The 1122440-nt window shown below is 43.9% G+C and overlaps 1 protein-coding gene across 1 annotated transcript; it reads left to right on the forward strand.

Annotated features, from left to right (window-relative positions):
- The first annotated feature begins 275883 nt into the window (after nucleotides 1-275883).
- Nucleotides 275884-926866, forward strand: LOC144508504 (cadherin-4-like). The gene is made up of 16 exons (XM_078236483.1): nucleotides 275884-276165; nucleotides 276415-276529; nucleotides 658031-658260; nucleotides 665243-665416; nucleotides 770568-770723; nucleotides 794984-795128; nucleotides 809326-809498; nucleotides 842403-842540; nucleotides 854356-854541; nucleotides 861046-861299; nucleotides 865900-866042; nucleotides 870708-870941; nucleotides 881447-881680; nucleotides 881766-881905; nucleotides 922326-922490; nucleotides 923872-926866. Exons 1-16 carry the CDS (start codon nucleotides 276112-276114, stop codon nucleotides 924076-924078), a joined length of 2748 nt encoding a protein of 915 aa, XP_078092609.1. The 5' UTR covers nucleotides 275884-276111; the 3' UTR covers nucleotides 924079-926866.
- The last annotated feature ends 195574 nt before the right edge of the window (nucleotides 926867-1122440 follow it).

Genomic DNA, 1122440 nt, shown 5'->3' on the forward strand with positions numbered 1-1122440 from the left:
ACATGTTTTACTTAGGTTATTAATGTTTTGGTACACCTCACCTGTGCATCTATGTAAATATAAAGTTTTAATATTTTTATTTTCATTGTTCTTTCTGTTAGAATAATACATGTTTTTGGTCATGCTTTTTGGTCTTAAGCTTGAAATATTTTTGTGCTTCAGCAGGTCAAAACAGGCTGTGGTTTTGCCTGTAAGTACTGCATATCCTAACTGGACCACAAATGTCCAAAACCATCAGCACTGCTCATAATTCCACCAGTGGGAAGTCAGAAGGGAGCATAGTATGAAGTCCAACGTGTGTAGTTATAGATGAACAATTGCCTGAAGTGTGTAGACTTACTATGTAGTGATTCCAGAAACATCAGTGGCGCATCTTCTGAACACAGTAAGAAGTTTAACAACACCAGGTTAAAGTCCAACAGTTTTATTTGGTAGCAAAAGCCACACAAGCTTTCAGAGCTCCAAGCCCCTTCTTCAGGTGAGTGGGAATTCTGTTCACAAACAGAGCGTATAAAGACACAGACTCAATTTACATGAATAATGGTTGGAATGCGAATACTTACAGCTAATCAAGTCTTTAAGATACAAACAACGTGAGTGGAGAGAGCATCAAGACAGGCTAAAAAGATGTGTATTGGCTCCAGATAAGACAGCCAGTGAAACTCTGCAGGTCCAGGCAGGCTGAAGAAGGGGCTTGGAGCTCCGAAAGCTTGTGGGGCTTTTGCTACCAAATAAGCCTGTTGGACTTTAACCTGGTGTTGTTAAACTTCTTACTGTGTTTACCCCAGTCCAACGCCGGCATCTCCACCTCATGACATCTTCTGAACACAGTGGGATACTCAGACTTCTGCTTACAAACCCTACAGTTAAATGCTCGTCTCCCTCTCTTCCACCTCAATGATTAAGACACTGTCGTGAAAATATGGAGCAGGTAATAGATGACAATGATCCAAGAGAGGTGAGTACCATCTGAGCTATCCATAAAGCTCAACAGTGCTACAGTAATATGCCTAGTATTTACTCAGCAAAGATTCAAGTGATTATAGGTCTTGTTGTATCTCCTTGCCTTTGCGTGTGGCTATCACGGAGGTATCTTTAAGCAGGGTTATGGAAGTCTTGGATTCTGAGGAGCCATTCTTCCAGTTACCTTCTTGCTTCCAGTAAGCTAAGCGTAGGTGAAAGCCTACTGGCTGTGCGGATTCTGCTCCTCTCTGATGAGTGAGGAACTTATTTTTTTGATGTAGGCCATTGCATTACATTTGAGGTTTTAGTTGGCCACTAGGATGGCATCAAACACTCATATATTCAAAAAGTAGGCAAACTGATGGAAGTGGCCAGTGAATTGCCACAGGTGCTGAGATTTTCCAGCATTTTCTGTTTCAGCTTCCAGCATCTGCAATAATTTGCTTTTATCAAGGTATTTGGGGATATTGATGCTGCTTTAGATCTCAAGAACCATGAGCTTCAAAGACCCTGATATGTGAAAGCTGTGTGCAGGGAGTTGTAAAGTTTATAATTTTTCTACAGTCAGGGAGCTGCACAGAAGGGTTACAGCTGGTGCTGCACATTGACTGAGAAATATTCAGCAGCAATAATGTGAATTCCCCAACCCTGGGCCCAGCCTTCCCTCCCCCGCCTATTAACCTCCCCAGTGTCTGGATTTACAGTCACACACAAAGAACAAAGAACAGTACAGCACAGGAACAGGCCCTTTGGCCCTCCAAGCCTGTGCTGATCATGATGCCCTAACTAAACTAAAAAAAAACCATTCTGCCTTTACTCGGTCCATATACCTCTATTCACTCCCTATTCATGTACTCATCCAGATGCCTCTTAAATGTTGCTAATGTGCCTGTTTCCACCACGTCCTCTGGCAGCACATTCCAGGCACCCACCACTCTCTGCATGAAAAACTTTCCCTGCATATCTCCCTTAAACCTTCCCCCTCTCACCTTGAACCTGTGCACCCTTGTAATAGACACTTCCACCCTTGGAAAAAGCCTCTGACTATTCACAATGTCTATGCCTCTCAGAATTTTGTAGACTTCTATCAGGTCTCCACTCAGCCTCCATCTTTCCAGTGAAAACAATCCTGGTTTATTTAACCTCCCCTCAGAGCCAACACCCTCGAGACCAGGCAACATCCTGGTGAACGTTCTTTGCACTCTCTCCAAAACTTCCACGTCCTTCCTGTAGTGTGGTGGCCAGAACTGCATACAATATTCCAAATGTGGCCTAACCAAGGTTTTATATAGCTGCAACATGATTTCCCAACTGTTGTACTCAATGCTCCAGCTGATGAAGGCAAGCACGCCACATGCTTTCTTAATCACCTTGGCCATCTGTGTGGCCCCTTTTATGGAACTGTGGACCTGCACGTCCAAATCCCTCTGTATGTTAATGCCCTGCGAGCTCCAGACATTCTGATCAACTCTTACCGTCCGCCCTGAACTCAAACTCCAGAAATCCATGGCCAAACTTGCCCTCATGCCCTACATAATAATGGAGATAGAGATAGAACATAGAACATTACAGCGCAGTACAGGCCCTTTGGCCCTCGATGTTGCGCCGACCAGTGAAACCAATCTAAAGCCCCTCGAATCTACACTATTCCAATATCATCCATATGTTTATCCAATAACCATTTGAATGCTCTTAATGTTGACGAGTCCACTACTGCTGCAGGCAGGGCATTCCACGCCCTCACTACTCTCTGAGTAAAGAACCTACCTCTAACATCTGTCCTATATCTCTCACCCCTCAATTTAAAGCTATGTCCCCTCATGTTAGCCATCACAAAGCATCGTAGCTGTGAGGGACAGCTCGGTGGATAGGATATTGGTATGTAGATAGGCTGGAAAATTGGGCGGGGATCCTGGATTCAGGATTCAATCCTGGACCGGGGAGCGGCGTGGGCTTGGAGGGCCGAAGGGCCTGTTCCTGTGCTGTATTGTTCTTTGTTCTTTGTTATCACCATCCGAGGAAAAAGGCTCTCACTATCCACCCTATCTAATCTTCTGATCATCTTGTATGCCTCTATTAAGTCCATAAGACCATAAGACCATAAGACATAGGAGCGGAAGTAAGGCCATTCGGCCCATCGAGTCCACTCCACCATTCAATCATGGTTGATTTCAACTCCATTTACCCGCTCTCTCCCCTTAACCTTCTTCTCCTCTCCTCTTAACCTTCTTCTCTCTAACGAAAACAACCTCAAGCCCCTCAGCCTTTCCTCATACGATCTTCCCACCATACCAGGCAACATCCTGGTAAATCTCCTCTGCACCCTTTCCAACGCTTCCATATCTTTTCTATAATGCGGTGACCAGAACTGTACGCAATACTCCAAGTGCGGCCGCACCAGAATTTTGTACAGTTGCAGCATGACCTCCTGGCTCTGAAACTCAATCCCTCTACCAATAAAAGCTAACACACCATACGCCTTCTTAACAACCCTATCAACCTGGGTGCCAACTTTCAGGGATCTATGCACATGGACACCCAGATCCCTCTGTTCATCCACACTACCAAGTATCTTACCATTAGCCCAGTACTCTGTATTCTTGTTACTCCTTCCAAAGTGAATCACCTCACACTTTTCCGCATTAAACTCCATTTGCCACCTCTCAGCCCAGCTCTGCAGCTTATCTATGTCCCTCTGTAACCTGCCACTTCCCTCCACACTGTCTACAACTCCACTGACTTTAGTGTCATCCGCAAATTTACTAATCCATCCTTCTACACCCTCATCCAGGTCATTTATAAAAATGACAAGCAGCAGTGGCCCCAAAACAGATCCTTGCGGTACACCACTAGTAACTGAACTCCAGGATGAACATTTCCCATCAACCACCACCCTCTGTTTTCTTACAGCGAGCCAATTCCTGATCCAAACCACTAAATCACCCTCAATCCCATGTGTCCGTATTTTCTGCAATAGTTTACCATGGGGAACCTGATCGAACGCTTTGCTGAAATCTATATACACCACATCAACTGCTTTACCCTCATCCACCTCTTTGGTCACCTTCTCAAAGAACTCAATAAGGTTTGTGAGGCACGACCTACCCTTCACAAAACCGTGCTGACTATCCCTAATCAAATTATTCCTTTCTAGATGATTATAAATCCTATCTCTTATAATCCTTTCCAAAACGTTGCCCACAACAGAAGTAAGGCTCACCGGTCTATAATTACCAGGGTTGTCCCTACTCCCCTTCTTGAACAAGGGGACAACATTTGCTATCCTCCAGTCTTCTGGCACTATTCCTGTAGACAATGACGACACAAAGATCAAAGCCAAAGGCTCTGCAATCTCCTCTAGCCTCCCAGAGAATCCTAGGATAAATCCTATCCGGCCCAGGGGACTTATCTATTTTTACCCTTTCCAGAATTGCTAACACCTCCTCCTTATGAACCTCAATCCCGTCCAGTCCAACAGCCTGCATCTCAGTAGTCCCCTCCACAACACTGTCCCTCTCCTGGCTGGGGCTGGGGCTGGGCCTGGGCCTGAGCCTGGGGCTGGGCCTGGGTCTGGGCCTGGGCCTGGGGCTGGCCCTGGGCCAGGGGTTATGGAAAAGCCAATAACCTCTCCTAGCTACTAATCTTCAGGACTGTTCTCACATTAGTTTTAAAATTAACACCTGATCTCCGGAATTTCATATTGTTGCATCTTTTGTGAGTGATTTTACTTCCTAAGCAATGTTTTGTATTGGTGTCAGGAAAGGCAGTCTGGGTTTAGACAGGTTGAGTTGACTCAAGAGTTCTCTGAGTTAAGGACAGGCCTCTAAACGCCGCAGGCAGCATTGGTAACTATTTGTTCTGGTCCTTATGAATCATGCAGGATGGTGGATTACAGGATGAGCTACTAAGGCTTTAAATAGGATGTGGCAGACTACCACTGCAGTGAATTTGGGCAACACCATATCCCTGCAATAGATATTCTTACATATCAGGATACCACTCTTAAAAAGGAACCAAATTAAGATATGATGACATTGTGACTTGGCAATAAAGGGTAATGAACAAAAATGTTTTTATTTCCTCCTGGGAGGTGGATGACTCGAGTGAAGCAATTTTTATTGACAGTTGTTCATTATTCCTGAAGATATTAGGAGTCCCAATATTGGCAAGCGCAGAATGTGTAAGGCACAGGATTGGAGTTCTGGATGGGAAAACTGGAAATCTTGGTTTCTCCACATACTGGAGAGTTTTAACTCCTAAAGACCCTGCCTGGACATCAGTCTGGCTGACAGCTTTCTCTGTTGCAGACTTCAGTCCCTCATTAAATTTTAAATTGTCAACCAATCCCCTGTGAGTAGGTTGGCTGCTCATCTCTTCCCCGCTTTCAATAAAGCTGAATAAGGGCTGATTGGAAACTGTCAGGATTGAGACTTTATCATCTCACTTGACCGCAGCCTACTATTTCTAGGAGTTAAAATTCATTCAATTGGCCTGGATTTCTGTCCTTGAAGCAGATAGTGAGAGTCACAGAAATTCCCAGCTTGGCCACTCCCTCGGGAGACAGTGCCTGCACAGGTGGGATTTTCATTCCTGGGTAGGCAACCACAAGGGCTGCCGACTGTGGAAGCAGGCTCCCCTCATTGCTGTGGGGCTTTAAAAGGTTCCCGTCAGTGCTGTGGGACTTTGTCCTAGTCATGGTGAAAACAGAAGGGCCCTCAAGCCATCATCTCCACATCCTCTGACTCTCCAAATTCCCCATGCACAATCCATGCCTTTTCAAGATCTCCACCCACACCATACATGGCTCCTCATATCCTTCATGCCAACCTATACCTTTCTACTCATCCCCATGGCTCCTCGTACCCTCCATAAAAACTATGCCCTCCCCCTCTCAACCAACATCTATGGCTCCTCATGACCTCATGCCAAGGTATTCCCCTCATCCACCCCTATGCACCTTCCTGCCCCAATGTCAATGTATGCTCAACTTACCCCGTGCCCATTTATGCCCAATGCCAATGTATGCCCCAAAACAGCTTCTTTGCCTCCCCACTCCTCCATGCCAAGGATACAGAAGCTTGGCTCTAACTCCAGAAATCCATTAGCTTGCTGAAAGACCTGAACCCTAGGAAAAATTGCTTAATTGAAAATCTGGTTCTTTAATCTATGCTGTCAATTTCATAGCAATATAGAAAATAGAAATAGGAGTAGGCCATTTGGCCCTTCGAGCCTGCTCCGTCTATCATTGGGCGCTCCAGTTTCCTCCCACAGTCTGAAAGACGTGCTGGTTAGGTGCATTGGCTGTGCTAAATTCTCCCTCAGTGTACCTGAACAGGCGCTGGAGTTTGGTGACTAGAGGATTTTCACAGTAACATCATTGCAGTGTTAATGTAAGCTTGTTTGTGACTAATAAACAAGAAACAAGAACAAGAAAACCTCTGAGGTGCCATGAGCCATGATCCTTTGAAAAGTTGGCCTGACTTCATGAACATTTGGAAGACGAGGACATACATCTCCCTGCAATGGCGCTGGCCAGGAGTGCCGGGTACTCACGACCCAAACAAGTTCGCACCCTTAAAAGGTACTCTCGAAAATTGGAAATCCCAGCAATGGGGTTGGGAATTCTAGAATTGAGACCCAGTCGAGAATTTTAAAGGGCTTCGGTGAAAATCCAGCCCATCATGTTCGAGTGGAATAATATATTGGCCCAATGTGGGAATGCGTGGCAAGATCTCTTAATTGGAAGACAGTATACCGGCTGGACTTTTATGCAAATCCAGCAGATTATTGGTCATTTTTTGGTGCTCATCCAAATTAGTAGGTTGGTAGAATTCAGTATCACAACTTTGTGTTGGGATTTAGAACTAATCTCGGAATAGAATAATAGAATCCCTATAGTACAGAAGGAGGCCATTCAGCCCATCTAGTCTGTACAGAGCACAATCCCACCCAGACCCATAACCCCCCACATTTACCCTGCTAATCCCCCTGACACTAAAGTCAATTTAGCATGGCCAATCCCCGCATCTTTGGACTGCGGGAGGATCAGAGCACCCGGAGGACACCCACGCAGACGCGGGGAGAATATGCAGATTCCACACAGACAGTGACCCGAGGCCGGAGTTGGACCCGAGTCCCTGGCGCTGTGAGGCAGCAGTGCCACCCAGTTTCTAGTTTGTTTCTATTTTAACACCATAAATATTAGACTCCTGTACACAATGGGGAATAAACTTGTGACTGGATTAAGCCTACAGTTTTACCATGTTGTTAGCCTCCTAAGTATATTGACTATTTTCAATAAACACAGCTCTTTGCTAATGTAACTGATCTCATGTGTAATTGGTGATAAATGCCCTTATGGGGATCTCAAATGAAATGGAGAATTTATGCAGACACCTTTTTCATTTCCTAGTAAAACGCCATAACATTTTCTCACGAAGAATTAATTAATGGGGTGGGGGACCTCACAGCGCCAGGGACCCGGGTTCAAATCCGGCCTTGGGTCACTGTCTGTGTGGAGTTTGCACCTTCTCCCTGTGTCTGCGTGGGTTTCCTCTGGGTGCTCCGGTTTCCTCCCACAGTCCAAAGATGTGCAGGTTAGGTGGATTGGCCATGATAAATTGCTCCTTAGTGTCAGGGGGACCAGCCAGGGTAAATGCATGGGGTTGTGGGGATAGGGCCTGGGTGGGATTGTGGTCAGTGCAGACACGATGGGTCGAATGGCCTCCTTCTGCACTGTAGGAATCTATTCTATTCTATTCTATGATTCTAATTGATCGTTAGAATGTTGATCTTGCCATAAGTTAAAGCAGTTTGGTTTTATTTCAATCCAATATGGAAACTATGACAGTCAAAAAGTAATTAAAATGACTTTGATTAATAACCAACGTGAGTATATGTTCAACAAGTTTTTCTGACAGCTCTGGTTGGTTTGCACGTGATGGGCAGAAATTTCCAGTCCCACTCGCCACAGGAATCGTAGCAGGTGGGACAGACAATTTGACAGACCATTTATAGATCCATTGACTTCAGGTGGGAATTTCCCATCTTTGGCTGGGCGCAGCTAAAACATCCTGCCCAACGTTCCTGAGTTTAGCTGGAAATACTACGAAAATATTTATAAAGTTTTATTTATTTGTATTAGTGTCACAAGTAGGCTTACAGTAACACTGCAATGAAGTTACTGTGAAAATCCCCAAGTCGTCGCACTCCGGCACTTGTTCAGGTATACTGAGGGAGAATTTTGCACAGTGCACCTAACCAACACATCTTTCACACTGTGGGGACAAAACCAGAGCACTCAGTGGAAACCCACACAGATACGGGTAGAATGTGCAGACTCCGCACAGAGAGGGACCCAAGCCGGGAATCGAACCCGGGTCCCTGGCGCTGTGGGGCAGCGGTGCTAACTACTACACCACCATGCTGTCCCTTTTAAAAGATTAAAGTGAAAATGAAACGCTAGGGCCTGTACTGCGCTGTAATGTTCTATGTCTATGTCTATGTTTATAGGTTGAGGAAGAAATGGAAATTGATAGATTGTTTGACAACAAAATATGCATTGAGCTATGGTCCGGAGCTTATTAATTGTAGCTTTGCCCCTCCAATATCAAAAACTTGTAGGCACTTGCTTGTTTTAATGAGAGCAGAATGTCTTGCCCTTTTCAATGGTACTATATGTTGATAATGTTGCACTATTTGCATATAAATCTGCATACTGAAGACTGCTTGGTGAAAGTAAATTGCTTTTTCCTGCAACAGTGAGAAATATCTTACCAAAGCCACATGTTTTGATAGCTGTACCTTTCATAACTTAAAGTTCAATGCAAGCAACTGTTCTAAAGACCATTGTGTTTCCTGGTTGCAGCCACTGATTGAACAGTTTCATAAGACAAATAAATAACTTACTTATCCCAGTGTCTTTGATATTAACCAATGGTTCTCCAATAGACTGCTTTTGAAAATATCAGCTCTTAACTTTGATGTATGGGCTTTCCCTCACAGGATGCACTTCCACAATGGAAGTAATTTCGGGTCTTGTCACACCTCATATTAACTTCAACTCAGCTTTGTAGCTTTCCTCTCTATTTGTTTGATATTTCTGTTATTTTTCTTTCTCATTTTTATATTTGCTCCTTATGCTGAGAATGCTTAAACAATGGCTAGGGAGCAGTAACTAAATTTACGAGATGGAATTTAATGATACAGCATTCCAATTCTCTGTCTTTATAGGTTAGCCCATATTTCACTGTAATAGTGATGGCAAAATTGTATGTGTTCACTGTTGCTACTTCTCTGAAACCGGCAGCAATTCTGGAGTCTACGCATGTGAAAATGTGAAAATCCAGAACTTGCTGGTGATTCTTTACTCCTCCATAGGGTGTTCTGTTGAAGTTGAGCTGTTTAGAAATTGAGAACTGTGAGGAAAAAGAGACATGCTGTTGAAGGTTTTCATCTTGCACTCATCAGGAAAGGCTCAAGAATGCCAAATTTCAAAGGGAACAACAATTTATCCTGCATGAGAAAAGAGTGCTGATTGGGCTGCACTTACTAAACAATCCCGAATGTACGTTAAAGCCAATATAAGATTAACAGTTAAGCTTGCAATGTGGTGTACTTAAGCTTGCTGGAAGCCTCATAAATTAATACACAGGACCCTGTTCTTTACATCAGTCTGACTGGGTGAGGCATTGCAATTTACTAATTAAACAAAAGCATTGGGGAAGAACTCAACCCTGATGCCTTCTCATGGCAATGCCTCAACTAATAGAAAATTGTCTTTTTCAAACTTAAACAAAAGCTTGGGGATACTGTTCAGTGGTGCCTTCTCCATGGCTATGCCTTGACCGATCAGACTCCACTTCCTAACCAATCAACACCCTTTTCTCATGCAGTTTAAATTGTTGTTTCCTTTGAAATTTAGTGTTCTTGCATCTGTCCTAATGAGAGCAAGACAAAAAGCTTCAACGGCATGTTTGTTTTTGCAATACTCAAGTTCCATACTACCAAGCAACAATTAGAAATCAATGAACTGATGAGAATCTTCATTTTTACTCTTCATCTCACAATAAAGGCCCTTGAAAAAGTTAGAATCATAAAATCCCTACAGTGCACAAAAGGCCAATCAGCCCATCAAGATTGCACTGACAAGAATCTCACCCAGGCCTCATCCCGTAACCCCACGTATTTATGCTGTTAATCCCCCGACTCTGAGAGGAAATTTATCATGGCCAATCAGCCTAACCTGCAAATAGTTGGAGCATGGAAGGAATCTGGAGCATCCGGAGGAATCCCACGCAGACATGGGGAGAATGTGCAAACTCCACACAGTCAACCAAGGCCGGAAGTGAAGCTGTGTCCCTGGCGCTGTGAGGCAGCAGTGCTAATGACTGTGCTACCATGATGCCTTCTTGAAAGAGGTATAACTGGGTGTTTAACAGTGGACTAAATTCAGAATTATTGATGAACAGCGTTACTGACACAGAAATCTAATGTTATATTTGTGAATTGTTAACTTTTTCTGTTGTGAAACAAGAATTCATATAATTTTAAAGCATGTTTCTGATGTTTAACTTTCGACCTTAACCTTGTGTGCATGCCCCAATCATTTATTTTGCTCTCTGTATTTATAAGTGAAGATCAACCAATATATTTAATTCCATTTTGCTGTCTGTAAGAAAATTTCAATTTGACTGGCTGTTTATTCTACTTCATTGCAAGGCTGGTTCTGGAAGCCTGGTGACTCCCTTAGCTTGGCACCAAATACAAACAAACTTTAGGAAAAGAGAAATCCGCACCACAGAGAATTTTATAGCTTTGTGAGCGGCTTTCTTTGAGGTCAGTGGCAAGCCTCATTGTTTCAGCACTGACTGCAAAACCTGGCCTATTGTACTTCAAACTTATTGGATTTACTCTTGATTCAAACTACCTCCATGTGGTGAACCATCGTTGGTTCCCACTAGGTAGTACTGAGCCAGGATCTGGCCAGTACTACGAGTATGTATATATGTTGCTGTTGGGGTTAGGGATGGGTTGTTCTACTTGTTGCTGTTGGGGTTAGGGTTGGGCTGTTACACCTGTATTATAATTATTATGGTACATCCCAGTCGGGCTCTGCCTCCTGGGAGAGGTATAAAGGTCACTGCTCTGTCTGGGACCCCTCAGTCTGGGATCGTGTACTATACATGGTAGCTTCGTTGTAATAGTAAATAAAATTGATGCGCGTTATCACACACGAGGCTTGAGATGCTCAAGGAAATAAAGGCTTTTATTTACTATTACAACGAAGCTACCATGTATAGTACACGATCCCAGACTGAGGGGTCCCAGACAGAGCAGTGACCTTTATACCTCTCCCAGGAGGCGGAGCCCGACTGGGATGTACCATAATAACTATAATACAGGTGTAACAGCCCAACCCTAACCCCAACAGCAACAAGTAGAACAACCCATCCCTAACCCCAACAGCAACATATATACATACTCGTAGTACTGGCCAGACCCTGGCTCAGTACTACCGAGTGGGAACCAACGATGGTTCACCACACTCCAATACCCTTCAGTCATTATAATTATTCTCCCAGGTTCTTAACACAATAGGTTGAATTAACTGAACAAGTAACTGATGCAGAACCTATTTCTATTTGTATTGTAAAGATAGACAAGTTTGATGTTAATTAGCATTGATAGAATTGCATTCTTAATATGTCTAACTTGGATTGTTCTTTATTGCTTCACATTATGCTTATTATGTTGCCACCCTGCAGTTGCATTTCAACTCCTTCTTCTGTATCTTTCAACCTCATGGGCAGAATTTTCCTGTCCCGCCCACCCGCCATGGGAATCGTAACGGACCATGCAAAGGTCCATTAATCTACGGCAGGATTTTCCAGTTTTGAGGCAAGCATGGCCGGAAAATCCCACCTCTTATGTCAAAGCCCAGCAGTGTGTTTTGTTCGGTGGGCTGCACTGAATTTTATGGCAACATTTTGTAAACCACATTGATTCACAGTGTAGTAAACAACTTGATTTGGGTGACCACAAGGTGCCTGCTGGGCTGTCCTTAAAATTCTATTTGTGGAGGAGGTGTGAGGTGCTTGCGCAGAGAGTATAGATCCTGTTGATCTTCAACTACTGTTTGTGAGGGCAGTGGAAACCTGGAGGCCGCACTGTCGGATCACTCACCAGATCTTTGTTGGCGATATTGGTGTCAGCCCGCAGGTTGTGCCATTTGTCCAGTTTGGCATAGGAGATGGCAACCCTCAATGTGGTCCGCCCTGTTTTTAACTAATATCATCACTTTGACATTTCAACTTGGAAGGTGTTAGTTTAAGTAGCATTGTTCTTGTGCACTGCATATTATAGGAGGTGGGTGTAAGGAGACAGTTCATTGTACTGCCTTGAAACCGACTAATATTATATGAGTGCAGATTGCTTATATAATATATTAATGTTAACCTTCATTCATTAAGTATAGCCAGCTCCAAATTACTTAAATATAGAATGGAATCATAGAATTTTACATTGCTCGGACAGGTGCATGCCTGACCCAGAAGCATGTATAGATAAAGATGCTTGGCATGGCCCTGATGTCTTTGTGCCCTCGCACAATATTTTGGTCTGCGGTTACAAGTCGGAAATGGCCCACTGACAATCAAGAAGCCACATTACGTTAGTTAGAGAGCGATTGACAGGGATTTTATGTTCCCCATCTACCTTTGGGGTTGGCGTTTGGGCCGATAGGCCAGATGGCCTTTGGGTTTCAGCTACAACCTCAATCCAGGGTGGGATTAAAGTCAGAGCTCAGTCTGGATGCCCTTTCCTTGTAACCTGTAAGTTTTATTTCTCTTCAAATAATTATACAGGTCTGTGTATGATTTGTGCTGCCTTGACACTCATGGCACAGTTTTTCCACTGATATTTATTTTATACAAGTCAACAGCGGCTGTCCCCCTGAGAGAGCACGTTGGAAGCCCAGGCCACACATTCCCTTTTCTCGGTGCCCGCCCTTCTCCCGCCCTTCCTGGCAGTACCCAGCCTTTCACAGAGCATGTTCCATGCTGGATGACCATTAATTGACCAGCCAGCGTAATAATGTATTAACAACGCGATCTCGGGCAAGAACAGATTTCAAATTTATTCCCACCTGCATCAACCTCAGGCATGTCCCAGATGTAAAAAGCAGGCCGTGGAATAATTACAGCACAGGAAAAGGCCACTCAGCTCTTCACGTCAGTGCTGGCTCTCTCTACGAGCAATTCAGTGAGTCCCACTAGCTGACCTTTCCTTGTAACCTGGTAAGTTTTTTTTTCTCTTCAAATAATTATCCAGTTCCCTTTCAAAAGCCACAATGGCAACTTCCTCCATCAAGCTCTGTCAGGCACTAGATTCCAAATACCAACCACGCACTGCATTAAAAGGTTTTCCCACATAATGCCTTTGGTTCTACATGAAGAAAAGAAAAAGAAGAGTATTGTGGCTGCTAGAAATCTGAAATAAAAACAGAAAATGCTGGAAACATTCTGCAAGTCTGGCATCTGTTTCGAGGCAAACACAAGGATAGCATTTCAGGTCGTTGTGTTCTCATCAGAATCAAGGCTTTGCAGCACTGCTTCTCATTATACTTACCAAACTTTTTTCACAGGTAAAAACAAAGTTTTAAAAACTACCATCACTCTAAGGAAGCAATGGACCCATGGGGGAATCAAAGCTGCAATCCGTATACATCATTAGCATCACATTCTAAACACTGAGCTCACTGACCAAGCTGAAAGTGCCGTCATCCTGGATTTAGATCTGTGATCCAGGTTTATAATTCCAACACATCTTCGGCTCCAGGGAGCTGTTCAACAACATAAGAAATAGGAGTAGGCGTAGCCATGCTGCCCCTCGAGCCTGTTCCACCGTTCGATAAGTTCATCACTGATCTGATCATGCCTATACCTCCACTTTCCTGCCTGTTCCTCAGAAGCCTCACCTCCCCTGTACTTCAAGAATCTCTTTTTCTCTGCCCCGAATATATTCAGTGACTCAGCCTCCACAACCCTATGGGGTAGAGAATTCCAAAGATTCATGACCCAACGGGAGAAGAAATTCACCCTCATTTCTATTTTGTTAACAGAGTTGGAATGTTGAACTAAGATTGACCCAACAGTTTCAGGGTAATCAGAGCATAATCTCCTGCACAATGTGGAAATTATTGAATAATATGCTATTGCATTCTAACTTCCAGGGAGCTATGCTTACTGTTACAAGGAAACTGATTACTCCTGCAAAAGGAAACTATCTGAGTAAATATTATGGGAGCAGTTTTCACAAATATTGTATTTTAAGCACGAGGGGCCTTTGAGGTGAGTTCTTAAGCTGCAATGTGTGTTTAGCAAGACTCCACCTTGGCAAAGGAGTTGAAAATAGCAACGGGAACTGTCATCAGAGGCTCATTAAACAGTTGACTGTCACTTGAAATGCCTGACTTTGCTTATTTAGGTGGCTTGTGTTTCTGCCTTCCCCTAACAGCGATCGGCTGTTTGGGACTAAGCATCAAATTGTTGTCAATTTTATGAATATATGTGCATTGCTGCTGGAGCTGCGGAGAGGACCTCTGAAATACATAAGGAGACTGTACAGAACACTTTGCTGAGTCTTCACCAATACCTAAGCAACAGTTATTTTGCAAATCATCTGAGACTTCATCTAAAAAGATTAAGCAGACTGCTACTCCACTTTGTAACAGTCACCAAGAGGAAGGGAGTGCTCGGTTGTTGACACCTAGGGGTAACTCTTGGTCTGGATGAGGGATGGGAGGGGATGGGAGGTCAGGCAGAGGAGCACCAGCTACTTCAGGAGGGTACCTCTTCCTCTGGACTTCCACCAGCAGGACCTGCACTGCCACATCGGAGAATCTGCGTGCCCTCTTCTTCAGCCCCTGTGCCATCCATCCTGCAATGTGCCACTGTGTGCCAGCCACAGCATTCCACAGCTTTTGTAGTAGCGGGCATGAGGAGCCCACATTTACAACTCCATGAAAATTGTGGCTAAACTCAAGTACTAACCTGCACATTTCAAGTTTATCATCTCCAGACAAGTTCAAATTATGGTAATCAACGAGAACTACATCCATTTAGTCTCCGCTTTCACTCTTTGACCAAAAATATCCCTTATATTTTTGATTGAACTTTCTGTAGAATTTTGAAATTTAGCTTGTATTGATAAATACTGAATCAGACAAACTTTTAAGTAAAGGTTTCACTTGGTGGAATAGCAGTCATTTGTTACAAGAGCAAAATAGTTGCTACAATAACAAAGTAAGGGAGTTATGTCAACATTATTAGCTCAACACAAAAATAGCATATTAAGAATGGAAAGCAGTTTCTCAACTAAATGTATTGATAAGTTCAATTAAATTCTCCTTAAATGGCATTGCATTTTAACTTTTGCAATCATGTGTGATTAACATGTGATTTGTAAGGATGAAAGTACCGACTATTTAGATACAAAAATGCCCTGATCAACCTGTACGTTGAGCTTAAAACTGCAATGCACCTGAACCCTTAACCTATCCATGATCTGGTGTGATTAAAAGTACCTGTACTATTGCATATACTGTATGCTTAAAAAGACTATTTTGAAGTGAGGATTTTACTTATGACAGGCATGCATGGCGGGCGGGACTGGAAATGGCCACATTTTCCACTTCCGTCCAAGATCGACGGAAACACGCAATATTACACTGGTTGGCCAGCATGAAACATGCCTAGATAGGCTCTGTGAGGCTGGTGGAGGCAGGAGCATGGCGGCGTCTGTGCCTGTTGGACACTACAGGGACTGGAGTGTGTTATTGGCCCTATTAGTTATCTTTTGATTTGATGTTTTAAGTTTCATTTATGCTTTCTTTTTGTTTCGGGTGGTTACCCTTTAAAGGGCTGCCCTTCTTGCTTTGTCCCTCAGTTTATTTAATTTAGTTTATTTGATTTGCCAAAAAGATTGGTAGGAGCATGGCGGGTGTTGCGTCTAATGGGGACCTAGTGGAAGGGTTAAAGGTGACTGAGTGAGACCACTGAAGACATTGGAGGAAGCACAGGGAGTTGTACAGAATGGCAACTACACCAGAGAGACACAACGGGCAAGAGAGCAATGCAGGTGGGCAGTAAGTTCCCCGTGTTTTGGATGATTGTCTTTGTGCTTCTGTTGAGGCACCGAGTGCCAAGAAGGACATCTGAATATGGCAAGATTGCAAAGAATGCCCCTCTACCAAACCGAGAAGGCATGGGAAGAGGTGGCAGCTGAGGTCAATGGACATGACTGAGTCCATCTGATATGGATACAGTGCCATCGGGTATGAACGAGTTGGTATGGTCTAGTGTGGAGAATGTGTGGAAGGGTGCCCATCATTAGTGGCACTCAGGAATCATTTCCAAGTACACATCTGCCTGTATATGTTAAGACTGGAAGATAAGCTCAGAAACTCTGAGTCAATCTAAGGGTCAGGTGTGCAAAGGTGTCAGGGACGTCCACATGGTTTGTGGGGGTGAAGGGAGGTGGGGGACATCATGTTGTATTGGAGGTGGAAAGTTGAGTACTGAATCAAGTTTTTCGCTTATAGAAGAGAAGCCTCAATAATGCAGAGCAATCTGCAACTGGCGTTGAGGTGGCCTACCTGGTAATATTGACCTGCCATGAAATCGGTACCCTGGATCCTCAGAGCCAGTGCAGTGGAAGACCCTCAGGTCGTTGAGAGGTAGGCATCTCGGAGGCAGTTAAGAGTCCAGTGGAAGGTGGAACTTCCAAGAAAGAGTCTCCGGTGATTCAGCAATCACAAAGACGCTGTGATGCTGTTGATACCAGTCAAATCCATCTGCCTAGCGTAGTCATTTATTGTATGATGAGTGATAATACTGACCAACTGGTTCCCTCCCTTAGATGAGCCCTTCTCCAGAGCCAGTTGGGACCTCCATTGACACTTCAAGTGATGCTGCTGACAGATCCATGCTCATCACACCCTCTCTCCAAACCAAGCACCAGCGCAGATACTGGCACGTCAGTGCAGAATAGTGCATCGGTTCAGCTGGCAGTGCGCAGTGGTAAGGGCACATCATGCTCGCATGCCAAGCTGGTGGAGACAGAAAGTGCTCAGAGTGCTGGCATTTGGGGGACTGCTAGAGACCAGGTCCAAGCCCAGGCAGAGGATGAGCCTCTGGAGTTGTCCATCAGGTGGCAGATGCGAGCTGTTCAGCAGAATGTGCAGAGAGATCCGGTGGAGATCCATGATCCACGTGCCATGGTCTCCAAGTCATTGTACTAGCAAATGGAAGTTTAAGGCACACTGAACACACAGGTTTTCACAAGTTTTCGCAGGTGACTTTAGCTTATTTAGTTGGATTGAATTGTGTCCACCATTCATGTTTTTGTGTTTGACTGAACCTATGTTATAAATAAACATCAAGATTTTGGCCTAATGCCCTGAGGGTTCTATGTTTCCCAAGTGTTGGCCTCATCACTGTCTTGTGATATAATGTAGGGGCAGAAAACTTTATTAAAGAGGCAGTGAGGCGACATTTGGTTCATGGCATGGTTTTGTCTGAAATGTTTATGAAAGAAGAAGTGCCCTTGAGCTCAGAAGACAAGATTTGGCAGCCGAGCTGAAGGAATGTTGAATGAAGGTTCCTCAAGTCTGGATCCTTGTCCTCACCATGTGCCTGCCCAGGTTCCCCATCACAGTCATCATTGTATCCTTCCTCTGAGGCGAGTGCAGCTGCCTCAGAATCCTTATGGTCCAGAGTTTCCTCCTTTGCAAAAGGTAGATTATGCAGAGGTCAGCAGACAATGACCACGAGCGACAAGCTGCTGGATATTGCAGGAGGCCCACGCATTGAAACCTCATTTTAGGTAGGCCTATTGTCCTCTCCACCGCCATTGTGGAGGCATAACAGCCACTGTACCTTTCCTCTGCCTTTGTCCTCAGGTGCTTGAGTGGCATCATGAGCCACTTTTTCAAAGGATATTCCTTGTCGCTCAGCAACCATCCATTGAGTCAAGCTGGAGCCATGAACAGCCTTGGCACTTGTGATTGTCTCAGTATGTAGGCATCATGGGGACTGCCAGGGTACCTCACACAAACATGTACAATCTGGGTCCTGTGGTCACACACTGTTTGAACATTCATAGAGTAATGCCCCTTCCCAAAAAGCACGGAGCTGGCACTCTGATGGCAAGCGATGACAAACTGGATGTGGGGGACCCATGAAATTGTTGCAAAGCCTCTGGCTCACTCAGCCTGGTTGACTTGAACTGTCCTGAACTAGATGGATGTGCTAACCTGCCTGAACAGAGCTTCAGTCACCAACTTGACGCAGCTATGCACAGATGACTGGGGACTCCATAAGGATCCCTTGCTGATCCCTGGAAAAATCCAGAGGCATAAAAGTTAAGGGTTGCATTTGATTTGATTTGATTTTCATTTGATTTATTGTCACATGTATTAGTACACAGTGAAAAGTATTTTTTCTTGCGCGCTATACAGACAAAGCATACTGTTCATAGAGAAGGAAACGAGAGAGTGCAGAATGTAGTGTTACAGTCATAGCTAGGGTGTAGAGAAAGATCAACTTAATGCAGGATAGGTCCATTCAAAAGTCTGATGGCAGCAGGGAAGAAGCTGTTCTTGAGTTGGTTAGTACGTGTCCTCAGACTTTTCTATCTTTTTCCTGATGGAAGACAGTGGAAGAGAGAATGTCCGAGTTGCATGAGGTCCATAATTATGCTGGCTGCTTTTCCAAGGCAGCAGGAAGTGTAGACAGAGTCAATGGATGATAGGCTGGTTTGAGTGATGGACTGGGCTTCGTTCACGACTCTTTGAGGTTTCCTGCAGTCATGGACAGAGCAAGAGCCATACCAAGCTGTGATACAATCAGAAAGAATGCTTTCGATGTGCATCTGTACAAGCTGGCGAGAGTCTTAGTGGACATGCCAAACTCCCTTAGTCTTCTGAGAAAGTAGAGGTGTTGGTGGGCTTTCTTAACTATAGTGTCGGCATGGAGGGACCAGGACAGGTTATTGATGATCTGGCCACCTAAAAACTTGAAGTTCTCCACCATTTCTTCTTCTTCCCCATTGATGTAGACAGGGGTATGTTCTCCACTATCCTTCCATTGTTGTGGTGGTAGGCAAACTGTAGTGGATCCAAGCAATCTGGGAGGCTGGAAGTGATTCATACCATGACTAACCTTTCGAAGCACTTCATAATGATGGATATCAGAGCCAAAGAACAATAGTCATTAAGACACGCTGCCTGGCTTTTCTTTGGTAGCAGGATGATGGTCGTCTTCTTGAAGGAGACAGGGACCTCAGATTGTCATAAAGGGAGGTTGAAGATGTCAGTGAATACCCCCGCCAGCTGGCCTGTGCAGGATCAGACTGCTCGTCCAGGTACCCTATCTGGGCCAGTCACTTTCTGTAAGTTGACCTTCGAGATGGCTGCTCTGATGTCTGCAATGATGACCTTGGATACAGGTTTGTCCAAGGCTTCCAGGGTGGAAGGCGTGCTCTCGCTGATCTTGACAGTGGTGGGCATTGGGTGTCTGCAAAAAATCAAAACCAAATCAAATTAAATCTTGGTGCAAATATACCTGTGCTATTATGACTATTGCATTTTCCATTTTCTAGAAGAGCAACATTCTTAAAAACTGTGGGATAATATATGTCCCTCCTGGGAGTTCACATTATGATTTTATGCTGATTTGGTTCAATTTGGCACATTTCCATCCAGATTTCTGGGAATTTGACAAATATTTCACAGCCCATGTTATTAAATCTTGTCGGCATTAATGCCCCAACATCTGGCCACTTGATTCAATCCTGATTCCGTATTTTTGAGACCAACATTCAATTTCAGATCAAGCTGTTTTATTGTCTCATTTCACTCAAGATGAATTCAGCGTTGACTTTTTTTAAATTTTAGGTTTGCTGTAAATGATTTGAGAGCCACACCTAACTTGCACCCAGTTCGCACACCACCCCTTGATCCGAAACAGCTGTTTGGACACATTCTGGTGAAAGTAGACCTAATCCCACGTGTGATGATGTGAGTCATTGAATCCCCTGGGGATTAAAGAAGCATATCTATAATAAAGCAGAAAAAATGGATTCAAGTTACATTTTTCACTCTGATCCAAGCAGCCGGTGAATCAAAAGAAGTGTACCATAATGTTTAAATTTGAAATCGTTTATTGTTTTCAAGAATTTAAGGTAATAATATGGCAAACCCAATGGCTGATTAATAGATAACTCACTCCTCACCAAATATGATACCATGGGCTTTACTGTTAAGCAAGGTGCAGGGTCGAGGGTGGACGGCTGGGCAGATATATAGCTTGTGCACTGCTAGTTTTATTAATTCCGTACTTGGGAAGCAAAATATGCATACAGGAACTGTCACCACGGACATAGCAAGCAGCAGTTCATGTTACATAATTATGGAAATTTAAATTTATTATGCAAAATCAGAGCTCTGGAGAATTATGTCTCTGTAAAATCAAAGTTGTAAATCATTGGCCATTAGTGGTTTTGAGAAGCAAACATGTACCTATTACTACTATCTGACTTAACCCTTTACCAGCAGAGAAAGGACATGAGTATCGCATTGGCTTCAATATAATTCCCAATCTGCCATTGCAGCTTCAAATTTGCCGTTAATTATGTAGTACTGTCATATCCTCACTCAATTTTTTTTAAACGATTTTCAGTGCCAGGAGTGCCAATTCTTCTGCCAGAGGGCTCTCTGTCTCGATTACGGTTCCACAGGTGCCAATTAATTTATTGGATCTCACCCATGTGGCCATCACTTATGCCGTGGCCCAAGACAGTGAATGTTGGCAGCCTATTTAACTGGTGGGGTTTAACAGGAAAACCCAGTCCTTTCTGCATTCCCATATGTCAGCATCCCCGTATGTGCAAAAAAGGTGCCATCATTCCAAATAGTCCCGTCTTAAGCATGTGACACCAAGACCTTGCAAACATTCACCAGTATTGTTGCCTTCACTCATAAGCTCTCATAAACATGGAATTAAGGTAATTACTTGTAAACCTGATTTCTCAAAAGAGCATGTTTGCTTCATTTTGTCTGTCAGGAACATCTGTTTACAGACTGTGTTTTGCAATGTATTATTTATTCCACTAATAGTCATAATTAAATAAACTTTGAACTTAATATGCACTACACAAAGTCAATAACATATCACTAGAGTTTTCTTACAGTACTAGTTCATCTACTACATATTTATCACACCTGAACTACTGTAACCATAGCAACATCACACCTCTCTAGTACTGTAGGAGCTGTGAGGCTGACAATTAGCATCTATATGAAATGTCCTCAAGCAAAATATATGTGCTGTGATATTACAGCATGTTTTCTCTGGTATTTCCTTTTATAACTGCATCTCTAAAAATGTAGATGCAGTACAAGACGCGGCTTTATTAAGTACCCTGTATTTATTTCAGTGAAAGAATTTTTTACATGAGATAAACCCGTAGAGATGTTCACAGTGCCCAGTGAAGACCTCAGGAACAGTAAGCTATAAGCCCATATACTTGACCTTAATCTTGCAGCTGTCCTTCAAAACCAATACAGGTAACTGCAGTGAAAGAGGGTTATGTTGATTATATGAGAGCTTTGCTTCCAAGCTCAAAGTCAGAAACAGCTTGGCTCACAGAGGTGCCATTTTGTACCCCGGGGATCTACTCACACAGTAACAGACACCTTATCTTTCCAAAGCTATCTTCTCTCCAGCAGTTCAAACAAAAGCAATTACAGAAATATTTTTAAACACGTTCCTGAAATACACATTTGGTAATGAATGATGTCACCAATCACGCCATGTTTCCAAATCCAACTAATTACAGTCCAAGACAATGACCAAATCCTCTCTAGTGCTTCAGAATGAGTGCCTGGACTATGTTACTTCCAAACACATATGATATGAGCCCAGATATCACTGATGCAACACTTGCCTTTGATTCCTTTAGAAGGCAAGAGAATATTTGTACAGCTCAGATGTCAATATCTAGGCCATGAGATTTTTCATAACCAACACTAAGATAAATAGAAAATATTGTGCCGCTACAGTGTGGGGGGTTTGAATTATTTTTGTATTATTCACCTATCAGGTGCCCGGCCTTTGTCGCCAGTAGAACTCCATAGAAATAAAATAATCACAGCATGAAGTATTTGGACAGCCACATGAATATTGTTATGTTTTGTTAGAGGTCAGTCAGTAGCAAGCAAAGGATCTCAGCACTGAAGACATGTTATTTACTATTCAACTATGTTGACTACCAACATAAAAATTATTTGCAGAGCAGAGGGAGAAGCCTTCCTGTAGAATCATAGGATGGAATTCCCCAGGTTCCAGCCACGTGTTTCTTGGCGGTGGGAAGTGGCAGCGGGATTCTCTGGTTTCGCCGCTATCAATGGGATTTCCCATTAGTGACACCACACACTGTTGCAAAACCCACAGGAGGGAGTGCGCTACCAGCAGGATCCCACTGGCGTGAATGGCTGGGGAATTCCTCCCAATAAAATCACAGAATCTTGCAGTGAGAGGCTAATCGGCCCATCACATTCTTTGAAACAGTTACTCAATTATTTCCACTCCCTTGCTCTTTTCCCTAAGCTGTGCAATTTTCTCCCATTTGAGTTGTTACCCAGTTCGCCTCATCTCACCTCTGGCTCATCTGCCAGTGAACAATTCTATGCCTTCTGCAACTGACTCTTCTCTGCCAGTGACAACAGTTTCTCCTTACTTCATGAGAACACTTCCTGGCTCGGAACACCTCAAAGTCTGCTCTTTACCTCCTCTGGTCTAAGGAGAACAATTACATGTAGCCTTCTCCCAATGTAGTCAATCTCATCTGCATCCAATCCAGGTCCTTGACATCCTTCTTAAAGTGTGTGTGCAGAATATATATGACTAACTAGTAATTTATGAAGGTTCAGCAAAACTACTCTGCTTTTGTAGTCTATCCTTCTTTAATGAAGTAAAACATCTCTGTGCCATTTTAACATCCTCTTCCTGCCACTTTCAAAGATTTCTCTCTCGCTTCCTTTTAAAACTGACCATTTAATTAATATTGCCTCTTCTCATTCTTTCGAACAAAACGCGTCATGTTTCAACCCATTTCATTGGACTGTCTATGTTCACCTGAAGTCAGTTACTTTTTCACTACTTCTCTCTGTCATTTGCACAATTTAATATGATGCTCTGTATACCCAAATCCAGGTTACCAAAACATAGCAAAAAGAGCAGTGGTCCTAATATTGAACCTGAGGAACACCACTGTGTACATGCACGCACGCACGCACGCACACACACACATATCCCCCACAGCCTCGCTCATCCCAAAACTGTAAAATCCTTCCCATTGTCTGGCCATTAGCTATGATTCTCTCCCCACAAATGCTGCTTGAGCTGGTGAGTATTTCCTGTGTTTATTTCAGATTTCCAACATCCAAAGTCTTTTACTTCATTGATTAACCTATGATTTTCCAGTGACAATTTTATCCCAGATTATGAGGTCTAAAATTTTCCCTGTTGCTGACCTTAGCCTACAGTTACCTGTTTAGGTCTCTCCCTTCAGTTATTGATGATGAATTTACAATGAATATCAATATCCCTCCTTCTACAAAAGCAAAAAATCTTCAACCAAAAATACTTAAGAGCCAACTAGAAAATCTCCCACTCTTTTGGCACAAATGCTTCAAAGCATTCTATGCTTCAAGGAAGTTTGTGATTGTGTGCTTTTTTGCACAACTCCACCACTCTGTTCTTCAAGTGTCAGGATTATTTGTTGTAGCGTGAAGGGAACCTTTTCCATTAGCAGCTCCTGCTGATGCGTTGGTTTATGGTCTCGCATGTGGCCTGTCTGCCTACTGGCCACTGCCTTTTCTATCACTGCTCTGTTATTCTGTGTTTCCTTGACTAGACTGCTGGACAGTTCAACTCGCGATTCAGAATTTGTCATGAAATTGTCTGCTATCTCCACAAATCAGAGTTTCATTTCTCACAGGTGCCTCTTGAAGATCTTAGAATCTTAGAAACCCTACAGCACAGAAAGAGGCCATTCGGCCCATTGCGTCTGCACCGACCACAATCCCACCCAGGCCCTACCCACTAATCCCTCTAACCTATGCATCCCAGGACACTAAGGGCAATTTTAGCATGGCCAATCAACCTAACCCGCACATCTTTGGACTGTGAGAGGAAACCGGAGCACCCAGAGGAAACCCACGCAGACATGAGGAGAATGTGCAAACTCCACACAGACAGTGACCCAAGCCGGGAATCGAACCCAGGTCCCTGGAGCTGTGAAGCAGCAGTGCTAACCACTGTGCTACCATGCCGCCCTATCCATCTTCAATTCTTCCTGAATGCTTTTAAGGGGTTAGAAGTAAGTGAGTGCAAAAAAATAGGAACTAATTGTCATTGAATAATTATCCCGGGGTGCCACATTCATTGTCACGCTGCAGTCATGTGCTGAGCAGCAAACATTAATCTATCAGCCAACCAGCCACATGAAGAGCAGCAAGAAATACACACAGTGAAGCTCTAACATTTTGAGTCTGAAGTGTGATTATTTCTATGGGAATCAGAGGACTTAACTGTAGGATTGGGGAGAAGGAAGAATATAGCCAAGAGGGCAACTCTCCTAAGGAGTAGGGTAAGCTCATTGTGTTGTGTTACATTCTCCGGGTAAGAAAAGGCCTGTTGTAACGCAACACAAAATAACATAATGTGATATAACATGTTGTAAAATGTGATATCTACTTGCAGCTGTGTTTTCATCTGACTTGGTAATTTCTCTTTCTAAATGCTTATCAAATTCTCTGATAACTTTAGAGCTGTGCCTGTTTGACTTTTCCTGACAGTGATAGGCAGCTGAAAACTGGAGAGAAAGAAAGACCCAAAGGCTCCTGGTTGATATTTGAATGAGCCTAGAAATGAATGGCTGAAATCTTTAAATCTGGGTCCTATGCTAGTGGCCCATGGCAATTTTCAGATGTCAATGAGTGCAGTGTTTGCCATTCCTTCCCAGTGTCATTCTGGTAGATGGATGCTAATAAAGGCTCCTTTTTCTGGATAGTTTTGTCATATATTACACATTGATAGCTAGTACTGTGTCCCTCTTCATCACAGGCCAGTAAGTCACTTCGATAACCTTAGACTGTTCTGTTGCTTTAGAGATCTGTTTTTCATAACTCTTCTCATTATATAACAATTTGATTGTTTTTTAAGTTACTTCATCCTGTTTGCTTAATTTACTTTACCAAGGTAGAAATTTACTATGATCTTATTTTTTATTCATTCGCGGGACATGGGCATCGCTGGCTGGCCAGCATTTATTGCTCACCCCTAGTTGCCCAAGGGCAGTTGAGAGTCAACCACATTGCTGTGGCCCTAGAGTCACATATAGGCCAGACCAGGTAAGGACGGCAGATTTCCTTCCCTAAAGGGCATTAGTGAACCAGACGGGTTTTCCCAACAATCGACAATGGTTTCATGGTCATCAGTTGATTTTTAATTCCAGATTTGTTTTATTATTGAATTCAAATTCCACCATCTGCCATGGCGGAATTCAAACCCGGGGCCCCAGGATGTTAGCTAAATTTCTGGATTAATAATCTAGCGATAATACCACTAGATCATTGCGTCCCCCTGGAGTGATCCTTCTCATCTACCATGCCATCCTCTCCAGATTGTCATTCTCAACTATTTAAGACTTTGGTTTGATTTATTATTGTCACATGTATTGGTATACAGTGCAAAGTATTGTTTTTTTGCATGCTATACAGACAAAGCATACCATTCGTAGAGTACATAGGGGAGAAGGAAAGGAGAGGGTGCAGAATGTAGTGTTACAGTTATAGCTAGGGTGTAGAGAAAGAACAACTTAATATAAGGCAGGTTTATTCAAAAATCTGATAGCAACAGGGAAGGAGCTGTTCTTGAGTCAGTTGGTACGTGACGTCAGACTTTTATATCTTTTTCCCGATGGAAGCGAGTATGTCCGGGTCGTGAGGTCTTTGATTATACTGGCTGCTTTTGCAAGGCAACGGGAAGCGTAGACAGAGTCAATGGATGGGAGGCTGGTTTGCTTATCTTGCCCTTCATATATTTCAGTAGCTTAGCTCTTTAATCCACGGAGAAGGATAATTATTGCAGTGCATTGATGTTTCCAGTTTTTTTCTCTATTTCATAGTCAAATAACTTAATTTTGCCAGATTTTCTGGCCATGTGAGGTAGGTATCTTCTGGACTGTTCTGTAAATATTAGATACTGCATTCCTTTGAACCAATTGAGCATAATGTTTGAACTGTTCTCAAGTATTTTGTGATCATTTGGTAATCATTTTTCCCAAACATATAAAATTTAAATATCTTCCAGTCAAATACAGTTGAGATTTTTAATCTGCCTTTAGTTAGAGACCTTAATGTACATTCTATAGCTTGATTTTTTTTTAACGAGGTATCTTTTCAAATACATCACAGTCTGGAACCACATTCTTAGTGATATCAAAGCAGTTTAGCACTGGTGTTTAAGAGAAGATTTCCTTGACCTGATTGAAGCACTTTCATGGCAACAGTCCCAGGTAAACCAACTTCTTTCACAAAGAGTAGCAATTAACTCCAATACTTTGGAGCAAACTGATGCGGATAATTAGTCATTTCCAAGAATTCTCCAGATACCTGGGTTGTTGATGGAAGGAAGTATTTTGAACTCTACTTCAACTTTAGCAGGATCTGGGTTTAGTGAGTCTTTAGAGAATCGTTGACCCATATATTTCAGTTCTGGTTCCTTGAACTTCTTTTTATCCCTAATCACTTAGATACGTTTTGCCATTTCTTTATCAAAATCTCTAGTTTCTGATCATGATCTTGATCCTCTGGCTCATGGACTAAAAAGTCATCTGACAAAATGATGAATCGTTCCAGATTTTCAAACGCCTCATGAGCCGTCCCAGCCGCTGGAAGAGAGCCAAATGGAATGCACAACCATCAGTATCTTCCAAATGGTGTTGAAAAGGTCACAGGAAGCTCATTTTCTTTTTATCTGATAGAACGTATCAAAGTTGACTCTTTGTACCGACAAAGATGGGTAGCCTTGCTTTTACTAGTTCAGAATTGCCTAATGAAAGGGCTGTATTATGCTGTCAAAATACTAGTGAGACTAATGGCACTCACTATTATTGATGTGCACTTCATTAAGCAACTTCACGCAAGAAGCGAGGGTATGGTCAATTCACAAGATCCAAAAGATGATGTCCAAGTAATGTCACTTCGTAAAGGCAGCGCCTGCCTCACCTTTTACGAGGATTGATTGTCATGTAGTTGCTGTGGCTCGGAACTAAAAAGTTGTACATAAAGCAAATTACTACCAATGTTGGAAATGTGAAATAAATACAAAAAATAGCAAAACTATCCAACAGGTGAGACTGCAACTCTGTAAAAACAGACTTAATGTTTTGGGTCAATGACCTTTCATCAGAAGAGGAAAAAGATGTGACCAGATTAAGAGAAATATAAAGACAAGGAATGTGGGGGATTGGAGGATGGAACAAAAGGGAATGTCGATGATAGGTGGAAGGTTGGACAGATTAAATTCCAAAAGGGATAGCAACAGGCAGTGTTAGAACTACTCAACAGATCAGGCAGTTTCTGTGGAGATGGAACATTGTGTGTGTGGGATGGTTTGGGGGTGAGGGTGGGGGGTTTGGGGGTGGGGGGGCGGAATCTTACCAGAATTTGCCAAAGGGTCAGGATCTGACTGAAAACTGGTGTGTTTCTCTCCAGAGGCCAGTCCCTTGCAATCAGAATCAGCAATTCCCCCCTTCCTTCCCCTTGCACTTCCCCCTCGCCCTTTCCCCCTCCTCCCCCTCACCCTTTCCCCCTCCTCCCCCTCACCCTTCCCCCCGCCCCTCACGTCCTTGCCTCCTCATCCCTCCCCCATTCGCCCCTCCCCCACTCGCCCCTCCCCCCATCTCCCAGCAATCAGAGCTGGCAATTCACAGCCCCCCCTCCCACAGTGATCAGAGCCGGATCTCTCCCACCCACCCAAACAGAAACAGTCAATGCCTGCACACACCATCCTCCTCCCCCAATTTGGAGGTGCAATGATTTGGTGGCTATTACTGAGATATGGCTGCAAGTCCATCATGAGTCGAAGTTAAATAGTCCAGGTCATAAGGACTTTAAGATTAAAAAGAGAAAAATAGGAAATTAAAGTCCTTTTTCTCAAAAAAAAAATTATGAAAAAGATTTTTTTAATTATTCTTTGATCTTGGGACGTGAGCATCGCTGGCAAGGCCAGCATTTATTGCTCATGTCCATAAGTAATAAGTTATTGGAATCTCCAATTAGGATCAAAGTGATTGAGCATTTAAGGAAATTTGTGGTGATCAGAGAACCACAATTTGGATTTGAATCAGCAGATCATGTCTAACAAACATTAACGGGCCCCAGACAAACCAATAAATTTTGAAGGGATTAGAATTCCCAGCGACTGACTCGTAGGATCACAAGACAAAATTTAGCGTTTTAAGATATTTACTGTAAGAAACGAACTAAAAGTGAACTGACCATATATTACTTAGTCGGCAATTGACACACAAAACTGCAGAAAAGATATGCCCCTTTTACTTCCTAACGTGACTGAAAAGCTCACATCACAATTATAGTTCACACCTCGCTTCCCTCAGAATTGTAGTCTTTACAAGAACAAGTCCAAAATTACTACCAACTTCCATTGGGCTCATCTCTCCCCATTTCACTGAGTAAAACTGTCCAGTGTGTATTGAAAATCATTTCCCATGGTCTTCTGAGGATCCAGCTTCCAGCAGCAAGGCCCATTCCAATGATTCCAGCTCCTGGCAACTGCAGGCTGAATCTTCCTTAAATTTCTATCGGTCCCATCTCTTTGACCGAAGAACATACTATCACCTGTATTCTGCCTGGTGGCTCACAGAGAACAGCCTTTTCCCCTGATGTTCACAGCAGCTGCTGGTTGCCTGTCTTTATCTTTGGAACTCTGTGGCTCTCTCCCTTTTTTTCTCGCTCTCTCAGTAGTGGTTGACAGTCAGTCAGTCGGCAATAGCAAAGCTGTTTTCACTTTGGGTTCAGCTGTTAAATCTGGAACTTGGATCTGAATAGTCTTTGACCTCGGCTCCTGGTCCCCATGGCAATCAGGTCACATCAGTTTATCATCAGACAGAACTCGTAGGACCTCACATGCTCCTTTTTTATCTTGAATTAAAAGAGTCAGTTTAAACTTTAAAAAGGATCTACAAGAGGTCGTGGATGTAGCCCAAACCAGCCTCCCATCCACTGACTCTGTCTACGCTTCCCACTGCCTCGGCAAAGCAGCAAGAATAATTAAGGACCTCACGCACCCCACATATTCTCTCTTCCACCTTCTTCCTTTGGGAAAAAGATACAAAAGTCTGAGGACACGTACCAACCGACTCAAGAACAGCTTCTTCCCTGCTGCAGTCAGATTTTTGAATGGACTTACCTTGCATTAAGTTGATCTTTCTCTACACCCTCGCTATGACTGTAACATTCTGCACTCTCTCATTTACTTCTCTATGAACGGTATGTTTTGTCTGTATAGCGCAGAAGAAACAATACTTTTCACTGTATGTGACAATAATAAATCAAATCAAATCAAAAACCTGAGCCACCTTATAAAATCTCACATTCATAACACAGCCTTAACTGAACCTTTTAAGGAAGTAACTAAATTAGTAAACAGGGGAACATTTAAGGATGTAGAACATATGGGACGGAATTTTTCCATCCTGCCCACCATGGGAATCATGCAAAGATTCATTGAACTTGGGCTGGATTTTCCTGTCTTTGGGTAAGTGTGGCTGGAAAATCCTGCCCATGAACTTCTGAAACCATTTGCCAAGGTTCCACAAACAAAACTATAGGCTAAAATTTAAGCCATGAAATTGAAGGCAATTTATTGACTTGTTGATGAGATTGGTTCGGTAGTGGATGACGGATGGCTGATAAAATCATGACAAGATGTTGGGAGGAGAAGCAATTATTTTTCCCCACTGTTACTATCCCAGTTGATGTTATTCCTGAATGGGAGGATCCCAGAATGGAATCCTGGCTCAAAGATATCATTGGTGGGATTTTCCAGCTGCGTTCATCCCAAAACCGGAAACTCCCACCCGAGATCAACATACCTTTGCATGGTTCCCAATTCCGTGCCCCCCCCCCCCCCCACCCCCCACCCCCACCCTCCGCTAGCTACAATTCCCTTGGAGGGCAGTACTTGTCTTAAAATGTGTCAACTGTGTCGTAATACAAACCTTGTAATTATTGCATAGTACAGGAGTAGTCAAGTGATTTATTCCTTTCTTCTGCTTCAATTTTTATCTGACAATCCTGAGCTTGGTTTAATAAAAAAACATGGGGTGGGATTTTATGGCCTTGCTTGTCGTGAAACTGAGGTCAATGGACCTTTCCATGCTCCACCCCTCGAGAATCAGGGCAGGCGGGGCAGTAAACTTCCAGCCATGGTTTCAATCAGATGCCAATTTATTATCGCTAATTTAGAGATGTACCTATTAAAGAAATCTTCTTCAATGATTTTTGATAGAATAAGTAAGTTTTTAGAGTAGACCAGGAAAATTCTGGTCCATAACTTTTTTTTTTACAAAACGTGGATGAACAAAGTTACAGGGCTATCAATTAGCTTTTAACAACAAAAAAGTTATTAAACATGGAAAGTTTGATAATACAATACTCCTTCACTGCCACTTATGTTCACAAATGTACGCAAATTTTAAAGATAACACTGGGTACAAAATATATCTTGTACAATAATATTCTTGGTATAATCACAGTCCATTTAAACCCACAAGCTGACTAGTCAGGCACACTTCACGCTGAAACCAAGTGACAGATGCCACCCAAATGAACTTATGTGGACTTTTCCTTAAATCCCCCAGATGATTCTTACACCGCGAGCCAACTTATCTCACTGTACTTTGACTTCCACGAGTGATTCCCAAACTCCACGCTTAAGAAGTCATGAGTTAGAATCTTCTTTTGTGTGATGCTGTTACCAACAAGGATCCACTTCCAGATTTTACAACTCTCCTTTTTAATATTCTTTTGTCTTGAATGCTTTCACACCAACTCTCAGAGATCCAGCCATTAATTGCTTCAACTTTCACTTCATAGGCTGTAGTAAGAGATCACAAACTTTAGAATTACTTCAGATATCTCTGGCTTCACACTAACCAACACTTTCTCAGCTTCTAAGCTCTGTCTCTAATCTCAGTGAACAGTACCCTGTTCTGAAGGGCAACTAGGATGGACAATAAATGTGGGCCTAGAGGGCAACACCCATATCCTTTTTTTTAAGGTTCCAGTTTACTCTGTTCCTTTAACTTCAGATTTCCTGGAATTTTTTCTTCATTCTCTAGTTTCCTTAATTTGCTGTTCTTTAGATTTCTGACACTTATTTCCTTGTCCGTTATTCCATTATATGGTGTTTCTTCGAGCAAAGCTATGAGGGATGTTTCCTCTCCCCTGCTAAATTCATTATGCTTCGTACAAAACTGAGAGGGCTGTCCTCTTTCTAGCTTTCTCGTTCCATCAGCTATGAATTTAGCTAAAATTCAACCACAAGGTCCACCTCTCCAAAAGTGGCCCCTGGTTGCTAAGCTACATCTCATTCTTTCTCCAAGCTCGTATTTACTCTTCACATTGTAAACTCTCTCACCACAATACAACCACAGTTTGAACTGAAACCAGAAACCCCCTTACATGCAAACACCTTTTTTAAAAACAAACCTAGCTAGGCTTTTACTCTTCCTTACATAGAAATACTAAATTAAACACACTTAGGTCTATACCTTATTTCTAACATCCAACAATACAACTGTAAATCACCTAAAACTACCTGTTCCCTGGCACCCACCATGCAGCATATTGGCAATGGCAGGCACCTCAGCTGCAGAGCCACCCCTGGGTGATGAATTATGCCAGGTAAGTGCCCAATTAATGGAAAATTCATGTCCATAGAATCATAGAATCCCTACAGTGCAGAAGGAGGCCATTTGGCCCATCGAGTCTGCACCAACCACAATCCCAACCAGGCCCTATCCCCATAAGCCCATGTATTTACCCTACTAATTCCCTGACACCAAGGGTCAATTTAGCATGGCCAATCAACCTAACCTGCACATCTTTGGAGTGTGGGAGGAAACTGGAGCACCTGGAGGAAACCCAGGCAAACACGGGAAGAATGTGCAAACTCCACACAGACAGCAACCCAAGCCGGGAATCGAACTGGTGCTGTGAGGCAGCAGTGCTAACCACTGTGCCATCACCAGCTTTTTATCGGAATTGGGAGGGGCCACTAGTGTGTAAGGACACCACTAGATCAATGAGAACCCCTTTGGCAGCAGGAACGGGAAGGCAGATTGTTATCTGAATGGCCATAAACTAGGAGAGGGCAATGTGCAATGAGACCTGGTTGTCCCTGTACACCAGCTGCTGAAGGTAAGCATGCAGGTGCAGCAAGCAATAAAAAAGGCAAATAGTATGTTCGCCTTCATAGTGAGAGGATTCCTGTATAAAGCAGGGATGTTGTGCTGCAATTATACAGGGCCTTGCTGCAGCCACATCCAGACATCTCCCCTTGTGTGCAGAATATTGTGTGCAGTTTTGTTCTCCTTATCTGAGGAATGATGTTCTTGCCATAGAGAGAGTACAGAGAAGGTTTACCAGACTGATTTCTGGGATGGAAGGACTAACGCATGAGGAGAGATTGAGTCGGTTAGAATTGTATTCACTGGAGTTCAGAAGAATGAGGGGGAATCTCATAGAAATCTATAAAATTCTAACAGGACTAGACGGTGTGGATACGGGAAGGATGTTCCTGATGATGGGGGCGTCCAGAACTAGAAGTCTGAGTCCAAGGATTAGAAATAAACCTTTTAGGACTGAGATGAGGAGAAATTTCTTCACCCAGAGAGTGGTCAGCCTGTGGAATTTGCTATCAGAGAAAGTAGTGGAGGCCAAAACATTGAATGTTTTCAATATGCATTCAGATTTAGCACTTGCGGTGAAGGGGGTCAAAGAAAATTAGGGGGGGGGGAGTGGTGTGGGAGCGGGGGGGGGGGGGGGGTGCGGGGGACAAGGTGGAATCAGGCTGCTGAGTTGGATGATCAGCCATGATCATAATGAATGGTGGAGCAGGCTCAAAGGGCTGAATGGCCTCCATCTGCCCCTATTTTTTATGTTTCTATGTTTACAGCTGCTCCATGGCCCAGGGATAAGATGTCCGGTGGCAATGGGTGCTCTCATGGCCACGGCACCGCTAATGCAATATGCAACCACCGCCCCGCACCCCCCCCCCTCCCCCCCTTCCCCCTCACTTTCCTAGATCCCTACCTTCCATAATCATTATGACCTACCATCATGACATGTCAAGAAAATAAAATCTTGTCTTGCCTTTGCGTGTGCCTTGGCAGGGAGACACCATCAGCTTCTTCCTGCAGCCTCAGCGACAGCAATCTCTAATGGTGGTGCTTTCAAGGCTGCCAAGCAACTCTGGCAGTGTGAGTCCCAGCCCTGGAGGTAGGCCACCACCTTGAACTGGACAGTGTCCCAGCTGTGGCCTCTTCATTGGTTGTTGCTTGGAAAATGCCACTCAGGGTTCCACTGTTCACCAGCAGGGTGTCAGGTCCTGCTTTTGAGTCATTGAGGCTAAAGTATAAGAACAAAGAACAAAGAAAAGTACAGCGCAGGAGCAGGCCCTTTGGCCCTCCAAGCCTGTGCCGATCATGGTGCCCTAACTAAACTTAAAAAAACCCACCTGCCCTTACTAGGTCCGTATCCCTCTATTCCCTCCCTATTCATGTACCCATCCAGATGCCTCTTAAATGTGCCTGCTTCCACCATCTCCTCTGGCCAGGCACCCACCACTCTCTGCATGAGAAACTTCCCCTGCACCTCTTCCTTAAACTTTCCCCCGTTCACGTTGAAGCTGTGCCCCCTTGTAAACCTAGTAAGAAAATTCAAAATGTGACAAATGGATTTGACACCGGTAAATGTGAGGTCATCCATTTTGGAGAACAAAAATGAGAAATTGGAATATGTTTTAAATGGAAAGCTCGGGATAATGGAAGATTGAAGAGATTTAAGGGCTCCATTTACAGATTACTTAAAATATAACAAACAGTACAAAAATAATCAGAAAGGCAAATGGAGTATGACTCTGTATGCAAATAGTGAGACTATAAAAGAGAGACAGATTTGCTACAGAGGCATAGGTCGGAATTTTACCGCCATTCTCCGCTGGCCTCAGGCGGGGTTTTATGAGCCTTGCCTGAGCGAGGTCATAAAATTCTGCATATAAAGTTCTGGTTAGACCATATTTAAATATTATGTACAGGTCTGCGTCCTGTTATATGAAGGGACATATTGGCTATGGAAGGAATGCAATCCAGATTCACCAAAATGTTATCAGAACAGCAAAGGATAGATTAGGAAGAAATATTACTGAATATAGGCTTACATTCCCTAGAATTTAGACAGTTGAGAAATAATTTGATCAAAGTTTTTGAGATATTAAAGGGATCTGATAAGGTAGATAGATTTTATTTTTCCATTGGTAGGATTTAAACTCAGACACGAGGACTTAACCTTAAAATCAGGACACTCAAAAGAGAAGTTAGGAAAGATTTCTTCACACAAAGGGTGGTAGAAGTGTGAAACACTCTCCCACAAAATGCAGTAGATACTAATTCACATGATTTTAATTTAAAGTTGTGTCAAAATTAATTTATTCATGCCACAAGCATGCTTATATTAACACAGCAATGAAGTTACTGTGATAACCCCCTAGTCGCCACACTCCGGCGACTAAGGAGAATTTAACATTGGCCAATGCATCTAACCAGCACGTCTTTCGGACTGTGGGAAGAAACCAGAGCGCCCGGAGGAAACCCACGCAGACACGCGAAGAACATACGGACTCCACACAGACAGTGACCCAAGCCAGGAATCGAACCCAGGTCCCTGGCGGCTGTGAGGCATCAGTGCTAACCACCGTGCCACCGTTTTTTACAGGCAGGAGAGAGAGGCAGATAAACTGCACTGATTTCCTTTTACCACCTGTCCGTCAACTGAAGATCTTTTGATTTAGTTTTAAAAATATAGGCCAGGGGTGGCATGTTTTCCCAGTCCACAGCAAACTCGAGTTAGGATTAATTCAGAAGGTTAGTTTATTTTCCACATTCAAAATCCAGGAGGAGTGTTCACAACATCCCACTCCAAAGACACACGCACACACACACACAATAAAGGGGGGATAGAGAAAAGGTGTTTCACAGTACAATGAATATTGAATAACATGATTTCCAAAGTCCAACGAGGAATTGTTTCACATTGGCGTTTAGATTCAGCTTGCTGGAAACCAGAGTTGGAGCATTAGCGTTTCAGACAGTGCTAATTAGAGGATAAAGTATATACGCAGCGACTGGGTTAATTCTGTCGGCAATGGTACAAAATCTTCCGGCAGCGACAGCTTTTGAGGTACTGGCTGTTACTCTCCCTGGAGGGGCCTGCTTCTTGTTGGTTCACCAGTTTCTGACATTTTCTCTCTCAATTACAAACTCTTTTCCTTCTCTTTATTACTCCTTCTGGACCTGATTTGATATTGAATTAACGCACTTTAATATATACTTGCATATTCGTCTCACACTGATTAAATCCTTCATTCTCATGGGTTTAGGAAATATAAAATTGGTTGCCCTGTTTACTTAAGTTCCAAAGACCTGCTTTACCTCACTCAGCCACCATCAGCTCATACTTTCAAACAATTTAGTGGTCAAAAATGTTTTGTGTTAAAGATTTCAGGGACAAGTCTAATTGTTGGAAGATGCTGTTAGATGCCCTGTTGGCCCAATTTGTTTGGCGAGGGGGAAGGGGTTGTAAAGTGACTTTGGATTAATGTTCCTTTTCATCATGACCATCAAAGAGATCTCGGTAATACGTTGCCACATAGAAGCACTTTGGCATCAATAAGATCATTAAGGTGCTTCCTCGCAATTTCTTTTACAGGCATAACTTGTTTCCTCATCGCCAACTATGTAGGTGCAGCCTTGGAACCAACATGAAGGTACAAAATAATTGCTAACAACCAATCTCGGATGAAGGTGTTGACACAGAGAAGCTTGTTCTTGTACGTTTTGATGAATAATCCACCGTTTCAATGTTCAGTATTTATAGTCACAAGTTGCATGTGTTGAATAGCTCCAGCAGGCTTGCGGATACTTGAAATTATTTGAAAATCAGCTTTGCACATTCTTATTGGTTTTTCTTATTCCAACGTCTTTGTCAAAAAGAAGCAATGAGGGATTAGCATTCTACATTTTTCTGCCACATCATCAAGCATCCTCTAATATTCATTATCAGGTAGAGCATTAATTATAATCCCACTTCCGAGCTCAAGTATAATTTGCTTGTCATCTACAAGAACCTCGGAGTAACTATTCTGCCTCAGTGGAAAATTGTGTGATGAGAACCTGAAATTTCACAATATTCACTCCCAGTGGAAATTGAATTGCTTTCTCATAATTCGTTCATGCATTATGTTTACACAAATCCATAAACGTCAGGCAATAGGATGTGCCTAAATCACCAATAATTTCATCCTCATTATGGACCTATTGTTTTGGTTTATTCAATTTAAACAGTTGGTTGAGAAATGATTCTGTTCCCCACACTCCTATGACCAAGGGAGGACATGTTCTTCCTGATGACATTTCCAATAGTATACATATTCGATGGAGCTTTCTCAGACATGTTAGACTCACACCGAGCATCAATTTCTCCTTTATCTTCTCTAAATATTGCATTTCTTTCAAGATACTTACAGTTTTTAGCTGTTTCCCTGTCAATTCACTGGCTTTACTTATCTTGATAGAAGCTTTCAACGTCAATTTAGATTCTTGTAAACATCTCTTTTTCTCTCCTCTGCATTTCAATAACAATTCGGTCTCTCATTAGATTTTTCTCTCCAGCTCCATAGATACAGGCTGTAGCTAGTGCTGTGCCTAGTCACACAGTGTGATTTTAACCCTTAAACGGTGGACAAAGAACTGTGAATCAACTTCTTATTAATGCAATAACATTTATCCAGGCACACAATTAATATTAGTTATGTAGTTACTTTTTACAGAACAATCAGAAGTCTCAAACTTAACACTGGACTTTGACTTAACTTTGAGTGGTTGACAAGTATCCAAGCAGATATTGGCCTGTATCCATATGTCGGTCTCTGCAGTCACCTCGGTATGGTCTGGTCTGATCCTCTTCTTCTTGATCAGGTCTGTTCTTCCTTCTTCTCCTCTGGATGGTCCAGGGTGGACCTTCATAAGAACATAAGAACATAAGAAATAGGAGCAGGAGTAGGCCATCTAGCCCCTCGAGCCTGCCCCTCCATTCAATAAGATCATGGCTGATCTGAAGTGGATCAGTTCCACTTACCCGCCTGATCCCCATAACCCCTGTGGTTATGGGGATCAGGCGGGTAAGTGGAACTGTGGTTGGTCTCTCGAGTCGCCACTGCTGGTAATGTGTTGCACAGCACCTTTATCCTTGGATTATTTTGCGCTCTTTAGGTTGGGCCCTCGATCATTACCAAACAATCGATCAGGGCTCGATCACCCTGATCGATGGAGTCCAATCGGGTGCTACCACACCAATTTTGTGGTGTGTACCAAGCAGCCACGTGGGTGCTGGTGGCACATAGGTCACATACCTCCCTCTCAAATAAAGGCTTCAGGGACCCCTTTGCCTGGGAAACAAGTATGATTAACCAGAGAGTGTGCATTATCTTCGAAAAAGCCTATTTCCTGTATAATCCCGATGTCTAAGGCCGTGGCCTGCTTGCCTCAGTCCTGTCTTCATTTAGGGCTGCTGCCTGTTTGTCTCAGTCTTTACACACACTTGGCCATCCTATCCCATCATGCTTTGCAATCAACATCTTTGGTGGCCTGTTTGGCCACACTAGAATGTGGATACGCGCTCCATGTAATTCTATTATTTTATCACATTCTTGATCCTAATGATTAAAACTAAAGCATTCATAGGTTTCATTTGTTTCCCCATCACAATGTTCTTTCACCTCGCTAAGAATACCCACAAAATCAATCACTTTCAGAACTTGGCTGGAAATCGCACAAGAGCTGTGTGTGGCTTTTTCTTTTTTGGCTTCAAAAGTTGCTTGCTTTCATTTGTATAATGTGCTGAATCATCTTGGGGGCTTTACTTCCATTTGTTATTATAGGCTGATCAGTGGCAACATATTTCAAAGGTGAGGGTGTTTACTCTTCACCAATGTTAATTATTGTGCTATTAATGGAGCGAAACATCCCAGAATGCATCACAGGCATGTTTTCAAACAAAGTCTGACACCAAACCACATAAGGGGATATTTGAGCAAATGACCAAAAGCTTAGACAAAGCTAGATTTTAGGGAATGTCTTATAGGAAGAGAGACAGGTACAGAAATGGAGAGGTTTTGGAAGAGAATCGTAGAGCTTAAGGCTAATGCAGCCAAAGTCAATCCTGCCATCGGTGAAGTGTTAAAAACTGGGGATGCATCTAAGGCCAGAATTGGAGAAGTACAGAAATTCCATTGACTAGGAGGACTGAAGGAGGCTACTGATCCAAAGAGAGTTGGAAGGGTTTTAAAACAAGAATGGTCATTTTGAAATCTAGGTGAGGTGTTGCCAGACCACAAGCCAATGTAGGTCAGTGAACATAAGTGTAAATAGGGCTTGCCATGAGTTAGGATTTGTTCAGCAGAGTTTTGGACAAGTTCAGATTCACACAAGATGGAAGCTGGAGGCGAGCCATCAGAACATTGGAATAGCCCAGTCTAGAGATAACAAAAGAATGGATGAGGATTTCAAGCAACACAATAACTAAGTTTAAGTTTAGTTCTTAGTGTCACAGGTAGGCTTACATTAACACTGCAATGAAGTTACTGTGAAAATCTCCTAGTCGCCAAATTCTGGCGCCTGTTCGGGTACACTGAGGGAGAATTTAGCATGGCCAATGCACCTAACCAGCATGTCTTTCAGACTGTGGGAGGAAACTGGAGCACCCAGAGAAAACGCACACAGACACGGGAAGAACTTGCAGACTCCGCACAGACAGTGACCCAAGCTGGGAATGAAACCCAGGTCTGCTGGCGTTGTGAGGCAGCGGTGCTACCCACTGTGCCACTGTGATGCAATGGCAAAATATGGCAATGTTATGCAGATACATGTCAGCAATCAATTTCTGATTTGTGTTGCCGAAAAATGTTTAAAATGCTGCCCTAGGGGAATATTAGGAGACAAATGAAATCAATTATGCAGATGTCCCAGTGATAAATTAATGAAAAAAAATCAGGTGTAGATATCTTGGAGTAAAGCAAATGCTTGTGATAAAAATACAGGCAGTATTTCTTTGGGCTTCTGTGATAAACTCCATCAGGTGTTGAGTTCCATTGAAGTCAACAGGATCCTGATGTGATACTGATCATTCTGTAGCAACGCTCAAGGTGACTTTCTAGTCTTCATTCTCTTATTTAGGATTTTAACACTACAGAAACAAGAGAATTAAATTGGGATTAGGGAAGGAATGAAATTAAAGCAGGCTGTGATAGCTTGACTAAATTTTAAATCAGAAATGATCTGAATTGTGCCACATTCCAATCGTTCAGAATCCAGCTTAATTTGTCTTTTCAAATAAGATGCTAGTGGTTAGTTGTAGAAAAATAAGTTGTCTGTGTGCAGTGTGTAATACTGCTGTTTTGGCTCTATCATTATATATCTGCTGTTCTGTGAGGAGCTGTGTCATATGATCGGGATTATAGCAATAAAATCAACGACTGTTTTCTTTTTAGAAAAAGCCTGATTAGCTTCATGTTTTTGTAGCACTTTAATGAGGTTAAAAAACAGAATTGCAGTCTTCCATTGGCTAACAATTGATGGCTTTTCTTAATATAGCACAGTATTGTGAAAATGAACAGAGATGTAATTGAACATAATTACTGCACAGTGAGACAGATTTTGTAATACTTTTTTTTTATTATGTGAAAGCTCAGAACCTGAAGGTTTCAATTAATAATGTAGAAATTGCACATAACCCACACACATAATTGGCTATAATTCTGCAAAATATCTGCACCAGTATTCAACATTACAAGAATACTTGAACATGAGAAATAGGAGTAGGTCATCTGCTTCTCCAGCCTGCCCTGCCACTAGACTGATCTCAATTTTCAATTCTAATATCCCTTGATTGATTTGATCTTTGAGCTTTGAACGTGCACAATGGGCCAGATTTGACAGGCCCAAAGTTGAGTTGAGTAATTCATTGTACTTCAAAAGCACCATTGCATTAAGCTGTGGAGCGTTTGTTTATGCAGTTGCACAGTGGAAGCTCATTGGGAATGCTTGGCTGAGTCCCAAAGCCCACTAATGGATTTAGCGCTGCAGGGGTTATTTACATTGCAAGCCGGGACTGTGAGCTTTGATTGATGACATTTTTATGAGCAGGTAATAGGATTGAAGTGTTTTGAGGAGTCTTTTGAATGGCTATTTGCTTATTTTGACAGATTTATGAGGAGAAGGTTGAATGACTGTATTTTTGATAGGTTTATGAACTCCTACCAGGAGTGAATTCTTTTGTGGCATTTGAATGGATGATTGATTCTTTACCTATTTTATGAGCATTTAAAATATTTTCAAGTGATATCATAGTGATCATTATATGATAACTTCTTTATCCCAGGAATCAGTCTGGTGAACATTTTTTTACACTCGCTGGGCTGAATTTAATGCCCCCTCAGATGGTGGATTTGGAGGTGGTAGGGGCATTTCATCAAGGAGGTGACAGATGTGTACCCCACCATCTATGCACCACTGTCATGATTAAGTCTGTGGCAGGAAGAGACAGGGGCAGGCGTTTCACCCTGCCGCTAACTGGAAAAATATACTCGCATTTGATGCAGTTTAAAGAAGGTGCACTAGGCTGAATCTAGGGTTGAAGGGGTTGTCTTATGAGGAAAAGTTGAATGGGTTGGGCTTATCCTCATTAGAGATCAGAATAACGAAAGGTGATCTTCTTGAAATATATACGATTCTGAGGGGGCTTGACAGGGTAGATGCTGAGAGGGTGTAAATTTAGAACAAGGGGCACAATTTAAAAAATAATAGGTCTCACATTTAAGATGGCAATGAGGTGGAATTTCCTGTCTCAGGAGGTGATTAGTCTTTGGAATTCTCCCCCCAGAGAGCAGTGGAGGCTGGCGGATGGAATATATTCAAGGTTGAGTTAGACAGATTTCTGACTGTTAGGGGAGTCAAATGTTACGGGGTTAGGTGGGAAAGTGATGTTGAGGCCACAATCAGATCAGCCATGCTCTGCTTGAACAGCAGAACAGGCTCAATGGGCCAAATGACCTACTTGGGCTCACATTTCTTATTATCTTATAAAATTCAGTGATATGATCGCTTTTCCCAGAACTTTCTTTACCATAAAATCATTAATTACTCATGTCTCATTGCATAAAGCTAGATCCAAAATAAGCCCCTCCCTAATTGCTTCTTTGATATATCTTGAATGTTTTCAATGAACTCGTTCACCACTCTATTACTGCAAATTTAGTTTGCTCTGTCCATATGAAGATTAAAGTCCTCATGATTACCGTATTACCCCTGTAACATGCTCCTCTAATTTTTTGACAGATACTCTACCCATCATTACAACTGTTGTTAGGAGGCCTATAAGTAATTCCCACTTTCGTTATTTGCCCCTTGTTTTTTCCTAGCTCCACCCAAACTGATTCCACATGCAGTATTTTTCTAAACTAAGAGCTTTTCTCTCTACTGTCTTTTTCCCAGCCTTAAATATATTCCATTATTTTAATTATTATTTTTATCCTTTTCTATTTTACTTGTCTCTTCAAAAAGTCAAGTATCTTAGAATATTTAATTCCCAACCTTTGTAACTTTACAATCATGCCTCCATACTGGTTATTAGATCAAATACGTTAATTTCATGCATTCAGATATAATGACTTTACCTTTATCTTTTTCTTTCTATTTTCCCCTGATTTGTGTCTAGTCTTTAATGCCCCATTAGCTTTGTTCTCTATTCCTTGGTAGCTCACGCTGCTTATTTTTATCCGTGTCTCCACGTGGCTGTACAATTTTGACTTTTTTCTTATTGCTTTTGGATTTACCTTTACCAAATCCTCTCACCTTCATTAGTTTAAATCCTTGTCTGCTGACCCAGTTATTTTGAGTTGACAGGACATTGATCTTAGCCCTGTTTAAGAGGAAACTGTCCCAGTGGAACAGCACCCCTTTCTCCAGCAATGGTAACTGTGCCCCATGAATCAAAACCCCTGCCTTTCACACCATTCTTTCAGCTACACATTTAACCTTCTAATCTGTTTGCCCCTATACCTTTGTGCAAGTGGCTAAGGTAACAATCAAAAGATTATCTGTGAGCTTCTGCATTAGTAATTCCAATGCTTTCTCTTCAAGTGCTCTCAGCAGATCAGCATTCCTGGTTCTGCCTCTGTCATTGTATTCCTCTGGGGAACTTGATAATCACAGTAAGAAGCCTCACAACACCAGGTTAAAGTCCAACAGGTTTATTTGGTAGCAAATACCATAAGCTTTCAGAGCACAGCTCCTTCGTCAGATGGAGTGGATATCTGTTCTCAAACAGTGCAAACAGACACCGAAATCAAATTACAGAATACTGATTAGAATTTGATTTTGGTGTCTGTTTGCACTGTTTGAGAACAGATATCCACTCCATCTGACGAAGGAGCTGTGCTCCGAAAGCTTATGGTATTTGCTACCAAATAAACCTGTTGGACTTTAACCTGGTGTTGTGAGGCTTCTTACTGTGCTTACCCCAGTCCAACGCCGGCATCTCCACATCAGAACTTGATAATCACATTCTCCTCCCACAACCTGAGGTTCTCTAACCTCAAGGATATGTTCTAAACATTGGCACAGGTAGATAACACAAACTCCAGCCTAAACACTGTCACAGAGAGATAGCACAAACTCCAGCCTAAACACTGGCACAGGGAGATAACACAAACTCCAGCCTAAACACTGGCACAGGTAGATAACACAAACTCCAGAACTCCCAGTAATGGTTGCAAGGTACAGTATTGATCCTGCTGACTAAACCGTCTCCAATCACGATCACATTATTCTTCATTCTTCCCCTGTCTCAACATCAATGGACTCCGGTACAATGGTGCCAAGAACAGTTTGAAGTTGCAGATTTTGCCCCATCCACATTGGCAGCAAGAACCCTGTATTTTGGATAAGCACAAAGACCAAAGCGCCTCCAATACTGGACTTAGGATCCCTATACCTGCCTGACACGCAATCACCCTTTCCTGTTCCAGATCACTAACTGGACCTGTGACAATACCTAACCTAAGGGGTGTAACTGCTTCCTGGATCAAAGTACCCAGGTGACACTACCCCTTCCCTGGCTCTCTGTAATGTCTGCATATCAAAGAACAAAGAACAAAGAACAGTACAGCACAGGAAACAGGCCCTTCGGCCCTCCAAGCCTGTGCCGCTCCTTGGTCCAACTAGACCAATCGTTTGTATCCCTCCATTCCCAGGCTGCTCATGTGACTATCCAGGTAAGTCTTAAACGATGTCAGCGTGCCTGCCTCCACCACCCTACTTGGCAGCGCATTCCAGGCCCCCACCACCCTCTGTGTAAAAAACGTCCCTCTGATGTCTGAGTTATACTTCGCCCCTCTCAGCTTGAGCCCGTGACCCCTCGTGATCGTCACCTCCGACCTGGGAAAAAGCTTCCCACTGTTCACCCTATCTATACCCTTCATAATCTTGTATACCTCTATTAGATCTCCCCTCATTCTCCGTCTTTCCAAGGAGAACAACCCCAGTCTACCCAATTTCTCCTCATAGCTAAGACCCTCCATACCAGGCAACATCCTGGTAAACCTTCTCTGCACTCTCTCCAATGCCTCCACATCCTTCTGGTAGTACGGCGACCAGAACTGGACGCAGTACTCCAAATGTGGCCTAACCAGCGTTCTATACAGCTGCATCATCAGACTCCAGCTTTTATACTCTATACCCCGTCCTATAAAGGCAAGCATACCATATGCCTTCTTCACCACCTTCTCCACCTGTGTTGCCACCTTCAAGGATTTGTGGACTTGCACACCTAGGTCCCTCTGTGTTTCTATACTCCTGATGACTCTGCCATTTATTGTATAACTCCTCCCTACATTATTTCTTCCAAAATGCATCACTTCGCATTTATCCGGATTAAATTCCATCTGCCACCTCTCTGCCCAATTTTCCAGCCTATCTATATCCTGCTGTATTGCCCGACAATACTCTTCGCTATCCGCAATTCCAGCCATCTTCGTGTCATCCGCAAACTTGCTGATTACACCAGTTACACCTTCTTCCAAATCATTTATATATATCACAAATAGCAGAGGTCCCAGTACAGAGCCCTGCGGAACACCACTGGTCACAGACCTCCAGCCGGAAAAAGACCCTTCGACCACTACCCTCTGTCTCCTATGGCCAAGCCAGTTCTCCACCCGCCACTTCTCCTTGTATCCCATGAGCCTTAACCTTCTTAACCAACCTGCCATGTGGGACTTTGTCAAATGCCTTACTGAAATCCATATAGACGACATCCACGGCCCTTCCTTCATCAACCGTTTTTGTCACTTCCTCAAAAAACTCCACCAAATTTGTAAGGCACGACCTCCCTCTTACAAAACCATGCTGTCTGTCACTAATGAGATTGTTCCGTTCTAAATGCACATACATCCTGTCTCTAAGAATCCTCTCCAACAACTTCCCTACCACGGACGTCAAGCTCACCGGCCTATAATTTCCTGGGTTATCCCTGCTACCCTTCTTAAACAACGGGACCACATTCACTATCCTCCAATCCTCAGGGACCTCACCCGTGTCCAAAGAAGCGACAAAGATTTCCGTCAGAGGCCCAGCAATTTCACCTCTCGTCTCCCTGAGCAGTCGAGGATAGATGCCATCAGGCCCTGGGGCTTTGTCAGTTTTAATGTTCCCTAAAAAACCTAACACTTCCTCTCTTGTAATGGAGATTTTCTCTAACGGGTCAACACCTCCCTCCGACACACTCCCGGTTAACACGCCCCTCTCCTTCGTGAATACCGATGCAAAGTATTAATTTAGGATCTCCCCTATTCCCTTGGGTTCTAAGCATAATTCCCCTCCTTTGTCCCTGAGAGGTCCGATTTTCTCCCTGACAACTCTTTTGTTCCTAACGTATGAATAGAATGCCTTAGGATTCCGGTACAATGGTGCCAAGGGTTGAAGTTTTCAGGGCTGAAAATCCAGATGAAGACATTTACTGTCGATCTAAGATCGTCATGCTCTTCACGTTCTCCAAGTCCAAAAGAGCTGGTTAAAACTGGTCTCCCAGCAAATACTATTCAGCTGAGTTTGTCGTTTTCATGGGATAGGTAGGGTAAAAGTTGCCCCTAAATTGTTTTTCAAAGGCCATGGGGGGGAATCTTCCTGGCCCGCCCACCACGGGAATTATAGTAGGCAGCGGGGATGGGAGGAGGGGCAGACCACGCAAAGGTCCATTGACCTCGAGTGGGATTATCAGGTTTTGTGGTGAGTGCGGTCAGAGAATCCCACCCCATATCTCTACTTCTGAACTGATATTTATAGACATATTAAAAATGCCAGTTCTAATGGATAGTTCTAATATTTGATTAGATTCATACACTCTCTGTTCACCTAGCAAAGATGGGAATGAGTCCCTTAGGCCAATCAATACCAACAAGTCATAGAAACAATATGGCACAGAAGGAGGCCATTCAACCCATTGAGTCCATGCCTGCTCTCTGCAGAGATATCCAGTCAGTTCCAGTACCTGATTCTGTCTGTAGGGTTATTACCCTCAAGTGGTCATCCAATTCTCTTTTGCAACACAGAAATAGACTCAAAAGATTCAGTCTTAAAATTATGTTTTTGCAAAGGGTGGGTTTACAGATTTTGTTTTTGATAAATGAAAGGAAATATTCCTAAATAGGCCATTCAAAATAAGAATGCAGCTGGAAAACTAGGCCAGTATTCATCAGTGCCAATAACTTTGCAGATTCAGTGATATCAAAGATTAAGTTGTGTGGGGAAAAATGAATCCCTCAAGGATAATAAAAGTTAACCCCCTGTGGACTTAAAGACCTTTACATTTTTTAAAATCATACACTTTTTAATTTCCTTATAAATGGGAAATTTATCTGTTTGACAGATTAGCAGGAGAGCTTTACTAGAATAATCCCAGTGATGAAAAGCTTCCCTTAACCTGGAGAGCCGTGAGAAAGTAAAGTTGTTCTTTTTACAACAGAAATAGTTTAAGAGGAGATTTGATGTCGGTGTTCAAAATCAACAAGAGTTTTGATGGAGTAACTAGTGGCAGATGGTTTGTAACTGAAGGACACAGAGGTATTTGCCAAAAGAACCAGAGGCAACGTGAAAAGAGTTTACACAGCGGGATGACTGATCTGAAATGCATTGTCTGAAGGGTGGTGAAAGCCAGATTAAAATATAATTCTCCAAAGGGAATTGGATAAATACGTGACAGAGAAAAATTGGCAGGGCTATGGGAAAAGAGCAGGGGAGTAATTAGATAGCTGTTGACAAAATGTTTTGTTTCACAGACCACTCTTCTGGTTCCTGGTTCGGATCCTCTAATACCAGTGCTTGAAACTGGCTCAATTTGGTGATCCAAAATGGTAAATTCGGAAAAGCGGACTGCTGTGGATTGGACTTAGAGCCTGTACAGCTGTAGTTCAGGCTGTTGGCTGTGGAGGCTCTGAAGTGGCCTTGATCTCCATGATGGCGTGTAGTTCCTTCAGGTGCTTATGCAGGACTGCATATGTATAGCTTATATACTTATCCATACCCCAAGTTATTGATTCATCATTAGATGTTCACAAGCTTTGCAGGCTGCCTGACTTACCCTCAAATGGCTGCGTGAAGCACTGTTGCTGATCAATCAAATTGCAGTTGTGGATAGGTTCATTGTGGTCTGAATCTCTTGAAGTAGACAGCTGTAAAATCTGCGAGTATGATCTTTAGGCAGCAGATTGGTGCCATTTGCTCTTTTGCACTCTCACTCAATGATTCATTGAGTACTTTTTTTCCTGTAACTCGTTAACTTAACCCCATAGAGTAGAAATAGTTAGGCTGTAGGAGTAAATGTAGATGCTATAAAGCATTCAGTTCAGGGCACACAATGGGCCCTGCCATCTATTTCCCTTTAGCAACTATTAAAGAATTAAGGAAGAATATATGTTATAATGCCAACAGTAAGTGACTTTTAAAATAAAGGTCAGTGACAAGGTGTGTAACATTGTATGCATATGTGTGAGAGACTGACTGAGTTGGAAACAATTGAACAATGGAGAGTAAACAAAATATGGTACCAGCCATGATTTGGGGTGGGAGGCAGGAGGTTGTGGGTAAGGGAGACCTTGACTTGATCCTCTCCTGTTCCCCCCGTTAGCTTGAATCTGAAGTACCTCATTTTCATAAGGTGTTGAAAGCTCTTAGATTATGTGGAGCCATGATAACATATGTATTGGAAATAAATATGAGAGATGATGTGTGTTACTCAAATATTTTGCCAGTACCCAACTTGTATATGTTTGTGATTATTCAGTCTTGGGATGTGGGCACTCCTGGCTAGGCCAGAATTTATTTCCCAACTCTAATTGCCCTCAGAAGGTTGAGGTGAACCACCTTCTTGAACTGCTGCTGGGTCTATGTGGTTTAGGTACTACCACAGTTCTGTTAGCGAGGGAGTTCCAGAATTTTGACTTTGGGATTCCGAAGAAATGGCGATATGCTTACAAGTCAGAATGGCAAGGGACTTGGAGGGGAACTTGAAGACAATGATATTCCCATAAGTCTGTAGCCCTTGTCTTTCTAGACAATTGAGACTGCATGTTTGAAAAATGTTGCTAAAGGGACTTTAGTAAGTTGCCGCAGTGCATCTTATAGATGGTATATCCTCCTGCGACTGTGCGCATTGATTCCATGGGGAATCAATGATTTAAGGAGATGGATGGGGTGCAGACGAACTGGGCAGCTTTGCCTGGATGGTGTCAAACTTCTTGAATATTGCTGAAGTTGCACCTACCCAAGCAAGTGGAGAGTATTCCATCACATGGGATAGTGGATAGGATTTGGGGAATCAGGAGGTGAGTTATTGGTCACATAGTTCCCAGCTTCTGACCTGCTCTTGTCACCACAGTGCTTATATGTCTGAACCAATTAATTTTCTGGCCAATGGTAACCCTCAGGCTATTGATAATGGGGATTGGGCTGTGTTAATGTCATTGAATGTCAAGGGGAGATGACTGGATTATCTCTTGTTGGAGATGATCATTCCTGTTATATATTTAAGTGATTGCATGATTGCTTTAAGAGCCAGTCACATGATTTAATGGTGATCTCATGGATGCCTTTCCTGTTTTGTTCCAATTTTCACACTGTACAGGCAACAGCTCCTGCAATAAATCTGTTGTTATTCTTTGAATGTACGTGAGAAAACCACATCTGGTTTTTTTCATAAAACCCACAACTCCTGACATAGTTAGAACTTTGCAAAAAGAAAATTGGCAACAGGTTGGGCTTTTGTTTCATCAAGAATATTGAGAAAAGATCCTAAGTAGAAAAAGAACTTGTGGTTCCTCACACTTTGAACAGTTTGAGACTCAGGAAAATCGATAACCGGATTAAAGTGCCAGCAAAGAAAGACCAAGTGAGAAAAAAATAAGAAAAAATAAATTTCACATTTTGTACTGGAAAACAAAAATCAGATAGACTCCTCTAACCTGTAGGGTTCACTCCCGCATTGCAGTGTGTAAGGGCAGAGCAGGAGACTCACTACGCATTTGGAAAAGGGTGGAAGATTTCTGTATGGTTTTAAAAGAGGGTTTTTTTCAATCAGAGAAGGCTGAGATTCCAAGCAGTACCTGGCATATTTGAAAAGGAGGGATACTTTGCTGTACAGCTGGGGTCATTTGAAAAATGAATCCATCAAATCACTAGTCTCCAGGGTGAAAAGGGGAGCACTGGAAAGACAGTTTAAAAATATATACTGAGCAATCTCAAGTTGTCAGTGCCTGCAAGAGAAATGGTAGGTCAATTAAGTGCAATGGGTCCATTCAATGAAGAAAATGAATCATGGATTTCCTATGCAGAGTATTTTCAGTACATTGTACAAGTGAATAAAATTGTAGATGAGATGCTCGTACCAACTTTTCTCCATACAATAGGAAGTAAAACCTTCAATTTGCTCTGAGGCTTGCTTCATTTAACAAAGCCAGGAGCCAAAACTTACAATGACTTGACAAAGATACTTGAAGAGCATTACTCTCCAAAATCACTGATCATCATGGAATGGTTCAGGTTCCACCAAAGGAATCAAGTGGAAGGTGAAAACATTTCTTAGTTTGTGGCAACCTTAAAAAGGCTGGCACAACATTGAGAGTTTGGTGGGTCATTAGATGATACACTTCGAGATCATCTAGTTTGTGGTCTCCAAAATGAGGCTATCCAAAGGAGATTGCTTACTTAATATGCATTGACTTTAAAGACAGCACCGATGGAATTGGCTGCTAAAGAGGCTCCATAATTTGGTGTAGGAGTAAAGATCCACAAGTTGGGGACTGCCCATAAGAAGTCAAAACAGCAACAAGCATATCATGGATGTGCCAAGATGGGCCATTCAGTGAGTGAATGCTGGAGCAAGGATAGTCAATGCAAGAATTGTGACAAAATGGGTGACATTGCAAAACTTGTTGGGCCAAACCAGCTTTTCCCCTGAGAAGAATATTCAGAAGAATTTGGGTACCTTCAAGATAAAGAACAAATTGCATTCTACAAAAAAGAATATAAAACATTGAAGAAAAGAATTATGACTGTGAAGAGGAGAATGTCCAGAAATATGATGAAGAGCTCCAACTGAAGTCTTATCCATACAGGGTGAATCACACACATTCTGGGTGATTTCAAAGTTACGTGGGCAACTTATTGGGATGGAGGTTGATACTGCTGTTGTTGTATCTTTGATTCTTGAGACTACATACCAACAAAATCTGAAGCATCTTTTTCTAAAATCAGCTGATGTGATTTTTAAGAACATACACGGAAGATATTGTGCCTTTAAAAGGTGACATTATGTTCAACATAGAATTGGTGAACAAACAGGAGAGTTACTTCTCCACATAGTAATTTTCCAGTTCTATTTCGGACATCATGGTTGGAGAAGATAAAGCTTAACAGGAGTGCTGTGAAGAGGTCAATATTAAAACAGACCTACCACACCTTCTGGATAATTACAAGAGTGCATTTGAAGAGACACTTGGCTCAATGAAGGGAGTTCAAGTGAAACTCAAGATAAAGCCTAACAGTCAACCAAAAAGTCTCAAAGCAAGAGCAGTGCCATCTGCAATTCATTTCAAAGTCAAAAAAGAATTAGTATGACTTGTTAACATTGGTGCTTTAGAGCGGTTACAATGAGTGACTGGGCTACCCCCATCATACCTGTCATAAAACCAGATCATTCCATTCATGTTTGCGTTGATTTTAAAACAACAATAAATGCACTGTTGTGTGTTGATCAATATCCACTTCCTTCAATTGAAGATTTGTTTGTTAGGTTATCAGATGGGCAGAAATTCAGCAAAATTGATCTTTCACCAGCATATTTACAGGTGAATGTAACTGCTCCACATCATTACTCATAAAGGTCTTTTTCATTATAAAAGATTGCCTTTGGATAATATCCACAATAATTCTATTCCAAAGATCAGTGGATCAGATTTTAAGTGGTCTCTCTGGTGTATAATGTTACCCGGATGATATTCTAATTACGGAGTCCAGTGAACAAGCGCACGTGAATAATTTAGAAGCAACATTGGAACATCTTCAAGCACATGGTCTGTGTATCAAGAAAGAAAAGTGTGACTTTTTCCTAACGTCAGTCCAGTAGTTGGTTCATGTTATTAATAGTAGTGGCCTACATAAAGCACCTAAAAGATAGAAGCTATTTTAGAAACACCACGACCGACGAATGTGACACAACTGAGGTCCTTTCTAACCCCACATATTTGCCCTATTAATCCCATTGACACGAGGGTCAATTGAGCATTGCCAATCAACCTAACCCGCACATCTTTGGACTGTGGGAGGAAACCCATGCAGACATGGGGAGAATGTGCAAACTCCAGACAGTGACCTGAGGCCCCAGAATTGAACCTGGGTCCCTGGCGCTGTGAGGCATCAATGCTAACCACTATTCCACCATGTCATCCCTTTGGGAGTGGGCTAAAATGCCATAGGAAAGATTACAAGTAGATTTAGAGTCCGATTAAGGGTTACATGTTCTTTGACATAATTGATGCACAAGTGGCCAGAAGTTGTTATCCTGAGATTTCCTACATCCGAAAAAACCATTAAAAAGCATAACATAGAAACATAGAAAACTACAGCACAAAACAGGCCTTTCGGCCCCACAAGTTGTGCTGAACACATCCCTACCTTTTAGGCCTACCTATAACCCTTCATCCTATTAAGTCCCATGTACTCATCCAGGAGTCTCTTAAAAGACCCTATTTAGTTTGCCTCCACCACCACTGACGGCAGCCGATTCCATTCGCCCACCACCCTCTGTGTGAAAAACTTCCCCCTAACATTTCCCCTGTACCTACCCCCCAGCACCTTAAACCTGTGTCCTCTCGTAGCAGCCATTTCCACCCTGGGAAAAAGCCTCTGAGAGTCTACCCGATCTATGCCTCTCAACATCTTATATACCTCTATTAGGTCTCCTCTCATTCTACGTCTCTCCAAGGAGAAAAGACTGAGCTCCCTCAGCCTATCCTCATAAGGCATGCCACTCAATCCAGCCAACATCCTTGTAAATCTCCTCTGCACCCTTTCAATCTTTTCCACATCCTTCCTGTAATGAGGCGACCAGAACTGAGCACAGTACTCCAAGTGGGGTCTGACGAGGGTCTTATATAGCTGCATCATTATCCCCGGACTCCTAAACTCAATCCCTCGATTGATAAAGGCCAGCACACCATACACCTTCTTAACCACCTCCTCCACCTGCGGGGCCGATTTTATACTCCTATGGACCCAGACCCCAAGGTCCTTCTGATCCTCTACCGTACTAAGAGTCTTTCCCTTTATATTGTACTCCTTCATCCCATTTGACCTGCCAAAATGGACCACTACGCAGTTATCTGGGTTGAAGTCCATCTGCCACTTCTCTGCCCAGTCTTGCATCCTATCTATGTCTCTCTGTAACTTCTGACATCCCTCCAGACTATCCACAACCCCACCAACCTTCGTGTCGTCGGCAAACTTACCAACCCATCCCTCCACTTCCTCATCCAGGTCATTTATGAAAATGACAAACAGCAAGGGTCCCAGAACAGATCCCTGGGGCACACCACTGGTGACCAACCTCCATTTAGAAAAAGACCCATCTATACCCACTCTCTGCCTCCTTTGGGCAAGCCAGTTCTGGACCCACAGGGCAGCAGCCCCTTGGATTCCATGCCCTCTCACTTTTTTGAGAAGCCTTGCATGGGGGACCTTATAACAAAACCTTTCCAAGATTTGGTAAACCAGAACAAACTATTCACAGTAATACTTCAGTTTTCTTCACTAGAGTTTGAGGATTATCTCAAAATAAATGATATCAGCATACAAAATCCACACCTTATCATCCATCAACCAATGAATTAGCTGAAAGATTTGTACAATCCTTGAAGCATTCTTTTTGAAGCTTCAAGAGAGCAAGGTTCATTATCACATTGTGTGAGTAGCTCTTTGTCATCTTATAGAAACACTATTTATGCGACTAACCAAAGTTCACCTATACTACGCTGAAAGTGAAAGTTCAGAACTACGTTTGATTCATCATCACATCCAGAAACTTCAGAGGTGGTAGAAAATCACCAACAATCTCAAGTTGCTAGACATGATGTGAGGGAAAAACAATGCTCATTTCAACCAAGAGACTGAGTGTTCGCACGTAATTATGCCACAAATGAGAAATGGGCACCAGCCATAATTTTAGCAAAAACAGGTCCAATTTCTTACATGGTTCAAACTGAACATGAAATAGTTTGGTGATGACATGCTGCACAATTGTCACCTCAAAATGATTTCTCAGAATCATCTAAAAAAGTACCAGCTTATTTAGTCCCTGGTGTTGTGAAAACTACTACAAAAGTATGAACTGTATCTGAGTTATCTGATAATTGTGTATTTGCTACTTACCAGATCAGAATGATGCAGAATTAGTTACAAGAGAAGTGTCTACTGCAGTTCCAAACCATACTTCAAGGGTCAAGGCAGCTGAATTCCAAAACAATATATACAATCAAAGAGGAATCGGTGTCCGTTGAATTGACTTTCTTATTGACTGTATACAATAATTAATAATGCCTAGTACCGTGTCTAGAGTATTATTGATCTTATGCATAACCTTGTAGTAATGTGTCATGACCACAGAAGTAAACTGTTATATATTTAAGTAGTTGCATGACTGCTTTAAGAGCTGGTCACATGATTTGATAATGACGTCATTGGGGTGTTTCACAGGCTCATGTTTAGTTTGAGTTCTACTCTGTATCTGTGTTAAATCTGTTGTTGCTTTTTTGAAACTACATTTGCTACCACTTCTTTTTCTTTTCATTTTAAAACCCACAACCCCTAACATAGGTAAGACATTACAATTGCCTGGCACTTGTGAGGCATGAATGTCACCTGCCACTTATCAGCTCATGCCTGGATGTTGTCTAGTTCTTGTTGCATGCAGGCATACACAGCTTCAAAGTTTGAGGAGTAATATGATTTCCTGAATTTGAGGAAATGTTGAGTTGGCAACATTTTTGGTACTTGTATCGTGTCACCTTTAACAGCCACTGGCTAAATGCATTGGCATGCTGCAGGAGGTAACCAGTTGCCAGAATTTGTGCATTCTCTCTTTAATGTTTCAGCCAATATCTTCCTCACTTGCTTCCAGGATCAATCACATATTTGATAGCAACAATTGTTATCCACCTCCTTTCAGTCTACACTTGGTATTACTCTTCACTCAAGGATGTCCCTGCACTATTAAAGAAGTATCCTTCTCTGTATAGTAAATCTTCCAAAGTTGCATTCTGAAATTGTGTTTGACTATCTTGTGGTCTTGCTGCAGTTGTGTGGTGGACCTCAGTTGTGCCTTTGTCCTATATGGACCACCGTTGTGTGTGTTTGTCATACCTGGACACATCCCCTTCCAGTTTGGTTCCTCCCCTCAGCACCTAGTATAAAGGTGGCTGTCTCCTCCCCCTTGTTCAGTCCAGGTCGGTTAATTGTTGGGATCTGCTCCTGATTCTGTTGTGAATAAAAGCCTACACTTATATTGGCATATCGGTAGTCTTTCGCCTTATTGATAGCGCATCAAGTTGTTTCTCCCATTCAGTAGCAGACAACTTTTAAATGTAACCAGCAGCACATAAGATGTCAGATAAATTGCCCCATGATCCCACTTTGCTTCCTAACCATGGTGTGTATTTGCAGTCAGAACTTGGTGAAGTATTGTACGTGAGCTGGTCAGCTATTAAAGCACCAAGTCAGCTTAAAGTCCTGCAATTACTTGCAGAATACAGAAACCAGCATTTCCGCTACCATGGTGCCAGGACTGCATTATCAGCCCCTTTCACTCAAGCGCACTTCCTGAAACAATAAGATCCAGACCAAATTTCCGATTACAAAGATGCAGGACGTTCTTTGCATACTCATGAATACTGCTTGTTTTTTATTCACAAACATTTGAATACATATCAGAACAACATCACGAAAATCCATTTTACATGCCACTCTGTTAAGAAGAACAAGAATAACACCTGTCAGAACATGAAGTCGTCTTTTCAATCCAAGTATTGTACAGAGAACAGAGACATTTGTTTCCTTTGTTCATTTCTGAGAGACCATTTGACCACACAGTCAAATTGTGTGTTGCACAGCACTCAGCAAGCGTCAGCGAGTAAGATGACTGAAAAGGAGAGAATGACAGGTACAGTCCCCTCAGTTACAGCTACAGTTAAACCATTAATCCATCTCTTTCCCTCAAAGTAAAATCCAGATGGATAAATCTTATTATGAAGAACAAATGTTTCACAACGATCTTGTAGATTACAGTCCATAGAATTTTTTTCCCCATGGAATTCCATAGAAACTGATGCTTCCAATCTATTTATAGTGGTCACCATGGAGGATCATTTTGATTTATTTTGCTTGACGCACAATAGGAACAAGGTCAAACACAACATTCTCACTCCTACATCAACACACAGGAGCTGAGATTTCAGCTAATTTTAATGAAAAAGTGAAGATGGGCAAGCAATGGTAGAAGCCAGAGATACATCACCAATGGCCTATTTGACTGCCGTTCGGATAATTATTCCTTCAAAGTGAATATTTGGAAAAGTTAAAAACCAAAGCTCATGGAATCCCTATGGTGCATAAGGAGGCCGTTCGGCCCATCGAGCCTGCACTGACACCAATCCCTCCCAGGCCCTATCCCCGTAACCCCACATATTTGCCCTGCTCATCTCCCTGACACTGAGGGGCAATTTAGCACAGCCGATCAACCTAACCTGCACATCTTTGGACTGTGGGAGGAAACCGGAGCACCCATGGATCCTTGACTATTGAACCAAGAGTGCACAGGATTTGAAATGCTTGGCTGATAAGATTATATTCCACTGTTGTTGGTAAGATTGCCTTTATTAATTGCACACTGCACAAATGGATTATAGAATCCCTAGAGTGCAGAAGGAGGCAATTCGGCCCATCAAGTCTGCACCGACTGCAATCCCACCCAGGCCCTATTTCCATAACCCCACTTATTTGCCCTGCTAGTCCCCCTGACACTAAGGGGCAATTTAGCATGGCCAATTAACTTAACCATCTTTGGAGTGTGGGAAGAAACCGGAGCACCCAGGGGAAACCCACGGAGACACAAGGAAAATGTGCAAACTCTACACAGACAGTGACCCGAGGCCGGAATTGAACCCAAGTCTCTGGTACAGTGAGGCAGCAGTGATAACCACTGTACCACCATGCTGCCCTAAAGACTTGCAAGGTGGTAGCACATTTGTCTCTGGTGAGATGATTGTAGCTTCAAGTGAAGCTCGAAACACTTGAGCAAAAAATCCACCTGTCACTTCAGTTTAGACAATGCAGTATCAATAGAAGTGTCATCTTTTGGATAAGACATTAAATCAAGGCCCTGTTTATTTCTCAGATGGATGTAAAAGATCTCATGACACTATGGGCACAGAAAAGGTTTTCCCAGTGTGTTAACTAAATTGGGAGTGGGTGCAGAAGCACAGTGGTTATGTTACTGGATTAGTAACCCAAAAGCCTGGACTAATGATTCAGAGACATGAGTTAAAATCCCACCAGAGTAGCTTGGGGAATTTAAATTCGGTTAATTAAATACATTTACAATTAAAAAGCTGTCATCAGCACCAGTAACCAGAATGCCACCAATTGCTGTACAAGTCCAATTGTTTCACTAATATAGTTTAGGATACTTCTGCCCTGTAGAATGTGACTGACTTTTAACCTTTTAAAATTCATTTACAGGATGTAGGCATCGTTGGCTAGGCCAGCATTTATCTCCCATCCCTAATTCCCCTTGAGAAGGTGGTGGGGAGCTGCCTTCTTGAACCACTGAAATCCACGTAGTGTAGATACACCCACAGTGCTGTTATGGAGGGACTCCCAGGATTTTGACCCAGCGTCAGTGAAGGAATTGTGATATGTTTCCAAGTCAGGATGTTAAGTGACTTAGAGGGGAACTTCCAGGTGATTGTGTCCCCGTGTATCTGATTACCTTGTCCTTCTCAATGGTAGCGGTCATGGGTTTAGAAGATGCTGACTTAGGAGCCTTGATAAGTTCCTGCAGTGCATCTTGCACTATTTGTTGGTGGTGAAGGGAGTGAATGTTTGCAGAAAAGGTGCCAGTCAAGCAGGTTGCTTTGTCCTGGATAGTGTTGAGCTTCTTGAGTGCTGTTGGAGCTGCATTCATCCAGGCAAGTGAAGAGTCTTCCATCACACTCCTGATTTGTGCCTTGTAGATGGTGGACAAGCTGTGAGGAATCAGGAGGTGAATTACTCGCTGCAGGATTCCTAGCCTCTGGTCTGCACTTGTAGTCATAGCATTTATAGGGCAGGTTCAGATCAGTTTCTGGTCAATAGTAGCCCCCAGGATGTTGATAGTTGGGGATTCAGCAATGGTAATGCCATTGAATGTCAAGGGCCAATGTTCACATGTTGCTGCATTTGGACATGGACTGCTCTAATATCTGAGAAGTTGCAAATGATACTGTATATTGTGTAGTCATCAGCCGATATCCCCACATCTGACTTCTGATGGAAGGACGGTCATTGCTAAAGCAGCTGAAGATGGTTGGGCCTAGGATAATAGCCTGAGTAACTCTTGCATTGGTGTTCTGGAGCTGAGATGCTTGACCTACAACCATCATAACCATCTTTGTGCCAAGGATTACTCCAACCAGCGGAGGGTTTTCCCCTGATTCCCATTAACTCCAGTTTTGCTCTGGCTCCTTATATCACATTCAGTCAAATGCTACCTTAACTTTAAGGGCAGTCTCTCTCATCTCATCTCTGGAATTCAGCTCATGTGACCATGTTTAACCCGTACTGAGGTCAGCAGCTGAGTGACCCTGGCGAAACCAAAACTGAGCATCAGTGCGCTCTGCAATGGCTAACTGCTTTGAAATAGCTTAGCAAACCACTCTCCTGCATTAAGCCACTATGCAAATGTATAGTAAGAATAAGACTAGATGGACATTATGGGGGCAGCACAGTGGTTAGCACTGATGCCTCACAGCACCAGGGACCCGAATTTGATTCCAACCTTGGCTGACTGTCTGTGGAGTTTGTACATTTGACGCGTATGTGTGTGGGTTTCCTCCAGGTGCTCTGGTTTCCTCCCAAAGTCCGAAAGATGTGCAGTTTAGATGGATTGGCCATGATCAATGCATGGTGTTATGCAGATAGGGTGGGGGATTGGACCTTGGTAGGGTGCTCTTTTAGAGAGTTGGTGTAGACTCAATGGGCCAAATGGCTTCTTCTGCACTGAGGGATTCAATGATTCAATGATTATTGACTCCCCACTGTCTTTCCAGCATCTACAAGGCAGTGTATGATGGAATACATTACACTTTCCTGGAAGAATCTTGCTCCAATAACACTTTAGCAGTCTGGTACCATCCAGGTCAAAACAGCCATCTTGATTGGAACCCATTCAACACCTCCACCAGCGGAACACCAGTTTCACTCTAAAACAGACTCCATCCTGACTAGGAAGTATATTGCTGTTCCCTCATCTTCACTTAGTCCTAGAACTCTGTATCTAATAGCACTTCATCACACACACATGCACAGCGCTGTTCAAGGATGTGACACACCAGCAACTTCTCAACAGCAGTTAGGAATGGGTAATAAATATTTGCTTTGCCAGTGATGTGCATATCTTATGAACAAATAAGAAAATATTGATCCCTCAATCAACAGCACCAGAATAATCAGATGATATGATCATTATCACATTGCTATTTTTGGTATTTTGTGCGTGGAAATTTTCTCCCATGATTCCTATACAGTCACAACAGTTCAAGGGCATCCTAAGATCATGAAAGGTGCTATAAAATGTGTTCTTTCTTGTTGTTGATGGAAAACACATGTACTGCTCCACAGTTCAGCAGCCCAATTACAAAATGAACGTTTCACTCATCACGCTTTGCACTATAAAGAATGCATTCGTAAGAAATGCTCCGATTGTGTCTGCGCCCAATTGAACTGAAGTGTGAATTGCTCTGTCGTGTGCTTAGTGACAAATGGTGATACAACCAACCATCTCTCCATGCTTCACACATCAGATGTGGCAGTGTGCCACATTCTACAATATGACCCCTTGCCACTCAGCGACAGGAGGTCTCATCGCACAATCCAGTCAGCAGTCAGTATGAATGAGGAATGCTCCCATGCAATACACACTATTTCCCACCATGAAATAAACAATGTAATTTTCATAATCCTGGCAGTTTCAATTTTAATGCGAAATATCATACCTTGTGAACATGCTTGTTAACTTTTTTTAAGTCTTTGTATCATTTTTATAAATATCTTTTACAGCTACCATCTTCCATCTGTCTTGTATTGCCATTATATATTATATTTGTGCCTCAGATCATGTAGCTTATTCCTTGCTTTCTTGCATGTCCTTCTAGCTGAGGACATGACCTGAATGATTGTTACACAACCTCACAATTACCTCATTCTCTTCATATTTAAGAGTTGTCTTCCCTTATGTAAATGATCTGATAGAATCCCTACAGTGCAGAAAGAGGCCATCCGGCCATTGAGTCTGCACCGACCTTCCAAAAGAGCATCTTACCCAGGCCCTCCCCTCTACCCTGTCCCCATAACCCATGCATTTCCAAAGCTAATGCATCTAACCTACATATCTTGTGACACTAAGGGACAATTTAGCATAACCAATCAACCTAACCCGGGCGCACATCTTTGGAGTGTGGGAGGAATCCAGAGCACCCTGAGGAGAACACACTGGGTGAACATGCTATCTCCACACAGACAGTCACCCAAGGCTGGAATTGAACCCCAGTCGCTGGCACTGTGAGGCAATAGTACTAATCACTGTGCCACCGTGCCACCCATGGATCCCTGGACTAATGAACCAAGAGTGCACAAGGATTTGAAATGCTTGGCTGGTAAGATTATATTCCACTGTTGTTGGTAAGATTGCCTTTATTAATTGCACACTGTACAAATGGATTATAGAATCCCTACAATGCAGAACAAAGAACAAAGATCAATACAGCACAGGAACAGGCCCTTCGGCCCTCCAAGCCCGTGCCGCTCCCTGGTCCAAACTAGACCATTCTTTTGTATCCCTCCATTCCCACTCCGTTCATATGGCTGTCTAGATAAGTCTTAAACGTTCCCAGTGTGTCCGCCTCCACCACCTTGCCTGGCAGCGCATTCCAGGCCCCCACCACCCTCTGTGTAAAATATGTCCTTCTGATATCTGTGTTAAACCTCCCCCCCTTCACCTTGAACCTATGACCCCTCGTGAACGTCACCACTGACCTGGGGAAAAGCTTCCCACCGTTCACCCTATCTATGCCTTTCATAATTTTATACACCTCTATTAAGTCTCCCCTCATCCTCTGTCTTTCCAGGGAGAACAACCCCAGTTTACCCAATCTCTCCTCATAACTAAGCCCCTCCATACCAGGCAACATTCTGGTAAACCTCCTCTGTACTCTCTCCAAAGCCTCCACGTCCTTCTGGTAGTGTGGCGAAGAAGAAGGCCATTCGGCCCATCCAGTCTGCACCGACCACAATCCCACCCAGGCCCTATCCCCTTAACCCCACATATTTACCCTACTAATCCTCCTGACACTAAGGGGCTACTTACCATGGCCAATCAATCTAACCTGCACATCTTTGGATTGTGGGAGGAAACCAAAGCATCCAGAGGAAACCCACACAGACACGGAGAGAACATGCAAACAGAGAGTCACCTGAGGCCGGAATTGAACCCGGGACCCTGGCGCTGTGAGGCAGCAGTGCTAACCACTGTGCCACCGTGCCGCCCGGATTAGCAAACTTTGAGATTTGTATCCATTACTGTTCCACTCTTTGCTTGTAAGCTATTGAAGTATCATTATTGCAGGTGATTCACTGTTACATTTTGGGGTTTTGATAATTTCATAACGAGTATTTGGGAATGAATAATGTTCAAGTATTACATTTTTAAAAGAAGGTGATTTGCAGCCATTTATTAAAAAAAACTGAAATGGAGGAGATTTTGTTGTGATAATAAATCGATAATCTTATTGTTGTCCATGATCATTAAGCAATTTGTCACCTTATCTCAGACATCTTAACAAAACAGGCACACCTTTTATGGAGGAGATTTATCAAGGTGAGCTTGGGATGAAATATCTGCTAAGAAGATATTCACCTGTGAGGAAGTAATGCGACAACAAGTACAGCAGCTATAAAAAGAACAGGGGGAACAATTTTTTGGGGAAGGTGTGATTAAGTGAAGGAAGTAAATTTACTTCAGTTTGTACTCTGTAACTCATTTGCCTCCCTTAACGTAGCATCATAATTTACATCTGGTCTCATTACACTCGAGTGTTTCTCAGTCCACACGTGTGAAGATGAAATCAAAAGAGTGCACATGAGGATACGCATGAAGGACGTATTTGCTCAGAACTTGTGCTAGTAGCAACAGTGGAAATATTAGCATTCGCTATCATTTCCCCTCACACCGTGGCCCTTGTCAAAACCAGCAGCAACTGCTGGAGTCCGCACAGCACAAAGTTGCTGTCAGTGATTCTATGCTTTTCCATTAGGTTGCACTGTTGTTGTCACCACAGACATTGAACTGGGGAGTTAAGTACAATTAATTTCACAGTAAAAACACTTTAAAAAAAACTCACAGCCTATTCAATGAGGTGTTACTGAGTTTATTATGAAGCATTAAGTCCTTAGTGACTTCTGAATGCCTCCAACACTGCAAAACTAATTTTATATTATAGAGTTTCATATGTCTCCCCTATGTTGAAAAATACACTTTAAAAACTGTTTGTTAATGATATTTCAGCTGTGACTTTAGTTCCAGGTGTATGCCCCAAACTTTATTTCACACTTGACAAATAGTATTAAGAATACAATGATTATTAGTGCTTTTAGCTTCCTGGTTTGCTGTCACCGAGAATACATCATTATGACTGACTGTTTACCCAGCCTTGTGTCATCCCTGTTGCTGGCTGCCTGAAGGTCCCCTTTACTTGGTTTCCAATTCAGATTAACATTGGAAAGATGAAATCCATGCCACAGGGATCATTAGATCTTTGTGACCTCTTCAAGCTCAACGACAAGCTGTCTCGCATGATCGCTGACTGCAAAATCTGGGATAATACCAAGTTTAGGTCACTGTGAAGGCTGAGCGGGGGCTGGGGAGGGGGTTGGAAGGATCATACTATTTTATAATCTGATAATAAGCCAGCACAGGCACAAACCTAAATATAAGTGGTGGGATTCTCCCAAAATATTCTCTGTGTCAATTTTGTGTAAAAACTGGAGTAAATCATGCTGGTTTTTTCAGTGGGATTTTCAAAATGAATCTCCCACACTCTGCACTGCAGACTGCACTACCGTAAATCTCATTAAAAAGCTTTGGGCGGGACCTATTCCCATTCGAGAGGCCAGCAACAGAGCGCTGAACAGGCTACTGCGCATGTACTGATGTGTTACAGCCAAAATCGGCACATATGCAGTAGTTCCGCACTGACGGCCTTCTGATTGCTAGCCAGCACAGCAACCGCCCCATCAATGCCCCACATCCCCTTTACCCCTGACCTCCTGGGGGCCTCAATGGCCCCCCTTCACTCTAGCGGGGTCAGGCTGCCAGCTCCCCGCTAGTAGGGAGCTATTGTAAACCCTGCTGGAGCAAAACACTCCTGGTGGGGGGAGAGGCTAGCGGGAGACTTCAGTCCTGGTCCCGCTAATCTTATGCTGATGATGATTGACATCATTTATACAACTCCACGCTGATTTCTGGCACACAGTTGACCGCGCCAGATATCCGGCGGCCAGAGACGTAGGGAGGCCATGGCGCCCAGCGGAAAACCCACTACACAGTGCAGCAGGCTGGGAGAATCGCCCCCAAGATGTTTCAAGTGTCAGAAGTGGGTCCTTGCATCTAATAAATCTCCATTTCAAGAAAACACATTTTGAAAAGTTTCAAAAATGTCCTTTCCTTTTCATTAAAAATAACAATTGATATTTCTCTCTAATATGAATGTGTGCACAATGAATGCAACTTGTGACTGATGGATACCCGGAAGTGGAGGAGTGAGGGAGTTAGGTGAGGAGTGGATGGAAGTGATGCTTTGCTTTTGTTAACTTCTTCACCAATGGGTATTGCATCTTAGTCTATTATGTGGAAAGAAGCTTGCCATTTGGTGAGTATATGTTAACTGTTAAGGTCTATTCTATTCCTTGTGGTAATATATAATGAAAGAAAATAAATAAGTGAATAAAATAATTATGTATTTAACTAAGATGCATTAAAGATGGAAGGACAGGTGATGTGTCATGGTTCCAGCATGTGGTAGCACCTGAGTGCCCCCAATGTGATCCAGGGCAAACATATCTATGGTAAGTGTTTGCAGCTTGATGAGCTTTGGCTCAGAATCACTGAGCTGAAGATTGAACTGCAAATACTACGACACGTCAGGGAGGTGGAAAGTTAACTGGATGTTTTGTACCAGGAGATGGTCAGATCCCTTCGGATAGGGTCATTTGGTCAGTGGTTGGAACCAGGAAATTGTGACCGCAAGTGTAGCATGTAAGGGGACATAGAGGCAGGAGCTTCATCCTTCGTAATTGTCCAACGGACCTGATGTTCTCTCAGCTTGTTTGGATGAGGGTGGGGACTGCGAAATGGATGAGCTGATTGATCATTGTGTCGTGGTACAGGAAGCCATTCAAGTCAGGGAGCAAAAAGGAATGTAATGGTAGTGGGCACAGTCTAGTGAGGGGAATTGGCACTGTTCTCTGAAGCAAAGAGCAAGTGTCCAAAATGTTATGTTGCCTGCCCAGTGCCAGCGGGATACCTGTTCAGGGCTGGAGAGCATCATGGCAAGGGAGTGGAAGGATCCAGTCATCCTGTGACATGTAGGTGCCAGTGACATAGGTAGGGTAAGGAAAGAGGTTCTGTAAAATTATTTATGAAGAGATAGGCACCAAATGAAGACACCCTATTTCAAAAGTCCACATACAGATTGGCAAAGGGAAAATTCGATTAGAGAAATAAATCTTTGGCTCTAATAGTGGTGTGGTAAAAGTGGGTTCCAGTTCATGGGATACTGGGGAAAGTGGATTTATACCACTGGGATGGTCTACCATTTTGAGGCCAATATTCCAGCAAACTGCATAATTAAGTCAACAGAGAGGGTTTTAAACTAAATAGTGGGGACAAGGCATCAAGTATTTGAAGATGTGATAAAAGTAGAGACAAGGTAAGAGTGAAAGGTATTAATAAGGGAAATAATAAACAGACTGAAAGAGTACAATTTTAAGAGTAAATTAACAGATAAGGCTCAAAGTTGCAAGGATAATAAAAGGACAAAACTAAAGGTGCTGTTTCTGAATGCATGTAGCATTTTTTAAAAAACAGGCGAACTGATGGTGCAGATAGAAATAGATATGATCTGATAGCCATTACAGAGACCTGAATGTTGAAGGGTACTTGACATTTAGGAAGGACAGGAAGCTAAGAAAAGGTGGAGGAGTTGTTCTCGTAATTAATGATGGCATTAGCACACTAGAGAGGGATGACCTAGATGAGAAATGATAAAAGCGAGAAGTAACTTGCCCCCTAAGAGTAGCCACACGGTAGGATGGTATATAAAGGAAGAAATAATGGGAGATTTTCTGAATGGTATTGGGTAATCATAGGGAATTTTAATCTACATATATTCTGGAATAATCAGATGGGCAAAGATAGCCTAGATGAGACATTCATAGAGTGTTTTGGGATAGTTTCTTAGAACAGCATGTTCTGGAGCCAACAAGAAAGCACTTTACATGAGACTTGGTATGGTGCAATGCTATAGCATTAAATTAATGATCTCATAGTGAAGGTGCCCCTGGGTAATAGCGGGGGGTGATGGTGCAGTAGTGTTGTTGTTGGAGCAGCAATCCAGAGACCCACAGTAATTCTCTGGGGACCTGGGTTCGAATCCCACCATGTTCATATCCCACCATGGCAGATGGCGAAATTTAAAACTCAATAAAATATCTGGATGTTAAAAGCCTAATGATGATCATGAAACCATTGTCGATTGTTGTAAAAGCTGAACTGGTTCACTAATGTCCTTTAGGGAAGGAAGCCTGCCTACATGTGACTCCAGACCCACAGCCATGTTGTTGACACTTAAATACTCCTCTGAAATTATATTAATTGATAATCATGTTCACAGAATCATATCTTACAGATAATGTCCCAGGCACCCCTATCACTATTCCTGGGTTTGTCCTGTCTTACCGGCAGGACAGAGCCAGCCGAGGTGGCGGTGGCACAGTGGTATACAGGGAGTCCTCAATATCAATCCTCAATATTGAGACTATTAAGTCTCATGGCACCAGGTCAAACATTGGCAAGGAAATCTACTGACTGCCACATACAGTCCTCTCTCAGCTGATGAATCAGTACTTCTCCATTTTAAGCAACACATGGAGGAAGCACTAAGAATGGCAAGTGTGCAGAATATACTCTGAGTGGGGGACTTCAATGTCCATCAATACTGGCTCGGGGTACCACCACAGACCTAGCTGGCCAGGTCCTAAAGGACATAACTGCTAGTCGGGACTGCGGCAGGTGGTGAGGGAACCAATAAGAGATAAAAACACATTTGACCTCACCCTCACCAATCTGCCTGCTGCAGGTGCATCTGTCCATGACAGTATTGGTAGGAGTGCCCACCGCACAGTCCTTGTGGAGACAAAGTCCCATCTTCACATTGAGGATACCCTCCATCATGTTGTGTGGCACTACCACCATGATAAATAGAGATAAATTTCAGAGGTGAGATGAGAGTGACTGCCCTTGACATTAAGGCAGCATTTGCCACCTGTCAGCGCAAGCCTGGATATTGTTTAGGTCTTGCTGCATTTGGACATGAACTGCTTCAGACTCTGAGGTGTCAAGAATGCTGCTGAATATTGTGTAATCATCAGCCAACATCCAAACCCTCTGGCTTTATGATGAAAGGAAGATCATTTATGAAGCAGCTGAAGATGGTTGACCTAGGACACTACCCTGAGGAACTCCTGCAGTGATGTCCTGGAACTGAAACATTGGCTTTGGACCACCATCACCAGCTTCCTTTATGCTGGCTATGAGTCCAACCAGCAGAGAGTTTTCCCCCTGACTCTCATTGACTCTATTTTTACCAGAGCTTCTTGATGTCATACTCGGTCAAATGCTGCCTTAATGTCAAGGGCAGTCACTCTCACCTCACCTCTGAAATTTAGCTCTTTTGTCCATATTTGAGCCAAGGCCGTAGTGAGGTCATAAGGAGGCTACAAATGGATATAGTAGGTTAAATGAGTGGGCAAAGATCTGGCAAATGGAACATAATGTGGGGAAAATGCAAAATTGTCCATGTTGGCAGGAGGAATAAAAAGAAGCATATTATCTAAATTGTGCGAGATTGCAGAGCTCTCAGATACCGAGGGATCTGAGTGTCCTTGTGCATAAATCACAAAAACCTAATATGCTGGTACAGCAAGTAATTAGGAAAGCTAATAGAATGGGATGGTTTATTGTGAGGGGAATTGAATACACAGATAGGGAAGTTATGCTTCAGTTATGCAAGGCATTGGTGAGACCACATCTGGAGAACAGAGTATTGGTCTCCTTATTTAAGGAAAGATGTGAATGATGGAAGCAGTTTAGAGGAGATTTACTCGACTAATACTTGGAATGGAAGGGTTGTCTTGTGAAAAAAGATTGTATCCGCTGGAGTTTAGAAAAGTAAAAGGCAACTCAATTGAAACATTTGAGATCCTGAGAGGTTTTGACAGGATGGATGTGGGAGAATCTAGTACTAGGGAGTCACTGATAAAAATAAGGGGTGCCCCAATTAAGACAGAGGTAAGGAGAAAGTGTTTCTCTCAAAGGGTCATGAGTATTTAGAACTTGCTTCCTCAAAAGATGGTAGAAGCAGAATCTTTGAATGATTTTAAGACAGCAGTAGATAGATTATTGATAAGGATGGGAGTGAAAGGTTATCGGGGAGAGGCGGGAATGTGGAATTGAGGGTACAATCGGATCAGCCATGATCTTACTGAATGGCGGAGCAGGCTTAAGGAGCTGAGTGGCCTACTCCTGCTCCTAATTTTGTATGTTTATATGAAATTGCTGTGCATTATTTTCACTTATCATAGAATCACTACAGTGCAGAAGTAGGCCATTTGGCCCATCAAGCCTGCACTGACTCTCTGACAACAATCCTATCCAGGCTGTATCCCTGTGACCCCATGTATTTACCCTGCTAACCCCTCTGACACTAAGGGGCAATTTAACATGGCCAGTCAACCTAACCTGCACGTCTTTGGCGTGTTGGCGGAAACTGGAGCACCTGGAGGAAACCCATGCAGAACTTCATTCATGGGTGTTTGGGATATGCAAGAATATCCTTTATTACAGTATACTGGAGGACAGGTTTTGAAGCAGAATGATATAACGCTTGGGTAAGTATGCAACACACAATATAAAATGTATGAAAAATAAAATTAATTTTCTTGCTGAAATTGAAGATGTGTGTGGCCCTTGACAAGATTCCATCAACTAATATTAGGTAAAGTGTGATGACTTTTCATTTCAGGAAGGGAATGCCAACCTAGATTAAACGGCCGGGTAGGAATTCTGCACTTTTTACACATGCAGTGAGTACAGTGGTATGAAAAAATCAACTGCACCCAATGAACAATGTGAACTTACAACATATATTTATCACCCAAAAAGCAGCACTGAGGATAAGGAATTTGCACTGTTCCAAGAAGCAAGTGTTTATTATATCCTTTGATGCAGGGCAAGGTGGTCGAAACGAACAATATTAACTTAGTTCAAAAATCAAATAGAAACTTAACAATATAGCGTTGTGTAATGTTCCTTTGTGTAACGGCAAATGTTTCACTTTTCTCTTCTGAGCACTTCTACAGGTTACAACCCCTACCGCTTCAGCAAAGCTAGAGGCAGGCTGTTCAGATGCCTGCACTAATTGCTAAAAATACTTTCGGCCAACGCCCTGTGGGTTTTCGAGCCTGTGAAAGCCATGCCAAAGACTGCTCCATCTGTATCGATTCAGGCATAGACTTAGGCATTGGGACACAAGGTAGCATGGTTTGTACTGATTGAAAGGAGGGACAGCTTGTGAGAAGTGAAAGCACTTGGTGCCAAGTTCCCAATTCCATATCCCCTCCCACCATTATCTCTCCTACGATTCAGCTGCACTTCAATTCTACCTGTGAGCTGGAGAGTACTGTCAGTATGTCATGGGATGATGAACAGCCACGGTTAGGGTATCATGATTTCTATTTAAGATGGCGTCAATAGTGTGCAAGCCGTTGATAAAGGCCTGCCTCTGCTTGTGCAATTGTAATATTTGGTTCTTCTTGCAAAGGACCACTTTGTCAATTGATGAGGACGTCATCACAAAAGCCTGCAGCATCTTGCCACTCGCGCTTGAGGCAGACTCCCCCAATCTCGCTCTGCAATTATGGACAATGCAACTGGAAAGCCTGTTGGTACATTGGATATTCTCTGCTGTTAGATAAGAAGTATCCTGGTCAAAGAGAAAAAATAGCAATGAAAGCTCTGTTTGTATTGAAGCAAGTCCCACATACTGAGAAGGTACTTCTGACATCTGGACATTTTCTTCTTATTCATTCATGGAGTGTAGGTGTCGCTGGCTGAGCCAGCATTTATTGTTCATCCTGGCTTGCTTGGCTATTTCAGAGGGGAAAGGAGCTTGAACATTGCTATGGGTTTGGAGTCACGTGTAGGCCGGATGAGACAATGGTTTCAGAATCATCATTAGACTTTTATTTCCAGACTCATTTTTTACTGAATTCAAATTTCTCCATCTGCCATGGTGAGATTCGGACCCTGGTCTCCAGAGCATTACCTTGGATTACTAGCCCAGTGACAATTATACTGCATCATTGCCTCCCATCAGTACACACCAGCTAAGCTCTCCAGAATAGCTGTGGGGTGCTGCGCTCTGAACAACCTTGCACAGCAGTGAGGTTCAAACCTGCAGGAGGATCAAGGCTCTGAGGACAGTTGCACCTCAGACATTTCTGTGAAGGAAGAGGAGGCAATAACCAAGGCAGAAGCAGAGATGCAATTGGGGAGACAATGGCCTAATGGTATTATCGCTAAACTATCAATCCAGAAACTCAGCTAATGTTCTGGGACCCGGATTCGAATCCTGCCATGGTGCAACTTGAATTCAATAAAAAATATTTGGAATTAAGAATCTAATGATGACCATGAAAAACCATTGTCAATTATTGGAAAAGCCCACCTGGTTCACTAATGTCCTTCAGGTAAGGAAATCTGCCGTCCTTACCTGGTCTGACCTACATGTGACTCCAGAGCCACAGCAATGTGGCTGACTCTCAACTGCCCTCTGAAATGTCCAAGCAAGCCATTCAGTTGTATCAATTCAAGGGCACTAGGGATGGGCAATAAATGCTGGCCAGCCAGCGACGCCCATGTCCCACAAAGGACTGAAAAAAATATAGCTGCCTGGCCACCCTCATTATTGTGGAGTTTACTTAGGTTGCAACAATCCAACTATCTGACAATCACATGCGAAGATGACCTCTCAGCCCCGTCCCCTCTCCTTAGCTGTGTTGTAAACAAACAAATAAATCCAACACTGCTCAGTGTCAATGCTGCTTTCATTCATCACAAGTGAAATTGCCACTTGCTGGCTATGTCCATTCCTCCTGTTATGAAACATTGGCCTAAATGTTACTGGTCCCGGGAAGTGGGAATGGAGGCGAGCAGGAGATTTGGTTACATTGGGACAGTTCTCCAATGGGAAATTTTCCAGCAGAGGTGGGCAGCCCATTTGCATTGTCAAGGCCCAGATTACGGGCCATTGAATGAAGCCGCCAGCATTTTGCCAACAACAGGGTGGAACCTTGCCGCAGAGAGAGAGGTTGCCAGCTTCTTGGAGGTGGCCTCCCTGAGGCAGCTCGGAAATAATTAGAATGAAAGGCTCCCTTGGCCCACAGAGAGAGCTGCAGACAGGAAAGACAGCCAACCCACTCCACCGCTCACACAGATAAACTTCAGCTAATTGTTTGACTTGTATGGGTATATTCTTCAACTGCCTTGTCCCACGACAGGTTACAGTTAAATGTAGAAAACAGATTGTGGCCAACCTCCTACACAATTGTGATTTCCAAACCTTTAACCACTGCACCCAACAAACCCCCACAATCCACCTCTCTGACTTGCTCACAAGCCCATACACTACTGCAAGTTAAAACTCACACCATTCACTTTGTTTCCCTCTCCTCAGATTCTAGCTGAACTACTGCATATTTACAGGACCTTCTGTTTTTGTCCCGAGAATATAAACATGTTTCTGCAGAGACCCATGCAGGCTGATTTCTATCTCTGTCATGCTCCAGAAACAGACGTAGAGGGGTGCACTGGAGCAGAAAATAAGCAGAGATCAGTTTCTGCCAGATATCCACCTATTCTTTGTCAGACACACAGAGGAATCTACAGGGGCTTCATAATAATATAATGTATTGGAAGTGATGCAATTTAGTCCTAAATGCCGTTTTCCAGCCATTGTACTGGAAACACACATGGCCATAATTTTACCCGTACAAATTGGACTTCCAGAGCTGCGAGGCTGCACTTTGTTGGAAAAAGCAATTTAAAATGACAGCCGACAATTTGCAGGTGTAATATACTCGAGTGTTTTATCGACTTTTGTTGTTTTCTTTCCTCCACTGCTCTCTGGGTGCAGTGAGCTTTTGGGCTAATCATTCTGTCGAGCAAGATATACTTTGGAATAATCTGGAATTCCATCTTTTCTTGTGTCACTTGGATGAAGTGAGGGAGCATGAAGAACGCATGGATGCAAGTCAAACAATGGGACCGCACTTTCTCAGTCACATTTCTGTCCAGTGGCAAAGATACAGGGTCAGAGTTTGTGGGGACAGGGAGTTGATGGCAAACTGACAGTATCTGCCGTTGTTGCCCCTCTGAAACTTAAGAATTTAGAGTATGTGCAGGTAAGCATGGAAGCCCTGATGTTGTGGCTCTGCCATTAGCTGCTCTGCATCGACCCCTGGTCTCCTCCTCTTTCACCCCACCCCACCAACCTGCTCCATCGCTGCCCCCAGCTCCTGCCTGCTGAAAAGCAGCAATCACTGAAATCATTGAGAACTTTGACGTTCCCAGTTAGAAACCTGTTTAAAAAGTTACATCTTGCTCAATCAGGTGTAAGTGTGTTTTAATCAGATGAACAACAGAACTGGATCTGATAAAATATATTTCCAGCTGTTACATGGCTATTGATCAGATTGTTTTAAATCAATTCTTTAAAAGATTTTTTTGGAATATTTCAGCTTCTCCATCAGTTTATGTACTAAACTTTAATTTTCCCTCTGCAAAAATGTTAAAGGTGATTTTTTTTCTTTGCTAGTTGGGGAATCTGTGAAAATCCTTTGATGTGATTGATGTCTGGATAGTTTGATGATATTACGCCAGGCTCACGCTGTGAATGCTCAGTAAAGAACACCAGTTTAATTGCACAGGGAACGAGGTGAGGCTTTACCAGAGAGATTTATGGACCTCCCAGCAAAACACAATTCAAGGTCAGTGATGAGCAATGAGTAGCATAGACCTTCAGGTGCCAAACCTGCCAGGGTGGGTTTCATGGCAGGCAGGGAAGGACAATACACAGGAGCTGAAATCTCAATTTCCCAATGGCATGAAATGAGGGCAGGAACTTCCAGTCCTGACCACCATGGCGGGATAATGATGGGTCACCATTCACACCGGAGACCATCAGGAAGCTGCTTTTCATCTCATGGTAAGAAGTTTAACAACACCAGGTTAAAGTCCAACAGGTTTATTTGGTAGCAAATGCCACCAGCTTTCGGAGCGCTGCCCCTTCGTCAGGTGGAGTGGAGAAATGCTCACAAACAGGGCATACAGAGACACAAACTCAATTTACAGAATAATGATTGGAATAATTTCATCTCATGATCAGGATTCAAATGAACACCCAACTGGAAATCTCCCCAACTGTCCCCCCACCCCCCACCCCCCTCCCGCCCCCCAACATCCAATTAACTCATCCCACCAGTGGGATTTCATGGCGGTCCAGAACACATCTGAGTCAACATGGCATGCACAAGTTGGAATAGACACCTGGAACATGTCGGCTGAATATTATATTGGAATAAGGATAGTTAGGAAGGATTGGACAAGCACATCTCATCAATTTCCTAATGTGTAAGGAAGCCTTTGGTTTTCTATTGTTCAGCCCACAGTGTAGAGCTTCACTCTTTTAGCTCTCAGACTGCATCTAGAATGTTCCTTGCCACTAACATAGCCTGTTTAGCACCCCTTGAGGACTCTTTGTATCCACCTCATATCTCACAACAGAGCAACAGCAGCAGGAGATGTAATGGCTTAGCTGTGTACTCTGTGAAGACATCATCCTCAGAGCTCAGAACCTGGTGAGCTGCAAGCAGTAGATTACATGATGTGTGTCCAGCTGCACACACTCATGTGCTTAAGCATCCTCATGTCGGAATATTTAGCAATCACACTGTTAATAGTGAGAGAAAGGACTTTATGTGGAGACATTATCAGACTCTGATGGGGGAACCAGTTTAATGCCCTTAAATGCCCATGAGCATTGAAGCAACTAGCAGCAAGATGAGAATCCAGTCAACGTTCAAACAGTGCAATTGAAAATATATTTACAAGTGCCAAAACTATATACAATGGTTGCACACCTGTGCCACTATGTGCCTTCAAAACTTATTTATCTTTCTTTTTCTATCTCTATCTCCAAGTACAGCCCCTATATCTGTAGCTGAGGAAGAGGCAGTTTCTGACTGCTACCCCCTGTTCACTGTGATGACTTTGGCAGGCATTCTCTGGTGCCCGAGACCTGGTCTGCTTAGGGTCTCCTGCTCAGGTGCAGGTGCGCCCTCTTCAGCCTGACCTGAGGTCTCTGGCAGAGAGGAGGTTGAGCAACATGGCACCCTTGGGCGCCATGTTAGAAAATATATCAGAAGTACTGAAATACACACGAGTGGTTCAACCGATGTTTTCATTGCAGCAGGGTTCAATAAACTGAACTTTGGCCGTTGGTGACCTGACAGATTTGCTATGTAATCTTCTGTAATATCATTGACCAATATTCCAGAATATTCTTCACATGAGATTTTGAAAATGTGTCCTAGGCTGAAGCCCCTGGAGGGCCTTGCTGGCATTACTCCGCCATGTTGGTGCTCAACGGCACCTCCCTGACTCCTTGTGGAAATGAAGCACCTTGAGGGAGGTCAAGGTGCCACCTCCCCCTCTAACCTTGCCACTGCTTCACCACACCCATGGTTAGAGTGGCAGAATGCAGCTCTGAGCACACATCAAGCAGCCACTGTGTGTTTTGCTGCATCTGAGTCCCCAAAGCCTCCTTTCCATGAAGGCAGATGAGTGCTGGAGCCGTGACAGCAGACAAACATAAACAGACTCCTCCTACCTTCAGTCCAGTCTATGCATGACATCTGGCATCCCTGTTCAATGTCCCCCGACCCATCTCTGCATCTCCACCTTATGGCCGAGGCATGGGGTCTGATCTCTAGCAATTCTCCGAGTGTCAGAGACCTTGGCTGTCACTTCCTCCATCAGGTGTGGACTGTGATATGCTCGTGTGATTGTGACACTGAACCTCGTCTAGAACATACACCCACTGAGGTGAATGTCTCTGCGCTGGTGGAGGTAAGTGCCGTGATGGTACATCATTGGAGGGATCATCCTCAGAGATGGGATTGGAGCTGGAGCTATGGGTCACCTGGAATCTTTTGTTCCCCCATTTCTCACTGATACCTTGAATGAAGAAGAGGAAGATTTAGTGAATGCCTAGGCAAGCTCCCTTTTAAAACTATATCTCACTCAGTCCACGTATCAAATGCCAGAAATGTTGGGGAATGCAAGATTTAGTGAGAGGGAAGAACTGAGGGAGATCAATATTAGTAGAGAAATGGTGCTGGGAAAATTGATGGCATTGAAGGCAGATAAATCCCCAAGTCCTGATAATCTATATCCCAGAGTACTTAAGGAAATGGCTCTAGAAATAGTGGATGCATTGATAGTCATCTTCCAAGATTCTATAGATCCTGGAACAGTCCCTGCAGATTGGAGGGTAGCAAATGTCTCTCCAATATTCAAAAAGGGAGGTTGAGAGAAAACAGGAAATTATAGACCAGTAAGCTTAACGTCAGAATTCATTATTAAGGACTTTATAGCAGAGCATTTAAAAAGCAGTGGCAGGATTAGACAGAGTCAGCATGGATTTATGAAGGGGAAATCATGCTTGACAAATCTGTTGGAATTCTTTGAAGATGCAACAAGTAGAATTGACAAGGGAGAACCAATAGATGTGGCATATTTGGACTTTCAGAAAGCATTTGACAAAGTCCTGCAAAAGAGATTATCATGCAAGATTAAAGTGCATGGGATTGGGGGAAGTATATTGAGATGGATAGAAAACTGGTTGGCAGAGAGGAAACAAAGAGTAGGAATTAATGGGTGTTTTTTAAATTGGTAGGCAGTAACTAGTGGGGTGCCACAGGAATCAGTGCTGGACCCCAGCTATTCACAATATATATTAATGATTTGGATGATGGAACAAAATGTAACATCTCAAATTTTGCAGATGACACCAAGTTGGGTTGGAGAGTGACCTGTGACGTGGATGCAGAGATCCTTCAGAATGACCTGGACAGATTGGGTGAGTGGGCTAATCAATGGCAGATGCAGTATAATTTGGATAAATGTGAGGTTATCCACTTTGAAAGCAAAAACAAGAAGGCAGATTACTACCTGAATGGCTGTAAATTGGGAGACCCTGGAAGTGGGACCTGGGTGTCGTTGTGCATCAGTCACTGAAGGTAAGCATGCAGGTGTAGCAGGCGGTCAAGAAGGCAAATGGCATGTTGGCCTTCATTGTGAGAGGATTCGAGTACAGGAGCATGGATGTGTTGTTGCAATTATACAGGGCCTTGGTGAGGCCACACCTGGAGTATTGAGTGCAGTTTTGGTCTCCTTTTCTGAGCAAGGATGTTCTTGCTCTCGAGGGAGTGCAGCAAAGGTTTACCAGGCTGATTCCAGAGATGGCAGGGCTGATGTATGAGGAGAGATTGACTAGGTTAGGATTGTTTTCGCTGTAGTTCAGATGAATGAGGGGGGATCTCATAGAGACTTATAAGATTCTAACAGGACTAGACAGGCAGCGAGGATATTCCCAATGGTGGGGGAGTCCAGAACCAGGGGTCACAGTCTTAGGATTCAGGGTAGACCATTTAGGACAGAGGTGAGGAGACATTTCTTCACCCAAAGAGTGATGAGCCTGTGGAATTCATTACCACAGAAAGTAGTTGATGCCAAAACATTGAATGTATTCAAGAGGCAGCTGGATATAGCACTTGAGGTGAATGGGATCAAAGGTCATAGGGGGAAAGCAGGATTAGGCAATGGATGATCAGCCATGATCGTAATGAATGGCGGAGCAGGCTCGAAGGGCCAAATGGCCTCCTCCTGTTCCTATCTTCTATGTTTCTATCTGACAACTTTACACTGGAGGCATTCTCATTGGTTTGTTAGGGGTGTTTTGTGTTGTCTTTAGCATATGCCACGGTCCCTGTCCTCCTGGCTAGTTTGGCAGCCTCATCTTCCAAGGTGGTGAGCACTCTGAGATCTGGCATGCTCATGCATGCCTTGTCTCGCTCCCTCCTGTTGTGCGCCTTGTTACCCATCAGACAGAAGTAGGATCCATTGTCATCCCACTGGGTATATGAGCAGTTTCAGAGCATGTATGCCTGTGCCGGCTCCTGAGCCCTTCCCTGTAAGTGATTATCATAGAATCCTACTGTGCAGAAGGAGACCATTCGGTCCATCGAATCTGCACCAACCACAATCCCACCCAGGCCCCATCCACATAATCCCATGCATTTATCCTAGCTAGTCCTCCTGACACTAAGGGACAATTTAGCATGGCCAATTCACCTAACCCACACATCTTTGGACTTTAACAAGCAAGATGTTCTGCATCTGACAAAGCATTGATGGTATGAAGTGGCTGCCACATATTCAGTCCACATTTCTCACCTGCTGCTGAGTCCTACAACCTGTCTGATATTCCTAAGCAACTGCACACATATACTACCCTAAATCCTCATGAGTGTCAGTTTGGAGTGGGTAAACTGTACCACTTAACCTGACAGAGTGCATCAGATCATTCATCCTTTTCCTGCACTGCTGGACAGCTCTTTTGTGGACTAACTGGGTGCTAACCTCTACTGCAACGTCCAGGCCATCTTGGTCAGACAGGAGGACCTCCTATTGCTATTTCTGGGAAATAGGACCTCTTGCCTTTGTTGGACTGTCTGGAGGAATACCTGCAGGGAGGCATCGCTGAACTGTGGAGCGATACATTGCCTGGTGATTTAATCTGCAACTCCTGGCTTGCAGTGAGTGAATGATGTCTGAGTACTCTTTAAATAAGGTGCCAGGACCTTGAGCCCCGCTGTCGGTAGCAACTGTAACAGTAACTTTCTACCCTCCGTGGGCACAAGGTTTGCCGTGCTCCTCACGCATGCCAATGTAATGATTTGAATAATGGAAGATCACACGTAGCCAGCCTACAACCCCAGCCCCCCACCCCAGCCCCCCACCCCCTCCCCACCCCCTGTGCCTGCCCCCCCCATCAACCCTCCCCGCCAACCCCCTCCCAAACCCCCCCAACCCCCTCTGCCCCCCCCTCCAACCCCCCCCAACCCCCCCCCCAACCCCCCCAACCCCCCCCCAACCCCCCCAAACCCCCCCACCCCACCACCCTCCAACCCCCCCACCCCCCCAACCCCCCCCCACCCCCCAACCCCCCCACCCCCCCAACCCCCCCCACCCCCCCCCACCCCCCCAACCCCCCCAGCCCCCCAACCCCCCCACGCCCCCAACCCCCCCCAACACCCCCCTCACCCCCCACCCCCCCACCCCCCCAGCCCCCTCACCCCCCCAACCCCCCCACCCCCCCACCCCCCCCACCACCCCCCCCACCCCCCACCCCACCCCACACCCCCCCACCCCCCCCACACCCCCCCCACCCACACACCCTCACCCCCCCCAATCCCCCCCACACCCCACCCCCCCCACCCCCCTCACCCCCCCCACCCCCCCCAGCCCCCTCACCCCCCCCACCCCCCAGCCAACCCTCCCCCCCACCCCCCCCACCCCCCCTCACCCCCCCAACCCCCCAACCCCCCCAACCCCCCCACCCCCCCAACCCCCCCAATCCTCCCCACCCACCCCCCAACCATCCCCAACCCCCAACCCCCCCCCACCCCCCCAATCCCCCCCACCCACCCCCCACCCATCCCCACCCCCCCACCCCCCCACCCCCACCCCCCACTCACTACCCCCCCACCCCCGCCACCCCCCACCCACCCCCCCACCCCCCCACCCAACCCCCAACCACACCCCCCCCACCCCCCACTCACTCCCCCCACCCCCCACTCACTCCCCCCCCACACCACCAAACCCCGCCACCCCCCCACCCCCCCACACCCCCCCCCCACCCCCCCCCACCCCCCCCACACCCCCCCCACACCCCCCCCCAACCCCCCCCCCAACCCCCCCCCACCCCCCCACACCCCCCCCCCACACACCCCCCACCCCCCTACCCCCCCTCCCCCCCCACCCCCCCACCCCCCCACCCCCCCCCTCCCACCCCCCCCCACCCCCCCCACCCCCCCCACCCCCCCCCACCCCCCCCCACCCCCCACCACCCCCCCACCCCCCACCCCCCCACCCCCCACCCCCCCCACCACCACCCCCCCCCCCCCACCACCCCCCCACCCCCCCACCCCACCCCCCCACCCCCCCCCCCCACCACCCCCCCCACCCCCCCACCCCCCCCCCACCACCCCCCCACCCCCCCCCACCACCCCCCCACCCCCCCCCACCCCCCCACCACCCCCCCACCACCCCCCCACCCCCCCACCCCCCCCATCCCCCCCCCACCCACCGCCCAGCCCCAAACCCCCAGTAGAAGTCATTCCCATTTTCACTCTGGCCATCCAACTTGTACTCCAAAAGGGAGAATGCAGCCCATAGTTAGAAACTATTTCAGTGTACTCGTGAACAGTGGGACATCAGTTTCATCCACTACAGCTGTCCTACAAACTTAGGAACAGTCCTTATTGACAGCAGAACAAACCAAATGCACAAAATATTGTTTAAAGAATTAAGTACACTGTGAGGAAATTCAGGCAAACCAGGGTGAAATACGTTATTATTATTAACTAGAGATTGATTGCAAGGTACTTCCCCAACTCGGATGCTTCTGTGACAATAATGACCTGCCCTCAGATCGTTCTCAAAGTGTATGACACCATTTGAAAGGATGACCATGATCGGTTTCTGTCTAAATTATAAATTGCAGGGAATCACTCATTTCTATTTAATATGCCATTATGGAATGATGATGCTTGAAATCAAAAACAAACTACGTTTTAAAGTTGATATTCATTAGTTCTACTGCAAGGAAGTAGAACAAAACTTGTTTTATCTCCCTAATGTTAAATTACTATTTATAGAATCATTCCAGATAAAGAACGGGATAGGTTTGATGCACTGATAATTTTCTTCTGACCATTTTTGTATGCTTTGCTCTGCAAATATTCAAAACACATGCATATATTATTGTGGGATCCTGAAGGAATATTTGTTGTTATGAGTTACTGTGCATATGATTGTTGAATCTTTATCCAGAATGCTTTACACTACTACCTCTATTGAAATTATATTAGCTTCCTATACCCCTCCATTCCAAAATAAGTCTCTGGTGAGAGTAAATACATCTTTGTAATAATAGAATAGGTTGCCAATGTTTGACACTGGAAAGTAAACTAGGTTTCTATTGTTGAAAACAACATATAATCCATATTTCCCAAAGCTTTGATTTCAGGTTACTTTTGGCTGAAGTAAATTATATTTTTAAAACAACCATTGGGACATTGGGAGAAGGGTGTTGACGTGAACCACTCCATTGATGCATTAGACTTACCAGCGAGCTCTCATTACAATACTAAGTTCTGGTAGTTATCAAATATTTAAACAATTATTGATTCTTAAAGGAAAACTAACCCCCAGTGGTGAAACTGGTCTTTTCATTGCATTGCTCAATATCATTTTCACATAATTAGCTGTGGCTGGTAGCTCAGTTATGTTTCTGGTTAGGGTAGTTCATATTCATTAATTTAGGCCACCTGCATTGCTTTGACAAGCCTTTCCTGCTAAGAATTAGAGGTGAGCAATGTAATTTAGAACTCGCAACTCCTGTGTATAGTCTATCCTTCCCAAATGGCAACAGTTTAATTAGTGAAATAAGAATGACCACATAGGGAGCACTTGATAAACAGGAATGGAATCCAAAGCAATAGCATCTACCCAGAATTCTTAGCAAATAAGATAGCTGGAGTAACACTGCTGATATTAAACAGGATAATCACAAACTGTTCTGAGCACGGGATCATGAAATATAGCACATGTGGAGGGTTGATAAATTAAAGCATAAAAATTTCTCTCCCTCCCTCTGTTATCATGATTTGAGCACATCAACATACAGCATATAAATTAGTAAATGATTAACACAGCCGTAAGTGTTGGTGCTGTGTCATTTAGGAATGTACGATTCCTATCTAAAGCTCAACAGACAGACAGACAGACAGAAATGATCCAAGATCACAGATAGAAAGATAGAGGGGAGGGAGGGAGGTGTTAATTGGATCCCAAGCCAGATGGTGATGTATGAAACTCGACGCGAATCCTTTTCTTGATAATTAGTTTATTTACAGAATGCAGCATTACATATATCTGCTTCTATCTACGACCCAAGTATCCCAACCATTCCCTCTTTATTTTTTGAGTCTGCCGATAAAAATAATACAATTAACAAATGAACCAATTAAACGAGCCGATTAAACAGATTGATAACCTCTTAAAAGGCAATGCAACAAAAGCACAGAATTTTAAACAAAGTCTTTGAATTAAATTAAAATGCTGTTCTGGGGTCTGAGGAAGCCCCCACATTCTGCTTCATTCATTTTATTTTATTTTTTGAAAAGAAACTAGTACAGTTCTGAATGAAACTGTTCCAGAATATCCTCTTCTTCAGTTTTCTGCTTGAAGATAGATCCAACTCACAGTACCACCATCTCCGCCATGGGTAGGGTAAGGAGGCAGTTCCCAAATCTACCTCAACTGGAATGGGCATTGAATCCCTTGCTGCTGGCAGCAATCTGATCCATACCAGCCATCCAGCTAACTGGAGTCTGAGTTGCTGTGACAAGCAGCCCTCTTCATTAACCTGTGTCAGTTCATCCCTCTTTAGCGCACCTTGTTCCCCAAGGAACATCATGTAGACACTGATCTTAGTGCAGACACCTGATTGGAGCAGATGTCTCTCGGCCTCCAGCAAGCTGACAGCTTCCGCCTCCTCGCAGTGGGATTACAGGCGCACATCACAGCACCCAGCCATCACTCTTTGTTTCTCCTTCTACATCTCGTGGTGTAAAAGGCAGGCTGTCATGTGTTTCCATAGCTAGTCTTTTCTGGAAAAGGTCACAAGTCTGCCATCCAAGGCTTGAGAGGTGCCTCTCTGCATCAAGCATGACTGACCAGGACTCTGTCCTGCTCTTACCACCTCCTTGACCATCAAGCCTGTGGTGTGACTTGGACAAGAGCTTCTGACTCAGAGACATGGATGCTACCCACTGCACCACAAGGCTTCCCCAACACTCCTTATTCAAGCTCTAGGTACTTAATGAAACCATGCCCATGGGGAGGCGATGGTCTAGTGGTATTATTGCTGGACTATTGATCCAGAAACTCAGCTAATGTTCTGGGAACATGGGTTCAAATCCCGCCACGGCAGATTTTGAAATCATTTTTTTTTAAAATCTGGAATAAAGAATCTACTGATGACCATGAAACCATTGTCGATTGTCGGAAAAACCCATCTAGTTCACTAATGTCCTTTAGGGAAGGAAATCTTCCGACCTTACCTGGTCTGGCCTGCATGTGACTCCAGAGCCACAGCAATGTGGTTGATTCTCAACTGCCCTCTGCAATGGCCTAACAAGCCGCTCAGTTGTATCAATCACTACAAAGTCTCAACAAAGAAATGAAATTGGACGGACCACCTGGCATCGACCAAGGCAAAAGAAAAGACAACAGCAAAACAAACAGCCCTGTCAACCCTGCAAAATCCTCCTTACTAACATCTGCGGGCTAGTGCCAAAATCGGGAGAGCTGTCTTACAGACTAGTCAAGCAACAGCCTGACATAGTCATTCTCACGGAATCATACCTTACATATAACACCCCAGACACCACCATTACCATCCCTGGATATGTCCTGTCCCACCGGCAGGACAGACGCAGCAGACGTGGCGGCACAGTGGTATACAGTCAGGAAGGAGTTGCCCTGGGAGTCCTTAACATCGACTCCAGACCCCACAAAGTCTCATGGCTTCCGTTTAAATGTGTGCAAGGAAACCTCGTATTGGTTGCCATGTACCATCCTCCTTTCACTGATGAATCAGTACTTCTCCATGTTGAACAACACTTAGAAGAAACACTGAGGGTGGCAAGGGTGCAAAATGTACTCTGGGTGGAGGATTTCAATGTCCACCACAAAGAGTGGCTTGGCAGAGTACTACTGATTGAGCTGGTCAGGTCCTAAAGGATATAACTGCTAGACTGGGTCTGTGGCAGGTGGCGAAGGAACCAACAAGAGGAAGAAATACACTTGACCTCATCCTTACCAATCTGCTGGCTGCAGATGTATCTGTCCATGATGGGGTATGGGTAAGAGTGACCACCACACAGACCTTGTGGAGACAAAATCTTGCCTTCACATTGAGAATAACTTCCATTGTGTTGTGTGGCACTATCACCGTGCTAAATGGGACAGACTTCGAACTGATCTAGCAACTCAATACTTGGCATCCATGAGGTGCTGTGGGCCATCAACCTGCTCAGTGGTGCCCAGTTTGGGTTTTGCCAGGGTCACTCAGTTCCTGACCTCATTACAGCCTTGGTTCACACATGGACAAAAGAGCTGAATTCCACAGGTGAGGTGACAGTGACAGTCCTTGACATCAAGGCCACATTCAACTGAGTGTGGCATCAAGGAGCCCTAGCAAAACTGGAATCAGTGGGTATCAGGGGGAAAACTCTCTGATGGTTGGAGTCATACCTGGTACATAGAAAGATGGTTGTGGTTATGGAGGGCCAGTTATCTCAGCTTCAGGACACCTCTGCAGGAATCCCTCAGGGTAGTGTCCTAGGCCCAACAATCTTCATGGAAGGAGCTGAATCGTTCGCTGATGATTGCACAATGTTCATCGCCATTCGCAACTCCTCAGATAGTGAAGCAGTCCATGTTCAAATGCAACAAGATCTGGACAAGTGCCAAGTAACATTCGGGCCACACAAATGCCAGGCAATCACCAAGAAAAGACACTAACCACCGCCCCTTGACATTCAATGGTGTTACCATCAGTGAATCCCCCACTGTCAACATTCTTGGGGTTACCATTGACCAGAAACTCAACTGGACTCACCACATAAACACAATGGCTACAACATCAGGTCAGAATCCAGGAATACTGCGGCGAGTACCTCACCTCCTGAATCCCCAAAGCCTGTCCACCATCTACAAGGCACAAGTCAGGAGTGTGATGGAACACTCCTCACTAGATTGGATGGGTGCAGCTCCAACAACACTCAAGAAGCTTGACACCATCCAGTATCTAATCAATGTAATCAACATACCATGAACAGATTTCTCGCTTCTTGTTTAAACAAAAACTTTCCAACAATTACAGCGTCAGGGACCTAGATTCAATCCAGCCTCGGGTGACTGTCTGTGTGACGTTTGCATGTTCTCCCCGTATCTGCGCGGGTTTCCTCCGGGTGCTCCAGTTTCCTCCCATACTCCAAAGGTGTGCGGGTTAGGTGGATTGGCAATGCTAAATTGCCCCTTAGTGTCAGGGAGATTAGCAGGGTAAATCCATGGTGTTACGGAGATAGGGCATGAGTGGAATTGTTGTTGGTGCAGTCTCAATAGGCCCAATGGCCTTTTTCTGCACTGTATGGATTCCATGATTCTATTCTATGATTCTAAATAAAAGAGAAAAATATTATTTTCTATATATTTTATCACCTGTGTAAGACATCCCTCTTCTTGGACCAGCAACAATTTTTTCAAGCAAGCATTCCTCTTTGTAAAGCAATCTGATTATTGGTGACTTGTGTCCATCCTTTTTATGTTAAGATTTATCAGGAGACAATTGACACTTTCTAGATATAATCATTGATTCAAGGTTACTCCCGGCCTATTCTGATTCATGTCTAAGCTTACATTGAACACTTAAAGGCTCTTGAAGCCTTTTTGATCTTACCTATAACAAATAGCTCAAATTCCACAGAATATCCTCATTGAAAATCATCAACATTCATCATAAAGGTGCCTGAGAGTTTCTCTTAAGTGATACCAGTAGAACATTGCTGGATCTGCTTTCAACTCAATGCAGCGGGCTTTCAACAAGGTAGGCCTCACTGAAAAATACCAAACCCTTGGTGCATCATTCAATCCATGAAAACATTTGTTTACTTTCTGATGCAGGATTAATTCACTCGGGAGGCTAGGACGTACCCGGGAATAAAGGCTTTTATTCACAACAAGAATAGAGCATACTGCTTAACAATACTATCCCAGATTGAGGGCTACTAGGAAATAGCAGTGACCTTTATACTCCTGTAAGAAGGCGGAGCCAAACGGAGTGTACCACAGAACAATGCTAACAGGTGGAACACCCCAACCCTAACCCCAACAGTAACAAGAATAACATATGTACAAGTACCCATAGTGGTAACCATCTATGGTTCACCACATTCACCCCTCCTTTAAAAACAAAGGCCGGTGGGATAAGGAAACAATACGAACGGTCCATATGTTCACAAGTTCAGCCGTATCGGAGGGCCACACCGTCTCTGCGGCCTCCGCAGCACTGGCTCCAGTGCCGGTTCTGGTGACCGTGGTGACGACCCTCTCTCCGAGGTGGTGTCCAGTGACTCCTCCAGTTCCTCACGCACCTGTGGACCTCGAGGTGGCGACAATCTCCTGGACTCAGGCAAGCTGTACAAGGGAGTAAGAGGATTAAGTTGAGGTCCCGATGCTGCCCGCGCCGTGTCAGGAGAGGAGAGAATGGGCAAAGGAATCCTAACCAGGGGTGCGGGAGTGACGGAGGTTTCCAGGTCCCGTGCAGGCGTAAGATCTCTGATAGAGACCGTGTCCTCTCGCCCGTCAGGATATGCCACATAGGCATATTGAGGGTTGGCGTGGAGGAGGTGGACCTGTTCAACCAAAGGGTCGGACTTGCGGGCCCTAACATGCCGCCGCAGGGGGACAGGTCCTGAGTACGTCAACCAAGACGGCAGTGAGGTCCCAGAGGAAGACTTGCTCGAGAAGGTAAACATCCGCTCATGTGGGGTAGCGTTGGTTGCCGTACACAGGAGGGACCGGATTGAATGGAGCGCATCAGAAAGTACCTCTTGCCAACGGGAGACTGGAAGACCCCTAGACCTCAACGCCAGTAAAACAGCCTTCCAGACTGTAGCGTTTTCTCTCTCGACCTGTCCGTTACCCCTGGGGTTATAACTCGTAGTCCTACTTGAGGCAATTCCTTTAGAGAGCAGGTATTGCCTCAAGTCGTCGCTCATAAATGACGAACCCCTATCACTGTGGATATAACTGGGGTAGTTGAACAGGGTAAAAAGACTCCGCAGGGCTTTGATGACCGTGGCAGAAGACATATCCGAACAGGGGATGGCAAAGGGGAATCGGGAGTATTCGTCAACCACGTTGAGGAAATACACATTCCGATCTGTCGAAGGAAGGGGGCCCTTGAAGTCGACACTGTCATTCAAAAGGGCGAGTGGCCTTAATGAGGTGTGCCCTGTCAGGCCGATAGAAGTGCGGCTTGCACTCTGCACATACCTGGCAGCTTCGAGTTATCGACCTGACATCCTCTATGGAGTAGGGCGGATTCCGAGCCTTTATAAAATGGAAGAGCCGAGTGATCCCCGGATGGCAGAGATCATTGTGGAGGGCCTGTAACCGGTCCTCCTGCACACTGGCTCATGTTCCACGCGACAGGGCATCTGAGGGCTCATTGAAATTCCCCAGACGGTACATGATATCATAGTTGCAGGTGGAGAGTTCGATTCTCCACCTCAAGATTTTATCATTCTTAATTTTACCCCTTAACGTGTTGTTGAACATGAAGGCCACGGACCGCTGGTCCGTGAGCAGGGTAAACCGTTTGCCAGCCAAATAATGGCGCCAATGCCATACGGCCTCCACAATGGCCTGAGCCTCTTTCTCCACAGAGGAGTGCCGAATTTCAAGGCCTTGGAGGGTGCGAGAGAAAAAGGCGACGAGCCTGCCCGCCTGGTTAAGTGTGGCGGCCAGGGCGAAATCAGATGCATCACTCTCCACCTGGAAGGGGATGGACTCATCGACAGCGTGCATCGTGGCTTTCGCGATATCAGCTTTTATCCTTTCAAAGGCTAGGCGAGCCTCTGCTGTCAGGGGAAAAGAGGTAGATTTTATGAGCGGATGGGCTTTGTCCGCGTAATGGGGAACCCACTGTGCATAGTACGAGAAGAAGCCTAAGCATCTTCTCAGTGCTTTGATGCTAGTGGGTAGGGGAAGTTCAAGGAGGGGACGCATACGGGCTGGATCGGGGCCGATGACCCCGTTTTCCACCACGTATCCGAGGATTGCTAGGCGGTGCTTGCTGAATACGCACTTCTCCTTGTTATAGGTCAGGTTCAGGAGAGCCGCAGTGCGTAAAAATGTCTGAAGGTTGGCGTCGTGGTCCTGCTGGTCATGGCCGCAGATAGTGACGTTGTCCAGGTACGGGAAGGTAGCCTGTAGCCCGTTCTGGTCCACCATTCGGTCCATCTCATGCTGGAAGACCGAGACCCCATTAGTGACGCCGAAAGGGACTCTTAAAAAGTGGTAGAGATGGCCATCCGCCTCAAAGGCCGTGTATTTGCGGTCCTCTGGGCGAATGGGGAGCTGGTGGTAGGCTGACTTCAAGTCGATGGTGGAGAACACCCGGTACTGAGCAATCTGGCTGACCATGTCAGATATGCGCGGGAGAGGGTACGCGTCCAGCTGCGTGTACCTATTAATGGTCTGACTATAGTCTATGACCATCCGGGGCTTGTTTCCAGTCTTGACCACCACGACTTGTGCTCTCCATGGGATAGTGCTAGGTTGAATAACCCCTTCCCTGAGGAGCCGCTGAACCTCAGATCGAATAAAGATCCAATCCTCAGCGCTGTAACGCCTGCTCTTAGTTGCGATGGGCTTGCAGCCTCGCACGAGATTTTCGAATAGGGAAGGCGGGGTAATTTTGAGTGTTGAGAGACCGCATGTGGAGCGCGCTGGACAATTTGGAGGCTGCTGTTCTCCCACTGAAAGTGGAGGGAGTGGCCCATCGTACTGCAGGGTCACACTCTTCAGGTGGACCATAAGGTCTAGCCCCAGGAGTACCAGAGCGCAAAGGTGCGGTAACACGAGGAGCCTGAAGTTCTCGTAAACTGTGCCCCGCACCGCTAAGGTTACCACACAGCTCCCAAGAACAATAACAGATCGGGACCTCGACGCCATGGAGATTGTCTGCCTGACAGTTTGCACACAGAGAGCGTACCGTTTTACTGTATCCGGATGGATGAAGCTCTCCGTGCTCCCTCTGTCAAACAGGCAATGCGTCAGGCGCCCGTTTACCTCTATGTCCATCATGGACTTGTCGAGTCTGTGAGGCTTGGCCTGGTCCAGGATGATTGACGCCACTGTTGGATCCCGAGTGTAACTGCAGGCAGCTGAGATAGCTGACGACGAGGACTCCTGCTGGTATTCTGCGGCCGGTGTCGACCAAAATGGCTGCGCCCACGAATCGCACGTGGTCGATGATGTTGAAAACGGCGGCACCTGCAGGTCGCACGTGGCTTGCGTCATCGTCATAGGAAATGGCGGCGCCCGTGAATCGCACATGGCTGAAGACATCAACGAGGCCGGAGACGAGGAGATTGATCCTGGGGAGTCACACGCAGCACTGCTGGGCTTGGAAGAGGTCTTTGCTCGGCACACTTTTGCATAGTGCCCTTTTTTCCCACAGGCGGAGCAAAACACTGTCCTGGCCGGACATCTCAGACGAGGGTGCTTCGCCAATCCACAGAAATAGCACCGTGGGCCTCCAGGAGCTGCCGCAGCCGTCAGGTCTGAATTTGAGAGCATTATTGCGCAGTTCCGAGGAGCCGCCGGGTACAGTTGAGGCGGTGGCTGTACTTGCCACGATGTTCCCACATGGTCGGTGGGGTAGGTTTCAAGACTTCTGGAGGCCGTTTCCATTGCATCTGCCAATTCTACCGTCTTAGCCAGGTCCAAGTTACCCTGCTCTAGCAGCCGCAGGCGAATATAGGATGAGCCGATTCCTGCCACGAACGCATCTCGGATAAGATCGTTGGTGTATTGAGTAGCCGACACCTCCTTGCAATTGCAGGCTCTGGCTAGCTGTTGAAGTTCGCGCAGGTACTGTCCCGTAGTTTCGCCGGGCTGCCGCCGTCGAGTGGCTAATAGGTGACGAGCATGAATTTCGTTCGGCTGTTTATGGTACAGCTTCTTGAGTAATTCGATGGCCTCTTTGTAGTCTTGGGAATCACGGATTGTTGCATACACAGTGTCGCTCACCCTTGCATGGAGGACCCGCAATCTGTCGGCGTCGGTCTGGACTGCTGTCGAGGCGTCGATGTAATCCTGGAAACACTTCAACCAATGGTCGAAAGTATTTGACGCTCCCGCGGCACGCGGATCCAAGGTTAGCCGATCCGGTTTCAGCATCTGCTCCATTTTTCTTCGAACAAAATTTTCGGTATTTTGTTGTGAATAAAATTGATGCGCGATTAATTCACTCGGGAGGCTAGGACGTACCCGGGAATAAAGACTTTTATTCACAACAAGAATAGAGCATACTGCTTAACAATACTATCCCAGACTGAGGGCTACTAGGAAATAGCAGTGACCTTTATACTCCTGTAAGAAGGCGGAGCCAAACGGAGTGTACCACAGAACAATGCTAACAGGTGGAACACCCCAACCCTCACCCCAACAGTAACAAGAGTAACATATGTACAAGTACCCATAGTGGTAACCATCTATGGTTCACCACACTTTCCTCAGCCTACTTTCTACATTGCAGGCTTCTTTAGGTGGTTTCATAAACAGTTCTCTGAAATGTTTCACCCTCTATAAATGCTGCCTTTAAATCAACCGACCTACATTCCCATAAATATATGGCCATTGGAAGTAAGAATTTTTTCAAGCCTATTCTTCCTACTGTGAGAGAATCCATTCTAACACCTTGAAGTCCAAGGCTCTCTTCAAAACCTCAAGCATTGTCTTACATCCCCTCTGGGAGTACTTTTTCATACATTTTCATTGTGTGATCAGGCTAGCTGTTCCCTATTTGGCACTTTAGAATATACACCAAATTCCTTCCAACTATTCAACACTTTTTGATTTGCTCATCTTATTAATTTATCTTTCAATTTGTTTTCTGCCACCAAAGCCTCCTGATGATAATGGCTTCTACTTCTATCCTAGATTGTTCCTAGATTGTTCTTTAGTCCTTGTTCTGTCACACGGTCTAGTCAAGCTACAACCTCCCTTATATGTCTTTCTGGATGACAACTGCAGGATCTTTCCTTCTCATGATCAGAGGTTTTATCTCCAGTACATGATTGTTTCCTAGTGTCAGAGTCACTGCCAGATCCATAATGTTAAATTGTACTGTGTTTTCTTGCTTTCCAATGTTCAACTTGATTTTCCAAATTCATCGATCTTACCCCTTGTCCATTATTTTGGACAATGGTTGCATCCCTCCATTCACTGAACCCTTCTGGTATGTATGTTGACCTTGGTAGACCCATTTAAGGTAGTAGACCTTTGAGTCCTCTTTTGTGCACTGTTATCACTTTGCCCATCACCATCAAACCACATATCTACTGTATACTGTACCTCATACTCATCAAACTTTAAGTATGTGAGGTACAAGGTGCCTCATCTTCTTTTTAGAATTATTCAGATTCTGAAAGTTTATAATCAATCCCTATTAACTGAAATGAGTGCATCATAATAGTTTAACTGCCAAGTTGGAGAATCATTGTCTTCCCATCACACCCTATCACTGAAGCCAGACTTTCCATTTTTTCTGACTCTCTCTTTTTAAGAGCGTATTAAATCCCCAGGATTAAAGTTTATCTTGGAAAGTCTTGCGCGATGCTCACCAAATTTTCTCTGAGACTTTTGCCTTGATGAATGCCTTTCTCTCTACACATAGGGCATTAAAGTGCACAGAGAAAGTGGAACTAATTATAGTCCCTTCTTAGACTGAGGGATTATATCACAACACAGAAGATATTTTGCAATTCCTCCCACAAACCAATTGATATGGATGAGAGACCCCAACCATTCGAGGTAAATTCTTTGTGTGGACTGCCCAGACCAGGACAGGTGTTAGCTTGCAGTTTGGTTGGTCAGTTAAAATATTAAGGAGAATCTCATTGAATAATGTATGGATTCTTTCAGAGAATCCATTACTGAAAGGAATTGCAGCTGCAGTTTTTATTACTACAGTGTCCATGTTTTGCCACATTTCTCTATTGGCAGACTCCCCGATTATCAGTCAGGAATTTAGCTGGCACTACCAGTCCAATCCCAATCTATTTTTTTATATTTTTTTACCTACGATCATGTATTTCTGTAGACAGACAGAATTTGGTTGTCATGTCCATAAAATACAAAGTGAAAATGTTTCTGTCTTTGTCCCATACTTCAAAATCCATTGATGGACAACACAGTGGCACAATGGTTAGCACTGCTGCCACACAATGCCAGGTACCCAGGTTCAATTCTGGCCTTGGGTACCTGTCTGTGTGGAGCTTGCATGTTCTCCCCCTTTTCTGCGTAGTTTCCTCCGGGTGCTCTGGTTTCCTCCCATAGTCCAAAGATGTGAGGGTTAGGTAGATTGGCCATGCTAAATTGTCCCTTAGTGTCCCAAGTGGTGTAAGTTAGGGTGATTAGTGGGGTAAATACATGGGGTTACGGGGATAGAGACTGGATGGGATTGTTGTCAGTGCAGACTTGATGGGCTGAATCCCTAAACTGTAGGGATTCCACTACTTCACCAAAGTCTCATGCTAATGGGAGACTCATTAATCTCTTCAATAAACTTTATGTACTCATCATCAACTATCCCTACATCCTTTTAATGGATTTTAAATCTGTGACATAAGGGATGAGAAAATTGTCAATGAAATTTGAGACAATTTGCTTTTTTTCTCAAACTTCTATCACCTGATGCCACGAACATTTCTTTAACATTCTGACTAGAGATGTAGGTTTTGTTAAAGGAATGCAATAATGTCATGATTGGGTAAAATGCCAATCTGCTGGTAATTTCCATGTCCAATTTCATTTGAGGCTTTTTGATGGAAGGCTTGGTCAGCAGCAAGCTTACCTCGCTAGGTATTACATCTGTGCTGGTAAAATCACTTACTCCAGCTATTCTGCATGGAATAACCACTCTTTTCAGTGGTCTTAATGTATTGTCATCCTTAAAACTGAAGCAGTTTTGTACTCCCTGATGTTATTTGGATCCTTACTATTGAGTGACACTAAATAACATTTCCACCAATTCGTCCCACATTCTGTCAATGTGCAGCCACTGTCAAACATGATACAGTTAAATGAATCTGTGAACAGTACACTTATCAGATTGAAGCTTCTTGTGACCAGTACAATTCCCTCCAACTGACCAATACCATTGTCCTCAACTTCTGAATCTTCTGTTCTATACATCACTTTAAAAACTCTGCCATTGTGTTTTTGACTATTTACCACATAATGATATTTTGGAGTGAGTTGTATGGCCTCTGACCAGCTTATTTAAAGGCAGCGACCACTCCACATTGCCCCCATTTAACAGAAGGTGGCATCAGGCAACCCACCACCCTTAGGCCTATTGCAGTCCTAAATTGGACAATTAACTGCCTTCAATCCAATATTTTGTGCAGCTGGGGAGAATGAGGGAATGGTGAGCAGCTTTGGCAGCACAGGCTGCCGTGGGGAAGGAAGGGAAGTTACCTCCTTGAGGGAGGGGTCCCTCATCCCCATTGGGTGCATCCCTTTTATGCCACCCATTGGCATCTAAAACTATTCTCTCATTGCCCTCATCAACTCCTCTTAATGAGGTCTCCAGTCCCTGCCAAATCAAAATGACTAGATTTACTTTCAAGTCTGGAAGACAATCTTCTTCCCTTCCTGGGGACTGCTTGCAGTCCCGGCGGCAGCCACCACCAGCTTCTGGTGCTGCTGGCACTACAGAGACATATTTTTCAATCAGATGTCTGATGCTTTAAAAACATTCTCAGGAAAGTTGTAATTTCGTGACACAAATGGAACATTCTGTGGTGTCATAGAAGATGGATGGCTCAATGATCGGGCCCTTTCAAGGTTAATCGGTTTGGGCTCACAAACATTGATATAACAGAAGAATTACAGACAAAAGAAACTAGGTGGAAGGCATTTTTGGCAGATCTGGCGATGACAGGATTGGACAAATAATAATAGAGAAATGTACCTAGGAATGCCCAGAGCACTGTTGACAGCTGTTTCAGATGTGATTTAAAGGGGTGAGTTTTACAGAGGGACATACTACCCATGCTTCCCCACCCCCATCCCAGCTGAAAGGTCCAAAGGCACTGTCATCGAGAAATCTCTCTGTCCTGCAGTGATAATATGCTGTGAGGGCAGCCTTAGTTACTTGAAAGTAACTAAGTCCCTCAAGAAGTCTCAGCTGGAAGAAAGGAAGGGAATAGGTTTACTCGACTAGTACCGGGAGTGAGCAGGTTGTCTTATAAGGAAAGGCTGGTCATGTTATGCATGCATTCACTGGAACTTAGAAGAGTAAGAGGTGACTTAACCGAAACATTTAAAATGCTGAGGGGTATTGACAGGATGGATGTGAAGAGGATGTTTCCTCTTGTGGGAGAATCCAGAACTAGGAGTCACGGTTCAAAAATAAGGAGTCGCTCATTTCAGACAGAGATGAGGAGATTTTCTTTTCTCTGAGGGTCACGAGTCTCTGGAATTCTCTTCCTCAAAAGACATTGGAAGCAGTATCTTTGAATATTTTGAAGGCAGAGCTAGATAGATTTGCTTTTTTATTATTCAATCATGGGACATGGGCGTCACTGAGGCTGGCCAGAATTTATTCCTGCTCCCCAGTTGACCTTGAGAGGATAGCTTGCTAGGCGATTTCAGCGGGTAGCTGAGAGTCAACCACATTGCTGTGGCTTTGGAGTCATGTGTAGGCCAGACCAAGTAAGGAAGGCAGATTTCCTTAGTGAACCAGATGTGGTTAACAAGGGGATGAAAGGTTATCAGGAGTAGGCAGGAATGTGGAGTTAAGGTTACAATCAGATCAGCCATGCTCTTATTAAATAGTGGAGCAGGTTCGAGAGGCTGAGTGGCCTACTCCTGCTCCCAATTTGCATGTTTATATCTATGAATCAGAGATAAACCATATGAAAATGAGAAAATGGTGGAATTCAGAAGCAAGGCTAATGAAATTCAAAATTTGTTAACGTTTTAGAGTTTGCTGCAAATATAAGTAGTAATTTAAACTTGTCGGTCAAGAAATCAGCAGGTTCAGTTTGGCTGTCTATTTCACATTCTGCCTGAGTTTATTCTTGATGAAATTCAATGTAAAAGAATCTTGGTTCATTCCTAGCATTGTGCCTTAAACAAATTCCAGAACAGTTTCTCAAGAATGCTACATATTTTGCAGAAACAACCTAGATTAAGAATTACCACTGACTGCATGATGCTTACCACATTGGTAAAGTTCCTGTAAAATGTGTTCCCTATTTCATTAAAGTCGCACCCATTAAATTTTACACAAATTATTAACCAATAACCGAAATAAAACACTCAACTTTACCCTGAATAAAGTGAGTAACCTCCTCCATTAGATTCAACTATAATAACATACACTCAGTCACTTTGCTATCTTGGATCAGTAGGTTAGCTCCATTACATTGGAACACAGTCATTATTTCTACTTTCTACACTTCTTAAAATCTTCAAAAAATATCAAAATAAGTTTTTAGAATTTAGAGGTGGAATATAACCATATAGAGTAGACAGTAGAGTCACATGATTGGTGTGCCTAATTTCCAAATGCAGTACCAAGTTATAAATGAACCAAGATCCCATTCCTGACCTTTGTTCGACCAATGATTGGGGTTCTGCAGTTAGCGTTTGGGCTCTTTGCCTTGGCAGCACAATCAAAATTCAGGCAAATTCTCTGTTTTTGAGTTCATCTCTGTGAATTCAGTTAGAATATAACAGTAACCAAAACTCATTAATGTCTGGAAAAGCAGCTAGGAGACTGTCAGCTTTGGGTGTTATGTAGTTTGTAGCTCCTTGAAAGTCAAGAAATAAAGCCAGACCTACACCAGAAGTAGAATAAATGCTAGATCTATCATCCATGATGTAGACTATGATTGGGAGCTGGTACTCAGAATAAGAGTATGGAAAGGAGAAAAATGACAGGAAGGTTTGTTTAGCTGGAAGCTAATTGAAGAAATCCACAGCAATCCTCAATAACAGGTAGTTAGATGCAACCTGAGTTTTGTGTGGTGCAACTCATTCAGGGAAGGTAGCAAAAGTAAATAACTTGGTTAGACCTGCACTATAGGCAGAAAAAGGTCTAAATTAAACATTCACCATATGGAATGTGGGTAGGTCTAAATCTCAGTTGGGTTTCATGAGGGAAAAGTAACTAGAATATTCTTCTCCAACTAGGTTAAGGTCATAATCAGATCAGCTATGATCTTATTGAATGGTGGAGCAAGCTTGAGCGGCCAAGTGGCCAATTGCTGCTCCTAATTCATATATGCCGACTATGAAACTACTGGAAAATCTACAGTCGTTCTGATAAGGCCTTCTGTCAAAAGGCAGTAACCAACAGCTTAGCTTGGAAGTATTGGGAAGGTAACCAGCACAAGGGACTGAGACATTAGCAGTTAAGAGGTATTAAACAAAGAGTCTTACCTCAGAAAATAGCTGGACCTTAGGAGAATTAAAGTAAATTCCAGAGGACTGTGGTATACTTTTAGGTGATTCCTAAAGAACAAAATAACTTTAAAGATATTATCATGTATAAGAGAATTCTTGAGGGAAGTAAGAAGTAAACCTAAGCCATAGCAAATGTGGATATAAGGTATGGTGTTAACTCAATTATATTTGCTTTGTTTAATTTGTTCTACATACAATAAAGTTTGTGTTCAGTTTAAAAATCAGAAATCGTCTGGTGTACTTCTATTGATTAAATTACTGGGTGTTCGGATTTCTCTTGAAAAGGTTAACGCTCTCTAACTGGATCGTAACAGTGGTGGACCCGAGCGAGGCGATGGAAAGCATTTATACCTGTGCAATGAAGGAAAGAGGAGGAAGAAAAAGGCGGGGGGGGAGGGGGAGGAGGGGGGGGGGCGGTGAGAAAGGCAAGAGAAAACCAGGATACCTTAAAATAGCTACAGAATATAACACCCTTCATTGAAAGCTATCTAGGGAAAGACAAATAGTGAGACAAATTGCAAAAGAAAATAATTTATAACAAATAATGATACAACAAACCATGCATGAAAAAGAAGGAAAAATGATACAAAAGTTAATGTAGCAGCATTTGCCCCTAATAGAAGTAAAGATATATTTCACAAGAATTGTCTGTTTTCAATGGTACAGAGATAACTGTTCATCCACATCTCCAAAAAATGACTTAGTATGTAAAATAATGGTCAAAGCTAATGGAAGGGAGTCTCACTGTTCTTAGAATAGTTGAAAAACAATTGAATGCTTTATTTAGCTTACTGGTTAATTATATAAAATTTAGTTGCTTTAATGAAATTGAGAATTTATTTTAAATAGCATTCATGCAAATTTTTGAATATGTTCAGCATTTGTTAAAAATTACAATAGGTTTTTATGCAGCAAGTGGGATCTGGACACTACCTGATTCAACTGTGGCTTTCGAAAGGAGATTGATCTACAGGGAAGAATTGAAAGAATGGGGCAAACTGAATGGCTCTTTCAGAGAACTGACACAGACTCAGTAGGCTAAATGGCATCCTTCTGTGTTGTAGCCATTCTATGACTCTATTTTACGGGCTGCTCCATGGCTAAAAACATACAAACATCGTGTGATTTATGTATGTTGGGGGTTTGGGGTGCCTACTGCCCCATTAAGAGTGTGGGTAATGTAACCCTGAGGTGTTAGCTCCTCCCGTTGTGGTAACCAGTTAAGCAGTCTCGGATTTGACTGTGGGACAGTGCACACCTGTAGTATAGAGTTCCCCAGCATTTAAGTTTATGAGGCCTACTTTGTGGTTCTTCTTGCAGAATACTTTGCAAAATACAAATATAACACACAGGAGAAGGCCACTTGGCCCCTTGAGCATGCACGGCCATTCAAAAAGATCATGGCTGATCTAACTATAACCTCAACTTCACATTCCTGCCTACACCTATAATCCCCCCCCCCCCCGCCCCCCCCCCCCTTGTGATCAAGAATCTGTCTACTTTTGTCTTAAAGATACTCAAAGATCAACCATCTTTTGAGGAAGGGAATTCTAAAGTCCCACAACAATCTGAGGGAAAAATTACTTCCTCGTCTCTGCCTTAAATAGGCCATCCCTTATTTTTAAACAGTGGCCTAGAGTTAGGTGGCAAGCACTGGGTGCAATACTAATTGCTTTAAGGAGAGAATTCCACCCCAGCCTCAGGAGGTAATCATGCTTTAGAGAGCTGCCATTCAATCAGATAGCCAGCAGCTCTGTGGTCCCAGCAATGACAGTCCAGAATGGTGGTCACCATGATGAAGAGGAGCCTGGACTCGGAGCTAAGTCTTGGGTACCACTGGGGCCAGGCTGGCAGGACCCAATGAGGGAAGTGTGCGCTGTTCGGAGCTGGGTTTGAGAAGCTGAGGAGGAGGGTAAAAAGACTTGGGGGTGGGAGGGGGCACCTCCGATGATCACAAGGCACAGGGGGCACATAACAGAGGTCCATCCCATTTTCTTGCAACAGCCCATGCAGTTAAAGCTGCTAGGCTTCCTGCATGGTATGGGCCTTCCCTCCGTCACAGATGAGATACTGTTGGGGAGCAAGGCAAGGCTCTTACATGGCTAGCAATTAGCCATGAGGGGCTTCGATAGGCATTAGGGTGGGCCTGACACCTTCACTACCCTCCCTGCAAAATTTCAGTCATGGGTGGATGAGTGGCGGCTGAAAGGACACCTCTGGATTAGGACACCTTTGGATTTTATGAGTCCCCTGCCATCTTCAATCCACCACAAAAGGATCATAAGATCCAGTCCTATGATTCTATGATTCATTGAGACTTCAACACCAAAATTGCTTCTGAAAAATTGTAGCATTCTTGAGAAGCTGTTTTGGGATTTGTTTAAAGCACTTTTTTAGAGCAGTATCAAGACAAGTTATACTTTACATTGAATCTCATGGAAAGTAAGATCAGGCAGGGCATAAAATAGGCAGTCAAACTGTGTCCGCCGATTTCCTGCTTGGCAGGTTACAATTACCTCTTATATTTGCAACAAACTCTGTTCACAATAACAGTAATCAGACCCTGCTTTCTGAGGCTATGAGGAGAGTTCTTTCTTTTATCTTACTATCTATCTTTCTTTCTATTTTGCTTTCTATCTCTGATCATTGATCAAGCCTATCTATAAATTTGTCACTCAGTGTGTGCTTTAGATAGAATTGTGCACCCCTAAATACACAGCAATGCTCATACTTATGGCTACATTAATCATTTATTAATGTCTCTTGGTATGATGAAGTTTCCAATTCGCAAGGAAATTCTTACTCCCCCTTCCATAAGTAGTTTTACATTAACACTGCAATGAAGTTACTGTGAAAATCCCCTAGTTGCCACACACCGGTGCCTGTTCGGGTACACTGAGGGAGAATTTGGCATGGCCAATTCACCTAACCTGCACATCTTTGGACTGTGGGAGGAAACCGGAGCACCTGGAGGAATCCCACGCAGACACGGGGAGAATGTGCAAACTCCACCCAAGCCGGGAATCGAACCCGGGTCCCTGGTGCTGTAAGGCAGCAGTGCTAACCACTGTGCCACCGTGCCGCCCAAGGAATGTGCACAATAACACGGTAATGCAAAATCAATAAATTGACAAAACCACAAGTGTTTGATCGTTTAAAATTAGCAGAAGAAATTAAATCAAAATAAAAGCTTGCAGCTGTGATATTTAACAAGGAATAATTGATAGTTGATTTCCAAGAAATTTTGTGTTAAATATATACTATTGAATATTAGGGAAAGTTCACAACTCCTGTGTCCACAACAGGAAACTGCTTAAAGAGAATGTGGTTTGGAGGTGAGGCCACAACACTTTGAGCACACAATGAATTTACTCAAAGGCAAGCTGTGATCAGAGAAAGGCCACGCTGAAATGTAATATCAGATATTTCTCTCTGTCCTTACTTTATACATTGCATTAAATATTAAAGTCGTCCAGCGCCTAAAGTGACATGTGAGTTGTGTGGGATGGCACCATGTGGTACAAAACTGATCCATTGAGACCAAGGAGAGTGAAGCTTGATTATTCTGTTGTATCTCAACAGATTTAGGAAATCTTAGTAGAAACAGGAGTAGGGGCACAGCAAGAGGCATTACTGTTCTCAGATTAAGGACTAACAGGAATTACATATATTGGATTAAATAGGATATACAGCACAAAAGCAGGCCATTCAACTCAATCAGTCAAATTCCTATCCTTACTCTTCAAAATCAATTATAATAACCCTCTACTCCCTTGTCTCTCATACGATTGTCTACTTTCCATTAAATGCATTCATACTGTTCATTTCAAACATTCCCTTTGGTAGCAAGTTCTGCATTCTCGGAATACTTTGGGCAAAGAAATTTCTGCTAAATCCCCTATTGATTTTTTTGCTGATTATCTTATGTATATAAATATATATAGAGAGAGAGAGAGAGTGAGAGCTTTTATATTTTAATGGGAATGTTTAAAAATTCAGCTTAATGCTACAGGCAGTTGGTATGTTTGGAGAGAATGCAACTCCGATGCTGGGAGAGCAGGATAATTACTCATTTAGCCTTACAAGTGGTTAAATAAAGTAAAATTAACTTTCTTTTGTTTACTTAAGTTCCACTGAGATTTTTGATGAGAATGATTGACAGGGTCATGTGATGATGTGGGTTATGTGCAATCCTAGGTCCATAGCAGAGAGAAAAAGGCTTTTGCAGAAAGCACTTAAGTTTGCAGCTGAAGCCTGGTTGAAGTTCAAAGAATTTTGCGGGCTTCTGGATCTCGATCTCTCTCGAAAGCTCCAAGAGTGTTAACAATTTATAATAAGTAGGCCTCGGTTTGCTAACTGTATTTATTTACAAGTGGATTTGATTTATGCATGAATGGGGATTATTTAGAATTTGAACAGCTATTAGTTAGAAAATAAAGTTGCTTCTTTTCATTTTTAAATATTATTCAACTGTTAATGGTTAAAACTGCTTCATTTGTTGGACTTGTATTTAAATTATTATTAAATGAAGTTTGTTTACTGTTAAAAAAAACCTTACTTGTCAGTGGAATCATCCACCTGGAAGGAAGTATCCTTTCCTCACATTATGCCAAAATAGAAGTATTGCTATGGTCTTGTCTGGTGTCCTAATGTAATTTGGGATTCTGGTACGGGACCAAGCATTCCGGGCATCATCTGCATCCTCTCCAGTTTTTCTTTATTCGTTTTATAATATGGCAAACAGAACTGCACACTGTACTGGCAATGTGATCTAAGTTCAATGCAGGGTGGTATAACTTCCTTACATCAATCCTATCCCTATAGGAATAATACCTAATTATTGTTTTGGTGCTTTTACAATAATACATTATGGAACTAACGAGGCAACTAGTTTTTTAAGACCAGATAAAGTGTAATGAAATAGAATCAATTCATGATCTCACAATAAATGATGATATTGGGTAGTGTGATCATAAGATGTTTGAATTTCACATTCAGTTTAAGGTTGGGAGGGGCGGGGGGGGACCTGAGTCTGAAGCTATTATCTTAAACTGAAATAAAGGCAATTTCCAAGGTGTAAAGAAAGTAGACTGAAAAAATATTAAAAGGTTTGAAAGTAGATAAGCACTGGTCAACAATAGTTAAATAGTAGTGTGGATTCTTTTATTTGAAGATAGAACAAATGGCCCATAACTTTCTGGTTCCCCAGTGTTGCATTTGGAGGGGGTACCCCAATGATGCACTGGGGCATACCTCTAGCAAGTTCCCAGGTAAGGGTCTACCTGGCAATTGCCCAGGAGTGATAACTTCTCCTGAACAATTGTGTTGGGCTGGGAACCATCCGACAAAGTGATTTAAATCACTGCCTTCTGGTTCTGCCACTTTTATGGTAATTTTCTGTTTTGACACATGTTTTACCACACTGTCATGCCAATTGGTGTTTGAAATGGTCTTGGTTTTGGCCATATACTGATGAAACCAGTTGGATTCCATGTGCCATCAATTGGGTGTTGCACTCAAATTCTTTGTCCAATGTTCAGGTTGGCTGGTTTATTATCTGCATGCTAGTCCTGGGTATCTTTCATCTCCCCCTGCTTTTCAATCAAGGCCTCACATAATCCTGGGAGGATCAAACAATGATGACTGGGGAGGTTTGTTTGCACTTGTCTGCTGAATACCAATTCTGAATTAGTTTCAATAGTATGAAGTTTCCCCATTCAGAATGGGTATACATATTCAGTTTGAACATTATTGCATAACCTGTTGGTTGATGATCTACATTGCAGGGTTAGATGATCCTCTCTCAATGTAAGCAAAGCATTCCCAATGAGCTTTTCTTTGTGAGCTCTGGTCTTGGTCATTGTCTTGGCAATCCTGTGAATGATGACCAAGGACAGGCCCTTTTAGGTCTCTGATCACTCGACCTGGGGTATCCACTACATAAAATTTTTGGGGTGACCAGGGTGACCTTTACATGTGATGGAACCAAGGGACTGAACCCCCAAGCCATTGTACATGTGAGTTCAGCAATGTTTAGTTGAATCATTGTCTGCTACTTCTGTGGGTACATGCATTTCAGGATACGAAGTGGAAGGATGCTTGCACCTGCGCTAGTATCCAGTTTTACATATAGGTTATAATGGTCCTTCACCTGTGGGCATATAGGCTGAACAGAGCCTTAGGGTTCTCTGCGAATATACTTTGTGATGTTCACCATGCAGAACGTCGGCACACTTTTGTGTTGAGTTCTGGTCATCATCACCTCTGAATGTATAGCTTGCTAGACATTTCATGAGTCTTGTCTTGACGCTGTTTGGTACATGTTCTTGTTTGGTTAGAATGTTGTACCATTCTGACCTCCGTTTGTGGTTCATCATGTTGACCCAATTGTTTCATTCTTTGCTTTTCATATTGGCAGTTCCAGTGTCCTCTGCATACAGCTTTGAAAGCTGGGCAGTGTCTGAGTACATGTATGAGGCCATACCACCTGCATTCTGTATTAGGCTTGCCTGTATTGGCCATCGTGCAAATGGTTTAAAAAAATGCATAGCCCTGTAGACTCTGTCTACCCATTAGTATGGCTTTGTACTTGTTTCTGCTTTGCAAGGTGTCTCCAGATTGGTAACCTTTAGGTTGCTCCAAGATGTCTTTTGGAACACTTCCATCGGGGAGAGGCTATCATGAGCTAAATTATTCTGTCGGCTAGATTAGCTGCTGTGAAGTCTCAATCACATCTTTTGTCTCTGCATCTACCACTGAATTGTTCAATGGTCTCTGTTAGTTGTTACCCGAAAGACATGCATTTCTTTCCAATTGAGTGTTGGAAATTTTGAGAGCATCTTTTTGATGTTTGAAGTTGTCTGGAGCTATTGGCAGCTATTTAGGTTTAATCCAGCTCTTCCAGGGTTAATTTAGTTCTGAGGTGATGTAACTTTAGTGGCTACTGCCTTAGCTGGTCATAGATTAGAGAAGCAGCAGTAATGGAATCTTTCCTGTCTGTAAGTTCTACTGTGGAGATGCCGGTGTTGGACTGGGGTAAACACAGTAAGGAGTCTCACAACACCAGGTTAAAGTCCAACAGGTTTATTTGGTAGCAAAAGCCACTAGCTTTCAGAGCGCTGCTCCTTCGTCAGGTGAGTTCTGCTTACAGTGAAACTTGCCAGGCTCTGTTATTTAATTTCTGTTCCTGCCTTAACTTCACAACAGATAGTTGTTTACTATTTAAGCTCTGCCAAATGTGAACCTTAACAGGACCCGATGCCTGCTGGCTGTAGTGAGATGTGATCCTAGAACAAAGGTAAAGTGTGTCGAATCTCCACAAGAGGCTGGCTGGTTGTTTCACTTTCAAACCAGCTCTTGTCTTCTATGGTGTGTGAAAGGTTGAGTCATGTATATTTTGCAGTCAGATCTTGAAAAACCTTGCTGCCATCCTGCCACCATGTTACATATCTCTTCTATTTGACATAAAACATACCTATCGTACCATGAGGGTTGGTGAAACATTAATGAGGGTTCCTCATTTGAAGATAGGACTATCTACAGATAGTATTCATTAGGAGAAACATGAGACACATATCTGACCTTGATCACAGTTGCTTACAGACTGACTACAAGTCATGGAACTGATACATCACATCGCATCCTGCTGAGGTAGTAATAATTGGCAGTAGTTTTTAAGATTTGAATCCTTAAAGGTGTATGTACATTTTATCACAACAGCATGTGGGACAATAAGCAGCAAGACTCTGCCACTGGCTCTGGTCCTTCGCAATTTCTTTCACTGCAGCCCAGGTGCTGTCCCACTCTTCAAGGTCCTCCTTAAATGTACTTCAACAGGTTTTCTTCTTCAATCTAGTGATGTCCGTGCTACTACCACTCTGATGGGGCATGTGTCCAGGAGGCCAAGTACATGTCCTACCATCCTCAGTCATCTCTCCGTTACCATGTCCCACAGGCACCCTGACCAGTCCATCTCTGTGTGATGCCCAGTATCTCATGTAGGCAACGGTGGTGAAAGATGTCTAACTTGTGTCACACCTTTGCTGTTCTCTTCCATGTCTCGCCGTTGTACATTGTGGTTGGTACTACTATGGACATGTAGTTATCAGCTTCATGGCCATATCGACAATGTTGGCTGCCAACTACAGAAGAGTAGCGGCACGGTGGCACAGTGGTTAGTACCTCTGCCTCACAGCGCCAAGGACCCGGGTTCAATTCCGGCCTTGAGTCACTGTCTGTGTGGAGTTTGCACATTCTCCCCGTGTCTGCGCGGGTTTCCTTTGGGTGCTCTGGTTTCCACCCACAGTCCAAAGATGTGCGAGTTAGGTTGATTGGCCATGCTAAATTGACCTTAGTGTCAGGGGATTAGATTAGCAGGGTATATATGTGGGGTTATGTGAATAGGGCCTGGTTGGGATTGTGGGTCGGGTGCAGATTCAATGGGCCGAATGGTGGCCTCCTGCACTGTAGGGATTTTGTGATTCTATATCACTTAAAGAAAGCTTACAATTTTGGTTTATGTTTCTGTTTGTTAGTTTAATTTTCTGTTAATCTTTCATTTCGACTCAAATGTAGTTTCATTTTTATACAATCGTTCTGTTTTTATGAAGAGCAAAGTCCAGCAAAATCAGTTCATTTATGTGAACTTCATTGAAGCGTGATAATTATTATATTCATCTGTAAGCTGTTAAAATGTTTTCAGTTTAGAACTAAGTTGAGCAGCACTCTAATAGTGGTTAGGACTTGTGCCTTACAGCACCAGCGACCCGGATTCGATTCCTGGCTCGAGTTACTGTGGAGTCTGCACGTTCTCTCCATGTCTGTGCAAGTTTCCTCTGGGTTCTCTGGTTCCCTCTCACAGTCCGAAAGACATGCTGGTTAAGTGCATTGGCCATGCTAAATTCTCCCTCAGTATATCCAAACAGGCGCCGGAGGGTGGCGAACTACAGGATTTTCACAGTGACTTCATTGCAGTGTTAATGTAATACTTGTGACACGAATAAATAAAACTTAAACATATCCATCTCCAAATTATTTATCAATTCTCAGGGTGCATTTAAATTTTAAGACTAACTTCTGTTATTATGCAATGGATTTTTAATAAGGATATAAAGACAACAGGCAGTGAAAGGACCAGCTGATCTACGAGGCCTGTCCCACGCCATCACAGTTCAACTTAACACCATGACCCCTAGCACCCTCTGCACTAAAGTGCATCCTCAAAGAGGCCTCAAGAACAGAACAGGCCAGTAAGGTTTTACAATAGATGAAGTGACAAAAGCTTGGGTAAATTTGTGTGTCATTTCCTCCCGACCTCCATTCCATGCCGATCAAGCAAGTTCCATAAGATGATTGTGAGCAACGGACACATCAATCAACTCCTTCCCTGCCTTTTATATGCAATGTTGTCAGCCACAGTTAGAAACTCATCTTGCTCCATTTCAATTGCTTGCAGCAAGTCCACCCATCTGCATGCGCTGACAACTTGTTTCAAAGGTTGACAAACAGAAATCTTGTGACATCTAACCCAGTTCTATGCTTACACAATTTATACAGTACACATTTCCTTGTTCATCCTTAATCGGTCTGACTCAAATAGTCTATCCACATGAACAAAGTCTGATCCTTCAACTTTGATAAAGACCTCAATTTGTTTTTAAGTCTACACTTTTCTAGAATAAGAACATCCTTGGACACAGCAGGGATGAAATTAGTCTTGGGAAGCAGCGTTTAACAGGTGATAGTGAATCTCTGGCTCATCATCCACATCTTTTAGCATTATTTACAATGTAATCTTCACTTCTACCTGCTTTCTTCAGTCAGTTTGCCTCACTGCACACTTTCTGCACTGCTTACTACTTCATGCAGAACAAAATACATTGATCCTTTGACTACAAGTAGAGGAATGTTGTGTAGAATTGATGCAACTAAGGTTCCAATTTGTTAATGGATGTTCAATAGTTATTTTTGGATAGCGATGCTTTCCCAAAGTCACACGCTGTTCTTGCTTAGGTGAGAATTTGTGACAATCCCATGAGTCATCCACATTCTTAAAAGGTAATTGTAAAATGTGTTAGTTCCTCAATTCTGTCCGTTTCTTTGAATGTTGCATTCCCAAGAAATAAAGAAGAACCTGTGATTTTTTTTTTAACTGATTTACTTTCTATAGGAATTATTCTTCGGCCTTTAGATGCAGAGCGAGCTTTTTGTTCACCATTAAGACAGTCCACGAATCTCCCATCCTGCGCTGCGCTGAATTTTTAGTGCAGGGGCCGGGAGAATCGCACGTCGGCCGATTTGTAAGCGTTCGTGCCGCACGTGCACCTCCCAGGCCCGGATTTCCAGCGGCGTCTGCACGGCACCAGAAATCGACTGGGAGGCGAGGCTAGCATTTAAATAGTATTTTCAATACTATTTAAATGCTATTAATGGACACAGGACTGAATTCTCTGGGCCCGTTAGCCTCTCCCACCAACCCGCACGCTCCCCCCCCCGACCCCCCCCCCCCCCCCCCCCCAGGCCAGGGTGTTTCACTCCAGCGGGGATTACAGTATCTCCTCACTTTCGGGGAGCTAGAGGCCTGACCCCACTGGAGTGAAGGGAGCAATTGGGGCCCCCCGGGGGGTTGGACGGTGGGGGGATGATGCCTGGGCACCCTAGCACTGCCCAAGGGGCAAAGTGTCCAGGCTCAGGGAGCACCTTGGCACTGCCCATTGGGCATGGAAGCATGCCAAGGAGGAGAGGCCTATGGGGCAGGCCCTAGTGGGTGGGGTCTACTTGGGGTGATCGATGGGGGTGTAGGGTCCTGCTGTCACTCTGCCATTGGGATCGATGGGGGCAGGAGGGAGGCCAGCGATCGGGGCAGGCTGTGGGGGGGTGTGGTCAGGACTGCGGGGAGGTGGGGGTCAGGACTGCCGGGGGTGGGGTCTACATGCAGGCGTATCTGCGCTGTGGGGGTGTGGGGGGTTGGAGATCAGGGCGGGCCAGGGGGAGGGGGAGGGGGTCAAGGCTGGCTGGGGAATGGAAAGGGGGCCGCGATCAGGCCGCGATTGGGTCATGGAGGGGTTGGGGGGGGGCAGCACTGTAGGGCTCCCAGGGTGGGCAGCGATCAACTTGGCTGACAGTTCGGGACCTCTGCGCATGTGCAGTGGCCCGCTGGTTTCAGCCTCCCGGGTGGGAAGAGGCCCCATCCCCTGAAATCTAATGATAATCACCCTGGTGGCCCCTGCATTGCACAGAGTGTGGGAGATTCTAGTGTGAACTCCCACTGAAAAAAAACAGCGTGAATTATTCCAGTTTTCCCGTGAATGCAGCACTTAGAATTTATTTGGGAGGATTTCAGCCTTTATGTGCATATCAGAAACAGGAAGGGTGCAGTCACTATGCTGGGGGTGTACTACAGACCACCCAACAGCCCACGGGAAGTGGAGGAAAGGATATGTCAGGAGATTCTGGATAGGTGCAGAAAAAATAGGGTTGTTGTAGTGGGGGACTTTAATTTCCCTGGCACAGACTGGAAAGTGCTTAGAGCTGGGGGTCCGGGCGGGGAGGAATTTGTAAAATGTGTACTGGAAGGTTCTTTGGAACAGTATGTAGATAACCCGACTAGAGAGGGGGCTATACTGGACCTAGTTCTGTGGCAAATAGTGACCACAACTCTGTTAACTTTAGGATAGTAATGGACAAGGATGAGTGCTGTCCTACGGGCAGGGTGCTAAATTGGGGGAAGGCTAACTATAGCCGGATTAGGCAGGAATTGGTGGATGTTGATTGGGAGAGGATGTTCGAGGGTAAGTCCGCGTCTGGCATGTGGGAGTCTTTTAAGGATCTATTGATAAGGCTGCAGGATAGGCATGTGCCTATAAAAAGGAAAGATAGGAAAGGTAGGATTCGAGAGCCGTGGATAACCAGGGAAATTGAGGATCTGATTAAAATGAAAAGGGAGGCGTACGTTAAGTCCAGGCAACAGAAAACAGATGGCGCTCTGGAGGAAAACAGAGAGAACATAGAACATAGAACATAGAACATTACAGCGCAGAACAGGCCCTTCGGCCCACGATGTTGCACCGACCAGTTAAAAAAAAAACTGTGACCCTCCAACCTAAACCAATTTCTTTTCGTCCATGAACCTATCTACGGATCTCTTAAACGCCCCCAAACTAGGCGCATTTACTACTGATGCTGGCAGGGCATTCCAATCCCTCACCACCCTCTGGGTAAAGAACCTACCCCTGACATCGGTTCTATAACTACCCCCCCTCAATTTAAAGCCATGCCCCCTCGTGCTGGATTTCTCCATCAGAGGAAAAAGGCTATCACTATCCACCCTATCTAAACCTCTAATCATCTTATATGTTTCAATAAGATCCCCTCTTAGCCGCCGCCTTTCCAGCGAAAACAATCCCAAATCCCTCAGCCTCTCCTCATAGGATCTCCCCTCCATACCAGGCAACATCCTGGTAAACCTCCTCTGCACCCTCTCCAAAGCCTCCACATCCTTCCTGTAATGTGGGGACCAGAACTGCACACAGTACTCCAAGTGCGGCCGCACCAGAGTTGTGTACAGTTGCAACATAACGCTACGACTCCTAAATTCAATCCCCCTACCAATAAACGCCAAGACACCATATGCCTTCTTAACAACCTTATCTACTTGATTCCCAACTTTCAGGGATCTATGCACACATACACCTAGATCCCTCTGCTCCTCCACACTATTCAAAGTCCTCCCGTTAGCCCTATACTCAACACAACTGTTATTCCTACCAAAGTGAATTACCTCACACTTCTCCGCATTAAACTCCATCCGCCACCTCTCGGCCCAACTTTGCAACCTGTCTAAGTCTTCCTGCAGACTACGACACCCTTCCTCACTGTCTACCACACCACCGACTTTGGTGTCATCAGCAAATTTGCTAATCCACCCAACTATACCCTCATCCAGATCATTAATAAATATTACAAACAGCAGTGGCCCCAAAACAGATCCCTGAGGTACACCACTTGTAACCGCACTCCATGATGAATATTTACTATCAACCACCACCCTCTGTTTCCTATCCGCTAGCCAATTCCTGATCCAATTTCCTAGATCACCCCCAATCCCATACATCTGCATTTTCTGCAGAAGCCTACCATGGTGAACCTTATCAAACGCCTTACTAAAATCCATATATACCACGTCCACTGCCTTGCCCCCATCCACCTCCTTGGTCACTTTCTCAAAAAACTCAATAAGGTTAGTAAGGCACGACCTACCTGCCACAAAACCATGAGAGAGTAGGAAAGAACTCAAACGGGGAGTTAGAAGGGCAAAAAGAGGTCACGATATGTTCTTGGAAGGCAGGATTAAGGAGAATCCTAAGGCATTCTATTCATACGTTAGGAACAAAAGAGTTGTCAGGGAGAAAATCGGACCTCTCAGGGACAAAGGAGGGGAATTATGCTTAGAACCCAAGGGAATAGGGGAGATCCTAAATGAATACTTTGCATCAGTATTCACGAAGGAGAGGGGCGTGTTAACCGGGAGTGTCTCGGAGGGTGGTGTTGACCCGTTAGAGAAAATCTCCATTACAAGAGAGGAAGTGTTAGGTTTTTTAGGGAACATTAAAACTGACAAAGCCCCAGGGCCTGATGGCATCTATCCTCGACTGCTCAGGGAGAAGAAAGATGAAATTGCTGGGCCTCTGACGGAAATCTTTGTCGCTTCTTTGGACACGGGTGAGGTCCCTGAGGATTGGAGGATAGCGAATGTGGTCCCGTCATTTAAGAAGGGTAGCAGGGATAACCCAGGAAATTATAGGCCGGTGAGCTTGACGTCCGTGGTAGGGAAGTTGTTGGAGAGGATTCTTAGAGACATGATATATGTGCATTTAGAACGGAACAATCTCATTAGTGACAGACAGCATGGTTTTGTAAGAGGGAGGTCGTGCCTTACAAATTTAGTGGAGTTTTTTGAGGAAGTGACAAAAACGATTGATGAAGGAAGGGCCATGGATGTCGTCTATATGGATTTCAGTAAGGCATTCGACAAAGTCCCACATGGCAGGTTGGTTAAGAAGGTTAAGGCTCATGGGATACAAGGAGAAGTGGCTAGATGGGTGGAGAACTGGCTTGGCCATAGGAGACAGAGGGTAGTGATCGAAGGGTCTTTTTCCGGCTGGAGGTCTGTGACCAGTGGAGTTCCGCAGGGCTCTGTACTGGGACCTCTGCTATTTGTGATATATATAAATGATTTGGAAGAAGGTGTAACTGGTGTAATCAGCAAGTTTGCGGATGACACGAAGATGGCTGGAATTGCGGATAGCGAAGAGTATTGTCGGGCAATACAGCAGGATATAGATAGGCTGGAAAATTGGGCGGAGAGGTGGCAGATGGAATTTAATCCGGATAAATGCGAAGTGATGCATTTTGGAAGAAATAATGTCGGGAGGAGTTATACAACAAATGGCAGAGTCATCAGGAGTATAGAAACACAGAGGGACCTAGGTGTGCAAGTCCACAAATCCTTGAAGGTGGCAACACAGGTGGAGAAGGTGGTGAAGAAGGCATATGGTATGCTTGCCTTTATAGGATGGGGTATAGAGTATAAAAGCTGGAGTCTGATGATGCAGCTGTATAGAACGCTGGTTAGGCCACATTTGGAGTACTGCGTCCAGTTCTGGTCGCCGCACTACCAGAAGGACGTGGAGGTGTTAGAGAGAGTGCAGAGAAGGTTTACCAGGATGTTGCCTGGTATGGAGGGTCTTAGCTATGAGGAGAGATTGGGTAAACTGGGGTTGTTCTCCCTGGAAAGACGGAGAATGAGGGGAGATCTAATAGAGGTGTACAAGATTATGAAGGGGATAGATAGGGTGAACGGTGGGAAGCTTTTTCCGAGGTCAGAAGTGACGTTCACGAGGGGTCACGGGTTCAAGGTGAGAGGAGCGAAGTATAACTCAGATATAGGAGGGATGTTTTTTACACAGAGGGTGGTGGGGGCCTGGAATGCGCTGCCAAGTAGGGTGGTGGAGGCAGGCATGCTGACATCGTTTAAGACTTACCTGGATAGTCACATGAGCAGCCTGGGAATGGAGGGATACAAACGATTGGTCTAGCTGGACCAAGGAGCGGCACAGGCTCGGAGGGCCGAAGGGCCTGTTTACTGTGCTGTACTGTTCTTTGTTCTTTGTTCTTTGATCTTCTGTAGTAAAGGACATACACAACAAGCATTATCTCCTTCCTTCGTTTTCTTCCTGTACTTTCAAAAATTGAGAATTATGAAAATATTCTTTAAACCCAGCAGGAATAACTTAGAAAATCTATAAATACTTTAATAATAAGGCTGGGTGAAGAACCGGCATGAACTCTAATTTTTCCATTAATATGGTGCCAGACTATTAAACTGGAACTTCGAGCTGGTGCTCGGAATTATACAAGTCGAAGAATTTTGACAAAGGCTCCCCACCACGAACATTAACCACTTATTTTTCTTTACCTTTGTCAAATGCCGATGGACTTGCTGCGTACTGCCAGTATCTTCTGTTGCACGGATGTTGTTTCATCTTAGTAGGAATATTTTGGAATGAGGGGAGGAACGTTTGTTCCCTATATCGAGTAAAATGTATAGTATTTCAAGGAATTCAACCAAACTAAGCAAAGCAAAACAAATCTGGTCTAATCAAATACACTTATTCTTTGTGGAGTGTGTGAATATGTTTAGTTTTAAGTTTATCAATAGTTAATTTTTATCTCTTATCTCCATATATATATATATGATAATAAATGGTATAACGTTATTTTATTACTGAGGCTGGAATTCTCCAATGTCACACGCCCTGCCACTGCTGCCAGCGAGGATGGAAAATTTGGCACCCAGCAAAATCTGCATTCACTGCAGCGAAACTGGAGAATCCCAGCCGTAGGCAAGGTCAGGGAATTCCTTCCTATATGTTTTATATTAATTAGTGAATAAAAAAGGCAGTTTACATGCGGGTATAAAATAAGTTATTGCAAAAACAGGGATATAAAGGTACAACTATCTTAATAAAATTAATCCACCTATTTTGATATTAATGCTGCAGAATAAATTACACATTTGATATTCATCTTATGTTTTATATTTTTCACATAACAAGAATGAAATATGAACATGGAAGTGAATTTATCAGAAAACTCATCTTTCTTCAGGGAATTGAATGTATCTATTTGCTCTAATCCATTTATGCGGAGAGATTGAAATGTGTTTTGACATGAAGGGAAAGTGACAAAATTCCAATAAATAGTAACTGTGGAAGATCTAAGGAGTCAATAACTGCAATAGATTGATCTTTTTTCGATAAAGTATGAATATTGTGGAAAGAATTCTGTCATGGGGAAAAGAATAAATTGTAACAGGGCAAGAACGAGATTAGTATAATTGGAAAACTAATCTCTTCAAGAAACCTGCTGCTATGGTGGGTGGTAATCAACAGGGGGTTTCCTTGTCCATGTTTGACCTGTTGTCATGAGATTTCATGGAGCCTCGAGTCAATGCTGAGGACTCCCTGGGGCAACTCTCGCTTGTTGCACACTACTGTGCTGTTGCCTCTGCTGGGTCCGTCTTGCCTATGGGACAGGCCATAGCCAGGGATGGTGATGTCTAGGATATTGGTTGGAAAGTATGATTCCATCATTAACAATATCAGATTGTTGCTTGACTGGCCTGGCCCTCCCCAATTTTCGCACGAGCCCATAGATGTTAGTAAGGAGGACCTTGCAGTGTTGTGTGTGCCATTGTCATTTCTGGTGCCTAATTCAGTGTCAGGTGGTCCCTCTGGCTTTATTCCTTTTTGATTTCCCTGTGGTGCTTTGGTATAATTGAGCTCTAAGCCATTTCAGAAGGCTGTGGGTCTGTGTGAATGCCCCTCAGCCTTATGCTGTGCATTGCCCTATTGAAATCCTTGTTTGAGCCCTCAGTGGTAGAACCCAGTAGCAGCCTCACCCTCCAGAGTGCTGGCATTCTGCAGGACCCTTTTACCCTCAGGACAGCGGGTCATTTGTGCTCAATGGCTCACTCCATGCAGATCCAGATGTTCTGATGTTGTCCTTTACAGGTCTCTATGCCTCTGGTTATTGAAAGTCTGCCAAGTATTAGTATTTGAACCGATGGGTTTGGTTGGAACATAAAGTTATGGTGTTCTTTCACTATCCGTCTCCTGTTCCTCCAAGACCCCATGCTCCCACACCAGTGCTTAACCAAATTACATTTCTTTGCTATCTGAAGGGAGAGAGGCCCAAAGGTTGGGCTGCAGTGAGTAACGGGGTTGGCAAGAAATGTATGTTTACACCACCTGCAGCTTTTTATTAAAGAAAACATTGTGGGTTGAGGGTGAAGTGGGATGTGATAAGCAGGATTAAATAAAAACACTGTAAGCTTCCATGCTTCCAGTTCCACACTGTCTGTGTGTGTTCTACATTGTCTTTGGGCAATGTGCCTATCATAGTTGAAAAGCTGGCAGGGTGCACAAGCTAAGGGAAAGTCAGTCAGTAAAGGATGGAACTGGAGCCAATCTTTGCACACTTTTATATGCATTTATTTCCACAGATATATATTACAAGTTTACAACTGCCAACCCAATAACCAATTTCAGTCTGGGTATGGTTGATTTGATTAGATTTTTTATTGTTACACGTATTAGTATACAGTGAAAAGTATTGTTTTTTGTGTGCTATACAGACAAAACATACTGTGCATCGGGAAGGAAAGGAGAGGGTGCAGAATATAGTCTTACAGTGATAGCTAGGGTGTAGAGAAAGATCAATTTACTGTGAGGTAGGTCCATTCAAAAGTCTGCCAGCAGCAGGGAAGAAGCTGTTCTTGAGTCGGTTGGTACTTGACCTCAGACTTTTGTATCTTTTTCCCGACCGAAGAAGGTGGAAGAGAGTATGTCCGGACTGCGTGGGATCCTTGATTGTGCTGGCTCTTTTCCGAGGCAGCGGGAAGTGTAGACAGAGTTAATGGATGGGAAGTTGGTTTGCGTGATGGACTGGGCTTCGTTCACGACCCTTTGTAGTTTCTTGCGGTCTTGGACAGAGCAGGAGCCATACCAAGTTGTGATACAACTAGAAAGAATGCTTTCTATGGTGCATCTTCAAAAGTTGTAGTGGCACAAGTGAATTCTTAGTTGATGCTCAGCACCAGCATATAATTAAATATAATCTACAATAATAACATAATTTTCCTCTGTCTGGACTTTTCTAATTAGTTGGTGGATTGATATGGTTGGCAGAGTCTAGCACACGCAGAGCCATATAAGTTGTACATAGGACTGCAGCGTGTAGTGCAAGCGCAGCAGCCATGTGGGTGGATGGGATGTGTTGGTGGAGGGAGAGATCAGCTAAAGGCAAGAGTATCCCAACAACAACATTCCCTGGGTGTAGGGTTCGGGAACACTGTGGAGTTTCAACATAGGGTGGGGGGAGTGGAGGAGGAATTGTATGGGAAAGATGTAAGGGGGTGGGGATAGAGTAGGAAGAAGAGGTGGGATGGTGATGAAATGAGATGAAAGAAAGGAAAGGGATTGGCACAACATGGGAGAGATTGCATGAGTAGAATTGAATAACTTAGGATGGAGATTTAAAGAAGTACTGTTGCAACAAAGATAAAAATGCCAGCACAAATACTTTGTAACTCTCTGCTAGTTAATATATAATTAACAGATTCCCTTCTCTCTCTTTAAATGAATTTAAAGTTTATATGTACAACCAAAATGTCAAACGACATCATAAATTTCCATAATTTGTACAAAGTACAACAGTGCAGGCTGGATTTAATGGGGCACTATATTTCCTGCACCTCTTTCTGGCTGCAAAGTTTTTAAGGAGCCCGACCACCTAAAGGCTGACTGTCCCACAGCCATATTATGCTGCAAGCAGCATTTATTGTTTAAGGTCAAGTCTTCCATCGTCAATTTAATCGGCCGGCAGCTCTGCAATCCAGCTGAGCCTGGCAGGAGCAATGGCCACTGTTGAGATTAGAGATAGTCCCAACAAATGGAGGCTGACTGACAGGTAAGTGTTGGCGGGACCTGGTTGACAGCCCCTCGTGAGGACCAGGTTCAAGAGGTCAAAGGGGGATGGTTAAAGTGTGGAGGATGCCCCCAGTGAGCTTATGAGATTTCCACAAGGAGGTATATATGCTCTTAAAACATTCTCTACTTTAGGATGTTTCTAAAACAGTGTATTTAAAAGCCCCATATCCTGATGACCATTTTAAAATTCTACTCTATTCTTATTAAGGCAGTGGTTCCCAAACTTTTTTCACTGGGCCGCACTTTCGGAATAAAAATTTGCTCATGCCACACCGAATTTTTTATTGATAAGAAATACATTCAAAAACAAGAAAAAACAACTCCTAGCAGTGCTTGATTCATAACATAGAACACAACCACTTTATAATATGATCATGGGACATCCAGAAAGTATAAAACAATGCTTGTTTAAACCATGTTTAAATGTTTCTTTGAGTGTCCTTGAATCTTCCCGCCACACTTAACATCCTCTCTCGCCGCACCAGTGTGGCGCGCCGCACCCTTTGGGAACCACTGTATTAAGGGAATATTTCTCACCCCCTAAGAAATCATCAACATGGGTCATAAAGATTTCTGCAAGTTTTCCTTTTAGTCACACCAGTAAAATATTTGAAGACTACCTATTTTCAGTGAAACAGACTTCACTGAAAAAACCATATCCGGTAAACATCATTCAGGTCTTATGTACATTTGTTTAGTTTCCATATTTTCTGCAACTGCTAGTTCTGGCAGGTTGCTCTCTGTAAAATGTCACTTTGCTTTCATGTTAATTGACCAACACTCCCATGAATATGTGGCTGTAATGATGCATGCTCACAGACTTCATCAGAGACACAAAGGGTGTTTAGTGATAAGAAAAAACTGTATAGAGGATAGCAGCAACCACCACCCACCCCTTCAACCACACCAGATGCCCCAGTCTCGACATGTCATGTAGCTGTCTTCTGCCCAAGAGAGGACTCCACCTCCTGGGGTGATTACCCACTCGCAGTCCCAATTGGTCCCCCAAGTCAGGTAACCCTCCTCTGTTGTGTTGCCCTTAAAGGGACAATCACCACCATCACAGTGGCGAAAAGGGTTAAGACGTTTTTCCAGATTACTTTTCCATCTGTACAAGCATGCACTCCAGCATTTCTATCATCGAGGAAGAGGCAGTGATATAGTGACATCATCACTGACTGATAACTACCCAGGGTGATACTCTGGGGACCCGGGTTCAAATCCACCCTGGCAGATGGTGAAATTTGAATTCAATAAAAATCTGGAATTAAATGTCTAATGATAAGCATGAAACAATTGTCAATTTTTGTAAAACTAGAACCATCCTTGCTTTAGTATTAGTACTTTGTCAGTACAAATCCACCTCTGCGACAAAGCTGATTGCCCTTTGTCTGATATGTCTTAATAAGTGCCAAACTCTATCTATCTAATTTCCTTTGTTTTGCCTCTTATTAGTTTATAGTCAAGATTATTGGCAGACACCAAAACTTAACGATCACAAGAACTTGTGCTTTATTTTAATAATTCGTTTGTGGCCATTATTTAATTGTATACTCTATTAAAGCTAACACCTCTACCTGCAATTTTATGTCTGTCAGAAATACTACTGCAAGATCTCCCTCTTGCTCTATGAGAGAGTCGTTCTCTGATACATAATCATTTACTGATACTGGACTCATTTCTGGAGCCACTATAAGTACTTGCACTGCACTTACTTACTCTCCACTCTTTCACCCCATTCAGCCATTTCATTCACCCCACTTCCCAGCCAACATCCAGAATATTCAACCAATATTTGAATTTGCCAATAGAGTTTGCTGCATGCCCCATGACAGTCACATCTCTCCATCCACTAATCCTCTTTGGTATATATGTCACTTGTTAGGCTTCACCTCATTGACACATTTGTGTAATTAATAAAGCTTAAGTTATCAAATTGTACTGTACATGAGCTTAGTAATGAAAAGTCTTAATTTGTATGTATTATTGGGATAATTGGTGAATTTTTGGATATATTGTTAAGAAAGCTTAAAGTTGGCCTCTCGTTAAGTGTCAAATGCTGTGAAGTAGTTTGCAGAGAAGAACTTAAGTTATGATCAGGAAGGTGGTCAGAGCACAAATGTTCCAGGGACTCCTGTCAAAAAGATCGAAGTTATAGTTGGAAGGGATTCCAAGGCAACAAGGCTGATCAGCTCAATTTGTTACGGGGAAGCTAAGAACACTCTTACCAGTGATAAAGAGTTGTGGTTGTCTGGTTAGAAGTTGTTAGTGATGCACATACTCAGGTTGAATGTTGCAAAGCTACCTGTAATAACAGTATACAAATAGGAGTGAATCACTGAGCATTTTGCACTTGCCAAGATGCTTTTGTAACAGGACAATTTTTAATTAAGTTTTTTAATTTGTTCATAGGATGTAGTTGTGGCTGTCTGGGCCAGCATTTATTGCCCATCCCTGAAGACATTTAAGAGTCAACCACATTGCTTTGGGTCTGGAGTCACATGTAGGCCAGACCAGGTAAAGATGGCAGATTTCCTTCCCTAAAGGACATTAGTGAACTAGATGGGTTCTTACGTCAATCGTCAATTAGACTCTTCATTCTAGATTTTTTCAATTCAAATGTCACCATCTGCCGGGTGGGATTCAAACCTGTGTTCCCAGAGCATTACCCTGTCTCTCTGGTTACTAGTCCAGCAACAATACCACTATGCCACTGCCTCGCCGAGCAACTGACCCCCACTGGGTGAAGAGTTAGAAATAGGGCACTCGTGTAAAATATTGCCAGTCGACAGGTCGTTCTGAATTCAGTAGTGACTAAAGTAATTGTCACAAGATTAAGATTGCTGTAAGAATGCAGTAGTAGGGATCAATAAAGTGACGAGAAAGAGAGAGGAGGGTATTTAATCTCTCCTGAGATGTAGGCACTATACAACCCAGAAATACCAACCATAGTAGCAGCAGATAAATTGTCTACAGGTCAGGGGACAGTTTTATTTCAGATGCAGAGTTGACAAGTGTAGATTGTCTACAATGCCTCTAGGTCACTAATCAAAACCAAAAAATGACACACCACAATAGGAAAAGAAGCATTGGCAGCCACATGGGTGTGCAAAATATTTTGACACTGTGCTGAGATTGTGGTTCAAAGTCGAAACAAACTATAGGCCACTAGTCACCCTTCTGAACATGAAAGATATTGCAAAGAAACTGCCCAAAATCTAACTGTTCAGACAAAGATTGATGAGATATGACTTCATTGCTAAATATGTGCAAGGCATGTATCAAACAGCACCAGACACGCTGTCACAAATACCATCAAGAGGAGCCAAACAAAAGGATTTACACTTCATCAATGAGGTTGGAGCATTTTCATCCTTAATCACTCAGCACTAAATAGCTACTGCAAAAAGTTTGCAAGAAATAAAACAAAACCAGCAGTGAGATGAAGAATGTCTTCAAATTTGAGAATATTGTCTGGAAGGATGGCCAGACTTTATCCCCACTAATCTGATACTATGGCAGTACTTTGAACAAGACAAGCACCTCATAGTCATTGTGACTGACTAGTCACCAAAAAAAATAGTCATATGCAGAACATACCTGCTTTATAGCTTCAAAGTTTCACCAAGGTAATTTAGAAATAGCAAAACATCGTACGAGAGCACAGTTTTGTGGCTAGGCATTATTCCTCTATAGAAGAAATGATTATTGACTGTCTTGCTTGCGTCCTAAACAGCCAAGAACAAAAGAAAAATACTATTACCATCTATTTTTTCATCAAGGCTATTGGGATGCCTGGGAATGGACTTACTTGAATTTAGGGGTAAGACTTTTCTTATTGTGATTCACTACCACTCACTGTGGTTGAAGCAAATAGATTATATTGTGTCACAGCAGAAACAGGCATCCAATCCCTCAAGAATGTGTGGGCAACACATGGCATCCTGGACATCACAGTGTCCATCAAAGGGCGACAATTTACTAATGAGCTACGCCACAATTTTGCAAACAAATATGCTTTTGTTCTTTTAACCAGTTCACCTCGCTATCCTTAAGAAAATGGAGAAACAGGGAGAGGTATGAATCACTAAATGGTTATTGAAGAAAACCAAGATTTTAATCCAGCTCTTCTGAGCTCACGAAACTCAGCACTACAAAATATTTTTTCATCATCAGAGTTAGTAATTGGTCGGAGGTTTGAGAACACAGCTTCCATCTCTGGCACAAACACTCAAATCTAATATCACAAATGACCATGACAAGCTAAAACAACATGAGAACGGACAAAGAAGCAACCAGGCTCAGAACTTTAATCACAGGTGTGGAGTTACCAGCGCTGAGGCCTGGAGAGAGAGTGTGGATCTGAGATCTACAGAAGGAAGGCACAATCAATAAAAAAACTCCACAACCAAAGTCATACAGGATTGAGACAAACCAGTGTGTCATAAGGCGAAACCACGGTGCCTTAATATCCTTGGGGAGAAAGCCAATAGAAACTGGGGCTTCCTACCAGATTCTGATGAAGAAGAAGAAGAAAGAACTCACTACAAGGCCCTGCAGCTACCCAGGAGAAAAACACTCACACCAACAGAAGGGAGAGTGCGGAATATCCTCAACCTCAAAAAGAGATCAGAGCAAGATCAGAGAGATCAGTCAAGGCACCTCAAACAGTAACTGTAAATTCTGAGATTTTGCAGAGAGATGACGGCACAGTAGCTAGCACTGCTGCCTCACAGCACCAGGGAACCAGGTTCGATTCCAGTGTGGGTGACTGTCTGTGTGAAGTTTTCATCTTCTCCCCTTATCTGCATGGGTTTCCTCTTGGTGCTCCTTTAGGTACAGGTTAGGTGGATTAGCCATGGTAAATTGCCCCTTAGTGTCCAAAGATGTTTAGGTTAGGTGGATTAGCCATGGTAAATGAGAGGAGTTATGGGGGTCAGGCAGGGAGGTGGGCACAAGTAAGATGTTCTTTCGGAGAGTTGGTGCAGATTTGATGGACTACATCTCACTGTAGAGGTTCTATCGTGCTATGTAGGGGAATGTAGATATGATAGGCATAAAGACTTGAAGGGAGATGTAGAGTAAAGGGTTAACATCAGAATCATACATAATAATGGTGTCAGATCACAGACTGAAAAGTAAAGGAGATCTGGAAGGAAGAAAAGCTCCAACCTTGTGTAGAGGTCCAAAGGTGTAAATACTTGTTGAAAGCAAAGAGTAATGGCTTTGGGAAACAGCATACTTTGGGGGCATAGACAGTCCACAAAACTCCTTTCTGTACCATTGAGCTCTGTTTATTTCCATTTTCCTTCATGCTTGAAAGCATCTCAAGTACCTCAATTTTTCCTGACTGCAACATTTACCTAAATTCTAAGCCTGACTGACAGCTGTGGTCTCTTCATTGAGTAATTTCTTCAATAAGGGATTTAAGTTCCTCTTCTGCAGACTGGGCCGGGGGGGGGAGAGGCTTGGGTCGGGTCATCCTCATGCCTGCATGGCGTGAGTGTGGGTGACCTGTTACATGAGTGGTTGGGGGGGGGTTGATGCTCTTCTTTCCTGAGGGGCTGGTGGTGCTCCCCTGGATCCTTGGGGTCCACAACACCATGTCCATGCTGGTCATTACCAGCACCAAAGCCCACCTGGTCCATCACCCACTGGAGAGATGGATGAATGGTGGGGACTGCTGAATGGGCCACCAAACCTGCTAATTGTATTATAATTAGTGGGTTTGCATGGTTATCAGGTTACTGCCCACGTTAGACAGCAGGGCTGGACGGGTGAATCCTCCGCACCTGGCAGGAATCCTGATTTTTGACCAATGCCCCATTCAGCGGGGCATTGGGATTCTGACTATCGTCCAATGAGGTTGGTGAATCCCCCCAAAGTTTTATTGCAGAAAGACTAAATCTGGTCACCAGGCCTATAGACAGCAGAAGGAAGATATTTCTGTCTTGTCCCATACTTTTAAATCCATGGCAACTAGATCATTAAAATCTTGTGATAATGAAAGGCTTGCACAGGACTTGGCAGCAACCTCTGCTACTTTTGACAGATTTCACCCTCTCACTAATCTCTGCTATTAGCATTGTATACTTTTCAGCAACCACACCTGCATCTTTAGCAGGATTGTTAAACTTTGACAAATGGGGTGAGAAAACTGTCTATGTCGCTTTAAGGCATTTTTTTTCTCTCTCTGATTCATGTCATCTTATGCCATTAATAGACAAGAAACTACAAAGGGTCGTGCACGAAGCCCAGTCCATCACGCAAACCAGCCTCCCACCCATTGACTCTGTCTACACTTCCCGCTGCCTCGTAAAAGCAGCCAGCGTAATCGAGGATCCCACACACCCCAGACATTCTCTCTTCCACCTTCTTCCATCGGGAGAAAGATACAAAAGTCTGAGATCATGTACCAACTGACTCAAGATTAGCTTCTTCCCTGCTGCCATCAGACTTTTGAATGTACCTACCCCACATTAAGTTGATCTTTCTCTATACTCTAGCTATGACTGTAACACTACATTCTTCACTCTCTCCTTTCCTTCTCTATGAACAGTATGCTTTGTCTGTGTAGCGCACAAGAAATAATATTTTTTACTCTATACTAATACATGTGACGGTAATATATCAAATCAAATGTGTATAAGATTCTGAAGAGAAACATCAAGTTTTATTAAGTTTTATTAATAATGTCCTGCCTGGGTGAACAGCAGAACAATTGATTTTCCAAAAATAATTGCCGTCTTGCTCACTGTAAAGTTTTATTAGTGCCCTTATTATGAAAGGCTTGGTAAGCAGCACAGAGGTGTCACTATAGTCAATGTATAGTCACTATAGTATATTACCCCAGTCCAACGCCGGCATCTCCACATCATGACTGTAGTCAACATCAGGGTTTCCCAACCTTTTCGAGCCACAAAACCTCCAGTGACCTCCCGAGGGCATTGAGGAACCCCAAACATTCTCATTGTCAACATCCCTTTTTTGACACAAGTCTAAGAACAAAATCTTCTTAGTTTCTAACCCTCACCTTTAGGTAGCCATTCTCTGCTACCATGTTGTACTCCAGAAAGTCAGTTGGCGATGAAAACAACTGAAGCCATTTTTATAAGCAATTATGTTCAGAGTTAGTCATTACAGGCATACACCTCCAAATCCAACAATTTCAATCTGTGTCTATTTATAAGGGCACAAGTGTATCCCCAGCTAATGTCCAGCATCTTCATATAAGTATACATGATTAATATACAAATAACAATGTGACTGTGTGCTTTACAGCAGTGCTAAATGTGTGAGGGGAAAGTTGAGACTATGAATGTAAGGTATAACTTGTGCTTGATCACGAATGCCCTCGAGAGATGTGTGAAGCAGTGTTGGTAAATGGCACAACATGTGAGACCAGTGGTTTATTTCAAAGGATATGGCATTCTAAAATCCATTTAGTGACCTTGAACACTCACCATGAAATTACTGAACTTGTTATTAATGATGGACAAAAAGAATCATGGAAATATATACAGAAAAATCTGACTTTGAAAAGGCCTAAGTTTTATATTTTAAAATGAACACAGACCCTGGAGTTGGCTGAGAAGGTACAGCTAGCCACTGATATGGCTGCAGGGAGTTTCTCTAAGGAATAATGGATGGGGCGGCATGGTGGCACAGTGGCTAGCACTGCCTCACAGAGCCAGGGACCCGGGTTCGATTCCCCGGCTTGGGTCACTGTCTGTGTTTGCACGTTCTCCCTGTGTCAGCATGGGCTTCCTCCAGGTGCTCCGGTTTCCCCCCACAGTCCAAAAGACATGCTGGTTAGGTGGATTGGCCATGCTAAATTCTCGCTCAATGTACCCGAACAGGCGCTGGAGTGTAGCGACTATGGGATTTTCACAGTAACATCATTGCAGTGTGAATGTAAGCCTACTTGTGACTAATAAATAAACTTTAAACTTTAACCATTCCCAATTCTTCCAGACAAGTTACTTGTAAAATCATCCAAAGACTAATTACCATCTCCAGTAATGACGAAGGGATGTAACCACTATCTCATCCCAAAACCTTGAGGTATAATTGCTTAGGCAAGATTGGTATATTCTGGAATATACATAGGAAGCGGTTAAAAGTCTGTTTGCTACCAGTCTGGGTGTCTTTCTGTTGGTCTGTGTGTGCGTTCTGTAAAAAGCAGCTGGAAGTTTACCACACTGAAGGTGTAACAGTAACTGAGACAGAGCCCCTGCAAAATAACCAAATTTTACAGGAACATCTAACACTCCCTCTCTGTCTGTTGGAGTCGATCAACCAGCAGAAAGATCACAGCTGGAAAAGGAATCAAAATCTCTCTACCAAACCACAGAACACCTGAATTGAAGAATCAACTATTCACCAGTGAAAGTCAACCATCCTGAAAACTTGTAACCGCCGCAATGCTTATCATCTACTCCTGGCAACCAAGCAATGTTCCATATAACTTTTTATTTTTTCTTTACTTACTATTGGAATCGATTCCTACTTTTTATCCGTATGAATGTAGATGTGTGTGTTTTACCATTTTTCCTTACCTTTTAGTTGAAAATTAACCTTTCCTATCTTAATTCAAGAAAGCCTGGTTGAATTGGCTCCTTTTTAAGCATAGCTATTGGGTCTGGAAAGGGCATCCAATAGAAAGGGAACCAATGGAAAGGGAACCTTGTTAGATTAACCTTTGTTGCTACCTGCAGAGGGTGAGTTGAATAAAGACATGGAGCCACTCATCCCTCCTCACCCAGGTTTGTATCAATTTTGATATATCTCAGCCAGACAGTGACAAATTGAGGGGTTCCGCCCAGACTTTTGAGGAATATCACCTGGGGCTGGTCATAACAAACTTCTTCCTGCACTATCTTATCCTTGAAACATGACTGCTTACAGTGACATGGATAGCCATCTTTCCTGCCTCATTCTCAGTGTCTATCTGGTGAACCTTTTGTCTCCCTGTGATTGAAGGGCCTTTCTTATCCTGCCTGCCTCCTGTACCAAGCCTACTATGTTGCATGACAGATCCTTGGAGCAGCCTTTGTATCCTTCGACGATTTCACTCTTTTTCCTGCTCAGGCACTCTTTTTCAGCCACTTCCAGCACCTGCTGCGGCCAAAATGCACCTCCCATTGGAAAAATGCAGGCTCGCTTTAAGTAGTACCATCTGGCTTTAAGTATGTTTGCCTTGAACAAACCTGGATCCCTGCTGAGATGTTCAGCCACTCAACAGCATACTTAGCTCTGGGCTGCATGCCACTCTTATATGAATTAGCAGGCAGTACAGAGTTTTCATGCTGCCTGCATCAAAATAAACTGGTACAGGTTAATCGCCATGCCCAATTTTGGGTCTTGTCCAAATGTGCTCCTTCCTCCTCCCCATCATTTTCTAAATCTCTACTCTATCAATCTCCCCTTTATCTCTCTTTTCTACAGTATATGGAGGTAATACACAACGGGCCAAACATTCTGGCCACTGGATCATCAGAGACCGGTAGTATAACTGAAAATACAGTTGGGACCCTATGGAGATCCTGACGCATGGACCTCCGTGGGAATAGCCTGGGCAGATTCAACTTCCAATGGACAATTCCCCTGATCTCCGAAACCCTCCGTGAATATCTCAGACTCTAAGTTAGAGTCAGAAACTTTGGATAGCTCTGTGGTATTTGCCTGAATAGTTATCCAGGAAATGCTAGACCTTATAAAACCAGTCTAACATCTGGATAACGACATAACTGATCCTCCCTGATCACTCCATCCTAGCCCCTGACTACCTCCCAATGATCCAATTTTCCCCTAAGCTACCCAATTACTCTCCCTTATCCCCTGACTACCCCCTGACCCAAACCAATTAACGAGCCTCCTATACACCCGACAATCCCCTTGGCCTCCAGACTAAAACTGCAAACCGGCCTAACCCCTCCGACTACATGGCTACCACCAACCACTTAACTAACCCCCAACCTGATTGGCTCCTGACTAGACCTGCCGTCCCACCCTCTTGACTTCCTGACTACCTTCCCCTATCCACCCCAAAATCGTAAGAAGTCTCACAACAGCCAGTTAAAGTCCAACAGGTTTATTTAACCTGGTGTTATGAGACTTCTTACTGTGCTTATCCCAGTCCAATGCCGGCATCTCCACATCATGTACCCCAAAATCCCCAACCACCCAGCTAACCCCCCGACCACCCGACTAGCTCCTGCCCACCCAAATACCCCCAACTCGGCTGCCACCCCGATCCAACTACCTCCCCAATCCAACCTCTCTACTCCCCCCGCCAACTCACCCTGACTCAACCTGCCTATCCTACCAACCAGACTACCTCGACAATCCAATTCTTCCTCCTGACCTGAATCGACAACCACCCTCCTACCAAACCCTGATTTGACTACCCCTTGACCAGTCTACCTCCTCAACCACCTCACCCACCTATCAACTTACCTTGCTACCCATCTACCAGCATATCCACCCTACCCACCTACCCCCACCTGCCCACCTCACCCATCTGCCCACCTTCTCATGTTCCCACCTACCCACTTAACTATTCATCCCCTCACTCACTACCATTCAGACTGAACTTTTAAACTTACTATGTGGCAGCTATTGCTGTAAAAAGGGAGCGTGTCCTGTCTTCTCACAACTCCATTCTGCTCTGACAGAATTCCCTGAGTGATACAGTGCTGCAGATTTATGTGAAAGCCGAGCTCAGAAGAACCTAGAAGAAATACTCAGCAGTGTCAAGCCGGTGGACTGTTTCAGTGCAGTGGCAATCCAAAGATCATTGTTGCTGCTCGGAAGATCATAGAATCCCTACAATGCAGAAGAAGGCCATTCGGCCTATCGAGTCTGCACCAACCACAATCCCACCCAGCCCCTATCCCCATAGCCTCACATATTTACCCTGCTAGCTTCCCTGACACTAAGTGACAATTTAACATGGCCAATCAACCTAACCCGCACATTTTTGGACTGTGGGAGGAAATTGGAGCACCCAGAGGAAATCATGAAGACACGGGGAGAATGTGCAAACTCCACACAGACAGTGACTCAAGCTGGGAATCGAACCCAGGTCCCTGGCGCTGTGAGGCAGCAGTGCTAGCCACTGTGCCGCCCTGTGATCTGTGCCAAAAAATGATCATTTCTTTCTTTTTTCATCCATCCTAACTTTGGCTATTTTGTAATTTTTACCTTCTTTCTGACAGAACCGGGAAGCTGTTTCTTCAAAGTTTAAATAAAAATCAAGAAAGAATTCTTGTCCTGTGAACAAAGCACCTACTGATGCCGTGAAGTTCAAAGTTCTGCTTCGCCCACTTGAGGAAGTGGATTCACATGTATCATCCACCTCATCAATGATACATTTGTTACAGGCTTCTGTCAAAGCAGATGAATTAGCCTTACACGAGGATTAATTTTTATTTGATTTGATGATCAGATGACTTGTCTTCACCAGTTATCTGCACACCCCTGATATGTCAATAATACTGATCTAAGTGATCATTGCCATTGTAGTAAGGAATGGAGAAAACTGAAACAAATATGTAAAGTGTTAATTATTTATTTTACTTTTGTACTGCTGTTTGTCAGAATAATTGCCTGGATTATTTTCATCACTTTGAAGTTACCTGGCTTGATGTACCCAGGATCGATTTCGTTCTCCCACCATTTCAGATTTTATAACTGGAGAAATTTCTATTCAGTGTCCTGACAATGGAGCATTATTTCAATTGCACCTATTCCACGGAGGCAGTTTTTGGAAAGCTATTGTTAAGGTGGATCACCATTTTCTTTGAAATTATCATCTGCAAATCTGCTGAAGTCAAAATCTGTATAGAATCACAAAGTACATATATATAATATATGTAGTTTGTTATCTGCAGGAGCTCATAGTCCTCATGACCTGTATTTTGATAGTTTGTTATATTTATTTGTTCATGAGTGTCACTGACTGGGCCAGCATTTATCGCCCATCCCTGAGGGCATTTAAGAGTCAACCACATTGGGTCTGTGGGTCTGTTGTCATATGTAGGCCAGACCAGGTAAGGACAGCCGATTTCCTTCCCTAAAGGAGATTAGTGAGCCAGGTGTGTTTTGACAACAATCAACCATGGCTTCATGGATCATCATTCGACTTTTAATTCCAGATTTTTATTCAAATTTCATAATCTGGCATGGCGGGATTTGAATCCAGGTCCCCAGAGCATTTCCCTGAGTTTCTGGATTACTAGTCCAGCGACAATGGCGTTACGTCACAGCTTCCCCTTGGTGTGTAGTGCAGTAACATGCAATATGTGCAGATTCAAATCACTTCCAGATGGAAGCACAGTCCACACAGGTTGATCACTGGGCTTCCCTGGCAGTGAGAGGATTCAGAGCTTACTCTGGTGTTCAGATGAATAATGGAAAACTGGTCATTTTCTGTTCCCATTTATCTGCTTGGGGAGGGTTGCTTTTTAATGTTCTATCAAGGCACCTGATTAAATTCAGGTTTTCTGATCCTTGGCTTATTTCCTCACTTTTGAGAAAATACTTTCATTGGTTCAACATGTTATGGTATGATTGGTGACATGACATTCTGCAATGTAATGGAATACTTTTTATACAGGAATTTTCACAAAACTGTGCCTCTTTGCTACAGTTAGGAGTATGTAAGCAATGAGAAGTGACGAGGTCTGCTAAGATCTATTACACAGAGCACCAAGAACCATGCTCTCTCTAGCCCTGCTTTCTCATGTGTAAATCCACCTGGAAATGCGACTGCTCTGTATATGATAGGGTTCATCAAATCACCCAATAATGACTGATGCACTGTTAAAATGTCATGGCTGGTACTCTCTATTGTACACTCGATGAATTTGAACAAAATCCTCTAATAATCCTCCTTAGCATTATACTGGAATGAAAATAGTATTTTTAAGTATTTTACTTGATATTGCATCACCACTACACAGAGAAGCATAACGAGACAAAAGCTATTCTTGACAAAATCAAAACAAATCTTTGTCCAATATGGCCATAAGGTTCCTGTAGGAGTGTGCATGTTTGTGACCCAACCACACTGAGAAACGTTCCTGGAACAATTAGAAACAAAGGAACATTTTTCCCAGTGCCTATTACCAATGCACCCTGAAAGAAAGATTGGAATGTATGGATTAGTATGTCCACCTACCAACTTTTAAATATTTAATTTTAAAGAAAAATCTTTGGTTATTCTCAGGTAAAATCCAAATAGAGCTTTTGGAGACATTTCGTTTGAAGTAGCATGGATATGTTTTGACAATAAAGGATCTGAAAGGGCTCTCAGTCGCTATTGTAATCCTTTCAAATTCTTGGAATATAAACGAATCTGGCGAGGGTTGTGTTTATTACCCATCTTATGTTGCCCATGGAAAGTTGGCAGTGGGCTGCTTGAAATACTCTAGACCACGTGGTAAAGATAGTCCCACAGTTCTATTCGTTAGGGAGGTCTAGAGGTAAAAATTGGATAACCCCCAAGCCCATTCCTTATGATGCAAGCAGCAGGTAAACTTGCTGCTATCCTGTTCCTTTACATGATAGCTGTGTGCTGAATTCTGAACGCGTGGATTCTGCACATCTTGGCAGGAGCCCACATTTGAGTGAGACTAGCAGCAGTTAAAGATAGCTTAAAACCAATCTACACATCACAAAGGTATTAGAAGGGACTAGTGAAGCAAGCCTAACGTGTTGTAAGAGTGACCATGGACTACATACACTCCCCTGTTGTGCCAAAGATTCTCATATGTAGCACTGGAGGCCTAGGTGCAGGGGGTAGACATAAAGATGCCCTTCATCTACAGAAGGGAGATGGGAACAGTTATCAAGGTCCTCCAGACAAACTCTCAGAAAGCACTGGGAGCAGATACCTATCATGGTCAACACAAGTAGTACAGCCCTGAGAACCTGGACATAGTGCTGCAGAATTTCAATGAAGTGTGGTCAAGGTCAGTGAATGCATCTTCAGATGTCATATCCTTACACCTGAACTACTAGGTTCACACACTGCTCCATTCATCACATTCCCTTCATTAATCTACAATAACCTCCATCAATCACAATGCATATGAGTGGCACAGTGGCACAGTGGTTAGAACTCTTGTAGGACAAGTTAGCAACAGGGACTAAATGGCAGGGGACACCAATCGAGAAGATGGTTTTTGCCATTAATGGAGCAGCCACACTTGAGACCATGACCATTAGCATGGCTGAAACTATCAAAGATACCTAATTCTCCTCCTCGCTTCCCAGCTCCCCCTAATCCCACAATTGCTTCTGATCTACAAGCTGCAGACAGTGTGATTTCCCTCACCACAAGCCTACCCATATGCTTTTCACTACTCTGCTGTGCAAGGACAAATTAGAGAAGGAAAGACAGGATGAGGAGAGACTAGGAGATTACAAAGAAGGGGATAAAAAAGGGTTCTAAAGACATATAAATAGTAAAATGCTGTTAAAAGAGGAAGCAGAGCCAATTATGTACCTAAGAAGGGATTTACTCATGCAGGGGGAAACATGGCTGACGTACTAAATGAGTGGCTTGCACCTGTTTTTGACAAGGGAAAAGTGCTGCCCATGTTCAAGTGAAAGAGAAGATAGTTGAGATAGTGGGTGGTCTGAAAACTGCCTTGTAGATGGTGAAGAGGTTTTGTACAGTCAGAAAGTGTGCCGTTTGCTACAAATAACCTCGCCTTTGACTTACTTCAGTGTCCATAGCATTTATGTGGCAGATTCAGCTGCGTGTCTGGCTAAAGGTGATGCCCATGTTAATGCTAGTGACCATCAAGAGGAGGTGGCTGGAATGTTTTTTTTGATAAATGCTCATTATTTAAAACTTTTTCACTTCATAGTTGATTGTTAGAAAAACCCATCTGATTCAGTAATGTCCTTTAAGGGAGGAAATCTGCCATCCTTACTTGGTATGACCTACATATGACTCCAGAGCCATAGCAATGTTGTTGACTCTCAACTGCCCTCCAAAAGGCAACTTGGGATGGGCAATAAATGCTGGCCAGCCAGCATTCATGCCACAAATGAATAAAAAAAAGGTTGAATACAGAAAAGGACCGCTGTGAAGTCTGAGAAATAGTGAACGGGGCTCAATAAAGCAGAATCAGATTCTGAACTGCTGAAATCTTGACCATTTCAGCTGTTTCTTTATAGAAAGCCTTTTCTTGGAACCTCCGAGAGAGGAGTAGAACAGGATCAGGAGAAAGCCTTCCAAACATTGACTCAATCTACACTTCCCGCTGCCTCGGAAAAGCAGCCAGCATAATTAAGGACCCCATGCACCCCGGACATACTCTCCTCCACCTTCTTCCGTCAGGAAAAAGATACAAAAGCCTAAGATCACATACCAACCGAATCAAGAACAGTTTCTCCCCTGCAGCCATCAGACTTTTGAATGGACCTACCCTATATTAAGTTGATCTTTCTCTACACCCTAGCTACAACTGTAACACTACATTCTGTACTCTCTTGTTTCCTTCTCCCCTATGCACTCTATGAACAGAATGCTTTGCCTGTGTAACATGCAAAAAACAACACTTTTCACTGTTTAAAAGTTTATTTTTTAGTGTCACAAGTAGGCTTACATTAACACTATGTTAATGAAGTTACTGCGAAAATCCCCTAGTTGCCACACTCCGGTGCCTGTTCGGGTACTCTGAGGGAGGATTTAGCATGGCCGATGCACCTAACCCACCTAACTGTATACCAATACAATAAATTAAATCAAATCAAAAGGAAGCTGCACACAGAGCTGCAGCTGGAGTTAGAGAAAATAGGAAAACACGCTCAGAGAAATCCTTATTTTCCCAGTGCAACAACATCACTGTATTTTGGCTGCATCTGCCATCCATGCTCACGATCCATATTTGACACATCCCTTTTTTGATAGAAAAGCACGTCTGTCATTCCCTGGGGGCATCTGGAAACAGTAAAATCGAACACTAGATTGCAGAATTCCTTCAAGCACAGGGTGTTATTGACTGCACCTACACCACCCTAGGGATTCCTTCATAGAATGCATCCTCTGTCCGGAATTGCAAGAAGTTCCACTTTTGTAATGTGTATCTGGTGTGCGATAACAAGCAGTATGTTGTGCAGATCTATAACTCCACAGCTGCCCTGATGCTTTTATACAGTGTCGATCATCTATTTCCTCACTATTGGTTCCTGAACGGCAAGTTAAAGGTATAGTACTTGGAAATACAGACTGTCCTCTCCATACCTGGGTTATAACACTTCGTAGGCAATGAGGTGAGTGTCTGGAACAAGCTGCCAGAGGTAGTAGTAGAAGCAGGTACAATTTTGTCTTTTAAAAAGCATTTAGATAGTACATGGGTACGATGGGTATAGAGGGATATGGGCCAAATGCGGGCAATTGGGATTAGCTTAGGGGTTTTAAAAAAAAGGGCGGCATGGACAAGTTGGGCCGAAGGGCCTGTTTCCATGCTGTAAACCTCTATGACTCTATGACCCTCAGCTGCAGAACTATTTTTGGTGGGTCAGAATTGGAAATATTATTGTAGCATATTGCAAAAGCTGAATATTTTGACATACTGTATTCTCCGCTTGACAGGTGTAAACAAAGTTAGTTCAATGATCACTGCTCACTGTGAATCCACGTGGGGGTTTTTCTCAATGCAATACACAACAGAAAGATGTTGGAGAGAATTAATTTGAAAAATTGAGGACTGACAAACATTGTGACACATTTTTGGACTGTCTTAAGTTGATTTTGAGGAGGTTTGAGTGATTTAAAAGGTGGTTCCGTGTGTACAAATTGTATTTAGTTACAGAGTGAGTCAACACAATATGTAACTGAAAGAAGTGGCACTGAAGGCATGTTTAGGAACCATGGGAGAATTCACCCCTAATAATTATTATGGGCAGCACGGTGGCACAGTGGTTAGCACTACTGCCTCACAGTGCCAAGAATCGGGTTCAATTCCGGCCTCGGGCGACTGTGTAATGTTTGCATGTTCTCCATGTGTCTGCGTGGGTTTCCTCCAAGTGCTCCGGTTTCCTCCCACACCCCAAAGATGTGTAGGTTAGTTGGATTGGCCACACTAAATTGTCTCTTACTGTCAGGGGGATTAGCAGGGTAAATACGTGGGGTTACGGGGATAAGGCCTGGGTAGGATTTTTTTTAAATTCATTTGTGGGACATTGGCATCACTGGCTGAGAAGCATTCATTGCCCATCCCTAGTTGCCCTTGAGAAGATGGTGGAGAACTGCCTTCTTGAATCGCTGTAGTCCACATGCTGTGGGTTGACCCACAATGTTGTTAGGGATTGTTAGCAGGGCAAACTCAATGGGCTGAATAGACTCCTTCTGCACCGTAGGAATTCGATAATTCTATGATAAAGAAAATTGGTATTAATATGAATGAAGATTACATTTGGCTGAAAACAAATGAAACAGGAGGTGAAAAGATTTTCCTCACCATAATGCGTTCAGATGTTTTTGAGTAGTAGCTAAACAAACTTGCCCGTGGGTCACCAGTACTTTGGACTATTCTGAAATTAATGAGATTCTGAACTGATAGCATGGCATGACTAAGAATGAGATTGCACTGGGGTTGTGTACTATGAAAGAAAACAGTGGCCAAGTAAAAAGCAAAATATTGTGGATGCTGGAATCTGAAACAAAAACAGAAATTGCTGGAAAATCTCAGCAGGTCTAACAGCATCTGTGGAGAGAGAATGGAGCAAATGTTTCGAGTCTGGATGACCCTTCATCAGAGTCCAGTTGCCAGGTGCAACAGAGCCAGTTGCCAAATCAGACTGTTGCATATTACATTTTCGAATTAAAGAAAGTCCCTTGTCACTGTGGAAATGACACAAACTTAGAAACTGATCTTAGAGATACATTTGTAGGAGGCCCAAAGAACAATAAAATCCAGGCCCAGACTTGAGCAAAGGCAAAAAAACTAACATGAAAGAAGGCCCACAATGTAACCACAGCCTTGGAAGACAAAAGGAGATTGTTGTGAAACCATGCTTTATATCAAAAATGATCTTTACTGGCTGAAACCCCTCACCATTTTTTTTTAAAAGGACAAAGCCACATTTCAATGAGTTGGGATCACAGTCAAAGATGGCTGAACATTTGCATCACCTTCTGCATTCCAAAGCTATTGAAATGGAGATAACCTGTCTGAAAAGCCACACCTGGAACAATGACCTTGAAAGGGATGAATGAGGACCATCTCCGTTCCCATTAGCAATGCACCCAGACAAACATTTGTATATTAAACTGGGTGCAGGCAAAACATCAGACATGATCACTTGAACAATGGGACAGAGTACATTCCAAGCTATGATCTAATTCAGGTAACTGGAACACAAGGTTTGATTTTTCTCCCTCTCCGTGGTGTGTCCTGCAGTGGCAGGACACAGTGCATCACTTGCTGGTGGCGGTATCTTATGGTCCTGCCATTGTCAGTGGGATTTCCCATTGCACACACCTCTCACTGCCGGAAAACCTGCAGTAGAGGTGCACCATCAGCGGAACTGTAAGATCCCACCAGTGTAAGCAGCAAGCTTTTGGCGATACTATCCGTGACCATGCTTAAGGGAGAAGGTCATATGATAAGTCAACCATTTGTATGTTTAAGCACTTGTTTTCTCTGCAGAACTGGACAAGCCATTGGGATGCTGAAGGAACAAGACCCTCAGTAGGTTCCTTCTCCATTGCCACCTCTCTTTCTTTCTCTCTCTCTCTCTCTAACCGTCCAGCTTGCAAGTTTAATCCCATCTGCTGATTTTTACTGTCCAATGCCAAAGACAGGGATTTGAAAAATAACTCAACCCAGTGCTGCAGTCTCCAGGAGAACAGGTAAATTATCCATCCACAATTTGAAACTGTCTCAATGCCGAAAGTAGTAGGACCACCAAGTGAAAACAGCAAGACCATTGAATTCAGCCTGAAGCCAGCCACGTCACCAGCCCCTTTAATTTTACTTGCGGAGGGGGGCAGGAGGGATTGTGTATGTGTGTGTGTCTAAAACATTTGGAGCATTTTTTTGTTATTTTACTTAAGCTGGGTGTTTCTAAAAACACAGTAAAACCTGTCTAATCATGTATCTTACGGTCACAGCACACAAACAGTTAAACGTGGAATTGACAAATTTATTTGTTTTGAAAATAAACCGTTGTAGCTAACTAAGACAGAAAAGAAGGGAGTCACTTGACCTCTTCTCACCTGATCAGAACAAGATAGTTGTAAATCACAAGGGAGTTATTTTCCTGAGCCAGCAGGGGAGGTTCACCAGATTTCAGCAAGATTCAGAACACAGCAGCCAAGTTCCCAGTCATAGGCCGGAATTTTACCGCCCCACCCTCCACAGGAATTGGAGCGAGTGGAAGATGGAAAGGTCCATTGACCTCAGGAGGGATTTTACAGTTTTGGGATGAGCGAGGTCATAAAATCCCACCCATAGAATCAGAAATGGAGATGGTACCATTGCCACGGTAGCCAAAGACCATCTAAATGCCCCCACTTTTAGAACATCAGTCATAGGTAGACGGCATGCATGAGTAGACAAAACAGTAATGCTCCAAGTTGTGTTAGAACAAAGAACAAAGAACAGTACAGCACAGGAAACAGGCCCTTCGGCCCTCCAAGCCTGTGCCGCTCCTTGGTCCAACTAGACCAATCGTTTGTATCCCTCCATTCCCAGGCTGCTCATGTGACTATCCAGGTAAGTCTTAAACTATGTCAGCGTGCCTGCCTCCACCACCCTACTTGGCAGCGCATTCCAGGCCCCCACCACCCTCTGTGTAAAAAACGTCCCTCTGATGTCTGAGTTATACTTCGCCCCTCTCAGCTTGAGCCCATGACCCCTCGTGATCGTCACCTCCGACCTGGGAAAAAGCTTCCCACTGTTCACCCTATCTATACCCTTCATAATCTTGTATACCTCTATTAGATCTCCCCTCATTCTCCGTCTTTCCAAGGAGAACAACCCCAGTCTACCCAATCTCTCCTCATAGCTAAGACCCTCCATACCAGGCAACATCCTGGTAAACCTTCTCTGCACTCTCTCCAATGCCTCCACGTCCTTCTGGTAGTGCGGCGACCAGAACTGGACGCAGTACTCCAAATGTGGCCTAACCAGCGTTAAAGCACTGGTCGAGGTCGTGGCTGATCTCAAACTAGTTCAAGAGCCTGGGAATACTTGAATGTGCATATGTTAGATGTGGATACAGAAGGTTATGTTATTGAGCAGGAAGATCATAGGTTGGACTCAATCAGTGAGCAAGAAAAGTGGTACATTGGGCAGGAGGTTTGGGCCATTTCCATCGACAAAACCATGAACCTGTGAGTTATTGGTCAGTCAGTTGATAAGGAGGTGTGGAAACTACACCAGCAGAACTATCATGGCCCAAGGGAAAGAGGGTTAATAGAAGTGTGCTCTGCTGATGATAGTCATACCCACAAAACTCAAAACGTGAAAGCAGTTTTCCAATAGAACCCCGGATCTATCCTGCATGAATAGAGAACAGCATTTTGTGGAACTGTGTAACTTCATGGTGCCACTTCTGTGCAGGGGGCGAAGTGAACACTTGTGGTTACATACAATGTATTATTGTTGTATTGACTATTTAAAGTGCAATTTACCTTTTTATTAGTAATGTCATATGCCAATTCATGTGTAATTTGCATTGGTTCTGATTCATGTTAAAGTTAAAGCTACCAAAAGTGAAATCATGTTGGCGATTTCTTTATTTGGGAGTCAATCAATACTTTTGGGTATTTTGGTTCACAGTTTCACCACGGGAATTGTAGAACTTTGCAGAAGCATCTGTTCAGTGACAAGCTAAACAGTAATTTCTATGTTTCCAATTAGCAAATTTCAACAACTTTCTGTTCTCTCACAAAATAACCCCACCATGTAGAGCAGGTTGCAAATCTTATGAATCAGTGTTTAAACATATTCCCAGGATATAGTTTAGTTTGCTTAAGCCTGGTGTTAATGGCAAAGTAAAAAAAGAGCAAGACAAAGTGAAGATGAGTCATGGTACAAGAGGCATAAAACTTAGAGAGTTCAGTACTGGGCAGTAGGTCATGATGAAAAACCACTGAGGGGGTAAGGAGAAATACTTTGATTTAATTTGATTTATTATTGTCACATGTATTGGTATACAGTGAAAAGTATTGTTTCTTGCATGCTATACAGACAAAGCATACCATTCATAGAGAAGGAGAGAATGCAGAATGTAGAGTTACAGTCATAGCTAGGGTGTAGAGAAAGATCAACTTAGTGCGTGGTAGGTCCATTCAAAAGCATGTGAAAATATGTGTTTGACGTTGTTGTAAAGAGACTAAGTGCATTCATACATCTACTGAAGATTGGAGAGAGAGGATGATACAGTGGTTAGCGCTCCTGCCTCACAGCGCCAAGGACCCGGGTTCAATTCCGGCCTTAGGTGACTGTCTGTGTGGAATCTGCATGTTCTCCCCTTGTCTGCGTGGGTTTCCTCTGGGTGATCCAGTTTCCTCCTCCTGTCCAAAGATGTGGAGGTTACGTAGATTGGCCATGGTAAATTTCCCCTTAGTGCCCAAAGATATGTAGGTTAGGTGGATTAGCCATGGTGAATGTGTGGGGTTATGTGATAAGGCAGGAGGGTGGGTAAGAAGCTCTTTTGGAGAGTTGTTACAGACTTGATGGACCAAATGGCCTCCTTGTGATCTGTAGGGAATCTATTGTTTTTTATGGAGACTCTGGCAGTGCTATGTAGATCATTTGTTTGAAAGTGGAAATTTGGCAAAGGTAAAGCATGAGAAACCTCCTATAGTCCAAATTCCTCTCACAACCCAAAGTGAAAGTCAGGAAGAAAAGGAAAGTCAAAAAGAAACTGGAAGTTTGCTGGTACCACAGAATCCACTGGTAGAGAAAAGTGAGCCTTTGATTAAGACAAATCAATCAGTGTCTCTGTCGCAACCATTAAGTAGAGTTGGTTGGTAAAGCCAAAGTTCTGGTTTGACACATTGAGGGATGTTGAGAGAGCAAGGTTTAGCTCATGTCGGTATAAGGAGCTGCAAAGGCAGAAAGAAAAAGAAGCCAGATAGGTTAATTATGTAGGAAAAAGTTGGTCTTTTCATTAAGCTTTGTCAAATGATGATATTTTTGTTAAAGACATGCTGGTGTCAGGGAAGAATATATCTTACATGTCAATCACTCTGGAAATATTGGTCATGTATGTTTTAACTGTGACTTCGCCAACAACAAATATGCAACCCAATCTGTTAACTTTTCACATTTCGTTAATGTAGATTTAATCATATTGTATTCTGGGAACTTAAGTACATGTATCATTTTACATTTTAATCTATAAGTTGTTTTAGGTAAAGTGGGAGTGCAGTATATTGCAAGAGCAGACCATTTTGTTCTACTGCTCTCTGCTGCCCTCTCTGTTAGGGAGATGTAAATAAAGTTAGTTCAATCATGTGAATCCACCTGGTGGGTTTTTCTCAGTGCAATGCACAACAATTATAATCTTTGATGACGCCCTCGTCAACTTTGAGGTACTATCAGATCATGTTTCATTTTCTTCCAGACTTTGTTATCTGAATATCTTCCTCTTGACCTTTTCCAATCAAATGCAATCACAGTGGGACATGTTTATCAAGACTGCTGCTTCTACTGAACAATCCTTTCCACCACTGTACAAGAAAGCTAAACGCTGTCTGATGACTCAGGTTATTACATTTACTTTCATGAAGACAAATGCCAAAAGTAGAAGGAGCTTCAATGTCTGTCTGCACACTGGAGCAAGTATACCAAGAAATAGGCATAGGTCATGCAAAATGTACCTTTCCAGAGAATGTTGCAAAACTGTACAAACTTGACAACCAGAATCTGTTCTTTCATTATATGGTATTTTGCAGCCGTAAGTGACTTGATAACTATGGTTCTCATACGAGTGCTGGACTTCGGGTGATTCTTACTTTGGTTTACAAATTTTCAGAAACTGAATCCAAATCACATCATCTTAAGAAGACAGACGGGACTCACTTGCTTTCATTGTCATTGACACAGAGTATAAGAGCAAGGAGGTCATGTTGGAGTTGTACAGCGTGTTGGTTAGGCCACAGCTGAAGTACTGTGTTTAGTTCTGGTCAAGGATGTGATAGCACTAGAAGGAGTATAGAGGAGATTCACCAGGATGTTGCCTGGGATGGAGCATTTGAGCTACAAGGAGAGACTAGATAGGCTTGGATTGTTTTCTTTAAAGCAGAGAAAGCGAAGAGGGGACATGATTGAGGTGTATAAGATTATGAGGGGTATGAATAGGGTGAGTAGGGAGCAACTGTTCTCCTTGGTTGAGGGGTCAATCACAAGGGGGCATAGTTTTAGGATAAGGGGCAGGAGATTCAGATGGGATTTGAGAAAAAACCTTTTCACTGAGGGTTGTGGGAATCTGGAATGCATTGCCTGGGAAGGTAGTTGAGGCCGGAAACCTTACAACCTTTAAAAAATATTTGCATGAGCACTAGAAATATCATAATAAACATTCAAGGTTATGGGACAAGTGCAGAAAAATGGGATTAGCGTGCATTCAGTGTTAGTTATTGTTGGTGTTGACCTGATGGGCCAAAGGAACCTTTTTTGCACTGCATGACTCTATGACTCTGTTTCAATGTGATGGAAAGGGAGGTGGATAGGTATGAGGCAATTGCTGGTCACAGTCAAATGTCTAACTGTCTTTAAAGCAGAGAAAGATGTATAAGATTGTGACGGGTATGGACAGGGTGGATAGGGAGCAGCTATTCTCCTTGGTTGAGGGGTCAATCACAAGGGGACATAGTTTTAGGGTAAGGGGCAGAAGATTCGGAAGGGATTTGAGGAAAAAAAGCAAATTACTACGGATGCTGGAATCTGAAACCAAAAGAGAAAATGCTGGAAAATCTCAGCAGGTCTTGCAGCATCAGTAAGGAGAGAAAAGAGCTGACATTTTGAGTCCAGATTACCCTTTGTCAAAGATGACCCTTAGTTTTAGCCTTTTAGCTTTGACAAAGGGTCATCTGGACTCGAAACGTCAGCTCTTTTTCTCTTCTTAGAGATGCTGCCAGACCTGCTGAGATTTTCCAGCATTTTCTCTCTTGATTTGAGAAAAAAAACTTTTTCACTCAGAGGGTTGTGGGAATCTGGAATGCTTTGCCTGGGAAGGGAGCTGAGCCCATAAAGCTTACAACCTTTAAAAAATATTTGCATGAGCACTTGAAGTATCATAATACTCAAGGATATGGAACAAGTACAGGGAAATGGTATTAGCACGTCTTTAGATATTGTTGGTGGAAACTTGATGGGACAAAGGGCTTTTTCTGCACTGTATGACTCCATAACTCTATGATTCAATGTGATGGAAAGGGAGATGGATAGGTTATGAGCCAATTGCTCGTCACAATCAAATGTCTAACTGTCTTATTTTAGGCAATAAAATGTATCATACAAGACCAACTAATGTTTCTGTTTTATTCAAAGAATTCAAGCAAAATTGGCAAAGCCTCATTAATTACCAATGCCGAGAGAGAATAAGGTGATAGGCATGCTTTGTGAATGACTGCAATTTTTGTGCTGATGGGTTTTGAACCATAAATGAAATGTCACAGTCAGGATGGTGTGTAAATTGGAGAAGGTAATAGAACATAGAACATAGAACATAGAACATTACAGCGCAGAACAGGCCCTTCGGCCCACGATGTTGCACCGACCAGTTAAAAAAAAAACAAACTGTGACCCTCCAACCTAAACCAATTTCTTTTCGTCCATGAACCTATCTACGGATCTCTTAAACGCCCCCAAACTAGGCGCATTTACTACTGATGCTGGCAGGGCATTCCAATCCCTCACCACCCTCTGGGTAAAGAACCTACCCCTGACATCGGTTCTATAACTACCCCCCCTCAATTTAAAGCCATGCCCCCTCGTGCTGGATTTCTCCATCAGAGGAAAAAGGCTATCACTATCCACCCTATCTAAACCTCTAATCATCTTATATGTTTCAATAAGATCCCCTCTTAGCCGCCGCCTTTCCAGCGAAAACAATCCCAAATCCCTCAGCCTCTCCTCATAGGATCTCCCCTCCATACCAGGCAACATCCTGGTAAACCTCCTCTGCACCCTCTCCAAAGCCTCCACATCCTTCCTGTAATGTGGGGACCAGAACTGCACACAGTACTCCAAGTGCGGCCGCACCAGAGTTGTGTACAGTTGCAACATAACGCTACGACTCCTAAATTCAATCCCCCTACCAATAAACGCCAAGACACCATATGCCTTCTTAACAACCTTATCTACTTGATTCCCAACTTTCAGGGATCTATGCACACATACACCTAGATCCCTCTGCTCCTCCACACTATTCAAAGTCCTCCCGTTAGCCCTATACTCAACACATCTGTTATTCCTACCAAAGTGAATTACCTCACACTTCTCCGCATTAAACTCCATCCGCCACCTCTCGGCCCAACTTTGCAACCTGTCTAAGTCTTCCTGCAAACTACGACACCCTTCCTCACTGTCTACCACACCACCGACTTTGGTGTCATCAGCAAATTTGCTAATCCACCCAACTATACCCTCATCCAGATCATTAATAAATATTACAAACAGCAGTGGCCCCAAAACAGATCCCTGAGGTACACCACTTGTAACCGCACTCCATGATGAATATTTACTATCAACCACCACCCTCTGTTTCCTATCCGCTAGCCAATTCCTGATCCAATTTCCTAGATCACCCCCAATCCCATACATCTGCATTTTCTGCAGAAGCCTACCATGGTGAACCTTATCAAACGCCTTACTAAAATCCATATATACCACGTCCACTGCCTTGCCCCCATCCACCTCCTTGGTCACTTTCTCAAAAAACTCAATAAGGTTAGTAAGGCACGACCTACCTGCCACAAAACCATGCTGACTATCACCTATCAATTCATTACTCTCCAAATAACTATAAATCCTATCCCTTATAATTTTTTCCAACATCTTGCCGACAACAGAAGTGAGACTCACCGGTCTATAATTCCCGGGGAAGTCTCTGTTCCCCTTCTTAAACAATGGGACAACATTCGCTAACCTCCAATCTTCTGGTACTATACCAGAGGCCAACGACGACCTGAAGATCAGAGCCAGAGGCTCTGCAATGTATCTTTTATATCAGTGTTCTTGTTCTTCTTTGTGGTTGAGTTTGTGTAGCTGGGAGAAAGCCTAGTGAGTTGCTCTCTGTAGATCATATGTACGGCAGTCGCACTTGGTCAGTTTTACCTTTAAGCACTGAGCAAAGGCAGTTTGAATATGTGCGATTTTAAGGTAAAATGTTGCTTCGCTATGATGTTGCTTCACACACATTGTCTCCAGTATTGGTTAGAAGTGTACACTGTGATTATGCAAGATTATTTTTAAATTATAGGAATACATTACTTTGGATCACCACTAGTTACCAAGCTTAACCGTTGCTTTTTCCTCACCAAGTTGGCTGAAAGTGATGTCTGCAAACAAATTCCATTGGAAGGAGGAAACTCACGTATGGAAGATATAAATAGATTTACTGCAGAACTAAACTACAAAGGGAACACAGCAGATCTATATTTCTTTGATGAGACGCCGAGACAGAAAAAGAAAAGATGGAGGAGGATGAAACATAAACCAGGTAACAATTGGTGTGTGGATTCATTTTTTATTCATGTTTGAATTATATCAATATATTCAACTAGCATCTTTTTATATTCGGGTGGATGACATTTGTTGTTTCTGATATTGACCCCTCTGGGCACTCTATGTCTCTTTGATCCAAAGACCAAGATTCTGCTAAATATCTACTGTTTCTCAAATCCCATTTGGTCCAATCTTGGCCAGTAGTGCACACACAGAATTTTCTAGAATTATGATCAGCACAGTTACAAAGGGGACAATTGCTTTCCTGCTACCTCAAGCAACAAGGCCAATGAAATAAGTTGGAATCCCTGAGCTAAATTGTGAGATGTCCAGCTATTTCTCTGCCCCATCATTTCAAGAACCGTGAGCAAATATTAGATGCATTAGTTCGCTGTTGTTCAGTGATGAATTTCCTAAGAACTGCTCTCAATCTGCCACACTAAATTTGCAAGAAATGTGGTTAAAAGCCTCATCAGCACATAAAGTTGTGGCAGTGACAATGACAATGACATTTTGGCTTTGATGTTCAAGTCTTCTGTTACCAGCATCTGAGGTTCACGTCAGAGAAGGATTTTCTTTCTGACTTCCTGCCTTTTCACTTCACCATTTTCTTAGTTACACATTCCTTTAGACAGTAATTTTATAGTTTGTACCCAGTTATTTGAATAGAGCCAACATCTGAGTGCCACATGTTGCATCGAGTTGGCATAAAATTAATACTGGACAACTTCTAGTCAGTGAAAATGTGGTGTTGAGCACACTTACAAAATGTGTCAACTGCACACATGTTTGCACATAAAATTGACTTGATCAACGATGAAGGAATAATTAATTATTTAATATTCAATCATATTTTACAGCACTTTAATCTGTTTGTAAAGTGAAAATTTATGGTTACTTGTTTCCATAGAGATGGAAGGGTACAAACAGAAACAAATTGTTTGCCGGGAAACTTTTGGTAAAAGGTAGCTAAACACAAAAACCTTCTTTTGTTTGTAAATTAGATTACTGAGCTTTGGGGAGGCGGTGGCATAATGGAATTGTCACTGGACTGGCAATCCAGAGACTCAGAGTAATGCTCTGGGAACCCGGGTTCGAATCCCACCATGACAGATGGTAAAATTTGAATTCAATAAAAATCTGGAATTAAAAGTCTAATGATGACCATGAAACCATTGTCGATTTATTGTAAAAACCCATCTGGTTCACTAATGTCCTTTAGGGAAGGAAATCTGTCGTCCTTACCTGGTCTGGCCTACATGTGACTCCACACCCACAGCAGTGTGGTTGACCCTTAAATGCCCTGAGGGATTAGCAATAAATGCTGGTCCAGCCAGCAACATCCACATCTCATGAATGAATACATAAATAAAATTTTCAGTGTGCTGATCCAATGTATATTTTTCGAACTCCTGAAATTTGCCCAAAGGTTTCTACTGATTTGAGATTTCCAGCCTTGATGAATCACTCTGGACTTGGGAGCCAATCGTGCACAGATCCTGATGAGCAAACATTGATGCCAGTTGACATGAGTTCAGATAGAATGTTAAATGACTTGCCACATTTGGAGTAGTCATTAAGTCAAAAATAAGGGGCAGAATCTTGCCCTTGGAGAGAAAGGGTGTAATGATAAACTCAGCAACTACAGTCAGTCAGTTTTCCTAGTGGGGAAGTATTTAGAAATGCTAATTCAGGATAGAGATTTTCAAGATGGCACCGAAGTGTGGTGACTTCTTGCGAGCTGTCCCCAGCGTACCCTCTAATGCTACCTTTAACTCTCTTCTATGCATTTAAAACTGTAATCTGACTCTTTTAAATTCTAATAATGTTACACCCTAGCTCTGACTGTAACATTAAATTCTTCACCCTCTCCTTTCCTTCTCCCTCTGTACTCTATGAATGGTATGTTTTGCATAGTGTATAAGAAACAATACTTTTCACTACACCAATTCATGTGACAATAATAAATCAAATCAATCACTTGGGCAAATGTGGATTAATTAAGGAAAGGCAGCAAAAGCAAATAATTTTTGCCTAAGTTGCTTGAGGTTTTTGATGAGGTAACAGAGAGTTATCTGGATTATCTTTCATCCTCCTGCATCAGCTGTTCTGTCTCAGCATCTCATCAAAGTAATATAGATCCGCTGTTTTCCCTTTATAGTCTGGTGCTGCAGCAAGTCTTCCATAAATTGGATGCCTCCTTCCAATGGATTTTTTTTACACACATGATTTTCAATCAATTTGGTGAGGAAAATACAAAGGTTGAACTTGGTATCTAGTATCAAATTATTTATTCATATGGTTCAACTGCCCTGTGCCACATCTGCGTCACTGACACAACGCTAGTTTAATATGTAAAGCCCCAAATTGTCAGAGGTGAGTTTGGTACCCAATTAATGGCGTCAGATGCTTCCTGGAGGCAGATACTGGCTCTGAGGTGCAATGCTAAAAGGCAGACAGCAGCCGTGGCTGGGTGTACCATTGCCTTGCAGATAGGAGCAAATGAGAGAGCAGACAGCCAGCTTCAGAATGCCAAAACATTAATCACAAGGTAGTTAACCCACTCTGCACAAGCAATATGTCACCTCTTTACCACTGCAGTTTGAATAACCTTTTCTCTTCAACATTTCACTGTACCTCCTTGCGGTGCTCCCAACGTGGGTGCACTTATGTGTCCCAGCCTGTTCGCTCTTCTCATTTACTGCTTTGAAAAATTCCCTCTGGCTCTCTCCAGGTTTACAAGCTTCCCAACTAGCTTAACTAGCAGTTAATTGGAAGCAACCAGGTTGCCATCTCTCCCTACCCTTGCCCTCACTTCGCTTCTCAGCCTTAAGGTTAAGATCAAGCGCAAGATGGGATGCAATGCCTTGGATCTTATTTGTCTCACTTGTGGGGACACTGAATTGGATTAAATTGGAATTTGGATTTGGTTTTTGGAGCAAGCAAGGAATGGATTTGTGTCCGCCCGGTCCACTCTGACTATTGGCTTTGTATCTTTAAGAATGGAGTTTTTAAAAATGTTTAAATTGTAGTGTGTTTTGAAGTCATCGGAAGACTGTCACAACATCTGGGGACACTGTTTCCAAAGCACGCCAAGGACTGACCTTGTTCCCATGGGCGTTTGAAAATCTGCTCCCATTTTGGAGGCAAAGCTGCACATGTAACACCAAAAAAACTAGCTGCAATGGAGTCAGCTTTCACAACCCTGACCCTTCTGCATTAACATTGCATAGTTGGGCTGTTATTTTGTCAGGAAGCGCATCAAACATGGAGTGCAGTTGTAAAGTCAACTGGCTTTTCTGAGTGTGGTGAGCACTTTGTGGGTGGGCAGTTTTTTTCAGCTTGCTGCTGAAGGTCAGCCGAAGTCAGATCAAATTAGGCCATTGGTAAGAGATGACATGATTATATCTACGAAAGGTTTTGGGTTAAAGGTGTTGGAATTGATGGGGAATGAAGACTCCTTTCAAGTGGAAGAGTGAGGAACCAAAGAGGGATCACAAATGGGGAAAAGATGTGGAGCTCTGATCAGCAAGTGTTGGGGGGAGGAGGGGGTTGGGAAGGCTTAGGAGTTTTACAGCAAGAGTGCGAAGAGACAACGACGAGTGGAGAAAAGGGCAGGGAAGAGGATCAGAGAAGACGAATGGAGGGAAGGGAGAACAGGAGAAAAGAGATGATGAGGAGCGAGTATGGCAAAAAGTAGAGGAGGGTGCAGAGATAATGCAACTCAAGGCGGCAAGGAAGAGAGGGGAGGAAGGGACTAGAGCAAGAAAGAAAAAATGAGTAAAGAGAGCTGAGATGGAGTGAGAGGAATACAAGTAGAATATCGATGGTAATAGCATAAATACTATGTCGATTGATAGGTAAAGCTATCAAAGAACATGAAGAAAGGTGGAAAATGATATTGAGATACAGATTCGCCATGATCTAATTGACTGGTACAAGAGGCTTGAGGAGCTGAATGGCTGCTTCCTGATTTCATGCTCCAAGGATTGGAGGAACACATATAGGCAAAGATAGAGCACCACTCCCGTCAAATTGATTGCTGTTGTTACCCTGGCAACATGCCTCTCCTTACCTATGAGAATGCAAAAGAATAAAAATAGCAAACAAAGCACTGGGTTTCATTTCTGGAGACGTAGAATTGAAAAGCATAGATGTTATATTAAATTTAAACTGGAATCTTAGTTAGACCCCGCTTGAAATTCACAGTTCTGATTTCCATATTCTAAAAATAATATAGAGGCAGTGGAGACGGTACAAGAAGAAAAATTCACAAGGATGATCCCAGAACAGAGAACATATTCTTATAGGAAAGGCTGAAGAGATTGTGATTCTTTACTCAAAGAGAAAGATGAAGGGTGACCTGAGAGAGGCCTTTAAGATTACTAAAGAACTTTATGGAGCAGACACAGAGAAGACGTTTCTATTTATGCGGCAATGCAAAATTCACAGTCATAAATATAAGACACTCACAATAGGTTTGATTTGATTTAATATTGTCACATGTATTAGCATACAGTGAAAAGTATTGTTTCTTGCGCGCTTAACAGATAAAGCATACCATACATAGAGAAGGAAAGGAGAGAATGCAGAATGTAGCGTTACAGTCATAGGGTATAGAGAAAGATCAACTTAATACAAGGTGGGTCCATTCAAAATTCTGATGGCAGTAGGGAAGAAACTGTTCTTGAGTCAGTTGGTATGTGACCTCAAACTTTTGTATCTTTTTCCCGATGGAAGAAGGTGGAAGAGAGTATGTTTGGAATGGATGGGGTCCTTGAATATGCTGGCTGCTTTTCCGAGGCAGCGGCAAGTGTAGACAGAGTCAATGGAAGGGAGGTTGGTTTGCGTGATGGACTGGGCTTCGTTCATGACCCTTTGTAATTTCTTGCAGTCTTGGACAGAGCAGAAGCCATTTGAAGCTGTGATACATCCAGAAAGGATGTTTTCTAAGGTGCATCTGGAGAAATTGGTGAGAGTCGTAGCGGACATGCCAAATTTTCTTAGCCTCCTGAGAAAGTAGAGGCATTGGTGGGCTTTCTTAACTGTAGCGTCAGCATGGAGGGAACAGGACAGGTTGTTGGTGATCTGGACATCGAGAAACTTGAAGCTCTCGTCTATCTCCACTTCATCCCCTTTGATATAGACAGGGACATATCCACCACTATGCTTCCTGAATTCAGGGACTTCAGAAAAAACATCTTTACCCAAAGAGTGGTAAGAATGGATGTGCTGCCATAAATTGTAAGAAGTCTCACAACACCAGGTTAAAGTCCAACAGGTTTATTTGGTAGCACGAGCTTTTGGAGCACTGCCCCTTCACCAGGTGAGTGGAGAATTTAGTTCACAAACAGGGCATATATAGACACAAAGTCAATTACAAGATAATGGTTGGAATGCACATCTTAACCCTTTCAACCATTATCTTGTAATTGAGTTTGTGTCTATATATGCCCTGTTTGTGAACCCAATTCTCCATTTGCCTGATGAAGAGGCAGCACTCCGAAAGCTTGTGCTACCAAATAAACCTGTTGGACTTTAACCTTGTGTTGTGAGACTTCTTGTTGTGCCTACCCCAGTCCAACACTGGCATCTCCACATCATGGCCATAAATTGCAGTTGAGATGAACTTGGGGGGAGTCAGATAAGAATATGCAGCAGAAAGGAGTAGAAGGATATTTGATAGGGTGAGAGGAAAAGGTGCGGGAGAAGGTTCTAGATGGTCTGTTTCAGTGCTGTGGACGAAGGCGTGATTTTAATTCACTCAAAATCCATCCACTCACTCGGAGTTCAAATCAGGCCAGTGATTGTTATTGTATGTAATGAAAGTAATACAACAGACAAGGAACCAGAAAGAGAAACAATGGCCAGGATTTTCCGGACCTGATCGCAATGGGGATCGTCATGGGCAGGACATAAAATTTGACAAACCTGCCAAAGATCCTTTGACTTTGGGTGGGAATTTCCAATCCCATGGTGGGTGACTCCAGAAAATCGCAGCCAAAGAAAAAGAAAGCAAAACAGCATGCGGAAATAAGCAGAAAACAATACAGAACGATTCAGAAAACTAGGGGAAGGGAAAAAAAAGAGAGGTCTGATTTTTGTCTTTAGATATAGATCGGTTTGTGCCTGGTTTTAACTGCTTTAAAATTAACCCAATCACAAGTGCAACCAGCATTCAATCTTCCAGTTTAAACTAATTTGCAAAGTTATTCATGGCTCAGATGGATCTTGGGACCTCACAATGAGTAGGAGTCAAAGGTTGTGCACTAATTAAGAGGGGTGGTAACAAATGGAAGTACCACAAAGAGGGCGATAACATTTCAGAAAATATTAAAATTCTGAAAGCACTAACATCCTAAACCATTAACAGCCTTTTCCAGAGCTGAGGGACAGCAAATTAAGCAGAGGTGAGTTAAGATGAAGGGAAAGACTAATTGTGGACAGGAATCTGCAGACTCGTGACAACACGTAAACAACACACATCAGCCCTCAGTTACCTTGCTGATAGCTACCAAGTCAAAAATGGTGCAGCATGAGACATTTGCAAGTTGGGTTATCCTCCATGGCACTCCACATGGCATTGAACAGGTTAGCATTGCAGCATAGCTGCAGTTTCAGGCCATGCCTCTGTGGTGAACCATCGTTGGTTCCCACTGGATAGTACTGAGCCAGGGTCTGGCCAGTACTACAAGGATGTACATATGTTACTGTTGGGTTGTGCTACTTGTTGCTGTTGGGGTTAGGGTGGGGTTGTTACACCTTTGTACTGTAGTGTTGTGGTACATCCCAGTCGGGCTCCGCCTCCTGGGAGAGGTATAAAGGTCCCTGCTCTGGCTGGGACCCCTCAGTCTGGGATCATGTATATAATTATTGGCTGCTTCATTACAGTAAATAAAAGCCTTTATTTCCCGAGCATTTAGCCTCGTGTTTGATAACGCGCATCAATTTTATTTACTGTTGTTAAACTCTCATCGAGGAAAAAAAAAGGAGAGTATGGGGCAGATCCTGAAGCCGGAATGCCTTACACTAGATCCACGTGCGGTGGGCGCCTCTAACACCTTCGACCACTGGCTGAAGTGCTTCGAAGACTACCTGGCAGCCTCCGCAGCGGTCACCACAAATGATGACAGACTCCGGGTCCTCCATGCGAGGGTAAGCGACACTGTCTACCTCGCGATCTGTACGGCCACCGATTACACAAAGGCCCTCGAACTTCTGAAGAAGCGTCATATCAAACCGCCCAATGAAATACACGCTCGTTACCTCTTAGCCACTCGACGATGGCAGTCTGGCGAAACGATGGAGGAATATGCGAACGAGCTCCTACAGCTAGCCAGGGGCTGTAACTGCAAAGCTGTGTCGGCTGAGCAGAGCATGAACGACCTCGCCCGAGATGCATTTGTGGCGGGAGTCGGATCGTCGTACATTCGACTTAAACTATTGGAGAAAGGTAACCTTGACCTTACCCAGGCAATCGAGCTAGCGGAGATGCTGGAGACGGCCTCCAAAAGCTTAGTATTGTACCCGGAAGACCACGTGGAGACAACGTGGCAGGAGCAGTCGCCTATCTCTCCTCGTCCCTCGGGTTCGAAATGCTGCGTAATGGCGTGCTCACACTCGGGCCAGACGACGGCAGCAGCTCCGGGCGGCCCGCGGTGTTACTTCTGTGGGGGAGCGAAGCATACTCGGCAACGTTGTCCCGCTAAGGCTGTGCTGTGCTCCGCCTGTGGTAAGAAAGGGCACTATTCGAAAGTGTGCCGATCTAAATCAAGGAACGGCAGTGCGGCCTGCGATTCTTCAGAGCTCGGTTCTTCGTCGTCGAAATCATCGAGGGGTTCGTCCACATGCGAGGCTCCGTCGACGCCATTGCGGTCGACGGAGTCGGAGGTGTGTGACCACCAGGGGTCGCTGAGTTTGGCGCCATCACCCACGTGCGACCTATGGGAGCGGCCATGTTGGTCGGCAACGACCGCGAATGACCAGCAGGGGTCCTCCTCGTCGATTTCAGCTGCCTGCAGTGGCGCTCATGAACCAACGGTGGCTTCGATCATCCTGGACCAGGCCAAGCCTCATAGACTTGACAAATCTATGATGAACATCCAGGTAAATGACAACGTGATTTATTGTCTGTTTGACAGCGGGAGCACTGAGAGCTTTATCCACCCAGACACTGAGAAGCGGTGTGGACTCCGGATTCAACCTGCCAAACAGACAATCTCTATGGCATCGAAGTCCCAGTCTGTCACCGTGCTAGGGAGTTGCGTGGTAACTTTGACGGTGCAAGGCACAGTTTACGAGCGTTTCAAGCTCCTAGTGTTGCCGTACCTTTGCGCGCCAATACTTCTCGGACTAAACTTCATGGTCCACTTGAGGAGTGTAACCCTACAGTACGGTGGGCCACTCCCTTCACTGGCAGTGGGAGAACAGCAGCAGCCTCCAAATTGCCCAACGCACTCCGCCTGTAGCTCTCGACGCTGAAGATCACCACGCCCTCCCTGTTCCAGAATCTTGTGCCAGGCTGCAAGCCCATCGCGACTAAAAGTAGGCGTTACAGCGCTGAGGATCGGATCTTCATTAGATCTGAGGTTCAGCGGCTCCTCAAAGAAAGGGTCATACAACCCAGCGCTAGTCCGTGGAGAGCGCAGGTCGTGGTGGTCAAGAGCGGGAACAAACCCCGGATGGTCATTGACTATAGTCAGACCATTAATCGATACACGCAGCTGGATGCGTATCCTCTCCCGCGCATATCTGATATGGTCAATCAGATTGCGCAGTACCGGGTGTTCTCCACCATAGACCTCAAGTCTGCCTACCACCAACTCCCCATTCGCCCAGAGGACCGACAATACATGGCTTTTGAGGCGGATGGTCGCTTGTATCACTTTCTCAGGGTTCCCTTTGGTGTCACCAATGGGGTCTCGGTCTTCCAGCGTGCTATGGACCGAATGGTGGACCAGAACGGGCTGTGGGCTACCTTCCCGTACCTGGATAATGTCACCATCTGCGGCCATGACCAGCAGGACCGCGACACAAATCTCCTGAATTTCCTACGCACTGCATCTCGCCTGAACTTGACCTACAACAGGGAGAAGTGTGTGTTTCGTACGCGCCGTTTAGCCATCCTAGGATACGTGGTGGAAAACGGGGTCATTGGCCCTGATCCAGACCGTATGCGCCCCCTTTCTGAACTTCCCTTGCCTGCTAGTGCAAAAGCACTGAGAAGATGCTTAGGCTTCTTCTCTTATTATGCGCAGTGGGTTCCCAATTACGCGGACAAAGCCCGTCCGCTCATTAAGTCCACGACTTTTCCCCTAATGCCAGAGGCCCGATTGGCCTTCGATAAATTAAAAGCCGACATCGCGAAAGCTACGATGCACGCTGTTGATGAGTCCATCCCCTTTCAGGTGGAGAGCGATGCATCTGATTTCGCCCTGCCGCCACACTTAACCAGGCGGGCAGGCCCGTCGCCTTTTTTTTCCCGCACCCTCCACGGCCCCGAAATCCGGCATTCAGCGGTGGAAAAGGAGGCCCAGGCCATTGTGGAGGCCGTCAGGCACTGGCGCCATTACTTGGCGGGGAAACGGTTCACCCTGATCACGGACCAGCGGTCCGTAGCGTTCATGTTTAATAACACGCAGAGTGGCAAGATCAAGAATGACAAGATCTTGCGGTGGAGAATTGAACTCTCCACCTATAACTATGACATCATGTACCGTCCAGGGAAACTCAATGAGCCCTCGGATGCCCTCTCGCATGGAACATGCGCCAGTATACAGGAGGACCGTTTGCAGGCTCTCCATAATGACCTATGCCATCCTGGGGTCACTCGGCTCTACCACTTTATAAAAGCCCGCAACCTGCCCTACCGGTGGAGGACGTCAGGTCTGTAACAAGAAGCTGTCGGGTTTGCGCGGAATGCAAACCGCACTTTTACCGACCTCACCGGGCACATTTAGTCAAGGCCACTCGTCCCTTCGAGAGACTGAGTGTCGATTTTAAGGGCCCCCTTCCCTCAACAGATCGGAATGTGTACTTCCTCAATATCATTGACGAGTACTCTAGGTTCCCTTTTGTTGTTCCCTGCTCTGATACATCCGCTGCCACGGTTATCAAGGCATTCCGTGAACTCTTTATCCTGTTCGGGTACCCCGGCTACATTCACAGCGACAAGGGCTCGTCGTTCATGAGCGATGACTTGAGGCAATACCTGCTCTCATACGGGATTGCCTCTAGTAGGACCACGAGCTACAACCCTAGGAGTAACGGACAGGTGGAACGTGAGAATGCTACAGTCTAGAAGGCTGTCTTACTGACGTTGAAGTCAAAAAGTCTTCCAGTCTCCCGTTGGCAAGAGGTGCTCCCTGATGCGCTCCATTCTATTCGTTCCCTCCTGTGTACGGCAACCAATGCTACTCCCCATGAGAGGATGTTTTCATTCCCTCGGAAGTCTTCCTCGGGGACCTCATTACTGTCTTGGTTGACGTACTCAGGACCCGTCCTCCTGCGGCGACATGTAAGGGCCCGCAAGTCCGACCCGTTGGTCGAACAGGTCCATCTCCTCCACGCCAACCCTCAGTATGCCTATGTGGCATACCCTGACGGGCGAGAGGACACGGTCTCAATCCGAGACCTGGCGCCAGCAGGGGACGTAGCAAACCCTGTCGCTCCCATATCCCCTGTTACAAACCCCTTAACTCTTGTTTCTCCCCCGGACACGGCGCGGGCAGCATCGGGACCATTGCTTAACCCTTTTACTCCCGTGTACAGCTTGCCTGAGTCCAGAGGATGGTCGCCACTGCAGGGCGTGTCAGGATCCCCTGGACTACCGTCACCTCAGGGTCAACCGACCTGTGAGTCCGTGGAAGAACAGCTGGACGCCGCCTTGGGGAGAACGCCACCGCAAGTGCCTACTCCGGTGTCACCGCCGGTATTGAGGAGGTCACAACAACGGTGTGGTCCCCCTGACCGTCTGAACTTATAGACTGCTGACATTTTATTCTGTTTTTTTTGTACCCCGCCGGCCTTTGTTCTCAAAGGAGGGGTGAATGTGGTGAACCATCGTTGGTTCCCACTGGATAGTACTGAACCAGGGTCTGGCCAGTACTACAAGGATGCACATATGTTACTGTTGGGTTGTGCTACTTGTTGCTGTTGGGGTTAGGGTGGGGTTGTTACACCTTTGTACTGTAGTGTTGTGGTACATCCCAGTCGGGCTCCGCCTCCTGGGAGAGGTATAAAGGTCCCTGCTCTGGCTGGGACCCCTCAGTCTGGGATCGTGTATATAATTATTGGCTGCTTCATTACAGTAAATAAAAGCCTTTATTTCCCGAGCATCTAGCCTTGTGTTTGATAACGCGCATCAGCCTCACTGATGGCAGCCCTATACATGAGCTAATACTGCGCTACATGATAACGATGTGTGGCATAAAGCAGATGGCCCAGTTTCATATCTGCTGCGTTCACAACAAGCAAGCCACTAACTATTTCTACAGGCCATAGTCTTTCCTAGGTAGGTTTGCTGCAGAGTGACCAACTGTCCTGGATTTTCTGGGAACTTGTTATACTTTAACCTTTCATCCTGCATCCCAGGTCAGGCATCCCTGGGATGCTCTTTGTCCCTGATTACTTCTGTCGCTCAGCACTTTGTTTCTGCCCATGAGTTTGGGGATGTCCTGTTGGAGACTGAAGAGGCAGGTTGCGAGCAAGCAGAATCAGAATCAATGCATGTAGCTGCGGGACCCCCAGCCCCCCAACTCTCTTCCCCCCGACCCCCTTCCCTGCATCCCCACCCCTACCCGCTCTCAAATACTCAAGAGGGCTACACAGTTGGGCCTAATCTCACAGGCTCATTAGACCACCACCCCTCGCCTTCACAGGCTTCAAAGCCTTGCCAATAGTACCACCATCCACCCACTCTCAGTCTCACAGCCTCGCTAGACCCCTTCATCTCTCACATACTCACCAGACCTCCCATCATATCCCCTGGCCAGTCTAGCCAGCGACACCTCCCTCTTGCATGCCAAAGTGTCCATTAATTAATTCTTTGTGAGTTGCTCACCGTAGTCACCTGCAGAGATGGCTAATGGTTCATTGGGGGTTGTAGTAAAATAGGCCATACTTCCTCCTGAACACTTCTTTCATGCTTTATTATGTAAAACATCACATGCTGTGACTGGGATATTCTGAAGAGCTTTGCAGCTTAATTGTTAGTCAGGCATTTATGTTTTTTGTGATGTAATGGTGGGGGGATGGTGTGCTAGCGCAGTCTCATCTGAAGAGTCTCCAGCAGCACAATTTCCGCGAATCCATATCTCTACAGATGTGCCGATGCAAGTGATAACAAGACTATCATATAATTGGGTGTTGTGTTGTGTTTTGGATGCTTTGCACCATTCTGAATAGATAAACCAAAATGGATAAAGCAGCCTTCCCAGCCTACTCTTGATTTTTTTGAGAAAGATTAACTTTCCCAAAATTATTTGATCAAATTTTATAAAGTTTATTCATTAGTGTCACAAATAGGCTTGCATTAACACTGCAATGAAGTTACTGTGAAAATCCCCGAGTCACCACACTCCGGCGCCTGTTCGGGTACATTGAGGGAGAATTTTAGCATGGCCAATGCACCTAACCAACACATCTTTTGGACTGTGGAAGGAAACCAAAGAATCCGGAGGAAACCCAGGCAGACACGGGGAGAATGTGCACAGACAGTGACCCAAGCCGGGAATTGAACCCGGGTATCTGGTGCTGTGAGGCCGCAGTGCTAACCACTGTGCCACTGTGCCACCCAAATTGTGACAACATATTCTTTTACTACATTCGCTGGTCACAAGAAGCTTTCAAAAATTTGGACAGGGTCCGAATCCTGTCACAGGATTTACTTGATACAAATGTCAAGTTTGTCCGTCGCTTTCAAACACAAACTGTGGCAGGACAACCAGTTATTTTCAAATATGGGTTACGTGCGCTCAAATTAGGGAGTCACAGAAACGGTTTTGAGGAATATATTTCAGATCTCGTAACAAGAAACAACAAAAGTTGGGTGCAGTCTGCGGCCAAATCTTCTGTGGAGTGGCAATCACTGTTTGATTGCCACTTTGTTCCCGTTTCCTTACCTTGCACTGGAGCTCCACATTTCTCACCTCCACCTCTGACCTGGGCCTGCTAGGAAACGTAGAGCGTCATGACTCCTGAAGGCCTTCAGTGCAGTGTACAAGCATTGGGGGAGAAGAGAGTGTTGTGCTGGCCACGGGGGGTCGTCAACAGATCTCCCCGTGGGCCTCGGAGAATATGAGCTTCCCAGTCGGCAAGTGCAGGCTTGCCCAATAGAGAAGAAGCAGAGGGGGGGCTAGTTTAAAACCAACTGGCTAGATTGGCCTGGTAACCTGGGGGAGCTGAAGAAGGAGCCTGAGACTCCGAAAGCTTGTGCTGCCAAATAAACCTGTTGGACTTTAACCCGGTGTTGTGAGACTTCTTACTGAGCTAGTTGTGGGCAGGGGATATGGTAAAGTAGCTGGTGGTTGCGGGGGTGGTCGGGGAGGTAGTCAGGGTGGTGGAGGTCGTCAGGGTGGTCATGGGGATTGGGGTAAAAATAACTGTCTCTCGGCATCCCATCAGGCCTTCCAATCGCGTCGCGCCAGTGTCAAATCACATCGGCATCAAACCCGATTGCTAATGAGTGATGGTCCTCAGATCGCAAGAGATTTCAAGATGAGTGCAACAGTCACTGGGGGGTGGCGGGGAGGGTAGAGGGGGTGAGCACACACTAAGAGGGAAATGTGGAAAGAGGGATGTGCAAGGAGTGGGGAGTTCAGAAGGGCAAGTGCTCGCGATGGCAGGCAGAGGAGCACGGAGGTGGATGAAGAGGATGACCAATGGAGGCAGAGGGAAGACCGAGGGAAGGGAAGCTGATGAGATATGAGTACTCAGAGTTATGCCAAGTCAGTGAGTGGAGGTCAGACTTACATTGGTTCAATGATTTAAATCAAAGGTTCTCACATCCCACAGGCCGCTGCCCACCTCTATGTGCGTATGAGATTCCCAGGGGTAAGGTCGCATTCAATCCAAGGTGCCAATGCTTATCTGCCCAACTTCTCCCATAGGTCTGTCGTTCACACCTTTGTACTCAGCACCCTTTACTCAGTCTGCTCTTCAATATCTCTTCACAGAGGAGGAGTAAGTGAGAATGGATCCAGTGGTCCAGCAATGATCTCTCTGAATCTTCATTTGAGCTCCAACATGTGCGACAAGGCATGGGGAGCGTGAACATGAATGGAAGGCTGAGGTTCAGAGAACCAGACTGCACAGTTGACTGACAACACCAAGGATCTATCGACCACCAGTCTCTTTTCTACAAATAGTGAGTAGCAGTGCAGGGCAAGACTGTGATTGTCCAGATGGTCCCACACACATGCCACTTGATCCTGGCACTGATGCCACACATGAGTTTGGAAGCTTCATTCAGCCAGTGGCCCTGAAAGTGACAGCTGCACTCAATTTCTTTGCCTTTGGGTGTTTCCAGGGAGCAACTGGGGACCTGTGTGGCATTTCACAGTTCGCAACACATTGGTGCATTCAGGAGGTGACCAATGCCGATTACAGAGGGACCATCATCATGTAAACTTTGATCTGAATAAGAATAGCCAGGCTCAGAGATCCATGGGCTTTATCGCTATCTCTTGTTTCCCAGGAGTGCAGAAAGCAATAGACTGCACCCACGTGGCTATATGAACTCCCTGGCAGCAGCCCTTGATGTTCGTCAACCACAAGGGTCTCCATTCCCTCAATGTGACCGTTAGATGGAATGTGATCATCTTTAAGATGGTATGGTAAGATTGTATGTGACCATCTAAAGCACATCTGGAAGTGGGTTTGTGTATGGTTCCCTGGGAGTTGCCACGATCCCTACATCCTCAAGTTACTCCCAAGTGCCTGGGATCTTCAAGGGCCAGAAAGTCTGTCGGATTGGTTGCTGGGGATAAGGGCCACCTACTTAAACAGAGGCTCATGATTCCAGTGTGCTGCCCTCAGTCTCCAGCCAAGGAAATATACAACTACCAGATGCTCCATCATCGAGCAGACCATAGGATATCTGAAGATGTTTAAGGATATTATTAAACTAGGAAGAGTGCAGAAAAGATTTACTAGGATGCTACTGGGACTTGATGGGTTTGAGTTATAAAAAGAGGCTGGATAGACTGGGACTTTTTTCCCTGGAGCATAGGAGGCTTAGGGATGATCTTATAGAGGTCTATAAAATAATGAAGGGCATAGATAAGGTAGATAGCATCTTTTCCAGAAGGCAGAGGAATCTAAAACTAGAGGGCATAGGTTTAAGATAAGAGGCGAGAGATGTAAAAGGATCCAGAGGGGCAAATCTTTCACTCAGAGGGTGGTGAGTGTCTGAAATGAGCTGCCAGAGGCAGTAGTAGAGGTGGGTACAATTTTGTCTTTTAAAAAGCATTTAAACAGTTCCATGGGTAAGGAGGATATGGGCCAAATGTGGGCAATTGGGACTAACTTGCGGTAAAAACTGGGCAGCATGGACAAGTAGGGCCAGAGGGCCTGTTTCCATGCTGTAAACCTCTATGGCTCAATGTGATTCAGATGCGTGGACTGCTCAGGTGGTTCTCAGGTTAAATCTCGGAATATAAGGATTGCAAAAATCCAAACCAAAATGCATTCATCTAACCATTACAGTCACATATCGATGGAATGGTTTTCAAAAAGAGCAATTTATTCACGCTAATAGAGCACTTGTGACCATGAGGTGACATTAAAATTTTTTAACATTCCGAACCCTACAACAAAACCCCAGCATCCTCAGCACGGGCTGAGGGATCCTGCTGCTTACTAGTTCTGATGCCTCTGATGACCTTGATGGTTGTCCCCTGGTGGCCCGAGCCCTCGAGGAGCCAAACTTCATAAAGGTCTCCTGCTTCGGGGCAGAAGCACCCTGGCGGCTTGAGCTCCTGGAGTCGGTGCAGGCACAGGTAGGGGGGACTCTGAGCAGCTGCACACCCTTGCAGTGTCCTGAGTGGACACCCCCAGGATTTCCGAATGACAATCATCCACACTATGGGTGCCAGAGGGTCCTGGCATGGCTCCTGCTGGCGATGGGGCACCCAGAGGGAGGTCAAGATTCCAGGTCCCCATGTGGCCGACATCCTAATGGTGCCCACCAGACCGTGTGGCAGTGGAGTACAGGCCTGAGCACAAGTCCTGTAGGATCATAGAATCAGTACAGTGCAAAAAGAAGCCATTTGGCCCATCGAGCCTGCACCGACAACGATCCCACCAAGGCCCTACCCCCGTAACCCCATATATTTACCCTGCTAATCCCCTGACACGAATGGACAATTTATCATGGCCAATGCACCTAACTCGCACATCTTTGGACTGTGGGAGGAAACCGGAGCACCAGGAGGAAACCCACGCAGACACGGGGAGAATGTGTAATCTCCGCACAGTGACCCAAGCCAGGAATTGAACCCGGGTTCATGGTGCTGCGAGGCAGCAGTGCTAACCATTGCGCCACCATGCTGCCCTCTGCTGCTGGACCAAGATCTCCAAGGTGTTCACCAGCCTTCCCATGGTGGTCGGAGCCACAACATTAGACAGAACGCAGATGCGCTTGTCCATCGATCGCTCTTGTCGGCTGAGTGACTGCCAAAGCTATACCCAATGTTCCACTGCCTCCCTTTGCTTCCACATCTGACTGGGACTGAGCAGGTGGCTAGTCTCCAGCAGCCCTCCAAGTGCTTGAGCCCTGAGTAATTCCTGCCTCTTTTGAAGTTTTCAAATCCCTATTTTTCTTTTGCCAGCAAATTGCAATATTTTTCTGCCTCTAAGTCCAAATTATCTAAATACATCAAGAATACTTCTGTGGGTGGGGGTGGTGTGTGTGTGTGTGTGTGTCTGCATTTAGAAAACACTTTTTTGTGAATTCCACACTTACCTATCAACACGTAATCTTTAGATGTTCATTGAGTTCAGCAGAATTCCAGCAAAGTGAGTTCAGAAAGACAATCCACTATAATATATACCTACGGTTTAACTTCCCATATAATTCTACTTTGCAACTGCAAAATGATTATCCAATTATACCCTGTTGTACATCAAATGACATTATTATTCTGCAATGATGATAACATAGAAGTCTCTGTCTTGCTCGGTATAATTTTAGTTCCATTTTTAGATGCCTTTTGCATTGTTTTCATTTTACCAAGACCATATCACAAAAAAATTATGGCTGCTACTAAGTATACAGATATTGTTTAATCCTATGATTCAGATGGAATTCAGAATAAACTGGAGATTTAAGAAATATGAACCCCTCAATTAAATTTTTGCCTTGTCATTCATTCCCAGTTATCCATAACTCTTACGTATTAGTTGAATTAAATGTGGAATCTACTTTTGAACTGCTTTTATTCTCTTGTCAAACAGAATCGGGTGATTGTACTGGAATGTTAGACCTCCACTGTGATTGGATCTATATATCGGAAAGCTAACCAAACATTTCCGACGTGCAGCTAAGAAGGGCATCCCTCACACTGATAGTACAGTCAACATCATTTGGATGCACCCAATAATTTGACGGAGCACTTTGTTTGTCTTAATTAGAAGTTTCTGAACTCATCATTCCACAACAGAACACAACACTCTGTATTGTCTTTTTTTGAAAAAATATCCTTATTGTCATTTCTTAGTTTTAAGCAGGTCTTTTCTGGTGAATTGAGATGGCTGACCCTCTGTCTTGGTATTTATTCTGTTGTGGATGTGGTTGGCCCTGGCAAGGCCAGTCCTTATTGCCCATCTTTAAATGCCCTTGAACTGATTGGCTTGTTAGGTCATTTCAGAGAGTCAACCACATTGCTGTGGCCAGACCAGGTAAGGATGGCAGATTTCTGCCCCTTAAGGGGGAGGTGGGGGGGTCTCCCAAAAAAATTCTAAATGTCAAATTCGCTTAAAAACTGGAGTAACCCCCACTGTTGTTTTTAAGCGAGATTTTCAAAATGAATCTTCCACACTCTGTGCATCACAGAGTGGCTCAGAGAGTTTCATGCTGAAAATCAGTGGGCAGGGCCTATTCCCGTGGGAGAGGTCAGCAACATAGTGATCATGCACTAATCTGTCAGAGCGGAGATCAGTACATGCTCAGTGGCCCCACACTGCTGGCCCCTGATTACTGGCTTACTGACCCCCCAACTCCCCGATCCCTGGCCTCCCAGATCACTCCTGCCAGCCCTGATATCTTCCCACCCTCCCCCCCACCCCACCGACAGCCCCGCTTTCCCGCCCCCCCCCCCCACTCAGATGGCCAGCCCCCAATCTCCCCCTACCCTCCCTCTACCCGCGATCCACTGATCCCAAGTGCAGAGTGGCAGCGGGACTACCCACCCCCAACCGATCGCCCCTTATAGGCCCCATCCCCTATGGCCTCTCCCGTGTGGCACTGCCCGATGCACAATGGGGAATGCTAAGGTGCTCCTTGAGCATTGTCATTGTGCCCCTTGGGCAGTGCCAGGGAGCCAGGCTGGCACTGCCAGACTGGAAATACCCAGGGGGCACCCCCCTTACCCACAGCCACCTCGGAGGGCCTCCATAGCCTTGTTCACTCCATTGGGGTGGGCCACCAGCTCCCCATTAGTGGGGAGCTGTTGTTAAACCCCGCTGTAGTGAACCACTCCTAGTGGGGGGGAGAGACACCAGCGGGCCATGAGACTTCAGTCCTGGGCCTGCTAAAGAAATGCAAATCAAAATTTTAATCAGCTCCGTGCCAATTTTCGGCACGGAGGAGACAACTCTGGAAATCCTCTCCTAGGAGACGCGCGGAGGCCATGGCGCCCAGCTGGGAGCCTGCTAAACGGCCTCCACTGATGATTCCCAGTCCATTGCACGACTAGAGCAGTACAACGGGCTGGAAGGATCGCCCCCATGATCACTATTACTGAGAGTAGCTTTTAATTCAAGAGTATATTACTTGAATTTAAATTCTACCAGCTGCTTTGGTGGGATTTGAACCCGTGTCCCCAGAGAATTAGTCTGGGCCTCTGGATAACTAGTCCACTAACATTATCACTACTCACCCTCTGTGAGTCACTGGAACAAAGGAATTCACTTTGCAGTTTCTGAAATGTTACATCTCATTACAAGTGAGCAGCTTCCAAAACATTGGTGTGAAACCTGTGGCCTGGGGGCCATATGCAGCCCAGCCGAGTTCTGAGTGTGACTCACGAGACGTTTTGTAGACCTTTGCCCACGTGCAGGGTTGCCACTTTCCTCTGATTTCAGTCCGCATAGATTTTTTCCAACCGATATGACTGAATTGATTTGCACATAAAGCAAGGGCAAGGGAAGTGAGGTGCATGCTAATTGCACGCAACATTGACTGTGAGAGCCATGCCCTCTCCCTGCATCCAATCAAGTATTTATTTTACCACTTGATGTTGTTGGTAGTTCTACTAATATAATTGATTAAGCATTTTCTATGAATAGTTATGAAATATTCAGCGTGTATTAAATATATTTAATCTTATTCATGGGGTCATGGTTAGTGAACAAATTCGATTTCAATCTTGCATCCCACTGAGATGAAAAAGGGCCACTCATGCAACCCACTCACTGGCTGACGTTTCCTACCACAGTTCCAGTCGATCATCTGGAACTGCACAGACTAACTTTAAAAGAGCAACAAGAATGGCAATTGTATTTGTAAGCTCAGCTTTGATGTGGAGATGCCAGCGTTCAACTGTAGTGGGCACAATAAGAAGTCTCACAACACAAGGTTAAAGTCCAACAGGTTTATTTGGTACCAAGAGCTTTCAGAGTGCTGCTCCTTCATCAGGTGAGTGGAGAGTTGGGTGTTAAGAGTTGGGTTTTATGCCGTGTTTGTGAATCCAACTTTCCACTCACTCCGAAAGCTCGTGATACCAAATAAACCTGTTGGAGTTTAACTTGTTGTTGTGAGACTTCTTACTAAGCTAAGCTTGTTAGCAGAGTTGATGAGTCAATGTCACAATGCCCGAGATCAATGGAGATTTCCGTTGTCGGACACTCGCCTGCTCCGATTCCATGGTGGGCGAGGTGGTAGAATTTGGCGAATGACTTTCCAAACACTAGACTCAACAAATAACACCTCTTTCAACCCATAATGGTTGAGACAGAAGCAAGCTCTGGTTGGGTTGGACAACTGGCCGAATTCAAGGTAGTTGATCTACTTTGCCTCCTGAAACACAGCGTGCATTAACTCTTGCCCCCACTAATGTGTCATAATGTTCGAAGCTTAGATTCCAGCTCATCAACTCTGAGCCAGAGTTCCTCGAGCAACCATCATTTACTACAATGTGTTCACTAAGAACCTCAACGTGGTACACCAGCTCTCACATCATGCAGGTACAACACATTGCCTGGCCCTCCATCCCTATTTTATTTAATCAGTTTTTAATTTGGTTTTAAAAAGATTGTCAACTTTTTGTAGCTTTTTAACCTGGAAAATGTTTGCGCTCTTTTATCTTGTGTAACCACCGCTCTCCATGCGCTGTTTTATCCTGTGTCACAGCCACTTCCCTTGTGCTCTTTTATCCTGTGTCTCCGCTGTTCTCCTCGTGCTCTTTTATCCTATGTAAACATTGCTCCCCTCACGCTCTTTTATCCTGTGTAAACCCCGCTCTGAATGCTCAAAGGCTCTAGGGCTGTTAATAAGTAAAACACATAAGCCTAGGGTGGTGCCAACTGATTTTGAAGAGGAGTTCCAGTCTATAAGAGGAAAATTGCTTGAATTGGAACTAATAGAAATAGGTTAGCAGTTAAGAATTGTACCTTGTCGTGTTTAAGTATTTCAACTTGTAAAAATTAAACCAATTAATTTGTTATAGCTAAACTGTATTGTTAAATAAAGTTTGTTTTGCTAAAAGCTTCCGAGTGTGTCAATAGAATCGTACCTGGAGTAAAACACCTTATCCTCGCACTCATGCCAAAGTAGAAAAACTGTCGGGGTCTAATCGGGCTTCATACCCCATACTTTGGGGTTTCTGCTCTGGTACCCTAACATGGAAGAAGGAACAGATGTTAGTTTTCCAAATTTGCCAATGATACTAGATAGGTGAAAGCCATGCTGTGGTGAGGATATTGTGATTCTGCAACAAGATTGGGTGACTGGGTGAAAATCTGGCAAATGAAGTTTAATGTGGAGCAAGTGTAAAGTCATGCACTTTGGTAGGAGGAATCAAAAGACAGATTATTATCTAAATGGAGCGAGACTGCAAGTGAGTGAAATACATAGGGAACGCGGTGTTCTAGTGCATGATCACAAAAAGCTAGCAGGCAGGTCTAACAAGAAGTTAAATAGGTAAACAGCATTTTGGCCTTCATTGCAAAGGGGTTGGAGTTTGAAAATAGGGAGGTTGTATTGCAATTATACAGGATGTTGGTGAGGCTTCGCCTGGAATACTGCATACAGTTTTGGTCCCTTTACCTAAAAAAGGACGTTGTACATTGGAGGCAGTCGAAAGGAGACTCACCAGGCTAATTCCTGGGATGAGAGGGTTGCCCTATAATCTTGTTCTGTATTCCTTGGAGCTTAGAACTGTGAGGGGTGACCTTATTTAAACATAGAAGATGCTGAGAGGGCTTGACAAGGTAGATGGTGAGATGTTTTCACTCGTGGGAGAGTCTCGGACAAGGGGACATAGCTTCAAGATAAAGGTCTGGATATTTAAAACTGAGGTGTGTAGAAATTTCTTCTTGCAGAAGGTGATGAATCTCTGGAATTCTCTGCCCCAAAGGGTAGTGGAGGCTGGATCATTAAAAGTATTCAAGGTGGAGGTGGATAAATATTTGATAGATCGAGGAATAGAGGGCAACAGGGAAATGGCACAGAAAGGGAGTTTAGGCCAGCATAGATCAACCATGATCGTATTGAATGGGGGGGTGGGGGTGGGGGTGGGGACAGGGTTGAAGGGCCTGGTGGACTACTCCTGCTTCTATTTCTTGTGTTCTTGTGAACCAATATTCATGTCCTCTATGGTCCTTGTACCATAACAACTTCCTTTTCTCTATGAGGGGGAAGTTGCAAACATTTCTTTTTGTCTTTTTTAATGTGTGCAATAACCCAACCTGTTAAACCTAACTCGAGTTTGCTATAGGTTATTAGTCGGATCACAAAAAAAGTCAAGGGGTTGGTAAATACAAGAGGTTGCTTGTGCTAAAATGAACAATTCAAAATGCCTCCTGTTCACGTACAGGTGTTAAGAGGAAAAACTAGTGCTATTTAAATTAATCCCTTTCTGTCCACAGCAATGTGATCTTATTCTTTGAATCCTACTGCGATAATGGTGGCAATGTTTGCTATCTCTGTTATTCACTTGGTTCTGATGTCAAAATGTCAAGTAATGCAATTTAGGTTTTAAGTGGCCCATTTCTTTTTTGTGAGTGTGAAAGGCTTGAATACAGTTTCCGTTGACAGGACCTAGTTCCCACATTGCATGGTCCAACTAGTTGATTCATTTGACCCTTCATTCATTGGCTTAAGTCAGAATTTAACAGCTAATGACAAGCAGCAGGGAAGTGTTTATGAAGCCCATTGCATCTCCTTACAATTTGGAAGCTAAAAATACCACCGTGACAGACTATTTTTCACATGTATTAATAAAAAGAAATACACAAAGGCTAGTTAAAATGTGGAATTCTGTCACAAACCATTATTGAAACATTGTCTATTGATACATTAAAAGAGAGGTCGGTAGTTTCTTACAGGGGAATAAGGGGAAGAGTCGAAGTAGAGTAGATGGCTCATGTGGAGGAGAATATTGGCAGAAAACAAATGGCCTGCTTGTGTTCTGTAATGTTCCAGGACTGTACACCATCTAATTTTTAGCTGTAATTTAATAACATTAAGTTCAAAGTTTATTTGTTATTGTCACAAAGGCTGACATTAACATTACAATGAAGTTACTGTGAAAATCCCCCAGTCGCCACATTCCGGCACCTGTTCGGGTCCACTGAGGGAGAATTTAGCATGGCCAATGCACCTAACCAGCATGTCTTTCGGACTGTGGGAGGAAATCAGAGCACCCAGAGGAAATCCATGCAGACACGGGGAGAACATGTAAACTCCACAGACAGCAACCTAAGCCGGGAATCGAACCCGGGTTCCTGGCGCTGTGAGGCAACAGTGCTAACCACTTTGCCACTGTACCACCCTAATTTGGATGAAAAAACGAAAGACTCCAAAATCCCTAAAATGTTTAATAAATTCACTGCAAACATTTTTAGTGATACCAGTCCTAACGACTGTTTCCAGACACATTGTGTGGAGATGCCAGCGTTGGACTGGGGTGAACACAGTAAGAGTTTTAACAACACCAGGTTAAAGTCCAACAGATTTATTTGGTAGCAAACACCATTAGCTTTCGGAGCGCTGCTCCTTCGAAGGAGCAGCGCTCTGAAAGCTAATGGTGTTTGCTACCAAATAAACCTGTTGGACTTTAACCTGGTGTTGTTAAAACTCTTACTGTGTCCAGACACATTGACAGATCATGGCCTGAATTTTATGTTTGGGATTCAGGCACCCGCTCATCCTGACTGAACGTAAAATATCATCAATTGACATTGAGTGTGCTTAATTTGATTTGATTTATTATTGTCACGTGTATCAGGATACAGTGAAAAGTATTGTTTCTTGCGTGCTATACAGACAAAACATACCGTTCATAGAGTAAAGTTTAAAGTTTATTTATTAGCATTACAAGTAAGCTTACATTAACACCGCAATGAAGTTACTGTGAAAATCCCCTAGTCGCCGCACTCCAGCTCTGTTCGGGTACACTGAGGGAGAATTTAGCATGGCCAATGCATCTAACCAGCATGTCTTTCAGACTGTGGGAGGAAACCGGAGCACCCAGAGGAAACCCATGCAGACACGAGGAAAATGTGCAGATTCCACAAAGACAATGACCCAAGCCGGGAATTTAACCCAGGTCCCTGGTGCTGTGAGGCAACAGTGCTAACCACAGTGCCACCATGTCATACATAGGGGAGAAGGAAAGGAGTGGGTGCAGAATAGTGTGCAACCAGATATGCATCTGCCGACAACTAAAGTGCCAATTCAGGCCATCAACAAGTCAATAGACAGTAATTATATGCTGCCTGTGTGATTTTCAGCTTATTGCATGGAAAACAAAGGTGAGCAGAAATCACTTTATTGTTTTCTTCATCCAAGGACAAGGTAAAAGGTCCCTTGGAGCAGCAACACTATCTCTGTCATTGTGAGTTCATTGCTGTGTGAGTACAGAGTTGTTCCTGGGTTTCTTTGGATATCCTTCAGTTCTCAATCCCGCCTTTCAGCATTTCAGGACCTCATCTTCCCCGGAAGAATTGTGTAGTGTTTGCAGTTCTGATGGTAGGAGTATGACCGCATGAAAATCTGGTAGGAGGCCGCAGAGGAACGTTATTCAGGAGGTGATACAGTTCAGCGCAGGCTGCAAACCTATTCTGTGCAGTTAGCCACGTAAACGGTCGATGATGTCACTTTCTGATGACAGGATCCTGTAACATTTTCAGTACCTGTCGCACATGCACCAGTGAATCGCACTCTCACCTCGATCCGAGACCCTGCCACACCATGACCAGAGGATCGGGCTGGCCAGTGGCACTCAGCTCCTGTGCATCGCTCCTGTGCTTGCCGAGGACATACAGATTTTGAACTCCACCACCGGTTCTTCGGCACAGCACAACTTCTCTGCTCCTGACAGGGAAAAATAGAAAGGCTCATTAGTGCTGCTTCTCCCTGAAGGTCCATTCCAGCTGGCATCCGTCCTGTTCATACTCTCTCCATCTGTCTTCATGCAGGACAAGATCACACATCATAAAAGGCAGAGGTCCCAGACCGGGGACATTTGGATGCCACCAAGGACTGCAGTGAAGGATCATACATCGTGCAAATCTATGTGCCCTCTGCCTCTCAACAGGATTTTCATGCCATGTGGCCATACTCAGAGATCATCTGCGCTGCTGTCAGCCAAACGCATTTAGGACTTTGAGTGTTCATCTGCTGAGCTCATCAATAAATGGGGACACCTTGAAACCTCAAGGTGATGAAGCTCTGCCACATTATTGGACCGTAAGAAGTATCACAACACCAGGTTAAAGTCCAATAGGTTTATTTGGAACCACGAGCTTTCGTAGCGCTGTTCCTTCATCAGGTGAAGGAGCAGCGCTCCGAAAGTTCGAGATTCCAAATAAACCTGTTGGACTTTAACCTGGTGTTGTGAGACCTCTTACTGTGCCCACCCCAATGGCATCTCCACATCATGGCTACATTATAGTACCAGCACACAAACATCCAGTCCTGCATGTCTCTCACCCTGTAATTGTGTCTATTACGGGAACAATCACAGACTAGGGACCCTGTGCTAAGCATCCCTTCCCTTGGGCACTCGCCAAGATCATTGATGCTAATTCCAAATCGTGATCTCTGGTGGCCAGTAGAGGCTTTGAACATGCTCTGGAAATGTACATCACCCTAGAGGAGCTCCATGTTCAGGTATCCCTCCTTCAATCCACCCTCTGTTCCCATTTTGTCTGTGCTTCATACCTGTTTGTCAGCCCCTGAACATTTTGAAGTGGATGTGGCCAAGTCTCATTCAGGCCTCAACCCTCCTCATCTTGAGGCCACTTACACAGTTAAACATAAACAAGCCCCACACTCTCTCATACCCCCACAAAGCCTTTTCCCCATCTGCCAGCTGTAGATGCTCCCTGACTAAGTGTGTCAGCTGCGGCCCAATATTGTACCAGAAACCCCACAAACCGAGGCACATGATGTTACAACTACAGCCCGTGCACAGTATGCTGGGTATGACTGAGATTGGCCTGACATGGTCTCCCCCCTCCCTGGAAAGAGACAATTAGAGGTTGATCCTCCCACAAAAATTCGAAGTGTCTAATTCGCTTAAAAACTGGAGTAAATCATGCTGGTTTTTTCAGTGGGAGTTTCAAAATGAATCTCCCACACTCTGTGCACTACAGAGTGCACTACCATGAATCGCGTGAAAAAGCTGTGGGCAAGGCCTATTCCCACTGGAGAGGCCAGCAGCATAGTGCTGAGTGGCCACTGCGCAATTTGTCAGTGCTGAGATTGGCGCATGCGCAGTAGCCCCGCACTGCCAGCCTCCAGATTGCTGGCCAGCCCCCAGACCCCACAATGTTGTCCCTCTGACTCCCCCATGGCCCAATCGCTGGCCCCCCTGAACATGGCCGAGGCGGCCTCGACCACCCCCTCCCACCGGCCCACCTCGATCTCCCGCTTCCACCCTCCCCCCAACTCCCTCATAGCCACGACCTCCCGATTTTCCCACCTCTCCGTTGGCTGTTCCAACCTCCTGATTTCCCCACCCTCCCCCAGCAGTCCCCCCCCCCCCCCCCCCCCCCCATGCCCAGACTTGATCGCTGCCCTCCCTCCCTCTGCTCGCAATCCCAAGTGCAGAGTGGCAGTGGAACTCCCAACCCCACCGATCTCCCTGCTAATAGGCCCTGCCCCCAATAGGCCCTGCCCCTTGGCACTGCCTGATGCCCAGTGGGCAGTGCCCAGGTGCCCCCTGGGCATTGGCATTTTGCCCCTTGGGCAGTGCCAGGGAGCTCAGGCTGGCAAAAGCTTTCAGCTCAGACCAGACAGTTTGGCTGCAATAGTTTCCATAAACCGTGAGTTTCCAAAATATTCACAATGTGTTCTGTGAAAGACATCAGTCTAATTGCCCGCCAAAATTCCCAGATGATCCAACAATGGGGGATGATTCCAGCGAGCAGGCATTATGATGAGATGCAAATATATTAAAATGACATTCCCGATTTGCGGCAGTGGGAAACATGATGCACCATTGATCATCGCAAACTGGTTTTACACCAACATAAAACTGATGTTTGACCTTATCCTGATATTTTCCACACCAGTCCACCATGACACCAGCAGCGAATGGGGGCAGGAACTCCCACTCTAAGGCACTGTGACAATACTGTGCCTTTAAGAAATGTATTTTAAATCATGTTTCCTGTAGGTTTTTGAAGCAGCTCCTAGCATTTTTATTTTAATGGAGCCATTTGTCTGTAGCTGGTGTCTCTAAATATTACAGAAGCAATATAATTGACATCATGTTTATTTAAAATCTGGGCTAATGCAGTGTCCTGGGGCTTTATGCCCCTTTTGGAATTGCTGGGTGGAGCATGATTGACAGGTCAGGTGCTGCCTGGGGGCAGCTTATTTTCCCACAGAAAAGTCCGAGGTTTTAGTTTCATTTTTCTCAGATGCTGTTTGGATGTGAGACAGAAAGTATTGGCTCTTATTTTCCTCTCTCTCTGGAGTTGAAAATTCTATTCTGTGAGTTCTGTGAGTTCAGGATTACTGCCTGTGCCACGGGAAAGTGAGGGCAGGAATGGAGTGAGGTGGAGGATGAATGTGTGGCTGAGGGACTGGTGCAGGGGGCAGGGATTCAGGTTCCTGGACCATTGGGACCTCTTTAGGGGCAGGGGTGATCTGTATACAAAAAACGGGTGGAACTTGAATCACACGGGGACCAATATCCTGGCCGGTAGGTTGGCTAAGGCTACTGGGGAGAATTTAAACTAGATAGGTTGGGGGGAGGGGAGCTAGAAGAGTTGACTAGGATCAAGGAACTAATTGATGGGGGGGAGGATGCAGGGGTAAGGGGAATTACAAAATTAATGGTAGAGGAGAGGGTGCAAGTGAATGAAGGCGGTAATTTAGATAAGGGAGTAGAGGGAGAGGGTGTTCGCGACTCATCAAAGCGGGTCCAGATAAAAGTTGGAATAAGGACACTTTGCCTGAATGCACGAAGCATTCGGAACAAGGTAAATGAGTTGATGGTGCAAATCAGCACAAGTGGGTACGATCTGGTGGCCATTACAGAAACGTGGCTGAAAGGTGACCAGGACTGGGAGATGAATATCCAGGGGTATCAGGCGTTTAGGAAGAATAGACAGGAAGGAAAAGGTGGTGGGGTCGCGCTATTAATAAGAGATAATATCAGGGTAGTACTGAGGGATGACATAGCTCTGAGGAACAAAACGTGGAATCATTATGGGTAGAGATGAGGAATAGTAGAGGGAGAAAGACACTAGTAGGTGTGGTATATAGGCCCCCAAATAATAATGTTGAGGTAGGGAGGGCTATAAACAAGCAGATAAGGGATGCGTGTAAAAACGGAACGGCAATAATCATGGGGGACTTCAACATGCACATTGACTGGCAGACTCAAGTCGGTAAGGGTGGAATGGAGGAAGAGTTCTTAGAATGCTGTCGGGATAGTTTCCTTGAACAGCATGTTACGGAACCGACGAGGGAACGAGCTATTTTGGATCTGGTATTGTGTAACGAGGTAGGTAGAATTAAGGATCTTATTGTGAAGGACCCTCTTGGGTCTAGTGACCACAATATGGTCGAATTTCTGATTCAGATGGAAGAGGAGAAAGTTTGGTCCCAAACCAGTGTCCTCTGTTTGAACAGAGGGAAATATGATAGGATGAGGGATGAATTGGCTAAGGTAGACTGGGAGAGCAGGCTGGCAGGTAGGATAGCTGAGGAACAGTGGAGGATTTTTAAGGAGATCCTTTTCAGTTCTCAGCAAAAATATATTCCAGCAAAAAACAAGGATTGTAAGAAAAGGGAGAACCAGCCGTGGATAACGAAGGAAATAAAGGAGAGTATTAAAATAAAAACAGCTGCGTACAGAGTGGCCAAAAATAGTGGAGAAACAAGTGATTGGGAAAGATTTAAGAAACAACAAAGAGAGACTAAGAAAGCGATAAAGAAAGGAAGGATAGACTATGAAGCTAGGCTAGCAATTAATATAAAAAATGATAGTAAAAGTTTTTATAAATATATAAAAAGGAATAGAGTGGCTAGAGTGAATGTTGGACCCTTGGAGGACGAGAGGGGGGAGTTAATAGTGGGAAATGAGGATATGGCTGAGTCTTTAAATGAGTTTTTTGTGTCGGTCTTCACGGCGGAGGACACAAATAGTTTGCCAAATATTAACGATAGAGGGTTGGCAGCAGGAGAAATACTTAATACAATTAATGTTACCAGAGAGGCAGTGCTGGGTAGACTAATGGGACTGAAGGTGGACAAGTCCCCGGGTCCGGATGGAATGCATCCCAGGGTATTGAAAGAAATGTCAGAGGTAATAGTGGATGCGTTAGTGATTATTTATCAAAACTCGTTGCATTCTGGGGTAGTGCCGGTTGATTGGAAAACGGCTAATGTTACGCCGCTGTTTAAAAAAGGAAGGAGACAAAAGGCGGGTAACTATAGGCCGGTCAGCTTAACGTCTGTAGTAGGGAAAATGCTGGAATCCATTATTAAAGAGGAGATAGCAGGGCATCTGGATAGAAATGGTTCGATCAATCAGACGCAGCATGGATTCATGAGGGGAAAGTCGTGCTTGACGAACATGTTGGATTTTTATGAAGATGTGACTAGGGCGGTTGATGGAGGAGAACCGGTGGATGCGGTGTTTTTGGATTTCCAAAAGGCGTTTGATAAGGTGCCCCATAAAAGGCTGCTGAAGAAGATTAGGGCACACGGAGTTGGGGGTAGTGTGTTAAAGTGGATTGGGGACTGGCTATCCGACAGGAAGCAAAGAGTCGGAATAAATGGGTGTTTTTCCGGTTGGAGGAAGGTAACTAGTGGCGTGCCGCAGGGATCGGTACTCGGGCCGCAACTGTTTACCATTTATATAGATGATCTGGAGGAGGGGACGGAGTGTAGGGTAACGAAGTTTGCAGACGACACAAAGATAAGTGGAAAAGTGAATCGTGTGGAGGACGGAGAAGATCTGCAGAGAGATTTGGACAGGCTGAGTGAGTGGGCGAGGATATGGCAAATGGAGTATAACGTTGAGAAATGCGAGGTTATACACTTTGGAGGAAATAATAACAAATGGGATTATTATCTCAATGGAAACAAATTAAAACATGCTACCGTGCAAAGGGACCTGGGGGTCCTTGTGCATGAGACGCAAAAGCCCAGTCTGCAGGTACAACAGGTGATCAAGAAGGCAAATGGGATGTTGGCCTATATTGCGAAGGGGATAGAATATAAAAGCAGGGATGTCTTGATGCACCTGTACAGGGCATTGGTGAGGCCGCAGCTGGAATACTGTGTGCAGTATTGGTCCCCTTATATGAGGAAGGATATATTGGCATTGGAGGGAGTGCAGAGAAGGTTCACCAGGTTGATACCGGAGATGAGGGGTTTGGATTATGAGGAGAGGCTGAGGAGATTGGGTTTGTACTCGTTGGAGTTTAGAAGGATGAGGGGGGATCTTATGGAGACTTATAAGATAATGCGGGGGCTGGATAGGGTGGAGGCGGAGAGATTCTTTCCACTTAGTAAGGAAGATAAAACTAGAGGACACAGCCTCAAAATAAAGGGGGGTCGGTTTAAGACAGAGTTGAGGAGGAACTTCTTCTCCCAGAGGGTGGTGAATCTCTGGAATTCTCTGCCCACTGAGGTGGTGGAGGCTACCTCGCTGAATATGTTTAAAGTGCGGATGGATGGATTCCTGAGCGGTAAGGGAATTAAGGGTTATGGGGATCAGGCGGGTAAGTGGTACTGATCCACGTCAGATCAGCCATGATCTTATTGAATGGCGGGGCAGGCTCGAGGGGCTAGATGGCCTACTCTTGCTCCTATTTCTTATGTTCTTATGTTCTATTAGAAGCTACTGAAAGAAGACAGTTGATGGGATTTTATGGCCTCACTCAGGTGAGACTGGAAATTCCCGCCCGAAGTCAATGGAGATTTCTATTGTCGGACCTTGCCCACTCCAATTCCACGGCGGGCAAGGTGGTAGAGTTCTGTCCTGTGTGTTTCTGTCTCTCCCTCCCTCTCTATCTCCCTCTCCCCCTCCCTCTTTGTCTTGTCACTGGACGCAGGTGAGGTCCCAGAGGATTGGAGGATAGCTAATGTGGTCCCGTTATTTAAGAAGGGTAGGAAGGATAACCCGGGTAATTATAGGCCGGTGAGCTTGACGTCCGTGGTGGGGAAGTTGTTGGAGAAGATTCTTAGAGATAGGATGTATGCGCATTTAAAAAGGAATAAACTCATTAACGATAGTCAGCATGGTTTTGTGAGAGGGAAGTCATGCCTCACTAACCTGGTGGAGTTTTTTGAAGAAGTGACCAGAATGGTTGATGAGGGAAGGGCCGTGGATGTCGTTATATGGACTTTAGTAAAGCGTTTGACAAAGTCCCTCATGGTAGGCTGGTGAAAAAGGTTGGATCTCATGAGATAAAGGGGGAGGTGGTTAGATGGGTGGAGAACTGGCTTGGTCACAGAAGACAGAGGGTGGTAGTGGAAGGGTCTTTTTCCGGCTGGAGGCCTGTGACTAGTGGTGTTCCGCAGGGCTCTGTATTGGGACCTCTGCTGTTTGTGATTTATATAAACGATCTGGAAGAAGGTGTAACTGGGGTGATCAGTAAGTTTGCGGACGACACAAAATTGGCAGGACTTGCAGATAGTGAGGAGCATTGTCAGAAGCTACAGAAGGATATAGATAGGCTGGAAATTTGGGCAAAGAAATGGCAGATGGAGTTCAATCCTGATAAATGCGAAGTGATGCATTTTGGTAGAAATAATGTAGGGAGGAGCTACACGATAAATGGCAGAACCATAAAGGGTGTAGATACGCAGAGGGACCTGGGTGTGCAAGTCCACAGATCCTTGAAGGTGACGTCACAGGTGGAGAAGGTGGTGAAGAAGGCATATGGCATGCTTGCCTTTATAGGACGGGGCATAGAGTATAAAAGTTGGGGTCTGATGTTGCAGATGTATAGAACGTTGGTTCGGCCGCATTTGGAATACTGCGTCCAGTTCTGGTCGCCACACTACCAGAAGGACGTGGAGGCTTTGGAGAGAGTACAGAGGAGATTTACCAAGATGTTGCCTGGTATGGAGGGGCTTAGTTATGAGGAGAGATTGGGTAAACTGGGGTTGTTCTCCCTGGAAAGACGGAGGATGAGGGGAGACTTAATAGAGGTGTATAAAATTATGAAAGGCATAGATAGGGTGAACGGTGGGAAGCTTTTCCCCAGGTCGGTGGTGACGTTCACGAGGGGTCATAGGTTCAAGGTGAAGGGGGGGAGGTTTAACACAGATATCAGAAGGACATATTTTACACAGAGGGTGGTGGGGGCCTGGAATGCGCTGCCAGACAAGGTGGTGGAGGCGGACACACTGGGAACGTTTAAGACTTATCTAGATAGCCATATGAACGGAGTGGGAATGGAGGGATACAAAAGTTTGGACCAGGGAGCGGCACAGGCTTGGAGGACCGAAGGGCCTGTTCCTGTGCTGTATTGTTCTTTGTTCTTTGTTCTCTCTCCTCTCCCCCTCTCTCCCTCCTGAGGCGTGCTGAAAGTTCTAGGGTTGGGAAGCCCCAGTTTTAATCCAACATTCAAAGGGACCCATTCACAGCAGGTATAAAAAGCTGCAAAATCCATCATCAAGTGAGCATATTTTTTTTGTGCCAACTCTAGAAAGAGGTGTATGTTTGTGGGGTGTTGTTTGACTTGGAATATCATAGCTAGCTCTTAAAGTTTATACTTTATCATGGTTGATTTGTAAGTGGTAAAAGTTATGCCAATTTTTCTTATCATATTTTAACCTTCTTAAATAAACGTTAAAGTTTCCTAGTGGGTCACTTGAATCGTACCTGGAGTGAAGCACCTTATGCTCACCCTTGCCAAATTCAAAGGTGAAAACTTAGGGCGGGATTTTCCGGTCTTGCTCACCCCGAAATTGGAAAATCCCACCTGAGGTCAACAGACCTTTCCATGGTCTGCCCCTCGCCCGCTCCCATTCTCGTGGCAGGCGGGACAGTAAAATTCATCCCTTCGGGTCTCGGCTATCTTCTTAAAACACCTTGAAGTTTCTGGACTGGATCATAACCTATTAAAGGAAGAAGATTGGCAAGATATTTGGAGATAGGTCTTCAATGGCACCGTGCACATCAAAGGCAGCAAATTCAACTGAAGATCATCATTACCCAAATTCATGATCTTTCACACAAAGTATGTTCTTGGTTGTATCTTTATCAGCTGCTCCTGTAAGCGACCCTTCCAGCCCCTATAATTGATTTGATATTTTCCAAGCTGAATATCCGGGTAGGTAACAATAAGACCAAATGATCATAACAAAAATTCATTGCTCGGTATAGCAGCCCTGACGTTAATGAGGAGCTGAAATTAGGAAAGGAGAGATGAATGTCAAATCCCTTTAGCGTGAGACAGAAATAAGTTTAATTTTTGGACTTTATCTGCCTGGAACGAGCGAGTGGTAACAGCTGGCGAGTGGGCGGGAACAGAATTTCAACTGGTAGGAGGTCACCAACCATCACCAAACAATGACTACTTCTTTCATAACTCTGTCGAATCAGGGAGTGATTCATCAACATTGAATGGATAGCCAATCTTCTGCAATGATTAAGAAGTTTATGATCGTAATGGCTTTGGTGACTAATCAGTTGGCACCTCACAGAACACATTGTGAATATTTTGGAAACTCACAGTTTGTGGAAACTGTTGCAGCCAAACTGTCTGGTCTGAGCTGATAGCTGTTGCTTTGAGAAATGCTTATGTAGTTCTTGTTAACAACACAGTACAACTATCTAGCAACACAAAATAAAATTCAACAGAAAGAAGGTACACTTTTACCAAACATAGCATGTTCCACGTAAACTCTACAGAGGTCATTCCTCTCTACTGAGCAATTGCTGCAATGGCTGTGTTCAGAAGAGATTTATTCTCAGCATCAAGGCAGCATTCAATTGATTGCAGCACCCTGTAAAGAAGCCCTGGTAAATTCAGGACTCCCTCTACGGAGGCGCCTTCCCCATAACTCAGGTACCTCGGGTGGAGTGTGTTGCATGTCGCAGTCTCATACAACCATAGGTTGCATTGATTCACAGATTCCCAAGAAGCTTGCCTTTTCTGCAGCCATGTGGAGTCTGTGGACAATGCCTGTGTAGGTTGCAATAGTAAGAAGTTTAACAACACCAGGTTAAAGTCCAACAGGTTTATTTAGTAGCAAAAGCCACAAGCTTTCGTAGCCTTAAGCTCCTTCTTCAGGTGAGTTGGAATTCTGTTCACAAACAGGGCATATACAGACACAAACTCAATTTACAGAATAATGGTTGGAATGCGAATACTTACAGCTAATCAAGTCTTAAAGGTACAAACAATGTGAGTGGAGAGAGCATTAAGACAGGTTAAAGAGATGTGTATTGTCTCCAGACAGGACAACCAGTGAGACTCTGCAAGTCCAGGCAAACTGTGGGGATTACAGATAGTGTGACATGAACCCAATAATGAACCCAATGAACCCAACGGGTTCATGTCACACTATCTGTAATCCCCACAGCTTGCCTGGACTTGCAGAGTCTCACTGGTTGTCCTGTCTGGAGACAATACATATCTCTTTAACCTGTCTTGATGCTCTCTCCACTCACATTGTTTGTACCTTTAAGACTTGATTCGCTGTAAGTATTCGCATTCCAACCATTATTCTGTAAATTGAGTTTGTGTCTTTATATGTCCTGTTTGTGAACACAATTCCCACTCACCTGAAGAAGGAGCTTAAGGCTCCAAAAGCTTGTGGCTTTTGCTACCAAATAAGCCTGTTGGACTTTAACCTGGTGTTATTAAACTTCTTACTGTGTTTACCCCAGTCCAACGCCGGCATCTCCACATTAGGTTGCAATAGACAGTACCCCTTTTCTTGCTTTTTAAGAAGCTTTGATGACAATTTTGTTTTCACTTCAGCTCCACGCCCCTTACCTATGTGTACCTGGTGTGGAGAGAGACAGAGAAGAAGGACGATCTCCTCCTGAACCTACCCCTGGGCCTGGTAAGCTTGCCATCAACAGAATCAGGCAGCGGGCAACCAAAGGGATTATCTGCCTTGACCATGGCCACATTTGAGGCCGGGGTCTATGAAGAGGGAAGACGTGGTGTCCACCGGCACAGTCGAGGCCTTCTGTGTCAGATGGACACCGCAGGGACTGGGGTACTTTATCGACCCCTTGATCACATTTTGATTTGATTTTTTAAATTTCATTTGTGATTTTGTTTTTTTTTCAGGCAGTGTCCCTTTAAGGGGCTGCTCCTTTAATTTGTCCCTCAGTTTGTTTGATTTATTTTAATTGGTTAATTGGTTTTAACCCCAAATAGTTTAAAGTCAGGAAGAGACATCCAGGACTTCTTTACGACAGACCTGTGAATGCCGACTAAGACTTTGGTCCCCTTAGCACCCTTGTAGCACCATGACTCCATTATTCCCCACCTTCCATCCACCTGCAACATACCTTCACTACATCCTCTTGGCCAAGATCCTGCAATAAAAGCCAACAAAAAAACTTTTCTATGCCATCTTTATTCAACACACATCCAATCATGTCAACAAAAATGGACTGTCCATCTTTGTGCATTAATGTCTGTTCTGTCAGTGCCTTGAGCTGGCTTAGTGCTCCAACGCAATGCCATCCCAGTGGCTGCAGCATGACTGGTGGAAACTAATGACTTTCAGTGGGGGGACTGCAGATGATCTTGCAAGGTACTCTTGAGCAGCCCTGGCCCCAGAATTTGGACTGCACCACTTGGCATGGGGAGCAGCAGACTGGGTTGGCTGGCTAACGGGCACAAGTAAGGGCACTGGCAGAGTGACAGTGGTGGAAACACAAATGCACTCCTCCTTCTAGCAATCTGTTGAAGGACAGACTTCTGAATTACCACTAGAGCCTGCATGGACCTTGGACCAGTGAGATCTGCAAGCATGGTAGCAGCAGTCTGAGCCAACAAGCATGGATCTCATGACCTCAAGTGGGGTTTTCACTGCGGCACAGAAACATTGAGTGGCTTCCACGTATGTTCCACTGGAAGCTGAGGCAGCGGCTGCCAACCACTGCATCAAGGTTGGGTCTGCAATTGTTGCCGTAGAGCTGACTACCACCCCGATGCCCTGTGCCACATTAGTGCCAGACCTCCATGCACCTTGACAATCAAGAGAGATTGCCTGGCAGATCTGTCAATGCACCAGGTATCTCGCTGTGCATGCTCATTAGAATTATCCTGTAGGCCACCCCCTCATCTGAGTCCCTGTTGCAGAACTCATCTGTGACCCCGCCCTCCAGCGAGTAGGCACGTGAACTATCCGATTCCTCAGCACTGGTTGCAGCCTCCTGAAGCCCAATTACTCATCACTTGCAGGTCTTGGAACTACCCATTAAAGATTGTGCCAAACTATGAGCTGTTGATTGCAAGTGTCAGATCGAATTATGGTTCCTTTTCAATAGTAATGTGGTGCTTTTCTCACTCTCCTCATGAGCCTGCTGTAGCTAGGCAGGTGGTAGTGGCTGAAAATAGAAGGAGCTGGTTGGAGCTGAAGGAAGGGGATTGAGTCAGAAAGGAAGAGGTCCGTGGTCACACCACCAAGAGCTTGCATTTGGGTAAAGTCATATCTTGCACAAAGGAAGATGTTTGTGGTTGTGAAGCCCAATCATCTCACTCTGCAGGGTTATCTCAGTTTAGTGTTCTAAACACAACCACTATCTTCATCTGCTTCACAATGATCTTCGTTTCATCTTAAAGTCAGAAGTGGGGATGTCCATTGATGATTACATAATGTGTAGTACCATGTTCAGCCCCTCAACACTGAAACAGTTCACTTCTAATTGCAGCAAGAACTGGACAACACTCAGGCTTGGGCTGATTAGTGGCAAGTGACATTCATGCCTCACAAGTGCCAGGCAATGACTATCTCCAACAATAATCTAACCATCTCCTCGAGACATTCAATGGTATTACCATCATTGAATCCCCAATATCAACATCCTGTGGTTTAGCATTGACCAGGAACTGAAATGGACCAGCCATATCAATACTGTGGCTACATGACCAGGTCAGAGATTGGGAATTTTAAGGCAAATAACTCATCTCCTCTCTCCCCAAAGCCTGTCCACCAGCTACAATGCTCAAATGAGGAACGTGATGGAATACTCTCCACTTGCATGGACGAATGCAGCTCCAATAACACTCAAGAAGCTTGAGATCAACCAGAACAAAGAAGCCCTCTTAATTGGCACTCCATATACTAACTTAAACATACACTCCCTTCGCTACTGACCCAGGGTAGCAGCAGTGTGTGCTGCACATAAAATGCTCCTTTGACAGCACCTTTAAAACCTGTTATTTCTTAACACCGAGAAGGACAAGGGCAGCATGGAAACACCACCACCTGAAAATTCCCTCCCAAGCCACAAATTTGGAACTACAGTGTAATGGGATCCAAATCCTAGAATTCCCTTCCCAGCAGCACTGTGGCTGTACCAGATGGATTGCAGTGGCTCAAAAAGGCAGCTCACCACCATCTTCTCAAGAGCCGTTAGAAATGGATGACAAATGATGGTCGTGCCAGCGACATCTACAACCCATTAAATAATTGTTTTTTAAAACTCCATCACTAAGTCCTGCAGCGAAGCTCAGAGCACTCTTCAGTGTTGTTGCATTTGATCATCTGCTTGCACCCAATTGCGGTATTGATGGACAGTAGCAGCTTCCATGTAAGGAGTGCAGCAACCCTTTAAAAAGGCTAGGCTGTTTTCAAGGCACACAGGCTAGCTAGAACACTTGTTAGCCATGCATGCAGCTTGGTCCCCTCTTGAGTATTCAGCCAGCCAGCAGCACGCGCTTGGCTGAACATTGCAACCACTCAAAGGAGGAGGCAGCACAAGGTTTGCCTGCTGCCTGCCTCAGTGGAACTGAGTGCAGTCGTATCATGAAATGTGACCTCACCCCTGAAAACAGGAGGACACAAATTTTTAACCTTACATATAAATTGGACACACAGTATCAGTACTGGTTTAAAAAAAAGAAATCTGAACGAACAGGCAGTACTGATATTGTAAGTGCCTATCACTCTATAGACTACCATTGCTTGATTCAATCCAGTTCAGCTTGATCATTGTTAATCAATTGAAACGTGGCAGGCCTATACCACACAGCATGCCAGTCTAGTTTCACTGTAGGTTCATTCATCTGTATTGTATCTCGTTAAATACAAGAGCAGTTGCAGATTTATGGATTCATTTCAATAATTTCCATCAGAAATCAAGTCAGAAATGCAAAAGTGGTAGTATTCAGCATTGCTCTGTGCTGAAATCTTTACCCACTTCTTGTTCCACACTTTGATTATAATTTTCTAAGCTATAGAACTAGGTAGAACCCAAGGTTATTATCATCAGGACTTTGTATGCCAATTTACAGAGCTTTGTGTCACATTGAATTGACGTCTGTTACAAGTGCAGTGTTTGAAGGACTGTCACTGTGCCCGTGGTATGATGGCATTTTATAAGAAAAAAATTTACTTTGGAAAATCATTTGTCTACTTTGAATTACCATGTGATCTGCAAGATTAACATGTGTTTTGGCATTTGGAGTTAATGAACCAGTTCCAGGATTAGGCTGGATTATATTCAGAATGCATTGATGCGTTGTAATATAAAAGCAAAATATTGCAGATGCTGGAATCTGAAACAAAAACAGAAACTGCTGGAAAATCTCAGCAGGTCTGACGGTGTCTGTGGAGAGAGAATAGAGCCAATGTTTTGAGTCTGGATGACCCCCAGACTTGAAATGTTGGCTGTATTCTCTCCCCACAGATGTCAGACCCGCTGAGATTTTCCAGCATTTTCTGTTTTTGCATTGATGCATTCTTAGTTTTGTGCATTTGGGGAGGGGTTTTAAATAAAGTTATGATAATAAGAAATTTGATTCATTAAACAATAAAACTAGTTTAGAGTATAGAACTACAAAATGGGATTCAGGGCAAATAATTTAAGACCTTGACTCACTTTTACAAGATTGGAAGTTTTTAAATGGCAGTCTTTTAAAACCTACAGTTGTCCTTTTGTTTTGTTCATTTTCTCTCCTGAAGGCAGTGATTCATCATGAGATATATTTCCACAAAAGCTAGCAGCCTTCACCCAACAGTATCTCACCTGAGTGACAGTTCTTCACATGTGTGGCTGGACAATAAGATCCCAAACATTTGCAGTCCACGATCCCTGCACTGATAGAATCACAGAGTTGTTAAGATATAGAAGGAAGCGATTTGGTCCTTCATGTCTAGTCTGCTCTCTGCAGGAGCAATTTACCTCGGGCCACTCCTCCCCATAGCTCTGCACATTCTTCCTTTTCAGACAATCTAATTCTCTCTTGAATTCCACGATTAAACCTGCCTCCACCATGCTCCCAAGCAGTGTCCTCCACATCCAAACCACTCACTGCATGGAAAAGTTCTTCCTCATGTCACCATTGTTTCTTTTGCAATATTCCAGTTGAGGATGAACCAATGTTCGATAGAGGTTTAACATAACTTCCCTACTTTTAGGCTCTATGCTCCTAGTAATAAAGCCGGGGTTACTGTACACTTTATTAACCACTCTCTTAACCTATCTTGCAACCTTCAATAATTTATGCACAAATACACCGAGGTCCCTCTGTTCCTGCATCCTCCCCTTTTAGACTTTGATGCTCCATTTTATCGTGTCTGTCCATGTTTTCCCTATCAAAATGAATCACTTCACAATTCTCTAAGCTAAATTTAATCTGCCATTTGTCTGCCCATTCCACAGACCTATCTACATACTTTTCAAGTTCTGCACTATTCTCCTCACAGTTCACAATGTTTCCAAATTTCATATCATCTGCAAATTATGAAATTTTGCTCTGTGCACCAAGGTCAAGGTCATTAATGTATATCAGGAAAGGGGGTCCCAACACTGATCCCTGGGGTACTCCTGTACAAACCTTCCTCCAGCCCATAAAACATCTATGAACCACTACTCACTGTTTCCTGTCATTAACCCAGATTTGTATCCATATTGCAACTGTCCCTTTTCGTCTGCAACCTATAGCTTTGCCCACATGACTGTTGCGAGGCACTTTAAATGTTTTCTGGAAATCCCTGTCTACCACATCAACATCATTACCCTCATCAATGCTCTCAGTTACCTCCATCAAAAAACTCCAGCAAATTAGTTAAATATGATTTACTCGTAACAAGTCTGGGCTGGCTTGAACACAATGTGAGACCAGGAGCAGGTTTAAGCCACATAGAATATCAAGCCTGCTTGGCTATTCAATCCGTTTGTGGCTGATCGTAGCTTCAACTCCACTTTCCTGCCTATTCCCCTGTAACCCTCGATACCACTACACTTCAGGAATCTACCCCAGGCTTGAGTATATTCAATAGTTCCAAGCGCTAGAGAGCTCCAAAGATTCACAACTCCTCCTCATTTCTGTCTTAAATGGGTGACCCCCTTCTTCAGAAATTGTTCCCCGAGTTTAAAATTTCCCCAAGAGGGGAAAAGTCCTCTCAGCATCGACCCTTTTCAACCCCTAAGATCACTTTGTATTCTTCTAAACTCCAGAGATGTGACCAACCTGCTCAGCCTTTTCCTTGTAAGGCAACCCTTCCTCCCAGGAATCAACCTAGTGAACCTTTCCTGAGCAACCCCAATGTAAGTACAGCAGCCTTTAAATAAGGAGACAAAACTGCGTGCAGTAGTCCAGGTGTGGCTATCTGTACACTTGTAACAGACTTCCCCATGTATATACTCCATCCCATTGCAATAAAGGCTAATATATTATATTATTTCCTAATTTTGTGATTGATGTACAAGGACACCTCGGTTCCTTTGTAACAGCGTTCTGTAATCCCTCTCCTTAGAAATAACATTCTGCTTTCTATTTTTCTATTATTTGCTGCCTGCTAATAATTACCTACTTACTTCATCTATCTATATCCCCAATCAGTGTGCCTGCAAACTGAAGGGCAGATGCCTCACTGGCCAGAGGTTGGTACTATCACTACTGAAGGAAAACATGGCAGCATCTCCATCTTGAGGTGTCCACTGAAGATGTTTCAACTTTGTAAAAAGGAACCGTGGCCACCGCAGTGCAGTGAAGGGGAAACACACTGATTCCTGCAGCTCTGGTAGGGGGAAAGTATTTTGATTTGATTTATTATTGTCACATGTATTAGTACACAGTGAAAAGTATTGTTTCTTGTGCGCTATACAGACAGAGCACATCGTTCATAGAGAAGGAAACGAGAGAGTGCAGAATGTAGTGTTACAGTCATAGCTAGGATGCAGGGAAAGATCAACTGAATGCAAGGCAGGACCATTCAAATGTCTGATGGCAGCAGAGAAGAAGCTATTCTTGAGTCGGTTAGTACGTGACCTCCGACTTTTGTATCTTTTTCCCACAGGAAGAAGGTGGAAGAGAGTATGTCCGGGGTGCTGGCTGCTTTGTCAAGGCAGCAGGAAGTGTACACAGAGTCAATGGATGGGAGGCTGGTTTGCGTGATGGATTCATGACCTTTTGTAGTTCCTTGCAGTCTTGGGTATAGCAGGAGCCATACCAAGCTGTGATACAACCAGAAAGAATGCTTTCTATAGTGTATCTGTAAACGTTGGTGAGAGTTGTAGCTGACATGCCAAATTTCCTTAGTCTTTTCAGAAAGTAGAGGCATTGGCGGGCTTTCTTAATTATAGTGTCAGTATGGGGGTACCAGGACAGGTTGTTGGTGATCTGGACACCTAAAAACATGAAGCTCTCGACCCTTTCTGCTTCAGCCCCGTTGATGTATACAGGGGCATGTTCACCTTTATGCTTCCTGAAGTCGATGACAATCTACTTCATTTTGTTGACATTGAGGGAGAGATTATTATCGCCATACCAGTTCACCAGATTCTCTATCTCATTCCTGTACTCTGTCTCGTCTTGTTTGAGATCTATCCCACTACGGTGGGTGGTGTCGTCAGCAAACTTGAAAATCAAATTGGAGGGGAATTTGGCCACACAGTCATAGGTATATGAGGTGATGTAGGCCCCCAACCTGCCTCTAGGCACATGTCAAACTTTGGCCTTGGCAGGAGACCATCTGCAGCCAGGAAGATCCAGGTGTTATCCCCAATATGCTCACAGTTAGGCACTTAAGAATGGAAAATAACTACTGCCACTCCTGAGTGGATAGCCTATGCCTCTTTCACCCTGCCTCTGGCAAGACCAACCAGTGGTGGAACTCATTGGCCTACCAACTCAATGCCATCGCTATTTACCTTCTTGCCAGTTCATCTGTAAAAGCCAACTCAGCGGGACTGGAAAGAATCTGCCCTTTATGTTCACCTCATAACTTGCTTTCCTGCTTATGTTTGTATCGTCAACAAATATGTGACAATACATCCAGTCCTTCATCCAAGTCACTACTATAGATCATAAACAGTTGAGGCCCCAGCACTGGTCCCTGTTTTATCTCCCCTCTCCCAACGCCCAGTTACAGTTTTCCAATCTGGAAAATAATCCATTTATCCGAACATTCTGTTTCCCGTTAGTCAGTTAGAAACATACAAACATACATAGAAACATTGAAAATAGGAGCAGGAGTAGGCCATTCAGCCCACTGAGCCTGCTTCACCATTCAATGTGACCATGGCTGATCCTCTATTTCAATGCTATACTCCAGCACTCTGCCAATACCCCTTCATTCATTCAGTGTCTAGAAATCTATATAATTCTTCCTTTAATACATTCAGTGACTTGGCCTCCACAGCTTTATGTGATAGGGGGTGAACCTGTGGGATTCTCTATTAGTGAGGAAATTTCTCCTATCTCAATCCTAAATAGCAGAACTCATATCCTGAGACCATATCTCCTTGTTCTAGACAATTCAGCCAGGGGAAAAATCATCCCTGCATCTATTCTGTCCAACCCTGTCAGAATGGTACATGTTTTAGAGTCATAGAGTCATAGAGGTTTACAGCATGGAAACATGCCCTTCGGCCCAATTTGTCCACGCCGCCCTTTTTTTTTAAAACCCCGAAGCTAATCCCAATTGCCCGCATTTGGCCCATATCCCTCTATACCCATCATACCCATCTAACTATCTAAATGCTTTTTAAAAGATAAAATTGTACCTGCCTCTATTACTACCCCTGGCAGCTTGTTCCAGACACTCACCACCCTCTGTGTGAAAAAATTGCCCCTCTGGACACTTTTATATCTCTCCCCTCTCACCTTAAACCTATGCCCTCTAGTTTTAGACTCCCCTACCTTTGGGAAACGATATTGACTATCTACCTTGTCTATGCCCCTTATTATTTTATAGACCTATATAAGGTCACCCCTCAGCCTCTTATGCTCCAGAGAAAAAAGTCCCAGTCTATTCAGCCTCTCTTTATAACTCAATCCATCAAGTCCCGGTAGCATCCTAATAAATCTTTTCTGCACTCTTTCTAGTTTAATAATATCCTTTCTATAATAGGTTGACCAGAATTGCACACAGTATTCCAAGTGTGGCCTTACCAATGTCTTGTACAACTTCAACAAGACGTCCCAACTCCTGTATTCAATGTTCTGACTGATGAAACCAAGCATACCGAATGCCTTCTTCACCACTCTGTCCACCTGTGACTCCACTTTCAAGGAGCTATGAACATGTACCACTAGATCTCTTTGTTCTGTAACTCTCCCCAATGCCCTACCATTAACTGAGTAAGTTCTGCCCTGGTTCAATCTACCAAAATGCTTCACCTCGCATTTGTCTAAATTAAACTCCATCTGTCATTCATCAGCCCACTGACCCGATTGATCAAGATCCCATTGCAATTGGAGGTAACTTTCTTCACTGTCCACTATGCCACCAATCTTGGTGTCATCTGCAAACTTACTAATCATGCCTCCTATATTCTCATCCAAATCATTAATATAAATGACAAATAACAGTGGGCCCAGCACCGATCCCTGAGGCACACTGCTGGTCACAGGCCTCCAGTTTGAAAAACAACTCTCTACAACTACCTGTCTGTCGAGAAGCCAATTTTGTATCCATTTAGATACCTCACCCTGGATCCCATGAGATTTGACTCTATGCAACAACCTACCATCCGGTACCTTGTCAAAGGCCTTGCTAAAGTCCATGTAGAAAATATCAACTGCACTGCCCTCATCTACCTTCTTGGTTACCCCTTCAAAAAACTCAATTAAATTTGTGAGACATGATTTTCCACTCACAAAGCCATGCTGACTGTCCCTAATCAGTCCTTGCATCTCTAAATGCCTGTGGATCCTGTCTCTCAGAATACCTTCCAAAAATATACCCACCACAGATGTGAGGCGCACTGGCCTGTAGTTCCCAGGCTTTCCCCTGCAGCCCTTTTTAAACAAAGGCACAACATTTGCCACTCTCCAATCTTCAGGCACCTCACCCATGACTATCAATGATTCAAATATCTTGGCTAGGAGACCTGCAATTTCCTCCCTAGCCTCCCACAACGTCCTGGGATATACTTCATCAAGTCCCGGGGATTTATCTACCTTGATGCGCTTTAAGACTTCCAGCACCTCCTTCTCTGTAATATGTACACTCCTCAAGACATCAATATTTAATTCCCCAAGTTCCCTAACACCCATGCTTTTCTCAACAGTAAATACTGATGAGAAATATTCATTTACGATCTCACCCATCTCTTGTGGATCTGCACATAGATGACCTTGTTAATCCTTAAGAGGCCCTACTCTCTCCCTATAATGATAAGGAGACCAAAACTGCATACTATACTCCAGGCATAGTCTCACCAAGGCCCTGTACAGCTGCAGTCAGACATCCTTGCTATTCCTCTTGTACTCAAATCCACTTGCAATGAAGGCCAACATACCATTTGCCTTCATAGCTGCTTGCTACATGTGCATAATTGCTTTCAGTGACTGGTGTACAAGGACACCCATGTATATCAACATTTCCCAATTTATCAACAACTAAATGATACTCTGCGATTCCGTTTTTCCTACCAAAGTAGATAACTTCACGCTTATCCACATTATCCAATCTTCCAGATTAATATATTACCCTCAACACCATGACCTCTAACGTAGCAACCTTTTTCATGGCACATTATCGAATGTCTTTTGGAAATCCAAATACCCCACATCTGGTGGTTCCCCTTAATCCACTCTACTTGTTACATCCTGAAGGAGCTCATATTAAAAACATTGTCTATATAATTTCCCTTTCATAACACCATGGTCAACTCTGTCTCATTATATTATAATGTCCTGCTACTGCTTCCTTAAAATTGGATTGCAACGGTTTCCCTGTGAGAGAGGTTAGCCTAATTGGTCTATAATTTCTGGCTTTCTGTCTTCCTCATTTCTTGAGTAGGAGTGTTACATTTGAAGTTTTCCAATCTGTTTAGGAAATTTTGGAAGATTACAACCAATGCTTCCATTATCTCTGCAGCTCTCTGTTTTAAGCACTTAGGATGCGGGACATCAGGATATGTCAGCCTTTAGTCCCATTAGTATTCCTGGTGCTTTTTCTCCACTGATCATTATTGTTTTAAGTTCCTCCCTCCCTTTAAGGCTATTTTATTGACTATTCTTAGGATGCTTTTAGTGCCTTCTACCATGAAGACACTGACAAAATATTTGTTCAAAATCTGTGTCATTTCCTTGTTTCCCATTATTAATTCCCGAGTTTTCGCTTTAACAGGATTGACATATACTTGAGTGAGTCTTTTCCTTTTTGTATACTTGCAGAAGCTATTACTTATATTTCTTGCTATGTTATTCTTAACATCTCCCTTTTTTTGAGTCATCCTTTGTTGGTTTCTAAAGTTTTTCCAACAGTCTAGACTGTCACTAATGTATGCCATTACTTTCAATTTGACATCACTCTTAACTTCTGTAGTTAGCCGGGAATGGTTCATCCTTCTTGTTGAGTCATTCATTCTCAATCCAATATTCCTTTGTTGAGAATTATGACATAGTTCCTTAAACATCTACTACTATTCATTCACTGTCCTGCATTTTAACCTATTTTCCAGTCCACTTTAGCCAACATTATCTTCACACCTTTGTAAATTCTGCAAGTTGCCTTCATCTAAGACACTTGTTTTGCACGCCAATTTCTCACCCTCAATCTGAGTGTGAAATAAGTCCAGACTATGGCTCACTACTTCACTGATTTCATACAGGACCTACTCCACCTCTTGTTCCTTTGTTCCTGTTCTTCCAAAATGTCAAGTACCCCTGAGTAGTCACTAAAATAAAAGCAAATTATAGCGGATGCTGGAATCTGAAATAAAATAGAAAATAATGGAAAATCTCAGCAGGTCTGACAGCATCTATGTAGAGAGAACAGAACTAACAGGCAGGATTCTCCAGCTGCTTTTGCCAGTGGGATTCTCTGGTCCCGCCACAGTGAATGGAGATTTGGCTGAGCACAAAATTCTACATCCTTGCTGGCAGTGGTAATGGAGCATCAACGTCAGAGCTAAAGAAAACTGGAAATGGGATCAGATTTATTCTCTTTGGGACGGGGGGGGCGGGGGGGTGGTGGTGTGGAGCAGTAGAGGCTGAATAGAGGGCCAATGATAGTGATGCGCGATATAACACACGAGAGGCGAGATGTACTCGGGAAATAAAGGCTTTTATTGCCAACAATAACAGAGCTACCATATACAGTACACGATCCCAGACTAAAGGGTCACCAGGCAGAGCAATGACCTTTATACCTCTCCCAGGAGGCGGAGCCGACTGGGGTGTACCATAACAACTATATTAACAGGTAGAACAGCCCAACCCTAACCCCAACAGTAACATATATACAGACTCATAGAACTGGCCAGACCATGGCTCAGCACTACCTAGTGGGAACCAACAATGGTTCACCACATTCACCCCTCCTTTGAAAACAAAGGCCGGCGGGGTACAAAACACAGAATAATTGTTCGTTTGTCTATAAGTTCAAACAGTCTGTGGGACCGCACTGTCGTTGTGACCTCCTCAACACCGGCGATGACATCGGTTCAGGCAATCGCGGTGACGTTCTCTCCAAGGCGATGTCCAGCGACTCCTCCAGTGCCTCACGGGCCGGTAGACCCCGAGGTGGTGACAATCCACTGAACTTGGGCACGCCTTGAAGTGGCGACCATCTCCTGGACTCAGGCAAGCTGTACACGGGAGTAAGAGGGTTAAGTGATGGTCCCGATACTGCCCGCGCCGTGTCAGGAGGGAAAAAAATGGTTGGGGGGTCCCTAACAGTAGGTGTGGGAGCGACAGGGGTTTCCAAGTCCCCTGCTGGCGCCAGATCTCGAATCGAGACCATGTCCTCTCGCCCGTCAGGATATGCCACGTAGGCATACTGAGGGTTGGCGTGGAGGAGATGGACCTGTTCAACCAGAGGGTCGGACTTGCAGGTCCTAACATGTCGCCGCAGGAGGACAGGTCCTGAGTACGTCAACCAAGATGGTAATGAGGTCCCAGAGGAAGACTTCCTAGGGAATGAAAACATTCTCTCATGAGGAGTAGCGTTGGTTGCCGTACACAGGAGTGAGCGTATGGAGTGGAGCGCATCAGGGAGTACCTCTTGCCAACGGGAGACTGGAAGACCTTTAGACTTCAACGCCAGTAAGACAGCCTTCCAGACTGTAGCATTCTCTCATTCGACCTGTCCGTTACCCCTTGGGTTGTAGCTCGTGGTTCTACTAGAGGCAATCCCGTATGAGAGCAGGTATTGCCTCAAGTCATCGCTCATGAACGACGAGCCCCTATCGCTGTGGATGTAACAGGGGTAACCGAACAGGGTGAAAAGATCACAAAATGCCTTGATAACCGTGGCAGCGGTCATATCAGAACAGGGAATGACAAAAGGGAATCGTGAGTACTCATCAACCACATTGAGGAAGTACACATTCCGATCTGTCGAGGGAAGGGGGCCCTTAAAGTCCACACTCAGTCTTTCGAAGGGACGAGTGGCCTTAACGAGTTGTGCCCTGTCAGGTCGGTAAAAGTGCGGTTTGCATTCTGCGCATACCCGGCAGCTTCTGGTTATGGACCTGACATCCTCCACCGAGTAGGGTAGATTCCGGGCTTTTATGAAGTGGTAGAGCCGAGTGACCCCCGGATGGCAGAGGCCATTGTGGAGAGCCTGCAATCGATTCTCCTGCATGCTAGCGCATGTTCCACACGACAGGGCATCCGAGGGCTTGTTGAGCTTCCCTGGACGATACATGATATCATAATTGTAGGTGGAGAGTTCGATTCTCCACCTCAAGATCTTATCATTCTTGATCTTACCCCGTAACGTGTTGTTGAACATGAACGCCACGGACCGCTGGTCCGTGAGCAGAGTGAACCGTTTGCCCGCCAAGTAATGGCGCCAATGCCGAACGGCCTCCACAATGGCCTGGGTCTCCTTTTCCACCGCCGAATGTCGAATTTCAGGGCCTTGGAGGGTGCGAGAGAAAAAGGCGACGGGCCCGCCCGCCTGGTTCAGTGTGGCGGCCAGGGCGAAATCAGATGCATCACTCTCCACCTGGAAGGGGATGGACTCGTCGATAGCGTGCATCGTGGCTTTCGCGATGTCGGCTTTTATTCTTGCAAAGGCTAAGCGAGCCTCTGTTGCTAGGGGAAAAGAGGTAGACTTGATGAGCGGACGGGCTTTGTCCACGTAATTGGGAACCCCCTGTGCGTAGTATGAGAAAAAGCCTAAGCATCTTCTCAGTGCTTTGACGCTAGTGGGCAGGGGAAGTTTGAGGAGAGGACGCATACGGTCTGGATCAGGACCAAGGACCCCGTTTTCCACCACGTATCCGAGGATAGCTAGGCGGTGCGTGCGAAATACACACTTCTCCCTGTTGTAGGTCAGATTCAGGCGAGATGCAGTGCGTAAGAATCTAAAAAGGTTGGCATCATGGTCCTGGTGGTCATGGCCGCAGATGGTGACGTTATCCAGGTACGGGAAGGTAGCCCGCAGCCCGTTCTGGTCCACCATTCAGTCCATAGCATGCTGGAAGACCGAGACCCCATTCGTGACACCAAAAGGAACCCTTAAAAAATGGTACAGGTGACCATCCGCCTCAAAGGCCGTGTATTGTCGGTCCTCAGGGCGAATGGGGAGTTGGTGGTAAGCAGATTTCAAGTCGATAGTGGAGAACACCCGGTACTGCGCAATCTGATTGACCATGTCAGATATGCGCGGGAGGGGATACGCATCCAGCTGCGTGTATCTGTTGATGGTCTGACTATAGTCTATGACCATCCGGGGTTTGTTCCCATTCTTAACCACCACGACTTGCGCTCTCCAGGGACTAGCGCTAGGTTGGATGATCCCTTCCTTGAGGAGCCGCTGAACTTCAGATCGAATGAAGATCCGATCTTCAGCGCTGTAACGCCTGCTCTTTGTTGCCATGGCCTTGCAGCCTGGCACGAGATTCTGGAATAGGGAGGGTGTGGTAATCCTAAGCATTGAGAGGCTACATGTGGAGCGCGTTGGGCAATTTAGAGGCTGCGGGTCTCCCACTGAAAGCGGAGGGAGTGGCCCATCGTACTGCAGGGTTACACTCTTCAAGTGGACCATAAAATCTAGTCCTAGGAGTATTGGCGCGCAAAGATGTGGTAACACAAGGAGCTTGAAGTTCTCGTAGACTGTGTCCTGCACCGTCAGATTGACCACGCAGCTCCCTAGCACGGTGACAGACCGGGACCTTGACGCCATCGAAATTGTCTGCTTGACAGTCCGAATCTGGAGACCACACCGCTTCACGGTGTCTGGATGAATGAAGCTCTCCGTGCTCCCGCTGTCAAACAGACAATAAATCGGGCGTTTGTTTACCTGTATGTCCATCATGGACATGTCGAGTCTGTGAGGCTTGGCCTGGTCCAGGATGATCGACGCCACCGTTGGTTCATGGGCGCAACTGCAGGCAGCTGAGATGGTTGATGATGACCCCTGCTGGTCATTCGCGGACGGTGCCGACCAACATAGGTCGCACATGGACGATGGCGCCAAAACCTGCGGCCCCTGCAGGTCGCACGTGTCTTGCGACTCCGTCGTTCGGAATGGCGACGTCCTGGAAACGCACATGGCAGAAGACCTTGAAGATGCAGAAGACAAGGAGGCCGGCTCCGGGGAGCCACACGCCGCACTGCTGGTCTTGGATGAAAGTTTGGACCGGCATACCTTGGAATAGTGCCCCTTCTTGCCGCAGGCGGAGCACAACACCGCCTTAGCTGGACATCGCTGCCGAGGGTGTTTCACCCCCCTACAGAAGTAACACCGCGGGCCACCTGGAGCTGCTGCCATCGTCCGGTCCGAGGCTGGGAACGCAATCGCGCAGTTTTTCGGTCCCGCTGAATGAAGTGGGGTCTGTGACTGCCCCTGCCACGCTGTCTCCACGTGGTCGTCGGGGTACATCGCCAGACTTTTGGAGGCCGTTTCTAGAGTGTCAGCTAACTCTATGGATTTAGTGAGGTCGAGGTTACCTTGCTCCAACAGCCGAAGGCGGATGTACGACGAGCCGATTCCCACCACGAACGCATCTCGAGCGAGGTCGTTCATGTACTGGTCTGCCGACATTGCCTTGCAGTTGCAGGCTCTGGCTAGCTGTTGAAGCTCGCACGTGTACTGTTCCGTCATTTCACTGGGCTGCCGCCGTCGAGTGGCTAGAAGATATCGAGCATGCATCTCATTCGGCGGTTTGTTGTATCGCTTCTTGAGAAGCTCGAGGGCCCCTTTGTAGTCGGTGGCCGCACGGATCGCTAGGTATACAGCGTCGCTTACCCTCGCGTGGAGGACCCGGAGTCTGTCGGCGTCGCTGTTGACCGCTGTGGAGGCGTCGAGGTAATCCTGGAAACACTTCAACCAGTGGTCGAAAGTGTTCGATGCGCCCGCCGCACGTGGGTCCAACGTAAGCCATTCGGGTTTAAGCATTTGCTCCATGTTTTCTTTGTCGTTTGTTTTTCCACAAAAAAAAAGAATTTATTTGTTGGCAATAAAATTGATGCACGATATAACACATGAGAGGCGTGATGTACTCGGGAAATAAAGGCTTTTATTGCCAACAATAACAGAGCTACCATATACAGTACACGATCCCAGACTAAAGGGTCACCAGGCAGAGCAGTGACCTTTATACCTCTCCCAGGAGGCGGAGCCAAATGGGGTGTACCATAACAACTATATTAACAGGTAGAACAGCCCAACCCTAACCCCAAAAGTAACATATATACAGACTCATAGTACTGGCCAGACCATGGCTCAGCACTACCTAGTGGGAACCAACAATGGTTCACCACAGATAGGTGGAGGTGAGGGAGTGATTGACAAAGATGTCATGGACAAAAAGACAAAGGGAATTGAAATACTGGTGATCATGGCTGAGAAGAGTGCTGATAGTGGCCATTAAGAGATCAGAATGTGTAAATGACAGAACGAAAGTAAGTACTGTGACAAAAGACAGCCTGGGACAGGTATCAGATGGCCCAAGTGGGATGAGGTGGGGGAAATGGTGGTAAGGAAAAAAAGCTAAAAAGCGAGATAAAAAAAGAGATGGAAAATGAATTAATGGAAGAAATGAAAGTAAATTGATAGAAATAGAAATCCCATGCATATACCTTGGCTAATCCACCTACCCTACACACCATTTGGACACTGGGGGGAAATTTAGCAGGGCCAATCCACCTAACTTGCACGTCTTGGGACTGTGCGAGGAAACCGGAGCACTGGAGGAAACCCACGCAGGCACGAGGAGAACGTGCAAACTCCACACAAACTGTGAGCCGAGACCAGAATTGAACCTGAATCTCTGGTGCTGTGAGGCAGCAGTGCTGACCGCTGTGCCACCACATCACCCAGTTTGCATTCAAACTGTGAGCTCTATCCTCCACCCTCACCCAATTTTTATTCATATTATTTTATTTTCATTCATTTATGAATTCATTTTTCCATCTCCATTTTTATCCTGCTTTCTATCTTTTTTTCTCTTATCCCCCCTCCCCCCGACACCATTCACCTGCCACCCAACTTGGGCCACCTGTTACCTGTTTCAGGTTGTCTTTTGACACACTGCTTGCCTTTGTTCTGCCGTTAACACATTCTGATCTCTTAATGGCCGCTATCCACACCCTTTTTAGCCATGATCACCACCATTTACATCCCTTTGTCTCTTTGTCCATGATACATATCAATCCCTCCCGAGTCTCCATCTAACACTGGCCCTCTATTCAGCCCTACTAACTCCACCACTACCCCCCCACCCGAACCCTCACAACACCATCAATCTCATCCTATTTCCAGTTTCTTTAGCTGTGATGAAGAATCATCCAGACTCAAAACTTCAGCTCTGTTCTCCACAGATACTGTCAAACCTGCTGAGATTTTCCAGTATTTTCTGTCTTTGTCACATCTGAGTATTCAGTTCCCAACCTTGGTCACTTGGCAACCATATCCTTATAATGGCTCTCATACCAGACACATTTATTTCCATTTGTGTCCATCACTTCATCTAAAATTGTATGAATACTGCATACGCTCAGAAAAAGAGTCTTTACTTTTTTCTCCTTACTGTTTTTTCCTCATCTTACTGGTGCATTCTTATGTTTGAAGATGTTGACCCTTTCTCTCACACTCTGGTTATCATTGCCCATATCGCTAGGCTGCACGAAAGTCTTGTCCTTTCTTTTTACCTTTTTAAATTTCCCTTCACTTAAACTCCCATCTAGTAGTCAGTTAAAAATCCTCTCGATAACCCTAGTTATTCGATTTATCAGAACACCAGTCCCAGTGCACTTCAAGTGAATCTCGCCCCACCAAAACAGTTCCTCTTTCCCCAGTACTGGTGTCAGCGCCCAATAAATTGAAACCTATTTCTCCCACACCAATCTCTGAGCTATGCATTCAACTCTTTGATCTTATTGATCCTATGCCAATTTGCACATGTCTCGCATATGTCCAGAGATTATTGTCTTCGTGGTTTTGCTTTTTAATTTTGCACCTAGTTGCTCAGCAGAAGTTCTTTCTTCATCTATCTGTGTGATTGGTAACTACATGGGCAGCAAAAACTGGGTCTTTCGTTTGCCACTCCAAATTTCTCTCCAGGCCCCAGGAGATATCCTTAATCCTGGCACTGGGAAGGTGACACAGCCTTTAGGAGTCATCCTTTAGCTGCAGAGCAAAGTATCAACCGCTAACTATACTGCTTTTGACTGGTGCTACATCCCTTTTCACTCCCCCCAATTGAACATCCCCCCTATAGCATGGTGTTATGGTTAATTTGCTCATCCGCCCTGCAATCTGAGCTTTCATCCACATAGGCCGCAAGAACCTTGCTCCTGTTGGACAAGGGCTAAGCTCCTCCAATGCTACTTTCTGGATCTCCATTCCTGCTTCGTTAGTTGTCACACCCTCATGTCCTTGACCACAGACCAAATTTGTAAAATTAACCTAAGGGGTGTGACTGCTTCTTGGAACAAAATGTCCAGGTAGCTTTTGCCTCCCTGATGTACTTAGTATCTGAATCACAAACGCCAGTTCATCAACTCTGAGCCAAAGCTCTTTGAGCTACAGGCACTTACTACATATGTGATTGTTGTAGACTGCATTAGTATCCACCAGCTCCCACACACCAGAGCTGCAACACATCATCTCCCCTGCCATCTCACTTGTGTTGTATTTAGGTTAAGTAGGCTTTCAAGTCTTGAAATATCGTTCAGTTGTATAGCTTTTAAACTCAGCAATAACCTTGATTGATTTATTACATTTAAATTTATGCTTTCAGTCTTTAGTGTAACTTAGGCTATTTTAACCCCATGTCTTTGTATCTATTTTTATGGAACTAGCAGCACCAGCAGAAATGCTCCCTAATATTCATCTGTTTTCCTGTGGTTTCACACTTTGATTATTTTTCTTTCTTACACTTGATCAGAAAGCGGTTTGTCCTGCAGTCATCCCCACCCGCCTGCACACCAACCCACCCATCGGATTCTGGGGAAGGTTCTGGGGAAACTGAAAGGTCTGAAGGTGGATAAATCACCTGGTCCGGATGGACTACACCCCAGGATTCTAAAAGGGATAGCTGAGGAAATTGTGGAGGTGTTGGTGGTTATCTTTCAGGAATGACTGGAGGCAGGGAGGGTCCCAGAGGAAAGTAGCTAATGTAACACCGCTGCTTAAGAAGGGAGGGAGCCAGCAGATGGGAAATTATAGACCGGTTAGCCTGACTTCGGTCATTGGCAAGATTTTAGAATCCACTATTAAAGATGAGATCGCAGAGTACTTGGAAGTACATGACAAAGTAGGACTGAGTCAGCACGGCTTCGTCAAGGGGAAGTCATGTCTGACAAATCTGTTAGAGTTCTTTGAGGAGGTAACAAGGAAGTTAGATAAAGGAGAACCAGTGGATGTGATTTATTTAGATTTCCAGAAGGCCTTTGACAAGGTGCCGCATCGGAGACTGTTAAATAAGTTAAGAGCCCATGGTGTTAAAAGTAAGATCCTGGCATGGATAGAGGATTGGCTGACTGACAGAAGGCAGAGAGTGGGGATAAAGGGGCCTTTTTCAGGATGGCAGTCAGTGACTTGTGGCCTCAGGGGTCGGTGCTGGGACCACAACTTTTCATAATATACATTAACGATTTGGAGGAAGGAACTGAAGGCACTGTTGTTAAGTTTGCAGATAATACAAAGATATGTAGAGGGACAGGTAGTATTGAGGAAGCAGGGGGGACTGCAGAAGGACTTGGACAGATTAGGAGAGTGGGCAAAGAAGTGGCAAATGGAATACAATGTGGAAAAGTGTGAGGTTATGCACTTTGGAAGGAGGAATGGAGACATAGACTATTTTTTAAATGGGAAAATGCTTAGGAAATCAGAAGCACAAAGAGACTTGGGAGTCCTTGTTCAAGATTCTCTTAAAGTTAACGTGCAGTTTCAGTCGGCAGTTAGGAAGACAAATGCAATGTTAGCATTCATGTCGAGAGGGCTAGAATACGAGAGCAGGGATGTACTTCTGAGGCTGTATAAGGCTCTGGTCAGACCCCATTTGGAGTATTGTGAGCAGTTTTGGGCCCCGTATTTAAGGATGGAAGTACTGGCCTTGGAAAGTGTCCAGAGGAGGTTCACAAGAATGATCCCTGGAATGAAGAGCTTGTCGTATGAGGAACGGTTGAGGACTCTGGGTCTGTATGCATTGGAGTTGAGAAGGATGAGGGGGGATCTTATTGAAACTTACAGGATACTGCAAGGCCTGGATAGAGCGGATGTGGAGAGAATGTTCCCATTAGTAGGAAAACCTAGAACCAGAGGGCACAACCTCAGGATAAAGGGACGATCCTTTTAAAACAGAGATGAGGAGGAATTTCTTCAGCCAGAGAGTGGTAAATCTGTAGAACTCTTTGCCGCAGAAGGTTGTGGAGGCCAGGTCATTGAGTGTCTTTAAGACAGGGATAGATAGATTCTTGATTAAAAAGGAGATTAGCGGTTATGGGGAAAAGGCAGGAGAATGGGGATGAGAAAAATATCAGCCATGATTGAATGGTAGAGCAGACTCGATGGACAAAATGGCCTAATTCTGCTCCTATGTCTTATGATCTTCTGGATTGCAGCACCCCCATCAACCCTCCCAGCCCCCAGTGCAAATTTTCTCCCCCACCACCTCCTGCCGATCAATCAATTTTCTTCGCCCCTCTGAGAAATTTCCCTCCGCCCAAAACATGGCCCACCCTGGAGCAATTTTCTTCAGCCCCTCCAAACTTCCAAAAGTCAAACTTCTCAGTTGGGTGAGCCAATAGAAGGCACTGTCAGAGATCTTGGTTACGAGCAAACTTAGACACTCTTAGTCAACTTGAGTACAAACAGCGCTATACACCATGCATAATCCGATGCAAGGCCTTTAATGACTTATGCACAAGGAGAAACCGGTTTGCAGCTGTCCTGCAAGTGTTCCTGAAGTTACAAAAAAAACTTAGCAATTATAGTCAGTTACAGCAAATCAGAAGCAAGCAATTTTTCTAATCTTTCATTTACATACATATTCGCCAATTAAATCCTGGCTTTCGCCCTTTTTCATTCGATGAAAAACTGACTGCTGCTAATCCTTCATTTGCATAGCATATCCCCATATCTTGCCTTTGGCATTTGCTATGGAAAAATCTGGTCTTGCTCAGCCTCTGGTGAAGGCTGAAAAGCAGAATGTTATGGGGCCTACGCAAATGAAAATTAGCCTGTTCATATTGAAACAGCAGACACTGACTCCTTTGACGGTCTGCAAGCTGATAACCATTTTAAAAACTGTACAGAGAAGGCATGAAGCATTAATTTGAACAGTTTAGCTTCTGCTCAATTTAGCTTCCAAACTGTGAAACTTCAATCTGAGCATTTTAACTTCTACAGCATTATTAGGTCGTATGACCAAAAGCTTGGTCAAAGAGGTTCAATGGATTTTAAAAATTCCGGCAAAAATCACAGACTGCTTTCCCCACGATGGAGTCTTTTGACCCCTGTTTAACTCTGGTATCGTGATTCTGACTTCCGTGAGAAAAATCTTTGCTTGAAATAGTGGGCAGGATTTTCTGGTCTGCCAACAATGGGACAGGAAAATCCCAGCAGGTAGGTTTTTCAGTCCTTTGCATTTACCCTGATAAGTGTAAAAATCAGAACCAGAGGAAATGTCCTTTCCCTAGCCCCCAGATTGCAGCAGTACCCTTCCTCACTCACTAAAGCCCTCATTCTCCCCGCTCCTCTCTCTCTCTCTCTCTCCTCTCCTCTCCTTCCTCCCTTACTACACAGGAGGCACGGTAGCACAGTGGTTAGCACTGCTGCCTCACCAGGGACCTGGGTTTGATTCCCGGCTTGGGTCACTGCCTGTGTGGAGTTTGCACATTCTCCCCGCATCTGCATGGGTTTCCTCCGGATGCTCTGGTTTCCTCCCACAGTCCAAAGATGTGCGGGTTAGGTTGATTGACCATGCTAAATTGCCCCTTAGTGTCCTGGGATGCATAGCTTCGAGGGATTAGCGGGGTAAATATATGGAGTTACAGGGATAGGCCCTGGGTGGGATTATTGTCAGTGCAGATTTGATGGGCCGAATGGCCTCCTTCTGCATTGCAGGGTTTCTATGATTCCCTGCTCCCTCCCCATCCCCCCCTCCTCCTGCCCCTTCGTGCTTCCCCCTCCTTCTTTGTGCCTCCCGTTTCCCCCTCCCTTGTCACTCCCTCTCCCATTTTCCCTCTTTCCTCCCCACAACCACTCAGATCTCCAGTTGTGGGCTGGCTGGATGCCAGAAGTCACATTTTCCAGCCTACCCAGCTACAGATTTGAAGTGAGTGTGGGAGCAATGAGAGCCATTGGAGCGAGATAAGTATAGGGGATGTTTTGCAGTGTGATGGGAGGAATGAAAGACTGGGGTGGGGGGTTGGTGGGGGGAGTGAGAAGGTTGAGAGAGGTCCAGGGTAGGAGGCTGAGAATTTGGGAGGCTAAGAGTTCAGGATTCCCTGGAGAACCCCAGCACCAGCGAAGCCATTGATCACTCTGGCATTGGTGGTGTCCAAGGCCTGGAGACTGGAGGTGTTGTGGTGGGGGAACGGGAGGGTGGTGGGGGAAGAGTTTGGACACCAGAAGAATGGAAGGGAGGATTTGTGCACGTGGTGGGATCGAGGGGGGAGTGTTTGGAGATGAGAGGGAGAGCGAGTTGAGACTTCAAGGGGAGGGAGGGAAGAATTTAGACCCTGATACTGGAGGTGGAGTGGAGATAGTTTAAACGCTGAGACTTGGGAAACAAAGAGTGTTTAGACCCTGAGACTGAGGTCAAGGGTAGGGAGGGTAAGGGCGGGGGGAGGGGGGCGGAGAGAGACAATTGGGGAGGGAGGAGGGTTTAGACCCTGATATCTGGGAGACAGGAAATGTCTGGACCCTGAGACTAGAACCAAGGGATGGGTGGGAGTAAGAGCAGACCCTGAGATTAAAATGAATTAAGAGCTGATGGGGATCAGGTGGTGCTTTAAAACATGTACTGCAGAGTGGAATTTTATTTTGAGCACATTTGATAGCTTTGAGCACACGGGATAGCTTTGAGCGCACATGGAGATAGCTTTTGAGTACACAATAGCTTCGAGCATACTATCAAAATTGATGTCAAATTCATTCCAAATTAGAACCTTTGATGTTGAATTGTAATTGAGAGCATTGAGTACACTTAAAAGCACAAATGACAAGATTTTTGGGTCGGGCTGTACCTCCTATTGTGGCTACCCTAACATGCAAAGAACAAAGAACAAAGAACAAGGAACAAAGAACAGTACAGCACAGGAAACAGGCCCTTCGGCCCTCCAAGCCTGTGCCGCTCCTTGGTCCAACTAGACCAATCGTTTGTATCCCTCCATTCCCAGGCTGCTCATGTGACTATCCAGGTAAGTCTTAAACAATGTCAGCGTGCCTGCCTCCACCACCCTACTTGGCAGCGCATTCCAGGCCCCCACCACCCTCTGTGTAAAAAACATCCCTCTGATATCTGAGTTATACTTCGCCCCTCTCACCTTGAGCCCGTGACCCCTCGTGATCGTCACCTCCGACCTGGGAAAAAGCTTCCCACTGTTCACCCTATCTATCCCCTTCATAATCTTGTACACCTCTATTAGATCTCCCCTCATTCTCCGTCTTTCCAGGGAGAACAACCCCAGTTTACCCAATCTCTCCTCATTGCTAAGACCCTCCATACCAGGCAACATCCTGGTAAACCTTCTCTGCACTCTCTCTAACGCCTCCACGTCCTTCTGGTAGTGCGGCGACCAGAACTGGACGCAGTACTCCAAATGTGGCCTAACCAGCGTTCTATACAGCTGCATCATCAGACTCCAGCTTTTATACTCTATACCCCATCCTATAAAGGCAAGCATACCATATGCCTTCTTCACCACCTTCTCCACCTGTGTTGCCACCTTCAAGGATTTGTGGACTTGCACACCTAGGTCCCTCTGTGTTTCTATACTCCTGATGACTCTGCCATTTATTGTATAACTCCTCCCTACATTATTTCTTCCAAAATGCATCACTTCGCATTTATCTGGATTAAACTCAATTTGCCACCTCTCCACACAATTTTCCAGCCTATCTATATCCTGCTGTATGGCTCGACAATGCTCTTCGCTATCCGCAATTCCAGCCATCTTCGTGTCATCCGCAAACTTGCTGATTACACCAGTTACACCTTCTTCCAAATCATTTATATATATCACAAATAGCAGAGGTCCCAGTACAGAGCCCTGCGGAACACCACTGGTCACAGACCTCCAGCCGGAAAAAGACCCTTCGACCACTACCCTCTGTCTCCTATGGCCAAGCCAGTTCTCCACCCATCTAGCCACTTCTCCTTGTATCCCATGAGCCTTAACCTTCTTAACCAACCTGCCATGTGGGACTTTGTCAAATGCCTTACTGAAATCCATACAGACGACATCCACGGCCCTTCCTTCATCAACCGTTTTTGTCACTTCCTCAAAAAACTCCACCAAATTTGTAAGGCACGACCTCCCTCTTACAAAACCATGCTGTCTGTCACTAATGAGATCGTTCCGTTCTAAATGCGCATACATCCTGTCTCTAAGAATCCTCTCCAACAACTTCCCTACCACGGACGTCAAGCTCACCGGCCTATAATTTCCTGGGTTATCCCTGCCAACCTTCTTAAACAACGGGACCACATTCGCTATCCTCCAATCCTCAGGGACCTCACCCGTGTCCAAAGAAGCGAGAAAGATTTCCGTCAGAGGCCCAGCAATTTCATCTCTCGTCTCCCTGAGCAGTCGAGGATAGATGCCATCAGGCCCTGGGGCTTTGTAGGTTTTAATGTTCCCTAAAAAACCTAACACTTCCTCTCTTGTAATGGAGATTTTCTCTAACGGGTCAACACCTCCCTCCGAGACACTCCCGGTTAACACGCCACTCTCCTTCGTGAATACCGATGCAAAGTATTCATTTAGGACCTCCCCTATTCCCTTGGGTTCTAAGCATAATTCCCCTCCTTTGTCCCTGAGAGGTCCGATTTTCTCCCTGACAACTCTTTTGTTCCTAACGTATGAATAGAATGCCTTAGGATTCTCCTTAATCCTACCTGCCAAGAACATTTCGTGACCTCTTTTTGCCCTTCTAACTCCCCGTTTGAGTTCTTTCCTACTCTCTCTGTATTCCTCCAGAGCTCCATCTGTTTTCAGTTGCCTGGACTTAACGTACGCCTCCCTTTTCATTTTAATCAGATCCTCAATTTCCCTGGTTATCCACGGCTCTCGAATCCTACCTTTCCTATGTGTTATAAAATCTGAACAAATATCACTTAGCTCCCATCCAGTCCTCTAAAGAACTCATTAATGCTTTATGGTGTTGTGAAAGGACCTTTAAACTTGCTGCTTCATTAATTATTCAAGAATTTGTTTTGCCTAAGTGAAATAATAGTGCTGTTCCACTGTAGATTATTTCTGAAACTTTTATATATTCTTAGCAATTCAAAGTTTGTAAATTTATATTTCTACCAGTTATTTGTGTTACATTTTACATCATACGCTCCTAAGTTTGAAGCAAAGAATCTTGTGTTTCATTACCTAGATAGTGTGTGCATTCACTTTTTAATATTAGTTTCATATGGTTACAAAATGGCTCGCAGTTTATGCATTTTTTTGTAAATTGTATCTGATTTGAATGATGATTGAAATAATTGTTTTCAAAACATAAATAATTTGGTATTTAACCAACAATAATAACAATTAAATACTCCAATAATTTACTTTTTTTTGTAATGGAATGCTATTCCACCAGTACTGATTTGAGTCTCCTAACTGCTTAGAATGATCTCCAGCTGTCGGACCCAGATTATATTGTTGGCTCCATGTTACTCCCTGGCCAGATGCAACAAAGTTCTACACATGTGTGGCAACACACACATGGCCAAACTTTCATTGAACAATATGCAGAAGTTGGTTACAGTTTTAACATTGTCGGAAAAGCTGCTGAGACAGTTGAGGCTTTTAATGACGAGACATGAAGAAGGGTAAAAATTAAGTTTAAAAGTCAAACTGTCTGAGAACGTTTCTGTAAGATTACCTCTTGGGGCTGGTCTGATACTGTTGGCCTGATTCAATGCCCACCCAAGTTATGCATGTTGCGCCTCACTTCTAAGGCAATCCTTGTTTTGCATCAATGCGAAATGTGCAGAGTAACTGGCCTATTAGATTCATAAGCATCTGTTTAATTTTCTGATTTGCAACCTTAATCTTGAGTGATGCCCTTGAAAACTGCAATTTGCCGATTTATCGGGTTTAACATTTGAAGTTTACTTACTTATTTGTCACAAGTAGGCTTACATTTATATTGCAATAAAGTTATTGTGAAAATCCCCTGGTTGCCACAGTCCGGTGCCTGTACACTGAGGGAGAATTTGGCATGGCCAGTTCACCTAACCTGCACATCTTTAGGCTGTGGGAGGAAACCGGAGCACCCGGAGGAAACACACGCAGATTTCGGACTATGGTTGGGGGGGGGGGGGAGCCTGGAGGGGGCCTGCGGGGATGCGGGGAGGGTATGCGTGCTCTATGCAGACAGTGGCCCGGGCTGGAGTTCGAGCCTTGGTCCCTGGCGTTGTGGGACGGCAGTGCTAACTACCGTGCCACTGTTTGCCACCAACTTCCCACTGATCGAGATCCCCCTGTGAGAGGGGCAAGGTTTCAAGGAGATGTACAAGGCAAGTTTTTTACACAGAGGGTAGGAGGTGCCTGGAATTTGCTGCCGGGGGAGGTAGTGGAAGCAGATACAATAGTGACTTTTAAGGGACGTCTTGACAAATACATGAATAGGATGGGAATAGAGGGATATGGTCCCCGGAGGGGTAGGGGGCTTTAATTTAGTTGGGCAGCATGGTCGATGCAGGCTTGGAGAGCCGAAGAGCCTGTTCCTGCGCTGTAATTTTCTTTGTTCTTTGACACAGGGAGAACATGCAAACTCCACACAGACAGTGACCCAAGCCGGGAATCGAACCCGGGTCCCTGGCGCTGTGAGGCAGCAGTGCTCACCACTGTGCCACTGGTCCCGTTTGATTTTAACAGGAGCTCTTCGCGAGCAGATTTTCATTTTCCCAATTTTTTAACAAAAGCCATGGATAAAGGCAACTGCGTATGTAAATTCATTTTGTTTTAACGTCAGTTGCCTTACAACGTTGCAGCTTACTCATATTTTTTGTTTTCTTTAATCAATTAAATCATAAACCTGCCTCAAAGGGCAAGTCCACTCTAATTACAGGTGTGGATACTTTGAAAGGTCATTACCATTTAGAATGAGTTTACATTGGTATCCAACTGAGAGCAGCTGTTATGCAGTTTACACATCACTTTGAACATAACATGCGCAGAAGAGGAAAATACTTGAGGTGCTTCATCTTTCTGTTCAGTTCTTTGCGTGTTTTTGGACTTTCCTGGTGGCTATATTTTGGTGCAGTCGCTTTTTCCAATATTACTTCATCAAATATTAAATTGGGGAATATGCTTCAAATGAGGAAAGGAAGGATAGCTTTCTTTTTGTTTTGTTCAAAAGTGGAAGTAATCCAGAGAGGTTTCCTGGGGACAGTTCTGAAGATGAATGACGAACCAGTATTATGACTGTGGGTAAGCTGCCTGCAGTTTCTGACATGAGCAGCTTCCCCCAGTTGCCTTGAAACATAACATCATTAATAATGACAAGTAATACTTCATCTGATCCACAAATATAATTAGGGCCAAGTTGTCTTATTGAATAAATTGAAACACAACCAGTATAAATTGGGCATTACTCTATATTCTAACATCGTTTGGAGACCAGACTGCAACGGCTATGGATAAACATTGACTGATGGCTGTCGTAGCTCTAATGAGTTTACACACTACACAGTGGGTAAAAGCTGACAACTCGCTCTCATCCGCCATTATGAGATCCATTTATGCCTCAGGGTCAGGTACCTGGGTATTGTAAACTCGGGAAGTCAGATTCCTGCGGCAGCACGGGGTCCAATATCAAAGAGCGGGATATAGGGAAGGTAATGTTCATTTGTCTAGTATCCCCATGAAAGTGTGTCAACATTAGGAATGGCTTAATCACCGACTGATAAATGCATGCTTATGCTCTGCCTAAAATGTACACGGTATTCTGTAAGGCTTTCGGTTTGTTGAATTGCCTTTCTCTGTGATGCTCCATATCCATTCACAAAGCATGCAGCTTTAATTGTGCAGAATATCAATAAATTATTAAATCATAAATCAAGTTAAATTATACAAAACGTTTACGTTGTTGCAGCTATTACTGTATCACTCAGACAAATCGAAAGCTGAGTACACAGATACACAGGTACAAACATGTACACTTTGGAAGTATTTCATAAATATTTGATGCAAATGTCATTTTTGAATCAAAACCTATAAAGGTGCATAAATTGTGTCTTAATGTGAGACAACCGAATTTGTCTTTCTTTCCCAAATGTGCACCTAAAGAGGTCAATGATATTAGTGTGACACACACACACAGTTCATCACTAAACCCAATTCTGTTTGTGCTTGTCATCAGTGTTGAAGTTATTAGCGAAATAGAACGCAATCTGAGACTGCTTAATTTGGATCAGTATTAACTTTTTTGTTTTCAGTCATGAAAGTAATATAGGGTATGTCAGATAAAAGCTTGTAAACAGACTAGAATGCATTTTTTATGGCTTCTTGGGAATGCTTTTGAAATGCACTGTGACATGTTTTCTCCTGGATCATTTGACATCTATTCCCACGTGAGTCTGTTCTGAGAAATATTCAGTCTTTCAAAACTGCTGTCTTAGTCAAAGTGTAAGCAATAATTATGATGTTGTTTTTAGGTTTTTGTTTTTAATTAGCGTTAATTTTCTCCCTTCTGTTTCATTTAATGGATGCAAATGTAATTGAAATGCACAAATATCGTGACGTCGCCTACATCCCAACATACTAAATATTTAATGCTTGTAAAGCTAAAGATTAAACTGCATTTCTAATCCTTACCCGATAATCTGTTGACTCTCTTAGAGTTGCTTTGCTTTGGCTTATTTTTCCTGAAAATATTTTATCCTCAGAACACGGACTTGGAAGATGAGATAAGAAAGAAGTGTTTCCGGATGATAGAATTGTTTATCCCTATCAATGCCCTGACAATAACTGCAAGATGGGAAGGAAAAGGGGGTGGGAGAGGTGGTGGGGGGAGGGGTAGACCTTCTCAGGAATCCTGTTGAATTTGACTGCAGGACCTCGTGTATTTTTCTCTACACAGGTTATCTGGCGAAAGCCAATAAGATTGAGAGGCTGGCTGGTCGTTGAGCAGGGAAGCAACCCAGAAGCAAAATGAAGAAAAGGACATGGGGTTGGAACACAAATAGGGATTGTGGGATGGTGTGTGGTAGAGTCCCATAAAGAGGAGAGAGTTAGATATTAGGGAAGATAACAGAAGGACCTATGAGTCAGGAAGTCAATTGGCAATCGTATGTTGGAGGGAGATGAGTCAAATATCCAAGGGCTGGATTCGATAATCTGGGGGTGAGACTTTGAAAAAGGGAAGGGGGTTGCCCTATGAACAAGAGAGCAAGGTTCTGGGGATGTGTTGGCTGATTAAGAAGAACTATCTACAGCAACTGAAGCAGGTTTTTGAATGCACTTTTGAATGGACCTACCATATATTAAGTTGATCTTTCTCTGCACCCTAGTTCTGACAGTAACACTAGATTCTGCACTCTCTCCTTTCATTCTCTATGAACAGTATGTTTTGTCTATATAGTGTGCAAGAAACAATACTTTTCACTGTATCCCAATACATGCAACAATAAAAGAATCAAATCAAAAAGGTTAGATTGGGAGATCGGGGGAAGCACTCCTGCTTCTCTTGGCCTAGAAGCAAAGCTGATTTGATTTATCATTGTAACATGTATTAGTATACAGTTAAAAGTAATGTTTCTTATGCGCTATAGAGACAAAACATACCGTTCATAGAGAAGGAAAGGAGAGAGTGCAGAATGTAGTGTTGCAGTCAAAGCTAGGGTGGAGAGAAAGATCAGTTTAATGCGAGGTAGTTCAAAAGTCTGATGGCAGCAGGGTAGAAGCTATCGCTGAATGGGTTGGTACGTGTCCTCAGACTGTTATATCCTTTTCCCGACGGAAGAAGGTGGAAGAGAGAATGTCCGGGATGCGTGGGGTCCTTGATTATGCTGGTTGCTTTCCCGAGGCAGTGGGAAGTGTAGACAGGGTCAGTGGATGGGAAACTGGTTTGAGTGGTGGACTGGGCTTCGTTCACGACCCTTTGTAGTTTTTTATGGCCTTGGACAGAGCAGGAGCCATACCAAGCTGTGATACATCCGGAAAGAATGCTTTCTATGGTGCATCATCATGATTTCGGGCCAGCTGGAATGTGGGTCCGCTAGGAAGGGAAACATATATCCCTCGATTGGTCCCACAAAATCAATATGTGCTCCTTGCCAAGGTTGTCATGGTCAATCCAATGGGGAAGGTAGTTGAGGAGGTAGAGTATTTTGTATCCTAGCACAAGACTGACACAGTCCTACTCTTCCTTCAAGCTGTGAGCCCTGTCCTGGCCACCAGAAATATCTCCCTGCAAGTGCTTTCATATGTACGACTCCTGGATGTCTTTCAGCGAGTTGATCCAGTATACAACTTCACAAGCATGGAGGAATGATGACTCCAATTCTTTGTAGGCGTAGTCCATTTTGTGTCATTAAATCAAGTTCGCTTGTTCGGTACATTTTAAATTCTGGATTTTCTTCTGTTTATTCAGTGGCATTCTTTTCAAGGTCATATCCATGACCTTCCCCTTCACTGGATCTGACCTGATGCCTCTTTGCACTTGAGATGCTGTATAGGTACACTATCAACCTGGGAAATGTGCAAGATGTACACATAGTTCTCCTGTGATTCGGCTTTGTCCTGAATTGATAGATGTGATAGAGGATCGGTGTTCACATGTTGCTCAGATCTTCTGTATTTAATCTCGTAATTATGTGCTGATAAGCTGAGGGACCATCTATGCAAATGACTCGCAATTAGAGACGGTGTTCCTTTCTATGGACCAAAGATCGTTGTTAAAAGCCTCTGGGCTGTTAACGAGGTAAAATGTCTTCCATGCAGGTAGTGACTAAATCTCTTGATTCCAAAAACTATATTCAGGACTTCCTTTTCCAATTGAGCATAATTTTGTCAGCGCTTTTCAACATTCTCGAAGTGAAAGCTGTTGCTGTTTCACCTCCATTTGGCATTATCTGAGGGATAGCTACACCCATCCTATAGGGCGATGTGTCACATGCGAGTTTTATTTTTAGATTAGGGTCAAAATGAACTAAGACTTTGGATTTCGTTCGCATAATTTTGACTTTATTATATGCCTTTTTTGCAGTCTTTTGTCCAAGTCCATTGTGGGTTCGCACATAATAGATTTAGAATAAACTTTCCACAGTAATTGATTTCAGTTGCGATATATTCTGCGGCCTAGGCGCATCTAAAATCGCAGTCATTTTTTTTGGTTCCTTGCGGATCCCATCCTTATCAATCACATGGCCTAGGGACCATGTTGATGACTTAAAGAATTCGCACTTTTCTTCCTTCACATGAAGATTGTTTTTCTCCAGACACCTCAGTGTTTCTTCTAAGTTTTGTAAATGTTCCTGTTCATTTTTGCTCATGATTAGAAAGTCATCCAGATAATACTGGACACGATTGAGGCTATTTAGGATTTGAACTGCCTATTGTTGGAATAAGGCTGGTGCCAACGTTATTCTGAATACTAGGTGTTTATACTGGAACAACCCTTTGTGAGTAACAATCATGAGTGGTGGGTGCGACTTAGTTGCCATCTTCACTTGGAGTATGCTTGGGACAAGTCTATCTTATTGAACCATTGACACCCAGACAATCCAGCAAATAGGTCCTCAATTAATGGTAAGGGGAACTGGTTGACACACAGCATTGGATTTATCATTGTTTTGAATTCACTGCAAATTCTTATAGATCCATCCAATTTAATGACAGGGACAATTGGAGTTGCCCAATCACTCATCATCACGGACTTGATCACTCCATCTTTGATAAATTTTTCATGTTCTACTTCAACCTTTGGTTTAATTGTGCATGGCATAATTCTTGTCTTTAAGCATTTTGGGGCGCTGTCAGGTTTTATCTTAAGTCGTAAGATAAAACCTTACTCCTTATTTCCCCTAAAGTGCTTTCAAATACCTTCTTGGATTTTTCTAAGAGTTTCTGCAGTGTGTACTTTCCATCAATCAGTTGGTGAATTGCTTGCCAATTTAGTTTGATTTTGTTCAACCACGCTCTCCTGAAAAGTGCAGGAAAATTTCCTTCCACTGCACGTAATGGCAATTTTTCAGATTGACCATTTGCTTCAACCTGCACCATGATATAACCCTTCACTGGAACCATCTCTTCCATGTGAGTTCTCAGGATTATATTAAACGGTTTTAATGGTACGCTCTTGAGCTTTCGTTGATGTAAAATTTTCAGAGATAACAGATGCAGCGGCTCCCGTATCTACTTCCATTTTAATTTCATTCCCATTCAGGTTCAGATAGACCCAAAATCTCTGTGTGTTGCCTTGCATCAATAATGCACCGAGTTTGAGTTCTTCAATCTCCCTGGACATCGTGTCTTCTATCGACTTTTTTTGTGGATTTTTTTGCATTCTTGCGTTTAGCCCTTTTTGAGGTTTGAGGATTCTGTTTGGTCCAGCCCGCATTTGTGTGTGACCTTTCTTGCCACAATTGCAGCATTTGTTTTCCTATCACCAACATCTCTCCACAATGATTAAAGTTTTGGGCAAGAAGTGATCTTTAAGGGTCTTAATCAATTCCTTAGATGGAACAGCATATTGGCACAGTGGTTAGCACTGCTGCCTCACAGCGCCAGGGACCCGGGTTCAATTCCGGCGTTGGGTAACTGTCAGTGTGAAGCCGGGTATGCCAGTTTCCTCCCACAGTCCAAAGATGTGCAGGTCTGGGTAACATGCCCTGTTGGAGAGTTGGAGCAGACTCGATGGGCCAAATGGCCTTCTTCTGCACGGTGATTTTATGATTTAAGTTTTTGTATCAGGCTTAGCAATAAAATGTAAGTTTTCTGTCCTATTGCACTCAGTAAAGTTGCTACTTTAATTTCATCCGGTGTCCTGTTTGCAGCAAGATAATATTGAAATCTCTCTTCATGGGTACTCCATGATTCCACATTCTCACTGAATGGATCCATAGCACTCTCTTTTCCCACTGTTACCTGTTCTTAAGTTCTCGTTCTTTCTTTAACTTTTCCTCCCTCTAATTTCTTTTCTCTTTCAATTTCATAGAATCATAGAATCCCTACAATGCAGAAGGAGGCCATTTGGCCCATCGAATCTGCACCAACAACAATCCCACCCAGGCCCTATCCCCCGTAGCCCCACATATTTACCCTGCGAATCCCTCTAACCTATGCATCCAGGGACACTAAGGCGCAATTTAGCATGGCCAATGCACCTAACCCGCGCATCTTTGGACTTGTATTATTTATTTTGTTGTTTCTTTAATTTCTTTCTTGTTGGACTGTAGCTTTAAGATTTTTTTTCTTCAAACACCACCAATCTGTTTTAAAACCAGAAGATTTGAGCTTTAATTCTGCTTAATCTTAGTTGCTATCATGTATTTTTTTTTTCTTTTTGAGCAGTTGCTTTTCCAAATGTAGATTTTTCTCTCTCTCTGTCATTGAGTTTGAGGACCTGATGCTGCAGCTTGATGTGTGAAAGCGCACAGCTGGAATGACTCCCCAGTTTCAGTAAGCAAATTTGGTTTTTTTTCCACAGCCTACTTTTTTATTTTTTTAGTTTGCTCATTTTCAAGGAGATTTTAACCCACCGATTGTGCTAATTGACTAGCATTATGGTGGACACACTGGCTGGAAATGTTTTCCTTCCTTTTCCCGCCTCCAACTCTTGTGCTCTCGGGGTCAAAAATTAATGAATGGTCTTGAGTGCTTTTTATCAATTTAAAATCAATGTGCACCCTTAGTAACAGCTAAAAACACATTTCCAGTGGCCGGATTTACCACAATTAATGGTCTCCTGAAAACCGAGCCTTGACTTGAGGTCCAGGTCTGAATTGTTCCTTCTGACAATTTTTACTGGAATCCCCATCTTCATCGCCAGTTTTATCTCTTACTGTTGTGTTGGTCAGCTTGCTTATACAGCAAAGATAAGAGAATGAAAAGGTTGCCACACTGTGGGGATTTGTTAGCCAGGTGTTGCTTGCTTATATCCTAAGATGAAAGAGAGGGAAAATCTCCCAAATGCTTTTGATGATGTTACCACATAATCATGTGACACACTACACAAAGATGCATTGGTTTACAAAACATAACAATCTTTGAGAAGGTTTAAAAAAGGTAAAAGTCGCCAGAATCCCAGATGTCCAAAGGCTGCTCTGGCCTATGAGGGGGAAAGCTGACTGGTTGTGATTTAACCTGAGGGTCACCACACCTCAGGGGAAGGGACAAGGTTGAGAAGATGGGGCCTTCATGAATAACCTCAGCCGGTATGGGAATTGAACCCACGCTGTTGGCATCGCTCTGCATCACAAACCAGCTGTCCAGACAACTGAGCTGGTGAGCCAACTTCTCAGATACAACTGAATGGATTTTGCAAGGCCATTCAGGGCAGTTCAGAGTCCACTACTTTGCTGTGGGTCTGGAATCATGTATAGCTCAAACAGGTAAGGACGGCATATTTAAATTTTTTAAGGATTCTAGTTGCCCAGATGGGCTTTCAATGCAATCCTGTAGTTTTATGACCATCGTTACTGATACGAGCTTTTTATTCCACATTTATTTCATTCATTTAATTTAAACTCCCCAGCTGCTGTGGTGGGACTTGAACTCATGTCTCTGGATCATTAGCTCAGGCCTCTGTATTGCTATTAGACTAACATAACCACTATGTTATCATAACCCCTGCAACCCAATCAAAATAATGGACATTTTGGGTATTTCTTTGTCGGATAAGTTAGCGTAGCAGACTCACGACTGTTGCAAAAATATTTTCTCTCATATAATAAATTATGCACATACAAACTCACCAAATATTTTGACTGTCAGATATTTTTCTCCCAACCAGCATCGAATGTAAAAATCATCAGTTTTTGTTATCGATAATGATAATTCAAGAATGCGATTTGTTTATTGAAGGCATTGTTTTTTTTAAATTTCACTCTTCATTCCAAATTTACTGACACTTGTAGTGCCAGATTAAATCCACAAAACCAGTTCTACAATTGAATGAACCATAATGCTATTTTAAACGTAGTGCATGTGCCACTCGTATATAATCACCAATACCAAATTCTGACCAGAGCTCTGATAGCATGAAGCAATTGGAGTGCATTAAGATGAAGCTGGATGTTACTGCCTTTCACTCTGGCTCTGTCAGGATGTTACTCAAAACCACACCAGTAAAAATACAGGTACTACAAAATCCCATCAAGACAGGAGGCTGATTACATGTGAATCTTAAAATATTGCTCCTTTGTTTATGGTGAGATGTAATTTGGTCTACATAAAACTTGCAAATATTTGAAGCATCCTGACATTGGAAAGGAGCTAATCAATTAAGTAAGATAGATTTTATCCACGTGTATTTAGCATGATATAAATTTCAAGACTAACTAAAAGGCAATTTTTCTGATTGATAGTGACATGTGCCCTCAAGATATTTTACCATAACACCTGGTGGATCAATGAAACTTTCAGAATAATTCTTCCAATAATAGAAAGATTAGGCTGCAGCATTCTCAATTCTACACATTTAAAGTGAATTGAGTGATTGCTATGAATAGCATCATTCAAAAACAATTAACTAGTCAGCTGACATCCCACAAAAGGTAATTATCTGTTATTGTATAGCTGAATAATTGCAACATAACCATAGATTCTATTATCTTTCTCTGCATTTTCTGTGACTTTCATCTTCCTTCATGTTCTTTAATGATTGCTTTTACACTTGACAGCATTTTGCTGTATGCATGAGCACTGGGACAACTGCAGTGATGTCACTGACAATCATGTGTGCAAAGTTTGAATTCCCATGCCTGCTGTCAGGAAGATTGAAGAACAGCAGTATGGAGACCGCAAGAAAGCTGTGCAAATAGATGAAGATAAGTAACTCTAATTCAAATTTAAGATATCCATCTTTTGGAAGATATCGCAGCTGCTACAATTACTATGCTAGAACAAAAAAGTTTGCTATGTGCCATTTAATGCTGTTGGTGTTGACATTTCTTTTGTCTCAAAGATTAATATCTATCCCTTCAAATACCTTTGTTGTTTCTTGAGCAACTCCTAGCCAACTAGGTAAAACTTCCATTGATGTTCCCTCCTGCCCTATCTCCAGTCTCATGGCTTCCTCTAGATTCTATCCCATTTCCTGACATTCCCTTTCCAAGTATACCTTGACAACCTCCTGCTTCCTCCATCCTATTCTGACCAAACTGTTGACTCCTAAATTTCTTTCCTGGTACCATGTTAGCTGACATTGTTAATGCTTCTTTCTTATCAGATACTATTCCTCCACCCGTACCCCCCATCCTTGAAATCTGCCATCATCACCCCTCCTCAAAAAAAGAACACCTTTGATCCTTTGGTCCTTGCAAACTGCCATCCTATCTGCAATCTCTCTTTCCTTTCCAAAGTCCTTAAATATGTCGTCACCTCAAATCCGTGGCAGTCTTTTCTATATTCCATGTTTGAATTTCTCCAGTTAGGTTTGCAGACCTGCACAGTCCTCACACAGCCCTTATCAAAGTCAGATATGGCAAGCCTTGTGATCATGAGAGTGGTAAACCATCCCTCCTCACCCTTCTAAACCTATCTGCAGCCTTTGACACATGTCCTCCTCTAACACCTCTTCTCTGATTTGTGATTGTGATGGAACTGTCGAACAGTCCTTGCTTGGTTCCACTCTTGTATATCAAGTCCTAGCCAGATAATCAACTACAGTAGTTTGTCTTCCCACTCCCACAGTGTTACGTTTGGAATTCCCACAAGAATCAAACATTAGGCTCTCTTCCCTTTCTCATTAGCGTGCTACCTCTTTGTTGTGTAATCTGAAAGTACAGGATCAAGTTCCACAAGTATGTTCATCTCTATCTCGTCATCACCTCTCTGAACTCTTCCACAGTCTCTGATTACTCATACTGTTTGTCCAATATCAAATATTGGATGAATTAGAATTTTCTCCAACTAAATATTGGGAAGACTGCATTCATTGTCATAGAAACCAGCCATCACTTCCATCCCAAAACTGTGCAAAGTTGAGTAAGACTGTTCACAATCTTGGGACCGGATATGACCTCTACATATCCTCTGCGTCACTCAGATTGCTTGTTTCCATTATGAATGAGGCTAATGAAAGACCACGAGATAAGTAGAAGTAAACTACTGGAACCGTCTATTAACATGTCTAATCTCCAGCACAGTCACTGCAAGACTGGCAAGGCAAGCTCCACTCAGAGTAGAGCTTGAGTCCTGGGTAACCTGACCCGTTCCCTTAAAGGGGCATGCCCCAACATACATAACACCTTCCACCTCTGTAACACCACCCAACTCCAACCCTGTTTAATACATCAATTGCTGAAACATTCATCCATGACATTATTAGTTCTCGCCTTGACTCCCCTGGCCAACCTTGCATTTTCCACACAACATAAATTTGTGCTTATCAAAGTCACGGCTGTCCATATCTTAACTCACTCCAAATCTTGTACACACATTGCTCTTGTGTTTGCTGACTTACACTGGTTTCCAATCCAACAGTGCTCAGTTTTGAAATCCTCATCCTTGTTTTGAAGTCCCACCATGGCCTCACCCTTCACTATCATTATAACCACCCTGTTCCTGTTCCCTCCCCCACTTCCTCCCCATCAAGCCTTTGAAATCTCCAATTCTGGCCTTATTTTCATCTCTGATATAATTACTCTACCATTGGCAGCTGTGGCTTTCAGCTGCCTTGGCCTTAAACTCTGGAATTCCTTCCTTCAACCTCTCCACCTTCCTAATTCTGCCTTGTCCTTTAACACAATCCTTCAAATCTATCTCTTCAACCAAGATTCTGGTCATCAGTCTGTCTGGTTATCTCTTTCTGTGATTCAGTGTCAAGAATGTTTTTATTCATATTGCTGTTGCTGGTACCTTGAGATATTTATCCACATTAAAGGAACTATATAATTACAAGTTGTTGCTGTTGACGCTTAGTAGAGGTCAGACCATATGCCAGCTAAATTGGAAGAAAATGCAAATGTTAACTCATTCATAACTAACCAAATGCTGGTTATGAAAAAGAACTGAGATACATTCTAATCCATTGATTTTCCAGTTCTTTTACTAAAACAGTGTTTGCAATGTCACTGTCGCTGAGTGTGATCCATCAGGTGCCGACAGTGCAGTCCTGACCCAGTGCTGACTGGGCTATTGTAATAATTCTTATCCACCAGTTCAGGGAAAAGCAACAACACATTTATTTGCAGGTAAAAGCTACACAGAGGCTTGCTGCCTCGTGGTTACAGTCAGCTCCCAAGATGGTTCTGGAACAGAAACCCTTGCTGACCAGGGCGATCACCGATCCTGCTCCCTGATTGGTTCTTTGGGTCATGTACCAATTGATCCTTAAAGGGACAATCGCCACAGCTATATTGTTCCATCAGTACTTCATTGGTTTATATCTAAATGAGCTAACAATCCCATAGTCCAAGATCACTTCAATTCCATATTTAGGTGGTGTATCTGATGTGTCTGACTGAACCAGGAGTGCCATGCTAGTTGGGATTTGGGTATTGTGGTGAACCATAGTTGGTTACCACTATGAGTACTGAACCATAGATGGTCAGCACTATGGGTACTTGTAGAGATGTTACTGTTGTCACTGTTGGGGTTAGGGTTGGGCTGTTCTACCTGTTGATATTGTTCTGTGGTACACTCCAGTTGGCTCCGCCTACCTGGAGGAGTATAAAGGTCACTGCACTGCCTGGTGACCCTTTAGTCTGGGATTGTATTGTGTATAGTGTGCTCCATTCTTGTCAGTAATAAAAGCCTTTATTTCCCGGGTACGATCCAGCCTCCCGAGTGATTTAATCGCGCATCAATTTTATTACGAACAAAATTTTGGTAAAAAAAAACCATGGAGCAAATGTTAAAACCCGATCGGCTTACTTTAGATCCACGTGCAGCAGGAGCGTCGAACACTTTCGACCATTGGTTAAAGTGTTTTCAAGACTACATCGATGCCTCAACAGCCATTCAAAATGACGCCGATAGACTGCGGGTCCTCCACGCGAGGGTAAGCGACACCGTATACTTATCAATCCGCGATGCCCAAGACTACAAAGGGGCCATCGAACTACTTAAGAAACTGTACAACAAACCGCCAAACGAGATCCATGCTCGACACCTTCTAGCCACTCGACGGCGGCAGCCCGGCGAAACGACAGGACAGTACCTGCGCGAACTTCAGCAGCTAGCCAGAGCCTGCAACTGCAAGCCAGTGTCGGCAGCCCAGTATATGAACGACTTGATCCGAGATGCGTTCGTGGCGGGAATCGGCTCATCGTATATTCGCCTTCGGCTGCTAGAGCAAGGTAGCCGAGACCTCGCTAAGACGGTGGAATTGGCTGACACGATGGAAACGGCCTCCAGAAGTCTAGAAACTTACCCCACCGACCACGTGGGAACATCGTGGCAAGTACAGCCACCGACTCTACTTTACCCAGCGGCTCCGAAAAACTGCGCGATTGTGCTTTCAACCTCGGACCTGACAACGGCGGCAGCTCCAGGAGGCCTGCGGTGCTATTTCTGTGGATTGGCGAAACACCCTCGGCAGCGATGTCCAACTAGAACGGTATTTTGCTCCGCGTGTGGGAAGAAAGGGCATTATGCCAAAGTCTGCAGGGCCAAACCACCCTCCAAGCATAGCAGCGTGGCGTGTGATTCTCCAGAGCCTGTCTCCTTGTCTCCAGCTTCTTCGAGGTCTTCCACCATGTGCGATTCCAGAGCGCCGCCATTCCTGACGACGAAGACGCAAGACACGTGCGACCTGCAGGGGCCGCCACTTTTAGCGCCACCGACCACGTGCGATCCATGGGCGCAGCCATTTTGGTCGGCACCGACCGTAGACGACCAGCAGGGGTCATCATCATCAACCATCTCAGCTGCCTGCAGTTGCACTCAAGACCCAACGGTGGCGTCAATCATCCTGGACCAGGCCAAGCCTCACAGACTCGACAAGTCTATGATGGGCATAGAGGTAAATGGACGTCTAATTCATTGTTTGTTTGATAGCGGGAGCACGGAGAGTTTCATTCACCCTGACACTGTGAAACGGTGCGGTCTCCGAGTACGGGCTGTCAGACAGACAATTTCGATGGTGTCGAGGTCCCGGTCTGTTACCGTGCTAGGGAGCTGCGTGGTCAACCTAACGGTGCGGGGCACAGTTTATGAGAACTTCAGGCTCCTTGTGTTACCGCACCTTTGCGCTCCATTACTCCTGGGACTAGACTTTATGGTCCACCTGAGGAGTGTAACCCTGCAGTACGATGGGCCACTCCCTCCACTTTCAGTGGGAGCACAGCAGCCTCCAAATTGCCCAGCGTGCTCCACGTGTAGCCTCTCGACACTCAGAATCACCCCACCATCCTTATTCGAGAATCTCGTGCCAGGCTGCAAGCCCATCACAACCAAGAGCAGGCGTTACAGCGCTGAGGATCGGATCTTTATTCGATCTGAAGTTCAGCGGCTCCTCAGGGAAGGGATCATTCAATCTAGCACTAGTCCATGGAGAGCGCAAGTCGTGGTGGTTAAAACTGGAGACAAACCCCGGATGGTCATAGACTATAGTCAGACCATTAATAGATACACGCAGCTGGATGCGTATCCTCTCCCGCGCATATCTGACATGGTCAACCAGATTGCGCAGTACCGGGTGTTCTCCACCATTGACTTGAAGTCAGCTTACCACCAGCTCCCCATTCGCCCAGAGGACCGAAAATATACGGCCTTTGAGACAGATGGTCGTCTTTACCACTTTTTAAGGGTTCCCTTTGGCGTCACGAATGGGGTCTCGGTCTTCCAGCGTGCTATGGACCGAATGGTGGACCAGAACGGGCTGCGGGCTACCTTCCCGTACCTGGATAACATCACTATCTGTGGCCATGACCAGCAGGACCACGATGCCAACCTCCTTAGATTTTGACGCACTGCGTCTCGCCTGAATCTGACCGACAACAGGGAGAAGTGCGTATTTAGCAAGCGCCGCCTAGCAATTCTCGGATACGTGGTGGAATACGGGGTCCTTGGCCCTGATCCAGACCGTATGCGTCCCCTCCTTGAACTTCCCCTGCCCACTAGCGCAAAAGCACTGAGAAGATGCTTAGGTTTCTTTTCATACTATACACAGTGGGTTCCCAATTATGCGGACAAAGCCCGTCCGCTCATAAAATCTACCTCTTTTCCCCTAGCAGCAGAGGCTCGCTTAGCCTTTGAAGGGATAAAAGCCGACATCGCGAAAGCCACAATGCACGCTGTTGATGAGTCCATCCCCTTTCAGGTGGAGAGTGATGCATCTGATTTCGCCTTGGCCGCCACACTTAACCAGGCGGGCAGGCCCGTCGCCTTTTTCTCTCGCACCCTCCAAGGCCCTGAAATTCGGCACTCCGCGGTGGAAAAAGAGGCTCAGGCCATTGTGGAGGCCATCCGGCATTGGCGCCATTACTTGGCGGGAAAACGATTCACCCTGCTCATGGACCAGCGGTCCGTGGCGTTCATGTTCAACAACACGTTACGGGGTAAGATCAAAAATGATAAAATCTTGAGGTGGAGAATCGAACTCTCCACCTACAACTATGATATCTTGTACCGTCCGGGGAAGCTCAATGAGCCCCCAGATGCCCTGTCGCGTGGAACATATGCAAGTGTGCAGGAGGATCGATTACAGGCCCTCCACAATGATCTCTGCCATCTGGGGATCACTCGGCTCTTCCATTTCGTAAAGGCCCGGAATCTACCCTACTCAGTGGATGATGTCAGGTCCATAACCCGAAGCTGCCAGGTATGTGCTGAATGCAAACCGCACTTCTACCGACCTGACAGGGCACACCTCATTAAGGCCACTCGCCCTTTTGAAAGACTGAGTGTGGACTTCAAGGGCCCCCTCCCTTTGACAGGTCGGAACGTGTACTTCCTCAACGTGATTGACGAGTACTCACGATTCCCTTTTGCCATTCCCTGTTCAGACATGACTGCTGCCACGGTTATCAAAGCATTACGGGATCTTTTCACCCTGTTCGGTTACCCCAGCTATATCCACAGTGATAGGGGCTCGTCATTTATGAGTGACGACGTGAGGCAATACCTGCTCTCAAAAGGGATTGCCTCAAGTAGAACTATGAGTTACAACCCCAGGGGTAACGGACAGGTTGAACGAGAAAATGCTACAGTCTGGAAGGCTGTCTTACTGGCGTTGAGGTCTAAAGGTCTTCCTGTCTCCCGTTGGCAAGAGGTACTCTCTGATGCGCTCCATTCCATCCGCTCCCTCCTGTGTACGGCAACCAACGCTACTCCACATGAGAGGATGTTTTCCTTCCCGAGGAAGTCTTCCTCTGGGACCTCATTGCCATTTTGGTTGATGTACTCAGGACCTGTCCTCCTGCGACGGCATGTTAGGACCCGCAAGTCCGACCCTTTGGTTGAACAGGTCCATCTCCTCCACGCCAACTCTCAATATGCCTATGTGGCATATCCTGACGGGCGAGAGGACATGGTCTCTATTCGAGATCTGGCGCCTGCAGGGGACTTGGAAACCCCAGTCGCTCCCACACCCCTAGTTAGGGACCCCTTGACCTTTATCTCCCCTCCTGACACGGCGCGGGCAGTATTGGGACCACCACTTAATCCTCTTACTCCCGTGTACAGCTTGCCTGAGTCCAAGAGATTGTCGCCACCTCGAGGCGTGCTCGAGTCCAGCAGATTGTCGCCACCTCGTGGTCCACCCATCCATGAGGAACTGGAGGAGTCACTGGACACCGCCTTGGAGAGAAGGTCACCACGGTCACCAGAACCGGCATTACCGCCAGTGTTGAGGAGGTCGCAGAGACGGTGCGGTCCTCTAATACGACTGAACTTGTGAATATATGAACAGTTGTTCTGTTTTTTTTGCCCCGCCGGCCTTTGTTTTAAAGGAGGGGTGAATGTGGTGAACCATAGTTGGTTACCACTATGAGTACTGAACCATAGATGGTCAGCACTATGGGTACTTGTAGAGATGTTACTGTTGTCACTGTTGGGATTAGGGTTGGGCTGTTCTACCTGTTGATATTGTTCTGTGGTACACTCCAGTTGGCTCCGCCTACCTGGAGGAGTATAAAGGTCGCTGCACTGCCTGGTGACCCTTTAGTCTGGGATTGTATTGTATATAGTGTGCTCCATTCTTGTTAGTATTAAAAGCCTTTATTTCCCGGGTACGATCCAGCCTCCCGAGTAATTTAATCGCGCATCAGGTATCAAGCATCAGTGGCCAATAAAAGCCCATTGGCCATCTGTCAAATGCCAGATTTTGCTTTATAGATGGCATGGCATGTGATGGAGGTCGAAAACATTCCAGAGGCAAGGTATGAGTGGATCTCATATAAATGACAAAAGTTATCCTGAAGCATCCCACCACACCCACACACCACTTCTGCAACCTCTTCTGCAGCTTATGCTGCTCCTGTATTCCTTAGATATTGTGGCCAAGCAATTTAAGTGTCTTCAGGGACCTTAATACAACTTTCACATTTCTTATGCACAGGTTCTCAGCATACCAGTCCTTGGCTGATTGCCAAAACATAGAGTCGATGACCTAATGTGGACCTAAGGCTTCCTCACTTGCTCCACATTGCATTTTCGACTCCAAGAACTGTGTGTAACAAAGATAATCTTCAGAACTCAACCTGCCTGCCGATTCAATTCACTGGAATATCGCAATGAATATTTACCAAGCTATTGACGGACGTGTAGCCAACAGTTGTCTGAACACCTGTCTTTCATCTTATGAAAGGTATATGTAGATATCAACCTTAAAGAACTGTGATATAAAATAAAATTCTCTGACTAACGTTTGCTGCTTTATAAGTGAAAATACATATTTTGCATCTACAAATTCAGTCCAATTTGTCTCCTTCTGTATCAAGGTAAATCAATCGTCCATTCATAAATGTGAGTAAGGTATTAGATGGGGTCAGACTGGGGTCACACAGCATGCATGTAAGGTAACAAAGCGTGGCAATTAAAGCTGGTGATTTGCAGGCACAAACTGTCAGGTAGGGAATATAATGATTTTACAATAATGAAGACCTGGCTCAGAAAAGGGCAGGACTCAATATTAAACATTCTCAGATACAAGTGTTTTGCAAAGATAGTGATGGAAAGAAAGGAAGATGCGTTGCTGCGTTAATCAAGGGGAGTATTGCAGTGCTGGCAACAAGGAAGACCTGGAGGTGTCAAGAACAGAACCTATTTGTGGAGTGCACCTTGACAATGCAGATAAATATGTCAACTTTGCATGCACAGAATGGCCATTCGTTTCATCAGAGCACATAGACAAATTTACCAGAACCAGCTTCAATTTGCATTTGCACACGTATCCCCCATCACACATTGTGTACTGACTGCTTCTCCCTCGTTCCCTCCTGGCTTGCCTCGCCACTTCTGTCTGCCAACGCAGAGAGATGCCACAGTGAGAGGCAGGGGAGGTGGACCAGTGCTCTCTTCCATCCTCTCACCCTCCAATGCAAAGAATAGACTGCCCCTGCCCTCCCCAACCCCAGGTACAGTACTGATCTGAGCTGATGACACAGGGGGTGCATGGGTCCAGCATCACGGTGCCGTCCATGAACACCAGCTCGGCATGGAGATGAAGGGCAGGAACCAGTCTGCTCCGGCAGACTGGTGAACAGCACATCAGAAGCAGGGCAACATTATGGCAGGTAGAATTTGTTGCACTCACTTCACAGTCTCTGGTGAACTGCATCATAGAATCATAGAAGCCCTACAGTGCAGAAAGAGGCCATTTGGCCCATCAGGTCTGCACTGACCACAATCCCACCCAGGCCCTACCCCCATATCCGCCTGCTAATCCCTCTAACCTCCACATCTCTAAGGGGCAATTTTTAGCATGGCCAATCAACCTAACCCGCACATCTTTGGACTGTGGGAGGAAACCGGAGCACCCGGAGGAAACCCACGCAGACACGAGGAGAATGTGCAAACTCCACACAGACAGTGACCCAAGCCGGGAATCGAACCCAGGTCCCTGGAGCTGTGAAGCAGCAGTGCTAACCACTGTGCTACCGTGCCGCCCTGTGCCGCTGTAGGGTGTCTTGTGCACACCACTCTTTTTCAACTGGGTTTTAGTCTGATGTAACTTCCTGCTGGCATAATGCAAGAATGGAAGGCATGATGGGATGCCAGCAGGCAGCTGTTTTAATGAGCATTCATAAGATACAAATGAATGCAATTGGCATTCATGCCACCAGGCAGTAGAAAGATCAACCCACCATTGGGAGAATTGCTAAGTGATTTTATACCAGTGGATCTCCAACTTCCTGGCTCCCACGAGATTCTTCGCTCCCACCCACCACCAAACCCGGAGCAGTGAGATGAGAGAATTCCACCCTCGGTTTCTGATAAGATTTAATACAGCACGTCCTAAGTCGCCGAGAGAAACACCTGGGCAAGCAAATGAAAAAAATCCTGTTGTTGGAAAACCAGGAGGCAGATACTCATGTTGGCCTTGACTTCTCTACCTGAGGAGCAGTACCAGGACTTCACTACAGAGCCTCGCTATTATACTGGAGTGGTACAAAAGAAGTGTACTAAAACAGCAGCAAATGCTTCTTCCGAAACCTCCAGACTCTTTCCTTCAATGGACAAAATGGATTATAGGCCTACGCCCTCTCAAGTCTTCACCCTGGGAAAAAGGGAATGTAGCAGAGAACTCTTGAAATCCAAAGATCTAAACGCATGCTATTTCTGTAACCACAATCTTACCTTGAGTGCGTGTGTGTTTCTGTATGAGTGTGAGAATGGATGTATAGTGGCTTATGCGTTTGTGTGTATATATACATCTTTCTTCGAAATCTCATGAGAAAACCTGTCATCCATGTGTTCCTGGCAATTACAGAACTCCGGGTTAAAGCACTTAGTTTAAAAACCCACTGTCTGCAATCAGTCAAGAGGTGAGAATAAAAGGGAAGCCATTCCTATTATCTCACCTCTGTGCATGGCAAGGGTCAGCAAAGGAATATTTTGGGAAGTGATCGCAGTATTATAAGGTTTAGGATAGCTATGAAAATGGACAAGGAATAATTTAAAGTAAAAATACTTAATTAGAGGAGAGCCAATTTCAGTGGGGTGAGAAAGGGGCTGTCCCAATTGAATATGGAGGCCGAAATTCTCCCCCAAATATTCTGAGTGTCGAATTTGTGGGAAAACTGGAGTAATTCATGCTGGCTTTTTCAATGGGAGTTCAGAGGAGAATCTCCCACACTCTGCACTGCAGAGGCCACCAGTGTGAATATCATTAAATTTCAGGGTCTGGAGAGGCTGAAATCAGTACGGTGAGCGGGCTACTGCGCATGCGTGGATCTGTCAGTGCCGAGATCAGCCCATGCGCAGTGGCCCCGCACTGATGGTCCTTTGGTTGCTGGCCAGCCCCGCGACCCCTGCAATGCCGGCTCTCTGCTCCACATGGCCCGATCGTTGGCCCCGCAACCATTCCCGGGCCCAGCCCCGAACCAACCTCCCCCACCACTCCCCCAAGCCCGCATGATCTCCCAATTGCCCCCATTCACTCCAGCGGGGTCGGGCCACTATCTCCCCAAAAGTGGGGAGCTACTGTAATCCATGCTGGAGTAAAATACTCTGGTGGAGTGGGAGATGCTAGCGGGCCCGAGACTTCAGTCCTGGCCCCGCTAATTGTATTAAATTATATTAAAATTATCATGTAAATGGTCCTTGTGCCTCCCCGCCGATTTCTGGCGCAAAGCTGACGCCGGGGTTGGGAGACGCAAGTGGGGCACGAACGCTCACGCAAACCCCGCAAATCAGCCAACGCGAGAATCTCTCGGCCCGCTGCACAAAAATATTTGCATAGCGGGATGGGAGAATCGCAGCCAGAGAGGTAGTGGCAAAGTGGTATTGTCACTGAACTAGCAATCCAGAGACCCAAGATCTGGGGCCCAAATTCAAATCCCGCCATGGCAGATGGTGGAATTAGAATTCAATAAAAATATGAAAAATTATGACAATGAAAACATTGTCAATTTTTGTCCTGTTGAGAAGGAAATTTGCCATTCTTACCTGGTCTGGCCTACATGTGACTCCAGATCCACAACAATGTGTTTGACTATCAATTGTTCTCTGGAATGGAAGGTAGTTAGGCTCAGGCAATAAATGCCGGCCCAACCGGTGAGGCTCATGTCCCGTAAAATGTTTATTTAAAAAAATTTGAAGCACAGCTGGGCAGATAAAACTGGAACAGAACAGAAATTTCCTTTAAAGTGGATATGGTGCAGAGAGGGCAACAAAATCTGGAGCTCCCTATACAACGAAAGAGATGGGTAAGATGAAATAGAAATAAGGTGCATATGATTCTATGAAGATGATTTTATGTGACATATGCCACTTTCTTCAAGTCATATTATTAGATGTAACTTTATGAAGGAATGTTATCAAGTTTTGAAAGGATTGACTCTCTTCATTATTTAGTAACATTCATAGGGTGAATTTTATCCAGGATTGGGTTTTGCAATTCCGTGGGAAGCATCAAACCCACATTATCAGCTGGAGGCTTGGATATTTTAACTCCCACGCTATATTTGTATATTCACTGGCCAGATGCCTGCCCAAAATTTGCCAGAGACAGTTGTCAAGGGAGAGACAGTTGTCAGGCAGGTAAGAAATATGTGAGCTAGGTGGATTGGCCATGATAAATTGTCCATTTGTGTCAGAGGGATCAGCAGGGTAAATATATAGGGTTAAGGGGATAGGGCTGGGTGAGATTGTTATCAGTGCAGGCGCGATGGGCCGAATAGCCTTCTTCTGCACTGTAGGGATTCTATGATTCTACGATTCAAAATCACAGGGTCCAATAACACCAAGGTCCAAATGGGAGGGAAGTATAGACCGAGTGGCCCAGACCTGAATCAACGTATTAGCATATTATAAATGGCCCAAGGGCTACTCAATAGCCCATCTCATCAGTCAACTTTCTGGATCTGCTGCATCATCTCAATTTAGCCTTTTAGCTGTGGGAAATTGCCAGAGTCAAAATGTAGAGAGAAAGGAACACAATGTATATTGCTTGGCAGGGCAATGAACAGTGTCTGCTGTTAAGTGGACTTGCCCACACCCATTTAATATTGAACATATTTTGTACTGTAAGTTGCTGAGGTGCAAGTTATAAACAGCTAAACCCAATCTACTGGCCATGTGAATTCTATGTGAACAGGACAAGCATCTGTGTGTCTCCTTAAATTAGAGTGGGTGAATTCAATGTCAAATCAGGTGCCGAAATAGAAATAAAGAAAGGGAAAGAAGGATTGGGCTAAGAGAGAGAAAAATGAGACAGGAAGGAAGAATATAAAGTTATTTTAAAATTAGAGTCATAGGGCCTGATTTTACCAAACCTTCGTGCCCGTTTTTGGGCGCGAAAGCACGGTAAAGTTGGGCATCGGGCTCTTCCGCAATCTGCACCCGATTCCGAGCAGATTACGGCTTTACCGACACCCGATTCGGGCGCGGGTCCGGCCCACGCCCGAATCGGGTGGCCCGACGATTTAAATGCATTTTCATGCATTTAAATCGACTTAATGAACCACGCACCCAACCCTACCGCCAAATCCCACTTTACCCTCTTCTGGCCCGTTCTGCATCCACGCTGTAAGCAACCAGCAAAATAAAAGTCTGAAGTCGTCGCTGCAGCTTCCGAAGAGCGTGGTCAGAGCCTGCAATGGCTCTCTGACCCAGCTCCTCCTCTGGGGGGAGAGGGGGGTGGGAGGGGGAGGGGGGGTGGGACCCAGACCATCCTCTGGTTGCGGGGGGAGGGCCGCTGCCAGTGTTCTCTTCCTCGCTAGTGGATCCGCATGAAAACTGGCTACAAGATCAGTACAAGTCCAAGAGGAGACATTGGAGAAGGACCAAGCTGGGCCTGTAAAGGGATACACCATCACTGGTACACTACCAGCCACAGCCATCTCTCCTGCTCTCTTGCCCCTGCTGGGAAGAGTAATCTGTGGCTGGTAGTGTACCAGTGACGGTGTATCCCTTTACAGGCCCAGCTTGGTCCTTCTCCAGTGTCTCCTCTTGGACTTGTACTGATCTTGTAGCCGGTTTTCATGCGGGTCCACTGTGGAATCGGCCGGTTCTGCTTCATCTTCTTAGCGAGGAATCGCTTCATCCTGAAGGTTTTGTGGGATGGCATGGCCGCACGTCCACTCCGGCAGGAGGGATTCATTCCTCCAGTGGGGAGGACGGATCGCCCGCAGAGTGGCGGCGGACCCCCCTGCCCCCTCCCTCCCCACCGATCGGTCGCAAACTGGCAGCGGACCCCCCCGCCCCCCCGACCTGAGGATGATCTGGGTCCCACCCCCTGCTCCTCCCCCCCCCCCCGCCCCCCCCTCAGAGGGTGACCGTCAGAGAGCCGCTCTCTCCGCTTTCTCCTTTTTTTTCCTTTCGTGCCCGAGCGCGATCTCACCTTAAACTTATGCCCTCCAGTTTTAGACTCCCCTACCTTTGGGAAAATATATTGACTATCTACCTTATCTATGCTCCTCATTATTTAATAGACCTCTATCAGGTCACCCCTCAGCCTCCTGCGCTCCAGAGAAAAAAGTCCCAGTCTACCCAGCCTCTCCTTATAACTCAAACCATCAAGTCCCGGTAGCATCCTAGTAAATCTTTTCTGCACTCTTTCTAGTTTAATAATATCCTTTCTATAATAGGGTGACCAGAACTGCACACAGTATTCCAAGTGGCCTTACCAATGTCTTGTACAACTTCAACAAGACATCCCAACTCCTGTATTCAATGTCCTGACTGATGAAACCAAGCATGCCGAATGCCTTCTTCACCACTCTGTCCACCTGTGACTCCACTTTCAAGGAGCTATGAACATGTACCACTAGATCTCTTTGTTCTGTAACTATCCCCAGTGCCCTACCATTAACTGAGTAAGTCCTGCCCTGGTTCAATCTACCAAAATGCACCACCTCGCATTTGTCTAAATTAAACTCCACCTGCCATTCGTCTGCCCACTGGCCCAATTGATCAAGAACCCGTTGCAATCGGAGATAACTTTCTTCACTGTCCATTATGCCACCAATCTTGGTGTCATCTGCAAACTTACTAACCATGCCTCCTATATTCTCATCCAAATCATTAATATAAATGACAAATAACAGTGTCAGCACTGATCCCTGAGGCATACCGCTGGCCCCAAGCCTCCAGTTTGAAAAACAACCCTCTACAACCACCCTCTGGCTTCTGTCAAGAAGCCAATTTTGTATCCATTTAGATACCTCACCCTAGATCCTGTGAGATTTAACCTTATGCAACAACCTACCATGCGGTACCTTGTCAAAGGCCTTGCTAAAGTCCATGTCGACAACATCAACTGCACTGCCATCATTTACCTTCTTGGCTACCCGTTTAAAAAACTCAATGAAATTTGTGAGACATGATTTTCCACTCACAAAGCCATGCTGACTGTCCCTAATCAGGCCTTGCATCTCTAAATGCCTGTAGATCCTGTCTCTCAAAATACCTTCCAACAACTTACCCACCACAGATGTGAAACCAAAAGGAACACAGTTCGACTTGAAGGGCATGATATGGTAGCCATGACTGCAGGATGGTCAGGACCTGGCTACCAAGAGATAAAATTGAAAAATTGAATGACAATGAAGCTCACATTTTTATTATAATCCTATCACCCCATGGTGCAGGTTAGTCAACCTTCAGGTAAAACTGGAAATTTGTTGATTAGTGATTTGGTGAGTCTCGGTCAGGATATATATTTTTCAAACATTAATCACAACCTCCCCTACACCCAGCCAACCTAAACCCACCCTTATAGGTTAAAATACAGCCTAGAATGTCTGTGGTAAACTGGGCAAATCTGTTCATGGGTAAAATTTTAAAGAGCAGGAGGATGTTGCAGTTGTATAAGGAGCTGGTGTGGCCACACCTGGAGTACTGTGTACAGTTTTGGTCTCCTTACTTGAGAAAGGATATCTTGGCACTGGATGGGGTGCAGAGGAGATTCAACAGGTTGATTCCAGAGTTAGAGGGTTAGCTTATGAGGAGAAACTTAGTAGAGTGGGACTATACTCACTGGAATTCAGAAGAATAAGGTGAGATCTTATAAATACATATAAGATTATGAAGGGAATAGATAAGATAGAAGCAGGGAGGTTGTTTCCACTGGCAGGTGAAACTAGAACTATGGGGCATGGCCTCAAAATAAGGGAGAGCATATTTAGTACTGAGTTGAGGAGGAAATTCTTCGCCTGAATCTATGGAATTCCCTGCCCAGTAAAACAGTTGAGGCTACCTCATTGAATGTTTTTAAGGCAAGGATAGATAAATTTTTGAACAGTAAAGGAATTAAGGGTTATGGTGAGCGGGCGGGTAAGTGGAGCTGAGTCCATGAAAAGATCAGCCATGATCTTATTGAATGGCGGAGCAGGCTTGAGGGGCCAGATGGCCTACTCCTGTTCATAGCTCTGATGTTCAAAAGTTATTTGACATGATGCTTTACTGATTTATACCCATACGGGAACATATATTAGGAAATATGGGGGGTGGTCAGGAGCAATCTGGGCTCTTTGAAAATTTATAGCAGTGACATTCTAGGCTCGCCACACAGACCCCCGCCAACTGCAAGACATAATAGGCTCCAAGACAAAGGCATATAAAATCGCCGGCTCCAACAACCCCCCTCCCTGGTGAGCTCAATGCATTCTACGCCCGTTTTGAGCAAGAGGTCAGTGAGAGCATGCCCTCCACCCTGGAAGCCCTGGGTGAACCTGTATCTGAGGTCACCATTGCAGATGTCAGAGCAGCTTTCTTGAAGTTCAACCCACGGAAAGCGATTGGACCGGATGGAGTTCCCAGACGAGCACTCAGATACTGCGCGGATCAGCTGGCGGGGGTATTCGCAGACATCTTCAACCCCTCTTTATAACAATCTGAGATCCCTATCTGCTTCAAGAAGTCAACCATCATCCCAGTACCAAAGAAAAGCCAAGCAGCGTGCCTTAATGACTATCGTCCAATGGCTCTGACATCCATCATTATGAAGTGCTTCGAAAGGCTAGTCATAGCATGAATCAATTTCAGCCTCCCGGCCTGCCTACAGTTCGCCTACCACTACAACAGGTCCACAGCAGATGTCATCTCCCTGGCCCTGCACTCAACCCTGGAACACCTAGAATACAAAGACACCTATGTCAGACTCCTATTTATTGACTATAGCTCAGCTTTCAACACCATTATTCCTATGAACCTCATCTCCAAACTCCGTGGCCTGGGCCTCGACTCCTCCCTCTGCAACTAGATCCTGAACTTCCTAACTCACAGACCACAATCAGTAAGGATAGGCAACAACGCCACCTCCACGATCATCCTCAACACCGGTGCCCCACAAGGCTGTGTTCTCAGTCCCCTACTATACTCCTTATACACCTATGACTCTGTGGCCAAATTCCCCTCCAATTCGATTTTCAAGTTTGCTAACACCACCACCGTAATGGGTCGGATCTCAAACAATGACGGGACAGAGTACGGGAATGAGATAGAGAACCTGGTGAACTGGTGCAGTGACAATGCCAACAAAATGAAAGCGATTTTCATCGACTTCAGGAAGCATAGAGGAGAACATGCCCTTGTCTACATCAATGGGGATGAAATAGAAAGTGTTGAGAGGTTCAAGTTTTTAGGTGTCCAAATCATCAACAACCTGTCCTGTTACCCCTGTGCCAACGCTATAGTTAAGAAAGCCCACCAACGCCTCTACTTTCTCAGAAGACTAAGGAAATTTGGATGTCAGCTACGACTCTCACCAACGTTTAGAGATGCACCATAGAAAGCATTCTTTCTGGTTGTATCACAGCTTGGTATGGCTCCTGCTCTGCCCAAGATTGCAAGAAACTACAAAAGATCGTGAATGTAGCTTAATCCATCTTGCAAACTAGCCTCCCATCCATTGACTGTGTCTACACTTCCCACTGCCTCGGCAAAGCAGCCTGTATAATTAAAGACCCCACGCACCTCAGATATTCTCTCTTCCACCTTCTTCCATCGGGAAAAAGATACAAATGTCTGAGGTCACGTACGAACCGACACGAGAACAGTTTCTTCCCTGCTGCCATCAGACTTTTGAATGGACCTATCTTGCATTAAGTTGATCTTCCTCTACACCCTAGCTAAGACTGTAACACTACATTCTGCACTCTCTTGTTTTCTTCTCTACGAATGGTATGCTTTGGCTGTAGCGTGCAAGAAACAATCCTTTATATTGTATGCTGATACACCTGACAACAATAAATCAAATCAAATCAGATCAAATTTTCAATTTAAAAATGGGAGACAGTCAGTATTTACGGTAGAGGTTCGGCACAGACAAAAAGGGCCAAAAGGCCTGTTTCTGAGCTGAATTTTCTATGGTTCTCTGGTTCTAAGCAGCCAGCATGCCAGATCTCACAAGAAAATTAATATTAAATCAGTGAAGAGGATTAACCAAAATTAATGTAGGCAAAATCAGGATAATGAAGAAAATAATGGCTTGAAAGAGCGACAAATCACCAGGACCAGATGGTTCCTACCCCAGGATTTAAAGGAAGTCGGTGCAAATATAAACATAATCTCCCAAAGTTCTCTTGACTTGGGATCCATACCTTTCAGTTGGAAAAATATGCACATCACTCTACTATTTGCGGATGGGGGATTGCTTATTTGTAGACTGGGTAGCCTCACAACTGTTGTTGGAAAATTACTCATTTCTATAATTAAGGATGTGTTAAGACCCAGGCCAGAAACTCCCAAGGTGTTTTATAAAGTTAGCCTAGATCCTAGGTTTTTACATTTGATTTTGGCATGGGTGAGCATAAGGTGTTTCACTCCAGGTATGATTCAAGTGACCTTGTGAGCTTTTATCCAACAAAGTTTATTTAAGAATGCAGTTAAACAAAAAGAATTAGCATAACTTTTACCAATTACAAATCTTAACATGTCTCAGGACTCTGCATTAGTCTATATTGAAAACAAATATGATGTAATTTATACTGCCTCGGCAGCAATAAAGGATACTGGTTACAGACAACATGGCACCAACAAAATCCTGCAAAGGAACATGATGAAAATACATTTCTTAAAGGCACAGTACCATCACAGATGGAGTAACTGGACACTTCAAAAATCTTCAGCTGATCAGAGTGAGCCAGCACGGATTTGTAATGGGCAGCTCATGCCTGACAAACCTGATAGAGTTTTTTGAAGAGGTGGCTAAAGTAATAGATAGTATAATGCCAACGAATGTTATTTTGTGGAATTCCAGAAGATATTCAATAAAGTTCCTCATAAGAGATTGTTAGCTAACGAAGTTAATGGAATTGAAGGCAAATCATTAACCTGGTCAGGAAATTAGCTGAGTGACAGGAGACAAAGTGTAGGGTAGGTACTCTCATTGGCAGGATGTTTCACATGGTGTCCTGCAAGAACAATCTATGATGAGGCTCAACATTTCATTATATTTATTAACAACTTAGATCATGAGATAGTAAGCCACATATCCAAGAATGCCAATGACACCTTGTAGGCAATGTAGTTGGAAGCAAGAGTTACAAAGTGATATTGATAGATTAACTGAATGCGAAAAACCATTTAAAATGGATTTCAACGTAAACGAGTTTGATGACATCCACTTTGGATCTAAAAGGAGAGAGGAGAATACTTTATAAATGATGAAAAGCTAGAAACAGTGGAGATTCAACAAGACCTGAGGGGTCCTTGTGCTTAGATCATTAAAATCTCCTTTATATCTTGAGGATTAGAATACAAGAGGTTTGAAGTTGTGATAATGGATTCTCCCATTGCTTCAACAGATGACCCGTTCAACAAAGAAGAACAGTCTAGGTTTAGGTTTAGATTTGAAGTTTAGGTTTAGGTTTATCATCTAGGTTTAGGTTTACAGTTTAGATTTAGAGTTACAGTCTCGGTTTAGGTTTAGATTTGAAGTTTAGGTTTAGGTTTACCATTTAGGTTTAGGTTTACAGTTTAGATTTAGAGTTACAGTCTAGGTTTAGGTTTACAGTCTAGGTTTATGTTTACTGTCTCGGTTTAAGTTTACAGTTTTGGTTCACAATTTAGATTTATGTTTACAGCCTAGGTTTAGGTTTAGATTTGAAGTTTAGGTTTACAGTTTAGATTTAGAGTTACAGTCTAGGTTTAGATTTACAGTTTAGGTTTAGATTTACAGTCCAGGTTTAGGTTTACCGTCTCAGTTTAACTTTGTCATCTCGGTTTAGGTTTACAGTTTAGGTTTAAGTTTATAGTCTAGGTTTAGGTTTACAGTCTAGATTGATGCCATTTCATGTTGTGACATCATGTGAAGTCTGGGTTGCATTACTGATTGCAAGTACTGCACACAAAAATAGTCTTGGAGGATGGATGGAGGCATTGGCTTTGTACTGGTCTCACTTGTCCTGAAAGCACTTGACTCTGTTCTCCACAAATATGGAAATCACCTGATGACAGTGACGTCTCCATTTGGGTCTGTTCACGGTTCTTGTTTCCTGTGTTTTGGGTTGCAGTTTGCAAGCTCTGAGGTTGGTTTTCGGATTGTCTTCATATCTAAGTTTGGGATTTCCTGTGGTTTGGGTTCCTGTGCTCAGCTGGCTGTAAAGTGCAGTCTTTGCTGTGAAGGAATCATCCATAGAAATTATTTAATGGGTCTAATGAAGCTGAGTTCTAATGACATGCTCTTGTTGCCAGGTATGCAGCGCTTTGCAAGAATCTCTGCACCGGGGATTTTGTCATGCCATCTGATATTGCAAGTAGATATCAGATCTCAGACAACAAAGAGGGAATGCTTCCTGTTGTTTTATGTGAGTCAGGTAAATTGTTCAAGCCTCGCATCTATAAATAACTAATGTAAGAACCACTGGTTGGTAGTCTTTGATCTTTGTTCTGAGACAAACTCCATGCCCTTTACAAAGTCAGTGGATAGTGATTATGGAGTCTTGGAGTACGTGGGATGGGTTAATACAAGATTTCTTGCTCCTTCAGACCTTTTGCCAGGCCAAAATGTTCCAATGCCAGGGCAAAACAATCAACAGGTATCTGAAAGTCTTACAGAGAACATGCTATAAAAGCGTAGTCACCTGCGAACAAGAGTTGACTCAGTAGCTGTTCAGTAACCTTTGTGCAAGTCTTGAGCTTTTGCCAGTTGAAGAGATTGCTGTCTGCCCTGAATTGTATACATGCTCATGTGTCAAGACCTTTGAGTTTCTACTGAGGCATGTGACAAACAGGGTTGGAGCCAATTCATGTCTTGCTTGGTGCCATAGGTAACAGGAAAGGTCCCGCATGAGAAACTGATCAAGAAGGTAAAAGCCTATGGGATCCAGGGCAATTTGGCAAATTGGATCCAAAATTGGCTTTGTGGCAGGAGGCAGAAGGCAAAGTTGTTTTAGTGACTGGAAGACTTTATCCAGTGATGTACCACAGGGATCACTGCTGGGTCCCTTGCTGTTTGTAGCGTACATTAATGATCTAGACATGAAAGTAGGAGATATGATCAGTAAATTCACAGATGACACGAAATTAGGTGATGTGGTAAATAGTGAGGAGAAAGGTCTTAGATTAGATGGGCAGAACAGTGGCAAATGAAATTTAATCCTGAAAAGCGTGAGGTGATACATTTTGGGAGGACTAACAAGGGAAGTACAGAGGACCATAGGATCTTGGTGTGCATGTCCATCGACCCCTGAAGGCAGCAGAACAGGTAGATAAACTGATTAAGAAGGCATGTGGGTTACTTGCTTTTATTAGCTGAAGCATAGAATATAAGTACAGGAAGATTATGATGGAGTTGTATAAAAGGCTTGTTAGGCCACATCTGAAGTACTGTTTACAGTTCTGGTCACCAAACATAGGAAGGATGTGACTGCACTAGAAAGGGTGCAGAAGAGATTCACCAGGATGTTGCCTGGGCTGGAACATTTCAGCTATGAAGAGAGACAGAATCGGCTGGGGTTGTTTGCCTTAGAGCAGAGAAGGCTGAGAGGGCCCTGACGGAGGTGTACAATATTATGAGGGACATATACAGATTTAAGGTAAGAGGCAAGGGATATAGAAGGGATTTGAGAACAAATTGTTTCACACAGAAGGTGGTGAAAATCTGGAACTCGCTGCCTGAAAGGGTGGGTAGGGACAGGATCCTTTACAACATTTGAAAAGCATTTAGATGAGCACTTTAAATGACATAGTGTACAAGACTATAGCCCAAGTTTTGGAAAAAGGGATTAGAATAAATAGGTACATGATGGCAGCGCAGACATAATGGAACAAAAGACCTCTGTTTGTGCTATAAAACTCTATGACTGGAAAATTAGTTCAATGATGTACCACTTAACATCACCCTGGCCATCATGCCACTATGGAACAAACGAGTGATGCTGATCATCATGTCAAGGCAGCCATATTTGTATAGAAGTTTCCACAGGCCTTCCTGGTTAACTGTGTGGAAAGTCTTGGTCAGGTTAGCAAACACCAAATGGAGGTCTTTATTCTGTTCGCGGAACTTTTCTCGAATTTGACATGCTGCAACAATCATTTTTTATTGTTCCCCATCCTGAATGGAAGCCACACTGTGATTCTGGATACAGAGTCAATCAGATGAGTGAGAATCTGGTTCCGAATAACACTTGCAAGAGTTTTCCCTGCTGCTGGAAGAAATTATACTTCACAATGATTGTCACAAATGTAATCTCTCATTTTTCATTTGTAGTGGTGAGTAATGAAGCCATCCTTCTAATCTTGGGGCATAACGCCCTGCTTCCTGATTAGACAGTCATGATGTGGAGATGCCGGCATTGGACTGGGGTAAACACAGTAAGAAGACTAACAACACAAGGTTAAATTTGGACTTTAAGCTGGTGTTGTTAGACTTCTTACTGATTAGGCAGAACAGACTCATGAGTTTTCTAACATTTGACTCCCTCCATTCTTGAACAATTCAGTTGGGATGTCATCATCTTATTGCCCATTGAAAGCTGTTTTATGGTCTTTGTGATTTGAGAAAGATTGTGAACCAGCTTCTAGAGGGTGGTGTTATGATAGTGACTCAATGGTATGGGTTATTTGTTTGAGAGATTGCTGAAGTGCTCCACCCAATGATCTAGACTCTCATGTCTGTCTGATAGGAGCTGATTGTCACTTGCACAGAGGATGGTTGTCACACGGTTGGTTGCAGGGCTATAGACTGATTGCAGACCTTCATGTGGTGCTTTTAGGTCATTTTTAGCAGCAGATGCTTGAAGCCCATCAGCTTTGTTTTCCCACTATCCATAATTCTTCTCTCTTTGGCGTACAGCATGTGTTTTACAGATACTTGGCATTCCTTGCTGGTGATTTCTTGTCGGATGTGTAAGATCTGTGAACATTGTGCACTTCCTTTGGAAGCTTGCCTGTGTCTTGGTTGCTGTTGTTATTTCTCTTCCCACACCTAGTGGTGCACAAGGCAGACTTACATCTGCTTCCATACTGAGGTTCATCCTGGAACAGGTCACTATCTTGTTGCCAGAGATTTATTGCTTGAGGGGTGCCACTCTGCATCAAGCATACCTGACCAGGAATCTCTTCTGCTCCACTGTCTGCCATTGGCAGATTTTGCAGGTCGATACTCAACACGTTAGCCATGTTGTGAATGCACCTTCCCTGACCATCAAGTTCTGGGCTATGATCAAAACCAGGAGCTTCCAGTTCAGAGGTAGGGATGCTAACCACTGCATCAAAAGACCTCCCTATACCTTGATAGCTGTTGCCAAATCAGTCTTGGTGCTCCTGTTTAATGAATTCTGGGACTTCAAATGCCATGCTGTAAGTATTTTTTCCAAGAATCTTCAATGGTAATAGTGTCCACTGGGTTATCAGCAATTCCTGCAGCTAGTTTATGTTCCAGTTCTTATCTCTTGCCATTTCTTTAATAACAGTTACATAAGCTTCCTTTGTGACTTGACTCTGTGCCAAAGTGCCTTAGATTTTTATCTTCAAAGATACAATATTTCTGATGAGCTGATGGTCAGACCAGCACCCTGCACCGCTAAGGTAGCGAGCGGGTAGAGCGCATGTCCTTGAGATCTCCCTGTTATACAATAATGTAGTCTAATACGGCCCAGTGTTTAGAAGTGGGCTGCATTCATATGTTTTCAGTCTGTCTGCTTGCTGGAAGAGTGTGTTTGGGATGGTTAGGTCAAACTCACTGCATTTGGACAGAAGGAGCTGGCCATTTGAGTTTTCTCTGCCAATTCTGTGGAGTAGTCATCCTCTCCATTTTTGCACTCTGTACCCACTCTGGCATTAAATTCGCTAAGATTAATGTCGTTGTCCTGATGAGGTACTCCCCTGATTATCTTGTTGATGCTATCATTGAGTGCTTCTTAGACCTCGTCTCTGTGTCATTGTTAGACATAGGTGCGAATGAATGTTGCAGAATGATAGTAAAGGAAAAAGTGAGACCGATCAGAGATGAAGAAGGAAACTTGTGTGAGATGCAGAGGATATGGGAAGAGTTTTAAATGATTTTTTGGTCCCCGTATTTACAAAGGAAAGGGATGATGCGGATATAGTAATCCAAGAGGAACAATGTGAAATATTGGATAAAATAACCATAACGCGAGAGGAATGTTAGAGGAGTTGGAATCCTTGAAAGTGAATAAGTCACCAGGGCTGGATGGATTGTTCCCTGGGATGTTGAAGGAGGTCAGGGAGGAAATAGCAGATGCTCTGATGATTATTTTCAAATCTTCACTAGACACAGGTGAGGTGCCGGAGGGCTTGAGGAATGCAAACGTGGTTCCATTGTTGAAAAAGGGTACGAGGGAAATGCCAAACAATTATAGGCATATGAACAACAATTATCATGTAAGACTCAGGTTTATTGCCCTGAAACTGAATTTTGCAAGCAATGATCACTCTTCCCTGGAGGATCCTTTATTACAAGATCATTAATTAATCTCATCGCATTACAAAATACTAAATCCAAATAAACTGCTCCCTGGTTGGTTCAACAACATCTTTAATACATTCTATGATCTCTCCTTTGAGGTTCCCTTGCTAATTTGATTAATCTGTATGCATATTAAAATCACCCATGATTATTGTTGTAACTTTCTTACAAACCCCCAGTATTTCTTGGTTTGTACTGTGTCCTACTGTGCAACTACTATTGGGAGACCTATATATTCGTCCCACCAGGGATTTATTTCTCTTGTTATTTCTTTTTTCTGTCCAGACTGATTCTACGTCTTGATCTCCAGTGCCAATATCATTTCTCACTGCAGCACTGATCCTTTCCTTTGCTAACAAAGCTACACCATCTCCTTTTCTTTTCTGCCTCTCCTTCCAAAACACTGAGTACCCTTGGATATTCAACTCCCAGACCTGGTCTCCTTGTAACCATGTACAGCTCTGGGAATTCCATTCTTGAGACTATTATCATTTCAGAAGAAGACATTGAAATTATGCATGAGGATATTGAATCTCAAGCAAAATAAATTATCTGCAGTTTCCCAAGAAAACCAACACTGTCCTTCTGAATGATAGGATGACCTTTTAGTCAGATATCCCACAGAATCTTCTATTGAATCTTGACAGTCTCTAAAAACAGAGTAGGCCATAACTTTAATGCCTGCAGATGGTATAGAAACATAGAACATCGGAAAAGGGATAGGTCATTCAGCCCTTTGAGCCTGCTTTGCCATTCAATATGATCATAGCTGAACCTCTATCTCAACATGATACTGCTGCACTCTCTCCATATTGTTTGATTCCTTTAGAGTCTAAGAATCTATCTATTTCCTTCTTAAATATATTCAGAGATTTGGCCTCCTTTGGTAGAGAATTCCACAAATTCACTACTCTTCTGAGTGAAGAGGTTTCTCCTCAACTCAGTCCTAAATGGCCTACCCTGTATCCTGAGACTGTGACTTCTTTCCTAGAACCCCAACTGCCCCCAGCTATAGGAAACATCCCTGCATCCAGTCCAGCTCAATAAGAATTTTATACATTTCAATGAAATCCCCCCTGATTCTTCTAAATTCCAGTGAGTAAGCCTCTGATAACACCTGTACAAATATGTAATGCAGGATTGTCTAGCTTTGCAACAACATGATAACATCATAAAGTATTATTCTATTGATCCGGCACAGTTTACAGGGTGGATTGTTTTCCCTGACCAGTGCAAAAACAGCAACTGTCCTCCACTTGGTTTTACAATTCAAGCTCACTCAAGAATCTCTTAAAAGTGTTATATGTATGTATGAGATCTTAGCTTCCAACCCAGAGTACCATCTTGTGAAGGACCCTTTCAGATCCTCTCATCATACAACTGCCTCTTCAATCGAATGTGACAGCAAAGCAATGCGGAGTTACTAGTAGCTAGCTCCTGTTCAATAACTTGCTCATTAATCTAACAGTGTTATTATTGCTTATTTTTAAATGTTTTAATGTGACTCTTGAGTAGAGTTACAATGGCATATATGTTCAAAGATTATTATCTTTAATCTGAGGAGGTGATGGCCTTGTGGTATTATCGCTGGATTATTAATCCAGAAACTCAGCTAATCTCCTGGGGACCTGGGTTCGAATCCCGCCACGGCAGTTAGTGGAATTTGAATTCAATAAATTAAGAATCTACTGATGACCGTGAAGCCATTGTCGATTGTCAGGAAAAACCCATCTAGTTCACCAATATCCTTTAGGGAAGGAAATCTGCTGACCTTACCTGGTCTGGTCCAGAGGCACGTCAATGTGATTGACTCTGAACTGGGCAATGGGGGATGTGCAATAAATGCTGCCCAGCCAGTGATACCCATGTCCCACAATGAATAGAAAAAATCCGTTTGTTTGCTTTGTTAGGTCATGTGATGCTAATTGATTTTATAGCTCAGTATAATTAATTTGACTCACTTTGACTACGAAATGCAACAAACTGGTTTCTATTTCACTATTCATTTAACTCAGAATAACCAATGTCTGACAGGGTATACAGATGTTTTACTAAGTTATTTTACTTTGTTATTTCTGTACAATTACCAATGTAATCACAATGAACAGTACAACATTTTACATGTCATGATTACAACAATATAACTTGAGCCAGAATCAACTTAATATTGAATCACAAAATGTTATTGCATAGGAGGAGGCCCATGCTGACGCTATAGTGAAGGAAGTCCACCAACGCCTCTACTTTCTCAGAAAACTAAGGAAATTTGGCATGTCAGCTACAACTCTCACTAACTTTTACAGATGCACCATAGAAAGTATTCTTTCTGGTTGTATCACAGCTTGGTATGGCTCCTGCTCTGCCCAAGACCGCAAGAAACTACGAAAGGTTGTGAATGTAGCCCAATCCATCACGCAAACCAGCCTCCCATCCGTTGACTCTGTTGACACTTCCCGCTGCCTCGGCAAAACAGCCAGCATAATTAAGGATCCCCACGCACCCCGGACACTCTCTCTTCCGTCAGGAAGAAGATACAAAAGTCTGAGGTCACCTACCAATCATCTCAAGAACAGCTTCTTCCCTGCTGCCATCAGACTTTTGAATGGACTTACCTTACATTAAGTTGATCTTCCTCCATACCCTAGCTATGACTGTAACACTACATTCTGCATTCTCTCCTTTCCTTCTCTATGAATGGTATGCTTTGTCTGTACAGCGCAAGAAACAATACATTTCACTGTATACTAATACATGAGACAATAATAAGTCAAATCAAATCAAAAAATTATATCCATCTCAGCTCTTTAATAGAACAATCCAAAACGAATCCCACTATTTAATTCTCTCTCCTGTATTTACCGCTGTTTCAAATATTTAGCCATTTTCCTTTAAAATATGCAATAGTCCCTGTCTCAACTATTTCATGTGTCCGCTAACAACTTTCTAAGAAATTCTCTGATGCCCCAAGTAGTGGAATTAATCTTTCTATGCACATCTTATTAAAATCCTTCATAATTTCAAAAAAATCCTTGTTAATTCTTTTCCCTTTTAATGTTTAAAGTTTGAGGATCTTGAGTCTCTCCTCATAGCTATAATTTATAATGATCTGTGTGGAAACCTTAAATCAAAATAACCAAATTTACTGAATGACACCCAAATGAAGAAATTGCCAACAAAATTCTACATTTTGTAGCTTTCAGTTTAGCACAAATTAGAATCCACCTCGATCAAATATGAATTAACAGGCTAGTTTTGGCCAGTCTGAACTATAGATTACACATTGAATAGCAGACACAACAAAATCTACCTCATAAGATTGCAAACATTTGTATCACTTCCCACACAAATGTGGCACCATGTGCAACTTTTCGGTCTTTCCAACTCAGCCTCCGGATAGCAAATCTCTCACTTTTCTCATTCAATGATTTTGGTCCTTGAGTCACTTGCAATGGTGGCTGTAATCCATCCTCGTCCCTGAGAGACAATCATCACCCAAACGGCATACACCTGCTGAACCTCTTTAACTAGATTCATGATAGTCTTGGCAACTCCTTTAGCCTATTCCTTTCATAAACTCCGTTAAATCGTCTACTCTGCTCTGCCAACACTGAAACATAGCTGTCAATTTGCAAATTTATGATCTCTGCTCTAGCCTTGTCTTTCACTTTTTGTTCTTTTTAACTGAATTGCACACACATCCTCTTGTACATGTGCCTTCTCTGTTCTTTGTCTGATGCAGCTCTTCTTTGCTTGTGCCCACATGGTTTCTATATCTTAACTTAGCTCCTGCTGGTACTGCTTCCAAGTCAAAATTCATCAGGGCCAGATAAACCAGTATTTCTTATGTTACAACCGGGTGAGGAGGTGTGAACTGGCTCCCCTTTATTCAGCTGCCTTGGTGTTTGCAACAAAAGTTCTTCTTTTAATTAATTTTCCCCATAAATGCATTTCCAATCCAAATGTATTTACTTCTTAATAGGATGCCAATCAAACCAAATTTTCTTGAGTTAATTGAAGAGCAAGTTTATCTATTGCTGAATCTGAAAAAACATCACACACACACACATCACAGAAGTTAGAAAATGTAGAGTCCAATAAGTTAAAAGAATATATGATTTAGTTATTTCTTTGTCCTTAAGGTGTAGATTGTTGATCATTGTGACCATTTGAAGTTAACTGGTTTCCTTTGACATCCTGGAGTTGAATTGAAGTTCAGGTATCTGTACCTTGGTGGAATTAATCTTAGCTTCAGAGAGAGGGAGAGAGAGAGGTTCCTTACTGCTCCCTTGAGCAGTGTTTACAGTTGCCTTTGATTTTTTTCCCACTCCTTTCTGGCTTGGCAAAATTAGTTCTTAAACTTCGTGACTGTATATTTCAAGAAGAAATTTGATTAACATGTCTTTGCTGATGAACAAGTAATTACATTTTAGATCTTTCATCTCAGAAACCATTGCCACACTTCAAGGTAGTAGAAACTAACAGGAGATGGGGTTATTTTATGCTCCACAGGATGTTTGAGTGTACTTTGGGGTGTATCTGGTTGGTTAGCAGTTCCCATTGTCTTGACAGAATTACAGTTGATTAAAGTCTAGCAAATGGCATTTTTACTGCTTCCCTTTCAAGAGTTCCTTTATGAAATGGACCATGACATATGCCCAAGGATAGAATTTCATGAGTAAAACATCAGCAGATCTGCAGTGCAGTCCATATAGTAAGTTTCCAAAAAAGTGCTCAATTTACAATCCCAGACATCAGGTGACTCATGGCAACCACTTGTGGTCAGTGTTTTCTTGTGTTTTTTAAAACAAGTCCTGTTTAAACAGTTAAATATGTTTTTTGGTAAACTTTAGTGAAGTTATAGATAAATCTCACTTGTTCCAATTTGCCTTTATTGTGACACTCATTATCCAAGAAAATTACAATTGATTCCTTCAGTTGATGTAAATGCTTAAACATCCTTTTCAAACACCCTTAAAAACAATTACGGATTCCAAGGACATTTTACTACATTGATCGGTTCCCCTTTATCCACCCTGTAACTTACATTCTCAAAAAACACTGCAATAGATTTATTAAAATGATTTCTCTTTCAGAAAATTTATTCTACCTGATCATATTATGATTTTTACATGCCCTGTTACCACTCCTTTAATAAGGAGTGGTAACAGGGCATGTAATGATAACATCAGCAAGATAATCAGAGGAGTGCCTCGGTGGGTTCACTAAATAGGCAGACTTCTGGGTCACTCATTGGTGAGCACCTCACAGCTGAACATCCACAGCAGGCAGAGGCAGGGACACCCCAGGGAACCAGCAGTTGAAGGGATGCCGAAGGCCAGGACTCTGCTGGGCCCCAGGCTGATGATGTGCCCTTGGGCCCCGTCATCCCAGAGCTGATGGAGCTGCAATGGTGGAGTCGTGAGCATCAGGAAGGGATGGCAGCATCTCTCCTCAGACTGCAGGGCTGACTGGAGGAGTCTCATTGCCTTCTGTCCGAGGAGATGGTGCCATCACTCAAGCGCACTGTGAAGACTGCTGGAGACCATAATTCTGCTCAGCCTGAGTCAGACAGCCAGCCTCTGGACTCAGTCCCAAATCAGTTGTTGCAGCTACAGCGACAATCACAGGAACCTTAGGAAGGGATAAGAACTAGTTCAGGAGCCCCTCGAGCCTGCTCCACCATTCAATAAGATCATGGCTGATCTTTTCGTGGACTCAGCTCCACTTACCCACCCGTTCACCACAACCCTTAATTCCTTTACTGCTCAAACATTTATGTATCCTTGACTTAAAAACATTCAATGAGGTAGCCTCAACTGCTTCACTGGGCAGGGAATTCCACAGATTCACAACCCTTTGGGTGAAGAAGTTCCTCTTCAACTCAGTCCGAAATCTGCTTCCATGCCCCCCAGTTCTAGTTTCACCTGCCAGTGGAAACAACTTCCGTGCTTCTAGCTTATCTATTCCATTCATAATCTTATATGTATTTATAAGATATCACCTCATTCATCTCAATTCAAATGAGTATAGTCCCAGTCTACTCAGTCTCTCCTCATAAACCAATTCCCTCAACTCCGGAATCAACCTAGTGAATCTCCTTTGCACCCCCTCCAGTGGCAATGTATCCTTTCTCAAGTAAGGAGATCAAAACTGTACAGAATATTCCAGATCTGGCCTCACCAGCACCTTATACAGCTGCAACATAACCTTCCTGTTTTTAATCTCCATCCCTCCAACAATGAAGGACAACATTCCATTTGCCTTCTTAATTACCTGCTGCACCTGCAAACCAACTCCTTGTGATTCTTGCACAAGGACACCCAGGTCCCTCTGCACAGCAGCTTGCTGCAATTTTTTACCATTTAAATAATAGTCCATTTTGCTGTTATTCCTACAAATATTGATGACCTCACATTTACCAACATTGTACGCCATCTGCCAGACCCTTGCCCACTCAATTAGAATATCTATATCCCTTTGCAGACTTTCAGTGTCCTCTGCACACTTTGTTCTGCCACTCATCTTAGTGTCATCTGCAAATTTTGACACACTACATTTTGTCCCCAACTCCAAATCATCTATGTAAATTGTAAACAATTGCGGTCCCAACATTGATCCCTGAGGCACACCACTAGTCACTGATCGCCAACCAGAAAAACACCCATTTACCCCCAATCTTTGCTTTCTGTTAGTTAACCAATCCTCTATCCATGCTAATACATTACCCGTAACACCATGCACCTTTATCTTATGCTGCAGCCTTTGGTGCGGCACCTTTTCAAATGCCTTCTGGAAATCCAGATACACCACATCCATAGGTTCCCCATTGTCCACCGCTCACGTAATGTTCTCAAAGAATTCCACCAAATTAGTCAAACATGACCTGCCCTTCATGAACTGATGCTGCGTCTTCCCAGTGGGACAATTTATATCCAGATGTCTCGCTATTTCTTCCTTGATGATAGATTCAAGTATTTTCCCCACTACAGAAATTAACTAACCGGCCTATAGTTACCTGCCTTTTGTCTACCTCCTTTTTTAAACAGTGGCGTCACATTTGCTGTTTTCCAATATGTGGGAACTACCCCAGAGTCCAGCAAATTTTGATAAATTACCACTGATGCCTTTGCTATTTCCCCCGCCATCTCTTTTCGTACTCTGGGATACATTCCATCAGGGCCAGGAGACATTTCTACCTTTAGTCCCAATAGCTTGCCCAACACTACCTCTTTCATGATAATGATAGTTTCTAGGTCCTCACCTGCCATAGACTTCCTGTCATCAATTTTTGGCATGTTATTTGTCTTCCACTGTGAAGACCGACACAAAATACCTGTTCAATGCCTCAGCCATTTTCTCATTTCCAGTTATTACATCCCCCTTCTCATCCTCTGAGGGACCAATGTTTACTTTAGCCACTAATTTTCATTTTATATATTTCTAGAAACTGTTATTATCTGTTTTTATATTCTGAGCTAGTTTACTTTCATAATTCATCTTACTTTTTTTTATAGCTTTTTTTGTGACTTGCTGTTGTCCTTTAAAGAATTCCCAATCCTCTAGTTTCCCACAACCTTTGCCACTTTCTATGCATTTTCTTTCAATTTGATACCCTCCTTTATTTGGTAGATTTCCATGGTTGATTATCTCTTTTTCCACAGTCCTTCCTTATCACTGGTATATACTTTTGCTGAGCACTGTGAAAGATCATTTTGAAAGGTGTCCACTGTTCCTCAATTATCCCAATATAAAGTTTTTGCTCCCAGTCTACCTTAGCCAACCCCTCCCTTATCCCATTGTCATCTCCTTTGTTTATGCACCAGACACTGGTATTTTACCTTCGCACGCTCCATCTGTATTTTAAATTCAACCATACTGTGATCGCTTCTTCCAAGAGGATCCCTAACTGTAAGATCATTAATTATTCCTGTCTCATTACACAGGACCAGATCTCGGATAGCTTGCTCCCTCGTAGGTTCCATTACATATTGTTCAAGGAAACTATCGCGGATACATTCTATGAACTCCTCCTCAAGGCTGCCTTGAGCGACCTGGTTTGACTAATCGACATGTAGATTAAAATCCCCCATGATAATTGCTGTACCATTTTTACATACATCAGTTATCTCTTTGCTTATTTCTCTCCCCAACCTGATGTTATTATTTGGTGGCCAATAGACTACGCTTATCAGTGACTTTTTCTCCTTACTATTTCTAATTTCCACCCAAATGGATTCAGCCTTTTTTTCCATAGAGCCTTTCTCATCTCTCACTACCACCCTGATGTCATCCTTAAATATCAGAGCTTCACCACCTCCCTTACCTCCCTGTCTGTCCCTCTGAACAGTCTGATACCCCTGGATATTTAACTCCCAGTCGTCACCATCCTGCAACCATGTCTCTGTAAAGGCCACCAAATCATACTTGTTCATGATGATTTGTGCTGTCAACTCATTTACCTTGTTTTGAATGCTACGAGCACTCAGATGAAGTGTCCTTATGCTAGTTTTTGTACCTTCTTTTTGAATCCTTACACCTCCATTAATAACATCTGAGCTCTCCTTCCTTTTAAGTTTTTTCCTGATTTTTGATGTAGCTTTCAGCTGCACTCCTCACTTTGCAATGGATGATGGAACACTCCATCCACCTTCATTTGGAGGTAATAGCACCAGCATGAAAACACACCGAGGTTAACAGTGGCACATTGGTGGCAGCAATGGAAACCTTTGTCCAGGACATCAGTCTTGCACTGGTGCAGGAGCAACACTCCATCATTGTAGCCCTTGGTGGCATTCATCAGTGGCTATGCAAGAGGGAGCAGGACACCTAGATCTCACTAGGTCTCTGCCCCTTCTCCTCAAGTAGTCAGCCAGGGGCCTTTGAGCACTCATGGGGAAAGACCATGGGAAGAAGCTGGACAATCCAAGGCCTTCCAGTTAGATAATTCCAGGACTCTCCTGCTGATCCACATCCCCTCCAACTCCACAGGCCCAAGAGGGTGCACTTGCCCCACAGCTGGATACCTAAAGCAGCTGGAGCCATTCAGATCTTGCCCCTCCAATGGACACCCACCAATGTCATGACAGAAAACAGGCCATAAAATTCAGCAGGCTGCCCCCACCTCTGCTGTGGATGTTGGGGAAGCACCAAAACATAGTGATAGGGTTCTAAAAGTTGCAAAGATTTAGGGGCACAATGATGGCATTGGGTGCTCACAACATGTTTATGATGTCCACAAATGTAAATGGAATTGCACCCATTTCACATCTCTCCTTGTGAATGCTTCCTTTTTATGATGAGCTGTGTTGCTGTCAATCAGGTGTGATACGTAAAGTCCCTTCCCCCGCTGAGAGCAGATATCACTATCTTGGGTCCCTCACCTGTGCAGTGTGTTTCCATATCACCACAGTGTGTGGCCTTTTCCCTGATCATTCTCCACATCAGCGATGCCTCAACATTAATATTTAGTGTGCTTGTGAAACTAGCATTATTGACATGCTTGGCAGGGTCAGGGACATGTTTACTGTTGGCTGTGTAAGATTGAGGCAGAGGTGCTCTCAGAGCTCATTTGAAATTCTTGGAAGGTGAAGGTGTTGTGTTCAAAAAGGATTGTGTTCGTGCATGGAGAAACCTCATATATCGTACAATTCCACGTGCTCTCTGTCTGTCAGCAGAGTTTTCATGCCCGTACTCAAAGTTCGTGTGCATTATTGTCAACCAAACACATTATCAACTTTCAGATTGTATATCTGCTAAGTGCACCAGTAAGTGGAGGCACTTTGCCACTTCAAGGTGATGAAGCTCTGCCACATTATTGTCCTGGTGCTCAAACCATGTAGTTGTGCGTTTTGCAAGGGCAAGGCTTTCGTCACAAACTCGGGCTGCTGCACTGAGCATCCCCTCACCTGGGCACTCACCAAGGTCACTGATACAAATTCCAAATGGAGATTTCTGACAACCAATTGAGGCTTTGAGCATGCTCTGGAACTGCTTTAGACAATGTGTAGGGGAGCAATGGGATAGGAGCGAGTCTGCACTGAAGCTCAATTGCGCTCTTTATTAGCAATGGCACATGCCCTTGAGGGCTTCATGGTGCATGTGCATTTTGCACTTCACAAAGGCCAGGGTTGGCCCTGAGGGCACAATGCCATGTTTAAGAGAAGGCATTTTAATGTCTGGCAGGCAAGTGTTTGACATCGTCATGCACAGGTGGTCCGCTTCCAGATTAAGGTGTGGATAAATGCAGCCCAGGATCCTTAACTGAGAGTGCCGGATGTCATTGTGACTTGGAAAAATGTACCGCAATTGATTGAGTCTTTCTCAATGGAATCACAGGAGGGGAGCATTTTTGGCAGCCTTGTCCCAAGTGTGAATTATCTTATTCTCCGTCGATGTTACACAGAGTGTGTGGCTTCATTGCTTAAGATGCACCTCCTTGAGGAGCCAGGTCATATTGAAGGCATGCAGCCAAGAGACCACTGAGGATTGACCAACAGCTGCTAGCTCTTGTAGGGTGCCCTTGTGCCTGTGATAGTGGAGAGATACTTGAAGAGGCAGCACCTTCTGATGGCTGATGCCAAGACCCCATCTTCCAGTTGCCACCTTATCTCAGCAAGGGGGCACGCTTCCAAGAGTTCATCATCATTTACAGGAACAGGGCAATGTGGGTTCAAGGGTTTTGTTCCCACGTGAGTGAGTCCTCACTCCTGAAATAATGGCCATTGCAGAATATACATTAAGGACCACCTCCCACCCTCTAACATGATCAACATCTATAGTAAGAAGTCTCACAACACCAGGTTAAAGTCCGACAGATTAATTTGGTATCACGAGCTTTCGGAGCGCTGCTCCGAAGTGGAGAGTTGGGTTCACAAATAGGGCATATTTCGACAAAGACTCAATTGCAAGGTAATGGTTGGAATGCGAGTTTTTAGAGATAATCAAGTCTTTACAGGTGCAGACAATGTGAGTGGAGAGAGGTTTAATCACAGGTTAAAGAGGTGTGAATTGTCTCAAGCCAGGACAATTAGTAGGACTTTGCAAGGCCAGGCCAAATGGTGGGGGTCAAATTGGAGGTCAAATTGGCCTGGGCTTGCAAAATCCTACTAACTGTCCTGGCTTGAGACAATTCACACCTCTTTAACCTGTGATTAACCCTCTCTCCACTCGCATTGTCTGTACCTGTAAAGACTTGATTACCTGTAAAGACTCACATTCCAACCATTATCTTGCAATTGAGTCTTTGTCTATATATGCCGTGTTTGTGAGCCCAACTTTCCACTCACCAGATGAAGGTGCAGTGCTCCAAAAGCTTGAGATACCGAATAAACCTGTTGGACTGTAACCTGGTGTTGTGAGACTTCTTACTGTGCCCACCCCAGTCCAACACCGGCATCTCCACATCACGATCTACATCTATGATATTGCTTTGACCAGGTGCTTGGATGTGCTGCTTTCATCCAGGGTATGGGAGCCTCATTCATGGCACTTTTCAATACTACACCCTTGGGAATAAATGTGAAGGTACATATTCACTCAGGAAGTAAGATTCAGGGGGTCCTGAAGCTTCTATTCAGTGGACCATCCAGCTCCAACTTTCGAACAGGGTTTTGGAGTTTGTCCAGTTGCTCTGGAGTTCGTTATGACTTTGGGGAATTTCCACACTGCGGACAAGAGGTTAAAACAAAGAGATTGATTAGTATCACTTTGCAGGATGAATGGGCATCAATGCTTCACTTTCTTCGTTCCTGGTGGTGTCAAAGGAAGGTTGCTAACATGTCTCAGCAGTGCCTCTTTCCTCATTTAGGAATTCAAAGTTCAGTTGTCTGCCAATGTAACCAATCCTCCATCCCTTGCCTCCCCCCAACTACCCCCCTGCCCCCCACATGCATGCACCTATCTTCCAATCTGTCCGCAGTGCTCTTACTTCTCCTCATTTTAATTTTGTATTGTGCCATCACTACAGATGAAGGATGTTGGTGCTGCTGAACTCTCATTGCCAGACCCTGTGTGAGTATGGAAAACCCTCCCATCATCCCAGAGAAGCTTCATGTTCAGGTTTCTCTCCCTCACCGACTTCTCAATCCATCCCCTGTATTCCTTGATCCCACTGTACTGCTGCTTGCATGTCCGTTTGTTCGTCCCTGAACATTTTGAAGTGGATATGTCTTTGGGCCACATAGATCTCACCCAACCCTATTCTGAGGACAGTTAGACTCATAGCCGGATTTTTACTGCCCCTCCCGCCACGGGAATTGGAGCAGGTGAGGGGCGGACCATGGAAAGGTCTATTGACCTCGGGCCGGATTTACAGTTTCGGGATGAGTGAGCCCGTAAAATCCCACCCAATTTCTCCCACTCTACCCTATCCCCCAAGTCATGTGTCTGAGTGCAATCTTCCCCACTTGTAACCCCCAGTACAGGCTTACCCTTGCAGCCCCTACTCGTCAGTGAGGCCAGTTCCGCCCCGCGCCCCCACTCCCCTTTCCATACCACCAGCCCAGCCCTGCAACCCATGAAAAGGCACCCCCGCCTTACCACTGGTCTGATAGGTAAAGACTTGCCTGTGACAATTCTCTGAAAGTGGTGTTGCCTGCCGAGCTACACAATGATTCCCGCGATGCAAAGTAGGCAAACTAAGCTCAAAGTGAGGAGTGACACGCAGGTCGCCGGGTGTACGTCACTTTGTCCGTTATGAACATGCTGTTTTAAATGCACGACAATGTGCTCAGGTACTCCAGCATGGAGGGATGATTCCGGCAAAGAGAGCCTATCGTGACATGCAAAAGTATTGAAATGACATTCCTGCTGTTCTGTGGCAGGAAGCGCGGCCCGTCATTGATGGCTGGAGCGCACAATCGCAACTTGCTTTTTGATGCCATAAAACCTGGACGACATGGTGGCACAGTGGTTAGCACTGCCGTCACACAGTGCCAGGGACCCGGGTTCAATTCCGGCCTCGGGTCACTGTCTGTGTGGAGTTTGCACATTCTCCCCGTGTCTGTGTGGGTTTCTGCGTGGTTGTCCGGTTTCCTCCCACAGTCTAAAGATGTGTGAGGTTAGCTTGATTGGCCATGCTAAATTGCCTCTTCGTGTTAGGGGGACTAGCAGAGTAGATAGATGGGGTTAAGGGGATAGGGCCTGGGTGGGATTGTGGTTGGTGCAGACTTGATAAGCCTCCAGTGGCCTCCTTCTGCACTTTAGGGATTCTATGAAAACCGATCTTTGGCCTTGTGGCGATATTTTCTACTCCCGCCCACCATCCGCTAACAGGTGCAGAAAGCCCCAGCCTATAATTTTTTTGAAGTATCGCAATGAACACCTGCACTGAAATATATTTCTTCATGTATTGATTTTCTCTTCATGTAGACTGCCACCTCAAATTCAAGCCCTATTCTTGAGGGAAAATAATATTGCTAACTCCCATAAGTGCAACGAAGCTGTTTTGCTAGCGACAAGTCTCATTTAACACAAGTGTCAATAGGGAGCATTCTGAATCTGTAATCTGCCCTCCATGTCTGATTCTCCAGTCTCCACTCAGAGCAACGGCACAGCACTGGCAACATAACTGCATTAGACTGCATAGCCTGCACACCACACATAAAAAGTGACGCCTATATCCGTGTAAATATAGTAAAAGCACAGGAGAAAATATTTTAATTTTTAGCTCTTAAGTATATGACTTGAAAATGACATTTTAAATGAAATGTTACAATGTGCCAATTAATCTCAAGTAATTTAATTGCCACATGGCTCTGACCTGTGGTTTTGTCCTTTATTCATCTTGTGGGAATCATTTTAACAATTTCATCTGTAAGTGTAAGACATGTACCGATTCATCTGGATATATGCTGGCAACATGAAGACTTTCTGCCCTAAAGTAACTAGCTATGCAAGAAATCATGACAGATAAATTCAACTGACTCGGAAAATTCATCCATAACTTTTAATGGTCAAATTTATGTTTCATTGAGAAGGTTGTCAATTCCTTACACTTGTTTCTGGAGTATTCCTACTGGATAAATAAATGACAAGGCCATAGTTCAGGCATTAATAGTAATTACACTGCACGAGAATTAGTGCACAATAAAGTTGGATTAGTATTGTATGTTCAAGGTATACTTTTGAAGCCAGCAAAATCATTGCAACATTTGTCCGCACTTTACAGTGTGCGCACTCACTGAAGCACTTTGAAAATTACAGGCTTTCTGGTGCTGAGGGTACATTTGGGCTGCCATGATAATTGCACACTCCACTGCACCCCGTGCACTTCATATTCAGCAGCAGTCAGGTCTGGCAGCCAGGTTGATGACGGCTGAGAATGCGAAGGTAGGAAGGTCAGATGGGGGCGGGGGTGTAGGTTCTGAATGGCAGTGGCTCGCCTGCATCCTGCTGCACACAGCAGCCCACCCGTTCACCACCACCTCCCCCCCCCCCCCCGACCCCCCACACCTCCCCTCCCCCCCACAACCACACTTAGCTATTGCTTCCAACAGTGCTCTGTGACACTTTTACTTGTGGATCATGTGAGCCCTCACTATGTGTTCCCTCACATTGTGCTGTGTGGGAATTATAACCCATTTATGTGCCTTTAACACTGCCATGGGATGCTTACAAGCCTTTAAAAAGCACTTAGATTTTTTTTGCTGCAAACTTTTTGATTCCATTAGTTGCCTTTAGGCCCTTTAACACTAATAGCAGTACATAGTATAGCTGTTAATGGATTGTTGTGTTTCTCCAGGATTTCAGATAGGGTTGCTAAGGGTTGCTAACCAGTTACTCACATATATATTGTATTCTTTATATCCCATAGAAAATGTAGAACTATGCACCTTATGATTCGATGAAAGCACACACAGGAAAGATGTTGCATTCATAAAATGCCTTCTCCTATCAAATTTCTCAAAATACTGCAAAGACTGGGTTATTTTTCATAAACCTGCATGATAATTATAGCTGAGAAAAGTCTCTTACTCCAAGTTAATTCATGCCCTACCATTTCCTCATTGTGTTATCAATTTGGATATTAAATGATTCCAGGGTTTTTGCCTCCTCCACACTCTATGTAAGTTGATTCACTTGTTTCATGGTTTTGTGAGAAATATTTCCTGATGCGAATCTTAAGATGGATTTTTTTCCCCCTCCAACCTTACACAAAGCCAATGCACAGAGCAGACCGGATGGACCTGAATCCAATTCCTTGCTTGCTCCAAAAGCCAAATTCAAATTGAATCCAATTCATAGTCCCCATAAGAAGGACAAACAAGATGCAAGCTCACAAGATAAGGCATTGCACCCCATATTGTGCTTGATCCACCACTTGACCTGAGCCAAAATGCTGAGAAGTGCACTCGAGCCAGGGGATCATGGTTCACTCCTGCCACCTTTGAAAACTTTTAGTAGTTGGGAACAAATATGAATCCTGACTCCAATGATGTCAGCTAGCAGCACGGCCTCTGAACTTTATCGGAGATGACCACATCGTACTTGTCATCCAACTAAAGATGGCGGGTGGGTTCTCAAGGTAGGAAACCCAATCATCGGTCTTAAAGGGCTGGGTGGCCTGGCATCAGGAGAGATGGCCACTGCTGATACATGCAGGAGACTGTGAGGAGTCTCAACATGGAGGTGGTCTCTACAGCATTCTAGAAGTTTAAATCCAGTCAGGTCCTCAGTTCTCAGGCCATCAATGTGGCCACAACATGGCAGCAGCTCCAGGTTGGCATGCATAAGAGGTGACCTGGAGCTCCCCAGCTGGGACGCAACCTCCAGTTATTTGCCAGGGAGGCTGTTACGACAATGTGAGGAGGGGTGAAATAAGTTCTCACGCTCTACCACTGCAGGTCTGACTGTAAAGGAGTTTCTTTGTGAATTTAGAGAGGATGTGCTCAGCCAATACTGCAGCAGTCCAACGATTAATGCTGTCTGGTTGTAAAGAAAGAGTCAGACAGGCTTTCTTAGGTTAAACAAAAAACAGAACAAGTTTATTGAAACTATTTTCCAAGTTAAAAGAACTAGATGAATTCTAACGACCATTCCTACATCACATACATCTGTTTCGGCTCAAACAATAGGACACATGGCAGAAGAAGAGGAGAGTTTAAGGTCGGCACAGTGGTACAATGGTTAGCACTGCTGTCTCATAGCGCCAGGAACCTGGGTTCAATTCTGGCCTCAGGTCACTGCCTGCGTGGAGTTTGCACATTCTCCCCATGCTTGCGTGGGTTTCCTGTGGGAGCTCCGGTTTCCTCCCACTCTCCAAAGATGTGCAGGTTAGGTGGATTTGCCATGCTAAATTGCCCCTTAGTATCAGGGGGATTAGCAGGGTAAATATGGGGTTACAGGAATAGGACCTGGGTGGGATTGTCGTCGGTGCAGGTTCAATGGGCTGAATGGCCTCCTTCTGCACTATAGGGATTCTGTGATTCTATGATCAGTTCATGAAGAAGACAAAACAAAGGATTAGCTGTTCTTTGGCAGGTCTCAATCTGGTGATTCCACATTGCAGCCATTTTGTTCAGTTGCTTTTCTTGTATGGAGCAGATTACCACATTTTATGTCCAAAAGATCTCAGCATGCAGTAGATCTCTCATCTCAGGGTGGTTTTCTCCTGCACCCACCCCCCACCCCACACCCCACCCCCAATCTGCCTCTGGAGGCCTGGAAGATTGCACCTTTAAAATGGTCTTTTACCAGTTTATATCTGTGACCACCAATCCTACTACTACTACTTAAAGTAACGTTTGGGTATCAGTACATTACCAATTTTATGTACCTGTACAGGATCACTTCTCCAATACCTTCTTTGTTGGCTGTAAATCCCAAGTACCTTGAGCTTTTTCTCATACCTCAGCCCCTTTATACTCTGGGGATCAGCCTTGTGGCTCCGCTGTGCAAATGCTTCTCTCGTTGCTTGGTGACCAGAGCTAGATGCAATATTCATGGTGCGGTCTTAACAGACAACAATACAGTTTGATAATCACCTCCCTGATTCCTGTTGTACTATTTTGGCTCTGCAGATCAACCCCCAGTTGAGTTTAGTGTTGGCTGCTCTGCATTTGTTAGACATGTGCAGCATTGGAGACCCCTATGTCTCTTTCAGCTTCATCGTTAGCTATTTCAACAGTTTTGTGTAGTGAGGCCTCCATCAGCAAGTGGCGATGGTGGGGAAAGGGTATGGGCATGGGAACTAGTTGGCCTCCTTATGGGCCCCTTTCTGCAGGGAGCAGTGTCTTTGGCAGTCAAAAGAAGATGTTGGGAGATGCAACAAGCTGCAACTTGTTGAGAGTAAGAGACACAATAGAGCAGCCGAAGCCTCTTTTAGTGTATGGAGAGCTGGTGAGGGGAGTAGGCATACATCATCTAGAAAACAAGGAGGATCGTCTGGTTGGTAAAGAATCCCCTTGAGTCTGACAAGCCCTGAGGTGGGGAAGGCACCCTTTGTGGTCTGAATTGCACTGTTATCCAGCTCATGTGGGGGGATTAGCAAAAAAGAACTCCACTGACTGTCACCTCTGCTGAATTTAAGGCATCCCTGCTCCTGCTGCTCTACAACCAACTCAGCTACGTGACCAGTTAGGCACCAGGAGTTAAGCTCTCAATGGTTCATTGGTGTGTCTGGAACGTTGGGTCATGGTCATTCATTGTAAATGGTTAGTTGCTATGACTAGAGCTTTTCCATTAATGTACATTAAGATTTGATGCTGGTGGGATAAAGGGGCCCTGTTTTCTGGCTTTTGCACGGTCTGTGTGCTTGAACCTCAAGCTGCTGCTTCCTGCTGCCTAGTTTTGCATCGTCTGCAAATTTGACCATTTTGCATTGAGTTTCTGAAACCAGGGTCTTTATGTAAATTAAAAGCTTCCATTGTCCCAATACAGGTATGGAGCTATGAAGGGCTTTGAACCCAAACATTAGAATTTTAAACTTGAGACATTCGGGGACCAGGATCAATTCTTCCTCATCTAAATTACTCTTCTAAATTGATTGGAATGAATAGATTCTTTTATTGGATAAGGAGATCAAGATAAGTGGAAAAACAGCAAGTAAATGGAAAAGGGATACAGATCAACCATCATCTTTATAAACAGAATTGTGGAACAAGCGTGAGGGCCTCAAAGATCTACTTTGTTCCTAAGTTCCCTTCCCTTTTAGTCAAAAAATTAAACCTAGCTTTCTCTAGTCTTTCCCAATACTCACCTTTTTCATTGCTGTCTTTCCAGAATGTTTCTGATAGCACCCGCTCACATTTTATTGCGCCTTTAACATGGACAAGAGTATCCTATGGGACCTCACAGAAGTACGATCACTCAGGAATGGATGGACATTAAACCAAAGCAGATATTCAAAGAGATGGCTGGTCAAAGAGGTTGGTTTTAATAAGGGCTTCAAATAATGAATGGGAAGTGGCAAGGCAGAGGGGTTTAGGGAGATGAATCGGAGCTAAGGGGCAAAATGGCAACCAGTAGCGAATCAAGGAAGTGGGAGATGCAGAAGAAACATGAATTGGAAGAATGAAGTGCTCTTGAGGAGTTGTAAGGTTGGAACATGTCACAAAGATGGGCAGCTTGGAGACATAACGGGGTTTTGAAATATTAGAATTTTAAATTTGAGGGACCAAGATCCAATGCATGTCAGCGAATGAATGAATGGTGATGGGTGAGCAAAATTTAGTGCAGGGGAGAAAATGGATGGCAGACTATCGGATGAGTTGAGGTGGGTGGAGGACAGGAGGCTGTCCATGAAAGCAATGGAAAAGTCAAGTCTGGTTGTAAAAATACTAGGCAAAATGAATTGAAGCAGGAGCAGAAATGGGTGATGTTACAAAGATGGAAGTAAGTGATCTTTGTGACTGAAATAATATGAGGTTGGACACTCTGCTCAGGGTCATTAGGACACCAAGGTTGGAAACAGTTTGGATCAACCTTGGCTAGTGGAATCGCGAGTAAAGGAATGAGTTTGTGATGAGCATAGAAGATGAGAGCTTTAGTTTTCTCCATGTTGAATGTGGAAATTACAAGTTAATTAGGACAAGCAGGGTGAAAGCACAGAGGCAATGGAGTGGTTGAAAAAGGTAGGTGGCATCAGAGTACATGTGGAACTTAACCCCTTGGGTGGAACTCTCCCATTTTAAGATTAAGTGCAGTAACAGGCACCTCCAGTGGTGCCTTTCCCGTCAACCAGAATGGTGGGATTGCGTGCCAGATTCTGCACCTGGAACCTCATTAATTATGTATAGGCAAGTTCCCCTCTGTCTCTCCTGGCAGACGAGCAGCTGATTCATTCACCCATTCTGAGCTGACCAGTTTGAAGGACCCGGTGTCCTATTTAAACACCAGTCCAGCACTCTCATATCACTGTCTCCAGCCCATCTGTCTTCACCAGACCGTGCAGGATGTCAGCAATCTAGAGAGAAAAAGTCAGCAGCATCAAGAGGAAGTTTGTTCCTCGATTCAATCACCCTCCCCCAAGCCCACCATCTGCAATGCACCCATTCCCCATTTGGCCCTCTACCCACTGCTTCTGGAGTCTCCATCCATCCACTTCTAGTAACCCTCTAGTTTGTGAACTTTTCATGTAGGCTTGTCGGAATCCAACTTCCCACGCCTCTGCTCTCCCTCTGCTTTCTGTTTTCCATTGTTTGTCTTTTCATCCACCTCCTTGCCCTTTCCCTGGCATTGTGAGCCATCATCCTACCTTCTAACTCCCCCCTCCCCTGCACAGCTCTCCTTCCACATTGCCCCCCGCCTTGTGTTCATCTGGCTTCCAATCACACACCCGCAACCCCCATCACCCCACCCAGAAAGTTGGCTATGGATGAGGAGAAAATGCACTACAGCTGCAGTTCTAGGGGAATTTCACAGTAACTTCATTGCAGTGTTAATGTAAGCCTTACTTGTGACTAATAAATAAACTTTACTTTTAGTTTCTCTCCTGTACAGTTCTGTACTCAGTGATTATGTACGAGCTGTCCTTAAAAAGGCAGAAGCAAAAGTAAGCCACTTGAATTGTTAGGGAGATAATGAATAGTGACAATTTTGTAGGTGACAATTGATATGATTACCTGAACGTGCGCTGTTCAGTTATATGGTGAAGGATAGAAACTCAAGTTCAGCTTCCTGTAAGATATTAGAATTTCTCAAAAGCGTACATTCCTCAGAATATTATGAACCATATTATGAATATGACATTATAATTGAATGTTGAATATTTGACAAATGCCATGTGACATAATGGTCATGTGTGGCAATTATCGACATTATTGAAAGATAGTGAGAAGGGACTGAAAAGACTGTGCGGTTCATGCTATGATGCCTACTTAAGATAATGATGCTGTACTTGGATTAGACCTCGCAGACTGATTGACAGTGCTGAATTTCTTAAGCTGTTGCATTTACTATGTACAGTAATAACCAATGAACTTTGATCATGGGTCTATGACCTTGGGTGCTAAGGATAGTTGCCCTGTTGAGTTTAATTTGCCCCTGTTGTATCTCAGTGCTGAAAATCTTGAGAGTTTTGATAATACTGCTTCAGACTGTTCCACCATCTACATTGTTGTAAAAACAATCATGCTATCACAAGCTTCTTCAACACACTAGCATAGGTTTTTAAAGCCTGTCGCAAAGCACATCTCCTGCCTTTGGTTGCCAACACCACTAATCATCTTCTCAAATTAATATTCACACAAGTAACCCTTCATACTGCACTGTATTTGGGTATCACTAACTCAGGATGCCATAGCAAGCCATAAAATGCTTGGATGCAGAACCAATCTTCTTCCCTCTGCACACTATGAAAAGCAAAGTGAGAACATGCTGATTCCGGGGATGGCGGGTCTGATGTATGAGGAGAAATTGACTAGGTTAGGATTGTTTTCGCTGGAGTTCAGACAAATGAGGGGGGATCTCATAGAGACTTATAAAATTCTAACAGGACTAGACAGGATAGATGCAGGGACGATATTCTCGATGGAGGGGGAGTCCAGAACCAGGGGTCACAATCTGAGGATTCAGGGTAGACCATTTAGGACGGAGGTGAGGAGATATTTCTTCACCCAAAGAGTGGTGAGCCTGTGGAATTCATTACCACAGGAAGTAGTTGATGCCAAAATATTGAATGTATTCAAGAGGCGGCTGGATATAGCACTTGGGGTGAATGGGATCAAAGGTTATGGGGAAAAAGCAGGATTAGGCTATTGAGTTGGATGATCAGCCACGATTGTAATGAATGGTGGAGCAGGCCCTAAGGGCCAAATGGCATCTTCCTGCTCCTATCTTCTGTGCTTCCCAGGCGTAAGCTCCACCAATGCAGCCAGCAGTAGCATTGTCCCAGGACCAGGCTGCCACTGGAAGAGAACCACCTATCCCCCACATGCATTTTTTACCGCAAGTGCAATCAATGGACTTTTGTGATACTGGTTCAGGTTTCACCGAGGAGAACTAAGTTGGCAGATTGAGCAAAAGGCACGTTTTCAAAAGAGTGGAAGCTTATGATCACTTTTGAGTCCCTTGTAGTGAAGAGAATGCATATTTATTTCTATACAAATTATGCAGAAGCAACAATATTTAGGAAATAGGCAGAGTGACAGGAATCTAGTCGTGGTACAGTTAATGATATTTATTGCTACTCACGATTTGTCATTTAGAATCAAAAAATTAAAAGCTGCATTGATCAATAGGAGGGGCAGTCACTGTCAGTTTGCCACTCTGCTCCTATTCTCTTCGCCAAAACCAGAGCCCAGACTTGTGAATCAGGCCTTATCAGAAATGCTGAGCATATGTGTTCCAGGAGTCTCATAGGATAGGATCATGGGGAGAAGCCAAGCGATACCATCGTTTTACTGTACTAGCTGCTGTATTTTGGCAAGCCTTCATTCACTCACATGGTGTAAAAATTGAGGACATTTGAATAGCTTTTCACTGTGTTAGTGAGCCTGAGAGTTAAGTGGGCAGGGTGGCAGGGTGGCAGGGTGGCATGGTTCCAACTGGGGAGATTGACATGGTGGTGGGTGGCACTGCGATGGGTGACTGGATGGTGGGTGGCAATATGGTTAGGATGGCAGTGTGATAGGATGGATAGGGTGCCAGCTGGATAGCATAATAGGTGGCAGGGTGGGTAAGGTGCCAGGTAAATTGGGTGGCAGGGTGTTATAGTGGTAGGTAGCACGGTGGGCAGGTGGTAGGGGTAGGGTGGTAGAGTGGTGAAGTTGGGTTAGGTTAGTTTGGGGTGGGGAATAGCAGGGTCGGGGAGGAGATTGGGGTGGGTTAGAGAGTCAGAAGAGTTGGAGGGTCAGGAAGAAGTTAAGGAGAGGAGGGTCAGTTGCATAGTTACCCAGAAGCTAAGTATAAATTTTACTGGCTCACGGTTCCTGGGTAACTAACTCAGAGTTGGAGACACTTTCAGAAGGTTCAGATCATTGGAGAATTGCCCATTGGAAGTTGAAACATCCCAGGCAATTCCTGTGAAGCCCTTGCAATGGGATCTTTGGGGGGGATCCCTCGCACATCTTCTGGGGCACATCCAGGGTACAACCATCCAGAGATCTGAAAATCTGGGCCATGTGTTCTGACTGCTGTTAAAAGCAACACCTAACTTACAAAGCAGGTAGAATTTATATGGTTAAAATTTTCAGGACCATCTCTCAGAGGACTGCTCATTAATAGCTGCAAATTATTGCTGAACTCAGTTTATCAGAGAAATGTTCTTAACTGTTTAACATTTCAAGCCAGGGATGTGTTCTCAATGAAATGAGAGGATGATGGGAAATAAGAGCAGGAGTGGGCCATTCGGCCCATTCAGCCTGCTCTGCGATTCAAACAAATTATGGCTGATCATTTACCTCTAAACCATTTTCCCTGCTATCCCAATATCCCATAGCCAACACCAGAGCCCAAACTTGAGAATCAGGCCTTTTCAGAAATGCTGAGCATATGTGTTCCAGGAGTCTCATAGGATAGGATCATGGGGGGATGTCATTAGTATCCAGAAATCTATCCATTTCTGTCTTGAAAATGCTCAATAATTGAGCTTCCACAGCCCTCTGGAGTAGAGAATTCCAAAGATTCACCACCCTCTGAATAAATTCCTCCTCATCGCAGTCATAACTGGTCTTCCCCTTATTCTGAGATTGTGTTCCCCCCTGGTTCTGAACTCTCCAGCCAGGGGAACATCCGATCTACAACTACCCTTTTTGTTTTGTAAATTTTAATGAGATCACCTCATTCTTTGAAAATCTGGGAGTACAGGCCCAGTTTCCTCAATCTCTCCTCAGAAGACAATACCAGGAATCAATCTGGTGGACCTCTTCTGCACTCCTTCTATAGCAAGTGTGTCCTTCCTTAGGTAAGGGGACCAAAACTGTACACAATACTTCAGCTGCAATCTCACTAAAGGTCTCTAAAATTGCAGCAAGGCTTTACTCCTGTATTTAAACCCCCTTGTGCTGAAGGCTGAGAGATAGCCAGATGGAAGGGTTTTGATAAGGTTAGACACAGAGAAGAATTTTTCATTTGTGGTGTGTCTAAAACTAGAAATCATGAATACAAGATGGTTATTACAATAGGAACTTCAACAGTGATTAGAATGAGAAACTCACTATTACAGGAGTCATTGAAGTGAATAGATATCATTAAGAGGAAACCAGGTAAAAAAAAATAATGAGAAGGAAAGGATTATGTAGATAAAATGAGATTAAGAAGATTGGGACAATGTTAATATGGAGCATTAATACCAGCATGGACCATTTTATAGAATCCCTGCAGTGCAGAAAGAAGCCATCCGACTCATCGAGTCTGCACCAACTCTCCAAAAGAGTATCCCAGTTGGGCCCTCCCCTCAGCCCTATCCATGTAACCCTGTGCATTCACCTTGGTTAATCCACTTAAACTGCACATCTTGGGACACTAAGTGGCAATTTAGCATGGCCAAACCTAACCTACACATCGTTGGATTGTGGGAGGAAACTGGAGCACCCGGAGGAAACCCACACTGACACGGGGAAAATATACAAACTCCATTCGGACCGAACAACTTGTTTTCAGGCTGAAAGTCGGATACAATGGGTGGGAATTTATGGCCTCACTTGTTCTGAGACCGTAAAATCCCACCCGAGGTCAACAGACCTTTCCATGGCCCACCCTTTGCTTGCTCCGATTCCCGTGGTGTAAAATTCCAGCCAATATGTTCCTATGTAATATATTTCGTACTTTGCTAATTTTTGGAATTTGGAGTCATACAGGAGAGGCTGAATAATTCAATCTGATGACTAAGATCTGCATGTTTTTGTAAGGGCAAATCTGTGATGAGGTGTTTTTGGATGGGTACTGGATTGATTGAAGGATTGTCATTTATTTGAATTTTGGTTAGAAGGGTTAAGGTTATTGGTGCTAAACAGCTGAAAACACTCCATTGCTGAATGGAGTTCAGGAACACTTACCAGTTATTAATGAGATGTCTTCAGAGTCATGGTGCTCCTTTGTGCTCCATCCCATGCTCTTTGACCTGAAAAGTAGCTTGGGTCACTGTCCTTAGGAATCCCTATGTCCAGTGCCTTTTTGGGTTGCTAAATTGTGCAGGTCACAAGAATCTACAAAAGATCTTAATGAAAGTGTTCCTTTAAACGTGATGTTATTCACTTTGGAAGCAAAAACAAGAAGGCAGATTGCTACCTGAGTGACTGTAAATTGGGAGAGGCGAGTGTGCAGCAGGACCTGGGTGTCCTTGTGCACCAGCCGCTCAAGGTAAGCATGTGACTGCAGCAGGTGGTAAAGAAGGCAAATGGTATATTGGCCTTCATTGTGAAAGGTTTCAAGTACAGGAGCAGGGATGTGTTGTTGCAATTACACAGGGCCTTGGTGAGGCTACGTCTAGAATATTGTGTGCAGTTTTGGCCTCCTTTTCTGAGGAAGGATGTTCCAGCTCTCAATGGAGTGCAGTTTTACCAGGCTGATTCCGGGGATAGTGGGACTGGTGTATGAGAAGAGATTGACTAGGTTAGGATTGTTTTCGCTGGAGTTCGGATGAAAGAGGGGGATCTCATAGAGACTTACAAAATTCTAAAAGGACTAGACAGGGTAGATGCAGGGAGGATGTTTCCGATGGTGGGGGAGTCCAGAACCAGGGGTCACAGTCTGAGGATTCGGGGTCGACCATTTAGGACGAAGAGGAGGAGACATTTCTTCAGCCAAAGACTGGTGAGACTGAGGAATTCATTACCACAGGAAGTAGTTGATGCCAAAACATTGAATGCACAAAGAACAAAGAAGAAAGAAAATTACAGCGCAGGAACAAGCCCTTCGGCACTCCAAGCCTGCACTGACCATGCTACCTGACTTAACTAAAACCCCGTACCCTTCCGGGAACCATATCCCTCTATTCCCATCCTATTCATGTATTTGGCAAGACGCCCCTTAAAAGTCACTATTGTATCTGCTTCCACTACCTCCCCCGGCAAAGAGTTCCAGGCACCCACCACCCTCTGTGTAAAAAATGTCTCGTACATCTCCTTGCCCCTCACCCTTAAACCTGTGATCCCTAGTAATTAACTCTTCCGCCCTGGGAAAAAGATTCTGACTATCCACTCTGTCCATGCCCTTCATGATCTTGTAGACTTCTATCAGGTCACCCCTCAACCTCCCTCGTTCCAGTGAGAACAAACCATGTTTCTCCAACCTCTCTTCATAGCTGATGCCCTCCATACCAGGCAACATTCTGGTAAATCTTTTCTGTGCCCTCTCCAAAGCCTCCACATCCTTCTGGTAGTGTGACGACCAGAATTGAACACGATATTCCAAGTGCGGCCTAACTAAGGTTCTATAAAACTGCAACATGACATGCCAATTTTTAAACTCAATGCCCCGGCCGATGAAGGCAAGCATGCCATATGCCTTCTTGACTACCTTCTCCACCTGCATTGCCACTTTCAGTGACCTGTGTACCTGTACACACAGGTCCCTTTGCCTATCAATACTGTGAAGGATTCTGCCATTTACTGTATATTTCCTATTTGTATTAGACCTTCCAAAATGCATTACCTCACATTTGTCCGGATTAAACTCCATCTGCCACCTCTCCGACCAAGTTTCCAACTGATCTATATCCTGCTGTATCCTCTGATGGTCCTCATCGTTATCTGGAAATCCACCAACCTTTGTGTCGTCCGCAAACTTACTAATCAATCCAGTTACATTTCCCTCCAAATAATTTATATATATTACAAACAGCAAAGGTCCCAGCACTGACTCCTGAGGAACGCCACTTGTCTCAGCCCTCCATTTAGAAACGCACCCTTCCACTGCTACCCTCTGCCTTCTTTGACCGAGCCAGTTTTGTATCCACGTAGCCAGCCCATCTTTGATCCCATGCAACTTCACCTTCTGCACCAGTCTGCCATGGGGGACCTTGTCAAAGACCTTACTGAAGTCCATGTAGACAACATCCACTGCCCTACCCTCATCAATCATTTTCGTCACTTCCTCGAAAACTCGACCAAGTTAGTGAGACACGACCTCCCCTTCACAAAACCATACTCAAGAGGTGGCTAGATATAGCATTTGGGGTGAATGGGATCAAAGGTTATGGGGAGAAAGCAGGGTTAGGCTATTGAGTTGATCGTGATGAATGGTGGAGCGGGTTCGAAGGGCCAAATGGCCTCCTCCTGCTCCTATCTTCTATGTTTCTATGTTTAAAATCTACTGCTCCTCTCAATGGCCACTCTATTAGTGATGTGTACATCATGTTTCTGTTTCTCGCTCACGGTTCTTACAATCCTCAGATGGGTCTTTATCCATGGTAGCTAGGGGTATGCTTTGCCACCCACAATTCACTGAATGACATTCCTTGAGGTGTTCGGGGGAAGCACAGTGCACCGTGCTAAACTTTCAGCAAATCTGCCAGTCATGTGAAGGAACCTTTGCATCAAATGAAACACAATCTGAGCCTTCAGTCTTTTATGGCGCTCGTTTTAATAAAGAAAGTTGACAGGGTTAATGGCAGGACCTCCCAAACGTGTCATCGAAAGCGTTTTGTACTTTGGAGAATCAAGAAAATGATAAAAATAGATGGCCCTTTTCATGCTGCTGCCTTGTTGTCATGTCAAACCGGATGAATTCTCCAGCTCTCCTAAGTGTGTCAGTTACCTGATAAATATATGCTTGGACAGCACCCTGGTTGGTATTGCAGAGAACCACTGTGCTGCTTGAAATCAGCCTGTGGCATAAAAGGTAGAGTGCGGTCATCAATTTCATAGCCACAGGCAGAGCTGCCAGGGAAATGATCTTGTCTGCAAGTCTTTACGTAGAAGCTAGCTTTGCCTTCCTTTTTCCTGCTCAGTGAAGCGCACATTTCTAACACAAAGCTCCTCATTAACGTCACCTCAGTATCTGCCTGGCCGGTAAAAACTTGAGCAGGATGGGGATAATTTCTTGCAGGGCACTTTCTTTGATACTGCATCATTTCCTCCATTCTGCAGTTCTCCAGTTCAACCTCCATTATCATTGCATACAGGGGAACACTTATTGTGAATCGTGTGTCTGGTAACCAGAACCTCCTACAGTGAGAAGAGGCAGGAATAAAAATATTCCAGTGGTCTCAACAGCCCTCAGGCTGTCAGAGGCATGTCCAGCTTAATGCAGGCAGGACTAAAAAAAAAGCTTCAAAAGCTCTTCTGTATCTCCAGCAACATCTCTTGAAACCTTCTTCAGACAGCACGTTCCAAATTAAAGCAATTCTGCCAGTATCAGCCGATACTAGAAGCAGGTACGCTGTTTTTATTACCTTCTAAATTACTCTTGTTGTAATGGGAGTGCAAGTCGTGGGACCTGGGGACTTGAACACAGTTCCTCCTTATTATAGCTCATGGTAATGAGCTCTCAGCAGCATTGGCAAGTGCACAAGCAAATGGAAGATCCCAGATCCTGCACAAACTACAGCACTCTGATTATGGGACAGAAAGCCAGAAGAAACAATTTGAATCCATCTTGAAAAGCGGCAATGTGCACATTTTAAGGCAGAAGTTTGGCAAATTGGCAAGTAAATTTAGGGGCTCTATCTTTGAAGTGTAAGCATAATTCCATCAGAACAAGCAGACAAAGACAAAGAGGCAATAAAGCATTTACTATTAAAGAATTAGGGCATAGGAGGCCTATTGTCAAAAAGAATGGATACTTATGGAGATAAGATGTATGGAATTTAATGAGGGCTGTGGGAGGCCTGATGTTCACAACCAAAACTGGCAGCAGCCCCATTGACCCAATCTTCAAGAGCCCCAAGGCAATTAAATCGGGCCAGGAGAGCCTGGGGAAGTTTTTGGAGGGTTTAAAAGCGCACCAAAGTATACAGTGGGCAGCATCGTAGCGGGCAGCAGAGTGAGTGGGAAGTTGAGTGAGCTGTCAGGGCTTTGGCTCACAGGGCTTGGACGAGCAGGGGTGAGTTTTTGTTTCCTTACACTCTTATTAACTTTTCACTGTCTTACTTGACATAAAGTGTCCAGTATGAGTGTGAAACCAGTGTGTTGTTCCCAGTGTAGGATGTGGGAGGTCCTGGAGGCATCTGGCCTCCCGGACATCCACATCTGTGAGGGGTGTGTCGAGCTGCGGTTCCTGAGGGACCGTGTTAGGGAGCTGGAACTGCAGCTCGAGGATCTTAGGCTGATGAGGGAGAATGAGGAGGTGATAGACAAGAGCTATCATCAGGTGGTCACACCAGGGCAACGGGAGGAGGCCAAGTGGGTGATGGCCAGGAAGGGTAAGGCTAGGGTGGTTGAGAGCACCCCAGTGGATTTGCCCCTGCACAACAAGTACTCCTGCTTGAGTACTGCTGGGGGGGACAGCCCGCCTGGGGGAAGCAGCAGTGGCCGTGTCTCCGCAGTGGAGTCCAGCCCTGTAACTCAGAGGGCTAAGGAAAAGAGGAGGAAGGCGGTATTAATCGGGGACTCGATGGTGAAGGGGACAGACAGGCGTTTCTGCGGAGGTAGGCGGGATTCTCGCATGGTGGTCTGCCTCCCTGGGGCCGGGATCCAGGATGTCGCTAGTCGCGTCCCGGAAATCCTGAGGTGGGAGGGAGAGGAGCCTGAGGTAGCGGTACATATTGGTACCGCTGATGTGGGTAGGAAGGGAGAAGGGGTCATGAAAAGGGAGTACAGGGAATTAGGGAGACAGCTGAGAAAGAGGAAAGCAAAGGTAGTAATCTCAGGATTACTGCCTGTGCCACGGGAAGGTGAGGGCAGGAATGGAGTGAAGTGGAAGATGAATGTGTGGCTGAGGGACTGGTGCAGGGGGCAGGGATTCAGGTTCCTGGACCATTGGGACCTCTTTAGGGGCAGGGGTGATCTGTATACAAAAAACGGGTGGAACTTGAATCACACGGGGACCAATATCCTGGCCGGTAGGTTGGCTAAGGTTACTGGGGAGAATTTAAACTAGATAGGTTGGGGGGAGGGGAGCTAGAAGAGTTGACTAGGATCAAGGAACTAATTGATGGGGTGGAGGATGCAGGGGTAAGGGGAATTACAAAATTAATGGTAGAGGAGAGGGTGCAAGTGAATGAAGGCGGTAATTTAGATAAGGGAGTAGAGGGAGAGGGTGTTCGCGACTCATCAAAGCGGGTCCAGATAAAAGCTGGAATAAGGACACTTTGCCTGAATGCACGAAGCATTCGGAACAAGGTAAATGAGTTGATGGTGCAAATCAGCACGAGTGGGTACGATCTAGTGGCCATTACAGAAACGTGGCTGAAAGGTGACCAGGACTGGGAGATGAATATCCAGGGGTATCAGGCGTTTAGGAAGAATAGACAGGAAGGAAAAGGTGGTGGGGTCGCGCTATTAATAAGAGATAATATCAGGGTAGTACTGAGGGATGACATAGGCTCTGAGGAACAAAACGTGGAATCATTATGGGTAGAGATGAGGAATAGTAGAGGGAGAAAGACACTAGTAGGTGTGGTATATAGGCCCCCAAATAATAATGTTGAGGTAGGGAGGGCTATAAACAAGCAGATAAGGGATGCGTGTAAAAACGGAACAGCAATAATCATGGGGGACTTCAACATGCACATTGACTGGCAGACTCAAGTCGGTAAGGGTGGAATGGAGGAAGAGTTCTTAGAATGCTGTCGGGATAGTTTCCTTGAACAGCATGTTACGGAACCGACGAGGGAACGAGCTATTTTGGATCTGGTATTGTGTAACGAGGTAGGTAGAATTAAGGATCTTATTGTGAAGGACCCTCTTGGGTCTAGTGACCACAATATGGTCGAATTTCTGATTCAGATGGAAGAGGAGAAAGTTTGGTCCCAAACCAGTGTCCTCTGTTTGAACAGAGGGAAATATGATAGGATGAGGGATGAATTGGCTAAGGTAGACTGGGAGAGCAGGCTGGCAGGTAGGATAGCTGAGGAACAGTGGAGGATTTTTAAGAAGATCCTTTTCAGTTCTCAGCAAAAATATATTCCAGCAAAAAACAAGGATTGTAAGAAAAGGGAGAACCAGCCGTGGATAACGAAGGAAATAAAGGAGAGTATTAAAATAAAAACAGCTGCGTACAGAGTGGCCAAAAATAGTGGAGAAACAAGTGATTGGGAAAAATTTAAGAAACAACAAAGAGAGACTAAGAAAGCGATAAAGAAAGGAAGGATAGACTATGAAGCTAGGCTAGCAATTAATATAAAAAATGATAGTAAAAGTTTTTATAAATATATAAAAAGGAATAGAGTGGCTAGAGTGAATGTTGGACCCTTGGAGGACGAGAGGGGGGAGTTAATAGTGGGAAATGAGGATATGGCTGAGTCTTTAAATAAGTTTTTTGTGTCGGTCTTCACGGTGGAGGACACAAATAGTTTGCCAAATATTAACGATAGAGGGTTGGCAGCAGGAGAAATACTTAATACAATTAATGTTACCAGAGAGGCAGTGCTGGGTAGACTAATGGGACTGAAGGTGGATAAGTCCCCGGGTCCGGATGGAATGCATCCCAGGGTATTGAAAGAAATGTCAGAGGTAATAGTGGATGCGTTAGTGATTATTTATCAAAACTCGTTGCATTCTGGGGTAGTGCCGGTTGATTGGAAAACGGCTAATGTTACGCCGCTGTTTAAAAAAGGAAGGAGACAAAAGGCGGGTAACTATAGGCCGGTCAGCTTAACGTCTGTAGTAGGGAAAATGCTGGAATCCATTATTAAAGAGGAGATAGCAGGGCATCTGGATAGAAATGGTTCGATCAATCAGACGCAGCATGGATTCATGAGGGGAAAGTCGTGCTTGACGAACATGTTGGATTTTTATGAAGATGTGACTAGGGCGGTTGATGGAGGAGAACCGGTGGATGCGGTGTTTTTGGATTTCCAAAAGGCGTTTGATAAGGTGCCCCATAAAAGGCTACTGAAGAAGATTAGGGCACACGGAGTTGGGGGTAGTGTGTTAAAGTGGATTGGGGACTGGCTATCCGACAGGAAGCAAAGAGTCGGAATAAATGGGTGTTTTTCTGGTTGGAGGAAGGTAACTAGTGGCGTGCCGCAGGGATCGGTACTCGGGCCGCAACTATTTACCATTTATATAGATGATCTGGAGGAGGGGACGGAGTGTAGGGTAACGAAGTTTGCAGACGACACAAAGATAAGTGGAAAAGTGAATCGTGTGGAGGACGGAGAAGATCTGCAGAGAGATTTGGACAGGCTGAGTGAGTGGGCGAGGATATGGCAAATGGAGTATAACGTTGAGAAATGCGAGGTTATACACTTTGGAGGAAATAATAACAAATGGGATTACTATCTCAATGGAAACAAATTAAAACATGCTACCGTGCAAAGGGACCTGGGGGTCCTTGTGCATGAGACGCAAAAGCCCAGTCTGCAGGTACAACAGGTGATCAAGAAGGCAAATGGGATGTTGGCCTATATTGCGAAGGGGATAGAATATAAAAGCAGGGATGTCTTGATGCACCTGTACAGGGCATTGGTGAGGCCGCAGCTGGAATACTGTGTGCAGTATTGGTCCCCTTATATGAGGAAGGATATATTGGCATTGGAGGGAGTGCAGAGAAGGTTCACCAGGTTGATACCGGAGATGAGGGGTTTGGATTATGAGGAGAGGCTGAGGAGATTGGGTTTGTACTCGTTGGAGTTTAGAAGGATGAGGGGGGATCTTATGGAGACTTATAAGATAATGCGGGGGCTGGATAGGGTGGAGGCGGAGAGATTCTTTCCACTTAGTAAGGAAGTTAAAACTAGAGGACACAGCCTCAAAATAAAGGGGGGTCGGTTTAAGACAGAGTTGAGGAGGAACTTCTTCTCCCAGAGGGTGGTGAATCTCTGGAATTCTCTGCCCACTGAGGTGGTGGAGGCTACCTCGCTGAATATGTTTAAAGCGCGGATGGATGGATTCCTGATCGGTAAGGGAATTAAGGGTTATGGGGATCAGGCGGGTAAGTGGTACTGATCCACGTCAGATCAGCCATGATCTTATTGAATGGCGGGGCAGGCTCGAGGGGCTAGATGGCCTACTCCTGCTCCTATTTCTTATGTTCTTATGTTCTTAAATCCCTAATTGTATTGGGAATCTTGCTGCTGATGCTTCTGGTTCCAAGGGAGACATTTAGGGAGAGATTTTCATGAAGGAGCAGGGTATCAGGAGTCTGGAAAGTTCCAGACTCCGCAAACCCATCTTTGTTAAGAGGCCCCTGCCCGCCATATGTTTATTCTGGAGAGGGATGGGATGGGGTCAGCCACCTCTCCCGTCTCCAAGGCAACAACAGAGGATGATAAGTGGCAAGGCTGGCAGTCTGGAACACCTGCCTTCATTTACTAGGACATTGGTTGTAATGTTAAGCTCCCAAATCTTCACCAACCCCCCTCACCTACCCACAAGTCCTCCCATGACTATCTGTCTCCCATGGCCCATCTGTACTCCTTCCTTTCCCACCCCCATTCTACTGATGCAATAAGCGGAGGCAATGAAGAGTGAAACGGCTTGCTGTAACTCTAAACATTGTCGATCTAGAATGACCATTCATTGTATCAATGTCAAACACTTTGATCCACCTCAAACACAAACTATAAACACACAGGCATTGAAAAAGAAACTATTCAAAGAAATAGCAAGTTATTACAAGGTAATAGTGATGTCAGTCAAAGAAAGCCCTCCATCCTTGGTGCAGGACCAATTTTGGACCTCATCCAAGCATTCATAATTACGTGATCAGTTCAGTCTGCTTTTACTGAACAGTTGCCCAACTTGTTCAAGGGGTGGTAGAAAGAAGGTGCGATCTCCATCCCTCACCCTCCCACCTGACCAAAATCCCCTCCCCTGTCCAATACAACTTTGAATGTTTTATAGGTAAAGTGTGAAAATATTGAAAATTAGCTTGTGATTTTAACAAAACTAATACACAAATAATGGACACAGATTGTGAATAAGAGATGGAAATAAATTATTTGATTACAGAATAGTTTTTAAGGCTCGTTTGTACAAATTCAGGGCGAGAAATTTAAAGTATTATCATTAGACTGACAATGCTCAAACTTAACTCAAACCCATGCAAACGCAGAAGGCGTAACATCTGCCCCTTTACCTCTTCCATGCTTACTATCTAAGGTCCAAAACACTCATTCCAGGTTAAGCAGCGTTTCACTTGCACCTCTTTCAATTTGGCCTATTGCATTTGCTGCTCCCAAATGTGGTCTCCTGTATATCAAAGAGAGCAAACGTAGACTGGATGATCACTTTGCTGAGCACCTTCGGTCTGTGCGCAATCAGGACCCTGACCCTCCGGTTGCTTGCCATTTTAACACACAATCCTGCTCCCATGCCCACATGTCTGTCTTTGGCCTGCTGCAATGTTCCAGGAAGCTCAACGCAAACTTGAGAAACAGCACCTCATCTTCCGGCTAGTCATGCTACAGCCTTCCGGTCTCAACATCGAATTCAACAACTTCAGATGATTAGCTCTACCCCACCTCGACCACTTTGCTTTCATTTCATTTAATTTTTAACTGTTCTCTATCTTTTATTTCTTTATTGTCTCTCTTTTTTCTTCTTTCCCCCCACTCTTTCCCCCTTTTTTATCCCCCCCTTTTTCCCCCTTTGTTCCCCTTTCCCCCCTTTTCTCAATTTTACCTCTCTCCCACCCACCCACCCCTCTCCTCCCCCCATATCTTCATCTGTCACAGTTTACTCTTTGATTTCAGCTTCTCTGCCGTTTGGCCTTTCACACCTCTTATTTTCTCTATGGACAGCCATTTGCAGTCTTTTCCCCTGGTTTCTATGGCTCTGACTCATATTTCATTCCCTCACCCTGCAGTATAAATATCTCCCACTTTCTATGCCTTTTAGCATTGAGAAAGGGTCATCTGGACTCGAAACGTCAGCTCTTTGCTCTCCATATAAATGCTGCCAGATCTGCTGAGATTTTCCAGCATTTTCTCTTTTGGCTTCAGATTCCAGCATGCGCAGTAATTTGCTTTTATCCAATGCTCAAACTTATCTGACCAAAGAGGAAAACTAAAACTTCAAATCCTGAACAAAATCTAAAACGTTCCCAGAGTGAAACTGTAAAATAAATGTTTTTCTTCCTCATTCAAGGGCCAGCTCGTTTTATTTTGTAACCTCTAATTGCTCATATTCTAAGAGTAAGTAACATTATTTATTCTTGATTTCAAAAGATGTGCAATTGCTGGGATTTTCTGATGTCACCCATTGCTGGGATCATCCTGTCTCGCCGAAAGTCAGTGGCTTTTTGACTGGGCCACCATTTCCCTAGCAGCAGGTCACACTGTGGTGTGGCCATAAAACCTCGGTCAATGTTTTATTGTGAGCTTTGCGTCATTACATAGAAATTATAATACAGAAACAAGCAGCATGGCACCATCAGTCCCTATTAATATTTAACTCCTTCACATGCTTTGGTCTTAATTCCATAGGTTCATCTTATTTCCATATCCTCTTAACCTCTTTTCCTTCAGTCACCTGTGAGGACCTTTAACCCAGTAGCAATACAGTAAGGAAATTTTGTAATGTCTTTAAATTTCTGTGGAGTCTGTGGTTGTTTTTAAGACTATTTGAAAATGACTTTTAAGTGTTTTGTGAATTATAGTCATAGAGTCCTAGAGTCATAGAGGTTTACAGCATGGAAACAGGCCCTTCGGCCCAACTTGTCCATGCCGCCCTTTATTTTTAAAACCCCTAAGCTAATCCCAATTGCCCGCATTTGGTCCATATCCCTCTATACCCATCGTACCCATGTAACTGTCTAAATGCTTTTTAAAAGATAAAATTGTACCCACCTCTACCACTACTTCTGGCAGCTTGTTCTAGACACTCACCACCCTCTGTGTGAAAGAATTGTCCCTCTGGACACTTTTGTATCTCTCCCGTCTCACCTTAAACCCCATGCCCTCTAGTTTTAGACTCTCCTATCTTTGGGAAAATATAGTGACCTATGGCCCTCATTATTTTATAGACTTCTATAAGATCACCTGTCAGCCTCCTACGCTCCAGAGAAAAAAGTCCCAGTCTGTCCAACCTCTCTTTATAACTCAATCCCTCAAGTCCTGGTAGCATCCTAGTAAATCTTTTCTGCACTCTTTCTAGTTTAATAATATCCTTTCTATAATAGGGATTAATTATAAAGGAATGAATTGCAATTTTATGGATAATAAGTACAGGGCCTATATAATCTGTTGACCCTTGACCTCGGCAGTACCAACAGAAAGGAAGCTAACACAAAAAACCATAGAGGCAGACAGAGTGAAGACAGCCTAAGAAGCTATTAAGAAGAACAAAGGAGAGCTGCAGTAGAGTGAGGAACAGGGAAGGCACATTTGGAATGAACTGTTCGCTCCTGTAAGACTGTTAAACAGAACAGAAGGCTGGGGACAGGATTAGAACACAGATTGTAAGTTGAATAGTTTATTGCTGCTGCTTAATTTTTGCCTGGGCTGACCAGACCATTTAATGGGGTTTATTAAAAGGGTAAGATAAAACAGTATCTGGGAAATCTGTATCATCAGCATTGTGGTGAACCTAACTAAGGATATTCTGCAGGAGTGGGCCCTAATTTGGCTGATGGCCATCTCTACGGATCTTAGATGGAATGCAGCTGCGGGTGAAGGTGACTCAGGGCTGATTCGATTGAGTGGAAATGGAGAAATCTTACATACCAAAGGCCGAATGTCTGCAGGGTGTGATGTTCGTGCTTGTGGTTGTGTAAAATGTCATCTTTATTGTATTGACTATCTTCATATATGTGTAAATTTTGACTGTTAATTCATATTTGCTTTGGTTTTCATTTGTAAAATTTACAAAAAGAGGTAAAATCTTCTTGATAATTTTAAAAAAAATTTGGTAGTCGTTTGGCAGATTTGGTTATTTTGGTTTATGGTTCCTCAGTGGTTCAGGCATGACTTGATTATGTCACTTATCGTGGCCTGACCATCTTGCAGCGAGCTCCAGCTGGATGTACAAGAAGAAGGAGACCTAAGATGAACTGGTGTCAGTAAAGATATCCAGCTGGCCAAAAGAAGCTAGAGTGACATGAGAAGATTGGCTATGGACGGAAAAGAATATAATTCATTGTTTGCCTCATGCATCACTAGACATGAGAGCAATGTCCGAGCTAGTAACCTCCCCCACGGATTGTAACAGACCTATCCATCTTATTCTTAAATTGTGACATGGTTCTCTCTTCAGTACTATCTCCAGTAGTTCATTTCACATTTTCACATCCCTGTCCTTAGAAAACCTTCTCCTGTTCAATTCTGTTTAATCTGTTATCTATCTCCTTGATGAGGGGTCAAGGTGAAGAATCTTCATGCAAGGAAATGAAGCCCGTTCAGGCATTCTCAGCTACCAGGACCTCATGCATTCAGATTGAGTTGATTTTAACCCAGGCCCTCACATGTAACACATTAAAGATCGACTTATTATGCCATCCAATTCCCAACAGTGTTTTGCATACATCATATGAGAAGGAAGAGGTCATGTTTATCACTATAAATACTTTATTTTTCATAGAGCAATCCCTCTTCAAATGTTTCATCCGGAACTGACTGATCCCTATTAGTCCTGGCTTGCTAAATACTTACACAAGGCGATCCATACAGAATTCTGTATTCATCTCCCTTACTTTATCTTCCTCTAACATAAAGTACTCCAGCAAGATTGCGCAACATTCAACTTGCCGAAAGTCTGCCATGGCCCCCCTTGGACTATAATGCAGCACAGTCTTGCCAGTAAGATAATCCCATCAGCAAGTCAGAAATGCCCTCCACTTGGTGCAGCTATTGTTCACTGGGTTCGAAGAGAAAACTTAATTTACACAGAAAGGGATTTGATAAGAAGTTGAATCTTCAAGAATGTTGGCGGTAACCATGTAGGAAAATATTAGAAATAGCCCACAGCTGTATTCAGTTTTTGCCCACAACAACTTGCATTTATGTAACATCAAATATTATCCTGACAAATCTCCATCCTTTGTCAAACCTAAATTGGAACTTTATGACATTTCCATACAAAATCTCATATGACCTGACTGGGGCGGCACAGTGGTTAGCACTGCTGCCTCACAGCACCAGGGACTTGGGTTCAATTCCAGCCTCAGGTCACTGTCTGTGTGGAGTCTACACATCCTTCCTGTGTCTGCGTGGGTTTCCTCTGGGTAGTCCAGTTTCCTCCCACAGTCCAAAGATATGTGGGTTAGGTTGATTGGCCATGCTACATTGCCCCTAGTGTCAGGGGGAATAATAGGCTAAATATGTGGGTTTACGGGAATAGGGCCTGGGTGGGATTGTGGTCAGTGCAGACGCGATGAGCCGAATGGCCTCCTTCTGCACTGTAGTGATTCTATTCTATGATACCTTTGTCTAATTCTATCAGTTTACTTGTCAAGGTTAATCCATTTCTAGGTACTCATCCTTGTTTTCAAATCTCAAATACTTAGGAAATCTTTTGTTACCCTTTACCCTCCGCTCCTCTGATGTAAAAGCAGAAAATACTGGAAATACTCAGCAGGTCAGGCAGTATCTGTGGAGAGAGTAACAGAATTAACATTTCAGGCCACTGGCCCTTAATTAAAACTGAAGTAGTCAGAGATCCAACAATTGTTAAACAGTATGGAAACGGGGAAGGTAGCAGTGCAGGGGAGAAACAAAAAAATGGGCATGACTGTTACAGGACAGGGGGTAGGAGGGATTAAATGACAAAAGGGATAATGGTGTAACACATCAAGAGATAGTAATGGTAAAAGCAAAATACTGTGGATGCTGGAATCTGAAACAAAAACAGAAAATGCTAGAAAATCTCAGCAGGTCTGACAGCATCTGTGGGCAGAGAATAGAGCTAACGTTTCAAGTCTAGATGACCCTTCATCAGAGCTCTGATGAAGGGTCATCCAGACTCAAAACATTGGCTCTATTCTCTCCCCACAGATGCTGTCAGACCTGCTGAGATTTTCTAGTATTTTCTGTTTTTGTTAAGGGATGATAATGGGACAGGTAAAAATAAACATAACCACAGCCTCAAGTTAACCAGAATTTTTGAATTGTGAAATAAATAGGGGGATTTAGTAACAATATTTACTTTTTGTCTCTGTTCCCTCGCTCTGGATTCATGCTTGTTCACTGTCTCCTTATTTACACCACTATCAAGAGTGTGAACTTCCAGCCATTGCAGCACTGCCCTCTGGAATTCACTTGCAAAATCACAATGCAAAATCACCTCCCTTTCTTCAACTATGTTCCTAATACCTTCCATGTTCTTCTTGGCATTCACCTCTTTGCCATGATGTAAGATGCTGTAAGGTGTTTTTTGGCATGAGGATTGGATTGATGGGTAACTATTGTTAAAAAAAAGTACTTCTAAAGTCCAATTTTGATTCTGGTGCTGGGATGAAAATCTCTTTTAGTAGCCTGGCGACCTGTGAGAGTGCTATGTGTCATGATGTTGGGCAGTTTTGACTCATTGCCAAGTATATATCCAATGCACAAATTGACTGCAGTCTGCCAAAAAAATTGGCAGGCATTTTTCAGCCATTTTCAGAGAGGCTATAAAAATGGATGGCATGAGAACTGGGAATGCTAACATTCATGCATATGGGGCATTATTTAAAGTTTTATTTTTAGGGCTGATAGTTCAGGTAGAGAGCAGTGGGAACTGTACTCTACATCTACAACTCATGCCATAGCCAACAAACGAGTGATTGAAGCTGCTTTTTTCCCAATACAGACTGGATGAAGTTAAAAAGAATGCAAATGATGACAACCTGGAGTAAACTGGAATGTAGAGGTTCTGAAATGGTCAGAGAGAATGGGTTGGGCGGCATGGTGGCACAGTGACTAGCACTGCTGCCTCACAGTGCCAAGGACCTGGGTTCAATTCCGACCTCGGGTCACTGTCTGTGTGGAGCTTGCACATTCTCCCCGTGTCTGAGTGCGTTTCCTCCAGGTGCTCTGGTTTCCTCTCACAGCCAAAGATATGCGGGTTAGGTTGATTGGCCATGCTAAATTGACCCTAGTGTCAGGGGATTAGCAGGGTAAATATGTGGAGTTACAGGAATAGGGCCTAGGTGGGATTGTGGTTGGTGCAGACTCGATGGGCTGAATGGCCACCTCCTGCACTGTAGGGATTCTATGATTCTATTGAGTCGCATGCTTTGCATTTGTATGTTGAAATCAGTTTTCTGAAGATGTGCAGGTTAGGGTGTTTGGCCATGCTAAATTGCTCCTTAGTGTTAGGGGGACTCGCAGGGTAATTAGGGTGGGGATAGGGCCTGGTTGGAACCGTTCTTGTGCAGGTTCGATGGGCCGAATGCACTGAAGGGATTCTATGAATTTGTGATCGTTTGAAATTAGGACTTTCATGTGTGCCTCCATAAGGCAAGTTTAACATATTAGGGAACCCTGTGGCGAAAGTTTTGTGAATTAGTCCTTACTGTATGTGGCGAGCAAATGCAGATGACTTCCAATGTTGTTTTGATTTGCGTTTTCCGTGAATAAGGTAGGAAGCCGTGACCCCCGGGTCTCCAACCCATTTTGCAGAGTACTGGTGTTTGAGCTAAAGTGGTCTTGGAGAGGGCAGGGGGAGCCTTGTGTTGGGGAGGGAATCAGTCCCATTCCCTCGGCCTGTCCTGCTTATTATGTGACCACACACATGTAAACTAATGGTCGAGCTGGGCCAACATTTTTCTTTTTTTTAACACAAAAAGCAGCGGTGTGGATATGTCTTGTCCAGAACGCAGTGCTTCCGAATTATTTGTTTGTTTTGTAAAGGGGAGGGGGTGGCCCAGAAGAGCTGTCAGTGCCTGGTACCTGTATTGTCATGTAAATCCTTCAGGGGGGTGTGGTAGGAGGGCTTAAGCCTTGCCTTGTGCGCTGTGGCTCAGCCCCCTATGGGAGGGGTTATTGACGTGCTGACGGTCGGGGGGAGGTTGCTAGTGCAGCGCGGCGCACCTGCAGCGTGAAATTGACAGAGATACAGACACAAGAGAAGAAGCCCAGTGCAGAGAAACACACACACACACACACACACATACAGAGAGAGAGACAGGGAAGAGAGGCTGCACTCTCTCTCTCACACACACTGCACCCACACTCGCTCCGCAGGCGGGGGCTTTATTTTCATCTCAACTTTGCCCGACTTTCTCCTGTTTTTTTTTTGGTGGTCGCCTGGCTGGGGGAGGGAGGGTGGGGGGAGGTCTGCAGTTCGCAGGATGCTAACCTCCGCTGCCATCCTTCCGATCGCTCTGCTCATTTGCTCAGATCGGGTGAGAGAATGATATATCTTGTTAATTGCTGCTTGATAAATCTTTGCTGGTACGGTTGCTGGAGCCGCAGTTATTGTTAAAGCTCTGTCCTATTATTATTTGTTATGTGTTGGCTTTTGTTTTCTCTCTCCCTCGCTGTGTTCTTTAAATTGTGCCCCGCTGTTAATTATTTTTTTTGGAAGCATTTTAAACTGCGAGTAGTTGCGAGCAGCAATAAGTTTGAATGGGGATAATTTCTGGTAATTTCAGGCAACGGCGGCGGATGCTGAGGGGAGAATACCCTGGTGTCGGACTGGATTTTCCGATGATGTATATGCAGTGTCTGTTCCCAGGAGTGTGTCGGAAGGCCAGAGTTTCCTTAGAGGTAAGAAGATGTTTCAATGCGACTCCCCCCCCAGCTCCCAACAAGGAAGGCAGCCCGGGCTGCTGAGGGATATATACAACCTCTCTCTCACCGTTACTTTGCAATAAAGGGGGAGGCTGGAAAGATCCGTAGTGGAAGTGGCAAAGAGCCAGAACAGTGTAAACGCGTCCCACCACCAGTATCCCTCCCCTCATTCATAAGCTTTAATAAAACTTTCACTGCCTACTTTTAACACATGATCAGATCAAGCTTTTTTTAAAAAAAAAATATGTATGTTTTGGTAATTGAAGCGATGAGAATGACTGGAAAGATGTATTTCCCACTCCCTCCTCCCCACCATCCTTCAGTAAGCTGGTTCAGAGTCTGCGGATGCTGCCTTGTGTGGCCGCTCGTTTATTTCTCTTGGTGTTGATGTATAGCTCCGGTATATTTCAATACGCTTCTAGGGGTTTTTTTTCTCTCTCTCCCCTTCCCTGACTTGTGCAGTAACTGTGTTTGAAAGCTGTCTAATTAAACTGAATGGAGGAATTCATCGCTGAAGGAAGCGGGTAGATTTCATTTCACTCCCCGGCTGCGCCTTTGACGTGCAGCTCCTCGAGTTTGTGCCCTGCAAACTTTGTATCTGTCAAGTATTTGTGCATTGATGCGTGAGATATATGTCTGTTTTAAAAGCCATTTTCGCACGGAGGAGGAGGGGGGCGGTGGGGGGAAAGGAACGGATTTGTTGAGTGCTGGGTCCGTGCCATTGGCTACATGTAAACCAATCTGCGGGTTTCATCGATTTCCAACTCCCTCTCCAGGGTTTGCCCCGTTCCGTTTTCTGGGGGATTTTTAACAAGAGGCCGAACGAGACCGGTGCAAAATGCATGAGCGGGGGTTGCAGAATGTGGCTGACAAGCCGTGCCGTGTATCCCCGCATTTCTAATGGTGTGACGCTTCCAGACATTGTGGACTTTAATTCAAGTTAGCCAAGTGCAGCCAGAGAATATTTGGGGAAGGGGCAGCCAGGGCAAACAGTGGACGAATCTCATTATATTGGGTGCCCAGATATTGGGAGTGAAGGGGAGATGGGAATTTATCACCCATACTCTTCCCCTATTGTGGTTTTAATATTTCCATGGGGCAGATTTCGTTCCTGAAGGTGGTGAATTGTCATCATTATAGTTGTCTTTTAATCATCTTGGGTAAATCTGAATCTCTTGACCAAAATCTGAATCTCTTGACAGTACAGATGTCTTGTAGACATGACATATTTCCAGCCACCACACATGGATATATGAATGAATACTGTTGATGAACCTGGTTCATGCTTATTTTTTATTTGTTTTATGAACATGGTTTTATTTACCATCGCTGTGACAAGATGATATGAATTTTTTTTTCTCTTTTGCCGAGTGGGGAAAATGTGTGCAAAAACCCATTTGAAAGTTCAGAACGCTGAAATGACATTGTGGTTAGCTTTACAAGTAATGAACCACAATGTGGGTGTACAAAGAGTTCCATGCTTATGAAAAGCTAAGTTCTTCATGGGCTGGAAGCCAAGATGGTTTAGTGGAAGGTACAATTTTTATGTAATGTGAATTACTGGCGGTTCATAATATTTGTAGAGTGTGGTACCATTGGAAGCAATGATATGACATCGCAGTGATAAACTAGCCAGTTATTTCTGAAGTCAGTTTCACTGCTGGAAATCTTAGTCCTATCACACACCATTCCATGAAGTAAAAAAAAGTGTTGTGCTTTCAGAAGTAACGGATTGAACATTAGATTGGAAAGACTGATTTCAAAGAAGCCGGGTGTATCAAAGTGATAGATAAGCTTAATATGCTAAAACTTGCACAATTTGGAATAAACCAGAGCTGTATGATTTGAATAGTGGCATCAGGTGTCTCTAAAGCTCTAGCAGTGCAATAAATGAATGAGTTGTATTTGTCCAGATTGAATAAATGGAAAAGTTTATTTGGTCTGACAATTTGAAAACATTTACCAGGATTTACATTAAGCCTAGGTTGTGCAGAACACCAAAGACTCATGTGACAGCGGAACTTCTTAAGTAACACTGAAATCGAGAATTTTGAATGAGATACAAAAGTTGAAATGCAGAGTTAACCTTTGTTTGCTGTTTCATGCTTGTCAGGACATAATTACTGTATATAACTGATCTATTGATATCCAATGTAATATCTTCAATTGCACACCCACCTTCTTAAAAGAAAAAAAGGGACAATTTTGTGTTGGATTGATAGCTGTTGCTGCATTCTGTTATTATCTTGTCGTGTATTTGAACGGACAGCACTTAAACAAATATAAATAATATTTAACCATAAAATTGTCAACTGGTCCAGGGTTAGTCAATTTTGCAAGTGTACATTCACAGATTACAGTGCTGAAGTGCATACCAATGTTATGATAAAACTATTCTTGAATCATGAGTAACAGTAATATGACAATCTTGTAGAACTAACATGTTTTCAATATGATTCTTAAAAAAAATGGCATGAGCAAATTTCTGCTTACCCTTTTGTTCCTATTTCTTTGCATTCTCTTAGCTATCTCATCCATTTTAAAATGTCAATTTGATTGAATATAACTAGTCCATGTTATTTTTCTTACTTTTCATTTTAGAATTACATCTCTTAGTTTTTTTTGCACCTTGTTCTACATTCAGGCTCTTAGCATCCATTTTATAGATAGGAACAAGTTAAGGAAAAAAGTTACTCTCAATCACTGGAAACCAGCTTTGAACGCAGGGTTGGAAGTTTATCATCATGAGCGCAATCAAGTTTCAGCATTTCTTTATTGATTCATCTGTCATTTGTGGTGGCTCATATATAATACTCCTGATGACGCGCCTAAATTTCCATGACTTTTCCCAGGCCTCGAATAGATATCAAATGCCAAGAGAAAGAAAGGTTTCAACTGGAGTAAGTAGAACCCAGTGGCCCACTGCTAAAATAGGGATTTAAAACAAAAAAAAGTGGATGTCAGGAAATGTGCTCCTGTCCCAGAATCAACAGAATATACATATACCCATGACTGATCCTAAGCCAGATAGATCTTAAGTGGATAAAAGCAAATTACTGTGGATGCTGGAAAATCTCAGTAGATCTGACAGCATCTGTGGAGAGAGAATAGAACAAAGAACAATACAGCACAGGAACAGGCCCTTCGGCCCTCCAAGCCCGTGCCGCTCCCTGGTCCAAACTAGACCATTCTTTTGTATCCCTCCATTCCCACTCCGTTCATGTGGCTATCTAGATAAGTCTTAAACGTTCCCAGTGTGTCCGCCTCCACCACCTTGCCTGGCAGCGCATTCCAGGCCCCCACCACCCTCTGTGTAAAATATGTCCTTCTGAGTTTAATGTTTCAAGCCTGGATGACCCTCAGTCAGAGCTGATCTTAGGCAGATATATTTGGGTAGTTTAATTTACAAAAGAATAGCATACTTGCCATATTTAAGGTTGAAATAGTGCAGTGTGTTCCTGCCAATCCTAGTCCTTGAACAATTTATATTTGATTTGTTACTTAATGATATAATGATTGAGGATGGTCTGTGCATGTGAATGCATGTTTATGTGACTTTAGTTATCCATCCAGATCAGACAATTTAAAGATCAATTCTTTCCTGTGATTTAAATCATCACAGATATTTTAATTCCAAAGCTAAATCATAGGGCGATGGGCCAAGTGCTGGCAGATGGGATTAGGTGGGAGTTCAGGTGTTTCCAATGTGTCGGTGCAGACTCAGTGGGCTGAAGAGCCTTTTCCGTGCTCTGTGATTCTACGATAGTGTAAAATATTGCCACTTCTGCATGTGAATGAAGTCTTCATGCAACCTTATTACTCCTCGTGAAATATAGATCTACTGTTGTTTTGCTACTGAACTCTGTTTTGGGCAACATATTCCAACTGATCCGAAGCGCAGTCAGTCGTTTTACTTATGAATATATTAAAGGATCTTAAATTAGTCTGGCTAAAATTGAAATTTTAAAATACATTCCACACAAGAATAAACATCTGATGGTAGAGTTTCTGTTTGTGTCTTGCTAGCTTTCCATCCAGATTCCAGCGCAATTGCTAAATCAAGGTAAACATACAAAGTGTACAAATTAAGAGCAGGAGTAAACCATTCAGCCCCTCAAGCCTGCTTTACCATTCAAAAGATCATGGCTGATCGGAATGTGGCCTCAACTCCACAGTTCACATATCAATGATAACTTTTGATTCCCTTGATCAGATAACATAATATCTGAATGAGCTATATACCAAAGCACTTATGCTCATGTTTATCACAGACATTTCTGCTGGCTCAAGATCTAGTTTATCCAGATCAGGTCCTGCCCTGAAAGCTGGCCACAAAATCCTGGGTCAAAATTGCAAGATCCCACTAGTTCAGGATGGCTCTAAAAATTGTGCTTTCACTTAGGTGCACAGGTACGAGTGGACATATATAATTTCTCATACCTAATACTTAAATTAATCCAAAACTGATCAGTGCACACCAATGAAACTATTAAATGATTCAGTAAAGCATTTTATGTCAATTTCAATTCTGTTAAATGTGATTACTCACAGGTGGAGGACTCAACACCCACGTTTAAAAATGCTGATTTTTGATGATCAAACCCATTCAGTAAAACTGCATTCTTTTTAATGGGAAAGAAATGATTGCATTTTATTATGTCCGATTGTGCTGTTTTGTGGCAGAGTTTACTTTTTTGATTACGCAAATGAATTTTAACAGAAATTATTACCTAACCAGCTCAATTCCCGATGCATTTTGGGCGCAATTTTCTCATGTCACCCAAAGTGCTAACAACATCCCCTGTTGAGGCTTAATGAAAAAGGGAGGTGGGAAGAAGATTTGGTCAATACTGTAGCTTTCACTGTATGTGTGGCACAGTGTTAGCACTGCTGTCTAATAGCGCCAGGGACCCACGTTCAGTTCCCGGCTTGGGTCACTGTGCGGAGTCTGCACATTCTTCCCGTGTCTGCGTGAGTTTCCTCCAGGTCCTCCCACAATCTGAAAGATGTGCTGGTTAGGTGGATTGGCCATGCTAAATTCTCCCTCAGCGTTCCCGAACAGATGCCGGAGTGTGGCGACTAAGGGAATTTAGCAGTAACTTCATTGCAGTGTTAATGTAAGATTGCTTGTGACACTAATAAATAAACTAAAAAAAAAAATGGTTGAGTTGTTTTCGCTGTTCATTCTTGTTAAAAGCACCTACTGCTATCCAAAGGATTTTCTGTTTACTCTATTACATATTGTCCCCCTAATCCGAATCTTCTTTGATGCCAGTGGGGCCGTTCACAAGGTTGTAACTGATTTCCAGGAATTTCTGATCTTCCAAGGCTAGTGAAAGGATTAATGCAGCAGCTTTTTGATGAGTCCAGTTATTCAGTGTGATATTTTCCCCTTCAAATCACTGCGAAGCGACTGTGCTGGTGTGCATAATAGAACCACTGTAGTGCACGTTTCTGTTCATGCAAATCCACTGATTCAGTTTCAGTTAAGCAAATTTGTATTTGGACGTTATCTGTTTACAGTGTGTGTTCTGTGGAATTGGAAAACATAATTCTATGGAATATGATTTGAAATGTTGCTAATTGCAGATATTTGTGACAATCAGTGACAGTGTATCTCCAGACAGTAGCCCTCATTGCTGTGTATAGGCTGGAGTTTTGCATTTAATGAAAAGCAAGTCTGTACAAAGTTGGGGTTTAAATTTTCATCTCCCAGATTTATAGAAAATTCTCTGTTCATCCGCTAACAATCTGTACTTAATACTTTCATATATGGACGGCTTATTACTCTTGAGGGCTGAAATTCCCTTTTTTTAAAAACTGCTGCCGCATTCTCTCACATACTTTATTCCTGTAATGTGCTCACATATATTGGCAACAGAATAAAATATCAAAAATAGAGATTGGTGTGGGAAGTGAAGGTAAGGTTTGTTTTTGTGCAGGTATTTTTATTTATATTTCAGAGAAAATGGAGGATATCTTGACTCACTCACTTCTCCAGGTATAAATGAGTTAACAGCAGAGTTCAGACTGAGGTGGTGGACTTACCCCAGTCCTATTCCACTGCCATTCATCCTGGGCCACTTGCTGTCCTGCTAATATGCCTGTTTGAGTCAGATGGGGACACCTCTTTATGCATTTCGAGGTGTCAACTTGTATGTAAGATCCCAATGCATTTTTTAACGGACTATTGGTCAGACCAGACATTTAGATGTTCTGCTCAGTGAGCGCGAGTGCAGCAGAAGAGAACCAGAAAAATAAAAGCGTGAAAAGCATTATTGTGAGGCAAGAAGGAACATGTGCACTCTTGCAGGTTTTACGAGAAAAATGAAGGCCACTGCCCCTCCCCCAATTCAGCCCACCTGCCCACAGGCCAAGCCAGCCTCTCACCTGCCCGATATTGTAGTGAGCTGGCTACGGTGAGTAGCAGTGACGTGCCGACAGCATTGGGTAGTCAACCAGTTGGCGACCTGATAGCTGGAATCTACCCCTGTGTGTTTTAACTGCAGTTCAACTGTTTCATTTTAATGTAGTAAATTCAGTAGTTCTTAAAATGTTTCTGAGATTTTTAGTTTCATTTTTTACCACAAACGTTAGGTGGAGACATGCTTGTAAAATTAACATTTTTTCAATCAATTATGACAACCAAGCTATAACATTTTAGAAATGACGCCTCTGCTGTTTTAGAAGTGGTCAATAATTTGATAAATTTGGTTATGCAGCTTCATCAAGTAAAAGGAATGTTGTAACGAGGAATAGAAATATTTTAGATACGCTGTTTTCAAAGGAAAGATTGTACTGCTTCTTGATGGTTTCAGATGTTTGTGCATCGCTGCTGTTTCTGCTAGGATATACAACCTGTTGTTTCTCCATATCCAACCGAAAAAATGAACACATATTCGTGCTCATAAATCTTTCCACGGGTTCAGTTCAAATTCTTGATTGGGCCCTTGCAAAAAATGCAAGGAGGAAGTACTGTGGTTGGAGTTTTTAATGTTTCTTTATCCTCTACACCTTTACTGTGGTCTTCAAAATGGTCAACTGTTTCTTCGTTCACTGCCTATCCTTTGCGATCCTCCCTGTGCTGCCTTTTCATGGTTCTGTTCCGAAATATCCCAACTTACTATTTACAATGGATTGTTCTTCTGTGCCCATATAATCCTTTACTTATAGCCTAAAGTTCTTTGCTCAATACACTCCTAATCCTCATCTACATGATACTATCAGTGATAATATCTTAAGAATGAATTCTGTATGTATACTGATGATGCCCAACCTTCCCATTCTTAGCTCATGACTGTTCCTGTACTGTTCTAATGGATAAGCCCATCAATTTGATGATGCCAACAATACTTCCTCTTTCTACAGCACATTTAACGTAATTAAATGCCCCAAGATGTTTCACAGGAACATTTTGAAGCAATATTTTACCCTTATCCACACAGAAAGATATTAGGACAGATGGCTAAAAGCTTGGTGGAACAGGTAGGTTTTTAAGAGCGTATTGAAGCAAGAAAGAGAGGCAGAGAGTTTTAGGGAGGAAAATTCAAAGCTTAGGAGCTAGGCTGCTGAAAGCTGACCACCAACAGTAGAACAAATTAAAATTGAAAATTCGCAAGAGGCCTGAATTAGATGACAGGACTAACCATGTCCTGTGTGACTCCTGCCAGAAATTTTGGACAGCACCTCATTCTATTCCTCTTCCTGCATCCATGCTCAGCTTGAGCATGATGGTGTGTAACATTATTTTTGTGTCACCTGAATGGGATTTCAAATTTCATATTTAAGTCTTTACAGGCATTATTCACTTCTGTAATATAATCTGCGTTCATTGTCACTGCTGATGAAATTCTCATCTAGATCTTGTCATACCTGGGCTCAGTCCTCTCCTGTGCTCTCTTCGCAAGACATCCAAAATGTATAAACTCTAACTCATCCAGTAAGTCACTGTCTGCACCCTGCCTTGTACCAAATCCTACTAACTTATTAATTAGTCAGATGATGCTAAGTGTGCATGCTTGCTTTCACATCCCTCTATGACATTACTTTACACAACTTCTACCCTCTTCACCTTTAATGACAACATGCACATCTCTTTCTCAATTATGTCCTTACCTTCTCCTAAGTTAGTTAGATATAGGAGCAGAATTAGGCTATCTGGCCCATCAAGCCTGCTCCACCATTCGATCATGATCAGTGGGGATGATGTGCTCCTCATCTCCATTTTCCTGCCTTCTCCCCTTAACCCTTCAATCCATTACCAATAAAAAATCTGTCTATCTCCTCCTTAAATTTACTCTCTGTCCCAGCATCCACCGCACTTTGGGGTAGTGAACTCCATAGATTCAAAACCTTTTGGGAGAAGTAGTTTCTCCTCAACTCTGTTTTAAATTTGCTACCCCTTATCCTGAGACTATGACCCCTTGTCCTCTAACTTCCTGGCTAAGTCTTTGACCATCATGATACCCACAGTGGGGAATTCTCTTTCGAAACTACTTTAATTCATCTCTCTCCTCTTTCAAAAGCCACCTCAAAGCACATTTTTCCACATTGCCATTTGTCACTTCTCTTAACACCGTCTTACAATTTTCTGCAAAGTTCCCAATTTCCTCACCCCCATTTTGAAATGCTTTGCGACAATTTCTGCCATAGTTAAAGAATTTTAAAAGTGGAAGTTCTAAGCAATTCTACAATTGACATTCACCCAAACCCATCATCAGTAGTACTATTGTTGGTACATTGATAAGCAGTGCCTTGTTTTACAAGCAACATTGACCCAAAAATAACAAGAAGGTTTCTCACCCAGAGAAAATGGCAAGCTTGACTTTATAGCTAAATATCCTGTTAACCATTCAGAGAATATTAAACCAGTTAAGATATGAGGCTGTATTTTTAGTTTTTTTTGGTAAAATATCAATTGTTATTCTGAAAGTTCAAATGAAAGTAGTTGCCGCATTTCAGCCCTAGTTCCTGTTGGATAGCAGTCCATGACACAGAACTGTCACATTTATTACTAATTAATTCACCGACCTTATTTGAGGAGCCGGAAGGTGTTTTTGCTGGGAACTGAAGGATTGTTCTTTTCGGAGTGGGGAAACATTGTCAAAATGAGCAGAGTTTGTGTGTGAAAATGTGTTATGCCTGGCCTGAGAGTTACTTCAGGGAAATGGGTAAATCCAAAAAAAAAATTACATTCAAAAGCTTCCTTTCACTTCGTACTGCACAATATCCAAGCTTTATAAATGAAAGTAATATAACTGATATATGTGAATACAACTAGTTTGTCCAGTATGTCCCAGGTAGCTAAAATGCCTTGTGCATCATAATGCATACACATGCACATGTACATCATAATACATACACTCCAACTGACCCACTTGTCCATACCGTTCACTTGTGCTGTTGGGTTCAAATAACGAAGGAAATTAATTAAAAATAAAGTCCCAAAAAAGGAAAAAAACAATTGCATTTGCATGTTATCACAAATCCAGGATGTATTAAAATAGTTTGTATTTTTGAAATTGCTTTCTGGACTGTTGACATTTTAATGCAGGCAAAAGTACCACTGTGATGCCTCATAAAAATAAGTAAGATTAAACTTTTTTTCATATATTTTTGATGGTGTTGGTTGAGGAAAGAATGTTGTCCAGTACACTGCTCATCAAATAGTTCCGTAGATCTTTTACATTCATCTGAACTGGTAGATGAACCCTCTGATCATATAGTGCTCCATCAATGGTGAATTACATTGTGAATCTGGGTTATGAAGCACGAGCAGAAAATGCTGGAAAATCTCAGTAGATCTGACAGCATCTATGGACAGAGAATAGAGCCAACATTTGAAGCCCGGGTCATCCAGACTCAAAACGTTAGTGTTATTCTCTCTCCACATACATTGTCAGACCTGCTGAGATTTTCCAGTTATTTCTGTTTTTATTTCAGATTCCAGCACTCACAGTAATTTGAAGCATTAGAACTGGAGCATGAATCAAAAGTGAAGCTATGACTGCTGACCCAAGTTGGTAGGGTCGGATGGAAAGTATTCCTTGCAAAATTAGGTAATGTCATGGCATACATTCCTTATTCAAGAAGGGAGGGAGGCAGAAAATAAGAAACTATCGACCAGTTAACATCTGTTGTTGGGAAATTGTTAGAATCCATTATTAAGGAAGTTTGGAAAGGACATTTGGAAAGTCAAAATGCAATCCATCAGAGTTAGCATGGTTTTACGAAGGATAAATTGAGTCTGACTAATTTGTTAGAATTCTTCGAAGATGTAACAAGCAAATTGGAAAATAGGGATCCTGTAGATGTAGTGTATCTGGACTTCCAGAAGGCATTTGATAAGGTACCACACAAAAGTTAATACATGAGGTAAGATCATAGAGGGTCAGGGGCAATTTATTAGTTGGGATAGAGGGTTGGCTGACCGACAGAAAGCAGAGAGGCAGGATAAATGGGTCCTTTTCTAGTTGGCAAGATATAACTGGTGGGGTGCCACAGGGTTCGGTCCTCGGGTCCCAACTATTTACAATCTGTATTAATAACTTGGATGCAGGGATAGAAGGTGCTCTAGCCAGATTTGCAGACGACACTGAAATAGATAAAAAACCTCACAACACCAGGTTAAAGTCTGATTAACCTGGTGTTGTGAGACTTCTTACTGGGCCTACCCCAGTCCAACGCCGGCATCTCCACAGCATGACTAAAATAGGTGGGACAGTAAATTTCAACAAAGAAAAAAGAAGTTTACAAATGGGTCAGGTAAATGGGCCAAAATTTGACAGATGGAGTTTAACGTGCATAAGTGTGAGGTCATCCATTTTGGAAGGAAAAATAGAAAGGCAACTTATTATCTAAGTGGAGAGAAACTTCAGAGTGCATTAGTCCAGAGGGATCTGGGTAACCTTGTGCATGAATTGCACAAAACCAGTATGCAGGTACAGTAGGTAATAAGGCAAATGGAATTTTGGCATTTATTGCTAAAGGAATAGAATATAAAATAGTGAAGTGTTGCTGCAACTGTACAAGGCATCAATGAGATTGCAACTGGAGTATTATGTACAATTTTGGCCCCCTTGAGGAAGGATGTAGTTGTGATGGAGGCAGTTCAGAGGAGGTTCATGAGATTGATTCCAGAGATCAGTTTATCTTATGAAGAGAGGTTGAGTAATTTTGGCCTATATACTCTAGAAGAATGAGAGAAATTCTAATTGAGATATACAAGATGTTAAAGGGGACTGATGAAATAGACGTAGAGAGGATGATTCTTCTTGCTGGACAATCTAGAATGAGAGGTGAAAGCAAATTGCTGTGGATGATGGAATCTGAAACAAAAACAAAGTGCTGAAAAATCTCAGCAGGCCTGACAGCATCTGTGGAGAGAGAACAGAGTCAACGTTTCGAGTCTGAATGACACAGCTCTGACAAAAAGTTGCCCAAACTCGAAACATTAGCTCTGCTCTCTCTCCATAGTTGCTGTCAGGCTTGCTGAGGTTTTCCAGCATTTTCTGTTTTGGAACGAGAGGTCAGAGCTTTCGGATAAGGGGTAACAGATTTAAAACAGAAATGTGGAGAAATTACTCCTCTCAAAGTGTTGTAAATCTATGGAACTCACAACCCCATAGTGCAGTGGATGCTAGGATATTAAGTAAATTTAAGGAGGAGATAGACAGATTTTTAATTAGCAATGGGTTGAAAGGTTATGGAGAATGGGCAGGAAAGTGAAGTTGAAACTGAGACGAGATGAGTCATGAACATATTGAATGGCAGAGCAGGCTCACGGGGCTGAATTGCCTACTCCTGCTCCGAGCACTTGTGTTCCTAGGGAACCCCATTGAAGTAGGAATAATAATGGCTTCAGGATTCCAGTATTTCTGAAGTAAAGGGATATGAAGAGAAAGTTGGCAAGTGTGTGATTTATCATAAAGGATCAGTTTGTTGAGTCTAAAAAATCTTCAATTCAATTCAATCTACCTGAAGTATGTGAATCCATTCCTACCACTTATTATCATCAACACTGATATTCTGCTGAAAGGAAAATTGTTGAAGTTGACATTGCAAAAAGAAAGTCTTAATACATGTGTGATGACCAGTTAGGAAAAGTTGATGGTGAGTATCAGGAGAACTGTTTTTACAATTTATTTTCCAAATTCGTTACTCTTGGTTGTCATCTTTTTCGAAGGTTCAGACTGTTTGGGGTTGGGTTTATAGTGGTTCAGTGACAATTTGAATGATGATCATATATTGTTTTATCCAGTGATGGGGTTAAAATGGATTGAAACTCCTTCATTTGCTACTTCAATTGGGTGGGTGATGGACCTGGCTATGCCTTCCCCATATATTAATTTAATAAAAACCTGGGATCAATTAGAATCCCTACCGTGCAGAAGGAGGCCATTCAGCCCATCAAGGCTGCACCGACTCTCTGACAAGAGAGAGGCCCTATTCTCGTAACCCCGCTGATCCCCCTAATTTACACATCTTGAGACATTAAGGGTCAATTTAGCATAGCCAATACACCGAACCTGCACACGTTTGGACTATGGGAGGAAACAGGAGCACCCAGAGGAAATCCACGTAGGGAGAATAAAAAAACTCCACACAGACAGTGACCCAAGGCATGAATTGAACCCGGGTTCCTGGTGCTGTGAGGCAGAAGTGCTAACCACTGTGCCGCTAGTTCGAGAGGAAAGTGAAAAGTAGCTTGTCTGACTTGATGGAGAGTGTGAAGTATTTTTATGATTCAAGGTAACATTGGATAAACTTATGTTGTAAGCTACAAAGACCTGTGTGTTAAATGATGAATGTTTATTCCTATCATTGATTGAACTAACCAGAACTTAGAATGAATGCAGTTCATTGACTTGTGAATATAACTGCATGGTTGCAACTCTTCAGATTATTCTTATCTTCTATGCTGTTTCAACAATTATAAAGTTCAAGGATAGCATGAATGGGACAACTGTTTATCATTGGTTACAGTTCATCTTGTGTTGCCTTTCCAGTGGAAATGTACTGCTATCAGTAAAAGTTCAACAGTAAACAGCAATGAAGGAAATCAAATTTCAATATTTTATTTACAATTCCTGTCAAAATCTAAGTCTTGGGCGGCACAGTGGTTAGCACGGTCGCCTCACAGCACCAGAGATCCAGGTTCAATTCCGACCTCGGCTAACTGTATGTGTGGAATTTGCACGTTCTTCTCGTGTCTGCGTGGGCTTCATCTGGATGCTCTGGTTTTTTCCCACACTCCAAAGATGTGCAAGTTAGGTGGATTGGCCATGCTTAGTGTCAGGGGGATTAGTAGGGTAAATACATGAGGTTATGGGGATAGGGCCTGGGTGGGATTGTTGTTGGTGCAGGTTCGATGGGCCGAGTGACCTCCTTCTGCACTGTAAAGATTCTATGGACTCATTATTGAGAGGCTCAGTAGCACACAGAATAAGAGTCAACTATGCAGAACTAATATCTAATTTGTCCAAGAAAGATCATTTTTGCACTACCCTAAAAGTACTTGAGTACAAGATGGGGAAAGTAACATTTGAAGCAGATATTGATATTGGTGAGTGATTCCATGTAGACTTTATTCACAGATACCCAGGTGGCTCTGGTAACTAAATGAACTGACTTGGAAACTGATCCCCCATCCCACGCCGCTGGCTGGGAGGTTATGCAGTTCAATGTCAGTGACCAGCCCGATGTCGCTCCGGTTCCCTCTCAGGACCAGTTATTCCTGACGGATTCTCATGTCGCCTGAGGCTCCCTCTGCAGGAAGGCGAGAGGGCAAAATACAGACACAAGAGTCCTGGGCACAGCAGTGCTTTATTAGCTACAACTAGGGCGGGGACCCCCCCTGTCCCAGTGGGAAAACTAACAGGCAGCAGCAAAGGCCAGGATAAATTGGATTTTTTAAGCTTCATTGGGATTGGAGTAAGAGGGCAAAAGATCATTAACTGAAAGCAGTCTGTGCATTCAGCCAGCCTGCAGTGGTCCATGGGGATATTGACAGGGGTGCAAGTGTCACATTTTGAGGTGCAAAAATGTTGGCCATATCATTTCTAAATCTCGCATTCCCATGCATTAACCATTTGAGTTCCTTAACATCAGTAAAACCAACATTTTAAAGTGAAAAGTAATTGTGCAAGTAGGCATTTTATTTCGAACGATGTGGTGTCTTGAATAGCTAGTCTTTAGTGTATCGAGAGTGCAACTTTTTAATTATTTACTTCAGCCTATTAAAAACATGAATTACAGAAAACTTTACTTCTGACAGGGGGTTGGTAAATGGAGGGATTACTGCTTTCCTTGATTTATATTAATAACCTAGACCTGGGTATGCAGGGCACAATTCCCAAATTTGAAGATGATGCGGGACTTGGAAGTATCAGGAACTGTGATGAGCAAATTTTGGAAAGATTAGATTTGGCACAACAAAGGGCAGCACGTTGGCACAGTGGTTAGCACTGCTGTCTCACAGCTCCAGGGACCTAGGTTCAATTCCAACCTCGGGCCACTGTCTGTGTCGAGTCTGCACGTTCTCCCCGTGTCTGCCTGAGTTTCCGCTGGGTGCTCTGGTTTCCTCCCACAGTCCAAAGATGTGCGGGTTAGGTTGATTGGGCATGCTAAATTGCCCATTAGTGTCAGGGGCACTAGCAGGGTAAATACATGGGGTTCAGAGGATAGGATCTGGGTGGGATTGTTGTTGGTGCAGGGTTGATGGGCGGGTTAGGTGAATTGGCCATGGTAAATGCATGAGGTATGGGGAGAGAGCGGGGATTGGGCCTAGGTACGATGATCTTCGGAGTGTCAGTGCAGACTAGATGGGCTGAATGACCTCCTTCTGCACAGTAGGAATTCTATAGTTCCATTAAATTGAATTTCAAAAACAAAGTTGAGGTATTAAGAAAATAAACATTAATTGAACAAAAATAAAACAATGTCACAGCTATAAGTTAAGTTTTTAAAAAAGAGTAATAAAAATGGTGAGAGTGCGCTTGTGTCAGACCCACTCAGTCTTTGGGTGCGCAGTAACCCAAACTGATTGTGAATGGGTGCATGTATATGTTGGTGTGTGGTGGTGGTGAAGGTAAGTGAGAAGCCTGAGACTGGGAATAAGGCAATCATACACACACACAAATAAGCGCACACGCGCTCTCATTTTCTCTTTTTCTCTCTGACACAGTCAATCTCATGATTTCACAGCAATCAGCCTCTTCCATACACTCCCTCCGCACACCCACGCTAACATGGGACTCTTCAGTGTCGCACTCCGAGGCCTCACAGCCAGCCGCTCTTCCCTGGGGTCTGAGCACTCTGTTTACCAGCATTTTGCTCCTTGGGCCCCAGGTGCTGGACCAGTGATCGGATACGTTCTGGCAGCACTTCACACCAGGACATTGGTGAAGAGTGGGGATATTTCTTGGGTGAGATTTACTGCGCAACTCACTGCATGCATCGCAGTGGTGGGAGATGGCCCTCCGTTTGGCTGGCGACGGGATCTTCTGTTCCTGCCGTTGTCAATGGCATTTCCCATTGAATACACCCCTCTCCACCATGAAACCTGCAGCGGGGATGTGCCGTCAGCGGGACTGGGTGATTCCGCCGTTGTGAACGGCCAGAAAGTTCCGGCCAATATTGACTTTATTTTTCTCCTGACTTTTAAAATCATTCCAGTTGGATTTCTCTTCCCAGCCATCAAAAAATGTTGACACACAGCAGATTATGTTTCAATGAATTGCAAATGGTAGGACATATTAGCAAGGTGCTTCATAACCCTTTCAAACAATACATAACACTGAGACACATACGGTGGCACAGTGGGTAGCACTGCTGCCTCACAGCACCAGGGACTCGGGTTCGATTCCCGGTTTGGGTCACTGTCTGTGCGGAGTCTGCACATTCTCCCCGTGTCTGCATGGGTTTCCTCCAGGTGCTCCAGTTTCCTCCCATAGCCCAAAAATGTGTCGGTTAGGTTGATTGGCCATGCTAAATTGAACCTAGTGTCAGGGGGATTAGCAGGGTAAATGTGTGGGGTTACAGGAATAGGGCCTGGGTGGGATTGTGGTCGGTACAGATGCGATGGGCTGAATGACCACCTTCTGACTGTAGGGATTCTATGACAAGGAAATAGCCAAAGACCAAAAGCTCCTGCATAGTGTTTTACAGGAAGAGAGAGAGACGGGGAGATCTAGGAAGGAGTTCCAGAGCTTATTGCCTAGGTGGCTGAAGGCACGACTGCCATTGGTGGAGCATTTAAAATCAGTGACACACAAAAGGTCAGAATTGGATGTCTTGGAGGGTTGTGCGAAGTGAGAATGATTGACTGATTGTAATTAATCACATTTATTTCACATCTTAGCTGCCTATGCCTTCGTTCAACAACAGCCTCCCTGTTTTCCTTCTGGAATTCCTGGTTTTCCCTTTGCCTCTAGCAACTCTCCTGCGCTCCCTCTCTGCTGCACTTAAGTGACCTCTTGCACGACCTCAGACTAGTGAAAAGCTTGTCCTGTCAAGATTAGCTAGGGTTCAATTCCTCATCTTCTATTCAGTGGGGCAGGATGGTAAATAGAATGTTAACTTTACTGTATAAATAAAATATATACATCATTAAGGAAAACATCTCCAGCCAAAGTTTTACACAGTTTGTGAGCAGTATCTTAGGAGTGCAATTGTGGCTTAGTTCAATATTAAGCGAAGCCTTTGTCCTGCATACATGTCCAGATAAAATCAGAAAGTGTTGGAAAATCTCAGCAGGTCTGGCAGCATCTGTGAAGAGAGAAACCGAGTTAACATTTTGAGTTGAAAATGATTTCTGCAGAACTGCCAATACATTGTCTGGGTATAGTCTGGGTATGTCAGTGGTCAGTTTGAAAGAGACACCTTAGTCTCACTCTGTGAGGGTTAAGCAAAACTTGCTCTGAAACATTTTTCTTACTGAAACTAAATCTGTTTTATAATGATTTGAAAGATATATATAAAAAGATTTCTTTCCATGAAAATGTACCCTAGGTTATCAGCTATGTTGCGATCGATTGGAAGTATCCATGAAGGTATCCTTCCCCATGCATTTAAAGCTAGATTGAAAAGATCTAGCCAGTGATATTGCAGGCAGCTGTCAATAAACTGATTTCTAAAGATAGGTTGTGAAGGAAAAAAATAACCGTGGAAACAAATCCTGAAATTTGGAAGAGATTGCTTGGTAAGGTATCAATCCTACATAATTTTAGATAGTTAATGGTTTGAATTGCCAAGGATATTATATTGGAGATTGAGATCTCAAAGTAATGGGATTCAGACAAATAATGCTGTTATCAAAGCCATTCAGTGATGATAGCATCTATTGGTCTATCTTTCTTTAGTATCTAACAGGTAGCTCCGAGCCTAAGCTGTGTGAATCAACAAAGTAAGTATATCTGATGGGTTTCCAATGATGTACTTTGTCTTATGTGAACAGATTGGATACTTGCACAAGCTTGTGATCTTTCAGAACTATGGCGAGGAGGTGTCATAATGGGTTTTCTTCCACTGCAATATTGAGAATGGGCTCTTAGCACTGCTAAGGTAAAACAGTGGTAACGTTGTGTCTTGAGGGAAATTTTAAGTGACGATTGTCCTCTGTCTTGTCAGGCTGCATTGAAACAAAGTACTGGCTTACGGTAAGTGCACCAAGTGTGATTGAATTTCAACTTTTGTGTAATTGTATTAAAATGCAGGTGTTTAGCAGTTTTAATATTTATATTTTAAGAAATTGAAAAGACATGAGGAATGAAAATTCTTACTGTGCAATCATACGAACATACAAAATAGGAACAGAAATAGGCCATTTGACTCCCCCCCCACCCCCACCCCAAGCCTGATCCCCCGTTCAAAAAGATGATGGCTGAACTGTTTGTGTTGAGTTCCACATTCCCATCTACACCCAATAATCTTTCATTCCCTTACCTAACAAGAATCCATCTACCCCTGCCTTAAAAATATTCAGTGACTCTGCTGAGGCAGAGTCCCAAAGTCGCACAACCCTCTCAGAATTTCTCCTCACCTCTGTCCTATAAGGGTGACCCCTAATTTTAAAACAGTGACCCACACCCTCTCATTCTGGACTCACCTGGAAGAGGAAACACCCTTTCAACATCTACTTGTCAATACCAACCAGGATCTTATTGGTAGCAAATACTTTGGGTACATTTATGTCTATTCTTATCTCTGTCCTTGGCATCACATTTATCGGGCTTGTAATGTTTCCATTTCACAATGCATATCACCAGTTGTTTGAAATTAACTGTCTGATAGCGTGCATGTTATCATACTGCTGCTCAGATGGTAAACCCATGCTGAATTCTTCCCCTTTCAGAGATTTGAGACTTCTTGGGTGATGAAAAACTTATTTTACAAAGATATCTCAATTCCCGTAGGAACAATCCTCCAAAATTGCTACACATTTTGCTATTCAGAATTAGAGTGGTTATTCCAATAATCTGGTGACTATTAACTGAAGGGCATTTACTTTTATTTCACATTTTTTATCAATCGCCTTCAAGGGAAAGGGAATGAAAATTTAAAGGATACTTAACATGTGAAATCTATACCAGTTGTATCTGTCTGCCAGTGGAAAGTATTGTGAAATAGGTAACTTGTTTATAGTTGTCTGCTGTTTAGGGCAGTCTAACCTTAATACACATAAATGGGGTCAATTTTAGCCTCCCCTACCTATCATGAAACTGTATGCAATGCAGCGATTTTGGGACACTCCTTGGTCAAATGGTCAATGCAGCACAAAATTGGATGAACCATACCAAGATAGAAGATGTGTAGAAGATTTGCTTGTTTATCCTCTCATTCCTCTGGGTTTCCTGGCCAGCGAGAGTTAAGTTAAAATTGACCCCATAATGGCCAAACGGTCAATTTTAACTCGGAAATGTCATCTATGCTGGTTCTGTGTAAGTGAGGTGGCTCATGTTCCTATTATCTCTGTTCCAAGTAACTGGTGTACAAAGAACTAAGAAGAATGGCCTGTGCCAAGCTTATGGAAAAAGGGGTGGCACAGTGGTTAGCTGTCTCACAGCTCCAGAGACCTAGTTTCAATTCCGGCCTTGGGTGACTGTGTGGAGTTTGCACATTCTCCCCATGTTAGCATGGGTTTCCTCCGGGTGCTCCAGTTTCCTCCCATAGTCCAAAGACGTGCAGATTAGGTGGATTGGTCAAGTTAAATTGCCCCTTAGCGTCCCAAAATGTGTAGGTTAGATGGATTAGCCATGGGAAATATGGGGCGGTTACGGGGATAGGGTGGAGGGGTGGGCCTTGGTAAAATACTCTCTGAGAGCGTTGGTGCAGACTTAATGGGCTGAATGGCCTCTTCCGCACTGCAGGGATTCTATGATGCTATGAACTATTTTATTTTATAATGTCTATGATTAGAAGTAGAAGATGCACAGCTTCTCTTTTCATGTGATTTAAAATTATAAGTGGGCTGGAAATGTTTTGTAACTTTTCTTTGAATAATCTAGTTGCAATCCTGTATCCACATGGATCAATTTTCTAAAATTGGCCCTTTTATTCTAGTAGGGAGCTTAACGAAACACCAGTAGTTTTTTTCACGTTTATGTAAATGTGCATAGGAACATTTTTTTGTCAGGCGGCATTGATGTTGAAGGAATATCTTAATATTTTTAAAAACTGAATTAGTCAGAATCATTCTGGTTACAACTGGTTTTTGTTTTAGTCTTAGATGTGTAATAATATGAATTAATAACTCTTGAATATCTGTTTTTAGTATTTTATTATGGTGGGTGAGATTTCAACTGAAATCAAACTAACGTAATTTAAGGAAGAATTGTGTTTGTAAGATGTTGAGAGCACGTTCAAGATCTGTTTATTTACCCTCCACGTTTAATTTCTGTTATTGCATGACAATATACTTTTACAAATGTAATAAAATGTTTATTTACTTTATGTTGTGAAGCCGAAGACAGCTTTGCTAACGTTTCAACATTCTTGCTTACTGTTCAATCATTGTTGTTGTTAATACTTTAAAGGGTATTTTTAACACTAAAATGTGTTAAATCTTTTTTCCACATCGTACTAAGTACATCTGTTCATCTTTGTCAGTCGCTTTCTTAAAAAAAAAACATTGACATGTATAAAAATGAGGCAGCTTATCACTTGGTAGTACAACCAGGTGAATGATTCGAGGACAGTGTTTCACCCTGGCATTAGTACATTGTGAACATTGCTATGACAGACAACCGGAAGACTGATACTTCCTTGCAGTCTTATCGAGTGATGATGTGAATTACATGCCGAGTTATACAAAAATCACTGGCTACATGAAACATTTCTAGACTTATCGGAATAGAAGCACTCAATACTTTTTCTTTCAGGGAAAGCAGTCTTGCCCTTTAAATTTCCCATTTATGAGACATTGTGGCTTTCTATCTATCTTGAAAATTGTTGTCCTGTCACACACACTGAAACCTACATGGTATTGGATTTGACAGCCGTATTGTGTGAAAGACATCTGCCTTTGTCCTGGACTGCGTTGCTGTCATTTTGGGGAGAAATAAGTGAAACTTCATGTCTAACATTCTGTGAATGAAACTGATGTATATTTATAAGCAATGCCAGATCAATCTAAGCAGAGTTAATGTTCTAATACATCAGCCACAGGAAGCAACTTTCAGAATTTATGACTGTCCGGTAGAAGCTAAAGAATAATATCAACAGAATTCAATATTTGCAAATAATTATAAGCACCGCCTTTTCAATTGGCCTATCTGCATTGAACAATGGGTAAGCATAATGGAGTCTGGGCCTCTAAGCTCTAGGGCTTTCCTTGTATATTTGGATTATCGTACAGGACAATAGACAGTCATGTTTACAAAGGCCCAGAATGGTACTTATTTGTCTGTGCGCTTAGAGATAGCTGAATATACTGAAGATCAAATATGGTTTGGAATAGAAGATTTAGAACAATTTGTGCATGTAATTCCTTCAAAATGCATCGGACAAGAAGACATTGATCTAATTTCTTTTGTAAAATCATGATTGTTTGTTTCTGTATTGGAACAACTTCATCAGCACTGCACCAGTGGCACTGGGTTTTGAGTTTAGATTCATTCTTGTCAAGCCTTATCCATGCAACATTGCTGCAGATTTGCAACCAGCCAATCTCCAGTTTATTGGGTTCCGTGTTGTAGGTTTTATCATGTGGATTTGTTTGTGCCTGTGCTGATTTGTATTGTGAACTCCTAGTCAGATGCTTCTTTTCACTTAAGGCTTATTTCCCTTTCTAACCCTTTGTTCCTCTCCATTTGTTTACTGGGATTTCAAATAATCATTCTAATGGTTTTTCTTGGCAATGACAATGCATTCTGAGCTTAAAAAGAAATCCGTCCTTGCACACATACCAATTTTTAGGGTTCTATACTGACCAATCTGTATCTCAGCATTCACTAACAAAAATCTGGCCAGGCCAGGTCGCTCTCAAAGGAACTGCTATGAGCTGAATCTTGGTGAAAGGTGATTCTAGCCATTGTATATTACACAGAGGAATTCTCCGAAGAATGGTGAGTTGCCTACAGCATCCTCCTACTCTGGTAGGAGTGCCACTAAACCAATCAGAAGACAGTGAAATAGATATAGAGTAAATGTCAGCAGGACAAAGCAGAAGCAAAAAGCAGTGCCTAAGAGGTGTTGAAGAGTGGGAAAAGGTGGGAGCAGCAGTTTGTGGTGTGTGCAGGCAAGGGATGAACGCAAGCTCATGAGGTGAAAAGGAAATGAGTGCCAGTCATAACTTGATGGACGGAGAACGAATGACAAGAAGGAGTGAGTTGAGGAACGGCAGAGAAGAAGTGCCATTTTGAATGACAGGTGTTGGAATTGATTTTGGGAATCTTCATTTGTTTGATAATTAGGATACTGTCATTTTTCCAGACACTAAGTTGCAACTTTACATTCTATTTTTAATAAAGAAGTGACTCGGGTAGCACAGATAGGTTAAAAAGAACAAAATCAGATGGACCAGGTGGGGAATACTGTTTGCTGAGGTTATATTTTTACTTAAAGTAATTTAATCAGATTAATTTCTTGTTTTTCAATGAGTTTTGGATTATAGTATAGATCTGAAGCTATTAAATTGGTTATGTTTTCAAGCTGAATAGTGGTTGTTGGCTTCTAGCATCAGAGTGAAGCAGCAGCCAGCCTTGTCAGCTTGAGATGGTTGGATCAGGGCATGGCATCCTAATACATTCTTACTACTAAAGTAAAACTGCCTTCACAAGTGAACCCTAACGTAAATGGAGCAAGTAATCTGTTTAAGTGTTGTTATATTCCACTATTTCACTACTGTGTTTAGAAAGAGAGAAATTAAATGATGAGAGCACAGTGTGTAAGTTGAATGTCAATTAATCTTGTATTAAGAAATAATTTAATAGCTGCTATCTACAGCGCCAGCAGGGAAGGTCTAATGGTGACGACGCTCTAAACGAATAAAGTTTTATCAGAAAGGTATCTTTAAGGTTGGAGCAGAACAAAAATGGGATATTCTGACATAATGCGGAGGTACCCATATTGAAGCCCTTTCACTGGTGCAGTGCTAATCAAGAAGCAAGAGGTCACATGTAATTTCCATATTGATTGGTTTAAATAAGTTGTTAATTTGTGTTGGGGAGGGTGTTCTCGCACCTGCCAGCCTTGGGTCATGTGCTCAGACATTATTCATAATGAATAACTTGATTGGAAAAGACAATAGGGAAACAACATTTGTGCGTGCAATGTATTTTGTTGAAAACACATTAACAGTGCCTTAATGAGCAAGGTGTATATGACGAATGGGAAGAGGAAATTGGCTGCTGCAACTATGCAACGCAGCCCACCATATTTTTACCCCATCTGTTAGTGCATCTGTTTCAATTAGAGGGGAAATAAACAGTCGATGTTGTTTTTCAACTAAATCTGGTCGATAATGTGGTATATGCAGGTTGGCTTCAAGTGAAGTCTGACCCTGGGGCCATGTTCTAACTGGGAGAGCTCAATTAATTGTCCATTGTATTTAGGGGATTACTTCATTTAGGAAGTCAATGTTTTGCTAGGAGGTATTGCAGCATTTTCTTTTAGCCTTTGCCATACATTTGAAGAAGAGCCAGTCTAATAAATCATTGCTAGAAAATAGTAAAACTCTTTCTCTTGTCACGGTCCGTTTGATCCTTCACTGAAGTTGCTGAAAGCTAAACCAGTTTCACTTGCATGTATTTAAATATTGAACCATGTCCAAGTTCACCAGAATAATGTTATTAGGACTTTGAAAAAAAAGAGTTCCTGACTGGTGATTCTAGTGATTTGAACAGAGGAAAATCATTTATCATTAACAGGAATATCCATTTTAAATCAGATTCTTGCATTATGGATTTGAATCGTTCTGCATTGTTTGCGCTCCCATTTTCTCATCTTCCTCCTCCCTTGGTTTTATTGTCATGTGCATCCATCAGGAATAATTAATCAGCTTTTTACCGTTGATTTTTACTCCTGCTTTGTTGTGATGGGTAATTCATTTCAATTGATGGCCAATGTCAGGCACCTCAGGCAGCACTTCCAATGGATTTGTGTAGTAATTGGCCAGTTAATGTGACAGTATCGAAATATCATGAGCAAGATGTAGCTGCAGGGAAACTGGTCGAAAGGCTTAAACTCTAATTAATGAGTCCTATTGCGATTAAGCCAGGCATTAGATTTTTTTTTTGTCCAGCACGTCTGTATAGATTGGAATTTGGGCCAATGTTACCTTGGTTTTTTCAGATGGAAAGAACACCAAGCTCTTATTAACCACATATCTCTAGTTAGATAGGAGCCAAAATAAATTGTCCAAAAACGTAACAGTCGATTGTATCAGAAGTCCAGTCTTTTCTAGCCATTTATAGATCAGGATGAGACAAATCCGCTGAGCAAAAATTGAAACATTCAGTTCTGAGGCTTGCGATCGCTAATATCAAAATCATTCTCTCGAGGAAACAAATAATTGCAGGTCATTTTAAAAATGCTTATCCTACAATGTGGTCACTTCATTCATCAGTCGAATGACTAAAAATTTAGACCCCTGCACAAATCTTAAATTTAAAAAAAAATTCTTATGTAGATTGCAGTGCCAGAGATTTCGTCTTCAAGGTTCGAGCCACAATGTAATAACACGAAGACGCTGTCAATGTGGAACATTCAAGAGGTGTAGCTAATGGCTTTGTTTTTCCAGTGAGAATATATATACAACTTTCATTTTATTATGGTACCTTTCACGTAAAACATCCAAAGGTATTTTTTTTCTGTATGAAGGTTATACTAAATTCCAGGTAAGATTACGGGTATGCTCTCACTTTATATGACACCAGCAAGAACTCTTGCAAATGGTAATGGACAGGCAGAATTATGCTGCACCTTTTCATAGAACCCTGTCTTTATCATGGGTAAAGATAACCTTCACACATCATTTGACAGAATTGTTATGGACAAGGGAGGGGGGGGGGGGGCGCGGTTGCAACAACCTTTCCTCTCAATGCCTGTCCCGAAGCAGAAGGTGTTTTGATTTGACTCCCTCATAAATGGTAGCATATTCCCCAACCCCTTGTGTTTTGGTGGGATCCAATTTTCTATTAATAACCCCAAAGCAAACTCAAGATAAGATGAACTCAAAGAGTTAGTTTATGTGCACGCACTCAAAACATGAAAAGAGGGTTTGCAATGTCCCCCTCGCATCTAGATAGTAAAGAGAGGGATAGGAGAGAAAAATATTTATAGTACAGAGACCAAGGGAAAATAAATATTGCTTTCCGTGTGTTCCAGAGTCTAGAATCAAAGTTCACTGAGCTATTCCTTCATGGAGGTTGGATGTTGTAAAATAAATGCTGTATAATTCACTTTTCTGGTGGTGTTGACTTCACATGATGAAATCACCTTGCAGAGGTGAATCAGTCTTGTAGGTGATGGTACAGAATTTCCAGCGGAAGTAGTGTAGATGGGGGACAGGTATTCCATCTGGGCAGAGCTCCTTATCTGTGAGGTTGCTAGTCATATGGTAAACTGAAGACCGAGCTATGCAGTTCAGCAAGACTTGTTACACAAGCCAGAGACCCCCGCCATGCGACTTCCACCTCTTCACCAGGTTTTTTAAACAAAGGATGTGCATCCATCATCTGGATTCCAAAGACTGTTAAATGTCTCCACCATCAGGAATTGAAAGGAAGGTGGTGGGGCCTTTGATGATCCATCTCCTTCTGGCCAGTCTGGGAAATTACATGCAGATGGCCTTTGTATAGCTCTCTTTGAATTTGGGTTGTGCAGTCTACATGAGATTGTTAACGGCTCCTCAGAGATAACGAGGTGAGTTTTCCTGAAATTGCCAGTTCCTTTCTTTGTTCAGGAATCACAAACAGACATGGATTCAGCCATTTTAAAGGTCTTTGTTTAGTTTTAAAATTTTAGGAATAACAATTTAGCATATCACTACATATTTTATAAAAATATACAGTGTGAAGCCTTAGGGAATGATCTTACCAAAAGGATTCTAAGTCCAGAATGAGTGTGAAAACAGGAGAGTTTCAGATCCATTTTTTTGGCAAGGCCACCAATCCAATCTTATGCCACTCTGTGCAAAAGATATTGCTAAATCTGTTTCTTACCAGCAGGGGGATGGGTGGGGCCTACACTTACCGAAAATCCGGCAGCTCACACTAGAGGGCGTAATGTACAGGCACAAATCTCTCCGTCTGCAACAGCACAGAGAGATCTGGCAGTCATTCCACCCCCCCTGTATATAGCGCGCCACCGTCCCCCCCCCCCCGTCCCCCCCCCCCCCATGTGATCTCACCTGATGTCTGGGCCCGGGAAGATCACTATAAGCGAGAAATTGGGCGCTAACCTTATTTTTCGCCTATCTCTCGATCCTACCGGCTCGCCCTACCCATCGACTGGCGGGACAAGAAGGTAAGATCGCCCCCTTCATCCGTCACAGACTGGTTTACTGTGAATCGCATAATGGCAAACCAATTTCAGTCGGGTTAGCCTTTCTATTGTGCTTTTGGAAAATGGGGAATGCACAGTCGCAGTCAGATGTCTTTTTGTGGCATTTGTTTCTCTAGCAATCAACAGGCATGTGTTCCCAAATGCAAGGATCTTCATATACAAGTGCAGACTCTCTCTTGCAAACTTGCACTCCGGGCTGACAGTCTTGCTTGCCTGGAGCACGTTGTCAGGAAATCACGGGTGGAATGTCCTATGATTTTTACAGCCATAATGGACAAGAAATCATGGAAAGAACACTTGAATTTCCCGCCGCAATCAGCAAAGCTGACCATGGAATTACAGTTTTGAAAACCTTCCCCTTTTGTTTAATTGCATTTTGCCACCTCAGATGTCTAAATCGAGCCCGTGATTCCCCAATAATCAGTGGCAGGCTGGTGAGGCTGCCAGCCTGGAGTTCAATTAGATGACAGCATCTGCTCATTTATCTGAAGATCCTTGTGCGTATCTGGGAATGTGCGCTTTTTGAATTGTCAGAGATAAATATATATACAAACACCAATTAAAGACATTTGCCTGCGTGACCTCTGTTCTTCACCCCATTCTCTCAATGCTCACAATTTCTCTGTACCTGTTCCTGAAGCACGGTTGTCATTTGTTAGTCACTGTCTTCTGAGAGGAGGAAATATGATCATTGTGAGGCTAACCTTGGTGCTAAGAATGGTGACAGAGAAAATTTAAGGTTGCAGGAAGTTAGGGTTACAAACTCTGAATGGATTCCTAAAGGTTGCATTGTGTGATCTCTTGCCCCCAGTTGTTCTGGCGAGCCATCCCACCATTTTGCTCCATCCCAGATATTTTTAAAAAATAAATAATAAAATGGTTCAAAGAAAATGGGGAAGAAGATTCCCCACTATCCCCACCCCACCCCCTTCCCCTGTTTACTCAAAGCTGGAGATCACTCTTTAATTCTGGAAATCTCACATTTGCAGTAGTTGCAACTCTACTTACAACCTAATATTGTAAAACCTACCTGTGGTGAACCATCGTTGGTTCCCACCAGGTAGTGCTGAGCCAGGGTCTGGCCAGTACTATGAGTCTGTATATATGTTACTGTTGGGGTTAGGGTTGGGCTGTTCTACCTGTAATATAGTTCTTATGGTACATCCCGGTCGGGCTCCGCCTCCTGGGAGAGGTATAAAGGTCACTGCTCTGTCTGGGACCCTTTAGTCTGGGATCGTGTATCATATATGGTAGCTCTATTGTAGTAGTCAATATAAGCCTTTATTTCCTCGAGCATCTCTAGCCTCGTGAGTTGTATCACGCATCAATTTTATTGACTACTAATTGAACTCTCGTCGATGAAAAAAAAAGAAAACGACACAGAGAGCATGGAGCAAATGCTTAAACCCGAACGGCTTACGCTGGACCCACGTGCGGCGGGCGCCTTGAACACCTTCAACCACTGGTTAAAATGTTTTCAGGATTACCTCGAAGCCTCCGCAGCGGTCACCACCGACGCCGACAGACTCCGGGTCCTCCACGCGAGGGTAAGCGACGCTGTATATTTAGCGATCCGTGGGGCCACCGACTACAAAGGGGCCCTCGAGCTTCTTAAGAAGCACTACATTAAACGGCCGAACGAGATGCATGCTCGATATCTCTTAGCCACTCGACGGCGTCAGCCCGGCGAAACGACGGAACAGTACGCGTGCGAGCTCCTACAGCTAGCCAGGGGCTGTAACTGCAAAGCAGTGTCGGCAGACCAGAACATGAACGACCTCGCTCGAGATGCATTTGTGGCGGGAATCGGCTCGTCTTATATCCGCCTTCGGCTGTTGGAGCAAGGTAATCTCGATCTCACTAAGTCTATAGAGCTAGCGGATGCGCTAGAAACGGCCTCCAAAAGTCTGGCGATGTATCCTGATGACCACGTGGAGACAGCGTGGCAGGGGCAGTCACAGACCCCACTTCATCCAGCCGGACCGAAAAGCTGCGTGATGGCGTTCCCACCCTTGGGCCTGACGACGGCAGCAGCTCCAGGCGGCCCGCGGTGTTACTTCTGTGGGGGAGTGATACACCCTCGGCAGCGATGTCCCGCTAAAGCAGTGTTGTGCTCCGCCTGCGGCAAGAAGGGGCATTATTCGAAGGTATGTCGATCCAAACTTCCATCCAGCAACAGCAGTGCGGCGTGTGACTCCCCGGAGCCGGTTTCCTCGTCATCGGCATTGTCAAGGGCTTCTTCCACGTGCGAGGCCAGGACGTCGCCATTCCAGACGACGGAGTCGCAAGAGACGCGCGACCACCAGGGGCCGCCATCGCCCACGTGCGACCGATGGGAGCAGCCATTTTGGTCGGCACCGACTGCGAATGGCCAGCAGGGGTCGTCATCATCCATCTCAGCTGCCTGCAGTGGCGCCCACGAACCAACGGTGGCGTCGATCATCCTGGACCAGGCAAAGTCCCACAGACTCGACAAGTCCATGATGGACATACAGGTAAACAAACGCACGATTTATTGTCTGTTTGACAGTGGGAGCACGGAGAGCTTTATTCACCCAGACGCCGTGAAGCGGTGTGGCCTCCAGATCCAGCCTGTCAAGCAGACACTTTCGATGGCGTCAAGGTCCCGGTCTGTCACCGTGCTCGGGAGTTGCGTGGTAAATCTAACGGTGCAGGGCACAGTTTACGAGAGCTTCAAGCTCCTGGTGTTACCGCACCTTTGCGCGCCAATACTCCTCGGACTAAATTTCATGGTCCACATGAAGAGTGTAACCCTACAGTACGGTGGGCCACTCCCTCCGCTTTCAGTGGGAGACTCGCAGCCTCTAAATTGCCCAACGCGCTCCACCTGTAGCCTCTCGACGCTTAAGATTACCACACCCTTCTTATTCCAGAATCTCGTGCCAGGCTGCAAGCCCATCGCGACTAAGAGTAGGCGTTACAGCGCTGAGGATCGGATCTTCATTCGATCTGAGGTTCAGCGGCTCCTCAAGGAAGGGATCATACAACCTAGCGCTAGTCCTTGGAGAGCGCAGGTCGTGGTGGTCAAGAGTGGGAACAAACCGCGGATGGTCATAGACTATAGTCAGACCATTAACAGATACACGCAGCTGGATGCGTATCCCCTCCTGCGCATATCTGACATGGTCAACCAGATTGCGCAGTACCGGGTGTTCTCCACCATCGACCTAAAGTCTGCCTACCACCAGCTCCCCATTCGCCCAGAGGACCGACAATACACGGCTTTTGAGGCGGATGGTCGCTTGTACCATTTTCTAAGGGTTCCTTTTGGTGTCACGAATGGGGTCTCGGTCTTCCAGCGTGCTATGGACCGAATGGTGGACCATAACGGACTGCGGGCTACCTTCCCGTACCTGGATAACGTCACCATCTGCGGCCATGACCAGCAGGACCACGATGCCAACCTTCTTAGATTCCTACGCACTGCATCTCGCCTGAATCTGACCTACAACAGGGAGAAGTGTGTATTTCGCACGCGCCGCCTTGCCATCCTTGGATACGTGGTGGAAAACGGGGTCATTGGCCCGGATCCAGACCGTATGCATCCCCTCCTCGAACTTCCCCTGCCCACTAGTGTAAAAGCACTGAGAAGATGCTTAGGCTTCTTTTACTACGCACAGTGGGTTCCCAATTACGCAGACAAAGCCCGTCCGCTCATCAAGTCTGCCTCTTTTCCCCTAGGACCAGAGGCTCGTTTGGCCTTTGAAAAACTAAAAGCCGACATCGCGAAAGCCACGATGCACGCTATCGATGAGTCCATCCCCTTTCAGGTGGAGAGTGATGCATCGGATTTCGCCCTGGCCGCCACACTTAACCAGACGGGCAGGCCCGTCGCCTTTTTCTCTCGCACCCTCCAAGGCCCCGAAATTCGACATTCGGCGGTGGAAAAGGAGGCCCAGGCCATTGTGGAGGCCGTCCGGCATTGGCGCCATTACTTGGCGGGAAAACGGTTCTCCTTGCTCACGGACCAGCGGTCCGTGGCGTTCATGTTCAATAACACGTTACGGGGCAAGATCAAGAACGATAAGATCTTGAGGTGGAGAATCGAACTCTCCACCTATAATTACGACATCATGTATCGTCCAGGGAAACTCAACGAGCCCTCGGATGCCCTGTCGCGTGGAACATGCGCCAGTATGCAGGAGAATCGATTGCAGGCTCTCCACAATGACCTCTGCCATCCGGGGGTCACTCGGCTCTACCACTTCATAAAGGCCCAGAAGCTACCCTACTCGGTGGAGGATGTCAGGTCCATAACCAGAAGCTGCAGGGTATGCGCGGAATGCAAACCGCACTTTTACCGACCTGACAGGGCACAACTCGCTAAGGCCACTCGTCCCTTCGAAAGACTGAGTGTGGATTTTAAGGGCCCCCTTCCCTCGACAGATCGGAATGTGTACTTCCTCAATGTGGTTGATGAGTACTCACGATTCCCTTTTGTCATTCCCTGTTCTGATATGACCGCTGCCAAGGTTATCAAGGCATTTCGTGATCTTTTCACCCTGTTCGGTAACCCCTGTTACATCCACAGCGATAGGGGCTCGTCGTTCATGAGCGATGACTTGGGGCAATACCTGCTCTCATACGGGATTGCCTCTCGTAGAACCACGAGCTACAACCCAAGGGGTAACGGACAGGTTGAACGTGAGAATGCTACAGTCTGGAAGGCTGTCTTACTGGCGTTGAAGTCTAAAGGCCTTCCAGTCTCCCGTTGGCAAGAGGTGCTCCCTGATGCGCTCCACTCCATACGCTCACTCCTGTGTACGGCAACCAATGCTACTCCCCATGAGAGACTGTTTTCATTCCCTCGGAAGTCTTCCTCTGGGACCTCATTACCGTCTTGGTTGACGTACTCAGGACCTGTCCTCCTGCGGCGACATGTTAGGACCCGCAAGTCCGACCCTTTGGTTGAACAGGTCCATCTCCTCCACGCCAACCCTCAGTATGCCTATGTGGCATACCCTGACGGGCGAGAGGACACGGTCTCGATTCGAGACCTGGCGCCAGCAGGGGGCTTGGAAACCCCTGTCGCTCCCATACCTCCTGTTAGAGACCCCCCAACTATTGTTTCCCCTCCTGACACGGCGCGGGCAGTATCGGGACCATCACTTCACCCTTTTACTCCCGTGTACAGCTTGCCTGAGTCCAGGAGATGGTCGACACTTCAAGGCGTGCCCGAGTTCAGCGGATTTTCACCACCTCGGGGTCTACCGGCCCGTGAGACATTGGAGGAGCCGTTGGACACCGTCTTGGGGAGAACGCCACCGCGAGTGCCTACACCGGTGTCATCGCCGGTGTAGGCACTCGCGGTGGCGTTCTCCCCAAGACGGTGCGATCCCCCAGACCGTCTGAACTTATAGACTGATGAACAATTGTTCTGTGTTTTTGTACCCCGTCGGCCTTTGTTTTCAAAGGAGAGGTGAATGTGGTGAACCATCGTTGGTTCCCACCAGGTAGTGCTGAGCCAGTGTCTGGCCAGTACTATGAGTCTGTATATATGTAACTGTTGGGGTTAGGGTTGGGCTGTTCTACCTGTAATATAGTTCTTATGGTACATCCCAGTCGGGCTCCGCCTCCTGGGAGAGGTATAAAGGTCACTGCTCTGTCTGGGACCCTTTAGTTTGGGATCGTGTATCATATATGGTAGCTCTATTGTAGTAGTCAATAAAAGCCTTTATTTCCTTGAGCATCTCTTGCCTCGTGAGTTATATCGCGCATCACTACCCTTCCGTAAATTCAAGATGCCTAACAAACGACAGGAGATTGGCGGCTGTACACACAGATAGAAGGAGATCACCCTACTTCTTTCACTGGGTATTATTGGTAATGATGTGGAGATGCTGGCGTTGGACTGGGGTAAACACAGTAAGGAGTCTAACAACACCAATCTGTAAATTGAGTTTGTGTCTTTATATGCCCTGTTTGCTGTTTGTTAGCAGATCTCCCACTCACCTGACAAAGGAGCAGCGCTCCGAAAGCTAGTGGCGTTTGCTACCAAATAAATATGTTGGACTTTAACCTGGTGTTGTTAGACTCCTTACTGTATTATTAGTAAAATATTGGACCACACATAAAACTGATTCCTTTTCAAATTTGTTAACCTGTGTGAGGATGATCTCGCTAACCGTGTTTCTTGCCCAGTGTAATTTGGTTTATGAATCGGTTAGATAGGTGGGACAGCACGGTGGCACAGTGGTTAGCACTGCTGCCTCAAATCGCCAGGGACCTGGATTCGATTCCTGGCTTGGGTCACTGTGTGGAGTTTGCACGTTCCCACCCTGTCTGCGTGGGTTTCCGCCAGGTGCTCTGGTTTCCTCCCACAGTCCAAAGATGTGCGGGTTAGGTTGACTGGCCAGAGTAAATTTCCCCTTCGTGTCAGGGGGGGGGATGAGCTGGGTAAATACTGACAACAATCCCACCCAGGCCCTATCCCTGGAGCATGCATAAGTGTATTACAACCTGGTATTGAACATAAAAGTTAGTTCATTGTGGTGTGCAGATGGCAAGTGGTTTAGCCCAGCTGTTTCACTTCTCAGTTCTGCCTCTGCTTTCTTTGCTTGGACTTGTTCAGGATCAAAGGTCAGAGGGCAAAGTTTAATTTCGCATTTGCAGCTTGTGTGGGTATGGTTAATCCGTAAGCCAGTGGTGCTGCATTGAAATGAAGATGTGGCAGCTCATGCCTCAGATGCAAAGACAAAGGAGTGTTTTTAAATAAAAAAAAATTCAACAGTACAATATTTACCACGTGTTGGAAGGGGAAAGCAGTAATTTAGTGTGGTTTTTTGCATGTCAGCATTGATGCTGTGATTACAAATAATCACTGTTAGTATTATTTCTCAATTGTGGGATAGAATGATTGCCTTTTATTGCTTAGGGTAGACAGATTGGCACCAAGACAGTTTAGATTAGCAGATCAATAGAGGCAAGTGTGCATATGTTATGAAGATTAGATGAGAATACATGAGTTCTATTGATCAGTTGTCTAGTGCAATCATTGCCTTTTCCTGAAAATTTTAGGGATTATAGAAAATATTGGGCCCTTTATTTATCTTTCCCTCCATCTTGACATGAGTTCCATATTTTAATTTGAATTCTTTTTGATGTGCATCAGAATATTAGAGAAGGCACGGGTGAGAGATGATGGAGCAGTATTTTGTAATTCCATCTTTAATTATTGTGATGGTTAATTATGCATATTAGAATTTCTCAAATGTCTGGGGCCAACCTAAGTTGTAATTAAAACTTCCATTGCTAAAGGACTATGTGGTAACAACAGGGAATTACACTAACACTGACTGTGTCTCTGGAAGCAATCCAGTTTAAAAATTGGCATTGAACAAATGCAACTGATCTTGGACTAGGAAATCATTGGCAAACCTTATTAGTTCCTGTGATTATTGTAGAAAGCAAGTTGAACAATGGTGTTCTTTGCAATTATGTGTTCTGTCTGGTAACAATTTGTCATCAGTAGTCTGTTTTGGCATCAGTGGTGTGCAACTCTATAACTAGATTTTCCTCGAATGAAACCATTGCTAATAGGCAACCCCAGTGAAAATTTGAACTTTTAAAATCCATTTTAGATATTTTAATATTGAAAGAAAATATTTTTACATTCAATTTGAAGAGATCAGTCTTCCATTCCGTAACAAACTCTCCTCTAGCCAATTTTTGTGGCGCTATTTGGAGGACTCTGTCCAAGCAACATTCCTAACTGATCATGGACGGTGTGCAGCATTCTGCCATGTTTTCCTACCTAGCAATAGTAACTCAACTTCAAAAATATTAATTGAGTGCAGCAAAGGTTTACCAGGCTGATTCGTGAGATGGCAGGCCTGTCATCTGAAGAGAGACTAAATTGGTTCGGATTGTAATTGAAGAAGAGTGAGAGGAGATCTCATAGAAATTTATAAAATGCAAACAGGGTTAGACAGGGTAGATTCAGAAAGAATGTTCCTGATGGTGGGGTAGTCCAGAACTAGTGGGTCATAGTTTGAGGATAAGGGGTAAGTCTTTTAGGACTAAGGTGAGGAGAAATTTTTTCAACCAGAGAGTGGTGAATCTGTGGAATTCACTATCAGAGAAAGTAGTTGAGGCCAAAATGTTGTGTGATTTCAAGAAGAAATTAGATGTAGCTCTTGGGGCTAAAGGGATATTGGGGGAAAGCAGGATCAGAATATTGATTTTGATGATCAGCCATGATCAAAATGAATGGCGGAGCAGGCTCGAAGGGCCAAATGGCCTACTCTTGTTTCTATTTTCTATGTTTCTCTGTGTAAAACAGGTGGAGATATTTTCTCCCTCCTTGGATCCAACTTTGTGTGGATTGGCTCCTGCGATTGCTTACATAGAAAGTGGAAACTTGTGGCTGGGGTTTTCCAGTCCTGCCCACATCGTCGCAGGAAAATTTGACGGACCAGCAAAGGTCCATTGACTTCAGGTGGGAATTTCTGGTTGTTTCAAGTAGAAATAATAGTCAATGAAGCACTTCCTGATACAAAAAAGCTGCATAATTGCAAGTTCTTTCTTCTATAAAAGATGGTGAACTATATTGGTTAGTGATCAATGTGGCATCTTTTTATTATTCGAGTCACCTGACTGAAAAGTAAGGGTCACCATAAAGATTCTATAAAGCCATTAAAGTTTCCTTTTAAAGGAACGACAGTTAGGTTTTACAGGAAGTCAAATAGCAAATTGAACTGAAGCATGCTTTTAAATTCTTCTAAGATACCCTTTGAGTAAATGTGTAGGAACGTAGATGTAAAACTCACTATGGTGCATTAATGTTACATTTGGCTCGAACAATTGAAAACTGTACTGCAAATTGATCCTGCAGGACTCATAAAGCTGCATTAGCAGTAATTTCTCCTGCACTTCATAAACCCTGTCTTAATAACATTCATTGGCTGAAATTATTACAGATCTTTATTGTAAATGATAGCTATAATCATTTGTTTTAATCTCGCATTTGTGTAATAACACTTCATTTCACTTTTACCTCCTATGCTGCAACCATTGCTGTTTCTTGGCTTCGCAAATTGCTGCAAGTTTTGTGAAGTATCACAGAAAGATAAGGACGGAATGAGGAACTAAGTTCCATCTGTACACTCTGGTAGAATTATTTTTCGCAGTCCAATCCTGTGTAAGAAGTCTGCATTTGGGCTCTTGGGGCAATGTCAAAGAGATCAACTCACTGATATTGAAGTTTTTAAATTTGCCATCAACATTAAACAACCATGGTATCACAGTCCCTGTGCCAGCCCTGATTTTAGGACAGCACGGTGGCACAGTGGTTAGCACTGCTGCCTCACTGCTGCTAGGGACCCGGGTTCAATTCCGGCCTCGAGTGACTGTCTGTGTGGAGTTTGCACGTTCTCCTCGTGTCTGCGTCGGTTTCCTCTGGGTGCTCCGGCTTCCTCCCACAGTCCATAGATGTGCAGATTAGGTTGATTGGCCATATTAAATTGATCCTAGTGTCAGGGGGATTAGCAGAATAAATGTGTGAGGTTGCGGGAGTAGGGCCTGGGTGGGATTGTGGTCGGTGCAGACTCGATGGGCCAAATGGCCTCCTTCTGTACTGTACAGATTCTATGATACTGGCCATGTATCTGGCATCGCATCAGCATTAAAATTCATGTACCACATTATTCATTTGTATGATAGGCATAGGCCAGAATTCTCCGGTCGTTCATGCCCCGCTGTCACTGCCAGAGAGGACGGAGAATTTGGCACTCTGTCAAATATCCATTTATTGCAACAGGATGGCAGAATCATGCTGACATGAATGGTCGGAGTATTTAACTTGATGGCAGTATCCTGTTAGTGAAGAATACCACTCATGCTGCTACTGCATTGTCACAACATGAGTTCCCTTTACTGTTGGTGTCTTGTGAACTATTCTGATGAGTGCAAGATGAAAAGTTTTGACAACATGTCTCCTTTTGTTAGCAATAAATAAACCCATGTTTTTATTGGTATTTGTAGAATGCTCAAATTTGCATATGTGCAACTGTGTACAGGGGAATTTCAGCGCTGCATTAAAATACCTTTATTTTGGAAAAACCTTGGTATACTCCAGGAAGATGTTGTGCATTCTAACTTGTTCATATTCACACAAACAATTTTGTTCCTTGAATTCCGAGTGCAAGATCAAATTTTGGCTATATTTGCATTTTTGATTCTCAGTCTGTGTTTGTCATCAGTATTTTATACACTTTTATGTTCATATTTTGCTTAAAAACAATCCATACCAACAGAAAGAATGAATTTGAATTATTTTGCTGAAAAGAAAGATGTGGTTGCCATGGGGTAGCACAGTGGTTAGCACTGCTGCCTCACAGCGCCAGAGTCCCAAGTTCAATCCCAGCCTCAGGTACGTGTGGAGTTTGTATTTCTCCCTGTGTTCTGCATGGGTTTCCTCCGGTGCTCCGGTTTCCTCCCACAGTCCAAAGATGTGCTGGTTACGTTGATTGGCCATACTAAATTGATCGTAGGATCAGGGGAATTAGCAGGGTAAATGTGGGTTACGGGAAAAGGGCCTGGGTGCGATTGTGGTCAGTACAGGCTCAATGGGCCGAATGGCCTCCTTCTGTACAGTAGGAATTCTATAACACTTTTCATCTTGAACTAACACAAAAATGCCAAATTTCAAACACCAATAGCTACACCAACAAACAATTTAAGATAGAAAAACGGAAATAGTGGAAAAAGGGAAGCAATGACCTCATGGAATTATTGCTCAACTATCAGTCCAGAAACTCAGCTAATATTCTGAGCCCTGGGTTCGAATCCTGCGATGGCAGATGGTGGAATTTGACTTCAGTAAAAAAAAATCTGGAATTAAGAATCTACTGATGAACATGTAACTGTTACCGATTGTGTGAAAACCCATCTGGTTCACGAGTGTCCTTTAGGGAAGAAAATGTGCCGTCCTTACCTGGTCTGGCCGACATGTGACTCCACAGCCACAGTAGTGTGGTTGACTCTCAATTGCCCCAAGGCAACCAGGGATGGGCAATAAATGCTGGCCAGCCAGCGGCGCCAATGTCTCACAAATTAATTTAAAAAACACAGCAGAGGAATGTGTCTTCCAGTGCACTGCGAGATTGGGGCATCCTTTCAAAATAGCACCTGATTACTTTGCAGCCGGGCTCACTGGTGTGTTTAGGCCCCTTCCAAAACTCGTACCCTACTCACTGCTCTCTCAAATAATGCCTGAGTGTGGGGCGATTGCGGTCCAGCCCGCACCAAACAGATTACTGGTATGGATCGCTCCGGTTTTCTCGTCTTGATGACACTTAAATTCTGCCCAGTGTTTCAGTTCAACAGCCCTTCATTAGGACTGAAGTGTGATCGCGATGTAATGAGTTTTTAGCAAGTAAAAATGGGGAAGACAAGCGGGTTCTTGTTGCATGTCATCTAAATTCTCCATATGGCTCCCATTCTGACCTTCCTGTCCTCGGCTGTAGTGTTCCAATGAAGCTCAGTGCAAACTGGAGGAACAGCATCCCATCTTTTGACTTGGCTCTCTACAGCCTTCTGAACTCAACATTGAGATTAACAATTGTAGATCATTACACCCCTCCTCCATTTCATTTCATTAAAAAACGGTTTGCCTTTCTCATTTCTCTGTTTCTTTATTCACTTTACATTTGGATAGCTGCCTGCTAACCATTCACGCCTCATCTACACATAACTTTTGTTTCTTTACCATTAACACAAACCTTTTTGTCATTTAATCTCTTCTATCCTCCACCCCATGGCAAACCTTCCCTTTTGATCTTCCTTCTCTCCCTTGCCCTCAAAACTTTCACTTTCACACTTGCTCAATTCTGAAGAAGGACCATTGAACTGAAATGTTAACACTTTCTCTCCACAGGCGCTGCCTGACCTGCTGAGTGTTTCCAACATGTTTTATTTTTATTTCAAATCAGGAAGACTTTTGTACTGATCAGTAGGGACGAAACGGACCCTGGCCTTTTTTTTGGGATAATTGGGAATAAATATAAAATAACATTTTGTATGGATGAATTATAGTAGAATTCCGATGTTATCACCAGATTACTCTTGCAGACAAAAACAGAAGATGCTGGAAAATCTCAGCAGGTCTGACAACATCTGTGGACTCCAAAGATGTGCGGGCTAGGTGGATTGGCCATGCTAAATTGCCCCTTAGTGTTAGGGGTCTAGCTAGGGTAAATGGGTTATGGGGATAGGACCTGGGTGGGACAGTGGTCAGTGCAGACGCAATGGGCCAAATGGCCTCCTTCTGCACTGTAGGGTTCTATGATTCTATGAGAGAGAATGGAGCCAACATTTCGAGTCTAAATGACCCTACGTCAGAGCAAAGGTTGCTCTTGCAGGTTATCTTTGTGCTGTGGATTTACGCCACCCAGAAACACAGTTTCCAGGTAATGCAGAAGTGAATCTTGTAAAGAGCGACAGAATGTATTTTAGCATAGCAGGAATTTCTAATCCGAGTATTATGTACTTCATGTGCACACTGTTTCCTTCTCATTGCCTGCATGCAAAGCTTAGGGGATTGTTCTACACCCTAGGCTAATCGCCAACTTATTTGCATCTAAAGGTGCTATTATATAGTTCACGTCTGTGTGACGAAAATCTAAATCCTCACTGCCTGTGTAAACTAACCGCTTGTTTGTTCAAGCGCAGTTCATTTAGCTCATCATATGGGAATAAGAGAGAGTGCGGTGGTTCATGTATACAACATCATATAAGAACACTAGGTCAAATCAGGGACACAGTAAATTTTCAGAGAGATGCCCCTCAGCTTATTAGGCTCTTTATTACTTTTATATTGTATGAATGATGTCTACTGGGAGAACTGCAAAACACTTTTTATTTTATGACAATAGGTAATTTAAATCAAGAAATAAACATCTGCCACATTAATGAAGATAGCGAGATCTTGTCAGAATTGATTCATGCGTTCCGGGTAATTCCTAATAATTTAGAAAGAAGTGAGCCTATTTGATCCGTCCAAGTTTTTTCTTTATCTTAACTATGTATTTTCAAGTGCTTTTGCCAGAATGCATATGCAGTTTAATTTACACTTAATGCACCTTTAACTTTTGTTTCTAGCTGGTTTGTTGTTAAGGTTGATAAGGGTGGCACAGTGGTTAGCACTGGTGCCTCACAGTACCAGGGACCCAGGTTCAGTTCCGGCCTCGGGTCACTGTCTGCATGGAATTTGCACTTTCTCCCCATGTCTGCGTGGGTTTCCTCCGGTTTCATCCCACAATCCACAGATGTGTGGGTTAGGTTGATTGGCCATGCTAAATTGACTCCAGTGTCAGGGGCATTAGCAGGGTAAATGTGCGGGGTTACGGAAATAGAGTCTGGTGGGATTGTGGTCAGTACAGACTTGATGGGCCGAATGACCTTCTTCTGTACTGTAGGGATTCTGTGAAGGTTAGAACTTATACAGGTTAGTTTAAACATTCCAAACAGCTCCACCTCAAGCTTTCGAAAGACTCAGAAGCTTTGTTTTAAAACAGGCACCTTTGTTCAGAAGAAAAGTAAGGTCTTAATTGGTTTCATTTTTTTACTGGCTAGCAGTTTTCAAATTTACATTGAGATTTTAACTCCTTTATTATGTAGATCTCTAAACCACTTCCAATGTAGAAAATGCAGCAAAGCTCATCTCTGTAATTGTAGTTTATTTTATTTATTTGTATTTATTAGTGTCACAAGGAGGCTATTAACATTGCAATGAAGTTACTGTGAAAATCCCTTAGTTGCCACACTCTGGCACCTGTTCGGGAACACTGAGCATGAGCAATGCACCCAACCAGATTCCATGTTCCGATATTAATAAAGAATGTAAACTGGAAGTTGCAAGTTGTCATTCACTTCTGCCATGATTGTGCCCACTGTTTTAACAAAGACCTGTTTAAAATGAATGGGTTACCACCTCTGTTAAAATAGTGCAGCTGAATGTCCTACAAACATATGTCCACTTTTATTGCCAACATTCATTTTCAACCTTCTGAGTAAATGATGTAAGATTGGAAACCACCTTTGAATGACATCATATTCCGTGGCACCAAAGTGAAGTGACTGGATATCCTTATACTGCCATATTTGCTGAATACAGAAATGGTTTAAGCTGTGAGGCCTGCTGCACCAATCAATTGTTGGCACTCTGCCTCCAGTAGGTGTGTGTAGTTTCAGTATTGTTGACCTGGTTCACAATGTTGTTAAATTTGAAAATCTGACACAAATCTTTGGAGCATAAATTCTTTTTTCTGGGTGCATAAGTGCCTGGCCTAGTTGTCATATGATTTTCATTTGATTTCCTTTTTTTTCTAATTTTGAATGAATACAGATGTCCACAAGATCTGGTGAATAGTTGGCTATTATATCGTTGTCAGTTTGATTTAGTCTATAGTCACATCTTGTATTGGAATAAATGTGAGTTAGCACAGGTTAATTATTTGGAGCAACCCTGATCATTGTTTGAACTACAATGGAAGTAACTAACATTTGGCAAATTGTTAGGTTGTAGGTTTTCATTTTTGAGCCAACAGTTCTTGGAGAACCACCAGAAAATCTTGGGTGCCTTCAAAGCCATCAGATGTCTGTGAGTAGAATTTTATGAGGGCTGGATGGCAATGGGCTTCTGAGAGTCTGCGGTGGTGCATTACGTGCTGGCTGTCAGGGTGGTAAGTGCCTTTCGCTCACCATCCTTAAAGTTCTGACCCTGTCTTCCTCAGGCTGGACATTGTGTCTGGAGAATTCTGTATTCAGTGTTTTTCATGGTATTTTTCTGTCCTTGTTGACTTTCTAACATTTCACTTATGTGCAAATTGCAAGTTATGTTGAAATTTTACATGACTTTAGATCGTAAGGGACTGTGAAGTTTGGGACTCCACATTATAAGGAGTAGATAATTATTAAATTATTTTGATGTTGCTAGGTATGAAGAGTCTTAGTCATGAAGAGAGATTTGAAAAATTCAGGTGATTTCTACTGGAACCGAGAAGTTAAGGAATAACCTGATCACTCAAGATTCTGAAGGATGATAACAAAATACATTGTGAACAGTTGTAAGATGATGCATAAGAGGAGTTGTTTTCACAAGTTGGGGAGATGGTAATGAGCACAAAAAGCAAAACAATTAAAGGAAAGGTTCGTAAATAATTCTTTATGCCAGGTACAGGAATGGAACAGTCCATAAATTGATGTACCTGTGGGCATTGGGAGTCTTCTGCGCAGCTCTTGGGTTCCACCATGTTGAGGTGTTCTCATGATCTCTGACTTATCTTCTCCTGGTAGGGGAAAAAAGATTACAAAGTATAAAGGAGCCTTGGATCAAAAATGGACAAAAGACTTGAACTCCAGGGGTGAGGTGAGAGTGACTGTCTTTGACCGCAATGCAGCATTTGATTTGAATGTGGTATCAAGGAGCCCGAGCAAAACTGCAGTCAATGGGAATCGGGGGGGGGAAACACTCCACTGTTTAGAGTCACATCCGGCATAAAGAAAGATGGTTGTGCTCATTGGAGGTCAATCATCTCAGTTCCAGGACATCACTGCAGGAGTTCCTCAGGGTAGTGTCCTAAGCCCGACCATATTCAAATGCTTCATCAATCATCTGCCTTACAGCATTAGAAGTGGGGATGTTGTTCAGCACAACTCATGACTCCTCAGATACTGAAACAGTCCATGTTCAAATGCAACAAGTCTTGGGCAATATCCAGGCTTGGCTAACGAGTTTACATTCACGCCACACAAGTGCCAGACAATGACCAAGAGCGAATCTTGGCCTTTGACATGCAATGGCATTACTATCACTGAATTTTCCCCACTATCAACATCCTGGAGGCTACCATTGACTAACAGCTGAATTGGACTAGCCATAGGAATATTATGAGCAGGTCAGAAGCTAGGAATCTGGGGTAAGTAACTCACCTCCTGACTCCCAAAAGTCTACATGGCACAAGTCAGTGATGGAATAGTCTCCCCTTGCCTGGAAGAGTGCAACTCCAATATTCAAGAAGCTTGTCACCATCCAAGACAAAGCAGCCCACTTGATTAACACCCCATTCACAAACATTCACTCCCTCCACTACCGACGAACAATGGCTGCAATGTGTACCATCCATAAGATGCACGACAGGAACTCACCAAGTCTCCTTAGTAGGCACCTTCCAAACACACGACCACTATCATCTCTAAGGAAAAGAGCAGCAGGTATGGAGGAACACTGCCATCTGGAAGTTCCCCTCCAAGTTACTCACCATCCTGACTTGGAAATATACCACCGTTCCTCCACAGTCACTGGGTCAAAATCCTGGAACTCCCTAATAGCACTGTGGGTGTACCTAAAACACAGACCGCAGTGGTTCAAGAAAGCAGCTGCCCACTACCTTCTTAAGAGCTAGTAGGAATGGGCAATAAATGCTGGACTAACCAGCAATGCCCACATCCTGTGAATGAATAGAAAAAAGTAAAAAAGAATGGAAATTAACAAGGTGCTTTGTGGAGAACAAAATAATCAAACTCTATCCTTGTTGGGACAACGGTCTGTTCTGTTTTTTTTCTCATTTGTACTTCTTCAATCACTTGTTTCTCTGAAAGAATTGTCCACCGGAAAAATAATATTCAGCAAGACTAAAATGGGGACAGGACTCCAGGTCTTTACATAATTAGTGCTGATGGACCGAATAACTGATTACTGTTCAATGTCAAGAGTAAACATTATGTTCAAGGCTAGTTGCTTCCTCTCGTTTTTAATTAAGATGGTTAAGATCATGCATCAATTTGGGAATTAAGATTTTGCAAACATATTTCTATTATAAATATAATGGGCTGGATTCCCCATTGGTATCAGGGTGGAGAGCTATGTTGGGATGGCTTTGCAATGCACTTTCATTGCCAGGGAGCTTCCCAGTGTTAGACTGGTACCAGGATCAGCTGCATGCTCCACGGAGGTAGGCAGCCAATTGGGAGGCGGGGGGAGTTAAGGTCCCAATTTGGAATGGTTTTGTGGGATCATCGGACCTTTCCCGTTGGTGGAAATGCCCCATGCCCATTGTCATACTTGGAGATCAACTCATTGAAATAAAATGGGAGTAACTCCCATTGATTTTTCAGCGTGATTTCCACAGCGAATCTCTGACATTGTGTGCATCACATAGTGCTCTAGCGGGATTCCCGCTGCAAGTCAGGGGACGGAGCCTATTCCCACTTGGGAGGCCGCAGCATAGCTCTGAGCGGGCCACTGCGCATGCGTCGATCTGTCAGAGCAGAGATCGGTGCTTGTGCAGTGGCTCTGCTTTTCCAGCCTCATAATTGCTGGCCAGCCCGACCGCTGGTCAGCCCCTCAACCCCGCAATGCTGCACCTCCAACATCCCACCCTCCCCGATCGCTGACCTCCTGGACCTCCCTGGGCCAGCCCCGACACACCCCCCCACTCTCCCCCAGATGGCTAGCCCTGACTTGCCGTCCTCCCTCGCTCTGTCTGCGGTCCTGATTGCGGAGTGGCAGTGGGTCCCAGCACCCCCACCGATCGTCCACCTCCCTCTGGCCTCACTCCCCCCCTTGACATTGCCCAATGCCTGATGGGCAGTGCCAAGATGCCAGGCTGGCACTGCACAAGGGGCACCCGCCCTTATCCCTGACTTCCTGGAGGGAGGCCTCAATATCCTTACTTCACTCCAGCGGAGTCAGGCCGCCTGTTCCCCGTTAGTTGGGAGCAGTTGTAAATCCTGCTGGAGGGAACCACTCCTGATGGGGGCAGGTGGGGTGGGGGGGTGGGAGAGACACTGCTAATGGAACGTTAAACCAGATTTCCTTATGGTAATCAGCGCCGTGCCAATTTCCAGCGCGAAGCTGATCACTCTGGAAAACCTGGCCCTGGCGCCCAACGGGAAGCCCGCGAAATGGCCTGAGCTGATGTCTCCTTGGGAGAATCGACCCCCCTCCCATATCTCAATGTTGTGGCCATGTGAATGAAAGGCCAGAATTGTGGCCATGTCTAATCCTATGGATGGATTTCTCCTTGATCCTGTTGTTCGTTGTGGCATTGGGAGTCTTCCGTGCAGCTCTCCTCTTTTGACTAGTGGGGGTGCCTCCATGTTGAGGTTTTCTCATGGTTTATGACCTGGCTTAGCAGTATCCCCCCTCCCCGTGGGGTTGCCAACCCTGCAGGGACACAGACGAACTAGGTCGACAGGATCAAGAGCCCGTCCTTTCTGCTTACTTTTAGAACAAATTCTCCTCTTATTTCCCCTGGACCACAATCTCACCAATGGACATCAACACGATCTCCAAGTTCTTCACTGATCTCATCTCACTGCTGGAGATCTTCCCTCCATGACTTCCAATCTCATTGTTCCCCAACCCCAACAGCCTGTTTCTACTCACTTCCCAACATCCATAAACATGGACACTACCTTGATAGACCAGTTGTTCCACACTGTTCCGGCACCACTGAACTGTTTTTTCTTATCTTGCCTCTATTGTTTCTGCCCATATCCAGTTTCTTCCCACCTGCGTCAAGACTTCTGTATTTGAATGGAGTTCACTTCTTCCAGATAGAAGGTATTGCTGCACTTGTATGGATCCTAGCTATCCCTGCCTTTTTTGTGGAACATCTGTGGAACATTATTTGTTCCAGTCCTAATCAGGTCGTCTCTTTTTCCAGTATGTTGATGTCTGCATTGATGCTGTTTCCTGCTCTCTCTTTAACTCGAAAAAATATCAAATTTGTTTTCAATTTCCACTCTTCTTTCCTTCATATGACCCATCTCAGACTCTTCACATTCCTTCCTTGACTTCTCTATCTCCTTTACCAGGGGAAAGGCTATCAACTATAATTCAATGTAAGCCCACTGACTCCTACTGCTACCTCGTCTACAGTTCCTCGCACTCTGCTCCCTGTAAGGACTCCATTCCATTCTCCCAGTTTTCCTGTCGCTGTCATTTTGTTCTGATGATGCACCCATCTGTACTAGCGCATCTGATATGTCTTCCTTTTCCTTCAACCAAGAATTAACAGCACCCCTCCATCCCACTAACCCCACAGAGAGGTTGACAATGCTCTCAACTGTGCCTGTCCCAATTCCTGCACATACTGTCTGTTGTCGGGTGCTGGTTACCATTCGGTCAGTCTGAAAAAGTCTTCGTAGTTGTATGTAGGTTCAGTGTAAGTCTCTGTTGACTCTTAGAACTATTTACAAATATACAGTAAAGCATACAAGCTAGGAACGGTCTCCATGCTTACTGGTACACACAGCTCTATCCAATACTCAACAAACACTGGCTGAAGGTCCCATGCTGTCTTACATCAGTATGTAGGTGGTCCTGTACTCAGTCCCACATTAATCCTATGTATGCCAGAAATACCCTTACACTACACTCTCACCTCTTTCCTCTCCGTCAGTACGATAACAGGGTTGTCCTCACCACAGGAATTGTTTTCTCAGCTCCAACAGCTACCTCTTTAGGTTGTGAGAGAGAGTCCGAGAGACTCTGCTTTGAAAGCAGAGAGATTCCTGGTGAGCTGTGGCAAAGTACATCTGAGTTTTGTTCTTTAATTATTCAAACATAATTGACACAAATTGTTGCTCTTGCTACTCAACATTTTAACAAAATGGAGTGCACAGAGCCACTTAACTGCTCTGAGCAATATGGCTAAAACTTTGTCTATTTATATTTAGATTGCAGTGTTGTAAAGAGCCTTTTTTTTTGAAGTGTGGAAAATTATGATTGATTGCATATTAAGGTACATCAGCACAAATGCATCTTAATGCTGCTCTTCTTGACTTATACCGATATCAAGGCTTGTCTTAATAATGAACATTCATGTATTTGTCTTACTAAATTTAAGATCAAGCTTTGACAGTTTGAAAGGGAGCTAACGACACTGTTTTCAGCTTGTTGTTGTGTTCATTATAACCCCCTTCATGATAGTATAAATTGAGCTAAATCATACTTGATCAAGCAAAATTGGGTTGGTCTTTAACAGTTGTCCTTTAAATCCTTAGTTGATGTAATTGAATTCTCACTCATGTCTGGGAGAAAGTGCACTTGTGTTTTCTTTTCTTATTCTTCTTCTGCAAACTAGGGTACTAATATATCATTAAACAAAAATTAGGCTCACTGGAACCCCTGTCCTTGGGGATAGGAGGCATAACTGCACTAACAAAAAGCTCGGCTTATAAAGTGATTTAAAGTCTGTGGTCTGAGGGTATCCCCGGTCTAATTACCATTAATGTCTTTAGGGTAACAACTTTATTTATATAGCACCTTTAGCATAGTAAAACATCCCCCGGGCACTTCTCAGGAGCAATATCAAACACAATTTGATTCCGAGTCACATCTACGCAGATAAAATAGAACCATAGAATCCCTACAGTGCAGAAGGAGGCCATTCGACCCACTGAGTCTGCACCGACCACAATCCCATCCAGCCCCAATCCCCGTAGCCCCACGTATTTACCCTGCTAGTCCTCCTGACACTAAGGGGCAATTTAGCATGGCCAATCAACCGCTCCTGCATGTTTGTTAGACTGTGGGAGGAAACCAGAGCACCCTGAGGAAACCCATGCAGACACGGAGAGAATGTGAAAACTCCACACAGACAGTGGCCCAAGCCAGGAATCGAACCCGGATCCCTGGTAGCAGTGCTTGCCACTGTGTCGCCCCTAAATAGCAGAAGACAAAATGTTTGGTCAATGTGGAAGGTTTGAAGGAGCATCTTAAAGGAGGATAGAGGAGTAGAGGTACAGAGAGGTTTAGGGAGGCAATTCTAGAGCCTATAGCCTTGGTCATTGAAAGCATGGTGGAGTGATTTTAAAACTGGGATGTTCAAGAGACCTGAAGTTTTGAACACAGGTATCTCAGGGTTGGAGGAGACTCTGAAGATGGGGAGGGGTGAGGACATGGAGGGGTTTGAAAACATGGGTGAAATTTTTAAAATCTAGGTGGTGCTTAACTGAATCTGTCTGCTTTCTTCAAAGAAAAGTTTAAAATGGAATACTGCAGGAAGGGAGCGACATCAATCTCCCAGGGTCATTTAACCACAAAGCTGTCCGGTCTCTGTAATGTGGGCCACGTTAAAATCATCCATTTAGCAAACAGGTTGATGGATCAGCAGTGGGAAATTTTCAAATGTGAACTAGATAAGAATAAAAATGCACACAGTGAAAAAGCAGAATAGAGTTTCATGAAGAATTAGTGAAGTTCAAACAAAACTGAATCTTAAAAGTAGGCAGTTAATAAAATTATAAATGAAGATACAAATTAGGAGCTGGGGTAGGCCATTCAGTCCCCACCATTCAATAACATCATGGCTAATCTGATTGTAACCTCAACCCTATATTCTTGCCTACCCCCGATAACCCTCCATCCCATTGCTAATCAAAAATCAATTTGCCTCTGCCTTAAAAATATTCAAAGACTCCGCTCCCAATGTCTTTCGAGGAAGAGAGTCGGATATCAAATCATTTGATCTGTAATATAGGAGATGTAGTCTGGAGGGAAACGGGAGATTGCATTGCAAAATGGAATATGACAAGACGACCAAAAAATATAAAAGATCATAGTAAAAGTAAGTGCTTCGGCATATTGCAAGTAAAATATTTTCCTAGTGAGGGTAGACTGCTTGGGATGAAGAATACAATTCAAATTTGAAAAAATGAAGACGGAGATGCGAATATCAGCTGAATTTTACAAAGGATGAAATTGGGAATATCAGTGTGCTAAAGGAAGAGATGGAGTATGTTTGAGAGTTGAGGAAAGGATTTTTTTGAAAACTCTTGGGGCTGGTATTTTGGCTCTGCAATGGTTATTGGGGGAGGAAATCAAAGGCCTTCAGAATGGCATAGAATCATAGAATTGTGCAGTGCAGGAGGAGGCCATTTGGCCCATTGAGTCTGCACCTACCACAATCCCACTCAGGCCCTATCACCGTAACCCCATTCATTTGCCCTAGCTAGTCCCCCGACACTAAAAGGCAATTTAGCATGGCCAATCCACCTAACCCGCATATCTTTGGACTGTGGGAGAAAACCAGGGTACCCGGAGGAAACCCACGCAGACACGGGGAGAACATGCAAACTCCACACAGACAGTGACCCAAGCCAGGAATCGAACCAGTTCCATGGCGCTGTGAGGCAGCTGTGCTAACCACTGTGCCACCGTGACGCCCTCCAGAATTTTACCGTCCCGCCTGCCATGGGAATTGGAGCAGGTGAGGGGTAGACAATGGGAAGGTCCATCGACCTCGGGCAGGATTTTACAGTTTTGGGACGAGTGAGACTGCAAACTCCCGGCCTTGAAGTTTGCTTCCAGTGCAGGCTGCATGGCATCCAGTGCTGGGAAAAGGTGCAAGTGTGGGCTTGCTGTGGCTGAACCGGATGTGTCCGAACTAACCAGATTGGCACAACAAACATTCAATCGGGCTGCTTTCACGGATAGTTTTCTTGGAAACTTGGACTGCGCAGGTCCACTGAACACTTGTGCGTTCCATTAATTAAAGAACATGCATTCCCACAAATATTATTTGGTCTAGCCACCCAATTTGCAAGTGAGTTGATTTAGATAAGATGCTATTTGCCAAAGTATTGCAGAGTATTTTTGAAACTATTGTGTTTAATTGCTGGTTTTGAAAGGGAATGTTGCTGCAGGGGAGAGAATTTGGCAACCTGTCGAGGTGAAGTCAACAAGTATGGGGACTATGGTTACAGTGCCCCTGGGTCTGCACTACCACAAGATGGAGCAGAGGCAGGGGAGTGGGACACTCTACATGAATGGAGGAGGAGTTTGCATGTTCCCTCCGTGTCTGCGTTGGTTTCCTCTGGGTGCTCTGGTTTCCTCTCTCAGGCCAAAGATGTGCAGGTTAGGTGGATTGGCCGTGCTAAATTGCCGCTTAGTGTCAGGGGGATTAGTAGGGTAAATATGTGGGGTTACGGGGGTAGGACCTTGGTGGAATTGTTGTTGGTGCAGACTCAATGGGCTGAATGGCCTCCTTCTGCATTGTAGGGATTCTATGATTTTTCTATGAGGCACATGGGGTGCCTTTGTTCTAGATAGGCTGCCCATGAATTTCTACTTAGATTTCAGTGCCCTTAGAATGGAATCCCTTCATCACCATCCTTCAACAGATCGGAGGGGGGGTGATTCTTCCAGCTCATTGCAATGCTCTAGTAGCGCAGTGGGCTGGGAGACGTCAACGGAGGCCATTTCCCAGGTATGTCCTGACCACAAAAAGCAGAATTAATCCAACCCGGCCAATTACTGCCCCATCAGTCTACTCTCAATCATCAGTAAGGTGCCAACATCAACACTATCAAGGAGCACTTACGCTGCAATAACTTATTCACTAGCGCTCAGTTTGGGTTCTGCATAGGGCGACCCAGCACCTGACTTCATTGTAATCTTGGTCCAAACATGGACAAAAGAGTTTTGAAGTGGCCTCCGCTGATGTCTCTCTCCAGGAGTGTTTCCCTCCAGCAGGGCTTACAACAGCTCCCCACTAACGGGGAACAGGGGCGATCCAACCCTGCTGGAGAGAACAGAAGCCATTGAGGCCCCCCTCGGAGGTTGGGGGTAAGGGGGTATGCCCCTTGGTCAGTGCCAGCCTGGCCCCATGGCACCGCCCAAGGAGCAAACTAGCAATGCCCAAGGGGCACCTTGGCAGTGCCCTCTGGGCATTGGGCAGTGCCATGGAGGTGGGACCTACTTGGGGGTGAGCCTATGAGGGGGCGAAAGGTCGGGTTTGGGGGCATCCCACTGTCACTCCTCACAGGGATTGCTGGCAGAGGGAGGAAGAACGGCGATTGGGGCTGGCCATCCAGGTGGGCGGAGGGAGGATTTGGGGCTTGTCCGCAGAGGTCTGGGAGGCCAGCAATGGGGGAGTCGGGCTGGCCAGTGATTGGGGGTTGCAAGTCTGGCCAGTGATCGAACTTGCCAGCGATTGGGAGGCCGGCAATGCGGGGTCACTGTGCATGAGCCGACCTTGGTGCTGACAGATCAGCACATGCTCAGCGACTAGCCTCTCGGGCGGGAATTGGTCCCACCACCAGATTTTCAGAGTGAATCACGCAAGGTCACTCTGCAGTGCTCAGAGTGCGGGAGATTCATTCTGAAAATCATGTTTTAAAAAGAACAGCGAGAGTTACTCCCGTTTTCACACGAATTTGGGACTTAGAATTTTTTTGAGAGAATCCTGGCCCAGATCTGTAGTTCTGTTCCATCCGGTCATGAATGGTGGTGGGCAATTAAACAACTAACAAGAGGAGGCAGCTCCACAAATATCTCCATCCTCAACGATGGGGGAATCTAGGATATGAGTGCAAAAGACAAGGCTGAAGCACTTGTAACCATCTTCAGACAAAAGATCCCAACATCACAGATGTCAGTTTTAAGCCAATGCAATCCACTCCACGTGATATCAAGAAATGGCTGAAGGCACTCAATACTGCCTAGTCTATGGGCCCTGACAACGTTCCAACAATAGCACTGAAGACTTGTGGGCCAAATTGTTCCAATACATCTACAACACTGGTATCTACCCGATGTGGAAAATTACCCAGGTATGTCGTGTCCACAAAAAGCAGAATTAATCCAACCCGGCCAATTACCGCCCCATCAGTCTACTCTCAATCATCAGTAAGGTGTCATCATCAACACTATCAAGGAGCACTTACACAGCAATAACTTATTCACTACCACTCAGTTTGGGTTCTGCATAGGGCGACCCAGCTCCTGACTTCATTGTAATCTTGGTCCAAACATGGACAAAAGAGTCCAGAAGTCCAGAGATGAGGTGAGAGTGACTGCCCTTGACATCAAGGCTACATTTGACCAAGTACAGTATCAAGCAGCCCTTGCAAAATTGAAGTCAGAGGGAATCAAGAAGGAAAGTCTATGGTTGGAGTCATACCTGGCATAAAGGAAGATGGGTGTGGTTGTTGGATGTCAATCCTCTGTTTCAGAATGTCACTGCAGGAGTTCCTCAGGGGCCTGTCCTCAGCCCAACCATCTTCAGCTGCTTCATCAATAACATTCCCTCCACCTTAAGGTCAGAAGTGGATAAGTGTAGTCATCAGCAAAATGTTCACCATTCACAACTGTTCTGGTCTTGAAGTGGTCTATTTCCATATGCAGAAAGATTTGGACAATATTCAGACTTGTGTTGATAAGTAGCAAATAATATTCATGTCACCCAAGTCCCAGGCAATGGCCATCTCCAACAAGAGAGAATCTAATCATTTCCTCTTGACATTCAATGTATTATCATCACTGAATCCCCCCCCATCAACATTCTGGGAGTTACCATTGACGAAAAACTGAACTGAACTAGCCACATAAATACTATGGCTACAAGAGCAGGTCAGAGGCTGGGAATTCTGAGGGCAATAACTCACCTCCTGACTCCTCTAAACCTGGTAAGAAGTTTAACAACACCAGGTTAAAGTCCAACAGGTTTATTTGGTAGCAAAAGCCACAAGCTTTCGGAGCCTTAAGCTCCTTCTTCAGGTGAGTGGGAAACTCCCACTCACCTGAAGAAGGAGCTTAAGGCTCCGAAAGCTTGTGGCTTTTGCTACCAAATAAACCTGTTGGACTTTAACCTGGTGTTGTTAAACTTCTTACTGTGTTTACCCTAGTCCAACCGGTACCGGCATCTCCACATCCTCTAAACCTGTCCAGCATCCACAAGGCACACCTCAGGGGTATGATGGAATATTCTCCACTTGCCTGGATGAGTGCAGCTCCTACAACACTCCAGAGGTTCAACAGTGTCCAGGCCAAAGCAGTCTGCTTGATTAGCACCCGAAGCAACACCCTTTAATATTCACGCAATTCACCACCAACATACAGTGGCAACAGTGTGAACCATTCACAAGATGCATGACAGCAACTCACCAAGGCTCCTTTGACAGGACTGTTCAAATCTGCAGACTCTACCACCCGGAAGGGCAAGTACAGCAGATGGATGGGAACATCATCTTTAAGTTCCCCACCAAGCCCACACACCATCCTGACTTGGAACTACATTGCTGTTTCTTCACTGTCACTGGGTTAAAATCTTGGAACTCCCTCCCTAACAGTGCTGTGAGTGTTCCAGATGTGGTTCACAACCAGTTCTGGAGGGCAAATAGGTATGGGTAATAAATTCTGGTCTAACCAGAGATGCCAATGGCAGTTAAAGATAAAACATGGTTTTACGCATTATCTGTGGTATCCTATTACAGTGTATTCAAGACCAATATAATGCAATAAATGTCACCAACATTTTTATCAATTTATTAAACTACACACCCAATTATAGAAACAAAAATGAACTATTCGTCCCTTACGTGTCTGACTTGTGGGTGGTTTGTTTGTCCTAGCACTCCTACACAGTTCTATTCCAGTGGCTGCAACATTGCCGGTGGGAGGCTTCTGACTTTCACTGGCAGAAACTGCAGATGGCTTGGGGAAGATAACAACACACAATTCTCTGCCTTAAAGGTCCAGCTTCAGGCATGATTGGTAGCAGCCTGGGCTAGTGGAGAAGCAACTGCAAAGACACCAGGGAGCATGAATGTTGTCATTGTGAGAGAGGGCAACAGGTTCATGCTCCATGGTGCCCTTGCCATCCCCCGTATTGCCACCCCAGCAGTTGTAATAATTTGCTGAAGGAGAGATTGCTGGACTGCTATCAGTGTCTACAAGACCCTTGTGAGTATTGAGATCTACAGCCATGGTGCAGTAAGCTGAGACTGCAGGACAGCAATTGTGGGTCGAACCATGCATCTGAATCTTCACTGCAGCATTCAGACCCAGATATCAGGTAGCTTCTGCCCATGCAGCAACTTTGGCACAAGTCGCAAGTAATGCGACTGTACAAAATATTGGTCTGGATTCTGTGCATAGTTTTATGTACCAGAGATTGCATAGACCTTAAATGCTTAAGAGAGTACAGTATAAATTCACGGAATGAGACCAGGTGGAAAAACTTAGGGGTGAGTCTAAAGATAATGGGCCTAATTTTACCATTTTGAGTCTAAGTGCCGAATCTGGGCATCAAATAAATCCGAGGCTGGAATCCTCTTTCCAGCGCGCCCATACGCGTTTTGCTGGCTCCGGTCTGATTCGCGCTGTGGGCGGGGCTTAGCACTGTCAGAACGATCGGAGCTCTGAACTGCGCATGCGCAGTTCAAAAAGAAGTCCGAAGCAGCACGCCTGGGCGGGGAGGAAAAAGCAGAGAGCGGCTCTCTGACCCAGATCGTCTTGTTGGGGGGGGGGGGGGGGGGGGTGGGGCGCGGTGGGTGGGAGGAGGAGAGGGGGCGGGACCCAGATCACCCTCTGGGGGGCGGGGAGGGTGGGAGGAGGAGAGGGGGCGGGACCCAGAACACCCTCGCGGGGGGGGGGCAGGGGAGAAGTGCGGGGGGAGGAGTGTGGGGGGGGGGAGGAGTGCGGGGGGGGGGGTGTGACGGGTCCATCTGGCTCACCAAGTCAGTTACAATACTACGTTCAGCATCTACTCAACCATCTTGGATACAAAGAATTATGGCATTAGGGTTCTGCATGTAAGCCTTGCTTATGCTAAAAATTATATCCTTGGTGTTGGCAGCCATTCCTGATGTTACAGTACTGATAGAACCAGGAAGATCGACCAGTACCATTCATTATCCTTTGTATCCAAGATGGTTCAGTAGATGCTGAACGCAGTATTGTAACTGACTTGGTGAGCCAGATGGACCCACAAGGCAGAAGGACCATCTTTGTGTTGACCAAAGTGGATCTAGCTGAGGAACATACCGCTTATCTTGCTAACGGAAGGATGGTGGAGGGAGACCAGTGATTGAGGTGGGTTGGGGGTGTGCTCTGTGGGGGGGGGGGCCTGCCTCCCAGGGGGTCTGATCCGGGGGGGGGGGTCCATCGGGGTGGTTAGCGGGGGGTGGTCCGCGAAGGATGGTCGAGGAGGATGGTGACTTCACAGGGGCAGAGAGGGGTTTGGAGGTTCCCCTGCAGAATAGAAATCCGCTTCGGACTTTTATTCTGCAGGTTGCTATAAGCGCGGATCCGGAACGGGCCAGAAGACGGTAAAGTGGGATTTGGCGGTAGGATTGGCCGCGCGGTTCATTAAGTTGATTTAAATGCATGCTAATGCATTTAAATCGTCGGGCCGCCCGATTCAGGCATGGGCCGGACCCGCGCCCGAATCGGGTGTCGGTAAAGCCGCGATCTGCTCGGAATCGGGTGCAGATCGCGGTATAGGCCCAATACCCGACTTTACCGTGATGGGCGTGAAGTTTTGGTAAAATCGGGCCCAATGAGACCATTTCCATTCAAACTGAAAAGACTAAGAAAATATTTAAAATAGACACTTAAAAAACATGAACAGTTTGGACAGTCTGAATAAGGAAAGACTATTTTCTCTGTTTGGGATGCTCGTAATGAGACAGAGGCCATCATTTTTAACTTTACACTTAAGGCTAGGGAGAGAGTAGGAGCTATTTCTCTATTCTCAAGGTTTTTGGAGCACTTTACCACAGCGAATGGTAAATACTTGTAGCAGAGGAAGGTACTCACTCTGCAAGCGCATTTGTAACAACATGCATTGATCCCAAAATAGCCTGTGCAAAATAGAATTTATTACTTAATCTGGCACCAGTAACACACAAGAGACAATTAAAACCAGATGTTAAAGGTGCGCTTCAGAGATTAACGCTTAATCATTCAGGAATGTTAATATGTAATGGGAGTCATTTTGTCTGGTAATCTGCAATGATCTGCAGTTAAAATTTCAATACTATAAGGACACTTTTTCATCATCCTTTCTCCCTCTTATCCCAATATCTTTATTTACTTTTGTTTAGAATATATCATACAATGTCACTGATCATTCAGACAAACAATTGCTGTGCAAATCTTAAAACAGGCCTGAAGCTGTGTAATCTTGACAGGCTTCAGTATGGTTGGAAACTTATCCCGATTCATTCCTCACTTGTTGCGTGCGATCCATGAATGCAGTTCTGTACTAGATGATGTAATATCTGAATTAGTTCTAGTTATATGTGATTTTTGTCTGGTTCCACCTCCTGCATTCTCATTGTCTCAAGAAAAGAGACATCCTTTCACCACATGTGGCACACATTATATCGCAATTAGGAATACTCTGTCTGAAAATTCCCAATCCACAGTGGAATCCAGGTTGAACATCTTCATACAGGCTTATCCACGCTCAGAATTCCAACCTCCTGTTAGCAAAATACTGATGGCCTGGTAAAATGGCCCTTAATGGGACATTGACGCATTCAAATTCACTTCCTGTCTCCTTAAGGCTGGAAAATTATTCAATCCCTTAGATACTATTGGTAAAATTCCCAGATGGTGGGACATGTTAGGGAAGGTGATCTGCCAAGGGTTGCACCTAATTAATTTAGAATTCGGTAATCTTTTCATCCTCGTTGAATAGATTTCTTTTTCACCTCCAACTGGCCTTGCCCTTTAACTATTTTTCCTCTTCGTGTTTCGAAAATGTTCCACGATTTAACCTGTATTCTTTATAGTATTTCTGCAAATGAATTCATAATGGGGCTTGGCTGAGAGCCCAAACATCCATTAGTCTGTTGGAACAGCTGCACCTCATGGAAAACATTGGTTAATTGAGCGCTCTTACTCTGTGTGATCTATTCTGTCAATTGAACAATGTTTATTTATACAAGATAAAGATTTGTCAAGTGCTTAAAGTTAAAGTTTTATTTATTAGTCACAAGTAAGGCTTACATTAACACTGCAATGAAGTTACTGTGAAATTCCCCGAGATGCCATACTCCGGCACCTGTTCAGGTCAACGTACCTAACCAGCACATCTTTCAGACTGTGGGAGGAAACCGGAGCACCCGGAGGAAACCCATGCAGACATGGGGAGAATGTGCAAACTCCACACAGACAGTGACCCAAGCTGGGAATCGAACCCAGGTCCCTGATGCTGTGAGGCAGCAGTGCTAACCATTGTGCAACCGTCTGCAATGTCCCTTGCAATGTCTGCTGTTGATGCATTCAAAGATTTGGATGATTGATGCTTTTATGGAGTTGCAGTGGAAGGTGATTTTTTAAGAAAGCAAAACATTATGAATGAATGATTTTTTAAAAATGTTTTCACACATCCTTTTGTTACTATAGGATTGATTGGCTTTGCACAAAGTGTATAGCAGTGAATGGGCATGGAACATAGGAAATAGGAACAGGTGTCGGGCATTCAACACACGTGCTTCAGACATATCATAACTGATCATCTACCTTTTACACCATTTTTCCCACAATCCTCTTGGTGTTATTACTATCTGGAATTCTATCGACTTCAACTTGAGCATACCCAGTGACTGAGCTTCCACAGCCCTCTGGGGTAGAGAATTCCAAAGATTTGCCACCTCCTGAGTGAAGAAATTCCCCACATCTCAGTCTTAAACAGCCTGCCCCTTTGTCTGAGACTGTATCCCCCTGGTTCTAGACTCACCAGACAGGGGAAGCACCCCATTCACATCTATCCTACCATGCCCTGTAAGAATTTTGTACGTTTCAATGAGATCACCTCTCATCAAAACCCTAGAGAATACAGACCTGTTTCCTCAATCCATCCTGATCAGACCATCTCGCTGTCCAAGGGATTAGTCTGGTGAAACACTGCTGCACTCCCTCTACGACAAATACATTCTTCCTTAGATAGATCAAAACTGTGCACAACATTCCAAATGTCTTCTCACCAAGACTCTATACAATTACAGCAAGGAGGCATTACTCCTGTAGTGAAGTCCCTTCACGATGAAGGCCAACATACTATTTACTTTGCCGCACATACATGCTAACTTCTAGTAAACAAAGACACCCAGGTCCCTGAGAACATCAATATTTTCCAACATCTCAGCATTTAAGAAATACTCTGTGTGCGATCTTACCGGCCGTTTACACCATGCTCCCGCTGCAGCGAAGTCGGAGAATTTGGCTGCCACTCAAATCTCTGTTCACCGCGGTGAGTTGTGAAAACCCCACCAGTGTGAACGGTGGTAAGATTCCGGCCTCTGCCTTTTTGTTGTTTTTCTACCCAAGTGGATAACTTCACACTTTTTCACATTATATTCCATCTGCCACATTTTTGCCTTTCACTTAGTCTGTCCAAATCCCCTTGAAGCCTCCTTGCATCCTCCTCACAATGCACAATCACATCTGGTTTTATGTCATCAGCAAATTTGGAAATATCACATTTGATCTCCACATATCATTTATATAGATTGTGAACAGCTGTGGACTTAGCATTGATCCTTGCGGTACCCCACTAGTAACAACCTGTTATCCTGAGAATGACCCATTGTTCCTACTCTTTGTTTCTGTTTGTTAGCCAATTTGAAATCCACAGCGGTATATTACCCTGATCCCATGTGCTCTAATTTGTTTACGAACCTCCTGTGTGGGACCCCATCAAAATCCTTCTGAAAAATCCAAAGGAACCACATCCAGTGGTTTTCCTTTTACTATGCTACAAGTAACATCCTCCAATAGGTTTCTCAAACTGATTTCCCTTTCATAAATCCATGTTGACTCTGCCCAACTGTATCGTTATTTTCCAAGTGTCCAGTTATCACATCCTTTAAAATAGATTATAACATTTTCCCTATTCCTGATGTCAAACTAACAGGTCTGCCATTCTCAGTTTTTTCTTTGCCCCCTTTTTAAATAGTGGGATTACATTTGCTACTTTCCAGTCTACAGGAATTTCAGCAGAATTATAGAATTTTGAATGATAACCACCAATGCACTATAGTCTCTATCAATAGTCCATAGTCTGTAGTCAATTCACTATAGTCTATACTCTATAGCCACTGGAATACAGTGCCATTGGATGGAAGTGCCATAGCTTGACATGAAGTATATGAGGTGTCATGGGTCGATGGGCATAGCTTAATATGGGAGGACATGGTTAATACCTTCTGAACTTGCCTTTAAAAAGGTTTCCTCTTCCAGTCTATGGTTCACGACCCCTCTGAGGAATCATGAACCATAAGTCTTTTAAAAGCTGGCCCTGGTCCTTGGAAATTGCAGGGGAATGGGGCAATACCTATCAATGGTATGGAATCAGCCAGAACCGAAACTCTGGAGTCAGCCAGAACTGGGTGCGGGGGTAGTGTGGCTCACGGCCCACTCTACCCCCATACCCGTAATCCGCACTGTTGAAAATTGGGGGGAATCCCAGAATAGGGTCCCGGCTTCCATTTTCTCACCTCCACAGAGTCTCCCCGACACTGTGAAAATCCAGCCCATTTAATTCACAGATTTAAACTCAGTGCTGCCTCCTTTGTTTAAATAAAAGAACAGTCCTGAACACATTGGATTAAACTTTTCCTACTTTCTCACTTACATTATTTTTAAGATGTGGAGTTGCCAGTGTTGGACTGGGGTAGGCATAGTAAGTAGTCTCACAATACCAGGTTAAAGTCCAACAGGTTTATTTGGTAGCACGAGCTTTCGGAGCACTGCCCTTCATCAGGTGAGTGCAGGATTTGGTTCACAAACAGGGCATATATAGACACAAACTCAATTACAAGATAATGGTTGGAATGCGAGTCTTAACAGGTAATCAAGTCTTTACAGGTGCAGATAATGTGAGTGGCGAGAGGTACAAGCACAGGTTAAAGAGGTGTGAATTGTCTCCAGCCAGGACAGTTAGTGAGATTTTGCAAGTCCAGGCAAGTTGTGGGGGTTACAGATAGTGTGACATGAACCCAAGATCCCGGTTGAGGCTGTCCTCATGTGTGCGGAACTTGGCTATCAGTTTCTGCTCAGCGATTCTGCGTTGTCGTGTGTCGTGAAGGCTGCCTTGGAGAACGCTTACCCGAAGATCAGAGGCTGAATACCCTTGACTGCTGAAGTGTTCCCCGACAGGAAGGTAACACTCCTGCCTGGTGATTGTTGAGCAGTGTCCATTCATCCATTGTCATAGTGTCTGCATGGTCTCCCCAATGTACCATGCCTCGGGACATCCTTTCCTGCAGCGTATCAGATAGACAATGTTGGCCGAGTCACAAGAGTAGGCACCGTGTACCTGGTAGATGGTGTTCTCACGTGAGATGATGGCATCCGTGTCGATGATCTGGCATGTCTTGCAGAGGTTGCTGTGGCAGGGTTGTGTGGTGTTGTGATCACTGTTCTCCTGAAGGCTGGGTAGTTTGCTGCGTACAATGGTCTGTTTGAGGTTGCGCGGTTATTTGAAGGCAAGTAGTGGAGGTGTGGGGATGGCCTTGGCGAGATGTTCGTCTTCATCGATGACATGTTGAAGGCTCCGGAGAAGATGTCGTAACTTCTCCGCTCCGGAGAAGTACTGGATGATGAAGGGTACTCTGTCCGCCGTTATTTTTACTCCTGTCTTGCTTTTGATAATTAAAGCCACCCAATATAATGGTCCTGTTATTTCTACAAAATTCTCTCATTGTCTACACTTCCTTTCCTCCCTTCAGCAATCTGCATATTAAGCAGCTTTATAGATCAGCTATTCTCTTCTAAATCCTTCGAGCTACCCAAACCACTTCCACTTTTTGCACTTTCTCTTTTGTACACAAGCTTTGGAATCTTTAGTTCATACTGCTACTCCCTACCCACCCTCATTTCCCTTGCTCTATCCAAATCTGATTTTTGTGGGGGTTGGGGATGGATTGAGGGAGTAGGTGGTGGAGGGGGGGTTGTGTGGTGATGATAGGGCTACTTGGGAGTTGCAGTGTATATACCTAGATGGCACTGTTACACATGTAACTTCTCAGTATTGGGATTCAATTGGAGATCGCACTAAATGATATATTTTCTCTCCACTACCTACATTTAAACAGAGATTAAAGAATTTGGAATTCATGTTTCTTTTAATGTGGCTTCATTTGTATTACCTTCTGTTAATACTTGACAAGGAAGGATAGGCTTGTGCAGTATGCGTTCTTGGAATTCTGGACAAGCTTGATGCAAGAGTGCCTCTCTAGCTGTTGTATGCTGTGAAGATGATTGCTGAGAAAGGAATAAAGCACTGGGATAGAAGAGTTATTCTTCTAAATTTATAGTTAACTAATGTGGTTGGAAAGGACTAGGTTAAATGTAAATTCTGTGTTGCTAACTTAGTTTGGGAAGTGACTAAAACAAGCACCAGATGCCCAAAGCACATCAACATTCTGTTTTTAATGTTCTCCAAAATAATGAGCATATGATTTTCAGGCTTCTAAATTATCTTTAAATTTTAAACTAATTCACAGAACTCCTGGTTGGGTGCTCAGGGTGCTATTGCTGTAACAAATTCCCTTTTGAATTTCTGTATATTTTTCAATATCAAATTTGAAGCAATAGAAATTGATTTTTGTGCTTTCATCAAACTATTCTCTTCATCAGTATTTGTGTTTGGATCAGGATTTCCATTTGAGGAAAATAAATGTAAATAATCTCCAGCAATTCTTCACTTGCACTCAAAAGTTTCTTGTCCGAATTTGGGATACCTTTGCCAATTTTTATGCTGCATTACATTAAATACTCAAACCTGTCATCCAGTAACGTGTTTTTTTTCCTATTGAATTACATTGCTTTTATTGTCTTTACAACTCTTGTCAAAAGATGCTCCTGATGCAAAAGACATGAGAGTAAGGCTGAGAGTCAGTGTGGTACAACCATTTTGTAAGTCATTCGCTTGGATTCTACTCTTCCTGCTGTACCCTCCCCAAGCATCTAGTTTACTGGATCAGTATCAGATAGTTCACGTTGCAGTGGGAGTTAAACTCGCTGACGAGGTAAGTCAGGAAAAGAAAACCAGCTGTTATGTGTTGTAGCACATCAAAAGCTTGCACTAATGAACTGCCAAGTGTTCTTTTACACAGGTCCCAAGTTGATATTTTATCAGATATGGTCTTTGTTTCAAAACTTGAAAATTACAATCTTCAGCTATACCAGTGTTTTTTTTAACATATTCATTGTTTCTACTTGGCCATATGTAGTTTGTCTTTCCTGCACAGATTTAGAAGGTTACATAGTTATCCATGGTTGCATTTGTAGAATTCATTTTAAATTGACTGACGAATATAGGAAATATTTCAGCAATTTATCAGCATTGGTACCTTCTGCTTCTTTAAATTAGTGAATGAGTCGAGTAGATAGAATCCCTAATGCAGAAGGCGGCCATTCGGCCCATCGAGCCTGTAACGATGACAATCCCACCCAGGCCCTATCCCCGCAACCCCATGTGTTTACCTTCTAATCCCCATGACAATAAGGGGCAATTTATCATGGCCAATCCACCTAACCTACACATCTTTTGACTGTGGGAGGAAACCGGAGCAGCCGGAGGAAACTCAAGCTGATACAGGGAGAACATGTAGACTCCACACAGACAGTGACCCAAGTCGGGAATCGAGCCCGGGTCTCTGGCGCTGTGAGGCAGCAGTGCTGACCACTGTGCTACCGTGCCGCCCAACTGAAAAGACTTGTTGACTGGAGCTTCTTTTCCTAATCCCCAACCACCATTGCATTTTGAATATTTCTGGCAACCATCGTTCTCCAACTTGGGCCTCAGCGCCCACATTGTTCATCTGGATGCACCTGCAAATCAAGATCACAAATGCTGCTGTGCGGTGTTTGAAGTCCAGTTGGAAGAATGCCAAGTGATTTTTCAAGTGAACACTCATTTCCCTCCCTGTCTCTCCTACCCCTTTTCCAGCATTATTAGCAACTTCGATTTTCCAGCAGAAAAGAAACAGTCACCATATAGAAGACCAATATCGATGCATTGAAGATGTAGATCTTCGATTTCCTGTGGCTGGTTCCACTGTCTTTTCCATAGACATTGTTAAGTATCATGAATAGTGAGTTGAAGTAGGTGCTGGAGCTATTTTAAGTCAATATATGTCATTCGCTCTTCATCATTTAATTCTAAGTAACATTCTTGAACTCTGTTCTTTCTTTCTGTCTTCACTTTGGTCCTTCTGCTCTTGATACAATGTTCTGCCTTGCCTTTGATCCTCTCTCTGGGATTGCTTCTTAAAATATTAATAGGGCTGTTATTGTTATAGGGAGCATACCCTGTAGACAGGTCAGGGATCTGAATCAATTCATAACAGTTTTAGAAGCTGCTCTATGAACTGGGAGAAATCATGGCATGTTTATAACTAGCTGTGCACTTTACTAAGTTGTATTGTCCAGGACATACGGCCAAAGTCACCCATAAATTACAAGGGACTTGATGTGGAATCTGGCAGCCCCTTCTTCATCAACATACGTGCACCCCAAAGCAATAGGTTATTTTAATAGTGTAGCAGTGTAAGTTTTAGATCCGGCAGTCACAGATTAACCATAAAGGGCATCAAAGTCATAGGTGATTTTAAACTAAGTTATTAAGAAGCAATAATTTAGATGTGATGCACAAAAAAGTATCAGGGCCTTCCACTGTTGAGAGGGGTTCAGTGATCCTGGAGTAAAACAGGTGGATGTAGCCAATCTCTGCAGCTGGACATGGTGGTCTTTCGTCTGTCTGCTTGCAGCAGTCTTCTTCTCTCTTTGTCCTTTGTCTTCTTGAGCAGACAGAGACATTGGGGAACTCTTTTATGTCAGCATCTGCCTGATGAGAACAGCCTCCAACTGCTGGTAATATACTTTCTAGGGTCTGGTTGTTTATCCTAGGTCAATCACTTGCTTGCTTGAGTAGCTCTGGCCAATGACTGAAGAACAGGTAACCAAGATGCCGCCTCCCCTCTGTCCACCAAATTGGCTGAGGTCATCTTTTTGCTTGTCTCGTGCTCAGTGCCATTTGTTGACTCCTGCCTGATACTGACATAGATAAGAGGATCCACAAGGCACACTAAAACTCCCTGAGAGCACCATGCTCATTGGATATTATTTCTGTTTTAGCTCAGCTCCTGACTGCTAGATATTGTTTCTGCATTTATTTCAGATAGAGGAGAGAACAGCCTTCTAGTATATGGCCTCACACTGTGCCTGCCAATTCTATGATGTTCTGAAAAGTACTTATAGCAGTAGAAAATGAAAGAATTGCTGGATAATCCTTTTTTTTTTTGGATTCACTGATTTCAGGAGGAATGTTGGGCCAGAATATAGTGCATTCTTTGAAAACGTATGAGAGCAGGGGGGCAGGACCTTGATTTAGTATCTTACCTGAAATGTACCCCCTTTGACAAACCTTTGACCCCCTTCACTGAAGTCTCATTCTGTATTATGAACTCAAGTCATGGAACTTGAACTCATAGTCTCCTGAGTTAGATAAGAAAGCTACCCGCTAAGCCAAGCTGACACTCACTGTTAAGGAAAGAAAAGCGGTTTGCCACAGCCCCCAACACCTGTTGCATTTTCCACTTTCTCTTGCTTTAACTTTGACCACCACTTTTTGGGACGCCAGTGGAAAAATGTTTGTTTTGTTTTGGCTAATACACGGAAGGTGGAAAATGGAATTTGGACATCACTGTGGAGATGGGGGGAAAGTTTGAGGATGGCAATTGAGAGAGAAGCTTAAATGGAGAGAAGGGTTAATGGGCTTTAAACACCGAGGCCTGGATTTTCGCAATGATGGAGGGCCTCTCCATTGCTGTTGAACATGACGGGTGAGGCTGAAAATCAGAAGCGCTGCCCCACTAACGCAGCACCGAGCATTTTTTTCAGGGACAGAATGGGCCTGAGTTGAGATTCAGGTATGTGCGGTTTACATTTAAACCAGCAGCTGCATTAACTCGTATGTGATTTGGTGTCAGCCTTGTAACAGATTACACCTGGTAGGAGCAGATCTGAACTCAGTGGATTTGTTTGGATAGCCAGGGTCTCCTTTTTGAGAATTCAAGGGACCTCTTTTGAACTTGCTTTACATTTGCATTAATTACCCGAGAATTGACAAGAACTCAACTGTCTGACTTTAAATCGAGGGAGTAGGAGAGTGGGGCTGCTGGGCTTACAGGACAATTGTTTTTGCCTCTACTGACTCATGTACCCAGGTACCAGAGCGTGCTTTGAGTTTGAGATGGGCGCGATAACACTTTGAGCAAAACAAGATGGGCTTGCCACACTCACACATAGCGGCCACAGAAATCAGTCAACTGGAGCAGCCAGGTCTTGCAACAAATGGCACAGGTGTCGCACTGTCTCCTTTTGGACATTTCTATATGATTAGCAGGTTCAGGATGGTATTCTCCAGGCCCGCTAGCATCTCCCCACACCCTGCCCCGAGTACTTCCCGCCAGCGGGGTTTACAACTGCTCTCCACTAATAGGGAGCAGGTGTCATCACCCCGCTGGTGGGGACAGAGGCCACTGAGTCCCCCCCTCCCCCCCCCCGCCCCGGCAGGTCAGGGGAAAGAGGGAAATGCCCCTTGGGCACTGCCAGCCTCGCACCTTGGCACTACCCAAGGGGCAAACTGGCACTGCCCACCAGGCACCAGGTGCTGCCAAGGCGGTGGGGCATACTGGGGGCGGGGCCTATTGGGGGCAATCGTTTGGGGAAGGACCCGCTGCCACTCTAAGATAATCGGTGGAAGAGGGAGTGAGGAGGCAATTGCGGGCCATTCGGAGGGGGGGGGGAGGATTGGTCGGGCTTGGTCATAGTGGTTGGGGGGGAGGGGTCAGGACTGGCGGGGGGGATGTCGGGGCAGGCCATTGGAGGGGAGGTTGGGGCTGGTCGTAGGGGTGGGAAATCAGGGCTGGCGGGGGTCGGGGAGTTGTGGGCTGGGCCAGTGATTGGAGACCGGCGATTGCGAGGCTGGCGGTGGGGGGTTTGGGGGGGGGAGGGGGGGTTGGGGGGGGGTTGGGGGGGGGGTATGGGGGTTGGGGGGGGGGTTGGGTGGTGGGCAGCGCATCCACTGATCTCCGCACTGACAGATTGAAGGCACATGCTGTGGCCCTCTCAGCCCTATGCTGCTGGTGTCTTGAGCGGGAATACCCCCCTCCCCTCCCCCCTCTTTTCAGAGGGAATTGCGCACGGGCACCGCTTTGCACAGAGATTCATTCCAGTAAGTATGCACAAAAAACAGGCAGGAATCACTTCCGTTTTCCTGCCCATTGGGCACTTAGTTGTTCAGGGAGAATTCTGGCCAAGGAGTCTGCAGAGGGATATAAGCAGGTTAGGGAAGCGACCAAAAATTTGGCAGATGGAGTATAAGGTGGCAAAATGTGAACTTGTCCACTATAGCTGGAAGAATAAAAAAGCAACATATTATTTAATTGGGGAGAGATTGCAGAGATCTGATCACTTCTACTTACCTGGCAGGAGGGAGTCAGTGATCAAACAGTTGATCTTCCAGGTTATGGTAGAGCCAATGATCAGGGTAGCCAATGAGGTTCAACAGAGGCATCGCCTGTTGCAATTTTTCAAAGCCATCTCAGTCTTTTAGCTAAGATGAAGTGTCAGATTAAGCCCAAGATTGGATGCAATGCCTCATCATGTCATCTTGGATCTTGTTTGTCCCTCTTGTGGGGTCCCTAAATTGGATTCAATTAGAATTTGCTTTCTGAAGCAAGCAAGGAGATGGATTTAAGTCTGCCCGGTCTACCCTGGGCATTGACTTTATAACTTTTAAGAACGGAGTAAAAAATTTAAAGAAAATCTGAGGTACAGAAGGACCTTGGTGTCCAGGTACATGAATCACAAAAAGTTAGTATACAGGTACAGCAAGTGATTCAGAAGACAAATAGGATGTTGCTGTTTATTGCAAGGGGATTAGAATATAAAACTAGGGAACTTTTGCTGCAGTTCTATAGGGTATTGATGAGACCACTTCTGGAGTACTGTGTATAGATTAGGTCTCCTTAAAGGACATAATTGCATCAGAAACAGATCAGAGGAGATTCCCTCAACTAATTCCTGGAATGAAGGGGTTATCCTATGAGAAAAGGTTGGACAGGTGGGACCTGTATCCAGTGGAATTTAGAAGAATGAGAAGCAATCTTATTGAGATATGTGAGATGCTGAGGATGTTTCCTCTTGTGGGAGAGACTCGAACTTCGGGATACATTTTTAAATAATGGGTGCCCCATTTAAGACAGATGAAGAGGGTTTTTTTTCATGAGAGTCATAAGTCTGCTGATCTCTCTAACCCAGAGAGTTGCGGAAGCAGGGTCATTGAATATTTTTAAGACTGAATTAGATGGGTATCTGATTGACAAGGGAATCGGAGGGTATAGAGGGTGGGGAGGAAAGTGGAGCTGAGGCCTCGATCAGATCAGTCATGATCTTATTGAATAGTGGAGCAGGCTCTAAGGGCCAAGTGGCCACTCCTACTCCTAATTCATTCATGCGTATTACTAGAGCAGACAAACAGGGCACCCATCTACCATCTCATCTGGAGTTTGGCTGATGCAATGCATCTTTACTACTGCAGTGGTACATTGGCCAAGATAATTGACTCAAATCCTGGCATGGAATTTATTCTCTGACTCTGATCTGAGGAACGAATGCATTAACTGATAGTATTGATAATGTTTGTGCAATTCAAAGCAATCCAGCAGTAATATGAGGCGGTGACCCCGTGCCAAGTTTAGAGAAAGTGTTGAAATGTAAAATCTGTGCATTTTACAGCTGTGAGTGGTTCTGCAGCAAACCTGTATTTTGTCTGCCTTGTGACCTGTGAGGGCTCTGGCGTGACTGCTAATTAATTCTTACTCTGTCTGAAGGAATTCAAGCTTTCGTGTCACCTCAAGCAGAATTTGTTATTTCTTGAGATTGGGAGAACGGCTGTATTTAGAGTTGCGAGTAACTAACATAAAGGTACAATTGTTGGGTTCCTATGCTTTAAAAGTAGGTGATTAAGCAAATAATCTTGGGATTCATACAATGAATAGCTGAAGTAAACGGATGTGTTTTTAAACTCTGCACACATTCACCATGGTTGTCCATGGTAAATGGATGCAAACAAAGTGACCATCCAGAAGACTGAAAAGAATTGGAAGAATCTGCTTTAATTTAATTCATGAAAGGCATAGATAACTTGATCAAGCAAGTAGATGGCTTTGCTTTCCTCAATTTAGCATGGTATTGTGAACCCTTCTGGTGCACATATGGTTTATTTTTTTCCCCCTCTGTCCACACCCACATGAAAATCACTTGTTAAAAGTGGGAATTCACTCTGCCTCAGTGGTTTCACCTCCGCACAGCTGCACAGATCATAGCTACACTCTGAGCAGGCATCTTTTCACTTTGATGGCCATGGAGGATCGGTTCGACACACTTTGAGTAGACTACTGCATGACTGAAGCCGTCTATTGGCTGGGGGGTTGGGATGAAGTGTGGTGGATTCTCAAGCTACTGCTACAGGTACATGAATCTTTCTGTCAGCCGAGATTTCTCAGGATTACACAATTCTTTCATGTGAATATTTCAGTAAAAATTTGAGATCTAGGTCATAAGACTCCATGAGCTATCAATTGGATAACTCATTGCAAATGTCCGATCTCGAACATTAACTATTAATTTGCCTGATACTTTCTATTCAGGATGCATGGGGAAAAAAATCAGATGTAATGTTACCTGAGATTCAACACAGTTTAAATAACAAACCACGATTATAGCTAATCAGGGGCCAGCTTTATCTTCCAACAAATTGCAATCAATATTGTAACTGATTGTAATCAATAATGAAAATTTAACCTGAATGTTTCCCTACACTGCCTCAACATGGCAGTTCACAATTCTCTGTCCAACTGAAGGTAATGCTCCTTTAACCAGTACATATGTGGCTCTGCTTGCGCCAAGACCAGAAAATCCCACCCAAGGTCAACAGACCTTTGCATGGTCCGTCCCCACCCACTACGTCTCTCGTGGTGGGCAGGATGGGAAAATTCCACCCATAGGGTTTTACAGCACAACATGAGGCCCTTTGGCCAACTGTGTCTGCACTGGCCATCAAGCACCCATCTATTCTAATCCTACTTTCCAGCACCTGGTCTGTAGCCTTGTATGTCATCGCATTTCAAGTGCTCATTTAAATGCTGCTTTAATGTTGTGAGGGTTCCTGCCTCTACCACCCTTTCACGCAGTGAGTTCTGGATTCCCACCACCCTCTGGGTGAAAATGTTTTTCCTTAAATTCCCTCTAAATCTCCAACTCCTTACCTTAAATCTATGCCCCTGATTATTGACCCCTCTGAGAGGAATAATTTATTTCTATCTACCCTAATTGTGTCCTTCATCATTTTGTACACCTCAATCAGCTTCCCCCTCCGCCTTCTCTGCTCCAAGGAAAACAACCTCAGTCTAGCCAGCCTCTCTTCATGGCTGAAATGCTCCAGCCCAGGTAACATCCTGGTGAATCTCCTCTGCACCCTCTCAAGTGCAATTACATCCTTCCTATAGTATAGTGACCAGAACTGCACACAGTACTTTAGCTGTGGCCTCAGGAGTGTTTTATACATCTCCTTCATAACTTTCTTGCTCTTATATTCGGTACCTGAATAATAAAGGCAATTATCCCATATGCCTCCTTATCCACCTTATCTGTCTATCCTGCTGCCTTCAGAAATTTTTGGCTATACATCCCAAGGTCTCTCTGGTCCTCTGTACTTCCGAGCATCCTTGCATTCATTGTGTATAATCTTGCCTTGTTAGTCCTCCCACACTTTTCAGGGTTGAATTCTGTTTGCCACTATTCTGCCCATCTGACCAGCCCATCTATATTGTCCAATAATCTATGACATTTTTCCTCGCTATTTACCACACCACCAATTTCAGTGTAATCTGCAAACGTACTGATCATCCCCCCAACCATCACGTCTATCTCATTATCTGACAGAGCATAGGGTAGAAATCAGGAGGGAGCAATCATTTGTGTAATGTCCTAACTATGTTAAGGGGTTGTGGGTTTCACACAGAAGGAGAAGATGTGGTTTGCACATGTAAATTCAAACGAACAACAACAGATTCATTCTAGGATCTCTGGCCTGTACAGAGAGAAACTGAAACCAAAAGCAGGAGCCTGTAAAATACCCCAAATGAAATCACCATCTAATCATGTGATCAACTCTTAAAGCAATCTTACAACAACTAAATATATAACATCACTCCTCCTTTACTCCCTCGGGGTGGCACGGTTAGTATTGCAGCCTCACCAGGGACCCGGGTTCAATTCCAACCTTAGGTCACTGGAGTTTGCACGTTCTCCCTGTGTCTGCGTGGGTTTCCTCCAGGTGCTCCGGTTTCCTCCCATAATCCAAAGATGTGCGGGTTAGGTTGATTGGCTATGCTAAATTGTCCCTTAGTGTCGGGGGGACTAGCAGGGTAAATACGTGGGGTTAAGGGGATAGGGCGTCAGTGGGATTGTTGTTGGTGCAGGGCTGATGGGCCAAAAGGCCTCGTTCTGCACTGTAAGGATTCTGTGGTTTACTTCTATGATCACGATACCAAATTACTACAGTGTTATACACAGGATCAGTAATATTCTAGACACAGTACTATGCATCATTACTCATTTTACCCAGCCAAAAAGAAATTTTATCAGGAGGATGTCTATTCTTCTTTGGTTGTATACGATGTTCTGGAATTTGGTCGTCATGGACACTAGATGTGTGATTTGGAACTTCAGTAGACACTTCTTCTCTTGGAACTAATTCGGCATTACCTGACTCCAAACCTGTCTCAGCTCATCTGCTACCGGAACATTCATCCATGGTTTTGTTACCTCTCAACCTGACTATTCCAATCCACTCCTGGCTGGTCTCCCACATTCTCCCCTCTCAACATCATCCAAAGCTCTGCTGCCCATGCTCTTACTCACACCAAGTTCCAGTCACCCATTACCCCTGTACTTGAGGACCGACACTGGTTCCTGCTCAGGTTTTTAAAATTCACATTCTTGTTTTCAAATCCCCTCATGGCCTCAGCTCTTCCTATTTTCAATTTCCTCTAGCCCCACACCTCTCCAGGGTACCTACACTCATCTAATTCGTGTTATAATCCAGGTCATAAACTCCAAGGTGTTTTATGGAGTCAACCTAGATCATAAGTTTTGAATAGGTTGGTGAGTGGGCCAAGATTTGGCGGATGGAGTTTAATGCGGATGAGTGTGGGGTTATCCATTTTGGTCACAGGACTAAAAAGCAACTTATCTAAATGGAGAGAAACTTCAAAATGTTTCGGTGCAGAGGGATCTAGGTGTCCTCATGCGCGAATCACAGAAAGTTAGTATGCAGGTACAGCAAGTAATAAGGAAGGCAAATGGAATTGTGCCATTCATTGCCAATGGAATAGAGTATAAAAGTAGGGAGGTGCTGTTGCAATTGTATAGGGCATTGGTGAGACCGCATCTGGTGTACTGCATGCAGTTTTGGTTCCCTTACTTGAGAATAAATGTAAATACATTCAAGCCAGTTCAGAGAATGTTTACTTGATCGATTCCAGGGATGAAGGACTTGTCTTGTGAAGGGAGATTGAACAGTTCCGGCCTATACTCTCTGGAGTTTAGAAGAGTGAGTGGAGATCTAATTAAGATATATAAGATGCTGAACAGGATTGACAGGTTTGACGTGGAGTGGATGTTTCCCCTTGTTGGACATTCTGGAATGAGGGGCCATAGTTTTAGGCTAAGGAGTGGCAGACTTAAATAAGGAAGAATTATTTTACAGAAAGGGATGTGAATCTGTGGAATTCTCTCCTGCAGAGTGCAGTGGATGCTGGAACATGAAACAAACTTAAGGAGGAGATAGATAAGTTTTTCATTATTAGTGGGGTGAAGGTTTATGGGGAATGCGCAGGAAGTGAAGTTGAGGCCAAGATGAGATCAAACCATAATCAAATTGAATGGCGGTTCGTACTCGAGGAGCTGAATTGCCTACTCGTCATTCTTAGGGTCTTATGCACGTTCAGAGCTAGGGCAAGAGGCAACTTCAGAGGAATGTTGGCCTGGTAGGCCAGTGAAAGGGAGGGAGGCAGCAGAGTCAACTGACTGAATAGCCTTAATCTTAGTGACAAAGAAGCTCGTGAACTTGTTGGAAATGAGGGTTGAAAGGACAAGGGAGAGGGATTACAAAAGATAGTTTTCAGTAGGGAGGAAATGCCAAGATTATTTTTCCCTATCAGATTGATCCTTGAATCGTGAGCAGTTTTGTCAGACAAGTGCAGAACCTGATGGTGCTTTGTGGCCCAGCCTGATCTAGGGGCCTGTAGATATCCTTTCAAGTCCAAGGAAGTGGAGATAGTGGCCGTACCAGGGTATATGGCTGGGGTGAGAGAGAATAATGCCTTTATTGGGGATTAGGGTTACAAAAGTGGAGGTGGGGGTATGGTGAATGCCAAAATGTTGCTTTGAACGGAGGACCAAAGGCTAAACAGTTGGGATTTTGTGAGCGCAGTTTTAAGTGATTGAGAGTTAACTTTGTTCAGGTATGAATACAGAAGGAGATAGGGTTGGGTAATGGAAAGGTGATGTGATTGGAGGATCATACAGGGAAGTGTTCAGAGTTGGCCAAACCTACGATTGGTATGATGGAAGTAGTGAGGCTGTGAATGAAGATTGCAGTGTTTACCTGGTAGGCAATGAACAGAGAGAGAACATAAATGAATTGAGATGGTGATTGAAATCTTCATGTATGAGTATTGATGGGTACAGTGGTTGAGGGACAAAAGTGGTGAAGATAACTCATGAGATATCTTTTAGCATTGTTGGGTGGGCGGGAGAAAATGAGGATTTTAAATGAGAAGTTAAAAGACGTGAAACAAGGTGAGATGCTCAAAGGAGAAGAATATGCCAAAGGAATAGGTGAGATCCTGTGCTAAGTGCCACACGTAGACAATGGTCTCGGGATAAGATATAGCCAAGTAGGGAAGCTTCACCCCTCAGCCATGTTTCCATTAAGGCCATGATGTTGTTGCAATAGTCCACAATAAGCTCATGGATGACAACGGCCTTGCTCATGAGTAAAGCAGACATCTTCACTTATGACAGAGGAAGGCTATTGATTTAACAGCTGAAGGTGTTTGAGCCTAGGTAACAACCCTGAGAAACTCCTGCAGTGATACCCAGAATTGAGATGATTGGCCTCCAAAAACCACAGCCATCTTCCTTTTCACTTGCTATGACGCCAACCAGTGAAGAGTTTACCCCCAGATTCCCATTGACTGCAATTTTGCCACGACATATGACACATTGGCTGGAATTGTACCGCGCCCCCGCTGCCACAAGAATCAGAATGGGCGAGGGGCAGGCAATGGAAGGCCTATTGACCTTGGGGGGGATTTTACGGTTTTGGGATGAGCGAGGTTGTAAAATCCCGCCCATTCAGTCAATCATTCTTACCTTGCCCCCAACCTTACCCCACTGCCCATCCATCCACCCCCCAACCTCCCCGTTATCTTGAAGTTTGGGCTAAAATGCACCCACCAGTATAGTCAGGAGAACTTAAACAGCAGAAGAAAGAAGTTGGGGAGAAAGATGGCCAAGCCAATTGCCCAATGTTTGGTTTGCAGTGAGAGGAGCTCCCTCAGGAGCCATCTTGAAACAAAATACCCATTCAGGCAAGTGGAAAGTTTTTTCACCACATGCTGACTTATGGCCCTAAGTGATGACAAGGCTTTGTGGGGAAGTCAGAAGATGTATCACTCGTCATAGCATACCCAGCCTCTGACCTGCTTTGGTCGCCACCTTATTCATTTGGCAGGCTCAGTTATGATTCTGACAGACGTCCCCAGATATCGCAAAGAATTTAGTTAAAACTCACTGGCTGACCTCTCAATCCCCCTGTGCTTGTGCAGAGCAAAGTATATGAAGCAAGTATTATCCGACATAAAGGAAATGGGAATAGTAACAAGACTGTATGATTATAGAGGCCAGGCCAATTCAAATTTTTTATAAAATGCAAGTCCCCTGAAAGCACTCCAGAAGTTGGAACTTACTCAAGTAGTGCTGCAGTAAGAGTAATGTCAGCACCATAATTAACAGCCATTCCCTTAGTGTCCTTAGTGAGACATTCTGATGTATCTATTGCGTGAGCAATCTATTCATTTTTCTAGCGGAGACAGGAATATTAAGATTCCAAGAGGCTCCACTCATTCATCAATAGCAAGTTTAAACCGAATGTGAAGTTTTTTGGGCTTTGTTTCATGGGTGCTAAGACCATTCCATGTCTTCTTTTAAAAAGGCAACATCAGTTGTAGTTGTCTATCTGAAGTTCCATTAAAGCTGAACCATGTCTGTTTTATTTTGCAATTGGTAATATTAATTTGAAATAACCCCTTCGAGGACATGTGAACCGCGCACTTTCGGGGATTAAAGAGGGGGCAGAGTTTGATCTTGTTTTTTTTACCTGGAAAATTGGTTATAACCCAGTTGCACCTCGATTGTCCAGTCATTTTCATTTCAGAGGGAAACGGGAGGAATTTCCACAGAATTGTGTCAAAGGAATTTCCTCGACTCCCTTTCTTAAAATATATTAAATTGATTTTGTGCCATTTCAGACTTATTTTTCAACAAAACGTTGATTAGAAGATAATATCATGCTGGAGGTCTATCATCCACTCCGACTAAATTAATTGATTAAAACTATGCAGGAAATGTCATGACTACCTGGGTTGGTGCACGGGACTGATGTAGGATCCGCTTGAAATTCCAAATTGTAGACTCCTTTTGGCTTCAAAAAAAGGTGCAAAGCAATTATAAGTGTTGCACCAAGTGACATAAAGGCTGTTATGTGAAACCTGTTGCTTTCTCCTCAGAAAGAACATTTTGGATTGGAAAAATACCGTGTGAACTCCAAGGTCAGGTGTACAAGCTCATATGCAAACAGAGTACTGTAGTGGTACACTGGTAGTGTGCCCTTTACTTTAGTGAATGCCAATATTCTGTATATATTTGATTGTCATTTAGAAACATTCCCAGAATGATCAGTTGTCCGGTATTTTTATCAAGTAGGTTGTAATTGGAAGTGGACTGCATGAACATGAAGCAAAAAAACAGACATGTTGAACGCAGAATGGATCCGATGAAGGATTGCATACACAGGATGTCAATAATCTGTCTTTTTAGTTTATAGGCGTTACTCAATCTGCTGTGTATTTCTAGCATTTTCTGATTTTATTTCAGATGTCCAGCGCCTGCAGATTTTACTTTCTGGAGGTTATGAGCTGCAGTATATCACGTTGGTTCCGTTAATTTATTCCTTTTCGCCCAGTCTCAGATTACACAGCAAAGTTCACAATTCATTTGTTGACAGCATGCTGGAATGCCAGTGTGCTATAACCACTTCAGTTTAGTTGGCAGCTCTTGCTTTCTTACCAGCTCCCTGTTGGATGTTAATTACCTTTCTAATCCGATGAAACGCTTTATTCCTTTATCTGGCAACTTGACCGTTTTGGATTGCACTGCGCAGGAACTGATACGGTACTAGAATGTCCAAGAGTTCAAACTGCAGTGACGGTTTAAAGCCTGGGGTGGATTTCAGGGATCTGGGGTGGTTAGGTGGCATCTTTCAGTTAGCCACATACGAATGCATCAGGAAGCTTACCGATGCCCTGTTCAGAGGAACCAATGATTTTGTGCAATTTACCACAGACTCGGAGAGCCAGGCGGCCAGAGCTGTGGCTCTTGCTGCCATTGCTGGATTTCCACTGGTACAAGCAGCAATTCTTGCTCACATGTGGGTCTGAACCACGGGAATCATAGCGGGTGGGCGGATGGACCGTGCAAAGATCTGTTGTCCTCGGGAGGGATTTTCTGTTTTTGGGATGAGCGCGGCCAGAAAATCCCGCCCGAGATGTCAGTACTTCTGAGGTCTCACAATAAATAGTGTATCCATATCCCCATGTCACCCATCATCGATAATCAATGAGGTCCCATCCTTTTAAAAGACCCCATTAATTTTCAAAGCCCCTGAACATCCAACACGCATGAATAAAATGCTTCACACCGTTTATTCAAACATAACTGATCACATCCATGAAATGATTTGGCACCCATGCCACCTATGTACTATTATAATGTTTTAATTTGACCTTTCCTTCCATTACCCCTTGGTGCTAACCCAACGTCTGTTGGGAGAGATGTGCGGAGTTCACACATTCTTCCCGTGTCTGCATGGGTTTCCTCTGGGTGCTCTGGTTTCCTCCCACACTCCAAAGGTGTGCGGGATAAGTTGATTGGCCATGCTAAATTGCCCCTTAGTGCCCTGGGAAGCGTAGGTTAGAGAGATTAGCGCGGTAAATTTGTGGAGTGGCAGGGATAGGGCATGGGTGGGATTACCACAGACTCAGAGAGCCAGGCGGCCACAGCTGTGGATCTTGCTGCCATTGCTGGATTTCCACTGGTCAGTGCAGACTCGATGGGCCAAATGGTCTCCTTCTGCACTGTAGGGTTTCTACGATTCTATGATTTCTATCTGCAGCTGAGGTGAAAGCAGATCCGCTGAGCACTCTGTCCCAATGCCTGAGATGACCTTGGTGAGTCTGCAACACGCCGGATCTCCACCTCTGAGGACGATGGCACTGACCGCTCAGAGGATGCACTGTCACATCATTCCCCCGCACCCTCCACCGGCACATAGAAATATAGAAAACAGGAGCAGGAGTAGGCCATTTGACCCTTCTTGAAAAGAAAGACAGTCATCTCTATGGGTATGTGTTTGTGATTAGGGTCAGGGTCGCAATCTGGTGAGTGCATCACAGACATGCCACTGCAGCTGATTCAGGATGTGCCAGCCAGGCCTCTGGTAGTCAGACACTGTTGGAGCCCAGCCCCATGCTGAGCACCATAGAAATGATAAGCTTCTGGGAACGGCTGTAAGACACCTGATAGAGATACAGGCAGGGGAACATCTGGCAGAGATGTCAGAGGCCATGTAAAGATTGGAACAAAAGGTAGAGGAGTCCATCCAAGTCCTGGGTTCTTGTCATGGTTCTGGCATGCAAACAGTTGGCATCCTCCATGGAGAGGGTGGTGACTGTTATGCAGTGCCAGGTCCAGCAGAAATCTCAGTGGCTGCCAGATATTCATTTGGACCTGCATTTTGTGATTCTGGTCATGGGCTGTTTACATCAGGGCGAGACAGGCAGGGGATGAGTCTCCGGCCTGCTGACAGTCTCCTGCACTGGTTCAGGCGCACCCTCTTCGATCTCACCTGCTGGTGGCATCGGGGTCTCTAGCAGAGGCGAGGGGGTGTGGCATTGCACCCTTGGAGCACCTTGAGATGACACCCCCAGGATGTGTTGCTGGTGTCCCTCCCTGTTGGTGTCCCAGAGGAAAAGGGGTACCCAGAGGGATATTGAGGTGCCTTGTTACCCTCTCACCTAGCCACTGCTGTAATGCACAGTTACGCACAATCCTTTTTCCCATCAATATGTCACTCATGCCTCCTATATCCCCAATTCTCAGCCAAGTGGGAGACATTCTCACTTTGATGCCTTGAGACTCAAGCCTGATCTCTATCTGCACAGGGACGTTCAGCTTCCTCCCCTGCTAGTTTAGCAGGACTCAATGTGCAGAGGACTGCAATGAGTCTTGGTGTGCTTTGTGTTCTTTTGTCCTGCAGGCAGGCAGAATGATTCAGTGCCATCTCAATGGGCAACTAACCCTTTAATGGGCATGCAAGCCTATGACAACTAATGCCACCTCCCTAGTGAGTGTTCCACACATGCACTTTCCTGCAACTGGTTCAGATTTCACTGCATGAAGTGGTTCCTACGCATTCAACCCACAGACTCCATCTGCTGCAGAGGCCTGCAACCCAAACTCCCGCTTGGCATACTTCTCAACTCACACATTTACACTGCTTGATGCCATCATAAGTGTCATTTTGCAGTAACTTTGCAGCATTAGATCAAGCCTCGTTTGTGGACTTCACAGCTGCTTTCCTCCACTGCCACCTCTATCATAGAGTCAGAGAGTTTTACAGCATTGAAACAGGGTCTTTGGCCCAACTTGTCCATGCCGCCCTTTTTTTTAAACCCCTAAGCAAGTCCCAATTGCCTGCATTTGGCCCATATCCCTCTATACCCATCTGACCCATGTAGCTATCTAAATACTTTTTTAAAGACAAAATTGTACCCGCCTCTACTACTACCTCTGGCAGCTTGTTCCAGATACCACCCTCTGTGTGAAAAAAGTACCCCTCTGGACCCTTTTGTATCTCTCCCCTCTCACCCTAAACCTATGCCCTCTAGTTTTAAACTCCCCTTCCTTTGGGAAAAGATATTGACTTTCTAGCTGATCTAAGCCCCTTATTATTTTGTAGACTCTGATAAGATCACCCCTCAGCCTTCTACGCTCCAGAGAAAAAAGTCCCAGTCTATTCAGCCTCTCCTTATAATTCAAACAATCAAGTCCCGATAGCATCCTAGTAAATCTTTTCTGCACTCTTTCTAGTTTAATGACATCCTTTCTATAATAGGGTGACCAGAACTGTACAGAGTATCCCAAGTGTGGCCTTACCAATGTCTTCTACAACTTCAACAAGATGTCCCAACTTCTGTATTCAATGTTCTGACCAATGAAACCAAGCATGCTGAATGCCTTCTTCACCACTCTGTCCACTTTCCATTTTCAAGGAGGCTTGAAAGACTGCCTCGGTTCGGCAGCATGAGCTGCTGCTATCACAGGAGAATAAGACACCCAGTCATTACCAGACAGCCTGGAGGAGAACCAATAGGAAGGTATCGCTGAATCGTTGGGCCACTCTGCGCGGGGACATAAAGAGGTGATCATGCTCAATAAGTAGAGGGAATGTAGCAGTTTCGGGGATCCAGAGGGGAGATGGATCTGAATGGGAGATGGGGGGAGGTTTCAGGATGGCAGTGGTTCCAGGGATCCGGGGGGGAGGTGGATCTGAATGGGAGATGGTGGGGGGGAGGTTTCGGGATGGCAGTGGTTCCAGGGATCCAAGGGTAGACAGATTTGAATGGCAGGGGAGGAGGGGGTTTTGGGATGGAGTAGTTCCAGGGATCCAAGGGGTAGACAGATCTGAATGGGGGGTGGGGATAAGGATGTTTAGGAAGTTCCAAGATCCAGAGGGAAGACGGATCTGAAGAGGGAGGAGGAATTGCAGCAGTTCCAGGGATGACGAACACCTGACAAGCAGTCAAACTGATGTTGCTGGATTGCAAGGAGTGGATGCCCATATGAGTGAAGTTTAAATATGGCGCCGTACCTTTGAACCCATGAGGTAACAGCAGGGTTAGCAATTTCCTGCCTGTCCCTGTCACATGATTGGCTGGGACCCTCAGCTCTGCATGTTCAGTTGGCTGGCCGTCGCGTGCTTGAATGTGGTCAACCATTCCGCCTCCAAGTGAGAGTACCGCAACATCAATCCTCCCATCGGGACGTTCAGCGTGAAAAGATTCCGCCTTTGGTGTGATAACATCAAGAAAAAGTGAAATCTACTTTTCTGAAATTTTCCCCCATTCATGGTAATATCTAGTTTGCTTTACATGTTAGTTTAACACCAATACAGCTAAACTCTCCCAAATATTTTTACTCCAAAGATACGTGCTGAAAACTGAAATCACCCTTTTGCTGTGATGATATTGTCCTTGCACACAACCATGCTGTGACAAAATTGGGAGTAAAATAATACATTGTGATTTGGTCAAAGAAGCTGCTTATTTATCAAAGCTTGGATATGCACAGAAATTGAAATGTTTAGTATTACACTTTCATGAAAGGATGGTCGTAAAAGAAGGTTGTAGTGCCAGGTTTGAATAATGTAGAATTTTGAATGATTTGAGCTGGGTACAGAATATAATCGATTTTCAGATATTATTGTTTGAGTACAGGAGAAATTTAGCTTAAAACACATAATTGTGAAATCTATTTATCCTCAAGAGCGTTGCCAATTGTGTGCTAATTACACACAGGTGTTTGTCTTGTTTTAAATCTCTATTTTCTCTGACCTCAGAAAATTGCAAATATTCATATGTAGAAAGCACAATTTGGTACAACAATGGGTTAGATAATACAAACTAGAGACGGTTATTCCATTCTCTTTTACAAATATGTAAGTGGGTAGGATACTGGACGTGTTTTCCACGTTAGCCTGTTTAGTTACTGCAAAACGTATCAATCTACAGGTTCAGAGTTGAGAAGAACTGGTCAAGGAACCAAAGATTTGGACGGGATTTTCTGGCCCTTCCCACTGGTGGGATCGGCCGGTCCCAAAGAAGGTGACCTCCCCCCGATGCCGGGTTTGCCAGCAGTGGGACAAGCAAGCCACGCAAAACGCCGCAGACATCGATGGGGCCAGAAAATCCCACCAGCGGCCAATGGCAACCTGTCTCCGCCACCGGCAAACACGCCACAAGGGGTAGAACAATCCGCCCACGGTGTTGTTTAGATGCAAGGTAAAAGCAACCACAGCTTTTCAACCATGAGAGTGCTGAGGCAAGAAAATCTATTTGCATCAAAACATAAAATCTACTGAGATAGCGGGGAGAGTATGTGGAGTGCTCAGTTGAAGTTGGGATTTCTCAGACTAGCAGCCATTGACTGTGGGCCAAGAGAAGAGATTCATGACCATCAACTATCAGAGAGCTAAAGCAGACTGATCCTGCACCACGGCAAATATCTGGAGGCTATAGTCTGGCGAGAAAGCAGCCACCTTACCCTGATTAGTACTGGAAAAATTTGAACCCTGTGCAGATTATCAAACTATTTTTCTCTCCTGGATGAGATATTTAAAATTAACAGTAATGTCGGGGGCATTGGGCACCCATGCTCGCTGTCCGTGCGAATGCCAACAGGGGCTCAAGATCCAGAAGTTGCAGATTCCATCAGCAAGATTGCGATTTTGGATCTTCCCCACCCCTTGCTGGCATCGTCATCAGGTTCACGTCCATAATGGCCATTGGGAAAGGACTGATTACCGGTGGTGGGAGGGGGGGGTGGTGGCTGCTGGGACTAACTATTGGGTGGGGGGAGGGGGTTGGCGGAAGAGGTCCATTGTTTGCTGTGGGTGGGGAATTTGTGGTGGCAGGGGTCGAGCGCTGGCTTTGATTAGTGGGGGGTTCGGATGCCAGCTCAAATCAGGTGGGTCGAGTACAGGCTCTGATTGTGGGGTCAAGGATTGGGGCAGAGCTATTGAGACTTCTGTGGTGGGCTTGGGGGGAGATTTATTGGTTTATTTAAAGAGGGCGCCCCAATCTCAGTGCGGCTGGGTTTTGCTGGCATATTGAAGCCCCACACCCCCACATGACCCCGTAAGACACAGAGTGTGGTAAGATCTGGAGAGAAAACAAGCCTGTTTCCTCGCCGGAGACAACACTCTGTCATATTTGGTAACATTTTACCCATAGTATACCTGTTGATAAGCAACTGCGGGACGACCCAGGGGAGATATTGCAAAAGGTAATTAAAGCTGTAGGAACGTCTCTGTCGCAGTAAAATAGATTCAGCAATAAATATATTTAAAGAGTTACATGTCCAAGTTCTATGCGGCATAAGAACAAGCCCATTCCTCAGGAAGGTTCCCTGAGATTTGGAATATTGTTATCATTTATTTATCCCCAGTTATGAGCTGTTCCAGTGGTTGAGATGGAGGCGAGTAAACTATGATATCAAAATGTCCATCAAAGCTTTGATTGCAATTGAGCTATCTAGATGGGAGAACAATCAAGAATATTTAAATTGGTTTTAGCAAGAGTCATTTTTGTTAAGACTTTTTCTTTTAAGTGTAATCCAGTATTTCAGAATTGTTTTGTAACATGTCATTTTGGAGGATATTTTACATTTAGAATAATTGTTCTTACATAGCATGCATTATGGTAAGCAGTACAACTCATCATGTTGAAGTGTCTCAGTGTTTTGTACAACTCATTAATTTTGAAGTGCAATGCGATTGTGTTATTGTGGCAAGTTCAGATTCTACGTCAATACCGTTCCACGATCAACAATGAGACAAATGACCAGTTAGGCTGTTTTTTTGATGGAACAGCTTAAGGAGGAATGTTGGCCAAGATATTCAAAGATTACACTGCTCTCTGAAAACTATTGGAAAAGGCCTTCAGGGCTTTGGATTACCATCTTCTCTGCCGGGCAGCATCTGTGACAGTACAGTACTTGCTAAGTGAACAGCAGACTGCAGAAACCTCTGTCCAGTATTATGCTAAGAAGTCTCACAACACCAGGTTAAAGTCCAACAGGTTTATTTGATAGCAAAAGCCACAATTTTCGGAGCACTGCTCCTTCGTCAGATAAGTCATTGGTCTTTGTCATTGGAAGGAGCAGCGCTCCGAAAGCTAGTGGCTTTTGCTACCAAATAAACCTGTTGGACTTTAACCTGGTGTTGTGAGACTTCTTACTGTGTTTACTCCAGTCCAACGCCGGCATCTCCACATCAGTATTATGGTAAGCAGGACAACCTCATCATAAAAACTGAGGCTTCAATGTCGGCGCGGTGGCACAGTGGTTAGCACTACTGCCTCACAGCATCAGGGACCTGGGTTCAATTCCTGGCTTGGGTCACTGTCTGTGCAGAGTCTGCACATTCTCCCTGTGTCTGCGTGGGTTTCCTCCAGGTGATCCGGTTTCCTCCCACAGTTCAAAAGTGACGGTTAGGTGCATTGGCCATGCTAAATTCTCCCTCAGTGTACCCAAACAGGTGCCAGAGTGTGACGACTAGGGGATTTTCACAGTAACTTCATTGCAGTGTTAATGTAAGCCTACTTGTGACACTAATACAAACCTTAAACTTCAGCCTTTTAATAAACACCATGTCCGCTGAATGCTGATCTCACGAATTGGGGGGGTATGGGACTCCAGCAGCAATCCAACCATGGCAGGGGCTGAAGGCTGGTTTTATGAATACATGTTCTCACACTTAATCACCTAGCAGTACCTTCCAGTACCTGTCTCCCTGACGATTTACAGTGATTGATGGACATCAAATCCGCCAGGTCCACTCTTGTTGACCAGATACAAAGTGGCATCAATCTTGCCATGAAAATGCTTCTGACACAGATCACGTTCTTTTGCCCTGCTGGAGGAGGCAGCATTGAGGGGGGAAAATGCAGGGGAATGAAATAAAGATGGGATTCAATTTGCTTAATGTCACAGTAATTGGTTTACCGGCCATTGCGGGGAATGTTAATTGAGCCGTTTTGAAGAAAGAAAAGTTGTCTATACATAGGTTATGGATCGATGCTAAAGCACACGTGTAGAAAATGCACAAAGTGCAAAGTAAACTGTAAAATAAATGTCAATCCACTCCAAGTAAAAGGATTGGAACATATGGGGGAAATCCTGTTCACTTGTGCATTTTTTTCAAACCACTTTAATTAATAGGAAGCAGTCTGTTCAGACTCTGCACTTTTTAACTTCATTTTAAGGTTGTATAGACAGGTTTTCTTCAGTCCCTTCTGTTCCTGTGACTCTGATGACAAAATACCAGTTGAAAAGTTGGCATGGTGTTCATCAGAGGAGTAGAGCTTCCTGGAATAGCTCCAGCTGTCTGTGTAGATGGTTACTGAAACCTTTTGTTTAAGATGTGATTGATGGAAAGAATTTCTGGAATATGAGGGGAAGTTTAGCATTCGCCACCCGTCAGAAACAGAGTAAGTATTTCATCTAGTTTTCGCATGCCTGATTTTTTTGGACACTGGAAATTCCTGCCTCAGCCCAAAACAGTTATCCCAACATCAGGAGCGTGGACTGATCGCCAAAGAGGCCCTCCAGGTAAATCTCAAGTTTTCCTTAAAGGCCGACATTGGCCCCCATAGGGGAAGTGTAGACTTTTCCTGCTCAAGATTCTCCTATCTTCAAAGTTGGGTGCCACTTTACACCACTTCCTGCTAGTCTCCCTCCCATTTCAGGCAGATAACCACCAGCGACATGTAAAGGCAGTCTGGCCATGAAAATCAGCTGACTTCCCAATGCCCTTCCCATGTGCACGGTGGTTGGCACTGCTGCCTCACAGTGCCAGGAATCCGCATTGGATTCCAGGCTTGGATCACTGTCTGTCCGGAGGCTGCACATTCTTCCCATGTCTGCATGGGTTTCCCTCTGGGTGCTCTGGTTTCCTCCCACATACTGAAAGATGTGCTGGTTAGGTGCATTGGCCATGCTAAATTCTGCCTCAGTGTACCCGAACAGACTCTGGAGTGTGGCGACTGGAGTATTTTCACAGTAACTTCATTGGAGTGTTAGTGTAAACCTACTTCTGACACTAATAAAATAAAAACTTCACAGGGTCACCAATTCCCTCAGAAAAGTTGAAATTTGTTGTAGGGTGTTGATTACAGTTCAGTCGGTCTGAAGAAGCCTTCGTAATCATCTGTAGGTTAACTGTAATACTTTATTGAGTCAGAACCAATTACAAATTTAAAGTAAAGGGTACAAGCTCGGAGATGTCTCCATGCTGGCTGGTACACACGGCTCTGTCCAACACTTGACTGACTGAGTATGGATCTTGTGCTCTCTTACGTCGCTATGTAGGCAGCACTGTACTCAGTCCCACATTAACCCTATATGTGTCTGATCGTATATGACCAAATTTACTGGACAAACAGTGATAGTACTGCATGGTCGTGGAATGAAAATATGAATAAACTAGTGATCCAGGGAATCTAAGCTCAAATCTGAACCTGGCAGTTTGAGACGATGATTGTTTGATTGAAAATAATGCTGGAGAAAATGAAATCCAGTATCTGTGAAAGTGGTCAGACCTTGAAGAACTTATTATTTCTCTTCGCTTCCCACTCACTCCTTTTGTCTCTCTCTCTCTCTGACAACTTGTTTTCACACTTTCTCCTCTTCTGCTGCATGTCTCTCATATATGTTCTCAAATTACTATTGCTGAATCTTAGGGCTGGATTTTCCCATCCCGAATTGGGACAGAACAGAAGCGGGACGGGGAAAAAAAGTGACTGTTACATTGCGTGCCAGAGGTTCCACCTTCGTTTCTTGCCTCCATCATTTCCTTGAGGGTGATGAGGGGATGGGGATGGGAACGTGTCTCGGAACCCATCCATCCTATTAATTAAACAATTTACATAATTGCAGGCTCAAGAGTCATCCTTGGTAAGTTTTCCAGTTGTCAGGGAGGTGGCTGGAGTTCAGCAACTATCAGGAAGTAGACCAGCTGAGTAGAGACGGGGACATGGTCAACTCTAAGCTTATATGGGAAGATACATTTTTAAATGGCACTGAAGGACTTAATCATTGCAGAGGGCTCCTCGCTCATTGTGTAAAAAAAATCACTGATTTGAAAAACACATCGCCAGTCTACTCTGTCCTGGGTTCCAGACCTGCTCCCCGAATTGTAGGAGATTTTTAACCTTGGCAACTTTCTCCACATAATCAAATCCTTTTAGCATCTGAAGCACTTGAGTCAAATCACCATTCAATCTTCTATGCTTGAAGCAATACGAACAGAGTTTGTGTAACCTGTCCTAATTTAAACCTCTCCAGCTCCAGTATTCTTCTCGTGAATCTGTACTGCACCCAGCTACTGAGGTTAATATAACCTTCCAAAAGCTAAACACAGTACACCAGATAAGGCTGAACCAAGATATTCAGCAACAAAAACAGAAAATGCTGGAAAAACTCAGCAGGTCTGACGGCACCTGTGGAGAGAGAATAGAGCCAACGTTTCGAGTCGGGATGACCCTTCGTCAGAATCCAGCTCTGAAAAAGAGTCATCCAGACTCAAAACATTGGCTCTATTCTCTCTCCACAGATGCTGTGAGACCTGCTGAATTTTTCCAGAATTTTCTTGTTTCCATCATCTGCAGTATTTTGTCTTTATCTAAGGATCTTCAGTTTGAATGAAGTCAAAGTTCATTTATTTATTAGTGTCACCAGTAGGCATACATTAATGCTGCAATGAAGTTACTGTGAAAATCCCCTAGTTGCCACTGGGGAACCAATATAGTCACATGAACATGTAATGAATTTGTTCTGTTTCTGATAAATTTCCACATTATATATGTATATTCAATTATTGTATTTTGTCTTCTATTTGTAACATTCCATATTCAGTGCTCACAATAAAAATTCATGCATGGAAAAATAATCTAATTTTTCTGTGTGTGAATGCAAGCAATTTATTCATACAAATAACCACATCTGTGATTCCAAATAACACTTTAGAGGAATAAAACTTCCAAGATCCGCTCACTTCTATCTAATCAGCATATTATTTTTAATTCATAACTGGTAACCAATAAGGCAGCAGATACTTGTGCCGTGTCACTTTAAATAGTCAATGAAATGTTTTTAATTTTTTTTGAGGAAATAACCGATAAAGTATGTGCAATTTTAAGAAGTTTTTGGTTGCCATACCTGAAGCTTGTTGTTAAAATTAACATTCACACAGTATTGAAGGAGGTGGATAATAAGCTTAGAGAGATGTTTAAAGTTTATTTATTAGTGTCACAAGTAGGCTTACATTAACACTGCAATGAAGTTACTGTGAAAATCCCCGAGGTGCCACTCTCCGACGCATATTTGGGTACACAGAGAGAATTTAGTATGGTCAATGCACCTAACCAGCACATCTTCTGAACTGTGGGAAGAAACCGGAGCACCCAGAGGAAACCCATGCAGACACGGGAAGAACGTGCAGACTCCGCACAGTGACCCAGCCAGGAATTGAACCCAGGGCCCTGGTAGCGGGGCTAAACACTGTGCCACCCTGATAAAAGAATTGAAACCAACATTCTACACTAGAACTGCAGGCAAATTTATCTGTTTATGACTTCAGATGCCAGATGAAATCTTATGCAGAGACGGGTTGGGTGATCTATTTTGGAAAGAAGAATGTACATTAAATGGTAATACCTTGAAAGGAATAGCTGAAGAGTTCAGAAACCTTGGAGCTCTGATGCATAAATCTTTAAAAGGAGGAGGACATATTGATAAAACTGTATTTAAATAAAAGGGTTTCGGTCTTAAAATTTAAAACTGACTCTTACAAGTGTTAAACAAAAGAGCTAATATAAAGCCTATACAAATCACTGGTTGGGGCAGGCCTATTATTATGGTCTGTTTTGGGAGCCTTGATTTTAGAAGGGAGCTTGGAGAGGGTGGAGAAGGGATTCATTAACATGGCACCAGGGATGAGAATCTTTACTCATAGAGAATCTGGGACACTTTTCATCAGAGCAGAGAAGGTCAAGAGGAGACTGATAGAGCCCTTCAAAATTTTGAACAATTTTAATGAGGTTAATTGGGTAAAAACTGTTTCCACTTGCTGGTGAGTCAGTAATTAGAGGATGTTACTTTAAGATCATTTATCAAAGTAACGAAGGGAGAAGTTATGAATTTTTTTTGAATAGGATTGCTAGGACAGAACCTACAGTGCAGAAGGAGGCCATTCGGCCCATTGAGTCTGCACAATCCCACCCAGGCCCTCTTCCCATAACCCCACATACTTACCCTGCTAGTCCACCTGACACTAGGGTCAATTTAGTATGGACAATCCACCTAACCCGCACATCTTTGGCGTGTGGGAGGAAACCGGAGCACCCAGAGGAAACTCACGCAGACATGGGGAGAAAGTGTAAACTCCACACAGACAGTGACCGAGACTGGAATCGAACCCAGGTCCCTGGCGCTGTGAGGCAGCAGTGCTAACCACTGTGTCAACATGCCACCCAACGTCTTAAGGAGAATGTCCTGTCAGTAAGGGTGGTAGAAGAAGAATTCATACCTTTATAAGAGCATTAAATTTGAAATTTGACTGGCTATCAAGAAGGAAGTGAATGTGACCAAATGGCTCACTCTTCAGGCAGTTGGCACAGCATAATGGTACAAATTGTCGTCTTCCAACACTTAAAATTCTGTGCTGCTATTATGCAACATTCTGTTTAATGGCATTCTATCTTCCTTGATATTATTCCAGTAGGATGCAGGCTACTACGACTACCCCAAAAAGTGGGTGTTGCGGAAACCTGCCGCTGGTTAAACTGAGTCGCTTCTGATCAGCTGCCAGAACATGAACGGACACCTATCCCACATTTCAGCACAACTTAGAAATGACAGTACCAGTCTAGAATTGAATTTGAATGGGTACTGACCTTTCAGAATTTGCTCAAATGCTTTTACAAACATTAAGGACTCAAACGAATGCTAATCAGGATCAGGTTAGACATGCTGGATGCATAGAGAGGGTGAGGGGAAGGTGTAGATTTTGACTTGGTGTGATAATGTACACTGGGGGAATGGTGAATTGATGGCTTGCTTTGCACCACTTCCGAGTTTTCTTTCCATTGACATCAAAGGCAGTAAAAATTTGGAGAGATTTTCAATGGCAGCCGATTCACCATCAGCTGTTTTAGACAATTGTACAAAGTCCAAATCAGCCTGTGGCCTGAGCACGTCCTTTCTGAATGGCAGACCCATCACTGACCATCTTTGTGCAGTTGCATTTTATTGACCAGAAGTACACAAAAACATCTCATCTCATTTTTGGTTACGATTTCACCCTCCATATGAATATTCATTTCTAATGTCTTGTTTCTTCCAAGCTTCTTCATCCTTGCTGTGGAACAGCACAAAAAATGGAAATTCACAAATCTAAATCTTTCATTCGAGATACTGTCAGGGTAGAATTAGTCGCCGTTAGTTTAAGATGATAATTTGGACATTTCTTTTTGGTCAGCTGGGTGTCCAGTAGGTGAAGTAATTCCTCATCACGTTTAAATATCTTGGAACCAAACTTCTGAGCGAGGTGGCAATTGGCAACGGCCAAACCTACAGGAACCACAATTCTGCATAAGATTCTTCATCAGCTATAACCATGAAGCTAATTGGCGCAGGGTACTGGTAACCCTCCTGCTCCTGGCTTAACCAAGTCCACCCTCAGCATTGGGATATTATTTGTACTGGAGTGAGAAGAAGAATCTCAGCTCCCAGTGGCAGCTCTAGACCTTTCAGATCCTGTGTTCATTGGCAACACCACCCTGCCAGGGTTAGATATCAAACTACTGAGCTTCACTATAATATTGAAAAAAGAAAAATGGGCAAAGGAAATACTTTTGGCTTAACAATGAATGCAATACTGTAGCACATCTTGTCCATCATTTCTTCCAAAGCTCAGTGTTGTCTCTTGCTATAGTGTCCTTTTTTTTGTCCGTCACACAATTAGTTTATAGTGCAGTAAATCTGATGTGGGAAAGTTTGTAGTTAGCTGCCCAAGCAAACGTAATTACCTAGTTAGCATTCAAAATGTGTTTCCAACAGTAAATATAACTGTGGTTGGAACAAAGCTCTCTAAAGAAACTTTGTTCTTTTAAAGCTTATTGGCAGCTTTACCGAGAATCGCCTAGTCACGTTTATAATGCTGATGAACACCAGTTCTACGCAGCAGCAATATGGCTGACGACATTGCCGGGCCAAACAAATGTTGCAGGTCTGTCAGTGACATTTAATTAACAGTGATTCTGTACTTTCAGTCCTACTGCTGAAAATAGCTCCGTCAACCGTTTTATTTCTTGTTGACTTGGTTTCTCCCGGTCTCTGCGTTTACTGATCTGAAGCGACATGAATAGAAAATAAATCAGATTCCTTCTCGAGATCGCTATTAAAAATAATCAATTCGCATGCAGCTTGGCGAAGAAACAATTTAGCTGAAGCACGCAGAACTTACCTTGAACGGTGCAAAAATGTAAAACTCTGCTGATTGAAAATTTGATTTAAATAACTGTCTCCACATGGCTTTTGTGTAACAAGTTAAACCCAGAGGTCAGCTCTTTATGGATTTGACTGCACTACAAATAATGGGAAAGTTGTTATGTGGCGGTAGATTTTATATAACACAACCTGATATACTGCAGAGACATTCAAGATGACAGTGGCTACTCGTGAAATTGCTAAATTATGCTTTCATTCGAAAAGTTTAATGGAAAATGGTGTAAGATAATTGAACAGGGCAGAGCGAGTGCAGTACACTTTTATTGAAGAACCAGCCTTTGCGCTGAGGTGGAGTTAATCACAAACTTTTTTCTTGCCAAAATCGTTCAGAGAGAGTGGTTATAACCGAAGATAACATTCAATTTATTCAAACAGATTAAGATAACAACAAAAGCGAATCTGAAACTGGGTGACACCTTGTATCCTTTCTATTATGGCTAACTTGAAACATCATTTTGATAATCATTGCAGTGAACCTATTCTGCTTGACGTACAAGGATGCAAATTTAGTCATGATATTTGTACACGTGATAATCAAGGGTGTTGTTGAAATCCCATTTCCTCGTTTGCAGTAGTCAAGCATTCTGTAGAAAATAAAATATTCTTAGCCTTGCTAAATAAATGAGGATTGAAGAATATCTTAGCTCTTTTCTTCCTACCTAGAAAAGATGGCATTACTCTTCATAAAGTATGTTAGAACTTGCGATGAATATTCATATTTGACATCTAAGAAATTTTAAATCGTTCATATTTCAAAGTTGTCACACACTGAAGCTCAGTCAACCCACTTGCTTGCAGATGTACCAGCCCATACTTTCAACCAGAAAGCATTACGTTTCCATGGCAATTCATTTGTGTATGTTCAGTGTCATTTAAATTATTATTTTCAAACACGATATTTAATGAAGGTGCTTGCAGCCACGTAACAAAAATGATAATGTAGCATACATGATTCCGGAGACTTGGAAGGCTCTAAAATTATTTAAACTACAAAGTCTTTTTTTTAAGTCCTTGCTGGTAGCTCCCAGCTATTTAGTAAGCAAGCTAATATTTCTGAGGCATATATTTGTTTTTTGAGGACATTTCAGAATGCAGTGGATGGTGTGCTTATGGATTTTCAAAATTGTTAGTATAGCAACATGTAAGAAGCTTGGTGATTAAATTGAGATTGTGGCATTTTGAGAATAGTTGGTTCATAGCTGTTATGTGGATTGGAGGGATATAAATGGTGGTTGCTCCACACTCCAGAGGTCATTATGGGGAATATTGTTCTCAGTGGCCTGGATTTTGCAGCGGTAATGATGGCAAAACGGCCAGCGTTATTGAGTAAGAACTTAATTAATACTTGGTATTGCTCCTTTGAAACTGACAGCAACTTCTGGAGTCCAGGAATCTGCAGATAAATTAGGAAGTCCAGAGGTTTTTATCAGTGATTCTATGCTTCTCCTGGGGACATGCTGTTGAAGACTGCAATCATTTAGAAATCATGAACTGATGAAAATTTATATTCTTACGCGATGAGTATTAAATGGTAAAAATCTTTGATTGGATTACAGCTTGCTGCCTGAGCTATAACTGGGTCTTTAATGCCATACTAACTTCGTAATTACTGCTGAAAAACCTCTCTGGTTCTGAAAATCTAATTCAACATTTGCAGAATGTCAAACTTCTGCATCTAGAAATAAAAGGAACACTTTTCAAAGTTTATGATATTTCAGCTTCTGTCTTAATCTTTCAATGTCTGTGAAAATATTTCAAAGTTATTGCTTGCTTACCCTGCTTGATGACATTGTTGTTGCTGAATGCCTGGAAATCCCTTTAACATAGCACCAGATTCAAACTGCCAGGGAAAGCCCTGGCACAGAGATTGCCAGATCTTTGAGTGGCTTTATTCATGGTTGGTGACGAATGTCATAATTTTATAAACATATAAATGATCGAAACTTGGATATAGCAGACGTTATCAAAATTTGTCGACAGCAACTGTGGAAATATGGTTACTGTGTACATGGAGAGCTATGTGTGACTTCAAGAGGACATGGAATGGATAGAGATGGCAGCAAAAATTGAATATAGAAAAATAAGAAATTAAACATTTTGAAGGAATGATTAGGAAAGGGCATGTACATTAATTGGGAGAAAGCAGCACTGAGATGCAATAATTCAGATGTTGTGGGACGGATAAGTTCATTTTTTCAAAAATATGGATTCCTAATTCATTTAACTGAAGTCTCAGTTCTCAAAGATTAAATGTTAAACTTAGGTCACAGCTAGAAAATAGCCTATTTTTGAGCATCTTCTCCTGGGAAGGATGTTATCTGGGGAAAAGGTTCGCGAAATGCTGTCAGGATGAGAGCAGATGTTAGTTAAGAGCAGAAGCTACAGAAACTAGATTCTTCATTAAACAAAGAAAGTTAAGAAAGAGATCTGAGAGAGATGCTCAAAATTATTAGATAATCTTCAGTGATGTAAATGGGGGAAACATCTCTCATATCACGAGAGCCTGAATTTTCATAAAACTGCAAGATCTCTGTCCTTAAGTCAAAATGGCTCCAGGTAATTCCAAAGCCCTGGCCCTGAACATGGCATTCCAGCCCTGAAGTTGGCCTTCACCATTTTCGATAGGTGCTGGGAATGGGGGCAGAATGCACATTGGTGATTAGTTGTCTTTGATTTGCAGCTATGAATACAATGTTTGTTTGTGTAGGGGATTAAGTGGTTGAAAAATATTTAAATGTATTGAATGGAATGTATTGATGAATATACTTGAAAAAAACATATTGAAGTCTGTAATAGATGCTTAAAAGTTTATTTCATTTCACCATGGCTCCTGAGGTCTGCCCATGATTGATGCTGGAGAGTTGGCATGGCAAGTGTCAGGGAAAAGGGTGGTGGCTGAGGTACATTGGTTGGCTTGAGCTGACACTAAGCTGATGTAGGAGCCAATAAGGGCCATAGGGATGAGTAGGGTATGAGGAAGCGTGACCAATGTATAGAGGGGCATAGTTTGACATGGAGGGTATGAGGGGCCATGAGACATGGATAGAGGGGCATAAATACATTGACATGGAAGGGGTGCATGGTGGAATGAGGTAGAATGAATTGGCATGGGGAGTGTGTGGGAAGGGGGACAGGGTTTGAGGGTAGACTTTGGTTTTATAACTTTTTTTAAATAACTGGGACAAAGTTCCATCACATCAAAGGGGGCCTTTTTCACGGCCCAACCTGACACCTGGTAACCCCGATGTTGCCTTCACAATCTTTCTGGGGGTGACGGGCTCAACGATAGGAATCCAGCGATGGAGGTGAAACCCAAAGCCCACTGTCCTGAGAGACCGTAACTGTTGTTAAATAAGTCTGCTGTCCAGTTTTGGAAACAGTGATCAGTGAGATGCGATGCTGTGCAGTCATTTTTGAGATGCCACTAAGTCCTGCTGCTGGAAAAAGGCAGAAGCAAAGTTGTTCATGGCCGCTGTGACTTTGACAGTTATCGGTTGGGCATGGGGAGCTAGCTGAGAGATGTGAGATCTTCGGTGATGAAAATGTAACCATCCATCTGGAGAGTTGCAATCTCCTCTGGCACTGCTTCCCAGTCATGTCCAGGTATCTCCAATTTCAACAGTTGATCCTGTGTCCAGGGTTTGGTTTCCTGTCCCTCTTTCCTCTCCTTTGCCTTCATGAAGCCTGGAATTTTGCCACAAAGTGCTACTAGGTCCAAAATCTGACAGTCATGCCCCCATTATTGACTTCCTTCTGAGAAAGTGACTGCCCAGTTGTCTATGGCAGCCTTGCCTAATGTACTTCTGCCCCCATCGATGCCAGTAGGATATGGGCGCACTGTTATTAAACTGTAATTTAGTTAGGGAGAAGAATCTCCTGGTCTCGTTGGATTGTAGCCATGTATATTAAATCAAATTAGGACACTAATGGTAGAGCCTTTATCTTGTGCACTGGAGGAAAACTAATGCTGTTCCGTTATTTAAAAGGGGAGACAGAACATGTCAGTGAATTATGACAAGTTAGCTTAGCATCGGTTATACGAAATAAAATAGAAATTTTAATCAGAGACATCATTGAAAAATACATCCAGAAACCAAAAAATAGGATAGTCAGCACAGATTTCAAAAGGGAAGGTCGTGCTTGAGCAAACTTATTGAATTCTTTGGCGAAATAATGAGTAGAAAAAGATGTAGCAGAAGTAATTAATATACTTGGAATGTCAAAAAACGCTTCAATAAGGTATCGCATCATGTGGCCATCTGCCTCCATGTACAGTTACCAACCCTCCAGGATTGGCCTGGAGTCTCCAGGACCTGAAGATCAACCTCCAGGCCACTGCTGTAAGTAGCCCTGGAAAAAAAAAGCACCGGGACCTTAAAAGGATTGGTTTTTTTTGTAATTTTCTTTGAACAGTTCTTTTTGCAAGATATTAAAAGAATATTGAAAAGGGGAGGGCGGAGGTAAAAAGGCTGTTTGGCTGATCATTTACAGCCAATCATTATCCAATTTTGCTTTCCATTTGGCCATATGTCACAAGTGTGGATGTGTCGTCCGACTAATGGCTGGAGTGTGGGGGCAAGTCATGTGATGAAAGCTCCAGGAATACATTTAATCACAGTTGGCAACCCTGCCTTCAGGGGTAGTGGGCTCAACTCTACCCTGCGCCCAACCCCCAGAACAAAAATTGCGCCATTTTGGGCACTTTTTTGCCACGCAGGTGCACCAAGCTTCAAGATCTCCCAACTACCTGACATGACAATGAAATTCCAGCCCATCACACTTAACAGCCTGTAATCAGGGAAACCTTTCCATTTCTAAATGCGACTTTTATATAAAAAAACATTAAACGAAGTAGAAAAAAAGCTTCTCAGCGGGAATAATTTCAAGAAAAACACTCAAAATATTTTGCTCTTTCAGTTGAAAATTGGCTTCATTGTCTTCTACAGCTGAAAGCATGGGCACATTTACATTCATATTTGCACCATCCCTGATTGAAACTGGTTGTGTGGAGAGAGAGAGAGAGAGGGAGATGCAGGGTGGGGGAGTAACTTTGGATGAGAGGGAGATGGAGGACACGAGCCATTGAGTGATTGCTCTTGGGGGAATGTGCAATAGGGAGCACAGGCATGAGTGAGCATGCTTGATGGAGCATGTGCATGAGAGAGAGTGCAACTCGAGAGTGCAGCTCTGGAGAAAGAGGAAGTACAAATGATTGCATAATTGAGAGCACGTGAAAGTGTGTGCAACTGAGAGCATGTGAAGAATCTGATGAAAGGACGATTGGGAGTGTGTGAAATTCCATACTTGAAAGTTCAGCAAATGGAGTCGATGTTCCCCTAACATTGGTCTGAAAATTCTGGAGCAAGTTCTGTTCACCATCCTCCCCACCACCACCCCCGAAAAGTGATTGTGGTCCTGCAATGACTGACCTTTGACATTTAAAAACGCAATAATGCAGCGGTTAATGGTGAAGAGTACAGCCTCTGCAGAATTGCTGACCTTGTGCTGCCATTTCCCCAGTCACACAGTTAAGCTTGGACAAAACTGACTGTCTGAACCCTGATATTCTATGATGAATCACACTGAAACATTGGCTGGGATTTTTGCCGCAGGGGATGCAGTGGGCTGGAAGATCCCGGTGGCAGGGGGAGCCGGCAAATCACTGCCATCGTTGCAGGTTGCCGCCATTGAAAGTTGTCCGACAAAAATCTCAGTTTGACCTGAAAGCAAATATTTAAAAATTGGCCCTTAGTCGTACAATCAACATGTCAAAGGTGGAACGGAATTTCACCTCTTTGTCCATTCTAAATGTGGTCATATTTTGTAATATTGCTGCATGCGCCACAGCCATTTTATCGCTGTTTTAATTTCTTTTGGCAGCAGCTGGCTTCATCTTGGATGCTGATGGCAAATTCAATCATTGCAGTTGATGCTATGAATACAGACTGAAGGACTAATAATCATGTGATAATTATACCACATTTATTGAGCAGTCATCACAGTTGATTGCAGTGGAACCTCAATTATCTGCTTCCTTACTACCTGCCATAATTTTTACTGGGTAGAGCCTTGTGGGTGACTGGCCTCTGCGTAGCTTCGTTTGCTATGTGTACTTTATTTCATTTTCCTGGCACATGGAACTTTTCTTATTTGGATTGTAATCGTTTCCCTCCTGTTGCATATGGTGTTGCTCTTTGAGTGCTTCCAACTATCTATCATTTTTCACTTGGGTGAGGGAAGAGTCCTTTGTGGCATATAACATACTCTTCCATTTTATTAACAAGTAAGTCCGGTTGAAATGAATGGAATGTCCTCAGTACAAACCTCGTTATAAGAGATCTGAATGTTAACCTGAAGGTAAATATAAATGCAGTATTCTATGATCTAAGATCTCCGCAAAAGATACTGAATGATATTTAAGATTTCAAAACACCAAAATAATCAGTTTGTATCTCATTAAATTTAAGCCTTTAAACCTCATCAGCTGGACTAGCTGTATAATGTATAATAAATGCTATAAACAAATTGCTGGATTATAATTATATTCATCATCGGCAATGCACTAACAAATGTCAGAGTTTTAATATATGTAAATATGATGAGACCTGAACGACAGACATTTGATAGCTGCAGATGCGTGTTGCATTTGGGCACTGAGAGCACAAGGTTACGATGTCTTTATACAGCAATATTACATCGTAGCACTGTGTACAGTGGACAAAGGTGACAAGAATGATTAATGCTCGAACACAGTGTCCACTCAAGCAGTGGAACAGTAATAAAGGTATTAATTTGCCTGCAAACATTAAAGCATGTACAGTAAGACAGATTTTCAACCACTGTGAGAGCACTGTAGCTAAACGTGGTACATTAAATTCATTTAATACAATGAATAACTGGCTTAATGAGATTTGGAACATCTAGCAGTTTCAAGGCGTGTGGATGGATGATGCTTTGATGCCTACAATCAGTGAACAGCATACGTTATGCAGATTTAGTGCATCACGTCTACAGTGTGGAAACAGACCATTCAGCCCAATTGGTCAATGCCAGCATTTATGTGCCACACAAGCTTCTTCCCATCCACCTTCATCTAAATCTACAGCATACTCTTCCATTCTGCCTCGTGTGCGTATTTCATTTCCCTTTTACATATTTATGTTTTTCTTAATGCATTCAAGGGATGTGGACATCGCTGGCTAGGTCAGCATTCGTTGCCCATTCCTAATTGCCCTTGAGAAAGTGGTGGTGAGCTGCCTTCTTGAACCGCTGCAATCCATGTGGTACCCCACAGTGTTGTCAGGGAGGGAGTTCCAGGATTTTGACCCAGTGACAATGAAGGAACGGTGAAATATTTTCCAAGTTAGGATGGTGAGTAGCTTGGAGGAGAACTTTTGGCCAGTCATTTACCCATGTACCTGCAGCCCTTGTCTTTCTAGATTGTAGTGGTCGTGGGTTTAAAAGGTACTGCCTAAGGAGCCTCAGGGAGTTATTCAACTACAATACACCTTATGGTAACATCTTCCACATTCTTCCCATTCTTTGGATAAGGAAGTTTCTCTCCTGAATTCCCTCTTGAATTTATTAGTGACTATCATATTTATGGTCTCTGGTTTTGCTCTCCCCATGTGGGGAGCAAATATTTTGTCCATATTTATCCTGTCAAACCCCTGATTGTTTCAAAGCCCTTCATCATTTCACATCTAGCCTTCTCTTTTCAAGAGAAAAGGAAGAGCCAATAGTCTGTCTATCTTTCCTAATAGACACAACCTCTGAGTTCTGGCATCAACCTTGGGAACCTCTTTTGCATCTTCACTAATGCATCTATATCACCTTTATACACATTTAGCATCAGTCCTTTTCAATTTTATTCCCCTAAACATGAACCCCGCACTATTTACTTTGTAAAATTGCATTATTAACCTGCATTTCTATTTTCAATGATTTGCTTCTCTAGCCCATTGAGATGCTTATTATCTAAAATGCATGTGGCCTCCTTATTCTTCCCAACAAAATGCACCACTTCACATTTATGTAGATTGAAATTAATTTGCCAGTTAAATGCCCATTCTGCAAATTTCTTGGAGCCTTGCTGTGTTGTGCCACATTCTTCTCTTGCAAGAACAAATCTCCTAATTTGATGGTGTCACAAATTTTGAAATCGTACTTTTAATGAGTATGATTCTTTGTGTGATAAGTATAAGCCATCCAAGTTGTTACTGTAAAATATGAACATTGGTGAGACCAAGACTTGCTGGCCCAAAATCCCGAGACTTAACCCAAGACCGGGAGAAATCTTCAGTTGTTCCTTGGGACTGATCGTAGTCGAAGCAGTGTCTTCTGGCACTGCTGGGACTGTAGAGCTGCCATCTGGTCAGGTTGGCAGGCAGTTCTCTGGGGTAGAACTTGCTGCCCCCAGGGGAAGAAGCCTCACTCTGCACTCATTAAGGCTGCTCCCCAATATATTTTCTTCTGCTTTGTAAGTGCCTTGCAATCCATTCCGCTACCTGTCCTTTAACCCCACATGCTCTTAGTTACAAGTCTATGATGCGGTACCTTAAAGTTATTAGTCACAAGTAAGTTACATTAACACTGCAATGAAGTCACTGTGAAATTCCCCTACTCGCCACACTCTGGCGCCTGTTCGGGTCAATGCACCTAACCAGCACATCTTTGGACTGTGGGAGGAAATTGGAGCACCCGGAGCAAACCCACACAGACACGGGGAGAATGTGCAAACTCAACACAGACAGTGACCCAAGCCGGAATCGAACCCGAGTCTCTGGCGCTGTGAGGCAGCAGTGCTAACCACTGTGCCACCATGCCGATGAAGAATTGTTGAACATCCAAATATTTTACATCTGCTATATTATCTTTTTCAACTGTTACTCCTTCAAAGAATTTAATAAGATTAGTCAAGCATGATCTTCCCTTTTGAAATCTGTGCTGACCATCATCTATTTGATTTCCATATGTTATGATTAAAACTTCTATTATCTTTCATGTCACTGATGTTCAGTTAACTTGTCATAATTCACTGATATGTTCCATAGCCGCCTTTAAATAGAGGAATAACATTAGTTGTTGTCTGGTATGTAAGAGGTAGTCTCTGTTATTACTTTCCAAATTTCATTGCATATACATGGGTCCGATCCACTGGACCAGAGTTTCTTTTCTCTAATTAATAACAGTGCAGTCATACCCCACTGGCATATTCTGGGGCAGAAATGCAGTGGGCAAGGCTGCCATGAACAATTGGGCAGCCACTTAGCCAGAAGGATGGAAATTTTAGACCTTGTGGCAACACCCATTACAAGAAGGGCAGAACCCCAGGCATTATGAGGGCACAGGGGAGGAAAGAGGGGCAGGAAGGCAACAGGAACCAAACCCTGAACATGGGATCAACATTGAAGTTGGAGATACCTGGACATGACTGGAACGCAGTGCCACAGGAGACTGTGACTCTACAGACTGATTGTCAAGTTCTTGCACATCTCAGCTAGGGTCCCCATGCCTAGCCAGTAGCTCTTAAAGTCACAGAATGCCATCTTCCAAGGGTCAGCTGCAGACCTCAGTGGCACCTCAAAAATAGCTGCCTATCACTGCATCTCACTGATCACTATTGCCCTGTTTGACAACAACAGTTGTGATCCCTCATGACAGAGGGCTTTGGATTTCACCTCCATCACTGGATTCCCCCAGGTATAGGGTATCATCGATTGCACCCATATGGCCACTAAGGCTTCCTGGCTGCTGACATGATTTCTTCATCCTCCTTCAGTCCAGGTTACCTCAAATCTTCACTCCCAGCCCCAAAGTGCATGAATGGATTATAGGGTTTGGAAAAACCCTTGAAGAGATGGCTACTGACCTCTTGGTGAGAGCTCCAGACAGAGGCATAGAAGCCATACAACCAATGCTACCTGTTCAGCAGGACAACCATTCAGCAGACCATTGGGCTTTTCAGAAGTGATACCCCGCTGCAAATGTCTTGGTCATTGAGGTGGTCCTCTTTAGAGGCATGGATCTCGAGGAGGATGAGGGGGCCTTGAAAGAAGGCACTGCATTAGTGGAGGAGCAGGAAGTAAGGTTGGAGGAACTGGAGGTAGATAGAGATGCTGCTGAACTGAGATACTGCATGATGAGGTAGCTTCTACCTGCCATCGTCCAAGAAGAGGATCTTCCTCCTCCCCTTCCTCCATGGCCTCCAGCATTACATCCAGATTGGCATTCGCGAAGCAAGGGTCTGCCCCAGCCTTGGTGCCAGGCCTCCCACTCCCATGTGACATTTGCTTCCCTTGGTAAAGTGGCAGGCTTTGGAACAATCAGCAACCTCAGCGATGGCTGCCATGGCGTGTCTCAATGAGTAACACACTTCATCTGACCCAGCTCCATTTTCTTCCCGCACTGGCTCTAATTGGAAAGGAAACCTCTCTCCACACCAGTTATGATTTTATTCCCTCAAAATTCTGAAAGTTAATCAGTTTTCCCCTGGGTGCAGATTTTTTGACTCAAACCCGGTTCCTGTTTCATGCCACTCGATGGTGAAATTTCAGTCCATAGTTGTGTGGTTAACTCCATGATTTCAGTAAATTTGTAAGATTAAATACTGGATGCTGAAAATTTAATAGGGATTAGTGAAAATCTATAATTCATTCGCAATATATTTTTATAGCAGTTATTACACTCAGGGAAATTGTGATATTGATTAGAAAATAAAACATCTTAAAATGCCACTGGTAAAATTTGCAACGCAGCGGCACAAACTAAGAACTCCCGATCATGTAGCTTTGCAATTCATTGAATGGCTTTTTTTTGATTAGGCCGTCCTTGATGTGGCAAAACTGTTTTTCATGCACAGGCGGCTGTTTCAACTCAGAAAAAACATGTAATAAACCTAAGCAGTAGTGATAGGACAGGACAAAATGGAAATGCTAGCCATGACTCAAAAGCCTACAAAGGCTCACTCTTGTACACATTAGCAATGGTGTTTTCAGTGTTTTACTTGTGAGAAATGGTTTATGTGGTCTGCGCTTTGCTCTCTGCCACTGTGGGACATTAAGTGCTGGTCCTTTGCAATAAAATGTGACAACGTTATTTAGATAATGCGGCGTCCTTTTTATTTCTTTATTGCAGGAAAATGGGAACAATTGATGGTTAGTTGTAGTACCTGCAGAATGTATTAAATGTGACAACTACAGTTGATAAGAAACGCAGGTGCAAGGCAGCAGTTACACTGGTGTGCTGACAGAATCCTGTCAGGACGCATGACTGTTCTCATTGGCAACTCATTAAGTGTGGCATTCCTGCTACTTCCTGTGCTGGACTTAAGTGATGGCCTCCTTTGTGCTAAATAACTTCGAGAGAATCTGAACCATCCTTTCAAAGAGAAGGAAAGCCTTACTTTGCTGTAACGTTCGGGGAATGTAGCCGTCTCTTCAGCAGCGATACAACTGTAATGCTATATTAGAAACCGATTAGACAGGGTTGCAGCAAAAAATCCATTTCCCATTACCTGACACAATATTGTTCTGGAAGAATGTCAGGTTTTTTCACCCCCTCCCCCCCCCCCCCTCCCCCCACCACCTCCATCTTCCATCTGTAGATTTTAAGGACATTTTCTTCTGCTATTAAATTTGACATTTTCAAAGAAACCCAGGATGTTTCTCATCCTATTTGCTCCTTGCTACTTCATATTAATTTCCAAAACAGAAAGCACTTGCACCCCACAGTTCTCTGGAAATGTCAAGTGCATTAGTCCTCCATTTATCCAATTTCTGTTCTACCCGGCTGCTGTGTTAACTGATAAGTGTTCAGCTATGGAAATGCATTTCAAGAGGCAGAACATTACTGCAGGCAGGTGTTCAGCAAAATGCAGAGAGCTGATGGAAATAAGAAATGCTGCCATTAATTTAACTGAAAGTTCAGACATTTCATTGATCGTCACCCCAAAACTGTTTGAGGTGACATTTGTGTGTACCCATTGTAAAATTAGGCTTCAATAAACAATGATGGCGAAGGATATTCTCAGAGATTGGCACTGCATTGTCGCCATTATTACCGGCCCTTTCAAGCTAAGTAAAATTCCTTGGAAAAGCTAAGATTGGGCTGCAGAGACATTTTCTTTTTTCCCCCCTGGATCCAGAGACCGAGAAATCAGTGCAAGTACTGAAGTACCCAATTCTCAAAGCACCGGATGCTATTTGTGTTGCTTGCTAGCCAACTAAGTGCTTGGAATTCGCCCTCACGAACAAAGGCGAAGATCCACAACCAGGAAATAGGCGTGGATCGTGATTTTTAAACAACTGTGTGATGCGCGATTAATTCACTCGGGAGGCTGGATCGTACCCGGGAAATAAAGGCTTTTATTAGCAACAAGAATGGAGCATACTGCTTAACAATACAATCCCAGACTAAAGGGTCACTAGGAAGTGCAGTGACCTTTATACTCCTATAAGAAGGCGGAGCCAACCGGAGTGTACCACAGAACAATACCAACAGGTGGAACACCCTAACCCTACCCCCAACAGTAACAAGAGTAACATATGTACAAGTACCCATAGTGATAACCATCTATGGTTCACCACACTGTGTATACATAGTTTGTTATTTTCAGCGTTTGAAGTGTCAGCCTCGACTCAGTGGCGGCGTTCTTCCATCTGAGCAATAAGTTTGAGGGTTCAAGTCCAATTTCAGGGATTTGAGAGCAAAATCTCAGGCTGGCGCTATAGTGCTCGACTAAGGAAACTCCGTCGATGCTGGTTTTAGAGAGATCATTAAAGCTGAGGCCTCATCTACCCTCTTGGGCCAAGAACCCATGGCACTATTTTGGCGAAAAGCAGGGGTGGTCTCTTGGCTGATATTCATCCCTTAACCAGCACCGAAACAGATTATTTAGTCCATATCGCATTGCTATTTCTGGGGTCTTGCTGCACAATGCCAGTCCCATTCCTGATAACCCGAGGATCAATTTTGTTTGCTGTTGTTTTGATACTTGCGCAGGTTGGTCCATGCATGTTATTTTGGTTGTCAATTAGGATCCATGCCCAATACGTTTGGAATGCTCTTGTAGTAGTTAGGTTTCTTAGTTCTGTTAAATATAGTCCAATCTGGTTGAATTGGATGGGAAGAATTTCAGAATCTAAATGATTAGGGAGAAAGCAAAAAAAGTTAAAGTGTTGTGTGGCAAACAAGGGCACAGAATTAAATGCTGAAACTACCCAGCAGGAGTTGAACTTTTTGTTGATTGGAAGGACATTATTTCCATAAATTATTTGCTTTATTTACATGGGAGCTCCAATCTTGGATTATGAATGATACATTTTTCAAAATTTTCCTCAAAATGTTTGAAATATATTTAATTATGTTTATGACTGTTTCTTAGCTGAATCTTACCATAATTCTGACACAGCTAGTGGGCTAATTTGGTGACCATTGTTCTTCATGGGGCGGCACAGTGGTTAGCCCTGCTGCCTCTCAGCGCCAAGGACCTGGGTTCAATTCCAGCCTTGGGTGATGTTCACCCGGCAGTAAGGATACTTCAGTTGCAAGCAATAAAAGAACTAACTTCACAAAGTCAATCAAAGAAAAAGTTCATAAAGAAATTTCATTACACCAACACTCAGGCCACACAAGTTCCCCACAATCCCCATCTGCTTTCTATTCATACCTGGTTAGGCTCACCACAACATAATTTTGCCATTGGTTATATTGTCTACGGCCTGCTGACCCTCACAGCATATTACCATTGATTACATTATACCAGATTTCAATGTTATCATTGGTTACATTATAAGAGGTGACCGTCTATGTGGAGTCTGCATGTCCTCCCTGTGTCTGCGAAGGTTTCCTCCGGGTGCTCCAGTTTCCTCACACAGTCCAAAGGTGTGCAGGTTACGTGGATTGGCCATGTGTGAGGTTACAAGGGGTGGGCTTAGGTGCTCTTTCGGAGGGTTGGTGCAGACTCAGCATAGAAGAAATTACAGCATAGAAATCCTACAGTGCAGAAGGAGGCCATTCGGCCCATCGAGTCTGCACCGACCACAATCCCACCCAGGCCCTACCCCCACATATTTACCCACTAATTCCTCTAATCTACGCATCCCAGGATTCTAAGGGGCAATGTTTAACCTGGCCAATCAACCTAACCTGCACATCTTTGGATGTGGAGGAAACCGGAGCACCTGGAGGAAACCCACGCAGACACGAGGAGAATGTGCAAACTCCGCACAGACAGTGACCCGAGCCGGGAATCGAACCCGGGACCCTGGAGCTGTGAAGCCGCAGTGCTAACCACTGTGCTACCGTGCCGCCGTGGGTAACTCGATGGGCCGAATGGCCTCTTCTGCACTGTCGGGATTTTACGGTTCTTTTTTATGATTCAGGATGTTCAAAAGTTACAATAAAACCATTAAAAGAAATAAGCCGGAATTTTCCTGATGTTCATGCCAATGGGATTTTCCAATCCTGCTTACGACGCACCCCTGCAGTGGGTTTCCCAGCGGTGAGGTGTCATACAATGGGAAACCCTGTTTGGACAACAGCGGGACCAGAAGATCCTACCCCTGGCCAATGGCGGGCTGCCCCCCATAGCAGATTGTGTGGAAAATCACGTATTTGTTGTGACAATTGTGTGTGCTTTTAATTTAAGTGAGGCATTTAGGATCTTATTTGTCGATATTCAGTGTATTAACATAAATCCCACCTCAATGTTGCATTGTGCAATTGAAAGTCAAGCATAATGTCATCCACAGCTCAAATAATGTAGTCTACTTTGCTCCCTTAGTGACAAAGGAAGGCTGCCATTTAAAGCTATGCTGAATGCAAAAGAACGTTGTTTGTTACAATTCATTAGTTCAAAGTTCAGCAGGCTACAAAAATTTCATCAGTTCGGCAAAATTCTTTTCAGTAAGCTATTTTAGTGTCAGTGACCCTTTTCTTTCCAGGGAAGTTGGAAGTGTGAAATTTGTCCAATGCCTTCATGCTACACTGCTGAACAATGGTAGAATGATGAAGGGTGTGAAAAATTAACCAAATCAAAATGTGACATCAAGGGGACACAGAATTAACAAGCGTTCCAGTAGCTGTCACTTGTGTTTCACAATTGAAAGAATTTTATGAGTTTTGAATAAGGGTTGGCATGCCTTTTCTCTACAATTTCACACTGATGGCAGATTTCGCCTGCATTATTCAGGCATATGTTGTGGGCCATATCAGTCTTTCATTTACCAATGCTAGATCCCTGGTTCAAAAGAGAAAAAGAAGCAAACCACGTTCAGACACCATTGGGGAGATTTTTTGCCCCTTCCCCACAATGGTAGCAGTGCAGCAGCCAAGTTAAATTGGAGATGGTGGGTTTATTGCTTGACCCTGACCGGCTTCTGTGCCCTTCTTCCTGGAGTCTTCTATGAAGCAGTCGAGGTGTCTGCCTGATTCAAGAGGAAGCCTCATTACCCACATTGGATTCCACTGACTTGCATAGAATTCCAATGTCATTTTCTGACCCAGGTGGAGCAATCACTGTGCCCATTGATTGGTCATCCAGCAGTCAAAATCCATCCTCCACCTTTTCAATGTTTGGTTTATTGACCGGAATTCCAAATTGGGCTATTCAACTCTGAACAAACAGATATCTGGTTATTAACCAGAGAGCAAGTAAGATCATGTTATGATCAAATTAGTGGCTGGGAATTAGAAGGCAGTGACTTAAGGAATCAGTTCAGCTTAGGTCATGGGAAAATGCTTATGTTGTGGATAACAGGGATGCTTCTGTCAATCCAATACAGAATTATTTAATTTGCTGGAAAACTACAGAATTTATTTGACGTTCTGTAAATGTATGCTCTACAAATGGTCAAATTAACTATGATGCTGTAACTAAGTTGTTATACAGCTTTAAGAAAAGGTACAAATTCAAATCCTTAAACACATGTATATGATGGCTTTTAATTCCTTTCGCAGTCATCAATAGTAAAAAGATTTCAACAGCACCATGCGGTTTTCACATATGTTCCTGGGAAGCAGTATGTCAGTTACACCGGCAGTAAGCTGGGGAGTAACGAGTGATAAAGAGCATCATCCAATTAAGAGAAAGTGATGTGATCCATAATCCACAATTCCAATGAACTGCCAGTTCTCACACCTATATTTAATGTGTATTTTGGCAGAAAATGTTAATTGTTTTCAAGTTCAAAGGCAGTATCTATGCAGTTTTCAAATTTAAATTATTGTTCATTCCTCACCACCCTGACTCCAAACTCTTAAATATTACAATAATCCTCAGTTCTGTACAAGGGCCACATGGACCTCCAAACGTTAACGGTGTTTCTCTCCCCACAGATGCTGCCCGACCTGCTGAGTTTATCTCACATTTTCTGTTTTTATTATCTCCAACATTCCAGTTTTCCAGTAACCTATGCAGAAATATTATGAAGCAAACGCCGAAATCTTGCTGCCATTCACGCCAGTGGATTTCCATGGCAGCGTGGGATGCATTCACTGGTGGGACCATTAGATCCTGCCACCAGCAAGTGGCATGTCACCTTATTTTTACTCATTTGTGGGACAGGGGCGTCGCTGGCTGGCCAACATTTATTGTCCATCCCTAGTTGCCCGAGGGTAGTTGAGAATCAACCACATTGCTGTGGCTCTGGAGCCATGTGTAGGCCAAACCAGGTAAGGAAGCAGATTTCTCTCCCTAAAGGACATTAGTGAACCAGATGGGTTTTTCCGACAATTGGCAATGGTTTCATGGTCATCAATAGACTCTTAATTCCAGATTTTTTTTTAAATTGAATTCAAATTCCACCATTTGCCATGGCAGGATTCGAACCCAGATCCCCAGAACATTGGCTGAGTTTCTGGATTAATGGTCTTGTGATAATATCACTAGGCCATAGCCTCCCCCTCACCTCCTGCCGCTGCTAAACATGTCGTGGAGAGGAAGAACAAATCTGCCCATTGTTTGATGGAAACACTGGCTTGGGATTTCACTTCCTCAAAGAAATCAAGTGGGTTGATCGGAAAAGATTTTCCCCATCTGAAGTAAATGATGATTGTTGTTTGTTTCCATGTAAGCATATTGATAGCTCAGTGCTGATGCAGTGTCTTGTTACCACACCAACTATTCACACATCCTTAAGGCATGTATTTATTTACAATGAGGTACAGTCTCCCTAAAGCAGATTCACTGGTTGAGGCAGTGTTGTAGGGGTAATGTTACTTGACTTGTAATCCAGAGGCCCAGTCTCGGGGGGCACGGATTCAAATCCCACCGCAGCAGCTGGTCGAACTTACAATCAGTTAATTAATATGGCACATAAAGGAAGTCTCAGTAATGGTGGCCATGGCAACCATGAATGATTGTTGTAAAAAAAAACATCCGGTTCGCTAATGTCCTTCAGGGAAGGAAATCTGCTGTCCTTACCTGGTCTGGTCTACATGTGACTCCAGACCCGCTGCAATGCAGTTGACTTTTAACTGGCCTCTGAAATGACCTCACAGACCTCTTAGTTCAAGGGCAACAAATGCTGGCCTTGCCAGCATAGCCCACAATTCATGAAAGAATAAAGGAAAAAAAATCACGCGTTGCCAATAATGTCAGATTACAAGATTGGCCAATTATGACCAGAGGGCACAGCTGCTGTCCAATTAAAGATGGTGACTGGCCTCCAGATGCTGCAATAGGAATCCCTTTAGTGGAAAGCTGCAGCCTTTGAGGCCATTTTGAAATGTACTCAGAGCACAATTGTTGAAATTAAAAAGAGAAACCCTTGCAGGCAAAATGCTGTTGTAATTCCAAATTGGCCTCTTTGAAAATGGCCTGGGGGCGGCAAGATGCCAACAAACTGGCATGCTGCTCTCCCACAGAGATATTTCTGCCGAGCCATCTCCGGTCCCACCTGTTGTAATATGCCTTTAAGGGATAGCATTATGCCATCACTGGAAGGGAAGTACATCATGTGATCCATTCTCAATTTCACTTTGACCTATGAGCAGAATATAGGGACACAAGCTCTGCTGCTGATGATATCTTCAAGCTTTCTATCCATGTTCTTATGTGTCCAGTCTAAATAAATGAACCATGTTTATCAAAACTCATCTGAGTGATTGGTGCCTTTATATTATTCTAAAAACACAACTGCATCCACATCAGGCTATGAAAATCCAGCCCCAGGCGTAATTTTGGCAAATCAACAGTGCATTCCCCCCTCAGGCCAATATATCCTTCCAAAAGTGTGATACCCAGAACTGCCTCACAATACTTAAGTTGCTGTTTAATAGGGCTTTATATTGCTGAAACATAACTCCTACCCTTGTATCTAATTCCACTAGATATAAAGGCTAGCATTCCATAAGCCTCTTTAATTATTTCCTGTACATGTTCATGGGACTTGAATACCCCGTGTACCTGAATCCATTGTGTGTAGTCTCGATGGGGGTTTTGGAGATTGTCTATTCTCTCAAAACATGATAATCAAATCTCTAGTTCCTCAAAATCATTGCGCTTTATTTACAGCAAGTGTTTACACATTTGGATCTCTACTCAAGGCAACATCATGCATGCTTTTGAAGTTTATCCTTTTCAAACCCCTAAGTGGCCTTGGCCTTCCGCGGTATCGAGCTTTTTAACCATTTGGGAAGTAGCTTGTTCTACCTTTCTTTGTTCCAAACTGGATGAGCTCACAAAAAAGTAATGCCTACATTGAAATCCATTTGCCAAAGTTTTGTCCATTCACTTAATCTATCGATATCTCTGTGATTTTATGCTTCCATCTACACTGCTTGCAATGTAACCTATTTGTATGTCAGCAGTAAATTTGGATATGTGGTTGTCAATCCCATCATCTAAGCCATTAATAAATATGGTGAATCCCACAACACTGATCCTTGTGGGATACCACTTGCACAGCCTGCCAATTAGAGTACCTGCTCATTATCCCTTCTCGCTGTCTTGTGCCGTTCAGCCAATTTCTAAGTCGTTCAATAATTTATCTTGAATTCCAAGGGCTTCAACTTTAGCTAACAGATTACTGAACATCTGTAAGTAATTGCCCTGCATGATCATTTTGCATTTACTCTCCTATTGTTCTTTTGCTTATAGCACAGCACTGTTAACAGTTGGCCCAGAAAGTAAAGTGTTCCATTGTCTTTGACTGAAATGTTGGTGAAAATCAGCCTCCTGATTCTACCCTCATTTATTTGAATGCTATCCTTTTTACATTGTCAATCAGGCTGCTTGTCTTTGATGTGAACTCATGTTAAGCTTGATCATTCTGGATTCACATTCATCCAGGAGAACTACAATTTTCATTCACAAAGGTGGTTATGGGCTTTTACAGTTTCCCTTTACACATAATGTCATGAAGCAGCCAGCAAATAAGTTTATCTATTCTGACTCTAAACCACTTGACTTTCCCCGGTTCTAACTTGGGTCATTGACATGTGCCACTTAGATAACTTCCTATTCTCACATAACCTTCTCATCCCTTTGTGGAGAAGAAACTGTCCTCCTTGTGTTTGTCCAACGTGAGCGTCTGACCCCTTTTGAAAGAGCGATTCAATTAGTCGCACACCCTTTGCTCTTTTTGTGAAGTGCTGGAATTTCTTCTTTTCAAATATTTAGCTAATTACCTTTTGAATCGAATCTGCTATTGCCACTCTTTCAGGCAGTGCATTCCGGATCATAACGTGTTTAAAAATAATTCTCCTCCTACTCCCACCCATTGGGCGCGATCTTACCTGCCGTTCACACCATGCTCCCACTGCAGCAGGATGGGAAAATCCTGCTGCTATGAATGATGATAAGATTCCGGCCATTATGTCTTCAGTTAAATCTATGACCTCTGACCCAATGTCATTGGATATGGTTTCTCCCTATTAAAAATTCTATCAAAACCCCTCTATTTATAGAAAAGGTTTCTTTTTTTAGCAGTTTGAAGTTTGCTTCTCAGTCTCCTTCCTATTCTTTCAAATTCTTCCCTTATTTTCTGATATTCTCTCATATTTCTATCATACATTTAGAGTAGGCATGGTGGCACAGTGGTTAGCACTGCTGTCCCACAGCACCAGGGACCTGGGTTCAATTCCTGCCTCGGGTCACTATCTGTCTGGAGTTTGCACATTCTCCCCGTGTCTGCGTGGGTTTCCTCTGAGTGCTCCGGTTTCCTCCCACACTCCAAAGATGTGCAAGTTAGGTTGATTGGCCATGCTAAATTGACCCTATTGTCAGGACAATGAGCAGGGTAAAAATGTGGAGTTACAAGGATAGGGGGGAATAGGGCCTGGTGGGATTGTTGTTGGTGCAGGCTCAATGGGCTGAATTGCCTATTTCTGCACTGTAGGGATTCTATGATTCTAGGAACCTTCAATTTTTATTTGTTTCTCGCCTCTTTATCCATAATGTACTTGAAATAGTCTTTTTAATGGTGTCCGTGTATTCTGCCCCTTTACAATCTCCCTTTATAAAACTATCCCATTGTTGATCTCTGGGCCAGCAATTTATCTTTGCATCTTACCTTAGCTGGGTCCTCGTCTTTCTCAAATCTTCCCTGTTCCATTCTGGTGCTCTTATTTTTCATTTGGACCTCCCACTTTGTCATATCTGAGTAGTCTTAGCATCCAATCAGGGTTTGCCTGGATTTCCATCTGAAGTGTCTTATGTCAATCATCTACCTCATCTTTATTACTTACCAGCTGCCTCATAGTGATAAAAGACACTTGACATTTGACCTGTAAAGTACACGATTAAGGCTGGTGTTGTGCATGGACCACATTAAACAAATCACCAGAATGTTGTGAGGCAGAAAAATAGTTTACAGAATGACCTGCCAAAGATTTGCATGCCTTGGAATGCTGTCTAGTTTGAATTTGCAATGTAATGGATCATGTGATTAATTCATACACATTGGTTGGCCACCTTTGACTGACACTTTATCAGCCCCATTGTAAATGTAATTTTAATGACAAAAGACTTTAACAATGAGGGCACAGACTTGATTTACAGTATAAAAATAAATATTTGAATTTGATCTTGGGCAGTTTATGTTTTTAGCTTGAAACCAAAAAAACCAAAACTGCATTTGGATGCTATTTTCTATGGGAGAGGTGGAATGGTTTAATTGTAAAGGAGCTTTGTTAATGAGGAAGTAATGCAAATGACACCAACAATAAATAAACAGCTGAGAAATACAGAAACTAATAAATGTGCAAAACTTGAAAAATCCTATTTCCAGGCATTGTTCAGGCGAGAGTTTTATCACCTAATTAGTGCAACTTAGAATTCTTGTTCTAAGTTGATCATTACCAGTGAAACATCAAATGATAGCATGCAAGTTCATCTGCTAGCATTTGTCTGTTTTACATTAGAGAAGCTATGTCAGATGGGACACTTTACACAGAAACTTGAGCTGAATTTAAATCGTCTTGTTCTTGACCGTATCTTCACTGGCCCTGCCACATGTAGCATGGTGGCACAGTGGTTAGCACTACTGCCTCACAGCGCCAGTGACTTGGGTTTGATTCCGGCCTTGGGTCACTGTCTGTGTGGAGTTTGCACTTTCTCCCCCTGTCTGCATGTGTTTCCTCCGGGTGCTCCACTTTCCTCCCATGGTCCAAAGATGTGTGTGTTAGGTGTATTTGCCATGCTAAATTGCCCCTTAGTGTCAGGAGGACTAGCAAGGGTAAATGCATGGGGTTACGGGGATAGGGCCTGGGTGGGAATGTGGTCAGTGCAGACTCGATGGTTCAAATGGCCTCCTTCTGCACTGTAGAGATTCTATGATTCTATGCCCCGCATCCCACCCATCCCATAAAACCAGTGCCCTGAACTGAAGATGAATTTGGGTAAATCATTTTGTTTGAGGGAGACATACGTTGCATATTTAGCTTCAGAAGTCAGTAAAAAGGATCATTTTTTGAGCTGTCTGTGCACTGTCTTGGAAGAAATCAGCAACTTCAATTTCAGAGGCTTTTGTACATAATTTTGGAACGTGCTCGGGAGAAATTTCATCAATGTGCAAGGCAGTGACTGTGCCTTGAGGCCATTTAAAGTGGAGAAGCTTGTGAAGCTAAAACAGTTTGATGTGTAATTGCAAGAGGAAATGAAAAACCTGCTGAGCATGGCAGGATGTAGTGCCTTATCACCCTTTGTGTGCATCCAGCAAGAGATGAAATTGCCAGTGGACCCAGTGACATCAACAAAAACGGTGATATTTTTCATGGCCTAGTGTGTTCTGAATCAATGCTGCAGCCGTGTGATTAGAGCAAGAGGGGGGAACAATCAAAGGCTGCATTTATCAGATTGTTTCCCAGTTATTCCTCATGCTCAAGCGCCCGGTGTGTTCTGTGACATGCAAAACGGTACAGCCTTTTGAGTGTGCTTTGTTATATAGCTTAAACAGTGCACTTTTTATTGAAAAGGACAATTGGAACTTCTCCAGTAAACGTGAATATTGAGATTAGGAAGTGCCTGATGAAGGGGTGGCACGGTGGCAGAGTGGTTAGCACTGCTGCCTCACGGCGCCAGGGACTTGGGTTCAATGCCAGCCTCGGGTCACTGTCTGTGTGGAGTTTGCACTTTCTTCCCAATTCTGTGTGGGTTTCCTCTGGGTATTCCAGTTTCCTCCCACAGTCCAAAGATGCGCAGGTTAGGTTGATTAACCATGCTAAATTGTCCCTAGTGTCAGGGGGGATCAGCAGGATAAATGAGGGTACTGGAATAGGGCCTGGGTGGGATTGTGGTCGGTGCAGACTTCTGTACTGCAGGGATTCTATGATTCTAAGTTGGATTCTGCAGGATGATCTGAGAAGAGATTTGTGTAGCTTTCCAAACAGAATCATTCAAATTTGTGTTAACTCTTAGTTACTGATATTTAACAGAGCAGTTTGATTTTTTCCAATTGATTTCAAAAATATTTTTATTGATTGATTGCCATGCAAAATAGTTACGCAACCCGCGAGTGGTTCGCATCCCACTTCTGAGAGGGACAAGTGGTGTACAGCCATGCGAGTTTGAGCAATAATAGGTCTGTGATGCCCTTCGATGTCTGGGGCTGCATGTATGCTGCACTGAATGGATCAGTGTGTTTCTACCCTACGCCGCTGGGCTTGGGTAAGAATGATGCCTTTAAATGATGCCCATTTAAAGGCATCATCCTGCCGCTGCTGGTGTCCCGGTGGGGAACCTGCTATTGGGGCAGCGTGAAGCCTTCTGCAGACGGCCCATCATTCAAAGGCATTCAGTGCCTGATCAAAGGACTTGGTGTCAGGAGATGGAGGTGGGGGGAGAAACATTGAAAGACATCCTCCCTGCTCCTTCACCTTGCTGGTGACCCTTCCCCTCTGATCTCCATCTTGCCATCACTCATCTGTGGCTTGGGCCTCTCGATGAGCCGAGGCCTCTCCCTGGATCCTTTACTGCCAGCAATCGCTACTCCCTATGATACTTCCGATAATGGGGCGCTCTGGCCTTTGTTGGTGGGATTTCTGATCCCTAGATCCTAAATTCTGGAAAGGCTGGACGTTGGCCACTTAAGTGGCTTAATTCCATTGGATCTTCCACAGTGGAGTGGATTCCCCAATCTGTGGGTGACCCCCTCTTGCCAGGATTAATTTCTGCCCTCTCTTCCCTCATCTGAAAACAATATGTTTTCAGTAATCTGTCTTTCGAAGGATTGACCCTAAGGATTATCAATTAAATTGCTGCGTTTAGATGGCTGAAGATGCGGAGCCAATCGTTGGGCAAAGGGAATTGGGGAATTGTACAGAGACCAGAGTTTTTGGGGAAAATAGAGTTCTGGGGAGGTGCTGTCAGACTGAAGCAGGTGACAGATAGGGATGGGTAAGCCCAGGAGGGAATGTTAACAGAAGGGACTTTTTACATTGGAGGAAATGGGAAGCTTAGGAGCCATTGTAGATTAGTGAGCATAGAAATAATAAATGATTAGGACCTGAAACAGGAAAAAAATACGTGCAGCAAGCCTTTGGATGTCCTGAAGTTTACAGAGGATAGAAAGCTGACCAGAAGAGCATTGGAATGGTCAAATCTGGAGGTGACAAAGGCTTGGATGAGAGTTTCAGTGACAGATGGCAGCCACAGAGGGGGCCAATGTCACAAAGGTGGAAATTGGCAGTATTTGTGGTGAAGGAAATGAGCTTGGAAGCTCAGTTCAGAGATTTAAAAAATACAGAGATTGTGAACCATCTTATCCAACTTTTAACACGAACTTGAACACGAGCCGACAAGGTTGACGAAACCGTATTCAAACGCACAGCAATAAACTGTGCAATTATTGCTCTTTTGCTTCCTTTAAGATGCGTCAAAATCTGGCACTGACATCAGCTATTCTTCGAACACCAAACATGATGTCAGAAGAATAGTTCAAGATGGCTACATTTGGTTTGCCATGAGCGATAGAAACAGTGACCGTGCTAATGGCATGGGCTGAAAAGAACATCAATCTACATGATTACAATCAGAAGAAATGGTGGCTTGAAGAGTGGGTCAAATTTTACTCATAGGTTCGGGAGAGAGCAGTGGAGAGGGGTGTGGATTGATTAAGATCAGTGAATCATGCAGAAAGGTGTCCGATGAAGTATAAAGGGGAGGTAGAGTGCGGTTATTCCCTTTGGTTAAAAAAAGGGGAGAGGAGAATACTCTTTAACAGGTATGAAACTTGAAAACTTTAACATTCAGAGGGACTTACCTCGTAGAAGGAATACAGAGGCTTGGATTTTCATCAAGTTAGACTGACACAAGAGGTTTTTAAAATGGAGAGTGGGACTTGATTCACCATAGAAAGCACATAGAAAGCTTAGATGCACCACAGAAAGCATTCTTTCTGGTTGTTTCACAGCTTGGTATGGCTCCTGCTCTGTCTAAGACCGCAAAAAACTACAAAGGGTCGTGAATGAAGCCCAATCCATCACACAAACCGGCCTCCCATCCGTTGACTCTATTTACATTTCCCACTGCCTCAAAAACGCAGCCAATAATCAAGGACCCCACACATCCCTGAAATACTCTTCCACCTTCTTCCGTTGGGAAAAAGATACAAAAGTCTGAGGTCACGTACCAACTGACTCAAGAACAGCTTCTTCTCTGCTGCCATCAGACATTTGAATGGACCTACCTCGTATTAAGTTGATCTTTCTCTACATCCCAGCTATGACTGTAACACCATATTCTGCACCCTCACCTTTCCTTCTCCCTGATGTACTCTATAAATGGTATGCTTTGCTTGAATAGTGTGCAAGAAACAATACTTTTCATTGTATACTAATACGTGACAATAATAAATTGAATCAAAAACTTGATTCTACATTACCTGTGCTCCAAACCTGAGTAGCTCCATTGGCTGGTGGGGGCAGTGGGGGAGTGGGATTAAATCTGAAAGTCTGGATCAATATGAGACAGCCAGCTGCATTATAATATATAAAAAGCCAGACCACCCTCTGGGAGTGAGTTGGAGTTCTGCTGCCTCTCACCTCAGATCCCCCTGACTCAGCTAAAAGTGGAATTGGAATATTTAGAGAGAATTTAGGGCCAGGATTCAAATTTTTAAACCACTTTAACCACCTGTGCCTGAACCCAAGCCTGCCTTCTTTATGAAATTAGAAATCCTCTCTAAATGTCCAAAGATATGCGGGTTAGGTTTATTGGCCATGCTAAAATTGCTCCTCAGTGTCCTGGGATACGTAGGTTACAGGGGTAAGTATGTGGGGTTATGGGGATAGGGTCTAGGTGGGACTGTTGCCAGTGCAGACTTGATGGGCCGAATGGCCTCCTTCTGCACTGTAGAGATTCTATTCTATGTCAGGGAAACAATCTGATTGCACATAAAAGCTGTGTTGAGGTCAAAGGAAGTGCTGAAGAAGTCAAAGTGGATGTCATTACTGTACCTGTGTGTGTGCTGCCCCAGGTGGTTGGATGTCATTGCCAATGGACAGCGTGTGTGCACTTAAATATAATTTTTTAGACAACTGCAGATGCACATTCCAAGTGTGAACTTCCCTTCTTGCAAAATTAATGTGCTCATATGTAGAGTCATAATTTTCTACACTAATTCATTCTTTTGCCCTGTACTCCCCAGACTTTTAAAACCAAGTTAGACATTTCCTAATAGCTAGATTTATGTTATCTTCTCTCCCAATCTTCATAACCCATATATATGGTCTTTGGCTCCTCCATTTGATCACCCATTAAAACACTGATGATAGTTGATATTGGATAAGATTAAATTGACTTATGTAACTTCTAAATTAATTGTTAATTTGGCACAGAACATAGAACATAGAACATTACAGCGCAGTACAGGCCCTTAGGCCCTCGATGTTGCGCCGACCAAAAAAAACCCAATCTGAAGCCCATCTAACCTGCACTATTCCAATATCATCCATATGTTTATCCAATGACCATTTAAATGCTCTTAATGTTGGCGAGTCCACTACTGCTGCAGGCAGGGCATGGTTTGGATATTTTGGATTCTGAGACATCTACCACTTATTTTTGAGGTACATATATCCTGATGAAAATTGCTCATCTTGAACTACTCTTCTGACATCACGTTTGGTGAACGGCTAATGTTGGTGCCAAATTTAGAAATGTGTTTTAAAGGAAGCAAAAAAGCAACAATTGCACAGTTTATTGCTGTGAGTTTTGTCACCTTGGTGGCTTGTGTTCAAGTTTAGGCCATATAGAATGAAAAATCTTCTGTCTTTTCTTGGCTGACTGAAATTAGTTTGTGCAGTCTCATTCCGATTCCAGCTGGCATAAGTCCACAGAACAAAATTGCCCTCCAAGAGATGAACGTTTTGGGAATGGAGAATTTTAAAAGGTGCACGATTTGGAATTAGAAGCACACATTGTTGTAGTCGGTACGGCTCGACAAAAGTCATCAATCTTCCTTTTCCTCACTTCTTGACATGGTGATGAAGGATTAAAGGCACAATTCCAATATAAGAGCACTAGTATAAAACCAGATGAAGGCCATTTGGCCCATTTTTCCTGCACCTTGCATTTCCTCAAACTGTTTGTTGTTCAGTCCTCCTGTTGAGCTTCCTTGATTGTCCAGTTGTCAAAAGCATTTCTCAGTGAAGGATTGACCTTTGGTCTCTGCGGACACAACTGATCTCAACCAGCGTGCCAATCAAGCAGCTGCTTTGTCTTGGATGGTGTCGAGTTTCTTGAGTGTTGTTCCAGCTGCATTTGGTCAGACAAGTGGTATGCAATCACGCTCCTGATTTGTGTCTTGCAGGAGGCTTTGGGGAGTCGGGAGGCGAGTTACTCTGTAGGATTGCAAGCCAAAGACTTGCTCTTGTAGCTACAGTATTTATGTGGCTGGTCCAGTTCAGTTTCTGGTCAGTGGTCACCCCCAGAATGCTGAAACTGGGGGATTCAGTGATGATAATGCTATTGAATGTCAAGGGGAGATGATTAAATTATCTCTTGTTGGAGATGATCATAGCTTGGTACTTGTGTGGCGCAAATGTAACTTGCCACTTACTACCCAAGTCTGAACACTGCACAGTCTTGCTGTAAACGGACACAGGTTCTTTCAGTATCTGATTAGATCACAAACAGTGCTGAACATTGTGCAATCATCTGTTAACAACCCAATTCTGACCTAATAATGGCAAGAAGGTCATTGATGAAGCAGCTGAAGATGGTAGGCCTTAGGATACTACCCTGTGGAACTCTTGCAATGATGTATTGGAGCTAAGATGATTGACCTTCAACAACCACAATGATCCTTTTTGCTCGGTATGAGTCCAACCAGTGGAGAGCTTTCCTCCTGATTCCCATTGACTCCAGTTTTGCTCAGGTTGCTTGGTTCCCAAGTGACATTGATTATGCAGCTCAGGTGCATCAGGTCGGGTGCAGTCCTAGCAATGGCCACCGCACATGGCGGCACGCTGGAATTGTAAAGCCAAGATCTGCCAGCTTTTCATTTGGCTGACAGACCTTGGAGCCAGGATCTCTTTCCTTAAAGGGGCAGGTGTCTTGACACCGGGCAGTTAATTGCCCCATATGGGGTAAATTCCGATCTCAGCTCCCAGAACGTCCAAGGCAGGGTTGATTCCGACTTTCCAGTCTGTGGATGAAGCCACTGTCGCCTGTTAAATTCTAGCCGTGATGTTCTTAAGGTTAAGATGCATCTGCAAGGATCGTCAAGTCTTGAATAAATGCCACTCCTCTCATTTCCCTGCAGCAAACAATAACTTGCATTTATATCGTACTTCAATGTAAAAGTAGTTCCAGCTGTTTCATAATCTTTCACACTTGCATGAGTTATCTGTGAGAATCTATTCCTCTTGCTTTTTGAGGGGAAGGTATTGTGAGCTTCAAGAGTAGACAAAGAGCATTAGAAATGCACAGCGGATTAGCCAATATCAAAAAGAGAAAGATAGGATCCCCTTTTTCATGAAATGTTTCTACCCTAACTCATTCAAATGCTTATTGTCCTCCTCAGCATCCCAGTATTTCTTTATTTCTGTTCCAGAATGTTCAGCTTTTCCTCTGTATTATGTTCTCCTCTCTTGCTGGAGACGTGCCAGACTTGTGCTCATGTCCTCTAGCCCTGTAATTGCTTTTTAAATTGAATAACCTGCTTATGTTCACATTACTCCTGCCTTTCAGTGTCTTAAGGAGCCGTCCTTCAATTTGTTCAGGATGAAGAATACATTCTGCTTCGTCGGTCTATCCTCCTAATTTGAGTTTGGATTCTTGAAATCACCTTGATTAATCTTCTGTTCAACTCCTAATAGAACAATATCCTTTCTTAGCTGCAGGTGTTGAAAGTTGCAACAGTGCTCTGAAAAAATCCTATGTAATAGATTTTAACAGTTTAAAATAACCTGCTTCAAATTTTAATTAAAGGACTTGAAGATGCTTATAAAAGTATGTGTTCTTGGTGTTGGGTTTAGATTTAGCGGATACATTTGGGCATGAGGTTTTATTCAAATCCCACCACAGCGGATGGTGGAATTAAAAGTCTAAGTGTCACCATGAAACCATTGTTAATCATCATTGAAAACCCATCTGGTTTACTAATGTCCTGCAGGGAAAGAAATCTGCTGTCCTTACCTGGTGTGGTCTACAGGTGACTCCAGATCCACAGCAATGTGGTTCAATCTTAACTGCCTTCTGAAATATCATAGATCATAGAATCTACAGTGCAGAAGGCGGCCATTTGGCCCATCGAGCCTGTATCGACAACAATCCCACCCAGGTCCTATCCCCCTAACCCCACATATTTACCCTCCTAGCCTCCTGACACTAAGGGGCAATTTATCATGGCCAATCAAACTAATCCACACATTTTTGGACTGTGGGAGGAAACCGGATCACCCGGAGGAAACCCATGCAGACACGGGGAGAAGATGCAAACTCCACACTGACAGTGACCCGAGGCCAGAATTGAACTTGGGTCCCTGCCCAGCAGCAGTGCTAACCACTTTGCCACCGCGCCGCCCAAAATTCAAATTGCACCATCAGCTGTGATTTGAACCCAAAGTCCCTGGATCTTAGCTTTACTCTTTAGTGACAATACCACTCCACCACTGCCACATCCAAATGGCCACTCAGTTCTAGGACAATTAAGGATGGACAGAAAATGGCCTAGTCAGCAGTGCCCACATTCCATGAATAAATAAAAAGAACGTCCATGGTTCATTGAGGCAGCTGCTTGTATAAACCAGCAACAGTCTCCACTCATGTGATTTTGGTGAGGTAGGCATCTGAAACCTAAAGATTAGGCCTGGTAGGAGCAGATCTGAATCTTGTGGATCTGTTTGGATAGCCAAACTACCCTTTTGGGGAGGTAAGGTACCCCTTTGGAAAAGTTCCTCGGAGATCTTTGGAAGATGTAAGGCAAACTTTTGGCCCTGACAGTGCACTGTTTGGAATAGTTCAGGTGTCCTTTGGGATTCTTAAAGGTAGATATGATAAAAAGTAAATAAACTCATTGGAACTGTCAAAGAACTGTCAAAGCTGTCAAAGAACTATTAAAGCTGCCAAAGATGTATCAAACTTTCAAAGAACTGTCAAAGAACTGTAAAAGCTCATCGGAACAGGCAAAGTTAATTGTAACTGCCAAAGCTGCCCAGGTATTAAACTCCCAAAGGGGTGCTGCGGGTGGTTAAAGTAAAAGTTAAAGTAAGTTTATTTATTAGTCACAAGTAAGGCTTACATTAACACTGCAATGAAGTTACTGTGAAATTCCCCTAGTCGCCACAGTCCGGCGCCTGTTCGGGTCAATGCACCTAACCAGCACGTCTTTCAGAGTGTGGGAGGAAACGGGAGCACCTGGAGGAAACCTGTGCAGACACGGGCAGAACGTGCAAACTCCACACAGACAGTGACCCAAACGGGAATTGAACCTGGGTCCCTGGTGCTGTGAAGCAGCAGTGCTAACCACTGTGTTACCGTGCCACCCGAGGAAGGCCTCTCCATGCCTCTTAGAGGGGCATGGAAAGGCCGTCCAAATCATTTAGTTAAAATCTGGACCTTAGGGTCTAAATGATATTTACACAGAGACCTCTTTCTACCTTTGTCGATGGGTACTTTTCAATTATATATGTGCAAAGTACCAATTGCCTTATATTTTTCTTCACGTTGGGTCACATCTATTTTTCTTTGACTGTTCCGAAGTAGCCCAGGTCTCTTTTCAAAACTAATATCACCAAATCTGATAGTATTAGCTGATTACCATGGGTGATTTGGAGACCTTTCTCATCCCAAGCAGGAAGAGAAAATTTGTTCATTTTTAAAAAAATGATAGTAATCAGCGGATCAGAGGACAAAACTCTAGAAGTGTTTTGGCCAAGAAGTATGAAAAGCTGTGGAAGCCATCACACGGCTGGCGATTGAATACTAATGCAGCTACAAAGCTTGAGCATCCTATTTGTTGGAGCGTTTTATAATAAACATCCATCGTTTTTGCCTTGCCTTCAGTTGTAAATAAAGTGTCGCATTTTGTTCAGGTTTTTTTGCATGTTGGTGTCTGATGGGACTGATATTTTGTTTCTCTCGAACACTGGGTGCTGAACCATGCATTGCCTGTCACAGCTGCTTAAGAGGGCCTGTGCTTGTTGACAAATGTCAAACACATGGGAGCAAAGTGGAGTCCCGTGGGGCTGCAACTGCACTTTGCAGCTTAAGTGAAAGTAATGATTCTCAAAATGGAGCACTTTGTGAAATTTCAAACAGAATTGTTTCAAGTAAAAGTGTCTTTACCTCATTAACTGGCTGTTGTGCAGAAAAAAAGCAACATAGCCACCTATCAGCCTGTGGCTCTCTGAATCACTGTGCTAATCACCTACGGGTGCTTGCGTATTGCCGAGAGTATTAACACTGGCTAACTTGATTTTACACGTTCAGTTGCATTTCTTGAGCCTGTATTTATTCTGTTTGGATTTGATTTGATTTATTGTTGTCACAGGAATGCAGTGAAAAGTATTGTTTCTTGGGCGCTGTACAGACAAAGGAGAGGAGAAGGAAAGGAGAGGGTGCAGAGTGTCATGTTACAGTCATAGCTAGGGTGCAGAGAGAGATCAGCTTAATGTGAGGTAGGTCCATTCAAAAGTCTGATGGCAGCAGCTTGAGTCGGGTGGTACGTGATCTCAGACTTTTGTATCTTTTTCCCGACCAAAGAAGGTGGAAGAGGGTATGCCTGGGCTGTGTGGGGTCCTTGATTGGAGTGAGCAAGGCTCTGATGAAGATGCCAGTTTGGCTGTGAGGCAGGAGGTTGAGGGTTCTGTAATAGAAAGCTGTGTTAGTATTATGTGATAATAAAATTAAGTTAACTATTCCAAAGATTTTTTTTTTGCAAACCACAACTGCCTCTGTTCCTGTAAAAAGCTGTAGCGCTACTGCAAGATAGAAATGACTGAGATAAGCAGCTAGTTCCCTGTGCTTTGTTTTACTGTCTCCAAGTTTATTGCAACATTTATGAGTTGAAGTTAATGTATTAACATTTTCCCTCTTTACTTCGGGCTATATATCCCTGCAGCTGAGCATCCTAACCCAGACTTCTTCAACCGACAGGCTGAAGGGATCCAGTAATAGCTCTTCCACCTCTCACCCCCTCCTACTGCCTTCCCCTTTACCCCGCCCCCCCCCACTCCGCCCGCCCACCCTCAATAGCTCCAGCCCTCAATGCCAACCGTGATTGAAAAGCTTGCCTCTCGAAAATAACATGGCTGAAATGGCTGCATTTAGCAGACTGGGAAATTAAGACTTAGACCCCAATTCTCTACACTGCCACTGCAATACACTGTGGCATCGACAAAAATAAAAAAAGGACACATCATTGCTTTCGCTCCAAACAGAATTTCAATAACATTGGATAGTGTGCTACATAAAGCAGAATAAATTAAAGCTGAAAATTCCGAATTTGGGGAGGGTGGTAAAATCTGTATAATAATCTGTTTTCCTGTATTGAAACAGAAATGTCACCACAGAAGGAAGCCATTGTGCCTGTGGCAGCTGTAGTTCCGCCATCAAAGCTATGTCAAATCCCATTTCCCCTGTACTTTTGATATTTTGAAGTGTTTATTTTATCCAATTTCCTGAATTAATTCAAGTTTGTTAGCCTGTGGTAAAACATTCGCAATTCTATTAAGGTTTTCGTGGAAAAACGTCTAATCTCCCCTCTCTGCCTCTAGTGCTAATTGTGAATTTATGTTGTTCTTGCTGCTGATTCATTAACTGATTTGAAATAATCTTTCACTATTTACTCACCCAAATCCTTTCATAATTTTGAACATTTCTATTAGATCATCTCTTTTCCAGTGAATATAGCCCTAATTTAAGACACAGATTTAGGCATGACATTAGTTTGTATTTTCTTTCTCTGTTGTTTTTTTTTGTCAAAAAATATTGATGGCCCACATTTTTCAAATGGCAGGGTCTCCCTTCCTGCCATCTGAAGAATCCTCGGGGAGCACATCCCACTGACACCGAGTGGCCTGCAGTCATTTCACAATTTAATGAGCATTAAGTGGCTGCAGGCCGGGCTTCTATCTCCCCTCAGACTGCCCGCCAGCTCTCCAGCCCCTGCGCTGCAGTGGACAGAAGAAGAAATGAAGAAGGACACCTGAGATTAAGTCCAAATGCTAGAGGCCCAGGTACATTCAGGAGGTCCCAGGGTGGGGAGGATAGGGAAAGTCTTGTGGGTGGGTCAGGGGATGGGGGCGGGGGGGCGGGGGGTGGGGGTTGCATAGGAGATGATTGGAATCTTGAAGGGAATATGTGAATGGAGTGACTCGGATCCGTCGTGGGGGAGGGCAGGGAGCAGAGAGAGGCCCAGAGGCCACCAGACCTTAAGGGGGAGGGGATGCCCCCCAACTTCAGAAGGTGACTTCTGATGTAGGTACCCACCCAAGATTCCCACTTTACTGTTGATTTTTGGCTTTCCCCCATGCAAGATCAATTCTCCAGCCAGCCTAAAAGTTGAGGCTGGGCAGGATACAGACCGTAAGTGGCTAATAATTGGCCACTGAAGGGCCTCAACTCAATTGGGGCAAGGGCAGGCTTCCTGTCCAAGGCCTTTCCCACTCCAATGCAAAATCATTGAGTGGCTGGAGCAGGTGGGAACCTGGGTGGAATTCCATCCCTTCAATTTCATGTCCCCCACCCCCCCTCATCCCCCTACCTCCCCACCTAAAATCCTGCCGGTGGGGAAACATAAAATTCCCCCCCACATTTAATTACATTTCCTACATATAAGTCCAGCTGTTAGCCTGTCAAGTTTTATCCATGGTCTTTCACATTCTTCTCTCAGTTTTCTTTGTCCTCGATCTGATATTGTCAGCAAGTCTTGATAGTGCCTCTATACTTCTGTCCATAGGAGGTCTTGTGGCGCAGGTGGATAGCATCCCTGCTTCTGAGCCAGAAGCTTGGGAGTCGAGTACCACCCCAGGACTAGACAACCAAGGAAGATGCATCCATAACGCAAAGTGTTATGAATTGAGTGTCAATGTGTAAATCCTTCCAAACACGCCAATGGTTGACAGTACGAGTGGGAGAGACTCCAGGTCAGCCTAACTTGATGTGGAGTGGCACTTCTCAAGCTGTAAACCCCTGGCAACAGACTGGCAACTTGTTCTGGAAATTACTAGCTATGGAAACAGATGAAAGTCTGCCTTAGTTCACCACTAGGTGCAGGAAGAGAACTGGAATTGCAATACTTCTATCCAGACCATTTATGTATTTGAAGATGAACAGGAGCTGTGGGCAATCTGCAAGCTTTATTATTATAATCTATTTATACTTACTGGTGCTTTCTGTGCTTCGGTCAATCCTCTTTACAATTATTATCACAAATCTTAATCTTTGCAATTTGTCTCTTACAAGGTCCATATTGAGAGGGTATGATAGTGTAGTGGTTATGCTACCATTCTCCTAATCCAGTGGCCCAGATTAAACCCAGAGAACAAGGGCTCAGATTTCATTATGGTACCTTTAGAATTTGTGTTGAGTTTATAAAAATCGTGACTATGAAGTTGTTGAATTTTTGTAATTCATCAACTGCTCGTAGGGAAAGGAACCTGCTATCCTTACCCCCAATAGCCAATATGTGAATCCAGCCCTGTGGTTGACCATTACTTGATCTCTGAAATAGCCTAACAAGCTACGTAGTTGAATCAAACCACTAATTGTTCAAAAAATAGGTCCACAAACTCAGGACAACTAAAATTGGGCAATAAATTCTGGACATGTCACATTAGACCAATTTTGTTATTTTTATAAAAGAACAATATTCTACCAGCTAACAGAATCTTTCAAGACTAGTATATTATTAAACATATTGGGTGAGATTCTCCGGCCTCTCACCGGTGGGAGGTGGGGTGTTGTTTGGTAGTGGCAGGGTTCTTTGGTCCCACCACTGTCAATGGGAATTCCAATTGACATCACCCCAAACCAGCAGGAAACCCATGGGCGGGTGTGCACTGCCGGCGGGACCAGAGAATCCCGCTGGCATAAATGGCCAGAGAATTCCGGCCATCCTTTTTGTTCCCCTAATACATGTAGTATTCCCTGATTACAGTGAACATGGCTGACCTGTGCCAAAACTGTGCAAGTTCACTCCCTTAATTCCTTGACTATTGACTATTAGTTACATTAACAGACAACTGGCCACTCTGGATTTATAATTTTAAATGAGGAGGAAGGAATATAATGATTCATGCCTGTTTTTGTTGAAATAATTGATTCAATAACATATAAATATCTGACCAATTTTTTGTTCAATAACTGTTTCTTTTCATGTCTAAAACCTTTAACTACTTCTAAAAATGAGATCAAGGGGTTGTAACCTAGCTTTCAAAACCCCTTTTCTAAAGTGACGTTTTCCTAGCCATTTGTGCATGATGTATCAAGACACAATCTAATCTAAATGTGTGGTACTGTAGCTTAGACTTTTAAGGTACATATCTGTACTTCAATAGCTAGCACAGCTGCACTGTAATGAATGAACGTGCTGGATGACTGCTAGTCCTAAATTCGCAGTCACGGATAGGGCACATGTGTAAGGAATAGAGGGTAGTTTATGATTATATTTCAATTTAGAGTGTGGGTATGAGGAAATTGGACCCATCTCGCTTTGTATTATTTCTGCATTTGTGAGGTTGTTCATTTAACTTGTGCAGTGACCTGGAATACACACACACACTGCCATGAGGTATTGAAGGCAGACCAAATGTCTTGTGATTTTTGAGCTGGGATCAGACTGAATGAGATTTTTGTCATTGCTGTTTTCTCTTTACCACTTTGTGGGGAAATGGGATTTGTAACAATGTTCCATTGTCATTTCTTTGGCATAACTGTGGAAACATCAAGTGGGCTGCCTAAATTCTGACTCAGGAGACCAATTTAAATCGCATACAGTTAAAAAAATATTGAGTGCATGAGTAAGCAGCTCGCTAATGCATTTGGCACAGAGCTTGCAGGTACTAATGATATTGTTACCAGAAAAGTAATAAAGAATTGGAATTTTGTGGGGGGATAGGTTATCACTGTATACAACTATTGACTGGAAGTTGAAAGGTGTACTGGTAAACTATTTCCCAAAAGGTTGGAACAATGACCAAGCTGACGGCTGAGGACATTATTGCTCACTGAAGGTCACTTCTGTAAAGTGTAGTAAGCATTTGTTTTGTGCCCATATTCTAAATATGAAGGTCAGAATTTGTTTTTCATCTGTTTGGAGAAAACCATTTGCACTATGCAACCTCAACATACAAACAGAAGCCCTACTGCTGCTTTGTGATGATAATGGCAACAGTCAAAATCATTTCTTCATATAGGACAGCGAGGACTATAGCTCCCCAACTCATCAAAACCCAACCTGCACACTTTCGCAAACTGCACTCCTCACCCACGTGCGACATCACACTCCATTTTTGTCTTTTTACACAAGTCCGGATTGCAATGCATTTTGTGAGCTGGAATGGAATGCATGCGGGGTGTAGGTGCATAGTTGTGCCAGTTAGAAAGCCTGCCTAAGTGCGCCAGTACTGTTTCCCAGCTCCCAGCATTGTTTAAAGGCCCTTGAAACCTCAACCCCCAAATCGCTCATCCCCCTATTCACACCCAATGGCCAGCCCATGCTCCCTCAGATCACCATTGCTGCTCCATGTTCCATCTGTGCACCCCTATTTCAACCCATGTCCTCATAGGTCATCTATGCCATCCCATGCCCATTCTATGCGCCCTCCCCCCAATCCCTGTAGCCACTCACTCAGACATGCTTATAATAGAATCATAGAAACTCTACAGTGCAGAAAGAGGCCATTTGGCCTGTCGGGTCTGCACCGACCACAATCCCACCCAGGCCCTACTCCCATATCTCTACACATTTACCCACTAATCCCTATAACCTATGCATCTCAGAACACTAAGGGGCAATTTTAGCATGGTCAATCAACCTAACCCGCACATCTTTGGACAGTGGGAGGAAACCGGAGCACCCAGAGGAAACCCACGCAGACACGAGGAGAACACGCAAACTCCACACAGACAGTGACCCAAGCCGGGAATCGAACCCAGGTCCCTGGAGCTGTGAAGCAGCAGTGCTAACCACTGTGCTACCGTGCCGCCCCACACAAAATGGCCTTCCAAAACCTAGCACCACCAGATGAAAATGATGTGCAGGAGGAAATCCAGTTTTTGTCCCCATTTGGAACAGGAAATCCAATCTCAGTGGGGGGCGGGTGCGTGCTTTGCATACTAGGCATTCCCGATCTTCAAAAAGACCAGAGGAAAAGGTTCAGGAATGTGGAGGAAAATCAGATTTCTACCAAAAGAAAACTAAGTGTTTTTATTCAAGCCTCAGCACTCAGACTACAATTTGTACCTTACATATTTGTGTGTTGGAGATAGACATCTTGTGTGTTCCTGGAAGCAATGTTAATTGTAAAGTAATGGCAGTTGCCACTTAATCTCTGAGTCAGAGGATCAGGGTTCAAGTCCCAATTCAGGACTTGAACAAATAATCTAATCTGACACTGAGGGAGTGCTGCTTGTTGAAAATGCTGTTTCTTGGACGAGACATTAAAACAAGGCCCCACTGAGGTGGGTATGAAGATCCCATGGCTCCAATCAGAACCTCTACAAATAAAGTTTGGATTTCAGTTTGGATATATGAAAGGATATCTATGAAGAAGGTGCAAAAAAGATTCCCTCACATGAGAACCAGGATGAGAGGTTTTAGTTTTGAGGAGAGACCAGAGAGACTGAGATTCTTTTCCCAAGGGAATAGGGGAGATCCTAAATGAATACTTTGCATCGGTATTCACAAAGGAGAGGGACTTGTTGACTGGGAGTGTCTCAGAGGGAGGTGTTGACCCATTAGAGGGAATCTCCATTACAAGGGAGGAAGTGTTAGGTTTTTTAGGTAACATTAAAACTGACAAATCCCCAGTGCCTGATGGCATCTATCCTAGACTGCTCAGGGAGACAAGAGATGTAATTGCTGGGCCTCTGACGGAAATCTTTGTCTCTTCATTTTCACAGGTGAGGTCCCTGATGATTGGAGGATAGCAAATGTGCTACTGTTATTTAAGAAGGGTAGCAGGGATAACCTGGATAATTATAGGCCAGTGAGCTTGACGTCCGTGGTAGGGAAGTTGTTGGAGAGGATTCTTGGAGACAGGATGTATGCGCATTTAGAACGGAACAATCTCATTAATGACAGACAGCATGGTTTTGTAAGAGGGAGGTCGTGCCTTACAAATTTGGTGGAGTTTTTTGAGGAAGTGACAAAAACTTCCTTGACGAAGGAAGGGCCGTGGATGTCGTCTATATGGATTTCAGTAAGGCATTTGACAAAGTCCCTCATGGCAGGTTGGCTAAGAAGGTTAAGGCTCATGGGATACAAGGAGAGGTGGCTAGATGGGTAGAAAACTGGCTTGGCCACAGGAGACAGAGGGTAACAGTCGAAGGGTCTTTTTCCGGCTGGAGGTCTGTGACCAGTGGTGTTCCGCAGGACTCTATACTGGGACCTCTGCTATTTGTGATATATAGAAATGATTTGGAAGATGATGTAACTGGTGTTAACAGCAAGTTTGCGGATGACACGAAAATGGCTGGACTTGCGGACAGTGATGAACATTGTCGGACAATACAGCAGGATATAGATAGGCTGGAAAATTGGGCGGAGAAATGGCAGATGGAATTTAATCCAGATGAATGCGAAGTGATGCATTTTGGAAGAACTAATGTAGAGGGGAGTTATACAATAAATGGCAGAGCCATAAAGAGTATAGAAACACAGAGGGACCTAATCCACAAATCCTTGAAGGTGGCAGCACAGGTGGAGAAGGTGGTGAAGAAGGCATATGGTATGCTTGCCTTTATAGGATGGGGTAGAGAGTATAAAAGCTGGAGTCTGATGTTGCAGCTGTATAGAACGCTGGCTAGGCCACATTTGGAGTACTGCGTCCAGTTCTGGTCGCCGCACTACCAGAAGGATGTGGAGGCTTTAGAGAGAGTGCAGAGAAGGTTTACCAGGATGTTGCCTGGTATGGAGGGTCTTAGCTATGAGGAGAGATTGGGTAAACTGGGCTTGTTCTCCCTGGAAAGACGGAGAATGAGAGGAGACCTAGTAGGGGTGTACAAAATTATGAAGGGTATAGATAGGGTGAACAGTGGGAAGCTTTTTCCCAGGTCGGAGGTGAAGATCACGAGGGGTCACGGGCTCAAGGTGAGAGGGGCGAGGTATAACTCCGATATCAGAGGGACGCTTTTTACACAGAGAGTGGTGGGGGCCTGGACTGCGCTGCCAAGTAGGGTGGTGGAGGCAGACACGCTGGCATCGTTTAAGACTTACCTGGATAGTCACATGAGCAGTCTGGGAATGGAGGGATACAAACGAATGGTCTAGTTGGACCAATGAGCGGCACAGGCTTGGAGGGCCAAAGGGCCTGTTTCCTGTGCTGTACTGTTCTTTGTTCTTTTCACTCGAGCAAAGAAAGTTTAGAGGAAATCTATTAATTTATTTATAAATGAAATCAGGAAAAACAATCTCCGCTGTTTAGTGACAGTAAAGGCTTTTACTGAAGGGGCACGGGTAGATGTAATGTAGAATTTGTTTTAATTATGTAGAGGATGGACAGCATAACCAGAAACTGTAATAGCAGCAGAAACCATAATTGCTTTTCAAAGTTAAAAGATAAACATTTTAAAAAGAAAAATGTTTACAATGATATTGGGAATATGCAGGGAAGCAACATTAAGTGGATCGAACTGGCACATGTACAATGTGCAAAAATGGTCAGCACAATGGCATGATGATTAGTACCACTGTCTCACAGCGCCAGGGACCCAGGTTCAATTCCGGCCTCAGGTAACTGTCTGTGTGGAGTTTGCACCTTCTCCCCATGTCTGCCCGAGTTTCCTCCGGGTGCTCCGGTTTCCTCCCACAGTCCAAAGATGTGTGGATTAGGTTGATTGGCCATGCTGAATTGCGGGCGGCACGGTGGCACATTGGTTAGCACTGCTGCCTCACAGCACTGGGGACCCGGGTTCAATTCCTGGCTTGGGTCATTGTTTATGCAGAGTCTGCACGTTCTCCCCGTAGCTGCGTGGGTTTACTCCGGTTTCCTCCCACAGTCCGAAAGACGTGCTGGTTAGGTGCATTGGCCATGCTAAATTCTCCCTCAGTGTACACGAACAGGCACTGGAATGTGGTGACTAGGGGATTTTCACAGCAACTTCATTGCAGTGTTAATGTAAGTCTACTTGTGACAATAATAAATAAACTTTTAACTTTAGTGTCAGGGTGATTAGCAAGGTAAATACATGGGGTTACAGCAATGGGGCCTGGGTGGGATTGCTGTCTGTGCAAGCTCAATGAGCCAAATAGCCTCTTTCTGCACTGTAGGGATTCTATGATCACTCTTCTATGATTCCAAAGGATGATTCCTCTGCATGTTAAGTTCTATGACTCAATGAATAGAGCCACCAGAGGTGAACTATTGAGTTTTCTACCGTTGATGTTTAAAAGCTCTTCTCTTTTCTCTCCCCAGAACACTAGTTACACCCCAGAAGCTAAACACAGAAATGCACCCCTCCCTGTGCCTATGCAGCTTATGTCCTATTAGAATACACTGGAAAGTAAAATGGACAGAAATGAGGGTAATCACTCCAGGAAGCTTACACTCCCCCCACCTTTCTTCATTCCCTTCTTTCTCCACTCCAGTTCTGCTGTACATTCACTGAAATAGAACTCCAATAATATTGAGGTTGCAATAACACAGCCAATTCCATGCTTCCTGAGTGGAGCCGCACTCACAGGGAGCGCATCATTGAAATATTGTAGACACATAGCTTATGATTTTCCCCTCTTTAAAATTAATGGACTGAAATTCAAGGGCTTTACATCTGTGACAGATTCCCTACGAATGCTTCTTCCTTCTGATCGCGTGGAATCAGCCCTAATAGTTGATAAATTAATTAGTTGCTGGGTGTTATGATATTGGGGGCCTTTTGTCAAGTAAATCATTACCTCTCATGCGTATCAAGTGCAATATGGGTCTGCTAAACAAATGCTTTAGAAAATTAGGTAGCGTCAATACCATCCACTGAAAAATTGAGCTCTATATTAGTCCCATGTTATTAGCTACAACATACTTTATGATGGTACTCAGCCATTTGCCCATGTTGCTTACCTATGCGCTACTGTCTCTGTAATGTGTGCACATAATTAGACAATTTAAAATGCTTCACCAAGCATCATTTTTGAAAAATGGATGCTGTAACAATGAATCCTAGATTGTTATCTCTGTTAACTCTGTTCCCCTTCTTCCTAATTGTTAATAAAATCTGCTTTGCTCCACTCTGAGCAATCTTTTCCTTGCTGGTGCCGGGCTTCTATTTACATTTCCCCCCAATCAGATTTGGACATATCTACATCTGAAAAATGGTGGAGTGAATTTTCTAATTGTGTAGACGGTGGACTATATGCTACAATATTGCAATTGAGTTGACTGTTTTCCTCACGATGGTAATAACATGCTGCTTTTTGAAATAAACAATGACTTTGTAACTGAACAGAAACTACATGAAAATAGTTTAAATGGCATTTGTGTTGCAAATGGGTGCCATGGCTCCTAGCACGTTGTGCGAGGAATTTTTCAGTGGTTTGGGCCTGGGGGATTAAAATAGTTAGGATAGCTCATTCCACTGTAACACAGTCTGATAGTTCTAATGGAAATACATGAGAAGGCTTAAAATTATTTAATTAAAATTTGGTCTGCAAGCTCTAATTGTCAAGTGTCAATTATTAACTGGCTTTATGGTGCAACAGAAATCCCTACCACCCCCCCCGCCCCTCCCCCCACCACCCACAGCCCTCCGCCCCCCCCCCCCACCCTTCACACACACACCCCCCCCCCCCCCCCCGGTAAGGCATGTCCAAAAAAATCCAGGAGTTAAAATGGCTCAGCTAGTATTCTAATACAATTAACACAAATAATCTTGGCTGCCTAGATGTTAGTGTGTTTTTTTTTACACACAGACCAGGAATAATAGCCTCCTGATATTGTAAGCAATTTTTTTAACATTGTTATGATTTTGTGAAATAAAGCCACAGATTTTTGCAATACAACAAAGAATGTATGCTAATGAATTTCGAGCTCTACATGCCCGAGAATGAGGCTTAGTAGATGAATGTTTTCAGGTAAATTATTGGTTATGCAAGTCAGCACAATAATGGATTGTCAACAAATCACTTAATTTTGCAGCAAATTGTTACTTTTTTGTCAATCAAGATTTCTTTGAAATGTTAAAAGCAGGTGGGAGTAGAATAAATACACAGCTCTTGCAGAGTGCTTTTATTTGAACGTCCGACCCCTGGCTTTTCTGGCATTTGATCGTTTGAATGGACTTAACTGTACCATATTAATGACTAACTTACAAGAACACTATGCCTGACTGTCAGAACTTGAGTAACCATCATATTGTGCTAGGAGCTGAGCTGTATTCGATCTTGTACAATATTTTTCCGTGTTTATGTGCTCCAAGCTATTTTATGAAAGATTTGTCAAAAGTGAACTCGTAATCACATGATATAGCTACCTGTTTAGGATTCTTTAAACTGGCCCACTGAATGTGGCATTGTGTTCTCAAGGGACCTCAGCCTTTGTACAAACTGTCTGTCAACCATGTAGATCAATGGGAATCGGGGGTCAGAGTTTTCTGATGAAGCATTTAGAAATGTGGTCCATTTGTGTGAAAAAGGTGTAATAGATTCCACAATCTTAAAAATGAGTGTAAATCTTCTAAATTACGGATAATTTTATGCTGATAAGGAAATGTGAACCTTATTTCAAAATGCTTACATTAAAAAGCAGTGCCTTACTGAAAGTAATTTAAATTTGCACAAAATAACGACTATTTTTATATTAATTTTTATTTATTTAACCTTTATTTAACCAGATAAGTCAATTGAGAACCAATTCTCATTTATAATAATGACCCGCCCAAAATTCTCAACAATACAATTTACTTAAGTATTAAAAATAATAAAGTACTAATTAGCAGTGAAGGAAAATTGATAGGTTAGCAAGTACAAATATCAGTCCCTTAACCCTTTAACGAAAGGCATCCACGGTGATAAAGTTTGTTCGATTCAGTTTTAGTTGTACATCATTCCAGTCAGTGAAAGCTGCAAACTGAAACGAATTACAAAGAAAGACTCTGCTCACTCTTGGAGTGAACAATGTGATCAAGTTGCATGACCTCGGCCTCTAAGAAGAGACAGCAAAATGTAACAAATGTTTCAAACAGGGTAAGCGTTAGCCTGCGTTAACCTGGCAAGATTAGATAAAATAACAGAAGCCAGAGGAGTTGGCACCTTGTGTGCAATGAAGGCCAGTTAATCAGGGAATACAGGTCACAGTGATGGGGGTGAAAAGGGGCACTGGTCACAAATCTAATGGCAGAGTGAAGGAGAATGTCTATAAGTGTTTATATTGTAAAATCAGTCTATGAGTTTGTGATACAGGTACCTTTAAGGAACCTCACCTTCCAGAGCGTAGACTCATAATAATTCCTTCCTTGAATCAATGTGCTTCATCACTAGATCAATATAGCAACTAAGGAGATAGGTTTGCTATTATGCCTGTTGCTTTGCTATTGTTAGGAACCTACGTTAATTTGCAATCTCTTTTTTTGGGAGGTTTGGTTGAAGAAGAGCATATTGTAAATGGTAGAATCTCAATATTACTAATGCTGTTACTAACTAAAGTCTATGGGTGGGATTTGCCGTCATGCCCCCACACCCAGAAATTCCTGCCCGAGGTCAACGGACCTTTAAATGGTCCGCCAAATTTTCTGTCCAGCCCGCTGCAATTCCCATAATGGGTGGGACTGGAAAATTTACCCCTATGTATTTTCATATGGGGGTGGGAACGGAATATGCTGCGAGATGGCGAGCAGAAACATCAAGAAGAGAAAGGAAGCTTCAGCCAGCATCGAGAGCAAAGATCAATCTTGCTGCAGAAGCAACAGAGCATGTTGCCAGCGCCAACGGGAAGATATCTGAGTGGATTGATAATTTCATTCCTTTAACTTCTCTATATAATGTGTATTTCATCCCATCGGGAGATATGATGAAATAAATGGGTGAGGTGAATTACACCAGGACTCTCTTTGCTTTACTAACTTTTGGACATGCGTCCATTATGATTATGTGATCTTCCCCACTCTGCCATAAATAACACCTCATTCTCAGCTACATTCTCTTTGTTTCTCTTTTTGACCGCTACCTGCTTGTATTTTACATTACAACCGTTTCTTGGGGTCTCAGTTTTTGATTGCAGGGTCAATATTCAGCAAGTGACCTTGCATACAGCATAGGAGTGAAGGCCACATGATCAAATCGCTGTGCAGATTGGAAAACATTTGACAGATTCTCCAGATGACTACCCCACCTGCACCCCCTTATAAAATGATGGAAGTTTGTATGTGGACAAAGGGTGAAGGTTAGGGAGATAACACCCATCGTAGTTAATCTAACATTCCTTACAGAGTGTTCTGAGACCTTCTGTGATCTGGCTGTGCATTGGAATTGGCACCAGTGGCACAGGGATGATAACATCATTAATGATAGACAGTGGGTTAGTTTGTGTCGAATATACCTGCTGTGAAGGTACTTTCACACTTGGATTAAACCAATCTCATGAGAACACTACAATTGTCCTCGTAACAGATTAACGAAGAGGTAATTTTAAAAAAATAAATACATTGGGCCCTATTTTACCATTTTTATTCTAAGTGCTGGGTGGACTTGAAACTGGGAGTGTTTCAGATCCAACATTTAGACCCGTTCTCAGGTGCACCCATACACATTCTGCCTGAAAAAATATCAGCAATTCCAAATCGCGCTGCAGAAGCCTGTGGGCAGAGCTTAACACGCCCGAAACCCTGCAGCGCCGATCGGCATCTCCAAATGCGCATGCGCAAGAAAAAAATGATTGAATGTGGTACCCTGCCATATCTCTCCTGGGCCGGATAATGCCTCCCCCTTACCCTTCCTCCTCCCTCCCCACCCCACCCCACCAATCTCAAGCAGAGAGCTGTCGGATGCTAGGCACCTATCTCCTCACTAACTGGAGCGTCCAAATCGGACTTTTATGGAGCAGGTCTGTTTCGCGCCGATTCTGGATGGGCGAACGTGGTGGTAAAGGGGGAAGTGCTGGTATAGTTGGGCGTGCAGCCCATTAAGTCAATTTAAATCATGCAAATGCATTTAAAATGCCTGACACCCGACTATGCCAGGTTTTCGCACCCGAAAATGGGCGCAACATGATGGTAAAGGCGGGCCCATTATATTGGAGGGGGGAGGGGGGAGGGGGGGTGGTGGAATACATAAAGAACATCCTCTAATCATAGCCATTACCCTGAGACCACGTTTGAATTGACAGTTAGCTTCCACAGATGTTTCTCTGCTGCACTTGCTGAAGATTCTGTCGATTGCATTATCTTTTTGATCACTGCAGTTATGCAATTTCTATTCAGCAAAGTTGCCAGATATTAATAATGTCAATTGGGTCACATAGACACATTTTGTTTTCTACTTTGCAGTTCTATTTTTTTGATTTTTCAGATCTTCTTTGTAGCAAGCACAGGGAAATGGCTACATCTTTATTCATTTTGAAATAGAAAATATTTTCATCTGTGTAGACTAAGCAATGGGAATGATCGTAAGTTTTTTTTCTGCTATCTAGAGTGGTTTTAAATATAATCTGGACGTCCAATAACCCCAGTACTGTAACAGGACGTGAAGGAGATTCGGGCAGATTTTCTGTTCCTGTGCTTGAGCTTGTGAGCAGAAAATCAATGTGTTCCCCGAGGTACTATGTGCTTCCCCCACCTCATTTATTTCTAATTGCTATGGCGGTAAAATAGTGCAAGAAAAAGAGAATCCTCTTCTGTAAATTCTTGTAAATGGGATCAGTGATGTAGTTCTCCAAACAATCATTGCATCAAATCTGTACAAGTGATTTAAAATTTGGTGAAATGCGGAGAGGAGAAATTCTCAAGAAGGTGAGATATTGACTTCTCTGAAAGGCGAGATGTTCAAGGGGCACTTGGCAATGAGGGGAAATATTTTAAGGTTATCTATAATATTACTAGAAAGAAAGACATGTTGCTGAAACTTTTCATCTTACAGTCATCTGGATAAATGCAAGAATACCAAATTTTAAAAAGAGTCATAGAGGTTTACAGCATGGAAACAGGCCCTTCAGCCCAACTTGTCCTTGCCGCCCGTTATTATCACAAGGATCATAGAATTATAGAAGCTCAACTGTGCAGAAGGAGGCCATTCGACCCATTAAGCCTACACCGCCAACAATACCACTCAGCCCCTATCCATGTAACCCCATGTATTTACCCTGCAAATCTAAGGCGCGATTTAGTATGGCCAATCAACCTAACCCGCTAATCTTTGGACTGTGGGAGGAAACTGGAGTATCCGGGGGAAACGCACGCAAATTTGGGGAGAACGTGCAAACTCCACACAGACAGTCACCCGAGGCTGGAATTGAACCCGGAGGTAGCAATGTTAACCACCTACAGGAGAAAAGGGTGCTGATTGGTTTGCAAATCAATCTGCCAACCAATCAGTGCTCTTTCTTCTGTAATATAAATTGCTGTTAATAGTTTGAAATTTGGCATTCTTGCGTTTGTCCTGATGAGTGGAAGACAAAAAACTTCAGCAACATGTCTCTTTTTCCAGTAACATTCAAGTTCTGTACTACCGACTGACTAGTGATCTATAATTGTGAAGTCACTCGCACATGGCGTGTGTACATATACCACATGACAGAATAAAACCTAGCATCTATTTGTGGAACTTTGTAGCACCTGTCCAAACTTCACGTCAGATACATATGGAAATGTGTGAAAGACTGCTCATTTAACTTGTATTTATGCAGCGAAACAGCCTAGCCACCAGTGCTCCTTTCATCTCCAGCAGCTAGGAAATGAAGCTACATTGGCAGCTCCAAGTCCTGCACAGTCAATATTGCCTACAACACCCACACAGGCATTCTTCTCCGTAATGAACTGCAGACAGAGAAACTATTAATAACGCAGCTTACAGCTTTGTAGTTTCATAACGCTGGCCATGTTGTGATCCAGCAACAAGACAGATGTTCCTTTTCTAAAAAAGAAACCTTCCCAGTAGTACTGTAATGTACTCACTGTGCTCTTTATGGAGTGGAGTTTGTCTGCAAGATTTCTTGAAACAATTTTTATGCTTACGTGCTATTTTAACACACAGCAAAAATACAACACCTCAGCAGGATGCATTTTGTACCTTTACTGCAAATTCACCTTCTCTGCGCAGTGTTGCGTTTTGTATTGGCTGTTGATTCAGTGTCAGTTCACGGTTTCCACGTAAATTAAGGTTACACATTAAATCTTAACCCAAGACTTCCTCTGCCTTGAACTCAAATGAATACTATCAATGGATGCAAGAGATGTAGCTAACCTCCCCAGTCATTGTTTGATTTGCATGCTGGTGGATAATGTTTTTTGATGGGCTAAATTTAAAATCTTGTTACTCTGGTGCAATTGGAATTAGTGCCAAATTGTGGTTTTTGATAGCAATGTTAACACTAGAGCAATTTGATGTAGTGGTGTTTATGCTACTATAAGTGCTTGCGCCTCTGCTTTAAGAGGAATGCAATGTGACCTTGCACTGGAATGAATGTACCAATTAATATTTTCTGAATTATTGGCAATGAATTACTATGGCAAAGACTACAGAGGCACAATCATTTTTTTAAAAATGATGCTCTTAACCTGACCTTTTGCACCGGCCTTTATCTCTGGTCAGAGAGGATTTGTGGGTCCTGGATTTTGATGGAACTCAATTTAATCAGTATAAATATCAGGGGCAAATCTGAGAGCTTTAAGGGTCAAATTGAACTCTGAAGAGCAGTGGATGACAATCTTGCATGGGGTTCCTCTTCCAAGGTCTGGCACATTTTAATTGCCTCCTTCAAGTGTTGTCAATAACAGAAAGAGGCAAAGATCAAGTCACTCGAGGCTGCTCACTGAGGGGTACCGGCAGCGAGGGAAGTTTAGGAAGATGGGGTGAGGACGGGGGAGGGAATGCTAGTGGTGAGTGTCTCAGTGCTGTGTGATGGCGAGAAGTCCAGAGCAACAGAGGCCTGGATCTTCCATGTTGAGCCTGGAGGAGCATTCCTGCTGCTATTTGACCACACACCGTAAGTCTTTTTTCAACTTCAAGATCCTTGATAGCTCCTTACAAATTTGGCTGTTATGGTTTCTCCTTCTAAGAGTGAGTTGAAAAGCTATTGAGATTCGTTTACATTATAGGACCAATCCTCCTCGGTTTTGGATTTATTAATGAGGTTCCGGCTGGAGGTGCTCTGTTTTTAGCTGCTGTTCTGCTCCTCTGCCATATATTTGGGACCATGATGTGGAGATGCCAGCGTTGGACTGAAGGGGGCACAACAAGAAGTCTCTCAACACCAGGTTAAAGTCCAACAGGCTTATTTGCTCCTTCATCAATTTAGGACAATTAATATTCTCTTTCTTGTCCTTCATACTTCTGGTGTAAGGCCCACAGCAGTAATTTTGATACAGCATGTTCTGCATGCATGAACCTGTTATATTAAATCGTAAATATGCACTTGTGGAGTATAAGTAAAATACTGTCGCAAACAAATCCACATATAGTAAATCCAAACCATTAAGGGCAGATTTCTGTAAATATGAAATGCCAGTGCTGATATAAAATTACTTTTTAAAAAATAGGTGGAGGTAGCAATGTTACCCTTCATCTGTATTCTGACTCCAGTGGAATCAACTGGGGGTAATTTTAATCTGACCTGCCTGGCAGGATTGGATTGAACACCCAGTTTATGTTCTGTCAAATTAAATCGAGCAGGATGTATAACAAACAAAGATCAGTTCCCCTCCAGCTGGGTGAGGCTAGAGTTACTCTGGTACTTTCCTGGGCATATAAGAAAATAGTGATTGGTCTTTGATTCTGTGCTTTTAGAATTACCAAATTAAATGTGAACATCTTGGGCAGGATTTTCTGGCTGCGCTCGCCCCAAAACCGGAAAATCCTGCCCGAGATCAATGGATCTTTGCATGGTCCACCCCATCGCCCGCTACGATTCCAGTGGCAGGCGGGAAGAGAAAATTCTCCCCTTAGAGTGCCAACACTTAGTCAGCTGCTCTTTGCTTGCAATGTCCTTGATATATGTATAGCTGATGAATTGCTGTCCTGACCTTAAAGTTAAAAGAAAAACTTACCATGTGTGGTCAAATAGAGGCAGGAATGCTTCTGTAGGCCCAACCTAGTAGATCCAGGCCTCTGTTACTCTGGGCTCCTCTCCATGACACAGCATTGAGACACTCAACACCAGCATCTGCTCCCTGGCCCCTGGCTGCCAGTATCCCTGTCTTGATATCAGTGAGCAATCTCAAGTCACTTGATCTTTGCCTCTTTTGTACCATGAATGGAAGGACATTAGTCATGTTTTCCACAAACTGAATTCCTGACTTCAATTGGAAGGTTCAAGTGAGTTGACTGACTTCCTCATAAGGAGGGTGGAACCATCCGAGAGAAAGACAACCCCTGATATTTCATGTTGTGTCAGGTTCAAGAGCAATGAAAACCAGAGAGTAAGTTACCTTCCTGATATTTTGAGTAATAGAAGTACAAGACTAATGGAATTTATTTAAATTGCAAATATATCCAAATGTAATAAACATTGTTTCCTGAATTCCTGCTTTAAAATATAATCAACTGTTTTCCTACTTTATAATTTGAGTTTTCTTAGACTCCCAGTTTACCAAATCTCAACACTGTGGGGAATATTGCTGCTTTACAGGTGCCTTGTCTGTTCGGAATGACCTCTGGACCACAGTGAGGTATTTGGTGTCAGCATCAAACACTCCTATCTCATTTTGGGAGAGAAATATCAAAGAATAGAATTCTCCTAATGCCTAACTTGCCACGCTTCTCATTCCTAGTTTCCTGTCCCCACCTCATTCCTACCACTTTCTCATTCCCAGCTCCCCGTTCCTCAAGGTGTACAATCTTCTGAACTCAACATCATTAATCTCAACAACCTCAGATTCATAGCCATTTCTCCCAATTTCTCAAACAGCAGGTTCTGATTTGGCTATGCTATTCACAGTTCCTCCAAGTACAGCGTTTTGTTTCCTTACTTGTCCTAGTTGCACCTCCTTTTGCCTTGTACTATCATCTCCTTTGTTATTTATGAATCTCTACCCTCTGACAGTCCTTCCCTTTTGTTCTTTTCTTCTTCCTCCTCCAGTGCCCATCTCTATGCTTGCTTAAAAATTCCAACCTTTCTAACTTCTTCCAGATCTGACGAAAGGTCATTGGCCCGTTTCTGCTCAGATCCTGTCTGACCTGCTGAATCTTTCTAGCATTTTCTCTTTATATTTCAGATTTCCAGCAAGATTTTGCTTTTTTAAAAATTTTGTCCTTCTTGTACATCTCCAATCCTCTTACTACCCCGTGCACAATCTGTCTGATTTCCCACACCAGCTTTCATTGTTGCCTTTCTGAGTAAAACTACTGATTGGTTTTGAATCATGGATGATCTTGCATTTTGGAAGGATTCAGTGGGAGCTGGGTTGAGAATTAAGAGTTGATTATGTTTTGAAATCATGTCATGCTCTTGTTTCAGATCTAAATGCCATTTGATAAAGTACAAGATGGTTGCTGGTATCCATGGAACTGTACACCAACATTGGCTGGTACTTCCAATGGGGAAAGGGGACCATTGTGAGCAAGGGGATGGGGCAGAAAGAGAAAAGAGATTGGGGGTCAATCGGTTGTCTTCCCAAGAAAACCTGGAAGGATGCCTCAACAGAAAGACGCAGCTTGGTGGAATAATGATTGTGTCCACAGAAAGAATGGATTCACATGTTCATCATCATTAATTAGGATTTTATTGTTTGTGTCAAAGTAAGTCTCTTAAAGTGTTTGTGATTTAGCTTTTAAAATGTAAGCAGCAAATTAGTAGGCGAGAGACAAAGATCTGAGGGCTCAGCCTCAGAGTAAAGGGACGACCATTTAGAACTGAGATGAGGAGGAATTTCTTCAGCCAGAGCATGGTGAATCTGTGGAATTCATTGCCACTGAAGGCTGTGGAGGCCAGGTCATTGAGTGTATTTAAGACAGAGATAGATGGGTTCTTGATTGATAAGGGGATCAAAGGTAGGTTAGGAGAAAGAGGGAGGATGGGGTTGGGAAACATATCAACTGTGATTGAATGGTGGAGCAGACTCGATGGGCCCAATGGCCTAATTGTGCTTCTATATCTTATGGTCTTAAAATAATTAATTTGAGTGCAGATGTATCTAAATGGGATTTGAGCTTGGATGGTGAGTCCAACAGTTTCTGGGACAATGGGAGTTCAGGGTTGGTTTCTGCACTCAACAAGTCACTGAGATGCCTACATTGTATGTAAGTTAAGTACGTGTCAGATTGCGGAATGACTTGGCAGTTACCATATTTTGACAGCTGACAGTCAGCCAACAGAACATAACTTGAATCGGTGTTTGAATGAAAGCTTCGTCATGTTGACAGGTTTCCATTCTTGGCTGGAGGCAGAATGATCTCCTTCCATACTAATTGTTCCTGTTCAAACATGAAGCTGCTTGTTGACTGCGTCCTGTGAAGTAGAACGACTAATATTGCATTTAAAAAGCATTTTGGTCAACTACTATAAGCCAAATAATGAGCCAGTTCAGACACGGTGTCATTTTGTTAAAACAAGGCAGGTATTTTATTCCAAAATTATAAATCAAGCTATGTAATGGACTTAAATGGTAATTACAAGTTGCTGCAAATTAGGTGTTAGAAAGACATAACCTGATTAAATAACACAAATATAATTGAATTGGTTCCTCACTGGAAGGCTATAAAAGCTGACAGATGCTTTCAACTCAGGAGTTGAAATGTTCAGAAGCTGCTGTACTTCATATTCAGGGAATGCAGCCTCATCATTTTTTTTGGCTATTCCCTGAGGGTTCACTTTAACAGAAATGTCTGTTTTAATGGAAAAAGATGAAATGACAAAGCAACACTGCGAATCTAAAAGAACTCGTTTCTTTTTGATTACAACATTCCGTATCGCAGTTTCCACTCATGGTGGAGTTTGTTTTAAGAAACACAACCCGAGGCTAAACTCTTATGCATCAGATTAATACGAAGAGGGGGGAAAAAAAGAGAAGCAATAATTACTTGCCACTGGAGGCCAGAAAATAAGTTATTCTGTAATTTATTTTGTGCTATTCTTGTAAATTTAATTACTTCATAAATATGGAATGTTCTTAGGTTAAGGAAATTCGTAATCTGTTCATATTGTTCAAACTGGATTGCAGTTTTATTGAATGTTGAATAACGTGAAAAATGTGGTTTCTCCAGGCATATCGTCTGCACCTAGTGCAGGTACAAGACATTTTTTTTCCATCACTGCCTGAAATACCTTTTCTGCTGCTCACCATGGGCAATGTCACCTTTGGGAAGATTTTCTTGTAGCTTTTGTAGCAAATGTCCACGTCGACTACTTGGATTTATGGTGTACCCCCGATTAAATGCCCCTCTCTCTGCACCCCTTTACCTGCCATAGACACAAAGGCCGGAATGCTCTGACCTTGCCGAGCGCCAAGTTCTCCGTGCTGGCAGCGGTAACGGGGCGTGCGAGACCGGAGAACTCCGGCCAAGATCTAAAAGCACCAATGTGAGATTAACAAACCAGCATTTTACAGCCCTGTTATGATAGTCTATAAATTTTATAATGAAGGGTAAAGTCATTCTGTACTGATGTTGATTTATCTGTTCGAGATTGCTCAGAGTCATACTTAAAACCCTCACGTCCACAGACAGGAGATTTTTTAATCCCATGGTGATGTACTCGGTATCCATTTGTTTGATCCTTTAATTTCAACCTTTTTTGATGGCTGGTTTTGTTTTAAATCTGTTTTAATCATTCAATGGCATTATGTAGGGGCTATTTTGTTTTAAGTTTTATTCTTTTATGACTTCCGTATTTATCTGAGCACTAGATGATCCACAGTGTGTAGCACTTTCTGTTAGAACAATCATTCACTCCCCCCAAAATATCATTTTGTTTTCAGGGGCGGCATGGTGGCGCACTGCTGCCTCACAGCGCCAGAGACCCAGGTTCAATTGCCAGCTTGGGTCACTGTCTGTGTGACGTTTGCATGTTCTCCCTGTGTCTGCGTGGGTTTCCTCCGGGTGCTCTGGTTTCCTCCCACAGTCCAAAGATGTGTGGGTTAGGTTGATTGGCTGTGCTAAATTGCTCCTTAGTGTCAACGGGTTAGTAGGGTTATGTGGAAAGGGCCTGGATGGGATTGTGTGGCTTATGCTACCAAATAAACCTGTTGGACTTTAACCTGGTGTTGTTAAACTTCTTCCTGGGATTGTGTAGACTCGATGGGCCAAATGGCCTCCTTCTGCACAGGAGGGATTCTATGGGATTCTACCTTTTTAGTTGTTACTTCTCGCTTAAATTTTGTCTGTCGGTCATTTTTGAAAGGGATGAAATTGCAAAAATTAATATGGTACAACATTTATTGTACATTGAGTGAATCCAACCACACTTGGACATGAGTGACAAAACTTGATTGCAGTGGGAATATCGGCAGCAATGTGAAAGCTGGTCACTTGGGAACTAGTGGTTGAAAAAATGTTACTATTGGTCAAGAATATAATGCACATAAAATGCAGATTGCATTGTCATCACAGTTAGAAGATATGAATTAAATTAATTAAATGTCCCAGTGCTAAGGTGGAGCAAATCCAAGCAAATTTATATCACAAACGAAAACGGAAAATGCTGGAAAAACTCAGCAGGTCTAGCAACATCTGTGGAGAGAGAAACAGAGTTAATGTTTCGAGTCCGTATGACTTCAGAGCTACAGAGATTGAAAGGTGAAGGATGATATACTGGATAAGAGAGGGTGTGGCAGCTGGAGCAGTGATAGATGGGAGCTAGGAGGGATTGCAATAAAGGTGTGGAGGTCACAAGACAGCAGAAGAGTTAGTGGCAGTAGGAAGTGCGATTATTTGCATTAAGGTAAGATATCAGAATGTGTTAATGGGATGATGAAGGTCAGGGCTCAATGAAAGCAAAGCTTGAGAACAAGTGAGGGAAGTTTTTTTTTGCAATGGGACAAAAAATGTTTTGCTATAAAAAATGGTCAAATTCGAGAAGAAAGGTCAGAGTCTGAATTTATTGAACTCAAGATTGAGAACAGAGGGTTGTAATGTGCCTGATCGGAAGATGAAATGCTGCTACTCCAGTTTGCATTGGGCTTTGCCGAAACATTGCAGCAGGCCAAGGACGGACATGTGGGCATGAGACCAAGATACTGCATTGAAATGGCAAGTGACAGGAAAGCTGGGGTCATGCTTGTGGGCTAAGCAAAGGTGTTCACCCAGTTTGTGGTCAGTCACCCCAATGTAGAGGCCACCGTATTAGGAGCAGGGAATAGAGTAGACCAAATTGAAGGAGCTGAAAGTGAAATGTTGCTTCGCCTGAAGGGAGTGTTTGGGGCCTTGAACGGTGAGGAACACAGGGGTAAAGGGGCAGCTGTTGGACCTTCTGCGATTGTGAGGAAAGGTGCTGTAAGAAGAGAATGAGGAGTTGGAGATAATGGAGGAATGGACCAACGAGGATAATCCTTCGAATGGCGTGGAAAGTGAGGACGGGAGGACGCTATCATCATCATCTGGAAGGGAAGAGAAGGGGTGAGGGTAAAGTGCGGGAGATGGGCCATGTTAGTTGAGGGCCCTATCAACCACAGAGAGTTGGGTGATGTGGGGGCAACCTTGGTTAAGAAGAAAGGTAGACTCGTCAGAAGCACTGTTTTTGATGATGACCTCATCGGAACAGCTAAAGAGGAAGAGAAACTGGGAGAATGGGATTAAGTCCTTAAAGGTAGCAGCGTATGGGGTGCTGTGGCTGAGCTACATGTGGGAGTCGGTGGGCTTGTAATGAATATTGGTGGTCAGTCTACCACCGGAAATGGAGACAGAGAGGGAATGGAAGTGTTGGAGATGGACTATGTGAAGGTGAGAGAGGAGTGGAAATTGGAAGCAAAATTGATAATATTTTCCAAGTCCAGACAAGAGCATAAAGTGGCACCAATACAGTCATTGACATCATGGAAAAAGAGTTGTGGGAGAGGGCCTGAGTCGGGCTGAAACAAGGAATGTTCCATGTAACCCACAAAAAGCCATGCTTAACTGGGACCGATGCGAGTACCCATAACCACAGCTTTTATTTGCAGGAAGTGAGACAAATCAAAGGAGAAATTGTTGAGTGACAGAACAAGTTCAGCCAGGCGGAGGAAGGTTGTGGTGGACGGTGGTCAGTTGCTTTGAAAATCTTTATTCACCTAAGGAGCTAAAAAGAGGATCGAACTGCAGAATGAGCTAGTAAAAAGCTAACTATATTTTCTGGGGTAGAATGAACCTACTGGTGTAAAAACGTTATTGCCACAAATTTTAGGAGAGGTGCCATCAGCCACTTTTTAAGTAGATATCCCTCTGAGCTGCAAAATGATCAAGGAGGGTGGATTAACCACATGATGAAAACATCACACTAGCTGCCTGGGTATCTTACCACAACTGCAGAAATGTCATCTTGTAGTTACACACGATTATCTTGTTATATTATTCATAAAGAGCTAGGAACTAATTGCCATGGAATGTACGTCCAGGTGCCACATTTACTGCTGCACTGCAGTCAGATGCCAAGCAACAATGTTTTAGTCTACCAGTAAGAAATGGGCAGCAGTGGTTTGCAATACTGCCTCACAATGTTCGATTCCAGCGGTGGGCGACTGCCTGTGTGGAGTTTGCACATTCTCCCCGTGTCTGCATGAGTTTCATCCAGGTGCTCCAGTTTCCTCCACAGTCCAAAAGATGTACAGGTTAGGTGAATTGGCCATGCTAAATTGCCCCTTAGGGACGCATGATGTGTTGGTTAAGGGGATTAGCAGAGTAAATATGTGGGATTACGGAGATAGGGCCTGGGTAAGATGCTCTGTCAGAGAGTCAGTACAGACTCGATGGGCCAAATTGCCTCTTTCTGCACTGTAAGGACTCTGATTCTCTGAAATGTACTTGAAGCTGTAGCATTTTGAGTCTAAAAATCTGACTATTTTGAAGCACTGAGAATTAGAAGTCATAACCTGATAGCAATTTTTGAGTAAGATCCAACCAAATTTAATTGATTTAATGTTGAATTAGATTGAGAATAATCAACCCAAATTCGTGCCAGAGAGAAAAACAGAGCGAATCATGTAAAAATGAAATGGCTGCCACCACAGAAATAAACACATGGCTATACCCATAATGAATTAGGAATCTGCTAATGTCCTGGAGGCGTTTGAGAAGTTTAGACAAAGTGCTGATTAATATTCCGTATTTTTTAAAAAGGGACAAATGAAGAGGAAAGGGTCAGTTTTTTTGAGCTGGCGAGAAAGGGTTAATTTTTTATGAACTGGGATTTGCGGAAGGAAGCAAATGAAGACAATTTTTTTGAAAGATGAAGCACGCGTCTCTAGTCAAAATCAAATCATTTCCAAGCCTGAGGCAGGAATCAGGTGAGCCTGTTGACAAAGAAAAGATTTCCAGAAACTTACAACTTTCACAACTTGGAAAGTTAGAACTAGTGAATAAGGTCACTGACCCAGGCCCAGATTTTAACTCCCAGGTTGGACGTGCAGAGACTGTGAATTCCCTGTTCTGTGAACCCGACTTTTAAAAATGGTCACTCGCAGTGGGGAATTTGGGTTCTGAGCTCTGGGCTACTGTGGTAGGCGGGTCCACTGGAATGATTGTGGAGGCTGCTGGGTGTGGAGGCGGGCTAGGCCGATGACCTGCTTCTGTGGTCCAGCACTTTGTTCAAGTTATTTTTTTAAAATTAAAATATTCCTTCAAACCTGACCTCTCACCACCGTTACATGTCCCATCAGTACCATTCTCTGCCACCTCATGCTCCTTACCTACTCCCAATGGCCCCTCATATCTCTATGCCAAAACATGCTCCACACCCACCACCCTTTGCCTTTACACCCTCCATGCCAACTCATCTAGCATCCTTTGACCGTTCTTTGACAGTTTTAACAATTCCTTGACAGCTCTGACAATACTTTAACAGTTTTGATTGCTCCTTGACCGATTGATAGTTCTTTGACTTGACTGCTTAACAGTTCTTTGGCAGTTCCTTGACAGCTTTGATAGTTTAATGAATTTATGCGCCTTTTATGCACAATCATGTTTACTTTTAACAATCTCAAAATGTGACACCATTCCCAAAGCATGACTTATGTCTCCCAAAGGCTTCCCAGGATCATATCCAAAGAGAGGTATCTTGCCTCTCTAAAGAGCACCTCGGCTATTTAAATGAATCTGCAAAGTTCTGATATCCTCTTATCTGTTCTAAGCCGCACATTTCAGTTTTACCTTCCTGGTCTACCAAAATTCCATTTTAGTGTGGAGGCAGCTGATGGCCTGACTGACTCTAAACCACGCACTTGTGAACCCTGGCCTGATTCCAGTGTGAAAATAGGAAGTACCATATTCATGGACGGGAGGTGGAAATTCTGGCCATTTCCAGGATTTTCACCATGACGGAGAGGCCAAGCAGAGCAGGCACAGCAGAAAGCTGACAAACTGGTGAAGGGCAGGCGCACAGAGTGGTTGGAAGAGAAACATAAGCTGCTGACTTTTAACATGGAGCTTGAGAAGTATTACAGCCAAAATGACTGACTGCAGCATGCTGCTTTAGCACAGTAGCGGTACAACTCTACCACCAAAGTCCTGCCATGAATAATGTTTTGAGAAAAAAGAAACCATAAAAGACCCTCAAGGTGCTCAGTTTATTTATGAAAGTTGACTTTTAATCTTCTTTACTTAGATATATAAAACAAGTGAATGATTGGGACTGTTGCATTGATAGAGGCATTTTTTGAAGAAAGAGGAGGTGTTATACTGTTACGTAAATCATAAAGAATTGGGAACCAAATGTTCTGCAAATGTACAACAGAGTACCACTCCTACATTGTTGCACAGTACCTTGCAGTAGTATCAGACTGCTTGTCACATGGAGAACTTTAGGCAATGCACTCAACGTTGTTGCAGCATTTTGAATCTAAAAGTGTAATTATTTCTAACATCTGACAACAAGGAGACATAACACACACCAGCTGCAGGTCGACGAAGTAGAAGCCCTTGCGCACTGCTGGGTAACCTGCAGGTGCTTTATTTTCCATCTGTGTCGTCGATGATGCCAGTCAGTGTCTCATTCCGATTGGGGTCTTTGCGGACAAAGTTAGCACAATTGCTGGGCCTGACAAAGAAACCAATACTCACCTGTCTTATGTATTTGTGTGCCCCCAGCTGTGAGCTCCTGCACAAGTCTCAGGATGAGCTCTGGAAAGATCCAGACACAGAGGAGTTGAGGTGGTGACTTTGACAACCATTGGTAAAGCATGGTTAGCAGGTCCCGTTGGCAGTAGTGATGTTCCGGAGGGGCTTAGAATGGCTGCAACCGCCTGACTTGATCTCCTAAGCCATCTGAGACACTGACAGAGCAAGGAAGCTTAGCCTTTATCTGTGCCAGGCATGGCCCCCTGTGAGCTATTTCTTCTGCTCCCTTTTCTTCTGCGGAGCGGGAGCAGCAACCTATTACTGGTATATCTACTGCTGCTGCTTCTGCTGCTACTGACGGTTGTCACCTGAGGTTCAAAGGGACACAGTGTAAATGTCACCCATGTTGATCTAATAGTTCAAACCTTCAAAATGCAAATCAGATTGCTGAACATCCGAAGTGTAGATGGCAGCTCCACAGTGTGTAAAGTAACCTCCCAGCAAAAGAACTGTGAACGAATCCTTTCACCAAAGCAAGTTAGAGATTAGTTGCACAGACCAGTTTTCTCTCCAGATTTTGAACCTCTTTAAAGGAGAAAAATGAGTAGGCCGTCAGTCTGGTGGGGTAGGGACTGTTAGAGATGGCAATGTTCTCCACAGAGATCAGGGTACTGCAGTGGAGCTTGGTGGAAGGACCGGCACGCGAGCGCTGGACCAAGCTAAGTGGAATAGGAATGCCAGGACCAGGCAGGGAGGTCCCACTGAGGGTAGGGAGGTTGGTTGTCAAGAGCAAAGATGTGGAATACTGAGGGTCTCACCATTTCTGCTGACATGTTCCTCAGTTTCCTTAGGATGCCGCAGAGGAAGGAATTCCCCCCACATCAGGCCACAGACATTTCTTCCACGATTCACCTGGCAGTTTGCCTACATGGCACTTAAGTGACCACTTAAGGGCCTCAATTGGCCTCCAGATAGGCCTTCCTCAACTCTTCCCACCTCAGAATCAGGGGACTTCTCCATCCTGCATTCTCCTGTTCCATTATGCATTCTTCCCCAAAGGGAGAGCATTAAATTCTACTTGTAGCTTAAGGTGCAAACTACGATGCTGTAAAAGTTACAAATCAAGATGTAGTGGAAAGAAAAAGCGAGTTCTTATGGGGTGGATTTCTGATGTGTTTATACAGTTACATTGGGATTATGCAGCTCTTCTGTTAAAGTTATGATGAATAATTAGAAAAATTCCATTCTCTTTATCTCTTTGGATATAATTTGGTTTATTATTGCCACATGTATTGGTATACAGTGAAATGTATTGTTTCTTGCACGCGATACAGACAAAGCCTATCGTTCATAGAGAAGGAAAGGAGAGGGTGCACAATATAGTGTTACCGTCATAGCTAGGGTGCAGAGAAAGATCATCCTAATGCAGGATAGGTCCATTTAAAAGTCTGATGGCAGCAGTGAAGTGCTGGGTTCGTGCATTTCACAACAAAAGTGACAGAAACCAAACTGAAAACCTCTTTGCTTTCTGAAGGAAAACTCACACTTTTGCAATAGGAACATAAACTAGTCAGCAGCTCTTATAGCACCTGCAAAGGGGGAAAAAAACCACCTTCATTAGAAGTGGAAACTGGGGAGATAAGGATTGAACTAAACATGGATAGAGAAGTTCAAGAGTCAAGTACATTAACATCTATCACAAAGAAGTGGTTAATGGCTTGTGATTATGTATTTTAAAAATGCCAGAAAGAGCTGAAGATGTCAGGCAATATACAAAGATCAACACTGCAGTGACAAGGGATTACAAAAGCAAATGAGAGAGCCCATAAAAATAACTATAAAATGGAAGGAATTGAAATACAAGCTATGAGTCACAACAGGCAGAAAAATGGAGAAGGTTTAATATGTGAAGTTTCTAAAACAAAGACCAGAAGTCTGCAGAATTCCCAGGATGAATATGGGATAGTGTTGGGTAATGTTTCAATGGGCTTTACTTGGAGCTTAATAAGAGCTAAAAACAGAAAGGTCAGCGTGGAACTAGAAGGTGATATTGTAGCGAGTCAGAGGTGAGTCGGGGTCACATTTAAGGAGAGGTACAGAGAACTGATCACCCAGTTGGTTAATCCAAGGTGTGGGATGTCACATTACAAGCACTGAAGGCTGTACAATAGATTGGAGAACATACGTCTAAGTTTCTCTCTGAAAAGAGTGTTTGGACTTCTTGATAATAATGGGAAGTGGGCCAAATGGACAGCAGTTCCAACAGCTGCAGCAGTATGGAACTGATCAGGGGAACAGCAGCCAGCTGTAGGCTGATGGGAAAGTGAGCAAGGTAATTGGAAGAGCAAGTCTTTCTCGTAAGCGCAGAGAGATGCGAGATATCCTTGGAGATGGATCAGATTGCCATTAGCAGAAACGGCTTAATATAATTTGATGCCAAGGCCAGTGAAATGGAAGGTGAGGAGAAGGATCTTGCTGTCGTTGTGAAAGCAAGCAAAAAGAATGATGGTTGAGGTAAAAGAAACAGAGCAAATACAATGAAGGATTTCTTCAACCACAAATGAGATAAGAAAAAGACGAGCTTTGGAAAAAGCTCAAATGCAGAGTCACAAAGCAGATCCGAGAGCGAAACTGAGAGAAAATCATGGTTTGAATAGTTAATGGTGTATGTGGGCCTTGCAATATATATCATTGACAAGCCCCTTTTTGGAGTCAATAGAGAGAGGTTCAGGACAAGTCACAGATGAAGCACTAAAAATGAGGGATAGATGGGAATGGGAGGTATAGAGTGTGCATTCATTTACATATTGCTAAGCAATCAGTGCACTGGTGGTGATATGGGATGTGGGGGGAAGGCTGCAAGGGCGTCCCTCATGGCTGCCAACATAGCATATAAAACCAATCGCGTTCTTCAGTTAATAAACTGTCCGAGCTGTCACCTATCTCCTTATTCACACACAACCATGCAACTTTACAGGAAGCATAGTGGATTAAATTATTTCGATCGAAACAGCAGCAATATAGTCATCAATATGGGAGAGGCAATTCAGGGAGGGTTGAAACATTATTAACTAATTATTGTCACAAGCGGGTTCAGATTAACACTGCAGTGAAATTACTGTGAAAATCTCCTGGTCGCCACACTCCGGCACCCGTTTGGGTACACTGAGGGAGAATTTAGCATGGCCAATGCATCTATCCAGCATGTCTTTCAGACTGTGGGAGGAAACCGGAGCACCGGGAGGAAACCCACACAAACACGGGGAGAACGTGCAGACTCTGCACAGACAGTCACCCAAGGCAGGAATTGAACCCAGGTCCCTGGCGCTGGGAGCATGCAACAAAAAGGCAGGTGCAGCTGAAACTCCTGCAGTTTGCTGTAGCAACAAATTTGCTCTGAGAAAGTAGGCGGAGTTAACATAGAAGTTGTTCCGTATGGACAGGTTCAGCTCAGGAGCGAAGGTAATGAGATCTAGTAGGATACTGCAGAAGGAAGTAGTTACCTTGGAGACCAACCAGTTGAGGATTGGAGGTGTAGAGGAAGTGGATGCTACAGATGCAATATTTGTCCATTCACTTCTTCCTACATTACAGTATCGGGTTCAAATGTCCATCCAAGTCAGGCAACAATTTTACGTAAAGTTCCTTAAAACCACTATTCTAAATTCACTGCAGAATCTCTGAATTGGGGAAATCGAATAAGATTGAACAAACTATTTGACAAACCTTTCCATTCTGTCTGTAAGTGTGATCCTACATGCAGTTTGCCAATATATATGTTAAAGTTACAGTAACAAATGTTTACACAAATGAACCTTTCCGTTGAAAAGAAACAAGAGAAAGTAATGAAGCCCCGAGGGAACTGACAGCATTTTTCCACGTCTATCCTGCCTTTTAGTTATTCTATGTGTGGTGAACCATCGTTGGTTACCACTGGGGGTTGTTCTTATGTTACTGTTGGGTTAGGGTGTTATCACTGTGGGGGTTGTATAATGTTGTTGGGTTAGGGTGTTTACCTGTGGTAAATGTTATTATGGCACATCCCGGTGGGGCCCCGCCTCCGGAGGAGAGGTATAAGACCCTCTGCTCCGGCAGGACCCCTCCAGTCTGAACTGGTGTACTCGTGTTAGTTAGTTCCATTGTTTGATAATAAAAGCCTTCGATAACTGAAGCCTTGTTCCACGTGCTTGATTGTCGCGCATCAATTTTATTATCAAACAGAAAACTCTCAGCAGTAAAAAGAGAGTATGGAACAGATTTTGAAACCAGATCGTCTGGCGTTGGACCCACGTGCGGTCGGTGCCGCTAACACCTTCGACCACTGGTGGAAGTGTTTCGAAGACTACCTGGCAGCCTCTGTAGCTATTACTACAGACAGCGACAAACTCCAAGTCCTCCACGCAAGGGTAAGCGACACGATTTATCTTGCGATTCGTGCGGCCACCACTTACCCGAGGGCCGTCGAGCTCTTGAAGAAACGATACACAAAACCACCCAACGAGATACACGCTCGTTACCTCCTTGCTACACGACGTCGGCAGTCGGGCGAAACCATGGAGGACTACGCCAATGAGCTCCTGCAGCTTGCCAGGGGTTGCGATTGTAAAGACGTATCAGCCGAACAATACATGTACGACCTCGCCCAAGACGCGTTCGTAGCAGGGGTAGGGTCCTCGTACATCCGGCTTAAGTTACTGGAGAAAGGGAACCTCAACTTGACCCAAGCGATGGAGATGGCTGAGATGCTGGAAGCGGCGTCGAAAAGCTTGGCTCTGTACCCCGAGGACCACGTGGAGACAACGTGGCAAGAGCAAGCTCAAATCCCTCCTCGCCCCGCGGGCTCGCGCTCCCATATCGATCCGACGACGGCGGCAGCTCCAGGCGGCCAGCGATGCTATTTTTGCGGTGGGGCCAAGCATCCACGGCAACAGTGTCCTGCAAAAACGGCAATCTGCAGCCAGTGCGGTAAAAAGGGCCACTATGGTAAAGTTTGCAGGTCGAAGTCCAAAAACGGCAGTGCAGCTTGTAACCCTCCAGAGCGGAGACAGTCTCCTTCGGCGTCGCAGTACCAACGAGGTCCGACCACGTGCGAATCCAGGACGGCGCCATCGTGGCTGACGGAGGAGGAGGAAGACCACCAGGAGTCGCTACGTTTGGCGCCCTCGCCCACGTGCGATTCATGGGGGCGGCCATCATGGTCCACGACGACTAGGAGCGACCAGCAGGGGTCCTCAGCATCAACATCGGCGGCATGCAGTGACGCCCAGGGGTCAACGGTGGCGTCGATCTCCCTGGACCAGACAAAGCACCACAGGCTTGAGAATTCCATGATGGATATCAAGGTAAATGGTCGTACTGTGAATTGTCTGTTTGACAGTGGGAGCACCGAGAGTTTCATACACCCTGACACTGCTAAAAGGTGTGGACTCCGGGTTCTACCTGCCAAGCAGACAATTTCCATGGCATCACAGTCCCGGTCTGTACCAATCCAAGGACGATGTATGGTAACTCTAGAGGTACAGGGCACAATTTACGAGCAATACAGGCTCCTTGTGTTACCTCACCTTTGTGCGCCAATTCTCCTCGGACTAAATTTTATGGTCCACATGAAGAGTGTGATCCTACAGTACGGTGGGCCACTCCCTTCACTGGCAGTAGGGAATCAGCCGCAGCCTCCAAATTGCCCAAAGCGCCCCGCATGCAATCTTTCCACTCTGAAAATCACTACACCATCCTTATTTAAGAATCTGGTACCAGGCTGCAAGCCCATCGCTACTAAGAGTGGGCGTTGCAGCGCTGAAGACCGGATCTTTATTAGATCTGAGGTTCAGCGGCTCCTCAAGGAAGGGATCATACAGGCCAGTGCTAGTCCGTGGAGAGCGCAGGTCGTGGTAGTCAAAAGCGGGAACAAACCTCGGATGGTCATCGACTACAGTCAGACCATTAACCGTTATACGCAGCTGGATGCGTATCCTCTCCCGCGCATTTCTGATATGGTCAATCAGATTGCGCAGTACCGAGTGTTCTCTACCATAGACCTTAAGTCCGCCTACCATCAACTCCCCATCCGCCCAGAGGACCGACAATATACGGCTTTTGAGGCGGATGGTCGTCTATACCATTTTCTCAGGGTTCCATTTGGTGTCACCAATGGGGTCTCGGTCTTCCAGCGTGCTATGGACCGAATGGTGGACCAGAACGGGTTGCGGGCTACCTTCCCGTACCTGGATAATGTCACCATCTGCGGCCATGACCAGCAGGACCATGACACGAATCTCCAACACTTTCTGCGCACTGCATCTCGCCTGAATCTGACCTATAACAGGGAGAAGTGGGTATTCCGTACGCGCAGGTTAGCCATCCTTGGATACGTGGTGGAAAACGGGGTCATTGGCCCTGATCCAGACCGTATGCGCCCCCTTACTGAACTTCCCTTGCCCGCTAGCACGAAAGCACTGAGGAGATGCCTCGGGTTCTTTTCGTATTATGCGCAGTGGGTCCCCAACTACGCAGACAAAGCTCGTCCGCTCATCAAGTCCACGACCTTCCCACTCACGCCGGAGGCCCAATTGGCCTTCAAGGCTTTGAAAAGCGACATTTCGAAAGCCACGATGCACGCGGTGGATGAATCCATCCCTTTCCAGGTGGAGAGTGATGCATCTGATTTCGCCCTAGCCGCCACACTAAACCAGGCAGGCAGGCCCGTCGCGTTCTTTTCCCGCACCCTTCAAGGCCCCGAAATTCGGCACTCAGCGGTGGAGAAGGAGGCTCAGGCCATTGTGGAGGCAGTCAGACACTGGCGCCATTACCTGGCGGGGAAGCGGTTCACTCTGATCATGGATCAACGATCCGTGGCGTTTATGTTCAGTAACACGCAGAGGGGCAAGATCAAGAACGATAAGATCTTGCGGTGGAGAATTGAGCTCTCCACCTATAATTACGATATTATGTATCGTCCAGGGAAGCTCAATGAGCCCTCGGATGCCCTCTCGCGCGGAACATGCGCCATCATGCAGGAGGACCGCTTGAAGGCCCTCCACAATGACCTGTGTCATCCTGGAGTCACCCGACTCTACCACTTCGTCAAAGCCCGCAACCTGCCCTACTCGGTGGAGGATGTCAGGTCAGTGACGAGAAGCTGTCGGATTTGCGCAGAATGCAAACCGCACTTTTATCGACCAGACCGGGCACAATTGGTCAAGGCCACTCGCCCTTTCGAGAGGCTGAGTGTGGATTTTAAGGGCCCCCTTCCCTCAACGGACCGGAACGTCTATTTCCTCAATATAATAGATGAGTACTCCCGGTTCCCGTTTGTTGTCCCCTGTGCGGACACGTCGACTGCCACCGTGATTAAGGCATTTAGTGAGCTTTTTACCCTGTTCGGGTACCCCTGCTACATTCATAGCGACAGGGGCTCGTCGTTCATGAGCAACGACTTGAGGCAATTCCTGCTCTCATTCGGGATTGCCTCTAGTAGAACCACGAGCTACAACCCTAGGGGTAACGGACAGGTGGAAAGGGAGAATGCTACAGTCTGGAAGGCTGTCCTACTGGCACTGAAATCCAGGGGCCTTCCAGTCTCCCGTTGGCAGGAGGTCCTTCCAAATGCGCTCCATTCTATCCGCTCCCTCCTGTGTACGGCAACCAATGCTACTCCCCACGAGAGGATGTTCTCATTCCCTCGGAAGTCGTCCTCGGGGATCTCATTACCAGCCTGGTTGACGTACCCAGGACCCGTCCTTCTGCGGCGACATGTGAGGGCTCGCAGGTCCGACCCCTTGGTCGAACCGGTCCAACTCCTCCACGCCAACCCTCAGTATGCCTATCTGGCATATCCTGACGGGCGAGAGGACACTGTCTCCATTCGAGACCTGGCGCCCGCAGGGGACGTAGCAACTCCTGTCGCTCCCATACCCCCTGTCACGAATCCCCTACTACTTATTTCTTCCCCAGACGTGGCGCGGTCTGCACCGGGACCAGTGCATAACAGTTATACTCCCATGTACAGCTTGCCTGAGACTCGGAGATCGGCGCCACCACAGAAGGTTCCAGGATCCCCTGCACCATCGCCTCACCAGGGCCAACCGGCCCGGGAGTCCTTGAGGGGACAGCCGGACGCTGTTTTGGAGAGAACGCCACCGCAAGCACTTGCTCCGATTTCGCAACCGGTGTTGAGGAGATCACAGCGACGGTGCGGTCCTCCAGACCGTCTGGACTTGTGAATTCTGTACATATATGACCTGTTTTTTGCACCCCGCCGGCCTTTGTTTTTAAAGGAGGGGTGAATGTGGTGAACCATCGTTGGTTACCACTGGGGGTTGTTCTTATGTTACTGTTGGGTTAGGGTGTTATCACTGTGGGGGTTGTATAATGTTGTTGGGTTAGGGTGTTTACCTGTGGTAAATGTTATTATGGCACATCCCGGTGGGGCCCCGCCTCCGGAGGAGAGGTATAAGACCCTCTGCTCCGGCAGGACCCCTCCAGTCTGAACTGGTGTACTCGTGTTAGTTAGTTCCATTGTTTGATAATAAAAGCCTTCGATAACTGAAGCCTTGTTCCACGTGCTTGATTGTCGCGCATCACTATGATAGCTATGACTCAGTAGTAGACCCACTCAGAGCACATTATCTCAGGAGACAATTCAGTATGGTACAGTACTGAGGGAGTGCAGCACTGTTGGAGATTGCTTCTTTCAGATGAAACTTTAAATCGAGGCCCTGGGCCCGATTTTACCCAAATTGCCCGGCGCGACAATTTAACTGCATTTGCATGCATTTAAATCGACTTAATGAAGCGCGCGCCCAACTTTATCATCAATTCCCCCTTTACCAGCGTTCGGCCCAATTCACGTCCGCGCCTTTACCGACCTGATAAATAAAAGTCCAACTTGTACTTTTATTCGCCGAGGCCCACCTTTCGCAGACACCCCCTCTAACCACCCCGGCAGACCCCCCTCCCGGGATCGGACCCCTCTGGGAGGCAGCCCCCCCCAACCCCCCCGGGATGGGACCCCTCTGGGAGGTAGCCCCCCCCCCCGGGATTGAACCCCTCTGGGAGGCAGGCCCCCGCCCCGGCAGAGCACACCCCTAACCTACCTTGATCGTGGTCTCCCTCCACCATCCTTCCCGCTCACCTTCAGTCCTTCAACAGCCTGCAGCACGTTCCTTGACATTGACTTCGAGCCACGGCTGAAGTGACCGGGCTTCACACAGGTCCACTGGCGTCTGCCGGAGGAGGGGGGGGGGCGGGCCCAGTTGGAACTCTGGTGGGGGGGGGGGGGGGAGATGAGGAGAGGGGGCGGGCCCACATCGCCCTCTTGTGGGGGGTGGGAGGGGAGGGGGTGTGACGGATCATCCCCTGGGGGGAGGAGAGGGGGTGTGACAGATCATTACTGGTACACTACCAGCCACAGCCATCTCTCCCGCTCTCTCGCACCTGCAGGGAAGAGTAATCTGTGGCTGGTAGTGAACCAGTGATGGTGCCAGGAGGGATTGGCCGCAGACAGGCAGCGGAACCCCCCCGACCAGAAGATGATATGTCACACCCCCTCTCCACGCCGCCCCCCCCCCCCAGGGAATGAGACGTCACACCCCCTCTCCCCCCCAGGGAATGATAAGTCACACCCCCTCCCCTCCTCCCACCCCCTCCCCTCCTCCCACCCCCTCCCCCTCCTCCCACCCCCTCCCCCTCCTCCCCCCCCCCCGACCAGAGGATGAACGGCAGAGAGGCTCTCTCTGCGTTTTGTTTTGCACCCGGGCGCGTTCTGTCAGGTTCTTTCCGACCTGTGCATGCGCAGTTCGGCGCTCCGACAGACACTTGCCTCCTGGTCTTGCAGAATCTCACTAGCTGTTCTGTCTGGAGACAATACACATCTCTTTAACCTGTGTTTAATGCTCCCTCCACCCACATTGTCTGTACCTTTAAGACCTGGCTGGGTGTAGGGATTAGCATTCCAATCAGTATTCTGTAACTTGATTTTGTGTCTCTGTGCACTGTTTGAGAGCACATTTCCACTCCATCTGACGAAGGAGCAGCGCTCCGAAAGCTTATGGTATTTGCTACCAAATAAACCTGTTGGACTTTAACCTGGTGTTGTGAGACTTCTTATTGTGTTCACCCCAGTCCAACGCCAGCAGCTCCACATCAAAATTTAACCCTCAACCAACATCAGTAAACCAGATGATGTGGTTATTGTTCTTTGAAAGACATTGCCAATTGAAATTTGGATAGTGCATTTTCTACATTGTAGCAGTGACAGCACATAATCATAAAATTCTGTGAGCTGTAAGAAACTTCAAGATATCCTGAACCTGAAGGGCAGGATTTTCCAGCCGCGCTCACCCCAAAACCGGAAAATCATGCCCGAGGTCAACGGACCTTTGCATGGTTTCCCCCCAACCCCCACGGGAAAATTCTCTCCGGAAGTCTTCTCTTTTCTGACATTCTGACAAAGTATCCCACGTTGCAATTGGCTAACTGTGCGTTTACATCTTCTCCACTTTAAGACTTGATTACCTGTAAAGACTCGCATTCCAACCATTATTTTGTAAATTGAGTTTGTGTCTTTATATGCCCTGTTTGTGAACACAACTCCCACACACCTGATGAAGGGGCAGCGCTCCGAAAGCTTGTGGCTTGTGCTACCAAATAAACCTGTTGGACTTTAACCTGGTGTTGTGAGACTTCTTACTGTGTTTACATCTACCACAGTGCAGTTTCCTTTCTTGGTGTTACAACACCAGAGCCATCATACTTCAGTTTTAACCCAAAAAATAGTTAATTCAGCAGATTAGGGATTTTTTAGTATTGAAGGCAAAGATGACAATTCTATTGTAGTATTGCTGTCCAATCCATATTTTCAGAAAATCTGTATGTTGAATATAGGACAAACAAATCTGCATGCAGTTTGAAGTTAAGTGGCAAAGTTTATCTATTTTAAAATAACCCTGATGACCTTAATTTCCCTATTAATTTTGGAAATCTTTGCATATTTATTTATAGATTTCTATGAAGTCTCAACAATAACTTGAAATGTCCCTTTACCAAATTTAGATTTATTTACATAGTAAGCAAACTCAGACAACTTATTTGCTCATAGAGTATAAACCTGGAATGCTGTAACCCTGACACTCCACATTATGTACACATGCAGGGTTACCTGATTGCACAAACCTTTACTGCCTTCATCTGGGAGCTCGTATTCTAAGAGGTTCGTATTGTGGGCCTCGTTAAAGTCAATACAAAACTGGCTCTCCAAAGTCTTGAGGTGTTGCAACTTTAACTCAACAGCAAGAGAAGAATTGTTATTCGGTTTAACTGTATAAAAGCTGTTGTTACTCTCCATCCGGGCCACTTCAAGTAGACTCCTCTTTTTTGATCTGGTGAAAAGATGCTGAAAGTGGAGCTTACAATGATGGTTTGGGTTTCACAGTCAGCCGTGAAGCAACAGCGCTTGCCGCTGACCTTGTAGAAAGCTGCCCACAAGCAAAAGAGACCTCTGTGGTGTGGGTTTTCTCTTTTCTGAATCCATTTTGAATCTGGCTCCAAGTCAAGGGGATCACCAAATGTCCAGCAGCAGTGGTGTTATCAAGCTGGATAAGCTGGGCCCTTGCGCTCTTCAACAGTAAATATGAACTTAGTATGCCATTAAAAACACAGGTACATCTCTTCCAACAAGATGTAACTTTTTCATAGTTTTGTGAAGTGAGACCATAGCGTAAAAGGACAAGTTCTTGTGTCAGTTCAGTGGTTTCTAGTTGATTATAGTCAGTGAAGGGGAGCATCAAGAGTGCACCCTCTGGAGAAGCATTGAATCAGTGACAGCAACTTCTGGATTCCTACACAAATTAGAGTCAAGAAGTTGCTATTCGTTAGAGAGGAGTAATGTTGGCAGTTTCATCCTCATTGCTGCAGCAAAGTCTCTGCTAACGTGTTTTATGAGTGTGTGCTTATTTACAAGGTGGTTAGCAGTGCTGCCTCACAGCGCCACAGACCCAAGTTCAATTCTGGCCCTAGGTGACTGTGTGGAGTCTGCACGTTCTCCCCATGTCTGCGTGGGTTGCCTTTGGGTGCTGTGGTTTCCTCCCACAGTCCAAAGATGTGCAGGTTAGGTGAATTGGCCATGCTAAAATTGTCCCTTAGTGTCCAGGGGGATTTGTGGGGTAAATACATGGAGTTATGGCAATAGGACCTGGGTAAGATGCTCTGTCGGAGGGTTAGTGCAGACTCAATGGGCCGAATCGCCACCTTCTGCACTGTAGGGATTCTATGATACAACACTTTTGGTTCAAAAAAATAGATTGGAGCCACAGGTAACCCAGATGTTTAAAATTTCTGTATTAGTGTCACAAGTAGGCTTACATTAACACTGCAATGAAGTTACTGTGAAAATCCCCTGGTTACCACAATCTGGTGCCTGTTTGGGTACACTGAGGGAGAATTTAGCATGGCCAATGCACCTAAACAGTATGTCTTTCAGACTGTGGGAAGAAACTGGATCACCCGGAGGAAACCCATGCAGACATGGGGAGAATGTGCAGACTCCGCACAGACAATGACCCAAGCCAGGAATCGAACCCGGGTCCCTGGCGCTGTGAGGCAGCAGTACTGACGACATGATGATTGTTTATGGATTTGCTGTATCACATGCTGGAACTATGATGCAAGCAGATATTCATGAATGCAGGGTTTGCAAACATCATTTTATATGTGGTAAGTACATTGTTTAAAAACAGAAAGTGCTGGAAAGACTCAGGATGTGGCAGCTTCTGTGGAGAAACAAAGTTAACTGGCTGGATTTTGTGGGACAACTCATTGCCGCTTATGGCAGTGGGAGCATTGGTTGCTGGTGGCAGTGCACCAACGAGAGGCCCAGAAACATCATGGGGTCCCAGACTAAAGGTGATTGAGGGCAAGATGGAGCTCATGAGAGAGTTAGGGGTGATGGGGGAGTTACTTTCAGCAGTCCCTCACCTTCCTGATGCTGGATCCCCTGATCAACAAGAGGGCCCCCGGTTTATACCCCCCCCCCCCCCCCCCCCAGGAGCCCGCTGGCAAATCCAGCAGTGCTGGCTGACCGTCCAAGGACTTGGGGAGGCCATGAGGTACCTGTTAAATGCCTAAGCTTTGATTTGATTCATTATTGTCACATGTGTTGGGATACAGTGAAAAGTATTGTTTCTTGTGCACTGTACGGACAAAGCATACAATTCATAGAGTACATAGAGGACAAGGAAAGGAGAGGGTGCAGAATATGGTGTCACAGTCATAGCTAGGATGTAGGGAAAGGTCAGCTTAATAAATGGTAGGTCCATTCAAAAGTATGATGGCAGCAGGGAAGAAGCTGTTATTGAGTCGGTTGGTACGTGATCGCAGACTTTTGTATCTTTATCCCGAGAAAAGAAGGTGGAAGAGAGTATATCTCTTTGTCACGCCATTTCACCAGATTCCCTATGTATGGGATCCTTGATTATGCTGGCTGCTTTTCTGAGGCAGTGGGAAGTATAGATGGAGTCAATGGTTGGGAGGTTGCTTTGCGTGATGTACTGGGCTTCATTCACACCTCTTCGTAGTTTCTTGCGGTCTTGGTCAAAGTAGGAGCCATACCAAGCTGTGATACATCTGGAAAGGATGCTTTTGGTGGTGCAGCTGTAAAAGTTAGTGAAAGTTGTAGCGGACATGCCAAATTTCCTTAGCCGCCTGAGAAATTAGAGACGTTGGTGGGCTTTCTTAACTATAGCGTAACTGTGCAGGGACCAGGATAGGTTGTTGGTGAGCTGAATACCTAGAAACTTGAAGTTCTCGACCATTTCCACTTCACCACCATTGATGTAGACAGGGGCAGATCCTCCACTACTCTTCCTGAAGTCGATAACTATCTCCTTCACTTTGTTGACATTGAGGGAGAGATTATTTTTGTCACGCCATTTCACCAGATTCCCTATCTCTTTCCTGTACTCTGTCTCGTCATTGTTTGAGATCCAATCCACCACGGTGGTTTCATCAGCAAACTTGAAAATGGAGTTGGTGCGGAATTTGACCACATAGTCATAAGAAGTATATTATAGTAAGGTATCGCTAAATTGCTGTGAGCTCGGGGATGATGTGTATTAATTATCTCATTAATGAGCCTAATTGACATCCTGCCACTGGGAATCCAGCCTCCAACTTAATCGGGGGAGATTCTCCTTCTCCAGGGAGGCTGACGTGGGACCTCAAGTGGGCCAGGCCACCATGGCTTCAGCTGTGAAGGGCTGCATTTAATCCAGCCTTATGTTTCAGGTTGATGATGTTTTACATAGTCGTTTACACAAATGCTTGCCTCTCAGCTGGTTCTCCTTGCTAATAAGATTTAACCAATGTTGCATATTTTCTCTATCTCATAGTCAGAATCCATAATAAACCCAAAGGGCTCGACATGTGGCCCCGATAGCTTATAGTTAAGTGGAAAGTAGGGTTTCGAGCTGACAAAGCAATGAGGATACCTTTAGAGCAATAGACCAGAGATGAATATGAGCATTAGGTGAGAGGGAGAGAGGAAAGTTAAACCCACCCCTCCCAAGAATCAGAAAATCTTTAGTATTACACTTCATTTTGTATGATTTGTACATGAGAATCCATATTCAATGAAGTGTAGATATTAAGTAGTCTGTGTCGCTTCTAATAATATACCAATACATACATGCTGTCCGTGTAATTTGGAGGATGTTGTGTTTACTCACGATACTGGGAACTAAATACCCGATCTCTCCTCAAAATCTCTTGGCCTACTGTAATTTACATATGTTAGCGCTATAGGTAGCAGCTGTGAAGGAAGAGGTACATTTCACATGGTGTATACTGCATAGTGTTTTGACTGACTTAGTTTGGGGTCTATAAAATATTTAGAACAGTGATCATCATTCAAGAAGTATTTATGACTGGCAAGTATTCTTGTGCTTTAAAATAGCACTGCCTGAGAAGGTTCTAAAATTCTGTTCCGTAATGAACTGTAATTAGTGCCTAGTGGTTTCTGGTGAAGCAATTGCTGGTTCACTGTAACCTTCCTTAACAGGTGCACATCTGCTAAGATGCCAGTGTTGAATGAAAAGAGCAAGTCTTCGGAGGATGAAAGGTCATCAGTTGGGTTCTTTGGCTGTATCGCACAGAGGGTACGGTAATATAGTTGAATTACTGGACGAATAATCCAGAGGCTGAGTTTACATCCCAGCACGGCTTTCTGATTACTGGAATTCTGTTTTTTTTAAATAAAACATCAATGAATGTATACAGTAGTTGGGTGATCCTAAAAATCCAGTGCGTCCTGAGAATGGATGAAAAAAAAATGGAGTGAATTGCTGTCAATAAAAGTGTTAATGAAAAGTTGATGTTCTCTGTAGCGCTAACCTTGTAATTTAAAGTGATGATGTGGAGACATTGAAGGCCCCAGTGTTCTGTATTACATTGTTTTCTTCGGGTTTCCTTGACAGCAGTTCCATCCGACAACTTGTGTTCGCATAAATAGTTATCACACAATATTATCAAGAAAGTGCGTGTGTGTGTGTACAAATATAAAGCCTTAATATGTAGTGCATATCAATCACCAAATACAACTGTATGTAACTAGATGATGCTACCCTTGCCTTCAAGCTGCCAGACTGATAACCTATCACCAAGTTTCAGCCAATGTTAATTTTCAAGAAATACATAACAAATAGGCCAGTAGTCCAAACTGTCAGAAATGAATTTTCTCTCTTCACTTTGGAATGCATAAGCGAACCTTTCTATCTGTGAAACATCTCTTGTTTTGTAACCTTTTTGCTTTGTAGATGGCTTCTAAGCTCTACAAAAATTTGAAGGAAGAAGACATGTATGAATCTTGGCAGAATTTTGATTAATGATAGAAAATGTAGGATATTTTCATTACACTGAGCTGTGTGCCACACTTCCAGCCAGGGAGCAGTTTGCACAAGTCTTTCATCTATCAATCTCACTATGTCTGATTTTTAAAAAAAGTTCATTTCTATGGGATATTATGCGTCGCTGGCTAGGTCAGCATTTATTGCCCATCCCTAAATGCTCTTAGGAAAGTGGTGGTGAACTGCTTTCTTGAACTGCTGCAGTCCATGTGATGTAGGTACACCCACAATGCTGAGAGGGAGTGAGTTCCAGGATTTTGACCCAGTGACAATGAAGGAATGGTGATATACTTCCAAGTCAGGATGGTGAATGACTTGGATGGGAATTTTCAGGTGGTGGTGGTGTTCCCATGTATCTGCTGCACTTGTCCTTTTAGATGGTATTGATCATGGGTTTTGAAGGTTCTGCCTAAGGGGCATTGGTGAGTTCCTGCAGTGCATCTTGTAGATGGTACACACTGGTGCCAATGGGAGTTTTCATTACGTTGATAAAATTAGCAAATTGCAAAATGCCATGTCAGGGCAAGATATAATCTGAAGACAAGTCAGCATTCAGCCAACATGTTGGTGATTTGCTTTTGGCTGGTTGTGGAGTCGTGCCTTTGAAATGAGTTATTTATTTTATCTCAACACTTTAACCAGTGAATGGAGGATCACAGAAAACAGAAAATAAATTCAAGGAATAAGACAAATGTAAACAAATAGTAGTAAGGGAATTGTGGCCAAACCATGCCTTACAAGGGAAATTAGAGATAGTATTAGATTCAAGGAAGAAGCATACAACTTGGCAAGAAAAAGAAATAGGCCTAATGATTGGAAGCAGTTTAACATTCAGCAAAGGAGGACCAAGGAATTGATTAAGAAGGGAAAAATAGAATATGAAAGTAAGCTAGTAGGGAACATAAAAACTGACTGTAAAAGTCTATAGGTATATAAAAAGAAAAGCTTGACAAAAACAAATTTAGGCCCCTTACGGTCAGAAACGGGAGAGTTCATAACGGGGAATAAAGAAATGGCCGAGGAATTAAATTCATACTTTGCTTCAGTCTTCACAAAGGAAGACATGAAAAATGTACCAGAAGTTCTGAGAGAAACAAGTTTTAGTGCGGAGCTGAAGGAAATCAGTATTAGTAGAGAAATGATTTTGGGGAAATTGATAGGATTTAAGGTGGACAAATCTTCAGGTCCTGATAATTTTCATCCCAGAGTATTTAAGAAAGTGTCGCTGGAAATCGTTTGGTGGTTATTTTCCAAAATTCTTTGGACTCTGGATTAGTTCCTACAGACTGGAGGGTAGCTATTCAGAAAGGGAGGTAGAGAGAACACAGGGAACTAGACCAGTGAGCCTAACATTGGTACTGGGGAAGTTGCTAGAGTCTATTATCAAGGATTTGATAACTCAGCATTTGGAAGGCAGTGGTATATTCAGACAAAGTCAGCATGGATTTACAAAGGGAAAATCATGCTTGACAAATGTGTTGGAATTCTTCGAGGATGTAACTAGTAGAGTTGAGCAAGGAGAACCAGTGGATGTGGTTTATTTAGACTTTCAGAAGGCTATAGACAAGGTCTCACGTAACAGACTATTATGTAACATTAAAGCACATGGGATTGCAGGTAATGTCTTGAGATGGATAGAAAGCTGGTCAGCAGTTAGGAAGCAAAGAATTCACATAAATGGGTCTTTTTCTGATTGGCAGTCAATGACTAGTGGGGTTCCACAGGGATCTGTGCTGGGACCCCAACTGTTCACATTATATATTAATGATTTGGAAGAGGGAACTAAATGTATTATCTTCAAATTTGCAGATGATACAAAGTCGGGTGGGAGGGTGAGCTGTGAGGAGGATGCAGAGATGCTTCAGTACGATTTGAACAGCCTGAGTATTTGCATGACAGATGCAGTATGATGTGGATAAATGTGAGGTTATCCACTTTGGTAGCAATGACAGAAAGACAGATTATTACTTGACTCAGTGTAAATTGAGAGAGGTGGATACTCAGCGAGACCTTGCTGTCCTCGTGCATCAGTCGCTGAAAGTAAGCACACAGGTACAACAGGCAGTAAAGAAGGCAAATAGTATGCTGGCCTTCATAGTGAGAGGATTTGAACGGAGAGATAGGGATGTTTTGCTGTAATTGTATAGGGCATTGGTGAGGCCACACCTGTAGTATTGTGTGCAGTTTTGGTGTCCTTATTTGAGGAAGGATGTCCTTGCTATAGAGGGAGCACAGCGAAGATTTAGCAGGCTGATTCCTGTGATGGCAGGTCTGTCGTATGAGGAGAGACTAAGTCGGTTAGGATAATATTCACTGGAGTTTAGAAGAGTGAGAGAGACTCTTATAGAAATTTATAAAATTTTACCAGGGTTCGACAGGGTAGATTCAGAAAGAATGTTCCTAATGATGGGGGAGTTCAGAACAAGAGGTCATAGTTTGAGGATAAGGGGAACCTGAACTAAGATGAGGAGAAATGCCTTCATCCAGAGGGTGGTGAATATGTGGAATTCACTACCACAGAATGTAGTTGAGGCCAAAGTGTTGTCTGATTTCAGGAAGAAATTAGTTATAGCTCTTGGGGCTAAAGAGATCAAGGGACATGGGGAGGAAGGGGGTCAGGATATTGAATTCAATGTTCAGCCATGATCAAAATGAATAGCAGAGCAGGTTCGAAGGGCTGAATGGCCTACTCCTGCTTCTAATTTCTGGTTTCTATTCCAATACCACAAACCAATATGATTTTGGACTTTGCTTTTCAACTGATATGACTTCTTCCATGTACAGTATCAGGCAGAAAAAGATCTTAAACTTTATTAACCTGTCCAATCTGCGCAATTTACTGAGGAGTTGATTGAGTATATGGAGGTTGTTAGGGTCCTGGACCTGAATCCCAAATTACATGAGGAAGCCAGACTAGACCCCACCAATTTTCCTATTTTGGTACAATTATGAGGATAAATGCTTCACTCCAGGGGAAATCTGCTGACAAATTAGAGATCTTTCATAGTAAAACAAACTTTATTTTGTGACACAATTTAAACATAACTAACAAATGAAGCAGCTTAACTATTAACTGTTGAACAATATTTTAAATTGAAAGGAAGCAACTTTACTTCCTGGTTTATGCCTGTTTCAGTTCTAAATAAGCAACATTCCTCTTAGAGACTCAAATGCCACTCTAAATACAGTTAGCAACCATAAGTGTACCTGCTATAAGTTGTATTAACAGTCTTGAAGCTTTCAGAGAGAAATGAATTTTAGAGAACTTGAGCAGACTCCCAGCTAAAACTGCAACTCTAAAACTGCAAAAGCTCTTTTCTCTCTGCTATAGACCCAGTTGATCACATGACTGTGTCAATCAACTTTTAATCAGAAATCCCAGAGGAACTTCTTAAACAAATAAAAGTCCATTAGCTCTATCTAAGCAGAATCATAGAATCTCTACAGTGCAGAAGGAGGCCATTTTCCCATCAAGCCTGCACTGACAACAATTCTACCCCAAGTCCCATCCCCGTAACCCCACACATTTACCCTCCTAATCCCCCTGAGACTAAGGGACAATTTATCATGGCCAATCAACCTAATCTGCGCATTTTTGGACTGTGGGAGGAAACCGGAGCACCCGGAGGAAACCCACGCAGACACGGGGAGAACGTGCAAACTCCACACAGACAGTCACCAGAGGCTGGAATTGAACCCGGGTCCCTGGAGCTGTGAGGCAGCAATACTAACCACTGTGCCACCGTGATGCCAAGTAACTAATTCCTAGCTAAAAATGTGTTATTAACTTGTTTTCACATCCTTGAGCTCAATGTTTTCCAGACACACTGGATGCCTGCAGAATAAATCTGAAATTTAAATATTCTCCTTAAACAAGAAAAACAATATATATATATATATTTATAAATGCAGGCACTTGAGCTGCTTCAAAGAACAATCTAATACTTATTTTCCCAAATACTAGGAGGCCTTCTACAGTCTTGGTCAGAGGTTACTCTTTTACAAAGCGGTTGAAGTTATATGGTTGAAAGAATTTGGAAGGAAGTTTGCAAATGCCTTCACAGAGAAGGTATAGGGAGTGTTTAGCCATTGATCCCTGGAAAATAAATAAGGGGTAATTCCCGACCCCGTTGTAGAACTGTCTGATTATTGGGAGTGCCTTTCAAGGCTGATTCCTGTCAAAAGCCTGGATCTGTCATTTTTGGACTGGCTGCTTCCATTGCAGAAAAACTGGTCTTACACCTCTCCAATTTTCATGGTACAGATTTTACAGTCATGGTTCATGATCCCTTGGACATATCGTGAACCATAGTCTCCATGAGGGAACCTTTAAAAGGTAAGTTCAAAAGGTACCCCTCATGCCTCCTCTGCTGAACTCTGTCCTTCCAATTAACTCCATGGCCCCTCACACTGTTGATGCCCTTCCACCCATCTTTCCAATGTCCCTCATATCCCTAATGCCAGATTTGCATTTCCACTCACCCTCAATAGTCCTCATGCCCCCTATTCCAAGCCATTCCGGCCTCACTGATCCACTGTGTATTACAACCATACATAATGAAGCTTAGCTGAGCACCCAAACTGTTATTATAATACAAGAACAATTGTGTACCAGTGGAAACATTGTTTGATTGATAGCTTAGGATTTCTGATCCATGTGGTCAATTTCACAATATTTGTTCTGAAATTGTACAAAAGTTGAGTGGTTTCAAAGGCTTGTGGTTAATGGTTTTTGAAAGTTCAAAGATGGCTGGCACTTTATTAGTTTGTATTTCGGATTTTTTCAATAGGAGGAATTTCTTAATGAATGATTTTTTTCAAGGTTTTTTTGATACATGCCACATGACCGAACAGGGTCATTGATTCCAGAGAATGTACCGTGAGCCAATGGGAGAAAGTGCTATTCTTTGGCATAGGAGGAATGAAGGGTGATAGAGATTGGATGAAGGCTGAGTTTGATATAAGGAGCATGTGGGACAATGGGGGTCGTGCCATGCCTGGATGGGGCGTGCGGAGTGTTTGGAGGTGAGTGAGTGTGAAGGGTGAAGGATGAGGGCTTGGAGAGCCTGTTTTTATTCTATCTGGGACAAAATCAGATCACACACCAAGGTGGGCCTTTTAAACAGGTTGCCTGTGCATCCAGCAGCCCCAGTGACTGGTTCCACACTTCTTCCTGGGTCAGCTGGCGTGACTCAAGCTCCCAACTGCACCAACAATGAAGATCCCACATTTGTAGGCACTTTCTCCCAAGGCGGGCAGGCTGGGTCTGGAATTTTCCCAACTCCCTACCCACCTTGAGGATGCATCCCATGAAACATCCTTCTTCATGTTGCACAAATAAATCAATCAATATCATAGTTAAATAAATCTTTACAGGTAATATGCAGAACTATTTCCTCCCTTTTTTAGGGCGTGAGCTATTATTGTAAATGTCAAGAATCTGTAAAATTGAAGAGACTATATTTGATTTGATTTATTATTCTCACATGTTTTATTATACAGTGAAAAGTATTGTTTCTTGCACGCTATACAGACAAATCATACCGTTCATCGAGAAGGAAATGAGAGAGTGCAGAATGTAGTGTTAGACTCACAGCTAGGGTGTAGAGAAAGATCAACTTAATGCAAGGTAGGTCCATTCAAAAGTCTGATGGCAGCAGTGAAGCAGCTGTTCTTCTTCCAGTGTTGCTCCTTAACTATTTCTTGTTAAAAGCAAATATTGTTATTGAAACATTTTGTTAATGTATATAAAATTATGTGTATATTTATATATTATAAATCTTTGGATCAGGATTATTATTATAAACATGGTACATTCCTTCCAATTTATCTGAATGCTGGTCATACAATTTTAGAATCTTCAGGTTCGGTGCAATAGGAGGCCATTCAGCCCATCAATCCTGCACTGACAACAATCCCACCCAGGCCCTATCCCTGTAATCCCACGTATTTACCCTGCTAGTTCCCTAACACTAAGGAGCAATTTAGCATGGCCAATCAACCTAAGCTGCACATCTCTGGAGTGTATGTGTTTACCCTGCTAGTCCCCCAACACTAAGGGGCAATTTAGCATGGCCAATCAACCTAACCCACACATCTTTGGAGTGTGGGAGGAAACCGGAGCTCCCGGAGGAAACCCATGCAGACATGTCACTCTTCGTGTTCTGATAAATAAACATACGATAAATTCAGCTGAGATAACCATTTAGAATAGTTTACAAAGCATAAATACTGCTCTGAATATTTTCTCCATGTTCTTCTCCACTTAAATGTTTTCTTGGTAGTACCTGTTGTTTGGTATTTTTGTCATGTGCAGGTGTAATCAGAGCAAAAATATATAATACATTTAAAATCAACTCAAATGCTTTATCTTAGGTTTTGATGTTTTATACTTTTTTCAATCTTAATTGCTCCTAATAATCAAATTCCTTGGGGGGTTTTCATGTGCAGTCACTTTCCATGCATATGCAAAGAAGACTGGTGCTTCTAAATTGCAAGTCCTATTGCGGTCTATTAACGGCCAGCCTAGTTGCTAATCAATTGTGAGTTGACACAATGCTTACTGGGAGCTGTAACATGCAACCTGCTATGTCTCCAGCTGAGAGTGATGGCTCCGAGAACGCTCATTAACTCTGGGCAAAGGCTTCTCATTATAGGGAGAGGCCTATGATGGAAATCATTATTAAAGGCATTTCCAACACAAAGTGTGTTGCAGTATGTTTAATATTTTGTCTTCTTTCTAATTTTCACTTCTGTATTATCTCAAAATTTTATTTTCAATTGTAAGTGCTTAATTGAAGAATCCATGCCAGTTGCAGAAAGGATTGCCAAAAAAATATATTAATTAGATTTTTCTTCCGCCCGTTATTGTTGTTCAGCCATTTGTAATTTGTAATGTTTCTTTAGCTTCATGATTGGTGATTTTTATTTTTTTGCCAGCAGTTTGTTGATGAATATATTGCCCACTTCTTCAGTTGTGATTTATCGCTGTTTTATGATGCCATTGAGGTAATATGCAATCTGGGTGGTGAAGGTTAACATGGCTTCTATAAGAACATAAGGACTAGGAGCAGGAGTAGGCCATCTGGTCCCTCGAGCCTGCTCCGCATTCAATAAGATCATGGCTGAACTTTTCGTGGACTCAGCTCCACTTACCCACCCGCTCACCATAACCCTTAATTCCTTTACTGTTCAAAAATTTATCTATTTATTTTCTATAGTTTGGCTGAACTGTTTATTATATTGTATAGAGGCCCTGCAATACAAGTTTTGATCAGAACTATATGCAGAATTAATCTTGTTTTCACAACACCACAATCTGGTCCTGAGCCTTGGAATGGTTAAGGCATTTTGCATGTTTTGCACTTTAATGTAACCATATGGCATTTTTGACACTGTGGATTACAGTCTTAAAACACAGATGGATAGAAGTTCAAACAAAAATAATACTGTTTTGTAGACACTGACTAAACACATCTAACATGCACCTAAACACATCCCAATCTTTCGTTTTCAATAAATAAGTGAATGAACTGCCAATATGTATGGCCATTATTGGACAGTGTTCTGTGAATGAAATCAATCAGCTCATTGGCACCGATCAGTTTGGAGAGACCATTTCTTTGATAATGTATTTAGTCAGTGTTTCAGAACAGTTTAGTTTATTTGATTAATATTGCATGTTCCAGTGCAATAGGTAGATAGTTGAAGACTCCACTCTCTCCATAATTCACTTTGTTTTTCATTGGAAAGAACTGAAATATGCAGAGATTAGAATAAGATAACAAGGTGCAAATTTAGTGCAGAAGAAATGAATTACCTGACAATTTAAATAAAGCTGTTCTGAATGAAGATTGGACTGTATTGGTTCACAACTTACTTGCAAGGAATCTGTTAATATCTATGCAATATTTCATGTCAAACCATGTAAAAACACATACCCTATACTTTTGACAGATTTAAGAGCATTGCAAAAATGATATCTGAGACCTGCAAAGATATAGTGAGTATGCATCTTTTGAGTAAACGTGGTCTGACTATGCTGTCTATTCCTGTTATCAAAAGGTGCTTCTGAAGGACAATTCAGTATGTTGGAGCCTAAACATCTGGCATAACGGGGTCCTGCCTACAATCTTCTATGTGCTGAAGCCTAATCCCAGCTGCGCTACTGTGGGAACAAATCAAAGCTGTGGTCTCCAGTTGATATAATGGACTTGATTTATTTTAATTAGCCCGAACAATGCTCCTCCAGATCCTCTGTTCTCTGATTGTGGTCTCTCTGTAATGACTCTCCCTCAGGTCCAAATTGTACAGATGCCTGAGGCTTTGTAACAAATAATCCAAAGCCTATTGGCAGAAAGCACAGGATCCGTTACATCACTCGTGTTCTATTGCAATTCAGTTCTTGGATACAAGGGGAGAGAGGCTGGCATAGTGGTAACGTCACTGGACTTGTAATCCACAGACCCAAGCAAATGAATGAATAAAACAAGCAATTGTCGTCATTGATTTAAAGATAAATTTTGATTAATTTAGTTAGTCATGTAAATAGAGAACATAGAATCATACAGCGCAGAAGAGGCCCTTCGGCCCATCGAGTCCCCATCGACACAAAACACCTGAACTCCCATGTAATCCCCTCTGCTGGCACTTGGCCCATAGACCTGAATGTTATGATGCGCCAAGTGCTAATCCAGATACTTTCTAAAGGATGTGAGGCATCCCACCTTCCCAGGCAGCACATTCCAGACCATCACCACCCTCTGGGTAAAATGGTTTTTCCTCACATCCCCCCCCCTGCAAACCTCCTGCCCCTCACCATGAACCTATGTCTCCCCCGTGACTGACCGTCCAACTAAGGGGAACAGCTGCCTCTTATCCACTCCATCCATGTCCCTCATAATCTTGTCTGGTCGTAGGAATCCAGTTCAGAAAGCAGCTTCCGCTGTTTTAATTGTTTAAAATTGAAATTCAGAGAACAGAGCAGATCCCTGGAAAAAAGTTAGCTATACTGCTGTGCCTATCATGGGTCAATGGCCACTATTATTCAAACAGAGGCCAAGATTAATTTATGGCAGCTATGAATAAATGGAACATTTTGTTTGACTCCCCACTTTTGAATATGAATCATGACAAGGTACATGTTTCTACTGAATAATGAAATGGTTTTAAAGATTTCTCGTCCAGCTGAGCAAACCGCAAAGCTGCAGTCTTGGAGCAGAGGTTGGGAAACAATGTATGTGGCTGAGCTTCATGGCTAATATATTCTTCAAAAATTGATAGCCTTGAGACTGGTCTTTTTATTTTGTTCCTGAACATTGACGGTAGGAGTGACTGATGATGCTGAAGGATAGACATTGTCACTACAGCATCACCTGTCCCATTGTGCTGTTGCAACCAGGGGCATGGTCATAAGTTGTTGTGTGTTGCAGGACAGGCTCTCACTGTGCTGCCTTATCCGGAACTGACAGGAGTTACGTGCTAAAAATAAATTGGGTGAAAGGGGGCACACAGGTGGATAAGCATATTCATAGACAATACAGCCCTCAGGCATCTCGCAAAAATGGGGGCGGCAATGCATAATGTAGACATGGTTGGAATTTTGAAATATTTATCTTCCATATTTTAATAGCAAAGTGAGGACTGAGAGAGAATGAAATGAGCTGCTTCCGTCCCAGAGAAAATTGAAGCAATAAATATTTTCAATTAAGGAAAAACCTATACTTCATATGTTATGAAAACATGAATCAAACCCATAATATATGCCTGATGTTTAAAATTATCCCAATATTATAAAAGTATCCTTCAACTGATGATTGAAACTTTCAAATATATTTTATGCTGCCCTCCATATTTTCTAGGATAGAACATATAGATTCAATATATTCTTCTGTGGATTTCAGTACACTTTGAAAAAAGTAATCTTTTTTTTATAGTTTTAGTGGAGTCAGTAAAGCACGATTACACTCGGGGGCTTGTAAAACATTAATAGCTTGAGCCTGTCCATATCCCACTCTTTCTGTAAAAGCCTTTCCACACTGAGACCATGAACTAAGTCAGTACATTGTTTTAAATTAATTTTTCAATTAATTAACAATCCATATGTGTAAAATATACAATCATATGCATATACTAGTCTTGTGATGTAATATGATATCCTGCATTTACTCATGACTAGGAAATATTGTACACTACTAAGGTTACGTCACCACTGGCACAGAGAACAGAAATCTCTCAAGATATCAAAGCCAGCCGCTAGGTGGCACAGTGGTTAGCACTGCTGCCTCACAGCGCCAGGGACCCGGGTTCGATTCCCGGCTTGGGTCACTGCCTGTGTGGAGTTTGCATGTTCTCCCGTGTCTGTGTGGGTTTCCTCCGGATGCTCCGGTTTCCCCTGAAAGACGTGCTGGCTAGGTGCATTGACCCAAACAGTCGCCGGAGTGTGGCGACTAGGAGAATTTCACAGTAACTTCATTGCAGCGTTCATGTAAGCTTTACATGTGACTAATAAATAAACTTTAACTTTAGAATTTTGAACACTTCGGCCACATGGGCACTGCCCAGCCATGTCCCTGATCATCCAGGGGCTCCAATGGCCTCCCAGCCTGGTAGCTAAATGCATGTGAGATCTCATCCACAATTCTCCAATCCCATGATTTGGCCAGGCATGAAGCGGCTGGAAGATGACGACCAACGTACGTGACAGGAAACTATGTACAGACCATTGTGTAACATACAAGTTAAAGAGGGTAACGAAGCATAATCATTAACATATACAGTGAGGCATGGATGAAGCTGTTGCAATTGGTGCATAACTCATTGCATCTCCTTTTTGTAACGCCCCCGACTCTCTTTGTTGTAGAGAAATGAGATTTGAAAGCCAGTTCTAGGCTAGGTAGTAATAAAGTCCTGAAATCTCATGCTTGCTTGGGACCCCTGTACATGTGGTTATGCCGGTTGGTGTAGTGTTTCTCTGACTGGTATGCTTAGTGTAGATAACCCAGAGCATTCTGTCAGTATGTTCTGAGAGTGTAAGGCTCGCTGTGTTTGCCTCTGGAGTAGTCTGCATGTCCGCTGGTGCAGAGGGCTTGCACCATAGGCTGGATGAATGAAATGCTGTGTCATATGTTGGTGCTGGTTCTGATACCATAGGAGGTGCGCACATAGTGGGCACCGTCCGAGGCTACCATGTAACTGTTCATTTGCGGACATGGTTGTATACCGCTGCCAACTAACCACGTGCAGTCTGTATTCTGACAGTTTGACCAGGTGTTAGAGGGTCAAGTCAGTGGCATCTCGATCATAGCGCATTTTGCTTCGCAATTGGCATTGCATGTGGGCACCATTCACGTTGGTTTTAAGTCTAAGTTGCAGCAGAGTCTGAGCAGTAGGAATCGTGGTCCTGGTCCAGAGTCGTTGTGCTGCCGAGGCTAGGCCCTGTCATGGTGGGTTTCACAGGCTGAGGAATGCAGCATAGCAGTCTGTATGATCCCACGCACATTTCTCTAGAAGATGCTTGGCTGAGCGTACCGCCTGTTGGGCCAGACTGTTTGACTGTGGGCTGTTTGTGATATGCTCAAAGTCCCATGAGTGTGCAAAGTTCTGAAATTCTGTGGAGTCGAATGGCGAGCGTTGTCTTTCCCGCATCTCTGCGGTACGCCACGTGTAACGAATTGTCTCTTGAGCTTGATGGTGACTGCGGAACCCATCATGTTTGGCAGGTAGTTGAGTTCAAACCACCCAGAATTCAAAGCAACTAATGTTGTTATTCCATTCAAAGTTATCAGCTGCTGTGAATGATCATGGCAGGTCCTGGGCCTGGACCTCGTGTAGACGCAACAGTTCTTACTTTAGCCAATCCATCTAACCTGCACATTTTTGGACTGTGAAAGGAAATCAGAGCACCCAGAGAAAACCCACACAGACATGGGAAGAATGTACAAACTTCACACAGTCACTCAAGGCTGGAATTGAACCTGGATCCCTGGCGTTGTGAAGCAGCACTGCTAACCACTCTGCCACCGTGCCACACCTATTGTAATGACGTCTATGTTTTCTTCCTGATATGCCTGCTCTGTAGTGAGTAAAAGGCTCTGGAGAGGGCCAAGTCCTGCTCCTTCCAAATTTGTGGACAATGCTGAGATTGTAATGTTGCAGCTTTATCATCATGCACTGTAGCCATGCAGACGCAGTGTGAAGAGACTTTTTTTTAGGATAGTTATAAGTGGCTGATGATTTGTTTCGGAATGACCATATATGAAGTTATGAAATTCTTGACAGGTGAAGGCTAAAGCAAAGAGTTCCTTTTCAATTTGTGCATAATGAGTCTCAGTGTCAGTGAGGGCCCTTGAAGCAAAAGGCCATTCTGCATTCTGCCATTCCGAATGCCAGCTGTGCCAAGCCCATGCTGGGAGGTGTCTGCTGCTTTAAGTGTGGGTGTTCAAATGTCAAAGTATTGTAATATTGTTGGGGCTGCAAGTGCCTGCTCGAGTCTGTTGAAGACCGTTGTGTGGTGCTCTTGCCAACACCACTCGATGTCCTGGTGGAGAAGTTAATGAAGAGGTCTAGTGACCTCATGATAACAGGGGATAAACTTAGAAAAATAATTTGTCATACCAAGAAAGCGTTGTAAGGTGTCCTTGTCCATAGAAATAGCCATTTGTCATATAGCTATTGTCTTGTCTGGATTGGGCTGTGAGTAGATGGCCCATGTAAGGAACTTAGTTGACCTTGAATCTGCATTTATCAGGGTTAAGCTTCAACTGCAAGGTCCTGATTCTGTCAAGGATGAGGCAAAGACATGCATCGTGTTCTTGCGTAGTACGACCCCAAACAAGGATGTCATCAACAATAATCTCACAAAGAGTTGCTCCATGCATTGCTGGAAAATCTCGCTGCCAGTGGAGATCCCATAGGACAAAGAAAATGGCATCTGTCCACGAGAGGCATGAACATGGTTAGTTTCGAAGATTCTTCATCTAACAGGATCTGCCAGATATCACATCAAGACTGCTGAAACCTTAGCATTTGGCATGTCTGCTTTCACCTGTTCCACTGTCTTCATAGGGTGATGAAGTCTGAGCAGCGCCTTGTCCAAGTGCACTGAGTCAATGCAAATCCTGACTCTGCCATCTTTCATTACTGGGTCAACCATTGCTGAACCCATTCTGTGGCCTCATCTATAGGAGTTATGACAGCTAGTGCTGTCATCCAGTGCAGCTCATTGACTACTTTCTGCTTCATGGTTACTGGTACTCTTCTCAGAGCACAGACTGTTGGTGGTACTGAATCATTTCGTCTCATGTGATGTATAACTGGCCGCTTACCAAGGAAGTCATAGTTGAAAAGGTCTTTTTGCTGTCATCACTGGGGCTTGGTATTGTAGAGCATTCACTTCTGGACCAAGTTGAATGAGCCCCAATGCAATGCTGTCCCGAAGACCTAGTAGCAGCCCTACTTTCTGGTCGACTATAGGAAATGTGAAATTTTCCTGTGTGCACTGCGGAGTGGCTACACCTTCGGTGCAGATGGCTTGTCAGCAATAAGTCTGGGTTCTGGGGTCTGGTGCTACATATGGGTCTAGTTACCATAACATTCAGCTGGACAATAGGACACATTTGGCTGCTTTGTCAATCTTTACCTACAGTCTCGTGTTACTGCAAATCATGTTGAGAGTGGTGAAGATCTCACCCTTTTCTGTGACAGTGTCTACAGTCTCGCAATAGAGTGCTGTTGGAGGCATCACTGCTTTGGTTGAACTCCAATCCATGCACTTTGCTGACACTCCAACCTCTGGAGGACCGACCAGCTGCCATGGCAGGGGATCTGCAGTGGTTTCGATATGCAGCATTCAGCGAAGTGATTTCATTTCACACATTTGTTGCGTCTTTTACAATATGCAAAACAAGCTGTTCTGAGGGTGCTGGCCACTGCAGATAAAGAAGGGCGCACCCTGTGCTGCAAATACTTCCGTTTCTATCTAAAGATCTTTGTTTCTTTCTGATTGCTTGTTTGTTTGTTTAAAGTGCAGATAGTAATAGCTATTTGTAATGTTAGATCTTTATCTTGCACAGCTGCTTGTAGACTAAATCACTATGAATTCCACAAACTATTCGATCTCTGAAATAGTTCATTAGTGAAAGTTTCACATGCACCTTTCTTTGCTAGTATTTTCAGGGTGGGTGTGTAAGATTGTATTGATTCATCTGCTCTTTGGTTTGTTGAACTGAACACATGTAGGTTGAGGATTGTTTATTTTACTGTCAGACAGATATTCTTGAACTTATGTAGAATTATTTCAGCGTCCTTTTTTTGCCTTCTCCATCTGGAAAATAAATGACTCAAACTTTTCGATATCCTCAGAGCCTGCTAAATTTAATAAGGTAAAAGCCTGTACCTTTTTGACTTGTCAAACAATGTAGCACTGCAGTAAATATGCCATTCTATCTTGAACTTTTCCCGACTATCTGCAATGTTTTTTGTCAAAGACGAATGAATCGATGCCGTACTGCCAACAGTTTACACCATGTAAGTGTGTTGGGTTCCCTAATCACAGACAACAAGAAATTATAAGAAAGAGTAGCTCAGCATATACTTCATGCATGTACTTTGCCTGCACTCCCATGGATAACTTGCACGCTCTCAGCACCTGACCTCTTTTGTAGCCATGTTGTCACATGACCACTCAGCCTACATCTACCATACATAGAAAAGAATCATAGAATGGTTACAGCACTGGAGACATCTGTTCAGTCTGCTGAGCCTATGCCAGCTCTTTCAAGTAGCAATTTATATAGTCCCACTCCCTTGGCCTTTCCCTGTAGCCCTGCAATTTGTTTTTCCTTAAGGTTTGTATCCAATTCCCTTTTGTAAACCACAATTGAATTTGACTCTATTGCACTCTCAGGCACTCCATTCCAGATCGTAACTATTCACTGCAAGTTTCTCCTCATGTTACCATTGGTTATTTTGCCAATCATTCTAAATCCTCTGGATTTTGACCCTTCTGCCTCTTTGTCTGGCTTCCTCATGATTTTGAACATCTCTATCATATACCCTGTCAACCTTCTCTTCTCTTTAAGGGGAGCAAGCAAGACTCATCCAATCTGAATTCTCTGTGAACATTCTTGCAAATATTTTCTGTACCTTCCCTAAAGCCTTTAATCTATACATAAATTTAAGTTTATCCAGTATATGTGCATTAGTGGTATCCTTATTTGTTATGAATTTCTGCCAAGAATTCATCATTGTCCCATCCCATGATACTGCCCCTCATTATTTAGCTGCTGTTCCAATAATCCTTTGTACACAGTGTGTGCGTATGAGTGAGAGAGAGAGAACCGAAGATAGTAAGCCAGAACAAGAACTTACCTTGCAGACGCGCCCACAACATTATTCCTTGGCTAAGGTGCCAAACTGCAGCCCACAATATGAATTGGTTCCCTTGCATTCAGATTACAGGGTGCAAATCCATTTAACTAATTCACAGGACTTTGCTGCCTCAAAATGGATCTTCTTACAACACTTAGTCACAAGGCTAAGAAAAGCTTTCAGCTTTGCGGTTCGGTAGAACTACTGTAAATTAATTTGACTGCTAGATGGAATTCTTTTCCAATTTGAATTTAACAGATAGGCAGCCAAACTGTGATATTAGGAAGTATTTGACATTTTTGTCTTGTTATTTCAGACTTCTTCTTAGTTTCATAAATCAATGATGCAATAAGATCTATTTTGAGGGATGACAGTGCTGTGAATTATTCATTGCTAGCAAGAGGATTTTCAAGATTCTAACTCTTCTCTTCTGGAGAATGTCACGGTATATTAAAATTCCCTCCCCTCCCCTTATTACAGTTGTCTTTGTATGAAGAATATGAAATGGTCTTGTGCTGTAAACCAAATATACAGAACTGTACGCTGGGACACAGCTTCCACTGTTCGATTGAAATGGAAACTATGGTACCTTGGTGTTCAGGCAATTTTGGAGAACCATTTCTTGAAGCACTCAAAAAATAAATAGCCCATAAACAATGGAGAAAGACACATTAAAGATGATCAGTACCAGTCAGTTGTTGAACTGATGGGGAAAAAAATACTTTAGAACAACACTGCCTGGCATTTAATTATTGTAACTATAATTGGCTGATGAGCAATGTTCCGTTTAATTCTTTTGTGACAAGTGCAACAATTTGATTAACCACGCAGGCTTTTTAAATTATTTTGCGCGACTGTGCAGCTCCAAGGAAACGTTGTTGACAAGTACAAGTTACACTGCTTAATATTGAATCAGAACTGGATGTGTGAACTGGATGTTGCTGGGTCGAGATGAGGGGCCAAGTCGCAAATTTTCTACATTCTGTTCAAATATAAAATAAATACGTTTTCACGGTGCACCATCAACAGGAGAAAGAATTGTTAGTTTTGATTTTTGATATTTAACATGAGCGGCAAATGTATGTCGCTGCACGAATGATATTGACTTACAGCATGACGATGTGTAGGTCTTCCACATTTTTCCCCTCATTTCCATTAATCCATTTCTCTTTTCATATTCTTTTAAGGATGCTTGAAAAAAAACGACAGATAGAAAGCAGAGTGTCTTGTGGGTTTTAATGTGGCCTTGCAGTACAGTAGGTAATTGTAATGTATTGGCTTTGCACTAGCCGTACAAAATAAACAAAATGGACTTAATTCCATAAACCAATGGATGATATCAGATTCTTGCCCTTAAATGCTTGGCAATAGTGCACACGCTCACTGTCATTATGAAGCAACTTGGGAGTTATCATTGATTTCCTCTGCAGCATTCCATTAATAAATATATACCCCAGCCTTTCACATCCATTCTCATCCATAGCTCTTAAAAATTAATTTTGCTCCTTGGGATGGGCTTGTAATGCCAGTAATCTTGTGTGCATCTATCTTAGTGTGGGAACAATAATATGTGATCATCTCTGCTCCCAGATACAGATTTCACAATCCGCTTTTAAATTTAGGGGAATTTGGATTTATTTACCGAAATACACAAATAATATTTTTAAGATTTCAAAAGATAAATATTAAATCTGCTTTGGTTTTTCTAAATAGAGGATCAATTATTTTAAGATTCTCAAAATGAAATCCTGTCAAGAGTTTTAGCTCAGATTGATGAGAAGCCATTTCTTTTAGCCCTTGCATGAATAGCAATTCCCAGCATTCGGGTAAGTTTGCTGATTCCATGTCTTTCAGAAAGTGGACTGGACACTTTTCTAAATGTAGAAACCGCTTTTCTCCAGGACTGGGTTAGCTTTGAAATTAAACCTATCACCATGCAACTTGCCACGGTGAAATGGAAATTGTCTTTAAGAGGGAAATTACTGATGTAAGTGTTTTTGTACTTTTCCTTTCATGTCACTAACAAATTTGGACGCAATGTTGTGCTGTTGATTCATGGTTAATAAGAATTGAATTGAGCCGTGCCACCATAGCAATTTAGGATAATAATTGACCATTCATGAAATTTGCCAAGCAACCTAACTTTTGCTGTGGTGTTAATGTATCCCCCGCTGCAGGAAAAGATGATAAGCAGCTGTGCCTGACTTTCCACAAAAATTTGATGGGCGGCATTTGTGTTAGATTTGAATAACTAGACAATAAAGGATAATGTAGTAAAAGGATCTGGCATAGAAAGGGTTAATATGATGGGACTGGGTATGGTACCGCCCACAATCTGATGAAAAGGAACACATGACCCGAATCTAGAAGGCAGTCTTGTACTGGACAGAGTTGTGTGTGGGGGGGCAAGAATGGAGACAGAGCTTAGACCATATACTGTATATATGTGTGTATCATTGCTAGTAGTTAAAAAACATTTACTGTTAAACCGTACAAGACTCAGAATCTCTTCATGTGATGTACTGAATTAGGCACATCTTACAACAGATACAACTGGATCTGGTATTCATACACTAATAAGCTTTTATTGACTGAGAGACGCATTACATATTGTACACCTCCAACCAACAACCAAAATTTCAGCCTGCTTGCATACATATTAACGGGTGAATCGCAATTAATGCCCACCAACTGAATACAATTCACTTCCAACTGATACACAATTAACAACTAACATTTAGGAGAGAAAGCAACTTTTAAAATTTTGTTCTAACCATTCTATTAGAGGTCCAGTTCGGATACTTCTACTTTACCATGTGGTTGTCGTTCAGTACTGCAAGTATTCAACAGTCAAACAAATGAAACTGTTGATTTCTTTTTGATTTCTGTGAAGTGATGTTCCACAAGCTATTTTTCCCAAACCATTACACAATTGGGAATGGTTGATAAAATATTTTAACAATACCTGTTGTTGCTAAAGTAGTGTTATATAATTTTATCACTCCTACCCTTCAAAAGTCCGTGAAATGTTCTTCAAAAGCTTCTTACTTATTGACTTTTTAGTCTTACATCCATGTAGCTACTTCCCCACACTTTAAAACTCCATTACTACTCCTTCACTGGGCTATGATTTCATGGATATTATTTGTCCTTTTGTACTGAGTGTTGCCAGGCTGTTTTCTCACAAAAAGACATTGTAGCCAAGCATTATTCTGCCCTTGCTCAATCTGCACGTGTACAGACTTTCAGCTGGGATTGCTGACTATCAATCAGGAGCAGGAATCCTGCTCATCTCTCACCCTCCTGAAGGAGTTCAGAGGCCAGCTGCTAATATTGCTGTGCAAGGTGTAATCAGGTAACAAAGTACAGACTGGAACCATCTTATCGCTGTGGTTCAGCTGCTGACTGGATGAAGACAGTCATCCATTTTGGTGGCCCCCATCACTTTATTAGGGCGGCACGGTAGCACAGTGGTTAGCACTGCTGCTTCATAGAGCCAGGGGCCAGAGTTCGATTCCCGGCTTGGGTCACTATCTGTGCGGACTCTGCATGTTCTGCCCGTGTCTGCATGGATTTCCTCCAGGTGCTCCAGTTTCCTCCCACAGCTCAAAGGACACGCTGGTTGGCTGCATTGGCCATGCTAAATTCTCCCTCAGTGTACCCAGACAGGTGTTGGAGTGTGGCAACTGTTAGGAATAGGTTCATTGCAACGTTCCACTTCAGGCCTAATTTGTATGTTAATTGTTTAATAGTACTCACCGGGATATATAAAGGGGTTGTAGGTGACATTGGGTGTGTGTATGTGGAGTTGTAAAAGAGAATTAAGTGAGTTTGTGAAGAAACTGGACATGCATTGTCTTTTATTACTGGACTGCAACTGAGAGGCTGAATAGCAACTAGGGGATTTTCACAGTAACATAATTGCAGTGTTAATGTTAGCCTACTTGTGACACTAATAAATAAACTTGAAAAAAACTTTTAACTTGTGCGCTCCATATGTTATAAGGACAGAATTGAAAATTAGGATAATTTGCCTCCTTTAATTTTGAATATATCTGAGAAAAAAGAGCATTCGTAAAACAAGTGAAAATATTGTACCGCCAATACAAATGGGCATGAAAATAAAGCTAAGCCCACAGGGAGTCAAAATGAGGAGGGAGAGAGATAAAAGGAGAAGTTGCGGGAAAAGGTTTCCTCCATGCATTCCCTCACTCTTCCACATTAATACTTGGAATGCCAGATCATGTTGTACTTTCAGATAAGAAGTTGGCAAGTGTTGGATCGACTTAAAGAGATCTCTATGGCCTGACAGTGGTGATGAGAGAGGGATTTTCAAGTTTTGCTGCAAGCATTCGTCTTACATCCATTTCGATATGCAGGATATGTTGACATGAGATAAATGTTGTATTTTCACTGCACAAGATTTGCTTTACTTTGACAGTTTAATAATCCACATTACTGTACATAATTGATGTTGAGTGGCTTTTTACCTGGAAGCTGAGCTTGCATCGGTATGTTGATGTGTTGTATCACAATAAATTGATGCAGCTTTCCCTGCTTTTGCTTTGGGTATGGAAGGCCTATTTAGTGTTGGTCAGAAAAGATTGAGCACAATGAGAGATGCTAAATGGTTGCATCAAGTTTCACATCCAGCACGAGTGTGAAAGCACAGTACCATGGCCAACGGGCAATTGCTAAGAATTGTCCCAACTAATTTAAATACTTGAATTTTTTATCATGCCCCTTACTGAATGATTCATGCAGAAACTCTTGAAATGTACATTCAACTCAACTGGGTAGGTGAGCTCACTAAATGGACAAAGCTACAATCATATAATTTATGTGGCATATGCTTGATTCCAAATATGACCCAGTTTCATTTTAATTAAATGAAGAGGAGATAATTGCAATCATAGAATCCCTGTGGTGCAGAAGGTGGCCATTCAGCCCATCAAACCTGCACTGACCACAATCCCACCCAGGCTCTATTCCCGTAACCCCACATATTTACCCTGCTAATCCCCCTGATACTAGGGTCAATTTACCGTGGTCAGTCAGCCTAACCCGCACATCTTTGGACTGCGAGAGGAAACCAGAGCAGCCGGAGGAAATCCACACAGTCATGGGGAAGAACATGCAAATTCCACACAGACAGTGACCCAAGCCGGGAATTGAACCTGGGTCCCTGGCGCTGTGAGGCTGTGGTGCTAACCATTGTGCCACCGTGCCATACGAAAGAAGTCAACAAGCTGCATTTTTGCTAATTCCACCTGAGATTGGGATGGAGAGTGTGACAATGTGCAGCAGAGTTCCCAACATCGTAAACTCAGGCTTGCCACCATCAGAAATGCAAGAATATGGTTTTACAATAGTCGATCTAATCTATATTTACCATATTGAAAATCAGGGTCCCCGAACTCTCAGTGCAGTCCAGTGGTCTGTTATCACATGGATCATTAGTCACGCTGGAGAGATACCAGCAGGGCGATGATGGGAGTTGGCATAGCTGATGGAGCTAATTTTCAGGAACAATGCTTCTCAATAATCTGACTAAAATGGGCACAGATGTACCTTCAAACACACATCAATCCCAGTTGGAACCTGTCATTCCCAATATACTGACTCTTGCACACAGAGAAGTATTTGGCATTCCCCAAAGACATCCACTTTATTTCTTCCTTCTACTAGGGAGCGTTTAAAAAAACAAATGGTTAGAAAGTAGGAGACGCCACCTCTGAGGTCTCACTGGATCACAATATACTGATGCATTTGCATCATATACTGCAAAGATTAGTGAAGTTAGAATCTCAGTCATAGAGCTTTACAGCATGGAAACAGGGCCTTCAGCCCAACATGTCCATGCCGCCCTTTTTAACCACTAAGCTAGTTCCTGTTGCCCGCATTTGACCCACATCCCTCTATACCCATCGTACCCATGTAACCTATTATTAGGTTTAATAATAGTTTAGTTTATAGTTTATTTGTTTAGTTTATTAGTCACAAGTAAGGCTTACATTAACACTGCAATGATGTTGCTGTGAAATTCCCCTAGTCGCCACACTTCGGCGCCTGTTTGGGTCAATGCACCTAACCAGCACATCTTTCAGACTGTGGGAGGAAACCAGAGCACCCGGAGGGAACATACGTAGACACAGGGAGAATATGCAAACTCCACACAGACAGTGACCCAAGCCAGGAATCGAACCCGGGTCCCTGGCACTGTGAGACTGCAGTGCTAATCACTGTACCACCGTACCACCCACGTATAGACACATATGCTGGTATAAGGACAGGTGAAAATGCATTAAATGTAAAAAAAACCTGGCTGGCATACCTCCTCTAATCCTCCTCCAGAAACAGTCCAATAGAATATTCCTATTCCCTTGTGAATTGCCATATCAGTGCCCTTCAGTGAAAGGGACAAACACTGATGGTAGAGACAATGCAACTTTTAAAAATTGTCAGGAAAACTCGAAGAAGTACCTTTAAAAAAGAGATTGGGGGGTGGGAGGGAGACACGGAGAAATTGGGACTTTCAAACATCAAAAACAGTATTGCATCTTTCTGAGCAAGGATCCAATTGAAAGGAAAAGGTTTCCCTTGCCGGCCCATTTATTTGGACCCTTGGAGCACTGTGTAGTTGTTCCCCATGCATTATGATGGCTATGATCATTTATGTTAGAACTTAGGTTATTGTGAGCCTTTTTTTGAAGGCCTCCAATGCCTGAGGCACTTCTAGATTGCATTCATCAAACACATTGCACATGGCGTATTCGGCATTGTCCATATTGCAGGCACCTGTTGTACAGCAGCACTTATGGATACTAAATACCACATATACTGTCAAAGGGCTTCATTTAACATTGTTCATCCATCAGTGGATGGGCTGCTAATCAGGCTGGAGGAAGGGAGAAAGGATGTTTAGTACATAAGGTACTGAAATATCTTTTTCAGAATGAAGCAGATGACACAAGAGATGACATCATCTTCTGTAACTATCAAGAATTGAACTTGTTTGAATTGAGAATTTTGGAAGGTTTTAATGTCATTTAGTGCCTGTTTGTTTACAAATGTCCCACCTTAAAGATGCATCTCTAAACTTGAAACCTAATTTCAGCCATGAAATATCAAGATGCTTTGAGTTTTTCTTTAAATTTTCAGTGAGGTGCTCATTGGGTGGCACAGTGGTTAGCACTGCTACCTCACAGCACCAGGGACCCGGGTTCAATTCCCAGCTTGGGTCACTGTCTGTGTGGAGTTTGCACATTGTCCCCGTGTCTGCATGGGTTTCCTCCAGGTGCTCCGGTTTCCTCCCACAGTCCAAAGATGTGCGGATTAGGTGGATTGGCCATGCTAAATTGCCCCTTAGTGTCAGGGACACTAGCTAGGGTAAATGCATGGGGTTATGGGGATAGGGCCTGGGTGGGATTGTGGTCGGTGCAGACTCGATGGGCTGAATGGCCTCCTTCTGCATTGCAGGATTCTATAACCTTTTCAAGAAATGCATCATTGATTCTAATTTGGGACTTTTATTTACTTTACAACTCTTCAACATTAACCTATTAACAAAATGAATGATTTCAATACAAACCTGTATTGCTGGTTCAAAATGTGTGGAAAAAGTCTGGCAAATTAATTACCCGAGAAGGTGCAATGTAATCATTTTCTTTAAACATTTCCCATTTATTCTTAATTCACCTCGAGGAAAAGCATTGAGATGCTTGGTGCCTTCGTCCCATGAGTGTGTTTTTTTTTTGCAGCTGAAACCTATATGATCAATAGTATTAGCATATTCTGCTCTCTTAAAAGGAAGGAGGGATGCACAAATTCAGCCTCTGTGTATTGTTGTTCTTTGCTACATGCTGTCACAGTGATGGCTGTGTTGCTGGTCAAGACTAGAAGGGTTTTCCTTTCATGACTGCTATTGAAATTCATTTGACATGGCATTGCTCATTGTCGGGATGGAGGGACCATTGACAGCTGCATCAGAGTTTGACAAGTCATCAGAGATTTCTACGCTTCCTGGCATTGTGTGACAAGATGACCCATTTGTCCTGCAGGAAAAGAATCGTTCAGGTTATAATGATTGTGGAAGACAGACCCAACCACTTTCCTTCACCTCCCAAGGTTTGCTGTTGCTGTTAGCATGAACAGAAACAAAACCCACTTTTAGAACTATCAGTATATGAAGGTCTGAAAAGCCCTCTGGCAGGTAAATGTTTAGTTCATAATATTCCGTCGTTTGGTTTGTCTGAATGGGCAGATAATACTGGTGTGCTTACTTGGGATTGAGTGGAATCAAGGTACAATTAAAACAGTGGCAGTGAACACAAAAATAATTTGCAAAAGATGTCCTAATCCTATCCATTTAAATTGCTGAGTTAATTCGCAAAGGATGTTGAGGTGCAGTGATGTATTTTTGAACTTTGCATTTGTTAATGTCTGTTTAACTATAAATCTGATTCATAGAATCCTACAGTGCAGAAGCAGGCCATTCAGCCCATCAAGTCTGCACCAACCACAATCCCACCCAGGCACTATCCCCATAACCCCATGCATTTACCCTAGCTAGTCCCTCGACACTAAGGGGCAATTTAGCATGGCCAATCCACCTAACCCGCACATCTTTGGACTGTGAGGGAAACTGGAGCACCGGAGGAAACCCACGCAGACATGGGGAGAATATGCAAACTCCACACAGACATGACCCAAGCCAGGAATCGAACCCGGGTCCCTGGTGCTGTAAGGCAACAGTGCTATCCACTGTGCCACTGTACAGGTCCTGGTACTGCATATTTTATTATATCAGGAAGAGACAGCAACAAATCTGTGCCAATAATGCCGAGCGGTAGAGTTAGAATTGCTCTCCATCAAATTCAGAAAATCGGAGGTACCAGAAGATTATGCAGCTTTGAGCAGATTGTTGAAGTCCTGCCCCTTTGGGAGATCTGTTGTAAGGAGTGTGCATGTGTCTTCTATGGCTTTTCTAAACAGAGTCACACAGTGCATGTTGTACAAAATTTCTTTGGGTGCAGCCTGTACTTTAATATCTGGTCAATTGTTCTGTGCATTCTGTATAAAGTCTCACATGGAGACGGCAGAGCTATATCCACATGAATGAAGTGGAGTTCCACAACAGGACTCCATTTTTTCTTTTCTTCCAGCGCCGTGGCTCATTCATAAAGGCAAAAGGAAGCTGAATTCTTCCTGAATGCTGTTCTTTTCCATGTATTAACCTGCTGAATTCTGCACTTCAGAATTGCTTTATAGGATCGAATTAGGTTCCACCCCTGGATTGATGTCCTGCTCGTGCCAACTGGCAATTGAGATGCTCCACCCACACCCATTCCAGTTCCTCTCCTTCAAGCTGGTTTACTTTAACAGATTAAAAATAAAAACATCCTCGCATGTACATGTCTGATGCTCCCGTGACTTTGAATGCAGAGTCCAGGACGCATCGTGAGGAATCAGCATAATGAAGCTATTGGTTTACTGTCACAACATAGATATTGAGAAGTGAGATAAGTTGTACTCCTCATTGCCTTGTTAGTATCTCTTCAAATGAAGGCAGAGTGGACTTCAATGGCAGGAAGGAAAGTGACAGCCTTTACATGATGCTGTTTTCCTTTTCTAAATCAGTGGAAGAGTTGAATCTGAACTCGTGATGTGACTGAAATGGTAATAAAATTCCTGAGGTAAAGCTTGCTTGTTGAAGCATTTCTAAATACTTTGAGGTGATAACCAGGATATTCTCTAAACTTGGTATCTATCTTAAATTTGTTTTTTTTTTCTGCCAAATTGAAAGCTGTGGCCACTCTGGCCTGATAAATAATTGTGAAAATGGTTAAAGCAGCCATGATGAAACCTTTCCAAAAATGGCATTGTTCACTTAATGTTTGCTGAAAGCTGGGTTAAAGTTTGGATTTACGAGCCACTGGAAGGGTGGTGGGGGCAGATTCAGTCAGAGCTTTTGAAAGGGAATTAGGTAAACACAGGAAAGGGGAAAAATAAATGCAGGGTGGTGGGGAAAGGGTGAGCAAGTGGGACCAACTGGATTACTCCTGCAGAGAGCTGACATGAATTCAATGATGTGGCGATGCCGGCGTTGGACTGGGGTAAAACGCAGTAAGAGTTTTAACAACACCAGGTTAAAGTCCAACAGGTTTATTTGGTAGCAAATGCCATTAGCTTTCGGAGCGCTGCTCCTTCATCAGATGGAGTGGATATCTGCCAAATAATTTTGCCAAATAATGCCATTTGCTACCAAATAAACCTTTTGGACTTCAACCTGGTGTTGTTAAAACTCTTAATGAATTCAATGGGCAGAATGGCCTTCTTCAGTGCTATAAATATTCTATAATTCTGAGATTCCACATGAGCAATCAGATACACCCGTTGACTTTTTTTTGGCCGTAGATTTACTTGTTTTCTTGGGGAGGATGGGAGGAGGTATCTATTTCTCAATTCATATTTGGAGAGGTAAAGATAAACTTATAAAAGCAACCGCAATGTCCCTTTTAAATTGCTGAACCCTAAATTTATCTTTACCTCTCCTTAAAAGGAACCTTGAAATTACTTTTATAAATAATGGTTGGAATAACGGAATGCAACAATCTTGGCCCAGCTTTTGCTGGAGTGGGACAATATAATTTCCGTCACTATGTTAGGGGTCGTGGAATTTACACACAAAGAAAATGCTTGCTTTGCATGCATAGATTCAAACTAACACACAACAGGTTTTATTGGAAGAACTGTTCACTGCTCTTCAAGTACAAAACTGAAAGTGAAACAGCAGCCTCTGCAAGCACCCTAATGACATCGCCATCAAATCATGTGATCAGCTCTTAAAGCAACCATGCAACACTTTTACATATATAACAGTTAACTTGTGATATGTTCCATCAGTTACATTCTACCCTCACCCTTCAGCTTGTAATGATTTTGCACTCTAAGTTGCTGGCAGTGCGAGCTGATAATATTGTGGCAAGGGCAACAGGGCACCTGGGATCTTGATGAATTAAAGAACCAACTATCTTAATCATTGAGAATTAAGGTTTGAAAAAGAAACAGTGACAGAAAGATCATGTGAATTTTATTTTATTTTTTCATTTACAGGACGTGAGCATTGCGAGCTCGGCCAGCCTTTATTGCCCCTCTCTAGTCGCCCTTCAGAAGGTGGTGATGAGCTGCCTTCTTGAACCATTGCAGCCCCTGAGGTGTAGGTAACATAGTAATGAGCAGGAGGTTTATTTAGTCTTGCTTGACCTGGTGCCATGAGACTTCATGAAGCCCAGAGTCACTGTTGAGGACTCCCAGGGCAACTCCCTCCAGATCGTACATCACTGTGACATCACCTCTGCTGGATCTGTCCTGCTGGTGGGACAGGTTATATATATTCAGAGATGGTGATGGTGGCATCTGGGACATTATTTGTAAGGTTCCATGATTATGACTCTTCCAATTTTGTGGCAAGCCCTCAGATGTTAGTAAGGAGGACTTTGCAGGGTTGACAGGGCTATGTTTGCTGTTGTCATTTCTGATACCTAGGGCGATGCTGGATGGTCTGTCTGGTTTCATTCCTTTTGCAGTGATTGAGTGTAACTGAGTGGCTTGCTTGGTCATTTCACAGAGCATGTAAGAGTTAACCACATCGCTGTGGGTCAGGGACAAGTGTGGTGGGGTATAGGCGGCAGGTTTCCAGTTGTGTTTTTACAACAATCCACAATGGTTTCATGGTCATCTTTAGATTCCAGGTTTTTTATTAAGTTGAAATTCCACCATCCACCATGGTGGGATTTGAACCCAGGTCCCCAGAGCATTACTCTGGGTTTCACGTCCAGTGACAATATTACTGCGGCACTGTCTCCCCCGAAGGATTGGTGTCAAATCAGGTACAGCTTGGAAATAGAGAAGGAAAGTAAGATTCGACAGAAAGAGAAAACCAGAGACAGACGGAAGAGGTAAGAAGAAAAATAAGCAATTTACTATCTGTAGGAATGAGGCGCCACAGCTTACATTGCTCCCTTTTTGGGCTGGTGAGGTTGGTAGACATTGCAGGAAGATAAATTTCTCTATTAAAAAGGTACTTACGCCGTTGGTGATCAGCCTCAACTTTCTACAGCAAGTTTTATGGCCAATTACTGTACAACTGTCGCAACTTCATGAAACTCTCAGAGCGGTTTTGAGTGAGATATCGTTTTCATAAAGCTAACAGCCAAGTGTGGAAATGTTCTAGAAACTGTTGCGTGATTCATAATTCTGGGTTGGTATACTTTGCAAATTGTGCTTTTGTTTCGCCACAATTACAGCATTTGTTCTAATAGCAAATCTCACATTACCAGTTGTCTGTTGTTCATGGTGCATTACAGCTCAAAATAACAGAGCCCAGGTCTTTGCCTCTTTTTTTTTTTACACCAGACATGCACAATCAGGAAGACTTGTGCAAATGCAGGTCTCCCTCCTGCAGTTTTCCAATTTTTATTTATCTTAATGCAGAAACAGGACGAATAGGAGAAAAGCAAATTACTGCGGATACTGGATTCTGAAACCAAAAGAGAAAATGCTGGAAAATCTCAGCAGGTCTGGCAGCATCTGTAAGGAGGGAAAAGAGCTTTGACAAAGGGTCATCTGGACTCAAAACGTCAGCTCTTTTCTCTCCTTACTGATGCTGCCAGACCTGCTGAGATTTTCCAGCATTTTCTCTTTTGGGTGGACAAATTGGAGTGTTTCTCCTAATTTCACAGCAAAACAAAGTTCCATTCTCGCCTGTACTTGTCCCCCTCTCTTTCACTACACACACACCCCCCCACCGCCACCCCCACCCACCCACCCCGCAGCCCTGCTTGCAACCAAGATATCTGAAGGCATGGTTTTGTGTTCAACTATCTTTGAGAAAACTTGGTTCGACAACTTAAATTAAGATTGTCCATTGGCATTTTTCACCTATTATGAAGCTAAGATCCTAGAATCAATTTGGTGCAAGTCTTGAACCTGTGTCTTCAGAAATATAAGAGGTGGCACAGTGGCTAGCACTGCTGCTTCACAACGCCAGGAACCCAGGTTCTATTCCAGCCTTGGGTGACTGTGTGAAGTTTGCACATTTTTCCCGTGTCCCGTGCATGGGTTTACTTGGGGTACTCCAATTTCCTCCCACAGTGCAAAGATGTTCAGGTTAGCTGGATTGGCCATGCTAAGTTTCCCCTTAGTGTCCTAAGATGTGTAGGTTGGGGGAATTAGCGGGATAAATACATGGCGTTATGGGGTTAGGGTCTGGGTAGGATGCTCTGTCAGATGTTCAGTGTAGACTCGATGGGCTGAATGGACTCCATCTGCACTGTAGGGATTCTATGATATATTTTAAATATGTCAACAACTTCACAGCAATTCTTGGCTATTGATCTCCCAGTACGAAGATTTACTTTCTCTCCTTTCATCCTAACTCTCTCTTTCTATCTCTCCCGTCCCTGATCCTCCAGTCATATTCTTCTCCCTGAAAAAGCTGGCCTTCCTAGTCGAGCTCCACTGGTAGTCTTGATTGTGCCATCAAGAGTTTTTGTGGAGTTTCTGATGCTCATGCATTTGTCCCTTTATCTATGACAGAAAATGCTGGAAAATCTCAGCAGGTCTGACAGCATCTGTGGGGAGAGAATAGAGCTAACGTTTGAGTCAAATGACCCTTCTTCATCTAGACTTGAAACGTTGGCTCTATTTTCTCCCCACAGATGCTGTCAGACTTGCTGAGATTTTCCAGCATGTTCTGTTTTTGTTTCAGATTCCAGCATCCGCAATATTTTGCTTTTATCCTTTTATTTACCTTTCCTTCAACTTGCCTCTTCATTTTCTATGGAGGTTTTTTTTTTACCTTCAGCTAAAAACCTTGCTGACCTGAGTAACTGTTACATGGATGGATACTAATGCATGCCCACTATCCTGAAGAATAATGTGGGCCGGAATTTTACCGCCCTGCCCGCCATGGGAGTCGGAGTGGGTAAGGGTCGGACAATGGAAAGGTCAGTTGACCTCGGGCAGGATTTTACGGTTTCGGGACCAGCTAAGCTGTAAAATCCCGCCCATGGTATTTTCGCATTTACTTCAATCTGACAATGTTTAATCAATTCTTAATATCATAGAATCCCGACAGTGCAGAAGGAGGCCATTTGGCCCATTGAGTCTGCACTGACCACAATCCCGCCCAGGCCCTATTCCCGTAACCCTACATATTTACCCTGTTAATCCTCTGACACTAGGGTCAAATTTAGCATGGCCAATCAACCTAACCCGCACATCATAGAAATCATAGAAACCCTACAGCACAGAAAGAGGCCATTCAGCCTATCGAGTCTGTACCGACCACAATCCAACCCAGGCCCGACCCCCATATATTTTACCCACTAATCCCTCTAACCTACGCATCTCAGGACACTAAGGGCAATTTTAGCATGGCCAATAAACCTAACCCGCACACCTTTGGACTGTGGGAGGAAACCGGAGCACCCAGAGGAAACCCATGCAGACACGAGGAGAATGTGCAAACTCCACACAGACAGTGACCCAAGCCGGGAATCGAACCTAGGTCCCTGGAGCTGTGAAGCAGCAGTGCTAACCACTGTGCTACCGTGCCGCACATCTTTGGAGTGTGGGAGGAAACTACAGCACCCGGAGGAAACCCACGCAGACACAGGGAAAATGTGCAAACTCCACACAGACAGTGACCGGAGGCCGGAATTGAACCCAGGTCCTTGGCGCTGTGAAGCCACTGTGCCATCATTCCGCCCATATCATAATTTAACAACTTCTTTGCTTCAAAAAAAAAACAAGAAAAATGTACTCAAATCCATCACAGAGAAAAAAAATCCACTGACAACAGGGAGGGCTGCTGTACATTTCTGCTCACTGAGCAGATGATAGAGTTGAAAATTGGTAATTTCTCTTTGTAAATGAATGTCACACACATCCATGTGTGACTTAGCAAGTTTGCAGAAATGTTGACCCTGTGTGCCTGATCTGCATGATGATTTTGGTGGAAAAGTCATTTTTTATAGTGCTGGTACTACAGCTCCATTGTGCAGCTAGTTCATGTATACCTGCCCCATGAATATCTCAGAGTGAATGGAAGCAAAATGGGAATTTGGAAAACATTTTTGCTGTCATTGATTCAGACTCTTCATAAAATTTATATTGCCTATCTCGACTTATTTTGTTCAGTTTCCAATAAATGTGGCTTCATCTGTGGGTTTATAAAAACACAAAAATGATACTGACAGAAATATTTCATCCAGACTTAAAAAAAAAATCAATTTTCATCCTGCCAAAATAATCTGGGATTGGGTATTTTATTCTGTGATGCAATATGATTTAGCAGATGACTAAAAGTTAATACATGTTTTTTAAGCTGTTGACTGAATTACTTCTGACTGAATATTTTTAACAATGATCCCCTCCAACCAAGTAACTGATAATATTGCAGAAATGAGGACAATGTGCGGAACATGAATATCCTGTCATTCTTTTTCTCGTACAAGTGGAAAACCAAGCAACAGCATCCTGACCTTGAATGAGTTTGAGCACAAATATAGAACGCTGCTGCAGTCTTCAGAGAGTTAGAGGTTATTTGGTGAAGCTGTGTTTATACTTTTCTAATGCCTATGGTGTTATAGTCTACATTACCACTGGTGCTGAGGCCATATTTTTGCATTCGCATCTATAGATTGGGTAAAAGGTTATTTGGTCCACCCAGCATGCTCCTTCTGCAGGTCACGTATAATCTGCTCCATTGTGGATTTTAGCCCTCTCTCATTCAATTAGTTGAAGGAATTCTTTCCATAATGGCTCTCTGATGTACAAAATAAATCCTGGATTTGCAAAGTTAGTAATTGGAACATATAAAATTCTCAAGCAGCTTGATAGGGTAGATGCTGGGAGAATGTTTCTCTTGGCTGAGGGGTCTCAAACTAATGGAATAATACACTCAGCCATTTAGGACCAGGAGGAGAACAAATTTCTTCATGCAAAATGTTGTGAAGCTTTAAATTCTCGACCCCAAATACCAAGGTCTACTTGATGCATTCTGACCAAGGGAAAAATATCTACGCTGGTCTTGGATGGGGGGGGGGCGAGGATATGACACAGCACCCTCCGAGATACCATCCTCCGAGATACCATCCTCCTCAGGAGAAGGCAACTCTGCTTTGCAGAGAAATACTCGAATGCATTAGAGAAAAAAACTCCCATATATATATTTTTGTAAAAGTTGATCTCAATAAAAGACAACTCCATGATATTTGACCTTAAAAAAAAAACTGTAGGAAGCCCAAAACCTTCGGAATCAAATTATAACCTCTACAATGATATCAAAAACCTCAATTGGTTATTCATTTAAAAATTTGCATACACTTACTGTATTTTCCTGAAGTTCCTACTTGTTAATTAAGGGAGGAAGAATGAAGATCAGATTTGATTTTGAGAGAAAAACTCAGAGTTCAGAGAGGACTAATTAACAGTCCACGTGGGCAGCATGGTGGCACAGTGGTTAGCACTGCTGCCTCACAGCGCCAGGGACCCGGGTTCAATTCCAACCTCAGATCACTGTCTGTGTGGTGTTTGCATGTTCTTCCCGTGTCTGTGTGGGTTTCCCCTGGCCACTCCAGTTTCCTCCCACACTCCAAAGATGTGCAATACAGGTTGATTGGCTATGCTAAATTGCCCCTAGTGTCTGGGGAACTAGCAGGGTACATATGTGGGGTTACAAGGATAGAGCCTGGGTGGGATTGTTATTGGTGCAGGCTCAATGGACCGAATGGCCTCCTCCTACACTGTAGGGACTGTATGAGTTCTATGTGGAAACAGGATGCAAGGACAAACTTTCAGAGCAAGTGTTAACTTTGTGAACTGGAGAGTTATGTGTCTTCAATCGTCTCCCTCAGCCTTCCTAGAGAGGAGAATGAAGGTTCAAGCCTGGCCAGTCGGGCCCTTGCAAATGTAGGGTGGAATTCTCGTAACTGGGGACTAGATCCCATGGTGGGAGCGGGAACATGGAGGCTGGAATTCTCTGGCTATTCACCCCAGCAGGGTTCTCTGGTCCTGCTGCAGTGAACAGAGATTTAGCTGAGCACCAAATCCTCTCTTCTACCGTGGACGGTGGTAGGAAACAGTGCCAAACTTTCCAGCCCTGACCTCATTAATTATGCAAACAGGTGTTTGTGTTGTTTTGCATGGTGGGGCAGGCCTGATAGCATGTAGTCACGCCGGTGTAAAACCAATTTTTTGGTCTCCCATCGAATTCTCCCCCCTCCACTTGTTTGCCATTGAACCCACCACCTGGGGCTCAGGAGAATTCAACCAGGAGAATCAGTGGAATCTCCTGGGATCAAAGCCTAGTCAGGGGCTGGAATTCATCAATATAACATTGTGTAACAAATGGCCATTACATTTCCTTCACTTGGGATCAGCAGCAGTGAATCTACAGGCCCAGCTGAATCTGTTGCATCCTCTTCTGGGGTGTGGGGGAGTCTCGTTCTTAATAAAAGCACAGAGAGAGAAAATAAACAACTTCCCCCTTCCCTTGGGATTCCTTTGAGACAGTAAGAAGTTTAACAACACCAGGTTAAAGTCCAACAGGTTTATTTGGTAGCAAAAGCCACACAGTGTGGCTTTTGCTACCAAATAAACCTGTTGGACTTTAACCTGGTGTTGTTAAACTTCTTACTGTGTTTACCCCAGTCCAACGCCGGCATCTCCACATCATTCCTTTGAGAGCCATATTAGGTGTGTTGGACGGATGTATTTTAGCTTTAACACAACCTCCGAAATATCACAGACTTTTTTTGGGAGAATTCCGCCCGAGTGTTGAATTCGCAGGAAAACTGGAGTGATTCACGCTGTTTTTTTTCAGTGGGAGTTCAGACTAAAATCTTCCACACTGAACTGCAAAGACCACCAGCATGAATATCATTAGATTTCAGGGGGCGTGGCCTATACCCGCCCAGGAGACTGAAACTAGCCGGCCTCTGCACATGTGCAGTGGCTCCGAAATGTTAGCCTCCCGTTTGCTGGCCAGCTTGATTGCTGGCCAGCCCGGGACCTTCACAGTGCTGCCCCCCAGACCATTCCCAGGCCAGCCTCAACCCCCCACTCCCGTCTCAGGTCTCGGACTGCCCCGATCTCCAGCCGCCCCGCCCCCGCAGGCAGACCTCCCCCGCCAAGCCCGCCCGATCACTGGCCTCTCTCCTGCCTCCTTCGATCCCAATGGCAGAGTGGCAGTGTGACACCCCCACCACCCATCCCTCCCTGAGGACCTCCCCTTGACATGGCCCTATGCCAGGTGAGCAGTGTCAAGATGCCCCCTGGGAACTTTGCCCCTTGGGCATTACCAGCAGACCTAGGCTGGCACTGCCAGTGTACCATGCCCAGGGGGCACCATCCTCCCCACCACCCGACCCCCAGGGTGCCCCGATTGCTCCCCCTTCACTTCAGCATAGTCAGGCTGCGAGTTCCCCGAAAGTGGGGAGCTGCTCGAAACCTCGCTGAAGTGAAACACTGATTGGGTGGGAGAGGCTAGCGGGCCTGGAGAATTCAGTCCCGGGTCCGCTAATCTCATTTAAATTGTAGGGAAATGATTATTTAAATCATTTCCAAGTCTCCCCGCCGATTTCCAGTGTGGTCTGAAATCCGGCGCTGAGAGACACAAGTGTGGCGTGAATGCTCACAGGAACCCAGCGAAGCGCGACTCTCCCGGCCTGCTGTGCAAAGAAATTAGCGCAGTGGGGTGGGAGAATCGCGGCCCACATGTCTAAAAGTCAACCTCTTAATTTTTTTGCGTAAAACATTGATCTTCAAAATTTGATTTTTACACAGATGAATGTATAGTAATCACTTTGCACAGTTGCTGCAGCCTCTTTGGCGAATGGTGTGCATGTAGCCTTGGGCTACTCTGGAGCAATTGAGAGAGTCAATGCCAAGACTGCATCCCCTGACAGAGCTGCAGCTATTCCTTCCCAAAGAAGTGCTGTAGTCTCCATTGCCTCTGACATGGTGCTCTCCCTTTCCAGGATCTGCACCACTTACCCATTTGCTTCTATCCAAAGGGAACTGATGTTTTCTCGCTCACCCTGGCAGAGTCGAGCAGGTCAGTGACCGACTTGCAGCTCTGCAACCAGGTTCTCCAGATGACCCCAAAGCTTCTGACCTCCTCTGCGACCTCTGTCTAGTCTCCTCCTCCAGTTCCTGAAGAGGATTCCCCATCTTGCCTTAGCAGCCTATTGGAGAGCAGTGCTGAGCAATGGGGCTATTTGAGTTCTAGATTCCATCATGCCCACAAGCCGGATCCCAAGGCAATACAGGTAAAACTGGCCACAAAGCACTTCTTTAGTCACATCATCAGGACATTTGTAAGTACTTCACAGGCAATTACATTTGAAGTATAGTTACTGTAGTTATGTCGGGAAATGTAGCAGTTAATTTGCAAACAGCAACATTCCACTAACAAGAGTGAGATGAATGATCATTAAGTCTGTTTTGATAGTGCTATCTTGAGCGATTCATGTTGGCAAAGACAATACAATCTTGTTCGTCTTTGGAAAAGGTGTCATAGGAATTCAACCAGTTTAGTCTCATGGCATTTCTGACATATGGTACCCCTTAGTAAATGCACTGAAATGTTAGCCTAGATTAAGTGCTTAAATTCCAGAGTGCGAAGATGAACCATACCCTTTTTATAAAAAGGAAATTCTCAACTTACCTGTTTATCATGTACTTTTCATTCTTAGGTGAATAAATGTATTGCATGTCATTCCAGTGTAGTCTAGGGGAATGCCTTTGGGCAGTGCCATATAAAGGTTAAAACAAATGGAATGATGGGCATACACGTCATTTAGACTGAGTACTTGAGAATGGGCCCAATGTTTAACTGGGTTTCCATGTTGTCAGTGCAGGATGACTGTCTAAGGGCCTGTATTACTCAATTAAATAAGAAAACTCTCAATGAGATACTGGTTTTTCTGGCTGCAATTCGACTTCAAATGTTTCTTCACCCAAAGGCTTGTGAATCTGTGGAATTCCCTGCTTACTGAAGCAGTTGAAGCTACTTCATTGAATGTTTTTAAAGCAAGTGTGGATACTTTTTTGAACAGTAAAGGAATTAAGGGCTATGGTCAGCGGGCGGGTAAGCGGAGCTGAGTCCACAAATAGATCAGCCATGATCTTATTGAATGGCGGAGCAGACTCGAGGGGCCAGATGGCCTACTCCTGCTCCTAGTTCTTATATCATACAAACATATGAAACAGGAACAGAAGGCGGCCATTTGGCCCCTCGAACCTGCTTCACCATTCAATAAGACCATGGCTGATCAGTTTGTGTTGAGTTCCACATTTCTCTCTGTTTCATGCCAGCATGAATTCCCCATGATATCCTCTGCTGGTGCCTGCCATGGGGATCAAGAAATGCACTGGAGGCCAACATGAAACTAATTTTTGTCCCACTGGTATGATGTAGGTGAAGGCCTGGACTGGATCTTATACCCACTTTCTGCCATGCCAGCAGGAAAACGTGCCAGTGCCAAACACATCATCTTGAACAATGTGGCGTGTAGATGTCAGTACTCACCTGAACAAATCCTGGGATCTCCCTCTGGAGTTTGTAATGGGGGCCGCCAGCAACACTGGACCTCGGAACACCACAGCAGTGGGTGGGGGGGAGCATATACAAGTGGATCTCCCAAATTCAGTGTCATTGAGGAGATCTAACTTCCAGCCTCAGAGTGCTCCCAGAGATCCACCTTCATTTTCAAGAGGTCCATCTTCTTTCTTCAGCAGTGGGCCAATGATGTTTGAGGCCTTTCCAATATGGCACCCAGGCATGACAGCAGATTACGTGCCATCAGGCATGCTCCAGCATGGAATAGGGTGCAATACACACAATCACATAATTAATCAGATCAGGGCCAGGAAATATGGTACAGATACACTCCACATTCCTCACCACCAGAGCGGGACTTTGTCCCAGAAGAGAAAATTCTACCCAGAGAACTCCAAGGTAACAGTCCTCGAGAAAAAAATTCTTTTTTGATTGACAAGAGAACCGAGAGAAGAACATTGGAATTGAGAATGATGATGACTTGAATTGAGGACAGCACGATGCTCCTCTAATCCTCAACGATATGTCTGACTCTTGCCTGACACAGCTTAACGCGTTCTGCCATCAAATGGGCTTATCATAGGGCTCAGAAATGCAGGATCTGCAGCATCAGCTGCTACAGGCCCCACCAACATCAGGGATCCTGGTGTTTGCATCCATCTTACAATTGAGGTGGGGAGCCAGACAGCACCTCAACATTTCTTGACTTCGCTATCAGTAGAGAACACTGTTTGACATGCGCTTTGATGGAGGGGGCGAGGGGGTTCACCCTTCCATGGATGGGGTTTGGAGGATGGGATCCAAGGTAGGGGGGGGGAGGGGGGGCAGTGGTGGCGTGCCAGCAGCAGCGTCTTCTTACTGCGTCGTTGGTGTGGGAGGGACACAGCACTGCCATTCTCACACTCAGCAGGGATGAGGTGCTGGGGGAGTGTGGTCATTCCCCAAGTTTGGTAACATGAACACACAAGGTGGAGACTTTGTGGGTGAACAAAGTGAATTTTAATGTCAAACATTCAATATAAAATGGTGACCTATCTGCACTAGTGCCTATAATCACCCTTGCCCACACAATGCCTATGGTTTATTAATCTTCCTCACCCTCATGCTATGCTTAGGTGTATCCCCAGGATGCACAGCTGTTGACTTCCATGCCCTGATCGCCGAGATGACCTTGGTGGGCATCCCTGTAGGGCCGTGACCTGGCGCATCCAAGCCTGCTTTCGTGCAGCATAGATGCTTGACTTCTGCCCTCCGCTCAATGTGCTGGAGACACCTTGGGTCCACTGGCTGGAGGGCCCCAGGCAGTACTCCTGCTGATCCTTTGCCATTTGGGTTCCCGGGGGCCCCTGTGCTCCTCCTTGGGATAGAGGGGCAGCTGGAGTGAGATCCAGAAGCCCTACTGTCCTCTGGCATTGACATGCGTGGATTCCCACCAGTGCCTGCACCATGGAGCTCACGTGCTGAGCTATGATGTGGACATCTCCTGCCATGGAGTGCACATCCTACGCCAGAGTCTCCACTGCAGGTGCCACCCTCAGTGTTGGCCTTGTTTCACTGAAGTGAGGGCAGCATCTCCAGTCGGCTTCCCAGTCCGACCAGAGGGGTTGTCGTGCCTTCCTGATGCTTGTGATACTGCTTTTGCTGCTCCATCAGCTCTGGATGACCAGACCGAGGGGCACATATTGGCAGGGGCCTAGCAGAGTCCTGGGCTCCCGCATCGCTCCGAGTGCCGGTCTTCCACTTGCTGTGGATCTTCAGCGGTGAGGTGATCACCATGAGTGACCGAGAAGTCTGTCTACATGGTTAAACCACCAAGGTGTGAGTGTATGTGCTGGTGTCAGGTGTGGGTGACAGCTGTGACGCCTCTTCCATGGTGGGGTTCGAGAAGTCTCCCTTGGAGCTGCTTGTGTTCGGTGGGTTCAGGGGACATGGAGATGGTCCGGCCTGTTTGGCTGGTTGGCCTGCAAGAGAAGGGAGATGGCATTAGTGCATTACAGGGGGTAAAGGAGGGAACGTTGATTGCTCACTTGAGACTTGAGGAATGACAGCTTGTCTTGAGGGTTCTCATGTTTCTCTGCTGCCCTCACTTCACCAGCAGCATAGGGGCAGTCTTCCACCTCCTCCGTCAGGTCAAGGGCTCGCACCTCAAAACGTGTGAGGATTCTGAGCTTGGACATGCCTCCAGCTGGCTACACCCGTGCACACTTGTTATGATCAAGTTTGTTCTGCAATGACACAGATAGGGAGAGTATAGGTGCGAGTGGGGAGATTGAAGATGGTGATGAGGTGTGGCAGGCATGGGGCTTGAGTGGGAGCTGCAGTTCGAAAAGCATCACAGCTACTGGTAGGGACATGGTGATTGTGAGAGAGAGAGAGAAGAGGGCCTCGTGCCTGATGTTGGCAACCCCCGAGATGGCTGGGTGGGAGACAGAGTTGGAGGTGCGTGAGGGAGTCTAGAGGGAGACTAGGGGTGGTTCACATACCCTTCCTGAGTCAAGATCATTTATTTCGACCGACACTGCTACCCCATCTTCTTCTAGAATGCTCTGATACTCACCAGGGCTGCTACTGCATCCTGTGCAAGGGTGGTGACCTTGCTGGAAGGCCTCCTCCTGGAGCAGGGGTAGAGTGCATCCTGCCTCTACTCAACTCTATCCAGCATTCTGGTGTGGGCTCCTTCTGAAAAGTGAGGTGTGGATTTCTTGACTGCCATCCCCTGCAGTCGATCAGTGTGAGAAACGAAGCTCACTTTGCAAATAATTTACTCCAAGTCCAATTCTGAAGTAACAGACACTTTTATTTAAACGTTCTTGCAAGAACGTGTGACCAGCAAGCAGGCACACCCTTTGAGTATATCTCTTACATTTTTATACAGTTTCTTTGTGTCTCTCAATCCCTCCCCTCCCCACAATTGGTGGTCTTGTTTATCTTATACTACCTATCATAAGCCCTAGGTTTACTCCGCCTTTGTTTACTGCCCCTGCTACTCAAGTCTTTCAACCCCTGTTCATATTTACTTTGTCCCTTATTTGGTTGTTCCCTCCCATCCTTATCTCCCATTTTCGTGCCACTTCTTGTGTGAACGCCCAGTGTACGTGACAAGCTGCAGAACTCAGCTTTCCTTTGTTTCAGCCAGTCTAACTATGTCCTTGTTCAACAGAATTCAGTCTGTCCATACCTTGTCAGTCGTCTTGTGATTCTCCTGCAGAAGCAACATTCTTATCTGTTTTTCACAATCAGGAACGAGTGCTGTTTCTTTGGGAAGGAACTCTTCAAATGCAGACAATAAAAATATAACAAAACTTACTCCAACTTTTCAATCAAAGAAAGGGTTTAATAAAGAAATGTCATTACTCCAAACTTGGGGCCTTGCCCTGGGCCAATCCAAGCTCCCCACAATTCCTAACAGGTTCTTATTTATATTGAGTCATCTGGTCAGCTGACCATCACATCATTCTGTAATTGGTTACATGGTTTACTGGGTCAGCTGACCCTTACAGCTTGTTACCATTGATCACATTACATCCAATACAAAGTTGTCACTGGTTACATTCTAACAAGTGCTGGGGAGCGGTTTACATGGAGCACCCCAGTGCTTGCAGCAGTTAAGTTGTTGCAGGGTGAGCAAATCAGAGGGAACTCGCTGCTGGAGCAGCATGATTCTCATGGGCATAAAAATTATTACTAATGAGGCATAAGATTAGGTCTGAAATCACGCCGCCGGGAATTACTTTTTCGCACTGGAAGCATTTTTGATAAGATTTTGCAGCATGTATTTGCATAGTTTTGGGAAGTATAATGAGATTAATACTGGGTAATAGTACAACAGTGCAAGGCTGCACCTGTCTGAATTTTAACCTTGCGATGTGGCATTCCATTCGTGAAGTCTGGCAAAATTGGTCTTCATCCAGTTTCCCCTTAAATTGTTGAAGGTGTTCTGCAGTTGCTCATTCACCCTCTGAATTTATTTCTAATCACTGAAGGATCGTAGAACTCCATCCTCTCCCAGTATGCTCCTTCTTCATGTTAATGACCTCCACTCATCAGGCAACACTGTTCATTCTTTTGTTGATAATTGCACTTTCCATTTATTAACTTTGTTCGGATTACCTGCTCTCAGTGCTCTCAGCATGTAGTTCAGAGGCTCAATCATTACACTTTGGTCTGTTTCATGTCGTTCATTAGATAATGGAGATCTTGCACTTTTCTCAATTTTCCAGCAAGATTGTTTCTTAATGGCTCTTAAAAGTTTCATTCATTGGATGACATTATCCTTAGTCATTTATCAATTGACACTCTCGACCTTACTACCTCTTCTGACTTCAAATAGAGCTCTGTCATCTCTTCTGTTATTTGGTTTCTCTTTTTGAACCATCTTCTTCTCAACAATGGCGAGCTCTCCTGCACTGGAGTTTCTTTTAGCACCACCTTTAGACAGATACAAGAAAAACATGTCATCTAATGGTTAGTTTTCCTCTCAGCTTTTACCTCCAACCTCTCTCTGTGGCTGTTCCTGTGTTGTTTTTGACGCTGTTATGGCCACTGTTCCTATCAGCTTCCTGTTGTGGCTTCTGCTAAAATCTGAGCACTTGGACTGAATTTTCTCTTTGGGGTGGGAATGGCGAATTGGATCATTTCCAGACGTGCCTCTCCAGATGCTATTTTCACGGTGGGATGGTAGGTTTCGGGCTGGCGCCTCCAGCATCAAGTCTGAGGCGGAAACCGAGATGGACGGATGCTGTGCCAAGAAGATTAGAAGGCCCACCACCACTGTATGCTGGGGTATCCACCTATTCACTAACCCACAACCTCTACCCCTTCACCTTCCCCTCCAAACCCCCTTGACTCTACTCTGACCTGAACAGAGGCATGGAAATCCCATTTACATACTATTCCTGTTCCCGTGCCCTGCTGTGTGGCAATAAAGACTTATCTTCTTGTCTGCAAAATCATTCTTTCTCAGGATCTGTATACAGTGGGACTTCTTGCCTCCCCATCTTCCACTGTCTCAAAATGCTTGCAGTATTGTCAAACCCAAGTTCAATGTCAGCTAAACACTACTTCGATTTATCTTGTCTTTGCTTTTATTCGTTGTAACCTGGATGACGTCCTGTAACACAGGGCTCCGTGCTTCCCTTTGATTTCCCAAATAATGCCTACCATTTAAAATTGAATGTGGCAGGACTGCTGTTATTCCTCCTCACCCCATTTGAACATAAATTATTCCTAATCCTCAAAAAGGATGCTGTGCGAGCATATGCAGAATGGTGCCAACAATCCCACTCTACTAATGTGCAGACCCTGCAAGAACTGTGAGACAAATTGTGCTGATTTCAGAAGCACATGCATTTTTTTTTCTGAATGAAGGTTAAAATGTATAAGATGTAGTTGCCCACAGTGGGAAGAAAGCTTCAAAGATTAATCAATACTCTCTCACTTTTTTACTATGCTTTGGCACCAGAGCTACGATTCAGAATATTTCTTTCATAACATTTCATCAGCTGAAGCATGTCTCCTTATGTGTTATAGCTATTATTGCTTTAATGGGGATCAATTTATGATGGATGGCCAGCCTCGAACAAAGCATAGTGAGCCTCGCATTGCCGAGGATTTACAAGGAGAATATTAATGGAATATTTCAGAACTGGCAGCTGCCTGTTACCTTGTTAATTTACAAAAGGGAATGTCACATTATTACATCAACTTCGACAGATTCAATGTCTATTTTCCAAAGTAAACAGTACATTCTTTGAATAAGATTGAGCCCCTACAAGATTGAAGAAGAACAGACCCACCAATGTATGGGATCTCCTATTTCTCTATCGAAAAAAAAATCAGATATCTTTGTCCTATATTTGAGATACAAAAGAAGAAGAAGAAGAAGAAACCCTACAGTACAGAAAGAGGCCATTCGGCCAATCGAGTCTGCACCAACCACAATCCCACCCAGGCCCTAGCCCCATATCCCTACATATTTACCCACTAATCCCCCTAACCTACGCATCTCAGGACACTAAGGGCAATTTTTAGCATGGCCAATCAACCTAACCCGCACATCTTTGGACTGCTTAGGGTATAAGCTTAGGGTATAAAGAAAAGAAAGGAAGGATCTTATCCTGTACCATAAAATTGAATCTTTTTACTTTTTGGGGCATTAAATGGAGCAAGTTATAGCTCACACAAAATCACAGTAGATCTGGAAGTAGATATGAAAGAAGCCAATTTAGCCATCCCAACTCAGCTGTACATATAACCTGCCAATCCTCTCATTACGGCTGTTCCTTGAATGGCTCTAAGCTCTTGTCTTCACCTATCCGGAAGTCCAATCCATTTTTTAATCACTCTTTGTGTGTCTTACTTCCTGACAGTAATCCTGATTTTATTGTATGGATGTAAATCTGTGCCCACTTGTCCCATTGTCACAGTTTAAATTTAATTACTGTTCTGATTGACTTTTTCTGTATCATTTAGTTCTCTAAGGTTTCTTCCCAGTCGTTAGAAAAACCTGAGTTTCCCCATTCTGTAACTCTGTGGATAAGTCTTGTGGTCCAAAGGAACAAAATAATTTATTGCATGATCTCAGTATGCTTTAGGTGGATTTTAACACAGTACCGAGTTTACACATTAACTTGTAGATGTTCTGCATTGTGGACTTAATATCCTTGCAGATGGAAATCACTTTCTACTGCATTGAACTTGTTCACGTGAGCTGCTGTGGATCACAAGCAATGTCTCTGCTTTGTTCCTGGTTCCAAACCTGATGTTTCTTCTTGAGAGTAGTAAGTTGGAGGCCAGCAGTGATGTAGAATGAAGATGGCTCGTATACTTGTATTAAATTATAAAATTAACTTTACTGACTCAATGAGACATGGAAAAGGGACAGGTAGGAATTCTTGATTCGGTAATGGTTGGTGAAACTAGAATTTAGCACCTGCAGCATGCAAAAGCATCCAATGCCCCAACTGCGACAGGTTGTAGCTGGGAAAAGCTTGGGCCATCAGTGTGAACCAAGGACAAGACTGGGGCAAGAGGGAGGAGAATTTCCCTATGAACTGATAGGGAGAAAGAAGTGCGAACTTGATTATGAAGGGGGAGAGTAAGAAAGAGAGCGTTAACAGCGTGAAGCAACAAGATGGAGTGGAGAGTAGAATAGCAGGCATCTCACTCAAACCCTTCCGCTGTCTCTCATTTGTCTCAATGCTTGGCCGACATTTGCATCGCTGAAGCAGAAATTCCCTCCCTGAACAACCCCCCCCCCCCCACCCCCCACCTCTCTTTACCTCTACCTCCGGCATTTGGCCTTTAAGATTGTGATGATTGTTCCTTTAAGGGCAACACAGCAGAGTAAGGGTCACATGGTCTATGTGACCAATCAGGACTCAGAGTGTGGGATCACTCCATGGTGAGAAAGGTTCCTAGGCTAAGAGACATTTTGGGGGCGAGCTACAGCCATGAGACTACTGAACAATTCTTATTAATAAATACCTTTTGTATTCATTAATGAAGTCAATGAAAGTGCATATTTACAAAGACATGCTTTAACACCTCATTTGACCAAGCTGTTGTTCACCTTTCCTAATACCCTTACCTGGCTTAGTGCCAAACTTTGTTTGATATCATTCCTGTGAAATAGCTTGGAACATTTTAACATGTTAACGGTGCTATACAAATCCATGATGTTGTGAAGAAAGGACAAAAGGAGTTGGTATGAATGCAGAGGGGGAAGAGAAGATTGATAAGAAAAACTTTGAGAGTTGAGTGACAGTGAGACTAGAGAGTGCTTCCAAGTCATTGTATCAATCACAGGAAAAATGTAGAGAACCTCACTTCAGCCATAATTTGCTGATATCCAGCTAATGGCATGTTGGCTATGTCTGCAGCTCAAATTATGACAAGCTCTTAACCTGCTGCACATTTTAGTGCAGTGCATACAGTAAGGCCTGTGTTCAGGGTGTCCAGGGGCTTTTTTGAAGTGCTCAGTCAATTTATTGCCAGTTTACTAGATTTTGGCATATGTGCTTCTGATTGTATGACTTGTCTATTTCTTTAGCCAGCAAAACTAGATCCGAAGCTTGCCTGGTGGCGCATTCAGTACATTACCATTCCGTCAGTGGTGTAGAAGAGAGTTTGGGAGTGTGGATTCTTAGCCTGTCTTAATCGCAGTCGGGGCAGCATTCAGGACCATGAGCTCGGCAGGCTGAGAAGTCTACCAGGACGCTCAGTCCAGTGACTCTGGCTGAAAGATTCTGTTATCCGAAATTGGGCTTATCAGTGGTGCCACTCAAAGTTCCAAGCTTGATGTCCATGCCCACACTTGTAAAAGGAGCAATCTGTTGAGGTACAGTAGAGTTGGCAGTTATCGTAGAACTGTACCCCAGCGACAATTTTAATTTATATAATTATACTCGCTGCCGGGGGAGGTAGTGGAAGCTGATACGATAGTGACCTTTAAGGGGCGTCTTGACAAATACGTGAATAGGATGGGAATAGAAGGATATGGTCCCCGGAAGAGTCGGGGGTTTTAGTTCAGTCGGGCAGCATGGTCGGTGCAGGCTTGGAGGGCCGAAGGGCCTGTTCCTGTGCTGTAATTTTCTTTGTTCTTTCTTCTATAAAACATTGGTCACTTAACGTCATTCAGAACAGTTCATTGTATTCTGAACTTGCTCCACTCTTGTCTTGTTACAACTGCTGCATTTCGCATCTTTGTTTTAGGACAGCAGTGATTTTGTAGACTTGATTTTACATCAGCGTTGAGGTTTAAAGGCAGCGTATAATTAGCGCTGCAAATGCAAATACCCAGTGCTTAATTTACTGTTGCTCTCTTTAGAAGTGGAAGGAAAAATTGAATCTATGCAACTCCCTTCTCAGTCACTTTCAATGTACTGTAATTGCTTAAGCAACTTAATCATTGTAATTAAAACCTTCAGAAATTAGCCAGACTAGTACAAACAAACCACTAGAGGGCAGTACCACTAATGAGGGCAAAGGGTTAAAGCAACTATGCTCCCTTTTTGTCACTTTGCATTTCGTCAGCAGCTGCAAAAGCTCTTTCTGAATCTGTCCCAGTATCTGAGCCATTATTTTAGCTTCAGCATTTAGGAATTGAAGGAAATAATAAATCCTCCACAAACCTTTACTCAATGGGTGGCTCACAAGAGTTTTGTATTGCTCACATAAATGCAGCAAAAGATACTGCTGCTTTGTTTTACGCTCAAGTTGTGTTGAAAGGGAAGCTACGCACTAGAGAAGCTCCTTTCAATAGTTGTTCACCACCAAGAGCTGCATGAGGGCAACAAACGCAACCCTGAGGAATATCCACTTGCCAAGGTCAAACACAGTGCAGATACAATTGGGAAAGAATTTGCAGTTTGGATTGTTATTAGGGGGAGAAAACTTGAATCAAAATTCATTATTAGCATTGCCAGAACGAATGACCATCAGTAATCCAAAACCTTCAGTTTACAGTGCATTTATTCAATGGGTCGTTTCCAATATATCCATAGTGCTTATGCCTTGAAGTTATGCTGAACAGATGGTTGCTGATCAGAGATTAGCACTGGGTCCTAGGTTACTTGGCAGCAAAATAAACTATGGTGAACCCTGTCTATAATGGCCACCATTGGGACTACACTTTATTCACTGCTGTACACAGCAATTGTTAAAATCCACGCTAGATGCTACAAGCGCTTCTGTACCCGTAATGTATAATTCAGAATCCGGAAACACTCAGACGTGTGCGGTACTTAAAGTGCTGAAGCTTGGGTCACTTAATCATATTCGTGATTTGAATACTATTTTTCTTTCACTACATCCCAGAACTAATTACAACAATATGGTCATTCTGCTTGCTTTTCAATCAAGTTCAACACCAAGATGCTCATCCTTAGTCCAGAGTGTAAAACAGACATTAATCTTCTGTTTTCCCAGAAAGATATTTTTATCATTTGGATCTTCCCTCAATTTTAGATTATTTCCCAGGAAGGCATTCTTATCTATAAACGTGAAGGGCAGAATCTTGTGCCCACCAGTTAGTACCCTTGTTATTGATCCCCTGAAACACTTGAACTGTTAAACAGGTTCAGACTTCAATAGAATAGCTAATGATTTTGGCGAAAGTATAGGGTTATAAAATGTTTTACTGATTTTATTGAACTCTGTTTCAAAATCAAAAGGATATAAATAGCAGCACACGGATAGCTGATGAACAGGAAAATAACATGATGCAGGACCCATCAATAAAAAACAAAGTTTATGCACTGATTTCTTTCAATTCACTTCTGTCCTTGTTTTATAAATACCTCAGAAACTGAATCCTCCGAAACCAGTTTGCGTTTTACCTTTTAAACTAGAAGACAACAAGCCTCTTTCATCCAGTTCCTGCTCTTAATTTAAACTGAGAGATCAAAGGTTTACATCCAGTTATCTGGATGCCCACAACGCTGAATCTTCCACACAGCCCCCAGTCATTCCCCCACAAATCTATTTATTTTAACTCGCAGACAAACTACTGGTTTCTTTCACCCAAGCCTTCTCTCTTTAATTCAACCAGGAGACTAAAGGGTTAATGTTTGTTGAACTATACTCACCATACCCTAGTTCCTGTTCACATCTGGAGCACTGGTTAGATGCCTCGGGACAAAGATCCATTTTCTGATCTGTTGGGCCTGCGTCAGGCTGCAGAGCCAAAGACAAAGGCAAGGTAAACCTTTCTGGTACCTCTCTGTACATATGTTCAAAACCTGCGGTGGTTAGGGAATGGTTCCCTGCATTGGCACCCCTCATGGACAGAGTCCTAATGAACTGCTTCAAAATGCCCTTTTTTGGCTGTTGCAAGACTGATGCACCATTGATTACGCAGAGACTCGTTGTTGCAAAACAACAGGCTTTTATTAACAAAGAACTGGAGCACTCCCAAACCGATAGCTAATCCGAACTGAGGCAAAAGGGGCAGAGAGCAGCCACCTTTATACCCCGAGGAGGGCGGAGCCCCGGATTGAGGCAGCAGGGGCGTGTCCAGACATATCACATAAGCTATCACATAAACAGACAACTACAGTGGTTCACCACATTCACCCCCTGTTTAAAACAAAGTTCGGTGGGGGCGAGGTGGTGGAACGACAGTCACATGTTATTGATTCAAGTTACAAGTTCAGTCTCTCCGGGGACTTGATCTGCCGCTGCGACCGCCGCAGTGTCGGCCGTGGTGCTGGTTCAGGAGGCCGCGGTGATGGGTCAGACGCCAGTTCATAACCGGTGGAGCCATCCCTAGCGCCTTCAGACTGCCGGGTGTGTGGAGGCTGCTCCTGGGGCTCAGGTGTGCCGTACACGGGGGCTAAATGAGCGTGCTGCGACTCTGGTGCATCATGGACAACGTTGGGAGCTGGGGGTGAGGGGCCGTGGGACGTAGTACTGCGGGGGCCAGATCGCGAATGGAGACCGTGTCCTCCCGCCCGTCGTGAATCGCCACATAGGCGTATTGGGGGTTGGCGTGAAGGAGCCAGACCGTTTCGACCAGGGGGTCCGATTTATGGGTCCGCACGTGCTTCGGGAGCAGGACAGGGCCTGGGGATGTCAGCCATGACGGTAGTGAGGTCCCCGAGGAGGACTTCCTGGGGAAAACAAACATTCGTTCATGAGGGGTGGCGTTGGTAGCCGTGCACAGTAGTGACCTAATTGAGTGTAGCGCATCAGGGAGACTGGAAGACCCTTAGACCGGAGAGCTAATAAAACGGCCTTCCAGACTGTCACATTCTCCCTCTCCACCTGTCCGTTCCCCCTGGGGTTGTAGCTGGTGGTCCTACTCGAGGCTATGCCTTTGGAGAGTAGGTACTGGTGCAGCTCGTCACTCATAAAAGAGGAACCCCTGGATATAGCTGGGGAAACCAAACAGGGTGAAGAGGCTGCGCAGGGCCCTGACGACCGTGACCGAGGTAATATCCGGGCAGGGAATAGCAAAGGGGAACCGCGAATACTCATCAACGACGTTGAGGAAGTATATGTTGCGGTCAGAGGAGGGGAGGGGGCCTTTGAAGTCAACGCTCAGGCGTTCAACAGGGCGGGTGGCTTTGATGAGGTGCGCTCTGTCTGGCCGATAGAAGTGCGGCTTGCACTCTGCGCAGACCTGGCAGTGTCTGGTTACAGACCTGACTTCCTCGATGGAATAGGGCAGGTTCCGGGCCTTGATGAAGTGGAAGAACCTGGTAAACCCCGGGTGGCAGAGGTCATCGTGGAGCGTCTGTAACCGGTCTAGGTTTGCGCTGGCCCAGGTCCCCCGGGACAGGGCGTCTGGGGGCTCATTGAGCTTCCCAGGCCGGTATAAAATGTCGTAATTGTAGGTGGAGAGCTCGATCCTCCACCTCAAAATCTTATCGTTCTTGATTTTGCCCCGCTGCGCGTTACTGAACATAAAGGCAACGGACCATTGGTCCATGAGCAGGGTGAACCGTTTGCCAGCTAAGTAGTGGCACCAGTGTCGCACAGCCTCCACGATGGCTTGTGCCTCTTTTTCGACTGCGGAGTGTCGAATTTCAGGGCCCTGGAGGGTGCGCGAGAAGAAGGCTACGGGTCTGCCCGCCTGGTTAAGAGTGGCGGCTAGGGCAAAATCAGACGCATCACTCTCCACCTGGAATGGGGTGGATTCGTCTACAGCGTGCATCGTGGTCTTCGCGATATCCGCTTTGATGCGGTCAAAGGCCAGCCGAGCCTCCGCCGCCAGGGGAGAAGATGCGGATTTGATGAGCGGACAGGCTTTGTCCGCATAATTGGGGACCCACTGGGCGTAGTATGAGAAGAAGCCTAGGCATCTCCTCAGTGCTTTGAGGGTGGTGGGGAAGGGAAGTTCCAGGAGGGGATGCATGCGATCAGGATCGGGGCCGATGACCTCGTTCTCCACAACACAACCAAGGATGGCAAGGCGGCGCGTGCGGAATACGCACTTCTCCTTATTATAGGTCAGGTTGAGGAGTGCCGCAGTGTGGAGGAATTTTTGGAGGTTGGCGTCGTGGTCCTGCTGTTCATGGCCGCAGATGGTGACGTTATCCAGGTACGGGAAGGTGGCCTGCAGCCCGTTCTGGTCCACCATTCGGTCCATCTCACGCTGGAAAACCAAGACCCCGTTGGTGACGCCGAAGGGGACCCGAAGGAAGTGATAGAGACGGCCATCCACCTCGAAGGCAGTGTATGGGCGGTCTTCCGGGCGGATAGGGAGCTGGTGGTATGCAGACTTCAAATCAATGGTGGAGAACACCTGATATTGTGCAATCTGGTTGACCATGTCAGAGACGTGGGGAAGGGGATACGCGTCCAGCTGCGTGTATCGGTTGATGGTCTGACTGTAGTCAATAACCATGCGAAGTTTCTCCCCAGTCTTAACAACCACCACTTGGGCTCTGCAGGGGCTGGTATTGGCCTCAATGATCCCCTCCCCCAGGAGGCATCGCACCTCAGACTTGATAAACGCTCTATCTCCAGCGCTGTACCATCTGCTTTTGGTGCCAATGGGCTTGCAGTCGGGGGTGAGGTGTTCAAAGAGTGAGGGAGGGGCGACTTTAAGGGTCGAGAGACCACAGGTGGTGCGCGGTGGCTGGTCTGATAGCTGTGGGTTTTGGACAGAGATTGGGGGGAAAGGCCCATTATTCACCATGGTGACGCTCCCTAGGTGGCACATGAAATCTCGCCCCAGTAGTACGGCAGCGCAGAGCTGTGGCAGCACGAGGAGCCTGCACTTCTCGTACACCGTGCCCCGTACAGTCAGAGTTGCTACACAGTTGCCGAGGACATTCACCGACCGGGACGTCGAAGCCATGGAGATTGATTGCTGCATTGGCAGTACTGGCAGTGCGTAGCGCCTCACCGTGTTAGGGTGGATAAAACTCTCCGTACTCGCACTGTCAAATAAGCAGTTAGTAGTGTGGCCGTTGACCTTGATGTCCATCATCGACCAAGCGAGTTGGTGAGGTTTGGACTGGTCCAACGCGACCGAGGCCACTGTCGGATTAGGCGATGCGGTGGACGGTTCTCAAAATGGCGGTCCCCGTGACTCGGCTGACGTCACCCAAGATGGCGGCTCCCGTGGGTCGCACGTGGCTGATGGCGTCCAAGATGGCGGCCTCCGTAGGTCGCACGCGGCCGATGGCGTCCAAAATGGCGGCACCCGCGGATCGCACACGGCCGATGGCGTCGAAGGCAGTGCCTCCCGTGGATCGCATGCGGCGCTGCTGGGCCTGGGGGATGATTTTGCCCTGCAAACTTTCAGGTAATGACCCTTCTTACTGCAGCCAGAGCAGAGCGCGTCTTTCGCTGGGCAGCGTCGTCGTGGGTGCTTCTCCAGGCCGCGGAAGTAGCACCTTGGGCCTCCGGAGACTGCCGCTGTGGTCAGTTCGGTGTCGGGACAGGGCGTGGCGTAGGATTGCGGCCCTCCTGGGTACAGAGATGGCTGCGGTCGCAGTGTCCACGGTGCGCCCTCGTGGTCGGGGGTGTAGGCCTCGAGGTTCCGGAAAGCCACCTCCAGCGAGCCGGCAAGCTCCACAGTTTTCTTCAGGTCCAGCCCACCTTGTTCCAGCAGGCGCTGCCGGATATAGGTCGACCTGATGCCCGCGACAAAGGCATCTCTGATCAGGTCGTCGGCGTTTTGGGCGGCTGAAACGGCCTTGCAGTTGCAGGCTCTGCCGAGTGCATGCATTTCGCGCAGGAATTGTTCGGTCGCTTCCCCGGGCTGCTGTCTGCGAGTGGCCAGCAGATGTCTGGCGTAGACCTCATTCAGCTGCCGGTTGTACTGGCTCTTGAGGAGATCGATTGCCTCCTGGTAAGTTTCTGCATCTCGGATCAGCGCGAAGACATGAGCGTTGACGTGGGCGTGGAGCACGTGTAGTTTGTCGATGTCGGTTACGACGACGGAGGAGGAGGAGGCGATGAAGGTCTCAAAACAGCGCAGCCAGTGATCAAAAGAGTTAGAGGCCCCAACAGCCTGCGGATCCAAATCCAATTTGTCAGGTTTCAGGAGCTGGTCCATCCCAAAATTTTTGTTAATAAAATTGATGCACCATTGATTACGCAAAGACTCGTTGTTGCAAAACAACAGGCTTTTATTCACAAAGAACTGGAGCGCTCCCAAACCGATAGCTAATCCGAATTGAGGCAAAAGGGGCGGAGAGCAGCCACCTTTATACCCCGAGGAGGGCGGAGCCCCGGATTGAGGCAGCAGGGGCGTGTCCAGACATATCAGATAAACTATCACATAAACAGACAACTACAGTGGTTCACCACAAAGACTCCCAAAAATTCCAAGCATCACGCAAGTGCATCTTCACACTGTGGGCGGGATATTCTGGCTGTGCTCATCCCAAATCCGGAAAATACTGCCCGAGGTCAACAGACCTTTTCATGGTCCACTGTGATTTCCATGGCAAAATTCCAGCCCCTGTCAACGCTTCTCACTCCCTCGACCTCAGTGGTGACTCCTTGAAATCGGAAGAAGTTTCAAGATTGCCTTAATGAGACCCTGCTTGTGAGTATTCTGATAATCATAAGTATTCATAACATTGTAAAGTCTGCAATAAAAACTGCTTGTACTTGAGTTGACAGGCTCTTGGTCACTTTGTGGCCTACACCCTGCCCAAAAATGTACTTCTCTTTAAGTGCTAGTCTACACAAGTGAACTGACCATTACTGTTTTTCACTCACTCAACTCTTGCCTTCTATTCTCACAAAGAACAAGTTATCAAATTAAATAGTGACCAATTCACCTTATCCCTTCTGTACAATTTCGTAGCATAACAGAGATAACTTGAGCCATAACATGCAGCCAAAAATTGATCAGATACATCATCATTTCAGGTTTTTCAACCTCCATATTACACCTCCCTCATCCCCCTCCTTGCAGCTTCCCCAATCCTCGACCCCCATCTTCCACCATCACTACTATCCTCTGGCCTGGGATCCAGCAACAATACTAGGCTTCGCGGGTGTGTATTGGCAGTAGCCTCTGCCTCTCCAGTGATACTGTTAGTAGAGCTGCTAGCTTCCGCTGCTAGGTTTCCAGATCCCAGGGACCAGAGAATCCCCCTGGGGTGAATGGCTGAAAAATTCCATCCAGTGTTTTTTTTGGGAAAATTCCACTCTATTTCTATGATTTTGCCAGAACTGTTGTCAGTGTAGGATTAAAACCTAACTGAGAGAAGGACACTATAGAAAACATTTAGGATGATTTAGCCAAATGTTTGATGGAATTGCAAGTATGCTGGCATTAGCAACTGTGCTTAGAGAGTTTTAAAAGAAAATGTTAAACTAATTTTCACATACCCGGATACAGGGCAAGTTGATGTAACAAGTGGAAAAAGTGCTGGCTTAAAAGTTATATTGCTTTAAAAAAAAGAAATATTCTTTGAATGAAGGTACAATTTTTTATTCTGAAGGAGACTAGAAGTAACAAAAAATTGGTTGAGGAGACTAGGAATTCTCTGACCTCGCTGGTGGCTGTGATTTTCCAGTCTCGCTAGTGGCTGTGATTTTTCAGTCCCGCTGCTATGAGTGGAAATTTAGTTGAGCTTCAAATTCCCCGTTCTCACTGGCAGCGGCAGTGGGAGACCAGAGAACTCCAGCCTAAATGATGGTCTTTTCTCTTTGTAGCAAAAAGAAATGAAACGAAGAAGTACTTGCAGGATCAGAGTACGTTATTCTTAAACTCGCAACAGAAATCCTCATCACGGAAACAAGCTATGATTACAAATCCATTCCCCTCATCAAATCATTTCCAATCTAGAAATGCAGAATTCTATAAGAAATTAATTAGAATTTCTGAAAATTTCTGAAAACCCTCCCCTCTTTAAATGATGTCCCTCCCTTTGTGGAGGGGAATCTCAGTGATCTTTCGCAGCACAAAATTTTTATTCCAATTACTACTGTAGCAGCTAAGCTCCAGAGCTTATTTTGAGCACAATATTGAAAGATGGTCAGGCTGAAAGGTCATGACAAAAAGGTCAGTGAAACAGCAAGTCTGGCTCCAGCATCTAATAAGACATGAAGTTACCAGTACATTTCCAGTAGCATATACAGTGAGATTGATAGAGGAGTGGAAGTAATTTCAGCCAGAAATATAAAACTCAGAGAGTGCTTAAAATTGACATTTCAGGGGTTTAACCCTCTGTCTAACAAGAGAATGAACCCGTACTGAAACAAGCGTGTTTTCCTCGTTTCTTCTACATAAAAACATGGTTACAACCTTTTGATATTTTTGGACCAATTACGTCAGTCATACAATGTGCTGCCAGTTCTGCATTGGTCCAACATCATTTCTGACTGATCTGCAGTTTGCATAAATATCTATCTTGAATTGGTTGCTGCGGGTAATTGAAAACATTCAGTGTGCCGCCCGTGGCTCTGTATCTCGCACAAGGCAAAGGTCAGCAAAACAACTACAGCTAAATTGCTGCCGTTACCAAAGAATTTACTCCATTACAGTCTTGCCGTGTGAGTTTCTATATTTTGTTTAAGGCAAAAGACGTCACGGTGATACGCTCTGAGATGTCATCCTCCACAAGGAGTACCACAGAGAGTGCAGGCTGACTGTTTAAAGGATCCAACTAACACAGCAGAAAATAAAAATCACAGGGCCATCTAATTTTAAAAATCTCAAATTCTGCACCTGTAACAGTTGTCCCTAGGCTGCTGTACAGTTAGGATGCTGTAGCTTGAGCAGTTCTTAACAGATTTACTGTCACCCAAGATTACTTAGTTGTCAGACAACAGAAGCACCAAAGTGATATATTTATGTCATTAGCACCACTCTGGAAGCTACTGAAGGTTGCTAGGTCATTGCTTAGCAACCAGAAACTGTTCTAACTAAAGATGCAAGGTGACTATACTCAAACCAACCTAATGTAAAGGCAAGTGCAAGTTGTTTTGAACAAACAGCATAAACGGTTAGCTTCTCAAATATATATTTGTGCATGTAGCTCAAATTAGACATTTAAATAGTCAGTCATTAGGAATATAAACGTGTGTACGATGGACCGTGCCTCCTTGGATTCAAAATCTTGGAGATAATAATAAACATAAATCGTTACAATCGAAGGAAGGGTGGAATGACATGAAGGTTTGCATGAGGGTGGGGGGAGATTTATGAGGATACTCTCCGGGATTGGAGAATTTTAACAATGAGGGAAGATTGAATAGGCTGGGGTTGTTTTCTTTGGGTTGAACTTTATGGAGGGGCAGGGGTGTGTATAGGTGATCGTGTGATTTGCGACCCTCAGTGAAAGGAAGTTCCGTCCTTGAAAGCTACTGGCCAGTCTGTGTGGCTGGCAGCTCTAGATGTCCCTAAACTCACTAGTGGGTGCCACTGGAATTGCAAGCAGATCCATGGACAATGATGGCCATGGCCTTCGGAGAGAGGTAGGCCTTTGGTTTGGATGGGAGAGGATCGGAGAGCTTAGGAGAGGATGTTAGGGTTTGTAAGGGTTAATGCGTGGCTGTGTAAATATCATCTCCCATTATGATGATGTAAGAGAACACACGACTAGGAGAGGAGGGGGTGAATGTTCAACTCTTCTGCAGTGTAACACCCAGTATTGGATGGCTGAACTTGATTCAGTTACATAATGTTATCTGAACCTCCCAATGTCTTAGCAATCATTCCAAAGCCAGACTAACCAACTCAGAACACCCTTCTTCCTTGCAAACAATCAGCTTATAAACAGAACTGCCCGCTTCAACCATGTTATGGTAATGTACAGCGTATTTTTCAGGACAATTGGCTTGGTAACAAGGTCATTTGATCCCTAATTATTTATTATGAAAATGGTGGATAGGCTACCCTTTTTGGTGCCCGCTCACTTATCACACTGTGGGGGAACAGCTTGGGGTGAGCAGGAACATCGTGGGCTTACCCCCTCATGTTTTACATGCCACCTGCATCCCTGCTGAAAAGATGCCCAGAGGGGAGGTGGTAAAATCCAATATTTTGGAACAGAGGAAGCTGAAGACAGATTTAATTAAAATGTATAAAATTGTGAGCAGCTCAGATGGAGTGGAAAAGAAAAATTCCACATATGTTTGCAGAAATGTCAATAACAGGGAGCATAAATTTAAAGTATCATCAATGGTCGAAGGATTAGAAGGGCTTTGAGGAGAAATGTTTTCACCCTGCAGAGGGAGGTGAGGGTTTGAACTCGCAGTCTGTAAGGGTCATAGAGGGAGAAGCCATTGGTTAATTTGAAAAGCATTAGGATATGTGTTTGAAGTGCTGTGATCTATGAGACGATAGACCAAGAGCGAGATTTTCTCCAACATCGGCAATGTCTGATGCCAGGCGGGAAACACGGCGGTGAGGCAAACAATGGCTATGGTGGCTTTTAATGTCAGGTACTGCAGTGCTTGGTGCAAGAAGAAGGCAGGCAGGGGTTCCACAATGTATCACCGGTGGGCCGCCTCTGATTCACCTACCCTGCCATCAATTCAGCGCTTCAATAATCCAGGCACTACATTTAAAGGTAGCCTCAGCACACAGCGAGCACACCAGGAAACATTTTTCACCTAGGTAAACCTCCCCAGCTCTTCCTGCTCTCTCTCCCTCAGCACTCGTACCTCCTTCTCTTCCAGCCTATACTCCTAGCCCAGGCTCCACCTCCAGCTTTCTTCAGCTTGTGCTCTGGGCTCAGGCTCTGCCTCCAGCTTTCTTCAGGTCTTTGGCTCCTGTTACGAGGAGAGACCCCAGGCTGACAAGCTCTGCCGGTGGGGACTTAGTGCCATGCAGTGAGTAGGGTCTGACCTCCAGCCCCACTCCGAAGTCAAAAGCCAGAATTCGGGATTCCCACCTTCCCAACACCAACTTTCTGTGTTCCTTGCCTGAGCATATCCAAGTATCTCTGAACATCACCATTTGCAAGCTCCATGCCTTTAAAAAAATGTTTTGTACTCCTACCATCAGAGTGATAGTTTCTCACATTATGCATCACCTGCCCATTGGGCCACTCTGTTGCCCATTCACTTACCTTTCTATATCTCTCTGAAGCCTCTTTGTGTGCTTCTCACAACTCACATTACCACCTAGCTTTGTATCATCAGAAAACTTGGGTACATTGCTCTTGGTTTCTTTGTCTAAGTCATTAAGACAGAATTTAAATAGCTAAGGCCCTCGCACTGATCTTTGCAGCACGCCACTAATTACAGTCTGCCAACTTGAAAATGCACCATTTAACCCTACTCTCTGCTTTCTATCTATTACAGTAAGTAGTCTCACAACACCAGGTTAAAGTCCAACAGGTTTATTTGGTAGCAAATACCATAAGCTTTCGGAGCACTGCTCCTTCATCAGATGGAGTGGAAATGTGCTCTCAAACAGTGCAAACAGACACAAAATCAAGTTGCAGAATACTGATTAGAATGTGAATCTATCAACTATCTATCTATTCTATTCTATCTATCTATTAACCAGTCCTCCATCCATGCTAATATAGTAACTCATTACCTTCACAATCTCTCACATTGAGCATTAATCTGACCTTATCAAATGCCTTTTGGAAATCCAAGTATACTATATTTACCAGCCCCCTTATCAACCCTACTAATTACAAACATTATAAAAAAAACTCTAATAAATTTGTCAAACACAACTTCCCTTTTTTAAAACCATGTTGACTCTATTTATCCAAACAACCTTAACCACCTCTCACCTCATTCTATGTAATTAGCTTTGTTTAAGTTTATGATTCCTGTTTTGGACTTGAGTATGTTGCTTTCAAACGTGGTATGGGATTCCATTATATTATGATTGCTATTTCCCAGAGGATCATTGTCAATTACTAATTAAATGCTCCATTACATAATATTAGATCTAAATTAACTTTGTCCCTCACTGCCTTCACAATCATAAAAACATTCTACAGACCCACCTTTCCGATTAACTTTTCCCATTTGGTCTGTCAATTCAGTATAAAGGTTAACGTCTACTGTCATTATTACATTGTCTTCATTACAAGCTCCAATTATGTCTTGCTTAATGCCTTGTCCATTGGTATAACAACTGTTATACTGAAAACTACTCTTATCAGTGCTTTCTAATCCTTGTTATTTCTAATAATAATTTATGCTGACCCTATTTCCTGATATGAGCCAAGATCCTGGTGTCCTATGCCTTCCTTTGTTATTAAGGATACTCCTCCTTTTTCATTCTTCCTGTCTTTTCAAAACATTGTACAGCCTGGAATATGTACTTTCCTACCTTGGGTCACCTGCTATGCTCCCGTAATGACAATGATATCAAAACCAGGATGTTGGGTTTATGTCACACTATCAGTAACCCCCACAGCTTGCCTCCTGGACTTGCAGAATCTCACTGGCTGTCCTGTCTGGAGACAATACACATCTCTTTAACCTTGTGCTTAATGCTCCTCCACTCACATTGTCTGTATCTTTAAGACCTGGTTGGCTGTAGAGATTCGCATTCTAATCAGTATTCTGTAACTTGATTTTGTGTCTCTGTGCCCTGTTTGAAAGCAGATTTCCACTCCATCTGATGAAGGAGCAGCGCTCCGAAAGCGAATAGCATTTGCTACCAAATAAACCTGTCGGACTTTAACCTGGTGTTGTTAAACTCTTACAATGATATCAAACCCAGTTATCTCTATTTGTGCTGCTAGTTTATCTAGATTGATACAAATTACATCCAGATAAAGAGTTTTAAACTTTTTTGTTACCACTATTCTTTGTATGGACTTTATTTGTTGATGCATGATTCCTATTAAATTCTTTGTGCCTTCCTTTTCCACTCTGTTTGTCTTTAACTTAATTGTTTAAACTACTCCACTGTCTCAACTTTACCCTTTAGATTTTTAAATCTCCCTTCAGCAAACTCCCTTCTCCTGCCCTTTTAGATTAAGGCCTTATCCACCGCACTAGTTATACATTTCGCCAGAATACCGATCTCATCCTGGTTTAAGTGATGTCAATCTCATCTACTCCCAAGTGTCCTCTATATCCGGGCCAGTGCCACATGAACGGAAACTCATTCTTCCTACACCACACTTTGAGTCACACATTTAATTCTCTAATCTACTTGGCCATATGTCAATTGGCACTTGGCTCAGGTAACAATGTGGGGATTATTACCTTTCAGATTCTTCATTTTAATTTAAACCCCAATTCCTAAAAGGCAAAGCCAGTTCAGAGTTTGCGAAGTGACCTGATTACTGAGATTGGGAGGTGAGCATTTGAGGGGGATGACTGTGAGGAATGGGTGGGAGAAGGCAGTAGGATGAGGGGGCGAGTGGGAATGATGTCTGGCCATTTGAAGAGGATGCTGGAGAGAAGGGATTACATGTAACAGTAAGGCATGTCAGTCACAGGAGTGTTGTGCCAGAGAATGCTAGGCATGTGAGAGAATAATAGCTGAGGGTTGCAAGACACTTTCTTTGCCAGTCTGAATAAGGTCATCAAACTTCTTCCAGTGCTAGGTCTGAATCCTCAGCACAGCATGTCAGCAGCTGACAGCCTTTTGACTTTTCGCCACATCGGCTTGGTGAGATGAGGCTAGCCTCTTCCTGCCGTTCTCAGGGAAGAATACTTCTCTGTGTGTGCCCTAGCTTCATCAGGGATGTGTCTGGAACCAGGCAGGCAGCTTTTCTACAACAGCCATGCATTCTGCAGGTCCTTGCTTGTTCCCACCAGATTGCATGTTACAACCACTGATACCACCAAGGAGCCTGCCAAAGACCCTTTAAATAGAGATCCTTCGTGACTTGGTTGGACACATAGTTCCATGCACTCCCCTGATTGGCCAAGGAACCTGGAGGCAAGACGTGAAAATGGTCACACCTGTGTGTTTCAATAAGTGTGTTCTTACCTGATTGGTTGAGGAAATATTGTTACTCTGAGTTCACACAGGTCCTGTAGATGGTACTATACAATTTTACTCATAATCACTACAAGTTCCAATGCAAAGTTCCACAGAATGTCTGTAGGCAAGAATAATGGCAAGTGCCCTCTGTTCACTGCCAGTCTTATCTATATGGTGGAACAGTGGTTAGCACTGCTGCCTCACAGCACCAGGGACCCGGGTTCAATGCCGGCCTTGGGAGACTGTCTGTGTGGAGTTTGCACATTCTCCCTGTGTCTGTGTGGGTTTCCTCCCAGTGCTCCAGTTTCCTCGCACACTCCAAAGATGTGCAGGTTAGGTGGATTGCTCATGCTAATTTGCCCCTTAGTGTTCAGGGGATTAGCAGGGTAAATACGCAGGGTTACGGGGATAGAGTCTGGGTTGGATTGGTGTCAGTGTAGGCTCGATGGGCCGTATGGCCTCCTTCTACACTCTATTGATTCTATGATTTTACCTTTACAGAGCAATGAGCTCTAATTTGATATTCCCCTCATAATCTTGGGTGTTATGGAGTGATTCATTTTGGTCGGAAAAACATGGAGAGACAATATAAGATAAAAGGTACGACTCAAAAATGCAGGAACAGAGAGCTCTGGGTGTATATGCGAACATTTCTTTGTAGGTGGTAGGACAGGTTGTAGTATCTCAGGTTTTATTAATAGGTGTATAGAGTACAAGAACAAGGAAACTGTGTAGAATTTGTATCAGTTCGGCCTCAGCTGGAACATTGCATCCAGTCTGGGCACCACACTTTAGGAAGATATTAGAGAATCACAAGAATGGTCCCAGGGATGAGGAACTTTAGTCATGAGAATAGATTGGAGAAGTTTGGACTGTTTTCCTTAGAGAAAAGAAGGCTGAGAGGAGAGTTAATAGAGGTATTCAAAATCATGATGGATCTGGACAGAACAGAGTAGACTGCGAGAAACTGTTCCCACTCATGAAAGGATTAAGAAGGAGCGCAGATTAAGGGAGGGCGCAGATTTAAAGTAATTGGCAAAAGAAGGAGAAGTGACATGAGCAAAATCTTTTTCATGCAGCAAATGGAATGCACTGTCTGAGATTGTAATGGAGGCTGCAGGTTCAGTCAAAACATTCAAAAGGGGATCAGACTGTTACCTGGAAAGGAAGAATGTGCTGGGTTACAGGAAGAAGGCAGGAGAATGTCAATATGTGAATTACTCATTCTTAGAGCTGGTGCAGACTCAATGGACCGAATGGCTTCCTTCTGTGCTGTAAGAATTCTGTGTTACCTCAAACTCTTTGAGCCAAATATCATTCTTAGTTCTACCTATGCTGTTGGTCCTTACATGATCCATGACAACTGGATCCTTTTCCTCCCACTCCAGCTGCAAGGAGATGTCCTTCACCCTGCACCAGGGAGGCAACTCCAGGTTGCGGCTTCAGAGAATGTGTTCCTCCCTATTATATCTGCCCCTTTCACAACCACAGTCCTTTTCAATCCCCACTCAAATGGCATTCTGCACAATGGTGCTATGTTTATTGTTTCTCCATTCATCCGAAAGTCTTTGTTCTCATCTATACTAGTAGCTAGTATCTCATACCTGATGGTCAAAGTCAAAAGCTGAGACTCCTCCATCACTATATCCTGGATCCCCCATTTGTCTGACTTATGGTAACCCAACCAATGACCTAGTCCAAAGTTCTATTTAACCTAAGGGGTGTGACTATCTGGTGGAAGGAAATGTCCCACATGCCTCCTTCTCCCTGACAATGTCTGCAGCTTGCCTCCAGCTCTAAGCCCAAGTTGCTTGACACTTACCACAGATATGGCAATAAAAAAAGTATTGAATCTGTCCTTGTACAACACACTATCTAAGAGCAGGATAGGAGGAATATGCACCAAGCCTCACATGCTATTTATCTCACTATGGAAGAACTAGTTCAAGAATGAATAAGAGCAAAATAAAAGCAAAATACTCTCTGCTCTGACAAAGGGTCATCCTGACTCAAAATGTTGGCTCTATTCTCTCTCCACACATGCTGTCAGACCTGCTGAGATTTTCCAGCATTTTCCATTTTTATAATAAATAAGAGCATTTGTCTTCATTTGTTTAACTTGTTAAAGTTATTTTGTCTGACTATACCGCAGAGTTGTACAACAAAATGTATAATCTGTAGCTTCTTGCATGAATTTCTAATCTCGGTCACGTTATCATGAGGTCTAGATTGGCGATGTGTTGCTTTACTTTAAAATAAGCAATAGAGAGGGAGAAAGAAATCACTTGGACATGTTTGGGTGGTGACAATAGCATTGACAATGATACTGAAGCATGCCACCTAGCCACCATCCTGAATGAGGAAATGGCTTGGCGAACAAAGGACTGGAGAAGTCAGGTAAAGAAATGTATATTATTTCCAATGTTGACAGCTCACTTGGCAAGATGACTGCCTTTTAAGACTTAATCTGATAAGATCAACTCTTGGTGAAGATCAAATGTTTTCATGCACAAAGCAATCCCCACTCACTATAATGTAAAATAACCAAGTTACAATCTCTTCGGTAATATTACATCTCTGCTGTTATATTTGTTCCAAGTCATTGCATGTTCTTGTACAACAATAACTTGGCAATCTATGTATGTAATGATTTGGGGTTTGTGGTAACTCGTGGTCAGTACATCTGAAACCAAATGGTGAATGTTGTTTCAGCTTAAGAACAGATCAAGTCAAAAAGTAAAAATAAGCAGAAGAAACTGAAGTTTTGAGTAAGCCCATCAGCACCTCAAGGGTTAAACAGCTTCACATTTATGAGAGAGACCTTGGGCTAGATTTTCCTGTTGGAGGTGGGAATGGAAGCTGGGTTCGATTCTAAGTCACAAACTTGTCCCTCTCCAATGGCAGTGTACCTCGAAGTGCAATTTTTATGGGGTTGGGTTTTTAATATGCCTAGAGATGGGTCTGCAATTGAATTAGTGGCTGGGGATGGTGGGGTGGGTGGCGGTGAGGTAGAGACAGGACCCCCAAGAGAACTGGGCCAACGTTCCACCCATATTGGCAACCATTGCCCTGGCTGCCGTTTTTCCGTGTGGCGTTTAAAAAATGAGAGGATCTCCATGTTTAAAGTGGCCAGGGCAAATGCAGAGCTGACACGCAGGATAGGGTAAGGAAAGATTAGTTGCTAAAAGCATATCAATGCTCAACACTTCCTTGTCCAAACTCTCATTTTTCTATGCTAAGTGGAATGGTTTTCGCAATGCCTTCCTGTTCCACAGGTTTACCCCCAGGTCAGTTTTAGGGTGCTGCTAATGGCCATCTATCCCTGTGAAAAGGAGTTCAGAAAGTGAGCTCCTAACAAGCTTTCTAATGCCCTCAAGCCATCCAGTTAACGAGGCAGACGATTTACCTTTCCCGCCCGTGTCCTGCTAATTTGGGAAGATATCCAAAGTTGAGAACGAAGCCGACTGGCACACAGCCAGGCTGCCACCGTCATTATTTTGCCACTCTGCCTCGTTTTTGGTCCTGATTCAGGATGGAAAAACTAAATCCGGTCTCTTTTGCCATTGGGTGACGAGGTGGCCATGTTTGCTTAGAGAAAGAAATGGCGTTGTCGGAGGGCCTGATACAAGATGTTGAGTATTCATTCTTCCTAATTAAGGTGCTGTTGACTGCCCTCATCAATCACATCTGCATGTGTCTGATCATTTGTCCTGACTAAAGAGAGTGTGCCTGGGGCAGGTAAAATCCACTCTGTAACAGAGAGGTTTAAATACAAAGCAGAGCCTGTACGAGGCAAGAATTTCTCACAAATGGTTATCATCAGGTTTGAATTATTTTCCCACCATGGATTATCATTTTTTTTCCTCTTTTCCAGAAATGAGTCTGAACCTGCCATTATATTGAGGGTTTTGAACATAGAAACATAGAAACGTAGAAGATAGGAGCAGGAGGAGGCCATTTGGCCCTTCGAGCCTGCTCCACCATCCACTACGATCATGGCTGATTGTCCAACTCAATAGCCTAATCCTGCTTTCTCCCCATAACCTTTGATCCCCCTCCCCCCGCCCCACATGGCTCATTATATCTTATTGACCAAACAGCCAATTGTTCTCCAATTGAGAAAGTGAAATTAATTGAGGATATTGATGTAGAATAGGCAAGAGTGAATTGGCAATGCATTTGTCCTTCACCTGCTGTACTGGTTCATGGCAGCACTGCCACTGCCCAAGGTGAATTCCACCCCCTCAGTCCCTTCATTTGGGGGAAGAAAAATTAAGCAGAAATAATGCAATCTCTCGGATCCTCACTCCCTGTACTCATTAGTTATCTATCCTGCTTCTTTTGTAAAATATCAGTTGATCTCCAGAAGAATTATCTTTACTGGGTGCATGATCCAAATATTGTCTAAGGCTTGTTATTTTTCTGCTATTTTCTAAACTTGTTCGGCCTTGTGAATTTTGTACTTGTGTTCTCTAATCTTATACTACTGTCGAAGTTGAATAACTTCAATCCTGCTTACGTCTTTTATCGTTTTAAAAACCTGTACTGTGAACCTAAAACAAACCAAGCAGGTGGTGATTAATGACTCCAATTTGTTTCCCAGCACAAATCTGCTTGTTTACAGCTTAAACTGAGGCAGAAAAATGGGCAACCAACCTAATGCAAGGAGACAGACAGGTAGGAAAGACCGGTAGGAACTTTAAATATGATAATCAGGCTGGGAATCTTCATCCCTGTGGCCTCCAATCCCACCATGAGACCTCCAATTTTACCCTCACCATCAGACCCTGATCATTTCCCCTCCCCACACCCCATCCCCAATCAGGTCTTTGATCCTCTCTTCCTTGAAAGGACTCCTTGCCCGTGCAATCCCTCCACTGGAAGGCCCATGACTCCTGTTACCTTAGATCTCTGACCAATCTCTCTACAATCAACCTAGCCCACGCTCATGATTTGACACTCAACTTTCCCTACAGTTGAAGCTGCCATCCCTGGGAATGCCACTGATTGACTTCCTGCCTGAGCGGAGGCCAAACCTCTCAGTCAGACTGGGCCACCATATAGGGAAGCCATCAGTGACATCACTGAAACACTGTGGAGTTCAGGGGAAATCCTGGATTACAAGTTGCTCGTGGCCAGGATTTTAGGATGACGTGGTTTCCCTTCTGGCCATCCAAGGAATTGACGGTATCTCTGCCAATAGTGCCTGCCCCACAGCCATTTAGCACTATAACAAGCATTAATTGGATGGAGGAGGGACTTGTACCCTCACTCGGGGTGAAGTCCTGCCTCAGAAAGCTACCAGCCAATGTGATTGGTCAACAGGTGTCGTCCCTTCAGTGCCAGAAACTGCAGTAAACAGGACTGGGGCTGCAATCAAATCCCAGGAGCCCAGGAAATGGCCCTTAAGTGGACAATAAGTGGCTATTTAAGATCCTCAATTGGGGTGAGGGTGGATGGGTTGGCATAGGATGCACTCGCCCCAGTGTAAAATTGCAGGGAGTTTGGGGCAGGCGGGAGCCCAGTGGGAAGGCCTTTGGAGAAATTTTACAACCTTCCCCCCGATCGCCTACAAAATGGTAAAATGTAAAATTTGCCCAATGAACTTCTGGTTCAATATGGCTCAGTAAATAACAGTTCTGACCGGTGTCTCTATTTAGACTTTGAACAGAAATAATAGTCTAATTATTTTAGCCTTTTTTCCCAGTCTGTGCCCATAAGGCTTGAATTGTCCAAGTCTTGTTTTCCGCACCCTTTCTAATGTATTTGTTAACTTTTTAAGGTAGGTGGTTAAAACTGTACATAATCGAACTGACCTCACTATTGGTCTATAAATTGTCAATCTAATTTGTTGAGATTGGTAATCCAGTATCCTCCAGGTTATCCTATCACTGGTTTATCTTATTGATTACTGTTCCACATTGGTTTGATGTTGTCAGAGTACAATCAATGACCACTCCCTAAGCCCCTTCCTTCCAGTTTCTGCAAGCGGCAACCTAAAAGTAAGACTTCTTTTTGTGCTGTAAACTATTTGCTGTTCGGTTCAATGTGCATTGCCATAAATAGCATCATAAAACTCCATCTGCCACATGTCATCCATCTACATAATCGGTCCATGTGTTTGAAGATAGTTTCCTTTCTGTTCATTACCTAACACAGAACTTCCATGTCATCAGCAAATTTAATAATACTATACTAAATGTGCTCTGTTCCATATCAATCACATGTGTTGTGAACAGAAGGGATCTCAAATCAGATCTCTGTAAAACACCACCAGTTACTGTTTCCCAGGCGGTTTTTTCTATTCACCATTTCCCTCAGCTTCTGGTTGTTCTGCCAATTCTCAATCCATCTAGATAATTTGTCAACGACTCCATGAGCCTTGACCTTCTGTACTAGTCTCACATGAAGAACTTTCTCAAATGCATTTTGACAATCCAAGCGAATGCATCTAATGCGTAACCCTCACCCACTTGATCATTTCCTGAGAATTGCAGGAAATTTGTGAACCTCAACCTCCTCCTTCTAAAGACACGTTGATTGGTCAATTTAATGGCCAATTCCTGTTTGCGTCAAGTCAATGTAGAAGGCTTGAGGACTGATGTGAACATCTTTGAACATACTCTACATGTTAATTTTCACTAAAGAGGTTGGATGAAATAATTGTGGTTCCCGATACTTGTTAATTGCATCAGTTATCAATACCTTATGTAAATACGCACATACTAAGAATGAAATGCTGCAAAATGGGGTAATTTAACATTTTTGTCTGTGCAACAATAAATAATAAACTTCCAAACGAAATTCTTGCCAAAATTGTGGCTCCAACAAAAGTCAAATCCACACACAAATAACTTCTTGCACTGTAAATGAAATAACCAGGCATAATTCAGTGTCTAAATATCTGTCAGTGAATAGCTTACCTTTTATAATAGATTCAGAGAGAAAACACAATGAAGTCCTGTGAGCTACCTAACAACTTATGTGTGACAAAATGCTGAGTTATGATGGGGACAATGAGTGAGATATAAATTGTCTCATGAGGCTCCTCATCATGTATTCTGTTTGCACAACACTTTAGATAAGTAATTAAAATGCCAGGTTAGATGTAAAGTATAAATAGGAATAGAACTGATGCAGGCAATCATAGAATCATAGAAACCCTACAGTGCAGAAGGAGGCCATCCGGCTCATTGAGTCTGCACCGACAACAATCCCACCCCAGGCCCTGTTCTCACAGCCCCACATATTAACCCGCTAATCCCTCTAACCTACATATCCCAGGACACAATGGGCAATTTAGCATGGCCAATCCACCTAACCCGCACATTTTTGAACTGTGGGAGGAAACCAGAGCACCCGGAGGAAACTCACGCAGACACGGGGGAGAATTTACAAATGCCTCACAGACAGTGACCCAAGCCGGGAATCAAACGCAGGTCCCTGGAGCTGAGAGGCAGCAATGCTGACCACTGTGCCGCCATGCTGCCTGCTGGACTTCTCATGAATTACCATTTTTTTTCCCCTGTGTAGGTTTTCAGTAATGACTGTTTCAGGAAATAATAAAAACATTTAATGTCAGCACAAGTACCTTGTCAGACTTGCTCGATAGATCTGGTTTTGTTTGATCTTTTTGGTTCATGAGACTTTTTTTTAATTGAATAATAATCTAAAACCAATGCCAAAATCCGTGTGAAATGAATAATATCCCGCGAGAAATGACAAGAGATTGGCGAAAGCATGTCTAGGCCAGAATTGTGCAATAAACTAACGACATCCCAAGAGTCAAAAGTATCCTGATATCATCTTCATCTTGATGTACTGTAGTTTGGGCAAAAATGTTGAAGCATCTGGTGTGTATTAATGTTAGCGGAACCTGTGGTTATGTAGAATGAAATGAGCAATGTGAAAGTACATTTATTCTGAATGAGTGCTATGGTGATTGTATGACTCTGGCTGATGATCTTGGCAGAAGACTGGTAAACCAAGCTGAAAATTGAGTATGTGGAACCGGCATTATTATACAGACCAATACTCTTATAGGGAATTGACAGTTGGACAGTAGTTAAACAGGTTTTCTCTGTCTAATTGTATTATCCATGTCAATGAAATAATAAATTTCAATTATTTCCACATGCCTGAACTATTTCAAGGTTTTAGCTTTCTTTTGTGATCAAAGAAAGAAGTTACTTGGCAAGTATGCAGGATGTGGTCTTTGGGAAAGAATAAAAATGCTGGCTTTGCATATCTTTATGCTCAACGCTATTTATATTGAATGCAGGCTGAATAGTTTTAAAGCCACATTTCCAGTGCGGCTATAAATTCTAATTTAAGATGCGTGCTACAAAGGGTGTGAATCTTAAACTGGAGAAAATCCCTTCGTTCCTGGTGTTGATTTAAAGGGCTTTATCTTCACACAACATTGTTTGTCTCTCTTCAAACACAAATCTTTGGCAAACGATGATGCCTTGTCTACGTGCTCCATTTCAACTTGATGCCTATCATCATTGTGATGCATTTTAAACCAATGAAAATAGCTTGTCAGATACTTTTCTTTATGAAGGATCTCTTACAAATGTCTCTGAATTAGAATAAATCCCAGCATTTCTTACACCCCAGTGGTTCCCTCGCATTGTGGGTAATGCAATGTGGCATTTTGATGCTGCCTTTATTTTTCAGCACTGTTGCCAATGGCAACTTCAATTCCGATTGTAATGCTATGAGGCAAATGAGGCGGTGCCGGTGCCTTTGGAGGTACTAAAATTGTCCCAGATCCAGCAAACGAGAGCGCCCAGTGAAAAGCATTGCCCTCAAAGGCGATGTATCTTTTCTATCTTCTGAATGCTGTTGGGTTCCCATCCAGGTATTGGGATGTTTTAAAGGTGCAGTAGCCAGAATCAAGATTGTGAAATGTTTACTTATAACAGTGACATTGCCTGCAGTTTGCTCTTGCTTTGTATTGTTATTTAGTGTTTTTCTGTTGAGTTGGGAATGGGCCCCACATAACTCTAGAGCAGATTCTACAACATTGTGCATGCTGACAAAACGCATTTCGAATGCACAAGACAATGACCCTATGATGATGAGCATTTCAGTTGGCCAAATCTTCCAATACCTTGGCAGTTTCAGTGAGAAAACTGGCGTGTGCTCTGCAGCTGCACAGCCGAGTTTTCTTTCCAGATTCTCTGGCACTCTATGCAGAGAGAACCAGGAGGCATGAGTTTTGCCATCGCAGGGTGGAGCCTGATAGAGTGTCTCTACAGAGATCAGGGTGCCATCTTTAAAGGGCACCCTCATATGCATTAGACAAAAACACTGCCCCACCCCTCCTATGGACACGAAACCCCCCTGCCTCCACCCACAAGCATCAGGGTAACTCCCCTTACACTAGAACTTTGGGGAAACCCCCTTCCACAAGTGTTGGGCAACCCCCCCCACCCCCACCCACATACATAAGGGGAACACCCCAATGTGATGGAGCACCCTAGAGGGCCCTCTGGCACTTCCCCTGGCACTGCTACCCTGGCACTTCCAGGTTGGCACTGTACCAGGAGGCAGTGCTAGGATGCAGCTGGGCATATCCTTCTCTCCCTGGGGGCTATTCCTATCTTTGCGACCTCCCCACCCCCCCCCCCCCCTCCCCCACAACACCCCACCGAGTGACTTTCCCTCGACAGCTTCCCATTTGCAATATGTCAGTGAGGGGGGAGGTGGGGCTATTCCCTACCAGGGGGAACATATGAGGGGGAAGCCCTTTAAATATATTTGGGCGAGAACCTCATTGTGTCACCAGCGAGGGGGCGAGGAAAATCTCAGAACGAGATCTTGCTGCTGAGATTCACATTCCTGCGGGATTTTCCACTTGCATCGCCATTTCACCCATGGTCAACGCCAGCAGAAAATCCGCGCCCCCCCCCCCCCCCCACCCCCGCGCCCCCCCCCCACCCCCCAACCCATGTGTGAAATCAGGTGTTATCAAAGTCTATTTCTACCTCCATGTTATTTTTCTCCACGCAAGTTTTGACTAGTTTCCATGTCAAAACATGTCTGTACGCATGATGTATTACTGTACCCTTAGTCCTCTTTCCCCATCATATTATTGTTGGAAAGATCATATGCTTTGCCATTTCTCAACTAGACTTGCTGGTTAGGAAACATGGAGCCACCATCCACATATGGGATGGGTTTCCAATTTTGTTTTTCTTTCCTTTTCCTCAAATTCCCTTGAAGAAAGTCTCTCCCAATCATAATGAAGCCGAGAAGTTTCAGGCTGCTTCATAAGTGTAGTAGAGTAAGGTCAGCTTCATCAGCTTGCATGTACAGCAGAATGGAGGAGGGAGAGTTCTGCTTGTAGATGTGGTAGCTTTTAATTTGAACTGGCTGCTTCTCAGTTAAACTGTTAATTTCACGACAGCAGTTGACTACATGAGTTAATGTTAACATGGTTTCTGTGTCCCTTGATGTTCTGTGAAGAATTGAAAAATTCTGTGAAAGATGCGTAAGGTAAAATTTTGCCTAAAAAGGTTGTTTACAAAATATGTTGCACTGCCAGTACATAAGTGAGTAGGAAATCCAAAGGCTTCTCAGTAAATTAATTCAGAAGGCATCGAGTTTTTTTTTTGCTTCACTTGTGAACAATAGAATTGCAGTGCTCCTCTAAATGTTGTTGTGTGCAACATTAATATGCATAAGCTCTGCAAAAGTGTGTATTTAAAGCCTCCCTGTATTGTGCCTTGCCACAGAGTTGTTCAACTATTACATTGTGCATAGTTGAAATGCCAAAACAAATTACCATCTAGTTGATAAAAGAGGCATATCATGATGTGGAATTACTGCCCTGTATGCAGTGCAGTGTAATTATTTTTACCAGAAATTGCAAAATACTACAGATAATAGTGCTGAGTTGAATAAAATCCCAATTTATCTTTAGTGCAAGAAAGAGTGACTTTGGCTGCTTTTAACAGCTGCCACGCTTTACATAGGCAAGAGTCCTTGTCGTCAGTTGCACTGAGTGACTCACTGAACTTTGGGGCCGTTACACCACTCATTGTGCTTAAATTAATGTTCATGGTTGATTTATAGCTTTCAAGAAGATCAGCCATACTTGAGAATCATATTGAAGAGAAAGTACCCCTTAGTTTGAGTACTGGAGATTATGCTGATTCTTTTTGTAGTCAGTCTGAATAAGATGTGTTTGCATATTAAATGCATGATTTCTGAGCATTACAATTTTGGATTAAGTCTTGCAAGATACTTCTTTAAACTAACAAATAATACTGTCAGAGGTGATTAACACAATATGGAGCAAATTCAATAGCTTGCTAATATTTAAAAGTCTTGAATACAATGGTTGCATTAAAAAAAAACTTGTTTTGGTATGGGAATAATTTGCTGAAGGGACATTGCATTGGGGAAAAAGCGTTTGCCAAAAATCTTTCCATTTATGTGGTTAGATAAGATTGGGAACAATAGTGGCTGCGGCAGACAATAGTTCCAGTCATCTTTTCAGTCCCATTTGACAGGGTGGTTAAAGCTTGGGATTTTATGATATCGCTCGTCCCAAAACCATAAAATCCTGCCCAAGGTCAACGGATCTTCGCATTGTCTGCCGTGGTGAGTGGGGTGGTAAAATTCCCGCCAAAATGTCTGCCGCAGCCACTGCCATATTAGGCACAGCTCATAAAATCTTTAAAAAATAACAAAAATAAAAATATAAAATACCTGATGTATTCTAGGTCAGGCAACATCTTTGGAGAGGAATGAATTAATGGCACAAATTGAAGTTCATGGGTATGATCATATAGCCATTATAGAGACACGGTTACACGGAGATCAAAACTGGGAACTAGATATTCAGGAGTATGTAACTTTCTGTAAGGATAGGCAGGAAGGAAAGAGTGGTGGGTTAGCTTTGTTAGTATTAGATGGAATAAGTACAATAGCAAGAAATGATATCAGATCTGAAAATGTAGAATCCATATGGGTGGAGATAAGAAATAACAAAGGGAAGAAGACATTGATGGGAGTAGTCTATAGGTCCCCTAACAGCTGAAAATTGTTCATGACTCATAACAAAGATATATCCCAGCGAGGAAGAAGGATACTAGGAAGGGGGATAAATCAACCATGGTTAACCACGTAAGTTAAGGATAGTACTAAACTGTAAGAAAAAATATACAATGTGGCAAAGATTAGTCGATAAGCCTGAGGATTGAGAAAGTTGATCAAGAGATGACTAAAAAAAGAGGGAGAAGATAAACTACGAAGGTAAACTAGCAAGTAATCTAAAAATGGACAGCATGAGCTTCTTTAAATGTATGAAAAGGTAAAGAGAGGCCATAGTGAACATAGACCCCTTAGAGAATGGGTCTGGGGAAATAATAATGAGGAACCAGGAACTGGCAGATGAGTTAAACAAATATTTTGCAACAGTCTTCAAGGTGGAAGATGCCAATAACATTCCAAAAACACTAAGTAATCGAGGGCAAAAAAGTGGGGAAGGAAATAAATAGAATAAATATCACTCGAGAAAATGTATTGGGGCTAAAGGCTGATAAATCCCCTGGACATGACTAATTGTATCCCAGGATATTAAAGGAAATAGCTACAGAGATAGTGGATGCGTTGGTACTAATCTTCCAAGAGTCCTTACATTCTGGAAAGTTCCAGAGGATTGGAAAACTGCCAATGTAACACCTTTATTCAAAAAGGGAGGGGGACAAAACATAGGCCAGTTAGCTTAAGTTCTGTCATTGGGAAAATATTCGAGTCTATTATAAAGGGTGCAATAGCAGAGCATTTAGAAATGCATAATAGAATCAAGCAGAGTTAGCATGGCTTCATGAAGGGGAAATCGTGCTTGACCAATTTTTTTAGAATTATTTGAGATGGCAATGAGCAGGATAGATAAATGGGAATTAGTATTTGTAATATACTTGGATTTCCAAAATGCATTCGATAAGGAAGTGCACAAAAGGCTACTTAATAAGAGCTCATGGTGATGGGCTATTATATTAGATGGACAGAGGATTGGCTAAATGATAGAAGACAGAGAGTTGGGATAAGAGGGGCATTTTCAGGATGGCAACCTGTAACTAATGGAGTGCCGCAGGGATCAGTGCTGGGGCCACAATTATTTACAATATATGTATTAATGATTTGGATGAGGAAGTGAATGCCATATTGCCAAGTTTGCGGATGACACAAAAATAGGTAGATAGGCAAGTGGTGAGGATGACACAAAAAGTCTAGTAAGGGATATAGACAGGTTAGGGGAGTGGGCAGAAACTTGGAGATGGAATATAATGAAGGAAAATATGAAGTTATGCACTTTAGAAGGAAGAATAAAGAAGTTGAATATTATTTAAATAGAGAATGACTGCAGAAAACTACAGCACTGAGGGATTTGGGGGTTCTCATGCATAAATCACAAAAAGCTAGCATGCAAGTTCAGCAGGTAATTGGGGAAGGCAAATGGAATGGTGGCCTTATTTCAAAGGGAATGGAGTATAAAAATAGGGAAGTCTTACTAATACCACACAAGGTACTAGTTAGACCACACTTGTAATACTCTGAACAGCTTTGGTCCCCTTATCTAAGGAAAGATAAACTACCATTAGAGGCAGTCCAGAGAAGATTCACTAGGTTGATCCTGGATATGGAGAGACTTCCTTATGAGGAGATGTTAAGTAGATTGGGTCTATACTCATTGGAGTTTAGAAGAATGAGAGGCGACCTTATTGGGGCATATTGGGTTCTCAGGAGGCTTGACAGCGTAGATGCTGACAGGTTGTTTCTCTTTGTGGGAGAGCCTCTGACCTGAAGGCATAATTAGAATAAGGGTCGCCCATTTAAAACAGAGATGAGGAGGAATTTTTTCTCTCGGGGGTTAGTGAATTTGTGAAATTCTTTACCACAAAGAGCTGTACAGGCTGAGTCATTAATTATGTTCAAGGCTGAGATAGATGATTTTTAATCAGTAAGGGAATCAGGGATTATGGAGATAAGGCAGGAAAGTGGAGTTGAGGATTACATCAGATCTATCATAATCTCACTGAATGGTGGAACAGACTTGATGGGTCGAATGGCCTACTGTTGTCTCTATGTCTTATGGTCTTATAAAGTTAATGGGTAGAATTCTCCAGCCCTTCCCACCGGTGGGGTCTTTCAGCCCTGCTGAATTCCAGTCCTATGGGATCCCTTTATCAGAACACAATTGTATTTTTATTAGATTTTCAGCATCTGCAGCTTTTTGCTTTTAAAAAATGAATTGGATATTGGTTTCAAAAAGTGCAAAATCAAAGAATGATCACTTTAACACATGGAGGTGAATTTTCCCGTTCCACCCGCCACGGGAATCGGAGCGGGTGAGGGGCAGACCATGGAAAGGTCCGTTGGGCTCAGGTGGGATTTTCCAGTTTTGGGGTGAGCACAACTGGAAAATCACACCCTACATATTTTTGTGATGGAAGTGATCATGCTCTTCTAAGATGTTTTTATTTTCTCAAGGTTTGTCACACTTATTCACTTAACAGTAAAAATTGATCCCAACTATTAATAACATGGAATTAAGGACAGCTGCTCAGGTTTTTTCCCCAGTATTTGAAGTTCCACGCCAGAGGCTCACTGTATCGATTACAATACGATTACCCAGTGTACTGGAGAATGACTCATATCCCCCCACATGATGGGGGGATATAAGCATTATAGACAACATACTGTACAGAAACAGACTATTCAACCCAGCCAGTTTATGTTGTTTTCCCTTCATTTAAACTTCATTCCATCTTATCCCCAACGCTATCCAAATACCCTTTATTCACATTTCTCACATATACTGAACACCCATTATAGGCATTTGCACTTCAACCACTCCCTGTGGTAGCTAGTTATTATTTTCACCACTCTTTGGATACAGACGTGTCTTCTGAATTCCCTGTTTGAATTATTGGGAGCTATCTTTATATCGATGGTCTCTATATTGGTCATTCAAATAAGTAGAAGCATTGTGCTGGATTTTCATTTTTGAGGCAGGTATGGGAATCCAGAAATTTCCAGCTCGATGCCCCCGCCTCAGGGCAAAGTGCCTGAAAAGGCGGAATTTTCATTCCTGTTAGGGGGTGGTGGGAAATAACTGAAATTGGTCCATCACCACCAGAAAGAGTTCAGAGGTAACCACCCATGCCAACTCATGGCCCCCACCCACTCCCATGACCATCATTCCTTCAATGTCATGCTATGCTCACCCTCCATCCACTCCTCATGGTCCCTCATACCCTCCCTGCCAACGCGAGGGGATAGAATATAAAAGCAGGGAGGTCTTGCTGCAACTGTACAAGGCACTGGTGAGGCCGCAACTGGAGTACTGTGTGCAGTTTTGGTCCCCTTATTTGAGAAAGGATATATTGGCCTTGGAGGGAGTGCAGAGAAGGTTCACCAGGTTGATACCGGAGATGAGGGGTATAGCTTATGAGGAGAGATTAAACAGATTGGGTCTGTACTCGTTGGAGTTTAGAAGGATGAGGGGTGATCTTATAGAGACATATAAGATAATGAAGGGGCTGGATAGGGTAGAGGTGGAGAGATTCTTTCCACTTAGAAGGGAAACCAGAACTAGAGGGCACAGCCTCAAAATAAGGGGGGGCCGGTTCAGAACAGAGTTGAGGGGGAACTTCTTCTCTCAGAGGGTAGTGAATCTCTGGAATTATCTGCCCATTGAAGTGGTGGAGGCTTCCTCGTTGAATATGTTTAAATCACGGGTAGATAGTTTTCTGATCGATAAGGGAATTAGAGGATATGGGGAGCAGGCGGGTAAGTGGAACTGATTCGCTTCAGATCAGCCATGATCTTGTTGAATGGTGGGGCAGGCTCGAAGGGCCAGATGGCCTACTCCTGCTCCTATTTCTTATGTTCTTATGTTCTTAACCCACCCCATGGCCTCTCGTAGCCAGTACGCATCACAGCTCCATCCCAGGGCAAACATTGCTTGACTGTCAGATTTTTCTCTCTGATCTGTTCTGTCAATTGCACAATGTTTATTTGCACAAGATAACAAAGTTTTGAATGTAAGCTTCATTGTCATTCGGCTTTTCAACTTTAAGTCTGGGTCGTCGCGTTTTACAAGGTTTGGGAATCATGGCAACAGTACCCCAGAGGGGCCTTGACTGATTTACAAGGTCAGTTTCTTTATACCCACCTCCAGGATCCTGCATGCCCCACCATCCAGGCAACTAAACTGGCCCTCCAGGAAGGCCGACAGGAAAATCTCAGTCAGGCTTCTTTCAGTAGCCTTAATAGGCTGTTAACAACCTTAATCAGCCACCTGCTGTGTGTGGGTGGGTGGCCCTGTTACAATCTCCATTGCTGCCTCACAAAAATGGCCCAAGGGAAGGTTGAAGGTAGGAAACTGGCACAACGCTTGGCAGCACTATTTTTAGCACTTGCCCCTCTCTGATCTCAAACACAGGCTTTCAACCTCACCCGCAGCCCTCCGATGCCACTCCCCAGAGCCCCAACTTTCACCCACCAGGTACCCGATGCACCCCCCCCCCCCACTCCGCCCCACCCTCCCCAGGCTTTCCAATCCTACCCTGCCCATGAGCTCCAATCCCTTCCTAACCTTGGTGCAGTCGTAACCAATCCTGCAGCCTTCACTGAAAAGTTAGCCCTCTGACTGGAACCAATGACCCCATGTGAATGCTGTGTCAGGGAATCCCAACTTTGTGATTCCCAAGAATGTTCACCTACTCTGAGTTGGCCAGTTAAGTAAAGATGCACACCATTAACTACTCTGTTTCTTTCCCCAGAGATGCTGCCAAACATGCTGAGCACTCAAAGCTGTTTTTATTTCAGATTTGCAGAATCTGCAGTATTTTGCCAGTGTGATTCTGACATTCCTGAGACTGGCTGCAGAACCTTTGCATGATCCTAGTATTCCCTGGTGAATCCTGAGCTGGGATAGTTTTCCGCAACTAATCATTGTGAGCTGTCTATTTCTGGGATAAACCAAAGGCTGAAGAATGGTCTTAATTTGCAGTTCTTGCTCCAAAACAACTGCTGAAATGAATAATATTTTCTCATGCATACTTTGAATTTGTGGACCGTAACTAAATTAGCAATGTTTTCCTGTATGTGTTATGTGGACAAAAGATGATACACCCAAAGATTCCAAAAGTAGTTTATATATCTGGACAATTTGTGTGATGGGTGAAGGGAGATTGACTACAGCTAGGGTCGCTTGCCTAGATGGACTTGATTTGCTGAAATTCTGGGATGCAAGAGATGCTTATTTTCTTTTCAATTTAAACCCAGTTCATTGAAATAATATTGCTTATTTCTGGAGCTCAAAAAGTCACAAGACGAGCACTAAATAAATCAAAAGTTAATGCTTCCCAAATTGATAACGACAAAGGAATGTTTTAGCAATATAATTCCGAGCAAGTTAACTAGATTTCCTTAAAAAAATATCCAGAATCATAGCATCTTAGACTGGATACAGTATTGACCTATGATACATGCTGGCAATCTACAAAAGCAACTCATCTAGTCCCACTCCCTGCTTTTTCCCTGTAGCCCTCAAATGTTTTATTTTATTCAGACAATTATGCAATTCCCTTTTGAATGCCACGATTGAATTTGCCTCTAGGACACTCTCAGGAGTGCATTCCAGATCTAACCACATGCTGTGCAAAAGCAGTTTTCCCCATGTTGTTTTTAGTTCTTATGCCAACCACCTTCAATGAGTGTCCCTGGGTTCCCAATCCTTCTGTAATGAAAACGATTTCTTCCTATCTACTCTTTCCAGACTTCTCATGATTCTGAATACCTCTATCAAATCTCCTTGATTTTTTTCAGGAAGACCTGTTCATATATTAGCAACATCATGTTTTTTTCTGTGTGGCCTCTTCAAGCATATGTTCGGTTCTACAGATAAAAAAAAGACTTCAGGGGCTGAATTTCCACTATGGAGGTGAGAAAACAGGAGTAAGAAACCCCTTTCCAGTGGGAAATTGATTAGAGTTCAGATTGTTTTGGGGGTGAGCCCTTCATTGATTTGGGGATGGGTTTGAGATCCATTTGCAGCTGTGGGGAATCAGATGAAGTGTCGGACTGCTTTGACATCTCACAGTATCTATCACTAAGCCTACTGGTAGTGCTGACAGAAAGGTCTGCAGTTTATGCCAAAGTCTTCCACTTTCCTACAAACCTAATAGGCATCTGGCGTAGGGCTGCACCTCACCTCATTGACCTAATGCTAGAGGACATTAGGGAGAGGAGGGAAGTCTTCTTCTCAGAGGGTAGCAGGATGAAGCTGTCTCATTGTGCAATAGGGGCATGTCTCTCTGCTAGTGTTATCTCTTCTGCCTTCAGCTGCTCCTTTTTTACCTCATGTCCCTGATCCTTCCCAATGTGCTGTCTCTTACCTGGGCCTCGCCTTGAGGTGCACAGTTCTCTGGAACACCATGTTATGGAGAGGGCAGTAAACTACCACAATTAGCAAATCCCTTGCAGGAAGGTATTAGAGGGCATCACTTACCTGGTCCAGGCTCACACTCATATCTTCAGAAGCCCAGTCGCTTGCTCGATGATTGTTCTGCTGAGAAGGTGGCATTATTTGTATTGCCTTTGTGCCTCTGCCTGGAATTCCACTAGATGAGTCAGTAGTCATCTTATCCCTTTTTTGTATTCATGGGATGTGGGCGCCATTGACCATCCCTAATTATCCTCGCACTGATTGGCTTGCTAGTCCATTTAAGAAGGCATTTAAGAGCCAATCACATTGCTGTGGCTGTGGAGTCACATGTAGGCTATACCAGGTAAGGACGACAGATTTCCTTCCCTAAAGGACATTAATGAACCAGATGTTTTTTTTACGATGATCAACAATGGTTTCATGGTCATCATTAGACTTACTTCAAGATTTTTATTGTATTATAGTTCAGGTCAGAAACTCCAAAATGTTTTATGGAGCCCACCTCGATCATATGTTTTGCATCTTGCATTTGGCTCGGATAAGTATGATATGTTTCACTTTAGGTATGATTCAAATGACCCACTAGGGAGCTTTTATCAAACCAAGTTTATTTAAGAATACAGTTAACACGTAAAGTAAGAAAATTAGCAAGACCTATAATCAATTACAAACAAGAAACAAACAAACATGGTGGGGTATAACCCTTTACAAATATATCAAATGTGTTCCAATCAAACCAATCTCATAGACAGAAAAACCCTTCTCACAGGTTTTTTCACAGCAAAGACTAATGCTCACGTGATACTGGACTTGAGACCTTTGGATGAAGTCTGCAGTTCTCTGGATAGACTCAGAGCAGTTTGAAGTCGGAACAGCTTCCCAAAATACCAAAGATTCTGGGCAAGCCACCAACAGCAGATTTCCCCCCCTTCAAAAAGGCAAGACATTGCTTTTAGCTAACCAGCAGAATTTCCAAAACCAGGGAGAGAGAGACTTCTTTTCAGCTTGATGCCCCTTCTAAAACTAAAACTCAAACCTGCAGCTCCAAACTGAAAATGAAAGAACTCCTATCACCTGACCTGTCAACCAGGTTTTCTCCTAACAATGTAGAGTCATAAACATCCCAATAAAAATAACAAACCCCCGTTTAAGCAGCAATAAAAAGACTCTCGCAGACAGCCCGGCAACAATGAGAAAAATAAACTGAAAAATGTTGCTTATAACTGTAGAGTACATGGTTACAAAACACTTCTTAAAGGTACACTAAGGTCACAATTGAATCCAACTTTCACCACCTGCAGTGGTCCCAGAGCATTACTTTGCATCTCTAGATTACTAGTCTAATGACAATACCACTATACCACCCCCTCCCCAATCCTTGGCAAGTGGCAGAAGCAAAGAGCTTCAAAGAAACTTTGGTCACTAGCAGTACATGATGACCAGTGCTGCATAGCGCAAGGTCTTCATCGATGAGGGCAGAGATCTCTGTGACCGTCTGCCAAGCGAGTCAACTGTCTCCTGCATCTATCTACCCAGCAATGTGGAAACTTCCCCAGATTTGTTCTTCGACAGAAAGCAGGACAAATCCAACATGACTCGTTACCACCCCATCAGCCTACTCGCGATCATCAGCAAAGTAACGGAAGGGGTCACCAACATTGCTATAAAGTAGCACTTACTCAGCAATAACCTGTTGCTGACATTTGGTTTGGGTTCCTCCAGGGCCACCCAGCTTTGGACCTCATTACAGCTTTGGTTCAAACGTGGATCAAAGAGCTGAATTCCAGAGATGAGATCAGAATGACTATCCTTGAAAGCAATGCAGAATTCGACTGAGTGCGGCATCAAGGAGCCTTCACAAAACTGGAGTCAGTGGGAGTCAGAGGGAAACATTTATATTGGTTAGAGTCACACCTAGCATAAAGCGAGATGTTTATGGTTGTTGGAGGTCAATCATCTCAGTCCTAGGACTTCACTGCAGCAATTCCACTGCAGAAGTTCATAGATCCCTACAGTACAGAAGGAGGCCATTCGGCCCCTCGAGTCTGCACCGACCACCAACCTGAATTCCCCAGGATAGTTTCCTAGGCCCAACCATTTTGAGCTGTTTTATCAATGGCCATTGCTCCAACATAAGATCAGAAGTGGGCATGTTTGCAGATGATTGCACAATGTTCAACACCATTAACGACTCCTCACGGACTAAAGCAGTCCATACCCATATGCAGCAAGACTTGAACATTATTCAGGCTTGGGCTGACATATGACAAGTAACATTTGTGCACACAAACGCCAGGCAATGACCATCTCCAACAAGAAAGAATCCAACCATCTCCACCTTCCATTCAGTGGCATTTCCATCGTTGAATCCCCCACTGTCAACATCCTGGGGGTTCCCATTGATCAGAAACTGAGCTGGACCAAACATATCAATTCTATATCTACATGAGCAGGTCAGAGACTGGGAATTCCTGCAGAGAGTAACTCACTCCCTGACTCCCCAGAGCCTGTCTACCAACTGCAAGAGACAAGTGTGATGAAATACTCTCCCCTTTCCTGGGTGAGTGCAGCTCCAAAAACACTCAAGAAGCTTGACACCATCCAGAACAAAGCAGCCCACTTGATTGGCACCCCAGTTGCCACCTCCAACATCCACTCTATTCATCAATAATGCACAGGTGAGTTACTTTCTGCAGGAATTCCCAGTATCTGACCTGCTCATGTACCACCCACAAGATGCACAGAACAACTCACCAAGGCTCTTCCGACAGTAACTTCCAAACCTGCAACCTCTACCACCTAGAAGGACAAGGGTTGCAGATTCATTGGAACACCGCTACCTGCAAGTTCACCTCCAAGCCGCTCACCATTCTGACTTGGAACCATATCACCATTCCTTCACTGTCGCTAGGTCAAAATCCTGAAAATCCCTCCTTAACTCTGGGTGGAGCTACATTACTTGGACTACAAAGGTTTAAGGAGGCAGTTCACCACCCCCAATTTGGGCAATTAGGACCGGGTAATAAAAATGCAGGCCTACAGCCAGCGGCACTCACATTCCAAGAACGAATTGGGAATACAGGTTCAGAGTTCCCTAAAAGTGACGTCACAGGTGGATAGGGTCGTAAAGAGTGCCTTTGGTACATTGGCCTTTATAAATTGGAGTATCGAGTATAAAAGTTGGAGTGTTATGGTAAGGTTATATAAGGCATTGGTGAGGCCGAATTTGGAGTATTGTGTACAGTTTTGGTCACCTAGTTACAGGAAGGATGTAAATAAGATTGAAAGAGTGCAGAGAAGGTTCACAAGGATGTTGCCGGGACTTGAGAAGCTGAGTTACAGAGAGAGATTGAATAGGTTGGGACTTTATTCCCTGAAGCGTAGAAGATTGAGGGGAGATTTGATAGAGGTATATAAGATTTTGATGGGTATAGATAGAGTGAATGCAAGCAGGCTTTTTCCGCTGAGGCTAGGGGAGAAAAAAACCAGAGGGCATGGGTTAAGGGTGAAAGGAGAAAAGTTTAAAGGGAATATTAGGGGGGGCTTCTTCACGCAGAGAGTGGTGGGAGTGTGGAATGAGCTGCCGGATAAAGTGGTAAATGCGGGGTCACTTTTAACATTTAAGAAAAACTTGGACGGGTTCATGGATGAGAGGGGTGTGGAGGGATATGGTCCAAGTGCAGGTCAGTGGGACTAGGCATAAAATGGTTCGGCACAGACAAGAAGGGCCAAAAGGCCTGTTTCTGAGCTGTAATTTTCTATGGTTCTAAGAAATTACTGCTTGATATAAACTGTGACAAACAAATGGAAACAAGTTTCATTACTTTAGATTTATAACACTGCATTTCACAGCAAGTTGTTGCATCTTGTGTATTTTTACATTCATGTGAAAAAGGTTATGTAATTATGTGTCTCCACTGACGCTCAATCCTTTTCAGACCACATTACTTATTTTCAATCGGTCTGTCTAATCACAGTGCAACAATCTCGTTGACTTTAATTTTTCGGTCTGGCTGAAGCCATTACAGATATTGAACCTTAAATCAGCTAAACTAAACAATCGAGGTGTGAGTTAAAAAGTTGCTCATTGAGCTATAAGTTAATATGTAGATAAGAGGACCCCTGAATTGAATCTGGCTGGACATTTGAAAGCATAAAAATGTTGGTAAAAGAGGTGAATTGTTGGTTTAGGAAATTCTCGAGCAAACCTGGGAGTAATGGAGTGATCAGATAAAATCTTGCAATTTTTATTTTCTGGAACCTTTTGGCTCGTAGGAAAGTTCACAGGAGATGCAACATCTGCAGTGGTAGGAATTTCTATTACAATTTCTGTGCCATTAATCATCACAAGTGTTAATTATCAATTTTTTGCATGGATGTGCTTGGTAGCATGGATGACTTAATTTAGCCACTTGTATACACATATTACTGGAAAATTTACTTGATGATTTCTTAGCAGAGCTGTTGTGAATGCCCTGGATGTTGTTTGAAGGCGGTTGCCGCTGCATGGCACAAAAGGGGGGCGTAAATTATTGTGACTTCTATTTAAATTGTTTGGTGAAACTTTTAACCACATGGGCCAGAATTTTATGTTGATCGCGAGGGTCATGTGCCCGACCTGGAAGCACATGAAATTCCGGATGAAAACTTCAGGCACACTTCCCGACCTCATCACACACTCACGCAATATTTTGGTCGTCAGGCACGTACGACAGTCGGAAGCGCGCCCACTGAAAATTAAGCAAGCAACTTGGCTCACTGAGGTCCAATTGAAAGCAATCTTACGTGGCCCGTCTGCTTGGCCAGGCGACCTTTACATTTTAGCTACAACTTTGATCCAGTGTGGGATGAGCTGTCCAAGTTTAAATAAAATTTAAAAATGTGCCTGGCAATGGAGGTCTGTTTATGATTGTGCTGCTTAGACACTCGTAGCATAGTTTGACATCAATGTCTATTTCTCACAGGTCAGCAGTTCCTTAAGACATGGTGGCATAGTGGTTAGCACTGCTGCCTCACAGCGCTAGGGACCCGGGTTCGATTCCTGGCTTGGGTCACTGGCTGTGCAGAGTCAGCACGTTCTCTCTGTGTCTGTGGGTTTCCTCTGGGTGCTCTGGTTTCCTCCCACAGTCCGAAAGACGTGCTGGTTAGGTGGATTGGCCATGCTAAATTTTCCCTCTGTACCCGAACAGGTGCTGAAATGTGGCGACTAGGGGATTTTCACAGTAACTTCTTTGCAATGTTAATGTAAGCCTACTTATGACATTAATAAATAAACTACAAAACTAAAAACTAAACTAAAACAGCTCCCCCTGAGGGAGCACATGAGTAACTCCAGGCATTTTCCTCCCTTTCCTTGGTGCTTGTCCTCTTCCCAGCCTCCCTGACAGTACTCAGCCTTTCACAGAGTCCATTTATCCTGGATGGCCGTGAACTGGCCAGTCAGTGTGTTCTGGTGCCGACCGCCACTGGGAACGTGTTTTGCGTCAGCTTCCAGGCCATGTGCCATGGGTGAAAACTCCAGGCCATGGACTTGACCACAATGGATCCGGGTTTTGAAGATTATGGCCAGAGTTCTCCAGCCACTCACACCCTGCCGCCATTGCCAGGGGAGAAGAGAGTTTAGCGCTCAGCCAAATCTCAGTTCACTGCAGCGGGACTGGAGAAGCCCAGCCGTGGGCGAGGTCAGAGAATTCCGGCCTACATTTTGAGCACTTTTTCTCTTTTTGTGTTTTGCTGAAGAACCACTATTGAAGTTATCTCTTTTCCTAATAGGTTTCTAAAATGCTGTCACGCAAATGTGTGCCAGCCAGATTTTGAGCAGGCTGTTCTTGGTACTTTACAAAAGCAATGGGAAATTAAATTAAAGAGAGCAAATCAAATTAAAGAGAGGAAAATCAGTGCTAATTCACATTCCCAAAATGTTAAACCGAAATTTAGTTAGTGAAGAACAAGCATGTTATTGAATAAGAAAAAGTGAGAATGTGCCACCCGGGTTTCAAATTGGCTTTCAGCCCAAATCGAGTATTTTGAAGTGTAATGGTTGAGAGTGAATTTGCTACTGTGCTGTTTCTATTTTATAATTGCAAATTCCAAGCACAGTAATTGTACCAAATTTTCCCTTCCACCATACCATATGTAAAACAGTCATGTCAAGTAAATTGCTGACACTGAGAAATTCAGGAGGACTGAACATGCCTCATAAAATGTAGCAACTGTGAAATGGAGTTTTTTTGTTCTTGGGTCCTCCTTAATTGGGGTTTGCAATCGTGGAGGCCGATTGCGGTTCCGGAATTCAGGATTTAATTTTATAGATCTCCTTGGAAGGGGATCAGGATCACAATTTGTCTTCATCAGATAGCAAAAGGTTGAAGAAAAAAAAATGACAGTATTTAAGATGTATTGAAGGCAAGTAATATCATCATTCCTCTCTGGTCAGATCAACATAGCCTACTGAAGCCTCAGCACACATTATTACAGCCCAGTATACTGTGGAAATGACCTGGCTCATATTTATGCGAATGAGTCACATATGGTTTTGGTCACTCCCATTAGTGCTCCACATGTCATGATTTGAGGCGTATCGATTACTGAGACAGGCTGCAGAATAGCTTATCATCTTAAGTCTTTGGGGAAATAGTGAGCTACCGACTATTTCAACCGCTTTTTGTAAAACAAATTTCATGACTATTGCTTTAAAAATACAACATTCTAGTAACTCATTTCCAGTGAAAAGGCGATGAAAAAAATCATGAAATGTGACGTGTTGGCTAGTTGATCCGACCAAACTGCACAGCTATATGTTAGATTGGACACATGTGAGAGCAGTGATTTGACAAGGAGTTTGGAGTTTGCTATACTCTAGGGCTATGAAATTATGCTGTGTGAATATTAGCTGATGAATATTTAATGCATTTGTCTGAAATTCTTGTATTTGCTGTTTTAATGAGGGTATCGATTTGATGTGCTAATATTCAGACATCGGATTACTAGGCCTGGAAGTTATTCAAATCTGCTGGAATAGATTGCAAAATGCCAAAACCTTACGGACAGTGGTAAGAACACAACTTTTTCCCATCAGACTTTTGAATGGACCTACCATATATTAAGCTGATCTTTCTATACACCCTAGTTGTGACTGCAACACTATATTCTGCACCCCCTCCTTTCCTTCTCCCCTATGTACTCCCCTATGAACGGTATGCTTTGTATAGCACACAAGAAGCACTGTATCCCAATATATGTGACGATAATAAATCAAATCAAACAGCAAAATTTAAGAATGGCTATATAAGGACATATTCTGGCGTCTTCCAATCATGGTTGAACATTTATTGAGCTGCTGAGGGCTGGAGTTCGGTGAGATACCTGAATTTAACAGGGAATGGTTACAGTTTCAGATATACAGTCGGAGCTTGCAATATGTAAAATATCTGTGTTGAAGAAAGCTGTAAGAAGTCTCACAGCACCAGGTTAAAGTCCAACAGGTTTATTTGTAATCACGGGCTTTCGGAGCACTGCTCCTACATCAGGTGAAGAAACCTGAGCTGATTTGAGGATCGAACTGGATGAATGTGTAAGAAAATATATATTTCCAAAGCTTACATCATGATGAGATTGAACTGATTGTGAGTTAATTGTTGCTGGAATGAAAGGATTTTGAATTGTTAAAATTGCTGACACCGATATGGCAACTCTGCCTGAAAAATAGATGTGGATGAAAATTGCATCTCATCCATCTTGATGACTGGAATCTTGTAGATAGAGGGAAAAAAAAGAGCTGAACAAAAAATGAAATATAATTATAAATGAACTGATAGGGGGGAATTCTCCAGCCTCCCAGCCGTGTGTTTCTCAGTGGCGGGAGGTGGCTGTTCACTGGCGGCGGGATTCTCTGGTCCCGCCGCTGTCAATAGGATTTCCCATTGATGTCACCCCATTCTCCCACAAAACCCGCAGGAGGGAGCGTGCTGCCAGCGGGACTGGAAAATCCCGCCAGTGTGAACGGCTGGAGAATTCCCCCCACAGCGACCCAGAGCTGTTAAGAATTCCGCTAGACGTTTGATACAGCTCCACCAAGTACATCTGAAGAGCTTCCCCCACATAGTGTTATATAATTCAAGCCGAGTTTCACTTGTGCTTTGTTACTCCCTGCGTGCTTACTGCCATCCCGATGCCTTGTTGTACAGTGCATTTCATTTAAGCCAATTCTCGCATGTGCTGGTTGAGATACTGAGCAAGGTGAACTGTTTGATTGCAGCAGAACCCAGGCTTGAGGCTTCTGGAGAGGTGAGACATGTGTAAACTACAATTGGGCAGCAATTTGACAGTAGCTGGGAGAGGAAAAAAAGCTCAGGCTGCATAAATTGTGCCAGGTTTGCGAGGGACCGTTTTATCGAGCACAGAATCACATAATTGTGACAGAGGAGAAACAATGAAGAGAACAGAATCAAAATGCGGCATTTGGTCAGACTAAAAATGATGAGTAAGGTTGTAGAACAATGTGTTTCCATTTCTTTTTGTGGTTCACACTGGGAGGAGGATAAATAACTCTTTTCAAGGAGCACTTTTTGAACTTACCCTGACCTATTTTCTCAAAAACAATGCTAAGATTCTTCCCAGCTCTTCTGGTTTAAGTAAATATTTCAGTTTAATTCAGATCAGCAATGTTTTAAATTAACCAAAAAATGCTGAGCTTGTAATCAACAGATATTTTTTTCCCTTCTGAGACCATGGAATGGTGAGATTTAATCAACATTTTGTTAATGTTGGCGTTGAGCACAAGACAACATCAGCATTCACAATAATATGTTCAGGCCACCCCTGATCACAGAAATTAAGTAATAAATTTCAAAAATGCAGTGAGGCCCAACAGTGGGTTGGTGGATCCACTAGTTTACATCCTGAAGTACTCTAAAGAAGCCTTGCGTTTGCCTTTTCACACTTCAAGGTTTAATTAATGCTTAGTTTGCAGGCAAATGCATACACAAAGGGCACGATCTTATTGCCCGTTCATGCCACGCTCCCGCTGCAGTGAAGTCAGAGAATTCGGCAGCAAGCCAAATCTCCGTTCACTGCAGCGGGATGGGAAAATCCTGCTGGCGTGGACGGTCGGAAATTTTCGGCCAAAGTATCTGGCTTGGATTTATCCAAAACTGTTGCTGTGTAGAAATGTTCAGACTATTTCTAAACCACCGGCTTGACAGAAATTGATTGAGTAGGCAATTAAAATTGCCTGGTTCTTGAAAACCCTGGCATTTTCAATTTTCTACTTCTCTTCAGAACAGGTGACATGGGCACCTAACTGAAATCACTTGGTTCAATTTTTTAACTAGGCAATTTGAGGTCTAATAATATCGTGAATTTTTAACTGTGGTCTAATAAGAATGAAAGTAATAGGAAGAGGATGCAGGGCAGAAGAACCTAAACAATTATTTTCCTCAAATTCAAGAGCAGCAGGAATACTACTCCAGGTCCCACACAAGGGATGGAATTCTCCCATCTGGGACTAAGGCCCGTGGCAGAATTAGGGAGTGTTTCGCACTGCCAAGGCTGATGGGAAACCATGCCATACCTACTGGCCCCAATCTCATTAATTATGCACCCGGGGGTTTAGTGCTTTATTCCATAGCGGAGTGGGCTTAACTGCATGCATCCTGCCATCATATCTGAGTGTTATGTTGAAAAGGTGACTGACCCACCATTGAAGAAAACAGATAGACCTCCTGAAAAAGAAGATAGATCCCCAGGAACACACTGAGGCAGGATGATGGACCTCCTCAAAAACACTGAAGTTAAACAATCCACCTGTACCCACTGCTGTGGCATTCCGGAGTCTGGAGGTCACTGGCAGCCTCCATTCCAAACTCGCAAGACAGACCCAGACCACCATAAGGTAAGTCCCAACTTCTATATGCCACATTGTCCCAGACCAGCATGTTTTCCTGCTAGCGTCATGGGGAGTCGGGAATGGGGGCAGGATTCCAGTTGGACCTTCATCTGCATCCCATTAGTGGGATGCAAATCAGTTTCATGCCAGTGGTGTTCTTGATCTGCCATGGTGGGCACTGGAGGAAGATTCCCTGGGAAATTCGCTGGGGTAAAACCGATTTGTGGGCCTCCTGCTGAATTCTGCCCCCCCCCACCCCCACCCCATCTCCCTCGCCTGCCATTGAACCCTCTGACCAGGGCTTAGGAGAATTCTATGTTTAGGCCTCCACAGGCTTAGGGGTTCCAACACTTACGATTTCATGGAATGAGCAATTCGCTTCTCAGAAGCTACCTCACTGCTGTTGGTGACCCAGTGGAAGTTGTCCTTGTGTCTGCAGTTTGTGTATGCATAATAGCTTGGTTGTTGTGGTTTGCAGCCAATCTGCATAGTCGGGGCCATGCAGGCCACCCTGCTATTGGGAATCCAGTGCTTCAGTATTGGTTGTGAGGATGGTATAGGGGCCAAACAAATTGCCTGGAAACTCTGAGAGTTCTTAAGAAGCAACAGCAACCGGTGGAGAGAAATGGAGAGAGTAACAAACTGGAAGAGGGATGAAGAGAGCAACAATATGAAGGGATGCAGAGAGCAACACTAAACGTGAGGGAGAGATTATACATATTGGTTGGCTGTGACTTGCCTCCATAGTGTAGAGTATTGATCAATTGATTCATTTGCCTCTTGCTTATTGCATTGCAAGTCGATAGTTTTTGTATTTCATATTCTCTTGGAAATGAAGTAGGTTGTTTGTGCATTTTTACTGAGCTGCAGTCATTTTCAACTTGCCCTGGTGCAAGTGTCTCAAAGATATCTTCGATTGCTTCCCCTCCATATAATGGAAAGGTAGGCTTTTTTTCCTCTTGTTATCTATGATTGCAAAACATACCTGCACAAAACAAAATTTCACAGTCACGGTCACTTTGCCAACATGGGAATACAGATGATGAGGACAAAACGCACATCAAGATGGTTATAGATTAGGCATAGACAATTGAATCTTGATGAGAAACACAGTGAGGGGGCATGCTCAAGGATCTGGAATTGCATTCCTTTCAATGAAAAGCTTCTCTGTAACAAGCCGAGATAAATGTTATTTTCTGATTGGATGGTTATTTTGCGAGATTAGTGTATGCCTTACAGACCTCCGTTATGCTAATTTTGTGTAAGTGTGTGTGTGTGTCTGTCTGTCTGTCTATGTGTGCATGTGTCTAGCAACAGACTACAGCTGTGGCATGTTCCCTAAATACCCAACAGTTACCTAATAATTGAAATGCTATCTCCAGCAAGTAGACAAACGCTTTCCAAAAGTTGCATCCCTGAAAGCAACAGTCCATATTTTCATTATCCTGTTGCCAGTGTACAATTCTTGGGGGGCACAACATTAAGAAACACATTGCCACAACTGCACACACTGTTAAAACAATGGATACCTTTATTCTCCAACCATACTGCCCTCTAGTGGTTCATGTGCTTTATGACAAGTATGGTGGTCTTTTTTGGGGAAAGTGCACAATGCAATTCTCAATATGTTGCAGGCCTGTGTTTTCTATCATTGTTCATTGAATGGGATTTTTCAGCTATTCCCGCCAGGGGAACCTTCCAATCCCGCCAACGACAACCACCCTCCACCAACTCCAGCATGCTAGCACCTCCCAAACACTGACCTCGGCTCCTCATAACTAAATTGGCCAGGTTCTTGTAAATACAGAAAGGAAAGCAATGTTGTGATATATTTTGGTGGATGACTAATTTAGTTGGCCTCAGCTAGGTACATATCTGAATTAGATGGGAAACATTTACACTGGCAACAAGGCGAATGAAAATATAGAGTGTTGCTTTCAGGGATTAAACTTTTGGAAGGTGTTTGTCTACCCTATGGGGATACAATTGTAGTTATTTGGGAAATGCACATACACGCGCAATATTCCAGTTCAAGATTAGCAATATGGGCTCCCCGGCAGCAGAGAGTGAGAACAACACGAAGCCCTGTTGCCAGCAGTGGGACTGGAAAATCCTATCGCAGGCCAATGGAGGGCTATCTCTGCCCCCGCTAAACATACAATAGAAAATCCTAACCAATGTCTTTCATTACTGGATTCAGAGGCAGCTTCAGTGCTTCTCTCTGAGAACAAAGCTTCAAATCCCTAAAGCCTTCTATCGCAAGGTCTGGGACTCAAGGAGTTAACTGAGAATTTATTTTAGTTTTGTTTTTCTTTATCATTTGTTGTCTATTGGAAAACTGAATGAGAACTTCAGGAGTTAATTAATGATGATTTTGTTGAATCAGTGTTTACTTGGTGTTTCTCATCACAGTTGACCCTGCAGAATCATCACCGACATAATGTTTATTTGAACTTTACTTATCCTTAAATCCTTTTATTCTTTTGTGCTCCTTCTTTGATATATATGTTATTTTATTCATGCCTCTACAAAACAACGCCAAATATTTGATTTAGAGCTTGCTGTTACTAAGACACTGAACTAAAGTAAATGCAATAACAGTTACACATGGTGGCCAGAATGCCATTTGATCAAATGCTGTGATACATGAGTAGTATCATGTGATAAAATGCCATGTGACTAAATATCACATGATCAAACTTTAAGGTATAAGTCAAAGCAGAGTTGCGAAGACCAGCCTGCATCCCACACATCCTCCCATGAGACCGTCTGAAAATCACCACCTTGGGACTTACCTAGGGTGGGATTTTCTGGCCACCCTCGCCCCAAGACAGGAAAATCCCGCCAGAGGTCAACGGACCTTTGGATGGTCCATGTCCCACCTGCTATGATTCCCTGGTGGGTGGGACAGGAAAATTCCACCCACTTGTTCCCAGTGATCATTCTTTCTACCTCCTGAAATTCTGCTTCTGCCATTCAACCAATTGCTGTTTCCCAGGCAATTCAGATGATTAGCTGGCTATGGCCATGAAGGTGAAACCCAGAACTTAAAATGACCCAGGTGTTAAGGTACAGATGTCAGTTGTTTGGTACCCATCTTGGCTTGATTTGTTTGCTCCTGGATATGGTTTAATATTGTTGGCTGTAGCCTGTTAAGTCGCCTAATCTGTACTGCAATTTCTATTTTTTTCTCAACTAAATTAGGTACTCATTAATATACCACAGCACTGCTTCTCTGTATTTACAAGAATTTGGTCTACGAGGTCGTGGGGGTGATTGGGAGGCGTGGGCATGCTGGAGTTGATGGAAAGAAAGGACCAAAAAGGGATCAAAACGGTTTTTTGGAGGTCTTTAGCAGGTTGGATGTGGGTTTTTTGGTCCTAAATGCCCTGCCAAGAATCAGCAAAGTCATTTCTAGCTGTTGACATCGTAGATTGGTGATGAAATCTTGACTGCAAACTTCTAGGTTGTACTACTAGTTTTATTCAGCTGCTTTGTCATTTTAAGATGCGTCAAATTTTGAGAACTCTCATGCGGGGGTGGCAAGGTAGCACAGTGGTTAGCATTGCTGCTTCACAGCGCCAGGGACCCAGTTCGATTCCCGGCTCGGGTCACTGTCTGTCTGGAGTTTGCATGTTCTCCCCATATCTGCGTGGGTTTCCTCCGGGTGCTCCGGTTTCCTCCCACATTCTGAAAGACATGCTGGTTAGATGCATTGACCCAAACAGAGTGTGGTGACTAGGGGAATTTCACATTGCAGTGTTAATGTAAGCCTTACTTGTGACTAATAAATAAACTTTTGATTACAATAAAGTATTCTGAAATTCCATACCTGATGAAAAGTTATGACCTGGAAGGTTAACTGTTTCTCCCTCCACAATTGCTATGTGATCTGTCCAGTATCACCCACAACTTTTTGTTTTAATTTAAGATTCCCAGCATCAGTCATATCTTGCGCTTGTATTGTTATTGATTATAATTTTCTCATAGCATTGAACTGCAAATGTGGTACATATATTTGTCTCCTTTACTAACAAGAATTGGCCACTCTTTATTATAGTTTTGTGATTTTCCATCTCAAATATACAATGGTTCTGTCAATTAGCTGCAGCCTATTTAGTGCTGTTGTGCACATGTGAGTGACCCAGCCCAACTAAGCTAGTTATCAAACTGGCTCTTTGAACAGTGCAGGTTTAGAACCGTGTACAAACCTGAATACTAATTCAATTTGGACTCCCTTATTGATGTTGAAAGAAGACAAGCTAATTAAATTGAATGCGTTGTGAAACATTTTCTTCTAATTCCGTGAGTAGTGACAATGAGGACAGTTATTGTCCACTAACTTTTCTACTAGCACAGGTTTTATATTGCTCAAGAGATTGTTTGCTCCATGAAGTAAGCTAGATATTGGGCCATATTTTGCTCTTGGTGATGAATAGAGGCGGCACAGTGGTTAGCACCGTTGCCTCACAGCGCCAGGGACCTGGGTTCGATTCCCGGCTTGGGTCACTGTCTGTGCAGAGTCTGCACGTTCTCCCCGTGTCTGTGTGGGTTTCTCCCAGGTGCTCTGGTTTCCTCCCACAGTCCAAAAGACGTGCTGGTTAGATGCATTGGTGACGCTGAATTCTCCCTCAGTGGACCTGAATAGGTGCCGGACTGTGACGACAAGGGGTTTTTCACAGTAACTTCATTGCAGTGTTAATGTAAGCCTACATGTGACTTTAATGAAATAAATTTTAAACCGAATGACATCAGCCACTCATTACACTTGTCTAACTTTCTGTGAGGTTTTAGATTGGAACTTGTTGTGGTTAGAAACCATTTTGGCACAGCTCCCTCTACAGAGGATGTGTGACCTGTGTGAACAGAATGTATTTCCATTTAGTCAATTTTTATTTTTAAGCGTGTACAATAATCACCAGACAACAGCTTTCGCAGTGGGTAAATGGAGCTTTCTGAGCCATCCGCTAAGTTTTGTCCAGTGGAGTTTTCAGTGATGTGAGTCATTGATTGGGTGCACCACAGCTGCAGTCCGGATTCCCTGCAAGGCCCCACATGTGCTGATTTGCAAATTGTGGAATTGTTAATGAAGCATGCAGAATCTGAGCCAGGAGTGTCAGTTAGATTAATAAATTTTTAAGAAAGGATAAGATTTAGAGAGAGCAGAATGCTCCCAATATGAGACTAAGTGCCCTGGTCGGGGTGGGAATGTGGTCTGTTTCCTGTTGCGGAGGTCGGCGGGATAATACGCCAAATCCCCCAGCCCCAACCTCATTAATTATGCACCTGAGTGTTTCAGAGTATTCATAGAATCCCTACAATGCAGAAAGAGGCCATTCGGCCCATTGAGTTTGCACTGACTCTGAAAGAGCATCCCACCCAGGCCCTCCCCTCCGCCCTATCTCCATAACCCCACGCATTTACCATGGCTAGTACAGCTAACCTACACATCTTTGGACACTATGGGGCAATTAAATGGTGGTGCAGACCTGGATGGCACATAGTGCGCCATCATGTTCAGGTGCCTTATTAAGATGGCCCCTGATTCGCTGACCCACTACTGAAGAAAGAAGGTGAATCTCCTGAGAATGAAGATGGATCTCCAGGAGGACTCTGAGAATGGAAGATGGACTCCCTCCAGGGCATTGAAACTGGAAGTTTCACCTGCCCATTCACCCCCGACCCACTGTTGTGGTGTTCCAGTGTCCAGGGTTGCAGGTGGCCTCCATTCTGAACTCCAGAGGCAGCCCCTGGCATTGTTCTGATGACTCCCGACATCTGCACGCCACATTGTTCCGAACGGTGTTTCGTGCCTGTGTGTTTTCCCATGAGGCTCATGATGTTGTCTGGTCGTCTGGCGTGTTTTCCGACCCACCGTGGTGGGCACCAGTGGAAGATCCCGCTGTAAATTCATAGCAGAGTGAATCAGGCCTTCTCTCCATATTCTCCCATTGTGCCCACCATCAAACATGCTAGCATGGGCTTGGGAGAGGTCTTCCTATAAGTAATGGAACTTCTAAAAAATCATAGGTTTTTAAAATCTCTCTATCACCCAACAATAATAATTGAAATCGGAAAGAAGATGGCTTTCCTGTTGTCAGTTAATTTCAGTGCCAAAGAGGTTGTTTGTAAGCAATTAGCATTTGTCACACTGTTAAACATGTACATTTTCCAGTGTGTTTAGTGGGTATCAGCCATGAAAATATCAGAACTCCAGGCTGTCCTGTGCCTCTGGGTGAGACACTGGTCTGGGGAAGCATTGGGGAGAAACAATGCAACTTAAACAGCAGCTTCCTGATTTCCCTGTTTAATCGCGCTTGCAAAATTGCCAGAAGTTGCTGTCTGATTCACACATGACTTATGGTGGACACCGCTTCACTGCTATTTTTGCTGCAAATTCCATTGAATCTGCATTTTCTGTGACTATGCTATGGCCATAATTAATACACTTTGAAAGTCATGAAACAGAGACCTTTTTCATTTCTAACCTTTCTTAGTTTACAGAAATATTTTTGATGTACAGTTCCCAGTCTGTTTATATTTATAAAAAAGTAATCTCAACTCTCAGCTGCACTATTAATCCTTCATCTCCTCAGTTCATGTAATCACACCAATCAGCTTCCCATCCATTGACACCGTCTGTACTTCCCACTGCCTCAGAAAAGGAGCCGGCATAATCAAGGACTCCACCCATCCCGGACATTCTCTCTTCCACCTCCTTCCGTTGGGAAAAAGATACAAAAGCTTGAGGTCATGTACTAACCGACTCAAGAACAGCTTCTTCCCTGCTGCCATCAGATTTTTGAATGGACCTACCATAAATTAAGTTGATCTTTCTTGTCACCCTAGCTATGACCGTAACACTATATTCTGCACCCTCTCCTTTCCTTCTCCCCTTTGTATTCTATGAGTGGATGTTTTATCTGTATAGCACAAGAAACAATACTTTTTACTGCATTTCAATACATGTGACAATAATAAATCAAATCAAATCACTGTCTCCTCTAGCCAACCTTGTACCCCCAGTTTCCAAAAGCACATTTCCCTTCCTGATGTTCTGTTCACTATTGATTCTGACTGGTGTTGTAGTGACAATACTGCCTCACTGGCAGGATAGACTTTGGTGTTGTGGTGGAGAATTCTTGATCCAACGAGATTGCGGAAATTCCTGCTTGTAGTCCACAGCATTGATACACTTCTGGCGGGAGGCATAACAGGGCTAAGTTCAAGCTGCATCTGGAACTAGCAGTAAGAGGATTATCAGTGAACAGAGATGCAGCAATTCCCCAGTTATATCTCTTTGGGCAGCAACTTGGCAATTAGGTTGCAAGCTGGTCATGTTCCTCCCCCATGTTACCAAGTCTACAGATTTGCACAGAGTGAGTAGATCTGGTGATGCCCTTATATTTAACTAAATATGAGAAAGCTTGTCCATGCTTACATTTTCCTGTCCCATGAGCATCCTGAATAGTGTTACCAGGACAGCTCTTTGATGCATTCTCTTGGTTCTATCTCTTGCTGTCAGCATCAGTTGTCAGTCTGTCATTTCGAAATGTTAAGATTCTTTATACTGGAAGGCACTTTGAAAACTGCACTGGGTTGAAAGAGCTGTGGATATCCTGAGGACAGTATCATTCAGTGTCTTCCATTTAACTATGTGCTGACAGTCTGCATTGTTTGTCACTTTTACAGAGTTGGGTAAGTTCCAGATAATTAGCATCTTTGGTTTGACATAAAGAACTAACTCTCTCCAAGTAAAGAAGGAAAAATACATGCAGAGTATTTTTAAAAACGTACTTTCATCTCTTTTCACTCCCTCCCCTCTTGTCTAATGTAAACAAACAGCAATTTCCAGCTCAGGTAAGAATCCTTCTCAAATTGGAGTACTTTCGGTCATAAAACATGGAATACAATGTGGAAAAGTGTGAAGTTATGCAGTTTGGAAGGAGGAATGGAGGCATAGAATATTTTCCAAATGGGGAAATGCTTGGGAAATCAGAAGTACAAAGGGACTTGGGAGTCCTTGTTCAAGATTCTCTTAAGATTAACGTGCAGGTTCAGTTGTCAGTTAGGAAGGCAAATGCAATGTTAGCATTCATGTTGAGAGGGTAGAATACAAGAGCAGGGATGTACTTCTGAGACTGTGTAAGTCTCTGGTCAGACCCCATTTGGAGTAATGTGAGCAGCTTTGGGCCCCGTATCTTAGGAAGGATGTGCTGGCCTTGTATAGGGTCCAGAGGAGGTTCACAAGAATGATCCCTGGAATGAATAGCTTGTCATATGAGGAACGGTTGAGGACTCTGGGTCTGTACTTGTTGGAGTTCAGAAGGATGAGGAGGGATCTTATTGAAATTTACAGGATACTGCGAGGCCTGGATAGAGTGGACATGGAGAGGATGTTTCCACTAGTAGGAAAAACTAGAACCAGAGGGCACAGCCTCAGGCTAAAGGGACGATCCTTTAAAACAGAGATGAGGTGGAATTTCTTCAACCAGAGAGTGGTGAATCTGTGGAACTCTGCTGCAGAAGGTTGTGGAGACCAGGTCATTGAGTGTCTTTAAGACAGAGATAGATAGGTTGTTGACTAATAAGGGGATCATGGGTTATGGGGAAAAGGCAGGAGAATGGGGATGAGGAAAATATCAGCCATGATTGAATGGTGGAGCAGACTCGATGGGCAAAGTGGCCTAATTCTGCTCCTATGTCTTATGGTCTTAAAACACTGCTTCAGGCTGACTTTGGAAATTGGTGGGTGAAGTCTTCTTCTTTGCATAGCCCTAACTCAAGTTAATCAGAACTCCCGTTCATAGGGACAGGAACTGTAAACAAACAGGATTAGCCTCATGATGCAAACAACATGTGTGGAACCATGGTCGAATTGGCCTAGTTAGGTCAAGCTGATAGTGTGGAATAACATCCTGACTCAGAGATATATCAAAAACAATTGCAGTTCTTGAATGATTTTTTTCAAAAATATGTATTATTGATAACATTTATAAAAGTACAATGCAAAACATTTTGACTTGAAAATTACAGCAAGTGCAATAAAATTCAACTTGTCTCCACACAGCACATTCCACTATGAGGTGCCTCAGTAGGATTTCAATAGACTTGATATTTACAATAGAGCCAAGAGATACTGCATAGTTTCTAGCCTCCCTGTGTACTTTGGCTGGAAGGCCTTCGACAACAGTTCTTGTTTGACCACCAAATGTTAGCGTGGTTCAAGCACTCTGAGGTTTTCCTTGAAGATCAAGGAGATATGTCTGCAGTACTTACAATAAGATTTACCCCCATGTGTCTGTCCAAAAAAAATAATTTCTACGGTGGAGCCTGCCAATAGCATCTGGTAAGTGCAACACTAAACTGACATTCAAATGCTTCTTGATGTTAATCTCAGCAGGAATCTGAGTTTGTATCTGGTTCAGATGTAAATAGAGCAGTTTCAGCTCTGTATCTCTGGACAAAAAGACTTAAAAGCTCATAACTGCACTGCATACGGCATTCATTCTTTTGTGCTGGAGTCAAACATGGCTGTCAGGCGTTTTAACTATGAAAGTCACACTGGATTGGGCTTGAATCCACAACCTACTGACTTGGAGCTGTGTGCTATTACTGAGTCAATATCAGTACAGGTAATTCACCAAAGATCCTTAGACAACACCTTCCAAACCCATGACCACTTCCATCTTGAAGGTCAAGGGCAGCAGATACATGGGAACACTACCACCTGCAAGTTCCCCTCCAAGCCACTCACCATCCTGACTTGGAAATATATCGGCGCTCCTTCGCAGTCGCTGGGTTAAAATCCTGGAATTCCCTCCTTAATGGCATTGTGGATCAATCCAGAGAACGTGGATTGCAGCGATTCAAGAAGGCAGCTCACCACCACCTTCTCAAGGGCAACTAGGAATGGGCAATAAATGCTGGCCAGCCAGCGACGCCCACATCCCACGAATGAATGAAAAAAAACAGGCAGTCCTTGGTCGCAGGGCATTATTGGTTCCTGAAAAATGCAACTTAAGTCAAAATGTCATAAAGTTGGGACTGATTTTCCCCTAAGAACAATGTTATAAATTAGGGTTGGTTCCTGAACCAACACCTGATAACCCTGTTTTCACAAAAAAAACATAATTTTGTACTTATTCAATTGTAAAAAAAAGTAATACAGAAATAAATTAATATTATTATTTTTTTGATTAAGAAAAGGTTTGGAAACATAAAGATTCTCCAAGTGAAAAGCAACTGAGCATCCCCAAGGCAGGGAGATGGGCAGTGCAGAATGTCGATGCACACCAATCAATGGTTGAATTTGTTCACTGGCGTGGCGTAAAGTTGAAACTGATGTTGTTAATTTAGAAAAGAGGCTGGAACTTTCCAGCCGTTCACGTCAACGGGATCTTCTGGTCCCCCTGATGGCACACCCCCACCATGGGTTCTCCGGGTGCATTCAACGGGAAGTGCCATTGACAATGGCAGGACCAGAAGATCCTGCTGCCTGCCAATGGGGGGGGGGGAGTCCACCTCTGCTTGCGCAGAAAATCCTGCCCAGGGAGTCAATTTATCCCCATATCGAAGGCCCTATCCCCATAACCCCATGCATTTACTCTAGCTAGTCCCCATGACACAAAGGGGCAATTTAGCATGGCCAATCCACCTAACCCGTACATCTTTGGACTGTGGGAGGAAACCGGAGCACCTGGAGGACACCCACGCAGACACGGAGAATGTGCAAACTCCACACAGACAATGACGCAAACCGGGAATCGAACCTGGGTCCCTGGCACTGTGAGGCAGCAGTGCTAACCACCATGCCACCCATAGGAGTGCCCATACCCAACATCTACACAGGGTAATACCAGTGTCCAGCACAGGGTGACTAACGCAACAAGGGGACAACCTAATAGAAAGTTCAAACTGACTTTGGCAACCAGGCTTTTCAATGTTCAATTCGTACTACAACAGATGAGTAATACAAGATTTTACTACAATATTATTAGTATAATGTATTTTCTGCAAGGCATAAATCCGAATGGGCAAAACTAAACCATGAAATTAAGTGTGTGTGTGTTGCTATCTTTTGTCAAAATGTCTGTGTGCATAGTTAACCTTTGTCCTTCGGAGATTTACAATGAATTGGCAATCATTGTCACTGGTACTGATAACTAATCTCTGAAGAGTGAGAACTTGGACTCAAATGCTTCCTCCAGTTGAAGCAAATTAATGTCTAAACAGAAGCTTATCCTCCTTGTGGATTATGGAACAATGTGCCATGGTCATGTGGTTCCCTGTAAATTTCTCCTCTCCCCTCCTCCAGTCCCACATCCCATTTAAGCTCATCGGCAGGCAATTACTCAGAGAACGATCATTGCGGCTTTCAAATATCACTAATATTTTACTCAAGTCCATGCAGTAATTTTTGTTGGCTAGCTAAAGAACAATTCAACTGAGGAAATGTAGTGTTCCACATGAGCAAGTTTTTGCCAAATCTTTTGTGCACAACATCTTTTCTTAACGCCTTATTTCTTCTCAACAGGACAGAAGAATCAAAATCTGTTGAAAGCAACCCGTATCTCTTTTGGGCTTTCGATATTTTTTAAATGTTTTTCTTTGTGCAACAATAGTGAACAGGGTGTTTTCTTTATAATCTGGAGTTTTGTAAGAATGCAGTACTGGGGGAGCTCATTGGTATTCGGCTAACGTTCCTGTCTGTGTAACTAGCTTGTAGCAATTGTACTCTGCTGAATTGTTCGATGTGGATTAATTTTGTTGACTGAATTTAGTGAGCAGGTTGGTGGGAAGATTGAACTTTGTCAGACACTTGCTTTGGACATGTTAGTGAATTAAGCGCAATAAAAGTGAAGTCTTTTTTTGATGGTATTCCCTTGGCAATCCCACGTCCCTCCCTGAAGGGCATGGAAATGGAAAGGATTTCCGAGGGAGCGTCTCGCAAATGCATTTATATGATGTTGCAGCATAAGACCAGAGATATTTCCTACGAGGAATGATGATAACATTGGTCAACCACCAGTTTTCCTTTTCATTTTTGAATGTAGTTATAAATGGGGATGTGTAGGCGTTCTGCATTGAATGAAAAGGCTGGAGCCCTTTGGTTTTTCTACCATTATCTTGAACAACAGACCGAACTCAGTGTGCCTTCCTCATGATTGGAAAGCAATAATTCAACAAATGCAGATCATTACATTTTCCTGTCAGTGATATTTTTGTTCACTACAGACCATGGAGTGACTATTTCACCCAATCGGCAGGGGAAAATTGACTTTATTAAAATAGAAGAGGAGTAAATAATAGTTATTGTTTGGCTGTGGCCCAATCAGACATCAAAGTATTTACAATATTTTGACCAGAAGCTGCAGCAAGCCATTGAAATGCTGGGCCTGTTCATTTACAGTTTTGAATTTCCTATTTTAAAATACATTTTAAAAAGCATCTGCGCAATAAATTTCTGTGTAATCTACCCATGATTAAAAACCGTTCAGTGGCCCAATCTGCTGGTGGTACTTAGTACAAATTCAAAGAGCAGTGTTTGTCTCCCACGTCCCTGTTAGCAGCAGTTTTTACAGCAAAACAGGATTACAGCCATTGCTTAAATTCGCTACATTATGGGGGAGGGGGGATTAGCAAAGCTCTTGATATAAATTAAAATTCTCACTGGAAGTTAGCTGCTATCTCCAGGCAAATAAGATAAGAACATAGAATTAAAGTATAGGCTTTTCTAATGTACATTCACAGCACATTTCTTGTAATCAGTTTACCAAAGGGAATTCTAGACTGTCATTAACAAAAAGTACTGACAAATGAACTTTACTTAAATCTTTTATTGTTTAGGAATTTTATACACTCTTGGCCAAAAAATAAATTTCTTTCAGATATTAGAATCTGAACCAAATATTCAGTGTATTTTAACTGAATATTTTTTCACTCACTAGCATTTACAAATATCCCATATTTAAAGATAATTTCATGAAGTCAGGACTCCTTGTTCATTTGTACAGATTTTTGAGTGACTGAAGTGCTTTGTTAAATGTTTGTGAGCCTGAGAGCCCTGTAGCCCTGTGATAGCCAGATCTCAGAATCCATCAGTTATGAAATCCCTGGATATTTGGCCACAGCTGATACTGTGCTGTGTGGGTTCATTAAGTCCCCATGGTAACTGTTGATCCCTCTCTAGGGAACTGATTGTGCTGTCCTTGGGAATGTTTTCAGTAGCTTCAGGCTCTTCCATTTCCTTGAATGGGAAATCAGAAGGTGCATTATCTGTTACTTATTCATACCCAAATTAATTTGGGGGATTCTGAAAATGGTACAGCACCCCGCCCCCCAACCGCCCAGCCTGATAGCAAGTCTGCCTTGCTCAGAGTCTGACGAGAACCTGTCAACTCTGAGAGTAAATCTTTCTCACATTTTTGTTGCCAACTCAGAACATTGCATCTGAAATTTCAACTCCTTTATGTCTAGATTCAACATTTTAAGTTAAATGACGAGTGTCTGAACCCTGGTTATATTAGTTTATTCATAAAATCTTTGGTGGCCATAAAATGTCAACAGGATATGCAATCCAATGTTAGATAGTACTTGGGGGTGTCTTTAGCATCTCCCATTCAAAAGCACCTGTGAATTATTTATTTATTTGAAACACAACATTTACTTAAATGCACTACAATTTTATAAATACAAATTTTCTAATTCAGTTCTACTGGGTGATGTCCCATGTTCACTGTTGGCACGAGCTGTGCATTATTTATTATTGTCCTAAAACTATTTGAAGACTTTCCGCATTATTAAAAGCTTCTAAATTTTTACTTACTATGCAGTATTTTGCAATTTTTGCTATCATGGAATAGCATAGGCATTGAACCAGAACTTAGAAATCAACTTAGAGAAGCATGTGCAGGAATTGGTGCAGTTCTTTGTTATTTCAAATGACGAGGGATAGATAGGGAGAATGCTCCAAGTGTTTGACACAGATGGTCTTGGACATAATATTGGATTAGGACATCCAACAACCAATCGAAGAGTCAATGCAAGAGGGATTTGCAATGAATAATGGGAGGGCAATCTTTCCTAATGGAGTTCAAGAAAATGATGTACAAAATTAAAATTCTGAAGTTGTAATATATTTATCATATATTTAGATTTCAGCAAGGTTTTTAATATTGTGCCCACAGAGGTAGAAAATTATGGAGCAGGTGTTTTAGGTTTGGGAAGTTGCTTGCCAAGTGGCGAAAGGTGATTGTGAACAGAGTGTAAGGGTACAGCAGTAAAAAGAAAGGCAGTATAGGCAAAAAAAAAGCATAGATTTTGGGCTGTTAAATCTTTGCAAGGTATTGGTACAGCCTCACCTGTGGTACTATGTACAGGGTTTGTTGCTGTGCTCTGGCAAGGATATTCACAGTAAGAAGTCTCACAACACCAGGTTAACGTCCAACAGGTTTATTTGGTAGCAAATATTGAATTGGATATTCAAGCATCAGAGGTAATTCGGAGAAGGAAAACTCAGCTGAGACGTACAGGTTACAGGGAAAGGATGAAGAGCCAACAATTTATTTTGGAGAAAAGAAGGCTCAAGATATTATTAAATATTCAAGAGCCTTCTGAGAATAAATAAGTTCTGTGGGGAAGAAAGGATCATATTTCAAAGAAGAAACCTGTTTGGGTTTTTTAGATTTATTGTGGATGTTGTGAATTTGAATGGGGTTTGTGCAGAGGAGAGGGTTTACTGGTTATTTAAATGAAGCTACAGTGGTCTGAGGAGGAGTCTTTTACCTGGTATCACAAGGTGACATCTGCTGCAAAGTGTTCTACTCAAATACGGAATCTTCCACCAAACAGTTGGTGTAAATATAAACTGCTCCTCTGATTTTGCCTCTTGCAATATAGAGTAGTTTTTTTGAATCCTTACCTCTTGGATAGTAATCTGGTTGAGTGCACAGTTTCATTTATTTCAATGTAATGGAAATTGGGCTGGTTTAAAATGGGTGGACTATCCACACCTGCCTAGTAATCTGGCAGAGGTGAATATGAAAATGTAGCATAGTCTTTCAATTATGGTTACATGAGTGTGCCCAGCAGTTGCTCAGGCATACTAAAGAACCAAAGCCTTTTAGTAAAATCCGCAGGGGCAGTCCTATAGTGTCGGCAACAAGCAGCATTCATATGAACAACATTATGAGAAATTCTGCCACTGGTTATGAGTAGAAAATCACAGGCTGTGCACCTATGATTTCTCGAGCAAACCACTTCTCATCAGTAGAACAGAACTGCAGAATTGGCCCTTTCATGTACAGGTTCTGGTCAACCTTGCAGAATTTGTATTTCGAATGACGCATCATTATATGAAAAGATAAAACCATTTGCCTGCATTCCTAGATGCCTAAGAGAAAATTGACATCCTTAAAATATAGAGTCCCAGATCAATTCACTGGCTATATTACCAGAATAACTGAACAACCGATCTCCTGACCTTCATCCTACACATTTAAGCAATGTTTATACTCCAAATACTTACCAACTTTCCAGCTCTTTTTATTTTGCCTCTTTTAGCAGCCTATCTTTCAATTCATTGGCAGCTACTGAAATTTCCCAATCATGAGGGCTTTCACTTCTAATTGTTTCTTCAGAAGTAACTCTTCAGATGCAGACAATAAAAAATATAACAAAACTTAACTCCAGCTTATAATTCAAAGAAAGGATTGAATAAGGAAACTTCATTACTCCAAACCTGGGGCCTCGCCCTGGGCCAATCCAAGCTCCTCACAATTCCCAACAGGTTCTTATTTATAGTGAGTCAGCTGACCATCACATCATTCTGTAATTGATTCCATGTTTTACTGGGTCAGCTGACTCTTACATCTTGTTATCAATGGTCACATTACATCCAATACAAAGTTGTCACCGGTTACGTTCTAACACTAATGATATTCCTAGTTTGTTCTGTAGTTCTCTTTCTGGTCAAGCTATGACTTCTTTTCGCCCCCTTCTGTCTTTCCGGACCACTACTTCTGATCAGAGTCCTGTATGCAAGTCAGAGACCTTTTCCTGGTATTGCAACCTCTTTCTGGTTCAGAATTTGTACTGCGCTTTCTGGCTTTCCACATTTTTACCTCTTTTTGCCAATCCGCGGGGCTTATCCCCTGACCTTCATCCTTTACATTTACCCAATGTTTATATTTACCAGTGGTCTTGCAAGCTCTTCCTACGATGGTGGAATCTATCCACACATTCACTCCTTCTGGCATGTATGTTACCTTTATTCCTTTGAGTAGCTGTCCTTTTGAATAAATAACCTTAATCTAAATTAAATAGTGTTACTTTGTTCATCATCAATCAATTCTTCATTTGCCATAGTGGGTTCCTCGTAATTGCCCATAGCGTGCACATGTGAAGTGCACAGGGTCTCTTCACTCTCTGCTTAGAATCTGTACAGGTATAATCAGTGCCAATTAACCTTGAAGAATGAACCCGAAATTGGAAATGCTGTCTCTGTTTATATTGGTTTTGGATTGTAGGTTTGAATTGGTTTTGGGAGTGGGCATAGAATTTGCACATCGTTTCTTTTATAATGGTTGTTTTTTGTGTGTGCATGGAATTGTAGATGACATTGGCAAGGATTAACTACCCAATCCTCATTTGCAAGAAAGTGGTAACTCTCCATCTTCTTCAACCATTATATTCCTTTTGATGGTGCTCCCATAATGGTAGAAAATTCTAGATTCCTGATTGATGCGCTTCTCAAACACGAGGCCAGAAGCTCGGTAAATGAAAGGCTTTTATTTACTGTAATGAAGCAGCCAGTAATTATATACACTATCCCAGACTGAAGGGGTCCCGGCCAGAGCAGGGACTTTTATACCTCTCCCAGGAGGCGGAGCCCGACTGGGATGTACCACAACACTACAGTACAAAGGTGTAACAACCCCACCCTAACCCCAACAGCAACAAGTAGGACAACCCAACAGTAACATATGTACATCCTTGTAGTACTGGCCAAACCCTGGCTCAGTACTATCCAGTGGGAACCAACGATGGTTCACCACACTGATCCAACAAGTATCAAAACTATATGTCCAAATCAGGAAAGTGTGAAACTTGGGAAGTAACATTGTTCCCATGACATTGCTGTAATTGCGTTAATTTTATAGAGCCAGAGTATTCTTGTTAAGTGACGGTGGTGTATCCTGTAGATTGTGTGCTTTCAGTGGTAGCAGTATCGATGTACAGCTTTCTCGTGGTTGGCACAGTCCCCAATATTTAAAACACCCGCATCGAAAACAGGCAGGCACTTGTATTAGCCAAAAAAATGACGACCATTGTTCATTTACATTCGTATCAGTTTCAAAGTTGTCATTTATAATGACTTCATACTCTGTTTTATTTTGAGCAGATGCAGTTGTGTTTCCTCATCCCTAGTTGACAAACTTCACTCCCCTTTGACTTCCTCTTCTTCGACAATTTAAAATATAGATTTAGTATCACAGAGAAATGTTCTGCAGCCACATCCACAGCACAAGAGATAGTGCATTGAAGGAACAGAATAGCATTGAGCAACTCCACTGAATAAGGCTACTGTACTAAAAACAGTGGTACTGAAACTTCAGATATTTGTTAGTACCTGAACCCTCAGAATAAATCACTAACACTAACCCGCTGCTGCACAACTGGCACTGTGTGTGTTTATTTTATTTTAAGTTTCATTTGTTTATTTTGGAACATGTATATTGCATTATACTCACAATACTGATGGCTTAGCAGTAAATACACAGTGCAATGTGTTATTGAAGCAAGATGTGCCCAGGTTTAACTCTTGATCCATTCTGGCTTTGACCAGGGCATCAGTGCTGCCTCTATGATTGGCCTTACCTGCCCAGGTGAGGAAGAGGAAAAAGTTCCAAGATAAAACTTTCCATTGTGCACGTTCCTAAAGTTTGCACAGACTATTAGCACAAACCATTATCTTCAGGAGGGGAGGAACAAAGAGAAAACTGGTTTGAAAAAATGAAAGTGTGGATTGGGGGCAGTTTTCCTTCCATCCAGGTCTTGTTCAGATTGCAGACCAACTATCAAAGTTGATAATTGTAGTTAAGTATAACGTCCAAACTGCACTCACGTTTTGACCGTTGGAAGTATGGTCTCCAAAAAGAAACATCGCACAGTAATTTATAGCACAAGATGTATTGTTTCAGTTGAGTGTCAATTTGTCTGTCAATTAGACCAATTCCCAATGTTAAATCTGCAGCATATTTTTATTTTTGAAGCAAAGATTGTGGGGGAGGATACAGACAGTAAAGGGGGGAAGAGTTGGACCTTGACATTGAAAAGGTCTTGAACTCCAACCACACAAAGTTCTGAAAAATGCCACACAACTTTGACTATTTACCATGAAGCAAAGGTTTGCTGACACACAATGGAGGGGAAAATAACTGTGGATCAGATAGAGTAGTGGATGATTTGGGATGTTCAAGGAGATCAATCCAATAAGCTTCTAATATCCCACAATGATAATCTCACTCCCCCTCTTTCCTTGTTAGACTACAGATCTAAATTGGTGGAAATACACAGCAATGCCACACATTGTCAAACTGGTATTGCACACACAGCATAAAGAGCTAGGAATATAAAGTGCAGTTATTAAGATATCATTGTGACTCATGCTAACATTTTTGACACCCTGTGACGGTTGCAGGACAGTGATTTGACAGTGTAGATAACTGGAAAATCTCAATTGTAACACTGCGCCAGTAATTGAATGCTAGGATTGTCAAAACACAGAATTTATGAATATTAACTTAATAGACAACAAGACAAAAAGTTTTGAATCTGAGAATGTGCGGCAACTTAAAAAAAATGTGGCAGAATGGAACTGAATTCAAAATGGGTATTGTTTCCACTTCTGAGATGATAGCAGGAGATGCTGTCAAAGTCATTAAGCTGTCACAAGTAGCACATTGAACAACATTGAATTATTAAGCCATAATGAATGAGTAGGTGTTCTATTAGCAGAGACAAAATCTTTATCCCCCTTGGGGACATTGGCGAAAGTAATACAACAGAGAGCACTGACAAATCCTTGCATTGCCTTGAAAATTCCCTCAAAAAGTGCAGATAAGATCTGCTATTTTTAAAATTTTGATGCGACCAGTTTTGTTTGAGTGGTTTTGTTTTTCTGTTTAAAATTTTATCCACATTTATGAATATTCATCTGAAGGGGATATCAACTGTATTCAAAAGATCCATTTAGAACCTTTACTCACAGTTCACTACACAGTGATGCTGTTTTGTGGAGAAACCAACCTTGGAGCATTCCCAGTTGACAGAATCATTGACTGCACACCAGGTTTTAGCTCCAAACAATACTCCATTTTCCCTGCACACACGGTAATATTGAATTTTAGATTCTTATTAGAATTGTTTTAAAGTGTAAATTTACATTTTATTCATCTGAATTCTGAGCTTGTTGTTAGCGTTCTCCCTTTTGGGCAGTTTAAATGCATTCACCTAATTCCAGTTAATTTTTGCAAATCCTCTCATTTGCTCACCATCTCTCTTATGGATTGGTTCTGTTTTACAGCGTGGTCTTCTAATTGACACAAGGTGCATTCAAACCAAAGCTCTAATTCTGAGTTTCCCCGTTTAAAATGGAAACCCCGCAAACATAACAGAGGGACAGGAAAGTCAATTTAAACTAATAAACCTTTGGAATAAAATTAAAGCTTGAATTCAATGGAAAATACAGTTGGGTTTGCAGATGACGCTAAAATAAGAGGCACAATAAATAATTCAGAGGGTCAAAGGGTACCTGTAGTTGGTGAAAAGATGTTAGTATGACAAAATAATGACAAATTGAATTCAGTACTTTTGAAATGTTTTTTTAATTCATATTTTAAATTGAAGAAGGTTGGGTGATGCAAAAAAGCACAAAGATTTGGGTTTCGGGTTCACAAGAGGGCAATAGCAGCCTTCCAATTGAATATGACCATTTAAAAGAAAACAAGTGGAATACAGTGGTTTGCAGCAAGGTATAGAGGATGGAGATGTGAGAGTGAATTGATACAATACCACACACTATTTCAAAGAAGGATGTTGAGGCAAATGAAAGGATACAGCACAGAATCACTAAAATGCAGCTTGGCAGGAGGAGCTATGAATACAAAGCAACATTTGTAAACTGGGGCTTTTTGATACAATGGGGGTGGGGTGTGTGATGGTGCAGTGGTATTGTCTAGTAAAAGTCAATAAAAATCTGGAATTAAAAGTCTAACGATGACCATGAAACATTGTCGATTGTCATAAAATCCCATCTGGTTCACTAATTTCCTTTAGGAAAGGAAACCTGCCGTCCTTACCTGGTCTGACTGACATGTGACTCCAGACTCACGGCAATGTGGTTGACTCTTAAATGCCCTCTGAAATGGCCTAGCAAGCCACAGTTGCATTCAACTGCTACGAAGAAACTGCAAAGGACTTGACCAAGGCACCGAAAATGACAATAACAAACCCAGATCCTGCAAAGTTCTCCTTACTAACATCTGGGGGCTTGTGCAAAAATTGGGAAAGCTGTCTCACAAACTAGTTAAGCAACAGCTAGACATAGTCATATTCACAGAATCATACCTTACACATAATGTTCCAGCCACCACCATCACCATTCCTGGGTATGTCCTGTCCCACCAGTAGGACAGAGCCAGCAGAAGTGGTGTGGCACAATGGTATACAGTTGGGAGGGAGTTATCCTGGAAGTCCTCAACATTGACTCTGGACTCCATGAAGTCTCAAGGCACCATGTCAAACATGGGCAAGGAAACCACCTGCTGATTAAAGTAAAAAGTAAAGTTTATTTATTAGTCACAAATAAGGCTTACATTAACACTGCAATGAAGTTACCATGAAATTTCCCTAGGTGCCTGTTCGGGTCAATGCACCTAACCAGCACATCTTTCAGAATGTGGGAGGAAACCGGAGCACCTGGCGGAAACCCATGCAGACACAGGGAGAACATAAAAACTCCACACAAACAGTGACCCAAGCCGGGAGTCAAACCCAGGTCCCTGGTGCTGTGAAGCAACAGTGCTAACCACTGTGCTACCGTGCCGCCCCTCATTACCACATACAGTCCCCTCTCAGCTGATGAATCAGTGCTCCTTCAGGTTGAACACTACTTGGAGAAAGCATTGAGTGTGTAAGGGCACAGAATGTATTCTGGGTGGGGGATTTCAATGTCCATCACCAAGAGTGGCTCAGTCGGAGTACCATAGACATAGTGGGTCCTAAAGGACATAGCTGCTAGACTGGGACTGCGGCAGGTGGTGAGTGAACTAACAAGAGGAAAAAACACACTTGACTTCATCCTCACCAACCTGCCTGCTGCAGATGCATCAGTCCACGACAGTATTTGTAGGAGTGACCATCACATAGTCCTTGTAGAGACAAGTCCCAACTTCACATTGAGGATACTCTGCATTGTGTTGTGTGGCACTCACACCATGCTAAATGGGACAGACTTCGAACAGATCTAGCAATTCAAGACTCAGCATCAATAAGGCACTGTGGGCGATCAGCAGCAGCAGAATTGTACTCAATACTCAACCACAATCTGTAACCTCGTGGCCTGGCATTTCCTCACTCTGCCACCAAGCCAGGAGATCAATCCTGGTTCAATTTGGAGTGCAGGAGGGCATGCCAAGAGCAGCACTAGGCATATCTAAAAATGACGTGACAACCTGGAGAAGCTACAATACAGGACTACTTGCGCACCAAACAGCATAAGCAACAAACAATAGACAGGGATAAGCAATTCTACAACCAATGGATCAGATGTAACCTCTGCAGTTCTGCCACATTCAGCCATGAATGGTGGTGGAAATTAAACAACTCACTGAAGGAGGAGACTCCACAAATATCCCTATCCTCAGTGATGGAGGAGCCCAGCGCATCAGTGCAAAAGATAAGGCTGAAGCATTTGCAGCAATTTTCAGCCAGAAGTGCCGAGTGGATGGTCCATCTCAGCCTTCTCCGGAAGTCTCCAGCATCACAGATGTCAGTCTTCAGCCAATTTGATTCACTCCACGTGATACCAAGAGACGACCGAAGACATTGGATCTGCAAAGGCTTTAGGCCTTGACATATTCCAGCAATAGTCCTGAAGACTTGTGCTCCAGAACTTGCTGCACCCCTAGCCAAGTTGTTTCAGTACAGTAGTTGTACAGTTCAGTACACCACTGGCAATATAGAAAATTGCCAAGGCATATCCTGTACACAAGAAACAGGACAAATCCAATCCGCCCAATTATCGCTCCATCAGTTTACTCTTGATCATCAGTAAAGTGATGGAAGGAGTCATCAAGTGTGCTATTAAGTGGCACTTACTCAGCAAGAACCGGTTCACGAATGCTCAGTATGTGCTCTGTCAGGGTTACTCAGCTCCTGATCTCATTACAACCTTGGTTCAAACATGGACAAAAGAGCTGAATGCCAGAGGTGAAGTGAGAGAGACTGCCCTTGACATCAAGGTAGCATTTGACTCAGTATGGCATCAAGGAGCCCTAGCAAAATTGGAGTCACTGGGAATCAGGGGAAAAAAATCTCTGCTGGTTGGAGTCATACCTGTTGCAGTGATTGGAGATCAATCATCTCAGTTTCGGGACATCAGTGCAGGAATTCCTCAGGGTAGTGTCCTCAGCCCAACCATCTTTAGCTGCTTCATTAATGACCTCCTAATAAGGTCAGGAGTTGGGATGTTCACTGATGACTGCACAATGTTCGGCACTATTCATAACTCCTCAGCCACTGACAGAGCCCATATCCAAATGCAGTAAGACCTAGACAATATCTAGGATGGGCTGACAAGTTTAACCATTGCCCCTTGACTTTTAATGTTATTACCATCGTTGAATCCCCCAGTATCAACATCCTGAGGGTTACCATTGACTAGGAACTGACTGGACTAGCCATATAAATACTGTGGCTACCAGAGCATGTCAAAGACTAGGAATCCAGTGATGAATAACTCATGTCCTGACCCACCAAAACCTGTCCACCATCTACAAAGCACAAGTCAGGGTGTGTGGATGAGCGCAACTCCAACAACACTCAAGAAGCTTGACGCCATCCAAGACAAATCAGCCTGCTTCGTTAATCCCCGTTCCACAAACATTCAATCCTTCCACCAGTGATGAACAGCGGCAGCAGTGTGTACCATCTACAAGATGCACTGCAGTTACTCACCAATGTTCTTTGGTCAGCACCTTTCAAATCCATAACCACTACCATGTAGAAGGACAGGAACAACAGATGGGAACAGCACCATCTGGAGGTTCCCCTCCAAGTCGCTTATCACCCTGACTTGGAAATATATCACTGTTCCTTCACTGTCACTGGTTCGAAATCCTGGAACTCTCTCCGTAACAGCACTATAGGTTTATCTACATCTCAGGGACTGCAACGGTTCAAGAAGGCAGCTCACCACCATGTTCTGAAGAACTAGGGAATGCTATATAAATGCAAGCCCTTATAATATTTCCTTAACACTTACATGTACAGGCTTCGATTAAACACCACTCCTTCAAGAATGGTAGAATGTCTGGACATTTCTCTTGTTCTTCACCTCCTCTCGCCCTTTCACTCTTTTCTCCATAGCTGTTGCTCCTCACCTCGACTTTCCATCCCTTTCCTCTCCCTCTATTCCTCTTAATCCTCCCTTTGCCCCCTCTTTGCTGTTTCTCCTCATCTCCTTATCATTTTCCTCTTCTTCAGCCAGTATTTGGTATTTCTGTGGAGATACCTGTTGGCCAATTTTGGCTACTAACAGCATTTGCCAGGTTTTGTTTGGAGCGGAGGTGGTAGGTCTGGCAATACAGTCATCACATTCAATGTTGTGCCGCAAACTTTCCCACCTCTTTCAATCACAGCATCCTCTCAAATAGGCAGAGGACAATTTTAAAGAAAAATATTCTTTACAGAACTTTAGACTCTCTTGTAGGGATTATCCTTTAATACATTCTTCTGTTTTTTCTCACCTTGTTTATTAAATCGTAATTGAAAGCCCTGGAAGCGAAACAATCACAATAATCTCCCTGATGTACAATTCACTGGAGCATATTCTGAAAGCTGGCAAGAATGGCTTCATTTATGGCATTGTTAAACCAGATGCTTTTCATTTTTCATATTTTCTACCGATAGCTCCATCTAATCATAGAATCCCTACAGCACAGAAGGAGGCCATTCGGCCCATCGAGTCTGTACCGACCTCAATCCCAGCCAGGCCCTATTCCTGTAACCCTACACATTTACCCTGCTAATCCCCCTGCCACTAAGGGTCAATTTAGTATGGCCAATCAACCTAGCCTGCACATCTTTTGGATTGTGGGAGGAAACCGGAGCACCCGGAGGAAACCCATGCCGACACAGGGAGAAAGTGCAAACTATGCACAGACAGTGACCCGAGGTTGGAATTGAACCTGAGTCCCTGGCACTGTGAGGCAGCAGTGCTAATCACTGTGCCACCATAATATTTTAAACCCTTCTTCTGTGGCCAAGAAGCTAGCAAATTGAGCGATTTGCGTAGAATTATTGGACTACTGAGAGAAGAAAGAATTTCATGTACAAAACATCGAGTTGGACCTCTTTATTTTCTGCATATTGCAGAACCCCACAATTTCTGAGTTTCAGGAACAATGTTTAGCACATGCGTATATGAAACAAGTAGGGATTATTCAGCTTGATCTCTCCTCAACCCAGCTTGGATTTTACCTCTGGCAGAAATACATATTCGAACTGATCGACATTCACTATGGGTGACCTTGATGTTAGCAAGAAATACATAACTGTGCCCACTGTGATCATAGGATGAGAGCTATGTGATACTTTCTACAGGAGCTACTCACCTTTTGTAACTCTGGTTACAAACTTAGACCTCACTGTGGAGCATCTACTCTCATCTTACAATATCAAGGTTTACGCAGATCTTGATATTGATTGACAGCTTGGCACTAGTCAAGAGAATGGGGGGAGGAGGTTGGTGGGGGCTGGGGTCTGTGGGGAGGGAGAGAAGCATTCGTGGAAGACTCAACATTAGATGAGACACAAGCTGTCAGTTAATAGGATTTCAAAGCGAGATGTGGATGTGAGCCAAGCATCAATGAGGAAATATGTGGAGACAGGAAATCATGGTTGCGGCTATTAGCATCTAGGTCTATGCTTCATTACGTGTTGGTGTTAGTGAAACTATCATTGCGAGCAAGATTAATAGAAAGCAACAATGGACACTCTTGGTACTACTACTCGAAAGTCCTACTCCCTAACTAATGAGAGCTAACAGTAATTAGCAAGAAAGAGATTCGCTAGCTAAGAACTTTTAGGTTGGAGTTTTCTGCCCCCGCGTCCCCGACTGTTGGGAATACATATCGAAGAACAGCACTTCTCCAGCCTGAGGTTTTCTAACCATTAATTTGAATGTGTGCAAGTACCTTAGGCCTTCTTCAACATCAAACATTAGAAACCCGTGCAGAATTATGGAAGGGATGGGGGGGGTGGTGATATTGAAATAAAACAATAGGCATTCTCTCACATTCAGAACTGTCCCCAGCTTAATGAATGAAACTTTTCTTAAAGGCCAGCTGAAATTAAATGACCAGGTCGCACTGCAGTGAAATTTAATGATTTTTTAAAAAAAAGTTCATCTACTTTAGTCATTTAGGATATTGAAGGTTGGTACCCTCAAAGCAAGTTTGCATTTAATTTGCAAATTTCCAAGTAAAAAATGCACGTTTAGCCCTAAACTGCCGTTGTCTCCGTATGAAAATTGTGTTACCTCTTTGAATTCCTGGTGCTTCAGGCTAAAGAAATGAACTTGTGTTGCTGAATGGTCAGACTCTGACCATTCTTTCCCCCATCAGTGCTGACATAATTTGATACGATAATCAAAATGACAGAAGTTTTTTGTTCTTTATTCTTTCATGGGATGTAGACATCGCTGACAAGGCCAGCATTTTTTGCCCATCCCTAATAGTCCTTGAACTGAACATCTTGCTAGTCTACTTCAGAAGTTAGTTAAGAGTCATCCACATTACTGTAGGTCTGAGAGGATGACAGATTTCCACCCTTGAAATGGTGGACTTTTTCCAGTCCAGTGGTGACAGAGTGGGAAGTTTGGGCCCAGGAAATTAATGAGGGATCTGCGTCGGAACAGCTCTCTGACACATTCCCGCCTCTGGGAACTTTCTGAGGGTCAAGATGGTAACCGAATTGGCTGCCCATTCTATGGCATCCGTCTGCGTATGAAGGCCACGGTTCCTTTGGAGGTGGCCTCCCAGCAGCATTTATTACAAACTTCAGGGGTTTTCTGTACAGCCCTCTGTGTTGGCCAGCGAGGGCGTCTCCATATTGAGGCACCTCAAGGGTTTTCGATCTGCCTCAGCAGTACCCAACTCTGCCAGTCGTGCAGCTGAGGCTCCAGAACTGCCAGCCCCCAATTAGACCTGCAACTTCATAAATCCACCCATTATCCTTAACAAGGCATCAGGAACCAGATTGGAGGCTGTCTTCTGGAACATTGCACTACTGGTCTTATTGCCAGCCAGTGCGGGCTCAGGACCCCGTTTGATCCCTGGTTGGAGTTCTGGAACCTAAGGGGAAAATCCAGCTCCTTGGCTTACCCCAAGACAACAATTAATTTTCCTTCTCTGTACAACCCTGAAGAGACCCCTGTGGAGGGAGGGTTATTATTTAGGGCAGGCTGGGGTGGCATGGTGGCACAATGGTTAGCACTGCTGCCTCACAGTGCCAGGGACCCGGGTTCAATTCCTGGCTTGGGTCACTGTCTGTGTGGGGTTTGCACATTCTCCCCATGTATGCATGGGTTTCCTCCGAATGCTCTGGTTTACTCCCACAGTCCAATGATGTGCAGGTTAGGTGGAGTGGCCATGCAAATTGTCCCTTAGTGTCAGGGGAACAAGCTAGGGTAAATACGTGGGGTTATGAAGATAGGGCCTGGGTGGGATTGTGGTCAGTGCAGTCTCGATGGGCCAAATGTCCTCCTTCTGCACTGTAGGATTCTGTGAACAATGATCACCCATGGGCAGCCACTGTATCTGGCTGGTCTCTCCATTGTGCATGGGCTGCCCAAGCAGAATGGACACCACCCACCACGCCGCAGTCATACATGCCTAGATTTCCCTGCCAGTTGTCCTCACAGTGTAACTTCACCCCACTGTTGGTTGAATGCCAGTGGTGGTAGAATGTGGCATTTAACTATTCACTGAAGGGCCGCAATTGGCTTCTGGGCAGGAGAGACATCCTTGAGCCTTGCCAACCGGAAATTAGTTGGGGGCAGTTGGAAAGGTTGACAGGGTCTCCACCTTGCACATCCCACCCTAGTAAACACCCTCCCCCTCCCTACCGCAGCATCCATCCCACCTCCAGGTGGAGAATAAGATTTTCACCCAATGTTTCAGATCAATGTACTTTCAGCAGAATTGGAAAAGTAAGCAATGAAACAGATTTTAAGCAAGTACAGAGGCAGGGAAAAGGAGGGCGGAGAGATTAAATGACAAAAGGGATGATGGTGCAAGACAAAGGAGTGACAATGGGACAAGTAAAGGTACAAAAGATTGTTCTAGGGGAGGTGGAAATGGAAATAGCAGAACTATTACAAATAGCAGCAGCCCAAAAATATTGTGGTTATGATCTGAAATTCTTGAACTCGGTATTGAATCTACAGGGCTGTAAATGTCTAATTAAAACATGAGGGGGGGGGCAATTCTGTAGTGCAGCGGGCCGGGAGACTCAAGCAGAGGACATTTAGAGGGCTTCCCTCTGGATCCCATGGCCTCCGCTGATTTCTGGCGCGGAGCTGTATAAATTATCCAAATATTTATTTGAATACAGTTTGAATCCCATGAGCAGGCCCGGGACTGGAATCTCCAGGCCCGCTAGAGTCTCCGCCCCCACAGGAGTGGTTCACTCCAGCGGGGTTTACAATAGCTCCCCACTTGCGGGGAACTGGCGGCCCGACCCCACTGGAGGGAAAGGGGGCCATCGAGGCCCACCCAGAGAGTTGGGGTTAAGGGGGGTGCCCCCTGGACATTGCCGGCTTGGAAGTGCCAGCCACTTTACATATAGTTCAGTCCTACAAACAGCAAAGCAACAAATTTCCTGATTGTGTGTTTAGGATGCTGGTTTACACATTTGGATATATAGGGATACATATTGGTTAAGAACTGGAGAGATTTCCCTTTAACCTCAGTTCAGTTTATCGTCCAAACAGCAGCGAGCAGCACCTCCAACAGTGTGGTACTCCTTCATTACTGAACTGTAGTGGGAACCTTGATTGTACACTCAAGGCTTTGGAGTGGAACTTGAACTGGCACAATGCTGACCCTGAGGTGAAGGCTTTGTGTGTTCCGGCATAATCCGCAATTAGGACTTTCCCTCCTGTGAGCCCTGTCTATTTACATGAAGCAAATTGATTCACCAGTTGATTGCTTCACTCAAAATCCGGTTGTCAACCCAAACTTGAGAGGGCAAAACAGGTTTTCTGCACTGTACATTTAATCTTTCTGCAGTCATCAAGTTTGGTGAAAATGTTAGGACTGTGATTTTGATAAGAGTGGCAGAGATCGGAATCGAATTCAAAAGAATGGAACTGCATTTTTAAATCAGCCTAATATGGTAACTTGAATGCGATATCCTGGGGGTTTTTTTGTTCAGTAACGTTGCGTATCCGAGTGCTGTAGTGACCCTGAAATTGCCCCGAATCCTCCTCTCCATTCTTGATCAGTTTCACCGCACCTTCGGTGCAGTATCTTTAAAATGCAGTTTAATGCCAAGAGGAATGTTCAGGACGTTCATTATAAATTAGATAACTCTCGAAGAAATAAGAGTTCAAACATCAAAGACGGGAAGAGAATTGCAGAGTGTTGGTGAGCTGCCCGTGATGTGTGTGTGTGTGACTTCAACCAGAGGCAACAGGAATGCTGCAGATAACAGGGGCTGCTTTATCTCACCGAGAGAGATGAGCTCTGCCTTTCATGCTACGTTTCACATTGTGTACCCGGCTACAATGCTCTCTTGCTGTTGTACAAGAAGGGCCAGATGCACAAGGAGACTAAGCCCAGCGTGATGTTAAAATCTAACTGTGCATTTCGCATGTTAACTAAATAATACGCATGAGGGAAGACAGGCTTTGGGATTTACAACCTTCCCGCTGCTGACGCGATCCAAGCCTGTCTGCTTGGCCAGTGAAAGCCATTTGCACCACCAGCAGTTCGGAAAGAGTGGGACATAACTGCTCGGAGATATAATAGTGTCGAATTTTGATAAGCATACTATTTCCCTGCTTTAGTGGTGCAGAGAGTAAGTGCATTGTTCTCATAGTGCTCTCAAGCTGTTCAGAATACCGAATTGACAGACCACCACTCGGGAGTTGGAGGTCCAGAATCAATACTAACCTGGATGATGATGATTGTTGCAGTGGTTCCTTCTGACTGACAGGAGTCCATGTCAATCACACTAGATTGCATTTTACATATCCACTGATGATTTTCTTCTTTTTCTGACTGTTTGCCTTCTGGGTTTTTTTTTTACTGGCCAGTTCCCTCACAACCCCAAGCTCCATTTGACTATGCATTTATTCCCATCCCTATTCTGCTGCTGCTGCTGCTCCCATTTAATATTACACAGGAGGGAAAATAGCTTTGAGATTAACAACCTTCCTGCATGTGCAGATACCATTCAACTAGCACCAGTTGTGCTCTGATTTCTGCCCTTTTTTCCTGTTATCTGCATGTGACACCTTAAATGCTGCAGAGCTTGACAGTGGAGATGAGTATCAACGGCAGTGAAGGAAAACGGAACAGAAAAAAAAGGGAAATGAAAATACATGAAAAAAATGTAAGTTACAGGAGAGGAAGGAAAAGGCAGGATAGAATGCAATAGTAATGCCTTATGGCAGAGGTATCAGAGGCAGCACGTGAATGATGGAAAGGTCCCAGGTTTAACATGAGCTCGCTGATCTTCCCACAGTTGGTCTCAGTATCTCAGGAGATGAAAACCACCCCAGATTCGAGATGAAAACCACCCCAGATTCTTACTCCTGATTTCTCTTCAATTGTCTCTGCTAGAAGATACTCATGCGGGTTGCCAAGACGCGCCTTACTCAGTTGTGGGATGTGGGCGTCGCTGGCGAGACCCGCATTTATTACCCATCCCTAGTTGCCCTTGAGAAGGTGGTGAGAAGCTGCCTTCTTGAACTGCTGCAGTCCCTGAGGTGTAGGTACACCCACAATGCTGTTAGGGAGGGAGTTCCAGGATTTTGACCCAGCGATAGTGAAGGACCGATGATACATTTCCAAGTCTGAATGGTGAATGATTTGGAGGGGAATCTCCAGCTGGTGGTGGTGTTTCCAGTGCTGCTCTTGTCCTTCTTGATGGCAGGGTCATGGGTTTGAAAGGTGCTGCCTAATGAACCTTGGTGAATTCTTGTAGTCAGCTTGTAGACGGTACGCACAGCTACCACTGTCCGTCGATGATGGAGCGATTGAATGTTTGTGGAACTGGGAGTAATCAAATAAATTGATTTGTCTTGGATGGTGTCAAGTTCCTTGAGTGTTGTTGGAGCTGCGCTCATCCATGCAAGTGGGGAGTATTCCACACTCCTGCCTTGTAGATGGTGGACAGGATTTGAGGAGTCAGGAGGTGAGTTCTCTCAGCAGGATTCGTAGCTTTTGACTTGCTCTGGTAGTCATACTATTTATATGGCTTGTCCAGTTGAGTTTCCGGTCAGTGGTAATCCCCGGGATGTTGATGGTGGGGTTTCAGCACTGACAATGCCATTGAATGTCAAGAGGCAATGGTTGGATCCGTTCTTGTTGGAGATGGTCATTGCCTGGCACTTGTGCGGCGTGACTGTTACTTGTCACTTGTCAACCCAAGCCTGGATATTGTCCAGGTCTTGTTGCATTTGGACATGAACTGCTTTCAGTATCTGAGGAGTGATGATACCGAACATTGTGCAGTCATCAGCGAACATCCCTATTTCTGACCTTATGATAGAAGGAAGATCATTAATGAACCGGTTGAAAATGGCTGTGTCTCGGACACTACCCTGAGGATCTCTTGCGGTGATGTCCTTGAACGGAGATGATTGACCTCCAATCACCACAACCATCATCCTTTGTGATAGGTAGGACTTCAAACAGCGGAGGGTTTTCCCCCTGATTCCCATTGACTCCAATTTTTCTCGGGCTGCTTTATGCCACACACGGTGAAATGCTGCCTTGATGTCAAGGGCAGTCACTGTCACCTCACCTCTGGTATTCTGCTCTTTTGTCCATGTTTGAACCAAGGCTGTAATGAGGAAAGGAGCTGAGTGACCCTGGCAGAACCCAAACTGAGTGTCTGTGCAGTTTATTGCTGAGCAAATGCTGCTTGATCACAAAGTTAATGGCCCCTTCCATCACTTTACTGATGATCAATTGGCCAAATTGGATTGATCCTGTTTCTTGTGCATCGGACATATTTGGACAATTTTGCACATTGCCAGGTGGATGCCAGTATTGTAGCTGTACTGGAACAATGCGGCTAGGGGCATGGCAAGTTCTGGAGCACAAGTCTTCAGGGCTATTGCCAGAATATTGTCAGGGTTCATAGCATCTAGTGCCTTCAGCCATTCCTTGATATTAGATGGAATGAATCGAATTGACTGAAGAGTTTCATCTGTGACGTTGGGACTATGGGTGAGGCCAAGATGGATCATCCACTTGGCACTTCTGCCTGAAGGTTGTTGAAAATGCTTCAGCCTTATCTTTTGCACTGATGTGCTGGGCTCCCTATCATTGAGGATGAGGGCATTTGTGCAGCCATCTCCTCCAGTGAGTTGTCTAATTGTCTACTACCATTCCTGGCTGGATGAGGCAGGACTGTGGAAATGAGATCTGATCCGTTGGTTATGGGATCACTTAGCTCTGTCTATTGCTTGCATGCAAGTCGTTCTGTGTTGTCGCTTAGCAGATTGACACATCGTTTTTAGGTATGGCTGGTGTTGCTCCTGGTATGCTCTCCTGCAATCTACGCTGAATCAGCATTGATCCCCTGGCTTGGTGGTAATGGTTGAGTTGGGGATATGCTGGGCCATGAAGTTACGGATTGTAGTTGAGTACAATTCTGATGCTGCTGACAGCCTAAAACACCTGGTAGATGCCCAGTTTGAACTGCCGATCTCTTCTAAATCTATTCCATTTAGCACGATCGTAGTGCCACACAACACAATGGAGGTTTTGCTCAAGGTGAAGACAGTGCTTTGTCTCCACAAGGGCTGTGTGGTAGTCACCCCTGCTCGGACAATTGGACAGATAGATGGTACTCAGCAGGAGGTCACTTTGCCCATGTTCAACTTGATGCCATGAGACTCCTTGGGGCCCAGAGTTAATGTTATGAACTCTCAGAGCAACTCCCTCCTGACTCTGTACCACTGTGCTGCCCGCCACCTCTTGTGGGTCTGTGCTGCTGGTCGGTCAGGGCTTTCCCAGGGATGGTGATGGAGGGCTATGTAAGATATGATTTGATGAGTATGACTATGTCAGGCTATTGCTATGTGGGAGAGCCCTCTCAATTTTTGCACCAGCTCCTCGCAGTTAGCAAGAAGGATTCTACGGGATTTACAGGGCTGGGCGCGCTGTTACTGATTCTCAGTCAAAACCAGGTGGTCCATGTGGGGTTTTTTGGCAAAACTAAGTGGTTTGCTTGATCATTTAGTAATAATGTGGGACAAAAGGGTCTGCAGATATGGGGTCGAAAACTTGAAACAGAGTTGAGGAGATACCCTTCTGCCAAAGGGTTTTGAATCTATGGAATTCACTACCCTAAAGTGTGGTGGATGCTGGGGCAGTGAGTAAATTTAAGGAGGAGTTAGACAGATTTTTAATTGGTAATGGGTTGCAGGATTATGGGGAGAAGGCAGGAAAATGGGGATGAGGAGCATATCAGCCATGATTGAATGGCGGATGGCCTCAATGGACTGAATGGCCTAATTCTGCTCCTTATTCTTATAAGTGTGGTTAAGAGTCAACAACATTGCTGCAGGTCTGGAGTCACATCTCTAGATAAGGACATAGGGTTTACTCCCTGAAAGGTTATTAGTGAACTGAATAGGTTTTTACGACAATTGACAATACCATTTCTGGGACTAAATTTCCAGATTTATTGGTTGAATTTAAATTCAATAGCTGCAGTGGTGTGATTTGAAACTGTGCCTCCAGAGCATTAGCCGGGCCTCTGTATTACACTAGTGCAGTGACATTGCTGCTGCTTCCCCTTAAAGAATAAAGCATGGTGAATATCAGATTATAATTTCTCCTGTCACCTGCTTCCAGCAGGTTGGAAGCAGAGCCAAAGCCTAATATGAGTGAGTGCAAGACATCAGGAGAGAAGGAGAAAATGAAGCATTTGTAAATCCTGAACTGTCTGTTGTGAGATTTGACTTCTTGTAATGAACGGGGATTAGTTTTAGATTTCACAGTGATGATCTTTGCTTGTGATTTCTCACTCTGTGACCAGGGTGAAGACCAGAACGCAGTGAAGTAGCTTCAAGTATTAACTTTATCTAAAACCTCTGATTTATGTGCGAAAAAAAGTGAATGTTAGAAGCAGTAGCTGTCAGGAACAGTATTTTCCATGTCACTGGTAATGAATAAAGAAGATTTTTATATCTTAAAGTAAAAATTTAAAGATGCATCACTGCATAACGATTCCATTTTTAAACGCAATGCATGACCGTGGATGTCTGTCAAATAGATTTTACTGCAAAAGATTTATTTGCTGAACTGTCCCAGTGTCTGCATTCTGGAGATCATCTGACTGAAGTGGTTCTTGCTTTATGTTTAATTGACAATACATCCAGATACTGTTTTTCCTTTACAATCGCCTCATGGCACTGATCAAGAACCTTCAAAGACTGGTGCACAATGACCTCTAGTCCTCTTCCTGCTCAGCATTCATGCTTGGAGTTGCATCTACCCGAGTGCTTCGTACATCTTTTGTCTATAATAACAGACATCTTGCAGACATACATTCCCTTGTGACATCCAGCTGTACCTGCAATTTATTTTCTTTTAATCTAGGATTCATCCTTTTGTACATATCTTTGTTTCATCTACAAACAAGCAAAGTTACTTCAAGGCCTTCGTTCAGCTAATTTCAGTAAATTGCACATGAGCAATCTATGAGTTTCTGCATATAAAGATGTTTAAGCTAATACAGGGGGTGTGCCATTTTCCAACATATAGTCCTTGCATATACCATGAGTGTAGCGGACGACAATCTTCCCCTTTTTATTACTTCTTAAGTTACGTGCACAGAAAGTATTGCTTCACTCCACAAAGCCAGGTGGTGAAGGATAGAATTAGAGCCAGTCTTTATACAATGTGCAGGGGTGCACAACACAAACATACACCTCCGAACCCAACCAAACATTTTCAATCTGTTCCTATTTAAAGGAGCACAAGTGAATCCCCAGTTAATGCCCACCATCCGCATGCAATTAAACATTATAAATATACCGTTAACAAATATTTCATTGTTGATTGACTTTGCCCAGAAACTTTGAATGGGAATTGTAGAAAGTGCTAACAAGGTATTATTTTAATGGACTGCGCTCCAGCACTGAACCTAACTTCTATCGCCAGCAAATGAAGCTGATGTACTGAAACCAGTTAGAAGTAGTTGTGATGACTGTTGAATGTATTCATCACAAGTTTAAAAATATTACAGATCAGGTACATACTGCTGTTAAAAGGACAGGCTTGCATTTATGTTTCACCTTTCATCTTCACTGGATGTCCCAAAGTGCTTTGTTGCTGTTTGAGAAAAATGAGTCAGTTTATGCACAGCCAACTCCCACAAACAGTAGAGGTAATAATGACCAGCAAAATCTTTTTATCTTGTTACTGGAGGGAATATATAGGCCAGGACATCAAGGATAACTCTCCTGTTCTTATTTGAAATGTTGCTTTTATGTCCACATGAGAGGGCAGAGGGGGCCTCACATCCCCAAGCATGCCCGACTCCAAGTCATTCACTGAGATAGTTATAATTGGTGAAAATACATTTCTACTCGAAGCCATCAGTAATATTGCAGCGATTTAAGTTTAACTCAAGCGGGAGAGCCCCTGGGAAAACTTGTATTACCAAGTAAAGACAGATCTCAGAGCACTGAGACTTCGGAGCCATACTCAATGATATGCTGCAGGACTGTTTGGGCTGCGGAGTCAGTAATGAGGCCATCCAAAGGAAGCTATTAGCAGTGGCAGAGATAAATTTTATAAAGGCACTAGAGGTGGTGCTGGTGATGGAGAGCGCTGAGAAGTGCGCACAGGGTTTTCAGAGTGTATTAGGATGAGAAGTTGCAATCTGCAGTGGCATCAAAAATGGAGATATAATTTTAAAATGGGAGGCAAATGCATTCACAAATAGAGTGAGAAGACAGCCATGGGTATGGGTCCATATTTGTTATGTTGGTTCATTCATGGGCACAATGTTTTGCTCCTTGTCGATGCACATTTAAAGTGGATGGCAGTGTTTGAGTGGAAGTCTCCGACATCGCACGCTGCAGCTGAGAAATTGCACCATTGTTTTTCCACCGACGGAATACCTGAAGTCAGGGTGGGATTCTCTGGCTACACCCGCCCCAGGACTGGAAAATCCTGCCTGAAGTCAACGGACCTTTGCATGGTCCACCCCCTGCCCGCTACGATTCCCGTGGCGGGTGGGATGGGAAAATTCCATCCATAGTGCCTGATAATGGAACAGTGCTGAGTTTCAGAACTTCACTGCCCTCAATCGTATCAAGCACATTTGGACTGCGCCTTATCACTCAGCTTCCAACAGACTAGCTGAACGAGCCATCCAAACCTTTAAGTCTGGCCTAAGGAAGAAATCAGGAGGGACCCTAGAGACCAGAATCTTACGATTCCTTCTGGACTATAGGACCACGCCACATGCAAGAACCATTGTCTCAGAACGAGACTGAGCCTCGTGTTCCCAAATTTGCCAGGGAGAGTAGAGGCCAGCCAAAGCAGTCAGAAGACAAAACATGATTCATGTAAGTCAACATGGCCATTTTCAGTGGATGAAACCACGTATGTGAGGAATTTTGGAGATGGGCTGAGTTGGGTCCCTAAAGTCATTGTATCCAACACTGGACCCATGTCTTATCAAGTGGACATAGAAGGAAGGATCGTCTGGAAATACGTAGACCATCCGAGAGAGTGAGAGTTGTCCCAGCACCTAATACTGCCATCAGAAGCTATATTGCCATCTGAAAATGTTGTTGACTATCCAAGCACTAAAGTACCTGGTCATCCTGTGGAAAGCACAACCGACCATGATAACTGAACTGCCTGTGCCTGAAAAGACACCTCTCATTGTGGTTTCGGCTGATAGCCATCCTGTGGAAGTGCCCCAGATGGAGGAGTTAAGGCAGTCCACAAGGATTCAGAAAGCCATTGAAAGACTTAATTTATAATTGACTAAATTCATGTACTAAACGATTGATTATCTTGGACTGTGTAAATTGAGGATTAACATTTGCATATAAGGACTTGGAGGGGGAGGGTTGTGGTGATTGTTCCTTTAAGGATCAATCTGCAAAGTAAGGTTCACATGATCTGGGGAACCAATCGAAGAACAGGATGGGGGATCACCCTGGTGAGCTCATGTTTTAGTTCCAGAACCTTCTCGGAAGCTGACTGGCAGCCATGTGACTGCAAGCCTCTGTATTAGAGTTATATGTAAATAAATATTACAGTTGTTACTTCCTAACTGATGAACAGGAGACAGACAATTGTTATGGAGGTGGATGAAGGCAAGTCTTTGTAGTGAATGTGATATTGGGTCGGTACCTCAGTTCAAGCTGGAATAAGATGCTGAGATTGCAAAGATCTAAATTTTCATTATGTACCCCTTAAAATTTACCTTACCGAAGCATAATCTACAATATCAGTTTTACAAATTATCTCTTTGCATGGACACGTGTTAAACTGCTCAATTTGCACTCCCAGCATGGAGTTGACATGAGATTTAGAATGAATGCGAGTCTTGTCCCAAACGAGTTTATTTGACTGATTGATGACATTTCAGCTTGGAAACTTTCACATTCTGCTCCTTCTGATCTACTCCCCACTCCAGCTTCTCCTGCCAATTAACCAGGATTCAGTGGGCAGTTTAAATTGGGCATGTTCAGCACAATGAAGCAAAATTTTAAAGTACTGTGGATGCTAGAAATCCAAAATAAAAAGAGTTCATGCTGAAAGGCAAGTGAGGTAGCATCTGTGGAGCGAGAAACCCACTGAAACATTAACTTTGCTCCATTCAACCCACTAACAATTTGAATTTTTGTTTACATTGTAGCTGGGCTCGCTTCTTTTTTGGTGTAATATATTTTGGAATGTCCTGAGTATTATTATTGCCCCTCACCAGGGGGAAATGATCAAACCTCCCCCAATGTGCGAAATGTGGGCGGCATGGCAACACAGTGGTTAGCACTGCTGCCTCACAGCACCAGGGACCCGGGTTCAATTCCGGCTTCGAGTGAATGTGTGGAGTTTGCACGTTCTCGCTATGTCTGCGTGGGTTTCCTCCGGTAACTCCCACATTCCAATGATGAGCAGGTTAGGTGGATTGGTCATGCTAAATTTCCCCTAGTGTGTAGGTTAGGTGGATTAGCTATGGTGGATGCACTGGATTCTGGGGATGAGTTAGGAGTTTGGACTGGGTGAGATGCTGTTCAGAAGGTTGGTGCAGACTTGATGGGCCCAATGGCCTCCTTCTGCACTGTAGGGATTCTATGTGATTAATTACTGTCCATTGCTGCATCATTTGATGCTTAACTCTTTATTAAACAATTCCAAATGCTGAATGCAACTCATTTTGGTCCAGAAAGTATTAACACAGCCCAAATACTTGTTTTTAGAGTAAATAAAAGCTAGATTCTCATCACCAACCAACTTTGATTTTTGCAGTCATTTGGCAGGCAGGATTAAATATCTGAAGTTGTGCAAGTGCTAGTTTAATTATGCAACATCTTGAAGTGAAATTCTATGAAACCTGACTCTGCATGGTGCAGGAAGAATTAGCGATGAAAGGCTTTAGCCAAATCTAACTGAATCGAAGAGAAAAAGGAGACCACATCAAGGCTTCGCACTACATTCCTAAGGAAATCCTGGCAGAAAGCTCATGAATTATTTACAGCAGTTAGGCTGACCTGAAGTAGTTTGCTGTATCTTTTCTGTGTGTGAAGGGAACCAAAGGAGGCCTAGCCTATGTGTCTTGATTTCTGTTCAAAATGTGTTCCTGAAAGCTGCAGGCAATCTCTTGCATTTTGTGTTAGAAATTTTCATCAAATACTGCTACTTCTATTAGATTCTACACCAATTCAATTCTTGAAATTCTACAATTGGCTTTCAGGCATATATTGTAAGTGTCAATAAACTGATCAGAAAAATGCTTAGCAACACTGGTAATATTTTTGTTTGTGTAATAATTTGCTCTTAACTACCCCAGATTAGAACCATCATTTTCCCAGACTTGAAGTTTTCATACATCAGCTATGTTCAGGTAATGCTTAATAGGTAATTAGCCTTGGTCCATGAGGGATCATAAGCATCATTCATTGTTAGAGAGATAAGTGGTTACATAGCTTGAGGGGCATCACTCTGCATCATGTATGGGAGAAGGCAAGGAGACATACCTTCATGAACTTCCATAGCCAGTATGGAGATTAAACCCACACCACTGGTTTTATTCTGCACTCTAGCCATTTAGTCAACTGAACTGTTCAAGTGATCAAGTAATTATTGGTACTTTTGACTGGCAATTGGTTGAGTTAAAGTTAATAACTTCATACAGAAGGTTTACCAGGCTGATTCCAGGGATGGCGGGACTAATGTCTGAGGAGAGATTGACTAGGCTAGGATATCTTTCACTGGATTCAGATGAATGAGGGGGAATCTCATAGAGACTGATAACATTCGAACAGGGCTAGACAGGGTAGATGCAGGGAGGATATTCCCGATGGTGGGGGAGTCCAGAACCAGGTGTCACAGCCTGAGGATTCAGGGTAGACCATTTAGGACACAGGTGAGGAAACATTTCTTCACCCAAAGAATGGTGAGCCTGTGGAATTCATTAGCACAGGAAGGAGTTGATGCCAAAACATTGAATGTATTCTAAGAGGCGGCTGGATATAGAACTTGGGGCGAATGGGATCAAAGATTATGGGGAGAAAGCAGGATTAGGTTATTGAGTTGGATGATCAGCCATGATCGTGATGAATGGCGGAGCAGGTTTGAAGGGCCAAATAGCCTCCTCCTGCTCCTATCTTCTATGTTTCTATACCACTATTTTCATATTGTGCTTGGTGTTCTTTTTCCAAAATTAAGCATTAAATGTTTACTTCAAATCTGCCAGTGCAATGTTGCATTCTGCCAGTACCATTGCAATTATTTCCTTCAGTATTGAACACTGAGGGCAGAATTTTCCCATCCCACCTGCCACAGGATTCGTAGCGGGCAGGACACGGACCATGCAAAGGTCCGTTGATCTCGGGCAGGACTTTCTGGCCTTGGGGTGAGTGCGGCCGGAAACTCCCATCCTATGGGATTTCCACCCCCTCCCCCCAACCCTGCAGTATGTTTTACGGCAGCAGAGGTGGCTTGCCATTGGCTAGCAGCAGGATCTCCTAGTCACGCCGCTGTCAACAGGATTTCCTGTTTCTTTGCAACCTCCGCTGCCAGAGAACCCATGGTGGGGTTCGCTGTTGGCGGGACCAGGAGATCCTACTGGGGGGAGCAGCTGGAAAATTCCAGCCTATATCTAAAACTGTGGGCATTGGATAGTGCTACCGTGGACAATACTGGAGCCCACCCTTCCTCATCAGAACAAGGAGGCAATTTGGGCTGCAAATCCAGATTACGCGTGAGCAAAATGCAATATCAAATTTGCTAATTTACAAAATAATTACTTCAACCAATAATGGGAACTCTAACTTCCCAGTAAGGTACTAATTTTTTTTCTGTAAATGGGGCCCAAGCATGCCTGTAGCTTCATTTTGGTCTCCCAGATCAGCCACCACCATGTGTGGTATGTTGAGAATTTGGCATGAGAATCAAGGTAACTGATCTCACAGCCTGCATTCGGTCTCCATCAGCAAGGGCTCAGATTGCTGACACAGTGAAATCAAACTGTCTTTGTACTGCCTGTGTGCATAAATCGCTGCCTGGTGTTCACATATTAAGGTGCTGAAAGATATTGATGTGCGCAATCAGTATAGTGGCCTCAGCACTGGTTAATTCACTGACACACAGTGGATACAATTTAAAAATTTAATGCCCGGGTCTAGGTTAAAAATAACAATATTTGAAGTAGTATTGTTGGTATGAAAAATTTAAGCTTCCACTTCCATGATATGCTTTCAAACAGTGGTATTGATATCTGACTGGTTTAGGCTTTAATCTGCGCTGTTAATTGCATAGTTGAAATAACTGAAACAATTATTAAATTTCTTGTGTTACTTTGGGACTCACAATATTCTACCTTGTGGATCCGGCAACAATAGTTTGGATTCATTGTAAGACCATTAATTTCTGGAAGAAATATAGTACATCGGTGACATGAGGTACAACCAATGTCGCCACTCAGCTGGGTGTGTGTGCCCGACTGCACAGCAGCCTGAAAGATAGCACACTGGCCGTGTTCTGTGTTAAATACTGGGCATGAGCAGCGGCGTAAAAAGGTAACACTTACTGAAAGAAAGTTGACCACACACAACAAAATTTTAGAGGGAACTTTGAGTACAACTTTTGCTTCTGAGTAAAATTTTAGGTCATGGAATAAAAGATAAAGGAGGTACTTGGATAAGAAATTAGCTGAGTGATTGGAAACCGAGGGTAAGTTTAAGTTTACAGTTTATTTATTAGTGTCACAAACAGGCTTACATTAACACTGCAATGAAGTTACTGTGAAAAATAAATGTAAACTCTGTAGTGATAAGTAGTTGTTTTTCAGATTGGAGGAATGTTTGTAGTGGAGTCCCCAAGGGGTCAATGTCGGGACCCTTGCTCTTACCTTTTCTTAGCGTAAAAGTCAAACAAACAGTGCACTAGATACTGCAATGAAGACCAACCAAGTCACCTCATATAAGTCCAAGGGGAGATGACCAAACTTTTAAGCCTCATAAGGGCACTATCAGGGACTATCCTCCAGACTGATGAAGTCAGAGACTTGGGGAGAGAAGGGGGTAATATGTAAATGTAAAATATATTTGGACAAAGACTTGAGGAGAGATGTATTAAGGTGTTCAGAGCTGAAAAAAGTAATGTGTAGGACTGGAGAGATAGTACTGCCCACATGATGATGTGAGAGTGTCACTCAACTCTGATTCTAATTGGAGAAAGCTCATGGCTTAGATTGAGTACAACATATTTATAAATATATCATAAATTTATAGTGCAGGTATATAAATATAATATATATATTTATCTATCTATATAACTGCAAAAAATCCATAACACCCAAGGCGCAGATTGTTTGCGATGTAAGCCGTATATTTCTGCACATAAACAGCAATGCAGACAACATTTTTAATGTTAACTGATCTGTTTCAATTTAGTTTAAAGGTTTTTCAGAATTCTGTATGGTGCTAATTTTAGTTGTTTATATAACCTAGGTGAAGAGGTAAATGATGGATAAAAATAATGGGAATAAACTATTTGAGCAATTTGTTTAATTTTGCAATAATTGCTGGTTTTGATTATTGGATTGAAAAAAAATGACTAATTTGACTTGGGTAGTTTCAACTGTAGTGCTTGTGTATTGCTTTTCGAAGCTTTCCTGCCTGCCTTGTGATCAGAGCAGTTTAGTCAATGGGACAGATAAAAGGAGTGGATTTGAACATTTTACAGCACATTGTAATCTGTCTCAGCACTATGCCGTGTCCACAAAATCAAAGCAATGCTTGCTTGCCTCTTCAGTGTGACAATTTTGTTTTTTACCGTAGCCTCATGAGCGGCGTTCAACAGATTGCTAGTGCCACATTCAGGAAAGCTGCTTCTTTCCATTCATTGGGACCTGACCTGGCTTGGACAAAGCTCCATTTCACATCCATAGCTCTGATTGGAGAAGAGAGACTTTTCCTTTCTGCCGCCTGGGCTACATGCTTTATGATTGAAATAGCTATGTTCCCAATCAGCTAGCCTAACATGATGTAACCGGACAACCAATTATTTTTAATGGCCTTTAAGTAGCTTGATCCCATAAATTCCTGATTTTCAATTGCGGTAGAACACTACAACTTCGAAAAATCCAGAACTTTGCAAATTTTCTGTGTTGCAATGCCAAAGCCTGATCATATTTGAACCAATTAGGTACAGTCCAGTGTAAAAATAATTGCTTTAAAATGTTAGGATCCTTGTTAGCAGATTTAATACACCTTACTTACCACTTCAAAGAAAATGTATAATACCTTGTACATTAATTACAGCTATTGCTCGGATTCTTGAGCAATTATGAAGAATGCACCTATATTCTCCACTGTTTCCTGCCCATGATCATGATATAAATTGAGAGTCATGGCATGGATTTTTGGAGTGAGTTCCCCATCTATTCCTTTTATGCCCAATGTAGTTTCCAAGGAATGGGACGAGCTGAGTTCGATGGAACACACCTCAAACATGGGGGAATGCTTTGTTTAATAATTTCCAGGGGATTGGCGGTTCTAGTCCTTATTAAGCTTTGGGCACTCTCCGAAATTGTTAAGATCTGGCTAAATGGATTTCGGAAGACCTAATTTTCTATAGAAGACTTACATAAAATCTCCAAGGAATTTAGTCCCTATTGTCTTCAAATGTATTTCAGTGTTATATTGAGGATGAACAATAGCATGATTGTGAGATAAATGCAGTCAGGAAAGTTAGAAGGTCGCATACTCAAGTCGCAATCTGGAAACCTATGTACAAAACCTCAGCTGACAGTGCAATCCAATGCTGATGGAGGAACCATCTTTCTGTTGAGACATTCAACTGAGGCCCCTCTATACTCTTGGGTAGACTGAAAAGATAACAAGGCACTATTTTAAAGGAAAACAGAGCAGTTTCCCTCAGTAACTTAACCAATATTTTTCCTTCAATCAGAGCAAAGTAGAGCTGGCAGATGATTTCTCCAAAGAAAAGCCTGAGTAGCTACTGGAAAACAGATAATCTGGTAATTATCTGAGTGAGGCAAATGTGTGAGGTGGCTGGTTCTGTTAAATCTCTGAGTACTGAGGTGCCTCCTCAAGAACTACTCCACAGTCAGGCGTCAGGGAACACAGAAGTTTATTCAGTCTACTTGCTCCACAGTCCAAACATTGACTGCCTACTCAGGGTGGTTCCCAACCAGCACACCCCACACACCAAGTCACCTGACCCATTCCCTTAAAGAGGCTATGCCCCCTCTGTTGCCTAACCTGGTAAGGGCATTAAACATCCTGCAGCACCAATTTGCCCTATTAGAAAAAAGAAAGGAAAACTTGCATTTTTATGGAGCTTTTCAAGGCAATGAAGTACTTTCTTAAACAGTAGTCATTGTTGTAATGTAGGAAATGTGGCAGCTAATGTGCAGACACTAAGCTCCCACAAACATCAATACGATAAAGACCAGAAAATCTGTTTCAGTGATATTAGATGAGGGATAAGTATTGGCCAGGGTATTGGTGATACTTCCCAAAATAGTGCTATGGGAGGGATTTTTAACGTCGACCTGAGGAGGCAGATGTGGCCTGGGCATAATTTCTCATCTGAAAGGCTGGCACTTCAATACTACACTGAAATATCAACCTAGATTGTTGTGCTCAAGACCTGGGAAAGGACTCGAGTGAACACCTTTCTAATTGAGAGATGAGCTTGCTACCAACTGAACCAGGACTCTCACATTCACTGGCAATAGACATGTACTAAGTGCCCTGGACATATTGGCTAAATGTCTCCTATCTCACCCATTGTGAGAATCGTAGCGAGCGAGACAGAAAATCCGGCGGACCATTTAAAGGTCCGTTGAACTCAGCTGGGAAATTCCGGTCCTGGGGCAGACGCGGTCGGAGAATCACGCCCATCATTTCACTATGCCCTTGTAGCATTTCTAAGTGGCCACTCTATTCAATCTGATCCGAAGGCGTGGAGTGGCATGTTGGCACATTTAGCACTGTTGCCTCACAGTGCCAGGGAGCCGGGTTCGAGTCCCGGCTTGGGTCACTGTCTGTGCCAGGTCTGCACCTTCTCCCTGTGTCTGCATGGGTTTCCTCCGGGTGCTCCGGTTTCCTCCCACAGTCCTAAAGACGTGCTGGTTAAGTGCATTGGCCATGCGAAAATTCTTTCTGTGTACCCAAACAGGCACTGAAGTGTGGCGACCAGGGGATTTTCACGGCAACTTTATTGCATTGTTAATGTACGTCTACTTGTGACACTAATAAATAAACTTAGAACTTAAGATCCGTTTTATTTAGTCCAACAGCCATTTTATTTTCATCTTTTGAAAAGATTTGTAATCCACTTCTCAACATGAGTTCAGTGGTAGTGCCTGACCCTTTAAGCTGTGGCAAGCGTTTAAGTTCTGGGACATTACACCATTTTCTTTGTTCTAAAGGGTAGGTTCCCCATTAGAGGGGTGTTAACGCCTGAGCCCACCCAAATATTTAAATTGCAATGACCTTGGTGAAGAGTATAATGCATTATGCCACACAATATAAAGCATTCAACCACAACACACAGTGTGTGCAGGCAGTGACCTTTTCTTATACAATGTCTGTTAAAATCAAGGCATTAGCAGACACAAAAGTTCTGAATAAAATGAATTTGACATTAACTTTGTGTTGGTTCACTCTCGCAAGATGAAAAGATTGAGATGGAATGGCCGTCATTTTTATGTGATAGTCATGATTGCCTATGAGATGTGCGAGTGTTAACACATTTCGCTGAATGTTTTTAATATTTTTTGTGATCATGTGCAAATGCTGACCTTTTTAAACAATGCAGATTTCATCAGCAGTAGACAGTTCAGCTCTCTCCTTCCGAATTTTAACCCTGCCTCAATTCTATCCAATTTTAACCTCGCATGAAATGTCAAATCGAATATTTTTCTTTCAATGTTAATTTTTTTTATTGAGAAGAGAGCACATGCTTTGTTTGAAAGATCATCGGAAACTGTTCCTCAGGAAGCACCTTCTCTGCCTGGAGATGAATCCTTTTTATCTAATAGCCATTTTTTTCATTTAAAGCACTGCATTAGATTAGGTTGGGTAGTACGCTGTACAGATCATTAGTTTGATTTAGTATGTCCTACACATGGAGAGCTTTGAAGAGACAATGATCCACCATTGTCTTAAAACAATATGTCATTGGAGATATCCCACAGAGCAAAGTAGAACTGGCAGATGATTTCTCCCAAGAAAAGTCTGAGTAACCTACTGTGCTGCATGGGATAATATGTTAATTCTGCACATCTTAGAATTATGTTGCATTAAAATGACCTGGAGTTAAAGCCTTCATCGATCTGCAAACAGTAGATTGGATTTTCATTATCTTTACAAATGCTGAGTGGGACCCAGAGGAAATTACTGAGGTTTGGAGGGGCCAGGTCATGGAGGGATTTGAAAATAATATGACAATTTTAAAATCCAGATCTTGCCTGACCAGGAGCCAGTGTCTGTCAGCAACCACAGGGTAGATGGGGAATAGGATCTGCTTCCAGTTAAGACACGGAGGGCAGAATGTGGGAGACCAGTCAAGGGTACATAGTCAAGTTTTTAGGGATTGAAGGCACGAATGAGTTTCAACAGCAGGTAAGCCGAGACGGGGACAAAACTGGGCCCTCTTACAAAAGTGGAAATGGATGGTTTCAATGATGACAGGAATATGAGGCAGGAAGCTCACCTTAGCTCATCAAAGCTCACCAAATGTGAAACCAAGGTTGTGAATGGATGGGTTTAATCTCAGACTGTTGCCAGTCAGAGGAATGAAGTTAATAGATGGGAAATGGAGTCTAGAACATTATGCCCATGGAAACTCAAAATTTACAGTCCAGAGGGCAGCCATTCTGTCCATATTTTCTATGCTAGATTTAAGCCAGTTTCACTTTAATGCCATTTACCACAGCCTTCCTGTTCAATGGCCTGCCTGCTCACAAAACCTTGTGTCCAGTTCTTCTGCTCTTGTCTTCAATGTCTCTTCCTTTACTGTAAGAAGTCTCACAACACCAGGTTAAAGTCCAACAGGTTTATTTGGTAGCAAATACCATAAGCTTTCGGAGCGCTGCCCCTTCGTCAGATGGAGTGGGGGCAGCGCTCCGAAAGCTTATGGTATTTGCTACCAAATAAACCTGTTGGACTTTAACCTGGTGTTGTGAGACTTCTTACTGTGCTTACCCCAGTCCAATGCCGGCATCTCCACATCTTCCTTTACTGCCAGCCTTGTTCCTGGGCCTTACTTCTTGACCTTCAAACATATCCAATTTTCATTAATGAGATGTCAAAAATATGAATTGTGGGTTTTACACTTTTTAAGATTAGTCCTAAACTTATTGGAGGTAAGGTACATAGAACATAGGTGCAGGAGTAGACCATTCGGCCCTTCGGGACTGCCCCACCATTCAATATGATCATGGCTGATCATGCATTTTCAGTATCCCACTCCCGCTTTCTCGCCATACCCTTTGATCCCTTTAGCCACAAGGACCAGGTCCAGCTTCCTCTTGAACATATCTAATGAACTGGCCCCAACAGCTTTCTGTGGTAGAGGATTCCACAGGTTCACAACTCTCTGAGTGAAGAAGTTCTTCCTCATCTCAGTTCAGAATGGCTTATCCCTTACTCTTCGACAATTTGACTACCTTTTGAATAAATTCAGGGACACTTTTGGGAGCAGAAAAGTGCCCTCTGGGATTTCTAAAATTAGAATGAATTTGCAAAATAGTTCATAAACTTATTGGAAGAGCTGAGCTGTTCAAGGCATTTAAATCCCCTTGCAGCTGTCTGGCTGATGACATTTAAAGCTCCTGGCTTTTAAATTTAAACTACAGATTGTTTTTTGTTTAAATCAGTGCTTGCTAATTCACTCTGTTTATTGATATAAGCCTGAGAGATATCATTCTAGGATTTGTATTGCATGATTGATTCCACAAACTACCATTATCACAGTGGGGTACCTGTCAATTCATATTTTGATTAAGAGCTCCAAGTGGTTATAAAGTCTTTGATGTAGGACTATGAATACAAATGCTTGGTTTTATAAGGGATTACGTATTTGAAGGAAGTTAAATGTAGTGCACGGGTTTTTAATATTGAGAGTGTTTTTTATAGTGAAGTCTGCAGTAGATGTTAGAACTTTATTTCATCTCAGCATGGCTCCTGAGATCTGCACATAGTGGATACTGAGTGAATTGGCATGGGGGGAGGGTGAAAGGCAAAGGGTGGTGGGGGGGGGGGCATGAGGAAGCATGGGTTGTGAGGAGGGGGCATGGGGAATATGCACAGGGTGTGGGCAAAGTTGCTTTGTGTTTCCTTGGATTTTTCCAGCTGGGACAAAATGTCAGAGTACTGAGGTCGGCCTTCCTGACAGTCTGCTTCCACACCTGGTAGCCTTTATGCTGCTTCTGGGGGTGGCAGACCCTGCTCCCATTAACAGTTGCCCACTCTAGAATGAAAATGTGACCATCTGGAGTATTTTCTCTTTAGTCGGGTTTGTGAATTTGGGAATCTCACGCCTATATTTCATTAACCCTTATTATTTAAACCCAAAAATCTCAGAGTCACTCCAGGTTTCATTTATGTTTCACTTTTAGTCTCTCTGTTGTTTCTGCCATTCTCTTGAGATATGAGATTTCTCGGGGCCCTCGCTTAGGTACCTCCCACTAGCATTTGGCCAGGTGATCCTCCAATTCTCTTTAAGCACCTCATGACTGTGGACATCCTAGCTACAGCCTGGGCTTTGCTGCATTTTTGTTCAGCAGAATCATAGAATCCTACTGCCCTTTTTCAGTTACTGAGTAAAGTGGATTGAGCTGCTGGCACATGAGTAGGAAATGGATATTTCTGAGCTGTGCTGCCAGTGTCCATGTCCCAGTTACAGTTCAGCACAAGTAGTTAAAAAAAGCAAAAAATTTGCATTTATTTGGTGTTTTTCACAACACTTTATAGCTAATGAAGTACTTAGTGCAGTTACTGTTGTCATGCAGGAAACCTGGCAGCTAATCTGCATTCAGCAAACTGCCACAGACATTAATGTACACAATAATCTGTTGTTTGTGGTGCTGATTGAGGGATAAATATTGGCCAGAACATTGTGGATAGCTCCCCTGCTCTTCTTCGAAGTAGTGCCACGGGATGTTTCTTACATCCATTCAAGGAGGCAGATAGTACCTCAGTTTAATGTTTTATCTGCAAAACGGCACCTCTGACAGTTCGGTGCTCCCTCAGTACTGCACTGGAGTGTCAGCCTTGATTTTTGTGCTCAAATCCTGGAGTGTAATCTGAACCCAAGATCTCATAATTCAGAGGCAAGCGAGCTATCAACTGAGTCACAGCTGACGGTACCTGGGGAAAAAAGACTTGAGCACACAGCAGATATGGTTATAAAGAGCTGTGAAATGGCTGCAGATGGTGGCTATGAAGTGAATTTAATTATTCATGTTGAAAAATAAAATAACCATATCACATTAAAATTCAATTCAACTTCAATACTGTTAAATTGGGTAATTACACAAATAATGGCTAAATGGCCGATACTTGGAATCAAAGGTGAAATCCTGACTAATACTGGCAGATTGATACATATGAATAATGAATGTCTTGGAGACCCATAGGTAGCCTGTGATTTCCATTGTGTATGGTGATTGCATACATTTATTTATCTGTCCAGACTACAAAGAAATCCTAATTTATTGAGTGATAAAAAGATTTACATCAATGCCATTTGCTGTGGAGAGAATTTATAGTGTAGTCTCTTCCTATTTGTAAGAGACAGTGATGCTAATACCAGCTCTCACACCAACTTTGAAATTTCAATTTGTCACAGTGCAGCATATTTGTACAGTGGGAAAAGTATAATTAATGTATTGTATTGGCCTATGAGTGTCGAGTCAAAAGAAATTGAGTGGTTTTATGTGATGAACTGCGTGTATTCCTGATTTTTTCTTTCTTTATTCTTATATGGGATGTAAGCGTCTCTGGCAAGGCCAGTGTTTGTTACCCATCCCTAATTGTTCTTGAACTGGGTGGTTTGCTAGGGCATTTCAGAGGGCAGTTAAGAGCCAACCACATTGCAGTGGGCCTGCATTCACATACAAATCAGACCAAGTAAAGGAGGCAGATTTCTTTCCCTAAAGGGCATAGTGAACCAGATGGGTTTTTAGGATAATCAATGGTAGTTTCATGGTCACCATTACTGAGGCCAACTTTCCATTCCAGATTATTAATTTATGTCACATTCCACCAGCTGGCGTGGTAGGATTTGAACCTGTGTCTCCAGAGTGTTAGCCTGAAGCTCTGGATTAACAGTTCAGTGGCATTACTCCGTCATGTCCCTGTCAGAAGGACTTTTTTTGATTGCATTCTTAGAATGTGCGTAACTTTGACGGTGATGGTGAGCATTCTCCTTACGCCACTGAAGTTCTTGTAGTAAAGATTCTCTCACATTGATGTTGGGTATGGGAATTGAGGAATTTGACTTAATGGTAATGAATATGCAACGATGAGAGGATTATATATGATTTGGAAATGATTGTTGTTGTTCTATGGATATGGATTGAAGAAAATGCTATCTAAATAACCTTGCTAAATTGCTTCAGTGCATTCCACAAATACTATATGCTGTAGCCACAGGGAGCCAGTGGTGGAGGGGATGAATGTTGAGATGGTAGGGATATCAGTTAAGCAAAATCCCCTGCCCTGGATGGTCTTTGCCTTCTTCAGCATTATTGCCCGTCCACACATCCAAGCAAGTGGTGAATTATACATCTCACACCTCACACGAGACGTGCAGAAGCTGCAAAGGCTTTGAGAGGTTGAAGAGGGGAACCAATCAGCACAAAGTGAAGAAATAACGTATTTTCATGTAATACTTTCAAGGGTCTTGGGACATGCAAGTTGCTTCACAGCCAATGAATTGCTCTTGTCCACGATAATCATTATGTGAGTGAATGTTATCTGTTAGTTGTCACTCAAATCTGTATACTATCCATATTCTGTTTCATTAAGACATAGATAATATACAATTGAAGGGAGACAGTGGGGTACTGGTATTCGAACTGGGCTGGTAATCCAGAGACCCAGGGAAATCTCTGGGGACCCGGGTTCAAATCCATGGCAGGTGGTGGAATTTAAATTAAATTTGAACACTATTTTTTTAAAATCTGGATTTAAAAGTCTAATGATAATGATAAAATCATTGTCAATTGTCATAAAAATCCACCATAAAAACCCTGGTCTGATCCACGGCAATGTAGTGGCTCTTAAAGCCCCCGAAATGGCCTAGCAAGCTACTCAGTTGTATCAAACAGCTACCAAATCAATAGAAATGAATGAAACCGGACACATCATCTGTCATCAACCTAAACATTGGAAAAGACAATTGCACTGTTGATTCTGCAAAGTCCTCCTTACTAGTAGCTCCAACAAGAGAGAATCTAACTATCACCCCTTGACATTCAATGGCATTACCATCATTGAATCCTCCACTATCAACAACCTGGGAATTAACATTGACCAGAAGCTAACTGGACTAGCCATATAAATATTGTGGCTTCAAGAGCCATCAGAGGCTAGGAATCCGGCGGTGTGTAACTCATCTCCTGACTCCCCAAAGTCTGTCCACCATCTTCAAAGCACAAGTCAAGAGTTTGATGGAATACTCTGCAATAGCCTGGATGAGTGCAGCTCCAAAAAACCTGAGGAAGCTTGACACCATCCAGGCCAAAGCAGCCCGCTTGATTGACACCCGTTCCACAAACATTCACACCCTCCACCACCAGAAAATAGTGGCAGCAGTGTGTACCATGTATAAGATGCATCGTCGGAACTCACCAAGGCTCCTCGGACAGCACCTTTCAAATCTACAACCATACAGTCTGTAGCTGGTCAAGAAGGCAACTGACAACCACCTTCTCAAAGGCAATTAAGAATGGGCAACAAATGCTGGCCTATCCAGTGACGCCCACATCCCATAAATGAATAAAAGTGTATTAGAGGAGCTTGGAATGGAGACTAAGACTAATGGAGATTAAGATATGGAACTATCAGTGAACAGCTCTGCTCTTAAAAATATGACTGAAAGGAAGCAGCTGAAGATGGTTGATCTGAGGGCACGTCTCTGAGGAATTCCTGTAGAAATTCTCTGGAGTGTTGATGAGTGGTATTTGACAGTTGTGAACTTTCTCCTTTGCATCAAGTAGGACTCCAGCAATTGAAGAGATTTTCCTTTGCTCCACACATCCATCCTCTGCACACTTTCTTCAGATTTTCTAGGGTCCTTTTGGTACCATACTCTTGACAAGTCTTACTTTGTCAAGGCGCGCGCCTTTTAAAGTTAACTGCTCTATTGCACAAAAGGATTTGCATTCTTGACTATGACTGAAGCTTTCCAAAGAGACCAAAGGTAAATCCTTGACTTATTATGAACAGGACAAATGGTACTAAACAGGATGCGAAAGATAAATTCTCTGGATGGACACAAATCGATTTACAAGATTTTAATTGACTTCAAAAGAAATTTTTAGTAGATTGGTAAATTTATTGCAACTAACTTAAAGATGCTATGTCGAACATTTTCATCTAGATTTTCTGCTTAAATTTAATCTATGATTACATGATGATGTCCATTATAAAATAATAGCCATACTATAGCTACATTAAAAAGAAAAAGGACAAAATATTTTCTCTCCTTTTTAAGCCTATACATTTCTTCCACTTTTCTTGAGATAGCACCCCAGGATTATCTTTTTTTTCTTTTCTGTAATGAATATATTCAAAATATTTTGTATTTTAGGCTTTCCCCTCTCACCCCACCAAAAAACGTTTTCTATTACAGGCTAGTACGTGACACAACTGTAATTACTGTGCACAGTTCTTGACCGCTCTTGACTGGCACCCACTGCTTCTAAGGAAAGTCTATTGTGCAAAACCCTCTCACATTCATATGCATGGAGTTTACATTGCAGCAACCATTGTTTCAACATGGTTAGCACTACTGCCTCACAGCACCAGGCACCTGGTTCGATTCCCGACTTGGGTCACTGTCTGTGCGGAGTCTGCACGTTCGCCCCCATGTCTGCATGGGTTTCCTCCGGATGCTCCTGTTTCCTCCCGCAGTCCAAAAGACGTGCTGGTTAAGTGCATTGGCCATACTAAATTCTCCCTCAGTGGACCCGAATAAGCACTGAAGTATGGCGACTAGGTGATTTTCACAGTCACTTAATTGAATTAGTGCAGTGTTAATGTAAGTCTATGTGTGACACTAATAAATAAACTTTAAAAAGTACAGAAACCAGAAATAAAACTGGAATGGATGTTCAAGTGAATGATCCGGGGCAAAGGATTACAACCCACTTTTAGAGAGCAGAACAGTGGATATTGAACCATCTTGTGATACCACAGCAAATTCCTTTGTATTCAGACGTATAGAACAAACACTGTGGGCTTAATTCTCCCAATCCCGTGGATGTGGGTTAGGAGGCAAGACAGGGACAAAGTCAGAATGTAGCTGTTGGCTTGGCTGCCTGATGTGTGCTGCCTCTGAGAAATGTTGCCAGAAATGGGGCAAAGGCTCTCTGCCCAGCAGTGGTGAATAGACAATTAGGTTCATTAATGGGCCAGTTGGGGGAAAGGCAGTAGCACTGCCTGAATTTTGCCAATGGCAGTGAAGCTGGAGCCTGCAATTAAACTAGACATGCCTCCTGGTGGCAGGCTAGGAGGTGCCAGCAATGCCTCCTTTTCATCACGCATCTGCTGCGATGTGACAACCACAAGAGCGTCTGCGAGCCATCCTTCCAGGAGCTCCCCTCCACATCGATGACCTGACAGCTGTGGTCACGTGTGATTTAAAATTTTCCGTCATGCTGCAGAGGTGTCAGCTTTGAGGTCACATCAGGGCCTGCCTGTCATGGCAGCGCTAACTTCTCCTGACTGGACGTCGGTGCAGACCCTCTGATTGGGCCTTCGTTACTCGAACTTGGGACTCCAGGAGCCACAGCTGACAACGCTATAGTGTCAAGTTGGATTGAATAATTTCTCAGAGGGTTTAATGGACTCCAGGACTTCTTTCACAGACAAGCAGAGCTTATGTCAGTGTTTTCAGAAAGCACAGGGTGAAAACAGATTACATCTGGTTTGTTTGTTCATTTGTGTTAACATACATGTGCAGAACTCTCAGCTAGCTGCAGAGATTATTGGCCAAGCAATGTAAGTAAGGTATTACCAGCTGTGAATCATTATGATAACTAATGTTTAACTGCAGCTTAAGTGTTATCTGTCTAGCATCTTGTAAAACTTAAGCATAATTTCTGTAGGCTTGTATCCCACTGCATTGTTATGGATTTGAGTCTGCAGCTGATGTCTGTTCAGTTTCAGGGTTGTCATCATTCCCTTAAATAATCACTGCAGGAGTTCCTCAGGGAATTGTCCGAAACCCAACCATCTTCAGCTACGTTATCAATCACCTTCCCATCATCACAAGGTCAGAAGTGAGGGTGTTCGCTGGCGATTGCATAATGCTCAGCATCATTCGCAACTCCTCAGATACTGAAGCAGCCCATGTCCATATGCAGCAAGACCTGGACAACAACCAGGCTTGGGCTGATAAATGGCAAGTAACATTTGCACCACACAAGTGCCAGGCAATGACCATCTCCATAGAGAGAAAATCCAACTCCTCTTGACATTCAATGACATTTTCATTTCTGAATATCCACCATTAACATCCTGGGTATTACCATTGACTAGAAGCTGAACTGGACTCGCCATATAAATACCATGGCAACAAGTCAAAACAGTCAATCAACATATGAACACTGCCCTTGCTAAGAGGTGGTTTTGTAGGTCTTAATACACATTCAAGCATTCATAATTAACACAGCTATCAAAGCAAACCATTGTAGTTCACAAACTGATTTTCCCCATTAAAAATTAAGTGCCCAATGGGCAGGAAAATGGAGAGTTTTCCTGCCCGTTTCTTGGGTGAGCGTAGTAAAATGAATTTACGGCACTCTGTGCAACGTAGAGGCCATCAGGACATTTATGCCAGTAGAGGGTGGCGGGGCCTAATCCCACTTGAGAGGCCGGCATCAGATTGCTGAGGGGGCCACTGCACATGCGCCAATCTCCCAATATACGTGCCCTCTCCCCCCTCACCAGCCTCCTGATTGTCGTCCCTGACCTTTCCTCTGGACATCATCATCAACCCGCGGTTGGGTACTTGTTGCCACGGTATGTATATGACAAGTTCAATTCAGCTTCTAGTCAATGGTAATATCCAGGATGTTGATGATGGGGTATTACCCCCTCAGACATCGCTGGCCCAGTCCCCCCACCCTATTGGGCATTGCCGGCCCTCACCCAGGAACACACCCCCCCCCACACACACACACACACACACACACACACAATGGCTGGCCTCTCTATGGCTGGCCCCAGTCTCCAAACACTGGTCCCAACACCAGACCCCACCCCCTCTTCCCTCCCCTGCTACCTCCCACTGGTATGGCCCCATCCCCACCTGGCCCCACACCCTGTTGGCACTGAAATGCCAGCAGGGCACTGCCAGTGTGCCAAGCTGGCAGTGCCAGGGTTTCCAGTGGGCATTGCCAGTGCAGCAAGCTGGCAGTACCAGGTCGGCACTGCCCAAGGGGTACCCCCCCTGCCCTCAACCTCCCAGGAGTCTCAATGGTCTCTCGTTCCACCATTCAGGTTGTCACACCTTGTTCCTGTTGCTGGGGACCATAGATGATCCCAGTGATGTGGACTCCACCATTACTGTGCCTGGACGATACTGTCCCAAGCTCGCTGAAGAGATGCAAATCAGGATTTGCATATTGTAATCATTACGTTGAAAAAAAATGGGCTGGGGATATTGAAACCGGCTGGACGCTGGTCGTGATTCCCGTTTTTGGCCTGTTGCTGACATTTCCCGCCCGCGACGCTACTCGACTAGATCCAGATCATGTTTCATTCATTGACAGACAATCAGCTTTGAAATGGCAATGGGGTATAGATTTTGGTTAGATTGTTCTTTGACTTTCAATAGCAGCGCATTTCTTTCTAAAGTTACACATCTCCAGACATTTAAAACATAGTTCAAAGCATGACAGGACTTTTCCAAACACATCTTTCTCCTGATTTAATGTCTTACGGCGCTTTTCCCAATGGGTAAAGTACTCAAATGCATTTCAACACTTAAACAATGCTGGTTAGTATAATGGTCAACCTACCTTTTCAGGCAGAGCCCTAGGATTATTCACTGTAATTAAAACACATCTACATTGCAATACAACACCTAATAATGATATTTGAATTTGTCAAAACATTTAACACTGAACTGTCAGAATGTTCCTGACTCCTGAACTGGCCTTCTCCAGTGGCTACAAATTCTCCAATTCAGTTTTTTAGGGCTTCTAAAATCCACACCGACACATGAAAATTGCAAGAGGAACGGCATGGGGCAGAAAAAATGCAAACTTGCTCTTCAGCTGTCAATGGCAATGACTTCAGGAGAGGTACGTGCAAGGTCACAAAGCTTGGCATTTCTGACCTGAGAACAGGCCAAGAAAAGCATTGCAGGGTTGGGAAGAAACTACAAATTCTAAATTGCTGCAAAAATTCTATGTTTTGTATTTCCCGATCCCATTCCTGTCTCCATCACCAGATGAAACTCCAGCTCTTTGAATATGAGACCTTTGATGTAATGAATGTAACATCTGTTCATGTAGTTGTGGTGATCTGCCTAAGGGCAAATCCTCTGTTCATTTCTCCATGCCTTGCAGTCTTAAGCTTTCTCCTCAGTTGCTCTTAGAAGCTTCCCATTTTCACTGGCTGTCCATGTACTATTACAAATGATGAAAAGAACAGATGTATACTGGCCAACTTCACTGAACTCTCTACATCATGTAAAACATCCACTTTTCCTTAACAGGACAGAAATCCCCCCTCACAACCTGCTGCACTTTATCAATACCAAGGTGTTAGTTGTCTTCCTGAATGGTTAGACATGCCTAAGATATTAGTCATTGTTTGGGATCAGTCCAACCACATTTTATATATGTTCAGCACTTGACATGCTACTACGATGAGAAGCTTTTGTCTTGAAGTTTAGCCTAAACTAATACATTAAATTAGTTTATTGACTAAGAGAGTGAAGAATCTGAGCTGTGACAACTACAACATAATTGTAATCTATCCTGTGTTTGGTAAAACTTAGCCATAACTTTTGTAGACTTTTATCTGATATGTGGGGTGGCTCAGTGGTTAGCACAGCTGCTTCACAGTGGCTTCGATTCCCGGCTTGGGTCACTGACTGTGTGGAGTTTGCACATTCTCCTCGTGTCTGCTTGGGTTTCCTCCAGGTGCTCCGGTTTCCTCCCACAGTACAAAGACATGTGGGTTAGGTTGATTGGCCATGCTAAATTGACCCTAGTTTTGGGGGAATTAGCAGGGTAAATATGTGGGGTTACGGGGATAGGGTGGGATTGTTGTTAGTGCAGGCTTGCGGGCTGGGTGGCCTCCCTCTGTACTGTAGGAATTCTATGATTCTATGATGTTGGTACTTCATTAGCGTTTGTAAACATATGTGGATATTGATATAGCTATTGTTTCGATGGCCCCAATTTCCCTTCAGTTCCATTCATTTGATAGTTATAATCTATATTGTGTTAAAATCATCCATGAAATATGACTGTGTTCTGTGCTTCCATTGCTTTCTTAATTTTGAGAGTCAGCAAATTTGCCAACCTCACATTTTGATTTGATTAATAAGTGTCACATATGTTGGTATACAGTGAAAAGTATTGTTTCTTACGTGTAATACAGACAAAGCATACCATTCATAGAGAAGGAAAGGAGAGGTTGCAGAATGTGGTGTTACAGTCATAGCTTTCTTCCCCTCATCTAAGATAAAGGGACAATTTTTGTGACCAAGCTGATCAAAAACATATTGGAGTTTCTGATCATTATTTTAATCAGTCATAAAATGGTACTCTGTCTGCTCAAATATTGGGATGCGCTCATCCCAGGTGAGGTTTCCCACTGAGAGCACAAAGATATTTTTTTTAATTTTAAATCTCCCACAAGCTTAGTCTTCACTTACTTTTACCCAACTTGTTATCAAGTCCAAACTTTAACCCTAGATTTCTTCGGCTTTTAAGTTATCTTGCAGTCTTTAATGTGGAACTTTTGAGCAAACATTTCTGAAACTACAAGTGAAATATATCTTAAAAAGTAGTATCTTTGATCTATAACATTCTCAAACAGGTGAAGAAATGTGTCACGCAGGATATTCCTCTTCTAAATTCATGCTGACAAATTTTTCAAACAGGTTAGAGTATGAGAGGAAGATAGTTAGAAATGTTAAAACAGATAGCAAGAGTTTCTACAGCTAGTTAAAAAGGAAAAGATTAAGGAAAGTTAGTGTTGGCTCTATAGTGAGTGACAGTGGGGGGTTAATTGGAGATAACAAAGAGATTGCATATGAAATGAACAAATATTTTGCTTCTGTCTTCACTGTAGAAGATATAAAAACGTTTCAGGACTAGCGGTTTTCAGGAGCTAGAAGGGAGAAAGAAAAGTGATTAAATTATAATCACCAGGGAAGCAGTACTAAGCAAACTGATGGAGCTGTGGGCTGGCAAGTCTCCAGGTCTTGATGGACTTCATCCTGGGTCTTAAAAGATGTGGCTAACGAGGCAATTGATACGTTGGTGTTAATTTTCCAGCTTTCCCTACATTCTGGAAATGCTCCAGCTCACTGGAAAATAGCTAATATCTCTGCCCCATTCAAGAAGGGAGGAAGACAGAAAACAGAAAACTTTAGGCCAGTTAGCTTGACATGGGAAAGGTGTTAGAATCCATCATTACAAAGGTTAAAGCTGGGAACTTAAAAAACTGATGGTGACTGGGTAGAGTCAGCATGGTTTTGTAAAGGGACATCGTGTTTAACCAATTTAGAATCGTAGAATCACAGAATTCCTACATTGCGGAAGGAAGCCATCAAGTCTGCACGGACAACAATCTCAGGCCCTATCCCCAGGGATTCACCCTGCTAACCCCCTTGACACTAGGGGGTGATTTTACTAGCGTGTTGCACCCATTTTCAGACGTGACACTGGTAAATTGGGGGCGTAAAGCGTTCAGGGCAATTGCCGCCAGTTTTCGCGACTGGCACCATTTTACGAGCGCCGGATGTCCGGCGTGGTCAGCCTCTCGCTAGAAATGGGCAAGAGGCAGGTTAATGTATGGAAATTATTTAAATGCTGTTTAACATCTACTTAGCAAGCCCGCCTTTATGACCTCGCTGGGAAAGGTTCTTGCCGGCGAGGAATAGACATGCTCCGCATGAACGGGGAGCAATCGACTTGGCCTCGCCAGTGGAACTGGAGGCCATTGGAGACCCCGGGAAGGCCAAGGGCAAGGGGGGATGCCCCTTGAGCAGTGTCAGACCTGCAGTGCCACCTGGCACCTGGGCAATGCCAGTCTGGCACCTGGCAATTCCCACCGGGCAGTGTCAGGGGGTAGGGCTAATGGGGTAGGACCAGTGGGGGGATGAGGCGAATGAGGAAGGGGCCTGTGAGGGCAGGGCTAATGGAGGAGGGGGCAGTGGAGGAGGGGCTAATGGGGTGGAGCTAATGGGGGCAGGGCTAATAGGGGGAGAGGCCAGTGGGAGGAGGGCGCCCACTGCCACTGTGCAGCAATCGGTGGGGGAAGGGAGGGAGAGGGGGCCTGCTGCCACTCTGCAGTGATTGATGGGAGAGGGCAGCAGGGCCATGATCGATGGAGGAGGGGGGGCCGATGATTGGTCTGGGTAGCCGGAGGGTTGGCGGGGGCTACATCTCGGGCCACAATTGCAGGGTGGGGAGCTGCTTCAGGCAGCCTGCACTAGCAGGGGCCTGACAGCTCTCTCTTTTCTGTCAGACCTCTGCTACTGCTAATGCGCATGTACAGCATCAGAGGCCTGAATTTGCGCACTACCTCCATCAACAGTCTTTCGGGTGCATTAAGCCCCACCCACAGGCCTCTGCAGCGAGCACCAGGTTCACTCAGAATTTTGCAGGCAGAGTGCATATGGGGGGGGCGTGCTGAAAACACGCCCAAGAGATGGATCTGAAACTCTCCCAGTTTCAAGTCCGCCCAGCGCTTAGAAAGAAAATGGTAAAATCGCCTCCCAAAGGTCAATTTAGCATGGCCAATCAACCCAACCAGCATGTTGGTGATATCACATCTTGAATACCGTGTGCAGTAGTGTGCTTCAATGAGGAAGGATGTAAATGCTTAGGATGGGGTTCAGAGGAGGTTTACTCGATTGACACCTGGAATGAGATGGTTATCTTATGAGGAAAGGTTGGACAGGCTGGGCTTGTTTCCACTAGAGTTTAGAAGTGTGAGGAGTGACTTGATTGAAATATATAAGATCCTGAATGGTCTTGACAAGGTGTCCATGGAAAGGATGTTTCGTCTTGTGGGTAAGTCCAAAAATAAAGGAAACTGTTTTAAAACTAAGGGGTGCCCTTTTCGGATAAAGATGATGAGAATTTGTTTCTGAGGATTGTGCAAACTCTCTGCCTCAGAAGTGGAGGTGATGTCATTGATTGAGGCGGTGTTAGATAGATTCTTATTGGGCACAGGAATGAAAGGTTATAGATGGGAATGTGGAATTCAAAACATAAACAGATCAGCCACTGAATGGCAGAGCAGGCTAGATGGCCTGAATGGCCTAGTCCTGCTTCTATTTCGTAAGTTTGTAAGTTTTGTATGTCGAACCTGCTGCAGTTTATCCTTCAGAGCTAACCTCATTATTTTATCTGTTAGTGGCAAATGACCCTATGATTTCCCATATCAGGTATGTGACACTTTTTACATGATAAATTCCTGTCCTGATGACATGGAGCACCATGTAAATGTCTGCTTTTGCATCCCTCCGCACTATAAGATATCTGCAACCTGGCCAATAAGGGTTCAGAGTCTGGACTGGTCTCCGCCCCTCTAACTCATTAGATTTAATGTTAGAAAGACTAAATCTGGCTGCTACAATGAAATATGGGATAAAAATGTTTTTGTCTTTGTTCCATACCAATTGCCTTGTTGAGGTCATGGGCCAATATAAGGCTTCTAATGGATATGGTGACATCCTTAAATACTTTTTTAAAGACAGATTTCACAATTCTCACTCATCTCTAATACTAGCATCATATGTTTTTCATCAACTATATCTTTTAGCAGTGCGTTTAACCTTTGATAATGTAGGCCAAGTAAATGGTTTATGCAACTTGCAGACAATTGTTCTTATTTTCTCTGATTTTGATCACCTGATGCCATTAATCCCAGAATCACGGAATGATAATAGTACAGAAGGAGGCCATTTAGCCCGTTGTTTCTGAGCTGGCTCTCTGAAAGAACAATTCACCTCGAGCCACTTCCTCACCTTCTCCTCACAGCCCTGCAAATTCTTCACTTGCAGATAATTATCCAATTCCCTCTTGAATTGAATTGGTTTCCACCACACTCTCTGGCAGCACAGTCCAGATCCTAACCACCTGCTGCATGGAAAAGTTTTTCCTCATGTCATCATTGCTTCTTTTGTCAATTATCTTCTATCTGTGCCGTCTAGTTCTCGGTCCTTCCACCAATGGAAACAGCTATCTACTCTGTCCAGATTATTCACGATTTTGAATACTCACTTCTCAAATCTCCCCTCAATCTTCTGTTCTTCAAGAAGAGCAATCACAACTTTTCCAACCTATGTAACTGAATTCCTCATCCTGGGACCATTCTCATAAATCTTTTCTGCACTCTCTCTAATGCCTTCATGTCCAGAATTGGATGTAATGCTCCAGTTGGGGCTGAAGCAGTGTTTTATACATGCTTAACATAACCTTCTTGCTTTTGTGCTCTGTGCTTGTACTAAAGGCTATGATTCTATATGTTCCTAACCCTGATCCCTGGGGAACTCCACTATAAACCTTCCTCGAGTTTGAAAAATATCCATGTTGCTACAGCCCCTTTTATTCCATGAGCTCTAACTTTGAACACAATTCTCAGTGTGGCACTTTATCAAATGCCTTCCAAAAGCACCATGTATACCGCATCAACAGCATTACCCTCAACAACTTTCTCTGTTATCTCGTCAAAAGCTCAAGCAAGTTAATTCAACACAGTTTGACCTTAACAAATTCATGCCAGCTTTCCTTAATTAACCCCCATTTGCCCAAGTGACTTGGTCAGTAATTATCATTTCCAGAAGGTTCGTGCCCACCACCAAAGTTAAACTGACTGCTTGGCTTATCTTTATACCCTTTTTTGAACAAAGGTGTAACATTTGCAATTTATCGGTCCTCTGGCATTGCCTCTGAGTTTAGCATTGGATACATCTCATCCGGTCCTGGTACCTTATTAACTTTAAGTACAGTCTATCCAATACCTCCTCCTTATCAATTTTAAATTCTTCAGGTGTCTGAACCACCCCCTTTCACCATAACCTGGGCAGTATTTCCTTCCTTGGTAAAGACAGATGTAAAGTATTTATTTAATACCTCTGCCATACCCATGCCAGAATCCCCTTTTTTGGTCCCTAATCAGCCTCAATCCTCCTTTTGCCACCCTTTTACCATTCAGATGATTGTAGAAGACTTTTGGATTCTCTTTTATGATAACTGTCAGTCCCCCTTTGTACTCTCGCTTCTCTTATTTGCTTCTCTAATTCCCCTCAGAACCTTCTATATTCAGCCCGGTTCTCCATTGGATTATCCACATGTTATAAGCACACGTTTTCTTCTTCATTGTAATCATTTTTAATTTGAGGAGCTCTGATTTTTTTTTTCCTTCCTTTCCCCTTTGTAGAAATATCCTTTGACTGTACTCAAATTATTTATTCTTTTAAGACAGCTCATTGGTCAGTTACAGTCTTGCCCACCAACCTTTGATTCCAATTAATCCGAGTCAGATCTATTCTTATCAATGAAAGTTGGCTTTCCTCTACTGAATTATTTTCACTCTGGATTGTTCCTTGTCCTTTTCCATTGACAACCTTATGATGCAATAATTGCTGTCTCCTAGGTGTACTGCTAATGACGCTTGGCACACTTTGGCCACCAGTTTGGCCCACTTCATTCCCAAGAACTAGGTCTATCAGTGCCTCCCTTTTCACTGGACTGGAAACATACTGCAGTGGAAAAGGTTCCTGAATTCCAGGATTTCCTGCTCCTCTTTGCCCTTTGCACTGCTATCCCGGTCTATATTCAGATAGTTAAAGGGCCCCCAATTCTACGCAGCATGTGTTCCATTCCAGGTAGCCAGGCAGTGATATTTGTTTAACTAACAATCTGATGAGAAACATCAGGTTTTGTTAAGAGGATGCAATAATATCCTGACAGGGTAAACTGCAGTTCAACTAACTTTCCAAAAATAATTGCCTTATCGTGCTCCATGTCAAGTTTCATTTGTGCCTTTTTCAGAGAAGGTTCGCTCAACAGCTTGGGTGTCTCACTAAATACTACAATAATATATAATAAAACAAAGTTGCTCACTCCAGTTATTTTAAATAGAGTTACCCTTTTCTTTAGTGAACACATGTTGTCATCACCAGTCCTAAACCAAGTGGTGTTCTTAAATTCCTAACCTTGTATCGATCCTCAGTACTTAATGAATCAAGATTACATTTTAACCAGTCTGTCCAACATACTGTTCAAGTACAAGCACTACTTAGTCTGCACATCACAGGACAAAAACAACTATAATTTGTTTGCATTAATCATTATCTTCATTCTCTTCCTCAGAATTATCTTTGCCATGTGTCATTTTGAGGACCTTGCCTCTTTGCTTTGGGTGGTTCATCGCATACTGATAGTCACAGCTAAAGCATCAATTAACTATTCCTTGGATATTCGAGGGATTCATGTGCCTATTATAATTGTTCCAATTCTGTCTTCTGCTATAATAGCCACATCTGCTAAAGGTGCTTTCACCCTCATTCTGCCTGTCTTTATTCCTTCTATTGCATGACACCAGTGTCCAGTTTCTGGACTATTTAGAAATCTGGCAATCATTAAGTCTTCTATTCTTGGTGTCACCCACAGAATGGTTCATTTGTTACATGAGGGCTGAAGAAAATGATTGTTTCTCCAGGAATCTCTAAGGCGGCAGGCATCGGACTTGGCAGAGTCTCCTTCCCTGAGGACAGAACACTAATTAGAACCAGTTCCCTGCCCATGTGAGTCACCTTACCAAGCCCAATAATTAAAATACAAGGACCACTCGAAACATCCCCAAATTGAATGATGTCAATCTTTTACACAATCTAGTAAAATCCATGGAACGAGCATCAGTTTTCCAAAATCTATCATCTCCTGATCATGCCATGTCGGTATTTAATAGATCATCTTTCTTGTAGATTTCATCCAGAAAATTTAATGGAAGTTTCAAACCTTTACGCTCCAATGGATGAGCATCCATCTTATAAAATACTTCACTTTTGATTTTGCTTCTTGAGGTGACAATGCCAAGGGCACACCTCTTTCGCAGGATTGCAACCCATGCCCACATATCCACTTTATTCTTCCACTGGTTAAATAGTTCAAACTGTGGACACGGAGGATAAATATATCCTGGCAATTTACACCTGCATTCCACCATTTTCAGCAGTAGCTGTTAGGATTTTAGTTTTCTGTCTGAAATTCTCTTACTAGTTTCCCCAAACCTACTCTGTTCCAGAGAGTCCAGCTGTAGTATCTTGCAATGACCACCAAGTGATTAACGAATGAACGGTTTATTAAGGTAAGTATTTATGCACGAGAGAGTGATATAAAAGCTACCATAACTCCATGATTCCAGACTCCTAACTGGCAAGGAAAACCTGTGCTCAGCTCCAGGATTCACGTGCTCCAGCCCAATTGGCCGAAAGGGTCACAGTATTCTCTGAGAGCTGGCCAACTCTCAGAAAACGTTTGGGAACCATGCCGTTGACTGATCTCCAGGAAAAGACAGGTATCAATATTGACAAATGGTGTGCCATGTATTTGAGATGGAGTGGATTGAATGGAGTGCACATGGTATTGGGAAGATCAGAGACATGAAGGAGTGTAAACTGGAAATGGATGATTTTCCTGAATGTTCGCACCATCAGCAATTGAGAAAGAGACTGGATGGTATTGGAATTCAAAAGGAAAAGCTGATGAAGGTAAACAAGTGCACTTCTCCAGACCACCCCACTGACAATGATGAGCATCGTCCATAAGTGTTGCCCTCGCTCCATCGCATTGGCAAGAGCAATCAACAGCGAGGATCCACCCAATAGCTCCAGCTAAAGACTGAAACACGACACTTGCTCTGTTGAAGATTATTATGAAAGCTTGTGTGCCATGTGTTTAATTATTGTGGATTTGGCCAAATCTGTATAACTCACTGTCAGATAATAAATTTTTGCGACCACCAGTGATAAAGGATAGAATTGGAGCCAATGGTACATGGTTTTATTTGGAGACGCACATTATAAAACATATATCCCTGAACCCAGTAACCCCAATTTCAGTCAATTCCTATTAATCGCTGTATACGTAGATCACTAATTAATGCCTGCCACATACATGCAATTAAACACACTTAATATACAATTAACAGCATGTTAAACAGTGTTTCATGTGATCTTACATTTTTATGAATCTGTGCATCCTTTCTCATTCCCTGCAATCTTTTCTTTGCATGAGCTGTTGGCATTTTTACCTTTAATTTCACTGATACTTTTAACTTGCAAAGTTCTTAATTCTTCTCCAGCTAAGCATATTTAGTTATCTTCAGTTCTTTTCATGTTGCCTTTAACCTGTTTTAGCAAACTCCTAAGCACTACTGCCTGAATACTTACTATTTTCTATTCTCTATATTAATTTGTTTTTAGGTTCCATTCCTTTTATAATTGCCATTTTGATCTGTTTAAAGTTTATTTATTAGTGTCACAAGTAGGCTTACTTTAACACTGCAATGAAGTTACTGTGAAAATCCCCTAGTCATCACACTCCAGCGCCTGTTCAGGTACACTGAGGGAGAATTTAGCATGACCAATGCACCTAACCTGCATGTCTTTCAATTTGTGGGAGGAAACCGGAGCGCCTGGAGGAAACCCACGGGGACACCGGGGAATGGGGGGGGGGGGAACATGCAGACTCTGTACAGACAGTGACCCAAGCCAGGAATTGAACCTGGGTCCCTGGTGCTGTGAGGCTGCAGTGCTAACCACTGTGCCAACATGCCGTCCCAAGAAGACTCCTTCTCTGTTTTATATTTATTTTTATCCATATGTACCTATGCTGCATAATTAATATTTAGTTTTATACGGTTTATTTTTCCTGAACTGAAATATCTTTCCATAATACCTTTCAGTCTTAATTCACCCCTCATCCTTTAAAAGTTGCCTTTTATAAATAAGATATATTTTGTCCTGGTCCCGACTTGTTCATACCCAGGTAATGTTCTTAGCTTTAGGAGTGCAGCTGATGGGAGACATACTGATCTCCCCTGTTGGCTGTTGTCCACAATATAACTGGCTCCACACTCGAGAGTACTGTCCGCATTGCAGATCCACACAAATACTCTTCTATAAATGTGCTGTCAGATAAGAGAGAGGCTGTTTTATGAAAGCAAATGCAGGAAGCTGGCTGGCCCCTTGTATTTTCACTGATTCAGCAATTCTGCAGTGGAGCCCAGAATCATCAACAACCAGCCATAAGTGAAACAGTGAGGTGATGCACTGAGGTCGCTCTTCCTAGGTGGGAAAGTCAAAAAAAAATGCAACATGGCACATTCTCTATTTTTTAGGTGAGCCAATTATTTTATGCGTGCTGTCTTATTCATTCATTATGGATGCAAGTTAAGTCCCACTGAGGTCCTTAACATAAAACCACTATTATGCCATATTCATTGTTATATGCATGTAAATATAATCCTTCAGCTATTTTTTTGTTCAAAGCAGCTAATTCAGCACATGTGAAGAGTTGGCTCAGAATTGTGCTGGATAGAAGCAACCTAATCTAAATAGTTCCTGGGTTGATTTTTCACTAAAGATTATACAGAGTGAATGTTCCCCTTAATAAATTGTCCTATTCACTAGGCGCCCGTTAAGAAGTGTGTGCTGCATTGCAATGAAGGTCTCATAAAATGTCGTGAGTGAAGATTGTTTTATGTTGCTGCTCCAACTGGCCTTTAGAATTGCAATTGCACTCCTAAAAATAATGTCAATTGGCCTTGTCTTCCCTTCCATTTCAGTTAGCTTCATCTGTCAAATAGATATCCCAAATTTCTTCACACCAGGCTGTGCTCTAATTTACATCTATATTAATCCTAAACAGAAAATCCTCAAGGTATCGCACTCAGGTTAATAAAGTGAACAGATGACATTTAGAAAGGATTAATATAATGCCCTCCCCTGAGCAATGGTAATGTAACAATGTTTATAGTCCGTTTGTGAGTGTGTAGATATAATATATATTGCACTTTGATATTTGTGAATTATTTCTTTTTCACTGAATGAAACCCTTTTAATCTTGTTCCACCTTTATCACTCTAATACACATGGTTCATGCAAACCTTGTCTAATCAAAGAATCTAACTTCCTCGCTTCTTTAGTGTTCACGTTTTGGCATCTTGCTGGAGGCAAGACAATTATCTTTTCCTTTCGATTATTGTTTTTCTAAGCACAGTTTGCTCTTTTTCATCCCAAGAGTGCTGTTTTTGGAACTGTGCCCAAACTATCTTCCCAGCCTATTTCCCTGATCCAGACTATTACTCATTGTCTAGACTGTTAAAATGTTTAAGTTCGGGTCATCCTCTCTCTATATGATTGTCCCATTGACTCTGGAACTGTGTCACCTTTAAGCGATTTGCTTGGTCTGTGGGAATCACATAACCCTTTGTAAACACGGGGATGTGGGCACCACTGGCAAAGACGGCATTTATTTTCCAGCCCCAGTTGCCCTTGAGAAGGGAGTGGTGAGCTGCCTTCATGACAGCTGTTTGGCATGAAAACCATTTCAGAGGCAGCTAACAATCTATTGCATTACATGGGTCAAATATAGGCCAGACTCAGTGGGAACAACAGATTTCCATCCCTAAAAGATGTTTGTGAACTAAATGGGTTTTTATGACAATTCATTTTTTAAATTATTTACATTATTATTGAATTTTAATTTCCCTGTCGCTGTGGTGGGATTTTAACTCAATTCTCCAAAATACTAGCCCTTTAACATAACCACTATGCTAAACGGAAAATATCTAGCTTGACATGTTTATGTGAAAAAAAATTTTTTTTGGATGGTTTATGCAGGCCACATGGGGGAGAAATTGGATTTTGTCCTCAGGGTATAAAACAGGTACAATAAAGCCCAAAGTCAGGAATGAATGTCCTGTGACCCAAGGAGAGATTAAATTGATCACCCCAAAATTGGGTTGGACGATTGTTTGACATCCCTAATGGCTATCTAAATCAAATGTTGGGCACCTTATGTATGGAAGTGAAAGACATTGGGCATGATCTTACCAGCCATTCACGCTGCGGCGAAGTTGGAGAATTTGGCGCTTAGACAAATCTCCGTTCACTCCAGCGGGATGGGAAAATCCCAGTTGCGGGCAAGGTAGGAGAATCAGACCCTTATTGTCTGTTTTGAGCATCTCGTGTTGACATGCGTGGAGTGGAGCTGTTTCCGCTCAGTTTAACCTTGTGTGGATGTGGTCTAGAAGACAAAATTCATGGGGAGAGCCAGAAGGAACAGGACTGACCCTTGAGAATCCACAGCATTCCTACCAGCTATAACCAGCTCCCATCCATCTGCCTCTCCTCCATTCCAAAAGACCATGACCACTGCATGAGATGTGATGGGTGTAGGCAGCTCTCACAGGTTTTTTTAGCTGAGATTGGGAAGTTATCTTTGAGGCGTCCTTGGGACTTCTGTTTCAAATGCATGTTTTGGACATGTCGTCGCAATCATTCTTGAAACCAGGCTGGTGCAAATTTCTCCAGTGTGTGATGAGTGAGTCAGATAATTTTCTCCTTACGATTCAATAGCAAACCTATAGCTCCATTTGGCCTTGGCAGTTTTTTTTTTTAGCAGCATGAGTTCTCCCAGCTTGAATTTTATTTTGTTTTTTTATTACCATGACAATGTGAAGTCAGGCCCACCGGTATCAAGCTCTACAATAATAAGTTCATTGTTATGAAAATAGAGCTCTAATTTGCATTTTTTCATTTTTCAAACTATTCTCACTAAAGAAACATCCTCTTCCCCAGAGCTGAATATTTATGCTTAGGAAAGGACTACAAGGCTAATCCAAAGCCCCTTTGGGAATCTGACCATTCCATGTTCGAACACGATGGTCGTATTGAGTTGTCAAGACTCATTCCAATGATGGACATAGACTATTAGAAACTTCTGGGATGCTTTCATCCAAGGGTTGCGTTATACGTGATGGTCCACACCAATATAGACCAACCATTCTTAATCCTGGAGTCAATGTGTGTTCATGGTCCTTATGAGCTTGTGAAAGGAAATATAAACTGGTTCTCCAGGAAGCTAAACAATTTGGCTTTACTTAGTGTTGCAGACATTAGTGTTAGATTTCATTTCATTCTGTATATTCAAATTTATCCCCAGTGCCTTTAAAATAAATATAACATGAACAAGTCATAATTTTAATTATTGGCATTACTTGGTTGATACGAATGTTCCCAAAGTTCGAATATTATTGGTTCCCTTCCCCTTCCAGCAGCTGTGCTCATAATTTACGTTTTTATTGCAAATGTGCACACATTCACATATTCGAACAATAGCCTTTCTCGCTCTGATCTGATGATTCAGATAGACATTGAAGACCACATGTCATCCACATCATCAAAATCTGACTAAATTGTCATTGCAGCCTTTGGAATCTTGCCGAAGCCAAAATATCGGACCTATTTGTCTGTCGAACAGTCATTGCATTTCAAAGTAATTGTGCGCATGTAAAATTTAACTACGTCAGTGGGGCCAACTAAGCAAGTGGTATCAGACTGCCTATGCATTATATATCCCAGCTGAGCTTCCTTTCTGTTGCGCTCAATGAAAAAGAAAATCAACCAAGGTGTATATAAAGGATGGCAAATTCACCACCATCCATTTTGCAGCAGCATTGTGCATTTGACATTGAGAATTGCGATAGTCTACAACACAAATGCCAAGGCTTTCTTTCTCAAGCTTCCTACAGCTGTGTCAAGGTGGAATATTTCAAAGCCTTTTATTATCAATCCTAGTCCAATGTCAGTGCAAATCAAAATTTGTCACACAGATGCTTAGCTGTTAGAATGGAACTGAAAATTCCAAAACTTATCATGCAACTCAATCAGTTATTTTTTCAAGGAGAGTGCAATTTTCCCCCTCTAAGCTGGATCTAAACGTGTGCTGTGTACCTGAGGCTGGCATTGTGGTCAGGAGCAGTATCTAGTCTGTAAGAAAATGTACTTGCCCTTTTCTTTGTAGACTGACACACTTATTTCTCAGTCCTTGAGTTTACAATCTCCAAAGCCAGACATTCTCTTGTTGCCGTCACTTTCGAGAAACATCACTGTCTTTCTGGTTAATCGAAGGTGTCACACTTGTTGCCTTTCTTGACAGATGTGAAGGGAGAGAGCAAGCAGTAGCAGACTGTTTCATTTGTTTTAGAAAATGGATTTCTCTTCTTCCCTGTGATTACATGTTAAGATGATTTGATTATAAAATCTGTGACAATGTTGATAAGGAGAAAAAAAGCACTTTTCAAATCTTTTAAAGGTAGCATCACGTATGGCCCATTTAGGCAGAGCCTTATGGTTTATAACATCATATAAGTTAAAGAGAAACAAACCATTTTGATGATAAAATAATTATCTTTTGGGTAGACTTTGTTTTGAAAGCGTTTATAATCTTTGCAAAGCATGTTGTGACCCTTGAGTGTGGATTTTTGTTATCGGGGGAGATAGCTTGGTCGGAAAAGTTCCCAACTCACCAGACCTGCCTTGGTACAAAGCATGCTGAAATGCATGTTTTTTGCTCTGGAAAAAGCGCAGGTGACCCTCTGACCCTGGAAGCAGAATGTAAACAGCCAGGTGGGCATCGAGTGCCAAGGTGAAGTGATTTGATGGCCCACCTCGGTTTTCTGGGACTTGTCCCAATTTTTTTAGAAGTCATTGGGCCCTCTAGTCCTCTTGCTGCACAACTCTATCCATCCTCCGTTGTCCATTATACACTCCAAGCCCTGTGAAGATAAAAAAAACTTCTAATAATCTATATAGCTCTCACTCCAACGCATTAGACTGTGAAAAAAGCACCAATTCCTAAAATCCATTCAAAGCTTTTTAAATTTCCTGAAGTAGTCAGCATCTAATTAAAAAAAAATTTCTATTCAGACCCCACATTAAGGAAGTTGTTACTTTAATCGCCTTTTTCACCTGTCAGTCAAAATGTGATATCAAAATCCCCTGCTGAGATAATTGTAATTTTGAAACTCAGGTCTTGGGGAAATGTCAACAAGCAGCTCTATTGAAACTGCACATCCTGATGCTATTTATTTTTCCATAGAAGTAACCTAATCCTAACCTATGCTTGGAAAGCAAAATAGTCCAGCAGAATTATTTTAAATCCACTGATAGTTGCAGTCTGTTTTTCTTTCAAAGTTCAAAGAGTGGAGCGTTTTTAAAAAAAATCAGATGATGACAGTTATACAGGCCTTATTCACCATTAAGAATGTTTACATCTACTCCATGAATTTGTGACTTCCACACTCGAGGTTAAGGCCTTTGCACCAGCTAAAGTGCAGTCTGTTTGTACTTAGCTCTGAGTTCAAATGGTCCTACTAAGTTCAGGTTTCCCATCTGTGTGATTCACCAACTGGCCTTTTAACTCCTACTGGCAAAAATTAGATCTGTCAGAATTGGGGTTGGGATTTCCACATGGAGGTCTCACCCACCATTTGTGGTGTGTGGATAGTCTGTGGAACTATCGCAACTCAGCAAAAATCTATCCCTTAATGTGTGGGTAATTTTGCCTTTCATATGGATGGTAAATTGGGTGATGGTTGGCCCATTCGTTATATAACTTACTGAGTTTTACTTGCATTAGAATAATAATTGGTTTGGTTCTGACTGGGTGACCTGCTTCATCAGTTTACTGCCCAAGGAGTGAAAGTAAAAAAATTACCCTGTTGTGCAACTTGGTACTGGAAGAATTGTGTTCCTCTCTTATTCCTGCCATCAGTGCTGTGCGGCAAAGATAATTGTAGTGCAGAATTAAAATCGACGTATAAATGGGAAGAACAGAATAACAGTATGGGTTAACAAATTTGTCCTCCAATAACCAGGATCAAATCCAAGATAGACATGTGAGATGGATGTCTTTGATTGTCAATGTGCTCTTTTGTCCAATTAATTTAAGCAACCTAAGTACAGATATTTGTAAGCATGTGCATAGGACGTCACACCTCGGGCTGTTGCATTGAGCCACATTTTGATTCTAGCCATCAATGTGCAGGTCAGTCATGCATTTTGACTGTCAAGCAAGTACATATGCACAGTTTTTTGATTTAACTTGATTTATTATTGTCACGTGCTAGGATACTGTGAGAAGTATTGTTTATTGTGCGCTATGCAGGCAAAACATACCATTCAGAGAATACATAGGGGAAAGGAAAAGGATAAGTTGCAGAATATAGTGTTATAGCTACAGGTAGGGTGAAAAGAAAGATCAGCTTAATATATGATAGGACCATTCAAAAGTCTGATGACAGCAGGAAAGAAGCTGTTCTTGAATCCGTTGGTACGTGTTTTCAGACTTTTGTATCTTTTTCCCGACGGAAGAAGGTGGAAGAGAGTATATCCAGGGTGTGTGGAGTCCATGATTAAGCTGGCTGCTTTCCCGAGGCAGCAGGGAGTGTAAACAGTGTCAATGGATGGACGGCTGGTTTGTATCATGGACTGGGCTACGTCCACAACTCTTCGTATTGCATCTGTAAAAATTGGTACGAGTTGTAGTAGACATGCCAAATTTCATTAGCCTGCCGAGAAAGTAGAGAGCTTTCTTAACTATAGCGTCAGCATGGAGGGCCCAGGACAGATTGTCGATGATCTAAATACTTAGAAACTTGAAGCTCTCGACCATCTCCACTTCATCACCGTTGATGTAGACAAGGGCATGTCCTCCACTTCATTTTCTGAAGTCAATGACAACTCCTTCATTTTACTGACATTGAGGGAGAGAATACTGTCATCACACCATTTCACCAAATTCTCTATCTCTTCCCTGTACTTTGTCTCGTTATTGTTTGAGCTCCGACCCATTACAGTAGTGCCATCAGCAAATTTGAAAATCGAGCTGGGAAGGGAATTTGACCACGCAGTCATGTGTGTAAAGAATATAGTAAAGGGCTGAGGACGTAGCCTTGTGGGGCACCGGTGTTGAGGATAATCATGGAGGAGGTGTTGTTGCCTATGCTTACTGATTGCGGTTTGTGGGTTAGAAAGTCTAGCATCCAGTTGCAGAGAGATGAGCCGGGCTCTAGGCCACAGAATTTGGAGATGAGTTTTATTGGAATTATGGTGTTGAAGGCTGAACTGTAGTCGATAAATAGGAATTTGACATAAGTGACTTTGTTATCCAGGTGTACTGTGGCTAAATTCATGTTGCACTTTTAACAGGACAAATTAATTGACAGTGAATCCAGCACAAATTAGGTGCAATGTTGTCATGAAAAGGTGGTTGTCGGGAGTGAGGGGGTTGTGTTAACTGGAAAAGTGCATACTCTTTTCTTACATTCCTGAAAAATTTGTTGAGTTTGTTTGACGATTATATTGGACTCTCCTGCAGTTCAGCAAATTTACACAGTGGGCCCGATTTTACCAAAATTTCACACCCGCTTTCGGGCACGAAATCACGGTAAAGTTGGACGTCGGGCCTAAAACGTGATCTGCACCCGACTCTTGGCATATCACGTCTTTACCGAGCCCGAATTGGCCGGCGCGACGATTTAAATGCATTTGCATGCATTTAAATCGACTTAATGAAGCTCGCGCCCAACTTTACCGATGAATCCGACTTCACCAGGTGCGGCCCTTTTCACGTCCGCGCATTAAACGACCTGCTAAATAAAAGTCTGAATGGGACTCCAATTCAGCACGGGAACCCCTGAAGCCAATCCCCCCCCGGCCATCCTTCGTGGACCCCCCCCCCCACCCCCCCGCGCGAACCACCCCGGCAGTCCACACCCCCCCCTCCCCCGCCCCCCCGATCGGACCCCCCTGGGAGGCACACCCCCGACCTAGCTTGATCGCTAGTCTCCCTCCACCATCCTTCGGATCTGCCGTCCGTCGACAGCTTCCTGCACGTTCCTGGCCTTGCTCTGGGGGGGGGGGGAATGGAGAACCGGAGTGACGTGTCTGCCCCTGGGGATGGGGGGGGGGGGGGGCGGCGCTGCCAGTCTGCGGCCGATCCCTCCTCCCCACCAGAGAAGGGATCGGAGTAGGGAAATCCCCCCTCCCCTCCCAGGGGCAGACATGTCACTCCCCTTCTCCATCCACTCCCCCCCCCCCCCCCACCAGGGAAAGGCAAAGCAGCACAGACAGCAGAGAGGATGAAAGGAATTCCCTTTGGAGGATAATGTACAAATCACAGGAACTAAAAACCTGACAGTCCAAAATCTGGGATAATATTTCAAAATGTATATCCCCCCATCCCTGTCCTGTAATATTATCCCAGATTTTGGTCTGTCAGGTTTTTAGTTCCTGTGATTATAACGTGGACATTATCCTCCAAAGGGAATTCCTTTCATTCTCTCTGCTGTCTGCGCTGCTTTGCCTTTCGCGCCCGGGCGCGCTGCCTGCGGTCTATTCCGAACTGCACATGCTCAGTTGGAGCTCCGGCCGCTCCAACAGCGCTAAGCCCCGCCCAATAGACCAGCGCCGAAAAAAGGCATATGGGCTCGCTGGAGCATGGCTGCCGGGCACGGATCCGTTTGACGACCGGACCCGGCACTTAGTCCCGATTTGGTAAAATCGGCCCCAGTGAGTAGTTGTGCCATCCAGATGAGAAAAGTCACAAGTTGTACTAACTCAGTTACTCTTATTGGAATGGCAGTATTACAGTTATTATTATTACAGCTCTTGGATCAGAACGTGCAGCACCATTCAGCATTGTGGCCGCTGATCACTACCCAGGGAATGCTGTTGGAAGTCGGCAACTTGGACCTTCAGTGTGAACATAATCTGGCTTAGTTGTGATGCTCCTTCCTGGAGGAACCCCTTGCTCATGGAATAATCCCCCAAAAAAGCGGAGCAGAAAAGAGTGAGAGAAGAAAAGCAAAGTTTTGTCAGATTATATAATTGCTGAAAGCACACAGAGCATTTCTGCAGTCTTTGTACTTACTCAATATGTGAATAAATTGTAAGCTTGTGTTTATTTCTCTTCAGTGAAAGCAACAATCACTCTGACAGGATTAAGAGGTTTTAAAGGCTTTGAATGTATGGTTCAATTTTCTTTTGACACCGTTTGGAATGAAAGATATATTACAATGTGTCGCAAAACTGTTTTTGAGAGGTGCCAGGATTTTTATTCAGCATTATTGAATAAAGGTAACAAAATTGTTAGATTTTTACCAACTTTGATCCATTTTTTTCAAACCTGTAAAGGAAAGCTGGAATTAATGTGTTTGGAGAGAGAGATTTCTATATTCCAGACAATAGAGTGTGTCTCTCCTCACCACCGACTGCCCCCCACCCCCCCCCCCTCCCCGCCCGCGTTTTGCATCAACTACAATTGACTTTCCCAAAAGCTTTGTACCCTGTGGGGAAAAATTAGCTCCTGAGTAACATGTGAAGTAGTTTAATCAATGCAGGTCCAATTATGTAAGTCCTGCTGCTGAGTCCCTCCAGGAACTGTATTTCCTCTGATCTGAGCATTTCTTTTTAAAAACTGAATCTGCACAACAACCAGCTACAGAGTATAAACAGATTAACAAAAAGCTGAGGGAATATGCTTTGTGATGCAAAATGGTCCAGATGTATAAATAGTACAAAAATGTGACAAATAAGCATTTTCAGTGCAATATATCAATTGAGGTGTTAGAATTTTTATTTGGATGCAGGAAAAGACTACAAATAAATCTTATTTAGAAAACATTTAGATTTTTAAGACTTTATTTTTCATCGGATTATGCAATGTCACATTGCTGTTGTAGAATCCTACAGTGCAGAAGGAGGCCATTCAGCCCATCGAGTCTGCACCGGGTGCAATCCCATCCAGGCCCTATCCCTATAACCCTATGCATTTACCCTAGTTATTCCCCCTGACATTAAGGGGCAATTTAGCATGGCCATTCTACCTAACCCGCATATCTTTGGACTCTGGGAGGAAACCGGAGCACCCGGAGGAAACCCACGCAGACATGGGGAGAATGTGCAAACTCCCCACAGGCAGTGACCCTAAGCCGGGATTTGCACCCGGGTCTCGAACCCGGGTCCCTGGCACTGTGAGGCAGCAGTGCTAACCACTGTGCCACCGTTCTGCCCATTATAGCATTTTGTAGTCAAATTTCAATATGATAATTTAGGTGCGATCACCGGTGTCATCCAAGGCAAATACGGTGTCTGCGGCTTAAGAGACGTCACCTTACAATCATTGAGGTGGAAGCTGAGCTGCAGACACTGCGACACAACAGCAAGGGGGAGAGTTACCTGGACATTTAGTCCAGGAGGCTTTATTCCACCACACCCTTAGGCTAGACCAAAGTTTGGAGTCAGTCAATTGTCAGGGACAGGAGGGTGTGACTGCAAGTCAGGAAAGTATAGGAAATCAGCATATAGTGTTGGAGGAGCCTCAGCACTTGACTTGGTCAACCAGATGGGAGAGGTATGTGTGGATGACGACAAGGACTGCAAGATGGATGAGTGCACTGAACATGGAAACATGGTGAAGGATGCTATTCATGTGCGGGGTGTTCAGAAGAATGTGATAGTATTTGGAGACATTAGCGTCAGGAGGATTGATTTTTGTTCTCTCCTAGCCTGACAGGGAGCTCTAAAGGTTGCTAGAGTTGAGACCATCTCCATATGACTGGAGAGAAACTTGCAGTGGGAGGGGCAGAATCCAATGTTCTTGGTCCAGGTGGGAACCAACAACATTGATAGAACCGGGAATGATGGCCTGCTCAGGGAATTTGAGGAATTAGGGGCTCACATAAAACACAGAGCATCAAAGATAATTGTCACCTGAGGCACATGACAGTCAGCATAGGGTCAAGCTGATGAGAGAATTACAAGTGTAGTTTTGATTCATGAGGCACTGGTGCATGTACTCAGGGAAGAGTGAGTTAATCTGTTGGGATTGGCTTACTTAAAGCAGGCTGGGACCGGTGTCCTGGCCACTCCTATAACTAGACCTGTGAACAGGACTTCAAACCAACAAAGGGGCTGAGGAGAGGGCTTGAGTGAAGGAAGATTTTAAAATCCAAAGCGAAAGGTCGAGGCATCAGGATAGTAAAGCAGTCTTGCAATGTGGGTCAAGGAAAAGGAATGGGGACAGGTGGGGACAGAGAGTTTAGCAAAAATTGTACATCCGTGAAGAAGGTCATTACAGGGAACAGGAGTAAAAATGAAATTAAAGATTCATTATCTGAATGCATGAAGCATCTGCAAGTGATGGATGAACTTGCGGCACAAATAGAGGGAAATGATTTAGATCTAATCAACATTACAGAAACATGGTTACAAGCTGATTAAGGTTGAAAATTAATATTCCAGGTTACACAATATTTCAGGCGACAGACAGAATGACAAAGCTCTGATAGTAAATCATGCGGGTATAAAGACAGAGCTCGTGAAAGTGAACTGGGAAATTAGGTTAAGGGATAAGCCAGTAGAGATGTAGTGGCAGACACGTAGCACTCACCAAAGATGCAATCCCACTGAGAGAGAAAAACCTCTAGGGGAAGAATGTACCATCCATGGCTAATTAAGAAAGTTAAAGATAGTGACAAATTGAAAGAAAAATCATATAATTTTGCAAAGATTAGTGGCAGGTTAGAAGATTGGACAGAATATTTTTAAAAATGGAATTTCTAAAGGAGAAATTAGAGTACGAGAGAAAGATGGCTAGAAATATAAGGACAGATGGTCAGAGTTTCTATCGCTATTTAAAATGGAAAATAAAAAAAAAATAAAGTGAATGCTGATTTTCTACAGAGTAGGCTGGAGAATTAATAGTTGGAAAATAAGGAAATGGCAGATGAATTGAACAGATATTTTTGCATCTGTCTTCACTGTAGCAGATACAGATGACATCCCGAAATTAGCATAAGTCAAGAGGTGAAATGGGGGGATGAATTTAAAACAAAATTAATCATCAGGGAAAGGTTACTGAGAGAATTATTAGAACTAAAAGCTTACAATCCCCGGGTCCTGATGGATTTCATCCTCGGATCCGAAAGGAAGCGACTGCTGAGATAGTAGATGCTTTGGGTTTCAGTTTTCCAAAATTCCATAGATGCTGAAAAGGTCCCTCCAGATTGAAAAGTAGTGAATATAACGCCTTTATTTCGTAATTGAAATGTTTAAAATTCTGACAGGGCTGGACAGACAGGATGCAGGGATGATGGTTCTCCTGGCTGGGGGGGTCTAACAAAAATGCTGGAATCTATTATTAAGGATGTCATAGTGGAGCACCAAGAAAATCTCAATGCAATCAGGCAGAGTCAACATGGTTTTGTGAAAGGATGTTTGGCCAATTCATTAGAGTTCTTTGAGGAAGTAACAAACACCATGGATAAATCTGCGACTGTGATGTACATGGATTTCCAGAAGGCATTTGACCAGGTGTCACATCAAAGGTTACTACGTAAAATAAGAGCTCATGGTGCTGGGGAGAACATTATCATGTATAGAGGTTTGATGAATTAATAGGAAATAAGAGAGTGGGCACAAATGAATCATTTTCAGGTTGGCAAGATGGATTGAGTGGAGTTCCACAAGAACTGGGGCATCAACTATTTAAAAGCTATAGCAATGCATTGGATGATGTGATTGAATGTATTGTTGCTAAATTTGCTAATGAGACATTGACATTTAAGGAAATAAGTTGTGAAGAGGACATTTGCAAAGGGATATTGATAGTTTAAGTGAATGAGCAAAAATTTGACAGTTGGCATCTCGTGGAAAAATGTGAACTTGTCCTTTTTGGCAGGAAGAATAAAAAAGCAGCATATTATTTAAGCAGGAAGAGATTGCCGAATTTTTATGAATCACAAAAAGTTATTATGCAGGTACAGCAAGTGATTCATTCGGCAAATGGAATATTGTCCTTGATTGCAAGCAGGATGGAGTATAAAAGTAGGGATGTATTGCTACGATTGTATAGGGTATTGGTGAGACTACATTTGGAGCACTGCATACAGATTTGGTCTCCTTATTTAAGAAAGGAGATCATTTCAATAGAAGCAATTCAGGGAAGGTTTACTTGGCTGATTCCTGAAATGAGGGGGTTAACCTATGAGGGAATGTTGGACAAGTTGAACCTGTATCCATTGGAGTTTAGAAGCATGAGTGGCAATTTTTTTGAAACATTTAAGATCCAGAGGGATTCTGCCAGAAATTGAGGGAAATGGGGAGCGGACAGGAAAGCAGAGTTGCAACTCAAGCTCAGTCATGATCATATTGAATGACAGACGAATCTTGGCGGGCCATGTCTCCTGCTCCTATTTATTGTGTTCTTGTATTTTTATAATTAATGTTGAACATTCCAAGGCATGCTGTGTGTTTATTGCAACACAGTTCTAATCCTAGGGAATTATAGTCAAAAAACGGACTTTTAACTTAACGAAGTTGATTCAATGTAATTCAATTCACCAGTGACTCTCCTACGGTCTTGTTAATTGGAACAAATGGAATTTACAATTTTCACTGTTTTGTTCAAAATCCTTCCAGGTCTTGACCCCTTTCTATTGCGAGTCCTCCAAGCACTTTGCATTCTTCCAATTATGGCCTCTCGAGCATTCCAGATCTCACGTGCCTCACCATTGGTGGCCTTATCTTCATCTGCTTAGGCACTAGAACATAGAACATTACAGCGCAGTACAGGCCCTTCGGCCCTCGATGTTGCGCCGACCAGTGAAACCAATCTAAAGCCCCTCTAATCTACACGATTCCAATATCATCCATATGTTTATCCAATAACCATTTGAATGCTCTTAATGTTGACGGGTCCACTGCTGCTGCAGGAAGGGCATTCCACGCCCTTACTACTCTCTGAGTAAAGAACCTACCTCTGACATCTGTCCTATATCTATCACCCCTCAATTTAAAGCTATGTCCCCTCGTGTTAGCCATCACCATCCAAGGAAAAAGGCTCTCACTATCCACCCTATCTAATCCTCTGATCATCTATTAAGTCACCTCTTAACCTTCTTCTCTCTAACGAAAACGACCTCAAGTCCCTCGGCCTTTCCTCATACGATCTTCCCACCATACCAGGCAACATGCTGATAAATCTCTGCACCCTTTCCAACGCTTCCACATCTTTCCTATAATGCGGCGACCAGAACTGTACGCAATACTCCAAGTGCGGCTGCACCAGAGTTTTGTACAGTTGCGGCATGACCTCATGGTTCCGAAACTCAATCTCTCTACCAATAAAAGCTAACACACTGTACGCCTTCTTAACAACCCTATCAACCTGGGTGCCAACTTTCAGGGATCTATGCACATGGACACCCAGATCCCTCTGTTCATCCACACAACCAAGTATCTTACCATTAGCCCAGTACTCTGTATTCCTGTTACTCCTTCCAAAGTGAATCAACTCGCACTTTTCCGCATTAAACTCCGTTTGCAACCTCTCAGCCCAGCTCTGCAGCTTATCTACGTCCCTCTGTAACATGCCACTAAGCTCTGGCATTCCCTTCTTAAATTTCTCCACTAATCTTACTCTCTCTCATGCTTTAATATGCCTCTTTAGGATGCTCCTGTGGCCAGTCGGTTGGCTGCCTCCTTATATTTTGCGTGGCTTGGTGTCAAATTGTGTTTGGCAATGCTTCTGTGAAGTGCCTTAGGATGGGTTTACTGCATTTAAAGGCACCGTATAAATCCACATTGCTCTTTCAACTATCTTTATTTTTAAGGGGCTAAAATGAGTTACAGAGCCAATTAAAGTCATAGGGTGGAATTTTACCATCCCGCCCGCCATGGAAATTGCAGCATGCAGGACACGGACCATGCAAAGGTCCATTGACCTCGGGTGAGATTTTCCAGCCTTGGGGTGAGCGTGGCCGGAAAATCCCACCTATAGAATCATAGAGCAATGCAGCACAGAAACAGGCCCTTCGGCCCAACCCATTCATGCCGACCATGGTGCCCTCCCACTTCTGGAGCATTCTTGCATTGTTACTTTTGACAGGTCAATAATAGTATGCCCCGATCTTATGGTTGAGACCAGGCAGAAAACAATGCCAGGCTGAAAGATATCAGTTCCCAGCAGAATAAAGCAAAATGGAAGTCGAGTAGAATCTGGCTGCCTGAAACTCATGTCCCCTGAGAAATTAAGTACATTGCACATGCTCAGACTGTATGTTCAGCTCACAATACCACAGTCCAAAGCATAAATATCAGCCTTAATCCAAAGTTTTTCGGAGAAGTTTTGACCTTGAATTTAAAAAATGAAGTCATCAAAAGAAAGAAACACAAAAGACAAAGGCTGGAATTTTACCGGCACGCCTGCCCGAGGTTCGTAAAATCGTGCCTGAGACCAATGGGGAATGCCCGCCGGTAAAATCAGGGCCAAAATATTCAATATTGCTGATGATATTATTGTGGAGAATGCATTTTTTATTAACATTAATTTGTACATTAACTGCAGAGGCATAATAACAGTGAAAGGGTGAGGTTTGAGAGAATTGCAGGAACCCATCACTAGATTGCACAATCACTGTGTCACGCTGAGATAGGAATTTCTTGAGTATAATTGTGGATCAGGAATTCATAATGGAATGTTGATACATAAAAGTTGCAAAATATGATGGCAGAAGGTAATTCGTATCAAACAGGAGGTAGATTGAGTTGCGAGATTTTTAACGTTATAAATATAGTATAGATGCATGAATAATTGTGGAGTAAATCAAGCTGACCAGACTGATAGAGACTGTTCCGAATTCTCAAACAGTTAAAAGCTTATTTCAAACATTTTCAACTGTGCTTCAAATGGAATTAAATCTGTAAAGTCTGCGAAATGCATTACTTATTCAAGTTTTCCTAATAAGATTGACTAGTAGGTCAAATAATGATTGCAGTGGTTTTTGCTGTGAAGTTTTCTTCACTCAAATGATAAACATTAAAATGATCATGGGATTAAGTTTTTTTTTCATCTAACAGATCAGTGTTTGGCTGAATTAGACACACACAATGAACCCTGCAGATATGGCCTCGTTCAAATAAAGTTCATACCCTTAGCAGAATAGTAAAGATGTGAATAACAACTTCCTGCTGCAAAATATGCTTTGTTTTAATTAAAACAAGCAAGAATGCAAAATGTTTAAAGAAGATTTTACTCTCTTAATGAGGCAATTGATCCCCATTGTAAAATATAATACAGAATGAATGGGGGGGGATGGGGGTGAATCATCTCACATTACTATGCATGGTGTTAATTGATGGATCAAAATAACGTTTGATGGGATAGAAAAAGGGATTGATGGCTGTTAATGTCATCACATTTGTAACTCAGTGTAAATATTGAGGGAGTTATATTAATTGATGTGGTGGTATGCAGACTTACAATTTATTAGAAGTAGGCAGTGGCAGGGACTGCCACATGTACAGCCTGTGCAGTGTTCTTTAATAATCATTGAAGTTAGAAGTGGCACTACACAAATCAGTTTATACCTCAGAATATGCAACCAATAAGCGGAGGTGATGGCCTTGTTGTATTATTGCTGGACTAGTAATTCAGATTGTCAGTTAATGTTCTGGAGACCCGGGTTCCAATCCCACCACAGCAGATGGCAGAATTTGAATCCAATAAAAAATCAGTGGAATTAATAGTCTCCTGCTGGCCATGAAACCAATGTTAATTGTCGGAAAAAGCCATCTGGTTCACAAATGTCCTTTAGGGAAGGAAATCTGCCGTCCTTACCTGGTCTGGCCTATATGTGACTCCAGAGCCACAGCAATGTGGTTGACTTTCAACTGCCCTCTGAAATGGCCTGGCAGGCCACATAGTTCAAAGGTGGCTAGGGATGGGCAATAAATGCTGGCCAGCCAGCAACGTCAGTGACCCATGAATGAACAAAGAAAGTCCATCAGAACAGGTTAAGAACATGAAATCAAAGCCGAAAATGCTGTAACTATTCACCAGGTCTTTGAGAATCTGTGGAGGAGGAAACCAAGCCCATGCCTCCGTTAGAGTATTGAAAGTCCCTTGGAAAAACATTGCTTGATTGAGCACTCTGGCCGTCTGACCTCTTCCGTCAATGATAGTGTTTATTTACACAAGATAGAGGTATCCAGTGCTTGCAGTTTCAGCCATTGATACTTTCAAAGGTCTGGATGAATTGACACTTTTATTGTAAAACGATTTTTTTAAGAAGGTGAAAAGTTATCAATACGTTTTTAAAGCTTTTTCTACACATCCTATTTTCAGCATAGGGTTCATTGATTCTATACAGCTGGTGGCTGGGCATGAAAATGCAATAGCTTGCCATGAGGGGTAATAGGGACTGAAACCCACACCCTGCACCCACAATGAAGGTCCCATCTTTCCTCGCACTTTCTCCCAAGACAAATGGGCCAAACTTACCATTTTCCCGACTGCAGCTAGCCATTTACCCAAATCGAGGATGATTATCAAGCCCAATGTTTCAGATCATCCGTCTGAAATGTTAACTCTGCTTCTCTCTCCACAGATGTTGCCAGGCCTGCTGAATATTTCCAGCCTTTTCCTTTTTATTTCATATTTCCAGCTTCCATGGTATTTTGCTTCTGTATTAGAGGTTAAGGAAATGGTTCGAATGCAGAGCGCATATGGTTGTGAATTTTTGTTCACCTTCTACACTTGTACAGGATAAAAGTCAAAAGAACTTCCATAACAAAAGGTGCTGTCTCATCACTCTCCTATAGTTATTGATGTGCTTAAATCCTCACTTGTTTTGCTATTTTGTTTGCTGACCATTAATTACAGTAAGCAGAGATGCTATTTGAAATTGATCAAAGTGTTTAACTATTTTAAAAGACCAAGTTGGAGCAATTTTATTCGGTTGGCAAATGATCCTTTTAATCCATATTCCAATGTCGATACCAGGATGGTGCCAAAGAGCTGGAGGATTGCTATTATTACACTCCTGTTCAATGAAGAGTAGAAGGATAAACTTGGCAATTACAGGTCAGTCAGCTTAACATCGGTATGGGAAAGCTTTTAGAAACAATAATCTCGGAGAAAATTAACAAATCACTTGGACAAGTATGGACTAATAAAAGGGAGTCAGCATGGATTTGTTCAGGGCAAATTGTGTTTGACTAACCTGATTGCGTTTTTTATTGGTTTAACATAGAGGGTGGATGAGGGCAGTGCAGTTGCTGCTTCAAAAGGCGCTTGATAAAATATCACATAATAGGTTTTAATACCACAGTTGAAACTCATGGGATAAAAGGGACAGTAGCATCATAGCTACAAAATAGGCTGAGCGATATTTAACAGAATCCCGGTGAATGGCTGCTCTTCAGACGGGAGAGAAGCATAAAGTGGCATTCCCCAGGGATTGGTACTAGCACCACTGCTGTTTTTGATAAACATTAATGACTTGAACCTGAGGGTACAGATCACTACTTCAAAAGTTGCAGATGGCGCAGAATTTGGAAGTGTTATAAACTGTGAAGAATAGATTTCAAGAAGGCGTAGATAGGCTTGTTGGATGGGTGGACAGACAGCAGATAAAATCAATGCAGGAAAATGTGAAGTGATATATCTAGGTAGGAATAATGAGGGCAGAAAATCTTGCTCAATGGACAGTTTTAGAGAGAGTGCAGGAGGAGAGAGACTAGGGGATGTTTGTGCACAAATCATTGAAGCTAGTTTAATAAAGCTAATAAAGCAGATGGGATCATAGGCATCATAGATTGAGGCATATGGGCACAAAAGCCAGAAAATTATGCTAAACCTATGTAAAAAATCTAGTTTTATCCCAACTGTATGACTGGACTGTTTCTTCACTGGATTGTACACCATTCTTCACATGGTGCGGGAAAAAAACACGGGCACCACTGTGAAACGGTGTTCCAAGCTACCCTTCTGGGTTTTGGGACCCTCGCATTTAACATCAGCACAAGGTTCACAACACACTAGATGTGGTTAAAATAATGAAGTGCTTAGGTAAACTAAATGAAGATAAGCTGTTTCTAATGGTTACAGGGTTGCATACCAGATTTAAGATGATTTGTAAAAAAAAAACAGAGGTGACATGAGTGAAAACCATTTTGCACAAATGGTTAAGATTTGGAATGCACTGTTTGATAATGTGGTTGAAATACTTCCGGTTTAGCCTTTAAAAGGGAATTGGTTGAATAGTTGAAGGCGGAAAGTGCATTGGAATGATGTGGGGAAAAGGGACAGGACTAACTGGATTGCTTTTTGAAGGTGCTTTTGTAGACTCATTGAGACGAATGGCCTTCTTATGTGTTGTATTTATTCTATCATTTTATGATTCTAGAATTACTCAAAACTTATGCTTTGAGCTTTCAGTCTCTATGCTTTTGTATTTACAAATACAAAGTAGAATTAATAATTGACTTAAAATGATGTTAAGTGTCCCCATTGTCTGTGTAGTTTGAAAGTAGTAATAGGAATTCAGTGCTAAAACTGCTCTATGTTATTCAATCATTTCAATCACTGTGTGCCCACAAAATTAGATTTCAATCTGGTATATAGATTGATATAGAAGAAGGTAGTGATTCCAAAGAGTCTGGTCAGAATCCACCAGTGCATATGAGCTGCTGTATATTATTGATTTAAGATGCACAGTCCCAGGCAGATTAAACTGGTTCTTGCAACTCCTATGATAAATAACGACTCTGGACATGAGTATGCAGTAACAGCAGGCAAAGATGCAGGTAGCTACTTCAAGCAAACTTCATTGAGCATTAGCTGTCAGTGAGGTACAGTCCACTGTGGTTTCCTTTTATATCATCGTAAGCCATAAAAGTGTGTTTATTTAACTAAAATGAAGATCAACCGTAGACCTCACAGAAAATTAATGTTTTCAAACGCCCTTCTCTCTCCACCACACAGAAAAAACTTCAGTAAAATTTGCTGCCCTATTTATATTCCTTGCTCATAATAATTTGTTGATTTTTTTTTAAATGTTGAGTGTTGGTAATTTCCCAGTGCTGTCATAAATGTCACATCGCACGGCGATACGCAAGCTGAAACTTGAATAACGGATAATTTTAAAAATGTAAATTGAGAGAGAGACCACAGGCTTTGTGTTCGACGTGATTATGATTTGAAAAGATGAAATCGCCTTTGGTAAATGTAAAGTGGAGGGAGACTATGAACCTGCTCTATGTGGGTGGAGGTTGTAATTAGCTGAACTAACAGTTGGCTAATTACTGCCCCCACCCACGAGGATGAGGTACAAAACCTATAAAGCATTTGTTCCCCTTCAACGGAAAAGTACATTGTACCGCACTGTGAATAAAAGGTGCTTAAAACTTAATGCAATTGAGAGTCAACGACGACAGTTATATTTTTCTGTGGTTTTGCAATGAAGCAAGCCTGTGCTTTTAACTTGTAAGTGTTTTGTAAACATTCTGGTTTCTAGTTGAGTAATTGGTTGGTTCAGTTGAGTTTTATATGCTACATTTGACTTAGGCTTAATTTTAATGGGAAGCAATTATGATAAGTAGTGCACAAGCTGAAGAGGCTAACTCAGATGGATAATGCCAACCATTTTCCAACTGTGCAGCATGGAATGCAGTCTGATACCATTTTAATGCAATTTCAGTGCAGGCGTTCCCAGAAAACTCCCTGTTAAGCTAATGCTGTTTTAAAATGCATTCATTCAGCATTGGATGTGGTAGCCTCATTAATATTGATCACCAAGAACATGTCGCAAATGTGTAAGCATTTCATACCCAGTCGGATTTCCATTTTAGATGAATGTTTGAGGATGTTGGGGCAGAGAGGATACTTAGAGCCTACAGATTGTTCATTGAGCAGTAACAGAAGCTGATAGGTCCGTTAGAGATATTTTCCAATTTGACACGGGTGTAGCGCCATTGAATAAGTCAAAGTGTCAATGATTTGCCTCGGTTAATTCAATGAGGATCTATTATGCTTACTATTTTATGTTTTTAAGAACTGTAAAATTCCTAACATTTATTTGGTGTTTCTGTCTTACACCCTTGCAGTGAAGAATTGAGACTTGCTTTTAACCTCGGCAGCTGGGAAGTTTGCAAGAAATTAAAATTGAGGTTCTTTTAAAAATATATTTTGGGTAGCTTGGGCCTGGATTTTTGCTCCCAAGCCGGAAGCACAGAGAAAGGAGAGTCGGGAAACCTCCTGGCTCCAAAAGTGCCCAAATGGTATTATTGGGACTTTGTCCCAGCTGTTTAAAAAAAGCCCACAAACATTTATGCTCCACACAAACCTACTCCCATCCATTTTCATCTAACCTTATTAACATATACTTTTATCACTTTATCTCATGTACTTAGAGTCATAGAGGTTTACAGCATGGAAACAGGCCCTTCGGCCCAACTTGTCCATGCTGCCCTTTTTTGTTTAAAACCCCCAAGCTAATCCCAATTGCCCGCATTTGGCCCATATCCCTCTATACCCATTGTACCCATGTAACTATCTAAATGCCTTTTAAAAGATAAAATTGTACCCGCCTCTACTACTACCTCTGGCAGCTTGTTCCAGACACTCACTACCCTCTGTATGAAAAAAATTGCCCCTCTGGACACTTTTGTATCTCTCCCCTCTCGCCTTAAACCTATGCCCTCTAGTTTTAGACTCCCCTACTTTTGGGAAAAGATATTGACTATCTACCTTGTTTATGCCCCTCATTATTTTATAGACCTCTATAAGGTCACCCCTCAGCCTCCTACACTCCAGAGAAAAAAGTCCCAGTCTATTCAGCCTCTCTTTATAACTCAATCCATCAAGGCCCAGTAGCTTCCTAGTAAATCTTTTCTGCACTCTTTCTAGTTTAATAATATCCTTTCTATAATAGAGTGACCAGAATTGCACACAGTGTTCCAAGTGTGGCCTTACCAATGTCTTGTACAACTTCAACAAGAGGTCCCAACTCCTGTATTCAATGTTCTGACCGATGAAACCAAGCATGCCGAATGCCTTCTTCACCACTCTGTCCACCTGTGACTCCACCTTCAAGGAGCTATGAACATGTACCCTGAGATCTCTTTGTTCTGTAACTCTCCCCAATGCCCTACCGTTAACTGAGTAAGTCCTGCCCTGGTTCAATCTACCAAAATGCATCACCTTGCATTTGTCTAAATTAAACTCCATCTGCCATTCGTCAGCCCACTGGCCCAATTGATCAAGATCCCGTTGCAATTGGAGATAACTTCCTTCACTGTCCACTATGCCACCAATCTTGGTGTCATCTGCAAACCTACTAACCATGCCCCCTATATTCTCATCCAAATCATTAATATAAATGACAAATAACAGTGGGCCCAGCAATGATCCCTCAGGCACACCGCTGGTCACAGGCCTCCAGTTTGAAAAACAACTCTCTACAACCACCCTCTGGCTTCTGTCAAGAAGCCAATTTTGTATCCATTTAGATACCTCACCCAGGATCCTGTGAGATTTAGAACATAGAACATAGAACAGTACAGCACAGAACAGGCCCTTTGGCCCACGATGTTGTGCCGAGCTTTATCTGAAACCAAGGTCAAGCTATCCCACTCCCTATCATCCTGGTGTGCTCCATGTGCCTATCCAATAACCGCTTAAATGTTCCTAAAGTGTCTGACTCCACTATCACTGCAGGCAGTCCATTCCACACCCCAACCACTCTCTGCGTAAAGAACCTACCTCTGATATCCTTCCTATATCTCCCACCATGAACCCCATGAACCCTATAGTTATGCCCCCTTGTAATAGCTCCATCCACCTGAGGAAATAGTCTTTGAACGTTCACTCTATCTATCCCCTTCATCATTTTATAAACCTCTATTAAGTCTCCCCTCAGCCTCCTCCGCTCCAGAGAGAACAGCCCTAGCTCCCTCCTTTCCTCATAAGACTTACCCTCCAAACCAGGCAGCATCCTGGTAAATTTCCTCTGCACTCTTTCCAGCGCTTCCACATCCTTCTTATAGTGAGGTGGCCAGAACTGCACACAATATTCCAAATGTGGTCTCACCAAGGTCCTGTACAGTTGCAGCATAACCCCACGGCTCTTAAACTCCAACCCCCTGTTCATAAAAGCTAACACACTATAGGCCTTCTTCACAGCTCTATCCACTTGAGTGGCAACCTTTAGAGATCTGTGGATATGGACCCCAAGATCTCTCTGTTCCTCCACAGTCTTCAGAACCCTACCTTTGACCCTGTAATCCACATTTAAATTAGTCCTACCAAAATGAATCACCTCACATTTATCAGGGTTAAACTCCATTTGCCATTTTTCAGCCCAGCTTTGCATCCTATCTATGTCTCTTTGCAGCCTACAACAACCCTCCACCTCATCCACTACTCCACCAATCTTGGTGTCATCAGCAAATTTACTGATCCACCCTTCAGCCCCCTCCTCTAAGTCATTAATAAAAATCACAAAGAGCAGAGGACCAAGCACTGATCCCTGTGGCACTCCGCTAGCAACCTGCCTCCAATCCGAAAATTTTCCATCCACCACCACCCTCTGTCTTCGATCAGACACAGTAAGAAGTTTAACAACACCAGGTTAAAGTCCAACTTTGGGTTGGACTTTAACCTGGTGTTGTTAAACTTCTTACTGTGTTTACCCCAGTCCAACGCCGGCATCTCCACATCATGACTTCGATCAGACAGCCAGTTACCTATCCAATCGGCCAACTTTCCCTCTATCCCACACCTCCTTACTTTCATCATAAACCGACTATGGGGGACCTCATCAAATGCCTTACTAAAATCCATGTATATGACATCAACTGCCCAATTTAGCCTTATGCAACAACCTACCATATGGTACCTTGCCAAAGGCCTTGCTAAAGTCCATGTAGACAACATCAACTGCACTGCCGTCATCTACCTTCTTGGTTATCCCTCCAAAAAACTCAATCAAATTTGTGAGACATGATTTTCCACTCACAAAGCCATGCTGACTGTCCCTAATCAGTCCTTGCATCTCTAAATGCCTGTAGATCCTGTCTCTCAAAATACCTTCCAACAACTTATCCACCACAGATGTGAGGCTCACTGGCTTGTAGTTCCCAGGCTTTTCCCTGCAGCCCTTTTTAAACAAAGGTACAACATTTGCCACTCTCCAATCTTCAAGCACCTCACCTGTGACTATCGATGATTCAAATATCTCGGCTAGGGGACCCGCAATTTCCTCCCTAGTCTCCCACAATGTCCTGGGATATACTTCATCAGGTCCCGGGGATTTATCTACCTTGATGCGCTTTAAGACTTCCAGCACCTCCTTCTCGGTAATATGTACACTCCTCAAGACATCACTATTTATTTCCCCAAGTTCCCTAACATCCATGCTTTTCTCAACAGTAAATACTGATGAGAAATATTCATTTAGGATCTCACCCATCTCTTGTGCATCCGCACATAGATGACCTTGTTGATCCTTAAAAGGCCCTACTCTCTCCCTTGTTACTCTTTTGCCCTTTATGTATTTGTAGAAGCTCTTTGGATTCTCCTTTGCCTTATCTGCCAAAATAGTTCCATGTCCCCTTTTTGCCCTCCTGATTTCTCTCTTAACTCTACTCCTACACCCCCTATACTCTTCAAGAGATTCACTTGATCCCAGCTGCCTGTGCATGTCACGTGCCTTATCCAGCTTCCCCTTAAATAACACATAACCATATACGTATATACAATACAATCCTGACCATGTTTTATCTTCATGCTGACTTCTACCAGACTCACTACTGTGCTCTACTACTCAGTGGCATGGTGGCACAGTGGTTAGTACTGCTGCCTCACAGCGCCAGGGACCCGGGTTCAATTCCCGGCTTGGGTCACTGTCTGTGATGAGTCTGCACGTTCTCCCCGTATCTGCACATTCTTCCGGATGCTCCCATTTCCTCCCACAGTCCAAAAGATGTGGTGGTTCGGTGGATTGGCTAAATTCTGGTGGAATTTCTGGTGAAACAGGCACCGGAGTCTGGCGATGAGGGAATTTACTTAATTGCAGTGTTAATGTCAGCCTACTTGTGACACTAATAAATAAACTTTACTCCCATGTAACTCGCTAGATCATTTTGTGGGTAATACTGTTTCCCCAGTCTCACATTAACCCTTACAGTCTCAAGCACTTTAATTCTACGGCAACCTGTCAGTCAAATGGTAATGAAACTTGCTTTTGACCTCCTGCACCCTGTAATGGAATTTAGTATTGCTTGAAAAAAAAGTGACCTGTCAAAGCTTTTTGTCTTGCATTCATCAGGACATGTCACAAGAATACCAATACAAAGGGAAAACAACAGCCCATACTGAAGGGGAAAAGAATGTCGATTGTTTGGCAAGTGGCTCTGATTGACGGAGGTATTGCCATGGAGAATGCACCAGTTGATGGTGACTGGCAGATAATGGCTAAGTGTTGTTTGCAATTTGAACCAGGTGGTTTGACCTTGATTGTTCAAGGCATTGGCCTGGTTGGGTACAGCCTGCACCTTGCCCTTTGCAAACAGTGGCTGGGACATACTGATTGATATGATCCTCCAGACTGTGCAATGTACAACCTATATACCTAGCATCACATTGGCACTGAAATTCATATCATACATTACTCATCTGTGTGAGAGGCAGAATGTCTTTATGGCTTGATGGCAGTTCCTATTAGTGGTGAATACCATTCATGTTGCTAAGTAAAGTAAAGTTTATGTATTAGTGTCGCAAGTAGGCTTACCCTTGCAGGGTAACCTGAAGTAGACTGGGCACTGTTCAGGACCAAAAGCGATGACCTTCGACTCATTTATGAGTTTGTGCGATATACCATGCAAAATGATCTGATCAGGATAGCCAGTATCCTGCAGGATGTCTTTGATGCTCCCTATGTCAGTATCAAGCATGAATAGTGAGCAAATGGCTTGGGCCCTACTTAAAAGGTTGCCGATAAGGTCAATCTTATAGCGTGTGGAACTGTAGGAATCCCAATGCATATATTAACCAGTGAAGACAGGCTTGCAGTAGACCATGGTAGAGGACCCGCTGGAGCATCCTTCATGGCAACACCTCTGCGAATCCAGGTCCTGCTTGCCATCCAATCGGCATTCTCTTCTCATGCAGTATGGGTTGTTGTTTCCCCATTATATTGGCATTGTTGCCGTTATGATTGCAAGATGAAAAGCTTCAACATATCTCTTTTTTTTGTAATACTAAAGTTCTTTACTACTAAATGACTATAATGAAATTTACCTTCTCTCATGCCAACACAGCAGTGGGGCATCCTGCCCTCCTGATGTAAAATCGGCCAGGCTGTCTCTTGTTTCTTTCTTGGGCCAGACTGCCGCAGGTCTGGTTTCCATTTTGAAATATTATGGCAAGTTATAGCTCGAGGTGTATTTTTGATGGTTATTTTGCATGGCTGAAGTACAAGGATTAATTATCTTTGTAAGAAGAAAGTGTAGACCAAGGGCTGTATTTGCAATTAGAAGCACTGTATTTGAGTAACGTTTTTGTGAAACAATTTAGGAATGAGAATTCATTGGGCGACCTTGACCGTTGATAAAGTTGAGCTAATCACTAGGAACTGCCCAGTATATCGATTCTTTCTACTGCCTTGCCTGTGGTAGGACAGAGGCTCTCTATCTGTATCAACATTGGTTTTCAGTGGCACATAAATTTTCTTTAATTTGACTAAATATTTAATTTTTTTCTATGCAAGCACTAATCAATCAATTAGTTGAGGCTTGGTAGAGTTTAATAGGATTTACAAACATTTAAATATCCACATGATTATTGTACTGTGTGTGTTCCTGATAGAGCTTCGTTCAAACAGTGCTAATAATCAGCCAACTTTGAACTAGCAATTAGAATTTTGAAGAACAAAAAATATAAAGCCAGCGTTTCTTCTGCCATGGTGCTCATTGTGTGGACTTATTAGAATCTTAGTTTTGCTTTTAATTTCATGCTTATTTAATATTCGTTATCAACAAAAGGCTTGTAAATTACTTTTCCGGTTTGCGAGACTCGTTAATCTTTCATATTCATTTGCTCATTTTATTTTACCCAGCACACACACAATATTTCAACTAAATTAAGCGATTTAGCAACTTAATTTTCACCACGATTATTGCAGTTCAAATAAGCTTGAACGAAAAATTGGCCAAGATGTCCAATGACCTTTACAGGTACCATTAATTATTTAATATTCTTACTCATTAAAATATGTGACGTTGCAGACATAGATGCAAAAAATATACCCTGTATTTCTCATTCAGCTTTAAGACGCCCTAAGCTTAATTCAGTTTAGAACTCTTGAAGGTGAGACACAGTTGATGCCGTTAATGCGAACCCAGATATTTCTTTTATTGAAAATGGATCAGCAGCCAGATCACTTCATGAACACTAATAAAAAGGTCAGCAACATTTTACAAGGGACCTTCCTTCTGGGAGGTCTCCGGTCTCATACAGTGGGCCCCTTCTGACATGCAGGTCAGTACCAAAGGACAGAACTGGTTAGAGCCTGTGCCATGTATCCTGTGATTTACCCCCTGAGCGATGGGGTTGAAGAAGCCTAACCAAGTTAACTGCAGAATTATTTTGTGGGACCTGGAGGAGCAGGAATGCTGTTGGAGCATGCATTTTAACATTATAGCAGTGCTTGCAAATTATCTTTAAATTTCTTTCCATCCTTTGCTTCAACTTATTTATCTCTAATAAAACTGATAATGTTGTGGGTTGTGATTTATCTGCATTTACTGATTGAAGTGTTTACTTCTTACTTATAATTGAAGGTGATGTAAATATGCTTTTATGTGCATATCTGTCCTCTAATTAGAATTTTAACGTGTTAAGTTGTTTTCTCCTATAGTAAAATTTGTAACTGAGTTTGTAACTTTATATAATAAAGTCCTGGGCATTACTGGCTCGGCCAGGATTCATTGCCCTTTCCGAATTGCCCTTGGGAAGGTGGTGCTGAACCGATTTCTTGGACTGCTATAGTCCATATGGTGTTGGAACACTGACAGTATTTCTGTTAGGGAGGAAGTCCCAGGGTTTTGATTCAGCGACAGTGAAGCAATGGTGATGGCTTTCCAAGTCAGGATGGTGCCTGACTTGGATGGGAGCTTTCAGGTGGTGGTGTTCCCAGGTACCTGCTACTCTTGTCCTTCTAGGTAGTATATAGGCCACAGGTTTTGAAAAAACCTTGTGGAGTTGCTGCCATGCATCTTATAGATTGTACACACTGTTTCCATTGTGCATCAGGGGTGGAGGGAGTGGATGTTGAAAGTGTTGGTTGGTGTGCCAATCAAGCAGGGCTGCTTTGTCTTGGATGGTGTGGAGCTTCTTGAGAATTGTTGGAGCTGCACTAATCCAGAGCAGAGTGTTCCACCACACTCCTGACTTGTGCCTTGTAGTTGGTGAAGAGGCTTTTGGAGTTGGGAAGTGGTCTACCCTCCACAGAAAACCCAACCTCGGATTGCTGATGTAGGGACAGGCTTTATACACTGGTTCAGTTTCTGATCAATTGTAAGGCCCAGGATGTTGATAGCAGAGGATTGAGTCCTGGTAATGCTATTGAATGACAATGGGAGATGGATAGATTCTTGTTGGAGATGGTTATTGTCTGGCACTTGCATGGTGCAAATGTTAAATGCTGCTTATCAGCCCAATTCCGAATCTTGTCCAGATTTTGCTGCATATGGACAAGGACTGCTTCAGTATCTGAGGATTTGCGAATGATGCCAAACATTGTGCAATCATCTGCGAACATTCCTACTTCTGACCATACAATGGAAGGAAGGTCATTGATGAAACAGCTGAAGATGGTTGGATCTAGGACTCTACCCTGAGGTCCTGGGGCTGAAATGGAATCATCTTCTATTGTAGGAGTAGAGTTAAGAGAGAAATCAGGAGGGCAAAAAGGGGACACGAGATTGTCTTGGCAGTTAAGGCAAAGGAGAATCCAAAGAGCTTCTACAAATACATAAAGGGCAAAAGAGTAACAAGGGAGAGAGGAGGGCCTCTTAAGGATCAACAAGGTCATTTGTGTGCGGATCCACAAGAGATGGGTGAGATCCTAAGTGAATATTTCTCATCAGTATTTACTATTGAGAAAAGCATGGATGTTAGGGAACTTGGGGAAATAAATAGTGATATCTTGAGGAGTGTACATATTACAGAGAAGGAGGTGCTGGAAGTCTTAAAGCGCATCAAGGTAGATAAATCCCCGGGACCTGATGATGTGTAGCCCAGGACATTGTGGGAGGCTAGGGAGGAAAGTGCGGGTTCCCTAGCTGAGATATTTGAATCTTCGATAGTCACAGTGAGATGCCTGACTGTTCTCTTCCTATGGGGGAGTACTTCAGCGGTCACGGGCATTCAGCCTCTGATCTTCGGGTAAGCATTCTCCAAGACGGCCTTCATGACACACGACAGCGCAGGGTCGCTGAGCAGAAACTGATAGCCAAGTTCCGCACACATGAGGACGGCCTAAACCAGGATCTTGGGTTTTGTCACACTATCAGTAACCCCCACAGCTTGCCTCCTGGACTTGCAGAATCTCACTGGCTGTCCTGTCTGGAGACAATACACATCTCTTTAACCTGTGCTTAATGCTCCTTCCACTCACATTGTCTGTATCTCCAAGACCTGGTTGGATGTAGAGATTCGCATTCTAATCAGTATTCTGTAACTTGATTTTGTGTCTCTGTCCCCTGTTTGAGAGCAGATATCCACTCCATCTGACGAAGGAGCAGCGCTCTGAAAGCTAATGGCATTTGCTACCAAATAAACCTGTTGGACTTTAACCTGGTGTTGTGAAAACTCTTACTGTTTACCCCAGTCCAACGCCGGCATCTCCACATGACTTCTTGAGAGAAGCCAGAGGATGATTGTAGAGGGTTGTTTTTCAAACTGGAGGCCTGTGACCAGCGGTGTGCCTCAGGGATCAGTGCTGGGTCCACTGTTATTTGTCATTTATATTAATGATTTGGATGAGAATATAGGAGGCATGATTAGTAAGTTTGCAGATGACACCAAGATTGGTGGCATAGTGGACAGTGAAGAAAGTTATCTCTGATTGCAACGGGATCTTGATCAATTGTGCCAGTGGGCTGACGAATAGCAGATGGAGTTTAATCTGGACAAATATGAGGTGATGCATTTTGGTAGATTGAACGAGGGTAGGACTTACTCAGTTAATGGTAGGGTGTTGAGGAGAGTTACAGAACAAAGAGATCTAGGGATACATGTTCATATCTCCTTGAAAGTGGAGTCACAGGTGGACAGAGTGGTGAAGAAGGCATTCAAGCATGCTTGGTTTCATATTTTTTCCCAAAGGTAGGGGAGTGTAAAACTAGAGGGCATAGGTTTAAGGTGAGAGGGGAGAGATACAAAAGTGTCCAGAGGGACAATTTTTTCACACACAGGGTGGTGAGTGTCTGGAACAAGCTGCCACAGGTCGTAGTAGAGGTGGGTACAATTTTGTCTTTTAAAAAGCATTTAGATAGTTACATAGATAAGATGGGTATAGAGGAATATGGGCCAAATGCGGGCAATTGGGATTATCTTAGGTGTTTTTAAAAAAAAAAAGGACGGCATAGACCAGTTGGGCCAGAGGGCCTGTTTCCATGCTGTAAACCTCTATGACTCTACAAAGTATAATTCCAACCAGTGGAGAGTTTTCCCTCTGATTCCCATTGTCTTCTGTTTTACTAGAGTCCCTTGATACCACACTCGGTCAAATGCTGCCTTGATGTCAAGGGCAGTCACATTCACCTCACTTCTCGAGTTCAGCTCTTTTAACATAGAACATAGAAAGCCACAGCACAAACAGGCCCTTCGGCCCACAAGTTGCGCCGATCACATCCCCACCTCTAGGCCTATCTATAGCCCTCAATCCCATTAAATCCCATGTACTCATCCAGAAGTCTCTTAAAAGACCCCAACGAGTTTGCCTCCACCACCACCGACGTCAGCCGATTCCACTCACCCACCACCCTCTGAGTGAAAAACTTACCCCTGACATCTCCTCTGTACCTACCCCCCAGCACCTTAAACCTGTGTCCTCTCGTAGCAACCATTTCAGCCCTTGGAAATAGCCTCTGAGAGTCTACCCTATCCAGACCTCTCAACATCTTGTAAACCTCTATCAGGTCACCTCTCATCCTTCGTCTCTCCAGGGAGAAGAGACCAAGCTCCCTCAACCTATCCTCATAAGGCATGCCCCCCAATCCAGGCAACATCCTTGTAAATCTCCTCTGCACCCTTTCAATGGCTTCAACATCCTTCCTGTAATGAGGTGACCAGAACTGCGCGCAGTACTCCAAGTGGGGTCTAACCAGGGTCCTATAAAGCTGCAGCATTATCTCCCGACTCCTAAACTCAATCCCTCGATTAATGAAGGCCAGTACGCCGTACGCCTTCTTGACCGCATCCTCCACCTGCGAGGCCGATTTAAGAGTCCTATGGACCCGGACCCCAAGGTCCTTCTGATCCTCTACACTGCTAAGAATGGTACCCTTCATATTATACTGCTGCTTCATCCCATTGGATCTGCCAAAATGGATCACCACACACTTATCCGGGTTGAAGTCCATCTGCCACTTCTCCGCCCAGTCTTGCATTCTATCTATGTCTCGCTGCAACTTCTGACATCCCTCCAAACTATCCACAACACCACCTACCTTGGTGTCGTCAGCAAACTTACCAACCCATCCCTCCACTTCCTCATCCAGGTCATTTATGAAAATGACAAACAGCAAGGGTCCCAGAACAGATCCCTGGGGCACTCCACTGGTCACTGTCCTCCATGCAGAGAAAGACCCCTCCACAGCCACTCTCTGCCTTCTGCAGGCAAGCCAGTTCTGGATCCACAAGGCAACAGCCCCTTGGATCCCATGCCCTCTCACTTTCTCAAGAAGTCTTGCATGGGGGACCTTATCGAACGCCTTGCTGAAGTTTTGTTCATGTTTGAACCAAGGCTGTAATGAGGTTAGAAGCTGACTAGCCCTGGCAGCACCCAAACTGAGTATCAGTGAGCAGGTTATTGCTGTGTAAATGTCTCCTGAAAGCACTGTTGATGACACTTTCCATTACTTTGTTGATGATCGGGAGTAGAATGATGGGACAGCACTTGGCCAGATTGGATTTGGTCTGCTTTTTGTGACCTGAACATGCCTGGACAGTTTTCCACATTCAGCAGTGCTGTGGAATGTTGTCCATGGTGTTGAGTTCATATTCTCCTGCAGTCATACATGTGTACCATGCAATGTATTAATGATGATGAAAGGTTCTTTTTCGTCCACAAAAACTGAAATCCATACTGTAATTTATATAGTACATGTGAATGATCACAGAAGTGATTATGCTGAATAAAGTGATGGATAACATGCCATTGTTGGTGAAATGAGCTTGGATGTCAATTACTCACATTGTCAGATTAATATCCCTGATCATCTTCCTGTATCCCATGAAAAACTCATTTAAAACTTGATTAAAGTAGCGCTTAAGTGTTTCTTAATATCCAGCTGGAAATTTTGTTGCACGGCTCCTAAAGATCGAGTTTTATTCCTGCACAGTGACTTCTTGTGCCGTAATATTTTATGATAGTCACCTGCTCACTTTATAAACAAGTGTTTGTGACTATTGTCGTGTATTCCAGCTAATGTGCTGAAAATATTTTCTCCTGAACCGACTGTGCTCCTTAACCTAGATATTTACTGTGCACTGCTGGTATCCACTTGACAAAGTGAAAAATGTCTCAGGCATGTCCAGGGCAAATCTCGTCCAACCAGTCACCACCTCATCAGTCTACTCTTAGTCATAAGCAAATTGATGGAAGATGTAATTGACAAGTGCATTGAGGCAAATGTTCATCATCAATATCTTGCTCACTGGTACTCAGTTTGGATCTGTCAGGAAGACTTGGCTCCAGACCTCAGTACAGCCTTTGTCCAAACGTGGACAAAAGAGCTGAGTTCCAGAGGTGAGGTTATATCAAAGTGACTGCCCTTGACATCAAGACATCATTTGACCAAGTATGGCATCAAGAGGCCTGAGTAGAATTGAAGTCAATGGGAATCTAGGAGGTTCCTCTTCACTGAAGCCAAACCCAGTACCAAGGAAAATAGGTTGTGGCTGTTGGAAGCCAATCATTTCAACTCCTGATGTTTCAGACCATGGCCTCAAACTTTCCTCAGGACAGGAGCCGAACCATTTACAGCTGCTTCATCAAGAGCCTTCAGAATTCAGAAATACAGATGTTCGCTGATGATTTCATGGTGTTCAGTTCCATTCACATCTCCTCAAATACTGAAAGCTCCGTGCCCGCATGCAACAAGATCTGGATAACGTTCAGACTTGGCAAGCAAAGCTCATGTCACACAGATGCCAGACAATAACCATCTTCAACAAGATGAAGTCTAACCAGATGCCCTTGACATTCAACTCCCTTTCCATTGCTGAATCTACCACCATCCAAAATCTTTAGGAGTCATCATTGATGCAAAGCCTAACTGGAGCAGACGAGAGCAGAATACAAGAATCACATGCTAGATATTCTGCATTGGGTAACCCATCTCTTGATTCCCCGAAACCTGTCGACCATTTGCAACCCACAATTCAATTAAAATGACTGCCCCATCCTACCCTTCCAAGTCTGACCATAAGAGGGTATTTTTTTGTGAACTTAGGAAGAAGGTATTTACTCCGTGTTGGTGCTTAACCATTCATATGCTGATTGCCAAGAAACTAGTCAGGCAGGCTTTCTTGAAAAATCCACCTAGGCAAAGATGTAAAAGTATTTTAAAAGGTAAACCCATGCCTAACCCTCATAATACACACACATATACAAGCATGCCAAAATTACAAGATATATAATAGGAAGTACCTTTCTTAGCCAAATTAAAGTTCAATGTGAAAAGGTAAAAACGCTGTTATGAGTCCTTCGCTGGTATCTGTGGCAGATTTTTCTCCACTGATTTTGAAATTCTAGTCGTAGAAGCCAAAGGATAACTGCATTTACTGGCAACAATTTCTTTTTCAAATGTAATCTGTCTTCTCCTGAAGTTGATGATTTTTTTTTGTGCAACTGTGTTTCCTTTTGATGGAAATTCTCTATCTCTGTGCTGGATTTTTAAACTGTATAGACATAGGTCCTGTCCCTCAGAGAGAAAATGAGAGGAATAATACTCGAGTCCCATTGGCAGGTTTCTCTACTCTTAGTGGCTTGCATACTGTATGAATACCAATTTTAAAAATCATTTTCCAGTCACATTACGGGCACAATTTTACCATCTCGCTGCGCCCGGTGATCAGCGCAACGAACTGGAAATATAGCGTGCGAAGCTAAAAATCTGATTCGCGCCCGGCGCAGAATGGTTGGCTATCTTCCCAGCCTCTTTCGAGTGACGCAAATCATTTCACACCCAAAAAAGGGTGCAAAACTTATTAGCATGAGATTGACTGGAGTTCATTATCATTAGGGAGTTCGGCATGCATTCTTCCCCCTTCCCAGATACTTCCCACTGCTCCAGCGAGATGTCATGCTGGCGCGAATCACTACTGGTCTGCACTAGCACAGACGTGGCAAGTTGGTCACGCTATGCAGAGAGGATATGCAGGAGGATCATACAGGGATGGATCATGAAGAGAGTCATGACGGGGAGGGGGAGCATGTCAGGGGTCAGCCAAGGGATCTATCGGGAGGGTCCTGATGTCACAATGTGGGCATCCCGCGTCGGGGAAACATGCTGCCTGCCGATGGTGGGGGGGAGGGGGGGGGAGTCCGATGTCTGTGTAGGGTAGGAGGAAGCCTTCTGGTGCACCATGAGATCAGGCATCCTTGCAAAATAGCGGCTGAGTGCTCTGAAGCCAGTTTCACTGGCGTGTTTAGGCACCGCCCCCCCCCCCCCGTACTGGTGCCAAGCTCCCAACTCTGCACAAAAATGTCTGTGTCGAAAGATTGTGGTACGGAGCGACCCTGAGAGACTGATGCAGTTCACCCCATGTTTCTCACTGTTATGACACTTCAAAATTTTGGAGGGAAATTTCCCCATACCTCTCTCCTCAGGATGATTTCAGAAGGAATTTTTTAAGTACACTTACAGGATGTGGATGTCACTCGGCCAGTATTTATTGCCCATCCGATGTTGCACTTGCTTAGCTAAAGTCCGAACAGACTGTGGCTAATGTCCCATGGCCTATAATGTCCTGCACATTATCTTCTGAATGATTCATTGTCCATCTTTGGGAGATATGAAAAGCACCTTTCCATATAGCTATTGTTCTGTAGACTTTCTGTCTCCACTTATATAAGTACAAATGTGAGGTCCAGTACAGTTTCAGTAAATCTTTTGACGTATTTCTTGACATCAGCATGTGTGAAGTTCTATGAGGATGTTGCTACATCCTTTATTTGTACTTCCAGAAAACTGGTTAGCTGGTAATACCAGGTATCAGTTAACTTGTAGCAGCCATCTTAAGTCAGCGCCTTTGCTTGTTTTTTTAGAAATCCTTTTTAAATAGTTTAATGTATGTTTGATCAGCCGAAAAAATTAAAGATTAATACCAATCGTGCATAAGTCACATCATTGTGACAGGTAGAATACTCTGCACTTGCCTGAATGAATACAGCTCCAACAGCACTCAAGGACAAAGCAGCCCACCTTGATTGGCAACTCTCCTCACACAATGGCAGCAGCGTGTACCATCCACAAGATGCACTGCAGCAACTTGTCAAGGCTTTATTGACAGCACCTTCCAAATACTTGGGGCGGGATGCTCCGCCTGCGCTCACCTCAAAACCGGAGAATCCCGCTCGAGGTCAGCGGACCTTTGTATGGTCTGCCCCCTCCTCCCGCCTGCTACAATTCCCGTGGGTGGGCGGGATGGGGGGGAGAATTCTGGCCTTGGCATCTAACACCTAAAAGAATAAGTATAGCAGATGCATAGGAACACCATCAATTGCAAATTTCACTTCAAGTCACATAACTTCCTGACTTGGAAAAATATTACCATTCCTTCATTGTCACTGGGTCTAAATTCTGAAACTCCCTACCAGACCCCGCTTTCTCAAGGGCAATATATATGTTGGTTACCAGCGACTCCCTTACTCCATGAATGAATAAAATAAAACTTCTATTATTTGAGACAGTGAGACTCTTTCCTGTAATCTACTGCAATAAATAACCAACAGTCATATGGTGGAAGCCTTTGAAGTGTATCATTAGGGTACTCATGAAAAGATTAATACACACACTTACAGAAAGGGTCAGTGAAAATCTAAAAGGAATTGACAAAACTGATACGTCTTTCACATTTCATGAATATTTTATCTTTTTCAATTTCCAAAAGAGGGGTTAATCCAGGCATTTGGGATTTGATGATTTCTTTTCCTTTTTACCTGCCTACATAACTTGCTAAATCTTTTCAAGTCCATGTTGTGCTAATTGACAGATGGCTCCAGATACTGAGCCGATGTCAGCAGAGGCTATGGTATTGATTCCAGCAGTGAGATGAATGGCAGATGTGTCACAATTTTATGAGCCAGCGAGCCAGTTGGGTTATTTTCGGTGACGTGCCAGCTGTTTTAAAAGTGCTATCTACAACTGGGCACAGAATTCAAATTGGATTCTTTTTTAAAAAAAGAAAATATTTAATTAAAGCCGATAGGTTCTGTACAAGTGACAAAAAATGTTCTGCCTGAATGCAAAGATAAAAATCATTATATTCACTATCGCATCGCTAGGAAGTGTCAAGTGTTTCTTTTTTGTATGGACTCGGTTATGGTTATAGCATATCTTGAAGATTTTTGTGCTGTCATGTACTTGAAGCCTATTGATTATATTAAGCCTGTCATTTAGTAACCATTGAGTGATCAATCGATTTTCATCTTCCCTTTTTTTGTTACGTTCTTTAATCTTTTATTTGCTCTCATTCGTTGGCTGTTTTTTCCCTCACTCATTCCCTCACCAATAATTGCACAAAACCTTTCTTTTTGTTTTTCAGTTTTTCTCTGATTGCATAGCACTGAAAAATGTGTCTACCTAATTGTGTTCAAAAGCAAATAATCCTCTGACTTGCTATCAGCATGGAAATTGCTCACACCCCTCCAATTATGTATCCTTAAGTACAGAATTCACGTGTAAAATAAAATCGTGAGACTTTGGCTCATTGACTTGCCTTCCCACCATTCCACTAACATCTCAGCAGGCCCTGTTAGCACTCTCAGTATCACCCTCAGTTGTCACCCAACCAACTGATGGTCCACATTCCGAGACACGTTGATTTAAAGAAGCAAAATGTCCCTGTGCAGGGTCCAGCTCAATGTAAATGGAGAGAGAACAGGTCGGTCAGTTGATTCTTTGGCCTGAGCCCATCGGAAGAAACTACGTGAAGGAGGACCCCATCAAAATGCAGCGCAATCGGATCCACTGTTCATTTTTAACATTTTCATTTTTGATTCAGAATTGCAGCTTTGACATGATTAACTTTTTATTTCTGATGCATATATGCACAAATCGCTGGACCCCCCTCTGCCCATTCACAGTACGTGCAAGCAGTAACTGTAACATTGGAAGTTAACTCAGTCAAACGAAGGATCCGCAAGGGTGAAATTTTACTACTAACCTGCTGGGAGAGGGAGCGGGATCAGGTGGCATGTGGCAAAGGAAGAAACTTGAGGTTTTCCAAACGTGCTGGGGAAATTTCAATTCTCGCCCCAGCTTTTTCACCTTTTAAATTTAAAAAGAAGCTGGACTTTGCAGCTCGGCCACCACTGAGGGCTGAGCTGGGAGGGGCGGGGCAGGGCTGGGAGAGAAACATCCCCACAAGGCAGCCAGAAAGCCTCTAGGCCTGGCTAGAGACCTGGCTTTTCCACCTGCTGACGGGAGGCCACCTCCAGGCAACAAAACTGTCCCTGCTACCTGTGGCGATCTGGACGCCGACTGGAAAATCCACCAGTTATGAACTGATAGCCCTGCTGTACCGCATGCCTCCTTTGGAAAAATGAGCTGGGTGCGGGATGGAGCTGCGGGAACCAGTATGTTGGCCCAGAGGTACTATTTGTAGAGATGGCCCTCCTCCTCCATTCCCGGTGGGGGAAAAGGATTCTCCCCATTATCGGCTGTACTCCAGGACTCAGTTGTGTTGCTTGTCAAAATTATTAACTATCTCGGTAAATGGGTGGTTCTGACAAGCTTGCAGGAAACAATGGGGGGTAAAGATGGCAGAGATCCCGGACAAATAACTGGATTTTCAATGTGTCAGGATGACTGGAGAGCCATTTAAAAATGGTGGGCAGGTCCCGATTCCGGGTTTCCCATCTGCCAACCCCATTCCCAGAGTTTCCAATTTTTGGGAGTGCCTCCTAAGGATGTTGACTAGTTCCTGCCATGAGCTTCCATCGTGCATTCCCGACTTGGTTGGCTGCAATGCGGGGATAGGCACCTCCTAGCCTTCCGCAGTTTTTAAGGAGTCGAGCCAGCGTTTCAAACAGTCATGGTTCATGATACCTCATAATCCACATGAAGTAATCTTTGAAAGTCAAGTTCAGATGGGGTCCTCATGCCCCCCCCCATGGCAATCTATGCCCCCATCAGCACCTCATTCCTCTGGGGCTCTGGTGTTTCAACTTGCTAATGGATTTCTTGGCTCTCTGCTGAGCCTCATTATGCATTCTTGGCTAAGAGCCCAGGCATCCATTAGAGTATAAAAATACCTGAGCCTAAGGGAAACATTGCTTGATTGACAGCTCCAGCTCTTTAATTAATGCTTTAAATTTCACAATGTTTAGTTACACACGATAAAGAGGTTTCAAGTGCTCGTGGTTTAAGTGGTCTGGATGATAGACGCATTTATTAGTCTAGAGTAAAATGGAGTTTTTTAAGTGGAAAGTTACCAAACGACTGACTGCTTTAAAGCTTTCTTTGCATACAGTATTGTCACTACAGAGCTCATTGCTTATGTACAGTGTATCATGGTTAAAAAGACATAGAGACAGAGGTTGAGGGGCGACCTGATAGAAGTCTACAAGATTATGAGGGGCATGGACAGAGTGGATAGACAGAAGCTTTTTCCCAGGGTGGAAGAGTCTATTACTAGGGGGCATAGGTTTAAGGTGCGAGGGGTAAGGTTTAAAGGACATGTACGAGGCAAGTTTTTTTTATACAGAGGGTGGTGGGTGCCTGGGACCCACTGCCAGGGAAGGTCGTGGAAGCGGTTACGATAGTGAGTTTTAAGGGGCGCCTGGACAAATACATGAATAGGATGGGAATAGAAGGATATGGTTCCTTTAAGAGTAGGGGGTTTTAGTTCAGTCAGGCAGCATGGTCGGTGCAGGCTTGGAGGGCCAAAGGGCCTGTTCCTGTGCTGTAATTTTCTTTGTTCTTTGAGATGCCATAGCTTGGCATTGATATGAGTGGCCAGAATGTTTTTTGTGGGGGCATGGTTTGGTATGGGGATGAGGGACCATGGGGTTGTTTGGGGGCATACCTTGGCATGGGAGGACATAGGGGCTCTTTGAGAGCAAATCTTAGCTTGGGGGCATGTGGAGCCAAAGGGTGGGATTTTCTGGCCGCGCTCGCCCCAAGACCGGAAAATCCCACCCGAGGTCAACGGACCTTTGCATGGTCTGCCCTGCCCACTACAATTCCCATGGTGGACGGGATGGGAAAATTCAGTCCATAGAGTTTGTTTTGGGGTGCAATAGCTTGGCATGCGGGGGTGCATGAGGGGCCATAGGGATGAGGCATGGAAAGTGTGTGAGAGGGGGAGGGGGGAGGGCTGGAGAGCCTTTCTGTTTTTATTACAATTGGGATGATGTCCCACTGCACCGAGTTGCCTTTCTAAACAGTGAGTCTCCACACCTGGCAGTCCCTGTGGCTGCCTCTGAACCTTTTCTCACATCCACTCGTCCCGTATCCCCCTCCCCACAATGAAAATCCCAAGGCGGGTGGGCCAAACGAAGCTGGGGATTTTCCCAGCTCCTACTACCCAGTTCGAGAATGAAAATCTAACCTAATCAGTTAAACTGCAGCAACCGCAAAAGTGGGGAGCCTGGGGAGGGATGGGGGGTCGGGGGGAGGGGGGGGGGGGGGGGAGGCGGGAGTGTTGGTGGTTGGGATGGTGACAAAGAGAAATCTCCAGCGAAAGCACAAGATAATGAGAAGGAAATGGAATTGAGAGATAAAACATGAGAATTAAGATTAAAGAAGAAGCTCAGATTAATTTACTGCTTTTATGTGTTTAGAAAATCTTCGAGCAGCTAATAAATAATTTATGTTTGATGTAGTCACAGTTGTTTTGTAGACAGATATTGCACACAAGTCACATATAGCAGCCCAGTGCAAGTGGTCAAATGAAACTGAAAGAGGGACTAAAGGCTTGAGGATTTACCAGCATGAAAGTGAGAATTTTGTGGCGGGGTTTATCATAGAAATGTTTGCAATCATAAGAAAAGAAACGATGAAGGAGCAGCGCTCCGAAAGCTCGTTCTACCAAATAAACCTGTTGGACTTTTACCTGGTGTTGTGAGACTGCTTACTATAAGAAAAGAAATAGCATCCTCTATCAAAAATAACTCTCTTGTTTTATTTAATCATAGACCATAAGATACAGGAGCAGAATTAGGCCATTGAGCCCATTGAGTCTGCTCCGCCATTCAGTCATGGCTGATGTGTTCCTCAACCCCATTCTCCCATCTTTTCCCTGTAACCTTACCAATCAAGAACCTATCTATCTCTGCCTTAAATGCACTCAATGACCTGGCCTCCACAGCCTTCTGTGGCAATGAATTCCACAGATTCACTACTCTCTGGCTGAAGAAATTACTCCTCAGCTCGTTTCTAAAGGATCGCCCCTTTACTCAGAGGCTGTGCTCTCGGATCCTAGTCTCTCCTACTCATGGAGAGACTAGGGTCTTCCCCATGTCCACTTTATCCAGGCCTTTCAGTATTCTATAAACTTCAGTGAGATTCCCCTCATCCTTCTAAACTCCATCGAGTACAGACCCAGACGACAGAGGAGAAAGGAGGGAAAAAAGTTAAAGTTTATTTATTAGTCACAAGTAGGCTTACATTCACACCGCAATGAAGTTACTGTTAAAATCCTCTGGTCGCCACACTCCGGCGCCTGTTCGGGTACACTGAGGGAAAATTTAACATGGCCAGTTCACCTAACCTGCACATCTTTGGACTGTGGGAGGAAACTGGAGTACTCGGAGAAAACTCATGCAGGAGAGGGATAAAAAGAGAGAAAAATGCTTGGGACAAGGCAAAGGATGAGACATGTTTGGAAGAAATAGAGATACCCCTGTTGACAATGCGACAACAAAAAAACTTGAGTTGTGCATTTAACATAATGAAAAATCCCAAGGATGCTTCACAGGAGCAGTGAGCCACGTGAAGGGATATTAGATCAGATCATCAAAAGCTTGATTAAAGAGGTAATTTTTAAGAAGTCTGTCTTAAAGAAGAAAAATGAAGTAATGAGGTTTAAGGAGGGAATTCCAGAGATTGGTCTAGGTAACCGAAGGCATGGCTACCAGTGGTGGCGAAATTATGATGGGAAATCCAAAGGCCATGATTAGAGGAGCAGAGGATATTGCGATTGGAAGAGATTATGGAGGACAAGGCCGTGGAAGAATTTGAGAGCAAGCATGAGAATTTTAAAATTAAGGTAACACCTGACCAGCAGCCAATTTAAGTCAGCAAGCATTCGAACGATAAGGGAACAGCACTTGATGTGAGTTAAGGCACAGGCAGTTAAGTTTTAAATAGCCTCAAGTTTATAAGAAGATAAAATGTGGGAGACCACCCAAGAATGTGTTGGAATAGTTGAGTCTAGAAGGCATGGTTGAAGGTTTCAGATGTAGATGAGCTGAGATGGGCAAAGGTGAGCGATGTTACAGATGTGGGAAGAACAGGCAGTCTTGGAGATGGCATGACCAGGAGGTCATAGGGTCAAACATAACACCAAGGTTGGGAACAAACTGGCTTAATTTCAGACTGTTGCCAGGGAGAGGGATGGAGAATGGAGTTTGAAGCAGGAACCAAAAATAGTGGATTTGGTCTCCCCAGTGTTTAATTGGAGGATATTTCTGCTCACCCTGAATTGGATGCCAGATAGGCAGTCATTTTAGGCATCTTAAAACTGTAGGAAGAAATAGCGACATGAAGAAGGCTTGTTTAATGTTGTGGGGAGAGCAAGCGAGCAAAGAGAACAAGGGTCTGATGGGAGGAGGGTTGAGTAAATATTTAATTTGCACGTTGGCATCGTGGGTCGGAAATGAATATCTGGCAATTTTTATAATGGGTGGCCAACCTACGAAACCAGTTTTATTCTCATTGACCGGTTTGCAATCTATCCCATCCAGTTGAGGAATACCCCCTGTGGAAAGGGGAAAGAAGGTTGGAGAGTGGGAACAAAGATAAGCAAAAGGGAGGAAACTCTTCTGGCCAGTGCATCCAGGAAGCAGAATTTTGCTGCTGAAGCTGGGAGCTATGAACAGCAAATCTTTTAACTTGAGCAATCTCACTTCTAAATATTCCACTTATAAAAGTATGAAGGATTCTGACCACTTTATATTTGTACATGTGGCTTTCAGGTTTGAACCACCATTTTGGAAAAAAAAACAACCGGAAAATGATTTAATTTTTCACAGCTGGAATAATTTGTTCAGAAAATGTAAGTTGTTCTGATGAATGTAGTTCAGATTCATTTGATTTATTTACACAATTGGTACAATACGCACCAACAAAGGAATAGCCAGAAGTACCAGCTGCATTGATACTTGTGCTATGGGCAGGGAAATGTTCTTTTTTTATTATTCCAAGTAGCCACTTGAGTACAATTCATCTGTCTAGCTCCAGTGATTGCAATTAGCCACATGGACTTGTGGACTGTACGCATGTTTAGTATGCTCACTCAGTGCGTGTTTTCCAGTTGGGAGATCTTATTATGAATCTTTGAATGAGAAAGGGTTGCAGCTTTGGAAAGTAACAACAGTGCAACTCCCCTATTAGTGCAGCTGTTTCACGAAGTGTGGCTTGATGCTCAATACAGGGATCTTGAGATATTTGGCTCAGAAGGTGTAAAATGTGTCCGGGAGACAATCATGAAATAATTCTGGGCATCCAAGCAGAGTACTTTGTACTTAAAAGGTTAAGAACTTAACAAGTTCTTTGAATTGCTGTCACAAAATTTACATCAAAACTTCAGAGAAACATTATTCCCATAGCATGGAAAATGCTCCCTAAATTGGAGTATTAGAGTTCGATGTCCAAGTTGGGCATTGATGCTGGTCGCAGGGTCAAATGTAACTCCGATTTTTCCAAATTCCACTCATATATAAGTGGAAGCAGTGCATAAGACCAGACCAGACAAGAAAAACAGGTTCAATTCAAATCCCTTTTATTAGTACATATATCAATGCAAAAGAAAAATCATACAACTTCTTTACCCAAATCTGGTTCACTAACAATAAACTTGTAACAGACGTGACTCCCAAGGCAACTGTGGAAGTGTATACTAGCACATGAATCACTGATTATGAGCACTTTACGCAAGATTTGCTCTGCATCAGAGAAGCCTTCAAATTCTTCACCCTTTGTGTTTGAGTGGAAGTTCACCACTAACTTGGGGCTGAGGGCAGGAGATAGTCTTCCTCTGGCTGAGTCTCAGCTTTCTCTGATCTGTTGATAATCCCAGTTTTTATTAATCCATTCCTAATCCGCTATAAATCATCATTGGGGATATCTTCCCACCATCAGTACTAAAGGTAAACACTACGGTAAAACTTGCATTTTCATGACCTATAGTTCTGATAGTCACTGTTTCAGCTTCTTTACTCTACTGCCCTGTTCATTGAAATATCAAATGTCAGGGGCACTTTGTCCATGTTTAAGGTGTTAGAGTTCTATATGTGCTCTTCTTCAATTTATCTCTTGCTGAAAGAGGTGAAGTTGCCTCGCTTCTCCTTAAAGTCTTCAGGAACTTTCTTTTTGGGACATGATCGTCCATTGCTACATACACAGTCCTGTAGCAATCTGTCTGGCCTTCAGACGGAGCTGAACTGTATTTAACCCACGGCCCGTTGTGTCAACACATACACTTCCAATTTCTGTTCAATGTTAGTCCAGCTGACTGTAGGTCCATGGTTTGCTTTTTTGGTGGTCTTGATTGTATGCAACACATCCTTCGTCTTGCACCAGTCCCAAACATTTTCCTCGCTGACTCTGTACTTATGGTGAGCAGTTGCATTCCTGCCATTTTATCTGCATATTTCATGACTTCCAGCTTGAATACTGCCATATAGGATTGAAGTGGCTTGATTAGAGGCATTTTGGTATGAGGAAAGGGATTTGCTTAGATTTATTTATTACGTGTCGGCTTCTCAAATCCGCTTAAAGGTAAATAAGACAAAGTGGCTTATAAGACAAGGCCTGATCTCCTGGAGAAAAAAGTTGCATCTTATACACTGAAAAATACGGTACTTTTTATGAAGCGCGGGGGCCTGTCTCGCTGTGCAACTTATTTATTCACCAGTAGCAGTGGAAACCCAAGTCAATCTGCATAGAGGAAGCTCCACATCTGCAATCACAGGAAGACTTTCTGGAACTTGGCGTTGCTCTTTGAGCAGAGGGTGGATGAAGGTGGAGACTGGACCGTACTGACGACAGTGACAAGCCAGAGGAGACATTCTGGACCACACAATGATCTTTGAAGGGAGAGTGGATGAGGACAACAACCGAAGTGCCACTCATGAGTGTGACCAGAGCATTACCAATGAATGTGACCAGGATGCCAATCCACCTGACTATTGATGGCGCAGAACAATCTCATGCAGGCAAAAACCTTTTTTTATTCATTCGTGGGACAAGGGCGTTGTTGGCTGGCCAGAATTTATTGACCATCCCAAGTTGCCTGAAGGCAGTTGAGAGTCAACCACGTTGCTGTGGCTCTGGAGTCAAGTGTTGGCCAGACTAGGCAATGACAGCAGATTTCCTCCCCTAAAGGATTCTAGTGAACCAGATGTTTTTTCCGACGATCGACAATGGTTTCATGGTCATCAGTAGATTCTCAATTCCAGATATTTTTATTGAAATCAAATTTAACCATCTGCCATGACAGAATTCGAACCCGAGTCCCCAGAACATTAGCTGAGTTTCTGGATTAATAGTCTAGCGATAATACCATTAGGCCATTGCCTCCTTCATGAAGAGAAATCAGGAACAGATGTTCTGACAGTGGCCAGTGAAGAAGTGCAGAACACAAGGCTGAACTCCCTGAACCCTGAAGTAGAGGCAGAAGAGGAAGTAACGGAAACTGCTGATATATTAACTACTGATCTTTCACATATTTCAGATGTACAAGGAATTTAGCAGAGACAGCAGAACAACAACCTAACCCAGTAAAACACAATATAGTCACAGAGCCCAAAGTGGCACCTAGCTCTATTCTTGATGTTGTCTTGACTACTGAAGCTCTTAAAATGGTAGTTGTTAGTGAACAGTAACTCTCAGTGACCTGAAAGCAGAGAGTGCGCAGACTAAAAAACCACAAGCAAAAAGACAAAACCCCACAGTATTAGTAGGAATATAATTAACTCCATCTTCACCCTTCTGTTTATCATTGGACTTATTCTCAAATTAAACATTGGGATGGCGTAGCACCCCATTCAGGGTGGAGAAATCATTTAATGTACCTCAGCAACAGATACGTTTGCCAGACAATGGAATTGCTGCATCAGAAGATTACAGACCCGCTTCAGCTATATTAACCTTAAAGAAATCTGACTAAATCCCATTCCTTCAAGGCAAAGTAACCTCTAAGGAGGATACATGCTACACACCAGAAACAGGAATCTCCGTCAACTGATTCAAGTGCCTTCCAGGAAGAATGTGGAGAACATACGTCCTACATGTCCGCTAAGAGAACTGGGAGCACAGTGGGAGATTGACACCACTGGCACGAGAGATTGTGAGGGGGGGGGGGGGGGGAGTAGCATATGTAAGTAGTTAATGAGTAGAATAAAAGTGTAATATCTTGCAAAGATGGGCAACCACCAAGTAGATTAATGAACAAATGATTTATTAAGGTAAGTAACTATGTACAGAGAGAGATGACAAGGCTACCATACTCCACGACTCCAGGCTTTCAACTGGCAAGGAAAACCCGTGCTAAATTCTAGGGTTCAAGTGCGCAGACCTGATTGGCTGACCAGGTGACATGACCCTCTGAGAGTGTGTCCCTTTAAGGGACACACTACCACAGAAAGACTTGTGGGAGATATAGTATAAAGGATTAATAGCTATTGTGCTAAGAGCTGATGCAGATCACATGTCTTGAGAACTCAAGAGAGAGGTGCCTCTTGAAGGACCCTCATGCTTATCTGTCCCTGTACATTATTGTAAAGAGTGAATAAACATTTTGAATTTCCTGGATGCATTGTTTCTGGTCATCTCTATTAAATGCACCCAGGGTTTATTCCTGATTTTACTTGATGTCTGATCAGGAAATGAGAACACCATGGTAGTAACATTCATTCCATTAGGATGACCTAAGTAACAATTTATACTTGTTGTTGCTTGAGTTCATGACCAAGCCACAGAGTCTAATGTCAATGGTGAGAATGTGGACAGCATTGAAATAATGTGGCTCCATTGCTGTTCAGTCAGTAGACGAAAGAAAATCCTGATTTATTTCTTAGAACCCAGTAGTGACTCAATGCTCAATTCTGTGCTTTGAATGAAAGAAGCAGAGGTGATTTAAGAAAATGTTATTCTTTGTATCATCCACAAAATTTCCATCTTAACGAAGCAAAAAAAGAAGTTAACCCACCAGGTCAATTCTAAGCATGAATAATTATACCAAAGTCCTTAAAAGTGCATTTATGTGAATAGTGCATGCTGTGCTGTAGTTTTCTCTTGGACTGAATTGTACATTCAGGAAAGATTGCTTCTCTCAGCAATTACAGAGTGGTCAGGTCCTTCAGGAATTCTTTTTCTACTGCATCATCACTTGTGCTTCTAATTTTTCTCTTCCACTTTGATATCCTGTATCTATGGGCATGCAAGGTCAAATGCATTTGTTTTATATAAATAAAACAAGCACTCCAAGATGTAGCAAATATTTGTATTTCGACGGTGCTGTTGTGCTGTGGTTAAGGCAACAAAAAAGCGTAATGATTAAATCTCTGGTTATATCTCACAATTTCTTATAATACCTAGAAGGGAAGGGCAGCTGATGTTTAAAATAAATAAAGGATTCCAGATGAAAAAGACTGTTTTTCTTCTGCAAAGGTTCCTCCCATTCCTCCTACTCACCTTTAGACGAGAAAGAGAGAGAAGGCATTGAATCCTTTCTGTGGTACGGCTCCATCGTTACTGGTCACTGATTGATCTTATTGAAATAACTGTTATTCATGTGTGAATGTCAGCAGGCTGTTCAACTGCCAGAGACAGATCCTAGTCTTGCCAGTCACTTCCAGCAAAGATCATTGGATTGCAATCAGGAGCATTCCCTCAAGTGCTGTATTGATGTGTCAGTCTGCATTATATGCTCGATTCCTAGAGTGGTGTTGGAAAGCAAAAACTTCTGACTCCAAATCAAGTGTGCCACTAACTGAATTGAGAACACCAACCGACTCGGTTTAAATCAGGAAAGTCAAACTGGGATTTTCCTGATACTCTGTTCCACCTTCTTCCGTCAGGAAAAAGATTCAAAAATCTGAGGTCACGTATCAGCCAACTCCAAGAACAGCTCCTTCCCTGCTGCTGTCGGACTTCTGTCGGACCTACCTTATATTAAGTTGATCTTTCTCTACACCCCAGTTATGACTATAGCACTACATTCTGCACCCTCTCCTTTCCTTCTCCCCTATGTGGAAACATAGAAACTAGAAGCAGAAGTAGGCCATTCGGCCCTTTGAGCCTGCTCCACCATTCATTTTGATCATGGCTGATCGTCAAATTCAATATCCTGATTCCCCCCTTCCCCCAATATCCCTTGATCCCTTTAGCCCTTAGAGCTATATCTAATTACTTCTTGAAATCAGACAAGGTTTTGGCCTCCACTACATTTTATACTCTATGTACAGTATGTTTTGTCTGTATAGTGCACGAGAAACAATACCTTCACTGTATCACAATACCATGATGTGGACTTGCCAGCCTTGGACTAGGGTAGGCACAGTAAGTAGTCTCACAACACCAGGTTAAAGTCCAACAGGTTTATTTGGTAGCACGAGCTTTCGGAGCGCCGCCCCTTCATCACTCACCTGATGAAGGAGCGGCGCTCCGAAAGCCCGTCGGAGAAAGCCACCATTGCTGTCGGCAGCTTCAATGGCCACTTTTCCCGCCCAACATCAGCCTTTGCCGACATTGGGGAAAATCCCAGCCATTGTCTCGGAAGACAAACTGTGGACTCAGTGATATCCTGCCATTCCCCGCCAGTGCCCCATCTACATAACAGTTTGAAAGTAGATCGACAGGATTTAATAGAAGCCTTGATATTTAAATTTTTATTTTGTGTAATTTTCTTTCTTCTATTGCGGTAACATTCCAGAAATTGGTCTAAAGTATCTAAAATCAGAGCTTTTTCTTTCGTAGAATATCTCTATGGAGTGTTAATCTTACAAACGAAATGGACTTGAAATTTACTTCAATGGCTACTTTTTCAGATGTTACGATTTCTAGAAGTACGGGAAAATGTGAAATATAGATTATTTTAAATTAAGGAATTCTTGGCTTTCTGTCTTCACTGAATGCCTCTCCAGGCCCCCACTGCAACATTTTGCTTTAAACACCGACTTAACTAATGTCGCCTGACATTATTGTTTACGTAACAAAAATGTCACACAAAATGAGCAATAATTTGATGTCAAAAGAATGGTGAGGTTAATGGTGTTTGCTGCAAATAGTACAGGAATTTCATACACAAGTTAGTTGCATGAATAAACTCAGAAGTCAGAAGTTGTCCACAATGCGCCTCTCTTCCATTAGTTTTATAAAATGGCACCTTGCTGTCTGGCTCACCATTCAAATGTGTTGACTGGTGTTTTTTGCATGGTCGGCACAAACTAAGCTCTTTGTCTTGTCCATTTCAGTCCAAGTACACTTTGAATAATGCATTGTGTTAAATATTGTTCAACCTCTCTTGTTCTGAAAATGAACCGTTACAAGTGGGAGACATCATTCTTTCAGGTTTTAAGTGTTGGAATTTTTTTTTAATTGTCAAATTTAAGATTAAGATTTGTCTTGCTTTTCATTTTTTCCCCTTCATTTCTCAATGCAATCTTTGGGCGGAATTTTCCAAGCTTGTGCGCCCCTCCCCGTTGCCAGCGAGAATGGAGAATTTGGCGCTCAGTCAAAACTCCATCCATTGCAGCAGAACCGGAGGATCCCAGCAGCGGTCGAGGTCGTAGGTGTCCGCCGTTTGTTTCATCTTTCTAATGTTGTTTGAGTACCAGATTTAATCTTGAAAAAATCAGCCACTCTATATTTCCATGAGGTGTTCGTTTTGCATTCCTTCACTTGGATTAATTAAGGATGATACACAGTTGTCCACGGAAGCCCCAGTTTCCCCCACTGCAACATTATTAGCTCATATTTTCATATATATCAGTGGGGGTGAATTTTAACGTCCCATCCGCCACGGGAATCGGAGCAGGCAAGGGGTGGACCATGGGAAGGTCCATGGAACTCGGGCAGGATTTTCCGGTTTCAGGGCGAGCGAGGCTGGAAAATCCTGCCCGTGGTGTCAAATATTATTGCAATTACCAAAAAACAAGGACAAGTCTAAATGGCAGACTGTGATTGTTGCCCTTCTACAGCCAAATAGCAACGGTGCATTTGAAAATAAGATAGTACTGTATTAGAGCTCAGCTGTATGTTTTTCTGTTGAGGATCCTCCATTCCAATTTTTTTTCTGAAGTCATTGTCTTCTTGCTGAGGTATTGATCTGCGGTTATTTGTTACCCTTGAGAATCTGACTCAGTTTTCACATGGAGAGATCTGGAGGTGCACAAATACAAATTTTGGTGAAGGAACAAGTTGATAATGCAGTTCGGGATCTTTGACTTTATGAACATCAGAATACGAAAGCAAGGAATCAAACCCAGAACAATCTTGGACTAAAAGCAAAAGACTACGGATGCTGGAAATCTGAAGTAAAAACGGAAAAACTCAGTAGTTCTGAAGAAGACTTTGGCGCTCCACATGCAGCTGGAATAAGGAAAACTTTCTGCAACCTTGAAACGTTAACACTCTTTCTCTCTCCACAGATGCTGCCAGATCTGCTGTGTTTATCTAACATTCTCTGTCTTATTACCTTCTTCAACTACATGGCCCAGCTACTCACTGGCTGAGCCATTTTGGTAGAATAAACCCATGTTTAAATCTATTGAGAATGTTCGCCACATGTTTTAATAAGTTCTACAAACTCAATGCTAAAATAAATTTCATACAGATCCCTTCAGCACGCCACATTAAAATTCTCAAGCTTTTACTGCTGCAGCATTTAAATTGATGTTTTTTTGAAAGGTTTATTCCATATACTGGGACTCACATTAAAAGATTGTGCCATATGTAAATGGCACTGGTTGGGTTCTACGACTAAGTGTATTTTCCTTCGATCATTATGATGCAAGTGGAACATGTTAAAGACTAATATGTGGATTATATTGCTGTAAGCTTGAAACTCTCTAATGGGATTTGTGTGCCTTGAAAAGGTGCATGATACACCATGCACTGCATGTGCACTGACAATAACTAATGTACTAAGAGGAACATAAAATGCAATCTTGTACAAATTAACTTGGATTGTTACTTAGGCTTCCAAAGGTCACCTTATTATGAATAGAAATATTTCCAGTGTTTTCTTTATTAATGGTATTTATGAAAAGGCAGTATTTCAGTTAAACACTCCCTCGGTGTGCTGAGGCTTTAGTCTGTAGGTGGCTTCTGGTGTCTTTCATTTTTCTTGTCTTTCTCCTCGCTCCCAATCTGTAGCTCTCGTCAGTGCAGAGGGTTCTCCCTATTCCAGCTGCATGTAAGGCTGACTGTTCTCAGTAGCATTTTTGCCTTTTGCTTCCCTCTTCCCTTGGGATGTTGGGTTTGCAGCCCCTTGCCCAATGGGTCTTGAAATAGAGGCAGTGGCAATGTGCATTTAAAAATGGTGGCACCATTTCGGCGCCATGTCAAGCTCTCTCCACAGGTGGTTGAGGGCCTCAGCAGTTTGTCCAATTATATCATCCTGACTCTGACTGTCCTACATTTGTTGGATTTTTATCCTGGAAGCGAGTAGCGGCAGTCAGTCTGGAAAATTTCCAGCTCCCCCCTCCCACCTTGGGCAAAGTCCCCACAAGGACGGGTACAGGCTGCAGTTGGACTAAACAAGCCTGGAAAACCATTTAGAGATCACCACATGGGCTGCCGAATGTGGTGACAGGCTGCTTGAAAGACCCGCCTCGATGCTATGGGACTTCATTCCAGTTGTAATACAGAAAGGCCCTCCAGCTTTCAACCCTCACATACCCTCAACCCCACACACTCATGTCCAATCCATGCCATCCCATGCTGCCCACCCACCCCCTCTGGCCCCTCATGCCTCCATGCCAAGCTATGCCCATTCACTGATTATACACTATATAAAAGCAATGAATTGTATAATGACAGTAGGATGTGTAAAAATAAGCTTGAAAGAGACAGTTGTTAATTCACAAAATTACTTTTTACTACAGCCTGATAAAAGTGTCAATCATCCAGACCCTATGAAGTTTCAATAGCAGAAATTGCAAGCACTTGAAAGATTTTTAATTTGTATTCTCATCCAGCCGATAGAAAAGCCAGCATTCCATTAGCCTTTTTCAGTATTTTCTGTACCTGTTTCTGACATTTTAATTGTTTATATTCATGGACCCAAGTCTCTTTGAACATCCACGATTTCTAGCGGTTTACTCTTTTGAAAGCACTGTGATCTATTCTATCTCGGTTCAAAGTGAACAATCTTACCTTTGCTTGTATTGAAATTTATTTTACACAGTTTTCCCTGTTCAATTAGTCTATCAATATCCCTTTGTCTCTTTTTTTATGCTTCCATCCACACTGCCTATCTTTGTGTTATTAGCGCCTTGTGATATATCTCTCTCTTTCCCATTAATAAATATCATAAATAGTTGAAACTCCAACACAGATCTTTGCCAGGTCACCAGCAGTCATATGCTACCAGCGAGAGTACCTGCCCATAATCCTGACTATCTGTCTCCTGCTGCACAACCACTTTCCTAGCCAGGTCAATAATTTGCCCGCAATTCTACAAACGTCAACTTCAGTGAACAGTCTGTCATGAGGAACGTTATCATTTGAACCTTGTAAATCAGAAAATATTGTTGAAAGAGGGGTGGGATGTGTGAAGGAGGATTCGGTCTGAGCGTACCATCATCTTGAATGACTTCAGTCCCACCATTGTCCACAGCTTGAGCCATGGACTCTTTAGTAATGGTGAACATTGTCTGCTCCTTAGGGAGAAGGACTGGCAGCTGTGCCTGTTCCCCAATGGTTAGGTGCTGCTGGCTGTGCTAATGTGCCACTATGTCCCAAGAGAGAGAATGAAACAAGGGAATGAGATGTAATATGGTTGCCACATCTGAGTTGCTGGAAGTATTTGCAAGCTGTGAAGTTTTGCAGCAACTCCAGTGATGCTACATTTAATAAAACGCAGGGTAAAGGAGACTCACAACCAGGTCCTTGCACCCCTACCTTGCAAAGACTTTGGGGAACCTGCTTTGGAGTGTCAGTAAAGAGACAGACGTAGTGATGCTGCAAGCACATCTGCGCTAATGTCATATCATTTGCACCCAAACAGCACTGATTAAGGAGCAAAACACTTCCATGGTGAAAGGGAGACAGCGGGCCCGATTTTACCAACAATTTGCGTCCACACAGATCGCCACTTTACCGAGACCCGCGAATGGCGGGGATCCGTTCCGCGCCCAAATCAGGCGCAATGATGATTTAAATGCATTTCCATGCATTTAAATTGAATTAATGAACTGCCCGCCCAACTCTATCAGCATTTCCCCCTTTACCACCGCGTTTGCTGATCCGGAACCGTGCTTTTAGGGACCTGCTAAATAAAAGTCTGAGGCGGGTGCTCCAGCCTCTGAAGAGCACATTCAGTGTTTCCAACGGCTCTCGGACTCAGATCAGTGGTGGGGTGGAGGGGGGAGGCGGGTCAGATCATTCTCTGGTTGGAAGGGGGAGGAGGGGAGTGAGGTCAGATCATTGTCTGGTTGCGGGGGGGGGGGGAGGAGGAGGCGGGTCAGATGTATCTCTGGGTGGGGGGAGGGCCGATCGTTGCCTGGTTGGGGGGGAGGGCTGATCGTTGTCTGGTAGTGGGGGGGGGAGGCGGGTCAGATGTTCCTCTGGAGGGGAGGGGGAGTGAGGCCAGACCATTCTCTGGGGCGGGGGGGGGGAGTGAGGCAAGTTCATTGTCGGGGGGAGTGAGGCCAGATCGTCGTCTGGGGGGGGGGAGGGGGAGTGAGCCAGATCGTTGTACGGGGGGGGGAGGGGGGGGGGGAAGAGTGAGGCCAGACCATTCTCTGTGGTGGGGGGGAGGGAGTGAAGCCAGATCGTTGTCTTGGGGTGGGGGGAGGGAGGCGGGTAAGATGTATCTCGGGTGGGGGGGGCAGATGGATCTCTGGTGGGGGGGCAGATGGATCTCTGGTGGGGGGGGCAGATGGATCTCTGGTGGGGGGGCCAGGGGGGTCTACTGCCATTCTGCGGGTGATCGGTGGGGAGGGAGGGGGCAGGGGTGGCGATCGGTCTGCGTAGTGGGGGGGTGAATAAGGGACACACACACACATCACTGTTCCCCTTATCCACCACCCCCCGCTACCCAGACCGATCGCCACCCCTGCCCCCCTCCCCCCCCCCACCGATCACCCGCAGAGTGGCAGCAGACCACCCTGTGCCCCCCGCACCCCCACCAGAGATCCATCTGCGCCCCCCGCCCTGAGATACCCCCTCGTTCCCGCTTTTCGCTCCCGGGCCGCTTTCTCTGCTTTCTGTGGCTCGGGAGCGAACCGACACGGGGGCGTTTTTTCCAATTTCTTTCTAACTGCGCATGCGCAGTTCAGAGCTCCGATCGTCTCGGCTGCGCTAAGCCCCCCCCCACAGCGCGAATCGGACTGGAGATGGCTGAGAGCGTATGGGGGCGCCTGAAAGCGGATTTCGAAGTCGGATCTGTACTACGCCCAGATTCGGCACTTAGAATGAAAATGGTAAAATCAGGCTCTGCATCTTACATTTCCTGAATCCCTTAAATTCTACTGTGCTGTCAAGAAAGGTGTGTAAATGCAAATGCCCATTCCCTTTTATTAAAACACACTGTAGAGGTTATTAGACACCTGGGCCAGAACTTTCCGACCATTCATGTCAATGTCCCATCCTGCTGCAGTGAACTGAGATTTCCATAGAATCCATAGAATCCCTACAGTGCAGAAGGAGGCCATTCGGCCCCTCGAGTCTGCACCGACCACAGTCCCACCCAGGCCTTAGTCCCGTAACCCCACATATTTGCCCTGCTAATCCCCCTGACACTAGGGTCAATTTAGCCTGGCCAGTCAACCTAACCCGCACATCTTTGGACTGATTTGGCTTGCTTCCTAATTCTCTGACTTTGCTGCAGCAGGAGCGTGGCGTGAATGGGCCGTAAAATCGTGCCCCATATCAGTGATTTTCACAAATTCACCTCTGATGCTGGTCAGGTAACAATCTTTGGGTTGAACTTCTTTTTCAAAAAAAAATTTGCATATCTGCAGGCTACAAATCATCAAGCTATTTATTCCCTGTTAGATGTCTGCTGCTTAGATCCTGAGTTTGTATTCGGAAATCTTCAGTGATTTAACCTGCAAATTGGTACAGTTCAAGGTAAAACACAACTTTCCTTTCAAACATATTTGTGAATTTGTCTCCAACATGCTCCAAAATGAGCGGGACTGCAACATTTGCAAATTTGTCCAGCCAGATTCAGAGCACAGTTGAACTAAAGATAAAATTGACTTTTAGAAAACTTCAAATATTTCAATACAACTTGCACAAATCACCTGAAAAGCCACTTTCTAAACCGTGTTGGAAAATAGCTTGTGCTATCTCCATGAGTGTCAAGCTAACTGAAATGACAGTAGAAACATTCTCAATTGTTTCCCCTTTTAACATTCTTAAATGTATTAAAATCATAGAATCCTTACAATGCAGTAGGAGGCCATTCGGCCCATCAAGTCTGCACCGACCACTATCCCACCCAGACCCTATCCCCATAACCCCATGCATTTACCCTAGCTAGTCTCCCTGACACTAACAGGCAATTTAGCATGGCCTATCCACCTAACCCGCACATCTTTTGACTGTGGGAGGAAACTGGAGCACCCGGAGGAAACCCACGCAGACACAGGGAGAACGTGCAGACTCAACACAGACAGTGACCCAAGGCCGGAATTGACAGGTCCCTGGCACTGTGAGGCAGCAGTGCGAACCACTTTTTCCTTGTAATGTATTCCCCATCTTCCAATCTGCCTGGCCACAATTATGGTGGTTAAGGAATGGTGTGTGCCATGCTTCATGGTGACTGTCATTGCCCACTGGTGATAATTGCCTGCAGGCTACAGGATGCCAGCCCGGTGAGAATTCCCTGTTTCTCCCCTCTTTCTTGCAATCAGAGACACTGAGTGTGATTTTACCACCCGTTCACTCCACGCTCCCGCTGCAGCGAAGTCGGAGAATTAGTGGCCAGACAAATCTCCGTTCACTGCAGCGGGATGGGAAAATCCCACTGGTGTGAATGTTAGGAAAATTCCAGCCACCAGCTTTTAATTAGTGCGATGTAGATCTGAGCTGAATATCTGTGGTACAATATTCAGCAAAACACCCTAGCATGTATCCTTTTTTGTCAGTCTGAAACAGCCATGGATATATATCGAAACCATCTGTATTCAAGTCTCCAACTTGCTGCTGTTGTCTCTGAGTGCATGTTCTTCAATGTCCCAGTGATAAACCATTATGGTTAAAGATTAGCCATATCTTTCAGTCACATCCCTTGGAGCTGTTGACTACTTGCTGGATAAAATTTCAAGGATGCTCCCTGGTATCTTGCCTATGGTTCCATGCTCTCAAAGTTACTAAACATCTTGCTCTTTATGCATTTGTTTGGCCTAATAATCATACTTAACTCCAGCATGAAACCAAAACATGTGGCTATTTTTAATTGAGCATCATTGCACTCAGTAACTCAAGAATATCCTCAACTTTCAGTAATCAAGCTTGGAGGGCCGAAGGGCCTGTTCCTGTGCTGTAATTTTCTTTGTTCTTTGTTCTCTGTGGTACACCACATTCACGCGCTGTGCTGCAAATCACTGGAATGCCAGCCTATTGTAAATCACGTCTTGCTTTCGGGACCGATCTAAGGTGCAGTGCTGGCCAGAAGAAAGAAACAAGTTGATATCATCTCCAAATAAATCAGATATCTCTATCTCTAGTCACAATCATTGGTCAGAGGGGGACAGGTGGAAACTTCCTTGGTAAATATTGCTGCTTCATATTGTTGAAGTAACCAACCATACAGCGAAACATAAAATGAGAGTAAAATGTCAATCAAAAAAAAAGCGCATATAAATTGACAGCAACATTCCTATATGCTTGAATCAGCCAGTTTGAACAGTGTATTCAGCATGGTCACCACATATCCTTTGGCTTGCCTTCTTATTCTGGGCCAGTTTTGGAATATATTAAAATGATGTGTAGGCGATTATCTGAATATTCAAATAGTCTTTGAAGGAAAGGCTTGTTTTCAAGCGAATAATAATGTACAGTGTGTGGTTTCATGCAGTAGGAGGAGATCTTTACAGACGGGCGGAATAAAAATCACTTGTACAATTTGGCTTTTGGAAAATGCGGTTCACAATTTGGAGGTCTATGTGAGAAATGTTTTTCACATTCTTTGAAGGCTGGAAACAGCAGCAAACAACCGCTAGTAATCTCATTGGCAAGCTGGAGGACTGGGTGATTTTTGTGCTTGTTTTCTTAATTAGACATAGCAACCGTCATTTTCTACACCTCATAGCCCCATCTCCTCTGACAGAGAGGAAAGACTGATTCTCGACAATATAAATAGCATTGTGAGATGGACAAACTAGTATTTAAGCTTGACCAATAATGGGCAAGGACACTTCCTTTTCAGTTATTTGTGCAACAACTATTTTTCAGAATAGAATTTCTCCAAAGCGTCAAGGCTAAAATAACTCCTCCTGCTGCATGGCCTGCCTTTATCGCACAGAAATGTTACTTCTCTAAATTCTTCTTCCTTTGCACATGCATCAAGGGCGCTGCAGTGCATACAGCAAAGTAATTGGAAGTCAGTACACAGCAGTCCAAGGTCATTGGGTCGGTTGTAAAAAGAAGCAGTCAGCCAAAATAGCAAGCTAGTCTTCTCTTTGTGAGCATGTTAAATTAACAGAATGGCGGTGTTTACCTTTTAAAATCTTTTCGATACAAATTTTGTTTCATAGTCAAAATTCAAATCTCTACATTAGCAATGTTGGTGGTCAACGTGTTTTATCTCCACCTGCGGTAGAGTATGAGTCAATAGAAAGGGGAATGTATTGTGCAGGATCAATCCAATATGAAGCATTAAGTTTAGAGGACACTCTTAAGGAAAATTGATAGACTGAAAAGAGGAGACGAGCTTATTTAAATTTAAGTATTCAGAACTGACTAATGAATATGTATATTAGAATTATTTTTCAGTGTGCTGCAAGCAAAAAATAGACTCTCAATGGAGATTTGGCAAAATACAATCTGTACCCGACCACTGTTTGTCAAAGATATCGGGTCATAATAGGAATTCAACCCCATTTATACTCCTGATACTAGAATGTCTGCACCAACCACCGGTGAGAAAGCCGGCACAGTGTATTTATCTCATCACTCAGAAATATCTCAAAGTACTTCATATCAAATTACTTTTGAAGTGCATTGACTTTCGTTGCATAGATAAAGTGCTAAAACAGCTAATTAGCCATGGAATCATAGAAAGTTTACGACACATAAGGAGGCCACTTGGCTCATCGCGTCTGCACTGACTGACAAATGAGCCACCCAGCCGAATCACACTTTCCAGCATTTGGCCCATAACCCTGCAGGTTACGGCACTCAAGGTGCATATCCAGACACTTTTTTAAATGTGTTGAAGGTGCCCGTCTCTGCTACCCTTTGAGGCTGTGAGTTCCAGATTATCATAACTGGCTGGGCGTTAAACTTCCTAATCTCTCCTCTAATCTCTCTACCAATCACTTTAAATCAATGGCCCCCAGTCACTGACCTCTCTACTAAAGTAAATAGGCTCTTCACATCCATTCTATCCAGACTCCTTACAATTTTTCACATCTCAATCAAACCTCTTCTCAGCCTCCTGTGTTCCGAGGAGGGCATCCCAGCCTATCCAATATTTCCTCAGAGCTGCAGTTTTCCAGTCCTGGGCAACATCCTCGGAAATCTCCTCTAAACCCTCTCTAATGCAATTACGTCCCTTTTGTGTTGAGGTGACCAGGACTGTGCACAATGCTCAAGTTGTGACCTAACTGATATTCCAGCATAACTTTCCTGACCTTATAATTCTATGCCTCGGATAATAAATGAAAGGATTCCATGTGCCTTCTTAGCCACTTTATCAACCTGTCCTGTTACCTTCAGGGAACTGTGGACATTCACTCCAAGGTCACTCCTCTCAGCACCCTCCCATTTATTGTGTATTCTTTTGCCTTTAACATTGTGGGATGGCTTGCGGGAAGAACAAACAAGGTTGTGGCTTGAAAATGAGGCCACCGGCACCCTTTCCTTCAGGGTTCCTTTCATCCTGACTAATGTTTTCACTGTGAATTCGAACGTAACTTCAGTTTGGAGATGGGTGGAAAGTGCTGATGCTGCACCACCGTGATGCATGGCTGCTTCATGTGTAGTCTGCTGCAGAAGTGAAATCTTTTTCACTCGACACTAAGTTTGTTTATAGCAGAAAAAAGAAGCTGTACAGAAACTAGGTTGCTGAGAGCAGAACAATTGAAAGGGATCTCTAGAAAGTTGGTAGCAGTAGCTCCACGTCCGCTCTGTTATTACATCTGACATGGAACAACTGCATTTAGTCGTTCTGAGAATTGTTGGATATTGTGGAAGAGGCTAGAGAATGTTTGACAGGCCATAGAATAGCCAAACGGTCGGAAGAGATCATACAGGGAGTTGTTGGAGACCGATTGTGGGGGTGGGGCGGGGGAGAGTGAAGCTAAAAAATCAGGGACAGTCACAAAGCATGCAAAGAGTTCAATTAAGTCTGGGGAAGAGGATGATCCAGCAGAGAGAAAGACGTAAAGTGGGCAATCGTAGCATCGAGAGGAGGCCAAGGGGAAGTGCATCCCAGAGCTCCAATGTCCAGTGGAGGAATGGGGGGGGGAAGCTACCCCAACTCTGAGGGGGCGTCCAGAATAGAGCTCAGTTCCCACCCGAAATGGGGAGACTTTTTTTTGAGGCTGGCTGGGAGAAGGTGAAAGGGTGGGCTTGTCACCCAAGGCCCTGGCCACCCAAGCACGGATTTGAGCAGGCAGGTTCCTGGGAGGAATCTCATCCATTCAATTTCCACCCCCACACCACACAGCTGAGCACAGAGGTGAGCTTACTAAAAAACCACATCCACATAAACAGTTACAGAGGGCATCACGATGACCCGCACGGTGAATAAGAGGAGGAAAAAAATGACAAGGAGACAAAGACAACACTTGTCCACTCTGCAAGAAATGGGATTGGACAACAATCACCCATCGCCACTGCCGAATCGAAAAAGAGCGTACAATACAAAGTAATGGAAAAGAAGCAGATAAGATGCCCAGATGCCAGAACAACTTCCAAATTAAGAGCTTACCTGCAATGGCAGAGCCTTACCCTCCTCCGACAGGAGTACGAGCAAGACATGGAAGGGTGATAAGGGTTATAAGGCCTCCAGATCAGCTGAACCTATGAACTCAGACTTGAGGAGGGAAAACAGGGCCGTAATAATGATGCAAATACTTGGGGTAAACTAGAATAACTTGAATTACATTGGATAAAGACTTGGGGGAAATGTAGTATAAGAATCTGGCAAGTACAGAGTTAACAGGCGACTGAGTACAATAACAGGCACATAGTGATGTTAGAGAACACATGGCTTTCAGTGAGGAGTCACTCCATATTGTCACATACACAGGCAAGCATTGAGACAGCTCCTAGTTTGAACTCATTACTATATTTACTAGTGCTTGTAGTTAATGAATATACACAGTTAGCCTAGTTAAGACTGCAAAGACTTCATTAAGATCTACCAAGTGATATCCAACACCTTGCACATACACTAGGCTTAGCATGCTCTAAATAACTTTGTCAAGCTGGAAAACTCCTGCTCAAAGTGAGACTTTTAGCCAAGAATTTGGAGTGTAATTTTGGTGGGCCTGATTTTACCAAAACCTTGCGCCCGTTTCTGGGCACGAAATCGCAGTAAAGTTGGGCGTCGGGCCTATACCGCGATCTGCACCCGATTCCGAGCAGATCGCAGCTTTACCGACACCCGATTTCGGGTGCGGGTCCGGCCCGTGCCCGAATCGGGTGCCCCGACGATTTAAATGACGTCTCATCCCCTGGGCGGGGGGGTGACGTCTCATCCCCTCGGGGGGGAGGGGAGGGGGTGTAACGTCTCACCCTCTGGTCGGGGCTTTTTTTTCGCGCCCAGGCGCGCTCTTGTCAGATTTTTTTCGAACTGTGCATGCGCAGTTCAGAGCTCCGATCGGTCCGCCAGCGCTAAGCCCCGCCCACAGCGCGGATCGGGCCGGAGCCGGCAAAACGCGTATGGGCGCGCTGCAAAGAGGATTCCAGGCGCGGATCTATTTGAAGCCCAGATCTGGCAATTAGACTCAAAATGGTAAAATTCCCCCCCAGTGTGTTGAAAAGTGAATAACTTGAGTTTACTTTTATTAATTTCTGAATCTGCCAGTAATACTGCTGATCTTGTGATTAGCTAAATGGAAGGTGGAATGGTATATAGAAACCCTACAGTGCAGAAAGAGGGCATTCGGCCCATCGAGCCTGTACCTACAACAATCCCACCCAGGCCCTATCCCATTATCAGCAGGTATTCACACTAATCCCCCTGACACTAAGGGCGGGATTTTATGGCCTCACTCGGGCGAGATCATAAAATCCGCCCGAGGCCAACAGGGATTTTTGTTTCCAGGGCGGGCAAGGTGGTAGGTTTTCAGCATAAGGGTCAGTTTAGTCAATCAACATATCCCGCACATCTTTGAACTGTGGGAGGAAAGCTGGGCACCCGGAGGAAACCCATATAGACATGGGGAGAACGTGCAAACTCCACACAGACAGTGCACCTGAGGCCGGATTTGAACCTGGGTCCCTGACGCTGTGAAGCAACAGTGCTTGCCACTGTGTCATACAAGACCGCAGCAAAGCTGGATGGGCCCATCACTGGACCAGTGGGCTTTCCTTGTGCTTTTTCAGATGCATTGCATAAAAAATGAAATTTGACAAAAAGTGATGAAGTCCTGTAATATTTTGTGAACTTATCAATGGAAACATAATTGGAGGTCTTAAATTGATGCATTTTAATTGATGTAATTGTGTTTAATTGATGTAATTCCAAGGCTTTGTTGGTGTAGAATATACCCTGTGGAGTACAAATGGCCAGCCAGAGTAACCCGAGAGATGATTACTAGAGTCACTAGGTTAGGGGTATTCAACATAGAACAGTGTTTCAAGAAGCTGTGATTATATGATAATAAGCTTTTGATTTGAAAAGCTTGAAGTTTGTCGGAATAAGAGAAGACTGGAGGCAACGAATAATTCTCAGATTTTGAGATCCCAGGAAAGAATGAGCTATGAGTAGAAGAGGATACAATTATTCTTGATTTCGACACAGTAAGGGTGAGAGAGTCTGTACAGGATAACACGGTTTGAGTTCAACTGAAACACCAGAGGAATGTTCCCGAGGCACAATGGCCACAGTAGTATCAATCAGTCGAGGCCCAGTGAAGAAAGGCTGTGACAGATACAGGAAGCTCGCAGGCGGAAGATGAGGCAGAGAGGCTGCCCTTCAAATGAAAGCCTTCTCCCTGTACCCTGTCAGAACAACAAGAGGTTTATCTGGAGCAGCGCTTCCATATTTCGGAGCAATATTCAACTTGTAGGAGATTTGGGCTTCATTCGAGAATGTTGAGATGAAAAGAAAGATTTAGGAAGGAAGTGGAAGCCCCTGTCTAACACTGATATGTTCGGACCCAGTGAGGCGCAAGTGTCTGCATTTGGAAGATGTTGGCAATATATGTGACAGTGCAGTTTCCCAGGTGCTTTCACTCTCATGATTCCTCAGGTACTTGTTAACGACACAGCGACTGCGACTGCTGGCCCCTGAAGGTGACCCTGTGGGAGACATAAGGGAACATAGTGAGAAGAGATTAATGCACTCAACAGATGTCTATTATTTAAAATAATGAGGTGACAGCCTCTGCAATGATAGCTGATTGCATGGCGAGCATTGGCATGCATTCCCTGAACCTGGACATGTTGGGATATTTTCACTCTGCCTGTGGTGAAACCCCATTTCTATGTCTCCTGTGGATGGACACTCTTGCTGTTTGAAGTGCCTGTTCCTTGAAGCATGTGCGGATCACAAGCTGTGCCTGCCTTCCTCCCAGGCATGTCTTCTCTGCTTTGTGGATGTTTCTCTCCCATTTTGCCTGTAAAGTGAAGAACAATGATTTTAGTGCAAGGTCTCCCCCTCTGCTATAAGTTTTCACTCAATTATGGCATTACAGACTGCACTCCAGCCCCCTGTTCAGCGTCAAATGGGCTCTGACCCATGTCGATGGGCCAGAGAGGCACTACAGCACAGCTCTCTCCCATGGTGATCGGCCTTCTGTGTGCCCTCAGGATGCTCCTCCTCTCCATGGCACCCTGGTGACTGCTATTTGGGAAGTATATAATCTTTGTCTCTCCCATTACTCCCTGCCAGACCTAAGGAGCACAGTAAGAAGTTTCACAACACCAGGTTAAATTCCAACAGGTTTATTTGGGATCATGAGCTTTCAGAGCACTGCTCCTTCATCAGGTGAGTGGGTATCCCTGGTGTTGTGAGACTTCTTACTGTGCCCATCCCAGTCCAACACCGGTATCTTCATATCAGACCTAATGAGGTCATTGAAGCACACCCAAGTTCTTCTGACTATTTTTCGACTGCTGAGTTCGTTGATCGCCTCCAGCCATGATCAGTCATGTTGACCTTTCGTGACTACTGGGACAAAAATGTACCTGTGAGCTGTAACTGCTTCCAGCATGACCTGTATCTGAAACATGGAGGGGCTGCTTGGTCCTCTCCGTCTACTTCCCTCACATTGCTTCAACCATGTTTATGTGGATGATTGGCAGCCTCAGTAACGTCTGCCACTCATCCTTTATATTGGGCCTGCTTCACTCCTGATACTGCCTCCCTCCTGCCTGTACCGCCACTAATTGGGCAGTGAACATAACTTCCATGTTGACGAGGAGACTTCCATCCAGAAAGTGTGTCGGACTCACATTCTCCCATCAATGCAGGGCTGGGACCAGGGAATTATCATGACGCTGGGGTCCTGTCCCAGGACCTGAAATCCTCACTTCAAGGTGTGATTCAGCTAATGAGGGATCGGAAATTATTAATTCTTCAGCATGGGCAGTTAGGAGGATATAGGTGATTGGATGACTCAGTAAGGAGTTCATAGGGATGGTTCACAGGAGCTCATTGATTTGAAGATGAAATAGAATAGGAGAGTAAACAGAGCACAAGGAACTCGTAAATTAACGGAAAAAATGATGAGCTGGCAATGTTGAAAGAAACTAGAATGCTGTGAATGTAGCAGGTATGATGATAGCTTCTTTAAGAGTGGTTGGTGCTAGAACTTGTCCAAGGTTTTCGGATACTCAAGGCCATGTGGGGTAATTCATTAAAGTGGTGTACATAATCCCTGTGTACATAACATATGTTCAGCGACATTACAGGGATATGGCCATGCAGTAACCCATACAAGTGATCATGGTTTAGGCCAGAACTTTCATTGCAATGGCATATTTGAGAATTAATGCCAGCTTTTATCACCTTATAAAGTACAGGTGTAAAGGCAGTGAAAGTAGTTGGTCAGCTCAGTTGGCTGGACAGCTGGTTTATGAGGCAGAGCAACACCAACAGCGTACTGTACCAGCTGAGGTTATTTATGAAGACTCCGCCTTCTCAACTTTGCCCCTCCTCTGAGATGTGGTGATCCTCAGGTAAAAATCACCACCAGTCAGCTCTCCCTGTCAAAGAGGAGAGCAGCCTATGGTCCTCTGGAACTATGGCGACTTTACCTTGTTCACCTTTTCATAATGATGAGTCAGAGCAAATGTTCATATTGAGAAGTGATTTGGGATGAACATAGTTTGTAAATATAGCATAGGGCAAGGATAAGGAGGGGATATTATGACATCCAGAGAGCCAAAGACCAAACAGGTCTGGCCAGGAGAAAACTTGATGTTGGTCATGAGTCCAAACAGAGTGATGTTCTTTAGCTGGATGTGCAGCACTTCAATATTATGTGGGCAATATTGCTAAGCTGTTGCCTGGAGGCTTACAAAAGTGATCAAAGTGAGACCTTAAAATGGCAGAATTGGCAAACTGAATGCATAATGTTAAGCTTCAGTTCACATCTTTAATCCATGTCAGCACTGTGCTGACTAATCTCAGTATATCAATGACTGTTTCATCAATTCAGTCAGTGCCTCAGAAAGCAATAGCCCTTCACTGGAACAACAGTGACTGCAGGTCACTTTATTGCATCATTCAGAGGGTTATGCCCATATCTTTCACATTCATTTGCTTCCTATAGCTTTTTCTGTCAAATCAGCAGGAAATAGTCAAAACCTAACTTCATCAGAGATGAGACTGTATTTGAGATTCTCGTCCAATGATACAATAATTAAAGTTATTGTCATGTTAATGCGAAAAGGGCCGATTAAAGATGAAAGCCTTTGTAAATCAGTTGTTATATTGAAAGTACAGAAAGTGTGGTGTCTTTAACTATGTACCTGATTAATGTGAATTTGTTACGTCCCTTCTGAAGTATATTTAACAAGTCAGGTTTAATTAATTTGGGATAGTGATGCATCCCTTGCCTAGTTCATTCATCTTTGGTAATGGAACTGTTTAAAGAGTAAATGGAAGCAACTTCCCTTAACTGACTGGGAGATTTCTTTCACGCAGCTAACACACTTAAGTAAGAATGTGATGATAAAGTGGACTGGGGACTGAGAAATATATTCAGCATTCTTTGCAGTTCATGAAGAATGGTTATTTCATTAATTGATGATACTGTACTGAATGTATTTTTTTTTAAGAAGGAGAAGCTTCCAGTCTAAGTTCTCATGGGACAGAGATAAAATACAGTCTTCCTGAAAGGTCGAATGTGTTTCAGTAAGGGCTATTAGAGCATTTCCTTGACAGGCAGCTTGAGATCGAAAATGTGCTGCTTGAAATTAAATGTCTCCAACTTCTGTTTGATTGTCTTTCTTGTTGGTTGTCAATCACATCACATCAGCTTTATCAGTCCTATTTTTCCACTTCCTTTTCTAGTGAAATTTGATGACTGCGCTGGGAATCAGGGCATTCAGTATGGAAGCAGTGACCCTGACTTCAAGGTGGGGACAGATGGCACCTTGTATGCAGCCCGCTCAATGCAGATCCCCTCAAAGCAAATAAAGTTCGCAGTGACTGCCAAGGATGCCGGGACCCAGGAGAAATGGGAAACAGTCATCAAGCTGCTAGTAAAAACACAGGGAAACATAATGCACGATGCACAAAAGGTATTAACGCCATTTGTTCTGAAGACGTTTCTTAAAAAGCCGATACAATACTTGAATGTTATATTATGTAAATGACTTCTGATGCGGTGTGTTGAATAATATCTACCAGATGTCTATTCGGCCAGAGGCTGACTGATATTAAAGGCGGGTTTGCTGTTAAGAGGTCTATACCAGCTGGCAGAGTTGGCTTTCTGCTGAGTGTAGTGGAAGATGAATGCTGGTGGTATTTCATGCACATTGGTTTGCTACTTCTAAAGCTGACTCAAAACGGCAGTCGCCATTTTAAATGAAACTTAAAATCATGATATGTTATTTTTATTTGAAGTTTAAATGCTGAAAAATGATGCACAGCAAAAGTCAATTTTGAGATTTTCGCTCTTTCATTTCACACCTGTCTATTCTGATTAACTTTGGTTTTTGTTGGTTAAGTCCGTTGAATTAAAATGTTCTAAGTATTGAATGCACATTTAAAAAAAAAATTCTGTCATGAGATATGGGCTAGGCCAGCATTAATTGCACATCCCAAGTTGCCCTTGAGTGGCTTGATGGACCATTTCAGAGGGCATTTAAGAGTCAACCACATTGCTGTGGGTCTAGAGTCACATGTAGGCCAAACCAAGTAAGGATGGCAGATTTCCTTCCCTAAAGGACATTAGTGAACCAGATGGGCATTTATGATAATCAACAATGTTTTCATGATCATTATTAATTCCAGATTTTTATTTAATTCAAATTTCACCATCTGCCATGGTGAGATTTGAACCAGGAACCATGGAACATTACCCTGAGTCTCTGGTTACTCATTCAGTGACAATATCACTGTGCCACCGCAAGAAACATTCAGAGGGACATGCAATTTTTGCCTTTGTGACATGGGTTATGGATACCTGATCATCTTGAAAATCATCTGCAGCCTGGCATCCAATGTGCCATATAAATTACTCAAGTTAGAAGTACCAGTGTCCAAGAGGTTCACCTCAGCTCAGCGATGAAGCAATCTTATTTTTATTGCTTAATCTCTTGGTTCTATCAATTGCAGTTCACCAGTTTCTGAAGTGTGTGCTCCCAAAATCAAACAGATTTATGTGCAGGACAATAAAAAGCTTGGACTTCCCCACAACTAGATAGCTCACACACTGTCCACAGAATCTGGAGTTTAGCAGCAGATCTTTGTGAAACGGGATGAGTTGTAAAATCTGAATAAATTGGGAAACTGTGTAGATCTTTCGGGTCTAAAAGCTAAATGCCATTTTGTAGCATTTCTCCATTTGAAGTGAGTTCTGCGTTATAAAAGTATTGTTCTCCTTAAAGTGTACAATAGTTGCCCAGCAATGAGATGAAACCAATTCAAGAAGAAGTATAAGGTATTTTCAAAGAGTTCTTGTTAAACAGAAACCTTTTATCCACATTAAAGACGCTTGAATGGTTGCAGAATTTTTGCAAGGTCTGTGCTGACAGAAGCAGATGTCAACTTGTGATGGAATCACCAAAAGCATTCTGTTGGTTTAAAAACGGCATTCACAGCAGACACTCGGAGCGAGGAAGAAATATGTTGTCCCAGCTTTTTTTTAAATCTCTTTCCGAACATGGATCATAATACCCAATGGTTTGACATACATGTTGATTGTGCCTGTTCTTCAGTCAGAAGAACAAATCTTGGTTAGCCTCCTTCAGAAACAAGTTGTACTTGGTGTTGCAACAGTTCCTTGGTCTAAAAAATATAAAATAAAATATTGCGTTCAGGTCCAATGATCGGCACTCTATTTACATTTATATATTTTATATTCCTATTTATTGACGATGAAACTCCATGGCAGTAATTTTGATTGAGTTGTTTTTCAAACCATAAAAGACTATGACTGAATATTTAGAAATATTTTTATTTGTTTTAGTTGATTTTGGCCATTTTCTTTTCAAATTTAAGTATACAGTAGATTTAAACAGTACAGTACATCTAACTCAGATTTAAATGGAGCCTGTGTTCCTTATAATTATTTATGATTAAGCACAAGCATTGACAGTGAAGTGTTTACCAGCCTCAAACTAATTCTGTCATCATATTCACAAAATATCACATTTGTATGATATTAAATAGGATGCAGCGTCTACTGCACTTTGAGTATATTTTATCTTTCAGTTCCTCCTTCCACCATATCAAATTATGACTAAAGTCATTAGATATCGAGATGATATCCAGATTTCCATAGAGTGTCAGAGCCACTCCTTGGTCAGTTGAGCAGAAAGTGTGTTTGATTTTTTGATTTGATTTGATTTTGATTTGATTTATTATTGTCACATGTATTAGTATACAGTGAAAAGTATTGTTTCTTGCGCTGTACAGACAAAGCATACCATTCATAGAGAAGGAAAGGAGAGACTGCAGAACGTACTGTTACAGTCATAGCTAGGGTGTAGAGAAATATCAACTTAATGCAAGGTAAGTCCATTCAAAAGTCTGACAGCAGCAGGGAAGAAACTGTTCTTGAGTCGGTTGGTACGTGACCTCAGACTTTTGTGTCTTTTTCCCCGACGGAAGAAGGTGGAAGAGAGAATGTCCGGAGTGACTGGGGTCCTTTGCTTGTCCGGGAATAATATTCCTTGGGTGGGATTTTCCAGCTGCGCTTGCCCCAAAACTGGAAAATTCCGCCCGTGGTCAATGGAGCTTTGTATGCTACAATTGCTCTGGCAGGCACGGTGAGAAAGCGCCCCCCCCGCGAACTGAGGAATGAGTGCCTATGAAGACTAGATTTCAAACTGTTTTTTTGTTCAGTGTCCCAGCATATTAATGTCATGGCTATTAGTTATTTTTGTGTCACTTTTATATGTAGTCATTGTTGATTTGGTTATAGATATCAATTCTGGTGCATTATGTGTTGCACCAAATGAAATGAAGATTGGTTTAAGAAAAAATATTTCAAAAAGAATGTAAATATTGACTAATGTAACCTTATTTTGGTCAAGTAGATGACTTTGTGAAATAATTATGCTCCATTAGGCAATGTGGTGAATTGATGTACTTGTCATTTCAATCATGACTGAACTATTTGATCTGCTGTGGAGCTGTCAATGAAAGCAGTTCAATGTGGTCAGGCTACAAAAGGGGATTCCCCCTCATGAAAATGACATTCCCTGTCAATCAGACTACTTCAAATAGGTCTGGTCACACCTAGGGCATCTGAATCAATCAGGGTCAATTCCTTCTGTAGAATGGGATTCTGCTGTGATTTGGAAGGCTTTCAAGTGTTCAGAGGTCATGTATATTAATGTGACCAGGCCACTTCTTTAGAGAACACAGACAATGATAAAGATTTTTAACAAAAAGTTGCCAGAAATCGCATGTTAAGAGTGATCTTCATACTTCCAATGGCAAGAAGGGGAAGTCCAGCCATGAGACCCCCATCCCAGGGGAGAGCCCCAAGGTCAACCCCCTTCTCCTCAGCCCAAATCCCCCCAGCTCCCTTGGAGGACTCTCCCTCTGCAGCCTTGTCGTGGCAGAGGGGCACAGTTACCTCCTTGAGCCCCTCTCCCTTCACAGTCCAAGGCGCCTGCTGGACTTTCTGCTGGGGTATTGGGAGCATAGCAGGAGACCGGAGCATCTGGTCTCAAACGCAGTAATTAGATTTAAATGAATATTAATGAGTATTCATCAGGATATCACCCACTCTGAGCAAGAACCTGCTCAGGGCCAGCAGAGTAGGCCTGGAAACACTCAATGGGTTTGCAGCCCAACGAGAATCCTGTTTTGCCTTACTGCACAATTCAATGGACCACCACAAATTCTGCCTGCAGCTAGTGGCCCCAGAGAATTGCCCCTACGTTATACAGTGCTTTAATACAAGTGCATAGGGAGGAGAACCTGCAAAAGAATGGAAAATGTTTATTTGAGATTTTACTTGACAGGAGTAATAAGGCTGACCAATGTCTTCTGAAGGGAAATTATAATCGTATCAGGGGATTGCTTCTGATGCTGAATGTTAAATTGGGATTTCTCTTCTGTCGTTTAGGGTATAAGTTGCCTACACAATAGTGTTTGATCAATGTTGCTTTTAGTTTGATTGTTACAGTAAATGTTTTAAAACTTGAACCCTTATTGTGTGATCCTCTCAGTCGATTAGTGGAAATTCAAATGTCCTTTTAAACCTTTAGCGGTCTCACAGACATCGTAACAGTGCATCGATGAAGTAAAATCTTGCATTCAGATATGTTGTAGGAAGTTTGGTAAAAGTTAGAGGTCTTGTGAATGCTACCCAGACCATGGTAACGAAAGAGCAAACTCTGGGTGGGATTTTCTGCCCCTTCCCACATGAAGGCAACCACCTGGGGTTGGTCCCCCAGCGGCAAGTTGGGCAAGCCAAATGCAAAATGCTGTAAACTTCACCGAAGATCCCCCGGCGGCCATTGGAAGGGTTCAAAATTGATACGGTGGAAGTATTGGATAAACTGTTGGTATTTAAAGTTGACAGGGCCCCGGGACCGGATGAGATGCATTCAAGGATATTGATGGAAGTGAGTGTGGAAATTGCAGGGACTTTGACCATAATCTTTCAATCTTCGCTAGACTCGAGGAGGACTAGAGATTTGATATCAGAGGATGAGAGATTTGCAAATATTATCTCCTTGTTCAAAAAAGGTTGTAAGGATAAGCCCAGCAATTACAGACCAGTCAGTTTAACTTCAAGTGATGGTTATTTGGGATAGAATTTGTCGTCACATGGAAAAGAGTGTGTTTATTAGGAAGACGCAACATGGATTTCTAAATGGAAAATCAGGTTTAACTAACTTGCTGGAGTTTTTTTTAAGAGATAATAGAGAGGGTAATCATGTTGCCGTGGTCTACATGGACTTTTAAAAGGTATTCAATACAACGCTATACAACAGACGTGTGAGGAAAGGTTATAGCTCATGGAGTAAAAGGGACAGCAGCAATGTGGATACAAAATTGACTGAATAATAGGGAGCAGAGTGTAATGGTCAATGAATAATTTTTTCTGGCTGGAGAATGTTTGTAGTGATGTTCCCCTGTGGTCTGTATTGGCTCCCCTGTTTTTTCTTGGTATATATTAATGGTCTAGATCTTGGTGTCCAAGGAACAATTTCAAAGTTTGTGGATGACACAAAATTGGGAAGCATTTTAAACTGTGAGGAGGACAGCATAGAATATCAAAAGGACAAAGACAAGTTGGTGGATTGGTCAAATAGTTGGCAGATGAAGTTCAATATGGAAAAGTAGAGGTGATACATTTTGAGAGGAAGAATATAGACAGACATCATAAAATAAAGGCATGACTCTACAGGAGGTGCAGGAACAGAAGGACCTGGATGTTTATGTCTATAGATCATTGAAAGTGGCAGGACAGGTAGAAAGGGAGAGCAATTTGGAAAGCATAGAGTATCCTGGTCTTTATTAACAGGGGTATAAAGTACAAGAGCCAGGAGGTTATGCTGAACCTATGGAAGAAACTAGTTGGACCTCAGCTGGAGTATTGTGTACAGTTCTGAGCGCCACACTGAGGAAGGATATGAACATATTGGAGAGAGTGCAAAAGAGTTTTACAAGAAATGTTCCAGGGGTAAGGTACTTACATTATGAGGATAGATTAGATTGAAGAAGTTGAGACTGTTCTACTTGGAGAGGAGAAGGTTAAGAGGAGATTCGATAGAGATATTCAAAATCATGAGGGAGCTGGACAGGGTAGATAGGGAGAAACCATTTCTGCTAATAAAATGATCACGAACTGCAGGATGCAGATTTAATGTGACTTGCAAAAGAAGCAAAACCTTTTTCACACAATGAGTGGTTCAAGTCTGCAATGCATTGCCTGGGAGGCAGGTTCAGTCGAGGCATTCAAGAGGGCATTAAATAATTATCTGAGTAGAAACAATGTGCAGGAGTACGTGGAAAAGGCAGGAAAATTGCACTAAGTCAGAATGTTCATGTGGAGAGCTGGCACAGATGAATGGCCTCCTACTGTGCCATTACGATTCTGTGAAAACCTTTCTGGCTGGTTGAAGTATTATTAGTTATTTGACTGTTTTTAGGAACTTGGGGAACAGGGAGAGGTAAATGCCTTAAAAACAGACCTGTATCCCGCATAAAAGAATAACAGATATAATCACAATGAACGAACGGCATGGGAGGCTCAGGTTGAATCTATGTGGAAGCAGATTAGTAAACTGAGGTATCAATGATTTCTTGGTCCAAGAAATACTTTATTAAGCCCTGAATCACACTCAAGCTGATACAATCTTGAATTGTGATGTGAATATATGAACAAAAATCCACATTTGATTTTACTGCATTGAAGTACTGTGCCCACTTTCTCCCTAATTTTGAATACCAAATCCACAGCAGATCACATAAATGATGGTGTGGCACGGTGGCACAATGGTTCGCACTGTTGCCTCACAGCGCCAAGGACCAAGGTTCAATTGTGGCCTCGGATCACTGTCTTTGGGGAGTTTGCACGTTCTCCCCGGGCCTGCATGCACTTCCTCCGGGTGCTCCACTTTCCTCAGTTCAAAGATGTGCGGGTCACGCTGATTGTCCATGCTAAATTGACCCTTAGTGTCAAGGAGATTAGCAGGGTAAATACATGGGGTTAGGGGGTCGGGTGAGATTGTTGTCAGTTCAGTCTCAATGGGCCAAATGGCCTCTTACTGCGCTGTAGGGATTCTATTAATCCATGATTCACAATTTTTTGGGAAAAGCCTTGCTGCTTTAGTCTAGGTATCTTCAAAAGCAATGATAATTATTGTATAAGTGCAACTGTTTCAATATCCAAGTTGAGTTGTACGTGATAATTTCAGACCTATGTGTCAATTAAATAAGTGCTAACAAACTGCATCAAGTTGTTCAACTGTAATATTTTGATTCATATTCCTATGTGAATTATCTTTGAGTTTGACCGACTGCCAAGGCTGTTTTAATAACTGTTTTCCTTAAGTCATATCTGAAAAGTTTTGTATTTTATTTCATGGACAGGATGAGAAGAAAAATGTGCCTCCCGAGCCTTCAGAGCAGCTTGATGACACACTGTTTCCATGGCGCCAACAGCAGAGCTCCAGTGGGCTGAAACGACAGAAGAGAGATTGGGTCATTCCTCCAATCAATGTTCCAGAAAACTCCAGAGGGCCCTTTCCCCTCCAGCTGGTTCGGGTAAGCAGCGGGATAAAAATGATTGAAATGTTTGCATGTTTGCACACACATTTTTTTCTGAGGAGAAAAAATATTCTAAGCTCGACAGCAAAAATCGCTTAGTCTTGTACAAGTGAAGTGTCTTAGTTTAAGTTTATTTATTAGTGTCACAAGTAAGCTTACATTAACACTGCAATGAAGTTACTGGGAAAATCCCCTAGTCGCCACACTCCGGCGCCTGTTCGGGTACACTGAGGAATAATTTAGCATGGCCAATGCACCTAACCACCACGGCTTTTGGACTGTGGGAGGAAACCAGAGCACCTGAAGGAAACCCACGCACACACAGGAAGAATGTGCAGACTCCGCACAGACAGTGACCCAAGCTGGGAATGGAACCCGGGTCTCTGGCGTTGTGAGGCAGCAGTACTAACCACTGTGCCACCGTGCTGCCCCACTATCAGCATCCTGGGGGTTACCATTGACCAGAAACTGAACTGGACTAAACATATCAATTTTAGGTCGACATGAGCAGGTCAGAGACTGAGAATTCCTGCGGAGAGTAACTCACCCCCTGACTCCCCACAACTTGTCTACCAACTGCAAGGGAGGAGTGTGAAGAAATATTCTCGTCATGTCTGGATGAGTGCAGCTCCAACAACACTCAAGAAGCTTGACATCGTCCAGGACAAAGCAGCCCACTTGCTCAGCACCCCATTTACCACGTCCAACATCCACTCTATCCATCACCAATGCACAATGGCAGCTGTGTGTACCATCCACAAAATGCATAGAACAACTCACCAAGCCTCCTTTGACTGCAGCTTTCAAACCTGCAACCTCTACCACCTAGAAGGACAAGGGTGGTAGATTAATGTGAACACCACTCCCTCAAATTCCACTCCAAGCCGCTCACCATTCTGAGTTGGATCTATATTGCCATTCCTTCACTGCCACTGGATCAAAATCCTGCAACTCCTGTGTATATATCAACAGTACTTGGACGACAGTGGTTTAATAACCAAAAACAGAAAATGCTGGAAAATCTCAGCAGATCTGACAGCAACTGTGGAGAGAGTATAGGGCCAACTCTGATCTCTGCCATTCACACATTCTGATTAGTGCTAACCACTGTGCCACCCATAGAATGAGGAACTTGCATAAATGCTGTATTTTGTTTGAGATGGCTCTCTTGCATGAGCTTTTAGGTGTCATCTAAGTGGCATTATTTTTTTGGAAAACAGCCCATTCTTCCCTGCTAATATCCTAAAGTTGAATCCATTTATTCCATTCATTTCCATCCTTGTTTTTCTTCCGTTGATTCTAATCTGGAAATAAATGTTAGTTTAGCTTTTTAATTGGGGTAAATCTGTAATAACTGCTTGCACTTACTTCACAGTTCCTCACTGTTCAGATACGTTTTGTTTATATGAAAACAGAATACTCCAAATGCTCAAAATCTGAAATAAAAGCAAAAAATACTAGAAATACTTCCAGCAGTTCTGTGGAGAGAGAAACAGAGTTAATATTTCAGCTTGATAATCTTTCACCAGAGCTCATGAACTAGAGACTGCCACTTAGATGACACCTAAAAGCTCACGCAAGAAAGCCATCTCAAACAAAATACAGCATTTATGCAAGTTCCTCATTCTATGGACGGCACAGTGGTTAGTGCTAATCAGAATGTGTGAATGGCAGAGTTCAGAGTTGGCCCTATACTCTCTCTCCACAGACCTGAGATTTTCCAGCATTTTCTGTTTTTGGTTCTTAAACCAAAAGTCCAAGTGGTGTAGATATACACACAGTACTGTTAGGGAAGGAGTTGTAGGATTTTGATCCAGTGACAGTGAAGGAACGGCAATATGCTTCCATCTCCACAGATGCTGCCAGATATGTTGAGCATTTCTGTTTTATTATGGCGGGGAATTTCCAGCCCTTCCCTCTGTCAGGATCTTACGGTCCCGCCAAAGGTGACCCCCTCCCCGCCACCCTGGGTTGAGCAGCGGCACTGCTAGCAAGCAACACAAATGGCCATTGACTTTAGCGGGACCGGAAGATCCCACCAAGCCATCACCGCCATCAAGAAACCTGCACAAGGGGCTGGAACATCCCAGCCTATGTTAATTGGTTTAATCGCAGGATGGACATTTGAGGAAAATGATGATGTACCTTGGATCATAGAAAGGAAAGAAAAATGGTCAAAGTTGGCAGGGCCTGTCACTCAGGCTTCTGTGCAAAATTAAAGCAAGGAAACATTTGATTTCTTTATTCAAAATGAACATAAAGTAAAATCACAGAATTGCAGAGAAACATAATCAGAAGTTTGGAAGTTCAATGCAATCATCTTACTTTTAAAGGATTAACCATTTATGGGATTTATAAATGCCCAAAATTTTAAATGTTAGTTTGAATGTATTCAAATGAATTATATTCAAGAGAATCAAATTGGAAGTGACTCAGTTGTCCTTGTGTCTACTCATTTCCCTACCTGTTCAGAAGCAACGAGACGCTAGTCGCTACCTTCTATGATGGCTTGACTTTGATGGAAGGGTTTTTTTTGTGGGGAATCACTGCTATAAGCCAGCAGCTAACAACTCTGTAGCAGCGAATGCCAGAGATCTGAAACAAATGGCCTCACACATTCATTCTTTATGCCATATAATGGTGTGAATGGCCAGAGAATTCCAGCCATAGTCTTGTAGTTTCGAGTCCAAACCCCTTCAATGTTCAACACGCTCCTTCCTCCCTGACATCTCAGAGTGAATCTTCTAGTGTCCTTTGAAAGTCCCTTCACTTAGTTTTTTGAGCTTCCTTGAACTGACTTCTAGCCGGAATGCCAACCCTGGTTACTCCTTGGCCCCTAAATCTCTAAAAGTTTTCTTGTTCTCTCGCGCCCTCTGACATCTAGTTGTGCATGAACTAGAACTTCAACAATTTGAACATTGGAAAGAATAAAACCACTGAATTCAGCTGCTGTGAAAATCTCTGTCTCCTCACTCCCTTTTCCATGCCCCACCTTAGCTGCTTGTTCCAGCTGAATCAAACAATGTACAATCTCAGTGTCTCATTCAATCCTGTGATGAACTTAAAACCCTACCCCCCGTCTGTGATCTGAGTATTTACTTCCTCTGTGCCACTGTCTAATTCTGCCCTTACCTCTCACCCACCACTATTGAAAAACCATCATCCACTAAATGAAATGGAGGCAGTTCCTCAAGGCGGAGTTCGATAGATTTTTGCTCGACAAGTGAACCAAGAATTATGGGGGGAAAGCAAGGTGGAGTTGAAGCCACAACTAGATCAATCACAATTTTATCAGATGGTGGAGTAGGCTCGATGGGCCGAATTGCCTATCCTGCTCTAATCTTCTATTCTTTTGTTTTTTGGTTATTTTGTTTATTATTCACTCTGCAATAATATCTAGGTTAGACTTTTCACTGCCATTCTCAGTTTCAATCGTCACAAATTTGAACCAATATCAATCTTTGTCACCAAGTTCTAATCATGCCTTTTCTACCCTTGTTTGTTTTCCTTTGGGATAGTGATTTGATTTATTATTGTCACATGTATTAGTATAAAGTGAAAAGTATTGTTTCTTGTGCACTATACAGACAAAACATACTGTTCATAGAGAAGGAAAGGAGAGAGTGCAGAATGTAGTATTATAGTCATAGCTACAGTGCAGGGAAAGATCAATTTGATGCGAGGTAGGCCCATTCAAAAGTCTGACAGCAACAGGGAAGAAGCTGTTCTTGCGTCGGTTGGTGCTTGTCCTCAGACTTTTGGATCTTTTTCCCAATGGAAGAAGGTGGAAGAGAGAGGGTCCTTAATTATACTGGCTGCTTTTCCAGGGCAGCAGGACGTGTAGACAATGTCAGTGAATGGGAAGCTGGTTTGAGTGATGGACTGGGCTACGTTCACGACTCTTTGTAGTTTCTTCGGGTCTTGGGCAGAGCAGGATCCTTACCAAGCTGTGATATACCATCAGAAAAAATGCTTTCTATGGTGCATCTGTAAAAGTTGGTGAGAGTCGTAGTTGACATGCCAAATTTCCTTAGTCTTCTGAGAAAGTAAAGGCATTGGTGGGCTTTCTTAACAATACTGTTGGCATGGGGGGATCAGGACAGGTTGTTGGTGATCTGGACACCTAAAAGCTTGAAGCTCACAACCCTTTCTACTTCATCCCCATTGATGTAGACAGGGGCATGTTCTCCACTATGCTTCCTGAAGTCGATGACTATCTCCTTCATTTTGTTCGCATTGAGGGAGAGATTATTGTCGTCGCACCAGTTCACCAGATTCTCTATCTGTTTCCTGTATTCCATCTCATCATTGTTTGAGATCCAACCCACTATGGTGGTGTCATCAGCAAACTTGAAAATCAAGTTGATGGGGAATTTGGCCACACAGGCATAGGTGTGTAGGGGGGCTGAGGACACAAGCTTGTGGGGCACCGGTATGGAGATGATCGTGGAGGAGGTGTTGTTGTCTATCCTTACTGATTGCGGTCTGTGGGTTAAGAAGTTTAGGATCCAGTCACAGAGGCAGGAGCTGAGCCTCAGGCCACGGAGTTTGGAGATGAGTTTTGTAGGAATAATGGTGCTGAAGGCTGAGCTGTAGTCGATAAATAGGAGTCTAACATAGGTGTCAGTTATCCAGTTGTTCCAGAGTTGAGTGCAGGACCAGGGAGATGGCGTCTGCTGTGGACCTGTTGCAGTTGTAGGCGAACTGTAGTGGATCCAGGCTATCTGGGAACCAGAATTGATTCGTGCTATGACTAACCTTTCGAAGCACTTCACAATGATGGATGGCAGAGCAATTGGATGATAGTCATTAAGGCACGCTGCTTGGTTTTTCTTTCGTAGGGGGATGATGGCCGTCTTCTTGAAGCAGATAGGGACCTCAGATTGGTGGAAAGAGAGTGCAAACATATTGAATTCAAAATCCTCATTCTCATTGGTTTAAACATTACCTCTGTTATCTGCTGAAGTCTTTCAAAGATTAAATTCAGCCCATGCCATTTTGCCCCTTAATCTATATATTCCACCACCCCCACCTCACACCTCTGCCCTCAGACCTCTGCTCCATTTCCACCGGAGGTGTCTTCAGTTGCCTTGGCTCCTTTCTCTAGAGCCCCAAACTCCTCCATCTTATCACGGCTCTTCCCACTTTTAAAAGCCTCAACAAAGTATTTTTCGATCATGCTTTCAGAAACTTCCCCTATCCCTTTCATTTGTTTGCTGAGCATCTTGTGACAAATGCTGCATTAAGCATATTGTATAAAGTTGTCTGTTTGATTTGCAGAGAGCACATCACACTGTGATGTATGCTTGACACTTTGCTATCGTTTCTAGAATTCCTATGCTTCACAAAATTACTGAATGTAAACAAGTTGTTTACCTTCCCTGATCTGCTAAGTTGCATATTTTCTCTGAGAATCTTGGCAACTTATTTCATTGCGACACTGTGCACGGCTTAACGTTATTATTCGAAGTAATTGCTGCCTGAACGCCATATGAGGCAGAAAGAGCAATGACTACAAGAAAGAAAATGGGAAAAGTGTAACAGGTCACTGCACATTTGAAAGGAAATGACAGGTTAACCTTTCAGGTATGATTTCCCTCTGAACTGGCAGTCACCTTGGAGAAGTGTCTTCCATCGGACTGGTCCATGTGAGTTTTTCACTTGCTGAATGTTCAGCCGGTTCGTGTTTCTACCTTCACTCTAGAGAAAGACGTAAGCGGAAAAACAAATCACCTCAGTAAAATAAAGAAATAACAAGGAGAAACAGAGGACACAGGGGTCGGAATGGGTGATTAAAGTAAAAATAAAACAGAAATAAGAGAATCCAGGAGCCACAAAAAGCAGCAGTGAAGAGGTGAAATGAGTAAGCAGTAATATATATGTTACTGTTGGTTTAGGTTGCTATACATTGACCCCAACCAATATGGTGGCACAGTGGTGAGCAGCTCCAGGGACCCGGATTCAATTCCGGCCTTGGGTGACTGGCTGTGTGGAGTTTGCATGTTCTCTCTTGTCTCTGCGTGGGCTTCCTCGGGGTACTCCATTTTCTTCCCACACTCCATTGATGTGCAGGTTAGGTGGATTAGCCATGCTAAATTGCCCCTGAGTCTCCAAAGATGTGTAGGTTAGGATGATTAGCAGGGTAAATACATGGGGTTATAAGGAGAGGGCCTGGGTAAGATGCTCTGTCAGAGAGTCGGTGCAGACTCGATGGGCTGAATGGCCTCCTTCTGCACTATAGGGATTCTATGATGCTATTTGATTCCTTGATTTATTCACCATGTTCCTCACCACCATCTTCAAGTTCTGCCTTCTGTTCTGAAGATCCTGCTGTGTGCTGTTAGCCAGTTCCACAGCATTAAGCAACCCACTGTATTATTTTGTCCCAACAGGTCACTATCTTGTGTAAGCTTAGTCAATGAATGCTGCTAGGCTACTTGAACATCACAGCTGAACTCATTCCGTGTCTCATCTGATATAATCACCTGTGTACTTTCCTACTGGTACCAATCAATAGCAACCAAATGTGAGAGCTGGTCTGGCTTCTGTTTATTTCCCTCTTTCTCCTCTCCCCTTCAAAAGATCTGCTGTTCTTTTGTTCTAACTGAGGTGGCAGAGTGCGCCATTTGTTGATGTGTTTGTATTTGTGCATTGTGTAGGGAAATATCCGATGAAGAAAGAGGTTGATGCATAAGTTCAAGGTATGAGAGGGTTGCACTCAATTAATTTCTAGGATTTGTGTTCAAAGTTCAGTCGCCGAAAGTTGTTCATGTCCATCAGAAGATTAAATAAACAAAGAGTAATTTCTTCATTGATTTGTGGAACAGACTGCCCAGTGCGGTCTACAGCAGCACAAATGGAGCATAGTCTCCTGGGAGCATCCTGCTCAGTGGGCTGGACAGCTTTTTTTCTCATTTAATTCCACCACTATTAAGAATCTCGCAGTAAACCCCAGTCATGTGTTCATTAGTTGAATCACTCAAGAGGGAATTTGCTGAACTCATGATTGAAGAAGGATCATAGGGATATGGATTCAGGTTAAAAATAATTCTTAAGACTGGACCTATCTGAGGTAACGAGCCAAAGTAATATTGTCCAATATGCGATTGCTGTGTCTTGGCTATTCAGCCTTCAAGAGCCAAGCAAAGTAATTGTAGCATGTACTAAGAAGACTTCTCCTTTGACTAAATGACTTCTGTTATTTAGTATTATCTCAGTCAGATAGTTAGGTTAGACATCCACTAGGTTCCTCAGAAAATCCTCTTTTTTGGAGGAAAATTGACAGGATTATATAGAGCACGCGTTTCACTGCCTTGAAACTGTTGCCTGCTGAAAACTGATAAAATATAAAGTGCACTCCAAGGGCTGCTTGACGTCCTTTAATTAGTCATGAAAGTTTTATTTGAATGCAATGTTACTCCTGTAATATTTGATTAATGGAATAATTGTCATGTCTGTAATATCTTGGCTGGTTCGAATAATCAGCGTTGGAGCTCAAAATAAATAAATAAATAGGCTGATGGGTTTTTACAAGCCATCAGTGTGTTCTGGTCATACCTGAGTAATTGTCACTTCCAATCATGTAATTATACTCTACTCAGGCCACTGTTAGAGGACAGATTTCTGTTCGCCTTAATGAAGTCAGTGTTCACATTAATTTAAAGTACATGATTTGAAGTTTAGACATTTAAGAGTTCTAGAATCATTAAAGCGAATCCCCAAACTGCTAACGTACTTTCCATGAGTAAAAACAGGGAGTGCTGGAAATATTCAGCAGGTCATAATCAGCGGTTGCTCTCTCCATCACCGATGTTGCCAGACCTGAATATTTCCAGCTCATTCTGTTTTTATCTCTCATTTCCACTATCCGAATATTCTGCTTATACTTGTCTTGAGATGCGATAGCAAACGGGCCCTTAATTAAATGTGCAGCAATTAAATTTTGAATAGATAATTTATATTTTCAGTGTCAAATATGACCAAGCTATCATCATTTTGACTAACCAGAATGATGAGGAGTTGCGTAGGGAGAATGCGTGACTTTAATGCTTACCCTTATCCCACCTGCTGCAATGGCTAAGCTCAGGGGAAAAACTGAATTTGAAGAGTATGACTAAAATTAATTGATGTAATGAATCATGTAAATCCAAGATCAGGAGAAGCAGTAATTCATTAAGCAAGATAATTCCAGCAAAAATCATTTGTAAGTGCATTTAGAATCATTGAATTATAGAAACTTATAGCACAGAAGGAGGCCATTCAACCCATTGCACCCGTCCTCACTCTTTGAAAGGGCAATCATGCTTAGCCACATCCCCATTTTTTGTCTATGACTTTGTAAGTTCCTCATCCTCCTGTACTTATCTGATTCCCTTTTCACATTTACCATTAAATTAGCTTCCACTACGTTTTCATGGAAACCTTATCAAATTCCAACAGCTCAGGATGGAAAATAAAATATGCTAATTTTCCCTCGAAGGTATTTTCCAATGGTTTTAAAATAATGATCTCTGGTTGTATTTCCACTTGGCCAGGAGAATTTATTTTTTCCTTGTTTACCCTATCAAAACTCCTCAACATATTGAAAACCTCTGTTAGGTCACCTCATAACTTGCCCTGTTCTGAGCAGGACATTCCTGAATTTTCCGACTGCTCCTCATAACTGGAATGTATGGTGACCACGTGGGAAATCATCTCTGTACGATGTTAAAACTGGGTGAGGAGGGGTGAACCTGACTCCCCTCTGTTCAGCCTCCTCAGTTAGTCTCAATAAAAGTTTTCTTTCCTTACTCTTCGCACTGTTTACTTGGTCTGTTAGTTATGTTAGTTGTATTAACAAGGTTAAGGGTACACTGATTGGAATGTCACTTTAAGTGGTGGTTCATTAGTTAATTCGGTTAATTGTTTTAAGTTTGCTCAAGAGAATATAAAGAATGACTTCTGTGACCCTGGGCTAGGGAGCAGGCAGATATATGTAATGTTGCATTCTGTGACTAAATCTAGTATTAATAAAAAGATTAGTTTACAGTTTCACTTTCTAGCTTCAAGTTGAATTAACTAATATGAGACTCCTAATAATACTATTTTAGTTTTGTTACAATCCTTTGTCACACTTGCCAACAAATTTGCTTATCTATCTCCTCTCATTGAGGTCTGTCAAACAAAACTCCTAACAATGTAATAGCTTCTGCTCTGTTCCTCAACTCTAGCCAAATATACACAATCTTAGAACCATCTAGTAAATCCTTTCATTTAATATGTCTGGATCATCCTTTATTTATACTGCCACAATCCTCTATTTCTTTCTCTACCAATTCTGAATGTGTGGTAGCAAAGAACATTTCATAATCCATGGGCCTTGTTTGAGCCATGCCTCTTAATGCAACCATATCATAATCCCATAGCAATGTGTGCTGCAACTTAATTTATGTAGAAATAATTTAATACCTCATCTATTTTCCTCAATCTGGTCCTTGCAATTTTTGGGATAGTTATCATTTTACTGTGGTCGTTGGCTCATTTCTGCCCTTCTCTGCCACTTCTGTCTGCTCTCCACCGCTAAATTAGTTAATCCTCTCACAAGTTAGCCTCTCCGTGAGAACATCCGTCTCAGCTCAGGCCAGGTGTAACCTCTCTATTTTATACAGATGACCCTCCTCACAGAATTGGTCCCAATGACCCAAGAAGCTGAAACACACCCTCTTGTAGCACACATTGAACAGCATTTCTTTGCTGTTCCTGTACCCACGAGCACATGATGCTGGGAATTATCCTGACATTATTACCTTTGAGGTCTTGCTTTTTAATATTTTTCTAAGCTTGTTTTCCTCTTGCCTTGTCTGGTGGCCACCCACTCCTTCACCTCCTGGAACACATGTTCAAGTAAACTCTCAGGCTCCCACTGGCATTGCAGTGACTCCAGCTGCTCCTCAAGCTCCACAACTCAGAACTTGGGCTCAAGCAACTAGTGGCACTCCCTCCACAGATGGTTATTCAGAATACATGAAGCACCCTGCAGTTTCCACCATAGAACAGGATTAGCACATAACGAGCCCTGATTTGCCCGCTATGGTTACCAATCCAAGGACCTCTATTTCACTAAAATCCCAACAATTAAAACACTTAACATTGAACACTAGTAATCTGTGGCACTGAAATTTAAAACACTTCAGACACTAGCCTATAAAATTTTATGAAGCTGACCTCTGAAAAATTGAGATATAAAATAGAAAAATATAACTAGAAGCACTGGAAGCTATCTCAATATAAAACACAATGAAAACAACTCAGGCACATGAAATTTAACAGTGAAACATGTATTATTTAATAAAGTAAATGAGCACTTGCCTGTTGCCCACCAATTCACTTGCCGTGTTCAGCTCTCTCTCTAACTGAGTTGGCTTCCATTAGCCTTGCCCTCACTGACTGTTGCATTTCTTTCCCCTGAAGTTCACACACTCCACTCTCGCTGACCTTCTGCTGCAGTACTCCTATTTTGTCCTCTGGCACATTTTTACTCTCCACTTCACTTTCTCTTTTCCCATTAACTCTCCATCATCGATTGGTTCTTCTGCTTATGTCTGTTATCATCTTGCACTATTTTCCCTCAGGCTTACTCTGTCCACACCTGATGAGATGCAAGCTGGAATTCTCCAGCCATATACGCCGGTGGGATACTCCGGTCCTGCCGGCAGCGCACCCCTGCTCGCGGGTTTCCCGCCGACATGGGGTGACGTCGATTGGAATTTTCATTGACAGCAGTGGGACCAGAGATTCCCGCCAGTAGCAAACAATGTGCCACCTCCCGCCGATGGACTGGTGGGAGGCCTGAGAATTATGCCCGCACTTTTTATCTCTTGAAGTTATTAAGTTTTACACCTTAAGCTTCAAGTCAGTCTCTTCATCTAAAACAACAAAGTAAAACTTGGCCGAAGCTTTAAGTTTCTTTGTGTTGTAAAGAGGGAGCTGGGGTCAGATCATCAGGTAGGATGATGGTTTCCTAGATCATACATTCCAGGAAATCACCGCCTCACAGGCAGTGATAGGTCAAGATGGTAGGTGGGTGGCTATCCTGGAGAGATGGAAGAGGCATGCAGTACAGGAGTCTTTAGGGTAGGCGCAAGTCCCAAACAGGTACTCAGTCGAGAAGGAGGAAGTACATAAAAGCTGACTATGCTTATAGTATGTCACCTAATCTGGATGATTTGCATCCCAAATTGCTAAAGGAAGTGGAAATGGAGATGGGTGAAGGACTTACTATAATCTTCCATTTTTCGGTAGATATGAGGGAGGTGCCAGAGGATTGGAGAGTGGTGAGGTTGTAAGAACAGTCCGAGCAACTACAGGCCAGTTAGCTTAACATCAATAATGGGTAAGATGTTAATGGAAAACATTAACAGGCACTTGGAGAGGTTTCAGTTAATTAAGGAGAGGCAGCACGTAAAAGGCAGATCATGCTTGACTAATCTAATTGAATTTCTTGATAACAGAGCAGGTTGGATAATGCCCATATGGATTTTAAGAAAGTGTTCATTAAATATCGCATAGAAGACTGATTAATTCAATGGAGGCTTGTGGAATAGGAAGGTGAGTGTCCAGCTGGATTTAAAAAATGGTTCAAGGAGAGTAAAGAGTGAATTATGGTAAGTACCCTTTTTTCAGACTGGAGTATGGTAGGAAGAGGGGTTCCCCAAGGGTCAGTGCTGCTACCACAGCTCTTTTAGTTATATATAAATGTCCAGCATCTTGGAATACAGAGCAAGATATTTCAACGTTTCCCAATCTTACCAAATTTGGAGGATTGGCAAACTGAGAATGACGTGCATCATTTATTAATAGGCTAGCAGAATGGGCATGCAAGTGGCAGATGGAATTTAATGCAGAGAAGTGTGAGATGATGCATCTTGACAGAAGAGATAGAAATTTGGCTTAATGGCACAGTTCTAAAGCATGTGCAATGATAGAGGGATGTGGGGCTGCATCTGTATCAATCTTTGAAAACTGCCTTTGAAGGTGGCAGGAGCAGGAGAATGGTTTGCAAAACATTTGGGATCTTGGGCTTTATAAATAGAGGCATTGAGTACAAAAGTGTGCAGAAATTTTCCTGAGTTCTATAACTTGAAGATTGAACATTTAAGCTCTGGTGAGATACCAACTAAGGTATTGCATCCAGTCCTGGTCACCACCCTTTAGGAAGAATGCAAGGGATCTTCATAGAGGACAGAGGAGACATCCCAGAATGGTTCCAGGGAAGGGAAGATATTAGTTAAAAGGTTAGGATGAAAAAGCTGGGGCTGTTCTCCTTGGAGCAAAGGAGATTAAGGGGAAATTTGATAGAGGCGTATAAGAGTATGATGGATTTAGATAAGGTAGAGAAGGAAAAACTCTTCCCGTTATCTGAGGGTAGAAAGATTAGGGCACATAGATTTAAGATCGCAGATCAGGGGATTGTGAAAAAGGACCTTTTTCTGCAGCGAGTTGTAATGACCTGGAAATTGTTGTCCACATAGGAGGTGGAAGCAGAAATGATCAATTATTTCAAAAGCAAATTGGTTAGTACTTGAAGAAAATATACTTTTGAGGCTAGAAGAATCAGGTGAGGATTGACTGGCTTGCCCTGCAGGAAGGTAGCATAGGCTCAATGGGCTGAATGGCTTCTTTCTTTGCCATATATGAGTCTATGACTCTATGAGCTAGATTGATTGGGAGTTGATCATGACCTGCCAGATCTGTCTTCTTTAAAAGGTTTGCATACTCTGCTGACATAACTGGTTTGGGAGCTTTTGAAATGCTCCCAAAGCATTCACAAGGGGTTCAGCTACAATAACAGCCTGGGAAATATAAACAGTGAAATCTATTGAAACTGCAGGAACAGGTGGCTAATGTTTTTTTTCCATCTCTCAGCTACACTAGATGGTCTGTCAATCAAAGCATTCCAGCAAGAAGTTTTTTTTTGTCCCAACTGAAAGCTAAAGTTGACTTTTCTTTCATTTAAAAGGCAGGAGATTTAACTAATTTCAGATCATGACACTTAAACAAACATCATGTGCCCTCCAAGAATATTTGCACCTTCTCCATAGATTTGTTACTCCCACACTGTGCATTATGGCACTTGGAACAGCAAATATGTGGTCTGTTAGAATTCAGCACGAGTTTCAAATGGACCTGCTGATATCAGGTTTCCCGCCTGTCTGCTTCATGCCCCACACCCTTCCCTCTGCCAACTAAAAATGGAATCTGCTCAAAATGAGGATGCGATTTCTACATCTGTGTCCCATCAGCCATTTTTAAAGGTCTCCAGAGTCAGCCCAACCCCTCAAAGATCAAACGCTGTGGCTCAGTTTGGAAGATGGGCTTGTTTGCTGTTAAACTCATATATACTCATTACTTTTTCTTTAACTTGAAGAAATGTATTGCAGAGAACTAGTTATTTTCTGATCTTGAGAAACTATGGGGGCAATTCTCCCAAAAGTGTTGAATTGGCGAGAAAACTGGTGTAAATCCCGACTGTTTTTTCAGTTCAACTTCAGACCCAAATCGCCAGACTGTGCAATGCAGTGGTCACATTCGTGAATCTCATTAAAAGCTTGGGGGGTGTGGGGGTGCGGTGGGGCCTATTCACTGCAGATGCACAGTGGCCCCGATCTGTCAGTCTCAATTGCTGGCCAGCCCAGGACCCTCTCACTGCTGCCCTTCCAGCCTCCCCCCGCCCCCTCCCAAACGATCCCATCTCCCCCCCCCCCAACGATCCCATCACAGCCCGCAGAAGCATTCCTGGGCCAGCCCCAATCCTCCCCATCCTGGAGCGCCCCAATCTCCAGCCCCCCCTGGCCCCCCAGCTGTGGCAATCCTCCCAACCCCCCAATCCAGCAGACAAACCCCCCCCGCAGACCTCCAGCCAAGGGAGGCAGACCCACTCCCGGCAGACCAGCCCCCGGGAGGCAGACAGTCCCTCAGCAGACCACCCCCACATCCCACCCCGATCACTCCCTCCAGCCCTGACTGATCCCAATGCAGAGTGGCAGCGGGACCCCCTGTGCCCACTGATCGTCCACAGTAGGCCCCTGCCCCCTTGACCCCACCCACAATCGGCCCCACCCCTTGGTCCTTCCCCCAGCCCTGCCCCCTTGGCTTCACCCCCTTACACCTTGGCCCTGTCCCCTTTCCCCCAAGGCCTTGGCCCCGCCCACTTGGCAATGCCCGATGGGCATGGGCACTTTGCCCCTTTGGCAGTGCTAGGGGCACAGGCTGGCATTGCCAGGTGCACATGCCCAGGGGCACCAGCCCCCGCTGCCCAACCCCCTGGGGGCCCCCGATTGCCTCCACTTCACTCCAGCGGGGTCTCCCGCTAGTTCCCTGCAAAACCCGCTGGAGTGAAATACTTCTGGCGGGGTGAGAGATGCTATCGGACCTGGAGAATTCTGTGCCAGGCCCAATAATGAGATTTAAAATACATTTTAAAATATTTAAATTACTTACCTCTCTTCCCGCCGGTATCCAGCATGGTCCTGACTGCACCTATTCTCCGGCTCTGGAGATGCAGATGCATCGGGAATGCATGCGCGAATCACGCAAAATGGCCGACACGCAATTCTCCCATCCCGACGCGCCAAAAAACATGCGTGGCGGGATAGGAGAATCGCTCCCTGTGTTTCTAATTTTGCACTCCCTTAATTCAAGCTGGTTTTGCCTCAAAGTTGGATTGTAACTCCCTGTGTTCTGCCACCAGACTGTATTATAAATTTCATTTGATCAAATGTTGTAACAGAACAGCATGCCTGTCACATGGTTCGGTATGTATTCACTATGTACTGGAAACCAGGTTAGATAAATGCAAGGTGATGCATTTTGGTAGATTGAACCAGGGCAGGACTTACTCAGTTAATGGTACGGCATTGGGGAGAGTTACAGAACAAAGACATCTAGGGGTACGTGTTCATAGCTCCTTGAAAGTGCAGTCACACGTGGACAGAGTGGTGAAGAAGGCATTCATCTGCCTAGCATACACATTGTCTCTATTGTCAGCCTTCAGCTGGTTGGGAATAATTTTATACTGGAGTTTCTTTCATGTTGTAATTGCTGCCTTGCCCAGTTCAAGCGAACAGAATTTGTGTGGCTATTAGTTTTCTGTTGAGAGCTGAGAGAAGGTAGTGGTTGGTAATTCTTTTGGATCTCCTGAGATTCAGCACAATTTTTAAAACTTACATTGTTTGCTAAGAGGACTTGCTTTTCCCTTAATATTACAACAGTAGTTCTACTGATTTGGATGAGAATGTAGGAGGCATGGTTAGTAAGTTTGCAGATGACACCAAGATTAGTGGCATAGTGGACAGTGAAGAAAAGTATCTCCGATTGCAATGGAATCTTGATCTATTGGGCCAGTGCGCTGACAAATGACAGATGGAGTTTAATTTAGATAAATGCGAGGTGATGCATTTTGGTAGATTGTACCAGAGCAGGACTTACACAGTTAATGGTAGGGTGTTGGGGAGAGTTACAGAACAAAGAGATCTAGGGTTACATGTTTATAGTCCTTGAAAGTGGAGTCACAGTTGGACAGAGTGGTGAAGAAGGCATTCAGCATGCTTGGTTTCATTGGTCAGAGCATTGAATACAGGAGTTGAAACATCTTGTTGAAGTTGTACAAGACATTGGTAAGGCCACACTTGGAATACTGTGTACAGTTCTGGTCACCCTATTATAGAAAGTATATTATTAAACTAGAAAGAGTGCAGAAAAGATTTGCTAGGATGCTACCGGGACTTGATGGTTTAAGTTATAAGGAGAGGCTGGATAGACTGGGACTTTTTTCTCTGGAGCGGAGAAGGCTGAGGGGTGATCTTATCGAGTTCTATAAAATAGTGAGGGGCACAGATCAGCTAGATAGTCAATATCTTTTCCCAAAGGTAGGGGAGTCTAAAACTAGAGGGCATAGGTTTAAGGTAAGAGGGGGGTGATACAAAAGTGTCCAGAGGGGCAATTTTTTCACACAGAGGGTGGTGAGTGTCTGGAACAACCTGCCAGAGGTAATAGTAGAGGCGGGTATAATTTTGTCTTTTAAAAAGCATTTGGACAGTTACATGGGTAAGATGGATATCGAGCGATATGGGCCAAATGTGGGCAATTGGGATTAGCTTAAGGGTTTAAAAAAAAAGGGTGGCATGGACAAGTTGGGCCGAAGGGCCTGTTTCCATGCTGTAAACCTCTATGACTCTACTGATATGGCAGGATCTGTTATTGTGGGTTTATCTCGGGATTTGTTGGCTTCTAACCTGGCGGACATGGTCTGTTGTTCAAAAACATTCATTTACATGCTAACTATTTGCAAAGCCTAAATCAGACCAAGACATAGTTACTCTCTGAGATGCTTCACACTCATTTCCTCTCAGTGAGTGACATCACTGTAAACATATCTCCTTTTGCCCATGCTCAGTAGACACAGGTTTAACCCTTTAATCTGCACAGGCTGAACAGTGGAGCAGAATAAGGTTTCTGTTAGAGGTGCATGGGAAATTTCCCAAGAATAGCCTGATGAAGTTGTTCAATTTGTAGGTTAATAATGATACCAAAATTATAGCAAGGCAGCAAGCAGGGAAATGACCTGAAAAGGCGCCGACCGCCATTTTATAATGTCCCCACTGTAGCATTATCTCTGCTGGATAGAAGTGTAAAAGCCACATGGCCTCACCTCTGAAGTCATTATTATCTTCTTGAAGAAAATGATCTTGACAAAAAACTGGGCAGCATGGACACGTTGGGCCGAAAGGCCTGTTTCCATGCTGTAAACCTCTATCACTCTATGACTCTATGACATGGCATTCTGAACAGTGCCACCTCTGATGGAATATGGGTGGCATGGTGGCACAATGGTTAGCACTGCCAGGGACCCGGGTTCAATTCCCGGCCTGGGTCACTGTCTGTGTGAAGTTTGCATGTTCTCCCCGTGTCTACGTGGGTTTCTTCCAGTTTCCTCCGACAGTCCGAAAGGCGTGCCGGTTAGGTGCATTGGCAATGCCATATTTCCCTTCAGTGTACCCAAACAGGCGCCGAAACGTGGCAACTCGGAGATTTTCACAGTAACATCATTGCAGTGTTACTGTAAGCCCATTTGTGACACTAATAAATAAAATAAACTGACAAAGGACCACAATTCACCAACGAGCATTCCTGATCTTTCATACCATCATTTGGATTTGTGTATGACCCAGTATAATGGGAGTAGCTGAGTGAAGAGTATGCACTTGCAGAAGAAGAATGATGACTTTGAGATTGCTATGCTTAGTTATCACTCCACACCATTACAACATTTGTTTGCCCATGCTCGCATCTGATGGGCTGCAGCCTAAAAACCCAACTTCTTTTCCTACCCCACACCTTGCCACCAAGTGTCATGGTTGAAGGACCATGATCGAGTCAGGAAGAAGGAAGAAGCTTGAGAAGCAAGTCATGTTCATGCATTTAACCGGAGGTATAGGGCAAAAAACCTTCCGATTCCTGCCGTACACCTACAGAACAAATAAGGGTAACCAGGACTGATAATCTCCACAAATGGACCTCAGAGCAGCAGGATTACCGTGTATCTCAGAAGCAACTCCATAATCATCCAGGAAGACTTAACCAAAGAGGTTTTGAGGGTGGTTGTGAGAGACTTCTGGGGAGGTGTAGGAGAATGTGTGTCTAATAGTATGGGGATAAAGACCCAGGGGGTGGGGGGGGACGGGGATGGATGGAGAGTGAAGAGTTAATTCTAATGATATCTATGTCACAGTAAACTATGTCACAGTGATATCACTCAGTATCACTGAGAATAGTTCCAGCTATATCTTGGTCTTATTTAACCTTTTAAAAAGTTAGAATGCAAATTGATATTTTTGAACAAAAGACTGTTGCCCCCAGCAAGATCTCAACTCGAGTAAGAAGGCAATGAATCCCTAAGTAAACCCACAATAACCCCACAACCTATCAAACAGCACTTACTCAGAAATAATCTGCTCGCTGACACTCAGTTTGGGTTCTGCCAGGGCCACTCAGCTCCTGACGTCTTTACGGCATTGGTACAAATATGGACGGAAGATCTGAAAATAAGAGGAGAGGTGAGAATGACTGCCCATAATGTCAAGGCAGCATTTGATCAATTGAGATTCTGTACAATTGGCCTACTGAAGATATTATAGGCGGTGAATGTTATGAAGATAATCATTCATTATGAGGTCGAGTACACTCTTTTAAAAAAAAAGGTGAGTGGGAATAGGCTGTGGATTGATCTTGCTGGCTCGAAATAAATGATGGGGAGAAAGAAAACCTCCAAAATAAAATGGGAAATGCATGTCATCACCTGTCCAACTGTTTAATGAAAAAGAGATGCATGTGTAAAGAAACTGTTTGGAGCCCTAGAGAAGGGATGTCTTGCAGTGAAATGTCGTGTTCAGAATATGAAGGTGTTTGACTTAATTTGCTTTAAAATTTTGTTTGTATGTTGAAACTCAATCAATTCTATTTTGAGAGAGAGAAGGGAATTTTCCAGTTGTATATTAATTGTATGCAGGTGGCCGGTATTAATTGGGGATTCACTTGTGATCCTATAAATAGTAACAGTCTGAAAATGCCCTTGTTGAGTTTGGAGGTGAATATTTGTAATGTGTTCTTCTGTGAGTAAAACCTTATTCAAACATGTAAGGGTTCACTTTAGTTCTATCATTCACTGTCTGCCCTTCTAAACTATATCAATCTGCTTCTCTATTCCTATGCTGGAATTCTACTGCCCTTCCCACCACGGAATCGGAGCGGGCGAGGGGTGGACAATGGAAATGTCCATTGTCCTCGGACGGTATTTTCCCGGTCTCGCTTGAGCGAGGCCATAAAATCCCGCCCATAGTTTTAAAAAGTTGTAGAAACTGTTGAATACAATTTACTCTCTCCTAAAACTAAAGCCCTTCATCAGCTCATTCCCCACTTCCCTAATCCTGGTGAAACAATTGTCTCCTTGCAACCTCATTCTTAACAATATCCTCACCTTTCCCATCGCCTTTATTCCCTTCATTTAGTGGGTGCCCATAATTGTACAATTATTCCAATACTTAGGATTCATTGAGGAGTTAATATTAAATCAGGAATGGAGACTCAGCAAATTGTTAGTGATGAACAGAATAAGAGCTAAAGGAGGATAAATCCCCAGCACCAACGGGTTTTCATCCCAGGGTTTTAAAGGGAGTAGTTGAGAACATTGTAGATGCCCTAACTAACTTCCAAAGCTCTCTTGATTCAGCAACACGTCCCATTAGATTGGAAAACTGCCCGTCACTTTATTATTTCAGAAAAGTTAGAGAGAGACCAGGAAATTCTAGACCAATTAATTTAACATCTGTGGAGGGAATCCTCCCCAAAAAATTCTAAGTGTCAAATTTGCATAAAAACTGGAGTAAATCCCATTGTTTTTTTCAGCGGGAGTTTCAAAATGAATCTCCCACACTGTGTGCACTGCAGAGTGCACTAGCGTAAATCTTACGAAAATTCAGGGGACTATTCCCACTGGAGAGGCTGCAATCAGTGCGCTGAGCAGGCCACTGCGCATGTGTCAATCTGTCAGAGTGGAGATCGGCACATGCATAGTAGCCCCGCACTGCCGGGCTCCCAATCGCTGGCCAGCTCAATCCAGCAGGCCGACTTCCCACCCCGAAGCCAGCCCAGCAAAAGCAGCGCAGCGGGCTGGTAGATTCCACCCCCCCCCCTCACCTCTCCTCTCTCCTCCCCCCCCCCCCTCCCCGCCAATGTTTGGAAATTACCAGAGCTTATAATTAAGCTTTACGTGACAGAACACCTTGAACATATTCAGTTGATTAGAAAGTCAGCATGGAATTTTGAAAGGAGATCATGTCTGATTAACCTGATTGCATTTTTTGAAGATGTGACTGAGGTAATAAACAGGGGAATGCCAATGGAATTTGTTTATCTGGACTTCCAGAAGACATTTGACAACCGCTCTCTAAAACTGTCAGCTAAAGTTAAAGCCCATGGAAATAAGGGCAAATTATTGACCCAGTTAAGATACCAGCTCGAGAGAGAATAGGTGTAATAGGCCAGTCCTGTAATAGTGGTAGAATGTGGCTAGCACCATCCCACAGGGATTTCTATTGGGTCCTAAACTATTCACTACAGTTATTAATGACTTAGACGATGAGCGAGAAAGTCACAATCCAGGTTTGCCAATAATACAAAGCTAGGGTGACATTATAAGCACTGCAGATGGAAGTAATGGCTTGGAGGGGGTGCAGCATCGATTTACTGGAAGGGGGCAGCACGGTGTATCTGAAGTCACATGTAGAGCCAGACCAGGTACGGATAACAGATTTCCTTCCCTAAAGGGCATTCGTTAACCAGAAGGTCAACAATGGTATCATAGGCATCATTCGACTTTTAATTCCAGGTATCTTTAATGAATTCAAATTTCACCCTCTCTCATGGTGGGATTTGAACCCGGGTCCCCAGAGCATTGCCCTGGGTCTCTAGAATACTAGTCTGGCAACAATACCACTACGTTACTGTATAGATTCTAATAATATCTGGACTGCAAGGGTTAAATTACAAGGAGAGATTAAAGTTGCACTCCCTGCTATTTAGAAGATAAGGGGTGGTTTAATTGATGTTTCAAGATATTAAGGGCCCTGATAGGGTAGATAAAGAGCAAATACTTCTGCTATTAGACAATCTAGAATGGGAGCACTTCCTAAAAATTAAAGCCAAGCCTTTCACAAGTGAAGTCGGGAAAAGTTTTGACATGCAAAGAGTGATGTGGATGGTTGGAACTCTCTTCTGCAAACAACAGTTAATTTTGAATCTGAGATTGATAGAATTCTGTTCACCAAAGAAATTAAGGAATATGTGGCAAAGACAAGTATATCGCCATAGGTCACCCATAATCTCATTGAATGGTGGAGCTGGCTTGAGAGGTTAAATAGCCTCCTCCTGTTCCTTTGTGTTGTACCTGTCAGTTTTACCTCCTTGGCCTACATTCTTAGGATGGTGGAGGCTTGGCTTAAGCTTAGCTTGGGAGGGTCCAGATGTCACTGGGCCTTAAGGGGAGGGTGCCCTCAATCAGAAGGCGGCTTCTGATTGAGGCACGCTCCCACTTTCCAACCCACCACCCTGTCCAAGATCGAATTTTGCATTCGGCCGCCAGCGAAAAATTGAGGCTGAGCGAGCGGCCATTTAAGGGTCTCAAATGGGGCAAGGGCAGGCTTTCCATCCGAGGCCTTGCCTGCCCGCCCCAATGTAAGATCACTACCAGATTGATGTGGGTGGGAAGCCCATAGGGAACACCTTCCATGCAATTTAACACTCCCTCCCCCACCCCCACTCAGGACCTGCCGGGCTGGGGCAGAGACAGGTGGGAAGTAAAATTCTGGACTTAGTTTTTATATTCTGTTCCTTTAGAGAAAACAAATCAAGGATTCCATTTGCCTGCTTTTGTGGCCTAATGTACTGGCACTGCCACCTTCAATGACCAATACACTGTGATCACTTTACCCCTTTACTGAAAATGTCAGCACTTTGAGTGGAAACACAGGCTACTTTTGCTTGTATTACTGTAATATTTGACCTGGAGTTTCAAATGGACCTGTGTACGTCTGCATAAAAAACTGCAACTCTTGAGGGGAATCGTATTGCTTCCTTTGGTCCCTGTTGTTACACAGGAAACTATTTTCAAATACAGTATCTATACTGAGTTCGTTGAGACTCAGTCATTATACAGAAGACGCTCATTATAATTCTTCAGAGCATTCTTGAAATTTGGATTATATTATTCAGCAGCATATGCCTCCCATCTAGTCCAATTTCAGGAAATTGACGACATCATGTTTTTCTTGCATTAAGAATATAGAATTAGGACTGGACTGGCATACTAACCAAGCAGATTATGATGCATGCCAGTCATGACATTATCATGCAAACTGATAATGAGAATTCTACTGGGTGATTTGTGACTCCATGGGAAAATCTTCAATAGGTTGGCAGCGAAAGTGCCAATTAAACTGAAACAAAACCTTTCCAAATCAGCTTGTCTTTTTTTTTTCCTACTTGGTATTTTCAACTTAAGTGTAGTTTCTACGCTGCAAACGAGTGTACTTTTTTTGTACTTTTCTGAGCCTTTGCTTCTTCATGGCTCGCTAGACCGCTGTCAAGTTGTCTTCATGTTAAGAATCTTTACTGCATATTGGACAAAAGCCAGTACTACAAATCATGCTTCAGGTAGCAGGCAGTGTGGAATGGTGCTGGTAAGTTACTTTCCATCATATTGTACTCTTAATAACCACATTGAAATGAACCAAAACTAAAGACCTGAGTCAAATCAACCTGTCAGCCATCATAGTAAATGCAGCTTTTGACTCTCTTGAAATTAATTACACCTCAAACAAATTGGGAATAATTGAGAGAACAGAATCTGCTCACATATGAGACAGGACATTTAAACTAAAATAGGAGTCATATTGTCAGTTTGTAAAAACAAGCTTAAAGCTGGCCAGAGGAGAAAGTACTTGGTTGTAGAAAGCATGCTCCCAGGCAGCCTTGTCTTTAATTTTGGCGTTACAGTTACTATAAAACTATTTTTAAAAAATAGAAAGTTAGAAATTATCCTCTTCACGTACTGTGGTTGAGACTTTTGATGCATTCGGCTGATGCACCATTGATTACACAAAGACTTGTTGTTGCGAAATAATAGGCTTTTATTAACAAAAGAACTGGAGCACTCCCGAACCGATAGCTAATCCAAACTGAGGCAAAAGAGGCAGAGAGCAGTCACCTTTATACGCCGAGAAGGGCGAAGCCCCGGATTGAGGCAGCAGGGGCGTGTCCAGGCATATCACATAAACAGACAACTACAGTGGTTCACCACATCGGCATCCCACTAATTGGGTAGAATTGAATGCTCACAGTACTGGACCCATCTATCAGTTGGAGAGCTGGTGGCAACCCAGCTGTCAAGGCCCATTCCATACCCAACCCCCAAACTGACTTACTGCCACTTAGGCACTGAACCTAATCAGATTCGGGATGCTTGCTGCCCTTGGGAGGAAATTTCTACGCTGAGAGCTGCTGAGCAGAGGCTGGCAGCGTCCCAGTGTTGGGAGTGCCACCAGAACAGTTGTCACTGCCATCCTGCTGGAGCCCGAGCAGAGGGTCAATGATGGAGCCCCAGAAGGAAGGCAAGTGGGGTGGGCTTGCCCGGGTCAGTAAAGGAGGCCAAAGTGAGGGGATGGGGGCAGTAATTATTTAGAGCAAGTCTGAATCTACACCCATCACAGCACCTGTCTCTGGCAGGTGTTTCCATTGGTCCTGGACTCCCCTAGTTGAAGGGATCCACCCTCCACCAGGCTGCAGAATACTTACCAGAGCTTATCTGGTCGGTTGCCCACTTGTTGTGGCCACCATTGGTTAAATGTCAGCAGTGGTGGGATGGGGCCCTTAAATGACATTTCGGAGCCATGGAACCATAGAATTCCGACAGTGCAGAAAGAGTCCATACCGATTCTCTGAAAGAGCATCCCACCCAAGCCCTCTCCTCTACCCTATCCCCTTAACCACACACATTTACCATGGCCAATCCACCTATACCACACATCCTATGACTGTGGGAGGAAACCAGAGCACCCGCAAGAAAGCCACACAGACATGGAGGGAACGTGCATACTCCACACAAACAATCACCCAAGGCGGGAATCGAACCCAGGTCCCTCGTGCTGTGAGGCAGCAGTGCTAACCACTGTGCCACCGCACCACCTCAATTGATTTTTGGGGGGTGAGGTGTTGAGCCTTTCCAATTAGTCTCAATTGGTGACAGCCCGGTAGGCGACAAGGTCTCCACTCTGCACTATTTCTCTTCCCCACCCCCACTCCCCCCACAATTAAACAAGCTCTCCCTGCCTTCCTGCTGGTCTCTGGTGGGAGAATAAAATTCTGCCCATTGAATGCTAGCCATAGGCCAAACACAGCCATAAGGCCTCAAGTACCCTTAGCAGGTACAGTGATATGAAGACTTCTCATGCATTTCCTTTCAGTAAAAAATCAGCATAATTGAATAAAGTCTGCCCTGATGGAATGTTTTCTACAGAATGTATACCTTCAGCTGCCAGTGCCAAAACATATTTCATTCTGTTCGATGCAGTGCTACCATCTCTCCCCCTCCCCCTCACTCTCCTTGCAGTTCATGAAATTAAATTGCACACTTTACCGCACTGAATGATGGAGCAGCCATACTGAACATGGTAAATTTGAATCACCTGCAATGTGAATGAAGATAGGATACTTTGGTTGTTAAAAGATATGGAACAAAATGCCAAACAACGTGGCTGGAAAGTAAGAAGAAATTGTCTGGCAAATGAGTTACCTTGTATGTAAATATATGTGGTATGATGCTGCTATAGCGCTCAGAGATGTGGATCTGTCAGCACTGAATTATACTGCCAGCTATGCAGCACTCTGATCAAGCCCAGTCAACATGTGGAAGCCTGCATGAAAAGAGGCCCATTCACAAGATACATGTAATGTTGGTGATAAATATAGGATGTCCAAAATTTAAAATGAGTTGTATAGATGTTGTGGGTGAATGCAGGCACTAAATACTTGAAGATTACCTTTCCTAAATGCTGGTGCTCTACCTCACAACATGTTACACCTTTTGTAATGTGCAAGATGTTAAACCTTTGTTACTGTCTCAAATCCAGCTGATGTTACCTGCGAGGGTTTCCCAATCCGGGACACCAGTTCATGGTGGTGTATAATTTTGTTTATGGGAATGGTGTGAGGAGTCACATGCAAGAGCCAGTGAGAACAGGAACCAGCCCAGTTATGGTATAACACTTATTAAATGTAATTTATTACAATAAAGAAAAGACACATATACACGAACTGGACTATAGTGATCCAGTACAGTTACATATAGGAACTATTAAACACACCCACACAGTTTATGTAGAAATTACCCTTTTCTGATTCAAAGTGTGCTTACAAGATCTGAACTCTTTCAGGACTTCCCTCTTCCCAAACGACATCCAATCCAATAGACCTATAGCTAAATGCCAGCTTATAGTCACTACACTGTACATGATTGAGGCGTTATTCTGGGAAATATCTCTTCTTGGTTCAGCAAAGATATGGTTTTAACTACCTCCACGAAGGTTTCTGCACTCTTGCTTCTTGTCTGCTACCTAGAACTGGCTTCCAGGCTGCTAGGTGGAATCTGCCTTCTTGAGTATTGGCAATTATCTGTCCCTTTGTTCTCTCCTTGCATTTGCTGTCTGTCCTTTCGGCTTCTGTGGTTGTAAACAATTAACATTTATGTGCCTCCCCTTGACGGTTCAATCATCTAACTAAGATATTTCCTATTAGCATGCCAATATATTCTTCTGGTCTGTCTAAAACCTGCTAATCTCATTACTGGGAGACTCACATCCTGTGAAATGCCTTATGAAATGTCGGTGGCTTCTACCTGTTAATTTTGTTCCACACTTGGTATTGCTCATTACGAGGCACATTTATAATAGTCACCAAAGTTTGCACATGTAGAAAAATCTAGTTTTGAAACAGAAATTAGTATTGCAGAATTAACCATGAAAGGTAGAAGTTTCACTGCTGGATTCTAATCCTGAAAATGCTGCAAATGTTTTTTTATGAAGTAAAACAATTTAAAGTTAGAACTTTGCTTGTTGATTAACGTGACCCTTAGTGTTAGGCAAACAAGTATTACTGGAGAGGCCACTTAAAAAAATTAAACTCTCACTCTGTAAGACTGAAAAATGGACTGACTAATGAGGAGCAGTTTTTTTCACTGTAATAATTATTGGGGAAAAATCAACTTTAAAAATTGTTGAAGTTATTTATCTTCTGTCTTCCTTCACCATTCTTATTTTTATAAGTTTTCCCTTAACTCTGTAATCTATTCTAAGTAATACCTTCCAGATAGCTCTGTTAGCCCAGCATCTATTTTGGAGCTGAATCCATTTAGGACAGCACGGTGGCACAGTGATTAACACTGTTGCCAGGGACCAACTCCAGAGACCTGGGTTCGATTCCCGGCTTGGGTCACACTCTGTGTGGAGTTTGCGCATTCTTCCCATGTCTGCGTGGGTTTCCTCTGGGTGCTCCGTTTTCCTCCCACAGTCCAAAGATTAGATGCATTGGCCATGCTAAATTGCCCCTTAGTGTTTGGGGATGTACAGGTTAGAGGGATTAGCAGGGTAAATATGTGGGATTATGGGGATAAGGTCTAGGTAGGATTGCTGTCAGTGCAGACCCGATGGGCCAAATGGCCTCCTTCTGCACTGTAGGGTTTCTATGATTTCTGTGAAGTGCTGTGTGATAGTGTCTACCCTAAAATCAGTTTCAAAGGCTATTTATAAGTCTATCGTGAAATCTTTTAAATTTGATTTGATTATATGATACCAACGATAAATCAAAATATCTCTTTTATTTAACCGAGTCTGCTGAGACCTATGGCACAGCAAGACAATTTGTCACAGGTCCAGGTGTGCAGACACACTAAATTACTTTTCTCTTCTGAGATCTCAAAGATGCTGGGAGAGGCAATTTTTTTTTTTAAACAGGGACTTGCAAGTCTTGCTATCGAGAACAGCTGTAACAAGACGCCATGTTTCAGATATCTTGCTGCGAACTCCACTTGAATCACTGAAATGCTTTGAAAGGGTGGAAGGTTATTGTGAGGCAGCAATGGAAATTCACCCTTTGAGACATTTGTCCTTGGAACCCACTGACATTTAAATCACCAGAATTCCAACTTCAGGGGCATAAAATGAAACAAAAATAGACTTTGTTTTATTTTAATTGCTCTACTCACTGGATTTTTCCACTTGCGTTATGTTCATGCTGGCAGTAACCTATTTATTTTAAGTGAGTTAAAAGCACTGTTAAAATAACATGGATTGGAATTCCTCATTCAGTTCCTCATTCTCGGGCTGGTTTATTTGTCCTGTCCTTGGGCCTGAGCGGTCCACGTTTTGCCTGTTTCGCTAGCCTTGTCTGGGGTGGACCCTATGACCACAAGTACAGAGGATGATCCTTTGAATGAGCCTGGCAGGATGGCAAGAGAGGACAAGAGGGGCCCTATCATCTTTCTGGGAGGGAAGGGAAAGGGTGCGGGCAGATATGCAGGAAATGGAATGAACCTGGTTGAGTGCCTTGTTTTCCACAGCTGGAGGGGAGAGCCTTGGATAAGGAAAAACGTAGACATGTCTGAAGCACCATTTTCAAAGATGGCATCATCAGAATAGATATGACAGAGGTGGAGAAACTGGGAGAGTGGGATGGAATCCTTACATGAAGCAGGATATGAGGAGTTGTACTTGAGGTAGCTGTGGAAGTTGATGTGTTTGTAGCGAATGTTGGTGGTCAGTCTATCACCAGAAATGGAGACAGAGAGGTCAAGGAAGGGACGTGAAGTGTCGGAGATGGACCATGTGAAGGTGAGAGAGGGGTGGAAATTGGAAGCAAAATTGATCATTTTTTTCCAGGTCCAGACGAGAGCATGAAGCAGCACAAATGCAGTAATTGCTTTAATGGAAAAAGAGTTATGGGAGAGGGCCTGAGTCGGACTGGAACAAGGAATGTTCCACGTAACCAACAAAAAGACAGGCATAACTGGGGCCCATTGTCACAACTTTTATTTGCAGGAAGTAAGAGAATTTAAAAGAGAAATTATTTAGTGACAGAACAATTTCAGCCAGGCAGAGGAGAGTGGTGGTGGATGGAGATTGTTCCCCCTGCTCAAGGAAGAAACAAAGAGCCCTCAGACCCTCCTGGTGGAGGATGGCAGTGTAGAGGGATTGGACGTCCATAGGTGGTGGACTGGGATTGTTTGGGCCTCCGCTCCTTGTTCCAGGCCTACTCAGGCCTGCTGTTGCAACTCTTTATTCGAAACATTGATGGTAATATTGGTGCAGCTTCATGCACTCATCTGGACCTGGAAAGAATATCAATTTTACTTCCAATTTCTATTCAAAGGATCATTCTCCACCATTTTCGCCAACTCCAGCATGATGCTCCCCATGAAACACAATTTCCTCTCACCCCCCCATGTCAACATTCTGCAGGGACCACTCCCTCCGTGGCACCCTGGTCCACTCCTCCATTCTGCCCAACTCCCCATCCTTCTCCCACGATAACTTCCCATGCAATCCCAGAACGTGCAATACCTGCCCCTATATCTTCTTCCTCCTCATCATTCAGGTCCCAAATACGTAAAGGCCTAAAATAAGTGTTGGAGAGGACGAATGGTTTTTTCCTGTTCCTGGCATTTTTATTTGATTTAATTAAATTGATTTTTTTTTACCCTCACCTCATGATTGCTTCACTCAGGAACTTGGCAGCCCGCAGACACAATCTATGCAACAGGTATTTGGAAAGCCATTCTCAGGGAAGCCACCAGGGAAACATGTCAGCCTTATCTACATAACTAATCAATTTTATTGAGTTAAATTTTAGCCTTGTGCTGAGATTATCACGTTCAAAGACAAATATTCTTATTTCCCTCCAATTGGGAATTGACTGGAAGAGGCACTTCAGCAGCATTGTACTGTTGTGAGACAAGATGAAACCTGTACTCTCTGAGCAGTATGATGAGGGAAAACAGATATACCCACAGCTTCTTTATCACCAGGTGAATGGTTTTTAGTACAAGTTGCTAATATGCTGTTGTGTGCAAATTAATTCTGAATAAAACTAGAAACGACATCCCCACAAAATGCTGCTTTGGATTTTTTAAAAAAGGTTCCAAGGCTCAGGGAGGAGCTCATAACAGCACAGCTCTCTCTCCAGGACACACCAGTGCCAGAATGTTGCCGCCTCACCTGCCCGAGGCTCGTAAGATCCCGCCCAAGGCCAATGGAGAATGTCTTTCTGCGAGCCACGCCCGCCCAGACTTTGGGGCAGGCGAGACGGTAAAATTCCAGCCAAAGTGTTGAATACTCCAAACACCTCTTGAACATTCCAAACACATCGCAGAATGTATTTTCTTTCAACCTTGTGTTGTAGCAAGTGCTCTCTGCAAGTTTGCTACTCAATTGTGGAATCGTGGAATGTCTTAAATGCCCAATAGTGGTGCTTTAACTAGAAGGCAGTCTGGACTAGGGAAAGCCTCCCAGTCAATGAATTTACAGATACTCTGTTCAATTCAAAATGAAACTAAAGCTTCAAACATTTTCTCTCATTTTGATATTGAATTTGCATTTAAAGGTTTAAAGTTTATTTATTAGTGTCACAAATAGGCTTACATTAACACTGCAATGAAGTTACTGTGAAAATCCCCTCGTCGCCACACTCCAGTGCCTGTTTGGGTACACTGAGGGAGAACTTAGCATGGACAATGTACCTAACCAGCACATCTTTCAGACTGTGGGAGGAAACCGGAGCACCTGGAGGAAACCCACGCAGACACGGGGAGAACATGCAGACTCTGCACAGGCAGTGACCCAAGCTGGGAATTGAACCTGGGTCCCTGGCGCTGTGAAGCAGCAGCGCTAACCACTGTGCCACCTTGCCACATTTACAGGGAGCTTGTGACCAATATTTTCATGTACATGATCTGATAAAATGCCATAGATCTAAAACGTTAATATGGTTCCTCTCTCCATTGATGCTGTCACACCTGCTGAGTATTTCCAGCATTTGCAGTTTTCATTTCATGGTGGAGCATAACGGTTAAGTAAGGCTCGAGGTGTGTACAGTTTTCAGAACTTCATCGGTGATAGATTTACAGACTGTTTATTTTCACCCATACAAGTGGTTAGCACTGCTGCCTCACAGCGCCGGGGACCCAGGTTCGATTCCCGGCTTGGGTCACTGTCTGTGTGGAGTTTGCATGATCTCCCCTTGTTTGCGTGGGTTTCCTCCAGGTGCTCTGGTTTCCTCCCACACTCCAAAGATGCCCGGGTTAGGTGGATTGGCCATATTAAATTGCCCCTTAGTGTCAGTGGGACTAGCTAGGGTAAATGTATGGGGATAGGGCTTGGGTGGGATTGTGGTCGGTGCAGAGTCAGTGGGCTGAATGGCCTCCTTCTGCACTGTAGGATTCTAAGTCTGTTTTGCTGAAGCAGAGTGTGAGGAGTTGTAGTCGAGGCAGCTGTGGAAGTCGGTGGGTCTGTCGTGAATGTTGTGGTCAGTGGAGAATGACAAGAATGGGGGATGTCTACTCTAGACAGCTATCTGGGAAAGAGAGTTGAGTCAAAACAAAAGATAATTGGGCAACCAGCTTAAAATGTGAAACCTGTCAGAGACAAGTAGGCACTCATCTGTGCCTGGTTGTGAAGTGAGATGGAAACCAATGAACAGATGCTTTAGTTCAACATAAAAACTGAGCTCAGAGGCATGCTAGGAAGAGAATACTATCAGATGCTGAACAGCTGAAAAGCAGATGCACAGTAACAAGAAAACGTAGATGTTGAACTATTATATTTGTTCATTTTCACATTTTTCCTGATCGGTCCTGAAGATGGTGAGGTGTTCTAGAGTAGTATTTTCTTATTCAGAATAATCTAGCATTTATTGGCCATCCCTAATTACCCTCAAATAGGTGGGGGTGTGTCATCTTTTTGAATTGCTGAAGTTCATGTGCTGGTCAGTTTGGGTACCTCGTTGTAATGACCTCAGCTGGCATCATGGGCCATGAAGAGGCCAAGCAGAAACATATGGAGGGGGAGGTGGGGGGTGGGGGAGGGGGGGGGGTGGTTGCAGAATCCGAGGATTCTTTTTCTAAAATGTGAAACCAGTCTACAATAAAATATTGAAACCAAAAAAAAATGACATGTCACAGCGTTGTTAAGGAGAGGGTTCCAGGTTGTTGCCTCAGTGATGATGAACAAATGTTAATGTATTTCCAAGCCAGGATGGTGTATGACTTGGAGGTGATTCTGTAGGTAGTGATGTTCCCATGCATCTGCTGTCCTTGTCCCTCTAGGCGATCGTGGTTGTGGGTTTGGAAAGTGCTATTGAAGAGGGTGCATCCTTTAGCTGGTATACATTGGAGCTACCGTGCATGGGTGGTCGAGGGAATGAATGATTAAGGTGGCGGATGAACTATCGATTAAGTAGGCAGCTTTTTGCTCAATGCTGTCAAGCTTCTTGAGTGTCATTGTTGCTGTACTCATCCAGGTGAATGCAGAGTATTCCATCACTTCCTGAGTTGTACCTTGTAGATGGTGAACAGGTTTTGGGGAGTCAGGAGGTGACTTATTGACTGCAGAATTCCCAGTCTCTGATCTGCCCATTTAGCTACATTATTCATATAGCTAGCCCAGTTAACTTTCTATATTCCGAGGACAGGTGGTCAGACCCTTTCTTGGTAGAGATGATCATTACCTGGCACCTATGTGGTCCAATTGTTCCTCACCACTTATCACCCAAGCCAGAACCTTTTCCAGGTTTTGTTGCGTGTACGAATGGGTCTTCTTAATTATATGAGAAGTTGCGAATGGAATAGACACTGAGCAATCATCAGTGAATATATCCAACTCGGACCTTATGATGGATGAAGCAGTTGAAGTTGGGCCTAAAATAATACTACCCTTAGGAACTCATGTTGGTTGTGTATTCCTTGTGTTTAATTGTATCCAAGTGATGGACTTAACTGGGGATTCATTTATACACCGTGAATAGACAGAGTAAACTGTTGTTGGGTAAGGAGGTGTATGCTTGTAATGTTTAACTCTGCAAATAAATATAAAAGTGTGTAAAAATTAGTTCCAATTCTGTCCTTCAACAACTAATATGGAACATCCTACAGACAGTTGGCCTCCAGCAACCACAACCATCTTCCTTTGTGCCTGGTATGACTCTAGTATGAAGGGAGTTTTGTTTGCTTCCCATTGAGCCCAATTTAACTAGAATGCCTTGATATCACACTCTGCAAAATGCTACCTTGATGTCAAGGGCAGTCACTTTCACTTTGTCCATCATTAGGCCATGATTGTAATGAGGTCAGGAGCTGAATGGTCATGATGGAACCAAAACCGAGCATTGATGAGCACGGTTACATGGTTCACCCATTTGTTACGTGTGAGCCCAGACAGTGAACCTCGATAGGCTATTGTCTAATCAGGAGATAGGCAACTATGTGAGTTAGATTTGTTTGATACTCATTTACTATCAGAGTTTTCAGGAGAGCTAAGCACTTCCCATCCTGTGATCATCAACTCGGCACAGATGAAGGGCGCGATTATACTGACTGTTCCCGCAATGCTCGCACTGCAGCGAAGTTAAAGAATTTGACGCCAAGCCAAATCTCCGTTCACTGCAATAGGATGGGAAAATCCCACCGGTGTGAACGGCTGGAAAATTCTGGCCAAAGGCCGGAATTTTACTGGCAGGCCCACCCTGATTCCGAGGCTGTTGAGGCTCGGAAAACAGCATTCTCCATTGGCCTCGGGTGGGATCGTACGAACCTCGGGTGGATATGCCGGTAAAATTCCGCCCAAAGTCTCTAACATGTTTCTCGTCAGAATCAGCAAGGTGCCATTGCATTGCAATGAACCTCAAGCTCAAAGCAACTGTATCAACAAATTTTATATTGTAAAATTCTGCTGCTGGATCTCAAAATATTTTATGGATTTGTCCTGTTGTCATGAGTAGATCCATAAAACAAACTCACCAATCTTGTGATAAATATGTGTGAATTGTCATATTGAATTTGTCTCATCTGGATGATCAACTCTGCTCTTTTGGTAACACTATTATCTCTGAGTTAAGAGACTATTGCATTCAAGCCGCAATCCCAAGAGTTGAGCAAGTAATCTGAGCCGCCACTTTGGTGCAGTTCTGAGGGAGGGTTCATCAAATCTGTTGGCTGAGTTATCGGTTGAAAGTTTATTAAAGTTTATTTATTTATTAGTCACAAGTAAGGCTTACATTAACACTGCAATGAAGTTACTGTGAAATTCCCCTAGTCGCCACACTCCGGCGCCTGTTCGAGTCAATGCACCTAACCAGCACGTCTTTCAGACTGCGAGGAAACCGGAGCACCCGGAGGAAATCCACGTAGACACGGGGGAGAATGTGCAGACTCCACACAGACCCAGGGCCTATCCCCATAACCACACCCAAGCCGGGAATTGAACCCGGGTCCCTGGTGATGTGAGGCAGCCGTGCTAAAAATGTTCCCACAGCAGTATTCAAAATGGATTCCAAAATTCCCTGAAGAGAAACCATCGTAAGAAAATGAATTGCCACTTCATCTCCTATCTGACCATGCTTAGTCATGAAAGAATTGCCATTGTTGCCCTGTTTCAAATTAATATACAAACATTCAGTGCTTTGGAATGTGATAAGGTGCTGTCTAAATTCAAATTTATCTCTTCTCCGAGGCTCAATATGGCAATTGGATATGCAGTCAGCCTATCTTGTTTACTGATTTTTGAATAGTGAAGTATTTCTGTCTGTAGAAATAGACATTTGTAATCGACATCCAATACTGGGGATGCTCAACATGGCAAACAACATTCTGAAAGAGAAGATGGCAGGGTGCTCATATGAAAAGTTAGCTGGCTTTCTGCTTCGGATGCCAACCAATCTCCTGTGTACTTCATAGAATCCTACAGTGCTGAAGGAGGTCATTCGGCCCATCGAGACTGCACTGACCACAGTCCCACCCAGGGCCCATCCCCATAACCACAAACATTTACCCGAGCTAGTCCCCCTGACACTAAAGGGCAATTTAGCACGGCCAGTCCACCTAACCCACTCATCTTTGGACTGTGGGAGGAAACTGGAGCACCCAGAGGAAACCCACACAGACATGAGGAGAACATGCAAATTCCACATTGATAGTGACCCAAGCCGGGAATCGAACCTCGCTCCCTGGCGCTGTGAGGCAACAGTGCTAACTATTGTGCCACCGTGCCGCCCATTACTTTTCAGCAATGCTCCTTTATGTTGTTAGTACTCATGGATTTTCTTTTTATCTTTTGTCTTCATTATCAGTTTGGTTGTCTCCTTTATCAAGATAAGCGAGTAGAAAGAATGGCCATCTATCCGTAATGTGTTTGTAATTAGCAGTATAATGTTTACTTGATGAATGTGCCTTGCTGCACTCTCTAGCCCAGCAGGTGCCAATCCCTCTTCCGGTTCCTTATCCCCTTAAGATCAATGTAGTATTTCTAAAACTACGAAGTGAAGGTTGCTGTAGCAACAATGAGGCTGAACGTGCAAGCGAAATGACGAGGAATTGGACAGTGATGCATAGCAATTGAGACCACTGGCCACCCAACATCTGATTCATAAACACTTCAAAGAAAATGATGTTTTTGCCTCGGGCAAAATTTGCGAGAAGACAGAGCAGAGCATGAAGTATAAATGCTGAGATTTTTCTTTCCTCTGAATGGTGAACAGGATTAAAACAAAAAAAAATAATGGCCAGTAGATAAAGCCCAGGGCTAAGCTCGGTGGGTAACTTGCTGGCTGTGAGAATTTAAATTGAGAACGTGCTTCTTGAACCTGCCAGGCTCCGTTTTGTATTGTGTGTGGGAGTTAGTCTAGAGTTGAGCTGAATGAATATCCTGCAGAATGCAATGTGCTTTGTATACGAGAATGGTTTGATTCTGGGTACAGCACTCCAGGTGAACTCAAGGGAGTTGTATCAAACAGGAATACTGAATGTAGATGAAATCTTCCGAATGAAAATGATGTTGTGTTGGTACTGCTTGGATATTGCGATTTAATAAAAAATTGTTTGTCAAGCCTGGTATGAATATTTCAGGATCTTAAAAGGAATGCCTTGAATTGACTTCCTTCCAGTACTGAGCACAGTCATATCAGAGTTGGCAAATTTTCAAAGTGAGTTTCCCTGCGAGATAATTGGGCAAAAGAGACCAAATCCAAATATTCTTCTCATCCTGACTCCACAAAGAGAAATCCAATAACCAGTACGAAACTTTCATGATTTCTGCTGTGAAAATTGTGACCTTCATATACTCTTTGTGGAATGTCTCCACGACTACCATGATCAGTGCTCAGTGTTCTTAAAGAAATATTCTTTTAAGACAATGGTGTTAACCAACATACAGATCAGTTGTTTATTTTCGGGTAGGACAACTTCTAGTAGAATTGTAAGGGCAGATCAAAATGTGCAGCTGGCTAGTCATGCTGCACAGAGTGGAAAGGTCAGGAGTTTGTACCCACAACAGTGGCTTGGACACAAACCTATTGAAAGAAATGGAGCTTTAGCAACAACATATGTCTGATAGATCACATTTTTTCCCATTATTTTTTCACCTAGGGCGGATTTTATATCTCGCTTGAGCGAGACCGGAAAATCTCTCTCAAGGACAATGGGTGTTTCCATTGTCCGCCCTTCGCCCACTCCAATTCCATGGCGGGTGAGGAGGTAGAATTCCTGCGCTAGTTTCTTCTTGTCCTTTCAGAACGTGGTGACCTTTGCTAGGGTACAGTCCCACTAATGTCAGTGGCCATTTCCTCATCCTGCCTAAGTGACCATTCTTCGTACGTCTGTCCTGACATAGGTCAATGGGAATCTATTGTATTATCTAGCCAGTCATAGAGAATCACCTGCAATGACTTCTCTTTCTACTCCTGCACCATTGCCTCTAGAGTCTCCCTAAGGATCCATCCGTGGCCCTCTCATATCAACTGTTCCTCATCCACATGCTGTCCCATTTAAAAACATAATATCAGGTTCCACATGTACACCTTATCCAGATCTACCTGGCGGCACGGTAGCACAGTGATTAGCACTGCTGCTTCACAGCTCCAGGGACCTGGGTTCGATTCCCGACTTGGGTCACTGTCTGTGTGGAGTTTGCACATTCTCCTCGTGTCTGCGTGGGTTTCCTCCGGGTGCTTCGGTTTCCTCCCACAGTCCAAAGATGTGCGGGTTAGGTTGATTGGTCATGCTAAAATTGCCCCTTAGTGTCCTGAGATGCGTAGATTAGCGGGATTAGCGGATAAAATATATAGGGATATGGGGGTAGGGCCTGGGTGGGATTGTGGTCGGTGCAGACTCGATGGGCCAAATGGCCTCTTTCTGCACTGTAGGGTTTCTATAATTCTATACCTGACTACCAGCTCACTTGACCTCATTCACCATCGCTTATTTGTCACAGCGTTTGTCTGACATCCAGTACTGGTGAAAAGAAATAGCCGTTAGATATTGGGACCATCTGAACCATTGGGCTGCATTTTGCAACAAGGATAATGGCTAACAGCACTCATTGCTATCATGGCATAAATCAGGCAGCAATTTCTGATGCCCACATAGGGCATAGTTAAACATATAAATCCAAAAGTCACTGTCAGAGATAGCCTACTCCTCCTTGTGTGCACTGCCGGAGTACTTACCAGTAGATTTAGTACTGATTTTATTTTTAATTCATTCATTGCACATGCGTGTCGCTGGCTGGCCAGCATTTATTGCCCATCCTTAGTTGCCTGAGGGCAGTTGAGAGTTAGCCACATTGCTGTGGCTCTGGAGTCACATGTAGGGCAGACCAGGTAAGGATGGCCGATTTCTTTCCCTAAAAGACATTAGTGAACCAGCTGGGTTTTTTCCGACAATCGATAATGGTTTCATGGTCATCAGTAGATTCTTAATTCCAGATATTTTTTATTGAATTCAAATTCCACCATCTGCCGTGATGGGATTCGAACCTGAATCCCCAGAACATTAGCTGAGTTTCTGGATTAATGGTCTAGCGATAATACCATTAGGACATAGCCTCCCTCACAATGGAATGTGACTGGGTAAACATGCTGCACTTTTCAGTTAGCTCACCAATAAAAACAGCTGAAAACCTCAAGAGTGGTGCATTCAAGAGTAAACAGGTCATAGACAATGCGATAATTGATAATTGCAGCCTCTTGCATCCTGAAAAAAATTATTTAATATGTGCGGAGTTTCACTGCCTCAGAAGACAGTGTTGAAGATGTTTCTAAAAAGTCCTCTCAAACTTTTTATTGTCTGTCTCATTTTGCTCAATCTGTTAATCCAATTTCTATCTTGCAATCTTTATTTTGCCTTCTGCACATGATTTCAAATGTATTTATATCTCCTCCTTTGTTCTTCCTTGTTTAGTCTCTGCATATCACAGTGAGGATCCTTCAATCTGATTAGTTAAGAAGTCTCACCGTTCCTTGCTCTGTTTCCAGGCCTGTGTTCACCTCCTTACATCGGCCTGTCAATGCTTTGATTTGAAAAGGTTCAACCTTGTTTTCAAATCACTCCATGGCCTCACTCCTCCCTATCTCTATAACCTCTTCAGCCTCACAACCCTTGAGATTGATGCGCTCCTTCAATTCTAACGTATTTTGCATTCCCAAATTTTTGGCATTGCACCATTACGGGCTGTATCTTCAGATATCCAGAACTCTTGAATTCTCTCCCTAAATCTCTTCACTTCACTACGTTTCCCTCCCCCTTTATGAAGCTCCTTACATCCTGCCTCTTTGACCAAGCTTTTGATCATTGGTGCTGATGACTTCTTATGTTGCATGGTATAAAATTTTGTTTGATAACCTCCTTGTGAAGCCTCTTGGGCCATGTTGCCATGCAATCATTTTCTTATAAATACAAGTTGCTGTTAGTCGATCATGGAACATATTCACAGAATTAATGGTTGATTTGGGATCAAGGGTCACTCTTCAGAAGAACCTGGAAGAAAATAGCAAGAAAGAACTTGGCATCTTTCGCTGCATGTTATGATCAATTAAATGCATTTAAAGAGTAGTCACTTTTGCAATATAATGGCATCTAAGAAAGGGAATTAAGGGTTATAGAGATGGGTGAGATTTTCCACACACCCTCGCCCATCCCCCACGACGTGTTGGCTTTGGCAGCCGGCCATTGATTGGCAGCAGGATCTTCTGGGCTCACCTCTGTCAATGGGCTTTCACATTGTCCACACCTTGTGCCGCCATGGTAGGGATCACCGTCCATAGGACTGACTGGAAAATCCCACCCATTACCAACTTGTTTTTTTTAAACCAGGAGAAGTAGGAAAAGGAATTTGGTGTTCTTTAAAATCAGAAATCGACAGGTGTTGGGTGAAGAGGGAAGTGGGAAAATCTCCAAGATAGAATAGTCATACGTGGACTGCCGGTGCATATGTGGGGCGTACATTTCTCATTGAAACTGACATGTTGTTAACTGACTGTCCACCTCCCCCTCCACTGTGCCCCGCAGAGAGGAGCAACATTTGTGCTGCTCTGGAATTCACAAGCCCGTCGCCATACCTAATTTTCTGTTCATTCAAACGAAATAGCTTGCGAGCCCAATCCTGAATTCACAGTCATGCACTTGTGGATCACTTTCAAAAATCCAAAATGATTAATTAGTATTGCTAATGTGTTGTTTTCAATATGTGACAGCCATACTACACCTTGATGAGCCACAGGAAGCAAACTGATTAATGCACAATCCACGCTCCCCCCCCACCCCCCAACAACAACCCCGGCTCCTTACCAAGTATCCAAGCGCATGGTTGGAATGTGCAATTTGTTCCCTAATCTCAGCTAAAATAAAAGAACCTGTTTCCAAAAAATGGTTCCTCGGCTATGACAGAAAAGTAATGAATACTGCATCTTCCAGAATGCAATTAATTGTGGTTAGCACTGCTGCCTCGCAGCGCCAGGGACCCGGGTTCAATTCCGGCCTCGGATCACTGTCTGCGTGGTGTTTGCACGTTCTCTTTGTATCTGCATGGGTTTCCTCCGGGTGCTCCGGGTTTCCTCCCACACTCCTAAGATGTGCGGGTTAGGTTGATTGGCTGTGCTAAATTGCCCCTTAGTGTCAGGGGGACTAGCAGGGTAAATATGTGGGGTTAAGGATATAGCATCTGGGTAGGATTGTTGTTGATGTAGGCGCGATGGGCTGAATGGTCTTCTTGAGGACTGTAGGGATTCTATGAAATCGAATTGTAAAACTAATTGACTCACGATAGTAGTGGTCACTGGTAACAATTCATCAAAGTTTACAGAAATGGGACTTTCAAATTTCCCCTCTTAAATTGGCCACTAATGAGAAAGAAATCCCAGCTGTTGAAGCAAGTTGTAGTTGTTTCAGTGACCAATTGAAGTGTTCCATTACCAGACTCTCCCAGGAAGTAAAGTGCAGGTTGAATCCTGCGTGTTGCATTTATAAATCGAGGCTGATGGTTTCTTGCTGACTGAAGGGCATTGCTCTGTAAATAGGTTGCACATAAACAATGTTTCTGATTGCTTTAATGGGATTTGTTTCTGTCAGTGCTGCATCTTGCGAGTTCTGCTTCTACCTCCTCATTGGAACCTTTGCGAAAAAAAAAGTGATTGTTATTAAAACAAACCCCTGAATTTCATACAATAATTGCTCATTCAATCAGACAGAAGGCTTTCAGCGAGGAAGCAATTTGCTTTCTGTGGGTTAGTTCCATGCTGCCACAGTTGGATTTTTGAAAGTGAATGGAGACGGCTTGTAATCAGCAAGCTAAGCAGCAGTTAAAATGCTGCATTAAATTATGCCCAGAAGCTATCCTTAATTCTGGGCTGCCTCCCGGCAGCTCCCTGGCAAAGTGAATTTAAATTTTGGACTGCTGGGCCATGGGCAGAAGCCCTTGGATAGGTTCTGCATGGTGAGGGAGCTGAACAGTACGGTGAGACATTTGGCCAGCAATGGCTGCACATTCAGGTAAGGGTGGCACGGTGGTTAGCACTGCTGCCTCACAGCGCCAGGGACCCGGGTTTGATTCCCAGCTTGGGTCACTGTGCGGAGTTTGCACATTCTCCCCATGTCTGCCTGGGTTTCCTCCGGGTGCTCCTGTTTCCCCCCACAGTCCAAAAGACGTGCTGGTTAGGTGCTTTGCCCATGCTAAATTGCTCCTTGGAGAATGAAACTGGGTAAGCAATTATGGGGAAACAAAGAAATGGCAGAGGAGTTAAAAAGATATTTTGCGTTGGTCTTTACTGTAGACCTTACTACAAGCATCCCAGAAATAGTAAAACAGATGGGGGAGAAATTAAATACAGTCACCATCACCAGAGAATTATCTTTAGGCAAACAAATAGGGTCAAAGGTTGACAAGTCCCTGGAACTGATGGTTTGCAATCCAAGATGTTATAGGAGATAGCTACAGAGATCATGGATGCATTGGTAGTCATTTTCCAAAACATCCTTGAATTCTGGAACTGTGCCAAGGATTGGAAAACTGCCAATGTGGCATCCTTGTTCAAAAAAGAGCGGTTACGAGCACAGAAATCATCCTGTCATTTGGGGGTCAACATTCAATTCATAGTTTTTATTCTTCTTTGACAGGATGTGGATGCCGCTGGCGAGGCCAGTATGTTTATTGCCCATCCCTAATTTGGGAGTCCACGTGGTACAGATAACCCTACAAGAGCTCAAGGATTTTAACCCAACGACAGTGAAGGAATGGGAATATAGTTCCAAGTCAGGATGGTGCGTGGCTTGGAGGGGAATTTGCAGTTAATGGTATTCCTCTGCATCTGTTGATAGTGGGAGAAATCAGCAATGGTAATACATTGAATGTTAGGGGGAGCTGTTTAGATGCCGTCTTGTTGGAGATGGTCATTGTCTGCCATTTGTGTGCCACGAGTGTTACTTTCTATTTCTCAGCCCAAGCTTGAATGTCCAGGTCTTGCTGCATATTTGAATGGACTGCTTCAGTATCTGAGGTATGGTGAATGGTGCTGAACATTGTGCAATCAACAGCGAAGATTCTTACTCTGACCTTATGTTGGATTGATTAAACAGTTGAAGATGGCTGGGCTGACGAAACTACCCTGAGGAACTCCTTCTGTGAAATCCTAGGACTGGGATGATCAACCTTCAACAACCACAACCAACTTCCTTTGTTCTAGGTATGGTTCCAACCGGTGAGACGTTTCCCTCTGTTCCCATTAACTCCAGTTTCCTTGGAATTCTTGATGCCGCACTTGGTCAAATGTCAAATGCTGCCTTGATGTCAAGGGCTGTCATTTCACCTCACCTCCGGACTTCAGCTCCTCTGTCCACATAAGGATTTAAGGCTGCAATGAGATCAAGAGCTGAATGACCCTGGCAGAGCCCAAACTGAGAATCAGTGAGCAGGTTATTGTTCAAGTGTTGCTTGATAGCGCTGTTGAGGACCACTTTCGCCACTTTGCTGATGCGTGAGAGTAGACTAACTGGGGCAGTAATTGGCTAGGTTGGAGTTACCCTGCTTTTTGTTGGTCAGGACATACCTAGGCAGTTATCCGCATTGCTGGGTAGATTCCAGTTATAACTTGGCCAGGGCGCTGCTAGTTTTAGAGAAGTTTCCAGTACTATTGCTGGAATATCAAGAGGCGATAGTTGTTGGAGATGGTCACTGCCTGGCTCTTATGTGACACAAATGTTACTTGCAATGTACCAGCCCACGCCTGGATATCGTCCAGGTCTTGTTGCATATGGGCATGCACTCCTTCAGTATATGATGAGCTGCCAGTGGTGCTGAACACTGTGCAGTCATCAGTGAACATCCCCACTTCTGACCTTATGATGGAAGGAAGGCCATTGATGAAGCAGCTGAAGATTGTTGGGCCTAGGACACTTCACTGAGGGACTCCTGCAGTGATGACCTGGAGCTGAGATGGCTGACCTCCACTTACCATAACACAGTTAGTTTTGGAGATTATGTTTTCGATAAAAGCAAGAGGGTATCAAGGGAAAGAGAAAGCCCCACTCAAGGATAAAGGAGGGTGGTTATGTGTGGAGCCAGAGGAAATGGATGAGATCCTTAATGGGTACTTTGCACGGTATTCACCAGAGAAGGACATTGGGATGTTGAGATTAGGGAAGGGTGTGTGAACACTCTTGGACAGGTCAGTACAATGAAGGAGGAAGTATTGGGTGTCGTAAAATGCATTAGGGTAGACAAGTCCCGGAGTGGATGGGAATTATCCCAGGATACTGTGGGAGGCAAGAGAGGAATTAGCAGGGACCTTAACAGATATCTTTCTATCCTCTTTGGCCACAGGTGAGGTTCCAGAGGCTTGGAGAATGGCCAATGCTGTTCCTTTGTTTAAGAAGGGAAACGGAGATAATCTAGGTAATGACAGGCCAGTGAGCCTGATGTCAGTGGTGGGGAAGCTTTTGGAGAAGATTCTGAGAGACAGGATTTATTTCCATTTGGAAGTGAATGGACTTGTTAGTAATAGCATGGTTTTCTGCGGGGAAGGTCATGTCTCACTAACTTGAATGAGTTTTTTGAGGAGGTGACAAAAATGATTGATGAGGGAAAGGCAGTGAATGTTGTCTACATGGACTTTAGTAAGGAATTTGACAAAATTCCTCATGGCAGGCTGATACAAAAGATAAAGTCTCATGGGACCCGGAGTGTGCTCGCTAGATGGGTACAGAACTGGCTTGGTCATAGAAGTGGAGATGCCGGCGTTGGACTGGGGTGAACACGGTAAGAAGTCTCACAACACCAGGTTAAAGTCCAACAGGTTTATTTGGTAGCAAATACCATAAGCTTTCGGAGCACTGCTCCTTCGTCAGATGGAGTGGAAATCTGATGAAGGAGCTGTGCTCCGAAAGCTTATGGTATTTGCTACCAAATAAACCTGTTGGACTTTAACCTGGTGTTGTGCGACTTCTTACCGTTGGTCATAGAAGACAGAGTAGTGATGGAAGGGTGCTTTTCAAAATGGAGATCAGTAACTCGCGGTGTTCCACAGAGATTAATGCTGGGATCTTTGTTGTTTGTAATACAAAAAAATTATCTGGAGGAAAATGTGTGTGGGCTGATTAGTAAGTTTGCGGATGACACAAAAATTTGAGGAGTTGCAGATAGTGACAAGGATTGTCAAAAATACAACAGGATATAGATATATTGCAGACTTGAACAGATAAATGGCAGATAGTTTAATCCAGACAAGTGCGAGGTGATGCATTTTGGAAGATCAAATTTAGGTGCGAATTATAAAGTAAATGGCAGAACCCTTAGGAGCACTGACATACAGAGTGATCTAGGCGTATGGGTCCATGGAGCCCTGAAAGTGGCAACACAGGTGAACAAGGTGATCAAGAAGGCATACAATATGCTTGCCTTCATCAAGTGTAAAAGTTGGCAAGTTATGTTACAGCTGTGTAAAACTTTAGTTAGGCCGCATTTGGAATATTGCATGCAGTTCTTACTGCCACACTACCAGAAGGATGTGGATGCTTTGGAGAGGGTGCAAAGAAAGTTTACCAGGATGTTGTCTGGTTGGGAGGGTTTTATGTATGAGAAGAGGTTGGATAAACTCTGATTGTTTTCACTGGAAAGATGGAGGCTGAGGGACATCCTGATAGAAGTCTGCAAAATGAGAGGCATCGATAAGGTGGAGAGTCAGAGAATTTTCCCAGGGTGGAAGGGCTGACTACAAGAAGGCACTAAGTTTAGGGGAGACGTGCGGTCAAAGTTTTTCACACAGAGGGTTTTGGGTGCCTGGCACCAATGGAGGTGGTGGAAGCAGGAATGTTAGCAATGTTCAAGGTCTATCTTGATAGACATATGAACAGGAGGCAAACTGAGGGATAGAAACAGTGTATCTGTGCAGGTTTGATGGGCCAAAGGGCCTGCTCCCGTGCTGTATTGTTTTTGGTTCTTTGACATAGCTGCTGGGCTGCGTCTGTTGCCAGTGGTAGGAGAACCAACAGGAGAGGATAACTGACTTAGCTTCAATAATCTACCGGCCACAGAGGCAAATATCCAAGACAGTATTATCCTCTGATGAAGGGTCATCCAGACTCGAAACATTGGCTCTACTCACTCCCCACAGATGTTGTCAGACCTGCTGAGATTTTCCAGCGTTTTCAGTTTTTGTTTCAGAATCCAGCCTCTGCAGTATTTAATCTTAGTGATAAACTGGATATGTTTGCCACAAACCCAGAATGAACTGAGTTTGAGACGATTCCTGGAGTCCCAAAGAAAACTGCAAGAAACAAATAATAGGATTTCCAAAGACTCTTGAAGCACATTTTTGCACCAGATCCAACCAAGAACTCGATTCATGATATTGGGACAGATCGCAATCTACTTTGGATTTGTTTGATGAAAGTTGATTCTATGCATGAGCTTCTAGCAGGTTGTTTTTTAATTAAAAACCAACCAGCTCATTCACACAATTGTCTGATGATTTTCTAGTATCTACAGTTCCAATTGATTTGAGATTTTATTTGTAACCTGCATGTGGAGAAGAGAGAGCAGTTATCTGCAGTGGAATCAGCAATTCTTTCAGTGGCAGTTCTGGCTTGGCTGATTCTTTATTATCCATAAACTCACTGCATACTGTTCTTTTGTTTAATTGCTCAGAGTTCAACAGTACAATTTATTGTTCAAGCTTCAATACAATTAAGTAACAGTTGTTTAAATCTGTCGCCTGTTGCAAGTCTTGTCTGAGCTTTGGAGCTGGTGAACAAGAGATGGTCTGTGGAGTTTCATAGGTCATTTGCAAGAGAAGAAAGAGTTTGCATTTATATAGTGCACTTCGTGTGCTTGTGATGTCCCCAAGTGCTTTACAGCCAGTTAGTTGCTTTTATGGATGCACCTGTTCTGTAGGCAAACATAGCAGCCAATTTGCGCATAACCAGATATCAAAACATAAATGAGATGCTGGTCTGGTGTTGTTGATGAGAGGATTTGACCAGGATATCAGAAAAAAAAATCACTGTTTCTTTTTGAAGTACCCCTCATCTCATCTTTTATAGGGAGACAAGGCCGAGGTTTAAAGGCTCATCCAAAATGTGGACCCTGTGATACTGCAGCACTCACTCAGTGCTGCACTCAAGTGTCAAATGAGATTATATGCTCAAGGCTTGAATGTGACCAAAACCAGTGAAGCTCAAGATTGAAATCATTCTTTCTGGTGGTAGAGAGAGACTTTTGCTGAGTGAGTGAGCTTCAAGGAGCTCTGAAATGTTATTCATCTAAGAGCAAAGTACATTTTTGATGCAGAATGGAAGTAAGTAGAAAATGATTTTAACAAGAAAAACTGCAATTTTTACCATGGTTCTTGCAATTTGGATTGGAATTGCACAGAAACTTCAGTTTGCTAGAAATGTTCTTATAGCTACAACATCTTGTTGGGTTCCTCCGACCTGGAAAAGAACCCCATCACTGTATAAATTTTAAATGTTATCCTGGTTGCTAGTCCTTATTTTAAAACTGGACTTTCCTGCTGAACAAAGATGGTTCACCCTCTGTCCTGAAGTTATCCCCAGCAGTCTCCAACAAAAGAATTCTGCTTTCAGTTTTGGGAATGCCATACCTCGTTATGCCTAAGGAGGCACTGACAGACAACCTGAGACTCGTCAGACCAATTTCAAATCGAGTTAGAGGTCGGCCATTTGCAATTGCTCAGCTAATCTTGCTAGTGGAGTCAGTGGGTCTACTGAGACAAAGGCTTCCCAAGTGTCAGACTCTCAACGTGAATAGTGGCAGAGACATTCTCAGCCCTGAAAAAAAATGCCAACTCCAGACGCTGGATAAACACCTCTTTTAAAGTCATTATGGAGGAGGAAGGCCAAATGATCCAAGACTCTAGCTTTTGGAACAGTTTAATATTACATTTCTGGGCTGCACATGGCAGATTGCTGTTTTACGATCTGACTGGCAAGCCACAAAGAAGCCAGCTCTGCCCAGACAGAACAAGCAATCCATCTAGCCTGGTTTTGTACCATTGCCCACAGCACCTACTCAGTCTCCGCATGCCTGCTTCTCACCACCTGAGAAGTGAATCTTGCCACCCCTGCTTCCAGCCAGCCAAACTCTAAATGCCTACATGAAAGAGTTCTGCATTGTACCCTGACTTTGGACTCTGGAATTCAAATGAACCAGAATTCTGTTTTTCTGTGGTCCTTTGACTGTAAATGTCCCTCTGTCTATCCTCCTTTTTTGTTGTGTGAGTGCTCGTGGGACGTTGCAGACACTCCTTTTGCAAATTTTGAATGTGTGAAATAAATTAATCCTCTGAGTTAATCCTAGCCCAAGTTTGTAGAGGATTATTAGTAAAATTGGATCACACAAAAGTCAAGAGCCTGAGAAAAATATGCCACTGCTAATTTTTTCAAACTAATTCAAATTATCTTCTATTTATGGACAGACGCGAAGCGGGTAACAGTTTTGCTTGAACTGACACACCCCCCACCCCATCCTTAACAACCTAAAAGACAAAAGAAAAATGTTATATTTGTATTATTTCCCAGCTGATGAAAGTTCTGAAGAGTATTGTAAATAACTGAGGCATCAAATTTATACACAACAAAGTCTAATGAACAGCAATGAGAAAATTAACCAAATATAATCTACTTTAGGTATTTTAGTGTGGTTGTGCAAGGGATAGATGTTAGCCAGGAATCAGAAGATCTTCCTTTGCTGCTGAAGAAACAGATAAGGCCTTTGTCCAATATCATATTTACAGGACAAGATCTCCAACAGTGCAGCACTCCCTCAGTCTGCCCTGAAGTGACAGCCTAGATTGTGTGCTCAGGTCTCTGGAGAGGCTTGGACTCACAGCCTTGTAACTCAATTGGCTGCATTATCACTGGATAAAAGCAAATTACTGCGGATGCTGGAATCTGAAACCAAAAGAGAAAACGCTGGAAAATCTCAACAGGTCTGGCAGCAACTGTAAGGAGAAAAAAAAGCTGATGTTTTGAGTCCAGAAGACCCTTTGTCAAAGCTAAAAGGCATAGATAGTGGGAGATATTTATAGCCAACAGCTCTCCCGTCACTCAGGGCACCTTCCCATGCACTCACAGAAGGTGTAACACCTGTCCCTTTACCTCTTCAATGCTCACCATCCAAGGTTCAAAACATTCATTCCAGGTTAAGCAGTGTTTCACTTGCACCTCTTTCAATTTGGTCTATTGCATTCGCTGCTCCCAATGTGGTCTCCTCTATATCGCAGAGACCAAGCGTAGACTGGGTGATCGCTTTGTTGAGCACCTTCGGTTTGTGCACAATCAGGACCCTGGCCTTCCGGTTGCTTGCCATTTTAACACACGATCCTGCTCCCATGCCCACATGTCTGTCCTTGGCTTGCTGCAGTGTTCCAGTGAAGCTCAACGCAAACTGAAGGAACAGCATCTCATCTTCTGGCGAGGCACTTTACAGCCTTCTGGTCTCAACATCGAATTCAACATCTTCAGATGATTTGTTCTACCCCACCTCGGCCCCCTTTGTTTTCATTCTATTTTATTTAAATTTTTATTGTTCTCTACCTTTTATTTTCATGTCTTTCTTCATTTTTCTTCCCCCCACTCTTTCCCCCATTTCATCCCCCTTCCCTTACCTTTTCTCCTCCCCCGCCTCCCCTTTTCTACATTCTACCTCAGTCCCATCTTGCCCCCCACCTCCTCTCCCCCAACATCTTCATCTGTCACAGCTTACAACTTCTCTGCCGTTTGGCCATTCACACCCTTTATTCTCTCTGTGGACAGCTATTAAGCAGCCTTTTCCTCTGGTTTCTATGGCTGTGACTCATCTTTCATTCCCTCACCCTGCAGTATAAATATCTCTCACTTTCTATGCCTTTTAGCTTTGACAAAGGGTCTCTGGACTCAAAACGTCAGCTCTTTTCTCTCCTTACAGATGCTGCCAGACCTGCTGAGATTTTCCAGCATTCTCTCTTTTGGCTGCATTATCATTGGGTCAATGTTGGTACATCCAAGTAATAGTTAAAAAATGCTGCTCTCCCCTATGCAGTAACAGATAAGAGCTGGAGCTGATTTTTCAATAGCGATAATTCCACTCTTAGGAAAATTACTGATGATGAATATCTTTCAGAGTCACTGAGCATTGAGGTGAAAAGCTACCACTGTCTAATTCTCCTCTCTTTCTCCTTCCACATAGCTACAATAGAAATTAAGTTGGATATCAGTGCACGGAAATGATTTTTATATTGTTGCGGACAGGATGGGAGAGAACTGCTCAAATCCCCATTCCCTTCTTAACTTTCTGTAATCAGTAAATCTTTGCGAGAAAGACGTGTGTGTGTGTGTATGTATTTTTAACCTCCTGAGTGTGTGGACGATTTGAAAATCCAGCAGCAAGCCATTCACGGGTTTAAAACAAAGGAAAACAATTGATTCGTACTGACCCCACAACCTAACGCTGTTACATCCATTCACACAAACAGACCCAAAAACACACTTGAGGGAAGTGTGGTTGAAGATAATAGTGCACTTTTACAACAGATCATCAAAAGAAACACTTAATAATTCATACAATTGTTTTCTTCTGGAAAACACGTGTTGCCCGATGAAAAGACTTCTCATTCCTGAAGTGTAGTTTGAGTGAATTTTACAGTTAAAGTTGAAAAGTTATTTCAGGATTCTCTTGAAGGGGTGCACTTTTTGCAGGTCCCAAAGTTAGTTGCACATGGGCCGGAATTTTACCGTCCTGCCCGCCACAGGAATCGGAGCGGGCAAAGGGTGGACAACGAAAAGGTCCGTTGACCTTGGGTGGGATTTTACAATTGCGGTTAATCTCACCATAACCTCATCACCAAGATTATAGTTTGCTGTATTGGTGGAGTCAAAAATGAATAACTTGGAGATCTTCAGCCTCCAGTTCTTAAGGCATTGATGTTATTGCCCTTTCTTTCAGTCCCATCTTGAAATGTTGTCTTTCTACGAATAGTATTTCAAGATTAAAAGGGACAAAACATGGTTGCCTCACCATGCAATTCCTTACACTGTGGTCCCTTTACTAAATATGTTGGTGGTCTTAGGTTGATGAGCCAAATCTTGGGTTATTGTTTTAAGACCTTCATTGTGAGGGGGGAGTAAGACCTTCTTTGTTGCAATAAAAGACGCATTCCATATGGGAATGTCTTGAGATGGTCTCATGATGTATGTAATTGGTAGCTTTTACATCTGGGATGTGCTCTTTTTGTCTCTCAGACAGTGGGTCAGTTTTCAAGGACATAAGCAAAGTCACTTAACCTTCAGCAGCCATCTTTGCAGTAGCATGTGGTTCATTTTAATAAGCAAAAGTTAATTTAATTGAGTCCACATTGAATAACGTTCATATCTTAAAAGTTAGGAATATGACATGTAAAATTCACCAGTCGGGTAAATAAGAACTGCAACATTTATTTACGACACGGTGGCACAGTGGATAGCACTTCTGCTTCACAGCTCCAGTGACCTGGGTTCGATTCCTGTCTTGGGTCACTGTCCGTGTGAAGTTTGCACGTTCTCCCTGTGTCTGTGTGGGTTTCCTTGGGGTGCTCCGGTTTTCTCCCACAGTCCAAAGATGTGCGGGTTCGGTTGATTGGCCAAGGTAAATTGCCCCTTAATGTCCCGGGATCTGTAGATTAGTTAGAGGGGATTAGTGGATAAAATGTATGGGGTTATGGCGATCGGGCCTGGGTGGGATTGTTGTCAGTGCAGACTTGATGGGCCAAATGGCTTCCTTCTGCACTGTAGGGTTTCAATGATCTAACTATAAAACAACATAGAAACACAGAAGGTCAGAGCAAGAGGAGGCCATTTGGCTCTTTGAGCCTGCTCCGCCATTCATTACGATCATGGCTGATCATCCAACTCAATAGTCTAATCCTGCTTTCTCCCCATAACCTTTGATCCCATTCGCCCCAAGTGCTATATCCAGCCGCCTCATGAATAAATTCAATGTTTTGGAATCAACTACTTCCTGTGGTAATGAATTCCACAGGCTCACCACTCTTTGGGTGAAGAAATGTCTCCTCACCTCTGTCCTAAATGGTCTACCCTGAATCCTAAGACTGTGACCCCTGGTTCTCGACTCCCCCACCATCGGGAATATCCTCCCTCATTTACCCTGTCTTGTCCTGTTAGAATTTTATAAGTCTCTGTGAGATCTCCCGTCATTCGTCTGAACTCCAGCGAAAACAATCCTAACCTAGTCAATCTCTCCTCATACATCAGTCCCACCATCCCCGGAATCACCCTGGTAAACTTTCATTGCACTCCCTCAAGAGCAAGAACATCCTTCCTCAGAAAAGGAGACCAAAACTGCACACAGTACTCTAGGTGTGGCCTCACCAAGGCCCTGTATAATTGCATCAACACATCCCTGCTCCTGCACTGGGAACCTCTCGCAATGAAGGCCAACATGCCATTTGCCGCCTTTACTGCCTGCTGCACCTTCAGTGACTGGTGCACAAGGACACCCAGGCCCCGCTGCACACTCCCCTCTCCCAATTTACAGCCATGTAGGTAGTAATCTGCCACCTTGTTTTTACTTCCAAAGTGAATAACCTCACATTTATCTAAATTACACTGCATCTGCCACTGATTTGCCCACTCACCCACCCTGTCCAGATCATTCTGAAGGATCTCTGCATCCTCGTCACGTTTTACCCTCCCACCCAACCTGGTATCATCTGCAAACTTTGAGATATCATATTTTGTTCCCTCATCCAAATCATTAGTATATATTGTGAATAGCTGGGGTCCCAGCACCGATCCCTGTGGCAACCCACTAGTTACTGCCTGCCAATTTGAAAAGCACACATTAATTCCTACTCTTTGTTTTCTCTCTGCCAACCAGTTTTCTATCCATCTCAATACGCTTCGATGCTGACAGTCAGCTTCCAAGAAGTTTCTGGAACAGAAACCCGAGCACACCAGACTGATTGCCCACCTGGATCCCCATTTGGTACCCAAGGTCATGTGATCCTTACTCTGCAGTTGAATCCTTACAGGGACAATCACCACATGACATGTTTTTAATGGGCAAAAATTGCTGCAGTCTTTAAGTTATCTACAGCTCCCTGAAATTCTTGCACAAAATGGTGATTTAAGGCTTATTTAAAATAATGCATTCAAATTCAACTTGTAAATATGATTTTAAAGCAATGGTGACATTTTAATATGTAAAATGAATTGTAGTTTGCTATCACTGTTATAGCTAAGAATCATGATGTAGTTTTTAAAATTTAATGTATTAAAAGCATACTCAAGGGAAGGATTTTAAATCGGACCAGTACCTTACCTTGGTATCTAGTAGTTTAAGTTTGAACATGAATCTTAAATGCAACTGTAGTTCTTAAGTTCTTAACAATCCAAAAACTGTCCCGTTTACTGACATGATTGATACCATCACTTAATATGCACATCAGAGTTTGAAACAGTGCCTGTGATTCACCGTGAAAAAAACTAGGTGCTGCCACCAGCGGGAAACCCAGAATGTTTCAGGCTGGCACTGGCAGCTCTTGCTAGGTGCTATTCACCCTCCTTTTAGAGTTAAAACTGTTCAAATTGGGGAGCACACGGGCCAGCCTGGCTTCACAGAGATTGGGAGGCCATCTTTGAAGGATATTAAAGTGACCAGGGCACTTCAAAGGTTTTAAAGTACACCGACAAGAGTGAAGATTTTTAACTAAATGCTGCCTGAGATCATCATGCTCAGACTGAAGTCCTGCCGTGAGACCCCCATCCCAGGGGAGAGCCCCGAGGTCAACCCTTTCCCCCGCAGCCCAAGGCTACCCAACCCCAGATCCCTTGGGGATCCTCCTGTCAGGGGCAGCCTGTCAGGGGCAGAGCGGCACATGGGCTCATAACTTACCTCCTCCCCCACCCTCTCGCCCCTCGGAGTCTAGGACGCCTGGCCCACGCTTGTCAGGTGTTTGGCACTGCTGGACTTCCCATTGGGGGTGGGGGGAAGGGAGCATTCCAGGAGTCTGGAGAATTGAGCTTCCTGCCCATTAATGACATTCAAAATAGGAAACGTGCCTAATAATGAGGTTCAGGAACCTGACCAGAGCCGGTTCGGCGGGCAGACGGACTCACAATGAGGTTGATGCCTGGCGAGAATCTCGTTTTGGCTCTCACACCTGATTCAACGGGCCAGCAGTGATCCTGACTGCAGCTAACAGGAGCAGAGAATCGCCTCTAGTGTGTCTACCAAGGATTCAATAGCTGGGTTGGGGTGGGGTATTGGAGTGGGGGGAGTGAGTGGTGATGTTTTAACTTAATTGGCCAGGCAGAAAATCTATTGAATTGAGTGGGACATCAATTTACATTTTGTCCAGTCCAATGGAGTGCAAAATTAGTCTTGCACCTGAGACTGTCCACTTCCCACCAGATGGATTTGGCTAAAAGTGACCAGCATCTAAATCTGACTGGGAATTCGAACAGTATTCTGCCCTCCCAGCAGACACCACTTCTACGCTTCTTATCTCATTTTCAAAGTGGATGGATGGCATACCTTATGGGTGAATGTCATAGCTGGGGAAGGGCTCAGCAGATTAAAAGCTTAGTGAGGAAAGTATAGACCAAAGACAACTGTGTTCCAGAGGCTGAGAAAAGATGCAAAGAAAAAGTTGCACTAGACGTCCAATGCTTTTGCTGAACAACTGATAAGGGATTGATTTTTTTTACATGGCCCACTGTTTTTAACTCATCTGTTTTCTTTACAAACTCCAGCATATAAATGAGAACAATAGATTTATCCTGCTGCTGGAGTGCAACTGACGTGAGGTTTGGGTACATGATGCATGCAAGGTTGATTAGTTAAATCTTGATCTTTTCTGAAATAAAATGTTCGAAAAGAAATAATCGACTTGAACAGAGCATGGAAAGGAATAACAATGGGAGGGACATTACGTTAAAACACACTGCAATCATAACATTGGCTATCACAGATAATTGTTGATTGCTATAATGTGTTCTAAAAAACCATTTTACCTTCCAAAACAGCTGTTCAACATCCCAGAATGTTTTTAAGCAACATTGCAGGCTTGTTGCAATTCAGATCAAGGTAACATTCAATGATTTGAGTTTTCAGGTTGTTACGTTTTGTCCATTCTATATTTTAATCAGATTGTCTATATTGAAACTGTCTCCATGCAAGCGGAAACTGAACATTTAAGATGGAGGAGGGACTTGCCCACTCCTTACCTGCTCCCCAATTGACTGCAGGCACCAACCCCAAATTGGCACGGTCCTTTATAAACGTGAGGTTCGATATCTGATGGTGCCATCGCAATATGCTATTTTAACCTAAGCTCGGAACGGCGGAGAACCCTGCCAGCCCTAATCTTCCGAAAGTTAGTTTGCTAGAGAAGGCCCAACAATGACAACTTGGAACTTCGGAGGCAGAAATCGTCCCCACCTCCCAGAAAACTGCCAGTCAAACAGAGGTCGCAGCTCTCCATTGCTTGACAGAGTGCTCCCACCAGAGATCTAGGATTACTGAGGGACCCAGTCCATAGGTGAATGAAATGAGGATCATCGGGGGGGCGGGGAGGGAGGTGGTGCACAGTAGCTCTGTTCCTTCTCCACAGATGCTGTCAGACCTGCTGAGATTTTCCAGCATTTTCTGTTTTTGTTTCAAATTCCAGCCTTCGCAGTCATTTGTTTTTTGCCCCTACTTTTCTTGACGCTGTTGACTTGGGTATACAGGACATCATTTTAAAATGTGCAGATAGCACAAAACTGTGAGGAGGGCAGTGATAAACTTCAAGAAGACATGGACAGGCTGGTGAAATGGACGGTCCGACTGCAGATGGAACTTAATTTAGCGAAATATGAAGTGATACATTTTGGTCGGAAGAACAGGAGAAGCAACATAATTAAAGGGGCCAATTCTAAAGGGAGGGTACAGGGACAGAAAGAAGAGGGGTGTATTTGCACAAATCATTGCAAGTGGCAAAACAGGTTGAGAAAGTGGCTAAGGAGGCATGCGGAATCCTGGGCTTTTTATAAATAGAGGAATAGAGTACAAAAGCATGAAAGATATGATGAAGCCTTACAAAAAACTGGCCCACCCTCAACTGGATTATTGTGTCCAGTTCTGGGCACCACACTTCAGGAAACAAGTGAGGCTTCAGGGAAGGTGCAGAAAAGATTTACAAGAATGATTCCAGGGATCGGGGACTTAAGTTGGGCGGATAGATTGGAGAAATTGGGCTGCTCTCCTAGGAAAAGGGAAAGTGGAAAGGGGATTTGATTGAGGCATTCAAATCCCAGATGGTTTTAGACAAATTAGATCGGGAGAAAGCTATTCACAATGGGAGATATTTTAAAAATGCATTTGTGGGACATGGGCATCACTGGTTGGCTAGTTCTTATTGCCCATCCCCAGTTGCCTGAGGGCAGTTGAGAGTCAACCACATTACTGTGGCTCTGGAGTCACATATAGGCCAGACCAGGTAAGGACAGCAGATTTCCTTCCCTAAAGGACATTGGTGAACCAGATGGGTTTTTTCAACAATCGGCAAAGATTTCTTGGTCGTCAGTAGATTCTTAATTCCAGATTTTTTTTATTGAATTCAAATTCTACCATCTGCCATGGTGAGATTTGAACCCAGGTCCCCAGAACAGAATGGTTCCAGAATGGTCAAGAACCAGAAGATATTTACTTAAGGTGTTTGGAAGAAGTAATGAGGATGGCATGAGGAAGAATGTTTTTGCGCAGTGTGTGATTAGGATCTGGGGATGCACTGCCTGAGGGAATGGTGAAGGCCAATTCAATCTGAGGCTTTTAAAAGGCAATTGGATAAGTTCCTGAAGAGAGAAAATCTGCAGGTCTGTGGAGAAAGATCGAGGGCGGGGGGTGGGGGGCGTTAAGTGTGAAGAAGGGTGGGGGTTGGGATGAGCTGGATTGCTCTTGCTGAGAGCCATCACAGATGCAATGGGCCATTCTGTGTTGTAATCATTCTATAATTAGGTATGTGCAATTCTGGGAGACTAACATGTCAAAATGAGTTAACTTTCAAGCAGGCAAGAGTGTTTAGTGTGAGGTCATTCTCCCTCACGTGTGGCAAGGACGAGTCTAATTTTCAAAGCTGGTTGGATATCGAGAAGATGTTATTTAATATCTTAAACTAACAAACATCTATTCCGACTGAATTTTGGTACCTTGTGGATTCCACTTCCTCTCTGAAGCTGAACTTCAGATCCGATTCCAAATCTTTTGGAGTTGAGACAACATTCCCTGTGCACATGTTGATACAGGATTTGAAAAGAGAATCCCTTTTTGCTGTGGACTATACCTTGCCAACAGACACTGCAGGGCATAAAGGAACTGCGGCAGTAGGTCACAGTGGTCAAGAACTGAATAAAACTGCAATTGGATGAAATTCTTTCGAAACAAAGCAAACATCCTCTGGCTGAGCTATGATTATCCCTGAGGCTGTTAAAGCACATTTCAAAGATTCACAATGGAGCATACCAGAAAAATATCAGGTTACCATTGAAAGGCAGGAAAATATGGGGGGAATGATCGAAGGAGATCAGAGCTCAGTGAATCTGGAAGCACTTACAAACCTTTTGCTTTACGGTCAAAGCATGGTCCACTGTAGAGAATTAATAAGGGAGCACATGTTATTTCCTGCTGTTGCCCATAGCCCACTGAAAGTAGTTGGGGTGCTTTTTACTTTATGTAGAGATGTGGCGGGAGGTGTGAATGCACGGCTTGTCTGATGTTCTTGGCGAGTGGTCTAAACCAAATAGAGGCCAGTGCCTCTTTGTTTAGGGGAGGAAGTTAGGATGGGTATGAAATCTGTTCGCTTACTGTGGAGCCAAGTTGGGTATGATGTGTTGGGTTAACAAGCAGTCACAGGGAGGGATAGGGCAGGCTGGTTGTGAATTGTAAGTATGTTGTGGGACTACCAGAACCGTTCACTTTCCCAACTCCACAAAAATCATTGCAATCATTTCCCTGGCCAGTTTCTGAGTGGTCTACAGTGATCCCTCCATCATCAGCATCATTTTACAAGAGGAAAGGGTAGAATAAATAGGCATTGTCCCCATGGGATTTGGCCATAGAGATGAACATACTGTCTATGTGGTACCTTCACAGTAAGAAGTTTAACAACACCAGGTTAAAGTCCAATAGGTTTATTTGGTAGCAAAAGCCACACAAGCTTTCGGAGCTCCAAGCCCCTTCGTCAGGTGAGTCACAGGTACCTTCGCAGAACCAGAAAATGAAAAAAACTAATAAGAAATGCAAGGAGGAAGCATGGAGAGAGACAGGCAGCTAACATAAAAGAGAATCCCAAGGTCTTTTATAAGCATGTAAATAGTAAGAGGGTGATACAAGAAAGAATGAGACAAGAAAGAATTAGGGATAAAAAAATGTGACTTGCACTTGGAGGCAGGAGAATTCACAAAGGTATTAAACGAGTTCTTTGCATCTGTCTTTACAAAGAAATAGAATGCCACCCAGGCTGAGGTAAGGGAAGAGATACCTGTACAATTGAGGAATTTACAATTGAGATGGAGGAGGTGTTAGAAAGGCTACCTTTACTAAAAAGTGATAAGACACCAGGATCAAATGAGATGCATCCAGGGATACTGGGGGAGGTGGGAGTGGCAATTGTGGAGACACTGGTGATAATCTTCCAGGCCTCCTTAGACACAGAGATGGTGCCTGAGGACTGGAGAATTGTGGATGTTACACCTCTGTTCAAAAAGGGGCACAAGGATAAGACCAGCAACTACAGACTTGCCAGTTTGGCTTCATAGAAATCATAGAAACCCGACAGTGCAGGAGGAGGCCATTCAGCCCATCGCATCTGCACTGACAACAATCCCACCTGGGCCTTATCCCCATAAACCCACATTTTTACCCCACTAATCCCTCTAACCTACATATCCTGGGACACTAAGGAGCAATTTAGCATGGCCAATGCACAGCTTTGGACTGTGAAGGAAACCAGAGCACCCGGAGGAAACCCACGCAGACACGGGGAGAACGTGCAAACTCCACACAGACAGTGACCCAAGCTGGGAATTGAACCCAGGTCCCTGGAGCTGTGAAGAAGCAGTGCTAACCACCGTGCCACTATGCCACCCCCAACTTAAGTGTAGACATCAGTGGTAGGAAACTTCTGGAAACTATAGTTCAGAGCAAAATCAGTATTCATGTGGAAAAGTGTAAGATAATAAAGGAAAGTCAGCATGGATTCATTTAGGGCATGTTTAACTTGCTGGATTTTTTTGAGGTGGTAACAGAGGAGGTCAATAAGGACCATGCTGTTGATGTGGCGTATGTAGATTTTCAGAAGGTATTTGATACAGTGCCAGACAACAGACATGAGCAAAATTCTACTTCATGCAATAAAAGGGAAAGTAGACACTTGGATAAGAAATTAGCTGAGTGAAAGAAAACAGCAAGTAATGATAAATAGTTGTTTTTCAGATTGGAAGAAGGTTTGGACTGGAGTTCCCCAGGGTTGGGACTCTTGCTTGTCCTGTTGTATATCAATGACTTAGACTGTGGCGTGCAAGGCATGATTTCAAAATTTGCATATGATACAAAGAATTGAAGCGTTGTCAACTGTGTTGGGAATAGTCTTGAACTTCAAAAGGACATAGACATATTGGTGGATTGGGCAGACATATGGCGGATGAAGTTCAATGCAGAGAAGTGTGAGGTGATTCATTTTGGCATGAAGAATATGGAGAGACAGTATAAAATAAAGGGGGAAACTCTAAAGAAAGTGCAGGGACAGAGAAAACTTGGTTTATATGCACATAAGTCACTGAAGGTGGCAGGGCATGTTGAGAGAGCAGTTAATAAAGCATATAGTATCCTAGGTTCTATTAACAGGGACATTGAGTACAAGAGTAAGGAGGTCATGTTGAACTGGTTTAAGACACTAACTAGGCCTCATCTGGAGCAGCTGTGTGTGCCATTTTTGAGGGAGGATGTTAAGGTGTTGGAGAGAGTGCAGAGAAGGTTCATAAAAATGATTGCAGGAATAAATAAATGTAGCTGTGACGGTATATTGGAGAGATTGGATCTGTTTTCCTTGGGGAAAATAAGGTTAAGAGGAGATATAATAGAGGTATTCAGATCCTGAGGTATATGGACAGAGTCAATAGTGAGAAACAGTTCCCTCTGAGGAGAGCATCAAGAACTAAAAGGCAGATTCAAAACAATGGGCAAAAGAAATAGGAGTGATGTGAGGATTTTGTTTTCATTCAAAGGGTGGTTGGAGTCTGGAACACATTTCCTGAGAGGGTGATGGAGGCAGGTTTGATCGAGGTATTCAAAAGGGAATTGGACTGAAATCTGAAAAGGAGGAATGTGCAAAGCTACAGAGATAGGGTAGGAGAGTGGGATGAGCTAGAATGCACTTTCAGAGAATCAGTGCAGACTCAATAGACCGAATGGTTGTCTTCTGCACTGTAACAATTCTGTGATTTACTTAGGATAGATTTATTCACAGAGTGAAACATTACAGGTTTATATATCTCTTGGTTATACAGAATTTGAATGTTGCTTGAAAGAGATATGTTATTGAAGCTTTTTGTCTTGCATTCATCAGGGCAAATGTAAAACTCCCAATATTTTACACGATCACAACAATCTACACTGTAAGAAAAGGGGTGCTGATTGATTGGCACATCAATTCTGGTCGAGGTATTGACATTGAGCAAGTCCTGGGGAACTATAGGTTCCCCAAATCTTTGGGTAATTCAAGGAAGATGCAGGGCTTGAACTCAAGCAGCCCTCACTTGCAAGAATGTAAAGAAAGTATCTACTATTAGATGTGATTCTGTGATCCGGCAACACTTGCTGAACAATCCTGAGTGTGCTAATAGCTACACTAATAACCAATTTAAGATAATCAGCCACATTCATAACAGGGCTCATTTAGACTTTTCAGAAGCAGCATAGGATCTGTTATTTGCCAACAAAAGGATCATCTTCAAGCCTTGTGCTTTTTTTGAATTAGACAGTAACACTGGGGAGCCTACAGTTCCCTGCTGCTTTCTCCATACCTCAGCCAATCAAAGTTGACCTGCCAGCCAAGCAATTGTTGTGATCCTTTGAAGTTTGGCATTCTTGCATTTGTCCTCATCGGTACAAGGTGAAAAGCTTCGGTAACATCTCTCTTTTCAGGAATATTTAGTTATGTATCTTCCGACTCCACTCAACCCACGTGTCAATAAGTGTGCTCAAGGAACCGTCCAATCAATGTCTTTCACCCATATGTATTTAACTTCAATTGATACAATTGACAAACATCAATCATTTATCTGGCACTCGGGTGCCAACTTTGGCACTTCCCACAGCAAGAACAAAATGCCTCCCGATAGGTTGGATGGTCATATTCTCTGAGGTGTAAAGGTCAGGAATGACTCCTCTGTTGATGTACCTCTTTGGAGCATTGAAGGCTATTTTCTCTTGTAACAAGATTGAGTCAAATAGGGGAACGCTCTCTGTTATATATGACCCAAACACAATGGGAGAGCTAAAACTCTTTTGTGTGCTATGTAGAGTATGATAACATCGAAAATGGAGAATGGATTTTGGGGCTTGCATGCATTTTTTTCAGTTTTCACTTCATGTGGTGAGATAGACCTGCAGAAATGAATCAATCTTCTAGGCGTTGGGACAGAATTTCCAGCAGAATCAGCATCGATGGGTCCTGGTGTTCAATCTGTGAAGAGTTCCTTTTCTATGAGGCTGCCAGTTAGATGGTATGCAACAGACAGCTGTTCAGCCCAGCAAGGCAATATTACTTGTTCAACAAGCCAGAAGCCGAGATCATGCAGCACGGTAGCACAATGGTTAGCACTGACGCCTCACAGCTCCAGGGACCTGGGTCACTGTTTGTGTGGAGTTTGTACATTCTCCCCGTGTCTGCATGGGTTTCCTGTGGGTGCTCTGGATTCCTTCCACAGTCCAAAGATGTGTGGGTTAGGTAGATTGGCTATGCTAAATTGGCCCTTTGGGCCCGGTTTTACCATCAAGTTGCGCCTGTTTTCGGGCTCGAAAACTTGGTAAAATTGGGCATGAGGCGAGTTGCACGAACCGTGACCACCTCCATGCCGGTTCCCCCTTTAACCAAGGCCCGAAAAGGGACATGATCAGCACCGTGCCCGAAATGGGCACGACGGCAATTTAAATGTATTTGAATTGACTCAATGGGCTGGACACCCAACTTTACCAGCACCTCCCCTTTTACCACCATGTTCACCAATCGGGAGTCGGTGCGGATCAGACATGCTCAATAAAAATCCAATTCAGGTGCTCCATCAGTAAGGGTTAGTGAGGAGGTAAGTGCGTAGTGTCCGACGGCTCTCTGCTACTCACGGGTGTCCTGTTGTTGCGGCCATTTTCTGTCTTGGGTCGGTGGCAATTCTGCAAGTGCGTAAGGGGGGGTGGGGGGCTGTTGCTCTGCAGGGTCTCCGATGTTTGTCTTGCAACACGGACCCGGGTCTCAGCACTGACCTCAAGTCTTGCGATGCTGCTGGGTCCTAGTGCACTCAGATTACTTCCAGCTGAAGGATGCGCACAAACCCTTGCAAAAAGCACTGCTGCAGCCTCAAATTTTTAAAGAGCTGTGATTGTGGGGAGCATGTGACTGGGAGGATTGGGGGAACTGTGATTGTAGGGAGCATTTGGCCGGGGGAATTGGGAGGGCTGTGATTGTGGGGAGCATGTGGCAGGGGGAACTGGGGGGGCAGTTGGGGGCTGTGATTGTAGATGTGCTAGGGGCAAGCAGGGTTCCATAACCTCTACATGTGTTCCTCTCCATCTCCCCTCCACCGCCCTCCCCCGCCGCCCCCCCATCCCTTCAAAGTAACGAGATAGTTTTTTCTATGCAACCAATAGAATTAGCTGTTCTTCTGGTTGCTGCTGGGGCTGAGGAGGAGGAGCAGGGGGAGGAATTGCAGGCACAGGAGGCCCAGGCCTTACCACTTGCAGGACCAGAGGGAGACAACCACCAGAGGCAGGAGGTGGCCGCCATTTGCCCAGAGGGGTTGGGGGTCGTAGGAGGAGGAGGGAGCAGAGACCCTGACAGTTCCGTGCACGAGTGTCCTTCGAGCAGATGTCGGACACCGTGTGCCGCCGACATCTCCGACTCCCAAAAGAGACCATGTGACACCTGTTGCAGGACCTGGCACCGAGAGGCAGTGGAGGGCACCCACTCTCGGTGGCTGTCAAATTGGAGGCCGTTCTAAACTTCTACGCGACTTGTTCTTTCCAGACCCTTAGCGGAGATGTCTGTGGCATCTCCCAATCTTCCGTGCACACCTAGGTGAGGCAGGTCATTGAAGCCCTGTGTGCCCGGGCTGGCCAGTTCATCAACTTCAACCTGGACCAGGCGCAGCAGGAAGCCCAGGCTGCAGGGTTCGCAGCCACTGCGGGGATGCCTAACGTTCAGTCGCCCGCAAGGCCCCCCCAACAGAATCTGCAGAGGTTTGTCAATAGGAAGGGGTCCCACTCCCTGAATGTTCAGCCAGTGTGCGACCATTATATGACTGTCATGCACATCTGCATCAGACACCCAGGCAGCGTGCATGACAGCTTCATTGTCGGGAGCTCTGACATCCCGGAGGCATTTGAGGAGGAGTCCAGGCTGCGAGGTTGTCTCCTGGGTGATATGGGTTACCCACTTTGGACATGGCTGATGACGCCTGTGCGGAGGCCTGTGACTGAGGCGGAGACCCGCTATAATGATGCCCTTGTAGCCACCCGCACGATAGTGGAGAGGTGCACTGGGCTGCTCAAGATGCGATTCCGGTGCCTGGACCGATCTGGAGGGGCCCTTCAGTACAGCCCCCTGATCTCCTCCCGCGTAGTGGTGGTGTGCTGTGCCTTGCACAATCTGGCTCTGCAGTGAGGTGACCTCTTGGAGGAGGAAGAGAACGTGGAGGCTGATCAGCCGGCCGTCGCTGGGGAGGATGACCAGCAGGAGGAGGAGGAGGAGGAACACCAACCAGGCGCTGGAGGGCTGGCAGCTCAAATGAAGCGTGCGAGGGCAGTAAGGGAGACCCTGATAACCAGGCGGTTCACTCGCTGGGGGTTCCATCTCTCTCTCTCTCTCTCTCTCTCTCTTTCTCTCTCTCTCCGCTCCCCCCCCCTCCCCCCATACATCCTGCACATTGTCACACAAGAGTGGTGGGCCTAGGTACTCTGTGTTCATGTGTTTTTTGGCAGGAGAATGAGGATGACTCGCTAAGCACCGTTATAATGATGCCCTGGTGCAAACTAGTCTGACTCCTACCTGAGCTCTTCATGCACTTGGGCCCACGTCTGTGCAGTGGGTAAGGGATCTGAAACCCCCATACAGGGCCCTGGGGCAGGTAGGGTGGGAGACAAGAGGGAATCGCTCGTGGGGTCCGTAAAACCAATTGCTTCCTTTTCTCAGTGACACAGCATTGAGGGGCCTCCCCAACTGACATCAACATGAAGCATCCCCCCAGTGATCATCAATGGAAGAGGATTCATAATTGAGACAAATTATTCGCAGGTCCTACGATGGCCACTTGAGTCGGGGGCCATCTCCTAATGGCCGCAGCAAGTGCCCTCTGCGACTGGGCCAAGCTCTGCAAGCCCTCAGCCATGATCCTCTGAGACTGGGTCATGTTCTGAAGGGCTGCTGCTGTAGCCCACTGTCTCCGTGCTGTCCCGCTGGGTCTCCTGCAGGTTCTCGAAACTCTCAGCCATGGGCCGCAGAATCTCAAGAATCCTGTTCAGCCCCTCAGCTGTGGCCCACTGTGACTCGGCCGCAGCCCTCTGGGGCTCTGCTGTGGCCTGCTGTGACTCGGCCACCGCTTGGAACCTGCCACTCAGGGTGAGGATTCTCTGTCCCAGGCTTTCCACTGCAGACACCACCCTTGCAGTGTTGGCCTGGGATCCATGTAAGACAGGCAGTAACTGGTCCGCCTGAAAGCTTTGGGACTCCTCCCAACAGCCTCGCAGTTGGTCCAGTGTGACCGTCAGCCCCTCCTGCATTCCCTGGCCCTGTTGCTGCATCTCCAGCAGCTGAGGGAGAAGTGATCACAGAGGCCAAGCATGTAGCCTGGGGCCAGCTGAGTCCTCACCTCCAGCAGGCCCCCACGTAAGGGGCCTCGGACGTTCCCTCCTCCACCCGATGTACGTTATTAGATGTGTTGTCCGCACCAGAGAGTGACCCAGAAGCCCCAACACTAACTGGACCCACTGACGTGTGGGATGGTGAGTTGTGAGGTGGCAGCTAATGCCAAAACGGTACCGCCCTCGGAGGTCCCTTCACCTGCACTCTCCGAGGACTCGTCCGAGCTGTCTCGACCAGGAGGGCAGGAGCTGTAGCCGGGGCAAGTAGTCCAGAAGGCTCTGTCCCTACAACACAGGACACAAGGTTAAGTGCAAGGGAGGGAGAGGAATCCGGGATGTCAAACACATGATTCACATTTCTCCATTGAACATAGAACAAAGAACCAAGAAAATTAAATCACAAGAACAGGCCCTTCGGCCCTCCAAGCCTGTAGCGACCAGGCTGCCTATCTGATTTGTAACCCCCTACCCTTCCGGGAATCATATGCCTCTATTCCCATCCCATTCACATAGCTGTAGAGATGCCCCTTAAAGTTCACTATCGTATCTGCATCCGCAACCTCCCCCGGCAGTGAGTTCCAGGCACCGACTACCCTCTCTGTGCAAATAAACATGCTTCGTACATCTCCTTTAAACCTTGCCTCTCGCACCTTAAAATCGTGTCCCCGAGAAGTTGCCTCAAAGTCATTGAAGGAATGACAGGTGCTCACGTCTTGACGGCAGCCCGACCATGCTGTCACTGCATCTCCCCTTCTCTGGAGAGTTCCAGCACCCGTTCCTCAAAGCGGGTGAGGACCCGGAGGTCTGGCTCACCATCCCCTGTCTTCGCCCTCTCGCGGGTGTTGTGCTCGGTCTTCTTCTGTGGAAACAGAAGGAGCCATGAAAGAAATGGTGGTGTGACTCCTGCAGAGTATCAGTTGGTGGCCTTTAGAGGAAAAGCACAGTGGGGCACACTAGGGGGAAAGGAAGGAGATGCTTGGGGGTCAGGGGCTGGAAGTATGCAGGATGCTGGGGATGGGAGGATCTGGGGGAAATATGGGGGAAGATGCAAAATGGGGTTCAGCACTCACCCTTGCTGCATGGATGAGGTCATTGACTTTTTTCCGGCACTGCTTCCCAGTTCAGTCAGGGGCCCTGACTGTGACTGAGGTGGTGATTTCCTCCCAGGCCGCATTTCCACCAGCCCCCCCCCCCCCCCTGGTCTGCATCCTCCTGGGGTGGAGAGGGTGTTTCGCCTCGCCTCTGCTACACCCAGCAGTCTCCCGAGGAAGCCCTCAGAAAATCGGGGAGCTAGTCATGTGCTCATGTTTTTCCTGCACTGCCTGCCTGCCTGTCCATCCTTGGGTTTTTAATGGCCCCCGTTAGGGCAGATCAGCTGCAGGCAGTTTGGCAGAGCATTCCAGCAAGTTCCATGCAGTTTGCTTGTTTGCATTGAGGGGAAGGCAAGTGAGCACTTGCAGGTGTGCTGATGGGTGTGTGGGGGGGGGGGGGGGGGGTGGACCAGTGCCTCAATGATTAGGGACAGGGGAGAGAGAGGGAGGTGTCACGCAGCCATGTCAGGAGAAGATGGGGGCCTTGTGTGAGAGGGTAGGGGTGAGGGGGATCACTCTGCCTGATATCTCTTGGGTGGAGGGTGGATCTCTCTGCCTGAGATGAGTGAGGAGGAAGGGAGGTCCGCTGCCACTCTGCCTGAGATCGGTGGGGGGAAGTGGGGGAGGGGGCTGTGATCAGTCTGGTGGCAGGCGGGTGGGGGATAAGGGGGTCAGTAATGTTGTGGGGGGTGGGGCAATGTTTGTGGGAGTCAGGGGGAGGGATTATCCAACCCTGGCGCAATGTGGTAGGGGAGCAGCAGTCTTTCATTTTTTTTCTGCACACGCGCAGTTGGAGGTGCCGATCAGAGCTGCAGGGTTTTGCGAGCGATAAGCCCCACCCACAGGCTTCTGCAGCATGATTCAGAATCCCTACTTTTTTTACAAGCAGAGTGCATATGCGGGCACCAGAGGACAGGTTTACAAGTCGGACCAGATTCAGCACTTAGAATCAAAATGATAAAATCAGGCCCTGAGTGTCAGGGGGACTAACTAGGGTAAATGCATGGGGTTATGGGGATAGGGCCTGGGTGGGATTGTAGTCGGTGCAAACTCGATGGGCCAAATAGCCTCCTTCTGCACTATAGGATTCTATGATATGTGACTCCCTTCTCTCCACACTACCTTTGACAAAGAATGCATCTGAGTCCCTGAGATTATTAAACATCTCAATCATTAAGAATTGAAAGGAAGATTGTGGGGTCCTTTGTCTTAGCAGATGAGCAGACTCCTGTTGGCCAGCCTGTGTTAAGAAATGCAGATGGCCTTTGTATAGCTCTCTTTGAATTTAGCCTGTGCAACCCACAGGGGGTTATTAGTGACTCTTCAAAGATAACAATATACAACTTGCCCTGATACTGTCAGGCAGTTCATTTTGTTCGGGAGTCACAGACAGACATAGATTCAGCCATTTTAAGGGCCTTTGTACACTTTTTTAAATTTTTAGAAATGACCATGAGGATATCTATATACGTTTTATAAAAATATATATTGGCTGGAATTTTCTAGCCCTTCATATTGGCTGGAGATTGAACGGAGATTTCAATGGATTTCCAGCCCTGCCGTGGGGACTGGAAAGTTCCATCCACAGTCTTAGTTCCTCACATGATTAATCAGTTCCAGTCCCACCTACTGCATTTCTGGCAGATTTGGAGATGCTCAGAATTCAATTTGCTTCAGAAGAACCGTAGATCAGACTCTTACAAAATTGTGGCATCTTCCTCTCTGCCTGCGACATGCCTTATTTGTCTTCCTGTGCCAGCTGCTCCGACATAGTACATTCTTGAAAAGTGGCATGAGATTCGTAAGACGCGCAGCCAAGCTCGCTGACAATCAAGCGAGTGAGCCAAGCACAATTCCGAGCTCACTTGCCACTCTCCCAAGCTGTTGCTGTCGTCTTCAGATGGATTTCTTTTTCCCTGAACAAAGATTTCTACCCGTTTTACCCTGGAGTGGTGACTGGTGTTCATCCCATGAATATGCAAATCAACTTTCTTGTAAATACCTCTCCGGAACATCAGCAGGTGCAAAATATTATTTCCATTGCTTAAAAGTGTTGCAGTTCACCACATGGCACTTTTCTCCTGCTGTGTTTTCAGTTCTGATTTTGGGTTTAATATAATCTTGGAAATGCAGCAATAATTACAGGATTTGTTCAAATTCCACGAAAGAAGGTAGTTCTGTCATATTAAATGAGATAATTGGGTACAGGGCATTTTGAACTAAAGTCTATGATTAATCAAATCCTTCTGGAGATGTGATATTGCATCTCTGCTGAAAAATAATTCAAGCCTTAATTTGATTTCCTTGATTTTTCTTTTAAACGTGCAGAAAGCTTAAGTCTCATAAAATAATTCTGGTAATCAGCTATGATAAATTGTTTTTTTAGTTTTCCTTCATAAATTCAGACCAGTGATCACTGCCGTTTGGGAGACCTTGCTAAGTACCGTTATTTAAAATGATTATTTGATGATGTGCCAGCCAGCAAACCACTTTTTTGCCTCCCTAACACTCAATATTGTTGCAATAAGATAGGGAATTCCCACTAGATGGTGCTAATGGGGACTGGGAAGCTGTTTCAAATCTGGTAGCAATTTTGAGTGGGGACGACAAATTCCAGGTAACTTTTCCGATTTGAGAGAAATAAATGATCCTGGATGTCTCCCTTTTTGTGTCACTGATAAGTGTCCCTAATCATGGGAGTAAATGTTTATCAATTGCAGTAGGAACAATTTTAATAACAATGAATAACTTTAACTTAGATGTGTCAGGGTGTAAACACAGGGGTCAGTCAGAACTTATGAACAGTGGAACTTTACTGTGGGGATTTTCAACAGTGAAATCGGGAAAGGACTATTTGAAGGCATGATTGTACAATGGGTGCTCCACATGGATGGCATGGTAGCACAGTGGTTAGCACTGCTGTCTCACAGTGCCAGGGACCCAGGTTCGATTCCCGGCTTGGGTAATTGTCTGTTTGGAGTTTGCAGGTTCTGCCCGTGTTTGTGCGTGTTTCTTCCAGGTGCTCCAGTTTCTGCCCACGGTCCAAAGGTGTGCAGTTTGGGTGGATAGGCAATGCTAAATTGCTCGTTAGTGTCCCAAGATGTGGGGATTAGCAGGGTAAATATGTGGGGTTACAGGGATAGGGCCTGGACGGGATGCCCTGTCGAAGAGTTGGCGCACACTCAATGGGCCAAATGGCCTCCTCCTGCACTGAGGGGATTCTATGATTCTATTCTATGACTCGATGAGGCCTAATTGGTCATAACCCCCTGCAATGTGAGGTTCGCAGTTTCATCTGCTGGGCATAGTTGGCCAAGAATTTGGAGAGAACCTTAGCTGGTATTACAGCCTTCACCAGCACTGGGTTAATGACTGACTGTCACTCTCATTTTTCATTGCAAGTTCTGTGAACGAGAACAGTTTTCATTAAAATGTGTATTTCAAGGTTTTGTCAGTTATAAATGCAGACCTATCTTTGATTCCAATGTTGTGTGACACAGTGCCATTGAATGAGCAAAGAAAAGGAATATGTTCAAGTCTTTTACCTTTTTAAAAATTTTATTAGTGTCACAAGTAGGCTTACATTAAAGCTGCAATGAAATTACTATGAAAATCCCTTAGTCACCAAACTCCAGTGTCTGTTCAGGTACACAGAGAGAATTTTGGATTGTGGGAGGAAACCGGAGCACCCGGAGGAAACCCACGCAGACACGGGGAGAACGTGCAGACTCCGCACAAACAGTGACCCAAGCTGGAAATCAAACCCAGTTCCCTGGCGCTGTGAGGCAGCAGTGCTAACCACTGTGCCACTGTGCTGCCCTTGACTTACCTGGGAACTTGGAGAGTCCACAAGCTTGCTTTCTCCATGGTCTTGGTCAATCAGAGCCAACTTGCCGACCATTCAGCATCCTCTTCTCCTGTAGTATAAATTGTGATCGTTTGAAATTTGGCATTCTTGCGTTTGTAGTGATGAGTGCAAGATGAAAATCTTTAGCAACATGTCTCCCTTCAACAATATTAAATTGTGTATTGATGATCAATAGTTTTGTGTGCCCATGAATGCAAAAGCAAAATATAACTGCATCCAAAATGACATATGGCTAGAGAAGTGATGAGTTATTTTGCGTCAGTGGCCGATCACAGCATAATGAGCAAGTCAATAACATCTTCAGGAAGTAAAATATGCAATGCTGCGGCCGTTTAAAGGTAAACCTCTGGAGTTCCTCCTAACAACTTGGCAGGGGTGATATTTTATTAAAATGTTGAATAGCCAGCCACATTGGATATCCAACGCAATCTTTCATTGGTCCCTCTGTGGGACATCATGAATCTTAATAAAAATTCCAGTTTGTCTTCTTAAAGTCCAAAACCAACACCCTTGGGTTTTATAATACTCTGGCGCATTAGATGGAAACCTTTTCTTTTATGGAGAGTAAGCGCAAGAAAACTGTTGCTCATTAAGAGCACGGAACACATTGGACATGTTTTAACAGCTGACGATTTGACAATGGTCCTAATGCGAGTGGAATGTTTACATTCTGTAGCCACTGACTTCCCAGGAATCTGAGACTTGGGCCTTGGGTTTCTCATTAAAACCGGATTCAAGTTACCATCATCATACCTAAGGCAGATAAAATATAACTGAAGTGCATACCAAAATACAAGGAAGGATTAACCCGACTACCAGTCACTTTTTATCTGACGGTGAACATCTGGATTGCCAGCTGGTCTCGTACACATTTTAGGTGTCAGAGGTCACAATTAGGACTCCCAAGAGCTGCTACAAGCTGGGCACTGTTGTGCAGTACCTTCTTGATGTTTTTCTTCGCCCTAATTAGTACAAGTTAAAACGATGCAATCTGGGATCTGCTGTGTGCGCAGCATGCCAGTTTTAGACCAATTAGGAATAAAATCTCCGCTTGTTAAATAAAATGTGACAGTGGTAACAAAATATCAAGCAAAATGATCTGATTTATGTTTTTTTTTCAAAATTCCGGCTCATCTCTTTGGACGCAACTAAGAACTAGATGGCAATAAACAGTTTGAGGCTATCGCAGATTGCCAATCTTATCATGTTGCTCGTGCCACACATCATGTCAAAACAAATGTTTCATTATTGCAAATCATCTTAGCTGCTTCAGCTGTGACTTCAGCAGACCAATGAATCGCACAGCCATTGAAAACTTCATCTAATATTCTGCATAAATACTTACACAACTTTTGATTTTTTCTTTGATCACTAATGTTATCTTTGAGTCCAACTTTAATATCTTCCCTAATCTAGAAAATTAACCAAGGACTGGCCAGCATTTACTACCCATCCTGAATTGCTCTTGAGAAGATGATGATGAGCCAGCTTCATGAGACTCTGCAGCCCATGTGTTGTAGGTACACACAGTAAGAGTTTTAACAACACCAGGTTAAAGTCCAACAGGTTTATTTGGTAGCATATGCCATTAGCTTTCAGAGCGCTGCTCCTTCGTCAGATGGAGTGGATATCTGCTCTCAAACAGGGCACAGAGACACAAAATCAGGTTACAGAATACTGACTAGAATGCGAATCTCTACAGCCAACCAGGTCTTAAAGATACAGACAATGTGAGTGGAGGGAGCATTAAGCATAGGTTAAAGAGATGTGTATTGTCTCCAGACAGGACAGCCAGTGAGATTCTGCAAGTCCAGGAGGCAAGCTGCGGGGGTTACTGATAGTGTGACATAAATCCAAGATCCCAGTTTAGGCCATCCTCATGTGTGTGGAACTTGGCTATCAGTTTCTGCTCAGCGACTCTGCGCTGTCGTGTGTCGTGAAGGCCGCCTTGGAGAACGCTTACCTGAAGATCAGAGGCTGAATGCCCGTGACCGCTGAAGTTCTCCCCCACAGGAAGAGAACAGTCTTGCCTGGTGATTGTCGAGCGGTGTTCATTCATCCGTTGTCGTAGCGTCTGCATGGTTTCCCCAATGTACCATGCCTCGGGATATCCTTTCCTGCAGCGTATCAGGTAGACAACGTTGGCCGAGTTGCAAGAGTAGGTACCGTGTACCTGGTAGACGGTGTTCTCACGTGAGATGATGGCATCCGTGTTGATGATCCGGCACGTCTTCAGAGATTGCTGTGGCAGGGTTGTGTGGTGTCGTGGTCACTGTTCTCCTGAAGGCTGGGTAGTTTGCTGCGGACAATGGTCTGTTTGAGGTTGTGCGGTTATTTGAAGGCAAGAAGTGGGGGTGTGGGGAATGGCCTTGGCGTGATGTTCGTCTTCATCAATGACATGTTGAAGGCTCCGGAGGAGATGCCGTAGTTTCTCCACTCCGGGGAAGTACTGGACGACGAAGGGTACTCTGTCCACCGTGTCCCGTGTTTGTCTTCTGAGGAGGTCGGTGCGGTTTTTCGCTGTGGTGCGTCAGAACTTTCGATCGATGAGTCGAGCGCCATATCTGTTGTGGGCAAAGTATTGGAAAGGATTACAAGAGATAGGATTTATAATCACCTAGAAAGGAATAATTTGATTAGGGATAGTCAGCATGGTTTTGTGAAGGGTAGGTCGTGCCTCACAAATCTTATTGAGTTCTTTGAGAAGGTGACCAAAGAGGTGGATGAGGGTAAAGCGGTTGATGTGGTGTATATGGATTTCAGCAAAGCATTTGATAAGGTTCCCCATGGTAAGCTTTTGCAAAAAATACGGACACATGGGATTGAGGGTGATTTAGTGGTTTGGATCAGGAATTGGCTAGCTGTAAGAAAACAGAGGGCGGTGGTTGATGGGAAATATTCATCCTGGAGTTCAGTTACTAGTGGTGTACCGCAAGGATCTGTTTTGGGGCCACTGCTGTTTGTCATTTTTATTAATGACCTGGATGAGGGCGTGGAAGGATGGATTAGTAAATTTGCGGATGACACTAAAGTCGGTGGAGTTGTAGACAGTGCAGAGGGAAGTGGCAGGTTACAGAGGGACATAGATAAGCTGCAGAGCTGGGCTGAGAGGTGGCAAATGGAGTTTAATGCGGAAAAGTGTGAGGTGATTCACTTTGGAAGGAGTAACAGGAATACAGAGTACTGGGCTAATGTTAAGATACTTGGTAGTGTGGATGGGGAACTGAGGGATCTGGGTGTCCATGTGCATAGATCCCTGAAAGTTGGCACCCAGGTTGATAGGGTTGTTAAGAAGGCGTACGGTGTGTTAGCTTTTATTGGTGGAGGGATTGAGTTTCGGAGCCAGGAGGTCATGCTGCAACTGTACAAAACTCTGGTGCGGCCGCATTTGGAGTATTGCGTACAGTTCTGGTCGCCGTATTATGGGAAAGATGTGGAAGTGTTGGAGGGGGTGCAGAGGAGATTTACCAGGATGTTGCCTGGTATGGTGGGAAAATCGTATGAGGAAAGGCTGAGGGGCTTGAGGTTGTTTTCATTAGAGAGAAGGTTAAGAGGTGACTTAATAGAGACATACAAGATGATCAGAGGATTAGATAGGGTGGATAGTGAGAGCCTTTTTCCTCAGATGGTGGTGGCTAGCATGAGGGGACATAGCTTTAAATCGAGGGGTGAGAGATATAGGACAGATGTTAGAGGTAGGTTCTTTACTCAGAGAGTAGTAAGGGCGTGGAATGCCCTGCCTGCAGCAGTAGTGGACTCGTCAACATTAAGAGCATTCAAATGGTTATTGGATAAACATATGGATGATATTGGAATAGTGTAGATTAGAGGGGCTTTAGATTGGTTCCACTGGTCGGCGCAACATCGAGGGCTGAAGGGCCTGTACTGCGCTGTAATGTTCTATGTTCTATATCCTGTTCTTATGAGGGCATCTTTCAGCGTCTGAAGGTGTCTGTTGCGATCCTCCTCATAGTTTGGGTGTTCCAGGACTTTGACCCAGTGGCAACGAAGGAATGGTGATATGGTTCTAAATCAGGATGATGTGTGACTTGTAGGCCAGGGCGCATGCAGGTGGCAGTATTCCCACGCATCTGCCACCATTGATGTTCTAGGTAGTAGAGATTGCAGATTTGAAAGGTATTGTTGAAGGAGCCTTGGCAAATTTCTGCAGTGCAAGGTGTTGATGGTACACACGCACTGCAGAAACAGTGGTGGAAGGAATGACTGCTTAAGTTGGTGGACAGGATGGCAGTCAAGTGAGCCGCTTTGTCTTGGATGGGGTGTCAAACTTGAGTGTCATTCAAGCTGCACTCATCCATGCAAGTGCAGAGTCTATGTCATGCTCAGCTGTCTGCCATGTAAATTGGGGAAAGGCCGCAGGGTGTCAGGAGTGGTGAGTTCGTTTCCACAGAATTCCCAGAGTCTGACCTGTTCTTGTAGCCACAGTATTTATGTGGCTTGTTAAGTTTCTGGTCAATGGTGACATGCCCCTCCAGGTTTCTGGTCAACGGTGATCACACTCTCCCTCCCTCCTTCCCCCGACTTCACACCCTCGCCCATTGCCTCCATTCAGATGTTGACGGTGAGATTGGAGATGGCCGTTACCTGACACTTGTGTGGTGCAAATGTTACTTGTCACTTATCATCATCCCATGCTTCAGTGTTGTCCAGCTTTTGCTGCGTGTGGACATGGATTGATTCAGTATCTGAGGAATCACAAGTAGAACTGAACACTTGACAATCATCTGCAAGTATCCCAACATCTGACTCAACTAATGAAGCTGCTAAAGCAGTCTGAGCCTAGGAAAGTATGCTGAGGAATTCCTGCAGCTATACCCTGGGGATGAGATGTTTGGACTACAAAATGCACGACTATCTTCCTTTGTGCTAGGTATGGCTCTCGTCACTGTAGAATTTCACTCCGGATTCCCACTGAGTTCAATTTTACTTAAGTTCCTTTTGGTGCCGGTCATTCTCACCTCACCTCTTGAATTAAGCACTTATGCCCATGTTTAGATAAAGGCTGTAAAGAAGTCTCGAGCCAGATGTTTCTGTTGGAACCAAAGCTGAACATCAAAGGAAGCGCTGTTTGATTGCACTGTCAAGGATCAATTGCTGATCATTGAGAATAGACTGAATTGGCAAGATTGGATTTGTCCTGTTTGTTGTGCAGAGGACATACCTGGGCAATTTTCCACTTTGTCAGTTTGATGTCAGTGCTGTAAGTTGGAACAGCTTGGCTCGAGGCAACATTAGTTCTGGAGCATGTCTTCAGCTCTGCAGTTGCGATGTTATCATGTGAGTGATCAGTTGTATGCAACGCGCTCGGCCATTTCTTGATATCATGTGAAATGAATAAAATTGGCTGAAGATGGAAGAGGAGGAGGCCGAGATATATCACCATTTCAGAACTTCTGGCTGCAGATAGTTGCAAATGATTCAGTCTTGTCTTTTGCATACATTTGCTGAGCTCCACCATTGTTGTGGGTGTTTGTGCACCCTCCTCCTCCTCCTTCAGTTAGTTGTTTAATTGTTCACCCCCATTCGCAACAGGATAGAGCCAGACTGTTTTGAATCTGATCCATGGGATTGCTTTGCCCTGACTCTTACCACTCTTTAGCATATAGTCCTGTGTTATGTAGCTCCATTGAGTTGGCACCTCAGCTTCGGATGCTGCTCCTGGCATGTTCCCCTACACACCTCGTTGAAACAGGGTTGTTCCCCTGGTTTGATGGTAATGGCAGGGATACGCAGGACGATGAGTTACCGAGCTATGCACACTAAGTGTGTATCCAAAATTTCTTCACTTAGAAGAGCTAAAAATTCTTGATCCTTCGGACATCTTCCCACTGCAACCCTGGAATTCCTCAGGGCCGTTGCTGGAGGTGAAGCCGCTGTTTAATTTAAACAAGGTCACTGGCAAGATCAGTATCCTGAAACATTAACACCGTTTCTTCTCTCCACAGAAGCCGCCAGACCTGCTAAGCATTTCCAGCATATTCTGTTTTTGTTTATAATTGACTGGATTGATAGACCAGGCTTTTCAGGCTCTGAATAGTGAAAGATTGTGACAAAAGATTCAGGATTGCCCTTATTTATTGTGCAGAAATTGCAGGTTATTGTGGTTATAAATTGGCACGCTCAACCAGATTGTTAAATTGTTTTAAAATTGCTGATAGAGGAGTTAGAGTGACAGGGATAGCAATCTTTATCTCCCCACACTCTAATCATACTGGCACCCTTTCCTCCCTTGCTGCCATTGAAATTGGCACCTTTCTCCCATTCTCCCTCATGTTACGCTGCACCTCTGATTCTCAACACCTGCCCACCTCCCACCACCGTCCCCAAGTTCACAGCGGTATGGAATGATGCTGAAGCATCATTCCATAAAACCATAAGATATAGGAGCAGAATTAGGCCATTCGGCCCATTGGACCTGCTCCGCTATTCAGTCATGGCTAATTTTTCAACCCCATTCTCCAGCCTTTTCCCCGTAACCTTTGATTCCCCTGACCAATCAAGAACCTATTTATCTCTGTCTTAAATATACTCAATGACCTGACCTCCACAGCCTCCTGTAAAAGTGAATTCCATGGATTCAGCACCTTCTAGCTGAAGAAATTCCTCCTCATCTCAGTTCTAAAGGGTCGTCCCTTTATTCTGAGGCTGTGCCCTCGGACCCTAGTCTCGCCTACTAATGGAAACATATTTCCCAATCCACTCTATCCAGGCCTTTCAGGATTCTGTAAGTTTCAATGAGATGTCGTCCCCCCCCCCCCCCCCACCCCCCCATCCTTCCAAACTCCATCAAGTACAGACCCGAGGTCCTCAAACACTCCTCATTCCCAGCTCCTACATAATGGCATCTCTGCTGTGTAAGGTGGAATGCTGCTACACACTGTAGTGGGACTTGTACTGGGAGGACTCCTGCCCACAGCTAGCAGCAGGAAGCCATTGCCCAGAGTAAAAGTGTCAAAGAAAAGCCGAGATAGGAGCTGGGAGAGTGTAGAGTTAGGAGTGCTGTAGTGATGGAACCAGAAGCAAAGCTATTTTTTATCCTCAAGTTTAGACACAGGCCTAAACCAAACGTAGCCAGAGCTCATCCTACTATTTAGCAACAAGCTTCATTTCACTGATGGAAGTGAGTTACAGGGTGTATAGAATCATAGAATCTCTACAGTGCAGAAGGAGACCATTCGGCCCATTGAGTTTGCATCAACTCTCCAAAAGGGGCAATCTAGCATGGCCAATCCACCTAATCTGTACATCTTTGGACTGTGGGAGGAAACCGGAACACCCAGAGGAAACCCACGCAGACACGGGGAGAACATGCAAATTCCACACAGACAGTGACCCAAAGGCAGAATCAAACCTGCGTCCCTGGCGCTGTGTGGCAGCAGTGTTACTCACTTGCCGCTGTGCCTAAGAAGCAGTAAGAGGCAGATGGTGGGTGGTGCACTTCCAGCTTTTAATAATAAGATCACTATAAGATGGTAAGAAATAAGAGCAGGAGTAGGCCATTTGGCCCATTGAGTTTGCTCCGCCACTCGATAAGACCATTGGTGATCTGATTATGGCTGGGCATCTGAAAACAGATGGTGCGCAAACAAATTTCAAGGCTACGAAATCCAAAATGCTTCCTGTCAGCCTTACCTTCAGATTGTACTAAATTCCTTTTTATAAAGCAAATCCATTTTAAGCAGTGGCTGAGGTAACAACCTGTCCAAGAGTTAGCTGGCATGAAAGAAACAAGTCAGAAATTGATGCGGGATTTATGAAACAAAGCCTGGTAGATTTTAGAGCTCTTGTCATAATCTTGGTCAAAGTATATGAAGCCGCTTGGATTTAGTTTAGAGGTTTTTTTTGATCACTATTATGCTTCACTGTCCAGCCATCATGAATATTTAATATATATAAACATGGACCTGGATTGTGTGTTTGATTGCACTCTTTTTATTTGGTGCAACCTGGCCAAAGTCTGCAGGAGTGCACAAAAAGATTGCAGAATTTTAAGTGAAATTTGCAACCAGAGCAACTTGAAATTTGACCATCTTTTGTGCTTGTTCAAAAACATTGCGCTGAAAACAGGTCTTGTCCACAAATTTGACCACATCCTTAAGGTGAAATAATCACCAGTGAGAATCTTGCTAACAGTCCTTGTTTGGTGATTTTAAAAATTAAACTGGTTCTTTGGTTGCAAAGACACTAAAAGACACATATTGAAAGCTTCTATATTTTAATCGAACAAGAAATTCTTCTGCACCCCGAACTCAAAAATTATTTCCTATGTTAAAAGTGAGTTTCAGTTATTTGAAATTGAGATTAACATTGATGAAAAAATGCTTATTTATTGTCATAAACCCCTTTTCAGCAGTTTTAATTAAACTTCAAGTTCTCTCTTAAATATCTGAAGGAAATTCCTAATCATTTTTATTTTAAAAGTTACAATTTAAAACACTGCCCAATTGTGCTGGTTCATGGCAGATATTGTCTTGAGCAATATAAAGGTGAGTTTGAGAGAGACTTGTTCCAGGGATCCGGGTTCAGCCTCAGATAGTGTTATATTAATTTCAACAGATAATGTTTAACCTTTTGGCCAGGGAAGGGTGGCATGGTGGCACAGTGGTTAATGCTGCTGCCTCACAGTGCCAGGGATCCGGGTTCAATTCCCGGCTTAGGTCACTGTCTGTGCGGAGTCTTCACGTTCTCCCCGTGTCTGCATGGGTTTCCTCCGGGTGCTTCTGGTTTCCTCCCACAGTCCGAAAGACGTGCTGGTTTGGTGCATTGGCCATGCTAAATTCTCCCTCAGTGTACCCGAACAGAGTGTGGCGACTAGGGGATTTTCATAGTAACTTTATTGCAGTGTTAATGTAAGCCTACTTGTGACACTAAGAAATAAATAAGGATTCAGGGAAGTAGATTAGAAAATTAAGTTTGGTCTGAATCTTACTGAAATCCATCACTGGAACATACAACTATGTTTTCACGTAGCTGTTGCGGAAAATAATAAATAAATGTTTATGGAATACTGCTGCTAGTCTATGACAGCAACAGAACCAAATCAGAAGCAAAATTAAACAAAGCCCTTCAAGCATTCAAATATAGGGAAAAACCTGTTCCTTTTTCTGAAGGACAACTCTGAAGGCTACTCTATTCAAATGTGTATTTCTTATGTGTACATTATACTTGTGCATATACATTGGTTTGATATATCTATAAAATGAATTCTTTTCCAAAGGTGTTTGCTCTGTATAATGAGGCTCATTTTTGATTGTGAACACAAACTGTACACAATGAACACTTGACTGAATTAACGACCCATTATCACCTTTGCAATTGCTAATCAGGTGATTGTTCATTGAAAGGTTAGCTAAACATCTCATTATTTGGTATCTACCAGGGCCAAGTGAGTGCATGTGTCATACGTCCACATCGCACTGCTGCTGAAGGCATTGGTGGGCTAGAGCACCAGTGAATAAGATAAAACCAGTGCTTCTGTAGGGTCTGAGGTTCTTTCCAAGAGGTGATTTTATTTCTTTAGAGGCAGCAAAGTTACTAATGGCAGTATAAACATAGACAACCATGTTTTACATAGCCAATTGTGTTAGGCTCACTGTGCACCTTCTTCAGTCGTTGGGAAAGGCTGCCAATGGATACATTTGCAAGGTGCTGCAGCAGAAGTGGTACTTGCCAAATTTACACTGAAGTCACATATTCTTGTGTAATTGATCTCCAAAATCAGCGACCATGGAACCGTACCCATATTTCATTCAAACAGAAAACGTTGGATATACTCAATGGGACACGCAGCATCTGGGGAGAGAGAAACAGAGCTAAACTTTCAGGTTTAATGACCTCTCATCAGAAGGAGGAAAGAAAAACATCTATAAATGCAAGTCTTTCTTTCATCAAAATTGAAATAGAGATGTAACCAGTTTAAGGTGAGTACAGAGTCAGTGAAAGGCCAGATGTGGGAAAGCAATGATAGGGGAAGAACAAAATGAAAGGTTTGTGATCAACTGGAAGGCAGGAGAGGTTAGAGGCCTGGTGTTAAGTCTGCGCAAGTGGTTGGGTTTTGAATGAGTTAAAATCTCACTTTAAATCTTTCCTGGTCCTGCCTCTCCATTTTTCCACCCTAACGCAGACCATTCCTCATCATTGTTGCCCCTTGAACCTCTTTCCTGCCTCTGTGCTTGCCTAAACACTCCTGTCACATCTCTGATCTTTCCAGTTTGCATAGAATCATAGAATTCTAAAGCGTAGAAGGAGGCTATTCGGCCCATCGAGTCTGCACCAACCATAATCCCACCCAGGCCCTATCCCCATAACCCCATGCATTTAGCCTAGCTAGTCCCCCTGATACTAAGGGGCAATTTAGCATGGCCAATCCACCTAACCCGCACATCTTTGGACTGTGGGAGGAAACCGGAGCACCCGGAGGAAACCCGCGCAGACATGGGGAGAATGTGCAAACTCCACACAGACAGTGACCCAAGCTGGGAATCGAATCTGGGTCCCTGGCGCTGTGAGGCAGCAGTGCTAACCACTGTGCCACCCACAATGAAAGGTCATCAACTTGAAATGTTAACTGTTTCTCTCTCTGCAGATGCTGCATCACCTGCTGATTATTTCTAACATTTCTGTTTTTATTTCAGATTTCCATCTTACAACGTATTTTGTACAAAAAAAAGGACTTGCATTTATATAGTTCTTTTTGTGATTACCAGGCGTATCCAAGTGCTTTACAGCCAATAAATATTTTTGAAGTGTAGTCAATGTAGTAATGTAGGAAACATGGGAACTCACTTGCACTCAACAAACTCCCACAGACATCAATGTGATAATGACCAGATAATTGGTTTTGTGATGTTGATTGAGCAATAAGTATTGGCCGGGACACCAGGGATAACTTCCCGGCTCCATTTCAAAAGACTGTGTTGTGATCACATACGGTATAGTTTCCTCAATACTTGCAATGAGGCAGCGCTGTCCAGTAACTTCCAAACTGACCATTAAAATTACAACTTCTGGCTGCTCTCGCCAGTATTGTGAAACAGCTTTCAATGGAACAAACCGTTTACTCTTTAATTTCAGCCTGTTAGAGAATGCTGGGGAACCTTCAAAGTAGAATAGACCCTTATTTGGCATCACTTTCGCTGTAATCATTTTACAATTCACATCCTTAATGGTTCGCTTGCTGGACAGTGACAGATGGACAGGAACAGCTGAATGAGCACTTTCAGGTTGCACATAAGACAAGTGGAAAAATAAGTTGCATGCTTAAGAGGAATGCACTATGCTACAGTGCAGCTATGAGAACATTAATCTTTCGAGGAATGCATTATGCTACAGTGCAGCTAGAAAAACATTAATCTTAAAAATGCCATCTCTGAAGAAAAGAAAATTGTTAACTGCAATCTGAGGAATGAAAAATTATTGTACAGTGGTTATGTGTTATAAAAATAACTCTGCAGTTACAGGTTTAGAACTAATTTTGAAAACAAATCCAAAGAAAATCTTTATTGATATTCTGTTCCTCAAATCCTTTTCATTTATTTTATTGAGAATAATGCCTCTCCTCCATTCTTACATATCTGATATGAGCCATCGCCTTCACTGCCACTCCAACCCCACCAGCATTCTCTCATTCAGCTGTTCATAGAAATCATAGAAACCCTACAGTACAGAAAGAGGCCATTCGGCCCATCGAGTCTGCACCGACCACAATCCCACCCAGGCCCGACCCCCATCCCTACATATTTTACCCGCTAATCCCTCTAACCTATGCATCTCAGGACACTAAGGGGCAATTTTAGCATGGCCAATCAACCTAACACGCACATCTTTGGACTGTGGGAGGAAACCGGAGCACCCGGAGGAAACCCACGCAGACACGAGGAGAATGTGCAAACTCCACACAGACAGTGACCCAAGCCGGGAATCGAACCCGGGTCCCTGGAGCTGTGAAGCAGCAGTGCTAACCACTGTGCCACCGTGCCGCCATCTGTTAATCAGATGTTCACAATCTCCAGCTCATATTAGATCCTGAGCATATGTTTGAATGAATCCACTGTTACCTATTGAATTAATTTTCTGTCTAACTGCCTTTGGAGTCCTTGCTGTGCTCCCAGCTTTTCAGTGCTTCTTGTATAGTACCTTAAGTTATCCGTGTCAAAGCTGTACTTTCCCACTTGGGACGCAAGGGGACTTTGCCCGGATAAATTGGAATGAAAGTTAACTTATAAAATAGTTGGAAGCATTTCAGTGTGAGTTTGGTATGATGTAATCTTCTCCACTTAATCCATTTCGGGATGTTGGGACTACAATCGGGTCAGGAAGTGATTTCCTAATAGGCAACTTTGCCAAGAATCTTTCTCAGCAATGACACAAGCATCCCACCAGGCGGCTCCACGACCAGTTAGGTGCCAGTTGCACCTTTCAGAGCCACATGGTGGTTGTGAAAGGTTTATATAAAGGGTTATATCTTTATTTCTTACGCTGCATTAAGTAAACTTCACATTGAGGGTTTTGTGGAGAATCAGACTGAATTGAATTGTCACATGTATTAGGATACAGTGAAAAGTATTGTTTCTTGCGAGCTGTGACAGACAAAACATACTCTTCATAGAGTACACAGGGAAGAAGGAAAGGACAGGGTGCAGAATATAGTGTTGCAGTTACCGATAGGGTGAAGAGAAAGATCAGCTTAATGTGTGATAGGACCATTCAAAAGCCTGAGGGCAGCAGAGAAGAAGCTGTTCTTATTTGGTTGGTACGTGTTCTCAGACTTCTGTATCTTTTTCCCGATGGAAGAAGGTGAAAGAGAGTATGTCTGGGGTGAGTGGTGTCCTTGATTATGCTGGCTGCTTTCCTGAGGCAGCGGGAAGTTTAGATGGAGTCAATAGAGAGGAGGCTGGTTTGCGTGATGGACTGAGCTACGTTCACAACCCTTTGTAGTTTCTTGCCGTCTTGGTCAGAGCAGGAACCATACCAAGCTGTGATGCAACCAGAAAGGATGCTTTCTATGGTGTATCTGTAGAAATTGGTGAGAGCCGTAGTGGACATGCCAAATTTCCTAGTGGACAAGCCGAACTTCAGGATGAGAGTTTTGTTGGGAATGGAATTATCTCTCCATTTCAGGTAGGGGTCTGCCATTCATGTCATTAATGGTAACTTGCTAAATTTCTTGACCTGTCATTTTCTTCCCGACATTCCTGGAGGTCCATAAAACAAACCATCGCATATGTTAGAAATCTGAGATACAAATAAAAAATGGTGGAAAAACTCAGTAGAACGGGGACCATCTGTGGAGAAAGGACAACAGTTTGGTTAATGTTTCAGATACATGGCCCTTTAACAGACCATTATTATCATGTCTGTCATTCGATTATCTCCAGCTCTCTACCTAATTGTTTTACTGATCATTCTTTTTGTTTTCTTATGTATATTGCCATTCAATTTTCTGTCTTTTAGTCATTCTACCACCCCTCAAAGTTCTCCTTTAGTTCTGTTCTCCATTATAGGCAGTTCATTTGTTCCAACTTCATATGAAACCTTCAGCTAACCTTCACTTACTTCTCTACAGACTTGCTTGCTCTGCCAGGTCCAGTTGGTTATAACACAGAATTGATGTGCTCAGCAGTTTATTCCTTTTCCCATTGCACCAGATGATTTGAGGAAGGCGGTGGCACGTAGCATAAACTCACTGAAACTTACAGTACAGAAGGAGGCCAATCAGTCCATCGTGTCTGTGCTAGAATAATCACCCTCTTACTTTTTGTCTGTAACCCTGCAAGTTCCCATCCAACTCCCGTTCTATTGTTATTTATGCAATTAGCTTCCACTGTCTCTTCAAGTAGAATGTTTGAGATCCTGACAACTCTGAGTGGGGAAAGAAAATCTGTTAGATCTCTTGGGCAGTAATTTTAAAACAATAACTTCAGTTATTGACCCATTTATAGTTTATTTATTAGTCACAAGAAGGCTTACATTAACACTGCAATGAAGCTACTGTGAAAATCCCCTGGTCGCCACACTCTGGCGCCTGTTCGGGTACACTGTCAGAGAATTTAGCATGGCCAAGGCACCTAACCAGCACGTCTTTCACACTGTGGGAGGAAACTGGAGCACACAGAGGAGACCCACACAGACACAGGGAGAACATGCAGACTCTGCACAGACAGTTACCCAAGCCAGGAATCAAACTTGGGTCCCTGGTGCTGTGAGGCAGCAGTGCTAACCACCGTTGCAGTTTGCCAGAGGAAATGCATTTTTTCTATCTACATTATCAAATTCTCTCAGCATCTTGAAAACATATATTAGGTCATCTCTTAACCTTTTCTATTCCAAGGAGAACATTATCATGTTTATTTTTTCATGGGATGTGGGCCAGCATTTATTTCTCATTCCTAATTGTCCTCGTACTGACTGGCTTGCTAGGCCATTTCAGAGAGCTTTTCAAAGTCTGTTGATCTGGAGTCACACGTAGACCCTGAAGGGCATTCGTGAACCTGATGGGTTTTACAACAATCAAAAATGGTTTCATTAGATATTTAATTCGAGATTTTTATTGAATTCATATTTCACCATCTACCATGGTGGGATTCCAACTGGGGCCCCCAGTGCATTGGCCTGGATCTCTGAATTACTAGTCCAATGACAATATCAGTACGCCACCACAAAAGCACTTTTATTTTTTGATTTGATTTGATTTGATTTATTATTGTCACGTATCAGTATACAGTGAAAAGCATCATTTCTTGTGCGCGATACAGACAAAACATACCGTTCATAGAGAAGGAAACGAGAGAGTGCAGAATGTAGTGTTACAGTCATAGTTAGGGTGTAGAGAAAGATCGACTTAATGCGAGGTCCGTCCATTCAAAAGTCTGATGGCAGCAGGGAAGAAGCTGTTCTTGAATTGTTTGGTACATGACCTCCAGACTTGTGCATCTTTTTCCCGACGGAAGAAGGTGGAAGAGAGAATGAAGTGTAGACAGAGTCAATGGAGGAGGCTGGTTTTTGAGTCAGAAGGTTGTTGGTTCAGGTTCTGCTCCTGAACTTGGCCACAAAAACCAAGTCCAATGCTCCAGTGCAGGACTGAGGGAGTGCTGCACAATCACCATCTTTTGGATGAGATGTTAAAATAGAGGCCCCTTCTGTTCTCTGAGATGGATGTAAAAGATCCCATGGCAATATTGCAAAGAACAGCAGGGAAGTTATTCCCAGTTATCCTGGACAATGCTTAGCTCTCAATCAATATCTCTAAAACAGATTATGTGGGAGTTTGCTGTGCGCACATTGGCTGCTATGTTTCCTACATCACAACAGTGACTACCCTTCGATGCCTGATGTGCTTTAGGATGTCCAGCAGTCATGAATGGCACTATAGAAATGCAAATTTGTATGTACTTCTTCAGAGCAAAGCTAACTTTTCCAACCTCTCCTCATAACAGACTGAACCCTGGTAACATGATTCCATGATGTGGCTTTTGCTACCAAATAAACCTGTTGGACTTTAACCTGGTGTTGTTAAACTTCTTAACATGATTCCAGTCATGGATCTGATCTGGAATACTCCACTTGAAAAGATGTAGAAGCTGATTCTATAAACAATTTTAAAAGGGAGTTGGACAATTATTTAAACATGATGAACTTAAGAGTTCAAACAAAATAGAGATGTGGAACGAAACATAACTATCTTTCAAACAGCCATCACAATCATGGCGGGAAGAATGGCCTTCTTCTGTGCTGTAGGTTTTCATGATCATTGGTAAGCCTCCCATTCTGAAGGCCTTTATATTTTTCCTGAACTGTGGTGTCCAGATGCTCACCAGTCATGGATCAAGGCCTTAAAGGCATGGTTAGCAAGATGGGACAGCTGCTTCCACAGCAGTGTTATTTTAGTCTTGGGTAGCTGGCTTTTCACTTCAAACAGGTTCTGGGCAGGATTACTGCAAATAACACTTCATTAGCTGCTGTGCTATACTGAACAAACTGATGCAGCAAACTCATTGCAGTCTGACCAAAACTGGTCTAGACTATGGATGGCATGGTGGCACAGTGGTTAGCACTGCTGCCTCACAGTGCCAGGGACCCAGGTTCGATTCTGGCCTCAGGTCACTATCTATGTGGAGATTGCATGGTTTTCCCTATGTCTGGCTTCCTCCCACACTCCAAAGATTGGTGGATTGGCCATTCTAAATTACCCCAGGTGTCAGGGGGACTAACATGGGGTTATATGGATAGGGCCTGGGTGGGATTGTTGTCGGTGCAGGCTGAATGGCCTCCGTCTGAACTGTAGGGATTCTAACACTAGCTTATAACACTATTATACCATATACAATACACAGTTAACCCTTCGTTACTTCAGAAACAGTAATGTTTAGACTTGCTTGTTTGGCTGTATTTTTATATTTTCTATATTTGGCTGAAGGAGTGGACGATGATATCCATTAGAAAGATCCCAGGTCAGTTACTCTGTGATGATTTTAGCTGGGGCCATTGTGGAGGTTGTACTGTCTTTCTCGGTGCTTCTGGGAGTAATCAGCATGTTTCACACTTCTGAATGCTCCACTCCAAATGCTGCAAGTATATATTGCATCATAGTAGGGGTTTAAATCTGATGCCTCTATTGTTTGTGAACACATTGGCTCTTCCTGCCTGAGCCCCCACTCTCAAAATGGGCAAAGTACTGGAAGACAACCGGGTCCCATGGTACCATAAGAAAACAAAATACTCCAGATGTTGAAAATCAAATATAGAAACAGAAAATGCTTTATATGCTCAACAGGGTTGGCAGCATCTGTGGGGAGGCAGTGATGGAATTTAATGCTCCACCCCTCCCCCACTCAAGAGCAGAAAATGGAAAGGCTCGGGGTGGGTGGCAAGCCCATTGCTTTTCCAACTTCCCCCACCGTTTCCCTCCTCCCCCCATTAAGTCTCACCTCGGGCAGGAAGGGTTGAGAACAACCTTCCTCCCTGAAGTTCAGTTGAGGCTCTCAAGTGACCAGATAAGGTCCATTTCAGGGCCTCAGCCCACTGCCACTGGTATTCAACCAGCAGTGGAGGAGTTGGGGTAGGAAGGGGGGGGGGGAAGGGGGGGAACGGCATGCCATACAAACAATGCACCAGGTATATCCTGGAGGGCCTGTCAGTGACCCAAGATTGGGGAGGGGGGGGGGGGGGGAGGTGGGTGTGTGGTGGTTGGGCCTCATGCTTGGGCACTATGTTCCCAAAGGAGGATACGACTGCTGACCAGGGTTGCCCATCCAGAACACCCATCCGTCCAGACAGCTCTTTAAGCTAACCCTCCCTCATTCCCACAATCCCCTAGGGCCTGCCTGTCCGCCCCCAGCAATCCCGCCCAAATTACTTGGATTGTTCTTCATCCTGAGGCCTAAAGCACTGCCACAGTGATCACCACAGGACCTGGGAACCCTGCTGCTGATCAGTTAAGTATCTGATTGACTTTTAATTATGGCGGAGAGGGTCCGGGTGAGGCAGGGTGGGGAACTTTCCCAGGAATTCCTGAGGTGGGGGTTTCCATTGGCTCAGCAGCCAGGTGTACCGCCGTGACCATAAGATCCAGTCCAGGTCTCAGGTCTGATCAAAGATCACAGACCTGAAATATTAACTCGATTACTTCCTGCTGTATGGTACTCAGCTCACCTCGAGTACCATACACCAGGAACTAATCAACACCAGAAAATTGTTGGAATATCTCAGCAGGTCTGACAGCATCTGTGGAGAGAGAGTAGAGCCAACGTTTCGAGTCTAGATGACTGTTCGTCAGAATTCTGACGAAGGGTCATCTAGACTCGAAACATTAGCCAGAATTTTACCCGCACACCCACGTGCCATCGGGGTGGGCGAGACTCGCAGAACGGCATTCTCCACTGGCCTCGGGCGGGATCTTACGAGCCTCAAGCAGGACTGCCGGTAAAACTCCGGCCATTGGCTCTATTCTCTCTCCACAGATGCTGTCAGACCTGCTGAGATTTTCCAGTTTTTCTGTTTTTGTTCCAGATTCCAGCATCCACAGTATTTTGCATCTAACTAACCGACACCGTCAGGAGAAGATGGGAGGTAAATATTGGAGGGAAAAGATGAGAATTTTAATATCTGCATTTTGGCCACTAATGAGAAATAAATTTCAGCAGCAGGGAAGGTAAAATCCATGGTAACTTGCAGGACAAGCCATGGAGCAGTTGGTGCTGTTCTGTCTGTAATCTGACCCTGTGCAACAACTCAGCTTTGATGTTGTATCAAATTTCTTTCCTCACCAACATTAAAATAAAATCAATTTTAAAAGCAGACTTGAAAGTGAACATTAAATGGCCCCTTGGTGGCAATTCATGTGCACAATCAGACTTGAAATGAATCCATTACCTCTTTTGTGGGAGCACTTAAAACACCTAATTGTAGTCAATTATGGTACTTCTGAAAGTGTGAAAATGGGCCTTTGAATACTTTTTGAAAGCATTGAATGTACTAAACAGCAAAGTTTTGTCTTTTGTTTCAACATATAAAAGAATCCGATTTGTATAATGGAAAGGGCTTCCAATTACTTGCTGTTGGTTGGCAATTACAAGCTGAATAAGAGCATGTATAAAAATAGAAACTCCTGTTGATTTTTAGTTATATATGTTATTCTCCTTTCTCCTCCCTGCAAATTCTCTGACTTAGAAGGGGTTTTGTTGCCAGGCGTATAAAATGCCAATCCTGACCTATTCTCCAAATGATTTATTCCTCCCCCTCCAAAGCCCCTGCCTGGAAATGATTTAGTTCCATTTTCCACACTTCTCCCATCCTTACAATGTGTCACAGTGTAAATGTCACTGTGTCACTGTGATAGGCGGCACGGTGGCACTGTGGTGAGCACTGCTGCCTCACAGTGCCAGGGACCCAGGTTCAATTCCTGGTTTGGGTCACTGACTGTGGAATCTACACATTCTCCCCGTGTCTGCGTGGGTTTCTGCCAGGTGCTCCGGTTTCCTCCCACAGTCCAAAAGATGTGCTTATTAGATGCATTGGCCATGCTAGATTCTCCCTCGTATACCTGAACAGGCACCGACTAGGGGATTTTCACTTCACTGTAGTGTTAATGTAAGCCTACTTTGACACTGATAAATAAACTTTAAATAAAGTGTGGCTGTATTTATTTGGAGAAAGGTTCAGTGCCTGTCAGCATTTTACATGTCACCAACTCCACGAAGTGGGGCCAACTTCATTCAGGATTGCTGGTGTCAACTGTGCCTTGATTAGATGATGATGTCTACTCAGGGTCATGGCTTTCTGACATGGGTCGTCATGTGACTGAATGGGCTGATTCTTGACCCACAGATCTTTGAGTATTCGGAAATTTGACCCATGAGATAGTGGGATCTGGAGTGCAGGATCTCTTTCTCTGTCATCATTCTGTTTCATCATTGAGACTCAAAGCATGATGCAGCTTGATGGGCAAGTTGTCACCATTTTGAACGATTGCTGGCAAGCTCCTCCCAGTTATTAATGTCAATGCTCCCACACCTCAAGTAGAACCTTGGAACATTGGAACATAAGATTCAGGAATAGCAGTAGGCCATTTGGCCCTCCGAGCCTGCTCCACCATTCAATAAGATCATGACTCATCTCATTGTGATGTCAACTCACTTTTCTGTTTGTCCCCCAGAACCCTTGGCTCCCTTGTCATCATAGAAACCCTACAGTGCAGAAGGAGGCCATTCGGCCCATCGAGTCTGCACCGACCACAATCCCACCCAGGCCCTACCCCCACATATTTACCCACTAATCCCTCTAACCTACGCATCTCAGGGGCAATTTTAACCTGGCCAATCAACCTAACCCGCACATCTTTGGACTGTGGGAGGAAACCGGAGCACCCGGAGGAAACCCACGCAAACACGAGGAGAATGTGCAAACTCCACACAGACAGTGACCCGAGCCGGGAATCGAACCCGGGACCCTGGAGCTGTGAAGCAGCAGTGCTAACCACTGTGCTACCGTGCCGCCCAAAAATCAACCACTGTGCTACCGTGCCGTCAAAAATCTATCCAACTCAGCCTTGAATAAATTCTTAACCATGATTCAAGAGCCTCTTTAATGTGTTTCCTTTAGCCTTCCTGGACAATTAGCCATTTGAGAATTGAGAAAACAGGACCTAGAGGGTTGAGACACTTTTCAGCCATTCAGACAGAATGGACCAGCCATTCTCCAATTCAGCATTCAGAATTCTCCAGCCATTCGCACCAATGGGATTCTCCGGTCTCGCTTCAGTGAACAGATATTAGGCTGAGCTCCGAATTCTCCATCCTCATTTGCAGTGGCGGCGGGGCGTGAATGGGCAGAGAACTCCAGTCAATGTCCAGTCCATCAAAGTTGATTTGCTGGCATTCCGTCTGAACACTGGTGGAGCTGGCTTTAAGAAAACATGCGCGTTTGTACAACGGTCCTCCTGAATTCAGGGGATGTAGCAGAGGCATTGCTGATGGAAATTTTCTCGTGCTTGTATTTGTCACTGATGCACCCATCCCGGTCTAACTAACTTCAGTATAGGAGCAAGGTGACGATAACTGCTCTGTACTGGGACTCTTGTTGACTTGTGGAGGTCTTTGTCATCAATGTAGATTTTAGAAAGTGGAGCAGGCACAGCTGATTAAGTGTTGGATCTCCAAGTCAGTAATGGCCTTTTGAGAGAAGTGGCTTCCAAGGTATGGGGAGTGCTCAACATATTCCAGAGTCTCACCTTCAACATGTAAGGGAGGTGGAATATTTAGCTGACCACGTGTGCAATGTTATGCGATTTTCGTTTTGGCAACATTCAGGGAGAGGCCAAGTTTCTTTTTACAGAATTGAAGGGATCAAGAGCAGTTTGCAAATCTGGTGCAAAGTGGACAACAGCACTGCACGCATCCGCAAACTATAGACAAAATATATCAATGGTGGCCAGTTTACTTTTGGCGCAGAGACTACTAAGGTTAAAAGAGTCAGTATTCAATACTGACATGAGAGAGCAGGTTGATCTTATAGCCACTATCAAGTAGATTATAAATCATATGGGGGCTATCACACAGGCATGCTTGACTCTGGTCCAGATGTTGATGTCTCCTGTTTCAGCTCTCCCATCTGAGGGTCGGTTACAGTCATATCATCATAAAGCAATCGCAGGATTGTGGTGACACTTCTTGTGTTACAATCTCAGTTGATGTTATTACTCAACAGATTCCAGAGCAGAACCCTAGCTCAATAGATTGTAACTTTTATTTATTTTTAATTGTGGTTGAGCAGAATCACAGGATTGCTGATTAACTTTTAACACAAAAAAAATTATTCAACGTAACTATAATACACTACACCTCCACCCCACTATATCTTTTACAGGTATATACAGATTTATAAGAATTACACAAGTTATAAAATGTATCTTGTATTATAATGTTCTCAGTAAGTACTAGTAATCCATAGATCCAGGGTATTGCTCTGGAAACTGATGTTCGAATCCCACCATAGCAGATGGTGAAATTTGAATTCAATAAAAATTTGAAATTAAAAGTCTAATGATAACCATGAAACGATTATCATAAAAATCCACCTGATACACTAATGTCCTTTAGGGAAGGAAATCTACCATCCTTACTGGTCTGGCCTACACATAACTCCAGACCACAGCAGTGTGGTTGACTCTTAAGTATCCTCTGAAATGGCCCAGCAAGACACTCAGCTCAAGGGCAATTAGGGATGAGCAATAAATGCTGGTTCAGCCAGTAATGCCCACGTCCCATGAATTGATTTTTAAAGAGTACAAAATCCATGTAAACCAACGCACGATAGTATACTGTTGAATCTTTCAGGCTTCATCTTCTCATCACATGTCTTTATCTTTTGGGTGTCAGCCTTGAGCTCTTGGAGTGGCTCCTAATCTTGTGATATTGGTTGTTCGGCCAGACAGTGAAGGATGCTCATTTTTTTATTTGAGGAGGTCGCATTTCAGCATTGTTTTCATTGAATAAGCCCTGGTGATGACATTGCTCAAAACCCAATGGTCTGAGCAGAAGACTTTAGTACAGCAACTTTATTTGATCCCACCGTTCGGGAATTGAGTTAGATGTGTGAAGATTTTCCTGATTGGTTGTGAGCGGCATTTGGATTTTCCCTCTTTGGTCAAAGTCCTTTAGGGTGAAGACATTGATGTTCTTACTCTTTGACTTTTTGGTTCTTGTGATTTGATGGAGCGAGTTGGATGTTCATCATTGATTGAACAATTTTATGATCTCTCCAGCAGGCCTCGATTCCCTGCAAGGATCAAATGATTCAGATATCACTTAGATCTTTGGCCTGAATAATGACATAATCCTGGAGGTCCCAGTGTTTTGATCTGGATGCCTGCATGCGTTTTTGAAGTTGTCCTTCTGGCAGAAGAGGCCATGCTGAGCTCATTATGTCAGCAGGAGGTCACCATTTGCATTGGCTTTTCCCATCCAGTTTTTTTCCCCAAGGGCTCTCCTCCTGGCTTTGGAGTCACAGTCAACCCTGGAATTAAAGTACTCAAGAAAGGCTGATTATTTCTTCTCTTGGGATGACAATGAGGATTTCATCAAGGTCACAATGGGACCTTTCCTTAACATCTTCATTGGAGTCAAGGGCATTAATGTTGATAATAGTGGCATGTTTGTTACGGCTGAGCTGTAGGTGAAATATCATGAGTCCTACATCTATACAATTGGAAAGTTCTGGCAGTGTATTCAAGAGCCTATTCCGGAAGTCAAAAACAACTATGTAAACACAAGGGTCACTGTCACCCTTTCCTTCCCCATATCAACATCCTGGGGTTACCATTGACCAGAAACTGAACTAGACTAGCGACTATGGGAGCAGTACAGAGGCTGGGAATCCTGCTGCAAGCAGCTCACCTCCTGACTCCCCAAATCCTGTCCACATTCTATAGGGCACAAGTCAGGGATGTGATGGAATACTCACCACTTGTCTGGGTGAGTGCAACTCCCAACAACACTGAAGAAGCTTGACACCATCCAAGACAAAGCAGCCCACTTGGTTGGCACTCCATCCACAAACATCCACTCCCTCCTCCACCGACTCACAGTGACAGCAGTGTGTGCTATCTACATGATGCATTGCAGGAACTCACCAAGGCTGCTTAGATAATATTTTCCAAACCCTGATACCAGTACTATCGGGTAGCAGCATCTGACCTTCTGACTCAAGACACCTCTGAACCAACATAGGTGTCCAAGATCTTCATGCATCTGTTATCTGCGTGCAGATTCTTGACCAGGGACTCCCAGGTTGACAACCTGTCCTCATTGTTTATTCTTCATCTCACTCTCACAGCACTTGGAAAATGGAACCTGTCAAAACCTTGTGCGTGACTTTATTTAATGTGGAAACCTTGCGGCATTATTGTCCGCATGATCTTGATTGGTTGGTGGCTAGAATTTGTTGACCTTCCGAACCACGATGACCAGGATCACCTTACCACTGTAGCTTTTCTCACCGCCCCTACATTCCCACCCACCCCTCCCCCAACCACCTCACCATGGCATCATAGATAGCCCTATCAGGAGCTAACAGTACTGTACATACAGTCTGATACACTGATGGAGTCAAAAAACCAGCAGGGATTGAGATTGAACTCACCAGGGCTCTTTAGACCACATTTTCCAAACCCGTGACCACTACTATCTAGAAGGACAAAGGGTGCAAATACCTGGAAACACCATCATCTGAAACTTCCCCTCCAAGCCACACACCATCCTGATTTGGAAATATATCACCCTTGCTTCACTGTCGCTGGGTCAAAATCCTGGAACTTGTTCCCTAATGAGAGGGTGAGAGGATGAGAGGGGTGCGGAGGGATATGGTCCAAGTGCAGGTCAGTGGGACTAGGCATAAAATGGTTCGGCACGGACAAGAAGGGCCAAAAGGCCTGTTTCTGAGCTGTAATTTTCTATGGTTCTATGGTTCTAACAACACTGTGGGTGTACCAAACATCGCATGGACTATAGCGGTTCAAGAAGGAAGCTCACCATACCTTCTCAAGGGCACTTAGGAAAGGGCAATAAATGTTGGCCTAGCCATTGATGCCCACATGTGAACCTGGGTTAACTGGATTCCAGGCTGATTTCAGCCTTTGAAACCAATGGTCCATTGTATCTTTTCACCCTGTTGTGAGAATTAACCATTTATGCAGGTTTGTTTACAGTGCTTTCTTGAATGTTGGGTCAATTAAATTGATTTAATTTGGTATCTTTCTATTAAAAACATTTTGAAATGAAGTTGGACTCCTGATAGTTGAAGGACTTGCTCTTCTATGGAGCTGTCTTGAGCTTGTGCTGCTGGTGATGTGATTGCTCCACTCACACGCCAAAGAAGCTGACAGGACTCTCCTTGTGATTTATTTTAATGGGTCCTTTAAAAATGATTTGAATTTTATTGAAAACCACATAAAATCACCAGAGCTTGGTAACAGCTGGGCGAAAACTTTGTCTCAACAGAAAATAGACTGCTATAAATCATAGCAAGCTGGCAGTGTAATGGCATCACTGGCATGCTTCAGGCATTTTCTAGGACTCTGCAGAGCAGTGCCAACAGAGGCAGGATAGCATGCTATGGAAACTTTTATCATTTATGCCTGATGTTTAAATATCTTGCTGCCACTTCTTATGATCTTGCCTCATAGTGGCTCACAGGGATTGAGTGTGTGGGAAGCAGAGTGTGAGCTATAAGACTTTGGCTCACAGGGCTTGAGTGTGTGGGAAGCAGAGTGTGAGCTATAAGACTTTGGCTCACAGGGCTTAGGCTGAAAGGGCGAGCAGGGGTGAGTTGAATTCATTTTTGCACTTTCTACCTGGTACTGGCAAGGTATCTAGAGGGGATGGGTGTGCAGGCAGTGCAATGTTCCTCTTGCACTATGTTTGAGGTGAGGGACGACGACAGTGTCCCTGCTGATTACACCTGTGGGAAGTGCACCCATCTGCAGCTCCTCCAAAACCGTGTTAGGGAACTGGAGCTGGAGTTGGATGAACTTAGGATCATCAGGGACGCAGAGATGGCCATAGACACAAGCTTTAGGAATACAGTTACTCCGAGGATTGAAAACAGATGGGTGACGGTGAGAGGGGCTGGGAGGAAGCAGTCCGTGCAGGGATCCCCGGTGGTCGTTCCCCTTAGCAACAAGTATTCCGCTTTGGATACGGTTGAGGGGGATGACATACCAGTGGGGAGCCGCAGTGAGAGGATCTCCAGCACTGTGTCCGTCTCTGTGGCTCGGGAGGGAAAGGGGGAGAGCGGGAGGGCGATAGTTATTGGGGACTCGTTAGTAAGAGGGATAGATAGGAGGTTCTGTGGCAGCAAAAGAGACTCACGGATGGTATGTTGCCTACCGGATGCCAAGGTCCGTGATGTCTCAGACCGTGTTTTCCAGATTTTGAAGGGGGAGGGGAAACAGTCACAAGTCGTGGTGCACATTGGTACCAATGACATAGGTAAGAGAAGGGACGGGGATTTAAAGCAGGAATTTCTGGAGCTGGGCTGGAAGCTGAGAGCCAAGACGAAACATGTGGTCATCTCTGGTACGTTGCCGGTACCACGTGATAGCGAGTTGAGGAACAGGGAGAGAGTGCAGTTAAATATGTGGTTGCAGGGATGGTGTAGGAGGGAGGGTTTCAGATACGTGGATAATTGGAACACGTTCTGGGGAAGGTGGGACCTGTACAAACAGGACGGGGTGCACCTGAACCAGAGGGGCACCAATATGCTCGGAGGGAAATTTGTTACGGCTCTTCAGGGGGGTTTAAACTAATTTGTCAGGGGAGTGGGAAAGGGAGTTGTAGTCCAGAAGTCAGTGAGGGTGGTGAGGTATTGGGGAAGGTATCAGGGTCAAGGGTGGGTACTGGTAGACAGGAAGGTGGGTTGAAGTGTGTCTACTTCAATGCAAGGAGCATCCGGAACAAGGTAGATGAACTTGGGGCGTGGATTGGTACTTGGGACTACGATGTTGTGGCCATTACGGAGACGTGGGTAGAACAAGGACAGGAATGGTTGTTGGACGTTCCGGGGTATAGATGTTTCACTAAGTGTAGGGAAGCTGGTAAAAGAGGTGGAGGAGTAGCATTGTTAATCAAGGATAGTTTAACGGCTGCGGAAAGGCACTTCGTGGGGGATCTGCACACTGAGGTAATATGGGCTGAAGTTAGAAATAGGAAAGGAGCGGTCACGTTGCTAGGAGGTTACTATAGGCCCCCAAATAGTAATAGAGATGTGGAGGAAGAAATTGCTAAGCAGATTATGGATATGTGTGGGGGTCACAGGGTAGTTGTCATGGGGGACTTTAACTTTCCAAATATTGATTGGAACCTTTGTAGGTCAAATAGTTTGGATGGGGCAGTTTTTGTGCAGTGTGTGCGGGAGGGTTTCCTGACACAATATGTGGATGGGCCGACTAGAGGTGAGGCCACATTGGATTTGGTACTGGGAAATGAACCGGGGGCCAAGTGTTAGATTTGGTTGTGGGAGAGCAATTTGGAGATAGTGACCACAATTCGGTGTCTTTTGTTATTGCAATGGAGAGGGATAGGGCCGTACGGCAGGGCAAGGTTTACAATTGGGGGAGGGGTAATTATGATGCGATTAGGCAAGAATTAGGGGGCATAAGTTGGGAACAGAAACTGTCAGAGAAAGGAACTAATGAAAAGTGGAATTTTTTCAAGGAACAAATACTGGATGTCCTTGATAGGTATGTTCCTGTCAGGCAGGGAGGAAATGGCCGAGTGAGGGAACCATGGTTCACGAAAGAGGTGGAATGTCTTGTGAAAAGGAAGAGGGAAGCTTATGTAGGGATGAGGAAACAAGGTTCAGATGGCTCGATTGAGGGTTACCAGTTAGCAAGGAATGAGCTGAAAAAGGGGCTTAGGAGAGCTAGAAGGGGACATGAGAAGTCCTTGGCGGGTCGGATCAAGGAAAACCCCAAGGCTTTTTACTCTTATGTGAGGAATAAAAGAATGACCAGGGTGAGGTTAGGGCCGGTCAAGGACAGTAGTGGGAACTTGTGTATGGAGTCAGTAGAGATAGGCGAGGTGATGAATGAATACTTTTCTTCAGTGTTCACCAAGGAGAGGGGCCATGTTTTTGAGGAAGAGAAGGTGTTACAGGCTAATAGGCTGGAGGAAATAGATGTTCGGAGGGAGGATGTCTTGGCAGTTTTGAATAAACTGAAGGTCGATAAGTCCCCTGGGCCTGATGAAATGTATCCTAGGATTCTTTGGGAGGCAAGGGATGAGATTGCAGAGCCTTTGGCGTTGATCTTTGGGTCCTCGCTGTCCACGGGGATGGTGCCAGAGGACTGGAGAATGGCGAATGTTGTTCCTCTGTTTAAGAAAGGGAATAGAAATGACCCTGGTAATTATAGACCGGTTAGTCTTACTTCGGTGGTTGGTAAATTGATGGAAAGGGTCCTTAGGGATGGGATTTACGACCATTTAGAAAGATGCGGATTAATCCGAGATAGTCAGCACGGATTCGTGAAGGGCAAGTCGTGCCTCACAAATTTGATAGAATTTTTTGAGGAGGTAACTAAGTGTGTTGATGAAGGTAGGGCAGTTGATGTCATATACATGGATTTTAGTAAGGCGTTTGATAAGGTCCCCCATGGTCGGCTTATGATGAAAGTGAGGAGGTGTGGGATAGAGGGAAAGTTGGCCGATTGGATAGGTAACTGGCTGTCTGACCGAAGACAGAGGGTGGTGGTCGATGGAAAATTTTCGGATTGGAGGCAGGTTAAGCAGGTTCGCGGGGCCAGATGGCCTACTCCTGCTCCTAGTTCTTATGATTTGATTTATTATTGTCAAATGTGTTAGTGTACAGTGAAAAGTATTGTTTCTTGTGTGTTATATAGACAAAGCATACCGTTCATAGAGAAGGAAAAGAGAGAGTGCAGAATGTAGTGTTACAGTCATAGCTAGGGTGCAAAGAAAGATCAGCTTAGCATGAGGTAGGTCCATTCAAAAGTCTGATGGCAGCTGGAAAGAAACTGTTCTTGAGTTGGTTGGTAAGTGACCTCAGACTTTGGTATTTTTTCCCTTTACATCAACTTAAATAGGCAGATGGAACTGCAATTTAATATCTCACCCTAAATATCTGTGACAGTACAGTATTCTCTCAGAGCCTCACTGAAGTATCTACTATTATGATATGAATTGGGCCTTGAACCCATAACCTCGACTTCATGCTACAATGCGTCTTTTGTCAAGCACATTGCATTCTCCACTCCTCCCTTTTTACTAGACCTATACAACATGATTGCTTGAAACACATATGATGCTGAGAGATCTTGACAAGGTGGATGTAAAGAGTTTGTTTCTTCTTGTGGGAGAATCTGGTACTGATTAAAAATAAGAGGTCGCCATTTAAGATGGAGATGGGGAGAATTGTTTTCCCTGAGGGTCGTGAGTCCTTGGAGAACTCTTCCTCAAAAGGTGGTGGAAGCAGAGTCTTTCAATGTTTTTAATGCAGAGCTGGATAGATTCTCTGATCTCTGACCGAATGGAGCTCAGCTGACAAACATTGAAATGATCTATTTGCCAACATGATGGACTTTTATTTAACTGAAGAACCACGGAAAAAATCTGCCACTTAATTTAATGAAGAACCAAAAGAGACTTTATTCTTGAGCTGCACTCTGCTGAACACTCCCAGGAATCTAGAAAGTTTGACCGTATTGATAGAAAGAACAGATCAGATTGAATTGTCAACCTGATTCACCAATTTTGCTGCTGCTGTATCTGGATGATGGCAGTAAGCGATCACGTTACATAATAAACATATGAATCAGGAGCAGGAGTAGGCCCCACAAGTCTGCTGCACCATTTAATGAGATCATGGCTGACCTAATTGTAACCTTAACTTCACATTCCCAACTACCCCTCTATGATATTTTACCACCTTGCTTATCAAGAATCTATCTCGCTCTGCTTTAAAAACATCAAAGGACTCTGCTTCCACCGCCTTTTGAGGAAGAGAGTTCCAAAGACTCACGACCCTCAGAGAAAAAAAATTCTCCCCATCTCCGTCTTAAATGGCGACCTCGTATTGTTTAATCAGTGACTCCCTTGTACCAGATTCTCCCACAAGAAGAAGCAAGCTCTTTACATCCACCTAGTCAAGACCTCTCAGAATCTGATGTTTCAATCAACCGTGTTGCACAAGTCTAGTGAAATGGGAAGAGTGGAGGAAGCAATGTGCCTGACAAAAGATACATTGTAGCATGAAGTTGAGTGTCTGCCAGCTTGGTATGCAGTGAACAAGTACAATTGGGAATGCAATGATCTCTGAGTGAATGAGAGATGTGGGAGGTGATGGGCATAATGCAGAGCGGTATGCTCTCAGACATAGCTGATTGCAGTTTTCAGTGGATGGTTTCTGTAGGCTAGTCCCCAGTGAATGGTAAACTGGGTGAGAGTCATGTTTAAGAAGTTGATCATTTAAAATAATGATGAGTTCACATTGTCTAAGTGAAAAACAGATCATAGAATAGAATCTTTACAGTGCAGAAGGAGGCCATTTGGCCCATCAAGTCTGCACCCACTCTCTGACTGAGTACCTTATCCGGGCCCTCTACCTTGCCCTATCCTTGTAACCCCACACATTTACCATGGCTAATCCACCTAGCCTACACATCTTGGGACACCAAGGGGCAATTTATAATGGCCAATCCACCGAACCGGCACAGCTTTGGACTGTGGGAGGAAACCGAAGCATCCGGAGGAAACCCACGCAGACACGCGGAGAATGTGCAAACTCCAGACAGTCACCCAAAGCCAGAATTGAACCCTGGTCTCTGGAGCTGTGAGGCAGCAGTACTAACCACTGTACCACCATGTCGCCCACAGGAAAAAATCTTTGTGACATATGGTTGAAGATGCCATTTCAGGCAGTACATTCATGTTATGAAACATATGCCAGTGCATGTGCTTCTTGGGATTGATAAGTCACCAATTTGAGTGGTAAAGGCACTGGCAGCAGAGATGAATTTCTGCAATCTGGTCATTTATTAAACAGATTTTAACAAAGTGGTGCTAGCACTGATCCCTAGAGGAGACCATTGATTTGGTAACTCGACAAGCGAGTGCATCGTCTCATGTGCACTCTGAAATGTCAGCCTCATGACAGTGAATCAACCAAGCAAGTGTCCCAATGTGGTAGGACTCTTGATATCTTTACAGAAGGCCTGTATATCAGACAATGTCAATGGCTGTTGTTGGATCAAGAAGTACAAGACTAGTATTACGTTTTATTTGGAAAACCCTTTCAGAAATGAGGCTTTGGGCAAATAATTTTCTACAAGTGCGGTCGTCATGGTGGAAGTCAGTTTGGCAAAGGCTCACTTACTGAAATGACATGCTCGAGAATCAGTCACCTGAACAAAGCCATAGAGGGAGAGCAGGCAGCAACGTGCAAGTAATGGCAGGTTCATATCTATCTTAAACTAATCAACAATCTTTGCTCTGCAGCACGTTGCGAGAATAGAACCATCAAGGAGTAATTGAGTGAAGAAAAGTGATAGCCGATTATAAACTTGTCAATTAAGTTTCTTCAAGACTTCTGGGAATGTATGATTGCTGGCTGCAATACCAGGCTCCATATTACGGTGCACAGATTGCATTCTGGTGGTATCAAGACTGGTTCAGGGTATTGTGATGAATGTCGTGTCATTCAAAATATACCTTCTACATGAACGGACTGGGCAGAATTCTCCCATCTGGGATTAAGTCCCGTGGCGGGGACAGGGATGGGAAGTATTCCCCACTGTGGAGACTGAAGGGAAATCACTCCAGATCATCTGGCCCCGACCTCATTAATTATGCATCAGGAGGGTTAGTACCATATGACGTGGCAGGGCGGGCTTGATTGCACGAGTCTCACCATCATATCTGGGTGCCATATTGAAAAGACCCCCAGCACCACTGCCCCACTGCTGAAGAAAGAAGATGGACCTCTTGAGGAAAGAAGATGAATCTCCTCAATGACATTGGATCTGGAAGATCCACCTGATATTTCCAACCCTGCCCCCCCCCCCCCCCCCCCCTCCCGTACTGCCCCAGGGTTGCTAGTGGCTTCCATTCCAAACTCCGGAGACAGCCCCATGCATTTTTCAGGTAAGTCTCAAATTCTGCACATCGCCTTGTCCCATCCCATTAGAGAGATGCAAATCAGTTTCAAATCTGGCACCAGTAGGTTTCCCAATCCACCAATGGAAAGATCGCAAGGAAATTCACACTGGTATAAAACCGATTTTTAGAATCCCACCAAATTCTCAGCACTGCCCCCCCCCCGCCCCCTCCCCTCCCCTCGCCCCGCCCCGCCCCCTCCCCCCACACAGGCCAACATTGAACCTGCTGGTGGAGGCATGGGAGAATTCTGCTCATTGTTGTGGGAGCCTTTTGCCACTTTTAGTAGGTGAGTGGAAGCAGTATGATTAGATCTCTCTCTATTGGACATTAAGCAGCAACCTAACTGTAATGTCTTCAATCGGGCGGCGCGGTAGCACAGTGGTTAGCACTGCTGCTTCACAGCTCCAGGGACCTAGGTTCGATTCCCGGCTTGGGTCACTGTCTGTGTGGAGTTTGCACATTCTCCTCGTGTCTGCGTGGGTTTCCTCTGGGTGCTCCGGTTTCCTCCCACAGTCCAAAGATGTGCAGGTTAGATTGATTGGCCATGGTAAATTGCCCCTTAGAGTCCTGAGATGTGTAGGTTAGAGGGATTAGCGGGTAAATATGTAGGGATACGGGGGGTAGGGCCTGGGTGGGATTGTGGTCGGTGCAGACTCGATGGGCCAAATGGCCTCTTTCTGCACTGTAGGGATTCTATGAATCAGGCCATTGAGTTTGGCCTATTGGAGTATGAACTGCCTGGTTAAGGATGATGGGCCACTCAGGGAGTCTTTGCCTTGTACTTAACGGGGAGTGTCAGTTCCTCTGATACTCCCGAAGATAGACTGCGAACCACTAGCACTCTGTACTGTTGTTAGAGTTTGTGAGTAAAAGGATTTTGGTGAAGGGACTTCTGCCTCCAAAGACTTATTACACTAACAACAGGCGAAGCCCCAGCTTTTTGATTCCAGTAAAATTTATCTGCCAGGGTGTTGAAGGTGGGTTTGACAATGGCGCTTCCACTGAGGATTAAAGAGAGAGGGGTTGGCTTTTGCAGGTTTGAGATAGTGATTACCTGGCATTTATATGGTGCAGTTATTACCTGCCATCTGTCAGTGTGTTATTCATGTCCTGCTGCAAGCTGGCATGAGGTGCTTCATTATCGAAGGCATTGAGAGTGGAGCTGAACACTGGATCATCAGTCAGCAACCCCAGTCCTTGACCTTATGATGGAAGTAAGGTCATTGTTGAAGCAGCAAAGGAAGGTTTGGACTGACAGTCATTGTAAAGGTCACGCTGGGGTGAGATACCACATGGTGTTTGTGCTTTCAGGACCACATCCAACATAAACTCGCTGCAGTTAAGAAAGGAGATTTAAGTGCAGAACAAACCGAGAAAAAGGAAGAATGGAACAGATACATGGAAAGAAATGAGAAATATATGGGCATAGAGACAAAGTGGGTGCTCCAAGATTAACATCTGCATGCCATTTTTCAATTTAAAACCTTCCCACCTAAAAATGCTGCACTTGCAGTTTATGCACAAGAGCAACTATGCCACAGAGATTCTCTCTCTGAATATGTGTGTAGTTACTGTGTTATTTAGTCTGTGTGTTTGTGTGTGTGTATATGTGTGTGATTTCCATCATCTCTTGGTTTCAATAAGTGCAGTGTCAGCTGGTTTTGCTGGATTACAGCTGGAAAGCCTGGCCATTTATTTTTTAAGTCACGCTATTTTTAATGTGCCGGCCATCATTTGTGCTGATAAAGCATGGTCCATCAATTCAAAGAAAAGCAACAGAACCACCTCTTCTATTATTGACCAACCACCTTGCATACAGCAAGTAAACTCCAGTGTTGCACAGATTTTGCTGGAGTGGGGCATCTTGCGCCATGTGCTTTTAGTTAGTTTACATGGAAACATAGAAACTAGAAGTAGGAGTAGGCCACTCGGCCCTTCGAGCCTGTTCTGCCATTCATTTTGATTTCCCCTTTCCCCCCATATCCCTTGATCCCTTTCGCCCCAAGAGCTAAATGTAATTTCTTCTTGAAATCAGACAACGTTTTGGCCTCAACTACATTCTGCGGTAGTGAATTCCACACACTCACCACCCTCTGGGTGAAGACATTTCTCCTCACCTCAGTTCTAAAATGTTTACCCCTTATCCTCAAACTATGATGCTTCGTTCTGGACTCCCCCATCCTTGGGAGCATTCTTTCAGAATCGACCCTGTCTAACCCTGTTAGAATTTTATAAGTTTCTATGAGATCCCTTCTCACTCTTCTAAAGTCCAATAAATATAATCCTACCTGACTTAGTCTCTCCTTATATAACATACCTGCCTTCCCAGGAATCAGCCTGGTAAACCTTCGCTGTACTCCCTCGATAGCAAGGACACCTTTCCTCAGATAAGGACCCAAAACTACACACAATACTCCAGTTGTGGCCTCACCAACATCCTATACAATTGCAGCAAAACAGCCTTATCCCTATACTCAAATCCTCTCGCCATGAACATAAGAACACAAGAATTAGGAGCAGGAGTAGGCCATCTGGCCCCTCGGGCCTGCTCCGCCATTCAATAAGATCATGGCTGATCTCCCTGTGGACTCAGCTCCACTTACCCGCCCACTCACCATAACCCTTAATTCCTTTACTGTTCAAAAATGTATCTATCCTTGCCTTAAAAACATTCAGTGAGGTAGCCTCAACTGCTTCACTGGGCAGGGAATTCCACAGATTCACAACCCTTTGTGTGAAGAAGTTCCTCAACTCAGTCCTAAAGGTTAACATACCATTAACCTTCTTTACTGCCTGCTGCACCTGTGCACTCACTTTCAGCGACTGATGCACGAGGACACCAAGTTTAGGCGTTAAACATTTTTGTCCACAAGTTTCAGGAAGTGCAAGCTGACAATGTCCAGAAAGGTTGATTTGCATCATCAGCAAATATCACATAGCTAAAGATATCTACACTGTTAATTATTAGACATGACTTTGTGATGAGTTCAATGGGTAATCCCTGTGCAAACACAGCAGCTCAAAATTACAGTGAGGGTGAGATGTTATTTTCACAAAGTTAATGGTAGAGCATTACAAATCATTCAACAACTTGTGACAGCTTGTTATTCATGGGTAGCTCTTGGCACATGTTGCTGACCAGTTTGCCAATGAATGACAGAATGTGACAATCAGACACCTTTACTTTTTAGCAGAAAATGGAACATTGTTTGAGAAATTTAAATAGGAATAGGTTTGATTGCTGCAATACCAGGGAGAACTAAACAGCAGCGCTGTTTCATGAAACGTTCAAAGGATAGATTTAAACTGTAATATGGACTATGAATGTGCGGCAAACTGGTCCATAAAAGAGCAAAATAGAACCTACCAGGGCAGTAGAATTAGTTTTCAATCTTATTCTTCTTCTTTTTAAACTTAGTTCCCTGAGGTTGTACTTCCTCATGTACCTGTTTTATACTAGCAATGGCAGTTTCAAAACCTCATTAATCTGAGCCATATCTAAACTAAAATCAGCGAGGAGAAAGGGGACAAGATAGCTTGTATCTGCTCCTTCAACTCAACTTTAAAAATGTAGTTACAAGGACAATTGGTAAGGAAGTGCATATTTAATGGCAGCATCTCTGAAAGAACAAATGGTCAAATAAGTTTCAATAAGTATTATAAATGTGAGAAGCTTTTAGATTCGAGTAACTGTTGGAATCAATAGTATGCTTTAATACTGAAAATATGTTGTTGTAGACTCATTACAAATTTTCATATTTTACTGAACATTATTAAAATTTGTTGGGGCAATATTTTACCCAATTTGTGATCTTCCAAACCATATTTTGATGTGTCTTATATATTTAAAAATATTTGAGTGAAAACATTTGGACTGATCAAGGTGGGAGATATTCATCTTGGAAAAATTAAACACTTTTGCATGATTTATCTCTGGTTTTAGTCTTGACCTCTCCAAAGCATGATGTTTAATGTAATAGTTCCACTCTGCCCCAGGACCAGGCTTTGAACTCAACCCCAAAAGCACACTCAGTACTGGATCATTGTAAATGTCTTTTTACCATGTCAGAGGTCTTTGGTCTCTATGGCCTAAGAAGTTCTGTGCTGTGAACTTGTACCTTCTAGGGAGTGGTTGAGCTTGCCCAAGCTAATTTTATTTTTGTCATTTACAATTATCAGAGAACAAACAGGAATCTAGGCTAGAGAAGGTGAAAGAATGACCTTTTTCTCAACACTCTGCCTGTACTGCAACAGAATTGTGTGCTCTCTCCCAGGGTGAGTTTGGTGGTGGAGTGGGTGGGAATGTTCGAATGAGTGGCCTGAATTTTTGTACCTGAGGCAGTTGTGCAAATCCGGAAATTTAGCACCTCAGGAAAAATGTCCCCAAATTGTGGAATCTTCGACGTCTGCCAGAGACCTTTGGGGGATTGGATGTAGGATAGATCAGGTCCACCACCCCCAAATGCAGATCGGAGGCAGTCACAGGGACTGCCAAGTACAGAGGCAGGCTGTTCAAAAAGCCCGCCTTGGATTGCTGTGACTTTATCCTAGTTGTTTTCTTAGCTCCTCTGACTCCCACCCCTCTCACCGCTCCCCCCTTGCCTATTCATGTCAGTTCATGCCAACCCATGCTGCCCTAGTGGCCTTTTATACCCTCCATGATAACCTATGACCTATTATAGCTCCAGCGCGAACTTGGTGCAAACCCATGCCCTTTAATGCATTCATGGATGACTGGTCTATGCCGGGAGACCCTTTGATTTTATACCCTCCATGCCATCTCACCCAATATTCACCATGGACAGAGCTCAAGAGCGATGCTGACATGAAATAAAATAAAATTCCATTTATCTATCGCAGACTTAGGGGGGGGGAAAAATACTCTCATTCATGAAAGCCCATTTAATACATTTAAATCCCCTCAAGTACTGAATCCTTTGTAAAACAAATACTTGTATTCATAAAAGAAAAGTACTGCGGATGCTGGAATCTGAAACAAAAACAGAAATGCTGGAGAAACTCAGCAGGTCTGACAGCACCTATGGAGAGAGAATAGAGCCAATGTTACGAGTCAGGGTGACCCTTCGTCAGAGCTTGTGTTCATAACCCCATCAAAGACAATTGATCCTTTAATAACCTCTTTGAGCTGTCAAATCAAAATGTGAACTTTCAACCCCACCCCCCACCCTCTCACCCATGATAATGATAGGTTGTGGAAGGAAGTCAAACATTAATGATGCTATAATGACAGCATTCGGGATTATGTTAACAAACAGCTAATTAAACTATTAGCACAGATTTTTTTTACATTCACGGACAGTCAAGCAGTATATTGTCATTTCTGAAAGGGCTAGTCATTGAACTAACTCGACAGTTCTAAATACTTTATCTACTCTATGTGAACATTTACAACTTCTATAAAGATTTGTAACTCCAGCAGTGCAGGGCAGGGCCCTTGTTCCAGTGAAAACTATGTCAATTTGACCTCAACGTTGAGTTCAAATGACCCTGCTGGGCTTGGGTTTTCCATGTGGAAGTTTTGTCTCACCTCAATTTCCCAAAACCCACACCCTCCCCCAGTCCCCACCTCACCCCTGATGGTGAAAATTGTCTCTGCCGGATAAAAGGACATAATCTCTGCACCCCGGGCCCAATCTGCCATTTTGGATACATTATGGAGTCTCCACAATCCGTGAAAATCCAGGCAAATATTTGGTCAATTTATCCATTATCTATAAATATGATTAAGTTTAAAATTCAGTTCAGCTGGTGAATTTACTGTCCTGATTCCCGGCTTGGGTCACTGTGTGTGTGGAGTTTGCACATTCTCCCCGTGTCTGTGTGGGTTTCCTCTGGGTGCTCCGGTTTCCTCCCACAGTCCAAAGATGTGCAGGTTAGGTGCATTGACCATGCTAAATTGTCCCAGGATGTGTAGTTAAAGGGATTAGCAAGGTAAATGTGTGGGGTTATGGGGATAGGGGCTGGGTGGCATTGTGGTTGGTGCAGCCTCGATGGGCTGAATGGCCTCCTTCTGCACCGTAGGGATTCTATTACACTGACTATTTCCAAGCATTTTCTTTTGTTTCTCACAGAATGATTTCATGGTGTAAGGAAATTATTCAAAACTTATTTGTCTCTCAACTATAGACACCAAATACACCATATAATTTTAATCACTGAATGGTATTTTTGATGACCTGTTAATATTTCACAATGTTTTAATTTCAGATTCGCTCAGATAAAGACAGGGAGATCCAGATCCGATACAGTATCACTGGACCTGGCGCAGATCAGCCACCCATGGAGGTCTTCAGTATTGATCAAGTCGCTGGTAAAATGCATGTCACAAGACCCTTGGATCGTGAGGATATCGCATCTTTTCACGTAAGGATTCACTCTTTAATATTATTGCTTCTTCCATTTCAAACTATCTTTCATGCTAGTAAACTAAGAACAGAAAATAATCCTATTTACTACTATCAAAAAGGTATACATCACTTGCAATAAAACTCTTAATTTTTTGAGGAATGGTGCTAATTTTAGGAGATTTCATTCTGAAAATAATGTAGTGACTGAGCTAATATGGGACTGCATTTTGATATTTCAAAATGGTCACAATATTAGGTTTCCTAAAGTGATATTACAGCTGTATGATAGCATATCTAATGCCAAGTATAGACTGTCTTGAATAATTTGCCAATCAGAATCTATTAAATTATGATCAGTTTTCTTTACTAATAGCTAATATTACTGCTGAAAAGATTCAAAATGTCAGTGTCATTCAGTTAAGGTTGATCGTGTATCCTCAATGTTTTCAAGATTAGTGCATGGACTCTTCTTTAATTGGATAGGTGGCACGTGGTTAGCACTGCCACTTCACAGCTCCAGGAACCCAGGTTCAATTCTGGCCTTGGGTGACTGCCTGTGTGGAGTTCGCACGTTCTCCCCGTGTCTGCATGAATTTCCTCCGGGTGCTCTGGTTTCCTCCCACAGGCCAAAGATGTGCAGGTTAGGTAGTTTGGCCATGTTAAATTGTCCCTTAGTGTCCCGAGATGTGTAGGTTAGGTGGATTAGCCATGGTAAATGTATGGGGTTACGGGGATAGGATGTGGGGTGGGCCTGGGTAAGTTGCTCTTTTGGAGAGTCAGTGCAGACTCGATGGGCTGAATGGCCTCCTTCTGCCCTGTAGGAATTCTATTCTATTCTGTGGATATAAATTAAATAAGATGCAGCTTCTACTTTATGGCCCCAACAACATTATAGATAATTCATTCAGGGAAAGGCCCAACAAATAGCAGTGATATAAATCATAGGATTCACTGTTTGAGTGATACCATTAAAAGATAAATATTAGCCAAGACTCTAGGAGAACTCCCAGATCTTCTTCTAATTGTGCGTGGGATCTTTTGTATCCAGCTAGTTGACCTCAGTTAAACATCTATTGGTAAAAAATGTTTTTTGTCTTGCACTCATCAAGACAATTACAAGGTTGCCAAAGTCAGGGGAAACAATAGCTTTATAGTGTAGGAGATGATTGGTTCGCAAGTTGGCTCTGATTGGCAGAGGTTTTGCCATGGAGAGTGCACCAGCTGATGGTGACCCACGGTTAACTGCCGAGAATTGTTCAAAATTTAATCTAAACAGCTTGCGTCTCATTGGTCAAGGCATTAACCTGTAGAATGAACCAATCAAGAGTAATTGCTTAATTTGTTTAGTTACAACAATATTAGAAATGCTGGAGAGCTTGGATTCATTGACCTGCATCGTCCTAGCTCCCAGTATCAGATTTGGGGAGTGCCCCAAAGATGCAGTGAGTGATCCCTTTCGGAAATTCCCAGGTAAGGGATTACTCAGCAATTGTCTAGATGTGCTAACTCTCTCTGGACAATTGCATTGGCCTGGGAACCATCTAACAAAGTGAGTTAAATCACTAACTTCGGCTGGTTCTGCCAGTGTTATACTCTGAAAGAGTTAGAAGAAATAAAAGCACCTCTAACTTCAGTGTAACTATTTCAAAGAGCCAGACCAAGCTTTGCATGGGACTATCCACCTTTCTGAACACCCAGGGGACTTCCTCACATCACCCCACCTCAATTAAGCACCCCACCCACGTTATTCCTCACTATCCACCCCCATCCACACAGGATTCCCCACCCATCCCTCATCAACATGAGCCCCCCCCCCGACCCAACCCTCAACCACCGCCACTCCCATGCCGCAAACCAACCCCAACAGCCCCCCCCTCCCCCCGACCCAATGCAACTCCCACTTTTCCTACCCTGACCTGACTGATCCTTCAGCCCCCAATCCGACCCTTCCTCCACCATGACCTGACAGCTGATCCAACCCACACTCCCCCACCACACAAGCCAAGCGGTTTCTCACCCCCAATCCATCCGAAGTTGGACCCCTCCGCCCACCCGATGTCTGACCTTCCCCCCACTGATGTCTGACCTCTCCACCCCCACCTCCTGCTGTCCGGCCTCCCTCCCTCCCAATGTCCAGCCTCCCTCCCGATGTCCGGCCTACTTCCCCCCCCCCCCCCCCCCTCCCTCCCTCCCTCCCTCCGATATCAGACTCCCACTTGATGTCTCACCTCTCCTCCAACTGATGCTCAATCTCACCCCCACCCCACCTCCCACCGATATTCGACCTCCAACCCCCCCCCCCAATGGCATGGCGAGCCGGTAAGATTGCGAGTAAGGTGAAAAACTGGTTTCTCGCCTCTCGCGATAATACCAGCACTGTGAAGCTGGCGTGATCAGCCTCGCGCCCGGGAAGGAGCAAGTCTGATTATAATATTTAAATCTGAACTTAAATATTATTCGTGAGCCTGGAACCGAATTGTCTGGACTCACATGCCTTAATGGCCAAGCCGGTGAAGGGCCTCACTGGCGAGGACCACATAGGCTCCCCCACCAATGGGGATCAGATTTGATGGCCTCACCAATGGATTTGGAGGCCATTGAGACCCCCAGGGTGGTTGGGGGTGGGGGGGTGGCAATGCCTCTTGGTACCGCAAGCCTAACACTCCCCACTGGGCACCGTGGCACTGCCTCCAGGCACCAGGCAGCGCTAAGGCATGCGGCCTGAAAGGGAAGGAGGCCAGGTCTGAAGGGGGTAAGGCCTAATGGGAGGCAGGGGTGCTGCACACTCAGCAATTGGGGATTGCCGGGGTGACGATAGGCCAGGGAGGGGTGGGGAGGAACAGGGTGGTGATCAACTGGGGGGGTGAATAGGGGTGGCGATCGGCCAGGGGGCATGATCGGGGGATTGGGTATGATGTCCAAGGTGGTGAACGGAGTGAGCTATCTCTCAATGCATTAACAGTGTACTCTTGTAAACAGTTAGTGCACTGGGAGATTGACGCATGCGCAATAGCACCCTCCAGCCGTCATCAGCCAGCCTCCCAGCAAGAATAGACTTCATCCACTTCCTCTACTGATGAAAACACACTTTGCCTCATTTGTTTCTCTGTAAGTGGTGTAAGATCATGCCTAGGAGCTCACCCAAAAAATGGGTGCGTGTATCTCCCATTTTCACGCTCATTTGGGACTTAGAATTTTCTTGGTAAGATCATCCCTGGGGGTTCTTTTGGTGAAAGCAAGTGGTCAGTGAGTACTGAACCTGTAAGACATGCTTATTTAAAGGTCTGGTTTTAGCTACAGTTTTGGGGCTAATTGCTCATTTCCATAATTTGAACTTGCCTGTGACACTATAATCTGTAGGTTTAGCATGCAGGCATTGATTAGAAGCAATTTTCACAGAGTAATTTAAATGGACACCTTCCACCTACTTCTACTGGATGTGCGGAGTGTTCCAACTGCCACACAACAGGTTTCAGACATGGACCGAGTCTGAAATTGGGTAGGTTTTCAGACACAACATTGGTGTTCTTGGAGATCCAAAAAAGAGGGATGATCGGTATCGGCAGCGGGCAAAGATCCCTTCTTGCCCTCTTCACTCTTTGTCCCTTGCTCCGAAACAGCTGCCACCCTGCCTGGTCTCACATTCTCCCCCTATTCCTACACCAGACTAAGGGGAACCCTCTGACCAGATGCCCCGGACCAAGCGCTCGCTTTCTTCCAGTGAATCCTATAAGGTGTCCAGTAACGTAGAGCAGTGCAACATTGATTCTCTTCAGATAAAGTCATCAGAGAATTTCCAGAATAAATGTTGATTGAGCATCAGTGAAGACTTGGCGAATAGTGGCAGAAAGTCTCCAGATGTGTGTAAAAAGACCTCTTCAACCCTCGAAAGCAACTGAATAGTGAAAGCTGAGCATGCCTTTAAGCAGCGCTCAAAATCCTCAGCAAAGACTCCTGTTTATCTGCTTGTTGTTAAGAGAGGATGCATTTGAAGCTCTAACCACTGAATTGCTCTGCTTAATGAGCATTAGCAAGTAAGCTAATTGGCAGTCAGCTCCTTAATGATCCTTCAGGCAGCCTGGCCTCATGCGGGCCACCTGTAGCAAGTCTGCACTGGAGTGTCAGCTTTGATTTTTGTGCTCAGGCCCTGGAGTGAGACATGAACCCAAGACCTTCTGCCTCAGTGACGAGAGCACCACCAGCCTGTCCTAAAAATATACGTCTAAAAAAGGTATGGGAAGGCTGGCCAACATTCTGAAATCGACAAAACAAATTACAGCATTTTCTGTGGGTCACCGAGAAACTTATAGAAACCTAACAAGCTGACCAACAGCTTCAGAAAAACTGACCACTCAAAGGCTGTCCTCAAACGTGCTGATGATGGCCGGATTTCTCTGGTCATTCACGCCCCACCGCCACTGCCAGCGAGGATGAAGAATTTGGTGCTCAGCCAAATCCCCGTTCACTGCAGCGGGACCAGAGAATCCGGCTGGCATGAATGACCGGAGAATCCCGCCAAACATGTCATCGCTAAGGGCATACCCTTCCTGCAACTTAAGCTTCAAGTTAACTGACCAGCCCATTGCTTGTACAGTTCAAGCAGTGACACGGAGTTTCCCCTCACTTCATGTAGATAAATCCGATGATACTGCGAGAAATGGAGAAGTAATAATAGAGGCCCGAAGGAATGTATTTCTGTGTTTCAGTTGAAGCTGGGTATATACTTGAGGGCTGGAGAATAACCAATGTCGAATTTTAGGCGTGGGGGGTGTGTGGGCAGGTGACCATGGAACAGGCTGTTGGGTGCAGAGGCAGGCTGGGAGCAAGGCCTGCCTCTGTGCCATGGCACTGTTTACATATATAAATAATGAAAGAAAGCATCCCTCCAGCTTTCACACCTTGCCACACACACTCGCACACCTATGCTCCATCCATGCCAACCTATTCCAACTCACGCCTCCTACTCCCCATTCCCCAATGTCAACTTAGTGCTCACCCCTACCCATCACCCTTTGCCAGCTCAACTCGTCCCCTTGGACAGTCAGTTGATAGATTTGATACTCACTGGATAGCTTTGAAAGGATTGATAATTTTGACGCTTCCTGGATGGCTTTGACAGCTTCGACAGGTTTGATACGTTCTGGATAGCTTTGACAGGTTTGACATCCGGACAGCTTCTTTACTGTTCCTTGACAGCTGGGTAGTTTCTTGAGGGCTGGTGAGCTTAATTATTCCATTAACATTGTCCTTAATAGTGCGTAATCATGTTCACTTTTAACAATCCCAAAGGGTGCCTTACCTCTCCCCCAGAGTTCCATACCTCTCCCACAGGGTGTCATACCTCTCCCAGTGGCACCCTGGGACCCTGTCCCAAATGTTATCCAAACACATCCACAAACTGAGACCCCCTCTTACCTGTTCTATTCTGCACACTCCAGATTTGCACTCCTGTTCTTCTAAACTCCCGTTTTAATGGGATTTAAATGACCAGCAGGTTCTGTGAATCACGCATGAACGATCCCCGGCCTGACTCCCGTCTCACCCCTCTGAAGGTGGAAAATGCTGGGTTCAGGGGTGAGACTTAGAACTTTCAGCCATTTCCAGGCCCAGAAATCTGGGCCCAAATAATTACAGGCCAGTTTGTTTAAGATGTGCGTTCGGGAAAAGTTTGGATTTGTTAATTAAAAGATCTTAGAGTACAAAGAAACCTTTATTGATAACGAACTGAAAGTTTAAAAGTTGAGAATAATCTAAGTGAATTTATGGATATTGAACGAGGGGCCAGACATGACCTCAACTGGATGAGACCAGAAAGAACATGGAAAACTGGGTTTTACAGTGAGAGAGTGTAAAAGTTGAGATATATTGTTGAACTTAGATGAAACCTCAGTAAGGCCACAACTATAGCATTGTGTGTAGTTTTGGACTCCACAGAAGCTATATTGTCGGGTAGAGGAGGCACAACACAGATTCAATAAAATACTGCCTGGTATGGAAAATAAAATAAAAATTGGGGCTGTTTTTATCAAAACAGAGGTGATGACAGACAGCGGTGCTTAAAATGAGAAAGGAATAAGGAAGGGGAGATAAAAACAGACTGTTCAAATGACTGCTAAATCTAAAACACGATAAGATTAAATGTAGGGAGTTTAGGACAAAGAGCAAAATAAGCTTTTTATTTCATGGTGTGGTGAGACTGTGGATGCGCTACTGGAGTTAGCAACATTTGAAAATCTGTTAGATGGTAGGAGGATAGGGGAATAAAGGAATTTGGAAAGGGAAGGCAGGGATTGGAACACTGCTTGTGTGGAGGATAAACACCAATATCGACTGATTTGGCCAAATGGCCTGATTCCATGTTGTGATTTCCATGCAATTCAAGGAATGTTTGCTGTGCAGCTTTGGCATAATGGAGAATGTGTGCAAAAGGATAATGATTATGTACAAAGCTTTGCATGGTACCTCCCAGAGGATGAGGTAGTTCCTAACTAACACTCGAAACAGAAGTCATCAATGTCAAAGAAAATGAATGTACAAAATGGGCACCTCACGCACTTTTGCCTTGGTCCTCGTGTTGACAAACAACTTCTTCATTAGCAGTCAAGCAAGAGGACTGCAGTGACACAAATGAAAGGTCCCTCGGTATACCTTCCACTCTACTTGGGCTAATAATAAGTCCCAGATAAGGCCAACCTTCCTTGATGCACATGGCTTATCACTTCCAATCCTTCAGAATGAAAAGGAGCAGGGACATCTTTTGGGTAGCAACTTCTGCAGCCCACATGTTTGTACTGTGCATTCTTGTAAATAATTAATCCACCTTTCGGCCACCACTGCACCTTGCCCTTGAACGTTGAGCTACATACTTTGAGCCACGTCTGCCCCGCCAGGTTTTCTGATTTCTAACCAAGCATGTTACAGGCTAGACTCTCAGGGAAATCTTTTTAATATGCAAGTAACCTACTCCAATTGGCACATGGGATTTAGAAATCAATACCGGTCACAACAGGCAGAAATGTTCGCACAACCCCATTCTTGATATTCTCCAAAATTGATACTATGGTGTGCTATTTAGAGAATGAAAATTATTTTTTTGAACTAATTTCTTGACATTTGTTGGGTCATCTCATTAGAAGAAATATACTGGGGGACGATCTTACCAAAAAAATTCTAAGTGCCAAATGAGTGTGAAAACCAGAGAGAATTGTGCCCCCATTTTGGGTGAGTTCCCAGATGCAATTGTATGGCACTTAGAAAGAAAATGAGGCAAAATGTGATTCTCGCCAGTAGGGGGTGCAGGCTGAGCCTATTCATGTAGGGAAGCAGGCTACTGAACTGTAGGGGCGCCATTGCACAGGCACCCTGGTCTCCCAGTACACTGTGTACAGTGTGTATACATTTATGGGCGGCACGGTAGCACAGTGGTTAGCACTGCTGCTTCACAGCTCCAGGGTCCCGGGTTCGATTCCCGGCTCGGGTCACTGTCTGTGTGGAGTTTGCACATTCTCCTCGTGTCTGCATGGGTTTCCTCCGGGTGCTCCGGTTTCCTCCCACAGTCCAAAGATGTGCGGGTTAGGTTGATTGGCCAGGTTAAAAATTGCCCATTAGAGTCCTGGGATGTGTAGGTTAGAGGGATTAGCGGGTAAATATGTGGGGGTAGGGCCTGGGTGGGATTGTGGTCGGTGCAGACTCGATGGGCCGAATGGCCTCCTTCTGCACTGTAGGATTTCTATGATATTCTTCTATGATCTGTCACTCCCCTCCGCAACCCTTAGACCTGCCCCCACCTCCTTGATTGCCCACCTCAGACATTGCCCCCCACCTCCCCCCCGATTGCCACCCCTGTTCCCATCCCTAGCCAATCGCCACCCCGATCACCCCCACCAACTGATTGTCACCCCAATTCCCCCCACGCAGCCAATCGCCGCCCCAGCCGATCCCCGATGCAGAGTGCCCCCCCACTACGGAGCTCCCCAGACGTCTCCCTACCATGGCCCTGCCCCATCATGTGCCCTGCCCCTTCCCTAGTGGGCAGTGCCAGGGTGCCAGACTGGCACTACCAGATCTGCACTGCCCAAAGGTCACTACCTGGCCCTGCCGTTAACCAACCGTTGGGCTTCAATGGCCTCCAGTCCTACTGACAAGGCCATCATGTCAGGTCCCCATTGGTGGGGATCATATGTGATCCTTGTCAATGAGGACCTCCACCAGCAAGCAGGTAAGGACAAGTGAGTCCGGACGATTGTGTCCGGCACTCGCTAATTATATCGAAATTCCTAGGCGCAAGGCTGATCTCACCATCAGGACAGGGCCAGTAACATCACAAGAGGCAAGAAACCAGGTGCAAACCCAACTTTACGCCTCTCGTCCAATCTTACCGGCTCACCATGCTGATCAACCGGCGTGACAAGCTGGTCGGATTGCCCCCACTGAGTTTAATGGAGTAGAAGGAGTGTAGAAAAAATCTTCACGGAGAAGAAATTGATTTGCCTATTTTTTTGGTTTAAAATTAGTGACAGACAAATCTTGGTTAGCAAGTTCCACAGCCAATGTGCCCTGCAAGCTTGTTGGTTACTCTATTCAAAGCAGGTGCTCCTTAGGTAGAAAGGGTTGCCTACCTGAAACTAGTGTTGGATACGTAACATGTGTAAATCTAGGTCCGAGTGCCAGTTGAAAGATCCTATTAAAAAATTCACCCACAGATGAATGAAACTTATGCAGTTCAAGCTCAGTCCAATTATACCAGGTCCTGGAGAGCCTAATACCTCATCCTTAAAGGGGCCATTGGAGGCAACACCAGAAATTGCCACAAAATGGCCCAATTTAGAAGCTAGTAAAATTGCTTGCCACAGATCTACAAATTACAGGTTTTGATAAAAAAAACAGAACAAACACAATGGAACAGAAAAAATCTTATCTTCCACCATCACCTTGGAGTTCCCTTCCAAGCCGCTTGCCACCCTGACTTGGAAATGTATCGCCTTTCCTCCATCGTTGCTGAGTCAAAATCCTGGAACTCCCTTCCTAACATCACAATGGATATGTCTACACTGCATGGGCTGCAGCAGATCAAGAAAGTAGCTCACCACCACCTCGTCAAGGGCAATTAGGGATGGGCAGTAAATGTTGACCTCGCCAGTGACGCCCACATCCCATGGATGAATTTTAAAAAAATCTATGACCAATCCTTAAGTTGTGAGTTGTAAATGTTAAGAAAATGAGCATTCCATTAATCGCTTTTGGTTTGCAAACACACAAACTGGAGCATTGATGGGATCAAGTCACGAGGAAGTTAATGAATATTAAATTAGATTTTTGCATTAAGATGTGGAAAACATTTAATCAAAATGGTCACCTTATGTTTAACATTAAAGAAAATAGCCATATTTCCTGTCAAATATCCTTTGAAGGATGAAAATAGGGTCACATGAAGAAATGTGCGAGAAAAAAGCACTTTTGGATCTGAGAATGCTGTGAATGAGTTTACTGGTTTGGGCATGTCTTCAGGGGGCAGACAGCGAACATGTTCATCGAGCTGTGACTCTCCCTCTTTGACACCGTTTTACACATCAGAGATTGAACTGATCGTGTCCAAGACACAACTACATCAATTTTTACATCCTTGCCATTTACTTGAAACCTGGAACCTTAGTCAAGGCGTTTAATTCAATCAAACAAGCTATTTCAAAATAAAAGCTGCTTCCACACCCCCAAATGAATATTGAATGGAGGAGGCAAGTAAAAACAAGGCGCTTTTATTAAAAAGACAACATTTGTGAAAGATGGAAAAAGGATATAGTTGTCAGTTTTGCATTCCTTCAAAATACCCGAGCAGATGGGACCAAGTGCCAGAAGCAGCATCCTGATTTTGCAAGCAGTGCTGAATGAGAAGGATTGAACCATTATTTGTAAACTTGCACAAGTTTCCGTCCATTTATTTAAATGTATTTGAATATAATGTGCTGCTCTTGGCTTTTGATCCCACCTGCCTGATTCCCCTTTAAAATTTGTACCTTGGCAATAAAAGAGAAAGCCGAGGCTCGGATATCTTGAGTTGTTTTCACCTTTGGAAAATCTGCTCCCTTACGAATGTCATTAGTTACTGTCTTCAGCCCTGCCTGTGTCCTGATATCTTTTGCCAGTCGTTTGATCTTGTAAATTTGCACAGCAATTGGTGCCTCACAGCGCTGGGGACCCGGGTTTGGTTCCAGCCTTGGGTAACTGTCTGTGTAGAGTTTACACATTCTCCTCGTGTCTGCGTGGGTTTTCCTCCGGGTGCTCCGGTTTCCTCCCACAGTCTGAAAGAAGTACAGTTGAGGTGGATTGGCCATGCTAAATTACCTCTTAGTGCCCCAAGATATGTAGGATAAGAGGGTTAGTGGGGAAAAAAACATGGGGTTACGGGGATAGGGTCTGGGTGGGATGCTCTGTTGGAGAGTCGGTGCAGACTCAATGGGCAGAATGGCCTCCTTCTGCACTGTACAGATTCTATGAACTCTGTGAACCCAAACTGGCAGGTGTGTATAATCTTTTCTCACCTGACTAACAATGGAAAATGTGTTTGGACTGTAAAAATATTCATCTTCAGAAACGTGTGCACAAGTGGAAAAACTTAATGAAGTTAGGTACTTCTGTGAGAAAATGATACAGAAAACGAAGCATTTTATGAATTGATTTACATATATTTACATATTTGTTGCAATTCATTTGTAATTAAAAGTAACACTTCACCTTATCAAATGAAGACTGATGGTGGGAATGATTGAGCTGAAAAATGCCTAAATAAAGGAAGTGTCCCGACAATACTCTGCACCACTAGATTGAGAGTCAATTTCTTTCATGTAAACCTAGAATAAAGTAAGGTCGATTTTACTCACGGCCGCCATCACTAAAATTATTTGACAATAACATATACAAAACATGGAGACCAGAAAAGTAATAGCTTTTAAAACGTAGGCAGCATTAAATGAGCCATTTCTTTAAGAATCACAGGGTGGCACGGTGGCACAGTGGCTAGCACTGCTGCCTCACAGCGCCAGGGACCTGAGTTCAATTCCCGACTTGGGTCACTCTGTGTTGAGTTTTCACATTCTCCGTGTGTCTGCGTGGGTTTCCTCCGGATGCTCCGGTTTCCTCCCACACTCCAAAGATGTGCGGGTTAGGTTGATTGGACGTGCTGAATTAACCCTTAGTGTCCCGGGATGTGACAGGTGAGAGGGATTAGCAGGGTAACTAAGCGGGAATTGTGGTCGGTGCAGACTCAATGGGCCGAAAGGCTGCTTCTGCACTGTGGACTGTCTATGATATGGAGGTAGTGCAGTGTCCAGGATGTATTCTTGTCACAAAAGGTTATCAAAGTGGACTCATTCTCAAAGTCAAACTATTGATTCCTGTCTATTTTCTCGCCATGTTTCTCTCAAACATTTTACTGGCCATTTTGATTTGAGCTCACTGTGTCTAACAGCATTACTGCACATTATTGTGCAGTTAAATTGCTCACTCGTGTTACTTTTATATGCTTGTTATTTTAAGAAGTTTGATTTTGCAATGGTTAGATTTATCATGATGATGTCTGCTCCAGAACATAAATTTTTTGACTCCAGATAGATGTTCATAATTTGGAAGCCCCCTTGTTCCTTACCAATTGGGATCAACATCAGAGACAAGGAATTTATTAATGCTATTGTTATGTTTTATGTATATTTAAAAACATTACTCAGTGCACCAGGCAACAATAATGAAGCTGCCATTTCAGATTGCCATCTCTAACACCAGCAGTGCACAATGAATATATGCAAATATACATTCCTCTGTCAAAATGAAGTCATAAATCTCCTATTGTTCAGTCGCTTCTATATGAGGAAGAGTAGCTTGACTGACCAACTGAACCAGCAGACTTCTTTATGTCAACTTGTAGGCCGTCACACGCAACACTCTGTATTGTTTTCCATCCCTGAATGCTTAATTTGTCACTTCAGTAACTTAATGCTTTATTTTGCACCAAACTCATTGAGCAACTTTCTCTCCGTTCAGGCTGCTGTATTTCAAAACGGGCACTCAGGGAATTGCCTGTACATCAATAAATACTGACCTGTCACTTCAATAACTTAAAGTTATGAGACTTTCTGTCATCAGACTCCACATTTCTTATGAAACAGGGTTCATGGGAACTAGTCATGCGTGAGCAGACATGTCCTCTAAATAAGTTAGGGAAGCTCAGTGAGAAATTCACAAAGTTTGATGTACTGTTTGTCCCGTGAATATACATTTCTTTCATAAAATATTTTACTTTATTCCAATTCAAGGTCACACTGCATCATTGACCATTGAGCAGGCCACTGCGAGATGAATGTTGGTCAGAATGTCGGGAGGTATGCAGAATTCCTGTTGGGTGACTTGACTTTGGTCCATTTGCGCCCTCCCTCCCTCCCCAGTTCTCAGCAGGGGAGTACATTTTCTGCTCAATGCCACAAGGCACAGCTAAGATAGGCAAAAAAAAGACTCGAGTTTTGTGATGCAGGACATTGAAACACTAAAATGTGGCACACTTGCCAAGTTGAGGCTCCTCCTTGCATGACCCTCGAGTCCCCTCAAAATGATCTTGCTGTGAAATAAAGACACGAAGTGTAACGCAAGGTAAGTCTTGCTGTCCTTTTGCATTACTGCTAGGAAATAGGCACCTGTGACAGCACAGATGGATATAGAACCCCTACATTGCAGAAGGAGGCCATTTGGCCCATCAAGCCAGCAACGATAACAATCCCACCCAGCCCCTATCCCCGTAACCCAACGTACTTACCCTGCTAATCCTCCTAAACTACACATCTTGGGACACTAGGGGTAATTTAGCATGGCCAATTAACCTAACCCGCACATCTTTGGACTGGGGGAGGGAACCGGAGCACCCAGAGGACCCAGACAGTCATCCGAGGCTGGAATTGAACCCCGGTCTCTGGCACTGTGAGACACTAGTGCTAACCACTGTGCCACCGTGCCACCCGAATGTATTCTAAATTAAATTCCCCAGGTTGCTTCGGTACTGATTACTGTGAGATGATGCAGAGGGAGGGGAGGCACATGTCCATGGGGAGAAAGCAGAAATTCATTTGCAAGACACTTCCAACTCCATCTTGGTTGCCAGAACAACTTTGGCTGAAAACTCACAAAACATTATCCCCCGAGTGTCGGTCATAGTTGGTGCATGGACTTGGACTATGGAGGGGTAACTATAGAGAATTGACTTGTTTCATTCACTTGAAGAAGAATGGAGCTTTGAAATTTCCTTTGCTACATACAGAAATGGTGCTTATGTTGCATAGAAATATAGAAGATAGCCCTTTGAGCCTGCTCCGCCATTCATTACAATCATGGCTGATCATCCAACTCAATAACCTAATCCTGCTTTCTCCCCATAACCTTTGATCCCATTTGCCCCAAGTGCTATATCCAACTGCCTCTTGAATACATTCAATGTTTTAGCATCAACTACTTCCTGTTGTAATGAATTCCAAAGGCTCACCACTCTTTGGGTGAAGAAGTGTCTCCTCACCTCTGTCCTATATAATCTACCCTGAATCCTCAGACTGTGACCTCTGGTTCTCGACTCCCCCACCATTGGGGAATATCCTACCCTGTCTAGTCCTGTTTGAATTTTATAAGTTTCTATGAGATCCCTCCTCATTCGTCGGGACTCCAGCGAAAACAATCCTAACCTCGTCAACCTCTCCTCATACATCATCCCGCCATCCCCGGAATCAGCCTGGTAAACCTTCGCTGGACTCCCTCGAGAGCAAGAACATCCTTCCTCAGGAAAGGAGACCAATACTGCACACAATACTCTGGGTGTGGCCTCACCAAGGCCCTTTTTAATTGCACAACACATCCCTGCTCCTGTACTCAAAACCTTTCGCAATGAAGACCAACATGCCATTTGCCTTCTTTACCACCTGCTGCATCTGCATGCTTACCTTCAGTGACTGGTGCACAAGGACACCCAGGTCCCGCTGCACACTCCCCTCTCCCAATTTACAGCCATTCAGGTAGTAGAACATAGAACAGTACAGCACAGAACAGGCCCTTCGGCCCACGATGTTGTGCCGAGCTTTATCTGAAACCAATATCAAGCTATCCCACTCACTATCATCCTGTTGTGCTCCATGTGCCTATCCAATAACCGCTTAAATGTTCCTAAAGTGTCTGACTCCACTATCACTGCAGGCAGTCCATTCCACACCCCAACCAGTTTCTGCGTAAAGAACCTACCTCTGATATCCTTCCTATATCTCCCACCACGCACCCTATAGTTATGCCCCTTGTAATAGCTCCATCCACCCGAGGAAATAGTCTTTGAACGTTCACTCTATCTATCCCCTTCATCATTTTATAAACCTCTATTAAGTCTCCCCTCAGCCTCCTCCGCTCCAGAGAGAACAGCCCTAGCTCCCTCAACCTTTCCTCATAAGACCTACCCTCCAAACCAGGCAGCATCCTGGTAAATCTCCTCTGCACTCTTTCCAGCGCTTCCACATCCTTCTTATAGTGAGGTGACCAGAACTGCACACAATATTCCAAATGTGGTCTCACCAAGGTCCTGTACAGTTGCAGCATAACCCCACGGCTCTTAAACTCCAACCCCCTGTTAATAAAAGCTAACACACTATAGGCCTTCTTCACAGCTCTATCCACTTGAGTGGCAACCTGTAGAGCTCTGTGGATATGGACCCCAAGATCTCTCTGTTCCTCCACAGTCTCCAGAACCCTACCTTTGACCCTGTAATCCACATTTAAATTAGTCCTACCAAAATGAATCACCTCACATTTATCAGGGTTAAACTCCATTTGCCATTTTTCAGCCCAGCTTTGCATCCTATCTATGTCTCTTTGCAACCTACAACAGCCCTCCACCCCATCCACTACTCCACACCAATCTTGGTGTCATCAGAAAATTTACCGATCCACCCTTCAGCCCCCTCCTCTAAGTCATTAATAAAAATCACAAAGAGCAGAGGACCACCACCCTCTGTCTTCGATCAGATAGCCAGTTGCCTATCCAATCGGCCAACTTTTCCTCTATCCCACACCTCCTTACTTTCATCATAAGCCGACCATGGGGGACCTTATCAAACGCCTTACTAAAATCCATGTACATGACATCAACTGCCCGACCTTCATCAACACACTTAGTTACCTCCTCAAAAAATCAATCAAATTTGTGAGGAACGACTTGACCTTCACGAATCCGTGCTGACTATCCCGGATTAATCCGCATCTTTCTAAATGGTCGTAAATCCCATCCCTAAGGACCTTTTCCATCAATTTACCAACCACCGAAGTAAGACTAACCGGTCTATAATTACCAGGGTCATTTCTATTCCCTTTCTTAAACAGAGGAACAACATTCGCCACTCTCCAGTCCTCTGGCACCATCTCGTGGACAGTGAGGACCCAAAGATCAAAGCCAAAGGCTCTGCAATCTCATTCCTTGCCTCCCAAAGAATCCTAGGATATATTTCATCAGGCCCAGGGGACTTATCGACCTTCAGTTTATTCAAAACTGCCAGGACATCTATTTCCTCCAGCCTATTAGCCTAACACCTTCTCTTCCTCAAAAACATGGCCCCTTTCCTTGGTGAACACTGAAGAAAAGTATTCATTCATCACCTCGCCTATCTCTACTGACTCCATACACAAGTTCCCACTACTGTCCTTGACCGGCCCTAACCTCACCCTGGTCATTCTTTTATTCCTCACATAAGAGTAAAAAGCCTTGGGGTTTTCCTTGATCCGACCCGCCAAGGACTTCTCATGTCCTCTCCTAGCTCTCCTAAGCCCCTTTTTCAGCTCATTCCTTGCTGACTTGTAACCCTCAATTGAGCCATCTGAACCTTGTTTCCTCATCCCTACATAAGCTTCCCTCTTCCTTTTCACAAGATATTCCACCTCTTTCGTGAACCATGGTTCCCTCACTCGGCCATTTCCTCCCTGCCTGACAGGGACATACCTATCAAGGACACCCAGTATTTGTTCCTTGAAAAAGTTCCACTTTTCATTTTTGCCTTTCCCTGACAGTTTCTGTTCCCATCTTATGCCCCCTAATTCTTGCCTAATCGCATCATAATTACCTCTCCCCCAATTGTAAACCTTGCCCTGCCGTACGGCCCTATCCATTGCAATAACAAAAGACACCGAATTGTGGTCACTATCTCCAAAGTGCTCTCCCACAACCAAATCTAACACTTGGCCCGGTTCATTTCCCAGTACCAAATCCAATGTGGCCTCACCTCTTGTCGACCTATCCACATATTGTGTCAGGAAACCCTCCTGCACACACTGCACAAAAACTGCCCCATCCAAACTATTTGACCTACAAAGGTTCCAATCAATATTTGGAAAATTAAAGTCCCCCATGACAACTACCCTGTGACCCCCACACATATCCATAATCTGCTTAGCAATTTCTTCCTCCACATCTCTATTACTATTTGGGGGCCTATAGTAAACTCCTAACAACGTGACCGCTCCTTTCCTATTTCTAACCTCAGCCCATATTACCTCAGTGTGCAGATCCCCCTCGAAGTGCCTTTCCGCAGCCGTTAAACTATCCTTGATTAACAATGCTACTCCTCCACCTCTTTTACCAGCTTCCCTACACTTACTGAAACATCTGTACCCCGGAACGTCCAACAACCATTCCTGTCCTTGTTCTCCCCACGTCTCCGTAATGGCCACAACATCGTAGTCCCAAGTATCAATCCACGCCCCAAGTTCATCTACTTTGTTCCGGATGCTCCTTGCATTGAAGTAGACACACTTCAACCCACCTTCCTGTCTACCGGTACCCACACTTGACCTTGATACCTTCCCCAATACCTCACCACCCTCAACACTGACTTCTGGACTACAACTCCTTTTCCCACTCCCCTGACAAATTAGTTTAAACCCCCCTGAAGAGCCGTACCAAATTTCCCTCCCAGGATATTGGTGTCCCTCTGGTTCAGGTGCACCCCGTCCTGTTTGTACAGGTCCCACCTTCCCCAGTTTGTTCAGGTCCCACCTTCCCCAATAATCTACCTTCTTGTATTTGCTTCCAAAGTGAATAACCTCACATTTATCCAAATTATACATCTACCATTGATTAGCCCACTCACCCAAACTGTCCAGATCATTCTGATGGATCTCTGCATCCTCGTCACAGTTCACCCTCCCATCCAACTTGGTATGATCTGCAAACTTCACGATGTTACATTTTGTTCTCTCATCCAAACCATTAATATATATTGTGAATAGCTGGGGTCCCAGCATCCATTCCCCCCTCATTCTTCTAAATTCCAGTGAAAATAATCCTAACCAACTCAGGCTCCCCTCATATGTCTGTCCTGCCATCCCAGGAATCAGTTTGGTAAACCTTCTCTGTACTCCCACTCGAGCAAGAACATCCTTCCTCAGATAAGGAGACCAAAACTGCACACAATATTCCAGGTGTGGCCTCACCAAGGCCCTGTATAACTGCAGCAAGACATCCCTGCTCCTGTCCTCTTACTATGAAGGCCAACATACCATTTGCCTTCAATGAAGCCATTGAAAGGGTGCAGAGGAGATTTACAAGGACGTTGCCTGGATTGGGGGGCATGCCTTATGAGGATAGGTTGAGGGAGCTTGGTCTCTTCTCCCTGGAGAGACGAAGGATGAGAGGTGACCTGATAGAGGTTTACAAGATGTTGAGAGGTCTGGATAGGGTAGACTCTCAGAGGCTATTTCCAAGGGCTGAAATGGTTGCTACGAGAGGACACAGGTTTAAGGTGCTGGGGGGTAGGTACAGAGGAGATGTCAGGGGTAAGTTTTTCACTCAGAGGGTGGTGGGTGAGTGGAATCGGCTGACGTCGGTGGTGGTGGAGGCAAACTCGTTGGGGTCTTTTAAGAGACTTCTGGATGAGTACATGGGATTTAATGGGATTGAGGGCTATAGATAGGCCTAGAGGTGGGGATGTGATCGGCGCAACCTGTGGGCCGAAGGGCCTGTTTGTGCTGTGGCTTTCTATGTTCTTTCTATGTTCTTTACTGCCTGCTGCACCTGCAGCTTTTCTAACTTTATTCAGCTCTGATGAAAGTTCATTCACTTGAAACTCTTGGCGCAATCTTTTGTTTCATCATGCTGATGGGATCTTCTGGTTCCGCTGACAGCACACTCCACCAGGGGTTTCCCAGCAATGTGAGGTGGGATCAGTGGGAAATCGCATTGACAGCGGCGGGACCAGAAGATCCTAACACCAGCCAACGGCATGCCGCCTCCCGCCATCAAGAAAAATGCCGCAGGGAGTCCGAAGAATCCCCCACACTGTTTCTCTCCCCACAGATGCTGCTAACAGATTTACATTTTCTTTTCTTATTCCATTTGCTTGGTTGGCATTGCTGTATAAAGACTTGACATGACCAGTGTTGTGTCTGCAACACTCAGAGTTTATCCCCATAGTTTCACAATTCTATGATTTATATCCTTTGTTATTTCTTTCTGTGATTAAGATTGTGCAATTCAGTCTCATTTGCAGAGCTCTCTCTATCTGTAAATATTGACCAAGGCCTCTGTAGTTGCCAGCTCCTTCCTCAGATTACCTTCCTTCTACCCCCAAGTTTACTTTCACCTGAGATTGGAACCATTCAGAAAGCTACCATTTGGTTGGGCCAGAGTAAGATAAATACAAAGGTGGATATGGATTGACGTTAGAGGGCAGGCGCATTCAGGGAGAAATATAGAAAGAATGAGGTTTCACACGCAGATTGGAAGGAGCACGTCAGCTTCAATCAGATCCCATTTAGTCACCTGAGCTGGCTGAATAGCTGGGGTCTCAGCACCGATCCCTGTGGCACCCCGCTAGTTACTACCTGCCAATTTGAAAGGCACCCATTAATTCCTACTCTTTGTTTCCTCTCTGCCAACCAGTTTTTCATCCATCTCAATGCACTTCCCCCAATCCCATACACTTTAATCTTGCACGATAATCTCTTGTGCGGGACTTTGTCAAACGCTTTCTGAAAGTCCAAATATACCACATCTACTGGTTCCCTCTTGTCAACTCTACTGGTTACATCTTCAATGAATTCCAACAGATTTGTCAAGCATGATTTCCTCTTCATAAATCCATGCTGACTCTGTCTGATCCTGCCACTGCTTTTTAAACGCTCTGCTATAAAGCCCTTGATAATGGATTTGAGAATCTTCCCCACTACCGATGTTAAGCTTACTGGTCTATAATTCCTTGTTTTCTCTCCATGTCCCTTTTTGAATATTGGAGTGACATTTGCTGCCCTCCAATCTGCAGGGACTGTTCCAGAGTCTATAGAATCCTGGAAGATGACCACCAATGCATCCACTATTTCTAGAGCCACTTCCTTAAGTACTCTGGGATGTAGATTATCAGGCCTTGGGGATTTATCCGTCTTCAATACCATCAATTTTCCCAGCATAATTTCTCTACTAATATTGACCTCCCTCAGTTCTTCCCTCTCACTAAATCTTGCATTCTCCAACATTTCTGGCATTTGATTTGTGTCCTCTTTTGTGAAGACAGAACCAAAGTATATATTCAGTTGCTCGGCCATTTCTTTGTCCCCCATTATACATTCCCCCGTTTCTGTCTGTAGGGGACCTACATTTGTCTCTGTAACCTGCGCTCTCTGGCTTTAGACGTCAGCCAAAGATTTGATGGTGGCCAGCTTAGCAGTGAATGTAAGGCAACACTTGGCAAAGTAACTGAACTCAAGCAGACTTTATTCACCCCTTCCTACGGCATTGTTCCGTGCTGCACCAATCTGGAGCGGCTGCTGCTTTATCTTCTCTTCACTTCATGCATCTTTCAAAACTCTTAATGTCAGTCTTTATGTTCCCTGCAAGCTTACTTTCATACTGTATTTTCCCTTTCTTAATCAATCTCTTGGTCCTTCTTTGCTGAATTCTAAACTGCTCCCAGTCCTCAGACCTACTATTTTTCTTGGCCAATCTGTATGCTTCTTCCTTAGATTGGATACTCTCTCTAATTTCCTTTGTAAGTCATGGATTGGCCCTCTTACCCATTTTGGTTTTGTGCCAGACAGGAATAAACAGTTGCTGCATTTCCCCCATGTGTTCCTTGAATGTTTGCCATTGTCTACCCACTGTCATCCCTTTAAGTAACTCTTCCCAATCTATCAAGGCCAACTCACGCCTCATATCCTCATAATTTCCTTTATTAAGATTCAGCACCCTAGTCTCCGAATCAATTACTTCACTCTCCATCATGATAAAAAATTCTATCATGTTATGGTCGCTCATCCCCAAGGGATCTCATACAGCTAGATTGGCAATGATTCCCTTCTCATTACACAGTAGCCAGTCTAAGATAGCCTGCTCTCTCGTTCGTTCCTCCACATAGTGGTCAATAAAACCATCCCGTATACACTCCAGGAATTCCTCCTCTACGGCGTCGTGACTAATTTGATTTGCCCAATCTATGTGCAGATTAAAATCACCCATGATCACCGATATTCCCTTATCACATGCATCTCTAATTTCATGTTTATTGCCATTCCCAACATCACCACTGCAGTTTGGGGGTCTATATATGACACCCACTAATGTGTTTTGCCTCTTGGTATTTCTCAACTGTACCCATACGGACTCTATGTTGTCAGAGCCAATATCCTTTCTCACTATTGTATTAATTGCACCTCCAGTGAAATGATAATGGTTGAACAGGAGCCATTCCGAATAAACTACAGGTTGAAAAGAGCCCCTCCTGGAAACAGGAAAGGAAACCTTCAAAGGCATGTCTCCTACTTACTCATGCACTCCTCGCCTCATAAATTCCCTAGATTAGGGCTGGGCTATGTGTTTCCTCAGAATTCTGCTGGCACTGTTGCTTCACTGGAGGTTCGGTGGAAACTCCAATTACACGTGGCTTCTGCCACAATTATTACGGTTAAGATAGTGAATCAGGAACAGCTTGGGTGAAATTCATGTCCAAGGTGCCAGTCCAACACAGCTGATATTTTGCTGCAGAGTATCTTTGAGAATTGGTAATTTGATGGTAAAATCTCATTAAGGGTGCCAAAATTTTGCAAATCGAAGGAGGCGCAATTTTCATCAAGATTTGCAAAATAAGTATGTATGTATCTTTCTTCATTTCAAAAGTTAAGCCACAGTTAAACCCAATCCATAACCTTCAATGTCCTTCTCTTCTCGACACATAGGAGTAGGGAGTAAGGATGTCTTGCTGCAGTTATACAGGGCCTTGGTGTGGCCACACCTTGAGTATTGTGTGCAGTTTTGGTCTTCTAGTCTGAGGAACGACATTTTTCCTCTTGAGGGAGCCCAGCGGCGGTTCACCAGACTGATTCCCGGAATGGCAGGACTGACATATAAAGAGAGACTGGATCGACTGGGCTTATACTCACTGGAATGTAGTAGAATAAGAGGGGATCTCATAGAAACATATAAAATCCCAATGGGACTGGACAGACTAGATGTGGGAAGAATGCTCCTGATTTTGGTGAAGTCCAGAACTAGGGGTTACAGTCTAAGAATAAAGGGTAAGCCATTTAGGAAGGAGATGAGGAAGAACTTCTTCATTCAGAGAGTTGTGAACCTGTGGTTCTCTACCACAGAAAGCTGTTGGGGCCAGTTCATTAGATATGTTCAAGAGGGAGCTGGATGTGGCCCTTGCGGCTAAAGGGATCAAAGAGTATGGAGAGAAAGCGGGAGTGAGATACTGAAAGTGCATGATCAGCCATGATCATATTGTAAGGTGATGCAGGCTCGAAGGGCCGAGTGGCCTACTCCTGCACCTATTTTCGATGTCTCTATGACATGCCGATTTTCATAATTCTGCATGTTTTCTGCCTGTTGCATTTCTTCATTACTACCTTGGCATCTTTGATCTTTTTCAATCTTTCATATAATCTAGACCTTTTGAGCAAGTCTGCTATGTTACAATGTGCTTTATTCAGGTAAAATGTGGAGTGATTTGGAAGAGCCAGCATGGATTTCTAAAAGGGAAATCATGTTTAATTAACTTGCTGGAGATTTTTCAAGGAGGCAACAGAAAGGGTCGACGAGGATAATATTGTTGACGTGATGTACATGGACTTTCAGAAGGCATTCAATACAGTGCCACACAACAGACTTGTGAGAAAAGTAACAGCTCATGGAGTAAAAGGGACAGGAGCAACTTGGATACAAAATTGACTGGATGATAAGAAGCAGAGATTAATGTTCAATGGATATTTTTCAGGCAGGACAAAGGTTTGTGATGGTGTCCCCCAGGGTCAGTATTGGGACCCTTACTTTCACTGATAAACGATCTAGATCTTGGAGTACAAGGGACAATTTCAACGTTTGGAAATGACACAAAACTTGGAAGTATTGTAAACAGTGAAGAGAACAGTATGGACACAGATAGGTGGCATATGAAGTTCAATGCTGAGAAGTGGAGGTGATGCATTTTGGTAGGAAAAATAAGGAGAGACAATATAAAAAAGGGATAACATTCTTAAAGGAATGCAGGAGCAGAGGGACCCGGGTGCAGATGTGCATAGATTATTGCAGGTGGAAGGACAGATGGAGAGTGCAGTTAATAAAGCAGACATTGTCTGGACTTTATTAACATGGGTATAGAGTACAAAAGCAAGGTGAATATGCTGAACTTATACAAGACATTAGTTAGACCTCAACTGGAATATTAAGTACAGTTCTGGATGTCACACTATAGGAGGGATGTGAATGCATTGTAGAGAGTGAAGAAGAGGTTTACAAGAATGATTTTAGGGAGGAGAAACTTCAGTTGTGAAGATAGATTGGAGAGGTTGGGACCGTTCTTCTTGGACAGAAGAAGGCTAAGAGGAGATTTGGCAGAGATGTTCAAAATCATAAGGGGGCTGGACAGAGTAGACAGAGAGAAACTGTTTCCGCTCCTAAAACGATCAAGAATGAGAATTAAAGTGATTTGCAAAAGAAGCAAGTGAGGAAAAACCTTTTCACACCTGAGTGGTTCAGATCTGGAAGGTCTGGAATTGTGATGGAGGCAGGTGCAGTTGAAGCATTTAAGAGGGCATTAGATGATTACTTAAATAGAAACGGTGTGCAGGAAAAAGGCAGAAGAATGGCACTAAGTCATAATACTCATTTGGAGAGCCAGTAGAGAAACGGCCTCCTTCTGCACTGTGCCAATTCTGTGATTCTATGAAATCCCTTTAACCTTCAACAAACTGAAAAATAAAAAGGAGTCCCAGAGGAGTACGCTGTCTGAAAGGGTGGTGGAGGCAGAGCCCTCATAACATTTATAGTATTTAGATGTGCACTTGCAATGCCAAGGCATACAAGGCTAAGGAACAAGTGCTGGAAAATGGGATTAGAGTAGTTGGGTGTTTTGTCTTTGACTGGTGTGAACTCGATGGGCCGAAGGGCCATTATCTGCGCAGTAGACCTCTACGACTCTAAGGCTGACAGTTAATGCTTAACAGTGCATTTCATAAAGTGGCTGTGCTCAACCTGTTCTTACCATATCACCCCATATTATTATTATTACCCAGCATGCAAGTCATTCCATTTGCTTCCTGTCGGAGTACAATCCGGCCAGTTCCCCAGCATAGTCAATCCAGACGTAATAGGGTTCATGGATATTAGGTCCCAAGGGTATCAATAGCATCATTTAGAACATTCTTCAGATAATCCATGGCTTCAGTTCAGACTCCTGATGAAGGAACCTCTCCTGCAGATTCGTCTTGTTAAAAAATACCTGAAGGTATTAGTCGATGAAAATAGATTATTTTGCGAACTTCAAATAGGACAGGTTCCAACCATTAAATATTGATTTAGCACTTTTAACACAGAAATCTTCCTCACACAAAAATACATGGAATAAACCAATGGATAAAACAGTGGATGTGAAAACTTTGGAAGCGTTTAAGAACCAATTGGACGCTGCAATGAAGCAACTCTATGATCTTTCTGGATGGGTGAATTCAGATGAAGTGAATGGCTTTTTCATCAGATCTGGGTGCCTAACACTGTATCAACTGTTAGTCTGAATTGGTAATATTTTTTGAACTCACATTGACCCTTGTGATACCGACCAGCATACCGCGAAATGTGGTTTCCCTTTTCCTGTGAGGCTTATGATTGATAATAACACCCATCGCTGATTCTTGATTTTTGATACTTCTAGTGTGAAATAGTCTTTTGGGATTTGCTGGACTGTATAAGTTGCATAAATAGCTTTGACCATTTCTTGGCTTCTGTGTTTACAGCTGAGGGCACATGCAGTTGACATGAATGGAAACAAGGTGGAAAATCCAATTGACCTTTACATCAATGTTATTGATATGAATGATAACAGACCAGAGTTTGTGAACCACGTGTACAATGGGAGTGTGGCTGAAGGATCAAAACCAGGTAAAAAGAGAAATATATCATCAACAAAACTACACATTGCAGCCTTTTGTATGATCCGTAACTGTTGACTCAAAAGCTTTAAACTCCTTCTGTGCAGGTTAACACAATAAGGTACTATTTCAGACCGTGCTGAATAATAATGTTTCTTCTTGGGTTAGGGATCAAGGTAGGGATCAAATCTTAAAGAAACCTCAATAATTATACGATCGACTGTTACTCGTAAAAACCATTCTTATTTATCGATAGATTTATGTACATCTCAGGATTCCACACGAGGTTGTATCTCTGCTTCCCACCAGATCACAGCTTCTTTGTCATGTGACATTGCATGATAGTTACATCAGTATCAAGTGCTCCCGATGTTAACCCTTTACCAAATAGAGTTCAAATTGTTGTGGTTCAGGTCAGAAACTCGAAAGTATTTTGTGAAGCCCACCTGAATCATAAGTTTTGCATTTTGAATGTGGCTAGGATAAGCGTGAGATGTTTCACTTCAGGTGTGATTCAAAAGACCACGAGGGAGCTTTTATCAAACAAATTTTATTTAAGAATATAGTTAACAGGTATAGTAAGAAAATTAGCAAGAACTTTTATCAGTAACAAACAAGAAACAAAACAACCACTATAATGTATAACTCCTAATGAATATCTCTAATGTCTTAATTAAAACCCAAACCCACAGACAACAAAAACCCTTTTCACAGGTTTAACACAGCACAGACGACTGCTCACATGACAATGGAAATTTGAATCCCTTGGTTGAAGTCTGCAGTTCTCTGGATTCACTCCAAACAGCTTAAAGGCAAGACAATTTCCCAAAGCACCAGAGAGACTCTGGTCCAGCCCCCAAGAACAGTAGATTCCAACAGAATTTTCTAATCAACAGGGAGAGAGGGAAAACACTTCCTTTTAGCTTGCTTTCCTTCTAAAACCCAACTTTAACCTGCAGCTCCAAACTGAAACTAAAAATGAAAATCCCTGTCACCTGAGCTGCAAACAGTTTTGTTTCTCCTCCCAACACTGTCATCACCTGAGGGTGTGAGCATGACTTTAAAAAAAATTCTTAAAGGTACACTAACATCACAAAGGTCATAGCTGACATTACCAACTTGAGCTCTTTAGCTCAGAATTGAGTGGACGAACATTAGTAATATGCAAAACCACCTGGCAGTTATAGATTAACTTGTAAATAGGCCAATATTTCTTGGTTGAATGTTGGCACAGAAGACCTTAAGTATGAAGTAATTGAGAAGGGACTAAAACTAACACTAAATTCATATACTCCATGCACCCTGAAACATACTGGTGGGCGTGGGAGGAGAATATGGCGGGAGGGCAAGAATTTGTTTCATGCCAGTGTAAATTTGTAGTGTGATCTCCCGCTGATTCCCACCATGGCAGGTTGAAAAACTACCAAAGACCAGCATAAAAGGCAGCAAGGTGGCACAATGGTTAGCACCACTGCCTCGCAGCGCCAGGGTCCCGGGTTCTATTCCAGCCCTGGGTGACTGTGTGGAGTTTGCATATTCTCCCCGTATCTGCGTGGGTTTTCTCCAGGTGCTCTAGTTTCCTCCCATAGTCCAAAGATGTGCAGGTTAGGCGGATTGGCCATGCTAAATTGCACCACCACAGCGGGTAATATTCCACGTTTCCACTCCTGCCATGGAATTTAGTCTCAAATTGGGACTTTCCAAAACATTTTTTACTTTAATGCACGGAATATTGTATCATGCTGTTGTATTACAAAATATTTACAACCCAGAAGCAACTCATTTGGCCCAACAGTTCGATGGTGATATTTATCCTCCACAGCAAACTTCTCCTGCCCTGCTTCATCTAACCCCATCAACATGTCCTTCTATTGCTTTCCCCCTTATATATTTATCTTGCTTCCCCTTGAATATATCTATACAATTTATCTCAATTGCTCCCTATGATCATGACTTCCTTCCTTTGGGTAAATTAATTTCTCCTGAATTCTATCCAGTTATCTATTTGTGCTTCCCATTTCTTTTCTCATCCACAGTTAGAAACATATTCTCCATGTCTACCTTATCAAACACCTTAACATTCATATAGACCTCTATCAGGTCACTCCTCAGTCTTCTTAAAGTTTTGACAATATGATTTTTTTCAGAAATAAACAAGTTCTATAATACCAAGCAACTATTAGTCTTCTATAATTATGGACAGAATTCTCCCATTCTGCCTGCCACGGGAATTGTAGCAGGCGGGACACGGACCATGCAAAGGTCCATTGACCTTGGGTGGGATTTTCCGGTCTTGGGACAAGCGCTGCTGGAAAATCGGGTCTTATATATCAGTTCAGAACTTCACTGATTGGAAACCCAATGATTTTTATGAATTCAAAGTATTGATTGTAATGGAATACCTTTTTTCTCCCTTGACTTTTTCCATCTCCCCATGCAACTTTCAAGAATGACCTATCATCGATTCTCATTGCCAGACCTTTTCTTGTAGAGCTTCAAGTTTTTACGTGTCCAGATCACCAACAACCTGTCCTGGTCCCCCCCATGCTGACACTATTGTTAAGAAAGCCCACCAACGCCTCTACTTTCTCAGAAAACTAAGGAAATTTGGCACGTCAGCTACGACTCTCACCAACTTTTACAGATGCACCATAGAAAGCATTCTTTCTGGTTGTGTCACAGCTTGGTATGGCTTCTGTTCTGCCCAACACTGCAAGGAACTACAAAAGGTCATGAATGTAGCCCAATCCATCACGCAAACCAGCCTCCCATCCATTGACTCTGTCTACACTTCCTGCTGCCTTGGCAAAGCAGCCAGCATAATTAAGGACCTCACGCACCCCGGACATTCTCTCTTCCACCTTCTTCCTTCGGGAAAAAGATACAAAAGTCTGAGGTCACATACCGATTGACTCAAGAACAGCCTCTTCCCTGCTGCTGTCAGACTTTTGAATGGACTTACCTTGCATTAAGTTGATCTTTCTCTGCACCTGGCTATGACTGTAACACTACATTCTGCACTCTCTCGTTTCCTTCTCTATGAACGGTATGTTTTGTCCTTTATAACGTGCAAGAAACAATTCTTTTCACTGTATGTTAATTCATGTGACAATAATAAATCAAATCAAAACAAATGTTATCCTGACTTTGGAATGACCACCAGTCCCTTTTTTTGATCAGCTAACTGGAAGGGCATTAGTTCAGGATTGGACACAATTTTGAGCAGTGGCGGACATAGTGGCACAGTGCTTAGCACTGTTGCCTCACACTCCCAGGGACTCAGGTTCAATTCCGACCTCGGGTAACTGTCAGTGTGGAGTTAGCTCGTTCTCCCTGTGTCTGCGTGGGTTTCCTCTGAGTGCTCCAGTTTCCTCCTACAGTCCAAAAATGTGCGGGTTAGGTGGATTGGCCATACTAAATTGACCTATCGTGTCAGGGGGATTGGCAGGGTAAATACGTGGAGTTACAGGGATAAGGCCTGGATGGTATTGCTGTCGGTGCAGACTTGATGGGCCAAATGGCCTCCTTGCGCACTGTCAGGGTTCTATGATTAAAACATTATCACCAGTTAGTAGTTTTAGTTTTGTTAGAAAGGTTGAGTGAATGATCCGTGTAAAAAAAAAACACTTGCCGTTCACCTCAGGTACAAGAATAAATTACACTAAAGGTCTAATTATAACTCTGATCCAAATCCTAAACAGACCTCATCAAGAGCCATAAATCACGGTATCACATTAGGCAAATCAATGTCTAGATTTGCCAAGAGCAGTCTTCTTTTTTCCATTTGTTTCATTTAGAGAACAGCTTGTGCAGTTAGAGAAAAGGATAAATTAGCTAATATAAGCAAATGTGTTTTTAATTGTTTGAAACATACCTTTTGTAGACTGACAAAACAGTTACTCCAGTGTTAAAACTGCAGTGAAACATTTCATCTAAATTGAAGGTATGCAAATATTGAAATTAAGCAGTCATTTTATTTGGCTTATTAATATGAATTTTATTTTTACACTCCTGGAATTTGTTTGTGCTTTAATTCTATTTAAATGGCATGTAGCTTTCAAAAGGCAAGTAAGTTATACTTTGTATTTAAAAAAAATGGTATTTTCTGGTTAAAAAGACTTGCATTTATTTAGTCCAATACACTTCGTGCTTGAAGTGCTTAAAGTTCAGCAGTGTATTTAGTTTACACATTATGGGCGGGATTTTCCAGCCATGCTCGTCCCGAAACTGGAAAATCCCACCTGAGGTCAACGCACCTTTCCATGGTCCGCCCCTCACCCGCAGCAATTCACGTGGTGGGCGGAACGGAAAAATTTGCCCCGATAGGTGGAATTCTCCCATCTGGGACATAGTCCCGTGATAGCAAATTTAAAGTTAAAGTTTATTAATTAGTCACAAGTAAGGATTACATTAACATTGCAATGAAGTTACTGTAAAATTCCCCCAGTCGCCACATTCCAGCGCCTGTTCGGGTCAATGCACCTAACCAGCACGTCTTTCAGACTGTGGGAGGAAACCGGAGCACCCGGAGGAAACCCACACAGACACGGGGAGAACGTGCAAACTCCACACAGATGGGGGCGGGAACAAGAATTTTTTTCCCGCTGTGGTGGGGTGGGGGGGAGGGTGGGGGGGAGGGAGGGGGGTGGGGGGGCGGGGGGGCGGGAGGGGGGGGGGTGCGGGCAACAGGAAATCACACCGCGGTCAGAATTTTCCATTCCCCTTTGTGTTGGGTGGGTTCAGCAAGGGGAGCAGAAAATACGACAAGAATTGCAAAGTTGTGTTTTACACCAGTGTAAACACATGGGGAGGAATTTTATGAGAATGATTCTTAGTGTCCAGCGTGCGTGAAAATGAGAGAATTCCTGATCCATTTTTTGGGTGAGTTTTTGCGCCCAATCTTATGCACATAGGGTGTCACGATGGCGCAGTGGTTAGCACTGCTGCCTCACAGCGCCAGGGATTTGGTTTCGGTGATTCCTGGCTTGGGTCACTGTCTGTGTGAATTTCGCACATTCTCCCGTGTCTGTGTGGCTTTCCTCCGGATGTTCGTTCTATGGCCGTGCTATGTTCTCCCTCAGTGTACCTTAGCAGGCGCCGGAGTGTGGCGACTCGGGGATTTTCACAGTAACTTCATTGCAGTGTTGATGTAAGCCGACTTGTGACAATAATAAATAAACTTTAAATGGTTAACTTAAACATAGTGCATTTGAAAATGGGCTCGACCATTTCTAGCTACTATAGACAGTGGGCAGGACTTAATTCGCCAGCCAGCAACAGGAGGAGCTATTACGCATGTGCATACCTCTGTATCTGCACATGTGCAATACCAACAGCAGAGGGCTGACAGAGAAAGAGAGAGAGCTGTCAAGCCTCTGATGTTGGAGCCAGCCTGAAGACAGCATCCCACCCCCGGGCAATCGCGGGGCCCTGCAGCTAATTGCAACACACACACCACCCAGAAATATAACCCCCGCCACCACCCCACCGCCACTCAGAATGATCGCGCTCCCACCCTCCCTCACCAATCTGATGCAGAGCAGCAGTGGGCTCCCTCCCTCACCCCAACGATTGCAGGCAGAGTGGCAGCGGTCACCCCTTCCCTCACCCTACTGGTCAGAGCTGCAGATCGGCAGCTGGGCACCCCGCGCGCTCCCAATTCGACCACCCCAGCAAAGCCCTGCCCCCATAGACCCTGCCCCTGTCCGGTGGGCAGTGCCAAAGTGCCTGATGGGCATTGCTGAGGCGCCAGGCTGGCACTGTCAGGCTGGCACTGCCCAAGGGACATCCCAGGCCTTGCCCTTGGCCTCCCTGGGGGGGCCTCAATGGCCTCTGGTTCTACCGGCAAGGCCAGCACAACTGTTCCCTGTTCATGGGGAGCAGGTGTTTTCCTCGTTGGAGAGAACCTCTCCCGGCGAGGCACTAAAGGGAAGTGAGCCCAGATGATCGAGTGCCGGGCTCACTAATGCCATGGAAATGAAGATGAAAAGGCATTTTAATAATTTGTTCGGCCTCTCGCCAGAAATGGGCGACATGCTGTCCGTGCCGGCAGAACAGCGTGATGCCTGACTGGTCTCTTAACTCGTGCGCCTGGTGGGCAGACCTCCCAGGGGAGCTCAGCGGGGAGAGGGTCATGCTCGGGTGGTGCCGGCGAGGGATATCAGGGGGTATTTCACGATCGGATCGGTCACTATGCTCCGGGGCGGTCTTTAAAAATGGCGCCTCAGTTTTCGAGTGTGTAAGTGGCTGGCGAGGCGAGCGAATCCGGGGATACCCTGCCAGCGATATGTCATGAGATCCAATCCTTGCAGTTTGTTTTTTCTAAAGCTGGACCATATGGTGGAGAAAGCCGCCATTGCTGTTGGTGACTTCAGTGCTCCTTTTCCTGCCCGACATTGGCCTTTGCCGATATCCTGAAAAATCCTGCCCCATATCTTCCGTGATTAATTATGCATTTGGGGGCTTTGTGCTGTCTGTGGTGGTGTGGACTTGATGGCGTGTACCCTGTAGTCATACAATGATGCCACATCTAAAAGGCACCCAGCATCACTGACCCACCATTGTAGATGGACCCCCTGAAGAAAGAAAATGGACCTCCAGGCTGAGGCTGGAAGATGGACTCCCTCGATGGCTCTGAAGCTGGTAAATTCACCTACAGTTGCTCCTTCCATCCACCACTGTCGTGTTCTCGGGTCAAAAGTCATTGACAGCCTACATGCCGAATTCCGGAAGCAGTTTCAGGTATTCCTCAGGTTTGTCCTGACTTCTGCGTGCCACATTGTCCAGGAGTGTTCTGGACCGTTTGTTTTCCTCCTGGCATCGCGGAGAATCGGGCATGGGGGGATGATTTTGATTGGGCCTTCATTTGCAAAACCATTACCGGGATGCAAATTCGTTCCATGCCCGCCCAGCAAGATTCCCGATTCTCAACGGAGTGCAGAATTGAAAGAACCCGCTGTAATTTCACGCCAGCGTAAAACCTATTTATGGGCCTCCCGCTGAATCCCGTCCCACTCTCACCCACCATTGATCCCACAGGCAGGGACATGGGAGAATTCCATCCTACATGTCTAGTTTTCCATCAGCATGGCCTTACAGGCACAAATCGCATTCATTTGGTATGTTTTGCCATGGTATTGTCATAGCAGTGTGCAGATTCTCAAACCCATGTGAAAATAGATGCTGTAAAATGATTTGATTTGATTTATTGTCTCATGTACTGGGATACAATAAAAGGTATTGTTTCTTGTGCGTTATACAGGCAAAACATACCGTTCATCGAGTACATAGGGGAGAAGGAGAAAAGGAAAAGGTGCATTCATAGAATCCTACAGTGCAGAAGAAGGCCATTTGGCCCATCTCGTCTGCACCGACCACAATCTCACCCAGGCCCTATCCCCATAACCCCATGCATTTACCCTAGCTAGCCCCCCTGACACTAAGGGGCAATTTTGCATGGCCAATCCACCTAATGCGCACATCTTTGGAGTGTGGCAGGAAACCAGAGCACCCGGAGGAAATCCACACAAACACAGAGAGAATACGCAAACTCCACACAGACAGTGGCCCAAGCCGGGATTCGAATCTGGGACCCTGGCGCTGAGAGTCAGCAGTGCTAATCATTGCATCACCCTGCCGCCCCATAATAATAATTAGCATTGTTATGCTAATTATTATTTCAAAGCTGACTTATGTTTGGTTTTATTTTGGAATATTTTCTGCTTTGTGGTGGAAACTATATCTTCCTTTACAAAGAACAGCTTGAATTTGATGGGATAAAAAACACCATGTCACAGGCTTGTGAGATGCAAATTCCAGTTGTGGTTTATTTACTGCTTGAGCCATTACTAAAATTTTCTTTTAATTATTCATGTATGATTAGTTACAAACAAAAGGGGACTCCCTTTGGCCCTAACAGAAATTTACATCAGGAAGGGAATGAGTGAACACTTTCATTTTGTGCAGATTAATTGGTACTCCCTAAAGCTATAAGCACAAAACACATTGTCATCCAAGATGAATGTGCAAGGCCACTCAGAAGCAAGCTTGGCATTCTCTGTAATTCTGAACACTTATTTTCCCTCCGATTTTCACTGCCATTACAACATCTTTTCTGCTCTGCCCTTAACGATGTATTATTTGCGACCGTTTGTCTCTTATGCTAAACTGATACAAAACCATTTTCCCCAACTCTTTTCTTTCTTCCTTGTTTCTCTGGACTGGCCTCTTCTCAAAGATAAGCCACAGGATCACAGAATATTATAGTGCAGAAGAAGGCTTTCGGCCCATCGAGTCTGCACCGACGCATGACCTGCCCACCAAATCCCATTTGCCAGCACTTGGCCCATAGCCTTTAATGTTATGGTGTGCCAAGTACTCATCCAGGTACTTTCTAAAAAATGTGAGGCATCCCACCTCCACCACCCTCCCAGGCAGTGCATTCCAGACCATCACCACTCTCTGGATAAAAAGGTTTTTCCTCAAATCCCCCCTAAACCTCCCACCCCTCACTTTTAACTTGTGTCCCCTCGTAACTAATCCTTCAATTAAGGGGAGCAGCTGCTCCCTATCCACCTTGTCCATGCCCCTCATAATCTTGAACACCTCAATCAGGTTGCCCCTCAGGTTTGAAGCCTGGTAACAAATGTGACAAGCTTAACCATATGCCAATCTTCATACAACTCTGACAAAGATCAAAGAACAATACAGCACAGGAACAGGCCCTTTGGCACACCAAGCCTGTGCCACATCCTTATTTAGACCCACTACTTATTGCCCATACAGTGTTTCTACCCCTCTGTTCGCTTTCCGGCATGTGTCTATCCAGATACGTCTTGAACATTGCTAATGTGTCTGCTTCCACCACCTCCACTGGCAGTTTGTTCCAGGCACCCACCACTCTCTGTGTGGAAAAACTTTCCAGACAAGACATTCCTAAATTTTCCCACACTCACCTTGAACTGGCACCCTCTTGTAGTTGACCTTTCCACCCTAGGAAAAAGTCTCTGACTATCCAGCCTGTCTCTGCCTCTCATAATTTTGTAGATTTCGATTAGGTTGCCCCTCAGCCTCCGTCTTTCCAGTGAAAACGATCTGAGTTTATCCAACCTCTCCTCCTCCCTAAAGCCCTCCAGACCAGGCATCATCCTGGTAAAGCTTTTTTTGCACCCTCTCCAAAGAGGGTGATCTTTCTCTGATTTAATTTGTGTTTTGGTTTGAATAACAATCTCACACAAGCAAAGTGAGCCCAGAACCTTCTGGAAAATCAACCACTGAATTTAGCAAGCACCAGTTAGTGGTCCTTTTGGGCTGGTAGAGTCTGAAGAGCCAGTTGCTGAAGTTCTAATGCCTGTCAAATATCTTGTATCCTTTTTTTGCTGTGCTTCTTGCTGTCACATAAGGAACATTGTTCCCATATTGAGTGATATGCAATTTAACAGCCAGTAGAGTCACTCATCTTCAAGGGAGCATTTTTAGACTTTGACACTTTGTTGATAATGTACATCCGAGAGTGGCACTATCAAGGACTTGGCAATCTAATGGTGTCACCAGTGATACAGAAATGATGGAATTTCTCCTGGCCAATTCAATGAATGGCATATCATTCTGCAGTTTTTGAACTGACATCATTATCCAAGTAACACTTGAATCCATTTTTAATATCTTAAAATAGAAACATTTGCAGTTCTAAGTTTAAAGCAATCGCGCATTTTATCTTAAAGGTGCACACAGCTCATTTTCAGCCTTATAATTACACCTTTGTTGCACTATGTGACTTAATTGGTATTCGTTCCATCTTTATTAAAAGCCAAAGGCACAAACTGTAGATTTTCTTTTTAATATCTACGGGTGGAACAGATTTTGTAAAACAGCAAGTTAGTATTGGAAATTAATTTTGTAAGCAACCGTGTCCAGGATGGGTAGAACACTTGAGCTCCCACTCTCAATAGTGTCATCAGTGTGAGGTGCTCAATGAAATCTTCCCAATAAGGACAGAGGCAAAGTGTTGAATGAGTCACCACAATAGCCTGTGCGGCTATTAATAACGGTTTCCTGAGCAACAATGGCAGAGGTCTGGGTGCTGGTTAGTACACCGTCCAATGAGTCTTGGAGGATGGAAGCAAATATTTAAATGAAAACTGTTTGTCACTTTTCCTAGAAAAGTATTAGTTTCCATTAGAGCATGTGCCTTTCAGTATTTCAGAATTATTTTAAATGATAAATCACAAGATTTTGAATTTTAAAACATCAATGATAAGATGTAAGCTGGAGAATTTATTTGCTAATTGAATCAAAGGCCCAGATTTTTGTCCCTGGATCGGGCGCACAACTGACCTTCAATGATGTCCGCCCACAGGTTGGATTTTCCGTCAACAGGCGTGAGGATGGAGGTGAATCTGACATTGGGTAGGCGACCCTGGAATAAGTGTGGAGGCTGCCAGGTGCAGAGGCGAGCTGGGCAGAAGGCCCGCCTCTGTGTTCCAGCACTGTGTTTGAACTAATAAACAAAAACAACCCTCTAGCAATGTCCCCGCCCACTCTGTATGTCCCATCCATGCAAACTGACGTCCCCACCCACTCTCCATGGCCCCTCATGCCCTTATGTCAACCCATGCTTCTCCATCCAATACTCATGGCCCCTCATACACTTGCGCCAAATAATTCCCCTCTATCCACCCTCAATGGCCTCTCATACCCTGGTGCCAACCTAGTGCCAACTCATGCCAACCCATTCCCCCCACCCACAACCCTTTGCTCTTACCCCCTCTATACCAACTCACCGAGCATCCTTGGACAGTTCCTCACCAACTTTGGCACTTCTTTGACAGCTTTGACACTTCTTGGCAGCTTTCGAAAGGAAAGTTATTTAACAGTTCTTTGACAGCTAGACATCACCAATGAAATTTGTAAAAAAGGTCTGTAATTATGTGCACTTTTAACAATTCCAAAAGTTACCTTGCCTCTCCCAGAGGGTGTCTTACTTCTCCCAAAAGGTGCCTTGCCTCTCCCAAAGGGTGCCTTAGAAATTTCAGTCATTTCCAGTATTTTTGCCATGACAGAGAGCTTCTCTGCCATGGTGAAAATCTGGGCCAAAGTAATTTTCTTCCCAGTAAAATGTACTTGGGATTAACAGAAACAAATGTGATAGGGAGTCTGTTGTCTATGAATACTTTGATCAGTTCATATATCTCAAACACTTTACCCAGGTGCCCATATTTATGAGATGAACAAAAGGACAAGCCTCAGTTTGTGGTTGAACCCAATTTTATTAACAAGTTCAATAAATATTAGCACAGTTACTTTCCCCAAACTGTCCTAATTCTGCCAAAGATTCTAATACTACCCATGCCAATGAACTTGACAGAGCCATGGGTCCAATTCTTTGAGCCTCTGCCATCTCAGGGTTCTTGTCTTCAAAGGTGATTGTTATACGCTCTCTTCTATTGTCTCTACGTTGCCATCGAGTTTTGTCTGAAGACTTCTTGGCCGAGTCTTCGCTGGAGGTGTCTCTTGTTATCCCCCCTCTTTACGCCCTTCTAGAAGGTTCTCTGACTTCCAGCCAACAAGGTTTCTTGATGGGAGTCACAGTACCCAATGAGGTTGCAAATTCCTTACTTGGAGGACACTTGGTGCACCCGGGGTGTCCATTGCCAGGTATGCATATTCCATGTAGCCCCCCCCTCCAAATAAGGTTGTGGCTAGAGACCAGGGAATCTGGCCGAAAGCAGGAAATGCACAACTATCTGATAAATATGGTCAGGGTCAAGTCCTTCTAATCTCTGCTGCTGAGGCATGCCCTGGCTTGCTCTGACCTGTACTGTTTTGGACCTTGGCCTGTCCGGGTTCCCAGCAATCCTTGCTGTTCACTGCAGCAGTTTAATTTAGAGTGTCCAATTGTCCGTTCGGCCTACAATTCAGGCCGTTGTCCATCTGGCCACAAGTCAATGTTGAGTGAAGGCCTTAAATAGTGATGCAGTAATCTGTGCATATGCATTATTAGGTTTTTTTTTAACCTCCACACCACTTTTTTTGCTGTCCAATTTAGTTGTCATACAAATCCCTCTGAAAGCTAGCCAACATCTTTGATTTGGAGAGATGTAGTCCCAGTTCAGCTGTCTACACAACTACAGGCAAACAACTGGCAAAGTCAAAAGGGAGGAGAATGAATATAGCCAGAGGGAAGAAATTGTCAGTGCAGTGCTGGTTTTTTTTTCTGTCGAAGGATTAATACTATGCTCGGAGAGCTTATATGTGGATTTTAAGAACATATTAGCTGGAGATTAACCAGGACATTTTTTTTTTCATCACCGTGCTTTTCTGTTTCTCAAATGGTGAAGAACCTGTGTGGTATCTATGGCATATCCTCCTGAGAAAATAATAACATGGGCTAATGCACTGATGCAACTTGGTACTTAAAATTCATATGAAAATTAAAAGGTTTAAATTTTTGGCCTCACTGATTTGAGTAGAAAGCCAATTATGAACTTGAATTAGTTTCATAATTGAATAGTGATTTAAAGGGCTGTGAAATTAATACTTTAGGGCATACAGTTGTACTTTAGTACTGATTTACATGAAGTAACAAGGTTAAGGTTGTTTGGTGTTTTAATAAACATTAGTAATAGTTTTGCAAACCCATTCAAATCCCTGACATTCGCTTACTGTGCTATAGAGTGCACGTGAGCGCGAGGGAAAGAACATTGCTCACATGATCTCTTGTAATTGTTTTATTGAGAGAAATAAAACACAGTAATCATTTGATGCAATTGTCTTCTACTGAATTGCTTTGATTCATCAATTATGTAGTTTTTAGTGTACAAACTGTGGAATGTAGAACTGATGATAGAATAGCAAAGCAAACATGATTGGAGCACTACTCCCTGATTCAATTAACTTAGAGCTTCTTAGTACAAACTAAATATATCCTTACACACTGCACATCAAGAAAGAAAGACTTGAATTTAAATAGCACCTTCAGGACATCACGAAGCACTTTAAAACCCGTGAAGTACTTCTGAAGTGTGGTCATTGTTGTTCATAACTAGATCCCATGTTCAGGCTACCAACTGAACCGAGGATGACATCCACTAATACTTTCTGTAATTCAAATTAAGCTTCTTCACTATGGAACTCTATTAGGGATTTGACCAGTGGCCCCTAATCCCCGATTGAATCCTGCACTCTAAGAATGTTGTTTGGATTTGAAAACAGTGCCGTGAGTGATCTCTGTACAAATGGTTATGGTACAGCCTTGAACCTCTTGCTGTAATCTGTTCTCTGCCCCCATTCCGTCGCAGAAGCTACTAGATGCTGCTTTTGTTGCACTTGCAAAGAAAGTGAAGCACATAATAATCTATTCGCCCACAGACAGTAATATCTTGTGCTTAGAGCAAGGATAAGCAGCCGCGAGGTTCTCGGTACTGGTATATGAAACAAATGCATTGTGAGGTTTCTCAGATTCTGCTTCACACAATACACCATGAGACTGTCTTTTTATTCAAGTAGAGATTTGAAATATTTCATAAATCTTTCTTACTTCCATTGTGTATTCAGTGGCTCTACATAGCACATTTGAAAGAGATGAATTTTAGACCAAATCTATGGTCATGGCCACCTGGAGATTTCCTGATACACAAAAGAGAGTTTTGTCCTTTAAGTAGTTCTGTGCAGCTGTGACCCATTCATCTTTCGAGGCTGAAATTACTGTTTGTTTTTACTGATTTCAGGGTCGGTTGGGAGCTCGGGTCTTATTGCAGTTGACAGTAAATCAAATATTAAGCTGTAGGTTTTGAGCAATGCAAGATTCCTTGACACTGCTGCCTAATTAAATACTGATGTGGAGATACTGGCGTTGGACTGGGGTGGGCACAGTAAGAAGTCTCACAACACCAGGTTAAAGTCCAACGGGTTTATTTGGTATCACGAGCTTTTGGAACACTGCTCCTTCATCAGGTGAGTGGACCACTCGCCTGATGAAGGAGCAGCACTCCGAAAGCTCGTGATACCAAATAAACCTGTTGGACTTTAAACTGGTGTCGTGAGACTTCTTACTAATTAAATAATGTAAAATGGATGCTAAATTAGTAAAGTTGGGAATGCTTAATGTTTAATGCAGTGGATCAAAAAAAATACCAATTCATAATGACTGCTGTACAAGTTTATCTATGGGAATGTATTACTGGAATTCATGTCCTCTTTATTGTTAGGTTCATACGTAATGACAGTCACTGCCAATGATGCTGATGACCCAACTACGGCCAATGGCATGGTGAGATATCGGATCTTGTCCCAATCGCCAATCAGCCCGTCACCAAATATGTTCACCATTAACAGTGAGAATGGGGATATTGTTACCGTAGCAGCCGGACTTGACCGAGAGGTGAGCTCTTTGGCTTTCTCTCTTTAAACGTCGAAACATTGCAACATTCTGGTTTGATTGCTCATTTGGATTAGATATTTCTGGTACTCTGGTGTTCTGCCTGTGACTTTGATGACTTGAATTTATTCCAGAGAAACAGAAGGAAAATATTTTTGTTCCATCGTTGTAGCAGTATCTGGTTTCTCTTGTGATGAATGAGCCCGTAAAACAAATCCATGCAATAATCAAGATGCAGTTTGGCATTGGCATTCCCAAAGAGTTGGAGCTGAGTGCTGGTTGAATAATAAAATCATTAACCAACAGTGGGAAGCCACAAAGTTCCAAGTTGCCAATGCATTAGTATTCTATAGAATTCCATATTACTTTATTTGTGTAATTACATTTTTCTTCAAATATGGGTTTGATTTCACAAAATATAACCCATTGCCCTGGACATCCTTAGTTTTTTGCACTCCGTAGATTCCTTCAATTGAAAAATTGGCAAAAATATATTCCTCTAAAATGGGAGTTCTCTTTCTCTCTGCAATAGCATTTAATTGTCACAACATGTCAAAGATAACATGTATGGGGAATGAATCCAAGCTAGGCCAAACGCATTTATGAATACGTTCATGAAGGCAATGGTTTCAGCATTTGGTTAATGCAAAATTTTGAAAACATTGATCAGTTTTTTTGAACAGCAAGATGATTCAAACAAATCTTCTAGAAAGAAAAGACCAAATGACTCCATTATGAACTCTCTTAAATATTGTGAATCAGAGGATATGATTTGAATATAGCATGAGAATTGTTTTCCCTGTGACCATCAATGGAAAAATGATTTTTGTCTGTCACATGATATATAATTTTTTAATGGGACCTGTAATTTTCGACACTAACACAGTTGTCGGTTAACTGATCTGAAACAATATCAGAAAATCCTCTTTGCATGTCAGAACCGATCAGTCGAATTGGCTTGTTGGTCCAGGGGTATGTTTCACGTTGAGTATGTGAAATGTCCCTTGTTCAAATCCTGGCCAAGATCTTCAGTGTTGTCATTAATTCAAGTCGAAGAGTTGATCAACTGACCGGCAGTGCTTGGTTTTGAGTTGCCTTCAATGATGTTACTCATGAGGGGATAGGGATTTCTCGAATAGGAATATAAATTTATTCTGAAGCGTTTTTGGATCTGAAATAGACACTTGACAGAAGGTTGGCCCTCACTGAAATAGGGTCTAGGCCTGGGGTATATTGCCAATGAGCTGTCGACACTCGACGCTATTTGTAGATTCCATGAGGAGCAGGTTGTGCTGGATAATTCCCCAAGCAGCTCTCTGGCTTCTCATGAGGAAGTGATCAGGAATGGACAGGAGGTGATCTGGAGAGGGAGTAGGAGGATGGGGGTGTGGAGGAGGTGATGGGGGTGTGGAGGAGGTGATGGGGATGTGGCGGGGAGTGATGGGGACGTGGGGGGATGATGGGGAAGTGGGGGGGTGATGGGGAAGTGGGAGGTGATGGGGACGTGGGGGGGGTGATGGGGACATGGGGGGGTGATGGAGACATGGGGGGGTGATGGGGACATGGGGGGGTGATGGGGATGTGGGGGGGGTGATGGGGACGTGGGGGGGGTGATGGGGACATGGGGGGTGATGGGGACGTGGGGGGGTGATGGGGAAGTGGGGGGGTGATGGGGAAGTGGGGGGGTGATGGGGAAGTGGGGGGTGATGGGGACGTGGGGGGGGTGATGGAGACATGGGGGGGTGATGGGGACATGGGGGGGGTGATGGGGATGTGGGGGGGTGATGGGGACGTGGGGGGGTGATGGGGACATGGGGGGTGATGGGGACGTGGGGGGGTGATGGGGACGTGGGGTGGGTGATGGGGATGTGGGGGTGGTGATGGGGATGTGGGGGGGGTGATGGGGACATGGGGGGTGATGGGGACGTGGGGGGGTGATGAGGATGTGGGGGGGTGATGGGGACATGGGGGGGTGATGGGGACGTGGGGGGGGTGATGGGGACGTGGGGGGGTGATGGGGACATGGCGGGGTGATGGGGACGTGGGGGGGTGATGGGGACGTGGGAGGGTGATGGGGATGTGGGGGGGTGATGGGGACGTGGGAGCATGATGGGGACATGGGAGGTTGATGGGGACGTGGGAAGTTGATGGGGACGTGGGGGGGTGATGGGGACGTGGGGTGGTGATGGGGACTTGGGGGGGTGAATGGGACGTGGGGGGCTGATGGGGACGTGGGAGGTTGATGGGGACGTGGGGGGGGTGATGGGGACGTGGGGGGTTGATGGGGACGTGGGGGGGTGATGGGGACGTGTGGGTGGTGATGGGGACATGTGGGTGGTGATGGGGACGTGGGGGGGTAATGGGGGTGATGGTAACGTGGGGGGGGGGTGATGGGGACGTGGGAGGGGGGTGATGGGGACGTGGGGGGTGGTGATGGGGACTTGGGGGGGTGAATGGGACGTGGGGGGGTGATGGGGACGTGGGAGGTTGATGGGGACGTGGGGGAGTGATGGGGACGTGGGAGGTTGATGGGGACGTGGGGTGGTGATGGGGACATGGGGGGGTGATGGAGATGTGGGGCGGGTGATGGGGACGTGGGGGGGGTGATGGGGACGTGGGGGGGTGATGGGGACGTGGGAGGTTGATGGGGATGTGGGAGCATGATGGGGACATGGGAGGTTGATGGGGACGTGGGGTGGTGATGGGGACATGGGGGGGTGATGGGGACGTGGGAGGTTGATGGGGATGTGGGAGGTTGATGGGGACGTGGGGGGGTGATGGGGATGTGGGGGGGGGGTGATTGGGACATGGGGGGGGTGATGGGGACGTGGGGGGGTGATGGTAACGTGGGGGGGGGTGATGGGGACGTGGGGGGGGGTGATGGGGACGTGGGGGGTGGTGATGGGGACTTGGGGGGGTGAATGGGACGTGGGGGGGTGATGGGGACGTGGGAGGTTGATGGGGACGTGGGGGAGTGATGGGGACGTGGGAGGTTGATGGGGACGTGGGGTGGTGATGGGGTCATGGGGGGGTGATGGGGATGTGGGGCGGGTGATGGGGACGTGGGGGGGGTGATGGGGACGTGGGGGGGTGATGGGGACGTGGGAGGTTGATGGGGACGTGGGAGCATGATGGGGACATGGGAGGTTGATGGGGCGTGGGGGGGTGATGGGGACGTGGGGGGGTGAATGGGACGTGGGGGGCTGATGGGGACGTGGGGGGGTGATGGGGACGTGGGGGATTGATCGGGACGTGGGGGGGTGATGGGGATGTGTGGGTGGTGATGGGGACGTGGGGGGGGGTGATGGGGACGTGTGGGGGTAATGGGGGTGATGGTAACGTGGGGGGGTGATGGGGACGTGGGGAGGGTGATGGGGACGTGGGGGGTGGTGATGGGGACTTGGGGGGGGTGATTGGGACGTGGGGGTGTGATGGGGACGTGGGAGGTTGATGGGGACGTGGGGGAGTGATGGGGACGTGGGAGGTTGATGGGGACGTGGGTGGTGATGGGGACATGGGGGGGTGATGGGGACGTGGGAGGTTGATGGGGACGTGGGGTGGTGATGGGGACATGGGGGGGTGATGGGGACGTGGGGGGGTGATGGGGACATGGGGGGGTGATGGGGACGTGGGGGGGGGGTGATGGGGATGTGGGAGGTTGATGGGGATGTGGGAAGTTGATGGGGACGTGGGGGGGTGATGGGGATGTGGGGGGGGGTGATTGGGACATGGGGGGGTGATGGGGACGTGGGGGGGTGATGGGGATGTGGGGGGCGGTGATGGGGACGTGGGGGGGTGATGGGGACGTGGGGGGTGTGATGGGGACATGGGGGGGTGATTGGGACGTGGAGGAGTGATGGGGACGTGAGAGGTTAATGGGGACGTGGGAAGTTGATGGGGATGTGTGGGGGTGATGGGGACATGGGGGAGTGATGGGGACGTGGGGGAGTGATGGGAACGTCGGGGGGGGGTGATAGGGACATGGGGGGCTGATGGGGACGTGGGCGGTGGTTGATGGGGACGTGGGGAGAGTGATGTGGATGTGGGGGAGTGATGGGGACATGGGGGGGTGATGGGGACATGGGGGGGTGATGGGGACATGGGGGGGTTGATGGAGACATGGGGGCTAATGGGGATGGAGGGGAATGGAAATTCGGAAGGAGAGGTGATCAGGAGGGAGAGGCTGATTGCGAGAGGAAGGAGGTGACGTGTGAGGATGGTGATTTGGAGGGTGAGGGGGTATGATCGAGATTTGGCCGGGGTTTTGGAGATGGCAGAAGTGACTGGGGCTGTTGATCAGGGAATGGAAGGAGGTAATCAGGAGAGTGTCAGCAGGAGATTGAGAGATAGAGGAGGAGATTGAGAGATAGGGAGAGTCAATTTGAGAGATGGGGAGGTGGTAGAAAGATGGGAGGTGGTAGAGAGATGGGAGGTCATTGGGAGAGAGCGGAGGTGATTGGGGGAGGGTGGAGGTGAGTGGGGAAGAGGGCAGGTGAGTGGGAGAGAATGGCGGTGAGTGGGAGAGAGTGGCGGTGAGTGGGAGAGAGTGGCGATGAGTGGGAGAGAGTAGCAATCACCTGGTGTATTGTTTCTCAAGGGATGCTGGATGGTCATACTCTTGAAGGTACCAGTTATTACAGTCTTTTTAGATCAGTACACAGCTCTTTGTAGCTGCATCGGCCTTTGCCCCAGCGTTAAGCCGCTGCCAACGGCCCTTTCTGCTAGAAGCCTTGCAGAAGTGCTGGAAAGCTGGGCATTTCCTCGTTGCATGCAGAAGGCCACACCTTCAACATTTTAGGCGTTCCCGTGAGTGCATCAACAATCAGGGTTGTGCTTAGGATCTGTAAGCTTCATTGACTTGCAAGAATCACTTCGTACTTGCATCCATCCTCGAGTAAGTCTTCGATACGAATACATTTTGGGCTTGTCTGGAAAATCTTACTGAAATTCTTTCATAGGAGAGGATGTGATTACCAACTCAACAGCTCTGTTCTGCTAGCTCTGCATTTGTAAAAATCACAGTGTGGGGATGAAGGGGTATACGGATTCAGTGGGCTGTTGTCAAAATGACATGAGCAATAGTGGATGAATACAGAAGATTAACCTGATTCTGAGCTGGTCTTCAAATGTCCTTATCTTTTGGAATCTTTTCGCTCTTCACCTGTTAATCTTTTTGATTTAATTTATTATTGTCACATGTATTAACATACAGTGAAAAGTATTGTTTCTTGTGCGCTATACAGACAAAACATATCGTTCATAGAGAAGGAAACGAGAGTGCAGAACGTAGTGTTACAGTCATAGCTAGGATGTAGAGAAAAATCAATTTAATGCAAGATAAGTCCATTCAAAAGTCTGACAGCCACAGGGAAGAAGCTGTTCTTGAGTCGGTTGGTACGTGACCTCAGACTTTTTTATCTTTTCCCCGATGGAAGAAGGTGGAAGAGAGAATATCCAGGGTGCGTGGGGTCCTTAATTATGCTGGCTGCTTTGCCAAGGCAGCAGGAAGTGTAAACAGAGTCAATGGATGGGAGGCTGGTTTGCGTGATGGATTGGCTACATTCACGACCTTTTGTAGTTCCTTGTGGTCTTGGGCAGAGCAGGAGCCACACCAAGCTGTGATAGAACCAAAAAGAATGCTTTCTATGGTGCATCTGTAAAAGTTGGTGAGAGTCGTAGCGGACATGCCAAATGTTCAGCCTGTATATACCTTCATTCCCACTTGCTGGGTGGATTTTTATGGCTTGCTTGTTTGGTTCAGACACAGCATCCATAGCTCTGTTTGCTGTTTAAATATTATGAATCTGGATAGTAGGTCAGCTGTATCCCAATTCAAACTGCGGAATTTCATAGACATTTTGAAAGTGTCCCTTTGGCCTTCCCCTTTGTTTTATTCAGTTTATTGTTCAGCAACTCCCGAAGCCACTCGTTATAACCACAAACTTCTCTGGCCTGATTTTTATGGTGGATTTGTTTGTTTTTCTGTTTGGCTCCCCATTGCTCACTATCGATCTGTCTTTCGTGATTGAGTTAATCTGATGCCGGTCCACTTGAAGCACTGTCCCACTCACTGAACTGCCATGATAGGTGCTGCAATCTCACCAGGAGGAAACAGTCTGCGTACCAGCTCTTTATTTAGCATGTCCTCGTCTTTTTTGTGCAGTTACCACATGGCAATTTTAACACTTGCCAATGCAGCAAACTTATTGCAGTCTGACCAAAACTGGGCAAAACTGTGAGCGGCACAGTAGTTAGCACTGCTGCCTCACAGCACCAGGGATCCAGGTTCAATTCCTGGCTTGGGTCACTGTGCGGAGTCTTCCTGTGTCTGCGTGGGTTTCCTTGGCGTGCTCTGGTTTTCTCCCACAATCCAAGAGACGTGCTGGCTAGGTGCATTGGCCATGCTAAATTCTCCCTCAGTGTACCGGAGCAAACGCTGGAGTGTGGCGATTAAGGGATTTTCACAGTAACTTCATTGCAGTGTTAATGTGAGCCTACTTGTGACACAAATAAACATTAAACTTTAAATATTTAGGATCAATTCACGCCATGGAGCGTGATCCAAGGCTACTCATCATGTCTCACCTGTAATTAATCATGGTGCCATGTTGTTTAACCACCGCTGGATACCATGTCATGTTTTCATAATCAAGATGTGGAGATGCCGGCGTTGGACTGGGGTAAACACAGTAAGAAGTTTAACAACACCAGGTTAAAGTCCAACAGGTTTATTTGGTAGCAAAAGCCACACAAGCTTTCGAGGCTCTGAGCCCCTTCTTCAGGTGAGTGGGAATTCTGTTCACAAACAGAACTTATAATGACACAGACTCAATTTACATGAATAATGGTTGGAATGCGAATACTTACAACTAATCCAGTCTTTAAGAAACAAAACAATGGGAGTGGAGAGAGCATCAAGACAGGCTAAAAAGATGTGTATTGTCTCCAGACAAGACAGCCAGTGAAACTCTGCAGGTCCACGCAACTGTGGGAGTTACAAATAGTGTGACATAAACCCAATATCCCGGTTGAGGCCGTCCTTGTGTGTGCGGAACTTGGCTATCAGTTTCTGCTCAGCGACTCTGCGCTGTCGTGTGTCGCGAAGGCCGCCTTGGAGAACGCTTATCCGAATATCAGAGGCCGAATGCCCGTGACCGCTGAAGTGCTCCCCAACAGGAAGAGAACAGTCTTGCCTGGTGATTGTCGAGCGGTGTTCATTCATCCGTTGTCGCAGCGTCTGCATAGTTTCCCCAATGTACCATGATACACAAGGCAAACACACCCGGCCGTCCCATCGTATCGGGCAATGGGACCCTGTGCGAGAACCTCTCCGGCTATGTCGAGGGCATCCTGAAACCCATTGTACAAAGAACCCCCAGCTTTTGTCGCGACACGACGGACTTCCTACAGAAACTCGGCACACATGGAGCAGTTGAACCAGGAGCGCTCCTCGTCACAATGGATGTCTCAGCACTCTACACCAGCATCCCCCATGACGATGGCATTGCTGCAACGGCCTCAGTGCTCAGCGCCAACAACTGCCAGTTTCCAGATGCAATTTTACATCTCATCCGCTTCATCCTGGACCACAATATCTTCACCTTCAACAACCAGTTCTTCATCCAGACACACGGAACAGCCATGGGGACCAAATTTGCACCTCAATATGCCAACATCTTCATGCACAGGTTCGAACAAGACTTCTTCACCGCACGGGACCTTCAACCGATGCTATACACTAGATACATCGATGACATTTTCTTCCTTTGGACTCATGGTGAACAATCACTGAAACAACTCTATGATGACATCAACAAGTTCCATCCCACCATCAGGCTCACCATAGACTACTCTCCGGAATCGGTTGCATTCTTGGACACGCGCATCTCCATTAAGGACGGTCACCTCAGCACCTCACTGTACCGCAAGCCCACGGATAACCTCACGATGCTCCACTTCTCCAGCTTCCACCCTAAACACGTTAAAGAAGCCATCCCCTACGGACAAGCCCTCCGTATACACAGGATCTGCTCGGATGAGGAGGATCGCAACAGACACCTCCAGACGCTGAAAGATGCCCTCATAAGAACAGGATATGGCGCTAGACTCATTGATCAACAGTTTCAACGCGCCACAGCGAAAAACCGCACCGACCTCCTCAGAAGACAAACACGGGACACAGTGGACAGAGTACCCTTCGTTGTCCAGTACTTCCCCGGAGCGGAGAAGCTACGGCATCTCCTCCGGAGCCTTCAACATGTCATTGATGAAGACGAACATCTCGCCAAGGCCATCCCCACACCCCCACTTCTTGCCTTCAAACAACCGCACAACCTCAAACAGACCATTGTCCGCAGCAAACTACCCAGCCTTCAGGAGAACAGTGACCAAGACACCACACAACCCTGCCACAGCAACCTCTGCAAGACGTGCCGGATCATCGACACAGATGCCATCATCTCACGTGAGAACACCATCCACCAGGTACACGGTACATACTCTTGCAACTCGGCCAACGTTGTCTACCTGATACGCTGCAAGAAAGGATGTCCCGAGGCATGGTACATTGGGGAAACTATGCAGACGCTGCGACAACGGATGAATGAACACCGCTCGACAATCACCAGGCAAGACTGTTCTCTTCCTGTTGGGGAGCACTTCAGCGGTCACGGGCATTCGGCCTCTGATATTCGGGTAAGCGTTCTCCAAGGCGGCCTTCGCGACACACGACAGCGCAGAGTCGCTGAGCAGAAACTGATAGCCAAGTTCCGCACACACAAGGACGGCCTCAACCGGGATATTGGGTTTATGTCACACTATTTGTAACTCCCACAGTTGCGTGGACCTGCAGAGTTTCACTGGCTGTCTTGTCTGGAGACAATACACATCTTTTTAGCCTGTCTTGATGCTCTCTCCACTCCCATTGTTTTGTTTCTTAAAGACTGGATTAGTTGTAAGTATTCGCATTCCAACCATTATTCATGTAAATTGAGTCTGTGTCATTATAAGTTCTGTTTGTGAACAGAATTCCCACTCACCTGAAGAAGGGGCTCAGAGCCTCGAAAGCTTGTGTGGCTTTTGCTACCAAATAAACCTGTTGGACTTTAACCTGGTGTTGTTAAACTTCTTACTATGTTTTCATAATGCCATTAAGACACCAATCACTCATGAGGGATTTAGTAAACATGTTGTGGGTTCATTTGTTTAGATTAGGCACATAGGAACCTCGTAGAAAGTTTGAAGACTTTTGCTTACAAATAAAAGTGAAACTAAAATTGGATCATGTGACACACTTCCCTTCATGTGATGTAATGCTCCCATCCCTTAAAGGCATATGAAGCACGCAGCCTCCTAGTATTTACTAATAGGGTATAGAGTATAAATGCAAGGAAGTTATGTTAAATTTGTCTCAAACACTGGCTCAGCCTCATTTGGAGTACTGTGTCCAGTTCTGGGTGCCATACTTGAGGAATGATATGAAGACATCAGAGAGAGTGCATCAGGAAAGATTTATGCAAATGATCCCAGGGATAAGCACCTTAACTTATGCAGATAGAAGTTGATACTGTTTTCCATGGAGACGAGGAGGTTGAGAGGTAACTTGTTAGGCATATATAAAATGATGGGGGATCTGGGCAGAGTAGATGGGGAAATAATATTTCCATTGGTGGAGGGATAGTGAACATGAAGACACAGACTTGTGGGGATAGACAACAGAAGCAATGGTGTCATGCAGTGAGTGATTAGGATTTGCAATCACTGCCTAAGATTGTGGTAGAGACAGGATTAATCCAAGCATTCAAGAAGGAATCGGATTATTATCTGAAAAGGAACTACATGGCCACAGGGAGATGGCAGAGAGTGACACTCAGTGATTTGCTCCTAAGGAGAGCCAATACAGACATGATGGACTGAATGGCCTCCTTTTGTGTTATAATAATTCTGTAATTCTGTGATTTTTTTTTGAGGAAACATATGATCATTTTCAAAGAAACAATTCAAACCGATTCACGTTCAGATCATTTTTTTTAAAAAAAGGATAGAAAATGGAAAGACAAGGAGAATGGAGGAAAAGACAAATTGAACAGAAGTAAAGCACAGCAATATTCTTACTATGATTAAAATTTTTGAAGTGTTTGTTTTTCGGGTTAACAGTAAAGCTTTTAAATACACTAGTCGGGCAAGTTCACTGCAGTCATATGCACTTTTGTCGGAATGTTGGCTGGGAACCAGTGTTCCCTTGGAACTGCACAGCAACTTGTACGTTCCATGCAGGCCATGCACAATTCAGCCCTTTAAATTACCGCATGCTGCATGCTTGCGCAGAATAAACGGCCATACATTTAAATAAATTTCCCACGCGCTCAAAGAAACATTAGAAGGAGGTTTGGCGGGGAGAATTCTAATTTTGTTGACATGAGCAGCTTTGGTTGATGGAGACAAGCCAAATCAGCAAATTTCTGTTTCTATCCCACTGAGCCTCTCCTTTTTCATGTACATGAGTTAATCAGTGCTCTGTTTTCTTGCCTAAACAATGTGGCTGTTAATACGAGAAAAGAGTCTCATTCACTGGTTAGGATTCATTGCTGATCTCCTACTTTCACTTCTGGCTTTCTGATTCAGCAGTCCTCAAGAATATGTAAAACCCTCCTGAATCCTGCAAGTTGTAGGTAGAGTAGATGTTATCATTTACCTCATCTCGGAGGATGAGCAAAGATTGTAAAAATTACGGGCCCTATTTTACCATTTTGATTCTAAGTGCTGGGTGGACTTGAAACTGGGAGGGTTTCAGATCCGACTTTTAGACCCATTCTCAGGCGCCCCCATACGCACACTGCCTGAAAAAATGTCACCAATTCTGAATCGTGGTGCAGAAGCCTGTGGGTGGGGCTTAACATGCCTGAAATCCTGCAGCTCCGATTGGCGCCTCCAACTGTGCATGCGCAGCAAAAAAAAATGATAGAACGCAGCTCCCCTGCCACAGCGCTCCCGGGCCGGATAATGCCTCCCCTTAGCCCCCACAGACATTGCCCCACCCCCACAACATCACTGACCCCCTTATGCCCCCACCCCTCCCACCACCCAGACTGATCGCGGGCCCCTTTCCCCCCATCCTCCTCACTGATCTCAGGCAGAGTGGCAGCGGAAGCTCGGCACTTACCTCCTCACTAACTGGAGTGCCCGAATCGGACTTTTGTGGAGCTTGTCTGTTTCACGCCGATCCTGGATGAGCGAACGCAGTGAAAAAGAGGGAAGTGCCAGTTAGGTTGGGTTGTCCAGCCCATTAAGTCAATTTAAATGCATGCAAATACATTTAAATGGTTGTCGTGCCATTTTGGGCACAGTCCAGATCGCGGCCATTTTCAGGCCTCGATAAAGGGGGAACCGGCATGGAGGCGGGCGCGAATCGCGCTACTTGCCTCATGCTCGACTTTAGCTAGTTTTCGCGCCCAAAAACGGGCACAACCTGATAGTAAAATCGGGCCCTACATTTCCAATAGATAAAGCAGCAATAATTTCTGCTCAATAGCTCCTTTTGTTCTCCTCTTCTTCCTTGCAATGGCAAATTTACCCTCATCCCAGCATGAAGATCTGGAACTCTTGACATAAGTCGTAATAAAAGAAAGCATTTAATAGCGTTGGGAAGTTTAAAAATTCATCAAATTAAATATGCCAATATTTTGGTATTAATGTGCTTTGGGGAGACTGAGTTTTCTCTTCCCTCTTAGAACAAAGAGGAGAGGTGGTGGTGTAGTATTGTCGCTGGACTAGTAATCCAGGGACCCAGGGTAATACTCTGGGGACCCGGGTTTGAATTCAGTCAAAGTCTGAAATTAAAAGTCTAATGATGACCATGAAGCCGTTGCCAGTTGTCATAAAAACACATCTGATACACTCATGCTCTTTAGGGAAGGAAATCTGCCACCCCCTTACCTGGTCTGGCCTACATATGACCCCAGACCCACAGCAATGTGATTGACTCTTAACTGCCCTCTGAAATGGTCAAACGACCACTCAGTTCAAGGGCATTTTGGGATGGACAAAAAATGCTGGCTCAGCCAGCAATGCCCACATCCCCTGAATGATTTTTAAAAATGCTGACATAAGTGGGTAAGTGGTTAAGACTATGCTAAGTATACTAAGGAGAGTCTAGAACGAGTGAGGACACAGTTTAAAAATTAGGGGTTGCTTATTTAAGATGGAGATGAGGAGAATTGTTTTCTCTCAAGAGGGTAGTGAGTCTTTGGAACGCTCTTCCTCAAAAGGCAGTGGAAGCAGAGTCTTGATTAATAAGGGGATCAGGGGTTATGGAGAACAGGCAGGAGAATGGGGATGAGAAAAACATCAGCCATGATTGAATGGTGGAGCAGACTCGATGGGCCGAGTGGCCTAATTCTGCTCCTATGTCTTGTGGTCTTATGGTCTTTGAATATTTTCAAGGCGGAGTTAGATAGACTCTTGATTAAGAAGGGGGTGAAAAGTTATCAGTGTGGGCAGGAATGTGGGGTTGAGGTTACAATCGGATCAGCCATGATCTTAATGAATGGCGGAGCGGACTCAAAGGACTGAGTAGCCTAATCCTGTTCCTAATTCACATGTTCGTCTGTACTAATGTTTATTTCGGCACCATGAGGTGTGAGCTGAAAATTGAACTGTAAATCTGATCAGCTGATCGTGGCTGTCCTTGCACTGCCCTTGATGACATTCCATGGGTTAAAATTAGAGTGAGACTGTCAAGCACAGTAATATTTTCAAAATGAACATAGATTAAAAAATAAATAAATGGACACTGAAACGATAACAAGCACTGAAATAATGCACAAAGTTTCCAATGAATGTGATAATATTCTGGCCTTTCACCACAGGTTACATGAAATCAGTTGTTGAGTGCTGTGTCATTCATCCAAGTGAATCACTCTGAAGTAGTGGTAATCATATGCTGGTTCACGCACTTTGGTTTAAGAGTTAAGGCTGCAAATCATTCCGACTGTTTTTCGGATAAAATGCAGTTCCATCATTTCAATTAAGAGACAAACATTACCAGATTTATCTATGCAAATGAAAGGTTTTGAAATGAGGATAAGAATTTTGCAATTATCGAACAGTACTTTACAATCTACAGTCAGATTTTTGTCATGAATTTATGAATAAGTAAACCGCAGTGCAATAATGGATCATTGAATCTAGATTGAAGGTGTGCTAAAGGCAGGACACGAATATCAAAGTGCTTGGTCAAGGAAAGCCAAGGCACTTCATGCAAGGTTGTCTCTTAAAAAAAACAATGAATCACTTTGACATCCAGACAGAGGTTTTGATTAAGGTGTATGCTAAGGGTACAAGAGAATCAAAGAATGTATGAAAGGGCAAGCGCTTACAAGAAGTCTTCTACCCTGTTTCTACTCCGAGATAGCTTCCCTATGGATTTGCTAAATCTACTGCGTTCCGGGAGCATTCACCTCAAAGAAAGGACACTGAGCCGCAATTTTATCGCCTTCATCAGTAACAAAGGATAGCTTTCCTTCACTGTGTGTGCAGTTTAAAATGTCAGATTACAATGGTGAGTGCTAATTTCCCAGACAAAGTTAAGCTCTTTGAACGTGACGATATATTGACTCTCTGATTCCTTGGGGAACCATGGTTATGGTCTGAAAATGTGACCAAGGACATGCTGTTACAAACACCAAACTTAGGTATATTCGACAACATGAAGTACCACTGAGTAAGTATCCTCAGTTTTATTTTTGGTTATCACATAGGTAACTTTTAACAGACATATCACAAGGTGTTAAAAAGATTTGCACAATCAAATGCAATCAAACAATCCTGAGGAACAGGCATGCACACACCCAGAGGAGGGGTGAATGGCCTGTTGATTTTTAAAATGTATTTATTAGTGTCACAAGTAGGCTTACATTAACACTGCAATGAAGTTACTCTGAAAATCCCCTAGCCGCCACACTCTGGTGCCTGTTCAGGTACACTGAGGGAGAATTTAGCATGGCCAATGCACCTGACCAGCACATCTTTGGACTGTGGGAGGAAATTGGAGCACCCAGAGGACACCCACACAGACACAGGGAGAGAATGCAGACTCCGCACAGACAGTGACCAAGCTGGGAATCGAACCTCTGGTCCCTGGCGCTGTGAGGCGGCAGTGCTAACCACTGTGCCATCCTTTTTTGGAAGTTCAGTGCTCACTAAAAGGAGAAGCTGTTTTCAACAACAGATATCCGCGGATTATACACATCCATTATTGATCAAGCTCTTCACACATTTAATTAAAAAGGGTGCAAATACTTTTTCCAATAGGTGTATTTTGTTTCAACAGAGATCACCATCTCGCAAGTGATGAGGGGATTTGATTTAGGAATATTTCAGCAAAAGATCTTGTGAAAATTCCCAAATCCTTTGGCAAAAAACATAAATTCGGGTGATAGCATTAAAATACTGAACAGTTACTTCAGGTCAGTTAAAGTGATACTGAAAATATAAAATTATTTTCAAAGGTAAAGGTCGGAACATTACGGCCGTTCACTCCAGCAGGATTTTCCCATCCCGCTGCAGTGAACGGAGATTCGGCTGGGTGCCAAATTCTCCAACCTCGCTGCATTGGGAGCGTGACATGGATGGCTGATAAGATCTTGCCCAATGATTTCCTACATCTTGGTTTGTGCTTATCATAGAATCCCTGCAGTGCAGAAGGAGGCCATTCAGCCCATTGAGTCTGCATTGATTCTCTCTGACAGAGTACCTGACCCAGGCTCCTTCCCCCACCCTATCCCCGTAACCATTGTGCCACCAGGCCACCCATGCTTTGAAATGATGTGGTGGTGTGATTGATATAACGCATAGGATGAAAGCATCAATTTACTGATGAGTTCCAACCCATTTCCATTTTCAGGTCTCCACCAATCCTATTGTCCAGACCACCGACTGAAATGGTTGTAGCATGCTGCATATATGTCAGCTAGAATCTGATGATGCAGTTAGGGCCACCAGTGCCCATTTTGTTTCTGTCTGCAGCTCTGCATCAATTTCTGCTTCTGACTATTCACAATGGGTGATGTAAATCAGGAGCTGGCCATGTGAGAATTAAAGGGATTCCATTCTGAAAATTCAACTCTGGCAAAAAATGCAGCAGAGGCAAGAGGAAGGACCAATAAGAACTGCAGGAAAATCAAATGGAAGGAGGCATGCTCGCGAAATCCATTGTTTAGAACAGTTTATAGACTCAGGACAGGTTTAAGAAGCTTTATAGTTCTCCGAGGAAATGTGAATAAGGAAACTTTGCTTCTCTAGGGAGGCACTAACAGAGTTATACTACCTCCTGCACAAGATCTACAACAAACCATTCAGCATTACCGGCTGAAGCCAAAGTCACTGCAACACTCAACTTATTTGTCTCCACTTTCCTCTAGGCTACCACTTGGGTTATCAGTAGTAGCAGTTAGTCTGTAGTTCATGCTTGCTTTATCCACATGACTGTTTGAGTACAATACCATTCCACGCACACTTGATTCATGATTCCACTTAGAAGGCCAAGCCCAGCAGCCTAACCACGATCAGATCAGATCCGTGGTTGCACTAGTATCCCCACCAAGCAGATTATGTGTGGGTTTCCTCCGGATGCTCCGGTTTCTTCCCACAGTCCAAAGATGTGCAGGTTAGGTGGATTGGCCGTGCTAAATTGCCCCTTAGTAACAGGGGGATTAACAGGGTAAATACGCAGGGTTACAGGGATAGGATTTGGGTGGGATTGTTGTCAGTGCAGGCTTGATGGGCTGCATGGCCTCGTTCTGCACTGTAGGGACTCTATGATTCTCTTGCAGTTCACAGTCTGCTGGTGTTCTAGAACAGAACCCACCAAACATGTCCCTGATGAGATGAAGCATAACTTTGCCCAGCAACTCAGCCAATTCATGACTCCACAATTGGAGGAGGACTTCAAATGTTTTGAGGAAGAGGATGCTGGGGAAATGCAGGATGGCATGGAAGTGGGACATCCAACAGATGCCTGCGGCCACGTTCTTCTTTACAGAATATTTCAGATGAACAATCCTTGCTGCTCTGCTTCAACAGTCATGTAAAACATGTATCATGCTCCTTTCGTCTTCCAATAAACAGCATCTGCCCAAGGACCAACATTAATATTCATGTCAATTAACATTGCGGGGTCACCTGCTATGACAGGACCATACACTGTACACACAGATTTAACAAGCATCATGACTTGACAGTCTCACAGAAATGCTACACACTAATTACCATCCTAATGTGGGCCCGTCGTGCCTGACTTAATTGATCTGTTTCTAACTCGGGTGTTTCTGAAATGTGCTTCTCCTGTGGCTGCAGCATAGACGGTGAAAGGCTGTTCTGCTTAACTCAAGCAAGAACTGATGAGCAGTATTCCGTCTAAGATGTGTTGTGCTTGGGCAAAGAAATTTGAAACAAGCCACACAAGGGGCAGTCAGACAGTGCACAAAGGAAGTCCTTTTAGAATGCACACATGAGTGGCCAACTGTTAACCTTAAAAGGACCATGCAGTGTAAAGAGCTGGCCAAAAATGGCTCCTGCATACAGCTAGGGCCCTGGACCAGAATCCCAAATTACATTAGGAAGCCAGACTAGACCTCACCAATTTTTCTATTTGGGAATAAATGTGCGGATAGGATGCTTCACTCTGGGAGTAATTCCGCTTACAAATAAGGGATTTTTAAAAAAAGCAAAATAAACTTTATTTAACGACACCGTTTAACTCTAACAAATGAAGCAGCTTAACTATTAGCCGTTGAACAGCATTTAAACATGAAAAGCAGCCCACCTTTCAGATCACTGCCTCTCACAAAGTGGTATTCTCTCTTCTCCTGCATGGAGAGAAAGCAGAGAGGTATGCAGGTTTAGTCAAGACGTGTGAAAGGCTGTAGCCTTACAGGCTGGTGAGCCTTACATCAGTGGTAGGGAAATTGTTGGAGTGGATTCTTCAAGACAGGATTTATTCCCACTTGGAAGTAAGTGGACGTATTAGTGAGAGGCAACATGGTTTTGTGAAGGGGAGGTCATGTCTCATTAACTTGATCGAGTTTTTCGAGGAAGTGACGAAGATGATTGATGAGGGTAGGGCAGTGGATGTTGTCTACATGGACTTCAGTAAGGCCTTTGACAAGGTCCCTCATGAAAGACTAGTGCAGAAGGTGAAGTCGCATGGGATCAGAGGTGAGCTGGCAAGGTGGATACAAAACTGGCTCGGTCAAAGAACACAGTAAGAGTTTTAACAACGCCAGGTTAAAGTCCAACAGATTTATTTGGTAGCAAATGCCATTAGCTTTCGGAGCGCTGCTCCTTCGTCAGATGGAATGGATATCTGCTCTCAAACAGGGCATACAGAGACACAAAATCAAGTTACAGAATACTGATTAGAATGCGAATCTCTACAGCCAACCAGGACTTAAAGATACAGACAATGTGAGTGGAGGGAGCATTAAGCACAGGTTAAAGAGATGTGTATTGTCTCCAGACAGGACAGCCAGTGAGATTCTGCAAGTCCAGGAGGCAAGCTGTGGGGGTTACTGATAGTGTGACATAAACCCAAGACCCCGGTTGAGACCGTCCTCATGTGTGCGGAACTTGGCTATCAGTTTCTGCTCAGCGACTCTGCACTGTCGTGTGTCATGAAGGGCCTTGGGACCTTTGCTGTTTGCAATATATATATAAATGATTTGGAGGAAAATGTAACTGGATTGATTCATAAGTTTGCGGATGACACAAAGGTTAGTGGATTTGCAGATAGCGATGAGGACCATTAGAGGATCCAGCAGGATATAGATCGGTTGGAGACTTGGGCGGAGAGGTGGTAGATGGAGTTTAATCTGGACAAATGTGAGGTAATGCATTTTGGAAGGTCTAATACAGATAGGAAATATACAGTAAATGGCAGAACCCTTAAGAGTATTGATAGGCAAAGGGATCTAGGTGTACAGGTACACAGGTCACTGAAAGTGGCAATGCAGGTGGAGAAGGTAGTCAAGAAGGCATCTGGCATGCTTGCCTTCATCAGCCGGGGCATTGAGTTTAAAAATTGACAAGTCATGTTACAGCTTTATAGAACCTTAGTTAGGCCGCACTTGGAATATAGTGTTCAATTCTGGTTGCCACACTACCAGAAAGATGTGGAGAGGGTACAGAAAAGATTTACCAGGATGTTGCCTGGTATGGAGGGCATCAGCTATGAAGAGAGGTTGGAGAAACTTGGTTTGTTCTCACTGGAACGACGGAGGTTGAGGGGTAACCTGATAGAAGTCTACAGGATTATGAGAGGCATGGACAGAGTGGATGGTCAGAAGCTTTTTCCCAGGGTGGAAGAGTCAATTACTAGGGGGCACAGGTTTAAGGTGCGAGGGGCAAGGTTAAAGGAGATGTACGAGGCAGATTTTTTACGTACAGGGTGGTGGGTGTCTGGAACTCGTTGCCAGGGGAGATAGTGGAAGCGGATACGGTAGTGACTTTAAGGGGCGTCTTGACAAAAACATGAATAGGATGGGAATAGAGGGATATGGTACCTGGAAGGGTAGGGGGTTTTAGTTAAATCGGGCAGCATGGTTGGTGCAGGCTTGGAGGGCTGAAGGCCCTGTTCCTGTGCTGTAATTTTCTTTGTTCTTTGTGTGTGGAGGGGAGGGAAGGACTTCATTTGTGGAGAGCAAATGTGAGGCATGTGTGTGAGAGGACAAAGGGATGAGGGTGAGTGTTAGTATTAACTGCTCAGATGGGGATGGGAAGTGTCAGGAGACAGAGGAATGAGTGGAGCTGCAAGGTATATTTTTTGAGGAATGCTGTGCAGGAAAATAATAGGGAAGTCAGAGTGTGGGGTTTGGCCCTGAGTATGTTTTTGCCACTCACCTGCCATGCCTCCTAAACTCCTTAATCCTCTTGGTGGACTGTCTCCAAGTTGGAGTAGGCAGACATCTGCTGCTACCTTTCTTGGCCTATCCATGCCTGCTTGGTCGAAGAGGTTGTCCTCATCCTCCCATCTCTGGAAAAGCTCACCTCACTTCAGTCTCTGAGCACCTCCAGGTGAGAGTGAGACCCCCAGGGAGCAGCTTTCCCAGGTGTGCCCTCTATTCTCTTGGTTGCTGTGGCCTTTAATCTCCATCTGGTGGTGAGCCATTGCAACCCACGCTGTGATCCCTTTAATTAAAAGGTCTTCACTTGACAATAGATGTGCCATGCAAAGTGCCCTTCCTGATTGGTCAGGCAACTCTGAGACAGAATGCTAGGAGAGGCAATGTCCTAGTGGTCTTATCGCTACACTATTAATCTAGAAATGCTCTGGGGACCTGGGTTCGAATCCTGCTACGGCAGATGGTGGAGTTTGAATTCAATAAAAAAAATCTGGAATTAACAGTCTACTGATGGCCATGAAACCTTTGTCGATTGTCGGAACAAGCCATCTGGTTCACTAATATCCTTTTGGGGAATGAAATCTGCTGTCTTTACCTGATCTGGCCTACATGAGACTCCAGAGCCACAGCAATGCTGTTGACTCTCAACTGCCCTCTGAACAAGGGCAACTCGGGATGGACAATAAATGCTCTCCAACCAGTGATGCCCATGTCCCATGAATGAATTTTTAAAAAGCTCAGTGGCTGATCTAAAGAGCCACAGTTAAACCCCACTCAATGATAGATCGGGTTCCGAGTCCCAATTGGTCTTGGATTCCAGCGAGGACAACGTCCAGAGGATTCCACCCAAAGTCCCTGGAATGGGACTTGAACCCACAACCTCTGCCTGGGAGCCAAGAGTCAACTAGTGAGCCAAGGATGACACCTACTTGTGCATAGGGTGACTAACTCCTGCACCACAGGACGATCCACCACCTGCAATTTGTAATATGACGGTATTACTATGTAGTAATTTATAGGGGCCTGGAGTCTCATTTCTGGCTTATTAAGCTGTTTGAAACAATTACTGAAGCACTTTTTGTATTAGATGGCTTAATTTACTGGCAGCTATAAATTACCACATAGCAATGTGGTCTATAATGCTTGAAGAATCAGTAATAGATTTGCTCTGTTTGCAAAAAATTACCATCATTGTCATGCAGGACAATTCTCTCCATAGCAACATTTATACATTGGTACTTGTAAGAATTGGCTGCTCGATCTACCTTAGCCAGATAATCATCCCTTTAAGGAAGTAGTCTGTTCTTAGTTTACAGAGCCTAGATGAATAAAATGAGCGACTTCAAGCTGATTGCACTTTAAGCGGATAAAAATGAAGTAAAATGTGACATTTGGGTTAAGAAATTCAGTTGCATAAAATCCATTTATTTCAGGACCTAGCTGCCCTTTTAAGTTTCCAATACAGTTGGAAGGATACTGTCTGCCAATTGGAAAACATAAATGTGTTGACAGGATTAACATGTCGGGAACATCTAAAGGGAGAAATAATTTATTTAAATTTACTCGTGCTTTTTGGTGAACCTGTTTTCACTTTTTGAACATTATAATGCTTCACTTGCTGGGTCAAAATCCTGGAGTTCCCTCTCCAGCAGCACTGTGTGTGTGTACCAACATCACATGCACTGCAGGGATTCAAGAAGAGTAAGAAGTTTAACAACACCAGGTTAAAGTCCAACAGGTTTATTTGGTAGCAAAAGCCACACAAGCTTTCGAGGCTCTGAGCCCCTTCTTCAGGTGAGTGGGAATTCTGTTCACAAACAGAACTTATAAGACACAGACTCAATTTACATGAATAATGGTTGGAATGCGAATACTTACAACTAATCCAGTCTTTAAGAAACAAAACAATGGGAGTGGAGAGAGCATCAAGACAGGCTAAAAAGATGTGTATTGTCTCCAGACAAGACAGCCAGTGAAACTCTGCAGGTCCACGCAACTGTGGGAGTTACAAATAGTGTGACATCAATTCTGATTCTAGGATCGCATGATAAAGACTCAGGAGGAAAAAAGCAGAAATATTTATGTGAAATAGTGTGACATAAACCCAATATCCCGGTTGAGGCCGTCCTTGTGTGTGCGGAACCTGGCTATCAGTTTCTGCTCCGCGACTCTGCGCTGTCGTGTGTCGCGAAGGCCGCCTTGGAGAACGCTTACCCGAATATCAGAGGCCGAATGCCCGTGACCGCTGAAGTGCTCCCCAACAGGAAGAGAACAGTCTTGCCTGGTGATTGTCGAGCGGTGTTCATTCATCCGTTGTCGCAGTGTCTGCATAGTTTCCCCAATGTACCATGCCTCGGGACATCCTTTCTTGCAGCGTATCAGGTAGACAACGTTGGCCGAGTTGCAAGAGTATGTACCGTGTACCTGGTGGATGGTGTTCTCACGTGAGATGATGGCATCTGTGTCGATGATCCGGCACGTCTTGCAGAGGTTGCTGTGGCAGGGTTGTGTGGTGTCTTGGTCACTGTTCTCCTGAAGGCTGGGTAGTTTGCTGCGGACAATGGTCTGTTTGAGGTTGTGCGGTTGTTTGAAGGCAAGAAGTGGGGGTGTGGGGATGGCCTTGGCGAGATGTTCGTCTTCATCAATGACATGTTGAAGGCTCCGGAGGAGATGCCGTAGCTTCTCCGCTCCGGGGAAGTACTGGACAACGAAGGGTACTCTGTCCACTGTGTCCCGTGTTTGTCTTCTGAGGAGGTCGGTGCGGTTTTTCGCTGTGGCGCGTTGGAACTGTTGATCAATGAGTCTAGCGCCATATCCTGTTCTTATGAGGGCATCTTTCAGCGTCTGGAGGTGTCTGTTGCGATCCTCCTCATCCGAGCAGATCCTGTGTATACGGAGGGCTTGTCCGTAGGGGATGGCTTCTTTAACGTGTTTAGGGTGGAAGCTGGAGAAGTGGAGCATCGTGAGGTTATCCGTGGGCTTGCGGTACAGTGAGGTGCTGAGGTGACCGTCCTTAATGGAGATGCGCGTGTCCAAGAATGCAACCGATTCCGGAGAGTAGTCTATGGTGAGCCTGATGGTGGGATGGAACTTGTTGATGTCATCATAGAGTTGTTTCAGTGATTGTTCACCATGAGTCCAAAGGAAGAAAATGTCATCGATGTATCTAGTGTATAGCACCGGTTGAAGGTCCCGTGCGGTGAAGAAGTCTTGTTCGAACCTGTGCATGAAGATGTTGGCATATTGAGGTGCAAATTTGGTCCCCATGGCTGTTCCGTGTGTCTGGATGAAGAACTGGTTGTTGAAGGTGAAGATATTGTGGTCCATTGTCGATTGTCGAGCACAAGAAGGCAGCTCACCGACACCTTCTAGAGGGCAATTGGGGATAGGCAATAAATGCTGGTCTCGCTAGAAAGCCCACAGCCCATTAATTAATTAAAAAACAATGGCCTGAATTTTCCGACCATTCACGCCAGTGGGATTTTCCCATCCCACTGCAGTGAACGGAGATTTGGCTTGCCGCCAAATTCTCCAGCTTCGCTGCAGCAGGAGCGTGGCATGAATGGGCGGTAAGTTCACACCCACTGCATTTAAGTAGCACAACACAACGTGGCACTAACTGGCAGGAAGAATCCCACACCTTACTGAATGTCAAGCTCCTTCCACCTTCATGTTAAAAAAAAGTGTCATGATTGCCCAATTTGCTCCATTAGTGCAGATATCAATGGGATATCATTGGCCAGGAAGTTTGTCCTTAAAATGCTGAGCTCAGCACAGAGTTTAATGAAATTTAAGTCATATTTTCCATTGGTTTCAGCACCCTTCCCTCCCCCACAAGCCATGATAGAATTCTACCATTGCAATATTGAGAACAGCCTGTCACTTTTAACAATATGAATTGAGTCCACGTCGCAGATGTAATGAGAGAAAAGTAACAATTTCAATGCTTCAGCCGTATTTATTTCAGGGTGACACTGTCACCTGTACCAGCTTTTGGGGGCAGCTGAAAGTTTTGATCTGCATGTGAATAACTTCATTAGACACATGATTGAAAGTTGCTGTTATAGTGTACAAGCAGCAACTTCAGCCTTTACTGTGGTCATTGCACATTTAAGCAGTGGCTTTCTCTTGAACTTTGTGAGGCAGTTAATCAAGATATTCATTCTTAGAGAATATATATTCTCCATATATTTAAATAGTCCAGAGTGATTAGGGTCAATTTTCATGTGCTGGCGTTGTGCAATCCTGAATGGTTAAATGCGGGTGCAAACCCAGATAGGATGGTAACGTGTTAATAACATGCAATTTTTCAGGGTCAGCACATTTCCATGATTATTCAGAGTTCTTAGCGCAGTTTCTGATATGTGCAGTGAAGTAGATTAGCAATGGGAATAGAAATTCGAGATTCAGATGATGCTTAATGGGATGTTGTCAATTAAACAGAAGTGGCGGAATAGGAGGACAAAATTTCTCGCAAGGTCTGGCAAAAGTCAAGATGCATTTCAGTCAGTTGGGAGCCTCTCATTCCTGGGCCACAGGAGGAGAAGGTTATGTACCATCATAAGGAAAGGCAAAGGCAATCAGATGCAGAACCACAACAGCAAATAAACTATCAGAACTACATCCCTTCCTGTCCCCACCGCTATTTGATGCCCAAAGAAACAAAAGGGGTGTCACATTAGGTTGTACCCAGAGGATACCCTGTTTGCCAGTGCATATCATCATTCCCATAGGAAGGAAACTGCAATAAGAGTTGTCATATTGATTGTGCCAGGTTCTGTGCTGCTTATTAGCTGCAAGAATCCCTGTAACAGATGGACCTACTCTGCATTGTTACTTAAGATTCAGTGAAGACAATTGCCCACAGTTGTTGGCAGAGAGCATTAGGACCTGAAGACATATTGGCTTTTGGAAGTGGCCGTTCAGCTTTTCCTCACTAAGCATCAAAACAATGTACATTCCTTGAAGAAGAAATGCTGTAAATATGCTGCATCTAAACTAACATCCACATTATGGTTAATAAAAAACAGAAAGCACCAGCGATACTCACCAGCAGGTCTGGCATCGCCTGGGGAGAGAAACCAGGTGGACATTTCAAACTGATTGTGATCCTGAAGAAAGGGATGAATGTGATGGGTTTTATACCATCAAAGGAGTGAGGATGGGATGGGGGGAGGGGTGTGTGTAGGGTGAGGGAGGGAGGGGGGGTGCAGAAAAAAAGGATCGATCAGGGGATAGGATTGAGGACCACATAGAGGAGACCATAGGTGGAATTTCCCACTTTAATGCAGAGCGTTGCCACAGGCAGGGAAAGTGGCATTGGCCGACAGCTTTCTCCACCATGTCGTGAGGATCTCTGGGGGGAAAAGAACATCCGGTGGGGGAGGGATGGGGGGTCCACGATGTCACACTGGTGGGTGGTTTCTGATTGAGCCCGCCCCACCAGCGACTTAGCTTTTTTGAAGATCGGGGCGCCACTTTTAAAAGCCACCCCAATACAAACTGAACTCTGCCCCCCCCACCACTATGGAACACCTCCCCACACAATTCCACCCCCTTCTGCATTGCCCCCAGTGCCGAGAAGCAATGCCTGGGAAGTGCCAGGGGACAGTGCCTGGGTACTGCCTGGGCATGACCCTCCGCCCTCAAGTGAAGCACTCAGCTCAGCTCATCTGGCGACTTCTGCCCACCAGGTGCACATCGTGAGAGAGGAGGCATAATTCATTTGATTTGATTTATTATTGCCCCATGTATTGGGATACAGTGAAAAGTATTGTTTCTTGCACACTATACAGACAAAACACACCATTCATAGAGTACATAGGGCAGAAGGAAAAGAAAGGGTGCAGAATATAATGTTACAGTCATGGCTAGAATGCAGGAAAAGATCAGCTTAATATATGGTGGGTCCATTCAAAAGTCTGATGGCAGCAGGGAAGCTGTTCTTGAGTCAATTGGTACATGACCTCAGACTTTTGTGCCTATTTCCCGACTCTCGCACTCATGCAGTCTCGCTAATGTGAATGAGCAATAGAACTGGGCAGCAAGGGGAGAGGGAGGGGGATGGGAGGTGGGGTGGAATCAGGTTTAGAGGCCTGATAATTAGATTTAAATTTATTTTAATGGTGAACGTCGAGAACCCTGTTACCTCACTGGCAGGGACAATCATGACAGGACTTCCTGCCGACGTGTAAGGCATTTTGGGTTTGGGCCTCTCACGAGATTTTGCATCCCCATTTGCATCACCATTGACACCTGATGTGAACTGGAGAGCAAAATCCTTGTCCATGTTGTGAGCAGCAAATATGGTGTACTAGTTTAGAAGAAGTATACGTAAACTACTGCTTCACTTGGAAGGAGTGTTTGAAGCCTTAGATGGTGAGGAGAGAGAAGGTAAAAGGGTTATTACCTCCTGTGAATGGATTGGGAAGGGGAAGTGTTGTTGGGGTGATCGAGGAGTGGGCCGGGGTGTCAGAGAAGGAATGATCCCCATGAAATTTGGGTGTCTGCTGCAAGGCCAGAATTTGTTACCCATCCCTAATTGCCCTTGAACTGAGTGGCTTGCTCAGCCCAGTTAAGAGTTAACCACCTTGCTATGGAGTCACATGTAGGCCAGAGTCAGCAAAGGATGGCAGATTTTCTTCCCAGAAGGACATTAGTGAACCAGATGGATTTTTCTAGGCAGTTGTCATGGTCACCATAGCAGAGACGATTACAGATTTATCAATTTAATTTTAATTCCACTAACTGCTGTTGTGGGATTTGAACCCTTGTCCTCAGCATTAGCCTGGACCTCGGGGTTTCTTGTGGAGTGACCTTACAACTAGGCCGCCATTGTCTCCCCCAGAGTTAGTTAGTCAGGGTTTCAGACATCAAGGGCCGGATTCTCTGACCTCATCTGCAGCTGAGATCCTCCTGTCCTATTGCAGTGAACGGAGATTTGGCTGAATGCTAAATTCTCTGTTCTCGCTGGCAGCAGCGGCAGAGCGTGAACGGTCAGAGAATTCCAGCACGAATTTGTGCCATTGGCTCTTCTCCCTGCCTCCTTTGGCAATTTGAACCTGCACCTGCGCTGAACCTGTGAAGGAACAATGAAGTTGCACTTCTTTCTCTAAATGTACCTACCATGTGCTCAGGAAATGTTCAATGCAACTCGACCTTGCTTGAGCATCCTATCTATTGGGATTACCGCAGAGACACAACTGAACCTGTTGGGGAAGAAAAATTGCCACTAAAGCTTCTGAATATCGAACCACCAAATGAAACTGAAGAAAAACCATGGTCATCAAAACTGTTCACTGAACTTTTGTTCCTTGGATGATTTTTTTTGATGTTCTTTAAATGAACCTCTATATACACCAGGATCTCTGAGCCATTTTCGATGCTGCAATCTGAGAAAATAGTGTGCAGGATGAAATTATATGATCCTCCTTGGTATCATAACTCTTACCTTCAGATTCATCTCCACGTTTCTCCTACTCTTTTCAACTTTGGTAGTGGCTAAGTTCCCCCGATTTAAAAGGACAAGTTATTAAAGGCTTGTCACTTAATCCCTGATGGGGATTAATTTACTGTGGATGTAAAATGAACTCTTGGTAGCTTTCTTCCAATTACAGCAAGAGATAGGCACCCACATCCTTTCAAAGAGTTAATACGCACTTGATTCTTTCTCCTCCATTTGCTGAGTGTCACTTTCAGCGATAATTAAAAGTAGCACTTTATCCAGGTCACAATAATTGGGTCTAATCACGTGCAGATTCTCAGGGTAACTAGTTATTCAGAGTTTCTTTTATGTCACAGTTGCAGTCAGGATGAGAGTTTGGGTCAGATTTTCCATTTTAGTGAAATCCTGTCAGGAGTTCTCGTAAGAATTTTAAGAAGGGAAGAAATAGGAGCAGGAGTAGGCCATTCAGCCCCTCAAGCTTCCTTCGCCATTCAATATGACCATGGCTGATCTGTTGCCTCAACTCCACTTTTCTGCCAGTTGCTCAAATCCTTTCATTCCTGGAGAGACCAAACGTGAGATTTTCTGGCTGTGCTCGCCCCAAGACTGGAATACCCCGCCCGAGGTCAATGGACCTTAGCATGGTATGTGTCCCGCCTGCTGCGATTCACGGGATGGGAAAATTTTGCCCTAAAAATCCATAGCTACCAAGTGAAGAAATTTCTACCCATCAGTCCAAAATAATGAGCCTCTTATCCTGAGACTATGGCCCAGTGTTCGAGATTGCACAGCCAGGTGAAACAATCTTTCTATCCTGATAACCTCCTTCAGAATTTTGTATGTTTCAATGTGATCACCTTTCATTGTTCTCAACTCTAAATTGGTATATACCAATTTACTCAACCTCTCATCATAGGACAACCCTCTCATCCCAGAAACCAATTTAGCCAAACTTTGCTGTCCCACCTCCAGGACAAGTATATCCTTCTTTAGATATGGAGGCCAAAACTGCACAACATATTCTGGGTTTGATCTTACAAAACTTTATACATCTGTAGCAAGAATTCCTGATGTATGTACTCCAGTCTCCTTGCAATAACGGCCAACTTGCCATTTACCTTCCTAATTGCTTCCTGTACATGCATGTTAACTTTCATGTTCCTTGTACGAGTACATTCATGTTTCTCTGAACAGCAACATTTAGAAACTCCTCACCTTTTTAAAAACTATTTTGCTATTATGTTCTATTAGCAAAGTGAATAACCTCATGCTTCTCTACATTGCACTCCATCTGCCACCCATTATGTACTCACTTAACCTGTCCGTATCTCTTTGCAGCCTCTTTCCTCCTCCTTACAGCATACACGTAGACATAGAATCCATAGAATCCTGTAGTGCAGAAGGAGGCCATTCGACCCATCAAGTCTGCATCGACCACAATCCCACCCAGGCCTATCCTCAGAATCCCATGCATTTACCTTAGCTAGTTCCCCTGACAGTAAGGGGCAATTTAGCATAGCCAATTCACCTAACCCGCACATCTTTGGATTGTGGGAGGAAACCAGAGCAGCCAGAGGAAACCTACACAGACACGGAGAGAATGTGCAAACTCCACACAAACAGTGGCCCAAGCTGGGAATCGAACCCGGGTCCCTGGCACTGTGAGGCAGCAGCGCTAACCACTGTGCCATTGCACATCATTATCAAGCCTGGATATGTTACCCTTAGTCCCTTCGGCTAAGTCATTAACGTAGACTGTAAACAGCTGAATGGCCAGCAATAATCCTTGCAGCACCCCACTAGTTACAGTTCTTGTGTTCTAATGAATGTGCTTGCAGCAAAACTTAGACATCTAGCTGGCAGTTTCTGGTCATTTGGAGCTGACCCAAATTTCATTTTAATTTAACAAAAATGTTTTATCCAAAAATGCAACCAATTGCTAAAATCACCCTTTAAATTTGAAACATACCAAACTCCATAGCCACATGTTGGCAAATCAATATTCATCCCTCAATCAATAATAACAAAATGTAGTTTCAACATTTTATTGCTCTAATTACTATTTTGCTATTTGTGAAATCTCACTGTGTTCAAAATAGTTGTTGCCCTTATTTCCTTAACAGCCCCTGTGTATCACTGAAATGTATTGTATGTGGGTGGCACAGTGGTTAGCACTTCTGCCTCACTGTCCCAGGGACCCAGGTTCAATTCCAGCCTTGGATAACAGTCTGTGAGAAGTTTACATGTTCTCCCCGTGTCTACATGGGTTTCCTCTGGGTGCTCCAATTTCCTTCCACAGTCCCTGCTTCTATCCTATCCCCTTCATAATTGTACATGTTTCTATAATATCCCCCCTCATTCTTCACCCCTCATTCATGTGGTGTGCTCTGAGATATGATGAGCTACTATATAAAAGTTAATTTTTTGTTCTGAACTTGAACTATTCGAACCCTCAGAGTGGCACCACTGGTGGATCAACATAGGGTTTTCACTGCACAGTGGGGGCTGAATAAAGATTGTGTATATTTTACTATGTTAGAATAATAGAATCATTGAAACCCTACAGTGCAGAAAGAGGCCATCTGGCCCATCGAGTTTGCACCGACCACAATCCCACCCAGCCCCTACCCCCATATCCCTACACATTTACCCGCTAATCCCTCTAACCTACACATCTCAGGACACTAAGGGGCAATTTTTTAGCACAGCCAAACAACGTAACTTACACATCTTTGGACTGTGGGAGGAAACCGGAGCACCCAGAGGAAACCCACGCAGACACGAGGAGAATGTGCAAACTCCACCCAAGCTGGGAATCGAACCCAGGTCCCTCGAGCTGTGAAGCAGTAGTGCTAACCACTGTGCTACTGTACCGCCCTCAGGGCAACAAAAGTTGGCAAAAGAACATTTATTCCAACATTTAAAAGGATTTTGGGAACATTATTATGCCATAGAGAGTGAAATTTGGGGCAAAACTAAAATCTGCAGGAATGAAAATTCTAGTCAAGGAGCCTGGTCCTTCCTCAGCCTATCAATCCTAGCTGCCTGCAGTACTTGTTTTCAATGTTTCCATAGAATCTTAGAATGACAAAGCACAGAAAGAGGCCATTCAGCCCACCATGTCTGCTCCAGCTCTTCACAGTTCATTCCATAAACAAAAGCATTTCTCTTTTCTGAATCATTTGCCAATTAGCTTAAATGTGTCCCTTAATTATCAGAAGCAGTTTCTCCTCATCTGCTCTTTCTAAACCATCCATGATAATGAACCTCTCTATCAAGCCCCTCCTTAACCTTCCTGCGGTAAGGAGAACTATCCCAGCTTCTCTAATCTCTCCGTGTGACTGAAGTCCTTCACCCAGAATACTTTTGAGTGCTGAATAAATCTCCGCCGCATCCTCACTCAAGACCTTGACATTCTTCCTAAGGTTGGTTTCCAGTTCGTACAACACTCCAGTGGGGGCCTAACCACTGATTTATAAAGGTTCAATATAAATTCCTTGCTTTTATACTCAATGCTTCTGTTTATAAAGCCCAGGTCATTTTTAACAGTTTCAAAGATTTATAAGTATATGCTTCTCTCTGTCCTGCCCGCCATTAAGATTGCCCGATATATTGCTTCTCCTCATTCTCTCCACCAAAATGCATCACTTCATGTTTCCTTGTGCTAAATTTAATCTCCCATATGTCAGGCCAATGTCTGTATCCTTACTGTTATACTGCATCACTGAGTTTTGTGTCATCTGCAAGTGTTGAAATTATGTTATATCAATCCAGGTTCAGGGCATTAATGCATATCAAAAAGAAGAGTGATTTGAATAATCGATTGCTGGAGGGGGTGGGAGGAGGTGGGGGCAGGAGGGGAAGGGGAAGGAGCACCACTATGTACTTACTTTCAGTCTGAAAAACAGAAGTTCACCAATCTCTGTGCCTCCAAACCCATTTTGTACCCTTGCTGTCACTTAAATCCTATGAGATTTAACTTTGTTAACATGTCTATTATCTAGCAATTTATCAAATGCCTTTGGAACGATCATGGCCGGGATCCTCCCAGCCCACTGCGCTGTTCAAGTAGCGCAACAGGCCAGGAGACATCATGTTCCCTTTCGCGGGACTCGCGACCGGCATCCGGCCGATCGCGGGTCTCCCAGGCCCTTTTTTTGTCGTAATCAGCCGCGCGTCAGAAATTGGCACAGGTCTGATTACCATATGGAAATCGCTATTTCTATATGAATAGCAGACCTGGGACAGTAGTCTGCAGGCCCACTAGTGTCTCCTTCCCACCCGCCAGGAGAGGTCCCCACCAGTGGGATTTACAACTGTTCCTCACCGACAGGGAACAGGCATGCTCACTCCGCTAGTGAGGACAGAGGCCATTGAGGCTCCGCAGGAGGTTGGGGACACTGGCCACCGGGCACTCTGACACTGTCCACCAGGCACCGGGCAGTGTCAAGGGGTTGGTGCCAGAGGCGACAGGGCCTACTGGGTGGCCAATCGGTGCTGGGGGGGGCCCGCTGCACACTCTGCAATGGGATTGGTGGGGAGGGGGGAGGGCAATTGGGGCTGGCCATGGGGGGTGGGGGGGGGGCAGTCGTGGCTGGCCATGGGGGAATGGGGGGGGGGGGTCGGGCCTGGCCACGGGGCGCTGGGGATTGGGGCTGCACAGTCTCCCCGTGGTTGCGTGGGTTTCCTCTGATTGATCCGGTTCCTTCCCACAGTCCAAAAGACGTGCTGATTAAATGCATTGGCCATGCTAAATTCTCCCTCAGTGTACCCGAACAGGCGCCGGAATGTGGCGACTAGGGGATTTTTACAGTAACAAATAAATAAATGCATCTACTACCCTTGTCATTCTAAATGGTAGAAGTCGTGGGTTTGGAAGGTCTAAAGAGCCTTGTTGAGTTGCTGCAGCACATCTTGTAGATGGTGCATACAGCTTCTGATAATTAAGGGACACATTTAATTGGCAAATGATTCAGAAGAGAGAAATGGTTTTGTTTATGGAATGAACTGTGAGGAGCTGGAGCAGACATGGTGGGCACCATCTACAAGATGTGCACACTGTGCATTGGTGGCGGAGGGAGTGAATGTTTAAGAGGTTAATGGGATGCCAATCAAACCGGCTGCTTCTTGAGTGTTGTTGGAGCTGTGCTCATCCAGGCAATTGGAGTGTATTCCATCACGCTCCTGACTTGTGCTTCTGCCTCCTGACTTAGGCTGAATGGCCTACAGCTGCAGGGTTTATCACACTTCCCTTTTATGAATGATTTTGTAATAGTAATGCTTTGGTTCCCTGGCACCCTTTCAATATCTAAGGAGGAAAAGTGGATTGCAACCATAATCTCAGCGATCTCTGCAATTACTGCCATCAGTAGCCGAGGATGCATCCTGTCTGGACTGGGTAGCTTTTCTCTTTTTAAGTATTTTTCTTTATTTTTATCCTGCCCATTTTTTCTGGAACCTCTTCCTTTACTGTGATGTTGGCAACATCTGTTTTTTACTTTGAGTGAAGACAATTCAAATGAACTAATTTAGTAACCCAACCACACTGTGTGCCTCTAAAAGAAGACCTCCATTTTAGTCCCTTATTAACCAAACCTGCTAAAATAATAAACATACTTTGTGGATATATATCATAGAATCCCTACAGTGCAGAAAGAGGCCATTTGGCCCAGCGAATCTGCACCGACCATAACCCCATCCAGGCCCTATCCCCTTAACACCATGTGTTTACCCTACTAGTTCCCCCTGACACTATGGGGCAATTAACCATGGCCAATCAACTTAACCCGCACATCTTTGGACCAAGGAAAATTTTTTAGAGTACATTGACTCTTCCTGATCTCAATTTATCAGTCCCTTTGCAGATCAATCATCTTTTTTTAAGTTACTGTAAGGTCTGTTGGACTCTTCTACAAACTCTGATTTCAAAATTGGTCCTCGTTTGGTCGTTTTTTGATCCTGTGGTAAAATCTGTTCCAAAGCAGAAGTCTTTAGAAGCTACTACAGATGCTGGAAACCTGAAATAAAAATAGAACATATTAGAAATACTCAGCCGGTCAGACAGAGGAACAAAGTTAACTTTTCAGGTTGATGACTTTTTGCCTTCCGATTCCAATCTGTAACCATCTGCCAGTGAGAGTGCAGTACCTTCCATTTTCTCCTGAAGCATCTTATTCAACAGTCTTACCAAAGTAAATATTCCTAATTGGTATAGTAATCTAATTAGACATTGGGGTACAGTCAGCATTTCTATGTTTAAGCACTGTGAGCCACAGATAAAACTTAAGGGTGTTGAGTATATCTTGCCTACTACTGTTTGAGCTTTGCTCATTACTGGGGCCTGTTCATTTGTTTTTGTTCCTTAATTGCAAAACTTAGAGATTAATTAGCAGGTAAATTAAACCCTTCAAATTCAGACAACGTTGAGAAGAGGGTGTCGATTATAAAATAGCCTGTATTTTAATTACAATGCAAGTTTAAGTAAATTGCTGTAATCTTTGTTCCCAACCGCATCCAGATTCAATTAGTTATACATATTTACCGAAGCCTGTGTCCTTTCCTTTTCAGAAAGTCCCACGATACACAGTCATCATTCAAGCCACCGATATGGATGGGAACCTGAACTATGGTCTTTCCAATACAGCAACTGCACTTATTATTGTGACTGATGTGAATGACAATGCTCCAGAATTTACTGCTGCCACAGTAAGTATAAACACCCCCTGACATTCAAGTGGAAGGCTAAGATCCACATCATCTGCAAAGTACAGGTGCGCATTATTGATTTACAGCGCATTCTTGATGGTTTCGAAATTTAGCCAATCAAACAAAGAATAGGTAATCTTTTTCAGGGGCTATTTTTGCTAAATTTGAGGCATGGGAGTTACGCAACGATAATGAGAAATATAAGGGATTGATAATGCATCCTTAACGGCACAGGAAACATTTAGTGGGATTTACAGTTTGCCCTTTGCGATCCTAAAACTTTTAAGATCCCAAAGGGATTCTTCTATGAACTTCTTAATTGCAAATATTGGATATTTCATTCTCTGCGTTGCAGAATTTGTAGCCCCGTACGCAATATGGTGAACAATGAGACAGATGTTTGCGTCAGCATTATTTTATATGATTTGAGTTATTGGTCTTGGAGCGTAGTGTAGACTCGGTACATGGTGTTTTTCAATAGTGCGAATAAAGCAAAAGATGAGCCCTGCTGGACACTCATCCACCCTCAAGTGACTGGGTACAAATAATCAAGGGGAAAGTTCTCGAGAAAACCACCTTCTCTGGTGGCCCAACAAATTGTACACAAAATTGTGGGAATGGGGTAGGAGGGATGAAACTTTACACTGTTCCCTTTTGAGAGGGTTGATCGATAAGTTCCTGAGCATAGCCATTGTAAAAAACAATTTCAAATTTAATTCTGCAAACTCAAGAGTTAAAATGGGTAAGGCAGGAATTTCTGGATGAACTGGTCATGTCCAGTATGGCTGAGTACAGAAAGGCATTCTTAAGTTGCAGTTTGATTTGATTTGAGTTACTATTGTCACATGTATTAGTATACGGTGAAAAGTATTGTTTCTTGCGCACTATACAGACAAAGCATACTGTACATAAAGAAGGAAAGGAGAGAGTGGAGAATGTAGTGTTACAGTTATAGCTAGAATGTAGAGAAAGATCAATTTAATGCGAAGTAGGTCGATTCAAAAGTCTGATGGCAGCAGGGAAGAAGCTGTTCTTCAGTTGGTTGGTACGTGATCTCAGACTTTTGTATCTTTTTCCCGACAGAAGAGGGTGGAAGAGAGAATGACATTAAAGCATCAAAATGTTTGTGTTACAAGGTGCTCCAATGAACAGATCATTTTTTATTTTAATTAGTTCCACGCTATTTATCCAGTACACTGTTTATCCAGTACCAATCAGGGCTTTATTTAAGTAAGATTAAACTTCCAATCCACTTACATCTAGGTCATTCTTTGCCAGGTTAATGTCAGTGCATTTCTCTCCAAAATTGATTCTTTAGGTTAGAATCTGTGATTTACTCCCTTGCTGGTGAGGAAAAGAGATAAGTAAGAATCATAAGAAAGGATTTCTTTTTTAAAGAATCACAGAATCCCTGGAGTGCAGAAACAGGCCATTAGGCCCTTTGAGTCTGCACCAACTCTCTGAAAGAGCATCCCACCCAAGCCCACCCCTCCATCCCCGTAACTCCAGGCATTTACCATGGTTAATACACCCAACCTACACATCTTTCGATACTAAGGGGCAGTTTAGCATGGTCAATCCACCTCACCTGCACATCTTTGGACTGTGGGAGGAAACCGGAGTACCCAGAGGAAACCCACGCAGACATGGGGAGAACGTGCAGACTCTGCACAGACAGTCACCTGAATCAAACCCGGGTTCCTGGCGCTGTGAGGCAGCAGTGTGCTGCCCTTGAAAGTTTGCTTAATGAAAATAAATGTCCTCGCATGCAAACAACCAGTGACAGGCCAAGTTAGTGTATTGAACTGCCATGCTATAGACCCAAAACTGGACTCCAGCGACCACAGGCATCCAAACTCTGCTGAAGAACAGCAGTGTCTAGCTCGGCTACAGATCCACTTACAATGGTTGGATTTTTGACTTTGGAAAAGGGAGAGAGGTCGTTAACTGATAGCAAGATTGGAATGTAAATTTCAAGAAGCTCTTGCCCAATTTGTAAAGTACTTCTCTGGTTAATATCTATGATTCAAGAATGATTCCAACTCAGGAGTGTTGTAAACCTGCTTATTTGCCATCTATTTCTCCATCAGAAAGAAATTATCATTGATGAACAATTCAAAATGGTAATGGAGTATTAAAAGCACGGCCTATACATTTAACACAAATACATTTAATGTTTAATGTGGTGAATTTCAAGAGTCACAGTGACTGGTGGTTTCAGAGTTTCACCTGATGTAATTTAGCATGGAAAACGAAAACAATTACTGATGTAATGTATTTTCTTGCAGCCAAATCCTGCACAATTATAACTTGACTTTCCTCCACAGGAAAATAATAGATTGCAATGGCTATGGATTTAAATTTTGCCTTTAATGTCATGTAAGGAATCTGTGGTGGTGTGTTAAAAAAAACCAGCAAAATGGCTGCTAATGCAGTAATGATAAGATTCCAGAGATGTAGCATACTTTCCTTGTACGAATGTAAAAGATAGCAGCATTGAGTTCTGACTAGCTATTATCTCAGACTCAATTGAAGCCCTTTCAAGGTCTATAGAACCTCTCACAAGAGCCACTTTGTGAGTCTCTATTGGTTTATAAATATATTTCTGATGTATATTTAATTTTTTGATGCTAATATTTTATCACATTTTAAAATACTAATAGAAAAGGATGGATTGCCATTCCTAGCTTCCTTTTGTAACTCTTTAGGAATGATCATACCATATTGATCCATGGAGGACAATTCTGGTATTAACTAGATGAAACGAAATCTACATTTGTCACTTTCTTATTGCTCATGAATTATTTGTTTTAATCTTTGCATTAGGCACTTGTGGTGCAAAATAGCTTTCCATTCTACAGAAAATTCAAGTCCTTAAGAAATAGTCGTACTGAAATGAAGCAATCCTTTAAATGATCCAAAATTTACAAATAACTGGGCAGTCGAGCTGGAGAATTAAAATAATGCAGTGCTTTTATACACAGGCACAGTTGTGGGGAGAATTTGAATAAGGTTGTTAAACTTTTTAAAGATGCGAGCCTAGCTCTGTGGCAGCGATATGATTAAGTAAAATCAAAGGTTAGGTATCCTGGAAGTAAAGCGCTGTCCTTTTATGAGCTGCCTAATTACAACAATGTCCCACCTTGAGACGAGTTGATTTCTCGAACCAGGCATTGAGGGATCCTATTTGAATTGTACGAAATTAAGGCAATGATCATTAAAGCATCAGGCTTTGAAGCTTCAGGCACCATTTTCAGCAGCTTTCTGAAATATGCATCGTATTACTGATGTACGATATGCATATGGTACCATTGAATTACACTCAATAAATAAGGGTTTATCTTTCAATGAAATTAAGTTAGAGAGACAGAGTAGAAGACAGTGGGTTGAATTTTCAGTCTTCTCATCCAGCAGCAATGGGATGGCATTGCCATGGAAATGGTGGGCAATGCCATCCTATCGCACTCAGTTGTGGTCGACAGCAGTGTCCTCCCGGGCTTACTGCTGGACAGCTTGAAGGAACCATCTGAATCTGGCAATAGGTCCTGGACTCCATCTACACTCCCCGCTGTCTCAGAAAAGCAGCTAGCATAATTACGGACCCCGGACATATTTTCTTCCACTTTCTTCCGTTGGGAAAATGTACAGAAGACTGAAAACACGTACCAACTGACTCAAGAACAGCTTCTTCCTTGCTACCATCAGACTTTTGAATGGTCCTATCACACATTAAGCTGATCTTTCTCTTCACCCTGTTGGTAACTGCAACACTATATTCTGCACCCTATCCTTTCCTTCTCCCCTATGTACTCTATGCATGGTATGTTTTGTCTGTAACAGCTCGCAAGAAACAATACTTTTCACTGTATCCCAATACATGTGACAGTAATAAATCAATTCAATCAGGTCCCATTGGAAAGTTTATTGGAGTCCTTTAACGTACATTTGACCCAGGGTGCCATATTGGGTTTGAACTGGGCAGATGGTAGCTACTCCATCCCGTGAATAGGACCAACTGGAATTTCAGCCACAGAGGACCGCAAATGTTAGACCTCCTAAATTTCAGTATCCTGATCAACTCTGGCTTCTGCTGTCCTCCCAACAATCCCCATCTCACATAGAGATCAAACCTGTGAGGGATAAATTCAGCTTTTGTAGTCAATACAAACTTAAACTTGCAAGTTTAGTGGATGTAAAAATTCAATGGGAGGTGTAGGAGATCATGCCAAGAGCAACAACAGGTGTATCAAAAAAATCAGGCACCAACCTGATGAAGCTATAGCACATGACTACATGTATGCTGACCAATGGCAGCAGCATGCAGTAGACGCAGCTCAGTGGATCTACAGCCCATGAATCAGGTCAAAGCTCTGCAGTCCTGTCACATTTCTGTCATGAATGGTGGTTGGACAAAGAAACAAAGAATGGAAGGTGGACACTCCAGGCATACCTACATGCACACTGATGGCAAAGCCCAGCCAATCAGTTCAAAAGACCAGGTTGAACCATTGCAACCATCTTTAACTGGAAGTGCTAGGTGGTGGTTCCTGAGTTCTCCACTATCACAGAAGCTAGTCTTCAGCCAATTTAATTCATTCGACATGATATCGAGTAACTGATGAGCACACTGGATGCAGGAAAGATTATGGGCACAACAACAACCCCGCTGCAATGCTGAAAATTTGTGCTGCAGAACTAAGAGAACCCCTAGCCAAACTGCTGCAGTATCACACACCTACAACACTTGCATCTATCTGACATCCTGGGGTGGGAGGGAGTGGTGGTGGTCACCATTGACCAGAAACCTAACTAGACCAGCCAAATAAATATTGTGGCCACACGAGAAGATCAAAAACTGTAAATTCCCCGGCACATGACATGCCTTTTGATACACCAAAAGCCTGTCCACATCTACAAAGCACAAGTCAAGAGTGTGACAAAATATTCTCCTCGTGTCTGGATGAGTGAAGCTCCAACAACATTCAAGTATCTCAACACTGTACATAACAAAGCAAACTACTTCATCAGTGCCCAATCCACAATGGTTAAACATTCAGTCCTTCCACTGAAGCACAGTGGCTTCAACTATCTATAAGTCGCAAAGCAGCAACTTACAAGGCTTCTTCAACAACACCTTCCAAACCTGTGACCTAGACTATCTAGAAGAACAAGAAAGAGACAGCCAGTGACAGTTGGAGTAGGACTTGTCCAGATTAGAGGAAGGCGGTGGCCTCAGTGCTTCATCTTTTCAGCATTTCCACTTTACTTTTGCCTGGGTTTGGCAGGATATCAGAGGAATGCATTTGTGTTATTTATTTATTTTTTATTAGTCACAAGTAAGGCTTACATTAGACTGCAATGAAATTCCCCTTGTCACCACACTCCGTCATCTGTTTGGGTCAATGCACCTAACCAGCACATCTTTCAGACTGTGGGAGAAAACCGGAACACCCGGGGGAAACCTACGCAGAACTCCACACAGACAGTGACCCAAGCCGGGAATCGAACCCGGGTCCCTGGCACCGTGAGGCAGCAGTGCTAACCATTGTGGCACCATGCCACCCAGCAATCATGAGTCAGTCATGACCAGATCGCACAGTTTAGTGGATTGACTTGAGAGGTTCATGCTTACGGCATGATCCTCCACCATGGAACATTCCATTCTGCATGATTGCAGATCGGGCAACATTTGGAGCATGGCTGGAGAAGGGACCGATGGGACAGCATCCTCTCAGTGTGACTGAACATCTGTCCCACGAACTTTGTTATTTCAAAGGTTTCACCAGTTGCCAGTTAGTAGTCAGATGCTGATAGCCAATGCTGTCTTTGCCTGTAGCAGAATCATCTCACAGCCTAGCACCTTGAAGTGGAATGCTACCTTGCTCCTCTGGGACCCTCCATGCTCGACAGCCATGCAGACACACATATTAGGAGCAGAAGTAAGCCATTAAGCCCCTCAACCCTGATAGGATCATGGCTGATCTGATTGTAGCTTCAACTCTACTTACTTGTCTACACCTTATACCCTTTAACCCTGTCAATCAAGATTCTACCTAATGCAGCTTTAAAAAATAAATCAATGACCCTGCCTCCACTGCACTCTGGGGAAGAGAGTTCTACAGACTAACAGAAGAAAATATTTATTCTCCTCTCCGTATTTAGTGGGAGACCCCTTAATGTTACACTGTGTCCCCTGGTTCTAGCCTCTCTCATAAAGGGAAACATCTTCACATTGTCCACCCTGTCATCACGTAAGGATTTTATATATTTGGGTAAGATCATTGTTTCAAAGTCCAATGGGTACAGGTTCAACCTTTCCTCATAAGCTAACCACTTCATCCCAGGAATCAGTGAAGTGAACCTTCTGTGAACTGTCTCTAATGCAATTATATCCTTTCTTATGTAAGGAGACCAAAACTCCACGTAGTACTCTAGGTGTGGCCTCACTATGAACTTTCCCCTCTATCTTTGGCACGGGCGGAATGGTGACATAATGGTTAGCGCTGCTGCCTCACAGCGCCAGGGACCCGGTTCAATTCCGGGCATGGGTCACTGTGTGGAGTTTGCACGTTCTTCCTGTGTCTGCGTGGGTTTCCTCCGGGTGCCCTGGTTTTCTCCCACAGTCCAACAGGCGCCGGAGTGTGGTGACTAGGGGATTTTCACAGTAACTTCATTGCAGTGTTAATGTAAGCCTACTTGTGACTAATAAATAAAATTTTAACTTTACTTTAAACTAATGCTGTGTAGATCTGTACAAAACATCCTTACTTTTATAATGAAGACAGAAAATTCTGGATAATCTCAGCACCCATGGAGAGAGAAAGAGAGGGTGAGATTTTATGGCCTCACTTGTCCCGAAACCGTAAAATCCTCCCTGAGGTCAATGGAACTTCCCATTGGCCGCCCCTCACCCGCTCCGATTTCTGTGGTGGGTGGGCTGGTAAAGTTCCGGCCAGAGTTAATATTTCAAGGCCTTCCACAGAACAGAAGAAGGATAGAAATGTAATTAATTATATGGTTGGAGAGGGGGTTGGGACAGAATGGAAAGTCAGTGATAGATCAGAGCTAAGGAGAGATTGACAAGGATGCCATGGACATAAGACAAAGGGGCTATTAATGGTGCCATAAAAGACTGAAGAGTGTCAATAGTGGCATAAAGGTAAGGTAACAGAGCGTGTTAATAGGAGAGGAAAGGTCAGTAGTCAGTGGAAGCAACATGGGACTGATACCCCTGTGGAGAAGGGTAGAATTGTTTTGGGGCAAGCCAGGGGAACCGAAAAACAGAACACAAAAAGTGTGTGGGGGGGGGGGGGGGGGGGGGGGGGTAGTGAAGATAGAGGGGCAAGTTCACAGTCTAATTTTATTGAATTTAATGTTGAGTCCAGAAGGCTGTAGACTGTCTAATGGGAAGACGAGATGTTGTTCTTCCAGCTTGTGATGGGCATCATTGGAACATTGCGACAGGCCGAGAAGGGCAGTGAAAATCCTGGAAACAATGGTTTGATGTTCGGGGTTGTGGTCCAGGGGGTGGTCAAAGGAACTGTCTGAATGTTGGCGCTCAGCCTCTGCAAGGTAGAGGTCAGTACACCAAACAACAACAGCACCACCGGCAGGTTTGATAAAGAGAACAGAGTGCAGCAAGTTCAGAAGAAGACAGGCTGGAGTGGGTGAGAGGAGCAGAGAAGTTGAGGCAGCTGAGGTCACAGTGAGAGTTCCCATTGAAAAGATCAAGAGCAGGTAGGAAGCCAGAGGTAGGGCTTCAGTTAGAGGGAGAAGACTGGAGGCGGGTGAAAGGATCCATTGAACAGGAGAAAGACTCCTGCATAAAAAGTAAGCACAGAGACAAAGGTGATGGAAGAAGCGTTTATATTCCATTCCCCTTGCAATAAACAACAATGTTCTATTTGTCATCAGGCACTCCATTTAGTATTCCCATGCAGGGAACACTATGATGATGTAGTGTGGAGGAAATAGGGAAAGAAAACCTTAAAGTATTGAGCACGGACTTCGTTATATAGATATCATAAACAATTTGTAGCTCTTGATTTCTCTCATTTGCTGAACTGTTGCAGAGGTCACATCTGGCAATTCTTGGAAATGCTTTTACATCAGTGACAGCTGATCTTTCCCCAGCTGCTGCTCTGCTCTTTCATCTTACTCCACCTCTACTTAGAACTGCTTTTTGACTTGTCCTGGAACGTGGGTCTTTGTAATGGCTTTGGAGACAAACATTTCTGATGTTGTTGCACCTGCATCCCCTCGTATCTGAGTGCTCAGTGACCGGGTGGAACCTTCCGGTCCCACCAGCAGCAGGAGGATGGGGGGCGGGGGAGGACTTCATTTGACATGAGACCACAAATCAATTTCCTAACGGCGGAATGAACTTTAGGAATTAAGTTCTCAGGCCTTTATAGGCGGATCGAGCCTTCCGACGGAGAATGTCAGGAAGCATGCTTCAACAAGAAAGACATGCATGTTCATTCAAAGGTCACCTTGTTGGAATTAAGTTCGCCAACAAATTAAGTTCTTCACCAACTAGAGTGTTCTATTTTACAACTGCACGTAAGTGGCATGCACCTGGTGAGGGAGTTTTCTTCCATCATTAACAGAGTTGCTACTGCATTGTCCTCTTTGGGGAGCACTTGTAAATGCCAGTCTCTGCTTGATGGTGAAAGCGTAAGTTGCGTGGAGAATGACCAGGAAAGGGAGGAAGGGTTAGCCAGAGAAATGGCCGGGCAAAATGAGAATGGACAGTGCAGGCTGTTGGGTTGTCCTTTAAATATGGCGCTCAGACCTTCGCCCCCATGAGGTAATGGCAGGGACTGCCACCACCATGAGAATTGGTGATCTCCCCATAGGCAGGGGGAATCGGGCTAGCCATGAGGTGGGGGGTCACGGTGGCCGGCAATCGGAGGCGGGGTGTCGCGAAGCCCCGCTCAGGTTAGGGATGACATTGGGAGGCCAGCGATGGTCGATGGTGCCCCGGGGGTTGGAGGGGGGTTGAACTTCCCACTGACAGATCAGCGCATGCGCAGTGACCCACTCAGCATGCTGATTCCGGCTTCTTCAGCAGCTTCAGGCTCTGTTCCCCCGCCTCACCCTCACCGGTGTGAATTGCGTTACGGACTCTGTGATGCACAGAGTCCCAGAGGTTCATTCCACTCAGCACAACCAAAAAATGGGCAGGAGATACTCCCATATTCCTGCCCCTTGGGCACTTAGGTTTTTTCGGGCGGATCGTCAACTATATTTACTAACTTTGTATCCCTCTTTGGCTTTCTATAGCTGTCCAGTTTCTGATTTTAAACATTTGCTTGCTTTTCTGTAAGCATTTTTTTTAGCTTGATGATATCTGCTACCTCATTGATTGACCATAGTTGCTTAACTGCGCAAGCACAGCCTTTGCCTTTTATGATTTTGTACAGTATGAGGATGAAGTAATGGTGGCACAATGGTTAGCCCTGATGGCGCAGTGGTTAGCACTGCTGCCTCACAGCTCCAGGGACCCGAGTTCAATTCTTGGCTTGGGTCGCTGCCTGTGTGGAGTTTGCACGATCTCCCCATGTCTGTGTGGGTTTCCTTTGGGTGCTCCAGTTTCCTCCCACAGTCCAAAGATGTGAGGGCTAGATGCATTGGCCATGCTAAATTGCCTTTTAGTGTTCCCGGATGTGTTGGTTAGAGGGATTAGCAGGGTAAATATGTGGGGTTACAGGAATAGGGCCTAGGTAGGATTGCTGTCGGTGCAGACTCGATGGGCCGAATGGCCTCCTTCTGCTCTGTAGGGATTCTATGATACTATGAAATGGTTTATGCAAGCAGTGACAAACAAGTTTGCAACCTGTCGGCTGAATTTACACCATGTCCAATCTTCTTTCCATTGAAGTTCACCGAACAATATTTCAAATGTCTTTTGCAGACTCCTTGGAGTCTCACTGTCATTTTTACTTGGTTTGAAATGAAAGATCTTGGCAATATTTCCCAAGTTGTAGGAAAATAAAAACCGCTGCAGTGTACCACGAGTTGCAGGTTCACAACAAGCCTTCACTCTGCTGGCATAGACCAATTTCACACTCCTATATGTGAGATTGTCTTCCTTATCGAGATCTTTCAGCACTCTCTGAATTCTCAGAGTCTCATCCTTGTCCCTTTGCTGTGTTGAAGTGGCAAACAGCATAGTGTCGGAAGATACAAAGGAAACAAAAACATTGCTTTTTCCAGCGTTAAATACTAATGGAGGGAGCACAGTATCAATTAAATAACAGGAGGGAAAATTTGTTGCAATCAAGTTTTGAAACATTTACCATAAATTTAACCATCCGACTGTATCAGTTGGGGACAAAGGCTCTATAATTCACTAATTTTATAAGAGCAGGTTCAACACCAGGGCCAGGGAATACCTGAGACAAATCAAACCCAGAACAGGATTATTTAGTGTGCTGGACGACAGGACCTGATTTTATGATGGATTCTCTTAGGGTTGCTAACTGTGATTGAATGTATTCCTGGAAGTTTAATCACATGACTTACACCGGCGCTCTAGCCATTAGTCGGCCAACATACCCATTCCTGTGGCTCTCTGCTTTCCTATGCCAACTGGAAAGCAAAATAACTCATTACCCAATTGGATGATGCTTGATTGTCAGCTAAACAGCCCCCCATCCCCCTGCCCACAGAATCCATAGAATCCTACAGTGCAGAAGGAGGCCATTTGGCCCATCGAGTCTGCACCGACCACAATCCTACCCAGGTCCTATCCCCATAACCCCATGCATTTAAACCAGCTAGTCCCCCTGACACTAAGGGGCAAGTTTACATGGCCAACCCACCTAACCCGCACATCTTTGGACTGTGGGAGGAAAGCAGAGCACCCGGAGGAAACCCACGCAGACACGGGGAGAACGTGCAAATTCCACACAGACAGTGACCCAAGCCAGAATCAAACCCGGATCCCTGGCGCTACGAGGCAGCAGTGCTAGCCACCGTGCCACCCCAACTTCCGTTTTATTTCTGTCAGAGACACGTTCAAAGAAAATTAAAAGCAATCTTTTTTAATGTCCTGATGATTTTTTTCCTGGATTGCACTCAGCAGAGTCCTTGGAGATTGATCTTGAATTCCTGGAGACCTCCAGGCCAACCCCGGAGGGGTGACAGCCCCATCTCCATTCCCAGCACAGAACTATGTAACACGCACCCTGATGATCTTAAGCTTCTTTGACGGGAACGTGGCAAATGAGAACAATTACAGATTTTGTACAGGCTAAGTAACATAAAAGAGCACTAAAGGGATTACTGTTAGCATACTGTTATGCGAGTCACCAGAAGCACATTTAAACACTGTGCTCATTAAGAGTATGCAGACACATTCTTTCAATTACTAAAATCATTAACTGAGTATTGGATTCGTAAGTTCTACCTTCTCATTATTGGTGAGTCTCCCGGATCACTCTGACACACTGCATTTCTATTTTAACTCGCTATGTTTGAAATGGACTTTCCTGCATATTTTTATTAGGGAATTGGAAAGGAAAAGGTAATTGCAGAGCATTTTTTGAATTTTGCTTGCGCTGTACAGTAAATAAGAACATTTACTCTTGCCCCGCCATCTGGACAAATACAGATGTTGGTACTTTATTCTATTAATTTGAAGCACAGTGATTGCAATTATGCATCTGGCTGATTAGCTTTATTTAGTTTCTGTTGTTAATGAATTAAAGGCTAAATGTATTCCACCTGTAGGAGTTTGTGAACCAATGAGATTCTGTGAGATATGCAAAACAATGCACTTTTTAAAAAAAAATCATATTTTTATTCCTAGTACTATGGAGAAGTTCAAGAGAACAAACTGGATGTAATTGTTGCTAACCTGACAGTCACAGACCGAGACCAGCCGCACACTTCAAACTGGAATGCAGTGTACCGGATTGTCAGTGGAGACCCTGCTGGCCATTTTGCTATTAAAACTGATCCAATCACCAACGATGGTGTTGTCACAGTAATAAAGGTAAGGGCTGTGTTCTTAGTGAAATTATTGTTTTTTTTCAAGTATTCACAATTATTTTTGAAAGAGTTGGAGACATGCGTTTTGGAAGACATTGCTGTACGAATGGATCTCCTCTGGCATTGCTCACTGGAAATTCAGGGTCTGCAGCAAGGTTGAGATTTTCATTGATAACTCTTTCTAGCCCTTCAGTCCCACTACTCAGAAATGTCCCAAGTAATTGTAGAAATTGCTCATATCAGTAAACTACTTGTAAACGTAAGACTTTGTGAACATATGACACATGCTTCAGCAGTGAGCTTTTTTTAAAGTTTATTTATTGGTGTCACAAGTAGGCTTACATTCACACTGCAATGAAGTTACTATGAAAATCCCCGAGTGGCCGCACTCCAGCACCTGTTCGGGTACATTGAGGGAGAATTTAGCATGTCCAGTGCACCTAACCAGCACGTCTTTCAGACTGTGGGAGGAAACCGGAGCACCCAGAGGAAACCCACGTAGACACGGGGAGAACGTGCAGACTCCGCACAGGCAGTGACCCAAGCCGGGAATCAAACCCAGGTCCCTGGCGCTGTGAGGCAGCAGTGCCACCGTGCTGCCTAGGCTTGACGTGTTGGTGAATTGATGTTACCGTGTTGTAACTCTTAACTGCGCAAATGTCAAACTTGGCTCCCCACTGAGAACCTGGAATGAATTATAGACTTTTATACTGATTATACTTGTATGGAACCAAAGAAATATGATATACCATGGAATATGGTATACCGTGGAATATTGTATTCCATAGAATATCTTTTTTAACCAGCTTATCTTATTAATAGATAATTATTCTAAATTATGTTTAATACAACAGAATATCGTATGAAAACCCATGGGGTATAATTCATGGTTCACTTGTCCTGTTGGGCTGTGCTTCACCTGTACTGTTTATGGTTGCATATAATCAGACAAGCGTGCATGTCAAGTATAAATCTTGCTTCACCATCTTCATGGTGGGTGTTCCGTGTCCCTTTTAGCCAGAACGCTAACTAATTCAGCGTTTCTTGTGCCCGATGAGATCTATAAATCTTGTAAATTGAGTTGCTGCAGTGAGCCCTTCGATGATCATTTGCTCATTGGTAGTATCTCAGTCCCTGTCATAGTTTATGATTTTCTTTTACCATTTTCCACTCAGAATTTGGGAAAAGAGTTACAGGGTTTATGTCGTCATTTTAAAGCAAAGTGCAATCATTTAATTTAAAGACTGGGAATGAAGGTGATTAAAGTGCCCGTGAGCAAGCTTTGATGTGATGTGAATGACTGTGAACAGCAACTGATTAAAACAAAATATAGAATCAGAAGCACAGGCAGTTAGTCAGGTCTGGCAAAGACTATGAAATCAGTGAGGCTTTCCAAATAAAAAGCTGCATAAAACTGATCTATTAATGATTTTCTTTCTGTACTCAAAATGCTGCATAATCTGAGTCTGAAACATTTTTGTAAAGTTGCCTTCCTCATGCGGTAGTCTTATTTCATTGAATTTAGTTGACAGACGCATTGGCCTTATTTCACAATGACTTGTACTCAATCAAAATAACTGTATCTTCAATCACCTCGTTAAAACTTGCACCAAAATAATCCTTGCAACAACCAGTTCCAGTTTCAGTAATTGTTTCCTGTTTGGAATTTTCTGTTTTGGTTCCCCAGTACCTATGGAAATATGTCTCCAGTTGAGGTTTTCTCTATGATATCAGGAATGGACTGACGTGCTTGCAGTTGAGTCACTGACATTGACTATCTGAATGACAACAGCAAAATTAAGTCTGGGTGTATCCACCAGCCTTTTAGCCTGACTAAAGATAAATTCTGTGAACGACTGGTGAATGTACAATCTCCCAAATTGAGCACAGAAAATGCTTGCTCAGAAACATGGACTCAATTGATTTTCTTTCACTTTTTGTGTTAACAAGCCACTATTAATGGCACTTATAAAGAGCATCATAGCAAGAGTAATCACTGTTGATAACCATGCCACTTATTGATGCTATTTGCAGAATTTTATTAGGTATTTCCAAGCAAACGACTCCCATAAGCACAGTCTTTGCTCTGGTAGGGGCGGGGTGATGATCATGTCAGGCTCATGTCTCTGGAGGCAGTTCTGAGGTGCTAAGTGCTGAATACGGCCGGTTATAAGGCTCACCTTGGTTCTCTGAGACTTTAGACAAGCTGTATAAAAAACTGATAGGTCCTCTAACCCCTACCCCCATCCAACCGCCCCCTCCCCTGCACCCATACTCTTTCATACCCCGTGCCTTCTCATACTCCCACGCCACCACCATTTCCCCATGTCTCTCATACCCCATGCTACCTCCATGCCACTTCCATTTCCCCTCATACCTCCATGCCCCCTCATCCACCCCCCCCATGCCACCTCCAATGCCATTCACCCGGTATCCGCTCTGTAAATATTTCAGGAGCCTTGTGTAAATGAAAAAAGCTAAACTCCTAACAATGTAAAACCTCTCACTCATCCACACTTGACACTGAAAAAGCTCTCATTCCTGGAACCCATTCAAAATTTTCAAATTCCCTCAAGTCATCAATCTGCTGTAAAAACAAACTAGCTCCTTTTTGTTAGCCACATCAAAGACTGCTGAACCTCTTAAAACTGTCAATTGAAATGTGAACTCAGCATCCCGTTGAGATTATTCTTATGGAGCTTAAGTTCAGCCCTTAGGAAATGTCAACATTGAAGTCTATTGAAACTGCAGGAACAAGTAACTAATGTTATTTTTCTAAGCTAAACCAGATGGACTGTCACTCAATGCACTCCAGCAGCTTTTTTTTACTCTAAATGACAGCTGCAGCATGTTTTCTTTTCATTTTTAAAGGGCTGGAGATTTAAATAGCTTCAGATCATGACAGTTAAACAGACTTTACCTACCCTTCACACACATTTCATCTCCTTCAAATTTTCTGTTGGTCAGGATCCTCGGAAACAGGAAAATAGGGTGACCATGAATTCCACACTAATTTCAAATGGCTCTGCTGATTGGGGTTTCCTACCTGTGTGATTAACAGTCCTCTCCCTTCCCCTTGGTGACAGAAGTAAGGTCTGCCAAAAATGGGGGCTGGACATCTGAATACTTTTTCAAGGCCTCCAGAGTTGGCCCCACTCAATGAAAATCCAGCCTATAGTATTCAATTTTCTATCAGAATCACTGATGGTCCACATTCCCAAATAAAAATCGTTGGCACAGACCTTCTGGCTTCCAGATCATTGATGACCAGACGTGCAACCCAAGATGTGCATCCTGAACCCATGAGAATCTGACGTCTAGGCCTCCATGGTAAATTTGAACTTTCAGTCGGAAATTATCCCCTGCTCCTTGGGACCCTCTGAGAATGTCTCAGGCTTGGACTTGGAGACTTCAGACAGTTCCGCAGAACTTACCTAAATAGTTACCTGGCAATGTTAGGCAGGAAAGTCCTAGACTAACTCCTGGATGCCCACAAAATTCAGCTCCCAATCACACACTGACTACCCTACTGATGACCACCCCTGACCTGACCTGACCCAGCTATCCCCCTATCTCCCAACTAACCACCACCACTTGACTACCCCCTAGACCTGACCTGACGAGCACCCGACCTCCTAGCACCTCTCCACTTCCAGTCAGACTGACCTGACTGCTCCAACAGCCATCCCACCCACCTGCCACCTCATCCACCTGCCACCATAGTCACCTTATTTTTATTTATTCATTAAGGGAATGTGGGCATCACTGATTAGACCAACATTTATTGCCCATTCCCACTTGCCTTTGAGAAGGTGTTGATGAATTGCCCCCTTGAACCATTACAGTCCATATGGTGTGGGTGCACCGACAGTGCTGTCAGGCAGGGAGTTCCAGAATATTGACCCAGCAACAATAAAGGAGCAGCAATATTTTTCCAAATCAGGGTGGTGCCTGACTTGGAGCGATGGTGTTCACAGGCATCTGCTGTCCTTGTCCTCCAGGTGGTAGAGATTTTGGGTTTGGAAGGTGCTGTTTAAAGATAATTGAAAGTTGCTGTAGTACATCTTGGAGATGGTACGTACTGTTGCCATTGTGCATCAGTGATGGAGGGAACAAATGTTGGACATGGTGGAAGTGGTGCCAATCAAGCAGGTTGCTTTGTGTTGGAGCTTCTTGAGTGTCATTGGAGCCGCACTCATCCAGGCAAGTGCAGAGTATTCCATCACACTCACTTGTGCCTTGTAGATTGTGAAGACCATAAGACATAGGAGCAGAATTAGGCTATTCGGCCCATCGAGTCTGCTCTGCCATTCAATCATAGCTGATATTTTTCTCATCCCCATTCTACTGCCTTTTCCCCATAACCACTGATCCCCTTCTTAATCAAGAGCCTGTCTATCTCTGTCTTAAAGACACTCAATGACCTGGCCTCCACATCCTTCTGCGGCAAAGAATTCCACAGATTCACCACTCGCAGGCTAAAGAAATTCTTCTTCATCTCTGTTTTAAAGGATCGTCCCTTTAGCCTGAGGTTGTGCCCTCTGGTTCTAGTTTTTCTTACGAGTGGAAACATACTTTCCACGTCCACTTTATCCCGTTCTCACAGTATCCTGTAAGTTTCAATAAGATCCCCCCTCATCCTTCTAATCTTCAACGAGTACAGGCCCAGAGTCCTCAATCGTTCCTCATACAGCAAGATCTTCATTCCAAGGATCATTCTTGTGAACCTCCTCTGGACCCTTTCCAAGGCCAGCGCATCCTTCCTTAGGACCAAAACAAGCTTTGGGGAGTCAGGAGGTGAGTTGTTTTCTGCAAAATCCCCAGCCTCTGAGCTGCTGTTGTGACCACAGTATTTAGCCACAGTTTCTGGTCGATGGTAACCTCCGGGCTGAATTTGCCGTCGCAATTTCCAGCAACTTGTTTGATGACGGGTGGTTTGGCCTGTTCCACTCCTTTTTGACTTTGTGGCAATTTGAACCAACTGAGTGGCTTACAAGGCCATTTCAGAGGGCATTTAAGAGTCAGCCACATGTCGGCCAGACCAGGTAAGGACGGCAGAATTCCTTCCCTAATGGACATTACTGAACCAAATGGATTTTTACAACAATCAACAGTAGTTTAATGGTCACAATTACTGAGACTAGCTTTTAATTCCAGAACATTTTTTGTTAATTGAATTTAAATTCCATCAGCTGCTATTGTGGGATTTGAACCTGTGTCTCAAGAGCATAGGTTTGGGCCTCTGGTTACTAGTCCAGTGGAACTATGACTACACCCCAATCTCCCCTTGCAACCTGTCACCCTACCCCCCTGTCACCCTACCCCCCTGTCACCCTACCCCCCTGTCACCCTACCCCCCTGTCACCCTACCCCCCTGTCACCCTACCCCCCTGCCACCCTACCCCCCTGCCACCCTACCCCCTGCCACCCTACCCCCCTGCCACCCTGCCACCCTACCCCCCTGCCACCCTATCCCCCTGCCACCCTACCCCCCCACCGCCCTACCCCCCGGCCGCCTGACCCCCCGGCCGCCCGACCCCCCACCGCCCTACCCCCCCGCCGCCCTATCTATCCTACCACGCTACCCGTTGACTCATTTGTCCATTCACCCATTCACTAACATTTGCGCTGGACATTTAACCCTACCATACAGTAGTTAGTGCCATAAAAAGGTGACATGTCTTGTATTTCCCTGATGCTGTAGTGCTGATGAACTCTCCGAGAGATGCTGCGCTCCACACTTCTGGTGAAGCCGGGCTCGGAAGACCGAGCAAGAAATACAAAGCAGTGTCTAGAAATTGAAAAATCTGAGCAGATTGGCAGTTTGATGGTGAATGCCTCTCTGCAGAAGATCTGTGCCATTACGTCTACACGCTGAGTTGTAATGTGGCACAAAGCTACCCTCCTGCACTCCCCCCAATCCTGGGATAGAGCAGGGTTTGTCTTCTGACCGTTACTTTTATTTATTCGTGCCACAAGTAGGCTTACATTAACAATGCAATGAAGTTACTGTGAAAATCCCCTAGTCACCACATTCTGGCGTCTGTTTGGGTACACTGAGGGAGAAATAAGCATGGCCAGTGTTCTTAACCAGCATGTCCTTTGGACTGTGGGAGGAAACTGGAGCACCCGAAGGAAACCCACGCAGACATGGGGAGAAAATGTGCAGACTCTGCACAGTCAGTGACCCAAGCCGAAAATCGAAGCCGGGTCCCTGGCGCTGTGAGGCAGCAGTGCCAACTACTGTGCCACCATGCCGCCCCATAATAAAAATTCTAAGTAATATCTCTGTGTAGCATAGTATTAAAATTAAGTATAAAATGTTTTTTGAAATAAAAGAAGAACTGAGCTCCTAAAAGAATGTTTCATTCACCATAACTGCACTGTTAACTTTTTCAATCTTCTTACTGCTAGGGTGCGTAGAGCATGAATCTTTTTTTTATCTCTGACATTGTATACGTTGGGAATTATATACTTAATCCAATATATTGACTTTTCTGTTTTTCAGCCAGTGGATTATGAGATAAATAGGGCCTTTGTGCTGACAGTTGTGGTAATGAATCAAGCACCTTTAGCAGCTGGAATTCAGTCTTCACTCCAGTCCACAGCAACTGTTGCTATCTCTGTCACGGATGTCAATGAAGCTCCATTTTTCATTCCCAATCCCAAGCTGATCAGGCAAGAGGAAAATATGTCTGTCGGCTCGCTGCTGACGACATTTGCAGCTCAAGATCCTGATCGCTTTATGCAGCAAGCAGTACGGTGAGATTTTTCTTTCTATGTCCCACTGATTCGCTATCACCCAGCTTTGTACTCTGGCACAGTAGTAAAGTCTACCCCATCCTGTGCGAAGAACAGGTGCAATCCGGCTGTCACAGGAGAGCAGCTTGGCTTAGTGACAACATAAAAATTCTTCATCTGTCTTTAGATAAATGAAACCTCAGCAAGGGGTCAACAACTTCAAGGGAGATGGGAAGGGCAGAGAATTGAGTAGAGGAAAAATTGAGAAAAAGTATTCTGCATAAACAGTGCATTTATGGATAATATTCAAATTGCAAGAAAGCATCTGTGTGCTGACTCCAGTTTTTAATATTGAATTCTTTAAGCTTACAGAAAGATTTGTGTGAATGTATTTTCTTTGCGTTGTAACTTCATGATCTTCGTGATAAGTGGCTTATTTTTTTTCCTGACTTAAAGTTCCCTTCCGCTCCTCTCTTGGAAAAGCCGTCACCGTTCACTGACCAACAGGAGTAATCCTAGTATCCTTTATCCCAAATCCTCAGAGTCAATTGCATCTTGGACTTCTGTTACCGCATACAAACTTACATTATGATAGTCTAAGGCTAGGCTAGCTATAGTCTAAAGTAACTAAAATGACTTGGAAAAATAAGATGTGTCACTGAATAATTAACATGGAAGACCTGTAATAAATTTCATTTTGACATGCTCACCACAAAAATTGCAAAGTAAACAGTGCAGACAAATAATTAGACTTCCTACGCTGAAGGTTGATGAGGTTAAAAAAAAATTGTTTTTTGGATGCATTCAGTTTTTTGGATTTACAGAGAAAGGATATTCATCTTGTATTCTTTAATCACCTAATGGGAGTGTGAGACTTGCTTAGAAATTGAAGTATTTTGATCCAATTTCAGTTTTATTACGTATTCTGGTATGCCGCATGTGAGGATCTTCCGATACTCATCAATTAGTGATTCAAGGTCACCCCCAGCAACAATTGGAAATCCTGTGTGGAAGTAGCATGGTTCAGTCTGCACTGTGCCACTGCATGTCTTTGTATATTGACACATTTGCGGACATAAGTGCCACCTCATTGCCAGTTAGCTTTGGAATTGTTGGTACCACATTACATGAAATGCCATTCCCCAGACTTTTTCTCGATGGATGCAATACTAATTCATTCTCACACAATTATTAGTGATCTGCGCATGAAAATAGATATGAATGCTTTACATTAGAAATTGACACTGAACAGAAATAAAGAGTATTTTGTAATGCATGGAGGAGAAAGAAAATATTAAAACATGGTTCAAGCTGTAGGAATTTAAGAGACTTTTGGAGGTAGAAAAGGGATAGTAAGTTGGAAAGGTTTAGGAAACAGGTTCCAGAGGCTCAGTGTGTAATTGCCGAAAGACTAGGCTCCAATGGTGCTGCGAAGTGGAACAGGCAGTAGTCCAAAGCCGGAGAGATAGAAGATGAGGTTTAGGCTGCATGGTTTGAGAAGATTAACAAAATATGGTTCAGTGAGGCCGCGGGAGGACTTGAAACAACGCTGAGGACCTTGGAATCAATTTGTTAATTGAAGTTTCTGCTTCACAGCAACTTCATTTATGCCAAATCTCAAAACATTTTGCTGAAACTACCCAGCATCTATCTGACTTGCATTCTGTGCATCTGTGCAGTCTGTTTCTGCTTGAACATGCAACTCACTCATCTAGCTTTTTATTCCTGGAGTAAAGGTACGGGAAAAAAATAAACAATTTTACAGCTGAAATCACTCCCTGAACTTCAAAATAGCAATTTTAGCAACTAATATCTTAAATGAAAAGCTTTTTATGGATTGGATTTGATTCACCGTGCTTAGTCAGTTCACTCATATTAATTTCTGGAACTGAGTAACTCCGCAGCCTTGACATACATAAGTAATATCTTAATTAACTCCAAGGTTATTAGTTTGTTGCGAGGGTGGACTTGGCAAAAATATATGTAGGTAGTCTTGACTAATAAAAGATGCTCGTCTAAAAACGTAATAAAAAAAAACACTTTGTCAAGCTCACACTAGGGAGTTAATGCAGCACACCAGAAATTACATTGGGTTGCTAGTCTCTGATAAAGGACAAGACTTGTTCATTACTGCTTACTTTTGGTTTAAGATCTACAGTTAATCAATAGAGGGATTGTTTTTTTGCATAATCTTGAATCCTACAATAAAAGCAAAACTGCACACACTAGAAGTCTTAAATAACAGAAATTTCTGGAAATACGCAAACCAGTCCATCAGCATCCATCAAGTTAAAGGGCAGGTTCGCATTCAGGGTTTTGATCCTAATTGACCGACTGTGCATTTTTCAGCATGTGCTGCTATCACCCTGTTCTTTAAATTCGGCCCCGGTGATTGTTATTCTTGATTAAATCTGAGTCAATCCACGGCAGCACTTAGCGGGCTTACTCACGCTGTTTGTCCAGCTTGCAATTGGACAGTGCATTAATGATGAACTGAAAGGATTACTCAGGAATCTACGGGTATGCGCATGCTTTTCGATTTCCATAATCGTTTCTTTTTTAATAAGGAAATTAGTGAATGTCACAGAGGATGATTACAACTGATTAACTACAGTGATTCTTTTTTTATTGTCTAACTGTCCTCAAGTGTTACGGTGAATTTGGTGAAAAGACTTGAAGTCATTGGACAATCTGTTCAGAGTGACCAATAAATGGTTTCAACTTGAAAGCAATAAGACTTTAAAACATTAATGTTTACAATATCAGTTCATGACCATGGTTGAGGCCATCTGGCTGTTTTGAGTATTTCTTCCCTGAACAACATATTACTACTTCATCTATACTTATTTTCTTTTATTGCTTTTAATGTTTAATGATCCTGAATGTGTTTCTTCCAAAGGCTATATTGTTGAAAATTGATCACTATATATAAACTCAGCCAGTCCGCAACCTCACCTGCACACTCTTCCGCTTTCTTCGGCTATCTATTTATGGCTAAAGTCATTGCTTCTTTTTGCTGAGTTCTTCGGAAGTACAATATGGCCACTCTTTTAGATTGGCACTCTTTTGCTTCTCCTGAGCTCATAAGCAGTGGTGTAAAGACCTTATACATCCAGCCATTCCCACCTCCCACCTTGGTCACCACCCCACATCCAGCTTTTGTTAAAACCAGAAGTAGGTGGGATTGAGGTGGGTGGGGTTTGCATTTGAGACCTTTTACATGTCCTAAAACTCACCAGCTTTGGTGGTTTGAAATTATTCTCTACCACCCAAAGCATGTTCAGAGCTGCTACAACAGCAGAGCAGGAGCACACTGAGGAAAGTCGGGGCTCATGCGAAAGTGCCACAGGTTGAGCTTCCTTCCAGGTCCCCCCCCCCTCCAATAACAGAGATAATCAGCTTTCCCAACATTCTTCCAGCTCACATTACACCATAAAGAACTGACAGGCAAAAATGATGCATAAGGAAATCCAAAGTGCAGATGTGAGACCTTAAGCTGTAATCATTGAGCCTTCCATATCCAATTGTTTGGTGATCTTCCCAGCTTGTATTCTTGCACACACTGATATGAAAACAAAACATACCAGAAGTCATTTTCATATTTGGTCGGAATTGAGAACTGGAAGTGGCAAGTGAAGATAATATAAAAGAAAATCAGTCATGGGCAACTGATCCAGTGTTATCACCAGTCTTTCACCCCTGCCAAAAGTAAAAAGTACCCCTGCTATGATTCGGGTGCTTCTGAAAAAACTTCCAATGTTACATTTAGTCAGACATTCACATGTTTCATGGCTGCTTTCTCTGTTCCGTTTTGGAATAGGAACCTCATCTGCTAATATGAGACTAGCAGGGTAAATACGTGGGGCTACGGGATAGGGGCTGGGTGGGATTTTGGTCAGTGCAGACTCGATAGGCCGATTGGCCTCCTTCTGGACTGTAGGGATTCTATGTGATTAGATTTTGATTTGATTTGATTTATTATTGTCACATGTGTTGGTATGGGCAGCTAGGCACATGAGGGTGGGTGTATTTCTCATCTGACCAGGTTGGCATTCTTTAGTGCCTTTTATTATGAATTACCTTAGAAAGAAGGATTTTTGTTGGGAATCTCATTGGTGCTGCTGGGGCCAGGGGCAAAAGTTAGTCGAACCTTGGCACACAGGCTCATGGGAACCTAAATGGCACCAAAAAGCAAACAAAAAATGAAAACCTCTTAAGTCACTTCACAAATAGTCAGCATTACGCATCTAGTATAGATACCCATCTTCGAAGTGTCATCCAAAACAGTGTCCAAGTATCAGGCAAAAGGTGCAGAATGTCCCTGACATCAAATTACAATATTTAGAAAGGTTCCTCACCTTTTAGAAGAGGGTGCTTTCAATGTAGGTGAAAATGGCATGAATTGAAGTGGATAGTGTTAGGGATCTTTTCATATTGTTCCAGTCAGAAGCATCTGACTTGGAAAAAGACAATTGATGCCAATAGGTCCAAATCATTGTGCTGTTTATCATTCATTGCACTGTTGTTTTTACAGTTGTTGCTTTCATGTATTCAGCTAACTATCATTGGCTTCCTGATGCAAGTTGCTAAAATTTCTGTTAATATTTGCTGCTTTTTTTAGGTATTCTGAACTGTCAGATCCTGCAAACTGGCTGAACATTAATGCCACAACTGGTCAGGTCACAACCACAGCAGTCCTGGACAGAGAATCGATCTATGTTAAAAACAATGTGTATGAAGCAACATTCCTGGCAACTGACAATGGTAGGTCTTGGATTCACACTGTTTATTCCTGTGGAGCACTATAAGATAATAGCTCAACCTGGTGCATCATTTGGGTTGCATATAAGACATGCAGAAAACCTCTAATAAAGCCTGCATTTGTACCATTTACGCAGTGTGACCAACAGTGTCTGGAGCTTAGTTCGGTCCATGATGTTATTCGATCTGATCTGATCTTCTGTTGCTCATTCATCTCGACATATAATACTTGGCGTTTGGCTTCAACTCCGTCTCGCCCACATTGAAGTTATTATACTTGACACATCGATTTGGAAATTTCGAGTTAAAGAAACCTCACTTCGAATATCCATAGTTTTTGACTTGGAATATTTGTAGAAAAATGAAGCAATTTAATTAGTTCCTCTATGTTTTGCTAACCTGATAAAATGGTTTGGCATTTATACTGATTCACGATCGTCATAGAATCCCTACAGTGCAGAAGGAGGCCATTCAGCCCATCGGGTCTGCACCGACCACAATCCCACCCAGATCCTATCCCCGTAACCCCACATATTTACCCTGCTAATCCCCCTGACACTAGGGGGAAATTTAGCATGGCCAATCAACCTAACCAGCACATCCTTGGACTGTGGGAGGAAACCGGAGCACCCGGAGGAAACCCATGCAGACAAGGGGAGAATGTGCAGACTCCGCACAGACAGTCACCCAAGGCCGGAATTGAACCCGGGTCCCTGGTGCTGTGAGGCAGCAGTGCTAACCACTGTGCCACCATGCCACCCAAGATGAGAGAGAGAGAGCAAGCGCCATGTGTTTATGATTTAAGTTTATAATTAAAAATGATCTTGAGGAACCAATAAACTCAGGTTTTGTCAATATAACGTAAGAAGTAGCATTTATACGCATAAAATGTAGTATGGGAAATAAAAACCCACAAGAAATGGCCATGTACTGATGAGAAACATGCTGAGAAACCATGAGCCACGTGTGCCCCAAGACTGGACATTCTCGCCTGAGCTCAACAGACCTTTAAATGTTCCGCTGAGTTTTCTGCCTTGCCTGCTGTGATTCCCACAACGGGTGGGATGGGAAGGTTCCGGCCCATGTCTTTAAGGTAGAAATACAAATAACCAGCTGTTGAGAGATCTTCCATCCAATTCTGGACACTTTAAGGGGTGATCCAGGCAGCGCTGAACAGAGAGTTCATGGTTCCTGTAGACATGTTCTCTGAGCACAGTTGCCACTGGGAGAGGTGAATCATGGACTCGCTATTTGGCATTAAAGCATAAATCAAATAGTTTGCCTGTGCGAGGAAGAATTCAGGTCATTAAACATTTCCTGTTGAATGGAACAACAGAACACATTCTGAACTCACAAATTGTGACAACCTCAAATTTTTCAATTATATTGAAATCCATTTAATTGGAACATTTTTTATTTAAATCTGTTTATTGGGATGTCGCCAACATTGGCAAAGTCACATTTTTTTTTAACAATTCCTAGTTGCCCTGAGATTTAGAAAATACACAGACTTGAATTTACATACTGCCTTTTGCAATCACCGTTATGTCCCAAAGCACTTTACAGCCAATGAGGTACTTTTTAAATGTAGTCATTGTTACAATGTAAGAAACGTGGCAGCCGACACCCAAAATGGCGATGACAGGCTTTCTTAGATTGCAGCGGCCTGTGTGGTAATAGTGTTCTCTACAGCTATCAAGGTTATCTCGCCAGTCAGTGACTCTGGCACGGTTGAACTCTTGACCAATTTTTATCCAATTTTCTCAGTTGGATGTTGAAATACACACAGGTGGAATGTTGAGAGACCTGCAGAGGGGGTTTTGGAGACATATTCCTACATTTAGCTGATCTTGTCGGAGACACGGTCATACCAACAATGACTACCTACCTGAAAGTGGGCAGGGAGCCAGCAATTAGCAATTCCAAGCATTAATATTGGAATGGGGAAGACTCTTCCAGAATCTTCCCTGCAGTGGGGGGGACCTCCTGTTGTGCCAAGCCCAGTAGCTCAATGGGGGCAGCCCTCCAGCAGCAGACTACGTAGCCATTGGATCCAAAGGGCCACCGACAAGAAAGGCTGCACCCATGACCCAAACAACTGTACTGGAAGTGTTTTCCCTCCAGTCCAAATGACGTACTGGCTTCAGACCTCATAATTTTAAACTTTGATGGATGCTTCCGCTCACACCCTCCTGGTTGCCTGAGCAGCACCAAGGTTTCCCAATGGGACTGTCACAGCCTTCCAAAGCTGCAGGCCGTCAGGAACCCACACATCATCCTTAATTGGACTGGGGAAGATCATGCAGGTAGGCAGGACACAAAGAACATCAGGGAAAGGACCTATCTTGGTCCTCACTGGAAATTTTTTTTTAAAAAGGTGGTGGCAATATTCCTCACTAAATGTGAGAGAAGGTGTAGCAGAAACTACTAGCCAAAATATTCTGCTTCCCACCAATGGAAATATACTGGGCTGCATATTATGTGCCCCCATCAAGCATGTTTGCAGTGGGGGGGGCATGCAAAACAGTGTGGGTTCATATCCCACCATCTTACCACCCACCTCTCAGCTGAGCCCCTTAATATGAGGGTTGGACCCACTATATTTAAACAAATAATTAGGGGTCATTTGAGCCTGTTAACAAATCAATTGACCACAATAATACAGTGTCCACATCATAAACTGTCGATGCAGGCAGTTGGGCAAGAGTAACAGGCTGTTTTTAGAAAAGCTATTTCAAAAGGTGGGAAGGAAGGGGGGGTGGTGATAACTTTGGGGAGAGGGGCTTTGCAAATCATTGTGCAGCCCCCCAAAGATGGTAGACCCTGTTTTCCTACTTCTCTGCCTGCTCTGTTAAACACACCACCCACTACCCCCGCTCCCTCCCTAAACTGTCCAAACACTCCCTGCCTATGGTCCAGGATCCACAGGCCTCTTCTTGTTCCTGGTTTCAGTCCTCGCACTGCACAGCAATGCTCTCTTGGTGCTACCACAACAGTCAGCCAATCTGATTGCCGGCAGCTCTCAAGAGCTGGACTTCCTCCCTAGGGAGAGCTGGAAGTGCTAAGCTGCCCCGATTCAGCCTGTCCACAGTGCACAGTGGCAGCAGGGCAGCCACCTACCTGTCCACACTGACTTTGTTTTTGTGTAGGGACAGTGGCAGGGCTGCAATCTGTCTCTTACCTCCTGCCAAAAATGAATTCATAATTTGGCAACCTGATGATCATGAAGTACTGTGATCTGTGATTCAAAATAGGATGCGGAGGAGTTGGAGATCTGGCTGCACAAACGTAGGGGGCAATCTTACTGAAAAATGGCAAAGTGTCTTGGCTCTGACTGAAAAATCTCTCGAGAAACACGTCGGTTTGCTCTCCAGATCTTAAAACACTTTGTCACCAAAAAAAGGCTCGCTGTATTTCACGCCGTCATGTTGAGGATTGGGGCCTTAATATGTTGGCAAAGCCTGGCTGCACTGAGATTGGGGCGCGATGTTTAAAAGGCACTCCAATCAGAGTGAAAAATAACCTCCCCCAACTCCAACACAGAGGTGTCAGGGGCTTCCCTCCACACACCCACCCTCTGTGCTCAGAGACAGCACCTCTCCCAACCCCCCCCAGCATCCTTCCACCATGCACCACCCCTCCCTCCCCCCCCCCCCCCCACCCCCACCCCCGCGTGATCATCAGAGCTGGCACCATCCCATCCAAAAATCAATGCCGGCACCTCCCTCTTCCCACTGAACATCAGGCCCCTTCATTCCAACTCCCCACCCAAACATCTCCATCTCCCACATCCGCTCCCCCTCCCCCATCCCCCCTCCCCCATCCCCCCCCCCCCCCGCCCACCACCACCATAAGTAGATGAATTCCATCACCACCCTCCCCCATGAGGCTCCCACAGGGGTCCGCCACTGGTAGTGCCAACCTGTGCCAGGGAAAATTGCCAGGTCACTGCCTGGCCATGTCCTTCTCCCCTACAGGATGTATTCACCATTATGCCCCTGGGGGTGAGGGGGAAAACCTATGTCACGTCGGTGGGGTTTGAAAATACGCCTCGGGTTCAATATATGGCAAAGGGATACTGAATTAAATGTTAATGTATTGAATTGTATTAAAATCAGATTCACGCCTGTTGAAACCTCATTACATTGCCAGCGAGGAGCGGTGAAAATCGGATGTCATGATCTTGCTGGCAAGATTTGCGACCCCCGGGTTTCGCTGGATCTTGAGGCCCCCGCAACCCTCCCCCGCCCCTTGCCGCCATTCCCACAGATGGTGAGCACAGGCTCAAGATTGCAACCGCCCCTCCCCCCGACCCCCCCCCCCCCCCCCCCCCCACTCCTGTATTGTTGGTGCAAAGTCAAAACTAAGTTATTGGGAGTGTCAAGGCCTTATGTAAACCAAGGAAGATGGAAAGAGATCCCTTCACCAAGCATGCCTGCTGTGTTACATTTCAGTCCATTTGCACAAGAAGTACAGACCTGTGAAGTTGAATTTCTTTGCAGCTGTGATATGGTTTGAATCAAAAATCCCCTTAATATGAGTAATGCTGGTTACATCAATGACAAAATCCTTTGGCTTCACGTTGTGTGATATTACTGATTTGTCTAAAATGAGATGCAAATGCTTTATTACATACCATGAACCAACAAGTGTGTTGTCTTTACACAGGCAACCCTGCAGCGAGTGGCACTGGAACCTTTCAAATTTACCTCATTGATATTAATGACAATGCACCTGAGCTGATTCTTAAAGAGGCCCAGATTTGTGAAAAGCCCAATCCAAATGCAATCAACATCACAGCGGGAGATGCCGACAGAGATCCAAATACAGGCCCCTTTGTGTTTGAGCTGGAATATAAGCCATTGGGTGTCAGGAGGAACTGGACAATCACCCGTTTAAATGGTAAGATGAGAGAGCTTGCACAACACTCCAAGTTAAATGATAAGTGTCATTAAGTAGCGATAGTTACTGACATTTCAGAACCAAAACTCCACTGAGCTAAGCCACGTTCCTTGCTCAAAGTAAATGTTGAAATGTAACCCGTTGCTACTTGCAACATAGCTTTGTAATAGTTTCAAACCCATGCCCCTCTTCACGTAACTTTAAAAAATGTTTTTATTCCTTTGCGCAGAGTGGAAGGGGAGAGCCCCGAACCTATCTCCTTGTTTTCTCAAAAAAAACAATTCAAATTGAATCCAATTCATGGCCTTCACAAGAGATATACTAGATCCAAAGTGACAAGAACAGACATTACACATGATCTTGGTCTTGAACCCAAACTTGATCTTAACCAAAAGGTTCTCTGAGTCTCTGCATTTTTTTGTAATGGTTTTTTTCTACTTTTTCTACTGTTTTTTGTAATGGTGTTCTCTGGCATAATCAAACATCTCCATGCTCTGGTCACAGTTGTTGTATGTGAAAGTTCCCCTCCACTGAATGTTAGGGATTTAAAATTTCTACTTAAAGAAAGGCTTTGGTCACAAACTTGGTAGAGACCATTAACGTTTTTTTCAGTAGAAATCTGTTATTTACTGAAAGATTAAGCCTCGGGTTTCCACAATTTAAAGCAGAAAGAGTCAATAAAGCCAACACAACATGCTACCTATCCTATATTCTTAGCTTCAGAAGTAAAATAAATCAAACATAAATGAACAGGTAAATTGTGGTTAAATATAAACCATAAATTACACATTAAATGATAGAGATAGATCTTATGAATTGGCTCCACAGTTCTCTCAGATTTTGGTGGTTACATTTAGTCACAAAGTCATTTAAATCTTGTCTTCCTCATGAGGAATTTCAGCTCCTCTTCTTCTAGGAGCTAGCTTGATGCCCAGCAACAACCAACCTGAGTTCCATGGGCACGGTTTTCAGCACAAATGGTAGATCACCACAATGTCTATCGAACCTGCTCAGATTGGTCTAGATGGCATAGAATCAGGAATGTTATCTTCAAATAATAGAAACAGCTGCAACAATTTATCCTCAGCTTCTGGAGCTGGACAATCTTTCCAGCTTGCTTATTATTGCATCAGTGCACTCAACAACTGCTACTGCGCAGCTTGGACCGATTTGTGTCCTTTTATATATTCTAAACAATTTCAGTTTGCCAACAGTTTTGTCTTCCAAACATTAGTATATTTTTGTTTCCTTTCTATACTTACCTGTTGTATTTCCCACTCTGTTTCCTTTTCAGTTCAATTTCTGTTTTAGCTGGGGTCCGTCTCAAAAAATACGAATTAAATTTAAAGACACAGGCTTTTAAATTTTACATGCACCCAGCAGGTATGTTTCCTATGGGGGAGGAGGGCGCAGAAAATAGGGTGGGGTGCCCATCGCACCACCTTCCCACCCAGTCCTGAGCTCATTCCCATAAATGGGGGCTGGGAAGGCACCGAAATTGGCAGGCCATCTGCCATATTTAAATGAATAATTAAGGGTCAATTAGACTCCTTATCAGGCCATGCAATCCTGACAATATAGGATCATAGGATCTATAGTGCAGAAGGAGGCCATTTGGCCCATCAAGCCTGCACCGGCTACAATCCCACCCAGGTTCTGTCCTATCCCCGTGCCCTCAATATTTAGGGGCAAATTTATCATGGCCAATCAACCTAACCCACACATATTTGGATGTCTATTATATTTATGCTGCCGAGGTCATAAAATCTTTGGTGTGGGCAGCAGGGCGAGAGTGGGAAGTTTGATTTTCTTTTGTGAAGGAAGGGGTGGGTCGTTCTTGACTGCCTTTTGACTATCGCGAGGCGGCCCCGCTCAGGGCAAAGCCTCCTCCCTCCCCTTCCTCCCTACGCCCTGCCACACTCCCTAACCTACCGAAACCCTCCTGGCTTAAGATCCCAGACTTACCTGCTCCAGGGATCCACTGGCTTTGATGATTTTCTCCCTTCTGGAGTCCCGGCAGGAGCCATTGACACTGCTGGAGTCACAGATTCGTAAGACGGGACTTCAAGTTGCCACTTGGCCCTTATTAGTCTGTGCCACAAAGCTTTATGGCCGCAGGGCAGGCCAATGTGGAGCAAGTCAGCTCCCGTTGTTTCCAAGAGGGTGTGCTGTTGGTTCCCCTGTAAAATCAACCTGAAGATTCCCTTGCGCACTGTAGTGACAGTGGACAGTTGAGTGAACGGTTTATCCTCAGATGAGTTTATCTTCACGCTTACAGGCAGATTCTATTTTTAAGAATTCAGAGTGCCAGTCCTGTTGCTGAAACCATTCACTTCATACTGCAGAACTTTCTCGCCAGCACAAACCAGAATGGAAATTTCCAGTTCTCTCTCACATATGGAGCAGCTTCCTCACTCACAGGAACGCGGTTTTTTTGGCCGCTTGATCACTCAATAATTGGACATTTTAACAATAGTCCAGAGTGCCACTTTAAGGGAGAATTAAATTTGTGCTCCTGGAATTTCTCACTCACCTCTCCAATTACGGGATTTTTTTAAATTTACAATTCCTGTGCAATATTTTATAATGTTACAAATTACAACGTGCATAATTTGCTTTAATAAGCTAGAAATCATGCAGTTAAAATGCTGCGTTTAATCCAGTCAAGATTACGGTCATTTTATTTTTTCTGTTCTACATACCAATTATTATATATTTTTTATTTGATTCATGGGATGTGAGTGCAGTATCTTGCAAGATTTTAGGATTTTGTGATATTGTCCTCCCTGCGAAATGAACAGAGTTCAATAATGGCTCCCTGCAGTTGCGAGTGTGTTCCTCTTAATCAGTGCTTAACAAACAGAAAAATGGTGGTGAAGTTTGGATTGAATTCATTTCATTTGAGAAATTAAGGGTTGAAGAATATCATGACGTACTTTTCGGAACTTTTCAAGTTGACTGTGACGAAGTTTGACTGGTTGTTCTGTGCGTGCACATAGTGTTCAGGTACATAATGGGTCAGCACAGTACATCATTGAAAGAATATGGCACTGAAGACATATGTGGGAACAATGGGGGAAATTTAACCCTGGTAAAGAGGACTGGTGTAATTTCAAACAAAGATATCACATTTGGCTGAAAGTGAGTGAAATAGAGGATGAAGATAATGTGAACATTTTCCTCACCATGATGGACCTAATGTCTTTGATGTAGTTTAGATCCATTGTTGCCCACAAGACCTAGCACTATGCACTATTCCGTAAATACTGTGTTTCTGTACTTATATTACTGCATGTCTAAAAAAGAGATGGCACTGAAAATTGCATTCTGTGAATAGAAGTCAATGCCAAGTGAGATTGTTGCAGATTACATGGTGAAATGCAATTGCTTAGCTGCTGGACAACAGCATGACATGGTTAAGATGGCTAGTATTGTGAGAAAGGATTTTTAGGTTATAGAATCACAGAATCCTACAGTGCAGAAGGAGGTCATTCAGCCCATCGAGTCTGTACTGACCACAATCCCACTCAGGCCCTATTCCCATAATCCCACATATTTACCCTGCTAATCCCCCTGATACTATGGTCAATTTAGCATGGCTAATCAGCCTAATCACACATCATTGGACTCTGGGAGGAAACCAGGGCTCTCAGAGGAAACCTATGCAGACGTGGGGAGACTGTGCAAACTCCACAGACAGTGACCTGAGGCTGGAATTGAACCAGGGTCCCTGGCACTGTGAGGCAGCAGTGCTAACCACTGTACCACCATGCCATCCCTATTATCAAGGCATTGGAGGGAATTTTCTGGCCATTTATTCCAAAAGGAGTCTCTAATCCCAGACCGCACCACTTGCTGCGTGTTTTGTGGCAGCGTAGGGTGATATCAATTGGAAATCTCACTAATAGTGGCGGGACCATAGAATCCCGTGAAGAGCGTGCCACATCCTGCTGCTGAGAAACACAAGGCTGGGAGGCCGGAGAATTCCCCCCATTGACACATACTTTCTAAAGAAATTGATTAAACAATGATTGCATAGAGGGAATAAAACAAATCAGAATGGATTTTTGTAAGTGGGTTGAAGGGACAGGTAAACAATAATAGGGAATAACCACAAGGTAGATTCAAGGGAATAACTGCAAAATTGAGACTATAATGTGGGTTAGAATTGATTGGAGAGAGATTTTGAAAAGTTATAAAAGGAATATTACCATTAAGCATAAAAGACAGATACCTAAAGGCTTGTTTGCTTATTAATTAGCTATAAATATTTCTATAAATAAGCGCTGATATATTCAGTACATTTCACCAAGCATTCTCATTCATTCCACATATTGGGAAAGACACTTGTCAACAATTCCACACTTACGTTAGTATCTCAGCATCATGTCATCCTTTCTGGAATCACCTGATCTTTTCAAATGATCAATGTGCATAATATATATGTTTATATGAGGGTCTCTATGGCAGAATCTATGCTTACCTCCCAATGCCTTGCAAGATGGCTAAACTATCATCCAAGATAGTCAGATAAGGACACGTATAACCAGGAGAAACCTTTAAAATTATTAATTTATTCTATACATTCCTAACTTTCACTAAAACCTCTGTTTAAACATAATACGCCCATAATGTTTCTCCTAGTCTGTTATTGTGGATTGGTTTCTTTATCTCCTACGTTCAATCACCCTCTCCTTCATACAATTTACACATCCCATTAGTTAACATCCCATCTGATTCATAAGCATTTTGTCCAAAGTGACATTTGGCTTTTCCTTTCAGAAATCAAACATTCTTTGAGAGTAGTGTTTGGTGCTGAGGGCTGATTTTAAAAGGAAGGGGGGACAGTCCTGTTATGAACCATTAACTTCAAAGAAGTGATGTGGACATCCAGTAATTAGCTGACAGCTATGCCACGAGATTTCATGTTTCGATACAAAAACAAAAATTTATTGCATACAAAATTTAATTTAGCAAAGCAAGCGCCGCGAGCTTTACATGATAGCTTGTAAAGATTTATACTATCAACTCAGTACTACTTTTTCCTTCTTCCCAAGAGTTCCCTTATCTTACTAAATCTTGAAAGTTTATTCACTTTTACTCTGGGACCAAACCAAAGGGAAATCACAGTTGTCCAGTGTTCACTCTGCCGTTCCAGATATTCACCAAAGTAGAAGATTTGACGGGGGTCCTTTTATTAGTTCTCGCCTAAGTAAGTTCCAAATTTCCATTAAAAACTCATGGCGCTGGATCCCACGGCTCAAACAAAGGTTTCCCTTACAACTTCAGTTTAGTGGCTGCAAACATCAGAAAAGCCCATTGATGGTTTCCAAAGGCCCACTGCTTTGGTTTCAAACTGTATCCAGGTTGATTACATCCAGAGCTCCAACTGCAAAAGGTAAACTACAATTCATTCAGAGGATTACTGCAGATGTCTCCCTTTATCTTCCAACTAAACAAACCTTCTGCCTTTTTTTTTCCCCGAACCAACTTCATCTTATATACTGAATCCCATCTCCCAATCGCAGGCTGCAGCTTGGATGATAGAATCCCTACAGTACAGAAGGAGGCCATGTGGCCCACCGACCACAATCCCACCCAGGCCCTATTCCCATGGTGGAACAAGTATTTACGCTGCTAATCCCCCTGACGCTAAGGTCAATTTACCCTGGCCAATCAACCTAACCCACACATCTTTGGAATGTGGGAGGAAACGGGAGCATCCGGAGGAAACACACACAGACAGGGGGAGAAAGTGCAAACTCCACACAGAGTGTGGCCCGAGGCTGGAACCCGGGTCCCTGGCGCTGTGAGGCAGCAGTGCTAACCACTGTGCCACCCCTCCAATCGATCTAGCATTTATTCTACTTCAGCTGTAGGTCTGGCTTTATCCTTCAATTTCCAAGGAGCTACAAGCTGCATAATACCCAAAGCCGACGCAGTCTCCCAGCTGCTTTCCAAACATCTTGCCTGCTGGCCATGCCCTAACTGAATTCACAGAGGTAAGCTCAAAACAAAGAATCTCATTAAGTGCTACCCATCTCCATGGCAATGCGACACACAGTGCCTACTCCCAGATGCTAATACAAATTAACTGCCTTCCAATTCCAAAACTTTTCTTAATTCTGGGAAATCACTGGAATATCATGTCCTTTACTGGAATATCTGCAGGCATTGTGGGTGGAACCTTCCCATAATTTGTCAGGCGTGACTGAAAATTGACGTGTTTCTCTTCAGGTGTGCTGCCGTATTTTCAGACTAGATCATCAGCCACCCTGACAAAAATAAATCTGGGGGTGTGGTTTACATCGTCAGTCTGGCAGAGCTGATAAAGCTGGCTCCATGGAGATCAGGGTGCCACTGTAAAGGCCCCAATCAGCACTGAAGCTGAACTTGTCCCCACGCCCCACCCCCATAGACATGGGGAACCGCTCTTCTGTGCCCCGCCCCCACCACAAAGGTATTGAGGGTTCTACCCTCCCCCACCACAAAGCTATCGGGGCACTTCTCTGAGGGTTGTGAGACCTTGGAACTCCTTGCCACAGAGAGCTGGGCGAGGGGGGGGCCAGAGTCGTTGTTGATGTTTAAGGTTGAGATAGATAGATTTTTGATCAGTGACCGAATCAACATTTATGGGGAAAGGACAGGAGAGTGGACATGAGGAACGTCGTCAGATCAGTCATTGAATGGCAGAGCAAGCTTGATGGGCTGAATGGCCGACTCCTGTTCCTGTTTCTTATGGTCTCAACAGTGCCTGGTTGAGTAGGATGGTGAAAGCAACCAAGTGCTTGAGAGGAGAGAAATGAAAATTGAATGGGTGGCATCAAGGAGAGGATAAAAGATAATTGGTGGCTAAGGCAGGAAGTGGCTGCTAAAATGTGCTTGAGACTGTAAGCCAAGAGAATTTAAATTACCTGGACATGTCAGAGGTCAGGTGGAACAGGCATGGTGGTAAACAGAGAGCAGGAAGGAGACAATATAACAGAATCAATCTAATGTCAAAATCTGAGGCCTCAGTCTATCAGAAAAGTCAGAGAAACGTTACAGTCACAGGCCATTTGGCCCATCTGCAGAGCATCCCACCCAGACCCTATCCCCTAACCCCGCATATTTACCGCGCTAATCCCTCCTAACCTACACATCTTGAGACACTAAAGGGCAATTTTAGCATTGTCAATCCATTTAACCTGCACATCTTTGGAGTGTGGGAGGAAACCAGAGCACCCGGAAGAAACCCACGCAGACATGAGGAGAACGTGCAAACTCCACACAGACAGTCACCTGAGGCTGGAATTGAACCCGGGTCCCTGACACTGTGAGGCAGCAGTGCTTATCACTGTGCTGCCCATGGCTGAAAGTGAAAATGTTGTCCACTGTAATCATTTCATTTGGTTCAGGGCATTGCTGTAATCTGAATGTGAGCAGTTGTCTGCAGTGATTCTGTGGGACTTTCTGCTGGTAAATGGAAAGCTATTTGTTTAGTGGCAAGGTCTCTTTTTATCTCTCATAACTGATTCCAAAACACATTATTTGCTATTTTCCTTGGGTAATTTTACTGTGGAATCAAATTGCTTACATTTTACTTTGCAGAGGACAAGCAGGATAGAGCTCTTTATGTGATTTATACATATTGATTTGAGTAAACAACAGTATCAGCTGGATCACATCTTTTGTGTTTAGAGATAGCATAAGGAAATCAATGATGTTTTCATATATTCATAATAATGTTTGAAACAAGCATTCCCAAATGGCTTGACCGTGTTTAACACAGGTACAATTACATTAATAGGCTGAACAATTCGATTACTAAGGCACCATGACTGTTAGTTTCTGGTGCTTTAATACTCCAGAGTGATATTTCAGGTCTTATAAATGTGTTAATAAATCCCTGGATATGATATCCAAAAAAGCTAACATAACCACAAAACACAAAAAAATCTAATCATCCCAACAAGTTGCTAGTCGTTGGGATACCGATGACCTTCTAGCATGAGTGAGAGAACTGGCTGACTACCACAGCTTGCAGCTCATGGCGAGTTTACAGCAGATGTGTCTTTGTTGTATCCTACACAACAGGTCCTCTGGTTGGAAAAGCAGCTAATTTTTCACTGTTTTACTGGCTTGCATTTCTTTTGCTTTGACTGTGTAGCTGAGTAAATTGGGAAAAGTGATAATGATATTGGCTTCACGATCAAGGTAACAATACATGTTTTCCATGACATATTTGTCAACCTCTCCTTAGCCCCCATCCTATCACTGACCTTCCATCTGCCCCACCGCCTTCTCCAAGTATATAATTCATCGCATTTCTATCCCTCTTCTGTTCTTTAGAAGAGTCATATGAACTTGAAACGTTGGGCAGGATTTTCTGGCCGCGCTCACCCTGAAAAGAAAATCCCGCCCGAGGATCAACGGACCATTCCATGGTCCGCCCCTTATCCGCTAAGATCCCCATGGTGGGCAGAATGGGAAAATTCCCCTTGTTAACCATTTCTCTCGCTGCAGATGTTGCCAGATTGGCTGAGTTTATTTTTGTTTTTATTGACAAATCTTCCTTGCTAGGCCTAACTTACGAAAGCAAATAAGATTTTTTTGGCCCAATATAGCCCCAAAGCTAGCCTTGAGGAACAAAATGTATTTGCTGTGTGGAGAGCTAACTCTAGGATATATTAAACAAAACGTGTTACAAGTTAAAAACCTGAATTCTCATTCACCATTAATTTACTTTCTTAAAGCTGCTTATTTGTGTATTGAATAGGTTTGTTCAGTGTGTCATTAGCATTGTAATATTTTTAAACAAAGGAAACATTTCCTCTCAATATCAAGCCAAGGGATATGTTGTTGCCGCACAGAGAAAATCCATTTTATAATTAATGTCATATGCATATGTAAATTCTATTAGCTTACAATGAGCGTGCTATCTTTGAGTGCTACCCCACTTAGAAACTCTCAAACTCATTCAAATATTAAGCTTTGTAAAGGGGGCTTACATAAATGAATCAAGCACCTGTTCTTTTCAGAGTAGTAAGTATAAATACACTTCATGTAAGATGCCATAGAATTTGCAAGGATATATTGAGGGAATAATGGGATCTCTTGCTCGTGCTTTTTTAAAACACCTTTTAACACCTTAGCTTAAACTTTTTATTATCATTTCAACTTAGATTCATTTCAAATGTGCTATTAATTCTATTTCTCGTGTGATTGCTGTCATTTAGGGCATAAAGAAAATTAACTGTCTGCTGGTAATCGTAGCATCATAATATCATAAATGGCCATAGCACAGACCACAGGCCATTCAGCCAGTTGTAATCTGATGGTTCCCTTCGAAAGCCACTCTGCTTTAAAAATAATATTGTTCTTGAGGGTGTGCAGCGAAGGTTTGCCAGGCTGATTCCAGGGATGGCGGGACTGATGTATGAGGAGAAATTGACTAGGTTAGGATTGTTTTTGCTGGGGTTCAGATGAATGAGGGGGGTTCTCATAGAGACTTATAAGATTCTAACAGGACTCGACAGGGTAGATGCAGGGAGGATGTTCCCGATGGTGGGGATGTCCGGAACCAGGGGTCACAGTCTAAGGATTCGGGGTAGACCATTTAGGACGGAGATGAGGAGACATTTCTTCACCCAAAGAGTGGTGAGCCTGTGGAATTCATTACCACAGGAAGTAGTTAATGCCAAAACATTGAATGTATTCAAGAGGCGGCTGGATATAGCACTTGGGGCGAATGGGATCAAAGGTTATGGGGAGAAAGCAGGATTAGACTATTGGGTTGGGCGATCAGCCATGATTGTGATGAATGGCGGAGCAGGCTCGAAGGGCCAAATGGCCTCCTCCTACTCCTCTCTTCTATGTTTCTATGTTTAATCAGAGTGAGTGTGGCTGTAAAACATTTGGAAAAGAAAATTAAGTGAGCACCTGGTCGGTAAGCAATAAGCCATGCTGTTTGTTCAAATCATTCCGTATCGATTCGTTGTCAGTTTATGGTCAGCTTGGTCATGAAATATATGAGTCTATACAATCCTATTTTTAACAACATTTCCATACTAGAACTGAAATAAACAATTTAACACCCACAGTATAGTGCATCGTAAAATTATTACTCCATAAGCAGGTTTGATAATGGAATTGAGTAAACAATTATGTATTCTAGTGAACATTTTTTTTTGCCTTGCGGAATGGTAATCCATGCGAGTGTGAAAGAATGTTAATTAAAACATACGGTCACAGCACTCCTGAGCTAATTAATGCCGCACCGAGACTCTGGTTAGTTTGCGCGAGCGTGTTAAATATCTTTTGGGCAATCATGAATTCCAGTCATTTTTTTTTATGAAGAATAAACTTTCCTTGCATGTAGTTTGTGCGAATTGTAAATCTATCGTGCTTGTGATTTACGATCACTGCCGAGGTTATCTCTGCTTCTTCAGTTGTGGAAGAGCTCATTGAGCTGTTTGTGGCGTGTAGAATTTCTTTTGATTTCTCTCCCTTTCTGAATTCTACAGGGGACTCTGCCCAGCTCAGTTTGAAGATTGGTTTCCTGGTCGCTGGTGTATACGATGTTCCAATCATAATCACAGATTCTGGCAACCCTCCATTATCCAGCACCTCTGTTATTAAAGTGAAAGTCTGCCCTTGTGATGAACATGGTGATTGTACAGCTGTTGGTGCTATAGCAGCAGCTGGATTGGGCACAGGAGCCATTATTGCAATCCTTATATGTATCATAATTTTGTTAAGTGAGTATTGCAGTTGGAGTGAAACGATTCAATTAACATCAGTAACATGCTAATGGCCTAGTTAAATATTTCCAATTTTCTTCAGTACTCGTCTTGCTGTTTGTGGTATGGATGAAACGCAGAGATAAGGAACGGCAGACAAAGCAACTCCTGATTGATCCAGAGGACGACGTCAGGGACAATATTCTGAAATACGATGAAGAAGGTGGCGGTGAGGAGGATCAGGTGAGGGAGCAACTTAGTCTGTCTCAGTCATTCTAGAATAACCTAACCACTCGTTCCAGGTATTGCGACTGTTTCATTCTCAGGGAAGCTCCTATCGTAAATCCAGCTGTGGACAAGACCTCGGGGCATCTCAGAAAACAAAATTGTCACAGTTCACAAAAATTCAAAAAAGTATTCACGTTGAGTTCAGTCTTATAGAGAGTAGGTAGTCAAAAGGGTTAACATCATTTTTTGCAGTTTATCATCTTCTGTGATAAAACCGTAATTTTGAAACTTCAAGTTCAGTGCTTTTATTTAAAGATCCACTAAAATAGAAGTTTACTGGAATAAAATAATTATGCGATGTTCAGAGCAATGTCCACATTTGACCTTGACGATACTGTTAGCGAAGCATTAGGGCTGTATTTTTAAAACTGGTTTCGATATCTAACAAAAGCAGCAAACTATTACATTTCTGAAAGGGTTCTGGGACTGACATGTCACACTGCAGTTTGGCATTGTACCACGATGCCAAAATATTTTTAATTTGTTGACAGCTCTTGCTCAAAAAACTTTTTTTTCTACTCTACAATTACAAGGAACTTCAGATTGTGTGACGAAGACTAATCCATGTGCTACAATGCATTTAGGAAAATAATATCATTAAAAATTCAACACTAATGAGCTAACAAACATTGGAATATTTTTCATTTGTCATTAGGAAGTTTATTAGGGAGTTGATGCAAAATATTGCAGCAGTGATGGGGATGTGCAGGTTGCTTTAAGTTCAATATTAATGTACTAATAAAACCAATGAGATTATTAACTGAGTTTGATACTTACATGCTCTCAATGTGATATTTTACCATTCTCTTGCATTTGTTTAAATTGTTCTTGCATTTGTTTGTGTTTGCTCAAAATTGGTTAACTTGCCTCAAGCATTCTAGAACACAGGAGGAGTGAAGTTTTATAAGTTTCAGTGGAAAAAAAATCTGTGCAGGTATGAAAGAGGAAACCTCAGATAGTAAATGCATGAATTTTTTTGCTGGTTATTAACATGAGGATTTTCATCCCCTGTTAGATATGCACGTATTACATTGTTCTGGATCTATTGTTTTCTTCCTCTCGAGACATTGTTTACTGTCTTGGATGTTGGATCGAGTTAGTATATAAGTTTTAAACTGAGTTAGAACATAGAACAGTACAGCACAGAACAGGCCCTTCGGCCCACGATGTTGTGCCGAGCTTTATCTGAAACCAATATCAAGCTATCCCACTCCCTATCATCCTGGTGTGCTCCAAGTGCCTATCCAATAACCGCTTAAATGTTCCTAAAGTGTCTGACTCCACTATCACTGCAGGCAGTCCATTCCACACCCCAACCACTCTCTGCGTAAAGAACCTACCTCTGATATCCTTCCTATATCTCCCACCATGAACCCTATAGTTATGCCCCTTTGTAATAGCTCCATCCACCTGAGGAAATAGTCTTTGAACGTTCACTCTATCTATCCCCTTCATCATTTTATAAACCTCTATTAAGTCTCCCCTCAGCCTCCTCCACTCCAGAGAGAACAGCCCTAGCTCCCTCAACCTTTCCTCATAAGACCTACCCTCCAAACCAGGCAGCATCCTGGTAAATCTCCTCTGCACTCTTTCCAGCGCTTCCACATCCTTCTTATAGTGAGGTGACTAGAACTGCACACAATATTCCAAATGTGGTCTCACCAAGGTCCTGTACAGTTGCAGCATTACCCTAGAGCTCTTAAACTCCAACCCCCTGTTAATAAAAGCTAACACACTATAGGCCTTCTTCACAGATCTATCCACGTGAGTGGCAACCTTTAGAGATCTGTGGATATGGACCCCAAGATCTCTCTGTTCCTCCACAGTCTTCAGAACCCTACCTTTGACCCTGTAATCCACATTTAAATTAGTCCTACCAAAATGAATCACCTCACATTTATCAGGGTTAAACTCCATTTGCCATTTTTCAGCCCAGCTTTGCATCTTATCTATGTCTCTTTGCAGCCTACAACAGCCCTCCACCTCATCCACTACTCCACCAATCTTGGTGTCATCAGCAAATTTACTGATCCACCCTTCAGCCCCCTCCTCTAAGTCATTAATAAAAATCACAAAGAGCAGAGGACCAAGCCCTGATCCCTGTAGCACTCCGCTAGCAACCTGCCTCCAATCCGAAAATTTTCCATCCACCACCCCCTTCTGTCTTCGATCAGACAGCCAGTTACCTATCCAATCGGCCAACTTTCCCTCTATCCCACATCTCCTCACTTTCATCATAAGCCGACCATGGGGGACCTTATCAAACGCCTTACTAAAATCCATGTACATGGCATCAACTGCCCTACCTTCATCAACACACTTAGTTACCTCCTCAAAAAATTCAATCAAATTTGTGAGGCATGACTTGCCCTTCACGAATCCGTGCTGACTATCCCGGATTAATCCGCATTTTTCTAAATGGTCGTAAATCCCTAATCGCATCATTGATTTTCCATCAATTTACCAACCACCGAAGTAAGACTAACCGGTCTATAATTACCAGGGTCATTTCTATTCCCTTTCTTAAACAGAGGAACAACATTCGCCATTCTCCAGTCCTCTGGCACCATCCCCGTGGACAGCGAGGACCCAAAGATCAAAGCCAAAGGCTCTGCAATCTCATCCCTTGCCTCCCAAAGAATCCTAGGATATATTTCATCAGGCCCAGGGGACTTATCGACCTTCAGTTTATTCAAAACTGCCGGGACATCCTCCCTCCGAACATCTATTTCCTCCAGCCTATTAGCCTGTAACACCTTCTCTTCCTCAAAAACATGGCCCCTCTCCTTGGTGAACACTGAAGAAAAGTATTCATTCATCACCTCGCCTATCTCTACTGACTCCATACACAAGTTCCCACTACTGTCGTTGACCGGCCCTAACCTCACCCTGGTCATTCTTTTATTCCTCACATAAGAGTAAAAAGCCTTGGGGTTTTCCTTCATCCGACCTGCCATGGACTTCTCATGTCCCCTCCTAGCTCTCCTAAGCCCCTTTTTCAGCTCATTCCTTGCTAACTTGTAACCCTCAATCGAGCCATCTGAACCTTGTTTCCTCATCCCTACATAAGCTTCCCTCTTCCTTTTCACAAGACATTCCACCTCTTTCGTGAACCATGGTTCCCTCACTCGGCCATTTCCTCCCTGCCTGACAGGGACATACCTATCAAGGACTCCCAGTATTTGTTCCTTGCAAAAGTTCCACTTTTCATTTGTTCCTTTCCCTGACAGTTTCTGTTCCCAACTTATGCCCCCTAATTCTTGCCTAATCGCATCATAATTACCTCTCCCCCAATTGTAAACCTTGCCCTGCTGTACGGCCCTATCCCTCTCCATTGCAATAACAAAAGACACCGAATTGTGGTCACTATCTCCAAAGTGCTCTCCCACAACCAAATCTAACACTTGGCCCGGTTCATTTCCCAGTACCAAATCCAATGTGGCCTCACCTCTTGTCGGCCTATCCACATATTGTGTCAGGAAACCCTCCTGCACACACTGCACAAAAACTGCCCCATCCGAACTATTTGACCTACAAAGATTCCAAGCAATATTTGGAAAGTTAAAGTCCCCCATGACAACTACCCTGTGACCCCCACACATAATCTGCTTAGCAATTTCTTCCTCCACATCTCTATTACTATTTGGGGGCCTATAGTAAACTCCTAACAACGTGACCGCTCCTTTCCTATTTCTAACCTCAGCCCATATTACCTCAGTGTGCAGATCCCCCTCGAAGTGCCTTATTGTGCATTATTGCTTTATTTAAACACATTTTTGTAAGTTGGAAAAGTAAGAAACTTGCAAACTGTTGCTACAGGGCAGCACAGTGGCACAGTAGTTAGCACTGCTCCTCACAGAGCCAGGGACCCGGGTTCAATTCCCGGCTTGGGTCACTGTCTGTGTGGAGTTTGCACGTCCTCCCCATGTCTGTGTGAGTTTCTTCTGGGTGCTCCGGTTTCCTCCCACATTCTGAAAGACGTGCTGGTTAGGTCATTGGCCATGCTAAGTTCTCCCTCAGTGTACCTGAACAGGCGCCTAAGTGTGGCGACTAGGGGATTTTCACAGTAACTTCATTGCAGTGTTAATGTAAGCCTACTTGTGTCTGATAAATAAACTTTACTTTAAATTTTCATATTGACCTCATTGTCAATTAGTGGTTTTCTCCACACCTGAGCCTCAATTGGTTCATCTGAGGTTAGTTGTTATATGACTTTAATCTTGCGCTTCATGTTTAATGTACCTTCTCTTGAGGTGAATAAATAATTGCTTAAAAAGTGTTTGCATTTCAGGGAATTGGTGCAATTCTTGTGGTTGCATTTCAGGCAGAGCATATTAATGTTATCAAGATTTGGGAAATTTACAACATAAAGGTAGAATATCCAAACTAGCAGAATGAGGCAGCCCCGACCAATATATTTAATCAAACTTCTTTGCATTTACAGTAGCTATAATACATTATCCCTGTAACTGAAATCACTATGGACTCCTTCCAAGCCCAGTGCACTGTGACTGCTGTGTGTACTATCTACAAGATAAACTGGATCAACTCACAACACTTACTTTAAAAGTATCTCAAACCCCTAAAACCACCTAGAAGGACAAAAGCTGCAAAATCACCGCTCTCTCCAATTTACACATCATCCTGATTGAAGGAATAGCAATATATGTCGATGTTGTTGGGCCAAAATCCTTAGATTTGTTACTTTATATTACCACGGAAACATCATCAGCATTAGGACTGCACTCATTCAGCAGCAAATGCACCACAACCTTTTCAGGGCAGCCTAAGGATGGGAACAAATGCGGCCTTGAGAACAATTAAGTAAAACTGTTATCTCAGAAACTTTCAAAAACAGTTGTACGTAACAGCTTTCTCATGCATACTCTCATATGAAATATAAAATTAAAGAGGGTCTTTTTTGTAAAAAATAATCTAAAAAAGTGCTATTTCTAGATATGAGATCCCATCTGAAGTATCCAGAATGAACACAGCCAACTTGAGATTGACATTAACATAACTTTATGTTGAAAATGCAATAGATGCCAGTGTTAAGAGTATCTCACTGAACTCTTTTAATGTAAAATTGTAAACACAGGTTATTTATCATTTTTACAACTGGAGAGTCAAACTAATTTCATGGAAGTTTAACAAATTCAAGAAAGCTTGGAAGAGAAGTGAAATTGAATTGGATTCATTGATAATTCAGGAAGCTGGGATAGGCAGTAAAACCAAGCTTGGGTTACTGTCTGTGTGGAGTTTGCACATTCTCCCCGTGTCTGCGTGAGTTTCCTCTGGGTGCTGCAGTTTCCTCCCACAGTCCAAAGATGTGCAAGTTAGGTGGATTGGTCATGATAAATTGTCCATTAGTGTCAGGGGGATTAGCAGGGTAAATATATGGGGTGACAGGGATAGGGCCTGGGTGGGATCGTTGTCGGTGCAGGCTCGATGGGCCAAATGGCCTCTTTCTGCACTGTAGGGATTCTATGATTCAAAACAATTCAAACAAAATTACTGTGAAAAAGGATTGGCTTTGTAATTTACTGTGAGTATTAATTGTCATTGATCGATATGGTGCATTGCTAAATTTGTGTCAATCATTCATATATTGGATATTTCTCAAGGTAACATTTTTAGGTCTAGTAAGAACTAATTCCGGTTTTGCCCCTTAACGATTGAGATATCCATTTGTGACACACAGCATTGATGCAAACTTAATTAAAATGCCGACTAACATATGATCAATATGCCGACACATCTGTCATGTTAATGATAGATACCATTTTCAAAACAGGGCTTAAATAGTTGACTACTCTCTCACATTAGTGAACAAATGGGTTGATGGTGACTGAGATTTGAAAGACAAGCAGGAGATAAAAGAGATAGGTTGGCATTTCATCAGCTTTTTACATCTGAAATGAGGCAACTTGCAGCAGACACAAGATTAATTATTGTTCTCCATTAATAAACTATTATTTGATTGCATATCTGCCAGCAGTACTGGCAGAAATCACTTCGGGATCAGGTGGTGTTGGAAATTCTTGCTGTGGGTGGAACAGAGATGTGGGAAAACTATGCAGATTGAAAGTTTAAGAATAGGAAAGTGCATCTGGAGACACATAAAGAACTGGAAAGAATAATCCAGCCCATCAAGCTTGCCACTTCCTGACATAATGCAACCACGAGCAATGGGCCCGATTTTACGGGCGCGAAATCGCAGTAAAGTTGGGCGTCGGGCCTATACCGCGATCTGCACCCGATTCCGAGCAGATCGCGGCTTTACCGACACCCGATTCGGGCGCTGGTCCGGCCCGCACCCGAATCGGGTGGCCCGACGATTTAAATGCATTAGCATGCATTTAAATCGACTTAATGAACCGCGCGCCCAACCCTACCGCCAAATCCCACTTTACCGTCTTCTGGCCCGTTCCGGATCCGCGCTTTTAGCAACCTGCAGAAGCGGATTTCTATTCTGAAGGGGAAACTCCGAAGCCCTCTCTGCCCTTGTGAAGTCACCATCCTCCTCGACCATCCTTCACGGACCACCCCCCGCTAACCACCCCGGCAGACCCCCCCCCCGGATCAGACCCCCCTGGGAGGCAGGCCCCCCTCGGCTGAGCACACCCCCAACCTACCTCGATCGCTGGTCTCCCTCCCCCATCCTTCTGTTAGCAAGATAAGCGGTATGTTCCTCAGCTCGATCCACTTTGGTCAACACAAAGATGGTCCTTCTGCCTTGGGGTCCATCTGGCTCACCAAGTCAGTTACAATACTGTGTTCAGCATCTACTCAACCATCTTGGATACAAAGGATAATGAATGGTACTGGTCGATCTTCCTGGTTCTGTAACATCAGGAATGGCTGCCGACACCAAGGATATAATTTTTAGCATAAGCAAGGCTTCCATGCAGAACCCTAATGCCATTATCCTTTGTATCCAAGATGGTTGAGTAGATGCTGAATGCAGTGTTGTAACTGACTTGGTGAGCCAGATGGGCCCGTCACACCCCCTCTCCTCCTCTGCCCCCCCCCCTCCCCCAAAGGGTGATCTGGGTCCCGCCCTCTCTCCTCCTGCCCCCCCCCCTACCTCAGAGGGTGATCCGGGTCCCGCCCCCTCTCTTCCTCCCTCCCCCCCTCCCCCCCCCCCCACCCCCAGAGGGTGATCTGGGTCCCGCCCTCTCTCCTCCTCCCCCCCCGCCCCCCCACCCCAGAGGGTGATCCGGGTCCCGCCCCCTCCCTCCCTCCCGGCCCCCCCCCCCCCCCCACCCCCAGAGGGTGATCTGGGTCCCGTCCCCTCTCCACCTCCCCCTCTCCACCTCCCCCCCCCCCCCTCCCCCCCAGCCCAAGAGGGTGATCTGGGTCAGAAAGCCGCTCTCTCTGGTTTTTTTTCCCCGCCCGGGCATGCTGCTTCAGATTTTTTTCGAACTGCACATGCGCAGTTCAGAGCTCCGATCGGTCCGGCAGCACGAAGCCCCGCCCACAGCACGAATCGGACCGGAGCCAGCAAAAAGCATCTGGGCACGCTGGAAAGAGGATTCCAGCCTTGGGTCTATTTGACGCCCAGATTCTGCACTTGGACTCAAAATGGTAAAATCAGGCCCAATGTCTCCAATCGCAATACCTTTTTGGAGAAGTAAAGATCTGAGGCAAATTAATGATCATCTCTGGAAAACTCTCCAACGCCACTGAAACAATTGAGCAAGCTTCAGAAGGCCACAGTAATTTAGGGATTCCATTATTCCCATCTACCCTGAAATTGTGTTGTAGACCAAGGTTCTGAGTTTGGACACTTCCTTGGGTTCGCACATCATCTGAATGCAAGCCAATGTGCGTTTTCCTAATTTTCAAATTTGCTCAACACCCTTGCATTCCTTCTGTCAAGATATATTCATATGTTTGTGGTTTATATTTGTCCTGATGTGCTGAGAAAGAGGGGGAAAAGAAATGCTCGGAAGTCATAGATTCCCTGCTCCACATACTTTATTTGTAGTAGAGAGATATTTTTACACAAACTTTTTAGCACGGCCTCTTTGTTTTGTGTGAAGTTATAATTTATAGTGTTCTCAGATTTGTTGGAGCTGTAAGTGAAGAATGACAATTAAGCTCAGATGAGTAGAAACCTAGCAATTAGATGGTATGTGAAATCTGTGAAGTATTTTGTAATTGTGATTTTTTTTTTCCTCTGACATGTCAAAAGCTTGTGCTTCAAAGGGCTATTTTTTTTCCACCAGCTTTGTACGTTGCAAGATCATCAAGTCAATCTTTGAAACATCAGGACTGACTAATTGGTAAAACTGCAGAGTTCTCCTCTGCTTTCTGGGCGTTTTAATGAATGAACTGATGTGATTTCCTGTCAGAGATAATGACTGCTTTATTCTGGACCATACAAACATCAATCTAGAAAATGAGCTCATTATACTGGAACCAGTAAAGTATGTCCATGGTTAACTTGTATTAGGCAATTCCACAACTTTTGCAGAAGTTGCATGCAACTATTGTTGGACCAATCTTTTGAAAGTACAAACATATATAATAGTTTTAAAAACTGGTAATTACAAGAAAATAGCAGACCACAGTTATGTAGTTTTTTGTACAAAATAGGTTCACTTCAGAGGTGAACTTGTAAGGAAACAATGGGCAGGATTTTCCAGCCACAATAGTCCCAAGGCCGGAAATTCCTCCCCAAGGTCAACGGACCTTTGCATGGTCCACCAAATTTTCTGTCCTGCCGGCTACGATTCCTGTGGGAATATTCCCCCCACTGTGCCTAGGCAAAGGGGCCCTAACCAAGATGGGTGGAAGGGTGGGGTGGGGTGGGGGGGTTGCTGTGCTGTCTGGTGTCTTTGGGCTCCAATCAGAGCCTATATCTCTACATTTGCTGATAGGCCCAAATGAGCCTGTCAGTAGGCAATGCAGAACAACATAAGAATCTGATTAGTCAATTTATCTTCGGGAAAACACTGGTGAACGCTAAGGTTACGAGGAGGGAGAGAGACAACCATCAAGATGAAGATCTCCAATGTTTACTTCACTAACTTCTTTGCGAATTGGCGAAAAAGCCCATGAGGGTGGGAGATGGTGAGCCAGTCAGCCGGTCGTTACTCGAAGCAAGCCATCACCAAGGGAAGCCTGGACAACTCGAACCTTAGGCCAGGGCTGAGGAGGGCTGGGCAGACCATAACCAGGCAGCCAGCGGTGAGGTGAGGTTGTTGAGGCGAGATGCAAGGTGCTGCCAGGGCTGGGCAAATTGGCAAATAAAGCCACAAAAGGAAGGAGGTGGTGAGCCAACCAGTCAGTCAGGATTCAGAAGCAAGCCGTCATCAAGGGGACCGGTGGTGACTTGACATCCAGGCCAGGGCTGAAGAGAGCTGGGCAGGCCAGAACCAGGCAGCCAGCAGCAGAGCGAGGTCGTCAAGGTGAGGTGCGAGATGCTGTCGGGCCGGGGGGTTAATTGGCGAAAGAAAGGCAAGAGGGAGGTGGTGATCAAGCCAGCCAGCTGCTCGGGGCTTGGGTTAGTCATGGTCGAGCAGCGAAGGGAGCAGGGGCAACTTAACCCCCGGGGTTGAGGATGGCAAAAAAAGCCTGCTCTTTGAGAAAATTCATATTAATTAAAACCAAGAAAGACCAGTTAATATTAAGCGACACTTGGCAGTCGAAAATGCAGAAAATTGAAGGCAATCCGAGAGGACAAAGCATGGCAAAAAGACAGTTTGTTATTTTACATTAATACATTTAAAGTATTGAACAGTGCACAAACTGCCCGTTCATCCTCATCTACCAAAAGTATGGATGAATTATCTGATGACATAGGCTTGAAGATTCCTGGACAAACACATTGGGAACAATTCTCCCAAAAGAATTCTAAGTATTGAATTTGTGTAAAAACTGGCGTCAATCTCACTGCGGTTCAACAGTCATCAATTTGTGCATTTTTGTGGCTTGCTCCTTTGTGTTCTGTGGGGTGAGGTTGGGAGGGACGTGATATAAATGGGGGAGGGGGGGGTGCCCAGAAATGAAGGTAAGCGCGGGGCTCGACAAAGTGTAAGTCTGTATAACTACTGTGATCTTCATGCTAGTTGACCATCGAAGCCCCAATTCCAATGCAATGCATTAACCACAGTATTAAACTTGATTTGCAACATTACATTGAAATAATGCATTCTTGTTTGCATTTTCTTTCCATCTGAAGTACAGAATTAGTAACTATGAAATCTAAAAAAAAATCTGACAAAATGTAGGGGGAAAAAAAAGCTACTGATAATCTCTCTTGCCAAAGCTGCCAATGCTATCAACAATTATTTTAAAAGAGTCTGGCATGGAAACCATTTGCTTCCAAAGCAAATGCAAACACCCTGCCAAGTCAATTTGTGCATTGCTGATAGTTGTTGAAGAGTGAAGAGAAAGCGTGGAAACAGACTTGATTCCAAGAAATCCTGTGTACCGCATGTTCTTGTTGTTTTTGGATACCACCATTAGTCTCCTTATGGCTCATTTTGAAAACATGCTTAAAATGTAACTAAACAGAGCTGAGATGTGTAATATCGGGGTACAACTTTAAACAAGGCGTGCATTTAGAATTGGGAAATAGCACAAAGTGAGCGACAACAAAATAGCAGGCCATTTTACACACTGCTCAGTTTTCTTTTCCATTGACCTATTTGCCTCTACTGAAGAGACGCCAGAAAGTCTTGTGGTGCAGTGGTAGTTCCCACAACCTCTAAGCCGGAAACTCCAGGTTCAGGTCCCAGTGCATGACTTAATGGCCACGGAAGATGTGTTCAGAATGTGACCAAACAGTTTGATCAGCAGCCTGTAAATGCTTCCAATACATCTCATGGCAGCAGGCAATAAGAGCAGGAGAGATTCCTGGTCAGCCATACTGCGGATGACAATGGCAAACCACTGCAGTACTTTGCCAAGCATAATCATGGACCAATCCAAAGTCCATGGTCAACAACGTCCTCTTAACAGATGGTACATGGAGGAGGAAGAGAGATATATATCACGCTTTCTGGGATTATGAACAAAAACTGATGCTTCCAAGTAGATTAGTGGGCATCATTAAGTAAAGATTCAAAGTACTAAAAAGAATGTTGCAAACAAAGCAAGATTGTGTGGGAGGATATACTTAAAATATTGGCAGCACTCAAAAGTTGAACAATTATCTAGTTTGGGTTGAGGAAAGTAATGGTGGAACTTGCAAAGACTCGTGTGGGCACAAACTTTCAAACCATATGAGAGTGGTGTCAGAGGAATGGTCAGTTGCAAATGACACGCCCCCTGCTCAAAATAGAGGTGAGGGATAAAGTCATAAATTACAGAGCAATAAAGCATAATATCAGTGACGAGTATACTCGAAGACATTAACTGGAAAAAAAAAATTGGAACTTGGAAAAATATGGGCTGATTAATGAAATCCACCACAGATGTGTTAAAGGCAAGTCGTGATTGACTCGCTTGAGTTCTTTGATGAAGGGACGGAAAGGGCGAATGACGGTTAATGTTGTCTATAAAGACTGTTTGAGAAGCTACCCCATAATAAACTTATGTTATGAAACTCTGCCAATGTTATGTGTGAGAGTGTTCCAACATGAATCACTGGTTTTGTATGGTATTACTTTGGCTCCCTTGTTTGTGAGCTTTTAATGAGGCCTTGTCGGGATCCAGTCTCCGTCCTCTCGATCTTTCCTCTGCCTTCCATTGTTCATCTTCTTCATTCACTTCCTTGTCCCTCTGATTGCTATCGCGAGTCTTCACCCTTCTCTCCCCTCCTTGCATAGTCCTCTTCTCACATTCCTCTCTCCTTGTCCTCATCAGTTGTCCCTCCCCCAGCAATGGCATCACCTTGCCTTCCAACCCCAGTCACAATTCAGACTTTTGTTGCGGCGGCTGACAGTGCTGTGCAGATAGACACTAGTGGCACAAGGAGGAAGGAGAGCCCTGTATTCCCCAATCCCAGGCACTGTACTGATCTGACCCGGAGGCACAGGAGGGTCCAGGGGACCAGCAGCACTGTGCTGTCCATGAAGACCAGTTCAGCACGGAGATGAACTGATCTGCCCCAACGGAGTGGTGTGCAAGGCATCAGGAGCAGCGTAGCGCTGTGGCAGAAGGGCTTTGTCGCACTCACCTCAAAATCTCTGGTGAACTGGGTCCACCTTGTGCAAGCCACTGTTTATCAGCAACCTGCCAGCGTGGAGATCAACGCTCCATTAGCTTATCATTGGGAGAATTGCAACATGATTTTACATCAGCGGGTTTCTGACTTTTTGACCGGAATTTTCCCGTCCCACCCGCCACCGGAATCGTGGCAGGAGCGACCATGCAAAGATCCATTGACCTCGGGCATGATTTTTCGGTTTTGGGGTGAGTGCGGCAGGAAAGTCCCACCCTAGAGCTCCTGCTAGATTCTGCACTCCTGTCTGCCACCAAACCCACTTTGAGCAGGATGGAAAAATTCTGCTCAAGGTAACAATTTTTTCTCTGAGGTTTCTGCAGATCTGCCATGTAAGTTGCATTGGATGATCGGTCGGACAATTTGTGGAAAGTCAACTTCATTGAGTTTCATAAAGTAATTATTTTCATGATGTGATCTGGAAATGTATTGGGACCTCAGAATTAACTGTTACAGTGTTTTCCCCTAGAAATATGGCCGACATGGTGGCACAGTGGTTAGCACTGCTGCCTCACAGCACCAGGGACCCGGGTTGAATTCTGACCTCGGGTCATTGGCTGTGTGGAGTTTGCACTTTCTCCCCGTGCCTGCATGGGTTTCCTCCGGGTGCTCCGGTTTCCTCCCACAGTCCAAAGATGTGCGGGTTAGGTTGATTGGCCATGCTAAATTGACCCTAGTGTCAGGAGGATTAGCAGAGTAACTGTGTGGGGTTACGGGAATAGGGCCTGGTTGGGATGTGGTCGGTTCAGATTTGATGGGCCGAATGGCCTCCTTCTGTACTGTGAGTACTGTATTTTTTTAATTGATATTGGAATTGTGGTTTCAAAATTCACAAGATCATTTTGTAAAAAAAAATGTGACTGTTTATTCTCATTTGCTGTTTACAAATACTTGAGAATTGGAGAAAACTATCTTACAAATACTTATACGTGGAGTGAGTACTTGTAATTATTCTTTATGACATGAGTGCATACTAACAAGGCCATCCTGATCTCAATGCTATGAAAAGCTCTTTGCAAATTAGTTTTTTTTTCACAAAGTATCTAGGTCAATGTGAATTTAAGGAACAAAGTACATTCCCTTTTTATCCAGGTGCTTCAGTGCATAATGCATGAGGTCTAAATAACCCAGTGCTATTGTCCAACACCCTCCATTTTTGTTAATTTATCATTTATGCTGTATTTCAGCAACAAACTGTATTTATTTTTACCATAGAAAAACATCCCAAGGTATTCCACAAAGCTGTAAAGAGAAACAACTGAGTCAAAAAAGGTATTAGGAAAGATTACCAAATGTTTGGCCAAGGGTGGATTCTAGAGAAGACCTTAAAGGAGAAGAGCAAGGCGGAGTGGGGTCACGGATTAAGGGAGGAAATGTATGAATATTGGGCCTTGTCACTGTGGACACCAATGCTGTGGTGAGTGGGGGGGGGGGGGGATTATAAAAGGAACCAGAATCAGACAGCACCGAGTTTCTGAACATTGGAGGCGATTACAAAGATACTGAGTGTTGAGACTTTGGGGTATTTTTACTAGGTGTCATTGCGTGAAAGCTGGAGAAGTCTGCTGTTAACATCACTGAGGAGTAGTGTGTAAATAGGGAAGGAAGCTAGCCAGGGATGGATTGGATCCTTGGTTGATTTTCCAAGGTGACAGCAGGGGGATTAAAAGTGAGCCACCAGTACAGATGTTGTAGCTCTAATGGAATAGGCAAGAGTGGAAGCAAGTTAGGACAGTCCCACTGAACTGAACAATGGAGAAGCAACGGAGGAGGATAATTGCAACTTTCACAATTTATATCGACAAGATTAGTGATGTCATTTCTCCCACATACTCGCGTGCGACAGCTGCTAAATGTTGTTACAAACTGGTGTAAACTCTATCCGAAGCTCATTTCCTTTTCTCCAATTGACTGTGTCTTTGGACGAAAGGCCCAATTAGAGTATTTTCACAGTTCCAGTTTGAAACCTGGATGATGTGTATGTATTTCCCCAAGAATAAAATATCCAATTAGTGTAACTTAGATTACAAGGCTTTCGCTTCCCTTCGCTTCTGCACTTGGAATGATATCAACAATTAGTTGTGGATTTCAGTGGTATCTAGTTAACAGCTCCAACTTACATCATTCTTTTCAGTCAGTGTACTTATTTAACTTATAGCTCCAGGTCATCATGCTTAATTTATTCCCTGTTAACTGCCTTTCTCAATAAGTCAGAAATGAGAAAAGATGCTGTTGGATTGTCCTAATTAATGTTGGGAGAAGAACATGTTGTATCAGTTTTTCTGGCTTTCTACTCGGAAGTTCAAATTAAAAAAGAAACACATTTTGTTCAGTGTCTATTTGTGGCTATAGCAGAATTTTCCAATCAGTTACACACAATTATCAAGTATAATGTAGACATAAGGGGTAATTTTAATTCCCACAGCGGGTGTAAAGCAAGTAATATCACATTGGCAGCCCATTTTATACCCTGTCCGAATTTCCTTTCTATTCACATCAAGCTGTTTCCAAGCTTTGCTTTTGACTCTTCTCTGTTTCACCTGAGCTGGTTTAAAAACGTGTGCACCCCAGATTCTGTCATTGCCATTTCTTTGCATATCCAAGATATGGAAGCAATAAGTTTACTCAACAGGAATTGCCCTTCACTAACTTTTTGGAAATGAGGACAGCAACGAAGAGATGCCAGGTGGGTGGGAAAGAACAAACAGGAGACTCTATCCAACTGGTGGCACAGTGATTAGCGCTGCTGCCTCACAGCGCCAGGGAACCTGGGTTCGATTCTCAACTTGGGTCACTGTCTGTGCGGAGTCTGCACGTTCTCCCCGTGTCTTTCTGGGTTTCCCTACGGGTGCTCCGGTTTCCTCCCACAGTCTAAAAGACGTGCTGATTAGGTGCATTGGCCATGCTAAATTCTCCCTCAGTGTACCCGAACAGACGCCGGAGTGTGGCGACAGGGGGATTTTCACAGTAACTTCATTGCAGTGTTAATATAAACCTATTTGTGACTGATAAAATAAACTTTAACTTTAAACTTTGCTGATACCCTCCCGTGCTGGCATGTTGTATGCTGTCCTGTACAGACACAGAAAGATGCAAGTGCCACCCTTCTTCTCATTCTCATTCTCAATCATTTCCACTTTGCCAGCTGTCAAACGGGATTGGAGTGTTGTGCTGTTTAGTCACTTGGACACAGTATCTGTTTACTGTCTCCACATTTATTGTGCCAGCTATATTGGCGCTTGCCAGGCACTCTTGGTACCTACACAACTGTTGCAGAAACCTAATTAAATGTTAAAAATATCAACCATTGTAAACTCTATGCCATTTTAGAGTGATCTACGATCACTCGCTTCTAAACGTCCGCATCCTTTTAAATTTACTCATCACCTCTTGGAAGCAGCTGAAGGGTTACTTGCACATGATTTTATACTTCCCTTTGTTGAACCTTCAACACCAGGCTTAATATTCATACAATTGATGTGCTAATACCATACTGCCTGACTAATGGCAGGAAAATCTGTGTCCTTTTGAATCTGAGTAAGACCCTGGTTTGCCTTCAACTAGAGTATTGCGTCCAGTTCTGGGCAGCACACTGCAGAAAGAAGGTGTTAGATAGGGTTAAAAAATCATGGTGGTGGTGTCAGGAATGAGGGCATTCGGTTGCGTAGAAAGATTGGAGAAATTGGAACTGTTCTCCTCGGAGAAGAGAAGTTGAGAGGAGATTTGACAGAGGTATTCAAAATCACAAGCGGTCTGAACAGAGTAATTATGGAGAAACTGTTTTGGTGAAATGATTGGGAACAAGAGAGCAGAGACTTAAGCTAATTGGCGAAAGAAGCAATGACGACGTGAGAAAAAACTTTCCCATGCAGTGAGTGGTCAGGATCTGGAATGCGCTTCCTGAGAGTGTGGTGGAGGCAGACTCAACTGAGGCTTTCAAATGAGAATTGGGGCATTATCTGAAAACAAAAAAAAATGCAGAACTATGGAGAAAAGACAGGGCAGTGGAACAAAGTGAATTGCTCCTTTAGTGGAGCAGCACTGACACAATGAACCAGATGGTCTTATGTGCTGGATCCATTCTATGATGCCATTCTTTCCAGCAAACGGCTTGTGTCTTCCCTGAACAGGCCTGATGTCAGGCAGACTTCAGACTTGATCCCCTTCATTTTTACCCTAAATTAGAGACCCGAGAGTGGGATTTTATGGCCTCGCTCATCCCAAAACTGTAAAATCCTGCCTGAGGTTAGCAGACCTTCCCATGCTCCGCCCCTCGCCCACTCCGATTCCCGTGGCGGGTGGGCCGGTAAAATTCCGGCCCCAGTCACAAAACGCAACAGTCTTATAAATCTCATACTACAACAGTTCCCTGTCAAGAGATGAAAAGGCATCACTATATTGATAAGTTTTCAAAGCTACTATCTAAAATATAATATTGCAAACACTCTGTTCACTAACTCAGCAGGTACAGTAAAACTAATATTCTACCCCCAACTGTTAAGTTTTGCCATGAAACAGTCCATCATGGCAGTATCACATGGTTTAACCTGTATCAATCAAATACATGTAACAGTTAAGAGGTGAACGCCACTTTCCGGAAATGCTAAAGTCCTTTCTCTCTTATTGATGAGAATTTCTTTCGCTGCTCAAGGCTTCACTTTCCATTACTCATCAGAGTAAATCTCCTTTCTCCTATTGAGTAAATTTTACAGTGTTTTCATGTCCGCGGTTAAAAGATTTCCCAATCAAATTAGTCCAGGGAGTTTTGCTAATTCTCTTCCTTGTAGACAATCGCTATGACTTTCAAAGTCCATTAGGAGCTGCAAATCGAAATTAAATCCATTCATAATTCTCCTTCTCATGGAGCGCCAATATGTCTTTTTTCTTTTCTTTAGAATTAGATCCAACATTGTCAAAAGAGTGTTAACTTTTAAACACAGTCGCTGAATCATTTTGTTTGAGGTTAACACAAGATCTCCAATCTCTTTCATGGCTGTAGATTTTTTTTATTGTCCAGGTCAGTAAGGAATGTTTTAGCCAGGTAAACTGAATGATCCTGCTCCTGTTTAAATGCAGGAATGCTTTTACCTTCAAGTTCATTCCTAAGATTTAAACACTCCATGTTCTTTTCCACGAGAAGTCATTTAACATTTTCTCCTTCTCTTAAGCAGGTTATTATTCTGTTGAGTAAAATCCTCTTTGACCACTTTAAGAACTTCATCCAGGTTATGTTGATGTTGCGAAAAAAATTGCTGCCCCCCTCCCCTACTCAGCCATACACACACACGCAAGTTTTGAGGTGAGGTTGTGCATGAAATTGCATGGAGGGGGCTCCCTCCAGGCTCTCGCCTACCCCAACCTCTCAGTGATATTATGCTGGGGTGGACAAGGCCTTGTTCAGGAAGTTGCCCTTTCCCAATTGAGGCCCTTAAATGCATAATTAATGGCCACTTAATGGCCGTTTCCCCCCCTCCCCACCTCAATTTTTAGGCTGACAGGCAGATGACAACTCAGTGGGGGCTGGACCCAGGAAAGTAGGGATGGAGAGGTGACTCCATCAGAAGCCCCCTTCCAACTGGTGGCACCCTCCCTTTAAGGCCTGGTGACCTCCAGACCTCTCCCCTCCCCTCCACATAACATCCCCCGTCCATGGCCAGCCTATCCCCCAGGACACCGATTTGCTCCCCAGGCAACCTTCCAGGCCTTTCCTACCCTCCCTGCCATATAAACCCTGATACTTATCGAGGCAGCTGGTTCCTGGGACTTGGACTTTGGCAGCTCCATGCAGTGCCTCTTCCGATCACTGGAGCACTGTTGCTGGAGGGATTAGAGCACTGCCAGCCAACTCTTAACGCTGGACTCCTGAAGTCCTTCATTTTGACATTTTAATTTGTGATCCAGGACTTGAAACTTTCCTTGTAGTTCCACCGTAACGGCATTACTTAGAGCAGAATTATTTTGTTCGGAAGCACTGTCTCTTTCTCTCTATGTTTGTCCATTAGCCTGGAGTGCTGCTGTATTTTTCTTTGATGCCTATGCATTCAGATCAGCAGGCAAGTTTGATTCAGACAAAGTCATTTCATTTTCAATTGTTAGCTTTTTGTTATCAGTCTGAAGTCTTTATGTCTTTGTAATCTCAAAATTCTGAGCTTTTGATTCTTTGGGCATTTCTTGGGTCAAACTATTGTTTGTTCCAACAGATTTAGAGACAGGCATATGTTTTCCCAAGTCTATTAACCTTACCAATACATCTTTATGTTTAATAATTTCAATATATTTTGAAGAAACAACCTGAGGCAGCACACAATCTTCCATCAGATTGTCTCCAAATATAAGGTGAACATCATTAATCGGCAGTTTGGACATCACTCCCACAATAACAGAGTAATTGACGAGAGCACAAATTGAATTCAATTTATACAGTGGAATAGGTAATCAATTTCCTTAAATTCCCTGCATCGATACAGTTTTATTTCAAGAACTCTCTAGAAATAAATTCATATCTTTTGCCAGCGTCAGAGTTTTAGCTGACTCCCGCCTCTAAGAGTAACTACCCTTTTGGCTCCTCCATCGGACAAGCATGGAGTTATTTTGCCCTCAAATATAAAACTCCCACGATCTTTTGTTCTCCAATTTGCATCCACTGTGAATACATAAGATGGTTTGTCACAGGTTTTAAACCATTGCTGCCGCATTTTCTGGAGAATGGCTTGACATTCGCACCAACGCCACTGGTTTAGCTTTCAATTTCTAGCACTCTGCCTTCACATAACCTTAATCTTATTGCAAAAGAAACATGTTGGTTTCCTTGACTCATGCTTTTTTTAAAAAAAATCATTCACAGGATGCGGGCATCGCTGGCTCGGTGAGCATTTAATGCCCATCCCTTATTGGCTTTGAGAATTTGGTGCAGAATTGCCTTCTTGAACCACTCAAGTCCACAATGCCTTTAGCAAGAGAGTGCCAGGGTTTTGATCCAGTGGCGTTGAAAGAACAGTGATATATTTGCAAGTCAGGATGGTGGGTGGCTTGGAGGATATCTTCCAGATGGTGGTGCTTCCATGCTCCTGCTGTCATTGTCCTTCCAGATGATAGTGATAATCGATTTGGAAGGTGCAGTCTAAGGAGCATTGGTGAGTTCATAATAAGAACATAAGAACTAGGATCAGGAGTAGGCCTCGGGCCTGCTCTGCCATTCAATAAGATCATGGCTGCTCTTTTCGTGGACTCAGCTCCACTTATCCGCCCGCTCACCATAACCCTTAATTCCTTTACTGTTCAAAAATGTATCTATCCTTGCCTTAAAAACATACAATGAGGTAGCCTCAACTGCTTCACTGGGCAGGGAATTCCACAGATTCACAACCCTTTGGGTGAAGAAGTTCCTCCTCAACTCAGTCTTAAATCTGCTTCTCCTTATTTTGAGGTCATGCCCCCTAGTTCAAGTTTCACCTGCCAGTGGAAACAACCTCCCTGCTTCTATCGTATCTATTCCCTTCACTATCTTATATGTTTCCATAAGATCTCCCCTCATTCTTCTGAATTCCAATGAGTATAGTCCCAGTCTACTCAGTCTGTCCTCATAAGCCAACCCTCTCAACTCCGGAATCAACCTAATGAATCTCCTCTGCATCCCCCCCAGGGCTGTATATCTGTTCTCAAGTAAGGAAACTAAAACTGTATGCAATACTCCAGGTGTGGCCTCACCAGCACCTTATACAGCTGCAACATAACCTCGCTATTTTTAAACTCCATCCCTCTAGCAAAGAAGGACAAAATTCCATTTGCCTTCTTAATTATCTGCTGCACCTGCAAACCAACTTTTTGTGATTAATGCACAAGGACACCTAGTGAGTGCAGTGCATCTTATGGATGGGACACACTACTGCCATTATGCATCAGTGGTTAAGAGAGTGAATGTTTGTGGATTGGGTGCAAATCAAACACATTACTTTGTCCTGGATGGCGTTGAGCGTCTTGAGTGTTGTTGGTGCTGCACTCATCCAGGCAAGTGGATAGTATTCCATTACACTCCTGACATGTGCTTTGTAGATGGTTGGCAGGCTTTTGGTAGTCAGTAGGTGAGTTACTCACTGCAGTATTCATAGCCTTTGATCTGTTCTTGTAGCCACATGACTTATATGGCTAGTCCAATTCAAGTTTTTGGTCAGTGGTAACTCCTCAGTACGTTGATAGTGCCATTAAATGTCATGAGGTGATGGTTGGAGATGGTCATTGCCTGGCACTGGTGTGACATTGATGTTACTTGCCACTTTTCAGCTGATGCCGAGATATTGTTCAGATCTTCCTGCATTTGAACTTGGACTTATTCAGTATCTGAGGAGTTGCGAATGGTGTGGAACATTGTGCAATCATCAGCGAACATCCCCATTCCTGTCATTATGATGGAAAGAAGGTCATTGATGAAACAGCTGAAGGGGATTGGGTCTAGGGCACTACCCTGAGGAACTCCTGCAGTGATGTCCTGGAACTGAGATGATTGACCTCCAATAGCCATAACCATCTTCCTTTGTGCCAGGTCTGACTCCAACCAGTGGAGAGTTTCCCCCTGATTCCCATTGACTCCAGTTTCACTTGGGCTCCTTGATATTACACCCGGTCAAATGCTGCCTTGATGTCAAGGGCAGTCGCTCTCACCTCACCTCTGGAGTTCAGCTCTTTTGTGCATGTTTGAACCAAGAGTCTAATGAGGTCAGGAACTGAGTGATCTTGGTGGAACCCAAACTGCGCGTCAGTGAGCTGCTTATTGCTAAGTAAGTGCCAATTGATAGCACTGGGGTGACCCCTTCCATCACTTTACTGATGATCAAGAGTAGACTGATGTGGTGGTAATTGACCAGGTTGGGTTTGTCCTTCTTGTGTACAGGACATCCCTGGGAAACTTTGCACATTGCCAGATAGATGTCAGTGTTGTAGCTATACTGGAACAGCTTAGATAGAGCTGAAGAATGACATCTGTGAAACTGGGGCCTCCGGTAGTCCATACCATTTATTTTGACTACCCGAAGAAGCATCTTTCTTTTTTACTTCTGCCATCCTCCCCATGATAATTAATGTCCTGTTCACTATCATTTCTCATCTCTCTAGCTTCTCTGTTACAAACAAAGGTTTACTGTCACCGATGTGTTGTGGGATAATTCATAACCATCAGCCACAACAGATGCTTCCTTCATTTGAGAAACTTCTAGATGGCACCTGATTCCTAAAGGAATACTGTTTTGAAATTTTTCTATGAACAACATCTCTCTAAGGTTTTCAAAATCCTATTCAATCTTCATCTCCCGATATCATCGATCAAACACCATGGGTGGGATTCTCCCAAAAATATTCTTAGTGCCAAATTTGCATAAAAGTTTGGGTGGAGTAGATCATGCTGTTTTTTCCCAGCGGGAGCTTCACAATGAATCTCCCACATTCTGTGCACTGCAGGGTGAATCACTCCAAAAAGCTGTGGGCGGGGCTTATATCCGCTGGAGAGGCTGGTAGCATAGCACTGACTGGCCCACTGAGCATGCGCCGATCTGTCACCGAGATCGGCGCATGCATAGTAGGTCTGCACTGCCGGCTTCCCGATCCCCGGGGGTTGTGTACTCCTCTAAGTCTATGGATTTGAAATCCTGGACAAGCCCCCAGTTTGTTACAATCTCCATAGCGACTAATAAGTTTAAAATATATTAGAATTCTAGTTAATAGCTGAAAGGATGACATGACAAGATTTCACGTTTTAAGACATTTACTGTAACAAACAGACTTAAAGCACGATTGACAAAACACAAATTTTGTAGGCAACCTATAGTTTAGACTCTAGAACAGAACCTTTAAACACAACAGAAAAAAATACTTCAAGGATATACTTTACAGAGGCCCTAGTGTAGTCATTCAATTTTCCTCAAAGCAGTCCTAAGTGATTCTCATCTCCCGAGGGTTTAATTATGTTTATTTCCTCTCACAACTCAATAACTTTTAACCCCAGAACTGTTTGCACAGTGTAGCTCTATCACGTCCCTCCAATGCAAATTAGGTAAATCTTCCAGCCTCATTTCAAATTCTCACAAATTTGGTCTTTTCAATCTGAGCATGATCTCCTCACACAGTCCTGTGTGGTGAAAGTTCAACACTTTTGACCTCTAGCTACTCCCACTTTTCCAAGTCCTGACAGTTTCAGGCATATCTTACAAATCCTTCCCACCCCCAAAGTCAAACTCATGGCAACATGAATCACATGGATCCTGCATCCAGATAGAAATGTTGCTTGGCTATTCTTGGGATCCCAACTCTCTCTTACCTGTGGACAATAAGTGGACAATTAAAGGATAACTGTTTAGAATTCACATTCTGAACACCTTTCTGGGACTTTGGAGACAAGTAGTCGAATCATTGTAAACAAAGATGCTGTATGTATTGTCTCCAAGTGTGAGCACCACACCTCCTTTCTGACCAACAACCTCCCTTTAATCTTTAACACCATGTCACCCATGGCCTGTGGTCTTCAAAACAGGGCCTTCCCAAAATATTACTGTCTCATAGACTTCCGATTTGTAACCGTTTATCTTGATGAAATGTGAGAATGGATGGAATTAAGTCATGTGCATAAATCCACAAACTCTATGTTCTTTAAAGTTTGTGTGAAATAAGTCTTTGGCCTAGCAATTATATTATACTGTGCCTGGTTTCCAGACAGAAATTGGATGCAGAGAGATCTAATTTAGGGACTCAAGTTAGTACACCCAAATAGCATCAGAAATATGTCCTAAACCATATTGGATTAGGTGTTTTAGAGGCAGTTAGCAGACTTCATGAATATTCTAATAAGGACCATAACATCTCTTTATATAAAATTGTTTTCTCACTGATGCCTGCTGCATTTACAATTACTGGTCTAAATGAGGTCTATCCACTGGCTAAGTTATTTAAATGGCTTATTTCAATTGCTAACTGGAACGAGGAGAACCGGCTCCACATTAAAAACACAGGCCACTGTCAGCCCCTGTCTCGCACTCTCCCCACTTCATCGCACTGCTGTTGGGGCCAAAGGGAGAAATCATGGGCCCCAGTTCCTGCTGCTCTCTCCGGGCCCCCGGGTGTGTAAGTGTAATGAAATCTTTAAGAGGCCAGAGAACAAAAACTGAATGGTTCACAATTGCACCTGGTTCAAAATCAGCGAACATCCGCCACCCCCAGCACTCCACTCAGCATCCAATTGGCTGGAATTTGACTGTCCATTTTTCAAACAGGGATGACTCTTAGCTGCTGCTGCAAATTTGCATCTTCACATAGCTTTGTGGTTTCCTGGGCAGGCTTAAAAAAAGAAATATCGAATCGCGAAATTAGCCAAAGGTCGGAGGCAGAAGAAGCGACGAGTGAAATTGATCTGACGCTGACAGAGCAACTTGAAAAATATCGGAAAACCTCAGCCTGGCAGATCCATTTTTTTTTTAAATCGGTATTTCAGGTCTGCAGCTCTGTCAGTATGAACAATGAGAAACTGAATCACTGAGCCCAGGCCCCCAGTGTTTGGCACCATCTGCTCTCCCCTCTCCTAGGCCCTGACTCACAGGGGGAGGCGATGGTCCAGTGGTATAATCGCTAAACCATTAATCCAGTGTTCTGAAGCGGATGTTGATCCCCGCTCCGAGAAAATAACACCGAACCATTCAAAGAGGAGTACATCGCCTCACGATCCGTGAAAGCGAGTGGGAAGTAGTACGATCTGCTCTTCAGCAACTTTTAGTGCTTAAATTAAAATAACTCCCTGAGACTCTCTCTTTAAAATCAACAAATAACACTTTATTTATCTAACTAACAGTGAACAGGTTAACTAAGCTATTAACAAACCAAATCAAACACTATTATAATGGAATGCTGCTTAGATGAATCCAATTCCCACTTATTAACAAAAAAATAGAATTTTAATCACTCTCTAAATGACAACCAGGTTTTGGTCTTCCGGAACCTTCTAGGTCTTCTCTGTTGATTCTTCTGTCTGGACTTCTTTCTTCTTTGCTATCTTTGGTACCTTCGCTATTGAGATGGTGCTTCCTCTGAAGTTAAGAGCTGAACTCAGAGCTATTACTCTGGCAATTCACAGTTACTTTCTGCTTTTGTTCCAGTGTCTCCTTCCTTTTACACCCGTGATGACATATCAATATCCCCTAAAATAGGATCCCTTCCTTCCTTCGCAGTCACTGGGTCAAAATCCTGGAATACCCTCCCTAACGGCATTGTGGGTCTACCCACAGCACGTGGACTGCAGCGATTCGAGAAGGCAGCTCACCACCACCTTCTCAAGGGCAATTATGGATGGGCAATGTTTGCTGGCCAGCCAATGATGCCCATGTCCCATGAATGAATTAGAAAAAAAAGGATTGGCCCTCGGTTGCCAAAACCATCAAATTTAAGTCTAATAGGTTGCTGGTATGGTATCCAAGTGCCTGATTTAAACTGATTATAGAATCATAAAAACCCTACAGTGCAGAAAGAGGCCATCTGGCCCATCGAGTCTGCACCGACCACAATCCCACCCAGGCCCTACCCCCATATCTCTACACATTTATCCGCTAATCCCTCTAACCTATGCATCTCAGGACACTAAGGGGCAATGTTTTAGCATGGCCAATCAACCTAACCCGCACATCTTTGGACTGTGGGAGGAAACCGGAGCACCCGGAGGAAACCCACGCAGACACGATTGGTTAAATTCAAAAAAATTCAGAAAGCCTGTTGCCTTGGTAACCCTGCTGCTTGGCCTTCTGATACAAATGTTTCACTTTGGGCAATCTATCTGTACTTGCATTCTTTTTAACTTTCTAAGCACAGGAAAAAACCCACCTTCTTAAAGGAACCATGCAACACTTTCACCTCTTAGCATTTTACAATTTTAAAATAACGTAACATTTTACTCAACTTCGCAACACCAGAAACTCAGCTAATGTTCTGGGGACCTGAGTTCAAATTCCGTCATGGCAGATGGAGGTATTTGAATTCAATAAAAACAATACGTGGAATTAAGAATCTACTGATGACCATAAAACCATTGTCGATTGTCGGAAAATCCCATCTGGTTCACTGATGTCCTTTTGGGAAGGAAATCTGCCATGCTTACCTGGTCTGGCCTACATGTGACTCCAGAGCCACAGCAGTGCGGTTGGTTCTCAACTGCTCTAGTTGTGTCAATCAAGTACAACTAGGGATGGGCAATATATGCTGGCCAGCCAGTGACGCCCATGTCCCAGGAATGAATAAAAAAAAAACTTCAGTTCCTCCACCAGCTTTCCAGTTGCACTCAACTACCCTCTGTCCCATGTGCTCTCCCTCATGTGCAGCAAGGTGATTCAGAGGCTATGATTGGTGCCCACAGCTGACTGATGGGTAGAAAACTGTTCATCTGAAGGCCATTATAAGTGTGTGCAGAATTCATCGCATCAGGATGGTGATCTGGGCTTTGAGTTTACATTTCTGGTGACTGCTTCAAATTGCAAAGGGACTGCAATCTGCTTTATAATTATTAACTCAGTAAATGCAGCATTTTGCAATGAATTTAATGATTTTGTGTGATTGAAGCACATATTGGGAATTTGGCTTGGAAGCCAGTGCATTTAATTTGTAGCCTGCACAATTTTCTGTCCAAGTTAATCGATGGGAAATTAAGTGGACTGCAAATGAGGCATGCTGGCATTCTTGGCTGAATTCCTGAAGTGCAATATTTATATTAAATTATGAAATTTCATGGAATTGTCGAAGTACCCAAAGAGGCTATTCAGCCCATCCTGTCTCTGTTAACCCTTTGAAAATGTCATTTTATTGGCAAAGCACCAGAGCCTCAGGAGGCTCAGACTCTGATGACAGCTTTCTTCTGTCATCCTCGAGGACCAAAACCTGCTAACTAGTGGACCAGGTGGGCATGCATTGTCAGTGGCCAATAAGGCATCCGCCATTGGAGACTCAACACCCAGCCCACCCCTTGCCCTCATCCGCGACTCTGCCTCTCACCAAGTTGTGTGCATTCTTCAATAAGGAGACAAAATGGAATCGTGTGAATACTGGCAATGGCCTATGTACAGTGGAGGGAAGGACACCATTGTGGAAGTTGACTGTGAGGTAGGGTAATAAGCTGAGGGCAACTGTGAGTACTGGCTGCTCAGGTGGGGATGTGAAGCACCTGGAGAGAGGGCAATGAATGAGGCTGCAGGGTGACTTGTTCTGAGCGGTGCTTTGGTGGAATACAATGGCAAATCAGAGTTTGGGATTTACACCTGAACTTGCTATGCCAATCTCCTGTCACAGCCTCCAAAGATCTTGGATCCTCTTGATCGCACAGAATCTTGGGATAGTGGGAGCACCCTTCAGCTACTGATTTCCACAGCCACTATTTCCACACCGACGAGGTACAAGGGAGCTGCTTCCTCCTGTCTTTGAAAGAGTTCACCTCACTGCAGCCCCTCACTTCCTCTGATGGACCTCCAGGCTAGAGTGAGAGACCCAGAGAGCTGCCTTCCCAAGTCTCAAGAATCCAAGTGCTGCTGAGCTTTTCTGAAACATGGTGTGGTCCCTTTAAGCAGAAATCTTACCCTGTCATCCCACCAACTCTCTCCAATTGTTTGGGGAACCCAGAGATGGGATTTTAATTGGTTTGCTCTGGTGAATGATCTGAAAATGGTTTTGTTGTTGTGTCAGTGACTAAGGCTGGAAGATTCTACCCATTGGGTGGCTTGTGCGTGTGCTGCAGTGGAAATTGAAAGAGCAACCACTGGACGCACCATCGTAATTGCTAGTGCCATAACGGAGTTGACCAACTCTTGCTCAATGGAAAGGATGAGCTCTAGCCATTGCATCTTGCCCTGTGCCACATTGGGACCAGACTTCACCATGCTCCTTGGCAATAAGTGACAGGAGGCTGCACCAAGCATCATGATGTGCATCACCATCAGTATTATTCTGTTTGCCGTCCCATCCATGTCATCATCTGAGACCCTTACAACACAAGTAGTCTGTGACTTTGCTCTTTGAGGAGCTGACACAGGAACTGTCCGACCCCACTGTCTGCACTGCGGTCCACTCAAGCCCAGAAACCCACCACATTCAGACCCTACCCTATGCTAGACTGCAAGGTAGGCATAGAGCCAGTATCAGTGCTGACAGCTGCAAATGACAGTGCTTCTAATCACAGTGTGGCATTGCTCTCCCTCTACCCCCTGATCCTGGCCAGTTCTTGAGTATCTGAAAACATGAAATCAGGAAGGGGTGCAGAGCAGGGAGGATAGCAAGAGGTCCATGGTCACAATATCTTCAGATTTCACGTCATGCTGGATGGCAGGATGAGGGTGTGGACAGAGTTGAGAAGAGACATAACGTCATCCTGATGGTCCCTGTGATGCTGGCTACCACAGGCTTGATCACAGCTGCTCCTACAGCATCATCTCCTCCTTCTGGTTCAGTGGGTGCAGGCATGCCAGCATCCCTAACCCCCCGCCCCTCCAGCTCTCCAGGCTCCCTCCTGTTATAGGTGCCTTGTGCTGAAGGTGAGAGGGTGAAATGGCAATGATTGTGCTGCACCGTGTTTGGGTGATGTGCCTGCCATAGGTGATTAGATGGAGATATACAGAGGCACTGAGAAGTGGGTTTGAGGTTGGCAGCTTTGGAAGCCGTGTGAGGAGGAAGTTGAATTTGTGAATGTTGGGATTGGGTCCTGAGTGCTGGGGACTGCTGCTGGCTGAGTGTGAGAAGAGCAGTGCATGGAGCAGTGTGAGAAGCTGGTGCCATTGAAGATGCATTCACTAAACTTCACCACTGATGTGAAATCATTAAACTTCTTCTGACAATGCTGCCAGATTCTCGTAGGCAGAATACAGGCATTGACCTCCCTCACCACCTGCTCCCAGAGGATTTGCCTTGAAGACCTCCTGGTCCCCGACATTAACATGTCATCTCACTCTTGTTCACCTCCATGACCAAGATCTCCAAGCGCTGAATTGTAAAGCTGGGAACTCTCTGCCCTGGTGTTCCATTCCCTTCCTGAGAATGATGGCAATAGCAGTCAGCAGCAGCCCCCTGTAACCCAGTGTGGCTTCCCTTTAAGAGGGACAGATTTTTATGAACTGGAGGCTAGCTGGCCTCGCATGTTGTTAGGCCCCCTTTTGAGCGTGCAGCAACTCAACCTACAACATGAGCTGCGCTGGATGGCACATTGAAATCATGCATGATGAGGGCCTCAGTGGAAATGGGCAGTGGCAGGTTGTGAATCATAAATCCCCTGCCCATCAACTGGAGCAGATGAATATTCAGTCCCTCAATCATTGTTTTTCCAAATCAGCGCTGTGCGTTTTATCATATTAGTTTCAATTCAGGATGCAGCAAATTGCTGTAATTGCTGCCGTTCATAGATCTTTTTTCTTAAGAAAACACATCACATCTCAGACTAGATATTCTTGAAGTAAATTGTATATTTTATTCATGCGACTATATCAGAAACTTGAAGCAGTTATTTCTGCTTGGTTGCACTGTTGCTTTCAGTGCAGTTTTCCTGAAATTGGCCAAAGCAGCTTGTAAGATCACAAAATTTCAAGTGCAGATCTTGAGTGCTAGTTTAAAAAAACATTGTCCTCGAAGCCATCCAGCCCACAAAATTGCCTACACCCCATATCAACTTAATGAGAATGACAAGGTTACACTAATTATTTCCACTTGTGGGCCTTCAATTAGGCTTTTAAATTTACATTGGCTCCTTTGGACGCAAGTGAACTAACTTTTTAAAATATATATATTTTTAATTCACTAAGGACTCAAACACTGTATGCCAAAGTCACTAAGAAATGATTATGTAGCTTTTTGAAAATCATTTTCAATTATTTAAGATCGGGTTACTGAGGTGGTGGACCAACCAGACACTTGGATTAAAAATGTGTATTTATTGTGATGCGCTCTTGCGTCAACTTGCACTCTTAAATAGATCAATTAGTATTTTTTGAAGCAAAAACTAAAAAGAATTTAAATCTGAATCATCGATTCATGAAAGATTTAACATTGGCTGATATGCAAACGAGTTTGAGTAGAAACATGAGGAGGACAGAAAGCACTTCCTAAAATTAGTACAAATTTGGGATCACTTCATGCCATACCAGTTGCGCTCAGAGCAAAAACTCTATATTTGTGTTCACTGTTATGTTTTTAAGTCAGCTACCAAAAATAGTGCATTAGCCACCCGTGTTCTAAGCTTTGCAAAGCACAAGGTATGACTTTTATTTAGGCAGGTATTTATTTTACATTTTGCATTTAGTGGCTGAAAGCCAAATTCAAATAGATTAGCAAATCTTCATTGGCAGTGGATCACTGTACTTTAATAAGAATGGTGTACACAATGTAATGGTTAATGGGCCATTGATGTCTGCTGACTGAGTCAGTGAAATACTGCTCCGTCAAATAAACAAGTGTTACGTGAAACAGATGTGACAATTACTGGAAATACTAGACACAACATTTAACAGATACAGGCAGTCCTCAGACTTGCAAGGCAATTGGTTACCAATAACCGTGTCATAAGTTGAAACGTCGCAAGTTGGAGCCGGTTTTCCTACAGGGACAATGTTAAAAATGTGGGATTGGTTCCTGAACCAAGGCATAATAACCCATTTTCACTGAATAGTGAAAAGTTTTTGGGAACTTGCTCCAATATAATTGCCTTACAATAGTGTATTCTCCATTATATAATATGCCTACACTTTCAATAACACTTCTATACTGTATCTAAGAAGTAATTTACCCTTCCTGTTGTTATGAGGTGGAGATGCTGGCATTGGACTGGGGTGGGCACAGTAAGAAGTCTCCAACACCAAGTTAAAGTCTTAACAGGTTTATTTGAAATCACGAACTTCCAGAGCACTGCCCCTTCATCAGGTGTATTGCTTTGCCTTGCCTATCCTCCACAATGCATTCCCTCACACTTCTCCATACTTCGTCATCTGATGAAGGAGCAGTGCTCTGAAAGCTCGTGATTCCAAATAAACCTGTTGGACTTTAACCTGGTGTTGTGAGACTTCTTACTGTCTCTTCCTGTGGTTGTGGAAGGTGTAACCTAACAGTTGGTAAAGACCTAACTATTCTGTGGTGTGATGTCATAAAGTCAAAATGGGGTGTCAATTTATAAACATTTTCCTGGTCACATTCGATACATGAAATTTATTTGTTTGATTGGACATTTAGGACAATAAAAGGAAATACTCTAAAATTTAATTGCTAGCTTTAGTGATGTTAGTAGGGAACTGGTTTGGAGTAAGGAGATACACGGTGGAGATAATGGGCGGATTTCGCAGTTTTTGAGACTGTGTGGTGGCGGCGGCTCCGGCAGTCCCTTTTCCATTGACCAGAATGGTGGGATCCTGCACCAAATTCTGCACTTGGAACCCAATTAATTATGCACAGGTGGATTCCTCTCCGAAGCGCCTGGCTTCAAAAGTCCCAGCACCATATTTAAACACCAGTCCAGCACACTCATATCATTCTCTCTAGCCCATCTTTCTTCACCAGACTGTGCAGGATGTCAGCAACCCAGTGGAAAAAGGCTAGCAGCCCCAAGAAGAAGTCTTTTTCTTAATTCAACCACCTTTCCACTGATCCCATCACCTATGAGGTGCCCATGTCCCACTTGGACCTCTACCCACCATGTCTTTTTGCATCCCCTTCTGTAAACTATGTGATATCCCTTTGAATATGTGTTTGTGATCTTTTCATGTCGTCTTATCAGGGTCCAGTTTTCCTCCCCTTGGTCTTTCCTCTGTTTTCCATTGTCAACTTCTTCATCCATCTCCTTGCTCACTGCCTGCCATCATGAGCCTTTGCCCGTCCTCCCTGTCCGTGCCCCCCCCTGTCTTCATCAAGCCATCCCACCCTGCCCCACATCTCACCCCCAGTCAAACTTTAGGTCTTTGTTACAGTGGCTGTATGAGTCTCACAACACAATGCTGTCCAGACAGACACTGGTGTGTGGCATCAGGGGGAAGGAGACCCCTGTCCTCCCCAACCCAGAGATGATGTCACAGGAGGAACCATGAGCCCAGCAACACAGAGCTGTCCATTAAGACCAGTTTTACATGGAGATGGAGGGCAGGAACTAGTCTGCTCTGGCAGAGTGGTCTACAGGACATCAGGAACAGTGCAGCACTATGGGAGGTCGGCTTTGTTACAATCACCTCAAAGTCTCTTGTAAACAGAGGACTGTCTTGTGCACCCCACTCTTTAACAATTGGGCTTTAGACTGATTTAGCTTCCTGCTGACATGAAGCAAGGTTGGAAGGCATGATGGGATGCTAGCAGGCAGCTATTTTAATGAGCACCAGCCAGTAGGAAGACCGACCTTCCATTAACCGGAGAATTGTGATGTTATTTTACATCAACAGCTTTTTGGCTCTCGCCAGATTCTTCACTCCTGTCCACCACCAAACCTGCCATCGGGGGGACGGAAAAGTTCTGTCCAATGGATATGTATTAAATTAGCAGAATGTAAATAGTGGTGCCCTAGTGACTAGTACTGGGATCACGGCTCTTCACGATATTGATAAAAGATTCAAGTGAAACATTAGAGAAGATTATATCCATGTTTGCTGATGGCACCTTGTTGGTTGGCCCGGTAAATCATGTAGATGGATAGAGAAAGTAGACCGAGTGAGCAAATGGGAAAAAAAGTGGCGGATTGAGTTCACTGTGAGGACATCCACTTTGAACCTGAGAAAGACTTATCAGGGTATTTTCTAAATGGCAAGAAGCAAGGAAATATGAAGGTGAGAGAGAGACTCAAGGTACAGGAATCATTAAAAGCTAGTGAGCAGGTACAAAAATTAATTTAAAAAGCTAATGAAATGTTGGCTGGAATACAAATGGTGGAAGTTATGTTACAGTAAAATAAAACTCACGTCAGATCAATCTGGAGTGCATTGCCTGAAAGGTTGGTGGAAGTAACATTCAGTAGCAGCATTCAGAAAGACATTAGTCTATACTTTAAAAGGAAAACATTGCAATACAATGGGGAAAGAACAGGGGCCGAGAACTAATTGCTAGCTTTTTCAGCTAGCTAGCAGATGCACCAGATCTCCAGAAGGATATATTGGTCTTAGCATGGGTGCAATATAGATTCACCAGAATGTTACCTGCGCAAAAAAGACTAGAGTCAGGATATGCGAACAGGTTGGATAGCCTTGGATTCCTTTGAGTACAGGTGACCAAGCGATGATCTAATGGAAGTACTGAAGATTATTAAAGGGCTTGATAGAGTAGATGGAAACTATTTCTTGTGGTAGGGAGTCCAGAACAAGGGGGCAGACCTACAATTTGTTCAGGGACATCATCAATGAGCACTTCTTCATACAGAAGGCAAGAAAATCTGAAATTACTTGCTCCCAGAAGTCTGTTGAGGCTCGGTCAATTGAAAATTTCAAAACTGAGATTTATAGATTTAATTTAGGTCAGCATAATGAAATCAAGATGGGTTAAGATACACAACAGCCACAATGTCACTGACTGGTTCTACAAGCTTGTGGTGCTAAATACCTACTCCTCCTATTTCTTATTGTTTTATGATTTAATTGCATTCCTATGTTTATGAAAATGTGCAAAAGAAATACTAATGGATAACTGTAAACCACCAACAACTAATTAACTAGTGGAATAATTTTCAAAATGATTTTAATAGAATCATACACAAGGAGGCCATTTGGCCAATCAAGCTGCACCGACAACAATCCAACCCAGGCCCTATCCTCCTAACCCCATGTATTTACCCTGCTACTGCTCCTGATACTAAGGGGAAATTTAGCATAGCCAATCATTCTAACCTGCACATCTTTGGACTGTGAAAGGAAGCCAGAGCACCCGGAGGAAACCCACCTGAACATGGGGAGAATGTGCAAACTCCACACAGACCCGAGCCCGGATTTGAACCCAAGTCCCTGGAGCTGTGAGGCAATAGTGCTAACCACTGTGCTGTCCTTTGTATCAGTTTCTCAGTCAACCTCCCAAAACCCTCTAAGATTACATTTAAAATATACTAAGTACAAGGTTAAATAATCTGAAGTAAATCACTGAATCTCTCCAATGTTTCCGCACAGACTCAGAGAGCAGGATTTTCCAGCCATGCTCACCCCAATGCCGGAAAATCCCACCCGAGGTCAATGGAACTTTGCACGATCAGTGTCCCACTTGCTAAGATTCCCGTGGTGGGCAGTACTGGAAAATTCCACCCAGAGAATTGAATTTAACTCCATTTCCATAGTTCTTATTCTTTACCTGCTCATTTTCTCATAATACTTTGGGCTCTGCACATCAGATTTATTGCTTTATGTACGACACCATTTTTAACTATTTCCCTGGGTGGGTGTCGCATTGCTGCTCCAGTCCAAAATATATATATATTTTTCCCCCATAATTACCTCCTGTTGTTTTTGAGCTGCCCTACCTTGTCCTATGCTATGTTTTTTCCACCTTGCCCTTCCCACCATATCATGATTAGTGTCAGTTCGAAATCAAATGAATTTGCTTTTTAAAATATTTTGGCCTGCTGAATGGTATTTCTTAATAGTTTTGATACTTTTCTGTGACGATAATGTGGGAACAGTTTCATGTTACTCGTCGTAGAATGGAAGGAACTTGAAGACGTTTACATTGCTATAGGTTTTGTTGACTGCGTATCATTGTGCTAAAAGGAATCAAAGTGAATTTGAGCAGTAAGTAAATTTTCCGATTCATATTTGTTAGCGTCAAATTTTGATTTCCGGCTTAATATTGTTGCAGTGGATATTTGCCTGAGCATAAAATTATAATTTCTCAAGGCTCATTAGGCACTTCCAGTACATGATCCTTAATCAGTTCCCTATTCAAAGCATTGATTGCATTAACCCCGAATAAATATATTTGTTACGGGGGAAGGTGCCAAAGTACACACTGGACTGTAATCTGGCTTGGTAGAATGGCCAAGTGGCAATTTACATTCGCCACCATTCAATTTATTTAAAACATGTTTCATTCATAAATTACAATACCATTTCAAGCAATGAAATACAATTTGTATTTTCAATTGATTTAGGTATTGAGGAATATTTTATCCAGAGCCAACCCCGACATTGATCCAGGCCGCTATTGATGCTATATTACTCCAGTCTCTCCTTCCCTGAATCCCAGGCCCAGTTTGCCTTCAACATTAAACTCCTTCCCGATTCCGAATATGTTGATACTGTCTTCAGGGTAGGTGCGCTTGAAGGAAAATGACTTCACCCATAAATGCTACATCCTACAATATTCCCCTGGGCCAATCTTCTACCCTGCTCCCAAATAGCAATGATGTGGAGATGCCGGCGTTGGACTGGGGTAAACACAGTAAGAAGTCTCACAACACCGGTGTTGTGAGACTTCTTACTGTGTTTACCCCAAACAGCAATCCAGAGGGAAAACGGATGTCAATCCTCTGCTTCCATTGTGCTCCTGAAGAAGTATGCCTAAACTTCCTCAAAACTTTGGGTGGGATTTTCCGCCACCCTCTCCCCCTTGCCTCCCCGAGGCAGATTGCCATTGGCCACTGGCAAGATCTTCCAGTCCCACCGATAGCTATGACGTTTGGCGTGGCTTGCCTTCCTGATGCCAGGGAACCCACCACAGGCAGCTGCCTTCGGCAGAACTGGAAGATCCCACTGGCGCGAAGGGCTGGAAAAGCCCACTTTTACAGGTGTCTGCATCTGACTGGTTCTGGAGCTTAGTTTCAATTTCATTCATGTGTCAGAGCCATTGGCATGAATTTGAGCCAGGGTTATTAATGAGCCTGTTGTGAGTGGACAGACAATCTGGGATCAGCTGGTGTAGGATGGGTTGCTGCCGGGAGACGTGTCTGTGCAGTCAGAACAGCGACGGCCACACCCCCTTCAGCCCTGGTACCTCACCTCAGGAGTAAAACACAAGGCTGACAATGTGATGGGAGTAACCACACGTTTATCCTCTGTCCCTCTCCCCACTGCAAAGCCTTCACATCGTCTCTATTTAATTCCTCGTGACTGCAACCTCCCTTACGGTAACTTTACTTGACTCAGTCATGTTGACAATCTGCAGTTCCAGAGTTGCAGTTTCAGGAATACTTTGTCCTACTGGGAATGAGCGATGGGCTACAGGCGTGTGTGACACATAGCTAAGAATAACTAAACTGTTTCCCATTGGGCAGTCGGCGAAGAAATGAGATAAGGTGAACAGCACATCATTGCGAAATGTGTAAACATCAACGTCTTGGGAACCTTGCAAATTTGAAATCGAATCATTAGTTTTCAACTCCGAGTAAAGCTTCAGACGTAGGCAGGATTCCCAAAACTGCAATCTGGTGACTTTACTTTGAACGTTGCCCTCTGGTAGAACCATAACCATAGTAAATGTAAGTAAATGCAACATTTATCAGCAATCAATTCAGCTGAACAAATGTTGGTGTGCTGTGGAATTGTTTGTCTCATTGAAGTCCAAAGATGTGCAGGTTAGGTTGATTGGCCATGCTAAATTGCCCCTTAGTGTCGGGGGGGGGCTAGCAGGATAAATAAGTGGGATTACAGACATAGTGCCTGGGTGGAATTGTTGTTGGTGCAGGCTCAAAGGGCTGAATGGCCTCCTTTTGCACTGTAGGGATTCTATGATTCTATGAGGTGTGCTGTGTTACTGAAAAAGTTTGGAACCTCTTCCTTTGGATACTACCCTCAAGAATTGCTGCAACAGAACCCTCAGGCTCAGATGATTGCCCTTCAATAGCCATCTTCCTTTACCCCAGTGAAGAATATTCCTCCTCAGTTGCTAGATCTGTTCTAAATCAATCCCATTTAGCCCAGTATCAGGCAATATGATGGAGGCATTCTCAGTGTGAAGATGGGGCTATATCTCATAGGACTGTAGTTGCTCTGGCTATGAACAGATGCATCTGTGACAGCTAACTTAATAAGGACGGACTGAAGTAGGTTTTCCCCTGGTTTTGGTTCACTCAGCAGTTGGAAGCTTAGTCTGACAGCTGTGGCCTTGAGGTGAGTGCTACTGAGGTAACCTTGGTGATGGGCATTCAGGTCCCCTCACCCAGAGTACATTCTGTACTCTTGCTACCCTCAATGCTTCTTCCAACTAATATTCAATGTGAAGGAGCACTGATTCATCAGCTGAGGGAGGAGGTAGGTGATAATCAGCGGGTTTCCTTTCCCAGTTTGACCTAGTACTGCGTCCATAACCGTGTTGAGGACACCTAAAGCCATTCCCTCCCAACTATATTCCACTGTGCTGCCACGTCTGCCTGCACGTACTTAGGGATGATGATGGGACGTGGCTGAAAGGTATGCTTCTGCAAATATTGTTTCCCAGGCTGTTGGTGATGGGCCAATAGGTCAGCTCTTCCAATTTTAGCACAGCCCCAGATGAAAATGAGGAGCACTTTGAACAGTGGTTAGCGCTGCTGCCTCTCAGCGCCAGGGACCCAGGTTCAATTCCGGTCGTGGGTGACTATCTGTGTGGAATTTGCATCTTTTTTCCCTGTCTGTGTTCGTTTGCTTCGGGTGCTCCAGTTTCCTCCCGCAGCCCAAAGATTGTGTAAGGTGGATTGGCCATACTAAATTGCCCCTTAGTGTCCAAAGATGTGCAGGTTAGGTGAATAACCCATGGTAAATGCACAGGGTTACGGAGATAGGGCAGGGGTGTGGGCCTGGGTAAGATGCTCTCTCAGAGAGTCAGTGCAGACTCAATGGGCTGAATGGCCTCCTTCTGCACCATTGGGATTCAATGGATCTATGATTGACTGAGTTGCATGTGCTTTTGTCATGTCTGATGCTTGAGATAGTGCCACATGATTCATCTGGTGTTATCACCATTTTTAGAGTGATTTGATACAACAGAGTGGCTTCCTAGGCCATTTCAAGGGTCAGTATTTCTGTGGGTCACATGTAGATCAGGCTGGATAAGGAAGGTAAATTTCCTTTCCTAAAGAACATTCATGAACCAGGTAGATTTTTACAACAATCTAGTAATTTCGTGGTCACTGGTATTGGTTCTGGCTTTTTTTCTCCAAGATTATTGACATTCCACCAGCTGCCGTGGTGGGATTTGAACTCATGTCTCCCGATTATTACTCAAGGCCTCTCAATTGCTAGGGCTTCTTGTGGAACAGTTTAAATATTTTACATTTAGTAAGGATGCCATGAGCAGTTGTCTGCTACCCCCGTTTTACGATATAGCTTACTTGCAAGGAAACGAGGTGGGACAGCCATATGTTGTACATTTAAAAAAATAAAAAGCACAAGTCACTTGGAGGTGCAAGGCCAGACCCATTTCCACCTCCAGAAAGACTTGATGCCCCCTATCCATGAGGACCAGCAGGACATCCTGGGGTTGTGGCTCTTCCCTGCACGTGCTGAATTATTAGTGCTTGCCCGCATTATTCCCAGGAGAGGAGGATCAGGCTTTCTTTCCCATTACAACTCCTACTGTTTATGCTTTTTGCTGTATAATTTGGTTCATCCTTGCTGACACTTCTTCTGAGTCATGAGATTTTTAAGCATGTATATCTTAGTAAATCTGCTTCCTTTGCTTCTTGGCCCTGAAATCTGCATGCTGCGAAATTGACAATAACTTTTATGCATCAAGTTGTCTTCAAGTTATGCAACTTTCTCCCGACCACTCGCTGGACTTTTAGTCACGGGGACACCTTGTTCATTCTTTCAGTCATATTTGGTCCAGTTTTAACACTAACCAATCTGACAGAAATGGGGCGGGTGGTTAAATAGCGGGCAGGGCACGTGCTGCTGTGTCCCAACATGCTGCGGCTCACAGCCATCTTAACTAGGCAGTTTATGGAGTTGGCCAATTGGTGCATAGACACTTGCCTCCTCAATAGCAATACAATGGAGCCCCATGACACCATTCAGACCCCCAAAATCGTTTCAACTCTGGGTGCGATTTTCCGGCCTTTCTCGCCCCAAGTCTGGAAAATCCCACCCGAGGTCAACGGAATTTTGTATGGCCCTGTCCTGCCCGCTACGATTCCCGTGGTGAGCGGGACGGGAAAATTCCACCCAGAATTGTGGAAGCCCTGGCCAGTGCCCAACTCATCAATAAAACCTCACAGGAATGGTTTGCCAGAGCAACTGACGCAGAATTTAAAGGTGCACTTGGATGTAAACAATTGGATTTGCAGGATCTATGTGCCAGTTGAACTGCCGAGAGTTTTGAGCTTCCAGATGGCTTCATTTTCATTTTTTTCCCTTATTATCATAATTAGGCTTCATCTGCTTAACATTTTACCAGTTTCATTTGAATACAGGAACACTTGGAAGAAGAGAAGCAATGAGTTTTAATAGGTCTCGAGAGGTCCACTGTTTGGGCACAAGTAGTGAACAGGATGACAAAATCCCACTGTGATGGAATGGGCAGCGCATCAATCATATTAAAATGAAGGCCAGGCATTAAATGTTTCCCACTTAAACTGTCTGTCCCATTCACAGCAAATTAAATTTGGGGCAATAGGATTGCTCTTTCTTTCCTCCTTTGCATATTTGGGATCTACGTTCATCCCTACAAATCTGCTCATAATTTCTTTAATAAAGCTTGCTGGCGTCTCCAGCATCTGATGGCTAATGCAGGATTTTCACAATTAGATTATTGAACTTTTTGATGATTGTGCCATTTAAGTGGCTTGTTGCATGCTTGCAAATTGTTAAATGATCATGATTATTGGTGCATCTCTACTTTCTCATTACCGCTAATGAAATAACATTCTTGCAAAGTGTGCATTCATTTGTTCTGCATCCCTGTGCTTTGTCTGCGAATTATAGTGGAAAAATGGGCATTTCTCCCACTTTGTTGAGGCAAATGTGGCAGGCAATCTTAAGCATGCTGGTTAAGTAAAAAGAGGATGGAAATTGACCCCCAAAAATTGGTGGGTTGGGATTAGACGAAACAATAAAACTTTTATAATCTCAAACTTGACCACAGCACGCCCACTTCCAGGTGTAATGGGGTCAGGGGCAAGACTTTCCCTGCAGGCTTCTGAACCCTGCCCTCAGGTTCGAATGCACGTCAGAAGCCCCCACTGTAGGCAGAATTTAATGCCCTATTTATCTGTCGCTAGCAACCCCATCCCTTTTCCCCCACATCCTGCCCACACTCACCTCTCCAAGGCAATCCACCCTGAAGTGCAGTGCTGGCAATGGCCATCATTCACAGTGGCACATCCGATATTGGATAGCTGCGGGTCTCTGACTGGCCAACCACTCTCAGGGGCCAGAATTTCTGCCCTGCTTGGGGCTTAAGTCAACAGGAGGTCGGTTGCCGCGCAGGTAAGTGCCTGAGTGTTTTTGAATAGTTGGGCATTTTGGGGGAAAAACGACGCAGCAGTTTTCCAGCCAGTGAGCAGGCCATCATCACCAGCATTAAATTCTGCCCTCAATGGTCAAACAGTTAGTCAATGTGATTTCCCTGGAATGACCAATTAATGACTGGGGATGGGGGGGCGGGGTGGAACTTACCATCCAATTAAGGACAGTCAACTCCTGAAACTGGAGGGCTGACCAGAGGCCTTGCAGCTTGAAATAAGCAGCAGGCTGTGATGCCAGCTAACTGGTGTAAAGGGTGCTTCAAAATGGACGTGCCAAGCTTTTTAACCTGAAAGTGGCTTATGTGGGGCAGGTCACAGAATCACAGAATTGTTATGGCACAGAAGGAGGCCATTTAATGGGAGGCACGGTGGCACAGTGGTTAGCGCTGCTGCCTCACAGCATCAGGGACCCAGGTTCAATTCCAGACTCGGGTCACTGTCTGTGTGGAGTTTGCACGTCCTCCCCGTGTTTGCGTGGATTTCCTCTGGGTGCACTGGTTTCTTCCCACCGTCCAAAGATGTGCGGGTTAGGTGGATTGGCCGTGCTAAATTGACCCTAGTGTCAGTGGGATTAGCAGGGTAAATGTGTGGGGTTACGGGAATAGGGTCTGGGTGGGATTGTGGTCGGTACAGACTCGATGGGTCGAATGGCCTCCTTCTATACTGCAGGGATTCTATGATTTGGTGCATCATGTATTCACTGACTCTCCAAACAAGCATCATCACTTAGTGCCATTCCCCTGCCTTCTTCTCATCTCCCTGCACATTTTAATTCATGGTTCCACAGAAACTCTGTTTAAAGCCAAGGCCATTGTGTTCTGCAGGATTATGACCTGAGCCAACTTCAGCAGCCAGACTCACTCGATCCTGGATTAGTAAAAGCTCCTGGGATCAGGCGAGTTGATGAGCGACCTATCGGCGCTGAGCCACAGTATCCACTGCGCCCAACAGTTCCTCATCCTGGAGATATCGGAGACTTCATTAATGAGGTAATGACTGGGGCTGAAGGGATCAAGGGATATGGGGGGAAGGGGGGATCAGGATATTGAATTCGATGATCAGCCATGATCAAAATGAATGGCGGAGCAGGCTCAAAGGGCCGAATGGTCTCCTCCTGCTCCTAGTTTCTGTGTTTCTAAATATCAGGATGATGTCTATTACCTTGAACAACAGTGCATTATCATTTAACTTAGATTGTACATTTTGTCACTATTATCAGTGAAAAGCCCAAATCTGTTAGCTCTGTATCTTTTGAGTTGTTGGATTATTCTATCCTTTTCCAGTGGAGACATTTATGTTAAATTGATATTGCCTGAATTGTAAGCTTGAATGAAAGGATAGTGCAATTTTTTCCATCTGAGTCCATAAGATATTACAGATGGTTGCCACACCAATTCACTTTACATCAGAGTTAGAATAATAATTTGTGATTACTACGACAGCTCTGTAGCTGAAGAATTTAAGTGCAGTTTACCAGCAGAAAGTCATGAGGTGGGGTTCCAAAGCAGTTTATCAATCGAGTTCAGACTGTATTTGGATCAGTTTTATCTGCACTTTGGCAGTCTGCTGCATGAAGTTTAGAATTTCCCATCCTTTCGAAAAAAAAGTAATGGAAATCTAACATCCAATGTCCCTTATTTCTGGTGAGCATGGAGCACAATCCAGGTTACCCTACCTCTTGCGTGAAGTACAGAATACAGTAAGAGAAGGAACTTGAACTTTTGAACTTTGAAAATATTGAATAAACAAAGACAAAGTCTTAGACTCTTTGAAATAACCAGAACTTGGTATTGTTACAACTAGTCCAAATTCCTTCATGGATCCTTGGACAATATTGTTTTGGGACATGGATGCCACTGGCTGGCTGGGCATAATTTGCCCATTACCTAATTGCCCTTGAGGGGGGCAGTTAAGCATCAACCACATTGCTGTGGATCTGTCACATGTAGGCCAGACCAGGAAAGGATGGCAGATTTTCTTCCCTAAAGGACATCAGTGAACCAGATGGATATTTTACAACAACCAGCATTGGTTCCATGGTTATCATTTAATTCCAGATTTTTTTATTGAATTCAAATTTCACCATCTGCAGTGGTGGGATTTGAACCTGAGGTCCCAGAGCATTGCCCTGGCTCCCTGGATCACTAGCCTGGTGACAGTACCACTATGCCACCACCTCCACCACGATACCTCTACTGTAAATCATCCTAAACTATTTACTGAAGAAGAAGCTGTGCCCAGGATTTTGCAATGTTATGGCCCTAAAAATGACCTGTTTTATATTGTTAAACCTTTTGAAATTATATTCTGTCTTCACTACAAGTTGTATGATCTACAAATCTTTAAAGATTTTTAAAAATATCTTCACAGGGTCTCAGAGCAGCGGACAACGACCCAACAGCCCCACCCTACGATTCCCTCCTGGTTTTTGATTATGAAGGAAGCGGTTCAACTGCAGGATCGGTCAGCTCCCTGAACTCATCCAGCTCTGGTGACCACGATTATGATTATCTTAATGACTGGGGACCTCGATTCAAGAAGTTAGCGGACATGTACGGCGGTGGAGAAGATGACTAACAGTGTATTAGAAGTGAAGGAACTGTACAAAGGAGGCATCTTTTTCATTAATATTCCCTGCTGACCATAATATTTTAGTGGTGTGTTAGTATTTTTTTATTTTAGAACCTGAGCTGTTAGCATGAATGCTTGTTGTCTTTTTATGCATATTTTTGGTCAGTCAGCAGGAATATCGCTCAACAATTGCTTTACAACTAAAGAGGAAAGGCGCTCTTTATTAACTTGAATTTCTTAGTACAGAAGCACTGTTTTTAAAGTGCCTTTTTGGTACATTTTATCAGATTCCCTCAATCTCAGGAGCGATTCAAATTCAACCATCTATTGATCCCTGGTCCAGTACTGGCTAAGAAGAGAAAATGAACGAACCGGTTTATTTCCACTCTGGTGAATGGACAAACTTTCCTTTTTTGCCTTTTAAACTATTGGTGTAAGATACATTTAAAAAAATGAACTGTACAGAAACACGTGTATTAACAGCCATGTTTAAAACTGAGCAGGTGGGTGGCTAATCACATTGTATATGTTGTATAGAGCTTAACATTGAAAGTCTAATTGTCAAGCAGTGTAAAAAAAAATAATGGCAGGAAAAGACATTCTGAAGGGACTGGTTAGTCTTCATTAGTATTAAGGTAATTTTCTTTTACAATCTGAAGTCGAACGGACATCGGATTAAGGTAACTTAATTTTTTTTTTCAAAAGCATTGTTCCCCTTTGGTTTCTTACTGTAGCGTGTACAAAAATGTCGCACAGCTTAAAGCAGACCCCATCTAGTTAATGTTATATGTATAATTGGAGCTTCCTTCTTTTCCTTTTTGCATGTTTTTTTTTATATTGACAGCATAGAAGCTCGCATGGCTGTGGTCGTTTCGAAGAACGATTTCTTCTTGTGTTGTTGGTTCACATTTCAACACAATCATTGCACAGTTAGAGGAAACTTTTTTTGTAATGGTCAACAGCACAAATATTTTGTATCGTTGTTTGTACCATTTTGTACCAAAAAAAAGGGAAGGTAGTCAAAGTTTTGAATGCGTGTTTCTAGTGCCACTGCAGTTATGGTTAAACTGAGTAACAGCTTTTGCAAATTTATTGTGTACCAGAGCGGAATTGGTGCATTTGCTCCTGGCCCCTCAGTGTTATAAATAAAGTTCCCCTTTTAAAACACTGCTTTGTTCTCAGTTCCTTTCAATGGTGGGCTATTTTTAGGAAACATTAATATCATATCTAATGATCATTCATTTGAAACATTGTGGGCTTCTTTCAATGGTTCGAATGCTGAGAAGATTCTGTCTATTGTGTGTGGGTATATGAAAACTGTAATACGCACTCAATAATTTTGAACAATGGGACTTTCATCTGAATTCTTTTCAAAATGTTGCTGTCAGGCAATGTTGTGGCTATCCGTGTGTGCAGATAGCAGCATGACATGGTATTTCAAGCAGATTCATCAATATAAATTACAACCTCTTAAAGCATTTTGGTGCTTAAATGTACCAGTGGAAAATCCTAATGAGAAAGCTGATTGATTTGATCTTAGCTTTGTGTTAAAGAGTAGCTCTAGTTTTAAAAGAAAACTGATGTTTTGATTCCTCATTAAAGACAATTATGTTACAATTATAAGGTTGATAAGATTGTTATGTTTTAGGACAGTGAGGTTGTGAATGTGATCTGTTCTGCAGTCTACCTGATGGCAAATCTGAGTGGTTTGATTGTTAGCGATGAAAGGAGAACTAGATTATTCTCCTGGGGAGAGAGTGCAAGGTGTTTTACACTTGGGGACAATGGCAGCAGCCCGTGTAGTAACAGTGAATGGTCTCCAAAGTTCCACAAAAGTGTTGAGAATGTCCAGTTGCAAACAGTTGTATGTTAAACTGTCCACATACTTACAAGAAAAAAAGAAAGTTAGAGTCTAAAGGATAGCTAATCAGCAATTCTACTTGGATACGAGGCCCATGTGGTTCACATTGCCATGGTGAGAAAGCAAGGATCTAAGATATCCCTGAAAACTCAAAGAAAAGGTTAGTCTGCCAGGATCTGGGAGAGACTGAGAGCAGCTGGAGGCTGGAAGTCTCTATGGTTCACTGTACCGGCATGTGGGTGGAAGCTTGCATTTGGATTGGAAAGACCAAATTTGTGAGGAGTAAAACAAGGCTGGAAGATTTGTCCAGTTTGCACGAGGGGAAGAATCACCAGGAGCAAGAAACAGTGAAAGACAGTTCCGAGATTTGAGATTATCAGGCTGAGAAAAGATAAGAGCAGAAGTAACCCCTCATGAGCCAAGAATTGCTTTTAACTGGTTCTGTGAAAATTTAAAGTTTATTTATTAGTGTCACAAATAGACTTACATTAACATTGCAATGCAGTAACTGTGAAAATCCCCTAGTGGCCACTCTCTGGTACCTGTTCAGGTACACTGTGGGAGAATTTAGCATGGCCAGTGCACATAACCAGCACGTCTTTCAGACTGCGGGAAGAAATCAGAGCACCCGGAGGAAACCCATGCAGTCACGGGAAGAACTTGTAAACTCCTCATAGACAGTTGCCCAAGCTGCGAATTGAACCCCGGTCCCTGGCGCTGTGAGGCTGCAGTGCTCACCATTGTGCCACCGTGCCACATGTTGACATAAAGGACGGTATAAATATATCCATGAAGTGTGATTCTTCCGCTGTGCTGAAAGTAAAAAAGGAAAGTTCTGTCCTGTGGTTTAAAGTATAAGTTGCCTAAAAGATGGTGTTTAGTAAAGAGTGCTTTTAGCCTTTTGTTACAGTAAAAAAAAAATCTGTAAACATGAAAACTTGTTGTGTTATCCTTTCTGCTATTAACCGGAAATTCAAATTTATGTTTAAAGTTATCGGTCTCTATAGAGATCATTACACTTATCCATGTGCTTGTTTCTTTTGCATATAACATGCGTCTGAACAGACTTTGATCAGGTAACATCAATTCCAGGTGAGCTGTAGCAGGGATCAAAAGGAGTGCAGAGCTTCTCTGGAGTTAACCTAACAGCAAAATTCAATTGTGGCTTTATCACAACAAAGATACTGGATGATACATAGAGATAAGTAAACAGGCTTAGGATAAGGATGGAATGATTAGCTGGTTGTGATCTCTGTGAAGACCAATAACCTCTAATGGGATATCTGAATTCCCAGCAATTAATTGAAAGGATCACATGACAAGAATGTAACAAACAAACTAAAAGCAACTTTGACTAAACACCATGTAGTAAATTACAGGAAAGATATTCCCCCTTTTAACTTATGACATGCCCAAAAATCCCACGCCACAGTTATACTTTACACACTCTCCGCAGAATAATAATTGTCACAAGAACCAAGCTAACATTACTTACATCTTCCAGCGGGTTAACTTCTACCTGTTTTGCTGAGTCGTAATGTCAAGTGATTATTAAAAGGCTCTTCCCTCAGTTTCCGGAGAATTCCCAACCAACCAACAGCAGCAATAAGGCATCTGTACCAGTGATTCTTCACCCCCCCGCAACCGCCCTGGACAATTGCCAGGTTGAATCTTCTGGGTTCCATAGATGGCCCACAGGATGTGTCTCCTTAAACTCAGACTATGGACTATCCTGCATTCTGCCCCAGCAGCTCACAGAGAATTTGCAGCCCCTTCCCTGTTGACCACCTACCTATTGCAGTCCTTTGCCTCTCTGTGAGCCCTCTCCCTCCCCCTCTCTCTATTTTATGCCCCAAATTAATCAGGACAGTTGCTCTTGCCACTGTGTAAACATCTTGCACCTTCTTCCCAGTGCATCAACCTGGGTCTTCCCCATCCTCATAGCAAACAAGCCTCCCAGGCTCATCAGGCAGAATTCGAGCAGGTCACATCATCCCCTTGGTTCTGATATTTTTCCTGGAATTGAAGAGACTGTCTGAAAACATAACAATCTTTAAACTTTGCAGCTACTTGAACTCCAAGTCAGTCTGTTTTTAATCAAACAAACCGATGGCTTACTATTGTAGTAGTAACTATCTTCCTTTATATCAAATTCATTGATGTAACAAAATTGCTCTCGAAGGATGTCTAGTTGGTTTTAAGCTAAGGAGGATTTATTCTTGTATAAATATTATGAAGAAGCTACTGCTTCAGAAGAGCCTTGCAAAGGAGCAATGAGCTGTCAGATATGATGCTGACTGATTTGATAACTCTGAAGTATTAAACCGATGTAGGAGAAGTTAAGAAATGCTGTCAATTCCCAACTCTGCCACAACTGAAGAAATATGGGAAAAAAATACTTTCTTTGAGCGAAGAATTTGTTTGAGAAACTTGCATTCATATAGGGTGGGTTTTACAGCCTCACTCATCCCAAGACTGTGAAATCCTGCCTGAGGCCAATGGATCTTTCCATGTTCTGCCCCTCGCCCACTCCAATTCCCATGGCAGGCAGGATGGTAAAATTTCGGCCCAAGCGCCTTATCATCTCTGAGAAATACTTAAAGGGTTTAATCTTATAATGGATTATTTCAAAGTGCAGTGACTATTTTTATGTAATCAAATGCAAACGGTAATATACATATAGCAAGATTCCACAAACTGATGTGAGATCAATGAAAAGGTGGTGTTGGTTGATAATGAAAGACGTATTGATATTGCACCATTTTGCCTCTTAAAGAAGTGATCAGCTTTCTCTTGAATTGCAGTCACTGTTAATTTTTACTGTAGGCAAACGAGGCAGCTAATTCATATAGAGACGGGGCCCACATACTGCAATAACATGAGTGATCAGTGATTCAGTGTGATCCTTGTTGAGGAACAAATGTTAGTTTTTTTAAAGTAAGTGCCTTTGGTTCTATTATGTTCACCTGAACTGTCAAACAAAGCCCCGCTTTAGCATCTCATCTGCAATTCAGCATCTCCAAAGATGCCGCGCTCACTCAGCGCTGCATGTAAATGTCACCTTATGCTGTGCTCAGTTCCTGGAGGGAGTTTGAACTCTTTGGTCCAACTCAGGATTCCTTTTTGACATTTTCTCTCCTCAGCCTTGCTTCATCGCTTAGACCATCACCCCAGCTGTACAATGTTATACAAACATTTTTCTTCTTCCATGCAGTATCGTACTTTTAAAAAATATATTTGAAGCTTCTATTAATTTGAAGAAAATTATTTCAAATGTTGATTAAAATGTGTTCATACACAAAATATGGAACATTCACTGCATTCCTCTGCATAATGCGTTTAAAATATCAGTAATGATACCTTCATTTTTTATTTTATTATACAAGCAGAGAATGCTACTGAAATTGTCTTGTGTGTCAATTTTCCTCAGTTATTTCTATGGGACCAATTCAGCTGATTTTGCAAAACTGGATGCAAATAGGACACAAATGAGCTTCGATAAAGTTGGGTGGGAGGGTGAGCTGTGAGGAGGATGCAGAGATGCTTCCAGCGTGATTTGGACAGTCTGAGTGTGTGGGCAGATGCAGTATAATGTGGATAAATGTGAGATTATCCACTTTGGTAGCAATAATAGGAAGACAGATTATTGCTTGAATGGGTGTAAATTGAGAGAGGTGGATACTCAACGAGACCTTGAAGTCCTTGTGCATCAGTCACTGAAAGTGCGCAGGTAAAGCAGGCAGCAAAGAAAGCAAATGGTAGTTCATAGTGAGAGGATTTGAGAATAGGGATAGGGATTGCTGCAAATGCATAGGGCATTGGTGAGGCCACATCTGGAGGATTGTGTGCAGTTTTGGTGTCCCTACCTGAGGAAAGATATCCTTGCTCTGGAGGAAGTATAGCGAAGGTTTACCAGGCTGATTCCTGGGATGGCAGGTCTGTCATATGAGGAGGGACTAAGTCAGTTAGGATTATGTTTATTGGAGTTTAGAAGAGTGAGAGGGGATGTCATAGAAACTTATAAAATTCTAACAGGGTTAGACAGGGTAGATTCAGAAAGAATGTTTCCAATGATGGAGGGAGTCCAGAACTAGGGGTCATATTTGAGGATAAGGGGTAGAACTGGGGTGAGGAGAAATTTCTTCACCCAGAGGGTGGTGAATGTGTGGAATTCATTATCACAGAATGTAGTTGAGGGCAAAACGTTGTCCAATTTCAAGAAGAAATGAGATAAAGCTCTTGGGGTTAAAAGGATCAAGGGATATTGAGGGGAAGGGGGGGATCAGGATGTTGAATTCTATGATCAGTTGTGATCAAAATGAATGGCGAAACAGGCTCAAAGGGCTGAATGGCCTATCCCTGCTGCTAATTTCTATGTTTCCGTGACTCACGTTAGTTACATTTAAATTGAGTTCATGTAATGACGATACTATTGCTGTGAATAGTCAAGTAATACGATGAAATATTATAAACTGATCCTTCACAAGTTCACTGAAGAAAGCTCCATTCTGTGGCCTACTTGCCATTGATTTAGGTTAAGGCAAGCATTGTATAGCAGAACAGTAAATTCAAGAATCTGACCCCAACATAAAATTCAAGGTAAGGCTCGGCAACTTGTAAAATTACAACACATATAATGGGGCAACACAGCTTCACAAACATGTCTTTCATTAATCCTATTTGATTTATCATGGAGAGGTACTGAGATGGATGGAAGGCAGCATAGTGGCCCAGTGGTTAGCCTCACAGTGCCAGGGGCCCAGGTTCGATTCCCATCTCGGGTGACTGTGTGGAGTTTGTATGTTCTCCCCGTGTCTGCGTGGGTTTCCTCTGGGTGCTCCGGTTTCCTCCCCCACTTTAAAGATGTGCGGGTTAGGTTGATTGTCCATGCCAAATAGCCCCTTAGGGCTGGATATTCCGGCCACATTAGCCCCAAGGCCGGAAAAGTCCAACCGAGGTCAATGGACCTTTGCATGGTCCGTGTCCCACCCGCTACGATTCCCGTGGCAGGCGGGATGGGGAAATTCTGCCATAGTGTCAGGCGGACTAGCAGGGAAAATACGTAGGGTTATGGGAAAGGGCCTGGGTGGGATTGTTGTCGGTGCAGGCTTGATGGGCCAAATGGCCTCCTTCTGCACAGTAGGGATTCTATGATTCTGATATTTCCCCTGCAACAACCTACCATTGACCTCTACCTCCTTACTGCACGTTTCAGTCTTACCACAATGCTGCTCGACAGAGCTCCTGCAATTAAAAGGGATTCCCCCACCATTGTGCGCTCCCCCCACCCACCCCCTCCTCACAAAACCAGGCCTAATCTGCTAGAAATGTTATCGTGGGAACTGGTCGAATTCCCGCCTTCCCACAACTGGCGAGTAGCAAAGGGTATGCCAAATTGCTGTCCATAACTGACCAGTGGAATTTCAATGAGGACCAAGTCCAGTCCTCCTGGTGCCAGCTCTAAGCTTCGATTATAGCTGCCCTTCTTGACTTGCATCCCTTCCCAGTGAAAGTCAAAATCGTTGCTCCTTCAAAGAGTATCAGGAGGGAACACATTTTCAGACTGAACCTCAAAGGCGGCTCACTCTTCGAAAAGCAGCATCAGATTTAAATTTTAATGAACTTGTATAATGGATTATACCCCATAAAAAGTTTCACAAGGATTTTCACAGAGGCATTAATGATTCAGAAAGCTGAAAGAAATAACTACCCCCAAACTCCCTCATTTCAAAATAATTGCACGATTTTACAGGCCATGATTTCCTCTCAAATTCAGGCAAGGAGCAGCGACGCTGTTCTATGTGAATTTGTAAAAGTTACTGTTTTGAGTTATACCCCGCTGCCTTTCACTTCACAATATAACAGCATCTCGATCTTAACCTCCCGTTTATTATGGGAATTGGCTGAATTTGTCCAATAACTGCCTATTAGGCTCGTCATAAAGTTAAGTCATGTCAACCCAAGCATAAACACCTGTTTGATAATCCGGTATGTTTTGATTGCTAATCAACCTCCCTGGCATCAAAAAATATCTATTGCAAGTAAGTGTGAGCTCTCAATCATTCAGTTTTTGGGTTTTCCAGGAAGAGCTTGAAGTTTAAATTTCGAATGTTAAGTTTTTATTGTATCGTTCCTTCCTACTTTCCTTGTTTCTCAATCTAATCTTTCTTTACCTCTATAATTCTTTTTGTGCTTTATTTGACATTGAATTCCACCCTCTCCCCCTCTTTAATTCACCCTGCTCAGTACTTGATTGGTATAAGTCGTTCACCCTTTAGGTTAGCTATAATCAGATTTCATTTGTGGTCAGGGACAGAAAGGTAAAATTACCAGTAAGGTCGGTGTGGGAATCCAGAAGGAAGCATTGGAGGTGCCTCATCCCTGGCGCTCGTCCAACCAGTTTAACATTCTTGTGACCAGTTTGGACGGCATGGTGGCACAGTGGTTAGCACTGCTGCCTCAGAGTGTCAGGCAGCCAGGTTCGATTCCAGCTCTGGGTGACTGTGTGGAATCCGTACGTTCTCCCCGTGTCTGCATGGGTTTCCTTTGGGTGCTCCAGTTCCCTCCCACAGTCTCAAGATGTGCAGGTTAGGTGGATTGTCCATGTTAACTTGCCCCTTAGCGTCTCAAGTTGTGTAGGTTAGGAGAATGAGAGGGGTAAATGCATGGTGTTATAGGGATGGGGGTGGAATCTTTGGTTGCACATGCGCAATGGCAACCAGCAGAGCGCCGACAGGTCTGAGAAATCTGTCAGCTCTCTGCTGCTGCAGCCGGCTTCAACAAAGCAACCCCCCAACCCTCCACCCCGGTTATCCCAGGATCCCATGGTCATTCGCAAGTGCCCCCCCGCCCGGAAATATCACACTTCCCCCATCACCCAGACCGATCGCCCTCTCCTAGCCCTCCACCGATTGCGTGCTGAGTCGCAGCGGGATCCCCCTTCCACCCCACCGATTGCGTGTGGAGTGGCAGCGGGGCCTTCCTCTCCCCCCACCCCCACTGATTATGTGTAAAGTCGAGTGAGCCGCCCTCCCTACCCGATCGGCCTGCACCTGTAGGTTGCATCTCCTCAGGCCCCATCCACCTTAGCTCCACTCCTTCAGGGGTCACCCCTCAGGCCCTGCCCTTCAGGTCCTGCCCCCTCAGGCCCCAACCCCTGACACTTCCCCATGCGCAGTGCCAGGGTGCCAGGCTGGCAGTGCCAGACTGGCACTTCCCAAGGGGCACCCCCATTTGCCCTTGACCTCCCAGAGGGCCCACAATGGCTCCAGTTCAACTGATGAAGCCAGCACATCTGGTCCCCGCCCGTGGGGACCATATGTGATCCTCGCCGGAGAGAACCTCTCCCGGCGAGGCCACAAAGGCAAGTGAGCCCGGACGATTGCATTCTGGGCTCACTAATTTCATTTAAATTAGGTTTTAAATACATTTGAATAATTTATTCAACCTCTTGCTGGAACTGGACGGCAGCCCGAATGCGCCAAATATCCAGTGCCAGTAAGATCGCAAGAGGCAAGAAATCCGGCGAGAACCTAATATCTCGGCTCTCGCATGATTTTATCTGCTCGCCCTGCCCATCAAAGTAGTAAAATCGCCCCCAGAGTGCTTTGTTTAGAGCAATTGTTATTCATTCATGGGATGTGGATGCTGCTGGCTCGGCTGGCATTTATTGCCCATCCCTAATCACCCTTGATAAGGTGGTGGTGAACTGCTTTCTGTGTACAAACAAAAGAGTGCATCAATAAATAGGATCAGAGTATGGGAAAAGGCTCATTATCTGAATGCACATAGCATTCATAACAAGATGGATAAACTGAGAGCACAAATAGAAATAAGTGGGTATGATGTGATAGCCATCACGAAGACATTGCGAGGTGACCAAGCCTGGAAACTGAATATTCAAGGGTATTGGAATTTTCGGAAGGCAAAGAAGAAAATAAGGTGGAGGTAGTTCTTTTAATAAAGAATGTGATCAGTTCAAAAGTGAGAACTGACCTTAACTCGGCCGACCAAGATGTAGAACCAGTTTGGATGTAAATAAGAAGTAGCAAGGGAGAGAAGTTATTGGTCGGAGCATTTTGTATGCTCTCTAACAATAACTACACTGTGTGACAGCATATAAATCAAGAAACAATGGTGGTCTGCACATGGGCAGTAATAGTAGTGAACACTGACATTTCCATTGTCATTACACCACAAAATTTGGGCCAATATTTTCACTCTATCCTCTGAAATCTAATGTGGGGTACCTGCAACAACTTGCTTAGTTGGCTTAAATTAATCAGAATTATGTTTTTGTAGATTACAGTTTAATTCCATTTAAACTGGCTGCCTTATGTTGTTTTATTGTGGATTGAGCTCACCTGGACTTCATTGTAATCCACCTGATCTCTTTCTGCAGGTGGGAAATGGAATCAGTCCAATTACCTGCCAGTAACCCACTGGCAGTTAGATTCCAAGATGTGGAGATGCCAGCATTGGACTGGGGTAAGCACAGTAAGAAGTCTCACAACACCAGGTTAAAGTCCAACAGGTTTATTTGGTAGCACAAGCCTTCGGAATGTTGCTCCTTCCTCAGGTGGGTAAAGAGTTGTGTTCACAAGCAAGGCATACATAGACACAGACTCAGTTTACAAGATAATGTTTGGAATGCGAGTCTTTACAGGTAATCAAGTCGTTACAGGTGCAGACAATGTGAGTGGAGAGAGGGTTAAGCACAGGTTAAAGACGTGTGAATTGTCTCCCGCAAGGACAGTTAGGTTTTGCAAGCCCAGGCAAGTCATGGGGGTTACAGATAGTGTGACATGTCATGTCAAATCTCACTAACTGTCCTGGCTGGAGACTATTCACACCTCTTTAGCCTGTGCTTAACCCTCTCTCCACTCACATTGTACCTGTAAAGACTTGATTACCTGTAAAGACTCGCATTCCAACCATTATCTTGGAAATTGAGTCTGTGTCTATGTATGCCCTGTTTGTGAACACAACTCTTCATTCACCTGAAGAAGGAGCAACACTCCGAAAGCTTGTGCTACCAAATAAACCCGTTGGACTTTAACCTGGTGTTGTGAGACTTCTTACTGAGTTAGATTCCAAGCCACTGTATCCGTAAATAGGGAACTCCCTCCCTTTCTCTGCATGTTGTCCCAAGCTAATGGAACATTGTGATCGTTGCGAAGTGCTGTTCCTTTCCTATACCTGGTAAATGTGATGCTGTTAAATACAAAATCCTGGCAGGTCAACACTCAATGCCTGACACCAGTTCACATTCTGTGCTCAGGATGATTACAAGGCTACTTGAATTCACTACAAAGCTGTCAACAACTGCGGTAGTTGGTATGCATACTTCAAAGTAGCAGTTTTAATGACTTATCTGAAACAAGTGCATCTCGACAGATTGAACCTTGCTCGCAAGATATAAGAATAGGTCAGTCTTTATAATACAGTGTGGGTGGCTGTGTATGAGAGCACTTTCAATGTCACAGACATGTTGATTAGGATTTATTCTTCAGGCTGTAGAGCAGCAGCAGGATTATAAACTATAGCCACCCTCGAGCCTCTGGAAGGTCACGAGACATTTACCTCCATCCTGTTTCAATTCCAATGCAAGAATGAAATAATTAAAATAGGAGAAGCCTCACATGCCAGCAATTGCTTCTCGAAACAACATCCAATTTGTTCTGAGTGCAAGAGACATGTAAATGTACTCATTAGTTTTGGCGACACATTTTTAACGGAGGCTTTCCTTTGCAGCCAGTGAGAGATGGGGAGACAAGTAATTACCGTGTGAACTTGTTTTGCAGTCCTTCGGTCTGTCAGTGAATCATTACCCCGGCAAACATAAAGTGGTGTTGAATCTCATAGAGACCGTGGCGTTCATTTTGTCACTCTGGTAGTCCAACTTTCCCAGTGCCCATGACATCATGTGTAACATCGATTTCACGTTAAAGGCCAGAGAGGTAGAATGTCGCCGTTTATCTGCTCAAGTGACAGCTAAAACAAAATAGTAATATTGCTTCGCATTAATATAGAAGCAAAATACCGCGGATGCTGGAAAACTGATGTAAGGAGCAGAAAGTGCTAGGAATTGCTCAGTAGGTCTGGCAGCATCTATACAGAGAAAGAAACAGATTTATTGGGCGGGATTCCTTGGCCGTTCATGGTAGCGGGATTCTCCTGTCCCGCTGCAGTGTCTGGAGATTTGACTGAGCGACAAATTCTCCATCATCTTTGGCAGTGGCCAATGTTTGAAGTCGAATATGACTCTTCTCATGAATCTGAACTCATGTTCTTTCCACATGAGATTGGTGGCCAGATATCAACTAGGCTTTGGTCAAATATTGGGTATATTTGAAAAGGTGGTTGCAAGTGTTGTACATTTAATTTTTAAAATTCATACATGGGACATGGGTGTTGTTGGCTAAGCCTGCATTTATTGCCCATCCCAAATTGCCTTGATTCAGAGACCATTTAAATGTCAACCACATTGCTGCGGATCTGGAGTCACATGTACGCCAGAGACCAGGTAAGGACAACAGATTTCCTTCCTTAAAGTGCACTTGTGAACCAGGTGGGTTTTTAACAACACTCAACAATGCTTTTGTGGTTAGACTTATAATTCCAGATATTTTTATTGAATTCAATTTCACCATCTGCCGTGGTGAGATTTGAACACAGGTCCCTTGGTGTCTCGATTAATAGTCCAGTGATATTCTCACTATGCCACTGTCTCAAATGCACTGACATAAATACAGATTTTAAGACACTGACAGAAATCGTGCCTCCTGTACAGATAATGGTGGGTGTACCCATCCATTCTGAAGCTATTGACATTGTTCTATGGATGCTAACCAGATTGAGCTTGTTCACCATCTTTCACCATCAAATACATGACCACTTATAAAGAGAGAAATCAAAATCAATCAATTTCTGTTTACAGACGGGTGGTGAGAGGAGAAATCAGGGCTGTTTAAATTAAACCCCGTCCTGCTCATTGCATTATACATGGGGTACAGCTAACACTATGCGTATACCATGTTGGCTGAGAATGTAAAGCTATTGAGCAAAGTATCAGTTTGGGAATCACTGAATTTTCATGGCCAGTGAATGCAACAGCTCTATTAGAAAAGTAAGCAGAGTGCTAGATTGTCAGGATGATTAACTACCAAGCAAAATATTCTATATTGTCCTGCTAGGCCCCATTGATGTATAGGGCACCTTTAAATTCCTTTGAGGGAAAGATGTATTTCCCTTTTGTACTCCTCCCCCCACACCCAAGTCAAGTGAGTTTTGGTTGTGGCAGTTACAAATCACCATGGGAAATCTGCCAATTCCACACATTTCAGGTCTCAATGTTTGCAGTCTAATGCCGTGCTTCACCGTGAGCTGAGCTTCAAACACTACTTTCTGTCCATTGTCAAGGCTCTCTCTTTCTACCCTGTTCCCCTCCATATCTACCTTGTGCTGCCACTAAAGTAGTGATTAATGCCTTTGTCACCTCCAGGTTTGACTTTCCTAATTTTGCCTAGCCAGTCTTCTAGGCTCCATCTACATAAACCTTTTCCAGAACTCATCCAGAGCTCATCCAGAACTTCCATTACTAACAGCTTATTCCACACCAAATTGTGAAAAATTCAGGGTTGTCTTAGATACATTCTCAACTTCGGCGGTGGTATCCTTCCTGTTAATTCACGCTGCCCTTTATCGCCCTGTATAACAGTGTGACACAGAATATAACAATTATAGTGCTTTGCTACCTCTCTTTTCCTTGCGCTCTCCTTCAATTTCTTTGAAGACAGACCAAGTAACATTTGGTGACGCAAAGCTTGATATGAATCATTAAGCTGCTTTGTTTCACAAGTGAACATTCAAAACAACAGCTCTAATCATAGAGTAATAGAGTCATAGAGGTTCTCAGCATGGAAACAGGCCCTTCGGCCCAACTTGTCCATGCCGCCTTTTTTTTTTAACCACTAATCTAGTCCCAATTGCCCATGTTTGGTCCATATCGCTCGATACCCATCTTACTCATGTAATTGTCTAAATGATTTTTAAAAGACAAAATTGTACCCGCCTCTACTACTACCTCTGGCAGCTTGTTCCAGACACTCACCACCCTCTGTGTGACAATATTGTCCCTCTGGGCCCTTTTGTATCTCTCCCCTGTCGCCTTAAACCTATGCCCTCTAGTTTTAGACTCCCCTACCTTTAGGAAAAGATGTTGACTATCTAACTGATCTATGCCCCTCATTATTTTATAGACCTCTATAAGATCACCCCCTAAGTCTCCTACGCTCCAGGGAAAAAAGTCCCATTTTATCCAGCCTCTCCTTATAACTCAAACCATCAAGTCCTGGTAGATTCATTGCGATTCAATCAGTACCACTTTGCTTAATTGTACAAAATGAAGAAGTGCCACACTTCTCCATATCAGCGGGCCATCTTACTTGACTTAAACAACATGTTTTCCAGCATTCCTAACCTCTTCATCTCAGTGAAAACTTTCCTTCATTCTTTCCCCTTCCACTCTTTTAAGCAAACTTGTCTGCAAGCATATGGATAGAAACAAAGATTTGGCAAATTGGGATTTTTTTTCAGAAAAGTTTAAGTATAGTAAATTGCAGCTGGAGGACTGATGGAAATAAAGAAATTAGTTTAAGGTTTCCACTTGTTCTGAAAGCTCATCCGGTCTCTTGTATTTGCAAAAAGTGACTCAAACGATCCCATTGTTGATATTCCCACTGATTGGGCTGTCAAGAGTTGATGGTGGTGTATAAAAACATATCATAGACACAGAAAGCTCAACACAATGGCGATCTTTCATCCTCAGTAGATGTGGCAACGTTTCATTATATAATAAAAAGGAACACAAAAGCCTGATCTTCTTCTCTATTAGAAATCCAAAAGCAAGATGTGGCCAACTCTTAGCTGGGTGACAGTTGAATGTCTGCCATGCACCATGAGCATTCTTTGAAACTCATTTCCAACTTCAGATGTGACACACTGTCTCCCCATAGTGCCAGGCTGCACTCCAAGCATATTCAAAAATTCATTGTTATGAAAAAAAAAATCCTCATAAATGTTAAGCTTGCTGCCAAGTAACAGGAAGGCAGTTCCACAAGGGTAACTTTCTGCTTTGGCAAAGTCAGCCTGAAGTTTCATTAAACCTTCCTGTTATATTCAAGAAGTTTGCAATGGTTTGTAAATTAGTCTCTGGAGAAATCCTAAGCAAGCTGCTCCCTATCTGTCAGGGATTTGTGTACGCATGGGAGCGGAGAAGGGGAGAAGGTAGGGGGTGGTGGGGAGACAAATTAAAACAGCTGAGGATTGTTTGTGTCTTGCTTTAATTGCACCCTACGGAATTTCTATAATTGTATGAAGGAAGAAATTGATTTAGAGAAATTGAAATGGTCAAATTGAATGGAAAAGGGAAGCTTTTACATTTTTAATAGATTATTTCTTCCCATTTTGGTGCTGTTGGATATAATGTGATGAATCTTCCTCTGGGCTTGAGAAAATCCAATCTGTGTATTTTTTGTGCCTTACAAACTGCACACCGAACCCCGTGTGGCTTCATGAGTCATTTTTGACTTTTCACACCAGTTTCGGTTTTGCAGTCCAGTTTGCAAGCTGCACAGCAGTGTGTGAGGAGTGTGGGTGCAAAGGGGGCCAGTTATACGGCTCACTTTGCCCGCAGTATCCAAGCTCCCAATAGTGCTTAAAGGCCCCTAAAGCTCGTCCCTCACCTCCATTGCCCACCCACCTCATGTGCCCCAAAAATCACCCATAGTCACTGATCCAGTATGCATTATCCTCAGATTCCATGCATCATCAACAGAAAATATTTTACCTTCCTGAGAAAAAAGTAAAACTGTTGCCATCTAATAAAAGCTTACACGTCATTGATCATGAGAATAAATGCATTCTACCATTTGAAAAAATGTCAATGCATGTGATCCTATTAGCTTGTATCAACAAAGCAGAAATCACATGAAAACTTACAAACTGCACACCGAACCCTGAGGAGTGAGGAGTGTGGGTGCGAAGGGGGCCGGTTAAAGGACTCACTTTGCCCACAGTATCCAAGCACCCAATACTGCTTAAAGGCCCCTAAACCTGTCCCTCACCTCCTTTGTCCATCCACCTCACGTGCCTCCAAAAATCACCCATGCCATCTCTATGTCCTCATGTATCCTCCTTAGTCACTGACCCATTATGCATAGTCCTCAGATTCCATGCATCATCAATGGAAGTATTTTTAAATGTTTTTTAAAAACAATCTGTTACACAACTTCCTGAAACTGTACCTCATTTTCAGATTAATGGAACACCTACTGTGCTGAAACCCATTAGAACTTGAAACTCAGCCAAGCATTGATAGTGGCCACAACTTCCAAACAATTGGCAAGTTCCAAGAAAGACAGAACAGCAGGTGATTATTTTAATTTCAAAGTGAAATGCCTGTCAATCAATGTAAGGAGCAGATGGTTAAAATTTTACATGTGTTTTTGTTTCAAGCATCAAAACCATGTTTATTTTGGCAGCGAGAACCATTTAAATCATACTTAAGAAGATACAGTTGACAGGATATTTTGTAACATTTTTCACCGTGATATGACCTAGACGTAGTACAGGACACAATTTCAAAATCTGCAGATGATATAAAGCTTAGAAGCATTGTGAAATGTGAGTACGATTATAGACAACTTCAAAAGAACATTAAAAAGTTGGTGAAATGGACAGAAATGTAATTCAACGTGGAGAAGCATAAAGTGATTCATTTTTGGTAGGAAGAACACAGAGAGACAATACGAAATAAAAGGTACAATTCTAAAGAAGCAGAGAGAAGAAATTAAAAAGAAAAATCCAGTGAATAATTGCAACAAACACACAAATTAAAGTCAAGCATTTTAAGAATAAATACTTCTGTTTGCCTGATCTGGATTTTTGTATTTGCATTGTCTGTGATGTAAACAATGTCTCCTATAGCAGGTGGATACATTTTTTCATACTTGGAAGCTAGCAGTATTTTCTTTGTGCATCAGTTCATTGAATGTGGCAGGACAGGTTGAGAGAGTAAATCATAAAGTAAAGATAAAGTCACCATAGTTCCAGGTGACCATAGGTTGCTCTTCCGTTTGAGGGGGAGAGCTGACTGGTGGTGGCATGAGGATAACCACACCTCAGGTGAAGAGAAAGTTTGAGAAGGTGGGGCCTTCATGAATAATCTCAGCTGATACAGAAATTGGACCTGCATTGTTGACATCACTCTGCATTACTATCCAGCTATCCAGCCAACTGAGCGAAACCAAAAAATATTCTAAGCTTCATTAACGGGGGCAAAGAGTACACAAGCAAGGAGGCCATGTTAAACATGTATGTCAGAAAAAATTAGGATAACTTGGTACTAAAATACTGATAAATTGGTGTAAACTAATTTAGAAATGAATATAGTACAGAAAAAATATGAAGTATCTGGAATTACCAGAGGTACAGTTGCATAGAAACACATATAACCACTGTTAAGAGACAAGTGGGCGGGAGCTTTTGGATTCTATGGACCAATGAATTTTCATGCTGCCAGTGAGCAGGATGTAATTGGCCAAGGTAAATTATCCATATTAACATGATTGGTCCATCGTATTAAGATGGACAGAGTAGGCGAGCAGATGATCTCTGAAAAAGTATAATTATAAAGCATCTTGAGAATGTAATTCAAGTAATTTGAGCTGTCTCAAAGTGCTCTCCCTCATGGTGGAACCAGGCCTGGACAATAAAATATGTCTTCAAAGCAGAATTACTGTCTCCGACGAGTTCTTTGTATTTGCTGAGCCGTATTAATAAAGAGAAATCTCCCACATGCAGCCAGCAAAATACACAGGTCTCTGAAAAACTCCCACAGTGTATAAAATACTGGTTTGGCTTCAACTGGAGTATCATGTCCAGTTCTGGGTGCCACACTTTAAGAAAGATGTGAAAGCATTAGAGAGAGTGCAGAAAAGTTGATGAGGATGGTTGCAGGGATGAGGAACTTCAATTGCATAGATAGATTGGAGAAGTTGGGGCTGTTTTTCTTGGAGAAGAGGAAGATTGAGAGAAGATTGAGAGGACATTTGATCAAAGTATTCAAAATTATAAAGATAAAGATTCTGGACTGAGTAGCTAAAGAGAAACTGTTCCCACTGGTGGAAAGGTAGAGAACTAGAGGGCACAGGATTAAGGAAATTGACAAAAGTAGCGATGGAGACACGGAGAGAAACCTTTTCATGAATTAAGTGTTAAGATTTGGAATGTGCTGCCTGAGAGCATGGTGGAGATAGAGTCAATCAAGGCATTCAAAGGGAATTGGATTAATATCTGAAAGAGAAAAACGTGCAAGGTAAGTATATTTAAGAATTATATATATTAAGAATATATAAGAATAAGAATATATTAAGAATATTTCTACAGTACAATAGAGAACCAAATAGTGATATTTGAGGGTGCGAAAATGTTTTACACTTACCTTGCAAAATGTTCCAGGCTCCTCAGCAGGCTTTCCATTTTCTACACAAATTCTCAAATCCTTTAATTGGTTTCCAAAACCCGTAAACCACTACCTAATAAAAAATGGTATGTAGGAGGAAATCCATGTGACCATAAGACGTATGAGTAGAATTAGACTATTTGGCCCATCGAGTCTGCTCTACCACTCAATGAGATCATGAATTATCTGATGTGATAATCCCCAACTCCTCTTTCCTGTCTTATCCACATAACCCTTGATTGCTTCACTGATTAAAAATCTATCTCAGCCTTGAACATACATAACACTCATACGTAAAGTAGTCCACAGATTCATGACACTCTGAGAGAAGAACTTCCTCTGTCTTGAATGGGTGACCCCATTATGCCCTTTGGGTCCAGACTCTCCCACAAGGGGAAACCATCTCTCAGCATCTCCCCTGTCAAGCCCCGTGGGAATCCTATATGTCTCAGTCAGCCCACCTCTCCTTCTTCTAAACTCCAATGAGTACAGGCCCAACCTACTCAACCTCTCCTCATAAGACAATCCCTCCATACCCAGAATCAACCTAGTGAACCTTCTCTGGACTGCTCCAATGCAGATAAGGAGCCAAAACTGTTCACAGTATTCAAAGTGCGGTCTAACAAATGCCTTGTATAGTACTAGCAAGACTTCCCTATTTTTATATTGCATTCCATTTGAAATGAAGGCCAACATTTCATTTGCCTTCCCTATTTCCTGCTGACTTGTGTGCTAGCTTTTTGTAATTTATGCACGAGGACCTCCCAAATCCCTCTGTGCTGCCGTTTTCTGTAGTTTTTCTCTATTCAAATAATATTCAGCTCCTTTATTCTTCTTACCGAAGTGCATAACTTCATATTTTCTTACATTATATTCCATCTGTCAAGTTTTTGCCCACTCACATAAGCTGTCTATCCCTTTGTAGATTCTATGGTTGGAGTTTTATTGGCTCGCCCTGCCCATCGAGCTGGTAAAATTGTGCAAGAGTCGAGAAATCAGGATCAGGCCCGATTGCTCAGCTCTCGCGATTTTATGAAAGCCGGATTTCTGGCGAGGTCAGGCTCTCACCAGAAATGGGCTTATTCAAATGTATTTAAATGCTGATTTGCATGTGTTAAGTGAGCCATCGCTCAATCGTCCGGGCTCACTTGCCTTGATGGTCTCACCAGGAGAACCTCTGTCCAGGGGGGAGACACCTGCTCCCCATGAACAGGAACAGTCGTGTTGCCCTCGCTAGTAGAACCGGAGGCCATTGAAGCCCCCCAGGGGCAAGGGGATTGCCCCTTGGGCAGTGCCACCCTGGCACCTTGGTACTGCCAGCCTGGCACCTGGGCACTGCCCACCAGGGAGTGGGAACTTTGAGGGCAAGGCCAATGCAGGTGGGGCCTATGGGGCCCTGGAGGGTGTGGGGCCTGGTAGGCCTCTTCCTGCTGTCTTCAGGTGCTGGCCCATGGACCAGTGATATCTGGGGTGGGGGGCTGTGGGGGGCTTCTATTTTCACAGCGCTCAGTGTGGGAGATCCCATCAAGGAGTGGTCCCCTCCAGGGTACTTTGCAGTGGCATTGTCTTGCTGCGGGCTGTGGTCAGGGACTCGACTGAGTGCTGGTGTTCCGGGGTGGGGGAGGAGTGTACCATGTGCTGACTGAGGCCTAACCAGATGAAGCAGATGTTGCTCCAGGTCGCGGTGCAGAGGTTCAAACATGGACTGCATGGAATCTGCTGTCACTGAGCACACATCTGATGCTGCTTTGCAGTCTGTCCCTGCCCTGTGACACGGACCAGCAACACATGCCTGTAACAGATGCTGCAGTTGCACACGTAGCAATGGCTCAAGGGTGCGCATTGCCCACGGCTGCACACCGACCTGCATAATCTGTGCCAGCATTTGTCATGATGGAAATCTCACACAACCCTAATCAGGCCACGCATGGCACCATAGATTGTGTGGTGTTGCCAGCTCCCACAAGTGGGGGTGCTGGCCCAAGTGAGGGATTGGGGTGGTGCTGGGTCTATGCAGCCAATGATAGGAATCCGCCATTCTATGCTCTTCCCAAACCCCACTGTGCAGATGGATCTCGGTTTGTTCGATCTGGAGCTCTCCATGTTGGTGGCAGCAGGGGCGGAGGAGGAGGAGGAGGCAGCTCAGGATGTGGCGGGCATGGAGAGACCACTGGAGGAGCAGCCACTACCAGACCCTCAGGAAGGAGGGCAGGGGGCTGCTGCTGAGGGCCAGGAGGTGGGTGAGCAGGCTCCCGAGAGGGTGCACAGAAGGCGGAGGGTGCTGAGGCCAAGGAGGTACAGGCCCTGCAATTCCTTCGAGGCTCTCTCAGAGGAGATGTGCCATCACTGGCTGCGCCTCTCCAAGACTACGATGCGGCATCTTTGTGAGGTGCTGTCACACCTGGCACCTCAGGGGAGGGGCGGCCACCCGTTCCCTGTGGACGTAAAGGTTACGGTTGCGCTGTATTTTTATGCCTCCGGCTCATTTCAGGCACCCAATGGCAACCGAGTTGGTTTCTCCCAGGCCTCCATGCACAGATGTGTGTGACAGGTCACAGATGCCCTGTATGCCCGGGCAGGGCACTACATAAATTTCAATGTGGACCGTACACAGCAGGAGGTCCAGGCTCTCGGCTTCGCTTCCATCGCTGGGATTCCCAATGTCCAGGGAGCAGTGGATGGCACGCACATCGCCTTGTGGGCCTCACATGCAGGACCGCAGTAATTTGTGAACAGGAAGGGGTTCCACTCCCTGAACGTCCAAATTGTCTGTGACCATCAACTGAAAATCATGCAGGTCAATGCACGCCACCCAGGGAGTGTCCATGACAGCTTTGTCCTCAGGTAGTCGGACATCCCTGGGCTCTTTGACAACCAGCCCAGGCTCCCGGGATGGCTACCGGGCGACAAAGGATACTCGCTAAGGTCATGGCTGGTGACGCCTGTGTGGAGACTCCAGACCGAGGCGGAGACCCACTACAACGAGGCCCGTGCAACCACCCGGTCCTTCGCAGAGCGGTGCATCAGCCTGCTGAAGATGCGGTTCTGCTGCTTGGACCGCTCTGGGGCCCTCCAGTATGATCCTGTGCGTGCTTCACACATCATCATCATTTGCTGTGCTCTTCACAACATTGCCCAGCAGTGGGGAGACCAGCTGGAGGAGGAGGAGGAGGAGGAGGAGGAGAGGTGAGGGGGCGAGGTGGACGTCCCACCATATGAGGAATTGGAGGAAAGAGGGCGGGTGGCACAGCAGGTGTCCGGCAAGGAAGGGCAGAGAGGGACACCTTGATTGCAGCCCACTTCACCGAGCTGGTGCTGTGCAGTGAGGGGGCTGCAACCACCACACATCCACCACACCCCAGGAGCAAGTGCAGCCGCTATTTCCCCTCCAAACCGACCTGGGCCCTCAAACCACCACATCGCCCCTCCCCAGCCCCTCTCATCCCACCACCCGATCCACCAGAAACATCCGAACCTGTTAATGTGCCTGGGCTGGCAACGGTTGCAAGTCTTGGTTGAAGGCTGGAGGATGATGACGACTCGCTGTTGTGCACTGGGATCCTGCCCCTGGTGCAATTCAAGTCTGAGGCCTACCTGTGCTCTGAATGCCCGCTGCCACCTTGGCTTACTTAGCTGTAACAGTTGGGGACACATGTTTTTTGGCCAAGTTGAACAGGGGGTGGGTGGGGGAGGCGGGGGGGGGGGGGGGGGGAGGCGGGGGGCGGGGGGCGGGGGGGGGGGGGGCGGGGGGGGGGGGGGGGCAGGGGGGGGGCAGGGGGGCGGGGGGGTGGGGGGGGGGGGGCGGGGGGGGGGGGGGGGGCAGGGGGGGGGGGCAGGGGGGCGGGGGGGCGGGGGGGGGGCACTTCCACCAAGGTTCTGGTGGATGTTGGGGAAGGTAGGGCAGGCACTCTGTAACATGTGGCTGAGTCTTGCAAGGCTCAACAGACAGCACCTCTATGCATGGGAATGAGGACCACTCAGGCCTGTGGAGGGGGGGGGAGTGGGGGTGGGGGGGGGAGGGGGGGGGGAATCAGTCACAACTGTGAGGTGCAATTAACAGTTTATTGTGTTCTTAACATGATTGATAAATAATTCCTGACTACTGATGATCTTCACCCGTGCCCCCTTAGTGAACTACAACTTTCTTATTTTGTGCGGTCTACTACTTCTTTTAGGTGCTACTCCAGGATGCACATCAGAGGTGGAGGTGTGGGGGGAGATGGGGGGAGGGGGCAGCGATGTCTGTATGGGGGAGGAGGGCCAGCGATGTCTGTATGGGGGAGGAGGGCCAGCGATGTCTGTTGGGGGGCGGGAGGTTGAGCGGGCCAGCGATATCTGTGGGGGATTGTGGAGGTCAGCAATGTCTGTATGGGGGGCGGGGAGGGGGGGGGGGGGGGGCGGGGGGGGGGGCAGCGATGTCTATAATGGGGGAGGGGGGCGTCGATGTCTGTATGGGGGGAGCAGCAATATCTGTATGGGAGAGGGGGGCAGCGATGTCTGTATGGGAGAGGGGGGCAGCGATGTCTGTATGGGAGAGGGGGGCAGCGATGTCTGTATGGGAGAGGGGGGCAGCGATGTCTGTATGGGAGAGGGGGGCAGCGATGTCTGTATGGGAGAGGGGGGCAGCGATGTCTGTATGGGGGAGGGGGTGGCGTTTGCTACAAATAAACCTGTTGGACTTTAACCTGGTGTTGTGAGACTTCTTACTGTGCTTACCCCAGTCCAACGCCGGCATCTCCACATCGGGAGAGGGGGGGCCAGCGATGTCTGTATGGGGGGGCGGGGGGGGGGCGGGTGGGGGGGGGCAGCAATGTCTGTCTGGGGGACAGGGGGTGCAGCGATGTCTGCATGGGGGAGGGGGGCAGCGATGTCTGTATGGGGGACGGGGGGGCAGCGATGTCTGTATGGGAGAGGGGGGCAGCGATGTCTGTATGGGGGAGGGGGTGGCGTTTGCTACAAATAAACCTGTTGGACTTTAACATGGTGTTGTGAGACTTCTTACTGTGCTTACCCCAGTCCAACGCCGGCATCTCCACATCGGGAGAGGGGGGGCCAGCGATGTCTGTATGGGGGGGCGGGGGGGGGGCGGGTGGGGGGGGCAGCAATGTCTGTCTGGGGGAGGGGAGCCAGTGATGTCTGTATGGGGGACGGGGGGGCAGCAATGTCTGTCTGGGGGACAGGGGGTGCAGCGATGTCTGCATGGGAGAGGGGGGCAGCGATGTCTGTATGGGGGACAGGGGGTGCAGCGATGTCTGCATGGGAGAGGGGGGCAGCGATGTCTGTATGGGGGACAGGGGGTGCAGCGATGTCTGCATGGGAGAGGGGGGTTGGCAGCAATGTTTGTGGGAGGACTGTGCGTGCCAGTGATGAGGCGAGCGATGTCTGTGGGGGTGTTGTGGGGGCCAGCGATGGGGCCAGCGATGTCTGTGGGGGTTGGATGGCAGTGATCTGGATGCTGGGAGGTCTTTTCAGCGATCTCCGAAAGGTGAGCGCATGCACGGGTTCCTGCTCATCCTGCCGATTTCAGGCACCTTGGCGTGAATAGGCTCCATACCTGAGCTTTTAATAATATTCACGATTGTGACCTCTGCATTGCACAGAGTGTGAGAGATTCAGGTCTGAAGTTGCATTGAAAAAATAGTCATGATGTAAACCAGTTTTCCCACTAATTCAGCACTTTTGGGAGAATCGCCTTCATAATTCTTGTTGCTAGTATTCTTTGGTGTGTTTTATAGCACCTGAGATGGGACTGGTCAAATCAATCAACAATAGGCTTATAAATAAGTAACATTTATTAAGGGCCAACATATAGCCTGGGTCAACTTTTAACCCTTTTCATGTCAGCAATGAGCTGACTCTCTTGCCAAACCTTCCCTAGCATCAAAACTGCAACTGGTATTAAATATTAATAATCACAGCTCTGTACATGTCTGACTAGAACATGGTATGACTGAGCACTATAATATTCAAATTACTCTGAATAGTAAAGGTTGTTGGTGAGACCAGATCTGGAGAATTGTGTCCAGTTTTGGTCTCCTTATTTGAAGAAGGATGTGGTGGCATTGGAGGCAGTTCAGAGGAGGTTCAGCAGATTGATTCTGGGGATGAAGGGGTTGACATGTGAAGAGAGATTAACCAATTTGGACTTGTACTCGCTGGAGTTTAGAAGCATGAGAGAGGGTCTGATCGAGGTATATAACATTTTAAAAAGGTTTAATGAAGTAAAGGTTTAAAAAAGGTGTTGACCCATTAGAGAAAATCTCCATTACAAGAGAGGAAGTGTTAGGTTTTTTAGGGAACATTAAAACTGACAAAGCCCCAGGGCCTGATGGCATCTATCCTCGACTGCTCAGGGAGACGAGAGATGAAATTGCTGGGCCTCTGATGGAAATCTTTGTCGCTTCTTTGGACACGGGTGAGGTCCCTGAGGATTGGAGGATAGCGAATGTGGTCCCGTTGTTTAAGAAGGTAGCAGGGATAACCCAGGAAATTATAGGCCGGTGAGCTTGACGTCCGTGGTAGGGAAGTTGTTGGAGAGGATTCTTAGAGACAGGATGTATGTGCATTCAGAACGGAACAATCTCATTAGTGACAGACAGCATGGTTTTGTAAGAGGGAGGTCGTGCCTTACAAATTTGGTGGAGTTTTTTGAGGAAGTGACAAAAGCGGTTGATGAAGGAAGGGCCGTGGATGTCGTCCATATGGATTTCAGTAAGGCATTTGACAAAGTCCCACATGGCAGGTTGGTTAAGAAAGTTAAGGCTCATGGGATACAAGGAGAAGTGGCTAGATGGGTGGAGAACTGGCTTGGCCATAGGAGACAGAGGGTAGTGGTCGAAGGGTCTTTTTCCGGCTGGAGGTCTGTGACCAGTGGTGTTCCGCAGGGCTCTGTACTGGGACCTCTGCTATTTGTGATATATATAAATGATTTGGAAGAAGGTGTAACTGGTGTAATCAGCAAGTTTGCGGATGACACGAAGATGGCTGGACTTGCGGATAGCGAAGAGCATTGTCGGGCAATACAGCAGGATATAGATAGGCTGGAAAATTGGGCGGAGAGGTGGCAGATGGAGTTTAATCCGGATAAATGCGAAGTGATGCATTTTGGAAGAAATAATGTAGGGAGGAGTTATACAATAAATGGCAGAGTCATCAGGAGTATAGAAACACAGAGGGACCTAGGTGTGCAAGTCCACAAATCCTTGAAGGTGGCAACACAGGTGGAGAAGGTGGTGAAGAAGGCATATGGTATGCTTGCCTTTATAGGACGGGGTATAGAGTATAAAAGCTGGAGTCTGATGATGCAGCTGTATAGAACGCTGGTTAGGCCACATTTGGAGTACTGCGTCCAGTTCTGGTCGCCGCACTACCAGAAGGACGTGGAGGCGTTAGAGAGAGTGCAGAGAAGGTTTACCAGGATGTTGCCTGGTGTGGAGGGTCTTAGCGATGAGGAGAGATTGGGTAAACTGGGGTTGTTCTCATAGAAATCATAGAAACCCTACAGTGCAGAAGGAGGCCATTCGGCCCATCGAGTCTGCACCGACCACAATCCCACCCAGGCCCTACCCCCACATATTTTACCCGCTAATCCCTCTAACCTACACATCCCAGGACTCTAAGGGGCAATTTTTTTAAACCTGGCCAATCAACCTAACCCGCACATCTTTGGACTGTGGGAGGAAACCGGAGCACCTGGAGGAAACCCACGCAGACACGAGGAGAATGTGCAAACTCCACACAGACAGTGACCCGAGCCGGGAATCGAACCCGGGACCCTGGAGCTGTGAAGCAGTAGTGCTAACCACTGTGCTACCGTGCCGCCCTGGAAAGGCGGAGAATGAGGGGAGATCTCATAGAGGTGTACAAGATTATGAAGGGTATAGATAGGGTGAACGGTGGGAAGCTTTTTCCCAGATCAGAAGTGACATTCACGAAGGGTCACGGGCTCAAGGTGAGAGGGGCGAAGTATAACTCAGATATTAGAGGGATGTTTTTTACACAGAGGGTGGTGGGGGCCTGGAATGTGCTGCCAAGTAGGGTGGTGGTGGCAGGCACGCTGACATCATTTAAGACTTACCTGGATAGTCACATGAGCAGCCTGGGAATGGAGGGATACAAACGATTGGTCTAGTTGGACCAAGGAGCGGCACAGGCTTGGAGGGCCGAAGGGCCTGTTTCCTGTGCTGTACTGTTCTTTGTTCTTTGTTCTAAATGTTGACCAAATGTTTCCTCTTGTGGGGTAATCTTGAACAAGAGGTCACAGGTATAGGTTGAGAGGCGGTAGATTTAAAACTGAGATGAGGAGGAACTACTTCTTGCAGAGGGTGGTGAATTTGTGGAACTCGCTGTCCCATAGAGCGGTGGAGTCTGAATCGTTGAATGCTTTCAAGAAGGTGATATTTCTGAAAAAAAGAGGATCAAGGGATATGGGGAACAGGTGGGGAGGTGGATTTGAGACCAGTGAGAGATCAGCCATGATCTGATTGAATGGTGGAGCAGGCTCGAAGGGCCGAATTTGTCTACTTCTACTCATAATTCCTATGTTCCTATGTTACACTGTTCATGATATTACCTGCACCATAAAACATCAAGGCACAGTCATTCAACTTTAGTGGAGGAGCAGAATAGGTCATGACGCATTGGTCTACATACTGCCTTACTTTCTTCTGGAATGACTTCATGGGGAGGAAAGTCAGGTTGAGACACATGAGAGGCAATTAATACGGTTCCATCAACTTTGTTCTCCTGCAAAAATTAAATTTCACCCCATATAATCTTCGTCAGATAAAAGCAAATCAGTACTTGAACTTCACACAGTCAAGTTACAATACTACAGGTTCTTAGGAGAAATGTGCCATTGCTTCTGGCTCCAACAAATCCAGTTACAAGTTAGATGTAGTATTATTTAAAATAAAAAATGGCAAAGCCTGTTTTCACATAATGAGGTCGCAACCTCATTTGTGCTGTCAGTCAGAGGTCAGATCAGATCCAAAGTGTGCTTAAAACTAATCGAATTGTCAATATAAACACCATGACGTGAGTGCTGTATCAGTCTGGCCGAGGTTAATCATTCCGAGAGTTATGTGGAGGCAATACAATCTAAGCAGTCACTACATTAACAATTCCATCTGCTCCTTTGACTTCCTGTCCGCTCACTTAGTCTCCTTTGCTATATTATTAAACAAAGCAAAAGGTAACATATGCGTCAGCACTATTGTCAGAATAATTGGATAACAATAGAGATTTGGCACTGCACTTAAAGCAACGGTATTCAATTCCTTCCAGATTGATTTGAGTGCTGAACTCAGAATATAGCACTGGGATTTAGTGCAAAACTGTCACAAAATGCTCATGCCCTTATCCGTCACTGAAACATGTTCAGAATTAAGCAACTTTAACAATTTTCAGAGATTTATCGAAGATTACCTAAAGCGTCATAGCAACGTGGAGAACAATAAACAAGATATTGCTGAAAAGAGACATGTCAAAGCTTTTCATCCTGTCATCATCAGGACGAACACAAGAATGATGGGGGCGATTCTCCCATCCTGCTGCGCTGCTTTGGTAGCGCAGTGGGCTGGGGGACTCGAGTGGAGGCCGTTTCGGGGGCTCCCCGCTGGGTGCCATGGCCTCCGCGCGTCTCCGGCAGCCAGGTTTCCAGTGCTGTCAACTGCACACCGATTTCTGGCACGGATCTGCATAAATTATTTAAATTCTCATTTAGCCCTCTCGCCTCTCCCCTGCACGCCCCCCCCCCCCCCGCCACCTCTTCCAGGAGTGGTTCACTCCAGCAGGGTTTAGTATAGTTTCCCACTTGCAGGGAGCTAGCGGCCCGACCCTGCTGGAGTGAAGGGGGGCCATCGAGGCCCTCCAGAGGGTCGGGCGCCAGAAGAAGGGTTCCCTGGGCATTGCCAGCTTTGCAATGCCAGCCTGGTACCCTGGTACTGCCCAAGGGGTCAAGTTGGCACTTCCCACCAGGCATAGGGAGTGCCAAGGGGGTGGGGCCTAATGTGAGTGGGACCTGATGGGGCGGAGCCTCTGGGACAACCCGTGGTGGTTGGGGTGTCCTGCTGCCACTCTCCATTTGGGCTGAGTGACAGAGGGAGGGAGGACAGTGATCCGTACTGGCCATCGGGTTTGGGGGAATGGGGTCAGCCTGCTGAGGGGTTTGGGCTGCCAGAAGAGGGTTGAGACTGCTGGGGGTGGGGGTTTGGGATAGTGGGAGGGGATTGGAAGTTCGGGGCTGCAGGGGGGGGGAACATTGAGGTAGGCTGGGGGCGGGGGCTGGTTGAGACTGGCCCGGGCATGTTCGGGGGGCTGGCGATGCAGGGGTCGTGGGTCTGCCCATCGATTGAGCTGGCCAGAAATTGGGAGGCCGGCAGCTCGGGGCCACTGTGCATGCGCTGATCTCGGCGCTGACAGATAGGCGCATGCGCAATGGTCTGCTCAGAGCTGTGCTGCTGTCCTCTCCAGCGGGGATAGGCCCCACCCCCAGCTTTTTGGACTGACTTACGCTAAATACTGGCCCAGCCATCAATGCCCACATCTCCTGAAAGAATGAAAAAGTTACAGCTCCTGTCATGCATTGAAATGGCTCCAGCAATGTCACAATTGACATTGTCTATGATTGCGGTGCAATATTCTCCCTGATCATCCTTGACTTTTCTTCAGTCTTTAACATGACCAACTGTACCACCTTTCTCCCTTGTCCCCTTCTCTGGGACTGTCTACTCTTATCTCTCTGATCATAGTTAGGCCATCTCTAGCTATTACTTTTGTTGCACCTCTGCACCATTCCCTCCATCATCCATCGAGGATCAAGCATTGTCCCTCCATTTGTCTTCACCTATGTTCTTCCCCTTGGTGACATCATCAGCAGCTGTGGGATTTGTTTTCACAAACACAATGACAGACTCTACCTTTCAATCACCTAATTCCACTGCCTCTGTACTTACAGACTGGCTTCACACTCATTATCCAATATTGGATAAGTCGCAACATTGGAAGACAAAAAGCATCATCTTCAGCCCCCACCACAAACTCATTTCCTCAGACCAAACTTGTTCATTCATACATTTATCAAAGGCCAACTACTTTACCCTTCTATAACATTACACGTTGCTACCCAAATTTCAGCTGAACCATGGTTAAAATTCTAATCTGAGCATTTGACACCATTGGGGTTGACAATTGCAATGTTCTTGTGGATTGAGTCCTATTCAGAACCTCTATTACCTCAAGCCCATTCAAAATTCTGCTCGTTGAACCTTATCCCAACTAGAATTCATTTGACCTGCTATCCTCGTCTATGCTCCAAAATCTCCAATTTGAAATTCTCATTCTCATATTTAAGAGCTTTTTTGGCCTTGCTCTCCCTCTTTACTGTAACATCTCCAGCCGTACAATCCACCACTCAATGCTTAAATTCTCCATTCTTTCTGACAGTAGCCTTTTGTTGATCCCCCTCCTTTTAGCCCACTAATGGTGGCCATTTGGTGTCTGAGCACAAGGCTCGAACATTCCCTTGCCAAAGCTTTTCCACTCACAAACTCAGTCTCTTCTTTTAAAGGTCCTTCTTATAGTCTGTGGACGCAATTTTCCCGGACTGCTGTGCTGCTCGGGTAGCACAACAGGCTGGGAAATGTCAGCGTGAGGGGTGGGTGAGTGAGAGGACTGTAGCAAGATTCGCGACCAATATACAACCAATCCTGACTTTCCCAGGCCATTTTTGCCACTGGGGGACGGGTTGAGATGCTGGCGATCTAGGCTGGGGAGTTTGGGGAATCCATCAGGAAGCTGGAGGTGGGGGGTCAGTATGCATGCACCCATCTCCCTACTGACAGATTGGTGCATGTGCAGTGGCCCGCTCATGCCAGCCTCTGGGGCAGGATTAAGCCCACACACTGTGGACTCTGTGATGCACAGAGTGGTGGAAATTAAACCAGCGAAGTAAATAGGCAGGGAAACCTCCCATTTTATCCACATTGGGTACTTTTGTTTCTTTTTGGGAAAATCGCCCCCTATATCTTTGTCTGAGGTGATTGGCCACATTTTCTACTGTCCCTTTCCCAGCTTGCTGTTCCACTTTTTGATTGTGCTTCTGTTAACTGCTTTGGGATGTTTCTAAATGTTAAAAGTGCTATCTGAATCCAAATTGGTGGTTGACACAAGGCTAAAAATCATGGGGCAGGGGTTTACGGCCCTACCACAGTGAGTCTTCATTATTTTCTTCATTATGTAGTGCTGATGTGACATGGGTTGCTGAGTGCAAGATGGACTGAGGTTTGCGTCCCATTTACTGAAGCCCGCGTTATCTTGCTATTTCATTTACACCAGGCCACATAAACCAGTTATTAAATTTATATCAGGTAACGCAAGCAAGCAGTGGGTTTTTAAATTTTTATTGCAGTGTGATCCATTCTTTTTAATGGAAACTGACATCTTGAGTGCTGCAGAACCACAAATTAGATTTTGTGAATAAAAATTATTATAATAGTAGCAAAGCCTGCGAATGTGGGATGATAATGCAGCTGAACGAGGTGAGTGGTGAGTAAAGTTGTGAGGTTGAGTCAAAGCTAAGGTCGCAGCAGCAGCCACAATCATATTAGGTTCTTCTTGGACAGTACAACATCGAGGCCACAGTGCAATTTATTTTACAGCCAATGACGATTATCAAAAAAGCTATAAGGTTGGAGGGAGGAACTCTTTGCAGCATTTCATCAAATTGAGGGTTGATCCTCCTCATGACATCAGTGGATCTTCATTTGGACATAAGGAAAATGTTTATTGTTTATCTAGGACACCAGAGATAGGCCTGTATTTGTTTGCCAGGTTCAACAATTCCTGGAGGTAACACACTTTCAGATTCCTCTTGCTCTTCATTTCTCCTCTGACCCCATCCCTCATTCCCCTCAACATTTGCCATGTTTACACGATCAGCCTTACTTTCTCGCCCCCTGCTGGTAAAATCCTTCAAAGGGTGAGGAGGGAACCGGAGGTGAAAAGTAAAGTTTATTTATTAGTCACAAGTAAGGCTTACATTAACACTGCAATGAAGTTACTGTGAAATTCCTCTAGTTGCCGCAATCCGACGCCTGTTTGGGTCAATGCACGTAACCAGCACGTCTTTCGGACTGTGGGAAGAAACTGGAGCACCCGAAGGAAATCCACGCAGACACAGGGAGAACGTGCAAACTCCACATAGAGAGTGACCCAAGTCGGGAATCAAACCTGGGTCCCTGGCGCTGTGAGACATCAGTACTAATCACTGTGCCACCCATGACGGAGGAAGGTCAGGCTACAGCACTCACAGCATGAGCAGCCAGTGTGGGAGGTCCAGCAATTGCAGCAGTTGGTGGAAACAAGCGGAGTGTTGTGTTGGGTGAGTCCAGTGGGAAGTCTGATTCTGGGGAGGGTTTAAGGGGTCTGGGTCAACAGCACCACTCAGGGCCAGGTGGTGGTTGTAGGGAGGGGGGAGGTTGTGGGGGTGGGGGGGGGGGGGGGGGGCAGTGCAGCAGGAGCTGCTTTATGTTGGCCTGAGACTAGCGGGTTTTGTCAGTCCCTTCAGGCCCAAGAGTGGGGTGTTGGGTCAGGCCATGTAGGCCTGAGATGTTGGCGGGGGAAGGGGGAGGGTTCGGGTCAGGAACACAGACTCATACAGGTGCGTTTCTAGTCAGCTTGAGGAGGAGTGGAGAAGAGGGGTCCAGGTCAGCCTGAGGGCTGGTTGGTCCCAACTATCAGCACTGGAAGTGGTTGGGAGAGAACTGGAAGTGGGGGGTAGGTGATCAATTTTCCCAGATTGGGTCACCCTGGCAGAGTTGGCAACAGCAGCAGAAATACCAGCAGAGGTGGCAGCGGAGATGGAGGAAAAAACAGCAACATTGGTGGAGGGGGTGGGAGAGGATGCTGAGGTAGCAGATGGAGTGTTGGAGGTTGTGGCTGAGGCAAGCACAGAGACAGCGGTTGTGGTGGCAGGGAAGAAGGAGGTTGCCACAGCAGCGGAGATGGAAGTTATCAATAGTGGAGGTGGCAACCATGATAGAGGTTGTAACAGTAGTGGAGGCAGCCAGGAGAGAGTAAGAAACCAGGAGAAGCAACAAAACTGGCTTAGTCTTGAGCCTCAGAGCACGATGGTGAGTGTGAGTGGTTATCTTGTCCTGTGCTATCCCCACAAACCTCCTGAGCAGCTCCGGGTCAGCAATATGCTGAGCCTCCTGCCCAATTAGTGATGCCAGGTCTCTGACTCCAGCCTCCGGTGCAGATTCGATGGGCCAAGTGGCCTCCTTCTGCACAGTAAAGATTCTACTAAAAGGAATTATGATGTTAAACAATGGATAACTGAGTGTTTTTGATGAAAAATTACCACTGTTTCTCCATTCAAAACTTGTTCCAAACTACAATCTTTGACGTCAAATTGTGTCAACTGATGTACTGATTGTTTTGAGTGCAATGGAACATAAAATCGGTGCCAACATTTTCTGGCACGGGGCAGGTTCTCCACCACCTGTAAAATGACCAGTGGTTTAGAAAATGTCCCTTCACTGGGGCTTTAATTCCTTAAATTGGCCAATGTTTCCTGGTTGGCGGGTAGCTGAGCCGGTGCCACTTCTATCTCTGGGAAACCTTCTCAGTCGCATCTCTGCATTGGGAAGCCCTCCCAATATGGCTCCCTGGCATTTTTACCAGCCCACCTGTCTCCCAATCTGCCACTTTGAAGCCGATATAATCACCACCGTTACTTCTGCTATCTCCAGACCTTAGCTGAAAGTTGTATCTTGCTCTTCCCAACTGGGGGAAAAAAAAGTTTCAACTTGTTCTGCGTGAATAGATAAAAAAAGATAACAAACATAGATTAAAAAGCTCATCACCGGGACAGTACAACATTGTAAAAGTCTAAGGATTGTCAGTTATTCTGGTATTAATAGATGTTCATCATTTTTTATGCTGGATCAGGCACTTTGAGCTGTTCAAAGTACTTGGCAGCAGTTCATGCTTTAATTAGCTCTTCATTCCATGCAATGTTCATTATAAGCAGAATAAGGTACAAATCATGGACTGAAAGCCATATAACCTTTATCCTAATTAAAAGAGAAGCTAATTTATTAGAATTGCTGCATAATCGTAAGCACTCAAAGAGTACTCTGTGTAGCTGCTTGTGTTTTCCAGTGTTCACTATATCTCACATTTTATGGATACCTAAGATTGAGTTGCAAGGTTGGATTGTAATTGAGGAGTTTAGAAAATATTATAACTGATTAGAATAAAGCTTGAGCGATTTATGACAATTATTTGAACCCTGAGATTGGATTGTTGCCCTCAAACTGCTCCTTGGTGTCTAGCTTTATAATTAGAAGTTTTGCATCTAGCATGCATCTGTTATATTATAACACCCCTCTGGGAAAGTGTTTGTCACACCTCAGATTGTCACATTTTCATTGTGTCTGTCACACATTCAAATATCAAACAAAGAATGTCAATGCAAAAGTACTGATTGGGTAAAATAAAACAGCAACACAAAGCAGTGCCGACTCCCTTAAATAATATCACACAGGCAGCGAAGCTACCAATTAACGACAGCAGATTCTTTTGGCCATCTTTGTTTCTTGATGAGCCCAGGGTACAGTTCTAAAAGTTACATTTATGAGGTAGCAAAAATGTAAAAGATTTCACTTCCCATGACCAAACGACTAAGTTACATACATGACTGCTCTATTGGATCTCCCATCAAGAATACATTGCCACGGAGGCCACCACTTCTTTCAGAGGTCTGTGAGTTTTGGTTGCCTTCATTGATTTACAAACTTCAGTCAAAATTTGGTGCCTATTTTTTACCTTTAATGTGATTGGGACCAACTCATTTTCAAGAAAGAGCAGTTTGTGTTCCAGTTTGATTCTTGATTCCCATCTCATGACCATTTTTAAATTTATTTATGAGTCACAAATTAGCACTGCAATGAAGTTACTGTGAAATTCCCCTAGTCGCCATACCCTGGCGCCTGTTCGGGTCAATACACCTAACCAGCACCTCTTTCAGACTGTGGGAGGAAACCGGAGCACCCGAAGGAAACCCACGTAGACACAGGGAGAACGTGCAAACTCCACACAGACAGTAACGCGAACCAGGAATCGAACTCGGATCCCTGGCGCTGTGTGGCAGTAGTGCTAACCACTGTGCCACCGTGCCGCCCCATGTTTTATGTTAAAAACAGGATCCCATCGCAGTGTGGTTTGCAACCCCACCCTCCCATACATATATGTAAGGTGATAAGGTGATATTTTCCATGGAATAGATTTGACATTGATAATGACATTATTTTTCTTTATTAGTTTACTGGGTCTTTTCATTTCATTCAATAAAGACACAGGGAATGATTTTCCCATCCCATCACAGTGCTATTTGTGTGCAAGGCAGCAGTGAGGCCAGTGCTGTTTGTGTGAAGGGGGGCTGGGGATGGAGAAGGCCAGCGATGTCCGGGTCACTCGGGGATGGGGAGGCTAGTGATGTCCGGGTCACTGGGAGACAGGGAGGCCAGCGATGTCTGTGGCGGGGCTGGGTGGGGGGGTTGGGGGGGGGGGGGGTGAGAGAGGCCAGCAATCAGGCCAGTGATGTCTGTGGGATGTTTGGGGAGGGTGGGGTGGTGAGGAGCCAGCAATCAGGCCAGCGATGTGCGTGGGAGAAATGAGAAGCCAGTGATGAGGCCAGCAATATCTGTGGGGGTGGGTTGAGGCCAGTGATTTCAATGCTGGAAGGACTTGTATGGCGATCTCCCAGAGATGTGCACATGCGCGAGGGCCCACTCAGCGCGCTGATTTCAGTCTCTTCAGCGGGAATAAGCCCCGCCAACGGATATCTGGAGTGAGTCACGCTAGTGACCTCTGCAGGGCACAGAGTGTGGGAGATCTATTTTGAAAACCCCGCTGAAAAAACAAGTACGATTTACTTCAGTTTTCACACAAATTCAACACTGAAGAATTTTTTTGGGAGAATCCCAGCCACAATATGTAATTCATGTGACTTGACCTCTGCACTATGTTATACAAGAGAGCACTCACCCATAATTAGAAAACAGCATATTCTGAAATTCACAGTGAATGATAATGCAGGAAATGAATTAATGCATTTTTAAACACTGGAATCAAATTCTCAAAATTCACTGTTGTGGAGCTGTTGCGGATAAGGTCTGTCAGTGCATTCCATATGCTTAATCCACTTATATTATTTTTCTTTAAAATGGAGTCCCTCTGTCTGTCGTTCTTTTGTGCAAACTGTGTGGTTTGTAAACCGAAACCAGTAATGAAGGCTGCTTTTCTATAATCGGATTAATCTACCAGCTGGCACTATTTTTGCAGTACAGGAAATCCCTGAGTACCACAGTTGTGTTTCTCCAGCACCGTCGCACATTGTTTTGACTGTAAGTCCAAGTTCTCCTATTTTTCCCCTCAATTTTTTTGTGAAATTGAATTGCTTTCAGTTCAGCAAGTACTTCCAGGATGAGCACAGCCAGAATTTTCTGCTGCATGTTATAGTCGAGGCCGGGTAATTCTGGACTCTGTCCTTTGGCCTTGAGCATTACCTGAGGGGCGAGATTCTCCAGCCTCCCAGCCCCGGGTGAGTGTGCAAGGGTTTCCCGCCGGCGGGAGGTGGCTAGCGGTGGGATTCTCTGGTCCCGCCGCTGTCAATGGGAATTCCCCTTGACATCACCCCACGCCGGCGGGGCACCCATGGGTGAGTGCGCGTTGCCAACAGGACTGGAGAATCCCGTGAGTGTGAACAGCCGGAGAATTCCTGCCAAGATTTTGCATCTCGCTCAGATTATTCTGGTCATTCTGGACTTTATTCTCAAACCATCCACAAAGAGCAGTGAACTACATGGCTATTTATTAAAATTTAGCATGTATTTTATTTTATATGTTTTTATGTGTATGTATTCAGTTCTCTGTCTTAACCTGTTCATTCTGTAACCCTTTCCACATGTTTACTCCATCTATTTTCTCATTATTGTCAGGAGCTGCGAGACAATTCCCCGCATGCGATGAGCACTATAAAATACAAGTTGTTGCATAATATACTCACTCCCAGCCATATCCATATAAAATGAAAATAGTCTTTCTTGATTGTACAATAATTCCCGTGGCATTACTGCAGCTTTCTCATCATAAACCAATTTTGAAAAAGTCCATTTGACTGGGAAAATGTCTGAAGGGCTGTATCTTGCACTTGGCATAAAGACATTACATTCAACCGGCATGGTCGTGTTTTCGTAAAGAAGTCAAGCGTTTGATGTGAGTCGCACTATCACGCCTGAGTATTTTATCAACAGAAAATGCATACCGACACTTACCATGAGAATGGCGTTGCTTTAAATCTTAAGTTCATGAGTTGGAATACTAATTATTTACAACTTATTGGAAAGACATTTACAGCTCATCTATTACCATTACTCATGAGTTATGAGGTCAGTTTCAGTAATGTAATAAAATTATTATACCACTATTTGCTCTACGAACACTGGATCATCCAATGCATGGTTTTAAAAGCTTTAATTATTTTGGATGTTGTACTTTAGATACTTCTGTACAGAATTTTTAGACAGATATATTTTCAACTGTCCAGAAAATATATTAAAGATTTTGTGCAGCAAGATCCAAGTCTCCTCTTTTAACTATTATCACTAGCTGGCTCCGATCTGTTTCCTATCCTAGTGGTCCCTGACTTTGATGAGGAGGTGACAAATCCCATTGAAGGTTAATGTGCATCAGTTACACAGTGTAGATTTTTATTGTTGAATTTGAACCAATGATGGTTTAATCTGCATTATGGACGTGGTAACATAGTGACAAGCAATCCAAGAGAACATGAGTTCAAATCTTGCCAGAGTAAATAGTGAAATTGATTTAAATATGTGGTGATATGTGGCTTAATGCGAGAATAAAAATAGATTGTTATAAAAAGCCCGCTGGTTCTCTACTGTCCATCTGAGAAGGGAACTTGTCCTCTCTACCCCATCTATTCTGGTCTATATGTGACTCCAATCTCACACTATGCAGTTGACCCTTAATACGCACAGAGTTGGAATGGAATAGGTGTTACCTCGCTGGCATTAACCGATTCCAAAGTTATACTTTCTTCCGACAATTTTAAAAAATTCTTTCCATTTTAAATACAAAAAGCATTCACAGGCCATTGAACTTATTAAATGCACACTCGACTGTGTTTTTAATGTATATATCAATTCTCCTCCCTCCTCATTTGTTTTATTCAGTCCTACAAATATACATTTATTTTCCGAGGGCTAGATTCTCCAACCTCACTCGCAGCCGGGATTCTCCCATCCTGCTGCATTGAATGGAGATTTAGTTGAGTGGCAAATTCTCCATCCTTCCTGGCAGCGGGGTGTTAACTGCCAGAGAATTCCGGCCCTGGTATGCCCAAAATCTTAAACTGTCCAATTCTCTTTACAGGTGCCAAGAACGTGCTCTAATTTCCAACATTTTATATGTTTATTATAAATGGAAAAACATTTCTGTTGCGGAAAATTGGTGACTACAGATAATTGACTTCTCTGTTTGAAAAGCAGCAGATAATTTCTTTAAAACAGTAATCCTTGGGTTATTATTACCGTGTTTTGTCTGATCACCAATAAAAACATAAATATAATTGCTAAGCGGTCGTGTATCTGTCTATTAACTGTAAATTGTTAGACTTGTTTCTTTGCAATCAGATGCTGGAATGAAGGAAATAACAAGCATCAGGCATAAAGAATTGTCAATTTGTCAGTAATGTAGATAGGTATAATTTTATTCCACATGCATCCCTTGTTGCAACTCTACACAGAAAAATATATCAATTCTAATTTTCTCAGAAATTTTTAATGAACTAATATTGACATGCAATTCCAGGTTTAAAAACTTCCATGGCGTTGTTTCCATTCTCTTCTACAACAATGACTTTTAGATATATATCACCTTACTTGCATACATATATTATATATATATATATATATATATATATATATACATACAAGCTGGTTTACTTATATTCACAGTTTTCTTGCTCCACTACAAGCTAGTAAAACATGTCCTTTATATACTCCAGGGTTGGCTGTGCAGTACAAATTGCTGGTCGGTCATGCCCTCAGAGAAACTGAAATCCTTCCGGGATAGGTTTTCCAGGGTTGCTTCTGAAAGCTGAATGCCAATGGCAGGAAGATCAAATAGTCCCGATTGATGGTATTTCCCATCAGGTCCATCATGAGTTGACTTGATCTCCAAATTGTTGCACTTCTTGTGCTTTTCTCCCAACCATGGCCACATCAATGCAGCGGTTTTGACACAACTTTAGGACATCACTACGAACTTATCAATTTACTTAGAGGCACATTAGAACAAAGAACAAAGAACAATACAGCACAAGAACAGGCCCTTCGGCCCTCCAAGCCTGCGCTGCTCATGTGCCCACTAGACCATTCTTTTGTATCCCTCTATTCCCAGTCTGTTCATGTGGTTATCTAGATAAGTCTTAAACGATCCCAGTGTGTCCACCTCAATCACCTTGCTTGGCAGTGCATTCCAGGCCCCCACCACCCTCTGTGTAAAATACGTCCCCTTGACATCTGTGTTGAACCTTGCCCCCCTCACCTTGAACCCGTGACCTTTGTGTTCGTCACCTCCGACCTGGGAAAAAGCTTCCCACTGTTCACTCTATCTATGCCCTTCATAATTTTATACACCTCTATTAGGTCGCCCCTCATCCTCCGTCTTTCCAGAGAGAACAACCCCAGTTTACCCAATCTCTCCTCATAGCTAAGACCCTCCATACCAGACAACATTCTGGTAAACCTTCTCTGTACTCTCTCCAAAGCCTCCACGTCCTTCTGGTGCCGACCAGAACTGGATGCAGTATTCCAAATGTGGCCTAACCATCGTTCTATACAGCTGCAACATCATATGCCAACTTTTATATTCTATGCCCCGTCCAATAAAGGCAAGCATGCCATATGCCTTCTTCACCACCCTCTCCACCTGTGCTGCCACCTTTAAGCATCTGTGGACTTGTACACCCAGGTCCCTCTGTTTGTCTATACTCCAGATGGTTCTGCCATTTATTGTATAGCTCCCCCTTACATTAGATCTACCGAAATGCATCACTTCGCATTTATCTGGATTAAATTCCATCTGCCATTTCTCTGCCCAATGTTCCAGTCTATCTATATCCTGCTGTATTCTCGGACAATGTTCATCACTATCCACAACTCCAGCAATCTTTGTGTCGTCCGCAAACTTACTGATCACACCAGCTACATCTTCCTCCAAGTCATTTATATATATCACAAACAGCAGAGGTCCCAGTACAGAGCCCTGCGGAACACCACTAGTCACAGACCTCCAACCGGAAAAAGACCTCTCCACTGCTACCCTCTGTCTTCTATGGCTAAGCCAGTTCTCCACCTATCTAGCTAGCTCACCTTTTATCCCGTGAGATTTAACCTTTTGCACCAGCCTGCCATGAGGGACCTTGTCAAACGCTTTACTAAAATCCATATAGACAACATCCACGCCCCTTCCCTTGTCAATCGTTTTTGTCACGAAGGTAGCTCTCCCTGAGCATTTCCCTAACCCCACACGACTTCACTGTCATTAAGTGTCTACAGGTTGGGCAGATCATAGAATCATAGAATAGAATCATAGAATCTTTGCAGAACAGAAGGAAGCCATTCGGCCCATCGAGCCTGCACCAACAACAATCCCATCCTATTCCCATAACCCCACATATTTACCCTGCTAATCCCCCCAAAACAAGGGTCAATTTAGCATGGCCAACCAACCTAACCCGCACATCTTTGGACTGTGGGAGGCAACCGGAGGAAACCCTCACAGACATGGGGAGAATGTGCAATCTCCACACAGATAATGGCCCAAGCCGGGAATCGAACCCGTTGATGGGCAGAGCGAGCCGGTAACATCACGTGAGAGCTGAGAAATCAGGTCTCGCGATCTTATGAGAGACGGAGTTTTGGCGAGGTCAGCCTCCCGCTGGAAATGGGCAAAAGGCTAAATAAATTATGTAAACTTATTGTAATGTTAATTTAAATGGCATTAGCGAGCCCAGGACTGAATCGTCCAGGTTCGCTTGCTTTTATGGCCTTGCCAGGAGAGGTTCTCTCCAGCAAGGAAAACACCTGCTCCCCATGAATGAGGAACAGTCGTGTTGGCCTCACCAATAGAACTGGAGACTCCCTGGGGAGGGCTAGGGAAAGGGTGCTGCCCCTTTTGCAGTGCCAGCTTGGCAGTGCCAGCTTGGCACCTTGACATTGCCAGCCTGGCACCTCATTAATGTTCAATGGGCACCTTGGCACTGCCCACTGGGCTTGTGGGAGATGGGACATATGGATATGGGGGGGCGGGACCTATGAGGGGCAGGGCCTAATTGGGGGGGTGAGGCCTATGGGGCAGGTCTTATGGGGGCAGGGCCTGAAGGGGGTGGCCTAATTGGGGAGTGAGGAGGGGACAGCTGTCACTCTGCAGCTGCGATCAGTCTGGGGGGACGTGGCGCAAGATTGGTCTGGGCAGTGGGGGTTGCGTTTCTGGTGATATGTGGCTCATAATTGGGTGCGGGCTCCTGAGGTTGTGTGGGGGGAGGGGAGTTTGTTCAGGTTGCCTGCAGCAACAGGGGTCTGACAGCTCTCTGTCTGCCAGAACTCTGCACATGTGCAATAGCTCCCTCCGCAGGCTGGCTGGTGAATTAAGCCCAGCCCACTGTCTGCAGCAACTAGAAATGTCTGGACCATTTTTCCATGCACCATGTGCACAACATTGGGCATGAAAACCCATCCAAAAAATGGATCAGCAACTCTCCCATTTCCACGCCAGCTGGACACTTAGAATAATCCTCATAAAACTCTGCCCAATATTTTAAAAATAATGTTTTTGGAAGTTTTTCATGACATGTTAACTTGCTTTTTCACTTGGTGTGCGTTCCAATATTTTAATTTGCTCTGTGTAATGTTTTTTAGAGCTTTTAATTTCTTGCTTGGCTGTCAGTGAGAATTGGAAAAATCCTCTCAATAAGTAATCCCAACAGGTAATTACAGGGCATTTCAATCACACTAAGAAGGGCAGAACCTGGACCTCACGTGGTATTAAACTAACACTTCTTGCCTAGAGAAGAAAATTGGAGACCAGAGACAAGAACCTGAGGCATAACAATCAAAAATAAGGAACACAATGTGGAAATTACTTGGGGAGGAAATAATGACCTGAGACCAGCAAGGGTGAAATTATCTTAGATCAGAGCCCTCGAAGAAGTGAACTTGGTGGAGAAGGAGAAGCAGAGACATGGGAAAGGAACAAGATTAATTTAGCTGTTTTTAATTAGTTGGGATTTTGATGAAACTCCAATTATGCAAAGATTAAATGTTGATAAAATGAGAGATTCTCAATCTTGGATAATTTAATAATTCATATTTTAATCATTTTGGGGAATGGAGTAACCCTTCTGAATATTTAAAAGTGCATCTTGGGTGAGATTCTCTAATCAAGTGGGCCAGATTTTATTGTGCAATCTATGCCCAGTACTGCTTACATCTGGATAGATTTGGATGAATGCTTAAAGGTTTTAAAGGTAGGAATATTTTTCATTTACATTCGCCACAAATGGCAAGAGTTTTCTCCTTGTTCTATTGGGTCCTGTGAAATCATTTGAATGACTCGAAGGAAGTGATGTTATAAATATTTTGTTTCCTTGTGATTTTCTCTTTGCCATACCTATAGAAGGTCAGTGTACCTGACTGTCAGCTCATTTTTCCAGTAATGTAATGAGATAAGAATTTGATCTATAACTGTCACACGAATACTGCAATTTCACAATATTCAACACACGTCAGTGGTGAAGCTAATGGCAGAAAAATGAAACTTGGACAGCAATTTTTGGAAATTCCCATTTGATCACGTATCTGCCCCTCTCCTGAAATCGGTGTACCGTCTACACATAAATAAACAAGTGCCAGTAACCTCATGATAGCAAACTCTGGCCCACCATTATTTTTAACATAATCCAAGCTATCTTTTTGCAATGAAAGGTGAGAAATATTCAAAGAATATTGAATATAGACAGTACTTAGCTTAAAAGCTATAGTCAGTAAGTGAATTATGTCTTTGTCAAAACCTACAAAAAATGATTTAAGCATTGCAAGGATGTCACAGCTCACGCTCAATGACTGATGGGTATGATTTATGTATAAGATGCTTACCTACCCATTGCAATGTAAATAGCTGTCATTGTGCCTAAGATTTGGAAGCACACCCAGAAAGTCAGGCCTCTCTGCCTTTCAGACATTCACGGAAACAAAGAAAATTCATAGAAATAAAAGCAGCTTTCTATCAGATGACACTTTTATGGTGCATAAAATACATACTTTAGCTAACAGGAATTCCTCCAAGGCTGAATGTGCTTGTAAAATGAATTTAATAGCTGGAACCAAACCTCTATCCCAGGGGACATTCTGTCTACACAGAGATGAAAATTTCCCCATTGAAATTTGCGCTGTTAGCATATGCACCATCTTAAAGTTAAAGTTTATTTATTAGTCACAAAAAGGCTTACATTAACACTGCAACAAATCCCTTAGTCGTCACACTCCAGCAGCTGTTCGGGTACAGTGAGGGAGAATTTAGCATGGCCAATCCACCTAACCACACTTTTTCAGATTGTGGGAGGAAACTAGAGCACCTGGAGGAAACCCACGCAGACACAGGGAGAACATGCAACCTCCACACAGATAGTGACCCAAGCCGGGAATTGAACCTGGGTCCCTGGCATTGTGAGACAGCAATGCTAACCACTATGCCACTGAGCCATCCCAATGTTATACTGTTAATTAAATACGAGTACGTATATGCCATTTCCTGATTCAACTATTGATCTAAATTGATGCCACTATCCGCAGCTCTGTTAAAAGAATTGGTACAATCACTGCCTCAGCTCCATGTTGGTGCCGGTAGTGACTACCACAACTGATTCTGTTCTGAGCACTGAGAACCAACCAATAGCTATCACCCTGCAATTACTGGGGCTTCCTTCATGCTCTCTCCTGCCATATCCACAAATTGACAGCTGATGTTCAATGCATAAAACCTTTAATGGCTGGATGTACTGTAATAATATGCAAATAATGAGTCTGTGTCATCCAATATACTCTCCAGTAATTGGCATCCTGTGTTGCTACGTACAGCAGAGAGGGAATTTAAAAAATAAAGAATCAGAAGGTCTTCTGATCACTTGTTTTGTCTTTATCCTATTTATATATTTGACTCCATTAGATGGCACTAAGGGGTTTGGCTATACCACATGGCTTAACTGCAAGCAAATTTCCTGATGGCGCCCAGTGACATGGCGAAAGTATGCCACATTGGCTAACATTGCAAGTCCCCATGGTATGCGAGAGTCCCAACCTTACTAAACACGGACTTGGATCCTGCAGTAATGGAAAATGCAGACCAGCATATCAATTGCTTCAAATTCAGAAAGTGGAACTGGCCCTTGCTCATTTCCAGTGTTTAATCAGTATGCATTTTGATGGACAACACAATAGCAGCCTGTTACACAAACAAGTATGATGTGAGACTTCTTACACAAACAAGTAAGCAGGAACCTGCTCTTGTGACCTTGTGAAAGGGATTGGAAAAGTACACATGAGAGCTTTGGAATTACCCAATTTAAATTAGATAGGAATCCTGTCGTTATGCTCTCCTTCCATGCAGCTTATGCACAATGTTGAAGAGAAGATACTCAGACCGTTTACCGCAGTGACTAACATCACTCTATCCAAGTGAATATCTATTGCAGGCCTGAAACTTTTAATAGAAGCACTATCACATTTTCTTGTTCCATAAATCAGTATTTACTTAGCAAAGAAAGGCAGATTCTGGTGCTGGGGATTGGGAGATCAGAGAATCAATTAATTAAAAATAATGATTAAATTTAATGATTTTAGACATCCTAATCAAATTTTATTTGGAACAGTATCATTTTTTTTCAATTAGTATAATCCCAACCTGTTCCATTATGATCTGTTCCTGTTCAATGCATAGTAACTAATACTACTCTGGTTTCCTTTTCCTAGGAAGAAACATTACATGATGGGAGGTATTTTTGACCCTGACCTAAAATAAAAGTTGCCATTTTACAAGGATGCAGCTCACTGGCATCAAAATTCAAAAGTGTACCATGGATACAATGACTGTTTTCACTTCCTAACCCCCTGGAGAGCATAAAATCATTGGCATTGCTAACGTCTAATAAACCTTAACTTTCTGCTTAACGTTTTCCAAAGCTCTGTTGTGTTGGCATTATCGTAATTAAGACTAATTTCAATATTGGCACCATTGGCAATTTATTTGAAGGGAACTGATTCATACAGTCAACAGCATTGTTACTGCCACCACTGTGATTCACAAAGCGCCAGTGCATCCAGAGTAAAGATCTACCTTTATTTTATAAACAATATGTCATCAATATCTTCGGGAGACCATTCACTTACTTATAAATTGCAGGGGAAAGGCAAGTCAGCACAACCGCTTTTATGAAGTAGTGTTGAATAGCAGCATCTCTGCCCTCTAGAGAATTGAATGAACGTGTGCAAGTAAATTGGTACATTTTAATCAAAAGCTCCATAACTTCTCCACAGATGTCTTTCTTTTTTCTCCTCCATTCGAAATTCTTTAACTGCCATTTGTGTCACCGTCATTGCAACTAACCCCCGGGCTTTGTTCAAATAGAAACAAAGGCAATCAAAGATTTTATTTATGCTTATAAAGTCAATCCTGTACAAATTGGTAACTTAACAATGGAACATATAAAGACAGAAAGAACTTGCATTTTATTTCACGCATGCTCAGGATATCCCAAAGCATTTCATAGTCAAATAAATACTGACTATGATTTACGTGTAGGGAAATGTGACAGCCAACATTAAGTTATCTGCACAGCAATGTTGATCAACTTTTGGTGATGTTGGCTAGGAGATAAATTTTGTTCAGCACACCAGGAGAAATCCAAAGCCGTTCTTTTGTATCTACCTGAACTGATAGAAGGGGGCTTCAATTCAACATTTCATCTGGAAAAATATATGCCTAACGAAGCAGCACCTATTCTGTAATACACCAAAATGTTAACAGGTTTGTGCACATAAATCACCGAAAGGGTTCTGCCAGGACCACTTGGACCCGGACCTCATTACTGCTTTCGCCTCTCCCTGGAGATCACATGGTCTGGAATGGGGGGGTGGGGGTGAGTTAATAGGTTGTAATGAACAAAGCATCATAGCTGTGAGGGACAGCTCGGTGGATAGGATATTGGTATGTAGATAGGCTGGAAAATTGGGCGGGGATCCTGGATTCAGGATTCAATCCTGGACCGGGGAGCGGCGCGGGCTTGGAGGGCCGAAGGGCCTGTTCCTGTGCTGTATTGTTCTTTGTTCTTTGTTCTTGCTTTGGTCCAAACGTGGGCAAGTGAGCTGAATTCCAGAGGTGAGGTTGGACTGACTGTTCTTGATATCAAAATTGATTTCCCCTGATTAGACTGCTGGTTGGAGTCATACCTAACACTAGTAAGGTGGCTGTGGCTGTTGGAGGTTAATTACCTCAGCCCCAGGGGCTCCTCAGTGTCCTAGGCCCGACCATCTTCAGCTGCTCCATCGATGAACTTCCCTTCATCAGAAAGTCAGAAGTGGGGATGTTTATTGATGTTTGCGCAATGTTCAGTCACATTTGTAACTCATCTGCTAATTAAGCAGCCTGCCACATGTGGCAATATCTGGACAACATTCAGGCTTGGACTGATTAATGGCAAATAACATACATGCCAACAAGAGATAAGCTAGCTACTTCTGTTTGTCATTCAAGGGCATTGCCATCACTGAATCCATTAACATTGTGGGAATTACCATTGATCAAAAATCTAGGTGGAAAAGCCAAATAAATATTATGGCAACAAAAACAGGTCAGAGACTGATGCTGTGAGAAATTCATATCCTGACTCCCCAGATCCTATTCATCATCTGCAAGGCACACGTCAGGAGTGCAATGGAATACTTTCCACTTACCTGAATGAGTGCAGCTCTAACAACACTCAGGAAGCTGGATACCATCTAGGACAAAGCAAACTGCTTGTTTGGCATCCTGTCCACAACCTCAAACTTTTACTCATTCCACCACAAGTGCACAGAAGCAGCAGTATACAACATCTACAAGATACACTGCAGTAATTTGACAAGTCTCCTTTGCCATTAACTTCCAAACCCATACCTCTACCATCTAGAAGAACAAGGGCAGCAAATGCAGGGGAACACCACTAACTGCAAACTCCCCTCCAAACCACACAGCATCCTGACTTAGAAACATATTGACACTGTTGCTGGAACCATCTCCCTATCAACACTGTAGATGTATCCACACCAAAAAGACTGCAGTCGTTCAAGATTGTGTCTCACCATCACCTTCTCAAGATGAATTGGTATTGTCTACATCTCATGAAGGAAATTGAAAAGTGACATTCAGAGGTGGGACACAGATGCAAGTTTCAGCTGAAGAATAAATTAATGGAGAAATGTTGTTGTCTCACCTAACTTAAAAGATGTTTTAAGTTAGGTGAGACAAATGTTCAGTTTACATCATTGAAATTCTCCCATCTCCAAAACTATAGAAAGGTATAGGCCAGAATTTTATCGGCCCGTCTGTCAGGGGAATCGGAACGGGGAAAGGTCCGTTAACCTCGGGTGGGATTTTACGGTTTCAGAATGAGCGAGGCCACCCATATTTTCTTCAGTGTCTAAAGTTTTAAAAAGTTATTTTGCCTAACTGTCACTATAATGTTCCTAACAATTTTCACTGCCAGACTATTTTGTTTATGTCCAGTCTTGGATGAGCTGAAATTTGTTTTGGTTTAAAGGTGCTAGGGATCAGATCAGAAACTCCAAGGTATATCATGAAGTTGCCTACACCCCAACTTTTTTTGATTTCAGCATTAGGATGAGCATAAAGTGTTTTGCTCCAGTTTTGATTCAATTGACACCCTTCCCCCAACTATGAATGCCATACTCTTTGCCATCAATTCCAATCCTTTGTCCAGACATTATCTCAAGCTGATTCAGATTGTTCAGCAAGTTCAGCAAGGTGACTGTATATTTCTACCTCCATGTTATTCCTTCTGTACCAATGCCTGCCTCCAAATTATGTCAGCCCATGTGCCACTGAAACCGTCATCCATGCTTTTGTCACTTCCACGTATGACTATTCCAAGGTTGGCAGGCTGATTTCCATCCAGCCTCTATAAACTTCACCTCATTGTGGTGAACCATTGTTGGTTCCCACCAGGTAGTCCTGAGCCATGGTCTGGCCAGTACTATGAGTCTGTAGATATGTTACTGTTGGGGTTAGGGTTGGGCTGTTCTACCTGTTAATATAGTCCTATGGTACACCCCAGTAGGCTCTGCCTCCTGGGAGAGGTATAAAGGTCACTGCTCTGCCTGGTGACCCTTTAGTCTGGGATCGTATACTGTATATAGTAGCTCTGTTATTGTTGGCAATAAAAGCCTTTATTTCCCGAGTACATCCTGCCTCCCGGTGATTTATCGCGCAACAATTTTATTGCCAACAAGTAAATTCTTTTGAAAAAAAAACAAAAGAAAACATGGAGCAAATGCTTAAACCCGAACGGCTCACGTTGGACCCACGTGCGGCGGGAGCATCGAACACTTTCGACCACTGGTTGAAGTGTTTCCAAGATTACCTCGACGCCTCCACAGCGGTCACCAACGACGCCGACAGACTCCGGGTCCTCCACGCGAGGGTAAGCGACGCTGTATACTTAGCGATCCGTGGGGCCACCGACTACAAAGGGGCCCTCGAGCTTCTCAAGAAGCGATACAACAAACCGCCGAATGAGATCCATGCTCAACACCTTCTAGCCACTCGACGGCGGCAGCCAGCGAAACGACGGAACAGTATGCGTGCGAGCTTCAGCAGCTAGCCAGAGCCTGCAACTGCAAGTCAGTGTCGGCAGCCCAGTACATGAGCGACCTAGTTTGAGATGCGTTCGTGGCGGGAATCGGCTCGTCGTACATCCGCCTTCGGCTGTTGGAGCAAGGTAACCTCGATCTCACTAAAACCATAGAGTTAGCTGACGCTCTAGAAACGGCCTCCAAAAGTCTGGAGATGTACCCCGACGACCGCGTGGAGACAGTGTGGCAGGGGCAGCCGCAGACTCCACTTTATTCAGCGGGACCAAAAAACTGCGCGATTGCGTTTCCAGCCTCGGACCTGATGACAGCAGCAGCTCCAGGTGGCCCGCAGTGTTACTTCTGTGGGGGGGTGAAACACCCTCGGCAGCGATGTCCAGCTAAAGCGGTGTTGTGCGGCAAGAAGGGGCATTATTCCAAAGTATGCCGGTCCAAACCTCCATCCAAAAACAGCAGTGCGGCGTGTGACTCCCCGGAGCCGGCCTCCTTGTCTTCTGCATCTTCAAGGTCTTCTACCACGTGCGATTCCAGGACATCGCCATTCCGAACGACGGAGTCGCAAGACACGTGCGGCCTGCAGGGGCCGCAGGTTTTGGCACCATCGTCCACGTGCGACCTATGGGGGCAGCCATTTTGGTTGGCACCGACCGCGAATGACCAGCAGGGGTCGTCATCAACCATCTCAGCTACCTGCAGTTGCACCCACGAACCAACGGTGGCGTCGATCATCCTGGACCAGGCCAAGCCTCACAGACTCGACAAGTCCATGATGGACATACAGGTAAACAGACGCCAGATTTATTGTTTGTTTGACAGCGGGAGCACGGAGAGCTTCATTCACCCTGACACCGTGAAGCGGTGTGGTCTCCAGATTCGGACTGTCAAGCAGACAATTTCGATGGCGTCAAGGTCCCGGTCTGTCACCATGCTAGGGAGCTGCGTGGTCAATCTGACGGTGCAGGGCACGGTTTACGAGAACTTCAGGCTCCTTGTGTTACCGCACCTTTGCGCGCCGATACTCCTAGGACTAGATTTTATGGTCCACCTGAAGAGTGTAACCCTGCAGTACGATGGGCCACTCCCTCCGCTTTCAGTGGGAGACCCGCAGCCTCTAAATTGCCCAAGGCGCTCCACATGTAGTCTCTCAATGCTTAGGATTACCACACCCTCCCTATTCCAGAATCTCGTGCCAGGCTGCAAGCCCATCGCAACAAAGAACAGGCGTTACAGCGCTGAGGATCGGATCTTCATTCGATCTGAAGTTCAGCGGCTCCTCAAGGAAGGGATCATCCAACCTAGCGCTAGTCCTTGGAGAGCGCAAGTCGTGGTGGTTAAGAATGGGAACAAACCCCGGATGGTCATAGACTATAGTCAGACCATTAACAGATACACGCATCTGGATGCGTATCCCCTCCCGCGCATACCTGACATGGTCAACCAGATTGCGCAGTACCGGGTGTTCTCCACCATCAACTTAAAATCTGCTTAACACCAGCTCCCCATTCGCCCAGAGGACCGACAATTCACGGCCTTTGAGGCGGATGATCGCCTGTACCATTTTTTAAGGGTTCCTTTTGGTGTCACGAATGGGGTCTCGGTCTTCCAGCATGCTATGGACCGAATGGTGGACCAGAACGGACTGCGGGCTACCTTCCCGTACCTGGATAACATCACCATCTGCAGCCATGACCAGCAGGACCACGATGCCAACCTTCTTAGATTTTTACGCACTGCATCTCGCCTGAATCTGACCTACAACAGGGAGAAGTGTGTATTTCGCACGCGCCGCCTAGCTATCCTCGGATACGTGGTGGAAAACGGGGTCCTTGGCCCTGATCCAGACCGTATGCGTCCCCTCCTCGAACTCCCCCTGCCCACTAGCATCAAAGCACTGAGAAGATGTTTAGGCTTCTTCTCATACTATGCACAGTGGGTTCCCAATTACGCGGACAAAGCCCATCCGCTCATCAAGTCGACCTCTTTTCCCCTAGCAACAGAGGCTCGCTTAGCCTTTGCAAGAATAAAAGCCGACATCGCGAAAGCCACGATGCACGCTATCGATGAGTCCATCCCCTTCCAGGTGGAGAGTGATGCATCTGATTTTGCCCTGGCCACCACACTTAACCAGGCGGGCAGGCCCGTCGCCTTTTTCTCTCGCACCCTCCAAGGCCCTGAAATTCGACATTCGGCGGTGGAAAAGGAGGCCCAGGCCATTGTGGAGGCCGTTCAGCATTGGCGCCATTACTTGGCGGGAAAACGGTTCACTCTGCTCACGGACCAGCGGTCCGTGGCGTTCATGTTCAACAACACGTTACGGGGTAAGATCAAGAATGATAAAATTTTGAGGTGGAGAATCGAACTCTCCACCTACAATTATGATATCATGTACCGTCCAGGGAAGCTCAACGAGCCCTCAGACGCCCTGTCGTGTGGAACATGCGCTAGTGTGCAGGAGAATCGATTACAGGCTCTCCACAATGACCTCTGCCATCCAGGGGTCACTCGGCTCTTCCACTTCATAAAGGCCCGGAATCTACCCTACTCGGTGGAGGATGTCAGGTCCATAACCAGAAGCTGCCGGGTATGCGCGGAATGCAAACCGCACTTCTACCGACCTGACAGGGCACACCTCATTAAGGCCACTCGTCCCTTCGAAAGACTGAGTGTGGACTTTAAGGGCCCCCTTCCCTCAACAGATCGGAACGTGTACTTCCTCAATGTGATTGATGAGTACTCACGATTCCCTTTTGTCATTCCCTGCTCTGATATGACCGCTGCCACGGTTATCAAGGCATTTTGTGATCTTTTCATCCTGTTCGGTTACCCCTGTTATATCCACAGCGATAGGAGCTCGTCGTTCATGAGCGACGACTTGAGGCAATACCTGCCCCCATATGGGATTGCCTCTAGTAGAACCACGAGCTACAACCCAAGGGGTAACGGACAGGTTGAACGAGAGAATGCTACAGTCTGGAAGGCTGTCTTACTGGCGTTGAGGTCTAAAGGTCTTCCAGTCTCCAGTTGGCAAGAGGTACTCCCAGATGCGCTCCACTCCATACGCTCACTCCTGTGTACGGCAACCAACGCTACTCCTCATGAGAGAATGTTTTCATTCCCTAGGAAGTCTTCCTCTGGGACCTCATTACCGTCTTGGTTGACGTACTCAGGACCTGTCCTCCTGCGGCGGCATGTTAGGACCCGCAAGTCCGACCCTTTGGTTGAACAGGTCCATCTCCTCCATGCCAACCCTCAGTATGCCTACGTGGCATATCCTGACGGGCGAGAGGACACGGTCTCGATTCGAGATCTGGCGCCAGCAGGGGGCTTGGAAACCCCTGTCACTCCCACACCTCCTGTTAGGGACCCCCCAACCATTATTTCCCCTCCTGACACGGCGCGGGCAGTATCGGGACCACCACTTAACCCTCTTACTCCCGTGTACAGCTTGCCTGAGTCCAGGAGATGGTCGCCACTTCAAGGCGTACCCGAGTTCAGCGGATTGTCACCACCTCGTGGTCTACCGGCCCATGAGGAACTGGAGGAGTTGCTGGACACCGCCTTGGAGAGAACGTCACCGCGATTGCCTGAACCGGTGTCATCGCCGGTGTTGAGGAGGTCACAGCGACGGTGCGGTCCCCCAGACCGGTTGAACTTATAGACAGATGAACAATTGTTCTGTGTTTTGCACCCCGCCGGCCTTTGTTTTCAAAGGAGGGGTGAATGTGGTGAACCATTGTTGGTTCCCACCAGGTAGTCCTGAGCCAGGGTCTGGCCAGTACTATGAGTCTGTAGATATGTTACTGTTGGGGTTAGGGTTGGGCTGTTCTACCTGTTAATATAGTCCCATGGTACACCCCAGTAGGCTCCGCCTCCTGGGAGAGGTATAAAGGTCACTGCTCTGCCTGGTGACCCTTTAGTCTGGGATTGTATATTGTATATAGTAGCTCTGTTATTGTTGGCAATAAAAGCCTTTATTTCCCGAGTACATCCTGCCTCCCAGTGATTTATCGCGCATCACTCATCTAAAATTGTGATGCCCATATCCTGTTCCAAACCAAATCCTGCTCATCCAGAACCACTGTCTTTGCTCATCTATAATGGCAACCACTTGCATAATTTAAAATTCACATTGTCATGTTTGAGTCCTCCATTGTCTCATGCTTCTCTATCTTTGTAACCTCCTCAGTCCTTTAGATCCCTCCTTCAAACTCTCTGGCTTGTTGTTTATTGGCTCCACCCTTTGCCCCACCATTGGTGGCCATGTTTGCAAACATCAAGGCCCCGTATAGTGAAATTCTCTCACTAAACCTCTATATCTCTTTACCTCCCTGACTTCCTTTAAGACTGTCCTTAAAATCAACTGTTTTGACCAACCTTTTTGTCACCCCATCTGATCTCTCCTTTGACTTGGCAGCCATGTTTGTCTGCCTGTACTTCTGTGGGCTATCTTGGGATGGGTTTTTTTCTACTTTAGAAGAAGCTTCATAAATGTTGTCAAATAACATTTTCCTTAACTTAATGCATATACAAAAATATATCTCCGAGTACATATATAATGTTAGAATTATATTGGAAACAACTGTAGCAAGAAATCTATAGAATAATGGCAAAGAGCTTCAAAAGGGGAAGTAAATTTATAAGTCTTTTGATTAACGTGATTAAAAACATGGATCATTTTGGAACATAATACACCAGAATTAATAAAACCAGCATGCTGACTTGATTTTCCCATCGTCTAGATGCTCAAATCCCTCAAAAGAGTAATAGTGCTAGCTGCCTCTATTGCTTCCTGTAGCAGACCTTTACATAATTTAAATAAAATATTCAGATATTCAGCATCTGCAGTATGTGTGAAAATCTGAAAACAGGAACAGAGAAAGCTGGACGTGGATGTCAGGCAGTAGCTGTGAAGAAACAGAAGTTGCCATTTCACTCCTTAGGCTCTCTTCAAGATATATATTCACCACCTTATGTCTGAAGAGTTGTATCTGAATATTCACCCTCTGGCTTCGTTGTTTCATTCTATGTCTCCTCATTGCTGTTCATAGGACCATGGTACATCTTCTGAGTTTTCATTTTTAATGGGTCAGTTTTTACTATAGCAGGACATGAATTGCTTCAGTCATTGCCTTCAAGTTTAATTATGGTGACATTTTGCACCAAAGGTTGCTGGAAATGCAAGGTGGAAAAGACATAGGATTGTATTTTACCCTCCCCCCCCCCAATTAAGCCCAACTTCTCCCCCATTCCTTGCTGCCCCCTCCATTCTCGCTCCTTCCGGATTTCTCTCTGCCTGAAAAGTCTGGACTTAACTGGGGGTTCAGTGTCCATCTTTAAGTTTTGTGGGATTACTTGCAGTCCCAGTTGTGCCCACACTGAGTTCTGGTGCTGTTGTGACTCGAAAAGGGACTGGTCAATTAGATGAGCTGACAGCTCTTGAGGACAGCACTTCCACTGTGGGGCAGTAATTCAACCCTCAGCTTGTTAAGACCACAGTGTGTTTTCCCTGAGGGGTGAACTTCTTTTTAAACCAATTGGCTTCCCATGGACTTTTCTTCTGCAGAGCGATGAGCAGCACACCCCTTGTAAAATCTGACCCTAGAAGAATAATCTCCTCCTCAAAAATCTCATCTGGATACTGCACTGTTGTAAGTATTGATTTAACTGACAATATAATTTTGTAGTACGTAACTATTCGCCATTCATTGTATTTTGCTGGAACTACCACACTCAGTTTATCAGAAGCAGTTACAAATGTTTTGACCATGAGTTCTGTTTGCTGACGTTCATAGTCCTTTCTTAAATAGACTTTGTTAATAAACTTTATTTGAATTGTACTTTGCCGAGTAAGGAGACATTACCGTAAATTACATTTTTTGCTATAGATCCTGCCTTAAGTCCAACCCCACCTTGAACTCATCAGCTGACAAAGTGGTGCCAGTAAAAACTCTGGTTAAACATTGCATTCATTCCAGGCCTTTTACAATGTTGGATGCCGGAGAAACATAGCGAATGAAAAGAATGGAAACAAATGGCAGAAATTATTGTTGCACATATTCTGTCAAGAGCTTGAATAAAGTGAGAGTTTAAGAATTGGATAAAATAGAGATTAAAGAAGCGTGCATAAAATAAAGTTTGAAGAATGGGATGAAAAATGAATTGATGAGTGCAACTGTCTGAATGGGGTTTTGATATGTGAATCAGCTTAGAAGCAAGGCAAACAGATATTTACTTAAATAAAGTGGGGAACAATGAAGTATAGAATTTTAGATACTAAAACTGCAGAAGAGATGAGTTTAAAGTGGAGACATGAGAATACAGCTCACATATATATGCTAAAAACCTGGCTTCTAAAACTAGTTATTTAGACAGGAGGAGATCAAAAGGGAAATGTGGCATACCAATAGATGGGTAGCTGTGTACTGACAGAAGAGGTGGAAAGGAGAAAGAGAAGCAGCTGGAAAAGCTGTTACAATCACAGCCACGGCCAGCTGGAAAGTGGAACTCTCCCAGAAAGCAGAATTCTAGGCTAGAAGTTGCTGATCTGAAAATGTCAGAGAAAAACTATGCCAAGCCAAAGTAGGCTTCCGAAACATAAAGATAACTCATGGGTGGTAATTATTTGCTGGATTTAGCTCATAGATTTATTTATATTATATGTGATGATAGTTTTGGGACAAGGGACATTTCTCCGGGTTCAGGTATGTAGATAGATGGGTATGGGGTTTAATTCCAGATTATAGTGTGTGCGTGTGTGTGTGTGTGTCTGTGTCTGAGTGTGTCTGCGTGTGTGTGTGTCTGTGTGTGTAGCCATTATTGATTATTGTAGTTAAATGTACCTGTGTTATGTATTGCACCCTTTCTTGTGAGTTTTTATAGGTTAATAAACATTCTTTTACTTGAGTGGTTATAGCAAGACTGGAACTTTCCTCACTGGTTTGTATATCTGCCTTTTTACTATACCAAATTGACAAAATAAAGTCCAACGATCCAAGTTACCCTTCCAGGTTTTGGGATACCCTCGGGTCTCACATCAGCAGGGTTCTTAACAATTCCCATTGTCCAGCTTTCATAATTGATAACCCATTATTCCAAGGGTAGGGGACCCAGTAGAATATCTGTCAGCCTGAATTTCTTTCTATTCCATGACCAATGACAAAGTCAGTGGCATAGTGATATTGTCACTAGACTAGTAATCCAGAAAACTAGGGTAACGCTCGAGGGCCACCAGTTCAAACCCCACCACGGCAGATGGTAAAATTTGAATTCAATAGAAATCTGGAATTAAAAATCCAATAATGGCTATGAAATCATTGTCGTTAAAAACCCATCTGGTTCACTAACGTCCTTTAGGGAAAGAAATCTGTCATCCTTAACTGGTCTGACCTATATGTGACTCTAGACCCACAGCAATGTGGTTGACTCTTGAAATGGTCTAGCAAGCCACTCAGTTCAAGGATAATTAGCGATGGGCAATAAATGCAGGTCCAGACAGCGACACTCACGTTCCATGAATGAATAAAATAAAACATCCAACGTTTATTCATTTTCTGGATTTTGGATTTACTGATATTCAGTTTTGTTTGTCATTTCTCAGCTAAATTTCTCAGGCTATCCTGAGTCATGAAGAGAAAATCAGGAAGGATTTTCTTGGATAATTTGTGGATAGAAACATAGAAGAAACATAGAAAAACTACAGCACAAAACAGGCCCTTCAGCCCTACAAGTTGTGCCGAACATATCCCTACCTTCTAGGCCTACCTATAACCCTCCATCCCTATTAAGTCCCATGTACTCATCCAGGAGTCTCTTAAAAGACCCTATTGAGTTTGCCTCCACCACCACTGACGGCAGCTGATTCCACTCGCCCACCACCCTCTGTGTGAAAAACTTCCCCCTAACATTTCCCCTGTACCTACTCCCCAGCGCCTTAAACCTGTGTCCTCTCGTAGCAGCCATTTCCACCCTGGGAAAAAGCCTCTGAGAGTCCACCCGATCTATGCCTCTCAACATCTTATATACCTCTATTAGGTCTCCTCTCATTCTACGTCTCTCCAAGGAGAAAAGACCGAGCTCCCTCAGCCTATCCTCATAAGGCATGCCACTCAATCCAGGCAACATCCTTGTAAATCTCCTCTGCACCCTTTCAATCTTTTCCACATCCTTCCTGTAATGAGGCGACCAGAACTGAGCACAGTACTCCAAGTGGGGTCTGACGTGGGTCTTATATAGCTGCATCATTATCCCCGGACTCCTAAACTCAATCCCTCGATTGATGAAGGCCAGCACACCATACGCCTTCTTAACCACCTCCTCCACCTGCGGGGCCGATTTTAGAGCCTTATGGACCCAATTTGAAAATTTTGGAGGTTGTGAAGTGCCCAAGTACCACCAATTAGAATATCATTAGATTGGCTCTCGTGATGTGAACTTAAAGCAGATATATTAAATCAGATTTCAGGATTGGTGATTGTAAGGCCTGAGGAAATGGAAACATGAAACACAAAGAGGTCTACCACAGCCCTTCCAGTGCATTCCCGGTACAACTTCAGCAACAGTGACGACAGGGTCAGAAATCAGGTCAAAATCCAGGAATGCCAGGTCCCAGCATAACATGGACATGAATAACAGTGCTCTATGAATGGCAATAGAGGCCTCATAATACCAGTGTGCATATGCTGTTCCATTTTTCCCATCTCCCCACAGAACTCTCACTGGAGCAGGTAATGTCACCTAATGACCTTCAGAAGAAGTGGTGACATCTATCAACAGGATGACCTGTCAAGCTCCTACAGCACCATCACCAGAATCAGCAACTGTTTGGTGAGGTGCTCTGCAAAATCTCTGCTCATTCACATTTTATTAATAATCAAACACATTATATGGTTCATACCACAAATCCATTAGTTGGATTCTTCATGAAGTACTTCACTGGAGGTAGTCAAAACCTCCCACTAAGTTGTCAATAGAGTCATAGAGTCAGAGGTTTATAGAATGGAAACAGGCCCTTCGGCCAAACTTGTCCATGCCGCTCCTTTTTTTAACCACTAAGCTAGTCCCAATTCATAAAATATGTAGAAACTTGTTTCAGATTCTGGATCAATGGGCCTCAAAAATTGTAATGTTTGGGTTCTAATTCTTCAAATATGAAATGCTCAATGCATAGCTTTAGGCAAGAAAAGATCTGCTTTCAATCATAGTTTCTTATTAGAGTTGTCTTGAGTTTCCTGTTGTGATGTATGTGTATATAGTACGCTGGGGTTTGGGGTGCGGACTGTCACTTTAAGAATACGGGTCAGGTGGCCCCTAGGCTATTAGCTCCACCCAGTGTGGGACCCTGTTGGGCAGTCTTAAACCTGACAGTGAATGAGTGCACATCTTCAATAAACAGCTCCCAGCATTGAAGTATTCAAGCCTACCTCGTGATTGCTTATGCCCCTTAGTCCACAGGGGCATACAAAATACCCTAGTATGGTTGTTTTTATCAATTTGATAAATAAAATAGCAGCAGAGAAATATCAAATTGTAATAAGTAAAAACCTGCCACTGCGTGTAATCAAAGAAGATAGCACCAAGCCAGTGTATAGAAAAAAGGAGAAAAGGCAGAGCACTGTCAGACATACAGCCTAGCTGAAAGCCATGCTTTATATTTATTCCTGATTCTTTAACTTTCCCCAGCATGTTACAAGGACTAGCAGGTGCACTGTTGTATCACAGATGTGCCACTTTTATGGAACTCTACAATATAATGATCATGAACAACACTGTATAGTTTATTGCAGAACACAGTTTGACTTCCTTGTCCCACTGCATTATTGATTCTCCCTGTAGCCTTTGAGGACCGGCATTCCAAATCCGGCATTAAAAATAAAACACACATTTTTAAACTCTAAAAACAAAAGCAAAGCCGTTCCTGCGCCTCCTTCAGTTCACCTTCAGTGTTATCAGTTTCACAGCTCAATGGAAGAAAGAGGGGTATATTTTGAAAGTGCAAAAAAAGTCTCAATTTGTGACGAGTCTTCATTTAATTCCACTGTCGCTGGTTGTGACTTCCTTTTTGTTTAATTCGCATATTTATCACAGCTGCTAACAGAGCCAGCAACCGTTCTGGAGTGAGCATACTACACAACAGTTTTCAGGAGAATTCATCAGTAAATAGCAATTATCTTAAAAGTTGTCTTTAAAATATGTAGTAATTCATTGCGGTGGGCTCTTAAAAAGATAATTGCATCTTTGCATCAACGTATTTGGCCACGCATAAGCGAACACAGGGCATACATTTCAAGCATAAATTAATATCAGATATGGAAGGCATTCAGAGGGTTGTTACTGCCAATTGTGGCAATTGGCTGATGAGTACTTTTGAAGATTGGTACAACTAAAAGCAGTCATGTACAGCAAACCCACTAGCTATGTACACTCTACAAATACTGCCTGCATTGGAGTAAGGAGAGGTAATTTACCTTATGGGCTGATAACCGCTGGTATTATTCTATCATTGGACTCACATAATTTGAAAAATGCCAGTGTGGAAAAATGACTGACAGTGTTTGCTTTGTTAAAATACCACGGGAAACATTTAAACTGTCTCTTTGCAGACTACAGTGAGTTCTTTGTGCAGTCAGTAGGCATCTATTTTTGTTATATTTCTTTTGTTCTGTTGCCTGTTGATGTCACTCACTGAAAATGATTGCCCATTGCTGTCAATTAATACAAAATAGTGAGAGATTTTTTTTCTTACGCGTGACAGCTCTTCAACTAACCTTGAGTTCTCTCCAAGACTATAATAACCATAAGCAGGAGAGAACGAAAAACAATATGTGAGAATTATATATTCCATTACAGGTGCAGAAATTCTTATGGTACGATTTGTTATAGAGTATCTATAATTTTTCATTGTGGGCCACTCCATAGTATTAAAGTATCTATGTATAGTCAACATTTAAGCTCCTTTGATGTGTAAAACATGGGTCAAATGGTCAATGTTGTTTTAGTGATACAGTGGGGTGGAAGGGATTTGGATTCTTTGACCTCCTGGGAGCCAGGATGTTACTGGGGTGTGGTTAGGGTGGGGGAAGGAGCCCAATGTCACATGGGAAATCTGGAATTCTACATTTCCCCACGCACTCAATGGAGTGTTAACACGTTTAAAGTTTATTTATTAGTGTAACGAGTGGGCTTACATTAACACTGCAATGAAGTTACAGTGAAAAGCCCCAAATCGCAACACTCTGGTGCCTGTTCAGGCACACTGGGGGAGAATTTAGCATGGCCAATGCATCGAACCGGCACATCTTTTGGCCTGTGGGAGGAACTGGAGCACGCGGAGGAAACCCACGCAGACACGGGGAGAATGTGCAGACTCCGCACAGACAGTGACCCAAGCTGGGAATCGAACCCAGGTCCAGGTCCCTGGTGCTTCTAGGCAGCAGTGCTTCCCACTGTGCCGCCCTATCATGTAATGTCACATGTGTGACATTACTAACATGTTCCTGCTTGGATGTCTGGCTGATTGACCGGTTTGCCTTCTCCTTTGGTCAGGGAGTGCTGGAAGAGACACTGCAAAGCCCAGGGCCCGGGAGTGGGATGGAGGAGGTCATCTGACCACAGGGAGATTGTCCAATCCCTGAGTGAGTGAAGTGGTCTGATCTCGATGGTGGTGGGGAGAGGGGTGGGTGGGGGCGGGGTGGGCAGTGGGATGGGGTGGGGTGGCGGAGGGTGGGTGGGAACGAGGTCTTTGGTCTGATGGTGGGGGGGGGGGCGGTTTGCTGACTGACCAACATTTGTGCTCTCCAGGCCCATAAGGATTGTCCATCGAGGTGGTCGTGGCCTCGCTGCAGCTCTTGGGTTTCCAGAAGCCCAGGAATCCCGGTCAGCCATCAGATAAGCAGATCAGATCCAAAGCTGTCAACCCTCATTAACTGGCTTAAAATACCAAAGCGCCTCCTGAGAAAGAGGTTTACCTGCCCATTCCCTACCCCACCTGAGTGAAATCCAGAAGTTGATGGGCTGGAGATTACTGATAGACTTCTTTCTTTCAGGAATTTAAACACTTGTCAGCACCTAAACCCTTTCCCCTATATTAAAATTCCCCTTCATTTTTTTTTCACATCAATACCCTTCTCATACAAATTCATCCACTCTATCATTTCCCTCCTATTCAATTGCTATTCTACTAGAACTCCTTCATCAAAATAAAAAGCCTTCATAATACTGAAACTATAATTGGATGGCAGTTGCAATTGTTACTTATGTGGTAGGTATATCACTTCAATCAAACTGTGTGCCCTTGATTACAACTCACATTACTCCCACATGCCCGTTTCAGGAGTGTCATTATGGAACACCTAAATAAATTTCTATTCCCAGGTCTATCAAAACCTGCTAGATTTTAATTCTGGCACAATTTAACCTATTACCACATTAACCATGATGCCTTTTGAAATAATTGTGCTCTGAAGCCCTGTGTGGAGCAACGACAGCAGTAATTAAATGGTTTGGAAGTAAGAATAAATGGCTCAACTAGATTTCTGTGGAATGGCTGACTTGGATTACATTGTAGGAGATATTTTATGAGGCACTGCTGGTAGTGTATATGTTGAAGGATCAGTTGCCAAGGTGCCTCACTTACTGTATTTCACATCAAATAAATTTATTTTTTTGTCTTTAGGCAACCCTGCCAACACCCAGTGGAACTTCAATGACATTTTGTATCCTGCACAAATGCATTCCATGCTAGATTTCTTGTATTTTCAAAGCCTTAGTTCACTCATACCAAATAATGGTGGCACAGTGGTTAGTGCAGCTGTCTCACAGCATCAGGGATCCGGGTTTGATTCCTGGCTTGGGTCACTGTCTGTACGGAGTCTGCATGTTCTCCCCGTGTCTGTGTGGGTTTCCTCCAGCTGCTGTAATTTCCTCCACAGTCTGAAAGATGGCCTGGTTAGGTGCATTGGCCACGCTAAATTCTCCCTCAGTGGACCCGAACAGGCGCCAAAGTGTAGCGACTAGAGAACTTTCACAATAGCAGTGTTAACGTAAGCCTACTTGTGACACTAAAAAATAAACTTATAAACATTTGACTGGTTGGCTCATCTTAAAAGTTAGCCTCATAAAGGTATATTAGAGTTTTCATGGTTTATTATAAACTTCAATGCTTTTTGTCAGATTTCAGATATTTTTAGATACTTCTTTAGTACTCCATTAATTTCTGTGGTTGTAAAAATCTTGTGTTTTTGCGACACAGTACTCTTCGTTGCTACACTTGCCCCTGCAATAACTTTAATGGTGGCTGCAACTTCCGTTCAGTGCACAGGAGGAATATATCTTGGCCAGCTTCAATGTCTCAACTAGAATTGGTGTTGAGCACATCGGAAGTAGAGTGAACCTTGAACTGATGGCAGAGTGAAGAGTCTGGCTGTCTATCACAGCAATTGTATCAGTATTATCACCATTACTGCATTTGCACAATTCTACTCTACGTCTACCCGACAGCAACTTGTTTTTATGTGTTTACTTTAATGCAGAAAAATGCTCGAAGCAATACACAGAAACATATTTGAGATGGGGGGGAGTGGGTGGGGGGAATGTGGCAGCAGCGAGTGGGGGTTGGGCGGGCTTGAAGACTTGGGTCACTGTCTGTGTGGAGCTTGCACATTCTCCCTGTGTCTGCGTGCGTTTCCTCCGGGTGCTCTGCTTTCCTCCCACAGTCCAAAGATGCGCTGGTTAGGTGGATTGGCCATGCTAAATTGCAGGTTAATAGCTATCTCCCTGCAAGCAGCCAAGGGATGGAGGAGGCCTCCCAATGGCAAATAGTGAGGGTTGACCAGCGCTCCATCCCATTAGGGACCACACCCAGCCAACACATGGGTGGCACGATGGCACAGTGGTACACTGCTGCCTCACAGCGCCAGGGACCAGAGTTCAATTCTGGCCTTGGGCCATTGCCTGTGCAGAGTTTGCATGTTCTCCCTGTGTCTGCGTGGGTTTCCTTCGGATGCTCCGGTTCCCTCCCACAGTCCAAAGATCTGTCGGTTAGGTGGATTGACCATGTTAAATTGCCCCTTCGTGTCCAAGATGTGTAGGTGGATTGGCTATGGTAGACACTTGCCGTGGCTGTCAGACCACAGCTGCAACCACTGTCCACCCAGTGGAGGAGTTACCCCTTTACAGTGACACCCTGAAAGCTATGGCCTATTTCAAATGATTTTTTAAAGTATTTTTGACAGAGGGTGCTTTCAAAGTGGGAAATCCTCTCTCTCTTACATTTATCAGCAGCTTTCAGCTCCGCTGGTTGGGCTGCTGCTGTGCCATTGCTAAAGAAACTTTTATTGGCCTTCCAGCCTTGCGAACCTGCTCACTATCCTTAATTGGAAAGTAAGCACGTTACCTGGCTGCTAATTGGTCACCCTACAGAAATAGCATTGAGCATCTGATGCCAGTCTGACATGGGGTTAGGACCCACAAATTCACCAGATGTCAGGTCCCGATCTGAAAAAAGGAATTCTGCCCCGAGACTAATAATGCAGAGAAAGTGAGTTCAAATCCCACCATGAGAATTTCAGAATATGAATTCAGACAAGATACGCCAATGTTCTGAGGAAAAGAACCTGCTGCTCTTACCCGCTCTAGCTTATAGATGACTCCAGTCTCCTACTGATTAACTCACAACTGCTCTGTGAAGTTGCCTAGCTATCTAGTCAGTTAAATCAAACCACAGGAGATGACCCACCTTCCCGGTGACACCCACATCCTGAGAATGAATTCTAAAAGAAGGTAATAGCCTCAGTCACAATATTAATGAAACATAAGAACATAAGAAATAGGAGCAGGAGTAGGCCATCTAGCCCCTCGAGCCTGCCCCGCCATTCAATAAGATCATGGCTGATCTGAAGTGGATCAGTTCCACTTACCCGCCTGATCCCCATAACCCCTAATTCCCTTACCAATCAGGAATCCATCTATCCGTGATTTAAACATATTCAACGAGGTAGCCTCCACCACTTCAGTGGGCAGAGAATTCCAGAGATTCACCACCCTCTGAGAGAAGAAGTTCCTCCTCAACTCTGAGACCAAGTGTGTTGTGTATTATCTCGAACACCCCTGTTGGAAGATGCAATTAATGATGATTAGTTGTTCGATCCACTTTTTTATAGCCAATAGGTTTTTAAAATGTTCATGTTAAGCATCCATAGATTTAACAAAGGGAAATATAGAATTTCAATAGTATTACACATGTACATAACAACATAGGGCACAGTTCTGCGCCTCTTTGCATGCCTGAAACTTCACAAGTCTGGTTATGTTATATATTATCTGTTACTTGCATTCAGCTACTTAGTATCTTTAGACTTTACATCATGAGTTCCCTTTAGCACCAAAGATGTACATGCTTCTTTGCTACACCTCTTCCAGTATGGCCTCTAAAGCTACATCTCAAACAGGTGAAGATTCCTCTACATTCCCCTTGTATCCCTTTCCTCTGTTCTGTTGTATTTCTGATGGGCCAACAAATGTCTCTTCGCTTTCACAGACAGCAGTAGCCAAATAAGGATGACTGCCTCACAGGACTGTCGCCAATCAGCTTTCTGTCTAGAAATCCTGTGCTGCTTCAACACGGGCATGGGCATTCGGCCTCTGATCTTCGGATAAACGTTCTCCAAGGCGGCCTTCACGACACACAACAACGCAGAGTCACTGAGCAGAGACTGATAGCCAAGTTCCACACACATGAGGACAACCTCAACTGGGATCTTGGGTTCATGTCACACTATCTGTAATCCCCACGACTTGCCTGGGCTTCCAAAATCTCACCAACTGTCCTGTCTGGAGACAATACACATCTCTTTAACCTGTGCTTAACGCTCTCTCCACTCACATTGTCTGTATCTTTAAGACTTGATTACCTGTAAAGACTCGCATTCCAGCCTTTATTTTGTAAATTGAGTTTGTGTCTTTATATGCCCTGTTTGTGAACAGAACTCCCACTCACCTGACGAAGGAGCAGCGAGCGCTCCGAAAGCGAGTGGCTTTTGCTACCAAATAAACCTGTTGGACTTTAACCTGGTGTTGTGAGACTTCTTACTGTGTTTACCCCAGTCCAACGCCGGCATCTCCACATCACTGCTTCAACATGCACAGAGATGAAAATCTGCCAAGGATAGCTAACCTCATTCCTCGTCCTATCCTGCCAGGCTCCCAGTGGTTTTGGCAGTGCCTTCCACTTAGGCAGATCTGTTGACTTCTTTACGTTGGGGGAGACCTGCTGGTCCGTCCACAATCCTGTAAACTCCTGATTCTGAATCATGATTTCACCCGTGCAAAGATGTGCCACGACCAATTCCAAGAATTTTACTCACTTTTGCCCCTTGCAGAGTAGGAGGAAGACATGAGATTGTGATGGAGATGAGCTTATCCTAGTGTTCTTAGCAATAGCAAAGATCCTTCCCTGAAACTACTGAATGCCGAGTACTATTGGGATAATCCCTCATCCGTTCTTGCAAAGGCCAGGATAGAATTAAAAACAGAAAGAGGTTGAAAGTCTCAGCAGGTCTGTCAGCATTTGTCGAGAGAGAAACAGAGGGGGTGATCTTGAGCCTGCGCTCTCTGTTTACGGAAATGGCAGTGGGTACTCAAGATCCGGGGCAACTTGGAAATTGTGAATCTCGCCGGTGAGATTGCGATCTTCTATTTTCGCTGCCACTGGTTTTAACACACTTTAATAAATTTAAATATACTTAGAGACCCCCACCCTCACCTAATATTCCCCACCCCCCCCTCCCATGAGGCTTACTTTCAAAACTCGTTGACATTATGTCATGTCGATGAGGTTTACAACAGGTTCACCCAGATGTGAACCTTTTGTGGGGACCCCTCCAGAGAAGAGTGGCACGGCCAGGCTGTGCCCTGGTACTTCTCCCTGGCACAAGTCGAAACTGTCAGGTTCCCACCGTGCTAGCGTCAACCTGTGCCAGGAGCAGTACCTGGGGTGGGCCCGAGTGAGAGCTTCATGGGATGAGGGGCGGGGAGCTCATTTATTTGTGGTGGTGGGGATGGAGTGGGCATGGGATGCCAAGTGATGGCTGTTTGTGGGTGGGCAGGGGGTGGGGGGCAGGGGGAAGGAATCCGATGCTGATAATGTTCGTGGGGATTTGGGGGGGTGCCAGAATTGACTGTTTGGGTGGGAGGGCAAAGATGCTGGCTCTGATCACAAAGGTGGAGAGGTGGGTGGGGGAGCCCCTGAGACCTCCATGGTGGAGTGGAATGGGGGGAGGTTTTTATTTGCTCTGATCGGAACGCTATTTGCAGCTGGGCTTTACCAGTGCCCCTCAACATAATGATGTGAAACACGGCCACCAGGTTACTTTTTGACAGAACATCTGGAGAGAAAACCGGCCTGTTTCTCTGTGTCAGTTTTCTGTCAGATCCTGACATGTTGTTAAGATTCCGTTTAATGCTTCGGGTCCAATATCACTCTTTTTTTGAAACTGAAGAGAGGTAGAAATGTGATGGGTTTTATATAATTGGGATGGGGCGACGGGTAAGGGGAGGTAGGGTAAGGGGCAGTTGGAAGTAAAGGGAAAGTTAAGCTGCTGGCGCTACAACATTTGGGGTGGAATTTTCCCAAAGTGTCATAATGGCAAGGAAATTGAGGTGAATCGCGGCAGTCTCTTGGGCGCGCACCGCATCGCAATCTTTTGACACTCAGTCAGTTTGTTGGAGGGTTGGAAATTTTGTGCCAGTACTGAGGGGGGAATAGGCTTAAACATGCTGGTGAGGTGGCTACGAAGAACTCGGGCACGATTTCGCAATGGCGCCCTGATCTCACACTGCACTGGGGGACCCACTCCTACCTCCCACAAACATCAGGAACCCCCCCCTCATTGGCAGCATGCTCCCCTCCCCCCAACTGATGTGGGTCGCTGGGTCACCCGCATTGGGGCATCAGGGCCCTCCCATACCCCCAACTTGTCCCCCATCATGACCCCTGGCATGCGCCCCCCCATCATCATCACCCCCTTCACAATGAACCTCTGCAAGGCCACCCCCTCACATAGCCTCCCTGTCATGATGCCCACCCACGTCCCATCTGCCCAGCACTGGCACACCTGTGGTGTCCAAATGGTATACTGGCGACGTCCAACTGGCACCACAGGGGTCCCTGGTGGCTACTGTTGGGGTGGCACCAAGGTATCCGGTGGGCGCCGACAGAGTGCAAATTGGATATTTAGCTTTGCACGCTATTTTCCCGGCCCGCCTCACTGATCACCGTGCATGACAAGGTGGTAAAACTGCTCCCATGATATCACTAAGCATGTGCACAAAGCTTCAGTAGTTAGGCAACTTTACCTGAACCATGAGATCACATTCCATCCTTGTCATAAAGATTCCCCATCTTTTATTTGATTGGAAGTTTAGACTTATTTAAAATGTCACTAGATAGTGCATGAGTTTATAGTTGTGTGTGATTTTGTGGGGATTGGAGGGAGTTGGCACTTCTGTTGTTAACTATATGGTTTTATGAATATCTGGAATTTGCCAATCTTCCTGAAGTAAAGATTCACTTTTATGCTCAATGTATGGAACAATGGTAGCATTGAAATGAAACAAGTGCTTGTTCCATTAAAGAGCCATGTTTCAAAGTTCCATGTTATGCATTATGATTTTCTCTATGTTATATAAATTGCTTACATTGTAACAAAGTGAGCAATCCCAAGGGTGAAACCGAAATAAGAAGGGCATATTATGCATTTTAATCATGCATTTCCAATCTTGTTGCTTTAGAAAATCTACTGCATGTTTTTTTTATCAATTTCTGAATGTGAGTTAAATATAGATTGAACTAAGACCTGATGAGATTGCAGCAGTGGTATTGTTCTAAATATTTTTTTTTCTGGTTGTATAGGGCAGTTAATTATTCCACTAAACACTGTGGTTTTCTAAAATTCTGATTGCATATACACTCAGAAAGATTTGCTGTTGTGAGTGGTGACTTGAGAATGTATAACATCATTCTACCTGTGTTCTTTAAGAGAAGAATGTGTGCAAATGTCTATGTATATATTACTTTGATGAAAACTGATGAGATTCAGTGTACCAAAGATTGTCACCAGAAGCAGATCACACAAGGAAATAGATTACACAGTGCAAATGGGCAGTTTCAATTAATACATTAGGACTTCAGTCTGGTACATATTTGGATATTAGGATGTAAAAATGACCAAATTCTTTTGTCCCAAATATATTATGCATGTATTTAGAAAAAGAAATGTTCCACAAGATTAGTCATTTTATCAATCGTTTCAGAATAAAACTTTTAGAAAGGCCTTTAGCAACCTTGCAAAATGACTTTACCTGCAGGGTAAATGTGACTTTCCTTCCTCTGTGTTCAACGTCAAGTTTGTCATTGCTGCCGCCTTGGATTTATTCGATACTAAATTTAACTTTCCTGCAAAATCTATCAACTTTCTGTCAAAAGCAGCCAATATCTCACTCTTAAAGCTAACTAAGGTGAAACTCTTGGCATGAATTTTTCACATACAGATCTGATATCAACCCCCATGGTTGCCCTGAAAACACCCAAGATTCTTCAGGTGAAAAAAGTTCTTGGATGAAAAAATATCTGGAACTAAGGATCTACTGATGACCGTGAAACCATTGTCGATTGTCGGAAAAACCCATCTGATTTATTAATGAGCTTTAGGGAAGGAAATCTGCCATCCTTACCCGGTCTGGCCTACATTTGTCTCCAGAGCCACAGCAATGTGGTTGACTCTCAACTGCCCTCGGGCAACTAAGGATGGGCAATAAATGCTGGCCAGCCAATGTCGCCCAGGTCTCACAAATGAATAAAAGATCTGATTCAGGGTCCTTGGAAAGACTTCCAATTTAACAGAGTGAATCATGCAAATTGACTGATCCAGCCAATAGATGATTTTAAACTGCCAGATGGGCACTCTGCACAAACCAGTCCAGAGGGAGCCCCTTATCTCCACACAGTTCCCTACCAGACCTTGGGGAACATTTGGAATGGATCTATCCATATACAACGGCAAGTCCCTTCTCCTTATTATTGATTAGTTCTCTTGGTGGATCGAAGTGAGGCATTTAAACCAAAGATTTGGTCATTAGGTTGTTGAAAGAAATCTTTACATCCCATGACACCCAGGGCCAGATGGTGTCTGACAATGGCCCACAATTCGCTCATGATTACTTCACTTATTTTGCCAGAAATTACAGATTTCAACACCTCACCAGCTCTCTAAGGTATTCGCAATCTAATGGTGAGGCAGAAAGGGGCATCTGTCCTATTGAAATAAAGCAGTTGAGACTACCACTTCTCCAATATTGGAAACAAATTATATCTGAAAGAGTTGTAAAACCTACAGACCGTCTGTAACTGTAAAGTCAGAGACTTGGGCAGAGAGGGAGGAGCATATGAATATTACATTAAATACATTTAGGTAAAGACTTGGGGATAGATGTAGCATTAGGGTGTTTCAGACCGTAAAGAGTAATGTGGGACTAGGTAAATGGTACTGCCTTATGATGTAACGAGTCACACGGGAGTAGAGCAGTGGTGGGTCTCGTAGAAGTAAGCATGAAGATAGCACTTAGTTATGACTGTATCCTGTGTATGTATACCATTATGTGTTATTAATAAAAGTTATTGCACAACCATACAAGTCTCCAGACCTCTTCATGAGACAATATAAAACCAAACAAAATGCATGAGGAAAACCAATGCTTACCTGGTGACAGTTGCTTGCCTTCAATAATTCATTTTAATTCTATTAGCTCAGAAAATCATGCAAAAAGAAATAAACGAGAGGACTAAAATGTTTGTTGGCTTGTTGTTGTCCTGTCTGGAAGATATTTAGAAGGAATTTATAGTTATCTTGAAAATGAAAAGGGTAAATAAGCTTTTCAATGAATACTTGATGCTCATAATTTTCTTCTCTTTACTTTTCCTCTTCTTCATGTACACTTGGATAGATATCATCCTTTCCAGTCATGAAAGGCGATGTCCATCAAAGCAACGTGGGAAGGTGACAATACAGATCCCCATTTCATTTTGAAGTCATAACAAACTCTGTTCCGAGAATCATATAATCCCTACATTGTGGAAGGAGGCCATTCGGTCCATCGGTTCTGCACTGACTCTCTGACAGAGCATCTTGCCCAAGCCCACCCCATCACGTAACCCCACATACTTATCCTACCAATTTCCCTAACATTCACATCTTGGGACACGAAAGGGCAATTTAGCATGGCCAATCTACCTAACCTGCACATCTTTGGATTGTGGGAGGAAGCTAGAGCACCTGGAGGAAACTCACGCAGATACGGGGAGAACATACAGACAATCAGCCAATGTTGGAATTGAACTCAGATCTCTGGTACTGTGAGGCAGCAGTGCTAACCACTGTGTCACCATGCCACCCCTATTCTTACTGTAAGTAAGAAAAGATGCGCATTATTTGCTTATACTGTCTTAGTGTGGTATTTGGTACACAGGATGTATGATTCTATCATCACAGCATGTTGTAATTTCTAATTGGTATTCAACCATACAAAGCCAGCATAAACAGATTGGCAGGATCTTTGTTTACAACGGAAAAATTGAACTGCTTTCTGGCTTTAGAATTGAGTGGTTTAAGCTGGAATCTTAAAATACCCTATCATTTTGTGATTAGTCTTCCACAACAAATATTAAAAGAGGAAGGGAGTTTAGCTTTAAGTGTATAAGCACATGAGCAAGAATTTACACCCTTAAGTGCGAATAAGTTTTATCAAGGAAAAATCCTATAATTCAGTGATGTTTTTATCAGTCTGTCTTAACGCTGTGCCCAGAAGCAATTTGACTAAATGTTGATATTGTATTTCCTGCTGTGTTTCCGCCCTGGCATGAAGATGATTTTGTTTTTTATTTCAGCATGAAATATGATTTACCAGTAATATTTTACTCAAATCAGATAAATGGGGTGGCATGGTGGCACAATGGTTAGCACTGCTGCCTCACAGCTCCAGAGACCCGGGTTCAATTCCGGCCTAGGTCACTGTGTGGAGTTTGCACATTCTCCCCATGTCTGTGTGGGTTTCCTCTGGGTGCTCCGGTTTCCTCCCACAGTCCAAAGATGTGCGGGTTAGGTTGATTAGCCATGCTAAATTGACCCTAGTGTCAGGGGACTTAGCAGGGTAAATATGTGGAGTTACGGGAATAGGGTCTGGGTGGGATTGTGGTCGGTACAGACTCGATGGGCCGAATGGCCTCCTTCTGTACTGCAGGGATTTTATGATTCTATGATTGTACAAATAGGAAATAACTAATAGTAGAACACTGAAACATGTTAACAAAAAGAAAAAACCTGTTGTAAAGCAGGAGTACCCAAGCTGGTAGACGTCACAGCAAGTGTCTCAAACACCATGGGATACAACTGTTCATGGAAGTCCTAGAACCTCGAATATTGGTTAAATGAACAGTCCCATCACCCACAGGGATGATGGTGGCCAAGAGGAAATTCCATCTAACAACAAAGTCAAAAGAAATGGAACAAACCTGCAGGAAGCATTGCATTGTTACAACCTGACTGCAGTTAGATCAAGAGAAAGAAACTAACTATGAATTGCTTCATGAAGACTCTGCAGGGAGTCATGGGGGGTTGGTAGCTAAGAGCAATTTTCCTTTCTAGAGAGAATAGCCAACCAGTCCGTGATCTGAAACCTTACAAGGAACAGAAGGAAGCAGCCAGGAGACTGGAGAAGTAATAAATAGCTTCTCCATTCCTGCATTGACAGACAGTTTTCTCTCACTTGTTTATCCAATTATTTTTTAGTAAAACCAACTATGAACTATCAATCTATTCCACTAACTTACTTTTCATCGCTTTCAATAATGTGGAATGTATAATAATTGAAATTTCATATTGGGATATATTTTTTAAAATTAGTATTTTACTGCCACAAAATTAATGAATAAACCTGAATGTCTGGAATGTAAGCAAATAGTTTTTTTTTAAACTATTGAGTAATGCTTGCAACCCATGATAACATCCTAAGCACCCAAGATATTTGCATGAAGTTTTCTGGGTTATATGTTTCAATTTATTTATTCATGGGATGTGGACGTTGGTGGTTAGGCCAGAATTTGTTGCTCATTCCTCATTGCCCTTGATATGGTGCTGATGAGTGCCTTCTTGAACTACTCCTGTCCATGTGGTGTAAGTCCACCCACAATCCTGTTAGGAAAGGTTTCCAGGATTTTGACCCCTGAAGGAATGGCAATATAGTTCCAAGTCAGGATGGATAGTATGTGGCTTGGAGGGGAACTTGCAGATGATTGTGAGCCCATGCTGCCCTTGTCCTTCTAGATGGTAAAAGTTGTGGGCGTGGCAGTTGATATCGAAGGAGCCTTGGTCAATTGCTGCAGTGCACCTTGCAAACGGTGCACACTGCTGTGATTGTGCATCGGAGTGATGGAGTGTGCTAATGCTTAAGGTGAAGGATGAGGTGCCAAACAAGTAGCCTGCTTTGTCCTGGATGGTGCCAAACTTCTTGAATATTGTTGGAGCTCCACTCATTTAGGAAAGTGGAGGGTATTCCATCACATTCCTCATTTGTGGCTTGTAAATGGCTATAGATGCAGACAGGCTTTGGGGAGTCCGATAGTGAGTTATTTGATGCAGAATTCCAAGCCTCTGACTGGCTCCTGAAGCCAATATTTATATGGCTAGTCGCCTAGGATATTGATAATGGAGTATTCGGTGGTAGTATTGCAACTGACTGTCAAAGTGGGATGGTTCGATTCTCTCTTGTTGAACATGGTCAATGCCTGGCACAGATGTAACTTGCAATTTATCAGCCCGGAAGTCTGAATGTTATCCAGGCGATGCTGCATATGGATATGGAATGCTTCAGTATCTGAGGAGTCACAATGGTAGTGAACATTGTGCAATCATTGGTGAACATCCCAACTTCTAACCTTATGATTGAGAGAAAGTCATTGATGAAGCAGCTGGAGATAGTTGGGCCTAGGACACTACACTGAGGAACTCCTATAGCGAAGACCTGGGGTTGAGATGATTTACCTCCAAAAATCACAACCTTCTTCTTGACTCGCAGGAACCTGACAGGATTGGATTGAGGCCTTTTCGCAAATTTTCTATTTCAATTAATGTCAATTTGTCATCAGGTTGGTGAAGTTAAAATGTCCCTTTCTTTTTATCAGGAGAGTTATTAACCTACTTAAAATAATTTCGCTCCTATGAGAAAAAGACCCTGATTCTACATCCTGAAGAATATTATCCATCAGAAAGTAATAGAATTGAACTTTCTGAATTCGTCCTTTCCAATTTGTTTTGATTTATGATGTTTCGCTGTAAGGGAAGATTTTTATAGATGTCTACAGTATGGTGCTCCCTCAATCCTGCCAATAAGGGGTTGCATTTTAAAAATAGAACTATGGCTGATTTGCTCACCTCTGACAAAGCACAACTAATAAGATACTGAATGCAGCTGAGTACTTCAGAATTGCCCATCAATAATGTAAATTTCCCACATGCAACTTTAAAGAAAATCATCCAATCTCCAATAGCAATGAATTAAGAAATAAGCGGTTTCCAATTACCCATCTTAATCACTCCAAGCAAATTAAATGACATCTATGAAGTTAAAATGGGATGTTACGCACAAGAACATAATAAAACTATTCTGCAGTTCACACAAAAATAAGTTATCCCCAAGCAATTTCCCAGATTCACTATCCTTGATCTTAACTTCTCCTGACTCCACAATACTGTAGCTCCCAACCACTTCAGCCTGTGACCCCTGGAATCAGCACTACCCAACCTGTCCAACTTGCTAGTCAGTTTGGCAGGTGAGCTGGTAGATTTCCCATTCTCCTGGAACCGTGAGATGCAAGTTGTCTCCTGGCATACGTTTTGTGCCCATTTTGGATTAAGTTAAGTTTAAGTTTATTTATTACTGTCACAAGTAGGCTTGTGAAAATCCTCTAGTCGCCACACTCCGACAATTGTTCGGTTACACTGAGAACATAGAACATAGAACATAGAACAGTACAGCACACTGCAGGCCCTTCAGCCCTCGATGTTGTGCCGAGCTTTGTCCGAAACCAAGATCAAGCTATCCCACTCCCTATCATCCTGGTGTGCTCCATGTGCCTATCCAATAATCACTTGAAAGTTCCTAAAGTGTCCAACTCCACTATCACAGCAGGCAGTCCATTCAACACCCAAACCACTCTCTGAGTAAAGAACCTCCTCTTTCTTGGGTAAGGAGACCAGGTAAACTTTGATTCATTTACATTGGACAAGAACACTCAAAACCTTCACAATACCCACATTTCCCAGTCTCTCACTCTGAATATTCTCCTTTTCCATTCTTCCCACCAACGTGGATAATTCACACTACCCACATTATACTCCCTGTTCCACCTCCGTGCCTAGTCACCTGACCTGTTAATATTGCTCTGTGTCCTCCTCACAGGTTACTCTCCCACTTTCTATCATCAGTAAACTTGGACATATCACACTCTCTCCCCTGACCAAAGTCATTGATATAGATTGTGAATAGCTGAGGCTCCAGCACTGATCCTTGCAGCACCAGTCACATCCTGCCAACCAAAAATCACCCATTTGTTCCCCCTCTATTTCTGTCCATTAACCAATCCTCAATCCATGCTATATTACCCACAATCCTCTGAGCCCATATCTTGTGGAACAACCTATTGTGTGGCACCTTATCAAATACCTTCTGAAATTCCAAGTACATTCCTCATTCACTGGTTCTTCCAGTGGGATAATATTCGCTGCTTTCCAATCCATGGGGACTGTTCAGCAGTGAGAGGATGACAAGCTGGAAGTGACTGGATAATGCTGCTCAATGATAGGGTGGATTGAAGCATCCTCACAGCTCAGTAAATGGACAGTTCTAGAGTTCAGCAACATTGAACAAACATTATAAACCAAAAACAGGATTCCAATGGAAACAGTGGAACATTCTAGAATTTAGCATGGCCAATGCACCTAATCAGACTGTGGGAGGAAACTGGAGCACCTGGAGGAAACCCATGCAGACATGGGGAGAACGTGCAGACTCCGCACAGACAGTGACCCCCAACCCGGGAATCAAACCCAGGTTCCTGGTGCTATGAGGCAGCAGTGCTAACCACTGTGTCACGTGTCATCCCCCTGGCCTTTAAGTCACATAAGTGTAGTGCTAATGTCCTAAGGAGTTATCCACAATACACTTAATTATGTTACCTCCTATGTGGCCAGCTACGGTGACACTTATGTCATATTCCCATGAACCTATGGAAATGATGGATATTTTTACATTAAAAAAACAGCATTGCATCTGAACAATTTACCTTGACCCAAAATGGAGTCTAGAGGGTCAGGTCATTTTTTGCAATTTCTGCTCAAAGACTTAACACATATCTCTGGGACGCCATTAAAATGTAAATGTCTGTGGGTGGAGGACCCTCCCTTGAAATAATATTTAAAATGCAAGAACGCATGTAGAATTTCCAGTTCCTATTGCCTGAGTATTTGCAGAATCTCAAATGCAATGGTCCTGACTGCAAACCCAAAACCTAGCGAAGAGAGGAATGAAGAAACCAGTTTAACACAAGTAGGTGTGAATGGCCACCATTCATCCTCCATTGTCTCGCAATGGCTTCTAACTTCATGTTATCATAGAGTCATAGACTCCTAAAGTGCAGAAGGAGGCTATTCAGTCCATCGAGTCTGCACCGACCACAATCCCACCCAGGCCCTATCTTCATAAGCCCACACATTTACCCGAGCTAGTCCCCCTGACACTAAGGGGCAATTTGGCAGAGCCAATCCACCTAACCCGCACATTTGGGACTGTGGGCGGAAGCCGGAGCACCCAGAGGAAACCCAAGCAGACATGAGGAGAATGTGCAGACTCCGCACAGACAATGACCTAAGCCGGCCATCGAACCTGGGTCCCTGGTGCTGTGAGGCAGCAGTGCTAACCACTGTGCACCGTGCTGTATCTTGTGGACAATAAAAGGATTGATTATGTGGCCATGCCATATGCAAGAGGTAAAGAACCCTGCCTCACAATCACTCAACTCAGGCTGTGTGAGAGGGCCTAATTTGTTTCCATCTGCAAAAGTTTATCTCTTTTCTACAGACGTTCAGCCACAATCTTGTGTGAAAACCCAAAAACTTTCAACCTCCAGTTATCTTCAGAGAACCAAAACAAGGAATTCCATCAGGCTTGTGAACGTTCCTTCATCTTAAAGGACTAATTTAATGATTTGTGTCTTGTTATTCAGTTAATAACCTAAGTGCATGCTTTGACTCGGGAACCTATCTTTCATGTGTGTGGTGTGTGTGTATGTCTGTGTCTGTGTGTGCGCTTGTCAGGGAGCAAGTGTTTCTGTTTACATTTTGGATGTTGCGTGAATAAATGTTTATCTTTTCTTTTGACTTAAATTTACCAGAAAGCCTGTTTTGTGTCCATTCCTTAAAGACACATCACTCCAAAAGTTTAAAAAGAACTTGCTCTAAACAAACTTGTTACAGTAAAGAAAAGGGTTTAAAAGAAAAAAGTTATCCCACCATCTCTCCCTACTCATGGCACCATAACGGAAATATATAATGGAATTTGAATTGTTATTAGTTTTACAAAATATCATTTAAGGATTTAATGCAGAATGCAAAGAGGTCTAGAAACCTATTAAATTTGTGCTTCAAACAACTACTTACAATGAAGTTGCATTGTTATAATTCTGACTACTTACTTATTTTTCCATTCTGAATTGAGCTTTGAGATAATCATATGTGCGCAGGTAGCCTGGAGCAACTCAGTTATTAATTACCACATTCTCCTCAGAAAACAGTCTTCTGCAGCCTTACCTACAAATGACATTTGGTGCCTTATTCCTAAATCTTAGCAAGAGGCGAGTATGATAGAAGTTTATTTTATCTCTGTTCAACTGATTCCTGGGGACATTTTTATACGCTGCTTCAGATTTGTGCAGCATTTTCCCCCATCAATCCTACATTCTTCACGTTCCTCTGTTGCCAGTTGTAGCTCTATGTATGCACAATCTGAAAGTTCACATCTAATTGCTTTACCCTATGTCATTACATTTCCATATGAGGAAAAAATTTGTGAAGTTATCCACTTTTTTGGAAATAGCTCACACTGGGAATGGCGGGAAAGAAGCAATTACTTTGATCCTGCTTTAGGCTTAAAGTATAGCACATCTCAATTCATGCAGTCATGAAAGGAATCCCTAAAGGAAGGTTCTCTTCTGCAGAATGAGATATGAGTGTACATGCTGGCAGAATTTATGTTGCCCTACTTTTGTGTTTTGGCAATATAAGTACCAGTTTCATTCCCATACAAACTTGGAAACATAAATACCAAGGATGAGCGGATATAGTTAAGAGGAGGGAATTGACAAACTAGGATTGCATTCACTGATGCAGAGAAAGTTAAAGTCCTAGAATCTGTTGGAGCAGGACATCTTTTGTTAATCTTTATCCTCACACTTCAGCTTGGATTTTTTTTTTCTGTCACAAGTTGGTGGACTGCAAACTGATAATGGAGCAGCTATATCAGTAGGACCTTGCTGTGCGATGGATAGGGCCTTCTTAACCAATGAGATTTAAGGATAGAGAAAGAAACATAGAAACAATATAGAAGGAAATAGAATAAATTAGAGATGCACGAATACAGAATTAAGATGGAAATAAAAATTAGATTTATTTTTCCCTTTATTCATTCATAGGTGTGGGTGTTGCTGTCTAGGCCAGCATTTATTGCCCTTCCCAATTTCCCTTGAGAAGGTGGTGGTGAGCTTCTTTCTTCAACTGCCGCAGTCTGTATGGTGTGGATATGCCCACAGTGACATTAGGAAGGAGTTCCAGAATCTTGACCCAGTGATAGTGAAGGAACGGCGATATATTTCCAAGTGGGGATGCTGTGTGACTTAGAGAGGAAGTTGCAGTTGGTGGTTTTCCCAAACATCTGCTGTCATTGTCCTTCTACACGGTAGCCGTGGGAATGTTCTAAATAGCGCTTCTGAAGGAGCCGTGTTGAGTTGCGTTTTGTAGCGTTTACACACAGCTGCCATTATGTATTGGTGATGGAGGGAATGAATGTTTAAGATGGAGGATGGGGTGCCAATCAAACTTTGTCCTGGATGGTGTCGAGCTTCTTGAGTATTGATGGAGTTGCACTCACCCTGGCAAGTGGAGAATATTCCATCACACTCCTGACTTGTGTCTTGTAGATGGTGGACAGGCTCTGGGGAATCTGGATGCGAGGAAAGAAACCGAAAGGAAACTTTAGAAAGTATTTCTTACATTTTTTAATTCAATAAAAAAACTTGAGGGGTAATTTACTACCTACAGGAATTAAGACTTCAAAGTCTCAACTGTTCAATTCCTGAGCTAAAGAATTTGTGGTACTGCAGGTTCATAAATCTCATAACTAAAAGGATTCATGCATACTTAAGAACTGTGTAACTTTCTGTAAGGAGTTTGATTCCTTTTAACATCTTCAGATGCAGACATTTCTAGAAACTCATGGAGACGTTGTTGGTGAATGGTTGGTCACTGGGCCAATAACGGAACAGTGCAAATCATTCAACTATTTGTGACAGTTCCCTGATTCTGGTACATCTCTTCCTTGCCACAACTTGTCAGGCTATTTAAACATTCTACACATTAAACTCGCTGTTATTTTACAAACAAATTCTGAGGCCAAGGTTTTGAAAGGGGGCAAATAGTTGGCAGATTATTTCCACTGGCCAGTTAAACAATAACAAAGGGCATAAATTGAGGATCCATACTAAAATCACACAGGGCGAGCTTCTCGGAGGAAATGCAAACCAAAAATATTATGGATGAGAAGCAGAGAAATGGTAGTAAAGTAGAAAGCTCTGATGTGGAGCTAGCACTTGAATGGTCAGATGGCATTTTTAAACTCCGAATTTCGGATCTATAATTGGAATATAGCATCATAACTATATTATTGACTACATTTTAAGGTTTATGGCAGTTGGAATGTTTTGCAATAAAGTGTTCATTTTGACTCAGGAATAAAAGCATGTTACAGGCAGGGGAGAAATGGTAAGATGGTGCCCTCTTTTCTACAGCTCTTGAATGACTGCAGCTCTTGAATGACTGCAGCACGATGTGTTTTAAAGAAGAAGTGTTTAACCCTTTGAGTGCTGCAACTTTCAAGAACATACGAAAGGTCGGTTCTCTCATGTCATTTTCCAAAAGGGAAGAATCTTTATTTCTCAACACCTGACTGCAATCGCAACAGCATTCATACACACACGGAAAACATGCATACATACAAGAAAAGGTGATTACAAAAGAGGTAGCATGCACTCAGGTTTTGTTAAAAAAGCCCCAAAAAAATCACAATTACTTTTACGTCTTTTGAAATGGAACTACGAAATATTGCAGGCCTGATATCTCCCTGGGGGATTGAAGTTTCTGGCAATAAGCCTAACCCTCAGAGATGTTGGGTTTTAGTAAAACCGGAGGCGAAGGGCACATCGAGGCTAAGACCTACTCCTCCAGAGCCAGTCTCCAGTTCCCTGTTGGCCCCATCTACCGGCTGCTGCACTAGGGCCACTATGCCAAGACGGTGGGGCTTAGGGCCCCCGTCTACCTGGCTGCCTTGCTCGAAGACCTGATCGCCAAGATCCTCAAGCTGGCTAGCAATGTGGCCCAGGACAACAAGAAGACCCACATCATCACCTGTCACCTACATCTCACCATCCGCAACGACAAGGAGCTCAACAAGCTGCTGGGAGGGGTAACTATTGCCCAGGGCGGGGTCCTACCCAACATCCAAGCTGTGCAGCTGTCCAATAAAACCAGACACCCCAGCAAGTTTTATGCCTGAAGGAGGGGAGAGGATGAAATGAGAAAGAAACAAATAAATTTAGAGTTGCTTTCTCTTTGCCACAGCAGGTTTTCAACTTGGTTGTATTTGAGGCACAGTTGCGTCCCGTAAGTGAAGATTTGGTATGGTTCTTCAAATCCAAAGGTAAATGGATAATCATGCTTCTTTGTCTGTTAGTGAATTCTAGAGAGGTCTTTTCTTTGCTGGGCTAGATCGTTCCTCTCTGAGTGCTTATCTGACTGTTTAAGAAATGTGTTAATAAATGTTTCTTATCGCAAGCTGGTTTTTGTCAGTATCATAGTATGGCATTGGTAGTATTATTTTGACCATAGTATGGTTTTGACCAGGCTATCATGGTTCCCATTGTCCACACAAATGGTCCCTGACAATGTGAGCATTGACACACACTGGGTTTGAATCTCAACTACCTCCATTGCCTTGTGATTAAAATGGATTTTCCTCACACTTATTCTGTGGAGCTTTATTCTGCAGCCATTAAGTCTGTGAGATCATTATGCATTAGTTTCTGTAGATATTTGGACATTAACAGCTGTTAAATCCACAGAAAAGATCTGTTGCATTTTACAATTTAACATCCTGAGCAGACAAGCAAACTAAGTTCCAGCCCTGGGCGGTTTCATGTATATTTGGCAGAAATAAAGGGAGAAAGTGTCACCTGACCTCCCAACTCCATCTTGCCTCAAAGTCAATTGTCCATTTTAAAAGTAAGTGTTTATTGTTCCATAAAGCCAACAGCGTGCACATGACAAGCAGAATATGCTGGAAACACACAGCAGATCTGTTGGCATCTGAAAAGAGAAAAGATAGATTAAAATTTCAGATGGAAACCCTTCATCAGAACTGAACTATTGAAAACGGAATTGGTTTCACAGCAACATTGATTTGAACATCTACCTGTGTAAGTCGAAAGTGAACTCAAGATTAAATTCTCTCATCTCTCTTTCTACATACATCCTCTCCCCTGGGCACCATGCACTAGAACTTGCCTGAGTAAATTGCCTGTCTGTTGTCACCCAATGCATTCAGCTATATATTGAGTTGTAAATGCTGCGAACAATAGCACATAAATCAGGGAAGTCCATAGTCTTAGACCAGTATCTCTTGCAGTAGTGGCTGTTCTTGGGACTTGTGGTTGCTGCAGATAAGCCAGTTCCCATCTCTGGATTGCATTGCTTGTTTTCTCTTCAATGAAAAGTTGGAATTAATTTATGTAAATAAAATACACAGTAATGGAACATGAGAGAAAAACAATAGTTTCAATAGAAGTTCTAATGTGTTTGAAGAACTCAAAGAAGGCAAATTGTTTTTAGTATAATCTATCCCTTGAAGCTTAAAGCTTTTTCTTGTCAGAGGCAACACAATCATTTGATATTCCTTTGGATGTGCCTTACAACAGTAGCACTTTCTATATGATTGACAAGCTCAGCTGGTAAAATTGTCATGCAATTTTAATGCATTAGAAAATATGTTGCATTGTTACATTAATTTGCATAGAAAATTTCAAATCTGGAACCAACTTTGTGATGTGCCATTGTGGTTTTTAGTAATTTGTAATTTTTACAATCTAATTTGAATACATTTTAATATATATTTATTTATTGCAAAACTCACCTGTGTTTTTCATTCAGTAGTTGTCGTGATCTTATGATGTCTTGAGAGGTTAGTAATGTGTCTATTTATCTACTTCACAGAAACCAAAAAAGCCAGATATTTTCTAAAAGAATTAAGCCACAAGGTTCATGGTTTAAATCAAAGGGATTTTACTGCACAAAAATAATAGAGCAATAATAATAAAACTGATAATCACACTTAATCTAAATTGGTCAGTTATGTTAAAGATATTAGATGTACTATGAAATTTTATATATATATGCTTTTATATATATATGCTTTTAAACTTAACTTCTTAATTCACCTTTTCTTCTACATCCGAAGGGGTGGCATCTTCCAGTCCTGCCCAGCCGGGGACCGGAAATTCCCGCCCGAGGTCAACAAGCCTTTAAATTATCTGTCCCGCCCGCAATGCCTCCCACGGCAGGTTGAATCAAAACATTTACCCCCTAGTAACTGTAGGCCTTTTAGTCACAAGGGCTTGGTCATCTGTAAATTTCATTACGTTTATCAGCTGAGTGGTCTTGTGGCATAGTGGGTAGTGAACCTGCCTCTAAGCCAGCTGCTCCAGGTTCGAGTCCCACCCCAGGACTTGATGCCCAAAGAAGAAGGTAATTTCATAATGAGGCCAAAATAGGTTGTGTGTAAACCTGCAAAATCCTTCCAATGTACACCAATGGCAGACCATAAGAGTGGCAGTGGCTCCTGGTCATCCATGTTTGATGCAGAGTGGTATTCCTCAAGCTGTAAGCCTCTGGCGACAGGCTAGTGGCCTGTTGCAGGAATAGCTAGCTATGGAAACAGATGAAAATCTGCCAGAGAATTGGAATTATCAACTGATGTCCTACTTTGACACATTCCTATATCTCACCTAATGTTTCTTTTATCATGGCTTCTGCATAGACCTTAAAGAGCAATAGTGATAGTAGACAGCCTTATCTCACACTGCACTCAATTACACCCAGTTCAGTTTCACAAAATGTGGCTAAAGATAGAGAAAGGCAGCACAAGCTCATGGCAGCCTTATGTCCCTCAAGGGGCAAAAAGGATAAGTGAAGTGCAGTCAGCTTCACTAAATACTGTCCCAATTGGAACTGTCTGTCCCAAATACAGATGTGTATACTCCCTGCTTGTATTCTGTGATTCTTTCGCTAAAAACTCTTATCACTGTTATAGACTCTCATGTGCTTCAACCCTTCTTCAGACCGAATTGATCACAGATGATGTAAAGAGGTTTGCTGCAGTTTCTAATCTATTGCTCGTACTTTTAATAACACTGTGGAAGCCTTGTATCATCAAAGTTCTGGTGCAATGACTTTCACTTTCATGTTTGTGTTTTCCAAATCCGATAATGCTATTTCTTCAAGGTTTCAACTTCATAGAATCATAGAATCCCTACAGTACAGAAAGAGGCCAGTCGGCCCATTGAGTCTGCACCGACCACAATCCCACCCAGGCCCTATCCCCATATCCCTACATATTTTACCCACTAATCCCTCTAACCTACGCATCTCAGGACACTAAGGGGCAATTTTAGCATGGCCTGAATACATTCCTGTGAAGCAGTTTGGCACATTTCCTTGCACTAAATGTAGTTTATATATAAAATTTGTTGCCATTTCTGCTACTCAGGTGCTGCTGCTCTGGCAGGAAGTTGAGTACCGACCAGAAACTAGAAGAGCTAATAGAACAGGAAACGGCTCAATGGGCTGAATGGCCTCCTTCTGCAGAGTAGGGATTCTATGATTCTATGATGATTCTAAAAGGAAACAGCTTCTTGTGATCATGAGAGATTGGAATATTGTAGTCTGTGAAGGCAGGGATAGAAATAAAAGTGGAAGCCATGGACAGGATGTCAGTAGGAATAGATGAAGGGCACAATATTCCTGTCCCAAACCGGGAAGGAATGGAAGTGGGATGGAGAAAAAATGGCTCTCAGGCAGTCCAGACAGAAGTTCCACATCTGGTTCCAGCACTGGCCATTAACAGCAGAATGGGGAAGGGTGGGGCCTGGGACAGACCCCTGTCTAATATGAGGCCAATTAAAGTTATTAGGCAGAATTTTCTCAAACAAATTCTAAGTGTCGAATGGGTAGGTTTTCTCACTTTTTTTTTTCAGCAAGGTAAGTAACAGAAACGTGATTTTACCGCATTCTGTGCATAACAGCAGCCAGCATGTGATTCACGCCAATGGGGCAGGTGGAACCTCAGCTCGCCTGTGAAGTCGGCTGCTGAGCTCCAGGGTCGCTATTGTGTGGGCACCCCGATCTCCCAGTATATCGTGTACACACATACTGGAAGATTTCCTGTCATTCCCCCCACCATTCCCACAGACATCACCCCCACCTCGATCGCCACCCAGACATCGTACCCCACCCCCCCCCCCCCCCACTGATCACCACTCCTGGCCAATCGCCCCCCCTCAATCCCCTGGCTGATAGCCGTCACTCTGATCGCTGCCCAGGCCGATCAACCCCCATCCCTCCGATCGCCATCCCAGCCGATCATTCTTTGCCCGTCCAGCCTTCCGCAGCTCTTCATCCCAGTCCCCAGATTCATGAGTGGATTCTAGGGGACAAGGGCTATCCTTTAAGGTAATGGCTTCTCACACCTCTCTGACTGCCACAAACAGAGTCACTGAGGCATGACAATGGCAGACAACTGCTTTTACAAATGTGAAGTTTATAAGTTTATTAGGATTTAGGGCTGTATCTTTTGATTTTGAGACAGTAACACCTCAGGTTGCCCACAGAGGGTTCAAGTTAGATGCAAACAAGCTGACTCTATCTATCTACTTTGAACTTGCCTCAAGAACTTCCTTACAGTGGGGGAAGGAAAATCATAATGTCTCAACTCAGATGTTGGTTTGGCAGAACATTCTTTTCTGACCTGGACATTAAAGAATCTGCAGCCGTGAAAGAGAATGGAGATCAGAAAGTAAACTCAGAACAGGTTGATTCAAAGACTGAGTTGAAAGGTCAACACCCTTATTTTAAGGAAGGACCAAAGGAAGAATAAGTTAATTTGTAAGTTAGTCACTGCACTGTGTGGAATATTGTTAGTTCCCATATTTTGGGGATTGCTTACGAAAACACATCGTAATGGTGATAAGTTTTCATTTTCCTGTGCAGTAGATGTTACAACTATGAGGTTTATAAGATTATTATGAGGTGGAGATGCCGGCGTTGGACTGGGCATAGTAAAATCCAATAAGCTTATTTAAACCTGTTGGACTTTAACCTGGTGCTGTGAGACTTCTTACTAAGATTATGTTCCATGACTCATATCTTTTGATTGATAAGGGTGTTATAGTTTGGGACTGATTCTTAAATTAAGGATAAATGAAAGGGGTCATGTGATATGGGCTGGAGTCTGTCTGGTGGTAAGCCTGTGGTTTAATTGTTATGGATCAGATTGACCCAGATTGTTTAATTGAGAAGGAGGCTCGAGGTATTTATGTTTGAAGGCAATGCCAGCAGGTACTAAGTATACCATGAATAATTCCCAGGAAGGTGTTACAGCTATTAAGTTGCAAACAGTGATGCTGTAAAATATCCCTTTACTTCTAAGATGAAAGGAAGTCAATGCAAGTGTAACTAATTAATATTTCTACTCAGGTGAGAAGATAATGTGTTTTCCATTGCAATGGGGAGGAGAAGGGCGGAAACAATTTTGAGATCAGGTTACGGGCTTCCCCATAACCCCAGGTGTATCACAGATAGGTGGGGGCTGCAGTTTAGTCTTTTTTGGTCTGCAGCCAACCGAGATGGAGAGAGGAAGAAAATATAGAATTAGTCAGGTACGCGCCTTAAACAAAGAAAATGCTGACTTGACCATCCACCATGCAGAGCGTGGTTTCAGCTTGAAGCCTGAGTTTGTGAGAAGTTCAAAGAGGCTGGAAGATTTTCCTAGTTTGGAGCTAGAGGAAGGAATCTACAGTATATCTCTGAGACAGTTTTAGGTTTAGAAGTTGCCCGGCTAGGAAAGTAGAAAGGAAGCAACTCACTGGAAGTTGAAAGTGACTGCAACTGTTTGCCATGAGACCTGGGGTAGAATTTTTAGAATGCTCGCCATGCTGAGTGGCAGCAGTGCATAATTCGCTCCCACCGACTTACAGAGGCCCACTGCCATTTCACACTCAATTGAACATTGATTGGAAGTGGGCGGGACTTCTAGCCACCCTTGGAAGGAAGTGCCGCTTTGAAGAGCCATCGGCCTTTCTGACTTGCCGACAACTCTCCAGGCACAACGCTGCAGTGGTCAGAAGAGGTAGTGCAGAACTCTGCCCATAACTGAGTCCTGAGACCATTCCCAAGGTAGGTCCTTGGGCAAGATGGTCGGTGCAGGCTTGGAGAGCTGAAGGGCCTGTTCCCATGCTGTAATTTTCTTTGTTCTTTATTCCTGGAGGTCCCGGGGAGGGGATGGTTAGGGGTGCCCTGGGGTGGACGTGTCAGGAAATGGTGTGATTACCTGAGATGGAGTACAATTGAAGAAAGGATTACCTGCCTGCCCTACAAATTGCACGTGCGGCCGTGTAATATTTTGGATAATAGGGCAGATAATCCCCTTAATCGACTCATTAACCGTCGGCAGGGATGTTATCGATCCCCACCTGCGCCCTCTGATGGAAACATTGCGTGAGTGCGGGATGAGGTCAGATCAGGCGGAGTGCCTGACATTATCACGCACTATTTTACATGTTTCCGGTTCGGGCCCTGTATTTCTGGGGAGAGTGACAAGTTACAGGAAAGTGTTTATTTTATAGTTTAATGTTTACGATGCCCATGCAAGAAAATAGTGTACGGCTAATAATGTTCTTTTAGTCAGTTGATGTAGTTAAAATGTGAAATCTTCACCTGTCATTCTTATTTCTCTTTAAATGTTAGCAGTCTCTATGGAGATTGTAATGCTGCTCACCGGGGCCCTCAGCGAGCAGCCTATTATCCTGCTGAAAATGCACTTGCACTGTCTGGACTGCTCAGCTAGCAGGCATCCTGCAATACAAACTTGGCAAGGTCTCTCACATAGCCCTGGCTTGCTGCATGGTTCATAACATGGCTGCACAAAGGGGGTGACCCTCGATGAGGCAGAGACAGAGAGGGATTGTGATGTCATCGGAGGAGGAGGAGGAGCAGGATGTGGGTGAGGATGCAGAGGGGGATCATTCTTGAAGTTGTCTGAGGGATCATAGGGGTCTTTCCAGGAAGTTACAATCACAAAGGACCCTCAGGTCCAGAATTGGTCAGCTGATGAATTCTGAGGTCTGCAGGCCTAACCATGAGGCTATGGATGCAGCAAGCCCACACTGACACTGGACAACTGTGCTTCCAGCCTATGCACCACAGGAGAGGTATGCTACTGGCTGGTGTCTCCACTATCACCAGCGAGAAGCCAACATTTTGTTGACATGCTTTTCCCACTGTTCAGCACAAAGTTAATAAAATCATGCATTTATGACAATGAAGAACAAAGAACAAAGAAAATTACAGCACAGGAACAGGCCCTTCAGCCCTCCAAGCCTGCACCGACTATGCTGCCTGACTGAACTAAAATCCCCGACCCTTCCAGGGACCGTATCCCTCTATTCCCATTCTATTTATGTATTTATCCAGACGCCCTTAAAACTCACTATCGTACCTGCTTCCACTACCTCTCCGGCAGCGAGTTCCAGGCGCCCACCACCCTCTGTGTAAAAAACTTGCCTCGTACATCTCCTTTAAACTTTGCCCCTCGCACCTTAAACCTATGCCCCCTAATAATTGACTCTTCCTCTCTTGGAAAAATCTTCTGACTATCCACTCTGTCCATGCCCCTCATAATCTTGTAGACTTCCATCAGGTCGCCCCTCAACCTCCGTCGTTCCAGTGAGAACAAAACAAGTTTCTCCAACCTCTCCTCATAGCTAATGCCCTCCATACCAGGCAACATCCTGGTAAATCTTTTCTGTACCTTCTCTAAAGCCCCCACATCCTCCTGGTAGTGTGGCGACCAGAATTGAACACTATATTCCAAGTGCAGCCTAACTAAGGTTCTATAAAGCTGCAACATGACTCGCCAATTTTTAAACTCAATGCCTCAGCCGATGAAGGCAAGCATGCCATATTCCTTCTTGACTACCTTCTCCACTTGCATTGTCACTTTCAGTGACCTGTGTACCTGTACACCCAGATCCCTCTCTTAAGGATTCTGCCATTTACTGTATATTTCCTATCTGTATTAGACCTTCCAAAATGCATTACCTCACATTTGGCTGGATTAAACTCCATCTGCCATCTCTCCGCCCAAGCCTCCAACAAATCTATATCCTGCTGTATCCTCTGATGATCCTGATCACAATCAGCAAATCCACCAACCTTTGTGCCGTCTGCAAACTTACTAATCAAACCAGTTACATTTTCCTCCAAATCATTTATATATATTACAAACAGCAAAGGTCCCAACATTGATCCCTGAGGAACGCCACTTGTCACAGCCCTCCATTCAGAAATGTACCCTTCCACTGCTACCCCCTGTCTTCTCTGACCGAGCCAGTTCTGAATCCATCTTGCCAGCCCAGCTCTGATCCCATGTGACTTCACCTTCTGTACCAGTCTGCCATGAGGGACCTTGTCAAATGAAGAGTGAGTTTACTACAGAATGAGCCTTACTTCCAAATAACTAGGAGTGTTTACATCATTGAGACAGGTCAAGATCCATTTGCGGCTCATGAACTCACACAGTCTCAGGAAAGTCTGATAGGACAGGCAGGTAATCCTTTTTCCAATTGTACTCCATCTCAGGTAATCACACCATTCCCTAACATGCCCACCCCAGGGCATCTCTAACCATCCCATCCCTGGGAGCCCCAGGAACAAAGAACAAAGAAAATTACAGCACAGGAACAGGCCCGTCGGCCCTCCAAGCCTGCACCGACCATGCTGCCCAACAACTTACCTTGGAAAAGGTCCCAGGACTTAGTTACAGGCAGAGCACTGCACTACCTCTTCTGGCCATGTAACGTTGTGCCTGGAGGGGTTGAAGAGGTGTCAACTCCTGCTTCTTTGAATACTGACCCACAATGTGTCACACCTGAAGGTCCTCATCACTGCCAAATGGAGCATCAGTGTGACTGCATGCAGTCCATTATGGAATGGGGTTCTTACTCTCTGTCAGGTTATTACATGGTAGTCCTCACCAAGTGTCTGACTCACATGGGATGACGTGAACTCATGAGTAATCAAGACATTGTTCATTCTGTAGCCTCACATCTTTTGGGTGGCCATTCAGGGCTATTGGGAGAGACTCTTTTATTCAGGGTCATATGTGGAGTGAGGTCCCTCAGTGTGACAGGTCTGCTGAATTGTAACACTTTGCCGGCATCTCCGGTGGCTGCACATTCCAGTCTGCACAAACACAGACAGGAGAGAAGAGAGAATGTTAAGGTCCATCACTGAGTGTACTGAGCCAGCAAAGTGAAGACGCAAAGCGATGGACCTTTCAAGATTTTTAATGACCGATTTTGTGTTCTTTCTGCAAAGTCAGTTTCCAGACAGTCTTACAAATAGGAGACAACAGAGAAGGGATTCAGAACAGTTTTCTGGCTTACCTGAAGGTCCCTTACCCGCACTGAAAAATAAACAGTTTCAGTCACAACACCATTGGCCGAGGTTGGCCCTTTACTCTGCCTGCTCTGGAGTAGGCTTATCTCCAGTCCCGCCTTAGGCCTGCCTCATAGCAACACAGCGGCACAGTGGTTAGCACTGCTGCCTCACAGCGCCAGGGACCCGGGTTCGATTCCTGGCTTGGGTCATTGTGTGAAGCCTGCACGTTCTCCCTGTGCCTGCGTAGGTTTCCTCTGTGTACCCGTTTCCTTGATGTGGAGATGTCGGTGCTGGACTGGGGTAAGCACAGTAAGAAGTCTCACAACACCAGGTTAAAGTCCAACATGTTTATTTGGCAGCACAAGCTTTCGGAGTGTTGCTCCTTCATCAGGTGAGTGAGGACTTGTGTTCACAAACAGGGCACATACAGACACAAACTCAATTTACAAGATAATGGTTGGAATGCGAGTCTTTACAGGTAATCAAGTTTTTACAGACAATGTGAGTGGAGAGAGGTTAAAGAGGTTAAAGAGGTGTGAATTGTCTCCAGCCAGGACAGTTAGTGAGATTTTGCAAGCCCAGGCAAGTCGTGGGGGTTACAGATAGTGTGACATGAACCCAAAATCCCGGTTGAGGCTGTCCTCATGTGTGCGGAACTTGGCTATCAGTTTCTGCTCAGCGATTCTGCATTGTCGTGTGTCATGAAGGCCGCCTTGGAGAACGCTTACCCGAAGATCAGAGGCTGTATGCCCGTGACCGCTGGAGTGTTCCCTGGCTGGAAGGGAACACTCCTGCCTGGTGATTGTCGAGCAGTGTTTATTCATCTGTTGTCGTAGCGTCTGCATGGTCTCCCCAATGTACCATGCCTCGGGAGATCCATTCCTGCAGCGTATCAGGTAGACAACGTTGGCCGAGTCGCAAGAGTATGTACCGTGTACCTGGCGGATGGTGTTCTCACGTGAGATTATGGCATCCGTGTCGATGATCCGGCACATCTTGCAGAGGTTGCTGTGGCAGGGTTGTGTGGTGTCGTGGTCACTGTTCTCCTGAAGGCTGAGTAGTTTGCTGTGGACACTTGTCTGTTTGAGGTTGTGCTGTTGCGGACCATGGTCTGTTTGAGGTGTACGACAACGGATGAATGAACACCGCTCGACAATCATCAGGCAGGAGTGTTCCCTTCCAGTCGGGGAACACTTCCGCATTCACAGGCACTCAGCCTCTGATCTTCAGGTAAGCATTCTCCAAGGCGGCCTTCACGACACACGACAACGCAGAATTGCTGAGCAAAAACTGATAGTCAAGTTCTGCACACATGAGGATGGCCTCAACCGAGATCTTGGGTTCATTTCACACCATCTGTAACCCCCACGACTTGCCTGGGCTTGCAAAATCTCACTAACTGTCCTGGCTGGAGACAATACACACCTCTTTAATTTATGCTTGGCCCTCTCTCCACTCATATTGTCTGTACCTTTAAGACTTGATTACCTGTAAAGACACGCATTCCAACCATTATCTTGTAAATTGAGTTTGTATCTGTATATGCTCTGTTTGTGAACACAAGTCCTCACTCACTTGATGAAGGAGCAGCGCTCTGAAAGCTTGTGCTGCCAAATAAACCTGTTGGACTTTAACCTGGTGTTGTGAGACTTCTTACTGTGCTCATCCGTTTCCTCCCACATCCAAAAGATGTGCTGGTTAGCCATGCTAAATTCTCCTTCAGTGTACCTGAACAGTAGTGCAGTGTGGCGACTGGAGGATTTTCACAGTAACTTAGTTGCAGTGTTAATGTAAGCCTACTTGTGACACTAATAAATAAACTTTAAACTTTGGGTGGCGGACCCATTTTTCCTGCCTTTAAGAGCCCAACCTGCTCAAAATCTTGTGTTGCTCTCGATTCTTGACGGAGGCCAATTGTTGATCAGAATCAAACCCACTCCGGTTCCCGTCTCTGCAGGAAAGCTCGGCTTGAGAGACGCTGGTTGAGTTCTGTAGAGGGTGAATGTTGTGCGTCATCAGCACCTGGGTTTTAGTGTAATCAGAGGAAATGGTGCACGTGGAAATCACCTGGGGATCTGAAGAGGGACCAGATTGATTGCATCCTTGTCAAGCAGAGGTATCGAAACCGCATAAAGAATTCATGTGCTTACTCAGGTTCCAGCACACACACAGATCACAATCTAGTTTCCATGAAAATAAAATTTCAGCTCAAGAGAATCAGAAGGGAAATCAAAAAGCAAGCGGGATAGACAGAAGGCGCTGAGCTCTGAGGGGGTCACATTCTGTGAAGAAGTTGAGAAAAAGTTAGAGGTTATCAGTAGCTCAGAAAGCAATTGCCAAGGTCAGATTGAAAAGCAGCATCTTAGAAAGTACTGAAGGAAACATCAGTACGGTTAGAGGCAAAAGGATTAAACTTCAAATGACATCAGTTGGTGGTCAATCAGATGTTTCAGGACAATACTGAATTCTTCTTTTGCTTCAAAAATTATATTTTAGGTGTGAATAATAGCAGACAACTAAGGCCTGGCATAATCTGACATTGTTTCAGCCAGAATGTGCAAAGGTTCATTCTCTCAAATCTGAAAAAGGGTACATGTCCAATAAATCATAACCTATGTTTATGCTGCTTCACAGCATCAGGGACCAGGCTTCAATTCTGGCCTAGGGTCACTGTCTGTTTCCTGGTCACTGTCTGATTGCCTCCCGCCATCCAAAGATGTGTGGATTAGGTTGATTGGCCATGGTAAATTGTCCCTTAGTGTCAGGGGGATTAGCAGGGTAAATATGTGGGGTTACGGGGATAGGGTGGGATGGTTGTCGGTGGAGGTTTGATGGGCTGAGTGGCCTCCTTCTGCACTGTGGGGATTCTATGATTCTATCTTTATTCTGTTCAGATGTTAACTGCCTTGCTGTGCACTCCCAGCATTATATTCCAGATTTCCAGCATTTTCAAACTCTTTTTCATTGTGCATTTTTTTTGCGAGACCCAGGTTTCTCTATTGTTAAATTTTTGGTAAATTATTAGATGCAATTCAAGAAAAAAGCTTAAAACTTGCACTTGAGCCATGCACATCAGGTAGTAATTTTCCTGTAGAATCTTCCAGTGAAAAGAACTCGCTCCTGTCATCTGCTTCCCTATAATCGTCTTCCATATAGTCTCCACATTTTAGTGGAATGCATTTTAAGTAATTGAAGTCTGATCCCTCTCGCTCGCTTGGCTCCTGTAAGCAGATTATAAGTATCCATCAAAGAAACTAGAGCATAATCCATGGCGCAAAGTGCCGAGCTTCATTCCTTGAAAACCTGAGTCCAAAAGTTTCTTGTGGCCTTACAAAATATGAATTTGGATGCCGATTTTAAAACAAGCCAATGTTCCATTTTATAGGGTCAAGTAACCAATGGCAACAAGTGCTCAGACTTTATGGGCGAGATTTTCCAGCCTCGCTCGCCCTGAAATCAGAAAATTCCGCCAGAGGTCAACGGACCTTACCATGGTCTGCCCGTTTGCCCCACACCCATTCTGATTCCCGTGGCGGGCACGTTTCCGGCCTATGTTTCTTGGGAGAGCTGAGGGAGGAGAAACAGAAACTGAGTGGTCTACTCACTTCACCCACCCCCTTACCAACCCCTCACCCAACCCCACGCCCCCCCACCACCCTCCCCCACCAAAACCCCCCCCTCCCCCCCCCCCCCCCCCTCTCAGCTCTTGAATCAATTAATTAGTGATACCTGGTGGGAAGGAGCCCATTTTAAGATGTCCAGTTGGGGCTATAGGCTGGGACAACATGCGGCAGGGGGGTTTTGCCGTTAACAGGACATCAATGATGGCTACAAACTAAAAGGCATCCAGATCTCTGAATCGTTACTACTTTCTTATGGTAAGGTCAAATAATTTAAATTTGAAATGTAATAAAACACATGCAAGCACTAGCACCTTCACCAGCAGAATTTACTACTGCATTCAGCTAGAGTCCTGTGTGGGAGGTCTTTTCTTCCACCTCTGCTCTGCTGTGTCATAGCTGCTGTAAAACGCACCTTAACCTTTACCTATCCGATGCCCAAAAAATGTAGTGGCAACAGAAAATTGCAGGCGAATAGCTTGTTAATTAGCCATTTCAAAATGGTGGACAGGCTGCCACTTTCCGTGCCTGCTCGCCTTCTGTTATTTTGGAGACTGGTGTGATGATATTGTGTGGCTGACCCGACATCATCATGCCCTATTTTGCATTCACGCAGTGGGTGTGGCCTGCCTGTTTTGTGGCCATGAAGTCCCACCCAAGGAAATTTCATGCATCGCTTAGACGGAGTATGATGGCTGTCTGGAACCAAAAAAGGGATTACGGTTCCTGAAGTTAATATGAGGGAAAAAATGAGACTCTATGGCAGGATGATGAGCAGTGGGCCGCATTTCTCTTGCCATCCACGCCAGCGGGATCAGCTGCAGTGAATGGAGATTTTGCTGAGCGCCAAATTATCCGTCCTCGCTTGCAGCGGTGCCAGGGCATGAAGGGCCAGAGAATTCAGCCCTGGAGCTTTCTCTTTCTCTCCTTATTTTTATATTCAAATGTGCATGGAGTAGTTGTTGAGGAGTAAGCCTAGTACACCACTTCAATGTCTAAAACATCAAGGTGGCTGGTATGTTGTAAATTATCTGTGGAGGCTCTTCCAATGTCCATGAAGGCAGATATCTATTTTATACCTGTTGAGAAAACTCTGAAGCTATATGGCATGTGTGGGCAACTTGCAGTCTGGGGGCCACATGCGGCCCTTCAGCGTTCTGTGTGTGGCCCGTGAGACATTTTGTTCACTGTTGCTCACCTATAGATTTGTCATGCTCTGCTGATTTCCATCCGAGTAGTTTCTTTCCTACTGAAGTGATTTGCAGGTAGAACAAGGGCATGTTAAGTAAGGTGTGTGCTGATTGCACATAACATTCACTGTGAAAGCCGTGCGCTCTCTCTGCATCCAATCAAGTGTCAATATTTCTCTAGTTTTCACCACTTGAAGTTGATGACAGTTCTATTAATATTATGAATGATTAAGCATTTTCTGTAACTTGTTATGGAAGGTAGCCAATCACATTCGAGGGTCATAATTAGTGAACAAGCCTGAATTCAATCTTGTGACTCACTGAGATGAAAGAGGTTTACTAGTTCTTATGTTCTTTACTCATGCGACCCACTCACTAGCCTAGGTTGCCCATCACTGATGTAGGGAATTAACTGTAAACACAGTGTGAAACATTTTCTTATATAGAGGGCAGCATGGTGGCATAGTGGTTAGCACTGCTGCCTCACAGCGCCAGAAACATGGGTTCAATTCCGGCCTTGAGTGACTGCCTGTGTGTGGAGTTTGCACGTTCTCCCTGTGTCTGCGTGGGTTTCCTCCGGTGCTCCGGTTTCTCCCACACTCCAACAATGTGCGGGTTAGGTTGAGTGGCCATGCTAAATTGTCCCTTCGTGTCAGGGGGTTCAGCAGGGTAAATACGTGGTGTTAAGGGAATAGGGCCTGGGTGGGGTTGTTGTTGGTGCAGGCTGGATGGGCCAAATGGTCTCCTTCTGCACTGTAGGGATTCTTTGATTCTATGATATACCCTTAATTAAGTAATGGGTTTACCGTGGTAGAGTTGCAGAGAGGCATTAAGTTGCAAGTGAATCTCCAATCCTCAGCTGATGGATACAGCATTTAAGGGCCTAAGGTATATGGCTATGCTGTCCTAATATGCTCACAAACCTCCCTTTTACTGTAGTGCTCCAAGAGGTGAGGTGGGGGGGGGGGGGGGGTCGGGGGAATCCAGGTACTTAGTGTTATCATAACTAGCTCCCAAACTCATCTGATAAGCAACTAATGACTATCTCTAAGGGGAAGGCAGAAAGTTTGAGGCTGTGTTGCTTCCAAGATCACATGTTTGACAAGCAGAGATTGGAATCAAGCCTGTAGCTGATTTGATTTTGCTTTTTGCAGCCCAGAAGGCTGGATTTCATCATGTAGCTGATGAATGTCAACTTGCCTGGCTCATTGATGGACCTCAGTTAAAGGCAAGAGTGCTAGGCAAGGATAAATCAGGCCTAATTAGGACATGTGATTCTGTTCTCTCTCTGTTTAGCAGTAAAACTGCAGCTGGTTAAACTCCGTGAGTACCCCTTCTTTCATGTGGCGAGCCGATCAAAAGTTCATTGATTTTGGCAGGACTGGAAAATCCCACCGTGGGGAGGGGGCCATAAAGTTCCGGCCTTGGGGTTCAGACAGTTTCCCAGAGTTATTGGAAGTGGAGAGCTGCCTTGTAACCCTGTTCTGGTACTGATTCACTGAGGTTGGAGAGAATAGCGCCTGAATTTGCAGATTGGAGACAGAATTTTAAAAAAATAAGGGATAATAGGAGCTAGGAGGGAATATTGATGAGGTGGGATTTAATGTCAGTAAATGTGAGGGAGGTTTAAAAATGTAATAACTACACATCTGAATGGATCAACATTGGGTGATGTGAAAGAGTTGTTAAAAGCAAATGGATGAAACCATAAAATAAGCAAGTTGAGTAATAGTGAATCTAGCTAAAACCACAATAAGACTATTGTTGACATTATGTACAGTTTTAGGCCCCACACTATAGGAAAACTGTTGAGGCAATAGAGAAGATTGCAGGGGGTGTGAGAAAATTCAGACACAGAAAAACTCAGAAAACTGGTTCTGCTTTTCAGCTGCATTGGCTGGGGATGGGGGAGTTGGAGGAGGGAGATGGAGGGTGGAAGAAGGGGTTAATTTTAAGGCAGCATAATAGAAAACTGCCAGGATTGGATTAGACAGCTGTTCCACGTGGCAAGTCAAATTGGGCAGCGAATAGGATGGTGGGGGATGGTGGGCAGTGTGGGGTCCCAATGGACAGGCAGAGGATAGGTCAGTTTAAGACCACTCGAAAAGCAAAGGCGTGTGAGCCTACATCCTGCAAAGAGTCTCACTCCACTGCTGTAATGCCAGTTCAGGCTCTGTCTTGAGATTCAGGTCACACGGACAGTATTAACTGAAGTGTCGGTGCAAAGGTCAAGGAACGTAAAATTTGGCGGGTGTAAATTTGGCGGATTGACCCCTGTTAGTCTCCAACAAATGGGATAGGTTAAATTATAATTTGTAATAATGTCTACATGGTCGTACAATCTAAAACTTTCCACCCTGCCACTGGTTTCAGAGCAAATTATTTGCTCAATCCCAACTAATAATAGGTATTTTTGTTCAAAATTATGTCTGCAAATTATTCCTAAATCCTTTTTGTTCTTGAACCTTTAGCCTTTCTTTTTCTCCTGAAAGCTTTCATTTGTATGTTAATGCCTTCGGCAGTAAGGCTGGGTAATTAGCTTGTGGCCCCTTCCAAATTCCTATGCTAATACGATCAGGTTTTGTCAACAAGAGGTGTTAGTGCTGCAAAGCCGTGCAGACTGTGCCAATCCTTTGTCCCCCGAGTTGGACCACCCTGTACCCGCACCTGCGTGCGTTCTTCTGCAAGAGGAGAATTCCTAAGAGCCTACTTTTTGAACTTCTATTTCAGCTGACACATAATGTTAATTCCCAACCTGGTTCATAACATCATTTCAGATCGCAATTTCAATGGAAGTCGCTAATCAACATTCTTTCCTCATTTCATTCCTTGTTTAATAATGACATCTGTAACATAAATTTTTCAGTGGATTATGTTGCATCTATTTTCTTTTTGCATCCGCTTCTGTCGCTATTGCAACAGTGAGCTCTACTGGCGGAATGTGGAGTTTAAGTATTCAATTCTCCTGCGATGAACAAAGAAATCTCTCTTTTGTACGGTAGTCCTCGGCTTTCAATCTTGTCTGTCGCACAGACGTCGTTGCTGCCTGTTTTCTTGTCTCATAAGTTGGCAGCTGACGGCTGAATGTTTGGCAGGTGGACCCTGGTCACCCATGAATGCCCGAATTAATGCCCACCTCGCGCGATTTGCAGGCAGGCCTGTGAGTGGTGAAGAAGCAAATCCTGCCTGATCCAGCCAGGATGCTACTTCCACAGAGATTGGGATTCCTTTGCTGGTTGTGGGAGCCTATTTGCAATTCCCAGACACAGACGCATTCAACAAAAGGAGCAGAATTTTATTGTTTAAGATTTTGCTGAGACCAGGATTCCTTTTCATAGTTCCACAAAGACGTGCCAAACTTGCCACCTTATGTGGGTGGAGAGGGATGGGATTTGATTTATTATTGTCACATGTATTCGTATACAGTGAAAAGTATTGTTTTCTGCATGCTATACAGACAAAGCACACTGTTCATAAGTACATAGGGGACAAGGAAAGAAGAGGGTGCAAAATGTAGTGTTACAGTCATAGCTAGGATGTAGGGAAAGATCAACTTAATATATGGTAGGTCCATTCAAAAGTCTGATGACAGCAGAGAAGAAGCTGTTCTTGGGTCGGTTGGTACGTGATCTCTGACTTTTGTATCTTTTTCCCGACGGAAGAAGATGGAAGAGAATATGTCTCAGATGCGTGGGGTCCATGATTATGTTGGCTGCTTTTGCAAGGCAGCGGGAAGTATAGTTGGAGTCAATGGATGGGAGGCTGGTTCGTGAGATGGACTGGGCTTCATTCACAACCCTTTGTAGTTTCTTGTGGTCTTGGGCAGAGCAGGAGCCATATCAAGCTGTGATGCAACTAGAAAGGATGCTTTCATGGTGCATCTGTAAAAATTGGTGAGAGTCGTAGTGGACATACTGAATTTCCTTAGCCTCCTGAGAAAGTCGAGGCCTGGGAAGCAGTAATGTTGCTGGACAAGTAATTCAGCAAACCAGCTAAATTACTCTGGGGACAGGTGTTCAAATCCCACTTAGGCAGCTGGTGGAATTTGAATTCTGTGAATAAATCTGAAACTGAAAGGTAGCCACAGTAATGGTGACCAGAGTTATTGGAAGTAGAGAGCTGCCTTGTAATCCTGTTCTGGTACTGATTCACTGAGGTTGGAGCCATATCAAGCTGTGATGCAATTAGAAAGGATGCTTTCATGGTGCATCTGTAAAAATTGGTGAGAGTCGTAGTGGACATACTGAATTTCCTTAGCCTCCTGAGAAAGTCGAGGCCTGGGAAGCAGTAATGTTGCTGGACAAGTAATTCAGCAAACCAGCTAAATTACTCTGGGGACAGGTGTTCAAATCCCACTTCGGCAGCTGGTGGAATTTGAATTCTGTGAATAAATCTGAAACTGAAAGGTAGCCACAGTAATGGTGACCATGAAACTATCACCAATTGTCATAAAAACCCATCTGGTTCACGAATATCTTTTAGCAAAGGAATTCCACCATTCTTACCTAGTCTGGCCTATGCGTGACTCCAGATCCATAGCAATGACAATGACAACTCTCCCTGGAGATCACATGGTCTGGAATGGGGGGGTGGGGGTGAGTTAATAGGTTGTGATGAACAAAGCATCGTAGCTGTGAGGGACAGCTCGGTGGATGGGATATTAGGATGTAGATGGGCTGGAAAATTGGGCGGGGATCCTGGATTCAGGATTCAATCCTGGACCGGGGGGCGGCGCGGGCTTGGAGGGCCGAAGGGCCTGTTCCTGTGCTGTATTGTTCTTTGTTTGTTCTTTGACTGTTAACTGTTCTCTAAAATGGCTGAGCAAGCCACTCAGTTCAAGGGCGTTTCAGGATGGGCAACAGGTACTAGCCTAGTCAGTGACCGCTACGTCCCATGAAAGGATAACGAAACAAAGAAAACTGGTTCCATGAACAAACAGGCTAATTTCTGGTCCTCGCAAGTCTTATATTTATATAATTTTCCACAACTGCATGATGTCATGAGCCCTTTGCATCCAACGAGGTACTTCTGAAGTGTAGTCACTGCTCAAATGCAGGTAGCCAATTTGTGCACAGCAAACTCCCTCAAACATCAATATGCACGACCAAATCATTTGTTTTTGTGATTGTTGTGTATGCGGGGTGTAGCCCCTTTAAGTGGATGGGTCAGGTGACCCGGAGGGTGAAGTGACCTGCCCGGGAAATGGCCTCTACAGCCTCTTGAGAGCTGGAGTGCAATGAGTATAATTCTTCAATAAATCCTATTGTTCCTGTGGCTTGCCTTTCATGTGACTTCTTTGGAGCTACCTCCCCAACAGTCTCAGACTTAACAGCGATGTTGAATGAAGGATAAATATTGGTCAGATCAATGGCTCTTCTTAAAAGCAGTTCCATGCAATAAGTTACATCTACCTGAGAGAGCCGACAGGACCTCAATTTATTGTCTCATCTCAGAGACAGCACCTCCAACAACGCAGCATTCTCTCAGTGGAGTGTCAAGTCTTAACTTTTCTGCATGAACTCCTGGAGCAAGACTTGAGCTCACCTCTTTCTGACTCAGGAGAAAGTTCAACCAGCTGATCCTCAGTTGAAACAGCCAGCTGTGTTTTGCCAACCTTAGTTGTTGGCTTAAACCACAAATCTTGTGATGCTCAATATTAATAGCATCTTTTAATTCTTGAACTTTGTGATAGTACAAGGATTGGATTTCCACTGGGAATAAAGTCAATTTGCACATTGTGGGCAGAATCTAAAATGACAAGTGGAGGATGGCTCGGGCACATGCAGGGTGTTAAATCTCAAATCTGATGACAGATCAGGATCTTGACTTCAATCTGCCTACTTCTGACTTTCACCCAGGTGTGTTTGCACACAGGCTGTCGGTGAATGATTGTAATATGCAGATGAGCCATTCACTCCTGTTTTAAGCTAGCTTTCTGGCTTTAACAACCCGCTTATGGATTTCCCAAGCTGTCTGCAACTTGCCAGCATTAACAAGGCAAGTGCACTGCAGGAGGTGCTTCATCAGTGAAACTGAGGATCTGGGAGGCTTTTGAACAGTGAAACTGACAAACTTCAGCCCTGGCGAGAGGCTTGCCTTCATTCTTCTGTGAGTTTGCTTTCATTATTTGACAGGTGATTCCCAATGCCTTGGAAGTCACTTCGACCTTGCCTTGCATCCGCACTTCTCTGCTTTCAGCCTCGCCACTGCATGGGAGTAGCCTACGCGCTTCTGATCAAAGCAGCAGCAACTCCAAACGTGCTAGAAGTTGCAAGTCTAACAGCAGCAGCACTAGTTCCTTTCTCCTCAGCCACAAGCTGTTCCACACGGCAAAGGTGAGGGACACATAGATCCAGCTTCAAGGGAGTGAGACCCCCACAATCCAGGGCCAGTGGCAGAGGATCAGTTGTCTGGACATGTATGAGCAACAGTGCTTCAGGAGGCTGAGGCTTTCACAGCAGGTCACTGCTGAAATCTTGAACCAGACCTCCATGCCAGTGGATAGATGGGCTTACATTAGCAATGGCAGTCAATGGTGGGTTGGGATTGGGGCTGACAATGTTATTCCACTTACATTTCCTGACATTTCCTGAGGTCCTTGAACTTGTTGGTGCACTGCCTCCAGGTTCGAGGGCCCACTATACTGCTCATTACCTCAGCCACTTCCATCCATGCCTGCTCGGTTGGAGGGCCTGGTCTCATCCTCCTCCTGTCTCTGGCAGACATTATCTCATTTTAGTCATAGAGCCATAGAGTCATGGAGGTTTACAGCATGGAAATAGGCCCTTTGGCCCAACTTGTTCATGCTGCCCTTTTTTTAAAAAACCCCTAAGCTAATCCCAATTGCCCGCATTTGGCCCATATCCCTCTATACCCATCTTACCCATGTAACTGTCTAAATGCTTTTTAAAAGACAAAATTGTACCCGCCTCTACTACTACCTCTGGCAGCTTGTTCCAGACACTCACCACCGTCTGTGTGAAAAAATTGCCCCTCTGGACACTTTTGTATCTCTCCCCTCTCACCTTAAACCTATGCCCTCTAGTTTTAGACTCCCCTACCTTTGAGAAAAGATATTGACTATCTAGCTGATCTGTGACCCTCATTATTTTATAGACCTCTATAAGATCACTCCTCAGCCTCCTACGCTCCAGAGAAAAAAGTCCCAGTCTATCCAGCCTCTCCTTATAACTCAAACCATCAAGTCCCGGTAGCATCCTAGTAAATCTTTTCTGCACTCTTTCTAGTTTAATAATATCCTTTCTACAATAGGGTGACCAGAACTGCAGACAGTATTCCAAGTGTGGCCTTACCAATGTCTTGTACAAATTCAACAAGGTGTCCCAACTCCTGTATTCAATGTTCTGACCGATGAAACCAAGCATGCCGAATGCCTTCTTCACCACTCTGTCCACCTGTAACTCCACTTTCAAGGAGCTATGAACATGTACCGCTAGATCTCTTTGTTCTGTAACTCTCCCCAATGCCCTACCATTAACTGAGTATGTCCTGCCCTGGTTCAATCTACCAAAATGCATCATCTCGCATTTGACTAAATTAAACTCCATCTGCCATTCATCAGCCCACTGGCCCAATTGATCAAGATCCTGTTGCAATCGGAGATAACTTTCTTCACTGTCCACTATGCCACCAATCTTGGTGTCATCTGCAAACTTACTAACCATGCCTCCTATATTCTCATCCAAATCATTAATATAAATGACAAATAACAGTGGACCAGCACTGATCCCTGAGGCACACTGCTGGTCACAGGCCTCTAGTTTGAAAAACAACAATCTGCAATCACCCTCTGGCTTCTGTCAAGAAGCCAATTTTGTACCCATTTAGCTACCTCACCCTGGATCCTGTGAGATTTAACCTTATACAACAACCTACCATGCGATACCTTGTCAAAGGCCTTGATAAAGCCCATGTAGACAACATCAACTGCACTGCCCTCATCTACCTTCTTGGTTACCCCTTCAAAAAACTCAATCAAATTTGTGAGACATGATTTTCCACTCACAAAGCCATGCTGACTGTCCCTAATCAGTCCTTGCATCTCTAAATGCCTGGAGATCCTGTCTCTCAAAATACCTTCCAACAACTTACCCACCACAGATGTGAGGCTCACTGGCCTATAGTTCCCAGCTTTTCCCTGCAGCCCTTTTTAAACAAAGGCACCACATTTGCCACTCTCCAATCTTCAGGCACCTCACCCGTGACTATCGATGATTCAAATATCTCGGTAAGAAGTCTAACAACACCAGGTTAAAGTCCAACAGGTTTATTTGGTAGCAAACGCCACTAGCTTTCGGAGGGTGCTGCTCCTTCATCAGGTGGAGTGGGAGATCTGCTCACAAGCAGGGCATACAGAGGCACAAACTCAATTTACAGAGTAATAATTGGAATGCGAGTCTTTACAACTAATCAAGTCTTAAAGGTACAGACAATGTGAGTGGAGAGAGCATTAAGCACAGGTTAAAGAGATGTGTATTGTCTCCAGACAGGACAGCTGATGAGATTTTGCAAGTCCAGGCAAGTTGTGGGGGTTACAAATAGTGTGACATGAACCCAAGATCCCGGTTGAGGCCGTCCTCATGTGCCTCAACCTCAACCGGGATCTTGGGTTCATGTCACACTATCTGTAACCCCCACAACTTGCTTGGACTTGCAAAATCTCACTAGCTGTCCTGTCTGGAGACAATACACATCTCTTTAACATGTGCTTAATGCTCTCTCCACTCACATTGTCTGTACCTTTAAGACTTGATTAGCTGTAAAGACTCGCATTCCAATCATTATTCTGTAAATTGAGTTTGTGTCTCCTTTGCATCTGTTCCAATATGCTTCATCTGGTCCCAGGGATTTATCTACCTTGATGCGCTTTAAGACTTCCAGCACCTCCTTCTCTGTAATATGTACACTCCTCAAGGCATCACTATTTATTTCCCCAAGTTCCCTAACATCCATGCTTTTCTCAATAGTAAATAATGATAAGAAATATTAATTTAGGATTTCACCCATCTTTTGTGGATCTGCACATAGATGACCTTGTTGATCCTTAAGAGGCCCTATTCTCTCCCTTGTTACTCTTTTGCCCTTCATGTATTTGTAGAAGCTCTTTGGATTCTCCCAAAACAATCTCGTGTCCCTTTTTTGCCCTCCTGATTTCTCTCTTAACTCTACTCCTGCACCCCCTATACTCTTCAAGGGATCCACTTGATCCTAGCTGCCTATGCATGTCATGTGCCTCTTTCTTCTTCTTGACCAGGGCCTCAATATCCCGAGTCATCCAGGGTTCCCAACTTCTGCCAGCCTTGCCCTTCACTCGACGAGGAATGTGTTTACCCTGAACCCTGGTCCCTCAGATACTGCAGCAGGATCGCCAGGTGAGCATTAGAGAATGGAAGGGCTGCCTTCCCAGGTGTCCACTCCATTTGTACTGGAAAGACTTGACTTGTAATGATGAATTTAGCTGATGTCTCTCATACAAATACAGCAACCTCACAAAGTTCAATCCATGTCAATGGTGAAGCAAGCAGTGAGGAAGCATTTGAATTAATTTAACAAGAGGAGCAGTGAATCTCCTCTTGCAACATTGGCATTTAACTATGCTTCTGCCAGTGTCTAAACTTGCTGTACAGTATCTGCTTTAGTAATGGTAAACATCACTAAACATACCATTAGTTTGTCAGCAAAAGCGAAACATAATTTATTTCACATGCATTGGCCGAAGTAGCCATGCTAACTCATAATCGAAGTCACTTAATTTGTATGATAAATGCAGATTCCAACTATATTTCATCACCTCTTGCATCGGGTTGGAGCAGGTGAGAGAATGATAATAGTTTAAATTTGGAAAAAAAGAAAAAATCTGCAGCAAAGTGTTGTAACAGAACTATGGAATGAAGATATTGGGGTACTATAATTCTCCAGATGTTGACAGGGATTATGTTAGAGTCAAGTGCAGGAGGGGAAAGACTTTCTGAAATGTGGCCAGGAGAACTTCCTTGATCATCATCAAGCTGGAGTTGGTGAAAATGGTGGAGGATGATCCTTTGAATGCAGAGACTAGTGGGTTGAAAAGTGAGGCTACATATCCTGCTCCCTGTAAGGGCTCCATCCCATTTTCCAATTTCTCTGCCTCCTTTGCATCTGTTCCAATATGCCACCTTGGAAAACGATTCTCCTGATATGTCTTTCTTTTTCCTGAACCAAGCGATTTACCCAACTGTCCTCCCCATCCCTCACCACACTTTGGTTGACAGTGCCCGCAACCGTGTCTGATCTATCTCCCGCCACCTCTGCCCTCACCCCTTCCCCTCCCTCCCTGAACCATGATAATGTTCCCCTTGTCCCAGGGCCCAAGGCTTCCCTTCCCTCTGTGAGACCTTTCCAAGTTTGGTTGGAAAGGTTGGGATTGTTCCCTTTGGAGCAAAGGAGACTGAGGGGAGACTGAGGGGAGGTATAACAAAATTATGATAGGTTTAGATAAGGTAGAAATTTTTAAAAGCCCTTCCTATTAGCTGATGGTACATGGCCTGAGGGAGACATATTTAAGGTCTTCAGCATGAGATCCAGAGGGGATCTGACAAAGAGCTTTTTTTTACATAACAAGCAGCAATGACCTTGAATTTACTGCCCCTGAGGGTGGTAGTAGCAGAAATAACTAATGAATTCAAAAAGAAATTGTATGGACACTCAAAAAAAATAACCTTGCGGAGTTATGGAGATCAAGTAGGAGAGTGGGACCCATTGGCTTGCTCTGCAAGGAGCTGGCATGGACTTGGTGGACCAAATAGCCTGTCCCTGAACCATAAATGACTCTATAACTTTATGGCCCTTCTTCTCAACAATGCTTTTAGAATAATATTTTGGTCCTCCATATCAGGGAAGTTTGAAATCTCCCTTGAACGTGACAACACCTAAAATGTCCCTCTAATTCTCTGCCAAGATAGACAGTCAAACCATCTGATACTGCAATTTTTTCACCAGTTAACTTACAGCAGAACTGTTCAGGCACAACTGGCTTATCTGATTTCCAACTCAAGAAGCCCATTATTACTTACTGGCAATATTACCCCTTTGAGGCTATTTCGTTAGTCTCACTGTCAGAAAGTGTACTCAAAAATCCCAAATCAAAATCTCAAAATCCCAGTTACATGTGCTAATAACATATTTGGGGGTTATTAGCTCTGCATTTGTTTATAAAACAAATAGTAGTTTACCAAATACTGTTAGGAAATAGAGACAGTTAAATAACTTGTGGCCATGACTCTCCCATCCCGCTGTGCTAATTTGTTAGTGCAATGGACTGGGAGATTCTTGCATCGGCCGATTCGCAGAGTTTGCACATGCGTTCCTGCATTGATAGCATCTCTCAGCGCTGGATCTGGCGGTGTCAGCTCCACGCTAGAGATCGGCGGGAAGGCGCCAAGCCAATTTAAATGGTCATTTAAATATAATTTAAATTTCATCAGCGAGCCCGGGTCTGAAGTCTCTGGGCCCCCTAACATCTTCCACCCGCCAGAGTCGCTCACTCCAGCAGGGATTACAGTAGCTCCCTACTTTTGGGGAGCTTGCGGCCCGACAATGAAGGGGGGACAATTGGGGCCCTCCAGATTGTCGGGCAGCAGAGGGATGCCCCCTGGCCATTGGCACCTTGGCAATGCCAGCCTGGGTCCCCTAGCATTGCCCAAGGGGCAAAGTGCCAATGCCCAGGGGGCACCTTGGCACTGTCCAATTGGAGAAGGCGAGGGACGGACAATGGGAAGGTCCGTTGTACTCAGGCGGGATTTTACGATTTTGGGACAAGCGAGGCTATAAAATGCCGATCAATATCTCCTTATGTGACTTGGTGTCATACTTGGGTTTACAATGCCCCTGGGAAGTGCCTTGGAACATTTCATTACATTAAAGGTTCTGTAAAAATACATACTGTTGTTGTTGATGGCCAAGTCTCTGTGATACCTCAAGTCAGGAATTTGTGTATTAGAGTCCCACTCCAGAGATGGGCAGGACTTTACCAGTCCTCAAAGATAAACTGGGAGGTAGGGTGTCTCAGAAAATACTAACACAAGCCGATGTCTTCCGACTTTCTCAGGACATTGTCAATGGTGGGAACCTCAGGCACTGGCAGCTGACACAGTGGCAGGGGTCAGACTGGATTGCCAGATTGCTTCAGTGAAGCTGAATGAGGTCATCCTGGGCAGCTAAGTGAATGGCTGCAGATAGAATCATAGAATCCCTGCAGTGCTGAAGGAAGCCATTTGGCCCATTGAGCCTGCACCGACAAAAAACAACCCCCCCCCCCCCCCCAAATGCCCTATCCCCTTTTACCCTGCTAATCCCCCTGACACTAAGGGCCAATTTAGTATGGCCAATCAACCAATAACCTGCACATCTTTAAATTGTGAGAGGAAACCGGAGCACCCGGAGGAAACCTGGGCAAATACGGGGAGAATGTGCAAACTCCACACAGTCACTCGAGGCCAGAATTGAACCCGGTTCCTGGCCCTGTGAGGCAGCAGTGCTCACCACTGTTCCACCGTATCCTCACCACATCAGGCTCACCCATTTCCTCTGAAGATCCAAAGCGGTCATCACTCTGGTAAAGTTTAAAAGGTCCAAAAGACTGTCTCCACATATTTTACCTCAGAAACTAAAACTTACATTTATACAATCCCTCAATGTGGAAGCGCATCTCAATGTACCTTTTCGAAACTCATTCTGCCGTTCCTGCAGTTAAGAGCTGCTTGCATGGTGAGTGCGCTAAAATTCATGTAAGACCATTTTTACTCTTACACAATATCACAGCAGCTGTTTGGTTGCCAGTTACTGCTGCTGGACTGTGTAATGTGTGTGAACATTATTTAAAGATTGTATCAAGCTCGAATGTGAAGCTCCCAGGGTTTTAACCTTTGCTACCTATGCTCAAAAATGAAAAAAGTAGCCATTTGGGCGAGGTGCCACTGGCTGGCGTTGCTTCAGTAATTGTCAGACCTTCAGCAAAGAGGAGAAAATTGCAACAAAAAGACCGTTGCAGGCACAGATTGCCGAACCACTATCAGAGTAATCTGTCTGAGGCTATGCAGCCCTAATGAAGGCCTATCATCTTCTTTGCAGTCGGAGTAATGGGGCATGGTATCTGCTAAGTTTCTTGATTTTTAAAAAATGACTTGGATCTATTTTTAACATGGAGGCCGGTTTGTGAAAATGACCTTAATTCTGTCAGAGAACAGTTTGTTCCTCCTCCATAAAGGGTTCTTTCACAAGTGAAAAAGCAATGATTGTGTGATCTTTGGTTTTCTGGAGAAAATGTAACATACTGTTACGTTTACGCACTGGTACTTGGAATTAAATAGAGCCAGCAATACATTTCCTTCTGTTCATTAATTTTCCATAAAGAGGTAGAATTTAGTTTGAAATGGGGTGTACTACTTTCGACTTGCATTTCTTATTTCAAATTATTCTGGACCGAAGATATCAAAAACAATACACGCTTGAGAATTTTGACCATTTTTCCACTTAAACTGTTACCATGTTGACAATTTTGGTCTCCTTAATTGCTTTAGAAGCAACACAGAGAAGGTTCATGCGACTTACTTCTGGGTTGAGGGGTTTATTTTAAGAAGAAAGGTTGAACAGGCTGGGCCTATAGCCATTAGAGTTTAGAAGAATGAGAGGTGATCTTATTGAAACATATAGGATCATGAGGGGGATTTAATAGAGTAAATACTGGGAGGATGTTTACATTTGTGGGAGAGACTACAACCAGGGTACGCAGTTTAAAAATAAGACGCACATCATTTAAGACTGAGATTAGGAGAACATTTTCTCTCAGAAGGTCATTAGTATGTGGAATTCTCTTCCTCAGAAAGCAGTGGGGCTGGATCATTGAATGTATTCAAGGCTGAGGGAGACAGATTTTTGATGGACAAGGGAGTCAAGTGATATGGGATGGGGGGGAATAGGGTGGAGGTGGTGGGGGGGGTGGAGGTGGTGGGGGGGGTGGAGGTGGGTTGGGGGGGGTGGAGGTGGGTTGGGGGGGAGGGGCAGACTGATAAGTGGAGTTCAGACCACAACTAGCTTAGCCATGATTTATGGATTGTGGATCAGGCTCCATGGGCCGAATGACCTCCTCCTGCTCCCATGATTTTTTTAAAGCAAGTTACTTAAAGGTCAAGATGATGAATATAAAGGTGCAAATTAATTTGCTTTGGATGTTTTCCCATGGATTTTAAATAAACAATTAATTACTCTGGGCAGAATTCCTGCCCGACCGTCAATGGCGTTTCACATTCTCTGCAACCCGCCCGCTAAAATTCCAGTGGCAGGTGGGATGGGAGAATTCCGGCCCCTATCTCTGTGATTAAATCAAATCTCAAATTCATAACGCTGGAAAGTCATTGACCTCATTTAGGCTGTGAACAGTGTAATATAAGATAAAGGTTGGGACAACAGCTACAGGGAAAGTATTTGTAACAGGGCAATATGCTACAGTCATACATTTAAAGAGGAAGTTACAAGAGTTTCTGCTGAGGCAAAGAGATCAGAAATAGTGGACAAACAATCAGAAGTGGGGTGATCACCAATGTGGAAAATGGTGTGTCCTTTATATTGTATCACTACATGAAGATAAGTTGAACTCTTTGAATTAAATGAGTCTATATTGCTGGTACTACCCTGAAATTGCCAATTTGCAAGTTGAAACCACTGCTTATGTTTTTCAGCGTACCAATGTTATGATATTAGATAATTAAGAACAAAGCAAAGTACAGCACTCGAAGCCCGTGCCAACCATGATTCCCTAACTAACCCACAAAAAAACCTTCTGCCCTTACTTGGTCCATACACCTCGAATCCCTCCCTATTCATGCACCCATATAGATGCCTCTTAAATATTGCTAATGTGCCTGCTTCCACCACCCCCTCTGGCAGCACATTCCAGGCACCCACTCATCTCTGCGTGAAAAATAAGTAGGTTATGTCTGCATTTGTAGGTCATGGGAACAAGGTATAGCTTTAAGTTTAATTTCTATATTTTTTTATTTGTGTGTGAAGAAAGGTGAAACTTGGGGCCTGATTTGCCGATCCCAACGTGCACGGTTTTTGGCATGTCGGGTTGGGAGATGCCATTTTACGGGATTCGCGCATGCGTTCCTGACGCATGCGTGCCTCCCACAGATGGAAAGCAGGTGCAGTCGGGAGCTGGAAACCAGCAGGAAGACAGGAAAGATAGAACAGGAGGTAAGAGAGGAGGGGGAGTTGCACTTTGATTAAGGAAAACATCGTGACGGTACTGAGAGGGGATATATATGAGGGTTCACCCACTGAGTCCATGTGGTAGAACTGAGAAATAAGGAGGGGAAATCACTTTGATAGAGTTGTACTATGGGCCCCCAAATAGTTGGCAGGAAATTGAGCACCAAATATGTAAGGAGATTACAGGTAGCTCCAAGAAAAACAGGATGGTAATAGTAGGGGGTTTTAACTTTCCCAACATTGACTGGGACAGCCATAGTATTAGAGGGTTGGATGGAGAGAAATTTGTTGAGTGTATTCAGGAAGAATTTCTCATTCAGTATGTGGATGGCCCAACTAGAGAGGGGGCAAAACTTGACCTCCTCTTGGGAAATAAGGAAGGGCAGGTGACAGAAGTGTTAGTGAGGGATCACTTTAGGACCAGTGAGATTGATTCCATTAGTTTAGAGATAGCTATGGAGAATGATAGGTCTGGCCCAAAAGTTAACATTCTAAATTGGGGCAAGGCCAATTTTGATGGTATCAGGCAAGAACATTCAACAGTTAATTGGGGGAGTCTGTGGGAAGGCAAAGGGAGGTCTGGTAAGTGGGAAGCTTTCAAAAGTATGTTAATCAGGGTTCAGGGTAAGCACATCCCTCTTAGAGTGAAGGGCAAGGCTGGCAGAAGTAGGGAACCCTGGATGACTCAGGATATTGAGGCCCTGGTCAAGTAGAAGAAGGAGGCACATGACATGCATAGGCAGCTGGGATCAAGTGGATCCCTTGAAGAGTATAGAGGGTGTAGGAGTAGAGTTAAGAGAGAAATCAGGAGGGCAAAAAGAGGACACGAGACTGTTTTGGCAGATGAGGCAAAGAAGATTCCAAAGAGCTTCTACAAATACATAAAGGACAAAAGAGTAACTAGGGAGAAAGTAGGACCTCTTAAGGATCAACAAGGTCATCTATGTATGGGTCCACAAGAGATGGGTGATATCCTAAATGAATATTTCTCATCAGTATTCACTGTTGAGAAAAGTATGGATGTTAGGGAACTTGGGGAAATAAATAGTGATGTCTTAAGGAGTGTACATATAACAGAGAAGGAGGTTCTGGAAGTCGTAAAGTGCATCAAGGTAGATAAATCCCCAGGACCTGGTGAAGTATACCCCAGGACATTGTGGGAGGCTAGGGAGGAAATTGTGGGTCCCCTAGTAGAGATATTTGAATCATCGATAGTCACAGGTGAGGTGCCTGAAGATTGGAAGGTGGCAAATGCTGTGCCTTTGTTTAAGAAGGGCTGCAGGGAAAAGCCTGGGCACTACAGGCCGGTGAGCCTCACATCTCTGGTAGGTAAGTTGTTGGAAGGTATTTTGAGAGACAGGATCTACAGGAATTTAGAGAGGCCAGGACAGATTACGGACAGTCAGCATGGCTTTGTGAGTGGAAAATCATGTCTCACAAATTTGATTTAGTTTTTTGAAGGGGTAACCAAGAAGGTAGATGAGGGCAGTGCAGTTGATGTTGTCTACATGGACTTTAGCAAGGCCTTTGACAAGGTACCACATGGTAGGTTGTTGCATGAGGTTAAATCTCACAGGATCTAGGGCAAGGTAGCCAGATGGATACAAAATTGGCTTGACAGAAGACAGAGGATGATTGTAGAGGGTTGTTTTTCAAACTGGAGGCCTGTGACCAGCGGTGTGCCTCAGGGATTGGTGCTGGGTCCACCGTTATTTGTCATTTATATTAATGATTTGGATGAGAATTTAGTAGGCAAGGTTAGTGAGTTTGCAAATGACACCAAGATTGATGGCATAGTGGACAGTGAAGAAGGTTACCGAAGATTGCAACGGGATCTTGATCAATTGGGCCAGTGGGCTGACGAATGGCAGATGGAGTTTAATTTAGTCAAATGCGAGGTGATGCATTTTGGTAGATTGAACCAGGGCAGGACTTACTCAGTTAATGGTAGGGCGCTGGGGAGAGTTACAGAACAAAGAGATCTAGGGGTAGCGGTTCATAGCTCCTTGAAAGTGGAGTCACAGGTGGACAGAGAAGTAAAGAAGGCATTCGGCATGCTTGGTTTCATTGGTCAAAACATTGAATACAGGAGTTGGGATGTCTTGTTGAAGTTGTGATGTGGAGATGCCGGTGTTGGACTGGGGTACACACAGTAAGAAGTCTCACAACACCAGGTTAAAGTCCAACAAGTTTATTTGGTAGTACAAGCCACTAGCTTTCGGAGCGCTGCTCCTTCACCAGGTGAGTGGGATTTCAGTTCACAAACAGGGCACATATAGACACATTTACAAAATAATGGTTGGAATGCGAGTCTTTACAGGTAATCAAGTCTTAAAGGTACAGTCAATGTGAGCACAGGTTAAAGAGATGTGTATTGTCTCCAGCCAGGACAGTTAGTGAGATTTTGCAAGCCCAGGCAAGTCATGGGGGTTACAGATAATGTGACATGAACCCAAGATCCCGGTTGAGGCCGTCCTCCTGTGTGCGGAACTTGGCTATCAGTCTCTGCTCAGCGACTCTGCGTTGTCGTGTGTCGTGAAGGCCGCCCTGGAGAACACAAACCCAAAGATCAGAGGCCAAATGCCCGTGACCACTGAAGTGTTCCCCGACAGGAAGAGAACACTCTTGCCTGGTGATTGTCGAGTGGTGTTCATTCATCCATTGTCGTAGCGTCTGCATGGTCTCCCCAATGTATCATGCCTCGGGACATCCTTTCCTGCAGCGTATCAGGTAGACAACGTTGGCCGAGTTGCAAGTGTATGTACCGTGTACCTGGTGGAAGGTGTTCTCACGTGAGTTGATGGCATCCATGTCGATGATCCGGCTTGCAGAGGTTGCTGTGGCAGGGTTGTGTGGTGTCGTGGTCACTGTTCTCCTGAAAGCTGGGTAGTTTGCTGCGGACAATGGTCTGTTTGAGGTTGTGCGGTTGTTTGAAGGCAAGAAGTGGGGGTGTGGGGATGGCCTTGGCGAGATGTTCGTCTTCATCAATGACATGTTGAAGGCTCCAGAGAAGGTGTCGTAGCTTCTCCGCTCCGGAGAAGTACTGGACGACGAAGGATACTCTGTCCACCATGTCCCGTGCTTGGCTTCTGAGGAGGTCAGTGAGGTTTTTCGCTGTGGCATGTCAGAACTGTCGATCAATGAGTCGAGCGCCATATCCTGTTCTTATGAGGGCATCTTTCAGCGTTTGGAGGTGTCTGTTGCGATCTTCCTCATCTGAGAAGATCCTGTATATATGGAGGGCTTGTCCGTAGAGGATGGCTTCTTTACCGTGTTTAGGATGGAAGCTGGAGAAGTGGAGCATCATGACATTATCCGTGGGCTTGCGGTACAGTGAAGTGCTGAGGTGACCATCCATGATGGAGATGCGTGTGTCCAAAAATGCATGTATACAGGACCTTCAACCGATGCTATACACCAGATACATCGATGACATTTTCTTCCTTAGGACTCATGGTGAACAATCACTGAAATAACTCACAGGAGAACAGAATGGTAAAGAAGGCATTCAGCATGCTTGGTTTCATTGATCAGAGCACTGATTACAGAAGTTGGGACATCTTGTTGAAGTTGTACAAGACATTGGTAACGCCACACTTGGAATACTGTGTACACTTCTGGTCATCCTATTATAGAAAAGATATTATTAAACTAGAAAGAGTGCAGAAAAGATTTACTAGGATGCTACCGGGACTTGATGGTTTGAGTTATAAGGAGAGGCTGGATAGACTGGGACTTTTTTCTCTGGAGCGTAGGAGGCTGAGGGGTGACCTTATAGAGGTTTATAAATTAATGAGGGGCATAGACAAGGTAGATAGTAAATATCTTTTCCCAAAGGTAGGGGAGTCTAAAAGTGGAGAGCATAGGTTTAAGGTGAGAGGAGAGAGATACAAAAGGGTCCAGAGGGGCAATTATTTCACACAGAGGGTGGTCAGTGTCTCGAACAAGCTGCCAGAGATAGTCGTAGAGGCAGGTACAATTTTGTCTTTTAAAAAGCATTTAGACAGTTACATGGGTAAGATGGGTATAGAGGGATATGGGCCAAATGCAAGCAATTGGGACTAGCTTAGGGGTTAAAAAAAGGGGGCGCATGGACAAGTTGGGCTGAAGGGTCTTTTTCCATGCTGTAAACCTCTATGATTCCTTGACAGGTATGTGATTTAAATCTATTTTTACTCTTATTTAAATGTCATTATCAGGCCCAGCGCGGAATTCTCTGGGCCCGATAGCATCTCTCACCCCACCAGGAGTATTTCACTCCAGCGGGGTTTAGAGTAGCTCCCCACTTGTGGGCAATTCACGGGAGACCCCACCGGAGTGAAGAGGGGGCAATCGGGCCCACCCTGGGGGTCAGGTGGGGAGGGTTGCAGTGCCAACCTGTGCTCCCTGTCACTGCCCAAGGGGCAAAGTGCCCATTCCCAGGGGGCACCTTGGCATTGCCCACCGGGCATCGGGCAATGCCAAGGGGTGGGGAATAGATTGTGGGGCCTAGGGGCAGTGCCTATTGTGGGCAGGACCTAGTCTGGGTGGGGTCTGTTGTCGGCCTCCTGGGTGATCTGCCTTCTGTGGGGAAGTCTGCCTCCTGGGGTGAGTCGTCAGCGGGGGTGGCGTCTGCTGGGGGGTGGAGGGGATCGTCACTGCTGGGGGAGCTGGAGATTGTGGTGCTCCAGGATGGGAGGGTGTTCGGGGCTGGCCCACGAATGGACGGGGGGCCGTGATTGAGCCATGGTGGGGAGCTGGAGGGGCAGCACTGCGGAGGTCTGGGGCTGGCCAGCAATCGAGCTAGCCAGCAAACTTCAGTCTGATAGTTCGGGGCCACTGCGCATGCTCTGAATTCCGGAACTGTCAGACTCTGGCATGAATAAGCCCCGCCCCCGAGCTTTTAATGATATATATAATGATGGGGCGACACGGTGGCACAGTGGTTAGCACTGCTGCTTCACGGAGCCAGGGACCCGGGTTCGATTCCCAGCTTGGGTCACTGCCTGTGTGGAGTTTGCACGTTCTCCCCGTGTCTGCGTGGGTTTCCTCCAGGTGCTCCTGTTTCCTCACACATTCTCAAAGACGTGGTGGTTAGGTGCATTGACCCGAAAAGGCAACGGACTGTGGCGACTAGGGGAATTTCACAGTAAGTTCATTGCAACGTTAATGTAAACCTTACTTGTGACTAATAAATAAACTTCACTTAGAATCATAGAATCATAGAATCCTACAGAGCAGAAGGAGGCCATTCGGCCCATCGAGTCTGCACCGAACACAATCCCATCCAGGCCCTATCCTCATAACCCCATACATTTACCCTCGCTAGTCCCCCTGACACATGGCCAATCCACCTAAGCCGCACATCTTTGGACTTATATTCACGATTGTGATGATTGTGACATCTACAGAACACAAAGTATGGGACATTTGAGTCTGAACTCCCACTGAAAAACAATCATGATTTACACCACTTTTCTCACCAATTCAACACTTAGAATTTTTTTTGGAAACCGGGTCCCTGGTTTCAGTTTTGAGTTTTTGTGAGATGGAACCGGCAAGTCTGGGGTCCTGTTTGTATCCATGTATTTTTAATAAGGCTTTACAATTATTGAAGTGCAGAGATGGGTTCGGACCATGGAACCATCGAACTATCCACCTAACCCACACATCTTTGGACTGTGGGAGGAAACCGGAGCATCCGGAGAAAGCCCATGCAAACACAGGGAGAATGTTCAAACTCCACACAGTCACTTAAGGTCAGAATCAAACACAGGTCCCTGGCACTGTGAGGGAGCAGTGCTAACCACTGTGACACCGTGGAGTCATCAAGGAGTTAGTAGTTTAGGGAAGTTAAAACAAACACAGAAATAGAATAAAGAACTGTGCTGTGGCCAGGCAACAGGAGATCAGAGAAAAGACCCACACAGAAACAGGGAGAGACAAGAAAAGCAGTTTTAGTTTCAGTTGGTATGGATATACCATACAGTGAAAATAGAAAGGTTGAAGACTTTCTCTAGCTGAAAGAAATGCCAGACTGCTGAAGAAATGAGTTTAAGGAACTCATGTGTATTGCTCTAAAGTAAAAAGTAATAGTGAAGAGTGAGTTTTCTGGATCTCAAGGGAAATATTAATTGTGGAAGGACTTTTAGTGGATGTTTCAAACTCTACTGGAAAAGAAACCTCTTTACAACTGAACCAGCTCTACCTTTGTTGTGGAAATAATGGTACCTCTTTACTGGAGTGTTGGGTCTGCAAGGGTATTGCTTAGATAAAAGGGATAGCATGAATTTGAATCAGGTGCCGTGTTGAAATCTTTCCAATCTTTTTGTTGTCTAGCGTAATATAGTTAAGGTTTCTTGTTTAACACGTTTTATCTTTTTGTTCCAAAGTCAACAGCAGGTTCCTGTGAATATCTTTCATGCTTTAAAATAACATTGTGACCTATCAAGCCAGGTTCCAATGTGAGATCTGGCTTCTCCAATAATGACATCAGCTGGGATCATGACACCAAGAAAGCCCAAAAATACAATAGCAGCTAAACATCAGAGCTATTGAGAGCTTAGACAATATTACTTGGCAGTAGAGTTCCCTCACACATCCCAAGAACAATAATTCAAAATTATTATCTTGTCAAGTAACTGGAAATAGATGGCAAAAATTGACAATGAGGGTTAGTATGAAACCCCCCATCATTCTGTAAATGATGCTATTTAATCCCTTTGATTACTATTTAATTTTTTTAATGCACTAAAATCGGTGGATTAATCAAACTACTGTACGTAAAAGAATTTGTGACAGACATATTACTGCATATCATACAAAATCAAAATACTGCAGATGCTGGAAATCTGAAATAAAAGCAGAAATTGTTGCAGACACTCAGTAGGTCTGGTAGTACTCAGAGAGAGAAACAGAGTTAACAATTTGAATTTTCCCAGGCTTAGGGGTAGGATGGCCAGGAAAATAGAAGGGAACTGTGTTGGGACAATTCTGCAATATATTCCCCATCAGCGGGGATTTTCCCAGGGGTGGCCTGTGATGCAGATCGGTTGCCTGTTCCAACGCTTTTGAGTTAAAACAATTAAACTAAAATAAGTAAACTGAGGGACGAAGAAAGAAGTGCAGCTACTTAAAGGGGAACGATCCAAAACAAAAACAAAACACAAATGAATCTTAAAATATTCAGTCCAAAAGTGATTGTAAGGCATCCCAATCCCTGCGGTGCCCAACAGGCATGGAAGCCCTTGATGGGACCCGTGGACATCCTCTCCAGGGATACACAGCCACGATAGTAGCCGCGGTGGGGCAGTACACAGTCAGGTCAGATGGCTCCCTCAATCAGCCGCTGCCTGAATCAACTAACGGTAAGTTTGGCCAGGCCCAGGAGCAGGTTCACAAGGAGGTCCACCTCCTTCCTCACCCCCCCCTCCGCACCGGGTGCAGTTAGAGTCATAGAGTCAGAGAGATTTACATTATGGAAACATGCCCTTCGGCCCAACTTGTCCATGCTGCCCTTTTTTAAAAAATCCCTAAGCTAATCCCAATTGCCCGCATTTGGCCCATATCCCTCTACACCCATCGTACCCATGTAACTATCTAAATGCTTTTTAAAAGACAAAGTTGTACCCGCCTCTACTACTACCTCTGGCAGCTTGTTCCAGACACTCACCACCCTCTGTGTGAAAAAATTGCCTCTGGACACTTTTGTATCTCTCCCCTCTCACCTTAAACCTATGCCCTCTAGTTTTAGACTCCCCTACCTTTGGGAAAAGATATTGACTATCTACCTTGTCTATGCCCCTCATTATTTTATAGACCCCTCAGCCTCCTACGCTCCAGAGACAAAAGTCCCAGTCTATTCAGCCTCTCCTTATAACTCAATCCATCAAGTCCCGGTAGCATCCTAGTAAATCTTTTCTACACGCTTTCTAGTTTAATAATATCCTTTCTATAATAGGGTGACCAGAATTGCACACAGTATTCCAAGTGTGGCCTTACCAATGTCTTGTACAACTTCAACAAGACGTCCCAACTCCTGTATTCAATGTTCTGACCGATGAAACCAAGCATGCCGAATGCCTTCTTCACCATTCTGTCCACCTGTGACTCCACTTTCAAGGAGCTATGAACATTTACCCCTAGATCTCTTTGTTCTGGAACTCTCCCCAACGCCCTACCATTAACTGAGTAAGTCCTGCCCTGGTTCAATCTACAAAAATGCTTCATCTCGCATTTGTCTAAATTAAACTCCATCTGCCATTCGTCAGCCCACTGGCCCAATTGATCAAGATCCTGTTGCAATTGGAGATAACTTTCTTCACTGTCCACTATGCCACCAATCTTGGTGTCATCTGCAAACTTACTAAACATGCCCCCTATATTCTCATCCAAATCATTAATATAAATGACAAATAACAGTGGGCCCAGCACTGATCCCTGAGGCACACCGCTGGTCACAGGCCTCCAGTTTGAAAAACAACTCTCTCCAACCACCCTCTGGCTTCTGTCAAGAAGCCAATTTTGTATCCATTTAGATACCTCATCCTGGATCCCGTGAGATTTAACCTTATGCAACAACCTACCATGCGGTACCTTGTCAAAGGCCTTGCTAAAGTTGATTGTTCCAAAGAGGTGGGCAGTCACTTTGCATAATTATGGTCCCAATTAGGGGTGATTCAGCAACCCTCCACCCTGTCGCATGCAGAGGCCACAATCTGAATACAGGTAGTCTCTCTGCAACTGGCGGAGGAGCTACGAGAGCCATACGTTACAAAGCTCGAACTGCATTCGTAAAAGACCACCGTCACAGGCCCACTCAACAGTGTAGTGTCCTTTCTGCCTCTCTTGACTCTACAGTCCAGGTTCCATTTTTGTATTAAAAATGGAGCAGACCAGCCAGGGCACCTCAAGTGTGCAGTGACCTATGATCTATGATCTGCCTCAGCTGCACCTACCTCTCCAGGTGGGACTGCTGAAGCTCCAGAGCTGCCAGCCCCTTCACTGAGCCAGCATCGAGAACCCACTCTGCCTTCTTAATGTTTATTTATTTATTTATTAGTCACAAGTAAGGTTTATGTTAACACTGCAATGAAATTACTGAGAATTTCCCCTAGTTGCCACACTTCGGCGCCTGTTCCGGTCAATGCACCTAACCATTACGTCTTTCAGAATGTGGGAGGAAACCGGAGCACCCGGAGGACACGGGGAGAACGTGCAAACTCCACACAGACAGTGACCCAAGCCGGGAATCGAAGCCACTGGCGCGGTGAGGCAGCAGTGCTAACCACTGTGCCATGGGACGGTGGGTTCGAAGGTAGCCAATTCGGAGGCAGCCTCCGGGAAGATTGCTCCTCCAGTTTCCCTCCTAACAAGTGTGAGCTCAGAAACCCAATTGTCACAGACCCGAAACTCTCTGTCTCTCTGCGCTGATGCTGCCAGACCGGCTGAGTATTTCCAGCAGTGTTTAGTTTGTACTATACCAGCGCGTGTATTATTGATGTTGCACAGCACAATTTCAATCCATTAGTAAGGAGAAACTGTTTGTTCCGCTAATGTGCCTAACATCAATGAGAGCTGAGAAAAAAAAGTGATGAAATGAACTCTAGAGCATCTAACCAAATCATTAATCTGTCTTTTCTCATCACAGAGACAGACTGACCTGCTGTGTTCTTCCTACATTTTCTGTGAAATGCTTTTCAGATTGCCGGCATATGTTGAGTGTTTATTCTTCCTTTTATTTTCACTGTTTTCTATTTAGTGCAAGTCTTTCATAGACAGACAAAAGGAACACACTTAGTGACGTACAAGCATGTGGCTCTATTGCTGCAATGTCCTAAACAAACATAGCAGGACAGGGTCACAAGTTCAATTGCAACTTCAATAATTTCACGTGCCTTTATCATCTTCCGCCAATCCATCAGTGGAATGAAAGATGAGCTCCCTTGCAAATATTACGTGAGTTAGAACATTGGAAGCAAAAAGCATATGGTTGCTGTATGTATTTTAAAATTCATGTTCATTGGTGAAAGCTGTTTCACATTGCTCTACCCTTGCAGGGTGAGCTCCAGGAATCACTGATGGTTTAAAAACTGGCCATTAACTTGAAATGCCTGAATGTTGGTAATAAAATTGGTTCAGAAATCAGGAATCTTCTCCCAGAATTGTTGGGCTCTGCTGTAGTTAGCACCAGTACTAGGAAACAATAGAAATACGGACCTTTCTGTTACACTTGGCGATTGTACACTTCAGTGCGCTGTGATTATTTGACGTTTCCCAGTGTAAAAGGATTGCAATTTGACAACCAACCATCGGGAATTGCCTAATGGCATCCAGTATTTGACACGTAACAAAGAGCTCATCACAATTCTGAAACAATTTGATCACAGCTTATTTTATGTCCATCTACTATGCATTAAAATGGGATCAGCAGTCAACTGCAATTGGGAGTGATGTTGTAATTACAGTCAGCATTCAGTGCCAGCCTTCACTTAAATTGCTGCTGACAACAATAACCTCAGTGAAAAAAAAATGTTGATGGAAGGAACTCTCTCTATTGTACCAACATGATACTCATATAGATTAGATTTGAGATATCTTTGTCAGGCCAGTTTATCAGAGAAGTGGAAAGATGTGGTTGTTTACTGGATTATAGCAAACCAGCCAGAGACCTCTAAACCAGTACCCTTGCTTCACACTTGTTATAGCTCTAGTTATGGTATGCTTGGTTTTAGTACGAATATTCACAAATGGATTAGCAAATCTCCTTCAAGGACATTGTCACTAACTGTCAGAAAGATCAATTACCTGATGGAAAAAAAGCTACAAACCCCCAAATGCCTGGGTCTAGAGAGGATGCATCTCTGATTTTATGACGAAGAGCTGGCAACAACAACTTACATTCATATAGCATCTATAACCAGTAACAAATTCCCAAAGTGTTGTTGACAAAATGATACTGAGCCACACATATTAAAGCAGATGACTAAAAGATTGGTCAAAGAGATATATGTTAAGGAATATCTTAAAGTAAGTTTATTTTTTACAAGTAGGCTTACATTCACATAGTAATGAAGTTACTGCGAAATTCACCTCGCCGCCACACTCTGGCGCCTGTTCGGGTACACTGGGGGAGAATTTAACATGGCTAATGCACCTAACCTGCACATCTTTGTACTGTGGGAGGAAACCGGAGCATACGGAGGAAACCCACACAGACACAGGGAGAATGTGCAAATTCCACACAGACGGTGACCCAAGATGGGAATCGAACCCAGGTCCCTGGCACTGTGAGACAGCAGTGCTAACCACTATGCCACCATGCCACCAATTTAGGGAGTGAATTCCAGAAGTTAGGGCCTTGGCAACTGAAGGCCCAGCCATCACTTTTGGAGTGATTAAAATGGTGGATGCCAATATTGAAAAGCAAGAATATCTCAGAGGGAGTAGATTACAGAAACTGGGAGGGTTGAGGCTTTGAAAACAAGGATGAGAACTTTAAAATTGAGGAGTTGCTTAATACAACGAACAAAGAACAATACAGCACAGGAACAGGCCCTTTGGCCCTCCAAGCCCGCGCCGCTCCCTGGTCCAAACTAGACCATTCTTTTGTATCCCTCCATTCCTACTCTGTTCATATGGCTGTCTAGATAAGTCTTAAACGTTCCCAGTGTGTCCGCCTCCACCACCTTGCCTGGCAGCGCATTCCAGGCCCCCACCACCCTCTGTGTAAAATATGTCCGTCTGATATCTGTGTTAAACCTCCCCCCCTTCACCTTGAACCTATGACCCCTCGTGAACGTCACCACCGACCTGGGGAAAAGCTTCCCACCGTTCACCCTATCTATGCCTTTCATAATTTTATACACCTCTATTAAGTCTCCCCTCATCCTCCGTCTTTCCAGGGAGAACAACCCCAGTTTACCCAATCTCTCCTCATAACTAAGCCCCTCCATACCAGGTAACATCCTGGTAAACCTCCTCTGTACTCTCTCCAAAGCCTCCACGTCCTTCTGGTAGTGTGGCGACCAGAACTGGACGCAGTATTCCAGATGCGGCCGAACCAACGTTCTATACATCTGCAACATCAGACCCCAACTTTTATATTCTATGCCCCGTCCTATAAAGGCAAGCATGCCATATGCCTTCTTCACCACCTTCTCCACCTGTGACGTCACTTTCAAGGATCTGTGGACTTGCACACCCAGGTCCCTCTGCGTATCTACACCCTTTATGGTTCTGCCATTTATCATATAGCTCCTCCCTACATTATTTCTACCAAAATGCATCACTTCGCATTTATCAGGATTGAACTCCATCTGCCATTTCTTTGCCCAAATTTCCAGCCTATCTATATCCTTCTGTAGCTTCTGATAATGCTCCTCACTATCTGCAAGTCCTGCCAATTTTGTGTCGTCCGCAAACTTACTGATCACCCCAGTTACACCTTCTTCCAGATCATTTATATAAATCACAAACAGCAGAGGTCCCAATACAGAGCCCTGTGGAACACCACTAGTCACAGGCCTCCAGCCGGAAAAAGACCCTTCCGCTACCACCCTCTGTCTTCTGTGACCAAGCCAGTTCTCCACCCATCTAGCCACCTCCCCCTTTATCCCATGAGATCCAACCTTTTTCACCAGCCTACCATGAGGGACTTTGTCAAACGCTTTACTAAAGTCCATATAGATGACATCCACGGCCCTTCCCTCGTCAACCATTTTGGTCACTTCTTCAATAAACTCCACCAGGTTAGTGAGGCATGACCTCCCTCTCACAAAACCATGCTGACTATCGTTAATGAGTTTATTCCTTTCTAAATGCGCATACATCCTATCTCTAAGAATCTTCTCCAACAACTTCCCCACCACGGACGTCAAGCTCACCGGCCTATAATTACCCGGGTTATCCTTCCCACCCTTCTTAAATTACGGGACCACATTAGCTATCCTCCAATCCTCTGGGACCTCACCTGCGTCCAGTGACGAGACAAAGATTTGCGTCAGAGGCCCAGCGATTTCATCTCTCGTCTCCCTGAGCAGCCTTGGATAGGTTCCATCAGGCCCTGGGGATTTGTCAGTCTTTAAATTCTCTAACAAACCTAACACTTCCTCCTTTGTAATGGAGATTTTCTCCAACGGTTCCACACCCCCCTCCGAGACACTCCCAGTCAACACATCCCTCTCCTTTGTGAATACTGACGCAAAGTATTCATTTAGGATCTCCCCTACTTCTTTGTGCTCCAAGCATAATTCCCCACTTTTGTCCCTGAGAGGTCCGATTTTTTCGGATAATGGGAAGCTAATGTCAGTCAGCGGGCACAAAGATACAAGAGGCCTGAGGATTTGGCGTAAGCTAGGACACAAGTGAGAGAATTTGGCTGGCCATCCAAGGGTGCATTGGAATAGTGAAATCTCGAGGTAACAAAGGCCTGGACAAGGACTAAGCAACAGATGAACTGAAATAGGAATGGAATCGGGTGATGCTACAGAGATGGGAGAAGGCCGTCTTGCCGATATTTGGTGGCCTGAAACTCATATGGGGGTCAAACACCAGAATTTTGAATGGTCTTGTTCGACCTCAGTCAGTTGCCTGAGAGAAGGATGGAGCCAATGGTTAGAGTGCGGTATTCCTCGTGTTTTGTCACAGGAAATGTTTGCTCATCCAGAACTGGATGTGAGATTAGCCAGGTTATGAGCAGGAATACTGAAAGAGGCAGCAGTCCACTGCCATTCTCCCATGTTGGCACCTCAGCAATTGTACACAATCTTTTAGAGAATAAATGGACAGACTGCTCGAGACCTTGGAACCTCCTTTGAACAGTGGTATCCTGAGCAATGATGGCAGCAATCCAATCGCGTTTGCACTACAGCACTCCAACTTCTGAAGGCAGCTTTTAATGCTGCCAAGGAAGTTGTGACATCAACTATCCGACATTGTACCAAGGTGGATTCCAGAACTGATGGTAGTGATCACCCATTCCATGTTGGAAAGTACAGACTCCAAGCTCTGTGCAAAACCCTGTATCGCGTTTGTGCTGGACTCCTTGACATTAGTGCAGTCTGTACAACGCACCAAATATTTGGTTATGTACACCCATCAGTGATTAGCATTGCTGCCTCAAAGTGCCAGGGATCCAGGTTCAATTTCGGCCTCTGGACAGTTGTGGGGATTTGTACATCAGATACAAATGTGGAGGAACTGGGACAGGGAGAAAGTATTGCATAGGTACCAGTTCACTCGAGAATGAGGTTGTACTCTAGTTCTGCTGCAGACAAATCAAGGACACTGAAGGTTCAGGTTATAGAAGAATCAGAGAATCATAGAAAAGTAAAAAGTTTAAAGTTTTTTAAAAAAGGTTTATTTATTAGTCACGAGTAAGGCTTACATTAACACTGCAATGTAGTTACTGTGAAATTTCCCTAGTTGCCACAGTCCGACGCCTGCTCGGGTCAATGCACCTAACCAGCACGTCTTTCAGAGTGTGGGAGGAAACCAGAGCACCCGGAGGAAACCCACGCAGACACTGGGAGAAGGTACAAACTCCATACAGACAGTGACCCAAGCCGGGAATCGGGTCCCTGGCAGTGTGAAGCAGCAGTGCCGGCCACTGTGCTAACGTGCCGCCCCCTGTAGAATCCCTACAGCGCAGAAGGAAGCCACTTGGCCCATCAGGCCTGACAATAATCCCACCCAGGTCCTATCTCTGTAACCCCACATATTTACCCTACTAAATCCCCCCTGACACTAAGGGGCAATTTACCGGAGGAAACTCACGCAGACAAGGGAAGAACGTGCAAACTCCACATGGACCTATGCAATCCTTTCTCCCTGTCCCAGCTCCTCTCCATTTGCATTTGACGTACAAATCCCCACAACTGTCCTAGCCTCTAAAACATGCACAATCAGTATCTGATCTGATGGCAGTAAGTGTGTGATTGATTGTCTTTTCTCCTTCATACTGTGTTCAAATTTGGAAGTGAAATCATGAATTGCTTATAAACACCTTCACAATTTTCCCAGACAGAGGTACCAGCGGAAATGGTCTCCATCCACCGGGAAGTTTTAAAGATGAGTTTGTGAGCTCCTTTGCTACCAGTAAAGAATTGCACACAGCCAATGATCCAGACAATCACTGAGGCTACAGATTGCATTTGCTGAGATAAAGGCAAAATACTCCGGGACGCTGGAATCTGAAACAAAAACAGAAAATGCTGGAGAAATTCAGCGAGCGGGATTTTATGGCCTCGCTCGAGCGAGACCGGAAATTCCCACCCGAGGTTAACAGACATTTCCATTGTCCGCCCCTCACCTGCTCCGATTCCGTGGCAGGCAGGGTGGTAGAATATTGGCAAGCAGGTCTGACAGCCTCTGTGGAGAGAGAATAGAACCAACATTCCGACCCTTCATCCAGACTCAAAATGTTTGCTCCATTCTCTCTCTCCGCAGATGCTGTCAGATCTGCTGAATTTCTCCAGTATTTTATACTTTTGTTTATGATTGCTTTTGCTGCGTGTAGGACCCCAAAAGGTAACAACAGAGCCCCACTCCATTTACCGTTTGAAGTGCAGTTATTTCTTTAATTATTGCAAATAAGCATATGGGATGCACCCCAGTATTTGGTTAAAATGACAGACAGGAATTACTGCTATTTGATTAGGGCTTGAAGAAACTGTCTGACAGCAGCCTAGAGGCAAGAGCACTTGGGTCATAAGTATATGGTTACAAGCTTAAGCCCCGGGCTGATGCTTCTTAAAATCCTTGAGCTATGAGTTTAAGGAGTTCTGTCATTTTACAACCTGCCTGTTGAAAGGAAATGATCCTCCATTTAGCCCTACAAGAGACATGCTTCTTGTCAGTTTGAAATGAAGAGGCACAGCTCTGGCAATGCCTGCAGCGATGTTAATGGACCAGATAGCGTCCGGGATGAAGAAGGAGACAAGGCACATGCAGAGAGAATCTGCAGAAATATGAAAATTTTAGAAAAAGAAACACAACTGTAAGTGTTTGATTGAAAGACTTGTGTCAAATGCGGAATATTTTTGAGAAAATAGCACGCTGGAGGATTGCAGAAAAATGAAAAAGAGGATCCTGTGACATCCTGAGAGCTTCTGAAAAAATAGATTCCGTTCGACAAAAGGCCACTTTCTTTTTATGTTCCCGTGATGATCTACTTTATTCAACAAACTGTTTGTCATCGAAACTTCTATTTTCTCTTCCAGGAGAAGGTTATTTTATATCACTTTCCCTTGCTTAGTCAGAAAGATTATGACAGTGACCCTGCATCTGTGACAATGACCTGCATCTAAGCCTTTACAAATGCCGACAGCAATGTGGCCAAGACCAGCTGTCAGTGGCAGGGAATCATTTTATCCACTTCTCCAAACTGCATTGTTGAGATATGGAACTCATCTTGTGCAGAGTCTGAAGTGTTAAGATGTCCAAGGCACTGATCATATTTTATTGTATTGTGCAGCTTTTAATTTTAAAAGTTACTGTTTTAAGTTTTGTTTTATTCGTTCATGGCCGGAGCGTGGTGACATCTCGCGAGCATACCCTCCAATTCTATCTTTTACTCTTGTTCTATGCTTTTAAAACTGTACTCTTTGGGCGAAATTTTACCGGCATGTCCGCCCGAGGTTTGTACGATCCTGCCCAAGGCCAATGGAGAATGCCGTTCTCCGAGCCTTGCCCGCCCCCAGAATTGGGGCGGGCATGCCAGTAAAATTCCAGCCTATAACTCTTTATACCATATTCTGCACCCTCTCCTTTCCTTCTCCCCTATGTACTCTATGAACGGTGTGTTTTGTCGGCAGAGTGCACAAGAAACGATGCTTTTCACCGAATCCCAATACATGTGACAATAATAAATCAAATCAAATCAAAGGATGGTGGCGTTGGCTGGGCCAGCATTTATTGCCCATCCCTAATTGCCCTTCAGATGAGGGCATTTAGGAGTCGACCACATTGCCAAACACACAGCCAAGATTTGGTTAAAAGCAAATTATTGTGGATGCTGGAATCTGAAACCAAGTGCCAAGATTTGGTTCATGTGTGGAGCAAGTCTCCTGATGCCATGTTGCTCGTGATCCTCCGTGACAGGCCACAGAGCATGATGCGGATAGATTGTGCCCAAAGAACTGGAGGGCAAACCATCCAACATCGCACTCCAAGTAGCTTTAGCCCCTTTAAACTGTTGTAAGCATTACAAACCTGCAACAGCAAGTCTTTGCTTTTTCTCGTTTCAGTTAAAGTTATGTCTGCTGTCAGACGGATGCTGAAATGACAAAAACAATTGTTTGCCAGCCTTTACTGTGAACACATTTTTATTTTGCTCAGCAGTACTTTTGTATCAGAGGTTTTTTTTTAACATAATCCTACACATCTGTTAAGAATGACAGGTGGCTGCCACATTTGTCCTTTCTAAAGCATGCAATTTGTCTAATAATGTCAGCTTTCACTTTTTGCGCATGTTGAAAAGCTATATTTACTGGATTTTGTTAGAACGTTAGAAGGATATAACTGCACACTCACTGGTACAGTGACTTTAAACGTTAACTTGCGGGTCCTCCTCTATTTTGAGATCTAAGTGGAGTGTATCGGTAAGTACTTTAAAGTCATCAGGGCCAATGTTCCTCAGGGGTTACGCTAATCTGGCAGAGACCCAAGAATATGGCAGACACCTGGGGCTGAATTTCCGGGGGGAGTTCCCCCAAAAGTTGGCTACAGAGCCAACAGGGAATGCTGAAAATGGTGCATTGGTGGTGTATCAATTCCAACGTGCTGATCTTGGTTCTAGCAATGTTCACAATTACAGAGGGAGGGTGGGACGGGAATCCTTCTCCCCTACTTTGACTCTCGTTAAGAAGGTGGTTTAGGACTTATCCATGGCTGAAGTTCTAACTTCTAAACTGCCAGACAACTTAGCCACTGCTTCAGAAACTCTGAAGACCAGGAACAGAATGAGAGCTGATCATATTAGGCAAAGGGGTACCAGGTTATTGATGAAAGGGTGCCCTTGGCACTGCACTGTGCAGGGGGCAGGGACAGTGGAACTCAGTGCCCTGATTTGGAATGGTATTAGGCACCCCACCGGACATCCCAAGGGCAGAAGGACAGGGGGAAAGACTGACAGTTGGGTGGCCACCTGCCCAGAAGGAAGGATCCAACTGGCAATGGGGGTATGACTGTCATATTTTGGGCCATGTAGCAATAAGGGTAATACCATCTGCAGGAATGGCAGAACACCAAGGATCAGAAAGACAAAGGCAAGTAGCCATTGCTCAAAGAGGACAGGAAACCAGTGCTCTTTGAAACTAGGAGGTTGGCCCTGAGAAAATCTAAAATTTAATTAAGTTTTTCGCTGCGACGGGTTTCTGAATCAGAAACATTACTGGCTTTTGTTTCCCACTTCCATCGTGAAAATTCAGCCCCTCACTTTTGCCAATTTACCAGAAAAATGGTGTCTGGCTGTTTCGGAGTGATTTTGTTGCTTAAGATGTGAAACCTCTGTCCACTCCTAATGGGGGGAGGCGGTGGTGCAGTGGTATTGTCACTGGACTCATATTCCAGAGACCCAGGGGAATAATCTGGGGATCCGGGCTTGAATCCAACCACAACTAGTGGTGAAATTTGAATTCCATCAAAATCAAAATCTAGAATTTTTAAAAAGTCTGATAATGACCATGAAACCCTTGTCAAGTGTCGTAAAACCCTTTAGGGATTGATATGGTATACATTTGACTCCAGGTTCACAGAAATGTGGCTGACTCTTAACTGCACCTGTGAAATGGCTGAATATTATACACACTCAGATTCATAAACATTGTGGCGTAGGCAAGAAGGTATCATCTCCGCCTGAGGTCCCCACTATCACATAAGCCAATCTTCAGCAAATTTATATATGTCATTAAATGTGTGCACCAAAGGCTATGGGCCTCAATGACATCTTGGCAGTGGTACTCCATGACTGGCTACAGCTCTATTTGAGCTGTTCCAATACAGCTACAACACCTCCATTTACCCAACAAAGACACAGGTCAGGAGTGTGATTGAATACTCTCCACTTACCTGGACGAGTGTAGCTCCAACAACATTCAAGAAGCTCAACACCATCCAGGACAAAGCAACCCGCTTGACTGGCACCCCATTCACCAACTTAAACATTCACTCACTCACTCCACCACCTGCACATGATAACAGCAATGTGGCACGATGGCACAATGGTTAACACTGCTCCTTCACAGCACCAGGGACCCGGGTTCAATTCTGGCCTCGGGTCACTGTCTGTGTGGAGTTTGTACGTTCTCCCCGTGTCTGCCTGAGTTTCCTCCGGATGCTCCGGTTTCCTCACACCCCAAAGATGTGTGGGTAAGGTTGATTGGCCATGCTAAATTGCCCCTTAGTGTCAGGGGTACTAGCAGGGTAAATATGTGGGGTTATGGGGATAAGGGGCTGGATGAGATTAGTGTAGCTGCAGGCTCGATAGGCCAAATGGCCTCTTTCTGCACTGTAGGATTTCTATTATTCTTCCTTCCATATACAATATGCGCTGCAGCAACTCATTGGGCCTCCAAACTGTGACCTCTACCACCTAGTATGACAAAATCAGCAGATGCATGGGAACAACATTAATTGCAAGTTCCCCTTCAAGTCACACACCATCCTGATTTGGAACTATATCACCATTCCTTCACCGTAACTACTTAAAAATCTGGAACTTCCTTCTTAACAGCATTGTTGGTGTAGCCGAACCAGATGGATGGCAGTGGTTCAAGAAGGCATTCACCATTACCTTCTCAAGGGCAATTAGGGATGGGCAAAAATGCCAGCCTTGCCAGCAATGCTCACATTCTATGAAAGAATTTTTAAAAGTTAGAAACTGTCTCGGCATGTCCTGTCCACAAAAAAACAAGACAAATCTAACCTGGCCAATTACTGGCCCATCCATCTACTCTCGATCACCTGCAGTGATGAAAGGTTTCATTGACAGTGCTGTCAGATTTTGTTCCTTCCTTGGCCTGAAGATGGACATAACAACGGAATTCCTAGATGTGAAGTAAAAGTGACCTTTACATCAAGGCAGCATTTGACCAAGTCCAAATCAGGAGGAACTCTCAAGACTTGCTGGCATCAAACCTAGTACTAAGGGAGATGGTTGTGATCATTGGAGCCCAACCATATTAGCTCCAGAGAACTGTCCTAGTTCCTCAGAGCACTGTCCTAGGCCTAACCATCTTCAGCTACTTCACTAATGACTTTATTCTATCATAAAGTCAGAAGTGGTGACAATTATTGATAATAAATGCATTAGTTCCATCTGTTATTCCTCAGTTAATGAAGGAGTCAGTGCCTGGATATGGAAAAAACTTGTCAAGATTCAGGTTTGGCTTATTAGGTGTTGTGGAAGTTAGGTGACAACAATTGTGAAAATTAAAGTTCCATAATTGTCAAAAAAAATCTGTCAAGTAATGGAAAATGATCATTAGCCAAACACAGCCTTCAGTCAGGCCTTCAGTAAGGCCAACACTGACGTACGCAGGATAAGCAAGTATATCTAAAACCTTGTTCCATAAACACTGCATTCCAGGTCAGGACAGCAGGAAAACAAAGAACAAGTTACCATGGCGATTACCAAATAGCAAGATATGGGGACATATTATGCTAATGAAGGATTGGTTTTCTATTGGATAGGAAAGAGCAGAAGGGCTATGCTATGATTGGTGGATATGTATGTCAATGAAAGATGTGAAAAATCTCTCGTTCCTGATTTGCTATAATTGACTATAACTGCTGAGCTGTTTCTCTGTAACCTCAGAACTGCTCCGGCCATTCCGTGTTGGCCGTAGGGAGTTCTCCTTGTGCACAAGTAATTAAAGCCCTTGCATTGGATGCACGGTTTGCAGTGCTGTTTGTGTTAAGAGTCGACTGAGTGTGCCTTTAGATTGCTGTTACCCAAGAGAACGCTAACGGTGTCAAGTAATATTTGCATCACAAAAGTGGCAGACAATGACCATCCTCAACAAGAAAGAGTCTAACTACCTACCTGCCTTTGACATTTAATAGCATTATCATCAGCAAGTTCTTCCCATCAACATTCTTGAAGTCACCATTGATTAGAAACTTACCTAGATCAACCACATAATACCATGACTACTAGATCAAGTCAGAGGTTAGGTATTCTGTGGTAAGTGACTCGATTCCACACTCACCAAAGACTTTCCACTGCAAGTTACAAGGCATGAGTGTGGTAGACTAATCTCCACAATACTCTCAAAAATATCCAGAGAAAAACAACCCACTTAATCAGAAGTCCATTCACCACTTAAACATTCACTTCCTCCACCATTGGCTCAACATGCCTGCTGAGTTTTTCATTTCTAAGATACATTACAATCCACTTGCCAAGGCTTCTTCCAGTATTTTCAAATCTAAAACCTCTACCATCTAGGACAAGGGAAGCAGGTGCATGGGAAGATAACCAACAATAAGTTTCTGTCCAAGTCACAGCTAAATTGTAAATATATTGCTGCTCTTAATTGTCACTGTGCTAAAATCCTGGAACACCCTAGCTAACACTTTTGGAAGTATCTACACCACCCAATTCAAGAAGGCGGCTCATCACCAGCATCTCGAGAGCAAATGGGGGTTGAGCAATAAATTCCTAGCAATGGCCAAATTCCAGAATTAATAAAACAAAGCACCTGAGGAGAAGATGACCCTGAGTGAAATCTTCACTCCTTTACAATGGACTGTTTCTTTGAGTGAAAAGGAGGAAGGTCACCCAGCATAGGCACCTGCAGCCTCTTATCTGACTTGGCCTTTGTATCTGAGTTTGCTTAGCTCATTACTGCTTCTTTGTTGTGCTCATCGATGTTTTCTCTGATTAAAGAGGCTCTTGAAATAAGTGTTTAGTTCTGTTAAACATGGAGTGAAGCAACCATTTACACATGTTTGGAAACTTGCGATTTCACTCCACGTTCCCAGCTACAGCACTCAGGGCACCTGGGCCACCCAATTCTAGGTTCCACTAGTTCTTTTCAATGGAGAATGGGGAGAGTAATGGATGAGAACCAATTGAATGAGGGGTCAGAGAGACATCAAAATATGGAGCAGAGTCTGGAAACATTACACTGCAGTCAGGATGAGGAATAGCTATGGCTAGTCTCAGTGGCTGCTGTGGTACAGAGTTACCATGATATTGTCCTCTTTGGTACAGACATACCATGTGGTATCGGTCTGAGAAAAAGCCTATTGAAACACTTGACATGCTTTAATAACATGTTAGAAGGTCAAAATTTTCAAACCCACAGGAGTCTTTTTGGACATTTGCTGCCTCCAATTGCACTGGAACCAACACACAAAGGTATGCCATTAAATCTATTAAAAACTGTAGAATCGAACAAATGGTACAAAGACCTGTGGGATATAATTTAGAACCCATTTATAACACTGGTCACAACATTTGACTTTGTAATTTATAGTCTTGGACACTGTTATTCAAAAAATATCACTGATTAGCCCTGGTACTATTAACTGAGACACCATTTTGGCTGCAAGCATGAATATTAGTAGAGAATGTCTGACACAATAGGTGTGTGGGTTAGGTTGATTGGCCATGCTGAATTGTCCCTTAGTGTCAGGGTAAATATGTGGGGTTACAAGGATAGGGCCTGGGTGGGATTGTTGTTGGCGCAGGATCAATGGGCCAAATGGCCTCCTTCTCCACTGTAAGGATTCAATGATTCTATAATACAGGTAAATGCATCTCTGTTGTATATTTAATTGATAAACATCTAGCAGCATTCAGAGCAAAATCTTGCAATGTTTATCTTTCTGCAAAGTTTGGAATTCTAACATGAACCGGCACAAACTCATTTGGCACAGGACACCTGAGTGCAGCTGCTAGATTTTTGTCTAGCAGTTGCAGATGATGCTTTTATTTCATCATTGTAAATGCTTAGAATGTTGGCTTAGTCAATAAGATATATCGGACCTGCCCCTGCTCTCCATCTAGAATGGAGGTTGGGTACTGCCACAAAATGTTTTGATTTCTGGAAATCTGAAATAAAAATGCTGGAACATACTTTACAAGTTGGGCATCATTGGAGTTAGGGCTTCAGACCGATGACCTTTTGTCAGAGCTGTTTGACTTTTCTCATGACATAGCCTGTTGGAGCTGCTCATTACCGGTTGGCCTTGCTATCTTCTGCTGCTCTGGCTTGGCTGAGTTGACCATGCTGGTAGCTGTCCTTTTTGTGAAATGTTTCCGTGCTGTGTTTTCACCTGTGCTACAAACCACTTTGTCAGATTATCAGCACGTGGTCTTCTTTGGCGATCATGATTGTCCACCTAAGAAACTCTGTGTTACTGGTCATGGGTTCTGCGGATCCTTGTGTAGCTGATGGGCTCGATCCTGGAGCCAAATTTTCAACTGCACCCTCAGCAAGTGTTTTTGGGAGGTGGGTTCGGTCCTTGGACACTAGATCACTGGTATTCCTCTTGCCATTAGGTGCCCTTGAAGACTTGTGCTCCTTCAATCAGGAGATTCCTCCAAGTAGGCTCTTCCGAGCAAGGATTTCCCAGGTGTTGACATCTAGTAAGTAATAAACAAGTAGTAACAAAGGAGTAAAACATGTATAATGAACAATAAATAACTTGTACATTGTGCTTTGACTTCCATTTCACTAAACAATACATTAAAAGATTCAAATACACTCAGTGCAAATGTCCGAATATAAGTATTGGGATAACATGACTAAAGTTAGTGTCTATTGCTCAATTTTTATTTACCATTTAAAAATGTAATTATGGTAGATCACAGTGGTTTAGTCAATCTGATATACAGGACAACCCCACTTCTTGAGGACCACATTCAGTGCACAAATTGACCCCCCCCCCCCCACCCCCAACACCCCACCACCCCCATTTTCTAAATAATAAATGCATGTTGATAAATGCAAATGATTAAGTTGATCTTTCTCTACGCCCTAGCAATGACTGTGACACTACTTTCTGCACCCTCTCCTTTCCTTCTCCGCTATGTACTCTGTGAACATGCTTTGCCTGTACAGCGCACAAGAAACAACACTTCTCACTGCACATCAATTCATTGACAATAATAATTTAAATCAAAATCAAATGTTCAGGATTGTATTCAGATTAGGAATCAGCACCAATCTTTCAGCTTAGAAATGCATGTTTAGGGTTGCACTCCTCTTAGTTGGCGCATAAGATCAAGCAGATGAGAGATGTACTGGAGTTCAAGGCACACCCACGCATTTTGAAATTTTGATCAATTTGGGCAGTTCATGTTTTATATTTGGTACACAAGTTGAGCACCCCAGGTTTGGAAGGATCTTCCGAAACTTCAAAGGTCAACTTATATGCATGATCTATGATAGCCATAACTGGATTCCAAATCAGTGACTTGTTGGATAATTCTACCCTTTGAATGTCCATAATGCATCTTTCACATATGTTTGCCTATATTGCACTATTTCTCTTTATGCATGAATGCCTGTCAAGATCCTAATTATAATTCTTGCAATGCTCCAGTATTCTAACGTTTACCATGGCAACAGCAGTACACCATTATGTTAACTTCTGCTGTTGTTCATATGCTGAGGCTAATATTGTTAGGATGATAAAGGCATATTTACGTAAGTATTTTGAACTTTGAGTTGGAGAAACCTTAGTGGAATACTGTTCCCTCCAGATTATTGCATCCAGGTGGTCTAATCCTTCATCTCCTTCCTCCAATAATGATGCCTTGTAATTTTTAATGAAATGTTGAAGCATGATCCCAAGATAAGTTTACCTTGGTTTTCTATAAACCAAAGGAGAATGAAATACCTGTCTCTTTCTTTCTTCCATGTCCAACGTGGCACGTTGCCTCTTTTAGACAGATATGTTAGAACAAATGGATTTCTTGCAATCATTGTCAAAATACAGAAAAGATTCATGCAATTATTTCCTCGACCTTTGTTCCTGTCTCCAAGCAGATAGAATACTGCAATAACCAAGGGCTTCCCATATAATCTAGCTGAAAAGCGATCAAATTTCTTGCAGTGGGGTTGAATGACTTGGGATGCGGTCCAAATTTCTAACCAATTTGTAGCCAATGGGCAGAAAATCTAGTCCACTATCTAGCTTACCCTATGGATTATGGGATAAAATCACACACAATAATGTTATTAAATCACATTTGGCTCACAGTACCATCTCAAAACTTAAAGTGAAATAATTCCAACCTGTTAAAATACAAAAATCCACTGCACAGTTACAGCTACAGGCATCAGAGGATTGGAAAAAAAATAGCGTAATATTCTAACAAGAAATGTCTCAAGTGTTTTGACTTTAGTTTAACCAGTGCCTCTTAGACAATGTATAAGAATGTATCTGGAACACGCCAGTACATTTAAAGAGTATCTTTTAATTGAATTTGATTTTTAATTTTTGCCTTGCATTTTAAAATTAAGAGCAAACACTCAGATAGTTGCTGTCATGCATTGGAAGCACAAAATCTGATTAAATGGGTTATTCAGCTCTTGTCCCACAGTGGGTTGAGACCCAAATGAATCAGCAGATCTTAATAGCAGTGATGAATGATATTATTGTGTAGTACACTGCAGTCAATAACATAGCGGGTTATGGATCAATATTTCAATATAGTACATTGAGTTCAATGCCGAATCAGAACATGGCATTTATTTAGTTCCCTTCACTGGAAAGGACCTCACTGTGAACATAATGAGATATGAGTTAAAATATTAACTTTTCTTGTCAATTATGTGCTGGAATGGCTAAAACATCCGGAACAAGGTAGATGAACTTGGGGCGTGGATTGGTACTTGGGACTACGATGTTGTGGCCATTACGGAGACGTGGGTAGAACAAGGACAGGAATGGTTGTTGGACGTTCCGGGGTATAGATGTTTCACTAAGTGTAGGGAAGCTGGTAAAAGAGGTGGAGGAGTGGCATTGTTAATCAAGGATAGTTTAACGGCTGCGGAAAGGCACTTCGTGGGGGATCTGCACACTGAGGTAATATGGGCTGAAGTTAGAAATAGGAAAGGAGCGGTCACGTTGCTAGGAGTTTACTACAGGCCCCCAAATAGTAATAGAGATGTGGAGGAAGAAATTGCTCAGCAGATTATGGATATGTGTGGGGGTCACAGGGTAGTTGTCATGGGGGACTTTAACTTTCCAAATATTGATTGGAACCTTTGTAGGTCAAATAGTTTGGATGGGGCAGTTTTTGTGCAGTGTGTGCGGGAGGGTTTCCTGACACAATATGTGGATGGGCCGACTAGAGGTGAGGCCACATTGGATTTGGTACTGGGAAATGAACTGGGCCAAGTGTTAGATTTGGTTGTGGGAGAGCAATTTGGAGATAGTGACCACAATTCGGTGTCTTTTGTTATTGCAATGGAGAGGGATAGGGCCGTACGGCAGGGCAAGGTTTACAATTGGGGGAGGGGTAATTATGATGCGATTAGGCAAGAATTAGGGGGCATAAGTTGGGAACAGAAACTGTCAGAGAAAGGAACTAATGAAAAGTGGAACTTTTTCAAGGAACAAATACTGGATGTCCTTGATAGGTATGTTCCTGTCAGGCAGGGAGGAAATGGCCGAGTGAGGGAACCATGGTTCACAAAAGAGGTGGAATGTCTTGTGAAAAGGAAGAGGGAAGCTTATGTAGGGATGAGGAAACAAGGTTCAGATGGCTCGATTGAGGGTTACAAGTTAGCAAGGAATGAGCTGATAAAGGGGCTTAGGAGAGCTAGGAGGGGACATGAGAAGTCCTTGGCGGGTCGGATCAAGGAAAACCCCAAGGCTTTTTACTCTTATGTGAGGAATAAAAGAATGACCAGGGTGAGGTTAGGGCCGGTCAAGGACAGTAGTGGGAACTTGTGTATGGAGTCAGTAGAGATAGGCGAGGTGATGAATGAATACTTTTCTTCAGTGTTCACCAAGGAGAGGGGCCATGTTTTTGAGGAAGAGAAGGTGTTACAGGCTAATAGGCTGGAGGAAATAGATGTTCGGAGGGAGGATGTCTTGGCATTTTTGAATAAACTGAAGGTCGATAAGTCCCCTGGGCCTGATGAAATGTATCCTAGGATTCTGTGGGAGGCAAGGGATGTGATTGCAGAGCCTTTGGCGTTGATCTTTGGGTCCTCGCTGTCCACGGGGATGGTGCCAGAGGACTGGAGAATGGCGAATGTTGTTCCTCTGTTTAAGAAAGGGAATAGAAATGACCCTGGTAATTATAGACCGGTTAGTCTTACTTCGGTGGTTGGTAAATTGATGGAAAAGGTCCTTAGGGATGGGATTTACGACCATTTAGAAAGATGCGGATTAATCCGAGATAGTCAGCACGGATTCGTGAAGGGCAAGTCGTGCCTCACAAATTTGATAGAATTTTTTGAGGAGGTAACTAAGTGTGTTGATGAAGGTAGGGCAGTTGATGTCATATACATGGATTTTAGTAAGGCGTTTGATAAGGTCCCCCATGGTCGGCTTATGATGAAAGTGAGGAGGTGTGGGATAGAGGGAAAGTTGGCCGATTGGATAGGTAACTGGCTGTCTGACCGAAGACAGAGGGTGGTGGTCGATGGAAAATTTTCGGATTGGAGGCAGGTTGCTAGCGGTGTGCCGCAGGGATCAGTGCTTGGTCCTCTGCTCTTTGTGATTTTTATTAATGACTTAGAGGAGGGGGCTGAAGGGTGGATCAGTAAATTTGCTGATGACACCAAGATTGGTGGAGTAGTGGATGAGGTGGAGGGCTGTTGTAGGCTGCAAAGAGACATAGATAGGATGCAAAGCTGGGCTGAAAAATGGCAAATGGAGTTTAACCCTGATAAATGTGAGGTGATTCATTTTGGTAGGACAAATTTAAATGTGGATTACAGGGTCAAAGGTAGGGTTCTGAAGACTGTGGAGGAACAGAGAGATCTTGGGGTCCATATCCACAGATCTCTGAAGGTTGCCACTCAAGTGGATAGAGCTGTGAAGAAGGCCTATAGTGTGTTAGCTTTTATTAACAGGGGGTTGGAGTTTAAGAGCCGTGGGGTTATGCTGCAACTGTATAGGACCTTGGTGAGACCACATTTGGAATATTGTGTGCAGTTCTGGTCACCTCACTATAAGAAGGATGTGGAAGCGCTGGAAAGAGTGCAGAGGAGATTTACCAGGATGCTGCCTGGTTTGGAGGGTAGGTCATATGAGGAAAGGTTGAGGGAGCTAGGGCTGTTCTCTCTGGAGCGGAGGAGGCTGAGGGGAGACTTAATAGAGGTGTATAAAATGATGAAGGGGATAGATAGAGTGAACGTTCAAAGACTATTTCCTCGGGTGGATGGAGCTATTACAAGGGGGCATAACTATAGGGTTCGTGGTGGGAGATACAGGACGGATATCAGAGGTAGGTTCTTTACGCAGAGAGTGGTTGGGGTGTGGAATGGACTGCCTGCAGTGATAGTGGAGTCAGACACTTTAGAAACATTTAAGCGGTTATTGGATAGGCACATGGAGCACACCAGGATGATAGGGAGTGGGATAGCTTGATCTTGGTTTCAGATAAAGCTCGGCACAACATCGTGGGCCGAAGGGCCTGTTCTGTGCTGTACTGTTCTATGTTCTATGTTCTATCTCTTGCTTCCATTTGAAGAATTTAATATTCCCAGTCTACTGAATAAGGAAACAGTCTAATGCTGGGAATTCTTCAGAGCTTCTTCAGTGAAGATCCAGACAGCAGGGAATGTGATGGGCGGGGTGAGTTAGTCAGGCAGAAGCTGAATTATTGAAATCACAGCAGTGGGTTCAAAATGAAAAATTAAGTCGACAGCGTGAGAGTCGCGGATTGGCTCTCGTGTTCTCTCTTGTGCCATTTTGGTATGACATGAACACTCATTGGCCGGAAATCTCTGGTCTCTCACACCCTGCTGCCAGCGAGAACGGAGAATTTGGTGCTCAGATAAATCTCCATGAGAAGGGTGGGGCACTGGCAGTGAAGGGGGAGCACTGTCAGGTCCTGCCCCACCAGACTGATGGCATAAACCATGCCTCAAATTTTTGTTTTGCCTGACAGGCTCAAGATCTGGTCTGAAAACCCGGCGGTGCATCTGGAGAGATACTCGCCGAGCTGACAAAGTATTGGAAAATTCCGGCCTACCATTTAAAATAGGCAGGCATCAGGATCAGCACACCCAGAGCGGGACCGCAAGAAAGTTGCAGCAAGGGTCCCAGCCAGCACCATAACACGAGGTGACTGAGCTGAATTTTAAAAATGTTTTTAAAACCAGCAGCCAAAGTTTAAAGATCGCCTTACAGGTGATTCCCAAGCTCAAAAACCAATGGTGGAACTTTACGCCTGCGAGATTTTATGACTTTTTGACTTTTGAATGGCTCATATTTACAGCTCTGTCTCCCACAAGCCATAAAATTCCCTCGCAAGTAGCTGTCCCAAACCTTTTCTTTTGAAGGTTCTTATTTAAAGGTTCGTTGACCTCAGGTGGGAATTTCCCATCTTGGGCGCACGTAGCTCGAAAATCTAACCCATTATTAACATTTCAAGTCCATTGACCCTTCAGTTTTTATTACCCATAATTTTTATGTGATCCAATTTCTACTGATAACACCATAGCAAACTCGAGTTAGGATTAACTCTGGTTAGGTTATTACACACATTAAAAAAGATGAAAAGAAATGCCTGTAACTTCCCATTCTGCATTAATACGGTAAAGGGAGGGATAGAGAAAAGGAGGTCATATGGTACAAGGGTCACACAGAACATGAATATTGGCTCACATGAGTTCCAGAGTCCATAATCAAAGTTCATTTTGGAATTCATTCACAGAGGCTGGCTAACTGAAGACCGATGGTGTAAGATTGATTTTTCTGGAGGTATTGAAGTCACAAGATGAAATAAGCATGCAGAAATTGAATCAGTTCTGTTGGTGTTGGAACAAAATCTTCCCAGCACAGCCAGTTTAGATGGGGGCAATTTGTTCAACCTGGCCAGAGATTGCTTCTGTGTGGTCTGCCAGTCAGGTATTAAGCAGTAGTCAAGGGTACGCAGCTTAGAGAGGAATATTAACCTGTTCAGTAAGCCAAGTCATTGGTCATGTGACTTTACTTCTCCGCAATGAGTTCAATAAAGAATGTTTATCCGCTGCCTGGAAATTGCCATTGTGTCCTAGGTTGATAACGTCTCAGCCATTATGGGTAAAAGAGGTGCAATTTGTTGAGAGTTTGGTGTTTGGGAAGTAATTTTCTCTACAGAGTCAGCAACTCTGGGTTGGATTTTCCAGCTACGCGTCCCCCACAAGATCAGAAATTCCCACCTGAGGATGAGGTTCATGACTCAAATCCATCTGAACCCAGCAGCTCAATTTCCTGGACAACAGATAATGAGGTAACAGGGAAAACCCAGAGGCCTCACAGGAGTCTAAAGCATTGCACCCCTCACCTTTACCAATGAATATGAATCCACTGTCAACGAAAACCTAAATTAACAGACTCATGGATTGTGGAAACAGCCATGAAAGGTTTAAGGGCTTTAGATATTCCCCAGACAAACAGTCAGGATGATCTACATATCACAGATTTTCAAACAAAGCCCAGCTTAATGAAACATACTCCTCCTTCAGAACCAACAGAACTTCTGACTTTTCCTCAGCAGTTAACTGCGTTGTGAAACATACATCTGGCAAAATAACCATTTCTGAAATCTCTGGCACTGAAATAAATAGTCACCAGGTAAAATGTAAAAGCAAACAGAATGAAAGAGAAAATTATAGCCGTATCAGTTAAACTTGTGTATGAAATTCAGTGTGTGAATGCAGGAGTGGATGTGTACTTTTTATCTTTTGCTTTGGAAGAAAAGAAACATATGAAAAATTTTAATAGCATTGCACTTTTTTCTCTGTGGGAGGGAGGTGTGCCCCAACTGTACTGGCATGGCAATATCGTGACTCTTATACAAAAACATTTTAAAAAAGCTACATTTTAAAAGATTGAAATTCCACATGGCTTCCGAAGACCATCAGATATTTTATGGATAACAAAACATTATCTTGTGCCCAGAGAGAACAAAGAGGACTCCCTTTCTGATGTTAACTCAGTGTTTGTCAGACCAGAAGATAAATAAAACCCCACCGGCGCATTCATTGAAAAGAAAGCGAATTTCCAGCAGAAAAGGCGACTGAAACCAGAGGAGGGAGAAGACCGCTACAGAGACTTCAAGACCGATTTCTTTCAGCGAGTAAGAGAGATAGAACGAATTCTGCAAATGGCCATCCACCAGTGGAATTGGCTAAGCAATCGATGTATAAACCTTCAATACTTTGTAAGTGGAACAAAGGCACTCTCCTCTAACCTGTTCCTCCACCAAGGACACATGAGTTCTTAACCTTCGGTAGATCTATTACCAGAGCCTCCGCAGCCATGGAGAAATCCCTGTTTTTCTGAAACTTCACTTCCAGTCAAAGCATCAACTCAACCAAGAAACATCAGGCCCACAATTGAAATAGAGACTGAGGGAGGAATTTTCCTGTCTCGCCCACCATGGGAATCGTAGGAAGCGGGGGGTGGGGGGGGGGGGGGACCATACAAAGGTCCGTTGACCTCGGGCAGGAATTTCTGGCTTTTGGGCAAGCTCGGCCGGAAAATCCTGCCCGGAGTTAAATTCCATTTTTGACCTCTTTTACCTTTATCTGTTTCTTGTGTGGGTGGATCGTATGAGTGATGCATCAAGCTTTTGTTTGACCTTCAGGGCAGGTGTGTGAGAAATAAAGTAACTTTCTTCATTTTGTGGTACACAAAAGCTTGCTGCTGAGTTATTTAAATTGACTCAGTCAATCCTTGGCTAAGAAAATACACATATCCTCACACATTCAGGACTCTCTTCCTTTCCTTAACTGTGAACGGTATACTTTGTCTGTATAGCGTGCAAGAAACAATACTTTTCACTGTATACCAATACATGTGACAATAATAAATCAAATCAAAATCAAATCAAATCAAAAATATACTCTTTCAAATTAAACAATCAATAAATGAAGCACAAATCAGAGAGAGGATCGCCCCTGGTAAAACAAAATGTCAAAGGAAACTTAACTAACTAAACCAAAAAAAACATTCCCATGAGTCACATATCAATATATTTGATCACCTTAAAATTGTCCATCCCAAGTGTCTGAGGCCGGGGGTCTGGATTAGGAGCACCTGCAAAGGAGAACAAAAACAAAACACATGAAGGGCCCACAAAGCCTAAGGGCACAGCACCATTCCTTGTGTGCTCTGAGCGCTCATCATAGCAGCACCAGTTTGAATGCATTCTCACCCAGCTGCCTTGCCAGTCCAGCCTTGCCATTAGCACTAGATGAGCCTTTGTGTTCCCCAGCAACCCAGAGTGCTCCTTCCCCAGCAGGTGTGAGGACATTAGAGTCGGGCACTCCACTGTCAGGCTTCATCTTTTCCTTTAGGTTATGGGTCTGCTTGTCCTGCAGGAGAAAGTGAAGGTTTAGTGATTTGACAAATACCACTGATCCTCTTGTCTGCACACGGTCCCATAACACATACTGGTCTGTTGATGTGTTAGATTGTATCCAATCATTCAGTCAAGCCACACTATCACAAGCTTCGACCTCAAGTGCCATGCAGTCCTGAGGATCACACATTCACCCACCTAGCCTCATTGTACTGTCCACAATATGTGACCCTGATGCCCACATGAGAAAGAATGCCATGCCACCATGACACTTACCCGGGCAGATCCCAGGCGGTCATTGGCACTTTTCCAGCACTACACCCAAGATCAATCATATGGTTCCTAAAATCCTCTGCAATCTCCATCCAGGCTACGTTGGTCAGCTGGGTGGATCTCCTGTTGTCATTGCTCAGAAGCAGCACCTCACTCCATTCAGGAGACTCTGCAGAGAAATAGAGCTGAACTGTTGGGTTGGTCTATGTCTTTGTTCTGACATCCTGAATTATACTTGAAAAGTGTTTGGACATGGTGGGGATTGGCAGGGACCTGGGGGGTGGGGTCCCAGGAACCAGGACAATAGATTTCAATGAGGTGCGGAGTAATGGGGGGCAGGGGAGGGGGAAGGGGTTAGAGGGTTATGAAGAATCATAAAATAGAATCATAGAATCCCTACAGTGCAGAAGGAGGCCATTCAGCCCATCAAGGCTGCACCAACAAATATTCCATCCAGCTCCTATCCCCATAACCCCATGTATTTACCCTGCTCATCTTTCTGACACTAAAGGCCAATTTATCACAGCCAATCCACCTAACCTGCACATCTTTGGACTGTGGGAGGAAACCGGAGCACCGGGAGGAAGCCCACGCAGACATGTGGAGAATGTGCAAACTGCACACAGCAAGTGACCCGAGACCAGAATTGAACCCGTGTCTCTAGCACTGTGGAGCAGCAGTACTAACCACTGTGCTGTTTTGCTGCCTGGCCAAGGGTTGCAAACGAATGAAGGGTTGCAAAGCAAATTGGCCAAACTGTGGAAATAAAAAGAGGCGGACGTGCAACCAATGGTCTTGATACAGGGCCTCATTGCTCATCCAGTCACTCTTTAATTGCCCATCCAGATTTGCTGAATTGTCACCCGAGAGCAGGGTCTCAATGGAAAGCTGTTCCCCCCAGCCCCACATTTGGAGGTGTTTCACATGCCCACCACTGGCCCCTTAAATGTTCTGATGAATCACGTGGGCGCTGGGTCCCAGCACAAAAGTGGAAGTGAAGCCCTCTTCTGGTTCTGCTGCCGCGAATAGAATGGTGTGCCATTGGTTAAATTCTACCCAACATTTATACTATCTTACACTGAGAGGCAGTTTATATGTACGGAACACCTTAATTCACCTTAATATTTCAAGGTGATCCTGGTTTTAATTGGATTTTATTTAGACAAGTTTTAGTAAAGAGGAACTTGCACCAGGTCAGAGGGATTGGAGCCCTCTCAATCTACTGCAATGTGCAATGATGCAATAAACAGGATTGCTTTGTTTCTGCACAACCGACTTAGAGAGCCAATCAGCTGATCAGAATCTGTTGCCTCAGTACACGCGTTCCATCCAGAAAGGTTAATTCCAACCCTGGGTTCAAGATCCGTAATGTCATTGTTCTCCCAAGAAAATAACACCACAGGACGTAAAGCTGGTGTGAAAATAAAGCTCTTGGCACTGCATTTTACAAATCAGAAAATGTGTGTGTGACATCGTACTATATTTTGCATCCTAATGTCAACTGTGTATTTGCGAGAGAAGGAAATCACTTCCCTTCTTAAAATTATCCTTGTCTAGCTAACCACCATTTTTTAAGTAAGCTGTCAGACAGATAAGTGACGGCGGGTTAGATGTGTGGCTGTTTAGTAGGCATTTTCTCTTTATTTCCTCATGGATTGATTTGAGGTAATTTTTAGTGACAATTTCTCAAAGACCTATTTTACTTATCTTCAGCATTTTTATCAAACGGGGACAAGGGTTGGGATGAAGTTAAATCAACCACGCAGTACATAATGGATAAAATGAGTTTGAAGTGAGCTTTGTACTCATCATCATGGAATTATAGAATTACAACATGGTCGAATTCAAGTGGAGTGTTCTGCCTATGTTGCCTCTTTACAAGTGCAGCCTTATTTGGTTCCACAGCCCCACTGTTTTTCTTAGAGTAACTCTAAGTTTCTCATGCTCAACAGTCAAGAATAGATCCTATGGGTGGGATATTCTAGCCTTGCTCACCGGAAATTCCCTCCCGAGGTCAATACTGAGAGGCCTAGGTAGAGTGGACGTGGAGTGGATGTTTCCACTAGTGGGAGAGACTAGAACTCAAGGGTACAACCTCAGAGTAAAGGGACGCTCCTTTAAAGCTGAGATGAGGAGGAATTTCTTCAGCCAGAGGGTGGTGAATCTGTGGAACTCATTGCCACAGAGCGCTGTGGAGGCCAGGTCATTGAGTGTCTTTAAGACAAAGATAACTAGGTTCTTGATCAATTAGGGGGATCAAGGGTTATGGGGAGAAGGCAGGAGAATGGGGATAAGAATCATATAAGAACATAAGAACATAAGAAATAGGAGCAGGAGTAGGCCATCTAGCCCCTCGAGCCTGCCCCGCCATTCAATAAGATCATGGCTGATCTGACGTGGATCAGTACCACTTACCCGCCTGATCCCCATAACCCTTAATTCCCTTACCGATCAGGAATCCATCCATCCGCGCTTTAAACATATTCAGCGAGGTAGCCTCCACCACCTCAGTGGGCAGAGAATTCCAGAGATTCACCACCCTCTGGGAGAAGAAGTTCCTCCTCAACTCTGTCTTAAACCGAACCCCCTTTATTTTGAGGCTGTGTCCTTTAGTTTTAACTTCCTTACTAAGTGGAAAGAATCTCTCCGCCTCCACCCTATCCAGCCCCCGCATTATCTTATAAGTCTCCATAAGATCCCCCCTCATCCTTCTAAACTCCAACGAGTACAAACCCAATCTCCTCAGCCTCTCCTCATAATCCAAACCCTTCATCTCCGGTATCAACCTGGTGAACCTTCTCTGCACTCCCTCCAATGCCAATATATCCTTCCTCATATAAGGGGACCAATACTGCACACAGTATTCCAGCTGCGGCCTCACCAATGCCCTGTACAGGTGCATCAAGACATCCCTGCTTTTATATTCTATCCCCCTCGCGATAAAGGCCAACATCCCATTTGCCTTCTTGATCACCTGTTGTACCTGCAGACTGGGCTTTTGCGTCTCATGCACAAGGACCCCCAGGTCCCTTTGCACGGTAGCATGTTTTAATTTGTTTCCATTGAGATAGTAATCCCATTTGTTATTATTTCCTCCAAAGTGTATAACCTCGCATTTATCAACGTTATACTCCATTTGCCATATCCTCGCCCACTCACTCAGCCTGTCCAAGTCTCTCTGCAGATCTTCTCCGTCCTCCACACGATTCACTTTTCCACTTATCTTTGTGTCGTCTGCAAACTTCGTTACCCTACACTCCGTCCCCTCCTCCAGATCATCTATATAAATGGTAAATAGTTGCGGCCCGAGTACCGATCCCTGCGGCACGCCACTAGTTACCTTCCTCCAACCGGAAAAACACCCATTTATTCCGACTCTTTGCTTGCTGTCGGATAGCCAGTCCCCAATCCACTTTAACACACTACCCCCAACTCCGTGTGCCCTAATCTTCTTCAGCAGCCTTTTATGGGGCACCTTATCAAACGCCTTTTGGAAATCCAAAAACACCGCATCCACCGGTTCTCCTCCATCAACCGCCCTAGTCACATCTTCATAAAAATCCAACATGTTCATCAAGCACGGCTTTCCCCTCATGAATCCATGCTGCATCTGATTGATCGAACCATTTCTATCCAGATGCCCTGCTATCTCTTCTTTAATAATGGATTCCAGCATTTTCCCTACTACAGACGTTAAGCTGACCGGCCTATAGTTACCCGCCTTTTGTCTCCTTCCTTTTTTAAACAGCGGCGTAACATTAGCCGTTTTCCAATCAACCGGCACTACCCCAGAATGCAACGAGTTTTGATAAATAATCACTAACGCATCCACTATTACCTCTGACATTTCTTTCAATACCCTGGGATGCATTCCATCCGGACCCGGGGACTTGTCCACCTTCAGTCCCATTAGTCTACCCAGCACTGCCTCTCTGGTAACATTAATTGTATTAAGTATTTCTCCTGCTGCCAACCCTCTATCGTTAATATTTGGCAAACTGTTTGTGTCCTCCACCGTGAAGACCGACACAAAAAACTCATTTAAAGACTCAGCCATATCCTCATTTCCCACTATTAACTCCCCCCTCTCGTCCTCCAAGGGTCCAACATTCACTCTAGCCACTCTATTCCTTTTTATATATTTATAAAAACTTTTACTATCATTTTTTATATTAATTGCTAGCCTAGCTTCATAGTCTATCCTTCCTTTCTTTATCGCTTTCTTAGTCTCTCTTTGTTGTTTCTTAAATTTTTCCCAATCACTTGTTTCTCCACTATTTTTGGCCACTCTGTACGCAGCTGTTTTTATTTTAATACTCTCCTTTATTTCCTTCGTTATCCACGGCTGGTTCTCCCTTTTCTTACAATCCTTGTTTTTTGCTGGAATATATTTTTGCTGAGAACTGAAAAGGATCTCCTTAAAAATCCTCCACTGTTCCTCAGCTATCCTACCTGCCAGCCTGCTCTCCCAGTCTACCTTAGCCAATTCATCCCTCATCCTATCATATTTCCCTCTGTTCAAACAGAGGACACTGGTTTGGGACCAAACTTTCTCCTCTTCCATCTGAATCAGAAATTCGACCATATTGTGGTCACTAGACCCAAGAGGGTCCTTCACAATAAGATCCTTAATTCTACCTACCTCGTTACACAATACCAGATCCAAAATAGCTCGTTCCCTCGTCGGTTCCGTAACATGCTGTTCAAGGAAACTATCCCGACAGCATTCTAAGAACTCTTCCTCCATTCCACCCTTACCGACTTGTGTCTGCCAGTCAATGTGCATGTTGAAGTCCCCCATGATTATTGCCATGATTGAATGGAAAAGCAGACTTGATGGACTGAATGGTCTAATTCTGCTCCTATATCTTGTGGTTTTATGGTCTTATGGACCTTTGCATCGCCTTCAATGAAACACATAATTTGGATGCTGAACTTCATCTGAGGTTTGTGTACATCCTTCCAGACGAGAGTGAAGCCGAGTTGATATTCTGTCCATGAACGACAACAGTCCATTCACCGCCAACTACGATTCCCGTGGCAGGCAGGATGGGAAAATTCTGCCCCACATGATAGGATTTTACCATCTTACCACGGGTTTATCTCAGACTGGCAGATGTGGCGGACCATTTAAACTGCCATTTACTTTGGCAGAACCGTAATGTCCTGCCGGCTGAGAGGGTCCATAAAATCTTGGCCAATGATTTTAAATCTATGCCCTCTAATTGTTATTGACTCACTCAGCACAAAGGTTTTAAAAATCCCCTTTTTTCCAATCTATCTACAAAGGGTTTTGAAGTTATGTTGCTTTGCGTAAGTCAGGAGTCATTCTGAAGGAATCATAGAGGCAGGCCAGAAACTCCATACATCCGTCAGTGGAATACTTTGGCTAAGGTTAACAAGGAATTGGGGCTGAGAAATTGCTTCATATAGTGCCATGTTTTGAGAACGGGCAGGAAATATCATCATTAATATTCTCAACGACTTTGGGTGCCATGGGCCATGTCGGAGTTATTCCCATGATGCAGAGAACTATCTCCTCCAGAGAACTGAGTAGATGCAAATATTTGTGTCTCCTGTCAATTCTACCCTGTTCCCTTTCATATTATGTGACACCTCGTCCTGCAGAATGTCAGTAGTCATGTAGCACCATGTTTGGGTGATGCGCCCTGTCCTAGTTGATTGATGATAGCATGTGGCAGCAGTGAGTGGTGGCTGTGATGCTGACTGCATTGGTAGGTATTTGAGTTTGAGGAAGAGTATCTGTATGTTAGGCTTGAGTTCTGAGTACTAGGCAGGGCTGTTGGCTGGGCAATGGGAGTATGGTGTATTGAACAGTGTGAGAGGCTGGTATTGTGCTGAGTTGGAGATGTCAAGTGAAGTTTCACAAATTTACTGAGGTTGACATCTCCATGTGAGATCATTAGGCTTTCTGTAGAGGTGCTGCCAGGTCCTTGGATCCACTCGCTGTCTGGGAGTTGACCTTCCTAGCCACCTGCTCTCACTCTTTTCTGAGGGTCTCCTGCCCACCAGCAATCTATGGTGTCTTTCCTCCTGCTCACTTGCACAATTCTTGTCTCCATATCCACATCCATATCATACAGATCCCCCTGTCTGCCCTGTGATTCATTTCACAATAACCTACGCTGCAGCAAAATTGTTGAGTACGGCTTTCCTCGGAGATTCAGCCTGCCTGGCTGTATCACATGGTATGCCAGCAATACTACTGCGGGAAAGGCCCTCCTCGGGGGGATTGTTGGGGCTGCCTTTCCAGTCCATGGTTCTCTGGTATTTTACCAGCCGCCCTACTTCCATTCCCACCACGCTGGGGCCAGTATGATTCTTCCCATTGTCTTTGATGTTAAGTGAATCACATTTGTTATATCCGTTTGTGGTGTTGTCCTCTCTGGACAGCTATGTTCTGCAACATACAGCACCATGAAATAACGTGAGCCATTTTCTCAACTGTAGGAGCCTAAGGCCTATCCAGACACCTTACTTCAAGAGTTCTGTCAAGTTAAAAATGGTTTCATAACTTTGGTTTTACTGGAGATGTTTAAGTATGATGGTGCTTGTGATGAGATCTCATCAGTCACATGTGGAATGTGATGACCAGCTAAGAAGGGGTGAACTGGCTTTCCTCTATTCAAACTCCTCGGTTAAAGAAAGATTGAAGTTCCGTTTTCATGAGAATATGCCTTTTCTGAATCCAAATGTATTTAACTATTAAAGTTGTGAACAATAAGGAGCCAATCAAACAAGGTTTTCTTTTAAAAGTTAAAGAAAGAGCAAATTTATTAACCGCTAAACCCCCGAGAAAAAAATAAAAATGCAATGTCACATGCACACAGGTATAAGAAATAAGGAAAGTTAGAGTCCAATAAAAAGTGTTGAAACATTTGGTTAAGAGTCCTTTGGTTGTCCTGGAGATGTAGATTTTTAAACATTGTGGTTGATTGGATTAACTGGTTTCATAGATGCAGTCATATATAGATTTCCAATTATTATGAGATCTTGATTCGCTGGTAGTAAAGTTGGTTTCTGGACCAGAGAGAGAGAGAGGAAGAGAGAGAGTGCACCACTTCAGCCTGTCTCCTCTGTTTAAAAACTTTCTTGATGCTACTGTGTCACTTGCAATCTCTCTGCACTGGGGGCAGCCTGGCCTGTTATACTTCAGTAAGAAGTCTCACAACACCAGGTTAATGTCCAACAGGCTTATTTGGTAGCAAAAGCCACTAGCTTTCGGAACAAGCTGTTCCTTCGTTGGGTGGGAGTTCTGATCACAAACAGGGCACAAAGACACAAACTCAATTTACATGAATAATGATTGGAATGTGAGTCTTTACAGCTAATCAAATCTTAAAGGTACGGACAATGTGAGTGGAGGGAGCATTAAGCACAGGCTAAAGAGACATACTTCACCCATTGTGTATTTCCAAGAGGTTTTGGATGGGTCTGTCTGTGGCAGCTGTTGATTCAATATGCAACACTTTGCATTTTAATGACTCTTCCTTAAGTGGTGAGTTTCAATGGATCTGAAAGTTTATTTATTTTACACCTTCACCTTGGAAGGTGGCCTTGCATTTTTAAGTAATTTGTTCTGTCTCATTTCAAATTGCAAAATTTCCAGTCAGTTGAAAGTTGAAAAATCACGATTTCAAAAATAAAGGAGTGTTGCCTGGTGACAAGAGGAATAAGTGTTTTTTTTCCCGTAAGTAACCGCACTCTAACAAACCTAGAAAGATAGAAAAATGGAAGGATGGTTGACTGTTGTAGAAATAAAAGGCATCATAATAACTGTCTGTGAAACTGGCACAGACTTGCATGATCCTGTTGTGATGATTACAGACCAGCTGGACATTAATGGAGTGAAAATTCTTCCTATTACTGAAAACTGGTGGTTGGTCTTTTGGTGCTTGGATTGCTACATGCATACAGTCTGATACCCTCTGCCCATGCACAAAAGAAGCCAGCCACTGGCTGTATCATTTGACTCATGGCATCCATAGGGAAAATGCTTCATGAGTTAGTCCTGGCAAATAGTGTGTTGGTGATCTGCTTGATTAACTGGAGCACTGCTGACCTTCTAGTTACACTGGCCCCATCACCATAATGTGATCCCAAATCCCATTGAGCATTGGCATGCCAGGACTCTCTAACAGAGGGTGTATTCAAGCACAGAGTGTGCATGGGGTGAGCAACAAGGGGACCTTGTTAAAACACAAGTATAGCTGTATGGTCTTTGTGGAATGTGTATCATGTATAAATTGCTATGAATTATGCACAAGAAGTGATGTGTTGGTAACACAGCAGTTCTCACCAGTGTGGCTACAGGCATGGCATGTAAGAGCTGCTTATAGTAAACTGTTTAAGTTGTCATCCTTTGTCATCATTCCTACACGACCCAGCAACTTTGGTGTCAGGAGCTAGCCAAGATGGCACAAGGACTTTGGCAAATCGACCCACTCATCTTCGCTGAGAACATCGTCAACAATTGGTAAAAGTTTGAAAGGAATGGCATGTACGCTGCCATGGCGGTCTCTCTGGTAAATCAAAGAAAGTACAAGCATACACGGTGTTGGCACTAACGGGCCTGGAGGCAGGCAAAAAATCTAAATAATTTCAATTCCAATGGGGGGAAGACCAAGAATACTATTTTAAAAATTACAAGCCCATAAAAATGTTATCACGGACAGATACGTTTTTAACACCATAACTAGAAATTTTGACAAAAAAGTTCATATTCGGTACTCTCTCAGATGAACGTGTAAGAGACTGTATCGTGTGTGGTATATACAGTGAAGCTGAGTGCAAACAATTGCTCCATGAAAAAACTTTGTGTTAGAATCCACTTAATGAGTAGTCTGAGAGGAGCAACAATGAATTAAGAAGAGAAAGAGAATTTTTTTTGGTGCAGAACTGCTGTTCTATGTTCTATAGTGGAGTCAGAAACTTTAGGAACATTTAAGAAGCTATTGGATAGGCACATGGAGTACTTCGGGATGATAGGGAGGAAATAGCTTGATCTGGGTTTCAGACAAAGCTCGGCACAACATCGTGGGCCGAAGGGCCTGTTCTGTGCTGTACTGTTCTATGTTCTAGAACACACCCTGCCTGAACTGCAGCTGCCAGCACCCACAAAAAAGAAAGTGCTTCGCATTTAATAAGAGTTGCAATAAATGTAGCAAATGGAATCACTTTGCCAAGTGTTGCAGGTCAAAGCCACAGCAACATGCCACCAGCACAAATCATGCTGCAACTGGCTACCCCTCCAAGGTTCGGAACGCGAACAAAGTGAATAGCTGGAGGTGAATCAAAACAACCAGAGCACTGAACCCCTTAAAACAATCTACAGTGCAGGTATTGACTTTATCACAGGAAAAGGTGAAATATTCATAACCAACATTAAACATTGTTCACCACAACGCCAAATTTAAAGTCAAAATGGACACTGGGGCAAAATGCAATGCATTGTCAAAGCTGCTTCTGTGGGAAATCAAGACCTGTGCTGCACCATATTCCACCAACAAAGTAAATCTCATTGTAGATGATGGACAAACCATACACATGGCATGGTCACCCTGTCCTGCACGCACAGCATGGTCCAATTCTACGTAGTCAACCAGGACATCAAACCACTGCTGGGTCTCCAGGATGGCATTGCTCTGGTGTTAATCCACCTTGGGCCAGATGTCCGCATTCTGCAGCACCAAGCCCCAGAGATATTAAATTACAAAGACCTGTCAAACTGTGATATTATTGGGAAGCTGACCATCATGTGTCACATGAGGCGGGATGGCTCAGTAACGCCTGCTGTCTGTGCTCCAGGAAGAGTACCGTTTGCCATGAAACAGGAGATAACCGACAAATTGGATAGAGTGACAAGACTGGGTGTCATAACCTCCATCCATGAGGCCACACAATGCGTTTCTGTGATGGTAGCTGAGATTTTAAAAATGCCACAGTCAGGATCTGCATCAACCCAGTTCACCTAAATAAAGCATTTCTGAGACCACACCACCACCCCACGCCCCAATCCCCCGCCCCCCGCTCCCAACTCCTCTCAACCCAATTGTATGAAGATGGATGAACAGGTCATAGCCAACATGCCCAATGCTAAGGTTTTCAGCAAAGTGCAGATTTTGGCAAATCCCACTGGATGGAGAATCTCCAAAGTTCACTACATTCATATCTCCAGTGGGCAGATATAGTTTCCTCTGGATGTGTTATGGTATCTCCGCTGGTACTAAAGTCTTCCAACGGTCTATGGAACAGATCTTTGCAGGGCAACTTTGTGAAATCGTCATCAATGACACCCTGGTCTGAGGTCGTACGACGCAAGAACATGATGTACATCTGCTCTTTGTCCTCAACAGAATCAGGACCATGCAGTTGAAGCTCAACACTGCTAAATGCTGATTCAGGGTCAGCCAGGTCCCCCACATGCTTATTGCCAATGGTGTGAAGCCAGACCTGGATAAAACAACAGCTATACGCCAAATGTCCACTCCTAAGGACAAGCATGCCTCAGATCGTTTCCTCAGCATGTTGAATTATATAACCAAGTCCATTCCCTGCTACAGTGAGGTAACTAGACCCCTCTGCCAACTTCTCCAGAAGGATGTAGAATGATCTTGGCAAGAGCACCAGAATGCTGCATTCAATAAACTCAAGGAGCTGCTTTCAGCTCCTCCTGTGGTTACAATACTTAGACGTCCAAGCACTTCTTATCAACAGACGCATCCCAGCATGGGCTCAGAGCAGTGTGCAACCACATCACTGACATATGTCCAAATCGAGAAGTAAAGTTAAAGTTTATTTATTTATGAGTCACAACTAGGCTTACATTAACAGTGCAATGAAGTTACTATGAATATCCCCGAGTCGCCATACTCCAGCGCCTGTTTGGGTACACTGAGGAAGAATTTAGTATGGCCAATGCACCTAACCAGCGTGTCTTTTGGACTGTGGGAGGAATCCAGAGCACCTGGAGGAAACCCACGCAGACACGGGCAGAACTTGCAGACTCCGCACAGACAGTGACCCAAGCCAGGAATCAAACACGGGTCCCTGGTGCTGTGAGCCAGCAGTGCTAACCACTGTGCCACCGTGCAAATCTTTCCCCTAGTCTTCTCATGTCAGAACTTTCGCGATTTCATCTATGGCCGCCCTGCTGGTGTTGAAACAGATCACCAACCGCTCATCACCATCCTTATAAAGGCCCTCCATTCTGCATCACCATGCCTACAGCGGATGATGTTCAAGCTCTTCATTCCTACAGAAGCAGGTAACTTTACAGTCTTGGTCAGATGTAATTGGACAAGAGTTGGCGTACTAGACTGAATAGCGCTATGGTCTTGATAGAGACCAGTAACACTTTTTAAAATGAAGATGAAATGCAAAATCCCATTTATTTATTAAAAGAATGAAGTCACAAGAGTCAAGTGAAACAGGAGATTTTTCTATTGTACAAGAATCAAACAAAGCAAACACTAATGTATTTATCTATGTTCTAAAAACCAAAGTCAACATTGGTTAAAAATAAATTAACAGGCAAATTGCGGTCAATTATAATTTATAAATTAATATTAAATGGAAGATACGCCTAAACCAGACCTTAATTGTCTAACTTGTCTACTCAGCTTCTCAATCATCAAATTCAGTCACAAAGGGCAGAATTGACCCCTCCAAGACTAATTCCCATGGTGGGGGGCAGTAATATAGTGTCTTCCTCCCCCCCCCTCACCACCCCCCCATGGAAATGCCTGGAAATTTGCACCGTATTGCGTGACCCTGGCCTTATTAATTATGCAGTCGAGGGTTTCCCGATGTATCCTGTAGTAGGGTGGACTGGATGTCATGTGTCCCACCATTATATCCGGGCGCCATTCTTAAAAGACGCCTGGACAGCAATGTACAGAATGATGAGGGAGGAAATGGCCTGAAGGGGACATTCAGTGATGCCTCTCTGGGCCTCCAGCTTAATATAGTGGAGGCCGTGTAGGACATCCTCTATCCATTGGATAGAAGGAGGAGGCCGAGTAGGGAGCTGAACCCAACATTGGAGCAAATCTCCCAGGTGGTCAGTGCCCATATTGTGTGTAACAGGAGACTGTCCTGCAGGAAGTGGATGAATGAACTCATCCACTCTGCCAGGGTAGGTGAGCCCTCAACCATTCACCTCAATGAATGAGACATGGACCTCCGTGGCACTGTGATAAGGTGATGCCTCATATCTCTACAGCCGTCACCCAAAATTCACATCATCTTCTTCATCCCCTTCAACAACCCTCAGCGCCCCTTCGGTCATCATTGCCACACCCTTGCCCTCCCACCCTAGCGACTTCCACTGTCCCTTTCGTAATCACTATCTCATCCCACCACCCTGAGTCTTCTCCCCCAGGAATCCACCATTGATTCCATTACCCCCCTTCTGAGCCCCTTCCCTCCCTCCCCATGTTCATCCATACCTACACAATCCCACCCCCCACCCACACTCCAGCATGGCTCTTACTATTTTCCCGCTCCATTCTACTTCAGCCATTCCATTAACCCCGCAGCATCACCTCTCTTTCCTCTACCACCTCTTCAACGTATCCCCCATCCCACCCCATTCTAGGCTTCCACACCCAGCCCACACTTCCATTCCTTTTCCTTTATCCTTTCAGTCTTTCCATTTACCTGTGGGTAACTGGGTGAACTATTCATATGGACAAATCCATAATCTTCAGTAAATTCCCTTCATTCACAAACTGTTATTGTCTGAAATGACAAGATCTGGAATGCTATATATGGCGAACTTATCTTTTACGGAATTTATGACTGCTTCTGAGGTTGTTCCATAAAAATGTTTAACCTCCAGTAATAGTCAATAATGTTATGCACAGGAGGGGTTTTAATTTAAACGACCATTATTTCTCCTCTCACCACCTATCCATAAACAAAAAATATTTTGATTTTGATTTCCCCCTTGATAAGCTTACCAGGAATGCATGTCGATGCATCTGACTTTGTTTGCTGTTTGCCTTGTTCATATTTGTCTGGCTCTTTTGCCTGCTGTTCCAGGGAAGACCTCTGTCTGGTTTCCTCAAGATTTTCCAATGCCTCTTCTTTAATGTTGTTATACAGCTTTTAATTTAAACACCTTCCAAGCATTCCAGTTTAATGAGTCAAACAAGGACAGTAATTCAACAATTTCTTTATTTAACACTTCTAGTACCAACTCAAACATAAACAGTTGCAATTCATTAACTCTTTACTGAACTTTAACTCTAACTGAACATCCACTTTCAACTGAACTTTAACTCTAACTGCACGTTAACCTTAACTGAACATCAACTTTAACCATTTAACTGAAAATAGATACTACCAAATTTAGGAAACCTTGGCCAAGAAGTTTCCTCAATGTAGAATCTATCTTCTTCTCGAAAGAATCCTTCAGGATAACTTCTTCTTGCGATGGTTGGTCTCTTCAAGTTATCACTGGCAAACAAAGGCTGCACATGTCTCTTTATCCACAATCCTCCACTTGCTTCTGGAAGATTCTCTGTCTTCCAGCCAATGAATCGATCATAAACCCCAACTGCATCATTCGATTAGGCCAATCAAATACAGCCAGAGTAGTGGCATTGGTCACTCCAGACCCCATCATATTTAGGTTCCTTAAGTGCATATTGTTTACATTCCAGTGCCCAGATAAGGAACATTGGCTCCAAAGGTCTGTAAAGAACTCCTTCGTGCCAAGGACAAGCTATTAAATCTGACACCTTCTGTCCTTTGACAAATTCCAGGCCATTGGCCACAAGAAATCCCAGCATGCTTAACTCTCAGCCAGAAAAGCCATTTTAAAGCTTCTAATAGCACTATTTTTGTTAAATAATTGTGGCAGCCATTCTTTCTCCGTCCACAATGCTGAGTTGTAGACCTCTGTAAGCTTTTTGAGTAAAGAGTGAAAATATTTGACTGTGGATGACATATGAATTTTTTGTGATTTCTCTTCCTTTGTGCTGGAGTTTAGCAGTCAATTGTCCCTTGACTTTCATCTGCATGCATCTTGGACCATGATGTTGTATGATCGATGGCTGGAGTATGGCTGGTCTTCATCATTTTTCTGTGTCTGACTGAATTGGATCTCCTGTTTCAGTGTATAACTTGAATTTTATTTTACGTCCATAATATCTGCATTCCAATAGTCCATAATATCTGCATTCCAATAGTTCTTATTTGATCTGTGTCTTCTCCCAAGAATGTTACTTCTGGGTCTTTTTCCTCTTTAATTTCGTGAATGTTAGGTGATCTTGGCTGTTTCTCCTTTTAATCGCTTTGTTAAAAGATATTTGCTGCAGAAAACTGATTTAAAATGACCTCTCTTCTTGCAGGAATAGCACTCTGCATTTTTGGCACAGCATTCTTCACACAAATGCAGCCTATTCCTGCCACAATGAGAACACTCATGATGATGGCACCCTCTTCTCTTATTCTTTGTTTGGTGTTAGGAGCACTGCAATTTTTTATGAGCAGTAACCTGGACTGTAATAGATGGTTTTCCTTCTGAGATCTATTTTTTGGCATGAATAAAAAATGTTGTTTTGCTTTCTCTCTTCTGCTTGCCTTTCTATCTGTACTAGGTCAAGTCTTCCTTGACTGCAAAAAAAATCCATTGGTAACTGTGGTGAACCATCGTTGGTTACCACTGTGGGGTTGTTCTAATGTTGTTGTTGGGCTAGGGTGTTCACACTGTGGGATTGTTCTAATGTTGTTGTTGGGCTAGCGTGTTTACACTGTGGGATTAATACACCTGTGGTTGTTGCTGTTGTGGCACATCCCAGTCGGGCCCCGCCTCCTGGGAGAGGTATAAGACCCCCTGCTCGGGCGGGACCCCTTCAGTCTGGAGTGGTGTACTTGTGTTCTAATAGTTCCATTGTTAGGCAATAAAAGCCTTCAGTTACCGAAGCCTTGTGTCTTGTGCTCGATTGGCGTGCATCAATTTTATTGCCTAACACTAAGCTCTCGACGGAAAGGAGAGTATGGAACAAATACTAAAGCCAGAGCGTCTGACGCTGGATCCACGTGCGGTCGGCGCCTCTAACACCTTCGACCACTGGCTGAAGTGTTTCGAGGACTACCTGGCAGCCTCTGCAGCGGTCATCACAGATGACGACAGATTCCGGGTCCTCCATGCGAGGGTAAGCGACACTGTCTACCTCGCGATCCGTGCGGCCACCACTTACCCGAGGGCCCTCGAGCTTTTAAAAAAGCGCTACACGAGACCTCCCAACGAGATCCACGCTCGTTACCTCCTCGCTACACGACGTCGGCAGTCGGGCGAAACCATGGAGGATTACGCCAATGAGCTCTTGCAGCTTGCCAGGGGCTGCGACTGCAAAGCTGTGTCGGCTGAGCAGTACATGTACGATCTCGCCCGAGATGCGTTTGTGGCAGGGGTAGGGTCTTCGTACATCCGTCTCAAGCTGCTGGAAAAGGGGAATCTCAACCTGACCCAAGCTATGGAGACGGCTGAAATGCTTGAGGCGGCTTCGAAGAGCTTGGTCCTGTATCCGGAGGACCACGTGGAAACAACGTGGCAGGAGCAGTCACAAATCCCTCCTCGCCCCACGGGCTCGAAGTGCAGTGTTATGGCGTGCTCCCATATAGACCCGACGACGGCGGCAGCCCCAGGCGGCCCGCGGTGCTACTTCTGCGGAGGAGCCAAGCATCCACGGCAAAAGTGTCCTGCTAAAGCGGTGGTCTGTAATCAATGCGGTAAAAAGGGGCACTACGCGAAGGTCTGCAGATCAAAGCCCAAGAACGGCAGTGCAGCCTGTGACCCTCCAGAACGGGGATCATCACCATCGACGTCGAAGTACCCACGAGGTCCGTCCACGTGTGAGTCCAGGACGACGCCATTGTGGTCGGCGGAGTCGGAGGAGGATGACCACCAGGAGTCGCTACGCTTGGCGCCCTCAACCATGTGCGATTCATGGGGGCGGCCATTTTGGTCGACGACGACCAGGAGCGACCAGCAGGGGTCCTCAGCATCGACCTCAGCTGCCTGCAGTGACGTCCAAGGGCCAACGGTGGCGTCGATCACTCTGGACCAGGCTAAGCACCACAGGCTTGACTGTTCAATGATGAACATTAAGGTAAATGGTCGTACAGTTTATTGTCTGTTTGACAGCGGGAGCACTGAGAGCTTTATTCACCCTGACACGGTAAAGAGGTGTGGACTCCGGGTTCTACCTGCCAAACAGACTATTTCTATGGCATCACGGTCCCGATCTGTACCGGTCCAAGGTAACTCTGAAAGTGCAGGGCACAATTTACGAGCGATACAGGCTCCTTGTGTTGCCGCATCTTTGCGCGCCAATTCTCCTTGGACTAAACTTTATGGTCCACATGAAGAGTGTGATCCTACAGTACGGTGGGCCACTCCCTTCGTTGACAGTAGGGGACCAGCTGCAGCCTCCAAATTGTCCAAAGCGCCCCGCATGCAATCTTTCCACATTAAAGATCACCACACCCTCTTTATTTAAGAATCTGGTACCAGGCTGCAAGCCCATCGCTACTAAAAGTAGGCGTTACAGCGCTGAAGATCGGATCTTCATCAGATCTGAGGTTCAGCGGCTCCTCAAAGAAGGGATCATACAGCCCAGTGTTAGTCCGTGGAGAGCACAGGTCGTGGTGGTTAAGAGCGGGAACAAACCCCGGATGGTCATTGATTACAGTCAGACCATTAATCGATATACTCAGCTGGATGCGTATCCTCTCCCGCGCATATCTGATATGGTCAATCAGATTGCGCAGTACCGGGTGTTCTCCACCATAGACCTTAAGTCCGCCTACCACCAACTCCCCATCCGCCCAGAGGACCAACATTATGCGGCTTTTGAGGCGGATGGTCGTCTGTATCAGTTTCTTAGGGTTCCATTTGGTGTCACCAATGGGGTCTCGGTCTTCCAGCGTGCTATGGACCGAATGGTGGACCAGAACGGGCTGCGGGCTACCTTCCCGTACCTGGATAATGTCACCATCTGCGGCCGTGATCAGCAGGACCATGACACAAATCTCCAGAGCTTTTTGCGCACTGCATCTCGCCTGAATCTGACCTACAACAGGGAGAAGTGTGTATTCCGTACGCGCCGGTTACCCATCCTGGGATACGTAGTGGAAAACGGGGTCATTGGCCCTGATCCCGACCGTATGTGCCCCCTTGCTGAACTTCCTTTGCCCGCTAGCGCAAAAGCACTGAGGAGATGCCTAGGCTTCTTCTCCTATTATGCGCAGTGGGTCCCCAACTACGCGGACAAAGCCCGTCCGCTTATTAAGTCCACGACTTTTCCTCTCACGCCAGAGGCCCAATTGGCCTTCAAGGCATTGAAACACGACATTGCGAAAGCCACGATGCACGCGGTGGACGAATCCATCCCTTTTCAGGTGGAAAGTGATGCATCTGATTTCGCTCTGGCCGCCACACTAAACCAGGCAGGCAGGCCCGTCGCGTTTTTTTCCCGCACCCTTCAAGGTCCCGAAATTCGGCATTCAACGGTGGAAAAGGAGGCCCAGGCTATTGTGGAGGCCGTCAGACACTGGCGCCATTACCTGGTGGGGAAGCGGTTCACCCTGATCACGGACCAGCGGTCCGTGGCGTTTATGTTCAATAACACGCAGAGGGGCAAGATCAAAAATGACAAGATCTTGCGGTGGAGAATTGAGCTCTCCACCTATAATTACGATATTATGTATCGTCCAGGGAAACTCAATGAGCCCTCGGATGCCCTCTCGCGCGGAACATGCGCTACTATGCAGGAGGACCGCTTGAACGCCCTCCATAATGACCTGTGCCATCCTGGGGTCACTCGGCTCTACCACTTCATCAAAGCCCGCAACTTGCCTTACTCGGTGGAGGACGTCAGGTCAGTGACAAGGAGCTGTCGGATTTGCGCGGAATGCAAACCGCACTTTTACCGACCTGACCGGGCACATTTGGTCAAGGCCACTCGCCCCTTCGAGAGGCTGAGTGTGGATTTTAAGGGCCCCCTTCCCTCAACAGACCGGAACGTGTACTTTCTTAACATCATAGACGAGTACTCCCGGTTCCCGTTTGTTGTCCCCTGTGCGGACACGTCGACTGCCACGGTGATCAAGGCATTCCGTGATCTTTTTACCCTGTTCGGGTACCCCAGCTATATACATAGCGGCAGGGGCTCGTCGTTCATGAGTAACGACTTGAGGCAATTCCTGCTCTCATACGGGATTGCCTCTAGTAGGACCACGAGTTACAACCCTAGGGGCAATGGACAGGTGGAAAGAGAGAATGCTACAGTCTGGAAGGCTGTCCTATTGGCGCTGAAATCCAAAGGCCTTCCAGTCTCCCATTGGCAGGAGGTCCTCCCAAATGCGCTTCACTCCATTCGCTCCCTCCTGTGTACGGCAACCAATGCTACTCCCCACGAGAGGATGTTCTCATTCCCTCGGAAGTCGTCCTCGGGGATATCTTTACCAGCCTGGTTGACGTACCCAGGACCCGTCCTTCTGCGGCGACATGTAAGGGCCCGCAAGTCCGACCCCTTGGTCGAACCGGTCCACCTCCTCCATGCCAACCCTCAGTATGCCTATGTGGCATATCCTGACGGGCGAGAGGACACAGTCTCGATCCGAGACCTGGCGCCTGCAGGGGACGTAGCAACTCCTGTCGCTCCCATACCCCCAGTCACGAATCCCCTATCTCTTATTTCTCCCCCGGACGTGGCGCGGTCAGCACCGGGACCAGTGCATAACAGTTATACTCCACTGTACAGCTTGCCTGAGACTCGGAGATCGGCGCCATCGCAGAATGTACCGGGATCCCCTGCACTACCGCTTCATCAGGGTCAACCGGCCCGTGAGTCCGCGAGTGGACAGCCGGACGCTGTTTTGGAGAGAACGCCACCGCAAGCACCTGCTCCGGTGTCACCGCCGGTATTGAGGAGGTCACAACGACGGTGCGGTCCTCCAGACCGTCTGGACTTGTAGATTGTTGACTTTTTTATATATAGTCTGTTTTCGCACCCCACCGGCCTTTGTTCTCAAAGGAGGGGTGAATGTGGTGAACCATCGTTGGTTACCACTGTGGGGTTGTTCTAATGTTGTTGTTGGGCTAGGGTGTTCACACTGTGGGATTGTTCTAATGTTGTTGTTGGGCTAGGGTGTTTACACTGTGGGATTAATACACCTGTGGTTGTTGCTGTTGTGGCACATCCCAGTCGGGCCCCGCCTCCTGGGAGAGGTATAAGACCCCCTGCTCGGGCGGGACCCCTTCAGTCTGGAGTGGTGTACTTGTGTTCTAATAGTTCCATTGTTAGGCAATAAAAGCCTTCAGTTACCGAAGCCTTGTGTCTTGTGCTCGATTGACGTGCATCAGTAACTCTTTGAAGACTTGCACAACAATGCAATTTCCAACTAATTATATAGCTTATTTATAAAGGAATCTATGCTCTCAGTCTTTGAAGTTTGCTGTCTCCACAATGGTGTTTTCCTGATGATTGAAATAGGTATCAAAGGCTTTGATAACTTCTTTGTGCATTGTTGTGTCTTTGTTTATGCCCTGTCTGACCATAATGTCATCTGCACTACTGCATATGGCATTGAGTAAGGTACTGACCTGCTCCTCGATGATCTTCTCTGCTAGTTCCTGTGATGTTCTGTAGTTGGTAAATTTGCAACTCTAATTCTGCCACTTTTTGGTTTGATTCAAACCTCCCAAGTGGCCAAAGTACTCTGATAATAGTCGGATCCTTTTCCATTCCTCTGCAGGGGTGGCAATTGGGATAGGAGGGAAGGAACTCTGCACATGGGGCAATCAGCAGGGGGAGCTTGTAGATAGGGATAGTCGGCGGGGAGAACGCTGCAGACGGGGATGATTGTGAGGGGGGGGAACTCTGCAGATGGGAATAATCGGTGGTGGGGGGGGTGGGCATGATGTCTTTGGGCAGTGGGGGGGCGTGGCAGAAGATCTCCCATTACACTGGGAGATTGGGGCACCTGCGCAATGGCGCCCCTGGAGCTCAGCAGCCGGCTTCCCCAGTGAGATCAGGCTCCACCCCCCGCTGTTGGCAGGAATCACATCCTGGCACTTTTTAAAAATAAGTGCCACAAGATTGCGCCTCGCAGCTCGCCCAAAATAACGGTGCAATTGTCTCCCGTTTTCTCACTTGTTCAACACTGAGAACTTCTTTTTATAAGACCACGCCCTATCTCTCTCCACGTTCTATTATCTTGTAATATTGGGTCACTGTTGACGTAGACTATGGCTGGAATTTTCTGGTCGTTCTTGCCGGTGGGATTCTCTGGACCCGCTGCAGTGATTGGAAATTTGGCTGAGGGCCAAATTCTCCGTCCTCACTAGGAGCGGTGACAGGGTGGTGAACGGCCAGAAAATTGCGGCTTATATATTTACATATTTAACATTAGCCCTTTATACCTCAGTTGGGAAGTACACACCCCTGATGAAAACCTCTTATAGAGGTGTGCATTGTAAAGTGTACTGTAGCAACGTCCTTGTTCAGATTCCCGTGTCCTGTGCCATTCAATTTCCTTCCCTATCATATATGTCAAGTTGACTCTGGCAGCATCCTGGAAAGAACCGGAGGCAAAAACGTTAAGGGCAGTTGTGACTTTCACCTGATTCAGCAGACAGTTGCAGAAGGCAGTGATCACTTACAGCCTGCTTGGAAATGTGCAGCCTGCTCATGCACTGCTCCTCAGAGATAGCGAGGAAACATATCGTTAGCCTATTGACCATACAGGCTGGGCCATGATCCCTAAGGGAAGACCCAAAACAGCCACTAACTTCCAAAAAGCCTGTCTGCTTTTCTTCCTGATTGTCCCCTGTTGCTGTGCCTAACGCTCTTCCTCTTCCCCTTAATCCAAAACAATGAAGCAAAAATGACACTCACCATAAGCTGAGTGTCTGTTCAGGGTGATCGAAACAAAATAGAATTGAAAGCAAACTACCGCTCCAATAAATCAAGAATATCCTTGGAAATCCAGAAAGCACAATAGCACACAGATGATTTGAGTGTCTGTTCTCTTTTAAATATTGTCCGCAGTATCTCACCGAGTCCAATTGTGGTAGGTTTCACTTAGTAGGGTCAAAGGATTTCTGCTGTTTGGTGCTAAAAATGCACCAGGGTCACTAATGACCTCAAAGGACCTGAATTTACATCTATTTTTGAGATGCTGCCCTGTAGTTGGCCAGCACATTAACCACAATGCTGGAAATTGAGCTAGAATAGGACAGTACATCGGACAGCCCTCCCGGTCTATTTTACCTGCATGTTTGTCCCATTCCCATTGGTGGGGTAAAGGAAAATTATATTTTGTGTTTTACCTCAGTCAAGTCAAATAAACTGGAAATGCTCGTCAATGGTAAATTCCTATTTTATGCTCTGGCCTCAAAATGAACTTGCATTCTGCTGCAAGTGGCAACAAAAATGTTGCATTATGCATGATTGTAAAAGCATTGTTTACACAACTGTTCTTTCTACTTTTAGACCTTCAGTTTACTGATATTTGCATATTCTGGGTGACTTTGCTTTTTTGAGTGTGTTTTGACAGTATAATGAGGGGCAGTAATTGTGTTGTTACAAGAACAAAGCCAAACCATGTTGAGTACTGTTTACCTCACTTACGCAGAGTTGACTTGCTTAAAAAAGTGGAAAAGATAATCATGTAATTTATTAAGTAGTAGCACTATGCTGTAATATAACAAGGGAAAAACGTGTCATCTGCTTCACTGCATGTGAGTAACACAGATGATTGGAAATTGTTTCCACCTTCAGTTTTCTTGGTGATGTGCAGTGAGGGCTGGTCTGGCCATTTTAACACAATTATATTTTGCATTACGCATGTGAGTGAGGTTCGAATCCAGCTTTGACAAAGGGTCATCTGGACTCAAAACGTCAGCTCTTTTCTCTCCTTACAGATGCTGGTAGACCTGCTGAGATTTTCCAGCATTTTCTCTTTTGGTTCCACATGAGTGAGGTTGCATTTGCTGAGTGACTGAAACAAAATAATTTATCACGTTAGGTATTTGATTCCAAAAGCTATGAGAGATCAACTAAAAGGAGGCATTTTAATCTTTGCATTTATGTGCCTTTCTCAATATTGGCAGTTGTTAAAAATTATGCCAAATTATTCCCTGCCAGCAGCCAACTTTCAGCTTTTCTTCTGCTTATTTTGGGTAGGAAGTCTATCTGTAACAAATAATGAGACCTGGGAGTTAAAATACCTCTGGCCTGAAACTTCGGCTGGTAAGTGTGCTCCTCATATGCCCCATCCCCTGTTCACACAAAAGCCACTCAAGGTTAAAATTGTTCCAATCATAGAATATACTGGTGACCTGGTTTGATCAGTATTTAATAACATTTAAGCATCTGGTACTCTGAAGGAATAGGAGATTGCAAGTCGTGGATGTTTTTCATCAGGACATAGAGCAGAATCCCAGCAGTGTCTGTTTTTCTAACACAATGTAAGATTTCTAGCCTGAGGACTTGCTAGAATGAAAAAAAGGTTATATATAAATTCAATGTAATCAAAATGGTCTAAAAATTACTTTTGAAACGACTAGGGGTCATTTTTCCAAATCATCCACCTACGTAGAAGCTGCCCAATTTCCACCTTTCTGATTTCAGATTAACACGAAGCATATTATATTGCTGCTATTTTAACACAGGTGCTACCTCATGTAAAATAAACTTGTTAATTCTTGCACTCGAATAGCAGGCAGAAAGTGCCACACAAATGCATTAACTGTTTGTCTGCCAATATTCTCAATAGCTGTTTCCAAGCTGATGAAAGATATTTAGAAATAGTGAAAGTTAAAACAGTGTTCCACATTGACCCATAGAATTGTATCTTAAACTGAAACATGACTGCTTCTTATTGAAGTCTCTCTTAAGAGGTGTCAAGAATGCTTTAATTGCTGCGACAAGAAGTGCTTATTAACAGTATTCTCTGTAATAACGATTACCTGAACAGTAAGATGTTAAAAGCCGTCCTGGCAAAGATGCAACTGCAAACCTCAATGACTCAATTACTACATTAACTAAACTGAAAAACATTTTATTTTGATTAAACTTTCCAACATTACAGGTCAGTTCACAAAATTATTCACAAGCGCCTATTGATTTAAAAAGCAGCTTTTAAGTCTACAAATCATGCAGATAAGGATGGCATTCTATCCGTCAGACTACAAGCTAAAGGGAAAATGATTTTCAATTGAAGATCACGTAATTCAAATACTATAAAGATAGATTTACAGTCAATGGTGTCAGTCAGCCACACTTATTCTCATGTTTTACCACTTAAACGAGAGTTTATCTTCCCCTCTTGGGATGTTGGAAGTCCACTTCTACACAAAAAGTCCATTACCAGACTGAATCCCAAAGGGAATAGATACACAATCTTGTGCAAAAATTTGAATTGAGATAATATTTCAAAATTCATGACAAGTTTTGATATTTTTCATTGTTTTTTATCTGGAAAACAAACTTTCTCAAAGCATTCAATAAGATTTACAAATAGATAAAGTATAATGACAACATTCAAAATCATTTTCATTCAGAGTTCATTGTATATTCTACGAAGGATAATCACTTCCATTATGAATTACCATCTGGAGGAACCTGCATTATTAATTCAGTCAAAAGATCAGGGGAAAAACTAAATGTTGATTCTTTTTTCTTAAACTCGCCTACATGTATGTATATATAACATATAAGTGATATTAGAATGGTGGACTGCAGTCAGGAGGTTAGAATGACTATCAGATTGAGTGAACTTAAAGTTTTAAAGTTTATTTATTAGTGTCACAAGTAGGCTTACATTAACACTTCAATGAAGTTACTGTGAAAATCCCTTAGTTGCCACACTCCAGCGCCTGTTCAGGTACACTGAGGGAGAATTTAGCATGACCAATACGCCTAACCAGCACGACCGTTGGACTGTGGGAGGAAACCAGAGCACCTGGCAGAAACCCACACAGACACAAGGAGAACATGTAGACTCCACACAGACAGTGACCCAAGCTGGGAATCAAACCCAGGTCCCTGAAAGGTAGCAGTGCTAAGCACTCTGCCACCGTGCTGCCATAACTTCATTTTTATGATTTATGATGTCATATAAACCATTGATTGGATGACTGCTGTGTAATTCTCACTTCCTGACCTAGCTCTTGATGCATTTCTGTTTACAAATTCTCTTGTTATGAAATGTATTCATGCTTCAAAGTAAAGAGCTTACTTCTGTAGATTTCCCAGCCTCGAAACTACTAATACCTAGAAGGACAAGTGCAGCAAGATCACGTTCACGCTTTCTTCCAAGTCATACATTATTCTGACTTGGACATCTATCACTGTTCCTTCACTGTCACTGCAGCAACATTCTGGAATTCCCTACAGGAGACAGTTGTGAGAGTGTCATCAGCACAAGGGCTTCAGTTCAAGGCAAACTCCTCAAGGCAACTAGAAATATGCTCTAAATCTAGCCTCACCCGAAATGTAGCCAATCCTGGGAGAAAAATTTAAAACTCTAATGCAGCAGAAAGTAACTGTAGCGGCACTGCAGGGGTGGCATGGTGGCACACTGCTGTCTCACAGCGGCAAGGACCCGGGTTCGATTACTGGCTTGAGTCACTGTCCGTGCGGAGTCTGCATGTTCTCCCCGTGTCTGTGTGCGTTTCCTCTCGGTGCTCCGGTTTCCTCCCACAGTCCGAAGGACGTGCTGGTTAAGTGCATTGGCCATGCTAAATTCTTCCTCAGTGTACCCGAACAGGTGCTGGAATGTGGTGACTAGGGGATTTTCACATTGGCTTCATTGCAGTGTTAATGTAAGCCCACTTGTGACTAATAACTTTACTTTACTTAATCTTTCTATCATTCCTTTGAATTCCATCGCAAGATTGAATGATGTGGAAATTGCTGCCATACATTATACCTCATTAGACCTCCAACAAATGTACTGGCTATGTGCAGCTTAATGTGGATCATATTCCCACTGCTTTATATTTATATTTTGCGTCGACAATAATTGTCTACCTGGCCAAGATTTAAATGGGTTGTTTTCACCTTGTATTCCCCCAGCCTCAAACATGTTTAAATTGTTTCTTTAACAGTGGTGTATTTTTAAACATGAAACACAGAACCTATACATATGGATTTTTGTTTGAGTGTAAAGTTAAAGTTGCAAGTGTCGGTTCAGTCACATGCAGTGTGAGCAAAGTCTGCTCCAAGCTACACAACTGCAGGGATTTGTTAAATTGGCTGACAGTACTTTCTGCAGTACAACAATGGATGTCATGTGCCCTCTAGTGGCGCCTTCTTAAAAGGGTAAGTGAAAAATGTTTAAATGGGTTCATCAACCAAAAAGATTTGTTGCTTTTACAAAGCACATTTCATGATCTTAGGGTGCCCCAAATTGACTTACAACCAATTAAATACTTTCTAAAGTGTAGTGACTGTTGTAATGTAGGAAATGTGGAAACTTTCACCCTGCAACCTCCCTCAATCAGCATTGTGATAATGGCAAGTTGTTTTGCTTTTGTAATGTCGAGTGAGGGATCAATATGGATCTGGACACAAGGATAACTTCCCTGCTCCTCTATGAAACAGTGCTGTGCGATCTTTTCTGTCCACCTTAGAAAGCGGACAAGACATTAATGTCTTGTCTAAAAGACGGCACCTCCGACAGTACAGGATTACCTTAATATTCCACTGCAGTTTGAACCTGATGAGTCAGAGGCAAGATTGCTGGCAACTTAGATGGGGATTTGATAGAACATAGAACAGTACAGCACAGAATAGGCCCTGCGGCCCACGATGTTGTGCCAAGCTTTATCTGAAACCAAGATCAAGCTATCCCACTCCCTATCATCCTGGTGCGCTCCATGTGCCTATCCAATAACCGCTTAAATGTTCCTAAAGTGTCTGACACCACTATTACTGCAGGCAGTCCATTCCACACCCCAACCACTCTCTGTGTAAAGAACCTACCTCTGATATCCTTCCTATATCTCCCACCATGAACCCTATAGTTATGCCCCCTTGTAATAGCTCCATCCACCCGAGGAAATAGTCTTTGAACGTTCACTCTATCTATCCCCTTCATCATTTTATAAACCTCTATTAAGTCTCCCCTCAGCCTCCTCCGCTCCAGAGAGAACAGCCCTAGCTCCCTCAACCTTTCCTCATAAGACCTACCCTCCAAACCAGGCAGCATCCTGGTAAATCTCCTCTGCACTCTTTCCAGCGCTTCCACATCCTTCTTATAGTGAGGTGACCAGAACTGCACACAGTATTCCAAATGTGGTCTCACCAAGGTCCTGTACAGTTGCAGCATCACCCCACGGCTCTTAAACTCCAACCCCCTGTTAGTAAAAGCTCACACACTATAGGCCTTCTTCACAGCTCTATCCACTTGAGTGGCAACCTTTAGAGATCTGTGGATATGGACCCCAAGATCTCTCTGTTCCTCCACAGTCTTCAGAACTCTACCTTTGACCCTGTAATCCACATTTAAATTAGTCCTACCAAAATGAATCACCTCACATTTATCAGGGTTAAACTCCATTTGCCATTTTTCAGCCCAGCTTTGCATCCTATCTATGTCTCTTTGCAGCCTACAACAGCCCCCCACTTCATCCACTACTCCACCAATCTTGGTGTCATCAGCAAATTTACTGATCCACCCTTCAGCCCCCTCCTCTAAGTCATTAATAAAAATCACAAAGAGCAGAGGACCAAGCACTGATCCCTGTGGCACTCCGCTAGCAACCTGCCTCCAGTCCGAAAATTTTCCATCCACCACCACCCTCTGTCTTCGATCAGATAGCCAGTTACCTATCCAATCAGCCAACTTCCCTCTATCCCACACCTCCTTACTTTCATCATAAGCCGACCATGGGGGACCTTATCAAACGCCGTACTAAAATCCATGTATATGACATCACTGCCCTACCTTCATCAACACACTTAGTTACCTCCTCAAAAAATTCAATCAAATTTGTGAGGCACGACTTGCCCTTCACGAATCCGTGCTGACTATCCCGGATTAATCCACATCTTTCTAAATGGTCGTAATTCCCATCCCTAAGGACCTTTTCCATCAATTTACCAACCACCGAAGTAAGTCTAACCGGTCTATAATTACCAGGATCATTTCTATTCCCTTTCTTAAACAGAGGAACAACATTCGCCATTCTCCAGTCCTCTGGCACCATCCCCGTGGACAGTGAGGACCCAAAGATCAAAGCCAAAGGCTCTGCAATCTCATCCCTTGCCTCCCAAAGAATCCTAGGATATATTTCATCAGGCCCAGGGGACTTATCGACCTTCAGTTTATTCAAAACTGCCAGTACATCCTCCCTCCAAACATCTATTTCCTCCAGCCTATTAGCCTGTAACACCTTCTCTTCCCCAAAAACATGGCCCCTCTCCTTGGTGAACACTGAAGAAAAGTATTCATTCATCACCTCGCCTACCTCTACTGACTCCATACACAAGTTCCCACTACTGTCCTTGACCGGCCCTAACCTCACCCTGGTCATTCTTTTATCCCTCACATAAGAGTAAAAAGCCTTGGGGTTTTCCTTGATCCGACCCGCCAAGGACTTCTCATGTCCCCTTCTAGCTCTCCTAAGCCCCTTTTTCAGCTCATTCCTTGCTAACTGGTAACCCTCAATCGAGCCATCTGAACCTTGTTTCCTCATCCCTACATAAGCTTCCCTCTTCCTTTTCACAAGACATTCCACCTCTTTCGTGAACCATGGTTCCCTCACTCGGCCATTTCCTCCCTGCCTGACAGGGACATACCTATCAAGGACACCCAGTATTTGTTCCTTGAAAAAGTTCCACTTTTCATTAGTGCCTTTCCCTGACAGTTTCTGTTCCCATCTTATGCCCCCTAATTCTTGCCTAATTGCATCATAATTACCTCTCCCCCAATTGTAAACCTTGCCCTGCCGTACGGCCCTATCCCTCTCCATTGCAATAACAAAAGACACCGAATTGTGGTCACTATCTCCAAAGTGCTCTCCCACAACCAAATCTAACACTTGGCCCGGTTCATTTCCCAGTACCAAATTCAATGTGGCCTCACCTCTTGTCGGCCTATCCACATATTGTGTCAGGAAACCCTCCTGCACACACTGCACAAAAACTGCCCCATCCGAACTATTTGACCTACAAAGGTTCCAATCAATATTTGGAAAGTTAAAGTCCCCCATGACAACTACCCTGTGACCCCCACACATATCCATAATCTGCTTAGCAATTTCTTCCTCCACATCTCTATTACTATTTGGGGGCCTATAGTAAACTCCTAACAACGTGACCGCTCCTTTCCTATTTCTAACCTCAGCCCATATTACCTCAGTGTGCAGATCCCCCTCGAAGTGTCTTTCCGCAGCCGTTAAACTATCCTTGATTAACAATGCTACTCCTCCACCTCTTTTACCAGCTTCCCTACACTTACTGAAACATCTATACCCCGGAATGTCCAACAACCATTCCTGTCCTTGTTCTACCCACGTCTCCGTAATGGCCACAACATCGTAGTCCCAAGTACCAATCCACGCCCCAAGTTCATCTACCTTGTTCCGGATGCTCCTTGCATTGAAGTAGACACACTTCAACCCACCTTCCTGTCTACCGGTACCCACCCTTGACCTTGATACCTTCCCCAATACCTCACCACCCTCAACACTGACTTCTGGACTACAACTCTTTTTCCCACTCCCCTGACAAATTAGTTTAAACCCCCCTGAAGAGCCATATCAAATTTCCTTCCCAGGATATTGGTGCCCCTCTGGTTCAGGTGCACCCCGTCCTGTTTGTACAGGTCCCACCTTCCCCAGAATGTGTTCCAATTATCCACGTATCTGAAACCCTCCCTCCTACACCATCCCTGCAACCACATGTTTAACTGCACTCTCTCCCTATTCCTCAACTCGCTATCACGTGGCACCGGTAACGTACCAGAGATGACCACATGTTTTGTCTTGAAAAACATTTTCACCCAGTGATTGGCGGGAATCTGGATCTCTCTGCCTGAAAGAGTGTCAAGGCAGGAAACCTCACAATATTTAATAAGCATTTAGGTAAGCACTTGAAACGCCATTGTATACAAGACCGAGTGCTGGAAAATGGGATGAGGGTAGATAGGTGCTTGATGGGCGGTGCAGACATGATGGGCCGAAGGGCCTCTTTCTGCTCTGACTCTAAGAATTTGAGAATTTGAATCCAGAAGGAAACAAAACAAGTCAGGCATGGAGACGACATTTGCAAGGAATCATTTTTTTTTAATGTTTGCTGATGTTTGTCACACTCATCTCCATGCTGTCCTCAGAGTAATTCAATTCATAGGTATTTTAATAGGTGAGGCAGGTACCTGAACCAGTCTGCAGCAACTGTAAATGCCAGCCTCTTTAAGTGTATAAACCTATATTGACTATTTTAAAAATGAGGAGACATTCCCCATTTGAACTTTACTCTTATACTGAGCTGATACTGTATCAAATGAAGCTATATATAACTAAAAGGATAAAATATGAACGAACCATTTATAGAACTGAAAATTCTGACTCCAGCACTTCTGTGCAGTGCCTGCCTTGTGATTTATAGATACCAGATGAAAACAGCTGGGTATACATTTCTAAACTGCCCGAGTTCTTGCAAGGTTAAATCTTTTTCCTGTCCTCAATTACAATGTAAAAAGCCTGCAACTAGGTAACTTGTAACAAAACTCCAAATATTTCAAACTTGTTCAGTGTTAAACATATCTACGTTTACTCCTAAAACAAAAAGCCAGGTTTACAAATAGGTAGAATTTTACATGGGGCTGAGTTTTATGAGGGAGGCTGGACGAAGATTGGGGCATGCCTGCATTTAGCCAACTTTCCCACAGCCCTTAAATTTAATCCGTAAGGAAGTTCCGCTCTGAGAGATGTTAGTTAGCCAAATGGCTGGCAGCACTCTTGTCCCACCAGTATCATTGCTGGGAGTACAGCCAATCTCCTGAAGTGGACGAGCCTGGAGTCCAGAAAAGGTGAGTCTGGGGTCTCATCAGGGCAGTCTGGCAGGACTCAGTGAGGTGGCTGTAGGCTGGGGTGGATGGTCAGGGGTACAGAAGATAAATGTGGGTGAGGAAGTCTTGGGAGGGATGGGAGGGCAGGTCGATGATTGCAGGATATCCAAACAGGAGGCACCCAATCTGGCCTCCCACCCCAGTCTAGCGAGCAGATCACTAGCGTTTACTGGCAATCTAGACACTTGGCATGGGCCTCCTCCCCCTCCCCCCTCCCCCCCCCCCCCCCCACAAGAAAATCCCAGCAGCAATGGGGGAAGGCCCTCAATTGGCCCAACGCCTCCCCCACCCACCCACTCACTTACCAAGGTGCACAGTCTATAAAATTCAGCCCACAATTCAGCCCCTGGTACAGATAAGAAAAGCTTCTTTGTAACAGTTTGGGTCCAGTTACAATGGGACTTGGAGTATCATCCAAAGTCAACACGCCAGGCTTGATTAGCAGTTTTTATTAGGAGAATTTTTATTAAACCTGGATGTTAAAGCAAGCTTTCTCCTGAAGATTTTACGGGCGGCACGGTAGCACAGTGGTTAGCACTGCTGCTTCACAGCTCCAGGGACCTGGGTTCGATTCCCGGCTTGGGTCACTGTCTGTGTGGAGTTTGCACATTCTCCTTGTGTCTGCGTGGGTTTCCTCCGGGTGCTCCGGTTTCCTCCCACAGTCTAAAGATGTGCGGGTTAGGTTGATTGGCCATGCTAAAATTGTCCCTTAGTGTCTTGAGATGGGTAGGTTAGAGGGATTAGCGAGTAAATATGTAGGGATATGGGGGTAGGGCCTGGGTGGGATTGTGGTCGGTGTAGACTCGATGGGCCGAATGGCCTCTTTCTACACTGTAGGATTTCTATGATTTCTATGATTGTCTCCTTTAAAGGTTAAATAGATTGAGTAGAGGTTAGAAAATGAAAATTGTGTTCAAATGGTGGATTTTGAGTATAAGAATTCTGTTGTGCATTTTTCCCACTTCACCTTCAATAAAAGTGCTGTTATTCATTTGGGGGTATTGTATTACAATATAGGGCACTATATAAACACCAGTTGTTGCTGTTGTTGTTATAATATCACAGTTGCTGCTTTCTTTTTATTCAGAGAAGAGAGGATCATTCAAAGAAACCTCTAATGAACTATACTGAACATCTCCCCAGGGATTCTTCTAAGTTTTCTAGCTGCCTCCATCAAGTCCAGAAGATCTATCAACACTTGTTGTCTACTTAAGGCCTGTAACATCAGCAGGCTCACATGACACGAAAGAACTAGCTATTCTGGATATATCTCAGGAAGCATTCTGGTCTGTTTAATGCATAAGAAATCCTGAGCAAATGCTGGCACACAGATTGGTAATCCAGAGATCCAGGGTAATGCTTTGGTGACCTGGGTTTGAATCCCATCATTTGAATTCAATAAAAATCTAGAATTAAATGTCTAATGATGACCATGGAACCATTGTCAATGGTAAAGATCCATCTGATTCACTGATGTCCTTTAGGGAAGGAAACATTCTGTCCTTACCTGGCCTGGCCTACAAATGGCTCCAGATTCACAGCAAGCAGGTGGACTTCCAATTGCCCCCTGAGGCGGCCCAGCAAACCAAGGGCAATTAGGGATGGACAATGAATGCTGGCCCAGGCACTGATGCTCACATCTGAAGAATACAAAAAAACTTTGCCCACAGCTTAGGTCCTCCCAGACAGTTCAGAGAATGAGGAAATTGATCAGGGAAGATAAGACATTGCAATCTGGGTTAGATCCGACATCTTATTTATTAGTGTCACAAGTAGGCTTATATTAACACTGCAAAGAAGTTACTGTGAAAATCCCCTAGTCGCCACATTCTGGCACCTGCTCAGGTATGCTATGACAATCTTTGCTTTTTCAGTTCGATTTAATTAATAAATTAAACAGCAATCATTGTAGCAGATAAAAGTGGAATACTGCGGATGCTGGAATCTGAAACAAAAACAGAAAATGTTGGAAAATTTCAGCAGATCTGACAGCATCTGTGGAAAGAGAATAGAGGCAATGTCTCGAGTCTGGATGACAAAGCTCTGGCGAAGGGTCATCCAGACTCGAAACATTGGCTCTATTCTCTCTCCACGGGTGTTGTCAGACTTGCTGAGATTGTCCAGCATTTTCAATCATTGTAGCGGGCTTGATTCACGATAGGGAATCTTCGATTTTAACACTCCCAAAAAGGGCAGATAGAAACCACAATATTTATTCAGAAAAATATCTCCACTTTTCCAGCTGAAAACACCTTTTCTCTTTCACATATCCAAACATGTCTTTTGGCAAAACACTTGCATTTGATAAGGAATCTGCCCTGCCATCTCAAAGAAAGTGTTTGCCTACTAAAGACAATAACATACATGTGCTGGGTACCAATGAAGAACATCTTTATATGGTCTGTGTGTCTTTATGTGCACGATTATGTGTCTTTATATGCCCTGTTTGTGAACAGAATTCCCACTCACCTGAAGAAGGGGCTTGGAGCTCCGAAAGCTTGTGTGGCTTTTGCTACCAAATAAACCTGTTGGACTTTAACCTGGTGTTGTTAAACTTCTTACTGTGTTTACCAATGAAGAAGACATGATACTAAATATATTAATTCACTGTCAGTTGAAAACCTCAAAACTCTTGAATCCGGGTCCCTGCTGCTGTGAGATAGCAGTGCTAACCACTGTGCCACCGTGCCACCCTTAAACTTCCAGCTCCTTTCTTCTTCATGGAGCTCTGAAGATAAAACATGATCAATATGTTCCACTACCAAACATCTGAACCAATTATATGCGAGGACCACCTATTTTCACGACTCTTCCTGAAAATCACTTGAACCACACATGATGCCGTTCTTTCACTTTAACCTTCCAGTTCAATTCAGGTGTCTTCCCCTCATTCACCCTATCTTTTTCTGCCTGGACTACCTCTCTTTGACTGACTGTGCTAAATGTGGCTCCAGCGATGAAAATCTTATTCTGGGCTGTCGTGTAAGAAACAGTTGAGCTGGCATTCCGCTGTTAGTAGAGCGAGGTGCTTTACGATAAATAAACAGAAGATTCACCAGTTTGTGATTCAGTGACAACCTTCCCATTTGTACACAGCATTTATTTACCTGGAGAATGCCTAACAATTTGTACTGTGCGCTCTGCTGCTCCTTTGAAGCAGGATGCTACGATGGAGCTCTAATGTGCTTTATCCCATTGATTCACATAAATTTTATAAACTCTTCTGAACAAAACACTTCTGTTGTTGAACACAATTTCCTCTGGGAACCCACAAGCAGCATACAAACTATAGCTAGGGCTCTGCTTGCTGTTGTTCCAATGAGCAGAAACACCTCAACCCACTTCGAATGGCTTTCTATCACATTGAATGGCTATTACCTTTCAAGTCCTGCATGTGCAGCCTCTGTCATACTCCAGCTAGCCATTTCCACGGTTGCAAAGGTACCGAAGGCACTTCTTTTTTACTGACTGACACACTCAACATTGTTTCACTGTGGCCGGGATTTTCCGGCCCCATTGTGGCGGGACCCACCACGGGATATTCGGTGGCCCAGCCAAATGTCCATTGACTTTCAGTGGGACTGGATGATCCTAGCAGTGGGCGGATCCAGAAAATCCCACCCAGTGTCTTCCATGTCCATGTTTAACCGAAGCCATCAAAGATGGCTTCTCACCATTACCTACCTCATCCCTGAGTGTTGGTCACATAGCAACTGAGATCTGTACCTTGCAGGGTTTACAGTTCTGGCTGGTCACATAGCACAACTTTTATCAATGGACAACTCATTCTTACACCTACAAAATGGCCTGATTTCTAAATCCAGTATCTATGTTGGCCATCCATATACTCTTGCCAAAAAACAACAGCCTGAATTTTATGTTCAGGGTGCGCTCAAAGCCCAAAGTCAGCGCAGGCGGGAGTAGATGTGAAACCTGTTCCTGCCTGAGATCTCATTATTAACACATTATTAACACAATATGAAACGAGCTCTGTGAAATACTGAGTGCTGCCAGAGAGGAGGGCAGATACTGAGGAAAGAGAGCATGGGGTCTGGTGCCTCCAGTGTGCTTTCTCAGGGGGACATCCGCTGCAAAGCTGAATATCTGGAAACACCATGCCACGTGTGTCTATGCAGCACAATAATACACAGACCTCAGTCCTCAGACACATTTGTTAATTTTATTTGAGCCCTGACTTTCATACCGCCCTGGATCGATCGTGCAGCTAAAATGCAAACACCATCCGGCCACTCGGCCAACTGAAAAGGCAGATGGGCAACGTAAAATTCCAGTCAATTGCTGCTCAAGTAATTTAAGTTGGTTTCTTGGTTGTTGGTGAGGACACTTCCAACTCGCATCGCTGACTGAAATATCACACGGGGGCACAATGATGCTGGGACACATGCCCAACATCTTCTTGCGCAACCTTTGCACTTCCCGTTCGTGTGGCTGTCTGAGTAATGTAAATTTCAGGCTACCCTTTTCCTTTCCTCCACTGCCTGATTAACAGTTGGATTATCAGGAAGATTGAGGATATTATTAGCAGTGAAATACATCTCTAGCTGCTCCACGTACAGATCAAATATCTTACAGTCATGTCCATGCTCTCCCAGTCAAGCAATTATCCCTGCTGCTGCTTCTATCTTCTGAGGTCAGTCTGCCCATGTGTACAAAAAGCCTATTCACTAAGACTGGACATTTAAGACTATTTCTCACCAAAAAGGACATTCACAGTCTCTCTGCTGGTTTGTTGGAAACTTCTCCCGCCCAAACCTGTTCAGCTCGGGACATCCGCAATCCCATCTCATTGCAGGACAGGAAAGATACCGTGTGCAGAATATGGAGTTCAGAATACCCAGCTGAAAAACTAGTTTATCACAGTTTTACTATATATGCACACATACTTGCACAAATGGTCACAAGAGGGCATTATTACACTGGACAAAATTTAACAGGTCCAGCAACAGCTGTGGAGAGCGAGAGAGAATAGATGTTTTGAGTTTGGAGAATCAATGTATGGCCTGAAATATAGGGCAGGAGGAATGGCTTCAGATAAGGGACATTTAGGATAAGGGACATTTTATGAGGCAGCAAACACTTAATCAAAAGAAATGGGCTGTATATCAATAGGAACATCCTCATGGGGAGATTCACTCATATGGTTGGGAAGGGTTTACACTACATATGTAAATGTACAAAGTGGACAAGCAAAAATAGCAGTGTGTGAATCTGATGCAATGCAAGTAATGGAAATATGGGTTAAAATGATGAGGAGTGGGTGCTTAATGATAAGGATATAACATGTTCAGAAAAGGCAGAGAAGAAAAAAGAAAGGGAGGTGGAATGGCAGTACTGGTTAGGGGCGACATTGTCATTTTGGGCGAGGGGTTACTCTTGAGGGGGTTTGAACAGAATCCATTTGTTTAACATTGAGATACAAAAAAATGTAAGGACATGCTAGTTGGAGAAATCTAGAAGCTTGAAAATAATGAGATAGAGGAATGAATCTATAGCAAAATCACAGAGGTATGCAAGAACTATGATATTGGTGATAGAAGGAGATTTGCTAGGTTGATTGCGGAGTTGAGAGGGTTGGCTTATGAGGAGAGACTGAGTAGACTGGGACTATTCTCATTGGAATTCAGAAGAATGAGGGGGGATCTTATAGAAACATATAAGATTATGAAGGGAATAGATAGGATAGAAGCAGGGAGGTTGTTTACACTGGCAGGTGAAACTAGAACTAGGGGGCATGACCTCAAAATAAGGGGGAGCAGATTTAGGACTGAGTTGAGGAGAAACTTCTTCACCCAAAGGATTGTGAATCTGTGGAATTCCCTGTCCAGTGAAGCAGTTGAGGCTACCTCATTGAATGTTTTTAAGGCAAGGATAGATACATTTTTGAATAGTAAAGGACTCAAGGGTTATGGTGAGCGGGCAGGTAAGTGGAGCTGAGTCCACGAAAAGATCAGCCATGATCTTATTGAATGGCGGAGCAGACTCGAGGGGCCAGATGGCCTACTCCTGCTCCTAGTTCTTTTGTTCTTATGTTCTTATGATATTGGGGGGCCTTAATTACCTAAATATCAATTGGGATTAGGTTAGAGGAAATGGTAAGGAGGGGGAAGAATTTCTGAAATGTTTTCAGGAGAACAATAAATGGGAGAAAAGGAAAAGGAATGATTGTTCAGTGCACGACCATAGTAAAATACAACAAATACATGTCCAGAGTCCAGACTCAAAGTTCTAATGGAAGAATTCTTCTTGGGAGGCAGACTGATTGTAAGGTCATTCATCTTTCCAGAGTGAGTCTTCCACGATGGGAGAAGGCACGTAGAGAGAGTTCGTCTGGAGGCATGAGTTCCAATGTTCCAACCGTTTGCAGTTTTGGATGAGGGCCAGAGTTCTTTCTGCTGCCTCTGGCTTGATGGTAAGATGGCGGACAGCGCAGGCTGCTTGCTGGGAGCTGCTGTTTCCTTCAGAGATCTAGCGACGCCCACCCATAAAGTCCAAAGAATATATAATTAAAGGAATTCAGACAGCCCAGGTCTCAGTCAGGTGATGCTGGTTTTGGGTTGTTCAACAAGGTCCTCTTGTTGAAACAATAGTGTTAGTACAGTTAATGTTTGGGCTATTCACACCATTATTGGAGAATAGGATCTGCGAAGGATTGTCTTTGTTTGAAGTTGGCTGAGCAGACCGACTAGCTGCTAGACCAGTGTTAGCTAGATTGGAATGTTTATGCTTTACAAGGAGTGTGACATTCAAGACATTTGAGCTGTTACCCTTTGTTAACTTTGAAACTTCTGGAAGCCATCTCCTCAGCTCAACAACTTTCCATTTTCAAAGCCCAAAAAACATGACTTTATAATGTAGCTCAGCTGATGAATATTTTTCCCTTTCATGTCTCAACTGTGACACATGCTTGATGTGGAGTGCTGTCCCTCAAACTATAAACCTCTTGCATAAAGGCTAGTGACCTGTTCCAGGAAAAAACTTGCTATGGGAACAGATGAAAATCTGCCATGTGCATCACTAGGTGCAGGAAAAGGAACAACAACAAAAACTGTGGACAAAAGCAGGGAAGTTATGCTGAATCTTTATAAACATCTGGTTTGGCTCCAACTAGAATATTGCCTCCAGTTCTGGTCACAATAATGTCCAACTATTCAGTGTTTGACTGATCTCTGTGCTGCGTGCTATAATCTAGTAAACATTTCAACGTTAAGGTGTTATCTAAGGTTTACGATAAATAGACCGAACCATCAGTAACATCAGTATAACTAGAGGTCCCGGCATCACATATTGCAGCTTTGTAAAAGCTTTTACAACCACTACAGAATAACCAATGAAAATGCAGCTCAAATGATCCCAATAGGAGTAGAAAAGCCATTGCTGTATTTATGCTTGCTGGCAACTTATGAAAAAAAAAGAAATCTTCCACTATTTTAATATCCTAACCTTCATGGGCCACAAAAATAAATGAGGGCTGAGATGATGGTTAGGCTACTGCTCTGAACTAATGGCTAAATGACATACAGAATTGCCTTAGGATCTCCAACAGTTTCTGGTGGTGTAGGTTTTGGCCTTTCTGGGCCTAGTCACATCAAAGAGCCTGAGGTAAGATGTTCAGTGGTGCACAGAAATTGAACCAGCTTTCCACTGCTCTGAATGCTTAGAACTCAGGCCACTTTTAATCTCACATCTGGAAGGACATAATGCTTTTGAATATGACTGCTTGAAAAATGTATTTGTCAAGGTTTTATTTGAATGCCCAGTGAGAAATTAAGCTTGGTCAAATTTATAGTGCACTGGTGTAATAAACTCTACGTTAATACCTGACAGCCGCAAATATTCAGAATGAGTATTCATCCTACTTTATAAGAAAGTCCAAAGAGCACCGTGTTATTGTTCAGTGTTGTAATTAACATTAATTGCTCTAAGAACTAATTGAGAAGTCATTTTCTTAGTGAAAATTAAGTACAAAATCAAAGAGAACTTTCCAGTTAAAACAATTAAAACCAACGACCTTTATAAAAACAACATTTGTTTGATTTACATTTATTAGCACAGTATATGTTTAAAAGATAATCTGTACCACAAAAGGTGATAATTAAGATTTATGAATAATGCAAGTAGGTGAAACAAAACTATTAGCCACTGTAAACCCTGAATTGCACAATAGTTCACCGCACAAATATATTCCACAAAACATTGACAGCTGCATAATATTTGTAAGTCTGGAGACTTTTGTTTCTATGAAATGATTTGCATAATGATTACCTTTTGGGTTGTAGGGATGGTTTCCAGGATGACTGACTCTTATATGACTTTTGGGAAAGAACTAGTTGATCCGATAAATTTGTACTGAATTATTCTAAAGGAAGCAGGCTTAAATCAGCATCACTGGTCCATATAATCATGATGACATTCAAAACGTTGCTCCCAAATTATGATGTTAATATTCATCTTTAAGCGCAAAGGAAATAAGTTGCATGAATTTCAGGAGAATGAAGATGAAGCGGTATCAGAAAATATAGTAGATGTATAAGTCACATGTTTCCGAAGGTTCTTATGACCTGCAAACCCAGGGGTATGATTTATACATTACTGTGATCAATACTGCGATCAATATTTCCTCGCTAGTCCACGATCTGTAGCTTTATACTTTATAATGCTGTAATTTAAAATGTAATTGCATGAGTGAAGGTGAATGAGAGTCCTGTGTGATTGAGTGTGTGACGGCATTATGCACTAGAACTCTTGCAGTGCAGAAGATCTGAAGTCAAAGACTGTATAAATTCACAGCGTATGAATTACTGTTTTATTTTAAAGCATTTGCCAATTATAAACACCCAACATGATGGATGAGCTGCTTCAGGAATACAAAATGTATTGCAATCACTCTAAGTATTCAATCCAAACTACAGTACTATAATTTTGGTGTTCTGTTTGACCCCCAAATCAAACTTCAAAGCCCCACATCCGATTCATTACCAAAACTATTTATATCCAGGCCCGTAATAACATTTGAATAATAGCAAAATACTGTGGATGCTGGAATTCTGAAATAAAAGCAGATGAAAGCTGGATAAACTCAGCAGGGTTGGGATTTTCCAGCCGCATTCGCCCCAAAACTGGAAAACCCCGCCCGAGGTCAATGGACCTTTGCATGATCTGTGTCCCGCCTGCCAAGATTCCTGTGGTGGGCAGGATGGAAAAATTCCAACCCAAATCTGGCAGAATCTGTGGACGGAGAAACAGAATTAACTTTTCAAGTCCGTATGACTCAAAGAAAGGTCATATAGGCACAAAATGTTGACTCTATTTCTCTCTCTACAGATGCTGAGTTTATCCAGCATTTTCTGTTTTTATCCCATAATAGCATTGCCTGCTATCATCCTCACCTTGGCTCTTGAATCACTTGTCCAACCTTCATTATCTCCAGGTATCTATCACAACACTTTCCTCACAGGTCAAGCCTGCTGCACCCTTTATACTTTCAACAAATCCAGAACTTTGGCAGCCACATTCTACTCCTTACAGAACCCTGATCACTTACCCAATTTGTTCTTTACTGGTGCATTGATTTAAGGATCTCCATTTTCATTTATGAAGTCTTCCATGGTCTCAACCTATATCTGCAATCTCACCCTACCTGGGCCCCAACAGTCAATTGCCCTGTTGTCTCAGGGCCAGGTTTCAATATGATGAAGCAGGAGGCTCCAGTCAGTTGTTATTCCGCTTTCCCACTCTGTCTTCTCGGCCTGTCTCGATGCTCCAGTGCCGTACTGAGGGAGGACTACACTGTCAGAGAGCTGTTTTTTACGGATGAGATGTTAAACCGCGATCGCGTCTGTTCTGTTAGGTGGACATAAAAGATCCCCCTCATCCAGCGATTGTGGTGCGACTAAAATTAGTTTTGTAGTATTTGTCTATAAATGACTGAAATATCTTTGTACTGGCAGTTTGGAATTTACTGTAATTTTGCATCCATGTGCCAGGTAAAAGTTAGTTATAAACTGAGCCATCAACACATTGTTATGGTAAATCGACTGTCTGTCTTATAGTAGCTTCCAGCGCCATCTAATTACTTCTGGATGTTATCTAGCAATACTCAATGATCTTAGCTGCCTTTAGGACTGCCTATTACAGTGCCATTAACCTCCTTCACTATATCACATCTATCATCCTGAAGGGAACCAACTTGTTCTTAAAACAGAACATGAAATATTAAATTAAGTCTGTAAAATTCAAAACGTCTGCAATTTGTTTTCTTCAATTGATTAACCAAGCTGGGATCAAATCAGGAAAAGTAATTAAAACATTAGCGCAATAATCTAATTCAGCAATTTGCACAATTGGTTGGTTTCAAGGCTACCAACAGCTGTATGTATCAAAATTGAGCCAAGCAACACGAAGAGCATGTGCAGTGAAATTGTTTTTACTGCACAGACCTCTATTGCCAGGAAACACATTTAGGCTTCAAAAATAACTCCATAGCAACTATTTCCAAATAAATTCAGACTTGTGTACACAAAAAATGTGTTAACAGAAAAACAAGACTTTAAATTGAAAGGAATTAATGATTGGATTATGGTTTATACTGACATTCTTTGCTAAATAAAACAATACTGTGGTAGCAATAATGCTAATCAGTTGTTTTGTAGTTCTAATTAAGATCCAGTATTTTATTGATGAGTATTCATCATACCTTTTTTGGCCACGAACTGGGCCAACACTGTTAAGCACAGAAAAATGCAGTATAGTAGACCGCTGAGTCTATTGATGACAGCATCTGTAGCAGGAGCTGCTGTGGGTCCAGTCACAATGTCCCATTGATCAAAATGATGTAAAAAAAAAGGAGGAATAATGAGGGCTGGCTGCTCTTCAATTGGCTAAGTCACCAGAATTGAATACAACCAAAGATACTGAGGAAAGTAAGAGTGGAAATTGCAGAGGCTCTGACCGTAATCTTCCAATAATCACTGGCACGAACCTTCTAATCCTCCTTTGATATTGAAGTGGCGACGAGAGGCTAGAGAATTGCAAATGTTACACCCTTGTTCAAAAAGGGTGTAAGGATAAAACCAACAACTGCATGCCAATCAGTTTGACCTCAGTCGTGGGAAAGGGGGTGCAGTAACAGAGAGACACGGGGCTGTATGTGCACAAATCATTGAGGATGGCAGGGCAGGTTAAGAAAATGGTTCAAAAGGCATACTGGGTGCCCGGATTATATAAATACAGGTATGGACTACAAAAGCAAATAAGTTAAGATGAACCTTTATAAACATTGGATCAGCCTCAACTAAAGTATTGGGCCAGATTTTTATGAAGGAAATCGGTATTGGGGGTGGGGAAAGTTCCTGACCCCACAACCCACCTCTGTTAAGGAGGCCGCTGTCCATTCTATTTTCATGTTGGGAAAGTGGAGGGTTGAAGTCAAATAACCCCCAAACAGGCCTGAGATGGCATCAAAGGCTGGCTGATGGTGAGGCTGGCAGACTAGAAGGCTTCCCTCCATTTACTGAGACTAGTGGTTCAATTGTATTTATGAATTGCAGGGAACCTTAGACTCTCAAGGCCTCACACTCTACATCATCTGGAAGAACAGACATCTGCTTCTATTGATACAGTTGCCAGGTGGCCACATTGTGAATAAAAGCAAAATACTGTGCTGATGGAGATCTGAAATAAAAACAGAAAGTGCTAGAAAAACTCAATAGGTCTGACAACAACTGTGGAGACAGAAACAGAGTTAAAGTTTTGAGTCAAATATTACTCTTCATGGTGTCATTTATGAATGTTTGGCTGAGCTCCAAGAATGACCAATCCACTTAGCTCAGCAGGCAATGTTTATGCAACTTGAAAGGGAATTTATTTGATTGTCATTCCTCTTACCTTGTGATAACCTGATGTTTCTATGATGGTTAGGAGGTCTGAATTGGATAAAAACTTTCTTGAAATTGATACTATGAATGGCTATAATTCAGTGACAGTTTTATGAGAAGTTAAGAGGGGCAAAATATTTCAATGAGAATGTTGGGTGGCTTCTCTTTGTTTTGCCAATTCAGGTTAGGCTTCTCCCTTGGTTCATAACTCCTCTGAGAGGCTATTAACCACATATCCTAATGGAACAGGCCCAACTCCAACAAAGGTTTTGGAACGGGGTTTGAAATGTCCATCCCGGCATTGGAGCCAGCAGGATGAGAGTGCTGCGAGTGGACAGACTAAATGCACACTTATCCTGTACCAGTGAAAGTTGCCAGAAATGGGAATGGGGGCAGGAATCCCACCATTTTTAAAGGTCTCCTAATTTGACCAACCCAGCGGAAATCTGAGCTATTAGGCTTGATTTTGTGAAAGAGAATGGGCATTGGGAGTCAGGAAAGATCCTGACTTCACAAATCAATTTCAATTAGGGAGGCCCCAACCCACCATTTTTTCATTCCGGGAACTGGGGGCAGGATGTAGTCTGGTCCACTACTTTTGGTGAGAGTTTCAAAGTGGCAATGGAGGCAGGCAAATGATGAGGCCGGCAATCTGGAAGGTTCTTCTCCATTTACTGGGACAGTGTAATAAGGAATCTCAAGTGCTCAAGCCTCAACCTTCCTCCATCAATCCATGCTCCTGCCCTCATCTACCCACAACTCCTATTATCTCCCATGCTCCTTTCATGTTCTGCAAGCTGCCTCAATACCCAGTCACCCAGTATCCACTATGAAAATATAGAAACATAGTAAATAGGAACAAGAGGGGGCCATTTAGCCCTACAAGCCTGCTTCATCATTCATTATGAGCTTGGCTGACCTTCCAACTCAATAGCCTGACCCTGGCTTTCCCCCATATCTTTTGATCCCCTTTGCCCCAAGTGCTATATCTAACTGCTTTTTGAAAACCATGATGTGGAGATGCCGGCGTTGAACTGGGGTGGGCACAGTAAGAAGTCTCAAAACACCAGGTTACAGTTCAACAGGTTTATTTGGAATCATGAGCTTTCGGAGCGCTGCTCCTTCATCAGGTGAGTCAACAAATGAGCGAATGGCAAGTCTGGAAATCTTTGAAATGTCAATAAAACTGACGCAAACTTTCAGAGCCACCTAGAAAGCATGGAGCAGGGTGAAAAGCTGACTTGCTTTTACAAAGAACCATCATGAGCGCAATAGGCCTCATGTCCCCCTTCTTTGTGAAAGGCTTTCAATATTAATGGGTGATCTTACTCAAAAATTCTTAGTGTCGAACGAGCGTGAAAATGGGAAAATTTCAGATCCGTTTTTTGGGCAAGTTTGAAAATGCAGTCGAATGCCATTTTGCGCAAAGAATGATGTACAATCTGTTTCCCACCAGTAGGGGGAGGAGGCAGGACCTAAGCTCACCAGAAGGCTGGCTACTCACAATCATGCATGCATAGATCTCTCTGGTCTAGATATTACCCGCCTCCCCCCGATTGCTGGCCTCCCTGGCTGATTGACCCCACACCCCCCTGGATATTGCTCCCCAACCATCCCTGGTCAATCGCCCTCTCCCCAGCCTGGTCGATTGCCCACCCCCCCGGCCCAGTGATCGCCGGTTGCAGAGTGCACAGCTTTCCCCTCCACACCAGCTGTTCCCCATTGCAGAGTGCATGGCCTTCCCTTCCCAACTCCTTTTAGGCCCCACCTCCATCATGGCCCTGTCCCCTCCTCTTAGGCCCCACCCCTCAGGCCCCACCCCTTTGACACTGCTCGGTGCCCATTGGGCAGTGCCAGGCTGGCACTGCCAGTGTGCCTGGATGTAATTGACAAGGTGCCAAGCTGACACTGTCAGTGTCCAAGGCTACCAAGGCCAGGCTGACACTATCCCCAATGCCTCAATGGCCTCTGGTCCCAGCAGCGAGGCCATCATGTCTCACCGGAAATCCAGAGCTGGTAAGATCGCAAGAGATGGGAAATCGGGTGCGAGCCTGACTTTTTGTCTCTGGTGCAATCCTACCGGCTCACCCTGCCCATCGACCGGTGGAGTGGGAAAGTATGATTGCCCCCAAAATGTTCCACTATTTTTTTACTGACAGGGGGAATTTTAAATTAAAACACTCTGAGTTTCCCTCTCAGCATCCGTCCATAAACAAACATGTTTTTGATTCTTTGATTTCCCCCTTTATCAGTGGTGGCATATTTTCCTCAAATCTCCAGTTCTGTTGTGATCCAATCCGTTATCAATAACCCCACAACAAACTCAAGATAAGGTAAAATTATTGGGTTGTTTATTTTACACACATTCAAAATGCAGGAAGAAGGTTCACAATGTCCCCCGCTTTTTTTGCATTCATACAATAAAAGAGAAATAAGGGAAAAAAAGAGATACTGGACAAATATGACAGACAAAAATAGGAATTATTGTTTCTCTTGAGTCCAGAGTTCTGAATCAAAAGTCCAATGGTGTATTCCTTCAGCATGGTTAGTTGGCTGAAGCTGATATGGAGTAATCTACTTATATAGTTGTGCTAACTTCCATGATGGGAGAAGCACGTGGAGATGCATTTGTCTTGCAGTAGGCACTGGTACAGAAGCTCAGACATTCCAGTAGAAACAGTATAAATGAAGGCCAGGCAATTTAAACCTGGACAGAGCTCTAGTTCTGTTGCTGTTTCTTAATGGAATATGGCAGACTGATTCTTTTAGGTAATATTGCAGGTTATAGAAGGTGGTTTGGGGGTCATGTGACAGAACTTCCACTTCTTCCCCTTGGTTTCAATATAGAGTGTATATTCCTGGCCTGGGGTTTTGAGATGGACCATAAGATCATAGGAGCACATATAGGTCATCTGACCCATCGAGTCTGTTCCGCCATTCAATGAAATCTTGACTGATCTGATATAATAATCCTAAACTCCACTTACCCACCTCATCCCTATTACCCTTGATTCCCTTACTGATTAAAACTCTCTCTATCGCAGCCTTGAACATACTTAATGGCTCAGCAGCAATAGCCCACTGTGGTAAAGAATTCCACAGATTCACTACCCCTCACCCGCTGAGAGAAGAAATTCCTCCTCATCTCTGTCTTAAATTGGTGACCATTTACTCTGAGATTATGCCTTCTGGTCCTAGACTCTTCCACAAAGGGAAACAACCTATCAGCATATACCCTATCAAACTCCCTGAGAATCTTTTTGCCCCTTGATTAGTTAGTGTTTTTGGAAAGCTATTAGTGTCTTCTACCATAAAGACTGACACAAAGTATTTATTTGGCTCCTCTGCCATTTTCTGGTCCCCATTATCATTTCCCCAGTTTCATTATCTAAGGGGTTTACATTGGCTTCTCTCTTTGTTTGGATATAATTAAAGAAGCTCTTACTTTCCATTTTTATGTTACTTACCAGTTTACCTTCAGTTTATTTTCTCCCTTTTTTTGGCTATCTTTTGTTAGTATTAAAACTTTCCCAATCTCTAGTTTACCACTAATCTTTACCAGAATGTATGTTTCTTTTAGTTTAGTACTATCCTTAACTTCCTTAGTTAACCATGGTTGATTTATCTCCTTTTTAGAATCCTTCTTCCTCACTGGGATATATATTTGTTGTGAGTCATGAACTATTTTCATAAACATCTGCCATTGCTGTGTGATGAGACTGTGCCTTTAAGAAATGTATTTTAATCATGTTTCTTTGCAGGTTTTTAAAGCAGCTCCTAGCATTTTCTTGGCACCGTTTTGTCTGTAACCGGTATCCTGCATTGTTATTGAGGCAGTACAAATGATATCATGTTTATTTTTAATCTGGCCTAATGCACTGTCCTGCGATTTTATAGCCCTTTGGGGATTGCTGAGTGGAGATTGATTTGGGATGATTGACAGGTCAGGTAATGCCTGAGGACAGTTTTTTTCCACAGAAAATTCCAAGTTTTTAGTTTCTCTTTTCAATAATAGCCTGAAGGGGACAGCAGCAACAGTGCTTTGGAGTTGGAGTCTTTAGTTTCATTTTCTCAGATGCTGTTTGGGTTTGAGACAGAAAGGAGTGACTCTTGTTTTCCTCTCTCTGGAGTTGGAAATTCTATTATCTGTGAATTGCTGTTAGAAGCTGGTGGAAGAAGACAGTGGCCAGAATTTTACCATCCCGCCCACCACGGAAATCAGAGCTAGCAAGGGGCGGAGCATGGAAAGGTCCGTTGACCTTGGGCGGGATTTTATGGTTTCGGGACGAGTGAGGCCGTAAAATCCCACCCAGAGTGTTTCTCTCTCTCACGCTCTCTAGAGGCTTTCTGGAAGTTCCAAGACTGGGAAGCCTCAGAGATTTGATCCAACATTCAAAGAACCAATTCACAGCTGGTGTTAAAAAGCTCAAAACCCAGTATCACGTGAGCATACTTGCTTTTTGTGCCAAGTCTAGAAAGGGGTGTATGTTTGTGAGATGTTATTTGACTTGGAACATCATAGATAGCTAGCTGTTATGATTTATACTGTGTGATGTTTGAATCTTGTAGTTGGCAAAAAGTATGTTAATTCTTTTCATTATATTTTAACTGTGTTCTTAAATAAACCTTATTTGATAAAAGCTTCCGAGAGGGTCACTTGAATCATACCTGGAGTGAAACACCTCATGCTCATGCATGTCAAATTCAAAAGTAAAAACCTAGGGTCTAGGCTATCTCATAAAACACCTTGGAGTTTCTGGCCTGGGTCCTAATAGTTGATCAACTGTCTTTCCTGCTAAACTCCTTTCCCAGTCGTTCAGCCAACTCTTCCCTAATTTATTTCTAATCACCCTTACTTATGTTTAGCACAGTTGTTTCTATTGCTCAAACTGAATACTAATTTCTACCATGTTATGGTCATTGTTTTCTAGGGGATCTTTTACTTTGAGATTGTTTATTAAACATGATTAATGTTTCATCCATTAATAAGTGCCAGGATCCTTTCATCCTTGCAGGCAGATCATCTCTATCAACCAGGGCTTTGCCTCAGAAATTTAAAGGGATCTTTGTGCATTTCCTTGAGATTTGGTTTCTGCAGTCACAGGGGGCATTAGCACATCTTTAGAGATAATGAGGTTGCTGTGGTTTTCTGAAGGCTAAAAATTCATGTTGTGTGAGTTGTAGCCAGTCATGGCTTCAGTCAGTGTAAGGTCTTTGTCCATTATGTTTATTGAAGAAAATAAGGTAGCAAGGATGATGTAGATTTATATGTATTATAAATATATACGTATATACACTCTTATGTCTTCTTCGCGTGACAATTTCTATATACGAGAACATATCCCTGTGTTATGATGTGGACACGGTAAGAAGTCTCACATTTAGCAGCGCTTCGAAAGCTAGTGGCTTTTGCTACCAAATAAACCTGTTGAACTTTAACCTGGTGTTGTGAGACTTCTTACAGTGTTTACCCCAGTCCAACGCCGGCATCTCCACATTATGATGTGGAGGTTGACCCATTTTTGAGAAGTAACGCTGAATCCCCCAAAGAGGAATACTTCACCTCGTAATCTGTTAAAAGTGTGTGGGAAGGTGTGAACTGGTCTTCAATAACGTTTAGTGGGTTAACTAACAGAAATACCTGATGCTCACTTTAAATGAACATTTAACAATCTATTTATTTAACTAACAAGGAACTTCAACTAAACAAGCAACATACTGAATAAAATAAGATTCTAATGGAATGCTGTTCAAATAAATACAACACTCATTCATTAACCAAAAAAATATAATAATAGTATTCAGTCACTCTTAAAATATACAACCAGGTCTTCTGGCTTTCGGAAACTTTTGGAGTTCTTCTGTTGATCCCTCTATCTGTAAGTTCTTTCTGATTTCGTACTTTCACTAGTTAGACGGTGCATTTTCTTAAGTGATATCTGAAGCTGGCAGAGTTAAGAGCTGCTCTCTCCCTCTCGAGACTTGGGAATTGGCAGTTGCTTTTTCCTGTTTTTCCCTCTTGCATTCTCTTTTATACCTGTGATGACCTATCACTTTTCCTGCTATAGGATTGGCCCGATTTTGTCAGCACCATCAAATTCAAATATTATAGGTTCCTGGTGGCTGAGTGCCTACTTTAGATTGATTGGGCTAAATTCAAAAAAAAGGTTGGCTTGTCAAGACTACTACTTGATTTTTTGATAGAAATGCTTCAACTTGGTTTTAGCTTGGACTCTGTATGTACTTTGCATTTTAAACCTCCAAGCACTGAAACAAAGTGGCTTTTGCTACCAAATAAACCTGTTGGACTTTAACCTGGTGTTGTGAGACTTCTTACAGTGTTTACCCCAGTCCAACGCCGGCAAAAAAAAGGTTGGACGACGCAATGTATTTTTCCCTCCAGCATTTTTACCATTTTTTACATTTTCACCAACATCAAAGTGCAACTTCACAAATTCAACTTCGCAACACCTGGCAACAAAGTCAATCTTTACATTCTGTCCGCTTAAAGATTTTGAGTAATAGAGATCTACGAAAATGGGATGGAAGATTGCTACTGTCACCATCTGTGGCACAATTGTACAATTTACCTTCCAAATGAGTCATCAATGAAGAAAATCAGATCAGAAATCTAAAATACATTTTACATGTATTTGATATTTGAGAAAGTCCAATCCTGTAAGAAATGTTATTGATAAATGAGCAACTATTTTTCCCATGGTGGGTTTCAAAGCTTTGAGATGAATGCACCAGCAACTATGTCAACTTAAAACATTAAGTGACTGCTGCAGAAAAGTTGACAACTGAAAAATCGCCCTAAGTGAAAGCCTGTGATATGTGTGGACAAGATGTTACACATGCTTTGTACCTTAAGCTGCAGGAGTCTAAACGGTCTAGCCTTTGGCCTATAATACATCATGGCATCTTTGTAGCAATTGATTTGCTAAATCAAATCCTCTCCACCTTTTATGTTGTCTTTGCTCCACTCTAAGATTTTCACTCCCTTGCCCCAGTCATTCCATCGATATGCCTCCCACCTTCACTCCCTTAAATCTGTGGAACACTGATTTGAATATCTTTGATGGACAATTAGCTTAACCATCTGTCAGCCACCTGGTGGCAGACCAGAGAAACAGCACTCCAGGCAAGCTTTTTGGCTCTCCCTGCACACCTAGTCACAGTTTCAGCCAAAGAGCATTTTTCTTCCCAATTTGGATGTTTTAAAAGTTGCTGAGAGGACACCTCCAGATTTGAGATTTCCTCATTCGATCTTACCTGATGCAGCAAGTTGTAGCTCTGTTCCAACTGGAACACTCCTATTGACCCTGCAGTTTGAAGAGCTGCCTGTCCTTATCCAAGACCTATAATCCTGCTTCCTTTCTCTTTGATCTCCTCTGACCTTAGTTGCACTTTGTCCCACCCCCAGAGATTTCTGCGGTCTGCCAGTTATGGCTTGTTGATGTTCCTAATTTTAATTACTATACCATTAGTGCTATACATTCAGCTTTCTAAGCTCTGACCTCTGGAATTCGCTCCCAAATATCTCCACCATTCTTTCCCCTTTCAAGATGCTCCTTAGGACTTACCTCCTGACCAAGCATCTGGCCACCTGGCCTAAAACCACCTTATGTGGCTTGATGTCAAGTTTGGGGCAGCACAGTGGCACAATGGTTGGCACTGCTGCTTCCCAGCTCCAGCGACCCGGGTTCAATTCCGACCTCAGGTGACTTGTCTGTGTGGAGTTTGCACATTTTCCCCGTGTCTGTGTGGGTTTCCTCTGGGTGCTCCAGTTTCCTTCCACAGTCCAAAGATGTGTGGGTTAGGTTGATTGGCCATGCTAAATTGCCTCTTAGTGTCAGCAGGGTAAATACGTGGGGTTATGGGGATAGGGCCTGGATGGGATTGCTGTCAGTGCAGGCTCGAAGGGTCAAACGGTCTTCTTCTGCACTGTAGGGATTCTATGATTTTATGATTCTACAATTTTATATGCTTGTAAAGCACCTTGGGACATTTTATCAAAGGTGCTATACACATACACACTGTTGTAGTAGTTGTATACCAAACATCATTTAGACGTGTCAGAGGAATATATAAGTACAGAAAAGAATGAAGAGGAAATAGCTGTTCAAAGCACAATGTTGGTAATGAATTTCTAAGGAGATCTGGGCAAATTTTTGAATTTTAAATTTTAAATGATATATCCTGGTATATTTCATGATTGTCATATTTTTATTGAAAAGAAAGGCAACAACACAGGGCATTTGAATTTATAAAAAACTATCTGGAGAATCACATTCCCCAAACCTTCCTTTGCACTCGAATTAACAGAAAAAGTGTAGCCCGTCTAGTTTCCCACCATCCACATTGAGATTTCTCAGTTACGAACACTTCCCTTTCACCCTCAATTCATCCTGGAACTCTTGTTCTCTCCCATAAGGATTCTTTCCTAATCAAATCCAGTCCAAAGCTGGTACTAATCTTCCATCTGTTTTACATTCAAAGTGATAACTCTTCTCCCCCTTCCTCTCCCACTCCAAGTCAACTTGACACAATTTATCCCTCCAGCCCCTTCTTAGTTCAAGTTGGCAGCTCCCCCTGTGGAATTCGCTTTCGGAAGTCGGATCAAAAACTGATGAGACACAGGTTTCTCCGCAAACCTTCTTTATTGTATCGGAGGAGAGATCGCGAGACAATGCGCATCAAGCATGGGTTCATGAGTCTCTGTCTGGCTTACAAAACATTTTCAGTTATACATGACGGAGATACATCCACATACTTCTGTTAGACAATAAGGGCATAGCTGTATTGTTACATTTTGATTAGATTACTTTCAAGAACAAAAGGCGATAGCCACGTAAAGACATGACTATTTAAAGTTTCTGATTAGATTAATTTCAAGAACAAAAGGCCAATCGATAAGGCCCTGCCCTCCGAAGCCACAACCACAATTACCTATTAGCAGTTTCTTTAACGTGATCATTAGTTTCGGTGGGCCTTGTCGCCCTCGCCTCAGGCCCTTTCCATAACCAGTTTATCCCTCAACTGATTCCTAGTTACGCATCTCAATTTAACCCTTTCTTCTTCTCAATCTACCTTATAACATTCTCACCCCAACTCCCCCCTCCCCACCACCAAGCCAACACAAGCTCCCCTCTTAACACCACCACCATCCCCACCAAAGGTTATATGGTCTCTTTTTATTTTTTTCGCAGCTCCCCAGTTCATATACGGTTCTCCACCACTTGCCTTCTTCCTCTACCCCAAAGCCTGGTCACTTCTTCTCCTGTCTTCCCTCTCTCATTTGTTGCTATCATTTGCCTCTTCCCTTTGACCTTGATTGTTAAAATTTCTTCTCCCCACCCTCTGCCATTCCTTTACCACTTTCCTTTTCCTTGTCATTGCCATTGATTTCTTTCCCCTTGTAATAAGTCTTCAGAGGCAGAAGTCCCTTCACCCAAATCCCTCTAATTACAAACTCTAACAGCAGTACACAGAATGCTAGTAGTTAGCAGTCTACCTCTGGGGGTGTCAGAGGAACTGACACTCCTGGTTCAGTACAAGGCAAAGACTCCCTGATTGGCCCATCAATTGGATCCTTAATCAGGGAGTTCATACTCCAATAGGCCAACCTCAATGGCCTGATTGAAGTCACTACAACCTTCACTCGCCATTTTACTACCTTCCTTTTCTCTTCAAGTGCATCCTTCAGTGCCATTGTCATTTCTTACTTGCATTTTCCCTCAGCTTCTACTCCAATGATGGCAACCTAGGCTAGTGAGTTGCCCTCCATCATCGCACTGGACCGCAAGATTGAAATCGGGCTTGTTCACTAACCATGACCCTTGAATAAGATTGAATACATTTAATAAGTGCCAAATATTTCATAAGAAGTTACAGAAAACATTTAATCGTTCACATATTAATAGAACTGTCATCAACTTCAAATGGTAAAAGCAAAATAAATATTTATGTTTGATTGAATGCAGAAGGAGTGCACAGCTTCACAGTCAAATGTTGTGTGCAATCAGCACACACCTTACTTCACATGCCCGTGCTTTACGTGCGTATCACTTCAGTCATACCAGCAGAAAAAAAGCTACATGGATAGGAACCAGCGGAATGTGCCAACTTTATACATGGGCAACAGTCAACAAAATGTCTTGTGGGCCGCACTCAGAACAGATTGTCCAGCACTTGTTCTACTCCTACTTGAGTACTGCCATATATTAAAGCTTTAGTTGCCGTATAGAGCAGGGGCTAATGGCTCCTCTATGTTATGCAGCGACTTACATCATTTACATCAGGACTCTGGAAGGATGATTGCTAAGGGGAGACAAGTTCATTTTGTTCTGAGTTTCTTTTTGCTAAACATTGGACCTGACTTCAATGATTCCTTACTGCCCTTCCAGTGTTAAGGATTACAAGAGGCGTATTTGGTAGGACCCAAGGGAACAGCTTTTTGAAAATTATCATGGGAATTTTAGCCTCCAGCTGAGCCAGCAAACAGGATCTCATTTTGACATTTTAGATGAGGTTGCTAACATTGAAACACTCACACAGAATTGCACTGGAATGTCAGCTCAGATTAAGGGTGTAAAGCACAATTTTTGGATCCTGATGCAAGAGTACTACAAACTAAGCCAAGTTGCAGTTCCATCTAAAAAATAATTGCATAGTCCTGTTACATTTTTACCTATACCTCAGAAAGAAACATGGGGAAACTTAACGTGATTTAAAATTCTTATCAGGCAATCTTATCATCTTTGGAATCCGATACTTTGGAAGGTAAACTCTGATTTTTTTTTCTATGGTACAAATGAGATATTTAGATTAGAACAATCTATGGTTTAATGAAATAATGCATTTGCTCTTGATTTAGACCCTCCCCCCACCTCAAGTAGACAAGAGATATCCTTGGTACCCTCTTGCATCAGGAACCTGGCTCACTGACAAGATTTATTAGCATGCCAGAGAGTGGCTTCATAAGGAAAATTGGAAATTAGCATTTCGTACTTGCCTACTTATTGGTGGCTCAGTGGTTAGCACTGCTGCCTCACAGCGCCAGGGACCCGGGTTCAATTCCTGGTTTGAGTCACTGTCTGTGCAAAGTCTGCACATTCTCCCCGTGTCTGCATGGGTTTCCTCCGGGTTCTCTGGTTTCCTCCCACAGTCGAAAAGACGTGCTGGTTAGGTGCATTGGCCATGCTAAATTCTCCCTCAGTGTACCCGAACAGGCGTCGGAGTGTGGCAACTAGGGGATTTTCATAGTAGCTTCATTACAGTGTTAATGTAAGCCTACTTGTGACACTAATAAATAAACTTTAAACTTATTAGGAAGTACCGAACCTGGAGAAGCAGCACTTGTCAAGTAATGATGGGTCATTTAAAATGATCACCAAAACATGATTAAAATGCCGGTTTTCATTACAGAGAAGATATAAAGCAGCACCTGGAAGATTTTTGTGATCCCAGGTACGTCAGATATGTGATTGCTTCCATGTATACATGAGGTAATAAACGGAATAAACAACTTTCCTGTGTGAACTGCTTGTAAAAGTTTGGCAAACAGCTGTGTTTGCTCTTTCTATCAGCGCTCCGGCTGTAACCTAGCAACTTCCTCCTTGTCACTGCGCTAGAGTGTTCAGAAGCACAAGCCACAAAACAACAACTTCTTGCTGTTGCACAACCACTAATTTAACAGAAAGCCTAAAGAAACTACACCTAGATGGAAAAGAATCAAACAAATTACCACCATTTTGTGCACCTTCCAAGAACATATTTTAATAGGTAGTGTATGCTCTCTCACTCTCTCTCCTCGTAAAGTCACTACTGACGCCACAAACTTGACAATCATGATTCCAGCCTTTAAGATTTCTGAATTTTCCTGTTCTCCTTCATGCAGAATAACAAAAAGGAACTGGATCAAGCTTCATTCGTAAAAATGCTTCTTTCTAATCATCAACAGAAATATTACACTCGCAGAGAAGTGGGGTATAATTCAGTTGCACATCTGTCAGACATGGGATAAACAGACCTTCTACAGTTACACATACTTTAACTTTCTATCAGAGGTTTCCACACTGCGAGTTGGACCTCATCCACTTTGTCATGTCATGTTGCCAGCAATGATCTTAGAAAGATGTTGTCCATAGCCTCTCATTCTAAACAAATAGCTACACACCTGCATTGTCTCATCGCCAACCTTCCCACTGGCTGGTTCTGCAAGCTCTGTAATGAGTTGGCAAAGTCTGCAGGGTGACAAAACCATGTTTTCAAGCTACTGCTGCTTTCTCCTGGGGACGCAAAGAGGTTAGCCAAAATCTCAGATTTACATTGGAGTCAAATAGACTAGATCCTTAGTGATTTCAGAAACTTAATTCACAAAAAGTCCCAGGCACTTGCATCTAAGTAAAAATTAAGAGTTTACACAAATTATCCAGCTTAAGTATGCATGAAAAGTCTCTGAAAAGTATGGCCTCAGGTTCGATAGTTTTACTTTGACCAGAAATAGGTTAGCAGAATACATATTCTGCAATCTGAGCCTATGCAATATGCACAACTTCAAAAGATGGGCACAGGAGGCATAATGACACCCACAGTGGCACAGTGGTTAGCACTGCTGCCTCACAGTGCCCGGGACACGGGTTTGATCCCAGCCTTGGGTGACTACCTGTGTGGAGTTTGTATTTGCACAGGGACAGCAACCAGAGGACGCCATTTTAAGGCAATTGGCAAAAAACCCAGATGCCACAGGAGGAATCTTGGCTGGAACTTTCTGTTTGTTCACGCTGGTGGAATCTTCTGGTCACGCTGATGGCACACCCCCACTGCGGGTTTCCCACCAGCGAGGGGTGCATTCATTGGGAAACCCTGTTGACAAGGGTGGGACCAAAAGATCCCGTCTCTAGCCAATGGCACCCCAAAACACATGGCAGAGTACATAGTAAATCCTGTCCCTTTTACACACTGAATTGATGTAATCTGGAAAACACTGTCTGCAGAGGCGGTGAAATAGTAACTTTCTAAGGGAAATTGCATTAATGCAGGAAGGGATTTTTTTTACAAGGCTCTGGGGAAGGAGCATGGGAATGGGACTAATTAGATTGCTACCAAAAAGCTTGCAGGACATGATGGGTTGAATGGTCTCCTTCCGTACTACAACATTTTATGATTCTATGAAATGCTTTTGTCATCCCCAGGGACAACTGATTCAATCTTTTCCCATTCTCACATTGCTTAAACTCTAGATAATCTGATACATCTATATCCTTATCCAATGGGTCTTTCTCACCCCTCACTACCATTCTTGATGATCTATCCAGGCTCCTAACCTCAGAGTGCCTCAAATGTAAAATTATTATCCTTGTTTCTCAAATCCCTCCATGACTTCACCCTTGTGACCCTTGCAAGCTCCTCCAACCCTAATGCACTATCCTGGCCCTCCTATCTTGTACAACCCACTTCTCCTCCACCTCTATCAAAAGATAGTCACAGAGTTTCCACTCTTTGGAATGCTCTCCACAGATCTACATAGAACATAGAACAGTACAGCACAGAACAGGCCCTTCGGCCCACGATGTTGTGCCGAGCTTTATCTGAAACCAAGATCAAGCTATCCCACTCCCTATCATCCTGGTGTGCTCCATGTGCCTATCCAATAACTGCTTAAATGTTTCTAAAGTGTCTGACTCCACTATCACTGCAGGCAGTCCATTCCACACCCCAACCAGATCTCTTTCTAAATGAATGAATAAGGAGACACAAGTTGTCTCAATATGAATAACCCAGATGAAATTAATCTCACAAAAGTGCCCCTGTTTTCAGAGGCACACAAATATTGAACACTCAAAACATACTCAATGAAGAAAATTTGATAAATTAATATTGTTCTCCTGACTTACTCTAGATTCATAGAATCCTTACAGTGCAGAGGAGGCCATTTGGCCCATCAAGCTTGCACCGACTCTCTGACAGAGTATCTTACCCCAGCACTCTCTCCCGCCCTATCCCTGTAACCCTACACATTTACATGAAAAATCCATCTAACCTACCTATCTTTGGACACTAAGGGGCTATTTAACATGGCCAATCCACTTAACCTGGACTGTGGGAGGAAGCCAGAGCACCCGGTGGAAACCCACACAGTCTTAGGGAAAACATGCAAACGCCACACAGTCACCCAAGGCTGGAATTGAATCTGGATCCTTGGCGCTGTGAGGCTCAAGTGTATTTGTTTGCTCCTTCTTCAGGATCAATACTGCCATGGAAGTGGCTGCAGAAGTAGCCGCTAGCCACAGTAATCACCTTGTTGAGGTCTGATGTCATATTACGACTGACTCAAGAACATCTTCTTCCCATCAGACTTTTCAATGGACCTGTCTTACATTAAGTTCATCTTTCTCTACATCCTAGCTGTGACTGTGGCACTACTTTCTGCACCCTCTCGTTTCCTTCTCTATGAACAGTATGCTTTGTCTGTATAGCGCGCAAGAAACAATATTTTTCACTATAATAAAACAGGTGACAAGAATAAATCAAACCAAACCAAATCTAATGTTGAACCTGTGGACAGCCACCATAGTCAGTCCCCGGATCAGAGTCACAAGGAGGTCCTCTGACTTGCATCCACCTTGTTTCTTCCATTAAGACTTAAAGCCCTTTAAAACTCCTTTCACCAAGTTGCCAAGGAGTGGCATGGTGGCACAGTGGTTAGCATGCTGCCTCACAATGCCAGGGACCCAGGTTCAATTCCTGGCTTGGGTGACTGTTTGGAGTTTGCACGTTCTCCCCGAATCTGCATGGAGTTTCCTGCGCGTGCTCTGGTTTCCTCTCACAGTCTGAAAGATGTGCTGGTTAGGTGCATTGGCTATGCTAAATTCTCCCTCAGTGTCCCCGAACAGGCACCTGAGTGTGGCGACTAGGGGATTTTTATAGTAACATTATTGCCCTGTTAATGTAAGCCTATTTGTGACTAATAAAACAAATAAAGTTTACTTCTTGTCAC

The sequence above is a fragment of the Mustelus asterias genome, chromosome 20, assembly GCF_964213995.1.
Source record: "Mustelus asterias chromosome 20, sMusAst1.hap1.1, whole genome shotgun sequence".
Lineage (NCBI taxonomy): Eukaryota > Metazoa > Chordata > Chondrichthyes > Carcharhiniformes > Triakidae > Mustelus > Mustelus asterias.

Coding starts and splice junctions, on each gene's coding strand:
- LOC144508504 (XM_078236483.1), top strand. CDS start 276,112: ATGCTAACCTCCGCTGCCATCCTTCCGATCGCTCTGCTCATTTGCTCA. Junction 854,542..861,045: donor GTGTTGTCACAGTAATAAAG/GTAAGGGCTGTG, acceptor TCTGTTTTTCAG/CCAGTGGATTATGAGATAAA. Junction 866,043..870,707: donor ATTCCTGGCAACTGACAATG/GTAGGTCTTGGA, acceptor GTCTTTACACAG/GCAACCCTGCAGCGAGTGGC.